This window comes from Aquarana catesbeiana, unplaced genomic scaffold (genome assembly GCF_042186555.1).
Source record: "Aquarana catesbeiana isolate 2022-GZ unplaced genomic scaffold, ASM4218655v1 unanchor228, whole genome shotgun sequence".
NCBI lineage: Eukaryota > Metazoa > Chordata > Amphibia > Anura > Ranidae > Aquarana > Aquarana catesbeiana.
The window spans coordinates 1543085-2543146 of record NW_027362655.1 but is presented as its reverse complement, the minus strand read 5'-3'; the positions used below and the strand labels follow the sequence as shown (position 1 = coordinate 2543146).

At 44.8% G+C, this 1000062-nt stretch overlaps 17 protein-coding genes, 2 long non-coding RNA genes and 1 pseudogene across 28 annotated transcripts; 8 read left to right on the top strand and 12 right to left on the bottom strand.

Annotated features, from left to right (window-relative positions):
• Positions 1-16828: 16828 nt before the first annotated feature.
• Positions 16829-105089, bottom strand: LOC141121714 (uncharacterized). Its single transcript, XM_073611429.1, is given in 9 exon segments — positions 16829-19499; positions 73534-74761; positions 80228-80369; positions 80467-80649; positions 80739-80836; positions 80953-81076; positions 89539-89673; positions 89872-90002; positions 105002-105089. Coding segments are annotated over 8 exon segments (2868 nt in total). The 5' UTR covers positions 89968-90002; positions 105002-105089; the 3' UTR covers positions 16829-18637.
• LOC141121722 (E3 SUMO-protein ligase ZBED1-like) lies at positions 83687-85872 on the top strand. Its single transcript, XM_073611433.1, has 2 exons — positions 83687-85224; positions 85444-85872. Exons 1-2 carry the CDS (start codon positions 83755-83757, stop codon positions 85870-85872), a joined length of 1899 nt encoding a protein of 632 aa, XP_073467534.1. The 5' UTR covers positions 83687-83754.
• A 7754-nt stretch (positions 105090-112843) lies between the features above and the next one.
• LOC141121684 (uncharacterized) lies at positions 112844-131345 on the top strand. The gene is made up of 7 exons (XM_073611388.1): positions 112844-112950; positions 113512-113639; positions 113726-113849; positions 113966-114063; positions 114145-114351; positions 114458-114596; positions 130201-131345. Exons 3-7 carry the CDS (start codon positions 113765-113767, stop codon positions 131109-131111), a joined length of 1440 nt encoding a protein of 479 aa, XP_073467489.1. The 5' UTR covers positions 112844-112950; positions 113512-113639; positions 113726-113764; the 3' UTR covers positions 131112-131345.
• Positions 131346-158402: 27057 nt separating this feature from the next.
• LOC141121715 (uncharacterized) lies at positions 158403-217758 on the bottom strand. The gene is made up of 9 exons (XM_073611430.1): positions 217677-217758; positions 202646-202767; positions 202436-202516; positions 202222-202319; positions 201905-202132; positions 201627-201824; positions 201120-201261; positions 184897-186271; positions 158403-159157 (listed from the first exon to the last, which is right to left on the bottom strand). The coding sequence occupies exons 3-9, from the start codon at positions 202467-202469 to the stop codon at positions 158524-158526; spliced, it is 2709 nt and encodes a 902-aa protein (XP_073467531.1). The 5' UTR covers positions 202470-202516; positions 202646-202767; positions 217677-217758; the 3' UTR covers positions 158403-158523.
• A 6113-nt stretch (positions 217759-223871) lies between these two features.
• LOC141121729 (uncharacterized) lies at positions 223872-597865 on the bottom strand. Its single transcript, XM_073611439.1, has 13 exons — positions 597504-597865; positions 596232-596421; positions 596016-596113; positions 595708-595926; positions 595422-595628; positions 595182-595323; positions 486096-486214; positions 476516-476743; positions 255743-255976; positions 255490-255663; positions 255234-255375; positions 249872-251013; positions 223872-225686 (listed from the first exon to the last, which is right to left on the bottom strand). Exons 2-13 carry the CDS (start codon positions 596263-596265, stop codon positions 224598-224600), a joined length of 3828 nt encoding a protein of 1275 aa, XP_073467540.1. The 5' UTR covers positions 596266-596421; positions 597504-597865; the 3' UTR covers positions 223872-224597.
• Positions 229638-235057, bottom strand: LOC141121705 (gastrula zinc finger protein XlCGF66.1-like). The gene is made up of 4 exons (XM_073611419.1): positions 234952-235057; positions 232665-232793; positions 231969-232103; positions 229638-231882 (listed from the first exon to the last, which is right to left on the bottom strand). The coding sequence occupies exons 1-4, from the start codon at positions 234988-234990 to the stop codon at positions 231640-231642; spliced, it is 546 nt and encodes a 181-aa protein (XP_073467520.1). The 5' UTR covers positions 234991-235057; the 3' UTR covers positions 229638-231639.
• LOC141121652 (uncharacterized) lies at positions 264755-712193 on the top strand. Of its 5 annotated transcripts, none has more exons than XM_073611330.1 (8): positions 264755-264805; positions 696560-696687; positions 696774-696897; positions 697014-697111; positions 697201-697428; positions 697508-697705; positions 697826-697964; positions 710156-712189. In XM_073611330.1, the coding sequence occupies exons 3-8, from the start codon at positions 696813-696815 to the stop codon at positions 711484-711486; spliced, it is 2079 nt and encodes a 692-aa protein (XP_073467431.1). In that variant the 5' UTR covers positions 264755-264805; positions 696560-696687; positions 696774-696812; the 3' UTR covers positions 711487-712189. The 5 variants fall into 5 exon arrangements, with proteins under 5 accessions (XP_073467431.1, XP_073467429.1, XP_073467432.1 ...); XM_073611328.1 differs by lacking the exon at positions 264755-264805 and adding an exon at positions 695250-695338; XM_073611329.1 differs by lacking the exon at positions 264755-264805 and having other exon boundaries at positions 695392-696687.
• On the top strand, positions 268682-302204 carry LOC141121674 (uncharacterized). Its single transcript, XM_073611364.1, has 5 exons — positions 268682-268874; positions 268991-269088; positions 269169-269396; positions 290180-290321; positions 299660-302204. Exons 1-5 carry the CDS (start codon positions 268790-268792, stop codon positions 300730-300732), a joined length of 1626 nt encoding a protein of 541 aa, XP_073467465.1. The 5' UTR covers positions 268682-268789; the 3' UTR covers positions 300733-302204.
• LOC141121644 (uncharacterized) lies at positions 329285-401091 on the bottom strand. Of its 2 annotated transcripts, XM_073611313.1 has the most exons (15): positions 401015-401091; positions 400109-400236; positions 399899-400022; positions 399685-399782; positions 399380-399595; positions 396448-396576; positions 396186-396320; positions 395976-396099; positions 395762-395859; positions 395448-395672; positions 385912-386103; positions 385647-385788; positions 381840-382759; positions 360937-360950; positions 329285-330234 (listed from the first exon to the last, which is right to left on the bottom strand). In XM_073611313.1, the coding sequence occupies exons 3-15, from the start codon at positions 399981-399983 to the stop codon at positions 329589-329591; spliced, it is 3024 nt and encodes a 1007-aa protein (XP_073467414.1). In that variant the 5' UTR covers positions 399984-400022; positions 400109-400236; positions 401015-401091; the 3' UTR covers positions 329285-329588. The 2 variants fall into 2 exon arrangements, with proteins under 2 accessions (XP_073467414.1, XP_073467413.1); XM_073611312.1 differs by lacking the exons at positions 329285-330234; positions 360937-360950; positions 400109-400236 and having other exon boundaries at positions 375738-382759; positions 401015-401071.
• On the bottom strand, positions 422519-438986 carry LOC141121654 (uncharacterized). Of its 2 annotated transcripts, none has more exons than XM_073611333.1 (7): positions 438652-438986; positions 436902-437023; positions 436692-436815; positions 436478-436575; positions 436156-436398; positions 435926-436067; positions 422519-424732 (listed from the first exon to the last, which is right to left on the bottom strand). In XM_073611333.1, the coding sequence occupies exons 3-7, from the start codon at positions 436774-436776 to the stop codon at positions 423234-423236; spliced, it is 2067 nt and encodes a 688-aa protein (XP_073467434.1). In that variant the 5' UTR covers positions 436777-436815; positions 436902-437023; positions 438652-438986; the 3' UTR covers positions 422519-423233. The 2 variants fall into 2 exon arrangements, with proteins under 2 accessions (XP_073467434.1, XP_073467435.1); XM_073611334.1 differs by having other exon boundaries at positions 436192-436398; positions 438652-438985.
• On the bottom strand, positions 508507-512112 carry LOC141121717 (uncharacterized). The gene is made up of 4 exons (XR_012240587.1): positions 512043-512112; positions 509184-509248; positions 508911-509020; positions 508507-508637 (listed from the first exon to the last, which is right to left on the bottom strand). It is a non-coding gene; the product is annotated as an uncharacterized lncRNA (long non-coding RNA).
• LOC141121721 (uncharacterized) lies at positions 530014-574855 on the top strand (annotated as a pseudogene).
• Positions 587920-593576, bottom strand: LOC141121638 (uncharacterized). Its single transcript, XM_073611289.1, has 2 exons — positions 593562-593576; positions 587920-593197 (listed from the first exon to the last, which is right to left on the bottom strand). Exons 1-2 carry the CDS (start codon positions 593574-593576, stop codon positions 591533-591535), a joined length of 1680 nt encoding a protein of 559 aa, XP_073467390.1. The 3' UTR covers positions 587920-591532.
• Positions 622584-634054, top strand: LOC141121678 (uncharacterized). Of its 2 annotated transcripts, none has more exons than XM_073611371.1 (7): positions 622584-622701; positions 628802-628930; positions 629204-629338; positions 629425-629548; positions 629665-629762; positions 629851-629998; positions 632772-634054. In XM_073611371.1, the coding sequence occupies exons 2-7, from the start codon at positions 628835-628837 to the stop codon at positions 633749-633751; spliced, it is 1581 nt and encodes a 526-aa protein (XP_073467472.1). In that variant the 5' UTR covers positions 622584-622701; positions 628802-628834; the 3' UTR covers positions 633752-634054. The 2 variants fall into 2 exon arrangements, with proteins under 2 accessions (XP_073467472.1, XP_073467471.1); XM_073611370.1 differs by having other exon boundaries at positions 632769-634054.
• Positions 657663-835951, bottom strand: LOC141121727 (uncharacterized). Its single transcript, XM_073611438.1, has 27 exons — positions 835842-835951; positions 825751-825878; positions 825541-825664; positions 825327-825424; positions 824445-824651; positions 823945-824086; positions 819395-821565; positions 778684-780484; positions 761796-761825; positions 752111-752238; positions 751901-752024; positions 750787-750884; positions 750501-750707; positions 750225-750366; positions 746011-747239; positions 730249-730276; positions 727315-727436; positions 727105-727228; positions 726891-726988; positions 726605-726811; positions 726361-726496; positions 723074-723978; positions 674516-674596; positions 668652-668780; positions 667952-668086; positions 661118-661259; positions 657663-659428 (listed from the first exon to the last, which is right to left on the bottom strand). Exons 3-27 carry the CDS (start codon positions 825623-825625, stop codon positions 657933-657935), a joined length of 10065 nt encoding a protein of 3354 aa, XP_073467539.1. The 5' UTR covers positions 825626-825664; positions 825751-825878; positions 835842-835951; the 3' UTR covers positions 657663-657932.
• Positions 770061-785885, top strand: LOC141121651 (uncharacterized). Its single transcript, XM_073611326.1, has 8 exons — positions 770061-770168; positions 771316-771435; positions 771522-771645; positions 771762-771859; positions 771949-772170; positions 772250-772456; positions 772550-772721; positions 784253-785885. Exons 3-8 carry the CDS (start codon positions 771561-771563, stop codon positions 785581-785583), a joined length of 2115 nt encoding a protein of 704 aa, XP_073467427.1. The 5' UTR covers positions 770061-770168; positions 771316-771435; positions 771522-771560; the 3' UTR covers positions 785584-785885.
• On the bottom strand, positions 807221-808967 carry LOC141121720 (uncharacterized). Its single transcript, XR_012240590.1, has 3 exons — positions 808690-808967; positions 807479-807593; positions 807221-807351 (listed from the first exon to the last, which is right to left on the bottom strand). It is a non-coding gene; the product is annotated as an uncharacterized lncRNA (long non-coding RNA).
• A 27937-nt stretch (positions 835952-863888) lies between the features above and the next one.
• Positions 863889-878002, bottom strand: LOC141121657 (uncharacterized). Its single transcript, XM_073611335.1, has 8 exons — positions 877908-878002; positions 876401-876528; positions 876191-876314; positions 875977-876074; positions 875666-875887; positions 875390-875587; positions 869744-869849; positions 863889-865690 (listed from the first exon to the last, which is right to left on the bottom strand). Exons 3-8 carry the CDS (start codon positions 876273-876275, stop codon positions 864444-864446), a joined length of 1956 nt encoding a protein of 651 aa, XP_073467436.1. The 5' UTR covers positions 876276-876314; positions 876401-876528; positions 877908-878002; the 3' UTR covers positions 863889-864443.
• Positions 878003-895772: 17770 nt separating this feature from the next.
• LOC141121647 (uncharacterized) lies at positions 895773-968531 on the top strand. 3 transcript variants are annotated; one of them, XM_073611321.1, is made up of 9 exons: positions 895773-895921; positions 897622-897741; positions 897828-897951; positions 898068-898165; positions 898255-898482; positions 948268-948495; positions 964563-964760; positions 964870-965008; positions 966693-968527. In XM_073611321.1, the coding sequence occupies exons 1-9, from the start codon at positions 895874-895876 to the stop codon at positions 967769-967771; spliced, it is 2262 nt and encodes a 753-aa protein (XP_073467422.1). In that variant the 5' UTR covers positions 895773-895873; the 3' UTR covers positions 967772-968527. The 3 variants fall into 3 exon arrangements, with proteins under 3 accessions (XP_073467422.1, XP_073467424.1, XP_073467423.1); XM_073611323.1 differs by lacking the exons at positions 948268-948495; positions 964563-964760; positions 964870-965008; positions 966693-968527 and adding exons at positions 904945-905142; positions 905270-905414; positions 906318-907978 and having other exon boundaries at positions 895787-895921; XM_073611322.1 differs by lacking the exons at positions 895773-895921; positions 897622-897741; positions 897828-897951; positions 898068-898165; positions 898255-898482 and adding exons at positions 945815-945907; positions 947635-947754; positions 947841-947964; positions 948081-948178 and having other exon boundaries at positions 966693-968531.
• Positions 968532-984990: 16459 nt separating this feature from the next.
• Positions 984991-997684, bottom strand: LOC141121661 (uncharacterized). Its single transcript, XM_073611342.1, has 8 exons — positions 997609-997684; positions 995091-995219; positions 994829-994963; positions 994619-994742; positions 994407-994504; positions 994090-994317; positions 989280-989418; positions 984991-987622 (listed from the first exon to the last, which is right to left on the bottom strand). Exons 2-8 carry the CDS (start codon positions 995184-995186, stop codon positions 986544-986546), a joined length of 1899 nt encoding a protein of 632 aa, XP_073467443.1. The 5' UTR covers positions 995187-995219; positions 997609-997684; the 3' UTR covers positions 984991-986543.
• Positions 997685-1000062: the final 2378 nt, after the last annotated feature.

Below are 1000062 nucleotides of genomic sequence, written 5' to 3'. Positions count from 1 at the left end.
AACGCATACGGAAGTCGCGCCCGCATATGTAAACGGTGTTCAAACCACACATGTGAGGTATCACCGCGGTCGTCAGAGCGAGAGCAATAATTCTAGCCCTAGACCTCCTCTGTAGCTCAAACCTGGTAACCGTAAAAATTTTTTAAAACGTCGCCTATGGAAATTCAAAAGTACCGTAGTTCGTCGCCATTCCACGAGTGCGTGCAATTATAAAGGGTGACATGTTTGGTATCTATTTACTCGGCGTAACATCATCTTTCACATTATACAAAAAAATTGGGGTAACTTTACTGTTTGGATTTTTTAAAATTCATGAAAGTGTCACTTTTCCAAAAATTTGCGTTTAAAACACCGCTGCACAAATACCGTGTGATAAAAAATATTGCAACAATCATCATTTTATTCTCTAGATTCTCTGCTAAAAAAATATATATAATGTTTGGGGGTTCTAAGTAATTTTCTAGCAAAAAATATGGATTTTAACTTGTAAACACCAAATTTCAAAAATAGGCTTAGTCATGAAAGGGATAAAATGATAAAGAAGGATATGCCGCTCTCCAAGTCCTGCGGAATAAAGATGTCCGTTTCCAGAGTGCAGCAGTCTGGGATTTTCTTGCTACCACAGTATAAAATGATGTTATAATAAAGATAAGAATAATAATAGTAAGTAATATTCTTATATAAAGTGTGCTTCACTTTTCACTGTGAAGAAAAAGTGCTTCTCAACCGAGACGTCAATCTGTGACTAGTGCTCCCTTCACCAAGTGCAATGGCTGCTCACCTCCTTCCTAGACCCTGAATAGGGTCAAACACGCTCAGAACTTATATTGATTCCCATCAGGAAATAGCTATATAGTGCCAACAATTTACGCAGTGCTTTACAATGTAGAGGGGGGACAGCACAATTACAGTACAATACAGAAGGGACAGGAGGGCCCTGCTTGTAGAGCTTACATTCTAAAGGGAGGGGGTGGTGATACAAAAGGTAATAGATGCGGGGAATGATTTGATGGGGTTGCAGTATTGGGTGTGGGATAGGTTTCCCTGAATAAGTGGGTTTTCAGGGATCTCCTAAAGTTGGAGAGGAGGTTAGGGGCTGATCGGGTATACCGGGGCAGGGAATTCCAGAGGATGGGAGAGGCTTTGGAGAAGTCCTGAAGACAAGCATGGGAGGAGGTAACAAGGGAGCTAGAGAGCAGGAGGTCCTGGGAGGAGCGGAGAGGGCAATTTGGGCGATATCTGCAGATGAGGTTGGTGATGTAGATGGGGGCGATGTTGTGGATGGCCTTGTATGTTATGGTTAGCATTTTGAATTTTACACGGTGGGGTAGGGGAAGCCAGTGAAGGGATTGGCAGAGAAGAGCAGCAGTCACGGATCGTTAGTGAGGTGTTTTAGTCTAGCAGCAGTATTGATAATAGACTGAAGGGGGATAGCCTGCGTAAGGGTAGGCCATTAAGGAGAGAGTTGCAGTAGTCAAGGCGGGAAAAAATCAAGGAGTGAATAAGTTGCTTTGTGGTGTCATTGTGGTGTACTTCTCCTTTAATGGTTGCCTCTGTGGTAATCACCAGCAACTCCAAACCAACGTAAAAATAAAGTGCCTCCAATAGTGCAGTACCAGGTGTTAAATGGAATGAAACCTCACCATCCCAGCTTCATAAATTACACTCACATTTATTTAAACATAAAACAGCATGTAACATGATAAAAATCCAACGGGTCTCACATATGTCACCGCCAGGCTCTACCTCTTTTTGCCCTCCAGATAAAGCCACGAGGTAGGTGGCGTAATGCGTAGAGGTAGACCCTGGCGGTGACATACATGAGACCCATTGGATTTTTATCATGTTACATGCTGTTTTATATTTAAATAAATGTGAGTGTAATTTATGAAGAGCCTACGTCATCGGCTCTTTACCGAAATTGGAGGTGCGGTGTGCCAGAGCGATTCACCACGTGCCCTAGCGGCTTATTCTTCTGGACGTCATATGGCATCCAGTCAGGATAATGCAACCCCCGCCTGGCTGTCATTCTGCTAATGGCCAGGTGGGAAGGCGTTAAAAAATCATTTTAGGCCTGAAGATTATATAAAACCCCCAAAACATGATATATTTTCTGAAAGAAGACACCTTAGAGCAGTGGTTATTAACCCTGTCCTCTGGGCCCACTAACAGGCCAGGTTTGCAAGATAACTGAAATACATCACAGGTAATATCATTTACTGCTCAGTGATTGCAGTATTCTAGTCTGCATCTCCCCAAGGTAATACATAAAACCTGGCCTTTTAGTAGGCCCTGAGGACAGGGTTGATGACCACTGCCCTAGAGAATTTTTTATGTCACACAATATTATCGCAAAAGTATAGGAAGCGCAAAATTTCTGTAAAAACACACTAAAGGTCATTTCAGGGGGCACAAAAACACAATAAATTACCCATTTTTTTGGTAAAATATAAAAGCAGAGGTTACACCGAGTAAATAGATACCCAACATATCAAACCTTAAATTTGTGTGCGCCTGTGAAATGGTGACAAACTTCAGTACCCTATATTTTCTATAGGTGAAGCTTTAAAAGCCCCCTATAGGTCATCAGTTTAGTGTTATGGAGGAGGTCTGGTGTTGAATTATTGCTCCCATTCTGGCCTGCGTGGCGATATGTAACATGTGTATCGCAATCAAAGTTTTCTGGTGTAGGCACCCCAATGTGTCAGTTTATGTTTGTACATGCGTTGGGGCAAGGCCTCAGTTTTTTGGGGGGGGTTATGTGCCTGGGTTCAAATTGTATTTTGTACAATTAGACTCACTGATCACAGAGCGTGCACTGCAGGGGGCGCGCAGGCCGCTTGGGCATGGGAGGACATCTATTGACGCCCTCCTGGCAAAATAGGTCAGCGCTGTAGCCGTCATTCGGCTATAGCGCAGATCTGAAGAAGTTAAAAGTCTGAGAAGAGATAAATTCCCCGTTTTTGGACTACTAGGTGCCAACACAACTGAGCATGCTCAGACCTGCAAATAGCTCTCATTTTAGCTCCAGTGTCTTTTTTTACAAGGTGCTATAGTAAATATCAAAATGAGCGCTGTGTTAAAGAGCATTTTTTGGAAGTGAAAATCGGCGCTATTATAGTCCAATGCAAATTTTAGCCATTGATTCTAATGGTACAATTGAAACTTTCACAAATAAATCCTTTTAATATTGAGATGAAATGTATCTTTCTCTGAAATACATTTTTCTTTGCAACATTGTTGCTTCTACTTCAAATATTTTGTTTTTAAGAATGCTACAATGTGGAATGTTTTGGTAAAATATATTTTTCTCTGTCACTTTCACTTGTTACTCTCCGTCTCACAACAATCTTTACCCAAACTGACACAGGTGTCTTTATAAACCACAAACAATACCATTGCTGATGCAAATTTAAAATGAGTCACAATTTTTGTGCTTTAAATTATTTCAAAATAATCATATTTTGAGCCCAAAAAATGTGTTATGTGTACCAACATAAGAAATCAAAATGTAATTCCCATAAAATTTGAGGGTAATATCAATATTCTACACTCACCCACCAAGAACCACCAAATATCACAGAATAAATCAAAAAGAATAACTCTTGAGTAATGTATTTCCATCACCTGTATGTCCAAAGAAATGCAGTATTTATGTGTAGGAGGCTCTCATATGTGGCAGCTCTATGGCTTAGAGGTTAGAACTTCTGCTTAGCATCCCTAAGCATCTGGGTTCAAATCCCAAGCATGCCACTTCATGTATAGAAGTTGTCTCATCTCCCAGGTCCTAAAACTATGTCTAAATGTAGTATATGTGTAGGAGGGTTCCACCACCATTGTTAATCTTGCCAGATACACTATCTAGTCAAAAGTATTGGGACGCCTGCCTTTACACACACATGAACTTTAACGTCAGCCCAGTCTTAGTCCATAGGGTTAAAAATTGATTTGGCCCACCCTTTGCAGCTAGAACAGCTTCTGGGAAGGCTGCCCATAAGGTTTAGTGTGTCTATGGGAATGTTTGACCATTCTTTCAGAAGTGTATTTATGAGGCCAGGCACTGATGTTGGATGAGAAGGCCTGGCTCGCAGTCTCAGCCAAAAGGTGTTCTATCAGGTTGAGGTCAGGACTCTGTGCAGCCAGTCAAGTTCCTCCACCCCAAACTCGCTCATCCATGTCTTTATGGACCTTGCTTTATGCAGTCATGTTGGAACAGAAAGGTGCTATCCCCAAACCCTGCCCACAAAGTTGGGAGCATGAAATTGTCCAAAAAGTCTTGGTATGCTGATGCCTTAAGAGTCCCCTTCACTGGAACTAAGAGGCCAAGCACAACCCCTGAAAAACAACACCACATCATAATTCCCCCTCCACCAAATGATTTGGACCAGTACACAAGGTATATAAAGACATGGATGAGTGAGTTTGGGGTGGAGGAACTTGACTGCCCTGGACAGAGTCCTGACCTCAACACAACAGAACACCTTGGGGATGAATTCGAGCGGAGACTGTAAGCCAGGCCTTCTCGTCCAACATCAGTGCCTGACCTCACAAATGCACTTGAAAGAATGCTCAAACATTCCCATAGACACACTCCTAAACCTTGTGGACAGTCTTCTCAGAAGAGTTTAAGCTGTTATAGCTGCAAAGGGTGGGCCAAATGAATTTTGAACCCTACAGACTAAGACTGGGATGCCATTACAGTTCATGTGCGTTAAAAGGCAGGCGTCCCAATACTTAGGCCAATATATTGTATATTGCTTGTGACACTGAGCAGGGCTATGGACTTAGGACTGGTTCACACCACAGAGATGCAGAGAACAAGTGTGAGGCTGCCTGCTGGCTAAGTGGGTAGCAATTCTGTCTAGCAGCATTGGGGTTGCTGGTTCGATTCCCCAACATGCTAATCCTTGTGTTGATGTTTCTATTTTCTCCCTGTCTGGGTTTCTCACCACAATCCAAAGACATGCTGGCATTTTATTTGTCTCCTGTCGAAATAGTCTCTAATGTAAGAAAGTTAGTTTTGGACTTAAGATTGGAAGCTCATTGCAGCCAGGGACTGATGTTAATATTTTTTAGCACTAACCATGCCCAGGGACTTGGACATTTAAAATTGTAGGGTTTACGCTGCACAGGTACATATGCTTAGAAAACTGTTGCTTTGTTTATGTTCATGCAAATGGACTTCGATCTTTGGCCTGTAGTTGGAGATTTGATGCACATAGCCAAGAGCTAATACAGTTGCAAATAGTATTATGTGTTCCTGCCCATCAGGTGCAATCACTTTAGACATACATGAAGAGACAGATTGAAATATACTGGTGGGCATGTACTGGGCGTGTGTCAGTGTGCTAACAATACAACCTCTCTTATAGAAAGGGCTGCAGTGGGGGGGGGGGGGGGGGTAGTTTGGCTTAAGAAGATCAGGTTTTTTGCTGTGTTTTGTGGGGGAGAAGGAATGATATTGTGCCTATTGACAAATGCCCAACTAGGGCTATTTGTTTGCTGAAATTCTTGTGTATTTTTTCAATCAAAAGTGAGTTTATGTGGCCAAGCTGTCAATGTTGTGTGTGTATTGTTCCTGTCTGACCATACAAACATGGTTTGGGAGCATCTGCTGACCTTCTACTCTTTGATCTCATTGCTTAATTGTGTACACAGAAATGCAGCTTCCAGCAGAACATACTCAACAATGTAGGTGTGGATTTGTGGGGTGGTAGCGGGTGTTATTTTTTGAATATGTGCCTTTTTTAATATTATTTTGGAATGCTTTGTAAGAAAAATGACTGTTAAGTGTGTTTCTATAATCTTGCAGATAAAAATGTGATGTGTTGCCGTTATACACTGAAAGTAAAGCTGTATCCACTCTAATGCCCTGTACACACGACCGGTTTTGCCATCGGAATAAACTCTGAAAGTTTTTCCGACGGAGTTCCGATGGAAATCCGCTCAAGCTTTCTTGCATACACACGGTCACACCAAAGTCCGACCGTCCAGAACGAGGTGACGTACAACACGTACGACGGGACTAGAAAAAGGAAGTTCAATAGCCAGTAGCCAATAGCTTCTGTCTCATACTTGCTTCAGAGCATGCGTCTGTTGTGAATTCATGAAGAAATATATTTTATATTTCTGGCAGAAACATGAGAGATGCTTAGGCCTCACCAAGTAGATGAACTGTGATGTTAAATATTTGAACTGTTGCCCTCTTGGGGACTGTTAGGATAAAATGGACATTCTCATGTTTGACCAAGCCTTTCTCTACTACTTCAAATATTGAAGACTTTTACAAGCATGTATTGTAAAGGAAGCTGTTGGAACAAAGACTGTTCTTGTCACAAAACAAGGAGATATTTACGTGGTATTGTGAATAAACAAAAGCTGCCACAGGACACAAGGTGACATAGACTTTTATAGCATAGAGATAACCTAACTCATTGTGTTCGAGTGGAGAACTGTTTAAATAGCTAACACCTTGGCTAACAAAACTCATTGTATGAACTTTTAGGATGGTTTAGACAAACAAGTCATTTCTAGACACCCAGTGAGAATGTTCAAGGTCCCTCTCAACACATTAGAGAAAGTTGAATATTGTGCCAGTCAAAAATAATTTAAGGTATCAATAAGGTTATCATAAGTCATTTTAAACTATCTCTGACATTGTAGGTCACAGAGACATTATAATGTTGGCGTCTGCGGACCCAACAACTTTGCTATGAAGAAAATGTATATGAAAGTGTGATTTTATAAGTAGAAGTGTTTTAAGTAACGAATTAGTATTAGGAAAAACATATAATCATGATTATAATCATATAAGATTGTAGCCTACACTTAAGATAAACAAATGTTCAGTGAAGATACCAGAAGTTATACAGGTATCCATATAGATAATCATTTTTATGTAGTATTGATGAAATATATAACAATGTGTGTATTTCCTAGATAGACCAGTTTTACAGATATACATTTATAAAGATACAGTTATATAACCAAGTTATGTAATGATGATTAATCAAACTTATACTGAGTGTATTTTACATTAGACTGAGTACCAGAATATTTAAAGGTATATACTTATCCTTACCATTATACACCTTATGAAAATAGAACGTATTAATTTAAAAGGATGGACTCAAAACACGTGTGAGACACCTGGTGGTTGAAGGTGGTATTATTTGAACTCACTAAATTTCCAGAGGAAGTTAATCATTACGTCTCCTAACCCAATAGGAAGTGAGCCACCTCCTTTTGGGCAGAGCCATTATAATTTTTATGGTCTTATTATCTGAAATGGTATTTAGAGGCAAGGGAGATAAAAGAGGAGAAGGAAGGAAGACGGAAGGAGGAGAGAGCTCAGGGGGAGAGCTCAGGGATCCACCCTGAAGGGGGGCACTGGGAGTCACACAGACTCCCAGACTGACACTCATGCACCATGCATGAATACATATCTTTACATTCATGAAGATTCCTCAACACCTAATACTTAGAACTCGGAGGTCACCAGAAGTAAATCCTCTTTAGGAGTATTCATTTTGAAACTACGGCAGCCATTTTAACTCTGGTAATCAGCCCTTAGGAACTGCAGCCATCCTGGAATGGGTAATTATATCATGTTGATTTTATCTTGCATGTTCTCTCAAATATTGATATGTTCTCACAAATATTGATGTATTGAATATTATACAGTTGATAATCATTCTCCCGAATCAATAACCGCCTTGTAGATTTTTCTCTAAAGATTCAAATTTTTCATTATATTTTTCTTTTTGCATAGTTGCCACATTTATTGACAAAACAAACGTCTAATTTATTTCACAATTTTAACCACTTAGTTACCTGCAGTATAGTAACGGTTGCACGTGTGAAATACAGATGTTCTGTTTAAGTGTCAAGTTCACAAGGTTATTGATTCTACCGAGAAGTTATCATGGTGGTATTAGGTCAAAGGGACTGTACGCCCATTTTTGCAAGTGTTTTTATTGATTTTCAAGACGTTCATGTAACGCAATCGGTATCTTAATTTCATGTGATTATTTGTGTTTGTTTACCAATAAAATTTCTATTTTGTATGACCACACGTCTCCGTGAATAAGTTTCACAAGCATAGACTGTGTCATATTGATTGATTTTGTATCTTAAAAATATCTTCGTTAAAAATTACTCAAGGATAATTATTGTGCGGGAAACCTGTCCTTAAAAAGGCACAACTTATTCTGACTGAATATTCACGACACGTCGTTTTTGGTACGACGGAACAGCATACAAACGAGCAGGTTTCCCAATAGTAATTAGTTCCGTCGGAAAAATTTAGAACATGTTCTCTAAGTCCGTCTGAATTTACGACGGAAAAAGTTCGATGGGGCATACACACTGTTGGAATATATGATAAAATTTTAGATTGTAAGCTCCTATGAGCATGGCCCTTAAAACCCAATTGCTAACTGTTTTGCTAAATGTAGCACTGTATATCCTGTAGAAATTTTTTTTGAAGCTAGTAAATGAATGTACATAATTTTGTTTCTGCTGGCAAAATAAAAGTAAATTATTGAGCTTGTTTGTTGTGGTTTTTTTTCTCTTTCCTTTCTTTATCTTTAATTAGTTTTGGGGGTGGTGTTTTTTGGGAAGTGCAAGATCTTTTACATCTTAGGCTGCTTTCACACTGGAGGCGCTTTACAGGTGCTAAAAATAGCGCCTGTAAAGAGCCTCTCCTCTCACTCCAGTGTGAACTGGCCCTGACCCTAGGTTGACACCTGTGCATTTTTTAGTGCAGTTTTCAGAAACACTCTACTGTCCATTTAACATGGTTTCTTATGGTACTAGTTCACATCTATGCGTTTTGCAGCCAGTGCGTTTTTGGAAATGGTCAGGGACTTTTTTCACGGGATTTGCGGGTAATAGATTAACACTGTATATAGCTGATTGCGAACCGGGGGGGGGGGGGGGGGGGAGCCAGCCAACCAACCAATGAATCTTCAGCTGTCAGCGGCTTCCCCACTGAAAGTACAAAAAGTGCCAGCCAAAAAAAATTGCAAAAAAACTGCATGGTCCCTCCAGGTCTATACCAGGCTCTTGGGGTCTAGTATTGATTCAGAGGGGAACCCCCTATGCCAAAATTTAACAAAAATGGGGTGGGGTTCCCCCCATTACCAGGCCCTTTGGGTCTGGTATGAATATTAAGGGGAACCCCGCATCAAAATATAAAAAAATTGCGTGGGAGTCCAGCCAAAATCCATACCAGACCCTTCAGGTCTGGTATGGATATTAAGGGGAACCCCACATCAAAATAAAAAAAAATCAGTGGGGGTCCCCTCAAAATCTATACCAGGCCCTTAAGGTCTGCTATGGATATTAAGAGAACCCTGCGCTAAAATAAAAAAAATGGCGTGGGGGTCCCCCCAAAATCCATACCAGACCCTTATCCGAGCATGCAACCTGGCAGGCTGCAGGAAAAGAGGGGGGATGAGAGAGCACCCCCCTCCTGAACTGTAACAGGCCACATGCCCTCAACATGGGGAGGGTGCTTTGGGGTCCATCAACACAGGGACAAGGGCCTCATTCCCACAACCCTTGCCCGGTGGTTGTGGGGGTCTGCGGGAGGGGAGCTTATCAGAATCTGGAAGCCCCCCAGATCCCGGCCCCCTCCTATGTGGATGGATATCTGGTACATTGTACCCCTACCCATTCACCAAAAAAAGCAGTGAAATGTGACAAAAAACAAAAGCTGGTTTTTGACAAATCCTTTATTGTAAAATAGCTCTGAGTGGTCTTCTCCCCCGAGCCATGTCACCCGCCGTCTTCTCCTGGTGCTGTCTCTCTTGCCGCCATCTTCTGTTGCGGTCTTCTGTTGCCGTCTCTCCCACCAACGCTTACTTCTCCCGCTGGCGTGTTCTTCCTCTCCGCCGTGTTCTTCCTCGCTACCGTGTTCTTCCTCTCCGCTGTGTTCTTCCTCCCCCGTTGTCTTCCTTCGTTGTGTTCTCCCCACTGTCTGGTGTCTTACACAGCCATGGGGTGTGACCATCCGTTGATATCACACGCAGAGCCCGCCCCTTTATTTTCTGGAAAAAAGGGGGCGGGCTTTCCGTGTGACATCAACGGATGGTCGAGCTCCATGGCTGTGTAAGGGATGCCAGACAGCGGGGAGAACACAACGAAGGAAGACGGCGGGGAGGAAGAACATGCCAAAGAGGAAGAACACGGCAGTGGGAGAAGTAGGCAGTGGCAGGAGAGACAGCGACAGAAGATGGCGACAAGAGAGACAGCACCAGGAGAAGACGACGGAAGACACGGCTCGGGGGGAGAAGACCACTCAGAGCTATTTTACAATAAAAGAATTGTCAAAAACCGGCTATTGTTTTTTGTCATATTTCACTGCTTTTTTTGGTGAATAGGTAGGGGTACAATGTACCCGATACCCATTCACATGGGGGGGCGCGATCTGGGGGTCCCCTTGTTAAAGTAACGCACCTTTCCCATGTTTATTACTGTACCGCAGCCGGTTCATACCAGGCCCTTTCAGTATGGTATGGATATTAAGGGGAACTCCATGCCAAATTTAAAAAAAAAATGACGTAGGAGTCCCCTACAAAATCCATACCAGACCCTTATCCGAGCACGCAACCTGGCAGGCCGCACGAAAAGGGGGGGGCGAGAGAGTGCCCCCTCTCCTGAACCGTACCAGGCCACATGCCCTCAACATGCGGAGGGTGCTTTGGGGTCCCCCCAAAACACCTTGTTCCCATGCTTATGGGGACAAGGGCCTCATTCCCACAACCCTTGCCCGGTGGTTGTGGGGGTCTGCGGGATTATTGGAATCTGAAAGCCCCCTTTAACAAGGGGACCCCCAGATCCCCCCCCTCCTATGTGAATGGGTATCAGGTACATTGTATCCCTACACATTCACCAAAAAAGCAGTAAAATGTGACAAAAGACAAAATGTTGACAATTCCTTTATTAAAAATGTCTTCTTCTTTCCCCGCTTTTTCCTCCGGTCTTCTCCATCTTCCTCCGGCTTATTCTTCCTCCACTTCTTCCTCCGGTCTCCTCCATCTTCCTCCGGCTCAGGTCTTTTTCCTCCGCCGCTCCCGCCACCGAGCTGCTATGAAAACGAACCTCCTCCGATGCAGCGGCCCGCTGATCTGTCCGCTTCCATAGCGCACATTTCATATATAACTATGGGGCATGGCCGCCGGATGACGTCATCAGGAGACCCCGCCCCAAGGGGGGCGGGGTCTCGGAGTCACGGCATCCGCCCCATCGCAGCATCGGAGGAGGTTCGTTTTTTGAATGTTCAGTGGGAGCGGCGGAGGAGAAAGACCGGAGGACTGACCGGGGGAAGAAGAAGCCGGAGAAGACCGGAGGAAGATGGAGGAAGAAGCGGGGGGAAAAAGAAGCCGGAGGAAGATGGGGAAGACCGGAGGAAGAAGCAGGGAAAGAAGACATTTTTAATAAAGGAATTGTCAAAAACTGGCTATTGCCTTTTGTCACATTTTACTGCTTTTTTTGGTGAATGTGTAGGGATACACTGTACCCGATACCTATTCACATAGGGGGGCCGGGATCTGGGGGTCCCCTTGTTAAAGGGGGCTTCCAGATTCCAAAAAGCCCCCCACAACCACCGGGCAAGGGTTGTGGGGATGAGGCCCTTGTCCCCATCAACATGGGGACAAGGTGTTTTGGGGGGACCCCAAAGCACCCTCCCCATGTTGAGGGCATTTGGCCTGGTACGGTTCAGGAGAGGGGGCGCTCTCTCATCCCCCCTCTTTTCCTGTGGCCTGCCAGGTTGCGTGCTCAGATAAGGGTCTGGTATGGATTTTGGCGGGGCCCTACGCCAATTCTTTTTAAAATTTTGGCACAGGGTTCCCCTTAATATCCATACCAGACCTGAAGAGTCTCGTATGGATTTTGGGGGGGGACTCCCACGCCATTTTTTTTTTAACTTGGCGTAGAGTTCCCCTAATATCCAGACTCGAAGGGCCTCATATGGACTGGTGGGGGTAACCCACGCTGTTTTTTTCTTTGATTTTAACTCTATATTGCCGGGAACCGGCAATTCATTACAGCCGCAAGCAATTTTTTAATGTTTTCCTTTAGAAATGTCATTTTGCTGCTTTACAGTAATAAACACGGGAAAGGTGCGCTACTTTACAGGCATACTTTGGACACCCCCAGGCATGATATTTAAAAGAATTTTGAATTTTTATTGTTTCACTTTAAGCATTATTAAAATCACTGCTCCTGAAAAAACGGCTGTTTTAAAAACATTTTTTCCAATTGATACATGTCTCCTGGGGCAGGACCCAGTCCCCATAGACTTTTTATGGCAAAGAACTTGCACAGAAGCCTTCAGTGAGAACTTTGGATTTTGCAGGTTCAAGCCCCATTGACTTCCACTTTTCCCGCATATGTGATCTGACAGGCATTTTTGCCCGCAATAGCGCTGCTTTCCATTTGCATTAGCGCTCAGTTTCTGAGAGTTGAAGTCTTATTGGCCTTATTTGGGAGCTATTTTCTGGAACTGCAGATCATTTTTCGGTGCTATAGTAAATGACCCCGTGTGTAGACACTGTGGTGTCCGTTTATGAAACTTTGAACAGCGGTGATCCCTAGGAACGCCGCTAATCTAAGTTCATTAACGGTTTATGAAACAGATGATCGGGGAGAACATGTTCTCCGCCAATGATCGCCGCACACAAAGCTGTGATTGACTGACACAGAAACAGACAGTTTATGAAGGTGCAATATGAGCACCTCACTGGTGTTCTGTCAGAATTCTCCCTCCCCGATTCACCAGCTCAGAGGTGCTGAATCGGGGAGAGAAGAGAGAATCCCAGGGGAAAGAGGAAGATTTTTGACTTCCTCCTTCCTCGATCAGACCCCCACCAAGACAATAACCATATCCCCATGCCATGTCTATATATGTTGTGGTGATTAAAGGGGTTGTAAACCCTCGTGTTTTTTCACCTTAATGCATCCTATGCATTAAGGTGAAAAAACTTCTGGCAGTGACCACCCCCCCCCCCTTCGTTTTACTTACCTGAGCCCCTTATTTCCCTCAGTGGAGACGCGCTGTCACTCTCTGCACAGGGTCCCAGCTCTTGATTGGATAGATGATAAGCAGCACAGCCATTGGCTCCCGCTGCTGTCAACCAAATCCAATGATGTGGGCGCCGGGTCCGGCATGCGTGTCTATGGATGCAAACGCACTCGGGAGCACGCCCGCAAGGTAACCGCCCTGGGAGAGCGCTTCTCCTAGGGGGTTATCTGATGTGGGAAGGAGCCACGAGAGCCGCCGAGGGACCCCAGAAGTCGAGGATCGGGCCACTCTGTGCAAAATGAGCTGCACAGTGGAGGTAAGTATGACATGTTTGTTATTTAAAAAAATAAGCAAAAAAACTAAGAGCCGGTTTACACGGGGGTGACTTGTCAGGCGACCTAGCCGTCTGACAAGTCGCCTCCCGTTCTGTACAATGGAACCATTCTAATCGGAGCGACGCAAGTCGCTCTGACTTAGAAAAAGGTTCCTGTACTACTTTGGGGGCGACTTGCATAGACTTCTATGCAGAAGTCGTTTTGCAAGTCGCCGTGGCAGTCCTGTGCCTCGGTGAGGCGAACTGCAAGTCGTTCCGCCCCTAGTGTGAACCGAGCCTTAGGCTTACAATCACTTTAAGCTCTAATGGTGCACCACTTTTATCAAAAAAACAGAAAGTTCAAAAATTAACAGCAGATTCCCTCACAGTATTCAGCATTACAGTCCTGCTTCAGAACAAACGGCATTCAGCCTTCCTGGCTAAAAACGCAGCTTTCCTGCTCAGGCCTTACACCCTAGGCCTTGGTCTGTCTCCCTCAGACTTGACACTCAGCACCTCTGTGCTTGCAGCTAACAGCTTTGTGCTGCACTGGCTCCCTCCTGACTCTTATGCCACGTACACACGGTCGGACTTTTCGTCTACAAAAGTCCGACAGCCTGTCCGACAGACTTTCGACGGACTTTTGTTGGACTTGCGGCAGACTTTCTTACGAACGGACTTCGTACGTGATGACATACACCGGACTAAAATAAGGAAGTTGATAGCCAGTAGCCAATAGCTGCCCTAGCGTGGGCTTTTGTCCGTCGGACTAGCACACAGACGAGCGGATTTCTGGGTCCGGCGTAGTTACGATGTAAAGATTTGAAGCATGTTTCAAATCTAAAGTCCGTCAGATCTGAGGCTGGAAAAGTCCGCTGAAAGTCCGCTGAAAGTCCGGGGAAGCCCACACACGATCGGATTGTCAGCCAGCTTTAGTCCGTCGGACTTTTGTAGATGAAAAGTCCAACCGTGTGTACGCGGCATTAGGCCAGAACATCTGTCTGCCAGGCGGAGATGTCTCCAAGGATGAGCCCCGAGCTCTATTCCTGGGATGTTTATGGACGCAGCCCACAAGTGTGTAATTAGCATTCCTGCCAAAATCAGGCATACACTGCTCATATGCACCTGTGACACGGGGTCGCATCTTCACAGGGAGTATAAGGGAGATACTGGGAGAGTATCCAGAGTATCCCCCTTCCACCCCACATCCAGATTAGGAGGTCCCAGATTAGAAGAGGGGGTGTCTGCAGGTCCTGGACTAGGGCAGCAGGTGTCTGAAGGCCCTGGACTATGAGAGGGGGATTGTGGAGGCCGTCTGAACAAAAAAAAGAGGGTGCCTGAAGGACCTGCCAGCTTCAGGGACAAAGCCTGGATCTAAAGCCTGGGCTGAGGAAGAGCCTGCCTGGTCCTGGGGGGTTGTTTTGCACTCCTGTGACACATTTTCAACTGAGTGCAGACTGAAGCCCGCTGTCAGCTGACGTCACAGAGCCGGTCCAGGCTGGGGAAAGATTTCAACCATATAGTCTAGATCCACCCATATGCCTGGGCCAGGCCCCGGGTCAGCTTCTCAGCGGGAGAGTTCCAGTCCCCTCCACAGCTCAGCGTATCAGTGGGGGGGGGGTAGAGCAGAGAGCAAGAGACTGACAGCCCCCAACTCTCAGCTCAGGGAGCACTGAGAACCGAGCGATCGGCGGTGTTTGATTACTCGGTTCTCAGCCTTAGAGCCGATGGGGGACAGATGCAGAATCCACCCAGGTAAGTAGGATTCAAAAATAAAATTCCCAAACTTCTCTTTTAATAACCCGACATCTCCTCTTTCCTGCTATCTGGCCCACATGACAATTAGGCCTCATTCACATAGAGCATATGTATCCATGGTGTTCTGTGCAGGCAGTCCAGTCAAAGTCAATTGGGACTCTGCATGGATAGAGTCGAATGTCAAAATTTGACATGCAGACAGGAAGGAATGCATGTATCCAAATACAGTGTTCACGCTCCTGATTGACAGCAGCGGGTGCAAATCACAGCCAGTGAGCCAATCAGGAGATGGAGTTGGCGGGGCCAAGTCATGGCTCTGTGTGTGAATGGACACACAGAGCCACGGCTCGGGAGCACGCCTGCTTGGGTGCCCCCATAGCAAGCTGCTTGCTGTGGGGCACCCAGTAGGAGGGAGGGATAAGGGGCCCTGGCAAGGGACCCAAGGAGAGGAGGATCCGGGCTTCTCTGTGCAAAACCATTACACAGAGCAGGTAAGTATGACATGTTTGTTATTTAAAAAAACAAGACTTTAATATCACTTTAAGGTTAGCTGTGTGTGGTAAAGGATATGCAACAGAACCGTTTTATTTTATTAAAAATTTGTATACTAAGGTTTGTACTGTCTGTATATGGTCCTTTAAGCCCCTCCCACTGTTGATGCAATCTAACCACACCCACAGTTTTGGTGCAGCGCCGCTATATTGCCACATACCATTTTTCTTGGGGGGGATGCAAAAAAAAGTGCTAGCTACGCCACTGGGTAGAGGGGAGGGAGAAGAGAGGACACACATCGGCTCTCCTCCCCATCTTGTTCCTGACCCGGAAGTGACATGTATGACGTCATTTCTGGGTCCCTGTTGACAGTTTCCCCGGCTGTCAAGGCCGGGAAAGAATATAATGCAGTGTGATCTGTATTGCATTACATACAGTGGAGCCATTGTGGGTTATTTAGACCCTGGATGTCTCATTAAAGAGAACCTGTCACCAAAAAAATCATCACATAGGGGACTTTTTGTCCTCTATGTCAGTGTTGCTGATTCTTTTTTCAGTCAAGGCGCCCTCCAAAATTATAGACAGTCTTGAGGCGCCCTCCAAAATTATGGACAGTCTTGAGGCGCCCTCCAAAATTATGGACAGTCTTGAGGCGCCCTTCAAAATTATGGACAGTCTTGAGGCGCCCTCTAAAATGATGGAAAGTCTTGAGGCGCCCTCCAAAATGATGGACAGTCTTGAGGCACCCTCCAAAATTATGGACAGTCTTGAGGCGCCCTCTAAAATGATGGAAAGTCTTGAGGCGCCCTCCAAAATGATGGACAGTCTTGAGGCGCCCCAATCTAAAATGTAAAAACTATTCTAATAGTTTTACATAATGCAACAACATCATAGGACACCCAACTTTATAAGTGATTTATTCTTCCAAAGCAAATACACTTTCGCAAACTGGTACTGACTAGTATTCCAATGTTTCTCTTCTCCCTCAGTTTTTCTCCATCACTCAGCTAATGAGACCCCAAAGCTGATGGAGAGAGGCGGGGGAGGGTCACACAAGGATGATATTCAAGCAACTGACATCCTCCTTATCAACTCATGATGTCATTAATAGATAAAGAAGGCATCCCCACAGGGTGGTACTGTGGATGCTAATATAATAATCCTAGGTTATAGACAAATTTAGACCAGTGGACTCAAAATGGACTTTATAGGCACCACAACACACCAAGTCATCTAAAAGTATATATTTTTATTGGTACAAAACACAGAAAAGTTAAAAAAGGACAAACAAAGTGAATTAAAAATCCTAGCAACAACAGCTATTGCAACTACCACATTCAATATACATCACCGTAAACCAAATATAGGCCAAACTTTTTGTGCCCCCTGAAATTAACTTTAGTGTGTATTGTGTAGTGTGTATTTTACAAAAATGTTGTGTTTCCTAGACTTTTGCGGTAATATCGCGTCACATAAAAAATTTAAAATACTGCTCTTTTATTCTCTAGGGTGTCTGCTTTCAGAAAATATATCATGTTTTGGGGGTTTTATATCATCTTCAGGAGTAAAATTATTTTTTAACTCCTTCCCGCCCGGCCTATAGCAGAATGACGGCCAGACGGGCATTCCATAATCCTGAGTAGACTTCATATGACAACCAGAAGAATAAGCTGCTCAGGCGCATGGAGATTGGTGGAGTGGTGAGTCGCTCTGACACACCACATCTCCAATCTCAGTAAAGAGCCTATGACGTAGGCTCTTTACCATGTGATCAGCTGTGTCCAATCAAAGCTCATCACATCGTAACCAGGAAGTGCCGGTTATCAGCTTTCCTTTATTTATGCTGATAAGACGCGAGTAGAGGAGAGTCAATCAGCGGCTCTCCTGACAGAGGGGATCTGCAGTGATATTCTGCATTGATTATCAGTACAGGCCCATCAGCGATGATCACCAGTGATGCCAATCAATTCCTGCCTGTGATGCCAATCAGTGTCCACCAGGTATGCTAATCAGTGACCATCATCAGGTATACCAATCAGAGCCCATCAGGCAAGCTTGTCAGTATCTCCTCATCAGTGCCATCTATCAGTGCTGCATATTAATGCCCCCTCATCAGTGCCCATTTGTGAAGGAGAAAAAATAATTTACAACTTTTTATAACAGAAACAAAGAAAAACTTTTTTTTTTCAACATTTTATGTCTTTTTCTATTTGTAACACAAAAAATAAAACCTCCAGTGATGATCAAATACCACCAAAAGAAAGCTCTATTTGTGGGGAAAAAAGATAAAAAATTTCATTTGGGTACAATGTTACATGACTGCGCAATTGTCACTCAAAGTGCGAGAGCGCTGAAAGATGAAAATTGGCCTGGGCAGGAAGAGGGTGAAAGTGTCCGGTATTGAAGTGGTTAAACATGTGGGCACTTGTAACTAAGCTTGGAATGTCTCTGCTTTTGTCAATAAACGTTTCTGTTAAAAAAAAAAAAAAAAATCATGTGGGCACAAAAATGCAAAAACGTCCCTGCAAGTGAAAGGCTTAAAGGAAACGTTCACCTTGGGTAAGATGTTACATGTTTCTGTTCCTGCAGTGGCTCAGCGATCCAAGCCCTCTGTGTGACAGAAGTGTGGGGAGAAGTTCCCCGTACCGGCTGTCACTTTATGAAAAGAGCACGGCCGTGCCAATCATTCACAGAGTTCTGTCCTTTGCCAATGTCGGCTTGTAGTTTTCAATGAACTCCCACACCGCTGCTGAGCTCTCTGGTAGATGAGGAACAAGGAGATTGGGACCCTGATTTACTCCCTTGGACAATTTGTTTTTTTCAAAAAAATGTCCACACCCCTGGAACTGTTTCTTACATGATGAAGATCAGCCATAGAGTATATCTGAGGTGTATATCAGGGTGTGCTTCTTCCCCACATGAGAGCCGTGATGTCCAGCAACATTCATATAGAAGACATTTCCTGCACTCAAGGCACTAAAACACCTCAAGGGTTGTGCAGGATCCCAGATGCACAGGAAGACAGGACTTCAGTGAGAAATAATTCACTCACTCTGGACAGTAAAGGGGTGTCTCCCTGTGTGAGATCTCTGATGTCTGGAAAGACTGGATGTCTGTGAAAAACATTTCCCGCACTCAGGACAGGAATATGGCTTCTCCCCAGTGTGAGATCTCTGATGTCTGTAAAGACTGAACTTCACTGAAAAACATTTCTCGCACTCAGGACAGGAATACGGCTTCTCCCCTGTGTGAGATCTCTGATGTGTGTAAAGATGGGACTTCACTGAAAAACATTTCCCACACTCAGGACAGGAATATGGCTTCTCACCCGTATGAGATCTCTGATGTGTGTAAAGATTGGACATTTCTGAAAAACATTTCCCACACTCAGGACAGGAATACGGCTTCTCCCCTGTGTGAGATCTCTGATGTGTGTAAAGATGGGACTTCATTGAAAAACATTTCCCACACTCAGGACAGGAATATGGCTTTTGCCCCGTGTGAGATCTCTGATGTCTGTAAAGATCAGACTTCACTGAAAAACATATCTCGCACTCAGGACAGGAATATGGCTTCTCCCCTGTGTGAGATCTCTGATGTGTGTAAAGACTGGACTTTACTGAAAAACATTTCCCGCACTCAGGACATGAATATGGCTTCTCCCCCGTGTGAGATCTCTGATGTATGACAAGGTCTGATTTTTGTATAAAACATTTCCCACACTCAGGACAGGAATACGGCTTCTCACCTGTGTGAAATCTCTGATGTGTGTAAAGATTGGACTTCCCTGAAAAACATTTCCCGCACTCAGGACAGGAATACGGCTTCTCCCCTGTGTGAGATCTTTTATGCAAAATAAGATGGGACTTATAATGGAAACACTTCCCACAGTCAGTACAGAAAAGCCTCTTATCTGTTGGAAGGACGGCACCGTCCCTCACAGTCTGAGGTTCCTCAGGATAAGAGGAATACGATGGTCCATCTACACTGTGTGGTGCCGGATGGACATTTGAGGTAGTCGGGTTTTCTCCTGGACTATACTGTGTGATGTCCTCATCTTCTACTTTACAGTCTGGAGACAAAGTGAGACAATCCTCTGAGGTTTTCCTCATCTCCCGTCCATCTACTAAAATAGAAAAAAAAAGATTATTACTAGACATCAACAGATTGGTTCCCCTAAACCAGGACTCTGCCCACACCAGGCAGCTTTGTCTCTGAGAATCTTACAATTTCCCCTCAAGGTTACTAGTAAATGGGTCCTCTGTAGGGCGGCAACTAATGATTATTTTCATAAGTTACCCTATTATTGTTTCGAATAATTGGATAAAAACACCAAAAAAACGTTGGTGTATAATTTAGTTAATATTCTTGAATATCTATATGCAGCTGTAAATATAAATATCCAGATATAGTTGGATTTTTAATCCACTCTGAGAATAACAGACAGATAGATGTATTATTAGAGGGTGAGTCTGCTACATATCAGAATCAGGGATCAACATTTTTTTTAAATGTAAAAAATGTAGTAATATGACTGAACAACAGCGACTCCATCTTGGCAGCTGTAAGTCTATATGCCTTTAAATTAGGTCTAGGATTTAGTTTTAGCCTATTGTGAGATTATCAGCTTATAACTACATATTGCTACATGTTGCAAGAGCATGCACAAACCTTAATGAGCATCTTATGATGTATAAATACAGTGTGGTTTAGCCTATCTTCTTGTCTACCATGGGACAGGAAGATGACTTGTTAGTCATCAACAGATGGCGTTTTCACTCTGGTAACCTTGTGGCAGCTATGTTTTTAGAGGTTATAGGCGTGTATAACCATATAATGATGAACGGTTTAATTATTAATGATATGTGATTTGTGAATACCTGGGTGTCTAACATAGCTGGGAGATTTGGTTGAAATATGCCCCTTATTGGTTTCAAAAAAATAATAAGAAACAGAAGAAATCCGTCACTACACCAGGTGATGAGGACACTATAAAAAAACCATAAGGCTGAGGCAGATAAAAACAGATCAGATCTGGCCGCTTTTCCCTTCCCGTTTAACACTAATAGGGCGTACACACGGTCGGACTTTGTTCGGACATTCCGACAACAAAATCCTAGGATTTTTTCCGACGGATGTTGGCTCAAACTTGTCTTGCATACACACGGTCACACAAAGTTGTCGGAAAATCCGATCGTTCTAAACGCGGTGACGTAAAACATGTACGTCGGGACTATAAACGGGGCAGTGGCCAATAGCTTTCATCTCTTTATTTATTCTGAGCATGCGTGGCACTTTGTCCGTCGGATTTGTGTACACACGATCGGAATTTCCGACAACGGATTTTGTTGTCGGAAAATTTTATCTCCTGCTCTCCAACTTTGCGTGTCGGAAAATCCGATGGAAAATGTCCGATGGAGCCCACACACGGTCGGAATTTCCGACAACATGCTCCGATCGGACATTTTCCATCGGAAAATCCGACCGTGTGTACGGGGCATAATCCTCCGCTGTATGCTACACAGATCTAATAGGTTTCTGCTCCACGGCAGTGCAGGCTCTTGTGCAACAAGGAGCACCAGTACAGCAGGTAGAGGGGACTGATTCCCAGGTGGCATCAGGGCATGGTACCTCTATTGCACCAGACATATCTGATGCAGGGGATGGGGACTGTGAGACTGAGGCTGCGGGGGAAACACCCACGCCTGCTCGTAAAATAAAAACCCCAACAGAAAGTAAAATCAAACCGAAAGCCCCAGAGACACAAGCACCCCCCACCATAGATGAATCTGACACAGAGACGGGTGAATGGGGGGCCTCCACGGAGTTCCCCCTCACGCCCACAGAATTTAACAGGCAGATGAAGGAAGCTAGGACATTTTATCTAAAAAGATTGTTACTGAGCTTGGTGAAACTCCGGCCAGCGTGAGACGGATTCATACTTTCCCTGTCAAAGAGAATGAGGAAGCTGTAAGTTTCCCTTTCATGATGAATGTTAAACGGCCATTCAGTACAAGGTAAGAGTACGATGTTGTCTGAGGTCTCCCCTTTTGCTATATTTGTTTATAGAATTGCAAGTATAAGTGCCTAATTTGCTTGAAAGATGTGTGACGTGTTTGAGTGCATGTTTAACATGTTTTTGGTGACTCTTTGAAGGTAAAAAGAATAGTATTATGAAGGTTGCAAAAGAATGTGTTAGATGGGCTGGGGGTTGTGTAGAGAGAGGGAATGTTTGATGCAAACACCCACTTTGTGATGAGGATAAAGTAAGTGAGTTTAAAGGTGTTTTTAATAAAAAACATCCTACATTGTAGAAGGTAGAGCAAGTTAAGTGAAGGTAAAGGAAGAGAGGAGTTATTTATTAATGAAAGTATTAGGGTCTTGGGATTGCAGTGGAAAAGTTAATAGAACTTACCACTCCTAGGGCCAGGTAGAGCACACATCTAGAAACTTAGGGACACTGTGTCTGCAGGTAAATCTATTATAGAAGGTGAATTAGTATGCTACCGATATGTCTTCCATACAGTTTAGAGACAAAGACACGCAGGAGTAAAATTCAGGTTTAAAAACAGGAAGTAACAGTACAGAGCTTCTAGGGGTTTAAAGAGACAGTGGGAACATTACTGGCGGAGAGTACCAATCCTGGCAAAGTGTCTATGTTTGCTGTAGCATCGTGGGAAAATTAATTCTCATGTATTTATTATGAAAAATATTTGAACCAAGATTGAATAGATGATAGCTGGTTTAATATGAGGAAGTTAATTTTGTGCAGCCTGAAATTTCAAGATAGGTCAGTGTATGAATATGGGAAAGGGGGAACTTGCCATTCAGATTAATGTTGTTATTTGTTTTAAATGATTAGCCAAATACAGAACACGCACTCAATGTGGGACTCATTTCCTGTAACCCTTACAAAGCTACTTTAAAAGAGGGGGCACAGCCTGTCAAAAGAAAAAGAGGAAGGAATTGCACCAGGTGGAGCACTTTCTTAACCACTTCAGCCCCGGAAGGTTTTACCCCCTTCCTGACCAGAGCACTTTTTACAATTCGGCACTGCGTCGCTTTAACTGCTAATTGCGCGGTCATGCAATGCTGTACCCAAACGAAATTTGCGTCCTTTTCTTCCCACAAATAGAGCTTTCTTTTGATGGTATTTGATCACCTCTGCCGTTTTTATTTTTTGCGCTATACACGGAAAAAGACCGAAAATTTTGAAAAAAAATGATATTTTCTACTTTTTGTTCTAAAAAAAATCCAATAAACTCAATTTTAGTCATACATTTAGGCCAAAATGTATTCGGCCACATGTCTTTGGTAGAAAAAATGTCAATAAATGTATATTTATTGGTTTGCGCAAAAGTTATAGCGCCTACAAACTAGGGTACATTTTCTGGAATTTACACAGCCTTTAATTTATGACTGCCTATGTCGTTTCTTGAGGTGCTAAAATGGCAGGGCAGTACAAAACCCCCACAAATGACCCCATTTTGGAAAGTAGACACCCCAAGGAATTTGCTGAGAGGCATGTTGAGCCCATTGAATATTCATTTTTTTTGTCCCAAGTGATTGAATAATGACAAAAAAAAAAAAAAAAAATTACAAAAAGTTGTCACTAAATGATATATTGCTCACACAGGCCATGGGCATATGTGGAATTGCACCCCAAAATACATTTAGCTGCTTCTCCTGAGTATGGGGATACCACATGTGTGGGACTTTTTGGGAGCCTAGACGCGTACGGGGCCCCCGAAAACCAATCACTGCCTTCAGGATTTCTAAGGGCGTACATTTTTGATTTTACTCCTCACTACCTATCAGTTTTGAAGGCCATAAAATGCCCAGATGGCACAACCCCCCCCCAAATGACCCCATTTTGGAAAGTAGACACCCCAAGCTATTTGCTTTGAGGCATGTTGAGTCCATGGAATGTTTTATTTTTTGACACAAGTTGCGGGAAAGTGACAAATTTTTTTTTTTTTTTGCACAAAGTTGTCACTAAATGATATATTGCTCACACAGGCCATGGGCATATGTGGAATTGCACCCCAAAATACATTCAGCTGCTTCTCCTGAGTACGGGGATACCACATGTGTGGGACTTTTTGGGAGCCTAGCCGCGTACGGGGCCCCGAAAACCAATCAGTGCCTTCAGGATTTCTAAGGGCGTACATTTTTGATTTTACTCCTCACTACCTATCACAGTTTCGGAGGCCATGGAATGCCCAGGTGGCACAAACCCCCCCCAAATGACCCCATTTTGGAAAGTAGACACCCCAAGCTATTTGCTGAGAGGCATGGTGAGTATTTTGCAGCTCTCATTTGTTTTTGAAAATAAAGAAAGACGAGAAAAAAAAATTTTTTTTTCTTTTTTCAATTTTTTGTGACAAAAAGTGAGGTCTGCAAAATACTCACTATACCTCTCATCAAATAGCTTTGGGTGTCTACTTTCCAAAATGGGGTCATTTGGGGGTGTTTTTTGCCACCTGGGCATTCCATGGCCTCCGAAACTGTGATAGGCAGTGAAGAGTGAAATCAAAAATTTACGGCCTTAGAAAGCCTGAAGGCGGTGCTTGGTTTTCGGGGTCCCGTACGCGGCTAGGCTCCCAAAAAGTCTCACACATGTGGTATCCCCATACTCAGGAGAAGCAACAGAATGTATTTTGGGGTGTAATTTCACATATTCCCATGGCATGTTTGAGCAATATATCATTTAGTGACAACTTTGCGCAAAAAAAAAATAAAAAAAATAAAAAATTGTCTCTTTCCCGCAACTTGTGTCACAATATAAAATATTCCATGGACTCGACATGCCTCTCAGCAAATAGCTTGGGGTGTCTACTTTCCAAAATGGGGTCATTTGGGGGGGGTTGAACTGTCCTGGCATTTTATGCACAACATCTAGAAGCTTATGTCACACATCATCCACTCTTCTAACCACTTGAAGACAAAGCCCTTTCTGACACTTTTTGATTACATAAAAAAATAATTTTTTTTTGCAAGAAAATTACTTTGAACCCCCAAACATTATATATTTTTTTAAAGCAAATGACCTACAGATTAAAATGGTGGGTGTTTAATTTTTTTTTTTCACACAGTATTTGCGCAGCGATTTTTCAAACGCATTTTTTGGGGAAAAAACACACTTTTTTAAATTTTAATGCACTAAAACACACTATATTGCCCAAATGTTTGATGAAATAAAAAAGATGATCTTAGGCCGAGTACATGGATACCAAACATGACATGCTTTAAAATTGCGCACAAACGTGCAGTGGCGACAAACTAAATACATTTTTAAAAGCCTTTAAAAGCCTTTACAGGTTACCACTTTAGATTTACAGAGGAGGTCTACTGCTAAAATTACTGCCCTCGATCTGACGTTCGCGGTGATACCTCACATGCATGGTGCAATTGCTGTTTACATTTGACGCCAGACCGACGCTTGCGTTCGCCTTAGCGCGAGAGCAGGGGGGACAGGGGTGCTTTTTTTTTTTTTTTTTTTTTTCTTTATTATTATTATTTTTTTATCTTATTTTTAAACTGTTCCTTTCATTTTTTTTTTTTTAAATCATTTTTATTGTTATCTCAGGGAATGTAAATATCCCCTATCATAGCAATAGGTAGTGACAGGTACTCTTTTTTGCAAAAATTGGGGTCTATTAGACCCTAGATTTCTCCTCTGCCCTCAAAGCATCTGACCACACCAAGATCGGTGTGATAAAATGCTTTCCCAATTTCCCAATGGCGCTGTTTACATCCGGCGAAATCTAAGTCATAAAATGCTCGTAGCTTCCGGTTTCTTAGGCCATAGAGATGTTTGGAGCCACTCTGGTCTCTGATCAGCTCTATGGTCAGCTGGCTGAATCACCGGCTGCATTCTCAGGTTCCCTGTTGAGACAGGAGAGCCAGAGAAAAACACGGAAGACGTTGGGGGGGGGGGGGCATTCCCTCCCACTGCTTGTAAAAGCAGTCTAGAGGCTAATTAGCTGCTAGGATTGCTTTTACATGAAAGCCAATCGCTGGCTGAAAAGAATGATACCAAGATGATACCTAAACCTGCAGGCATCATTCTGGTATAACCACTCAAAGTCGTGAATGGCGTACCTGAAGACAAAAAAATGGTTAACAATAAAGCACAGTAAACGGTAAGGTATAAAAAATTGCATATCTGAAAAGCAAACATGATAAAACATAATAACAATAAAACATTGCAGAATAGAATACAGTAAAAAAGAGCAGAACAATAGAGAGAGAATAGAGAGAGAGAACAATAAAACAACAACTATTTTTTTTTTATTTTATATTTTTGTTTCTGTTTTTTTTTTTTTTACACTTTTTTTTGTAACTAACTTTTATAACTGTAACCGGTTCCAGGTTCGGGTCTCTCAAAATGCGATGGCATCTTGGGAGACCCTGTGAAAGTGTGCCTAGTCTGTGCAATGCTGTACCCTACGCTAATACTCAACTAGTGAATGGTAGTGTTCAAAACATTCACCAATGCAAAGACCAGGATTGTCAGGACAGGAGGGACAATAATAGCGGGTGTCACGCCTATATCCGCGCTTGCTGCAGACACAACATCTTTTTTGGGGGGGTTCGCTGGGTAGGGGTACTCGGGAGGACATAAAGAAAATGCCTCTCATGCAGCCGACTGCATTTGGTTGGGGATGTGAATGGGGGAAGTACGGGCGCTGCAGAAGTGGTGGGTTCCCAATTAGGATTGGCGAATGCAGCAGGAAGGGCACTATGGGCACGACGGGCCTGTGTTTGTCTTCTTGGTGGCAGCGGGACACTACTTGTGCTTGCCACCTCACCAGCTTGAACTGCATTTATGGGACTCGCCACGTCACCAAGTGTTAATGCAGTGCTGGTTTGACTACGACCGGGGTGTACTAGGCTGCTGGTGCTTGCCAGTTCAATAAAAAGCTAGCAAAAAAACTGTTAGCGATCGCAGGGATCAGGCCTGACTCTGCGAACGCTGCAGTTATGCGTTTAGTGTTTTGTAAGTGACAGTGATCGATCGATACTGCACTTGGGTGGGCTGGGCTGGGCGGAGGGGCAAAACGCAGGTGCTAGCAGGTATCTGGGCTGATCCCGCTAACACTGCGTTTGTGGGAACCCTAAACTGCTGGGGACGCTAGTATAGATCTGATCGGATCAGATATTGATGCGTTCAGATACTATACCACTAAGGGAGGTGTACGGTGCGTGCGTGGGTGTTAGCGGTACTGGCGCTAACCTGACGCTGCCTGGGGCTGGTGCTTGCCAGTTCACCAAAACGCTACCAAGAAAACTGTTAGCGATCGCAGGGATCAGGCCTGACTCTGTGAACGCTGCAGTTATGCGTTTAGTGTTTTGTAAGTGACAGTGATCGATCGATACTGCACTTGGGCTGGGCCGGGCGGAGGGGAAGAACGCAGGTGCTAGCGGGTATCTGGGCTGATCCCGCTAACACTGCGTTTTTGGGAACCCTAAACTGCTGGGGACACTAGTATAGATCTGATCGGATCAGATATTGATCCGTACAGATACTATACCACTAAGGGAGGCGTATGCTGCGTGCGTGGGTGTTAGCGGTACTGGCGCTAATCTGACGCTGCCTGGGGCGACGCATATCACCGCCGGGCGATCAGGGGGCTAAACCTTTATTAGGTAATAAACGGCGGGTGCCCTGACACTATAAAAAATAAACGAACTAACCAGCGTCACCCGTAACGGTTATACGGTGATCAGTGGTGAAAGGGTTAACTAGGGGGCAATCAAGGGGTTAAAACATTTATTCGGTAGTATATGGGGGTCCCTGTCACTATAAAACGCTGACGGCGAACCTAAATATTTACGTTCCTAACTAGCGTCACCAGCGACACTAATACAGCGATCAGAAAAATGATCGCTTAGTGACACTGGTGACAGGGGGTGATCAAGGGGTTAAAACTTTATTAGGGGGGGGTTAGGGGGGTATCCTAGACCTAAAGGGGGGTAATATTCACTGCCCTAACACTGTAACTGTCACAAACTGACACTATGCAGTAATCAGGAAAAAAAAAAAAAAATACTGCTTGCTGTCAGTTTGTGACGGGGGGGGGTGATTGGGGGGGGATCGGGGGGCGATCGGGGGGGGGGGATCGGGGGTGTAAAGTATGCCTGGCATGTTCTACTGTGTGTGTTTGTGTGTGTTGTGCACTTACATGTCTTCTCTCCTCGGCGCTGGACGGAAACTGCCAAGCCGAGGAGAGATGACATCACATCCTCTGCCTGTGTGAAACTACACACAGGCAGGGGAGTATTCCGATTGGCTGGGAGCGATCGCGAGGGGGGGGCCACGATCGGATGGTCTCCCCCTCGCCTCCCGACGCTCCCAGTCAAATGCCGACCGCCGCTGGCACAGGTACGTGATTCTGCCTGCCCGTGCCATTCTGCCGACGTATATATACGTTAGGCGGTCGGCAAGTGGTTAAAAAGGGAATTTTTTTTTTAAAAAAAAGAGACAGTATCGCCTTTTAACACACCTATAAATCCAGTAAAAAAAGCCGGATGGCAGTTATAGGTTTGTACAGGATCGTAGAGCTGTAAACAACTTGATTGTGCCCATCGCACCTATAGTGCCTGATGTGCCATCGCTATTACCTTCCATTTCATGTGATGCTGAAAATTTTTCTGTGATTGATTTAACAAATGTATATTTTTCGGTCCCAGTGGACCAGGAGACACGGCCACTACTCACATTTTGTTTTAGAAATCGCCCGATGAAATGGTGTAGATTGTCCCAGGGGTATGTGTATTCCCCAGTAGTTTACACGGTAGTCCTCCAGGCAATCTTGCGGTCCTGGACTCCCCACAGTGGTTTAGTCTTGTTACAGTATGTTGATGATTTATTGTTGTGTAGTCCGAGCCAGGTTGCATGCAAAGAGAATGGTGTAGACCTGTTCCATTGGTTAGCAGGCAATGGTCACAAGGTCTCTAGGAACAATCTACAAAAAACTATAGAGTACCTTGGCTTTGTGCTGACCAAAGATGAGAGGAAAATCAGTCACAAAAGAGCCACAGCTTGTGTGAGTCTGCCCCACCCACTTACTAAGAAAGATATGTTGTCTTTTCTTGGTATGATTGGTTACTGCCGTCAATGGATATCTGATTGTTCCTACTATGATAACCTCCTGAGACAAGCCACAAATGTTGACATGCTAGACTGTATAAGATGGAATGATGAAATGTGTAATGCTTTTGTATACCTTAAAATTGCAATGGTTACAGCTCCTGGCCTCAGATTACCTGTGTACGGAAAATGTTCCATTTATATGCAAGAGACAATTGTAAAACTATGAGGGGAGTCCTAGCGCAAGAGCATGGGGGTAAACTTCACCCTGTTGCTTTTTTTTGCAAGGGTAGTGCCGATGCCAGTACAGGGCATACTGGCAAGTCTCCAAGTTCTAGCATCCTGTGCAATGGTTGTAGAGATGGCTACTTCATTCACTCTAGGCCATGCAACTTCATTACACAATAGCCACAATGTTTCCATTCTACTTAAAAGTATTCACACTCAACATACGTCAGCTCAGAGGCTGAGCGGCTATGAGGTAATTTTGCTGTTCAAGCCAAAGCTTGAGATAAAGTATGCATCGCCTAATTCTGGTCCCGTTCCTATCCTAATGCCTTATTGGGGCTGAAAGGTGAGGAGCATGAGGTGTTACCCCAGTATGAATGTATGGATTTCGTACACCAGGACACACCTCCCAGATCTGACATGTCTTCAATCGCTCTCCCTAATGCACAAAATGTATTTGTGGGTGGCGCTTGTTCAAGACCAAATTATATCACATATAACGCAAGTGATGCAGTAGTTCAGCTGCCTGATGTAATATTAGAGGCAAACTCAGTTCACTTTCAGTTCAGCTCAGGCAGCAGAGCTGATCGCGCTCACACGAGCCTGTCAGCTCTTTACAGAACAGGAAGAAAACATCTACACTGACTCTAAGTACACGCAATATCATGGGGTGCGACATAGAGGCTGGCAGATGATATGTGAATTATTAGACAAAGATTTTTTCATTACAGGACTTCCTTCATTAGTAAAGCCATCTGTTGCAAGATGTATTACATGTGTTAGGAATAATCATAGGCATGCGCAGGGGGTGTGCCAAGTGTGCCTGGGCACACCTTAATCACTATGTGCATTGCCGATTCCCCCTTCTACTCTCTTCTCCCCCCGGCTTCTGAGGGGAATGTTTCAGGATGGAGAGCTGGCGAAGGGGCTAGTAAATATGTAATTTACTGGCCCCATCCTTTTTCTAAATGAACTGAACTCAGTGAACACACTCGCTCACTGTGTCCATTCACAACTGAAGCATAGTAAGCTGTATTTACAATGCTTCCATAGTAAATGTGAATGAATAGGAAGCCACTCAGCACAGAGGACTTCCGATTCATTTACTGCCCCATGCAGCTGAGGCTGCAGAGAAAGGCATGTGTGTTTGCCCTTTGGGGTGCACACCCTAATGCAATAGGCTGCGCACACCTATGGGAATAATCCAAAAGATCCACACAAAGTGAAACATGAACACCTCATTTACCCGTCCACACCGTTCACTCATCTTCAAATTGATTTTACACACATGCCCAAACTAGGCAAGAGACAGGAATATTTACTCATGATGGCCAGAAGTATTCGTTATCGCAAAGGAAGATGCACAGACAGTAGTCAGAATCCTTGCACGGGAGGTAATCCCAAGGTGGGGTTGCCCTCTGCAAATGAAGTCAGACAATGCTCCTGCCTTCATAGCCAAAGTGTGTCAAGATTTAGTGAAAACACTTAAGATTGACTGGAAGTTTCACATCTCACACCACCCACAGAGTTCAGGCATAGTAGAAAGAATGAATAGGACTCTTAAGGATAAAATTAGGAAGGCTACAGGGGGAACTTTCAACGGATGGAAGAAGGTACTGCCTGCAGTGGTTGCAGAGGTAAGAATGACTCCCTGCAGAGCCACAGGCTTCTCTCCATTTGAAGTCTTAATGGGTAGGCCTTTCCCCACTTCATGGGCCAGGCAGCTCCTAATGTTAGAAAGAGGGGATCGTGATCTCATACAAGAAGAGTATATATGCCTATATCACCTCCATTCTATCAGCCTCCACCTTCTATGGGTTCAGATGCTGATCGTCCCTGCACAGAACCCTTAACCTCCCTGGCGGTTTTCCCGAGTGTGGCTCGGGGTTAAATTTCAGCACCATTAGCGGTAACCCCGAGCCACACTCGGAATTGCATTGCAGGATCCTGGTGTGGTATACTTACCTTGTCCCCAGGATCCTGTGATGTCCCCCCGCTGTGTCTGCAGGCTCTGTCCTCCGCCCAAAGCCTTTGTGTGCCGGGCTCCGTTCCCTGCGAGCGTCGCGATGCATGGGGCCGGAGCACGGCGGCAAATTAAAAAAAGTGAAAAATCATAATACATACAGTACAGTGTAATCTTACAGATTACATTACTGTATGAAATCATTTCACATCCCTTTTGTCCCCAGTGCTTTGTCCAATGCTCTGCATGCAGTTTTATATGATATATACTGTTCTTTCTGCCTGGAAACTGGAGATTGTCCATAGCAACCAAAAATTGTCCCTTTACGTCAAAAGTGGCTTTAGACCAGCTAGAAAACAGCGATAGTAAAATAGAACACTTGCAGAATTGAGCGATAGTGAATCATGGGGAAATTCATTATATTATTATTTTTTATAATTATTTATATTTATTTATTATATTATAATTTATAATTTTGTGTTTCAAACTTCATCATACCAGGGATATTTACTAGACTCTTGTTTGGACAGATTTAAGTGTGTTATTGCTAAGAATTACAGGCCTACAATTTAAAACGCCAAATTTCTATGTAAACTAATTGTACCGCTCTGAGATGCAAAAATCTGACATAATCATACCGCCAGGGAGGTTAAAGTCATTGTAAATGTTGGATTTTATTTTTTTTAAACAAACTTGTCATACTTACCTGCTCTGAGTAATGGATTCTGATATGATCCTGATTCTCCTCTTCTGGACCCCCCCTCACCCCACTTCTGGCTCCTCCTGCCTTTAGAGTTCCCCTATAGGAAGCTGCAAAGTATAGTATAAAGTTCCCCTATAGGAAGCCGCAAAGTATAGTATAAAGTTCCCCTATAGGAAGCCGCAAAGTATAGTATAGCGTTCTCCTATAGGAAGCCACAAAGTATAGCATAGCGTTCCCTTATAGGAAGCCGCAAAGTATAGTATAGAGTTCCCCTATAGGAAGCCACAAAGTATAGTATAGAGTTCCCCTATAGGAAGCCGCAAAGTATAGTATAGAGTTCCCCTATAGCAAGATAAAAACAATTCTGCCTTTAGAATCACTTGCTTCCTTCTCTTGCCCAGGACTACATGTCCCATGAGCCATTGCGCCTCACGCATTCAAGGTCTCAGGCATTTACTGACATGTATGGATGGTGTACTGAGCTGTATTTTCTGATATGTAAAGAAATAATGCATTCTGTATGCAGGCCAATTATTTGACTGACCAACTAATCGATTATGAAAATAGTTGACAACTATTTTTATAGTCAATTATGATGATTGGCTGTTTCAGCCCTACATCTCTGATCTCCTACCAGTTCATTTCTTTATTCATGGACCTTAGTCAGAGAGTGAGGAAACAACGAGAACTGTCTTTTATAGGAGTGACAATGATAAGGGGATTATAGGACGAGTGTCCCCACCCCCTCTATCACTCATTGCCATCTTCCCAACACAAGAAGTCCTGCACTTCCTTATTTAGTCCATGATTTAGTCATGAATAACAGCGGGGCTGAGAACCACCAGAGGTCAGAGAGTGAGGATGGGGGGAGAACAACCAAGATGAAGACTGGACTGATCCTGAAGACCACCATCATTGGGTTATTGACTCCTCCCTCATTATCACTTTCTATTTAAGGTTCCAAAGTTTGAGGATGTTATCACATTATTATCAAAATGTAAAAGTCTGTGCTCCAATCAAATCATCAGATATAAAATGTCCAGTTGGTAGAAAATGGGTGCAAAAGAGGTAAGGCCTATGTAATGTACAACTTATTATTTAGGATACAACAGTTAGGATTTTATAGTATCAGAATATATTAAAGTACAATACAAGAGTATATAGGGCAGGGGTCAGGAGTATGTAATGTACAATATAAATTATACAGTGTAAGGGTCAGGACTCATAATATTGGTATCCAGTAATCAGTGGAAGCTTAAATGTTTACATGAGACAAGTTGCAGAGATCCCACACCGCTGCCTCCCATCTCCTGAGACTGCACTCAGTGACTTGGGTCTGAGACTATATGGTAGAGCTGCACGATTAATCGTCAAGAATCATTATCGCGATCTTGACTAAAGTGTTTCCCGATTCTTTCTATGCAAAGAATTCTCTCTGCTCTTCTGAAGCCACAGCTATCAAAAGAAAGGAAGGAAAAAAACAGGCAGTCTGCCAAGAATCAAAACATTCTTTATCAGTTGAATTAAGTATAAACATTGTAAAAATTTGTCAATGGAATAGACTTCGTGTGTAAGTGAAAAAAATTTAACCACTTAAAGCGGGAGTCCCGCAAAAATATTTTTTTTTAAAGTCAACAGCTACAAATACTGCAGTTGCTGACTTTTAAAATAAGGACACTTACCTGTCCCTGGGTCCAGTGATGTCGGCACCCGAAGGCCGAAACGTCCCTCGATCCTCGGATGCTGCCACCGCCATCTTCGGTAAGGGAATCAGGAAATGAAGCCTTGCGGCTTCACTTCCCGGTTCCCTACTGCGCATGTGCGAGTCGCGTTGCGCAATGTGAATGGTCCCTGCTGTCTCTGGGACCCGTGTGTGTCCCAGCAGACAGTGCGGGAGGACAGGAAGAGATGTAGACTCCCGTGGGAGTCTATCCACGGAAGTGGGTGCAAATACCTGTCTTATACAGGTATCTGCACCCCCCTCCCCCCTGAAAGGTGCCAAATGTGACACCGGAGGGGGGGAGGGTTCCGAAAAGCGGAAGTTCCATTTTTGTGTGGAACTCCGCTTTAAACACTAAACCTTTTTCTGACATTTGTTCGTTTCAAGATAAAATCATTTTTTTTTTGCTGGCTAATTTACTTAGAACCCCCAAACATTATATATATTTTTTTAGTAGACACCCTAGAGAATAAAATGGTGGTTGCTGCAATATTTTATGTCACACTGTATTTGCGCAGCGGTCTTTCAAATACAATTTTTTTGGAAAAAATTACTTTAATGAATTTAAAAAAAAAAAAAAAATAACCAGTAAAGTTAGCCCACTTTTTTTGTATAATGTGTGTAGCGCTGATAGATTTACAATCTACCGCAGATTAGGTAAATTTAGTAAATTGTGTGTTAGGAAGGTTAAAAGTTCGCCTCTGTTCCAGCTTGGCTGACGTTGTGTGTGCTTCCGTGCTGACCGGTGGGTGTCGCTGTTACCATTAGTCAGTGTTGGAAGGGCAACGCGTCAAAGTGTATAGATGCTCCTCTGTCTCGGAGACAAGCTTGGTGGAGGTGGTCCTCCGAGTTGCATTCTGGGAAGAGGGTATTTATGGGACAGACGCCATGTTCTAAGGTCGGTTTTGCAGCCACCTGCTGGCCCTTCTGGCCGACAGGTATGCGTTAAGGAGCTACTTCGTGGTCCTCCAATCGGGAGACCCACGATGCTACGGCGCAGGGGTGGGTCCAGAGGCTTGTCTGGAGCCTACCACCGCGGCCGAGGAATGGTCCTGAGCTGTCGTTCCTGTGTGACGAAGCTGGACAGCCGAGGAGATCCAAGGGGAGGACCCGTCTTGGAGAGATCACGCAGCGTGCTGGTCTATAGAGGGGTCTGGTGACTCGGTTGTAGGACGTATCCAAAAGAAGTAATTATACAGCATAGTGTCGCTGGTTCGGCTTAAAGGTTCAGGCACTGTGACTGACTGTTCACTGCAGAAGATCTGATACATCCTGTGGCAGAGGATCGTGCAGATTTACCCCCCCAAGTAAGTCTGTGGCAGAGACTTTAGATTCGTGCTGCGTACTGACTGCTAGACCGGTGAGAGAGGCCTATCCAGACGAGCAAAGAGTGCGTCCCATGAGGGGAACGCATTCCACATAATTATCTAAATTCTACCGGGACATTTGTCGCTAAGATCTTGTAAGAAGATATTTGAGTTTCTCCTGAAGGTTTCCTTTTCCGTCTCTTTCCTGCTACTTCCTAAAGTTTGACTGTTCAATAAAGCATTGAAAACGTACTCCAGTGTTGGTGCGTGTGTCGTCCAGCAGTAAACTCAACGGAACCCCTAGACCCGGTGCCGGTGAAACAGAGGGAAGCAAAGTGAAGGTAACAGACCCGCTTAAACCAGCAGCTCCACAGTGAGTTAGTGCTACATGTGAAAGATTTTACAACGCAAGAATTGTGATCTTTTTATTCTAAGCAAAGAAATCGTGATTCTCATTTTGGCCAGAATCGTGCAGCTCTACTATACAGACATATCCCTCCACCCGGCACAGCCAGCAAACAACAGAGTTAGTAACTCTATCAGACATCTTGCCATACCCGGGTATGGGGCAGAAGACCCAAAACACATACCCCAGGTGCCTAGGTCTGGTAACGTCTATGGTGAAAGTTAACATTTTGCTGCCAGCTGAACCCCAAAATCTTCATAAATCCAGTCTAGATACATAAATTGTGTCTGCAGCACAGAGAAGGAAGATTATCTGAGAGAAATACAGGAATACATGACAGGGAACACAGCTCAGGAAAGTGACCAGGGGATTACAGGCCGATATCACCCAGTCCTTGTCCTACTCTGGACCAATCAGTGAGCAGTATGGGTGGAGGAATGTATTTAGTGTTAATGACCCACCTGTGCTGATCTCTGTAGGAGTGTCCTCCTCTATAAATGTCCCCGTTATTCCATCCTCCTCCATAGACTGCTGATCATCCCTCACATACCTCTCTTCTTCTTCTGATTTAACCTCAAATTCTATATCGATTGGATCTCCACTCTAAATCAAGAAAATGAGAGAGAATATCATCTGTAAAATATAAGCTTTAATATTGTGACATCACATATAAAATCCACACATTGTCTCTATAAGTGTGTTTTATAACCTCTGTCCTACCAACCTTGTAACAGTGAGGGATGGTGTGATCTTCCTGTGTGGAATCCCGGGAATACAGAGGATGAGGAGATCTCTCTGGTGGGTTCCTGGTATTAGGTGGCTCCATCATATCCTTGTGTTCTTCTGATAACTCCTCCATCACTCCATACTCCTCATCCTCCTCTTTATACTCTTCTTTAACATCAATATTATCATCCCTAAGGATTCCACTCTGAATATATAATAAAACATTCATTGTAACAAACATGCTGTGTATAAATCATATCTACCAATAATTGTCAATCATCTACCTGATGATGGTGAGGGATGGTGTGATCTTCCTGTGTGGAATCCCGGGAATACAGAGGACGGGGACATCTCTCTGGTGGGTTTCTGTAGCTGGATGACTCCACCATGGTGTCCTGGTACAGATCTTTGTGTTCTTTTAGAAACTCTGACTCCTCCATCACCCCATCCTCATCATCCTCCTCTTTTACCTCTTCTTTAACCTCAACTTTAAACTTTTTCAGATTTCCACTCTGAATATATAATAAAAATGACATCAATGGTAACAATGCAGATAATGTACAGATCCTAATGATACTATCAGTGATTGTTCCTCATCTACCTGATGATGGTGAGGGATGGTGTGATCTTCCTGTGTGGAATCCTGGGAATACAGAGGATGGGGACATCTCTCTGGTGGGTTCCCATTACTGGATTCATCTGTAGGAAACACACACACTGACTGAATACATTGTTTCTATGTGTTTATCAGATGATGGGGGATCTAGGTGGACCCTCCGTACTGCTCTCTCCTTTACAATAAAGTCTCCTCTTACCCGGTGATGTGAGGGGCGGCTGATTGTCCATCATGACGTCCTTGTAGAGATCCTTGTGTCCTTCTAAATACTCCCACTCCTCCATGGAGAAATAGACAGTGACATCCTGACACCTTATAGGAACCTGACACACACAATGATACAGTCACCATCCAGACACATCCCTTGTCTGTTACTGGATAATGTCCCAGAATTCCCAGCACCGCTCACCTCTCCTCCATGATCTCTCTGGTGACTTCTAGAATCTTCTTTGTATTTCTCTATTCTATCAGGGAGGGAGGTGGAGACAATGTGATGGTCATATGATCTCCAGACTTCACAGGAGGAAAACTCTAGATCTGAACACAAAGAGCAAAATCAAATAATATTCTCAGAATCCTTCTCACCTTATCATTCAGGTCTCCATTTTATTAAAACCCCACTTCAGACTGAGGTATAAATTTACCCACACAGGACCCCATACTTTGCAGGTTAAAAACATGTTGCTGACATTCTGACATCATTACATACAATGCAGGACCAACAGTCCCACTTTGCTAGTGAGGATGCCAAGGGTCCACCCACATCCTAAGAGCATCAGAAAAATAAAGTAAATTGAGTGACATTGGGAGGAGGAGTTGTGAGGTCAGTGTGATGTCATAGGACATATAATCTCTGGATGGAGAGACGTTTAGAGAGGGAGATTTGAGGGGTCCTCTATATGAGGCTCCCGTGAAAACCAAATCATTGTTCCTGGGTGTGTCCTACCTCTCCTAAACTGAAGGGCGAACTTTAACATACAGAAATCTGTCAGGAATCTGTGAAAGTAAGCTCTCATGTGAGCAGGTATCATGTGGAGGAACGGAATGTAAATAGCAGACAATTTTCTCCAGAGCTCCTAATGGTGGGCATGGATTTTGCTGAGTGCTGGTGCCAAGTTTCCACCCCCCCAGGATCACTGCAGGTGTGGAGAAAAGCTGTGTAAGAGGATATGGAGGAGAGATGAGGAGGAGATCCAGGAATCAGGATAAAGGTCAGGACAAGCAACAGACGAGCGCATCCAAGAGATGAAGCCGGGGTCACTACACAGAAAATCAATCCAAGGAAACAACAGGCAGGACGAGGAATAGCAAGAAGGAGCTCAGAGACAAATGAGAATATTGCTCAGCCAATGGGAGATGATCTCAGCATTACTTACATAATGAAGGAGATGAGGGGGAGGGGAGGAAGTCACTTAAGGCGGGGCTTGACAAATTTGCTTTGAATCTGGGAGCCAGATAAAAAAGTTAGGAGGCACTTTTTTTAAGAGAAGTGTGGGTTATCAGCGCCTGGGGCAGGGCAAGTAAATTGTGGGGTGCAGAACACAGGACTTGGGGTGCAGGAGATAAGTGCAGGACACGTTGTGCTGTATGCAAAATGCATAACATGTTGTGTAGAACACAGGACATGGGGTGTACGGTACCAGAAGAGGGTGAAGGTCACCACAGGACATGAGATGCAGGAGAAGGGTGCAAAATGCAGGAAATGGAGTGCAGGGGAAAGGTAAAGTGTGCAGAATGCAAGACATAGTCACATAGTAGTTAAGGTTGAATAAAGACAATAGTCCATCCAGTCCGACCTGTGTAGGTGTATGCGTGTCAGTGTCGATAATCATTTCCCATATCCCTGTATGTTGTGTTTTTTAAGATGCACGTCCAAGAGCCTCTTAAAAATTTCAATACTCCCAGCAGCCACCACAAATTGTGAAAGAGAGTTCCATATCCTTACTGCCCTGGCAATGAAAAAAAAACCCAGCTTAAGGTTAAACCGCTTCTCCTCCAATCTCATTGTGTGTCCCCGTGTCCTCTCACACCCCCTGAGATGGAATAGCTTTTTTCCTATGCTGGGATCACCACTGAGATATTTGTAAATTGCCATCATATCTCCTCTGAAGCGTCTTTTCTCCAGCGACAATAAATTTAGTGCTTGTAGTCAGTCGCTCCTCGTATTTGAGGTCCTCCAGCCCCCTAATTAATTTAGTTGCCCTTCTTTGGACTCTCTCCAGCACATCCCTTCTGAAGACTGGAGACCAGAACGGGACGGAATACTCCAGATGTGGCCTGACCAGAGTTTTATAAAGTGGTAAGATTATCCTTTTATCTCTGGGGTATATCCCCTTTTTTATGTATGCTAATATTCTGATGGCTTTGGTAGCTGCAGCTTGACATTGTATGCTATTGCCCAGTCTGTCTTCTACTAGGAACACCAGATCCTTTTCCTTCCTTGACTCCCCCAAAGGTTCTCTCCCCATGGGGTGCAGGGTACCAGAGAAGGGTGCAGGTCACCGCAGCACATGGGCTGCAGGAGAAGGGTGCAGGATATGGGGTGCAGGGGAAAGGTACATTGTGCAGAATGCAGGACATGGGGAGCAAGGTGCAGAATGTAGAACATTAGGGTGCAGGACATGTGGTGTGGGGTGCATAATGCAGGACATGTGGTGCAGGGGAAAGGTACAGTGTGCTGAATGCAGGACATGGGGTACAGGGGAAAGGTACAGTGTGCTGAATGCAGGAAAAGGCGTGCAGGGGAAAGATGCAGTGCAGAATGAAAAACATGGAGAGCAGGGTGCAGGAGAAGGGTGCAGAACACATGACATGGGGTACAGGGTACCAGAAATGGGTGCAGGTCACCACAGGACATGGGTACAGGGTACTGGAGAAGGGTGCAGGTCACTTTAGGACATGGAATGCAGGAGAAGGGTGCAGAATGCCGGACATGGGGTGGAGGGAAAGGACATGGGGTGCAGGGGAAGGGTACAGTGTGCAGAATGAAGGCCATGTGGTGCAGAATGTAGAACATTAGGGGGGAGGTGAAGAACATGTGGTGCAGGGTGCAGAAGACCGGACATGGGGTGCAGGAGAAGGGTGCAGGTCACCGCAGAACATGGGATGCAGGACATAGCGTGCAGGGGAAGGGTACAGTGTGCAGAATACAGGACATGGGGTAGAGAGTGCAGAATGGGGTACAGGGTACCAGAAAAGGACCTTCAGGATGCAGGAGAAGGGTACATAATACAGGACAGTAATCCCCCCCCACTCCCCTGTGTCCTCCTGCATGTCCTGTACATCTCCCCCAGCAGTGTGTGAGAGCAGAGTGGATGGAGAGGACATCTTGTGTACATAAAGCAGCATGTCCCTCCCTGGCTGGTTTCTTATCTGGCTGCTTTGCAGGCTTGTCCTGGTTACTCCTGTAAGGACTCTGTAGTCCTGTTTCTCTGCCCCTTGTGGGGATCTTTGTGGCAGTGCCGAGGTGGCTCCATGTTGGAGATTCGGTCCTCTCCTTCCTCTCTGTTCTGCCGGAGGGCTCTGCAGGGACACAGGCAGCTGTGGGTGGAAGCAGGAGCCGATGGTGACAGTAATGCGGAAAGGAGAAAGATCGGCAGCGGAGCTCAGTGAGATGAGTCCTCTCATGCCGCTGTCCTGTCCAGTCCACCCCTCACTTCACAGGTCGGGTGCCATCATCTCCTCCTCCTCCGATCCCCTCACCCTCCCGCCTGGCCCCGCTCTGAGACACATTCCTGTCTGAATAATGTGTCCGGGTTTCAGGCAGAAACATTATTCAGACCAACAGTGACAATGACAAGAGCCCAGGGGCCAGGACACCATTTCTAGTCACCATGGTGACCTGGGATTTGTTGAGCCCTGACTTAAGGTGACCATAGAGACATGGAAATTCAGCTGGTTCAGCAGGGTTCGGTCACATTTCCATCCATGTGTGGTCACTGCCGGATAAAAGTCACTCCATCAGCGGCTGCAGCCAATAGCTTCATCACTGATCTGTGTATTCTGAGAGCGGAGGAGCGCCCCCCATTGTCAGAATACAATAGTGCAGCGGGGAGGATTCCCCCATCCCCCTCCAATGTGTGGATGGGGGAATCACTTCAGTTTTTTCCGCTCATCCCGCTAATTGAACGATAAAACTGAACCATGTATGGCCAGATTTGACAAGATATATTAATCATCCCCCTGAAGGAGTTAATCTACATATTACCTCCTCTGCTGCTAGACCCAGCAACGTCTCCTCTCTACTTCCTGTGGAATGTGTGTAGCTGACATCACTTCCTGTCTGTATTCCATAGAGACTTCCTGTCTGGGTAGAGGTGAGATCACCACCTTGTGGAGTTCAGAGGAACTGAAGTCCCGAGAAACATCTCATAGTGTGAACACGGCCTTGTGCTGTGTGTGTATGTACTGTATATCCTTATAGATGGGTCATCTCCACTCCCACCAAGGGGGATAGAAATATATTACTGCTCGGGGGGGAGACATTTTGGCCCCTTTGATTTTGCAGTAAAATTGATTGCAGATTTAGTCATGTAGAACATCTGTTATATGGATACAAAGAACCCCAGCCGAGAGTAAAGGGTGGAAATGGCTCCTGATCCCCAGATTTGGGCAATTATGTCACCAATATAAATAGAATAAAACCCGCGCTATGTGTAACAACTCAAATACCTACAAAAATAACTTATACCGGACTGCTGCTGTAACAAAGGTAAGTATTCCCTTTATCAACTAGAAGAGCATTATGTGTCACAGCGCTGTCCTATTGTGTGTGCACATAAATCATCACAAATACACTAAAATATGTGGAGACATTCATATATAAAGTGCTAGGGGCTCAAATAATATTCTCTGCAGATCTACTGCTTCCACTTTACACATACTTCATTCATCTTATGGTGTTTATCAATAAATGAAGTAAACTGATCCATGTGCAAATTCATATACAACATAAAGTGCTTTGTGCTCAAGATGATGTTCCCTGCAGATCCACTGCTTCCACTTTACACCTACTTCTTTAATTTTATAATGCTTGCTGCTATATTACATAAACTAAAAATCTGTGCAAATATTTTGTACTTAACTACTTCAGCCCTGGAAGGATTTACCCCCTTCCTGACCAGAGCACTTTTTACAATTTGGCACTGCGCTGTTTTAACTGGTAATTGCGCGGTCATGCAATGCTGTACCCAAAGGAAAATTGCGTCCTTTTCTTCCCACAAATAGAGCTTTCTTTTGGTGGTATTTTATCACCTCCTGCGGTTTTTATTTTTTGCAATATAAATGAAAAAAGACCGAAAATTTGGAAAAAAAAATGATATTTTCTACTTTTTGCTATAAAAAAAATCCAATAAACTCAATTTTAGTCATACATTTAGGCCAAAATGTATTCGGCCACATGTCTTTGGTAAAAAAAAATGTCAATAAACGTATATTTATTGGTTTGCACAAAAGTTATAGCGTCTACAAACTAGGGTACATTTTCTGTAATTTACACAGCCTTTAATTTATGACTGCCTATGTCATTTCTTGAGGTGCTAAAATGGCAGGGCAGTACAAAACCCCCCCAAATGACCCCATTTTGGAAAGTAGACACCCCAAGGAAATTGCTGAGAGGCATGTTGAGCCCATTGAATATTTATTTTTTTTGTCCCAAGTGATTGAATAATGACAAAAAAAAAAAAAAATATTTACAAAAAGTTGTCACTAAATGATATATTGCTCACACAGGCCATGGGTATATGTGGAATTACACCCTAAAATACATTCTGTTGCTTCTCCTGAGTATGGGGATACCACATGTGTGGGACTTTTTGGGAGCCTAGCCGCATACGGGACCCCGAAAACCAAGCACCGCCTTCAGGATTTCTAAAGGTGTAAATTTTTGATTTCACTCTTCACTGCCTATCACAGTTTCGGAGGCCATGAAATGCCCAGATAGCACAACCCCCCCAAATGACCCCATTTTGGAAAGTAGACACCCCAAGCTATTTGCTGAGAGACATGTTGAGTACTTTACAGATCTCGCTTTTTGTCACAAAGTTTGAAAAATGAAAAAAGAAAAAAAATTTTCCTTTTCTTTCTTAATTTTTCAAAACAAATGAGAGCTGCAAAATACGCACCATGCCTCTTAGAAAATACCTTGGAGTGTCTACTTTCCAAAATGGGGTCATTTGGGGGGGTTTTGTGCTATATTGACATTTCAGGGTCTCCAAAACTGTGATAGGTAGTGAGGAGTGAAATCAAAAATTTACACCCTTAGAAATCCTGAAGGCGGTGATTGGTTTTCGGGGTCCTTTATGCGGCTAGACTGCCAAAAAGTCCCACACATGTGGTATCCTCGTACTCAGGAGAAGGAGCAGAATGCATTTTGGGGTGTAATTTCACATATGCCCATGGCCTTTTCGAGCAATATATCATTTAGTGACAACTTTGTGAAAAAAAAAAAATTGTAATTTTCCCGAAACTTGTGGCAAAATATAAAATATTCCATGGACTCAACATGCCTATCAGCAAATAGCTTGGGGTGTCTACTTTCCAAAATGGGGTCATTTCGGGGGGGGGGGGGGTTGAACTATCCTGGTATTTTATGCACATTAGCCATTCTGATCTTTGATCAGCTCTATGGTCAGCTGGTGGACAGGTTCCCCGGTGGGACAGGAGAGCCCGAGAACACCAAGGAAGACAAAGGGAGGAGGGGACATTCCCTCCCACTGCTTGTAAAAGCAGTCTAGAGGCTAATTAGCCGCCCAGATTGCTTTTACATGAAAGCCGACCACTGGCTGAAAAGAACGATACCAAGATGATACCTAAACCTGCAGGCATCATTCTGGTATAACCACTCAAAGTCCAGCAACATACCAGTATGTTGCTGGTCCTTCTTGGGCATATATTGTAATGTTCTTTTTTTTCATGCAGCCTGTGGGCTGAACAAAAAAAAAAGAGACTGATCGGTGGGTATCCCACCATTAGAATACCACCCTGCATCCACCCACTTCTAATGATGGGCATACATATGCCAATTTTTTTTAACTGTGGTGGTGAAATCACCTCCTAAGGCGATGGAGTCGCTGATTTACGTATCGTGAGAGCAAATGCTGTTGATGTCAAGATGAATAAATCAGTGCTGCAGCTGATGGCGAACCTGAAAAGCTAACAATTGTAACAATAAAAACATTAACTCAATAAAACCACAACAATCTGTGCCAAAAAAAGAGTAAAAAAATATGCAGAAGCATGGGGGCAATCCGCCCCTAATGTTAGGGGCAAATCGCCCCTCCACCCCTGCCCCCCATGCTTCGGCATATATGCTCTTTTTTTTTAACTGTGGTGGTGAAATCACCTCCTTCAGCACTGGATTCACTGATTTACGTATCGTGAGAGCAAACGCTGTTGCTTTCAAGATAAATAAATCAGTGCTGTAGCTGAATGGCGTACCTGAATAGAAAATAATGGTTAACAATAAAACACAGTAAACAGTAAAGTATAAAAGAATTACATACCTGAAAAGCAAACATGATAAAACATGGTAACAATAAAACATTGCAGTTAAGCATAAAATACAGTAAAAAAGAGCATAACAATAGAGAGAGAATAGAGAGAGAGAACAATAAAACGACAACTATTTTTGTCTTTTTTATTTTATTTTTTTGTTGTTTTTTTTTTTTTACACTTTTTTTGTAACTGTAATGCCCTGTACACATGGTCTGACTTTCCGACGGAATATGTGCGATCGGATCTTGTTGTCGGAAATTCCGACCGTGTGTGGGCTCCATCGGATTTTTTCTATCAGAATTTCCGACACACAAAGTTTGAGAGCATGCTATAAAATTTTCCGACAACAAAATCCGATCCTTTAAATTCCGATCGTGTATAGACAAATCCGACGGACAAAGTGCCACGCATGCTCAGAATAAATTAAGAGACTAAAGCTATTGGCAATTGCCCCGTTTATAGTCCCAATGTACGTGTTTTACGTCACCGCATTCAGAACGATCAGATTTTCCGACAACTTTGTGCGACCGTGTGTATGCAATACAGGTTTGAGCCAACATCCGTCGGAAAAAAACAATGGATTTTGTTGTCGGAATGTCCGATCAATGTCCGACCGTGTGTACAGGGCATAACGGTTTGGTTCTAGGTTCGGATCTCTCAGAATGCGATAGCATCTTTGGAGACCCTGTGTAAGTGTGCCCTAGGACTGTGCAGTGCTGTACCCTACACTAATACTCCACTAGTGTGTTGTAGCATTCAAAACATTCACCGATGCAAAGACCAGGCTGGCGAGGACAGTAGGGACAATAATAGCGGGTGTCACGCCTATATCCACATTTCCTACAGACACAACATTTTCTTTGGGGTGATCGTTGGGTAGGGGTACCAGGGAGGACATACAGAAAATGCCTCTCATGCAGCCGGCTCACTGCATTTGCGTTGGGAAGGTGGAAACAGAAGGGCTGTGATGATCTCTTCCTGGAATTTAAGGAAGGATCCAGTTCATCCTGATGCTTTGTATAGCACATAAGAGTTCAGCAAAGCCAAGTGGAATAAGTATACAGACACTTTTTTGTACCAGTGTCTGGCCTTACGGGCAATTAAGTACGGTGCCATCAACTGGTTGTTGAGGTCCACCCCTCCCATATTAAGGTTGCATTCGTGAACACAGAGCGGTTTCTCCACACCAGTCGCCGTTTGAATTTGAATTGTCGTATCTGCTTGAAGGGAGGACAGAACAAAAACATTCCAATTATCCCTCCACTTCACTGTGAGCAAATTATCTTCTCAAGCAGGCTCTCTCCCCCCTAAGATGCTAAGACAAGCCGTTGAGGTAAGCCCCGGCGATTAGATGGCACGGTGCCACATGCGCCAATTCCAAGATCAAACAAGTGACTAAAAAGTAGACGTGCACACTGAAATATTTCGTTTCGGAATTTCGTTTTCGTCCGAAAAATAAATTTATTTAGTTCTTCTCGAAATTCGTTTTTATTTATTTTGTTTTTCGTTAAAAATTGCATTCGTCCGAAAATCCAAATTAAGGTCGAATCTGTCATTGAAGGCTTATGGTGTCTGCCGAATGTTCAAAGAAGATTCGACGGAGCAGCTAAACTGTACAACGCCGTATAGTTTACCTGCCCGTCGAATCTTCTTAGAACTTTCGACACCATAAGCCAAAGTACGTGTGTACTTAGTTCTGGCTATTTTACTGCTCCTCCTCTTTGGTTACAATCAGCCAATAACATTCTTCATCATCATTATTTTTATTTATCTTTTCTCCCCTACGTCGAATCTTTTCTCCCCTACGTCGAATCTTTCCTCCCCTACGTCGAATCTTTTCTCTCTACGTCGAATCTTTTCTCCCCTACGTTGAATCTTTTCTCCCCTACATCGAATCTTTTCTCTCTACGTCGAATCTTTCCTCCCCTACGTCGAATCTTTTCTCTCTACGTCGAATCTTTTCTCCCCTACGTTGAATCTTTTCTCTCTACGTCGAATCTTTCCTCCCCTACATCGAATCTTTTCTCTCTACGTCGAATCTTTTCTCCCCTACGTTGAATCTTTTCTCTCTACGTCGAATCTTTTCTCTCTACGTCGAATCTTTTCTCCCCTACGTTGAATCTTTTCTCTCTACGTCGAATCTTTTCTCCCCTACGTTGAATCTTTTCTCTCTACGTCGAATCTTTTCTCTCTACGTCGAATCTTTCCTCCCCTACGTCGAATCTTTCCTCCCCTACGTCGAATCTTTTCTCTCTATGTCGAATCTTTTCTCTCTATGTAGAATAATCTTGGACTAATAGAGTTAAGGTTAGGCACATTCGACCACAGGTTTGATGGACACAGATTGTTATTGTCATCATCATGTCGAATCTCCTATCTATATCGAACTGTTGTAGCAACGAAAACGAAAATAAAGCATTTGTTTATGTCGGATCTTTCGTTTTTCGGATTCTGCACTTTCGTTATCGTTTGTTAAAACGATAACGAAAATACCTGTAATTCGGACGAAAATGCATTCGGACGAAAACGAATGCACATGTCTACTAAAAAGTGGCACGCTCGTGTAATAATTGTCCACATACAAGTGGTACCCCTTTCCGAAAAAGGGTGACACCAAGTCCCAAACAATATTGCCAGCGCTCCCTATGTAGTCTGGGTTGTTTTTTTACGGCTCCATGTGACTATCTCTTCCCTCCTAAACCATAAAATTATATGTATAGCCTGTGGACCTGTCACAGAGCTTATACATCTTGACCTCATATCTGGCACGCTTGCTGGGAAGAGACAAGAGGCCAGAAAACATTAACAGGGACTCATCAACGCAGACAACTTGATGGGGAGTAAACAAGGCTGCAAACTCTTGGTTGAAGTGGTTTACGAGGGGCCAAACTTTGTGGAGCCGATCGTATCCAGGGTCACCCCGAGGACAACAAAGTTCATTGTCACTAAAAAGCATGAACCCCAAAATCTGCTTATATCGTGTCCTGGTCATGGAAGCAGAGAACACGTGCATATGGTGAATTGGGTCAGTGGACCAATATGACCACTCTTTTTACTTATGCCCATGAGGAGGGATAGGCCCAGAAAGGTTTTAAATTCGGAAACCGTAATAGGTTTCCAATCTCTGGAAAGGGCCAACTGGTGATTAGCGGTGATGAATTGACCAGCATATAATTTGCTTTGGTCCACAATAGATCTAATAGAGATCTTCCATGAAAAACAGTGAATAAAAATCAAGTGACGTAAAAGCAACCGTTTGAACCTGAATTCTGGGTTGTCCAGTGAATGGGGGAAGTACGGGCGCTACAGAAGTGGTGGGCTTCCAATCAGGGTTGGCATATTCTGCAGGAAGGGCACTATGGGCTCGATGGGCCTGTCTTTGTTTTGTTGGTGGCTGTGGGACACTACTTGTTCTTGCCACCACACCAGCTTGAACTGCAGTTATGGGACTCGCCACGTCACCAAGTGTTACTGCAGTGCTGGATGTACGACCAGGATGTACTAGGCCGCTGGTGCTTGCCAGTTCACCAGAAGGATGAGCGGCACTAGTACTGGCTCTCTGCTCCAAAAGAGAGCCCTGCGGTTCTTGCACCACAACAAAGGAACGGGGTTGGGTACGCCTAACCTTGGCAGGGACCACTACTCTGTCATCAGAGCTATCTGTCAGGGTGCTGCTGCTGTCTACTGGTTTGTATACTGAGGCTGAATCTGCCAGTGAGGTGGCTTCCCCTTCGCTCTCATTTGTCATGCTCAGCAATGTGTAGGCCTCTTCACTAGTGTACCTCTGTTTGGACATTTTGGCCTCTAAATTTATAGGTACAACTAGTGCGACTAACAGGCAAAAGAGCACCTGATTGTCAGCGACTGCTTCAATCGCTACCAAAAAAACTGTTAGCATTTGCAGAGATCAGGCGTGGCTCTGCGAACGCTGCAGTTACGTGTCTTGTGTTTTGTGAGTGACAGTGATCGATTGATACTGCACTTGGGTGGGCTGGTGTGGGCAGAGGGGCTAAACGCAGGTTCTAGCAGGTATCTGGGCTGCTACTGCTAATGCCGCATTTTTGGGAACTACTGGGGAGGCTAGTATAGGACGCTGCCTGGGACTGACGCTGACCCCAACTGATGCTAAAACTGATGTCACCTGCTGGGTGATCAGAGGGTTAAACCTTTATTAAGTAATATACCGTGGGTACCCTGACGCTATAAAAAATGAACTAACCAGCGTCACCCATTACACTAATACGGTGATCACTGGTGACAGGGGGGAAAAGGATTAACTAGGGGCCAATCAGGGGGTTAAAACCTTTATTAGGTAATGTATGGGGGTACCCTGACGCTATAAAAGACTGACAGTGAACTAACCAACTAACTAGCGTAACCCACGACACTAATACGGCGATCAGAAAATAGATCTGTACACTATACTAGTGACACTGGTGACAGGGGGTGAAAGGGTTTACTGGGGGGTGATCAAGGGGTTAAACTTTTATTAGGGGGCTAATGAGGGGTATCCTAGACCTACCTGGGCCTACTACTAGCTGCCCTAACGCTGATTAGTGTCACCAGTGACACCAATGCAGTGATCCGTGAAAAATCTGAAAACTGCAATTGGTGACACAGTGACAGGGAATGAAGGGGTTAACTGGGGGGCTGTGATCGGGGGGGTAAAATGTGTACATACGTGTACTGTGTCAGTGTAGTGTTGGTGCAACTCACTTTCAGATATCCTCTCTTCGCGCTCTAGAACCGAAAAGGATTCCAGGAGGGGAGGTGACATCACTTCTTCTGCCTGTGTTTACAATTCACAGGCAGGGGAAGCATTTAATTCACCAGAACTGATCAGCAGGTCCAGGCCTGGACCTGAAGACTGATCGGATCTGCAATGAATTTGATCGCCGCAGGCGTGCCATTCTGCCGACGTATATCGGCGTGAGCCGGTCAGCAAGTGGGTAAAGGAGCAGTGATTTTAATGATGCCTAAAGTGAAACAATAACAATCCCTTTAAATATAGTGCCTGGGGGCAGGGGCGGATCCAGAGCCTAGTCTCGGGAGGGGCACTGCCAGAAATATACATTTTTTTTGTGGACAATTTATCGGGGAAATGGCTGTTGTTGGTGCTTTAATCATCCCAGCACCATGGTTGTTATGGTGTCAGGATGATTGAAGCGCATTATTTCTATTATTACATTGTAATATAAAATGAAATCATTCAACTCACCATAATGCAGAATCAGTGGGAACCCCGAGCGTGTCACCTGCCACCGTTGCCTGCCACATTTTGTGGATTGTCACTTGCCTGCCACCAGATGCAGATTGACACCTGCCACTAGATGCGGATTGTCACTTGCCACACCTTGTGGATTGTGACTTGCCACGTCACCTGCCACTGGATGCAGATTGTCACTTGCCACGTCATATGCCACACATTGCGGATTGTCACTTGCCACGTCAATTGCCACTAGATGCTGATTGTCACTTGCCAAGTCATATGCCACACATTGCGGATTGTCACTTGCCACGTCAATTGCCACTAGATGCTGATTGTCACTTGCCACGTCATATGCCACACATTGTGGATTGTCACTTGTCACATCAAATGCCACACATTGCGGATTGTCACTTGCCACATCATATGCCACTGGATGCGGATTGTCACTTGCCACGTCATATGCCACTAGATGCGGATTGTCACTTGCCACGTCATCTGCCACTAGATGCGGATTGTCACTTGCCACGTCATATGCCACTAGATGCAGATTGTCACTTTGCACGTCATCTGCCACTAGATGCGGATTGTCACTTGCCACCAGATGTGGATTGTCACGTGCCAGGTAAGGTGGTGTTTTGCTTTTTTCTTGCTTCCTTGTCCCAGAGACAGGCAGCAGAGAGATAATGTAATCTCCCTGCTGCCCACGCTACCTGCACAGTGAGGGCGGAAGTTAATGCAGAGATGTGGGGGCAGTGAGAGATGATGTCATCTCTCTGCTCCCCTGCCCGTCAGCTCGCTGATTGGCCAGCCACCCCCCACACACACACCTAGCCTGCTCAGCCTTAGTTTCACCCGCCCATTAACACACGGAGACGCCCGTCCAATCCGCTCTCTCTCCCGCCTGCCTGCCCGCCCTCACACGGAGCTGCCGGACACTCAGCTCAGCTGTCTGCTGTATCATATAGGATAGGACTCCTCGGAGGCGCCGCTCCAGGCTGCCTGCTGTGTCACAGACTCAGCCACACTCACTGAGTTACTGGCTGCTGTCTGCTCTCTCTGAGACTCACTCTGCTGTATGCTGTATGTATAGGATTAGGAGGCTCCGCTCCAGGGCAGGCTGTGTCACATCACAGTCACACTCACACCGGCCGCCGGTCGGCTCGGCTGAGAGTGACTGACGCTGACCTGACTGACGTCACTCGTTGCTAACGCCAGGGCCGCCTGGCGTCTAGCAACGAGTGCAGGGAAGAGGCTCCACCCACCTCCTTCCTTCAGTGTTATTGACCGCCCGCCGCCACCCGTACCACACGCGAGTCTCTCTCTCGCTGATGATCGGCACATGAGAGAGAGAGAGAGACTCGGGCCGGCACAGTGGCCGGAGCGGAGCGGCAGGATATAAATAACATTCAATTTCAGAGTGTCAGTGTGTGCTTCGGGGGGGCAATTGCCCTGTTGCCCCCCCCCCCTGGATCCGCCCCTGCCTGGGGGGTCCCCTTAGTCTGCCTGTAAAGTGGCCCATTTGTACCATGAATAGAACCTGCTGCAGCAAAACTGACATACACAAAGAAAAAAATGACATTTAAATTGATTTTCCATGAAAGCTTTCTGTATTTTTTTTTTTTTTCCAAAATAGTTTTTATTAGGATTTCCATTTACAGGGAAAGAAACGCATTGTTATTCTATAGATAACAGGTGTTTATACATGAACGAACAATAGGATACAGTCTGTTAATTCAGTCTGAACAAACTAAGTCGCAAAAGATTGCAGAGTATGAATCATCCTTGGATATTCAGCCAAGGCTTCCAGGATTTGGTGTATTTTGCAAGGTTGTTGTTTTGTAAGGCAGAGGTGAATTTGTTTTCTTTAATTAGATTCAGTTGGATTTTAACATCCGAGATGTTAGGGATTAAGGAACTTCTCTCCATTTGCGCACTGTAAGTAATCTGGCTGCAAACAGAATATGTATTATTATGGTTCTGAGTTTGTGTGGGAAGGATTCTATTCCTATACTTAGGATTTCTAGGGATGTAGGGGGAGGGAGATACCATCTACTGTATAATGGATTTTTTGTGATAATTCCCAATTTGGAAGCCCCGTGGTTATGTCGTATGGAATTGCGCCATTGCGAATCCAAGAAGGAGGTCTGTAAATCTCTTTCCCATCTCTGGTATGTTGATGTTTTAAAAAACATGTCTTTGTTCTGTAGTAGGTTGTACATAAGAGTTATTCCCTTCAATTTGGGAGAGTTAGATGTCCAGAAAGACCATGCTTTGGTAGGAATTTTAGCTGTTGGGATTGTTTTTTTTTTTTTGTAGGAATATGGACTGTAAGTATGCGCACCCTGTGTTGGTATGGGGTGTCTAGATTGTATGGGAGGATTCGGTCGTTGTGCATTATTTCCTGCAGTGGGAGATGTTGTATTTGTGACCAGTGTTTGAGAGATAGATCAGGGAGTATGAATTTGAATACTTCTATAGGAGAGTATTACTAGACATGAGCAGATTGGTTCCCCTAAGCCAGGACTCCGCCCACATCAGGCAGCTTTGTCTCTGAGGATCTTACAATTCCCCCCTCAAGGTAATTAGTAAATGGGTCCTCTGATCTCCTACCAGTTCATTTCTTTATTCATGGACCTTAGTCAGAGAGTGAGGAAACAACAAGAACTGTCTTTTATAGAAGAGACAGTGATGAGGGGATTATAGGATGAGTGTCCCCACCCCCTCTATCACTCATTGCCATTTTCCTAACACAAGAAGTCCTGCACTTCGTTATTTAGTCCATGATTTAGTCATGAATAACAGCGGGGCTGAGCCCCACCAGAGGTCAGAGAGTGAGGATGGGGGGAGAACAACCAAGATGAAGACTGGACTGATCCTGAAGACCACCATCATTGGGTTATTGACTCCTCCCTCATTATCCCTTTCTGTTTAAGGTTCCAAAGTCTGAGGATGTTATCACATTATTATAAACATGTAAAGGTCTGTGCTCCAATCAAATCATCCGATATAAAAAGACCAGCTAGTAGACAAAAGTGAATACATAGCAGTGGGTAGAGGGTAGTGAGAAGAAGTCAGGACTATGTAATGTACAACATATTGTATAACATATTACAGATAGGACTATATAGTATCAGAATGATATAATGTACAACATAGAGTATATAGTGCAGGGGTCAGGAGTATGTAATGTACAATATAAATTGGATAGTGTAAGGGTCAGGACTCATAATATTGGTATATGGATTGGCTGTTTTCTGATAGAGATGTGTTTTGAAATAAAAATCGCCATGCCTCAATTGCGGCGGTGGTCTATTTTTTGGGGTTTCTGGTGAGATGTCTGGGCTAGTAGAACAAAAGCTTGTTCTAGAAATCGCCATTGTTTGTTGAATGTGGGCGTGAACCAATGTCTGATTTGATCTAGTATCACTGCTATGTAGTAGTCTTTTGTGTCTGGAAAGCTCATACCTCCTGCAGTTTTATGTTTGATGATAGTGGTATAAGAACAACGTGGCTTCCGACTTTGCCAAACATACGAACTGAGCAAACTTTTAATTGTACTAAAAAATGATTTGGGGATCTGTATGGGTAAAGCTCTATAAAGGTACAGGAGTTTCGGGAGGGTGATCATTTTAAAGGCTGTCGCTCTACCAGCCCATGAGAGGTAATGTTTGCTTATTTGTTGGAGATCATTCCTGCATGTTTGAAGGAATGGTATATAGTTGCATTTATATAGGTTTGAAAATGGAGTGGTCAGAGAAATGCCTAAATAAGGCATTGTGGAAGAAACCCATTGAAAGGGAACTTTAGTTTGTAGGAGAGATTTAGCAGATTTAGTAATGTGAATGGCAAGGACTTTGGATTTGGAGTCGTTCACCTTGTAGAATGAGCATGCATTAAAGGTATTTAATATTTCCCATACCTTTACCAGGGAAGAAGCCGGGTCAGTTAGAGTAAGGATTATGTCATTCGCAAAGAGTGTGAGTTTGTATTCTTGACCTTTAATTTTGATTCCTGATATGGAGTTTGAGGAGCGGATTTACTGGGCTAGGGGTTCCATCAGTAGTGTAAAAATCAAAGGGGAGAGGGGACATCCTTGTCTCGTTCCGTTAGTTATAACAAACGCATCTAAAAAGACCCCATCTGAGAGGGCTCGGGCAGTGGGACTGGAGTATAGGGCTAAAATGGTTAAAATTATGTTGCCTTGGAATCCGAATTTCGTAAGTACATGTTTCAAATAGTCCCAGTGTATCCTATCAAATGCCTTTTTGGCATCTAGGGTAATGAATAGAGTTGTTATTTTGTTTTTTTCGGTATGGTGTAGAAGATTTGTTATTTTTCGTGTGGCATCTGGGGCTTGTCTACCTAGGGTGAACCCGACCTGGTCAGGGTGTATGAGGTGTGGCATTATGGGGGCTAGTCTCTGGGCTACTAGTCTAGCATATATTTTAAGGTCATTGTTTAATAAGGAGATAGGATGGAAATTGGGGGGGGGGGTATTCGGCTCCTTCCCTGATTTGGGTAGGGTTACAACGTTTGCAGAAAGCATTTCACCTGGAAATTCACCAGAGGACGCAGCAGCGATGAACTGTTGACGTAGGTGTGGAGTTAAGGTGTTGTTGAACAACCCGTAATATTCGGCCGATAGGCCATCAGGCCCGGGTGAGTGCAGAAATACTTTGAGAGATTTCTGTGATAGAAAATGGAGCATTAAGGGATGTCAATTGTGTTCAGAGGACAATTTGGGAAGATTCATTGAATCTAGAAAACCCATTATGGCAGCATCAGTGGGTTGTGATGTGTGGTGGTCGTCTTTTAAATTGTAAAGCGTGTAGTAGTATGCTCTGAACGCATTGGCTATATCTTTGGGGTGATATATCTTGTCTCCTGTATTAAGATGGAAGATGTGGGAGATTTTATTTTTAGCTTTTTTTGTGTTTGACTTGGTTTGCTAATAATTTACCAGCTTTATTACCGGTTGCATAAAAAGTGGAACGTAATTTTAGGAATAGCTTGGCGTGTTTGGCATTAAGGAGAGATCTAAGATCATTCCTGGCCTGGAAGATTTTATCGCTAGTGAATTGTGTGGGGTTTGATTTATTTATCGTTTCCAATTTTTCAATTTTGTTTAACAGTTCTGTTGATTGCTGCGTCCTTTGACAATTCGCTTGTGCATTAATCTGGATTAGTATACCTCGAATAAATGCCTTGTGGGCTGTCCATAGTATAGTTGGATTGCTAACTGAAGGCATATTGATGTCAAAATATTCTTTCAGATGCTCTTGTATTAAGGTTGTGTTAGTGGGTATTAACATTAGGTACATGTCATTCCTCTAGTTGGTGGCAAAGGAGTTGGAGGTTTTGTCTCCTAAACACATGGAGATGGGTGCATGATCCGACCGGGATATGGTGTGGATTTTTGTCTCAATGGCATCTTGTAGAAGTTGCTTGTCTCCTAGAAATAGGTAAATTCTTGGGTAGGTGCAGTGGGGTTTTGAGAAGAAGCTATAGTCTCTTTCCATAGACTGATGCAGGCCCGGACTGGGACCAAAAAAAGGCCCGGGCGTTTTAGACTGGCTCTCATGGCTCTCTGGTGGTGCGGTTACAGCGTGGCTCTCTCTGGTGGTGCAGTGCAGCATGGCTCTCTCTGGTGGTGTGGTACAGCATGGCTCTCTCTCTCTGGTGGTGTGGTACAGCATGGCTCTCTCTCTTCTACCCAAGTCTGTGGCAGAGACTTTCTGTTCGTGCTGCGTTCCGGCTGCTAGGTTAGTGAGAGAGACCTATCCGGGCGGGCAAAGATTTAATCCTGAACTGAAGATACATTCATCCCTGAGATTTCAATTCCTTAGTGCTACACCAAGAAAAGGTATTTGAACTCCCCTGCAACTCTTCTTCTACCTCTTTCCTGCTACTTTTTCCAGTTATTTTCCATTAAAGCATTGGAAAAGTACTAAAGTTACTGGTGCCTACATTGTCAGATAATCAGCTCAACGTGGACTCTAAGTCTGGTATTGGTGAAACTACAGGTAAAAAGGTGATGGTAACAGCCCGCTTTAAATCAGCAGCTCCACCGTGAGTTATTGCTACATACTGTTTTCAATAGTTTGCGTAGAAAGCGTATTTGGCCTATATTTGGTGTATAGACTATAGCAAAGGTTGTGTTATTGATTTCGCAAACTAGGATAAGGTACCTCCTCTGTGGATCCACAGTAGTAGAGATCATTTTAAACACTACTGTGTCTCTGATCGCTATTAACACTCCTTTTGTTTTGCTTTGGGAGTTTGCGAAGAAAATATGCGGGAAGTTTTTATGGGACATATTTGGAGCTTTGTCCTGACAAAAATGTGTCTCTTGGAGACACAGTATGTCGCTTTGGAGTTTGCGGGCCTCAGACCAGAGGGAGTACCTCTTCCCTGGATGATTTAAGCCCTTTACAATGAGCGACGTTATTTTGATAGGCATGTTGTGTCGTTAAAGGCGGTGTTGTAGAGTTGGGTTTGTAGTGGGATATGCAGCTGTTTATGGCTGGATACACAGGGGGTGCTAGTGTAACAAGGCTCACCTCTGCTTTGATTTGGCAGGACTCGTGGAAGGAGTGGAGACCAGGGAGCCAATCCCAGGTGGATGAGGAGAATGCAGAGTCTGCAGCAGCATTCAGCTGTTTCTATGTAGATGACGGGCCGCCGCGGCATGCAGCCGCAAGTCCACCAGCGCCATTTTGACGATCTTTCCTGTCAGGGAGCGGATAGAACTCCGTGGGGCGGAGCGCTCGTTTTTTCTTTTTGTACATGATCCTGGAGGTGTAGGGAGTCAGTTGACCCGTTTGTTGTGTGTGGCGAGGGTGATTATCCGTCACTCCATGCCCTAGAAAGCAATTTAGCAGGCAGCCAACTCGGTCGGCTTCCGGCTACGCCCCCCAGATTTCTGTATTTTATAAACAATAGCTTGGAAAGTCATGATGTATGATGAGGACACAATTTAGTGCACTCAGAACAAGATTCGAGATTTTTTGGATACATTCTGGTGTCTCTTTGGCAGACTTTGGATGGAAATAACAAATTTTTGCACCACAGTGAGCAAGCCTTATGCGAAGAAGCCAAATTATAGTACACTTAGGCCAAGATTAACTTTTTTTTTTAGATAAAGTCTGGTGTCTCTTTCACAAACTTTGGATAGAAGTAACAGGTGTGGAAAAATTGGGCTTTGGTGTTGGTGATGCCTTCACACCGTAACCCAATAGAGGTACTCTTGAAAAAAAAAAAGCTGAGTTTTTGAATGTTTTGTTAAGAAAAATAATGTCCAACAATAACCTCAAAAGAAATGTTTTAAACTAAATTTACAAAACTAATTTGGAAATTGCTTTATTCTATCATCTCGCACTCTTCCTACCCCTCTTATTCCCTGTACACACGGTCGGATTTTCCGACGGAAAAAATGTGATCGGATTTTGTTGTCGGAATGTCCGATCGTGTGTACAGGGCATTATACTCCTTGAATATACAATATATTATTACACCTTATTGGAACTTCTCCAAGATGTCCAGACAATGCCCCATCAATATACTCTTCTGTATTGGTGACCTGCATGTTCATGTAGCCATTCACAGAGACCAGATATCCCTTGTATTCCATACCCCACTTCAGTTTACCATTACTGGCTAACCAGTAAAGTCACTAATGCCACGTATACACGAGCGGACTTTACGGCAGACTTTGTCCGGCGCACTTATCAATGGACTTTACGACGGACTTTCCGAATGAACGGACTTGCCTACACTCAATCAACCAATCAAAAGTCCGATGGATTCGTACGTGATGACGTACGACCGGACTAAAACAAGAAAGTTCATAGCCAGTAGCCAATAGCTGCCCTAGCGTCGGTTTTTGTCCGTCGGACTAGCATACAGAAAAGCGGACTTTTCGACCGGACTCGAGTCAGTCAGACAGATTTGAAACATGTTTCATTTCTAGGTCCGTCAAACTTTTGAGAAAAAAAAGTCCGCTGGAGCCCACACACGATCAAATTGTCCGACGGACTCCGGTTTGCCGGACCAAGTATGCCGTAAAGTCCGGTCGTGTGTACGCGGCATAAGGAATGGTTTTGGATATAGTGGCAAACTCATTCTGCCGCTTTAGCCACCACTGAACTACAGACCAGTGAAAGGAAGACAACATTTCCCAGTGGCATGCTCTGACAACACACCACCTGAGAGAGCAGGAAATGGCTTGAGGTATTCTTGATGAAAGCAAGAATTTCTGTAAAAAAATTTAAAGTATACACAACTGTCAAACAAGTGCAGAAAAATTGGGCTTTGAGTGCTGGTGGTGCTTTAACACCGTAACCCTCTTGAGGTACATTTTTTGAAAGCAAGAATTGGTCTTTCTGTAATTTTTTTTTAAATTATATGCATTTGTCAAACAAGTAAAAAAAAAAAAATTGGGCTTTGGGTGTCGGTGGCACCTTCACACTCTAACCTTAACCACCTCCATACCAGGCCTATTCTGGCACTCCTCTCCTACATGTAAAAATATTTTTTTTTGCTAGAAAATTACTCAGAACCCCCAAACATTATATAATTTTTTTTAGCAGACACCCTAGGGAATAACATGGCGGTCATTGCAACTTTTTATCTCGCACGGTATTTGCGCAACAATTTTTCAAACGTTTTTTTTTTTGGAAAAAAAACAGTTTAATGATTTAAAAAGTAATGTTAGCCCAATTTTTTTTATATAATGCGAAAGATAATGTTACGCTGAGTAAATAGATACCCACCATGTTACGCTTTAAAATTGTGCACACTCATGGAATGACGGCAAACTTCAGTACTTAAAAATCTCCATCTCCATTTTTACAGGTTACATGTTTAGTTACAGAGGAGGTCTAGTGCTAGAATTGTTACTCGCGCTCTAACGCATGCGGCGATACCTCACATGTGTGGTTTGAACAGCGTTTACATATGTGGGCAGGTCTAACGTGTGCGTTCGCTTCTGAGCGCAAGCTACCGGGAACAGGGGCGTTTTAAATTATTTTTTTTTAATTTTTACTTTCTTTTACAACATTTTTTTTGATCACTTTTATTCCTATTACAAGGAATGTAAACATCCCTTGTAATAGGAATCATTTGTGACAGGTCCTCCTTATGGAGAAATGCGGGGTAAATAAGACCCCACATCTCTCCTCCAGGCTGGAAAGCGTGAGATCGAAAAAAAAATCCACCATCTCATGCTTACCAGCCGTGATCGCGGCTTTGTTTACAACTGCGGCCCGGACGGGACGTCATAACGTCGCGCCCGGGCCTCCGACGGTCATAGAGATGACTGGTGACCATCTGTTCACTGGAAATCTCTATGCTCGTCATCCGGCAGCGGCCGATTCTTTCTCCGGGTCCCCGATGGCACGGGAGAGCCCGGAGAAGCACCGGATGGCGGCAGGAGGGGTGGGTGTTCCCCCCGTAGCCTGTAAGAACAATCAAGCGGCGGAACTGCCGCTATGATCATTCTTATGTTGCACAGAATCACCGGCTGCAAACAAGGATATCTGAATGATGCCTGTAGCTGCAGGCATCATTCAGATATTCCCACTGAAAGTCCAGGACGTCATATGACCTCCTTGGGCGGGAAGTGGTTCTATAGAGGTACTGTTGTTGAAAGCAAGAATTGGCCTTGCTGTAAAAAATTGAAATGATATGCACCTGTCAAACAGGTGTGGAAAAATTGGTTCTTATGCCGCGTACACACGGTCGGACTTTCTATCCTACTTGGTCCGGCACACTTTCCGACTGACTTTGTCCGCCAGGTGCGCCGGACTTTAAAACGGACGGACTTGCCCACACACACCCGGACTTTCCGGCGGGCTAAGTCCGCCCGTCTTTCCGGCGGACTTTCGCCGGAGTTCCGGCGGACTTTCAGAATGAACGGACTTGCCCACACACGGACAAGTCCGTTCATTTTGAACGTGACTCAGGTGCGACGGGACTAGAAAAGGATGTCAATCTTGCCGCTTTTATCGGCGAGATTGACACCTTGCGAGCCCCGTCGCGGGGCATACCAGGCCCTTAGGTCTGGTATGGATTATAAAGGGAACCCCCTACGCCAAAAAAAACGGCGTGGGGTCCCCCCTAAAATCCATACCAGACCCCGATCCGAGCACGCAGCCCGGCCGGTCAGGAAAGGGGGTGGGGACGAGCGAGCGCCCCCCCCCCCTGAACCGTACCAGGCCGCATGCCCTCAACATGGGGGGTGGGTGCTTTGGGGGAGGGGGGCGCCCTGCGGGGCCCCCCCACCCCAAAGCACCTTGTCCCCATGTTGATGAGGACAAGGGCCTCTTCCCGACAACCCTGGCCGTTGGTTGTCGGGGTCTGCGGGCGGGGGCTTATCGGAATCTGGGAGCCCCCTTTAATAAGGGGGCCCCCAGATCCCGGCCCCCCACCCTATGTGAATGAGTATGGGGTACATGGTACCCCTACCCATTCACCTAGGGAAAAAGTGTAAGTAATAAAACACACTACACAGGTTTTTAAAATATTTTATTAAACAGCTCCGGGGGGGGATCTTCCTCCGGCTTCGGGGGTCTTCTTCCGGCTTCGGGGGTCCCTCCGCTTCATCTTCTCCCGGCGTCCGGTTGGTTCTTCTCCGCTCTCTTCTCCCGGTGTTCCTGTTCTTCGGCCGGCTCCTCTGCTGTCTTCAAGTAGCTCTCTTGCCAGCAGAGGTCCGGGCTTCTGGGCTTCTGGGCTTCTGGGCTTCTCTTCCCCAGATGTTGACACGACGCTCTCTCCTGCTGGACTGCTCTCCGAGGGCTGCGTTGTGACTTATATAGGCGGAGACCCCGCCCCCTTTTGATGTCACAGTCCCTGGGCATGCTGGGACTGTGACGTTTTAGGGGGCGTGGTCAACATCACCCAGTGACCACGCCCCCTAAAACGTCACAGTCCCAGCATGCCCAGGGACTGTGACATCAAAAGGGGGCGGGGTCTCCACCTATATAAGTCACAACGCAGCCCTCGGAGAGCAGTCCAGCAGGAGAGAGCGTCGTGTCAACATCTGGGGAAGAGAAGCCCAGAAGCCCAGAAGCCCAGAAGCCCAGAAGTCCGGACCTCTGCTGGCAAGAGAGCTACTTGAAGACAGCAGAGGAGCCGGCCGAAGAACAGGAACACCGGGAGAAGAGAGCGGAGAAGAACCAACCGGACGCCGGGAGAAGATGAAGCGGAGGGACCCCCGAAGCCGGAAGAAGACCCCCGAAGCCGGAGGAAGATCCCCCCCCCCCGGAGCTGTTTAATAAAATATTTTAAAAACCTGTGTAGTGTGTTTTATTACTTACACTTTTTCCCTAGGTGAATGGGTAGGGGTACCATGTACCCCATACTCATTCACATAGGGTGGGGGGCCGGGATCTGGGGGCCCCCTTATTAAAGGGGGCTCCCAGATTCCGATAAGCCCCCGCCCGCAGACCCCGACAACCAACAGCCAGGGTTGTCGGGAAGAGGCCCTTGTCCTCATCAACATGGGGACAAGGTGCTTTGGGGTGGGGGGGCCCCGCAGGGCGCCCCCCTCCCCCAAAGCACCCACCCCCCATGTTGAGGGCATGCGGCCTGGTACGGTTCAGGAGGGGGGGGGGCGCTCGCTCGTCCCCACCCCCTTTCCTGACCGGCCAGGCTGCGTGCTCGGATCGGGGTCTGGTATGGATTTTAGGGGGGACCCCACGCCGTTTTTTCGGCGTAGGGGGTTCCCTTTATAATCCATACCAGACCTAAGGGCCTGGCATGCACCGCGCTCACCGCAATAGGAAAATTTGTTTTTCCTATTGCAGAGAGCGCAAGATGCAATACCCTGCCCTCGCGTCGTATCTGGTCCGTCGGACCAGCCTACACACGAGCGGGCTTTCCGTCGGACCAGCACACACACGAGCGGACTTTCCGCCCGAAACTGAGTCCTACGGAAAGATTTAAAACTTGTTTCAAATCTAGGTCCGGCGGGCTTTTGGGAAGAAGTCCGCCGGAAAAGTCCGCCGCCGCCCACACACGGGCGGATTGTCCGGCACACTTTGGTCCGCCGGACCAAGTATGCCGGAAAGTCCGACCGTGTGTACGCGGCATTAGGTGTTAATTGTGCCCATAAAACCTATACCAAAAATTACTTCATGATAAAAGCAGCATCCACAAAGCTAGTCAGCCTAGTCTTTCAGAGATTCCAATAATAAATCAGGGTATGGAGGAGCATGGGGTAGAGCTGACAGATCTCACATCATCACCTTCAGTTGTATGGGTGATATGGTGGCAAAACAAGCTCCAGCACTGAGCCCTGTCCTGCATCCTTCCTAGTTGCAGACGGAGTTACCCATTGTGCTGTGAACAAAATATATCATGCCTGACCATGCTTGCTGGACCACAGTGACGGTGCATCCATAAGGGCACACGGGCGCCGCCCCCTCTCTCCAGCCACCCTCTATGACCAATGGATAGATTCATGCATAGCATAAATCTATCCATGGCCGCCTCTGACACCCCCTATTCAGGCTTGGTTGGCGTTCGCAGTTCACCCAGGTGTTAGAACAGTGAATTACTATTCTTTGTTCTAACACTCAAACGCCTCTCTGCCAATCAGGTGCTCAGGTCTGTTTCCCATCACCTGATTGGCTGAAACATCAAGCGCTGTGATCGGACGCCTATCAGGTGTCCAATCGCCTATAGGAGAGGAGGACGAGAGAAGACCCATGGAGGACACCACTCGCTGTCACCCGCTGCCCCACCGAGACAGGGTAAGTGCCGGGCAGATGGCGAACAGGCGGGGGGGATCACAGTGGCGGCATTCGATGAGCAGAGTGGGAGCATTTGATGGCACAGTGGCAGCATTCGATGGGCACAGTGGCAGCATTGGATGGCAGTGTGAGCATTTGATGGCACAGTGGCAGCATTTGATGGGCACAGTGGCAGCATTGGATGGCACAAAGGCAGCATTTGATGGGCACATTGGCAGCATTTGATGGGCACAGTGGCAGCATTTGATGGGCACAGTGGCAGCGTTTGATGGGCACAGTGGCTGCATTTAATGGGCACAGTGGCTGCCTTTAATGGGCACAGTGGCTGCAATTGATGGGCACAGTGGCTGAGTTTGATGGCAATTGATTTTTTTTTTTCAGAATGTTTCAATTTGTTTGTACCCCCCCAAAAATTGTGAGCACCAGCCGCCACTGCTGGACCACGTGTCAGCAGTAGCATGGACCTTGCGGCTGACTGCCTTGCCCAATGATGACAAAACATTGCCTTCCACGTGATGGTACAGAGCTGGAATAGCCTTACGTGCAAAGGAATAGCGACTGGTAACCTGCCATTGTGGTACAGCCCTTTCTGCAAATTCACGAATGGGGCAGAATTCACCAGATGGAAAGGCAGGGGTTATGTGAAGCCAGCAACTTGGACAAGCTGGAATTTAGATGTAGGGCATGTGGGTGGTAGGGAGTGAATTTTTTTTCAATGCAGCAGCTGGGGCAGAGAAAATTGCCTGCAATACTCTACAGCTGGTGGTGTGCTGCTGGCAGACATGGAAGGTGAGGAGTGAGGAGGAGAGGAATTGTGTTAAAAAAAATTAGGATTCATACAAAATACGAATTTTTGTTAGATTCGTAAACTTTTCGTTAAAATAACGAAAGTTCGTTATGATGAATTTATCATTATGAGGGGCTCCCACCATCCCTGTGCTGTGCTGACTTCCTGGGTTTTTAACCTTTAGTTTAGTTACCTTTTCGTAAAAATAACGAATGTTCGTTATAATGAATTTATCATTGTGAGGGGTTCCCACCATCCCTGTGCTGTGCTGCCTTCCTGGGTTTTTAACTTTTAGGTTCGTTAACATTTCGTAACAATTACGAATGTTCGTTATGATGAATTTATCATTGAGAGGGGTTCCCACCATCCCTGTGCTGAGTTCCCAGGTCTGTAGTACACCTGCTGTGTCCATTATGAGGGGTTCCCACCATCCCTCATCCCTGTGCTGAGTTCCTGGGTCTGATTGTACACCCGTTGTGCCCATTATGAGGGGTTCCCACCATCCCTGTGCTGTGCTGACTTCCTCTGATTGGTGAACAAAACACCAGTCACGTTTCCGTTGTAACAGAATTTGGATCCGAAATTCCGAAATTCATTAAAGAAATTTCGTATTTCGTATAAAATTTGTAAGCACAGAAATTCCCATAGGGTTCCCACCATCCCTGTGCTGAGTTCCCAGGTCCATACACCTGCTGTGTGTCCATTATGAAGGGTTCCCACCATCCCTGTGCGGAGTTCCCGGGTCTAAGTGTACACCCGCTGTTCCTATTATGAGGGGTTCCCACCATCCCTGTGCTGTGCTGACTTCCTGGGGTTTTAACTTTTAGGTTTGTCAACTTTTTGTAACAATTATGAATGTTCGTTATGATGAATTTATCATTATGAGGGGTTCCCACCATCCCTGTGCTGTGCTGACTTCCTGGGTTTTTAACTTTTAGGTTCGTTAACTTTTCGTAACAATTACGAATGTTGGTTATGAATTTGGATCCGAAATTCATAAATGAAATTTCGTATTTTGTACAGAATTTGTATGCATAAAAATTCGTATTTCGGATTCGTACGAATTTCCGGAAATTTGTACAAATTTTCAATTAGTACGAAACTAATCGCACATGTCTACTGAGTGGTGGGAGGTTAAATGCCTTTGCAAGCGCTTGTGGCAGAGATTGCAAATTGCAACAGTGCAATCGGCTGCACATGTGCTAAAAAAAAGGCCAAGACAGCTGAGCTGTGGGAAGTGGGCTGGCAGATAACAGTTCCACAATCTGATGGAATTGGGTGGCTGCTCTCTACTGTTAAATGATGGCCACCTCCGGAGGACATCCTGCCTTGTTGGGGTTGTGCCTTCCCCTTACTTTCCTCCTCTGCTCTATCCAGCACCCAAGTCGCATCCGTGACCTCATCATCATCATCCGCTCCATTCTCATCATCACTGGAGCCAACTTGGCAATACGCTGCAGCTGGGTGGAACGTGACTGTTACAACTTGGGTGCTGGATAGAACAGAGGAGGAAAGTAAGGGGAAGCAGGGCCGGTACAAGGCAGGGGCGGAAGGGGCGGATGCCCTGGGCGGTACGATTTTCTATACTAGGGGGGGCGCAGGTGAAGAGCTGGCAATGTGCTTCACACCTGTCATTATACACACTAGCCAGTGCCGTTGTACCTGAAAAATTGTAAGTGTGCCGAGTGCACTCCTGCATCTGGCACAACAAGCCCTGGCTTCACCTCCTTTCCCTGTCAGCTTCACTGTTCACTCCCCCTACGAAGCAGCCTCGTAGTCCCGGCCGGCGGCGTGAGGTCACTCACGGCCGGAGGTGGGGTGGGAGGACTCAGTGGAGCGCGGAGAGCTGTTGCCGCGCTGCAACCTATAGGAGCCAAGGAGCCTGTCTCTTGCTGTAAGTTTGAAAGCAGTGTGGGTGGGAGGCGGGCATCTCTGAGCCGCGATCCCGGTCCCCTTCAGCAGCTGTATCTCTCCCGCTAGCTGCCGCACAGGCAAGTTTAGAAACCGGCTCCTCCTCAGCTCTGACGGGACAACATGAGGAGGAACGTCGGAAGGTGGGCATCACAGGGCGCTGTGCCGCACTGTATCTGAGGTCTGTGTGTGAGGAAAGCTGCTGCCAAGCTGAGGGAAGGGAGAGCTGCACTGAGAACACAAGGGGAGGATGAGAGTATTTGTAGGGAGAAAATGATTACTTCTAGGTGGGAATGATATGGGGGAGGGGGGTGTATTTGTGCTGTTGTGTTAGGAAGGGAGTTCTGGGGGGGTTCTGCTGGGATGGGGAATTTGAGGGGTGCCAGGATAAGATTTTTTTTCTAGTAGGGGTATTTGGGGGGAGGGGGTTGTGATAGAAGAGGTGATTGGGGGGGGGGGGTTTGTGCTAGGATAGGAAATATTCGGGCTGTTAGAAATGGGGATTGGGGGGGAGAATTTATGCTAGGGATAATTGGGGGTATTTGTTTTAGAGGGGAAATTTGGGGGTAGGATTTGTGCTGGGAGGGGGATTTTGGGGGGTGACGGGTAAGATTTGTGCTGGGAGGGGGATTTTCGGGGGTGAAAGGGGTAAGATTTGTGCTGGGAGGGAGGATTTGTTCTGTGGGGGAAAGAGAATTTGTGCCAGGAGAGAGGATTTGTGCCGTGGAGATGGGGGGGGGGGGGGGGGGGGATTTGTGCTAGGAGGGGGATTTTGGGGGGGGGGGGTTGTGCTAGAAGAAGTGATGGGGGGGAGATTTGTGCTAGGAAAGGAAATATTGGGCCTGTTAGAAATGGGGATTGGGGGGGGAGAATTTATGCTAGTAAGGATGATAGGGGGTATTATTTGTGTTCGGGGCTAAGTATGCCGATTAGTGCTCAATTTTTAAAAAAATTTTTTGGAAGGGGAGGGGGGGGGGGGGCGCAGTTTGGTGTCTTTGCCCTGGGCGCTAAATTACCTTGTCCCAGCACTGAGGGGAAGGCACAACCCCAACGAGGCAGGATGTCCTCCGGAGGTGGCCATCATTTAAGAGTAGAGAGCAGCCACCTAATTCCATCAGCCCACTTCCCACAACTCAGCTGTTAATTTGTCGTTTATCAGTGTTCCTCTCTGTAGGCTCATGTTCCTTCCTTCCTCAACCTCAGAGCCAACCTTTGAATCAAGTAATGGTTGTGCATCATCAAGAAGCAAGTGGCTGACGCTGTGTTCAAATAATTCAGCTAACTCCTCCGTGCATGGTGCTGGGGCTATGGCAGGAGAGGCTGTGGACAAGGAATAAGCTGCTCTGGCAGCTGCAGTGGAATAGTCTCTGCTTGGAAGATGAGGATGGTTTAGTAAGCCAGTCCCCCACCTCCTCTGCATGCTGTGGCTGGATAGTGTTTGGTGCACTTTAAATTGAGGACTGCCGCTGACAGAAGTGTAAAAAAAAAAAAAAAAAGGGGCAACAATAGGGTCGCAGTCAGAAAAACTGCTGCTGACAATTTAAAAAAAGGTGGCACTAACGGGACATAAATAACAAACAAAAAAAATGCAGAACCAACAAAAAGGGGTATACAGCACTGTATACAGCACTAAATATTATGTAATGCTGTGGTTAACACTGCACTACACTAACACTACACTCACATTAAACTGGCACACTATACTTACACAATACACTATACTCAAACTACACTAACACCCAGAGCCGTGCTCTATCTCCACTCCAACAACACACTGCAAAAGGTTCCTGTGGGAAGGAACCTTTTATAGTGTAGGGTGGGACTATGAGCACTGAGCCATGATAGTCAGTCATCATGACTTTGTCCAATCATGGCTCTTACTGTGCTCTATGCCCAGAGAGGACAAAGCCTTGCACATGACCAGCATTGCCTCATCCAATTAGGGCCCTAGAATGCACTGTGTAGTGTGAATGGGCAAACAGGCGATGTTCTGAGTGAGCTTCTTCTCGGCTCGAACTGTTTGCCCAACTCTAATTGTCAGCAGAGCCAAAATATTGGTCCTAGTAGTAGGCAGGAAGATGGTCCACAGTACAGGTTGAGGTGTGGCATGCAGCAGGCAGAGGCATGGTGACAGTAATGCCGCGTACACACGATCGGACTTTACGGCATATTTGGTCCAGCGTACCAGATTTCGTCGGACAATTCGATTGTGTGTGGGCTCCAGCGGACTTTGTTTTCTCAAAAGTTTGACGGACTTAGATTTGAAACATGTTTCAAATCTGTCCGACGGACTCGAGTCCGGTCGAAAAGTCCGCTCGTCTGTATGCTGGTCCGACGGACAAAAACTGACGCTAGGGCAACTATTGGCTACTGGCTATGAACTTCCTTGTTTTAGTCCGGTCGTACTTCATCACGTACAAATCCGTCGGACTTTGGTTGATTGTGTGTAGGCAAGTCCGTTCATTCGGAAAGTCCGTCGTAAAGTACGTTGAAAAGTACGCCGGACAAAGTCTGCGGTAAAGCCTGCTCGTGTGTACGCGGCATAAGTTGGCAGCAGGCAGAACTATTAGGCTTAGGGCCTTGGTCAGGTAAGACCTGGGCACAAGCGTAGAGGCTTCTCAGGTCTCCAGCCTCAGGTCTCCAGACCCTAATCTGGGAATTACAAAATCCAGAGAAAATTTAAAAAAATAGTTTTCTCCATCTGGAAAAACAATTAATTAAAGTCGACTCCCCCATGAACAAATTGTAATCATGAACACATTCTGGTTTCTGGATTGGGCCATTCCTTCTGGGGATTTTCACATAGGTGTTGTTGTGAATTGATAAAAGCATGTAGAGGTCTCTTTTTTTCCCCTCCACTTGATAGCCAATATTTCCTGGTTCTGCAAAGTCGCTGACTCCCTTCATTGTATTCTTGCATTATTGAGCCTTTGCGGGAAGCCCTTCCAATTGGCTCTCACGGTGCTGTATGCTAGCGCTTTCTTCCGGGGCAAGCTGATGTAGTAATTATCAACATAGAGATGATAACCCCTTTTCAAGGAGTGGATATACAAGCTCCCAAACAACTTTTTTGCTTGAACCGATGTACTCTGGGCATTCAGGGGGATGCAGCTGGGTGTCCTTTCCTTCATACATGAGGAAGGCGTAGATGTACCCCGTGGCTCTGTCACACAACTTGTATAGTTTAACCCCATATCGGGCTCTTTAGCTGGGGATAAACTGCTTGAAGCCCAGCCTGCCAGTGAAGGGGACAAGTGACTCATCCACTCAGATATTTTTGTCAGGTATAAATCATTGGGCAAATTTCTCAGAGAAAACATTTAGAAATGGCAGAATTTTATACAATTTGTCATATGCTGGGTCATTTTGGGGAGGGCACTGGGTGTTATCGTTGTAATAAAGAAACCGCATAATCATTAGACATTTTGTTCTTGGCATAATGGATGAGTAGATTGGCATAAGATGGATGGGGTGGATGGACCAGTATGAGTGTAATTCTTTTTTTTTTGTGAGTCCCATATTGAAAGTGATGCCCAAAAAGATTCTAAATTCCTCTACTGTTGGTTCTCTCCACTCATAGGGATGGGCGTAACCTGGGTTGCTCAATATGAATTCTTGGGCATAGAGGTTGCACTGGGCCACAACTGAACAGAAGAAGTCATTGGTAAAAATAAAATGAAACAAATCAGTGGGGGCAAAATTCTCTGTGCTCACCTGGACACCTGGCTGGGCAGTAAAAGGGGGGATATTCACTGCTCCTGAGTTAGGAGGAAGCCATAGTGGGTATTAAAGGGCATATGGAAGGCTGGCATGGGTCCTTTGGGGCTAAGGTAACATCCCTTTCTTGTAGAGGTTCACCCCTACTGATGGATGTCACTGCTCTACTAGTTGTTGTCATTGCACTAATGGTGGATGGCACTGTGCTGCTGGTGGATGCCACTGCTCTACTTGTGGCAGCCTGCTCCTTGACAGAATGCCTTCATTTGGTTGGCACACTTTCCTCCTCCTCTAATTCTGTAGCAGACCCACTGCTTAAAACAGGTTCAAAATTCCAAATCGGACTTAGAGAGCACCCCACTGCTCTTGTCAGTCAAGCTTAGAAGTTGGTGTGCCTCTTCTCTGGAAAACATATTTTTTTGCCATACTGGTGACTGCGAGATGTGGTGACAAACTGCTGCAATAAGGGACACTGAGACAGATGTGGCTACACTGATGAGGCTGGTCTAATGAGGCTGCACTGCTGGGTGCTGAAGAGGCTGCACTGCTGGGTTCTGATGAGGGTGCACTAATGGGTGCTGATTAGGGATGAGCTGAACACCCCCCTGTTCGGTTCGCACCAGAACATGCGAACAGGAAAAAAGTTCGTTCGAACATGCGAACACCGTTAAAGTCTATGGGACACGAACATGAATAATCAAAAGTGCTAATTTTAAAGGCTTATATGCAAGTTATTGTCATAAAAAGTGTTTGGGGACCTGGGTCCTGCCCCAGGGGACATGGATCAATGCAAAAAAAAGTTTTAAAAACGGCCGTTTTTTCAGGAGCAGTGATTTTAATAATGCTTAAAGTCAAACAATAAAAGTGTAATATCCCTTTAAATTTCGTACCTGGGGGGTGTCTATAGTATGCCTGTAAAGGGGCGCATGTTTCCTGTGTTTAGAACAGTCTGACAGCAAAATGACATTTTGAAGGAAAAAACTCATTTAAAACTACCCGCGGCTATTGCATTGCCGACAATACACATAGAAGTTCATTGATAAAAACGGCATGGGAATTCCCCAAAGGGGAACCCCGAACCAAAATTAAAAAAAAAAAATGACGTGGGAGTCCTCCTAAATTCCATACCAGGCCCTTCAGGTCTGGTATGGATATTAAGGGGAACCCCGCGCCAAAAAAAAAAAAAAAAACGGCGTGGGGTCCCCCCAAAAATCCATACCAGACCCTTATCCGAGCACGCAACCTGGCAGGCCGCAGGAAAAGAGGGGGGGACGAGAGTGCGGCCCCCCCTCCCTCCTGAACCGTACCAGGCCACATGCCCTCAACATTGGGAGGGTGCTTTGGGGTAGCCCCCCAAAACACCTTGTCCCCATGTTGATGAGGACAAGGGCCTCATCCCCACAACCCTGGCCGGTGGTTGTGGGGGTCTGCGGGCGGGGGGCTTATCGGAATCTGGAAGCCCCCTTTAACAAGGTGACCCCCAGATCCCGGCCCCCCCCCTGTGTGAAATGGTAAGGGGGTACATAAGTACCCCTACCATTTCACGAAAAAAGTGTCAAAAATGTTAAAAATGACAAGAGACAGTTTTTGACAATTCCTTTATTTAAATGCTTCTTCTTTCTTCTATCTTCCTTCATCTTCTGGTTCTTCTGGCTCTTCTGGTTCTTCTGGTTCTCCCTCCGGCGTTCTCGTCCAGCATCTCCTCCGCGACGTCTTCTGTCTTCTTCTCCTCGGGCCGCTCCGCACCCATGGCATGGGGGGGAGGCTCCCGCTCTTCTCTTCTTCTCTTCTTCATATTCTTCTCCGGGCCGCTCCGCAAAACCATGCTGGCATGGAGGGAGGCTCCCGCTGTGTGACGGCGCTCCTCGTCTGACAGTTCTTAAATAACGGGGGGGCGGGGCCACCCGGTGACCCCGCCCCCCTCTGACGCACGGTGACTTGACGGGACTTCCCTGTGGCATTCCCCGTGACGTCACAGGGAAGTCCCGTCAAGTCACCGTGCGTCAGAGGGGAGCGGGGTCACCGGGTGGCCCCGCCCCCCCCTTATTTAGGAACTGTCAGACGAGGAGCGCCGTCACACAGCGGGAGCCTCCCTCCATGCCAGCATGGATTGCGGAGCGGCCCGGAGAAGAAAATGAAGAAGAGAAGAAGAGAAGAAAAGAAGAAGAGAAGAGCGGGAGCCTCCCCCCCATGCCATGGGTGCGGAGCGGCCCGAGGAGAAGAAGATAGAAGACGCCGCGGAGGAGATGCTGGACGAGAACGCCGGAGGAAGAACCAGAAGAGCCAGAAGAGCCAGAAGAACCAGAAGATGAAGGAAGATAGAAGAAGCATTTAAATAAAGGAATTGTCAAAAACTGTCTCTTGTCATTTTTAACATTTTTGACACTTTTTTCGTGAAATGGTAGGGGTACTTATGTACCCCCTTACCATTTCACACAGGGGGGGGCCGGGATCTGGGGGCCACCTTGTTAAAGGGGGCTTCCAGATTCCGATAAGCCCCCCGCCCGCAGACCCCCACAACCACCGGCCAGGGTTGTGGGGATGAGGCCCTTGTCCTCATCAACATGGGGACAAGGTGTTTTGGGGGGCTACCCCAAAGCACCCTCCCAATGTTGAGGGCATGTGGCCTGGTACGGTTCAGGAGGGAGGGGGGGCGCACTCTCGTCCCCCCCTCTTTTCCTGCGGCCTGCCAGGTTGCGTGCTCGGATAAGGGTCTGGTATGGATTTTTGGGGGGACCCCACGCCGTTTTTTTTTTTTTTTTTGGCGCGGGGTTCCCCTTAAAATCCATACCAGACCTGAAGGGTCTGGTATGGAATTTAGGGGGAACCCCATGTCATTTTTTTTTTTAAATTTTGGCCGGGGTTCCCCTTAATATCCATACCAGACCTGAAGGGCCTGGTATGGAATTTAGGGGGACCCCCACGTCATTTTTTTTTTTTTAATTTTGGTTCGGGGTTCCCCTTTGGGGAATTCCCATGCCGTTTTTATCAATGAACTTCTATGTGTATTGTCGGCAATGCAATAGCCGCGGGTAGTTTTAAATGAGTTTTTTCCTTCAAAATGTCATTTTGCTGTCAGACTGTTCTAAACACAGGAAACATGCGCCCCTTTACAGGCACACTATAGACACCCCCCAGGTACGAAATTTAAAGGGATATTACACTTTTATTGATTGACTTTAAGCATTATTAAAATCACTGCTCCTGAAAAAACGGCCGTTTTTAAAACTTTTTTTTGCATTGATCCATGTCCCCTGGGGCAGGACCCAGGTCCCCAAACACTTTTTATGACAATAACTTGCATATTAGCCTTTAAAATTAGCACTTTTGATTTCTCCCATAGACTTTTAAAGGGTGTTCCGCGGCATTCGAATTTGCCGCGAACACCCCAAATTGTTCCCTGTTCGGTGAACTTGCGAACAGCCAATGTTCGAGTCGAACATGAGTTCGACTCGAACTCGAAGCTCATCCCTAGTGCTGATAGGGGTGCAATTATGTACTGCGCTAAGGCTGCACTGATCTAAACTGATGAGGTGGCACTGACAGGTGCTGATGAGGATCCACTGATAGGGAGGCACTGATGTGCACTAATGAGCACTATAGTGGCACTGATAAGCACTCACTGATGTCACTGATGTGCACTGTAGGGCACTGATATAGTTGTTTAATTTTGGTGTTAAAATTGTTTCCCCCGGGCTTCACTTCTATGGCATCAGGTGGATGTTAGTATTCTATACCTATATACCTATTATTGTGAACCACAGTAAAATGGGAGCCGTAATTTTATTCTTCTCTTTTTAAATACAGTCCTCATTGCCTAATAATGTTAAGCTGGAGCTCCAAGAAAATGGCTGTTCTAATACTTCTGGTACATCCAACCGCTTGGAAAATGGTGGCAGGAGTACTTCTGGCTTTGATTTTTTGAACTTCCGCCACCTCGGTTAAGGCGATAGGTGGTTCCCTTGATAACGTGTATGTGCACCAAACACATTGGGAGGGGCCTACGTGCTGACACCTCTGTGCTCTTGTGCTAGGAGCGGCGGCCATTACTGTAAGTTTGGCCTATCTGTTTTTCTTCGTGGCAGCATTGTGTTTGCTTTTATTGGAATAAAATACTACACTATATGAGTACTCTTTGGGCTCCCAGTGGTGAGCTTTTTTAATACAGTTTAACCACTTCAGCCCCGGAAGGTTTTACCCCCTTTCCTGACCAGAGAACTTTTTACAATTTGGCACTGCGTAATTTTAACTGGTAATTTCACAGTCATGCAATACTGTACCCAAACGAAATTTGCGTCCTTTTTTTCCCCCACAAATAGAGCTTTCTTTTGGTGGTATTTGATCACCTCTGTGGTTTTTATTTTTTGCACTATAAACAAAAAAAGACCGACAATTTAAAAAAAAAAAAACAATATTTTTAACTTTTTGCTATAATAAATGTCCCCAAAAATGTTTTTAAAAAACTAATTTCTTCATCAGTTTAGGCCAATATGTATTCTTCTACATATTTTTGGTAAAAAAAAAAAAAAAATCACAATAAGCGTATATTGATTGGTTTTCCCAAAAGTTATAGTGTCTACAAACTATGGAAAAGATTTATGGCATTTTTATTTTTTACTAGTAATGGTGGTGATCTGCGATTTTTAGCGGTATTGCGACATTGCGGCAGACAGATCGGACACTTTTGACACATTTTAGGGACCATTGACATTTATACAGCGATTGGTGCTATAAAAATGCACTGATTACTTTTTAAATGTCACTGGCAGTGAAGGGGTTAACACTAGGGGGGGCGATCAAGGGGTTAAATGTGTGTTCCTGGGGTGACCGGATGTGAGCGAGGCAACAAGTGTTTCTCCAGAGCTCCGCAAAAATCCTGGAAATAATCTTTTTTCGATTTTCGGAGCCTTTTATGCCCTTTAATCTGCTCCTACACTACCAGGCTGAGATCGGGACATCCTGGACATGAGAAAGACCGGGCTCAAGCACGGGCAGACATCACAGCACTCACAGCGCCAGACACACACACGCTCGAGGCCCAGAACCGGGACACACCTCTGCCGTCTTGCCTCCAAGGCAGAACTGGAATCAGAACATGATGAAGATCAGCCGTGGAGTATATCTGAGGTGTATATCAGGGTGTGCTTCTTCCCCACATGAGAGCTGTGATGTCCAGCAACATTCATATAGAAGACATTTCCCACACTCAAGGCACTAATACACCTCGAGGGTTGTGTGGGATCCCTGATGTACAGGAAGACAGGACTTCAGTGAGGAACAATTCCCTCACTCAGGACAGGAAAGCGGCTTCTCCCCCGTGTGAGATCTCTGATGTATGTAAAGATTGGACTTAGCTGAAAAACATTTCCCTCACTCAGGACAACAATATGGCTTCTCCCTTGTGTGCAATATTTTATGGCTGTAAAGAGTGGACTTATGTGAGAATTTTTTCCCACACTCAGGACAGGAATATGGCTTCTCTCCTGTGTGCACTCTCTGATGGCTGTAAAGATTGGACTTCTGTGAAAAACATTTCCCGCACTCAGCACAGGAATACGGCTTCTCCTCCATGTGGGAAATCTGATGTATGTAAAGAGTGGACTTACGTGAAAAACATTTTCCACACTCAGGACAGGAATACGGCTTTTCCCCAGTGTGAGATCTCTGATGTGTGTAAAGACTGGACTTCTGTGAAAAACATTTCCCGCACTCAGGACAAGAATATGGCTTCTCCCCCGTGTGAGATCTCTGATGTCTGTAAAGTTCAGACTTGTCTGAAAAGTATTTCCCGCACTCAGAGCAAGAATATGTCTTCTCTCCCGTGTGGGAAATCTGATGTCTGTTAAGATTGGCCTTCTGTGAAAAGCATTTCCCGCACTCAGCGCAGGAATACGGCTTTTCCCCCATGTGGGAAATCTGATGTCTGGAAAGATTGGACTTATGTGAAAAACATTTCCCGCACTCAGGACAGGAATACGAGTTCTCCCCTGTGTGAGATCCTTTATGCACATTAAAACCAGATATAGAATGGAAACATTTCCCGCACTCAGAACAGGAATAGGGCTTCTCCCCTGTGTGAGATCTCTGATGTGTGACAAGATCTGACTTTTGTCCAAAACATTTCCCGCACTCAGAACAGGAATACAGTTTTTCCTCTGTGTGAGATCTCTGATGTCTATAAAGATTGGACTTATATAAAAAACATTTCCCGCACTCAGGGCAGGAATGTGACTTCTCCCCCATGTGAAATCTTTTATGCTCATTAAGTTTGGATCTAAAACGGAAACACTTCCCGCACTCAGTACAGGAAAGCATCTTCTCTGTTGGAAGGACGGCACCATCCCTCACAGTCTGAGGTTCCTCAGGATAAGAGGAATACGATGGTCCATCTACACTGTGTGGTGCCGGATGGACATTTGAGGTAGTCGGGTTTTCTCTTGGACTATACTGTGTGATGTCCTCATCTTCTACTTTACAGTCTGGAGACAAAGTGAGACAATCCTGTGAGGTTTTCCTCATCTCCCGTCCATCTACTAAAATAGAAATAAAAAGATTATAACTAGACATGAGCAGATTGGTTCCCCTAAACCAGGACTCCGCCCACATCAGGCAGCTTTGTCTCTGAGGATCTTACAATTCCACCCTCAAGGTAACTAGTAAATGGGTCCTCTGATCTCCTACCAATTAATTTCTTTATTCATGGACCTTCGTCAGAGAGTGAGGAAACAGCGAGAACTGTCTTTTATAGGAGTGACAGTGATGAGGGGATTATAGGGCGAGTGTCCCCACCCCCTCTATTACGCATTGCCATCTTCCCAACGCAAGAAGTCCTGCACTTCCTTATTCATGACTAAATCATGGACTAAATAACAGCGGGGCTGAGCCCCACCAGAGGTCAGAGAGTGAGGATGGGGGGGAGACCAACCAAGATGAAGACTGGACTGATCCTGAAGACCACCATCATTGGGTTATTGACTCCTCCCTCATTATCACTTTCTGTTTAAGGTTCCGAAGTCTGAGGATGTTTTCACATTATTATCAACATGTAAAGGTCTGTGCTCAAATCAAATCATCAGATATAAAAAGTCCAGCTGGTAGACAAAAGTAAATATATAGCAGTGGGTAGAGGGTAGTGAGAGGAAGTCAGGACTATGTAATGTACAACATATGGTATAACATATTACAGATAGGACTATATAGTATCAGAATGATGTAATGTACAACCTAGAGTATATAGTGCAAGGGTCAGAAGTATGTAATGTACAATATAAATTATAAAGTGTGAGTTAGGGGCGTGGCCGGTGCGTGGACAAGATGGACGTGTGAGTAATGAGCTCCACACACAGGACCACACACACTGCGTCTGCCTGCTTTCCAGCGGCGAAATCCCACATACCGGAGCCGCGACCGCCCACCCGTTGCCACCGCGGATCATGGCACAGAAGAGAAAAGACAGCCGGCTCCCGCGAAAACTCACGGAGTTCTCATACCAACTGGCCGTGAGGAGCGGGCAAAATGGTCCTGTGGGAGGAACATCCACGGCAGCTCTGGCAGCGTCTATCTCTCCTCCACAGCCTGGGCAGTCGGAACACTTTCCCTTCAACCCTGAAGCGCTCCCGTACTGCAGGAAGGAACCACAGCTATCCCCACCACGTTCTCCTGCTTCCAGCAGCCCAGCTAAAGCACGTATGAGACTGGATCCCTCTGCTGAGCACAGTGAGGTAAGTAATACTCCTCACATGCCTGTCACACTGCTGCAACAAAATCTGCAAAATGACTCAATTACTGCTTTCCCCACTATGGGGCAACCAGTAATAGATACCACCTTAAAGAACATGTTGGTGTCCCTGAGGAGCTCCCTTCAAACTGACATGCTGTCTATATTGCAAAATCTAGGCCACAGTTTAACTCTAATGGAGGATAGAATCATTCATATTGAAACCAATGTCAGTGGCATTACTTCCACAGTAAATTACATCATTGACACACAAGAGACCCAAATACAAGATACCAAGTGGATAAAAGACAAGTTGGCAGACATTGAGGATAGATCTCATCGAAATAACATTAAAATTTGCGGGATATCGGAATCGGTGCAACCCTCTGACCTACCCTCGTATGCGCGCGGCCTGATTAAATCTCTCATGCCTGAATTGAAAAACATAGAATTGGTCATTGACTGCATACACAGGCTCCCCAAACCATCCTTCTTACCCGCGGCGGTACCTAGAAATGTGATCCTCCGCATCCACTTCTATCATGTGAAGGAACAGCTCATGCAAAAAATGAAAGTCTCTGGAAATCTACCAGACCCATACGGTCAGCTACAAATTTTTGCGGATCTCTCCTAACACACACTAAGCCGCTGCAGGCAAATCAGCACCATCACCAAGGCACTACGCAATCACAACATCCAATACCAATGGATAGCGCCAGCAAAAATGTCTGTAACTCACAACGGGTCTAAACATATTGTGACCACACTCCAATAATGTTTACACCTCCTACAGAGATGGCATATCTTTTCAGATCCACTTGCTGCATCACCCATGGATCAGAGCAATGCAGAGAGTCAACAGAACCAGCCATTGCCTCAGAGATCCAACGGTCATCACCCGCACTAAACAGGGACCGCAGGAACACCCACCTCTACATGGTTATGTGTCTTATGAGTCCACGTTCGGCCTCAGAAACTTTTTACCCCAATCTTTTGACTTCTCTGGCACCGGTTGTGCCCAAAATCAGGAAGTCTTTTCTAGGCTATTGACCTAAAAAATTTTTATATAACTACATTTTTCTTTTCTCTTTTATTCTCTTTCCTTTCAACATCTCATAACAACCACTACTAGTTACCAACCACAACTTCTAAAACATCTCATAGAAGCGATAAAATCCAGCAGAACATACTGCTATTTCTACCGAGATATTTCCTCATGGAACATTGTAAATCCCTCAAATTCACCCAACCACAACCTTTCCATATAATCCACTACCACAATGACCATCAAAATCCTAACCATCAACGCAAAAGGTCTCAACCATCCTGCCACACGATCCTCTCTATGGAAACTTGCAGAAGAATCCAAATGTGACATTCTCTGTGTACAAGAGACCCACTTCCAGGCTTCCAATCCGCCACGCTGCACGCACAAGAATTTCATTACTACCGTCTCTGCTTGCGCCTCAACCAAAAAGAAAGGCATCTTTGTTGCTATTAAAAACCACACTTACCTTTCAGCTCCATACCTGTACAAGGGACCAAGATGGAAGATACAGCATCCTCGTTTGCTCCATTAACGACGCTGTATACACCATAGTTATGGTATATACGCCTAATACACATCAGCTACGCTTCTTACGTATGCTCCACAGGAAAGTCAGTACAGTGCAACAAGGAGCAACCATATGGTGCGGTGATTTTAACATCACCCCGGATCCGATCCTAGATGCCTCTTCCTCCTCTGTACGTTGTAAACCCTCACTGGGTCCACTGCTACCCGTTTTCCAACTATACGATGTATGGAGAAGTCAACACGCAGAAGAGAGGGACTATACCTTTTTCTCACCCAGCCATAATTCCTACTTTCGCATCGATTTCTTCCTTCTCGACCAATGGACTTTACAGAAAATATCAGCATCCACCATCCTACCCACTACATGGTCTGACCACTCACTGGTAAACGTTACCATAGAGGACATTGCCAGCCCTTCTCCGGCATACATGTGGCAAATGAACACATGGATACTCCAATCTCCCGAATACTCACCGCTCCTCTACCGAGAACTTGAATCCTTTTTTCTAACAAACAAGGACTCAGTATCTGATACCTCGATATTGTGAGGTTCCCACAAAGCTTTTATGAGAGGCATGTTTATTCAGCTTGGTGCGAGGGACAGGAGGCGAAGGGGGCAGCGGGTTGATGAATTGCTAAAAGACATTCAAATCACTGATTTACTAAATTGAAAACAACCACACCCTGATCATAAATCCAAACTAATTCAACTACGTCTAGAACTGAGATTGCTTCTTCTAGAAAAATTTGACAAAATCCAAAAAAGCTGCAAAATGCATTTTTACAGCTCTGGTAACAAAGCTGGAAAACTCCTAGCCCAAAAAATTAAAGGGCAACATGTTAAAGCCCACATACCCTTCATCTACCACCCTACCACAAATGAAAAATGCAATTTTCAGCTTTTTTGGATTTTGTCAAATTTTTCTAGAAGAAGCCATCTCAGTTCTAGACGTAGTTGAATTAGTTTGGATTTATGATCAGGGTGTGGTTGTTTTGTATTTTTTTTTCACCTACCATTGTTGCCTCCAGATTAGCATTTAAAACTTCCAAGGGAACCTCCCCCTATAGAATACCGCTGTCGATTTCTGTGTTTTCCATACTTATAAGACTCTGTCCACCTCACTCCGCTAGACTTCTATAAATACACACAAACAACACACTGTCTACTTCGCAATCCGCACCTACATACTGACGTACTTCCCCTCGTCTGGACATATCTCTCCTCACCTACAGCAAACGCGAAAGGTATATCCCTGTTCTACAATATGTTAGGGGACAAGACATCATTCAGTAAATCCCTACCATCATTAAAATGGGAAAGAGATCTTGGATGCTCATTCACTGAATCCCAATGGCGAACAGCACTCAAAACTAACTACAAAGCCTCTAGATCCTCAAACCTCTGGGAACTAGTTCACAAAATTAACCTTAGATGGTACATTACTCCCTCTATGATCCACACATATGACCCCACCACACAACCACTCTGCTGGAGAAACTGCGGAGAAATAGGAAGTCTATTTCACCTTCTCTAGCAATGTACAACTTCACTCTGGCAAGAGGTATTCCAAATCATCAATGAAGTGACAGGATTATCGCTTTTTCCTTCACCAGAGCTAGCCCTCCTGAACATCAATATGAAAACCATACCTTACTGCTTCTGCACTATAATAACCCACATTCTTTTGGCCGCCAGACTCACCATTGTCCGCCACTGGAGAACCTCAGACAGCTTGAGTAAAAACAAAGTAATAACCCTGGTACACATCCATGGGGCTTATGAAAAAATGTTTGCTACATGCGAAGACCGCTTGTCTTCAATCTCCAAACAATGGTCACACTGGCTAGAGTGGCATGAAAAAACAAACACCCCCTAATATGATATCTGTTGTTACTATTTCTCCAAGTTCTTCAATGTTATTATTAAAGGTTCACTGGATCCACAGGAGAGATGTGTTCCAGGCCCCCCCATGACACAGTTTGCACCCAATTGGGGTGTCTGGGGGCATTGGACTAAACAGCTCACCTTACATTCAGCACTTGTTATGGATACTATGTTTGACCATGATTGGTAACTTTATTCTGACATATGCATTCGTTCATATATACTTCATCTTAAGTTTTAATGTATAACAAAGATTGTTAACTATCATTACTTCTAAAACCTCAATAAAAATATTGAACAATAAATTATATAGTGTAAGGGTCAGGAATCATAATATTGGTATTCAATAATCAGTGGAAAGTTAAATGTTTACATGAGACAAGTTGCAGAGGTCCCACACCGCTGCCTCCCATCTCCTGAGACTGCACTCAGTGATTTGGGTCTGAGACTATACAGACATATCTCTCCACCCGGCACAGCCAGCAGATAGCAATTCTCTCAGGGTTATTTACTCTGTTATGTCAGAGATCTTACTAGACCCGGGCATGGGGCAGGAAACCCAAAGTACATACCCCTGGTGCCTATGTCTAGTAATGCCTATGGTGAAATCTACATTTTGCTGCCAGCTGAACCCCAGAATCCCCGTAAATTGTGTCTGCAGCACAGAGAAGGATGATTATCCGATAGGAATATAGGACGGGGAACACAGCTCAGGAAAGTGACCAGGGGATTACAGGCTTATATCACCCAGTCTTTGGCCTACTCTGGACCAATCAGTGAGCAGTATGGGTGGAGGAATGTATTTAGTGTTAATGACCCACCTGTGCTGATCTCTGTAGGAGTGTCCTCCTCTATAAATGTCCCCGTTATTCCATCCTCCTCCATAGACTGCTGATCATCCCTCACATACATCTCTTCTTCTTCTGCTTTAACCTCAAATTCTATATCGATTGGATCTCCACTCTAAATCAAGAAAATGAGAATGAATATCATCTGTAAACTATAAGCATACATTAAAAATCCACACATCTGCATGTTCTAGATGCTCCGCCCCACCAACCTTGTAACAGTGAGGGATGGTGTGATCTTCTTGTGTGGAATCCCTGGATGACTCCACCACGATGTCCTGAAACAGATCTTTGTAATCTTGTAGAGACTCAGACTCCTCCATCACCCCTTCTTTAGCATCTTCCTCCTTTATCTCTTCTTTAACTCCAGCTTTAGAATCTCTCAGGTTTCCACTCTGAATATAGAATAAAAATGTAATCTATTGTAACAATGCAGATAATGTACAGATCCTAATGATACTATCAGTGATTGTTCCTCATCTACCTGATGATGGTGAGGGATGGTGTGACCTTCCTGTGTGGAATCCCGGGAATACAGAGGACGGGGACATCTCTCTGGTGGGTTCCCATTACTGGATCCATCTGTAGGAAACACACACACTGACTGAATACATTGTTTCTATGTGTTTATCAGATGATGGGGGATCTAGGTGGAGCCTCCGTACTGCTCTCTCCTTTACAATAAAGTCTCCTCTTACCCGGTGATGTGAGGGGCAGCTGATTGTCCATCATGACGTCCTTGTAGAGATCCTTGTGTCCTTTTAAATACTCCCACTCCTCCATGGAGAAATAGACAGTGACATCCTGACACCTTATAGGAACCTGACACACACAATGATACAGTCACCATTAGGGCTGTTGAAATTAATCGTCGAATCGATGCATCGCGATTCGACCGTCCACGATGCGGCATCGATTCTATAGCTTTAAATAATCGATTATTGAGGATGACGTCATCCTCGCGCTGTGCCGCCGCGCCATGACCTGCCTCCGAGTGAAGCCGAGTGAAGCCGAAAGCAGCCGAAGCTTTCGCGCCGTTTTCTCCCGCCTCCCGCCTCCCGCTGACGTCATCCTCCTGTGTCGCGGCTTAGAAAGAGGAGACACAGACAGCGGAGCAACACGTGTCCGACCTCCTCCAGCCTCCTCCGTGTCCCGGACTACCAGTCCCCCCAGAGCTTTCCTCCCAGTGGGCTCCCGCTGTGCAGTGTGTGCACTGCAGTGAGTGAACAACACAGCAGGCTGTCACAGGGGGAGAGGGAGAAGGTCCGTCAGTGCCGTCACCGTCACCCGACTCAGGGCACGGACGGAGAGACCCAAGCTAGGCCGCACTTGGTTGTCCTCAGACTCCAGTCCTCACCAGGCTGAGTGTCCTGTCAGTGTGTCCAATGATGAGTGCCCTCACTCCAAGTCCACTCCGAGTCCTCACAGGCAGCAGCAGGAGAGGAGACCCGCTCCAGACCAGCAGCAGCAGTGAGTGCCAGCCAGGCCAGCCAGTCAACTCATCTTGTCGTTGTCAATGCCAGCCAGTCACTCTACCACTGCAGTGCTCAGCTCAGTAGTACCACTACCACCACCACCACCATCATCTTAATCAGGTAGGTAACTGACTGTGTGTGTGTCACATCATCATGTTAGTGTCACCATATCACACAGACACACACACACACACACACACAGTATGAACGAAGAAGTGACACTCAGTAAACTTGTCATTCTGTCCTGTCCTCAGACTCCAATCCTCATCCTCACTCAGTCTCACAGGCAGGCAGCAGCAGGAGAGGAGGAGAGACCTGCTCCACCAGCAGTGCCAGTGAGTGGCTGAGTGCCAGTGCCACTGCCCAGCTCAGCTGTAACACGTCACCGACTCGTCATCATCACAGGTAGGTAACTCACTGTCTGTGTCACACACAGTAGTATTAGTAGTAAAATAGTAGAGGACGGTGTTACACTTAAACTAAGATAATATATTATAAATAAAATATCATATAATCTGTATCTCTGATGCATTATGGAAGGAGTGGACTGTGTCTGTCATTGCAAAATGCAAATGCCAAATGTATTATTGTAAATAATAAATATTAATAATGATGATGGTGCTTGCCATGCCATTCTGAATTCCTATTCCTAAACATTAACCCCTTTGCCTCGTCGAGTGGACGCATTTGCGGCCTCGGCTTAGGGGGGTTATACCAGGATAATGCCCGCAGCTGCACTGCTGCAGGCATCATCCCGCCCGGTACCGTTTTTTACAGCGGGCACTGGGGTTGTGTTATCCCGGAGGAGCGGACTGGACATCCCCTGCCTACTCCTAGTGCCTACCACCGCTCTAGCCTCTCAAATTAAAGACATAAGAAAAAAAAAAATTATAAAAGCGGCCCGCAGCAAAGAAAACGCATATGGAAGTTGGCTTGGCAAGTCGCACCCGGCCCACATAGTTAGTTACAGTGTTCAAATCTCATGTGAGGTATCACCGGGATCGTCAGAGCGAGAGCAATAATTATAATTCTAGCACTAGACCTCCTCTGTAACTCTAACCTGTGGTATCCGTTATTTTTTTTTTGTCTCCTTTGGAGATTTTTAGGTACCGTAGTTTTGTCACCATTCTACGTGTGCGCAATTGTAAAGCATGACATGTTTGGTATTTACTCGGCGTAACACATCATATTTCATATTATACCAAAAAATTTAGGCTAACTAACTTTGCTGTTTCGATTTTTTTAAATTCATGAAAGTATTTTTTTTTTCCCCAAAAAGTTGCATTTAAAAGACCGCTGCACAATAAATTAAATACAATGAGACATAAAATATTGCAACAATCGCCATTTTATTCTCTAGGTTCTCTGCTAAAAATATATATATATAATGTTTGGGGGTTTTCTAAGTAATGTTCTATCAAAAAAAATATGGATTTTAACTTGTAAAAAACACCAAATGTCAATAGGCTTAGTCATGAAAGGGTTAAAGTGAGTTTAAGTGACCATGCCAATGCCATTTAATTAATTACGGTTTAGGTCAGTCTAACTCTATTCTCTAATCTATTGAATGTCCAATGTTTGTCTTAGTGATTGATCACAACTTCATTGATACCTTTGTATGATTTATGGTTTTGCTCATCACTGCCCCACACATGCTGCTGCGGTGAGTGCAGTGCATGTGTGGGGCAGTGATGAGCAAAACCATAATAATATCATACACAAACAAGATAACTATGAAGTTGTGATGTGAATCAATCACTAAGACATTGACAATGACAATGAATACATAAAACTATAAACTATTTGTTTAACATATCATGACATACATACAATCATACTACACTTACACTAGTAGAGGAAACTTGTTACTTTTGTTTTCTGGTGATCTCGTGGCAGGCTTTAGGTTTAAACACTTAATTTTTTTTTTTTTTCTTTTTTTTTTTTTAATACTGACAGAGTTTGTAGACGACAACATTGTCATCATCACCCCTGTCACAATTACATGGCATGCTACACTAGTAAAAAATGGCAGAAGGAGACCAAAAAGAACGAGAGATAAAAAATGCACCTAGCTTTTTAAAAGCAAACATCTGGGCACATTTTGGCTTTTATGAACATGAACAAAGTGGGAAGCATGAATTGGACAAGTCATACGCTGTGTGTAAAGCCTGTCATACAAAAATTAAATATCTAGGGAATACTACTAATATGAGAAACCATGCTAGCCGTTTTCACTCAGAGATGCTAACACCTGCCACCACCACCACCACCACCAGTGCCGCCGCCAAGTCAATAGACCCAGCTCAGCCAAAAATTGATGCAATACTCTCAACTTTGCCGCCCAACTCTGAAAAGGGGAAGAGAATAACAAAAGCTGTGGCAGCTTTCATAGCTAAGGACCTGCGCCCTTACTCTGTTGTGGAGAACACTGGGTTTCGCTACCTGTTGAAGACGATAGAGCCGCGTTACAAGATCCCATCACGAAGTCACTTTACAGAAAACGTTATACCTGCACTCTACCACGAAACCAAAGCTCAGATAATTGCGTCAATGAGCCAAGCAAGTCGAGTCGCAATAACGTGTGATTCATGGACTTCAGTCACGACGGAGTCTTATGTTACAATAACAGCACATTACGTTAGTAAGGACTGGCAGATCTTGTCGCATGTGCTGCAAACGAGAGCCATTTATGAGTCTCACACAGGTGCTCATCTGGCAGAGCTACTGTCTCATGTTGTGGAAGAATGGCAACTGTCCGATAAATCTGTAGTGCTTGTGACCGACAACGCATCAAACATGATAGTTGCAGCTCAAGTTGGGAAATTCCCCCATGTGAAATGCTTCGCCCATACACTGAACCTTGCATCCCAGCGAGCGCTGAAAGTGGCCACACTCTCCAGGCTTCTTGGCAGAGTGCGACGGATATCCACATTCTTTCACCGCAGCACTAGAGCAAGCCACTGTCTAAAAGAGAAACAGAAATGTCTTGGCCTGAAGAATCATAAGCTGATAACTGATGTGCCAACAAGATGGAACAGCGCATATGACATGGTCGAGAGGTTCTTAGAACAACAACCTGCAGTCTGTGCCACCTTGTTGTCTCCAGAAGTCAGAAAAGGAGAGACCGATCTCTGCACTCTCAACGAAACAGATGTGTCAAATGCAGAGGATGCTATGAGTGCATTAAAGCCAATGAAGGATGCAACCATGCTGATGTCAGAAGAGCGTAATCCAACAGTTTCTCTCATTGCCCCTCTAAATGCACAACTCCTCCAGAGCATGACAGACACCATGGGAGACACACCCATGATCCATGAGATCAAGAATGCCATCAGAACAGATCTTCAGAAGAGGTACAGCAGCGAGGCAGAGAAGAAGATCCTTCATACAGCCTCTGCACTGGATCCTCGCTTTAAGGGACTGCCTTTTATCCTCACAGAGGAGGAGAGATTGGAGATATACAATGGAGTGACTGAGGAGGCTGCATCCTTGGAGGTAATTCAACTAATTTGAATTTTATCATGTTTCTTGAAACGAATTGTAACTAGTAGCTAGCTACAGCTTGCTACATAGTGTAAGCCACGCTTCTGAATCTGATGAGGTGCAGGAACTGCACCATCCGTTTCCTGTGCTTTTTCATCACCCCATCGGAATCATAGGCAATTGACAATGTGTTTTATTTATTTTTTTCTATTCTTTTTCGTTCAAACACAGATTACATCTAAGAGGACACATGAGGAGGATCAAGTGCCTAGAAGAAAAGAAACTCTGGAAGAAGAAGAAAGTTCACCCGTCGAGGATAACCATTCTCCATCTCCTCCCAAAAGAAAGGCCAGATCGCTGCTCATGAGTTTGCTGGGACAGTCTTTCACTGACACTGAAGGTACAATAGAACCCAAGACCCCCTATGCCAAGGCTGAAGAGGAAATGGAAAAATATTGTAAAGCCCCACCTCTGCCTCTCAGTGAGGACCCTTTGAACTGGTGGTGTGAGCATGAGGTCATATTTCCCCTCCTTTCTCAGCTGTCAAAGCAATACTTGTGTATCCCAGGCACAAGCGTGTCTGCAGAGCGTGTTTTCTCCACTGCAGGAGATGTGGTAACTGCAAAAAGAAGCGCACTCAAACCAGAGCATGTGGATTAACTAGTGTTCTTACAGAAAAATCTACACATTCCCAAATCTTGAGCAGCATTGCTTGCGCCTTGCAGTCACCCATTTTTTTTATCCAGGAAGTGCTGATGTACTGTTGTCGTGTCTGCCAGTGCCACTGCCCCTGCCAAGTTGCCCAGCCCGCTGTTAGTCTGCCACACGACTGACCACTGTGACCAGTGACCACACCAGTGTTGTTAATTTTATATATTTTGTTTATAGCACAGCACTGTCAGTGTCTGCCACTGAGATTTTGATTTTTGAAGATTGGAAAAAAAAGATTTAAAAAAAAGTAGGGGTTACTTTAACCCTCAGCCAAATACTAAAAGTTCCAAACAACTGATGCCAATTGCCAACCAAGCCTCATCCCCTCTCCCCCCTCAGCCCAGTCTCTGTCTCCCCTCCCAGTCTCGCCCTAACCCTAGTCCCTCTACTCCCCTTCCCTCTCCCCCTACCCTTCCCCTTAAGGCCCTCTTCCCCTTTCCCTCTTCCCCTTTCCCTCTTCCCCTCTCCCTCTTCCCCTCTCCCTCTTCCCCTTTTCCTCTTCCCCTCTCCCTCTTCCCCTCTCCCTCTTCCCCTCTCCCTCTTCCCCTCTCCCTCTTCCCCTCTCCCTCTTTCCTTCCTTCTTTTCTCTCTCCCTCTTTCCTTCTTTTCTCTCCTTCTTTTCTCTCTCCCTCCCTCTTTCCTTCCTTCTTTCTCTCTCCCTCTTTCTTTCCTTCTCAGAGAGAAGGAATGGAGGAGAATCTTTCTTTGTCTCTCTCTTTGTCTCTCTCTTTCTTTCTTTGTCTCTTTCTCTCTTTCTTTCTTTCTTTCTTTGTCTCTCTTTCTCTCTTTGTCTCTCTTTCTTTCTCTCTTTGTCTCTCTCTCTTTCTTTCTTTGTCTCTCTTTCTTTCTTTGTCTCTCTCTCTTTCTTTCTTTGTCTCTCTCTCTCGCTTTCTTTCTTTGTCTCTCTCTTTCTTTCCTTCTTTGTCTCTCTCTTTCTTTCCTTCTTTGTCTCTCTCTCTCTCTCTTTCCTCCTTTCTTTGTCTCTCTCTTTCCTCCTTTCTTTGTCTCTCTCTCTTTCTTTCTTTGTCTCTTTCTTTCTTTCTCTCTCTCTCTCTCTCTCTCTCTTTCTTTCTTTCCTTCTTTCTTTCTTTTCTTCTTTGTCTCTCTCTCTCTTTCCTCCTTTCTTTGTCTCTCTCTCTCTTTCTTTCTTTCTTTCTTTCCTTCTTTGTCTCTCTCTCTCTTTCCTCCTTTCTTTGTCTCTCTCTCTCTTTCTTTCTTTCTTTGTCTCTCTTTCTCTCTCTTTCTTTCTTTCTTTCTTTCTTTTCCCTTTCCCCCTCTTCCCTTTCCCCCTTTTCCCTTTCCCCCTTTTCCCTTTTCCCCCTTTTCCCTTTTCCCCCATCCCCTTTCCCTCCCCTACCAAATACCAATGCCATACCCCTCTCTCCCCCCCCCCCCACCCCCCTTCTACAACCATCCCCATCCCCAGTCCCCACCATTCCCCTTCATCTCTACATCCCACTTTCTTTTTTTTTTCCCTCCCGAGTCTCTTCTATCTATTGTCTATGTCATTGTCAACAAGACCTTATAACGCCAGTTATGCCACTCTAGTCTAGCGTCAACTCAACGCAGTCACAGTCACACTGTTTTTGACTGACTGGTGGCAGCAGGCCTGCAGGTGGCCGTGGCACTGGCAATTGCAAACAATCAATGATCATCACAGTGAATTGAACCTGGAGTATATGTATGTCATATAAATATTATATTTGTTATAACTTTTCTAGCACTGAGGAGATGGAGAATGGTTTTCTATTGTTGTGTCCAACTGTCCATTTAGAATTTTTATACTAGTGTCGTCATGTGACTGTGGCGTGTTCAATGTCACAGTGTGTCTGTCATGCTCTGTGACTGCCTGTCTGTTTCTAGGGGTTTAACCTTCAACAAAATCAATTCTGTATTTAATTCCAGACAACTGACGCCCGCCAAGCCACCAGAGGAAGGCAAATCCTTGAAAGAATAAATTGAATCTTAAAACTTGGAGTAAATCTTTATTGGATCACACAAATATACACACACAAAAGAAAAATCACACACCGACCGGCGACCTGATGAGTGGCTGACTGTGCCACTTGCCTGCGTTGTTCATGTTCACACAGTGGTCTGCCCTTTCTCATGATTCACAACTGACGTGATGTCACGTGTGTGTTTTTTGTTGGTATTGTGTGTGTATATTTCTGATCCCATAACGGTTTAACTCAAGGTTTTAAGCTTCAATTGATAATTTATTCTGTCAAGGATTTTTGGGCTTCCTCTAATGGTGACTTGGCTTGGCTTCAGTTACAGATGTATCGTGGTAGAGTGCAGGTAACGTTTTCTGTAAAGTGACTGAGTGACGACTTGAGTGACAACAAGCTTTGCTAGCACTGGGGGGAGATGGAGATAAATGGTTTATTTTTGAAGATTGTGTCGGACACAATCTTCAAAAATGAATGTGTTCATCGAATTTTCACACTTGATGTTATATTGTCAAATGTCAATGTTTGGGGGGGTCAACTCAACCCTCAGCCAAATAAAATTCTAAAATTGTATTTAATTCCAGACAACTGACGTCCGCCAAGCCACCAGAGGAAGGCAAATCTTTGAAAGAATAAATTAAATCTTAAAACCTGGAGTAAATCTTTATTGGATCACACAAATACACACACAAACAAAAACACACACCTACCTGACCTCATGTCTGACTGTGCCTGTGCCATTGCCGGCGCCTGACCTATGGCCTGCCCTTTACCATTATGATTCAGTGATGTGTGTGTTTTTTGGTATTGTGGTGTGTAACTGTATATTTGTGATCCCATAAAGATTTGTCCAAAGTTTTTAGATTTAGTTGACAATTTATTCTGTCAAGGATTTTCAGACTTCCTCTAATGGTGGCTTGGCTTGGCTTCAGTTACAGGTGTATTGTGGTAGAGTGCAGGTAACGTTTTCTGTAAAGTGACTGGGTGACACAACTCCGAGAGCTTATAACGCCGATCTAGCCATCTGTGTTGACTCACTGGCGCTGGTGGTGGTGGTATTGGCAAACAATTATCACTGTGAACCAGGAAGTTCTGCAACACAGTGTGTGACTGTGTTACAGGTTCACTGTGATGTTTGCCAGTCAATAACTGGAAGTGCTCTGTGTTATATAGATGTAGGTGTTACTGTTTACAAGTTATAGTTTACTTTTTCATAAAAGAAAATATTAAAATGTAAACTACTGCTCCAGGCCAGCACTGTATGTATGTATTATACACAACAGTTTGATGTCACAGTACTTTTTTAAATAAATACTGTTGTTGTCTGCTGCACTGTTCAATGTTCATGTTTAGACTTTGCTATATGCAGGGAACTTGGTGTAATTTGTTTAAATAGCAGATACAAATAAATATATTTAATATTTCTTTAATTTCTGACTGCTTGAATTAATTTTTTGAGGAAAAGTTGAAAACCATGGGCACTTGGGTATTAATCGTGATGCATCGTGATGCATCGCGGAATCGCATCGAATCGAATCGTGGATGGGATAATCGTAATCGAATCGAATCGTGAGGTGAGTGAAGATGCGCAGCTCTAGTCACCATCCAGACACATCCCTTGTCTGTTACTGGATAATGTCCCAGAATTCCCAGCACCGCTCACCTCTCCTGTCAGCAGCTCCATCATATTCTTGGTGACTTCTAGAATCTTCTGCATGTTGTGTCTCTCAGGTTTTAGGGAGTCATATGGAGACATTGTGATGGTCATATGATCAAATGACTTCAAAAGAGGAAATCTCTGTATTGAGGAACCAATAGGACAATCGTTAGAATCCCAGAATCCTCCTCACCTCTCCACTCAGGTCTGTGTTTTGTGCATAGAGATAAGAGTGATGTCATGTGACCTCCCAGAATCCTCCTCACCTCTCCGGTCAGGTCTGTGTTTTATTAATAGAGATAAGAGTGATGTCATGTGACCTCCCAGAATCCTCCTCACCTCTCCGGTCAGCAGGTAGATGATCTCCAGGGTGAGGTTTAGTAACCTCTTAGTCATGTGACTCCGGTCCTCCTCCATCCTCATTGGTGCTGTCATTTGATCTATACAGGTCTCCTTGTAGACGGATAACTCTGGGAAATGAAAGTAAGAATTATTTGGATGGTATTGGTCACACAATAATAGGATGTGGATGTGAGGAGGGAAATTGGAGGGTTGCTGTATATTTAACCACCTCAATACCGGGCACTTTTACCCCCTTCCTGCCCGGGCCAATTTTCAGCTTTCATCGCTCTCACACCTTGAATGACAATTACTCAGTCATACAACATTGTACCCAAATTAAATTAAAAAAAATTCCAGACAGATAGAACTTTCTTTTGTTGGTATTTAATCCCCACTAGGTTTTTAGTTTTTTGCTAATAAATAAAAAAAATACAGAAATTTTGAAACAAAAAAATTCTGTTATAAAATTGTGCAAATAAATAATTGTCTTTATAAATTTAGGCCAAACTCTATTCTGATACATTTCTTTGGTAAAAATAACCCAAGTCAGTGTGTATTATTTAGTCCACGGGTAGGCAACTTTTGAAAGATGGAGATCTACTTGAACAACACAGATGAAGTCATAGATGACCAGGAGAATGTCCCCCCCCCTCCCCAAAAAAAGGCAGCAAGACCGAATGACTGTTTTTTTTTGATAAAATATTTTTACTCAGAACACAAATATAATTAGTATTACACGAGGATGCAGGGTTTATGAGTACATTATGCAGAGAATGCAGGGTTCACCAGTGCATTATGTTCAGAATGCAGGGATCAGGAGTGCGCTGCACTCAGAATGCAGGGTTCAGGAGTGCGTTACGCTCATTAAGTAGGGATCAGGAGTGCGCTGCACACAGAATGCAGGGTTAAGGAGTGTATTATGCTTAGAATGCAGGGGTAAGGCATGCGCTGCTCTCAGAATGCAGGATTAAGGAGTGCGTTGCGCTCAGATTGCAGTGTTCAGAAGTGCGTTGCGCTCAGAACGCAGGGATCAGGAGTGCATTTTTTGATAACGCAGGGATCAGGAGTGCGTTTTGCTCAAACGCAGGGATTGGGAGCGTGTTGCGCTCAGAACGAAGGGATCAGGAGTGCGTTGTGCTCATAACGCAGGGATCATAAGTGCGTTGCGCCCATAATGCAGGGATCAGGAGTGCGATGCACTCATAATGCAGGGATCAGGAGTGTGTTGCGCTAATAATGAAGGGATCAGGAGTGCATTGCGCTCAGAATGTAGAGATCAGGAGTGCGTTGCACTCTGAACGCAGAGATCAGGAGTATGTTAGGCTCAGAATGCAGGGTTTTGGGGGAGGTGATGTGAAGGGTGGTAGAGGATACTGCTATGGGGGTGATCCTGCCCATAACAGTGTCCTCAGCCCCCTTCACATCACCTCCCCCCCCCCCACACACACAGTTGTGTCTTCTTTCCTTTTTCCTATAGCAGTGTTTCCACAGCGGAGACCGGGAGGCAGCACGGTTCTGGACAGAGGGCAGGGGCTGGCAGAGTGACTGTTCATATTAGCAAGCTGGTGATTGGTTGCTTAGGACCCTATGTCCTAGCAACCAATCACCTGTGATTTTACATAAAAAGTTCATTTGGCCAGCTCCTCTTCCCATCCCTCTGTCCTGAGCTGTGCTGCATCCCTGTCTCCGCTGTTCCCTGATGAAAGCGAAGGAGGAGGCTGGGGGTGGGAGGGAGAGAGAGAGAGAGAGAGAGAAGGACCAGGACATAGAAGGCATGGTGGAGCTGCAGAGGAGGCTTGAGGCTGGGAGGAGAGACTAGGGCAGGCACTTAGAAGGAGGGGGTCGGCAGTGCAGGAACCTGTTTGCAGTCTACCTGTCACCAGCCTGCAGTTGACAGGTGGACCACGATTGACGGGTTGCCGACCAGCCATTTACTATGTCCACAAACTATGGGATAGATCTGAAAATGTATCAATCCTGATGTACTGACTATCTAATTTCTTGAGGCCCTAAAAGGCCAGGATGGCACAAATATCCCCCAAAATGACTCCCTTTTTTGTAAAGAAGGCAGTCCAGGTTGTTTAGCAAGAGGTATGGTGAGTTTTTTTGAAGGTGTAATTTTTTCTCACAATTTTTTTTGTTTTAAATGAGAAAATGTATTTTTTTTTTAAAGTGTGAGAAGCAGGTTATTTCTCACACACTTCATAGGCATACTTAAATTTATTTAATTTTAAATTATTAATTTAAATTGAATTAAACCCCATAACACATTCTGCTATGCCTCAAATATGGGGGTACCACATATGTGAGACTTTTTCACAGCCTAGATGCATAGAGGGACCCAAAATCCAAGGAGAACGTTTAAGCTTTCAAGGACTATAATATTTCCTGACTACCTATCATATTTTTGGAGGCCCTGGAGCACCAGGACAGTGGAAACGCCAACAAAATGACCTTATTTTGGAAAGTAAACACCCTCAGATATTTTTTGAAAGGCATAGTGAGTTTTTGGAAAAATTTTACTTTTGCCCACAAGGTTTTTGAAAATGTATTTTTTCTTACACAAAGTTATTAAATAAGATATTTCCAACACAAAGCATGGATATACCTAGACTTACACCCCAAAACACATTCTGCTACCTTTTATGAGTATGGTAACACCACATGTGTGAGACTTTTTCACAGCCTGCCAACACAAATCCAATGAACACCTTCAGGAGTTCTAGCTACATAAATTACACATCTAATTTCCTGACTACCCTTTTACATTTTTGAAGGCCCTTGAGCACCAGGACACTAGAAAAACCCACAAAATTACCCTATTTTGGAGTGTAAACACCCCAAGGTTTTCTTTAAGAGGCATGGTCAGTCTTTTGATGACATAATGTTATTGTCCTATTTTGCAAAATAGCGGAAATAAAATGATATTATTATTATTTTATATATATATATATATATATATATATATATATATATATATATATATATATATAATTTTTTTTTTTTTTTTTTTTTTTACTGAAAGATGTCAGTTTAACCACTTTAGCCCCAGAAGGATTTACCCACTTCCTGAGCAGGCCATTTTTTGCAATACGGCACTGCGTCGGTTTAACATTACAACATTTATGTCCTTTTTTCACACAAATAGAGCTTTCTTTTGGTGGTATTTGATCACCTCTGCGGTTTTTATTTTTTGCGCTTTAAACAAAAAAAGACTTTAAAAAAAAACCCAATATTTTTTTACTTTTTTCTATAATAAATACCCCATTTTTAAAAAAAAAAAACAAACACATTTCTTCACCAGTTTAGGCCAATATGTATTCTTCTACATATTTTTGTTAATAAAAAAAATTGATTGGTTTTGCGCAAAAGTTATACAGTCTACAAAATAGGGGATATATTAATGGCATTTTTATTATTCATTTTATTACTAGTAATGGCGGTGATCAGCGATTTTTAGCGGGACTGCAACATTGCGATGGACAGATCGGACACTTTTGACACCATTTTAGGACCAGTGACATTTATACAGAGCTAAAAATAGCCACTGATTACTGTATAAATGTCACTGGCAGGGAAGGAGTTAACACTAGGGGCGATCAAGGGGTTAAGTGTGTCCTAGGAAGGGGTTTCTAGCTGTGGGGGGAGTGGGCTGACTGGAGGAGGAGAGAGATCACTGTTCCTGATCACTAGGAACAGCAGATCTCTCTCTCCTTCCCTGTCAGAACGGGAATCTGTCTGTTTACATTGATGCCCGTTCTGGCTCTCTTTGGAGTGATCCCAGGTGGCCGGCAGACATCGCGGCCACATGCATCGGCTCCTGCGTCATGCCGTGGGTGCATGCGCCTCCCACAGCTCTTATAGGGCCGATGTACACCTACGGCGGTTTGCGCAGCCCTACCAACCTGCCGCCGTATAAAGACGGAAGCTAGTCGGCAAGAAGTTAATAAGATATTTCTCACACAAAGCATGGACATACTTAGAATTACACCCCAAAAACACATTCTGATACTGCTTCTGAGTATGGTGATACCACATGTGTGAGACTTTTTCACTCACTGTCTGAACTGATTATATACCAGACATTTGGCTCAGTTCACTAAGCGACATCTACCGCTTTAAGAACTGCAGTAAAATAACACTTAGCGTTTTGTTTTAAAATTTTTTAGCAATTCACTAAAAAAATGCTAGTAAAATAGCCCTTGTGGTATTTTAGTAAGTGATGCTGTATTTTAGTAGTTAAAGCTTGTGGTACTTTAACACTTGTTAAAGCCAGGGTCCTTAAAAAGCAGTAAAGAGCTGGTTGTCAAGGAGTGGGCAGCCGCCGGCATCCTCAACAACCAGTAACTGTCATATTTGTTAAAGTGGAGTTCCACCCACTTTTACAACTCTTCAGCATCCCTCACTAAACTGTGCACTGTAAACAAATTGGATATTTTTTTTCTCAGCACCTACTGTATATCTGCTGTATTCATTTTTCACTTCCTCCTCCCTGGCCGAGGCCCATCGCATCATTTCCTGTTTGCAATGCCTTCTGGGAAAGGGCGGCAACTTCCTCTGAAACTGCCGTTGCTATGGAAACCTGACCTGAAACCTATTACACTGCTTGTGCTGCACTGAGCATGTGCAAGATCTGCAAGGATGAGATCCTGGAAGAAATACAGTCTGGCTTCAGATGCCCACACTTAAGATGGCCACGGCCTGCTGTAAGTTTATAAAATAACAAACTACTGCTATAAACTAACAAAACAGACCTTAGTTTACAGACTAACTTTACTAGAATGCATTAAGCTTGTGTATTATAGGGGTATTTTTATTTAAAAAGTATCATTTTGGCCGGAACACCACTTTAATGTCCTTAACAACCTTGAGACAGCAGAATGTAAACAAAAGAATTGCCAGCATTTAAAAATAAAGAAAAAAACCAGCATGGGGTCCCCAATCCATACTAGGCCCCCATTGACAGTGGCATGTTGGATTGATGATGTCTTAAGGGGGTGGGGCCACCCAGTGACTTCATTGGGTGGCCCGTCCCATATTTTATTTAGCGGTGGAAGGCTGCAGAGCTGTCACTCGGTGGGAGCCAAGCATCGGTGCGAGTCAAGTTTTTTTTCCGTTTGGGTCAGCGGCTGGCGTTCATCGTGACTGAGGTTGGATCTACTTCAGGGGATTATTTTTTAAATTTTCTTGGGGGGGTTGAATAAAGGATTTGTCAAAATCTGGCTGTGTTTTTACTAACTTTCACCACTTTTCTGGTGAATAAGTAGGGGTACTACATACCCCATACTCATTCACATGGGGGTGGGATCTGGGGGCCCCCTTGTTAAAGGAGGCTTCCAGATTTTGACAAGCCACCCACCTGCAAACCCCCACAACCACAGGGCCAGGGTTGTGGGGGAGGCGGTGATCAAGGACACAATATCTGGTGTGGAGGTGATCAGGGACACAATAACTGGTGAGGAGGTGATCAGGGACACAATTGCTGGTGTGGCGGTGATCAGGGACACAATTACTGGTGTTGCGGTGATCAGGGACACAGTATCTAATGTGGAGATGATCAGGGACACAACAACCGGTGTGGAGGTGATCAGGGACACAATAACAGGTGTGGCGGTGATCAAGTCACAATATTTGCTGTGGAGGTGATCAGGGACACAATAAATAGTGTGGAGGTGATCAGGGACACAATAACTGGTGTGGAGGTGATCGGGGACACAATAACTGGTGTGGAGGTGATCAGGGACACAATAAATAGTGTGGAGTTGATCAGGGACACAATAACTGGTGTGGAGGTGATCAGGGACACAATAACTGGTGTGGAGGTGATCAGGGACACAATAACTGGTGTGGAGGTGATCGGGGACACAATAAATAGTGTGGAGTTGATCAGGGACACAATAACTGGTTTGGAGGTGATCAGGGACACAATAACTAGTGTGGAGGTGATCAGGGACACAATAACTGGTGTGGAGGTGATCAGGGACACAATAACTGGTGTGGAGGTGATCAGGGACACAATAACTGGTGTGGAGGTGATCAGGGACACAATAACTGGTGTGGAGGTGATCAGGGACACAATAACTGGTGTGGAGGTAATCAGGGACACAATAACTGGTGTGGAGGTGATCAGGGACACAATAACTGGTGTGGTGGTGATCAGGGACACAATTAATGGTGTGGAGGTGATCGGGGACACAATAACTGGTGTGGAGGTGATTGGGGTAACAATAACTGGTGTGGTGGTGATCAGAGGACACAAAAACTGGTGTGGAGGTGATCAGGGACACAATAACTGGTGTGGAGGTGATCAGGGACACAATAACTTGTGTGGAGGTGATCAGGGACACAATAACTTGTGTGGAGGTGATCAGGGACACAATAACTGGTGTGGAGGTGATCGGGGACACAATAACTGGTGTATGGTGGTCAGGAACACAATAACTGATGTGGCGGTGATCAGGAACACAATAACTGGTGTGGAGGTGATCAGGGACACAATAACTGGTGTGGTGGTGATCGGGGACACAATAACTGGTGTGGAGGTGATCAGGGACACGATAACTGGTGTGGAGGTGATCAGGGACACGATAACACACATTACTAGAATTTAACTTCAAAAAGAGAATGTTTTGGCCCCATAAATGAGGAAATGTCCTGACCCTGAAGGGGTTAATCTACAAATAATTAATGTTCGGGCAGCGCTTACACTATGGACAAAATATCTGAATCCACTTCATGATAGTCCCAATAAAACTTTCTGATAACAAAGTGTCAGACAACTCCTGGGCTAACCTGGCAGCACTTACCCAGAAAACCCCCGGCTGTAGATGACTAGGTGTGCTGGGCTCTGTAGTCCCACACAGTTTGTGGTGCCTGTGAAGCAATAGATGCCTCTATAGCAGTAAATGGGGAATAGTGGGAGTCCTGGCTGCAGATACTCTGCTTAGATGTAAACAGAGAGGGTGCCTCTCCTAACCTGGTGACATCAGATGTGTTTGGATTGGAAAGCACCAATCTTTGTCCCGGAGGGCTATTGGCAGGTGAAGCTAAAAAGCACTCCTACCTCCCCCCAGGATCCTTAACCATTTATAGCCTAGAATACATACATCACTAAACTCATACAAAATTTTATTTATAATCATCAATAACTGGTAAAACAATATAAAAATGTATAAAAGAGACAGCTTAAAGTGACTGTAAATGCTTGTTTTTTGTTTTTTTTAAATAACAAACATGTCATACTTACCTCTACTGTGCAGCTCGTTTTACACAGATTGGCCCCGAACCTGCTCTTATGGGGTCCTCTGACGGCTCTCGCGGCTCCTCCCCACATCAGATAACCCCCTAGGAGAAGAGCTCTCTGGGGGGATTACCATGCGGGCGTGCTCCAGAGTCCAGCATTTGGTGTCCATAGCTGCCAAATGCTGGACTCGCCCCCGCCCCCGGCGTCATTGGAATTGATTGACAGCAGCGGGAGCCAATGGCTGGGCTGCTATCAATCTATCCGGTCAAGAGCCGGGAGCCCGTGGAGAGAGAGACAGTGCATCCCCGCCGAGGAGATAAAGGGATATAGGTAAATAAAATGGGGGGCTGGTTACTGCCAGGTGTTTTTTCCCCTTAATGCATAGGATACATTAAGGAGAAAAAACACGAACCTTTACAACCCCTTTAATATCAATATTTTGTCCAGCCGGAAGAATTGTATTCAGTGGAAAAATCCCTTTTGATTCACATCTGGACCTCTTTTTTGATAAATTGCACAATCTCATCCCCTCAAAATCCAGTCTCTTTCAGACTCCTATTGTGAGACTCATCATAGTGTCTCTGGAGGGGCGCTGATCATTCCCGTGTAAAATCTTACAGAAATCTTCCCTAATTCCAACCTTTAATTATCATTTCATTCCCCCCACATACAATGTCTGGAACCGACATTTACTGACATCAATAACTCCCCTCGTGGTACAGACCATAAATTCCCTCATTGTAATATGCGAGTGCAAGTAGGTCTGCGAGTGCAGGTAAGTCTGCGAGTGCACGTAGGTCTGCGAGTGCACGTAGGTCTGCAAGTGCACGTAGGTCTGCAAGTGCACGTAGGTCTGCGAGTGGTCTGCGAGTGCACGTAGGTCTGCGAGTGGCCTGCAAATGCACGTAGGTCTGCGAGTTCACGTAGGTCTGTGAGTGGTCTGCGAGTGCACATAGGTCTGCGAGTGCACGTAGGTCTGCGAGTGGTCTGCGAGTGCACGTAGGTCTGTGAGTGGCCTGCGAGTGCACGTAGGTCTGCGAGTGGCCTGCGAGTGCACGTAGGTCTGCGAGTGGTCTGCGAGTGCACGTAGGTCTGCGAGTGGTCTGCAAGTGCACGCAGGTCTGCGAGTGGCCTGCGAGTGGCCTGCGAGTGCACGTAGGTCTGCGAGTGGCCTGCGAGTGGCCTGCGAGTGCACGTAGGTCTGCGAGTGCACGTAGGTCTGCGAGTGGCCTGCGAGTGGCCTGCGAGTGCACGTAGGTCTGCGAGTGGCCTGCGAGTGCATGTAGGTCTGCGAGTGCACATAGGTCTGCGAGTGTCCTGCGAGTGCACGTAGGTCTGCGAGTGCACGTAGGTCTGCGAGTGGCCTGCGAGTGCACGTAGGTCTGCGAGTGCACGTAGGTCTGCGAGTGGCCTGCGAGTGCACGTAGGTCTGCGAGTGGCCTGCGAGTGCACATAGGTCTGCGAGTGCATGTAGGTCTGCAACTGTTCTGCGAGTGCACGTAGGTCTGCGAGTGCACGTAGGTCTGCAACTGTTCTGCGAGTGCACGTAGGTCTGCGAGTGCACGTATGTCTGCAACTGTTCTGCGAGTGCACGTAGGTCTGCAAGTACCTGTGTATTGTCTTGAATATTAGTGTCAGGAAGCTAGCTGTTAGGTAATTTGGACAGGGTATAATCCCCAATCCTCACTAAATTTAATAGGTACGATGCCCGGCAGGTGTGGAGAGGCGACTCTTTGTACATCTTGCTGCATGTATGCGTTCCTTGATCATCCGATCGAGGGTGAATACTGCTGTGCAAAATGTAAGCACATTGTTTCCCTGGAAGCCCAGGTTCTGAATCTGGGGAAGCAACTGTCAGCACTGAGAAGTCCCTCCATACTAAAGGAGAGCCAGGAACGTACATGGCAGGGGCCAGCACAGAGGCGGGTGGAGACAAAGAGGTGCAGGCACTAGCAAAGAGTAGATGGGTGACAGTCAGGAAGGGTAGAGGGGGAAGTGCCAGGGAGGCCGATCCAGGACTGGAGCATCCCAATAAGTACGCTCCATTGAGTGACATTGGTGAAACCAGTCAGGGACCAGCACTGCTGGAGATGAGGGACTCTCCTAGCTGCCGGGGGAAGAACTCCTCCAGTGAGAGTGGGGGGGCAGTAAAGGGAAAGGAAAGACAGATTCTGGTGGTAGGGGACTCAATTCTTAGAAGGACAGAGAGGCCAATCTGTAACAAAGACCTGAAGCGCCGAACAGTATGTTGTCTACCAGGCGCTCGGGTTCGGCACATCACAGATATTGTGGACAGATTACTGGGAGGGGCTGGGGAAGACCCAGCTGTCATGGTGCACGTTGGCACCAATGACAAAGTCAGAGGCAGATGGAGTGTCCTAAACGTTCCTCCTATAACATTCCCCTCAGGGAGCACTACAGCTATATACAAATCCGACACTTCCTCCAAACCCTAATAAAAGTTCAACCAATCCCCTACACGTTAACTCAGTTCGAAAGTCTTTGCAGATCACGGCCCCAGTCTCCGGGTTTGATTTCTTTAATATATACGGCCATAACAGGCTCCAAGACACCACCCCTGAGATCATATCACCTTCAACGGGAAGCGGAACTGGGGAGGAGATTGGACCCGGAGGACTGGCAGGTCATGACCATTACACTGCTCTAAAAATGTACTCTTCTTAGAAAATGCCTATAAAGTACTTTATAGATGGTATTACACTCCAGCCAGATTGGCTAGATTTATCCCAACATATTCCCCTTTGTGCTTTTGTGGGTGTTCTCATGAGGGTACAATGGCACGCATCTGGTGGCAGTGCCCCAGGGTTTGTAGACTATGGGTCAGAGTCTATGCATTGCTTCGTAACCTCTTCAATACTAATATAAAGAGGGATCCCTTTGAAGCTATATTGGGGAAACCGATCATTGAATTACTAAGGCCAGAATGCCAACTGGCATCTCATATTTTTACTGCAACTAAATTAACCATAGCAAGGGCCTGGAAGACCCCGGCTCTCAGTTTCAAGGCAGTCAAAAATCGGGTAAATGATATTATGGTTGACGAGAAATTGACGCCCGTGGCTTCAGATACGCAAGATAGATTTCTTCGAGTATGGCAGCCGTGGGTAGCGTACTCTCATTCATCTCGGTTTGATTCCGCATTACTCTCTCTCTAGTATAGCTCCATCCTCCCCACCCCGTGGACTCCCCCCCTTTCTTCTTTCTCCTTTTGCTGCTACTTTCCCTTTCTCTATAACCTCTACTTTTCAGCGGTAAATATACTACCATTTTTAACCCTACAATGAGATTTATGATGACATGTTCTTAAATTTTGAAGATATTCAATGTATTTTATAGAACCAACTATCCCCCTGATGATGACCGTACACAGGTCGAAACGCGTCGGGGATTTATACCGTCAACAGCCCGGAAATGTATGACTGTATATAATTTTGTGTAAAGATGTGTCGACTTTATATTGTGGAATATGTATTGTACTACTTGGCCAGCGTTCTATGTTGTAATGCCAATTGAATTATAACATTACAATTGCTCATGGTTCAATAAAAGCACTTACTGGTTATACATTTTTTATTATTCTGGATTCCAAGATATTGCTGTCTAAAGCCCCACCGGGGAAACTGTCCATTTTTTACCATTATTGTTTTGGGGTGTGAAGCGCATGCGTCTCCCCCACATGTGTTTTTCTCTTTATTACCGAATTTTGGGTGGTTAAACACCCCTTCTCCCTTATGACACATGAGAGACATGGCAGGAGCTTTGTGTTGCTCATACGGCCCTTCTAACCCTCACATGTCTAAAACCTCTTTTGATACGATACACATTTTGGGGGTGACACTTTGTTTGCCTCTTGCGGAGGAAACGCCCCCCAAAATGGGGGAGTAGATCGTAACTGTATCTTTCCCCACCTCATGCATCAGGATAGATCTATTTTAGACTCCTGTATTGCAGTAGATCAGATGTATAACTAACACCTGCTCTGTAAATATACATGTTAGGATCTAGGGTCAGTGAGCTACCACTCAGCTCCTGCATAAATTCAATGATTACCTCATCATCTACAATTTAGTGCCTACTGCATTTACATATGCACTTTAGATTATGGCCGTCATGGATCATGGTGGACCTCTGCCGCCCCTGTTGGCTTCATGGGGGTGAGTCCTGGCCCAATCGAAGGCTTCCCGGCAGGGTGAGAATGTGGGGGTGATGCAGGATCTGAGCTCTCCCCCCCATGCTCTGATTGACGGACGTTTGTATCCATCGTCCGCCGATGTGAGCTTCACTCTGCCGGCGGCATCCCTTGATCACCTCCGGATGAGCCGCGGCGAGGTGCGCATGTGCGAGTTACTGTGGCGTGTGCACGGCGCCGTGACATCTCGCGGTTTGCGGCGGAGTTGACGGCAGCTGCCGGGGTTTTTTTTTTTTTTGCCTACAGGGATGCCGGGGGAGCCACATGTGGGCTGCTCACTCTGGGGGGGAGGAGATCAGCACCTGTGCCTACTCAATTAATTGCCTACTTTAGGCATATATCCATGATCGGTTGCCTGTGAGTCTTACTATGACTCCACGCAGACCGTAATGGATGGCACTGCACAAATCCTTTTTTGGCTCCAGCTTTTTACCTTTTTTGCTTCATTGCAATTTGGTTCATACAAGTCAAACTTTACCATACTACATCAGCCACACTGTGGCACAAGGTAAATTATTATACTATACATATATTCCTACTCCTCTAATATCACAACACTACACTCATACTCCTATCGCAGGTGCTGACTTCTCCTTCCGCTGGAGGGCGTCTATGTGGCTCCTTGCAAGCCCCTTGGGCTGGACTCATGCCCTCTGGGAAGACAGGGGCGAATATGGGGGCCCCCCCGGATCCATTTACGGCTTTCACTGGCCAAAGGATTATTCCCTCTACTTTTCAGTGGTAAGTATACTACCATTTTTAACCCTACAATGAGATTTATGATGACATGTTCTTAAATTTTGAAGATATTCAATGTATTTTATAGAACCAACTATCCCCCTGATGTTGACCGTACACAGGTCGAAACGCGTCGGGGATTTATACCGTCAACAGCCCGGAAATGTATGACTGTATATAATTTTGTGTAAAGATGTGTCGACTTTATATTGTGGAATATGTATTGTACTACTTGGCCAGCGCTCTATGTTGTAATGCCAATTGAATTATAACATTACAATTGTTCATGGTTCAATAAAAGCACTTACTGGTTATACATTTTTTATTATTCTGGATTCCAAGATATTGCTGTCTAAAGCCCCACCGGGGAAACTGTCCATTTTTTCTCTATAACCTATACTCCTATTTCATACTCTTTCTGGTCCTCCCTCCTGTTATCCTTTCTTTTTCCTTTCTCCTTTTTTCAGCCTTCATAGCTCACAGGATACACCTTGTGAGCCTTAGACACATATTGTGAACCAAATTGTGAATACCTTTATTTATTTTTGCTATAATTTGCCATATTTCAAATATACTCATTTTTTATTCACAGTTCTCACCACAAATGTTATATAAAATTCTGCAACTAGTTTCATGAAAGTGGCAGAATCCAGTGTCTCGCCATATAAATGTTAATTGTGGATATCATAAGAATTCAATTGTAATCTGGTGATCTGATGCAGATCCTAATGTCATTAACTATTATGTTTGTTATATTATAAGTTGTTTCAGTATGTACACATAATGTGTCTTTCATTATCTATCTGTACTGACATGTTGATATTTCTGATCAATAAACCCATTTGTACAAGAAAAGCAAAGGAGAAGGCCTTCAAAAAATACAAGGTTGAGGGATCATCCTCAGCATTCAGACTTTATAAAGAATGCAATAAGAAATGTAAGGGTGCAATTAGGACGGCTAAGATAGAACATGAAAGACACATAGTGGAGGAGAGCAAAAAAAATCCCAAGAAATTCTTTAAGTATGTAAACAGTAAAAAAGGGAGGACAGACCATATTGGCCCCATAAAGAATGAGGAAGGACATCTGGTTACAAAGGATGGGGAGATGGCGAAGGTATTGAATTTATTCTTCTCCTCAGTCTTCACAAGTGAATCGGGGGGCTTCAGTAACCAAAACTGCAGTGTTTATCCTCATGACACAACACAGGAAGCACCTCCATGGTTAACAGAGGACGGAATTAAAATTAGACTTGAGAAACTTAACATTAATAAATCACCGGGACCAGATGGCTTGCATCCGAGGGTACTTAGGGAACTCAGTCAAGTGATTGCCAGACCGTTGTTCCTAATTTTTACAGACAGTCTACTGACTGGAATGGTACCAGCTGATTGGAAAAAAGCCAATGTAGCACCAATATTTAAAAAGGGCCCAAAATACATCCCTGGGAATTACAGACCAGTTAGGCTAACATCAATAGTATGTAAACTCTTGGAGGGGATGATAAGGGACTATATACAAGATTTTAGTAATAAGAACGGTATCATTAGCAGTAATCAGCATGGATTCATGAAGAATCGTTCTTGCCAAACCAATCTACTAACCTTCTATGAGGAGGTGAGTTGCCATCTAGATAAAGGAAGGCCCGTAGACGTGGTGTATCTGGATTTTGCAAAAGCATTTGACACAGTTCCCCATAAACGTTTACTGTACAAAATAAGGTCCATTGGCATGGACCATAGGGTGAGTACATGGATTGAAAACTGGCTACAAGGGCGTGTTCAGAGGGTGGTGATAAATGGGGAGTACTCAGAATGGTCAGGGGTGGGTAGTGGGGTTCCCCAGGGTTCTGTGCTGGGACCAATCCTATTTAATTTGTTCATAAACGACCTGGAGGATGGGATAAACAGTTCCATCTCTGTATTTGCAGACGATACTAAGCTAAGCAGGGCAATAACTTCTCCATAGGATGTGGAAACCTTGCAAAAAGATCTGAACAAATTAATGGGGTGGGCAACTACATGGCAAATGAGGTTCAATGTAGAAAAATGTAAAGTAATGCATTTGGGTGGCAAAAATATGAATGCAATCTATACACTGGGGGGAGAACCTCTGGGGGAATCTAGGATGGAAAAGGACCTGGGGGTCCTAGTAGATGATAGGCTCAGCAATGCCAAGCTGCTGCTAACAAAGCAAACAGAATATTGGCATTAAAAAGGGGATCAACTCCAGAGATAAAACAATAATTCTCCCACTCTACAAGACTCTGGTCCGGCCGCAACTAGAGTATGCTGTCCAGTTCTGGGCACCAGTCCTCAGGAAGGATGTACTGGAAATGGAGCGAGTACAAAGAAGGGCAACAAAGCTAATAAAGGGTCTGGAGGATCTTAGTTATGGGGCGAGCACTGAACTTATTCTCTCTGGAGAAGAGATGATATGATTTCAACATACAAATACTATACTGGTGACCCCACAATAGAAATAAAGCTTTTTCGCAAAAGAGAGTTTAACAAGACTAGTGGCCACTCATTAAAATTAGAAGAAAAGAGGTTTTACCTTAAACTACGTAGAGGGTTCTTTACTGTAAGAGCGGCAAGGATGTGGAATTCCCTTCCACAGGCAGTGGTCTCAGCGGGGAGCATTGATAGCTTCAAGAAACTATTAGATAATCACCTGAATGACCGCAATATACAGGGATATGTAATGTAATACTGACACATAATCACACACATAGGTTGGACTTGATGGACTTGTGTCTTTTTTCAACCTCGCCTACTATGTAACTATGTAAATATACGGGGTTATTCTACATTTCCACACTATATATGTGTGTATCATCATCTGCTGGAGATAAAAGACATCACAGTGACTATGGAGGAAGAGGACGGACATGATGGGGGGTTACTGGGTGTAAATAGAAAATAAGATCTTATTACCTCCTCTGCTGCTTCTTCCAGCAATGTCTCCTCTCTACCTCCTACCCAAAAGTCCTGCGTGTACCTGACATCACTTCCTGTCTTCCATAGAGACTTCCTGTCTGGATAGAAGTGAGATCGCCACCTTGTGGAGCTCAGAGGAACTGCAGCTCAAGAAACATCTCGTAGTGTGAACACGGCCTTGTGCTGTGTGTATGTACTGTATATCCTTATAGATGGGTCATCTCCACTCCCACCAAGGGGGATAGAAATATATTACTGCTCGGGGGGGAGACATTTTGGCCCCTTTGATTTTGCAGTAAAATTGATTGCAGATTTAGTCATGTAGAACATCTGTTATATGGATACAAAGAACCCCAGCCGAGAGTAAAGGGTGGAAATGGCTCCTGATCCCCAGATTTGGGCAATTATGTCACCAATATAAATAGAATAAAACCCGCGCTATGTGTAACAACTCAAATACCTACAAAAATAACTTATACCGGACTGCTGCTGTAACAAAGGTAAGTATTCCCTTTATCAACTAGAAGATCATTATGTGTCACAGCGCTGTCCTATTGTGTGTGCACATAAATCATCACAAATACACTAAAATATGTGGAGACATTCATATATAAAGTGCTAGGGGCTCAAATAATATTCCCTGCAGATCTACTGCTTCCACTTTACACCTACTTCACTCATCTTTATGGTGTTTATCAGTAAATTAAGTAAACTGATCCATGTGCAAATTCATATACAACATAAAGTGCTTTGTGCTCAAGATGCTGTTCCCTGCAGATCCACTGCTTCCACTTTACACTTACTTCTTCAATATTATACTATTTGCTGCTATGATAAATACACTAAAATTCTGTGCAAATTCATGTAATCATACAATATTTTGTGCTCAATATAGTGTTCTCTGCAAGTCCACTGCTTCCACTTTGTATCTACTTCAATTAACTTATTTTGCTCCGAAAATCCACCAATCAATGAAAAGTTGATAAGGTGTAAAATTCTCGGTGCTCCAAACTGTGCCAGCTGTAGTGTAGCCACGCCTTCTTCCACCTCTTACACATGTATCAATATCAAGCATTCGACCAGCACAGCAGATAGCCTAATAACATTTGTTTTTTTCACCCCCGTTTACACAGAAGGAATTTACATGTATTTTTACTGGGCAAATTGCTGTGCAAAGTTTTTTTATGAATAGACCCCTAAATGACAGGAGACGTTTATGTAAAGATGGGAAGTACATAGCAGATAAATTAATAGACCTCCTAGCAATGTTATTACGGCACACGGCACTAATAATGTTTTCATTACATGTTTGCATTCTTTCGAGTCCTGATTAGAATTAGCCTGCCTATGTTACGCCCCTTGTTACCATACAAGTACAACTGTAATATTAATGTGATACCTACCTAATCATGTGTATAAAAAACTTCAATTGCATCATAATTAAACAGAACAGTTATTTGGAAAGATGTGGAGTGTATCTTTTGTGTCTGTTCCCCACTGCAGTAGTTATTATTAATTTGAAACTACTGATCAATATGAGGATAGCAGTTGCCTATCTATAAAATATCCAGAACAGAAATCATCGATGAGTCCTCCTTCTATGTGATCTAGAAGATCTTGAATCACAATGTCTTTATGGATGAAGTGAATGATCCATTTTATATATCTTCTATTGCTTTTATAGTTTTTTTTCACTCCATGATTAATTATTTTATTTATATAAGCCTTCAAGGAAGTATTCTTACTTTGAGAGATCTCCACCACCATTCCTATGTAAACATTACATCCTTGCAATTCATGTTGAACATCTTCATTACAAGTGGATTGATACTGTAGATATTTTTTATGCTTCATGTTATATTTGTTCATTTCCTTCACTAAAAAGATACATTATTGAAGTTATCTGTTTTTTGTTTTTTTTACTCAGATTCTTTTTATTTTCTTTTGCCGTTTACAACAAATCTCGTATAATAATAATAATAATACAACAACAATACAAACACATTATACAAAATACATCTCATAAAACATCACAACTACAACATAAAAAAAGAAAAATCAAATAAGGACCCCTCCCACCCTCAAACCACACATCCACCCCCACCTAACACCTTTGGAGCATAGAACCTATTAAAAAAAATTAATGGAGAACAATTAATGCTTACTAAATAGAGTGGACTAAACATGACCATAGGATATACCTCTTAATGAAAAATATATATCGTATTTATCGGCGTATAACACGCACCCCAAGTTTAGGAGGGAATTTTAAGGAAAAAAACTTTTAGGAGGAAAGTTTAAAGAAAAAAACTTACATTTAAATGCCCATCAATGCAGCCTCATCAGTGTCCATCTGCAGCCTTGTCAGTGTCCATCTGTAGTGTTGTCCCTGATTGCAGCCTTGTCCCCCATTGCAGCCTTGTTAGTGTCCATCTGTAGTCTGTGCATCTTTGAAAATGGTGCCGCCCTTCTCGGCCGCTTTCGGCCATTCTTGGCGGCTCTCGGCCGCTTTCACCCATTCTCGGCGGCTCTCGGCCACTCTCGGACGCACTCGGCTTTCGGCGGCTCCTGCGGGACTGCGAGAGGCGCCGAGAATGGCCGAAAGCCGCCGAAAGCCGCCGAGAATGGCCGAAAGCGGCCGAGAATGGCCGAAGGCGGGCGAGAGCCGACGAGAATGGCCGAAAGCGGCCGAGAACGGCGGCGCCATTTTCAAAGCCGCCGAGAAAAGCTAAAAGCCACTGAGAGCGGCCGAAAAGCTTGCAATCGGCGGGGGATCGGCGTATAACACACACACACAATTTTCCCCTGATTTTCAGGGGAAAAAAGTGCGTGTTATACGCCGATAAATACGGTATATACAAACAAAGTCAGATATATCTCAAATTTCCTCATAGAGTTCCTTCAGAAATACGTATGTTTTTCAGATGAAATAATCCTATTTAGATCAAAAATTCAATCAGATAAGGTAGGTGGATAAGGAGAGGTCCACTTGCTATGGAGAGTACCTTGCTTGTACCATTTTATCCAGAACAGGGGTAGAAGGAAAAAGTACCTCAACTGAAAAAAATTGAACCTGTAGGGCATGGCACAATTAAAGAAATTGAAAAAAAAAAAAACAATTTGACTGCAGAGAAAACTCTCCCATCAGCTCTTCAAATGTTTTGAGGAGACGTTCTCATACAAGCGGAATTAGAGTCATTACTCCAGATCTTTCCCATCTCTGAAAACCCTGAAGGGTCAAAAGTTTGGGAAGTCTATCATTACTCCATATAGGGGGTATATCTGGTAAGATAGGAGAACCCCATCATTTTCGTATCCCCAAAAATGTTTTTAAAAAACAAATTTCTCCATTAGTTTAGGCCAATATATATTCTTCTACATATTTTTGGTAAAATAAATTGCAATAGGGGTATACTGATTGGTTTGAGCAAAAGTTATAGTGTCTACAAACTATGGGAAAGATGTATGGCATTTTTATCATTTGTTTTCCTTTTTACTAGTAATGACGGTGATCAGCGATTTTTAGCGGTACTGCGACATTGCGGCGGACAGATCAGATACTTTTGACACATTTTTGGGACCATTGACATTTATACAGCGATCAATGCTATAAAAATGTACTGATTACTGTGTAAATGTCACTGGTAGGGAAGGGGCAATCAAGGGGTTAAATGTGTTCCCTGGTTAGTGTTTCTAACTGTATGGGGATAGGAATGACTGGGGGAGGAGACACATCACTGTTCCTACTTACTAGGAACAAATGATATGTCTCCTCTCCCCTTTACACACACAAATCCCCGTGTTGGCTCTCATGCCCGTGATCATGGGCGGCCGGCAGCGATCGTGACCGCTGGCCAAGCGCATCGGGTCCCCCCACTGTGCCGCACGCGTGCCTCTGGCGACACTTAAAGGGAACAACGTACCCATATATTGTTTTACCCAGCCATGCCATTCTGCCAACATATCGGTGTGAGCCAGTTGGAAATGTTTTCAATGGGAAGGGGCGCTTTAGGAGCGGTAAATACACCGCTCCTACAGTGCTCCAAAGATGCCGCTTTCAGGACTTTTTTGACCCCCCTGCAAGCGCACCACTCCAGTGTGAAAGCCCTCAGGGCTTTCACACTGGAGTGCATTGAGTGGCTCTTTCGGGGCACTTTGCAGGCGCGATTTTTAGCACTTTAGCACCTGCAAAGCGCCTCAGTGTGAAAGGAGCCTTAAACACTTGAGAATAGATGTGGAGCAGGTAAAGATAGCTGCTCTGAGTCCCATCCCACATAGTGCTGTAATTGAGATGCAAGATAATATATCCTCAGATTGGGAACTGCTAATCCCCCAGCATTTGTGGGGTGTTGTAGAACCTCCGGTTTTATTTGAGGGGTTTTGTTTCACCATATTAAAGTTGAAGTCAATTCTCCTATTGTTTTCAGCCAAGGAAGCTGCCATCTTGGCCTCTGTTTAATCTACAACTGTAATGATGCTGCACATGTGATCAGTTATGACACCAGCCATTGGATGGTTTGACAGTTTGGTTGAGAGCACAACCAATGGGAGTGTTACATTTCTGGCACGTGCCGGAAAGGTAACTGTTTAATGGACGGGTTTACTTCCGCTTTAAGTACCTGAATATACTATTGATCTAAAAATCCATAGGGTTAGCCAAACAGAAGCATTTTGTAAAAAATAAACGCTAAGCCATTCATATCCTCTTAAGTAGATTAATACGGCCAACTACCGATAATGGCAACTTATTCCAGATTTTAATTTGGGTTTGAAATCTAGAGAGTAGTGGAACTATGTTATCTGAAATATATGACTGCGGGGAAGGAGAAATAGTTATACCCAGGTACTTTATGGAAGACACTACCTTAAAGAGTAAGTAAACTCTCCCACTCTGATGCTTCTTTTCATTTAGTCCATTATAATAAGTAATTATCAAACTATAGCCACTGTTATTCAGCCCAAATCGCATATTGCTTACTGTTTAAAGAAACTTTAAAAAACTTGTTTCCAGAGGTAAGGCAGCGCCATCTTAAGTATTGTTTTCTAAATCCACAGTAGAGTGTATTTCCGCCCTTACATTGAGCATTTCCTGTACTATTAATCAAGCCTCCTTCTCAATCCAACGTTTCTATGGCAACCCTACTTATAGCTGACTTGTTTTATTTCATAGTATTTACTTGTGCCGATTATCTAGTGTTTGCCTATGTCAGTCTTATCAGCTTCAGCTGATAAGACTGCAGTAATGCTGTCCGATGCCCAGGTTTACACTCCATGTGATGTCACATGGTCACATGGGGTGTAGTAGGAAGCTCTGAGTGATTATGCAGTCTCGTGGGATTTCAGTGTTGTGCCGTAGGAAGTCCTGATAATAGACAGACAAGCGCACAGAGTGTGCCGTAAATCAGGGGAGATATGAGCATGCTCAGTGAAGTCATTCTAAAGAACAAAAAGGATTACAACAATAATAAGCAAGTAAGGAGATATCTACAAGCAGTGTTCATTAGGGTTTTTTATGCTGATTTACATGGGACAAAGTTGTGGGGGAGAGTTTACAACCACTTTAAGATGAGACGCATTAAACAGGGAGTCCAGAGGTAATAGCATAGATTTCTCCCAGTTCATACCAAGCCCAGAAAACCTGCCAAACTTTTCAATATAGTTCTGGATGAACGAAAACCGGTTAGGAACAAAAGAATATTGTCAGCATAAAATGATATCTTTTCCTCCATAGTACCTTTAATCAGACCAGTGACATCTGAAGAGGCCGTATCAGACAGGCCAAGAGCTCTATGGCAATGGCAAAAAGCAGAAGAGACAATGGGTGCCCCTGCCTAGTGCCCAGCCATAGTCTAAAAGTAGGAGATTGAAGACCATTGACCCTAATTGACGCTATAGGAGCACTATACAACAACCAGACCCATTGGCCAAAGACCAAGCCAAGACCAAACTTTTTAAGAATGGCCCACAAATATGACTGCTCAACGCTATCAAAGACTTTTATGGCATCCAGTGTTAAAAAGGTGCGATCTGAGTAGTCTGACATCAGAACCTGCATGTTTAAGTAGGTATGCCTAATATTTACTGCTGTTGACATATTAGGCATAAATTCTGCCTGATCAGAATGGATAATATGCTTAATAACCTTGCTTAATCTAGCAGCAAGTACTTCGGCAAAAACTTTAACATCTGTAGACAGTAAAGAAATTGGTCTATAGGTTTCAGGATATAAAGGATTTTTATCTTTCTTTGGAACAACTACTATAACTGCCTCACCCATAGAGTCTGGAAGCCAACCCATATAGAGGGTGTTATGTACCGTCTGGGAGAGCCTGACGAGTAGAGGGAGACCTCTCGTACAGCTCCGGCTCAAGGACCACTGGAGTTGCAACAGTGGCTGCGAGAGCACGGTGAGGTAAGAGCGCCTGTAAGGTCCTCTGTTGGTAGCGGTAGTGGCAGCTGATGAGTAGCAGGATCAGACTGGATTGCTGAGCAGCAAAAGGTGCAGGAACAGCGGATGCAGGTAAGCTGTGGATGCAGGACAGCAGATGCAAGTAAGCTGTAGATGGAGGACGGCAGTACTGGAGCTACACAGGCTGGAAACATAAAGACTGGAGCGGAGTCAGACAAGCCAGGTCATACCCGGAGGATCAGCCTATCATAAACAGCATGCAAAGAATGGTCAGAGTTCAAGCTGGGTTTGGGAACAGGAAATCAGGCAGACAGGCAGGAATAATCAGGGTCAAGGCAAGCCAAAGGTCAGGACTGGAAACAGCAGCGTGGTCAGAAAGCCGGGTCAAATACTGGATCAGATACAGGCACAGGATCCGAACACAGGGTAAAGCTGCAGATCAGACAGCACTGCACTAGTGCAGCTGCTGTCTTTATATAGACCATTTGGCGCCAGCATTAATGGCTAATGTGTGCGCGTATTTTCGTGCATGCGCATATGCGTTTGCCTGTTAGCGCTAATGTGCCCGTTAACGCTAATGTGCCTTTGCCTGTTAGTGCTAATGTGCGTTCACCTGTTGAGAACAATGAAGCTGAGAACAATGAAGGAGTTTACTATTCCAATCCTCCAACCAGTTTTCTGTCTGGGAAGGTCTGGGAGTCAATATTTCCCCAGCTGACCAGGAACAATGAAGGAGTTTACTATTCAAATCCTCAACAACTAGTTTTCCCACTCGCTATTTCCCCAGCCGGCAGAGACAAGACTTCTTATAGAGTGTCAGCTTCTTGCATTGTTCGGCATCAGGAAATGAGCGATAAATACAATGACCCCTCCCCTTATAACCATAAACCCCGTCCTCTTATCATCAAAGTAAATGGTGTGAAAACATTTGTGATAAATCATCAACGCATTTCACCTCATCAATATCCAGTGATAAACCATAAAGTGATGTCAAAGTCCATTCAACGTCTCCTTTATACTTCAATAAATTATATCACCAATAAATGTCTCCAACACCTCCAGAGCTTCTTCCTCCAAATCTCCAGCAAACCCTGCGTAGTGGACTACAAAACACCTCCTTCCCCAAACACCAATCCCAGTGCTCTCTTGGTGCTCACACTGAGATCGTACGCTCATCAGTCCTCCATCCTCCTCCTAATAAGTGGCTCCACAGTAGCTTTAGAGGAACCCTGTCTGAGAAAGGCTGGACTAGGCAGTCATATATTTCTATCCCCCTTGGTGGGAGTGGAGATGATTCATCTATAAGGATATACAGTACATACACACACAGCACAAGGCCGTGTTCACACTACAAGACATTTCTCGGGGATGCAGTTCCTCTCAGCTCCACAAGGTGGTGATCTCACTTCTACCCAGACAGGAAGTCTCTATGGAAGACAGACAACAAGTGATGTCAGGTACAGACAGGAAGTTCCGGGTGAGAGGTGAGTCGGGAGGAAGTAGAGAGAAGACATTACTGGAAGAGGCAGTAGAGGAGGTAATAAGATCTTATTTTCTATTTACACCCAGTAACCCTCCGTAATGTCCGTCCTCTTCCTCCATAGTCACTGTGATGTCTTTTATCTCCAGCAGATGATGATACACACATATATAGTGTGGAAACCTAGATTAACCCCTTCAGGGTCAGAATATTTCCCCACTTACGTGGCCGGAACATTCTCTTCATTTTGGAGATGTGTCACCTTTCCCACCAATCACCTCATCAGACTATACTAACGGATTATACCACTTTTATTAGTGCCGGGAATTGAGAATGCTATGACATCACACTGACCTCACAGCTCCTCTTCCCAATGTCTCTCCATCTGGCACTTTTCTTTTTATTCGATGGTCTTAGGATGTGGGCAGACCCTTTGCATCCTCACAAGCAAAACAGGACTGTTGTAATGATGCCAGAATTGTTTTACCTACATAGTGGGGGTCTTGTGTGGGTAAATTATACTTCAGCCTGAAGTGGGGCTTTAATAAAATGGACGTCTGAATGGTGAGGTGAGGAGGATTCTGGGAATATCATTTAAATTGTACTATTTGTGTTCAGATCTAGAGTTTTCCTCCTGTGAAGTCTGGAGATCATATGACCATCACATTGCCTCCACCTCCCTCCCTGATAGAATAGAGAAATAAAAAGAAGATTCTAGAAGTCACCAGAGAGATCATGGAGGAGAGGTGAGCGGTGCTGGGAATTCTGGGACATTATCCAGTAACAGACAAGGGATGTGTCTGGATGGTGACTGTATCATTGTGTGTGTCAGGTTCCTATAAGGTGTCAGGATGTCACTGTCTATTTCTCCATGGAGGAGTGGGAGTATTTAGAAGGACACAAGGATCTCTACAAGGACGTCATGATGGACAATCAGCCGCCCCTCACATCACCGGGTAAGAGGAGACTTTATTGTAAAGGAGAGAGCAGTACGGAGGGTCCACCTAGATCCCCCATCATCTGATAAACACATAGAAACAATGTATTCAGTCAGTGTGTGTGTTTCCTACAGATGGATCCAGTAATGGGAACCCACCAGAGAGATGTCCCCGTCCTCTGTATTCCCGGGATTCCACACAGGAAGGTCACACCATCCCTCACAATCATCAGGTAGATGATTGACAATTATTGGAAGGTATGATTTATATACAGCATGTTTGTTACAATTAAAATTTTGTTTTATATTTAAAGAGTGGAAACCTCTGGGATGATATTATTGATGTTAAAGAAGAGTATAAAGAGGAGGATGAGGAGTATGGAGTGATGGAGGAGTTTTCAGAAGGACACAAGGATATGATGGAACCACCTAATACCAGGAACCCACCAGAGAGATGTCCCCGTCCTCTGTATTCCCGGGATTCCACACAGGAAGGTCACACCATCCCTCACTGTTACAAGGTTGGTGAGATGGAGCGTCTAGAACATGGACACGTAGAGACAATGTGTAGATTTTTTATTTAAGCTTATATTTTACATGTGATATTTTCTCATTCTCTTGGTTTAGGATGAAGATCTGATAGATTTAAAAGTTGAGATTAAAGAAGAAGAAGACACGTATGTGAGGGATGATCAGCGGTCTATGGAGGAGGATGGAATAGTGAGGCTAATTATAGAGGAGGACACTCCTACAAAGATCAGCACAGGTGGGACATTAACACAAATTACATTTCTCTACCCATACTGCTCACTGATTGGTCCAGAGTAGGGCAAATACTGGGTGATATCAGCTTGTAATATCCTGGTCACTTTCCTGAGCTGTGTTCCCCGTCCTGTATTTCTCTCGGATAATCTTCCTTCTCTGTGCTGCAGACACAATTTATGTATCTAGACTGGATTTATGGAGATTCTGGGGTTCAGCTGGCAGCAAAATGTTGATTTTTTTCCAATAGGAGTAACTCAATGTAGGCATCTGGAGTGTGTGCTTTGAGTCTTCTGCCCCATGCCCGGGTCTAACAAGATAGAGCAATTCTTCCAGGGTTAGTTGCCATGATGTTTGCTTGTTGTGCCGGTTGGAGTAATATGTCTGTATAGAGTTGGGCAAACAGTTCGAACCAAGCAAAAGTTTGGCCAAAACATTGCCTGTTCACCCATTCAGCAAACGCCCAAATTTGTGCACCGTTCAGTGGAATGTTCCCCTGCCGAAGCCCCACAATGTGCTGCACAGTGCATTCTAGGGCCCTAATTGGATGAAGCAATGCACCTGACCTCTGAGTAGGTGCAAGGCTTTGCCCAATTAGGGCACAGAGCACTGTCAGAGTCATGATTGGACAAAGTCATGATGACTTTGCCCAATCAGGGCTCATAGTCCCACCCCACACTATAAAAGGTTCCTTTCCACAAGAACCTTTAGCAGTGTGTTGTTGGTGTGGCTCAGTTTGCTACTAGCTAGTTAGTGTGTCATTGTACAATACAGCATTACATAACATTTAGTGCTGTATACCCCTTTTTTTTTGGTTGATGCGTTTTTGGTTATTTTTTGTCCCCTGCCTGCCCCCTTTTTTAAAATTGTTCTCTGCAGTTTTTCTGACTGCAATGCTGGTGTTCCCCCTTTTTAATTTTTCTTATCGATTTTTACATTTTTGTCATAGTTACATAGTAGGTGAGGTTGAAAAAAGTCCATCAAGTCCAACCTATGTGTGTGATTATATGTCAGTATTACATTGTATATCCCTGTATGTTGTGGTAGCTTTTTAAAATTATCAATGCTCCCCGCTGAAACCACTGCCTGTGGAAGGGAATTCCACATCCTAACTACTCTTATGCCCTGTACACACGATCGGACATTGATCGGACAACAAAATCCATCTGATTTTTTCAGATTTTGGGCCAAACTCGTCTTGCATACACACGGTCGCACAAAGTTGTCGGAAAATCCGATCGATCTGAACGTGGTGACGTAAAACACGTACATCGGGACTATAAACGGGGCAGTAGCCAATAGCTTTCATCTCTTTATTTATTCTGAGCATGCGTGGCACTTTGTGCGTCGGATTTGTCTACACACGATCGGAATTTAAACGATCGGATTTTGTTGTCGGAAAATTTTATATCCTGCTCTCAAACTTTGTGTGTTGAAAATACCGACGGAAAAAGTCCGATGGAGCCCACACACGATCTGAATTTCCGACAACACAATGCGATTGCGCTTTTTCCGTCGGAAAATCTGACCGTGTGTACAGGGCATAACAGTAGAGAAATCTCTACGCAGTTTAAGGTTAAACCGCTTTTCTTCTAGTTTTAGTGAATGGCCACGTGTCTTATTAAATTCCCTTTCGAGGAAAAGTTTTATCCCTATTGTGGGGTCACCAGTACAGTATTTGTACATTGAAATCATATCCCCTCTCTCGGCCAGACCAGAGTCTTGTAGAGCGGGAGAATGATCGTTTTATCTCTGGGGTTGATCCTCCTTTTTAATGCATGCCAATATTCTGTTTGCTTTATTAGCAGCAGCTTGGCATTGCATGCCATTGCTGAGCCTATCATCCACTAGGACCCCCAGGTCCTTTTCCATCCTAGATCCCCCCAGAGGTTCTCCCCCCAGTGTATAGATTGCATTCATATTTTTGCCACCCAAATGCATTTTTTTAAATTTTTCTACATTGAACCTCATTTGCCATGTAGTCGCCCACCCCATTAATTTGTTCAGATCTTTTTGCAAGGTTTCCACATCCTGCGGAGAAGTTATTGCCCTGCTTAGCTTAGTATCGTCTGCAAATACAGAGATTGAACTGTTTATCCCATCCTCCAGGTCTATTATGAATAAATTAAATAGGATTGGTCCCAGCACAGAACCCTGGGGAACCCCACTACCCACCCCTGACTATTCTGAGTACTCCCCATTTATCACCACCCTCTGAACTCGCCCTTGTAGCCAGTTTTCAATCCATGTACTCACCCTATGGTCCATGCCAACGGACCTTACTTTGTACAGTAAACATTTATGGGGTATCAAATGCTTTTGCAAAATCCAGATACACCACGTCTACGGGCCTTCCTTTATCTAGATGGCAACTCACCTCCTCATAGAAGGTTAATAGATTGGTTTGACAAGAACGATTCTTCATGAATCCATGCTGATTACTGCTAATGATACCGTTCTCATTACTAGACTATGTAGTCTCTTATCATCCCCTCCAATAGCTTGCTTACAAATAATGTTAGGCTAACGGATCTGTAATTCCCAGGGATGTAACTTGGCCCTCTTTTAAATTTTAGTGGTACATTGGCTTTTCTCCAATCAGCTGGTACCATTCCAGTCAGTAGACTGTTCGTAAAAATTAGGAACAATGGTCTGGCAGCTACGTGACTGAGCTCCTTAAGGAACCTCGGGTGCAAGCCATCTGGTCCTGGTGACTTGTCGATGTTAAGTTTCTCAGGTCTAATTTTAATTCTGTCCTCTGTTAACCATGGAGGTGCTTCCTGTGATGTGTCATGAGGATAAACACTGCAGTTTTGGTTACTGAAGGCCCCCGACTCCCTCGTGAAGACTGAGGAGAAGAATAAATTCAATACCTTTGCCATCTCTCCATCCTTAGTAACCAGATTCCCTTCATCATTCTTTATGGGACCAATTTGATCTGATCCTCTCTTTCATGGGATTTTTTTTACTCTCCTCCGCTATGTGTCTTTCATGTTCTATCTTAGCCACCCTGATTGCACCCTTACATTTCTTGTTGCATTCTTTGTAAAGTTGGAACGCTGTTGATGATCCCTCAGCCTTGTACAGTATTTTTTGAAGGCCTTCTCCTTTGCTTTTATATGCATTTTTACATTGGAGTTAAGCCACCCAGGACTTTTATTAGCTCTTTTAAATGTATTTCCCATTGGGATGCACTGGCTAATGCCCTTATTTAATATGGTCCTAAAGCATACTAATTTTTCCTCCGTGTTCTTTGTTCCTAAGATTTTATCTCAATTATTATCTAGCAAGGATCGTAGTTTAGGGAAGTTGGCTCTTTTGAAATTCAGTGTCTTTGTATGTTTCCTATTTGTGTGATCTATACTAAAAAAAATTGACCTGTGATCGCTGTTTCCTAAATTGCCCCGTATTTCCACATCCGTGATCAGGTCTGTATTGTTGGTAATCAGTAGGTCTAGTAGCTCTTTTTTTCTAGTTGGTGCATTTACCATCTGACCCATGAAATTGTCCTACAAGACATTTAGGAACTGGGGAGCCTTGGATGAATGCGTGGTTCCTTCCACCCAGTCTATGTCTGGATAATTAAAATCCCCCATTATAATGACACTTCCCATTCTTGCCGCAAATCCAAATTGTGATAGGAGGTCTGCCTCTGCCTCCTCCCTCTGGTTAGGGGGCCTATAGCATACTCCTAGTATTACTTTCCCCTTCGTTTCCTCCCTTTGTAGCTCTACCCATAAGGAATCCAGCTCCTCCCTAGCTCCCTCAGTGATGTCATCTCTCACATTCACTTCTACATCATTGTTGATATACAGGCATAACCCCTCCTCTTTTTTTACCCTCTCTATCCCTGCGATATAGGGAATACCCTTGAATGGTTGCCAGCCAATCATAAGAACTGTCAAACCAAGTCTTTTGTAATTGCTACAAAATCTAAATCCTCCTCGAAGAACAGTATCTCCAGTTCTCCCATTTTGTCCGCCAGGCTCCTGGCATTGGTGAATATGCCACGTAGTTTAGACCGGTCGCATACTATCTCCTTTTTGGGTGCTCTGGGTTTGCAAATATGACTTGTTACTATACTTACCTCGGGTTTAGGTGCTTTAGTCAACCTACCATTAATGCCCCCAATACTTCCCTCTGGAATATGTTCCTTGCTGACTATCTCTACCTCTGGACCCTCCTCCCCGTCGCCTAGTTTAAAAGCCCCTCTAACTTTTCGTCCATCTTCACTCCCAGCAGATCTGCACCTTCCCCATTTAGGTACAGTCTGTCCTTTCTATAGAGCTGGTAACTGACTGAGAAGTTGCCCCAGTTCTCCAGGAACCCAAACCCCTCCTTACTAAACCAGTTCCTCAGCCACTTGTTTACTTCCCTAATCTCCCTCTGCCTTTCTGGTGTGGCTCGATGTATCGGTATTATTTCTGAGAATACTACCTTGGAGGTCCTTTTCCTCAATTTAGCCCCTGAGTCCCTAATATAGTTTTTTAGGACACTCCATCTACCTCTGACTTTTGTCATTGGAGCCAACGTGCACCATGACAGCCGGGTCTTCTCCAGCCCCTCCCAGTAATCTGTCCACCAGATCCGTGATGTGCCGAACCCGAGTGCCCGCTAGACCGCATACAGTTAGGTGCTTCATGTCTTTGTGACAGATTGCCCTCTCTGCCCTAAGAATTGAGTCCCCTAACACCAGAATCTCTTTCCTTTCCCTTGGCTTTACCCCCGACCTCACTGGAGGAGTTATTTACCTGGCAACTAGGAGAGTCACCCAGCTCCAGCAGTGCTGGCCCCTGACTGGTTTCACCAATGTCATCCAATGGGGCATACTTATTGGAATGTTCCAGCCCAGGACTGGTGTCCCTGACTCTTTCCCCTCTATCCTTCCACACTGTCACCCATCTACTCTACTTTGGTGACTGCACAGCTTTGTCTCCACCCGCCTCTGTGCTGGTCCCTGCTGGCACCTGCCGTGTACGTTCCTGGCTCTCCTTTAGTATGGAGAGTCTTCTCAGTGTTGACAGTTGCTTCCCTAAATCCAGAACCTGGGCTTCCAGGGAAACAATGTGCTTACATTTTGCACAGCAGTTTTCGCCTGCATATACTGTTCAAAATTGGTCCTAGTATATGAATGTGAGTTGGGGACCTTGGACCGATGTGAGTGTGTGATGTAAATTGACTGCATAAATTGACAGCGCTATATGGGTACCTTAAATAAATAATAATATAATAGGTGAGCATCTTAATGAGACACAATGTACAGGGATAAGGACAATTGTAGACACGCAACCACACTCACTCAGGTTGAACTGGATGGACTGGTGTCTTTATTCAACCTTACTAACTATGATGTTTGAGAGTTCTAGTGTGAACCGAATGGGGGGGTGTTCGGCCCATCTCTATGTCTGTATCGTCTCAGACCCAAGTCACTGAGTGCAGTCTCAGGAGATGGGAGGCAGCGATGTGGGACCTCTGCAACATATCTCATGTAAACATGTAAAGTGATACTAAAAGTACAAATAAAAAAAAATAAGCATGTTATACTTACCTGCTCTGTGCGATGGTAGTCCTCTTTGGTCCCCCACCTGCACTCCTGGCTACTCCCCCCTGCGGAGAGCCCCCCATAGCAAGCCACTTGCTATGGGGGCACTTGTATGTACCCACTCCAGAGCTCTGCTCTGTCTGCTCATAAAACACACAGAGCGTGGCACAGCCCCATCTCCTCCCCCCTGCTCCCTCTTCACTGGCTGTTATTGACAGCAGTGGGAACCAGAGGTTTCCGATGCTGTGTGGCTCCCGTTGCTGTGTATGAACCAATGAGAAGGGAGAGATTCGGGAGAACCGTTGCTCTTGTGCACATCGAGATTGGGCTCAGGTAAGTATTAGGGGGGCTGGGGGTGGAGCTATATAAGATTTTTTTTTTACCTTCATGCATTCTTCAGCCTTTAGAGACAGTTTAAGCTACCACAGATTACTGAACATTACACTTGTAGCGCTCACCACAGAGGTGGGCCTGCTGTTTTTGGCCCAGGTTCTTTTCCTAAGCTAGCTCAACGACAGCCAGGCACACTGTCACTCTTCTGGAAAGTGGAAAGCTATGGACCCGTAGGGTTATCTTAGTGTTATTGTTATCTTAGGATATTGATGTTGATGTAAATGATCTGGTTTCTGGGCAGGCGACTTCTACACCCCAGAGTATCTCCACAGTCTCCTTGGCTTGTAGTGTAATGTAATAAAAAATTAAAGCGTCGCACCACTACTAAGAGGTCCAGATACAACTTTATTCCATTAAAAGTCAGGGGTGCAATTCAAAAAATAGCCTACAGGCTTCAGGGGTCCAATCGCCACCTTCTTAAGGTCTTGGTTTGCCAATAATATGAACAAACCAGAGGTGCTGATAAGGCCTGTGCTTGTAATTCACAATGGAAAAAAAATACAATTGTAGGTCCTAGTCACTTCTGATTTGTTACATTGTAATTAGTGGCCACGAGTCCTATTAAACTCCCTTCCACTAAAATGTTTTATCCCTATTGTGGGGTCACCAGTACGGTAGTTATAAATTGAAATCATATCCCCTCTCAAGCGTCTCTTCTCCAGAGAGAATAAGTTCAGAGCTCGCAACCTTTCCTCATAACTAAGATCCTCCAGACCCTTTATTAGTTTTGTCGCCCTTCTTTGTACTCGCTCCATTTCCAGTACATCCTTCCTGAGGACTGGTGCCCAGAACTGGACAGCATACTCCAGGTGTGGCCGGACCAGAGTCTTGTAGAGCGGGAGAATTATCGTTTTATCTCTGGAGTTGATCCCCTTTTTAATGCATGCCAATATTCTGTTTGCTTTGTTAGCAGCAGCTTGGCATTGCATGCCATTGCTGAGCCTATCATCTACTAGGACCCCCAGGTCCTTTTCCATCCTAGATTCCCCCAGAGGTTCTCCCCCCAGTGTATAGATTGCATTGATATTTTTGCCACCCAAATGCATTATTTTACATTTTTCTACATTGAACCTCATTTGCCATGTAGTCGCCCACCCCATTAATTTGTTCAGATCTTTTTGCAAAGTTTCCACATCCTGCGGAGAAGTTATTGCCCTGCTTAGCTTAGTATCGTCTGCAAATACAGAGATTGAACTGTTTATCCCATCCTCCAGATCGTTTATGAACAAATTAAATAGGATTGGTCCCAGCACAGAACCCTGGGGAACCCCACTACCCACCCCTGACCATTCTGAGTATTCCCCATTTATCACCATCCTCTGAACTTGCCCTTGTAGCCAGTTTTCCTTGTCAAAAGAAGTTTATTGAGTATACAATGTTATAAAGATACATAAAGTAAGTTTACAAGGATCTATAAAGTAAGCTCATTGTTTTACAGTAGGGTTTATATAGGTAAATATCATGAAATTTCAAATATTAAACATTGGGTTCACGTATACCTAAATTAAAGATATATATCATTTCCTTAGTTACTTTTGTAGGTATTTAAATGATTTATACCTACTATACATATTGTTTACAAGTAGAGTGTATATAGGTCAAGTAAATTCTGATAATGAGCTTTAATCGTAAGGTGGAGAAAAGGAAAGAGAAAGAAGAAAAAGGGTTGAAAGGTAGAGGTATGGTCCACAAGGTTGTCCCGCTCGTCAGTTTATTATTCTTTTTAGTTCTCTTTGAAGCCTTAGAATGGGTGTCTCTGTAAGTCATTTAATCTGTTACCATGGCAACAGGACAGAGTCATTGAAGTTTGACAGGAACTGTTGTTTTATCCAAGGATGCCAAAGTTTTTCAAATTTTGGAATTTGGTTTTGATCGATGCTACCATCTTAGCATGGGACATTGTATTATTCATTCTGTGAATTGTTTCTGCTAGTACCAATGTAGGAGATTTCCATGCCTTGGCCACTGTTTGTTTTGCAGCCGTTATTAGTTGGATCATAAGTTTGAATTGAGAGAGTGTTAACCATTCCGGTTTTAGATTAAGTAAAGTTAAATATGTGTTTAGAAGTGTTTAGTTATGGGATTATGAATTTTAAAGCGGTCTTTAGGATCAAGCCATAATAAATTTGATATTAATAGAGGGTCATTTTCTGAAGCCTCTATAAATACCCATAATGGGATTTCCTGTTTTGCATGGTATTTGGACAGACTGGCCAAATGTGCTGCTCTGTAGTAGTTAGTAAAATTAGGGTATCCCAGGCCTCCTTTATTTTTGGGAAGATGTAGTGTGTGTATAGGTATACGTGGTTTAGAAGAGCCCCATATAAACGAAGTTGCTCTTTTTTGTACTATTCTCAAAAAATAGGAAGGAATTGGAATAGGGAGGACTCTGAATAGATAAAGCAATTTGGGTAGAATAGTCATTTTGATTGCATTAATCTTCCCTATCCAGGATAAAGGAAGTTGCGACCATTGTTTTATTAGATTTGTGATCTGTCTTAATACAGGAGGATAATTGGTTGAGAATAAGTCAGAATGAGATGCTGTTAAATGAATTCCAAGATATGGGATTGATTTTTCTGCCCATGTGAATGGGAGTGCAGCCCTAGCCGGGATCAATTCCATGTTTGTGAGCGAAATATTAAGCACTAGGCATTTCTTAGGATTAATCATAAGGCCGGATAGGGCTGCAAATCCATCAAGAGCTGGTATTAAGTTAGGACCAGAGACCTGTGGTGATGATAGAAAAAGTAATATATCGTCTGCAAATATACATAATTTGTGTGTAATACCTCCTACTTCAATGCCAGTTATAGTTTGGTTTGTTCTGATGTATTGGGCCATGGGTTCGAGTATAAGGGCAAATAATAAGGGAGATAATGGGCAACCCTGTCGGGTACCTCTTTCGATATTAAAGGCTTCAGATTTGTATCCAGCATATTTTATATAGGCTTTGGGTTTATTATATAATGCTTTGATCCATGTTAAAAAGTGGGGTCCAAAACCCCATTTTTGTAATGAATATTGCATATATTGCCAGGATACTGTGTCAAATGCCCTCTTAATATCGAGAGATAGAAAACATAAAGGGATTTTCCGTTTTTTAGCAATATGTGCCAATAACACTGCCCTGCGTATATTATCGCCTGCCTGTCTATTTGGCATGAAGCCTACTTGATCTCTATGTATTAATTTTCCTATAATGCTATTGAGGCGTTTTGCTATTATTTTTGCTAATAATTTAATATCGAGGTTTAACAGAGAGATAGGCCGATAATTCACACAGGAAGTATCATCAGAAAGGGGTTTTGGGATCATACAAACAATTGCCATTAGTGTTTCTTGCCGAAAAGAATGTCCATCTAGAAGATTGTTAAAAGTTTCAGTGAGAATGGGAGAGAGTATTTCTGAGAATGTTTTATAGTATAAAGCCGAGTAACCGTCTGGGCCTGGTCTTTTGTTAAGTTTTAGGTCTTTTATGGCGTTAGCAACTTCATCTATAGTTATAGGCTCATCCAAACTGCTTTTTTGATTCTGAGATAATTCAGGTAAGGCTATTTTTGAGAAGAAGGATTCAGCCTCTGTAGGATTAAATTCATTGTTTGTCTTGTATAAAGTTGCGAGATGTGAGTGAAATTTATGGACTATTTTAACTGGATTACAAGTGTAAACATTTTTTGATAATTTCAAACGTATTGGTTTGAAAGATTTGTTAGTTGAATTTAATGCCCGAGCCAAATATGTACCTGGTTTGTTTGTATTCATGTAGAAATTGTGTTTGGAGCGTTTGAGGGATTTATCAACTGACTCAGTGAGAAATAGATCGTATTCCAATCTAGATTTTTCCAGATGAGATTTTGCACTCTGAGATGGATTATCTTGAAATGATATGTAGGCTGCATTAAAATTGAGTTCTAGTTTTTTTGCTAGATTTTTGCGTTCCCGTTTAAATAGTGCCATTTGTCTTTGTATTGTACCACGCAAGACAGGCTTATGAGCTTCCCACAGTGTTATTGGGGAGATATCTGTTGTATTATTAATTGATATGTATTCCTTTAAAGCTTGTTCAATGGCCATCTGATGTAGTGGGTGTTTGAGCATTATGTCCGGTAAGTACCACGTTGGGTCATGCGCTTTTGGTATGGCTGAGGCTATAGTAGTGTATACTGCATTATGGTCAGACCACGGAATCGGAATTATATCTGATGCAATAATTTCTGGTATCATTCCTATTGTTAGAAAAATATGATCTATTCTGGTGAAGGTTTGATGAGGGTGCGAGAAATAAGTGAATTTCTTTTTCATTGGGTTACTTTCTCTCCATGAATCTACCAGATTGTATTTAGAAAGAAGTTGAGAAAAAGGTAATCTAGAGGTTATTTTGGATGGTGTAAAAGGTGATTTATCTAGAAATGGGAGGAGGACCTGGTTCGAATCCCCACACATTATCACTGTTCCTAGTTTGTGTGTATTAATCACTTGTAATATATGTGAGAGGAATGGTGTAGGTTGTTTGTTAGGAGCGTAGTAGGAAATCACTGTGATTGCTGTATCCATTATATAACCCATGAGTATCAGGTATCTACCTTCTGGGTCTTTAATTTCTGATGATAAGGTGAATGGTGTGGATCGGTGAAATGCAATTAGAGTTCCCCTTTGCTTGGTACATTCAGAAGCCGTGTAAATTTGTTGATAAAAAGGAGAAATATATTTTGGAGTAGAATCTTTGGTGAAGTGTGTTTCTTGGAGGCATACTATGTGAGCCTTCTTGTTATGGAAAGTACGGAAGGCGTTGGTCCTTTTTTGAGGGACATTTATTCCTTGAACATTCAGGGAAAGTATATTTAGTGGTGCCATGGCAATAGATCAAATAGTTTTGACTTACTTTTTGTTATGCAGAGCTGACTGCGCAGATCAACCTGTGTGGACTGAAGAGATGAATAGATAGAAAAGAAACCAGTGAATTCTGGAGTAAAGAGTAAACAAAAAACATATGAGATTAGATGATACATTGTATAAATTATTTTTTGCAAGTAATCACAATTTACCCGTGAAAGAGAATAAATATCTCTCTCAGGGGAATAAGTGTTGTAGCCAGTTTTCAATCCATGTACTCACCCTATGGTCCATGCCAACGGACCTTATTTTTAAATGTTAATGGGGAACTGTGTCAAATGCTTTTGCAAAATCCAGATACACCACGTCTACGGGCCTTCCTTTATCTAGATGGCAACTCACCTCCTCATAGAAGGTTAATAGATTGGTTTGGCAAGAACGATTCTTCATGAATCCATGCTGATTACTGCTAATGATATCGTTCTTATTACTAAAATCTTGTATATAGTACATTATCATCCCCTCCAAGAGTTTACATACTATTGATGTTAAGTTAACTGGTTAACTGGTAATTCCCAGGGATGTATTTTGGACTCTTTTTAAATATTGGTGCTACATTGGCTTTTCTCCAATCAGCTGGTACCATTCCTGTCAGTAAAAATTAGGAACAATGGTCTGGCAATTACTTAACTGAGTTCCCCAAGTACCATCGGGTGCAAGCCATCTGGTCCCGGTGATTTATTAATATTAATGTTAAGTTTCCCAAGTCTAATTTTAATTCTGTCCTCTGTTAACCATGGAGGTGCTTCCTGTGATGTGTCATGAGGATAAACACTGCAGTTTTGGTTACTGAAGCCCCCCGATTCACTCGTGAAGACTGAGGAGAAGAATAAATTCAATACCTTTGCCATCTCCCCATCCTTTGTAACCAGATGTCCTTCCTCATTCTTTATGGGGCCAATATGGTCTGTCCTCCCTTTTTTTACTGTTTACATACTTAAAGAATTTCTTAAGATTTTTTTTGCTCTCTTCCGCTATGTGTCTTTCATGTTCTATCTTAGCCATCCTAATTGCACCCTTACATTTTTTGTTGCATTCTTTATAAAGTCTGAATGCTGATCCCTCAACCTTTGTATTTTTTGAAGGCCTTCTCCTTTGCTTTTATATGGATTTTTACATTGGAGTTAAGCCATCCAGGACTTTTGTTTGCTCTTTTAAATTTATTACCCAACGGGATGCATTGGCTAATGCCCTTATTTAAAGTGGGGTTCCACCCAAAAAACAAAAATACCTGGAAAAATTAAAAACAAAAAAACATTTGGATATTTTTTTTTTTTCCACTTACCTCTAAATGCCTGTTGCTAGGTGGTCCCTCGTAGTCTGCCTGTTCCTTTGCCTGGGCTGGTGACATCACTTCCCCCTCGGCACAGGAAGGGTTCTGCTCTGCTCCCTCCCTCTTGTGAATCATCTGGGACCCATTACAGGTCCCAGGTGATTGAGCGGCCAATCACGGCGCGCAGCGCCACTCGCGCATGCGCAGTGGGTGCCAGGCTGTGAAGCCACAGCCCGGCGCCCACAGTTGAAATGCCGGCGCCGACGAGCGGAGGGGGGGACGAGCGGGGCTTCGATCCCCCGCATCGCTGGACCCAGGGACAGGTAAGTGTCCAATTAAAAGTCAGCAGCTGCAGTATTTGTAGCTGCTGACTTTTAATTTTTTTTTTTTTGACGGCCCCCCTGGGTGGAACTCCTCTTTAACATACTCTTAAAGCAAACCCAACTCTCCTCCATGTTCTTTGTTCCTAAGATTTTATCCCAATTTATGCCTTCTAGCAAGGTTCGTAGTTTAGGGAAGTTGGCTCTTTTTAAATTCAATGTCTTTGTATTCCCCGTATGTTTGCTATTTGTGTGATTTATACTGAAGCCAATTGACCTGTGATCGCTGTTACCTAAATTGCCCCGTATTTCCACATCTGTGATCAGGTCTGTATTGTTGGTAATCAGTAGATCCAGTAACACCTTGTTTCTAGTTGGTGCGTCTACCATCTGGCCCATAAAATTGTCCTGCAAGGCATTTAGGAACTGACGAGCCTTAGATGAATGCGTCGTTCCCTCTGCCCAGTCTATGTCTGGATAATTAAAATCCCCCATTATGATAACACTTCCCATCCATGCTGCTAATCCAATTTGTGATAGGAGATACGTCTCTACTTCCTCCCTCAGGTTAGGGGGCCTATAGCATACTCCCAGTATTATTTTCCCCTTAGCTTCATCCCTTTGGAGCTCTACCCATAAGGATTCCACCTCTTCACTCTAGCTCCCTCAGTGATGTCATCTCTCACATTCACTTGTACATTATTCTCGATATATATATAGGCACACCCCTCCCCCTTTTTTACCCTCTCTATCCTTGCGATAAAGGGTATACCCTTGAATGGCTGCCAGCCAATCATGAGAGCTATTGAACCAGGTCTCTGAAATTCCCACAAAATCCAAATCCTCTTCGTACAACAGTATCTCTAGTTCACATTGTTGTCAATCAAGCCCTGATGAAGGGAGCACTTGGACCCTCAAATCACATTGGCTACTTTTTGGATTGTACCCCTGACTTTTAATGAATAAAGTTGTATCTGGACCTCTTAGCAGTGGTGTGCCGCTTCAATTTAAATTCTGGTTACATTACAGTCACTCTTTTGGCTCAATGAACACTCTAACAGGGCGTACACACGGTCGGACTTTGTTCGGACATTCCGACAACAAAATCCTAGGATTTTTTCCGACGGATGTTGGCTCAAACTTGTCTTGCATACACACGGTCACACAAAGTTGTCGGAAAATCCGATCATTCTGAACGCGGTGACGTAAAACGTCGGGACTATAAACGGGGCAGTGGCCAATAGCTTTCATCTCTTTATTTATTCTGAGCATGCGTGGCACTTTGTCGGATTTGTGTACACACGATCGGAATTTCCAACAACGGATTTTGTTGTCGGAAAATTTTATCTCCTGCTCTCCAACTTTGTGTGTCGGAAAATCCGATGGAAAATGTCCGATGGAGCCCACACACGGTCGGAATTTCCGACAACACGCTCCGATCGGACATTTTCCATCGGAAAATCCGACCGTGTGTACGGGGCATAAGGATGTCCCTTCTTAAATGCTTTATTATAAGGTGACCTGAGATCGGGTGCAGGAAGGCTGGGCAATACTCCAGTAGTACAGTGTAGTAACATATGGACACTCTTATGCCTCGTTTCCACTGAGCGGATTGGTTCGGGTCGGTACAGTTTGGAAGGCCTACAATGGTCCGGCCTATTCAGGCGAGCGTTTCCACTGCAAGTCGGACCAACAGGGGCCATATTTGGGTTTAGAAAAAAATGCCTAGCATGGCGTCACACGTTCGCCAATCAGTGGAATGTATCGTAGCTCCGCCTTAACCGAACTGTTCCATTTTCTATAGCCCCACATCTGAAGCAGGACCCTGAATGGAGCGGTTCGGTTTATGGGCCGCTTTCATAATGGAAACAGCCAAAATAGCGTACCGTACCGAACCGAACCGGTCCACTCGGTGGAAACGAGGCATTACTTTCTCAAACTTCTTAGTACAGTCCCTCCAACTGCAACTAAGGGGCTGAGTGACATAGAGACCCCATAGGAAATGTCCCACTTCAAGCAAGCTTTGGCACTGAAGCGTAAAAGATAATAGCAGCACACAGTCACTAGGATCCTACATACAGGTCTGTACTCACAAATGTCCCTGGATACTTGCATGCCTCCTTCCAATATCAGCCAGACATTTCTCCCGTGAGTTCTCCAGACCAGATTCTCAATCAGTTCTAGCAAGGCTCACTGGAATAGGCTCCCCAGCTCCAGCATAGCTGGGACCTCCGTGAACACATGTAGAACTACAGCTGGACTACCCAGAAGGGCAGCAGCCATTCAGGCTGGGAACTTTTCCTCCTGGACACGAGCAGGGCTGCCTCAGGCCCCAGACTATTTATGCACTTCCCAGCCATCTACTAGGCATCCTTCTCTAGGATTTGACTGAGATCACATAAATATTTAGGCTGTCAATTTTCCTCTCCCAGCCCACTACATTCTAGAATCTTTCAGAAGGCAGGGGGAAGCAGTACCGCTAGCCAGGGAAGCTTATACACTCCAAAGCAATCGCATACTGCTTCACTGATTACAGGGGAGACAAAAATAACTAAATGTACCTAGCCTGTCTAGGGGAGTGCTACACACTATATAATTTATATTACATACTCCTGACCCCTGTACTATATACTCTATGTTGTACATTACATCATTCTGATACTATATAGTCCTATCTGTAGTTTCTTATACAATATGTTGTACATTACATAGTCCTGACTTCTGCTCTCTCCCCTCTACCCACTGCAATATATAAATATAATATGTCTACATCTTGGTTGTTCTCCCCCCATCCTCACTCTCTGACCTCTGGTGGGGCTCAGCCCCGCTGTTATTTTGCTTTCTACCCTCTACCCACTGCTATATATAAACATAATATGTATTCTCTTTTGTTACACCCATTTTCTACCAAGTGATAAATTGGCCATGAGTGATAGAGGGGGTGGGGACACTCGTCCTATAATCCCCTCATCACTGTCACTCCTATAAAAGACAGTTCTCGTTGTTTCCTCACTCTCTGACTAAGGTCCATGAATAAAGAAATGAACTGGTAGGAGATCAGAGGACCCATTTACTAGTTACCTTGAGGAGGAATTGTAAGATCCTCAGAGACAAAGCTGCCTGAAGTCCTGGTTTAGGGGAACCAATCTGCTCATGTCTAGTAATCTTTTTATTTCTATTTTAGTACATAGACGGGAGATGAGGAAAACCTCAGAGGATTGTCTCACTTTGTCTTCAGACTGTAAAGTAGAAGATGAGGACATCACACAGTATAGTCCAGGAGAAAACCCGGCTACTTCAAATGTCCATCCGGCACCACACAGTGTAGATGGACCATCGTATTCCTCTTATCCTGAGGATCCTCAGACTGTGAGGGACGGTGCCGTCCTTCCAACAGAGAAGAGGTTTTCCTGTACTGAGTGCGGGAAGTGTTACTATTCTAAATACAATCTTAATGTCCATATAAGATCTCACACAGGTGAGAAGCCATATTCCTGTCCTGAGTGTGGGAAATGTTTTTCAGAGAAGTCCAGTCTTTCCAAACATCAGAGATCTCACACGGGAGAGAAGCCGTATTCCTGTCCTGAGTGCGGGAAATGTTTTTCACAGGAGTCTAATCTTTTTACACATCAGAGATCTCACACAGGGAAGAAGCCATATTCCTGTGCTGAGTGCGGGAAATGTTTTTCACTCAAGCCCAATCTTTACACACATCAGAGATCTCACACGGGGGAGAAGCCGTTTTCCTGTGCTGAGTGTGGGAAATGTTTTTCAGACAAGTTCATTCTTTATGCACATCAGAGATCTCACACAGGGGAGAAGCCGTATTCCTGTCCTGAGTGCGGGAAATGCTTTTCACAGAAGTCCAGTCTTTACAAACATCAGAGATCTCACACAGGGGAGAAGCCGTATTCCTGTCCTGAGTGCGGGAAATGTTTTTCAGACATGTCCAATCTTTACAAACATCAGAGATCTCACACAGGGGAGAAGCCGTATTCCTGTCCTGAGTGCGGGAAATGTTTTTCACAGAAATGCAGCCTTTACAGACATCAGAGATCTCACACGAGGGAGAAGCCACTTTCCTGTCCTGAGTGAAGGAATTGTTCCTCACTGAAGTCCTGTCTTCCAATCCATCAGGGATCACACACAACCCTCGAGGTGTATTAATGCCTTGAGTGCGGGAAATGTCGAAATATACTCCATGGCTGATCTTCATCATGTAAGAAACAGTTCATAAGGAGATCAGAGATCACCAAAGACATGGATGAAGTGTTGTACCGTGTTGGCCATTGATAGCAGTAGAAAAATAAAAATGGAGTCATTACCTTTCATTGGCTGAGTGTATTTTGTGTTGTGAGTTTTCACAAACACTTAAAGGTTTATTTAAAAAAAAAAAGGGAACAAATGTGACCAGCGTTCATTCAGCTATGACGAGTTTTGGTCATATTTTATTTTATACGTGGTTTTCCTTGGCTCCACCTAGTGGCCATAATGCGGTATTGTGCTATTTTTACTGATTGAGGTATTTCAGGAAAAATACCCAATTATGTCCACTAGATGGAGCTGATGGTCATAGAAAATCACTGTGTTAAACAATGGCCAGAATTTGTAACAGCTGGATGAAAGATTGTCACGTTCATCCAATATATTTTTTTAAAAAATAGACCCCTTAGTCTCCTTCATCAGACATGGCTTTATTCTAATACCTGAGATCATAAACATGAGTAAGTAGACATTGAAGGACATAAGTTAATTTAAAAATGCACAGATATATGGGAAAACGGCTGCCAATGAAACTGTGATGTAATAAAAAAAAATTATAGTCTTAATTCAGCTACTGCAATGACAAATATGTGTGTTCCTCACATGAATAAGCAAAAAAAAATGAAGTGAATGTGATGCGCTGCTATAATTTTAAAGTGTTACTAAACCCACAACAGTACAATCAGTCTGTATATGCAGTAAAGCATGCTTGTTATACTCACTGTGGAACCTAAGGGGTTAATCCTCTGCATTGTGTAAAAAAGCTCATTGATCCTTCTCTGATCCTTTCCTTCTTCCACTGTCCCCAATCTATCTGCTGATAGAACAGAAGCTAGGGAAAAAGCTGCACATGCTCAGTTTGGTGTATTGCTAGAGATTTTTTTTTTTTTCTTGGGAGCGTGCATGTGATCAGCACAGAGCCAATCAGCACTGTCCTGCAGCCTCATAGGACAGATATAGTGAATGAAGGCTCCTGGGGAGATCAGATATAGTGACTGCAGGCTCCTGGGGAGAGCAGATATAGTGACTGCAGGCTCCCAGGGAGAGCAGATATAGTGACTGCAGGCTCCCGGGGAGACCAGATATAGTGACTGCAGGGCCCTGGGGAGACCAGATATAGTGAATGCAGGCTCCTGGGGAGACCAGATATAGTGACTGCAGGCTCCAGGGGAGGAGACCAGATATAGTGACTGCAGGCTCCTGGACCTGGGGAGACCAGATATAATGAAGGCTCCTGGAGAGTGCAGATATAGTGAATGCAGGCTCCTGAGCAGAGCAGATATAGTGAATGCAGAGTCCTGGAGATCAGATATAGTGACTGCAGGCTCCTGGGGAGACCAGATATAGTGACTGCAGGCTCCTGGGGAGAGCAGATATAGTGAATGCAGGCTCCTGGGGAGAGCAGATATAGTGACTGCAGGCTCCTGGGGAGACCAGATATAGTGAATGCAGGCTCCTGGGGAGACCAGATATAGTGAATGCAGGCTCCTGGGGAGACCAGATATAGTGACTGCAGGCTCCAGGGGAGGAGACCAGATATAGTGACTGCAGAGTCCTGGAGATCAGATATAGTGACTGCAGGCTCCTGGGGAGACCAGATATAATGAATGCAGGCTCCTAGAGAGAGCAGGTATAGTGACTGCAGGCTCCTGGGGAGAGCAGATATAGTGAATGCAGGCTCCTGGTGAGACCAGGTATAGTGACTGCAGGCTCCTGGGGAGATGAGATATAGTGAATGCAAATAATATCTGCAAAATACTCACCACACCGCAGCAGCCAGAAAGTGACGCAAAACGTCTTTTTTGAACGATTTAAGCGGTCCAGGGAGCAAAGATAGCAGAACTACCTCAGGAGAGTGTGTGATTGAGGTCGCCAGGAGGCTGCAGTACAAGTCGAGGATCTTTTGCCAGAACCTCCGCACAGGTATTCCCACCAAATGTGAAGTAAGGTTCCCTTGGATGACAAGCAACGCTAGCAGGTATCCGGGAGCGTCGGGTTTATCCAGTGCAAAGTCGAAGGGCATCTGTACCAACGGGTCAACAACATGAATCCTTTTTCTTGAGCTTTGGAGGCTAAGGATATTTTGCCAGAATGAAGCACTTTTGCCAGTCTACAGGTGAAATGTAGTGACCCAAATCTTCCTTCCAGGCCTGTGTGTATGGGGGGAGGTCAGCATTATAAACCATATGTATGAGAGAGTATAGTTGAGAGACCACATGTGTAGGGGGGGCGGTCTGGAGCAGCATGCTCTCCAAGTCTGTTAAGTCAGTAAGTATATCAGGCAGGGATGGGAAGGTGCGAATGAAGGATATCACCTGATATCACCTGTTGCCTCTGCAGCCAATGTGTCGAGGTATGGGAAGATGGGCCGGAGGGAACGTCATGAATCGGAGAAGAGTCTGATCGCAGGACTTGGGCAAGTCATCTGTGGTCCTCCTTACACCAAGGTCCAAAACTCACTCCCTGTAGGGCCGGTGGAAAAGCCCGGGTCCCAAACAGTGGAGTCATGGGTCCTTTCAGAGGAGATAGGGTCTTGGAGGAATTCATTCGGGTCCAAATTTGTATGGTTTGTCAGGTGAGGTCGCTCAGGTTTATCCCTCCTTTCAGGAATTCAGTAGGAGTCCACGGAAAGGCACGGAGATCTATCAAATTGATATGGCTCTCTATTTGTACCCATAATTTGGTGGAGGAATGATGGAACCAGTTAAGTATACGCGTGAGTACTGCTGCCCTATACTATATAGAGGCATCTGGAGCTCCAGCTCCGCCACAAATCTTGGGGAGCGAGAGAGTCTCATATCGTATCTGAGGACGAGCCCCTCCCCAGATAAAGGAGGAGAATAGTTGGCGGAGCTTCTTAAAGAACCAGGAGGATATAGAAATGGGAATTGTCTGAAACAAATAGAGAAACCGTGGGAGGACGTCCATTTTTAGGGCATTCACCCTGCCTAGCCACGATAGGCATTTCTTCATGTAGTTTGAGAGATCCATCTTGGTTCTAAGCAGAAGGGGAGCATGGTTCAGAGAGAATAATTGGGATCCTTCTGTGGGTATTTGGATTCTGAGATAACGGATGGAAGTGGAACCTGTTTTAAAAGGATACTTAGTGGAGCCTCCTGGGACAGTGAGATGTTCAGGATTTCTGACTTAGTATGGTTCACTTTGAAATTGCTCAGTGTGACAGACTCACCCGGGATAGAGGCTGTTGGAGGGGACTGAATGTGAGCCTCTTGCCTACAGATTACGGGCCCTGGCATTTGGGGTACCCTTGAGGTGTTGTTACTTTGGCTTCGGGTCCTTGTCCCCCAGGACACACAGACTCTGGGGACCCTGTATTTGCCATATTAGCAATAGTGACTGAGTCATACTGTTGGGACACATACTGTGAGGAGATGCTAATATCAACTCCACTCACCTGTCTGATGTCTGCTAAAACATGCTTAATGTAAATGAGTCTAGTCTGGCTTACCACAGGTTCTAAGGGTATTCCACACATTGTTGTTGGTTCTAATTAACCCTGTGTTGATGTTTATGGTAATGTGTATTGAATAGTCAATGGCTAGGAGACGAACAGTCTACTCCTACTATAGTTTGTTGATGACTAGGCTGAGGAGGGGGTGAGATCACTGTTTGTATTGTTAATTGTAATTAGCTCCTGCTATTGTGAGAAAATGTCCTGTGGTTGTACTTGTGATAATGTATAATGTACTGTGTGAAGCTCAGGGACCACAAGTCTGCTCTAAAAGGTCATGTCTCTTAGTCACCAAGGCTGGATAAAGGATTAGATAATTAGCTCATGTTAATTAGGTTAGGTTTTAGTTATCCTGCTGTATATATTTGTGTGAGATCTCAAATAAAGAGTGAGTCCATGTTAGCATCTAAGCAAGTCTCGTCTTGTTTTGTGCTTGGAAGCGACTGGAATATCTGATATCTAGATTCAGACTGGGAGAAAGTGGTATACTGACGGAAGCACTCAAGCGGAGTGTGTGACGTTCCGTTACACTCAGCTTCCCAAACCTTGTGAATTCCTGCATTATATGTGGTAAGTATAGATTGGGTTGGGTTACAAACATTACCAAGTCAACCGCAAAGAACGCCAGTTTGGAATGAGTGGGGCCTATCGATACACCTGAGATGTTAGGGTTAAGGAAATTGCCAGGTGTTCCATGACCAGGACATAGAGAAGGGGAGATAAAGGACAGCCTTGTCGTGTCCCGTTATTGATGGAAAATGTAGGTGACAATGAACCATTCACCGAATTCTAGCAGAAGGAGAGGAGTAAAGGGACATAATTCGGGATAGCATTTTGGGGCCCAGATCTATCCGCTTCAGGGACATCTGGAGGAATTGCCAGTCGACCCAGTCAAATGTTTTTTCCGCATCAACTGTCAAAAGACATAGAGGGACATCATGAGTGCGGGCATAGTCAGTAAGAAGCAGGGTTTTCAGGGTGTTGTCCCTTGCCTCGCGACCACTTAAAAAAACCACCTGGTCCAAGTGTATAAGGCAGGGGAGAAGCGGCTGCAATCTAGTGGCTAAAATTTTGGCATATATTTTCAAGTCCACTCCAATTAACGCTATGGGCCTATAATTAGCACACAAAGTAAGGTCCTTATCTGGTTTTGGGATAATGGTAAGGTGGGCTTCGAGCGTTTGTGGAGGAAACGCCGAGCCTTCCGATAGGGTGTGGAACACCTTAGCCAAGAAGGGGGTCAGTAGGGGAGCAATTTTTTTGTAAAAGTTAGTGGTGAAACCGTTGGGACCCGGGCTTTTACTGGATGAGGTGGCCGCTATCGCTCCTACTACCTCATCCGCTGTAATTACTTGCTCCAGCTCTTCTACAGTATCGCCATCCATAGTAGGGAGCTCTGTTTCCTCAATATAAGACTGTCTATCAGGCTCAGGGGTAAAGGGTTGGGCTAGAAGAGATGCCGGGAGGCAGATTGTATAGTGTTTGGTAGAAATCTTGGAATGTTTGTGATATCTTGGAGGGCTCACTAAGCATTTCTCCAGAAGGGGCCTGAATAAGGGGTATGAGTGTGGAAGACGTGTTTGGGTGAAGGGTGCGAGCCAATGGTCTACCGCATTTATCTCGGAATCGGTACTGATGTAAGGCAAGTCTGTCCACATAGGTATGAGCTGAGGCCTCATACAGGTCCTTGAGTTGGGATCGAGCCGTTGAGACCTCTGTTATGCCCTGTACACACGATTGGAAATTGATCGGACATTCCAACATCAAAATCCATGGATTTTTTCTGACGGATGTTGACTCAAACTTGTTTTGCATACACATGGTCGCACAAAGTTGTCGGAAAATCTGATCGTTCTTAAACGCGGGGACGTAAAACACGTAGGTCAGGACTATAAACTGGACAGTAGCCAATAGCTTTCGTCTCAATTTATTCTAAGCATGTGTGGCACTTTGTGCGTCGGAATTGTCCACACACACGGTCGGAATTTACGAAAACGGATTTTGTTGTCAGAAAATTTTATAGCCTGCTCTCAATCTTTGTGTGTCGGAAATTCCGATGGAAAAAGTCCAATGGAGCCCAAACACGGTCGGAATTTCCGACAACAAGCTCAGATCGCACATATTCCGTCGGAAAGTCCGACCGTGTGTACAGGGCATAAGTCACCACCGTTGGGGCTCGTTTATGTTGGGTCTCAAAGCTTTTAAATTGCTGAGGTTATTGCGGCTGATCGAGCCTTTTTCATGCGGGTCCCCATCTGAATAAAGATACCTCACAGGACAGCTGTAATGGAAATTTGTAAGTTCTGTATATAATTGTATTCTATTTTGTATGTATTGCACACTGCCCTCATTGTGCACACAGCACTAATAATATTTTCAGTACATGTTTGCATTGTTTTGAGTCCTGATTAGAATTTTGCCTGCCTATGTAACACCCCTTGTTACCATAAACGTACAATTGTAATATTAATGTGATACCTACGTAATCATGTGTATAAAAACCTTCAATTGCGTCATAATAAAGCAGAACAGTTATTTAGAAAGATGCTGAGCGTATCTTTTGTGTCTGTTCCCTACTGCAGTAGTTATTATTAATTTGAAACCACTAATCAATATGAGGATAGGAGTTGCCTATCATCAATTTAACCAAGTCAGCGTGGCGAGCTTTGCCTAGGAGGGGTTTCCAGGTGACACTGTGTATGCGAAACGAGGAGCTTGAGACGATCCAGGAATTTTTGATAATCAGCCGGCTGAGGTAAGCCTTTTGCTTACATTTGACTTCCTTGATCGGTAAGGCATTTTCGGGACAAAGGGTACCTATTTTACTCGCCTTAATAGAACTGTATTGATTGGTGGTTATATGTTATGTTGTCACTGTCTATTGTCCATCGGAGTGTTATAGATAAGAAAGGGAAGAATAGTGCTGTTCACAGGTATATGTAGTACATCTGCTAGATAAAGTAGTTTAGAGGCAAGAGGGTATAGGTATATGTAGAGAAGACTGGGCAGTCATTATGGGCATTAAATTAAGTAAGGGAATGAAGGGTAAGAGACCCTCAAAAATGCCCAGCGCAAGAGGAGCGATATATATGAACCGAAGGTGCGGAAGGTGCGGTTCCGCCTATACTGAGCCCCTAGATTAATGGTTAAAGTGGACAGGGATCTACAATGGGTAACTGGGTTACCAAGGTCTACAGGGACTAAGAATCATGCAGCGTAAACAGCTAGAGAAACAGCTATCTATGTGAGCAGGATGGATCAAGGGTGACATTAACACTAGACAGAAAGGGACATTTTCATGTTAAGTTGTAGGATGAATTTGGGGTCGGGCACTACAACTAGTAAAGTCATAACAGAGAAATAAAAATTAAAACAGAATACTTTATATGTTGTCAAAGAGGGAAGATGGGGTGAGCACTCTGGCTGCCCGTCTGATCATAAAAGCTAGATTTAAAGGATATCTGAACAAAATAAAAGAAAGTGAGAGAATGATATGCATGTGTAGTGTACAAATGGGAAAAAGTAAGCGATTGAAGAGAGATATATTCGTGTATGTGCGAATGCTTGGAGCTTTAGTTCTATTCCTTGTGTGTGTCATGTACGCAGATGTGACCCCCTCCTTTGCACTCTCATGAAGAAATGTGGCTGGGATGAGAGGTCAGTGATAATCTGGAAGGACACCATGACAATTCCAGTTTTTTAGACAAAACATTTATAACAAAATGTGCCGGGTTAATGAATCTAATGATAAACAATGTGATCACAATTATTTTGAATCTGTTTTCCAAACATGGTAAAATGAAGGTTACATTTAACTGTGTATTACACATATTGAATATCCTTTGATAGTGGAAACAGTGCATTTAAAAAAGGGAAATTAAGTCAAATAAAGTAATAATGAGTATTCATTTCTAATATGAGTTTAACAATTTTATTAATAATATAGATATATTGAAACTGGTTTAGACAACCTTTGGTTGGAAATGAAATCCAGGTTATTGGGGAAATTTGTAAAAATGGGATTAGTTTAGACTAAGATAACAATTTTGTAATTTTACATTTATACAATAAGCCCTTATTGAGAGAAAAAAAGATTAAGATGAGGTTGTTATTTGGAATACAGCTGCCATAATATTTAACAAAGCCAAGATGGATGGGATACATAAGTTTTTCCACAAAAATGAAATTTTAAGGTACTTGATAATAACTTGATGTGTGGTCCATGATGTGAGCGTTATAATAAACAGTTATTTGGAAAGATGCTGAGCATATCTTTTGTGTCTGTTCCCTACCGCAGTAGTTATTATTAATTTGGAACCACTAATCAATATGAGCATAGGAGTTGCCTATCATCAATTTAACCAAGTCACAGCTTTAAGCGCCTCCCATTGTAAGGGTAGCGAGGTAGTGTCCAAGGCATGATCTATTAAAAATTAGAAATGGTTTCTGAAACCTTGTGGGAACAGTCAGGGTTCGTAAGAAGGGAATCATTCAGCCTCCACGTCCATTCCCTCAACGGCGTGGAAGGGATCGATAGTGTCAGATAGACAGGTGAGTGGTCAGACCAGACCACTGAGTCTATCTCACATTCAGGTGACCAATCCAAGCAGCTATGGTCAAGAAGGAAATAGTCAATACGACTATAAGAGCGATGGACCTGTGAGAAGTGGGTATAGTTGTGATTTGTTGGAAACAGAACCCGCCAAATGTCGATTAAACGGAGGTCGTAAAAAGCCCGTTTAAATGCCCTCAGCTTAGTAAAGAAGAGGGATGAGCGAGAGGTTGATGAGTCTAAGAGTGGATCCAGGGGGGCGTTAAAATCCCCGCCTATGATCAGTTTACCTTCTGCGAATTCTGACAAAATCCTCATGTACCGCAGAGCAGACAATATTTGATTAGTGTTTGGTAGGTAAAGGTTGGCAATAGTGAATTTCGTGCCCCATAAGGAAAACTTTATGAACACATACCTTCCCTGGGGGTCTGAGAGCTGGTCTATGAGGTCAATCCGAATCGTTTTGTGGAAGGCAATAGAAACGCCTTTGGTTTTCTGAGAGGGATTTGTACTGTGGAACCATCTGTTAAAGTACCTGTTGAAGCAGGAAGGGGTGGAATTTGTGTGGAAACTAGTGTAGCAATAACTCTCGGTGGAGCTGCTGATTTAAAGCGGGCCTGTCCTATATGCTCTTCACCCTTCTTAAATTGTTCAATCCCCTTGACACAAATGTAGTGCAGTGTTGTAATAATATGAGTATCAACTTTATCCCAAAATACACACTTATAGTTATATTTACTTCTACCTGGGTGCTGGTAGCTCAACCTGCAGGAGAAATAACAACACTGCACACAAACTTCAATAATGACCAAAAATAACTTTTCTCTTTGAGTAAATAATATATTTATATCATTAGTTATTACAATGACTATACTATCACACCAACGTAGTGCAACAGTATAGGAAATGGTTATGACAATTGACAACGTACACAAATATACCTAACTGTATATACTTATACTAGGGAGCTCCCCCTGCTCTAAACGGTAAAGTCACTATCCTTGGTAACTAAATGCAGGGCCCTGCAATGAAAAGGTAGTCCTGACTTCTTCAGTCTTCGCTAGCTTTTATAATTGTAATCCGCAAGGGGTTGCTCCTGGGTGTTGCGCAGTGTAATATAATACACTAAAACAATTGTAATCCAGCAGATTGACTAAGTGTTCTTATATGAAGAAAACAAACATCTAGCATCCGTTCTTGAATACTGAAGTCTATTCAGATGTAAAGTTTAACTTAACTTGTTCCGTAGGACTATCAGTCCCAACAACACTCCGTAACAGTTCTAACTGTGTGTGTAATAGTTAAACAAACTTCTGGGTGTTAACCCTCTCACCACACGGGATCCGGGCAGGTGAATGTCTCCGTTTCAGCAGTTCTCAGTCCGTATGGAGGCACCACCACGCCGTCACACTGCTCCGTTCACAAACGACCAGGAGTCCTCGGTTTTCTCCCCACGGGTCTCCGGAACGATCACTTCTGCTGCTCCAGCACACTGTGATGCGATGGCAGGATCCTTGCAGCTGCTCCGCTCCTTCACAAAGTAGGCCGCAACCCTGTGGGACACACACACCCACAGAGTTCTGCTGGCAGGCCACGTGTCCCAGGAACAAGAGACCTAAGATGGCTGCTCCTTACCCTTTTATATCCTCCCACATCGCAGTTCAGTTCTCACCTTGTCCAGGAGCATTGTGGGTGGGTCAGAGCTAAAGTTCCGAAGTAAACTATAAATCACTTCCATGTCACTTCACTTAACCACGAAACATAAACGTATTGTACTTTTTCAATTGTCCACAAGATGGCACTAACACAACGTATGTACTGTATAACACACATATGATTAGAAACAGAAGTTGTCAGCGCTACATACTCCCCCTGCTTTAAATCTTTGGTCCCCAAAGATATGTAGGACCTTGTTCCTGCTACACATCTTAGCCTCTAAACGAGTGCACAGGACCGACAGAGGAGCCTCCCACCAATTCTCAGGTGTTGGAAAGCTACTCTGTGTACCCACAACTGTCACCTTAGTATCAGATACAGATGTGCCAAGGGGTGAAACAGGGCTCTCATGGTCCAGATTGACTGAGGAGGAACTAGGCTCATCAACATTCCTTTTGCTGGTAACCTTTGTTGTTTCAGAACACTCGCCCAATGTATCGTATGTTAGTCTCTTAGGTGGGCGAATGTTCCTCTTTCCCCTTTGTTCTTTTAGTGTGTCCTCTATTTCTGGATGGACTCTATTCTCTTCTACTTCAGTGGGAGATAAACACTTCTCAGCTTTTTCAGACAATGGCACAAACTCTGGGGCTTCTGGCCTGAGAGCCTCACTACTCTCCTCGGCTGTTGGTGATGAAACACTCACTTCAGTTTCAGGTATATTAGATGACCACAACCAGCTAATGTCCATCTCTCTCTCCTCATTGTCTTCAGTTGTCAAAGCCCCAGACTGGGACCTAGTTACAGGCCGTTGTGCAACTTCTGATGTAGATGATAACTCCTCCTCGGGGATTATCCTGATTGCATCAGTAAGGAGCAAGAGGTGATTCTGATGCCAAGTCTTAGTTGGTCCAGCACTTCCTTCTGGCCTAATTTCAAATACTGGGAGTCCTGGGAGCTGTTTACATACAACGTATGGCTGTGATCTCCAGAGATTCGCCAACTTGTGTTTGCCAGGAATACCCAAATTCCTTAATAGTACTCGGTCACTGGGTTGAAGATCTTAAACCCTCACTTTGAGGTCAAAGTTTCTTTTATTTCTACTCCTTCTGCTGTCTGACATAGTCCGAGCCTTCTCATAAGCAACCTTCAGACTCTTCCTCAGCCTATTTGTATATTCTCGATGAGAAGCCTCTGAGGTGTGGTCCAGAGAAGTTCCAAAAGCCATGTCCACTGGTAACCTAGCCTCACGTCCAAACATCAGACGATAAGGTGAATATCCTGTGACTTCGCTCTTGGTGCTGTTATATGCATGTACCAAAGCGGCCATATGCTTACTCCAGTTGGGCTTTTGCTCAGAGGTTAGTGTCCCCAACATATTAAGAAGAGTTCTATTAAACCTCTCCGGCTGAGGGTCTCCTTGCAGGTGATAGGGTGTAGTTCTGGACTTTTGAATTCCCAATAGATCCAGCAATCTCCTGATGAGTGTACTCTCAAAGTCTCTTCCTTGATCTGAGTGGATCCTCTGTGGTAAGCCGTAATGGACGAAGAACTTCTCCACTAACGTCTTTGCCACTGTGACTGCCTTCTGATCTTTCGTGGAGAAAGCTTGAGCATATCTGGTAAAATGGTCTGTGACTACCAGGATATTTCCTTGCCCACTCAAGTCAGATTCTAGACACAGGAAATCTATGCAAACTAGATCCATGGGACCTTGGCTTGATAAATGTTCCATTGGGGCTGCCCGTTGTGGCAGAGTCTTTCTCTGGATACAGGATGGCAGGAGTGACAGTAACTCTCCACTTCTTTCCTCATGTAAGGCCAGTAGAATCTGTTATCAATTGAAGAGTTCTTTCTGACCCCAAATATCCATGACAATCATGTAGAGCGATTAACACTGTCTCTCTGTTATTCTCTGGCAGAAACAGTTGCCACTTCTCCTCCAGATCTTCAGAGGGGCCCCTTTGGTAGACCACCCCTTGCAACAACTGCAACCGATCCCACTCTTTGTGTAACAACAGCGCTTCTTTTCGGGCGCTTCTCAAAAGTAGATCCGGGTGTTTACCCTCCAGAGCTTCCAATACCAAGCTGCAGAGTGGATCTTCTTGTTGATCTCTCCTAAGATCTTTCCTTGATAACTTAGGTAAACCCTCTGCTGCAATCTGGGAGACATTACAGTAATACCTGGGTACTCCTGCTGTAGTCACTCCAATCTCGTCAGCTCTGGCTCCACCTCTCTCTTGCTTTACTGCTCCAACACAAAGGGCTCTTACCCCTTCGGGGGCAAGTTGAGTCCAATCCTCTTGGGAGCTCAGGGGACTGTGGGGTCTTGACAGCACATCTGCATCTCTGTTGCCCACTCCCGGTCTGTATTTCAGGCTGAAAGAGAATGTAGAGAGAGCAGCCAACCACCTGTGGCCTGTGGCATCCAATTTTGCGGTGGTGAGTAAGTATGTGAGGGGATTGTTATCTGTTTTGACTACAAATTCGGCACCATACAGTTAATCTCTCAGCTTGTCTACCACAACCCATTTCAAGGCCAAAAACTCAAGTTTATGAGTTGGGTAGTTCTTCTCAGCAGGAGACAGGCTCCGGCTCACATAAGCAACAGGCCTTAAATGTCCATTATGATCCTGGTAGAGTACTCCGCCCAGCCCATCTCGGCTGGCATCCACATGCAGTTCATAGGGCTAGGCAGGATCCGCATAAGCTAACACTGGAGCAGTTGTAAGACTTTTCTTCAATTGACTGAATGTCTCTTCACATTCTTGAGTCCACTGATCCAGGATAGATTCCCTTTTCTTCCGGGGCCCTTCTTTTTGTCTCCCAGGTTTCTCCGAAGCCACATTAGCCTCTTCCTGATTCTTCAGTAGTTCTGTAAGTGGGTGGGCTATCTTTGCAAACCCCTCCACAAACCTCCGGTAGTAGGAGCAGAATCCTAGGAATGACCTGAGCTCAGTCACATTCGTGGGCCTTGGCCAAGAGGTAACAGCTTCCAATTTCTCAGGATCAGTTGCTGCTATCCCTTCTTCAGTGCCCCAGATAGTTCACTGAAGATTGATAGAATTTACATTTTTCCATTGAACGTTTCAAACCCTCTTCATGTAGCCTCTTTAGAACCTTTTCCAGTCGCTCTTCATGCTCTTCAACAGTTCCAGCCAAACACAATGATATCGTCTAAGTATACTAAGACCTCAGTCAAGTTCATGTCGCCTACTGTCTTCTCCATAAGCCGCTGGAAAGTTGCTGGGGCCCCAGACAGATCTTGTGGCATCCGGTTGAATTCATAAAACCCCACGGGGGTGATGAAAGCAGTCTTCTCCTTATCCTCAGGACTCATGGGGATCTGATAATAACCACTCTTCAAATCTAATACATTGAACCACTTTGCCCCTGACAGGCTCTGTAGGGCATATTCTATACAAGGGGTAGTGTATTGATCAGTCTGTCGGTTCAGAGTCCTGTAGTCGATACACAGCTGGAGTGACCCATTTTTCTTCCTCAATACCACTATCAGAGAGGCCTATGGACTCCTGGACTCCTTGATAATCCCAGTCCTTTTCAGCTCAGTCAGCTGTTCTTGGAGGTCTTCAAGATCTCCCAATGGGATCCTCCTGACCCTTTCTCAAAAAGGTTTGTCTTCTTCCAGCCGGATCTTGTGCTCTGCACTCTTGGCATACCCCACACCAAACTCACTCTTTGAGAAAACCTCCTTCCATCTCATGAGCTGGGCTTTGGCCATCTCCATCCAGGCAGGCGTAAGGGAGGTGTTCTTCGGGTAGAAATTCTCTATGGGAATCTCCTCTTCCGGTCCCCTTTTCATATCTCTTGGCGAAACCGGGGGTTGCTTGATTCGCCTGGCCAAGCAGCATTCTTGCTGGTATCTTCACAGGCAAGGCTGTCGTGTTCCGAACACTGACCGAGACTCTCCCCCTGCTTCTCTTAAGTGCCTTAGTAGATAACACTTTTGGAAGTATCTCCAGACCCACATTCTCTTCCTGAGTGTCCATCTCCAAGACAATGAAAGGACCAGGTTGTTACCAGCTCAACTTGACAGAGGCCCTCATGCATACCACTTCACCCGGTTGTAGTAGTTCTTCACCTCGGTCCAGGGGCGGACTGACCATTCGGTCACTTGGTAGCCGACCGAGGGCCCGACGTCAGGAGGGGCCCCATGAGCGGCTTAGTCAGCAGCGGAAAAAAGCCGCCCGCCGAACCGCACGAAAACCTCGTCCTCCCGGATTATTACAGCTACCAGCGCCGCGGCCAGCCCGCTGCCCGAGTAGACCTCGGCTTAGGCTGAGAGAGGCTCTGTCAGCAGGGAGGGGCGGGGCAGGGAGCTCCACTGACGCTGTGACCCTGCCCTGCCCCTCCTCATGTAGTCTGAGTCTGTATAGAGCGTCTCTCCTGCACTTCTGAGAACTCCGCTCTGGACCACAAAAATCTCAGCCCCTACCGACAAAAGCTCCGCCCCTACCGTCAAAAGCTACGCCCCCTACCGTCAAAAGCTACGCCCCCTACCGACAAAAGCTCCGCCCCTGGACCTCTGAGAGCGGGAGATGAGCCCGACTGGTCAGGTAGGTCCTTCTGCCTACCGTATATACCCGGCCTGTAGACCCCTTTTTTTTTTTTTGCTAAACCATCCCTGGAAATGTTGTTTACCCCCCTGTATAAATGTGCTTGCTGAAAGTTTAAATTTTAAAACTGGCTACCTGGTCATCTCCTGTAGTCGCATCCCCAGTCTGGTTATCTCCTGTAGTCGCATTCGCAGTCTCTGGTTATTTCCTGTAGTCGCATTTGCAGTCTGGTTATCTCCTGTAGTCGCATTTGCAGTCTGGTTATCTCCTGTAGCCGCATCCCCAGTCTCTGGTTATCTCCTGTAGTCGCATCCCCAGTCTGGTTATCTCCTGTAGTCGCATCCCCAGTCTGGTTATCTCCTGTAGTCGCATCCCCAGTCTGGTTATCTCCTGTAGTCGCATCCCCAGTCTCTGGTTATCTCCTGTAGTCGCATCCCCAGTCTCTGGTTACCTCCTGTAGTCGCATTCGCAGTCTGGTTATTTCCTGTAGTTGCATTCGCAGTCTCTGGTTATCTCCTGTTGTCGCATTCGGAGTCTCTGGTTATCTCCTATAGTCGCATTCGCAGTCTCTGGTCATCTCCTGTAGTCGCATCCCCAGTCTCTGGTTATCTCCTGTTGTCGCATTCGCAGTCTCTGGTTATCTCCTGTAGTCGCATTCGCAGTCTCTGGTTATCTCCTGTAGTCGCATTCGCAGTCTCTGGTTATCTCCTTTATTCGCATTCACAGTCTCTGGTTATCTCCTGTAGTCGCATTCGCAGTCTCTGGTTATCTCTTGTAGTCGCATCCGTAGTCTCTGGTTATCTCCTGTTGTCATTTATGATATCTATGGCTATGCGTATTTATTGAATCCATATTGAGCACTATATTTGATTGGCTGTTTGCTTCTGCTTAGGCCTGGCAAACACGCACAATCGCACATGATGATGACTTCATCATCATGTGCGTGATTGTGATTGTGCGTGTGTGCCAAGCAGAAGCAGCCAAATATAGTGCTCAATATGGATTAAATAAATAGTGGGAAGATTGTTCCTTGTATTGGTGATCAGTGGAAAGAATGTTCCTTACATTGGTAGTCAGTGAGAAGAATGTTCCTTACATTGGTGGTCAGTGGGAAGAATGTTCCTTACATTGGTGGTCAGTGGGAAGAATGTTCCTTATATTGGTGGTCAATGAGAAGAATGTTCCTTACATTGGTGGTCAGTGAGAAGAATGTTCCTTACATTGGTGGTCAGTGGGAAGAATGTTCCTTACATTGGTGGTCAGTGGGAAGAATGTTCCTTACATTGGTGGTCAGTGAGAAGAATGTTCCTTACATTGGTGGTCAGTGGGAAGAATGTTCCTTACATTGGTGGTCAGTGGGAAGAATGTTCCTTACATTGGTGGTCAGTGAGAAGAATGTTTCTATACATTGGTGGTCAGTGGGAAGAATGTTCCTTACATTGGTGGTCAGTGGGAAGAATGTTCCTTACATTGGTGGTCAGTGAGAATAATGTTTCTATACATTGGTGGTCAGTGAGAAGAATGTTCCTTACATTGGTGGTCAGTGAGAAGAATGTTCCTTACATTGGTGGTCAGTGAGAAGAATGTTCCTTACATTGGTGGTCAGTGAGAAGAATGTTCCTTACATTGGTGGTCAGTGAGAAGAATGTTCCTTACATTGGTAATCAGTAGGAAGAATGTTCTTTACATTGGTAGTCAGTGGGAAGAATGTTCCTTACATTGGTGATCAGTGGGAAGAATGTTCCTTACATTGGTGATCAGTGGGAAGAATGCACCTTACATTGGTGGTCAGTGAGAAGAATGTTCCTTACATTGGTGATCAGTGGGAAGAATGTTCCTTACATTGGTGATCAGTGGGAAGAATGCACCTTACATTGGTGATCAGTGAAAATTATATAAAGTTAATAAAAATAATTAAAAAAAAAATGTAAAGCACCCCCATGATCCCCACACATGCTCTATATGAAAAGCTTTATGTAGGATGAGCACATGTATGTAAACATGTGTCTATAGACGCAAATGCTGGACACGGGAGCCCACCTGCAAGGTAACCCCCCCCGGGAGAGCGCTTCTCCTAGGGAGTTATCTGATGTGGGGAGGAGCCGCGAGAGCCACCCCCAGATGTCGAGGTTCGGGGCCACTCTGTGCAAAACGAGCTGCACAGTGGCAGTGGAGGTAAGTATGATATGTTGTTTAAAAATAAACAAAAAAAAAAACGAGCCTTTACAATCACTTTAATTTTGGAAAGGTACCATTGTTGCACTTTCTTTAATGTAATTCTGTGACGAACGCATGTAGTGTGGGCAGTGCAAAATGTAGGTGGGGATTTGTGTGGGTGTGGCTTGAGTGTGGGTGGGAACACATGAGCGGGGACAGGGGACCCCAAAATCTCCTATTGCCCGGGGGCCCCATGAGTTGTCAGTCCGCCCCTGCCTCGGTCTAAACGCCAAACTTTTCCCACCCCCTCTGGTGGGGCCTTCTGCTCGTGTACTATGTCCTCGTACACTTGGGTTAGCATGGGATGTACCTTCATGGCCGGGGCACTTTCCTTCTGTACAAGTGGTGTCAGGAGTCTTCTGACCAGATCAGTATTTGTTCTGATGATGAGGGAACTTCTGTGGGCCCCAGGGGGTCGGGGACACACAACCGCCAGGGTGTCAAAAGTCTCCGCCTTTCCAGCCACACTTGGATCAAAGGTGAGTTTGATAGGGATATATCCCTCATAAGGAAAGTTCTGGGTACCTAGACCCCATATCTCCAATTCTTCCAACTTTTGCAGGGGCAGATGCTTGAGATGCTTCATGTAGAAATCTTTGTATAGTAAGGTCACTTGAGCTCCGGTATCCAACAGTGCCATGGCGTAGATTCCTTCTACCTGGATTGGGATGATCGGAGAGGGTCCCACTAAGTTGCGGGGAAATTCACCTTGAGTGTTTGGCTTCTTCTGCCTACTAGAGTGCATCTTGACTCCTCGTTTCCATGGACGCTCACTCAACTTCATTCCTCCCCTTACTCTCAAAACTTTAGGAACTTGGGTTTCGTTGGAGTTGACGACAGTTACAGGGTGCCCAGTTGACTCCTACACTGGGGCCCTTTGAAGTTTTCCGCTGGCTTTTGACGTTGTACTGCTGCCCTTGGACTTGGGCACACATTCCCAAAATGTCCAACCCCTCCACAGTTGAAACAAAGTCCAGATCGACTTCTGAAGGTGGATTCAGATACTCTCTTCAATTCATTTGTTCCTCCATTGGGCGGATTGGGGGGTCTCGGGGTCAGCCATCAGCCACCTGAGTCCTAAGAAGCTCAATCTGGGGGTCATCCTCCATTATACTAACTGTTCGGACTTCAACAGTGTGCTTTGGTTCTTGAATATTCTCCTTCTTCCTTTCTAGAATAGCTTCTTCCTCCCGTACAATCCGAATTAGATCTGGGTACTTCAATATGCCTCCATCTTGCAAAGTTCTTAGCTGGAGGGTGATGGGGTCCAAAGACTGGGCACCTCTTAAGACTTGTTTGGCCCGAATTTCATCCACCTTACAAGGATCTAATCCCTTTTTCAGTAAAATCTGGTGGATAACCTTGTCCAGCTGTCTCATATATTCTGACAACTTCTCTCCAGTTTCCTGATAGGTGTGTTCTAATTGGTAAATTAGATCAGCAACCTTTTCGGTACGTCAAAACACATCTTGCAGGATATCTAAGTAGTCTTGGGCTACACAGTTCTGTTTGCTGAGCTTTAAATTTTGAATGGCCTCGGAAGCAGGCCCTTTGAGACTCTTAGTAATTCGCTGTTTCTTTTGTGTTTCAGGGATGTCCCACTAATCCAGTACCTGCGTGGTCTGTTCCAACCATTCTTCAAAGGTGTTTTCCCCTTTGGGTACAGGCAGTTGGCCCGAAAAAATGCCCAGTTTTCGGTATCCAGCCCCTGAATAGGTGGGGTTCCCCTTTTGACATTGGGACACCAAATGTGATGAGTTCTGGCTCAATTGCAGCCGGTGCTGACTGTGATGGAACCTTGACTTCTGCTGGACCCATTTGGGAGAAGGTGGCAAGATTCTCCCCTTCTTCCCTTGGTTGGGTCAGGTGGAATTTGGTCTTGTCAGCGAGTTCAACGCTTGCACCCTTGAAATTTTCCGGAACTCCCTTCCTCCACTCCAATAATGCATAGGTGCGGAATGTCTCATGATCGGGCCTTACTGCGACTACCTTGGCTCTTTGTCCTGGCGATAGTTTTTACCACTTGGTTGATGTGTTCCTTCTGCCAGATATCTCCCCAGAGTTCCATGGCCACGCTCACTTCTGAGCGGACGCCTTCTGCCTCACACCGCTGTGCCACAGTGGGGGGATCCATTTTAGGGTTCTTAAGAGGGTGCTTGGCTTTAGAGCGACAGTTATCCCGGACGAGCCCCCACATGTAGCAATAACTCTCGGTGGAGCTGCTGATTTAAAGCCTCTATGCTCTTCACCCTTCTTAAATTGTTCAATCCCCTTGACACAAATGTAGTGCAGTGTTGTAATAATATGAGTATCAACTTTAACCCAAAATACACACTTATAGTTATATTTACCTTTACCTGGGTGCTGGTAGCTCCACCTGCAGGAGAAATAACAACACTGCACACAAACTTCAATAATGACCAAAAATAACTTCTCTCTTTGAGTAAATAATATATTTATATCATTAATTATTACAATGACTATACTATCACACCAACGTAGTGCAACAATATAGGAAATGGTTATGACAATTGACAACGTACACAAATATACCTAACTGTATATACTTATACTAGGGATCTCCCCCTGCTCTAAACGGTAAAGACACTATCCTTGGTAACTAAATGCAGGGCCCTGCAATGAAAAGGTAGTCCTGACTTCTTCAGTCTTCGCTAGCTTTTATAATTGTAATCCGCAAGGGGTTCCTCCTGGGTGTTGCGCAGTGTAATATAATACACTAAAACAATTGTAATCCAGCAGATTGGCTAGGTGTTCTTATATGAAGAAAACAAACATCTAGCATCCGTTCTTGAATACTGAAGTCTATTCAGATGTAAAGTTTTCCAACTTAACCTGTTCCATAGGACTATCAGTCCCAGCAACACTCCGTAACAGTTCAAACTGTGTGTGTAATAGTTAAACAAACTTCTGGGTGTTAACCCTCTCACCACACGGGATCTGGGCAGGTGAATGTCTCCGTTTCAGCAGTTCTCAGTCCGTATGGAGGCACCACCACGCCGTCCCACTGTTCCGTTCACAAATGACCAGGAGTCCTTGGTTATCTCCCACGGGTCTCCGGAACGATCACTTCTGCTGCTCCAGCACACTGTGATGCGATGGCAGGATCCTTGCAGCTGCTCCGCTCCTTCACAAAGTAGGCCGCAACCCTGTGGGACACACACACCCACAGAGTTCTGCTGACAGGCCACGCGTCCCAGGAACAAGAGACCTAAGATGGCCGCTCCTTACCCTTTTATATCCTCCCACAATGCAGTTCAGTTCTCACCTTGTCCAGGAGCATTGTGGGTGGGTCAGAGCTAAAGTTCCGAAGTAAACTATAAATCACTTCCATGTCACTTCACTTAATCATGAAACGTAAACGTATTGTACTTTTTCAATTGTCCACAAGATGGCACTAACACAACTTATGTACTGTATAACACACATATGATTAGAAACAGAAGTTATCAGCGCTACACTAGTTTCCTGTAACAGTAGCACACTGATCTGTTGTTTATGCATTTGGTAGAGGATTTGTCCCCTCTTGGATGCAATATTGAGGCCATTTACATTGTAGGAGCAAGATTTCAGGCGAGGATGAGATAGTACTGTGCGGGCCATAGTGGAATGAGAAAAAGAAAGTCAGATTATAGACAGTAGAGGCGGGAGGAGGAGTGGGGGAGGGGAGACTTGTAAGGTGGCAAAGATATACCAGGACAAAAACTAGGTAGGGAGGACACCTAAATAAGGAGCCTAACAAATCGAAGGGGTCCACTGAAATGGGACACTATGTGAGAAATCACGTAAGAAGGCACAGTTCGTGCCCGGCCTTTGGGGGTGGGGGGTCGAGGTGGAGAATCTGAGCTGTGAGCCCAGTAACATAACAGGCATATATATCTTAACTGAGGCACATCAGTGTAACAAGACATTTAAACAGCAGAACATACATCAGATCATCTGTGAAGGAGGGTGGTGGTCTGCATGGGCAAACAGCTCCACACAAGCCCACCCTCTCTCCTTCACCCTCTCTCCTTCACAGAGGAGATATCAATCCGTGAGATAATATCATGGGGGGGGGAGCAAACATTTTCAGCACATACTATCCACAGACCCCAACAGGGGGCCCCGGAGACAAATCTATGTAGTAACACTGAAAACAGTAACAATGTGTAATAACATTTTAAAGTGAGACTAGTTGGTGTATGAGAAACCGTATATCGAGCACTATAGGAGCCCATGTGGATAGTGACAAGAGACCGTGGACCCAGTCAGTCCATCTGTCGGCCCCTCCACCTGTATCCAGGTGGGACATTTCCGCTAAACACATAAAGATTAGACCAGTGCGGTAAAATATATTAGAAGCTCAACAATTGCATATCCAAATCAAACATTAGAAATTTGCAGTCCCGTAGCCTCTCCCGAACCCTAGCTAGGTACAGCACACTAGCAAAGGGCAGGGAGAAGGCCCGCCAATTTGGTGCACCAGCTGTCCTGAGGCCATCTTGTCTCCCATCATAACATATCCAGCCGTAATCAGGTGGAACAGATGAGGAAAAATGTAAAAAGAAAAGAAAAAGACCCCAAAAAAATTCTTTGGGGGGGGGGGGGTTCCAAACATCGACCTGTCCAGGAGACAAAAGATAAGCAGTGTACTGGGATGGTGCTAGTCATATAGGGAGCGTTGAAATGGCTTCAAGCAACTTTTTAGTGTTACCTTAATCTTCTGGAGAGGTAGGATGATGTGGACTAGGGTCAATAGAGTTTGATCCATACCTCGGATGCCTGCATCCTTGTGGGAGAGGGTCACCTATTTGTACCCTGGCACAGTCGTCTGGCGGGTCCAGCCAGTTGGGTCTTGCTCCAGGAAGATGAAAAAGGCTGGGAGTTGATCCGGGTCGGAGAGGACAAAGTTATGCTCAGCCCTGGTCACCTTAATACTGAAGGGGTGTCCCCATGTGTAGAATGCTCCAGCTTGACATATCAGGTCTAGCAGTGGGCGGACCATGCGACGCATGTGGAGAGTGATGCGAGAGAGGTCTTTGTATAGGTGGATAGCAGAACCATCAAAGTCCATGGGACCCAAACGCCATGCCTTGCGCATAAAGTATTCTTTAAGGGTGAAATTGTGAACCCTGCAGAGGACATCGCGTGGGCGATCATGTTCCCTCCTCGCTCCCCACTCTGTGCACCTAGTCTAGTTCAATAGGGGACGAAGCCTCTCTTCCCAGGACTTGGTTGAGGATGGCAGTGACAGAAGGTTTCAAGTCTGTACCCGCCGTGGCCTCCGGTATGCCTTTGCAGCCGTATATTATTGCTGAGGCTCTTATTTTCTCCATCTTCTATGCGTAGTATACGTAGTATAGTTGTCGTATATGGTGCAAGTACTCCTTGGAGGCCCGCTCGAGGGATGCGATACGGGCTGCATGGTCAGATTGAATGTCAGTTAGGGTGGACACTGTGGTCTGATTAGTGGAGACCTGCTGTTCAAGGGCCTGGAGATTCTTGTGAGTGATGTCTCCATTTTGACCGCCCAGGACTCAAACTCCGCTCGGAAGGCCGCCAGAAGGGTCGAGGCTTCAAATCTAGGCAATTCTCCTGAGTCTTGAGGGGCCACATCCCCAGGGCCTGTGTTCGGAAGCGGGGCAATAGAGGTCCCAGATCTGGACGCTACAGCTGGTAGGTCCGAGTGCTGGACTGGGGGGTCATCTGGTTCCTCGCTGCTGTCTGTTGTCGGCTGAGCAGGGGAGGAGGCTTGCCCTTCCCTGGGTTTCAAGCGGGCGTCATCTTGTCTTTGGGAGTGTGGGGATCAGGTTGAGATGTGCGGAGCAGGTATCACTGGATTGTGCCCTGTTGTAGATCCGTGGACTCAGTAGATCGAGAACTATGTGTGGACACACTTTTCAAGGATGTGCAATGGCCTCTCCTGGTTTCCGTGCCCTAGGGGGTGAGTGAGGTTTGGATTAGGCCCAGAGGAAACGGGGCTGCCAGGGTGTAGCAAGATGGCTAGGGCTGTGGCTGCAACTGGAGCCAGATGGGGGTGGATGCTCCTTCAATATCCCCTTGGGGGGCTCGATTGGCCAGGCCAAGGTGCTCCTGGGGATGGATGGGGTCTGACTGGGCCCAGGAGAGAGATGGAGAGGCCGTCGGGTGTACCAAGATGGTTGCTGTCACATCCATCGGACCTGCACTTACCAGGTCCCTCTGGCTGGTCTAATAGGGCGGCACGGGAAGGATTGCGGGCCCCGGGTGGCAGGCTGGATACCCCATTGGTCGAGGAGGAGGAGAGCCGGTCTCGGGGCAGGTGGATCAGCCGGAGGCCATGGCGGCACGGCGTCCGGGTGGAGCAAGATGGCTGCCGCTCCCCATGGTAGGCCGAAGCCTTGGCCTGTCCTTTCAGGTGGCTGGAGCTCCGCGATCAGCGTGCCCGCGATCTCAAGCAGCACCCTACCAGTCTGGGGGATGCCCTGGGCCCCCAGTGGGGTCAGTGCAGGTCCGATGGATGTGAAGAGCTCCAGGTGTGCTCTATGGCTGTAGGAGCTCACCCCAGGCAGCAAAAATAGTTTTTTTTTTTGTCATTTTTCAAAAACTTGTGACAAAAAATGAAATATTCAGTGGGCTTAACATGCCTCTCAGCAAACTCCTTGGGGTGTCTAATTTCCAAAATGGGGTAATTTGGGGAGATAGGCAGTCAGAAAGTAAAAGCTGCGTAAATTCCAGTAAATATACACCATAGTTTGTAGAAGCTATAACTTTTGCGTAAACCAATAAATATATGCTGATTTTTTTTTTTTTTTTACCCAAGACATGTGGCTGAATACATTTGGGCCTAAATCTATGAGAAAAATTTAGTTTATTGGATATTTTTCATAACAAAGTAGAAAATGTCATTTTTTTCAAAATGTTCGGTCTTTTTTCACTTATATCACAAAAAATAAAAATCCCAGTGGTGATCAAATACCACCAGAAGAAAGCTCTATTTGTGGGGGGGGGGGGGGGGGGAATGATGTAAATTTTGTTTTGGTACAGAGTTGCATGACCGCGCAATTACCAATTAAAATATCAGAGTGGCAAATTTTCAAAAAATGCTGTCAAGAAGGGGGTGAAACCTTTCCGGAGATCAAGTGGTTAACAGTGACTTCCTATAATCGTCAGCTCCAACTAGTGGCCTTAATGAGGTATTAGTTCCAAAGTACCTCAATCAGGAAAAATAGTTCAGTACTGCATTATGGCCACTAGATGGACCCAATGATCATAGGAAATCACTGTATTAAAATAAAATAAGACCAACATGTGACATGGATAAATGAATGTGTCATATATGTTAATTTATTTTTAAAAACTAAACATGTAAGTGAAGTGGTAACTATTTAGCCAATCCCTTTTTCAAATCACGCATATTATCTCAATTCAAAGTGAAAACAGAAATGATTTACACAGAATCAAACAGTATAAATATTTTCCAATCAGAAACCTCTACCCAGACAAGATATGTAGAAATATAAAGACAAGCGGTGTTCCCTCTCGTGCCGCACTCCGCCAAGTCACCCAAACCCACACAGGAGCAAAGGAAAGAAGTTCTCACCTAGTTTATCTCCGTGTTCTCCTTCCCTCCTGTTGGGGGATGGGAGAAGGATGGACTGAAGACAGAGAGACAAGCTTTGGGTTCAACAACTGGTAAGTAGAGCCTTGAAATGAAGGACATCAACTTCAGAATTTCTGTCTTGTCTGTGTAAAGTTTACTGATAAAGATATATCGGCTCTCACAGCTTCTAGCTCTGTAACCCGCTATATCATTATCAGTAAACGTCCCACAGACAAGACAGACATTGTGAGGGTGACATCCTTCATTTCAAGGATCTACTTACCTCTCTACACCCCAAAATGTACTCAGCCAATGAAAAGCCAACATGATACAACACTTCATCCATGTCTTTGGTGATCTCTGATCTCCTTATGAACTGTTTCTTACATGATGAAGATCAGCCATGGAATATATTTCTTTTTTTTTTGATTATTTTTATTGAAATTTTTACATTGCATAACAAGGCAACAGCTTACAAAATCTGTCATAGAAAATAAAAGTAAGAAAACAAACACAAAAAATAACAGAATCAAACAGTACAAAAGCAGCCTCATCAATGTATGCCAATGTGAGGTCACTTCAAAAGGTGAGAGACCCATTGAAGACCAGTGAAGTACAGGCACCCCATATAACAAATGTACACAGATATATCAACATTCATATTCCCCCACCCCTGACCAATCACATTAAGGAACATACAATCATTTTGTATGACAAATCAATTGGAGATGATATCAACCATCCGAGAAAAAGGGGGAATATATCATAAGTCTACATTAAAGGACTTGGGTTCACATACTCATCAATCGGAAACAGTAGCAACAGAAGAGAGCCACCCACCCCACACTGTCAAACTTAGTAAAAGCCCCCCTACTCCAATATGTAGCTTTATACAGAGGGACTGCTTTATTTATTAATGATTTCCATGCCTGTAAAGATGGTGCTGATGTTTTTTCCAGTATAATATAATTATCTTCCTGGCATAGAACAACAATGTAAGGAGAGGGAGTATAGCTTTAGTAGTGCCAAGTGAATCAACTAGGCTCAATAAGCAGATTTCTATAGAAAGCGGGACAGAAATGTTAGTAATTAAGCTAATGCAGGCCACGACCTCCATCCAAAAAGGACCACTGATGGACAATCCCAAAAGACATGTAGGAAATCCGCAGCTGGTGTGGAACAGAACCAACAAAGGAAGGATTGATTTCTAAACAGCTTGGCTAGTCTAGCTGGTGTAAAATATACCCTATGTAAAAATTTAAAGTGTATTAAGCAGGCTCTGGCGGAGACTAATCTAGTGATTGGGGCTTCCCAGACGTCTTCCCACTACCCATGATCCAATTCTGGAGCCACTGTTTCCCAAACCATTCTACAGGGTCATAGCAGCAGAGCAGTTTCTGGAAAGAGGTCTCTGTAAATAGTGGACAGTGGTTTGACCAATGAATCATCCCTTAGCAGTGACTCCATGTCGCTAGCTTCTAGGGTTATGCGTCCAGAGCCAATTTGGGACTGAAAGGAGTGACGTAGTTGTAAAAACCTGAAGGAATGGATGTTGGGTAGGCGATAAAGCACTTTTTAATTCATTAAAGGACATCAGAGATCCATTGACTACAATATGCTTCAACGTCTTGAAACCCTATTTTGCCCAGACTATTGGATCAAAGAATGAGTAAAAATGGGGCAATTTGGATTCTTCTACAGCGATAAATGGGAGGAAAACTTAGAGGGAGTCTCCGATGTACTGCCAGAGATCACACACCATGCCTTCAATACAGAACGCATAGAACTAGTGGGGAGATTTGGAACCCCTGTATAGTAGATGTGTCAAGGCTTCATAGGATCCCAAGCAAGCCACGTCCATGGACACGGCGGCGTTATCAAAAAAGGGTAGTTAACCAGCAATGCGTAAAAACCAATTGACCTGCCAGGAAGTACTTAAAGCTTGGAACTGCCAAACCTCCCTCCCTCCATGGCTGCTGTAGCATAGCCATCCTAAGGCAGGGCGTCCCACCATGCCAAAAAAAATGAAAGTAAGAATACTATCAATGGACTTAAAAATCTGCTTTTGTGATCCAAATTGAGGAATTTCTAACTATATATAGGAATAACGGCAAGATTTTCATCTTAATAAAGGTTAATTTTACTGATTAATGAGAGTGGGAGATTCTGTCAAAAATTTAGCCTATTCTTAAGAATGTTAACCACTTAAGGACCTGCCTCCTTTTGGAATCTCTATAGGTGACGTTTAAAAAATTCTACAGGTTGCATGTTTTGCGTTACAGAGGAGGTCTAGGGCTAGAATTATTGCTCTCGTTCTAACGATCGCGGCGATACCTCTCATGTGTGGTTTGACCACCGTTTTCATATGCGGGCGCTACTCACGTATGCGTTCGCTTCTGCGCACGAGCTCGTCGGGACAGGGCGTTTAAAAAAAATGTTTTTTTGATTTTTCTTATTTTAGATGATTTTATTGATTTTTACACTGTTTAAAAAAAAAATTGTGTCACTTTTATTCCTACTACAAGGAATGTAAACATGCCTTGTAATAGAAAAAAGCATGACAGGTCCTCTTAAATATAAGATCTGGGGTCAAAAAGACCTCAGATCTCATATTTACACTAAAATGCAAAAAAAAGGCTCAATCAGGAGTGCAAATAGCCCCAGGGAGAGGGGGCATCCCTGCCTGGTGCCCCTGGACACTGGATAGGCCCCAGAGACCCGGCCATCAATTAACAGCCGCCACCGGATGGTCATAAAGTATAGAAATCCATTTAAAAAATACTGGACCAAACACCATGCGGCCTAAAACCTGCAGCCATGGAGTATATCTGAGGTGTATATCAGGGTGTGACGTCCAGCAAAATTCACATAGAAGACATTTCCCGCACTAATACACCTTGAGGGTTGTGTGGGATCCCTGATGTACAGGAAGACAGGAATTCAGTGAGAAACAATTCCCTCACTCAGGAAAGAAACGTGGCTTCTCCCTCGTGTGAGATCTCTGATGTTTGTAAAGATTGGACTTCTGTGAAAAACATTTCCCGCACTCGGGACAGGAATGCGGTTTTTCCCCGTGTGAGATCTCTGATGTTTGTAAAGATTGCACTTCTGTGAAAAACATTTCCCGCACTCAGGACAGGAATGCGGTTTTTCCCCTGTGTGAGATCTCTGATGTGTGTAAAGATTGGACTTCAATGAAAAACATTTCCCGCACTCAGTTTCTCATCTGTGTGAGATCGCTGATGTGTGACAAGCTCTGATTTTTGTACAAAACATTTCCCGCACTCAGGACAGGAATACGGCTTCTCCCGTGTGTGAGATCTCTGATGTGTATGAAGACGGGACTTCTGTGAAAAACATTTCCTGCACTTAGGACAGGAATATGGCTTCTCCCCTGTGTGAGATCGCTGATGTTTGTGTAGATTGGATTTAGCTGTAAAACATTTCCCGCACTCAGGACAGGAATGCGGCTTTTCCCCCGTGTGAGATCTCTGATGCTTGACAAGATCTGATTTTTTTACAAAACATTTTCCACACACAGGACAGGAATACGGCTTCTCCCCCTTGTGAAATCTCTGATGTGTGTATAGATTGGATTTATCTGAAAAACATTTCCCACACTCAGGACAGGGATATGGCTTCTCTCCCGTGTGAGATCTCTGATGTGTGTACAGACTGGTCGTCTGCGAAAAACATTTCCCACACTCAGGACAGGGATATGGCTTCTCTCCCGTGTGAGATCTCTGATGTTTGTAAAGACTGGACGTATGTGAAAAACATTTCCCACACTCAGAACAGGAATACGGCTTCTCTCCCGTGTGAGATCTTATATGCACAATAAGACTTGATTTAAAATGGAAACATTTCCCGCACTCAGGACAGGAAAACCTCTTCTCTGTTGGAAGGATGGCACCGTCCCTCACAGTCTGAGGTTCCTCAGGATAAGAGGAATACGATGGTCCATCTACACTGTGTGGTGCCGGATGGACATTTGAGGTAGTCGGGTTTTCTCCTGGACTATACTGTGTGATGTCCTCATCTTCTACTTTACAGTCTGGAGACAAAGTGAGACAATCCTCTGAGGTTTTCCTCATCTCCCGTCCATCTACTAAAATAGAAATAAAAAAGATTATTACTAGACATGAGCAGATTGGTTCCCCTAAACCAGGACTCCGCCCACATCAGGCAGCTTTGTCTCTGAGGATCTTACAATTCCACCCTCAAGGTAACTAATAAATGGGTCCTCTGTAAGACGGCAACTAATGATTATTTTCATAATTGATTAGTTGGCTGATTAATGTTTCGATTAATTGGATAAAAACCTCAAAAAAAGGTTGGTGTATAATTTAGTTAATATTCTTGAATATCTCTATACAGCGGTAAATATAAATATCCAGATATATAGTTGGATATTTAATCCACTCTGAGAATAACAGACAGATAGATGTATTATTAGAGGGAGAATCTGCTACATATCAGAATCAGAGATCAACATTATTAAAATATAAAATAGACGTAAAACGCTGTTTTGCAGATGATCAGACAGGAGTGTAATATAATATGATGGATGACAGACTCCCTTGTCATAGACAGGTAGGTGGGTACAAGCTCCCTGCACCTGATTTCACTTATGCTGGCCGTACACAAACTCATTTTTCTTTAAAAAAAAAAAACATTCATCCAATTTTCTAACCATTAGTGGGGTCAAATCGACGTTCATGTTCCACTACAGTGATGGGAAAATTCAAAGGAGCAGAACAGAAAACTTTTCTCCATCGAACAAATTTTCAAATCGTGTATGTGGTTTTTGTTTAGAAGTTACATCATTTATTTTAAAATTGAATGATAAAAGCAAGTGGAATTTTCAAACTACACTCGTCCATTCATCGAATGTACAAATCATTTTCATACAAATATTTGTGTGAATACTCTTGTCCAAAAATGGATCCGTGTATGGCCAGCATAGGACATTTAGTAGCAGCAACATGATTTTTTTTTTAATCATCTGTTATGATGGGGTTAAAAAAATATTCCTTTAGATTACAAAAACAGCAGATAATCACTACTATAAGGGGTTCATTTATACTGTGAAATAGTGAAAGTAATATATCTTATATCATATATATAATAATATATAAACACAGAAGTAGGATATATGGGGATCTTAACTGGGAGTACAACATGAAGCTATATGAGGGGAAGCAGGGGGGATAGAAATCTTTTATATTAGTTTTATATTAACATTGATGGCCGCCGGCTACTCGCGATTGCTCCTGAGGAGAGAACGGAGCTCTGTAAATGTAAACAGACAGAACAACGATCGCTCTCCTCACCCAGGCAGTCCCATCCCACCACAGTTAAAATCCCACCCTAGGGAACACATTTAACCCCTTGATCGCCCCCTAGTGTTAACCCCTTCCCTGCCAGTGACATTTACACAGTAATCAGTGCATTTTTATAGCACTGATCGCTGTATAAATATCAGTGGTCCCAAAATAGTGTCAAAAGTGTCTGATCTGTCCACCGCAATGTCGCAGTCCTGATAAAAATCGTAGATCGCCGCCATTACTAGTAAAAAAAAATAACAATAATAAAAATGCCATAAATCTATCCCCTATTTCGTAGACGCTATAACTTTTGTGCAAACCAATCAATATACGCTTATTGCATTTTTTTTTTTACCAAAAATATGTAGAAGAATATATATCGGCCTAAACTGAGGAAGAAATTTTTTTTTAATATTTTTTTGGAGATATAGGTGATCAAATATCACCAAAAGAAAGCTCTATTTGTGGGAAAAAAGTACATCAATTTTGTTTGGTTACAGCGTCGCACAACCACGCAATTGTCAGTTAAAGCGACGCAGCGCTGTATTGCAAAGAATGGCCCAGTCAGGAAGGTGGCAAATTCTTCTGGGGGGCTGAAGTGATTATTGTAGTGGTAAAGACTGGGCCTTTGTTGCATGGATATCATTTTATATCTTATGCACAATACTGGTAAACATTTACTTTATGTAAAAGTAATGCCTTCTATTACCTCCAGTCTATCAGCCTCCACCTCCTCTGGGTTCAGATGATGATCTTCCCTGCACAGAGACCTTAAAGTCATTGTAAATGTTGGATTTCTTTTTTTAAACAAACTTGTCATACTTATCTGCTCTGTGTAATGGTTTTCCACAGAGCAGCCCTGATTCTCCTCTTCTGGACCCCCCCCAGTACTTCTGGCTCCCCCCGCCTTCAGAGTGCCCCTATAAAAAGCCACAAATTATAGTATAGAGTGCCCCTATAGGAAGCCTCAAAGTATAGAATAGAGTGCCCCTATAGGAAGCCTCAAAGTATAGAATAGAGTTCCCCTATAGGAAGCCGCAAAGTATAGTATAGAGTTCCCCTATAGGAAGCCGCAAAGTATAGTATAGAGTTCCCCTATAGGAAGCCGCAAAGTATAGTATAGAGTTCCCCTATAGCAGTGATGGCGAACCTTGGCACCCCAGATGTTTTGGAACTACATTTCCCATGATACTCATGCACACTGCAGTGTAGTTGAGCATCATGGGAAATGTAGTTCCAAAACATCTGGGGTGCCAAGGTTCACCATCACTTCCCTATAGGAAGCCACAAAGTATAGTATAGAGTTTCCCTATAGGAAGGTACAAAGTATAGTATAGAGTTCCCCTATAGGAAGGTACAAAAACTTCTGCCTTTAGAATCACTTGCTTCCTTCTCTTGCCCAGGACTACATGTCCCATGAGGCATTGCTCCTCACGCAGTCAAGTTCTCAGGCATTTACTGACATGTATGGATGGAGTACTGAGCTGTATATTCTGATATCTAAGGAAATAATGCATTCTGTATGCAGGTCAATAAATCGACTGACCAACTAATCGATTATGAAAATAGTTGACAACTATTTTCATAATCAATTAGTTGTTTTAGCCCTACATCTCTGAATCTCCTACCAGTTCATTTCTTTATTCATGGACCTTAGTCAGAGAGTGAGGAAACAACGAGAACGGTCTTTTATATGAGTGACAGTGATGAGGGGATTATAGGACGAGTGTCCCCTCCCCCTCTATCACTCATTGCCATCTTCCCAACACAAGAAGTACTGCACTTCCTTATTTAGTCCATGATTTAGTCATGAATAACAGCGGGGCTGAGCCCCACCAGAGGTCAGAGAGTGAGGATGGGGGGAGAACAACCAAGATGAAGACTGGACTGATCCTGAAGACCACCATCATTGGGCTATTGACTCCTCCCTCTTTATCACTTTCTGTTTAAGGTTCCAAATTTTGATGATGTTATCACATTATTATCAACATGTAAAAGACTGTGCTCCAATCAAATCATCAGATATAAAATGTCCAGCTGGTAAGAAATAGGTGCAAAAGAAGTCAGGACTATGTAATGTGCAACTTATTATATAGGATACAACAGTTAGGGTTTTATAGTATCAGAATGATGTAATGTACAACGTAGAATATATAGTGCAGGGGTCAGGAGTATGTAATGTACAATATAAATTATATGGTGTAAGGCAGCCCTCAAATTTTCCACTAACCTACTCGCATTTTGCGAGTGGACAATGATGGCTGGCGAGCATGGCTTCCTCGGAGGAGGGGGGCGAGCACCATTCTCCCAGACAGAGGAAGAGAGGAGAGGAAGAGTCGAGTTGGCCAATCATCAGAGAGCGGGGATTGCCCACTGTAACAGCTTTCATTTGAATATCTGGGTTCCCGCCGCTGCTCACCGTCACATACAGCCCCGCCTCCCTTACCCAGCACTGCTCACATCACACAGTCCCACCTCCTCGCCCGGCACATTTGATAGACAGAACACCGGTCCAATGCCGGGAGGCACTTGGCAAGCACATGGGACTGTGTGACATGAGCGGTGAGAAGGCGGGACTGTGTGACTGTGCGCAGCACCGGAAATCCTGCAATTCAAATGAAAGCTGTTACAGCAGCCAATGCCCGCTCTCTGATGATCGGCCAGCTCGACTCTTCCTCTGAGACTGTATTGATGGGCACAGGTGAGACTTTACTGATGGGCACAGGTGAGGCTGTATTGATGGGCACAGATGAGGCTGTGCTGACGGGCACAGGTGAGGCTGTATTGATGGGCACAGGTGAGACTGTACTGACGGGCATAGGTGAGGCTGTATTGTTGGGCACAGGTGAAACTGTACTGACGAGCACAGGTGAGGCTGTATTGATGGGCACAGGTGAAACTGCATTGAGGGGCACAGGTGAGACTGTACTGACGGGCACAGGTGAGGCTGTATTGATGGGCACAGGTAAAGCTGTATTGATGGGCACAGGTGAGACTGTACTGACGGGCACAGGTGAGACTGTACTGACGGGCACAGGTGAGGCTGTACTGACAGGCACAGGTGAGGCTGTACTGACGGGCACAGGTGAGGCTGTACTGATGGGCACAGGTGAGGCTGCATTGATGGGCACAGGTGAGACTGCATTGATGGGCACAGGTGAGACTGTACTGATGGGCACAGGTGAGGCTGTATTGATGGGCACAGGTGGGAATGTACTGCCGGGCACAGGTGAGACTGTATTGATGGGCACAGGTGAGACTGTACTGACGGGCACAGGTGAGGCTGTACTGATGGGCACAGGTGAGGCTGCATTGATGGGCACAGGTGAGACTGCATTGATGGGCACAGGTGAGACTGCATTGATGGGCACAGGTGAGACTGTACTGATGGGCACAGGTGAGGCTGTATTGATGGGCACAGGTGGGAATGTACTGCCAGGCACAGGTGAGACTGTACTGACGGGCACAGGTGAGACTGTACTGACGGGCACAGGTGAGACTGTACTGACGGGCACAGGTGAGACTGTACTGACGGGCACAGGTGAGACTGTACTGACGGGCACAGGTGAGACTGTATTGACGGGCACTGGTCACGCTGTATTGAGGGGCAATGGTGAGGCTATGCTGAGGGGCACTGATAAAGTTGTTGTTAATATTTATTTTTGTAACTTAATTCTGCATAAAACATTTAAGTGTCATTTCATGAGCTAATTTATGAGGGTGTGTTTAGGGGTGGTATTAGGTGCGGGGACTGGTTGGGTTGGGTGAGGCAACTGGTGGCGAGTAACCCTTAAAGCCTGGCTAGTAGCTCAGGACTTGAAATTTTGAGCCCTGGTGTAAGGGTCAGGACTCATAATATTAGTATTGAGTAATCAGTGGAAGCTTAAATGTTTACTGAAGACAAGTTGCAGAGGTCCCACACCGCTGCCACCCATCTCCTGAGGGTGCACTCAGTGACTTGGGTCTGAGACTATACAGACATATCCCTCCACCCGGCACAGCCAGCAGACAACAGTGACGCCTATGGTGAAAATTAACATTTTACTGCCAGCTGAAGCCCAGAATCTCCATAAATCCAGTGTAGATACATAAATTGTGTCTGCAGCACAGACAAGGAAGATTATCCGAGTGAAATACAGGAATACAGAACAGGGATCACAGCTCAGGAAAGTGACCAGGGGATTACAGGCTGATATCACCCAGTCCCCGCCCTACTCTGGACCAATCAGTGAGCAGTATGGGTGGAGGAATGTATTTAGTGTTAATGACCCACCTGTGCTGATCTCTGTAGGAGTGTCCTCCTCTATAAATGTCCCCGTTATTCCATCCTCCTCCATAGAATGCTGATCATCCCTCATATATGTCTCTTCTTCTTCTGCTTTAACCTCAAATTCTATATCGATTGGATCTCCACTCTAAATCAAGAAAAAGAGAGAGAATATCATCTGTAAGCAATAAGTTTTAATAATATGACATCTCATATAAAATCCAAACATCTCTATAAGTGTGTTTTATAACCTCTGTCCCACCAACCTTGTAACAGTGAGGGATGGTGTGATCTTCCTGTGTGGAGTCCCAGGAATACAGAGGACGGGGACATCTCTCTGGTGAGTTCCTGGTATTTGGTGGCTCCATCATATCCTTGTGTCCTTCTGAAAACTCCTCCATCACTCCATACTCCTCATCCTCCTCTTTATACTCTTCTTTAACATCAATATTATCATCCCTGAGATTTCCACTCTGAATGTATAATAAAACATTCAATGTAACAAACATGCTGAGTATAAATCAGTATCAATAATTGTCAATCATCTACCTGATGATGGCGAGGGATGGTGTGATCTTCCTGTGTGGAGTTCCGGGAATACAGAGGATGGGGACATCTCTCTGGTGGGTTTCTGTAACTGGATAACTCCACCATGGTGTCCCGGTACAGATCTTTGTGTTCTTTTAAAAACTCTGACTCCTCCATCACCCCATCCTCGTCATCCTCCTCTTTTATCTCTTCTTTAACTTCAACTTTAGGATCTCTCATGTTTTCACTCTGAATAAAAAATAAAAATACATCAATGCAGATAATGTACAGATCCTAATGATACTATCAGTGATTGTTCCTCATCTACCTGATGATGGTGAGGGATGGTGTGATCTTCCTGTGTGGAATCCCGGGAATACAGAGGACGAGGACATCTCTCTGGTGGGTTCCCATTACTGGATCCATCTGTAGGAAACACACACACTGACTGAATACATTGTTTCTACGTGTTTATCAGATGATGGGGGATCTAGGTGGAGCCTCCGTACTGCTCTCTCCTTTACAATAAAGTCTCCTCTTACCCGGTGATGTGAGGGGCGGCTGATTGTCCATCATGACGTCCTTGTAGAGATCCTTGTGTCCTTCTAAATACTCCCACTCCTCCATGGAGAAATAGACAGTGACATCCTGACACCTTATAGGAACCTGACACACACAATGATACAGTCACCATCCAGACACATCCCTTGTCTGTTACTGGATAATGTCCCAGAATTCCCAGCACTGCTCACCTCTCCTCCATGATCTCTCTGGTGACTTCTAGAATCTTCTTCGTATTTCTCAATTCTATCAGGGAGGGAGGTGGAGGCTATGTGATGGTCATATGATCTCCAGACTTCACAGGAAAAAAATTCTAGATCTGAACACAAAAAGTAAAATTTAAATGATATTCCCAGAATCCTACTCACCTCACCATTCAGGTTTCTGTTTTATTAACCACTTAAGGACCGGAGCATTATGCTGCTTAAGGACCAGAGGACTTTTTCCAATTTGGCACTGCTTTGCTTTAACTGCTAATTGCAATGCTGTACCCAAACGAAATTTGCGTCCTTTTCTTCCCACAAATAGAGCTTTCTTTTGATGGTATTTGATCACCTCTGCCGTTTTTATTTTTTGCACTATAAATGGAAAAAGACCGAAAATTTTGAAAAAAAATGATATTTTCTACTTTTTGTTATAAAAAAATCCAATAAACTCAATTTTAGTCATACATTTAGGCCAAAATGTATTCAGCCACATGTCTTTGGTAAAAAAAATGTCAATAAGCGCATATTTTTTGGTTTGCGCAAAAGTTATAGCGTCTACAAACTAGGGTACATTTTCTGGAATTTACACAGCTTTTAGTTTATGACTGCCTATGTCATTTCTTGAGGTGCTAAAATGGCAGGGCAGTACAAAACCCCCACAAATGACCCCATTTTGGAAAGTAGACACCCCAAGGAAATTGCTGAGAGGTATGTTGAGCCCATTGAATATTTATTTTTTTTTGTCCCAAGTGATTGAATAATGACAAAAAAAAAAAAAAAAAATTACAAAAAGTTGTCACTAAATGATATATTGCTCACACAGGCCATGGGCATATGTGGAATTGCACCCCAAAATACATTCAGCTGCTTCTCCTGAGTATGGGGATACCACATGTGTGGGACTTTTTGGGAGCCTAGCCGCGTACGGGGCCCCGAAAACCAAGCACCGCCTTCAGGATTTCTAAGGGCGTACATTTTTTATTTCACTCCTCACTACCTATCACAGTTTTGAAGGCCATAAAATGCCCAGATGGCACAACCCCCCCCCCCCCCCCCAAATGACCCCATTTTGGAAAGTAGAACACCCCAAGCTATTTGCTGAGAGGCATGTTGAGTCCATGGAATATTTTATATTTTGACACAAGTTGCGGGAAAGTGACATATTTTTTTTTTTTTTTGCACAAAGTTGTCACTAAATGATATATTGCTCACACAGGCCATGGGCATATGTGGAATTGCACCCCAAAATACATTTAGCTGCTTCTCCTGAGTATGGGGATACCACATGTGTGGGACTTTTTGGGAGCCTAGCCGCGTACGGGGCCCCGAAAACCAATCACCGCCTTCAGGATTTCTAAGGGTGTAACTTTTTGATTTCACTCTTCACTGCCTATCACAGTTTCGGAGGCCATGGAATGCCCAGGTGGCACAAAACACCCCCAAATGACCCCATTTTGGAAAGTAGACACCCCAAGCTATTTGCTGAGAGGCATGGTGAGTATTTTGCAGCTCTCATTTGTTTTTGAAAATGAAGAAAGACAAGAAAATACATTTTTTTTTCTTTTTTCAATTTTCAAAACTTTGTGACAAAAAGTGAGGTCTGCAAAATACTCACTATACCTCTCAGCAAATAGCTTGGGGTGTCTACTTTCCAAAATAGGGTCATTTGGGGGGGTTTTGTGCCATCTGGGCATTCCATGGCCTCCGAAACTGTGATAGGCAGTGAAGAGTGAAATCAAAAATTTACGCCCTTAGAAATCCTGAAGGCGGTGCTTGGTTTTCGGGGTCCCGTACGCGGATAGGCTCCCAAAAAGTCTCACACATGTGGTATCCCCGTACTCAGGAGAAGCAGCAGAATGTATTTTGGGGTGTAATTTCACATATCCCCATGGCATGTTTGAGCAATATATCGTTTAGTGACAACTTTGTGCAAAAAAAAAAAAATTTGTCTCTTTCCCGCAACTTGTGTCACAATATAAAATATTCCATGGACTCGACATGCCTATCAGCAAATAGCTTGGGGTGTCTACTTTCCAAAATGGGGTCATTTGGGGGGGGGGTTGAACTGTCCTGGCATTTTATGCACAACATTTAGAAGCTTATGTCACACATCACCCACTCTTCTAACCACTTGAAGACAAAGCCCTTTCTGACACTTTTTGTTTACATGAAAAAATTATTTGTTTTTTGCAAGAAAATTACTTTGAACCCCCAAACATTATATATTTTTTTTTAAAGCAAATGCCCTACAGATTAAAATGGTGGGTGTTTCATTTTTTTTTTTCACACAGTATTTGCGCAGCGATTTTTCAAACGCATTTTTTGGGGAAAAAAAACACACTTTTTAAAATTTTAATGCACTAAAACACACTATATTGCCCAAATGTTTGATGAAATAAAAAAGATGATCTTAGGCTGAGTACATGGATACCAAACATGACATGCTTTAAAATTGCGCACAAACGTGCAGTGGCAACAAAATAAATACATTTTTAAAAGCCTTTAAAAGCCTTTACAGGTTACCACTTTAGATTTACAGAGGAGGTCCACTGCTAAAATTACTGCCCTCGATCTGACCTTCGCGGTGATACCTCACATGCATGGTGCAATTGCTGTTTACATTTGACGCCAGACCGACGCTTGCGTTCGCCTTAGCGCGAGAGCAGGGGGGGAAAGGGGTGCTTTTTTTTTTTTTTTTTTTTTTTGCTTTTTTATCTTATTTTTAAACTGTTCCTTTCATTTTTTTAAAAATCATTTTTATTGTTATCTCAGGGAATGTAAATATCCCCTATGATAGCAATAGGAGGTGACAGGTACTCTTTTTTGAAAAAATTGGGGTCTATTAGACCCTAGATCTCTCCTCTGCCCTTAAAGCATCTGACCACACCAAGATCGGTGTGATAAAATGCTTTCCCAATTTCCCAATGGCGCTGTTTACATCTGGCGAAATCTAAGTCATAGAATGCTCGTAGCTTCCGGTTTCTTAGGCCATAGAGATGTTTGGAGCCACTCTGGTCTCTGATCAGCTCTATGGTCAGCTGGCTGAATCACCGGCTGCATTCTCAGGTTCCCTGTTGAGACAGGAGAGCCAGAGAAAAACACGGAAGACGGTGGTGGGGGCATTCCCTCCCACTGCTTGTAAAAGCAGTCTAGAGGCTAATTAGCCGCTAGGATTGCTTTTACATGAAAGCCGACCGCTGGCTGAAAAGAATGATACCAAGATGATACCTAAACCTGCAGGCATCATTCTGGTATAACCACTCAAAGTCGTGAATGGCGTACCTGAAGACAAAAAAATGGTTAACAATAAAACACAGTAAACGGTAAAGTATAAAAAATTGCATACCTGAAAAGCAAACATGATAAAACATAATAACAATAAAACATTGCAGAATAGAATACAGTAAAAAAAGAGCAGAACAATAGAGAGAGAATAGAGAGAGAGAGAACAATAAAACGACAACTATTATTTTTTATTTTATATTTTTTGGGGGGTTTTTTTTTTTTTTTTACACTTTTTTTGTAACTGTAACTTTTATAACTGTAACCGGTTCCAGGTTCGGGTCTCTCAAAATGCGATGGCATCTTGGGAGACCCTGTGAAAGTGTGCCTAGTCTGTGCAATGCTGTACCCTACGCTAATACTCAACTAGTGAATGGTAGCGTTCAAAACATTCACCAATGCAAAGACCAGGATTGTCAGGACAGGAGGGACAATAATAGCGGGTGTCACGCCTATATCCGCGCTTGATGCAGACACGACATCTTTTTTGGGGGTTCGTTGGGTAGGGGTACTCGGGAGGACATAAAGAAAATGCCTCTCATGCAGCCGACTGCATTTGGTTGGGGATGTGAATGGGGGAAGTACGGGCGCTGCAGAAGCGGTGGGTTCCCAATTAGGATTGGCGAATGCAGCAGGAAGGGCATTATGGGCACGACGGGCCTGTGTTTGTCTTCTTCTTGGTGGCAGCGGGACACTACTTGTGCTTGCCACCTCACCAGCTTGAACTGCACTTATGGGACTCGCCACGTCACCAAGTGTTACTGCAGTGCTGGTTTGACTACGACCGGGGTGTACTAGGCCACTGGCGCTTGCCAGTTCACCAAAACGCTACAAAAAAAACTGTTAGCGATCGCAGGGATCAGGCCTGACTCTGCGAACGCTGCAGTTATGCGTTTAGTGTTTTGTAAGTGGCAGTGATCGATCGATACTGCACTTGGGTGGGCTGGGCTGGGCCGGGCGGAGGGGCAAAGCGCAGGTGCTAGCAGGTATCTGGGCTGATCCCGCTAACACTGCGTTTTTGGGAACCCTAGTATAGAACTGATTGGATCAGATATTGATCCGTTCAGATACTATACCACTAAGGGAGGTGTACGGTGCGTGCGTGGGTGTTAGTGCTACTGACGCTGCCTGAGGCTGGTGCTTGCCAGTTCACCCAAACGCTACCAAAAAACTGTTAGCGATCGCAGGGATCAGGCCTGACTCTGCGAACGCTGCAGTTATGCGTTTAGTGTTTTGTAAGTGACAGTGATCGATCGATACTGCACTTGGGTGGGCTGGGCTGGGCCGGGCGGAGGGGGCAAAACGCAGGTGCTAGCAGGTATCTGGGCTGATCCCGCTAACACTGCGTTTTTGGGAACCCTAAACTGCTGGGAACGCTAGTATAGATCTGATCGGATCAGATATTGATCTGTTCAGATACTATACCACTAAGGGAGACGTATGCTGCGTGCGTGGGTGTTAGCGGGACTGGCGCTAATCTGACGCTGCCTGGGGCGACGCATATCACCGCCGGGCGATCAGGGGGCTAAACCTTTATTAGGTAATAAACGGCGGGTGCCCTGACACTATAAAAAATAAACAAACTAACCAGCGTCACCCGTAACAGTTATACGGTGATCAGTGGTGAAAGGGTTAACTAGGGGGCAATCAAGGGGTTAAAACATTTATTAGGTAGTATATGGGGGTCCCTGTCGCTATAAAACACTGACGGCGAACCTAAACGTCCCTAACTAGCGTCACCAGTGACACTAATACAGCGATCAGAAAAATGATCGCTTTGCGACACTGGCGACAGGGGGTGATCAAGGGGTTAAAACTTTATTAGGGGGGGTTAGGGGGGTACCCTAGACCTACAGGGGGCTAACAGTAACTGTCCCACCACAGTAACTGTCACAAACTGACACTATGCAGTAATCAGAAAAAAAACAAAAAAACAAAAACAAATTACTGCTTGGTGTCAGTGTGACAGGGGGGGGGGGGGGTGATTGGGGGGTGATCAGGGGGTGTATTGTGTGCCTGGCATGTTCTACTGTGTGTGTGTGTGTTGTGCACTCACATTGATGTCTTCTCTCCTTGGCGCCGGAACGGAAACTGCCGAGCCGAGGAGAGATGACATCACATCCCCTGCCTGTGTGTACTACACACAGGCAGGGGAGGATTCACATTGGCTGGGAGCGATCGCGAGGGGGGGGCCACGATCGGATGGCCTCCCCCTCATCACGGAACGCTCCCTGACCAACGGCGACCGCCTCAGGCACCGGGGGGGGTCCGATCGGGAAGGCAATTACGTACCAGGTACGTGATTTTGCCTGCCCGTGCCATTCTGCTGACGTAAATCAGCGTGAGGCGGTCGTCAAGTGGTTAAAGCTCCACTTCAGACTGAGGTATAATTTACCCACAAAGGACCCCCACACTCTGCAGGATAAAAGCTTGTAGCAGGCATTCTGATGTCATTACATACAACGCAGGACCCACAGTCCTACTTTGCTAGTGAGAATGCCAAGGGTCCACCCACATCCTTAGAGCATCAGTACAAAAAAAGCCAGATGGAAGAACATTGGGAGGAGGAGCTGTGAGGTCAGTGTGATGTCATAGGACATGTAGACTCTGGATGGATGGACATTTGGATGGGGAGATTTGAGGGGTTCCTCTATATGAGGCTCCCGTGCAAACCAAATCATTGTTCCTGGGTGTGTCCTACATCTCCTAAACTGAAGAGTGAACTTTGACCTTTACCATACAGAAATCTGTCAGGAATCTGTGAAAGTAATCTCTCATGTGATCAGATAACGTGCGGAGGAATGCAGTGTAAATAGCAGACAATTTTCTCCAGAGCTCCTAATGGTGGGGATGGATTTTGCTGAGTGCTGGTGCCAAGTTTCCACCCCCCAGGATCACTGCAGGTGTGGAGAAAAGCTGTGTAAGAGGATATGGAGGAGAGATGAGGAGGAGATCCAGGAATCAGGATAAAGGTCAGGACAAGCAACAGACGAGCGCATCCAAGAGATGAAGCCGGGGTCACTACACAGAAAATCAATCCAAGGAAACAACAGGCAGGACGAGGAATAGCAAGAAGGAGCTCAGAGACAAATGAGAATATTGCTCAGCCAATGGGAGATTATCTCAGCATGACTTACATAATGAAGGAGATGAGGGGGAGGGGAGGAAGTCACTTAAGGCAGGGCTTGACAAATTTGCTTTGAATCAAGGAGACAGCTAAAAAAGTTAGGAATTTTTTTAAGGGAAGTGTGGGTTATCAGTGCCAGGGACAGGGCAAGCAATTAGCGAGTCATTTGTGGGGTGCAGAATGCAGGACTTGGGGTGCAAGGTGCAGAAGAATGGTGCAGGATATGTTGGGCTGTGTGCAGAATGCAGGCCATGGGGAGTAGGGATGGGCGAACGGTTCGGCCCGAGCATAAGTTCGGGCTGAAATTTCACTGTTTGCCGAACAAATGGGTCTTTCGACCAATTGTTCGCCCCCCCCCCCCTGAATCAACCACAATGCATTGTGGCGCTGAACAGTGCATTGCAAGCCCTGTTCGGCTGAAGCAGTGAAAGCTTCAGCCAATCAGGGCACAGAGCACTGTCAGAGTCATGATTGGATGCTGTCATCATGACTTTATCCGAGGAAAAAGATATCCCCCTTGAACTGGGACTTTGATAGACCACCAACTCTTGAAATAAAATTTGTAAATTTTATTGATATACCTAAAAACAGACGTGAACACGTCTATGACATACAAAAAAAAATAGGATTTTTTAAAACAGCTTACCTGTAAAATCCTTTTCTTTCGAAGGACATCACGGGACACAGAGCCATAGTAATTACTGATGGGTTATATAGGTATCACTGGTGATTGGACACTGGCACACCCTATCAGAAAGTTCAACCCCCCTATATAATCCCTCCCCTTGCTGGGATACCTCAGTTTTGTAGCCAAGCAATATAGTGTATTAGAAGAGGGGCGGTACAGGGTCCTCAGGTCTGATTGCACCCTTGTTGTGGTTCCCCCCCCCCCTCAGGTAGCATTGCTCTGGGACATCCCATCAGTAATTACTGTGGCTCTGTGTCCCGTGATGTCCTTCGAAAGAAAAGGATTTTACAGGTAAGCTGTCTTAAAAAAAATCCTATTTTCTTTCTCAAACATCACGGGACACAGAGCCACAGTAATTACTGATGGGATGTCCCAGAGCAATGCTACCTGAGGGGGGGGAACCACGACCAAGTAGGGTGCAATCAGACCTGAGGACCCTGTACTGCTGCCTGCAGCACACTACGCCCAATAGGCGATATCCTCATGCCTTCTCACATTCACCTGATAGAATCTGGTGAATGTATGAACTGAAGACCAGGTTGCTGCTTTGCAGATCTGAGCCATAGAGGCCCGGTGATGCACTGCCCAAGAAGCACCAATAGCCCTTGTGGAATGGGCCCTGATCTGAAACGGAGGAATCTTCTGTTTCAAACCGTAAGCCTGAATAATCAACTGTCGAATCCATTTAGAAATGGTAGCTTTTGACGCTGCCTGTCCTCTATTGGGACCGTCAAAAATCTCTAATATTATTCCCAGTGCACTACATTGTGGCCTCATCATACACACTGGATCCCCAGCTGTTGCTGAGCAAAATAAAGGCAGCTTGCAGGGAAAAGGTCATTTTTTTGGCTTTATAAATGCAATTATTGCTGCAGCAGATTCTAGACATGTTACAGATCTGCCACTTTATAGTTAGACTAAGGGGACCCCCCAGGCACTATATTGGAAGGATTTTTTCATTTTTATGCTTTCACTTTAAAAATCAAAAAAATTACTGCTCATTTAAAAATGACGTTTTTCACAAACTTTTTTTTTTATTGATACATGTCCCCCAGGACACGACCCGGACCCCTATAACCATTGTATGCCCAATTACTTGCATATAAACCATCAAAATGGGCACTTTTGATTTTTGACGTTTGGGTCTCATTGACTTTAATGGGGTTCGTTATCCGGGTCCGAACTTTCGCGGTGTTCGGAAGTTCTGGTGTGAACAGAACAGGGGTCTGTTCGGCCCATCCCTAATGGGGAGCATGGTGCTGAACATGGGGTGCAAGGTGCAAGAGGAGGGTGAATGACATGATGTAATGCAGGATGTAGAACGCAGGAAATGGGGTACCGGGTACTGAAAAAGAGTGCAGGTCACCGGAGAACACAGGACATGGGGTGTAGAGTGCAGAATGCAGGACATGTAGTAAAGGATACTGGAGAAGGGTGCAGGTCACCGCATAACGCAGGACACAGGGTACCAGAGAAGCATACAGGTCACTGCAGGACATGGATTGCAGGAGAAAGGTGCAGAATGTGGGACATGGGGTGCAGGAGAAGGGTACAGTGTGCAGAATGCAGGACATGTGGTATGGGGTGCAGGGTACTGGAGAAGGGTGCAAATCATTGCAGGACATAGGATGCAGGAGAAGGGTACAAAATGCAGGACAGTAATGCAACCCCCCCCCCCCCTCCGTCCTCCTGCATGTCCTGTACATCTCCCCCAGCAGTGTGTGAGAGCAGAGTGGATGGAGAGGACATCTTGTGTACATAAAGCAGCATGTCCCTCCCTGGCTGGTCTCTTAGCTGGCTGCTTTGCAGGCTTATCCTGGTTACTCCTGTAAGGACTCTGTAGTCCTGTTTCTCAGCACCTTGTGGGGATCTTTGTGGCAGTGCCGAGGTGGCTCCATGTTGGAGATTCGGTCCCGCTCCTTCCTCTCTGTTCTGCCGGAGGGCTCTGCAGGGACACAGGCAGCTGTGGGTGGAAGCAGGAGCCGATGGTGACAGTAATGCGGCCGCAGAAAGGAGAAAGATCGACAGCGGGAGCTCAGTGAGATGAGTCCTCTCATGTCCTGTCCTGTCCAGTCCACCCCTCACTTCACAGGTCGGGTGTCATCATCTCCTCCTCCTCCGCTCTCTTCACCCTCCCGCCAGGCCCCGCTCCGAGACACATTCCTGTCTGAATAATGTGTCCGGGTTTTAGGCAGAAACATTATTCAGACCAACAGTGAGAATGACAAGAGCCCAGGTGCCAGGACACCATTTCTAGTCACCATGGTGACCTGGGATTTGTTGAGCCCTGACTTATGGTGACCATAGAGACATGGAAATTCAGCTGGTTCAGCAGGGATCGGTCTAGAGTTGCCACCTCATCCCTTTAAACCCGAACACCTTTGAATTACACAAGTTCTGAGGCTAATTAAATGCAGATAAGGCACCAAGTGAGTTTAATTACCACCTTAATCAGCCACAGAACCTGTGTAATTAATATGTGTTCGGGTTTAAAGGGATGAGGTGGCAACCCTAGATCGGTCACATTTCCATCCATGTGTGGTCACTGCCGGATAAAAGTCACTCGATCAGCGGCTGCAGCCAATAGCTTCATCACTGATCTGTGTATTCTGAGAGCGGAGGAGCGCCCCCCATTGTCAGAATACAATAGTGCAGCGGGGAGGATTCCCCCATCCCCCTCCAATGTGTGGATGGGAGAATTGATTCAGTTTTTTCCTCTCATCCCGCTGGCTGAACGATAAAACTGAACCATGTATGGCCAGCTTTTGAAGCAAAATATATTAATCATCAACTGATCTCCCTGAAGGGATTAATCTACATATTACCTCCTCTGCCGCCAAAACCTGCAATGTGTCCTCTCTACTGCCCATTGAATGTCCTGTGTGTACTGACATCACTTCCTGTCTGTGTTTGACATCACTTCCTGTCTTTCATAGAAACTTCCTGTCTGGGTAGAAGTGAGATCACCACCTTGTGGATCTCAGAGGAACTGCAGCCCCGAGAAACGTCTCGTAGTGTGAACACGGCCTTGTGCTGTGTATGTATGTACTGTATATCCTTATAGATGGGGTCATCTCCACTCCCACCAAGGGGGATAGAAATATATTACTGCTCGGGGGGGAGACATTTTGGCCCCTTTGATTTTGCAGTAAAATTGATTGCAGATTTAGTCATGTAGAACATCTGTTATATGGATACAAAGAACCCCAGCCGAGAGTAAAGGGTGGAAATGGCTCCTGATCCCCAGATTTGGGCAATTATGTCACCAATATAAATAGAATAAAACCCGCGCTATGTGTAACAACTCAAATACCTACAAAAATAACTTATACCGGACTGCTGCTGTAACAAAGGTAAGTATTCCCTTTATCAACTAGAAGAGCATTATGTGTCACAGCGCTGTCCTATTGTGTGTGCACATAAATCATCACAAATACACTAAAATATGTGGAGACATTCATATATAAAGTGCTAGGGGCTCAAATAATATTCTCTGCAGATCTACTGCTTGCACTTTACACCTACTTCACTGATCTTATGGTGTTTATCAATAAATGAAGTAAACTGATCCATGTGCAAATTTATATACAACATAAAGTGCTTTGTGCTCAAGATGCTGTTCCCTGCAGATCCACTGCTTCCACTTTACACCTACCTTATTAACCTTGTAATATTTTCTGCTATATTAATTAAAGTAAAAATGTAAAAAATTCATGTAAACATACAATATTTTGTACTCAATTATGTGTTCTCTACAAGTCCACTGCTTCCACTTTGCATCTACTTCAGCAAACTGATTTTGCAAAAAAAAAATCCACAAATTAATAAAAATCACTACTAAGGGGGCGCCCTCACCATCACGTGTGTAAGAGGTGGAAGAAGGCGTGGCTACACTACAGCTGGCACAGTTTGGAGCACCGAGAACTTTACACCTTATCAACTTTTCACTGATTGGTGGATTTTTTTTTCTTTTGAGAAGTAGATGCAAAGTGGAAGCAGTGGACACTGAAGAGAACACTATATTGAGCACAGAATATTGTATGTTTACATGAATTTCCACAGGTTTTTAGTTTATTTAATAGAGCAGCAAATCTTATAAGAATAAAAAAAGTGGGTGCAAATTGGAAGCAGTGGATCGCCAGGGAACAGCATCTTGAGCACAAAGCACTTTATGATGTATATAAATTTGCAGATGGATCAGGTCACATAATTCATTGATATACACAGTACAGTTCGGCCCACAACATCATACATGCGTCCTCTTCTCTGATGATCTGCTTTTATCTGTCACTTCCAGGGGCGGACTGATAACTCATGGGGCCCCCGGGCAATAGGAGAATATGGGGCCACACAGTATACACACACACACTAAACAATCACACAGTATACACATACATGTACACACAGTATACACACACACACTAAACAATCACACAGTATACACATACATGTACACACAGTATATACAGACAGATGTAAAAAAAAACCAGAGATTTATACATACTGTCCCTGGTTTTACTGAGGCTGGCAACCCTGATAGGGCCCCCTAGTGGCTCAGGGCCCTCGGGCAGTGCCCGAGTGGCTCAATGGTCAGTCCCGCCCCCTGGTCACTTCCCCTTTAATCTCCACCCCCCACATCTCTCCATTACTGGATGATTTTGGTGGATCTCTGGCCTGAACATCAAGATGTCCAAATCTCGGGCATTACATATCCAAAAACATGGATCTTGTATGCTCTTTTTCCTCCCCCATCTGAAGGGTTAGTCGCCCCCCCCCCCCCACTCCCCGGTTCTTCTTTGTTTTTACTCTACCTCTTTCATATTGGGCCCCCAAGGCTCCTTTTTTAATGTTCTTTTGGAAATCTCAACTTGATTTTAGGGTCTCTGTGCGCCTAGCCGCGCTTCTAACGGAGCGCATTTGGCGCGGTACAAATCCCATATCAAATCAAAATCAAATATCACGGAGCCGCACACACTAGTCCCACGTGTGAAAGATCACTTTGACTTGGCTTGGAGTGATTCCGTCATTCCTTACCTGGGGGGTGAATCTAGCCGCCAGCATAGACCAACTGTATGGAGCCAACCTCACCCCTCCCCCCATATACAAGTAATCAGAAGCACATCTAAAACAATGGGCACAACTCCACCTGTCCTGGCGAGGTCGGGTTCATTCCAATAAGATGACTTTCCTCACACGTGTACTATACATCTCCTGCTCCCTACCCTTCCCTATTGTTAATGACCATCTACAGCATTTTCAGGTGAAAATTATTGACTTCGTTTGGGGTTCTAAGGGGCTAAGAGGGTCCGACTTCATGCTTGTGATGGTGGCGGTCTCGGTCTACCAAACCTATTATGATACTATCAAGCTGCTCAACTAGCCCAGATCTCAATCATATATTCATATATTCCAGAGTTGCTAAACCCGATTGGGTGCATATGGAACGACAGGTGTTACCCTGGACTGGATGGACTTGTGTCTTTTTTCAACCTGACTAACTATGTAACCCCAGTCCACTCTGGACTACCAAGGAGGACACCTAATGTGGTGTCCTCCTTGTCCCTCTATCTTGTCTCCAACTTTTTCCCATTCAGTAACCCTATGGGATGGCCTTTGAGGTCACCCAGAGTTGGTCGCTGATAGTCACCCATTATAATGACCTCATCGCCGGCCGATTCCGTTGTTCTCGCCCAAAATCTTCTATGCATAGGGAACAGCGTATATAAATAATGGACACGACACATGTTGATTTACCATACACTGTTCGGGTTTATTCCTTCAGACAGGGTGGAGACCTTATGATTCTCCCATTTAGAAGAGTGCAATGCTCTCATGGTTCAGAGATGCAGGTTCTCCCACTCCATGGATAGTGTAGGACCCACTAATCATGGGGTACTTTGTCGCAGTAAGTGGGCTTAGCACCATATAGCAATATGGTGTGACCAAATCCCCATATTTTTTGAAAATGTTTTTCTAGAAATGCTTAGGTGTTTTAAACTAGCCTTGCTTGAGGTAAATGTCTTTTTTGCATGTGTGCGCTGTAATATATTTTCTTCTACTGTATGGTCTTATGGCTGCACCATCTTTAATGCATTTTTTAGAGTGTGCCCCTCAAATATCTTGTTAGGGTGTTAAATATGAATGAAAGATGGGCGTTACCAACCATTTTCCACCAATAAGGGGTACGTGTTCAAATGATGTATTTCCTTTGACATACATTTAACCAATCATAATGCCATATATTTAAATCTCTAAACAAACTCATTATGTCACCTAGAAAAATCCCCTTATAACTCCAGACAGACTATCTCACGACACACACGTAAGTTCCTCACTTCGGGTTTTGATTTCAACACAAACTCACTTCTTAAACAACAATAAATGTAATACATTTACTTGATCAGCAAAGTGATACACTTCTGCCCTGTACACACGATCGCATATTCCGACAACAAAATCCATGTTTTTTTTTCCAACAGATGTTGGCTCAAACTTGTCTTGCATACACAAGGTCACACAAATCTTGGAATTTAGGCGTTTACATCTTTAAAACAGTTTTTTTTGCTAGAAAATTACTTAGAACCCCCAAACATTATATATTGTTTTTTTGCTAACACCCTAGAGAATAAAAAATGGCAGTCATTGCAATACTTTTTTTCACACTGTATTTGCGCAGCGGTCTTACAAGCGCGCTTTTTTTGGAAAAAATTCATTTTTTGAATAAAAAAAAAAAGACAACAGTAAAGTTAGCCCAATTTTTTTTTTTATATTGTGAAAAATAATGTTACGCCGAGTAAATTGATACCCAACATGTCACGCTTCAAAATTGCGCCCGCTCGTGGAATGGCGTCAAACTTTTACCCTCAAAAATCTCCATAGGCGACGTTTAAAAAATTCTACAGGTTGCATGTTTTGCGTTACAGAGGAGGTCTAGGGCTAGAATTATTGCTCTCGCTCTAACGATTGTGGCGATACTTCACATGTGTGGTTTGACCACCGTTTTCATATGCGGGCGCTACTCACGTATGCGTTCGCTTCTGTGCGCGAGCTCGTCGGGACAGGGGGTTTTAAAACATTTTTACATTTTTACATTTTTTTGTTTAAACAGTGTAAAAATAAATAAAATATTGTGTCACTTTTATTCCTATTACAAGGAATGTAAACATCGCTTGTAATAGACAAAAGCATGACAGGACCTCTTAAATACGAGATCTGGGGTCAAAAAGACCTCAGATCTCATATTTACACTAAAATGCAATAAAAAAATAATTAAAAAATCATTTAAAAAAATGACATTGAAAAAAATGTGTATGGGTGGAAGTGATGTTTTGACGTCGCTTCCGCCCAGCAGTGTCATGGAGAGAAGTGGGCGCCATCTTAGCCTCACTTGTCTCCAGGCACAGCACTGAGAAGGACGCGATCGCCTCCGCCGCTACCGACGGCTCCGGTAAGCGGAGGAGGGCACCGGATCACGGCGGGAGGGGGGGCCCTCTCCCGCCACCGATAAACGTGATCTTGCGGCGAGACCACTTTTATCTGAAAGCCCACCGCCGCACGAAAAAGGGAATACCGGGGTTATGGCAGCTAGCTGCTGCCATAACAACGATATCCGCCAGCAAACTTTAGACGTACATTGGCGTGCAGTGGTCGGCAAGTGGTTAAAGCCCAGTACGCCGGAGCTCCTGTAAGCGGTGGGACACAGAGCTGTGGGCAGTAGATTCAGATCCAGGCATACCTAAGACACCTACTCGGCATCAGGTTGTGCAGACTGAGCTAATGTTAATTTTGTAAGACTTATAGGGCGTACACGCGGTTGGACTTTGTTCGGACATTCCGACAACAAAATCCTAGGATTTTTTCCGACGGATGTTGGCTCAAACTTGTCTTGCATACACACGGTCACACAAAGTTGTCGGAAAACCCGATCGTTCTGAACGCGGTGACGTAAAACACGTACGTCGGGACTATAAACGGGGCAGTGGCCAATAGCTTTCATCTGTTTATTTATTCTGAGCATGCATGGCACTTTGTCCGTCGGATTTCTGTACACACGATCGGAATTTCCAACAACGGATTTTGTTGTCGGAAAATTTTATCTCCTGCTCTCCAACTTTGTGTGTCGGAAAATCCGATGGAAAATGTCCGATGGAGCCCACACACGGTCGGAATTTCCGACAACACGCTCCGATCGGACATTTTCCATCGGAAAATCTGACCGTGTGTACGGGGCATAAGGCACAACAGTGATTGCATTTGTACTAGTACCTCTGCTTTGCAGCTTAGGACTATGTCTCTCCGCAAGAGGGCTTCAGGGGGAGGTAAAAGAGGCAGTAAGAAATCACCGTCTAGATCTAGGGGTTCTGAACATGCCTGCAGGATACCATCCCCCCCTGAAAGACTGGAGGCAGCCTTTCCCAAAGTTAAAGTTCCTGTATATGTCATTGAAGACACTATGAAGGCTGCATTGGATGGTTTAGAAGGAAGGATTACTACTTTTATCACAGCTTCCTTAAAGAGTAGCAGAAAAAGGGGTAGATCCCCTCCCTCTGCTCTGGGTTCCCTATCGGATGAGCATTCTGATAATGATGAAATATCCCTATCTAGGGATGGGGCTCAAGAGCAGTTGGATGATTCAGGGAAAGAGGAGAAGCTCTCTTCTACCTCCCAGGCCCTCAAAGTACAGGTGTAATATTTTACTGAGTTGGTGCATACCACATACATACATATCCTCTGTTTCCTCCTTGGGATCCTGGAAATCCCCACAGGCTGCGTATACCTTCCCAATTCATCCCTTGCTGGAGAAATTGTTGCATGAGGAGTTGGGTCACCCAGATAAACTATTTTCGTCTCCTAAGAGGTTTTCCATGCTTTATCCGGTGGAGGAAAAGTTCACCCAGAAATGGGGGGTGCCAGCAATAGATATTTCTTGTGTGAATAAAAGCCTGACCTCTCCTGTGGACAATGCTCAGGGGTTCAAAGATCCAACTGATAAGAAGCTGGAAACTTTATTTAAAGCCTCCTTTTCTATGGCTGTGGTCCAGCCTGCAGTCGTAGCAATCAGCATGTGCCAGTTCCTCAAGGAACAAATGAAGCAGGTGCTTAACCTCCTCTCCACTGGCGGGGGGAAATAAGAGGGACTGAGAGAGATTAAGATAATAATAGGGTTTATAATTATAGAAGGCGTTTTGTCGTCGGTTTTTAAAATTATTTAAGAATATCCTAGAAGGGAAAAATAATAAAGATGTGACGGAAACAATCCACAATGATGTGAAAAAGGAGAAGAGATAAAGTTTGACACATAAAGTTGAAATAATGTCTCTCGGAAAACTTTCGCTGAAGTGGAAAAAAAAAAAAAGAAAAAAAAAAAAGAAAAAAAAAAAAAACCTCCTCTCCACTGAGGAGATCGATGTTTATGCAGACCTTCCTAAAGCCTTGTGTTTTGCGGTTGATGCCATAATGGATTCTGTTCAGCAAGCATTACTCTCCTGCTGGTACACATGCGCAGGGCCCTTTGGCTTAAGCATTGGGCAGCTGAGGCTTCATGCAAAAAAATATTTGACTGGGTTCCTGTTTTAGGGATAAGACCACATTGTTACTGGTTAAAAAGAATAAACATTCCTCATTTAGACGTTCTCTTTCCCCAGCCCCTGGAGCCTTGACCTCCAGGCAGTGGCGAAGGCCTCCCCAGTCCAATACTTCGGGAAAGCCCAAGAGCAAAAGAAGTCTTGGGGTCCAAGATCTGTTTAACAGAACCCCAAAGCCTCCCTATGAAGAGGCGCCCCCCTCTCGACCGAGTGGGGTGAAGGCTGCTGCAGTTTGCAGACACATGGCGGGAAGAGATTCAGGACAAATGGGTAGTCTCCACGGTGTCTCTGGGCTTCAAGCTGGAGTTCTGGGGGCTTCCGCCATCTTGTTTCCTAAGGTCAAGAGTCTCCAAAGATCCAGAAAAGGGGAGGCCCTTGTTTCTGGCCTTAGAACGTCTATTATCCCAAGGGGTAATTATAGAAGTGACCCCAGAAGAGCTAGGCTCAGGATTCTACTCAAAAAAGGAAGTTATCCCCCAGAGAACGGGGTTTTCTAGGCAGTAGAAAATATGTAAAGGATGACACTAAATTAAAATGAATAATCTTTATTGAAACATGATTACAAAAGTAGATGACAATAAAGTAAAAACATGAGCTGAGGTACAGGAGATATTAAAAGCTCATGGGCACATGGAAAAATCTATACACAGAGTACAGGTAATTGGGCGCTTGGATTAAATCTGGCACGTTTCGACCCCATCGGGTCTTCTTCAGAGGATATGCATGCACTATGGGAGAAATTGCATGCATGAAATAATGCATTGATGCAACTTACAAATAACTATATATAACAGATATAAGTATAAAAAACCTTTTGGAACATAGTTACCAATCGCATATGTATAGCCAAATCTCCTGAACCTGGACTTCTCAAAGGCTCCCACCACTCGGCTCCGATCAGCAAGGCTGCAACTTGGTCTTCAGTCCATGCATTCACTAGAATTTATCAGGTGGATGTAAGAGGGCATGAGGATGCCGATTTTGGGCGCAGTGTGCTGCAGGCAGCAATATAGGTCCTCTTGTCCGTTGGCGGTTTATGTTTCTGATCTGTGTCTCCCTCCCCTCAAATTTGGGCATTGTTCTGGGACATCCCACTAAGTAATTATCAAAGGCTCTGTGTCCCGTGATGTATGAACAAGAAAATAGGATTTTTTAAAAACAGCTTACCTGTAAAATCCTGTTCTTGGGAATACATCACGGGACACAGAGCTCCCGCCCCTCTTCGGGATTATACATTGGGATACTTATTGCTTTGCTACAAAAATGAGGTACTCTCCATATGGGAGGGGTTATATAGGGGAGGAACTTGCTTTGTGATTAGGGTTGCCAGTGCCAATCACCTGATGGTGACTATCTAACCCACTAAGTAATTATCATAGGCTCTGTGTCTGTGTATATTCCCAAGAAAAGGATTTTACAGGTAAGCTGTTTTTAAAAAAATCCTATTTTTTCAATAAATGCCACAATCAGTAAAAATATCACAATACCGCATTATGACCACGAGATGGAGCCAAGGAAATCGGTGTATGAAAGAATATACATCCAATATTTATCACAGCTGGGTGAATGCCGTCACATTTATTCAACTATTTTTATTTATTAGATCTCTAAGTGTTTGTGAAATTTTACACCACAAAATGTACTCAGCCAATGAGAGGTAATGACTCCATTTTTATTTTAATACTGCTATCAATGGTCAACACAGAACAACACTTCATCCATGTCTTTGGTGATCTTTGACCTCCTTATCAACTGTTTCTTCCATGATGAAGATCAGCCATGGAGTATATCTGAGGTGTATATCAGGGTGTGCTTCTTCCCCACATGAGAGCTGTAATGTCCAGCAACATTCATATAGAAGACATTTCCCGCACTCAAGGCACTAATACACCTCGAGGGTTGTGTGGGATCCCTGATGTACAGGAAGACAGGACTGCAGTGAGGAACAATTCCCTCACTCAGGACAGGAACGTGGCTTCTCCTCCGTGTGAGACCTCTGATGTTTGTAAAGATTGGACCTCTGTGAAAAACATTTACTGCACTCAGGACAGGAATACGGCTTCTCCCCTGTGTGAGATCTCTGATGTGTGTCAAGATGGGACTTATTTGAAAAACATTTTCCGCACTCAGGACAGGAATACGGTTTTTCCCCCGTGTGAGATCTCTGATGTGTGTAAAGATTTGACTTTGCTGAAAAACATTTCCCACACTTAGGACAGGAATACGGCTTCTCTCCTGTGTGAGATCTCTGATGTGTGTAAAGATTTGCCTTGACTGAAAAACATTTCCCGCACTCAGGACAGGAATATGGCTTCTCCCCCGTGTGAGATCTTTGATGTGTGTAAAGATTGGCCTTCACTGAAAAACATTTCCCGCACTCAGGACAGGCATACAGCTTCTCCCCTGTGTGAGATCGCTGATGTGTGACAAGCTCTGATTTTTGTACAAAACATTTCTCGCACTCAGGACAGGAATACGGCTTTTCCCCCCTGTGCAATCTCTGATGTGTGTTAAGAGTGGATTTCTGTGAAAAACTTTTTCCACACTCAGAACAGGAATGTGGTTTCTCCCCTGTGTGAGATTTCTGATGGTTGTAAAGATGGGACTTCTGTGAGAAACATTTCCCGCACTCAGGACAGGAATATGGTTTCTCCAGCGTGTGAGATCTCTGATGTGTGTAAAGACTGGACTTCACTGAAAAACATTTCCCACACTCAGGACAGGAATATGGCTTCTCCCCTGTGTGAGATCTCTGATGTGTGTAAAGACTGGACTTCACTGAAAAACATTTCCCACACTCAGGACAGGAATACGGCTTCTCCCCCGTGTGAGATCTCTGATGTATGACAAGATCTGCTTTTTGTCCGAAAGATTTCCCACACTCAGGACAGGAAAGTGGCTTCTCCCCAGTGTGAGATCTCTGATGTGTGTAAAGATTCGACTTGACTGAAAAACATTTCCCACACTCAGGACAGGGATATGGCTTCTCTCCCGTGTGAGATCTCTGATGTGTGTAAAGACTGGACTTCTGTGAAAAACATTTCCCACACTCAGAACAGGAATACGGCTTCTCTCCCGTGTGAGATCTTTTATGCACAATAAGATGGGATTTAGAAGGGAAACACTTCCCACACTCAGTACAGGAAAACCTCTTATCTGTTGGAAGGACGGCACCTTCCCTCACAGTCTGAGGTTCCTCAGGATAAGAGGAATACGATGGCCCATCTACACTGTGTGGTGCCGGATGGACATTTGAGGTAGTCGGGTTTTCTCCTGGACTATACTGTGTGATGTCCTCATCTTCTACTTTACAGTCTGGAGACAAAGTGAGACAATCCTCTGAGGTTTTCCTCATCTCCCGCCCATCTACTAAAATAGAAAGAAAAAGATTATTACTAGACATGAGCAGATTGGTTCCCCTAAACCAGGACTCCACCCACATCAGGCAGCTTTGTCTCTGAGGATCTTACAATTCCACCCTCAAGGTAACTAGTAAATGGGTCCTCTGAATCTCCTACCAGTTCACTTCTTTATTCATGGACCTTAGTCAGAGAGTTAGGAAACAACGAGAACTGTCTTTTATAGGCGTGACAGTGATGAGGGGATTATAGGTTGATTGTCCCCAACCCCTCTATCACTCATTGCCATCTTCCCAACACAAGAAGTCCTGCATTTCCTTATTTAGTCCATGATTTAGTCATGAATAACAGCGGGGCTGAGCCCCACCAGAGGTCAGAGAGTGGAGATGGGGGGAGAACAACCAAAATGAAGACTGGACTGATCCTGAAGACCACCATCATTGGGTTATTGACTCCTCCCTCATTATCACTTTCTGTTTAAGGTTCCAAAGTTTGAGTAGTTATCACATTATTATCAACATGTAAAAGTCTGTGCTCCAATCAAATCATCAGATATAAAATGTCCAGCTGGTAGAGAATGGGTGTAACAAAAGAGAATACATATTATGTTTATATATAGCAGTGGGTAGATGGGAGAGAGCAGAAGTCAGCACTATGTAATGCACAACATAGAGTATATAGTGCAGGAGTCAAGAGTATGTTATGTAAAATATAAAGTATATAGTGCAGGGGTCAGGAGTATGCAATGTACAACATAGAGAATAAAGTGCAGGGGTCAGGAGTATGAAATGTATAATATAGAGTATATAGTGCAGGGGTCAGGTGTATTTTATGGGTTTATTTTTTTTCTAGTGTTTGTATGTGGCCACATATGCTTTATGTAGTTTGTGGTTCTGTGACGATTGTGATTGCGAGATGGATTGACTATGTGCTACTAGAAGAGGGGTGGTGTATATTGGTTCAATGGGGATTAAGCACTCCTCCCTTTTCTGCCCCTCTACATAAGTAGAAATTATGTTTCACCTCTGTCTAGAGGGATAGTGGAACCATTTCCCCTGGTAGATACAGTGGGTCCTAGAGATACTATTTTGGATACTCTGATATGAAGATATTAGAATTACTGGTACAGGGACTTCCCTGTCTGTTGAATATTTCAGATATGATCTCGACATTTGATATCATCAGTCCGATGTGTGCTCCAATGTCTGTCAGGACTGCTTCCACAGGTTCTGACACCTGGGAGTAGATTGATGGGGCCGAGCCGAGTCCCCTGCGTTGTTCCAAAGGGGTATACAGTTGCACTTTGTTTAAATTGGTAACCACAATTTTTGTTGATGTATTAATATATGAAAAAAAAATGTATATTGATGTAAAGTTGTATATGTGATTGTAATTACATTCTTTTGAATCTTAAATGTAGAGGCATAGTCATCATCCCTGAAGAAGTGGGGACTGAACCCCGCAAAACGCGTAGGACCAGTCTATGCCTAAGTTCTGCATTGTTGAACATTACAAGCCTTTAGGCTTTGGCTGTATGTCAATTGCATTTGAATTTTTTATGATGATTTTAATTATGTATGTACAATAAAACAGTTTTTTTATACTCTGTGTTCTAGTGCTTACCTCAGAGACAAACTTGCTTCCTTTTAAAATCCCAGTTGGCTATGGTTGGGACCAGTTCCCACCCTAATCTTTTCCTTTGACTATTGTATACCGGGATGTGGACGTATTTGGTTGACCCTGGAACTGGTGGAATATATTTTATGACCCAGGGGTCAGGAGTATGTAATGTAGAACATAGAGTATATAGTGCAGGGGTCAGGCGTATGTAATGTACAATATAAATCATAGAGTGTAAGGATCAGGACTCATAATATTGGTATTCAGTAATCAGTGGAAGCTTAAATATTTACACGACACAAGTTGCAGAGGTCCCACACCGTTGCCTCCCATCTCCTGAGACTGCACTCAGTGACTTGGGTCTGAGACTATACAGACATATCCCTCCACCCGGCACAGCCAGCAGATAATAAAGTACCACTTTTGCCCTTTTTCACCCGCTCCCGCCAGAGAAATATTTGGACATTTGAACGTTGAGCTTGAATACAGCTTCATATAATATTATGCAAATATGAGCACACAGCAGGATGCAAATATCGAGGTTGGTGGGCCAGAGACCATACATACAATTCTCACTATTCCAGACCGGTGTTTTAAATCTTCCCAGGTTTTTACCAGGAAGGAAACTGCTTTAAATTCGGAAGCCTCCTGCAAACCCATCTGTGAGAGACTTATGCGGAAAGAGATGAGGTTGTGGTGGGATCATACAGGACTGCAAAAATATATTGATGAACAAAATGGTACCAAGTGGTCTAAGAAATAAAAAATGACCATCAATGGTTTATTCGGATCAGTTTCAAATGGAATGGAATGATATACTTAATCAATGCTTCTTGCAGCTTATGAACCTCATCATGGCATATGAGAGGGAAGCTTTGTTGGAAGTGAATAAAGAGATTGCTTTTTTGGAACTGTTTATCTGCATAAAAAATGCAAATGTCCTGGCTCTGTTTTAAAGAAAAAAAGATCTGGCTCTACTGCAGACAAAAGGGTTAATTTTAGCTCACCGGCAGTGGCGGCTGGTGCTCAAAATTATTGGGGGGGTGCAAACAAACGGAAAAATACTGAAAAAAAAACATCAATTGCAGCCACTGTGCCCATCAATTGCAGCCACTGTGCCCATCAAATGCAGCCACTGTGCCCATCAATTGCAGCCACTGTGCCCATCAATTGCAGCCACTGTGCCCATCAAATGCAGCCACTGTGCCCATCAATTGCAGCCACTGTGCCCATCAATTGCAGCCACTGTGCCCATCAATTGCAGCCACTGTGCCCATCAAATGCAGCCACTGTACCCATCAATTGCAGCCACTGTGCCCATCAAACGCTGCCACTGTGCCATCAAATGCTGCCGCTGTGCCCATCAAATGCTGCCGCTGTGCCCATCAAATGCTGCCGCTGTGCCCATCAAATGCCGCTGTGCCCATCAAATGCCGCCAGTGTGACCCCCCCCTCCGCCTGTTTGCCGTCTGCCTGGCACTTACCCCGTCTAAGTGGGGCAGCGGGTAATGGCAGCAAGCGGTGTCCTCCATATGTCTGTTTCTGTCCTCTCCTCCCGTCAGGCATCCAATCACAGCGCCTGAGCACCTGATTGGCGGTTCAGTGTTAGGAAAGCGAATATCCATTCGCTTTTCTAAACACACCTGGGTGAATTGCGAGCGCCAAGCAGGTCACCTTTTTTGACGCCTATTAGAGACTACGGCTCTAATCAGGTGCTTCAAAAACATCCCCCGTCGCTGTAATTCAGGCGCCCGGTGCTCAAAAAGGAGCCGGGTGCCTGAATAGGGGGTGGCAGCGGCGGTCATAGATAGATTCATGCCATTGGTAATAGAGAGGGGGCGGCGCCCGTGCGCCCTTATGGACGCGCCGCCACTGCTCAGACATCCAATACTCAATCTGAGTTTTCAGGTGCAGCTGGATCGCTGAATACTTCCCACAGCTCAGCTAGCTCAGTTTTTTCCAAACAGGATTCCCCTGCTAATTTGTCAAAAAACATGCGGGGCAACAAACAGAACGTGAAGGAAGGAAGAAAAAAACATCTAGACGCGGGAGGACAAGTAGAAAAATCTGGCAACAGAAAATATCCCAGGAGAACGGCGAAATCCAAACAAGTAGGTACAGTTAACGTGCTGAATTTGTCATCCACTACACTGACTGACACTGAACTTTCTTTATTATCCAAAGGCTTACCCTTTGCCCCTGTTTGCCAATTTGTTGTCCCTTCTACCATTCTGGACATTAATCGTTTTGTTAGGAATCTTTTGCTGAGAAAACATTTTGATCAGGGAGCCACAGAGACTGAGATTGCATCAAGTGTGGCTCCAATTGATGATAATATGTCGACTTCTTTCTCGTTTGATCATCTTATTATGGTATCTACTTTAGAAAGTTTACAATCTGATGTCTGGTCCCATGGGATTAGAACTAGTCTTTTCTCAACAGAGATGGGTGTGGGAAGTGAGGACGTGAGAACGTAACGTCCGTCACAGAGGGAGGGATCCCAGTGTACCAGCAAGACGCTGCCTCGAGGAATGCTCTGTGAAGCCGTCAGCGTTTACAACATAACAGGAGGAGAGCTTCAGCCCCCAGCTTGCCAATGAGGAAAAATGACAGCTCCTTGAATACCTCCACAGAAGCGACCAGAGCAGTAAGATAAAAGCGAGAATCGTGAGTGATCTGTGAAACAGCAATAAGCTTCAATCCCCCGTCCCCCCTCCCTTCCCCCTCCCTCTCCCCCCCTCCGTCTCCCTTGCCTGCCGGGCGGCTGGTAAGATTTATTGTTTGCAGTGATTTGCAGCTATAACACTGGAGGAAGCAAAAACGAAACTGCCAGAGACACGGAGCTGCAAAGAGTGGAGAGGGTAAGACGTGGATGGATGAGAGGGATGTGGATAAATGACATGTAAATCTATAGAAGCCAAGCGTACTATTAAATGAAGAAAGTTTTAAAATATGAGTGGAAACAACTGAGAAATACACTACAGAAAAAGCTGATAAGGTGACTGAAGGTCAAGGGACTGTGTCTGAAAGTAATTTGTTAAATAGTTGCAAACCTTGGCTTCCCGCCCCCCCCTCTGCCTCCTCTTTTTGTCTTCCCCCCCCCCCCGTCCCCCCCCTCTCCTGTTCCCCCTGCACCCAGAGTGGCTGATCAGAGGATTTACTATCCGTAAGGACTTAAAGCTGGACTGTGTGTAAAAAGGAATATATATGAACCCCAGCAGTTCCTTGTATTGTCAGCATAAAGGATTTGGGAGGCAGATCTGAAAGAACAACATCTATTTAAAGGTGAAAACGGTCAAAGTTTAAAGAAACCAGCAGAAGTATAACACGCAAAAAACACATTTAGCTGGGGACCACCTGATTATCACACCTGATTACTACAAAACACAAATAGGACTGATATACGGAGACCCCCGGATAGGGGTAACCTGGAGCAACGCTAGCAACCACCATCCTTACTGTCCACCCTCATAAACTGCCCGCGGCCCCTCCATACATTCAGATATATTTCTCCCCACTAAAAAAGGGGGAGCAAGGAAATAAGACTGGGTAAACGAATAAGAGTAATAAAGAAGGCAAAAATGAGTAAAAGTACAAATAAAGCGACAAGAGGAGGTGCCCTTAAATCCCCAAAAGATAAACTAGGGACTAGTACACTGAAGCAGTATATGACACAAGGAGCTAGCCCAAGAAATCTAGAAGCGGAGAAGCAGGGGAAAGCGAAGGTGGAAAATAAAAAAGGGATGGACAAAAAGGGAGGGGAGACCCCAGAACACTCCAGGGAAGAGTTTACATCAGAAGGGGAGTTGGAGAGTAGTAGGATAGAGGGGAGACCACCCGAGTCTCTCCCCCCCACAAAGGGAGAAATGAACGAGATGCTATTGAGGCTAGAAAAGACGATCAAAGCAGACATCAGTATGATGAGAGGAGATCTGGGAAGCCTCCTGGACAGGGTAGAAGAAACAGAAAAAACGGTAGAGAATCAAAAGAAAGAACTGGAAACCCTTAAACAGCAAATGAAAACAGCAAAACAAATACAGAAGGAAATCCTTTATAAAATAGAAGATCAGGAAAATAGAAACAGAAGACAGAATATAAGGCTACGATCAGTCCCAGAAAAAGAGGGAGAAGATCTAAGGAAAATGTGCTCAATAGTATTTGGCCCCCTTATAGATAAAAAGGACGAAGAACCCCTAAAGATAGAAAGAATACATAGAGTCGGACACCGGAGAAACTCAGAAGAAAGACCACGGGACATTATTATTAGATTTAGATTTTATGAAGATAAGTCGGAGATCTGGGGAAAGTTAAGGAGAAAATCACCCCTGGTATATGAGGGTACGGAGATACAGGTGTACGCCGATTTATCTCAAGAAACCTTAACAAGAAGAAGACACCTTAAACCCCTCTTAGAAAAGATGAGGCAACAAAACATCAGATATAGCTGGGGGTTCCCAGCCTGCCTGATAGGATATAAAGAGGGGAGATCAGCGAAATTGCGCTTTCCTGAAGATCTGGAAGGGTTCTGTGGAAAACTAGACTTGCAAATACCAGATATACCGGGCTGGATGGGGGGGGATTAGGGGGGAAGAGCACACAGATCACGTAAAACAGAAGATAGCAGGTCAACACCCCTTCAAATTTCTCAATCTAAGGAAGGGGTGAGAGGGTACACTGGGTCCCATACCTTGGGATAAATAGGTTTGTTGGTCGCCCTGATGTTTGGGGCGCCGAACAAACGAGGGGCCCACAGGGGGCCGGGGGGGGGGGAGGGGGGGAGATGGATGGGGGAGGGAGGTGGGAGGGGGGGGGATGGGGAGGAGGGGGGGCACATGATGCATATGCCGGGATAGAAGGAGGGGTGGCTCAGGGTGGGGGGAGGATGGATGGGGGGAGGGGGGGGAGGAAGGGGAATGGGCAGTAGGGGGAGTACAGTGTGCACTTGCCCCGATAGAAAAAGGGGTAGCTCAAGACAGGTTAAAGGCACAAAAGATAGCAAACTCAGAAAAATGACAACACTGAAATTTCTTTCCTATAACGTAAAAGGGTTAAACTCAAATTTAAAAAGGCATAAAATCTTGAGGGAACTACAAACCTATGGAGCAGGGGTGGTGTCCCTGCAGGAGACCCATTTAACGTATGAATCAAATATTAGATTAAGATCAAAAGAATTCCCGAATTGGTTCTATGGAGATGCAATATCGAATAGAGCAAGAGGAGTGGCAATAGGATTGGCTAAAGGGGTACAGTTTAAATTAGGAGGTATGATGCAGGACCCAGGAGGGAGATTTTTATTCCTCAGAGGAATACTCGGAGGAATGGAATGTACCCTTGCCAACATATATGCCCCCAACAAAAACCCAGTAAGGTTTCTCAAGGGCACATTAGAGAAATTAATGGATTTCAAGAAGGGAGAACTCATAGTAATGGGGGACCTTAACATGTGTTTAGAACCAGAGATCGACAGTACGTCCGGGGCACAGGGGACGAATAACGGACAGATGAGGAAGATAAAACAGGAACTACATAAAAATCAACTGGTAGACATCTGGAGGATTATGAATGGTAAAATACGAGACTATACGCTCTACTCCCCTGGGCACCGGACGTACTCTAGGATCGACTACATATTAGTAGACCATAGACTTTTAGATAGGATAGTAGGTTCAAAAATAGGAATAATGACAACATCAGACCATGCCCCTATTGAGATGGAGATGCAGATTAATAGGGCACAAGGGAGGCAATCATTATGGAGAATAAACGAAGATCTATTACAAAATGAAGAAATCTCCAAAAAAATAGAGAGAGAGCTAAAATACTATTTTGAAACAAATGAAACAGGAGATACATCGGGATCGGTGACTTGGGAAGCACATAAAGCCTACATAAGGGGAATAATAATAAAAGAGGGAGTAAGGAGAAAGAGGGAAAGGAAAAACAGGATGGGAAATGTTATAAAAGAAATTTCTAACTTAGAACAAGAACACAAAAAACACAGAGGACACCACCAAACAACATACCTCGCACTGATAAATAAACGGGATGAATTAAAAAAGCTGATGGAACAAGAAACAAAGGAAAAATTTAACCAAATAGCTAAAGAAAGATATCTGTATGGAAACAAGGCGGGAAAGCATTTAGCCAGAATGCTCAGGAAAAAAAAAGCCCTTAACTTTATAGGAAAGATACAGGATAAACATGGGAAGATGGTGTATGAAACCAAAGAGATTGGAGAAGTATTTAAAAACTACTATAGGGAACTATATACGGAGGAGATTAATGGAGACCAGATAATGGAGGAAAGCAAAAACAGGAAGATAGAGGATTTTTTTAAAAACGCCAAATTAACCAAAATCACAAAAAATGCGAGAGAGGCTTTGGAGAAACCAATCACAGAGGAAGAGATATATAGAGCAATAGCAGATAGTACACAGGGGAAAAGTCCGGGTCCGGATGGGTTCACCACATATTACTACAAGAAATTTAAAGACATACTAGTTCCGAAAATGTGTAAGTACATGAACGGGGTGGGAAGTGAATATGAATTAAGTAATGAGGCGCTTTTCGCTACAATCACCGTAATCCCCAAAGAGGCCAAAGACGCAACTTTATGCGCGAGTTACAGACCGATATCACTGATTAATGTAGATACAAAAATATACTCAAAAGTACTGGCCACAAGGATAAAAGAACTGATGAATGGGGTGATTCATCCGGACCAAGTAGGCTTTATAGCGGGAAGGGAAGGAAGAGACAATGGGGTGAGAACCCTACTGTTGCTCCAGAAGAGAAGGGAGGAGGGACTCCCAGGTCTGCTCTTGTCAAGTGATGCTGAAAAGGCGTTTGACAGGGTGGCCTGGGAGTTCCTGTTTAGAACCCTAGAAATAATTGGAATCGGCCCCAAGATGATAGGATGGATTAAAGCACTCTATAGGAAACCTAAGGCGGTCATTAAGATCAATGGAACCTGGTCGTCACCTTTCGAGATGAAGAGAGGGACAAGACAGGGATGTCCCCTGTCCCCCCTTCTCTTCGTGCTGGCCCTAGAACCCCTCCTGTCAACAATTAGAAATAACCCTGATATTGAAGGATTCAAGGTGGGAAAAGAGGAGCACAAACTGGCTGCTTATGCGGACGACGTGCTCTTCTATATAAGTAACCCCGGAAATACACTACCAAGATTGGTCAAAATATTAAAACAGTATGGAGAAATAACAAACTTTAAGGTCAATATGGGGAAATCAGAAATTTTGAAGATAAAAGTAAGTAAAATAGAGGAGGAAAAACTAAAGAGAGATTTCCAATTTTGTTGGAAAAAAGAGATTAAATATCTGGGAATAATGCTTTCGAACTCCCCGGAAAAGTTATATAGGAAAAACTATATCCATCTCTTGGAGGAAATAAGGAGGGAAGGGAAAAAACTTCAGATAAAACCTCTTTCATGGATGGGGCGTATTAACGCCATAAAGATGGTCCTCTTACCTAAGATCACGTATAAATTCCAAATGCTGCCCATTAGACTCCCACAGGAATATATTAGAAAGCTGAAATCAATAATCTCTAACATAATATGGAAGAACAAAAGATCAAGAATATCTCTCAAGACACTAAAACAAGATAGAGCCAAAGGAGGCCTCGCGGTCCCAGATATCCTAAAATATTACAAAGCAATAATTATGTCAAGAGCAATAGAATGGGCTAGGGATAACCAAGAAAAAAGATGGGTGAATATAGAGAATCACTACAGTAAAACACGCTTAGGATCTATAATTTGGAACCCTCCGAGTCACAGAACGGTAGATGAGGAAACACACGGTTTAACAAAAATAGTTTTAAAAACATGGGGGGTAGCATATAAACAGTTAGATAAGACTTTTAATTCTCCTCTGATAGAATTAAAGGAGAATGAATATTTTGCACCAGGGAAAAGAGATATAGGGGGGAACTGGATAAAAAAAGATAAAGTACAGCTTAGAGAAATACTTAAAAAAGGGAAAATAGTCACAATAGCTGAATTGAAAGAAAACACAGACACATGGGTGATAGATGAATGGAGGTACATGCAACTAGATCGCTTCGTGAAAAACTTACCTCAACCAATAAGATCTGGAGAAAACTTGACAGAATTAGAAAAATTATGTTGCGCGGAAAAGACAAAAAATACAATATCTAAGCTATATAAACTATTATTAAAAGTAGAAGAAGCAGAGGTACCCACATTCATCAGAAATTGGGAAAAGGAGTTGGGAACACAAAAAGACACGAACACGATCAATAAAATGCTCCGTCTAGCCCATAGCTCAGCGACAGGTACAAAAACGGCCGAGATGAATTATAAATGCATGGCAAGGTGGTACGCAACGCCAGATAGGATGAGTAAATTCCAACAGGGGAAATCGGCAGAGTGCTGGCGGGGATGTGGAGAGATGGGCACTATGGCTCACTTATGGTGGAATTGCCCGGTAATTAGGAAATATTGGAAAAAAATCTTGAGTTTGATAAAGGAGATTACAAAAATAGAGGTGAAGGAGGACCCATGGGTGGTTCTCTTCCACGGCATAGAAGGAAGTGTGAAACAATATAAAACATCTCTGGTTCCACATCTATTGAATGCAGCAAAAAGATTAATCCCCAAAAACTGGTGGGGAAAAGAAAGTCCAGAGGTGTGGGACTGGATAAATGCCGTGGAAGAGACCCACACCATGGAGCAGTTTTCTTTGTATAAAGAGGAAAAGAGAGAAGCAGACAATTGGAAATGTTGGAAGGAGTTTAAAAAAACATGGAGTTATGCGGAAAAAATCAAGATGTAACTACCCACTAAATAAGACCATGGGCAGTGCACAGGGGTGGGAGGGGTGGGAGGGGGGGGGGGGAAGGAGGGGGGAGGGAGGGGAGGGGTTATATATATATATATATATATATATATATATATATATATATATATATATATATATATATATATATATACATGTACGGTTTCTTTGCCTTTTCTTTTTCTCGGCTTTTAGATAGGTGAAACAGAGAGTTTCATAAATAAAGATAAAATTTTAGAGAAGGAAAATTAAGGGTTATGCCTTAATAGGTGAGGCTAAGTTTTATATAATTATTCTATGTAAACCCCTGTCTTGAACCCCCGCCACAGTGATGAAGAGATAAAAAGAGATACTTATGAGCGAGAAAGCTGAATTAGTCTCTCTAAGAATTTTCTGAAGTGGCAAGAAAAAAGAAAAAAGAAAAAAAAAAAAAAAAAAGAACTAGTCTTTTCTCCACTGGAGACAGATATTTCTATCCCATTCAGGCTAGGAGTGAGGTGGTGGACTCGTTCCAGCAGGTAGTAGAGGTGGAGCTCAGCAAACTTAAAGAGCTGACAGGGTCTCAAATGCATTGTGCTGAATATTACTTAAGCAAAGAGGAACATGAGGCACTGCAAACACTTAAGGCTAGAACTGATATAATAATCCATCAAGCGGGTAAAGGTGGAGCAGTAGTAGTTGTTAATACAGAAGACTATAAGTTAGAAGCACTTAGACAACTAAATGACATCAGCACTTATTGGCCACTGGATTCTGACCCTACTGACAGTGTTCAATGAGGTTTGTTGCAACTTTTAGATGATGGTGGAGAAATGGAAATATTAGAACAGAGGATCATTGATTTCTTATTTATAGATAAACCTGTGACCCCCAATATTCCACCACCTTCCAAAGGTGCACAAGCAGCAATCTCCTGTTCAGGGACGCCCAATAGTAGCGGGCACTGGATCCCCATTAGAAAGACTCAGAGAATGGGTTGATGAGCATTTACAACCCTTGGTCAAACGCCTACAAGGTTTTCTTAGAGATACAGGACACTTACTGGCACATACATGAGATAAAATGGTCGTCCAATATTTGTTGAATCACGCTGGATGTTAAAGCACTGTACTCCTGCATACCACACCACTTGGCACTCGAATCTGTGAAATATCATCTTACACGTTATAGATGTTATGTGAATTTCTGTGCATGGCCATAGAATTCCTGCTAAAATACAACTATTTCATGTTTGATTCTAAATACTATTTACAGTGCCGTGGTGCCTCGATGGGCTTAAAATGTTCCCATTCTCTGGCAAATTTGTACATGGGTTGGTGGGAGGAGACGTTTCTCTTCTCCCAAGATAACCCATATGGAGAATTAATTGATTGGTATTGTTGCTTTTTAGATGATTTGACCTTCGTATGGAAGGGGCCAGCCCATGCCATGGATTTATTTTTGGCTTATCTCAATGCCAATCATCGGAAATTTGGAGTTTACCCACATTTCAGATCCGGTCAGTATTGACTACTTGGATTTAACTTTGGTGGGATGTGTGGATAGTGGAATGGTCTCTACCAAAACCTACAGGAAACAATGTGCAGGCAACTTACTTCTGCTGGCATTGAGTTGCCACCCAGCCCACACGGTACGGGCATTGGCAACAGGTGAGTTTATTAGAGCAAGAAGAAATTGTTACTCACGTAAGATTTTTGCTAAGGAATGTAACATTGTTTCCAGTAGGTTGAGACAACGGGGATATAGCAGACATTTGATAGATAGAGGCAGAAGGTTGGCAGAAAATAGAGATCGTAGTGATCTGATTGGGAACTCCTCTGCTACTAGTAAAAAGACACAGTACAACCGTATCCTTTCCTCTTTGTACCTCCGGTGTCCCAGGGAACTGATAGCCAGGGGTCCAGGCTATTCAATAAATGGAAGTTGGATGTGCCCTCCCTGACGGATGATGACTGGGAGGAAGGTATTTAACAATATATTCCTCTGATGATGTCTGCCAGGGATAGGTACATACAGCTAAAATTCCTTCACCAGGCATACTATACACCTCAAAGGCTTGCTAAAATATATCCCTCTTACTCCGGTAGGTGCCCAAAATGTAGTACTGATATAGGTACTTTTTTACATGTGGTGTGGTCGTGCCCCCTTCTCCAACAGTTCTGGAGGGAGGTGGTGCAATAGATCAATTTGATTGGGGACCTGACAGTTACACTGGATCCCCGTGTCCTTCTCCTGGGGATTTGTGATACCCTTACCACAAACACCCATAAGAGGCTATTCATTTTCTACACCCTATTCTATGCGAGGAAAGCCATTCTATTCAAATGGAAACAGGCAGCCCCCCCAACGGTGGGACAGTGGAAAACACTCATTGACAAGACCCTTCCACTCTACAAGCTCACATATATGAGCCAGAAATGTCCCCAAAACATTGAGAAAATTTGGGGTGCATGGGCTTCTAGATAAATGACTACTGATGCGGAGGCTCCCCCGGAAGAGCCCGCTGGGCTCATATATAGCTAGCATGGTCAAGAAATATTAAGAATACCTACAAAAATTATCACTAAAATGTGCCTTTCTCTTTGAGGAGAGGGTATTGTTACCAATATACAATTGTGATGAAGAATGAACACTTGTAATCAAGGTGTGAACTGAAATGTCTTGCTTTTCGATATAATATTGGAGATTGTCTTTTCTAGATTGCCACTTTCCTTCTTTTTTTTGTGTAATCCTCTCTTTTTTTTTTTTTTTATTATTATTTATATATATATATATTTGTAAATGTACTTTCTTTTTACGTTTGTACTGAAACTTTTCTCCGATGGAGATAAATAAAAACGAAACTGTTAAAAAAAAAGAAGACATGGTCCCGTGGGAGGGGAGGTGTTCACTTTGTGACTACCTGCCCACAACAATATAACCAGATTGTCTCTATCATTAAACACTGCCTCCCTGTCTTATATGCAGACAAAACTCTGCATGATATTTTAAGACAGGGATGCAATTTCTCTGGTAAGAAAGCTCCTACTTCAGGTACAATGCTTTCCCCCTCTTTATTCAGCTCCACTCCCCCTTCCATTTCATGGTTGGGGACAGTGGGCTCTTATCCCTGTGGTTATAAACACATGTAAACAGTGTAAATTTATTTCTTTTTCAACAGGTAGAACATATCCAGTTAGAAGTTTAATAAATTGTAACTCAAAGATAATTGTTTATCTAATTGATTGCAGTACTTGTAGAGTACAGTATATGGGTTGCACTATTCGCAATCTACGTATTAGAATATCAGAACACTACAATGACACTCTTAATAGCAATGAAATTTCTCTGGTTCTACCAACCTCACATGGTTTTAATTGTTAATTGATTTTAAATTGGATTGTACCGCCCCCCTTTTTTGGAGGACTGGATATTTTTTCTATATAAACTTGATTTTATTGTAAACCTGTATGCTATGAGGAAGGCTCCGGCCCGAAACATGTTAGCATTTTAGATGTTGCACTGCTGTTAGTGCGCAATAAAGATTAAAGAAGAAGCAATCGTGTTGCCGGCATTTCTTGCTACTTTGATGTTTATGGGACACAACAAGCCCGAGCACCGATCTTCAGCTCATTAATTCTTCAATCATGTGGTAGAGCTTGGTTGAGTTTTTGTCTACATTAACAGAGTAAGTAACCCTGGGAGAATGTCAGGGCTGGGCTTAGCTTCTCTGAGCTGGCCGCTCAGCTGTCGGCTAATTGCCAGCTCCTATCTCTCCACAGTGACTCACCTGTTGATGATATCCTGCTCGTCAGTCCTGCCTACTAAAGCCGTCTAGCCCAGAGGATCTCTGCCTTCGCCTTGGTCAACATCACAGAGACTATCTCCTGCGTTCCTGTTTAAAGACTTGCTTGGCTGATATCCCTTCTGGCTCCAGATCCTGCTTGCTGTTCCACTACATTGATCCCTGACCTTCTGACTATCCGTTCTGTTTACCGAACTTTGGCTATGTTTTGACTACCTTTGTTCTATTTACTTTTATTATTAAACAAGTATGATTTAACTGTACTTCTGTCTCGATCTGATTTCATGGTTTCTGACAGAGAATTCTTCTGTCAGAGATCTTTCTAGACTTGGGCATGGGCCAGAAGACCCCAAGCACATACCCCAGGTGCCTAGGTCTAGTAATCCCTATGGTGAAAATGAACATTTTGCTGTCAGCTGAACCCCAGAATCTCCATAAATCCAGTCTAGATACATAAATTGAGTCTGCAGCACAGAGAAGGAAGATTATCCGAGAGGAATACAGGAATACAGGATGGGGAACACAGCTCAGGAAAATGATCAGGGGATTACAGGCTGATATCACCCAGTCCTCACCCTACTCTGGACCAATCAGTGAGCAGTATGGGTGGAGGAATGTATTTAGTGTTAATGACCCACCTGTGCTGATCTCTGTAGGAGTGTCCTCCTCTATAAATGTCCCCGTTATTCCATCCTCCTCCATAGACTGCTGATCATCCCTCACATAAGTCTCTTCTTCTTCTGCTTTAAACTCAAATTCTATATCGATTGGATCTCCACTCTATATCAAGAAAATTAGAGAAAATTTCATCTGTAAAATACAAGCTTTAATATTGTGACATCACATAAAAAATCTATGCATTGGTGTTGATTTACTAAAGGCAAATCCACTACGCACTACAAGTGCACTTGGAAGTGCAGTCGCTGTAGATCTGTGGGGAAGATCTGAAATGAGGGGAAGCTCTGCTGATTTCTATCATCCAATCATGTGCAAGCAAAAATGCAGTTTTTTTATTTTCCTTCTATGTTCCCCTCAGATCTACAGTAACTGCACTTCCAAGTGCACAGTGGATTTGCCTTTAGTAAATAACCCCACCCCACCCCCGTCTCCTCAAGTTCATGTTCTAGATGATCCATCCCACCAACCTTGTAACAGTGAGGGATGGTGTGATCTTCCTGTGTGGAATCCCGGGAATACAGAGGACGGGGACATCTCTCTGGTGGGTTCCTGGTATTAGGTGGCTCCATCATATCCTTGTGTCCTTCTGAAAACTCCTCCATCACTCCATCCTCCTCATCATACTCTTCTTTAACATCAATATTATCATCCCTGAGTTTTCCACACTGAAAGATATAATAAAACATTCATTGTAACAAACATGCTGTCTATAAATCAGAACTATCAATAGCTGTCAATCATCAACCTGATGATGGTGAGGGATGGTGTGATCTTCCTGTGTGGAATCCCGGGAATACAGAGGATGGGGACATCTCTCTGGTGGGTTTCTGTAGCTGGATGACTCCACCATGGTGTCCTGGTAAAGATCTTTGTGCCCTTTTAGAAACCCTGACTCCTCCATCATCCCATCCTCATCATCCTCCTCTTTTATTTCTTCTTTAATCTCAGTTTTAGAATCTCTCAGGTTTCCACTCTGAATATGTAATAAAAATGACATAAATTGTAACAATGCAGATAATGTACAGATCCTAATGATACTATCAGTGATTGTTCCTCATCTACCTGATGATGGTGAGGGATGGTGTGATCTTCCTGTGTAGAATCCCGGGAATACAGAGGACGGGGACATCTCTCTGGTGGGTTCCCATTACTGGATCCATCTGTAGGAAACACACACACTGACTGAATACAATGTTTCTATGTGTTTATCAGATGATGGGGGATCTAGGTGGACCCTCCGTACTGCTCTCTCCTTTACAATAAAGTCTCCTCTTACCCGGTGATGTGAGGGGCGGCTGATTGTCCATCATGACGTCCTTGTAGTGATCCTTGTGTCCTTCTAAATACTCCCACTCCTCTATGGAGAAATAGACAGTGACATCCTGACACCTTATAGGAACCTGACACACACAATGATACAGTCACCATCCAGACACATCCCTTGTCTGTTACTGGATAATGTCCCAGAATTCCCAGCACCGCTCACCTCTCCTCCATGATCTCTCTGGTGACTTCTAGAATCTTCTTTGTATTTCTCTAATCTATCAGGGAGGGAGGTGGAGGCAATGTGATGGTCATATGATCTCCAGACTTCACAGGAGGAAAACTCTAGATCCGAAAACCAAAAGTAAAATCAAATGGTATTTCCAGAATCCTCCTCACCATTCAGGTTTACATTTTATTAAAGCCCTATTTTAGTACTGAGGTATAATTTACGCTTATCTATGCTTGTTGCGGGCATTCTGACATGATTACATACAACGCAGTCCCAGTTTGCTAGTGAGGATGCTAAGAGTCCACCCACTTCCTAATAGGGCGTACACACGGTCGGACTTTGTTCGGACATTCCAACAACAAAATCCTAGGATTTTTTCCGACGGATGTTGGCTCAAACTTGTTTTGTCTACACACGGTCGCACAAAGTTGTCGGAAAATCCGATCGTTGTAAACGCAGTGACGTAAAACACGTACGTCGGGACTATAAACAGGGCAGTGGCCAATAGAGTTCATCTCTTTATTTATTCTGAGCATGCATGGCACTTTGTCCGTCAGATTTGTGTACACACGATCAGAATTTCCGACAACGGATTTTGTTGTCGGAAAATTTTATCTCCTGCTCTCCAACTTTGTGTGTCGGAAAATCCGATGGAAAATGTCCGATGGAGCCCACACACGGTCGGAATTTCCGACAACACGCTCCGATCGGACATTTTCCATCGGAAAATCCGACCGTGTGTATGGGGCATAAGAGTATCAGAGAAAAAAAAAAAGAGCTGGAAGGAGGGACATTGGGAAGAGGAGCTGTGAAGTCAGTGTGATGTCATAGGACATATAGACTCTGGATGGAGGGACATTTGGATGGGGAGATTTGAGGGGTCCTCTATATGAGGCTCCTGTGAAAACCAAATCATGGTTCCTGGGTGTGTCCTACCTCTAAACTGAAGAGTGAACTTTGACCTTTACCATACAGAAATCTGTCAGGAATCTGTGAAAGTAAGCTCTCATGTGATCAGGTGACGTGCGGAGGAATGGAGTGTAAATAATTTTCTCCAGAGCTCCTAATGGTGGGAAGGGATTTTGCTGGGACATACTAAAAGGAATGACAGAAAGGAATGCCCATAGACTTTAACAGGGAGATGGAATTCCCATAGAGAATAATAGAACAAAATGGAATGACCATAGAAAATAATGGAAACAACATATTTCAATTAGTGACAGAATCTTTAGACATTTCAAATGAATCTTTAGCAAACCTACTTTTAAATATCAGTGGTGATGTTTAATATTGAGATTAGGTGGGATTATTATTATTTTCTATGGAATGACAGATAAATGATAGGAAGCAAGATGTGACCTGGTGACAAAACCATTAGACATATGAGATCAATCAATAGAAGACATTCTCTCCATGTTCAGTGATGATGTTTAATATTGAGATGAAGTGGGATTAGCATTGTTTTCTATGGAACGACAAAAGGGGAAGGCCAATAGAGTATAATGGCGAGCTAAATATAAACTCATTTGAAGGCAAATCTGAGGCGCATAGAGATTTATCCTTTCCCACAGGTGTTCCTTAAGTAGAGTAGCAGATAGTAAGATTGAGATTATTTGGGATTACAGCTGTTTTCTATGGAATGACAGATAAATGATAGAAAGGAATGTCCATAGAGTATAATGGGAAGCAAGATGTGACCTGGAGACAGAGTGTGTGATGTGTCATAAGGATGAACACTGCAGTTTTGGTTACTGAAGCCCCCTGATTGCCTCGTGAAGACTAAGAAGAAGAATAAATTCAATACCGTCCTTTGTAACTAGATGTCCTTCCTCATTCTTTATGGGGCCAATATGGTCTGTCCTCCCTTTTTTACTGTTTACATACTTCCTTTCTTGGGATTTTTTTTGCTCTCCTCTGTGTCTTTTGTGAGGGGAATGGATGGAGCCGGGATGGGATCAGAGGCAAAGGATAGAGTCGGGATGGGATCGGTGGAATGGATGGAGCCGGAATAGGATTGGGGGAATGGATGGAGCCTGAGTAGAATTGGGGGAATGGATGGAGCCAGGGTGGGATCGGGGGAATAGATGGAGCTGAGATGGGGGTCGGAGTGGTGGATGGAGCCGGGATGGGATCGGGGGAATGGATGGAGCTGGGATTAGATCGAGAGGGAATGGATGGAGCTGGGATGAGATCGAGGGGAAAGGATGGAGCTGGGATGAGATTGAGGGGAATGGATGGAGCTGGGATGAGATGGGGGGGACTGGATCGAGCTGGGATGGGATGGGGGACTGGATGGAGCCAGGCTGGGATTGAAGGCAATGGATGGAGTCAGGATGGGATCAGGGGAATGGATGGAGTCGGGATGGGATCAGGGGAATGGATGGAGCCGGAATAGGATCGGGGGAATGGATGGAGCCAGGGTAGGATCGGGGGAATGGATGGAGCTAGGATGGGGTTGGGGTGGTGGATGGAATCGGGGGGAATAGATGAAGTCGTGATGGGATCGGAGTGGTGGATGGAGCTGGGATGGGGGAATGGATGGAGCCGGGATAGAGTCAGGGTGGTGCATGGAGCTGTGATGAGATCAGGGTGGTGGATGGAGCCAGGATGGGGTCGGGTGCTGCATGGAGCTGGGATGGGATCGGGGGAATGGATGGAGCTGGAATGGGATCAGGGAAAATGGATGGAGCTGGAATGGGGTTGGGGTGGCGGATGGAGCTGGAATTGGATCAATGTGGTGGAAGGAGCAGGAATGGGATCAGGGGATGAATGGAGCTGGGATGGGATTGGGGTGGTGGATGGAGCCAGGATAGGATCGGGGAGAATGGATGGAGATGGGGTGGGATCGGGGGAATGGATGGAGCTGGAATAGGATCGGGGGAATGGATGGAGCCAGGGTGGGATTGGGGGAATGGACGGAGCTGGGATGGAGTCGGGGTGGGGGATGGAGCCGGGATGGGATCAGGCAGAATAGATGGAGCCGTGATGGAATCAGAGTGGTGGATGGAGCCAGGATGGGATGGGGGAATGGGTGGAGCTGGAATAGAATCGGGGGGAATGGATTGGAGCCGGGATAGGATTGGGGGGAGGGATAGAGCTGGGATGGGATCTTTGATTTGGGGGGTTAAAGGATGTGTGATAGGGGGTGCTTTGGGAGGGGAGTGGAATTGTGCTGGGGGGTGGGAGTTCCTCCCCCTTCTAGCACAAGTCTTCTCCTACCCAAAACAAAGCACCCCCTAGCACATATCCTTTAACCCCCACCCCCCTAAAATAACTCTTGGTAGCACAACTGTTACCTGTCCAGGCCCCCCAGAACCCCCCCTTCCCAATCACCATGTAAGACTCCTGTTGTTATTACAGACCTCATAGGGCAGGTGTCCCTCCCCCACCTCCTCCCCCGCTCTTCCTCTCGGCCTGTGTATGTGAACATCAGAGCCGAAGAGGAGGCGGCTATAGTCCGGTTCCTGCAGGCTGCAGTCAAAGAGAGATGCAATTGTGGGTGTATGGGGGACGATAGGGCACCCTGTCTGTCAGTGTCTCTGTTTCACTTCCTCCTCCCCACCTTCCCCGCACAACGCATAGAGCTGAAGGGATTACAGAGATCCTGGAAGGGAAAGAGGGAGCCGTGGCCTGCTGTCACCCTTTGGTGGGTTTCAACTGGGTTCCGGCTGCACCCCCCATAGCGATACCACTGCATGTCCCTTTAACCTGCTATATGAAGTGCCCGGCGGTCATTACTAATAAAAAAAAAAATTAATAATAAAATGCCATAAAACTATCCCCTATTTTGTAGACACTATAACTTTTGCGCAAATCAATCAATATACGCTTATTGCAATTTTGTTTTACCAAAAACATGTAGAAAAATACATATCGGTCTAAACTGAGGGAAAAAATATTTTTTTTATATATTTTTGGGGGATATTTATTATAGCAAAAAGTAAAAAATAATTGCGTTTTTTTCAAAATTGTCACTCTTTTTTTTTTTTTTATAGCGCAAAAAATAAAAACCGCAGAGGTGATCAAATACCACCAAAAGAAAGCTCTATTTGTGCGAAAAAAAGGACGTCAGTTTTGTTTGGGTGTAACATCGCACGACCGCGCAATCATCAGTTAAAATGGTGCAGTGCCGAATCGCAAAAAGTGCTCTGGTCAGGAAGGGAGTAAAATCTTCCAGGGCTGAATCGGTTAATTGGTGCACTGAAAAAATCATTAACTGATTGTGCGAACCAGCGCACGTGGGCGTGCAACATGATAATAAATATAAAATCCAACTGGCGCTATGGTAAATACAATTTTCTCATTGATAACAGGCACGCCCAATGCAATTAGTTAATTTCATCTAATTGGATGTGTCTTGCTAGGAAATTAGTAGGTGTTCTCAGTTAATTAATCCCTTTTGATGCTAATCTCATTCTTATTATTTCTAATATATCTTTGCAATATCTTTCCAAATCTTTCAATACATTACAAAGAATAGAGAAGTGTTTATAAACACAATAAATTCATGTTTTCATATCTTTAAAGGTGACAATACACTGTGCAATTAGTTAGATCTTACATAAATTCGATTTAGTGCCAGAGCCTGTTTGAGGAGGAGGTTAAAACAGGGGTCATAGTACCTGTGTAGTGTGAGTACCTGAGTGTTGTCTGAGTAGTGTGTGTGTGGATCGTTAGTACTTGTGTATTGTGTACTGTGTACTTGTGTATTGCGGGTGCACGTAGGTCTGCGGTGCCCGTAGGTCTGCACGTAGGTCTGTGGGTGCACGTAGGTCTGCGAGTGCACGTAGGTCTGCGGGTGCACGTAGATCTGTGGGTGCATGTAGGTCTGTGGGTGCATGTAGGTCTGTGGGTGCATGTAGGTCTGTGGGTGCATGTAGGTCTGTGGGTGCACATAGGCCTGCGCGTAGATCTGCGAGTGCACGTAGGTCTGCGGGTGCATGTAGGTCTGCGGGTGCACGTAGGTCTCCACATAGGTCTGCAAGTGCATGTAGGTCTGCGGGTGCACGTAGGTCTCCACGTAGGTCTGCAGGTGCACGTAGGCCTCCACATAGGTCTGCGGGTGCACGTAAGTCTGCTAGTGCACGTAGGTCTGAGAGTGCACGTAGGCCTGGAAGTGCGCGTAGGTCTGCGAGTGCACGTAGGTCTGTGCGTGTAGGTCTGCGAGTGCATGTAGGTCTGCGGGTGCATGTAGGTCTCCACGTAGGTCTGCGGGTGCACGTAGGTTTGCGGGTGCACATAAGTCTGCGGGTGCATGTAGGTCTGCGAGTGCACGTAGGCCTGCACATAGGTCTGCGAGTGCACGTAGGTCTGTGCGTGTAGGTCTCCGGGTGCACATAGGTCTCCACATAGGTTTGCGAGTGCACGTAGGTCTGCGGGTGCACATAGGTCTGCGGGTGCACGTAGGTCTCCACGTAGGTCTGCAAGTGCATGTAGGTCTGCGGGTGCACGTAGGTCTCCACGTAGGTCTGCAAGTGCATGTAGGTCTGCGGGTGCACGTAGGCCTCCACATAGGTCTGCGGGTGCACGTAAGTCTGCGAGTGCACGTAGGTCTGAGAGTGCACGTAGGCCTGGAAGTGCGTGTAGGTCTGCGAGTGCACGTAGGTCTGTGCGTGTAGGTCTGCGAGTGCATGTAGGTCTGCGGGTGCATGTAGGTCTCCACGTAGGTCTGCGGGTGCACGTAGGTTTGCGGGTGCACATAAGTCTGCGGGTGCATGTAGGTCTGCGAGTGCATGTAGGCCTGCACATAGGTCTGCGAGTGCACGTAGGTCTGTGCGTGTAGGTCTCCGGGTGCACATAGGTCTCCACATAGGTCTGCGAGTGCACGTAGGTCTGCGGGTGCTCATAGGTCTGCGAGTGCACGTAGGTCTGCGAGTGCATGTGTATTGTCTTGTTGAGTACCTGTGTATTATCTTGTTGAGTACCTGTGTCAGGAAGCTAGTTGTTAGGTAATTTGGACAGGGTATAATCCTCAATCCTCATTAAATTAATGGGTACAATGCCAGACGGGTGTGGAGAGGCAACTCGTACATCTTGCGGCATGTATTAGTTCCTGGATCATCCGATCGAGGGTGAATACTGCTGTGCAAAATGTAAGAACATTGTTACCCTAGAAGCTCAGGTTCTGAATCCGGGGAAGCAACTGTCAGCACTGAGAAGCCCCTCCATACTAAAGGAGAGCCAGAGGCAGGTGGAGACAAAGAGGTGCAGGCATTAGGAAAGAGTAGATGGGTGACAGTCAGGAAGGGTAGAGGGGGAAGTGACAGGGAGGCCGATCCAGGGCTGGAGAATCCCAATAAGTATGCTCCATTAAGTGACATTGGTGAAACCAGTTGGGGACTAGCACTGCTGGAACTGAGGGACTCCCCTAGCTGCCGGGGGAAGAACTCCTCCAGTGAGAGTGGGGGGGTAAGTGAAGGGAAAGGAAAGACAGGGGAAATATCCTTGGTTATGTATCTTGCACAATGAGCGTTCTTTCTATACTCCCCACATGTGCACAAATCCCAAGGTTGCATACGCCCATTGGTTTGTACCTGGTATATCATTTGGTTGATAAGAGGGTCTCCTAGGATTTTCACTTGGCTCAGAGGGAGAGGAAAATTTGGATGCTGTATTAGCGGAGGACAAACATTATACCCTATGAAGATTGCCTTTACTACTTGATCACATGTGTATAACCCATACACTGATGGTAAGGGTCAGTTTGTTTGTGTGCTGGTGATGGTATTTCTATTCCCTTCTGAAGTTCCCTCCATGGTGGATCTCGTCCATTAGAAGCTCTTTGTTTTCCCTTTGATGTTGATGGCTCTGATTGGCTCCACTTTATTTATATTCAGGAACTTTTCTTTATTATGAACTTTGTACATTTTAGCACTGCACCCCCCTCAATATCTTTTCAATTGTACCCTGCAATTTTGTGCTAGCTGCTTTTCCTTGTTCGTTTATATATTTAGCGTAACAGATTTGTGTTTTTATTGATATTAAATAAGGGCATTAGCCAATGCATCCCATTGGGTAATAAATTTAAAGAGCTAATAAAAGTCCTGGGTGGCTTAACTCCAACATAAAAATGCATATAAAAGCAAAGGAGAACGCCTTCAAAAAATACAAGGTTGAGGGATCATCACCAACATTCCAACTTTACAAAGAATGCAACAAGAAATGTAAGGGTGCAATCAGGGTGGCTAAGATAGAACATGAAAGGCACATAGCGGACGATAGTAAGAAATTCTTTAGGTACATAAATAGTAAAAAAGGAGGTCAGATCATATTGGTCCCATAAAAGAATGATGAAGGGAATCTGGTTACTAAGGATGGAGAGATGGTGAAGGTATTGAATTTATTCTTCTCCTCAGTCTTTACGAGGGAATCGGGGGGCTTCAGTAACCAAAACTGCAATGTTTATCCTCATGACACATCACAGAAAGCACCTCCATGGTTAACAGAGGACAGAATTAAAATTAGACTTGGGAAACTTAACATTAATAGATCACCGGGACCAGATGGCTTGCACCCGAGAGTACTTAGGGAACTCAGTCAAGTAATTGCCAGACCATTGTTCCTAATTTTTACTGACTGGAATGGTAACAGCTGATTGGAGAAAAGCCAATGTAGCACCAATACTTAAAAAGAGCCCAAAATACATCCCTGGGAATTACAAACCAGTTAGCCTAACATCAATAGTATGTAAACTCTTGGAGGGGATGATAAGGGACTATATACAAGATTTTAGTAATGAGAACAGTATCATTAGCAGTAATCAGCATTACTTCTATGAGGTGAGTTGCCATCTAGATAAAGGAAGGCCCGTAGACGTGGTGTATCTGGATTTTGCAAAAGCATTTGACACAGTTCCCCATACACGTTTTACTGTACAAAATAAGGTCCGTTGGCATGGACCAGTTTTCAATCCATACATGGATTGAAAACTGGCTACAAGGGCGAGTTCAGAGGGTGGTGATAAATGGGGAGTACTCGGAATGGTCAGGGGTGGGTAGTGGGGTTCCCCAGGGTTCTGTGCTGGGACCAATCCTATTTAATTTGTTCATAAACGACTTGGGAGACGGGATAAACAGTTCAATCTCTGTATTTGCGGATGATACTAAGCTAAGCAGGGCAATAACTTCTCCGCAGGATGTGGAAACCTTGCAAAAAGATCTGAACAAATTAATGGGGTGGGCAACTACATGGCAAATGAGGTTCAATGTAGAAAAATGTAAAATGATGGGTAGCAAAAATATGAATGCAATCTATACACTGGGGGGAGAACCTCTGGGGGAATCTAGGATGGAAAAGGACCTGGGGGTCCTAGTAGATGATAGGCTCAGCAATGGCATGCAATGCCAAGCTGCTGCTAACAAAGCAAACAGAATATTGGCATGCATTAAAAAGGGGATTAATTCCAGAGATAAAACAATAATTCTCCCACTCTACAAGACTCTGGTCCGGCCGCACCTAGAGTATGCTGTCTAGTTCTGAGCACCAGTCCTCAGGAAGGATGTACTGGAAATGGAGCGAGTACAAAGAAGGGCAACTAAGCTAATAAAGGGTCTGGAGGATATTAGTTATGAGGAAAGGTTGCGAGCACTGAACTTATTCTCTCTGGAGAAGAGACGCTTGAGAGAGGATATGATTTCAATTTACAAATACCATACTGGTGACCCCACAATAGGGATAAACCTTTTTTGTGGAAGGGACTTTAACTATACTCGTGGCCACTCATTAAAATTAGAAGAAAAGAGTTTAAACCTTAAACTACGTAGAGGGTTCCTTACTGTAAGAGTGGCAAGGATGTGGAATTCCCTTCTACAGGCCGTGGTCTCAGCAAGGGGCATTGATAGCTTCAAGAAACTATTAGATAAGCACCTGAATGACCACAACATACAGGGATATACAATGTAATGCTGACATATAATCACACACATAGGTTGGACTTGATGGACTTGTGTCTTTTTTTGACCTCACCTACTATTACATAGTTACATAGTAGGTGAGGTTGAAAAAAGACACACGTCCATCAAGTCCAACCTATGTGTGTGATTATGTGTCAGTATTACCTTACATATCCCTGTATGTTGCGGTCATTCAGGTGATTATCTAATAGTTTCTTGAAGCTATCAATGCTCCCCGCTGAGACCACCGCCTGTGGAAGGGAATTCCACATCCTTACCGCTCTTACAGTAAAGAACCCTCTACGTAGTTTAAGGTTAAACCTCTTTTCTTCTAATTGTAATGAGTGGCCCCGAGTCTTATTAAACTCTCTTCTGCAAAAAAGTTTTATCCCTATTGTGGGGTCACCAGTACAGTATTTGTAAATTGAAATCATATCCCCTCTCAAGCGTCTCTTCTCCAGAGAGAATAAGTTCAACGCTTGCAACCTTTCCTCATAACTAAGATCCTCCAGACCCTTTATTAGCTTTGTTGCCCTTCTTTGTACTCGCTCCATTTCCAGTACATCCTTCCTGAGGACTGGTGCCCAGAACTGGACAGCATACTCTAGGTGCGGCCGGACCAGAGTCTTGTAGAGCGGGAGAATTATCGTTTTATCTCTGGAGTTGATCCCCCTTTTAATACATGCCAATATTCTGTTTGCCTTATTAGCAGCAGCTTGGCATTGCATGCCATTGCTGAGCCTATCATCTACTAGGACCCCCAGGTCCTTTTCCATCCTAGATTCCCCCAGAGGTTCTCCCCCCAGTGTATAGATTGCATTCATATTTTTGCCACCCAAATGCATTATTTTACATTTTTCTACATTGAACCTCATTTGCCATGTAGTCGCCCACCCCATTCATTTGTTCAGGTCTTTTTGCAAGGTTTCCACATCCTGCGGAGAAGTTATTGCCCTGCTTAGCTTAGTATTGTCTGCAAATACAGAGATTGAACTGTTTATCCCATCCTCCAGATCGTTTATAAACAAATTTAATAGGATTGGTCCCAGCACAGAACCCTGGGGAACCCCACTACCCACCCCTGACCATTCTGAGTACTCCCCATTTATCACCACCCTCTGAACACGCCCTTGTAGCCAGTTTTCAATCCAGGTACTCACCCTATGGTCCATGCCAACGGACCCTATTTTGTACAGTAAACGTTTATGGGGAACTGTGTCAAATGCTTTTGCAAAATCCAGATACACCACGTCTACGGGCCTTCCTTTATCTAGATGGCAACTCACCTCCTCATAGAAGGTTAATAAATTGGTTTGGCAAGAACGATTCTTCATGAATCCATGCTGATTACTGCTAATGATATCGTTCTTATTACTAAAATCTTGTATATAGTCGCTTATCATCCCCTCCAAGATTTTACATACTATTGATGTTAGGCTAACTGGTCTGTAATTCCCAGGGATGTTTTTTGGGCCCTTTTTAAATATTGGTGCTACATTGGCTTTTCTCCAATCAGCTGGTACCATTCCAGTCAATAGACTGTCTGTAAAAATTAGGAACAACGGTCTGGCAATCACCTGACTGAGTTCCCTAAGTACCCTCGGATGCAAGCCATCTGGTCCCGGTGATTTATTAATGTTAAGTTTCTCAAGTCTAATTTTAATTCCGTCCTCTGTTAACCATGGAGGTGCTTCCTGTGTTGTGTCATGAGGATAAACACTGCAGTTTTGGTTACTGAAGCCCCCCGATTCACTTGTGAAGACTGAGGAGAAGAATAAATTCAATACCTTTGCCATCTCCCCATCCTTTGTAACCAGATGTCCTTCCTCATTCTTTATGGGGCCAATATGGTCTGTCCTCCCTTTTTTACTGTTTACATACTTAAAGAATTTCTTGGGATTTCTTTTGCTCTCCTCCGCTATGTGTCTTTCATGTTCTATCTTAGCCGTCCTAATTGCACCCTTACATTTCTTATTGCATTCTTTATAAAGTCTGAATGCTGAGGATGATCCCTCAACCTTGTATTTTTTGAAGGCCTTCTCCTTTGCTTTTATATGCATTTTTACATTGGAGTTAAGCCATCCAGGATTTTTGTTCGCTCTTTTAAATTTATTACCCAATGGGATACATTGGCTAATGCCCTTATTTAATATGCTCTTAAAGCAAACCCATCTCTCCTCCGTATTCTTTGTTCCTAATATTTTATCCCAATTTATGCCTTTTAGCAAGGTTTGTAATTTAGGGAAGTTGGCTCTTTTGAAATTCAGTGTCTTTGTATTCCCTTTATGTTTCCTATTTATGTGATTTATACTGAAACTAATTGACCTGTGATCGCTGTTACCTAAATTGCCCCGTACTTCCACATCTGTGATCAGGTCTGTACTGTTGGTAATCAGTAGATCCAGTAATGTTTTATTTCTAGTTGGTGCGTCTACCATCTGACCCATAAAATTGTCCTGCAAGACATTAAGGAACTGGCGAGCCTTAAATGAATGCGCGGTTCCCTCCGCCCAGTCTATGTCTGGATAATTAAAATCCCCCATTATGATAACACTTCCCATCCTTGCTGCTAATCCAATTTGTGATAGGAGATCCGTCTCCACTTCCTCCTTCAGGTTAGGGGGCCTATAGCATACTCCCAGTATTATTTTCCCCTTAGCTTCATCCCTTTGGAGCTCTACCCATAAGGATTCCACCTCCTCTCTAGCTCCCTCAGTGATGTCATCTCTCACATTCGCTTGTACATTATTCTTGATATATAGGCATACCCCTCCCCCTTTTTTACCCTCTCTATCCTTGCGGTATAGGGTATACCCTTGAATGTTTGCCAGCCAATCATGAGAGCTGTTGAACCAGGTCTCTGAAATTCCCACAAAATCCAAATCCTCTTTGTACAACAGTATCTCTAGTTCACCCATTTTGTCTGCCATGCTCCTGGCATTGGTGAACATGCCACATAGTTTAGACCGGTCGCATATTGTCCTCGTATTGGGTGTTTCAAAATTGCAACTAGGACTTGCTACTATACTCACCTTGTGTTTTTGTGCTTTGGTTAACCTACCACTAATGCCCCCAACACTATCCTCTGGAATATCATCCGCGCTGACTATCACTGTCTCTGAACCCTCCCCCCATCGCCTAGTTTAAAAACCCCTCTAACTTTTTGGCCATCTTCATTCCCAGCAGATCTGCACCCTCCTCATTTAGGTGCAGTCCGTCCCTTCTATAGTACCGGTTACCGACTGAGAAGTCGGCCCAGTCCTCCAGGAACCCAAACCCCTCTATGTAACTATGATTTACTACAATTAGAAGTAATTCTTCAAGTGCGTCTTCCTATTACCTATTTAGCCTAAATGTCGAGTTGTACAGAGATTGCACAATCAGATTGTGTAGTGTATGACCACCTTAATTGCAAAATTTGGAATGTGGATGTGCCATGACCCACTTGTATGTTCTAAACAATATTTGTGGTCCATTATACAAGGCACATGAGAACACACCTTTTTCCAGATACATGGATCGCCTTCAAGACATTCTAGACCATGATTTTTCAAGCCTGTGCTTTTTTTCATACATCACAGATTAGGGACAGTGCTGAAACCATTTTTATGCCTCCAGAATTTGGAAGTGTGGCATCTACCCGACTTCCCTCTGCTGGTGGACACAAGCAGCTACATATACAAACATACAATGGAGCATAAATAGAAGAAATCACGTCACCAATTAGCATTTTTTGTGTTACGTATCTGGGACAATTGTGTCCTGTCACTAACTATTAAATAAGATAGCTGCTTCAATGGACACGCCAGATGTCCGCAGCAGAATATGCCAAATAGTCTAATTTATTCTAAATAGGGGCTCACATGTGAATGAATGAATGAATGAATAACTTGTATAGCGCTACATATGCAAACTAAATCGCCTCAGGGCACTTTTGCCGCCAGTGTCCATCTGGGTCTTCAGAAGAGATGTGTCTTGAGCTTCTTCCTGAAGGCCAGATGGTTTTCTTCCGAGCGGATGTCCGCGGGTAGGGCGTTCCATAGCCGTGTTCAATGTAGTATTGCCACACCCTTTAGGGCATGGCTGCTGTAGTAATAGGGGTAATAGGAGAGGTTTCAGGCATTTAAGAACAGGAGATGTCACTGTCACTCTCTGTAGTAAGAGAAGGGATTGGATTGTATAGCAGGAGGATGCTGATGGTGGAGTAGAGAGCTGTGGGGGGAGGAGTCTGTTCTCTTCCCTCCAATAGCAGCCCAGTGTGGGTAGGCTAGGGGCAGCAGGGGAGGGATTTGTTCTCTTGATCTTGGTCTATTTTGTATCCTGCAACATAATTATTGACCAGTGAGATGGGCTCTTTCACTTGCTGGCAGGAGTTTTTTACGGAGGTCAGAAAAAAAAGTGCAGGTGGGGTGGGAGGACCATCAGAGACCAAGAGCCCCTATGAGCCCTAAACCCCCTCTTATCTCAGAAGCTTGCAGCCTCACCACCCCCTCAGAGCTCTGACCCCTCAGCCCCACTAACATCTCAGAGCTGTTCAGTCCTAATACTTCCTGAGAGGGTCCCAAAGTGCTTCAACTACACTTCCTCCTCAGGGGTCCCAGAGTCCTTCAGATGCAGTAAACCCTCAGAGGCTCCCAGAGTCTTTTAGTCCCACTACCTCCTCAGAGACCCCTCAGCTCCTCTATTTCCCTCAGAACCTTCAGTATTTTCCTCCCTCTGACAGCAATGATGGAACATATTCTTCATGGCAGGCTGGGGAATGTTTTCTTCCTCCTGACCAGCAATGTAAGGGGCTCTATGCTCCATACTCCTGACCCTGCTCTCCATTAATGTGTTGGCTGCATATTATAATGATTGCCCATTTGCTGCCTGTGTAGTGTAATAATTGCCCTTTGTAGGCCATGTATGGTCAGGATGGTCATTGTCTTGTCTATTTACTGTCAGTGAGTGCTGTTTGTTTAGAGGAACATATTAGAATTTATCTCCAAAATGAAGAGAATGTTCCCGCCCCATAAATGGGGAAATGTTTTGCCCCTGAAGGGGTTAATCTACAAATAATAAATGTTTGGGCAGTGCTTGCACTATGGACTAAATATCTGAATCCACAACATGATAGTTCCAATAAAACATTTTGATAACAAAGTGTCAGACAACTCCTGGGGTAACCTGGCGACACTTACTCAGAAAACCCCCGGCTGTAGATGACTAGGTGCTGGGCTCTGTAGTCCCACAGAGTTTGTGGTGCCTTTGAAGCAATAGATGCCTCTATAGCACTATATGGGGACTACTGACATAGGGAGCAGAAGTGCTAATCCACCGACAGGGTCCTGGTGACATATACTCCAAAGGATGGTGGGCCAGATACTGCTTATATGTAACCAGAGAGGGCGCCTCTCCTAACCTGGTGACATTAGATGTGTTTGGATTGGAAATTTCCAATCTTTGTCCAGGAGGGATATAGGCAGATGAAGAGGTCTTAAAAATCTCTCCTACCCCTGCCCAGATTCCTTAGCCATTTATAGCCCAGAATAACTTATATATATATATCTTCTATATCATCATATATCACTAAATTTATACAAAACGTTATTTATAATCAATAGCTTGTAAAACTATATAAAAAAGCATAAAACAGATGAATCAAAAGCAAACAGCTCAATATAAATATTCAGTCCAGCCGCAGCAATTGTATTCAGCAGAAAAACTCATTTTGATTTCCATCTGGACATCTTTTTGATAAAAAATCTTTCCGGGTTCACCATCTCACCCCCCCAAAATCCAATCCCTTTCAGACTCCTATTGTGAGACTCATCATAGTGTCTCTGGAGGGGCGCTGATCATTCCCGTGTAAAATCTTACAGAAATCTTCCCTAATCCCAACCTTTAATTATCATTTCATTCCCCCCACATACAATGTCTGGACCCGACATTTACTGACATCAATAACTCCCCTCGTGGTACAGACCATAAATTCCCTCATTGTAATATATGGGGTTATTCTACATTTCCACACTATATATGTGTGTATCATCATCTGCTGGAGATAAAAGACATCACAGTGACTATGGAGGAAGAGGACGGACATGACGGGGGGGGTTACTGGGTGTAAATAGAAAATAAGATCTTATTACCTCCTCTACTGCCTCTTCCAGCAATGTCTTCTCTCTACTTCCTCCCGACTCACCTCTTACCTGGAACTTCCTGTCTGTACCTGACATCACTTCCTGTCTGTCTCCCATTGGATACCTCCTGTTTGAGTAGAAGTGAGATCACCATCTTGTGGAGTTCAGAGGAACTGCAGCCCAGAGAAATGTCTTGTAGTGTGATTACAGCCTTGCCATTGCTTCCAGATGATGAAGGACAGTCCTGGGATTTAGTCCTCTGTCCCATCATGTCCTCATCTCACAGGTTCCAGGACTCAGAGTGCAGAGTGTCAGTGAGGTGATGACGGCTGGAACACTCTCCTGGGTCGCATCACCAGGTACTGCAATTATAGCAGACTGTGGGGAGCAGTGATCTCCTTTCTGACAGTTATGCCATGTACACACGAGTGGAATGTCCGACAGAAAAAGTCAGACGGGAGCTTTTCATGGTATATTCCGTTCGTGCGTATGCCTCATCGGACTTTTTACGTCAAAAATTCTGACGGACCTAGAAATAGAACATGTTCTAAATTTTTCAGACGGAACCGATTCCTATCGGGAAAACCGATCGTCTGTATGCTGTTCCGACGTACCAAAAAGTACGATACGGAAGCTATTGGGTTCTGGCTATTGAACTTCCGTTTTCTAGACCCGTCGTACGTGTTGTACGTCACCGCGTTCTGGACGGTCGGAATTTGGTGTGACCGCGTGTATGCAAGACAGCTTGAGCGGAATTCCGTTGGAAAAACCTTCAGCGTTTATTCTGGCGGGAAAACCGGTTGTGTGTACAGGGCATAAGAGTAGAACTCTGACATCAGCAGAGAGACCACCAATGCTGGGGTTACACTTTATTCTCACTGACACCAACAATGGGGCTTATTTTATCTCACTGACACCAATGTTGGATGTCAAGGAAATCATGCCCACGGTGACTTGCTAACTGAAGTGAGAGTCTTGATTGCTGGAGGAGAAATGAGGGATTGGCTTATTTGGGAAGATACAGTTGCAATAAAAAGTATGTGAACCCTTTTGGAATGATATGGATTTCTGCACAAATTGGTCATAAAATGTGATCTGATCTTCATCTAAGTCACAAAAATAGACAATCACAGTCTGCTTAAACTAATAACACACAAAGAATTAAATGTTACCATGTTTTTATTGAACACACCATGCAAACATTCACAGTGCAGGTGGAAAAATTATGTGAACCCTTGGATTTAATAACTGGTTGAACCTCCTTTGGCAGCAATAACTTCAACCAAACGTTTCCTGTAGTTGCAGATCAGACGTGCACAACGGTCAGGAGTAATTCTTGACCATTCCTCTTTACAGAACTGTTTCAGTTCAGCAATATTCTTGGGATGTCTGGTGTGAATTGCTTTCTTGAGGTCATGCCACAGCATCTCAATCGGGTTGAGGTCAGGACTTTGACTGGGCCACTCCAGAAGGCGTATTTTCTTCTGTTTAAGCCATTCTGTTGTTGATTTACTTCTATGCTTTGGGTCGTTGTCCTGTTGCAACACCCACCTTCTGTTGAGCTTCAGCTGGTGGATAAACTTGGGAATTCATTTTTCCTTCGATGATAGCAATCCGTTCAGGCCCTGGTGCAGCAAAGCTGCCCCGAACCATGATGCCCCCACCACCATACTTCACAGTTGGGATGGGGTTTTGATGTTGGTGTGCTGTGCCTCTTTTTCTCCACACATAGTGTTGTGTGTTTCTTCCAAACAACTCAACTTTGGTTTCATCTGTCCACATATTTTGCCAGTACTGCTGTGGAACATCCAGGTGCTCTTGTGCAAACTGTAAACGTGCAGCAATGTTTTTTTTGGACAGCAGTGGCTTCCTCTGTGGTATCCTCCCATGAAATCCATTCTTGTTTAGTGTTTTACGTATCGTAGATTCGCTAACAGGGATGTTAGCATATGCCAGAGACTTTTGTAAGTCTTTAGCTGACACTCTAGGATTCTTCTTCACCTCATTGAGCAGTCTGCGCTTTGCTCTTGCAGTCATCTTTACAGGACGCCCACTCCTAGGGAGAGTAGCAGCAGTGCTGAACTTTCTCCATTTATAGACAATTTGTCTTACCGTGGATTGATGAACAGCAAGGCTTTTGGAGATACTTTTATAACCCTTTTCAGCTTTATGCAAGTCAACAATTCTTAATCGTAGGTCTTCTGAGAGCTCTTTTGTGCGAGGCATCATTCACATCAGGCAATGCTTCTTGTGAAAAACAAACCCAGAACTGGTGTGTGTTTTTTATAGGGCAGGGCAGCTGTAACCAACACATCCAATCTCATCTCATTGATTGGACTCCAGTTGGCTGACACCTCACTCCAATTAGCTCTTGGAGATCTCATTAGTCTAGGGGTTCACATACTTTTTCCACCTGCACTGTGAATGTTTACATGGTGTGTTCAATAAAAACATGGTAACATTTCTTTGTGTGTTATTAGTTTAAGCAGACTGTGATTGTCTATTGTTGTGACTTGAAATCCATATCATTCCAAAAAGGTTCACATACTTTTTATTGCAACTGTAAAACCAGCTATGACACAGATATCACAGCCTGCAATACTGCTGGCCACCACTGGAGGGAGCTTCTCCCACATTTATCTGGCTGGTCACACACAGGCAGATACAAATCTTTTATAGAATCTGATACAATCTAAGGAGTGTGGAGCAGACAAGTGATCCTCACTCACTTCAGAGGATCCCCCAAGCGATTCTTCAATCTAGAATCCTGGTGTGATTACTTCTTCCCTCACCCCCCCCCCCCCCACCGCACAGAGGATTTAGGGTAGATTGGATGAAGTGTGTGATGTGATTGGTGTGCCGGGCAGTGATACACACACACATACAGATTCCTGTCTGCCAGATACAATCACTTCCACACACTGACAATAATCTGCATTAGGGAGGAGCTCCGTGTCTGAACAGAAGATTGGATGAACACTGGCTCCTCCCACATTCTTCTGAACATCCAAAGTTTATGGCATTTGGTGTAGACGAATGTGACAGCTTCTGGCTGTCACTGGTTTCTAGGGAAGCAATGGCTGCCTGCAATAGCTGCGTCCTTAGCAACCACCGACTTCACCCCACCCATTCACTTACATGGCCATGTAGGCAAATGGGTGGGGCATAGATGATGACATCATAGTCTGAATATGACCATATCTGGGCAATGATGTCACCACTATCCCCGCCCCTTCCTTTATATAGCTGATGACAGCTCAGGATGCTATCAGTCAGCGAGTGTTAGCATCGGAGATCGCTCCTGTGTGGTGGGTCATTGGGGATTTACAATGAGAAACTTATTTGGGGGATTTTATTTTAACAAAAGACATTGAGAGTCTTTATTGCTTTATTTCTTTTTTTTTTTTGTGAATGAGTAGATGCGTTATGTACCCCAAATAATTCATGTGGGGAAGGAGCAGTATATGTGGGATCCTAAAATTATAGAGGGGTTCCAAATTCTGATAAGCCCCCCTGTTCACAGACCCCCACATCCACCAAGCCAGAGTTGTGAGGATGGGGCCACGGGGGCACACACTTTTTTGTGTGAGGCCCCTCTTTAATATCCACCTTACACTCAGAGGGTCTGGTATGTATTTGGGGGTCTCTATACATTTTCTTCATTCTTGCTGTAGGACGGGATACAGAAAAAGTGACATTTACAAAGAGAAAAATGAATCAGTTTAAATTGCCAGAAAACGACATGTCATTGCCGGCTTCTTTTTTTATTATACAGCACACAGACCCTCCAAAGGTCCCCCAAATATATAGAAGAACCTTGGGTGGTCTGTGTGCTGTTTTGGCAATTTTAAGTGCAGTATGATCTCAGGTATTAATATGAAGACATGTCTGATGAAGGAAACTAAGGGGTCTACTTATAGAAAATTGATGGGATGAATGTGACGACCATTCATCCAGCCATTACATATTCTGCCCATAATGTAACAAAGTGATTTCCTATGATTGTCAGCTCCATCTAGTGACCATAATGGGGTATTTTTCCTGACATACCTCCATTAGTAAAGATATCACAATACAGCATTATGGCCACTAGATGGAGCCAAGGAAATCAGTGTATGAAATAAAATACATCCAATATTCATCACAGCCGGGTGAATGCCGGTCACATTCGTTCAACAAATTTTTTTTTTTTTTCATAAACCTCTAAGTGTTTGTGAATTCTTACACCACAAAATGTACTCAATGAAAGCCAATGAAAGGTAATGACTCCATTTTTATTTTTCTACTGCTATCAATGGCCAACACAGTACAACACTTCATCCATGTCTTTGGTGATCTCTGATCTCCTTATGAACTCAGGGATGTACAATTCATATCGCCTGACACCCGGGACATGCAGTTCTGAGGGACGGACAGGTTGTTTTTTTAAACATTTAGCCCTGCTGGGGGCAAGCAAGGAGCAGGTTTACTTGTCGGATGGAAGCATTCCAGTGGCTGAGTGAATGTTTCCACACCCCCCGGTAAAGTGCCACCCCGACACACACCCGCTATGTATCCCGGGCTCCTCTTGCCCATCTGGAACCCAGGACCAGCATAGCGGGTGATGATGGGTAGAGGGGAGGGAGGAGAGAGGACACACATCCGCTCTACTCCCCTTCCTGTTCCTGACCTGGAAGAGACAAGTATGACGTCACTTCCAGGTCCCTGGTGACAGTTACCTCAACTATAAAGGCCAGGAAAGAATGTAATGCAGTGTGATCTGTATTACATTACATTCAGTGGATCACAGGGGAGACATTGGGGGGTCTTTTAAACCCTGGATGTCTCATTAAAGAGAACCTGTCACCAACAAATCATCACATAGGTCGACTTTTTGTCCTCTATGTCAGTGTTTCTAAACCTTTATTCAGTCAAGGCACCCTTTAAAATGATGGACAGTCTTGAGGCGCCCTCCAACATTATGGACAGTCTTGAGGCACCCTCCAACATTATGGACAGTCTTGAGGCACCCTCCAACATTATGGACAGTCTTGAGGCACCCCAATATAAAATGTAAAAACTAAAAGGCTTCATCCACCCTCCGACTTGTATACAATTTTGGGGCAATTGTTCGGCATTTTGCCAAGGCACCCCTGAAGAAACCTCAAGGCACTCTGGTTGAAAAAGGCTGCTCTATGTGATAAAAAAAAAAAAGGATTTTTTTTTAATTGTACAAAATGTTATTTAAACCCAGGCACATAACCCCTACACCCAAAAAATCTTGGACCACACCCCCACATAAACTCACACATTGGGGCACCTACGCCTGAAAACGTTGATTGCGATACACGTTACATATCGCTGTGCACATTGGAATGAGAGCAATAATTATATCACCAGACCTCCTCCATAATACTAAACTGATGACCTATAGGGGGCTTTGTAAAGTGTCACCTATAGAAAATATTGGGTACTGAAGTTTGTCACCATTTCACAGTAACACAAATTGAAGGTTTGATAGGTTTGGTATCTATTTACTCGGTGCAACCTCGGCTTTTATATTTTACCCCCAAAAAAATTGAAACTACCACTATTTTATTCTCTAGGGTGTCTGCTTTCAGAAAATATATCATGTTTTGGGGGTTTTATATAATCTTCAGGCCTAAAATGATTTTTTAACTCCTTCCCGCCCGGCCTATAGCAGAATGATGGCCAGGCGGGGGTTCCAGTATCCTCACTGGACGTCATATGACATACAGAAGAATAAGCTGCTCGGGCGTGCGGTGATCGGTGGTGATCTCCAATCTCAGTAAGAGCCTATGACATAGGCTCCTTACCATGTGAGCTGTGTCCAATCAAAGCTAATCACATCATAGCCAGGAAGTGCCGGTTATCGACTTTCCTTTATTCATGCTGACAAGGCACGAGTAGAGGAGAGCCAATCAGCAACTCTCCTGACAGTGGGGGATCTGCACTGATAATCAGTACAGGCCCATCAGCGATGATCGTCAGTGATGACCACCATTGCCTGCCAGTGATGCCCAGCAGTGCCCGCCTGTGATGCAAATCAGTGCCCATTAGGGATGCTTGTCAGTACCTCCTCATCAGTGCCATCTATCAGTGCCGCCCATCAGTCCTGCATATTAGTATCTCCTCATCGGTGCCCACCAGTGAAGGAGAAAACTTACTCATTTACAAAATTTTATAACAGAAACAAAGAAAAACTTTTTTTTTAAATTCTCTGGCTATTTATTTGTAGCACAAAAAATAAAAACCCTGTGGTAATCAAATATCACCAAAAGAAATCTCTATTTGTGGAAAAAATTATAAAAATGTCATATGGGTACATTGTTGACAATCGTCAAAGGGTGACAGCGCTGACAGCTGAAAATTGGCCTGGGCAGGAAGGGGGTGAAAGTGATCGGTACTAATGGGGTTAAACATGTGGGCTCTGGCAGTGAAAGGGTAAAAAGAAACGTTCACCTTCGGGAACATGTTACATGTCCCTACTGCGGCTCAGCGATCCGAGCCCTCTGTGTGACAGCAGTGCGGGGAGAAGTTCCCTGTACCGGCTGTCACTTTATGTAAAGAGCGGGACCGTGCCTTTTAATCACAGAGTTCTGTCCTTTTCCGATGTCGGCTTGTAGTTTTCAATGAACTCCCACACCGCTGCTGAGCTCTCTGGTAGATGAAGGAAAAGGAGATTGGGACCCCAATTCAGTCCCTCGGACAAGTCGTTTTTTTCAAAAAATGTCCACACCCCTGGAACTGTTTCTTCCATGATGAAGATCAGCCATGGAGTATATCTGAGGTGTATATCAGGCTTTGCTTCTTCCCCACATGAGAGCTGTGATGTCCAGCAACATTCATATAGAAGACATTTCCTGCACTCAAGGTACTAATACATCTCAAGGGTTGTGTGGGATCCCTGATGTACAGGAAGACAGGACTTCAGTGAGGAACATTTCCCTCAGAGCAGGAGAGTGGCTTCTCCCTCGTGTGAGATCTCTGATGTTTGGAAAGATTGGACTTCACTGAAAAACATTTCCCACACTCAGGACAGGAATACGGCTTCTGCCCTGTGTGAGATCTCTGATGTGTGTAAAGACTAGACTTTACTGAAAAACATTTCCCGCACTCAGGACAGGAAAAAGGCTTCTGCCCCGAGTGAGATCTCTGATGTTTGGAAAGATTGGACTTCTGTAAAAAACATTTCCCACACTCAGGACAGGAATGCGGCTTCTCCCCCGTGTGAGATCTCTGATGTCTGTAAAGATGAGACTTCACTGAAAAACATTTCCAGCACTCAGGACAGGAATACGGCTTCTCCCCCGTGTGCGATCTCTGATGTATGACAAGGTCTGATTTTTGTATAAAACCTTTCCCGCACTCAGGACAGGAATACGACTTCTCCCCCGTGTGCGATCTCTGATGTATGACAAGGTCTGATTTTTGTATAAAGCATTTCCTGCACTCAGGACAGGAATATGGCTTCTCCCCCGTGTGAGATCTCTGATGTGTGAAGAGATGGAACTTCACTGAAAAACACTTCTTGCACTCTGGACAGGAATACGGCTTCTCCCCCGTGTGAGATCTCTGATGTCTGTAAAGATGAGACTTCTGTGAAAAACATTTCCCGCACTCAGGACAGGAATACGGTTTTTCCCCTGTGTGAGATCTCTGATGTATGACAAGGTCTGATTTTTGTATAAAGCATTTCCTGCATTCAGGACAGGAATGGGGCTTCTCCCCCGTGTGAGATCTTTTATGCACATAAAGATTGGATTTAGAACTGAAACACTTCCCGCACTCAGTACAGGAAAAGCTCTTATCTGTTGCAAAGACGGCACCGTCCCTCACAGTCTGAGGTTCCTCAGGATAAGAGGAATACGATGGTCCATCTACACTGTGTGGTGCCGGATGGACATTTGAGGTAGTCGGGTTTTCTCCTGGACTATACTGTGTGATGTCCTCATCTTCTACTTTACAGTCTGGAGACAAAGTGAGACAATCCTCTGAGGTTTTCCTCATCTCCCGTCCATCTACTAAAATAGGAATAAAAAGATTATTACTAGACATGAGCAGATTGGTTCCCCTAAACCAGGACTCCGCCCACATCAGGCAGCTTTGTCTCTGAGGATCTTACAATTCCCCCTCAAGGTAACTAGTAAATGGATCCTCTGTAAGATGGCAACTAATGATTATTTTCAGAATTGATAAGTTGCCCGATTATTGTTTTGACTAATTGGATAAAAACATCAAAAAAGGTTGGTGTATAATTTAGTTAATATTCTTGAATATCTATATACAGCGGTAAATATAAATATCCAGATATATAGTTGGATATTTAATCCACTCTGAGAATAACAGACAGATAGATGTATTATTAGAGGGAGAATCTGCTACATATCAGAATCAGAGATCAACATTATTAAAATAAATAAAGACATAAAACGCTGTTTTGCAGATGATCAGACAGGAGTGTAATATAATATGATGGATGACAGACTCCCTTGTCATAGACAGGTAGGTGGGTACAAGCTCCCTGCACCTGATGTCACTTATGCTGGCCGTACACAAACTCATTTTTCTTTCCAAAAAACATTCATCCAATTTTCTATTTATTAGTTTGGTCAAATTGGCGTTCATTTTCTACCACAGTGACGGGAAAATATGAAGGAGTTAAATAGTTTTCCTCAGAAGTTAAATTAATTTTAAAGTGGAATTTTCGAACTACACTTGTCCATTTATCGAATGTACAAATAATTTTCATACAAATATTTGTGTGAATATTCTCGTCTAAAAATGGATCCGTGTGTGGCCAGCATAGGACATTTGTAGCAGCAGCATGAATTTTTTTAATCATCTGTTATGATGGGGTTAAAAAAAATATTCCTTTATATTACAAAAACAGCAGATAATCACTACTATAAGGGATTCATTTATACTGTGAAAGAGTGAAAGTAATATATCTTATATCATATATATATTTTACCTGGGAGTCACACATGAAGCTATATGGAGGTTGGGGGGGGGGGGATTTTATATTACAGTAGTACTAAAAGCTGAGACTTTTTTTCATAGATATAATCATTTTAAATATAATGCTCAATACTAAATATAATAATAATGCCTTCTATCACCTCCAATCTATCAGCCTGCACCTTCTCTGGGTTAAGATGCTGATCTTCCCTGCACAGAGCCCTTAAAGTCATTGTAAATGTTAGATTTCTTTTTTTTTAAAACATACTTGTCATACTTACCTGCTCCGTGTAATGGTTTTGCACAGAGCAGCCCTGATTTTCCTATTCTGGACCCCTCCCCTGACACTTCTGGCTTCTCCTGCTTTCAGAGTACCCCTATAGGAAGCTGCAAAGTATAGTATAGAGTTCCCCTATAGGAAGCTGAAAAGTATAATATAGAGTTCCCCTATAGGAACTTCTGCCTTTAGAATCACTTGCTTCCTTCTCTTGCCCAGGACTACATGTCCCATGAGGCATTGCTCCTCACACATTCAAGATATCAGGCATTTACTGACATGTATGGATGGTGTACTGAGCTGTATATTCTGATATGTAAAGAAATAATGCATTCTGAATGCAGGCCAATTAATCGACTGACCAACTAATCAATTATCAAAATAGTTGACAACTAATTTCATAATCAATTTGTTGTTTCAGCCTTACATCTCTGAATCTTCTACCAGTTCATTTCTTTATTCATGGACCTTAGTCAGAGAGTGAGGAAACAATGAGAACTGTCTTTTATAGGAGTGACAGTGATGAGGGGATTATAGGACGAGTGTCCCCCCCCCTCTATCACTCATTGCCATCTTCCCAACACAAGAAGTCCTGCACTTCCTTATTTAGTCCATGATTTAGTCATGAATAACAGTGGGGCTGAGCCCCACCAGAGGTCAGAGTGAGGATAGGGGAGAACAACCAGGACTGATCCTTAAGACCATCATCATTGGGTTATTGACTCCTCCCTCATTATCACTTTCTATTTAAGGTTCCAAAGTTGGAAAATGTTATCACATTATTATCAACATGTAAAAGTCTGTGCTCCAATCAAATCATCAGATATAAAATGTCCATCTGGTAGGAAACTGGTGCAAAAGAAGTCAAGACTATGTAATGTACAACTTATTATATAGGATACAACAGTTAGAATTTTATAGTATCAGAATGATATAATGTACAACCTAGAGTATATAGTGCAGGGGTCAGGAGTATGTAAAATATAATATAAATGTTATATAGTGTAAGGGTGAGAACTCATAATATTGGTGTTCAGTAATCAGTGATGACCTAAATGTTCTCAAGAGACAAGTTGCAGAGGTCCCACACCACTGCCTCCCATCTCCTGAGACTGAATACATTGTTTCTGGTTATCAGATGATGGGGCATCTAGGTGGACCCTCCGTACTGCTCTCTCCTTTACAATAAAGTCTCCTCTTACCCGGTGATGTGAGGGGCGGCTGATTGTCCATCATGACGTCCTTGTAGAGATCCTTGTGTCCTTCTAAATACTCCCACTCCTCCATGGAGAAATAGACAGTGACATCCTGACACCTTATAGGAACCTGACACACACAATGATACAGTCACCATCCAGACACATCCCTTGTCTGTTACTGGATAATGTCCCAGAATTCCCAGCACCGCTCACCTCTCCTGTCAGCAGCTCCATCATCTTCTTGGTGACTTCTAGAATCTTCTGTGTGTTGTGTCTTGTAGGGATTGGGGATGGAGGTGGGGGGATGGTGATGGGATTCTGGATTCTCGAGGATCTTGTGGTCATATTATGAGATCTCCTTCTTGTGTCGTTTTCAGTAGATTTCTTCATTATTACTGTACAGTTCTGTGTTATACAAAGATAAATATCACTCTCCCACAGGGACATCTTAATATCATCATGGGCTTTGGGGTAAAGTAATGTACTGGGGCCCCTACCAGCCTGCCCCAATTTATGCACCTACTCTCAAAAATGGAAGTATAAATAGTTAATAGAACTAAACGAATATTTATTAGTACTTTCAATATACTAGATTTTAAATAATGATACATGCCATAAAACAAAGACTAATCAACACAGGGCACAGGGGGATAGGAGGGCACAGTACAGAGGGGATAGGAGGGCACAGTACAGAGGGGCAGGAAGTTACAGTTCAGGGGGTGCAAGAGGGCACAGTACAGGGAGGATAGGAGGGCAAAGTACAGGTGGGGCAAGAGGGCAAAAGTACAGGTGGGGCAAGAGGGCACAGTACAGGGAGGATAGGAGGGCAAAGTACAGGTGGGGCAAGAGGGCAAAAGTACAGGTGGGGCAAGAGGGCACAGTAAATGTGAAGCAAGAGGATACAGTACAGGGGGGCTAGGAGGGAGCATTATAGGGGAAATAGGAGACCACGGGGGGGGGGGGGGGGGTGCAGGAGCACACAGTACATGGTGTACATGAGGGCACAGTGCAGGGGGCAGGAGGGCACAGCATAGGGGCAGGAGGGCACATTACAGGGGGGGCACAGTACAGGAGGGTCAAGTACAGAGGACCAGGAGGGTACAATATGGGGGGAGGAGTGCACAGTACACGTTAGGTTGGGAGAGAAGCGTACAAGGGGGTAGGAGGGTACAATATGGGGGCAGGAGTGCACAGTACAGGTCATGGTGGGAGGGCACAATACAGGAGTGGGAGAGCACAGTTCTGAGGGGCAGGAGTGCACAGAAAAGGTGGGGGTGGGAAGGCACAGTACAGGGAGTCAGGAGGGCACAGTAATGTAATGCAAGATTATCAAGGGGCCCTGGGCAATGCCCATGCATTAAAAAGTGGTGATAATTGAGCAAAAATGTCATATGGGATAAATTCAATAGGACAAAAAATTAATTAATAAAAATATAGTCCATCTGAAAAACTTCAATGAAATGAAGAATAGAAGAGCCATCACCAACACCCAATATTACTGACTCTTACCACCAGTGTATGGGATATACACATTGAGCAAATCACTGAAAGATCAGATCCACAGCTCCTGTTCTTCAAACGATCCACAAATTCGGCAAGAGATCCTTTTTCACAGACCCACCAGACAGATAACTTAATCTTTTCAACCTTGGCTAAGAGATATACTCCACAGGTACAGCGCAGTGGTCACATATACGGGGATGAAAAAATACTCTCATTGCGCAAACATCCATAGAAATGGTAATTTATTCCATTAAAAACGAAATAAACAACTCATTAATTCATTTTTTGTGCTACTGAATTTATCGCATATGAACTTTTTGCTCAATTATCACCACTTTTTAGCGCTACACCTGTATCCCCTATTTCTTGTTATTGTGCCCAACAATATTGTGTTAGCTGCTTTAAAAATATTCTCTTTTCTAGTTTGAGCGCAACAAATTTCTTTTTTTGTATTTTCCCATGCAATAAAGCGGAGCTCCACCCAAAAGGGGACGTTCCACTTATTTGCCTCCCCACTTCCGCTGCCACATTGGGCACCTTTCGGGGTGAGCGGGTACCTAGTTTTGACAGGTACCTACTCCCATTGCTGGCTAACTTTGCATTGACGAATTTAGCTGGAAGTTTGCCCCCCCCCCCCCCCCCTACCTGTAGTACGGGTCAATTATCATAATTGATTTACAAAGAACTTGGTATTATGAGTTATAAACTATGATAGTTTTAAGGTGATTATTTCTATATATGTAAAAATGTATGTTTCTGAGCTCACAGATGGTCACTCACAGAGGGTCACATTATCTCGGGACCATTATGGGTAGTCTTTTGTTAGTACCAGCTTTTTCGCGCCTTCCATCAAGCCTTTAAAACAGGGATCTTCAACCTACGGCCCTCCAGCTGTTGTGGAACTACACATCCCATGAGGCATTGTAAAACTCTGACATTCACAGACATGACTGGGCATGATGGGAATTGTAGTTCCTGAACAACTGGAGGGCCGTAGTTTGAAGACCCCTGCTTTAAAAGTTTAGACAATAGAGAACAGCAGTGGACTTCTTCTAGGACATAAATGTGCCTAGACCTTTGAACAGGCTGTCGGCTTCCAGAACTATCTGAAATTTCAGAAGTTGAGGGGTTCACTGGATTGAATGCAGAATTTATCCCGTATCGTATCATCTGTAATACATCTCTAATCGAAGCTAAGTAAATCTCTTTTATTACATGCTTTGTGTGTTGTGTGTTTTAATCCTTGCATTTACTGACCGCATATCTGAAAGGGTAAATATATGAATGAACCTATCAATAAATGTAACACAGAAATTAACCCCTTGTTACACTACCCCACCACTGAGCCATTCACAAAGCACAGCACGCTTCATGCATGTGCAGTAGTGACACGGCTGTGAAGGCGCAAAGGCTTCACTGCCGGGTTCCCTTTGCCTAGATGGCAGCGGCAGCACCCAAGAGCCCATTAAAAAATCGACTCGGGGGATGACACAGCTGGATTGGTGGAGCGGTAAGTTTCCTAATATTAAAGATCAGCAGCTACAGTATTTGTACCTGCTGACTTTTATTGTTTTCTGAAGGAGCCTGGAGCTCCTCTTTAAGATGGCTCCGCTCTCCCATAATCCCTCATCTCTATGGTCAGCTCTATATTTATTCTTCAGGGATTGGACACAATGTTCCCGATTCAGCAAAGGACAGACATCTCCATCCAATGATATGAATACAATGTGGTCAGATTTATAGATCCTTCTAGAACTCATATAATAGAGTCACAAATTTTTTACTAGTAAGGCTCACTGACCCACCAGGAAAAGTTACCCATGGATTTAGTAGTCAGTGGGCGTGGCATGCTGGTATTTATGGGTCTAACTGATTGGACTAAACCTGAGATTGTTCTCTTCTATAACCAATGCCGCCATCTTGTGCTATAACCAAATATCATAGAGTACGTACACTTCATGTATTCATAGTACTTGTTATTGATTAGCAGAACATCAGAACACTTAAAGTGACTCTGAATACATCCCAGTGTTTACAGCAAAATCAGATTTAACCCCTTCATTACACTCACCTCTCCAGTCAGCAGGCTGAGGATCTCCAGGGTGAGGTTCAATATCATCTTATTTAAGGGAAATGCCTTCCTTATAATCTTCACAAAACTCAAATTCTGCTGAATGTCCATCATGATGTCCTTGTAGAGATCTTTGTGTCCTTCTAAATACTCCCACTCCTCCATGGAGAAATAGACAGTGACATCCTGACACCTTATAGGAACCTGACACACACAATGATACAGTCACCATCCAGACACATCCCTTGTCTGTTACTGGATAATGTCCCAGAATTCCCAGCATCGCTCACCTCTCCTGTCAGCAGCTCCGTCATCTTCTTGGTGACTTCTAGAATCTTCTGCATGTTGTGTCTCTCAGGTTTTAGGGAGTCACATGGAGGCACTGTGATGGTCATATGATCACCTGACTTCACAAGAGGAAATCTCTATATTGAGGAACAAATAGGAATATCATGTTAGAAGCCCAAAATCCTCCTCACCTCTCCGGTCAGGTCTGTGTTTTATTAATAGAGAGAAGAGTGATGTCATGTGACCTCCCAGAATCCTCCTCACCTCTCCGGTCAGGTCTGTGTTTTATTAATAGAGATAAGAGTGATGTCATGTGACCTCCCAGAATCCTCCTCACCTCTCCGGTCAAGTCTGTTTTATTAATAGAGATAAGAGTGATGTCATGTGACCTCCCAGAATCCTCCTCACCTCTCCGGTCAGGTCTGTGTTTTATTAATAGAGATAAGAGTGATGTCATGTGACCTCCCAGAATCCTCCTCACCTCTCCGGTCAAGTCTGTTTTATTAATAGAGATAAGAGTGATGTCATGTGACCTCCCGGAATCCTCCTCACCTCTCCGGTCAGGTCTGTGTTTTATTAATAGAGAGAAGAGTGATGTCATGTGACCTCCCAGAATCCTCCTCACCTCTCCGGTCAGGTCTGTGTTTTATTAATAGAGATAAGAGTGATGTCATGTGACCTCCCAGAATCCTCCTCACCTCTCCGGTCAGCAGGTAGATGATCTCCAGGGTGAAGTTTAGTATCTTCTCAGTCATGTGACTCCGGTCCTCCTCCATCCTCATTGGTGCCGTCATTTGATCTATACAGGTCTCCTTGTAGACAAATAACTTAGGGAAATGAAAGTAAGAATTATTTGCATGGTATTGGTCACACAATAATAGGATGTGGATGTGAGGGGGTAATAGGAGGGTTGCTGGATATTTAAGAACTACTGTCCCCGTGGGAACACACTTCGTTTGGACTGTTTAACGTCTGTTTTTTTTATTATTTTTGGTTCCTGGGACCCTCTTTTCCCGCCAGATCAGAAATTCCCTTTTCTCTGTTGGGTTTGTTTGGTTTCTGAACTGGATTTGATTTGTTTTAGATCTGCAGACAAGGAATGATAAATATGATTCTTCCTTTGACTTGAGGCAGTGCTGTGAGGACAATGTTGGGTCATCATGATGTCCAGGAAGGGGAACTTGCTGATTTTTGTCTGGAGTTCCCGGCTAATCAGGATAATTGCCAGAACTCCGCTTCAAGGCTCCAATCTCCGTCAACCTGCTGACTGACAGGAGTGATGTTACTGTCACTCTCTGCAGTAAGAGAGGAGATTGGATTGGATAGCAGGAGGATTCTGATGGTGGAGTACAGAACTGTGGGGGAGGAGTCTGTTCTGTACTCTCCAATAGCAATTCAGTGTGGGTAGGAGGACAACAGGGGGAGGAGTTTGTTCTTTTAGTCTTGGTCTATTTTGTGTCCTGCAACATTTTTCTTGACCAGTGATATGGTGAGGTGAAGGCATCCTTCATTTGCTGACAGGAGTTCTTTGAGAAGGTAAGAAAAGTAAGTGCAGGTGGGGTGTGGAGGACCATCAGAGACCAAGAGCCCCGATGAGCCTAGCCCTTACCTCAGAGCTTTGCAGCCTGACTACCCCTTCAGAGCCCCCACAGCTCTTCAGCCCTACTAACCTCTCAGAGTTCTTCAGCCCTATTACTTCCTTGGAGGCCCCCAAATTCCTTCATCTACACTTCCTCCTCAGGGGTCCCAGAGCCCTTCAGTAAACGCTCAGAGGTTCCCAGCGTCCTTTAGTCCCACTACCCCTTCAGAGACACCTCAGCTCCTCTAGTTTACTCAGAACCAGTAGCAGAGCTATTACGGTCGCAAAGGTCACATCTGCAACCCTGGCGTTGCACCACGCACGGGGGGAGGGGGGGTTACTAAGACAGCAGGAAAGGGTCTTGCTGCGGGAATACAGGGTCCCAGGATCAGGGGAGGCTCCCCTGGTGATCGCCAATTAGGATTGCTGAGAACAGAGTGTGCAGCACATTCAGCCTTTGCAGAGCCCCCTTGCTGTCCCTGATCTGCTCACAACACGGGCACAGCGCCCCCCAACATCAGCCAACTCCTCTCTCTGCTCCTCCTCCCCCAGACACAAGCTCAAAGTTCTCCATACTGGGTGGACTCTGTTCCGGCTCTGAGGGACCAGTCACTGATGCCAGCTGCAGCGCCCAGGGGCCTGATGAGTGCCTGTATGTGGGGTGGGAGTCCTCGGTGTGTGTGGGGCCCTTGAGATGTATGGGGGGCAGGATCAGCTCTCTGCACATCTCAAACTCCTCTCCTACTGCCAGCTGCTCTCTGAAGTTTCTGCCCAGGCTTCTGCCCCCCCTATCTCCCCCAAACCCCTACGTGCCACTTCCAGGGCTGCCCATATTATTGCCCCTTCATCTGTCCCACCCATTCCTATCCATCCTCCTCATCTCATACCTCCGCCACCCCTGCTAGGGTTGCCACCTGTCCAGGATTCACCCGGACAGTCGGGGTTTTGAATCATGTGTCCAGGTTTCAGTCCACCTGAAACCCAGACACAATATTCAGACAGGAATGTGGTTCAGAATAAAACTTGACAGGAGGGTGAGGGGGTACAATATGCGCCGCATTACTATTCTCATTGGAGTTCCCAAAGGTGTCCCAGGTCTGTTACAATCCAATCCTATACTAAAATAAAAACAAAAAACGTGCGCCTCTAAATCGTTCGGGTTTGGCTTGAAGAAAGAGTGGCAACCCTAACCCCTGCCCATAACCCCCTCTGACTGGCACCCCGGTGCAGACCCCTCCCCCCCATTCATGCACCTTATCTCAGTCTTTGTCATCACTTGGGAATCTCAGTGGCTGCAATGTGCCATGTTTGGGGTCACCGAGAACAACGTGCCCTGCTGGGCGCTGCTGGAAGTGATCGGTGGAGGTGAGCCTGGTGTGTGTATATAGAAAATAAGATCTTATTACCTCCTCTGCTTCTTCTTCCAGCAACGTATTCTCTCTCATGCCACAAAGAACGTCTTGTCTTTGTTCCAGATTACTTCCTGTCTGTGACCGAAATCACTTCCTGTCTGTGACCGAAATCACTTCCTGTCTGCAGTCCGTAGAAACTTCCGGTCTGGATAAGAGTGAGATCACCACCTTGTGGAGTTCAGAGGAACTGCAGCCCCAAGAAACGTCTCACAGTAGCCATTCCTGTAAAATGTCTTACAGAGCTACCACAGAAGTTCAAATATAATACAAAAAAAGTAAGGAAAAAAATACAGTTCTTTTGTAACCAATTGTTTAACAAAGATATTTTTATTACATATAGAAAAGTCTTAAAGACACAGAACACAAGGTCACAGCAAATGTATAGCTAATAAAACAGATACCCCCCCCCAAAACTGATCCTTTTGGTGAAGAAAATGCAAAAATATATCCAAAAGCATAAATATATATATATATCAATCCACTCATAATGAAGATGTTAAACATAAATTGCAAGGATGTAATGTTCACATAGGAATGGTGGTGGAGATCTCTCAAAGTAAGAACACTTCCTTGAATGCTCATATAAATAAAATTAATCAATCCTGGAGTGAAAAAAGCTATAAAGCAATAAATAATGTATAAATTGGGTCATCCACTTCATCCATAAAGGCATTGTGTTTCCAGATCTTCTAGATCACATAGAAGGAGGACTCATCAATGATTTCATACATTTATTTGGAAGGATAGAAGAATCCTCAGAAGGGATCATGTAGGATGACAGGAAAGGCTCCTGACTGGTGAGATCATCCAAACATAATGATTACATCCATGAACTGGAGCTCGTTGTGGTGATAAAGCCAATATGTAAACACGGTGTAGATGTTATCCAAGAACTCAGAACACTCCAGGTGTGGAGAAAGTCTCAAGGTGGATTTAGCCTGTCATTTATCATAGGTAGAAATGTCTACACATGGACTTCCACAGGGACCACCGAGACTATATGTATAACTTGTACAGTGTCCCCAGGACTCTAGGTAGATGTAGACGGTAATTAACTTCTTCCCGTCAGGCCTACAGCAAAATGACACCCAAGTGGGAGTTCTCCCATCATGGGTGAACATCATATGAAGTCTTCCAAGTCTAGCAGCCATGCTGCAGCTCCACCAGATGACCGGGCTGGTCCCAGTACTATGTAATCTCTGTGACCAATCACAGCAATCACAAGACAGTTGTACACAATGAATGTCTTTCATTCATAGCCATTCATTGTGTACTATTGTGATGATCTCTGTGATTGGTCACAGTGATCACATGGTACAGACAGGGCCTATCACATCTGTACCATATGATAGCTGTGACCAATCACTGCTATCACAGTCGTACACCCTGTGTCATTCATAAAAATGATTGCTTATAACAATAATCATCAAAAAAAATCCTGATCACCTCCCCGGAGTAGTACAGGGTCAATATGTTAACACTTCAAGTCAGTATGTAAAAAAAAATGTAAAAAAATAAAATAAAATAAATAATTATTATTTTGATATTTTTTTTTACATACTGCCACCAGTCAGTATCACTGATCACCACCACACCAGTCATATGATTATGCTGTACAGCTCTGGTGACAAAAAAAAATTCTTCCTTTTTCCATAAAATTGTGCCAAAAAAAATGACAACTTCGAAAAACTCACCATGCCTCTTACTAAATACCTTGGACTGTCTACTTTCCAAAAAGTCATTTGGGGGTATTTGTACTGTCCTGGCATTTTAAGGGTCTCAAGAAATGAGACAGTCCATTATGACATCAGGATTGATTAATTTATAAATATATACACCATCGTTTATAGACTATAACTTTCACAAAGACTAAATATGAACTAAATAACGATTTGAGCTATTTTTACAAAAGAAACGTTGCAGAATACATTTTGTCTAAATTTATGAAAAAATATTATTTATTTGCAACATTTTGTAACAGAAACTAAGAAAACATGTATTTTTTTTTTTTTTTTGCATATACAGCATTAACAAAAAAACCCCAGTGGTGAATAAATACCACCAAAAGGAAGCTCTATCTGTTTAAAAAAAATTATATGAATGTCATATGGGTACAGTGGTGTATGACTGAATAATTGTCATTCAAACTGTGGCAGCACTGAAATCTGAAAATTGTCCTGGGCAGGAGAGAAGACAGGGGATAGAACAAGATACAGTATGCACAAGATGGATAAACAATAGATGAAAGTGACTTTACAGTCGGTAACCTTTCCAAAGTCATCCTCTCTGCTGCTCAGAATTGTATATCCCTGTATGTTGTGGTCGTTCAGGTGCTTGTCTAATAGTTTTTTGAAGTTAATCGATGCTCCCCGCTGAAACCACCGCCTGTAGAAGGCAAATCCACATCCTTACCGTTCTTACAGTAAAGAACCCTTTACACAGTTTAATGTTAAACCGCTTTTATCCCAATTTTAGTGAATGGCCACGTGTCTTATTAAATTCCCTTACGCGGATTTTGTACATTGAAATCATATCCCCTCTCAAGCGTCTCTTCTCCAGAGAGAATAAGTTCAGTGCTCTAACCTTTCCTCATAACTAAGATCCTCCAGACCCTTTATTAGCTTTGTTGCCCTTCTCTGGACCCTCTCCAGTTCCAGCACATCCTTCCTGAGGACTGGTGCCCAGTACTGGACAGCATACTCCAGGTGCGGCAGGACCAGATTCTTGTAGAGCGGAAGAATTATCATTTTATCTCTGGGGTTAATCCCCTTTTTAATGCATGCCAATATTCTGTTTGCTTTGTTAGCAGCAGCTTGGCATTGCATGTCATTGCTGAGCCTATCATCTACTAGGACCCCCAGGTCCTTTTCCATCCTAGATTCCCCCAGAGGTTCTCCCCCCCAGTGTATAGATTGCATTCATATTTTTGCCACCCAAATGCATTATTTTACATTTTTACATGTAGTTGCCCATCCCATTAATTTGTTCAGATCTTCTTGCAAGATTTCCACATCCTGCGGAGAAGTTATTGCCCTGCTTAGCTTAGTATCATAGGCAAATACAGAGATTGAACTATTTATCCCATCATACAGGTTGTTTATGAACAAATTAAATAGGATTGGTCCCAGCACAGAACCCTGGGGGACCCTACTTTCCACCCCAGACCATTCCAAGCAGTGGCGTAGCGTGGGGGGTGCAGGGGGTGCCGTGGCCCCGGGCGCGATATTTAGGGGGGCGCCAGTATGTGTCACTGGCTGCCTCCTCCTAATTTCTAATTCTGTGTCCCCGGGCTCCAGCCGCCATGTTAAGTGTCCGGCGCCCTGTGATTGGGTGTATGGGGGTCATGTGAGGCGTAGGGCTGGCCTGTCCTCAATCGCTCCTGAAGTCCCGCCTCCGCACATGACCCCCCCATATGCCCATTTACGGGGCGCTGGACACTGAACATGGCAGCAGGCAGAGCGCAGGGGAGAGAAGAATGTGAGCCGCCGCTGTCTTCTCCTCCTCCTCTGGATCGATGCAGCCAGGATAAGAAGGTGAGTGAGAGTCTTGTTACTGGCCGGGGGGGGGGGGGGGGCGAGAGAGAGAGACTGTAGGCAGGACAGTGTAGTGTAGTGTAGTATGGAGGTCAGTGTAGTGGTCACTATGGGGGGCAGTGTAGTGGACAGTATAGTGTAGTATAGTGGTCAGTATAGTGGTTAGTGTAGTATAGTATAGTGGTTAGCATAGTGGCCAGTATAGTGTAGTTTAGTATGGAGGTCAGTGTAGTGTAGTATAGTGGTTAGTATGGTGGTTAGTGTAGTGGACAGTGTAGTGTAGTATAGTGGTTAGTGTAGTATGGTGGTCAGTATAGTGGTTAGTGTAGTATAGTATACTGGTTAGTATAGTGGTCAGTAGAGTGTAGTTTAGTATGGAGGTCAGTGTAGTGGACAGTGTAATATGGTGGTCAGTGTAGTATGGTGGTCAGTATAGTGTAGTTTAGTGTAGTGGACAGTATAGTATAGTGGACAGTGTAGTATAGTGGTCAGTGTAGTGTAGTATAGTGGTCAGTCTAGTACGGTGGTCAGTATAGTGTAGTATAGTGGTCAGTGTAGTATTGTGGTCAGTGTATTATAGTGGACAGTGTAGTATGGTGGTCAGTGTAGTGTAGTGTAGTATAGTGGACAGTGTAGTATGGTGGTCAGTATAGTGTAGTATAGTGGACAGTGTAGTATAGTGGTTGGTGTAGTATGGTGGTCAGTATAGTAGACAGTGTAGTGTAGTATAGTGGACAGTGTAGTATGATGGTCAGTATAGTGTAGTATAGTGGTCAGTGTAGTATGGTGGTCAAGTGTAGTGTAGTATAGTGGTCAGTGTAATGTAGTATAGTGGACAGTGTAGTATGGTGGTCAGTATAGTGGACAGTGTAGTGGTCAGTGTAGTGGTAAGTGTAATATAGTGGACAGTATAGTATAGTGGCCAGTATAGTGGTCAGTGTAGTGGACAGTGTAGTGGACAGTGGTCAGTATAGGAATCAGGTAGGTCAGTACTATTGTATTTGAAGGGACTCAGGGATAGCTAAAAGTCTGCAGGTTAGGGGGCGCAAATTACTTGCCTTGCCCCGGGTGCTGACAACCCACGCTACGCCACTGATTCCAAGTACTCCCCATTTATCACCACCCTCTGAACTTGCCCTTGTAGCCAGTTTTCAAACCATGTACTCACCCTATGGTCCATGTCAATGGACCTTACTTTGTACAGTAAATGTTTATGGGTAACTGTGTCAAATGCTTTTGCAAAATCCAGATACACCACGTCTACGGGCCTTCCTTTAATTAGATGGCAATTCACCTCCTCATAGAAGGTTATTAGATTCATTTGGCAAGAACAATTATTCATGAATCCATGCTGATTACTGTTAATGATACAGTTTTCATTACTAAAATCTTGTATATAATCCCCTATCATCCCCTCCAAGAGCTTGCATACTATTGATGTTAGGCTAACTGGTCTGTAATTCCCAGGGATGTATTTTGGGCCATTTTTAAAAAAAAATATCGGTGCTACATTGGCTTTTCTCCAATCAGCTGGTACCATTCCAGTCAATGGACTTCTTAAAAATTAGAAACAATGGTCTGGTAATTACTTAATTGGGTTCCTTAAGGACCCTCGGGTGCAAGCCATCTGGTCCCGGTGATTTATTAATGTTACGTTTTTCAAGTCTATTTCTAATTCTGTCCTCTTTTAGCCATAAGGGTGCTTCCTGAGATGTGTCATGGGGATAAACACTGCAGTTTTGGTTATTGAAGCCCCCCGATTCCCTTGTGAAGACTGAGGAGAAGAATAAATTCAATACCTTTGCCATCTCTCCATCCTTAGTAACCAGATTCCCTTCACCATTCTTTATGGGACCAATATGATCTGACCTCCCTTTTTTACTATTCATGTACCTAAAGAATTTCTTGGGATTTTTCTTACTATACTCCGCTATGTGCCTTTCATGTTCAATCTTAGCCGCCCTGATTGCACCCTTACATTTCTTGTTGCATTCTTTGTAAATTTGGAATGCTGATGATAATCCCTCATCCTTGTATTTTTTGAAGGCCTTCTCCTTTGCTTTTATATGCATTTTTACGTTGGAGTTAAGCAACCCAGGGCTTTTATTAACTCTTTTAATGTATTAAACAATTCGGATGCACTGGTTAATACCTTTATTTAAGATGCTCTCATACTGACAGCACACGTGCACTCACAGCTTACATGCACTCAGCCCATGTGCACTCACAGAACTTGTGCACTCACAGCCCACATACACTCACAGTCCACGTGCACTCACAGTACTAAGAAAACACACACACACTACACAGGTACTCATGATACACAGGTACTCACGAAACACACACACAATACTCGGATACTCACAATACACACACAGTACTCAGGTACTCATAATACTCACACAATACTTAGATACTCACAATACTCAGGCACTCATAATACTCAGGTACCCACAATACTCAGGTATTCACAATACACAGGTACTCACAATACACAGGTACTCACAATACACAGGTACTCACAATATTCAGGTACTCACAATACTCAGGTACTCACAATACTCAGGTACTCGCATACACTGCCAGTCGGGTTTTGTAGTATGTGTCTCTGTGTCACACTGCACAGCCGCCCCTTGTAATCTGACACTAGCAGTCAGTCAGTAACCTTCAGTGCTCCCGCTTCTCCAATCAGTCTCACACACTCTCCCTCCGGTCTGCACATCACTTACCCGCCGCCACTCCCCATCAGCCTTCCACCTTCTGGTTCCCGATGGATGTCCTCCCGCCTCCTCTGTCCACGTCTGTGGGGTGATACTGTCCTCAGTACACCCGCTCCCCTTACCACAATGTCCCATTCTGCCGCCGCTGTAGGTCCCTGGGTAACCCACTGCAGCTCACGGTAGTGAGGGGGTCCGGTCTGCCCCGCTGCCACTCTCGTGGTGGGGGGACCGGTCCCAGCATTGACTTCTGCAACAGCACCACCTAGCTGTTGTGTAGTGGCAGTTAGCAGCATTATTAATTACAGGCTAAATCTGAGTGGAGACCTGGGGACACTGTATAAATTATAAATGTAGTTTCGTGGTCCTCATGGAAGTCCATGTGCGGACATTTTTAACTATTATTATCATTATTATTATAAACTTACTGGATTTAAATAGCGCCAATAGTTTGTGCAGTGCTTTACAGTGCAAAGGGAGACAGTACAGTTACAATACAAGAGGGTTAAGAGGTCCCTGCTCATAAGAGCTTACAATCTAATGGTATGGGGCAGGTGGTAGAAAAGGTGAGTTCTTAAATAACATCTACACAGTGTTTAGAGATTGATTTTATCACCCCAACAAGCTCTCTCCAGTTCATGGATGTAATCATTATGTTTGGATGATCTCACCAGTCAGGAGACTTTCCTGTCATCCTACATGATCCCTTCTGAGGAAAATGAAGAAAATCAACTGACACTCACTCTTAGCCCCATAAGGTGATATGGGGAGATTTGGGTATAGAGAGACCTGTAATCTTATGTATCAAGTAAAAAATCTTATTCCAGTAACATCTAATTTTAGGGCAATCCCACCATGTGTGTAACATCAAGCCCATGTGTTCACAACCTCTGAAACAGAGGGGGATGCTGATATGTAAGGTTTAGCTCATTTGGGCAGGACTAGGTACCATCAGATGAGTACCTTCAGACTCGCCTCCACTATGGTAATGTTTAAGAAGCCTCGGATTGTGAGAAAAGGCCCCATACCATTCCTCCAAGTCCCATACCTGTGAGAGGTCTCTCTCCCATTCCACCATGTAGAGGGGCTTAGTGAGATCAGTGAACAGTGGCTTGTAAATCACAGGTATTCCCGCCCTTTCTGCTCCATGGTCTGGCCACACCATTGTTCGTAGGCTGTGATTTTGGGAGGTTTGGGTTTAGTCACCCATAAAGAGTGTAAAAAATGGGAGATTTGGAGAAATCTGAACTTCTCTGTCCAGGGCATATCCAGTCTACTTATACAAAAACTAAGAGAGATCTGATCTGAAGACTTGAAAACGTGACCAATCCTATACAACCCTTTGTTCAGCCACCATTTAAAAGTTTTGATGTCCATGCCTGAAGGAAATTGAGGGTTATGAAACAGATGGGCTAATGGGTGACTCTCAGAGACCAACTCTGGGTGACCTCTAACTCCACCCCATAGGGTTACTGAATGAGAGAGAGTTGGAGCTAAGATAGAGGGACAAGGAGGACACCACGTTAGTTAGTCCAGAGTGAATTGGGGTACCGCCTGTCATTCCATATCCACCCAATTGGGTTTAGTAACTCGGTAATATATGATTGAGATGTGGGCTAGTTGAGCGGCTTGATAGAACCATAATAGATTTGGCAGAACAAGACCACCTTTATCACGAGCGTGAAATAGACCTTCTTAGCCACTCAATGCCCTTTTGAATCCTAGATGAAGTCAGTAATGTTGGCCTGGAAATGCTGTAGATCGCCATTAATGATAGGGAAGGGTAGGGAGCAGAAGAAGTATAGTACAGAAAAGTCATCTTAATGGAATGGCCCCGGCCTAGCCAGGACAGGTGGGGTTGTGCGCATTGTTTTAGATCTGCTTCTAATTTCTTATATATGGGGGGGGGGTTGGTTCCATACAATTGGTCTATACTGGTGGCTAGATTCACCTCCAGGTAAGGAATGACGGAATCACTCCAAGCCAAGTCACAGTGATCTATCACATGTGGGATTAGTGTGTGCGGGTCCGTGATATGTCATGTCTGAGATTTGGACATGTTGATGTTCAGGCCAGAGATCCACCAAAATCATCCAGTAATGGAGAGATGTTGGGGGTGGAGATTAAAGGGGAAGTGACAAATTAAAGCAGATCATCAGAGAAGAGGGCACATTTATGATGTTGTGGGCCCCACTGTACTGTGTTCATCAATAAATGAAGTAAACTGATCCATGTGCAAATTCATATACATCATAAAGTGCTTTGTGCTCAATATAGTGTTCTCTGCAAGTCCACTGCTTCCACTTTGCATCTACTTCAATGAACTTATTTTGTTCTAAAAAATCAATCAATGAAAAGTTGATAAGGTGTAAAGTTCTCGGTGCTCCAAACTGTGCCAGCTGTAGTGTAGCCACGCCTTCTTCCACCTCTTACACACGTGATGGTGAGGGCGCCCCCTTAGTAGTGATTTTTATTGATTTGTGGGGTATTTTTTTTGCAAAATCAGTTTGCTGAAGTAGATGCAAAGTGGAAGCAGTGGACTTGCAGAGAACACTATATTGAGTACAAAATATTGTATGATTACATGAATTTGTACAGGTTTTTAGTTTATTTAATATAGCAGCAAATATAAGATTAACCACTAGCCGACCAGTGCACAGCGAAATACGTCAGCACGGCTGGGCAAATGGGCATACAAATACGTCCCCTTAAAGACGCAGAATTGTGGGCGTGCTCCGTGACCGTGCCCGCAGGGTCCCGTGATCATGTCATGGATTGTAAACAAGGCATTTCCCCACTTTATGTTGTATATGAATTTGCACATGGTTCAGTTTATTCAATTTCTTGATAAACACCATAAGATCGGTGAAGTAGGTGTAAAGTGGAGGCAGTAGATCTGCAGAGAATATTATTTGAGCCCCTAGCACTTTATATATGAATGTCTCCACATATTTTAGTGTATTTGTGATGATTTATGTGCACACACAATAGGACAGCGCTGTGACACATAATGCTCTTCTAGTTGATAAAGGGAATACTTACCTTTGTTACAGCAGCAGTCCGGTATAAGTTATTTTTGTAGGTATTTGAGTTGTTACACATAGCGCGGGTTTTATTCTATTTATATTGGTGACATAATTGCCCAAATCTGGGGATCAGGAGCCATTTCCACCCTTTACTCTCGGCTGGGGTTCTTTGTATCCATATAACAGATGTTCTACATGACTAAATCTGCCATCAATTTTACTGCAAAATCAAAGGGGCCAAAATGTCTCCCCCCCGAGCAGTAATATATTTCTATCCCCCTTGGTGGGAGTGGAGATGACCCATCTATAAGTATATACAGTACATACACACACAGCACAAGGACGTGTTCACACTGTGAGACGTTTCTCTGGGCTGCAGTTCTTCTGAACTCCACAAGATGGTGATCTCCCTTCTACCCAGACAGGAAGTCTCTATGGAATACAGACAGGAAGTCTCTATGGAAGACAGGAAGTGATGTCAGGTATACACAGGAAGTGATGTCAGATGCAGGCAAAACAAGCCATGAATAAGGATGAGCTCAGGCATGTTGGCAACCCGCATGTGCAATACCCGACAGGAAGTCAGCACTGCACAGTGCTAATCACAAGCAGAGAGACATTTCTCGATCCTTGCAGCCGCTCACCGGGAAAATGTCTCACTGCCTGTGATAAGCGCTGTGCAGTGCCAACTTCCTGTCGGATATTGCACATGCGGGTTGCCAACATGCCTGAGCTCATCCTTAGCCATGAGGTACAAAGGAGACATTGCTGGAAGTGGCAGTAGAGGAGGTAATAAGATCTTATTTTCTATTTACACCCAGTAACCCCCCGTCATGTCCGTCCTCTTCCTCCATAGTCACTGTGATGTCTTTTATCTCCAGCAGACGATGATACATACATATATATATATATATATATATATATATATATATATATATATATAGTGTGGATCTGAACAGCGCCGTCTTTAATACTGATTGGACCCTGGGCAAACATTTTCTTGCCCCCTAACCCCCCCGCCCCCCATGCAATTTGACTCACCACCTGCTCTGAGACATACAATAAATAGCAGCTAGATTCAAAAATCAGTTTACAGAATCAGATCAGGCAGCGATTGTGATTGGTTGCCAGAGGTTACAGTGTATCATTACATTTTATAACAGAAACAAAGAAAACCTTTTTTTAATCAAAATTTGGGGTCTTTTTTTATTCATTTAGCAAAAAAAAAACCCAGTGGTGATAAAATACCACCATCAATAAAAGGCTCCAGGCTGTATAGAGGATATGTAAATTCAAGGTCTACTCACCAACACCAACTGGTATCAAGAGATGGGGGTATATCTGTCTCTCCTCCCATCTATTGGTCACATATAAAAATGAGATGAACAGAAAAAGAGAAAGTATGCCAGTAAATAATGTCTTACTGAAGATATGGACTAAAAACAAAAAATGTCCAGCGCTCTGGATGTCACACAGACAAATAGCAGCAGTCCAAAGTAAAAAGTATGAAAAAGCGCTAATGCGCGAAACGCGTCATCAAGGCAACCTTTGACAGAGGTCCCACTCAGTACCATGCCACGGTGAATACCCATCCATCCATCCACCCACCCACCCTTGGGAGCGTCACATTGTCCACAGCAGTGCTTTCCAACTAACCTGCTGGCTCTATTCATTCCCTTCTGGCTGGTGGCTCATGTTTACCATTGGATTTCCTGAGTGACACCACTCTTCCTTGAAGCTTTTGTCCACTCAGAGGGGACACAGACTTTCTGGCGGCTTCCCTGTTCACCATGCCACTCCTTGATGGCTTTATTACATTACCACTGCCTCTCACTGAGGCTTTCTACCCAGAGTGGACACAGACCGGCATTTCAGCTGCTCAGCGCTATCAGCTGACTCTCCGGCGGTTCCCCTGTGTGAAGCCGCGCCCTCTCCCTCCAGCTGGGCTGACGTCATCGCCCCCTCGGCACGGAGCCGCTGTGAGACTTTTCTCCTCTCAGCGGAACCACTGCCTGTCCTCATGTTACATCTACGGAACCTTCCCCTGGAACCGGTGAGCCATCCCCTCTGGATCCCATAGCCAGTGGATAAAGTGTGTGTCTCCTGGGTCTGTGGGCTGGGGCTTCCATCTCCCCTCCAACCCCCTTCAATTTGTTCACAGCCTGGGATTAGGTTTTTTGGATGGATCTCCCGTTTTAGGCTGCCTGTTGCTGATTGGACTTTTATTCAAGTGCAATATAGTGCTATTTATATGGGACTATTTTTATACATTGTTTACCAAGTGCTTTTACTATATACATTCATTAAATTTCTCAACTATTACTTTGGACTGCTGCTATTTGTCTGTGTGACATCCAGAGCGCTGGACATTTTTTGTTTTATATCTGTGTCTATCAGTTATGGTTAGTCCAGCTGCACTGATTTCCCTTCCCCCCCTCCCCCTTTCCCTCCCCTGAGTTCAAGTCATGTTAGTCTACTCAGTACATGTTATGTATTACATGGCATGTTGATTGCTTATCACAAATTATGTTATTTTTTCACATGTTTTGATTGAGCTCCCCGGGTGTACACTCATTGGTGCTGGGATATTATTGTTTTTTTGAAGATATGGACTATCTGTCTTCTGCCCTATGAAATGATCTGTCTCTCAGATATGTAATACGGGTACAACTCATCCATGTGGACACAAATAACCACTGAAGGACGAGCCCCATATATCACCATATCCACAAAAAAACTTCTCTCTTAATCAAGACTGCATTGACACAAGGCATGGGGTGAGATTTGCCTTGTATATATACCTCGGGGGTCTGTGTGCCGAGTAGTGTATGAGTATGACCCAGGTATTTCTATGAAGACATGTCTGATGAAGGAAACTAAGGGGTCTATTCATAGAAAATTCATGGGATGAATGTGACAAACATTCATCCAGCCATTACTTATTCTGGCCATAATGTAACAAAGTGATTTCCTATGATTGTCAGCTCCATCTAGTGGCCATAATGGGGTATTTTTCCTGACTATCCTCCATTAGTAGAAATATCACAATACTGCATTATGGCCACTAGATGGAGCCAAGGAAATCAGTGTATGAAATAAAATACATCCAATATTCATCTTGGCTGTGTGAATGATGCTCACATTCGTTCAACTAATTTTTTTTTTATAGACCTCTAAGTGTTTGTGAAATCTTACACCACAAAATGTATTCAGCCAATGAAAGGTAATGACTCCATTTTTATTTTTCTACTGCTATCAATGGCCAACACAGTACAACACTTCATCCATGTCTTTGGTGATCTCTGATCTCCTTATGAACTCAGGGATGTACAATTCCTATCGTCTGACACCCGGGACATGCAGTTCTGAGGGCCGGACAGGTAGGTTTTTTTAACATTTAGCCCTGCTGTGGGCGAGCAAGGAGCAGATTTACTTGTCGGATGGAAGCATTTGGGTGGCTGAGCGAATGTTTCCACACCCCCAGGTAAAATGCCCCCCGACACACATACGCTATGTATCCCGGGCTCCTCTTGCCCATCTGCGGACCCGCGACCAGCATAGCAGATGATGATGGGTAGAGGGGGGGGAGGAGAGAGAACACACATCCGCTCTCCTCCCCTTCCTGTTCATGACCCAAAAGTGACATGTATGACATCACTTCCGGGTCCCCACTGACAGTTTTCTTGGCTATTAAGGTTGAGAAAGAATATAATGCAGTGCGATCTGTATTACATTCCATTCAGTGGAGCACAGGGGAGACATTGGGGGGTCTTTTAAAACCTGGATGTCTCATTAAAGAGAACCTGTCACCAAAAAATCATCACATGAGGGACAGTCTCGAGGCACCCTCCAAAATTATGGACAATCTCGAGGTGCCCCAATCTAAAATGTAAAAACTATTCTAATAGTTCTACATAATGCAACAACATCAATACACATAGGACACCCAACGTTAGAAGTGATTTATTCTTCCAAAGCAAATACATTTTTGCAAACTGGTACTGACTAGTAATTCCAATGTTTCTCTTCTCCCTCAGTTTTTCTCCATCACTCAGCTAATGAGACCCCAAAGCTGATGGAGAGAGGCGGGGGAGGATCACACAAGGGTTATATTCAGGCAACTGATATCCTCCTTATCAGCTCATGATGTCATTGGTCGTTAGGTGGTTGGCAGCTAGAAGGTTGTAATGGTGTACAATGAAAACCTGAGGCTTTGTGTAACTAAAAGGCTTCATCCACCCTCCAGATTGTATACAATTTTGGGCCAATTTTTAGGTATTTTGCCAAGGCGCCCCTGAAGAAACCTCAAGGCACCCTGGTTGAAAAAGGCTGCTCAATGTGATGAAAAAAAAATATTTGAATTGAACAAAGTTAAATTTAAACCCAAGCACATAACCCCTCTCCCCCCCAAAAAAGTCTGAGGCCCCGCCACCACATATACAAACAAACTCACACATTGGGGCGCCTACGCCTAAAAACGTTGTTACACAAGTTACATATCGCCACGCACAGCAGAACGAGAGCGATAATTCTATGACCAGACCTCCTCCATAACACTAAACCAATGACCAATAAGGGGCTATTAAAGCGATGACCACCAGTGATGCCAATCAGTGCCCACCAGGTATGCCAATCAGTGCTGATCAGGGATGCTAATCAGTGCCCATCAGGTATGCTTGTCAGTAACTCCTCATCAATGCCACCCATCAGTGCTGCATATTAGTACCTCCTCCTCATATTTTTGCCTCCTCATCAGTGTCCATCAGTGAAGGAGAAAACTTACTATTAACAATATTTTATAACAGAAACAAAGCAAAACTTTTTTTTTTAATTTTGTATTTTTTTATTTGTAGCACAAAAAATAAAAATCCCAGTGACGATCAAATATCACCAAAAGAAAGCTCTATTTGTGGGAACAAACAGATAAAAATGTCATTTGGGTACAGTGTTACATGACCGCACAATTGTCATTCAAAGTGCGAGAGCGCTGAAAGATGAAAATTGGCCTGCGCAGGAAGGGGGTGAAAGTGTCCAGTATTGAAGTGGTTAAACATATGGGCACAAAACCGTCTCTGGCAGTGAAAGGGTTAAAGGAAATGTTCACCTTCGGGTACATGTTACATGTTCCTGTTCCTACAGCGGCTCAGCGATCCGAGTCCTCTGTGTGACAGCAGTGCGGGGAGAAGTTCCCCATACTGGCTGTCACTTTATGAAAAGATCGTGGCCGTGCCATTGATTCACAGAGTTCTGTCCTTTACCAATGTTGGCTTGTAGTTTTCAATGAACTCCCACACCACTGCTGAGCTCTCTGGTAGATGAGGAACAAGGAGATGGTCATAAGGGACAAGGAGATTGGGACTCTGATTTAGTCCCTTGCACAAGTCGTTTTTTCAAAAAATGTCCACACCCCCGGAACTGTTTCTTACATGATGAAGATCAGCCATGGAGTATATCTGAGGTGTATATTAGGGTGTGCTTCTTCCCCACATGAGAGCTGTGATGTCCAGCAACATTCATATAGAAGACATTTCCCACACTCAAGGCACTAATACACCTCGAGGGTTGTGTGGGATCCCTGATGTACAGGAAGACAGGACTTCAGTGAGGAACAATTCCCTCACTCAGGACAGGAAAATGGCTTCTCCCCCGTGTGAGATCTTTGATGTGTGTAAAGATCAGACTTCCGTGAAAAACCTTTCTCGCACTCAGGACAGGAATATGGCTTTTCCCCCATGTGAGATCTCTGATGTCGGTTAAGATCGGACTTCTGTGAAAAACATTTCCCGCACTCAGGACAGGAATACGGCTTCTCCCCTGTGTGAGATCTCTGATGTATGGAAAGATTGGACTTCTGTGAAAAAAATTTTCCGCACTCAGGACAGGAATACAGCTTCTCCCCCGTGTGAGATCTCTGATGTATGTAAATATCAGACTTCTGAGAAAAACATTTCCCGCACTCAGGACAGGAATACGGCTTCTGCCATATGTGAGATCTCTGATGTCTGTAAAGATTGGACTTCACTGAAAAACATCTCCCACACTCAGGACAGGAATATGGGTTCTCACCTGTGTGAGATCTCTGATGTGTGTAAAGATAGGACTTCACTGAAAAACATTTCTCACACTCAGGACAGGAATACGGCTTCTCCCCTGTGTGGGTTCTTTTATGAACATTAAGATTGTATTTAGAATGGAAACACTTCCCGCAGTCAGTACAGGAATACGGCTTCTCCCCCGTGTGAGATCTCTGATGTGTGTAAAGACTGGACTTCTGTGAAAAAAACTTCCCGCACTCAGTACAGGAATATGGCTTTTCCCCTGTGTGAGATCTCTGATGTCTGACAAGTTGTGATTGTTTTACAAAACATTTCCTGCACTCAGGACAGGAATACGGCTTCTCCACCGTGTGAGATTTTTTATGCCTATTAACAAGGAATTTAGACTGGAAACACTTCCCGCACTCAGGACAGGAATATGGCTTCTCTCCTGGGTGAGATCTTCTATGAACAGTAAGATGGTATTTAGAAGGGAAACATTTCCCGCACTCAGTACAGGAAAACCTCTTATCTGTTGGAAGGACGGCACCGTCCCTCACAGTCTGAGGTTCCTCAGGATAAGAGGAATACGATGGTCCATCTACACTGTGTGGTGCCAGATGGACATTTGAGGTAGCCGGGTTTTCTCCTGGACTATACTGTGTGATGTCCTCATCTTCTACTTTACAGTCTGGAGACAAAGTGAGACAATCCTCCGAGGTTTTCCTCATCTCCCGTCCATCTACTAAAATATAAATAAAAAGATTATTATTAGACATAAGCAGATTGGTTTCCCTAAACCAGGACTCCGCCCACATCAGGCAGCTTTGTCTCTGAGGATCTTATAATTCCACCCTCAAGGTAACTAGTAAATGGGTCCTCTGTAGGGTGGCAACTAATGATTATTTTCATAATTGATTAGTTGGCCGATTATTGATTAGATTAATCGACTAATTGGATAAAAACATGAAAAAAAGGTTGGTGTATGATTTAGTTAATATTCTTGAATATCTATATGCAGCGGTAAATATAAATATCCAGATACATAGTTGGATATTTAATCCACTCTGAGAATAACAGACAGATAGATGTATTATTAGAGGGTGAATCTGCTACATATCAGAATCAGAGATCAACATTATTAAAATGTAAAAGACGTAAAATGCTGTTTTGCAGATGATCAGACAGGAGTGTAATATAATATGATGGATGACAGACTCCCTTGTCATAGACAGGTAGGTGGGTACAAGCTCCCTGCACCTGATGTCACTTATGCTGGCCTTACACAAACTCATTTTTCTTTCCAAAAAACATTCATCCAATTTTCTAACCATTAGTGGGGTCAAATCGGCGTTCATTTTCTACCACAGTGATGGGAAAATTAAAAGGAGCAGAACAAAAAACTTTTCTCTATCAAACAAATTTTCAATTTGTGTATGTGGTTTTTGTTTAGAAGTTACATTCATTTTAAAATTGAATGATAAAAGCAAGTGGAATTTTCGAACTACACTCGTCCATTCATCGAATGTACAAATAATTTTCATACAAATATTTGTGCGAACATTTTTATCCAAAAATCGATTAGTGTATGGCCAGCATAGGACATTTAGTAGCAGCAGCATGATTTTTTTAATCATCTGTTATGATGGGGTTAAAAAATAGTCTTTTATAGTACAAAAACAGCAGATAATCACTACTATAAGGGATTCATTTATACTGTGAAATAGTGAAAGTAATATATCTTATATCATATATATAATAATAAATATACCCAGAAGTAGGATATATGGGGATTTTACCTAGGAGTCACACATGAAGATATATGGTGGTTTGGGGGGGGGGGATTTTATATTAACCGGTTCCCGACCGTGTCACGCAGATATACCGCAGAACAATGGCCCTCCTGGGTGAAATCCCGTATGGTACGTCTTACCCTTTTTCGGCCACCAAAGGGCATGTGCCTGCTGCACAGCGGGGGCCCCAATGCATGTGGCCGGCAAGCAAGAGCGCCAGCATGGAGATTTGTGTGTGTAATCACACAAATCCCTGTGCTGTCAGAGGAGAGGAGCCATATCGTTTGTTCCTACAAAGTAGGAAAAAAACAATGTCTCCTCTCCTAGTCACTCCTATTCCCATACAGTTAGAACACACTGAGGGAACACACAATTATCTCCTTGATCACCCCTTAGTGTTAATCCCTTCGCTGCCAATGACATTTACACAGTAATCAGTGCATTTTTATAGCACTAAATCGCTGTATAAATGTCAATGGTCCCAAAAAAGTGTCAAAAGTCTCCAATCTGTCCGTTGCAATGTTGCAGTACTGCTAAAAATCGCAGATCACTGCCATTACTATTAAAAAAAATAAAATGCCATAAATCTTTCCCATAGTTTGCAGACGCTATAACTTTTGCGCAAACCAATCAATGTATGCTTTTTGCTATTTTTTTTTACCAAAAATATGTAGAAGAATATATATTGGCCTTAACTGATGAAGAAATGTATTTATTTTTTTAAATTTGGGGATATTTATTATAGCAAAAAGTAAAAAATATTGTTTTTTTTTCAAAATTGTCACTTTTTTGTTTATAGCGCAAAAAATAAAAACCGCAGAGGTGATCAAATACCACCAAAAGAAAGCTCTATTTGTGGGGAAGAAAGGACGCAAATTTTGTTTGGGTAGAGCATCGAATGTCCGTGCAATTGTCAGTTAAATAAACGCAGTGCCAAATTGTAAAAAGTGCTCTGGTCAGGAAAAGTTTCTTGTGGAGCTAAAGTAGTACTGAAAGTTAAGACTTTTTTTTCATGGATATAATCATTTTAAATATAATGCACAATAGTGGTAAACTTTTACATTATGTAATTGTAATGCCTTTTATCACCTCCAGTCTATCAGCCTCCACCTTCTCTGGGTTCAGATGCTGATCTTCCCTGTGCAGAGACCTTAAAGTCATTGTAAATGTTGGATTTCTTTTTTTAAACAAACTTGTAATACTTACCTGCTCTGTGTAATGGTTTTGTACAGAGCAGCCCTGCTTCTCCTCTTCTTGTCCCCTCCCCCCTCTGGCACTTCTGGCTCCCCCTGCCTTCAGTGTTCCCCTATAGGAAGCCACAAAGTATAGTATAGAGTTCCCCTATAAGAAGCCGCAAAGTATAGTATAGAGTTCTCTATAGGAAGCCGCAAAGCATAGTATAGAGTTCCCCTATAGGAAGCAGCAAAGTATAGTATAGAGTTCCCCTATAGGAAGCCGCAAAGTATAGTATAGAGTTCCCCTATAGGAAGCAGCAAAGTATAGTATAGAGTTCCCCTATAGGAAGCTGCAAAGTATAGTATAGAGTTCCCCTATAGGAAGCAGCAAAGTATAGTATAGAGTTCCCCTATAGGAAGCCGCAAAGTATAGTATAGAGTTCCCCTATAGGAAGCAGCAAAGTATAGTATAGAGTTCCCCTATAGGAAGCCGCAAAGTATAGTATAGAGTTCTCTATAGGAAGCCGCAAAGCATAGTATAGAGTTCCCCTATAGGGAGCAGCAAAGTATAGTATAGAGTTCCCCTATATACTACATGTCCCATGAGGCATTGCTCCTCACACATTCAAGTTCTCTGGCATTTACTGACATGTATGGATGGTGTACTGAGCTGTATTTTTTGATATGTAAAGAAATAATGCATTCTGTATGCAGGCCAATTAATCGACTGACTAACTAATCGATTATAAAAATAGAACACAACTTTTTTAATCGATTAGTTGTTTCAACCCTACATCTCTGAATCTCCTACCAGCTCATTTCTTTATTCATGGACATCAGTCAGAGAGTGAGGAAACAACAAGAACTGTCTTTTATAGGAGTGATAGTGATGAGGGGATTATAGGACGAGTGTCCCCACCCCCTCTATCATTCATTGCCATTTTCCCAACACAAGTCCTGCACTTCCTTATTTAGTCCACGATTTCGTCATGAACAGTGGGGCTGAGCCCCACCAGAGGTCAGAGAGTGAGGATGGGGGAGAACAACCAAGATGAAGACTGGACTGATCCTGAAGACCAGGATCAGATATAAAATGTCCAGCTGGTAGAAAATGGGTGCAAAAAAGTGAGGACTATGTAATGTACAACTTATTATATAGGATACAACAGTTAGGGATTTTATATTATCATTGTTATTTATTATTATTTAAGGTATTTATATATAGCGCTGTCAATTTACGCAGTGCTTTACATATACATTGTACATTCACATCAGTCCCTACGCTCAAGGAGCTTACAATCTAAGGTCCCTAACTAAAATTCATATACTAGGGCCAATTTAGACAGAAGCAATTAACCTATCAGCATGTCTTTGGAGTCATAATGATGTATATAGCGCAGGGTCAGGAGTATGTAATGTACAACAAAGTATATAGTGCAGGTGTCAGGGGCATGTAAAGTACAATATAAATTATATAGTGTAAGGGTCAGGACTGATAATATTGGTATTCAGTGGAAGCCTAAATGTTCACATGAGACAAGCTGCAGAGGTCCCACACCGCTGCCTCCCATCTCCTGAGACTGCACTCAGTGACTTGGGTCTGAGACTATACAGACATATCCCTCCACCCGGCAGTCAGCAAATAACAGAGCAAGTAACCCTGGGAGAATTGTTCTGTCAGAGATCTTGCCATACCCGGGTATGGAGCAGAAGATCAAAAGCACATACCCCAGGTGCCTAGGTCTAGTAACATCTATGATGGAAATGAATATTTTGCTGTCCGCTGAACCCCAGAATGTTCATAAATACAGTCTAGATACATAAACTGTATCTGCAGCACAGAGAAGGAAGATTATCTGAGAGAAATACAGGACGGTGAACATAGCTCAGGAAAATGACCAGGGTATTACAGGCTGATATCACCCAGTCTCCACCCTACTCTGGACCAATCAGTGAGCAGTATGGGTGGAGGAATGTATTTAGTGTTAATGACCCACCTGTACTGATCTCTGTAGGAGTGTCCTCCTCTATAAATGTCCCCGTTATTCCATCCTCCTCCATAGACTGCTGATCATCCCTCACATACCTCTCTTCTTCTTCTGCTTTAACCTCAAATTCTATATCGATTGGATCTCCACTCTAAATCAAGAAAATGAGAGTGAATATCATCTGTAAGATATAAGCTTTATTATTGTGACATCACATAAAAAAATCCACACATTGTCTCTATTTTATAAGCTCCGTCCCACCAACCTTGTAACAGTGAGGGATGGTGTGATCTTCCTGTGTGGAATCCCGGGAATACAGAGGACGGGGACATCTCTCTGGTGGGTTCATGATATTCAGTGGTTCCATCACTCCATACTCCTCATCCTCCTCTTTATACTCTTCTTTAAAAACAATATTACCACCCCCCAGGTTTCCATCCTGAATATATAATTAAACGTTCATTGTAACAAACATGCTGTGTATAAATCAGAACTACCAATAATTGTAAATCATTTACCTGATGATGATGATGATGAGTGATGGTGTGACCTTCCTGTGTGGAATCCCGGGAATACAGAGGATGGGGACATCTCTCTGGAGGGTTTCTGTAGCTGGATGACTCCTCTATGGTGTCCTGGTACAGATCTTTGTGTTCTTTTAGAAACTCTGACTCCTCCATCACCCCATCCTCATCATCCTCCTCTTTTATCTCTTCTTTAACTTCAACTTTAGAATCTCTCAGTTTTCCACTCTGAATATAGAATAAAAATGACATCAATGCAGATAATGTACAGATCCTAATGATACTATCAGTGATTATTCCTCATCTACCTGATGATGGTGAGGGATGGTGTGATCTTCCTGCGTGGAATCCCAGGAATATAGAGGATGGGGACATCTCTCTGGTGGGTTCCCATTACTGGAGCCATCTGTAGGAAACACACACACTGACTGAATACATTGTTTCTATGTGTTTATCAGATTATGAGGGATCTAGGTGGATCCTCCGTACTGCTCTCTCCTTTACAATAAAGTCTCCTCTTACCCGGTGATGTGAGGGGCGGCTGATTGTCCATCATGATGTCCTTGTAGAGATCCTTGTGTCCTTCTAAATACTCCCACTCCTCCATGGAGAAATAGACAGTGACATCCTGACACCTTATAGGAACCTGACACACACAATGATACAGTCACCATCCAGACACATCCCTTGTCTGTTACTGGATAATGTCCCAGAATTCCCAGCACCGCTCACCTCTCCTCCATGATCTCTCTGGTGACCTCTAGAATCTTCTTTGTATTTCTCTATTCTATCAGGGAGGGAGGTGGAGGCAATGTGATGGTCATATGATCTCCAGACTTTACAGGAAGAAAATTCTAGATCTGAACACAAATAGTAAAATTTTAATGATATTCCCAGAATCCTCCTCAACTCACCATTCAAGTTTCCGTTTTATTAAAGCCCCACTTCAGACTGAGGTGTAATTTACCCCCACACTATGCAGGATAAAAGCTTGTAGCAGGCATTCTGAGGTCATTACATACAACGCAGGACCCACAGGCCTACTTTGGTAGTGAGGATGCCAAGGGTCCACCCACATCCTAAGAGCATCAGAAGCAAAGCCAGATAGAGGGAAATTGTTAGGAGGAGCTGTGAGGTCAGTGTGATGTCATAGGACATAGACTGGAGGGACATTTGGATGGGGAGATTTCAGGGGCCCTCTTTATGAAGCTCCTGTGAAAACCAAATCATTGTTCCTGGGTGCGTCCTACCTCTCCTAAACTTTAGAGTTAACTTTAATCTTTACCATACAGAAATCTGTCAGGAATCTGTGAAAGTAAGCTCTCATGTGATCAGGTGACATGCGGAGGAACGGAGTGTAAATACCAGACAATTTTCTCAAGGGCTCCTATTGGTGGGGATTTATTTTGCTGCGTGCTGGTGCCAAGTTTCCACCCCCCAGGATCACTGCAGGTGTGGAGAAAAGCTGTGTTAGAGAATATGGAGGAGAGATGAGGAGGAGATCCAGGAATCAGGATAAAGGTCAGGACAAGCAACAGACGAGCGCATCCAAGAGATGAAGCCGGGGTCACTACACAGAAAATCAATCCAAGGAAACAACAGGCAGGACGAGGAATGGCAAGAAGGAGCTGAGAGACAAATGAGAATATTGCTCAGGCAATGGGAGATTATCTCAGCATGACTTACATAATGAAGGAGATGAGGGGGAGGGGAGGAAGTCACTTAAGTCAGGGCTTGACAAATTTGCTTTGAATCTAGAAGTCAGCTAAAAAAAAGTTAGGAGACAGTTTTTTTTAAGGGAAGTGTGGGTTATCAGTGCCAGGGGCAGGGCAAGTAATTAGCAAGTCATTTGTGGGGTGGAGAATGCAGGACTTGGGGTGGGAGGTGCAGAAGGGTGCAGGACATGTTGGGCTGTGTGCAGAAAGCAGGACATGGGGAGGATGGTGCTAAATATGGGTTGCAAGGTGCAGGAGAAGGGTGCATTACATGTAATGCAGGGTGCAGAACGAAGGACATGGTGTACAGGGTACCGGAAAAGAGTGCAGGTCACCGCAGAACACAGGACATGGGGTACAGGGTAACAGAGAAGGGTGCAGTACACTGCAGGACATGGGTGCAGAATGTAGGACATGGGGTACAGGATACTGGAGAAGGGTGCAGGTCACCGCATAAAGCAGGACACAGGGTACCGGATAGGGATGAGCCGAACACCCCCGGAAAGTTTGCGCGTACATTCGAACACCGTTAAAGTCTATGGGACCCGAACGTGAAAAATCAAAAGTGCGAATTTTAAAGGCTAATATGCAAGTTATTGTCCTAAAAAGTGTTTGGGGACCCGGGTCCTGCCCCAAGGGACATGTATCAATGCAAAAAAAAGTTTTAAAAACGTCCATTTTTTCAGGAGCAGTGATTTTAATAATGCTTAAAGTGAAAAAATAAAAGTGAAATATTCCTTTAAATATCGTACCTGGGGGGTGTCTATAGTATGCCTGTAAAGTGGCGCGTGTTTCCCGTGTTTAGAACAGTCCCTCCACAAAATGACATTTCTAAAGGAATAAAAGTCATTAAAACTGCTTGCAGCTGTAATATAATGTTGGATCCCGGCAATATGGATGAAAATCAGTGAGACAAACGGCATGGGTACCCCCCAGTCCATTACTAGGCCCTTTGGGTCTTGTATGGATATTAAGGGGAACCCCGCACGCACATTAAAAAGAGAAAAGGCGTGGGGCCCCCAGGCCCTATATACTCTGAACAGCAGTATACAGGTGGTCCAAACAAGACAGGGACTGTAGGTTTGTACTTAAGTATAATCTGTTTGTCATTTGGAACAGTTACATTTTGTAAGTGTAGCTACAGCCAAAAAATACATTTTTTACCTTTTTGGAAAACATAGGGAAGGGCTATCACCCCTGTAACATTTGTTTTGCTGTCTGTGCCCCTGTTCAGAAGATTTCACCTCGCTTTCTGTCCCAATGACAATTTGTTTTGCTGTCTGTGCCCCTGTTCAGAGGATTTCACCTCACTTTCTGTCCCAATGACAATTGGATTTTGAAAATTTGGGGTTATTTGGGGAAACAAGAATTGGTGATAAAGCTTCAGTGGAGACACCTTTTTCCCATATTAACTCTTACAGGAGAGAATTTCCCTTCCTAGGGGTAGATTTCCACTCATTTCCTGTTGTCTCCTTCCATTTGTAAGTAGGAGTAGTTTGTAAGTCGGATGTTTGAAAGTAGGGGACCGCCTGTATATTCTATATGGCCTGCCCTATATACTCTGCAGAATATTGGGCCTTTTGTGGTGGTGGTGCCACAACACTGTAAGCCCTCACAGTTACTCTTGGTGGGCGCAGGAATGGCCCTGCTGTGAAATATTAGATCAAGAATTGTAATTACATGCCCCTGTTAAACAGAGGCAGAAAAATTGGGTCTTAGGCAGTGGTGGTGGTGCCACAACACTGTAACTCCTCACAGATTCTGTTGTTGAGCGCAGGAACAAACCCTGCTGTGAAATATTAGAGCACCACCAAATTAAGGATGTGAGCCAAACAGGGAACATGGGTCAAGTGTCCCTGTCGGAGGGCGGAGAGGAGGTTGGTGCCATTGTCGCAAACCACCATTCCTGACTGAAACTGGCATGGCATCAACCACCTCTGAGTCTGCCCCTGCATAGCTGACAGAATCTCTGCCCCAGTGTGGCTCATCCTCTAAGCAGAACAACTCAAGCACCGCATGCCATGAGTGCTTGCGTAACCCCTTGAACGCCTACGGAGCACCACTGATTCCGAAGAGAAATCTGCAGAGGAAGAGGCCATAGAGGAAGAAGAAGAGGAGGGGGTGGAGGAGAGAGGTGTGGCAGAATCACCACTACTAGCAATTTAGAGGCGTGGTGGCGGAACAAGCTCCAACAATACTGCACCCTGTCCTGCATCCTTCCCAGCTGCCAGCAGAGTTACCCAGTGCGCCGTGAAAGACAGGTAACGTCCCTATCCATGCCTGCTGGACCATGAGTCAGTGGTAATATGCACCTTACCGCTGACCGCCCTGTCCAATGAGGCCAAGACATTGCCTTCCACATGCCAGTAGAGAGCCGGAATGGCCTTCCTTTAAAAGAAATGGCGTTTGGGAACCTGCCACTGAGGTACCGCACATTCCACAAATTCACAAAAGGGAGCAGAGTCTACCAGCTGTAAAGGCAGCAGTTGGAGTGCTAGCAATTTAGCCAAGCTAGCATTCAGCCACTGAGCATGTGGATGGCTTGGACCGAATTTCTTTTGACGTTTTAGCAACTGGGGTAGGGAATTTTGCCTGCTACAATTGGATGTTGGTGTAGCGATAGCAGATTGCCCGCAAGTACTTGGCACACCTAATTCTACACCTTCATTCCTCTCAGTGCAAGTTTCTGATATGACTGAAGGTATAGTGGGGTTGGAGATCCCAGCTGATGAGGAGCAAGGAGAGGTCCGCCTTGTCCTTTGGTGTGGGTCTTTTAAGTACTGTTGCCAACGGACTGCATGGGAGGTCGACATATGTCTGGTCAAGCATGTGGTGCCCAAGCGGTTGCTGTTTTGGCCACGCTTGATACACTTCAGACATATGTTGCAAACAGCCATGGTGCGATCTGCTGCACACATATCCACACCAAAGAACTTTTCAAAATATGCGGGGAGTCAGCAGCGCCCTGCACATGTGGAGCTCTACGGTTTGATGCAGTCGGGTGGCTGCCCTTAAGCTGGCCCCTGGAGAGCATCCTGCCTCGTTGGAGATGTGCCGCCTCCTCCTCCTCCCTTCTATCAGGCACCCACGTAGAGTCAGAGACCAAATCATCCCCTCCCTCCTCGTCACTGGAGCAAACCTGGCAGTATGCTGCAGCTGGGGGAACATGACTGCCAGTTTCTTGTACGTCTTGGGCGCCCCCTCTCTCTGGGCTCATGTTACTGCCTTCCTCAACCTGGGTACCATCATCGGAGCCTTCAAAACACTGCACATCCTCCTGCAGTATGTACCCCACACTGTGGGCGAACAGTTCGGGGGACTCCTCTGTGCATGATGGTGGGGCTAGGGAAGGAGTGACTGATGACATTGAGCTGATGGAATAGGCCGCTTTGGCAGCTGCATTGGCAGGCAAACTACTCTGAGCCTGGATGACAGAGGATGAGGACGGCTTAGTTATCCACTCTGCATGTTGTGGATCAACATGGCCAGCTGCCGAAAAAAAGGACAAGCGTGCCCCACGGCCACGTGCTGAGGATGCACCATGTCCACGACCAGCACTTATGGCTGTAGACACAGAGCTTGCTTGCCCTCTTTTAGTGGCCTGTGAGCATCTGCCTCTCCTTGGTGGCATTCCAGACATGCTGTAAAATTTTATTAGCAAAACACCGCCTGAAGTTTACTAGAAAAAGTACACCAGGAATGGCCTGCAGTCAGATTTAGGCTTGGCTAGACTAGAATGCAGTGGATATATATGTATGCAGGAGACTGTATATATTTAATGCACTGCAGATCACTGAATCACCTGCCTGAAAGTGTATTTGAAAATGTACACCAGCAATTGCCTGCAGTCAGATATAGGCTTGGCTAGACTAGAATGCAGTGGGATATATATGTAGGAGACTGTATATATATTTAATGCACTGCAGATCACTGAATCACCTGCCTGCCTGCCTGAAAGTGTATTTGAAAACGTACACCAGCAATGGCCTGAAGTCAGATATAGGCTTGGCTAGACAAGAATGCAGTGGATATATATGTAGGAGACTGTACATATATTTTATGCACTGCAGATCACTGAATCACCCGCCTGCCTGAAAGTGTATTTGAAAACGAACACCAGGAATGGCCTGCAGTCAGATATAGGCTTGGCTAGACTACAGTGCAGTGGATATATATATGTAGGAGACTGTATATATATTTAATGCACTGCAGATCACTGAATCACCTGCCTGAAAGTATATTTGGAAACGTACACCAGCAATGGCCTGCAGTAAGGACCCTGTAGTCCTGTTTCTTAGCACCTTGTGGGGATCTTTGTGGCAGTGCCAAGGCGGTGCCATGTGTGAGATTCGGTCCCGCTCCTTCCTCTCTGTTCTGCCAGAGGGCTCTGCAGGGACACAGGCAGCTGTGGGTGGAAGCAGGAGCCGATGGTGACAGTAATGCGGCCGCAGAAAGGAGAAAGATCGGCAGCGGGAGCTCAGTGAGATGAGTCCTCTCATGCCGCTGTCCTACCCAGTCAACCCCTCACTTCACAGGTACGGTGCTCACCCTCCGCTCCCCTCACCCTCCCACCTGGCCCCGCTCCAAGCCACATTTCTGTCTGAATAATGTGTCCGGGTTTCAGGCAGAAACATTATTCAGACCAACAGTGAGAATGGGCTGACAAGAGCCCAGGTGCCAGGATGTCATTTCTAGTCACCATGGCAACCTGGAATTTGTTGAGCCCTGACTTAAGGTGACCATAGAGACATGGAAATTCAGCTGGTTCAGCAGGGATCGGTCACATTTCCATCCATGTGTGGTCACTGCCGGATAAAAGTCACTCGATCAGCGGCTGCAGCCAATAGCTTCATCACTGATCTGTGTATTCTGAGAGCGGAGGAGCGCCCCCCATTGTCAGAATACAATAGTGCAGTGGGGAGGATTCCCCCATCCCCCTCCAATGTGTGGATGGGGAAATCAGTTCAGTTTTTTTCACTCATCCCATTGGCTGAACGATAAAACTGAACCATGTATGGCCAGCTTTGGAAGCAAAATATATTAATTATCAACTGATCACCCTTGAAGGGGTTAATCTACATATTACCTCCTCCACCACCAGTTCCTGCAGTGTCTTCTCTCTACCGCTTTCCAAATGGAATGTCTGTCTGTTCCTGACATCACTTCCTGTCTGTATTCCATAGAGACTTCCTGTCTGGGTAGAGGTGAGATCACCACCTTGTGGAGCTCAGAGGAACTGCAGCCCCGTGAAACATCTCATAGTGTGAGCCTTGTGCTGTGTGTGTGTATGTACTGTATATCCTTCCCCTTTCTCTCCTCCCTGAGTGTGTATGAAGAGGCGAAGCTCTGAGTGTGTATGAAGAGGCGGAGCTCTGAGTGTGTATGAAGAGGCGGAGCTCTGAGTGTGTATGAAGAGCGGAGCTCTGAGTGTGTATGAAGAGCGGAGCTCTGAGTGTGTATGAAGAGGAGGAGCTCTGAGTGTATATGAAGAGGCGGAGCTCTGAGTGTGTATGAAGAGGCGGAGCTCTGAGTGTGTATGAAGAGGCAGAGCTCTGAGTGTGTATGAAGAGGCGGAGCTCTGAGTGTGTATGAAGAGGCGGAGCCCTGAGTGTGTATGAAGAGGCGGAGCTCTGAGTGTATATGAACAGGCGGAGCCCTGAGTGTGTATGAAGAGGCGGAGCTCTGAGTGTGTATGAAGAGGCGGAGCTCTGAGTGTGTATGAACAGGCGGAGCCCTGAATGTCTATGAAGAGGCGGAGCTCAGAGTCTGTATGAAGAGGCGGAGCTCTGAGTGTGTATGAAGAGGCGGAGCTCTGAGCGTGTATGAAGAGGCGGAGCTCTGAGCGTGTATGAAGAGGCAGAGCCCTGAGTGTGTATGAAGAGGCGGAGCCCTGAGTGTGTATGAAGAGGCGGAGCTCTGAGTGTGTATGAAGAGGTGGAGCCCTGAGTGTGTATGAAGAGGCGGAGCTCTGAGTGTGTATGAAGAGGCGGAGCTCTGAGTGTGTATGAAGAGGCGGAGCCCTGAGTGTGTATGAAGAGGCGGAGCTCTGAGTGTGTATGAAGAGGCGGAGCTACTGCTGGAACAGCGGTCAGAGGAGGAGTCTAGGAGGGAGATGACAGAAAGCGCAGCAGACTTGCAGGAGTGAGCGAGGAGGATCCAGTTCCTTTGCCATCGGAGGTGAGGAGAGTGTGAAGGATGTTGGTGACTCTGGTAGATGAAAAGCTGGGAGTCATATTGCTCTGGTGAGTGGGGAAGCACTACTAAGGGGGCGCCCTCACCATCACGTGTGTAAGAGGTGGAAGAAGGCGTGGCTACACTACAGCTGGCACAGTTTGGAGCACCGAGAACTTTACACCTTATCAACTTTTCATTGATTGGTGGACTTTTATAACAAAGTTTGTTGAAGTAGATGTAAAGTGGAAGCAGTGGACTTGCAGAGAACACTATATTCAGCACAAAATATTGTATGATTACATGAATTTGGACAGATTTTTACTTTATTTAATATAGCAGCAAATATTATAGCATTAATGAAGTAGGTGTAAAGTGGAAGCAGTGGATCTGCAGGGAACAGCATCTTAAATACAAAGCACTTTATGTTGTATATGAATTTGCACATGGATCAGTTTACTTCATTTATTGATAAACACCATAATATCAATGAAGTAGGTGTAAAGTGGAAGCAGTAGATCTGCAGAGAATATTATTTGAGCCCCTAGCACTTTATATATGAATGTCTCCACATATTTTAGTGTATTTGTGATGATTTATGTGCACACACAATAGGACAGCGCTGTGACACATAATGATCTTCTAGTTGATAAAGGGAATACTTACCTTTGTTACAGCAGCAGTCCGGTATAAGTTATTTTTGTAGGTATTTGAGTTGTTACACATAGCGCGGGTTTTATTCTATTTATATTGGTGACATAATTGCCCAAATCTGGGGATCAGGAGCCATTTCCACCCTTTACTCTCGGCTGGGGTCCTTTGTATCCATATAACAGATGTTCTACATGACTAAATCTGCAATCAATTTTACTGCAAAATCAAAGGGGCCAAAATGTCTCCCCCCCGAGCAGTAATATATTTCTATCCCCCTTGGTGGGAGTGGAGATGACCCATCTATAAGGATATACAGTACATACACACACAGCACAAGGACGTGTTCACACTACGAGATGGTTCTCTGAGCTGCAGTTCCTCTGAGCTCCACAAGGTGGTGATCTCACCTCTACCCAGACAGGAAGTCTCTATGGAAGACAGGAAGTGATGTCAGGTACACACAGAACATTCCATAGGAAGTAGAGAGAAGACACTGCAGGATCTGGTGGCAGAGGAGGTAATATGTAGATTAACCCCTTCAGGGGGATCAGTTGATGATTAATATTTCTTGCTTCCAAAGCTGGTCATACATGGTTCAGTTTTATAATTTAGTCAGTGGGCTGAGAGGAAAAAACAATCGATTTCCCCATCCACACATTGGAGGGGGATGGGGGAATCCTCCCCGCTGCACTATTGTATTCTGACACTGGGGGGCGCTCCTCCGCTCTCAGAATACACAGATCAGTGATGAGGCTATTGGCTGCAGCCGCTGATGGAGTGACTTTTATCCGGCAGTGACCACACATGGATGGAAATGTGACCGATCCCTGCTGAACCAGCTGAATTTCCATGTCTCTATGGTCACCATAAGTCAGGACTCGACAAATCCCTGGTCACCATGGTGACTAGAAATGGTGTCCTGGCCCCTGGGCTCTTGTCAGCCCATTCTCACTGTTGGTCTGAATAATGCTTTTGCTTGAAACCTGACCCATCATTCAGACAGGAATGAGGCTTGAAGTGGGGCCTGGCAGAATAGTGAGGGGAGTGGAGGAGGAGGTGGCATCACCCGACCTGTGAAGTGAGGAGTGGACTGGACAGGACAGGACATGAGAGGACTCATCTCACTGAGCTCCCGCTGCCGATCTTTCTCCTTTCCCTACATTACTGTCACCATCGGCTCCTGCTTCCACCCACAGCTGCCTGTGTCCCTGCAGAGCCCTCCGGCAGAACAGAGAGGAAGGAGCGGGACCGAATCTCCAACATGGCGCCACCTCGGCACTGCCACAAAGATCCCCACAAGGTGCTGAGAACCAGGACTACAGAGTCCTTACAGGAGTAACCAGGACAAGCCTGCAAAACAGCCATCTAAGAAACCAGCCAGGGAGGGACATGCTGCTTTATGTACACAAGATGTCCTCTCCATCCACTCTGCTCTCACACACTGCTGGGGGAGATATACAGGACATGCAGAAGGACACAGGGGAGGAGGGGATTGTATTACTGTCCTGCATTCTGCACCCTGCACAACCCTTTCTGCACCCCATGTCCTGTGTTCTGTACCCTTCTCCTGCACCCCATGTCCTGCGGTGACCTACACCCTTCACCCCATGTCTTGCATTCTGCACCCCGCACCCCATCTTCTGCACCACTTGTTCTGCACCTCACAAATTACTTACCTTGCCCTAGGCGCTGACATCCCACGCTACACTAATAAAAACTGTTTCCTAACTTTTTTAGCTGGCTCCCAGATTCAAATCAAATTTGTCAAGCCCTGCCTTGAGTGACTTCCTCCCCTCCCCCTCATCTCCTTCATCATGTAAGTCATGCTGAGATAATCTCCCATTGGCTGAGCAATATTCTCATTTGTCTCTGAGCTCCTTCTTGCTATTCCTCGTCCTGCCTGTTGTTTCCTTGGATTGATTTTCTGTGTAGTGACCCCGGCTTCATCTCTTGGATGCCTCGTCTGTTGCTTGTCCTGACCTTTATCCTGATTCCTGGATCTCCTCCTCATCTCTCCTCCATATCCTCTTACACAGCTTTTCTCCACACCTGCAGTGATCCTGGGGGGTGGAAACTTGGCACCAGCACTTAGCAAAATCCATCCCCACCATTAGAAGCTCTGGAGAAAATTGTCTGCTATTTACACTCCGTTCCTCCGCACGTCACCTGATCACATGAGAGCTTACTTTCACAGATTTCTGACAGATTTCTTTATGGTAAAGGTCAAAGTTCACTCTTCAGTTTAGGAGAGGTAGGACACACCCAGGAACAATGATTTGGTTTGCACAGGAGCCTCATATAGAGGACTCCTCAAATCTCCCTCTCTAAATGTCTCTCCATCCAGAGCCTATATTTCCTATGACATCACACTGACCTCACAGCTCCTCCTCCCAATGTCCCTCTATCTGGCTTTTTTTCTGATGCTCTTAGGATGTGGGCGGACTCTTGGCATCCTCACTAGCAAAGTGGGACTGTTGGCCAAGAGGGGGGGGATTGGGGACTTTACATGAGGCACAATGTTTGTGCCTCCATCCCGGGTTCAAGTAAAAAAGTATAAAAAAGGAGAATGTGGGACTTTAAATGAGGCAATTGACTTGTGGAGGTAGAGTATATAGTAAGCATTTTTTATTTTTAACAATAGTAAAAAAGTATTTTCATATGTATACATGCACAATGGCATAAACATAATAGATACATATACATTAGCTAGGCAACACATAAAAGATAGTAAATGTTAATAAATATAATACAAGGTGTTTCATATTAGCAGGCATTGGTAAATCATATGCAAAAGAGCTGCTATAAGATAGGTACACATACACATTGATAATTGCATAGTACTCAATGGATCTTAGATGTATAAAAAGTATATATGGGCCAGTGAATAAGTAATGAGCCGGACTTGTCTGAGCACCCCATGGAAACTCAACGCGTTTCATGGCTATTTGCCATTCATCAGTTGGGTACAGAAGTAAACTGTAAATATAAATATGTAATATTAGTAAATATGTTCTACCCCTTTAAAAGGGAGAAAAGACCTTATGGGGAGAGAGAGATCTGTACTCACAGGTCGGCTATAGCACTGTGCTTGGCTAGCATTGAGGAGGATGGGACCCCAGATGGTTGTCTGTTCCGGAGCTGAGGCAAGGAACCCCACCCCAGCCAAGAAAACCTCCACATAGCATGCCTGATTGCTGCAACACATTCCACATGTGTGGGGATGATTAAAGGGGTAGAACATATTTACTAATATTACATATTTATTTATATTTACAGTTTACTTCTGTACCCAACTCCTGATGAATGGCAAAAAGTAATGAAACGCGTTGAGTTTCCATGGGGTGCTCAGACAAGTCCGGCTCATTACTTATTCACTGGCCCATATATACTTTTTATACATCTTATGCCGCGTACACACGACCGGACTTTACGGCAGACTTTGCCCGGCGGACTTTTCGACTGACTTTTCGATGGACTTTCTGAATGAACGGACTTGCCTACACACGATCAACCAAAGTCCAGCGGATTCGTACGTGATGACGTACGACCGGACTAAAACAAGGAAGTTCATAGCCAGTAGCCAATAGCTGCCCTAGCATCGGTTTTTGTCCGTCGGACAGACGAGCAGACTTTTCGACCGGACTCGAGTCCGTCGGATAGATTTGAAACATGTTTCAAATCTAAGTCCATTAAACTTTTGAGAAAAAAAAGTCAGCTGGAGCCCACACACGTTTGAATTGTCTGACAGACTCCGGTACGCCGGACCAAGTTTGCCAGAAAGTCCGCTCGTGTGTACGCGGCATAAGATCCATTGAGTACTATGCAATTATCAATGTGTATGTGTACCTATCTTATAGCAGCTCTTTTGCATATGATTTACCAATGCCTGCTAATATGAAACACCTTGTATTATATTTATTAACATTTACTATCTTTTATGTTTTGCCTAGCTAATGTATATATATCTTTTATGTTTATGCCATTGTACATGTATACATATGAAAATACTTTTTTAATATTGTTACAAATAAAAAATTATTACTATTTTTACTTTTTTATGTAGTTGGTCCTGCATTGTTTGTAATGATGTCAGAATGCCTGCATCACGTTTTTAACCTGCATAGTGTGGGGGTCCTGTGTGGGTAAATAATACCTCAGTCTGAAGTGAGGCTTTAATAAAATGGAGACCTGAATGATGAGGTGAGGAGGATTCTGGGAATATTATTTGATTTTGCTCTTTGTGTTCAGATCTGGAGTTTTCCTCCTGTGAAGTCTGGAGATCATATGACCATCACATTGCCTCCACCTCCCTCCCTGATAGAATAGAGAAATACAAAGAAGATTCTAGAAGTCACCAGAGAGATCATGGAGGAGAGGTGAGCGATGCTGGGAATTCTGGGACATTATCCAGTAACAGACAAGGGATGTGTCTGGATGGTGACTGTATCATTGTGTGTGTCAGGTTCCTATAAGGTGTCAGGATGTCACTGTCTATTTCTCCATGGAGGAGTGGGAGTATTTAGAAGGACACAAGGATCTCTACAAGGACGTCATGATGGACAATCAGCCGCCCCTCACATCACCGGGTAAGAGGAGACTTTATTGTAAAGGAGAGAGCAGTACGGAGGGTCCACCTAGATCCCCCATCATCTGATAAACACATAGAAACAATGTATTCAGTCAGTGTGTGTGTTTCCTACAGATGGATCCAGTAATGGGAACCCACCAGAGAGATGTCCCCGTCCTCTGTATTCCCGGGATTCCACACAGGAAGATCACACCATCCCTCACCATCATCAGGTAGATGAGGAACAATCTCTGATAGTATCATTAGGATCTGTACATTATCTGCATTGTTAACATTTTTATTCTATATTCAGAGTGGAAACCTGAGAGATTCTAAAGTTGACGTTAAAGAAGAGATAAAAGAGGAGGATGATGAGGATGGGGTGATGGAGGAGTCAAAGTATCTTAAACAACACAAAGATCTGTCCCAGGACACCATGGTGGTGTCATCCAGCTACAGAAACCCACCAGAGATATGTCCCTGTCCTCTGTATTCCCGGGATTCCACACAGGAAGATCACACCATCCCTCACTATCATCAGGTAGATGATTGACAATTATTGGTAGTTCTGATTTATACACAGCATGTTGGTTACAATTAATGATTTATTATATATTCAGAGTGGAAACCTCGGGGATGATATTATTGATGTTAAAGAGGAGCATGAGGGGGGCGTGGCTAGGATTTAGATGAGACAGGATGTGTTTCCTAGGAGCTCCACTGAATCCTTCTACATCCTACTCCAGTGCGGGGCACTCCGCAGCTCTTGTGGACTGATATTGCTGTATAACCAGAGGGGGAACACGTAGGATTAATGTCTACTCAAAAATCGGCTTCAGCTCCCCAGATTACCCGGTCTCAAAAGACACAGCAGCATGTGCGGGGCCACCGCCATCTTGCTATCACTCTCCTGGCAAGTCTGCAGTGCACATGGAGAAGGCAGCAAAGGGCTCCGGTGGGGGGCCCTCGTGGTACCTGATACACCATCTGCACTGGAGGTATGCATCTGCAGCCGGAGGGGGATCTCTCGGCAGCGGACCTTACTACTATGATCCTGGCGGCCATTGATAGCAGCTAGGCAGCTCTCATGCTCAGAATCGACCATCTGGTTGGATAAAATCAGGGGGCGCTTGACAGGAGTGGAGGAGCATATCTCAGAGGTGGAGGACGCTGCAACTATCAATTCCACACACCTAGCTGAGTTGCAGGCCCAGATGAACATCATGGTAAAAAAAATGGAAGATGCAGAAAATAGACAGCATCGCAACAACATCAGAGTGGGGGGGGACCATCCTACTATTTTTGCTGAGCAATTCTTTCAAGATCTTCAGCTGAAGAATACGTCACCCACTTATGTAGTGGAAAGGGCTCACCATGTGCTGACAGGTGCATGGCCACTTGGGGCCCCACCGCGAGCATTCCTGGTGTGTTTTCAGAATTTTCGGGACCGTGACAAGATCCTGACAGAGGCTCGCAAGAAAGAGGAGGTACAATATGTTAATGCCAAGATAATGTTGTTTCCTGATTTTTCTGTAGAAACGCAGAAGAAACGCCGTTCCTATGTTGAAGTCCGTAAGCATTTGAGGGCAAAAGGCTTGACGTATGGTATGCTGTATCTTAGCAAGCTGCGAGTCGAGTATCACGGTACTGCAAAGTTTTTTTGAGTCTCCGGGGGATGCCATGGACTAGCTTGACTCCATTTAAACCTTACATTTGCATATCTAGACCTGTGTTCTCCCTGCTGGAAATACAGAGTGCGGGACAACTGCCCTGCGTTTTGGAGCACACACATAGGAGCTCCTGGACTGTTCTACTGTTTTTGTAACTTTGTTTTTCTCTTATTGTTGAAGTACTTTGTTGGACGATTTTTACTTTTTCTTTGCTGAAGTAAAATTTTGCAGATGACTGAACTCTGCTACAGTTCTAGCTGTTTCCAGTAAATCTTGATATGGGGTTAGGTTATAAGCTGAATGCCAGGTTTTTATGTTCTTGGGTATTACAGGAGGGTCAGTTTTTTCAGGCTCCGGGTGCCACCATGTGGGGGTATTATGTTTTCTATTTTAAATATTATGTTTTCCTAACCTTGTTTTCCTTTGCAGCCCCTTTTGGAACACCGAGGCAGGGCCGTTGGCCTACTTCTGTCTTCCTTGCTATGTTTCGATATACTTTAAAAAGCTATTATGGCTCCGTCGGTTAAAGTACTGTCTTGGAATATACAGGCCTTAATAACAAAGTGAAAAGGACAGCAATGTTTAGCTACTTGAAGGTGGTCAGACCAAAAAATGTCCTCCTACAAGAGACGCATTTGGATGGGAGCAAGGTGTTATCATTGTGAAGATCATGGATACACCGTATGTTTCATGCTTCTTATTCCTCTTCTACGAGAGGAGTGACCATTTTGCTCAGCAAGAGTATACCCTGCTCAATCCAGAAGGTGATCTCTGATCCACGAGGAGATATCTTATCTTAGTGGTGGATATATATCAAACAACCATGGTGATTGCAAGCATTTATATACCACCCCCTTTTCAACTGCAAATGTTATATGATTTATTGGTGACACTGGCTTCCTATATGCACCTTCCTCTTTTCCTGGCTGGTGACTTTAATGCTATTCTTGGCGGTGATTTAGATACTTCCAACCTGCTAAGGGTGGCTTCCAATGATCTCCTCTCCTGGGTATCTGCTGCCCAATTCAATGAGTTGTGGCGGTGGAAGAACCCGGCTGTTCAGAGTTTTTCCTGTTTCTCCCGGACGCATAAAATGGCATCCAGAATCGATCTAGCTATTGCCAATGACACTTGTCTCAAATTTGTACATGATGACTCCTACTTGGCGGGTGGTCTATCTGACCATGATCCTCTATTACTAACTCTCTCATTGACAGCCAGAATGGGAGGAAATGCATGGCAGCTTTCACCTGGTTAGCTACAAACGGAGCAGGTGGCACAGCAAGTACAGACACACATGTCAAACTTCGGGGACAAAAATGTGTCCTCTGCTGCAGATACGGTGGTTTGGGATACATTTAAGGCTGTGCTGAGGGGACAATACATATTGGCCATTAAGGCATCTCACAAGGAACACAATACAGAGAGGGAGGCACTACAAACTGAGGAACATAGGTTGGAGAGGGAGTACGCAGCTACTCCAGGGGATATGACCTTTGTAGCCCTGGAGGGAACCAAACCACAACTTGCCTTGTTTGACACTAACTTAGACCATACTAGCTGGCTTCATAGAGTGGAGTCAATTTTTGAAAAGGGTGACAAGAATGGCAAATTATTGGCACTGCTTGTGGCAGATCAGAGGGCACAGGTTAGTGTGCCACGTATCCGCTCTCGGGCAGGAGAACTGGTTTAAGACCTGGAGGAAATCATGAGTATTTTTGTTTAATACTACTCTCTGATATATTCATCAATTCCTGCATATGATGAGGCAAAGCTGGTGAATCCTCTTTCAGGTCTTCCAATGCCTGCATTAGAAAGGGATGGTAGTACCTAGCTGGAGCAGGATATAACCAGGGCTTTTTTTCTCAGAGAATAGGTGCAGGAATTCACCCTTTCTGTGTCACCCTTTTTTCTCCACCTTTACCCACCTCTGAGCACCGTTCCTTAGTTCCACCTCCTACCCACCTTCCAGTACTGCCCTTTTAGAGAATACAAAACCAAGTATCATTTTTGTGGTGATAAGCAATTTGTATGGAATTTGTTCATGATAACAAGAAAAGCAGTAAAATAGATCCCCAGTAGCCAGTAACAATAAAGCCCCCTCTAGCAACAATAGACCCCCCCTTAAAAATTAACAACCCAAAACAAAATCCCCCAGCAGCAACAATAGCCCCCTGGCAGCAACAACAGATCTCCCCACAGCCAGCATCAGCAGACCCTTCAGCAGCCAGCAACAATAGACCCCTCCCTCAACAGTAGACCTCTCCCAGCAATATCTGACCCCTCAGTTATATAAGACCCACCCCCCCAGCAACAATAGGTCCCCGACCAGTAAGAATAGACCCCCCTGAAAAAATTGATCCCCCCAGCTAGAATAGATCCCTCAGCAGCCAGCATCAATAGACCCTGCAGCACACCCCAGCACCCCTTCCCATTACATACAGTCAGTTCTGGAGGTGCTGGAACTGCGTTCCCACTAAAAAAAGCCCTGAATATCACTATTAAAGAAATAGAGGTGACCTTACTCTTGTTTCCCCCACACAATTCTTCGGGCCCAGATGGGTTCCCGGTGGAATGGTATAGAGAGTATTCTTTCACGGTTGCCCCTAGGCTGCATTCACTATATTCATATTTCTTTGAACACAAAGTGTTGCCATCATCTATGTTGGAGGTGTATGTGATGCTCTTGCCCAATCCGGGCAAGGATCATACATGTTGCTCCTCTTATAGACTGATAGCCCTCCTTAACACGGATCTAAAGATCCTTACAAAGGTCTTGACCACTAGATTGGCAGTGGTGCTACCAGCCCTGGTAGATATTGATCAAACGGGTTTCATGCCTGGGAAGTTGACGGATACAAATCTCCATTGTCTATTTACCCACTTGCAAATTTCTCATAAGACAATGCGGTGGTATTGGTGGACATGGCCAAGGCCTTTAACTCAGTGGATTGGGGGTATATCATTGGCAGTGTTGAAGCATATGGGCTTTGGTCCACGTTATTGTAAGTGGCTCTCTCTACTATACAGTGCACCTAGGATGGCGTTAAAAATAGGGGCTTCAATATCCCCCTTTTTTGCTGTGGACAGGGGAATCAGGCAGGGTTGTCCGTTGTCACCCTTCCTGTTTTTCCCTATGATTGAACCATTGGCGGTGGCGTTGCGCTCCTCTCTGAGGTGGGTGCACTGGAGGGTGGCTCAATCAGAGAGTGCCTGGTTCTGTATGCGGATGACATATTACTGTTTTTGAAGGATCCAGGTACCTCTCTGCAAGCAGTTTTAAATATTTTAGATATTTTTTCAAAATTTTACAGCCTTATGCTGCGTACACACGATCAGAAAAAACTTGGATGGTTTTTCCGATGCAATTCCGCTCAAGCTTGCATACACACGGTCACACAAAAGTTCTCTGAACTTTCGACCATCAAGAACACGGTGACGTACAACACTACAACGAGCCGAGAAAATCAAGTTCAATGCTTCCGAGCATGCGTCGAATTGTTTCCGAGCATGCGTGATTTTTTGCGCGTCCGAATTGCATACAGACGATCGCATTTTCGGATAGGAACTTTTTCCGACCGAAAAGTAGAGAACCTGCTCTCAATCTTTTGCTGGCTGGAATTCCGCCAGCAAAAGGCCGATGGAGCATACACACGGTTGCATTTTCCGACCAAAAGCTCACATCTGAGTTTTGCTGGCGGCATTTCTGATCATGTGTATACGGCATAAGAATGAACTGGGACAAGTCGACCTTTTTGCAACTTGACCAGGGCACTGAGGTTGTGTCGGACCCGAGGCTACCATTGAAATGGATCACCTGTTTCGCATATTTGAGGATTTTCATCTCTGCAAGGGCTACGGACTATCTTAGCTTAAATTTGCTGGACCTCCTTAAAAGGAAAGCTGAATTATGGAAGAACTTCCCCTTTTCGGTTTTGGGATGTATAAATCTTCTCAAAATGAAGATCCTTCCGGTCTTTTTATACTTTTTGCACAATTCTCCGGTGTGCATCCCACATCCCTTTTTTTGTCGGGTGCATGGCATTTTTGGCTCATTCATATGGGGAAATTCACCTCCCAGGATAGGTCTCTGTGCTCTTCAGGAGCCCTAAGGGCATGGGGGTCTTGTGCTGCCTGATCTATACAAGTGTTTTTTGGCTAGCCAGGGAGTTTTTGCGTGCAGGTGGCTTCTTGGGGATGATGGAGATTCTGCCACGGTATTGGAGGCAGTGGTGCTGGGATCATATGAGAGTCTATGACTCCTGGTCCATCATGTTCCTGGAGCCAAATTTCCTTTAATGGAACTATGAGAGCTACCATTAGGGCCTGGGACAATACTCAGAACCTACTGTCGCCTGCATCTGAGTCTCTGTCACCAGCTTCTACCTTGTGGTTGACTCCCCGTTTTTCCCACTTTCTTTCCATACCAGACAAAGTCATATGGGAGTCAAAGGGGATTAGGACCTTAGGTGACATTGTTGGGGGGGGGGATTATCCTACTTTGATGATCTAAAACCAAGATTTGACCTGCCCAACTCGTATCTGTCCTGTTACCTTCAATTAAGGCATGCTTTTGTATCTCAGTTTGGCTCTGTCAGGGTGGTAATGAGGCTCTCCACATTGGAATCTGTCCTGTTGGATGAGTCAATGAAAAAAAACCCTATCAGAACTATACAAGGAGCACTTTCCTACTCCTCCTCCCTCAGTAGTCAGGTGTAGGGAGCAGTGGGTGGCAGAGGTCCCAGACTTGGGAGGAGAAGACTGGGATGATATGTGGAGTTTCCCAATTACACGCTTAGTATCGGAAAGAGATCGTCTGATCAAATTTAAATTTCTTCTCAGAATATATTATACACCAACAAAACTAGCCAAAATTTATCTGGGGACTTCAGCGGAGTGTTAGAGATGCTCACACTCTCCGCCTGACTTTAGTCATATATTTTAGCACTGCCCAGTGGCTCAGGAATTTTGGGCTGCTGTTGTGTGCTGTGTTGAGGTCACCTCGGTGCTAGTGCCTATGACAGTACCTAGGATACGGCCAGAGGCTAATGTACTGACAGAGGACAAACAAGATTTGAATGGGATTTTTCAGAGACTGAAATAACTTTTGATTAAAAAGTCTTCCCTTTACTGGCATAAAAGTTACTTTTGACTTTTTATATCGAACGAAAATGTGTCCCCTTTGGACTGAGGATCCAAATCTTTCCCACCATCACACAAATTAGTGGTGAGATGAGGAGATTGTGGGGGGGGAATCTTCATAAATGTTCCACCCAGATGATGGAGGTCCAAGAGCAAAAAGTAACGGGATTAGGGGGTTAGACGAGCAAATTCAAAAGTTGTGTTCAGACAATCAGGACCCTACAACCAATCAGAAATAAGATGAGCAACAGAAAAGCCTGTTTTTTTTTTTTTTTTTTAACAATTTAATAAAAAGATTGTAGTTAATAAAAACAAAAAACTTATGAGGGATATTGTGACTTACGACTCAAATAAAGCAAATAAGTGTCAGGTAAGTCAGAGAGGGAAACCAATACGCAACCCTCCCCCTTCTCGCAAAAAGACCCAACCAGAAAAAGGTAGAACTCAAAATAATGACAATGATACTGATGTAATCTCTTCTGTCTCTTCTTCATCAGTTTCCTTTCAACAGAATGACTCAGCTGCAAAGAGTAACCCAGGACATAGGACATATAAGAAAACCAAATTTGTTGGTCGGGGTAGTGGTATTACCCGTACCAAAAGAGAGAATACTAACCAGAGTAACTTTATGGATTTGAAGGGAGCACCTTTACCTCTTCCTAATTTTTCTTTCTCTCAATTCCAACCTCAGGTTAATATCCCTTCGATGTTTGGAGGTGGTAGTATTACCCAAATGCAGAATGGGGGTGATGCACGGGGTTCTGGTCCCTCGGGTGAACAGCCAAACGTGAGAAAGCCACAAAAAAGTAATAACAATATAAAATCAACTACTCCTTCCACATCCCAGACAGGCCCCTCCCCTTTGGGGAGTCAAAAAAGTCAGGCAGTCTAGGGACTTATGTGACGAAGACTTAGTAACCAACAAATTGGAGGTAATCAATTTATCACAACACAATCTTTCAGAAATCTGTCCTAGAATTAGGTTTAAGTTGCCAGAAAGGCAATAAATTTGAGCTGGCAAAGGATGTTTTGCTCTTTGCTAGGAAACTATTGTTCCATGTCATTTCACAATGCTACTGTTACTCCACAGGCTCAAAAAGCTAAGGATATGGAGCTGTGGAAGGATTTTTACCATCAATGATTTTCAGGCCCTAAAAGACCTTATACAACTTTGGGAAGAAACTAACCCAATTGCATAGATTCAGTTGCCTTGCTGTCAGAGACATCAAACACTAAACTTTGTTTTCTCAGAATACAAAAATAAATCCCAATCATTTCTCCCGCTACAACGTAGTATACATATCTGGTTATTTGTTCAGAATGTTTTCTATGACATAAGATCTCTTCCTGATACAGTGGGGAGAACAAGTATTTGATAAACTGCCGATTTTGCAGGTTTTCCTACTTACAAACCATGTAGAGGTCTGTAATTTTTATCATAGGTACTCTTCAACTGTGAGAAACAGAATCTAAAACATCCAGAAAATCACATTGTATGATTTTTAAAAAATTAATTTGCATTTTTTTGCATGACATTAGTATTTGATCACCTACCAACCAGTAAGAATTCCGGTGTTCTGCCGAGAAAGTTCCGCTCGGCGGATAGGATCCGGCGGAAATAGCCGAAGGTGAATAGGTGAAAATCAGCTGTACACGGCGCCTGTAAGAGGGCCCCTCGCGGCACGGCATCGCTTCGCTCGGCTCTTTTTTATACCCCCTCTAGGTCCACTTGGATGGTGTGGAAGGAACTTGGACCTAGGGCCGTGTACAGCTGATTGAAGATTTTGAGCTTCGGCTATCTCAGGCGGCTCATAGTAGTCCGTACTGCGCAGCCGCTGCGCTTGCGCAGTACAGGGGGAGGGGGTCCTTTTTTTTTTTTTTTTTTGTTCTATGCACTAGGCACTGACTACTTGATGGCTAATAAGTCGCTATTAAGTCGCCAGTCCGCGGCAGCTTGCGCTAACAATTCTTCACTTTTCCACACCAGTGTTTTAAATAGGTCTCCGATTAAAGATGAGCCGCCTGCGGTCGCCTCTAGTTCTGCGTTCAACTATCGATTACTATGACCTGCATGTTCTATCAAATCATACTGCTTACATAGGTCCACAGCGGATGTACATAATATGGGGGAATCACCATGGCGTGGTTTAGCAAAGAGAAAAATACGAAACCCACAGGTTGCTGCAAAGTGTAGCTGGATGTACACTTTTATGTATGCTGTGTGTTGTATGTATGATGTATACTTTTAACCTTCCTCTTTAGTTTTAGCTTTTGAACACCGGGTTATTAAAACGGGATGGCAACAGCATATGAAGACTTATGATTCAAGTGGGTCATGCAGGTGAACATAATCTTAACAGTCACTTACCCCTCCGGTTTGTTTAGGGTGTCAGAATCTTACCATACTGATGATTTCAAGGACTGTCTCCTGTACCTTGATGTCTTCCAACAGCTTCCATAGTGTCAGTGTGAGCTTTACCTGTTTTAGATATTCTATGGGGATTTTTAAGATCTTTGAGAGAGACTTGGAGGCTTAGAGGATGATTCCTCCGTTTCAGCTTTCAAACTTTGTTCGGGCTCTCGTCGGTAGGGGACACCAGACATCCAGGTCTGCAGAGACGCTCCCGTCTGTGGTAAAGCTCCGTAGTGCCGGTTTGGAGTGTCGGGTTCGGGCACCCCACTCTCACCTCCTCCTCTTACTGTGGCCAAGACCTGGGGTTTGGGTTATAGTGTGTGACGAGGGGAGTGGGGGAAAGATGATATCCAGCCAAAGGGGCGGCAGTGAGCTAGGGGGATGACCCGTGCTCCAGCATCGCTCGAGCCGCAGCCTGCATTACGGGCGGGGAGACGACAGGCATCCTGGGTTCGGCATCGGCGCCTAGACTATGTCCACATCCGGCTCCTCCCTCCTCCAGGGGGGGTCCTTATCCGCAGAGGGAACTTTCTCGGCAAGACACCGGCTCTCACAGACAGTTATTTTTTTTTAAGAAGACCTCCTGTTCTCCACTCATTACCTGTATTAACTGCACCTGTTTGAACTTCTTACCTGTATAAAAGACACCTGTCCACACACTCAAACAGACTCCAACCTCTCCACAATGGCCAAGGCCAGAGAGCTGTGTAAGGACATCAGGGATAACATTGTAGATCTGCACAAGGCTGGGCTACAGGACAATAGGCAAGCAACTTGGTGAGAAGGCACAACTGTTTTTAACAGCAATTATTAGAAAATGGAAGAAGTTCGAGATGACGGTCAATCTCCCCCGGTCTGGGTCTCCATGCAAGATTTCACCTCGTGGGGGATCAATGATCATGAGGAAGGTGAGGGATCAGCCCAGAACTACACCGCAGGACCTTGTCAATGACCTGAAGAGAGCTGGGACCACAGTCTCAAAGAAAACCATTAGTAAAACACTACACCGTCATGGATTAAAATCCTGCAGCACACGCAAGGTCCCCCTGCTCAAGCCAGTGCATGTCCAGGCCCGTCTGAAGTTTGCCAATGACCATCTGGATGATCCAGTGGAGGAATGGGAGAAGGTCATATGGTCTGATGAGGTAAAAATAGAGCTTTTTGGTCTAAACTCTGGAGCATGGAGGTGGAAACATCATTCTTTGGGGCTGCTTTTCTGCAAAGGGGACAGGACGACTGCAGCATATTGAAGGGAGGATGGATGGGGCCATGTATCGTGAGATCTTGGCCAACAACCTCCTTCCCTCAGTAAGAGCATTGAAGATGGGTCGTGGCTGGGTCTTCCAGCATGACAACGACACAAAACGCACAGCCAGGGCAACTAAGGAGTGGCTCCGTAAGAAGCATCTCAAGGTCCTGGAGTGGCCTAGCCAGTCTCCAGACCTGAACACAATAGAAAATATTTGAAGGGAGCTGAAAGTCTGTATTGCCCAGTGACAGCCCTGAAACCTGAAGGATCTGGAGAAGGTCTGTATGGGGGAGTGGGCCAAAATCCCTGCTGCAGTGTGTGCAAACCTGGTCAAGAACTACAGGAAACGTATGATCACTGTAATTGCAAACAAAGTTTTCCATACCAAATATTAAGTTCTGCTTTCTCTTTCGTTCATTGACAGACCCAGCCTTCTTTATTCAGAACCATAGGGTTATATCGCCCCCTACAGGAGTAGGACACTAGGCAGACAAAAGACTTGGCTATGCCCATTGGCAGTCCTAGGTGATATACACCCCCCTCTATGCTGCAGGCCTTCAGTTATGCAACCAGCAGTATCAGAAGTATTAAAAACTCCATAGAGGGGCGGGTGCTGTGTCTGTCAATGAACTCAGAGAAACGGATTTTACGGTAAGTCAAAAATCCTATTTTCTCTTTCGTTCATTGACAGACACAGCCTTCTTTATTCAGAACCATAGGGATGTACCAAACATGAGGGGCGGGGCAGCCAACAAAAACAAAAAAAACGCCCAAAGTATATTAGGATGTGTATGGATATTATTAATAACAAGGAATGGTCCCTGAAAAACAAATTTGGACGTTTTACCAGGAATTTAGGGAGATTATTCTTAGAGCATTTGAGGCTGGCCTAAGGCCTCACACACACGTACGTTATAAAAAACGGGCTGTAAAGCTAGTACAGACGCCAGGAAAAAAGCAGCGTTAAAAGCGCGATTTGTGTTTTGCATTGAATTCAATGCATGTTTACCCGCGCTAGCTTTCAGCCAAGTTTCTCTGTCTCTATTCAAAATCAATGGTTCTCTATGGGAGCCCATTGATTTGAATATAAGTGCGACTTGTGTGCTGAGAATCTTGAAGGAGGAACCCCGTGAAAATAAAAAAAAATTAAAAGGGGCATGATGGGACTGTGATGTCATAAGGGGAGGGGTCACAGATGACATCACCCGGTGACCCTGCCCCCATGCCTATTTAAGTCGTTGCGCACCGCGCACACGGCATTACAGCGGGAGAGAACGTTGAGTCAACATCGGAAGAAAAGAAGAGGGAAGAAGACAACAGAGAAGACCGGGCCACCGCTAGCAAAAGAGCCGGCAAAAGAGCAGAAGATAGCGGAGGAGCCCGACAGAAGACACCGGAGAGCACGGAGAAGTCGGAAGAGACCCCCTGAGCTGCCGAATAAATTACTTTAAAAACCTGTGTTTTTATATTGACACTTTTTTCCCCAGTTGAATGGGTAGTGGTACGGTGTACCCCATACTCATTCACGTAGGGTGGGGGGCCAGGATCTAGAGGCCCCCTTATATAAGCCCCCCGCCCGCAGACCCCGACAACCAACGGCCAGGGTTGTTGGGAAGAGGCCCTTGTCCTCATCAACATGAGGACAAGGTGCTTTGGGGTGGGGGGCCCCCCTGCCCCAAAGCACCCACCCCCCCATGTTGAGGGCATGCGGCCTGGTATGGTTCAGGAGGGGGGAGTGCTCGCTCATCCCCACCCCCTTTCCTGACCTGCCAGGCTGCGTGCTCGGAAAGGGGCCGGTACGGATCTTGGGGGACCCCCACGCCATTTTTTTTGGCGTGGGGCTTCCCCCTAAGATCTATACCAGACCGAAGGGTCTGGTATCGTCTTGGGGGGGAACCTCACGCAATTTTTAAAAACAATTTTCGTGGGGTTCCCCTCTCAAGATTCTCAGCACACAAGTCACACCGCAAGTCAGACCATCTTGATCCGACTTCTGGTGCAACTTCTATTCAAATCAATGGGCTCCCATAGGGAACCATTGATTTTTAATAGAAACAGAAACGCCGGACGAGGCTTAACACAGCATTAAGCCTCGTTAAATCGCGTTTAACACCTTTTGCCGGCATCTGACGTTTTTACAGCTCTAGCGCTGGAGCCTCAGAACACGCTGGTCCTTGTTTTTTTTTTTGGAGCTTAAAAACGGCTATGCCATTTACAGCTCAAGAACACCATGGTGTGTATGAGCCCATTGAATAACATGGAGTGGCATTCTTAAGCAGCAAAAATAAAGCTCAAAAACGCCGCTGTAAAAAAAGTCCGTGTGTATGAGGCCTTATAAACAAAAATATATACGAATTTCTCAATATCCAATTATACCTTCCTTCTACTCTTTACCAAAGGTTCATAAGAACAGGGATACACCACCTGGGCGGCCAATAGTATCAGGGATAGGATGTATCTCTGAGAAAGTGAGTAAATTGATGGACGACTATCTAAGACCATTCATTACATCTTTACCTTCGTATGTACAGGATACTAGAGCTCTGTTGAAGATTTTGGATGCCAGCCGAAGCGTGGCTTGTCACAATCGATGTCAAGTTCCTTTATTGCTCAATACCCAATGTAAAGGGTATTACCATGGTTGCAGAGCTTCTGAAAGAGAAAGATAACACCATGTGGCTTTATAACGTCTTTGTCTTGGAACTACGTGAATATGTCCTGTCAAGGAACGTTTTAGTTTTCAATCGCTCCCACTACCTCCAGGTGCAGGGGGTCGCAATGGGGACTAAATGTGCCCTGTCGTACACAAACCTGTACCTGGGGGGGATGGGTGCGAATCGTTGTTCTTCGGGGCCGATGCGTATATGTACCTGTGCCATATCATGTCCTGGCACAGGTACATAGACGATATTTTGATCTGGACAGGCACATGAGAGGAGCTTGGAGAATTTATGCAGTGGATTGGTAGAAACACCCTAAATCTGAGTTTTACCATGGAATTCAACCTAAATAAAGTCGCCTTCCTGGATATTCAGATCTTAAAAGGACCAGACGGTAGTCTGACCACAGACTTCTATCGGAAACCAACCTTAGCTAACACCATCCTCCCCGTTGATAGTGCCCACCCCACGGCCCTGAATAACAGCATACCTTATAGTCAAAATTTAAGACTTAAGATAAAGTGCAGTAGTGGGGAGGATTTTTTGGTTCATGCTAGAGATTTACAAATGCACCTCTTACGGAGAGGCTACAGCAATAAATGCCTAAAAAAAGCTTTCAACAGAACGAAGCAAAGATCTCGTCAGTCTCTTTTGTATACTCACCGTAGGATAGAGGACAACGAACCAAAACCAACTTGTATCATTCCAGGGTTTTCTCCAAACCATGTGGATTTTAGAAAGATACTCCAATGCCCTTGGCATCTCTTATGAGATGACCAAATAGTAGGCAAATACATAGGTGATAAACCAAATGTAACCTACCATAGGGCAAGGTCCCTCAAAGATCACCTAACTCCTAGTCATCTGCTGGAGAGAATCTCCACTATCCCTTGGAGTCAGAAACGAAAAGGGCACATACAGCTGTGGCAAATGTAATTACTGCAGAATGGATAGGGAAAGCAAAGACTATGAGACTAGCCAATGGACAATTGTGGACTCCTAAGGAAGCCACTAGTTGTGCCACAGTGGGTGTAGTCTACTACATGGAGTGCTAATGCAAGGCATTTTATGTAGGTAAGACTAAAAGACCTTTTAAAAAATGTACCGGAGATTACGTATATGAAATCACAAATGGCAGAATGGAATCGGCTATTAGCCGTCATATTGGCCTATATCATGACTTTGAGTGGAGCTTTATGAAGTTCTTTGCTCTTGAACATATCAGGTGGTATCCTAGGGGTGAGGATATTGACAAACGCCTCTTCCAGTTGGAGACCCAATGGATTTTTCGCTTACAGGCTGCAAAATCACCGGGTCTGAATGAAGTAATTAGTTTTAAGTGTTTTCTATAGGTAATCACTAGAGTCTTGCAGTTGTCTTAAGTTAGTAGTCTTTGTATGGCTACTGGTTGCGGTTTCTTTCTTTTCCTTTATTAATGAGTAGAATATATTTAATAAAGACATCCATTGAATGAGAGGGTTCGTGAGAATTAGAAGATTAAATTATAAAGTACATATAATCAAAATAATTTTAAAAGAGATATATTTTCCATCCAGTGCGGGTGACCATGGGGTCTTTCCCACGCAATGGCACAGACTGAGGCCAGGTTTCTATGGAAAATCTGTTCCCCTTCTCATAGATTTGAGGAGGTAGTGAAGTCTTGGATCCTATGAATGTGTGTACCCACATTGTTACATATTTATGAATTAAAGCATCCAGAAGTAATACTATATTAGTGATACCCTTCTGGGTATTAGGTGCTTTATTGGAGAGTCTTTGACTAGATCTACTATATGTAGGTAATGTGTGAGCAATAGTCATATAGAAATGAATTACTTACTCCCGTCATCTCCTTTTAACACACAAGATGGCGACACTGAGTTTAAACTTTTGGATGTGTGAAAATACGTGCAGATACCTGTCTAAGACAGCTATTTGCACCCACTTCCGGGCATAGACTCCCACGGGAATCTATGTCTCTTCCTGTCCCGCCGCGCTGTCTGCTGGGACACACACGGATCCCAGAGACAGCACGGACCATACAGATTGCGCTACGCAACTCGCGCATGCGCAGTAGGGAACCGGGAGGTGAAGCCGCAAGGCTTCATTTCCTGATTCCCTTACCGAAGATGGCGGCGGCAGCACCTGAGGACCGAGGGACGGTTCAGCCTCGAGTGACGACATTGCTGGACCCCGGGACAGGTAAGTGTCCATATTTTAAAAGTCAGCAGCTGCAGTATTTGTAGCTGTTGACTTTTAAATTTATTTTTTTCCGCGGGACTCCCTCTTTAAGACTTCACTATTGATCAACCTTATTTTTTTTTTTAACAAGAAAAAAATTGTTTATTCGATTTTTACAGTACAAGCGATGCATATACACAGTTGTTTACAGAGATATTGTTACATGAATTGTCACAAAACGAATGGGCTGCACATTTACACAGGAGAAAGATCTGCAGAACTGTTAAATTATATCACATTAGGATATGGGTTCGGAGGTAATAGATTCCAGCAATACTATTTAAGGAGGACCTGGGGGATGGGGGGGGATACGGGAAAGGCAGGATATGCGGAATTTAAAAAAGGGGGGGAGGGGCCTCATCTGCTTTGCCAAGTTCACAGAGCTCAAACAATGGTTAGACATTCAGGAGATCATAGCAGTGGTACACTATTGCGGGGTGGGTCCAGCAGCAATCCCTCAGTGATCATCCGCCACCTCTGTGCCCCAGACATCTATTCATCCCGACCATATTTTGTCAAATTTGCCAGGGCAGTTTCGGTTGGCATAGGTAAGCTTATACAATGGCAACACCGAGCCTGGTGTATTTGCCCCTTACCCTAGAGTGTAGTAGGCCCTGTGGAGGAACTTGACCTGCATAAATCGGTCTCTGGCCGAGATCATGTTAGTAACAAAGGAAGATACACATGTCTCCCATTCCTCCTTTGTCAGATCTGGGATGTCTAATTTCCACTTAGCTAGGGTTTTTTCAAGTTTCTTCAAAGGAGCTATGGACAAGTGGAAGTACAGGAGGAAAAGGGTTTATCTATGATCTTGGCAGTAAGTAGTCCCTCCACAGGGCCTGATTTCAGTATGAGTTGCGCTGGGAACTGTTTCCTATACGCATGTCGATGCTGGTAGTATCAAAACAACATCCACCCCGGTAGTGCGTAGGCACTTTTGAGGTCAGAGAAGGATCTCAGTTTACCCCCCTGTAACTATATGCTTCAATTTGACTATACCCTTCCTTGCCCAAACCTGGAGGTCTGGAACGGTATTCATGTGTGGTAGGTTGGGATTGCCCCAGAGAGGAATGTGGGGCGAGAACGCCCCAGGGGAGCCAAAGCGGGTCCTGGCTTTATTCCATACATTGATGGTTGTGCACATCAGCTCCGTGATGCCAGGGTGAGATCTCGCCCCCCTGAATACCACGTTGATGAGGGAGGAGTATGAGCCCATTATGGCTGCTTCCAGGGTCACTGCTGGATTGTCTTGTAGTTGGGAAAACCACCATCTGACAGTCACCAGGACGGCCGCCCAGAAGTAGACCTGAAAATCTGGTAGGGACAGGCCTCCCTGGGTGATGAGCAGCTGAAGGGTGGTAATGGCTAGTCTTGGGGGCCTTCCATTCCAAACAAAGGAAGTTATTCTTTTTATTTTGGTGAAGAATGAGGCCGGAGGGATCAAAGGGGCATTTCAAAAAAGGTAGAGGAATTTGGGGACATAAACCATTTTAACTAAGTTTACCCTACCTACTGGTGATAGGAGGAGGGTCCTCCAGGCTATACATTTCTGCAAGAAGTTTTTAAGTAATGGTTGAAGGTTCAGCTCATAGTATGAGGACAACGGAGTCCCAACCCTTACCCCTAGGTATTTAAATTCAGATGTCCAGTTGAGGGGGGTGCCTGTTGGTGGGTGGTGACCTGATGCATTTAGTGAAAAAAGGAGTGATTTCCCCCAATTAACCTTGATGCCTGAAAATGAGCCGAATTCATTATGGTGGGAGGGAGGAGATGTCTTTGAGGAAGAGGAGGGTATCATCAGCATATAATGATATTTTATCTGTTACTACACCGACTTGGATTCCCTTTACTGAAGGGGTGGATCTAATGCAAGCTGCCATGGGCTCCATGGCTAGTGCGAATAATCCAGGGGATAGTGGGCAACCCTGCCTGGTGCCCCTGGACAGGGGAAACGGCAAGGAGAGTGAATTACTTGTGTGTATATGGGCCGTGGGATTGTGGTATAGCATCTGGACCCAGATGATAAAACGGGGGCCAAACCCGAATTTGTGAAGGACCGCCCAGAGGTAGTGCCACTCAACCGAGTCAAAGGCCTTTTCGGCGTCTAAGGAGGCGACTACCTCCGGGCTGTCCCCGCTTGCCCTAGAGAGATACGTAAGAAGGCGTCGGATGTTTATGTCGGTCCCTCTGCCTGGCATAAATCCAGACTGGTCCGCGTGCACCAATGCCGTAATCACAGTGTTCAATCGGCTGGCCAACACTTTAGCCAACAGCTTGGCGTCCACATTAAGGAGGGAGATTGGGCGATACCAAGAACACTGTTCAGGGGGCTTACCAGGTTTAGGGATGACCACTATAACTGCCTCAGCCATTGTCGGGGGTAATGAATTCCCTTCCATGGCTTTTTGCAGTACTAGACTAAACGGTGGTAATATCTCCTCTGCATATGTTTTAAATAATTCGGCAGGTATCCCACCTGGGCCTGGCGTTTTGCTATTTTGCAAGGAGGCTACTGCCCTCTGTAACTCCTCTTATAGGATAGGACCGTCTAAAGCTTCTCTAAATGTGGATGTCAGGCAAGGGAGCTTCACCCCGTCGAGGTATGTCCTCAGTTCTTCGTCCGTGCACTCCATTCGAGAACCATAGAGCTCCCGATAGATTGATGCAAATCTGTCATTGATGGAAGAGGGCTCTGTCAGAGTCGTCCCATCCGAGTCACATATGGACGAGATAGTCACTGGGGAGGAGCTTTCCCTCGCCAGCCATCCCAGCATACTGCCTGTCTTCTCCCCGTGCTCAAAGATTCTTTGGGACTGATGTAGAAATTTCGTTTTGGTGGCTGATGTTCGTAACAGGAGAACATCTCTCAACGCTGCCTGGAAGTATTGATCGACCTTATTACATTTTATTTATTTTTCATATGTGGGTCCGTTATGGGACGGGGCGGCATCATATGCCTCGGTGCCCTATGGGTCTCCTCCTGCATTTTCAGATGTATGGATGTAGACTTATATTGGGTGCTGATTTTGCTGCGGCCGCGCGTTCCGCCATTACTGCACATGCGCGAATTGCCAGAGCATGCACAGTAGCACATTCAGAGCTTGTCAAGTACACAACTGTTCAAGCTGAGTCCTGATGAGCTAGGAAGGCGTTTTTGGTGCCACTCAACCCTATTTAACCAATTGCTTACTGGGCACTTAAACCCCCCTCCTGTCCAGAACAATTTTCAGCTTTCAGCGCTGATGCACTTTGAATGACAGTTGCGCAGTCATACAACACTGTACCCAAATGAAATTTTGTTAAAAAATTTAAAAAACCAAATTTAAAAAATTTTTTTTTTTTAAATATTTTGTTAAAAAATTTTGCAAACAGATAATTTATCTCCTTCATTGATGTACGCTGATGAGGTGGCAGTGGTGGGCGCCGATAGGTGGCAGTGATGGGCACTGATGGGTGGCAGTGATGGGCACTGATCGGCACTGGTTGGTTACACTGATAGGCAGCACTGCTAGGTGGCACTGATTGGCACCACTGGTGGGCATTGATAGGTGGCACTTGTGGGCATTGATAGGTGACACTGGCAGGGGATACTGGAAGATTCGCAGTCCAAGGACCACGGCTATGGAAAGCTCTACCAACTAACATCCACTTGGAAGAAAACCATCAGGCATTCAGAAAAAAACTTAAGACCTACTTCTTCTAAGGAGCTGGACAACACAGGACAGATAAGTGCCTTGAGGCGATTCAGTTCGCATTTGAAGCTCTATATAAGTCATTCATTCATTCATTCATTCATGGTGGGCACAGATGAGGCAGAATTGCCTCTGGCTCTTCGAGACCGATGTCCCTTGCACATAAGCCGGTGATCGGCTTTTTTTTCATTGGCTGACAGCTGATCATGTGGTAAGGGGCCAGGATCAGCCCCTTACTTGGATCTGTGATTAACCGAGTCTCAGTGACTCAGTGATCATGGCGTGCACCACGCGCACCCTGCAGGGCGCGTGCAGGGAGTGTGCAAAGGGGAGGCCGGAAATTCAGGTCCGCGCTGTGGCCGTCATTCGGCTATAGCACGGACGCCAAGTGGTTAAAGGCGTTACTTGTATGAATACCTGTGGATCCTCATTTGGAGGTAACCTTTCATATGGATAGATGTCTTTGGCGTGCCTGAAGTAACAACATCTACGGTTGACTTAGCTGCCATCTTGCCAGTACTAAGGTAATCTATAATTACTCTACTAGCATATCAGAGTATTTAACCATCTTGTTTTGAAGATTGGTCCTTTATATGAGCACTTTGTGTTGTTTCTGATTTAGCTGCTTATTTCAGCAATGGGAACTTGCCTACTGATACTGCTGCTACTTGTGGATGTACTAGAGAGGTTTCTCCCAGGAACGTGATATGATATGGTATAGTTTAGCTTCTGTGGCATATGAGACATATATATGGCAGGGACAGAGTATTTAATTTCTGTTTGTTGCTCCCCAAAATAGGGTTACTGATCAGCCTTTTCTGCCTATCCTTACATATGGGATCGCTGGTGGCTTCTAAGGCAGATTTTCTTGGCTGGCTTTAGATTTGCCTGATGGGGACAGACATCTGGTTCATCATACAAAGCATTGGTGGAAAATTGTAATGCCTCAGTTTGGGGCTTCTCAGTACTTTTTCTTGCTTCAATGTAAGTTTTGAAATCAATGTATAAATATACCTTTTAAGTGATGTGTTTCAAGTTGTCATGAATATGGCATATATTTCCTCTTTTACAGCAACTACAGTGCATTCACCACTCCCCTAAGAGAACCCCTGAAGAAGCTGTCGAGCGAAAACGCGTTGGGTGTAGCTCCTTCTCATATAAGTGTTGGTGCATGCCATGGATGTCCATGGCTGGATCTATGCATGAATATATAGAGATAATAGCTTATCTTGATGTAGGGGATGTTTTACTGTGAATAATTGCTGTTTGTAGATTGTTGCTATCATGTCTATTTTTGTTATAGACTAATTTTATAATAAATTTCATTCAATTTTACATCACTTTGTCAGTTTTATTCCACAAGGAGGATTTAGCACCTTCCCAATATTCAATTGTTCTTTGCTCTGCTAGTGCCTATGACAGTGTCAACATGCTTGCTTGGTTTAGTGCATCTTACTAAGCCTACTATTATTCTATGCTTGTAAGGCGTTGATCCCCTACTGGAAAAAAACAATGACACCGTCAGTCTTACTGGAAAGGACTTGTGAATAGGGTGTCTCTGTTCTATAAAGCCACATATTTGAGTAAGGACTACCCAAAAAAGTTTGATAAGGTCTGGATGGAGAGCTCCACCTCTATTGCATAGGGTGGACCTGGTGTTGAGTTGGCGGGAAACTGGTGGGAAGGTGGTGATTCAGTAGTTATGCCATGTTTCAGAATCTGCTCTACATGTCAGGGTTGTATTTGGGCCTTAATATCCTATCATTGTTAGGCAACTGGGTACCCATCTGCTTTACTATTCAAGAGGTTGCATATTGGATTCATGTATGTCTAAGGTTTTGGTTATCTTCTGCCCCTGAGGGTGTTCTATATCTGGGATGGTGGATTTGCCTGCAGGGTGAGCCTGGAGGGGGAGGGAATGGGAGGGGGTTGACTGTGTATTTCCGCCCTGTGTGGCAAGGTTTTTGGAATTGTTACGTTTTGCATAAAAAAATGGGAGGATGAGGAGTATGGAGTGATGGAGGAGTTATCAGAAGGACACAAGGATATGATGGAGCCACCAGAGAGATGTCCCCATCCTCTGTATTCCCGGGATTCCACACAGGAAGATCACACCATCCCTCACTGTTACAAGGTTGGTGGGACGGAGGTTATAAAACACACATATAGAGACAATGTGTGAATTTTATGTGTGTGATATCACAATGTTAAAGCTTATATCTTACAGATGATATTCACTCTTATTTTCTTGATTTAGAGTGGAGATCCAATTGATATAAAAGTTGAGGTTAAAGCAGAAGAAGAAGAGACTTATGTGAGAGATGATCAGCAATCTATGGAGAAGAATGGAATAATGGGGACATTTATAGATGGGGACACTCCGACAGAGTTCAGCAGAGGTGGGTCATTAACAATAAATACATTCCTCCATCCATACTGCTCACTGATTGGTCCAGAGTAGGGCAAGGACTGGGTGATATCAGCCTGTAATACCCTGGTCACTTTCCTGAGCTGTGTTCCCCGTCCTGTATTCCTGTATTTCTCTCGGATAATCTTCCTTCTCTGTGCTGCAGACACAATTTATGTATATAGATTGTATTTATGGAGATTCTGGGGTTCAGCTGGCAGCAAAATGTTAATTTTCACCATAGACGTTACTAAACCGAGTCACCTGGGGTATGTGTTTTGGGTCTCCTGCCCCATACACAAGTCTGACAGAAAAATTCTCCCAGGGTCACTTGCTCTTTTGTCTGCTGGCTGTGCCGGGCGGAGGGATATGTCTGTATAGTCTCAAACCCAAGTCACTGAGTGCAGTCTCAGGAGACCTCTGCAACTTGTCTTATGTAAAAAAATAATCTACCACTGATTAGGGATGAGCTTCGAGTTCGAGTCGAACTCATGTTCGACTCGAACATTGGCTGTTCGCAAGTTCGCCGAACAGCGAACAATTTGGGGTGTTCGCGGCAAATTCGAATGCCGCGGAACACCCTTTAAAAGTCTATGGGAGAAATCAAAAGTGCTAATTTTAAAGGCTAATATGCAAGTTATTGTCATAAAAAGTGTTTGGGGACCTGGGTCCTGCCCCGGGGGACATGGATCAATGCAAAAAAAGTTTTAAAAACGGCCGTTTTTTCAGGAGCAGTGATTTTAACCACTTAAGGACCGCCTAACGCCGATTTACGTCGGCAAAGCGGCACGGGCAGGCAAAATCACGTACATGTACGTGATTTGCCTTCCGCGGGTGGGGGGTCCGATCGGCCCCCCCCCGCCGCCCGAGGCGGTCCCGTTCTGTTCCCCGGCGATCCGAGATGAGGGGGAGGCCATCCGTTCGTGGCCCCCCCCTCGCGATCGCCGCCGGCCAATGGGAACATTCCTTTGCTGCTGTATGCTAAACAGCAGCAAAGGAAATGATGTCATCTCCCCTCAGCTCGGTATTCCGTTCCAGCGCCGAGGGGAGAAGACATCAATGTAAGTGCACAACACACTACACACACAGTAGAACATGCCAGGCATACAAAACACCCCGATCCCCCCCCGATCGCCCCCCGATCCCCCCCCCAATCACCCCCCCCCCCCCCCCCGGTCACAAACTGACACCAGCAGGTTTTTTTTTTTTTTTTTTTTTCTGATTACTGCATAGTGTCAGTTTGTGACAGTTACAGTGTTGGGACAGTTAGTATTACCCCCCTTTAGGTCTAGGGTACCCCCCTAACCCCCCCTAATAAAGTTTTAACCCCTTGATCACCCCCTGTCACCAGTGTTGCTAAGCGATCATTTTTCTTCTGATCGCTGTATTAGTGTCGCTGGTGACGCTAGTTAGGGACGTAAATATTTAGGTTCGCCGTCAGCGTTTTATAGTGTCAGGGACCCCCATATACTACCGAATAAATGTTTTAACCCCTTGATTGCCCCCTAGTTAACCCTTTCACCACTGATCACCGTATAACCGTTACGGTTGACGCTGGTTAGTTCGTTTATTTTTTATAGTGTCAGGGCACCTGCCGTTTATTACCGAATAAAGGTTTAGCCCCCTGATCGCCCGGCGGTGATATGCGTCGCCCCAGGCAGCGTCAGATTAGCGCCAGTACCGCTAACACCCACGCACGCAGCATACGCCTCCCTTAGTGGTATAGTATCTGATCGGATCAATATCTGATCCGATCAGATCTATACTAGCGTCCCCAGCAGTTTAGGGTTCCCAAAAACGCAGTGTTAGCGGGATCAGCCCAGATACCCGCTAGCACCTGCGTTTTGCCCCTCCGCCCGGCCCACCCAAGTGCAGTATCGATCGATCACTGTCACTTACAAAACACTAAACGCATAACTGCAGCGTTCGCAGAGTCAGGCCTGATCCCTGCGATCGCTAACAGTTTTTTTGGTAGCATTTTGGTGAACTGGCAAGCAAGCACCAGGCAGCGTCAGGTTAGCGCCAGTAGCGCTAACACCCACGCACGCACCGTACACCTCCCTTAGTGGTATAGTATCTGATCAGATCAATATCTGGTCCGATCAGATCTATACTAGCGTCCCCAGCAGTTTAGGGTTCCCACAAACGCAGTGTTAGTGGGACCAGCCCAGATACCTGCTAGCACCTGCGTTTTGCCCCTCCGCCCGGCCCGGCCCACCCAAGTGCAGTATCGATCGATCACTGTCCCTTACAAAACACTAAACGCATAACTGCAGCGTTCGCAGAGTCAGGCCTGATCCCTGCGATCGCTAACAGTTTTTTTGGTAGCGTTTTGGTGAACTGGAAAGCACCAGCCCCAGGCAGCGTCAGGTTAGCGCCAGTACCGCTAACACCCACGCATGCAGCATACACCTCCCTTAGTGGTATAGTATCTGAACGGATCAATATCTGATCCGATCAGATCTATACTAGCGTCCCCAGCAGTTTAGGGTTCCCAAAAACGCAGTGTTAGCGGGATCAGCCCAGATACCTGCTAGCACCTGTGTTTTGCCCCTCCGCCCGGCCCAGCCCAGCCCACCCAAGTGCAGTATCGATCGATCACTGACACTTACAAAACACTAAACGCATAACTGCTCCCTTGATCCCTTGATCCCTGCGATCGCTAACAGTTTTTTTGGTAGCGTTTTGGTGAACTGGCAAGCACCAGCGGCCTAGTACACCCCGGTCGTAGTCAAACCAGCACTGCAGTAACACTTGGTGACGTGGCGAGTCCCATAAGTGCAGTTCAAGCTGGTGAGGTGGCAAGCACAAGTAGTGTCCCGCTGCCACCAAGAAGACAAACACAGGCCCGTCGTGCCCATAATGCCCTTCCTGCTGCATTCGCCAATCCTAATTGGGAACCCACCACTTCTGCAGCGCCCGTACTTCCCCCATTCACATCCCCAATCAAATGCAGTCGGCTGCATGAGAGGCATTTTCTTTATGTCCTCCCGAGTACCCCTACCCAACGAACCCCCCCAAAAAAGATGTCGTGTCTGCAGCAAGCGCGGATATAGGCGTGACACCCGCTATTATTGTCCCTCCTGTCCTGACAATCCTGGTCTTTGCATTGGTGAATGTTTTGAACGCTACCATACACTAGTTGAGTATTAGCGTAGGGTACAGCATTGCACAGACTAGGCACACTTTCACAGGGTCTCCCAAGATGCCATCGCATTTTGAGAGACCCGAACCTGGAACCGGTTACAGTTACAAAAGTTAGTTACAAAAAAAGTGTCAAAAAAAAAAAATATATATAAAATAAAAAAAAATAGTTGTCGTTTTATTGTTCTCTCTCTCTCTATTCTCTCTCTATTGTTCTGCTCTTTTTTACTGTATTCTATTCTGCAATGTTTTATTGTTATTATGTTTTATCATGTTTGCTTTTCAGATATGCAATTTTTTATACTTTACCGTTTACTGTGCTTTATTGTTAACCATTTTTTTGTCTTCAGGTACGCCATTCACGACTTTGAGTGGTTATACCAGAATGATGCCTGCAGGTTTAGGTATCATCTTGGTATCATTCTTTTCAGCCATCGGTCGGCTTTCATGTAAAAGCAATCCTAGCGGCTAATTAGCCTCTAGACTGCTTTTACAAGCCGTGGGAGGGAATGCCCCCCCCCCCCCACCGTCTTCCGTGTTTTTCTCTGGCTCTCCTGTCTCAACAGGGAACCTGAGAATGCAGCCGGTGATTCAGCCAGCTGACCATAGAGCTGATCAGAGACCAGAGTGGCTCCAAACATCTCTATGGCCTAAGAAACCGGAAGCTACGAGCATTTTATGACTTAGATTTCGCCGGATGTAAATAGCGCCATTGGGAAATTGGGGAAGCATTTTATCACACCGATCTTGGTGTGGTCAGATGCTTTGAGGGCAGAGGAGAGATCTAGGGTCTAATAGACCCCAATTTTTTCAAAAAAGAGTACCTGTCACTACCTATTGCTATCATAGGGGATATTTACATTCCCCGAGATAACAATAAAAATGATTAAAAAAAAAAAATATGAAAGGAACAGTTTAAAAATAAGATAAAAAAAGCAGAAAAATAATAAAGAAAAAAAAAAAAAAAAAAAAAGCACCCCTGTCGCCCCCTGCTCTCGCGCTAAGGCGAACGCAATCGGCGGTCTGTCGTCAAACGTAAACAGCAATTGCACCATGCATGTGAGGTATCACCGCGAAGGTCAGATCGAGGGCAGTAATTTTTGCAGTAGACCTCCTCTGTAGATCTAAAGTGGTAACCTGTAAAGGCTTTTAAAGGCTTTTAAAAATGTATTTATTTTGTTGCCACTGCACGTTTGTGCGCAATTTTAAAGCATGTCATGTTTGGTATCCATGTACTCGGCCTAAGATCATCTTTTTTATTTCATCAAACATTTGGGCAATATGGTGTGTTTTAGTGCATTAAAATTTAAAAAAGTGTGTTTTTTCCCCAAAAAATGCGTTTGAAAAATCGCTGCGCAAATACTGTGTGAAAAAAAAAATGAAACACCCACCATTTTAATCTGTAGGGCATTTGCTTTAAAAAAATATATAATGTTTGGGGGTTCAAAGTAATTTTTTTGCAAAAAAAAAATAACTTTTTCATGTAAACAATAAGTGTCAGAAAGGGCTTTGTCTTCAAGTGGTTAGAAGAGTGGGTGATGTGTGACATAAGCTTCTAAATGTTGTGCATAAAATGCCAGGACAGTTCAAAACCCCCCCAAATGACCCCATTTTGGAAAGTAGACACCCCAAGCTATTTGCTGAGAGGCATGTCGAGTCCATGGAATATTTTATATTGTGACACAAGTTGCGGGAAAGAGACACATTTTTTTTTTTTTTTTGCACAAAGTTGTCACTAAATGTTATATTGCTCAAACATGCCATGGGAATATGTGAAATTACACCCCAAAATACATTCTGCTGCTTCTCCTGAGTACGGGGATACCACATGTGTGAGACTTTTTGGGAGCCTAGCCACGTACGGGACCCCGAAAACCAAGCACCGCCTTCAGGCTTTCTAAGGGCGTGAATTTTTGATTTCACTCTTCACTGCCTATCACAGTTTCGGAGGCCATGGAAAGCCCAGGTGGCACAAACCCCCCCAAATGACCCCATTTTGGAAAGTAGACACCCCAAGCTATTTGCTGAGAGGTATAGTGAGTATTTTGCAGACCTCACTTTTTGTCACAAAGTTTTGAAAATTGAAAAAAGAAAAAAAAATGTTTTTTCTTGTCTTTCTTCATTTTCAAAAACAAATGAGAGCTGCAAAATACTCACCATGCCTCTCAGCAAATAGCTTGGGGTGTCTACTTTCCAAAATGGGGTTTTGTACTGCCCTGCCATTTTAGCACCTCAAGAAATGACATAGGCAGTCATAAACTAAAAGCTGTGTAAATTACAGAAAATGTACCCTAGTTTGTAGACGCTATAACTTTTGCGTAAACCAATAAATATACGCTTATTGACATTTTTTTTACCAAAGACATGTGGCCGAATACATTTTGGCCTAAATGTATGACTAAAATTTAGTTTATTGGATTTTTTTTATAACAAAAAGTAGAAAATATCATTTTTTTTCAAAATTTTCGGTCTTTTTCCGTTTATAGCGCAAAAAATAAAAAACGCAGAGGTGATCAAATACCATCAAAAGAAAGCTCTATTTGTGGGAAGAAAAGGACGCAAATTTCGTTTGGGTACAGCATTGCATGACCGCGCAATTAGCAGTTAAAGCGACGCAGTGCCAAATTGGAAAAAGACCTCTGGTCCTTAGGCAGCATAATGGTCCGGGGCTCAAGTGGTTAATAATGCTTAAAGTCAAACAATAAAAGTGTAAAATCCTTTTAAATTTCGTACCTGGGGGGTGTCTATAGTATGCCTGTAAAGGGGCACATGTTTCCTGTGTTTAGAACAGTCTGACAGCAAAATGACATTTTGAAGGAAAAAACTCATTTAAAGCTACCCGCGTCTATTGCATTGCCGACAATACACATAGAAGTTCATTGATAAAAACGGCATGGGAATTCCCCAAAGGGGAAAAAAAATTAAAAAAAAAAAAATGACGTGGGAGTCCCCCTAAATTCCATACCAGTCCCTTCAGGACTGATATGGATATTAAGGGGAACCCCGCCCAAAAAAAAAAAAAAAAAAAATGACGTGGGGTTCCCCCTAAATTCCATACCAGACCCTTCAGGTCTGGTATGGATTTTAAGGGGAACCCCGCGCCAAAAAAAAAAAAAAACGGCGTGGGGTCCCCCCAAAAATCCATACCAGACCCTTATCCGAGCACGCAACCTGGCAGGCCGCAGGAAAAGAGGGGGGGACGAGAGTGCGGCCCCCCCTCCTGAACCGTACCAGGCCACATGCCCTCAACATTGGGAGGGTGCTTTGGGGTAGCCCCCCAAAACACCTTGTCCCCATGTTGATGAGGACAAGGGCCTCATCCCCACAACCCTGGCCGGTGGTTGTGGGGGTCTGCGGGCGGGGGGCTTATCGGAATCTGGAAGCCCCTTTAACAAGGGGACCCCCAGATCCCGGCCCCCCCTGTGTGAAATGGTAAGGGGGTACTTACCCCTACCATTTCACTAAAAAACTGTCAAAAATGTAAAAAATGACAAGAGACAGTTTTTGACAATTCCTTTATTTAAATACTTCTTCTTTCTTCTATCTTCCTTCATCTTCTGGTTCTTCTGGTTCTTCTGGCTCTTCTGGTTCTTCCTCCGGCGTTCTCGTCCAGCATCTCCTCCGCGGCGTCTTCTATCTTCTTCTCCTCGGGCCGCTCCGCAGCCATGGCATGGGGGGAGGCTCCCGCTCTTCTCTTCTTCTTCTTCTCTTCTTCTCTTCTTCTTTTCTTCTCTTCTTCATTTTCTTCTCCGGGCCGCTCCGCACCCATGCTGGCATGGAGGGAGGCTCCCGCTGTGTGACGGCGCTCCTCGTCTGACAGTTCTTAAATAACGGGGGGCGGGGCCACCCGGTGACCTCGCCCCCTCTGACGCACGGTGACTTGTCGGGACTTCCCTGTGATGTCACGGGGAATGCCACAGGAAAGTCCCGTCATGTCCCGTGCGTCAGAGGGGGGTGGGGTCACCGGGTGGCCCCGCCCCCCGTTATTTAAGAACTGTCAGACGAGGAGCGCCGTCACACAGCGGGAGCCAGCATGGGTGCGGAGCGGCCCGGAGAAGAAAATGAAGAGAAGAAGAGAAGAAAAGAAGAAAAGAAGAAGATGAAGAAGATGAAGAGAAGAGCGGGAGCCTCCCCCCCATGCCATGGGTGCGGAGCGGCCCGAGGAGAAGAAGATAGAAGACGCCGCGGAGGAGATGCTGGACGAGAACGCCGGAGGAAGAACCAGAAGAGCCAGAAGAACCAGAAGATGAAGGAAGATAGAAGAAAGAAGAAGTATTTAAATAAAGGAATTGTCAAAAACTGTCTCTTGTCATTTTTAACATTTTTGACAGTTTTTTAGTGAAATGGTAGGGGTAAGTACCCCCTTACCATTTCACACAGGGGGGGGGCCGGGATCTAGGGGTCCCCTTATTAAAGGGGGCTTCCAGATTCCGATAAGCCCCCCGCCCGCAGACCCCCACAACCACCGGCCAGGGTTGTGGGGATGAGGCCCTTGTCCTCATCAACATGGGGACAAGGTGTTTTGGGGGGCTACCCCAAAGCACCCTCCCAATGTTGAGGGCATGTGGCCTGGTACGGTTCAGGAGGGGGGGGCCGCACTCTCGTCCCCCCCTCTTTTCCTGCGGCCTGCCAGGTTGCGTGCTCAGATAAGGGTCTGGTATGGATTTTTGGGGGGACCCCACGCCGTTTTTTTTTTTTTTTTTGTGGCGCGGGGTTCCCCTTAAAATCCATACCAGACCTGAAGGGTCTGGTATGGAATTTAGGGGGAACCCCACGTCATTTTTTTTTTTAAATTTTGGCCGGGGTTCCCCTTAATATCCATACCAGACCTGAAGGGCCTGGTATGGAATTTAGGGGGACTCCCACGTCATTTTTTTTTTTTAATTTTGGTTCGGGGTTCCCCTTTGGGGAATTCCCATGCCGTTTTTATCAATGAACTTCTATGTGTATTGTCGGCAATGCAATAGCCGCGGGTAGTTTTAAATGAGTTTTTTCCTTCAAAATGTCATTTTGCTGTCAGACTGTTCTAAACACAGGAAACATGCGCCCCTTTACAGGCATACTATAGACACCCCCCAGGTACGAAATTTAAAGGGATATTACACTTTTATTGTTTGACTTTAAGCATTATTAAAATCACTGCTCCTGAAAAAACGGCCGTTTTTAAAACTTTTTTTTGCATTGATCCATGTCCCCTGGGGAAGGACCCAGGTCCCCAAACACTTTTTATGACAATAACTTGCATATAAGCCTTTAAAATTAGCACTTTTGATTATTCATGTTCGTGTCCCATAGACTTTAACGGTGTTCGCGTGTTCGAACGAACTTTTTTCCTGTTCGCATGTTCTGGTGCGAACCGAACAGGGGGGTGTTCGGCTCATCCCTACCACTGATTACTGAATACCAATATTCTGAGTCCTGACCCTTGCACTATATACTCTATGTTGTACATTACATACTCCTGACCTCTGCACTATATACTCTATGTTGTACATTACATAATTCTGATACTATAAAATCCTACCTGATGTATCCCATATAATAATTTGTACATTACATAGTCTTGACTTCTCCCCTCTACCCACTGCGATATATAAACATAATATGTATTCTCTTTTGTTACACCAATTTTCTACCAGCTGGACATTTTATATCTGATGATTTGATTGGAGCACAGTTTTACATGTTTTTAATAATGTGATAACATCCTCAAACTTTGGAACCTTAAACAGAAAGTGATAATGAGGGAGGAGTCAATAACCCAATTATGGCGGTCTTCAGGATCAGTCCAGTCTTCATCTTGGTTGTTCTCCCCCCATCCTCACTCTCTGACCTCTGGTGGGGCTCAGCCCCGCTGTTCATGACTAAATCATGGACTAAATAAGGAAATGCAGGACTTCTTGTGTTGGGAAGGTGACAACGAGTGATAGAGGGGGTGGGGACACTTGTCCTATAATTCCCTCGTCACACCTATAAAAGACAGTTCTTGTTGTTTCCTCACTCTCTGACTAAGGTCCATACATAAAGAAATGAACTGGTAGGAGATTCAGATTACCCATTAACTAGTTACCTTGAGGGTGGAATTGTAAGATCCTCAAAGACAAAAATGCCTGATGTGGGCGGAGTCCTGGTTTAGGGGAACCAATCTGCTCATGTCTAGTAATAATCTTTGTATTTCTATTTTAGTAGATGGACGTGAGATGAGGAAAACCTCAGAGGATTGTGTCACTTTGTCTCCAGACTGTAAAGTAGAAGATGAGGACATCACACAGTATAGTCCAGGAGAAAACCCGGCTACCTCAAATGTCCATCCGGCACCACACAGTGTAGATGGACCATCGTATTCCTCTTATCCTGAGGAACTCCAGACTGTGAGGGACGGTGCCGTCCTTCCAACAAATAAGAGGTTTTCCTGTACTGAGTGTGGGAGGTGTTTCCGTTCAAAATATGATCTTGATGCGCATAAAAGAACTCACACGGGTGAGAAGCCGTATTCCTGTTCTGAGTGCGGGAAATATTTTTCAGTGAAATCCAATCTTAATACACATCAGAGATCTCACACGGGGCAGAAGCCATATTCCTGTCCCGAGTGCGGGAAGTGTTTCCATTATAAATCGCATCTTAATAAGCATAAAAGATTTCACACAGGGGAGAAGCCGTATTCCTGTCCTGAGTGCAGGAAATGCTTTATTCAAAAATCAGACCTTGTCATACATCAGCGATCTCACACGGGGGAAAAGCCGTATTCCTGTCCTGAGTGCAGGAAATGTTTTTCACAGAAGTCCAGTCTTTCCAGACATCAGAGATCTCACACAGGGGAGAAGCCGTATTCATGTCCTGAGTGTGGGAAATGTTTTTCAGAGAAGTCCTATCTTTACACACATCAGAGATCTCACACAGGGGAGAGGCCATATTCCTGTCCTGAGTGCGGTAAATGTTTTTCACAGAAGTCCAGTCTTTACACACATCAGAGATCTCACACAGGGGAGAAGCCGTATTCATGTCCTGAGTGCAGGAAATGTTTTTCAAACAAGTCCCATCTTTACACACATCAGAGATCTCACACGGGAGAGAAGCCATATTCCTGTCCTGAGTGTGGGAAATGTTTTTCATTGAAGTCCTGTCTTTACACACATCAGAGATCTCACACAGGGGAGAAGCTGCATTCCTGTCCTGAGTGTGGGAAATGTTTTTCAGAGAAGTCCTATCTTTCCACACATCAGAGATATCACACAGGGGAGGAGAGAAGAGCGTTTTAAATCAAAGAGATAAGTTACCAAGTAAAAGTACCATCATCCCAAATGTCTAGTACAAAAGCAGGGAGGATGAGGTAAAGAGCGGTCGCAGTTAGCTGCCTCTGTCGGCCAGTATCTCAATACCCCATGCGAGGGAGTAACAACCCCTAAAGAGGGGGGGAGGGGGGACTATTGCGGTACTAGGTGTAATCAAAAGTACAATGAAAAGGGATAGAGAAAAAAAGCAATGATATAATATAAAAATTCCATTTTAATAGAAAACATAGTTAAAAGATTGTAACAGTGTCACATACAGTTGTAATTTAAAAACGGAAGCAGTCAATACAACCAATTGGATTACAACCCATAGTGATAGTAGACACAAATAGAGCTTGAATTCTCGACCGGTTTCGCGGTTTTACCGCTTCCTCAGGAGAGCAATATCTGTGGTGCAACATACAATAATTATAGTGAGTACAACACACAAAGGTTACATAGTAACATTATCAATGCAGCAAACATTTAAACAAAACATTGCACAATTATAAACAATTTGGGTAGGAGAAGGATGAGCTCACCCGTTCTATAGTTCCCTGTGGGTGTACACGGCCCCAAGCGATTCCCCCTGCGGCGAACACAGGGGATAACTAAACAGCCTCTGAATAAATAAATTTAAGATGATAAAGTAAGATAGGTCAATGGACTGGGGAATCAATCAAAAAGAGGGTTAGGTGGGGGGGTGCCATTAGTGTGCCTCTAAAATTAAAACAGTGTGCAAGAAAAAAGAGAACCAAGAGGGGTGTAAGAATGGAGATAGATAGGCAGTGAGGAAGGGGAAGAAGGGGGGGGCCATATTCCTGTTCTGAGTGTGGGAAATGTTTTTCACAGAAGTCCCATCTTGACAAACATCAGAGATCTCACATGAGGGAGAAGCCACTTTCCTGTCCTAAGTGAGGAAATTGTTCCTCATGGAAGTCCTATCTTCCTGTACATCAGGGTCCCACACAACCCTCGAGGTGTATTAGTGCCTTAAGTGTGGGAAATGTGTTCTATATGAATGTTGCTGGACATCACAGCTCTCATGTGGGGAAGAAGCACACCCTGATATACACCTCAGATATACTCCATGGCTGATCTTCATTGTGTAAGAAACAGTTCATAAGGAGATCACCAAAGACATGGATGAAGTGTTGTATTGTGTTGGCCATTGATAGCAGTAGAAAAATAAAATTGGAGTCATTACCTTTCATTGGCTGAGTACATTTTGTGGTGTAAGATTTCACAAATACTTAGAGGTCTATTTAGTTGAATGAATGTGGTCAGCATTCGCCCAGCCATGGTGAATATTGGATGTATTTTATTTCATACACTGATTTCCTTGGCTCTAGTGGCCATAATGCAGTATTGTGCTACGAGGGGTATTCAAGTCAAACCGGACTTTTATTTTACAAGTATAATAAGGGATGGTAGCGTAGCGGTACTACATGTAGAAGTAAGTGGTAAGTGTGTCCTATTACTTATAGGCAGTGCAAAAGTCGCAGCCAGTCCAGGGACCTTTATGCAAGGTGGCAGATAACAGTGTTAGTGTGTGGAACAGTATGTGGTTATAATGTTTCTTGTGAAGAAAGGTATAAAACCCGCAGATATCTGCAGAGACTTCAAGCACAGGGGACCAGTGACACTAATACAGTGATCAGTGCTAAAAATATGCACTGTCACTGTACTAATGACACTGGCTGGGAAGGGGTTAACATCAGGGTTGATCAAAGGGTTAAATGTGTGCCTAGCCACTGTTTATGTGTACTGTGGGGGAGGTTCTTTTACTAGGGGAAGGCATGGATCCATGTCACTGATTTGCAGGAACACAGGATCCATGCTTTCCTTACTGAGAGAATGAAGCTATGCCTTGTTTACAGATCGCTGTTCTGACTCTGTGCTGGATGATCAGCAGGTGCCGGCGGACATCAAGTCCACATTACACGCAGATCAGCTCCTGCTGTGTATAATCACAATTGAATGATTCTCCTAATGGCATCCTCTGCCTGTCTCTGTGGTACAAACCCTACTTGGTCTTTTTTAATTAAACGGGGGAGGAAAGAGTTCAAACTGTTAGCCAAAATTTTGGTGAGGATCTTCATGTCAACAATAATTAAGGATATAGGTCAGAAATTGGCCCAAGAGGAGTCATCACGTTCAGGTTTTGTCAGCATAACTATAATGGCCATCAGAAGATACGGGGAGAAGTTCTGACCATTTTTAATGGAATTAAACATGGTCGTCAAGGGAGAGGCTAACTCGTCCACTAGCTTTCTATAATATAGTGCTGTTAAGTCTTTAATACATTGTTGGACTTCAGATTCTTGGATGTCACGGTCCATATGCTCCTTGGATATGGTGGCCAGCGAAATACGCTGGAAAAAAGCTGCCATATCCTGGTTGTTGGTGGGGTCTCGAGCAGAGTATAAAGTAGCGAGTCTATGGTGTAACTCGTCCAGTATCCGAACCGGGTTGCTAGTAAATATATTATGTCAGGTGCGTAAAGTAATAGGGGTGGGTTTGGGGTTGAAAGTACGTAAGCTTTTGGCCAGCATCACATTTGGTTTGTTTGCTTTAATATACCAATGTTGGGGAGAACAGCGCAATGCGCACTCTGCCTGATCAGTGAAACATAAGTCTAATTCTGTACAAGCCTGGTCCAAAAGTTTACGGTTAGCAGGTGTGGGGATTTGTTTAAAAATTGTGGAAGTGGATTTCAGCTGGGATCCCAGTGTTTTCTGCAGCTTTTGGCGTTATCTTTTGCGTTTTGAGGCTATCTGGATAATATGACCCCTGAGCACAGCCTTATAGGCCCCCCACAGGGTCACCGGGGAGGAGACAGATGCAGAGTTGAGGCGAAAATATTCTACAGAAGTTTTTAACAGATCTTCCGGAATGTCGTGAAGAGATAATAGCGAGTCGATCATGAGGAATGTCGAGGGTTATGCACTAAGGACCGCCAGAGCACAAGAAGGGGATCATGGTCCCTCCAGGGGGCCGCAAGTATAGACACCAAATCTATTATAGGGAGATGTTTTCTAAGCATTATCAATTAATTAATTAATGTTCAATTCCAGAATGAGAATGATGTGGGTGAGAGTAGTATGTGTAATCTTTACTTAGTGGGTGCAATTCTCAACAGAGGTCTACCAGATCATGAGAGCGTAGGGAGTGGGAAAATGTTTTCGCTGCAGGTGAGGCAGACACCCTTTCTGAGGGGTATTTATCCATTACAGGATCCAGGGCCACATTCGAGTCCCCTGCTAAAAGCAGGGTAACTTTTTGGTGAGATGTCAGCAGGGAGCAGACATGGGATAAGAAGGGTCCTGGATTAGAATTGGGGGCATAATAGGTCATTATGGTAACTTCTGCATCCTGAATGGTACCGATGAGCAGGAGGTATCTACCATCGGGGTCTGCTATCTGGTTAATACAGTTAAAAGGCACCGATTTGCGAAAAGCTATCACAACTCCCTTCTGTTTGGTCGGGCCGTTAGCCATAAACACCTGGTGGTATTGGGCGTCAAAATACTTAGGGATGAAGGCAGTGGAGAAATTAGTTTCCTGTAGACATGCTATATCTATATGTTGTTTTTTAAAACACTTAAATACTTTCACCCTTTTTTGTGGCGAGTTCATACCTTGAACATTTAAGGACAACCAGTGTAGCGTCATGGTGGAAAAGTGGTTAAAGCGGGAGTCCTGTGAAAAAAATTTTTTTAGATGTCAGCAGCTGCAAATACTGCAGCTGCTGACTTTTAAAATTAGGTCACTCACCTGTCCCGGGGTCCAGCGATGTCGGCACCCGAGACCGAACCATCACTCGATCCTCGGGTGCTGCCGCCGCCATTCTCAGTGAGGGAATCAGGTAGTGAAGCATTGCGGCTTCACTTCCCGATCCCCACTGCGCATGCGCGAGTCGCGCTGCGCTTTCTCAATGGTCCCCGCTATCTCCTGGGACCTGTGTCTTTCCCAGGAGACAGCGGGTGAGTGCGAGAGGGGGCGTGACTCCCATGGGAGTCTATTCCCAGAAGTGGGTGCAGATACCTGTCTTAGACAGGTATCTGCACCCCCCTCCCCCCTGAAAGGTGCCAACTGTGACACCGGAGGGGGGGAGGAATCCGATGAGCGAAAGTTCCACTTTTGGGTGGAACTCTGCTTTAAGGGCTTACTGTTGTCACCGGATGCAACCCCTGCGGAATCAGAGAAGGGTACAGAGAAGGGAGATCGTGGGGAAAGAAGAGGGAGGTAGTAAAAGAGAGAGAGAAAGAGCACAGTAAGGCAGAGGAAATCTCGGGAGAAAAAATTCAGATAAAGCAATAATGCAAGCAATCGTGGGTCTGGGGACCCACCAAGAGGTCGGTGGTTGGCTAGAACCATAGTCCTAAGCAAGTGTCGACACTGTGGGGGTGCAATGGTCCACCAGACCCATTCGGCTTATTTGACCATTTAAAACAAATAAAAATGCATAGAAATTAGCACTTAATATTTTAGACACAAACTATTAAAGAGAAAATGGTAATTTCTAGCTCAAATACAAGATTGGGTTAGACCCATTCCAGGCTCCCTGGGCAAGGCCCAGGGAGGCCGGGGGAGAGGAAACTAGCATAGAAATTGAGCAACTTAGGTGCTGGTATCAATTACCTATTAGGCAACTTTTGTAGTAAATCAAATCAACCAATGAGAATGTGCAATATCTGGTAGGTCAGAGGTCATCCACGATGGGCAGAAGGAATAAGGTCACAGTCCATAGACTGAAATGGGCACGGAGTGGACCTTTAACCTGAATGAGTAACAACTGGCCAAGGATGAATCTGAGACTTTAGCCAACTCCTTAACTGCGGGCCACCCTCCCCCTGGTCGATAACTATCAAATTGGGCAACCCGGGGTGGCGGTCCCACACTTGGCATTGTCGGACACTTTTAAATTTAAGGCAACAATCATGTGTGCATTAATATAGTAAATAAGAAAAATGAAGGAAATAAAACAGATAGATATATAAAAGTTTGATCCCAACAATGTGGCTCTAGGGAGCCTCTCAGTGACTGTGGGAAGATGGAATCAACCTCAGTAAGCATAGCCAAAGTGGACTACGACGTGGAAAAAGCCTGAGAAATAACTCAGGCCCATGTTAAAGTGAAAACCCGAAGTTCTGGAAAATCCAGTTCCTCAGCCATTGGCGACATCCTGGAAGCATTGAGCTTGAAGGGAACGGGCTTGGGAGCCTTGTTGGGATGCCTGCGATGGTTTGCGGGGAGGCTGTACCAACCGTGGGCGGGAGGACAAGGAGGACGATTCCTCTTGGGATGGAGGGAGATCCAGTTGTAGGTCCTGAAAGTGGCTTCTCAAATCAGGCAAGGAGGATGCTTGAACTTGGCGACCTCGATGGGAAAAAGAAAGCTTAAAGGGGAACCCCCACCTGTATTTAATACCTTGGGTTTGCAGAATTTGGAGATATGGTTTCAAGTTCCTTCTTTTTGCGATCATGATTGGGGCAAAATCCGCAAACAGCTGGAGAGAATGGTTTTGAAAAGAGAGGTCCAGATGTTCCCTCGCAGCTTGCAAGAGTCTCTCTTTAGTGCAGTAAAAGTGGAACTTTATAATGACATCTCTGGCAGGGCCATCTGTAGGTTTGGGTGCAAGGGATCTATGACTGCGGTCAAATTCCACACATTCCAATGGGATCTCAGGTGCCAATTCCTGGAAGAAAGCAGTGGCCGTGCCTTGCAAGTCGGTAATGACCTCCGGAATTCCACTGATTCTAAGATTGTCCCTGTTTTCAGAGTCCTCCAGCTTGTCACGCAAGCTTTCAAGCTCAGCATTAAGTTTGTCAACCTCATCCTCCTGGCCCTCTAGCACTGTGGTGGTTAAATCCATCCGTTGTTCAAGCTGAATTGTGTGGCGGCCTAGCTCTTTAAGGCCTTGCATGAGACCTGAGGAGAGCTTGTGGGAGGCTATGGATATTTCATCTCTCACAATGGAGCGGAATTTGGTCAGCATTGCATCTGTTATGCAGGTCAGGGCTTACCAGGTCTGTAGGGAATTGCTGCAGGCTGCCTGAAGGGGAAGCTGGACCTGCTGCAGAGAGCCTCGTGGTGTCATCAGGCTCAGGAGGTTTGGGCGCCATCTTGCCTTTTCCCATAGCAGGAGAAGCTTTGGTCTGTCTGTTAAGCTTTGTATTGTTTTTCTGCGAGCAGTACATACCTGCGGGTGCCTGGCGGTGTCCGCTGTCCCGGGGGTCCAGTAGATCGTGTCTGCGGGGGATTAGTGCTCTGTCAGCCAGGGACGTAGTGTCCGGTGGCGCGAGGATTAGGCAGCCATATCCTGCGATTGCGCCGGCGGTTTAACCATTTCAACAACACTGGGCAACTTCACTGGCTTCCTGCCCAGGCCAATTTTCAGCTTTCAGCGCTGTGGCAATTTGAATGACAATTGCACGTTCATGCAACACTACTCATTAAATTTTTATCATTTTTTTGGGACAGATAGAGCTTTCTTTTGGTGGTATTTAATCACAACTGGATTTAAATTTTTTGCTAAACAAATGAAAAAAGACCATTTTGAAAAATAAACTCGCTTTGTTTCTGTTGTAAAATTTTGTAAATAAGTAATTTTCCTTCTTCACTGATGGGTACTGATGAGGCTGCACTGATAGGCTGCATTGATGGGCACTGTGGAAGCTTCATTGATGGGCACTGATAAGGATGCACTGATGAGGAGGCACTGATATGCAGTACTGATGGGGCTGCACTGATTAACAGTGTAAATGTCCTTGACACAGGAAAGCCACGTATCGACTTTCCTTTCCTATGACAAAAAAAGTACTGAAAAGAATAACTTGTACAGAAGATTGGTGGACTTTAAAAGCACATGAGACCTACAACTTGATATAAAAAGAATATTTTATTAAAAACATGTTAAAAATATATATAAAAGGCTTTCACAAATGTCCTCTATAGGAATTATATCCTCTATATGTAATGTTTCCCCATATATCATACAGGACACCAATAACCATCAACTAATTAGGTGTAACAATATTCTGTATAGTCAAGATGATCCTGTCCAATGGTCAACGCGTTTCACTAAACAGCTTCTTCAGGACTGTAAACTTTTGAGGGGAATATCACTATCATCATCAAACAGACAAACAAAAGATAAGGTAAGTAAGTTTATATTTCAATAATGTCATTCATATTACATATTTTATTAGATTTTATATATACACACACACACACAGACTGCACAGCTTACATCAATATGGGGCAAATGATGGAATCCACAATCCAGTCTGGGGGGGCGAGCATAGGGAACCCAAATGTCCCAACAAGGGGGCACAACAGAGTATGGCACACGGGAGAAATCTATAATATACTAAGCAAGTAGAGAGCCTAGTTAGTAGCAGCTCTATCTCTATATATCCCAAAGGGGAATAGGGGAGAAGGGGAAAATTTTACATAGTCCACCCCTCCTTATAACTTACTTACAAAATATTCTTGCCAAATGTAAATTTCCTACATCAAGTGTTCCAAAATGTGGGTAGTAAGATGAACATCCGCATGCATAAACAGGAGATCATTCTACAAAAACAGAGAAACCAAGATCTAGGCCACCATTGCATGCACAATTACATTTGTGATATCTCACCCCATAAATTGCCACTTACATCCAATATAGAGGATCAACTGTGGGTTCCAATGTAATTCAAGGCTATGTAACAATATCCCCAGGGGCCAAAAAGTCTATATGTGCCGTGGAATAATCCCCCAATTTCAGAACAAACCCTGCAACACAATGGCGATGCGTGTTACACTCAGGAGCCCCGCCAAGTGTCACTCCAAACCAAAAACAGCATAGCAGAGTCTCACCCTGTTATCCTAGGGAAAATAATAAGTGGGGTCCAGATATATACAGCTGGATATCCTGGAGGATAATATCTAGGAAAGATGGAGAGGGGGAAGAGCTTTAAGCTGAACAAACACCCCAAAATATCCACAACTCACAACAAACGCCATAACTATACAGATGTCGCGTGACACTGACAGCGCTGAGGAAAGGAAATGCCGATAACCAGCATTTGTTTACATGCGATTGGACACAGCTTGATCACATGGTAAGGAACCTACGTCATCAGCTCTTTACCACAAACGGTGATGTGAGGTGTCCAAGAGCTGTGATGTCCAGCAACATTCATATATAGTAGAAGACAATTCCCATAATCAAGGTACTAATACACCTCAAGGGTTGTGTGAGATCCCTGATGTACCGCTCTTCCGCTGTGAGGGCGGAAGAGTGATGATGTGGGTGGGTGGTGAGAGATGATCTCATCTCTCTGCTCCCCTGCCTCACCTCCAGCAGAATAGCAGCCCCGCTGTGAGGGTGGAAGGGCGGTCATGTGGGCGGGCAGTGAGAGATTAACTCATCTCTGCTCACCTCCAGCAGTATAGCAGCCTCACTGTGAGGGCAGAAGAGCAGTGATGCAAACGGGTGGAGAGAGATGAACTCATCTCTCTGCTGGCCCGACTCATCGCTAACAGTGCAGTGGCCCCGCTATGGAGGGCGGAACAGCAGTGATGCAGGCAGGCGGTGAGAGATGATCTCATCTCTCTGCTTACCAGACTCATTGCTAACAGTGCAGCTGCCCCGCTATGAGGGCGGAACAGCAGTGATGCAGGCGGGTGGTGAGAGATGATGTCCAGGGCAGCCATCAGAAATTTTGGGACCCCTTACACAGCTTTAGGCCTGGACCCCCGTGGCCTGACCACCAACATTCCCTAGGGCTTGCCCACTGGCCGTCCCACCAAATCCACCCACATTGTGGAGACTGGAAGAATGGATGGATGATGCTGGGGTGGATGTGGCTACATTGTGGAGACTGGAGGAATGGATGAATGGATGATGCTGGGCATGGATGTGGATACATTGTGGAGACTGGAGGGATGGATTGATGATGCTGGGCATGGATGTGGATACATTGTGGAGACTGGAGGGATGGATTGATGATGCTGGGCATGGATATGGATACATTGTGGAGACTGGAGGGATGGATGGATGATGCTGGGCGTGGATGTGGAGACTGGAGGGATGGATGGATGATACTGGGTGTGGATACTGGAGGGATGGATGGATGATGCTGGGCATGGATGTGGATACTGGAGGGATGGATGATGCTGGGCGTGGATGTGGATACTGGATGGATGGATTATGCTGGGGATGGATGTGGATACATTGTAGAGACTGGAGGGATGGATGATGCTGGATGTGGATACATTGTGGAGAGCTATGGATGATGCTTAGCATATATTATGAAGGAACCCCGTCAAAGTCTTGCCTATAGTGTAGCATGCACTGCAAAGTGAACCTGTCAGAGTCCTGCCTATAGCCTAGCATGTATTACAAAGGGGGCCCATTACAGTACTGCCTATAGTGTAATATGCTTTACAGTGGGGAGGGGGCAGGGGGCATGAATTATAGAGGATGTGTATCTGAGTCTTTACTATAGGGAAGCATGCATTACAAAGGGGACCCGTCAAAGCCCTGCCTATTGGATGGCACAGGGCCCATTAGTCCTGCCTATAGTTTAGTATGCATTACAGGGGGTAATTAATGTTAGAACCCCACCTAGAGGTTGGTAAAGGGGGCGTGTCCGAGCCCTCCTATAGGCTCAGGTGCATTACAAAGCCCTGCCTATAATGTATCATGCAATACAAAGAGGACCTGTAATAGTTTTGCCTATAATGTATCATGCAATACAAAGAGGACCTGTCATAGTTCTGCCTATAATGCATCATGCAATACAAAGGGGACGTGTCATAGTTCTGCCTATAATGTAACATACATTACAAAGGGGACCTGTCATAGTTCTGCCTATAATGTATCATGCAATACAAAGGGGACTGTCATAGTTCTGCCTATAATGTATCATGCAATACAAAGGGGCCCTGTCAGAACCCTGTTTTTAGGACAGAAACCATGCCAGCAGACAGATTCAGATAGTCGGAGTCCATATTTCCATTCATGTCTGTCTATGACCAGATACACCTTGGTGGGGATGAAGATTATTGAGTTACATTGTGAGAATGACTCTGGGTGGGGATGAGAGTTACATAGTAAAGAGGGGCTCTCCACAATGTAACTCTCATCTCCACCCAGAGTCATCCTCATCTATTTTCACAATGTAACTTAATCATGCCAGCTTGTCAGCATTAGGTGTCCCATCGAAGGAGATTAAAATAAAGTCCAAATATACAGCACAGGGAGCACAACAGCACAATAACTTTTTGTGACTTACCCTCCCACGCCACTCACTCCTATCTACATGCACCTAATAGGGCTGGGTCATTTACTGCTGACGAACTGACCACACCCCCTGCCCGAGTCACAGCCAATCAGAACTAACCTAGCAGCAGCCAGCAGGTAAAGAGCGAGTGCTGGCCTCGGTCACCTGCAGGGGGGGCTGCTAGTGAAAGGCTGCGTTGGCTCAGCTCAGACTTGAATGGAAGCTCCCTTCCTTCTTCTCTATAGTGGCTGCCCAGAGGGGGGGCAGTGCTAGTGAAAGAAAGGCAGCGACTAATCAGACTTGTGTATACTCCCTTCTCCCTCTCTGTAGCAGGCACCTAAGGGGGAAGGGGGGCCCAGCCAGGCAGGCCCCCTGGGACGCTCGGGCCTCTTACAGGAGTACTGCCTGTACCCCCCTGATGGCAGCCCTGATGATGTCATCTCTCTGCTCGTCCGCCACACATCAGACAGTGCAGCCTTTTACCCACTGTACTCTGCTGTAATTCAGAATAATAAATATTCCTACTCTCACAGCTTTGAGATCTTTCTAACAGCAAATCAGTGCTTGTATGGTGTATATGAGAACATATCTAGCCACACCACAGAAAGAAAGAGCCGGGACATGCTGCTTTACATCAGCATGTAGCACAAGTAACTGTTGACATGTGATAAAAAAGAAAAAAAAATACAGTGCTAACTTACTAATCAATAACTTAATAATGGTGGAACCTTTGAATTCATGGTAAATCTCAATAAACTTCAATATTACCACAATACCGTTCTCTGTGATATGTAACGTCACATATAATACACATCAAACTGAACATAAGACATAAAAATGAAACTTTGCAGAATGGTGGAAACCCCTCCTACAGATTTTTGGCAGTGGTCAGTGTCAGTAGGGCAGTAGACGGTGTCAGTAAAGCAGTGGACAGTGTCATTAGTGCAGCCTCATTAGTGCCCATCAGTGCAGCCTCATCAGTGCCCATCCCTGTAGTCCCATCAATGCAGCCTCATCAGCATCCATCAGAGCCTTATCAGTGCAGACTCATCAGTGCAGCCTAACAGTGCCCATCAGTGCAGCCTTACAGTGCCCATCAGTGTAGCCTCATCAGTGCAGTATATCAGTGCAGCCTCATCAGTGCCCATTAGTGCAGTATATACGTGCAGCTTCATCAGTGCCCAGCAAGTGTAGCCTCATCAGTGCCCACAAGTGCAGCCTCATCAGTGACCATCAGTGCGCCAGGGATCACAATAAGAATTGTGAGGATTTCTGGCTGGATCACACAGAGCGGGGATCTCCCACTGTGAAACAGCTGGTATATGAAACCCCGGCTGCTGTAAAACAAAGTCCCACCTCCTGGACCAGCATTGGACCAGTGTGCTGTTGTTACACAGTGGCTGGCGTTTCATATACCAGTTGTGTCACAGCTGGAGATCCCCGCTCTGTGTGATCCAGCTGGCAATATTCAATTCTTACTGTGATCCCCGTGCAGCAGTGACAGATGGCTGGCAGATGGATGGCCGGCAGTTGGGGTGGAATGGCATTCTGGCAGGGAGCAGAGGAGGAGGGAGGACACCACCTTCAATGGGTGGTACAAACCAGGGGTCTGTGTCCCATCCACTTTCTACAGCAAGCAGGAAGGGAAGTACATCCCTGTTTACTGTGAAGAGCACTACAAATGGGCTGTGCCAAGACCAGTGGCTGGGGGAATACCAGCCACCAGTCTTACAAACAGGAAATCAATGGGCAGTAACAGTTTTATTTCAAAATCATCATGCTATATCAGAGCAACTACTGAGCTAAAAAGAAGATGGATGGCATATTTGATGAAGGTAAGAGATCATTAACAATAACATAGAAAAAAAATTTTGCCCAGAGCTCTCCTTTAACCACTTGAGCCCCGGAAAGTTTCACCCCCTTCCTGACCCGGTCATTATTTGCCATACGGCACTGCATTGCTTTAACTGACAACTGTGCGGTTGTGCGATGCTGTACCCACACTTTCTTTTGGTGGTATTTGATCATCTCTGCAGTTTTTATTTTTTGCGCTATAAACAAAAAAAGACTGCCAATTTTGAAAAAAACAAAACTATTTTTTACTTTCTGCTATAAAACATTCAATAAAAAAAGTACAGTGGGGACGGAAAGTATTCAGAACTCCTTAAATTTTTCACTCTTTGTTATATTGCAGCCATTTGCTAAAATCATTTAAAGCGGAGTTCCACACAAAAATGTAACTTCCGCTTTTCGGAACCCTCCCCCCTCCGGTGTCACATTTGGCACCTTTCAGGGGGGAGGGGGGTGCAGATACCTGTCTAAGACAGGTATTTGCAAGCACTTCCGGCATAGACTCCCATGGGAGTCTATGCCTCTTCCTGTCCCTCCGTGCTGTCTCCTGGGAAACACACAGGTCCCAGGAGATAGCGGGGACCAGTTACGATGCGCAGCGCGACTCGCACATGCGCAGTAGGGAACCGGGAAGTGAAGCCGCAATGCTTCACTTCCTGATTCCCTCACCTAGGATGGCGGCGGCAGCTGCCGAGAAACAAGCGGGTTATCGGCGTCGGCTGCCGACATCGCTGGACCCTGGGACAGGTAAGTGGCCATTTATTAAAAGTCAGCAGCTGCAGTATTTGTAGCTGCTGGATTTTAATATTTTTTTTTTTAGGTGGTTTAGGTGGACTCCCTCTTTAAGTTCATTTTTTTCCTCATTAATGTACACACAGCACTCCATATTGACAGAAAAACACAGAATTATTGACAGAAAAACACAGAATTGTTGACATTTTTTCAGATTTATTAAAAAAGAAAAACTGAAATATCACATGGTCCTAAGTATTCAGACCCTTTGCTGTGACACTCATATATTTAACTCAGGTGCTGTCCATTTCTTCTGATCATCCTTGAGATGGTTCTACACCTTCATTTGAGTCCAGCTGTGTTTGATTATACTGATTGGACTTGATTAGGAAAGCCACACACCTGTCTATATAAGACCTTACAGCTCACAGTGCATGTCAGAGCAAATGAGAATCATGAGGTCAAAGGAACTGCCTGAAGAGCTCTGAGACAGAATTGTGGCAAGGCACAGATCTGGCCAAGGTTACAAAAAAATTTCTGCTGCACTTAAGGTTCCTAAGAGCACAGTGGCCTCCATAATCCTTAAATGGAAGATGTTTGGGATGACCAGAATCCTTCCTAGAACTGGCCATCCGGCCAAACTGAGCAATCGGGGGAGAAGAGCCTTGGTAAGAGAGGTAAAGAAGAACCCAAAGATCACTGTGGCTGAGCTCCAGAAATGCAGTTGGGAGATGGGAGAAAGTTATAGAAAGTCAACCATCACTGCAGCCCTCCACCAGTCAGGCTTTATGGCAGAGTGGCCCGACGGAAGCCTCTCCTCAGTGCAAGACACATGAAAGCCCGCATGGAATTTTCTAAAAGAAACCTGAAGGACTCCAAGATGGTGAGAAATAAGATTCTCTGGTCTGATGAGACCAAGATAGAACTTTTTGGCCTTAATTCTAAGTGGTATGTGTGGAGAAAACCAGGCAATGCTCATCACTTGTCCAATACAGTCCCAACAGTGAAGCATGCTGGTGGCAGCATAATGCTGTGGGGGTTTTTTTCAGCTGCAGGGACAGGATGACTAGTTGCAATCGAGGGAACGATGATATCCTGGACGAAAACCTTCTCCAGAGTGCTCAGGACCTCAGACTGGACCTAAGGTTTACCTTCCAACAAGACAATGACCCTAAGCACACAGCTAAAATAACGAAGGAGTGGCTTCACAACAACTCCGTGGCGGTTCTTGAATGGCCCAGCCAGAGCCCTGACTTAAACCCAATTGAGCATCTCTGGATAGACCTAAAAATGGCTGTCCACCAACGTTTACCATCCAACCTGACAGAACTGGAGAGGATCTGCAAGGAGGAATGGCAGAGGATCCCCAAATCCAGGTGTGAAAAACTTGTTGCATCTTTCCCAAAAAGACTCATGGCTGTATTAGATCAAAAGGGTGCTTCTACTAAATACTGAGCAAAGGGTCTGAATATTTAGGACCATGTGATATTTCAGTTTTTCTTTTTTAATAAATCTGCAAAAATGTCAACAATTCTGTGTTTTTCTGTCAATATGGGGTGCTGTGTGTACATTAATAAGGGGAAAAAAAATTAACTCAAATGATTTTAGCAAATGGCTACAATATAACAAAGAGTGAAAAATTTAAGGGTCTGAATACTTTCCATCCCCACTGTACAAAATCAAATTTCTTTATCAATTTAGGCCAATATGTATTCTGCTACATATTTTTGGTAAACAAAAATCTCAATAAGTGTATATTGATTGGTTTGCGCAAAAGTCATTACGTCTACAAACTAGGAGATAGATTTATGGCATTTTTACTAGTAATGGTGGCAATCAGCAATTTTTTGTGGGACTATGACATTGAGGCAGACAAATCGGACACTAAGGGACACTTTTTGGGGACCAGTGAAATCAATACAGTGATCAGTGCTAAAAATATGCACTGTCACTGTACTAATGACACTGGCAGGGAAGGGGTTAACATCAGAGGCAATTAAAGGGTTAAGTGTGCTCCTAGGGGTGCTTTCTAACTGTGGGGGGATGGCTTAACTGGAGGAAGAGAGAGATCTGTGTTCCTGCTTAGAAGAAACACAAGATCTCTATTTTCCTCTCTGACAGAACGACGGTCTGCCTTGTTTAAATCTCTACGATCGGTGGGTCCCGACGGACATCGCGTCCGCCAAACCTGCTGATTGGCTCCCGCTGTATCCAATCACAGCGGGACTGGGTCACCGGCCTTGCACGTGCGTGCCCCAGACCCAGGAAGAGTCAACATAGTACAGGTACATTGTTTCATGCAGCTGGGCTGCCCTGCCGCAGTAAATGGGTGGTGGGCAGTTCGGAAGCAGTTAAAACATCTTCTATATCATATATTAATAAATTCATACACAACTTTATTTATAATTATCAATAACCAGTAAAATTATATAAAATACTATAAAACAGATGAATCAAAAGCAAACAGTTCAACATCGTTATTCAATCCAGCCAGAACAATTGTATTCAGCTGGAAAATTAATTTTCATTCACATCTGGATGTCTCTTGATAAAATTGCCCTCCCTCCCCAATCGGGGTTCACCATCTCATCCCCCCAAAATTCAGTCCCTTTCAGATTCCTATTATGAGACTCGTCATAGTGTCTCTGGAGGGGGCGCTGATCATTCCCATGTAAAATCTTACAGAAATTGTTCCTCATTCCAACTTTTAATTATCATTTCATTCCCCCCACATACAATGTTTGGAACCAGCATTTACTGACATCAATAACTCCCGTGGTACAGACCATAAATTCCCTCATTGTAATATACGGGGTTATTCTACATTTCCACACTATATATGTGTGTATCATCATCTGCTGGAGATAAAAGACATCACAGTGACTATGGAGGAAGAGGACGGACATGATGGGGGGGGTTACTGGGTGTAAATAGAAAATAAGATCTTGTTGTTGCTGCTACTGCTTTCTCCTCCAACAGTGTTTCCTCTCTACTTCCTACTACATGGGACTTCCTATTTATACCTGACTTCACTTCCTGTCTACCTGATATCACTTCCTGTCTGTCTTCCATTGGAAACAAACTTTCTGGGTAGAAGTGAGATCACCACCTTGTGGAGATCAGAGGAACTGCAGCCCGAGAAACGTCTCGTAGTGGGAACACGGCTTTGTCATTGTTGCCAAGTGTTCCTGGATGATGCAGGACAGTCCCGGGGTTTAGTCTACTGTCCTATCACATCCATGTCACATGTTCCAGGACACTGTGTAGAGCGTCAGTGAGGTGATGACTGCTGGAACACTCTGGGTTCCATCACCAGGCACTATAGCAGACGGTTGGGAGCAGTGATCTCCTTTCTGACAGTGAAAGTAGAACTCCAACATTAGCAGAGAGGCAGCGGGAGTGTGTGATCAGGTAAGTACCACTACTGACCACCAATGCTGGGCTGGGGTTACACCAATAATGATACTTATTAAGTGGTTGTTAAGCCATCTGTATAAAAAGCTCCCATCCCCTCTGTATTAGAACAATAAGTTCCCCTGTGTCTGAGTTATATCATAAATATGCTTATCTGTACAGAGGAGAGAGGAGAGACAGCTGAGGAGTCATGTGATCACAGGGAGCCAATGTGTTATGTCATAAATATGCTTATCTGTACTGATAACAGAGGGGATGGGAGCTTTTAATGTTAACTATGAGAGCAGCAGGGACGGGCGCTGACACGAGCAGACACTCAAAGAGGGAAGGAGGGAGAGGACACAGGAGACAGAGAGCAAGGCTACAAATGACGGAGGCACATACTGACTCCAGTGTCAGAGCTCAGCAGCCTTGATATATCGGAGTTAGCGTACAGAGGGGAGGGTAGAAACTGGCAGGATCAGACAGGTATTACAGGTGATACAGAGGGCCAAATGACACAGCACAAGCACTGTGCTGTATAGCATGCTTTAAGGGAACAGGATCTGTTTTTTTTGGGTTAACTAATGCTGTAACCACTTATACACCCTTCCTGCCCAGACCAATTTTCAGCTTTCAGCGCTCTCGCACTTTGAATGCCAATTACTTAGTCATGCAACACTTTACCCAAACAAAATTTTTATAATTTTTTTCACACAAATAGAGCTTTCTTTTGGTTGTATTTAATCACCACTGGGTTTTTGATTTTTTTGCGACATAAGTGAAAAAAGTGTGAAAATTTGGAAAAAAAAACACTTTTTTTTAGTTTCTATAATAAAATTTAGCAAATAAGTAATTTTTGTTCATAAATTTGGGCCAAAATGTATACTGCTACATATCTTTGGTAAATATAACTCAAATATGTGTATATTATTTGGTCTGTGTGAAGGTTATAGAGTCTACAAGCTATGGTGCAAATTATTGAAAATTGATCACGGCCTATCTCATCTTTTGAGGTCCTGAAATGTCAGGAAGGTACAAATACCCCCCAAATGACCCCTTTTTGGAAAGTAGACAGTCCAAGGTATGTAAGAGGCATAGTGAGAGTTTTTTGAAGTTGTAATTCTTTTCCACAATTTTTGGGATATATTTATAGTATAGTATAGTATAGTATTTTTTAGTGAGTTACTGCAAGTTTGACACCGTATATTTTAGTATGTTACCTTGTGTTTAACGCAGTACATTTCAGTGCATTATTGCAAGTTTAAGTCCGTATATTTCAGTGCGTTATGTGCCATTTAACGCAGTATATTTCTGTGTGTTAGTGCATGTTTAATGCAGTATATTTCAGTGCATTACTGCAAGTTTAACGCCGTATATTTCAGTGCGTTATGTGCCATTTAACACCGTGTATTTCAGTGCGTTATGTACCATTTAATGCAGTATATTTCTGTGCAAGTTTAACATCGTATATTTCAGAGCGTTATTGCAAGTTTAATGCCGTTTATATCAGTGCGTTACTACAAGTTTAATGCCGTATATTTCAGTGTGTTACCTTCTGTTTAACGCAGTATAGTTCAGTGCCTTACTGCAAGATTAAAGCCATATATTTCAGTGCATTACCTTGCATTTAACGCATTTTAGTTCAGTGCATTACTGCAAGTTTAACGCGGTATATCTCAGTGCATTACTACAAGTTTAATGCCGTATATTTCAGTGCATTAGCTTAAGTTTAGCTCTGTATATTCCAGTGCGTTACGCGCCATTTAACGCAGTACTTTTCTGTGCATTATTGCACGTTTAACGCAGTATATTTCAATGCGTTACTGCAAGTTTAAAGCCGTATATTTCAGTGTGTTACCTTCCGTTTTAAGCTGTATATTTCAGTGCATTACTGCATGTTTAACGCCATATATTTCAGTGCGTTACTGCAAGTTTAATGCCGTATATTTCAGTGCATTCGCTTCCGTTTAACGCAGTATAGTTCAGTGTGTTACTACAAGTTTAACGCCGTATATTTCAGTGCGTTACGCACTGTTTAATGCAGTATATTTCTGTGCATTAGTGCATGTTTAACGCAGTATATTTCAGTGCAATAATGCAACTTTAAAGCCCTATATTTCAGTGTGTTCCTGCAAGTTTAATGCCGTATATTTCAGTGTGTTCCTGCAAGTTTAATGCCGTATATTTCAGTGTGTTACTGCAAGTTTAACGCTGCATATTTCAGTGCGTTGCTGCAAGTTTAACGCCGTATATTTCAGTGCATTCCGTGCCATTTAACGCAGTATATTTCTGTGCGTTCATGCACGTTTAACGCAGTATATTTAATGTGTCACTGCAAGTTTAACACAGTATATTTAAGTGCGTTACTGCAAGCTTAACGCCATATATTTCAGTGTGCCATTTAATGCAGTATATTTCTGTGCATTAGTGCAAGTTTAACGCCGTATATTTCAGTGCGTTATCTTGCGTTTAATGCAGTATAGTTCAGTGCGTTACTGTAAGTTTAGCGCTATATATTTCAGTGCATTACTGCAAGTTTAACGTCGTATATCTCAGTGCGTTACAAGTTTAATGCAGTATATTTCAGTGCATTAGCTTCCGTTTAACGCAGTATAGTTCAGTGTGTTACTGCAAGTTTAGCTCCATATATTTCAGTGCGTTACGTGCCGTTTAACGCAGTATATTTCTGTGCGTTAGTGCACATTTAACGCAGTATATTTCACAAGATTAAAGCCGTATATTTCAGTGCGTTATCTTCCATTTAACACCGTATATTTCAGTGTGTTACTGCAAGTTTAACGCCGTATATTTCAGTGGGTTACTGCAAGTTTAGCGCTGTATATTTCAGCACGTTACTGCAAGTTTAATGCCATATATTTCAGTGCATTATCTTCCATTTAACGCAGTATAGTTCAGTGCGTTACTGCAAGTTTCACTCCATATATTTAAGTATGTTAGTGCAAGTTTAACGCTGTGCATTTCAGTGCATTATGTGCCTTTTAACGCAGTATATTTCTGTGCGCTAGTGCAAGTTTAATGCCGTATATTTCAGTGCGTTACTGCAAGTTTAACGCCGTATATTTCAGTGCGTTACGTGCCATTTACTGCAGTATATTTCTGTGTGTTAGTGCACATTTAACGCAGTATATTTCAGTGTGTTACTGCAAGTTTAACGCCGTATATTTCAGTGTGTTACTGCAAGTTTAACACCTTATATTTCAGTGCGTTACGTGCCATTTACTGAGGTATATTTCTATGCGTTAGTGCATGTTTAACGTAGTATATTTTAGTTTGTTACTGCAAGTTTAACGCCGTATATTTCAGTGCATTACCTCGTGTTTAACATCGTATAGTTCAGTGCGTTACTGTAAGTTTAACGCCGTACATTTCAGTCCGTTACTGCAAGTTTAACGCTGTATATCTCAGTGCGTTACTGCAAGTTTAATGCCAACTATTTCAGTGTGTTAGCTTCCACTGAATGCAGTATAGTTCAGTGTGTTACTGCAAGTTTAACGTTGTATATTACAGTGCGTTACTGCTAGTTTAACTCCATATATTTTAGTGTGTTAGTGCAAGTTTAACGCTGTGTATTTCAGTGCATTATGTGTTATTTAATGCAGTATATTTCTGTGCGTTAGTGCAAGTTTAACGCTGTATATTTCAATGCGTTACGTGCCATTTAACACAGTATATTTCTGTGCATTAGTGCAAGTTTAACTCTGTATATTTCAGTGCATTACCTTCCGTTTAATGCAGTATAGTTCAGTATGTTACTGCAAGTTTAACGCCATATATTTCAGTGCATTACTGAAAGTTTAACGCCATATATTTCAGTGTATTAGTGTACATTTACCGCAATACATTTCTGTGCGTAACTGAACGTTTGACGCAGTATATTGAAGTGTGTCAGTGCAGTTTTACTGCAGTATAATCTAGTGTATCAGTGGAGTGTGTCTGTGTAGTGAGTACTCAAGTTAAAGTGCACCAAGCACCACTTTTCATTGATTAAAGTGCATCCACGTACACATTTCCACATCTTTATTACATTTTGTTATTAAGCACCCCCTCCCATCATGTCTGGGAGGACAAGTAGAGGCAGACGTTCCCATGGAACTGTGAGGAGGGCCAGCAATGTATGTGTCCACAGGCAAAGGTGGACATGGTCAATCCTCAGGCTGCTAGAGTGGCTAAACCTGCCTCCTTGTCCACAGCTATTCCTGCCATAGCCCTGGCATTAGGCATGGAGGAGTCAGCTGAGTTATTTGAACACAGCATCAGCACAGCCATTACATGATTCAGATGTTGGTTCTGAGGTTGAGGAAGGCAGGAACATGAACCTACAGAGAGGGGAGATCACTGGTACACAGATTGGCAGTCAGGTTCCCCCAGCCGCAGTGTATTGCTAAGTTGTCTCCAATCGTAATGAGGATGGAGGAGATGATGATGAGGAGAAGGTCACTGACATGACTTGGCTGTCGGATAGAGCAGAGGAGGAAAGTGGGGGTGAGTCACAACCCCAATGAGGCAGCCATCATGGAAGAGTAGAGAGCAGCCACCCTATTACATCACATTGTGAAGCTGTTATCTCCCAGCCCACATCCCACAGCTCAGCTGTCTGGGCCTTTTGCAATTGGCAAACTTTGTCTCAAGCACATCAAGCGTGGCAAAAACACCAGCCATTTGGGTACCACATGCTTGACAAGGCATTTAACCTCCCACCACTCAGCCCTTTGGCAAGAGCACCTGGAAGCCACACAAAAGGGGTGCAATTCTGTTCCTCCTCCTAACTCACCTCAGTCTGCCTTACGCTATACCTCATGACCTCTCAGCAGCCTCCATTGACAGGAATGATGGTATATTGCAGGGTGTCCCAAATCCTTGCAGTAAATCTGCCAGTAGCACACCACCAGCTGTACTATATTAAAATGAATTTTTCAGTTTTATGCTTTCACTTTAGGCATCAATAAATTACTGCTCATTTAAAAATTATGTTTTTTACAAACTTTTTTTCTAGTGATACATGTCCCCCAGGGCAGTACTCGGACCCCCATAACCATTGTATGCCCAATTACTTGCATATAAGCCTTCAAAATGGGCACTTTTCCAGTATGGGTCCCACAGACTTCAATGGGGTTCGTTATTCGGTTCTGAACTTTTGTGATGTTCGAAAGTTCTGGTGCGAACGGAACAGGGGGTCGTTCTGCCCATCCCTACTGCTGACCACCAGTGGAGGGAGACTCTCCCACATTTATCTGGCTGGACACACACAGTATCTTTCATACAATCTGATACAATCTAAGGAGTGTGGAGCAGACAAGTGATCCCCACACACTTCAGAGGGTCCCCCAAGCTATCCTACAATCTAGAATCCTGCACACATGATTTAGGGCAGATGGGCTGAAGTGTGTGATGCGAATGGTGTGCCAGGCAGTGATACACACACACACATACAGATTCCTGTCTGCCAGATACAGTCACTTCCACACACTGACTATAATCTGCATTAGGGAGGCCTGTGTCTAAACAGAAGTTTGGATGAACACTGGCTCCTCCCACATACTTCTAAACATCTAACATTTACGGCATTTGGTGCAGATGAATGTGACGGCTTCTGGCTGTCACTGGTTTCTAGGGAAGCAACTCCCTTTCACCCCACCCATTCACTTACATGGCCACATAGGCAAATGGGTGGGGCTTAGATCCGGACACCATTGTCTGAATATGGCCATATCTGGGCAATATGTCACCCCTATCCCCGCCCCTTCCTTTATATAGCTGATGCCAGCTCAGAACGTTATCAGTCAGCGAGTGTTACCGTCGGAGATCGCTCCTGTGTGGCGGGTCATTGGGGGTTATTGGTAAGTCAGTGGGTGGTTGGCATCATGATTGATGATGGATTTACAGAGAGACTTTTCTAGAGGATATAAAAAAAATAAAGAACATTGAGGGTCTTTATTTCTTTTTTAATGAGTAGAGGTGGTATGTACTTCTATATACCCCAAACTCATTCATGTGGGGGGTGGTATATGGGCACTACCAGATTATGATAAGCCCAGACAGTGAAGGGTTAATCACTTTCCTTTATGTTCCCCAATAACTCATTAGGCGCAATGTGTGGGTCACACGCGAGGACTACTCCCCGAGGGTGGGTTCTTCTGGGCAATGCTAGGCACCTGTAACAGGGTCATTGCCTCACACATGGGGTACCTTTACTCTGTGCCATCAATGTCCTGAGACAAGGCTGAGGCCGCTGTGGGGGAATACTCAACCTTAAGGTGGGCCTCCATCCTTATAGATGAACACACACTTTGTACACTTGCACAATAACTGTCCTCTAGTTAACTTTCGGGTCCCTGTGCTAATCTACATCTTCCTCTGTAGCTTGCAATTAGGAGGGATACACAGGGCCAATGTCCACAACCACTGGTCCAGCATTTGCCTCTACCCAGTTGTTTGTATGAATCTATGCTTGATGACTGAAACTACAGAGTCTACTTTATAGAAAATGTATTGATTGTGACAAGTATTCATTCAACCATTACAAATTCTGGCCTTAATGCAGCACAGTCATTTCCTATGATCATCAGCTCCATCTAGTGGAAATAATGGGATATTTGTCTTGACATAACTCCATTAGGGGGCGTGATTCCCGTGGATTGACTCAGGCATCATTGTTTGTGTCCTTACACAGACATTCCTTGGGCTGCATTTTTCCATCTAGGGCGGGACATGTGGATTGGGGGCCTTGCCCCACTGCCCAGCGTGCAGGGGTCCTCTGTTGAGGTACCTTCGGGGCCACACATTGGACATCCTTTGCCCTTTAGAGCCTGTCCCCTGGCAGGCTTCTTCCTGTTTGCGCTTCGCTGTGAAGCGCAGACTGGCAGGCCACATGTGCATCGGTAGCGTGATAACGCTGGACTTGACTTTACCCCTTGGGGCGGGCTTGCGCCGCGTGTCATTACAACGAGGGACTCGGTGACAGATTGGGGTTGCGATTGGTCGAGCACCATGCTCTGTCACGCTGACCAACAGCTGATTCCAATTGCAATTGGTTTAAATCAGCCTAACCAGGGGTATGTAAGCCCGCACCCCTGACATCCGCAGTGATGCCGTGGTGGTGGTGGGATTAGACATTACAGGACACAAAGCAGAGGTATGTGAAAATAAATATTTTGCTTACTTTTCAAATCTAAATGTATTTCCTTTCATCTGTTCCACTCTTTTCGGTATATTTATGCTGTATGGGAATACAGCCCCTTGGCTCCCTGGCTGGTTTTATCATTTTATTTATTATCTTTTTTTCAACTATTACTGATAAATTGATACACTAGTCTATTATTTTACTAATGTATTATACATTTGTATTATAGAATACTCATGACTCTCAGAAAAAGACATTATCTTCTGAAGAAGAACTACAAGGTCCGAAACATGTCAGGCGTCATTTGCAGTATGCGTTCTTGCTAGCCCAACATTGTCTACAGGGCAGCTGAGTTTCATACCAATGTAACTTTGAGTACACTGTAATTCAATATATACAGTGGGGCAAAAAAGTATTTAGTCAGCCACCAATTGTGCAAGTTCTCCCACTTAAAAAGATGAGAGAGGCCTGTAATTGTCATCATATGTATACCTCAACTATGAGAGACAAAATGTGGAAACAAATCCAGACAATCACATTGTCTGGTTTTTGAAAGAATTTATTTGCAAATTATGGTGGAAAATAAGTATTTGGTCACCTACAAACAAGCAAGATTTCTGGCTCTCACAGACCTGTATCTTCTTCTTTAAAAGGCTCCTCTGTCCTCCACTCATTTCCTGTATTAATGGCACCTGTTTGAACTTGTTATCAGTATAAAAGACACCTGTCCACAACCTCAAACAGTCACACTTCAAACTCCACTATGGTGAAGACCAAAGAGCTGTCGAAGGACACCAGAAACAAAATTATAGACCTGCACCAGGCTGGGAAGACTGAATCTGCAATAGGCAAGCAGCTTAGTGTGAAGAAATCAACTGTGGGAGCAATAATTAGAAAATGGAAGACATACAAGACTACTGATAATCTCCCTCGATCTGGGGCTCCACGCAAGATCTCACCCCATGGGGTCAAAATGATCACAAGAATGGTGAGCAAAAATCCCAGAACCACACGGGGGGACCTAGTGAATGATTTGCAGAGAGCTGGGACCAACGTAACAATGGCTACCATCAGTAACACACTACGCCGCCAGGGACTCAGATCCTGCAGTGCCAGACGTGTCCCCCTGCTTAAGCCAGTACATGTCCGGGCCCGTCTGAGGTTTGCTAGAGAGCATTGGATGATCCAGAAGAGGATTGGGAGAATGTCATATGGTCAGATGAAACCAAGAGAATGCTGAGTTGCAACCAAAGAACACCATACCTACTGTGAAGCATGGGGGTGGCAACATCATGCTTTGGGGGCTGTTTCTCTGCAAAGGGAACAGGACGACTGACTCGTGTGCATGAAAGAATGAATGGGGCCATGTATTGTGAGATTTTGAGTGCAAACCTCCTCCCATCAGCAAGGGCATTGAAGATGAAACGTGGCTGGGTCTTTCAGCATGACAATGATCCCAAACACTACCCAGGCAACAAAGCAGTGGCTTTGTAAGAAGCATTTCAAGGTCCTGGAGTGGCCTAGCCAGTCTCCAGATCTCAACCCCATAGAAAATCTTTGGAGGGAGTTGAAAGTCCGTGTTGCCCAGCGACAGCCCCAAAACATCACTGTTCCAGAGGAGATCTGCATGGAGGAATGGGCCAACATACCAGCAACAATATGTGACAACATTGTGAAGACTGATGCCGCGTACACACGGTCGGACTTTCTATCCTACTTGGTCCGGCACACTTTCCGACGGACTTTGTCCGCCAGGTGCGCCGGACTTTAAAACGGACGGACTTGCCCACACACGGCCGGACTTTCCGGCGGGCTAAGTCCACCCGTCTTTCCGACGGACTTTCGCCGGAGTTCCGGCGGACTTTCAGAATGAACGGACTTGCCCACACACGGACAAGTCCGTTCATTTTGAACGTGACTCAGGTGCGACGGGACTAGAAAAGGATGTCAATCTTGCCGCTTTTATCGGCGAGATTGACACCTTGCGAGCCCCGTCGCGGGGCATACCAGGCCCTTAGGTCTGGTATGGATTATAAAGGGAACCCCCTACGCCGAAAAAACGGCGTGGGGTCCCCCCTAAAATCCATACCAGACCCCGATCCGAGCACGCAGCCTGGCCGGTCAGGAAAGGGGGTGGGGACGAGCGAGCGCCCCCCCCTCCTGAACCGTACCAGGCCACATGCCCTCAACATGGGGGGTGGGTGCTTTGGGGGAGGGGGGCCGCCCTGCGGGCCCCCCCCCACCCCAAAGCACCTTGTCCCCATGTTGATGAGGACAAGGGCCTCTTCCCGACAACCCTGGCCGTTGGTTGTCGGGGTCTGCGGGCGGGGGCTTATCGGAATCTGGGAGCCCCCTTTAATAAGGGGGCCCCCAGATCCTGGCCCCCCACCCTATGTGAATGAGTATGGGGTACATGGTACCCCTACCCATTCACCTAGGGAAAAAGTGTAAGTAATAAAACACACTACACAGGTTTTTAAAATATTTTATTAAACAGCTCCGGGGGGATCTTCCTCCGGCTTCGGGGGTCTTCTTCCGGCTTCGGGGGTCCCTCCGCTTCATCTTCTCCCGGCGTCCGGTTGGTTCTTCTCCGCTCTCTTCTCTCCAGTTCTTCGGCCGGCTCCTCTGCTGTCTTCAGGTAGCTCTCTTGCCAGCAGAGGTCCGGACTTCTTGTCTTCTTCTCTTCTCCAGATGTTGACACGACGCTCTCTCCGGCTGGACTGCTCTCCGAGGGCTGCGTTGTGACTTATATAGGCGGAGACCCCGCCCCCTTTTGATGTCACAGTCCCTGGGCATGCTGGGACTGTGACGTTTTAGGGGGCGTGGTCACTGGGTGATGTTGACCACGCCCCCTAAAACGTCACAGTCCCAGCATGCCCAGGGACTGTGACATCAAAAGGGGGCGGGGTCTCCGCCTATATAAGTCACAACGCAGCCCTCGGAGAGCAGTCCAGCCGGAGAGAGCGTCGTGTCAACATCTGGAGAAGAGAAGAAGACAAGAAGTCCGGACCTCTGCTGGCAAGAGAGCTACCTGAAGACAGCAGAGGAGCCGGCCGAAGAACTGGAGAGAAGAGAGCGGAGAAGAACCAACCGGACGCCGGGAGAAGATGAAGCGCAGGGACCCCCGAAGCCGGAAGAAGACCCCCGAAGCCGGAAGAAGACCCCCGAAGCCGGAGGAAGATCCCCCCGGAGCTGTTTAATAAAATATTTTAAAAACCTGTGTAGTGTGTTTTATTACTTACACTTTTTCCCTAGGTGAATGGGTAGGGGTACCATGTACCCCATACTCATTCACATAGGGTGGGGGGCTGGGATCTGGGGGCCCCCTTATTAAAGGGGGCTCCCAGATTCCGATAAGCCCCCGCCCGCAGACCCCGACAACCAACGGCCAGGGTTGTCGGGAAGAGGCCCTTGTCCTCATCAACATGGGGACAAGGTGCTTTGGGGTGGGGGGGCCCCGCAGGGCCCCCCCTCCCCTAAAGCACCCACCCCCCATGTTGAGGGCATGCGGCCTGGTACGGTTCAGGAGGGGGGGGGCGCTCGCTCGTCCCCACCCCCTTTCCTGACCGGCCAGGCTGCGTGCTCGGATCGGGGTCTGGTATGGATTTTAGGGGGGACCCCACGCCGTTTTTTCGGCGTAGGGGGTTCCCTTTATAATCCATACCAGACCTAAGGGCCTGGTATGCCCCGCGCTCGCCGCAATAGGAAAATTTGTTTTTCCTATTGCAGCGAGCGCGAGATGCAATACCCTGCCCTCGTGTCGCATCTGGTCCGTCGGACCAGCATACACACGAGCGGGCTTTCCGTCGGACCAGCACACACACGAGCGGACTTTCCGCCCGAAACTGAGTCCGGCGGAAGGATTTAAAACTTTCTTCAAATCTAGGTCCGGCGGGCTTTTGGGAAAAAGTCCGCCGGAAAAGTCCGCCGGCGCCCACACACGGACGGATTGTCCGGCACACTCTGGTCCGCCGGACCAAGTATGCCGGAAAGTCCGACCGTGTGTACGCGGCATTACAGAAAACGTTTGACCTCTGTCATTGCCAACAAAGGATATATAACAAAGTATTGAGATGAACTTTTGATATTGACCAAATACTTATTTTCCACCATAATTTGCAAATAAATTCTTTCAAAAATCAGACAATGTGATTGTCTGGATTTGTTTCCACATTTTGTCTCTCATAGTTGAGGTATACCTATGATGATAATTACAGGCCTCTCTCATCTTTTTAAGTGGGAGAACTTGCACAACTGGTGGCTGACTAAATACTTTTTTGCCCCACTGTACACTTTTTTTTTATGTGTAATATGTAATTTCTACCCTTTGCTTATGCATTTTTATTGCATGTTTATTATAATAAATTTATACTTTTTAATACATTACCTGGTCTGCCTATAAAATCGGGAGGGGTATTACCATGTCTTGAGCACTAGGTTCTCCTTTTTTGATTGTCTCTATTGGATCAGACGGACCAGGTGTTTATACACACACTGCCAATCCCTTCTCTATAAATATCTCCATTAGTAAAAATAGCACATTACTGCATTATGGCCACTAGATGGAGCCAAGGAAATCAGTGTATGAGATAAAATACAGCCTCATCACAGCTGGGTAAATGCTGGTCACATTCGTTCAACTGATAAAAAAAAAAAAAAATAGACCTCTAAAACCTTGTACACACGATCGGATTTTCCGCAGACAAAGCCTCTGACTTTTGTCCGAAGGGCATTGGCCAGGAACTTGTCTTGCATACAAACGGCACACAATTGTCGGCCAACAAACACGAACGTAGTGACGTACTATGTGGTTTTTCAGCTCTTTAGCGCCACCCTTTGGGCACCTTCTGCTAATGTTGTGCTTGGTGAGCGTTGATTCTGAGCATGTGTGTTTGTGCTTTGGACTTCTGTACACACGATCGGAAAATCTGACACCAGACTGTTGTCCACGAAAAATTTTAAAGTCTGCCATCCAAAATTTGTCCGCGGAAAATCAGACAACAATTGTCTAATGGAGCGTACAAATGGTAGGATTTTCCGCCAACAGTCTGTCAACACACAATTCCCGTTGGAAAATCCGATCGTGTGTACGAGGCTTAAGTGTTTGTGAAAGTTTACACGACAAAATGTACTCAGCCAATGAAAAGGTAATGACTCCATTTTTATTTTTCTACTGCTATCAATGGCCAACACAGTACAACACTTCATCCATGTCTTTGGTGATCTCTGATCTCCTTATAAACTATTTCTTACATGATGAAGATCAGCCATGGAGTATATCTGAGGTGTATATCAGGGTGTGCTTCTTCTCCACATGAGAGCTGTGATGTCCAGCAACATCCATATAGAAGACATTTCCTGCACTCAAGGCACTAATGCACCTCAAGGGTTGTGTGGGATCCCTGATGTACAGGAAGACAGGACTTCAGTGAGGAACAATTCCCTCACTCAGGACAGGGAAGTAGCTTCTCCCTCGTGTGAGATCTCTGATGTGTGTAAAGAATGGACTTCTGTGAGAAACATTTCCCGCACTCAGGACAGGAATACGGCTTCTCCCCTGTGTGAGCTCTCTGATGTCTGTAAAGATGGGTCTTCTGTGAGAAACATTTCCCGCACTCGGGACAGAAATACGGCTTCTCCCCTGTGTGAGATCTCTGATGTCTGTAAAGACAGGACATCCGTGAAAAACATTTCCCGCACTGAGGACAGGAATGTGGCTTCTCCCCCGTGTGAGATTTCTGATGTCTGTAAAGACTGGACATCCGTGAAAAACATTTCCCGCACTCAGGACAGGAATGCGGCTTCTCCCCCGTGTGAGATGTCCGATGTATGGAAAGACTGGACATCCGTGAAAAACATTTCCCGCACTCAGGACAGGAATGCGGCTTCTCCCCCATGTGAGATCTCTGATGTTTGTAAAGACTGGACTTATGTGTAAAACATTTCCCACACTCAGCACAGGAATAAGGTCTCTCCTCTGTGTGAGATCTCTGATGTTTGTAAAGAGCAGACATCCATGAAAAACATTTCCCGCACTCAGGACAGGTATACGGCTTCTCTCCTGTGTGAGATCTTTTATGCACATCAAGACTGGATTTAAAAGGGAAACACTTCCCGCACTCAGTACAGGAAAATCTCTTATCTTTTGGAAGGATGGCACCGTCCCTCACAGACTGAGGTTCCTCAGGATAAGAGGAATACGATGGTCCATCTACACTGTGTGGTGCCGGATGGACATTTGAGGTAGTCGGGTTTTCTCCTGGACTATACTGTGTGATGTCCTCATCTTCTACTTTACAGTCTGGAGACAAAGTGAGACAATCCTCTGAGGTTTTCCTCATCTCCCGTCCATCTACTAAAATAGAAATAAAAAGATTATTACTAGACATGAGCAGATTGGTTCCCCTAAACCAGGACTCTGCCCACATCAGGCAGCTTTGTCTCTGAGGATCTTACAATTCCTCCCTCAAGGTAACTAGTAAATGGGTCCTCTGATCTTCTACCAGTTCATTTCTTTATTCATGGACCTTATTTAGAGAGTGAGAAAACAACGAGAACTGTCTTTTATAGAAGTGACAGTGATGAGGTGATTATAGGATGAGTGTCCCCACCCCCTCTATCACTCATTGCCATCTGCCCAACACAAGAAGTCCTGCACTTCCTTATTTAGTCCATGATTTAGTCATGAATAACAGCGGGGCTGAGCTCCACCAGAGGTCAGAGAGTGAGGATGGGGGAGAACAACCAAGATGAAGACTGGACTGATCCTGAAGACCACCATCATTGGGTTATTGACTCCTCCCTCATTATCACTTTATGTTTAAGGTTCCAAAGTTTGATGATGTTATCACATTATTATCAACATGTAAAAGTCCGTGATCCAATCAGATCATCAGATATAAAATGTCCAGCTGGTAGAAAATGGGTGTAAATGGGTCTCTTTTGTGTAACAAAAGAGAATATATATTATGTTTATATATAGCAGTGGGTAGAGGGGAGAGAAGATGTAATGTAATGTAATGTACAACATATTGTATAAGATACAACAGATAGAACCACAGTATATAGTATCAGAATTATGTAATGTACAACATAGAGTATATAGTGCAGGGGTCAGGAGTATGTAATGTACAATATACATTATACAGTGTAAGGGTCAGGACTAATAATATTGATATTCAGTAATAAGTGGAAGTTTCAATGTTTACATGAGACAAGCTGCAAAATAAATCCACATAAAACAAGTAAATATAATATACCTGACTATCTATATATTAATGCTAGCAGCATAAGGATTCCAAATCGTTGCCTCCCATCTCCTGAGACTGCACTCAGTGACTTGGGTCTGAGACTATACAGACATATCCCTCCACCCGGCACAGCCAACAAACAGAACATGTGACCCTGGCAGAATTGTTCTTTCAGAGATCTTGCCAGAAGACCCAAAGCACATTCCCCAGGTGCCTAGGTCTAGTAACATCTATGGTGAAAATACACATTTTGCTACCAGCTGAACCCCAGAATCTTTATAAATCCAATGTAGATACATAAATTGTGTCTGCAGCAGAATTATCTGAGAGAAATACAGGATGGGGAACACAGCTCAGGAAAGTGACCAGGGGATTACAGGCTGATATCACCAGGTCCCTACCCTACTCTGGACCAATCAGTGAGCAGTATGGGTGGAGGAATGTATTTAGTGTTAATGACCCACCTGTGCTGATCTCTGTAGGAGTGTCCTCCTCTATAAATGTCCCTGTTATTCCATCCTCCACCATAGACTGCTGATCATCCCTCACAGATGTCTCTTCTTCTTCTGCTTTAACCTCAAATTCAATATCGTTTGGATCTCCACTCTATATCGAGAAAATTACAGAAAATATCATCTGTAAGAAATAAGCTTTATTATTGTGACATCACATAAAAATCCACACATTGTCTCCCTGATTCTGTGTTTTATAAGCTCACTCCCACCAACCTTGTGACAATGAGGGATGGTGTGATCAGATTGTGTGGAATCCCGGGAATACAGAGGACGGGGACATCTCTCTGGTGGGTTCCTGGTATTAGGTGGCTCCATCATATTCTTGTGTCCTTCTGAAAACGCCTCCATCATTCCATACTCCTCATCCTCCTCTTTATATTCTTCTTTAACAATAATATTATAATCCCAGAGGTTTCCACTCTGAATATATAATAAAACATTCATTGTAACAAACATGCTGTGTATAAATCAGAACTACCAATAATTGTCAATCATCTACCTGATGATGGTGAGGGATGGTGTGATCTTCCTGTGTGGAATCTCGGGAATACAGAGGACGGGGACATCTCTCTGGTGGGTTTCTGTAGCTGGACTCCACCATGGTGTCCTGGTACAGATCTTTGTGTTCTTTTAGAAACTCCTCCATCACCCCATCCTCATCATCCTCCTCTTTTATCTCTTCTTTAACCTCAACTTTAGAATCTCTCAGGTTGTCACTCTGAATATATAATAAAATGACATCAATTGTAACAATGCAGATAATGTACAGATCCTAATGATACTATCAGTGATTGTTCCTCATCTACCTGATGATGGTGAGGGATGGTGTGACCTTCCTGTGTGGAATCCCGGGAATACAGAGGACGGGGACATCTCTCTGGTGGGTTCCCATTACTGGATCCATCTGTAGGAAACACACACACTGACTGAATAGATTGTTTCTATGTGTTTATCAGATGATGGGGGATCTAGGTGGACCCTCCGTACTGCTCTCTCCTTTACAATAAAGTCTCCTCTTACCCGGTGATGTGAGGGGCGGCTGATTGTCCATCATGACGTCCTTGTAGAGATCCTTGTGTCCTTCTAAATACTCCCACTCCTCCATGGAGAAATAGACAGTGACATCCTGACACCTTATAGGAACCTGACACACACAATGATACAGTCACCATCCAGACACATCCCTTGTCTGTTACTGGATAATGTCCCAGAATTCCCAGCACCGCTCACCTCTCCTGTCAGCAGCTCCATCATCTTCTTGGTGACTTCTAGAATCTTCTGCATGTTGTGTCTCTCAGGTTTTAGGGAGTCACATGGAGGCACTGTGATGGTCATATGATCACCTGACTTCAGAAATCTCTGTATTGAGGAACCAATAGGAACATCATGTTAGAGTCCCAGAATCCTCCTCACCTCTCTGGTCAGGTCTGTGTTTTAATAATAGAGATAAGAGAGATGTCATGTGACCTCCCATAATCCTCCTCACCTCTCCGGTCAGCAGGTAGATGATCTCCAGGGTGAGGTTTAGTATCTTCTCAGTCATGTAACTCCAGTCCTCCTCCATCCTCATTGGTGTTGTTGTTTGATCTATACAGGTCTCCTTGTAGATGGAAAACTTTGGGAAATGAAAATATGAATTATTTGGATGGTATTGGTCAAACAATAATAGGATGTGGATGTGAGGGGGGTAATAGGAGGGTTGTTGAACATTTAACTCTCTCAAGACTGGATATTTTCACCCCCTTCCTGCCCAGGCCAATTGTCCAATTTCAGCACTCTCACACTTTTAATGGCAATTACCCAAATTTTTTAGACAGATATAACTTTCTTTTGTTGGTGTTTAATCCGCATTGTTTTTTACATTTTATGAATGTATATAAATGAAAAGATTCAGAAATTTAGAAAAAAAATACATTCGTTTCAGTTATACAATTTAGCAAATAAATAATCTTTCTTCATAAATTTAGGCCAAAATATATTCTGATATATTTCTGTGGTAAAAATAGCCCAAATCAGTGTATATGAGTTATGCCCTGTACACATGATCGGACATTCCGACAACAAAATCCCATTTTTTTTTCCGACGGATGTTGGCTCAAACTTGTCTTGCATACACACAGTCACACAAAGTTGGTAGGAAATTCCGAACGTCAAGAACACGGTGACGTACAACGTGTACGACGAGCTGAGAAAAATAAAGGTCAATAGCCAGTGCTGTTCTTCTGCTTGATTCCGAGCATGTGTGGCACTTTGTGCGTTGGAATTGTGTACACACGATCAGAATTTGCGCAAACGGATTTTGTTGTCGGAAAGTTTGAGAACCAGATCTCAAATTTTGTGCGACGGAAATTCCGATGAAAAATGTCCGATGGAGCCTACACACGGTCGGAATTTCCGACAACACGCTCCGATCGCAAATTTTCCGTCGGAAAGTCCGATCGTGTGTACGGGGCATAAGTATGTAGGAAAGTTATAAAGTCAACAAACTATGGGATATAGATTTAAAAATTGATCAGTCCTGACGTACTGATGGCATTTCTTATTGCCTGAGGCCCTAAAATGTCAGGAAAGTACAAATCCCACCCCCCCAAAATGACCCCCTTTTAGAAAGTAGAAAGGTGTTTAGTAAGAGGTATAGTGAGTTTTTTGAAGGTGTAACTTTTTGCCAATGTTTTTGGAAAATTTTGGGGACATTTTTTAGAAAAGAATTTACATTTATTTCAAAAAGTTTCCATTGTTATTTCTTACACATAGCATAGACATACTCAGAATTACAACTCAAAACATATTTACAGCCTAGATGTTTAGGAGGGACCCAAAATCCTAGGAGCACCATTGAGCTTTCAATGAGCATAAATAACGCATCTCACTTGGCAACTACACATTTTTGGAGGTCCTGGAACACCAGGACAAAGGAATCACCCATAAAATGATCCCATTTTGAAAAGTGACATATTTTCTGTAAGGCATAGTGAGTTTTTTAAAATATTTTTTTGCAAAAAGTTTTTGGAAAACGCAGGAAAGAAAAGTAAAATGTGTGTGTGTGTGTGTATATAATTTTTTTTTTTTTTTACTACACAAAATTGTCAAATAAGCTATTTCTCACACGCAGCATGGACATTACAACCAAATTCTGCTACTCCTTATGAGTATGGTGACACCACATGTGAGACTTTTTCACAGCCTAACCACACAATCCAAGGAGTACCTGCAGGTGTTTTAGGGGCATAAATTACACATCTAATTTCCAGACTACTTATCACATTTATGGAGGCCCTGGAGCACCAGGACAGTAGAAACATAATGACCCCATTTTGGAGAGTGAACACCCAAGGGTATTTTTTTTTTTTTAGGAGGCATGCGGAGTCTTTTAAAGATCCAAAGTGATTGTAAAGTCTTGTTTTCACCCCAGTCGTCTTCCAGGGCAGCCCTTGAGAGATGGAGCTCCTCCTCACACACAGGAAACACATTGCCAGTAATTTCTTTAAAAGGCGGTCCCTCAGGTCCCTGGTCAATCTTATGCCACGTACACACGACCGGACTTTCCGGCATACTTGGTCCGGCGGAAAATCCGATCGTGTGTGGGCTCCAGCGGACTCTTTTTTCTCAAAAGTTTGACGGACTTAGATTTGAAACATGTTTCAAATCTGTCCGACAGACTCGAGTCCGGTCGAAAAGTCCGCTCGTCTGTATGCTAGTCTGATGGACAAAAACCAACGCTAGGGCAGCTATTGGCTACTGGCTATGAACTTCCTTATTTTAGTCCGGTCCTACGACATCACGTACAAATTCGTCGGACTTTGGTTGATCGTGTGTAGGCAAGTCTGTTCATTTGGAAAGTCCGTCGTAAAGTCCGTCAAAGTCCGCCGGACAAAGTCTGCCGTAAAGTCCGGTCGTGTGTACGCGGCATTAGGGTTTCCTCCGTCCAGAGGAGACATGTTGCCAAAGGACCTGAGGGGCTCCATCTCCCAAGGGCTGACCAGGACAGGGGTCCTGCAGGTGCAGCACAGGTGGTGTCAACTGGAGTGGAGCCTCTGAGTGGCAGGGGGTCAGTGGACCTTACCGGAGCCGTTGTACTGGCGTGGAGGATGGGGCATGCGGCCACGGGCAACCCTCTTTAGCAGCGGGCAGGAGGTGTCCCAGATTTCTGCTCTCTCTGAGCCCAGGCTTGGAGATAGGCGCCAATACAGCATCCCCTTGACTTGCTCACGGCTGGAGGCTGTTTAACCAGGAAGACACGGGGTGTCATTTCTGGGGTGGATGATGTCATCGGCGTGTGTCCGGGGGAAGCTGGTGCGGCCCCCTTAAAGGTGCGGAGAGCGGGAATGGCCAGGTGGTGCCGTTTTTGGCATGGACGTGGCTGCAGGGGTCAGTAACTATTTGTTGCGAAAGATCCAGGATGCAGGAAGAAGATGAACTCTCATCTGCCCAGGCTCCCATGGATGCAGGCACCAGCGGGACACAGGTAGGCACCAGCACCAGTGGGTGACCTTTTTTGTCCAAATAGGGAACATCAGGCTAGTTGGTGGTGGTCTCTAGCAGCCTGGGGCACTACAGGGGGTTTCAGGTGTCACTGGGTGTGCACGCTGTAATGGCTGAGTAAATGCTGATGCCTTTTTCTCACTGCCATGGGCCCCTGTGTTTTATGTTTTGGCAGGCAAAGCCCTCTAAAGACTCAAAGCCCAATCCCAGGAAGCGGTGTGCAAAATGTGCTACCAAGATGCCCTTGGGATACACAGAACCGCTATGTCAAGTTTGCATAGACAGACTGGTTAAAAAAGTCTGATACAATTTACACAAAGAATTTTGGATCCGTGAGGGGTGACATAAAAACCACCTTTAAGGATCTTAAAAAATTTATTGCAGAGGTAAAACCTCCACCAGCTCCCTCTGGAAGTTCCTCTCCCATAGCCTTGCTGAGATCAGTCGCCTCATTGTCGCAGGAGACAGTGAGGGAACGAGCAGGTAGCAGCGCGGTTAGCGCAATAGCTACTGACAGCTCTGATTCGGAGCAAAAGGATGGGGGAGAAGAAAAGAAGGGGCTCAAGTACAAATTGTCTCTAGAAGACGTAGAGGACTTACTTGGGGCCATATATGAGACTTTGGAGATTGAGAAAGAAAGAGAACTTCCATAAAAACATGACCTGATGTATCAAGGTCTTAGGAAGAAAAAGTCCAAAGTATTTCCAGTCCACCAGGTGATGTCGGACGTTGTGAAGAATGAGTGGGCAGACCCAGAAAAGAAGCCTTTCTTTGCCGCTAGTCATAAGAAGCGGTTTCCTTTCAGTGACGATCTGCAAGAGGTATGGAATAAAAATCCTAAATTGGATGCGCCACTATCAAAAGTCTCCAAAAAGTCCTCACTGGCCATTGAAGACATGGGGCATCTAAATGATTGCATGAATAAGAGGAGTGACATTATCCTAAAGAGAGCTTGGGAAACAAGTGTCGCCAGCCTGAATCCCGTACTTGCCACCACTTGCGTGGCAAGAAACCTGGACATTTTGGCTCTCCCAACTGCAAGACTGCATAAAAAATGGCATGCCTAGGGAAGAAATTTTGAAAACCCTACCGGTTCTCTCAAAGGCAGTCTGGTACATAGCGGATGCATCCGCAGAGTCTGTCAAGCTGGCAGCAAGATCAGGAGGTCTAGCCATGGCAGCCAAACGGGCTATTTGGATGAAGACCTGGTCAAGGGACCCTGCATCCAACATGAAACTATGCAATCTCCCATTTTCCGGAGACTGTTTGTTCGGGACAGGCTTGGCTGAAGCCTTAGAAAGAACGGCAGACAGGAAAAAAACATTCCCGACCGAAAAGCGCAAACCTCCACAAAAGAGGTTTTTTGTGAACGAAGGGAGCGTCCACTAGAAGAAAAGAGAGATCACCCCAAAAACAACTGGATGGGTCAAAAGGGGAAGCTGAAGAGTAACCTCCTCTTTGGCTCTTCTAACCAAACCCCAAAGCAATGATGATAGATCGCCAGTAGGAGGAAGGCTGGCTACCTTCCTACTTCAATGGCAGCAGACGACAGCCAATCAATTAATTCTAGACATCATCACAAGAGGTTACTCCCTGGAATTCAATTGTCATCCTCCAGAGAGATTTATATTAACAAAACTTCCCAGGGATCTTGAAAAAGCAAGGGCTCTCCCGTTGTTACTGGGGGAAATGGTAGACCAGAAAGTCCTTACTCCAGTCCCAGAGGTAGAAAAACGAAAGGGTTTTTACTCTCACGTTTTTGTGATCAAGATATCTTCTGGTAAATTTCAATTGATATGAAATCTAAAGCCCCTGAACCAAGCGATACAATACAAAAGATTCCGCATGGAATCCATATTCTCAGTCAAAAATATCCTTCAACTGGGAACTTTCATGGCGACCATGAATCTCAGGGATGCCTATCTCCACATTCCCATACAAGAAGAGTCCCAGAGATACCTGAGGTTGGCAGTGGAGATAGAGATAAAAGGAGTATCATTTCCAGAGCAGAGCTCTTCCTTTTGGGGCTATCCTCGTCACCGAGGATATTTACCAAAGTCCTAGCAGAAGCTCTGGCCCCTCTGAGGTTGAAGAAGATGACTGTTGACCTACTATTCGCAGCACAGTCAGAAGTAAAGCTGGTAAAAGACCTCACAGATGCTCAACTATGGCTGAAGTCACTGGGTTGGATTTTAAAACATTGAAAAATCCAACCTGTGTCCCACTCAGAATATCCGGTTTCTTGGATATCTGCTCAACTCCATAGAGCAGAAGACATCCTTACCGGAGGAGAAGATCCAAGGCCTTGTCAAGAGATTAAGTTCTGTACAGAACAACCTCCCAATATCTATCAGGGAGCTGATGTCGGTTCTGGGTCTGATGACCTCAACGATACCAGCAGTACAATGGGGCAAATTTCATCTAAGGCCCCTGCAAGTCTTTCTCGTAAGAAATCAACAAGAAGATATGGACAGGATGCTCTTACTCCCAACCTCTGTGAAGAGATCGCTCTGGTGATGGAGGATCCACACAAATTTAAGCCAGGGTCTGGCATGGTCTTTCCCAACCTCACGGAAGTTGACCACAGACGCAAGTAGTTGGGGATGGGGAGCCCACCTAGCAGGGCAACCAGCTCAGGGGAGATGGTCCCCGGAAGAAGCCCAGGCATCTTCGATTCAGAGGGAGCTTTTGGCAATAGCCAAAGCCATAGAACACTTCCAAGACCAAATAAGGAGTCATCACATGCTGATTCTGATGGACAACGCCACAGAAGTAGCTTATGTGAACAAACAAGGGGGCATGAGGAGCCCCTCCTTAAGCCACATCTCCAACCAGATATGAAGTTTGGGCAAAAGGGATCCTACTGTCGGTTGGAGCGGTCCATCTAAGGAGGGAAAACAAACAAGTGGCGGACTTCCTCCCCCACCAAGAGATCTCAGAAGAGAAATGGGTATTACACCCAGAGGTGTTCAGGGAAATTACAGCTCGCTGGAGAGAACCAAATATAGATCTGTTTGCATCCTGGTAAAACACTCAGGTGAAGTGTTTCTTCTCGCTAAACCCGCAAGACCAGCCTCTAGGGATAGACGCACTCCAAAACCCATGGAATTTCAAGATGTGCTATGCCTTCCCTCCGGTACATCCGATTCCTCGGATGGTGAAGAAATTCCTACAAAAGCAAACAAAGCTCATACTGATAGCACCATATTGGCCCAAGAGAGCCTGGTTCTCTTAGCTCCTCAGTCTCCCAGCAGAAGAGCCGTAGCTGAATCCTCACAGGGATGGCCTGATGTGTCAGGGACCCATAACAGGCCTACGACAAAAAAGCTTCAAATGGGCGGCCTGGTTACTGAGAAAGATATCTTGATATCAAAAGGACTCTCAGATAAAGTGGTGGCAACGCTTCTGAGCGCTAGGAAGCCGAACACCAGGGACATCTACAGAAAGACCTGGAGAAAATTTAACAGCTGATGCGCTGAAAATGCAGAGCATTGGCAAAATACAGAGAAGATCTATATATACAACAAATAAACCGCGCTAAGATAATGAGTAAAGTCCAATTAGCAATCAGTGAGATAAAGTTCCCTTGTCAAAAGAAGTTTATTGAGTATACAATGTTATAAAGATACATAAAGTAAGTTTACAAGGATCTAAGCTAAGTAAGCTCATTGTTTTACAGTAGGGTTTATATAGGTAAATATCATGAAATTTCAAATATTAAACATTGGGTTCACGTAAACCTAAATTAAAGATATATATCATTTCCTTAGTTACTTTTGTAGGTATTTAAATGATTTATACCTACTATACATATTGTTTACAAGTAGAGTGTATATAGGTCAAATAAATTCTGATAATGAGCTTTAATCGTAAGGTGGAGAAAAGGAAAGAGAAAGAAGAAAAAGGGTTGAAAGGTAGAGGTATGGTCCACAAGGTTGTCCCGCTCGTCAGTTTATTATTCTTTTTAGTTCTCTTTGAAGCCTTAGAATGGGTGTCTCTGTAAGTCATTTAATCTGTTACCATGGCAACAGGACAGAGTCATTGAAGTTTGACAGGAACTGTTGTTTTATCCAAGGATGCCAAAGTTTTTCAAATTTTGGAATTTGATTTTGATCGATGGCTACCATCTTAGCATGGGACATTGTATTATTCATTCTGTGAATTGTTTCTGCTAGTACCAATGTAGGAGATTTCCATGCCTTGGCCACTGTTTGTTTTGCAGCCGTTATTAGTTGGATCATAAGTTTGAATTGAGAGAGTGTTAACCATTCCGGTTTTAGATTAAGTAAAGTTAAATATGGATCTGGTTGTATTATTTTTTTAAATATTTTAGATGCAATCACGAAGACTTCCTTCCAGAAGGTTTGGATTACTGGGCACGTCCACCATATGTGTAAATATGTGCCTATTTCTGGGCATCCTCGAAAACAAAGAGCTGAGGTATTAGGTGAATATTTTGCCACTCTAGCGGGTACAAGGTACCAGCGAGTTAGGACTTTATAATTTGTCTCCAGTGCTAAGATGTTAGGTGAAGATGACTTAGATGTGAGCCATATGTTAGACCAGTCCGTGTCTTCTAAAGTTCGTCCCAGGTCCTCCTCCCACCTCTGAACGTAAGAGGGTCTATTAAGATTTGCTACTCCATATAATTGATTATAAAGTGATGAAATTGTACCTTTAGCAAATGGATCTTTTGTACAGATTGATTCAAAAATGGATAATTGGGATAATGGTGTATCCCCCTTTAGGAATGGTGTATAGAAATTTTTGATTTGGAGATATCTAAATATCTCAGAGTTTGGTAGATCATATTTTTCTCTAAGCGATGGGAATGAAAGGAATGATTTAGATGCTATGAAGTCATTTAGTGTCTGAATGCCTGATGTTGTCCAAGCTTTAAAAGAATTTGGGTAGATCCATGCCGGATAAAAGGCCGGATTTCTGATAAAAGAAAGAAGAGGATTGTGTGGAGATTGTAACTGATATTTGGTTTTTAGTTTATCCCAGAGAGATAAGAAGTGTTTAGTTATGGGATTATGAATTTTAAAGCGGTCTTTAGGATCAAGCCATAATAAATTTGATATTAATAGAGGGTCATTTTCTGAAGCCTCTATAAATACCCATAATGGGATTTCCTGTTTTGCATGGTATTTGGACAGACTGGCCAAATGTGCTGCTCTGTAGTAGTTAGTAAAATTAGGGTATCCCAGGCCTCCTTTATTTTTGGGAAGATGTAGTGTGTGTATAGGTATACGTGGTTTAGAAGAGCCCCATATAAACGAAGTTGCTCTTTTTTGTACTATTCTCAAAAAATAGGAAGGAATTGGAATAGGGAGGACTCTGAATAGATAAAGCAATTTGGGTAGAATAGTCATTTTGATTGCATTAATCTTCCCTATCCAGGATAAAGGAAGTTGCGACCATTGTTTTATTAGATTTGTGATCTGTCTTAATACAGGAGGATAATTGGTTGAGAATAAGTCAGAATGAGATGCTGTTAAATGAATTCCAAGATATGGGATTGATTTTTCTGCCCATGTGAATGGGAGTGCAGCCCTAGCCGGGATCAATTCCATGTTTGTGAGTGAAATATTAAGCACTAGGCATTTCTTAGGATTAATCATAAGGCCGGATAGGGCTGCAAACCCATCAAGAGCTGGTATTAAGTTAGGACCAGAGACCTGTGGTGATGATAGAAAAAGTAATATATCGTCTGCAAATATACATAATTTGTGTGTAATACCTCCGACTTCAATGCCAGTTATAGTTTGGTTTGTTCTGATGTATTGGGCCATGGGTTCGAGTATAAGGGCAAATAATAAGGGAGATAATGGGCAACCCTGTCGGGTACCTCTTTCGATATTAAAGGCTTCAGATTTGTATCCAGCATATTTTATATAGGCTTTGGGTTTATTATATAATGCTTTGATCCATGTTAAAAAGTGGGGTCCAAAACCCCATTTTTGTAATGAATATTGCATATATTGCCAGGATACTGTGTCAAATGCCCTCTTAATATCGAGAGATAGAAAACATAAAGGGATTTTCCGTTTTTTAGCAATATGTGCCAATAACACTGCCCTGCGTATATTATCGCCTGCCTGTCTATTTGGCATGAAGCCTACTTGATCTCTATGTATTAATTTTCCTATAATGCTATTGAGGCGTTTTGCTATTATTTTTGCTAATAATTTAATATCGAGGTTTAACAGAGAGATAGGCCGATAATTCACACAGGAAGTATCATCAGAAAGGGGTTTTGGGATCATACAAACAATTGCCATTAGTGTTTCTTGCCGAAAAGAATGTCCATCTAGAAGTTTGTTAAAAGTTTCAGTGAGAATGGGAGAGAGTATTTCTGAGAATGTTTTATAGTATAAAGCCGAGTAGCCGTCTGGGCCTGGTCTTTTATTAAGTTTTAGGTCTTTTATGGCGTTAGCAACTTCATCTATAGTTATAGGCTCATCCAAACTGCTTTTTTGATTTTGAGATAACTCAGGTAAGGTTATTTTTGAGAAGAAGGATTCAGCCTCTGTAGGATTAAATTCATTGTTTGTCTTGTATAAAGTTGCGAGATGTGAGTGAAATTTATGGACTATTTTAACTGGATTACAAGTGTAAACATTTTTTGATAATTTCAAACGTATTGGTTTGAAAGATTTGTTAGTTGAATTTAATGCCCGAGCCAAATATGTACCTGGTTTGTTTGTATTCATGTAGAAATTGTGTTTGGAGCGTTTGAGGGATTTATCAACTGACTCCGTGAGAAATAGATCGTATTCCAATCTAGATTTTTCCAGATGAGATTTTGTACTCTGAGATGGATTATCTTGGAATGATATGTAGGCTGCATTAAAACTGAGTTCTAGTTTTTTTGCTAGATTTTTGCGTTCCCGTTTAAATAGTGCCATTTGTCTTTGTATTGTACCACGCAAGACAGGCTTATGAGCTTCCCACAGTGTTATTGGGGAGATGTCTGTTGTATTATTAATTGATATGTATTCCTTTAAAGCTTGTTCAATGGCCATCTGATGTAGTGGGTGTTTGAGCATTATGTCCGGTAAGTACCACGTTGGGTCATGCGCTTTTGGTATGGCTGAGGCTATAGTAGTGTATACTGCATTATGGTCAGACCACGGAATCGGAATTATATCTGATGCAATAATTTCTGGTATCATTCCTATTGTTAGAAAAATATGATCTATTCTGGTGAAAGTTTGATGAGGGTGCGAGAAATAAGTGAATTTCTTTTTCATTGGGTTACTTTCTCTCCATGAATCTACCAGATTGTATTTGGAAAGAAGTTGAGAAAAAGGTAATCTAGAGGTTATTTTGGATGGTGTAAAAGGTGATTTATCTAGAAATGGGAGGAGGACCTGGTTCGAATCCCCACACATTATCACTGTTCCTATTTTGTGTGTATTAATCACTTGTAATATATGTGAGAGGAATGGTGTAGGTTGTTTGTTAGGAGCGTAGTAGGAAATCACCGTGATTGCTGTATCCATTATATAACCCATGAGTATCAGGTATCTACCTTCCGGGTCTTTAATTTCTGATGATAAGGTGAATGGTGTGGATCGGTGAAATGCAATTAGAGTTCCCCTTTGCTTGGTACAGGCAGAAGCCGTGTAAATTTGTTGATAAAAAGGAGAAATATATTTTGGAGTAGAATCTTTGGTGAGGTGTGTTTCTTGGAGGCATACTATGTGAGCCTTCTTGTTATGGAAAGTACGGAAGGCTTTGGTCCTTTTTTGAGGGACATTTATTCCCTGAACATTCAGGGAAAGTATATTCAGTGGTGCCATGGCAATAGATCAAATAGTTTTGACTTACTTTTTGTTATGCAGAGCTGACTGCGCAGATCAACCTGTGTGGACTGAAGAGATGAATAGATAGAAAAGAAACCAGTGAATTCTGGAGTAAAGAGTAAACAAAAAACATACGAGATTAGATGATACATTGTATAAATTATTTTTTGCAGGTAATCACAATTTACCCGTGAAAGAGAATAAATATCTCTCTCAGGGGAATAAGTGCCTTCGTCACACTCCCACATAATATGGTTGGGAGAATGAGGAGGGCTAATGGGGGTACACGGATCTTCCACTTACAGGAGAGAAGTGCTATGTCAAAAGACATCAAAATGAGGTTTCATTAATTGGAGTGCAGAATATAGTTTTTGTTGAAATTATTTATTCCAGGGTGGTTGTATATGGTTAGTCTTGCCCTAGGCTAAATAATTCAGTTAGAAAGGTACTGTTAATAACTTTGGTATTGATGAAGATAGTTTGAATTATTTTGGGATTTTAACCCTTTTAGAGTAAACAATTACATATTTTATTCATACGTAACTGTTTAGATATGTTAACTCATAAAATTGAGGTTGTATTGCTTCAGATTAGAATAAACAAAAACATAATTCTAGGAACTAGTTAGGTAATAATATATATGTTTTAAGAAAAGAAAGAAAAACCTTCCATTACTTCTGGATTATTGAACATATTTGTCCTAAAAAGTAATAAATCTATTGTTATTACCTGATAATATATAACTGAACAAGAATTTCCTTATTTCACTTATATATTCTAAGGCTATATGAATCAGAAGTAATAAGAAATATAACTGGAATGTAACATGATCCCACACAGTGTGTGACTATCAGAATGCAGTTACATTCAGTTATAAATATAGGTTTTTTATAGAGAACCATCTCTTAGTATAATAAATGAAGAGATATCAGGAATTAGGATGTCAGTCCATTGAATCTTCTTGGTCCATGGATGATGTGGCATAACGGCCTCTTTTGTGAGAATGGTGATTCCCATTTTGTTCTGAAATTTTCTGGGTGCTGCCTGAAGGTGAAGATGATGCCATTCTTCTGTGTGTGGGAGTGTTGCTGCTTGTGGGTTCTGTCAGATTTAATTTTAAAAGGGTTTGTTGTAGTTCATCTGCTGATCTGCTTCTGTAAATTGTACCTTGGTAGTTAAATCTGACTGAAAAGGGGAAGCCCCATTGATACATAATGTTGTGGCGTTGCAGTTCCATTAGTTGGGGTTTCATGGATCGTCTTTTAGTAATAGTAAGTTGGGATAGGTCAGCAAAAATTTGATAATTGTGTCCTTGAAAATTAAGTTCCTTTTTTTCTCTTGCAGCAATTAGTATTTGTTCTTTCGTTCTGTAATAATGAAATTTTGTGATTATATCACGTGGGGGTCCATCTTTCTTTTTGGCTGTGAGGGCTCTGTGTACTCTGTCCAGTTCTAAACGTTCAATAGGGATATCTGGCTTTAGTTCTTGTAATAAAGCAGTAATAGTAGATTGCAGGTCTGTCACAGTTTCAGGTATTCCCCTTATGCGCAAGTTTGAACGTCTGGCTCTATTTTCGTAATCTTCGAGCTTAGTTTGAAGTATTAAATTCTCTTTTTTTAATTGTTCCAATTCTGTTATATTTTCTTGGGTTGTTATTTCAATTTCATCCATTTTTATTTCTAAAGCTGCGGTGCGGTTTCCCAGCTCTCTTATTTCTTTGGTTAGGCTTTTTGTTATTTGGTCTGAGGTTGGTTTTAAAGCCTTATGAAGCATCTTTTCAAATTGTAATAATATTACTGGGGATACTGAGGAGGCTTGTGGAGAAGTTTGTGAGAGGATTTGTTCTGTATCTGACTCAAATGGAGAGTCTTGCTGTGGCATTTTCTGTCTGTGAGAGCGCCCTGATGCTGTATCTTGTGAGGTGACTGGAGCTGCTTCAGCTGCAGTGAGTGCCTGTGAGCTCTTTGTGAGGTGATTTTTATTTCTGCCACGGTTTCCTCCCAGTACCATATTTCCTGCCCAAACTTTCACAGTTTGTTCCCTGGGGCAAAAAGGTTCAAATGGATACCTTTTGAGCCTGCAGGCTCCGCTTTGTCCTTCTCTTCTCTTCTTAGCGGTGTGGAGCTCTAACAATGCATGTCTGCTCTGCTAGGCTCCGCCTCCTGCCCTCCAGTGAGATAAAGTTCAATTGAAGTCCAAAACAGTAAATTTCTCTATGTGATGAGGTGGGGAAAATCAATGGAAGATAACTGTGTGGTGAACTGCTTACCGGAACGTAAGCCAAGTCAGACAGATGGCTTAAACCCAGCCCAGGCCTTTAAGAGCGCTCCAAAATGGGCAGGATTCGTCGCGCTCATACAGCAGAACGAGTCCACATAGGGTTTAATCAAATAAAAATACAAAGACCATAGCGTGATACTGACATAATAATATTAAATCAAAAAGGAAAAAAAAGTAGTGTTCACACAGATAATCATGAAAATCATAAATGCACCCTGAATGCGTGGCAAATACAGGGACGTGAAAAATAGTGACATGCAACATGCAATAAGTAATGTCCTTGGAAGTGAGGTGTAAAACACCAAGTAAATCTGTTTATCAGAAAATACCTTTGGACAAGCAAACAAAAAGCCAAAAACAGAAAAATAAAAAAAAAAATTAAAAAAAATAAAAATAAAAAAAAAAAAACACCCGGTGCACAGACACAAGAGGCCGCTTACCAAATGGCAAACTGGTGAGGATATATCCGCGGTAGGCTTACTGCCTCTATGTAACCCAGAGTGTAAACTTAATTGGACCCATAGGGGTTCCTGCTCACCAGTAGATTGATTGGAAATAGCCCAAAACGAAACCCCATTGAGAACGTCAACCTGTGATGAAACGCGTCTGGGAGGGACGTGCTGACGTCACCACGTTGCCCTGTTGTGGATGGGAGCTGTCTGAGTGCCGGCCGGCATTGCTGTTTTTCGTTTTTTAAATGTAAGTGTTTGCTTTTAATAAATTGGAAGTCTCAACGTTATTACGCTATTGGCTGCTTCTCCTCTATTGAATACATATGCATATCTGAGCCTGTGAAGAGCCTGCCAGGACGGGATCGCGGTGACTTCGCCAAGGTTTCGTTTTGGGCTATTTCCAATCAATCTTCTGGTGAGCAGGAACCCCTATGGGTCCAATTAAGTTTACACTCTGGGTTACATAGAGGCAGTAAGCCTACCGCGGATATATCCTCACCAGTTTGCCATTTGGTAAGCGGCCTCTTGTGTCTGTGCACCGGGTGTTTTTTTTTTTTTTTTTTGTTTTTTTTTTATTTTTCTGTTTTTGGCTTTTTGTTTGCTTGTCCAAAGGTATTTTCTGATAAACAGATTTACTTGGTGTTTTACACCTCACTTCCAAGGACATTACTTATTGCATGTTGCATGTCACTATTTTTCACGTCCCTGTATTTGCCATGCATTCAGGGTGCATTTATGATTTTCATGATTATCTGTGTGAACGCTACTTTTTTTTCCTTTTTGATTTAATATTATTATGTCAGTATCACGCTATGGTCTTTGTATTTTTATTTGATTAAACCCTATGTGGACTCGTTCTGCTGTATGAGCGCGACGGATCCTGCCCATTTTGGAGCGCTCTTAAAGGCCTGGGCTGGGTTTAAGCCATCTGTCTGACTTGGCTTACGTTCCGGTAAGCAGTTCACCACACAGGTATCTTCCATTGATTTTCCCCACCTCATCACATAGAGAAATTTACTGTTTTGGACTTCAATTGAACTTTATCTCACTGATTGCTAATTGGACTTTACTCATTATCTTAGCGCGGTTTATTTGTTCTATTTATTTTATTGGTGTGCCCCACTTATAACCGCAGCTGTATTGAATTTTATTTCTCACGATACTTGTACCAAGGAGTCATTCTATTCCTATTTCACATTCTTTTCACTGGTATTTAATTTTCCAAGCGCAATTTTATTTGATTTTACAGAGAAGATCTGTTGGTGGTACTGAGGGGGGATCATTGAAATCCCTTTGAGCCGATGATAGAATCCTACTCCTTCAAACAGATCCGGGATTTACACCAAAAGTGACGTCAACTTTTCAGAAATCCCGGGATATAGTGCTACCTTCATTTTGTAATTTACAAAAGCAAGAACTAAGCCTTCTATATGTTAGAAGATGTCTTCTTCAGTATCTGGACGTCACCAACGAGTTCAGAGCATCAGACGCTCTATTTGTCCTGTACACTGGCAAACAGAAAGGTAAACAAGCGTCCAAGAAAACGCTAGCCAGATGGATCAAGGCAGCTATGCTGGAATGCTACGGAGTTATGGATATAACACCGCCAAAAGATCTAAGGGCTCATTCAACAAGGGCTTCAGCAGCCTCGTGGGCAAAGAAGGCAGGAGCCACTGCGGAGCAAATTTGCAGGGCAGCAACTTGGTCAACATTCTCGACCTTTGTTCAGCATTACAGGCTGGATCTGATATCCAGCCAGGACCAGGCTTTTGGTAGGAAAGTCCTCCAAGCCGTTGTCCCACGCTAGTCTGATGAATAATTGGTTATCCTCTCAAGGGCTGACCTGGAAGACGACTGGGGGAAAGCAGAGTTAGTTCTTAAAGTCAACTATGTCTCCAGTAGTCTTCCAGGGCAGCACGATCCCACCCTAATGTCTAACCTTGTGGGGTTGTGTTGTGTTTTATGTCTTTCAGATTCTGGCTTCTGTTCTCTTGGATTACTGACCAGGGACCTGAGGGACCGCCTTTTAAAGAAATTAATGGCAATGTGTTTCCTGTGTGTGAGGAGGAGCTCCATCTCTCAAAGGCTGCCCTGGAAGACTACTGGAAACAGAGTTACTGGTAAGAACTAACTCTGCTTTTTTCCCCATAAAAATAACAAACATGTTATACTTACCTGATCTGTTGCAGTGGATTTGAACAGAGCAGCCGGGATCCTCCTATTCTTGGGTCCCTCTTCTGTGATCCTGGCCCCTCCCTCCTGTTCAGTGCCCCCAGAGCAAGCAGCTTGCTCTGGGGGCACCCGAGCCGAGTCACATCTCCCTCTGTCCATTCAGACACGGAGACCCAACCCGGCCTCGCCCCTCTCTCCCCTGATGGCTAGCTGACTTTGATTGACAGCAGCAGCAGCCAATGGCATCACTGCTGTGCCTCAGCCAATCAGGAGGGAGAATCTCGGATGCCTGAGACACTCGTGGACATCGCTGGATAGAGAGGGACCTCAGGTAGCTATTAGGGCTTTTTATCTGCATAGAATTCACCTTCTGCCTTTACAATCGCTTTAATTTTATTGTCACAAGCTTTCGGAAAATGAAAAAAGAAAATGAAAATTACATTTTTTACACAAAGTTGTCAATTTAATAAGAAATTTCTTGCACACAACATGAACATACTTAGAATTATACCCCAAAACACATTCCGCTACTCCTTCTGAGTATTGCGATACCAAATGTGTGAGACTTTTTCTGAACTGATTGTATAACGGACATTGGGCTCAATTCACTAAGTGGCATCTACGGCTTTTAACAACTGTGGTAAAATACTGCTTAGCATTTTTCAATCTTTTTTTGCAATTCTCAAAATAAAAAAAAAGGTACTAAAAACACAGCATGTGCCATTTTATGAAGTGATGCAGTAATTAGTAGTGAAAGCTTGCAGTACTTTAACGTCAGTGGTAGCCAGCATTCTTAACAAGCAGTAAATAGCTAGTTGTTAAGGAGTGGGCGACCGCCAATGTCATTAGCAACTAGTAAAGGTCATGGTTGTTAAGGATCGGGCAGCTGCCACGTCATTAAAAACCATAAGTCATCTACTGTCATTGGGAATTGGGTTGGGGTTTTTCTTTTTCATTGGGGCTGGCAGCTGCTGTTCATCGTGACTGACATTGGATCTACTTTAGAGGACAGTTTTTTTTTTTTTGTTTTCTTGAATAAAGGACTTGTCAAAAACTGTCTATGTGTTTTTAATAACTTTGAGCACTTTTTTGGAGAATGAGTAGGAGTACTATTTGCCCCATACTCATTCACATGGGAGGTGGGATCTGGGGGCCCCCTTATTAATGGGGCAGTCCAGATTCCAATAAGCCCCCCCACCTGCAGACTCCCACAACCACTGAGCCAGAGTTGTGGGTATGAGGCTTTTGTCCTCATCAACATGGGAACAATTTACTTTGGGGGGAGCCTCAAAGCACCCCCCCATGTTTTTTTTCTCCAAAAGTTTTTATTGAAGAGTTTACAGATAACAGAGACCAAAGAACATAAGAACGGTTATAGACTTTGTCAAACATTAAGATCCGACAATGAGGGAGTCAAGCATTTAGACATATATGACATAGTAGGGTGTAGACAGATATGAACAATCTAAACAGCGTTTACAATACTGATACAAGAGAGACAATTTTGAAAAAAAAAAACAATATTTTTTACTTTTTGCTATAATAAATATCCCCAAAAATGTTTTTAAAAAACAAATTTCTTCATCAGTTTAGGCCAATATATATTTTTCTACATATTTTCGGCAAAAAAAAAAAAAAAAATCGCAATAAGCTTACATTGATTGGTTTGCGCAAAAGTTATAGAGTCTACAAACTATGGGGAAGATTTATGGATTTTATAATTTTTTTTTTTACTACTAATGGTGATGATCTGCGATTTTTAGCAGTACTGCGACATTGCCATGGACAGATCGGACACTTTTGACACATTTTTGGGACCACTGACATTTTTACAGCGATCAGTGCATATTTATATTTATAATGGGTAAATGTCAAAGGTAGGGAAGGGGTTAACACTAGGGGGCGATCAAGGGGTTAAATGTGTTCCCTAGATCTGTTCTAACTGTGGGGGGATAGGACTGACTGGGGGAGGAGACATATCGTTGTTCCCACTTAGTAGGTAGTAGTTTACATACAAATCCCTGTGCTGGCTGTCGTGTACGCAATTGCGTTCGCCGGCCACGCGCATCGGGTCCCTTGCCATGCAGCGTGCACGCACACCCTCTGGCGGCTCTTGAAGGGGACCCTGCACCCCAGCGGTGCTTTTGTGCTGCAGTATAAGTACGTGAGCCGGTCGGGGACCGGCTAAACATATTGTGTCCTTTGTGTTTGAATACATCCATATTAAGTGTATCAGAACGCTTGTTAGTCTACACTGTCGTGCTATCCTTGTTGGGTACATGCTAGTAACAGTGATGTTTAAATTCTAAAAAGGGTAGTGTTTGGTCCTCCCAGATACTCTGGGCCTAAGGTTTCTTAATGGGTTTTTGTTACCCAGCCTTCTGTGATGAGGAGCAATCTTTGCCATAAGGGCGAATGTCCTGGTGGGTTGGCGGTTGTTCGTTGTGGAGTTATGTGTCATATATATTGGGATTTTTTAAGTATGGTGTGATAGCTCGTCATTCTGAGAGAGGCAAAACGAAAGAGGGGATAGCCGACTTAGGATCTCAGGGGGGAAAGGTGAAGGAGCCCAGGATAGCCCAGAGAAGAATACAAAGAGGGGGAAGGGGAATGAGGATTCCATTCTCCTCTGCCTAGAGGTGTTGGGGGTTTAATTCAGATGGTTAGGCCAAGAGTTTGGAGTATTTGTCCATTGTGAAAAAATGATGCCAACAGGACCATAGCTTGTTAAATTTGGGCTGAGTCTCCTTTGCTTGGTGGACAAGCTCCCCAACCTCCGCAGTTTTCTTTGTGTGTCGAAGCCACTCTGCTATCATGGGAGAGTTGGGGTTGTGCCATCGGAAAATTTCACACATTTTTGCTGCATTCACCATATGCATGGCTAGAGAGCGGTATTATTCTTTTATTGGAATGGAGGGATGATGCAGCAGAACTTGTGTTGGAGAGAAGTCTAAGGAGAATGTCGTGATTTGGTTGGTAAGGCGGTGAACCTCCTTCCAGAATGGATGGATTTGAGGACACAGCCACCAGATGTGCATCAGTGAGCCCTTGGCATCGTTGCATCGCCAAAACTTGGGCGAGACCGTGGGGTAGATTTTGTGCAAGCCTGCTGATCTCACAGCTTTGCTAATCTGAAAGAACACAGCTGCTTTAAAAAATCAACATCAAAGCAGTCTGAGGGATTTCAAAATACTGAACTATACTATATAAGCTGAGTTTACTGTTCAAAATAAGTGTGAAATGCAAGACTTTGGTGGGTGTAACAAGATGCCTGCTTGCCACCTTTTCACTGTATCCTTACTGCGGCTGAGTGCGGGGTGTACCAAGATGGTGGCGACAGAACATCACTTCCATTACAAATTCTGACGGGTCACTTAATCTGATGAAATTCCTTTGTTTACATTCTGCCTTCAGCAGGGAACCCCGCTGACAGCAGGTGACTCATGGTTGTTAAGGATGTGACAGCCACCCATTCCTTAACTACCATGGCAGTTACGAGTTGTTAAGGACATGGCGGCCGCCTGCTCCTTAAAAACCATGGTGTCTACTGGTTGTTAAGGATGCCAGCGACTGCCTGCTCTTTAACATTTAGTTAAAATCCAACTTTGACTATTGCATGCCTGGACCACTGCATAATTACCACAAGCATTTATTTATTTCCTTTTGTGAATTGACTTTAACACTGTTTTATGCAGTATTTACAGAGTGTTTTTGCCCTTTGAAGTAAATACCGCATAAAGGGAAAGTGAAATGACATTTTCAGCATCGCATGCGGTATTTGGGAAAAATGTGTCAGATCACCTAAAAACCACATACAATCTGCTTTAGTGAATGGAGCCCATTGTATCTTGTGTATCACACAAATCAACCACAACACAATTACTGGTGTGGAGGTGATCAAGGACACAATAACTGGTGTAGCGGTGACATAGCTCCCAACTGTCCCTGATTTCAAGGGACTGTCCCTGATTTGGAGCAATGTCCCTCTGTCCCTCTTTCCCCCTCATTTTGGACTGATTACTGTAAAAATGTCACTGGCAGGGAAGGGGTTAACACTAGGGGGCGATCAAGGGGTTAAGTGTGTTCCCTGTGTGTGTTTCTAACTGTAGGGGGGTGGGACTGAATGGAGGAAATGACAGATTAACACTAGGGGGCGATCAAGGGGTTAAGTGATGGGGGACACAATAACTGGTGTGGTGGTGATCAGGGACACAATAACTGGTGTGGAGGTGATCGGGGACACAATAACTGGTGTGGAGGTGATCGGGGACACAATAACTGGTGTGGAGGTGATCGGGGACACAATAACTGGTGTGGAGGTGATCGGGGACACAATAACTGGTGTGGAGGTGATCGGGGACACAATAACTGGTGTGGAGGTGATCGGGGACACAATAACTGGTGTGGAGGTGATCGGGGACACAATAACTGGTGTGGAGGTGATCGGGGACACAATAACTGGTGTGGAGGTGATCGGGGACACAATAACTGGTGTGGAGGTGATCAGGGACACAATAACTGGTGTGGTGGTGATCAGGGACACAATAACTGGTGTGGTGGTGATCAGGGACACAATAACTGGTGTGGAGGTGATCGGGGACACAATAACTGGGGTGGAGTTGATCAGGGACACAATAACTGGTGTGGTGGTGATCAGAGACACAATAACTGGTGTAGAGGTGATCAGGGACACAATAACTGGTGTGGAGGTGATCGGGGACACAATAACTGGTGTAGAGGTGATCAGGGACACAATAACTGGTGTGGAGGTGATCGGGGACACAATAACTGGTGTGGTGGTGATCAGGGACACAATAACTGGTGTGGTGGTGATCAGGGACACAATAACTGGTGTGGAGGTGATCGGGGACACAATAACTGGTGTGGTGGTGATCAGGGACACAATAACTGGTGTGGAGGTGATCGGGGACACAATAACTGGTGTGGAGTTGATCAGGGACACAATAACTGGTGTGGTGGTGATCAGGGACACAATAACTGGTGTAGAGGTGATCAGGGACACAATAACTGGTGTGGAGGTGATCAGGGACACAATAACTGGTGTGGAGGTGATCAGGGACACAATAACTGGTGTGGAGGTGATCAGGGACACAATAACTGGTGTGGAGGTGATCGGGGACACAATTACTGGTGTGGAGGTGATCAGGGACACAATAACTGGTGTGGTGGTGATCAGGGACACAATAACTGGTGTGGAGGTGATCGGGGACACAATAACTGGTGTGGAGGTGATCGGGGACACAATAACTGGTGTGGTGGTGATCGGGGACACAATAACTGGTGTGGTGGTGATCAGGGACACAATAACTGGTGTGGAGGTGATCGGGGACACAATAACTGGTGTGGTGGTGATCGGGGACACAATAACTGGTGTGGAGGTGATCGGGGACACAATAACTGGTGTGGAGGTGATCAGGGACACAATAACTGGTGTGGAGGTGATCGGGGACACAATAACTGGTGTGGAGGTGATCAGGGACACAATAACTGGTGTGGAGGTGATCGGGGACACAATAACTGGTGTGGAGGTGATCGGGGACACAATAACTGGTGTGGTGGTGATCAGGGACACAATAACTGGTGTGGAGGTGATCGGGGACACAATAACTGGTGTGGAGGTGATCGGGGACTCAATAACTGGTGTGGAGGTGATCGGGGACACAATAACTGGTGTGGAGGTGATCAGGGACACAGTAACACATATTATTATAATTTAGCTCCAAAATGAAGAGAATGTTCTGACCCCATAAATGGGGAAATGCTCTGACCCTGAAGGGATTAATCTACAATTAATAAATATTCGGGCAGTGCTTGTACTATGAACAAAATATCTGAATCCACAACACTATAGTTCCAATAAAACTTTCTGATAATAAGGTGTCAGACAACTCCTGGGGTAACCTGGCAGCACTAACTCAGAAAACCCCCGGCTGTAGATGATAGGTGTGCTGGGCTCTGTAGTCCCACAGAGTTCATGGTCCTGTGAACCAATAGACACCTCTATAGCAGTATATGGGGAATACGGGGAGTCCCGGCCACAGATTCTCTGGGGGATGGTGGGACAGATACCACTTAGATGTAAACAGAGAGGGCGCCTCTCTCAACCTGGTGACAACCGACGTGTTTGGATTGGAAAACACGAATCTTTGTCCAGGAGGGTGATTGGCAGGTGAAGAGGTCCATAAAAGAACTCCTACCTCCCCCCAGATTCCTTAACCATTTATAGCCAGAATAACTTAAACATCTTCCATATCATCATATATCACTAAATTCATACTAAAAACTTTATTTATAATCATCAATAACTGGCAAAACAATATAAAATACTATAAAGCTGCATAACACAGATCAATATCAATATTTAGTCCAGCCAGAACAATTGTATTGAGCTGGAAAATCCATTTTTATTCCCATCTGGACGTCTTTTTTTATAAAATCGTCGATTGAAATTCACCATCTCATCACCCTAAAATCCAGTCCCTTTCAGACTCCTATTGTGAGACTCATCATAGTGTCTCTGGAGGGGCGCTGATCATTCCTGTGTAAAATCTTACAGAAATCTTCCCTAATCCCAACCTTTAATTATCATTTCATTCCCCCCACATACAATGTCTGGAACCGACATTTACTGACATCAATAACTCCCCTCGTGGTACAGACCATAAATTCCCTCATTGTAATATACGGGGTTATTCTACATTTCCACACTATATATGTGTGTATCATCATCTGCTGGAGATAAAAGACATCACAGTGACTATGGAGGAAGAGGACGGACATGACGGGGGGGGTAACTGGGTGTAAATAGAAAATAAGATCTTATTACCTTCTCTACTGCCACTTCCAGCAACGTCTTCTCTCTTCTTCCTCCTGACTCACCTCTCACCCGGGAACTTCCTGTCTGTACCTGACATCACTTCCTGTCTGTATTCCATAGAGACTTCCTGTCTAGGAAGAGTTGAGATCACCACCTTGTGGAGCTCAGAGGAACTGCAGACTCGGGAAAAAGATCTCGTAGTGTGAACACGGCCTTGTGCTGTGTGTGTATGTACTGGATATCCTTATAGATGGGTCATCTCCACTCCCACCAAGGGGGATAGAAATATATTACTGCTCGGGGGGGAGACATTTTGGCCCCTTTGATTTTGCAGTAAAATTGATTGCAGATTTAGTCATGTAGAACATCTGTTATATGGATACAAAGAACCCCAGCCGAGAGTAAAGGGTGGAAATGGCTCCTGATCCCCAGATTTGGGCAATTATGTCACCAATATAAATAGAATAAAACCCGCGCTATGTGTAACAACTCAAATACCTACAAAAATAACTTATACCGGACTGCTGCTGTAACAAAGGTAAGTATTCCCTTTATCAACTAGAAGAGCATTATGTGTCACAGCGCTGTCCTATTGTGTGTGCACATAAATCATCACAAATACACTAAAATATGTGGATACATTCATATATAAAGTACTAGGGGCTCAAATAATATTCTCTGCAGATCTACTGATTCCACTTTACACCTACTTCATTGATATTATGGTGTTTATCAATAAATGAAGTAAACTGATCCATGTGCAAATTCATATACAACATAAAGTGCTTTGTGCTCAAGATGCTTTTTCCTGCAGATCCACTGCTTCCACTTTGTGCCTACTTCATTAACCTTGTAATATTTGCTGCTATATTAAATAAAGTAAAAATCTGTGCAAATTCATGTAATCATATATTATTTTGTGCTCAATATAGTGTTCTCTGCAAGTCCACTGCTTCCTTTTTGCATCTACTTCAATTAACTTTTTTCCAAAAGAAAAAATTTCACCAATCAATGAAAAGTTGATAAGGTGTAAAGTTCTCGGTGCTCCAAACTGTGCCAGCTGTAGTGTAGCCACGCCTTCTTCCACCTCTTACACACGTGATGGTGAGGGCGCCCCCTTAGTAGTGCTTCCCCACTCACCAGAGCAATATGACTACCAGCTTTTCATCTACCAGAGTCACCAACATCCTTCACACTCTCCTCACCTCCGATGGCAAAGGAACTGGATCCTCCTCGCTCACTCTTGTAAGTCTACTGCGCTTTCTGTCATCTCCCTCCTAGACTCCTCCTCCGACCGCTGTTCCAGCAGGAGCTCTCCCTCTTCATACACACTCAGAGCTCCGCCTCTTCATACACTCAGGGCTCCGCCTCTTCATACACACTCAGAGCTCCGCCTCTTCATACACACTCAGAGCTCCGCCTCTTCATACACACTCAGAGCTCCGCCTCTTCATACACATTCAGAGCTCCGCCTCTTCATACACACTCAGAGCTCCGCCTCTTCATACACACTCAGAGCTCCGCCTCTTCATACACACTCAGAGCTCCGCCTCTTCATACACACTCAGAGCTCCGCCTCTTCATACACACTCAGAGCTCCGCCTCTTCATACACACTCAGGGCTCCACCTCTTCATACACGCTCAGAGCTCCGCCTCTTCATACACGCTCAGAGCTCCGCCTCTTCATACACGCTCAGAGCTCCGCCTCTTCATACACGCTCAGAGCTCCACCTCTTCATACACGCTCAGGGCTCCGCCTCTTCATACACACTCAGAGCTCCGCCTCTTCATACACACTCAGAGCTCCGCCTCTTCATACAGACTCAGAGCTCCGCCTCTTCATACACACTCAGAGCTCCGCCTCTTCATACACACTCAGAGCTCCGCCTCTTCATACACACTCAGAGCTCCACCTCTTCATACACCCTCATAGCTCCGCCTCCTCATACACACTCAGAGCTCCACCTCTTCATACACACCCAGAGCTCCTCCTCCTTATACACACTCAGAGCTCCGCCTCTTCATACACACTCAAAGCTCCGCCTCCTCATACACACTCAGAGCTCCGCCTCTTCATACACACTCAGAGCTCCGCCTCTTCATACACACCCAGACCTCCACCTCTTCATACACACCCAGAGCTCCGCCTCTTCATACACACTCAGAGCTCCGCCTCTTCATACACACCCAGAGCTCCGCCTCTTAATACCTCTTAATACCAGTGTTGCCAACCCCCCAAAGTGAAATTTACTGGCAGGATGCCGAAATTTACAAACGGCACAAATTTTTTTTTACTGACAAAAACAATAGAATTTACTGGCAGAACCACTTTTTTTTTACCGCCACTGCAAAAAAGTACCTAAAATTACAGTTTTCAGTGCCAAACAGTGCAAATATCAATATTTAAACTATAAACATATATCTAGTACTATTAGCAATGTGTTTACATTCAACAAAAGTAAAAAAAACATATTTCTCCATTGACATGAAGGTCAGGATACTATAACCCAGCCAGCACAGAGTTCTCCCTTACATCAGAGTCTGCAGGATCCCCCCTTACAATCAAAGGGAACCCTTATGTAAAGGGGAACGCTGCAGACCACGATCTAAGAGGGAACTCTGATGTAGAGGGGTGATCTGGTGACCAGAGACCACCTTATATCAGAGTCCACTGTGTTCCCTTTACATCAGTGTTCCCACTTACATCAGGGCCCGCAGACTGAGTTCCCCTTGCACTGTAAGGAGGAATCCTGCAGACTCTGATGTAAAGGGGAACGCCAGAAACTCTAAAGTCGGGGGGCACTCTGGTGACCAGAGACCACCTTCCATAGAGTTAATACACTAAGGTAAGGGGAGGTCACTAATATAGGGGGAGAGCTTTATATCAGTGCCCCCTTACATTATTGTATTCACTCCCCCCTTACATCAGCAACCCCCCTCCCCCCCTCAGACTGGCCTGGCAATGCTGTCACTGACCTCCTCTCAGGTGCACCATGCAGTTAGAAGGCTCCAGCTTGGTGGCTCTGGTTTTATCCTATAGTCGCCTCTCCATAGTCCACATACATCTGACTTCTCCCATGACCCCCCATCCCGGCGGCACTTCCACTCTTGACTCCTCTCCAGACTCCCCCTCAGAGACTGTAGACATGATACAGGAGATGGTTAGAGGTTAGAACTGAACGGGCACTGCTGCCGAACCAACGCAAAGTCTGGGAACCAACGGGCAGCTATTGAGAGCCGGCCGGCCCGAATCTAACAGACACGCTATTGTATATTTCGGCTAAGTGTAAGTGCATTTCTGTTTTTAACTTAATACATTTTTATGGAATTACACTATGGAAGCCCTCTTTATCCTTACATGGGGAATTACTGACTGGTGACTATTCTGAGGAGAGGATGATCTGGGACACCTGGCTGCTAATTACAGAGACCCGGGGCTGGGGTACAAGCCACATGCAAATTGGATCTCCCTAAAAAGAGATCTATTTATCTGGTAAGCGGCAGTAATTCTAAAGGTGGAGGACCCTTTCTATCATACACCGTTACATCTTCTTGGGTGTTTCTTATCACAAGTCACCATGGAACAGTCGGTTGATGAATTTTATATGAACTATGGTTTTCAGCCTTTTTATGTTGTGGAATATCATCTACCTTATCAATTTCACTGAGACAAAGGGACACTTTCAGAGCACTTTAGTTTCTACACTTTTGGCTCATTTTGCACACTTATGAGCTTCACTTATTCAATACTTCTTTACTAATAGCCAATGAAAGGGTTGGTAGCCCTCATAGAAGTTGGTATATGCTCTAATGCCGTGTACACGAGGCATCAAAGGTCCAACGGTCTTTCCGGCTGACTTTTGACTGACTTTTTAACAAACGGACTTGCCTACACATGATCACACCAAAGTCCGACGGATTTGTACGTGATGACGTACGACCGGACTAAAATAAGGAAGTTGACAGACAGTAGCCAATAGCTGCCCGTCGGTTTTCGTCTGTCAGACTAGCATACAGACGAGCGGATTTTTTCGACCGGACTCGAGTCCGTCGGAAAGATTTGAAACATGTTCCAAATCTAAAGTCTGTCTGATTTTCGACCGAAAAAGTCCGCTGCAGTCCGATGAAGCCCACACACGGTCGTATTGTCCGACGGATTCGTTCCGTCGGACCAGTCTGGTCGAAAAGTCCGCCCGTGTGTATCCGGCATAAGACATATATGTCACTGTCTTACATGTTTTCATTTATATATATAGCGCAGCTTAATTTACACTGCTGCCGAAACGCCGACAAAGCGCCGCTTTGCGGGTTGTTTTAACCCTTTTTCGGCCGCTAGCATGGGTTAGAACTGCCCCGCTAGTGGCTGAAAACCCTCACAAAAATGAACGGTAAAGCGCCGCTAAAAATGGCGGCGCTTTTCCGCCGCCAGCGCCAATGCCCCAGTGTGAAAGGCACCTTATGGTAGAATGTTTGTGTACCTATATGATTTACAGATTTTTAGGCTTCCTTCACACAAGTGTGTTGCGGGAACAGAAAGTCTTGTGCTTTGCTGCAACTCTAATGCCGCGTACACACGGGCGGACTTTTCGACCGGACTGGTCCAATGGACCGAATCCGGCGGACAATTCGACCGTGTGTGGGCTCCATCGGACCTTCAGCTGACTTTTTCGGTCGAAAATGAGACAGACTCTAGATTTGGCACATGTTTCAAATCTTTCCGATGGACTCGAGTCCGGTCGAAAAATCCGCTCGTCTGTATGCTGGTCCGACGGAGGAAAACGGACGCTAGGGCAGCTATTGGCTACTGGCTATCAACTTCCATATTTTAGTCCGGTCGTACGTCATCACATAAGAATCCGTCGGACTTTGCTGTGATCGTGTGTAGGCAAGTCAGTTTGTTCAAAAGTCCGTCGGAAGTCTGTCAAAAGTCCATCGAAAGTCCGTCGGACCAGTCCGGTCGAAAAGTCCGCCCGTGTGTACGCGGCATAACAAAACACGCTGCCACTGTACAGACGCACAGCAGACGCATTAGTGTTTGGCAAAATGCATGGTACTTCAGTACGTGATTTTTTAAAAGGAGCAGGCACCTTTTTGCATGTTTCTTGGTATAAGGCAGCCCATTGAAATTAATGGGCTGCCCTAAACACGACACACAGTATTGTGCAAGAAGAGCATGTACTCCTGGTGTGAATGGAACCTTAAGACTTTTTCATACTATGTGGAGTTAATGACAGGTTTCTGCACACCATGCTAATTACAGCAAGGGCATGAAGAAAACAGTAATTTTCTATGTGCCCCATTCACACAATTCTGGTATCATGTGCCATGCAGTACACATGTTGTGTTTTTTCTGCAGCGCATCTGATGGCACCGGAATACATTGCAACGCACTGCTGTGAAGAGACCATGAATGAAGTGTAAATTTGTCTCACTTCAATGAAGTAAAAAAAAAAAAAAAAGTAAAGTTACAATGTGCTGAAAGCCTGCATGCTAAAATAGATCATTTTATTTTGCGTCTAGTGTGAATGGGCCCTGTGGCCCTATTCACACCTGTACGATTTAATGCGTCAAAGTGGATTGCCATTATTTTCTATGGGGTCCAGTCACACCTGTGTGCTATGCTACTGTGGGTTGGGAACAGAAAACAAGCCCCCACCCTATAGCAACCTCTACTATATTTAACTTTTATCGGGATAAAAAAAAAATGCAGAATAATGCACAAAAAATAAAGCAAAATGCAGAAGCAAAAAGGAGTGAACTAGACAATTGCCTGCTATTTAATAAACGTTGCCAAGGTAAATTATGGGTTCCATGCTAAGAAAATACTGCTCTTATGTGCATTCTGCACTGATGGTTTTTAGTGCCCTGAGCCAATGTCTATGGTCGTGCCATCATATTGCTGTTGACCTGGACCCTCCATGATGTTTTTTTTTTTATTAAATATATATGGTTGTAGTTCAGAAAAAGTTGCTGAACAATAGACAGTTGCTTAGGCTGTGAACAGATATATTCATGATTTTGTAATAAATCTCACTATTATAAGGGTGGTGGATGTTGTTCAGTGTCCAGCAAGAAGCAAAACTATATGGTGAGCTACTAATAAAATCCAGCAAACAATGCAAAAAAGTCAGAAAGTTCTCTATTTACCTCGATTACAGCTTTCCTTATTTCACTGCAGGCAGTAGTGTGCAGGTTCTTCACTGGCACGTGAGGCGGCTCCATTGGGCCGGCGGCAGTGTTGGCGTGAAAATGCGCTTACATAATTGGCTGTGCGGCGGGAGGGCTGGCTGTCGCTGACTCGCTGGGCAGAGGCTGTGCGTGCAGGAGACTCGGCGGCGGCTCAAGATTGGATCTTTTTTCGGGGATTTCTGTAATCGCACATGCGCAGTTCTGACCCGACATGATCACCGACATTTTTAGTGGCACTTTTCCCTTACTATGGGCTTTCACGGGCACCAGAAAAATGCCTTGTTTTTACGGGCTGCCCGTAAATATACGGGCGGTTGGCAACACTGCTTCATACAGACTCAGAGCTCCACCTCTTCATGTACACTCAGGGATGAGAGAAAGGGGAAGGATATACAGTACATACACACACAGCACAAGGCCGTGTTCACACTACAAGATGTTTCTCAGGGCTGCAGTTCCTCTGAGCTCCACAAGGTGGTGATCTCACCTCTACCCAGACAGGAAGTCTCTATGGAATACAGACAGGAAGTGATGTCAGGTACTGACAGACATTCCATTTGATAAGCTATAGAGAGGAGACACTGCAGGAATTGGTGGCAGAGGAGGTAATATGTAGATTAACCCCTTCAGGGGGATCAGTTGATGATTAATATATCTCGCTTCCAAAATTGGCCATACATGGTTCAGTTTTATCCAGCGGGATGAGTAAAAAAAAATACTAAAGCGATTCCCCCATTAACATATTGGAGGGGGATGGGGCAATCCTCTCCGCTGCACTATTGTATTCTGACAATGGGGGGCGCTCCTCCACTCTCAGAATACACAGATCAGTGATGAAGCTATTGGCTGCAGCCGCTGATCGAGTGACTTTTATCCGGCAGTGACCACACATGGATGGAAATGTGACCGATCCCTGCTGAACCAGCTGAATTTCCATGTCTCTATGGTCACCATAACTGACTTTCTCCCCTCCCCCTCATCTCCTTCATTATGTAAGTCATGCTGAGATAATCTCCCATTGGCTGAGCAATATTCTCATTTGTCTCTGAGCTCCTTCTTGCTATTCCTCGTCCTGCCTGTTGTTTCCTTGGATTGATTTTCTGTGTAGTGACCCCGGCTTCATCTCTTGGATGCGCTTGTCTGTTGCTTGTCCTGACCTTTATCCTGATTCCTGGATCTCCTCCTCATCTCTCCTCCATATCCTCTTACACAGCTTTTCTCCACACCTGCAGTGATCCTGGGGGGTGGAAACTTGGCACCAGCACTCAGCAAAATCCATCCCCACCATTAGGAGCTCTGGAGAAAATTGTCTGGTATTTAGACTTCGTTCCTCCGCACGTCACCTGATCACATGAGAGCTTACTTTCACAGATTCCTGACAGATTTCTGTATGGTAAAGATCACAGTTCACTCTTCAGTTTGGAAGAGGTAGGACACACCCAGGAACAATGATTGGTTAAAAATGGCTGCTGGTCAGTCGAATGTCCCGACATCACTGACGCCGCCGCCACTACCTCGATCTGGATGCGTGCACTTGCGCGGTCCTCCTGCTCTGTCCGCAGCGTGACGGCGAGTCAGACGCCGCCACGCTGGAGAGGGATATATAGCGGGGCTTTTCCCGCCACCCTCTGTCACTTCTCTCCTGACGCCAGCCAGACAACTTTGTGGTCCCCTGGTGGACTACCCTGGGTTCCTCCTTGTATGTTATATGGATTATAAGTAAGTCTTCTACATAGCCTTTCTTGACAAATGAGCTTCCAGCTTGTGTCTTTTGATTTTTTATTGTAGTAAATATATCCTTATATATATTTTTTAACTTCTCAGGTCTCCAACCCTAAGGAAATAATAGCGACGCTTTATCCTAGCTGTACCCGCAGAAATTCTGTGGGGTCATTCATTCCACCTTGCTCAGTTGCGCCTGCTTTTTCCTTTTTTGGAACCCTTCGCCAAGAGGCTTGCATTGCTTTTAACCATCCAACGGATGTGACCTTGAATTTGGATTGATTCTACTCACCTATTATAGGTATTTGCAATTAATCATCCCTGACTCATCTATATGTATTCTTTTCAATCCTGATTTTTCGATGCTTACTCTGTGACACCTGATATACTTGATATTTTTCTCTTCACCACAGAGACTTTTCAGTTATTTGATACACTGAGACCCTTTATTACCCCTCTTTGCATGCCTTACCAGGAGGTCTGGGCTAAAGGGCACAATTTATTGGTGTACTATTGCGATATCAAAATATACATCTACAGATTCTAGGACATTGGGTAAGATGGACGCCTCTTTTTTTTTTTTTTTTTTTTTTTTTTATTAAACAATATAAATGTTTTAAATATTTTTATTATTATTTTGTTTTGCAATTTTGCTGATACATTCTATATTGATACAGTACCTGACCGCGAGATTGTGTTTCCAGCGCGATACCATCGCGCTGGTTCTCGGCGACAGGGTACTGTGAATGTCGCGCTGGCTCGCTCATCAGGAAAGGAAAACTTTGTTTTCCTTCCGCGATGAGTGACAGGCAGTGCTGACAGCTGTCTAGTATGAATCCTGAGGCGGGAACACCACGCCAAATTTTAAATGAAAAAACTGGCGTGGGTTCCCCCCTCGGGGGCATACCAGGCCCTTAGGTCTGGCATGGATTGTAAGGGGAACCCCCTATGCCGAAAAATCGGCGTGGGGGTGCCCCCCAAATCCATACCAGACCCTTATCCGAGCACGCAGCCCGGCCGGTCAGGAAAGGGGGTGGGGACGAGCGAGCGCCCCCCCCTCCTGAGCCGTACCAGGCCGCATGCCCTCAACATGGGGGGGGTGGGTGCCTTGGGGGAGGGGGGGCGCCCTGCGGGCCCCCCCACCCCAAAGCACCTTGTCCCCATGTTGATGAGGACAAGGGCCTCTTCCCGACAACCCTGGCCGTTGGTTGTCGGGGTCTGCGGGCAGGGGGCTTATCGGAATCCGGGAGCCCCCCTTAATAAGGGGGCCCCCAGATCCCGGCCCCCCACCCTGTGTGAATGAGTTTGGGGTACATGGTACCCCTACCCATTCACCTAGGGAAAAGTGTCAATATAAAAAAAACACAGTACACAGGTTTTAAGAGTAATTTATTAGTCAGCTCCGGGGTCTTCTTCCAACTTCGGGGGTCTCCTTCCGACTTCTCCCGGTGTTCGGCCTCTTCTCCCGGGCCCCGCCGCTATCTTCTTCCAGCTCTATTGCCAGCGAGGGGCCCGGTCTGCTGCCGCTGTCTTGACGCCGCTGTCTCGCTGTCTCGCTGTCTCGCCGCTTCTTCTCTTCTTCTCTTCTTCCCTGATGTTGACACGACGCTCTCTCCGGCTCGAATGCTGTGTGCGAGCTGCGGAGCCATTTATATAGGCGGTAACCCCGCCCCCTTACGACGTCATGGTCCCAGCATGCGCAGGGACTCTGGCGTCATAAGGGGGCGTGACCCCAGAGTCCCTGCGCATGCTGGGACCATGACGTCGTAAGGGGGCGGGGTTACCGCCTATATAAATGGCTCCGCAGCTCGCACACAGCATTCGAGCCGGAGAGAGCGTCGTGTCAACATCGGGGAAGAAGAAAAGAAGAGAAGAAGCGGCGAGACAGCGGCGGCAAGACAGCGGCGGCAAGACAGCGGCGACAAGACAGCGGCAGCAGACCGGGCCCCTCGCTGGCAATAGAGCTGGAAGAAGATAGCGGCGGGGCCCGGGAGAAGAGGCCGAACACCGGGAGAAGAGGCCGAACATCGTGAGAAGTCGGAAGGAGACCCCCCGAAGTTGGAAGAAGACCCCGGAGCTGACTAATAAATTACTCTTAAAACCTGTGTACTGTGTTTTTTTTATATTGACACCGTTCCCTAGGTGAATGGGTAGGGGTACCATGTACCCCAAACTCATTCACACAGGGTGGGGGGCTGGGATCTGGGGGCCCCCTTATTAAGGGGGGCTCCCGGATTCCGATAAGCCCCCCGCCCGCAGACCCCGACAACCAACGGCCAGGGTTGTCGGGAAGAGGCCCTTGTCCTCATCAACATGGGGACAAGGTGCTTTGGGGTGGGGGGGGCCCGCAGGGCGCCCCCCCTCCCCCAAGGCACCCACCCCCCCATGTTGAGGGCATGCGGCCTGGTACGGCTCAGGAGGGGGGGGCGCTCGCTCGTCCCCACCCCCTTTCCTGGCCGGCCGGGCTGCGTGCTCGGATAAGGGTCTGGTATGGATTTGGGGGGCACCCCCACGCCGATTTTTCGGCATAGGGGGTTCCCCTTACAATCCATGCCAGACCTAAGGGCCTGGTATGCCCCCGAGGGGGGAACCCACGCCGGTTTTTTCATTTAAAATTTGGCGCGGTGTTCCCGCCTCAGGATTCATACTAGACAGCTGTCAGCACTGCCTGTCACTCATCGCGGAAGGAAAACAAAGTTTTCCTTTCCCGATGAGCGAGCCATCTCGGCGCTGGCTCCTGCGACGGGGCTCGTAGGTGTCAAATCTCGCCGAGAAGTGCGGCGAGATTGACACAATATCGCGGTCACCTACTGTATTTGAATTATGATTCATACCCCCAAATAACGGAAAATTGTATACTCACCTTTCCGTAATTTTCCTTTCCTGTCGTATCTTCATGGCAGCATACACTTTGGGTTGTGACTCCGCCCTCATAACCTGATAGGACCACATAGCTATAAATTGTAAAGAGGCCCCTGCCCCAGTATTCTCCGTATATATCACCTCAGAGGGTGGGAGATTGTATGCTGCCATGAAGATACGACAGGAAAGGAAAATTATGGAAAGGTGAGTATACAATTTTCCATTTTCCTGTTGCATCATGGCAGCATACACTTTGGGGAGTAACTCGCAAAGACTGGGTGGGGATTCAAACTAAGTTTATTAATCAAAGAACAGAAGAATTGGCCTGGATAACGGCTCTTCCGAAATCCACTGTGGATAAACAGGCGGAATCCACTTTGTAATGGGTCATAAAGGTGTTCCTGGAAGACCAGGTGGCCGCTCTGCAAATTGTCTCCGCCGAGACTCTACAATATGCCGCCCAGGAGGTTGCCACTGCCCTGGTGGAATGTGCCCTTAAGCCCTCAGGTACTTGCTGACTACTCAATGAATAGGCCTTTTTTATGGTCTTCACCAGCCATGACGCAATGGTGTGTGAGGATGCCGCTTGACATCTCCTGAATCCATGTGGAATGATTAGGAGGCTTTCCATTTTCCTGATGGATCTGGTAACTGAAAGATACTCCAGGACATTACCCTTGACATCCAGTGGGTGAGGGTCGCCCTGTTCCGTACTGAGTGCTGGAAGGTTAATCTCCTGGTTGAAGTGAAAGGATGAGGATACCTTGGGGATGAACCGGACGGAGGGTCTTAAGACCAATCTGTCTGGCAAGACAACCAGATATGGATCACTGACCATTAAAGCCTGCATCTCTGACACCCTTTTAGCTGATGTTATGGCTATCAGAAATGAGACCTTCAGCGTCAGATCCCATAAGGATATGCTCTCATTAGGAAAGAAGGGTTCCTTGGATAGGGCTTCCAGCACGACTGAGAGGTCCCAGACTGGGAAGGAAGGCTTTCTAGGAGGTCTCAGTTTTAGACAGGCTCGCTGGAACTGAACCACGAGGGAATCTTGTGCCCATCTGATACCCGTCAAGGCGGACAGGGCCGAGACTTGAACCTTTAAGGTACTTGACCTGAGGTCTTTCTCTAGGCCTAGTTGAAGGAACTCCAGGACCTGTGACACAGATGGTGAGGATGAGTCCCAACCTTGCTGTTGAGCGAAGGCAATAAACTTCTCCCAGACTCGCCTGTACGTGTTATTCGTAGTAGGCCTCCTGGCCTGGAGTAGGGTATCCACCACCCTCTGGGAACAGCCTTGCTCTAGGTACCTAGCCCTTTCAGTCTCCAGGCCATCAGATGTAGCTTCTCCGGGTTTGGGTGAAGAAGATGGCCCTGGGAGAGCAGGTCCGATGACAACGGGAGAGGCAGGGGATCTGCCGTATTCAGCTGCATCAGGGTGGTAAACCATGGCCTCCTCGGCCAGAAGGGAATCACTGCCACCACCAGTACCGATGATTCCTTGAGTCTCAGGAGAAATCTCGCTATGAGTGGAGTTGGAGGGAAGATGTATCCTAGATGAAAATTCCAGGGGTGCAGAAGACAATCCGTCCCCTCCGCCGCAGGGAATGAGATCCTCGATAGGAATCTTCTGCATTTCGTATTCTCCGGGGTTGCGGCCAGGTCTATCTCTGGTGGACCCCAAGTTCGGGATATGAGGGAGTAGGCCTGTGGATTCAGGGACCACTCGTGGTTGGAGGTGAAATTCCTGCTCAGCGAGTCGGCCAACACGTTCTGGACTCCCAGTACATAAACTGCCCTTAAACTCGATAGGCTCAGTTGTGCCCACTCTAGAACAAGACGGACCTCCTGCATCATGGACCTGCTTCTGGTGCCCCCCTGCCTGTTGATATAGGCAACCACAACTTTGTTGTCCATCCTCAGAAGAACGTGCTTCTCCCTCAAGAGGGGGCTGAAGGACAGGAGGGCCTGAAATGCTGCTCTCATCTCCAACACATTTGACACTGAATCCTGTGTCCTGAATGGCCAGCGGCCTTGAGCTGCGTAGTCTTGATAGTGGGCTCCCCACCCTTGCAGACTGGCATCTGAAGTCACCGTCTCCTGGTGAGGGGTGATTATGTGTTTGCACCTTACCAGGTTGCGAGACCGTGACCACCACAGCAATGATTGCTTCGCTTCCTGAGAGATGTAAATCGACTGGGACATTGAGATACCGTTCCACTGGCGCACAAAGAAAATTTGGAAAGGTCTTGAGTTCCATTGCGCCCACTGGACCATCGGAATGGTGGATGCTAAGGAGCCCAGGATACTGAGGCATGCTCTGGCCGGTAGCCTCTTGGCCGAAATAGCCTTCTTCACCTTCTGGATCAGAGGAGGGATCTTCTCCCTTGGAAGCTCTACTGTGTTCTCCCTCGTGTCTAGTTCGGCCCCCAAGAAGACCATCCTCTGTGTGGGATGGATACTGCTTTTCTTCCAGTTTATTAACCACCCTAGGGACTGTAGGGTAGAGACCAGGATCTCTCGATGTTGGATGAGAGACTCCTTGTTGTCCGAAAGAAGCAGAATGTCGTCCAGGTAATGATGGACTCTCAATCCTCTCTCTCTCAAGTGGGCTATAACAGGCAGTAGGACCTTCGTGAATGTCCTGGGTGCGATGGAGATCCCAAATGGGAGACTTCGGAATTGGAAGTGCCAACTGCTTATATTGAAACGGAGGAATCTCTGGAATTCTGCGTGGATAGGGATATGTAAGTATGCGTCCTGAAGATCGATCGAAAGCATCCAATCTTCCCGATTTATCGCTTGGAGGATTGATTGTAGGCTTTCCATCCTGAACGTTTCTACCTGGATTGACCGGTTGAGGTTCTTTAGGTCCAGGACAGGACGAAAGTCCCCTGATTTCTTTCTTACTAGGAAGAGCGGGGAATAGAAACCCTGCCCTCTTTGGGATGGTAAGACTTCCACTATTGCCCGTTTCTGTAGCAGATCTTGGATATACTGAACCAAGGACAGCCTTTTCTCTCTGGAAGGAGGGAGCTTGGTTGCGCGGAAGTGACCCCTTGGGGGGCGGTTTTTGAATGACCACCTGTGACCGACCTGGATGGTGGATACTGTCCAGGGATCCTTTATCATTTCCGCCCAAACCAGCTTGAAACTTGTGAGCCTGGCGCCCACTACTGCTGGTTGGGCGGGCGTACCTTCAAAAAGGTTTCTGCTCATTGGAGGCAGGAGTTTTGGGTTTTTGGAATTTGAGGAAGGACGTCTGAGGGTTCTTCCAAGTTCTCCTGTATTCCTTCCCAGGCATATAGGACTTTGCATCCCTGTATCTTTCTGGGAGATTGCGCTTAAAGGGAGGCGCCCTCTGTTGTTTTGATCTTCTATCCGAAGGGATAAGGCCTGACTTCCCACCTGTCACTTTAGAAATCGCTGTATCCAGCTTTGCGCCAAAGAGGTTTACCCCGTCATATGGAATCCGACACCAATTAGATTTTGAGGCAGGGTCGGCCGACCAGGGTTTAAGCCATAACGCCCTCCTGGCCATTACAGTGGCTAACATAGATCTCGATGCAGACCTAATAGTGTCTACGGAAGCTTCCGCCACAAAGTCCCCTGCTAGGCTGAGTTCTTGTAAGGCCTTGATGATCTGGTCTTGATCAGCGCCCTCGGTGACGAGCTTTGCGGTATTCGATGACCAACCGGAAATAGCTTTCCCGACGGCGGCCAGTGTCACTGCTGGTCTGCAGGCACCCCCTGCGAAAAGGTAAGCCCTCTTGAGGTCTGTATCCACCTTTCTGTCCAGCACATCCCTGAACGTCACTGCGTCTTCAATGGGAAGCGTCACGTGCCTGGCTAGGCGCATCAAAGAGGCGTCTACCACTGGAGGGGAAACCAAGGGAGATACCTTGGGCTCTTTCAGAGGGTACAGCTTAGAAAGCCTGTTGGAAAGACTAATTTTCTTCTCCGGATTCTGCCATTCTTCCTTAATAAGCTCATCCAGCTCCTCTATGAATGGAAAGGCTTCCGGAACTCTTTTGAGATTCGGGAAGTATTTCCTCTGCTTTTGTTGTACCTCCTCAGGCTCCTCCCAGTTTATCGCTTCCTTGACCGACTTCGCAAAGGGTCCTATGAGCGAGAAATCAAACCCAGCTGATGCCTCCAGCTCTTCATCATCTGACGGGAATTCCTGTTCCCTTGACGTGCTGGGATGGGATGGTGAGACGCTCTGAGCTGTAACCTCCACATCTGGAGTTGGGACGTGCAGAGCAGGTACTCCGGTAGGTTCTATAGTGACCAACTCTTTCTCCCTGGTGGCTTCATCCATACATCTGCGGCAGGCCAGTCTGTCCGGTAGGGCTGTGGCCCCACATACCCAGCAAGCATTCCCTGCCGGCCGGGAGGGATGTGCAGGAGACTGACGTCTACGTGCAGGGGATCTCCTGTGATAGGAACGCCTATGCCTGGAGTAGGAACGACTCCTCCTATGGCTTCCTCTGTGGGCTGAGCGACTTCTGCCACAAGAGCGGCTTCGCCTATGGCTGGAGCGGCTTCTCCTGCGTGAGGTCTCTCTTGATTTTGACGACCTTGATGACCTGGTAGGGCTGACCAATTAGGCAGCATTAGTACGATCCTGCTCTCTTTTTCAATCTTCACTACTTACCATGGAAATCCCCCCCCCTTACCTATTGGGCTGATGGTGATCTGCTGGGGCAGCGGTCTCCATGGAAAGGAAATACTGTGATAGACCTGGCAGAGACACAGGCAGGTATAAACATGCAGTCAGCCAAACACAGGTACCAAAAGAAAGGAAAACACTTACCCCAAGGGAAAAAACGCCAGAAGGACAAACAGAGCTGATAAAGCAGTCAGGGTGTCTTCAGGTAACCAGAGGCATCATATAATGACAGATTGAGGTTTTTAAAAGAACCGCCATGGCTGCCGAGGTCACGACCCGCCCGCACATGCTCAGTAGCGACGCGCCCTGCTCGGCGCCATCTTGGAACCTGCCAAATCGACCAGGCCGCCCTGAGAGCGCGCACTGCGCATGCACGGAAGTCCCGAGACGCTCGCCGAGCCAGGGGGAACACAGAGGGACTACAGCACCCAGAAAAACACACAGGAAGCATGAAAAAGTTTAATGGAGACCACTGCACACAACTAAGCCTTTTTAAGGCTTATACTGGAGCCGTTTTTAACATACCCCTGAGATCACCAGAGTGGGGTTCCTTCCATCTAGCTCATTTAGAGGCTGTACAGGTAAGGACTTCCACCCAGGAGAGGCTAGAACCTGGCTGGGGTGAATTCGGTAAGGGGGTGCTTCTGACATCGTCTGGTCCTTGCAGGTGAGGAAAAAAAACTACTGGGGCAGGGGCCTCTTTACAATTTATAGCTATGTGGTCCTATCAGGTTGTGAGGGCGGAGTCACAACCCAAAGTGTATGCTGCCATGATGCGACAGGAAAATTGTTTTTGTTTTCTATATATTTTTGTATATTAGTTTAATGCTACATGATTATGTTATATATTTTCTTGAACATTTATGGTTTATTTTTCATTTTATAGTTAATCAGATGCCACATTATATCTCCTGAAGAAGCTTAAGAAAGCGAAACATGTTGAGAAAGTGGTATCAAGCACTGTATCATATTTTTATCACAAGTGTTTTGTAAACAAATATAAATGTTTTGTCTCTTGTCTGTTTTTTAAAAATGGATTTATAAATAAAATATATTCTTTTATCTTACAAATTTCTATTTTGTTTATTAAGCACCGTTAAAAGTCCCTGGCCTATTTATGGCCAAAAGTCCCCCTTTTTTTGTCAAGACAGCAGTAAAGTTAGCCCAATTTTTTTTTTATATTGTGAAAGATAATGTTACGCCGAGTAAATTGATACCCAACATGTCACGCTTTAAAATTGCACCTGCTTGTGGAATGGCGACAAACTTTTACCCTTAAAAATCTCCATACGTGACATTTAAAGAATTCTACAGGTTGCATGTTTTGAGCTACAGAGGGAGTCTAGGGCTAGAATTATTGCTCTCGCTCTACCGATCGCGGCGATACCTCACATGTGTGGTTTGAACAACGTTTTCATATGCCGGCGCTACTCACATATGCGTTCGGTTCTGCACACAAGCTCGTCGGGATGGGGCGCGTTAAAAAAAGTTTTTTTCTTATTTATTTTACTTTTGATTTTTACACTGTTTTTTTTTTTATTTTTTTAAAAAGTCACTTTTACTCCTATTACAAGGAATGTAAACATCCCTTGTAATAGAAAAAAGCATGACAGGACCTCTTAAATATGAGATCTGGGGTCAAAAAGACCTCAGATCTCATATTTACACTAAAATGCAATAGAAATTTTTTTTTTTTTTTTTTAAATGGCCCTTTAAGAGCTATGGGCAAGAGTGGCGTTTTGATGTCGCTTCTGCCCAGCAATTGTATGGAGACGGGTGGGGGCCATCTTCCCCTCGCTCATCTCCATACTGAGCCAGCAATCCTCCGCTGCTGCTGACGGCTCCAGTAAGCGGCGGAGGGCACCGGATTGCGGCGGGAGGGGGGGGCCCCTCCCACCACCAATATAAGTGATCTTGTGGCGAATCCACCGCAGAGACCACTTTTATCTTGTAGCGGACCGCCTACTGAAAAGGAGGATACCGGGGTTATGGCAGCTATCTGCTGCCATAACAACGATATCCTCCTTCAAACAGCTGCCGTAAACTTGCGGCGGGTGGTCCGTAAGTGGTTAACTCATCCTTGAGTTGAGTGAGCATTTTGGCTGGTGATGGTGTGCACATAACATTATACTCAAGAGAGAAAAGATCTGCACAGCGCTGTTTCTGTTTACAACACATTTTATGAGAACATTTTTTTCAGAAAATAAAGGAGTTTTTTTTTTTTCACTATTATTTTTTCTTTTTTTGAGCGGTCACGTAAGGACTGACTAGAGTGTGAGACAATCACTATTAATAAGCATTGTACACTTTATATTTGTATGTATATTTAGGTGTTTATTTCATAGCGCTGCACTACTTAACAAATATTATAAGGACACTTACCTGTCCCGGGCGCCCGCGATGTCCTCACCTGAAGCCAACCCGTCCCTCGGCCCCGGCATTTTCAGTAAGGGAATCAGGAAGTGGAGCCTTGCAGCTTCACAGCCTGGTTCCCTACTGCGCATGCGCGAGTCGTGCTGCGCGTCCTGTATTATAAAGGTATCTGCTCCCCCTCCCCCCTGAAAGGTGCCAAATGTGACACCAGGGGGGAGGAACCGCATAAGTGGAAGTTCCTAGACATGTGCAATTCGTTTACTTCCGAATTCCTTTTTTAACGAATTTTGACAAATTGATTGATTCCGAAATTTCTGAATTTCCAAATTTTTCAATTCCCGAAAATTCTAAATTTCGGAATTTGAAATTTAAAAATTTTGGAAATTCGAAATTTTGGAAGTTTGGAAATTCTATATTTTGGAAATTCGAAAATTTGGAAATTTGAAAATCCGAAAATAAGAATGAAAATCTGAAAATTCAAAAGAATGAACATCCAAAAATTTGAAAATCTGAAATAATAACTATTAAATTATAGGAATTGGAATTTCCTTTCAAATTTGGCTGTTAGTGAACGTAACGAGTATGAATTTATCCGAAGTTACCAATTATCTGAAATAACGAATGCCGTATCTAAACGAATGGAACGTAACAATCTAATAATAATAAATAACAATAATAATAATAAAACCTTTTTATTATTATTATTTATTATGAATTTGTTCCATTCCATTTGTTTAGATGTGGCATTCGTTATTTCGGATAATTTGTAACTTCAGATAAATTTGTATTCGTTAGGTTCAAAAACAGCCAAATTTTCAAGGAAATTCCAATACCTATAATTTAATAGTTATTTTTAGTTAGTTATTATTTCAAATTTTACTAATTTTCTTAAATTTTTTTTGGATTTTCGAATTTCCAAAAAAGCAAAAAAAAAAAAAACGAACCAAACGAAAACAATTTTTTTTTTTCAGTGCATTCCATTCCATTGTTGGGTGGAACTCCGCTTTAAGCAACAGACAGCATGGATTCATGAAAGACAGAAGTTTTCAAACAAACCTGATTTCTTTTTATGAAGAGGTAAGTAAAACCTTGGACAGAGGGGTGGCTGTGGACGTGGTATACTTGGACAGAGGGGTGGCTGTGGACGTGGTATACTTGGATTTTGCAAAAGCGTTTGATACAGTTCCGCATACACGGCTCATGTGTAAGGTAAAGTCTACAGGCTTGGAAATATCAGTTTGTAAATGGATAGAAAACTGGCTAAAAGACAGAATTCAGAGAGTAGTGGTTAATGATTCTTACTCTGAATGGTCTAAGGTTATCAGTGGTGTACCCCAAGGTTCAGTGTTGGGACCCTTACTTTTAATATCCTTATAAATGATATCGGGTCTGGGATTAAAAGTAACATTTCTGTCTTTGCAGATGACACTAAGCTATGCAGTGGAATAACGTCCTTACAGGATGTCTCCAATTTACAAGCCGACCTCAATGCACTGTCTAATTGGGCGACTATGTGGCAAATGAGGTTTATTGTTGATAAATGTAAAGTTCTGCACCTGGGGGCTAAGAATATGCATCATACATACTAGAGGGAGTACAACTGGGGGAATCGATAGTGGAGAAGGATCTGGTGGTTTTGGTAGATCATAAGCTCAATAACAGCATGCAATGCCAAGCTGCGGTTTCCAAAGCGAGCAAAGTCCTTTCTTGTCCTAAGAGAGGTATGGACTCCAGAGAGAGAGATATCTTCTGTACAAACCATTAGTAGGACCTCATCTGGAATATGCAGTTCAGTTTTGGGCACCGGTTCTAAACTTTGTGTGACCGTGTGTATGCAAGACAAGTTTGAGCCAACATCCGTCGGAAAAAATCCTAGGATTTTGTTGTCGGAATGTCCGAACAAAGTCCGACCGTGTGTACGGGGCATAAGAGATGTGAAATAGACTCCCTCCAGAGGTGGATCTGGCCAGCTCAGGAGATTGCTTTAAAAAAAGCCTGGATTCTTTCCTAAATGTACATAATATAACTGGATACTAACATTTATAGATAAAGTTGTTCCAGGGAAAATCGGATTGCCTCTCTGGGATCAGGAAGGAATATTTTCCCCTGCTGTAGCAAATTGGAGAATGCTTTGCTGGGGTTTTTTGCCTTCCTCTGGATCAACTGTGGGTGAAGGATTGTGTATATGGGATTGCATTATTTTTATTTTTTTGGTTGAACTAGATGGATTTGTGTCTTTTTTCAACCTGACTAACTATGTAACCAAGTATGCCAATCAGTGCTGACTCGGTTGAATTGATGATAGGCAACTCCTATCCTCATATTGATTAGTGGTTCCAAATTAATAATAACTACTGCAGTAGGGAACAGACACAAAAGATACGCTCAGCATCTTTCCAAATTACTGTTCTGCTTTATTATGACGCAATTGAAGGTTTTTATGCACATGATTACGTAGGTATCACATTAATATTACAATTGTAGGTTTATCGTAACAAGGGGCGTTACATAGGCAGGCTAATTCTAATCAGGACTCAAAAGAATGTAAACATTTACTGAAAACATTATTAGTGCCGTGTGCACAGTGAGGGCAGAGTGCAATACATACAAAATACAATACAATTATATACAGAACTTACAAATTTCCATTACAGTCTCCCCTCTTTTGATCAATATTTTGATCACTAACCATACCTGCTATCACCTTTTAACCTGGAACCTCCACATGCTTAGGTGGAGGTAGTCTTGGCCAAAGAGGCAAAAAAATACTCCATTGTGGAGAAAATAATAGCTGAGCAACTTTTTCATTACCAAATGACTTTTCATTGTGAAAAACAAATGATTGATAAGACATATTTACAGAGTACTGGCTGTACACTCCTGTGGCCAGAATGGCCTTCTAGCTTAATTGTTGGCATGCTGACTTATCAGCATATGTAAACACAGACAATTCTACATAAAATGGAAGACGTACAAAAGACAAGATATGACTTCAACATGGCTAAACTACTTTTCAAATATATATATATCCCTTACAATTAAAGTAATTTAATCAAAAAGTACCCTAGACTGTGATCACAAGAGGGAAACAAATCAAACACAGAGATTTCTTTAATTTAGTCATTTTTGCAGTGTCTGGTGTGGATCCAGGTGACTTTTCCTTCAAGTTTTGCAAAAACTGTACATGAAATAGATGCTGTATTGAGTCTCCAAACATTTCCTTATATATAAATGTCTCTTAACAATCCAAAAGTCACCTGGCTTTAGTTTTAGATCCTTCCAAACTTTTAGGATCTGGAATTAGGGAGAAAACACATAAATGAGTTTGTAAAAAACCTTAAAAGATCATCAGCATTCTCCGTGAGATCCGAATGGAGGACTTCAGCTGCTGAGACAAAATATAAGCAAGTGAGTAACACACTCCCAAACAAAATCTCATAGGGAGAGAGTCCAATATCCCCCTTAGGGGCTTCATAAAATATAAGAAAACATTCAGGCAAAAGTTTTCTAGTTTCTTACTCTACTTTGTCCGCTACATTGTAGACAGTAAGGGGTGTAAAAATAAAACCTCAAAACTTCTAGTAAGGACTCTCCTATAAAAAATGATTTCTTTTGTTACTCTCTGTACTTTCTGCACTCTATATTTACAAACTACTTCTGATAACACTTTTTACTGTGGCCTTTGCAGTAGCATTTGCCACTGGACATCCAAAAAACATGTCCATACAAACAAAATGCATACTCGTAAGATCCTGACTTGGGCATCTGGATATATTTTTTTTGTAATCTCTGGGAGGGATGTTCAGCTTTTGGTAACACCTTTGGTAACAGGTAAAACAAGAAGTGGTGTGTTATAAAAACAACTGTGGTGAACCCTGGCTATATCCCACGCTCATTTACTAAGGCAGCCATAACTGCTTGTGACTGATGACACGGTCCATGTGTCAAGCTGAAGGGAAAAGAGTGGCTGGCAGACATAAATGATCACCTTTTCCAAAGTCCTGTTTCATAAGAAGTTGCCCCCTGTGGACCACTTGTTCTTCTCGTTCTGGGGTCCTTAAAGTTGAATTATTAATCCCAGCTATACTGGGCCAGAACTAGGGTGGAATCTGTGAGTTGCACAGACCCATCAAGTGTCCGGGGCTGTAAATGCAGCATCCTTAGAGTCACCTGGTCTGCTTCCATGTGTGAAAGTTAATATGGCTACCTCAGCAAGAAGCTGGAAGGCTGAAAACAGCCAATCAAATTAACTTGGCATGCTTTATTGGTTTACCTGCCGAAGTAAAAACAAACTTCTGGCCCTTCAAATGGAACCAAAAGCTCTCTATATCTCGACTATCTATATAAATATACACTCTTTTTATAGCTCACAGGCTTTGCTAAAACATGGAGCTCTGCTTCTTGAGCTGGGGAAAAAGGATCCAATGACTTTGAATACAGAGTATCCTTCTGGGTGATAAACTCCATACTCAAATCTACAAAAAATGTAATATCTGGGTCTTCAGGGAGTGTGTCCTGCACTGGGCTCACAGCAGCTGATTCCTATGTCATCAATTTAACACATGTGTCTTTTCCTTTCTTTTGAATAAATGTACGCATTTTTCATTGTTAGATTTGTACATAAACAAACTCATATTTTAAACCTTTCATTAGACAAACATTTAGTTAGCTGTAAATTTGCTGCACAGAATGTCGGACCATTGACCAAAACAATATCTAACTTTGTCTAATATCACCTTTGCATAAAAGCTACAGCTCTGATATATCGGGGTGAACCCTTCATTACTGGGTCCAGCTTGCATAAATATATTACAATGGCTTGTTTTCTATCACACTGTTTGTGTAAGAACTCCAGTTTCATGTTTCAAAAGACAACTTTTTCCTGGCAATATTATAATAAATGATAACAATACCCTGCGGTCATGGAGCGATGCCCATAAATCCAAACTATTCTTCTGCTTATACCACTTCACTTACAAGAAAAAGGGGCACATCATTTCACAATCCACACATTCTGCTTTGGATTTCAAAAATAAAAATAAATAAAAACAAAAGGACCAAGAATCTGTATGATGGACCAGAAAGCATCAAAAACTATAAAACAACTGGCTGCAGGCGGCATCTATCCTAACAGGGTGTGTGGACTTGATGTGATGGGTCTGTTATATTTAAATTTTATTTAATATTACTCTTACATCATGGACCGCACATCAAGTTTTCATCAAAAACCTTACAATATCATTTTTGTAGAAAAACTTCTTATGTATCCCATCCATCTTGGCTTTGTTAAATATTATGGCAGCTTTATTCAAAATAACAACCTCATCTTAATCTTTTTTTTCTCTCAATAAGGGCTTATTGTATAAATGTAAAATTACAAAATTGTTATCTTAATCTAAACTAATCTCATTCATTACAAATTTCCCCATTAACCTGGACTTCATTTCCAACCAAAGGTTGTCTAAACCAGTTTCAATATATCTATATTATTGTTAAAATTGTTAAACTCATATTAGAAATGAATACTCATTACTACTTAATTTTACTTAATTTCCCTTTTTTAAATGCACTGTTTCCACTATCAAAGGATATTCAATTTGTGTAATACACGGTTAAATGTAACCTTCATTTTACCATGTTTGGAAAACAGATTTAAAAATAATTGTGATCACATTGTTTACCATTAGATTCGTTAACCCGGCACATTTTGTTATAAATGTTTTGTCTAAAAAACTGGAATTGGCATGATGTCCTTCCAGCTTATCACTGACCTCTCATCCCAGCCACATTTCTTTCATGAGAGCACAAAGGAGGGGGTCACATCTGCGTACATGACACACACAAGCAATAGAACTAAAGGTCCCAGCATTCGCACACACACCAATATCTCTCTAAAATCGCTTACATTTTTCCCATTTGTACACAACACATGCATATCATTCTCTCACTTTCTTTTAACTCTTTAATATTTCCCTGCCTAAATTCTGCTTTCCTTATTTTGTTTAAATAACTTTTATAACTAGCTTCTATGATTCTATGATCAGATGGGGAGCCACAGTGCTCATCCCATCTTCCCTCTCTGACAACATATAAAGTATTCTGTTTTACCTCTCATTTCTCTGTTTCTGACTTTTACTAGTTGTAGTGCCTGATCCCAAATTCATCCCACAACTTAACATGAAAATGTCCCTTTCTGTCTAGTTCTAATGTCACCCTTGATCCATCCTGCTCACATAGATAACTGTTTCTTTAGCTATTTACTCTGCACGATTCTTAGTCCCTGTGGACTTTGGTAACCCAGTTACCCATTGTGGATCCCTGTCCACTCTAACCATTAATCTAGGGGCTCAGTATAGGCAGAACCGCACCTTTGGTTCATATGTAGTGCTCCTCTTGCGCTGGGCATTTTTGAGGGTCTCTTACCCTTCATTCCCTTACTTAATTCAATGCCCATAATGACTGGCCAGTCTTCTCTACATATACCTATACCCTCTTGCCTCTAAACTACTTTATCTAGCAGATGTACTACATATACCTGTGAACAGTACTATTCTTCCCTTTCTTATTTATAACACTCCGATGGACAATAGACAGGGACAACATAACATAACCACCAATCAATACAGTTCGATTAAGGGGAGTAAAATAGGTACCCTTTGTCCTGAAAATGCCTTACCGATCAAGGAAGTCTGATAACTCAAATGTAAGCAAAAGGCTTACCTCAGCCGGCTGATTATCAGAAATTCCCGGATCGTTTCAAGCTCCTCGTTTCGGATACTCAGGGTCACCTGGAATCCCCTCCTAAGGCAAAGCTCGCCATGCTGACTCGGTTGAATTGATGATAGGCAACTCCTATCCTCATATTGATTAGTGGTTCCAAATTAATAATAACTACTGCAGTAGGGAACAGACACAAAAGATACGCTCAGCATCTTTCCAAATTACTGTTCTGCTTTATTATGACGCAATTGAAGGTTTTTATGCACATGATTACGTAGGTATCACATTAATATTACAATTGTAGGTTTATCGTAACAAGGGGCGTTACATAGGCAGGCTAATTCTAATCAGGACTCAAAAGAATGTAAACATTTACTGAAAACATTATTAGTGCCGTGTGCACAGTGAGGGCAGAGTGCAATACATACAAAATACAATACAATTATATACAGAACTTACAAATTTCCATTACAGTGCCCATCAGGGATGCTTGTCAGTGCCTCCTCATCAGTGCCCATCAGTGAAGGAGAAAACTTATTTACAAAATTTTATAACAGAAACAAACTTTTTTTTTAATAATTTTCTGTCTTTTTTTATTTGTAGTACAAAAAAAAAAACCCAGTGGTGATCAACTACCACCAAAAGAAAGCTCTATTTATGGGGAAAAAAAAAGATAAAAATGTAATTTAAAAAAGATAAAAATGACATATGAGTACAGTGTTGTAATTGTTATTCAAAGTGTGAGAGCTCTTAAGATGAAAGTTGGCCTGGGCAGGAAGGGGGTGAAAGTATTGAAGGAGTTAAACATGTAGACAAAAAAAAACCCACAAAAATGTCTCCGACAGTGAAAGGGTTAAAGGAAATGTTCACCTTCAGGAGCATTTTACATGTTCCCGAAGCGGCTCAGCGATCCGAGCCCTCTGTGTGACCGCAGTGCAGTGAGAAGTTCCCCGTACCGGCTGTCACTTTATGAAAAGAGCGCGGCCGTGCCATTCCTTCACAGAGTTCTGTCCTTTGCCGATGTTGGCTTCTAGTTTTCAATGAACTCCCACTCCCTTTAAAAATTCCCACACCCCTGGAACTGTTTCTTACACGATGAAGATAAGCCATGGAGTATATCTGAGGTGTATATCAGGGTGTGCTTCTTCCCCACATGAGACCTGTGATGTCCAGCAACATTTATATAGAAGACATTTCCCGCACTCAAGGCACTAATACACCTCAAGGGTTGTGTGGGATCCCTGATGTAAAGGAAGACAGGACTTCAGTGACGAACAATTCCCTCACTCAGGACAAGAATATGGCTTCACCACTGCGTGAGATCTCTGATGTTGGTAAAGATTGGACTTAGCTGAAAAACATTTCCCGCACTCAGGACAGCAATATGGCTTCTCCCCTGTGTGAGATCTCTGATGTGTGTAAAGATGGGACTTCCGTGAAAAACATTTCCCGCACTCAGGACAGGAATATGGCTTTTCCCCCGTGTGAGATCTCTGATGTCTGTTAAAACTGGAATTGTCTGAAAAACATTTCCCACACTCAGGACAGGAATATGGCTTCTCCCCTGTGTGCGATCTCTGATGTGTGTAAAGACTGGACTTCATTGTAAAACATTTCCCGCACTCAGGACAGGAATACGGCTTCTCACCTGTGTGAGATCTCCGATGTGTGTAAAGATTGGCTTTCTCTGAAAAACATTTCCCGCACTCAGGACAGGAATACGGCTTCTCACCTGTGTGAGATCTCTGATGTGTGTAAAGAGTGGACTTCACTGAAAAACATTTCCCGCATTTAGGGCAGGAATATGGCTTCTGCCCTGTGTGAGATCTCTGATGTGTGTAAAGATGAGACTTCTGTGAAAAACATTTCCCGCACTCAGGACAGGAATACGGCTTCTCTCCTGTGTGAGATCTCTGATGTGTGTAAAGATGGGACTTTATTGAAAAACATTTGCCGCACTCAGGACAAGAATATGGCTTCTCCCCCGTGTGAGATCTTTTATGAACATTAAGATTGTATTTAGAACAGAAACACTTCCCGCACTCAGTACAGCAAAAGCTCTTATCTGTTGGAAGGACGGCTCTGTCCCTCACAGTCTGAGGTTCATAAGAGGAATACGATGGTCCATCTACACTGTGTGGTGCTGGATGGAAATTTGAGGTAGCCGGGTTTTCTCCTGGACTATACTGTGTGATGTCCTCATCTTCTACTTTACAGTCTGGAGACAAAGTGAGACAATCCTCTGAGGTTTTCCTCATCTCCCATCCATCTACTAAAATAGAAATAAAAAGATTATTACTAGACATGAACAGATTGGTTCCCCTAAACCAGGACTCCGCCCACATCAGGCAGATTTGTCTCTGAGGATCTTACAATTCCACCCTCAAGGTAACTATTAACTAGTAAATAGGTCCTCTGTAGGGCGGCAATTAATAATTAGTTGGCCAATTATTGTTTTGATTAATCGACTAATTGGAAAAAAATCTCAAAAAAAGGTTGGTATATAATTAAGTTAATATTTTTGAATATCTATATGCAACGTTAAATATAAATATCCAGATATATAGTTTGATATTTAATCCACTCTGAGAATAACAGACAGATAGATGTATTATTAGAGGGAGAATCTGCTACATATCAGAATCAGAGATCAACATTATTAAAATATAAAAAAAGAGGTAAAACGCTGTTTTGCAGATGATCAGACAGGAGTGTGATAGAATATGATGGATGACAGACTCCCTTGTCATAGACAGGTAGGTGGGTACAAGCTCCCTGCACCTGATGTCACTTATGCTGGCCGTACACAAACTCACTTTTCCTTCGAAAAAACATTCATCCAATTTTCTAACCATTAGTCGGGTCAATTCGGCGTTCATTTTAAACCACAGTGACGGGAAAATTCGAAGGAGCAGAACAGAAAACTTTTCTCCATCGAACAAATTTTCAAAAAGTGTATGTGGTTTTAGCTCAGAAGTTACATTCATTTTAAAATTGAATGTTAAAAGCAAGTAGAATTTTCAAACTACACTTGTCCATTCATCGAATGTACAAATAATTTTCATGGAAAAATGTGTGCGAATATTCTCGTCCAAAAATGGATACGTGTGTGGCCAGCATAGGACATTTAGTAGCAGCAGCATGATTTTTTTTAATCAGCAGATAATCACTATTATAAGGGATTAATTTATACTGTGAAATAGTGAAAGTAATATATCTTATTATCTTATATCATACATATAATAATAAATATACCCAGAAGTAGCATATACCAAGTATATTAACTGGGAGTCAGACATGAAGCTATATGGAGGTTAGAGGGGGGGGGGGAGAAAAAAAACATTTTTTTACAGTAGTACTGAAAGCTGAGACTATTTTCATGGGTATAATAATTTTAAATATAATGCACAATACTAGTAAACTTTTACTTTATGTAATAGTAATGCCTTCTATTACCTCCAGTCTATCAGCCTCCACCTTCTCTGGGGTCAGATGCTGATCTTCCCTGCACAGAGACCTTAAAGTCATTCTAACTGTTGGATTTTTTTTTTTTTTTAAACAAACTTGTCATACTTGCCTGCTCTGTGTAATGGTTTTGCACAAAGCAGCCCTGATTCTCTTCTGCCCCCCCCCCTCCCCCACTGGCACTTCTGTCTCCTCCTGCCTTCAGAGTTCCCCTATAGGAAGGTATAAAGTATAGTATAGAGTTCCCCTATAGGAAGCTGCAAAGTATAGTATAGATTTCCCCTATAGGAAGCGCAAAGTATAGTATAGAGTTCCCCTATAGGAAGGTAAGAAAACTTTTTGCATTTAGAATCACTTGCTTCCTTCTCTTGCCCAGGACTACATGTCCCATGAGGCACTGCTCCTCATGCATTCAAGTTCTCAGGCATTTACTGACATGTATGGATGGTGTACTGAGCTGTATTTTCTGATATGCAAAGAAATAATGCATTCTGTATGCAGGCCAATGAATCGACTGACCAACTAATCGATTATGAAAATAGTTGACAACTAGAGTGAGGAAGCAACGAGAACTGTTTTTTATGGGAGTGACAGTGATGAGGGGATTATAGGACGAGTGTCCCCACCCCCTCTATCACTCATTGCAAGCTTCCCAACACAAGAAGTCCTGCACTTGCTTATTTAGTCCATGATTTAGTCATGAATAATAGCGGGGTTGAGCCCCACCAGAGGTCAGAGAGTGAGGATGGGGGGAGAACAACCAAGATGAAGACTGGACTGATCCTGAAGACCACAATCATGGCGTTATTGACTCCTCCCTCATTATCATTTTGTGTTTAAGGTTCCAAAGTTTGGGGATGTTATCACATTATTATCAACATGTAAAAGTCTGTGATCCAATCAGATCATCAGATATAAAATGTCCAGCTGGTAGGAAATGGGTGTAACAAAAGAGAATACATATTGTGTCTATATATATATATAGCAGTGGGTAGAGGGGAGAGAGCAGAAGTCAGGACTATGTAATGTACAAAATATTGTATAAGATACAACAGATAGGACTATATAGTATCAGAATGATGTAATGTACAACATAGAGTATATAGTGTAGGGGTCAGGAGTATGTAATGTACAACATTAATTATACAGTGTAATGGTCAGGACTCATAATATTGGTATTCAGCAATCAGTGGTAGATTCATTATGGCATGGGACAAATTGTAGAGATCCCACACCGCTGCCTCCCGTCTCCTGAGACTGCACTCAGTGACTTGGGTCTGACACTATACAGACATATCCCTTCACCTGGCACAGCCAGTAAATAACAGAGCAAGTAACCCCGGGAGAATTGTTATATCAGAGATCTTGCTAGACCCGGGTATGGGGCAGAAGACCCAAAACACATACCCCAGGTGTCTAGGTCTAGTAACGCCTATGGTGAAAATGAACATTTTGCTGCCAGCTGAACCCCAGAATCTCCATAAATCCAGTCTAGATACATAAATTGTGTATCTGCAGTACTGCAGTACAGAGAAGGAAGATTATCCAAGAGAAATGCAGGAATACAGGACGGGGAACACAGCTCAGGAAAGTGACCACGGTATTAAAGGCTGATATCACCCAGTCCTTGCCCTACTCTGGACCAATCAGTGAGCAGTATGGGTGGAGGAATGTATTTAGTGTTAATGACCCACCTGTGCTGATCTCTGTAGAAGTGTCCTCCTCTATAAATGTCCCAGCTATTCCATCCTCCTCCATAGACTGCTGATCATCCCTCACATACGTCTCTTCTTCTTCTGCTTTGATCTCAAATTCTATATCTATTGGATCTCCACTCTAAATCAAGAAAATGAGAGTGGATATCATCTGTAAGATATAAGCTTTAATATTGTGACATCACATAAAAAATCCACACATTGTCTCTATAAGTCTGTGTTTTATAACTTCCGTCCCACCAACCTTGTAACAGTAAGGCATGGTGTGATCTTCCTGTATGGAATCCCGAGAATACAGAGGACAGGGACATCTCTCTGGTGGGTTCCTGGTATTGAGTGGCTCCATCATATCCTTGTGTCCTTCTGATAACTCCACCATCATTCCATCCTCTTTATACTCTTTACCAACAATATTATCATTCCCGAGGTTTCCACTCTGAATATATAATAAAACATTCATTGTAACAAACATGCTGTGTATAAATTATATCTACCAATAATTGTCAATCATCTACCTGTTCACCAATGCCAGGAGCCTGGCGGATAAGATGGGTGAACTAGAGATACTGTTGAACGAGGAGAATTTAGACTTTGTGAGAATTTCAGAGACCTGGTTTAACAGTTCTCATGATTGGCTGGCAACCATTCAAGGGTATTCCCTTTATCGCAGGGATAGAGAGGGTAAAACAGGGGGAAGGGTATGACTATATATCAAGAATAATGTACAAGTGAATGTGAGAGATGACATCAATAAGGGAGCTAGGGAGGAGGTGGAATCCTTATGGGTAGAGCTCAAAGGGATGAAGCTAAGGGGAAAATAATACTGGGAATATGCTATAGGCCCCCTAACCAGAGGGAGGAGGGGGAGACGGACCTCCTATCACAATTTGGATTAGCAGCAAGGAATGGAAGTGTTATCATAATGGTGGATTTTAATTATCCAGACATAGACTGGGTGGAGGGAACCAGGCATTCGTCTAAGGCTTGCCAGTTCTTAAATGTCTTGCAGGACAATTTCATGGGTCAGATGGTAGATGCACCAACTAGAAACAAGGAGTTACTGGATCTACTGATTACCAACAATACAGACCTGATCACGGATGTGGAAATACAGGGCAATTTAGGAAACAACAATCACAGGTCAAATGGCTTCAGTATAAAATCACACAAATAGGACCTTGCTGGAAGATATGAATTGGGATAAAATCTTAGAAACAAAGAACACAGAGGAGAGATGGGTTTACTTTAAGAGCATATTAAATAAGGGCATTAGCCAGTGCATCCCATTGGGAATTAGATTTAAAAGAGTGAACAAAAGTCCCAGATGGCTTAACTCCAATGTAAAAATGCATATAAAAGAAAAAGAGAAGGCTTTCAAAAAATACAAGTCTGAGGGATCATCATCAGCATTCAGACTTTACAAAGAATGCAACAAGATATGCAAGGGTGCAATTAGGGTGGCTAAGATAGAACACGAAAGACACATAGTGGAGGAGAGCAAAAAAAATCCCAAGAAATAACTTAAGTATATAAACAGTAAGAAAGGGAAGACAGACCATATTGGCCCCATATAGAATGAGGAAGGACATCTGGTTACAAAGGATGGGGAGATGGCGAAAGTATTGCATTTATTCTTCTCCTCAGTCTTCACGAGGGAATCAGGGGGCTTCAAGTAGCCAAAACTGCACTGCTTATCCTCATGACACAACACAGGAAGCACCCTCATGGCTAACAGAGGACAGAATTAGAAATAGACTTGGGAAACGTAACATTAATAAATCACCGGGACCAGATGGCTTGCATCCAAGGGTACTTAGTCAAGTAATTGCCAGACAATTGTTCCTAATTTTTACTGACAGTCTACTGACTGGAATGGTACCAGCTGATTGGAGAAGAGCTAATGTAGCACCAATATTTAAAAAAGGGCAAAAATACATCCCTGGGAATTACAGACCAGTTAACCTAACATCAATAGTATGCAAAAATAATGAAGAAACTCCTGCGCTGTCAGAAATACCTTTGCTAAGGGGCACTGCTGCAACACCTAAATGGCTGATCCAAACAGACAAAAGTGGTGTGAATAAAGTAAGTGGTGATTGCGCTGTGATAAAAAGGGGGAAGGAAGGAAGAGGAAGGGGAAGGGGCTAGCTCAAATGTATAGAGAGGTGAATGAAAAAATTATACAAAATATAAAGGTATAATGAGCATGAGGGCTAGTATCATACTAGCACATAAAAATTATTGTAAATATTATTGTAATTATTGTAAATACTGAAAGATACTGAGATTTTTCTTTTCTTCTGTTTCAGTATTTACAATAATTTTTATGTGCTAGTATGATACTAGCCCTCATGCTCATTATACCTTATATTTTGTATAATTTTTTCATTTTTCATTCACCTCTCTATACATTTGAGCTAGACCCTTCCCCTTCCTCTTCCTTCCTTCCCCCTTTTTATCACAGCGCAATCACCACTTACTTTATTCACATCAATAGTATGCAAGCTTATGGAGGGATGATAAGGGACTATATACAAGAGTTTAGTCATGAAAACAGTATCATTAGCAGTAATCAGCATGGATTTATGAAGTATCATTCTTGCCAAACCAATCTATTAACCTTCTATTAAGAGGTGAGCTGCCATCTAGATAAAGGAAGGCCCGTAGACGTGGTGTATCTGGATTTTGCAAAAGCATTTGACACAGTTCCCCATAAACGTTTACTGTACAAAATAAGGTCCGTTGGCATGGACCATAGGGTGAGTACATGGAATAACAACTGGCTACAACTGGCAAAGTGGAGTCCCCCGCGGTGCTGTGACCAATCCGGTTTAATTTGTTCATAAACGACCTGGAGGATGGGGTAAACAGTTCAATCTCTGTATTTGCAGACGACACTAAGCTGAACAGGGCAATAACTTCTCCACAGGATGTGGAAACCTTGCAAGAAGATCTGAACAAATTAATGGGGTGGGCAACGACATGGCAAATGAGGTTTAATGTAGAAAAATGTAAAGTAATGCATTTGGGTGGCAAAAATATGAATGCAATCTACTCACTATCGCAGTGATTGTGAACCTATGGCACGTGTGCCACAGCTGGCACCCAGAGCCCTCTCTGTGGGCACGCAGAAGCTCCAGGCGCACATAGGTAACTCGCATTTCACTAGGAGGACAAAGCGCCCAGTGTCCTCGCACTGCCTACCTCCTCCAGATCACACACAGCACTTTGACTCAGCGGACAACTCTTTGGAGAAAGAGCTGCGGGACTGACTCACAGACTGGCAGGAAGGGTGGCCAATCATCTTCCTTGACCTGGGAATGAACAGCCAATTGAATGGCATGGGAGAAATGGGCGTTTGTTTGCCTGGGGGGGGGGTCGCCTGTGTGCAGCCGATTCTTTCCTTGGTGAGAAAGCCCAGGGATGGGCCACGCCACGTGACCATGTTCTGTCCTATGGTGATAGCAGGAGAGGTGTGTATGGGTAGAGGGAGCAAGACGAGCTACACGAGTGTCACTGCACCACTGCTGTATCACAGCATGGGGGGGAAGGGGTGGTGAGTTGCAGAGGGGGGACCAGATGTGTGATGGAGAGGAAAGCGTGGCATGAGCTGCATGGAGGGGTGTGATGCATGGTGAGGGGTGCTATGAGTTACATGGTGATGTATAACGTGCTGTAGCTCACTGATGTGATGTGACCGGTGCGATGTGCTGCATGGCGATGAATGTTGGCACTTTGAAATAAATAAGTTGGTTTTATGTTGCAGTTTGGGCACTCGGGCTCAAAAATGTTCGCCATCACTGCACTAGGGGGTGAACCTCTGGGGGAATCTAGGATGGATAAGGACCTGGGGTCCTAGTAGATGATAGGCTCAGCAATAGTACGCAATGCCAAGCTGCTGCTAACAAAGCAAATAGAATATTGGCATGCATTAAAAAGGGGATTGACTCCAGAGATAAAATGATAATTCTCCCACTCTACAAGACTCTGGTCTGGCCTCACCTGAAGTATGCTGTCCAGTTCTGGGCACCAGTCCTCAGGAAGGATGTGCTGGAAATGGAACGAATACAAAGAAAGGCAACAAAGCTAATAAAGGGACTGGAGGATATTAGCTATGAAGAAAGGTTGCGAGCACTGAACTTATTCTCTCTGGAGAAGAGACGCTTGAGAGGGGATATGATTGCAATTTATAAATTCCGTACTGGTGATCCCACACTAGGGATAAAACTTTTTCGCGGAAGGGAGTTTAATGAGACACGTGACCACTCATTAAAATGAGAAGAAAAGAGGTTTAACCTTAAACTACGTAGAGGGTTCTTTACTGTAAGAGTGGCAAGGATGTGGAAGTCCCTTCCACAGGTGGTGGTTTCAGCGGGGGGCATTGATAGTTTTAAAAAAAAACTATTAGATAAGCACCTGAATGACCGCAATATACAGGGATATACAATGTCATACTGACATATAATCACACACATAGGTTGGACTTGGAGGACCACCCGGTTGGACGTGTCATTTAACCACATAGGTTGGACTCGCAGGACCACTAGGCTTGAGGGAAAAACGTCTATGGTAATCACGGAGGAGGACAGGGGCATGTACTTCCGAGAATGAAACCCAAGAGCGTTCCTCCAGACCGTACCCTTTCCAATGCACCAGGTACTGTATGCACCCATGGAACCTACGGGAGTCAACAATGGACTGTACTTCTTACTCCTCATGGTTCTCAACCTGTACAGTCCCCAGAGAGCCTCCCCCACTTACATCAGGGTCCCCAGAGAGGCTCCCCTTACATCAGGGTCCCCAGAGAGCCCCATCCTTACATCAGGGTCCCCAGAGAGCCCCAACCCCCATTACATCAGGGTCCCCAGAGAGCCCCCCCTTACACCAGGGTCCCCAGAGAGCCCCCCTTGCATCAGGGTCCCCAGAGAGCCCCCAACCCCCCCATACATCAGGGTCCCCAGAGAGCCCCCTATACATCAGGGTCCCCAGAGAGCCCCACCATAGATCTGGGTTACCAGAGAGCCCCCCATACATCAGGGTCCCCAGAGAGCCCCCATACATCAGGGTCCCCAGAGATCCCAGAGATCCCTCATACATCAGGGTCCCCAGAGAGCCTCCCTCCATACATCAGGGTCCCCAGAGAACCTCCCCCCATACATCAGGGTCCCCAGAGAGCCCCCCATACATCAGGGTCCCCAGAGAGCCTCCCCCCATACATCAGGGTCCCCAGAGAGCCTCCCCCCATACATCAGGGTCCCCAGAGAGCCTCCCCCCATACATCAGGGTCCCCAGAGAGCCTCCCCCCATACATCACGGTCCCCAGAGAGCCTCCCCCATACATCAGGGTCCCCAGAGAGCCTCCCCCCATACATCAGGGTCCCCAGAGAGCCTCCCCCCTACATCAGGGTCCCCAGAGAGCCTCCCCCCATACATCAGGGTCCCCAGAGAGCCCCCCCATACATTAGGGTCCCCAGAGAGCCCCACCATAGATCTGGGTTCCCAGAGAGCCCCCCATACATCAGGGTCCCAGAGAGCCTCCCTCCATACATCAGGGTCCCCAGAGAGCCCCCCTCCATACATCAGGGTCCCCAGAGTGCCCCCCATGCATCAGGGTCAACAGAGAGCCTCCCTCCCCATACATCAGGGTTCCCAGAGAGCCCTCCCATACATCAGGGTCCCCAGAGAGCCTCCCCTCATACATCAGGGTCCCCAGAGAGCCTCCCCCCCTTACATCAAGGTTCCCGGACTTAACCCCCCCCAGTACCTGGTTGTGCACCTCCAACCCCCAGCATAGGGGGAGGTGGCGATCGGCAGCTCTGTGGTGCCTGTGGATCTCACTGGGGCTTGTAGTTCTCTTTCTGCTTCTGTACAGTGGAGAGGGGAGGGGCCTCTGACCCGGACAGCAGTCGGCAACAGTGTACAAGCAGAGCAACTCACTTGTACACTGAAGAGTGAAACTTGTAGCTGCCCGGGTCAGAGGCCCCTCCCCTCTCCACTGTATACACTCTGGAGGAGAAATACAAGCCCCAGGGAGATGCTGCGAGCACCATAGAGCTGCCGATCGCCGCCTCTCACTCCCCCCACTGCATTCAAACTGAAAGCCAGAGGTGCAGGGGGGAGATGCTGTGTCTTGGGCCCCCCCCCACAGTGGCAGAACGGCTCTGCTGCAGCACTGCCAGCAGCATACCCCTAGATCTGATGAGCATCTCTCAGGAGCTTCTCACGGGCCACCTACTGGCCACGGGCCCTCGGTCGGCGTCCGAATGCCCGAATGGTCAGTCCGCCTCTGCTCTGGACTGATTGGCTCGTTCTGTGGCCCCATTAGACTGCGGGTAATACGCAGAGGAGAAAGCAAGCTGAATTCCCAACTGTGCACAAAAGGCTCATCAAAACCGGGACATAAACTGACTACCCCTGTCCGAGACAATCACCTTGGGTGGCCTATGTAAGCGAAAGATCTCCCGAGCAAAAATGGAAGCCAGTTCCTTAGAAATGGGCAACTTCTTAAGTGGAAAACAATGACACATCTTTGAGAACCGGTCAACCACCATAAAGATAACAGTGTTGCCCCGGGAGTTGGGTAACTCCACAATGAAATCCATAGACAGGTGGGTCCAAGGCCTCTCTCCATTGGGTATGGGTTGTAGGAGGCCCACTGGAAGGTGTTATGGAGTCTTACTCTGAGCACACACACAGAACAGGCAGTTACATTAGCACATAGACTAGACCACCAGAATTGTTGGGAAATTGCCCAAAAGAGTTGATTCTTCCCACGGTGGCCAGCAGCCTTGGGAGAATGGCAAGTCTGGAGCATGGCAGTATGGAGACTCTCTGAGACAAAGCAGCGGTCACAAGGTTTCTCAGGAGGAGCATGGACCTGAGCAGCAAGAATTTTGTCACCCAAAGGAGAAGTGAGACTGGTGCGAACCGTAGCCAGAATACGGACAGGCGGCATCACAGGAACCAGAACCAACTCCAACTTGGAAGTGGAGGAAAATTGTCCTGACAAGGCATCAGCCCTTACATTCTTAGTACCGGGTAAGAAGGAGACAATGTAATTGAAACTTGACAAGAAAAGAGTCCATTGCGCCCTTCTGGGAAAGAGGCGTTTAGCCTCAGACAAGAATGTGAGATTCTTATGGTCAGTAAGAATGAGAACCGGCACAGTGGTACCTTTGAGGAGATGTTTCCATTCTTTCAGGGCTAAAATAATCGCTGACAGCTCTCTGTCACCAATCTCGTAATTGCACTCTGTAGGTCTCAGAAGCATCAACCTCAAGGATAAAAGGTAATGTAGGATCAGAATGTGTCAATACAGGAGCAGAAAAAAAGGCATCCTTGAGACTCTCAAAGGCCTTAATGGACTCCGGAGACCAACTTTGCGGGTTACCGTCCTTTTTGGTCATATCAGTCAGGGGCTTGATCAGAGACGAGAAGTTACGAATAAACTTCCGATAATAGTTGGCAAAGCCTACAAAATGCTGCAGAGGATGTAAACCCATGGGTCAGGGCCACTAGAACTGCCGAAAGTTTCTCTGGGTCCATTGATAAATCAGCAGTGGAAATGACAAAGCCTAGGAATTTAACCTGTTCACGATGGAACTCGCACTTCTCCAGTTTACAGTAGAGATTGTTCTCTCTTAGTTTCTGAAGCACACGACAGACATCTGTGTGGTGCCTCTCCAGGGGCTTGGAAAATATGAGGATATCATCGAGATAAACAACCACACATAACTGCAACAAATCTCGGAAGACATCGTTAATAAATTCTGGAAAACTGCCAGGGCGTTACAAAAGCCAAAAGGCATTACAAGGTACTCATAATGGCCTGTTCTGTTATTAAACGCAGTTTTCCACTCATCGCCCTCATTAATCTTCATGAGATTGTAAGTCCCTCTCAAATCAAGATCGTGAAAACCGTTGCTCCCTTGAGGCGGTCAAATAACTCCGTCATCAACTGAATCGGATAGGCATTCTTAATCGTGAAACGATTAAGATCTCTATAATCAATACAAGGTCTCAGTTCACCACTCTTCTTCTTCACAAAGAAGAAACCAGCACCAGCAGGAGACGAGGATTTGCGGATGAAACCTCGAGAAAGTGCATCTGCAACATACTCCTCCATGGCCTTATTCTCCAAGACCGAGAAAGGGTAAACCTGGCTATGAGGGGGTATAGCACCAGGTTGAAGGTCAATTGCGCAATCATACAGCCGGTGTGGAGGCAAACTACCGGCTTCACCTTTGTCAAAGACATCGCTAAAATCGTGGTACTCCTCTGGAAGGGAGGAGAGTGTAGAGGTACACAGGACCTTGGCTACCTTCTGGAAGCATGTCTTACTGCATTGTGGTGACCAGCAGAGAACCTCAGCTCAGAGCCAATCAAAAGAGGGGTTGTGCCTCTGTAACCAAGCATAACCAATAACCAGCAGAAACTTAGGTGAGGAAATAACTTGGAATTGGATTATCTCATGGTGAAGAGCCCATATGGCCATGGACAATGGAACCGTCTCATGAGTCACATGGGCAGGCTGTAGGGGTCTCCCGTCAAGAGCCTCAATGGCAAGTGGAGTGTCACGCAGCTGCAGTGGAATCAAGTGCTTCGATACAAAGGCAGCACCAATGAACAGGCCTGCAGCCCCAGACTCGATTAGAGCCTGTAACTCGACGGACGACTCGGCCCAAGAAAGGGTAACCAAAACCAGAGGCTTATCCTTCTGGATAGCTGGGGATGAAACAATGCCACCTAAGGTCTGTCCGTGACAGGACCTCAAGGGTCGGGCGTTCCCTGGACGGGTAGAACAAGACTTCAAAAAGTGACCTGCCTGGCCACAATAAGGGCACAATCTCTCCCTCCTCCTAAAGGTTCTCTCATCCGCAGAGACGCGTGAAACCCAAGTGCATGGGTTCACCTTCACTGACCGACTCGGTACCAGGAGGCATGGGAGGTGATGAATCAATAAGGATGGCAAGCGTGATTAACTTCTCCAGCTCAGTGGGTATATCTCGGGCTGCTATCTCATCCTTGATGGTATCCGAGAGACCATGTGAAAAAGCAGCCAAGAGGGCCTCATTGTTCCAAGCAACCTCTGCTGCCAGAGTACGGAATTCAATGGCGTAGTCGGCAACAGTTCTCGTACTCTGTTCGATGGACATGAGGCACTTGGCAGTGCAAGCAAAGTGTGCGGGAACATCAAATACGCTTTTAAAAGAAGCTACAAACTCAGGGTAGCACAAGACAACAGGTTTTTGTGTCTCCCATAGAGGGTTTGCCCAGGCCAAGGCTCTCTCAGAAAGCAAAGATATCACGAAACCTACTTTGCTTCTGTCCGTGGGAAACGCCTGGGGCAGAATCTCAAAGTATATCTCAACCTGGTTGAGAAACCCTCTGCATTGGACTGGATCGCCCCCAAACCCTGTGCATTGGACTGGATCACCCCCAAATCGCTGGGGAAGCGGAGCGGAACCAGACATACCTCTTATAGAGGTTAAACTCGAGGTGAGTGCTTGTACAGAGACTGGAGCAGCTTCAGGGTCGGCCTGCAACATAGGTTGTACCGGGGCGGCCACAGTGGGAGATTCCAGGTAAGCCGTGCCACTCAGGAGCGTTTGTAACGCCATGGCAAACTGATCCATGCGGTGATCCAGTTCATCCAATCTGGAAAAAATATTACCATCAAGTGGATTGACTGCATCTTCTGAATTCATGGCCTTCGTCTACTGTCAGAAACCATGAAATCAGGCCAAGAAAGAGGTATAGTAGTAATTGTCAATTATCTACCTGATGATGATGAGGGATGGTGTGATCTTCCTGTATGGAATCCCGGGAATACAGAGGACGGGGACATCTCTCTGGAGGGTTTCTGTAGCTGGACTCCACCATGCTGTCCTGGTACAGATCTTTGTGTTCTTTAAGATACTCTGACTCCTCCATCACCCCATCCTCATCATCCTCCTCTTTTACCTCTTCTTTAACCTCAACTTTAGAATCTCTCAGGTTTCCACTCTGAATATATAAAAAAAATGTCATCAAAGGTAGCAATGTAGATAATGTACAGATCCTAATGATACTATCAGTGATTGTTCCTCATCTACCTGATGATGGTGAGGGATGGTGTGATCTTCCTGTGTGGAATCTCGGGAATACAGAGGACGAGGACATCTCTCTGGGGGGTTCCCATTACTGGATCCATCTGTAGGAAACACACACACTGACTGAATACATTGTTTCTATGTGTTTATCAGATGATGGGGGATCTAGGTGGACCCTCCGTACTGCTCTCTCCTTTACAATAAAGTCTCCTCTTACCCGGTGATGTGAGGGGCGGCTGATTGTCCATCATGACGTCCTTGTAGAGATCCTTGTGTCCTTCTAAGTACTCCCACTCCTCCATTGAGAAATAGACAGTGACATCCTGACACCTTGTAGGAACCTGACACACACAATGATACAGTCACCATCCAGACACATCCCTTGTCTGTTACTGGATAATGTCCCAGAATTCCCAGCACCGCTCACCTCTCCTGTCAGCAGCTCCATCATCTTCTTGGTGACTTCTAGAATCTTCTGCATGTTGTGTCTCTCAGGTTTTATGGAGTCACATGGAGGCACCGTGATGGTCATATGATCACCTGACTTCACAAGAGGAAATCTCTGTATTGGAGAACCAATAGGAATATCATGTTAGAGTCCCAGAATCCTCCTCACCTCTCCGATTAGGTCTACGTTTTATTAATAGAGATAAGAGTGATGTCATGTGACCTCCCAGAATCCTCCTCACCTCTCCGGTCAGCAGGTAGATGATCTCCAGGGTGAGGTTTAGTATCTTCTCAGTGATGTGACTCCGGTCCTCCTCCATCCTCATTGGTGCCATCATTTGATCTATACAGGTCTCCTTGTAGACGGATAACTTTGGGAAATGAAAGTAAGAATTATTTGGATGGTATTGGTCACGCAATAATAGGATGTGGATGTGAGGGGGGTAATAGGAGGGTTGTTGTACATTTAACTCTCTCAGGTCTGGATACTTTCACACCCTTCCTGCCCAGGCCAATTATCCAATTTCGGCACTCTCACACTTTTAATGGCAATTACCCAAATTAAATTTTTTTATTTTTTTTCAGACAGATATACCTTTCTTTTGTTGGTGCTTAATCCACATTGGTTTTTACATTTTTTGCTATATAAATTAAAAAATTCTGAAATTTTGAAAAAAAAAATTTTTTTCAGTTATACAATTTTGCAAATAAATAATCTTTTCCAAATCAGTGTATATGAGTTAGTCTGTAGGAAAGTTATAGAGTCTACAAACTATGGGATACAGATTTAAAAACTGATCAGTCGTCCTGAGGTACTTGATGGCATTTCTTATTTCTTGAGACCCTAAAATGTCAGGAAAGTACAAATACCCCCCCCCCAAAAAAAAATGACCCCCTTTTGGAAAGCAGACAGTCCAAGGTGTTTAGTAAGGAGGTATGGTGAGTTTTTTGAATTTGTAACTTTTTGTCACAATGTTTTGGGGACATTTTTTGGAAAAGAATTTACATTTATTTCAAAAAGTTTCCATTGTTATTTCTTACACATAGCATAGACATACTCAGAATTACAACTCAAAACACATTTACAGCCTAGATGTTTAGAGGGACCCAAAATCCTAGGAGCACCATTGAGCTTTCAATGAGCATAAATAACGCATCTCATTTCCTAACTACACATTTTTGGAGGTCCTGGAACACCAGGACAAAGGAATCACCCATAAAATGACCCCATTTTGGAAAGTAAACACTCTGACACATTTTCTGTAAGGCATAGTGAGTTTTTTAAAATAGCATTTTTTTGCAAGAAGTGTTTGGAAAATGCAGGAAAGAAAATGAAAATGTATATATACAGTATATATATATATATATATATATATATATATATATATATATATATATATTTTACACAAAGTTGTCAAATTAAATATTTCTCACACGCAGCATGGACATACTTAGAATTACAACCAAAACACATTCTGCTACTCATGAGTATGGTGACGCCACACGTGAGACTTTTTCACAGCCTAACCACACAATCCAAGGATCACCTTCAGGTGTTTTAGGGGCATAAATTACACATCTAATTTTTGGACTGCTGATAAAATTTATGGAGGCCCTGGAGCACCAGGACAGTAGAAACATCCACAAAATGACCCCGTTTTGGAGAGTGAACAACCAAAGGTATTTTTTTAGGAGGCATGCTGAGTCTTTTAAAGACCCAAAGCAATTGTAAAGTCTTGTTTTCCCCCAGTCGTCTTCCAGGGCAGCCCTTGAAAGATGGAGCTCCTCCTCAGACACAGGAAACACATTGCCAGTAATTTCTAAAAGACTGCATGGATAAGAGGGGCGACATTATCCTAAAGAGGGCTTGGCAAACAAGTGTGACCAGAGATTAACTCCTGAGGTAAAACAATAATCCTCCCACTCTACAAGACTCTGGTCTGGCTTCACCTGGAGTTCTGGGCACCAGTCCTCAGAAAGGATGTACTAGAAATGGAGCGAGTACAAAGAAGGGCAACAAAGCTAATAAAGGGTCTGGAGGATCTTAGTTATGAGGAAAGGTTGCGAGCACTGAACTTATTCTCTCTGGAGAAGAGACGCTTGAGAGGTGAAAAAAGGTATAATATCTATAATTCTAGATATCATTCTCAGGGGCGTTTCTGGATGTATAGCAATGTCTTTGTGTTATATGTTATATATATCAGTGACCTCTCTCCTAGAGGGTAGGGTGTATAGGAGATATGTTTCTGTACTTTGTCCAGGGCCGCATTTCCAACTTACTTTTAGGAATTAGTTTCTTAGTAGAAATTGAAGAATCCATCGTTCATACGATGCTTCCAGAAAGGTTGTTTATTTGTTCAGAAAGATAAGCAAAGACAAGACTAACATCGGTAACATGTGGCATGGTGATGGTCTCAGGAGGAGGAGGAGGAGACATCTTGATGTTACATTCTCCAAAGTGTAGGGTTACTTCCCATCTCCCTTCCACCTCTCCATCCCTCACTAACATAATTCTCATCCATTCTTATACTGCTTCATAGTGTTATGTCAGCATATCCTAGTAACACCCATATTTGCATATATACTTTAAATGGCTATAGTCTAAAGATAAGTAGCAGTACTCCACCCATGGTCCTGACATAGCAACTCAAAATAGAAATATCTACCCAGCTAAACCACTCCTCTCTGTCCTTTGTCCTCCATCCTATAACCTTCAGAAACCATCACTAATTACATATAACATTCATGTGTTTCATATATTTGTTCAGAAACTTTTATCACTTAAAATAATAATAGACTTAAAATCTTCTAACAAGAGGATATATGATTTCAATATAAAAATACCGTACTGGTGACCCCACAATAGGGATAAAACGTTTTCGCGGAAGGGATTAATAAGACTCGTGGCCACTCATTAAAATTAGAAGAAAAGAGGTTTAACCTTAAACTGCGTAGAGGGTTCTTTACTGTAAGAGCGGCAAGGATGTGGAATTCCCTTCCACAGGCGGTGGTCTCAGCGGGGGGAATCGATAGTTTAAAAAAACTATTAGATAAGCACCTGAACAACCGCAATATACAGGGATACTGTAATAATAATAATACTGACATATAATCACACACATTGGTTGGACTTAATGGACTTTTTTCAACCTCACCTACTATGTAACTATATACCTGATGGTGAGGGATGGTGTGATCTTCCTGTGTGGAATCCCGGGAATACAGAGGATGGGAACATCTCTCTGGTGGATTTCTGTAGCTTGATGACTCCACCATGGTGTCCTGGGACAGATCTTTGTAAACTTTTAGAAACTCTGACTCCTCCTTCACTCCATCTTTCTCTTTTATCTCTTCTTTAACTTCAGTTTTAGAATCTCTCAGGTTTCCACTCTAAATATATAATAAAAATGACATCAATGGTAACAATGCAGATAATGTACAGATCCTAATGATACTATCAGTGATTGTTCCTCATCTACCTGATGATGGTGAGGGATAGTGTGATCTTCCTGTGTGGAATCCCGGGAATACAGAGGACGGGGACATCTCTCTGGTGGGTTCCCATTACTGGATCCATCTGTAGGAAACACACACACTGACTGAATACATTGTTTCTATGTGTTTATCAGATGATGGGGGATCTAGGTGGACCCTCCGTACTGCTCTCTCCTTTACAATAAAGTCTCCTCTTACCCGGTGATGTGAGGGGCGGCTGATTCTCCATCATGACGTCCTTGTAGAGATCCTTGTGTCCTTCTAAATACTCCCACTCCTCCATGGAGAAATAGACAGTGACATCCTGACACCTTATAGGAACCTGACACACACAATGATACAGTCACCATCCAGACACATCCCTTGTCTGTTACTGGATAATGTCCCAGAATTCCCAGCACCGCTCACCTCTCCTCCATGATCTCTCTGGTGACTTCTAGAATCTTCTTTGTAATTCTCTATTCTATCAGGGAGGGAGGTGGAGGCTATGTTATGGTCATATAATCTCCAGACTTCACAGGAGGGAAACTCTAGATCTGAACACAAATAGTAAAATCAAATGACATTCCCAGAATCCTCCTCACCTCACCAATCAGGTCTCCATTTTTATCAAAACCCCACTGGGATATAATTTACCCAGACAGCCACCCCCCAATCTGTAGGTTAAAAGCTTGTTGCAAGGAATTCTGGGACCAACAATCTTGCTTTGCTTGTGAGAGGGACATTGAGAGGAGGAGCTGTGAGGCCAGTGTGATGTCATAGGATTCTCTGACTTGGATTGGAGGGACATTGAGAGGAGGAGCTGTTAGGGGCGCTCTGTGAGGTATCTGTACACACAGAGTCATTTCTCCCGGGTGCGTCACACATCACCTAAATAAAAGATGAACGTTGCCTTTGGGCTTTGCCAGGTCACATCATATTATTATTATATTCCTGTGATCTCCATGTACTCCGGAGACTTTGCTGATCACATTTTAGGTTGAATATCTGAGACTGGGATCATTATGGAGACATTTGTTTTTTTACTAAATAAACCCCCATCCCCACCATAAAAGTTATATAACCGTTATTATAGACTGATGACGAGAGAAGGTGATTGGTGTGAAAGGTGACACATCTCAGTAATGAAGAGAATGTTCCGGCCAGGAAAGTGGGGGATTTTTCTGACCCTGAAGGGGTTAATCTAGGTTTCCACACTATATATGTGTGTATCATCATCTGCTGGAGATAAAAGACATCACAGTGACTATGGAGGAAGAGGACGGACATGACGGGGGGGTTACTGGGTGTAAATAGAAAATAAGATCTTATTACCTTCTCTGCTCCACTTCCAGCAATGTCTCCTCTCTACTTCCTCCTGACTGAACCCTCACCAGGAACTTCCTGTCTGTACCTGACATCATTTCCTGTTGGTTCCTGAACTCACGTCCCATCTTCCATAGAGACTTCCTATGTAAAAGTGAAAATCACCACCTTGTGGAGCTCAGAGGAACTGCAGCCCCGAGAACCGTCTCGTAGTGTGAACACGGCCGTGTGCTGTGTGTGTATGTACTGTATATCCTTATAGATGGGTCATCTCCACTCCCAACAAGGGGGATAGAAATATATTACTGCCTAGTCCAGGCTTTCTCAGCCAGGGTTCCTCCAAAGGTTTCTAGAGGTTTATTGAGCAATGAACAATTTCTGTAAATAATAATGGTCTAGAACTGGATGAGGGTGCTCTTCCCTGCAGACCAAAAGGCCACTTAACTAAAACGTAACCTTTATTGTAAATCATAAAAGGTATGTAAATGACCATATCAGGTATACCTATAGGATGAGGTCAATGCCATTATATGTAAATTAACTTTTATCTCTATATGGCAATATTAACCACTTCCCACCTGCCATAAAACAGAATGACGTGAGCAAAGTGGTTAAGTTATCCTGACTGGATGTCATATGACGTCCAGCAGGATCAGCCGCTATTGCGTGCCTGACGGAGGCTCTTTACCACATGATCAGCTGTGTCCAATCACAGCTGATCACAGTGTAAACAGGAAGAGGCATTTATCGGCTGTTCCTCCACTCGCGTTGACAGATGCAAGTAGAGGAGAGCCAATTGGCTGCTCTCCTGACAGGGGGGTCTGCACTGATTTATTATCAGCGCAGCCCCCCCCCCCGAGGATGCCCAGGACCACCAGGGATGCCACCCAGGACCACCAGGGATGCACAACCAGGGCCACCAGGTATGCCACCCAGGACCACCAGGTATGACCATTAGAGGTGCCAATCAGTGCCCATTAGGGGTGCCAATCAGTGCCCAGCAGTAATGCCTGCCAGTGCCTCCTCATCAGTGCTGCCTAAGAGTGCCCATCAGTGCTGCCTATGAGGGCCCCATCAATGCTGCTTAAAAGTAACGCCTATCAGTGTTGCATATTAGTGCCTCATAATCATTGCGACCTTATTAGTGCCCGTCAGTGCAGCATTATCAGCGCCCATCAGTGAAGGAGAAAACGTACTTATTTACAAAATTTTATAACAGAAACAAAGAAAAACTTTTCTAAATTTTCAGTCTTTTTTTATTCGTTTAGCAAAAAAAAAAAAAAAATCCCAGTGGTGATCAAATACCATCAAAAGAAAGCTCTATTTGTGAGAACAAAATGATAGAAATTGTGTTTGGGTGGTGTTGCGTGACCGCAAAATTGTCATTTAAATTTTGACAGCGCTGAAAGCTGAAAACTGGTCTGGGCAGGAGGGGGGGGGAGGGGGGGTATGCCCGGTATTGAAGTGGTTAACATCTACTAATTTTAAATAGTGAAACTTCTCTTGATATATACATATAGACAATATGAGGGTTATAATCTCCTCCTACATTCAATATAAGGCTCCAGGCTGTATAGAGGATATGTAAATTCAAGGTCTACTCACCAACACCACCTGGTATCAAGAGATGGGGGTATATCTGTCTCTCCTCCCATCTATTGGCCACATATAAAAATGAGATGAACAGAAAAAGAGAAAATATGCCAGTAAATAATGTCTTACTGAAGATATGGGCTATCTGTCTCCTGCCCTATGAAATGATCTCTCAGATATGTAATACGGGTACAACTTATCCATGTGGACACAAATAACCACTGAGGGACGAGCCCCATATATCACCATATCCACAAAAAAGCTTCTCTCTTAATCAAGTCTGAATTAAAACAAGGAATGGAGCGAGATATGCCTTGTATATACAGTATACCTCGAGGAGGTCTGTGTGATGTTTTGGCAATTTTAAGTGTATGAGCATGATCATAACTCCCTGATTCGGCGGGACATTCCCGCAATTGGCAGCTCCAGGGTCCCGGGCACCCTCATTCTGGGACAATATAGTATCCCGGAATTGCCCCCTGGCCCTGGACCGATATGGTGCCCTCTAAAATATCCCTCACATCGCTGCTGCCACTCCCTGACAGCCTGTGGTGGAACCCTGGCTGGTGAAACGCCTTTTACATAAGCCGCTGGCTCAGTGCCCAAATGGTTGCTAGCTGCCGCCCGCCTCGCATCTAGCAACCAGTGACATCACGAGGAGGAGAGAGACAGAGCCCCAGCATTCACAGTGGGGAAGATTTAACTTCCTCCTCCACGCCTACTGATTAGCTCCACCCACCTCCTCCCTGCATCATTCAGCCAGCAACATGCAGCAGTACACGAAGGAGAGATGAGTTTTGTAGAAAGGCAAGTGAATCCAAAGCACTCACCATGGACAGATCGGGGTTAAAATCCTCAGTCAGCTCCCCCCCAGCAGCCAGCCTTTCTGTGCTGAACTGTCAGCACTTCACAGGAGCTCAGAGTGTGTGTCAGCCTGGAGCTAGCACTGATAGGAGGACAGCAGATAAGGGGTCCAGCAGAAGAGGAGAGGACACTGACAGATGAGATTACACCCTAGGAGGGATGGAAGGAGGACACATCCTTAGATATCAGGGCAGGGTTCATGCTGGGATGTGACCCCCCCCAAAAGTTAAGGACTACAGGTTCCACCATGAACCCCTCAAAACTGAAGATGTGACCTCCCCCAATCAGTGAACTACAGGTCCCTGCATTAGCATGTGAAATCTATGGGGTCACACCCTTTATTCTCAGGGGTCCATGCTGGGATCTGTAGTCAAGGCCAGACTGGGAATAAAAGCCAGCCCTGAAAAAATGTCATACCAGCCCAACATCATAACGTATTTCCTTGTTCATAAAAGGGAAAAACATGCATTTTAAAGCACGTTTGAAGAGTGTATTATATACTGGTATATATATATATATATATATATATATATATATATATATATATATATATATATATATAAGCAAATTTCAGTTAAAAGTGGTAAAGTTGGTCAATCATCAAGGGGCACCCCAGGAACTCTGGGGTCGTGGTAGGGGGGGGGGACTCTGGTTTCCAGAGACCACCTTCTGCAGAAAGAATACACAAAGGTAAGGGGGTGGGTTACTGATATAAGGGGAAACCTTTATATCAGTGCCCCCTTATATTATTGTATTCACTCCACCCTTACATCAGTGACTCCCCCTTAGACTTGCCTGGCGGCGCTGTCACTGACCTCCTCTCAAGTACACTGTGAAGGGCTCAGTTAGACGGCACCAGGTTGGTGGCTCTGGTTTTATGCTATAGTCTTCTCTCCACAGTCCACACACGTCTGACTTCTCCCATGATCCCCATCCCGGGGGCACTCCCACTCTTGACTCTCCAGACTCCCCCTCAGAGACTGCAGACATGATATAAGACAAGAGATGGCCAGAGGTTTCAGACATGGTACAAGAGATGGTTAGAGACTGAATACATGATATAAGAGATGTTTAGAGACTGAGGACATGATACAAGAGATGGTTGGAGACTGAGGACATGATACAAGAGATGTTTAGAGACTGAGGACATGATACAAGAGATGGTCAGAGGTTGCGGACATGATATAAGAGATGGTCAGAGGCTGCAGACATGATACAGGAGGTGTCAGAGGCTGCGGGCATGGTACAGGAGATGGTTAGAGACTGAGGACATCATGCTAAAGATGGTCAGAGACTGCAGACATGGTACAAGAGATGGCCAGAGACTGCAGACATGATACAAGAGATCAATGCAGCCTCTCTGTGCCAGTGAATGCAGCCTCACTGTGTCCACCAATGCAGCCTCACTGTGCCTACCAATGCAGCCCTACGGTGCCCATCATTGCAGCCTCACTGTGCCCATCAAATGCAGCTTTACAGTGCCCATCATTGCAGCCTCAATGTGCCCATCAAATGCAGCTTTACGGTGCCTGTGAATGCAGCCTCGCTGTACCCACCAATGCAGCCTCGCTGTACCCACCAATGCAGCCTCGCTGTGCCCACCATTGCAGCCTCATTGTGCCCATCATTGCAGCCTCACCGTGCCCATGAATGCAACCTCCCTGTTCCCACCAATTGCAGCCTCTCTGTGCCCACCAATTGCAGCCTCTCTGTGCCCACAAATTGCAGCCTCTCTGCCCACCAATTGCAGCGTCTGTGCCCACAAATTGCAGCCTCTGTGCCCACAAATTGCAGCCTCTGTGTGTCGACCACTGGAGCCTCTCTGTGCCCATGATTGCAGCTTCACCATTTCCTGGATTGAACACACATCGGCCATCTCCCGCTGTATGTGATGTAACAAGGTCCCGCCCCCCTAGACCGACTTGTGTGATAGGCGGAACACTAATTCAATCAGTGTTCCATAGAACACTATCACACGAGTTGATCTAGGGGGGCGGGACCTTGTTACATCACTGCCGTACACACACAGACCCAGCTCCGCAAGAGGAGTCGAACGTAGGTACGACTCGATCATCAGGCGTTCGAGAAATAGCAAACAATTTGGGGTGTTCGCGGCAAATTCGAAAGCTGCGGAACACCCTTTAAAAGTCTATGGAAGAAATCAAAAGCGCTAATTTTAACCACTTGCTTACTAGGCACTTAAACCCCCCTCCTATCCAGACCAATTTTCAGCTTTCAGTGCTCTCACACTTTGAATGACAATTACTCAGTCATGCAACACTGTACCCAAATGATTTTTTTGTCCTTTTCTTCATACAAATAGAGCTTTATTTTGGTGGTATTTGATCACCTCTGGGTTTTTTATTTTTTGCGCTATAAATGAAAAAAGACCGAAAATTTTGAAAAAAAACACATTTTTTCTAATTTCTGTGATAAAATTTTGCAAATTCGTAATTTTTCTTCATAAATTTTGGCCACAATTTATACTGCTACATATCTTTGGTAAAAATAACCAAAAATTTGTGGAAATTATTTGGTCTGTGTGAAAGTTTTAGAGTCTACAAGCTATGGTGCAAATCATAAAAAAATTATCACATCTGATGTACTGAGGCCTATCTCATTTCCTGAGACCCTAACAAGCCAGGAAAGTACAAATGCCCCCCAAATAACCCCTTTTTGGAAAGTAGACATTTCAATGTATTTAGTTAGAGGCATGGTGAGTTATTTGAAGTTGTATTTTTTTCCCACAATTCTTTGCAAAATTGAGATTTTTTTTTTTTTTTTTTTTTCCCCACAAAATTGTCATTGTAATAGCTTATTTCTCTCACATGGCATGTGTATACCACAAATGACACCCCAAAATACATTCTGCTACTCCTCCTGAGTATTACAATACCAAATGTGAGGGACTTTTTCACTGCCTGGCCACATACAGAGGCCCAACATGCATGGAGCACCATCAGGTGTTCTAGGAGCATAAATTACACATCACATTTCTCAACCACCTATTACACTTTTGAAGGCCCTGGAGCACCAGGACAATGGAAACACCCACAAAATGACCCCATTTTGGAAAGCTAACACCCCAACGTATAATCTATGTGGCATAATGAGTCTTTTGAATGGTTTATTTTTTTCCAGAAGTTTTTGGAAAATGTGGAAAAAAATGAAAACACATTTTTTTTTACACAAAGTTGTCCGTTTATAAGATATTTCCAACACATGGCATTTAGATAGCAAAAATGACACCCCAAAATACATTCTGCTACTCCTCCTGAGTATTACGATACCACATGTGTGGGACTTTTTCACTGCCTGGCCACATACAGAGGCCCAACATGCATGGAGCACCATCAGGTGTTCTAGGAGCATAAATTACACATCACATTTCTCAACCACCTATTACACTTTTGAAGGCCCTGGAGCACCAGGACAATGGAAACACCCACAAAATGACCCCATTTTGGAAAGCTAACACCCCAACGTATAATCTATGAGGCATAATGAGTCTTTTGAATGGTTTATTTTTTTCCAGAAGTTTTTGGAAAATGTGGAAAAAAATGAAAACACATTTTTTTTTACACAAAGTTGTCCGTTTATAAGATATTTCCAACACATAGCATTTAGATAGCAAAAATGACACCCCAAAATACATTCTGCTACTCCTCCTGAGTATTACGATACCACATGTGTGGGACTTTTTCACTGCCTGGCCACATACAGAGGCCCAACATGCATGGAGCACCATCAGGTGTTCTAGGAGCATAAATTACACATCACATTTCTCAACCACCTGTTACACCTTTGAAGGCCCTGGAGCACCAGGACAATGGAAACACCCACAAAATGACCCCATTTTGGAAAGCTAACACCCCAACGTATAATCTATGCGGCATAATGAGTCTTTTGAATGGTTTATTTTTTTCCAGAAGTTTTTGGAAAATGTGGAAAAAAATGAAAACACATTTTTTTTTACACAAAGTTGTCCGTTTATAAGATATTTCCAACACATAGCATTTAGATAGCAAAAATGACACCCCAAAATACATTCTGCTACTCCTCCTGAGTATTACGATACCACATGTGTGGGACTTTTTCACTGCCTGGCCACATACAGAGGCCAAACATGCAAGGAACACCGTCAGGTGTTCCAGGGACACATAGCATGCACATACCAAGAATTACACCCCAAAATACATTATGCTGAGCAAAGCGTAAACAAAAAAGATTACCTGTGGTTGTAGTAGCGCAGTTGTACGCAGGAGGAAAGCACTGGTCCAGGCAGCAGGCAGGGACTTGGTCAGCAGCGGCGAACACAATTGTCCAGGCAGCAGGCAGGGTTACTGTCCATATAAAGTCCAGGGTCAGTGCAGGCAGAGATATTGTCCGCAGTGCCAAAAATATTGGTCCTGGTAGTAGGCAGGTCCATGTGGTGTGGTCAGTGCAACAGGCAGAGGCGTGACGGCAGTAAGTCCTACAGGCAGAAGTAGGGCCTCGTTCAGGACAGAATGGGGACAGGGGTAGAGGCTTCTCCCACCCAAATCTCTTTGAAGCCTCCGAGTCTCCAGACCCTAATCTAGGATTGAGAAAACAAAATAAATTGTTTTCTTCATCCAGAAAAACAATTCTGGAGCCCCTCACATATGTGAGACCCCTGTGTTGAATCCCACTAGTCCAGTTGCAGGGTACAAGATCAGTCCAAGAGGCAGGCAAATATCATGGTCAAACAGTCCAAGGTCAGTTCCAGATCAGGCAGAGGTATGTACAGAATCGTTGGGCAGAAGCATGGTCGAATAACAGTCCAGGGTCAGTTCCAGATCAGGCAGAGGTATGTGCAGAATCGTTGGGCAGAAGCATGGTCGAATAACAGTCCAGGGTCAGTTCCAGATCAGGCAGAGGTATGTGCAGAATCGTTAGGCAAAAGCGTGGTCAAATAACAAGCCAGGGTCAGTTACAGAGGAGGCAGTGGCATAAGGGGTGTGAGGGTAAATTGCAGGAACGGAGGCTTACGTTTACCATACTTTACTAATAATTTACTAAAGTATGGTAACGACGAAAACATTCACCTACGCAGAGGCCTGGTTCAGAAGGACATTGTGCACAATAATAAGATCTCTCTGAATCCAGCTCTGGTACACACTTTACATTTTTTTTGCCGTCGTTGGCCTGTTGGTTTGGGAGGGATCTTATCTGGGAAGTGGCGTTCGGAGAGTCGACTTAGAACATCAGATCGGATATTTTCTGGGGGGCCGTTCGGGAATGTAAGGGCAGTGAAAACGTCTTCCTGGTAGCCAAGGAAGCGTTTGGGGTTTTGGGTGGAGTTTCGATAAATGACATAAGAATTGTAGATGGCCAAATTAAAAAAATAAATTGCGACTTTCTTATACCAATGGTATGTCCGTCTTGTGGCAAGGTACGGTTCCAGCATCTGGTCATTCAAGTCGACTCCCCCCATAAACAAATTATAGTCAAAGACACATTTAGGTTTCTGTATGGGGCCATTTCTTCTGGGGACTTCCATGAAGGTATCATCGTGGATTGAAGACAACATGTATACATCTCTTTTGTCTCTCCACTTCACTGCCAAAATCTCGTTGTTTCGTAGACTCGCCGTTTCTCCTTTTCTCAATTTTTTATTGACCAGACTTTGAGGAAAGCCCTTCCGGTTCTTTTTGATGGTACCACATGCAGGCGTCTTCATCCGATGCAGGTTGTGGAAAAGGGGCAGAGATGTGTAGAAGTTATCTACGTACAGGTGGTAGCCTTTCTCCAGTAGGGGGTATGTGAGATCCCAAACAATTTTCCCGCTTGATCCCAAGTAGTCTGGGCAATTAGGGGGTTGCAGCTGGGTGTCCTTCCCTTCGTACACTTTGAAGGCATACAAGTAACCTGTGACTCGGTCACATAATTTGTATACCTTCACCCCATAGCGTGCCCTTTTACTGGGAATATATTGCTTCATCTTAAGCCTGCCACTAAACTTAAGAAGGGACTCATCCACACATATGTTTTTGTCTGGGGTAAACAGCAAGGGGAATAGTGCAGAAAAATAATTTAAAAGTGGCCGAATTTTGAAAAGTCTATCATAGTTTGGGTCATTTCGGGGAGGGCACTGGGTATTGTCGTTGAAATGAAGAAACCTCAATATCATGAGGTATCTGTTTCTGGGCATCACCTTGGAGTATATTGGCAGGTGTTGGAGGGGGCGGGTTGACCAATAGGACAGCAAAGTGTTTTTTTTCGTGAGTCCCATGTTAAATGTGAGCCCTAAAAAAACCTTCAACTCCACCACCGTTAGGTCTCTCCATTCGTAGGGACGGGCATAGTAGGATGTTGGATTATTTGCAATGAATTGATGTGCATAAAGGTTGCACTGGGCCACAATACTTGACAGCATGTCCTCGGTAAAAAATAAATTAAAAAAATCTATTGGGGAAAAATTCTCCGTGTTCACCTGGACTCCTGGCTGGGCAGTGAAAGGGGGAATGTTGGCTTCTCCTGAATTAGGAGGAAGCCACAAGGGGTTCTGCAGGGCATAGGGAAGGCTGGCTTGGGTCCTTGGCCTTTCTTGCCGAGGCACTGCGGTGCTGGTGGACGGGACTGCCGTGCTGGTGGACGGGACTGCCATGCTGATGGACGGGACTGCCGTGCTGATGGACGGGACTGCCGTGCTGGTGGACGGGACTGCCGTGCTGGTGGACGGGACTGCCGTGCTGGTGGACGGGACTGCCGTGCTGGTGGACGGGACTGCCGTGCTAGTAGATGCCACTGCCTCCCCACCAGAACGCCTTCGTTTGGCGGGCCGAATCTCTTCCTCCTCTGAGTCACTCAGTGTTTCACTACTGAGGACTGGCTCATAAGTTATGTCCGACTCGGAATCAGAAAGGGAATCTGAAAAAGAGAGCTCCCCGTTGCTCTCGTCGGCCTGGGACAGTATTTGGTACGCCTCCTCGGCGGAAAAGCTTCTTTTGGCCATGGTTGCTAAGCCTGCACTGATGAGGCGGCACTGATGAGCACAGATGGGCACTGAGGTGGCACAGAGGGGCACTGATGAGGTGGAACAGATGTGCACTGATGAGGTGGAACAGATGTGCACTAATGAGGTGGACAGATGTGCAGATGTGCACTGATGAGGTGGCACAGGTGGGCACTGATGAGGCGGCACAGGTGGGCACTGATGAGGCGGCACAGGTGGGCACTGATGAGGCGGCACAGGTGGGCACTGATGAGGCGGCACAGGTGGGCACTGACGAGGTGGAACAGATGTGCACTGAGATTGCACAGATGTGCACTTATGAGGTGGAACAGATGTGCAGATGTGCACTGATGAGGTGGCACAGGTGGGCACTGATGAGGCGGCACAGGTGGGCACTGATGAGGCGGCACAGGTGGGCACTGATGAGGCGGCACAGGTGGGCACTGACGAGGTGGAACAGATGTGCACTGAGATTGCACAGATGTGCACTTATGAGGTGGCACAGCTGGGCACTGATGGGACGGCACAGATGGGGCGGCACAGATGGGGCGGCACAGATGGAGCGGCACAGATGGAGCGGCACAGATGGGCACTGATGAGGCGGCACAGATGTGCACTGAGGCAGCACAGATGTGCACTGAGGCAGCACAGATGTGCACTGATTGGCACAGGTGGGCACTGAGGTGGCACAGGTGGGCACTGATGAGGTGGCACAGGTGGGCACTGATGAGGTGGCACAGGTGGGCACTGATGAGGTGACACAGGTGGTCACTGATTGTGCAGATGTGCAGCTGGACACTAATCACCGCTGGGCAGACAGGTGGACACCGATTGGCACAGGTGGGCACCGATTGGCACAGGTGGGCACCGATTGGCACAGGTGGGCACCGATTGGCACAGGTGGGCACCGATTTGGCACAGGTGGACACCGATTGGCACTGTACTGATGCTGCACTGTACTGATGGGGCACTGTATTGATGGGGCACTGTATTGATGGGGCACTGTGTTGATGGGCACTGTATTGATGGGCACTGTGGGCACTGTAGGCACAGTAAATGTTAATACAGACTCACAGATCGCTGACAGTTTCTCTCTCTCCTCACACGCTGTCTCTGTGTGAGGAGAGAGAACCGGCAATGAGAGATGATCTCAATTGTTTACATTGTAGATCATCTCTCATTGGAGGCAGCGATCGCGCTGTAAACGGCCGCTGTGATTGGCCGTTTACAGCGATCTGTGATTGGCTGTGTCCAAGGGACACGGCCAACACAGAATTTCCCCGTTGCGCGCTCGTGAGCGCGCACGGGGAGCGAGGAAAGGGGAGGCCGTCATATGACGTCCTCCCGGGAATTGACATCCGCGCTGAAGCCGTCATTCGGCTACGGCCGGATGTCAGGTGGTTAAAGGCTTATATGCTTGGTATTGTCATAAAAAGTGTTTGGAGACCCGGGTCCTGCCCCAGGGGACATGTATCAATGCAAACAAAAGTTTTAAAAACGTCCGTTTTTTCAGGAGCAGTGATTTTAATAATGCTTAAAGTGAAACAATAAAAGTGAAATATTCCTTTAAATTTCGTACCTTGGGGTGTCTATAGTATGCCTGTAAAGTGGCGCAGTTTTCCCATGTTTAGAACAGTCCCTGCACAAAATGACATTTCTAAAGGAAAAAAAGTCATTTTAAACTACTCGCGGCTATAATGAATTGTCGGGTCTCGGCAATACAGATAAAAGTCATTGAAAAAAATGGCATGAGGGTCCCCCCAAAAATCCATAGCAGGCCCTTTGGGTCTGGTATGAATATTAAGGGGAACCCCAAACCAAAATTTAAAAAAAAAGGGCGCAGGGGTCCCCCTCAAAATCCATACCAAACTCTTCAGGTCTGGTATGGATTTTAAGGGGAACCCCATGCCAAAATTTTTTAAAAAATGGCTTGGGGGTCCCCCCAAAATCCATACCAGACCCTTATCTGAGCACACAACCTGGCAGGCCACAGGAAAAGAAGGAGGCACAAGAGAGCACCCCCCCACCTGAATCATACCAGGCCACATGCCCTCAACATGGGGAGGGTGCTTTGGGGTAGCCCCCCAAAGCACCTTGTCCCCATGTTGATGGGGATAAGGGCCTCATCCCCACAACCCTTGCCCTGTGGTTGTGGGGGCTGTGGGCCGGGGGCTTATTGGAATCTGGAAGCCCCCTTTAACAAGGGGACCCCCAGATCCCGGCCCCCCTGTTTGAAATGGTAATGGGTACAAATGTACCCCTGCCATTTCACAAAAAAAGTGTCAAATTGTTAAAAAAAAACACAAGACACTTCTTGGGACAAGTCCTTTATTAAAAAATAAAAAAATAAAAATGTCCCACAAAGTCCATTCATCTTCTTCTCTCGCTCCACCGACGGACCGAAAAAAAAATCTCCGCACACCGCCACCGATCCGCCTCAATGGGAGGCACCTGCCGTAATGACCATTCTCTCAGGTGACAGTTCTTTTATAACTGAGGGTGGGGCCACATGGTGACGTGCCCGGGTGACCCCACCCCCCTCTGACGCACGGGGACTTCCCAATGGCTTCCCCGTGGTGCCAGAGGGGGCGGAGCGAGAGAAGAAGATAAATGGACTTCGTGGGATATTTTTATTTTTTTAATAAAGGACTTGTCCCAAGATGTGTCTTGTGGTTTTTTAACATTTTGACACTTTTTTTGTGAAATGGTAGGGGTACAATGTACCCGTTACCATTTCAAACAGGGGGGGCGGGATCTGGAAGTCCACTTGTTAAAGGGGGCTTCCAGATTCCGATAAGCCCCCCGCCCGCAGACCCCCACAACCACCGGGCAAGGGTTGTGGGGATGAGGCCCTTGTCCCCATCAACATGGGGACAAGGTGCTTTGGGGGGCTACCCCAAAGCACCCTCCCCATGTTGAGGGCATGTGGCCTGGTATGGTTTTCCTGTGGCCTGCCAGGTTGCGTGCTTAGATAAGGGTCTGGTATGGATTTTTGGGGGGATCCCACGTCATTTTTTGTTTAATTTTGGCGCGGGGTTCCCCTTAAAATCCATACCAGACCATTCAGGTCTAATATGGATTTTGAGGGGGACCCCTACGCCATTTTTTTTTTTAAATTGGCGCAGGGTTCCCCTTAATAGCCATACCAGACCCAAAGGGACTGGTATGAAATTTGGGGGGACCCCACGCAATTTTTTTAAATTCTGGTTTGGGGTTCCCCTTAATATTCATACCAGACCCAAAGGGCCTGGTATGGATTTTTGGGGGAACCCCCATGCCGTTTTTTTCAATGACTTTTATCTGTATTGCCGCGGCCGACAATTCATTATAGCCGCGAGTAGTTTTAGATTACTTTTTTCCGTTAGAAATGTCATTTTGTGCAAGGCCTTCTAAACACCGGAAAAATGCGCCACTTTTCAGGCATACTATAAACACCCCCAGGTACGAAATTTAAAGGAATATTTCACTTTTATTGAAACCGCACTCTCTATAAAGTGCAAGTGCAAAAATTTTTAATCTCTTACCACAAAAAACTAGTGAAAATACTGATAATAACTAAAATCATATATAACTGTCAACTAGTCCAATCGTGAAAACACCACATGGGTGTTTAATAATCAAAGTCAAGAAATCAAAATAATAATATAAAAAAATGTTTAAAATAAACAGACAACATCTGAATGACTTCTGGATAAAATCTTCCTAATATTCGGAGATCATCAAAGGGGTTAATCTTCCACCACCATCACCGGCCACATAGTCTACTTACCAGAATGTAGTAACTCCCATTACAGGAGTCAAAAACGCTTCAATGGAAAGTGCCAGATGGATTCTCAACCACGGCTTGATCCAAATGCTGTGTAGTCAGGAATGCTGAACCTGCATGGACACTGGATGGCCTTGTTGCCTGTTCGCAATAGTCCGTTCGGCTCATCCCTAGTCTCTAACAACCCCTGTAGCATGTTCATAGTCTCTGACCGTTTTCTGTATCATGTCTGCAGTCTGACCATCTCCTATATCATGTCTGCAGTCTCTGACCATTTTCTGTACCATGTCTGCAGTCTCTGACCACCTCTTGTATCATGTCTGCAGTCTCTAACCATTTTCTGTATCATGTCTGTAGTCTCTGACCACCTCTTGTATCATGTCTGCAGTCTCTGAGTCTCTTTGAGCATGTCTGCTGTCACTGACCATCTCTTAGAGCATGTCTGCAGTCTCTGACAGTCTCATGGAGCATAATTGCTGTCTCTGACAGTCTCTTGGAGCATGTCTGCAGTTTCTGACAGTCTCTTGGAGCTTAATTGCTGTCTCTGACAGTCTCTTGGAGCATGTTTGCAGTTTCTGCCAGTCTCTTCGAGCACATCCGCAGTCTCTGACCGTCTCCTGTATCATGTCTCTTGTATAATGTCTGTAGTCTCTGACAGTCTGTTGGAGCATGTCTGCAGTCTCTGACCATGTCTGCAGTCCCTGACAGTCTTTTGGAGCATGTCTGTAGTCTCTGACCATCTCCTTTATTACGTCTCTTGTATCATGTCCGCAGTCTCTGACCAGCTCTTGTATGATATCTGCAGTTTCTGACCATCTCTTGTATCATGTCTGCAGTCTCTGACCATCTTCAGTATAATGTCCATACCTCTGCTATGCAGTCTCTGACTATATTAATGAAGTTCTTTAAGTTAGGCTCAGACAAAGCGATCAAAGCATATTTTATAGGTACAAGGAAGCATGGGGTTTGTTTAAACACATCACGTAAGACCCTCCCACTGCTAGGTGCTTGACCACGCCCACAATTTACTGTGACGTAGCACCCCACAGGTCTTTTTACTCCTCCAGTGTCCCTCATTCTGAAGTTCAAAAGTTGGGAGGTATGGTATGATCTCAGGTATTAGTATGAAGCCATGTCTGATGAAGGAAACTAAAGGGTCTATTTATAGAAAATGAATGGGATGAGTGTGACAAACCTTCATCCAGCCATTACATATTCTGGCCATAATGTAACAAAGTGATTTCCTATGATTGTCAGCTCCATCTAGTGGCCATAATGGGGTATTTTTCCTGACATACCTCCATTAGTAAAAATAGCAGAATACAGCATTATGGCCACTAGATGGAGCCAAGGAAATCAGTGTATAAAATAAAAACACATCCAATATTCATCACAGCTGGGTGAATGCTGCTCACATTCGTTCAACTTTTTTTTTTAAATAGACCTCTAAGTGTTTGTGAAAGCTTACACCACAAAATGTACTCAGCCAATGAAAGGTAATGACTCCATTTTTATTTTTCTCCTGCTATCAATGGCCAACACGGTACAACACTTCATCCATGTCTTTGGGGATCTCTGATCTCCTTATGAACTCAGGGATGTACAATTCATATCTCCTGACACCCGGGATATGCAGTTCTGAGGGCCACATGGGGTTTTTTTCTCATTCAGCCCTGCTGTTGGCAAGCAAGGAGCAGGTTTACTTGTCGGATGGAAGCATTTGGGTGGCTGAGCGAATGTTTCCACACCCCCTCGGTAAAGTGCCCCGACCCCGACAAACACCCGCTATATATCCAGTGGGTGATGATGGGTAGAGGGGAGGGAGGAGAGAGGACACACATTCACTCTCCTCCCCTTCTTGTTCCTGACCCGGAAACGGCATGTATGACATCACTTCCGGGCCCCCATTGACAGTTTTTCCGCCATCAAGGCCGGGAAAGAATATAATGCATTGTGATTTGTTCTGCATTACATTCAGTGGAACACAGGGGGGGGCGGGCTCCACTGCTGCCATTATACATGTACCACAAGCGCTGTTTATCTTCTTAAATGTGAGTTTTTTAACTTCAAATAAATATCCAATATTTTTTCCGGAATCATGCTATGTAGCATTTTGTTCTCCTCTCCAACTATATATATATGAATGCATGGGAGAATTTATCCATCTTGCTTCATGAATAGCTACCTTGGAGGTCACTGCTCTTTGAGAGCCGTTTGAGGACTCTTGGGATTACCTGATTTATCTGTCCAAGGTCGCCAGATCCGAAGCCTCCATCTTTGGTGTACGCCACCACAAGCCTGACTCATGGGGCGTATGCCCTTTTGGGTTCAAACATTCTGGTAAGCCTTCATCTAATTGCTGGTGGATTATCTACTTGTAAAACCCTCTTCAAGAGTTATTTTTACTTTTGATGTCAAATGGATGTTATGAACACTTGGCTTCTATTCGTTTAAATTTTTTGGACTCACTTCGCATTGGGCTTCTATAACTTATGGATTTCATGTTTATTTGCTTTTCATTATTGATGCATTATCACTGTGAACTCATCTAATCAAGGTTCAACACATTTTTTATTATTGAGTGTGAAACTCACAACATGGTCTTAGTTCATTTTTGAGATGTGTTTTTAGCGCTGCACTTCTATCTTTATGAGCACAGGGGAAACATTGGATGTCTCATTAAAAAGAACCTGTCACCATAAAATCATCACATAGGGGACTTTGTCCTCTATGATAGTGATTCTCAACCTTTTTTTTAGTCAAGGTACCCTCCAAAATTATGGACAGTCTTGGGGCACCCTTCAAAATTATGGACAGTGCTGAGGCACCCTCCAAAATTATGCACAATCTTAAGATACCCTCCCAATTTATGGACAGTCTTGAGGCACCCTTTAAAATTATGGACAGTCTTGAAGCACCCCATTCTAAAATGTAAAAACTATTCTAATGCCCTGTACACACGGTTGGACATTGATTGGCCTTTCCGACAACAAAATCCATGGATTTTTTCCGACGGATGTTAGCTCAAACTTGTCTTGCATACACACGGTCACACAAAGCTGTCGGAAAATCTGATCGTTCTGAACGCGGTGACGTAAAACACGTAGGTCGGGACTATAAACGGGGCAGTAGCCAATAGCTTTCGTCTCTTAATTTATTCTGAGTATGCATGGCACTTTGTGTGTCGGATTTGTGTACACACGATCGGAATTCAACCGATCGGATTTTGTTGTCGGAAAATTTTATAGTCTGCTCTCAAACTTTGTGTGTCGGAAATTCCAATGGAAAATGTGTGATGGAGCCCACACACGGTCGGAATTTCCGACAACAAGGTCCTATCACAAATTTTCCATCGGAAAATCCTATCGTGTGTACAGGGCATAATACTTCTACATAATGAAACAACATCCAACACGTAGGACACCCAATGTTAGAAGTGATGTATTCTTCCAAAGCAAATACACTTTTGAAAGCTGGTACTGACTAGTATACCAATGTTTCCCCCCCCCCCCGTTTTTCTCCATCACTCAGCTAATGAGACTCCAAAGCTGATGGAGAGGAACAGGGGAGGGTCACACAAGGATGATATTCAGGCAACTGACATCTTCCTTATCAACTCATGATGTCATTGGTCCTTAGGAGGTTTGCAGCTAGAAGGTTGTAATGGTGACAATGAAAACCTTTTGGCTTTTTGTAACTAAAAGGCTTCATCCACCCTCCGGCTTGTATACAATTTTGGGGCAATTTTTAGGCATTTTGCCAAGGCACCCCTAAAGAAACCTCAAGGCACCCTGGTTGAAAACGGCTGCTCTATGTGATGAAAAATAAAAAACTGTACAAAATTAAATGTAAACCCAGGCACATAACCCCCCTCCTCTCAAAAAAAAAAAAATTGAGACCCCACCCCCACATATACACATGTACAATCATAAACTCACACATTGGGGCGCCTACACCTGAAAACGTTGATTGTGATAGACGTTACATATTGGTCTCGCACACTGGAAGGAGAGCGATAATTCTACACCAGACCTCCTCCATAACACTAAACTGATGACCTATAGGGGACTTTTAAAGTGTCACCTACAGAAAATATAGGGTACTGAAGTTTGTCACCATTTCACAGGCGCACACAAATTTAAGGTTTGAAATCTCCAGGGCGTCTGCTTTCAGAAAATATATAATTTTTTTTTATATATATAATCTTCAGGCCTAAAATTATTTAACTCCTTCCCGCCCAGCCTATAGCAGAATGTCGACAAGGCGGGGGTTCCATTATCCTGACTGGATGTTATATGACATCCAGAAGAATAAGCCGATTGTGTGCGCGACTCTTATATAGGGTCTTTATCATGTGATCAGCTGTGTCCAATCAAAGCTAATCACATTGTAACCAGGAAGTGCCAGTTATCGGCTTTCCTTTATTCATGTTGACAAGGCGTGAGTAATATTTAAACCAATATTGATCATGAAGGTGCCTTGAAAGCAGTTGAATGGGCCCTGAGGAAGGAGAGTTTGGCGAATGATGGTTTTATTGCATTTATTCTTAGGTGCTTAGATTTCTGCTTACGGCACAATTTCTTTTGGTATGATAACACATTTTACTTACAGACCAAGGGAGTCGCCATGGGCGCTAAATTCGCCCCCAGCGTGGCAAACTTATATATGGCCAAATGGGAAGAGGAAGGTGTTTTAAATCAGGATTACGGTGCTATTTTACTATACAAAAGGTTTATTGACGATCTGTTGATAATTTGGAAGGGTAGTATGGATGCATTGTTAGCTTTATTGGATTCTATGAATAACAATGATCTGAACATCTCTTTGACCTGGGATGTAAATAGAGAATGTATTCACTTTCTGGACTTAGAAATTTTTAACACCAGGGATGGCTTGATTACAAAGACGTTTTTTAAAGCAACGGATCGAAATTCCTACATCCCGACCTCCACCTGTCACCATAAACCTTGGCTAAGTAATATACCCAGAGGCCAGTTCACAAGGATGAGGAGGAACTGCACGAGGATTGAGGACTATGATTACCAGTCTAACATACTCACCGATATGTTTATAGACAAGGGGTACCAGAAAGAATTTTTGAATAAAGAAAAAGTTGGAAGTCGCTGGCCTTAGTAGAGATAATTTACTTAAAGATAGGGTTCAGACTACGGAAGAAGATGTTAATGATGGTATTAGTATGGTTCTGAATTATTCTTTACAAAACAATGAAGTACAAAAAATTATTCGGAAGTACTGGAATGTTTTGAAACAAGATGTCCACCTAAAAGAGATACTCCTAGAGAAACCCAAGATTATTTTTAAGAGAGCACCCAACTTACGAGATAGGTTAGTTCATAATGTGGTTGAACCACCCCCCCAGAAACCCTCAATGTTCTGGGACCTAAAAGGTTTTTATGGGTGTGGGAGATGTTACAGCTGCGTTAGGGTTCCTGGTAACAACAGAAGATTAAAGGAGTTTACCAATCCTAGAAACAACCACTCCTACACCATTAGAGATTTTATATCCTGCGACACGATAGGGGTTGTTTATGCGTTAAAATGCCCATGCAATTACATCTATGTGGGGCGGACTATTAGGGCTTTGAAAGACCGTTTAGAAGAGCACGTAAGGAATATACGTAAGGGGTCTGACAAGCACCATCTGTACATATATTTCAAGCGTGTACATAATCAAAGCACGCTTGGGATGAAATTTTGGGGGATAGAGGTACCCAAACGCCACTGGAGGGGTACCAACTTTGTAAGAGAAATTAGTAAACGTGAATCATGGTGGATACACCAGCTCGGCTCCATGGCCCCGGGGGGGCTTAATAAGGAGTTCGATTTAAGATGTTTCTTGAGTAATTATTGATTTCACCTTTTTGTATCCCACCTAGATATTCATATTTTACAGTACTTAAAAGGTTTTTTATGGGTATACATTATGACGATTCGCTTGATTTTGATTGGATTCACTCTAGCCACTAAAATAATATGTTTGCACATCGGGGAGCGATTAAGCTCATATAGTGCCTTTCACAAAGCACTCCCCCATATTTATTGCTTTTTGATATAACGCTCTCCTGGATTACTTAGCACTTTTTAGATATTTAAATGATCGCCTGATTAACATTTATGGTATGGTTCATATAGATTTACTTTTCCCCTTTTACCATTTGGTGAGGCGGCTATTTTTTAGGTGTTATTACTAGATAGTAATTGTAATATTCCAAGACCAATACGCATTTTCAGGAATACTTTAGTTTATATTTGTAATTTTATCGTATCTACTGTATTCCAGATGTATATTTTTTAGGTTATAGAATTTTTATATATAAAAATATAATTTTTTTTGTATCAATTTTCTATATTTATTTTAAATATTTTTCTATATTTATTTTAATATTTTTATTTAAATATATTTTAATATTTTTATTTAAATACATATCTGTGAGTTTCCTATTACAGAGCAATAAAGGTTACAGGTCCCTTTAAGGGTTTTATAGGATCCCACAATGATGATTGTGCTGTATTACTGATGCGAGAAACATACTTAATTCTCAGTATGATTTTAAACAAAATTTTTTTATATATATTTTTATATTGTTATATATTATGCCATTAGATTAGTACATTTGTAGTTTTTTGATGTTAAATATATTAATCGCTAGTGCAATTACCATTATTTGTGGTGTGCGATGTGGTGTCTACTCTGATGTGTGGCTCTGTCCTGGATTAGGATTATACTTATGCAGATAGGGTTAACACCGCTTACTATAGCGTTTCATTTCCTGCTTTTTCTAAAATATCAAGGCTAGCATACAGCGTCTTTTGCTGTTGTTTTTACATAGTTGGAGCCTAACACTAGGATGTCAGCGATCCCAGGCAAAATGGCCGCTGTTGGAGCCGAACACTAGGATGTCAGCGGTCCCAGGCAAAATGGCCGCTGTGACAGTATAAATTACACATAGAGCGCCCGTCCTATTAGATCCCCCAGATGAAGGCACGTATACCCTGTGCCGAAGATGCGTAGGGGAGGGGCAGGACGGAGCTTTCTACACACAGACAGGCAGAGGATTGTACACTGCACTGCACACCACAGGATTCATCTGTATTGCATACTTTGGATAGGATGGTGCACTGACGCACCCAAGCATTGTGAGTACCCTCCTGGAGGGATTGTTTTTATGGCTTTTCAAATAAATTCCTGGCGGTATTATGCTATGAGTCTCCTTTCTTTCATATATGTCACCATTTGAGCGTGGTACAGATCATCACCAGCAGACCCTGTATGAGCCCTGGAGTGGCTCTAATGCGTGTTTTGACACTGTTTAGCCACTGTGTCACACGCTCTAAGGTGAGCACATTATCCATTGGGGGTCACTGGAGAGCACTGCAGCATGCCATAACGTGCACATCTCTTAAGAAGAGCATGAGGAATATTTAGCACTTTTTCATAAATACAAGCATGAGGAATGCCTGCTATTTGTTTGGACACTATTGTGCACTTTGATTTATATACTCTTGTGAATGGTTTGGACTGAGATATATTCATTTGTATGAATTGGTTTCGGACACTTTATTTATCAAGTAGCACTTATATATTTTTGTTAATTATTTAAAAGATTTTTTCTTTTCTCTCTCACATTTTTTTTTTTTTTGCATGTTACCATTTATTCATATATTCAATTGTGGATTTTAGTCACTTTCTTCACAGGCGTTTGACACTGTTTGTAATTTTCAATATTGTATAGATTTATTATATTCTTTGTTCACGTATTTATAGCCTTTAGTGCATGCACATATATTTATTTTATTTTGGCATATACACGATATGGAACGTGGTTAGTGTGTGCAGCTGAATTAGGTTCATTGATTCACATTGGAGGCATTAACCCATTTGTGGCTCACAAGATTTTAGCACTATTTTTTAAGGCGTGAGTAGAGGAGAGCCGATCAGAGGCTCTCCTGACAGGGGGGATCTGCATTGATAATCAGCATTGATTATCAGTAAAGGCCCATCAGTGATGATCCCCCATGATGACCACCAGTGATGCCCAGCAGTCCCGCCTGTGATGCAATCAGTGCCCACCAAGTATGGCAATCAGTGCCCATCAGGGATGCTTGTCAGTACCTCCTCATCAGTGCCACCCATCAGTGCTGCATATTAGTGCCTCCTCATCAGTGCCCATCACTGAAGGAGAAAACTTATTTATAAAATTTTATCACAGAAACAAAGAAAAACTTTTTTTTTTTTCACAATTTTCTGTCTTTTTTTTTTATATGTAACACAAAAAATAAAGTGATGATCAAATACCACCAAAAAAAATCTCTATTTGTGGGAAAAAAAAGATAAAAATTTCATAGTACAGTGTTGCATGACGGCACAATTGTCATTCAAAGTGTGTAAGCGCTAAAGCTGAAATTTGTCCTGGGCAGGAGGGGGGTGAAAGTGTCCGGTATTGAAGTGGTTAAACGTGTGGCCACAAAAAATGCAAAACCGGCTCCGGCAGTGAGAGGGTTAAAGGATAAGTTCACCTTTGGGAACATGTAACATGTTCCTGTTCCTGTAGCGGCTCAGTGATCCAAGTCCTCTGTGTGACAGCAGTGTGGCGAGAAGTTCCCCGTACCGGCTGTCACTTTATGAAAAGAGCACGGCCGTGCCATCTATTCACAGAGTTCTGTCTTTTGCAGATGTCGGCTTGTAGTTTTCAATGAACTCCCACACCGCTGCTGAGCTCTGGAAGATGAGGGACAAGGAGATTGTCATAAGGGACAAAGAGATTGGGGCAAGTCATTTTTCCAAAAAATATCCACATCCCTGGATCTGTTTCTTACATGATGAAGATCAGCCATGGAGTATATCTGAGGGGTATATCAGGGTGTGCTTCTTCCCCACATGAGAGCTGTGATGTCCAGCAACATTCATATAGAAGACATTTCCCGCACTCAAGGCACTAATACATCGCAAGGGTTGTGTGGGATCCCTGATGTACAGGAAGACAGGACTTCAGTGAGGAGCATTTCCCTCACTTGGGACATGAAAGTGGCTTCTTACCTGTGTGAGATCTCTGATGTCTGTAAAGATTGGCCTTCTGTGAAAAACATTTCTCGCACTCAGGACAGGAATACGGCTTCTCCCCAGTGTGTAATCTCTGGTGTCTGGAAAGAGTGGACATCTGTGAAAAACATTTCCTGCACTCAAGACAGGAATATGGCTTCTCCCCCGTGTGAGATCTCTGATGTGTGGAAAGATTGGACTTCACCGAAAAACATTTCCCACACTCAGGACAAGAATACGGCTTCTCCCCCATGTGAGATCTCTGATGTGTGGAAAGACTGGACTTCTCTGAAAAAAGTGCCCCACACTCAAGACAGGAATATGGCTTTTCCCCTGTGTGAGATCTCTGATGTATGTAAAGACTGGACTTCAATGAAAAACATTTCCCGCACTCAGGACAGAAATATGGCTTCTGCCCTGTGTGAGATCTCTGATGTGTGCAAAGACTGGACTTGTCTGAAAAACATTTCCCGCACTCAGGACAAGAATATGGCTTCTCCCCCGTGTGAGATCTATGATGTTTGTAAAGATTGAACTTCTGTGAAAAACATTTCCCGCACTCAGGACAGGAATATGGCTTCTCTCCCGTGTGAGATCTCTGATGTATGTAAAGACTGGACTTCTGTGAAAAACATTTCCCACACTCAGGACAGGAATGCGGCTTCTGCCCCGTGTGAGATCTCTGATGTGTGTAAAGATGGGACTTCCTTGAAAAGCATTTCCCGCACTCAGGGCAGGAATATGGATTCTGCCCCGTGTGAGATTTCTGATGTGTGTAAAGACTGGACTTCACTGAAAAACATTTCCCACACTGAGGACAGGAATATGGCTTCTGCCCTGTGTGAGATCTCTGATGTGTGTAAAGACTGGACTTCACTGAAAAACATTTCCCACACTCAGGACAGGAATATGGCTTCTGCCCCGTGTGAGATCTCTGATGTGTGTAAAGACTGGACTTTACTGAAAAACATTTCCCACACTCAGGACAGGAATACGGCTTTTCCCCCGTGTGAGATCTCTGATGCTTGACAAGGTCTGATTTTTGTATAAAACATTTCCCACAGTCAGGGCAGGAATATGGCTTTTCCCCAGAGTGAGATCTCTGATGTTTGACAAGGTCTGATTTTTGCATAAAACATTTCCCGCACTCAGGACAGGAATATGGCTTCTCCCCTGTGTGAGTTCTTTTATGCACATTAAGTTTGGAATTAGAACGGAAACACTTCCCGCACTCAGTACAGGAAAACCTCTTATCTGTTGGAAGGACAGCACCGTCCCTCACAGTCTGAGGTTCCTCAGGATAAGAGGAATACGATGGTCCATCTACACTGTGTGGTGCCGGATGGACATTTGAGGTAGCTGGTTTTTCTCCTGGACTATACTGTGTGATGTCCTCATCTTCTACTTTACAGTCTGGAGACAAAGTGAGACAATCCTCTGAGGTTTTCCTCATCTCCCGTCCATCTACTAAAATAGAAATAAAAAGATTATTACTAGACATAAGCAGATTGGTTCCACTAAACCAGGACTCCGCCCACATCAGGCAGCTTTGTCTCTGAGGATCTTACAATTCCCCCCTCAAGGTAACTAATAAATGGGTCCTCTGATCTCCTACCAGTTCATTTCTTTATTCATGGACCTTAGTCAGAGAGTGAGGAAACAACAAGAACTGTCTTTTATAGGAGTGACAGTGATGAGGGGATTATAGGACAGGTGTCCCCACCCCCTCTATCACTCATTGCCATCTTCCCAACACAAGAAGTACTGCACTTCCTTATTTAGTCCATGATTTAGTCATGAATAACAGTGGGGCTGAGCCCCACCAGAGGTCAGAGAGTGAGGATGGGGGGGAGAACAACCAAGATGAAGACTGGACTGATCCTGAAGACCACCATCATTGGGTTATGGACTCACTTTCTGTTTAAAAGGTTTGTTAACCACTTCAGCCCCGGAAGTTTTTACCCCCTTTCTGACCAGAGCACTTTTTACAATTTGGCACTACGTCGCTTTAACCGACAATTGTGCGGTCGTGCGACACTGTACCCAAACAAAAATTTGCATCCTTTTTTTTCCCACAAATAGAGCTTCCTTTTGATGGTATTTTATCACCTCTGCGTTTGTTTGTTTTTTTGCGCTATAAAGAAAAAAAGAGCGACAATATTTTTTACTTTTTGCTATAATAAATATCCCTAATTTAAAAAAAAAAAAAAATACATTTCTTCATCGTTTTAGACCGATATGTATTCTTCCACATATTTTTGGTAAAAAGAAAAATCGCAAGCGTACATTGATTGGTTTTCACAAATGCTATAGCATCTACAAACTATGGTAAAGATTTATGGCATTTTTATGGCATTATTATTTTTTTTATTAGTAATGGCGGTGATCTGCGATTTTTAGCAGTACTGCGACATTGCGATGGACAGATCGGACACTTTTGACACATTTTTGGTACCATTGACATTTATACAGCGATCGGTGCTATAAAAATGCACTTATTACTGTTTAACTGTCACTGGCAGGGAAAGGGGTTAACGCTAGGGGGCGATCAAGGGGTTAAATGTGTGTTCCCTCAGTGTGTTCTAACTGTATAGGGATAAGAGTGACTGCAGAGGCTTCTTTGGTGCCTTCTCTTTGGTGCTATAGACCAGACAGCACCCTTTGAGATATCCTTACTTTAGCTTGTCACTGGGGCAAACTACCCTATACATGTATTAACAGTGGACAACAACACCTTATAACTGTCAACATCCAAAGAGGAGAGAGGGGACAGCAGCGTGTGACAAAGGGATGCAATCAGACCACGGTGATCAGGGCGGAGCGGCCCTAATTTTCGTGGTCTGTACAGAGAAGGCATACAAGAAGTGGCAGGTTCAGGGGGGTTTTTACAGTTTAGAGGGGGCAGATTACACAGCACAAGCGCTGTGCTGTTTAATCTGCTTTAAGGGACCAGGAAATCTATTTTTTTGGGGTTAACAAACACTAAGGTTCCAAAGTTTGAGGATGTTATCCCATTATTATCAACATGTTGTTATCAAAAGTCTGTGCTCCAATCAAATCATTAGATATAAAATGTCCAGCTGGTAGGAAATGGGTGTAACAAAAGAGAGTACATATTATGTGTATATATAGCAGTGGGTAGAGGGGAGAGAGTCAGGACTATGTTATGCACAAAATATTGTATAAGATACAACAGATAGGACTATATAGTATCAGAATGATGTAATGTACAACATAAAGTATATAATGCAGGGGTCAGAAGTATGTAATGTACAACATAGAGCAGTGATGGCGAACCTTAGCACCCCAGATGATTTGGAACTACATTTCCCATAATGCTCAACTACACTGTAGAGTGCATCAGCATCTTGGGAAATGTAGTTCCAAAGCATCTGGGGTGCCAAGGTTCGCCATCACTGACAGAGTATATAGTATAGGGGTCAGGAGTAAAGATGAGCCGAACGCCCCCCCCCCCGGTTCGGTTCGCAGCAGAACATGCAAACAGGCAAAAAATTTGTGCGAACACTCGAACATCGTTAACCACTTCAGCCCCAGAAGGATTTACCCACTTCCTGACAAAAGCATTTTTTGTGATACGGCACTGCGTCGCTTTAGCTGACAATTGCGCAGTCGTGCAACGTTACACCCAAACAAAATTGATGTCCTTTTTTCCCCACAAATAGAGCTTTCTTTTGGTGGTATTTGATCACCTCTGCGGTTTTTATTTTTTGCGCTAAAAAACAAACAAAGACTGACAATTTTGAAAAAAAAGCAATATTTTTTACATTTTGCTATAATAAATATCCCCCAAAAATATGTAAAAAAAACCAAATTTCTTCCTCAGTTAAGAAGATATGTATTCTTCTACATATTTTTGGTTGTGGGGAAGAGGCCCTTGTCCCCATCAACATGGGGACAAGATGTTTTGGGGGCAACTCCAAAGCATCCTTCCCATGTTGAGTGCATGTGGCCTGGTACGGTTCAGGCCGGATATTGGGGGGACCCCCACGCCATTTTTTAAAATTTTGTCACGGGGTTCCCCTTAATATCCATACCAGACCCGAAGGGCCTGGTAATGGACTGGGGGGGAACTCACGCCATTTTTTTTCAATGATTTTTATGTATATTGCCAGGATTCGGCAATACATTACAGCCGCGAGCAGTTTTGAATGACATTTTTTCCTTTAGAAATGTAATTTTGCTACTCTCATTCATTACATTATGTACAGCTGCTATGTAAGCCTTACATAGTGTGGGCATTGATGATCTCGCAGTGCATTATAGGGCGGAACGCGGGCACTCAAATTTCCCACGACTGCCCCATAATGTTTTAAATTCAGCGAACGGGCAAACACCCAATGTTTGAGTCGAACTTACGCTCGACTCGAACATCGGGCTCATCTCTAGTCAGGAGTATGTAATGCACAACATGGAGTATATAGTGCAGGTGTCAGGAGTATGTAATATACAATATAAATTATACAGTGTATTGGTCAGGACTCATAATATTGGTATTCAGTAATCAGTGGAAGCTTAAAGCGGAGTTCCACCTGGGTAAAAAAAAAATTTAATTCAGCAGCTATAAATACTGCAGCTGCTGACTTTTAATATAAGGACACTTACCTGTCCTGGGAGCCTGCGATGTCAGCACCTGAAGCCGACCCATCCCTCAGCTCTGGGTGCAGGCGGTGGCATCATTACTAAGGAAAACAGGAAGTGAAGCCTCACGGCTTCACGGCCTGTTTCCTACTGCGCATGCGCGAGTCCCGCTGCACTTTCTGAATGGTCCCTGCTGTCTTCTGGGACCTGTGTGTCTCCGAGAAGGCAGCAAGAGGAAGGAGGAGGGGCCGGACATTACATAGTTTGCCGCACAATGTGTGGGGATCTTTACCTGGAAGTGGGAGAAAATACCTGGATTTGACAGGTATCTGCTCCCCCCTCCACACAAAAGGTGCCAAATGTGGCACCGGAGGGGGGGGGGGGTGAAATCCGATCAGCGGAAGTTCCATTTATGGGTGGAACTCCACTTTAAATCTTTGCATGAGACAAGTTGCAGAGGTCCCACACCACTGCCTCCCATCTCCTGAGACTGCACTCAGTAACTTGGGTCTGAGACTATACAGACATATCACTCCACCCGGCACAGAAATTAACAGAACAAGCGACCCTGGGAGAATTACTCTGTCAGAGATCTTGTTAGACCCAGGAATGGGGCAGAAGACCCAAGACATAAGCTCCAGATGCCTAGGTAGAGCAACACCTATGAAGAAGATAAACATTTTGCTGACAGCTGAATCCCAGACTCTACATAAATCCAGTTTAGATAGATTGTGTCTTACATGCTGATATTGCCAAGTGTTTACTCTGGACCAAATCAGTGAACAGTATGGATGGAGGAATGTATTTTGTGTTAAGTGTTACTAAACCTAGGACCCTGCATTCACTATATCTGGTCTCACACAGAACATGGAAATGCAATTATTTTAGTGGTTCCTGATGAAGTCGTCATAGGAAGTGGATGAAACGCGCTGACTGACTGTTGTTCCCACGCTACAGAGTCCCACTCATGATGCAACTAAAGCTATATCAAAATTGGCTGACGCACAGCGATGACTGTGATGGTGTTTAGCCCATGTGCAGGCTTGCACAGCTGACACAGCAATGAGGAGCAACTAGGAAGACAGATCCATTACTCCATCATGGAACCGCTTTCAGCTGTCCATTACCCCACACCACCACACACATCCTATGGTGAGCAGTCTAGTGGTAAACAACCAGCTTACAGTGAGTTTGTACTTCCCCTAGAGTACATTGTAACTCGGGGGGCTCTTTATCTCTGCTGCTGCACATTCATAGTGCCGATTATGGGGGTGACAGGTATGTCTGTCTGAAGCCGCTGACTTATGTTCTGCTCTGAATGTTGGTCGGGCAAGATCCCGCATGTCAGAGGCGATTGGCTCTTTCACTGAGCGCTCACCGACAGCCACTATAGAACTACTGCCTGTGGCCATACATGGCTCTGTTGGCTACAGATTTCTCTCAGATCGGTCTTGCTAGTTGGATACATGTGTGGATGGTTTGTGATGTGCACACACTGAAGATCCTATTGTGTGGTGGAGGACTATACTGACATGGTCATTAACCTTGGAATAAGGGAGCTTACATCCACACTGACTTATTATCACAGCAAGTTATTTACAACAACCAGTTGAACATACTCTGCATAAATAGTTCCTTACTTGGACTTCAGCAGATGATGTCCTCATCCAGGATCTGCTACCAGGCTAAATGTCATAATCTAGATTCCCACCCTTCAACATGTTCTTATCCAGGATCTGTTTCCAGCCATAATGTCACCTCTAGATCCCCACCTATTTACTTCATCAGCTGAGGGCTTGCCATGCCATGGTTGTGTGGTCTAGATTACGGTTCGACCAGAGCATGGGTTTTGGCCAAACCTTGGCAGTTCGCCCATTCAGGGAACATCCGAACTGTCAGGGTGTTTGATTGTTTGTTCGGCCCACCAAACTACCACATTGCACTCCGCCGCTGCATTGGAAGCCCTGATTGGCTGAAGCAATGAAAGATTTGCCCAATCAGGGCACATAGCACTGTCAGAGCAATGATTGGACACGGTCATGATGATTCTCTCCAATCAGGTCTTATTGCTTAGTCCTGCCCCACACAATATAGAAATATTCTCCCCATATCAATAATTTGTAGTGTGATAGCGGCGTGGAGAGAGATAGAACAGGGCTCTGTTATGTGCTATTAGCAAGTTAGTGTGCTATTGTCAGTTTAGTGTGAATCTAATGATAGTACAGGTGTGGGAGTGGTGCGAACATTCATTTTTCCTTTAGTGTTATTTTATTTTGTCAGGGCAGGTTTACTGCAGTATATTGCAGTGCGTTAGTGCACGTTTACAGCAGTATATTGTAGTGTGTTGATGCACATTTAAAGCAGCATATTTCAGTGCATTGGTGTACATTTACCGCAGTATATTGCAGTGTGTTAGTGCATGTTTACCACAGTATACTGGAGTGCGTTAGTGCGCGTTTAACGCAGTATATTGTAGTGGGTCATTGGACTGTGTGTGTAGTGAGTACTCAAGAAAGTGCACCAAACACCACTTTCCATTGATTAAAGTGCATCCACGTACACATTTCCACATCTTTATTACATTTTGTTAATAAGCATTCCCCCATAATGTCTGGGAGGACAACAAGGAGAGGCAGATGTTCCAATGGCACTGTGAGGGGGCGGCAGCGTATGTGTCCACAGGCAAAAGTGGACGTGGTCAGTCCTCAAGCAGGGCATCTTTGTTTCTGTTTAGTGATGTTGCCTGTGCCATCCAGACACAGCATGCAGAGGAGGTGGTGAACTGGCTTACTAAACCATCCTCATCCTCCATCACCCAAGCAGAATCTAATGCGCAGCTCACTGCAGCTACCAGAGTGGCTTATTCTGCCTCCTTGTCCACAGCTATTCCTGCCATAGCCCCACCATCAGGCATGGAGGAGTCAGTGGAGTTATTTGAACATAGCGTCAGCCACTTATGCCTTGATGATGCACAGCCATTGCTTAATTCATCAACAGTACCTCTATAGGGTTACAGTGTGAAAGGACCACCAACACCCAAAGACCAATTTTTCTGCACCTGTTACTTCTATCTAAAGTCTGTGGTAGAGACACCAGAATTTATCCAAAAAATCTCTAATCTTGTTCCCATTGCACTACGTTGTGGCCTCATCATATGTTTACAAAATAAAGAAAGCTTGCAGGGAAAATCTATTTAAAAATATAATTTTTTTGGGCTTTATAAATGTCAGTTTTGCAGCAGCTTCTATACACAGTACAGATTTGCCAATTTTTTCTTTGGTACATGTCCCCCAGGGCAGTACCCGGACCCCAATAATCAATGTATGCCCAATTAATTGCACATAAGCCTTCAAAATGGGAACTTTTGATTTCTCCAGTTCGGGTCCCATAGACTTCAAAGGGGTTCATTATTTGGTTCCGAACTTTTGTGAGGTTCGGAAAGTTTTGCCTGCGAACCAAACCAGGTGGTGTTCGACCCATGTATAATCTAGATGAATCATCCAGTATGTGTTATGTGACCCATGCCATGCTATTATAAGCCATTATAGCTTTCATTGTACACTATTCTCAGGGTCTAAACAGTTATGCCCCGTACACACGGTCGGACTTTGTTCGGACATTCCGACAACAAAATCCTAGGATTTTTTCCGACGGATGTTGGCTCAAACTTGTCTTGCATACACACGGTCACACAAAGTTGTCGGAAAATCCGATCATTCTAAACGCGGTGACGTAAAACACATACGTCGGGACTATAAACGGGGCAGTAGCCAATAGCTTTCATCTCTTAATTTATTCTGAGCATGCGTGGCACTTTGTCCGTCTGATTTGTGTACACACGATCGGAATTTCCGACAACGGATTTTGTTGTCGGAAAATTTTATAGCCTGCTCTCAAACTTTGTGTGTCGGAAAATCCGATGGAAAATGTTCGATGGAGCCTACACACGGTCGGAATTTCCGACAACAAGGTCCTATCACACATTCCGTCGGAAAATCCGACCGTGTGTACGGGGCATAAGTATTTAATCCCATATGACATTTTTCACATTTGCCCATCACTCTCTCACCACCTCTTATCCCTGTATAGCACCTTGTGCAGTTTTATTATATAAGCTCCTTGTTGAGCCAGGTGATTCATGTTGTTGATTCATGAGTAATTGCTACAGGTCATTTTTCTACTTTGACAAATATTGTAGCCACTCAAGTCCAGACTCGGTTTTGGTTTTGTTATTTTGGTGATGGGCGGAGGTGCTTTATGACATGTATGTGTTACCTTTTTTCTGTTTTCTAATTTTAATTTAGTCCTCAATAAAACAACTTTTCTATGGTTATATCACCATTTGAGGATGCAGTATACCTTCTTTAGTAGGGATTCTTTCCACTACAGCATGTCTTACTAAACCCCGGACCCTGCATTTACTATATCTGCTCTCCCCAGGAGCCTGCATTCACTATGTCTGGTCTCCCCAGGAGTCTACATTCACTATATCTGCTCTCCCCAGGACTCTCCATTCACTATATCTGATCTCCCCAAGAGCCTGCAGTCACTATATCTAAACTCCCCAGGAGCCTGCAGTCACTATATCTGATCTCCCCAGGAGTCTGAATTCACTATATCTGATCTCCCCAGGAGTCTGCAGTCACTATATCTGGTCTGCCCAGGAGCCTGCAGTCACTATATCTGGTCTGCCCAGGAGCCTGCAGTCACTATATCTGGTCTGCCCAGGAGCCTGCAGTCACTATATCTGGTCTGCCCAGGAGCCTGCAGTCACTATATCTGGTCTGCCCAGGAGCCTGCAGTCACTATATCTGGTCTGCCCAGGAGCCTGCAGTCACTATATCTGGTCTCCCCAGGAGCCTGCAGTCACTATATCTGATCTACCCAGGAGCCTGCAGTCACTATTTCTGGTCTCCCCAGGAGCCTGCAGTCAATATATCTGATCTCCCCAGGAGCCTGCAGTCACTATATCTGCTCTCCCCAGGACTCTGCATTCACTATATCTAGTCTCCCCAGGAGCCTGCCTTAACTATATCTGGTTTCCCCAGGACCCTGCAGTCACTATATCTGCTCTCCCCATAAGTCGGCAGTCACTATATCTGCTCTCCCCAGGAGCTTGCATTTAATATATCTGCTCTCCCAGTACTCTGCAGTCACTATATCTGATCTCCATAGGACCCTGCATTCACTATATCTGATCTCCCCAGGAGCCTGCAGTCACTATATCTGGTCTCCCCAGGAGCCTGCATTCACTATATCTGGTCTCCCCAGGAGCCTGCAGTCACTATATCTGGTCTCCCCAGGAGCCTGCAGTCACTATATCTGCTCTCCCCAGGAGCCTGCAGTCACTATATCTGCTCTCCCCAGGAGCCTGCAGTTACTATATCTGCTCTCCCCAGGAGCCTGCATTCACTATCTCTGATCTCCCCAGGAGCCTGCAGTCACTATATCAGATCTCCCCAGGAGTCTACATTCACTATAACTGGTCACCATAGGACCCTGCATTCACTATATCTGCTCTCCCCAGGAGCCTACATTCACTATATCTGGTTTCCCCAGGACCCTGCAGTCACTATATCTGCTCTCCCCATAAGTCGGCAGTCACTATATCTGCTCTCCCCAGGAGCTTGCATTCAATATATCTGCTCTCTCCAGTACTCTGCAGTCACTATATCTGCTCTCCCCAGGAGCCTGCAGTCACTATATCTGCTCTCCCCAGGAGCCTGCATTCACTACATATGGTCTCCCCAGTACTCTGCAGTCACTATATCTGATTTCCATAGGACCCTGCATTCATTATATCTGATCTCCCTAGGAGCCTGCAGTCACTATATCTAAACTCCCCAGGACCCTGCATTCATTATATCTGGTCTCCCCAGGAGCCTGCATTCACTATATCTGCTCTCCCAGGAGCCTGCAGTCATTATATCTGGTCTACCCAGGAGCCTGCATTCACTATATCTGGTCTCCCCAGGAGACTGTATCCACTATATCTGCTCACCCTAGTACTCTGCAGTCACTATATCTGCTCTGCCCAGGAGCCTGCAGTCACTACATATGGTCTCCCCAGTACTCTGCAGTCACTATATCTGATCTCCATAGGACCCTGCATTTACTGTATCTGATCTCCCCAGGAGCCTGCAGTCACTATATCTAAACTCCCCAGGAGCCTGCAGTCACTATATCTGCTCTCCCCAGGAACCTGCATTCACTATATCTGCTCTCCCCAGGAGCCTGCATTCACTACATATGGTCTCCCCAGGAGCCTGCAGTCACTATATCTGGTCTACGCAGGAGCCTGCAGTCACTATATCTGCTCTCCTCAGGAGCCTGCAGTTACTAAATCTGCTCTCCCCAGGAGCCTACATTCACTATATCTGCTCTCCCCAGGACTCTACATTCACTATATCTGCTCTCCCCAGGACTCTACATTCACTATATCTGCTCTCCCCAGGACTCTACATTCACTATATCTGCTCTCCCCAGGACTCTACATTCACTATATCTGCTCTCCCCAGGAGCTTGCAGTCACTATATCAGATCTCCCCAGGAGTCTACATTCACTATAACTGGTCACCATAGGACCCTGCATTCACTATATCTGCTCTCCCCAGGAGCCTACATTCACTATATCTGGTTTCCCCAGGACCCTGCAGTCACTATATCTGCTCTCCCCATAAGTCGGCAGTCACTATATCTGCTCTCCCCAGGAGCTTGCATTCAATATATCTGCTCTCTCCAGTACTCTGCAGTCACTATATCTGCTCTGCCCAGGAGCCTGCATTCACTACATATGGTCTCCCCAGTACTCTGCAGTCACTATATCTGATCTCCATAGGACCCTGCATTCATTATATCTGATCTCCCTAGGAGCCTGCAGTCACTATATCTAAACTCCCCAGGACCCTGCATTCATTATATCTGGTCTCCCCAGGAGCCTGCAGTCACTATATCTGGTCTCCCCAGAAGCCTGCATTCACTATATCTGCTCTCCCAGGAGCCTGCATTCACTACATATGGTCTCCCCAGGAGCCTGCAGTCATTATATCTGGTCTCCCCAGGAGACTGTATTCACTATATCTGCTCTCCCCAGTACTCTGCAGTCACTATATCTGATCTCCATAAGACCCTGCATTCACTATATCTGATCTCCCCAGGAGCCTGCAGTCACTATATCTAAACTCCCCAGGAGCCTGCAGTCACTATATATGGTCTCCCCAGGAACCTGCATTCACTATATCTGCTCTCCCCAGAAGCCTGCATTCACTACATATGGTCTCCCCGGGAGCCTGCAGTCACTATATCTGGTCTCCCCAGGAGCCTGCATTCACTACATATGGTCTCCCCAGGAGCCTGCAGTCACTATATCTGGTCTACCCAGGAGCCTGCAGTCACTATATCTGCTCTCCCCAGGAGCCTGCATTCACTACATATGGTCTCCCCAGGAGCCTGCATTCACTATATCTGGTCTACCCAGGAGCCTGCAGTCACTATTTCTGGTCTCCCCAGGAGACTGTATTCACTATATCTGGTCTCCCCAGTACTCTGCAGTCACTATATCTGATTTCCCACAGTACACAGAACATGGACATGTAATTATCTTAGTAAATGTAAACTGCTAAACACCTTTTCTCATCAGCAGTATATAGCAATCTTGTGACTTCTATCAGTGTCCAGTCGAGCACTGGTTAAAGCTTGTAGGGGGATTTTTCATTCTCCTCTGACTGTCCTATGAGGCTGTATGACTCCTGACCCTTTCTCTGGACAGTGCTGATTGGCCCTGTGCCGATCACATGCACTCTCCCAACAAAAAGAAAAAAACCGACACCAACACACACCAAACTAAGCATGTGCAGCATTCCCCCAAGGCTCTGTGCTATCAGCAGATGGATTGGGGACTGTGGAAGAAATAGAGGATCAGAGAAGACAGGATCAAACAACCTTTTTAAGCAATGTTGAGGATTAACCCCTTAGGTTCCACAGTGGATATAACAAGCATTCTTTACTGCATATACAGACTGATTTTACTGTTGTGGGTGAAGTAAAATTTTAATGACCCACCTGTGCTGATCTCTGTAGGAGTGTCCTCCTCTATAAATGTCCCCGTTATTCCATTCTCCTCCATAGTCTGCTGATCATACTTCACATACCTCTGTCCTTCTTCTGCTTTAACCTCAACTTTTATACCTATCAGATCTTCACCCTAAACCAAGAGAATGATCAAAAATAACATCTGTAAGACATACGCTTTAATCTTGTGACATCACATAAAAATATCCACACATTGTCACCTCAAGTCTATGTTCTAGATGCTCCATCCCACCAACCTTGTAATGGCGAGGGATGGTGTGATCTTCCTGTGTGGAATCCTGGGAATACAGAGGACGGGGACATCTCTCTGGTGGGTTCCTGGTATTAGGTGGCTCCATCATATCCTTGTGTCCTTCTGAAAACTCCTCCAACACTCCATACTCCTCATCCTCCTCTTTATACTCTTGTTTAACAACAATATTATAATCCCCGAGGTTTCCAATCTGAATATATAATAAAACATTCATTGTAACAAACATGCTGTGTATAAATCAGAACTACCAATAATTGTCAATCATCTACCTGATGATGGTGAGGGATGGTGTGATCTTCCTGCGTGGAATCCCGGGAATACAGAGGACGGGGACATCTCTCTGGTGGGTTCCCATTACTGGATCCATCTGTAGGAAACACACACACTGACTGAATACATTGTTTCTATGTGTTTATCAGATTATTGGGGATCTAGGTGGACCCTCCGTACTGCTTTCTCCTTTACAATAAAGTCTCCTCTTACCCGGTGATGTGAGGGGCGGCTGATTGTCCATCATGACGTCCTTGTAGAGATCCTTGTGTCCTTCTAAATACTCCCACTCCTCCATGAAGAAATAGACAGTGACATCCTGACACCTTATAGGAACCTGACACACACAATGATACAGTCACCATCCAGACACATCCCTTGTCTGTTACTGGATAATGTCCCAGAATTCCCAGCACCGCTCACCTCTCCTCCATGATCTCTCTGGTGACTTCTAGAATCTTCTTTGTAGTTCTCTAGTCTATCAGGGAGGGAGGTGGAGGCAATGTGATGGTCATATGATCTCCAGACTTCACAGGAGGAAAACTCTAGATTTGAACACAATTATTAGGGTTGCCACCTGTCTGGTATTGCCCAGGACAGTTCAGGTTTAGATACTTGTGCCCGGGTCTCTGTCCACCTGTGACCCAGACTCAACATACTTCCAGTCTAGGGCTGGGCGATTTTCTAAAAAAAAAAAAAAAATCTGCGATTTTCTTTTAAAAAAACTGGATTCACGATTCTAATTGAGTTTTTTTTCTTTTTTGGTCACCGCGCCGGTCCCAAGGAGTAGTCCTCGAGGCCGGACGCCGTGGACTAGGCCGAAGCCACGGCCTCACCTAAAAACTCGTGCCCGCAGCTCTTCAGGACCGGCGGGGTGTCAGCGTCGGTCCTGGGGAGCTGCAGGCAGGAGTTTTTAGGCGAGGCCGCGGCTTCGGCCTAGTCCGCGGTGTCCGGCCTAGAGGACTAGGCCGAAGCCGCAGACTAGGCCGAAGCCGCGGCCTCGCCTAAAAAATCCTGCCCGCAGCTCCTCAGGACTGGCGCGGTAAAAAAAAAAATCTAAAAAAATCGATTTGCTTAAATTTTGAATCGATTTGACCTCTCAACTCGATTCAAGATTTAAATCTATTTTTTCCCCAGCCCTATTCCAGTCCCATCCATCCAGTAAATATGTCCTGGGGATGGAGCTAGTGCCAGACCAAGTTCTGGCACTGCACTCCACTCATTGAAAATCCTGTCGGCTCCCCTGCCCGGTGGCTCTTACCCCCGCCACTGCCTCGATGATATCCTTTCCAGTCACTGATTGCTGTCCTAGCAACCAATGACATGCTTTTTCTGCCGAGGGATCTCTCTGATCTCTGGAGGTCTCTAAGGAAGGGGGTGGGGGCACTGATATAAGGGGACTTTGAGCTAATGGAGGTCTCTAAGAGGGGGTACTTACTGCTGATCTAATGGTTGGTGATCAACCATTAGATCAGCAGCACTCCCCTTAGAGACCTCCATTAGCTTACAGAGACCTTATATAAGTGTCCCCCTTCCTTATCAGAAATGCCTGTCAGTGCCCATCATTGCCACCTATCAGTGCCCATCATTGCCGCCTACCAGTGCCTATCATTGCCACATATCATTGCTGCCTATCAGTGTCCATCATTGCCACATATCAGTGGTGCTTGTCAGTGCCCATCATTGTCGTCTATCAGTGCCCATCATTGTCGTCTATCAGTGCCCATCATTGTCGCCTATCAGTATTTCATTTTAAAAATCTGGTCACCTTCGTTTGTGAGGATGCAAAGTGTCCGCTCACATTTCAGAGACCATCAAAATAAAAAAAAAATGTTGCATGGAAGGTCATTGGGAGGAAGAGCTGTGAGGTCAGTGTGATGTCATAGCATTCTCCATCCCCCGCTACTAATAAAAGTGGTATAATCTGTTAGTATAGACTGATGAGGTGAGAAGGTGATTGGTGGAAAGGTGACACATCTCCAAAATGAAGAGAATGTTGCGGCCATGTAAGTGAGGAAATGTTCTGCCCCTGAAGGGGTTAATCTAGGTTTCCACACTATATATGTGTGTATCATCATCTGCTGGAGATAAAAGACATCACAGTGACTATGGAGGAAGAGGATGGACATGACGGGGGGTTACTGGGTGTAAATAGAAAATAAGATCTTATTACCTCCTCTACTGCCACTTCCAGCAATGTCTCCTCTTTACGTCCTCCCGACTCACCTCTCACCCGGGAACTTCCTATTTATACCCGACATCACTTCCTGTGTGAACCTGACATCACTTCCTGTCTGTACAAGGGCGTCTGGCTGCGAAAGTGGAGCTCCACGTTTGACAGGAAGCATTCAACCTCCACTCCACTCCACTTTTTTTTTTTAACTTTATTGTAACAATAAATGGCTGGAGCTGGAGCTCGACTGTCCACAGGAAACGTGACCTCCACTCCACCTATTTTTTTTTGTTTGTTTAATGAACCTTATTTTAACAAACATTCAATCGACATTATAAACAACACGTGGAAGTGGAGATGACATATTTCCTGTCACATCTGCAGTTCCCGTGAGGGTATCTGGCTGCAGACTGGAGCTCCACTCTCCACAGGAATCATGTGGCCTCCACTATTCTTTGAATCGATATTAAAGCGGAGTTCCAACCACATATATGATTTTTTTTTTTTAAATCCATCTGTCTCTATCATATTATGCTAATGTTGCATTCGTTAGGCTGGTAACTAGCGCCGCTTTTGTTAGTATTTTATCAAAAAATGTACCGTATATTCCCCCTGCTCAGGCATTCCTATCTTGATTGTGATGTTAACATATATAAATATATCAGCGCTCAGGGCTGATGGTTAGTATATGTAAAAAAACAACAATGTAGTTGCTGCAATTAAAATCAAAAAGTCTCTATAAAGTCCGTGATATGGAGTGGATGAAATGACAGAAGGATTCTTCGTTTTAGATGAACACAAGCGCTGAGGGCAGCTTACATGAAGAGCGAAGCCGGCTCTTTGAACAACCATATGAAACAAGAGAAAGAGAAAGTGCCTCTGAGTGCAAGCATTTAATTAAAGATAATAAGCACATGTACGCACTTACAATTAGGTAAATTAAGTAAAGTTCCAAATGAAAAGCTCATCCTCGATCGATCCTGCGTCCATATGCCGAATATCTGTGATGTGACTCCAGAGGGATGGCCGCGGACCTCCGCTCGGAGAGACAGACCGCTGGGCAGCCGAGCTACATGAAAGCTTCCGTGTTCTATGGGCGTGTGACGTCACCAGGAGGACTGTAGTGGACGGGAACACACGACGCGTTTCAGAGCATGCGCAAAGCTCACAGTGGGCATGCGCGCTCCTTTTTCAAGTGTGAGAAGGACAAAAAGGATCGAGGCTTAAATAGTTTGACGCTGATGACCAAAGCAATCCAGCTGGATAGGAACGGAACGTGGGTGTATTTAACAGAAAACAAGTATACTGACACAAACATATCAGACATATCAAAAATATTTAAAAACTATCTAAAAACGAATCTAAAAACGAAAGGGGAACAATTGACAAGCAGATTATATATCCCACAAAAACGTTAACTAGATATAATGTATGTGACAATAAATAAATCAAGACCTCAAATGGTTGAGAATTTAAAGCGGAGTTCCACACAAAAATGGAACTTCCGCTTTTCGGAACCCTCCCCCCCTCCGGTGTCCCATTTGGCACCTTTCAGGGGGGAGGGGGGTGCAGATACCTGTCTAAGACAGGTATTTGCACCCACTTCCGGCATAGACTCCCATGGGAGTCTATGCCTCTTCCCGTCCCTCTGCCCCAATTCAGATTAGAGGCTGAGACAATAATCAACCAAGCCCTTTCAGATGAAATAATCAACAAAAATGAAGCCCATTTCCTACGCAAAGAATTTTACAGTACACCTTATTTTTATCATCTGCCCAAGGTGCATAAAAATTCATCCCACCATCCTGGTAGACCTATTGTGGCCTCCATGAATAGTGTCTCTAGTGGCTTTTCACAATATGTTGACTTTTTTCTACAGCCTCTAGCTCAGAACCTTCCCTCTTATGTACGAGATTCCATACATTTGATGGAACTCCTGGAACCTTATAGATGGCAAGATAGTTATTCTTGGCTGTCTTTAGACGTCAACTCTCTATATACGTCTATTCCCCATCATATAGGCCTAATGACAGTTCAACACTTTTTGTCTCTGGATCCCCTTATTAATGCAAAACAAGCTATATTTATTTCAGAAGCTACTTCATTTTGTCTTAACCACAACTATTTTCATTTCGATGAGGAATTCTACCTGCAGACCCATGGTACAGCTATGGGAACAAATTTTGCTCCCTCCTATGTCAACCTGACCATGGGTCTGTGGGAGGATAGGTTCATATGGAACAATAATCCCTTTGCCCAACATCTGTTTTTTTTCGGCAGATATATAGACGATATTATTGTTATTTGGGATGGTCCATCGTCCTCTATTGACAGCTTTGTTTCCCACTGCAATGCTAATGATCTAGGTCTTTCATTCACATTTGTACATAATGCAGATAGTCTTTCTTTTTTAGATCTCGATCACTAAACTCACTGCTGGGAACTCTTATTTACATTTTAATAGTTGTCATCACCCACAGTGGGTTAATAACATCCCCAAAGGCCAGTACTGTAGATTACAACAAAATTGTACCAGAGACTCTGACTACATTTCCCAAAGTGTCCATCTTAAGAGGAAATTTTTAGATAAAGGGTTCCTTAAGAAATTAATAGATCAAGCTTGTGCCACCTTTCTCCCCGGAAAAAAAACCCAAAGCGACAAAACCACCTGACAATGACACTGTACGGTTTATCACTAGATACCACAGTGAATACAAGAAAATGAAACGCATATTCCACAAACATTGGAATATTCTCAAACAGGACCCCCTTCTTCAGAACAGCCTTGGGAATAGGCCCAAGGTCACATATAGAAGAGCTCCAACACTGAAAAATAGGATAGCACCTAGTAAACTGAAGACTGGTAAATCTGAAAAGCCCTTGTGTCTTATTCCCCTTATAGGTATGTACAGGTGTAACAAGGCCTGGTGTAAGACCTGTGCCTTTGTGAACCACGGTCAACGTAGCTTCCAACATAGAAATAAGACATACCAACTTGAGGGATTTTATAATTGTTCTACCGATTATGAAGTGTATTGTCTTACATGTCCATGCAAATTATTATATGTTGGTCGTACAATTTGCCCACTGGTAAATATCGCCGATTCATAGAAAAAGGTTGCGATGAACATAGCGTTCCTCGCCACTTCCTAGAGCATCATAACCAATCCACTGTAGGTTTACAAGTGTGGGTGATAGAATCCATACCACGTAAATTATCTGAAGCTGAACGTTTCTCCAAATTGTGCGAACTTGAAACGTTCTGGATATACACCCTAGACACTCTGGCACCTAATGGGTTAAATGAAGAATTAGAGGTGAATACAATTATATAGCATCTGGGAACCAATTACTGTCCTGTATCCTATTTTTCTTTTTATGTTTTTCCTTTTTATTATCCTGGTCTTCCTTCTTTACTTTTCTATTCTTCTCTTTCTCCTCCCCTCTTCTTTTTCCCCTTCTTTCCCTCCTTCCTTTCCCCTTTTTCTCTCCTTCCTTCTCTTTAACCCCCCCCCCCTCCTTCCCTGATTTCTTATTTTTCTGTTTTTTCTGTCCTTCTCTGTTTTTTTCCCCTTTTCTTTTTCTTTAATGCTTTATTCTGAACACTAGACTAACACGAATATAGACCCTTTTGCATGTCACAATATGCACTTTTAGTAACCTCCTTTTTTAGAACATGATATCCAATGAGTCATTGAGCGTATACATGGTAGCCGCTGACATATGGGATGTTTTTTAAAATAATACATTTATACACTTATACCTTTAGAATCTTATATTCTTCCGTTTTTAGCTAGACATAATAACAAAATAATGTGGAGCACATATTTGTGCCGTTTGAATCTCTTTCTATTACTATCTCTTATTTTAAATTCTCAACCATTTGAGGTCTTAATTTATTTATTGTCACATATATTATATCTAGTTAACGTTTTTGTGGGATATATAATCTGCTTGTCAATTGTTCCCCTTTCGTTTTTAGATTCGTTTTTAAATATTTTTGATATGTCTGATATGTTTGTGTCAGTATACTTGTTTTCTGTTAAATACACCCACGTTCCGTTCCTATCCAGCTGGATTGCTTTGGTCATCAGCGTCAAACTATTTAAGCCTTGATCCTTTTCGTCCTTCTCACACTTGAAAAAGGCCCACTGTGAGCTTCGCGCATGCTCTGAAACGCGTCGTGTGTTCCCGTCCACTACAGTCCTCCTGGTGACGTCACACGCCCATAGAACACGGAAGCTTTCATTTAGCTCGGCTGCCCAGCTGTCTGTCTCTCCGAGCGGAGGTCCGCGGCCATCCCTCTGGAGTCACATCACAGATATTCGGCATATGGACGCAGGATCGATCGAGGATGACCTTTTCATTTGGAACTTTACTTCATTTACCTAATTGTAAGTGTGTACATGTGCTTATTATCTTTAATTAAATGCTTGCACTCAGAGGCGCTTTCTCTTTCTCTTGTTTCATCTTGATTGTGGGCAGGGCGTAGCCAACAAGCATAAACTTCCGGGATTACAGTGCTGCTGAATAACCAGCCAGCACCGCCCGTTCTCGCGCATGCGCAGTAAGTACACATGTGTTGTGTTTGTTAAAAAATATGATTTTTTTTTATATTAATCAGACATAAGATAAATGGGACAATATTACAATAGTGAGTTGGTCAGATTACTGTCAGTTTTTTGGCTTGAGTAGATTTCTCCAACAAATGCTGTTTTATACAATGGGGGTAGATATCATTGTTGTATTCAATTGACAGTTCAATTAACAGGCTATTGTCTCTATAGCTACAGTAAACAAGTAAGACATTACTTGTTTGGGATTCTTTCAGCTTTCAAACTGAAAGAATGACTGTTAAATTACTGTCTTGGTTTGAGTAGACAATGGTACGTAGATGGTTGTAAAGGAGCAGCGCTGTGACAAACCATGTAATACGGAGGCATACAATAAATATTCTCAAAAGTTCATTATTTGTATAATAAACAAAGTGTAAATAGGTATAGAAAGTCCCATTCAAAGGATCCTAGACAGCAGATACGTGGGTAGGTAGATGGCAGTTAATTCTTAGTCCTTCACCGCACCACTGTGATAATAATACAAATGCGCGCTTACCAAACAGCAAGCTTAGGAAGCTTGTGACCTTAACCCGGTCGGGGCCTTTCCAGGAGGGACCATCAAAGGAGAAACAGACCACCTTCGCTTGGGATAAGCACGCTGTTCAGCAGTTATCACTAATAGGAGAAATACCCCTGGCTAAGTTCTATGTGTTGATCTTGTCTTGGCCTCTTGCTATTCTGACTTTTGCTTCAAAAGTCAGAATAGCAAGAGGCCAAGACAAGATCAACACATAAAACTTAGCCAGGGGTATTTCTCCTATTAGTGATAACTGCTGAACAGCGTGCTTATCCCAAGCGAAGGTGGTCTGTTTCTCCTTTGATGGTCCCTCCTGGAAAGGCCCCGACCGGGTTAAGGTCACAAGCTTCCTAAGCTTGCTGTTTGGTAAGCGCGCATTTGTATTATTATCACAGTGGTGCGGTGAAGGACTAAGAATTAACTGCCATCTACCTACCCACGTATCTGCTGTCTAGGATCCTTTGAATGGGACTTTCTATACCTATTTACACTTTGTTTATTATACAAATAATGAACTTTTGAGAATATTTATTGTATGCCTCCGTATTACATGGTTTGTCACAGCGCTGCTCCTTTACAACCATTTATATAAGTAACGTGTATCTTACTTTTAGCAGCTGCTTTTGTATATTGTTTTTGATCATTGATTGTTCTATGGTTTCATTATTTTTAATTTGTCTTTGCACAAGTATCATTCACTAATATCCCTTCACAGCGCGGTGTTTTCCTTTTGTTTTTCCTATCAATGGTACGTAGATACCATTTTTGTATTCAATTGACAGTTTTCAACAGTCCATTGTTTCTACAGCTACAGTAAACAGGTATGTTTTCTGTTATTTGGTAACTATGGTAAACAGCCTGACACATAAAAGGGGTGAGTAGGGACACACACATACACACCATCATGCTGTAACATCTGAAGCCACTCATGATAGAAGAAACTTGCCTGATGCTCCAGGAGAATCGTTGCCAATGGAGATCACGAACATACAGTAACAGAAGATAAGTAACCTTTAAGTGTATTTGTACTATTATAGACCATAGGCTGTTCAGTTTGCTAGGCATTTTGCTTGTTATAGAGATCTTTCAGTCTTGTATTGTATTTCTAATATTGTAATAGTTTTTGTATGTACAGCATCTTTGTATAGTAAAGTACATTTACACACTGCAGAAATAATCTCCTTGCTTATACCACAGAGGAAACTTGCTAGATAGACGCAAGCAAAACAACACATCGCATCAATTAGAGCCCTCCGCTCTGCCTACTGGCTCCTGGGAAAGAATGACACACATGCCCTAGCGAGCACAGGGGCCGAGGGAAATTACGTAGATCACCGTGGAGCTGAAGAGGCAGAATACAGGAGATCCCATAGCAACAGTGAAGAAGGGAAGAGTAGAAAAAAAAATGTCCAATTATTGTTGCTGAAGGATTATAATGTTTATTTCTGTAAAGTAAATTTTATGGGTGGAACTCCGCTTTAACCCTTTTGCTGCCCGAGTTGTTTTTGCATTTTCTGCACACATGTTTATAAAAATCATTTTAGGCCTGAAGATTACATAAAACGCCCAAAATATTATATATTTTCTGAAAGCAGACACCCTAGAGAATAAAATAATGGTAGTTACAAATTTTTATGTCACACGATCTTACCGTAAACGTCTACAAAATGCAAAATGTTAGTAAAAAATACACTAAATTGAATCTTAAGGCAAACAAACGCAATAAAGTACCCATTTATTTGGTAAAATATAGAAGACGTTGCACCGAGTAAATAGATACCCAACATGTCAAACTTTAAATTTGTGTGCACCCATGAAATGGTGACAAACTTCAGTACCCTATATTTTTTATAGGCGATGCTTCAAAAGCCCCCTATAGGTCATCAGGTTAGTGTTACGGAGGAGCTCTGGTGAAGAATTATTGCTCTCACTCCGGTGTGTGCGGCGATATGTAACATGTGTATCGCAATCGATATTTTCAAGCACAGGTGCCCCCCGATTCGTGTGTGTGTTTCAAAATCGGCATGGACACCTGTGCTATCCAGCTTTAGGAGGGAAGGGGCCTTCACCTTACTTAGGGTTGTGGGTTTAGCTTCACAAGCAAATCCCCAAATGAGGAGTGCTCCTTTATTTTTGATAAGTGCTAACCTTATTTGGTGAACAGCTGGTCCTCGGCAAAATTAACTTGAGTCGTATCTATTGTGTGTGGTTGTCACCTATGCCTGGTTTCAAGGCTTATCAGCACTTACCCATTATGTCCTGAGGAAGCTACTATATTGCGAAACGCATTGACAAGCAAGCATGGAGCAATTGTTGGATCATTCCTTTGATATACATACTACTTATCCTCTACAATTGTGGATTTTCTACTTACTTATGCAAGGATCATAACCTCAATGGTTATTGGATATCTGTTGACCTTGTCAAGTTATAGGGTGTTATTGATTGTTGTATGTCCTAATATTTTAATATAATTTGTAATAAATAGGGGTGGGCCGAATGGACCCCTGTTTGGTTTGCACCAGAACTTCCGAACACCACGAAAGTTCAGGCCCGAATAACGAACCTCGTTAAAATCAACCCGAACGTCAAAAATCAAAAATGCCCATTTTGAAGGCTTATATGCAAGTAACTGGGCATACAATGGTTATAGGGGTCCGGGTCCTGGCCTGGGGGACATGTATCAATAAAAAAAAAGTTTGTGAAAAGCGTCTTTTTTAAATGAGCAGTAATTTTGGATTTTTAAAGTGAAAGCCTAAAAATGAAGAATTCCTTCCAATATAGTGTCTGGGGGGTCTCCTTAGTCTACTTGTAAAGTGGCAGATCTGTACCATGTCTAGAATCTGCTGCAGCAATAATTGCACTTATAAAGCCAAAAAAATGACATTTTCCCTGCAAGCTGTCTTTATTTTGCTCAGCAACAGCTGGAGAGCCAGTGTATATGATGAGGCCACAATGTAGTGCACTGAGAACAAGATTAGAGATTTTTTGGATACATTCTGGTGTCACATTGACTTTGGATAGAAGTAACGGGTGTGTAAAAATTGGTCTTTGGGTGTCGGTGGTGCCTTCCCACAGTAACCCTATAGAGGTAATCTTGATGAAAGCAAGAATTGGCTTTGCTGTAAAAAATTGCAATGATATGCACCTGTCAAACAGGTGCAGAAAAATTACTCTTTGGGTGTCGGGCGCACCTTCCAACCGTAACCCTATAGAGGTGTTCTTGATGAAGGCAAAAAAAATTGCAATGATATGCACCTGTCAAACAGGTGCTGAAAAATTGGTCTTTGGGTGTTAATTGCACCCATGAAACCTATACCAAAAGCATTCTTCCAGATGAAATGATTGAACACCCTCAAAGATAGGCAGCCTCGAAGTCCTGCAGAGATTCCACATCCTAAAAAGACTTAATCAGTGGCATCGGCATCAGGGGCTTCATAGCTGGTAATCCAGGACTGATTCATTTTTATAAAAGTCAAATGGTCCACGGAGTCTGTGGACAGACGCATTCTATGATCAGTAACAAAACCTCCTGAAGCACTGAATGCCTGTTCTGAAAGTACGCTGGATGTAGGGCAGCCCAACAACTCAATAGCATACTGGGCAAATTCTGGCCAGTGGTCTATTCTCGTGACTCAGTAAGTCAGTGGATTGTCAGCTGGAAAGCTCTCCATCTCTGTTTTGTCCCCGAGGTAATCTTCCACCATGTGAGGCAGACACTGCCGATGGGATGTGGAAGCTGAAAGCCCTGGGCGGCGAGGACTAAAAAAGAATTCGAAATGCCCCACTTAGGAGGACGCCTTCTCCAACGCTCCTCTCTTGACCAACAGAAGACTCAAAATTACATTTTCCACAACACTGTAACCTACTGGAGTCAGGAAAAACGTTCAATAAAATCCTCTTTAAAGTGTCCTCAAGTGATTTTATCTTCTGCACTCTCTGTGGGGACAGGATGAGTTCTGAGACCTTCCCCTTATAACGGTGGTCAAGGAGGGTTGCCAACCAGTAATTATCCTTCTCCTTTATGCCACGTATTCTTGGGTCCTTTCGCAGGCTTTGAAGCATGAGGTTGCCCATGCACATCAAATTTGCCAAAGCTTGAGAAGCAGACTCCTTGGGGTCACTCAGGACGACAGCATCTGGAACTTCCTCCTCCCAGCCACGTACTACTCCCAAGGGTTCTGGGGTTGGAAAGCCATCGCTTATAGATTGACGCATGTCTTCCTCTTCTTCGAAGCCTATGAAAGTGCCAGAATCCTCCTCTTCCCCTCTCTCCTCCGGTGTGGTTCCTGTCCCTTAAACACACCAGCTGAAGCACTGCATGGCACCTTTTAGCCTGACTCTGGGAATAGCCCTTTGAACGCTTAGGGGGTATCTGATGTTCATAGGACAATTCTGCAGAGGAGGGCAGGGAGGTGGCGGAGGAGGAGGAGGGGGTAGAGCTCACAGGTCTGACATCATCACCACCAGCTGTATGGAGACTTGGGGGCACAACAAGCTGCAGCATCGAGCCCTGTCCTGCATCGTTTTGAGTTGTAAGCAGCATTACCCAGTGTGCTGTAAACAAAATATATTGTCCCTACCCATGCTTGCTGGACCACGTGTCAGCAGTAAGGTGGATTTTACGGCTGACTGCCTTGTCCAATGATGCCAGAACATTCCCTTCCACGTGATGGTAGAGAGATGGAACGGCCTTACTTGAAAAGTAGTAACGACTGGGAACCTGCCATTGTGGTACAGCACAAGGGGGCAGAATCCACCAGGTTGAAAGTCAGAAGTTGGAGAGCCAACAGCTTTGACAAACTTGCATTTAGAAGCTGGGCATGTGGGTGGCAGGCACTGTATTTTTTTTTCCGCTGCAGTAAATGGGGCAGAGAAATTTGCCGGCTACAGACTACGGCTGGTGGTGTGCTGCTGGCAGAAGTGCTGCTAGGACCTGGGACACCCTGTGCTATACCACAGGGTGGGCTTGGCAAATTAGGTCAGGGCTTGACAAATTCGCTGTGAATCTCGGAGCTAACTAAGTTAGGAGGCAGTTTTTTTTTTTTTTTTAACTAACAAATCTTCCGGGTAGAAGTTGTAACATGTTCCCGAAGGTGAGCTTCCCCTTTAATCCCTTCACTGCCAGAGACGGTTTTGCTGTTTTTTTGCACACGTTTATAAAAATCATTTTAGGCCTGAAGATTACATAAAACCCCCAAACATAATAGATTTTCTGAAAGCAGACACCCTAGAGAATAAAAGTTCCAATTTTTTATGTCACACGATATTACCGCAAAGGTAGGGGGGTAGGGGCCTGTCAGTCGGGGGTGGTATTTGAGGGGGTTGGGGGTCTGTCAGTGGGGGGGGGGGTTGGGGGTTTGTCAGCGCACCTGCACGCCCCCATCATCCCGTCTGTGCTGTGGTTGGCTGCAGCACCAACCAATCAGCGGGTGCTGGCCTCTGATTGATCACTGGCACCCAACGATCGGCTCCAGACATTACTGTTACTGTGTGTAACAAAAATCTATTCTGACAGCAGCAATGTGCTGATTTATTGTTCCTGCAAAACACATTACTTGGTAGAAACATCTCACGCAGTGCACAGTACACATCACATACAGCGCACACACCTCACAGTACACAGCGCACACACCTCACACAGCACACACAGCGCACAGTACACATCACACACACCTCACACAGAGCACACACCTCGCACAGAGCACACACACCTCACACACAGTGCACACACCTCACACAGAGCACACACACCTCACACAGAGCACACACTCCTCCCACAGCACACACAGTACACACACCTGACACACAGTAAACACACCTCACACAGCACACACACACCTCACACAGCACTCAGAACGCACAGCACGCACAGAGCACAGCACACACACACACCTCATACAGTACGCACAGCACACACACCTCACACACAGCACATACACCTCAAACAGCACACACGCAGTACACATCACACACATTCCACATAGCACACACAGGACACACACCTCACATAGTACACACACACAGCTGGACACAGTCTGGTTGTGCCATTGCTCTCCATGGCATGCCAAGCAGAACTTGGCTTTCATCTGTATCCCGGGGGATGAGATTTGGTCACCATGTATTGTCTTTTTAGGTGGAAACCAGGCAGATGATTTCTTCTGGGTGTTGTTCAGTTTTTCTCCATCACTCAGCTAATGAGACCCCAAAGCTGATGGAGAGAGGCAGGGGAGGGTCACACAAGGATGATATTCAGACAACTTCCATCCTCCTTATCAGCTCATGATTGGTCATTAGGAGGTTGGCAGCTAGAAGGTTGTAATGGTGTACAATGAAAACCTGTGGCTTTGTGTAACTAAAAGGCTTCATCCACCCTCTGACTTGTATACAATTTTGGGGCAATTTTTAGGCATTTTGCCAAGGCACCCCTGAAGAAACCTCAAGGCACCCTGGTTGAAAAAGGCTGCTCAATGTGATGAAAAAAATGTTTTGTTTTTTTAATCGTACAAAATTAAATTTAAATCCAGGCACATAATCTGAGGCCGCGTCCCCCACATATATGCATGTACATACATAAACTCACACATTGGAGTGCCTACGCCTGAAAACATTGATTGCGATACACACGTTACATATCGCCACGCACAGCGGAAAGAGAGCAATAATTCTATCACCAGACCTCCTCTGTAACACTAAACTGATGACCTATAGGGGGCTTTTAAAGCATCACCTATAGAAAATATAGGGTACTGAAGTTTGTCACCATTTTACAGGCACATGCAAATTTTGTTTGATTTGTTGGGTATCTATTTATTCGGTGCAACCTCGGCTTTTATATTTTACAAAAAAAATGTGTAATTTATTGTGTTTTTTGTGCCCCCTAAAATTAACTTTTAAAAAAAAACAAAGAAAAAACACACTAATCAGAGTAAAGTTTATTGAGCATAAAAAAAACCCCAAGTGTACATTCAAATTTGAACAAGCACCAAATATAAGGATAAAGCATTTGACAGAACCATCATAAGTGTGAAATATAAGAGGTCATATTGTTTCAATAAGGTCACAAACCGATCTGGCAGGATCAAATGCGTCTAGATGTAAATTTCATTACCAGTTGTGTGGGTGTGACAGGAGATATGACAGGGCACAGCACGGAGAGACTTACTTTCTCTTGAAGTGGGAAGGAAATGGGGGGCAATGGCATGGGATATACCAAGGTCTGCTGATTGTAAGGTAGTTATTCCTCATCTGTACAAGTAGAGGAGTCTTCCAGCCATCTGTCCCAGATTTTATTAAACTTGGCCGGGCAACCCCTATATGAGTATAACACTTTTTTTATAAGGGAGTGTGGTATTCACTGCCCTGATCCATTGTTGGGTAGTGGGGGGCGGAATTTTGATCCATACCGGGCTATCTGCATTCTAGCCATGAACAGAGTTTCCTGTAGGACTATCGTTAGGTTCCTTTTTCCTCTTCTGAGATGGGGAAGAGGCCCAGTAGAACACTGGTGGGGGCGCAGCATCAAGGGGGAGCCCATGCGGTCATGGAGAAATGTAATCACCTGTGACCAGTACTCTTGGAGAGGGAGGCAGGACCAGAGTAGATGATAGAATGTACCTCTGGGGTCCCCACATCTTGGGCAGGCCGAGCTGTGGTCTGGTCTATATTTGGAAAGGCAAATTGGGGTAAGGTAGGACCTGTGAAGAATATAAAGGTGTGTAAGGCGATCTGACAGTTTGGGGGATACCTTTTTACAGGATGCCAGCGCCTCCTCCCACTCCTCATCATCCACAACCCCCAGTCCGTCTCCCATTTGGATTTTAACTGGTAAGCAAGGGCAGTGGCTGAGGGCAGCAGAAGATGGTTGTATAGGAAGTAGATCAATCTCTTGGGCCATTGCAAGCTGCCATATCTTGCAGTGATGGAACAGCATATGGCGTCTGTTGCCAATACGTGAAGACCCATGGATACTACAAAACAGGATCTGAAAGGGATGGGTCACCACGTTGGCAACAGAGGAGCATACCAGGGTGGAATACCTAACCCTATCCTGTTGATTAAAGTAGAAAAAGTGAGACAGTTGTGAGGCAATGTAATAAAATATAAGGTCGGGTAAAGCAGTACCACCCAGAGCATTTCAGAGTTCGCCACAACAGTTTATGACGGGAGGAGCCCCATACAAATGTGTTGAGTATGGACTCCATAGATTTGAAGACACGGGTGGGAATAGATGGGGGGGGGGGCATGCCAAAATAGATAGAGCAACTTGGGAAGGAGAATCATTTTTACCAAATTGATGCAGCCCATAACTCCAAGACGTAGTCTGGATCAGACTTGGGTTTTAGATTTGAGGGGTCGTAAAGGGATTCTAGGTTCAGGCCTGCATAGTCCATAAGGGTTCTGGTGCATTGCACACCCAGGTACTTGATCTTGCTCGCTCTAACCAGAGGGAGTGCTGCTTGGTCAGCCATGGGGACAGTGACATCTATTGGTAGAATTTGAGATTTGGACCAATTAATCTGTAGCCCTGCGAAGGTTCCAAATGGTTTTATTAGCTGTAGAGCCGCCGCCAGAGAGGGGCCAGCATCCTCCAGGTATAAGAGCATATCGTCTACATATAGACGGAGGACCTCAGTCACTCACCCCATGCGGAGGCCCCTGATGTTGGGATGTGCCCTGATGACAATGGCCAGAGGCTCCACAGCTAATGCATACAGTAATGGGGATATGGTACAGCCCTGCTGAGTACCCCAGGACAATGGGAAGGAGTCAGATATCTTACCGTTAACTTGGATCCGGGCAGTGGGAGCCTGGTAGAGGAGTTGAAGCCACTTAATGAATCTGGGGCCGAAGCCAAACCTGCGGAGACACTCCCACAGATAGCTCCATTCCACAGAATCAAATGTCTTGGCGGCGTCCAGGCTGACCACTACCCGGGATCCAATATTGTCATGTGTGGAGATTCATGAAGAATCTCCGGAGGTTGGATGCTGTGTTTTTGTTGGGCATAAATCCCGTCTGCTCCGCGTGTATAAGACTGAGTATTACTTTGTTGAGCCACAAGGCAAGAATTTTAGCAAGGATTTTAACATCTAATTGTAGGAGGGATATTGGATGGTACGATTCTCTGGAGGTCCTTCTCAGGTTTTGGAATTAGGACAATAAGGGCTTCACTATGGTACTTGGGAGTGTGGCAGAGTGAAAGATGTGAGTATAATGCCTGCAGCTTAGGGATGAGGATCTCTTGGAATTGAGTATAGAATTCTAGGGGGAGGCCATCGGAACCAGGGGCTTTAGAGGGCAGGAGACTTGCCAGTGCCTCTGCTATGCATTCTATGGTAACGGCTGCATCCAGTAGTTCAGCTTGGGATTGAGTGAGGGTGGGGAAAGGAATACCTTGAAGGAATAGGGTCAGTTCGTCCATGGAGTGACTAGTGGTGGAGGTATAGAGACCATCGTAAAACCGCTTAAACTTATCCGCCACCTGGATCGGGTCTGTGATCGTGATTCCAGATACCCATTGTAGCTGGACCACCACTGGGGGTCTATGATCCAAGTGGGCCATGTATGCTAATAGTTTGCCAGCGCGTTTGCCATGTTGAAAGATCCTTTGTTTACTAAAAAATATACCGTGTTTGGCTTTTTCGAAGTGTAGTTGGTCAGTGAGCCTAAAATGCAGCTGGGCAGAGTTAGTCGCACACAGGTCGGCGAGGAAAAATTGTTCAAGAGAACTCAGTCATTTTTTGGCTTGTTGTAGAACAAATTTGCAGGGGGCCTTGTGTCTGTTGATGCGTGCAGAGAGAATCATGCGGTCGGGTAGCTTGAAGGCTCCCACACCGCCCCCACCGAGGTCGACCCTATATTCAAGCTGAAAAAATGGGCCCATTGTCTCTGAATAGCCTCCATGTCCGACATGATGGTGAACCAGAACGGGTTCAGCCTCCACATGCAGCTCGGAGGAGCTGAGGGTAATCGCAGCTCATCCAGTAGGGTGAATGGTCAGAGAGGACCCTGACGCCGAACCCCACATCAAGGAGGTCAGGCACCAGGGTGGGGAAGATCATAATCATGTCAATACGGGACATAGCAGACCCTGAGGGGGTAAAGCAGGAGTAAGTGACTGTGATCGGGTATTTGTGTCTCCAAGTATCTGTCATGGCAAACTCTGAGAGGAACCTTCCAAATCTGGTGAGTGGGGGCTGGGGCGTCAGTTGGGCAGAATGATGAAGTCTATCGAGGGCGGGTTCAACCGACATGTTGAAGTCCCCCATCCAGATAGTAGGCACCGTGGGGTGCCGGGCCATAAAGGCCACACCTTCCTGTAAGGCAGCAAATTGGAACGGTGGTGGAATATAAAAAGCTATAAGGAGGACCTCCAGGCCACGATGGTGGCGTGGAGGAACAAGTATCTGCCCTGCGGGTCTGACTGCAGAAAGTGGAGCTGAAATTGTACTGCCATAGCAATCAGTATAGCAACACCACGAGAGCTAGAAGTGTAGGGAGCTTGATATAACCATATAAAATGAAAATTCTATCCCTGGGGTGGTCTATGAGATGGGCCTCCCAGGGACAGAATAGACAGCTACTTCTGACCAGAAGTAGCTGTCTATTCTGTCCCTGGGAGGCCCATCTCATAGACCACCCCAGGGATAGAATTTTCATTTTATATGTATATGCTATTGGTTACGGCTAGAAACTCTTATTTAGAGGAGAGGCAGCAAACACTTTATAATATCATTACTAATAGAGAGTGAATAAATTTTATGGTCATCCTAGCAGCGTTGCTGCTATTTTGTTAAAGCTTGATATAACCATCCGACCCAGGTTTTTTTTTTTAGCGTTTTGCATCTGCCCTGTGATATCAGTTTCCACGAGGACAGAGACATCCGCGTGTAGAGACTTGAGATGGGAAAGGACAGCCACACGTTTAGGTTTGGCTCTCAGCCCACGCACATTCCATGTGACTAATTTAAGGGAGGTCATGGTATTGCTGGGGGTATGAAAGTTTGCAGTCGGGCCAGCAGGGAGCACTCTCCTGTAACACATCTTAACATCACAGGCACTATACAGGACAGCATGCATTTCAATTAAAACATATGATAGGCATATATGGCAGGTCTGCGTGAGCAGGCTGTGAAGCAGAACGGCGTGCAAGCACTGGTCACACAGGGAGCCAGAGAGAAGGGCATTTGACCTTGAATATATAGCAGCCAATGGAAATGTATAAGTTGTAATATGAGGTAAGTCAAGCATAGGTATATCAGTACACATAACATATAAACTTTGCCTACGCTGGACTAGCTTGGCAGAATGAACAAATAGCATTCGCCACAGCTGTGGGGGCAGCAGCTGGCCAGGGAAACGCATCTTGAAAAGTCAGAGCTGTGTGCCAGAACAGAAAAAGGGGAAAAATAAAGGAAAAAAGCATCATATGTCCAGGTGCAACCTCACTGAAAAAAAAAAAGAAGAAAGAATAAAAATAAAAATAGGGCATCAGAAGGTTGATCCGGTTGGGGGGGGAGCGGGAGCAAGAGGTATAGGCAACTCCAGAATTGGTCTGGGTATGTCAAGGTAGGCACATATGGGAAAGAAAGAGTCTAACTCAGGTTTCAAGAGAGGATGACCGCTCCACAGTCTGCAGGATCAAGGCAAGCAGGTACCCATTCACAAGGGGGAACAAGAGTGACATCCACAGAAGATTTAGGTGGGCATAGGAACAGCCTCGTCGCAGTGCTCAAGCCAGACAGGACCGCAGAAGGATCTTCAAAGAAATGGGCCTTACCATCCCAGATTACGCGAAGTCGGGCTGGGAATAGCATAGCATAGGCCAGGTGGTGGATGCATAGTTGCTGCTTTCCCTCTGTGAATTGCGCCCTTTTCTTTTGTACTTCGGTGGAGAAGTCTGGGAATACTGCGACATGTATGTTACCAAAAGGGATATTGTCTCTCTCACGAGTGAGGCATAGAATGGTATCCCGGTGACGGTAATTCAGGAGCTTGGCTATAAATGTGCGCGGGGGGGCTCCGGTCGGTGGAGGGCGAGCAGCCAGGCGATGTGCACGCTCCACCACAAATGTGGATGAGAAGGCCTCTCTGCTGAAGGTTTTGATGAGCAGGTTCTCTAGGAATGTGGGGGGGTCTGAGCCTTCAGCCCTCTCAGGCAGACCCACAAACCGAAGGTTGCATCTGTGGAGCCTGTTCTCCATGTCATCTTGCTTGCTAAGGCCTGCATTGAGTTGATACTGTAGCCGCTCGGTGGTGATCTGCAACGGTGGGATTTCATCTTCCACGTGTCCAATCCTGCGCTCCGTCTCAGTCACCCACTCCTTCAGCTTGTGGATATCTTGCCGAATGAGGGATATGTCAATATTTACCTCCTCTATTTTAGAGGTGAGGGTTGTCTAGCATAGTGAGACAGCTTCTAGGATTCTGGCGGTGTCCCCCGAAGACAGGTCCTTCACCCCCGGAGGGGGAAAGGCGCCATCTTCCTCCACCATGTCACGCTCCTCATGGCAAAATCTGTCCATCTTTGCCAGAGCCTCAGAAGCCCGTTTCGGAGGCGACATACTTGCGAGCGTAGTGTAGGGTGTTATGGGCAGCCTGTCTGTGAAGAATAGGCAGGATTACCCCCCCTAAGGATCGGTATGAAGGAGATGTTGTCAGCTGGAGCTCTCACTCTGCACACCCTATGTCATGCAGCTTCAGACCACACCCCCAGTGTGTTTTTTACTAAAATGTTGGGTTTCCTTTACTTTTACGGTAATATCATGTGACATAAAAAATTGGAACTACCACTATTTTATTCTCTAGGGTGTCTGCTTTCAGAAAATATATAATATTTTGGGGGTTTTATATAATCTTCAGGCCTAAAATGATTGTTTATCACCTTCCTGCCCGGCCTATAGCAGAATGACGGCCAGGCGGGGGTTCCATTATCCAGACTGGACATCATATGACATCCAGAAGAATAAGCCGCTCAGGCGTGCTGCAATCGTTGGTACAGTGTGTCGCTCTGACACACCGCATCTCCAAATTTGGTAAGAAGCCTATGATGTAGGCTCTTTACCATGTGATCAGCTGTGTCCAATCAAAGCTAATCACATTGTAACCAGGAAGTGCCGGTTATCAGCTTTCCTTTATTCATGCTGACAAGGTGTGATTAGAGGATAGCCGATCAGGGCTCTCCTGACAGAGGGGGATCTTCACTGATATTCAGTAAGGATGAGCTCAGGCGTGTTCGCAAACAGCACGTGCAGAGCCCTCCAGGAAGTCGGCACTGAGGAGCGCTAATTACAAGCAGTGAGACATTGTCCCGATGCGCGGCTGCAGAGATCAGGAAATGTCTCACTGCCTGTGATTAGCGCTGTGCAGTGCCATCCTCCTGGCAGGCTCTGCACATGCTGTTTGCGAACACGCCTGAGCTCATCCTAAATATTCAGCATTGATTATCAGTACAGGCCCATCAGCGATGATCACCAGTGATGCCAATCAGTGCCCACCATGTATCCCAATCAGTGCCAATCAGGGATGCTTGTCAGTACCTCCTCATCAGTGTCACCCATCAGTGCTGCATATTAGTGCCTCCTCATTCTCATCAGTGCCCATCAGTGAAGGAGAGAACTTTCTTATTTACTAAATTTTATAACAGAAACAAAGAACATTTTTTTTTTAATTTTCTGTCTTTTTTTATTTGTAACACAAAAAATAAAAACCCCAGAGGTGATCAAATACCACCAAAAGAAAGTTCTATTTGTGGGAAAAAGATACAAATTTCATATGGGTAAGTAATTGCCATTGAAAAGTGTGAGAGCTAAGAAAGAAAAAAATTTGTCTGGGCAGGAAGGGGGTGAAAATGTCCAGTATTAAAGGGTGTGGGCAAAAAAAACACGCAAATACTGCTCTGGCAGTGAAAGTGTTAAAAGAAACGTTCACATATTGGAACATGTTACATGTTCCTTCAGCGGCTCAGCGATCTGAGTCCTCTGTGTGACAGCAGTGCGGGGAGACGTTCCCTGTACCGGCTGTCACTTTATGAAAAGGGCGCGGCCGTGCCATTCATTCACACAGTTCTGTCCTTTGCCGATGTCGGCTTGTAGTTTTCAATGAACTCCCACAGCGCTGCTGAGCTCTCTGGTAGATGAGGAACAAGAAGATTGTCATAAGGGACAAGGAGATTGGGACCCCGATTTAGTCCCTTGGACAAGTAGTTTTTTCAAAAAATGTCCACACCCCTGGAACTGTTTCTTACATGATGAAGATCAGCCATGGAGTATATCTGAGGTGTATATCAGGGTGTGCTTCTTCCCCACATGAGAGCTGTAATGTCCAGCAACATTCATATAGAAGACATTTCCCGCACTCAAGGCACTAATACACCTCGAGGGTTGTGTGGGACCCCTAAAGTACAGGAAGACAGGACTTCAGTGAGGAACAATTCCCTTACTCAGGACAGGAATACGGCTTCTCCCCTGTGTGAGATCTCTGATGTGTCGAAAGACTGGACTTCACTGAAAAACATTTCCCGCACTCACGACAGGAATATGGCTTCTCCCCCGTGTGAGATCTCTGATGTTTGTAAAGATCGCACTTCTGTAAAAAACATTTCCCGCACTCAGGACAGGAATATGGCCTCTCCCCTGTGTGAAATCTCTGATGTGTGTAAAGACTGGACTTCACTGAAAAACATTTCCCGCACTCAGGACAGGAATATGGCTTCTCCCCAGTGTGAGATCTCTGATGTCTGTAAAGATCGCACTTCTGTGAAAAACATTTCCCGCACTCAGAACAGGAATACGGCTTCTCCCCTGTGTGAGATCTATGATGCACATTAAGATGGGATTTAAAAGGGAAACTCTTCCCGCACTCAGTACAGGAAAACCTCTTCTCTGTTGGAAGGACGGCACCGTCCCTCACAGTCTGAGGTTCCTCAGCATAAGAGGAATACGATGCTCCATCTACATTGTGTGGTGCCGGATGGACATTTGGGGTAGCCGTTTTTTCTCCTCGACTATACTGTGTGATGTCCTCATCTTCTACTTTACAGTCTGGAGACAAAGTGAGACAATCCTCTGAGGTTTTCCTCATCTCCCGTCCATCTACTAAAATAGAAATAAAAAGATTATTACTAGACATGAGCAGATTGGTTCCCCTAAACCAGGACTCCACCCATATAGGGCAGTACAACCGACCCTGTTGTATCAGGCCCAGGCCCCATCAGCTCCACGGGGGGAAGCCTTATAGTTAATTTCTGCTTAAATAAATAAAAGACTTTTGCTAAACCACATCCCGATTCTACTTGCTTAGCAGGGTTTAATTCTATTTTCCTGAGCCCCATCTGGTCAGCAGGGTGGCTCAGGAGATGAGAACAGCAGGGGGGGTGTGGGGGGTGACTTTTTCTCCATTTTCGGGCGCAGGCAGATAAGTCCTTGCTGCATACAGAGCTGTGCAGATAGGTCCAGCCTCGGCCACCCACTGCTTATGCCGGCGGAGTGATCCATTTGTGCAGTGCTCACCTCAGTAAATGCAGCGGACTGGGGGAGAGTTTGACATGAGTCGGGCAGACAGCTAAAAGGGAGCAGTGTGTCTAATGTGTTGGCCAGGCCACTACACGGGCAGACATCTAAAAGGGAGCAGCGTGTGTAATGTGTTGGCCAGGGCACTACACGGGCAGACACCTAAAAGAGAACAGCGTGTGTAATATGTTGGCGAGGGCACTACACGAGCAGACAGCTGAAAGGGAGCAGTGTGTGTAATGTGTTGGCGAGGGCACTGCATGGGCAGACAGCTGAAAGGGAGCAGTGTGTCTAATCACTACACAGCCTCAGGTAAGTGGCAGCATACACACACAGTGACTACTACTCTGGAAGGAAGGTAGACTCCCCAATGGTGTCTTATGATCATCAGGTGGTGTATGGCTCGGTCACCATATACCAATACTAGTGTCGGTACCGAGCATTTACACTAGTATTTGTACTCGCACAAATGATCTCGATGCTTGAACCGATACATGAACATCCCGACACTCATCTTGGTACACCCTGCACTCGGCCGCAGAAAGCCAGCAGTGGACATCTTGTTACACCCAGCCCATATAGTCCAGGCTGGGTGTAACAAGATGTCTGCTGCTGCTTACTGAGGCTGAGTGCAGGGTGTACCAAGATGGGCGTTGCAGCATAGCATTGCAAAATAAATCCTTCCTTTCCTCTCATGTCATTTATTGCTGCATTTCAGTGCTTACCCATCAGTGCCACCTAACAGTGCCCATAAGTGCTGCCTATCACTGCCATCTATCAGTGCCACCTATCAGTGCCAGCCATTAGTCAGTGCCACCTATCAGTGCTGCATAATCAATGCCACATATCAGTTCCCATCAGTGCCACCTAATCCTATCAGTGCTCCTCAGTGCTGCGTAATCAGTGCATTCTTTTATAATGTCTTAAGTTACAGTTCTTCAGAATTATAAAGATATCATAAGTCTGTATTACATAGTTACATAGTAGGTGAGGCCGAAAAAAAAAAAGACACAAGTCCAACCTATGTGTGTGATTATATGTCAGTATTACATTGTATATCCCTGTATGTTGTGGTCGTTCAGGTGCTTATCTAATAGTTTTTTTAAACTATTGATGCTCCCCGCTGAGCCCACTGCCTGTTGAAGGGAATTCCACATCCTTGCCGCTCTTACAGTAAAGAACCCTCTACGTAGTTTAAGGTTAAACCTCTTTTCTTCTAATTTTAATGAGTGGCCACGTGTCTTGTTAAACTCCCTTCCGCGAAAAAGTTTTATCCCTATTGTGGGGTCACCAGTATGGTATTTATAAATAGAAATCATATCCCCTCTCAAGCGTCTCTTCTCCAGAGAGAATAAGTTCAGTGCTCGCAACCTTTCCTCATAACTAAGATCCTCCAGACCCTTTATTAGCTTTGTTGCTCTTCTTTGTACTCGCTCCATTTCTAGTACATCCTTCATGAGGACTGGTGCCCAGAACTGGACAGCATACTCCAGGTGCGGCCGGACCAGAGCCTTGTAGAGCAGGAGAACTATCATTTTTATTTTTGGAGTTAATCCCCTTTTTAATGCATGCCAATATTCTGTTTGCTTTGATAGCAGCAGCTTGGCATTGCATGCCTTTGCTGAGCCTATCATCTACTAGGACCCCCAGGTCCTTTTCCATCCTAGATTCCCCCAGAGGTTCTCCCCCCAGTGTATAGATTGCATTCATATTTTTGCCACCCAAATGCATTATTTTACATTTTTCTACATTAAACCTAATTTGCCCTGTAGTTCCCACCCCATTCATTTGTTCAGATCTTCTTGCAAGGTTTCCACATCCTGCAGAGAAGTTATTGCCCTGCTTAGCTTAGTAGCTGTCAGAGAAACGGCAGAATTGCGCTCCCGTGCATGTGGGTGCGAGATACAGCGAGACGGCGCACACGATACTGTGTAACAGCGCAAGAGAGTGCGCACTGAAGAGCGCATTAACGTTACACCCCCTTGCTGGCCTATAAAAGGTTGCTGGTTTGTCGCTCAGCTTCCTGTGTTCTTGTCCCAAGTTCTGTTACCTGTGTTTACCTGCTGTGAGCCAGATTGACCCTGACCTGCTCTGCCTCTCTCCTGCACCTTGACCTCGGCTTGTTTAAAGGACGTCTCTGCCTAGCTGCCTTCTGTGTTTGACCCCCGGCTTATCTAAAGGATTCCTCTGCTATCTGCCTTTCTGTGTTTGACCCCTGGCTTGCCTAAGGACTTCTCTACTTACCAGCTCTCTTTGTACGATCCCGGCTTGCCTCAAGGATTCCTCTGCTGAATTGCCTTCTGTGTTTGACCCCCGGCTTGTTTAAAGGACTATTCTACCGGCCTGCTTTCTGTGTATGACCCCGGCTTGCATTAAGGACTTGCTTCCACTAAGTACTCTGTGCCTAACCCCAAGTATCCTTCTGCACTCAGTCCCAACTACTATTGGGTCTGTTGGGTTAGAGCCCCGGCCGGATCTCCTACTCCAGTCCGGGTGTCTGGTCCACCTCTGCACGGCATCTCTTCTCTGCGAGAGTCCTCCATTCAAGATCCATCTACCTGCTGGTAACCCGTGCCTCTTCTTTGTCCTATACCCTCTGTACCACCTTCAGGGGTAGAGTGCGCTCAGCTGCAAGGGGAGCCGTTCTCAGCATATCGGCCTCGGTGAGTATTCTGACAGTATCGTCCGCAAATACAGAGATTGAGCTGTTTATCCCATCCTCCATGTCGTTTATGAACAATTTAAATAGGATTAGTCCCAGCACAGAACCCTGGGGGACCCCACTACCCACCCCTGACCATTCTGAGTACTCCCCATTTATCACCACCCTCTGAACTCTTGTAGCCAGTTTTCAATCCATGTACTCACCCTATGGTCCATGCTAACGGACCTTATTTTGTACAGTAAACATTTATGGGGAACTGTGTCAAATGCTTTTGCAAAGTCCAGATACACCACGTCTACGGGCCTTCCTTTATCTAGATGGCAACTCACCTCCTCATAGAAGGTTAATAGGATTGGTTTGGCAAGAACGATTCTTCATGAATCCATGCTGATTACTGCTAATGATACCGTTCTCGTTACTAAAATCTTGTATAATAGTCCCTTATCATCCCCTCCAAGAGTTTACATACTATTGATGTTAGGCTAACTGGTCTGTAATTCCCAGGGATGTATTTTGGGCCCTTTTTAAATATTGGTGCTACATTGGCTTTTCTCCAATCAGCTGGTACCATTCCAGTCAGTAGACTGTCAGCAAAAATTAGGAACAATGGTCTGGCAATTACTTGACTGAGTTCTGCAAGTACCCTCGGATTCTATATTTTACCCTCGGATGCAAGCCATCTGGTTCTCTGTGATTTATTAATGTTAGGTTTCCCAAGTCTATCTCTAATTCTGTCCTCTGTTAACCATGGAGGTGCTTCCTGTGTTGTGTCATGAGGATAAACACTGCAGTTTTGGTTACTGAAGTCCCCCAATTCTCTCGTGGAGACTGAGGAGAAGAATAAATGCAATACCTTCGCCATCTCCCCATCCTTTGTAACCAGATGTCCTTCCTCATTTTTTATGGGGCCAATATGGTCTGTCCTCCTTTTTTACTGTTTACATACTTAAAGATTGGGATTTTTTATTTTTTTTTCTGTTTCACTGTGTTTATTGAGATTTGCAATAAAGGCACATAAGATAACATTACAGACATTAGCTCAGAACAAAGGCCAACATGGCCAATTAAGGAGGACAATATGCATTTGATATTTACAGTCAACATTATATGCTTGAAATGAACGGAGTGTAATCTGTTATATCTACCTCAATGAATGCACATAGAGTATCCCTATAGAAAAATTGCAAGATAATCTCATCGATCCAGAGATTGAAATAAGATGGGGGGAATCCAGGGGAAGCGGTGAAACCAACCCCGAACCCCAACAGCCTCAGTGGGCCCTGCAGGCCTCCCCAAAGGGATCACGCTGTGACCTGCACGGCTCACCCGGGGCCGAACAGGCATCCCGGATCGCCCCCCCTTCCGCTAATACAGGGGTGTGATGTATCACAATCCCCTGGCTCCCTGAAGAGCATTTATTTTTTGTGTTGGGATAACAATTCCTCCCATGGATATCTTCAATAATATATCAAAGTATTACTAAATGGACTTGTAGTAAAATCTAATAATACCTTAATGTCCAAACGCGACAGGACCATGTGGGGCAGGAGGAATAGAGGAGGGAATAAAACCGAGAATAAAACAGAGAGAGTAACAGTATAGGAAGGGGGATAAAAGGAGAAGAAGAAGGAGGAGGCATCCAGTAGAGTTTCCTTTTAGGGAGTGATATGGCCCAGGTAGAGAGGGACCTTGGTATATAACGCCCAAGGTTCCCAAATGGCCTCAAATTTCTGAACTTTGTCTAATGCCCTGTACACACGGTCGGATTTTCCGACGGAAAAAGTGCGATCGGATTGTGTTGTCGGAAATTCCGATCATGTGTGAGCTCCAACGGACTTTTTCCGTCGGAATTGCCGACACACAAAGTTTGAGAGCAGGATATAAAATTTTCCGACAACAAAATCCGATCGTTTAAATTACGATCGTGTGTACACAAATGGGACGCACAAAGTGCCATGCATGCTCAGAATAAATTAAGAGATGAAAGCTATTGGCTACTGCCCCGTTTATAGTCCCGACGTAGGTGTTTTACGTCACCGCGTTCAGAACGATCGGATTTTACGACAAATTTGTGCGACCATGTGCATGCAAGACAAGTTTGGCACAAAATCCATTGGAAAAAATCAGACGGATTTTGTGGTCGGAATGTCCGATCAATGTCTGATCATGTGTACAGGGCATAAGAGTGTTGCTGTAATTTGTTCTTGGGTCATGATCCAGGAGATTTTGCGCTTTGTCACCTGAATCGAGACCCTGGGCTTCTTCCAAGCCCCCGCCAAAGAAACTTTGGCTCCCAGGAACATTAAGAAAATTAGTTTGCATGTGTTTGGGAGTTATAAAATCTGAATTAGGGGATTGGCGCTGTTCACTAGTATGAGATAAAGAGATCCACTATAAACAAACTGCTACTCCAAGGAAAACATTTTACCCCAATTATAAATGAATGAAAAATGTAGCACAGTGTAAATGCTGTTAGAAAAATAAAAATAAGTGCTAGGAATGGTCACCAAAATGTGCAGACTACCCAAAGTAAAAAAGAATATAATACATAAAAGATATGTAAAAAATGGAACTCCAAACAATGAGTGATCGGTCAAGTGTGTGTAGAAAGTGGTTGTCAGAGTCCACTGAGAATGAATGATGTTTATGCAATAAAAAGTGCGATAAAAAATATAAGTGAGTTATACCTAAGAGTGGGGGCAAACACACTGTTGCCCACTATAAATAAGTGTGTATACTGGTGTAGCCAAATATTAAAAAATTATATTGTTTGGAAAAAATGTGTTGAAAAAAAGTGAAAAAACACAAAACAAAAATAAAAAACAAAAAAACAAAAAAACATAGGAAAAAAACAAAGTCCAGGTAACCACAAAATTGTTATCAAAAAGCAACACAAAAACAACAAGTGCCGTGAATATTAGTTCTGTCGTTCAGTAAAACAGTTCTAGTGCAACAGGCTAGTGCATCTTCAGAGGTTACAGGTAAGTCCGTCCCAATAGTTGTATACTGTCCAGGGTGGAGTCCCCTCTAGTGCCCCCACTCACCAGAGTGCCCAACCCCTGCAGAGGTAATGAGCATGTAGATCCAAATCTGATGATCCAATCGGTCGGTGTCCCCCTCACCACCTTTTATCACTTGTGTCACCAGATCGTTCTCAGAGGACATCCATCCGGAACAGTTATCATGTGCAGGGAGAAGAGAAGAGCCTCATAGTGTAATTCCGAAAGTAAATTTATTAAACTTAAGCTCACAACAGGAATAAATAAAATCCGAAGATTAAAACAAATAGAAACAAATGGCACTCTGCCGGCTGACTCCACGTGAGAAGCCGCAGACAGAGCAGTGTGAGCGGCGTGCGTTCCACAGCCGTCTGCCGATGCCGGAAGTGCAGGACAACAACGAAAGGATAAAAAGACGTATGCGTACCAAGAGACCACGCCTTACGCGTTTCGTCATCAAGACGTCATCTGAGGCGCCTCAGATGACGTCTTGATGACGAAACGCGTAAGGCGTGGTCTCTTGGTACGCATACGTCTTTTTATCCTTTCGTTGTTGTCCTGCACTTCCGGCATCGGCAGACGGCTGTGGAACGCACGCCGCTCACACTGCTCTGTCTGCGGCTTCTCACGTGGAGTCAGCCGGCAGAGTGCCATTTGTTTCTATTTGTTTTAATCTTCGGATTTTATTTATTCCTGTTGTGAGCTTAAGTTTAATAAATTTACTTTCGGAATTACACTATGAGGCTCTTCTCTTCTCCCTGCACATGATAACTGTTCCGGATGGATGTCCTCTGAGAACGATCTGGTGACACAAGTGATAAAAGGTGGTGAGGGGGACACCGACCGATTGGATCATCAGATTTGGATCTACATGCTCATTACCCCTGCAGGGGTTGGGCACTCTGGTGAGTGGGGGCACTAGAGGGGACTCCACCCTGGACAGTATACAACTATTGGGACGGACTTACCTGTAACCTCTGAAGATGCACTAGCCTGTTGCACTAGAACTGTTTTACTGAACGACAGAACTAATATTCACGGCACTTGTTGTTTTTGTGTTGCTTTTTGATAACAATTTTGTGGTTACCTGGACTTTGTTTTTTTCCTATTTTTTTTGTTTTTTTGTTTTTTATTTTTGTTTTGTGTTTTTTCACTTTTTTTCAACACATTTTTTCCAAACAATATAATTTTTTAATATTTGGCTACACCAGTATACACACTTATTTATAGTGGGCAACAGTGTGTTTGCCCCCACTCTTAGGTATAACTCACTTATATTTTTTATCGCACTTTTTATTGCATAAACATCATTCATTCTCAGTGGACTCTGACAACCACTTTCTACACACACTTGACCGATCACTCATTGTTTGGAGTTCCATTTTTTACATATCTTTTATGTATTATATTCTTTTTTACTTTGGGTAGTCTGCACATTTTGGTGACCATTCCTAGCACTTATTTTTATTTTTCTAACAGCATTTACACTGTGCTACATTTTTCATTCATTTATAATTGGGGTAAAATGTTTTCCTTGGAGTAGCAGTTTGTTTATAGTGGATCTCTTTATCTCATACTAGTGAACAGCGCCAATCCCCTAATTCAGATTTTATAACTACTGGATCGCACCTTTGGGGCTTTCTTTATCTGGGGGGCTGCAGTTCAGTCACAAGCCCGTCCTAAGCGCAGAACACCACCATATGTGTTTGGGAGTGTTGTCTATTCTGTGATTCAAGAGCTATTGTAGGGTCCTGTGAGACTGCTATACCAGTGACCTTCCTCAATAGATGGAAGAAATTTGTTTCAGAAGCTTCTGATGCATGGACATGTCCACCAAATGTGATACATGGAGCCCATCTGATTACAGCCCCTAAAACACAGGGGGAAAGCATCTGGATAAATCCTTGCTAGTCTGGTGGGGACATAGTACCATCTAGTGAGCAACTTGACATTTGCTTCAATTAGTCCGATGTTCAAAATACCTTTTGTAGGAGCGTTGGAAAGAGAGAAACCATGTTTCAGGATCCAGTTGAAGTTCCAGTTCTGACTCCCAAGCTCAAGCATAAGGGGGAGTTTGAATTTTGTGCCAACAAGGCATATATGGTTGAAATGCCACCTCTCTAATCCATGAGGTTGGAGCACCATTGTTCATAGATAGTGGGTTTGGGGGGGGGGTGGGGGGGGGGGGTGGGACAGGTTTGTCTATCCATAAGGTGTGTAGAAAATGCCTGATCTGGCAAAATCTGAACTTTTAAGCGTCAGTCATCTCCAGCTTGCTGAGACAAAATCCCAGTGTGATAGGACCTGACAAGGTGAAGAAGTGACCTATTCTAAATAACTTGTTTAACCAACAATTAAAGGCTAGGATATTCATCCCTGGATGAAAGTTCAGGTTGTGAAAAAGATGGGCAAGGGGTTTTATGGTTGATATTAGGGTGGCCTGTTTGTGGAATATATTGCAAAGTGTCATAGAATGAGAAAGGGTGGGAGCCAAGATGGGGGGCCTCTGTTTCGGGGGGCACCACAAAAGGAAGTTATCATGTGGTCAGGGACAGCCTATCTCTCTAATGCAATCCAGTCCGGTTTGGGTCCCTTGGATTAGACTGTAGAGATCTGAGCTAGTTGTGCCACCTGATAATACCACCAAACATTTGGGAGTCCCAGCCCTCCTTGATTCTTGAGCCGGAAAAGAATGTCTCTAGAGCATCGGTGACCCTTCTTCCCCCAGACAAAGCCTACGATTTTAGATTGAAATTTAGCAATCACCTTTTTTGGATACAGGGATAGGGAGGGTACAGTAAAAGGTAGAGAATACGGGGCATCAACATCATCTTTACTGCGTTTATCCTACCAAGCCAGGATAGACCACACTTCAACCATGTTTTAAGGTCCTCCTCCAGTCTCCGGAACATCGGGGGGTAATTAGATGCATACAGTTTGTTTAGATTATCCGGAAGTGTGATTCCTACATATGGTATTGATTCTGAGGCCCAGGTAAAGGGGAGGCTGTGTTGGTCGACTAAAGTTTGGGGGAATCGAGATATTTAACGCAAGTGATTTTGAAGCATTGACTCTGAGGCCTGAGATAGTACCGAATTCTTGGAGTGTTCTGAGCAGAATGGGGGTGGAGATCAACGGGGACGTTATGAAGAGCAACATATCTTCCGCAAACATCGCACATATGTGTTCTTGGATGCCACAGGAAACCCCCTGAATTTGATCTGATAGCTATAGCCAAAGTTTTGATAGCTATTGCAAAGATGAGCGGCGATAGAGGGCATTCCTGCCTAGTGCTTTTCTGGATGTTAAAGCTATCAGAGTAATGACTCATAAGCCAGACTTGTGCACTGGAGGTAGAATATAGAGAGTGAATAGTTCCCATAAAATTAGGACCGAAACCTCACCTTCCCAATATTTCCAATAGGTAGGGCTATGAGACAGAGTCAAAAGCCTTCTGCAGGTCAATTGAGATCAGTAGGCCTTTCTGGGGAGTACCTCCATCCTAGTGGGATCTTAGCAAAGAGATAACATCTATGGCCCTTCTGACTTAATCCGGGCCCTGTCTCCCCGGTATGGAGCCCACCTGATCCTTGTGTATGCACTTCGTAATGAAGCTAGACATTCTTGTTGCTAGGATTTTGTTCCTTATTTTGATGTCATTGTTTATAAGGGAAATCGGGCGATATACTAGCGAGGTCGGGAATTCTTTCCCACATTTAGGGATTACTGATATAAAGGCTGTATTTAAATCTTTGTCCAGGGGGGCTCCATCCCATAGGGAATTAAAGAAACATGTCATGTAAGGGGCCAAAGAGAGTCTGAATTTTTTGTAATAGCCATCCGAAAAAATGTCTGGGCCCAGAGCTGTGCCCTGTTTGAGCGATTTTATTACCTCCACGATCTCTTCTGAAGAGAAGGGTTTGTCTAGCAGTTCCCTATGGCTTTCCATGATCTTAAGAAGAGGTATATCTCGGAGAAAGGAGTCTACTTTGTTAGGGGAAAGGGGATAATCATCCGTGTACAATTTAGAGTAGAAGTCCTGGAAGGATTTCATGATGCGGATGGGGTTTTGTGTCAGGTCGCCCTAGGCTGTCCGTATCTTAGGGAATGACAAGGTGCGTGTTTTAGGGCTCAATTTTGTCACTGGTTTGGCTCCTATCTTTACATTACATATCCCTGTATGTTGCGGTCATTCAGGTGATTATCTAATAGTTTCTTGAAGCTATCAATGCTCCCCGCTGAGACCACCGCCTGTGGAAGGGAATTCCACATCCTTGCCGCTCTTACAGTAAAGAACCCTCTACGTAGTTTAAGGTTAAACCTCTTTTCTTCTATTTGTAATGAGTGGCCACGAGTCTTATTAAACTCTCTTCTGCGAAAAAGTTTTATCCCTATTGTGCGGTCACCAGTACAGTATTTGTAAATTGAAATCATATCCCCTCTCAAGCGTCTCTTCTCCAGAGAGAATAAGTTCAGTGCTCGCAACCTTTCCTCATAACTAAGATCCTCCAGACCCTTTATTAGCTTTGTTGCCCTTCTTTGTACTCGCTCCATTTCCAGTACATCCCTCCTGAGGACTGGTGCCCAGAACTGGACAGCATACTCCAGGTGCGGCTGGACCAGAGTCTTGTAGAGCGGGAGAATTATCGTTTTATCTCTGGAGTTGATCCCCCTTTTAATGTATGCCAATATTCTGTTTGCGTTATTAGCAGCAGCTTGGCATTGCATGCCATTGCTGAGCCTATCATCTACTAGGACCCCCAGGTCCTTTTCCATCCTAGATTCCCCCAGAGGTTCTCCCCCCAGTGTATAGACTGCATTCATATTTTTGCCACCCAAATGCATTATTTTACATTTTTCTACATTGAACCTCATTTGCCATGTAGTCGCCCACCCCATTAATTTGTTCAGATCTTTTTGCAAGGTTTCCACATCCTGCGGAGAAGTTATTGGCCTGCTTAGCTTAGTATCGTCTGCAAATGCAGAGATTGAACTGTTTATCCCATCCTCCAGGTCGTTTATAAACACAGAAGCACAGAACCCTGGGGAACCCCACTACCCACCCCTGACCATTCTGAGTACTCCCCATTTATCACCACCCTCTGAACTCGCCCTTGTATCTTGTTTGATTGGCAAAAAAACTTAGCACCCGTCCATCTGAGATGTTTTTCTTCTGAAGTGGTCAGGGCTAGAATGGGCTGTACCAGAGCTATCTCTAATTTGGACAAAGAATCAGGCATAGGGTTATGTTTATGTGATTTGCTTATTGAGAGTAATTCCTCCGTTAGTTTTTGAACTTCTGCTTTTTGTTCGCGTTTTAAGGCTAGCTGGATAAGTTTCCCTCTCGTCACCATCTTATGGGCCGCCCAAAGTGTTGAGGGAGAAACTGAGCCATTGTCATTGTCACTGAAAAATTTCTGCATGGATTTCTCAAGTATAATGCAGTGTACTGGGTTGCTCAGTAGCGACTCATTGAGATGCCATTTGTAGGGTCTCTCTACCCCTAGAGGGCACCTTATAATCAGAGACATGTTGGAGTTATCCGATAGGGACGTGTCCCTAATTGTGGAGGACATGGCAAGAGGGATATTGGAGGCTGGTAACAAAATGTGGTCTATCCTGGCATAGGTCTGGTGCGGGGTGGAATAGTGAGTATAATCTTTTGCATGCAAGTTGAGTTCTCTCCAGATATCCACCATGACTAAAGTGTTTAGTTGATGTGCTATTTTTAGGCTTCGTCTGGGGGGGGGGGAAACCTACATTTTGGGGTTTCTTTGCTATGGACTTAGCTAAAGAGAGGTCAAACGGTAGGTTCAAGTCTCCCCCCAGAACAACTGTTCCCTTAAAGAATGGTCATAGTTTTAGTAGCATGGATTCAAAGAATTTTCCTTGACCCTTGTTAGGGGCATAATATGAGATAAAGGTATAAGACCCCCATCTATGGTTCAATCGGTCAGCAAGTATCGGCCCTCTGGGTCTCTGATGACCTTTGATGTTGAAAAGTTGAATTTTTTTGAGAAGCCTATCGCTACCCCTCTATTTTTGTTTTCAGCGTTAGCTAGGTAGAAGTGGGAGAAATTTTGGTGGAGGAATGGTGGGTTATAGGAGGAAGGGAAGTGCGTCTCTTGGAGGAAGATTATGTCCACCTTTAAAGTATGATACTGTTGGAGCAGTTTCCTCAGTTTTATTGGGAAGTTCAGGCCCAGGGTGTTGTGAAAGAGGATCAGTAACTTTCGAGTTGGGGGTGTGGAGTCAGTCATGGATCAGAGAAGCGGACATGCTCTAAGTAAAACAGTTGCTTACCCCAAGAAGAGAGGCAACCTGGTAAGGTGGTTTTCTCGCATGGTTTCTGGATTCTCAAGCTTGCGAGTTGAGGCTGGAAATTCTCTTGGATGGTCTTGGCCTTGGCAAAAACTGGATGGAGAAAGAAGGAGAGAGGGGGAAGAAGAACAGAAAGAGGGATAGAAAACAGAAAAATGATTAAGTCATACATGAAGATATTAATCAAGCGTGCATGTCGAGAGGGGAAGTTAGTTTGTCCCCTTACCCCCGGGGAAGTTAGTTTGTCTCTGAAAGGCTTTTAACATCCTCTCAGCGACTGAGTGAGGTGCAGTGCAAACGCTCCGGTCCCCCCGCCATAAGAAACATATAATTAACTACCGTTAGACAGAGCCCCGTCCCCATGAATAAAACCTAGATAACTTAAAGAAAAAAAGATCAGTTGATGGGCGGCGGTGGTATCCCTTGAGTGATCAGTCCCAGATTTATAAGCAGACGTTCACCTTCAGCAAAGGAAGAGAACCCATAGGGCTTATTCTGGTGGGAGAAATTTAGGCAGAAGAGGAAGGCCCATCTGTAAGCGATTTCTTTTTGCGTTAGGATCTGGAGAAAAGGCTTCAAAGATCGTCGTTTTTGAACAGTGTAGGGGAAAGATCTGCAAAATTCTGTATATGGTGGTTTTGAATCAAGAGCTTGTCAGCATTCCGTGAAGCCTTCATCACCTCTTCCTTAACTGCGTAGAAGTGGGGCTTGACAATGATGTCCCTGGGGAGGCCATCCTTATTTAATATGCTCTTAAAGCAAACCCATCTCTCCTCCGTGTTCTTTGTTCCTAAGTTTTTATCCCAATTCATACCTTCTAGCAAGGTTCGTGGTTTAGGGAAGTTGGCTCTTTTGAAATTCAGTGTCTTTGTATTCCCCTTATGTTTCCTATTTGTGATTTATACTGAAGCCAATTGACCTGTGTTTCCTAAATTGCCCCGTATTTCCACATCCGTGATCAGGTCTGTATTGTTGGTAATCAGTAGATCCAGGAACGCTTTATTTCTCACTGGTGTGTCTACCATCTGACCCATAAAATTGTCTTGCAATACATTTAGGAACTGGCGAGCTTTAAATGAATGCACGGTTCCCTCCACCCAGTCTATGTCAGGATAATTAAAATCCTCCATTATGATAACACTTCCCATCCTTGCTGCTAATCCAAATTGTGATAGGAGATCTGTCTCCCCTTTCTCCCTCAGGTTAGGGGGCCTATAGCATACTCCCAGTATTATTTTCCCCTTAGCTTAATCCCTCTGGAGCTCTACCCATAAGGATTCCACCTCCTCCCTAGCTCCCTCAGTGATGTCATCTCTCACATTCGCTTGTACATTATTCTTGATATATAGGCATACCCCCCCCCCCCTTTTTACCCTCTCTATCCTTGCGGTATAGGGTATACCCTTGAATGGTTGCCAGCCAATCATGAGAGCTGTTGAACCAGGTCTCTGAAATTCCCACAAAATCCAAATCCTCCTTGTACAACAGTATCTCTAGTTCACCCATCTTGTCCGCCAGGCTCCTGGCATTGGTGAACATGCCACATAGTTTAGATCGCTCACATACTATCCTCTTATTGGTTGTTCCAAGATTGCAACTAGAACTTGTTACTATACTTACCTCGGGTTTATGTGCTTTAGTCAACCACTAATGCCCCCAATACTACCCTCTAGATATGTTCATTGCTGACTATCTCTACCTCTGGACCCCCTCCCATCGCCTAGTTTAAAAACCCCTCTAACTTTTTGGCCAGCTTCACTCCTAGCTGATCTGCACCCTCCTCATTTAGGTGCAGCCCGTCCCTTCTATAGTACTGGTGACCGACTGAGAAGTCGGCCCAGTCCTCCAGGAACCCAAACCCCTCCTTACTACACCAGCTCTTCAGCCACTTGTTTACTTCCCTAATCTCCCTCTGCCTTTCTGGTGTGGCTCGATGTACCGGTAGCATTCCTGAGAATACTACTTTGGAGGTTATTTTCCTCAATTTAGCTCCCAAGTCCCTAAAATTGTTCTTTAGGACACTCCATCTGCCTCTGACTTTGTCATTGGTGCCAACGTGCACCATGACAGCCGGGTCTTCCACAGCCCCTCCCAGTAATCCGTCCACCAGATCCGTGATATGCTGAACCCGAGTGCCTGGTAGACAACATACATTGTATTGTGCTTTGAGAACTGTCACATGACATTATAAAAATTATCAGTACTTGTACTCGGTCTTAAAAAAGTAGTATCGGGACAACCCTAACTACAGCCATAACAAAGTCAGCACCCAACAGCCATGTAACACCGTGACCGAGCCATACACCACCTGCTGCGCTGTGATCATCACAATGATGAGATGTTACTTTACACTTTTGTTTGGTGGAGCAGTAAAAACATGCAGCTGAGCTATGTTTTTACTGCCCCCAACCACTCCGCTTTAAGAACCTTTCACCCAAGCTTTCCAATTAGGCCCACCTGTCAGTTTTTTAACGTGGGCCTGATTGAAAGCTCCATGTAGGTCTACGGGAGTACAAGGACTGTCAGACCTAAACATGACAGATCAGAGGTTATCTTGATGTAAATGGACATGAGTCTGTTTACATCTGGCTATCCATAGAGCCATTATAAGTGCACCCCTGTGCGCTGTATGTGGACACAAACTGAATGGGGACGTATGTCAAAACACGGACCTCTGTCCCATTCAGTTTCAATCCAGTAGGGAATGTGCTCACGAATCCCCTGCTGAGCGGATCGGCTTTGTTTGAAAAGAACCCCAATGCTGGAAATTCAGCAGAGGGGAAATGACATATTCCACAACTGCAATGCTTTTATCCCCCATTGTCATCACCCACCAACTGATACAACGCCTTCTCACCACCAGCAAACTGCTCTCTGAAGAGTAATCCAAATGCAGATTGCTTTTCAGAGAGCAATGCTAGTGTGAATGGTTCAAAAAGATTTAAAATAAGTGCATGCTTCAGCTGATTTAAACGCAAAATATATGTACCTTATGGCTTTGGGAAAATGGAGGCCTTAAAGTCAGCTGCAGCATTCTCATGAGCAGGGATGGGCTGAGGCATGTTCAGATCCAAGTCTAATCAAATTTATAACAGGCTGCAGGAAGATAAAAACCATTTGAAGACAAATCTGCATTTTTTTTTCAAGGCAGGTGGGTGGGGTCAGTGGCAGGGTCAGGGGGCCTGTCACGTAGGCTGTACAGGGCCCCATGATTTCTAACAGCGGCCCTGACTCCGCCCACATCAGGCAGCTTTGTCTCTGAAGATCTTACAATTCCACACTCAAGGTAACTAGTAAATGGGTCCTCTGATATCCTACCAGATCATTTCTTTATTCATGGACCTTAGTCAGAGAGTGAGGAAACAATGAGAACTGTCTTTTATAGGAGTGACAGTGATGAGGGGATTATAGGACGAGTGTCCCCACCCCCTCTATCACTCATTGCCATCTTCCCAACACAAGAAGTACTGCACTTCCTTATTTAGTCCATGATTTAGTCATGAATAACAGCGGGGCTGAGCCCCACCAGAGGTCAGAGAGTGAGGATGGGGGGAGAACAATCAAGATGAAGACTGGACTGATCCTGAAGACCACCATCATTGGGTTATTGACTCCTCCCTCATTATCACTTTCTGTTTAAGGTTCCAAAGTTTGAGGATGTTATCACATTATTATCAACATGTAAAAGTCTGTGCTCCACATATACGTAATACATATTACGTTTATATATAGCAGTGGGTAGAGAGCAGAAGTCAGGACTATGTAATGTACAATATAGATTATATAGTGCAGGGGACAGGAGTATGTAATGTACAATATAAATTATACAGTGTAAGGGTCAGGACTCATAATAATGGTATTCAGTGGAAGATTACATTCTTACCTGAGACAAGCTGCAGAGGTTCAAAACCGCTGCCTCCCATCTCCTGAGACTGCACTCAGTGACTTGGGTCTGAGACTATACAGACATATCCCTCCACCCGGCACAGCCAGCAAACATCAGGACAAGTAACCCTGGGAGAATTGCTCTGTCACAGATCCTACTAGACCCAGACATGGGGCAGAAGATCCAAAGTACATGCCCCAGATGCCTAGGTCTAGTAATGCCTATGGTGAAAATCAACATTTTACTGCCAGCTAAACACCAGAATCTCCATAAATGCAGTCTAGATACATAAATTGTGTCTGCAGCACAGAGAAGGAAGATTATCCGAGAGAAATGGGGATAAATCCCCACAATAGGGATTAAACTTTTTCGCGGAAGGGAGTTTAACAAGACACGTGACCACTCATTAAAATTAGAAGAAAAGAGGTTTAACCTTAAACTACACAGAGGGTTCTTTACTGCAAGAGTGGCAAGGATGTGGAATTCCCTTCCACAGGCGGTGGTCTCAGCGGGGGGCATCAATAGTTTCAAAAAACTATTAGATAAGCACCTGAACGACCACAACAAACAGCGATATACAATATAATACTGACATATAATCACACACATAGGTTGTACTTGAGTCTTTTTTCAACCTCACCTACTATGTAACTATGTAAATACAGCAATACAGGACGGGGAACACAGCTCAGGAAAGTGACCAGGGTATTACAGGCTGATATCACCCAGTCCTTGCCCTACTCTGGACCAATCAGTGAACAGTATGGGTGGAGGAATGTATTTAGTGTTAATGACCCACCTGTACTGATCTCTGTAGGAGTGTCCTCCTCTATAAATGTCCCCGTTATTCCATCCTCCTTCATAGACTGCTGATCATCCCTCACATACCTCTCTTCTTCTTCTCCTTTGAACTCAAATTCTATATCGATTGGATCTCCACTCTAAATCAAGAAAGTGAGAGTGAATATCATCTGTAGGATATAAGCTTTAATATTGTGATATCACATATAAAATCCACACATTGTCTCTATAAGTGTATTTTATAACCTCTGTTCCACCAACCTTGTAACAGTGAGGGATGGTGTGATCTTCCTGTGTGGAATCCCCGGAATACAGAGGATGAGGACATCTCTCTGGTGGGTTCCTGGTATTAGGTGGCTCCATCATATCCTTGTGTCCTTCTGATAAGTCCTCCATCACTCCATACTCCTCATCCTCCTCTTTATATTCTTCTTTAACATCAATATTATCATCCCCGAGGTTTCCACTCTGGATATATAATAAATCATTCATTGTAACAAACATGCTGTGTATAAATCAGAACTACCAATAATTGTTCCTCATCTACCTGATGATGGTGGGGGATGGTGTGACCTTCCTGTGTGGAATCCCGGGAATACAGAGGACGGGGACATCTCTCTGGTGGGTTTCTGTAGCTGGATGACTCCACCATGGTGTCCTGGTACAGATCTTTGTGTTCTTGAAGATACCCTGACTCCTCCATCACTCCATCCTTTTCATCCTCCAGTTTTATCTCTTCTTTAACCTCAACTTTAGAATCTCTCAGGTTTCCACGCTGAATATAGAATAATAATAATAAAAAATATAAATTTGCATTGACAAACTCCACGTACACATCCATAAAAATACCCCACCAATGTTTTGTAATGGTGATCTGTTCATTTCCTCCAATCTCTAGGTGATACATGCATCCACCCCATGTTCATTCAATACACTCACCTTCCTTATTTCACCTCAATATGAATAAAGGTCTCAATGTGCTTATTGCCCCTCCATGGGCTTTTAGGCAACTGTGGCCGTGGGAAATGGAACTCGTGTTCTCCTCCGTCTTTTCACCCTCAGGAACTTCCTGTATGTACCTGACCGCACTTCCTGTATATACCCAACGTCACTTCCTGTCTACCATAGAGAATTCCTGTCTAAAAGTGAGATCCACACCTTGTGGATTTTAGAGGAACTGCAGCCCCGAGAAACATCTTGTAGTGTGAACACGGCCTAACATAGTCATGTTCTACCTACGGGTGACTGGACACTGGCAAGAGACAAGAAGTCCCCTCCTTGTGCATAACCCCCGCCCCTGTAGTCAGGAATTTTATAGCAAGCCATAGACCATAACACAGAGGGGAGGGATCTCTGTGTCACATGATGTACTTCAAAAAATTAATTTTACAAGTAAACTAAAAAATCCTATTTTCTTTATTGTACATCACTTGACACAGAGCATCTTCTTAAATCCCTACTAACATGGATGTCCAATTAGAACATGAGGGGAGGGCAACAGGACTCAAAAAACAATCAGAAACAAGAACCTCATGCAGCTGCCTGCAATAAAACACTGTGCCCAAAGGACATTGTTCTCAGTGACTCACATCCATCTGGTAAACATCATAAAGAGTGAATCGAAGACCAGGTAGAGGCTTCACCAACATGATACACTGAAAAAGGTAGTGTCATCCCTGATACAGATGGAACCTGTCCTTTCAATCCACAGGCTCGAACAATAAGCTGACAAATTCAATGGGAAAACGTAGACTTAGAAACTGTATGAGCCTTGTTTCTGGTCCTCAGAAGCCACAAGGAGAAATCAGATTGCCAGATTGTGATAGTAAACTACAGGTAAACCTGATGGCACAAACAATATCCAATGTAAGAAGAATGTATTCCACCAATGACTGAGCCTGAGGACAATGGAAGATAATATACTGTCCTGTTTGAGATGAAAAGGTGGAAACCAATTTAGCTAAAAAAACAAAAAAAACAAAAACAACTGGGGCCAAAAAGCCCGCTTAGTGTGAGGGAAAAACAGGAATGGTTCTTTACAGAAAAGTACAGCAAGTCCCGAAGCCCTATGAGCCAATGTAACAGCAACCAGAACACCCAACCTTCCATGTCAAAGCACAAAGGGAGCAAAAGGAGGGTCCTGAATAGGTTCAAATGGAGAATTCTGTAAAAACAGAAAGAACCAAACAAAGATCCCACAGAGCCAACAGCGGGCTGACCAGAAGAACAATATGCATGACACCTGGTACAAAGGCATACAACTAGAAAGGGTAAAGCAATCAGCCTCCAGAAGAAGAGACAGCCAAGGCCAAAATCTGACCCTTGATCGCACATAAGGCCCGACATAAATCAAACTTCCTGTAAGAAAGAGCATGCTAGCAGACAAGATGGTTCCTCTTGGAAGATTCCCATACATAACTGCAGGTTAGTTCGCAGCCCTTCATGTGCACTTAGGAGGTGTGCACATGCTCATGTACAGGTGCCTGCATACCTGTGAACATCTGCATGCTCACATGCACTAGTGACAAATGATGGCTATTTAAACCGAGCCAGTGCTCTGGTTCAGTGCTGTCTCAGTTACCAACCAGGATTGTCCAGACTTCTCCTTGAACTCTGTCTGCACTGACTTTGGCTTGTCTCTTGACCTCCGCTTCTGTCTGCTCCCATTGCTGCTGATCTGCTACAGACTCTGGCCTGCACCCTGGCTATGCTCCAGCCTACACATCTGCACCTGATCTGTTTGCTTGTGTATGACCCTGCTTGCCTGACTCTGCTACCATTCCCATTTCTGCTGGAACCTGCCTACCAACCATTAGTGCCTCCTTACCTTCTGCCTGCTATCAACTTACACCTTGCCTGTCTGCTGTGCCCAGTACTAGCCTGCTTCTGTCTGCTGCTCACCACTTTACTTGCTTCACTGAGGCCACTAATGACTTCCTCTGCCTGGTGTGGATACCTGCTCTGATACTAGCAAGACTTACAGGGACCTGTGCCACTCTGCATTTCTGCACCTCCTTTCACTCTATTAGAGGCCCCAAGTTAGAGATGTAAGGGAAGCCTTCCTCATCATATCAGGCTCTTTCACCACCAGGGACAAGACACACCCTTTGGAGAAATCCAAAGAGGAAACCTTAGGCTTCTTAGCCTTCAAAAGAGCAGGAGCAACAAAAGGATTAGACACCGCTGTCTCTTAAAACCTATTTGGCTGCATTAGTCAATCTGGTATGCCCACTGACATAATAAAGGTGCAAAAAAATGGCATGTGCTTTTTTGTTTGGTTTCTGTTTTGGTGCACTCCTGACAAAGCTTGGCTTATAGAGCGAAACATGTTGAGTTAATTTTTGCACCTTATTATTTCATTTATTTTGGGGAGATACATGGTTTCAGTAGCATGGGTACAGAGTACTCAATGAATCTTTTGGGATCAGGGATGGAGTTTTTTTTTTAGAAGTTTCAGCATACGAATCGCCTTTGGCTTTTCTTTGATTTTTTTTATTCAAGTAGTGGGAGGGGAGACCATGGAAAAAATATGGGCCATCTTAATGGCTCTCCAAACCCATCATTTTGTTAGTCTATACCTCCTCTGCAGTATTTGTAACATAGTTTTGGGACTGGCCAACGAGTGGCAGAGTTGTTTCCCAGACTGCCACAGTAATTGGTTAGCCTATTAAGTTGACATCTTAACTGCAGTATGGTGGTTATCTAAAGCCAAAATATATTTTCATTTTCATGCCTTAAGCTTGTGATTTGAGGGATTTACATTCACTTTAGTATAGGGATAACACATCTCCTTTTGTTTTTTGATGTGTTTAAACTAAACCTCTATGGGTGAAGGGGTGAAGAGACAATGGAAAATCGAATGGAACTGGGAAAAGGGAAACCTACTTTCAAAGGCACTCAGGTAAAAACGAATTGAGAAAACTTTACCAACGACCTGAACAGAGGCACCTGAGAGTGCATATTAAGGCATTGTCTCCGGAGGAAAAAACACTCTCTCCTGGGCAGTCTTCAGGGACAGGCCCTAATATTCCAACCACTAAGCCAGAAGTAATGCAGCGTACTAGAAATAGAGAACCCAATCAATCTCTGTAGAGTAGGTACCAGTAGGTACCAGGAGAGACTGATTGGAGTTGATTTACTAAAGCTGGAGAGTGCAAAATCTGGTGCAGCTCTTCAGAGAAACCAATCAGTTTCCATTTTTTTTGTCAAAGCATAATTGAACAAGCTGAAGTTAGAAGCTGATTGGCTTCCATGCATAGCTGCACCAGATTTTGCAAACTCCAGCTTTAAGAAATAAACCCCAAGAAAAGAGCAGAATGCTCCCAAGGAAATATCCATCAAATGGCCCAGAATCAGAGCCAGGACCCTGGTGAACCTCGGGGAATCGTGGGCAGGTTGAATGTTGGGGCCATAAAACAGAAGATGACATTCCTCCACCACAAATGACAGGAACCTCAGGAGAGGGGGAAACAGTAATGGGCTCCCTTCATATCCACCAATGCCAGGAAGACCCCAGCTGAAGAGAGGCCATCACCAGGTTCACTGATTCCATCTAGAGCTTCCATACATGAAGAGACTTGTCAAAATGAATTTAAATCCAGAATAGGACGAACATCGCTGTCTGGTGCTGGAAATATAGGAGCATAAACGTAGAAAAATTGGTGTATATCGTGCTCACATGCGTGCTCACAACGTATATCAAATAGCAGCCGGCACAACACCAAGACAAGTGTGAATCAAAGATATGTGAAAGATAAAATTTTGTGCAGTACTTAAAAATTCATGATGATACAAATTCATATGTATACAATCTAATATATGCTGTGCAATGACCACAAAATAAAAACAGTGAAGAGTGATGTGAAATTCACACCTAAACTGTCCATGTGCCATCATGTAAAGACTTTTAAATCATGAGCATAACAGTCCTTGGATAGACAGTGAAAACAGATTATGTAGCCAGAAGGGGAATTGCAGGTGACATCAGTGTTGAAGTGAAGACACGGACAATAAAACCACCACCAGTTAATGAGGAGGCTTACCGGAGTGAGGGGACTCAAATGGGCTCCAGATAAAGATAGAAGATAGTCCAATTGGTCAAGGGATGTCACAGAGAAGCAGTCCTCAGAATTAGCCAACTTGTCAGACCAAATCCTCTCAAATGTTCAAAATAGCATGACCAAAAAAGAAAATACTCCACATAGTGTGAATCCGTATAAACATAAAAATGTATTAAAAAAATTGGAAACACTCACATTTAGAAAGTGGATCAAGCACATGGAAATATAAGGTTTGTGGGTAACGCAATGACATCAGCAGGGCTCGTCCGACGCGTTTTGTCTAAGAGACATCATCAGATGTTTACACCATATGCCTTGTTGACTCACTAAGCATATGCCCATTTGAGTCCCCTCACTCCGGGGAGATGATTTAGAGGATTTAGTCTGACAAGTTGGCTGCTTCAGAGGACTGCTTCTCTGTGACATCCCTTGACCAATTGGACTATCTTCTATCTTGATCTGGAGCCCATTTGAGTCCCCTCACTCCGGTAAGCCTCCTCACTAACCAGTGGTGGTTCTATTGTCTGTGTCTTCACTTCAACACTGATGTCACGTGGAATTGCCCTTCTGGCTATATAATCTGTTTTTACTGTTTATCCAAGGACTGTTATACTCATGGTTTAAAAGTCTTTACATGATGGCACGTGGACTTTAGTTTGGGTGTGAATTTCACATCACTCTTCACTGTTTTTATTTTGTGGTCATTGCACAGTATATATTAGATTGTATACATATGAATTTGTATCATCATGAAATTTTGAGCGCTGCACAAAATGTTATCTTTAGCATAAACGTAAAACCTCCTCTGGAACAATCACTCCCTGAAACAGAGGAGAATTGCGTATTTGTGAAGGAGCAAATCTGTTGTCAAAGAAAAAAAACTATGAAATGTGAAGTTTATCTGCAAAAGGCCTGTAAAAGCACTACCCCATCCAATCAGAGGGGGAACCTCTTCAAGTGAAGTCCCTTGTTTAGATGGTGTGGATAACAGAACTCCTAATGGAACTGGGGACTACAGCTGAAGGCCCAATAGCAGCAAAGGAAACTTCTCACTGAAGTGTAAGGAGCAGCAGGCTGCTGGAACCGAGAGCTTGCCATACTCCCCTGAAGGCCCAAGAGTGTCCTCTATTCCCGGTGACTTTCGGATATAATAACTTCTGGTTGTGATAAAGGATTGCCGGCTCTACCGAATGCATAAACCTCTCTGAGCGAACTCACTCTCCCTGGGACATTACCAGGTGAATCTTTGCAGCAGAGCAAACACTTCTTGGGGGTAAGTTCAGTCCACGTACTAGACATCCATATGGTGAGAATGTATCTGGAAAACTAAGGATCTTGTGGCATCTGCCATGATCCAAGCCCTGAAGACTCTCGGGAAAAGGACTAAGGAAGTGGCAATTTTAAATTCCACAAAATAAATCACAAAGGATCTAGTTATCTGCCAAAAACTGGGATTCCTCTGGCGCAGAGTCCTTGAAGGAAAAACCTTCCACCTGCTCCAAAAGTCATCTTCCTCCTTTATTTTCTCCATCAGGTTCCCTTCTGTAATAAGGATTGGGGAGGAGATGGGGAATGCCCACGTTTGCAAACTAAATAGTCCGACCGACACCAATCCCAGCATCTATGCTGTCCCTTAGCCAAGCAAATGCAGATTTCTTCATAGTCACACAGGAATTGGAAGAAAGGTGCTCCAGAGATAGCAGTAATACCGTATACAGTGCCTTGAAAAAATAATCACACCCCTTGAAATTTTCCACATTTTGTCATGTTACAACCAAAGACGTAAATGTATTTTATTGGGATTTTATGTGATAGACCAACACAAAGTGGCACATAATTGTGAAGTGGAAGGAAAATGATAAATGGTTTTCCAATTTTTTACAAATAAATCTGTGTAGCGTACATTTGTATTCAACCCTCTTTACTCCGATACCCCTTATTAAAATCTAGTGGAACCGATTGCCTTCAGAGGTCACCTAATTAGTAAATAGAGTCCACCTGTGTGTCAGTTAATTTCACTTTAAATACAGCTGTTCTCTGAAGCCCTCGGAGGTTTGTTAGAAAACCTTAGTGAACTAACAGAATCGTGAAGGCCAAGGAAAAAAACAGACAGGTCAGGGATAAAGTTCTGAAGTTTAAAGCAGGGTTAGGTTCTAAAAAAAATCCCAAGCTTTGAACAGCTCACGGAGCACTGTTCAATCCATCACCTGAAAATAGAAAGAGTATGGCACAACTGCAAACCTACCAAGACATGGCCGTCCACCTAAACTGACAGGCCGGGCAAGAAGAAGATTCATCAGAGAAGCAGCCAAGAGGCCCATGGTAACTCTGGAGGAGCTGCAGAGATCCACAGCTCAGGTGGGAGAATCTGTCCACAGGACAACTATTAGTCGTGTTCTCCACAAATCTGACCTTTATGGAAGAGTGGCAAGAAGAAAGCCATTGTTGAAAGAAAGCCATAAGAAGTCCCGTTTGCAGTTTGTGAGAAGCCATGTGGAGGACACAGCAAACATGTGGAAGAGGGTGCTCTGGTCAGATGAGACCAAAATTGAACTTTTTGGCCTAAAAGAAAAACGCTATGTGTGATGAAAAACTAAAACTGTACATCACCCTGAACACACCACCCCCACCATGAAACATGGAGGTGGCAGCATCATGTTGTGGGGATGCTTTTCTTCAGCAGGGACAGGGAAGCAGATCAGAGTTGATGGGAAGATGAATGGAGTCAAATACAGGGCAATCTTAGAAGAAAACCCATTAGAGTCTGCAAAAGACTTGAGACTGGGGTGGAGATTCACCTTCAAGCAGGACAACAACCCTAACCATACAGCCAGACCTACAATGGAATGGTTTAGATCAAAGCATATTCTTGTGTTAGAATGGTTCAGTCAAAGTCCAGACCTAAATCCAATTGAGAATCTGTGGCAAGACTTGAAAATTGCTGTTCACAGACGCTCTCCGTCCAATCTGACAGAGCTTGAGATATTTCGCAAAGAAAAATGGGCAAAAATGTAACTCTCTAGATGTGCAAAGCTGGTAGACACATACCAAAAAAGACTTGCAGCTGTAATTGCAGTGAAAGGGGGTTCTACAAAGTATTGACTCGGGGGGCTGAATACAAATGCCCCCCCACACTTTTCGAATATTTATTTGCAAAACATTTTGAAAATCATTCATCATTTTCCTTCCACTTCACAACAATGTGCCACTTTGTATTGGTCTATCACATAAAATTCCAATAAAATACATTTACGTTTTTGGTTGTAACATGACTAAATGTGGAAAATTTCAAGGGATGTGAATACTTTTTCAAGATACTATAGGTGAACAGAGCCCCAAAAGGAGACATTGACCTCACCTCTGTCGTCTAGTAGACATAAGGCCTGCTGACCCATATAGTGGGACTGACGCTGATACAGCGATCATGGTCTGCTGAGAGGGCACTATGCACGGGTTACCGAAGGTGATCACTCACCCAGCCTGCCAGTGCCCAGCACTGCCCACATCAGGAAGGAGTATGCATGTGTTGCCCAAGGTACCTTTTGTTACCAGTTATTGTTTTAATGCGTCATCCAAGCTTCAATCATGCACATCTAAGGGGTGTGTCTGTGAGGAAGAACACTGCCAGCTGCTTACAGCACTCAGAGATTATTCATTAATACTCTGGATGCAAGGGCACAGGCACCGTCTCACTCCTGATGTCTGCAACTGCACTGCACATGTGGTCCAGCGTCCAGAGAAGGTAGAGAGTGGAGAAAGAACTCTGACTCCTCCCAGTTGATGCCAAAAGTTTCCTGGGCCACCCTGAGCACCACTTCCGCTGTGTAGGGTTCTGGCAGATCAGGACAGTGCCTAACAATGCAAGAGTGTAACTCCATCTAGTGTCCATAATGTGGTAATAATACTGCAGTGCATCATTATTGTCACTAGATAGAGCTGCTGATCATAGGAGATAACTATATGCAATAAAATACGGCAGATATTTGTCATACCTACGCAAATGTGTGTCATATTTAGTCTACATTTTTGTTTAAAATAGCCCTTTAAGTGTTTGTGAAATCTTACACCACAAAATGTACTCAGCCAATGAAAGGTAATGACTCCATTTTTATTTTTCTACTGCTATCAATGGCCAACACTGTACAACACTTAATCCATGTCTTTGGTGATCTCTGATCTCCTTATGAACTGTTTCTTACATGATGAAGATCAGCCATGGAGTATATCTGAGGTGTATATCAGGGTTTGTTTTTTCCCCACATGAGAGCTGTGATGTTCAGCAACATTCATGTAGAAGACATTTCCCACACTCAAGGCACTAATAAACCTCAAAGGTTGTGTGGGATCCCTGATGTACAGGAAGACAGGACTTCAGTGAGGAACAATTCTCTCACTCAGGAAAGAAATACAGCTCGCCCCCCCCGTGTGAGATCTCTGATGTTTGTAAAGACCGGACTTCTGTGTAAAACATTTCCCGCACTCAGGACAGGAATACGGCTTCTCCCCCGTGTGAGATCTCTGATGTGTGTAAAGAGCTGACTTCTGTGCAAAATATTTCCCACACTCAGAACAGGAATATGGCTTCTCTCCCGTGTGAGATCTCTGATGATTATAAAAATTGGACTTATCTGAAAAACATTTCCCGCACACAGGACAGGTGTATGGCTTTGCTCCTGTGTGAGACCTCTGATGTTTGACAAGAGCTGATTTTTGTACAAAACATTTCCCACACTCAGAACAGAAATATGGCTTTTCCCCTGTGTGCAATCTGTGATGATTATACAGGTTGGACTTCTCTGAAAAGCATTTCCCGCACTCAGAACAGGAAAGTGGTTTCTCCGCCATGTGAGTTCTCTGGTGCCTGTAAAGATTGCACTTCAATGAAAAACATTTCCCACACTCAGGACAGGAATACGGCTTCTCCCCTGTGTGAGATCTTTTATGCACATCAAGATTGGATTTAAAATGGAAACACTTCCCGCACTCAGTACAGGAAAAGCTCTTATCTGTTGGAAGGACGGCACTGTCCCTTTTTTTTGAGGTAGCCGGGTTTTCTCCTGGACTAACATTTGAGGTAGCCGGGTTTTCTCCTGGACTATACTGTGTGATGTCCTCATCTTCTATTTTACAGTCTGGAGACAAAGTGAGACAATCCTCTGAGGTTTTCCTCATCTCCCGTCCATCTACTAAAATAGAAATAAAAAGATTATTACTAGACATGAGCAGATTGGTTCCCCTAAACCAGGACTCCGCCCACATCAGGCAGCTTTGTCTCTGAGGATCTTACAATTCCCCCCTCAAGATAACTAGTAAATGGGTTCTCTGATCTCCTACCAGATCATTTCTTTATTCGTAGACCTTAGTCAGAGAGTGAGGAAACAACAAGAACTGTCTTTTATAGGAGTGACAGTGATGAGGGGATTATAGGACGAGTGTCCCCACCCCCTCTATCACTGATTGTGATCTTCCCAACACAAGAAGTCCTGCACTTCCTTATTTAGTCCATGATTTAGTCATGAATAACAGCAGGGCTGAGCCCCACCAGAGGTCAGAGAGTGAGGATGGGGGGAGAACAACCAAGATGAAGACTGGACTGATCCGGAAGACCACCATCATTGGGTTATTGACTCCTCCCTCATTATCACTTTCTGTTTAAGGTTCCAAAGTCTGAGGAAGTTATCACATTATTATCAAAATGTAAAAGTCTGTGTTCCAATCAAATCATCAGATATAAAATGTCCAGGTGGTAGGAAATGGGTGTAAAAGAAGTCAGGACTATGTAATGTACAACATATTGTATAGGCTACAACAGATAGGACTATATAGTATCAGAATGATGTAATGTACAACATAGAGTATATAGTGCAGGGGTCAGGAGTATGTAATGTACAACATAACTTATATAATGTAAGGGTCAGGACTAATAATGTTAGTATTCAGTAATCAGTAGTAGCTTAAAAATTTACTTGAAGGGGGTGTGTCCCGCTGAGTTCTGAGATGGGCGCATCCTGAGGAGCTCCCGGTCTCAAGGCTGCTAAGCGCCAGTACAGAGCGACAGATGTGCCCAGTTTTTGGCTCTCTGGAGACGGATATCACAGCCCAACATCCTGGGAATACCAAAGCAGGGAACACATTGGTCAGTGCCACACAAGCTGACAGATTGTTTTCCCCCTGTGATGACATGGGACTTCCAAGACCCCGCCATGTGTGTCTCAACCTGCACAGCGATCTGGCTCTCTGCTCAGCTGCCTGGTGAGTTCTCTCCCCCTGACAGCCCCTCCACTCGGAGTTCAGCAAAGACTAAGAAAGCTAAGCAGGGGACTTTCTCAGAGAGGACATTACCAGGCAGAGCAGACCTATCATCTGCAGAATTCATTAGATCATTTTCCAATGACTACCCAGCCTGTGTCAGTGTCTGACCTTTAGGGCATGTTGCACTTAGACATGGTGGATATGCTAACCAGGACTAACTGCTCTGTGCAAGATCTGCAGCAAATAGTCACACATATAGAGCATAAGATGGATGGTATTTTTACAGCCCATAACAACTTAGTGGATGCGTGTGCAGACCCACAGTCCGGTCTGCAAAAAATTCAGGCTAAATTAGTAGATTTGGAGGACAGGTCCAGATGCAACAATATCAAATTTTGTGGGGTTCCTAAAATGATTCCTTCCTCTTCCTGACCTGCAGGACTTTGAGCTTATCATAAACAGGGCACATAGGCTGCCCAAACCTGATTACCTTGTGGATACAGTGCTACCGGATGTTTTGTCCAGGATCCACTTACTACCATGTCAAGGAAAAAGCTATGCAGGCAGCTCATAAAAACTCACACTTGCTGGATCAGTTCCCAGTCATTGTTCTTTAACCACTTCAGCCCCGGAAGGATTTACCCCCTTCCTGACCAGAGCATTTTGTGCGGTTCAGCACTGCGTCGCTTTAGCTGACAATTGCGCGGTCGTGCGATATTGTACCCAAACAAAATTGATGTAATTATTTTCCCACGAATAGAGCTTTCTTTTGGTGGTATTTGATCACCTCTGCGGTTTTATTTTTTGCACTATAAACAAAAAAAGACTGACAATTTTGAAATAAAAGCAATATTTTTTACTTTTTGCTATAAAAAATATCCCCAAAAAATATATATAAAAAAAATTTTATTTCACAGTTTAGGCCAATATGTATTCTTCTACATATTTTTGGTAAAAAAAATTGAAAAAATCGCAATAAGTGTATATTGATTGGTTTGTGCAAAAGTTATAGCGTCTACAAAATAGGGGATAGATTTATGGCATTTTTATTATTATTTTATTTTTTACTAATAATGGCGGCGATCTGCGATTTTTATCAGGACTGCGACATTATGGCAGACAGATCAGACACTTTTGACACTATTTTGGGACCATTGACATTTATATAACAATTAGAGCTACAAATATCCACTGATTACTGTATAAATGACACTGGCAGGGAAGGGGTTATACACTAAGGGGCAATCAAGGGGTTAAGTGTGTTCCCTGGATGTGTTGTAATTGGGATGTGTTCACTACAACATGACAGAGATCACTGCTCCCGATGACAGGGAGCAGTAGATCCCTGTGATGTTGCTAGGCAAAACAGAGAAATGCCTTCTTTACATAGGCATCTCCCCGTTCTGCCTCTCCTCGCCACAATCGCGGGCCACCGGTTAACATCGAGTTTGCGAGACCCTCGGGCACGCTCCCGCGGCACGCGCGTGCCCACTAGGCGGCAAATTCAAAGGGACTTACGGGTACGCCCTTTTGCCTAACCGTGCCATTCTGCCGACGTAAATCGGCAAGTGGTTAAGCTGATTTGTCCCAGGCTACTATTCAAAACAGGAAAACATTTCTCACTATCACAATGGCTCTCCAGAACCATAAAATCATCCATCACTGGGGGTTCCCAACTAAGCTATCGGTTACCTATCAAGGAAAAACATTCACCATTTACTCTTTAGAAGCGGGGCATAAATACCAGAAGGAAAGGCATATCTTAGCACCTGATGCTCCTATTGAGATGAAAAAAGGCCCAGCCAAGTTATGTAATGACTGGTCGCAGCTGCTGAATTTCTATTTCTGGTAGGCATCTCTTCAACCTAACATTTTCAGGCCTAGGACAGGATACCCTGGACTGATTTGATTCAAACTTGTTATTGCATATTGCATTGGGAAGTGTTCTCCAGCCCCCATAGAGTTCCCAACTGATGCTGCTAGGGATGCCGGGCTTAGTTACGGTTTCTTTTTTTTTTACTACTGTTTGTATTTTGTTTTTCTTTATCTTATCTTTTGTTGATTCCCATTCAGAGTTGGCCCTAGCTCCAGTCTCCAATGTCTGGTGTGACATGTATACCAACACCCCTTTTCACGCAGTACCTCATGGACCTTATAATCCTATCTCAAATGTGGCCTTTTTACACCAATACAGACGCCTGGATGGACTACCCTCTCTTCTTTGATATGGTCAGCTTGTTCTATTTTGTCTCAGAACTCTGTCATGGTTTTTGCTGCCTCTAAGCTGTGTACTTGTAGAGGGAAACCCCATTTTGTGCCTTTTCGTGCTCCCCCAGGAATCAGATCTTCTCCAAATCTGGGGTTTCCCTTCTCATGTCTATGGTCATTTGTTACTTTATGTATTGTTTATGCTTCCAGATGACAATTAAGTTTGTGTCTTTTAATGTCAAAGGGCTCAATAGCCCTTTTAAATGAAAGGCCATGTGGCCTGAAGCTCAGAAACTAAAAGGGGGGTGTTTTCTGCATACAAGAGACCCACTTCCATGCAGATAATCCTCCTAAATGTTGTAACAAAGCTTCTCCCCATATGTTCTATGCTAATGCAGAGGCCAAATGGACCTACTGAGGAAGCCCAGGTTGTGGCGTAACGCGTATAGGGGGCAGAGCTACGCAGGTTACACTGAGTCTATGCGGTGTGGAAGGGATTAGTAGCAGCTAGATGCACCCATGTCCCTGTTTATGATTTTATCATATGTCAGGGGTGCCATACACAGGCATCCAGCACAGGGTAATCAGATCGTTGGGCTGCACTTAAGGAATCAGGAACACAAATGTAAGTGAAAAAAAGGTATATTTATTAAGGTAAGGACACATGTGCAACACCAGCAAACCATAAACAAGAAATGAAACGCAGCAAACCCCCAAACACCTAACTAACTATCTAACTAATATATATATATATATATATATATATATATATATATATATATATATATATATATATATATATATGTACAGTGGGGACGGAAAGTATTCAGACCCCCCTAAATTTTTCACTCTTTGTTATATTGCAGCTAAAATCATTTAAGTTCATTTTTTTCCTCATTAATGTACACACAGCACCCCATATTGACAGAAAAACACAGAATTGTTGACATTTTTGCAGATTTATTAAAAAATAAAAACTGAAATATCACATGGTCCTAAGTATTCAGACCCTTTGCTGTGACACTCATATATTTAACTCAGGTGCTGTCCATTTCTTCTGATCATCCTTGAGATGGTTCTACACCTTCATTTGAGTCCAGCTGTGTTTGATTATACTGATTGGACTTGATTAGGAAAGCCACACACCTGTCTATATAAGACCTTACAGTTCACAGTGCATGTCAGAGCAAATGAGAATCATGAGGTCAAAGGAACTGCCTGAAGAGCTCAGAGACAGAATTGTGGCAAGGCACAGATCTGGCCAAGGTTACAAAAAAATTTCTGCCGCACTTAAGGTTCCTAAGAGCACAGTGGCCTCCATAATCCTTAAGTGGAAGACGTTTGGGATGACCAGAACCCTTCCTAGAGCTGGCCGCCCGGCCAAACTGAGCTATCGGGGGAGAAGAGCCTTGGTGAGAGAGGTAAAGAAGAACCCAAAGATCACTGTGGCTGAGCTCTAGAGATGCAGTCGGGAGATGGGAGAAAGTTGAAGAAAGTCAACCATCACTGCAGCCCTCCACCAGTCGGGGCTTTATGGCAGAGTGGCCCGACGGAAGCCTCTGCTCAGTGCAAGACACATGAAAGCCCGCATGGAGTTTGCTAAAAAAAACACCTGAAGGACTCCAAGATGGTGAGAAATAAGATTCTCTGGTCTGATGAGCCCAAGATAGAACTTTTTGGCCTTAATTCTAAGCGGTATGTGTGTCGAAAAGCAGGCACTGCTCATCACCTGTCCAATACAGTCCCAACAGTGAAGCATGGTGGTGGCAGCATCATGCTGTGGGGGTGTTTTTCAGCTGCAGGGACAGGACAACTGGTTGCAATGAGGGAAAGCTGAATGCGGCCAAGTACAGGGAAATCCTGGACGAAAACCTTCTCCAGAGTGCTCAGGACCTCAGACTGGGCCGAAGGTTTACCTTCCAACAAGACAATGACCCTAAGCACACAGCTAAAATAACGAAGGAGTGGCTTCACAACAACTCCATGACTGTTCTTGAATGGCCCAGCCAGAGCCCTGACTTAAACCCAATAGAACATCTCTGGAAAGTCCTAAAAATGGCTGTCCACCAACATTTACCATCCAACCTGATAGAACTGGAGAGGATCTGGAAGGAGGAATGGCAGAGGAACCCCAAATCCAGGTGTGAAAAACTTGTTGCATCTTGACCAAAAAAGAAGAAATGGCTGTATTAGATCAAAAGGGTGCTTCTACTAAATACTGAGCAAAGGGTCTGAATACTTAGGACCATGTGATATTTCAGTTTTTCTTTTTTAATAAATCTGCAAAAATGTCAACAATTCTGTGTTTTTCTGTCAATATGGGGTGCTGTGTGTACATTAATGAGGAAAAAAGATGATTTTATCAAATGGCTGCAATATAACAAAGAGTGAACAATTTAAGGGGGTCTGAATACTTTCCGTCCCCACTTATATATTCATACACATACATACACAAGCAAAGGAAACAGACATAAGATAACCAAGGCAGGGACAAGAGCAAAGGGGAACAGAAGACCAGGTACTAGGAGCGGTCAGCAAGTGGGAGCTGGCAGGAGGTAACAGGGTCCAGGACAAGGCAGGAAACAGATCAGGTTCAGGCAGGGACAAGGCTAGCAGAGGGAATTCTGAAGCCCTGAGCCTTAGTTAAGCGCGGGCTAATATAGTCCAGCCAGGGGCGGACTGACCCATCAGGCACTCGGGCATGGACCGAGGGCCCGTGCCACTAGGGGGTCTGTGAGAGCCTCTGCATCCGCAAAACATGATGCATCTAGGATTCAGGTCACGGCTGTGATAGTTAATAGCTCTCACAGCGCGCTGCTCCTTGCCAGCTCCTCCTTTCCTCCCATCCACCCCAGGTTGTAAATGACATCACCTGTGACGGACGAGAGGAGGGGCCGGCGGGAGCAGCGTGCTGTGAGAGGCATTCAGGCATCGGGTGAGGCGCTGTTGTTTTTGCTGGAGTGGAGGTACCATGGCCACCATCACGGGGGCGGGAGCGGGCGGCAGACAGTACAGGCGTAGGGGGCCCCAATAGGACCGCAGGAGGCCCCGTGATAGTCTCCCGGTCCTCCCCCCCCACAGTGTCCTCCACCCACCATGTCCTCCACCCACCCACAGTGTCCCCCTGTGCCTTCCACCACCCACAGTGTCCCCCTGTGTCTTCCACCCACCCACAGTGTCCCCCTGTGTCCTCCACCCACCCACAGTGTCCCCCTGTGTCCTCCACCCACCCAAAATGTCCCCCTGTGTCCTCCACCCACCCAAAATGTCCCCCTGTGTCCTCCACCCACAGTGTCCTCCACCCAACTGTGTCCACCCACCCACAGTGTCCCCCTGTGTACTCCACCCACCCACAATGTCCCCCTGTGCCCCCCCCACAGTGTCCCCCTGTGTCCTCCACCCACCCAAAGTGTCCTCCACCCACCCACCTTGTCCTCCACCCACCCACAGTGTCCCCCTGTGCCTTCCACCCCCCCCCACAGTGTCCCCCTGTGTCCTCCACCTACCCACAGTATCCCCGTGTCCTCCACCCACCCACAGTGTCCCCCTGTGCCTTCCACCCCCCACAGCATCCCCCTGTGTCCTCCACCCACCCAGTGTCCCCCTGTGCCTTCAACCCCCCACACAGTGTCCCCCTGTGTACTCCACCCATCCACAATGTCCCCCTGTGCCTTCCACCCACCCACAGTGTCCCCAGATCAGGTTCAGGCAGGGACAAGGCTAGCAGAGGGAATTCTGAAGCCCTGAGCCTTGGTTAAGCGCGGGCTTATATAGTCCAGCCAGGGGCGGACTGACCCATCAGGCACGGACCGAGGGCCCATGCCACTAGGCGGCGCGTGAGAGCCTCTGCATCCGCAAAACATGATGCATCTAGGATTCAGGTCACGGCTGTGATAGTTAATACCTCTCACAGCGCGCTGCTCCTTGCCAGCTCCTCCTTTCTTCCCGTCCACCCCAGGTTGTAAATGACATCACCTGTGACGGACGAGAAGAGAGGAGGGGCCGGCGGAAGCAGCGTGCTGTGAGAGGCATTCAGGCATCGGGTGAGGCGCTGTTGTTTTTGCTGGAGTGGAGGTACCATGGCCACCATCACGGTGGCGGGAGCGGGCGGCAGACAGTACAGGTGTAGGGGGCCCCAATAGGACCGCAGGAGGCCCCGTGATAGTCTCCTGGTCCTCCCGTGTCCTCTCCCCCCACAGTGTCCTCCACCCACCATGTCCTCCACCCACCCACAGTGTCCCCCTGTGTCTTCCACCCCCCCCACAGTGTCCCCCTGTGTCCTCCACCCACCCACAGTGTCCCCCTGTGTCCTCCACCCACCCAAAATGTCCCCCTGTGTCCTCCACCCACAGTGTCCTCCACCCAACCGTGTCCACCCACCCACAGTGTCCCCCTGTGTACTCCACCCACCCACAATGTCCCCCTGTGCCCCCCTCACAGTGTCTCCCTGTGCCTTCCTCCCCCCACCCACAGTGTCCCCCTGTGTCCTCCACCCACCCACAGTGTCCCCCTGTGTCCTCCACCCACAGTGTCCCCCTGTGTCCTGCACCCACAGTGTCCTCCACCCAACCACAGTGTCCCCCTGTGCCTTCCACCCCCCCCCCACAGTGTCCCCCTGTGTCCTCCACCCACCCACAGTGTCCACCCACCCACCTTGTCCTCCACCCACCCACAGTGTCCCCCTGTGCCTTCCACCCCCCCCACAGTGTCCTCCACCTACCCACAGTATCCCCGTGTCCTCCACCCACCCACAGTGTCCCCCTGTGCCTTCCACCCCCCACAGCATCCCCCTGTGTCCTCCACCCACCCAGTGTCCCCCTGTGCCTTCAACCCCCCACACAGTGTCCCCCTGTGTACTCCACCCACCCACAATGTCCCCCTGTGCCTTCCACCCACCCACAGTGTCCCCAGATCAGGTTCAGGCAGGGACAAGGCTAGCAGAGGGAATTCTGAAGCCCTGAGCCTTGGTTAAGCGCGGGCTTATATAGTTCAGCCAGGGGCGGACTGACCCATCAGGCACTTGGGCACGGACCGAGGGCCCGTGCCACTAGGCGGCGCGTGAGAGCCTCTGCATCCGCAAAACATGATGCATCTAGGATTCAGGTCACGGCTGTGATAGTTAATACCTCTCACAGCGCGCTGCTCCTTGCCAGCTCCTCCTTTCTTCCCGTCCACCCCAGGTTGTAAATGACATCACCTGTGACGGACGAGAAGAGAGGAGGGGCCGGCGGGAGCAGCGCGCTGTGAGAGGCATTCAGGCATCGGTTGAGGAGCTGTTGTTTTTGCTGGAGTGGAGGTACCATGGCCACCGTCACGGGGGCGGGCGGCAGACAGTACAGGTGTATGGGGCCCGGGCCCTAATAGGACCACAGGAGGCCCCGTGATAGTTTCCCGGTCCTCCCGTGTCCTCTCCCCCCACAGTGTCCTCCACCCACCATGTGCTCCACCCACCCACAGTGTTCCCCTGTGCCTTCCACCCCCCACAGTGTCCCCCTGGGTCTTCCACCCCCCCACAGTGTCCCCCTGTGTCCTCCACCCACCCACCATGTCCCCGTGTCCTCCACCCACCCACAGTGTCCCCGTGTGTCCACCACCCCCCCACAGTGTCCCCCTGTGCCTTACACCCCCCCCCACAGTGTCACCCTGTGTCCTCCACCCACCCACAGTATCCCCTTGTGCCTTCCTCCCCCCACCCACAGTGTCCCCCTGTGCCTTCCTCCCCCCACCCACAGTGTCCCCCTGTGTCCTCCACCCACCCACAGGGTCCCCCACCCACAGTGGCCTCCACACAACCGTGTCCACCCACCCACAGTGTCTCCCTGTGTCCTCCACCCACTCAGTGTCCTCCACCCACCCACCGTGTCCCCCTGTGTCCTCCACCCACCCACAGTGTCCCCCTGTGCCTTCCACCCCCCCACAATGTCCCCTTGTGTAATCCACCTACTCACAGTATCCCCGTGTCCTCCACCCCCCACACAGTGTCCCCCTGTGTACTCCACCCACCCACAATGTCCCCCTGTGCCTCCCCCCCACACAGTGTCCCCCTGTGCCTTCCACCCCCCACACAGTGTCCCCCTGTGTACTCCACCCACCCACAGTGTCCCCCTGTGCCTTCCTCCCCCCACCCACAGTGTCCCCCTGTGTCCTCTACCCACCCACAGTGTCCCCCTGTGTTCTCCACCCACCCACAGTGTCCCCCTGTGTCCTCCACCCAGTGTCCTCCACCCTACCGTCTCCACCCACCCACAGTGTCCCCCTGTGTACTCCACCCACAATGTCCCCCTGTGCCCCCCCCACACAGTGTCCCCCTGTGCCCTCCACCCACCCATAGTGTCCCCCTGTGCCTTCCTCCCCCCACCCACAGTGTCCCCTTGTGTCCTCCACCCACCCACAGTGTCCCCCTGTGTCCTCCACCCAACCGTATCCACCCACCCACAGTGTCCCCCTGTGTCCTTCACCCAACCACAGTGTCCCCCTGTGCCTTCCACCCCCCCCCTCACAGTGTCCCCCTGTGTCCTCCACCTACCTACAGTATCCCCGTGTCCTCCACCCACCCACAGTGTCCCCCTGTGCCTTCCACCCCCCACAGCATCCCCCTGTGTCCTCCACCCACCCAGTGTCCCCCTGTGCCCTCCACCCCCCACACAGTGTCCCCCTGTGTACTTCACCCACCCGCAATGTCCCCCTGTGCCTTCACCCCCACACAGTGTCCCCCACCCACCCACAGTGTCACCCTGTGCCTTACACCCCCTCCACAGTTTCCTCCTGTGTCCTCCACCCGCCCACTGTGTCCCCCTGTGTCCTTTACCCACCCACCATGTCCCCCTGTGTCCTCCACCCACCCACAGTGTCCAACTGTGCCTTTCACCCGCCCACGGTGTCCCCCTGTGCCTTCTCCCCCCACGGCTGCCCTGAGAGACACTGTGCTGTGTCTGGAGGATCCCAGTGCTCTGCTGTGTGCCCTGTGTTTTGGTTTGTGCCCTGCTATTTGCCCTACTGCGTGCCCCGTAATGTGCCCTGCTGTGTACCCCCCGGATGTGCCCTACTGTATGCCACATGCCCTGTGATGTGTCCTTTGCCCTGCTAGGTGCCCCGTGCCCTGCTGTGTACTGCCTGATGTGACCTACAGTGTGCCCTGTGATGTGCTCTACTGTGTGCCCCATGCCCTGTGATGTGCTGTGTACTCCATGATGTTCCCTATGATGTGCTGTGTACTCCCTGATGTGCCCTACTGTGTGCCCCATACCCTGTGATGTGCCCTGCTATATACCGCCTAATGTGCCCTGTGACCCACGATGTTCCCTACTGTGTGCCCCATGCCCTGTGATGTGCTCTGTGCCCTACACTTTGCTGTGTACCCCCTGATGTACCCTACTGTGTGCCCCATGTCCTGTGATGTGCCCTGCTGTGTACCGCCAAATGTGCCATTTCCAATGATGTGCCCTGGGATGTGCCCTACTGTGTGCCCTGTGCTCTGCTGTGTGCCCTACTATGTCCCAAATGCCCTGTGATGTGCTGCATGCCCTGCTGTGTACTTCTTGATGTGCCCCGTTGTGTACCCCATGATGTGCCTACTGTGTACCCCATGCCCTGCTGTGTACCCACTGATGTTCCCTATGATGCACCATGCTGTGCTTAATAATGTGCCCTGCTGTGTACAGCATAATAAACCCTGCTGTGTGCCCTGTGATGTGCCCTGCTGTGGGCCCCATGCCCTGCTGTGTACCTCCTAATGTGCCCTGCTGTGTGTCCTGTGATGTGCCCCATGCCCTGTGATGTTCTCAATGCCCTGCTGTGTAACCCCTGATGTGCCCTTTGCCCCATGATGTGCCTTCCTGTGTGCCCTGTGATGTGCCCTACTGTGCGCCCCATGCCCTGTGTTGTTCCCTGCTGTGTACCCCTTGATGTGCCCTGCTGTGCGCCCCATGCCCTGTGATGTACCTGTGCCCTGCTGTGTGCCCCATGATTTATGTAGGTGGGGCTTTGTGTAGGTGTGGCTTGCGTGTGGGTGGGGATACAGGGGGCCCCATGATCTTCTATTGCCCAGGGGCCCCATGAGTTGTCAGTCCACCCCTGAGTCCAGCAGACCCACATCAGGTTTTAGTAATCCTGGCAGGGAGACACCTGCTGGTGGCCACCAGAACTACACCCTTTGGTGCTGAATGTAACAGTGCCACCAGCAGGTGCACAAAATAATGACACCATTCCTGACATCATAGCACTTTGTGTTCTCATTTTATGTCAGTGCATTTTTATTGGATATTTCAACAAAGTATTAGCATACAGAGAGCACTATCAGTTTTATTCTGTTTTACATGATATATAAATCTGGGAGGGGTGCCAATAGAGGAAGAAAATGAGCTGTCTTATGTACCATTGATGATACAGTCCAAGGAAGACCAACCAAAGCCTGCTTTGACTTAGATTGATTGAGGTCAGTACTGTGAGGTGAGAGTTTATTACCTGCACGATAAAAGGTGTGAATATGCATGCTTGGAGTCAGCACTGAGTAGATTGGATTATATCTGTGCACACTACATGACATCGGTGGTGGATACACTCTATGTTCCATTTTTATACTTGTATCATAGCGCTCTGTGTGATCATTCAATGGGAGTACTTCTGAGTCAGGGGTTTCACATTTGTATACAGAGAGCACTATTAGTCCCATTTTGTTTTGTATGTGACCTACATTGGAGAGAGGTGCCAACAGAGGGGAAAAGTAATCCCCAGATAAACTACTGATGATATTAGCCCAAGGAGGGACAATAAAGCCGTTTCTGACCTTGTTCTTAGTGAGGTCAATACTGTGAGGTGAGAGTCTATTATCTACACCAGATGGGAGTACGCGTGTTTAAAGCAACACGGAGTGGATTTGAAGATACCTGTGAACATTACCACATTATTACATATTGGTGGTGGACGCACTTTATATTATGGACTCGATTTTTTGCACTTTTTTTGAATTGCGCTACATCAAAACTCTTGACAGCTCTAACCCCTCCTTGGTACCTAGACAGTCTCCGATAACCCTCTTGCACAATGAGTCACGTTACGATATCTGGCTTTGGCACCACTCTTCAGAAACAGATTTTACTTTTCTTTCTCGCCCACATAATTTGTAATCTTGGATTGATCTTGCACTCTCGCACCTTCAGCTACTACAGCAGATGGCTCATGTGTCTACAGATAACATAATGTGGTGGGGCCATGCCCCTATGTCTCCGATCAGGTGGGCTTTGTGAAAGGGAAGCAGGCGACTGATGGAACTTGTAGGACGCTCAATCTACTCAGACTACCCAAAGTACTCAGAATCCCTGCTTAATTTATTGGTTTAGATGCTGAAAGAGCATTTGGCAGAGTGCATTGGGGATATCTGCACGCTAACTGGGAAAAAATGCAGCGCTAAGAAATATTGGGAAGTTAGGGTGTAGTGAAACAATTAAGTAAGAGATGCTGTACTGAACAGTAAAGCATATGTGCAAAAACCATAAGTGAAGTGAAATGAATAAACACAGTATAAAGTGTCCACATATGGTAAATGGATGATTCGAAACTCATTTTTATATATAGGAGCAGCGTGAAGGGGGAAGCTCATGCCCCTGTTAAAGACCCTCTTGGTCGAAACGCGTCGGGCGATCTCCCCTTCCTTACGCTGCTTAGATTTTATTTCAATTGTGATCACTTTTATCCATTTTTTGTTTGGTATTTTTAGAAATAAAAATTCCTGGTTTACCTGCACTATGCAGAAGCTTTTTATTTTTTATTTGCATATTATCCCGATGCAAGAAACTGCCTTCCAGTAGCCCTACTTCCATCACTGGGTCTGGATCAAATCTGTCCCCGGCTTCTCCTTGGAACACATCCTTGAGGTCTATTGGCTGATATCCAGTTGGCGGCCCTTCCTGATGTTTCTTCACCCCACCAGAGAAATCGAGAAGTGAGACAGAGGTTCCACCGTTCCGGATATCGTTTTCAGCCTAGGTTTGGCTCCATGCACCATTGACTCCATGTCATACGACAGTGGAGTCCACGTCATCTGGTAAGAGTACCCATCTTATCTTACTTCCTGATGTTTTCATTCTGATGCCCCATATCGAGATGTTGGTTTACAGCTACGGAAGTTCTGTACCCCGTTGTTGACTCACAGTCACAGATCCACACCGTGCACCATTGACTTTAATTTCCAGTCTCACATCATTTTTTGGTCCATACCAGTTCCTCTTATCAATTTGAGTTTGGAATCATCCATTTACCATATGTGGACACTTTATACTGTGTTTGTTCATTTCACTTCACTTATGGTTTTTGCACATATGCTTTACTGTTCAGTACAGCATCTCTTACTTAATTGTTTCACTACACCCTAACTTCCCAATATTTCATAGCGCTGCATTTTTTCCCAGTTACCAGTTATTGTTTGTCACAATGTATGCAGCTGCTGGCTCACATATATTTTATTTTTGCTATTAGAGCGCAGTGTTTTCATATTCTCTTATATCTGCACGCTACATTGAGCAAGTTTGGTGTCAGTGGCTTTATCCTTTAGGCTATTATGGCCTTGAATACAAAATCCCTCAGCCCGTGTCTTCACGTCCTTCTGACAACTTTGCCATAACTAACGGCACTAAGCAAGGGTGCCCCCATCCTCCCCTAATATTTTCCATGGTAATGGAGCCATTTTTTGGAAACCATTAGAGCTTCTTCTTCTCTATCTGGTATTCAGGTGTCTGGGACATCTCACAAGATCGGACTTTTCACTGACAACATGATTTTACCCCTCACAGGCGTGGCTCCTTTCCTGTTCAGGGTGAATGAGGTGATTCAAGAATTTCCACCAGTGTCCTATTATATGGTAAAGGTTTCCACATGTCATGTCCTGAAAGCCCCATTCCCATGCTCTTGGAAGACGGAATGCATTCAATATACCTGGGGATTTATTTATCCACACCTTCTACCCGACTGTATGAGGTTAATTATGATAGACTATTGAAATCTATCAAAGCTGAACTAACACAACTATCCAAATTTGAGTTGTCATGGGTGGGCCGTATAGCAGCCTTTAATATGGTACGAGTGCCTAAAATTCTGTATATTTTCAGGACAGTTCCCTTTGTACTCCCAGTTCTTTATGGCCCTCAATACTGCTATACAGCAATACAAATGGAAAGGCCAAGAGTTTTATTTTCCACTCTCTCTAAACATAACTCCTTCGGTGGTATGGGGTCACCAGTACTACAGGATTATTATAGAGCCACAATACTGGACCAATTACAGGCCTGGATAACTTCTCCTGAAATACAATGGGCTTCCATTCCACGTGCCATGATTTCCAATTTAGATTTCAGAGCGTTCATTTTACCTGCTGCTACTCACCAACCCTTACAAATAATTAAAAAGAACGGGTTTGGGACTTTATATGAAGCAATGACCTAGTCATCTGCCTCCATCTCTATCTATATATCAGGTACGTGGTTGCAAATGGATAAGCTAATGAATATAAATAATATTTATTGATGCATATAATTGTATATATAGTATTTGTATTCGTCTGTATCAAAGTACAAAATAATTATACATAATAGTGACAGGGCTTAAAATTTCAGGTCCTGAGCTACTAGCCAGGCCTTAAGGGTTACTCACCACCAGTTTCCCCGCCCAACACCTACCATGCCCCGCCCCTATACACAACCTCATAAATTCTCATGAATGACACTTAAATGTTTTATGCAGAATTAAGTTACACAAATAAATATTAACAACAACTTTAACACCCGTGCCCATCAATGCAGCGTGACCAGTGCCCACTAACGCAGCCTCACCCGTGTCCATCATTGCTGCCTCACCTGTGCCTATCATTGCAGCCTCACCAGTCCAACCTCACCTGTGCCCAGGGCCACTGTTTGAAATTATGGGGCCCCGTACAGCCTACCTGATGGGGCCCCTTTGATCACGCCCTTGACCCCACCCCTGTCCCCACCCCTAAAGGCAGGTGATAGGGCCGGGCCCCGTACAACGGGGCTGGTTGCACTGCCCTATCAGTGGCCCTGCCTGTGCCCATCATTGCAGCCTTACCTATGTTCATCATTGCAGCCTCACCTGTGTCCATCATTGCAGCCTCACCTGTGTACCTCATTGCAGCCTCACTTGTGTACCTCATTGCAGCCTCAGCAGTGTACATCATTGCAGCCTCAGCAGTGTACATCATTGCAGCCTCAGCAGTGTACATCATTGCAGCCTCAGCAGTCTCCATCATTGCAGCCTCACCAGTGTCCATCATTGCAGCCTCACCAGTGTCCATCATTGCAGCCTCACCAGTGTCCATCATTGCAGCCTCACCAGTGTCCATCATTGCAGCCTCACCTGTGTCCATCATTGCAGCCTCATCTGTGCAGCCTCACCTGTGTCCATCATTGCAGCCTCACTTGTGTCCATCATTGCAGCCTTATTAGTGCAGCCTCACCTGTGTCCATCATTGCAGCTTCACCAGTGCCCATCATTGCAGCCTCATCAGTGCTGCCTCACCTGTGCCCATCATTGCAGCCTCACCTGTGCAGCCTCACCTATGTTCATCATTGCAGCCTCACCTGTGTACATCATTGCAGCCTCACCAGTGTCCATCATTGCAGCCTCACCAGTGTCCATCATTGCAGCCTTATTAGTGCAGCCTCACCTGTGTCCATCACTGCAGCCTCACCAGTGCTGCCTCACCTGTGCCCATCATTGCAGCCTCACCTGTGCCCATCATTTCAGCCTCACCTGTGCCCATCATTTCAGCCTCACCTGTGTCCATCACTGCAGCCTCACCTGTGCCCATCATTGCAGCCCCACCCGTGCAGCCTCACCTCTGTAGCCTCACCTATGTTCATCAATGCAGCCTCACCTGTGTTCATCATTGCAGCCTCACCAGTGCAGAGGGGGCGGCCGAATCATTATAGCGGAAGAGAGCGTGGAGGAAGAGGAGAGCCAGCTTGATCACAGAGCGGGATTTGCCCGCTGTAAAGGCTTACATTACAATTGCAGTCAGCGCCCCGTCACACACAAACCCCCACCCTCCTGACCCCGCACCTGTGACAGACAGAACGCGCCCTGGCATGGGACCAAAATTGTCACTCTTCTTTTGTTTATAGCGCAAAAAATAAAAACCGCAGAGGTGATCAAATACCACCAAAAGAAAGCTCTATTTGTGGGGAAAAAAGGACGTCAATTTTGTTTGGGTGCAACGTCGCACGACCGCGCAATTGTCAGTTAAAGCGACGCAGTGCCGAATCGCAAAAAATGCTCTGGTCAGGAAGGTGGTAAAATCTTCCGGGGCTGAAGCGGTTAAAGCGTTTGTTAACCCCCCAAAAAAAAAAATTAAAAATGGATCCTGCACCTTTAAAGCATGTTATATGACACAGTGCTTGTCTTGTCTCATTTGGCCCCCTGTAACACCTAAAAAAACTGGCTGATCCTGCCAGTTTCTCCCCACCCCACTGTAAACTGACCACGGTGTATCATGGCTGCTGAACCCTGACACCGTGGTCAGTTTACTCGCCTCTGTCATCAGCAGCCTGCTATCTGCTCTCTTTTTTGCTCCTGTGTTCTCCTCCCCCCTCCCCTCTCTGTCTGTGTGTGAGCCGCCCCTCCCCCCTCCTGCTGCTCTCATAACACTAACCTGTATACACCATCAGCACTGCCTCCTATTGCAGTGTCCCCCTCTGTGAATGATTTATAAATATAAATGCTGTAAAAATCTAATTTAAGAGCCGAGATTGCGATCACATGACCAGCCAGCTCTCTCCTCCAGACTGACATCAGCAGGGGAATCTCAGCCCCGCCCACTGCATCTCTCAGAGGAGGAAAGGAGAAAGCTGGCCGGTCATGTGATCGCAAGCTTGGCTGTGAAATTAGGTATTTGCAGCATTTATATTTATAAATCACACACAGAGGGAGATACTACAATAGGAAGCAGTGCTGATGGTGTATACAGGTTAGAATGGCTTAACAACCACTTTAACCTTAGCTTGCTTAACTGCTGGAATAATGAGATCCAATTTCCCGATTTTTACAATATTATTTCTTCTAGTATGGATAACATAGGTTGTCCCTTGTTAGTTTTCTCTCTTCATAGGATTAGTTTGTTATTTGTTCCTTTCTGTCTCCTTTGGACTGGCCGAGAAGGTTTGTCATATTCATGGACAGTTTGTCCCCCGCTTTGGTATTATCAATGGAAATGTTATACTATGGATAACTTGGTATTTTGTTTACCAAGTTCTTACTGTCTTGATTGGACGTTTTGTACTGAACCAGTCAATTGTATATTGTTGAAACATCAATAAAAACCTAATGTCTTAAAAAAAAGGTTTACTTGAGACAAGTTGCAGAGGTCCCACACCGCTTTCTCCCATCTCCTGAGACTGCACTCAGTGACTTGGGTCTGAGACTATACAGACATATCCCTCCACCCGGCACATGCCTGACGAAGGGGTCCAGTGTGACCCCCGAAACGTTGCACTCTTCTTGTGTTGTGATCATGAAATAAACTATCCGTTTGGATGCTACTTTGTGCCGATCCATGGTGTGCTGGCAAATATCTACTTTATATCCCTCCACCCGGCACAGCCAGCAGATAACAGAGTAAGTAACCCTGAGAGAATTGTTCTGTCGGAGATCTTACTAGACCCGGGCATGGGGAAGGAGACCCAAAGCACATACCCCAGGTGCCTAGATCTAGTAACACATATGGTGAAAAATAATATTCTTCTGCCAGCTGAACCTCAGAATCTCCATAAATCCAGACTAGATACATAAACTGTGTCTGCAGCACAGAGAAGGAAGATTATCCGAGAGAAATACAGGAATACTGGACCGGGAACACAGCTCAGGAAAGTGACCAGGGTATTACAGGCTGATATCACCCAGTCCCCGCCCTACTCTGGACCAATCAGTGAGCAGTATGGGTGGAGGAATGTATTTAGTGTTAATGACCCACCTGTGCTGATCTCTGTAGGAGTGTCCTCCTCTATAAATGTCCCTGTTATTCCATCCTCCTCCATAGACTGCTGATCATCCCTCACATATGTCTCTTCTTCTGCTTTACCATCAGATTTAGACTCTCTCAGGTTTCCACTCTGAATAAATAATAAAAATGACATCAATTGTAACAATGCAGATAATGTACAGATCCTAATGATACTATCAGTGATTGTTCCTCATCTACCTGATGATGGTGAGGGATGGTGTGATCTTCCTGTGTGGAATCCCTGGAATACAGAGGATGGGGACATCTCTCTGGTGGGTTTCTATAGCTGGATGACTCCACCATGGTGTCCTGGTACAGATCTTTGTGTTCTTTTAGAGACTCTGACTTCTCCATCACTTTATCCTCATCATCCTCCTCTTTTATCTCTTCTTTACCCTCAACTTTAGAATCTCTTAAGTTTCCACTCTGAATATATAATACAAATGGCACGAATTGTAACAATGCAGATAATGTACAGATCCTAATGATACTATCAGTGATTGTTCCTCATCTACCTGATGATGGTGAGGGATGGTGTGACCTTCCTGTGTGGAATCCCGGGAATACAGAGGACGGGGACATCTCTCTGGTGGGTTCCCATTACTGGATCCATCTGTAGGAAACACACACACTGACTGAATAGATTGTTTCTATGTGTTTATCAGATGATGGGGGATCTAGGTGGACCCTCCGTACTGCTCTCTCCTTTACAATAAAGTCTCCTCTTACCCGGTGATGTGAGGGGCGGCTGATTCTTCATCATGATGTCCTTGTAGAGATCCTTGTGTCCTTCTAAATACTCCCACTCCTCCATGGAGAAATAGACAGTGACATCCTGACACCTTATAGGAACCTGACACACACAATGATACAGTCACCATCCAGACTAGGGATGAGCTTCGAGTTCGAGTCGAACTCATGTTCGACTCGAACATTGGCTGTTCGCAAGTTCACCGAACAGCGAACAATTTGGGGTGTTCGCGGCAAATTCGAATGCCGCGGAACACCCTTTAAAAGTCTATGGGAGAAATCAAAAGTGCTAATTTTAAAGGCTAATATGCAAGTTATTGTCATAAAAAGTGTTTGGGGACCTGGGTCCTGCCCCAGGGGACATGGATCAATGCAAAAAAAAGTTTTAAAAACGGCCGTTTTTTCAGGAGCAGTGATTTTAATAATACTTAAAGTCAATCAATAAAAGTGTAATATCCCTTTAAATTTCGTACCTGGGGGGTGTCTATAGTGTGCCTGTAAAGGGGCGCATGTTTCCTGTGTTTAGAACAGTCTGACAGCAAAATGACATTTTGAAGGAAAAAACTCATTTAAAACTACCCGCGGCTATTGCATTGCCGACAATACACATAGAAGTTCATTGATAAAAACGGCATGGGAATTCCCCAAAGGGGAACCCCGAACCAAAATTAAAAAAAAAAAATGACGTGGGGGTCCCCCTAAATTCCATACCAGGCCCTTCAGGTCTGGTATGGATATTAAGGGGAACCCCGGCCAAAATTTAAAAAAAAAAATGACGTGGGGTTCCCCCTAAATTCCATACCAGACCCTTCAGGTCTGGTATGGATTTTAAGGGGAACCCCGCGCCAAAAAAAAAAAAAAAAAACGGCGTGGGGTCCCCCCAAAAATCCATACCAGACCCTTATCCGAGCACGCAACCTGGCAGGCCGCAGGAAAAGAGGGGGGGACAAGAGTGCGGCCCCCCCTCCCTCCTGAACCGTACCAGGCCACATGCCCTCAACATTGGGAGGGTGCTTTGGGGTAGCCCCCCAAAACACCTTGTCCCCATGTTGATGAGGACAAGGGCCTCATCCCCACAACCCTGGCCGGTGGTTGTGGGGGTCTGCGGGTGGGGGGCTTATCGGAATCTGGAAGCCCCCTTTAACAAGGTGACCCCCAGATCCCGGCCCCCCCCCTGTGTGAAATGGTAAGGGGGTACATAAGTACCCCTACCATTTCACGAAAAAAGTGTCAAAAATGTTAAAAATGACAAGAGACAGTTTTTGACAATTCCTTTATTTAAATGCTTCTTCTTTCTTCTATCTTGCTTCATCTTCTGGTTCTTCTGGCTCTTCTGGTTCTTCTGGTTCTTCCTCTGGCGTTCTCGTCCAGCATCTCCTCCGCGGCGTCTTCTGTCTTCTTCTCCTCGGGCCGCTCCGCACCCATGGCATGGGGGGGAGGCTCCCGCTCTTCTCTTCTTCTCTTCTTCTTTTCTTCTTTTCTTCTTTTCTTCTCTTCTTCTCTTCTTCTTCATTTTCTTCTCCGGGCCGCTCCGCAATCCATGCTGGCATGGAGGGAGGCTCCCGCTGTGTGACGGCGCTCCTCGTCTGACAGTTCTTAAATAACGGGGGGCGGGGCCACCCGGTGACCCCGCCCCCCTCTGACGCACGGTGACTTGACGGGACTTCCCTGTGGCATTCCCCGTGACGTCACAGGGAAGTCCCGTCAAGTCACCGTGCGTCAGAGGGGGGCGGGGTCACCGGGTGGCCCCGCCCCCCTCCGTTATTTAAGAACTGTCAGACGAGGAGCGCCGTCACACAGCGGGAGCCTCCCTCCATGCCAGCATGGATTGCGGAGCGGCCCGGAGAAGAAAATGAAGAAGAAGAGAAGAAGAGAAGAAAAGAAGAAAAGAAGAAAAGAAGAAGAGAAGAAGAGAAGAGCGGGAGCCTCCCCCCCATGCCATGGGTGCGGAGCGGCCCGAGGAGAAGAAGACAGAAGACGCCGCGGAGGAGATGCTGGACGAGAACGCCAGAGGAAGAACCAGAAGAACCAGAAGAGCCAGAAGAACCAGAAGATGAAGCAAGATAGAAGAAAGAAGAAGCATTTAAATAAAGGAATTGTCAAAAACTGTCTCTTGTCATTTTTAACATTTTTGACACTTTTTTCGTGAAATGGTAGGGGTACTTATGTACCCCCTTACCATTTCACACAGGGGGGGGGCCGGGATCTGGGGGTCACCTTGTTAAAGGGGGCTTCCAGATTCCGATAAGCCCCCCGCCCGCAGACCCCCACAACCACCGGCCAGGGTTGTGGGGATGAGGCCCTTGTCCTCATCAACATGGGGACAAGGTGTTTTGGGGGGCTACCCCAAAGCACCCTCCCAATGTTGAGGGCATGTGGCCTGGTACGGTTCAGGAGGGAGGGGGGGCCGCACTCTCGTCCCCCCCTCTTTTCCTGCGGCCTGCCAGGTTGCGTGCTCGGATAAGGGTCTGGTATGGATTTTTGGGGGGACCCCACGCCGTTTTTTTTTTTTTTTTTTTTGGCGCGGGGTTCCCCTTAAAATCCATACCAGACCGGAAGGGTCTGGTATGGAATTTAGGGGGAACCCCACGTCATTTTTTTTTTTAATTTTGGCCGGGGTTCCCCTTAATATCCATACCAGACCTGAAGGGCCTGGTATGGAATTTAGGGGGACCCCCACGTCATTTTTTTTTTTTAATTTTGGTTCGGGGTTCCCCTTTGGGGAATTCCCATGCTGTTTTTATCAATGAACTTCTATGTGTATTGTCGGCAATGCAATAGCCGCGGGTAGTTTTAAATGAGTTTTTTCCTTCAAAATGTCATTTTGCTGTCAGACTGTTCTAAACACAGGAAACATGCGCCCCTTTACAGGCACACTATAGACACCCCCCAGGTACGAAATTTAAAGGGATATTACACTTTTATTGTTTGACTTTAAGCATTATTAAAATCACTGCTCCTGAAAAAACGGCCGTTTTTAAAACTTTTTTTTGCATTGATCCATGTCCCCTGGGGCAGGACCCAGGTCCCCAAACACTTTTTATGACAATAACTTGCATATAAGCCTTGAAAATTAGCACTTTTGATTATTCATGTTCGTGTCCCATAGACTTTAACGGTGTTCGCATGTTCGAACGAACTTTTTTCCTGTTCGCATGTTCTGGTGCGAACCGAACAGGGGGGTGTTCGGCTCATCCCTAATCCAGACACATCCCTTGTCTGTTACTGGATAATGTCCCAGAATTCCCAGCACCGCTCACCTCTCCTGTCAGCAGCTCCATCATCTTCTTGGTGACTTCTAGAATCTTCTGCATGTTGTGTCTCTCAGGTTTTAGGGAGTCACATGGAGGCACTGTGATGGTCATATGATCATCTGACTTCACAAGAGGAAATCTCTGTATTGAAGAACCAATAGGAATATCATGTTAGAATCCCAGAATCCTCCTCACCTCTCCGGTCAGGTCTGTGTTTTATTAATAGAGATAAGAGTGATGTCATGTGACCTCCCAGAATCCTCCTCACCTCTCCGGTCAGGTCTGTGTTTTATTAATAGAGATAAGAGTGATGTCATGTGACCTCCCAGAATCCTCCTCACCTCTCCGGTCAGGTCTGTGTTTTATTAATAGAGATAAGAGTGATGTCATGTGACCTCCCAGAAACCTCCTCACCTCTCCGGTCAGCAGGTAGATGATCTCCAGGGTGAGGTTTAGTATCTTCTCAGTCATGTGACTCTGGTCATCCTCCATCCTCTTTGGTCATGTGATCTATACAGGCTTCCCTGTAAACCAATAATTGATGACAGAGAATGATCTGGATTGTACTGGTTGTAGAATATTAGGATGGGATGTATGGGGGGTAATATGAGGGAAGAACGGACCCCAGTGGGAATACACACAGAGGAACATTCAGTTTAGGGTTGTTTTGGTCCAGGAAACTCTTACCTTTTGCTTGATGGATCACAAAGTCCTTTTTCTACGTAAAGTCCTTTTTGCTTGTTTTTGATCTGCTGGTAAAGAGAGACAAATAATATTAATTTTATGTCTAAATAAACCCCATCCCTCATACCTAAATAAAAGTCATATAAGTTGTTTATAAAGAAAAAAAAATGATAAGAATGTTCCAGTCCTATATGTGAGGAAACGTTCTGACCCTGAAGGGGTTAATCTGGGTTCCCACACTATATATGTGTAGCGCACTACTCCCTTGGGAGCTGCTAAGTTGTTCATTACCTTTATGTCAATGACTCCCGATCTTCCTTCCCATGCAACTTCAGCACACCAGACAGTCTCTGTATTTTATATAACTTTATTCTTGAACTTGAGTTGGTAAAACAAGTAGTCAGAAGATATGAGATGCCTCTATTAATACTCTTTCCTGTGTACTTTCCTTTTGTGAACTGACCAGCATCACTCTGAATAATACTGTGGATAAAAGATTCCAAAGTCCCAGACCTTCACCTCCTAATTCCTTGACTCTTGCAATCAAAGTTCTGAAAAGTGTCTCTCACTAGGTCCTTGGACTCATAGCAAGTTTACGGATAAGCACCACAGGGTTGCACTCCCTTTGCTCACTCCCAATCAACAGTGGGACGCCCGGTTTCTCCTCTGGTCTACATGACGACCTCTGCTCCTGCTATCCAGCACTGGGGTCTCTGAACCACCCAGGCCTTCAAGCCTCCTCCTTATGGTCCCGAACTCCTCCTGCTATCCAGCACTGGGGTCTCTGAACCACCCAGGCCTTCAAGCCTCCTCCTTATGGTCCTGAACTCCTCCTGCTATCCAGCACTGGGGTCTCTGAACCACCCAAACCTTCAAGCCTCCTCCTTATGGTCCCGAACTTCTCCTGCTATCCAGCACTGGGGTCTCTGAACCACCCAGGCCTTCAAGCCTCCTCCTTATGGTCCCGAACTCCTCCTGCTATCCAGCACTGGGGTCTCTGAACCACCCAGGCCTTCAAGCCTCCTCCTTATGGTCCTGAACTTCTCCTGCTATCCAGCACGGGGGCTCTGAACCACCCAGGCCTTCAAGCCTCCTCCTTATGGTCCCGAACTCCTCCTGCTATCCAGCGCTGGGGTCTCTGAACCACCCAGGCCTTCAAGCCTTCTCCTTATGGTCCCGAATTCCTCCTGCTATCCAGCACTGAGGTCTCTGAACCACCCAGGCCTTCAAGCCTCCTCCTTATGGTCCCGAACTCCTCCTGCTATCCAGCGCTGGGGTCTCTGAACCACCCAGGCCTTCAAGCCTCCTCCTGGTGCACTCTTACATGGTTCCAACTCCTCAATCTCCCCCCTGGAAGCATGTGACCCCCAACTTATATGCGAGTCCCGCCCCTGCCAATACAATTTAATGATCACAAGAAGCAGTACAGCGCATAAGATTACATTTAAAAACATTCATTAGAGAATACTGTTATAAAGTCCATAGTAAAGAATTTCCAACATGTGATCCAGTGGTACGAGTGATATCCACACAAGATGAGTGACTGTAGTGAAACAAGACCTCCACCAACAGTAACACAAGCCGCTCACCTCAGCTGTTGGACCCCTGAGTTAATCAGTCAGGTCAAAGACAGCATTTCCCTCAACGGGAAGTAAAGCAGGAACAGGTAGACTTGTTGCCGGTCAGATACCCAAAACTTGTGAAGCTCGCAGTAGTCACATGAAAATAAAAGTAAGGAACATTTCCTCAGGAGATTTACAGCCTATATGGGGGGGGGGGGTCTTCTGAACCAGGAGAGGCTGAACCCGACAGGATGGATGGAGAAGAAAAAATAAATAAATATAAACTTTAAAAGGCGTCAGAAGCGAGGACGGAAAAAAAAACCTCGTTCTTTTTTCGTCCTCGCTTCGGATGCCTTTTAAAGTTTATATTTATTTATTTATTTATTTATTTATTTATTATTTCTTCTCCATCCATCCATCTTGTCGGGTTCAGCCTCTCCTGGTTCAGAAGACCCCCCCATATAGGCTGTAAATCTCCTCAGGAGATGTTCCTTACTTTTATTTTCATGTGACTACTGCGAGCTTCACAAGTTTTGGGTATCTGACCGGCAACAAGTCTACCTGTTCCTGCTTTACTTCCCGTTGAGGGAAATGCTGTCTTTGACCTGACTGATTAACTCAGGGGTCCAACAGCTGAGGTGAGCGGCTTGTGTCACCGTTGGTGGAGGTCTTGTTTCACTACAGTCACTTATCTTGTGTGGATATCACTCGTACCACTGGATCACATGTTGGAAATTCTTTACTATGGACTTTATAACAGTATTCTCTAATGAATGTTTTTAAATGTAATCTTATGCGCTGTACTGCTTCTTGTGATCATTTATGTTTTGGGATTTGATACGTTTTACCCTCAGTACCACAGCTGCTTTAGTTCAAATTATTTGTGATTAGCGCTGGTTGATTTTTATTACATTAATACAATTTAATGATTGGTCCAGAGCTCTCCACATAAGCTGCCTGTCACTCAGGTCCAAATCCTGCCTCTCTTCTAGAACATTTCCACTGGAAGGATGAAGGGACCTCCTTGAGCCAGAGTGTAGGTGGCCTCACCCCCCTCTATTCTACCACTCTCACCCACAAATAAACAATCAGGCCTAAGAAAAAAAATGCAAGGCCTTGGCCAAATTTACCTATCACTAATTACAGAAACACACTAAGCACCCACCTGAATGGGGTGGGCGCTACATATGTGTGTATCATCTTCTGCTGGAGATAAAAGAGATCACAGTGACTACGAAGGAAGAGGACAGACATGACGGGGGGGGTTACTGGGTGTAAATAGAAAATAAGATCTTATTACCTCCTCTCCTGCCACTTCCAGCAATGTCTCCTCTGTACTTCCTGTGTGTACCTGACATCACTTCCTGTCTTCCATAGAGACTTCCTGTCTGGGTAGAAGTGAGATCACCACCTTGTGGAGCTCAGAGGAACTGCAGCCCAAGAAACGTCTCGTAGCGTGAACACGAGGCCTTGTGCTGTGTGTGTATGTACTGTATATCCTTATAGATGGGGTCATCTCCACTCCCACCAAGGGGAATAGAAATATATTACTGCTCGGGGGGGGAGACATTTTTGCACCTTTGATTTTGCAGTGAATGGAAAATTGAATACTTTAACTTTCCGTAATTTCCTTTCCTGGTGCCTATCCATGGCGGCATACTCATGGTTGTTTGCTCCACCCCCGGCTAACCCACAGGATCATTATAACGCTATAAAAGAAATCAATGCCCCCCACCCCCCATTCTCATAACTGGACTCAATTCAGCCACAAGAATAAGAACAAGGGAGGGGAATATGATGCCATGGACAGGCACCAGGAAAGGAAAATTACGGAAAGGTAAGTGTTCAATTTTCCTGGTGCCTTCATGGCAGCATACGCATGGTAAATAACTCACTACCAGGGAGGGAATGCTGAAGAAAACAGATTTTTTAATTGACTATTACGAAACAGAAAATTGTAAGGTCTTCCTCCCAAAATCCCGGGAGGTGAGACTAGCTGGATCTAGGCTGTAGTGAGCCATAAACATGGAAAACGAGGACCAGCTTGCTGCTTTGCAGATTATCTCAGGGGAGACCTTTGCCAAGGCTGCCCATGAAGATGAAATCCCTCTTGTTGAGTGTGCATTCACTTCCTGAGGAACAGGAAGCCCGCTAGCCCGGTAAGCCCTGTGTATAATTTATTTTATTTATTTCAGGTACTTATATAGCGCCATCAATTTACGCAGCACTTTACATATACATTGTATATTCACATCAGTCCCTACCCTCAAGGAGCTTACAATCTAAGGTCCCTAACTCACATTCATACATACTAGGGCCAATTTACACAGGAGCCAATTAACCTACCAGCATGTTTTATGGTTGAACTGGATGGACTTTATGGTTGAACTGGATGGACCTTATGGTTGAACTGGATGGACCTTATGGTTGAACTGGATGGACCTTATGGTTGAGCTGGATGGACTTGTGTCTTTTTTCAACCTGAGTAACTATGTAACTATGTCTTTGGACTGCGGGAGGAAACCACACAGTCCATCTCGCTATTGTGAGCTTGGATGCTGCTTGCCCTTTCCTTGCACCACTGGGAACTACAAATAATCTTTCAATCCTCACGGAGGTGTAGAGTAGCAGAGATGTAGGACTTTAAGGCTCTTGCTTTATCCAATTCATGCAATTTTGATGAATTCTGTTCTTCCGGGAATGCTGGCAGGACCCATTCCTGATTGGAGTTATATGTGGAAGGGATCTTAGGTACGAATTGATGGATAGGCTGAAAGACTACTCTGTCTGGATAGAAAACGATATAGGGATCTCGAGAGCCTAGGGCTTGAATTTCTGAGACTCTGCGCCCTAATGTAACAGCTACTAGGAAGGTCGGCTTCAGTGTGATGTCTTCCAAAGAACAGCCTTCCGTGGGCGCAAAGGGAGGAGCTGCAAGAAAATTTAGCACTATCGTTAAGTCCCATATGGGGTATAGATGGTTGGTTTTAGCCCTTGAGGGCAGAAAAGAGAATGGTGGTGGGGGCGTCACTCTCTTTTATAGAATTATAATCGGGGCTTTTTTTCAGCAGGACTAGGGGGAACTCAGTTCCACCACCTCTGGCTCAGGTCTTCTGCTCCCTGCTCATCACTATCACCTGGTAACACTGAAGTCCAGCTTCTGCATTTACAAGTGATAGCTTATCCCCCAGTAGCTCCCACAGGTCAGATCTCCTGCGCAGATCCCACTAAGCGCCAGGCAGGGACAAGGGAGATACAGAACAGGTGCCCAGAGTTCAGTGCAGTCATGGGCAGGAGAGGGTACGTGGTAGGCTGCACCCTCTGTGGTCTCCATTTTTTCCCTGTTGACCAGTTGTTGATGCTCCTACTGCATGATCTCCCTTGCAAGTGACTGTAGTATAGTATAGTATGCTGGGAGGTACTACAGCCGGATAGGTGTTTCAGCTTAATATTGCAACAAAGGTAAGACATATGACAGATGGTGGAGCTTTTAAGGAGGGTGGAGAAGATGAGGGCAGTGGAGGGAGGGGTTTTATGCAGAGGGAAGAGCTACTTTTTGATGCCATTTGGCAGGTATGTGTGTGTGTGGCGGGCATGGTTGAGTTCCTGCACCTATTCTCTGAGAAAAAAAGCCCTGGTTATAATGGTACTGTGGGTTGGCTGGGGGTGGATCAAATAACCATGAGTATGCTGCCATGAAGGCAAATTGATTGCAGATTTAGTCATGTAGAACATCTGTTATATGGATACAAAGAACCCCAGCCGAGAGTAAAGGGTGGAAATGGCTCCTGATCCCCAGATTTGGCCAATTATGTCACCAATATAAATAGAATAAAACCCGCGCTATGTGTAACAACTCAAATACCTACAAAAATAACTTATACCGGACTGCTGCTGTAACAAAGGTAAGTATTCCCTTTATCAACTAGAAGAGCATTATGTGTCACAGCGCTGTCCTATTGTGTGTGCACATAAATCATCACAAATACACTAAAATATGTGGAGACATTCATATATAAAGTGCTAGGGGCTCAAATAATATTCTCTGCATATCTACTGCTTCCACTTTACACACTTTACTTCACTGATCTTATGGTTTTATCAATAAATGAAATAAACTGATCCATGTGCAAATTCATATACAACATAAAGTGCTTTGTGTTTAACCACTTCAATACCAGGCACTTACACCCCCTTCCTGCCCAAGCCAATTTTCAGCTTTCAGCGCTGTCGCTGTTTTTAATGACAATTGCGCGGTCATGCTACACTGTACCCAAACAGAATTTTTATCATGTTGTTCCCACAAATAGAGCTTTCTTTTGGTGGTATTTGATCACCTCTGCGTTTTTTTATTTGCTAAACAAATAAAAAAAGACAGAAAATTTTGAAAAAAAAAAGTTTATAAATAAGTAAGTTTTCTCCTTCACTGATGGGCACTGATAAGGCGGCACCGATGAGGTGGCACTGATAGACTGCACTGATGGGCACTGGTAGGTGGCACTGATGGGCACTCATGGGTGGCACTGATAGGTGGCACTGCTGGGCACTGATAGATGGCACTGATAGGCATCACTGATGGCACTGGCAGGCATTGGGGATGGGCACTGATTGGCATTTCCCTGGTGGTCCAGTGTGGTGGCAATCCCTGGTGGTCCTGCGCGGGCATCCAAGGGGGGACTGCGCTGATAAACAGACCCCCCCCCATCAGGAGAGCAGCCGATCTGCTCTCCTCTACTCGCGTATGTCAGACGCGAGTGAGGAAAAGCCGATCAACGGCTCTTCCTGTTTACATTGTGATCAGCTGTGATTGGATATGGCTGATCACGTGGTAAAGAGCCTCTGTCAGAGGCTCTTTACCGAGATTGGTGTGTCAGACTGACACACCACACCACCAATCACCGTGATGCTCGCCCCCACGGACACACGGCAGCTGTTACCCTATGGGACATCATATGACACCAAGTCAGGATAACTGAACCACCGCCTATAGCAGAATGTGGTTAAAATGCTGTTCCCTGCAGATTCACTGATTCTACTTTGCACCTACTTCTTTAATCTTATAATATGTGCTGCTACATTAAATAAACTAAAAATCTGTGCAAATTCATGTAATCATACAATATTTTGTACTCAATATAGTGTTCTCTGCAAGTCCACTGCTTCCACTTTGCATCTACTTCAATTAATGTATTTTTCTCAAAAAAATCCACCAATCAATGAAAAGTTGATAAGGTGTAAAGTTCCCGGTGCTCCAAACTGTGCCAGCTGTAGTGTAGCCACGCCTTCTTCCACCTCTTACAAACGTGATGGAGAGGGGGTGTTAGGAAAATTCATATATGTATATGTTACATAGTTTAGACCGGACGCATATTGTCCTCGTATTGGGTGTTTCAAGATTGCAACTAGGACTTGCTACTATACTCACCTTGTGTTTTTGTGCTTTGGTTAACCTACCACTAATGCCCCCAATACTACCCTCTGGAATATCTTCCGCGCTGGCTATCACTGTCTCTGGACCCTCCCCCCCATCGCCTAGTTTAAAAACCCCTCTAACTTTTTGGCCATCTTCATTCCCAGCAGAATGTTGTTATCCATGTTTTACTTACCTGGAGATTTATTAAGTAAAATGGCGGAAAAAAGGGTGAGCCGCACCCTAATGAGTTATTTGTGCTACGTGTCTTTTCTTTAATATAGGAACTTGCTTAAAGTATCGAAACTAGGAACAGCTTAGTGCCATTCCCTTATTTAGTAAAGTTTGTAAAGACCTTCTGTGATTGATAATAAAGTCTCTGTCACACAAAAACCACCGGTGGGTCTTAGCCAATAGAAGTATTAGTTTATGAACATATATAAGGAAGTCCCACATCCTGTATTCTGTGTGACTCTGCAGTTGAACCCTTTTGTGTCGACACATCTGAAATAAATTGTCTGCTTTTCAATACATCTGGAGTTTGACTGATCACAGGAGAAGAATACTCCTAACATTTTTGGTCCTTTGAGCCGGAACCAACGAGTGGATCCCGGGTCGGACGGTCCTGACCAAGACCTCGGTGAGTATCGGACCTCAAAGCTCACTGAGAACCAAAGACCCCCCCCCCCCACACACAACGTTAGTGGCATAAACAGGGGCTGATCAGTACCCACCATCTGGTTTCGCACCTATGTGATCCAGTCCTCCGGGATGTTTGAGAGGTAAGATCATTTAAATCATCCTTAATTCTTTTCTAAAGTCTCTTCTCCTCTTCTGGTACAAGGAGTAAGTGGAAAATTGGTGAGGGAATGATTGTCTGAGTATGTCACCATTGAGGAGCCAGAGACAGGGGTCAGGACCACAACCAGAGTGATCTTGTCTACTGTCTGCCCTGTAAATCTCTTGGGTAGATACCTAATGTCGGCCATGCACATGTCAGTCAGTGCACAAAATAATGGGTTTGCAGTCCAGGTAGGACAGGGACCCATGAACCCAATAGAAGAAACACATTAATATTACCCCTTAGGTGTATATGAAGGAGATGGTTGATACCGTTGACAAAATGATTAATTATGCTGAAACCGTGACGGAAGGTAGGACAGTAGATTTATAGGCACCAAATAGGGCTCACTGCACAATGTATCTTAAGAGAACACCAGGGCTTGATAGGTAAGATTTTTCTCAAAGAAGGAAGTTACCCTGCAATTAACCAACGTTTACTGGAGTGTTGAGGGATTTTGTGCGTCGGCATGTTGTATACCCCCCCGAGGAACAAGTTTTGTTTAGGGAAATCACCCCACATCTATCCCTGGCTAAACCCAAAAGCTGAGATTGGAGAGATGTGGGAGGGTTTGTGAGGGAATGCCAAGACCTAAGAGATTGGGCTCTTGTAGGCGTACCTGATCTATACAAAAGTAAGTCGACAGGTTATTTCTGTCACAAACCCTTAGGACACGAAACCATTACAACACCCTCGGCACACATGTGGGCTGCAGGAACTGAATGATACTTGACACAAGAGGGTCACCTGTTAGAGGGGGTCCCATGGAGACTGTGGACTGAAGGTCCAGCAGATGTGGGACTCAAAAGGAGTCCAACCAGTAACCATCACTCCAAAATCACACCACAGACCCCACCAAAGACAATACCCCCCTTAAGAAGGAAGCAGAAGAGGGTATAGCCCCTGTAATAGACAAACTTTTACAAGCAGGGGTGATTGTTCCGTGTCCTGACAGCCCCTGCAACATCCCTCTTTTCCTGTTAAGAAGGCTCCGCCTTCCACAGGCTGGAGAATGGTACAGGATTTACAAGCTGTTAACCAGGCAGTTATACCAAGAGCTCCTGTGGTACCAGATCCACACACACTATTGAATGATTTAGATCCAGGAAATTAATTATTTTCTGTGACTGATATCAGTAACGCCTTCTTTAGTATTCCGGAGCACCCTGACCATCATTTTTGGTTTGCCTTCACCTACCAGGGGAAAAAGGTATACCTTCACCAGGTTGCCCCAGGGCTATTGCAAGTCCCCTATCATCTTTTTACAGGCAATGTCCTCAAACTTGGCTCAATTTGTACCCCCAGGGGGAAGCCAGATCCTCCTCTATGTAGACGACATCCTGGTGGCGTCTCCCTCAGAGGAGGTTTGCAGGACTGACACAATAGCTCTGTTGTATTTCTTCCATGACCAAGGGCATAAGGTAAATAGAACTAAACTCCAGTTGTGGCAACAGCAGGTCAAATACTTGGGGTAAAATATATCAAAAGAAGGTTGGCACCTAGAAAAGGAGAGAATTCAAGCCCTCCTCCGGATACCAAAACCAAAGAAACAAATGATGTCCTTCCTGGGTATGACAAATTTTTGTAGAGCCTGGATTCCCGGTTATTCCATACTGACGGCCCCGTTGGTTCAGGCAATACATGGGAGCCCTATGGCCCCCCAGGATACTGTAGAATGGAATGAGGAGATGAAAAACGCTTTTACTGATCTGAAACAAGTTCTGTCTAGTTCATCAGTACTAGCTTTACCAAACTACGACAAAACCTTCGAACAAACAGTAGATTCAAGGGAAGGTCACATGACATCAGTACTTACACAGTCACATGGCGGGCGCCAGAGGCCGATTGCCTACTATTCTACAAAACTAGGCAGTGTAACTAGAGCACTTCCACCCTGTGTACAGGCAATGGTAGCTGCAGTTGAAGCAGTTAAGGCCTCAGCATCTATAGTGCTATATCACCCGCTGACACTCAAAGTACCACATGCATTGTCTGTTATCCTTTTACAACAAAAAATATCACATCTGAGCCCAGCATGACATCTTTCCTGTATGACAATACTGTTGAGACAACCTCACTTAACAATACAAAGGTGTACTGCATTAAAACCATCCACACTACTACCACTTCCTACTGATGGTCATAAACATGACTGCACTGCTGCCATCGCTGAAAAGGTACTGCCACAAAGTGATTTGAAAGATGTACCGTTACCTAACCCTGACCTGACACTTTTTGTTGATGGCTCCAGTAAGAAAAATCCAGATGGCACAAATGCAACTGGATATATGCAGTAGTGACACAGGATGAAATCTTAGAAGCTAGACCATTACCAAAACATTATTCAGCACAAGTAGCAGAACTCATAGCACTGACAAGAGCATGCATACTATCAAAAGGAAAATCTGTAACTACATACATTGACAGTCAAAATGCATTTTCAACAGTACATGCTTTTTGCACAACAATGGAAAAACAGGGGGATGGTCACCTCCAGTGGTAAGCCAATTTCACACACAAACTTCATTCTAGAACTTCTACATGCAATACAGTTACCAAAAGAGCTTGCAATCTGCAAATGTCAAGCACACACAAAACATACAGGCCCCATCTCGGAGGGAAATAAAAGGGCAGATGAAGCGGCCAAAATAGCGGCACAAGAAACACATCAAATAATGACAGAACAGGAAATCATAGAGATAGATCATACAGTCCTTACTGATATGCAGCAGAATGTATCCCCTGGGGAGAAACAATATTGGAAAACAAAAGGCTGCACAATAATAGATAACATTTAGCCTGGGTTCACACATGTGCGGTGCGAATTGAAGCTCAGGTTTCACGGGGAAGATAAAAATCAGTTGTTCAAAGGCTTCTCTGCGTTGAAGCTGCGGATCAGTGAGCAGTGGGAGGGAGAGGGGGAGGTGTAGTGAGGAGAAGGAGAAAATCCTTGTTCAGAACGCAATGCATCTGCGAATCAGATGCGTTCCCATAGGAGGTAATGGGCTTGTAATTCGCACCGCAATGCCAAAAAACGTACAGGTTTTTTGTGCAATGCGCAGTGCGAATGCAACGCACATATGTGAACCAGATATATTCAAATGAATGTATTTTAAAATGTCCTGCGAATTGGATGCGGTGTAAGCCGCGTCTAATTCGCATAGGTGTGAACGGGGGCTTACACATCACCTGAAGACAAACCGGTATTGCCAAAATCCCTATTTCGGTATGCAGCAGTATTGACACATGGAGTAACTCATGTGTGAAAAAGGGGGATGACTGAGATGTTATATAAGGTATGTACAGCCTATGGCTTCACAAACTCTCAAAAACTTTTTGTTCTTAATGCATTATATGTGCAAGACAATGCTCAGGGAGGCATAAGACCACGGAAAGGGAAGTTCCCCACACCGCAATATCCATTCCAACACATTTGCATAGATTTTATTGAATTAGACAAATGTGAAAGGAAAAAATAGTATCTGGTAATAATAGATGCCTTGACCAAATGGGTGGAGTTATACCTGACAGGAAGTGCAGATGCACAGACTGCGGCCAAGGCATTACTAAGAGATATAATTCCTAGATTTGGAATCCCTGAAAAGATCTACAGTGATAATGGACCCCATTTTGTAAATAAAACTATACAACATTTGACAGAAGTGATGGGTATCCAAGTAAAAAACCATTGCGCCTACCCCCCCCCCCCCCAAATCAGCTGGATTGGTGGAGAGACACAATGAAATCCTAAAAAATAAGCTGAGAAAAGCTATGGAAGAAACAGGTAAAAATTGGATGTACTGCTTACCATTGCCTGTGACTAGTATGCATATTACACCCACAAAAGAAGGTTTGAGCCCATTTGAAATGATACATGGAAGGGCATATAGAATATCCTTACTACCAAATGAAACACCAGCTGAAAAATCTGAACGTACTCTAGCAGAATATATGTCTAACCTGTTGAAACAGAAACAAATTAATGAAGCCTCTTGTGTTCCAGAAGGTCCAATTTAAAGCGGAGCTCCACCCGATTTTTCTACACTAACTGCAGCTGATTACCGCAATGTCCTAATGACAAAACGACACTTTTTTTTTTTTGCAGGCTTTACCTTTCTTGTTGAAGCTCTTTTTGTTTTTTGCAGGAAGCACAGGCTGCGGTTAGGGGCGTGTCTAGAGCGGCTAATTACTCACTTCCTGTAAGCCACACTGGCTCCTGGGAGCTTGTGTCATTGTTCCCAGGAGTCAGTGCGACGGCCTGTTCCAAGAGTCATCGAGAGATTTCCATAGTGGCAGTGACGTCAGCTGTTGAAGGCGCTCCGATTTCGGTCTAATGCGCATGCACGAGATCTGAAAAGAACGGGCGGTGCATGCTGGTCGATCAGCAGCACCGTATCCCGGAAGAGGATGCCTGTGGGCTTCACGTGCCCACAGGCAAGATGACAACCATCTAGATTTCATTATCAAAGTTCATTTATTAAGCCAAAACAAACAGCAATGTCACTGAAAAACGGAACAGATGAGTTCCCTATTGCTATATAGTAATCAATGTCATTTGGCCAAAAAAAAAAATTTATCAGAGAGAGTGGAACCCCGCTTTAAGGAGAAGAGAAAATCCATATTGGAGGCTGGCTCCTGGTAAAAGTAATAAAAAGAAAACATTGGCACTCACCCAAGTGGGGGAGGCCATATCAGGTTCTTCTCACCCCCCCCCCCCCCCAGGGCTATAAGGATTGCAGAGAGGTCTACCTGGATTCACCAGTCCCATTGTAAAAAAGTTTTACAGGCAGAGCAGGGCCAGTTGGCTATAGAGAACCAGCAAGTCCGGCTGCAAAGAGAGGTCTCACACAAGGTGGGACTTGTCTCAAACCGGCGAAGAAATTCCCTACCCTATCCCCTGGAGCTCTGTGGCTAGTCAGGATGGAAGGGATAGCGATCATCCTTGGGTTACTGGCGACTCTAGGAGAGGCATCCATAAGAGGGAGTGTACGTTATGGAAGAGCAGAGGAACCTTTGGATTGGGAAAGCACAGGAAAACCATTGAATCTAACCTTTATAGAGGGAATAACTAGCACTATACTGGTAGACTTCTGTCAGATTGCAGATTGTGGGGATACAACTGGGGCTAGGGGACTTCTATGGGCAGATAAATACATTTGCTGGCTCTGGAATAGGGCAGGATGTCAAGCATGGGATCAGGCCCTGTGGACCACAGCGCATCAAGATTGGGGTTAATAATCTACCGGGGTCTAAAAAGAGTGGAATGAAGGAAAGACTCACAATTACAAAAGCGGCCAACTCCCCCTACACACATAGTAAGAACTGTAAACAATTATTGATAACATTTAAGGAGTCGAGGAAGGAAGATCAGCGGTTGTACTCTGGGAGCATGGGTGTCAGGAACTGACCCCTCAGGCAAATTTTTCCTCAAAGTGTTACCACCTAATGAAACTAGACAACAAGAGAAGGTAGACACGAGGGAAAAAAAGGAGGGCCACACTAAAATAGAAATTTTGAGTAAAACCGTGAGATTCACTAACTTAACTATAGAGGATGCCATAGCCCTAGAGACAGGATAAAAAATGAGTGGCTAGAATGGTTGAGATATACAGTTAAAACCCTAAAAAGAGAAAATTGTCTGTGCAGGAGCTAGGACCCATTTGGAAACAGTCCATTTTCCTTTGAATAATAGCACAGGTCCAGAAGGTTTGAAATGTATGTTGCAGTTGTATAATAAGAGCTATAAACCTGAAGCAAATTCTACCTGTCACACGTTGAGTTTGTTGTTTCCCCTAGTACAGAGACCTCAGATACCTCCAGCAGTTACTGCATATCCGGGCAACTTTACTTGTTTTGCACTTCCAGGGAACGATAGTGGGGTAGATCTTGGGTCACTGACTGATGACTACTGTGTGGTGGGGATTAACAAGAGCAAGGGTGACTGGGTAGAGCATGACACTCAGAGAGCTGATGTCCGGTGGATGTGTGGGGATAAGAAATTGCGAGCTAGGGTACCGGCCAATACCCGAGGGGATTGTGCCATGGTGCAACTTGCTATGCCCCTGAAAATCATGTCAGAATACCCGTGGACTAAAAGTCGCCAACGACATAGACGGGACACCTTTCCCAAAGGGTCATTTGACTTTCAGATCTACATAGATGAGATTGGGGTTCCGCGTGGAGTGCCGGATGAGTTTAAGGCTAGGAACCAAGTGGCAGCTGGATTTGAGTCTCTTTTCTGGTGGGTGACTATAAATAAGAATGTTGATTGGATTAACTATATATATTATAACCAACAGCGATTTGTGAACTATACCAGGGACGCAGTGAAGGGTCCCGCAGATCAGCTAGCTCCCACATCTCTAATGGCATGGCAAAACCTTATAGCCCTAGATATGATATTAGCTGAGAGAGGGGAAGTATGTAAAATGTTTGGTAGCATGTGTTGCACTTTCATTCCTAACAATACAGCTCCTGGGAGGACTGTGACCAGAGCCCTAGAAGCATTGACTGCTCTATCAAATGAATTAGCAGAAAACTCAGGTATTAATGAACCATTCACAAACTGGCTTGAAGGTTGGTTCGGTAAATGGACTGGACTTATGACCTCATGTTTGAGCTCTATTTTCGTGGCTTTAGCCATCTTGGTGACTTGTGGATGCTGCTGCATTCCCTGTATTCGAGGACTTTCACAAAAATTGATTGAAACCGCAGTCACAAGAACAATGTATCAAGCCTTTCCTGCCTCTGAGGAGACCTGTGTGCACATTGAAGTTCAACTTAATGACATACAGTCCGAAAGTGCATAAAACACAGGGACTATCAGCGAAATGTGTTGAGGTAAAATAGCCACACAAGAGGAGAGAATGTTGGAAAAGTTTTAATGGTTTATTGTGTGACTATACGAAGTAATCTAAAATGGAGACCAATTTTTACAATGGCTTCTAAGGACACGTTGCTTTAACTTGTTTTTTTTTTGTCTATTGTTTCAACTAACTGCCTAAGGCCAGAAAACCATAAGCTTAGCTATATAAGGGAATAGATTGTAAAAAGACACTGTATTGGCATTAAAGCTGTTATGCGTCATGAGCCACCAGTGAACTTTTAGCCAATAATATTCTTTCTGTTGGTCTTATAAAAGAAAGTTACATCCTGTATTCTATGTGACTTCTGCTATTTTCCTCAGCATGTAAGAGCTAACCCTGTTGTGTCGACACAATTGAAATAAATTGTCTGCTTTGCAATACATCTGGAGTTTGACTGATCACAGGAGAAGAATATTCCTAACAGAAGAGTACAGGAATCCCACATCAATCCCAGCCAGTAAACAGTCTTCTGGTACCTCAAGGGAAAACAGTTTCCGAAGGATGTCGGAAGAATCTTGTATGAAGGAAGGCAGTTTCCTATTTAGATGTTTAATCCTTTTGTTTATGTACTTCCTAATTCTTTCCAGTGGGCCTCCCACCCCAGACACTATCGGTCTTCCCGGTGGTTTTTCCAATTTTTTGTGAAGCTTAGGGGTAACATAGGATGTAGGTATATTACAATTCTCCACCTTAAGAAACTCCTTATTTGTAAGGAGTCCTACTTCATGCGCCCAGGTCAAATGATAGTTTCCTTCTCTAACCAGGTCAGGGAACGGATTGCTAGGCCACCTTTCATAACAACTGGGATCATTTGGTTGCCTGAATACTTCCTCCAGATATCTCCTCCAGAGATTACTCTTGTTGCATGATGAGAACCCCAGTCCCCTACCCAATACAGATACAAATAAGTGATCCAGACTAATGCCCCATACACACAGTCGGACATTGATCGGACATTCCGACAACAAAATCCATGGATTTTTTCCGACGGATGTTGGCTCAAACTTGTCTTGCATACACACGGTCACACAAAGTTGTCGGGAAATCCGATCATTCTGAACGCGGTGACGTAAAACACGTACGTCGGGACTATAAACGGGGCAGTGGCCAATAGCTTTCATCTCTTTATTTATTCTGAGCATGCGTGGCACTTTGTACATCGGATTTGTGTACACACGATCGGAAACGGATTTTGTTGTTGGAAAATTTTATAGCCTGCTCTCAAACTTTGTGTGTCGGAAAATCCGATGGAAAATGTGTGATGGAGCCCACACACGGTCGGAATTTCCGACAACAAGGTCCTATCACACATTTTCCGTCTGAAAATCCGACCGTGTGTACGGGGCATAAGTGTGTGCCCTGTTAAATTAATAACATTCTTATCTGTCTTCTCTGAGTCCTGGTTATTACCCTGTTCTCCTGCGAAGTAGAGCCCCCCATCTTGGGTTGGCTCTGATCCTGTACTTGTGTTCCTATTCTTCTTTCTATTCCTCCTACGTCTACTCTTCCTTCTATTATCCACCTGGAAGTATCTTTGTTTATTTTGTCCGGGGACTTCTCTAAAAAAGTAACTGATTTATGAGATTGGGAATTTCCTTCCCCCATCTCACTGGCTTACCACTCATCTCTGCCAGACCTCCCAGCCATTGTTATCCGTATGCTCCCTAGGAATGTTTATCCTTGCTGGTATAACTGTCATATACCTGGTCTCCTACACATCCCTTCATGGACCATCTAATCAGTTACTAGTCAATTGACTGCCATGTGCAAGGCTCCTTCATACACCCTTTGTTACCAGTGCAGCAGCTGGACACTGATTCTTTGATATTTGAGCTCCCATTGTAGCCGTTTTGGTTTTCCTTTCTGCCATTGACTGACCCCTTTGACTGACTAGTTTGTGTTTTCATGTATGTAGCCCCATTTGGGCAGGTATGCATCTCTGTCCCACTTAGTGCTGGTGCCTCATTCGTCCACTGTGGCTTTAAGGTGGAGCTCCGCACCTAGTGAAACGAGTGTTACCTCTGTTTTCTGGTGGGGTGGTTCAGGGTGCCTTGGTGTGGGGGAGGCTTTTGTTTAGGGAAGGGTGGGCTCAGCTCCGCTCTGGGACTGTAGCCTTCCCTTTTTGTAAGGGTGGTCCATAGTTCCAGTCTGGGAGGGGTTAATAGGGGGACTCAGGTGGTTGCTAGGATTATATGGGGATAGTTAGGGTATTTATGCTGTTGAACTTGAGCCCATTGCTCAATAAATGTGTAGTTTACTCATTTTGGTGTGTAGTGCCTTTTTGTTTTTTATTTTTCATATTCGATAGCAGTTATCTGTAGATAAAAAAACCCCTCATTTATAGGGTGAGTACTACCTTCTTCTATTAGTGGGATTCCCATTTTTTCTTTTTTGGTACATGTAATCATTATGTTTGGATGATCTCACCAGTCAGGAGCCTTTCCTGTCATCCAACATGATTCTGAGGATTGTTCTATCCTTCCAAACAAATGTATGAAATCATGGATGAGTCCTCCTTCTATGTGATCTAGAAGATCTTAAAATCACAATGCCTTTATGGATGAAGTGGATGATCTGGAGTATATATTATTTATTGCTTTACAGCATTTTTCATTCATGGATTAATTATTTAACCTGTATAAGCATTCAAAGAATTACTATTACTTTGAGAGATCTCCACCACCATTCCTTTGTGAACATTACATCCTTGGAATTTATGTTTAACATCTTCATTATGAGTGGGTTGATATACATTTTTATGCTTTCTGGTATACGTTTAGCATTATCTGTTTTATACCGTTCAATGAATAAAAATGTTGTGACTTAATATGAGACAACGACTGCGAGAGAGAGAGAGAGAGAGAGAGAGAGAGAGAGAGAGAGAGAGATTGATTATGGGGCTCTCTTGAGTGATATGAGGGTGTCTCTCTGCTGGATATGGACCGGCTGAAAGAATCTGCAAGTGCCTCTGTGTTTACTTTGGTTAAGAGTTGGATATTTCTAATGTGTTGTGCATTTTACTACATTGCTTTTTATTAACACATTTTATACAAATTACTTGTATAGCCCCCAAAGTATACCTGTTCTCTAAAGGGGGCAGTTCTATGAGGGGTGGAGACACGGGGCGGTTCTAGGGGTGGGTAGGAGCCGGAGACAGGTGTGGCCTAGGGAAGGGGGGGTGAGTTCCTGCACCTTTTCTCCGAGAAAAAAAAGCCCTGATCAGGAGCAATTATGATATAGGTATGTCTGTAATGAAATATATGTAGCGCCCACCACCTTTAGGTGGGTGCTAGTTAGTTAGGATAAGTGATAGTTAAAGTTGCCAGAGTTTTACCCTGTTGGTGTAAGCTGGTTGGGAGATTTGGTAGAATAGAGGAGGGTGTGGCCACCTACACTCTGCCCTTCAAGATTTCCATCACTTTCCCTGCAATGTTCTGGAAGGCGGGTGGACTGAAGCAGCAGAGTGGCAGGTAGTTTTTGGAGACCGCTCTGAGCCAATCATTGTTTTGCTTGGGCAGAGGCGGGACCGTTATAAAAAACTAAGGTCACATGTTTCCTGGGGTGGGGTTTTTTTTTTTTGTGTTGTTGTCGTTGGTAGTTGGAGATGGGATTTGGATCCAGAGAGGCTGCAGAAATGTGACCCGCAGGGGGTCCAGGATTGAAGGCCTGGGGGTATAATGCTCTCAGTGCTGGATAGCAGAACTTGAACCTGAAGGCCTGGGGGGTTCAGAGACTTCAGTGCTGGATGGTTCATCACCTTAAGTCACCGAAAGAAACTCCGGGAGCAATGGGCCAGACGTCACCGGCTGGGATGGTTCTGGACATGCGGAGCGGGAAGTAGCTGCCAACAGGATGGAGTAGATCGGGGTGCGCCCGGACTTTTCCTGAACTGACCCGGTAGGATTGCAGGAGTCAAGACAGGCAGGTGAGACCTGGTACTTCCAGCATCCATAAACCAAGGTGTTTTTCAGAGAAGCACTGGTCAGTTCATTAAGGGAAAAGGATATAACTACTGATAAAGGAACCGAAGATAAAAAGGCAGCTCATACTTCCTGAAGCCATAGACTGTAAATAATATTACTATAATGTTCTTTTATACCAAGCAGCAAGGAAAAGAATAAAGTTTTATGTTCAAATGTTACTGGACTGTCTGCTGATGTGATTTTTGTGCAGGGGAGGAAAACGGAGGGACACTAACAGAAAGGTATGAACTAACAGCAGCTCCCAAGGGAGTAGTGCGCTACATATAAATGCCAAATATTATAGTAACTAAAATAACAGGATTATTGTTATTTTAGTTACAACGTGTGTAGAGCTTTTTATCGATGCATAGTGACAGCTACCATGTGTCTACTATGAGACTACCTTGAAGAATTTCAAATCAATTTTATATCATGTGTGCAATCAGTCATGTCTATATGCAAGTTTGGGTTACATTTAATACATTTTAATATATATCATGTACTATGTAGGAACACTTATGTGTGTGCATAGTTGCCAACATTGAAAAAAAAATATGTGGGACACTTTTTTGGCTGTAGGCGGAGCCGTACAATAATTAGGGGGCGGGGCATTCATTTGTAGGCGTGGCTTAGAAAAGCGGGCCGCGTCGAAAATGGGCGTGGCTTACGTGAAAAGTGGGCGTGGTTGTTGTGGAAAAGTGGGCGTGGTTGTTGTGGAAAGTGGGCATGGCTTACGTGAAAGTGGACGTGGCTTAAATGGGCGTGGCTCAATAGGGTGTGGTTAGAGTCTGAGATGAATGAGGGATGGAGAGGGAAAGGGGGAGAAGGAAAGGGGGAGAGGGAAATGACGGGACAGCAGCCCCAGATCCTACACAATAGAAATATATGTATTCTAGAAAGTTTAACAATCAGCAGATAAAGATACTCCTAACGCCTGGTGTTAACGCTTCAATCATCCCGGCACCATGGTTATTATGGTGTCAGAATGATTGAAGCGCATTATTTCTATTATTACATTGTAATATAAAAATGAAATCATTCAACTCACCATAATGCCGAATCAGTGGGATCCCTGAGCGTGTCACTAGCCACGTCGCCTGCCACCAGCAGAGTCTGTCCTTGCATCAGGTGCCCCCGCCAGAGTCTGTCCTTGCATCAGGTGCCCCCGCCAGAGTCTGTATAGACCCCCTCAGTGCAGATCCCCTCCATCAGTGCAGACCCCCCTCAGTGCAGCCCCCCCTCTATTATTGCAGCCCCCCCTCAGTGCAGCCCCCCCTCTATTAGTGCAGCCCCCCCTCTATTAGTGCAGCCCCCCTCAGTGCAGACCCCCTCTATTCGTGCAGACCCCCCCTCAGTGCAGCCCCCCTCAGTTAGTGCAGCCCCCCCTCAGTGCAGCCCCCCCTCAGTTAGTGCAGCCCCCCTCAGTTAGTGCAGCCCCCCCCTGTTAGTGCAGCCCCCCCTCAATGCAGCCCGGCCCCCGCTCAGTGCAGGAGCGGCCGGTGTTCTGCCAAGAAAGTTCCACTCGGCAATGGAGGACCCCCTGTACTGCGCAGGCGCAGCGCTTGCGCAGTACGGGGCTGGGAGCTTTCAGCAAGACACGGCGACGACGACGTGTCTTCTGCTCGCTTCAGTGGAGAGGGGAGGGGCCGTGCAGCTAAAGAAGGCGCTTCATTGGCTGCATGGATCGAGCCCCCTTCCCCTCTTCACTGAACACTAGAGGAAGAGAGAGCGGCGGCGCTGGCCGCCATTTTGCTGGAGCCCGCTGCTCCAAAAAAAAAAAAAAAAAAAACCAACATTCACGATTTTCCTTATGGAAAATCCCGATTCGGGACACTCTCCAATCGGGACGAGGGTCCCAAAATAGGGATTGTCCCGGGAAAATCGGGACTGTTGGCAACTTTGTGTGTGTGTGTATATATGTATTTATTTTATGTTATTTATTACGTGTCATTTACTGTCCCACATGCATCCATGTGCGCCATTAAATGACATATACTAATTGATTCATTTGGTTCTGGTGGTGTACTTCACACAAAGTTCCAACATTTGGCTTCCCCCCTTTCTCTTCTGTTTTTATACCTTTGTTTTTAACTTAGCCCTGTAAAATGCATATACAGCAATGGTTATTATGAGAGGTTTCCTGGTGCTGCAGTTCCTCTGAACTCCACAAGATGGTGATCTTACTTCTACCCAGACAGGAAGTCTCTATGGAATACAGACAGGAAGTGATGTCAGGTACAGCAGGACGTGATCAATAATAAATACGAAGGTGACATTGTTGGAAGTGGCAGTAGAGGAGGTAATAAGATCTTATTTTCTATTTACACCCAGTAACCCCCCGTCATGTCCGTCCTCTTCCTCCATAGTCACTGTGATGTCTTTTATCTCCAGCAGATGATGATACACACATATATAGTGTGGAAACCTAGATTAACTCCTTCAGGGGCAGAACATTTCCCCACTTACGGGGCCGGAACATTCTCTTCATTTTGGAGATAAATTCTAGTAATATGGTCCTCTATACAAACAGCACTGACAATAAATAGAGAAGACAATGACCATCCTGACCATACATGGCCTACAAAGGACAATTATTACACTACACAGGCAGACAATGAGCAATCATTACAATATGCAGCCAACACAATGATGGAGTGCAGGGGTCAGGAGTATGGAGCATAGAGCCCCTTACATTGCTGGTCAGGAGGAAGAAAACATTCCCCAGCCTGCCATGAAGAAGATGTTCCATCATTGGTGTCAGAGGGGGGAAATACTGAGGGTTCTGAGGGAAGTAGAGGAGCTGAGGGGTCTCTGAGAAGGTAGTGGGAGTAATGGACTCCGGGAGCCTCTGAGGGTTTACTGTATCTGAAGGACTCTGGGACCTCTGAGGAGGAAGTGTATCTGAAGGACTTTGGGGGGCCTCTTAGGAGATAGTAGGGCTAAACAACTCTGAGAGGTTAGTGGGGCTGAAGGGCTGTGGGGGCCTCTGAATGTGGTAGTCAGACTGCAAGGCTCTGAGGTAAGAGGAGGTTTAGGGCTCATAGGGGCTGTGGGTCGCTTTACCACTGACTCCCGGGCGCTGGCTGTGTAAAAGTGCCCTTAGCCACCAAGAGAGCAAACATCTCCCTCTTCTGTCCTCCTACCCACACTGGGCTGCCATTGGAGGGAAGAGAACAGACTCTTCCCCACAGTACTCTACCAGCAGCATCCTCCTGCTATCCAATCCAATCTTTGCTGGGGGGAACGTTGCTGGGATTTTTTTCCTTTAGTGAGTCTTTCTCTAAGTGACTCTTTATACAAGTCATATGCACTTTAATATGAGAGATAGTATGGGAGAAGAGTGGCGCTGCCCTAAGAATGTTTATTGGTAAATAAATTACAGCCTTTATTCGTTACCGTAAGTGCTTATGAAGACTGTCTCCTTAATTGTACCTAAGTGTGGTCATGTCTCGACCAATAACCTTGTGTGTGTGAATCCCAAATGATAAACCAAAAATAAGTGAAAAAATTAAGAATTGAAATCTTCTTACCCTATTATCAGAAAGTGCTGGTAAATATAAATTACCATAGATAATGTGAAAAAGACATTAATACTTATTTAAAAATAAATAAACTAAAATAAATTAACGTTGACCCCAAAGTTCAAAAGTATTGTGACACTAAAACATCTTATAAAGTGCAGTATAAAAGGTGTTGCTTATGATCAAATTGGCATGAATAATGTGAATATGGAACAAGTTGCTTTTAAAAATTAGATAAATTAACAAATTACCCCAAGGTTCAAAAGTATTGTGACACTATAGCTTTCTTTAGAGTGTAAAAATATTCTTTTAGGTTTTACACTGCTTTGTAGTGTCTTACCTAAGTTAAATGCTGATCTTATCTTTACAACTCTGCCCTCTTGCTAGTCTAACTTGTGAAAGGTTTGCTCTGATTTTTAGCCATCCTTATATTAACTCATGATTAATTAATAACAAACAATCACCCCCACCCTTAACAGTATTAAACTGGAGCACCCTTATAGGGTCAGCACGTTGCTGGAGGGGGGGGGGGGCGTTCCTGAGGTTCTTTGCTTTAGTGATTCTTTCCCTAAGTGATTCTTTATACAAGTGATTTGCACTTCAAGCTCTGCACTTCAGTGATTGCACAAAGAGAACATACATAGCAAACTGCACTGAAAAGCACCAAACAGACTGCAGATGACCCTCTCTCTTTATTCCTCTGTCCTTCTACTCTGTAACATGCACTCTCTACCACTCCTTCTGGCAGTTGTTTCCTCTTTCCTTAATTTCTCTTTCCTTCACCCCTCTCCACCCCACAGCTTATATATATATCACCCTCCTTTCTGACCCCTCCCTATTACTGCACTCACCAACTTCTGCTACGTCTACACCTACATGCTGATAAAACCTCCAGGACGCTGGGGCATGTTCCTTCATATAAATCACACTCCCACATGATCTCTCTCACCCTTCTGCTTCTCCTAACCTCTGGTGACATATCTCCAATGGAGCTGGTCCTCCATCATTTAACTTTGCCCAATGCTCCCATCACCTACACCCTCAGGCAGCAGACTCAATCAACAGAACTTGGTTTCCATTCCTCTTCTTCTCAAAACAGCCTCCTCTTCTCCTGCACCATCTGGAATGCCCGCTCTGTCTGTAACAAACTCACCTCCCTCCACTACCTCTTTATCACAAATTTCCTTTACCTACTTCCCATTCCCGAAACCTGGCTTCATGAATCCGACACTGCTTCTCCCGCTTCAATCTCCCATGGTGGCCTTCTCTGGACTCACTCCCCCAGACCCAGTGGACAGAAGGGAGGCAGAGTGGGAACCCTTCTAGCCCCAGTGGCGGCCCGTCCATAGGCGGCGCATGGGCGCCGCCCCCCCCAGTCAAAAAATAAATAAAAAATGTCCCTTTAAAAAAAAAAAAGTTCCTTTAAGAAGTGCACTGTGTTCCGGGCGGGCGCCGGACACGGTGCACTATGGAAGCGTCATGCCAATGCAATCCCATGATTGCAGGCAAGACGCTTCATTTGCGGGGTTTTTTGATGCCCTGTGGCGTTGTGCAGTGCGCCTCTAGATGCTGATTGGGGCATTCTCCTTCATGTCTTCATTTCTGGGCGGTGCTGTAACTGGGCGGCGTGTCACTTCCTGTTTCGGCTCGTGTGAATGGAGAAGCAAGGTAAGGTAATGTGTTACTAGTAACAGCCTTTAATTGTCTGTCCACCGTGTTATACTCTTCTTAGTCTGTGATCGGAGGGTGGAGGGAGCCGTGCTTCACCTCTGCCCTGCCTGGAATCAACCTCTGCTCCAGCCCTTCACCCGACAATTTGCTGGAGCCTTCATCACACATCTCCTGTATGTGTATATCACGGGGGCTCCCAGCACTGCGTCCTACAGTCATGCTGTACATTCTATCATCTCATCTCTCTCTCTCTCTCTCTATTCTATCTGTATAACTGCATATCTCTCTCTATCTAAGTATCTATCTACCTGTATATCTATCTGTATAACTGTAAATCTATCTATATAACTGTATATCTATCTATCTGTATATCTATCTGTATAACTGTAAATCTATCTATATAACTGTATATCTATCTATCTGTATATCTATCTATCTGTATATCTGTATGTCTGTCTGTCTGTATATCTATCTATCTGTATATCTATCTATATAACTGTATATCTATCTGTATATCTTTCTATCTGTCTATCTATCTATCTATCTATCTATCTATCTATCTATCTATCTATCTATCTATCTATCTATCTATCTATCTATCTATCTATCTGTATATCTTTCTATCTGTCTGTCTATCTGTCCCATCACGGGCGAGTGAAGTGGGGGGGGGGTTGGTTGAGATTTTGTTTGCGCCCCCCTAAAAAAATGGAGCACCAGCCGCCACTGTGCAGCACCTATCAGGAACTTCACCCACCTCCCTCTCTGACACTCTCCTCCTCAGAGGCACATTGTATTTGTCTATTTTCTCCCATTTCTCTGTTGTGAAATCCCCACAATCATTCTGAGTGACTTCAACATCCCTGTTAATGCTAATACTTCTGCTACTTCTAAACTTCTCAGTCTAACCTCTTCATTTGACCTGAAGCAATGAATACAGGTTTCTACTCACTCTGATGGTAACGCCCTTGACCTTGTATTCTCCTATCTATGAACTCCATGCAACCTCACCAACAATATGTAGTGCATTTTATATGTGTGTGTATAATATATGTATGTATGCATATACTGTACGTACACCTACAGTACTGAGATATTGACCAGGCCAGAATTTGTCAGAATTGGGACAGATGGTGACTCTGTGCTATGTTAGTTTATGACTGCAGTTGTCCATAGCTAGGGGGTCATCGTCTGTTACTCAGAAGGCAGAACAAAGGGACAGATAATGACTCTGTGCTATGTTAATGTTAATAAAAGACCACCTCAAGGGTCAAACCAAGTGGTAGTTTTATGACTGCAGCTGTTCCCACCTTAGGGTCATTATCTGTCACTCTGAAGGACAGAATCAGATCAAAGGCCTAACAGAATTGGCCAATCAAATTGCTTGTTTTTATGATCCATGGGAAGAAAATATGTATAAGAGGGAAGGCCCTGTTTGGCTAAAATGTGACAGGAGAAACTGGGTTCTCTGAAGGTGTCTGAATGTTGCATGAATATCCTGTCATCTACCTTGTCTATACCTCTGTTGGATTTGGTTACCTGTTGAGTCAATAAATGCATTCTCTGGAAGAACCAATTGCTACGGGAAATGACTCACATTATAATAATAATAATTCATTAATAATCATCATCCCACTACTACATCACTACACAATCCTCTCCCACTCTCTGATCAGCACCTTATTAGTTTCGCTCTCTCCCTGTCTTCCACCTTCTCTCCCTCAAACCGCCTAACAGTTACCCCCTAGAAACCTTCGCCACCTCAACCCTACTCTTCTCTGCTACTGACCACCTCTATTACAAAATCTCATCTCTGTCTTGCCCCAACCTAGCCACTTCTGTCTACAACAGGCCCCGACCCTTACAGACATCTCAAAAAACATAGCAGCGCTCTTTAGCACCTGAGGCAAAAGACTAAATCCAAAAAAGACTTCAACTAATATAAATCTGCCCTCCAAAAATACAATTCCTGCCTCCTCACTGCCAAGCAGACCTATTTTATCACTTTCATTAACACCTTCTCATCCAGTCCCTGTCAACTCTTCTTTACCTTTAACTCTCTTCTTCGTCTTCCACTGCCTCCACCTACTAAATCACTCACTGCCCAGGACAGTGATCGCCAATCACTTCAAAAATAAGATTGATTCAAATTGTGAGAAGATCTCCAATGCCCATATGCATCCCTATTTAACACACCATGTCCACAGGTACAGTCATTACTTCCCTCATTCAACCCTGCTACTATAGATGAGGTTGCTAATCTTTTTTCCAAAGCCCACCTAACAACCTACTCTCTGGACCCTGCTACCTCACTAATGCTAAGTTCACACTCTGGCTCCATTCTACACTCTCTAACCCACATCTTCAATCTCTCCTTCTGGCATCTTCCCCAACATGCGCTAGTCACCTACATCCTTAAAAAGCCCTCACTGGACCCCACTAATCTTAACAACCTATCTGCTTACTCCACCTTTCCTCCAAACTCCTTGAACGTTTGGTCTACAACTGACTAGGTGACCATCTGACTGAGAACAAACTTCTTGACCCCCTTCAGTCTAGATTTCACCCTCAACACTGCACAGAAACTCTCCTTACAGAGAAAGCTAAAACCAATGGAAACAATTCTGTACTCCTACTCCTGGACCTCTCTGCTGCCTTTGATACGGTGGACCACCCCCTTCTCCTCAAAAAACTCCACTCCTTTGATCTCCATGACTGTACTTTTCACTGGTTCTCATCCTACCTATCCCACCGCACCTTCAGTGTCACTTACAATTCTACCCCCTCTTCTCTTCCTTTCTCTGTTGGGGTTTCCCAAGGGTCTGTTCTTGGACCTCTCCTATTCTCAGTCTACACCCTTCTCCCTGGGTCAGTTGATTGCCTCCCATGGCTTTCAATATCATTTCTACACTGATGACACTCACATCTATCTCTCAACCTCTTAGCTCACAGCATCAGTCTGCTCACGCATCACCAATTTACTAACAGACATATTAGTCTCATGGCCACACCACTTCCTCAAACTCAACCTATCCAAAATTGAGCTCATAATATTTCCTCCCCCATGTTCCTCTTCCCCTGATTTCTCTGTCAAAATCAACGGCACACCTATAAACCTGTCCCCGCATGCCTAGGTCCCATATCCATTGACTGGAGTGTCCACAGCTTGCCGCGTCAACCTCTGCAACATTTATAAGAAACGCCCCTTTCTAACCAATGACACCACAAAGCTTCTAATTCACTCCCTAGTCACCTGCAACTCCCTCCTCATTGGCTTAACCTTACATAGGTCATCCCCCCTTCAGTCCATCATGAATGCTGCTGCCGGACTCATCCACCTTACAAACTGCTCAGTGTCTCCTACCCCTCTCTGTCAATCCCTGCACTGGCTTCCGCTCACCCAACGAGTTAAATTCAAACTACTAACAATAACTTACAAAGCCATCCATAACTCAACTCCCACCTATATCACTAACCTAGTCTCAAAATACCAACCAAATTGTTCTCTTTGTTCCTCCCAAGACCTCCTGCTCTCTAGTTCCCTTGTAACCCCCTCCCATGCTCGCCTCCAGGATTTCTCCTTAGCCTCTCATATCCTATGAAACTCCCTACCCCAATCTGTCTGACTATCTCCTACTCTGATTGCTTTTAGATGATCACTGAAAACTCATCTCTGCAGAGAAGCCTATCCTGCCCCCACCTAACAACCTTACTTTTATTTTCTCCATCAGCCCATCCCCCCACCGTTATTACTTTTTGTATCACTTGACCCTCCCGCCTAGATTGTAATCTGTACCAAGCAGGGCCCTCTGATTTCTCCTGTATTGTATTGTATTGTAATTGTACTGCCTGTCCTCATGTTGTAATGCGCTGCAAATTGTTGGCTCTATATAAATCCTGTATAGTAATAATAAATGTGTTCCCCTGGGGGTAGTAGTCCTTAAAGAGGAAGTAAACCCTGATGGGTTTACTTCCTCTTTGTTTCCCTGCAAAGGTAAAGCATAATGGGCTACTATGCATAGTAGCCCATTATGTGTCACTTACCTGACACAGGAGCCTGCAATGTCACCGCTGTCCCCTCTGCTACGGAGCTTCCATCTTCTTTCCGGGTATCGTAGCTCCGGCGCTGTGATTGGCCGGAGCCACGATGACGTCACTCCCGCGCATGGGAGCCACCACTAAAGGCATATCGCCGTTAGCAGCGGCATGCTCAGTGCGCCTGCGCGCAGCAGACAGCGGTGCCTGTCTTTTTGCAAATATCTCCTAAACCGTGTAGGTTTAGGAGATATTTCTTGGATCTACAGGTAAGCCTTAATCTAGGCTTACCTGTAGGCCAAAGTCATCCGTAAGGGTTTACAACCACTTTAAATGTACAGCAACCCTCCTATTACCCTCCTCACATCTATATCCTATTATTGTGTGACCAATACCATTCTAATAATTCTTACTTTAATTTCCCAAAGTTATCCGTCTACAAGGAGACCTGTATAGATCAAATGATGGCACCAATGAGGATGGAGGAGGACCGGAGTCACATCACTGAGAAGATACTAAACCTCACCCTGGAGATCATCTACTTGCTGACCGGAGAGGTGAGGAGGATTCTGGGAGGTCACATGACATCACTCTTATCTCTATTAATAAAATACAGACCTGACTGGAGAGGTGAGGAGGATTCTGGAAGGTCACATGACATCACTCTTATCTTTATTAATAAAACACAGACCTGACCGGAGAGGTGAGGAGGATTTTGGGAGGTCACATGACATCACTCTTATCTCTATTAATAAAACACAGACCTGACCGGAGAGGTGAGGAGGATTCTGGAAGGTCACATGACATCACTCTTATCTCTATTAATAAAACACAGACCTGACCGGAGAGGTGAGGAGGATTCTGGAAGGTCACATGACATCACTCTTATCTCTATTAATAAAACATAGACCCAGGGGCAGACTGACAACATTCAGGGCCCCCAGACCAAAAAAAGCAAGGGCCCCCTGTCAGCCCCTGCCCATGACCCACCCCTGACCCTGCCCATGACCTACCCCTGACCCTGCCCATGACCTACCCCCTAACCCCGCCCCTACATTTTGCACAAAGTACAACTTCTGCCTTTTTTTTTTAATGGGACCTGAAGGGGGGACTCTCTTTAATAGTGTCCATTAGAGATTCTTTGTTAGAGAGAGACCCCCTCCGGGACCCATTAGAGGCTACAAAAGAGTCTAATGGGACCTGAAGGGGGGTATCTCTAACAGAGGCCCTTTCAGTGTCTATTATAGAGTTTGTTAGAAAGAGTCCTCCCCAGGTCCCATTAGATTCACTCTGGTCCTCACGGGTCCCCCTCGATGTTCCATGACTCTCACACCTGCCCCAACCTCTCACAAAATAGAAATAAAATTGGCACTGTGTAGCGCTCCTCTTACCTTAACTATGGGTGCTGTAGATGTGGCTTGTTACATAGTTACATAGTTACATAGTAGGTGAGGTTGAAAAAAGACACAAGTCCATCAAGTCCAACCTATGTGTGTGATTATATGTCAGTATTACATTGTATATCCCTGTATGTTGTGGTCGTTCAGGTGCTTATGTAATAGTTTCTTGAAGCTATCAATGCTCCCTGCTGAGACCACCGCCTGTGGAAGGGAATTCCACATCCTTGCCGCTCTTACAGTAAAGAACCCTCTACATAGTTTAAGGTTAAACCTCTTTTCTTCTAATTTTAATGAGTGACCACATGTCTTGTTAAACTCCCTTCTGCGAAAAAGTTTTATCCCTATTGTGCGGTCACCAGTATGGCATTTATAAATTTAAATCACATCCCCTCTCAAGCGTCTCTTCTCCAGAGAGAATAAGTTCAGTGCTCGCAACCTTTCCTCATAACTAATATCCTCCAGACCCTTTATTAGCTTTGTTGCCCTTTTTTGTACTCGCTCCATTTCCAGTACATCCTTCTTAAGGACTGGTGCCCAGAACTGGACAGCATACTCCAGGTGCGGACGGACCAGAGTCTTGTAGTTCCCACGTCCTCTGTGGCTGGCTGGCTCCCTGCTGTGGCTGGCTGGCTCCCTGGTGGGGGTGGATCACCGTGGGTGGCTGGCTCTTCTGTTGGTGGGTCACCGGCATGGGTGGCTGCCTGGCTCGCACCCTGGCCCTGCTGTGGCTGGCTGGTGTGTCCTCTCCTCTTCCGCAATTCTGGGCACTATTGCCAAGGTGAGGGAGGTGGCGATCTCTGCCCTATCCGGGTTGGCAGAGCTAAAAGGTTTGCAGCAGGACCAGTGTGCGGAGGCACGCAGTGCAACACGTAATGACATTGTTTGTGGGTCCTCTCTGTGTCCATTTCAGAGTCTATGTTGGAAAGAGCCCCATCAATGCAGCCTCATCAGTGCCACTCAAAGCAGCCTTAAACAGTGCCCATTAATGCAGCCTCACCAGTGCCCATCAATGCAGCCTCACCAGTGTCCCATCTATGCATCCTCACCAGTGCCCATCAGCGAAGCCTAACCAGTGCCCATCAATGCAGTCTCACCAGTGTCCCCTCAATGCAGACTAACCAGTGCCCATCAGCGCAGCGCTCACCAGTGCCCATCAATGCAGCCTCACCAGTGCCCCTCAATACAGCCTCACCAGTGCCCCTCAATTCAGCCTCACCAGTACCTCTCAATACAGCCTTGCCAGTGCCCATCAGCACAGCTTCACCGGTGCCCATGAATGCAGCCTCACTGTGTCCACGATTACAGCCTCATTGTGTCCTTGATTGCAGCGTCACTGTGCCCATGATTGCAGCATCACTGTGCCCATGATTGCAGCCTCACTGTGCCCATGACTGCGGCCTCACTGTGCCCATGATTGTTGCCTCACTGTGCCCATGGTTATAGCCTCACTGTGCCCATGTTTGTAGCCTCACTGTGCCCATAATTCTAGCCTCATTGTGCCCATGATTGTAGCCTCACTGTGCCCATGAATGCAGCCTCACTGTGCCCATGATTGCGGCCTCACTGTGCGCATGATTGCGGCCTCACTGTGCCCATGAATGAAGCCTCACTGTGCCCATGAAAGGCGCCTCACTGTGCCCATGATTGTAGCCTCACTGTGCCCATGATTACAGCCTCACTGTGCCCATGATTGTAGCCCCCCTTAATGCAGCCTCTCCAGTGCATGGGCTTTAGAGAGGAGAGCTGCTGGATCACACAGAGCGGGTCTCTCCCGCTGTGACACCTGGCGGCCACTGTCATCCGATGATAGACGTCACACATCCCCCAGCATTGGAGCAGTGTGAAGTCTGACAGAAGGCGGGACATCAGATGACAGCGGTCCCTGCGTAAGCGGAAGATCGCTGCTCTGTTTGGTCCAGCAGTGCTCACCCTCCCCCTTATCTTTTGAGGCATTGCTGGGGCCCAGAAAGATGGTCGCCGGGGGCCGCGGGTGTCCTGCGAGTTACAGCAGGTGGCGCTTCTGGGGCCCCTTCAATGGCGGGTCCCTTGAACCACGACCGAATAGACCGACTTGTCAGTCCGCCCATGCACAGACCTGACTGGAGAGGTGAGAAGGATTCTGGGAGGTCACATGACATCACTCTTATCTCTAATAAAAAAAACACAGACCTGACCAGAGAGGTGAGGAGGATTTTGGGATTCTAACATGATATTCCTATTTGTTCCTCAATATAGAGATTTCCTCTTGTGAAGTCAGGTGATCATATGACCATCACAGTGCCTCCATGTGACTCCCTAAAACCTGAGAGACACAACATGCAGAACATTCTAGAAGTCACCGAGAAGATGATGGAGCTGCTGACAGGAGAGGTGAGCGGTGCTGGGAATTCTGGGACATTATCCAGTAACAGACAAGGGATGTGTCTGGATGGTGACTGTATCATTGTGTGTGTCAGGTTCCTATAAGGTGTCAGGATGTCACTGTCTATTTCTCCATGGAGGAGTGGGAGTATTTAGAAGGACACAAGGATCTCTACAAGGACTTCATGATGGACAATCAGCCGCCCCTCACATCACCGGGTAAGAGGAGACTTTATTGTAAAGGAGAGAACAGTACAAAGGGTCCATCTAGATCCCCCATCATCTGATAAACACATAGAAACAATGTATTCAGTCAGTGTGTGTGTTTCCTACAGATAGATCCAGTAATGGGAACCCACCAGAGAGATGTCCCCGTCCTCTGTATTCCTGGGATTCCACACAGGAAGATCACACCATCCCTCACTGTTACAAGGTTGGTGGGACAGAGCTTATAAAACACACTTATAGAGACAATGTGTGGATTTTGATATCACAATATTAAAGCTTATATTTTACAGATGATATTCACTCTCATTTTCTTGATTTAGAGTGGAGATCCAATCGATATAGAATTTGAGGTTAAAGCAGAAGAAGAAGAGAGGTATGTGAGGGATGATCAGCAGTCTATGGAGGAGGATGGAATAACGGGGACATTTATAGAGGAGGACACTCCTACAGAGATCAGCACAGGTGGGTCATTAACACTAAATACATTCCTCCACCCATACTGCTCACTGATTGGTCCAGAGTAGGACAAGGACTGGGTGATATCAGCCTGTAATCCCCTGGTCACTTTCCTGAGCTGTGTTCCCCGTCCTGTATTCCTGTATTTCTCTCAGATAATGTTCCTTCTCTGTGCTGCAGATGCTATTTATGTATTTAGACTGGATTTATGGAGCATCTGGGGTTCAGCTGGCAGAAGAATATTATTTTTCACCATATGTGTTACTAGACCTAGGCACCTGGGGAATGTACTTTGAGTCTTCTTACCCATGTCCGCATCTAGCAAGATCTCTGCCAGAACAATTCTCCCAGGATTACTTGCTCTGTTGTCTGCTGGCTGTGCCGGGTGGAGGGATATGTCTGTATAGTCTCAGACCCAAGTCACTGAGTGCAGTCTCAGGAGATGGGAGGCAGCGGTGTGGGACCTCTTCAGCTTGTCTCATGTAAACATTTAACCTTTCATTGATTACTGAATACCAATATTATCAGTCTGAACCCTTACACTGTATAATTGGTATTGTACATTACATACTCCTGACCCCTGCACTATATACTCTATGTTGTACATTACATCATTCTGATACTATATAGTCCTATCTGTTGTATCTTATACAATATTTTGTACATTACATAGTCCTGACTTCCTGACTTCTGATCTCTCTCCTCTACCCACTGCTATATATAAACATAATATGTATTCTCTTTTGTTACACACATTTTCTACCAGCTGGACATTTTATATCTGATGATTTGATTGGAGCACAGACTTTTACATGTTGATAATAATGTGATAATATCCTCAAACTTTGGAACCTTAAACAGAAAGTGATAATGAGGGAGGAGTCAATAACCCAATGATGGTGGTCTTCAGGATCAGTCCAGTCTTCATCTTGGTTGTTCTCCCCCCATCCTCACTCTCTGACCTCTGGTGGGGCTCAGCCCTGCTGTTATTCATGACTAAATCATGGACTAAATAAGGAAGTGCAGGACTTCTTGTGTTGAGAAGATGGCAGCAAGTTATAGAGGGGGTGGGGACACTCGTCCTATAATCTCCTCATCACTATCACTCCTATAAAAGACAGTTCTCGTTGTTTCCTCATTCTCTGACTAAGGTCCATGAATAAAGAAATGAACTGGTAGGAGATCAGAGGACCCATTTACTAGTTACTCATGCTCATGTCTAGTAGTAATCTTTTTATTTCTATTTTAGTACATGGACGGGAGATGAGGAAAACCTCAGAGGATTGTCTCACTTTGTCTCCAGACTGTAAAGTAGAAGATGAGGACATCACACAGTATAGTCCAGGAGAAAACCCGGCTACCTCAAATGTCCATCCGGCACCACACAGTGTAGATGGACCATCGTATTCCTCTTATCCTGAGGAACCTCAGACTGTGAGGGACAGTGCCGTCCTTCCAACAGATAAGAGGTTTTCCTGTACTGAGTGCGGGAAGGGTTTCCGTTTTAGATGCATTCTTGATGTGCATAAAAGATCTCACACAGGTGAGAAGCCGTATTCCTGTCCTGAGTGTGGGAAATGTTTTTCAGTGAGGTCCAGTCTTTCAATACATCAGAGATCTCACACAGGAGAGAAGCCGTATTCTTGTGCTGAGTGCGGGAAGTGTTTCTATTCTAAATCCAAACTTAATAGCCATAAAAAAACTCACACAGGGGAAAAACCGTATTCCTGTCCTGAGTGTGGGAAATGTTTTTCAGTGAAGTCCAGTTTGAACACACATCAGAAATCTCACACAGGGGAGAAGCTGTATTCCTGTGCTGAGTGTGGGAAATGTTTCCCTTTTAAATCCAATCTTGATGTGCATATAAGATCTCACACAGGAGAGAAGCCGTATTCCTGTACTGAGTGCGGGAAATGTTTTTTAATGAAGTCCCATCTTCACACACATCAGAGATCTCACACGGGGGAGAAGCCATATTCCTGTCCTGAGTGCGGGAAATGTTTTTCAATAAAGTCCCAGCTTCACACACATCAGAGCTCTCACACAGGAGAAAAGCCGTATTCCTGTCCTGAGTGTGGGAAATGTTTTTCAGACAATTCCAGTTTTAACAGACATCAGAGATCTCACACGGGGGAGAAGCCGCATTCCTGTGCTGAGTGTGGGAAATGTTTCCCTTTTAAATTCAAACTAAATGTACATAAAAGATCTCACACAGGAGAGAAGCCGTATTCCTGTACTGAGTGCGGGAAATGTTTTATAATGAAGTCCCATCTTCACACACATCAGAGCTCTCACACGGGGGTGAAGCCGTATTCCTGTCCTGAGTGCGGAAAAAGTTTTTCAATGAAGTCCCATCTTCACACACATCAGAGATCTCACACGGGGGAGAAGCCGTATTCCTGTCCTGAGTGTGGGAAATGTTTTTCAGACAATTCCAGTTTTAAAATACATCAGAGATCTCACACGGGGGAGAAGCCACCTTCCTGTTCTGAGTGCGGGAAATCTTTTTCAAGCAAGTCAAATCTTTACAAACATCAGAGATATCACACAGGGGAGAAGCCATATTTCTGTTCTGAGTGCGGGAAATGTTTTTCACAGAAGTCCCATCTTTACAAACATCAGAGATCTCACACCAGAGAGAAGTCGTATCCTTGCCCTGAGTGCGGGAAATGTTTTTCATACAAGTCCTATCTTTACAGACATCAGAGATCTCACACGGGGGAGAAGCCGTATTCCTGTCCTGAGTGAGCGAATTGTTCCTGACTGAAGTCCTGTCTTCCTGTACATCAGGGATCACACACAACCCTTGAGGTGTATTAGTGCCTTGAGGGCGGGAAATGTCTTCTATATGAATGTTGCTGGACATTTCAGGTCTCATGTGGGGAAGAAGCACACCCTGATATACACCTCAGATATACTCCATGGCTGATCTTCATCATGTAAGAAACAGTTCATAAGGAGATCAGAGATCACCAAAGACATGGATGAAGTGTTGTACCGTATTGGCCATTGATAGCAGCAGAAAAATAAAAATTAAGTCATTACCTTTCATTCAGGCTGAGTACATTTTGTGGTGTAAGTATTCACAACACTGATCCAAAAAAGGGGGAGCAAGGAGGATAGGACTTTGTATGAAGCATATGGTAGCGAGAGGGTAATTAGCTGAATAAAGGAATTTTATTGCTATACAAAACTTGTAGACATATATAATCATGAAAGTAAAAAAGTACATACAGTTACAACAATAGCCATGAAATAACAACCATAATTGTGATTGATTATACAAAATAGATCGATCATAAACAAAAATATAGCAAGAATCTGTTCAATAAAACTGTAATAAAATTCCATAATGCAGCAAACCAAGATTGGATCAGCATGTAGTTATAAGGTAATGCTTGCAGGACCTAAGGCTTCACTGAGCCTGTAAAGGTAAAAGTTGTATGGTAACTTGAAATATGGGTAGAAAGAGGTTGAAACATGGCATTAATTAGCTCTACGCGTTTCGTGGCTGATACGCCACTCGTCAGGAGCATGCGCGTGGTAGTCTAAAATGAAAATGATGTAGAAGTTGTCAATCATCATAAGGACATAAATTGAGGTAAATTAAAACCTCAAATGGCACCGAAGTGCATACTTACTAATAGTTGGTCGGTTTCTGGTGTGGGGGCGAGGTGCCAGAGGGCATCGGGGAGCATCTTCAACCGGGAGCCGCGGTGGACAGCCCAGCGGGGGCGACCAAAGGTGGGCCATCAGAGTGGGCAAGGGACCACGAGGCATCACTGTAGTGAAGTGAAAAAAGTTGAGGTGGGAAGGAAAACCAACAGTCGTCTGTTGGTTTTCCTTCCCACCTCAACTTTTTTCACTTCACTACAGTGATGCCTGGTGGTCCCTTGCCCACTCTGATGGCCCACCTTTGGTCGCCCCCGCTGGGCTGTCCACCGCGGCTCCCGGTTGGAGATGCTCCCCGATGCCCTCTGGCACCTCGCCCCCACACCAGAAACCGACCAACTATTAGTAAGTATGCACTTCGGTGCCATTTGAGGTTTTACTTTACCTCAATTTATGTCCTTATGATGATTGACAACTTCTACATCATTTTCATTTTAGACTACCACGCGCATGCTCCTGACGAGTGGCGTATCAGCCACGAAACGCGTAGAGCTAATTAATGCCGTGTTTCAACCTCTTTCTACCCATATTTCAAGTTACCATACAACTTTTACCTTTACAGGCTCAGTGAAGCCTTAGGTCCTGCAGGCATTACCTTATAACTACATGCTGATCCAATCTTGGTTTGCTGCATTATGGAATTTTATTACAGTTTTATTGAACAGATTCTTGCTATATTTTTGTTTATGATCGATCTATTTTGTATAATCTATCACAATTATGGTTATGTTATTTCATGGCTATTATTGTAACTGTATATACTTTTTTACCGTCATGATTATATATGCATGTCTACAAGTTTTGTATAGCAATAAAATTCCTTTATTCAGCTAATTACCCTCTCGCTACCATATGCTTCATACAAAGTCCCATCCTCCTTGCTCCCCCTTTTTTGATATATAAGGGATGGAAATACACGACCTTACCGGGTCCTGTTTTCATTTAAAGTCCCATAGGGATGGAAATACGTAACCTCACCAGGTTTTGGCTTCTGAAAAGTCCCTAAACCCCCTCTCCTGTTGTCGTTTCACAACACTGATGCCGCATACACACGATCGGGATTTTGGATGGAAAAAGATATGATGGCTTTTCCGACAGGATTCCTCTCAAGCTTGCCTTGCATACACACGGTCACACAAAAGTTCGCTAAACTTTTGACCGTCAAGAACGTGGTGACGTACATCACTACGACGAGCCGAGAAAATGAAGTCCAGTGCTTCTGAGCATACGTCGAATTGTTTCCTGAGCATGCATAGGAATATTGAGCGTCGGAATTGCTACAGATGATCGCATTTTCGGATAGGAACTTCTTCCGACCGAAAAATTGAGAACATGCTCTCAATCTTTTGCTGGCTGGAATTCGGCCAGCAAAAGTCCGATGGAGCGTACACACGGTCGCATTTTCCGACCAAAAGCTCTCATCGGTCTTTTGCTGGCCGAATTTCCGATCGCGTGTACGCGGCATTAGAGGTCTGTTTTAAAAAAAAAAACAGTTGAATAAGTTTGTAAGTTTGACTCACATTTGCTCAGCTATGATGAATATTGTCTGTATTTTCATCTAGTTCATCTGTTCGTTTATCTAGTGGCAATAGCGTGGCACTGCATTAGTAATACCACATTATGGACACTATATGGAGCTACACTCTAGGCCTCCGTAGCACTACACATTGAAAGTGGTGCTCAGGGAGGCCTAGGGAATTTTTTCCTTCAACTGGTAAGTGTCAGGCTAGGTGGGTGATCACCTGGGGTAACCAGTGCACAGTGCTCTCTCAGCTGACCAGGATCGCTGTATCAGCATCAGTCCCACTATATGGGTCAGCAGGCCTTATGTCTACTAGACGGCAGAGAGTTGAGGTCAATGTCTTCTTTCTTTATCATACTTCACGGGACACAGAGCAGCCATAGCAATTACTATGTGGGTTATATGCCACCTATAGGTTAATGGACACTGGCAACCAATAGATAGGAAGTTCCCCCTATATAGCCCCTCCTAGAGACGAAATTACCTCAGTCTTTTCACCATCTCTGTAAGGTGGTGCTCACTGATGTGCCACATCTGCTCTGGGAGGTCTGGAATGGTTCTACTGAGAATCAAGGACTTCAATCGGATCTATTCGACAAAGCTGTCAGCCAAAATGGATGGTACCCAAGTCTCATTGGATAGGAGAGGAGATTCCTCAGGGTTTATTGTAATGCAGCCTTATGGCACTGGACCCTGCATAATGGAAAACCCTGTGCAGTGTTGTTCTGACCAAGGTGCTTTCCTGCAGGGTGTTAAACAGGTCAAGAGGAGTGGACCACAGATTAAGGGCTAGTTTACACTTGCTTCAAAACATGGCTTCAGACACGCTTTGTTAATGCTCTCTGAACGCCAGTCAAAGCCCCTGGCACTAAATAAAATGTTTAGCTCACAGTCCTGTTTACACCTGCTTTTGCTTGAGGCTTCGATGAGGCTGTGGTAGAGCTTCAATGAGGCTTTGGTGGGGCTTCAAGCAAGGTTTGCCATAGACTTCTATAGAGGCTTTGAAGCACCACTGAAGCTACATGGGGTATCATTTTTGTAGCAAAGCAAAAGCAGGTGTAAACAGGACTGTAAGCTAACCATTTTATTTAGTGACAGTGTTCAGAAAGCTTTAACAAAGCCTGTCCGAAGCCTTGTTTTGAAGCAAGTGTAAACTAGCCATTTATGTGTGTTGAAGCCAAAGCAAGTGTAAATGAGCCTCTAAGGGGGACCCAGTCCCTGAAGGTCTTTTATGACAAAGCCCACTGTGATGGGTGAAGGTTGGACTCCTGTTATGTTCAGAGTCCTGCAACAGTAATGGTAAGTCCACATATTGCAGTTTCTCTTTAAAAAAAAAAAAAGAAAAAGAGATCTATCTGTCTGTTCTCCCAGTGGCCACTGGGGGGCAGTGTGCTTTTCATGCTCTGTGTACTTCTCAAGAGTATTTGGTTGCAGTGTCTCCTTCAGCCACTAGAGGGCACATGTTCGCTCATTATGGCTTATTCCCAGTTCCACTCCAGGCCTTTACTGTGGAATGTCCTCAAGTCACGGGGCGGGAGGTCACAGTCATTATATATTCTATTGTCTCTTCACCCCAGAAAACCTTGGTCTGGAATGGTTGTCATCTTTGCGACTGCTTTCTCCATTTTGTGATATGACTGGTGGGGTTGTTGCATATCAATGCTCTAATACTGGGAGTGCTTAATCTTGTTTTCCTGCATCGGTTGACAAGGCTGAAGGTCCTTGTGAGGGTCTACTTAGATAACGCCACAGCCGGGTTTATGTAACTCAACTAATTCCCAGAAATCAGATGGCCCAGGAGAAAATGAATCTTACTCTGCCTTGGGCGGAACTTTGAGATTAACCCTTTTGGCTGCCAGGTCCATATGGCGTAAAAATTATATGGACTAATCATATGTCCCAGGGGCCATTCTGACCCCCCCTGCAGTCGACCCCCCAACCGATCCCAGACGCCCCCTGCATGTAGTGATGCTTTCTCTCCTCCTCCTGCTGCTGGCTGTTGCTGGGGCAAACTGAAGCTGTCAGCAAGGAGAGCGGCTGGGGGGGTTGTTAAACGTGATTACCAGCCCCCTCCCTTTCCTTAAATGGACACAGTCAGTGATCATTACCAATCGCTCCTGTGTCTATTGATAACTGAACATAGTAAACCATGTTCACTATGTGTCAGTTTATGAATGAATAGGGGTCTCTATACAGATTCTTATTAATTCATGTAATATGCAGGTTAGGCTGGAGAGAAAGGGACTGTCTTCAGTCCATGTATCTGTCTGAAATAAGAGGCATCTGGGGTCTGTTTGGACTTCTGATATCTCACCAAAGCCCTCCTCCCAAAAAAAAATACAAAATATAAAAAATAAAATTGTAAAAAATAAAATACAAATAATAAAAAAACGTAAGGCCTCGTTCACACAGGGCATGCTACAGTTTATGCCCCTGCGAGGCCCTTTTTACCCGCACAGGAATGCACAGGTGTTCCGTGCATTTGTAGCAACTGCACAAACACAGCAGCTGCTCCTAATCTGACATCCGTGTGGGTCCAGGTGCATGTCCCTGAGCTCACACTGTCTGTGTTGGGGGCCATACACCCACACCAATGTCAGATTAGGAGCAGCGGCTGTGCTCGTGCAGCCACTGCATCCTAATTGACATGAATGAGACTGCCTGCATGGGGATGCACGAAACACCTGGGCATCCCATGTGGGTAAACATGGCCCTCCAAAGGTGTACACTTTAGTACGTCCCATGTGAACGAGGCCTTAGTAGGAATATAGCAGAAATGTTATAAGTTATGTTATGTTTGTCCACTAATAATGAATTTTAGTGGAAATAGCGTTTTGCTAAACATTTGCGCAACTATTGTGGACCCTAAAAAATCAGTAGCACATTTTATTTATTCTACTGGTCATGTGCTTTCAGAAAATATATGGTTTGGGGGGTCTTTTTACAAACTCTGAAATCTGTAATGGAAAAAAGATAACATCAGATTTTTGGAGTAAATCGTTTTTATTTGCCATTTTGCGTACCTTCAGTTTTCACCATTTCATAAAAAGGCACAATTCAAAATTTACAAATATTTATTAACTCAATACAGTCCTAGCTTTTATATTTAGCGGGAATTTTGTAAGTTTTGCCATGTATGTATCCACTTATAATGTTTTTAGTGTATTTTTAATGTAAACAGCGAATTGATAAACATTTGCCCAACTATTGTGGGGCCTAAAGAAACCAGTAGCACATTTTTTTAATTCTATACTTCATGTGCTTTTAGAAAATGTATGGTTGGGGGGGGGGGGGGTCTTTAACAAACTCTGAAAGCTGTAAGGGAAAAAAAAACAATGAAAAAAATGCAAACTGGCCACCTAAATTTGAACGTGGATTGCAGGGCTTGGCTGCCAAAGGGTTAAAGCTCTAGTAGTCGCTCGCCCTCTAGGAATGGCTGTTTGCCAGGTGAATTTGTCAGCAGTTGTCTCTGTAGGAGCGAGCTCTTCATCTGGAGGTTCAATGGGGAACTAAGCAAGTGTATCTTAAGACCAGCGTCCTTCATGCATCTGTGTTAGTTGCTCTGGTGACATTGTGGGATTGGTTATCCCTGCTTCTGCCTTCCCTCTGCTGCATGTTTCCCTCATTTGCTTCAATGGATTCAGGTGGAGGGAATTCCTGTGCTTTTGTATGTTGTGACTGGGACCAGGAGAACATGGTGTTCCGATGTTGTGACTTGTCAGAGGACAATCCTTGGATCTCTGGATAGTCAAGTTCTGCAGTTGCAAGGCCAGATTATTCCAGCCTTATGTTGTCAGTGGGCATACCAGATTGGCTATTGCAGTAAAAAAGGTTTTAAGAGACAGGGGTGTCTAGGCCTTTTGTTTTTCCTGCATTTTTTTAAAGGCTAGTATGACTAAGTCAAGGAAGACTTTTCAAAAGTCTTGGCAATCGTATTTTGGTTGGTGTTGACCTAGAGGCTTCCTGCTTGTCATATCTTGGATTCCTCCGAATAGGGTTTTTTGTTTCTGGCCTTGTATATGATCAAGGGTCATATTTTTGCTTTGGCTGTCTTTTGGAAGCTGATTGCTGTTCCTGTTCTTGGTGCATGCCTTTGTACTAGATGTCACACATGTTGTTTCTCCAGTCAGCCCGCCATTGGCTTCATGGAATTTTAATTTGGTTCTTTCAGTTTTTACAGAATTCTCAATTTGAGCCTATTCAGGACCTTCCTTTTTTTCCCTTTGTTGTTTGACATGGAAGGTTGTGTGTTCTGGTTGCCATTACCTCAGCTCATAGAACTTCGGAACTTGCTGTCCTTTTCTGTAAGGAGTCTTACTTCGTCTTTTCCTTCATTCTAAGATAGCTTTTTGACCTCTTTTTTTTATCTAAAGTGGCTTCTATCCTTTCATCTCAACCAGAACAATGTATTAACTTTCTTTGTCCTCAGGCTCAGTCATCTGTGGAATAGGTTTTTCTTATGTTGCATATTTCTTTGTGCTATCAGGTTTACCTGTAGTTGACTGCTGCAATTCTGCGATCACATTTCTTTTTGTGGCACCAAAAACACCAAAAAGAACGACAACACAGTTTCCATGTCTAATTTTTTTCTGTTGAATTTGTCAGCTTATTGCCCAAGCTCACAGTTTCAAAGGACAGGTTCCACCTTTTATTGAGGATGACACTATCTACTTTTTTCAGTGTATCAGGTTTGTGAAACCTCTACCTGGTCATTGGTGCACGCTTTTTGATGTTTACTAGGTGGGTGTGAGACGCTGAGAAACTGCATTTTGGGTGCAGTGTTTTTTTGCAGGTGTCTGCATGAGGTTCTTTCCATTTTCTGGTTGTTTAGGGAACCTGTTGACTTGTTGGCTTCCCCTTGTGTTCTAGTGGAACATCCCTGTTAGTAAGGATTTAAGAAGATGCTCTGTGTCCTGTGATGTACGATAAAGAAAATACGATTTTTTGGTTTACCTGTAGAGTAAATTTCTTGGAGTATATCAGGAGACACGGAGATCCCTCCGCTCTGTGTTATGGTCTATGGCTTGCTGCAAAACTGGAGCCTTGCCTACTGGGGCAGGGTTATGCACTAGGGGAGGACTTCTGCCTTTTTCCCCATTGTCCAATCACCTGTGGATGGTACTTAATAGTGTTAATAAGGATTTAAAAATATGCTCTATGTCCCATGATGTCCTCCAAGAAATGGGTTTTACAGGTAAGCCAAAAATCCTATTTTCTCAGGGCCCCATAGAAACCTTTTGGAGGTTGAGAAAGGCTGGACTCAGGAGTAATATATTTCTATATATGTAGAAAGATATGTGGAGAAGTTCTTTATAGTCACATATATTATTTCTCAGTGGGCACCATCCCTTTACATATCAATAAAACAAGATTACCCCCTTTTTTTGTGCCAGACGAGGCAGGGAGACCATGGATGGGACTTTGTATGTGCCACTGAGAAATCACACAAAAAGAATACAGTTATCAATTTTTATTACTTAACCATTTGCCTACCAGGCACGAACACCCCCTTCCCGCCCAGCCCATTTTTCAGCTTTCAGCGCTGTCGCACTTTGAATGACAATTGCACGGTCATAATACACTGTACCCAAACAAATTTTTTATCATTTTCTTCACACAAACAGCTTTCTTTTGCTGGCATGTAATCACTGCTGGGTTTTTTATTTTTAACAAAAAAAGACCAAAAATTTTGAAAAAAAAATTTTTTTTACTTTTTTTTCTGTAAGTAAATTTTGTAACTAAGTAATTTTTCGCCTTCACTAATGTGCGTTGATGAGGCGGCACTGATAGGCTGAACTGGTGGGCACTGAAGAGGTGGCACTTATAGGCCCTGATGAGGTGGCACTGATGAGGTGGCACTAATATGCCACACTTATGGGCACTGATATGTGCCATTGATGGGCACTGATAGGCGGCACTAATGGGCACTGTTAGGTGGCACTGATGGGCACTAATAGGCGGCACTGGTGGGCACTGATAGGCGGCACTGGTGGGCACGGATAGGCGGTACAGATGGGCACTGATGGGCATTGATGGGTGGCACTGATGGGCGACGCTGATGGGCATTACTGATAGGCGGCACTAATTGCCAGCACTGACTGGCATGGCTAATGGGCACTGATTTGTGGCACTTGTGGGCAGTGTGGGCATTGATTACTGGCATTGGTGGGCACTGTATGCTGGCATTGGTGGGCATGGTATTTTTACACTTTATATATTGTAATCAGGGCACTGATAATCAGTGCCGTGATTACTTCCCTAGCTGTCCCCCTGTGAGGAGATGCCACTGATCGGCTCTCCTCTACTCACACTCTGTCAGTGTGAGGCGAGGAGAGCCGATTACCGGCATATCCGTGTTTACATGTGACCTAGGACATGATCAGTGTCGCACCATGTCCTAGCAACACGGTGTGGCCACGATCGCCATGCTGCGCGCCCCCCCCCCGGGCGTGCGAGAGTGGCTGTTCTCTGCCGGCGGCCCAGAACAAGAGCTGCACCGCCACACCGTCATTTGACAGTGGGCTGGAGGCAACTGGTTAAAGATAAAACAGTAAAGTACAAAATACCATAAAAAACAATAAATTGTATATAGTTTGTCTTGCAGTATTAACCACTTGCCGACCGTGCTATAGCTGAATGACGGATACAGCATGACCGTCATAGGTGTCTGCGTATCCGGAAGTGTCTTTGATTGATGGGTCTTTGGGACCCAGCACCTCACTGATTGGGATAAAGGGCCAATCACAGCATCCCTTTCCGTCCAATGAAGGAGTGATCAGTTTGTCAACAAACCAGGATCATGCTTGGTTCAGCTTATGCTGCTACAGTGTTTTTCTCTCCTCTCCTCACATGCTGTATTGGTGAGGAAAGCAGAAAGTAACACTGCAGCAGCGTGAGTTGGCTTGAACCTCTGTGCCCTACAGAACTCATCAGTGCCCTACAATGCCACCCATGCCCTACAGTGCCACTATGGTGACATCTGTGCCTCTACAGTGTCACTACAGTGCCACTACAGTGCTCATCAGTGCCCTATGGTGCCACTACGGTACAGTATCAGTGTCCTACAGTGCTACTACAGTACTCATCAGTACCATCCATGCCCTACAGTGCCACTACAGTGCCATCTGTGCCTCTACAGTGCAACTACAGTGCTCATCAGTGCCCTACGGTGCCACTATGGTACAGTATCAGTGCTACTACAGTGCTCACCCGTGCCCTACATTGCTCATCAATGCCCTACGGTGCCACTACAGTGCTCATCAGTGCCCTACAGAGCACATCAGTAACCTACAGTGCCCATCGGTGAGTTCTTATTAGTGCCCTACAGCAGTGGTTCTCAACCCTATCCTCAAGTACTTCCAACAGGCCATGTTTTGAGAATTTCTCTTAGATAAAATAGCTGTCCAAAATACCAAGCCATTGACTCTGATTTAAAGCACCTGTGCAAGATAAAGAAAAACCTGCAATCATGGCCTGTTGGGGGTACTTGAGGACAGGGTTGAGAACCACTGCCCTACAGTGCACATCAGTGAGTGCTTATCATTACTCATCAGTGGCCTACAGTGCACATCAGTTCCATCAGTGAGTGCTTATCCATGCCCTACAGTGCACATCAGTGAGTGCTCATCAGTGACACTACATCACTTCATCACGTCTAGATGCCTAAATGCATAGAGCTGCTGCCATGTAATTGGCTGATTAGCAATTTGTGTTACCAAACAATTGAACAGCTGTACCTTATTGTATGTATGTATATATATATATATATATATATATATATATATATATATATATATATATATATATATATATATATATACATATATACACAGTATCTCACAAAAGTGAGTACACCCCTCACATTTTTGTAAATATTTTATTCTATCTTCTCATGTGACAACACTGAAGAAATGACACTTTGCTACAATGTAAAGTAGTGAGTGTACAGCTTGTATAACAGTGTAAATTTGCTCTCCCCTCAAAATAACTCAACACACACCCATTAATGTCTAAACCGCTGGCAACAAAAGTGAGTACAACCCTAAGTGAAAATGTCCAAATTAAGCCCAATTAGCCATTTTCCCTCCCCAGTGTCATGTGACTCGTTAGTGTTACAAGATCTCAGGTGTGTTAAATTTGGTGTTATCGCTCTCACTCTCTCATACTGATCACTGGAAGTTCAACATGGCACCTCATGGCAAAGAATTCTCTAAAGATCTGGAAAAAAAAAGAATTGTTGCTCTGCATAAGATGATCTAGGCTATAAGAAGATTGCCAAGACCCTGAAACTGAGCTGCAGCACGGTGGCCAAGACCATACAGCAGTTTAACAAGACAGGTTCCACTCAGAACAGGCCTCGCCATGGTCGACCAAAGAAGTTGAGTGCACATGCTCCATAAAGATAACTGTGTTGCCTTGGGAGTTGGGCAACTCCACAATGAAATCCATAGACAGGTGGGTCCAGGGCCTCTCTCCATTGGGTATGGGTTGTAGGAGGCCCACTGGAAGGTGTCGTGGAGTCTTACTCTGAGAACACACGGAACAGGCAGCTACAAAGGCAGTTACATCAGCACGTAGACTAGGCCACCAGAGTTGTTGGGAAATGGCCCAAATGAGTTGATTCTTACCAGGGTGGCTAGCTGCCTTGGGAGAATGGTAAGTCTGGAGCACAGCAGTACAGAGACACTCTGGGACAAAGCAGCTGTCATAAGGTTTCTCAGGAGGAGCATGGACCTGAGCAGCAAGAATTTTGTCACCCAAAGGAGAAGTAAGACTGGTGCGAACCATAGCCAGAATACGATCAGGAGGAATCATAGGAACCGGAACCGAACTTGGAAGTGGAGGAAAATTGTCGTGACAAGGCGTCAGCCCTTACATTCTTAGTACCGGGTAAGAATGAGACAATGTAATTGAAACTTGACAAGAAAAGAGCCCATCGCATCCTTCGGGGAGAGAGGCGTTTAGCCTCAGACAAGAATGTGAGATTCTTATGGTCAGTAAGAATGAGAACCGGCACAGTGGTACCTTTGAGGAGATGTCTCCATTCTTTCAGGGCTAAAATGATTGCCAACAGCTCTCTGTCACCAATCTCATAATTGCACTCGGCAGGTGACAATTTCTTGGAAAAGTAGCCACAAGGATGCATAGCACTCTCAGAGGTAAAACGTTGAGGCAGAAGGGCGCCAACACCAGTCTCAGAAGCATCAACCTCAAGGATAAAAGGTAACGTAGGATCAGGATGTGCCAACACAGGAGCAGAAACAAAGGCAGCCTTCAGACTTTCAAAGGCCTTAATGGACTCCGGAGACCAACTCTGTGGGTTACCGTTCTTTCTGGTCATATTGGTCAGGGGCTTGACCAGAGACAAGAAGTTACGAATAAACTGCCGATAATAGTTGGCAAAACCCAGGAAACACTGCAGAGGACGTAACCCCACGGGTCGAGGCCACTGTAGGACTGCCGAAAGTTTCTCTGGGTCCATCGAAAAACCAGCAGTGGAAATGACATAGCCCAGGAATTTAACCTGTTCCCGATGGAACTCACACTTCTCCAGTTTACAATAGAGATTGTTCTCTCTTAAATTCTGAAGCACACAACAGACATCTGTGTGGTGGCTCTCCAGGGACTTGGAAAATATGAGGATATCATTGAGATAAACCACCACACATAACTGTAACATATCTCAGAGGACATTGTTAATAAATTCCTGGAAAACTGCTGGGGCGTTACAAAGGCCAAAAGGCATTACGAGATACTCATAATGGCCTGTTCTGGTATTACAAAACAAAAACAAAAACAACAACAAAAAAAGGCAAAGAAAAAGCAATCTACAGTAACACCCTCTCATAAATCTCACGTCCCACCAAAAATGAGCCAACTGCAAGGGGATCAAATTGCGGACAGAGAGACTCCCTCAGACATGTTACTAAATGCAATATATTTACCTCCAAGCACTGATTATAGATCTAATTCTTCAGAACATCAAAGATAGACATGAATGTTCCCTCAGCAACAATTATCAAATAGCAGTGTCCCCCTTGGTAGGAGTGGAGATGACCCATCTATAAGGATATACAGTACATACACACAAAGCACAAGGCTGTGTTCACATTATGTTTCTCAGGACTGCAGTTCCTCTGAGCTCCGCAAGGTGGTGATCTCACTTCTACCCAGACAGGACATCTATAGCAACTACAGACAGGAAGTGATGTCAGGTACAGACAGGAAGTTCCGGGTAAGAGGTGAGTCGGGAGGAAGTAAAGAGAAGACATTACTGGAAGTGGCAGCAGAGGAGGTAATAAGATCTTATTTTCTATTTACACCCAGTAACCCCCCGTCATGTCCGTCCTCTTCCTCCATAGTCACTGTGATGTCTTTTATCTCCAGCAGATGATGATACACACATATATAGTGTGGAAATCTAGATGAACCCCTTCAGGGGCAGAACATTTCCCCACTTACAAGGCCGAAACATTCTCCTCATTGTGGAGATGTCACCTTCTCACTGGAGATGAGATGAACATTCCTGGGTTCGGTTGGAGTGTTGTTCAGTTCTAAGAAATTCTAAGTCTGAATCCAAATCCTATTTAAATCAATGGGAGCCAAATCTGTCAAATTAAAAATGTTTATTGTCTGGACTAATAGGCAAGGGGGGTGTCAAACAATAACATGGTGGGGGGCACTGTCCAGGGGGAACATGTACCAATGCAAAAAAAGTTAAAAACATTTCTGTATGGATGGGAGCAGTGATTTTTAAATTCTTAAAGTGAAACATTAAAACTATCCAATTCCTTTAACATTTCTGAGGGTGCCCTAATCCTGGGGAGTGTCCTAATCCTGGGGAGTGTCCTAATCCTGGGGAGTGTCCTAATCCTGGGGAGTGTCCTAATCCTGGGGGGTGCCCTAATCCTGGGGGGTGCCCTAATCCTGGGGAGTGTCCTAATCCTGGGGGGTGCCCTAATCCTGGGGGGTGCCCTAATTCTGGGGAGTGCCCTACTCCTGGGGGTGCCCTAATCCTGGGGAGTGCCCTAATCCTGAGGCGTGTCCTAATCCTGGGGAGTGCCCTAATCCTGGGGAGTGTCCTAATCCTGAGGAGTGTCCTAATCCTGGGGAGTGTCCTAAGCCTGGGGAGTGTCCTAAGCCTGGGGAGTGCCCTAATCCTGGGGAGTGCCCTAATCCTGGGGGATGCACTAATCCTGGGGCATGTCCTAGTCCTGGAGAGTGCTCTAATCTTGGGGAGTGTCCTAATCCTGAGGAGTGTCCTAATCCTGGGGAGTGTCCTAATCCTGGGGAGTGCCCTAATCCTGGGGAGTGTCCTAATCCTGAGGAGTGTCCTAATCCTGGGGAGTGTCCTAATCCTGGGGAGTGTCCTAATCCTGAGGAGTGTCCTAATCCTGGGGAGTGTCCTAATCCTGGGGAGTGCCCTAATCCTGGGGAGTGTCCTAATCCTGAGGAGTGTCCTAATCCTGGGGAGTGTCCTAATCCTGGGGAGTGTCCTAATCCTGGGGAGTGCCCTAATCCTGAGGAGTGTCCTAATCCTGGGGAGTGTTCTAATCCTGGGGGTGCCCTAATCCTGGGGAGTGTCCTAATCCTGGGGAGTGTTCTAATCCTGGGGAGTGTTCTAATCCTGGGGGTGCTCTAATCCTGGGGAGTGTCCTAATCCTGGGGAGTGTCCTAATCCTGGGGAGTGCCCTAATCTTGGGGAGTGTCCTAATCCTGGGGAGTGTCCTAATCCTGGGGAGTGCCCTAATCCTGGGGAGTGTCCTAATCCTGGGGAGTGCCCTAATCTTGGGGAGTGTCCTAATCCTGGGGAGTGTCCTAATCCTGGGGAGTGTCCTAATCCTGGGGAGTGTCCTAGTCCTGGGGAGTGTCCTAATCACTGGGGATGCCCATCCTGGGGAGTGTCCTAATCCTGGGGGATGCACTAATCCTGGGGCGTGTCCTAGTCCTGGGGAGTGCCCTAATCCTGGGGAGTGTCCTAATCCTGGGGAGTGCACTAATCCTGGGGCTTGTCCTAGTCCTGGGGGGTGCCTTAATCCTCGGGGGTGCTCTTAGCCTAGATGGTGTCCTAATCCTGGACAGTGCCCTAATCCTGGGGATGTCTGAATCCTGGGAGGTGTCCTAATCCTGGGGAATGTCATAATTCTGGAGGTTGCCCTAATCCTTGAGGATACCCTAAACCCGATTGTTGTCCTAATCCTGGGGGGTGTCCTAATCCTGGGGGGATGCCCGAATCCTGGGGGGTTCTAATCCTACCTGTGATGTACAGAAAGCGCTGACATTTACAAAGGAAAAAAGTTTTAAAATGTCCATTGATGGCTTCTTTGTTATAAAAAAAAAAAAAAAAAAAAAAAAAGAAACATCACAGTGACAGCTCCCAGGGTTTGCTATGTATTTTTGGTACATTTTGGAGGGGTCTGTGTTTTTTCTTTTCTTTTTTTTCTTTTTAAGAAGCCAGCGATGAAATGTTATTTGCTGGCAATTTAAAAAGTATCCATTTTTTTTCCTTTGTAAATCTTGCTGTATAACATCATAGAGCAAGAATGGAAAACACATTTGTGTAGAGTCCCCCCGAATACATACCGGATCCATTGAGACAAGTATGGATTTTGAGGGGATACAGCATGAAAAACAAAAAAAAAACATGAAAAAACCATACCAGACCCTTAATCTGAGTATATAGCCTGACATGTGATAAAGGGAAGGACCAACGTGTGCTCTTCTCACATCCTGAACCACACCAGGTCATATGCCCTTAACATCAAGGGGTACCTTTCCAGGGGCACTCTCCTGGCAAAGCACCTTGACCCCATGTTGATGAGGACAAGGGCCTCTTTTCTTAGCCCTGCTCAATGGACGTGGACCTGTCATCAGCTATATATAGGAGGGGCCAGAGATGGCGGTGACATCTGTGACTATATGGCCATATCTGGTTAATTTAGATGGCGATAACAGCTCATCTCTACTTCTCACCTTAGCAGTCTCTGGTAACATGGAATGGGATTTGGATTCAGGTTCTACTGAATTTCCAGGATTTAAATCTTAGTTGAATTTGTGGTTGAATAGTTTGATGCTTACCTATAATGTCCTGCACAGCATTAGACCCTGGACAGCAGACTCACAGCGGCCAATAATGGGGGGAGGTGGATAAACCCATAGGCAGTTGCAGTGCTGGAGTGCATTTTTTACAGGGTGCAGGGTTTCAGAGTGCATTATGCACAGGGTTTAGGAATGCATCACACCATAGAGTGCAGGGTCCAGGAGTGAATTATGCACAGGGTGCAGGGTTTAGGAATGCATCACACATAGGGTGCAGGGTTCAGGAGTGAATTATGTACAGGGTGCAGGGTTTAGGAATGCATCACGCACAGGGTGCATGGTTTAGTAATGCATCACACGCAGGCTTCAGGAGTGCATTATGCACAGGGTTCAGGAGTGAATAATTCACAGGGTGCAGGGTTTAGGAATGCATCAGGCACAGGGTGCAGGAGTGCATTATGCACAGGGTGCAGGGTTCAGGAGTGCATTATGCACAGGGTTCAGGAGTGAATTATGGACAGTGTGCAGGGTTCAAGAATGCATTATGAGCAGGGTTCAGGAGTGAATTATGGATAGGATGCTTGTTTCAGGAGTGAATTATGGACATGGTGCAGGGTTCAGGAGTTTATTATGGACAGCGTGCAGGGTTCAGGAGTTTATTATGGACAGCGTGCAGGGTTCAGGAGTTTATTATGGACAGCATGCAGGGTTCAGGAGAAAGGATGAGCTCAGGCATGTTTGCAAACAGCACGTGCAGACCCCGCCAGGAAGTCGACACTGCACAGCACTAATCACAGGCAGTGAAACATTTCCCGATCTCTGCAGCCGTGCATCGTGACAATGTCTCACTGCTTGTGATTAGCGCTCCACAGTGCCAACTTCCTGGCGGGCTCTGCACTGCTGTTTGCGAACACGCCTGAGCTCATCCTTATTCAGGAGTAAATAATGAGCAGGGTTCAGGAGTGAATTATGGATAGGGTGCTTGTTTCAGGAGTGAATTATGGACAGGGTTCAGGAATGAATTATGGACAGGGTGCAGGGTTCAGGAGTGAATTGTGGGCAGGGTTTAGGAGTGAATTGTGGGCAGGGTTCAGGATTGAATTATAGACAGGGTTCAGTAGTGAATTATGGACAGGGTGCAGGGTTCAGGAGTGAATTATGGACAGGGTGCAGGGTTCAGGGGTGAATTATGTACAGGGTTCAGGAGTGAATTATGCACGGGGTGCAGGGTTCAGGAGTGAATTATGCACAGGGTGCAGGGTTCAGGAGTGAATTATGCACAGGGTGCAGGGTTCGGGAGTGAATTATGCACAGGGTGCAGGGTTCAGAATTATGCACAGGCCAGTTTACAACCAAAAACGACCTTCCTCGCATTTTCCCCAAACCACCCAGCACAGATCTCTCCTAGCACCCCGCCACACACACAAATCTAGAGAATACCAGAGAAAGGGGTTGCTACAGAACATTAGCTTCAATGTACAGCAGGAAAGTGGGGAGTGTAGTCTGGGGGAGGGGCTTCAGGACTAGTGCGGCTGTAAAAATCCCCTCCTCTGGTGTCACAGGGATAGTGCAGGGCAGGGAAGACTCTGTGGGAGCCATCGGGGGGAGTTGCACTGTCATTTATAAACACAGAAGTCAGGATTGTATGGTTACAAGTGACAGTAGTGAGCGGTGAGCACAGGGCCAGCGTCAGGGGAGGGGGAACCTGCTGAAAAAAAAAGACTTGATCATACCTACCTACATCACATTGGGGCAGAGGTAAGTACTTTTATAGTGAGAGGGTTAACAAGAGGTCTGTCCTTTTCTACTTCCAGCAGAGAAGAGGCATTAGAGGAATGTAGGGTGATAGTGTGAAGGAACCCCTCAACTGTCTCTCATTTGTAAAGAAACCCCTCTTTCCCTCTTCTCTCTCCCTCTTCTCTTCCCCTCTGTCCTCTTCTCTCCCCCTCCCTCCTCTGTCCCTCTTCTCTCCCCCTCCCCCTCTTCTCTCCCCCTCCCCCCTCTCTGTCCCTCTTCTCTCCCCCTCCCCCCTCTCTGTCCCTCTTCTCTCCCCCTCCCTCCTCGGTCCCTCTTCTCTCCCCCTCCCTCCTCGGTCCCTCTTCTCTCCCCCTCCCCCCTATGTCCCTCTTCTCTCCCCCTCCCCCCTCTTCTCTCCTCCTCCCCCTCTGTCCCTCTTCTCTCTCCCCCTCTTCTCCCCCGTCTGTCCCTCTTCTCTCCCCCTCCCCCCTCTCTGTCCTTCTTCTCTCCCTCTTCTCACCCCCTCTTCTCTTCCCCTCTGTCCCTCTTCTCTCCCCCTCCCTTTTCTGTACCTCTTCTCTCTCCCCCCGCTGTCCCTCTTCTCTCCCCCCGCTGTCCCTCTTCTCTCCCCCCGCTGTCCCTCTTCTCTCCCCCCGCTGTCCCTCTTCTCTCCCCCCGCTGTAAATTCTTCTCTCCCCCCTCTGTCTTTCTCTCCCCCCCGCTGTCCTTCTCTCCCCCCCGCTGTCCTTCTTCTCTCCCCCGCTGTCCTTCTTCTCTCCCCCGCTGTCCTTCTTCTCTCCCCCGCTGTCCTTCTTCTCTCCCCCGCTGTCCTTTTTCTCTCCCCCGCTGTCCTTCTTCTCTCCCCCTCCCCCCTCTGTCCCTCTTCTCTCCCCCTCCCCCCTCTGTCCCTCTTCTCTCCCCCTCCCCCCTCTGTCCCTCTTCTCTCCCCCCTCTGTCCCTCTTCTCTCCCTCTCCCTTCTCTGTCCCTTTTCACTCCCCCCTCTGTCCCTCTTCTCTCCCCCCTCTGTCCCCCTTTTCTCTTCCCTCTGTCCCTCTTCTCTCCCCCCTCTGTCCCTCTTCTCTCCCCCCTCTGTCCCTCTTCTCTCCCCCCTCTGTCCCTGTTCTCTCCTTCTCCTCCTCTGTCCATCTCTCTCCCCCTCCCCCCTCTATGTCCCTCTTCTCTCCCCCTCTTTGTCTCTCTTCTCTCCCCCTCCCCCCTTTTACTAATGTACAGACCTGTAGAAAAGTGTCCCATTATCTATAGAAAGTGTTTTAGTGACCTCAGTCGGTCATCCAACCTCTAAATGATTGTGATGTGATTTCATGGTGACAATAAGATCTATAAATCCTTTACATGACAGACTTGGAGGATTCCTTCCAGTTGTTGCCCTGTTACAAAACAGCCCGGGATTCACAGACAGCCTCAGTGCCGGAACCTTCTGGAAGGTAAGGGTTCTCTGGGGAATTGAGTTGTACTTTTATAAGGTGATTGTCTTATATACAGCAGGACTACCCCTCCCCCAATCTGATTTATTTCAGGTAAAATAAGACACTTTTTCATCCAGCGGGTGTAAGTGTGATCTGATCAGCGGGAGTAACAACACATCTGAGAGTCATAGGAAGGGGGCTTCTTATCACATTACAATCTCAGCAGACATTGTGACAGCAATGAGGTCCAATGGTCCCCAAAACTGAGTGAGAACACACTGGGGGGGACCTGCTGTATATTTTCTCCAACTATATCAGAAAGCAAACATGAAAACCATTCCCCCATAAGTCACAGAATACAAAGGGGTGAGGGGGGAGACAACAGCTAACGATCAATTACATGGAGTTAGTGATGAAGAAGAAAGGTGAGGTCTGGGGGCAGAGTTGTGAGTATGGGGGGGGGGGGTTGGAGTTCAAAAGAATGTGTAGATCATAATTACTATCTAAAGAACTCTATGGCACAGTATAAAATGTTATCTCTTCCTACACAAGGATCCAACACACCAACAGTATGGCTGCTGGGAGCTAAACCTTTCATACTGAGAGGTTGGGGTTATTTATTCCTTCACATTATTGTCTCTTACAAATCAGCTGGTCAGAGTCTAAGCAGTGCATTCTCCGCTATCCGTCTACAGAGAAACCTGCATATCACCAAATTAATGAGGATGGAGGAGGACCGGAGTCACATGACTGAGAAGATACTAAACCTCACCCTGGAGATCATCTACCTGCTGACCGGAGAGGTGAGGAGGATTCTGGGAGGTCACATGACATCACTCTTATCTCTATTATTAAAACACAGACCTGACCGGAGAGGTGAGGAGGATTCTGGGAGGTCACATGACATCTCTCTTATCTCTATTATTAAAACACAGACCTGACCGGAGAGGTGAGGAGGATTCTGGGAGGTCACATGACATCACTCTTATCTCTATTAATAAAACACAGACCTGACCGGAGAGGTGAGGAGGATTCTGGGAGGTCACATGACATCACTCTTATCTCTATTAATAAAACACAGACCTGACCGGAGAGGTGAGGAGGATTCTGGGAGGTCACATGACATCACTCATTTCTATTAATAAAACACAGACCTGACCGGAGAGGTGAGGAGGATTCTGAGAGGTCACATGACATCACTCATTTCTATTAATAAAACACAGACCTGACCGGAGAGGTGAGGAGAATTCTGGGAGGTCACATGACATCACTCATTTCTATTAATAAAACACAGACCTGACCGGAGAGGTGAGGAGGATTCTGGGAGGTCACATGACATCACTCTTATCTCTATTAATAAAATACAGACCTGGCCGGAGAGGTGAGGAGGATTCTGTGAGGTCACATGACATCACTCTTATTCCTAGCTGTGGAAGATTTACCCCTCTACATGACCAGGTCATTTTTTGCGATACGGCACTGCATTACTTTAACGGACAATTTCGCAGTCACGCGATGCTGTACCCAAATACATTTTATTTTTTTCCCCCACATATACTATTATTATTTATTATTATACAGGATTTATATAGCTCCAACAGTTTGCGCAGGGCTTAACAAAATGAAGGCAGACATTAAAGTTACATTATAATTTGGTACAGGAGGAATCAGAGGGACCTGCTCACTAGAGCTTACAATCTAAGAGGGAGGGTCAATTGATACAAAAGGTAATAGCTGTGGGGGATGAGCTGATGGAGAAAGTAAAACAGTGTATTAGTTAGAAGCAGGATAGGCTTCTTTAACCGCTTCAGCCCCGGAAATATTTTACCCCCTTCCTGACCAGGCCGTTTTTTGCGATTCGGCACTGTGCCACTTAAATTGACAATTGCGCGGCCGTGCACCCAAACAAAATTGACGTCCTTTTTTTCCCACAAATAGAGCTTTCTTTTGGTGGTATTTGATCACCTCTGCGGTTTTTATTTTTTGCGCTATAAACAAAAAAGGAGCGACAATTTTGAAAAAAAAAACAATATTTTTTACTTTTTGCTATAATAAATATTCCCCAAAAATATATAAAAAAAACTTTTTTCCTCAGTTTAGGCCGATATGTATTCTTCTACATATTTTTAGTAAAAAAAATCGCAATAAGCGCATATTGATTGGTTTGCGCAAAAGTTATAGCGTCTACAAAATAGGGGATAGTTTTATGGCATTTTTATTATTATTTTTTTTTATTAGTAATGGCGGCGATCTGCGATTTTTATCGTGACTGCAACATCATGGTGGACGTATTGGACACTTTTGACACTATTTTGGGACCCTTGTCATTTATACAGCGATCAGTGCTATAAAAATGCACTGATTACTGTATAAATGACAGTGGCAGGGAAGGGGTTAAACACTAGGGGGCGATCAAGGGGTTAAGTGTGTCCTAGGGAGTGATTCTAACTGTGGGGGGGATGGGTTGCCACTCACATGACAGCGATCACTGCTCCCGATGACAGGGAGCAGTGATCTCTTTCATGACACAAGGCAGAACAGGGAAATGCCTTGTTTACATTCCCCGTTCTGCGGTTCCGTGACATCGAGTCCGCCGGTCCCGCGGGCACAGTCACACTGTACGCGGCAAGCGCACCCGCTACCCCCACCAATTAAAGGGAACGTATAGGTACGCCTATGTGCCGATGTATATCGCCGTGTGGTGGTTCGCAAGTGGTTAAAGAGAAGGGTTTTCAGGGATCGTCTAAAGATGGATAGATTAGGGGACAGTCGGACAGATTGGGGTAGGGAGTTCCAAAGGATGGGAGAAGCTCTGGAGAGATCCTGGAGGCGAGCATGGGAGGAGGTGACAAGGGAGCTAGAGAGCAGGAGGTCTTGGGATGACTGAAGAGAGCGGCTTGGTTGGTATTTTGGGACTAGGTTAGTGATGTAGCTGGGGGCAGAGTTATGGATGGCTTTGGGAATTATTGTTAGTACTTAGAATTGTATTCGTTGGGTGAGTGGAAGCCAGTGGAGGGATTGGCAGAGAGGGGTGGAGGACACTGAAAAGTTGGTAAGGTGGATGAGTCTTGCAGCAGCATTCATTATGGACTAGAGGGGGGATAGTCTATGTAAAGGTAATCCAATGAGGAGGGAGTTGCAATAGTCGAGGCGAGAGATGACCAGGGAGTGAATTAGAAGCTTGGTGGTGTCATTGGTTAAAAAGGGACGTATTCTAGAGATGTTGCGGAGGCTAAGGCGGCATGATTTGGACAGGAATTGGATGTGAGCCTGAAAGGACAGTTCAGAGTCTATGGTTACCCCTAGCACCCTGGCATGTGGGGACGGACTGATAGTTGTGCCATTGATCTTGACAGAAAAGTCAGGGGAGGGGACACGTGGGGGAGGAGATATTAAGAGCTCAGTTTTAGATAGATTCTGTTTGAGGAAGTGGTTTGACATCCAGGCTGATATGTCTGTTAGTAAATCAGTGTTGTGTGAGGAGACTGATGGGGTAAGCTGAGAGGTAGAGAGATAGATTTGGGTGTCATCGGCATATAAATGGTAGTGGAAGCCATGGGAGGCTATCAGCTGAACCAGGGAGGATGTGTAGATCAAGAATAGTAGAGGTCCAAGGTTCAGAACCTTGGGGGACCCTAACGGTAAGAGGAGTTGGAGAGGAGGAAGTGGAGTTGTAAGAGACACTGAAGGTGCGATGAGATGAGGTAAGATTCGAACCAACGGTGAGCACAGCCATGGATACCAAGCAAATTTAGTTTTTTGAGGAGGAGGGGGTGGTCAACTGTATCAAAGGCAGCGGAAAGGTCCAAGAGTAAGAGTATGGAATAATGACCGTTGGTTTTGGCTGTTAGTAGGTCATTTGTGAGTTTTAGGAGAGCAGTTTCTGTGGAGTGTTGAGGGCGAAATCCAGACTGAAGGGGATCAAGAAGGTTGTTCTCAATGAGGTGGTCGCTCAGTCGGTTGTAGACAAAACGTTCAAAGAGTTTGGAGGCAAAAGGGAGTAAAGAGATGGGTCTTAGGTTGTTAAGATTGGTGGGGTCCAGTGAGGCCTTTTTTGGTATGGGAGTGACTAGCGCATGTTTCAGAGGGTTGGGGAAGATGCCAGTAGAGAGGAAGAGGTTGAAGATATGAGCTAAAAAGTGTAGGATAGAGTCAGAGGGTGACCATAGTATTTGAGAAGGAATGGGGTCCAGCAGGCAGGAGGTTAAGGTGGGCGTTAGAAAAAAGTTTATTGACTTCCTCTGTAGTAGTTGGGTTAAACAAGAGTTTTGATTGTACAGGAGGACAAAGAGTGTAAAGTGAGGGAGATATCTGTAGAGTGGAGGAGATCTCGAGGCGAATTGTGTCAATCTTATTTTTGAAGTGATTAGCAATCTCCTGGGCAGTGAGTAAGTTAGTGGGTGGAGGTAATGGTGGACGAAGTAGAGCATTAAAGGTAGAAAAGAGTTGACGGGAACTGCGTGAGAGGGTGTTAATGAGAGTGATAAAGTAAGTCTGTTTGGCAGCATGCAGACAGGAATGGTATTTTTGGAGGGCAGCTTTATATTAGCTGAAATCTTGCTGTGATTTAGTTTTACGCCACAGACGCTCAAGAGCACGGCTCCGTTCTTTGAGGCTTTTGGTATTGTCTGTCTGCCAGGGTTGTAGCGGTCAGGGCCTGTTTCTGTGCATAGTGATGGGGGCCAAGGTAACCAGGGTGGGTGACAGTGAACTGTTGTAGACAGAAGTGGCCAGGTTGGGGCAGGACAAGGATGAGATTTTGGTACAGAGACAATCTGTAGCAGAAAAAAGAAGAGAAGGCTTAATATGGTGAAGGTTTCTACGGGTAATAGTTTGGTAGTTGGAAGGCCAAGAGGAGGAAGACAAGGAGAGAGTGAAACTAATAAGGTGGTGATCAGAGAGAGGAAAAGGAATATTGGAGAGGTTGTGCAGGGTGCATAGGTAGGAGAATATAAGATCAAGGCAGTTGCCAACAGAGTGAGTAGAAGCGTTTGCCTATTTCAGGTCAAAAGAGGAGGTTAGGTTCAGAAATTTAGAAGTAACGGGAGTGCTAAGATTAACAGGGATGTTGAAGTCACCAAGAATGATTGTTGGGATTTCAGAAGAGAGAAAGTAAGGCAGGCAGAGAAGTCGTCAAGGAAGTTTGATACCGGTCCAGGAGGCCGATAGATCACAGCAATTCTCAATTAAACTGGAGAAAATAGATGAATACAGTGAGATTCAAATAAGAAGAGGGACAGAGAGAGGGGGGTGGATGAAGAACCTGAAAAGTGCTTTGAGGGGATAGGAGGATTCCAACACCACCTCCTTTCCATCCAGTAGGCCTGGTAGAGTGAGTCCACAGGAGGCCACCATGGGAGAGGGCAGCAGTAGAGGGAAAGTCATATTCTTGAAGCCATGTCTCCGTAATTGCAAGTAGGTTGAAGGCGTTTGTGATAAATAGGTCAAGGACGGTGGTAAGTTTGTTGCAAACCGAGCGGGCATTCCAAAGGGCACAGGAAAAGGGAAGGCTGGTTCTATGCAGAAGAGGAATAGAAGTTAGATTGTGTAGATTGCGGTTTCTGGCAGAGGATGGGGGGTGCTGGGTATGTTGGCCAAATGTAAATGATGGCGGTCCGGGATTTTGGAAATTATATCTCGGGAAGTTAGGAGAAGCAGAAGGGTGAGAGAGGTGATATGGGAGTGTGACTTATGTTGGGGGACACTTCTCAGTGTCCTGGAGGTTTTATTGGTATCTGGGTTCAAAAATTAGCAGGAGCTGATGAGTGCAGTAATACGGTGAAGACAGGAGTAGGGGTGATATATATATATATATATATATATATATATATATATATATATATATATATATATATATATATAAGCCGAGGGGTGAAGGAGAGAAAGTTTAAGGAGAGGGGATGCAACTGTAAGAAGAAAAAGTAGGGAGTGCACGATACAGAGTGGTGAGAAGCAGATTGGATGAGAGATGTTCTATGGGGAATCAGGACACCTGTAGTCTGTTTAGTGTGTTGCAGAAGCCTGTTGTAGCTTATCGTTTTGTGCATTCGCCAAAGTGTAATGCCCCGTACACACGGTCGGACTTTGTTCGGACATTTCCACAAGATAATCCTAGGATTTTTTCCGACGGATGTTGGCTCAAACTTGTCTGGCATACACACGGTCACACAAAGTTGTCGGAAAATCCGATCATTCTGATCGCGGTGACGTAAAACACGTACGTCGGGACTATAAACAGGGCAGTGGCCAATAGCTTTCATCTCTTTATTTATTCTGAGCATGCGTGGCACTTTGTCCATCGGATTTGTGTACACACGATCGGAATTTCCGACCACGGATTTTGTTGTCGGAAAATTTTATAGCCTGCTCTCAAACTTTGTGTGTCGGAAGATCCGATGGAAAATGTGTAATGGAGCCTACACACGGTCGGAATTTCCGACAACAAGGTCCTATCACACATTTTCCGTCGGAAAATCGGACCGTGTGTACGGGGCATTATACTTAATCCAAAATGATAGTCGCCAATGCAATGCCTGCCTGTGCAACCCCTGCCTGGGCATCCCCTAGAGAGGGCCTAAATTTATACTGAGTTGGGTGGGGGTATTATTGCCAATTAATCAGCCAGGATTGCATAGGAGGAACACATGGCTGACAGAACGAACTTCTCACACCAAAGACAAGACTACAAGATACAGCAAGAGAGCAGGGGATCATGGCTATAAAGATAAAACCAGCTCATAATTTAGGTATGGACAATAAGAAAACTAACATCACAGCGATGTGGACAGAGGTAAAGGCAGCATAGATTACCATTTAAGCATGTTTAAAACAATGAAGCAGTTGCAGTTAAAGGTGGAATTTGAAGGCAGTGTAGATTTCCAGTGAAGTGGTAGGGAAGAGTTTTTTAGATAGTGCTAAGCTGAAGTGTAATACTTAATCCAATATGAATACTTTATCCAAAATGACAGTTGCCAATGCAATCCCTGCCTGTGCAACCCCTGCTCTATAGAGCTTTATTTTGGTGGTATATAATCATTTCTGCGGTTCTTTTTTTTTTTTTTTTGCTCTAAACATTAAAAGACCAACAATTTAAAAATAAATATATATATTTTTTACTTATGTAAAAAATCGATTTTTTTTTTCATCAGTTGAGGTCAATATGTATAAAAAACCTTATAAACCATGCGCTTACTCCAGAAATTTGTATAGGTAAGCAGCTAACACAACAAATAGAGCCTTTGCTATAAATCATATAAAACCAAGTGTAGCGCTTAATGGTGAAAATAAACAATGAAAATAAATACTGCAATGGCACATGCAATATAAAAATAATGTTGCATATTAATAAAAATTTACATATGAAAAGTCCATCATGTTGAGAACCCTTAAGATCACCATATGTATCAAAAAAATATAGAAAATGGCAATACTGTCCAAAACTAAATAGACAAGTGTGGTGAACACAAATACTGCAATAATGTTGAACTGGATAAGCAAGTGCGGTAAACACAGATAATGCAATAGTGATGAACTCCAAGTGGTATGGTCGTGGAAACTTTTAAAAATAATCCAATATGTGCTGATAAACACTTGTGCAGAACCACCACCCGAAAGACTGGAGGCTTACCAGAAAGTTGGGACCCACAGAGCGTACGCTATATGGGTCAAACAGGCTTAAGTTGCTCACTGGCAATGGAGGTAAGACGCCAAGGGCTGATAGATGGTAAAATCCTAGCGGTGCTATCCCCAAGGAGTCTTCTCCGTGTAGAAGCTCAGGCGTTAACGGACATAACCCACCTTATCCAAAAAAGGTTTGGAATTTCACGTTTCTGTCTGAGTTCTGTTTGCAGGAAGTGATGCAAACAGAACTCAGACAGAAACGTGAAATTCCAAACCTTTTTTGGATAAGGTGGGTTATGTCCGTTAACGCCTGAGCTTCTACACGGAGAAGACTCCTTGGGGATAGCACCGCTAGGATTTTACCATCTATCAGCCCTTGGCGTCTTACCTCCATTGCCAGTGAGCAACTTAAGCCTGTTTGACCCATATAGCGTACGCTCTGTGGGTCCCAACTTTCTGGTAAGCCTCCAGTCTTTCGGGTGGTGGTTCTGCACAAGTGTTTATCAGCACATATTGGATTATTTTTAAAAGTTTCCACGACCATACCACTTGGAGTTCATCACTATTGCATTATCTGTGTTTACTGCACTTGCTTATCCAGTTCAACATTATTGCAGTATTTGTGTTCACCACACTTGTCTATTTAGTTTTGGACAGTATTTCCATTTTCTGTATTTTTTTGATACATATGGTGATCTTAAGGGTTCTCAACATGATGGACTTTTCATATGTAAATTTTTATTATATGCAACATTATTTTTATATTGCATGTGCCATTGCAGTATTTATTTTCATTGTTTATTTTCACCATTAAGCGCTACACTTGGTTTTATAAGGTCAATATGTATTCTGCTACATATGTTTGGTAAAAAAAAACCCCAATAAGAGTATATTGATTGGTTTGCGCAAAAGTTATAGCGTCTACAAACCATGGGATATATGTATGGAATTTTTATTTATTTTTTACTAGTAATGGTGGTGATCAGCAACTTATAGCGGGACCACGATATTGCGGCGGACAAATTGGACAATAATTGACACTTTTTCGGGGACCAGTGACACTAATACAGTGATCAGTGCTAAAAATATACACTGTACCAATGACACTGGATGGGAAGGGGTTAACATAAGGGGTGATAAACGGGTTAGATGTGTGGCCAACATGTGTTACTGTGTACTGTGTGAGGTGTTTTTACTAAGCAATGTGCTTTGCAGGAAGAAAAAAACACAGTACATTGCTGCTGTCAGAAGAGAGTTGTGTTTGTTTACATACACAGGGCTCTCTTCGGTAGTTGCCTATTGTCATGTTACGGTGACTGGCAGCTGCTGATTGGTTGGTGCTGCAGCCAATCACAGCATGGGGCGGCAGGGGCACTCTCTACCCCAGCGCATGGATCACATACTAGGTACGTGATCCGATGCAGAGCGTCCACCCTTCTGCAGTATATATGCGGTGGGCGGTTGTAAAGCAGTTAATAAAGCACAGACCTGACTGGAGAGGTGAGGAGGATTCTGGGATTCTAACATAATATTTCTCTTGGTTTCCAATACAGAGATTTCCTCTTGTGAAGTCAGGTGATCATATGACCATCACAGTGCCTCCATGTGATTCCCTAAAACCTGAGAGACACAACATGCAGAAGATCCTAGAAGTCACCAAGAAGATGATGGAGCTGCTGACAGGAGAGGTGAGCGGTGCTGGGAATTCTGGGACATTATCCAGTAACAGACAAGGGATGTGTCTGGATGGTGACTGTATCATTGTGTGTGTGTATGAGAACCCACCAGAGAGATGTCCCCATCCTCTGTATTCCCGTGATTCCACACAGGAAGGTCACACCATCCCTCACCATCATCAGGTAGATGAGGAACAATCACTGATAGTATCATTAGGATCTGTACATTATCTGCATTGTTACAATTTATGTCATTTTTATTATATATTCAGAGTGGAATCCTCGGGGATGATAATGTTGTTGTGAAAGAAGAGTTTAAATTGGAGGATGAGGAGTATGGTGTGATGAAGGAGCTTTTTGATGGACACAAGGATCTCTATAAGGATATCATGATGGAACCATCTAACAGCAGAAACCCACCAGAGAGATGTCCCCGTCCTCTGTATTTCCGAGATTCCACACAGGAAGATCACACCATCCCTCACCATCATCAGGTCGGTGGAGTTGAGGGTCATGAACATAAAATGATCGAACACTCTGATATGTGGAGATGATGTGTGGACAAGATTGTATTATGTGATCTCACATCATAAATACGTTTATTTTACACATGTTATTTTCTGCCATTCTGTTGGTTTAGGGTGAAGATCTGATTATCATAAAAGTTGAGGGTGAAGAAGAAGAGGGGTATGTGAGGAATGATCAGCAGTCTATGGAGGAGGCTGGAATGACGAGGACATTTATAGAGGAGGACACTCCTATAGAGATCAGCACAGGTGGGCCATAATATATTCTTCTCTTATCTCTGCTAGCTATTCATTATCAGAGATCACATGACCTAGTGCCTAGGCTTGTGATTGTGAGAAGAGCATGCACCTCCCAGTCCCCATTGATTTTAGGGAATGACCCCCCCATGTTCATTGATCATATTTTCATATTTTTCCAGGAAACGCCATGGAGAAACTCTCAAAGGATCGTCTCAGTTTATCTCCAGGTATTAAAATAGAAGATGAGGACATCGCACAAGATTGTGCCAGAGAAAAGACAAGGAGCTTGGTTATAGATGGTGGCCTTCACAATGTGGATAGAGCATCGAATCCCTCTAATTCTGAGAAGTTTTATACTGTGAGGGATGGTGCCGGAATTCAGGGGCAGGAGACATTTTTCTGTCCTCTTTATGGGGAAGGTTTTATCTCCGAATTAGGCCCAAATGTACATCAGAGATCTCAGGGTGGGAAGCCATATTCCTGTTCTGAGTGCAGGAAATCTTTTTCAGACAGATCCAATCTTAACAGACATCAGAAGTCTCACACAGGTGAGAAGCCGTATCCCTGTCCAGAGTGCGGGAAATGTTTTGCATGGAGATCAGACCTTGTTAGACATCAAAGATCTCACAGAGCCGAAAAGCCGTATTCGTGTCCTGAGTGCGGGAAATGTTATATACAGAAATCAGATTTTGTTATACATCAGAGATCTCACACAGGTGAGAAGCCATACTCCTGCCCTGAGTGTGGGAAATGTTTTACACAGAAATCGGACTTTGTTAGACATCAGAGATCTCACACAGGTTGGAAGCCATATTCCTGTCCTGAGTGCGGAAAAAGTTTTTTACAGAAATCAAACCTTGTTAGACATCAAAGATCTCACAGAGAGGAAAAGCCGTATTCGTGTCCTGAGTGCGGGAAATTATTCTCACGGAAATCACACCTGGTTAGACATCAAAAATCTCACACAGGGGGGAACCTGCATTTATTATCTAATTAAAGGAAATGTTTTTTCCTGCCCTGAGTGTGGGAAATGTTTTTCACAAAAATCAGACCTTTTTAGACATCAGACATCTCACACAGGCGGGAAGCCATATTGCTGCCCTGAGTGCGGAAAATGTTTTTCACGGGTGTCCCATCTTCATACACATCAGAGGTTTCACACAGAAGAGATGCCTTTTTCCTACCTTGAGTGTGGGAAATGTTATTGATAGAAAAACTTGTCGCACATCAGAGATCTCACACGGGGGAGAAGCCATATTTCTGTCCCGAGTGTGGGAAATGTTTTTCAGAGAAGTCCGATTTTTACAAATATTATAGGATTCACACAGTGTAGAAGCTAAATTTCTGCCATGAGTGCGGGGAATCTTTTTCACAGAAATCAAACCTTAATATATATCAGGGACCTGGGATGAAGACTTCCTTAGCTCTGTGAATCTGAGGTGCAAAGATTTGGTGAAGTGTCATGGGCCTCCAAAGGGGTCTCCTGAATTACAGTTGATTTTGAGATATTTTAACTAGCTAAGTGTCCATTTTTACTGCTGGGGTGTCCTTGGTTATGTGTTTTTCATGGAATATTAGTCTACCTTTTGCTGTCTTCCCCATATGATATCTGAGTCTAGCTTTTCCCTTCAGGATGGGAAGGAATTTTATTTTTATATTTTAATGTATTATTTTTATTTTTTTTCTCTCCCATCCATTACCCTCCACCCTTCCGTGATGGATTTATTTATGTATTTTATATGTCGATGTTACAGTATTTTGTATATTCTTTTGTAGACCATGTATTATTTTCCATATCTTTCTGAAATTAAGACACATGGATCCTGTGTAATTAGGATATGGATCCTGTTTTTAACCATGTCAAGGTTTTTTTTTTTTTGTATGAATAAAGTTATTTGTTATTAATTTGTTATTAAGTGACATTTATTACATCCCCCCACTCCAATCCCCTGTTTTGGAAGCTTGTATGTTTTTTTGTTGTATTTTTATAAATATATATAGCTGGGGGATGGTGTTCTTTGTGTTCATGCGCACAGTCCTCATGCTCATGTGTATATATAGATAGTATGCCATCCAGCTGCCTCTCTCCCTGTGCAGTGCCTGTGTTGGTAGGTTCCTTTGCCTGGCACAGTATTTGCCTTAAAATCTGCCCTCTGTGCTCCTACTTTTTTTATGTACTTACAGGCATTTTGCATCTGCTGCCCTCTGGTAGTCAGATTCCCAACCCCTCCCCATTTCTGGGTGATCAGCTGAAGCGCGGTATGCTCAGGTAGGGCAATGTGACACACCTTGGGCATTCCAGCCACGGTATGGTGCATGCTCAGCAACCTGCGCATATGCAATGAGGTGTCCCAAAATACAGATCCTTGCAGGCAATGCTGGGTGGCTGTCATGTAAATATATTTTGTGAACGTATGCACTGAAAACCAGGTGGCAGTCTTACAAATCTGAGCCACAGATACACAATGGCAAAAAGCCCAGGAGGTTCCTACACCACTGGTAGAATGAGCTCTCACCCTGAAGGGAGGAGCTCTACGTTGCAGACAGGAGTGTACCTAGAGTATTTGGCACCTGGGGCAGATCCTATATCTGGCATCCCCCCCTTCTTGCACCCCCTCTTCAGTGATCATGCCTGTACACACTCAGCCCCTTCGTCACACCTCTACGCACTCGGTTCTCCACACACTTCTACGTACTCAGCCCCCCTCACACCTCTACGTATTCAGTCCCCCTCACACTTTTATGCGCTCAGGCCCCTCACACCTCTATGCACTCAGTCCCCCTCACACCTCTACGCACTCAGTCCCCCTCACACCTCTACGTACTCAGTCCCCCTCACACCTCTATGCACTCAGTCCCCCCACACCTCTACGTACTCAGTCCCCCCCACACCTCTACGTACTCAGTCCCCCTCACACCTCTATGCACTCAGTCCCCTCACACCTCTACGCACTCAGTCCCCCTCACACCTCTACGTACTCAGTCCCCCTCACACCTCTATGCACTCAGTCCCCTCACACCTCTATGCACTCAGTCCCCCTCACACCTCTACGTACTCAGTCCCCCTCACACCTCTACGTACTCAGTCCCCCTCACACCTCTATGCACTCAGTCCCCTCACACCTCTACGTACTCAGTCCCCCTCACACCTCTATGCACTCAGTCCCCTCACACCTCTACGTACTCAGTCCCCCTCACACCTCTATGCACTCAGTCCCCTCACACCTCTACGTACTCAGTCCCCCTCACACCTCTGCGCACTCAGTCCCCTCACACCTCTACGTACTCAGTCCCCTCACACCTCTACGCACTCAGTCCCCCTGACACCTCTACGCACTCAGTCCCCCCCACACCTCTACGCACTCAGTCCCCCCCACACCTCTACGCACTCAGTCCCCCTCACACCTCTACGTACTCAGTCCCCTCACACCTCTACGCACTCAGTCCCCCCCACACCTCTACGCAATCAGTCCCCCCCACACCTCTACGCACTCAGACCCCTTCACACCTCTACGTACTCAGTCCCTTCACACCTCTACGCACTCAGTCCCCCTCACACCTCTACGCACTCAGTCCCCCTCACACCTCTACGCACTCAGTCCCCCTCACACCTCTACGTACTCAGTCCCCTCACACCTCTACGCACTCAGTCCCCCCCACACCTCTACGCAATCAGTCCCCCCCACACCTCTACGCACTCAGTCCCCCTCACACCTCTACGCAATCAGTCCCCCCCACACCTCTACGCACTCAGACCCCCTCACACCTCTACGCACTCAGCCCCCTCACACCTCTACGCACTCAGGCCCCCTCACACCTCTACGCACTCAGTCCCCCTCACACCTCTACGCACTCAGTCCCCCTCACACCTCTACGCACTCAGTCCCCCTCACACCTCTACGCACTCAGCCCCCTCACACCTCTACGCACTCAGTCCCCCCCACACCTCTACGCACTCAGCCCCCTCACACCTCTACGCACTCAGTCCCCCCCACACCTCTACGCACTCGGGCCCCCTCACACCTCTACGCACTCGGGCCCCCTCACACCTCTACGCACTCAGTCCCCCTCACACCTCTATGGACTTAGCCCCCCAACACACTCAGCTTCCCCCTACACACACCTATACACACTCAGCTGCCCCCCTACACACACCTGTACACACTAAGCTGTCCCCCCCACACACCTATACACACTCAGCTGCCCACCCCAGCACACACCTGTACACACTAAGCTGCCCCCCCACGCACTCAGCTGCCCCCCACACACACCTGTACACACTCAACTGTCCCCCCACACATACACACACCTGTACACACTCTGCTGCCCCCCCCCCACACACGCATGTACACACTGCTGCCCCCCACACACACACCTGTACACACTCATCTGCCCCCCAACACACACCTGTACACACAAAGCTGCCCCCCCACACACCTGTATACACTCAGCTGCCCCCCACACACCTGTACACACTGTTGCCCCCCACACACCTGTACACACTCAGCTGCCCACCCCAGCACACACCTGTACACACTAAGCTGCCCCCCCACACACTCAGCTGCCCCCCACACACACCTGTACACACTCAACTGTCCCCCCACACATACACACACCTGTACACACTCTGCTGCCCCCCCCCCACACACGCATGTACACACTGCTGCCCCCCACACACACACCTGTACACACTCATCTGCCCCCCAACACACACCTGTACACACAAAGCTGCCCCCCCACACACCTGTATACACTCAGCTGCCCCCCACACACCTGTACACACTGTTGCCCCCCACACACCTGTACACACTCAGCTGCCCACCCCAGCACACACCTGTACACACTAAGCTGCCCCCCCACACACTCAGCTGCCCCCCACACACACCTGTACACACTCAACTGTCCCCCCACACATACACACACCTGTACACACTCTGCTGCCCCCCCCCCAACACACACCTGTACACACTTTGCTGCCCCCCCCACACACGCATGTACACACTGCTGCCCCCCCCCACACACACCTGTACACACTCATCTGCCCCCCAACACACACCTGTACACACTAAGCTGCCCCCCCACACACCTGTATACACTCAGCTGCCCCCCACACACCTGTACACACTGTTGCCCCCCACACACCTGTACACACTGTTGCCCCCCACACACCTGTACACACTCAGCTGCCCCCCCCACACACACACACAGCTGTACACACTCTGCTGCCCCCCCCACACACACCTGTACACACTCTGCTGCCCCCCCCACACACACACCTACACCCCCCCCACACACACACCTTTACACACTCAGCTGCCCCCCCCACACACACACACCTGTATACACTCAGCTGCCCCCCCACATACACCTGTATACACTCAGTTCCCCCCCACACACACACACCTGTACACGTTCAGCTGCCCCCCAGACACACACACACCTGTACACACTCAGCTGCCCCCCCCTGTACACAAACAGCCTCCTCCCTTCACTTGTACTCACAGCACTCACTTGTAAGGTGGTCTTCATAGTCCCAGGTCCTGTTTCTACATGTCCCTGTGAGACACGAGAGGAGCTGCAATCCAAAATATAGTGCTGGCAGTACACACAAGGGGTGCACATACAGGAAGCAGCCAAAGGTGGCAGTAAAGAGCCCGACTGTGAACTGAATAACACAGATCAGCAGCTGCCGACTCGCACAAATATAGAGAGCCACCGCAGCTACAGAGCACCAACCCTGCTCTGTCCCGTCCCTGATACCTGGCCTGACACCCCCCCCCCAATGTGTGGCACCTGGGGAGGCCTGCCCCCCCCATAGGTACTCCACTGGTTTCAGACTATAGGCCTGAATGATCAACTGATAGACCCAATTGGCAATGGAAGCTTTGGAAGCTGCCTGCCCCTTCATGGGTCCTTCTGGTAAAAAAAAAAGAGAAGCATGATCCTCGGATGCAGATCTAGACAAATAAACTCTGACTGCCCGGACGGCATCCAAGAAATGCAGTCGCCTCTGTTCCGCCGAATGAGGCTGAGAGGAAAAAGAAGGCATAACAATGTCCGCATTTAAATGAAAGGCCGACTAGAGAATTGTAATTACATGCACCTGTTAAACAGGGGCAGAAAAATTGGGCCTTTGGTGGTGGTGGTGCTGGTGCCACAACACTGTAAGCCCTCACAGTTACTCTTGGTGGGCGCAGGAATGGGCCCTGCTGTGAAATATTAGATCAAGAATTGTAATTACATGCCCCTGTTGAAGAGGGGCAGAAAAATTGGGCCTTGGGCACTTGTGCTGGTGCCACAACACTGCAACCCCTCACAGATACTCTAGTTGGAGCGCAGGAATCAGCCCTGCTGCAAAGTATTGCATAAAAAATTGTAATTACACGCCCTTGTTAAACAGGGGCTGAAAAATTGGGCCTTAGCCACTGGTGTTGGCGCCCAGAACCAAAAATGTTCTTACAAGCTATCAGCAGGATCATTGTGGAGGAAGAGGATAATCACTCAGCATAACAGGATAGTCACTCAGCATCAGCAAAGGCAGTCTTGAAGGGATCTGACATTTAAAAAAAAATTATTCGGTTACATCAGCATCAGGTGCCTGGTAGCTGGTGGTGATCCAAGACTGATTCATTTTTATGAAGGTCAGTCGATCGACCGAGTCGGTGGACAGGCGCACCCTGTGATCGGTTACAAAGCCTCCAGCAGCACTGAATGTGCGTTCCGAAAGAACGCTGGATGCAGGACAGGCCAGTAGCTCAATTGCATACTGTGCAAGCTCTGGCCAGTGATCCATCCTCAAGACCCAGTAACCCAGAGGATTTTCGGTGGGAAAGGTGTCCAAGTCAGATCTTGCCCCTAGTTTATTCCTGCACCATGTAAAACAGATGCTGGTGATGGTTGCTGGAACCAATCATACCTTGGGGCTGCGGACTAAAAAATTGTCTGAACGCATCGGTCAGACGGCCACCTTCTCCACCGCTCCTTCTTTGACTGAACAGAAGCCTCAGCAACACGTTGTCAAGGAGCAGGAGTTTGTAACCTCCCAGTCTCTGGGAACGCGTTGCACAGACCTTTCTGCAAGGCCTCCCGAAGATGTTTCATCCTCTGCTCCCTCTGCAATGGCAAGATAAGGTCCGCAACCTTACCCTCGTAACGTGGATCAAGGAGGGTTGCCAGCCAGTATTGGTCCCTCTCTTTAATACCACGAATAGGAGGATCCTTCCGCAGGCTTTGCAGGATCAGGGAGGCCATGCAGCGTAGGTTTGCTGAGGCATTCGGTCCGGGGTCCTCTGGGTCACTAAGGATGACATGATCCGCAGCCACCTTCTCCCAGCCACATACAAGTCCATGGGTTTCTTGGGACTGTAAATGATCCCTTGAAGACTGCTGCTGATGCTGAGTGCCAGGCTCCACCTCCATGCTGACAGAATCCTCCTCCTCTTCCTGTGTGATCGGCGGGCACGCAGGAACACTGTCTGGATAAAGGGGGCCTTGAGAGGTAAGGAAGTCCTCCTCTTTCTCCCTATGTTTTGCCTCAAGTGCCCTGTCCATTATTCCACGCAGCGTGTGCTCCAACAGGTGGACAAGAGCTACAGTGTCACTGATGCATGCACTGACACTGCTCACCATCCTCGTGGACTCCTCAAATGGTGACAGGACAGTGCATGCATCCCTGATCATAGCCCATTGGCGTGGGGAAAAAAACCAAGGTCCCCTGTCCTGGTGCCATAGTCGCATAGGTACTCATTGATGGCCCTCTGCTGCGTGTGCAGCCACTGCAGCATGGCCAACGTTGAGTTCCACCTGGTGGGCATGTCACAGAATAGGCAGTTCTTGGGCTGGTTAAATTCCTTTTGGAGGTCAGCCAGCCGAGCACTGGCATTATATGACCTGCGGAAATGCACACAGACTTTCCTGGCCTGCCTCAAGACATCCTGTAAGCCCGGGTACCTGCCCAAGAACCGCTGCACCACCAAGTTAAGGATGTGAGCCAAACAGGGCACATGGGTCAGTTGTCCCTGTCGGAGGGCGGAGAGGAGGTTGGTGCCATTGTCGCAAACCACCATAACTGGCTTAAGCTGGCGTGGCATCAACCACTTCTGAACCTGCCCCTGCAGAGCTGACAGAATCTCTGCTCCAGTGTGGCTCCTGTCCCCCAAGCACACCAGCTCAAGCACCGCATGGCATTTTTTTGCCTGCGTGCTTGCGTAGCCCCTTGAGCGCCTACGGAGCACCGCTGGTTCCGAGGACAAATTAGCACAGGAAGAGGCCATGGAGGAAGAGGAGGGGGTGGAGGAGAGAGGTGTGACAGAATCACCACTAGTAGAATTTTGGAGGCGTGGTGGCGGAAGAACCTCCAACACTACTGCAACCTTTCCTTCATCCTTCCCAGCTGCCAGAAGAGTCACCCAGTGCGCGGTGAAAGATAGGTAACGTCCCTGTCCATGCCTGCTGGACCATGAGTCAGCGGAAATATGCACCTTACCGCTGACTGCCCTGTCCAGCAAGGCCAAGACATTGCCTTCCACATGCCGGTAGAGAGCCGGAATCTCCTTCCGTGAGAAAAAGTGGCGTTTGGGAAAGTGCTACTGAGGAACCGCACATTCCACAAACTCACGGAAGGGGGCAGAGTCTACCAACTGAAAAGGCAGCAGTTGAAGTGCTAGCAATTTAGCCAAGCTAGCAGTCAACCGCTGGGCATGTGGATGGCTGGGAGCGAACTTCTTTCGGCGGTGCAGCAGCTGGGGCAGGGAAATTTGCCTGGTACAATCTGACGTTGGTGTACCGATAGCAGATTGCCCCCAAGTACTTGGCTGTGACACACCTAATTCTACACCTTCATTCCTCTCAGTGCAAGTCTCAGAGATGACTGAAGGTATAGTGGGGTTGGAGATCCCAGCTGATGAGGAGCAAGGAGAGGTCCTCTTTGTTCTTTGGTGTGGGTCTTTTAGGTACGCTTGCCATTGAACTGCATGGCAGGTCGACATATGTCTGATCAAGCATATGGTGCCCAAGCAGGTGATGTTTTGGCCACGCGAGATACGCTTGAGACATATGTTGCAAATAGCAGTGGTGGGATCTGATGCACTCGTCTCAAAAAAGGCCCACACCAAAGAACTTTTGGAATAATGCGCAGAGACAGCAGCGCCCTGCACATGAGGAGCACTGTGGTGTGATTCAGTTGGTGTGCTGCTCTTAAGCTGGCCCCTGGAGGGCATCCTGCCTCGTTGGTGATGTGCCTCCTCCTCTCTCCTATCAGGCACCCATGTGGAGTCAGTGACCTCATCATCCCCTCCCTCCTCATCACTGGAGCAAACCTGGCAGTATGCTGCAGCTGGGGGAACATGACTGCCAGATTGCTGTCCTTCTTGGGCACCGCCTCTCTCTGGGCTCAAGTTACTGCCTTCCTCTAGCTGGGTACCATCATTGGAGCCTTCAAAAAGCTGGGCATCCTCCTGGAGCATGTACCCAACACTGTGGTCAAACAGTTCGGGGGACTCCTCAGGAGGACATAGTGGGGCTAGGGAAGGAGTGACTGATTCCATTGAGCCGAGGGAAGAGCCGTGGTGGCAGCTGCTTTGCCAGACAAAGCACCCCGAGCTTGGGTGAGAGAGGATGAGGAGGATGGCTTGGTCATCCACTCTACCAAGTCTTACGCATGTTGCGGCTTAACATGGCCAGCTGCCGAAAAAAAGGACAAGCGTGTCCCACGGCCACGTGCTGATGAGGATGCACCGTTTCCATGACCAGCAATGTTGCATCTAGACACAGAGCCTGCTTGCCCTCTTTTATTGGCTTGTGACTGTCTGCCTCTCCTTGTTGGCCTTCCAGACATACTAATGGCCTGCAGTGAGATGTAGCTGCACAAAGCTGGGATGTATATATATACTGATACTGTAGCTAGCAGAATCAATTGCCTGCCTGTAGTATTATTAGTATGAGAACACCAGCAATTGTCTTCAGGTAGCTTTAGGCGCACACTGTGCAGAGGACGCAGTACACTAACTGTAAATACTATAGCTGCCTGCCTGTGGTATTAATAGGAGCAGAAAAACACCACCAATTTTCTTCAGGTAGCTTTAGGTGCACTCTGTGCAGAGGACGCAGTACACTAACTGTAAATACTGTAGCTGCTTGTGGTATTAATAGGAGCAGAACAGCAGCAATTGTCTTCAGGTAGCTTTAGGTGCACACGGTGCAGAGGACGCAGTACACTAACTGTAAATACTGTAGCTGCCTGCCTGTGGTATTAATAGGAGCAGAACAACAGCAATTGTCTTCAGGTAGCTTTAGGTGTACACTGTGCAGAGGACACAGTACACTAACTGTAAATACTGTAGCTGCCTGCCTGTGGTATTACTAGGAGCAGAACAACAGCAATTGTCTTCAGGTAGCTTTAGGTGCACACTGTGCAGAGGACACAGTACACTAACTGTAAATACTGTAGCTGCCTGCCTGTGGTATTAATAGGATCAGAAGAACACCACCAATTTTCTTCAGGTAGCTTTAGGTGCACACTGTGCAGAGGCGCACTACACTAACTTGTAAATACTGCAGCTGCCTGCGGTACTAATAGGATCAGAAGAACACCACCAATTTTGCAGCTCAACATGGCTAGCTGCTGAAAAAAAGGACAAGCGTGTCCCACGGCCACGTGCTGATGAGGATGCACCGTCTCCATGACCAGCACTGTTGCCTCTAGACACAGAGCCTGCTTGCCCTCTTTTATTGGCTTGTGACTGTCTGCCTCTCCTTGTTGGCCTTCCAGACATACTAATGGCCTGCAGTGAGATGTAGCTGCACAAAGCTGGGATGTATATATATACTGATACTGCAGTTAGCAGAATCAATTGCCTGTCTGTAGTATTATTAGTATGAGAACACCAGCAATTGTCTTCAGGTAGCTTTAGGCGCACACTGTGCAGAGGACGCAGTACACTAACTGTAAATACTGTAGCTGCCTCCCTGTGGTATTAATAGGAGCAGAAGAACACCACCAATTTTCTTCAGGTGGCTTTAGGTGCACACTGTGCAGAGGACGCAGTACACTAACTGTAAATACTGTAGCTGTCTGCTTGTGTTATTAATAGGAGCAGAACAGCAGCAATTGTCTTCGGGTAGCTTTAGGTGCACACTGTGCAGAGGATGCAGTACACTAACTGTAAATACTGTAGCTGCCTGCCTGTGGTATTAATAGGAGCAGAAAAACAGCAATTGTCTTCAGGTAGCTTTAGTTGCACACTGTGCAGAGGACACAGTACACTAACTGTAAATACTGTAGCTGCCTGCCTGTGGTATTAATAGGAGCAGAACAACAGCAATTGTCTTCAGGTAGCTTTAGGTGCACACTGTGCAGAGGACACAGTACACTAACTGTAAATACTGTAGCTGCCTGCCTGTGGTATTAATAGGCGCAGAACAACAGCAATTGTCTTCAGCTAGCTTTAGGTGCACACTGTGCAGAGGACACAGTAGACTAACTGTAAATACTGTAGCTGCCTGCCTGTGGTATTAATAGGATCAGAAGAACACCACCAATTTTCTTCAGGTAGCTTTAGGTGCACACTGTGCAGAGGTCGCACTACACTAACTTGTAAATACTGCAGCTGCCTGCGGTACTAATAGGATCAGAAGAACACCACCAATTTTGCAGCTCAACATGGCCAGCTGCTGAAAAAAAGGACAAGCGTGTCCCACGGCCACGTGCTGATGAGGATGCACCGTCTCCATGACCAGCACTGTTGCCTCTAGACACAGAGCCTGCTTGCCCTCTTTTATTGGCTTGTGACTGTCTGCCTCTCCTTGTTGGCCTTCCAGACATACTAATGGCCTGCAGTGAGATGTAGCTGCACAAAGCTGGGATGTATATATATATACTGATACTGCAGTTAGCAGAATCAATTGCCTGTCTGTAGTATTATTAGTATGAGAACACCAGCAATTGTCTTCAGGTAGCTTTAGGCGCACACTGTGCAGAGGACGCAGTACACTAACTGTAAATACTGTAGCTGCCTCCCTGTGGTATTAATAGGAGCAGAAAAACACCACCAATTTTCTTCTGGTAGCTTTAGGTGCACACTGTGCAGAGGACGCAGTACACTAACTGTAAATACTGTAGCTGTCTGCTTGTGGTATTAATAGGAGCAGAACAGCAGCAATTGTCTTCGGGTAGCTTTAGGTGCACACTGTGCAGAGGATGCAGTACACTAACTGTAAATACTGTAGCTGCCTGCCTGTGGTATTAATAGGAGCAGAAAAACAGCAATTGTCTTCAGGTAGCTTTAGGTGCACACTGTGCAGAGGACACAGTACACTAACTGTAAATACTGTAGCTGCCTGCCTGTGGTATTAATAGGAGCAGAAGAACACCACCAATTTTCTTCAGGTAGCTTTAGGTGCACACTGTGCAGAGGACACAGTACACTAACTGTAAATACTGTAGCTGCCTGCCTGTGGTATTAATAGGCGCAGAACAACAGCAATTGTCTTCAGGTAGCTTTAGGTGCACACTGTGCAGAGGACACAGTACACTAACTGTAAATACTGTAGCTGCCTTCCTGTGGTATTAATAGGATCAGAAGAACACCACCAATTTTCTTCAGGTAGCTTTAGGTGCACACTGCAGAGGTCGCACTACACTAACTTGTAAATACTGCAGCTGCCTGCGGTACTAATAGGATCAGAAGAACACCACCAATTTTGCAGCTCAACATGGCCAGCTGCTGAAAAAAAGGACAAGCGTGTCCCACGGCCACGTGCTGATGAGGATGCACCGTCTCCATGACCAGCACTGTTGCCTCTAGACACAGAGCCTGCTTGCCCTCTTTTATTGGCTTGTGACTGTCTGCCTCTCCTTGTTGGCCTTCCAGACATACTAATGGCCTGCAGTGAGATGTAGCTGCACAAAGCTGGGATGTATATATATATATATATATATATATATATATATATATATATATATATTTTGATACTGCAGCTAGCAGAATCAATTGCCTGTCTGTAGTATTATTAGTATGAGAACACCAGCAATTGTCTTCAGGTAGCTTTAGGCGCACACTGTGCAGAGGACGCGGTACACTAACTGTAAATACTGTAGCTGCCTCCCTGTGGTATTAATAGGAGCAGAAGAACACCACCAATTTTCTTCAGGTGGCTTTAGGTGCACACTGTGCAGAGGACACAGTACACTAACTGTAAATACTGCAGCTGCCTGCCTGTGGTATTAATAGGATCAGAAGAACACCACCAATTTTCTTCAGGTAGCTTTAGGTGCACACTGTGCAGAGGTTGCACTACACTAACTTGTAAATACTGCAGCTGCCTGTGGTACTAATAGGATCAGAACTAATAGGATCATAGTGCATGCTTGGCCAATCATCAGCCAGCAATGCACTATGATGACGCAATGAATTATGGGCTGTTACTCGCCACTCGAATTTGGCACGAACGGCCCATATCATTTGTAATTCGACGAATAGTCGAACATGCGATGTTCGAGTCGAACATGGGTTCGACTCGAACTCGAAACTCATCCCTACTGTATAATCACTCCCTGATGCATGAAATGATCTAGTGCCTGACATAATAAGTTTCTCTTTGGAGGATCCAAGGGAACGCTGGATCTTAGAAACCTATAAGGGGGAACCCCCTGTAACTCCAGCTTGTAACCATGGGATACTGCTGAGGTGACCTACTCGTCCTAAACCACTGTTCTCCAAGTGTCCGCAAAGTGCAGCATCCATCCCATCAAAAGGAGGGCTTGGTGCAGGGTTTAGAAGAGTTTTGGACCCAGGGTTTCTTCTGGCCCTGGGGCTTACCCTTGGCTCTAGCGCCCTGTTGGCGGTGGAACTGCCTTGGCGCTGAGACACCTGAGGAAGTGGTCCCTGAGGTTTTGAACAAGGGATGCCTGGTCTTTCTCTTCACAGGTAGAAGAAAGCTCTTGGATAGGGCGTGAAACTAATTTAGATGGTCACTCAGTTTTGTGACCATTAGTAAATATGCTTTCACGTCTATTTGTTGACGCATGCTTTAGTAAATCTTTTCTCTGACTAAAATTAGCCAGTTGTTACTGGACTTTTAGCCATTCGCGGACAAGGCATTTTCGGAAATCAATCCCTATCTTAGGAAGGTTCACACTTTGTTGTATTGTCAAAAGGGGAAAAAAAAAAGACAAATTAAAAAGATGTCAGTGGAACAGGAGGTGAAGGATGGGGACACCTTCAAATGGGGACACCTCTTCCATTATCCACTGCTGCAAGGTAGAAAGTACATTCTCACCAAAAGCAAACTTGGTTCCAGAACAGGAATAGAGGTGAATCTTTAAAAATATTTGTGGACATAAATACTGGGGATCCTGTTGGCTACCAGGGATTTCCCCTCACCTTCTATGGTGGTTATGGAACCGAATTTCAGGGGAAATCTCTCCAGTTGGACACCCAGTGGGTATAAAAAAGAACCCTAATATCACCCAAATCGTCCTCTCCGCTCTTCTCAAGACCTCCTACTCTCAAGCTCTCTCGTCTCCTCCTCCTATGCTCTTCTCCAGGATTTCTCCAGAGCCTCTCCCATCCTCTGGAACTCGCTACCCCCACCAGTCCTGCTATCCCCTACTCTTGCTACCTTCAGGTGATCCCTGAAAACTCATCTCTTTGGGAAAGTCTATCACGTCTCCAACTAATCTTCTACCACTTCCATCAGCTCATTCCCCACAGTTACAACCTTTTGTACCACCTGCCCAACCCTATTAGATTGTAAGCTCTTCTGAGCAGGGCCCTCTTAATCCTCTTGTATTTTATTGTATTATAACTGTATTGTCTCCTTTTTATATTGTAAAGCGCTGCGTTAACTGTTGGCGCTATATAAATCTGGATAACAATAATAACCCCTCCCCCCTTTAAAATAATCCCATTTTGTTGCTTTGCAGGCTGAAATAAAGACAGGCACAGTTTTTGTTTTATTCAGCTGTATTTACTCAGTACAACCTATAACATACAAGTGTAAGGTAGAACATCAACATGTCAGAAAAAAATAAAAAAATACTTAAAAACAGAATCACTGAGTTGGAAAAAGAATCACCCCATCCTAAAGCTAATCACCTTCTCAATGGCACACAAAGCCAATTGACTTTCAACTGTAATCAGCTGTGGTCATTGTGAATAGCTCAGCATGAAAAGAGCTTTCCTGGAGTTTCAGTCCCTGGTAATGCAACTGAAGCAAACAATCAACTTTGTACCTAGTGCACCCCTAAACCCTGCACTCTGAATACATTCCAAACAAAGCCCTGTTTATAGAATAATGGTCAGAGTTACAGGGTGACCCTGTCTTACCTGTCCATGACACGGGACTATCTCCGGATACACTGCCTCTGTACAGGTGTTAGAAGACAGCGAGGTGTTGACTGAAGAATTCAAATAAAAATTAAAGATAAGAAACTAGTGAAGCTGATTTTTCTATTAAGAAGAAGAGGTCCATCATCTTCAGACACTAGCAGAAAACCAAGGACTCACTTCGCGTAAGGGAGGAGCCCAGGTGGCGTGTCCTCAAAGGTTTGCTAGTGTCTAGTCACCCGAAGGTACGTGCTTATATAACCCCACGGTGTATGAATATGTGCCTGTTTCCTGTACTGTACAATTAAGATATTAATATTACTTCAAAGCACTTAACCCCCCAGATTTGTAAGCCCCCATGTACACGCACATATGAAGGCGAACACACGTTGTAGTTGCCTACATATGAAAATGCCAATTGCTCCACACACATTACATAATGCCGTGCACACTGAATGAGCAATAATTCTAGGCCCATTATTCATGGATAACTCTAAACTGACCTGTAAAAGCTTTTGAAGCGTCACCTATGGGACTGAAGTTTGTCATCATTGCACCGCCACATACAAGTTTTGTTGGGCATCAATCTACTCGGCGCAACCTCATCTTTTATATTTTATCAGGAAAATAGGGTCATATATTTGTGTGCACTGAAAATACAATTTGTGTATTTTTTTTTACTGATCTTAACCCTTAATAAAATATTGAGCTAACAAGTACCACCATTTTATTCTCCAGGGCATCTGCATATGTTTGGGGGTTTTACGTAATCTTCAGACCCCAAATCTGCATTTTAATATGTGTGCACAAAAGCTCTAGTGGTGAAAGGGTTAATGACAGTGAAATTGAATCACTCTGCAGTGGTCACATTCTAAACATTAGAGCTCCCCCTAGCTGCAACCTAACATTACTAGGAGGTCTATTCATTTATCTGCTACATACTTCCAATCTTTAACCACTTGCCTACAGGACACTTTCACCCCCTTCCTGCCCAGGCCAATTGTCAGCTTTCAGCGCTCTCGCACTTTGAATGACAATTGCGCGGTCATGTAACACTGTACCCAAATGACATTTTTATCATTGTTTTCACACAAATAGAGATTTATTTTGGTGGTATTTAATCACTGCTGGGTTTTTTAGGTTTTTGCTTAAAAAAAGCCTAAAATTTTGAAAAAAAAAAAAAGTTTTCTTAGTCTCTCTCAGTAAATTTTGTAAATTAGTAATTTTTCTAATTCACTGATGTGGGCTGATGAGGCAGCACTAATGAGGCGGCACTGACTGGCATCACTAATGGCCACTAATTGGTGTTACTGATGGGTACTACTGGGGCTGTACTGTAATCAGGGCACTGATTGGCAATGATAGGCGGCACTGATTGGCATCACTGATGGGCACAGCTGGGGCTGTACTGTAATCAGGGCAATGATACGTGGCACTGATGTGCAGCACTGACTGGCATCACTGAATGGGCACTGATTGGTGTCACCTATGAGCACTGCTGGGGCTGTACTGTAAGTGCAGGCATGTGATGAAGGGGTCCTGCGTTACTCCGAAACATTGCACTCTCCTTGTGTTGTGATCATGCAATAAATTACACGTTTGGGCGCTATTTACGCCGTTCCATGGTGTGCTGGCAAACATCTTCATTGTGACTTGAACCAGTATCCAGCTGGTTGTTGCTGCAGCACCCATATTCGTGAGCTCATCCAGGAATGTGTGCGATGGGAATATGAAGTATGTACTGTAATCAGGGCACTGATGGGCAATGATAGGCGGCACTGATGGGCAGCATTCACTGGTATCACTGATGGGCACAGCTGGGGCTGTACTGTAATCAGGGCACTGATGGGCAATGATACATGACACTGATGGGCAGCACTGACTGGCATCACTAATGGGCACTGATTGGTGTCACCGATGAGCACTGCTGGAGCTGTACTGTAATCAGGGCACTGATGGGCAGAATTGACTGGCATCACTAATGGGCACTGATTGGGGTCACTGATGAGCACTGCTGGGGCTGTACTGTAATCAGGGCACTGATGGGCAGAATTGACTGACATCACTAATGGGCACTGATTGGGGTCACTGATGAGCACTGCTGGGGCTGTACTGTAATCAGGGCACTGATGGGCAGAATTGACTGGCATCACTAATGGACACTGATGAGCACTGCTGGGGCTGTACTGTAATCAGGGCACTGATTACCTGTACAGATCTCCCCTGCAAGGAGATGTCACTGATCGGCTCTCCTCTCTTCATACTCTGTCTGTGTGAGGTGAGGAGAGACGATAAACGGCACTTCCTTGTTTACATGTGACCAGCTGTGATTGGACACAGCCGATCACATGGTTAAAGAGCCGCATCATCAGATCTTTACTGAGACCGGGGTTGCACCGTGTCCTAGGAATGTCATATGCCGTCGTCCCAGAATGGGAGTGCATCCCGCCCGCTGTCATTTTACTATACAGAGGGCGGAAAGTGGTTAAATACAAGTCTCCTTACATTTATGGGTCTATTATTAAATACATAAAAATACAGAGCCCAGTGAAAATGCATGAACATTTCTTATCTGTGAATTGGGGTTAAAAAAAAATGTCCTTTTTTGTCTACTGAATTCATAAGTGCGTGAATATGATCTCTGAGTTATTTCCATAAAACCACGCCTGACAGAAGATAAGGGACATAGTTATAAAACATTTGTTGGGTGAATGTAACAAGCATTCTCCCAGCTGTTACAAATGCTGGCAGTAGTTTCATTTACACAATGATTTCCTATGATCGTCAGCTCCATCTAGTGGCCATAATGCACCAGAAATACAACAATACCACATTTTTGCCATTAGATGATGATGGTGATCATAGAAATTCACTGCTCACATTTGTTAAACACATTTTTTTTAAAAATAGACCTCTAAGTGTTTGTGAAATCTTACACCCCAAAATGTACTCAGCCAATAAAAGGTAATGACTCCATTTTTATTTTTCTACTGCTATCAATGGGCAACACAGTACAACACTTCATCCATGTCTTTGGTGATCTCTGATCTCCTTATGAACTGTTTCTTACATGATGAAGATCAGCCATGGAGTATATCTGAGGTGTATATCAGGGTGTGCTTCTTCCCCACATGAGAGCTGTGATGTCCAGCAGCATTCATATAGAAGACATTTCCCGCACTTAAGGCACTAATACACCTCAAGGGTTGTGTGGGATCCCTGATGTACAGGAAGAGAGGACTTCAGTGAGGAACATTTAGTCAGACCAGGAAAGTTCATTCTCCTTTGTATCCAATTTCAGATGACTGTAAACAGAGGACTTCTGTGGGTTATGTTTCCGCCAATCAGAACAGGAATGTAGAGCTACCTCCATGTGCAATTTCTGATGTTTGCTAAGATTGGACTTACTTTTAAACCATTTATCGCATTTAGGACAGGGATACAGCTTCTCCTCCATGTGTTCTCGCTGATGGTTGCGAAGATGTGACTTCTCAATAAAACATTTCCCACACTCAGGACAGGAATACGACTTCTCCCCTGTGTGAGATCTCTGATGTGTGTAAAGATTGCACTTCAGTGAAAAACATTTACCACACTCAGGACAGGAATACGGCTTCTCCCCCGTGTGAGATCTCTGATGTTTATTAAGATTGGACTTCAGTGAAAAACATTTCCCGCACTCCGGACAGGAATATGGCTTCTCCCCTGTGTGAGATCTCTGATGTGCGTCAAGATGGGACTTCTGTGAAAAACATTTCCCACACTCGGTACAGGAATACGGCTTCTCCCCCGTGTGAGATCTCTGATGTGTGTAAAGATTGCACTTCAGTGAAAAACATTTACCACACTCAGGACAGGAATACGGCTTCTCCCCCGTGTGAGATCTCTGATGTTTATAAAGATTGGACTTCAGTGAAAAACATTTCCCGCACTCCGGACAGGAATACGGCTTCTCCGCTGTGTGAGATCTCTGATGTGTGTCAAGATGGGACTTATGTGAAAAACATTTTCCGCACTCAGGACAGGAATAGAGTTTCACCCCCGTGTGATACCACAGATGATTGGAAAGATAGATTTTCCGAGAAAAACATTTCCCACACTCAGAGCAGGAATAGGGCTTTTTACCCGTATGAGACCTCTGATGAAAAATAAAATGTGATTTCATTGAAAACTTTTTCCCACACTCCACACAGGAATACGGCTTCTCCCCCGTGTGCACTCTCTGATGTCTGGTAAGATGGGACTTCTGTGGAAAACTTTTCCTGCACTCAGGGCAAGAATACGGCTTCTTACCTGTGTGAGTTCTTTTATGTCCATCAAGAATGGTTTTCAAATTGAAACATTTTCCGCACTCAGGACAGGAATACGGCTTTTCACCTGTGTGAGAACTTTTATGAAGATTAAGTCTGAATTGAGTGTGGAAACACTTCCCACACTCAGGACAGGAATACTTTTTCTCTCCTGTGTGAGATTTTCTATGAACAGTAAGACTGTGATTAAAACAGAAACACCTCCCGCACTCAGGACAGGAATATTGTTTCTCCTCTGTGTGCAATCGCTGATGTAGGGAAAGATTGGACTTATATGAAAAACATTTCCCGCACTCAGGACAGGAATGTGGCTTCTTATCTGTGTGAGATCTTTTATGTTCATCAAGATTAAATTTAAAATGGAAACTCTTCACGCACTCAGTACAGGAAAACCTCTTCTCTGTTGGAAGGACGGCACCGTCCCTCACAGTCTGAGGTTCCTCAGGATAAGAGGAATACGATGGTCCATCTACACTGTGTGGTGCCGGATGGACATTTGAGGTAGTCGGGTTTTCTCCTGGACTATACTGTGTGATGTCCTCATCTTCTACTTTACAGTCTGGAGACAAAGTGAGACAATCCTCTGAGGTTATTAGTAAAGTGCTCTCGCGCTACTATAGATCAGTGTATAAAATGTATAACAAAAATAAGTGTATTAATAATAAGTGCAGCAAAATTTATAGTGTAACACAAAACACTTAGTAATCAAAATTGGTGAAATAAAAACAGGTAAAAATGGTACAGGGAACAGATTAGGCGTTGTTCCCCGCCTTCTCACATCACTTCCGGTCACGGCTCTATCCGGCCAATCGCTACGTGTTACGTTGCTTCTCCCAACTTCAACTGGGGACTGTTGAAGTTGTGAGAAGCAACGTAACGCGTAGGGATTGGCCGGATAGAGCCGTGACCGGAAGTGATGTGAGAAGGCGGGGGAACAACGCCTAATTTGTTTTTCCTTTTCCTTAATAAACATACCCTTTTATCTGACATATTACACTATTGGAGATTCCTCTTTCCTCCCCCCTCTTCCCCCTATACTGAGGCACCGCCTACACTAGGTGACTATATAGTGAACCACTGCTGTTTAGGAAGAAAGACGGATGTATGGCCCCTTTCACACGATTGGACCGTTCAGGTCCGCCTGTCAGTTTTGACGGCGGACCTGAACGGGCGCTCCATGTTAGTCTATCGAGCGTCAGATGTCAGCGGAGACATGTCCGCTGACATCCGACCCAGTCCGATCCGCTAAAAGCAGACGGGTGGCTCTACGTCCAGGTCAGTCGCTGGCGGATCGGATCGGGTGAGATCTGATGAAAACGGACATGCTGTCTGTTTTCATCCGATCCCTCCATAGGCGGCAGCGGCGCCTGACAAGCCCCTCCCCGCTCAGTGAGCAGAGAGGGACCTGTCATCCGCCGGCTCAGCGGAGATCAAGGGACAGATCTCCCGCTGAGCCGGCGGACCGAGGCCCGCGGCCACGGAGCCCGCCTCGTGTGAAAGGGGCCTAATACATCAGCCAGAGGAATCACATCCCCTATCTAGGAAAGTCGAGAGATCCCTCTAGTGGCGACTATATGCTATAACCAGCAGTGAGTGAACTGCTACAACCTAAGAGAAAAAAAGACGGATGCATAAACCAACCAGAGAAACCACATATTTTATCCAGGAAGGACGGGAGATCCCTCTAGTGGTGACTGCATGCTATAACTACCACTGAGGTAAGAGTACTGGGAGACCAGACTACCAAAGAAGCTACATTAGAACCACGAGGGCAAAATAATTAATTATTTACATCACTGAATCCCACATTTTTCACCCATTGCAAGAACTTTGGACTTCTTTTATTAATAATAATATTATTTATCCATTTTTTGCCTATTTTTATATACACTACTTGAAGTGCACTTATATAGTATAATCTCACTATATTATGCTTTCACCAGGTCATCATTAATTTATACACTAAGACACTATTATGAATCAACACATTATCTAATATAATTTCACTGTTCACATTTATGTTTTTATTCCAGCTATTATTTATTTTATTTATTCCCACTGGATATTTATATTTTGAATTATTTACTAATATTTGCACGAAAATATTTCACCAATTTTGAATCATCTGAGGTTTTCCTCATCTCCCGTCCATGTGCTAAAATAGAGATAAAAAGATTATTACTAGACATGAGCAGATTGGTTCCCCTAAACCAGGACTCCGCCCACATCAGGCAGCTTTGTCTCTGAGGATCTTGCAATTCCCCCCTCAAGGTAACTAGTAAATGGGTCCTCTGATCTCCTACCAGTTCATTTCTTTATTCATGGACCTTAGTCAGAGAGTGAGGAAACAACGAGAACTGTCTTTTATAGGAGTGACGAGGGGATTATAGGATGAGTGTCCCCACTCAGGCGTGGGGCAGAAGATCCAAGGTACGTGCCTAGGTTGAGTAACGCTTATGTTGAAAATCAACATTTTGCTGGCAGCTGAACCCCAGAATGTCCATAAATCCAGTCTAGATACATAAATTGTGTCTGCAGCACAGAGAAGGAAGATTATCCGAGAGAAATACAGGAATACAGGTGTTAATGACCCACCTGTGCTGATCTCTGTAGGAGTGTCCTCCTCTATAAATGTCCCCGTTATTCCATCCTCCTCCATAGACTGCTGATCATCCCTCACATACCTCTCTTCTTCTTCTGCTTTAACCTCAAATTCTATATCGATTGGATCTCCACTCTAAATCAAGAAAATGAGAGTGAATATCATCTGTAAAATATAAGCTCACATAAAAAATCCTCCATAAGTCCATGTTCTAGATGCTCCATCCTACCAACCTTGTAACAGTGAGGGATGGTGTGATCTCCTTGTGTGTAATCCTGGGAATACAGAGGATGGGGACATCTCTCTGGTGGGTTCCTGGTATTAGGTGGCTCCATCATATCCTTATGTCCATCAGAAAGTTCCTCCTTCACACCATACTCCTCATCCTCCTCTTTATACTCTTCTTTAACAACAAACTTCTCATCCCTGAGGTTTCCACTCTGAATATATAATAAAACATTCATTGTAACAAACATGCTGTGTATAAATCAGAACTACCAATAATTGTCAAACATCTACCTGATGATGGTGAGGGATGGTGTGATCTTCCTGTGTGGAATCCCGGGAATACAGAGGACGGGGACATCTCTCTGGTGGGTTTCTGTAGCTGGATGACTCCACCATGGTGTCCTGGTACAGATCTTTGTGCACTTTTAGAAACTCGGACTCCTCTATCACTGCATCCTCCTCTTTTATCTCTTCTTTAACTTCAACTTTACAATCCCTCAGGTTTCCTCTCTGAATATATAATAAAAATGACATCAATTGTAACAATGCAGATAATGTACAGATCCTAATGATACTATCAGTGATTGTTCCTCATCTACCTGATGATGGTGAGGGATGGTGTGATCTTCCTGTGTGGAATCCCGGGAATACAGAGGACGGGGACATCTCTCTGGTGGGTTCCCATTACTGGATCCATCTGTAGGAAACACACACACTGACTGAATACATTGTTTCTATGTGTATATCAGATGATGGGGGAGATCTAGGTGGAGCCTCCGTACTGCTCTCTCCTTTACAATAAAGTCTCCTCTTACCCGGTGATGTGAGGGGCGGCTGATTGTCCATCATGACGTCCTTCCCAGCACCGCTCACCTCTCCTGTCAGCAGCTTGACGATCTCTCTGGTGACTTCTAGAATCTTCTTTGTATTTCTCTATTCTATCAGGGAGGGAGGTGGAGGCAATGTGATGGTCATATGATCTCCAGACTTCACAGGAGGGAAACTCTAGATTTGAACACAAATATTAAAATCAAATGATATTCCCAGAATACTCCTCACCAATCGGGTCTCCATTTTTTATCAAAACTCCACTGGGACATAATTTACCCAGGCAGGGCCCCCCACTTTGTAGGTTAAAAGCTTGTTGCAAGGAAATCTGGGACCAACAATCTTGCTTTGCTTGTGAAAGGGACATTGGACGGAGGAGCGGTGAGGTCAGTGTGATGTCATAAAATTTTCTGACTCTGGATGGAGGGACATTGGGAGGAGGAGCTGTGAGGGGCGCTCTGTGAGGTTTCAGTACACAGAATCATTTCTCCCGGGTGTGTCCCACCTCTAACAAACTGAAAGATGAACTTTGTGTTGGGCTTTGCCAGGACACATCATATTCCTGTGATCTCCGTGTACTCCGGAGACTTTACTGATCACATTTTAGGATGATTATCTGAGGCTGGGATCATTATGGAGACATTTGTTTTCAGAACATTTCCTACAAAATTCATTTTCCCCTCTTTCTTCCTATTAAGGATGAGCTCCGGTGTGTTCGCACAGCCCACATGCAGAGCCCGCCAGGAAGTTGGCACTGCACTGCGCAAATCACAGGCATTGAGATATTTCCTGATCTCTGCAGCCACACATCGGGACAATGTCTCACTGCCTGTGATTAGCGCAGCACAGTGCCGACTTCCTGGCGGGTTCTGCACGTGCTGTTTGTGAACACGCCTGAGCTCATCCTTACTTCCTATTTGAATCTTATGAAATAAAGACATACATAATAAAATCCCCCCATAAATAAACCCCCCCCCCCATCCCCTGCCACTAATAAAAGTGGTATAATCCGTTAGTATAGACTGATGAGGTGAGAAGGTGATTGGTGGGAAAGGTGACACATCTCCAAAATGAAGAGAATGTTCCGCCCCCATAAGTGGGGAAATATTCTGCCCCTGAAGGGGTTAATCTAGGTTTCCACACTATATATGTGTGTATCATCATCTGCTGGAGATAAAAGATATCACAGTGACTATGGAGGAAGAGGACGGACATGACGGGGGGTTACTGGGTGTAAATAGAAAATAAGATCTTATTACCTCCTCTACTGTAACTTCCAGCAATGTCTTCTCTCTACTTCCTCCCGACTCACCTCTCACCTGAAACTTCCTGTCTGTAGCTGACATCACTTCCTGTCTTCCATAGAGACTCCCTGTGTAGGAGTGAGATCGCCATCTTGTGGAGCTCAGAGGAACTGCAGCCCTGAGAAACATCTCGTAGCATGAACACGGCCTTGTGCTGTGTGTGTATGTACTATACAGTGCCTTGCAAAGGTATTCACCCCCCCTTGGCATTTTTCGTGTTTTGTTGCCCCACAACCTGGAATTAACATGAATTTTTTGAGGATTTGCATCATTTAATTTACAGAACATGCCCACAACTTTGAAGATTTTTTTTTTTTTTTTACTGTGAAGCAAACAACAAATAGAACAAAATAACAGAAAAAGTCAATGTGCATAACTATTCACCCCCCTAAAGTCAATACTTTGTAGAGCCAACGTTTGCAGCTATCACAGCTCCAAGTCGCTTTGGATAAGTCTCTATGAGCTTGCCACATCTTACCACTGGGATTTTTTCCCATTCCTCCTTGCAAAACTGCTCCAGCTCCTTCAAGTTGGATGGTTTGCGCTTGTGAATCTTTAAGTCTGACCACAGATTTTCTATTGGATTGAGGTCTGGGCTTTGACTAGGCCATTCCAACACATTTACATGTTTCCCCTTAAACCACTCAACTGTTGCTTTAGCAGTGTGTTTGGGGTCATTGTCCTGCTGGAAGGTGAACCTCCGTCCTAGCCTCAAATCACACACAGAGTGGTACAGGTTTTGCTCAAGAATATCCCTGTATTTAGCACCATCCATCTTTCCCTCAACTCTGACCAGTTTCCCAGTCCCGACTGCTGAAAAAAATTTCCATAGCATGATGCTGCCACCACCATGTTTCACAGTGGGGATGGTGTTCTTTGGGTGATGTGTTATGTTGGGTTTGCGCCAGACATAGCGTTTTCTTTGATGAACCAAAAGTTCAATTTTAGTCTCATCAGACCAGAGCACCTTCCTCCATACATCTTGGGAGTCTCCCACATGCCTTTTCCCAAACTCAAAACGTGCCATTTTTTTTTTTTGCTGAAAGTAATGTCTTTCTTCTGGCCACTCTGCCATAAAGCCCAACTCTATGGAGCGTACGGCTTATTGTCATCCTATGTACAGATACTCCAGTCTCTGCTGTGGAACTCTGCAGCTCCTCCAGGGTTACCTTAGGTCTCTGTGCTGCCTCTCTGATTAATGCTCTCCTTGCCCGGTCCGTGAGTTTTGGTGTACGGCCGTCTCTTGGCAGGTTTGCTGTTGTGCCATGTTCTTTCCATTTGGTTATGATAGATTTGATGGTGCTCCTAGGGATCATCAAAGATTTGGATATTTTTTTCTAACCTAACCCTGACTTGTACGTCTCAACAACATTGTCCCTTACTTGTTTGGAGAGTTCCTTGGTCTGCATGGCAGTGTTTAGTTAGTGGTACCTCTTGCTTAGGTGTTGCAGCCTCTGGGGCCTTTCAAAAAGGTGTGTATATGTAATGACAGATCATGTGACACTTAGATTGCACACAGGTGGACATCATTTCACAAATGATGTGACTTCTGAAGGTAATTGGTTGCACCAGAGCTTTTTATGGGCTTCATAACAAAGGGGGTGAATACATATGCACATGCCAATTATCAGTTTTTTTTATTTCTGAAAATTAGTTTTATGTATATATTTTTCTAATTTTACTTCACCAACTTAGACTATTGTGTTCTGATCTTCACATATAATTCAGATTAAAAAAACATTGAACTAAAGGCTGCAATGTAACAAAATAGGTAAAAAGCCAAGGGGGGTGAATACTTTTGCAAGGCACTGTATATCCTTATAGATGGGCATAGAAATATATTACTGCCTAGTCCAGCCTTTCTCAGCCAGGGTTCCTCCAAAGGTTTCTAGGGGTTCCTTGAGCAATAAACAATTTCTGTAAATAATAATGGTCTAGAACTAGATGAGGGTGTGCTTCTCTTCGCACCAAAAAGCCACTTAACTATAACGTTATTGTAAATCATAAAAGGTATGTAAATGATCATAGCAGGTAAACCTATAGGATGAGGTCAATGCCATTATATATGAATCAATATTTTATCACAATGTGGTAATATTAATCACTTCAGCCCGGACCATTTGGCTGGCCAAAGGCCAGAGCACTTTTTGCGATTCGGCACTGCGTCGCTTTAACTGACAATTGCGCGACCATGCAACATGGCTCCCAAACAAAATTGACGTCCTTTTTTTCCCACAAATAGAGCTTTCTTTTGGTGGTATTTGATCACCTCTGTGGTTTTTATTTTTTGCGCTATAAACAAAAAAAGAGCGAAATTTTGAAAAAAACGCAATTTTTTTTACTTTTTGCTATAATAAATATCCCCAAAAAATATATATAAAAAACATTTTTTTCCTCAGTTTAGGCCGATACATATTCTTCTACATATTTTTGGTAAAAAAAATCGCAATAAGCCTTTATTGATTGGTTTGCGCAAAAGTTATAGCGTCTACAAAATAGGGGATAGTTTTACGGCATTTTTATTAATTTTTTTTTTTTACTGGTAATGGCGGCGATCTGCAATTTTTATCGTGACTGAGACATTATGGCGGACAGATCGGACACTTTTGGCGCTATTTTGGGACCATTCACATTTATACAGCGATCAAAAACGCACTGATTACTGTGTAAATTTGACTGGCAGTGAAGGGGTTAACCAGTAGGGGGCGCTGCAGGGGTTAAGGGTGTCCTAGGGATGTTACACAGTTACACAGTTAGTAAGGTTGAATAAGGACACCAGTCCATCCAGTTCAACCTGAGTGAGTGTGGGTGCGTGTCTACAATTGTCCCCATCCCTGTACATTGTGTCTCATTAAGATGCTCTTCTATTATATTATTTAAGGTACCCATATACCGCCGTCAATTTACGCAGTGCTCCACACATCACACACTCACATCGGTCCCTACCCTCAAGGAGCCCACAATCCAAAGTCCCCAACTCACATTCATATACTAGGGGCCAATTTTGGACAGAAGCCAATTAACCTACCAGCATGTCTTTGGAGTGTGGGAGGAAACCGGAGTACCCGGAGGAAACCCACGCAGACACAGGGAGAACATGCAAACTCCAGGCAGGTAGTGCCGTGGTTGGGATTCGAACCAGCGATCCTTTTTTACTGCTCGGCGAGATATGGCAGGAGGGGGGGACCCCTTTCCCCCGCTGACAAAAATGATCTTGCGGCGAATCCGCCGCAGAGACCACTTTTATCTTGAAGTGGACTTAAAATATATATAAAAAACATTTTTTTCCTCAGTTTAGGCCGATATGTATTCTTCTACATATCTTTGGTAAAAAAAATCGCAGTAAGCTTTTTTTGCTTGGTTTGTGCAAAAGTTATAGCGTCTACAAAATAGGGGATAGTTTTACGGCATTTTTGTTAATATTTTTTTTTTTTTTACTAGTAATGGCGGCGATCTGCGATTTTTATCGTGACTGCGACATTATGGTGGACAGATCGGACATTATAGCGGACAGATCGGACACTTTTGGCGCTATTTTGGGACCATTCGCATTTATACAGCGATCAAAAACGCACTGATTACTTATATATTATATATTTTAAGAGCTATGGGTGGAAGTCATGTTTTGACGTTGCTTCCGCCCTGCATCGATATGGAGACGGGTGGGGGTCATCTTCCCCTCACTCGTCTCAATGCCCAGCAAGGGTGAAGATACAATCGCCTCCGGCGCTGCCGACAGCTCCGGTAAGAGGCGGAGAGCATCGGAGCATGGCGGGAGGGGGGGACCCCTTTCCCCCACTGATAAAAGTGATCTTGCAGCGAACCTGCCACAGATATCACTTTTATCTTGAAGTGGACTGCCCGCTGAAGAAGAGGATACCGGGGGTAAGGCAGCTAGCTGCTGCCATAACAACGATATTCCTCTTCAAACAGCCGACGTAAAACTGCGGCTTTCGGTCCGTAAGTGGTTAATAAAAATGATAATATATCCAACTCTGAAAAATGTCACCCGCCAATAGGGAAGTGAATAGCAATCAATCAAAGTTATAGTAGACACTTATTAACTATAGGCAACTTAAAGCGGGTGTTCCCAAAATTAAAAGTCAGCAGCTACAAATACTGTAGCTGCTGACTTTTAATAATCGGACACTTACCTGTCCCAGGGTCCAGCGATGCGGGGGATCAAAGCCCCGCCCGCCCCCCCTCCGCTCGGCGGTGCCAGCATTTTAACTGTGGGCACCCGGCTGTGGCTTCACAACCGGGCACCTGCTGCGCATGCGCGAGCCGTGCGCCGTCACTGGCCGCACAATCATCTGGGACCTGTCACGTGTCTCAGATGATTGACAAGAGGGACGGGGGAGAGGCGATCTCCCTTCCTGCGCCGAGGGAAGTGACGTCTGGAGCCCAAGCGCCGAGGGAGGTAGACTACGAGGGACCCCCTAGCAACAGGCATTTAGAGGTGAGTAAAAAAAAAAATTTCTCCAAATGTTTTTTTTTATTTCTTTAAAGCACATTAATAATTTTTTTTTTTTTTTTTTGGTGGTGGTGGAACTCCACTTTAAGTCCATTGAAAGCGAATATACCGGGGAACAGCGCCATCTTGTGGTTAATAAGCACATTACAATGATAAAACACCTTGACATATACATCTAAAGATTCAAAAACACTGTAATTAACACCATATTACAAACAAAAAAATTCAACCTCAACATAAAAATTGATATAAAAAAAATATATCTTGCTAATGGCAACATGTATAATTAACCATTGTTAATAAAAGAATTAATATCCCATTCGATGTAGTTTTTAGCTTGATATATCCACCTAATTTCTAACCTAGTACCTTCTCTGACTACATTGCTACCCATCCAATGACTAGTAAACCTATCTTTTCCTAAAAAGATAGTACCCTAAGGATTATGATTATGTCGCCAAAGCATAATGCTTGGACAAGCTATGCTTTTGAAATCCTTTCCTAATATTATGCTCATTCAATCTTGTCTGTAGCATACAGATAGTACGACTAATGTACTGAAGACCGCATGGGCAATGGATGATATACACAACATTTTTGGATGACCATGTAATAAAGGGCTTAATAGGAAAATGTTCATGGGTCAATGAGTCAATTCTCCTACATCTCTGAGCAGTAAAGTGTTACTAAACCCACAACAGTAAAATATGTCTGTATGTGCAGAATAGCATGCTTGTTATACTCACTGTGGAAACTAACGGGTTAATCCTCTGCATTGTGTAAAAAGGCTGTTTTATCCTGTATGCACAGATCCTCCCCTCCTGCACTGTCTATCTAGGGAAGGCCATCTAACACAGGCAGGGTAGCCAACCTGCACATGCTCAGTTGTGTCTTTTATGCTGGAGAGTAGGGATGAGCCGAACACCCCCCTGTTCGGTTCGCACCAGAACTTGCGAACAGGAAAAAAATTAATTGGAACATGCGAACACCGTTAAAGTCAATGGGACACGAACATGAATAATCAAAATTGCTAAATTTAAAGGCTTATATGCAAGTTATTGTCATAAAAAGTGTTTGGGGACCTGGGTCCTGCCCGTTTTTTCGGGAGCAGTAATTTTAATAATGCTTCAAGTGAAACAATAAAAGTGTAATATTCCTTTAAATTTCGTACCTGGGGGGTGTCTATAGTAAGCCTGTAAAGGGGCGCATGTTTCCCGTGTTTAGAACAGTCTGACAGCAAAATGACATTTCAAAGAAAAAAAAGTCATTTAAAACTAATGCGGGTATTAATGAATTGCCGGTCCGACAATACACATAAAAGTTGATTGATAAAAACAGCATGGGAATTCCAAACAGGGGAACCCCGACCAAAATTTTTTTAGAAATTGACGTGGGGGGTCCCACCTAAATTCAATACCTGGCCCTTCAGGTCTGGTATGGATATTAAGGGAAACCTCAGCCAACATTTTTTTTAAAAATGGCGTGGGGTCCCCCTCAAAATCTATACCAGACCCTTATCTGAGCACGCAACCTGGCAGGCCGCAGGAAAAGAGGGGGGAAGAGAGAGCGCCCCCCCCTCCTGAACCGTACCAGGCCACATGCCCTCAACATTGGGAGGGTGCTTTGGTGTAGCCCCCCAAAACACCTTGTCCCCATGTTGATGGGGACAAGGGCCTCATCCCCACAACCCTTGCCCGGTGGTTATGGGGGTCTGTTGGCGGGGGGCTTATCGGAATCTGGAAGCCCCATTTAACAAGGGGACCCCCAGATCCCGGCATTCCCCCTGTGTGAAATGGTAAGGGGGTACAAAAGTACCCCTACCATTTCACAAAAAACTGTCAATAATGTTAAAAATGACAGGAGACAGTTTTTGACAATTCCTTTATTTAAATGCTTCTTCTTTCTTCTATCCTCTATCTTCTTTCTTCTATCTTCTATCTTCTATCTTCCTTCGGTTTCTTCCTCCATCTTCTTCTTCTTCTGGTTCTTCTGGTTCTTCTGGTTCTTCCTCCGGTGTTCTCATCCGGCATCTTCCTCAGCGGCGTCTTCTTCCCTTCTTCTCCTCGGGCCGCTTCGCATCCATGATGGCATGGAGGGAGGATCCCGCTGTGTGACGCTTCTCCTCTTCTGACGGTTCTTAAATAATGGGGGGCGGGGCCTGACGCACTGGGACTTGACGGGGACTTCCCTGTGGCATTCCCTGTGATGTCAGAGGGGGCGTGGTCACCCGTTACGTAATGCCATCATGGATGCGGAGCGGCCCGAGGAGAAGAAGGGAAGAAGACGCCGCGCAGGAAGATGCCGGACGAGAACACCGGAGGAAGAACCAGAAGAACCTGAAGAACCAGAAGAAGAAGAAGATGGTGGAAGAAACCGAAGGAAGATAGAAGATAGAAGATAGAAGAAAGAAGATAGAAGATAGAAGAAAGAAGAAGCATTTAAATAAAGGAATTGTCAAAAACTGTCTCTTGTCATTTTTAACATTATTGACAGTTTTTTTGTCAAATGGTAGGGGTACTTTTGTACCCCCTTACCATTTCACACGGGGGGGGCAGGATCTGGGGGTCCCCTTGTTAAAGGAGGCATCCAGATTCCGATAAGCCCCCCACCCGCAGACCCCCACAACCACCGGGCAAGGGTTGTGGGGATGAGGCCCTTGTCCCCCATCAACATGGGGACAAGGTGTTTTGGAGGGCTACCCCAAAGCACCCTCCCAATGTTGAGGGTATGTGGCCTGGTACGGTTCAGGAGGGGGGGCTCTCTCGCCCCCCCTCTTTTCCTGCTCGGATAAGGGTCTGGTATGGATTTTTAGGGGGGACCCCACGCCGTTTTTAAAAAAAAAATTGGCGCAGGGTTCCCCTTAAAATCCATACCAGACCTGAAGGGTCTGGTATAGATTTTGAGGGGGACCCCACGCCATTATTTTTTTTAAATTTTGGCCGGGGTTTCCCTTAATATCCATACCAGACCTGAAGGGCCTGGTATGGAATTTAGGGGGACCCCCCACGTCATTTTTTTTTAAATTTTGGTTCAGGGTTCCCTTGTGGGGAATTCCCATGCCGTTTTTATCAATGAACTTTTATGTGTATTGTCGGACCGGCAATTCATTAATAGCCGAGAGTAGTTTTAAATGACTTTTTTTCCTTTGAAATGTCATTTTGCTGTCAAACTGTTCTAAACACGGGAAACATGCACCCCTTTACAGGCATACTATAGAAAATTTAAAGGAATATTACACTTTTATTGCTTCACTTGAAACATTATTAAAATCACTGCTCCCGAAAAAAAGGCAGTTTTTAAAACTTTTTTTTGCATTGATCCATGTCCCCTGGGGCAGGACCCAGGTCCCCAAACACTTTTTATGACAATACCATGTATATAAGCCTTTAAAATTAGCACTTTTGATTTCTCCCATAGACTTTTAATGGGTGTTCCGCGGCTTTTGAATTTGCCGCGAACACCCCAAATTGTTCGCTGTTCGCCGAACTGGCGAACAGCCGATATTCGAGTCGAACATGAGTTCGACTCGAACTCGAAGCTCATCCCTACTGGAGAGAATAATTACTTGTTCTCAGAGCTAGCCAGGTCACATGATATCGACATCACACATGTGGACATGTATACAGGCTGTAGTGGAAATCTCCTCCTACCTGAACTCCTACCTGGCTGCATAAGTAATCTCTCCTCAAAGCATGGCTCCACTCCAGCCCCTATCAGGGAACTATAATAACCTGTGCACCGCAAGCCAGCTCTGTTGATCAATATTGTGTGTTTGGCTTTCGTGTGCCACTTGCTGTGTCTTCTACGTCTGATTCCAGTTACTGATCTTGGCTTGTTCTTGACTATCCTTACCTGCTTGTTGCCCTGACCTTTGGCTATCTACTGACTATCCTTACCTGCCTGTTGCCCCGACCTGTGGCTATCTCCTGACTATCCTTTGTTGTCACAGTCTGCTGCTTCCACGCTACCTCCCTGTAGTCCTGGAGCCAGACTGCAGCTAAATAAATCCCCACCACTAGGGGCATCTGGTGAACCCCCTGCTGGCTCTTAGATTCCGCGCCCTGGGAAATCTCATGCTCTAGCTCCTAGTGTCATCCGTGCAAGTACTACAGAGTACCTGCTCTCCTGTATATCCTAGAGCTCCATCCGCAGCAGTCAGCAGTAGGGTCCACTACCTTGCGGTGCACTCTAGACCCCAACAGGGTTCATCTGTCACCTGGACAGTTTGATCAGCCATGGACCCGGCTGACATGCCAATTCCCACAGATGATCCATTGCAGGGCATAGTCCGCAGACTTGAGACTCAGGATTCGAATCAAGCTCAGGTGATGCGATTACTCTAGGATCTGGATTTCCGCTTCAAGCAGCTTCAGGCCTCCTTGGGAACCCCGAGTCAGCAACCTCAAGTACAATCAGTGGCTGCACCTACTCCAGTCGCAGCCACACATTCACTACAACTGCCAGCTCCGTCCCATTTCTCTGGGGACTCCAAGGCCTGCAGGGGGTTCCTCAGCCAATGCATTATTCATTTTGAGCTCCAGCCTCAAAATTTCCTGTCTGATCGGGCAAAGGTAGCCTATATCATTTCCCTCTTCTCTGATGGAACTTTAGCCTGGGCTGCCCCCCCAGGGAAGAAGAATGATCCGGTGGTTTTTCAGCCTGTCCGACTTCTTGAAGCTCTTTCGTAACATCTTTGAGGAGCCGGCTCGGGTTTCTTCAGTGGCTAGTGCCCTTTTACGCCTTCGCCAAGAATCTTGTTCAGTGGGACAATATGCTCTTCAGTTCCGTATCCTCACAGCTGAATTGAGCTGGAACAATGAGGCCCTGGTTGCAACCTTTTTGCATGGCCTCTCTAACTGAGTGAAAGACGAATTAGCGGGAAGAGCCATCCCCGCCGGTCCGGACGATGTCATTTCCTGACTATCCTATGTTGTTGCAGTCTGCTGCTTCCACTCTACCTCCCTGTAGTCTACCGTGAGCGTGAGCTGGGAGGCCCTAGAGATCGCGACCCCCCTTGGCTTTTTACCTATTTTGTTACATTACAGCCTTTACTTCAATGTTTTTTTAATCTGAATTATATGTGATGGATCAGAACACAATAGTCTAAGTTGGTGAAGTAAAATTAGAAAAATATATACATAAAACTTTTTCAGAAATAAAAAACTGCTAATTGGCATGTGCGTATGTATTCACCCCCTTTGTTATGAAGCCCATAAAAAGCTCTGCTGCAACCAATTACCTTCAGAAGTCACATAATTAGTGAAATTATGTCCACCTGATCTGTCATTACATATACACACCTTCTTGAAAGGCCCCAGAGGCTGCAACATCTAAGAAAGAGACACCACTAACCAAACACTGCCATGAAGACCAAGGAACTCTCCAGACAAGTAAGGGACAATGTTGTTGAGAAGTACAAGTCAGGGTTAGGTAATAAAAAAATATCCAAATCTTTGATGATCCCTAGGAGCACCATCAAATCTATCATAACCACATGGAAAGAACATGGCACAACAGCAAACCTGCCAAGAGACGGCCGCACACCAAAACTCACGGACTGGGCAAGAAGGGTAATAATCCTCCAGGGTAACCCTGGAGGAGCTGCAGAGTTCCACAGCAGAGACTGGAGTATCTGTACATAGGACGACAATAGAGACATAGAGTTGGGCTTTATGGCAGAATGGCCAGAAGAAAGCCATTACTTTCAGCTAGGGTTGTCCCGATACCACTTTTTTAAGACCGAGTACAAGTACCGATACTTTTTTTAAGTACCCGCCGATACTGATTACCGATACTTTTTTTTAATGTCATGTGACAGTGGCACGTGTGTCAGTAGTTTTTTGTTTTTACAATTTTATTTTTTACAATTAATTTTTTTTATCCTTTTTTACAATTTATTTTGTTATTTTTTTTTACAATGCTTTCTTTTTTTAATTATTATTAGCCCTGTTGGGGGGCTTTGGTAAGATATCAGGGGTCTTAATAGACCCCTGACATCTCCCCTTTGAGACAGGGAAAGGGACTGAGGACACATGTTTCCCAGTCCCCTTCTCAGTAGCCTCAGCGGCACTGAAAATGAATGGAGAGGAGACAGAGGCTCCTCTCCATTCATAAACTGAAGCATCGTAAACACAGGTTACGATGTTTCAGTTATGTGAATGGACAGAGTCAGTTATCACTGATTGTTCATTCGGAAAAGGAAGGAGCCAGATTTGCTGGCTCCTACCTCCGCTCTCCATCCTGAAAGATCGAGGGGGGAGAGGAGAAGAACGGAGGGGGACAGAACGGACATTGAGGGGGACAGCAGCAGAACAGAGGGGGACTGAAGGAGGATACAGGGATAGTCAGCGGTGATCGGGATGGCTTTGGGGGCAGTTACAAGCACTAATCACCGCTGCGTAGATTTCACAAAAGCAGCTGTTGGGGGGGGGGGGGGGGGGAGTGGAGAAACAGTTGTCAGGCTTTATTGAAATCGGTGCTTGTAACTCCCCCTCCGCACAGATCACCCTGACTGTCCAGGTATCGGGTGAAGCATTGGAGCATTTGCCCTGAGTACAAGTAAGTAAATTCTTCCAGGGCTGAAGTGGTTAACCACTTGCCAACCGCTGTCAGCACATATACGTCGGCAGAATGGCACGGCTGAGCACAGTAACGTACCAGAATGTTACTTTGAATTTCCCACCGTGTGCGCAAGCGCGCGCCTGCCGCGAGCTTCGTGACCGTGCCCGCGGGACCCGCGGATTCGATCGCCGCTGGGATTCCCGCAATCGTGTCACGGAGCTAAAGAACAGGGAGATGCCGATGTAAACAGCATCTCCCCGTTCTGCCTAGTGACAGGACACCGATCGTCTGCTCCCTGTCATCGGGAGCAGCGATCAGTGTCATATCACTGCTAGCCCATCCCCCCCACAGTTACAATCACTCCCCAGGACACACTTAACCCCTCCCCGCCCCCTAGTGGTTAACCCCTTCACTGCCAGTGGCATTTTTACAGTAATCAATGCAATTTTATAGCATTGATTGCTGTATTAATGCCAATGGTCCCAAAAATGTGTAAAAATTTGTCCGATGTGTCCGCTATAATGTCGCAGTCATGATAAAAATCGCTGATCGCCGCCATTACTAGTAAAAAAAAATATTAATAAAAATGCCATAAAACTATCCCCTATTTTGCAGACGCTATAACTTTTACGCAAACCAATCAATAAACGCTTATTGCGATTTTTTTTTTACCAAAAATTTGTCGAAGAATACATATCAGCCTAAAATGAGGAAAAAAAATGTTTTATTATATACTTTTGGGGGATATTTATTATAGCAAAAAGTAAAAAATAATGCGTTTTTTCAAAATTGTCACTATTTTTTTGTTTATAGCGCAAAAAATAAAAACCACAGAGGTGATCAAATACCACCAAAAAAAAAAGCTCTATTTGTGGGAAAAAAAGGACGTCAATATTGTTTGGGAACCACGTCGCACGACCGCGCAATTGTCAGTTAAAGCGACGCAGTGCAGAATCGCAAAAAGTGCTCTGGTCAGGAAGGGGGTAAATTCTTCCGGGGCTGAAGTGGTTAAATAGCCTATTTTGGCGCCATTAACTGTCACAAGGTGCTAGTGTGCACCACGGCTCCTGCAGCATTCACCTAACAGGAACTGAGGAACTGCGGCTACCATTTTGGTTGCTGGCATGCCCTTCCTGACAATGCTCCTCCTGAGAAACCTAGTGACCGCTGCTTTGCCCCAGAGAGTCTCCGTACTGCTGTGCTCCAGACTGGGAAGAATCAACTCTTTTGGGCCATTTCCCAACAATTCTGGTGGCCTAGTCTACGTGCTGATGTAACTGCCTTCATAGCTGCCTGTTCCGTGTGTGCTCAGAGTAAGACTCCACTACACTTTCCAGTGGGCCTCCTACAACCCATACCCAATGGAGAGAGGCCCTGGACCCACCTGTCTATGGATTTCATTGTGGAGTTGCCCAACTCCCAGGGCAACACAGTTATCCTTATGGTGGTTGACCGATTCTCGAAAATGTCTCATTGTATTCCACTTAAGAAGTTGCCCACTTCTAAGGAACTGTCTTCCATTTTTGCTCGGGAGATCTTTCGCTTACATGGGCTACCCAAGGTGATTGTCTTGGACAGGGGTAGTCAGTTTGTGTCCCGGTTCTGTCGAGCCTTTTGTGCACAGTTGGAAATTCAGCTTGCTTTCTCCTCTGCGTATCACCCGCAGTCTAATGGGGCCGCAGAACGAGCCAATCAGTCCTTGGAGCAATTCCTACGTTGCTATATTTCTGACCATCATAACAACTGGTCAGACCTCTTACCGTGGGCAGAGTTTGCTCACCACAGTGCCTTGAATTCTGCTTCCCGATTGTACCCATTTATGGTGAACTATGGTTTCCAACCTTCCATGTTGCCTGACTCGTTTGTTCCGCAGAGTATTCCTGCGTTAGAAGAGCATCTCCGTTGTCTTCGTTCCACTTGGGCACAAGTCCAGGAGGCTTTGCAATGATAGGTACAGACTTCATGCTGACCGTAGATGCCTGCCTGCGCCTTCCTACCAGGTTGGGGACAAGGCAGTAGTGTTTTTAGGTTTTGTGATGCCCTAGGCCTGAATAAACTCATGCACCCCCTAATTTAAATATGACCCACCCCTTGCTGTCAAGGCCACACCCCTTGCTGTTTAAGACCCACCCTGAAATTTTTGAGTGGGGACACTAGTTCTGAGGGCCTGTGGGGCCAATGGATTCTCTTAATTTGCATAGATTTCCTATCACTTCCTGTTTGGCTCTGGGGCAGGAAGTAAAGGGAAATCTCTGCAATGGGACAGGGATGGTAAAAAATAAACTGACAGGGGTTATAACCCTCCTTTACTCTATCCAAAATGAAAAAAAAAGTGCTGCCTATAGTTCTACTTTCTGAACAAATTTCTGATAATTTTATGGAGAGGACTAAGAAGATATAACCATGCCAATGGTGCAGCAGAAAACATATAGCACAGTGAGGAAGGTTTGTGGTCCAGGATGATAGGACAGTCAAAATTAGAAGCACCCCCCACAGTTGCAAGATGGCAGCCACCCGCATACCAGAAGCAGTGTGGCCACTTTATGGGGGCGCTAGACTAATTTGCCTCTCAGCCCAGTCCTCACCATAAGACTGGTGCTACGCTAACAGTGTAGCGCAAGCTGGCGGGGACTCTTTCCGTGCTGCCCCCCTGCAAAGTGCTTCGCTAGGCCTGGGCCTTGTTGGCCTAGGCCAGGATACAGGGTTGGGACAGGGTCTTGCTGTCATCTCACAACCTCCGACTTCGTGTTTCCTCTCTGAAGTTCGCATCTCGGTTTATTGGGCCTTTCCGTATTAGACCTTCCATTTAATATGCGTATCTCAAATGTATTTCATGTCTCCTTATTAAAGCCTTTGGTCTGCAAACATTTTACCACCTCGGTGCCTCATCATCACCCTGTACAGGTTCAGAACCATGAGGAGTATGAAGTACAGTCCATTATTGACTCCCGTAGGTTCTGTGGGTGCATACAGTACCTGGTGCATTGGAAAGGGTACGGTGCGGAGGAATGCTCTTGGGTCTCATCCTCGGACGTACATGCCCCTGCCCTCCTCTGTGATTTCCATAGATGTTTTCCCCTCAAGTCTGGTGGCCCTCCGAGGGGGAGGGGTCATTAAGGAGGGGGTACTGTCAGGGCTGGGCTCAGCCCTTCTCTGAGCTGGCCGCTCAGCTGTCGACTAATTGCCAGAAGGAAGGTCAGCCAAGCAAGTCTTTAACAGGAGCACAGGAGAGCGTCTCTAGAAATGTGACCAAAGCAAAGGCAGAGATCATCTGGGCGGGACGGCTTAAGTAGGCAGGACTGACGAGCAGGACATCATCAACAGGTGAGTCACTGTGGAGAGAAAGGAGTTGGCAATTAGCCGACAGCTGAGCGGCCAGCTTTGAGAAGGAAGGGCTGAGCCCAGCCCTGATATTAATACAGTGCAGGCGGTGTACACAGAATCTAATACAGTGTGTACAGTTTCTACTACACTTCTGGTGGTGTACACAATACAGTGCTACCGTAGTACAGTTTCTACTACTTTTCTGGTGGTGTACACAGTATCTAATACAGTGTGTGCAGTTTCTACTACACTTCTGGTAGTGTACACAGTACACATTACAGTGCAGCCGTAGTACAGTTTCTACTACTTTTCTGGTGGTGTACACAGCATCTAATACAGCGTGTACATTTTCTACTACACTTCTGGTGGTGTACACAGTACATAATACAGTGCAGCCATAGTACAGTTTCTACTACTTTTCTGGTGATGTACACAGTATCTAATACCGTGTGTACAGTTTCTACTACACTTCTGGTGGTGTACACAGTACATAATACAGTGCAGCCGTAGTACAGTTTCTACTACTTTTCTGGTGATGTACACAGTATCTAATACAGTGTGTACAGTTTCTACTACTTTTCTGGTGGTGTACACAGTATCTAATACATTGTGCACATTTTCTACTACACTTCTGGTGGAGAACACAGTACACAATACAGTTCATCCGTAGTACAGCTGTTAATACAGTGCAGGAGGTGTACACAGTATCTAATACAGTGTGTACAGTTTCTACTACACTTCTGGTGGTGTACACAGTACACAATACAGTGCAGCCATAGTACAGTGTCTACTACTTTTCTGGTATTGATGCATAAGTAGTGTATGTATGACTTGTTGATAGCCCCCTCAAAATGTGCCATCAAAATCTGGGAGAGATATGCTGCACTATTAAGATGGAAGCATTCCTGGTCTGCTTATTTCCTGATCTGGAACAAATACTGCTTCTTGCTGTGACATTGTGCAGATGCTGTTGCCATTCACTCTTGTGTTTGGCAAATAAGCTCAGGATTTAAATTGAAGAGTCACTTTTAAACGCCACGCTCCATTCTCTTGTGTGACTATACACTGGAACAAGTATGCAGGCTGATTTTAGACCCATCAGGAAGGAGGCCTAGAATTCACTTTTAACTTTTTAAAATATACATCACATCCGGAAGACCACCAAGGAGAGGCAGATGCTCACAGGCCATTAACCGGTTCCCGACGGCTTCTGTACTTTTACGTCGGCAGAATGGCACGGCTGCGCAAAGTAATGTACCCGTACGTTACTTTAAATTTGCCTCCGTGTGCGCGCACGCCTGCCGCGATCTCCGTGATTCGGGTCGCGGGTCCCACAGACTCGATCACCGCGGGGATACACGCGTTAACCTCACGGAGAGGACGAACGGGGAAATGCCGTTGTAAACAGCATCTCCCCGTTCTGCCTAGTGACAAGTGTCACTCGATCTCTGCTCCCTGTCATTGGAGCAGAGATCAGTGACGTCACACACCAGCCCATCCCCCTACAGTTAGAAATCACTCCCCTAGGACATACTTAACCCCTCCCCACCCCCTAGTGGTTAACCCCTTCACTGCCAGTGTCATTTATACAGGAATCAATGCATTTTTATAGCACTGATTGCTGTATAAATGACAATGGTCCCAAAAATGTGTAAAAAAATGTCCGACATGTCCGTCACAGTCACAATAAAAATCGCTGATCGCCGCCATTACTAGTAAAAAAAAAAATTATTAATAAAAATGCCATAAAACTATCCCCTATTTTGTAAACGCTATAACTTTTGCGCAAACAAATCAATAAACGCTTATTTGCGATTTTTTTTACCAAAAATATGTAGAAGAATATGTATCGGCCTAAACTGAGGAAAAAAAATGTTTTTTTATATATTTTTTGGGGATAATTATTATAGCAAAATGTAAAAAATAATGCGTTTTTTTCAAAATTGTCGCTCTTATTTTGTTTATGGCACAAAAAAAAATCGCAGAGATGATCAAATGCCACCAAAAGAAAGCTCTATTTGTGGGAAAAAAAGGACATCAATTTTGTTTCGGAGCCACGTCGCACGACCGCGCAATTGTCAATTAAAGCGATGCAGTGCCGAATTGCAAAAAAAAGCTCTGGTCAGGAAGGGGGTAAATCATTCCGGGGCTGAAGTGGTTAAAAGAGGGTAAGCAGCCCCTGTGTCTACAGTCAACAGTGCTGGTCATGGACATGGTCCATCCTCTGCAGGTGGCCGTGGGGCACGCTCATTTTTTCTGCTGCTGGCTGTGTTTTTGAGCCAGAACATGCAGAAGAGTTGGTGGAGTGGATAACAAAGCCGTCCTCATCCTCCTCATCCTCTGTCACCCAGGCTCAGAGTAGTTTGTCTTCCAACGCAGCTGCCAAAGCAGCCTATTCCACCGGCTGCTTGTCCACTGTCACTTCTTTTGTAGCCCCACCATCATGCACTAAAGGGTGCCCAGAATTATTCGACCACAGTGTCGGATACATGCTGCTGGAGGATGTGCAGCGATTTGAAGGCTCCGATGTTGGTTCCCAGGTTGAGGAAGGGAGTAACGTGAACCTAGAGAGAGGGGGTTCCCAAGAAGGACAAGAAACTGGCAGTCATGTTCCCCCAGCCACAGCATACTGCCAAGTTTGCTCCAGTGACGAGGAGGGAGGGGATGATGAGGTCACTGACTCTACTTGGGTGCCTGATAGAAGAGAGGAGGAGGAGGAGGCACATCTCCATCGAGGCAGGATGTCCTCTAGGGGGCAGCTTAAGGGCAGCTACCCTATTGCATCACAACGCAGCTCTGCAGGTGCAGGGCACTGCTGAATCACTGCTTACCTTTAAAATTTCTTTGGTGTGGGCCTTTTTTTGACACGTGTGCAGCAGATCGCACCGTTGCTGTTTGCAACCCATGTCTGAAGCAGATCAAGTGTGGCCAGAACAGCAGCCGCTTTGGCACCACATGCTTGACCAGACATATGACGACCTGCCATGCAGTCCGTTGGTAACAGCACTTGAAAGACCCACATCAAAGAAAAAGGCGGACTTCTCCTTGCTCCTCATCTGGGATCTCCAACCCTACTATACCTCCAGTCCTCTCAAAAACCTGCACTGAGAGGAATGAAGGTATAGCAATAGATGTTCCAACTACTTGCAGCCAATCTGCTAGCAGTACACCACCATCTAATTTTAGCAGGCAAATTTCTCTACCTCAGTTGCTGAACCGTAGAAAGAAATTCGGTCCCAGCCATCCATATGCTCAGCATCTGAATGCTAGCTTGGCCAAATTGCTAGCACTGCAACTGCTGCCTTTTCAGCTGTAATGCCCCGTACATACGGTCGGACTTTGTTCGGACATTCCGACAACAAAATCCTAGAATTTTTTCCAACGGATGTTGGCTCAAACGTGTCTTGCATACACACGGTCACACAAAGTTGTCAGAAAATCCGATCGTTCTAAACGCGGTGACGTAAAACACGTACGTCGGGACTATAAACGGGGCAGTGGCCAATAGCTTTCATCTCTTTATTTATTCTGAGCATGCGTGGCACTTTGTCCGTCGGATTTGTGTACACACGATCGGAATTTCCGACAACGGATTTTGTTGTTGGAAAATTTTATATCCTGCTCTCAAACTTTGTATGTCGGAAAATCCGATGGAAAATGTGTGATGGAGCCCACACACGATCGGAATTTCCGACAACAAGGTCCTATCACACATTTTTCGTCGGAAAATCCGACCGTGTGTATGGCGCATTAGACTCAGCCCCCTTTTGTGAATTTGTGGAATGTGCAGGTTCCAAAACGCCATTTCTTTTCATGGAAGGCCATTCTGGCTCTCTACCGGCATGTGGAAGGCAATGTTTTGGCCTTGTTGGACAGGGCGGTCAGCAGTAAGGTGCATATTACCGCTGACTCATGGTCCAGCAGGCATTGGCATGGAGGTTACCTTTCCTTCACGGCGCAATGGGTAACTCTGCTGGCAGCTGCGAAGGATGCAGGACAGGGTTCAGTATTGTTGGAGCTTGTTCCACCACCACGCCTTCAAAATGCTAGTGGTGATTCTGCCACAGCTCTCTCCTCCACCCCCTCCTCTTCTTCTTCCTCTATGGCCTCTTCTGCAAATTTGTCTTCTAAACCAGCGGTGCTCCTTAAGCGTTCAAAGGGCAATGCAAGTAGTCAGGCAAAAAGATGCCAGGCGGTGCTTGAGTTGGTCTGCTCAGGGGACATGAGCCACACTGGGGCAGAGATTCTGTCAGCTCTGCAGGGGCAGGCTCAGAGGTGGTTGATGCCACACCAGCTTCAGCCAGGAATGATTTTATGCGACAATGGCACCAACCTTCTCTCTGCCCCCCGACAGGGACACTTGACCCATGTTCCATGTTTGGCACACGTCCTGAATTTGGTGGTGCAGCGGTTCTTGAGCAGGTACCCAGGCTTACAGGATCTCCTGAGGCAGGTCAGAAAAGTCTGTAGTCATTTCCGCTGGTCATACAATGCCAGTGCTCGGCTGCCTGACATTCAAAGAGAATGCAACCTGTCCACCAACCTCCTCATTTTTGACATGCCCACCAGGTGGAACTCAACGATGGCAATTAGGACCTGTGTGAGTATGGCACCAGGACAGGGTCAGGGGAGCTTGGCCACACCAGTGGCTACTGATCAAGGATGCATGCACTGTCTTGTCACCATTTGAGGAGGCCACGAGGATGGTGAGCAGCAACAATGCATTCATCAGTGACACTGTCCCTCTTATCTTCTTGTTGAAGCACACGCTTCGTGAAATAATGGGTAGGGCACTTGAGGCAGAACAGCGGGAGGAAGAGGAGGACTTCCTTACCTCTCAAGGCCCCTTTATCCAGATAGTATTCCCATGGCCTGCCAAACACACAGGAAGAGAAGGAGGAGGAAGATTGTGTCAGCATGGATGTGGAGGATAACACTCAGCAGCAGACTTCAAGGGATGGTTTTCAGTCCCCAGAAACTCAAGGAGTTGTATGTGGCTGGAAGGAGGTTGTTACGGATCATGTGATTCTTAGTGACCCAGAGGACTCAGAATCGAATGCCTCTGCAAACTTACGCTGCATGGCCTCTGATTCTGCAAAGCCTGCAAAAGGACCCTAGGACTCGTGGTATCAAGCAGAGGGATCATTACTGGCTGGCAACCCTTCTTGATCCACGTTACAAGGGTAAGGTTGCTGATCTCATCCTGCCTTCGCAGAGGGAGCAGAGGATGAAACATCTTCAAGAGGCCTTGAAGAAAGGTTTGTGTAATGCATTTCCAGACCCTGGGAGGTTACAATTTCCTGGTGCTGGACAACGTGTTGCTGAGGCTTCGTTCTGTCAGAGGAAGAGCGGTGGAGAAGGTGGCCGGCTGACCGATGCCTTTAAACAATTTTTCAGTCCTCAGTGCCAAAGTCTGATCAGTTCAAGCAACCATCGCCAGCGTCTGCATTACATGGTGCAGGAATATCTAGGGGCAAGAGCAGACCTGGAGACCTTTCTAACAGACCATCCACTGGGTTACTGGATCTTGAGGATGGACCACTGGCCAGAACTTGCTCAATATGCAATTGAGCTACTGGCCTGTCCTGCATCCAGCGTTCTTTCTGAACGCACATTTAGTGCTGCTGGAGGGTTTGTAAAGGATCATAGAGTGCGCCTGTCCACAGACTCCGTTGTTTGGGTCACATTTATAAAAATGAATCAGTCCTGGATCAGCAGCTATCAAGCTCCTGATGCTGATGTAACTGATTGAATATGCTATGGATCTGGGATCTCTTGAAGACTGTCTATGCTGCCTATCCTATTCCTCCTCAATCATGATGATGCTAGCTTCCACCAATATTTTTGGTTTAGAGCTGCACCACCACCCAAGGCCCAATTTTTCTGCCCCTGTTTACAGGGGCATATAATTACATTTTTTGATATAATGTTTCACAGCAGAGCCCGTTCCTACACCCAACAAGAGTATCTGTGAGGGGTTACAGTGTTGTGGCACCACCACCATCCAAGGCCCAATTTTTCTGCCCCTGTTTAACAGGGGCATGTAATTACAATTTTTGATCTAATATTACACAGAAGGGCCTGTTCCTGCGCCCAACAAGAGTATCTGTGAGGGATTACAGTGTTGTGGCACCACCACCACCACCCAAAGCCCAATTTTTCTGCCCCTGTCTAACAGGGGCATGTAATTACAATTCTTAATATAATATTTAATAGTAGGACCCGTTCCTGCGCCCAACAAGCGGAACTGTGAGAGCTTACAGTGTTGTGGCACCACCACCAAAGGCCCAATTTTTCTGCCCCTGTTTAACAGGGGCATGTAATTCCAAATCTTGACTTAATATTTCACAGCAGGGCCTGTTCCTGTGCCCAACAAGATTAACTGTGAGGGCTTACAGTGTTCTGGTACCACCACCACCACCACCACCACCAAAGGCCCAATTTTTCTGCCCCTGTTAAACAGGTGCATGTAATTACAATTTTTGATATAGTCTTTCACAGCAGGGCCCATTCCTGTGCTCACCAAGAGTAACTGTGAGGGCTTACAGAGTTCTGGTACCACCAACACCTAAGGCCCAATTTTCTGCAGAGTATATAGGGCAGGCCGTATAGTATATATACTGCTGTTCTGAGTAAATAGAGCCTGGGGGCCTAGGGGAACCCCACGCCATTTTTTGTTAAATTGGGTGCGGGGTTCCACTTAATATCTATACCAGACCCAAAGGGCCTGGTAATGGACTGGGGGGCGGACCCATGCCATTTTTTTCAATGATTTACATCTATATTGCCGGGACCCGACAATACATTACAGCCGCAAGCAGTTTTAAATGACTTTTTTTTTCCTTTAGAGACATAGAAAGGGAAATGGGTGCTAACAGGCTGCAGGAGATCTGCTGCGACATATAAAGGGAAATGGGTGCTAATAGGCTGCAGGAGACCTGCTGAGACATATAAAGGGAAATGGGTGCTAATAGGCTGCAGGAGACCTGCTGAGACATAGAAAGGGAAATGGGTGCTAATAGGCTGCAGGAGATCTGCTGAGACATATAAAGGGAAATGGGTGCTAATAGGCTGCAGGAGACCTGCTGAGACATAGAAAGGGACATAGGTGCTAATAGAATGCAGGAGTTTGGCTGAGAAAATGAAAAGTGAAATGGATGGATTTCCAGAAGATGATTTGCTGTCATAGGTGTGAGCACAGGGTGTGCCGGATGTGCCTGGGCACCCCTAATCACCCTGTTCACATCAGAATTATGTGTGTGGCGGTGGGGGGAAGGGAAAGATCTCCCACTGAGCAGCTTAGAAGAGAAGTGTGGAAGATTTCTCCTTCACTCTGAATCTGCAGGCAGGGAGATCATGTGCTGGGGGAGGGGAGATCATGTAATGGGAGAGGGGAGATCATGTGCTGGGGGAGGGGAGATCGTGGCCTGGGGTGGGGAGATCATGTGCCGGGGGAGGGGAAATCGTGGCCTGGGGGGACAGGAGGCACAGGAAGAGCGGCGGATTTTGAATTTTTGATTTTGAATTTTTGTTTTTATTTTCGAATTTTCGGATTTTAAAATTTCTAATTTACCTTCTTTCGAATTTTTGTAAAACACACAAACAAACCGCTCATACACACTGTATGGGCCAGAGAACCTGTGTGAATGAGTCTTTAATGGTTTCAATTATTTTTTATACATTTAAAAAATTCTTTTTTTTTAACAATTTTTAAAAAAAATATTTTTTACAATTTTTTTTTTGTACAATGCTGTTAGGGAGGTTGTCTTTAGTGAGATATCAGGGGTCTAAACAAACATGTCCACCGGCTGGCTGGAATCGGCTTTGATGGGGTCTCGGAACTAGAAACCCAGAAAGCAAGGTCACAACATCACTTCCGGATTACTGGAGCCTTAGGCTCGGGTCACACTGGAACTGGCTGCGGATCACACAGGAGCGATGTGCGTCCCTGTTCCCCGTTTCCCTGATGAATCAGGGCAGAATGTTTGCCTGAATTCGGCCCTGAAACGGAGCCAAAGATGCACAGTGTTTCTGTGCAGTGCGCTCCGCAGCCGCAATGGAGACTTGTGAACCGGCTCCATAGAGAGCCAGTCACATTCTCCTGCTATGCAAATTGGATGCCAAGAAACCCGCATCTAATTCGCATAGGTGTGAACCCGGCCTTAAAGGCGCCAGATTAACCACTTCCTGCAAATCAATGTAGCAGTACGTCGGTAGGAGGAAGTGGATGTATTACCCTGGTGCCGTTTTTTAGAGAGGGCGGTCGGCTATCTGGTGATAGCGGCTGATCTGGCTCGGCAGCCCCTCGGCCGTAATCCCAGGCAGTGGGAGGTGATTTCCCCCGCCGCCGCTCTTCCTGGGCCTCCCGTCCCACCGGGAGACCTGAGCCACCATCCGGCATGTCCGCCGGCTAGGCTGAAACATGAACCAAGCCGGATTTGGCTACGATCGCTTCTCCGATGTAACATCTCGGGGGTCTAAAAGACCTCAAATCCCTCCTTTGCATTTAAAAGTGTTCAGATCACAAAAATCGGCAAATCTGAATACTGTCATTTTTTTTTAAATTGGCGCCACTGGCAGCCGAGTAAACCGGAAGTGACATTGTGCCGTCGCTTCCGGTTTACTCGGCTGCCAATGGCGCCGTTTAAAAAAAAATGACAGTATTCAGAATCGCTGATTTTGGTGATCTTAATACTTTTAAGTGCAATGGAGGGATTTGAGGTCTTTTAGACCCCCGATTCTCCATAAAGAGTACCTACTGATATCGATTACCGATTCTTTTTTAATGTCAGTTTTCAAAGCACAATACAGACTAACGATATCTTCATTATAATTCTGAAGAACTGTAACTGGCAGTGGCACTGATGAGGAGGCCCTAATATGCAGCCGCGCTGATGAGCACTGATAGGTGGCACTGACTGATGGGCACTGATTTGCAGCACTGATAGGTGGCACTGACTGATGGGCACTGATTTGCAGCACTAATGGCTGGCACTGATATGCAGGACTGATAGGTGGCACTGACTGATGGCCACTGATTTGCGGCACTGATAGGTGGCACTGACTGATGGGCTCTGATTTGCAGCAGTGATAGGTGGCACATACTGATGGGCACTGATTTGCAGCACTAATGGCTGGCACTGATATGCAGGACTGATAGGTGGCACTGACTGATGGGCACTGATAGGTGGCACTGACTGATGGCCACTGATTTGCAGCACTAATGGCTGGCACTGACTGATGGGCACTGATTTGCAGCACTGATAGGTGGCACTGACTGATGGGCACTGATTTGCAGCACTGATAGGTGGCACTGACTGATGGGCACCGATTTGCAGCACTAATGGCTGGCACTGATATTCAGGACTGATAGGTGGCACTGACTGATGGCCACTGATTTGCGGCACTGATAGGTGGCACTGACTGATGGGCTCTGATTTGCAGCAGTGATAGGTGGCACATACTGATGGGCACTGATTTGCAGCACTAATGGCTGGCACTGATATGCAGGACTGATAGGTGGCACTGACTGATGGGCACTGATAGGTGGCACTGACTGATGGCCACTGATTTGCAGCACTAATGGCTGGCACTGATATGCAGGACTGATAGGTGGCACTGACTGATGGGCACTGATAGGTGGCACTGACTGATGGCCACTGATTTGCAGCACTAATGGCTGGCACTGATATGCAGGACTGATAGGTGGCACTGACTGATGGCCACTGATTTGTGGCACTGATAGCTGGCACTTATGGGCACTGATAGGTGGCACCGATATGTGGCACTAATAGGTGGCACTGACTGATGGGCACTTATTTGCAGCACTGATAGGTGGCACTGACTGATGGACACTGATATGTAGCACTGATGGCTGGCACTTACTGATGGGCACTGATATGCAGCACTGATGGCTGGCACTTATGGGCACTTATGGGTGGCACTTATGGGCACTGATGGGTGGACCCTGCCCATCCCTCGCATGGGCAGGGTCCCTCACATGGGCTGGGTGTAACAAGATGTCCGCTGCTGCATTCTGACTAGGCTTACTGAGGCCGAGTGCAGGGTGTATCAAGATGGGCTCTTGTATGCTCATCAATAATCGATTTTATCTTATCATGCCAAGCTGACAGCAATTATTTAGTGCTGCATTATTTTCAGCGCCACTGCCTACCAAACAGTTCCACCTATGATTATAGTTAGTGGAGGGGGGTCCGTACTGAGGGGGGGGGGCATATACTTAGTGGAGAGGGGGGTCCGTTCTGAGGGAGGGGGTCTATAGTTAGTGGAGGGGGGTCCGTACTGAGGGAGGGGGTCTATAGTTAGTGGAGGGGGGTCCGTACTGAGGGAGGGGGTCTATAGTTAGTGCCGAGGGAGGGGTCGGCCTCGGGCGGCCAACATCGCGGGCACCCAGGACAGGTAAGTACTTATTTAAAGTCAGCAGCTACAGTGTTTGTAGCTGCTGACTTTCAATTTTTTTTTTTCAGGGACGGAATCCCGCTTTAAAGGAATGGTTACTATGAGACATTTCTTGGGGCTGCAGTTCCTCTGAACTCCACAAGGTGGTGATCTCACTTCTACCCAGACAGGAAGTCTCTATGGAAAATAGACTGGAAGTGATGTTTAGTCGACAGGAAGTGATGTCTGTCAACAGGAAGTGATGTCTGGTCGACAGGAAGTGATGTCTGGTCGACAGGAAGTGATGTCTGGTCAACAGGAAGTGATGTCTGGTCGACAGGAAGTGATGTGGCAGGAAATAGAGAGAAGTCGTTGCTGGAAGTGGCATTAGAGGAGGTAATAAGATCTTGTTTTCTATTTACACCCAGTAACCCCCCGTCATGTCCGTCCTCTTCCTCCATAGTCACTGTGATGTCTTTTATCTCCAGCAGATGATGATACACACATATATAGTGTGGAAATGTAGAATAACCCCGTATATTACAATGAGGGAATTTATGGTCTGTACCACGAGGGGAGTTATTGATGTCAGTAAATGTCGGGTCCAGACATTGTATGTGGGGGGGGGAATGAAATAATTAACCACTTCCGGTCCGTCTGCCGTCATTATACGTTGGTACTTTGACGTTGAATACCATTGTTTAGGGCTGAACCGATTAATCGATATTATCGATAATGAAAATCGTTGTCAACGATTTTCATTATCGATTAGTTGGTCCGCACCTTCCTCCCTGCCAGTCCGTTAGAATCCTCATGTGTACAAGGCGGCAGCGCCTCCGTATGTGACCAGGCAGGTCCGCGCCTCTCCTCCTCGCTGACGTCAGCTCCCCCCTGCTATTCTCAGCCCCGCCCCCTGCTGCCTCGAGGGAATGAGGCGAGAAGCAGCCGTGAGAGCCGAGCTGCACACTGTGAAGATAAGGTAGCGGCTAATGGCTATAGCTATACAGAATACTCATCAGTAGTACTATAGTACAATAATTTCTTTGAGAAGTGCCCCAGTATTTCTGGGGAGGGGAAGTGCCCCATTATTGGTGTTCCGGGGGGTAGGTGGAATAGTGCCCCATCATTGATTTTCCTGGGGGGGGAATAGTGCCCCATTGGTGTTCCTGGGAGGGGGAGAATATTGCCCCATCATTGGTGTTGCCGGGAGGAATAGTGCCCCATCATTGGTGTTGCCGGGAGGAATAGTGCTGCCCCATCATTGGTGTTCCTGGGAGGAATAGTGCCCCATCATTGGTGTTCCCGGGAGGAATAGTGCCCCATCATTGGTGTTCCCGGGAGGAATAGTGCCCCATCATTGGTGTTCCCGGGAGGAATAGTGCCCCATCATTGGTGTTCCCGGGAGCAATAGTGCCCCATCATTGGTGTTCCCCGGAGGAATAGTGCCCCATCATTGGTGTTCCCGGGAGGAATAGTGCCCCATCATTGGTGTTCCCGGGAGGAATTGTGCCCCATAATAGGTGTTCCCGGGAGGAATAGTGTCTCATCATTGGTGTTCCCGGGAGGAATAGTGCCCCATCATTGGTGTTCCCGGGAGGAATAGTGCCCCATAATAGGTGTTCCCGGGAGGAATAGTGTCTCATCATTGGTGTTCCCGGGAGGAATAGTGCCCCATCATTGGTGTTCCCGGGAGGAATAGTGTCCCATAATTGGTGTTCCCGGGAGGAATACTGCCCCATCATTGGTGTTCCCGGGAGGAATAGTGCTGCCCCATCATTGGTGTTCCCGGGAGGAATAGTGCTGCCCCATCATTGGTGTTCCCGGGAGGAATAGTGCCCCATCATTGGTGTTCCCAGGAGGAATAGTGTCCCATCATTGGTGTTCACGGGTGGAATAGTATCCCATTACTGTATTGGTGTTCCCGGGAGGAATAGTGCCCCATAATTTTCATTATTACGTTAAATAAATAAAAAAATTGCAGATTACATTTTTTTTTTAATGATTTTATCTGATTAATCGAAACAATAATCGGTCAACTAATCGATTATGAAAATAATCGTTAGTTGCAGCCCTACCGTTGTTATAGCGGCAGATAGCTTTCATTACTCCGGTATTATTAAAAATGGCGGGCAGTCCGCTTTCAGATAAAAGTTACCGGAGCTGTCAGTAGCGGCGGAGACGATCCGGTCCTTTCCCCTCAGAGGCATGAAGTCGAGCGAGGGAAAGATGGCCCCCATGCGACTCCATACCATTGGATGACGGAAGCGACATTACACATCACCTCCGCTCTATAGTCTTAAAGGGGAATTTTTTTTTTTTTATTGCATTTTAGTGTAAATAGGAGATCTGAGGTCTTTTTGACCCCAGATCTCACATTAAAGAGGTCCTGTCATGCTTTTTTCCCCCCTTCTATTAGGAATAAAAGTGATCCAAATTTTTTTTTTAAGGGACAGTGTAAAAGTAAAAAGTAAAATAAATAAGAAAAAAATAAAAAAATTTTCATGCTAACGTGCAGAAGCAAACGCATATGTAAGTCGCGCCCACATATGTAAACAGTGTTCAAACCACACATGTGAGGTATCGCCGTGATCATTAGAGTGAAAGCAATAATTCTAGCCCTAGACCTCCTCTGTAACTCAAAACTGGTAACCTGTAGAAATTTTTAAATGTCGCCTATGGAGAATTTTAAGTGTCAAAATTTGTCGCCATTCCACGAGCGGGCGCAGTTTTAAAGCATGACATGTTGGGTATCAATTTATTTGGCGTAACATTATCTTTCACAATATAGAAAAATTGGGCTATCTTTACTGTTTTCTTATCTTTTAATTCAAAAAAGTGTATTTTATCCCCAAAAATTGTGTTTGTAAGACCGCTGCGCAAATACGGTGTGACATAAAGTATTGCAACAACCGCCATTTTATTCTCTAGGGTGTCTGAAAAAAAATGTAAAAAAAAAAAAAAACATCAAAATGGATTTTTCAGCTGAATACTAGGGATGAGCTGAACACCCCCCTGTTCGGTTCGCACCCGAACTTGCGAACAGGCAAAAAATTTGTTCGAACACGCGAACACCTTTAAAGTCTATGGGACTCAAACATGAATAATCAAAAGTGCAAATTTTAAAGGCTTATATGCAAGTTATTGTCATAAAAAGTGTTTGGGGACCTGGGTCCTGCCCCAGGGGACATGGATCAATGCAAAAAAAAGTTTTAAAAACAGACGTTTTTTCGGGAGCAGTGATTTTAATAATGCTTAAAGGGAAACAATAAAAGTGTAATATCCCTTTAAATTTCGTACCTGGGGGGTGTCTATAGTATGCCTGTAAAGGGGCACATGTTTCCTGTGTTTAGAACAGCGCCCCCCCTCCTGAACCGTACCAGGCCACATGCCCTCAACATTGGGAGGGTGCTTTGGGTAGCCCCCCAAAACACCTTGTCCGCATGTTGATGGGGACAAGGGCCTCATCCCCACAACCCTTGACCGGTGGTTGTGGGGGTCTGCGGGTGGGGGGCTTATCGAAATCTGGAAGTCCCCTTTAACAAGGGGACCCCCAGATCCCGGCCCTTCCCCCTGTGTGAAATGGTAAGGGTATACAAAAGTACCCCTACCATTTCACAAAAAAACTGTCAAAAATGTTAAAAATTCCTTCTTCTTGCTTCTTCTTTTTTCTATCTTCTATCTTCCTTCGGTTTCTTCTTCCATCTTCTTCTTCTTCTGGTTCTTCTGGTTCTTCCTCCGGTGTTCTCGTCTGGCATCTTCCTCCGCGGCGTCTTCTTATCTTCTTCTTCGGGCCGCTCCGCATCCATGATGGCATGGAGGGAGGCTCCCGCTGTGTGACGCTTCTCGCTTCATCTTTTTCTCTTCGTCTTTTTCTCTTCATCTTCTTCTCTTCATCTTCTTGTCTTCAACTTCTTTTCGGGCCGCTCCGCATCCATGATGGCATGGAGGGAGGCTCCCGCTGTGTGACGCTTCTCTTCTGACGGTTCTTAAATAACGGGGGCGGGGCCACCCGGTGACCCCGCCCCCCTCTGACGCACGGGGACTCGACGGGGACATCCCTGTGGCATTCCCCGTGACGTCAGAAGGGGGCAGGGTTACGTAACGGGTGACCCCGTCACCCGTTATTTAAGAACCATCAGAAGAGGAGAAGCCTCACACAGCGGGAGCCTCCCTCCATGCCATCATGGATGCGGAGCGGCCCGAGAAGAAGATGAAGAGAAAAAGATGAAGAGAGAAGCGACACACAGCAGGAGCCTCCCTCCATGCCATCATGGATGCGGAGCAGTCAGAGGAGAAGAAGATAAGAAGACGCCGTGGAGGAAGATGCCGAACGAGAACACCGGAGGAAGAACCAGAAGAACCAGAAGAAGATGGAGGAAGAAACTGAAGGAGGATAGAAGATAGAAGAAGGAAGGTAGAAGAAGAAGATGAAGGAAGATAGAAGAAAGAAGAAGCATTTAAATAAAGGAATTGTCAAAAACGGTCTCTGGTCATTTTTAAAATTTTTGACAGTTTTTTTGTGAAATGGTAGGGGTACTTTTCTACCCCCTTACCATTTCACATGGGGGGGCCGGGATCTGGGGGTCCCCTTGTTAAAGGGGGCTTCCAGATTCCGATAAGCCCCCCGCCCCCAGACCCCCACAACCACCGGGCAAGGGTTGTGGGGATGAGGCCCTTGTCCCCATCAACATGGGGACAAGGTGTTTTGGGGGGCTACACCAAAGCACCCTCCCAATGTTGAGGGCATGTGGCCTGGTATGGTTCAGGAGGGGGGGCGCTCCCTCGTCCCCCCTCTTTTCCTGCAGCCTGCCAGGTTGCGTGCTCGGATAAGGGTCTGGTATGGATTTTTGGGGGGACCCCACGCCGTTTTTTTTTAAATTTTGGCATGGGGTTCCCCTTAAAATCCATACCAGACCTGAAGGGTCTGGTATAGATTTTGAGGGGTACCTCACGCCATTTTTTTTAAATTATTTTGGCCGGGGTTCCCCTTAATATCCATACCAGACCTGAAGGGCCTCGTATGGAATTTAGGGGGACCCCCACGTCATTTTTTATTTTTTAATTTTGGTTCGGGGTTCCCCTGTGGGGAATTTCCATGCCGTTTTTATCAATGAACTTTTATGTGTATTGTCGGACCGGCAGTTCATCCCTAGCCGCGAGTAGTTTTAAATGACTTTTTTTCCTTTGAAATGTCATTTTGCTGTCAGACTGTTCTAAACACGGGAAACATGCGCCCCTTTACAGGCATACTATAGACACCCCCCAGGTACGAAATTTAAAGGGATATTACACTTTTATTGTTTCACTTTAAGCATTATTAAAATCACTGCTCCTGAAAAAACGGTCATTTTTAAAACTTTTTTTTGCATTGATACATGTCCCCTGGGGCAGGACCCGGGTCCCCAAACACTTTTTATGACAATACCATGCATATAAGCCTTTAAAATTAGCACTTTTGGTTTCTCCCATAGACTTTTAAAGGGTGTTCACCCCAAATTGTTCGCTGTTCGGCGAACTGTCGAACAGCCGATGTTCAAGTCGAACATGAGTTCGCCTCGAACTCGAAGCTCATCCCTACTGAATACAATTGTTCCGGCTGGACTGAATATTGATATTGAGCTGTTTGCTTTTGATTCATCTGTGTTATGCATTTTTATAGTGTTTTTATATAATTTTACAAGTTATTGATGATTATATATAAGGTTTTGTGTGAATTTAGTGAGATATGATGATATAGAAGATTTAATTCTGGGCTATAAATGGTTAAGGAATCTGGATGTGGGTAGGAGAGCTTTTTAGGACTTCTTCACCTGCCTATAGCCCTCCTTGACAAAGATTGGTGTCTTCCAATCCAAACATGTCGGATGTCACCGGGTTAGGAGAGGCGCCCTCTCTGGTTACATCTAAGCAGTATCTGGCCCAACCATTCACCAGAGTATCTGCGGCTGGGACCCTGACGGTGGATTACCTCTTCTGCTCCTTAAAGCCGAGTTCCGCGGGAAAAAAAAAAAAAAGGTCAGCAGCTACAAATACTGCAGCTGCTGACTTTTAAAATAAGGAAACTTACCTGTCCGGGGTGCCCGCAATGTCCTCACCCAAAGTCGACCCGTCCCTCATCTCCGGGTGGAGGCGCCGGCATCTTCAGTAAGGGACCCCTGAGGAGGAAGTGTAGCTGAAGGACTTTGGCTGCAAGGCTCTGAGGTAAGAGGGGGCTTTAGGGCTCATATGGGTCTCTGTTGGTCCTCCCACTCCACCTGCACTTACTTTTATGATATTCTTAAAGAATTCCTGCCAGCCAGCGAAGGGCCTTCAGCTCACCATCTCACTGATTAAGAAATATGTTGCAGGACACAAAATAGACGAAGACATTTATAGAGGGGCATGGGGGCAGTAGTCCTTAAATTTACATTAACCCCCCTATTACCCCCCTCACATCCACAGCCTATTATTGTGTGACCAATACCATCCAAATAATTCTTACTTTCATTTCTCAAAGTTATCCATCTACAAGGAGACCTGTATAGATCAAATGACGGCACCAATGAGGATGGAGGAGGACCGGAGTCACATGACTGAGAAGATACTAAACCTCACCCTGGAGATCATCTACCTGCTGACCGGAGAGGTGAGGAGGATTCTGGGAGGTCACATGACATCACTCTTATCTCTATTAATGAAACACAGACCTGACTGGAGAGGTGAGGAGGATTCTGGGAGGTTACATGACATCACTCTTATCTCTATTAATAAAACACAGACCTGACCGGAGAGGTAAGGAGGATTCTGGGAGGTCACATGACATCACTCTTATCATTATTAATAAAACACAGACCTGACCGGAGAGGTGAGGAGGATTCTGGGATTCTAACATGATATTCCTATTGGTTCCTCAATACAGAGATGTCCTCTAATGAAGTCAGGTGATCATATGACCATCACAATGCCTCCATGTGACTCCCTAAAACCTGAGAGACACAACATGCAGAAGATTCTAGAAGTCACCAAGAAGATGATGGAGCTGCTGACAGGAGAGGTGAGCGGTGCTGGGAATTCTGGGACATTATCCAGTAACAGACAAGGGATGTGTCTGGATGGTGACTGTATCATTGTGTGTGTCAGGTTCCTATAAGGTGTCAGGATGTCACTGTCTATTTCTCCATGGAGGAGTGGGAGTATTTAGAAGGACACAAGGATCTCTACAAGGACGTCATGATGGACAATCAGCCGCCCCTCACATCACCGGGTAAGAGGAGACTTTATTGTAAAGGAGAGAGCAGTACGGAGGGTCCACCTAGATCCCCCATCATCTGATAAACACATAGAAACAATGTATTCAGTCAGTGTGTGTGTTTCCTACAGATGGATCCAGTACTGGGAACCCACCAGAGAGATGTCCCCGTCCTCTGTATTCCCGGGATTCCACACAGGAAGGTCACACCATCCCTCACCATCATCAGGTAGATGAGGAACAATCACTGATAGTATCATTAGGATCTGTATATTATCTGCATTGTACCATTGATGTAATTTTTATTATATATTCAGAGTGGAAACCTGAGAGATTCTAAAGTTGGGGGTAAAGCAGAAGAAAAAGAAGAAGAGAGGTATGTGAGGGATGATCAGCAGTTTATGGAGGAGGATGGAATAACGGAGACATTTATAGAGGAGGACACTCCTACAGAGATCAGCACAGGTGGGTCATTAACACTAAATACATTCCTCCACCCATACTGCTCACTGATTGGTCCAGAGTAGAGCAAGGACTGGGTGATATCAGCCTGATTCCCTGGTCACTTTCCTGAGCTGTGTTCCCGGTCCTGTATTCCTGTATTTCTCCCGGATAATCTTCCTTCTCTGTGCTGCAGACACAATTTATGTATCTAGACTGGATTTATGGAGGTTCTGGGGTTCATCTGGCAGCAAAGTCATCATTTCATTATAGTTGTTACTAGACCTAGGCACTTGGGGTATGTGCTTTGGGTCTTTTGCCCCATAACCCAGTTTAGTAAGATCTCTGACAGAACAATTCTCCCAGGGTTACTGTTGTCTGCTGGCTGTGCCGGGTGGAGGGATATGTCTGTATAGTCTCAGACCCAAGTCACTGAGTGCAGTCTCAGGAGATGGGAGGCAGCGGTGTGGGACCTCTGCAACTTGTCTTACGTAAACATTTAAGCTTCCACTGATTACTGAATACCAATATTATGAGTCCCGATCCTTACACTATATAATTTATATTGCATATTACATCGTCCTTACCTCTTCCCTACATGCTATATTTTGTATATTTAATACTTCTGACTCCTTGTCATGGAAATTCCACTATACGCTGCGTGTAATCCATATCTCCTGCACTAATAAAGCACCCTTTCAGCTTCTTGGTATAATGCATCTTAGTAAACCCCTGTTTACCATATCTTCCCAAGTAAACAGACATGACCACCATCCTCACATCCTTAGCTCTGCAGGTCGACTTGGAGATAATGGGAGCAACCTTTATTTATATAACAATAGAGCTTGTTAGCTTCACAATCTGTCAATCAAGCACAGGCATTCCTTCAAACAGGAGGAGTTATACAAATCTCAACCAATGAAAAATTACTAGGGAAGTCTATGGGCGTGTCTGGGCAGGGGCAGTGTGTATGATTTCCTGACTCCTGTCTCTGTAAGCCATCATCTTCAGCTAGACAAAGAAAGCCACATGGCTGGCCTTGAAATCATGAACACTGTGCACACAACGCACACAAAGACTCTCATTTTTACCGTTGGCGTGAATCCTTATTCTGCATTGTTCAGAGAACAACACATACCCGGAATATACTACCATTCCTGAGGATGGGAGATTATCTGCAGGAACAGGCCATAGCCTCCCTACGTGTTGATCAGACACATAGAGACACACAAGCGTACATCCCCCATAACCGATAATGTCTTTTCAGAGTGAACACATCCCCCCCAGATGATCGTCTGTGCATTGCACAGGGGCCCTTCGCTGGCGGACATATCCCCACTCTGCAAACACTTCTCTGCATCCTCAAGAAGCTTTCCACTACCAAAACGGGTCTCAACCAGCGTCAGTCTGCCCCAGTCAGCTCTTTAGAGTGGGTTACAGGAGAACTAACACTGGGAGATACTGTGACAATACATATTAAATACATCTTAATAAAATTTCCACAACACCCTGCACTATATACTCTATACTGTACATTACATACTCCTGACCTCTGCACTATATACTCTATGTCAGCCCTCAAATTTTCCACTCGCCTACTCGCATTTTGCGAGTGGGAAATGGGGGCTGGCCAGCGTGGGTTGCCTGGTAGCGGGTGGAGGCGAGCACCACCGGCAGGCGGGGTTAAACAGGAGCCGTTCTCCCAGCGATCGCCCCAGGGGAAGAGAGCATGGAGGAAGAGGATTGCCAGTCAGATCATCACAGAGCGGGGATAGCCCGCTCTGTAACTGCTTACATTAGAATTGCCGTCCGCTCACCGTCAGACCGGCGTTCTACCTATCACAGGCATGGGGTTAGGAGGCGGGGCATAGTGTGACGGCGAGCGGACAGCAATCCTCTTCCTCCACTCTCTCTTCCCCTGTGATGGTCTCTTCCTCTGCACAGACGAGGCTGCAACTGTGGGCACAGGTGAGGCTGCAATGGTGGGCACAGGTAATGCTGCATTGATTGGCACTGATAAAGTTGTTGTTAATATTTATTTTTGGAACTTAATTCTGCATAAAACATTTAAGTGTCATTTCATGAGATAATTTATCAGTGTGTTTAGAGGAGGAGCAGGGTAGGGGTTGGGTGGGGCAACTGGTGGCAAGTAACCCTTAAGGCCTGGCTAGAAGCTCAGGACTTGAAATGTTGAGCCCTGCACTATGTTGTACATTACATACTCCTGAACCCTACACTATATACTCTGTTGTACAATTCATACTCCTGACCCCTGCACTATATACTCTATGTTGTACATTATATAAACCTGATTTTTGCACTATATACTCAGGGGGAGATTCAGCTTCCAGGTTTTATTGGTAAAGCTTAATTGAACAAGCTAAAGTTAGAGGCTGATTGACTGCCATGTAGAGCTGCACCAGATTCTATGTGCACCAGTTTTAGTAAATCTCCCGCTCTGTGGTGTATGTTACATACTCCTAACCCCTACACTATACATTCTATGTTGTACATTACATACTCCTGACCCCTGCACTATATATTCTATGTTGTACATTACATCATTCTGATACAATATAATCCTATCTGCTGTATCTTATACAATATGTTGTACATTACATAGTCCTAACTGCTCTGTACTCTCTACCCACTGCTATATATAAACATAATATGTATTCTCTTTTGGGAAACCCATTTTCTACCAGCTGGACATTTTATATCTGATGATTTGATTGGAGCACAGCAGGAACCAATCTGCTCATGTCTAGTAATAATCTTTTTATTTCTATTTTAGTAGATGGACGGGAGATGAGGAAAACCTCAGAGGATTGTCTCACTTTGTCTCCAGACTGTAAAGTAGAAGATGAGGACATCACACAGTATAGTCCAGGAGAAAACCCGACTACCTCAAATGTCCATCCGGCACCACACAGTGTAGATGGACCATCGTATTCCTCTTATCCTGAGGAACCTCAGACTGTGAGGGACGGTGCCGTCCTTCCAACAGAGAAGAGCTTTTCCTGTACGGAGTGCGGGAAGTGTTTTAGTTTTAAATTCAATCTTAATGAGCATAAAAGATCTCACACAGGGGAGAAGCCACATTCCTGTCCTGAGTGCGGGAAATGTTTTTCAAGGAAGTGCAATCTTTACAGACATCAGAGATTTCACAGGGGGGAAAAGCCGTATTCTTGTCCTGAGTGCGGGAAATGTTTTTCACAGAAGTCCAATTTTTACACCCATCAGAGATCTCACACTGGGCGAAAGCCATATTCCTGTCCTGAGAGCGGGAAATGTTTTTCAGTTGACACACATCAGAGATCTCACACAGGGGAGAAGCCGTATTCTTGTCCTGAGTGCGGAAAATGTTTTTCACACAAGTCTAATCTTTACAAACATCAGAGATCTCACACAGGTGAAAAGCCTCATTTCTGTCCTGAGTGTGGGAAATGTTTTTCACAGAAGTCCCATCTTTCCGTACATCAGAGATCTCACACGGGGGAGAAGCCACATACCTGTCCTGAGTGCGGGAAATGTTTTTCAATGAAGTCTCATCTTTACATACATATGAGATCTCACACAGGGGAGAAGCCGTATTCCTGTCCTGAGTGTGGGAAATGTTTTTCAATGAAGTCCAATGTTTACACACATCAGAGATTGCACACGGGGGAGAAGCCTTATTCCTGTTCTGAGTGTGGGAAAGGTTTTTCAGATAAGTCAAATCTTTACAGACATCAGAGATCTCACACTGGGGAGAAGCCACTTTCCTGTCCTGAGTGAGGGAAATGTTCCTCACTGAAGTCCTGTCTTTCTGTACATCAGGGATCCCACACAACCCTTGAGGTGTATTAGTGCCTTGAGTGCAGGAAATGTCTTCTATATGAATGTTGCTGGACATCACAGCTCTCATGTGGGGAAGAAGCACACCCTGATATACACCTCAGATATACTCCATGGATGATCTTCATCATGTAAGAAACAGTTCATAAGGAGATCAGAGATCACCAAAGACATGGATGAAGTGTTGTACTGTGTTGGCCATTGATAGCAGTAGATAAATAAAAATGGAGTCATTACCTTTCATTGACTGAGTACATTTTTTGGTGTGAGCTTTCACAAACTCTTAGAGGCAGGGCCACTGATAAGGCAGTACAACTGGCCCTCCCGTACTGGTCTCGGGCCCTATCGGATTCAAAGGGGGTCCGGGCAGCTCTACTGCTCATTTATGGACTGCTGATGCAGTTGTTTTAAACTGAACACCATCTCTTCCCACTCGCCAACTCCAGGACTGAAATTGCAGTTACCTTGGCCCCATCAGTTTGACAGAGGGGACCAGGAGGTGACAGCAGTGAGGGGGCTTTAAATTTATTGGTGTCCTGCAGGTGAATAAAGCACCACATGTCCCGATTGTGTAATCAAGTTCCAACCGCTCGGTGGTGGGAGCATACAAGCTTTCCCAGGTAATAGTAAAGCTGTTGTGAACAAGGCCGTCATGGCTGAAACGCGTAAACACCAGCTGTATCTACCTCTCTTTATGGAGTATTAATAATTTTGAAAAGATTGAAGAGCATGTATGGAGTTACGGATCATCTTTTACTAACCTGTCCTTTCAGCCCCAAATCCAAACGCTGTAGAAAGCTCGTAGACTTCACCTCCGTAACATCTCTAAAATACGCCCCTTTTTAACAAATGAAACCACCAAGCTCCTCATTCACTCCCTCGTTATCTCTTGCCTTGACTATTGCAACTCCCTTCTCATTGGCCTGCCTCTCCAAAGGCTATCCCCTCTTCAGTCTATCATGAATGCTGCTGCCAGACTTATCCACCTTACCAACCGCTCAGTGTCTGCCACCCTACACTGGCTCCCGATCGCCCAGTGAATTAAGTTCAAAATACTAACCACAACATACAAAGCCATTCATAACTCTGCCCTGAGCTACACCACCAATCTTGTCTCCAAATATCACCCAAGCCGTCCTCTAGACTCCTCTCAAGACCTCCTACTTTTAAGATCCCTTATCTCCTCCTCCCATGCTCGTCTCCAGGATTTCTCCAGAGCCTCTCCCTTCCTCTGGAACTCGCTACCTCAACCTGTCTGATTATCCCCTACTCTAGCTACCTTCAGGCATTCCCTGAAAACTCATCTCTTCAGGGAAGCCTATCACACCCCAAGCTAATCTTTTACCACTTCCTTCTGCTCATCCCTCACAGTCACAACCTTTTGTACCACCTGCCCCACCCTATTAGATTGTAAGCTCTTCTGAGCTCTTAACTCTCTTGTATTGTATTGTAACTGTGCTGTCTCCCTTTTATATTGTAAAGTGCTGTGTAAACTGTTGGTGCTATATAAATTCTGTATTTTACGAGCACAGTGGCTGTATTTGACGTGCACATTGGCTGTATTTGATGGGCACAGTGACTGTATTTGACGGGCACGGTGGCTGTATTTGATGGGCACAGAGGCTGTATTTGATGAGCACAGTAAAGTAATGATAATCAGTCCAAACAGAAAAAGCAGACGCTTGTAATAACTCAGCAATTCATTGTTCTGTTAATTCAAATAGAAAAAATGACAAGATGCTGTGATCTTCCACTTCTGTGGTGAATAATAAATATGTGCTCATAAATAATTCTCCACCAGTGATTAGATGGCCTCTCACCTTATACTTAGACCCTATTCCACCAGTGATTAGATGGCCTCTCACCATATACTTAGATCCTGTTCCACCAGTGATTAGATGGCCTCTCACCATATACTTAGATCCTGTTCCACCAGTGAGTCCCCTAATGGGGGTAATATCAGATGAATACTTCCACTCCACTCTTTTTTTTTTTTATCCAAGAAAAAACTTTTATTGGTTACATACTGCCCAAAAGACCATAGCCAACCACATACACTGTACATTATACAAAAATAAATCACATGCCAACAGTTTCTGTACAATTTATACATCAAGAAGCAAACATGAATACCATGCAACGTACATAAAGACAATACATGTCAGTACTATGCCCATATTAAGTTCAACCCGTATAATCAACCCACATTTAGGCCTGGAAGCCTATCCATGGTCAGATGCGCTAGGGCAAGCCCAGGCACACCCAGCCGTGGATCCCAAAGTTTCTCATATTTGCGAGAACACCTCCTATTCTGGTAAATAATCTTTTCCATTCAAATGGTGTTTCCCACAGCAGCCACCTACTCCTTAACTGTAGGAGGATTCTCTGATTTCCAATTCAACATGATCATTTTGCGAGCTAGACATAAAGTCCTAGTAATAGCCTCTCTAGGATGGATGTAACTTATTTAAGCGGTGGACTGAGGGTGAGGCTGCACCCACTGACCAAGTCCATGCCCAGGACGACACACGTCTGGGATCAGGAGCCAGACCCTCAGTTATGATCCCGAGGTCACCGCCATCTGAAGCACGTTGGGAGTTAGATATCTGTTTGAAGCGCTGGCCTGGCTGAGTGCCTTTTTTTTACAGAAAGCACTAGATTTCCTTTGTTTAATTTTATATACTGTTGAACGAGAGGATGCAGCACTGACAGGAAGTGTTGGAGATTAAAGAGCGAAGCGGAAGTATTCATCTGATATTACCCCCATTAGGGGGCTCACTGGTGGAACAGGGTCTAAGTATAAGGTAAGAGGCCATCTAATCACTGGTGGAACGGGATCTAAGTATATGGTGAGAGGCCATCTAATCACTGGTGGAACAGTATCTAAGTATATGGTGAGAGGCCATCTAATCATTGGTGGAACAGGATCTAAGTATAAGGTAAGAGGCCATCTAATCACTGGTGGAACAGGATCTAAGTATATGGTGAGAGGCCATCTAATCACTGGTGGAACAGGATCTAATTATATGGTGAAAAGCCATCTAATCACTGGTGGAACAGGATCTAAGTATATGGTGAGAGGCCATCTAATCACTGGTGGAACAGGATCTAAGTATATGGTGAGAGGCCATCTAATCACTGGTGGAACAGGATCTAAGTATAAGGTAAGAGGCCATCTAATCACTGGTGGAACAGGATCTAAGTATATGGTGAGAGGCCATCTAATCACTGGTGGAACAGGATCTAAGTATATGGTGAGAGGCCATCTAATCACTGGTGGAACAGGATCTAAGTATATGGTGAGAGGCCATCTAATCACTGGTGGAACAGGATCTAAGTATATGGTGAGAGGCCTTCTAATCACTGGTGGAACAGGATCTAAGTATATGGTGAGAGGCCATCTAATCACTGGTGGAACAGGATCTAAGTATAAGGTAAGAGGCCATCTAATCACTGGTGGAACAGGATCTAAGTATAAGGTGAGAGGCCATCTAATCACTGGTGGAGAATTATTTATGAGCACATTTTTATTATTCATCACGGAGGTGGAAGATCACAGCATCTTGTCATTTTTTTCTATTTGAATTAAGAGAACAATGAATTGCTCAGTTATTACAAGCGTCTGCTTTTTCTGTTTGGACTGATTATCATTGCTTTATATGAATGTAGTAATTATTGTTTTTGAGGATTAATTGTTGCACTGTTACTTATATATTCACTTGCTAGTGGCGCTGCACTATACATAGGATTTATTTTAGACTGAAGTGAGTGAGAACACTTTTGAGTGAGAAGCAGCAATTGGATTATTTATGTATTCACTTGGATATTTTTAGTATATATATATTACTGCTCAGGAGGAGGCATTTTGGCACCTTTGATTTTGCAGTAAAATTGATTGCAGATTTATTCATGTTATATGGATACAAAGAACCCCAGCCGAGAGTAAAATTGATATAAAAATAATATTCTCTGCAGATCTACTGCTTCCACTTTACACCTACTTCATTGATCTTCTGGTGTTTATCAATAAATTAAGTAGCCTGAACCATGTGCAAATTCATATATGACATAAAGTGTTTTGTGCTCAAGATGCTGTTCCCTGCAGATCCACTGCTTCCACTTTGCACCTACTTCATTAATCATATAATAATTGCTGTTACATCATACAAAATCTTAACCCAGTGGTATGTGATGCCACAAAAGGCCAGGAGGTGGTTCCCTACAACCACAGATATATGCTGGAGATGTGGCACGGAAGTTGGTACATTCCTACACATCTGGTGGACATGTCATCTAATTTGTGACCTTTGGAACAAAATAATGTACTGGATTAAACACATTACCAAAACTAAATTAAACCTAAATGCTGCTGCCTGCCTAATTCATATAAACTCTAGTACTCTGAGTAAGTATAAGAAAACCCTTACAAGGCATTTATTAAATGCAGCAAAATCTTTAATTCCATTACATTGGAAATCCACCAACACACCGAAGGTCAGGGAGTGGTTGGACAAAGTACAAAATGGAAGAAATATCAGCTATGAAAAGAGAAAACAGCACCGCATTCAATAAGATGTGGCAACCATGATGGCTTTTCACACAATTAGATAAGTTCGCAATTGCGAATACATAAACACAACATTTCCCTGAGACTCTCAGTCTGGATTAACGACATCATAATATTAATTATCACATAAACTACCCATTCCTGCAAATAATGGACAACCCATAATGAGAATCGAGCCAAACTAAACAAATACGTCAATGTTCTTTTATATTCCCACCCGATTTCTTTTACTCCAACTTTGAATTTCCTCTAACCCTCCCCCCCCCCATTTTACCCTATCTCCCCCCACCAATTTTTCTCCAAAGCCGTATTACCTGTATTCATTGTAACATTGATTTACTCTCAATAGTAAATTTTGCTCTTTTCAAATGTAAACTGACACTTCTCACACTGTTGATTTTTTTTTTTTATGATAATTGCCACATGTACATTTGTTTTGTAAGCTCTCAATAAACTTTGATTGTGAAAAAAAAAATTGATGCCGTGTTAAATAAACTAAAAATCTGTGCAAATTCATGTAAACATACAACATTTTGTGCTCAATATAGTGTTCTCTGCAAGTCCACTGCTTCCCCCTTTGCATCTACTTCTCAAGTAGAAAGTAAGTGCTGCGTGTTCCACAGACAGGAAGTGATGTCACTGGAAGTCGTGGGACACACAGCACTTCCTGGTGTTGGTTATACAAGCATTGGGGATGGGGAGATTTACTAAAGCTGGAGCATTCACAATCGGGTGCAGCTGTGCATGGTAGCCAATCAGGTTCTAACTTCAGCTTCTTCAGTTAAGCTTTGACCATAAAACCTGGAAGCTGATTGGTTTCTATGCAGAGCTGCACCAGATTTTGCACACTCCAGTTTTAGTAAATCTCCCCCATTGCGTCACATCTGTTCTTCAGTGAGTGCAGATTTTAGTATTTCCTTTTAATAAAAGGCATTACATGATGTGGGATTCACCTTCCTCTCATCCCTGAGTGTGTATGAAGAAGCGGAGCTCTGAGTGTGTATGAAGAGGCGGAGCTCTGAGTGTGTATGAAGAGGAGGAGCTCTGAGTGTGTATGAAGAGGCGGAGCTCTCAGTGTGTATGAAGAGGCGGAGCTCTGAGTGTGTATGAAGAGGCGGAGCTCCGAGTGTGTATGAAGAGGCGGAGCTCTGAGTGTGTATGAAGAGGCGGAGCTCTACGTGTGTATGAAGAGGCGGAGCCCTGAGTGTGTATATGAAGAGGCGGAGCTCTGAGTGTGCATGAAGAGGCGGAGCCCTGAGTGTGTATGAAGAGGCGGAGCCCTGAGTGTGTATGAAGAAGCGGAGCTCTGAGTGTGTATGAAGAGGCGGAGCTCTGAGTGTGTATGAAGAGGCGGAGCTGTGAGTGTGTATGAAGAGGCGGAGCTGTGAGTGTGTATGAAGAGGCGGAGCTCCGAGTGTGTATGAAGAGGCGGAGCTGTGAGTGTGTATGAAGAGGCGGAACTGTGAGTGTGTATGAAGAGGCGGAGCTGTGAGTGTGTATGAAGAGGCGGAGCTCTGAGTATGTATGAAGAGGCGGAGCTCTGAGTGTGTATGAAGAGGCGGAGCCCTGAGTGTGTATGATGAGGCTGAGCTCTGAGTGTGTATGAAGAGGCGGAGCTCTGAGTGTGTATGAAGAGGCGGAGCTCTGAGTGTGTATATGAAGAGGCGGAGCTCTGAGTGTGTATATGAAGAGGCGGAGCTCTGAGTGTGCATGAAGAGGCGGAGCCCTGAGTGTGTATTAAGAGGAGGAGCTCTGAGTGTGTATGAAGAGGCGGAGCTCTGAGTGTGTATGGAGAAGCGGAGCTCTGAGTGTGTATGAAGAGGCGGAGCTCTGACTGTGTATGAAGAGGCGGAGCTGTGAGTGTGTATGAAGAGGCGGAGCTGTGAGTGTGTATGAAGAGGCGGAGCTGTGAGTGTGTATGAAGAGGCGGAGCTGTGAGTGTGTATGAAGAGGCGGAGCTATGAGTGTGTATGAAGAGGCGGAGCTCCGAGTGTGTATGAAGAGGCGGAGCTGTGAGTGTGTATGAAGAGGCGGAGCTCCGAGTGTGTATGAAGAGGCGGAGCTGTGAGTGTGTATGAAGAGGCGGAACTCCGAGTGTGTATGAAGAGGCGGAGCTCTGAGTGTGTATGAAGAGGCGGAGCTCTGAGTATGTATGAAGAGGCGGAGCCCTGAGTGTGTATGATGAGGCTGAGCTCTGAGTGTGTATGAAGAGGCGGAGCTCTGAGTGTGTATGAAGAGGCGGAGCTCTGAGTGTGTATATGAAGAGGAGGAGCTCTGAGTGTGTATGAAGAGGCGGAGCTCTGAGTGTGTATGAAGAGGTGGAGCCCTGAGTGTGTATGAAGAGGCGGAGCTGTGAGTGTGTATGAAGAGGCGGAGCTCCGAGTGTGTATGAAGAGGCGGAGCTGTGAGTGTGTATGAAGAGGCGGAACTCCGAGTGTGTATGAAGAGGCGGAGCTCTGAGTGTGTATGAAGAGGCGGAGCCCTGAGTGTGTATTAAGAGGAGGAGCTCTGAGTGTGTATGAAGAAGCGGAGCTCTGAGTGTGTATGGAGAAGCGGAGCTCTGAGTGTGTATGAAGAGGCGGAGCTCTGACTGTGTATGAAGAGGCGGAGCTGTGAGTGTGTATGAAGAGGCGGAGCTGTGAGTGTGTATGAAGAGGCGGAGCTCCTAGTGTGTATGAAGAGGCAGAGCTGTGAGTGTGTATGAAGAGGCGGAGCTCCGAGTGTGTATGAAGAGGCGGAGCTCTGAGTGTGTATGAAGAGGCGGAGCTCTGAGTATGTATGAAGAGGCGGAGCTCTGAGTGTGTATGAAGAGGCGGAGCTCTGAGCAGTGTTGCCAACCACTTGTTAATTTACAGGCAGCACGTAAATTTCACCCTATTTTCGGGGTGCCCGTAAATGTCCGTTACGGGCAGCGGTGCCCGTAAAGAAGATGGCTGCAGGCCAACAGTGCTACTATGCATGCGCCGTTCCGAAGCCTGCCAGGTTCGGGAGAGCTTGTACATGCACGGCTGGGCACCCCAGGGGCGGGCGCATGCACAGTAATGTAATGTCATAAAAAGAGGGGGGGGGGTGCTGCGCTACCCAGAGGGTCTATGCTTATTGGTATTGTTAATAATTCCTACTGGTCGTAGGGCAAGAGGCCTCGATAAAATAGAGTATATAAACGTACGTAAAAAAATCGCATGAGTTGGAGTGATAAGTACGCATGAAAGGGTGTAGTAACTCAACTTGGTTGCATATATATTGATCCAACAGGTGATTAATATATATATAAATATAAACAATAATACATATGTTGATCCAAAAGTGATAAATATAAGTAAAACCAATTCAGCATGTGTTTAAAATTATTCAATCCTATAGTACAATATATCAAAGTGCTCGTGCTCTCGTGCTTTAAATAAAATAATCCAAACTAATGCATATACTGAAGTGCAATAATAAAACAATAATATTACAAGAAAATCAATGTATCAAGTGAAACAAACAAAAGAAGGCATGGTCGCCTGATCCTGGTGTTGCGACCAGTGCAAAAGTGCAAACGCAGTGTGGGTGGTCACGTGAATAAATAAATAAATAATTAATCCAATGTACTTGCTGATGTCCACAAAAAATTCATTAATAATCAAGTGTCCAAAGAATCCGTGCAGCCAGAGACAAAATAATCAATGGTGCACAGAAGAACAGTGCTCAAACACAGCAATAAGAATGACAGTGGGGTGGTGATATGCAGATAAAACACTCTGTGTCCTCTTCATGCAGCATGCGCTAGTGTAGGTAATGGCCCCTTACCTAGCGGTGCTAGGTCAACCGCATATAAGATGTTAAATCCCAAGGTCCTGGGTCTCTCCTGCGTCTCTGTGTCCAAGCTTGCTGACTCTGCAGGATCCTATTGGGGGCTGGATGTATCTAGTTGTGGTCCTAATTGGGGTCCTGGGGCAGTGCGGCTCCAAGCTCCTCCTCCACATCACATCTCAAATGTATGTAAAATATAGGACAAGGTACCCAAATAGTGAAGTATGTTTTTCTTGGGGTCACTTTATTCACATATACAATGTACAGAGTACTCACATTAAGCAGTTTTTTTCATACAGCGTTGTATCCTACGAGCGGCGAGCTCGCAATGCATTCAGCAGAGAGAAGGAAACAGAAAACAAGCCTATTGTAATGTCGCCACCTGACGCCATTTTTGAATAGCTGGCGCTCGTATTTGATGATGTCACCCCCCCTGCAGATGACACTTACTCGGTGCCTGTAACCCGTGAAGTGCCACGTGGTGGGGGGTACCTCTCGGCTAGACATGGCATGTGTCAGTGGGCACAATCTGCAGTGCGCTGTGCCCGCTGCTGGGACAGCATGCTGCAGGGTCACTGTCCTGCTACTTGGCAGCAAAACAACACGAAGGATCCTGATGTCACAATGCAGAGGTGCTTCCTGCTGCTCAGAGCATCCATAAGGACTAGAAAAGGAAAGCTGCTTCAAATTCCATCCATCCAGGTCAGTCAGATGTCACCTCAGATGTATTGTGCTATACTGAGCCTAGTATGTATGAGGAGGAGGAAGGACAGAGAGCGACTTAGCAGAAGCAGAGAATGACCCCCTCCTGTATTCTGTCCGCACAGCCTCTGACCCCTGTATTCTGTCCGCACAGCCTCTGACCCCTGTATTCTGTCCGCACAGCCTCTGACCCCTGTATTCTGTCCGCACAGCCTCTGACCCCTGTACCCTGTCCGCACAGCCTCTGACCCCTGTACCCTGTCCGCACAGCCTCTGACCCCTGTACCCTGTCCGCACAGCCTCTGACCCCTGAATTCTGTCCGCACAGCCTCTGGCCCCTGTACACTGTCTGCACAGGAACTGACCCCTGTACCCTGTCCGCACAGCCTCTGACCCCTGAATTCTGTCCGCACAGCCTCTGACCCCTGAATTCTGTCCGCACAGCCTCTGGCCCCTGTACACTGTCTGCACAGCAACTGACCCCTGTACACTGTCCGCACAGCCTCTGGCCCCTGTATTGTGTCCCCACAGCCTCTGACCACTATACTTTTATGCCCCCGTGGAAGACTTTTTAGTCAAAACGCATCGGGCCAGCACCTCCTGCTTCCTACATTGCCATTTTATGTACTTGTGTGATCACTTTTTATATGCCATTTTATCCTCAATAAACCTACCTTGGTTGACCTACGCCATGTGGAGCCCCTTTTTTCTTTGTCATCAGAACTCCATGCAGTAGTTCTGATGACCACCTTTGGACCACCTTCATTACTGGACCTGTTTGGCAGCTGTTCAATCTTTGGGAACCTCCATTTTCAACTTACACCCAACACTGTTCAGATTTGAGTTCGAGGCCTACAGGAGACCATCCAGTTTGGTGTAACCACTGGGGATCTAATATCCCAAAGCCTTATAGACGCACTACCGTACGGTAGGTGCGTCCAACAGATCCGGTAAGAGTACCCATTCTTCTACCTGAATGTTCATTCGTGCTCACCTTGCTCTTAAGTGCATCTCCCATTTCGGTTGAAGATTGAGGAGCTAGTTCTCCCACTATTTGGACATTTTATTTGTGGACATTTCTCCCATTTTTGTATTAGCTTATTTACATATTTTGTGAGGTTCACTACCCTATATTATCACTGTTTCCTATTGCACCCATCCCGCCTACCTGATTGAGACGGCTTGGATGCATATAGGTAGTTATTATTTCTAGTGCTACACTTATTGTGTTCACTCTGTCCGCACAGCCTCTGACCCCTGTATTTTGTCCGCACAGCCTCTGACCCCTGTACACTGTCTGCACAGCCTCTGACCCCTGTATTCTGTCCGCACAGCCTCTGACCCCTGTATTCTGTCTGCACAGCCTCTGATCCCTGTATACTTTCTGCACAGCCTCTGACCCCTGTACTCTGTCCGCACAGCCTCTGACCCCTGTACACTGTCCGCACAGCCTCTGACCCCTGTATTCTGTCCGCACAGCCTCTGTCCCCTGTATTCTGTCCGCACAGCCTCTGACCCCTGTATTCTGTCCGCACAGCCTCTGACCCCTGTATTGTGTCCGCACAGCCTCTGACCACTGTACACTCTCCGCACAGCCTCTAAACCCTGTATTCTGTCTGCACAGCCTCTGACCCCTGTATTCTGTCCGCACAGCCTCTGACCCCTGTATTCTGTCTGCACAGCCTCTGACCCCTGTACACTGTCCGCACAGCCTCTGACCCCTGTACACTGTCCGCACAGCCTCTGACCCCTGTACTCTGTCTGCACAGCAACTGACCCCTGTATTCTGTCCGCACAGCCTCTGACCCCTGTATTCTGTTCGCACAGTCTCTGACCCCTGTATTCTGTCCGCACAGCCTCTGACCCCAGTACATTGTCCGCACAGCCTCTGACCCCTGTACTCTGTCTGCACAGCCTCTGACCCCTGTATTCTGTCTGTACAGCCTCTGACCCCTGTATTCTGTCCGCACAGCCTCTGACCCCTGTACACTGTCCACACAGCCTCTAAACTCTGTATTCTGTCCACACAGCCTCTGACCCCTGTATTCTGTCCGCACAGCCTCTGACCCCTGTACACTGTCTGCACAGGCTCTGACCCCTGTACACTGTCCGCACAGCCTCTGACCCCTGTACACTGTCCGCACAGCCTCTGACCCCTGTACTCTGTCCCCACAGCCTCTGACCCCTGTACTCTTATGCCCCTGTGGAAGACTTTTTAGTCGAAACGCGTCGGTACAGCACCTCCTGCTTCCCACATTGCCATTTTATGTACTTTTGTGATCACTTTTTATACGCCATTTTATCCTCAATAAACCTACCTTGGTTGACCTACGCCATGTGGAGCCCCTTTTTTCTTTGTTTCCCTATGCCGGAGTTCTGATGACCACCTTTGGACGACCTTTATTGCTGGACCTGTTTGGCGGCTGTTCAATCTTTGGGAACCTCCGTTTTCAACTTATACCCAACACTGTTCAGATTTGAGTTCGAGGCCTACAGGAGACCATCCAGTTTGGCGTCACCACTGGGGATCTAATATCCCAAAGCCTTATAGACGCACTGCCGTACGGTAGGTGCGTCCAACAGATCCGGTAAGAGTACCCATTCTTCTACCTGAATGTTCATTCGTGCTCACCTTGCTCTTAAGTGCATCTCCCATTTCGGTTGAAGATTGAGGAGCTAGTCCTCCCACTATTTGGACATTTTATTTGTGGACATTTCTCCCATTTTTGTATTAGCTTATTTACATATTTTGTGAGGTTCACTACCCTATATTATCACTGTTTCCTATTGCACCCATCCCGCCTACCTGATTGAGACGGTTTGGATGCATATAGGTAGTTATTACTTCTAGCGCTACACTTGTTGTTTTCACTCTGTCCGCACAGCCTCTGACCCCTGTATTTTGTCCGCACAGCCTCTGACCCCTGTACACTGTCTGCACAGCCTCTGACCCCTGTATTCTGTCCGCACAGCCTCTGACCCCTGTATTCTGTCTGCACAGCCTCTGATCCCTGTATACTTTCTGCACAGCCTCTGACCCCTGTACTCTGTCCGCACAGCCTCTGACCCCTGTACACTGTCCGCACAGCCTCTGACCCCTGTATTCTGTCCGCACAGCCTCTGTCCCCTGTATTCTGTCTGCACAGCCTCTGACCCCTGTATTCTGTCCGCACAGCCTCTGACCCCTGTATTGTGTCCGCACAGCCTCTGACCACTGTACACTCTCCGCACAGCCTCTAAACCCTGTATTCTGTCTGCACAGCCTCTGACCCCTGTATTCTGTCCGCACAGCCTCTGACCCCTGTATTCTGTCTGCACAGCCTCTGACCCCTGTACACTGTCCGCACAGCCTCTGACCCCTGTACACTGTCCGCACAGCCTCTGACCCCTGTACTCTGTCTGCACAGCAACTGACCCCTGTATTCTGTCCGCACAGCCTCTGACCCCTGTATTCTGTCCGCACAGCCTCTGACCCCAGTACATTGTCCGCACAGCCTCTGACCCCTGTACTCTGTCTGCACAGCCTCTGACCCCTGTATTCTGTCTGTACAGCCTCTGACCCCTGTATTCTGTCCGCACAGCCTCTGACCCCTGTACACTGTCCACACAGCCTCTAAACTCTGTATTCTGTCCACACAGCCTCTGACCCCTGTATTCTGTCCGCACAGCCTCTGACCCCTGTACACTGTCTGCACAGGCTCTGACCCCTGTACACTGTCCGCACAGCCTCTGACCCCTGTACACTGTCCGCACAGCCTCTGACCCCTGTACTCTGTCCCCACAGCCTCTGACCCCTGTACTCTTATGCCCCTGTGGAAGACTTTTTAGTCGAAACGCGTCGGTACAGCACCTCCTGCTTCCCACATTGCCATTTTATGTACTTTTGTGATCACTTTTTATACGCCATTTTATCCTCAATAAACCTACCTTGGTTGACCTACGCCATGTGGAGCCCCTTTTTTCTTTGTTTCCCTATGCCGGAGTTCTGATGACCACCTTTGGACGACCTTTATTGCTGGACCTGTTTGGCGGCTGTTCAATCTTTGGGAACCTCCGTTTTCAACTTATACCCAACACTGTTCAGATTTGAGTTCGAGGCCTACAGGAGACCATCCAGTTTGGCGTCACCACTGGGGATCTAATATCCCAAAGCCTTATAGACGCACTGCCGTATGGTAGGTGCGTCCAACAGATCCGGTAAGAGTACCCATTCTTCTACCTGAATGTTCATTCGTGCTCACCTTGCTCTTAAGTGCATCTCCCATTTCGGTTGAAGATTGAGGAGCTAGTCCTCCCACTATTTGGACATTTTATTTGTGGACATTTCTCCCATTTTTGTATTAGCTTATTTACATATTTTGTGAGGTTCACTACCCTATATTATCACTGTTTCCTATTGCACCCATCCCGCCTACCTGATTGAGACGGTTTGGATGCATATAGGTAGTTATTACTTCTAGCGCTACACTTGTTGTTTTCACTCTGTCCGCACAGCCTCTGGCCCCTGTATTCTGTCCGCACAGCCTCTGACCCCTGTATTCTGTCCGCACAGCCTCTGACCCCTGTATACTGTCCACACAGCCTCTGACCTCTGTATTCTGTTCGCACAGCCTCTAACCCCTGTATTCTGTCCGCACAGCCTCTGACCCCTGTACACTGTCCGCATAGCCTCTGACCCCTGTACACTGTCCGCACAGCCTCTGACCCCTGTACCATGTCCACACAGCCTCTGACCCCTGTATTCTGTCCGCACAGCCTCTGACCCCTGTATTCTGTCCGCACAGCCTCTGACCCCTGTATTCTGTCCGCACAGCCTCTAAACCCCTGTATTCTGTCCGCACAGCCTCTGACCCCTGTATTCTGTCTGCACAGCTTCTGACCCCTGTACTCTGTCCGCACAGCCTCTGACCCCTGTACTCTGTCCGCATAGCGTCTGACCCCTGTACATTGTCCGCACAGCCTCTGACCCCTGTACACTGTCCACACAGCCTCTGACCCCTGTATACTGTCTGCACACCCTCTGACCCCTGTACCATGTCCACACAGCCTCTGACCCCTGTATTCTGTCCGCACAGCCTCTGACCCCTGTATACTGTCTGCACACCCTCTGACCCCTGTATTCTGTCCGCACAGCCTCTGACCCCTGTACACTGTCCACACAGCCTCTGACCCCTGTACACTGTCCGCACAGCCTCTGACCCCTGTACCATGAGCACACCGCCTCTGACCCCTGTATTCTGTCCGCACAGCCTCTGACCCCTGTATACTGTCCACACAGCCTCTGACCTCTGTATTCTGTTCGCACAGCCTCTAACCCCTGTATTCTGTCCGCACAGCCTCTGACCCCTGTACACTGTCCGCATAGCCTCTGACCCCTGTACACTGTCCGCACAGCCTCTGACCCCTGTACCATGTCCACACAGCCTCTGACCCCTGTATTCTGTCCGCACAGCCTCTGACCCCTGTATTCTGTCCGCACAGCCTCTGACCCCTGTATTCTGTCCGCACAGCCTCTGACCCCTGTATTTTGTCCGCACAGCCTCTAAACCCCTGTATTCTGTCCGCACAGCCTCTGACCCCTGTATTCTGTCTGCACAGCTTCTGACCCCTGTACTCTGGTCGCACAGCCTCTGACCCCTGTACTCTGTCCGCACAGCCTCTGACCCCTGTACATTGTCCGCACAGCCTCTGACCCCTGTACACTGTCCACACAGCCTCTGACCCCTGTATACTGTCTGCACACCCTCTGACCCCTGTACCATGTCCACACAGCCTCTGACCCCTGTACTCTGTCCGCACAGCCTCTGACCCCTGTATACTGTCTGCACACCCTCTGACCCCTGTATTCTGTCCGCACAGCCTCTGACCCCTGTACACTGTCCACACAGCCTCTGACCCCTGTACACTGTCCGCACAGCCTCTGACCCCTGTACCATGAGCACACCGCCTCTGACCCCTGTATTCTGTCCGCACAGCCTCTGACCCCTGTATTCTGTCCGCACAGCCTCTGACCCCTGTATTCTGTCCGCACAGCCTCTGACCCCTGTACTCTGTCCGCACAGCTTCTGACCCCTGTACTCTGTCCCCACAGCCTCTGACCCCTGTACTCTGTCCGCACAGCCTCTGACCCCTGTACACTGTCCACACAGCCTCTGACCCCTGTATACTGTCTGCACACCCTCTGACCCCTGTACCATGTCCACACAGCCTCTGACCCCTGTATTCTGTCCGCACAGCCTCTGACCCCTGTATACTGTCTGCACACCCTCTGACCCCTGTATTCTGTCCGCACAGCCTCTGACCCCTGTATACTGTCTGCACACCCTCTGACCCCTGTATTCTGTCCGCACAGCCTCTGACCCCTGTACACTGTCCACACAGCCTCTGACCCCTGTACACTGTCCGCACAGCCTCTGACCCCTGTATTCTGTCCGCACCGCCTCTGACCCCTGTATTCTGTCCGCACAGCCTCTGACCCCTGTATTCTGTCCGCACAGCCTCTGACCCCTGTATTCTGTCCGCACAGCCTCTGACCCCTGTACTCTGTCTGCACAGCCTCTGACCCCTGTACTCTGTCCCCACAGCCTCTGACCCCTGTACTCTTATGCCCCTGTGGAAGACTTTTTAGTCGAAACGCGTCGGTACAGCACCTCCTGCTTCCCACATTGCCATTTTATGTACTTTTGTGATCACTTTTTATACGCCATTTTATCCTCAATAAACCTACCTTGGTTGACCTACGCCATGTGGAGCCCCTTTTTTCTTTGTTTCCCTATGCCGGAGTTCTGATGACCACCTTTGGACGACCTTTATTGCTGGACCTGTTTGGCGGCTGTTCAATCTTTGGGAACCTCCGTTTTCAACTTATACCCAACACTGTTCAGATTTGAGTTTGAGGCCTACAGGAGACCATCCAGTTTGGCTTCACCACTGGGGATCTAATATCCCAAAGCCTTATAGACGCACTGCCGTATGGTAGGTGCGTCCAACAGATCCGGTAAGAGTACCCATTCTTCTACCTGAATGTTCATTCGTGCTCACCTTGCTCTTAAGTGCATCTCCCATTTCGGTTGAAGATTGAGGAGCTAGTCCTCCCACTATTTGGACATTTTATTTGTGGACATTTCTCCCAATTTTGTATTAGCTTATTTACATATTTTGTGAGGTTCACTACCCTATATTATCACTGTTTCCTATTGCACCCATCCCGCCTACCTGATTGAGACGGTTTGGATGCATATAGGTAGTTATTACTTCTAGCGCTACACTTGTTGTTTTCACTCTGTCCGCACAGCCTCTGGCCCCTGTATTCTGTCCGCACAGCCTCTGACCCCTGTACACTGTCTGCACAGCCTCTGACCCCTGTACACTGTCTGCACAGCCTCTGACCCCTGTATTCTGTCCGCACAGCCTCTGACCCCTGTATACTGTCCACACAGCCTCTGACCTCTGTATTCTGTTCGCACAGCCTCTAACCCCTGTATTCTGTCCGCACAGCCTCTGACCCCTGTACACTGTCTGCATAGCCTCTGACCCCTGTACACTGTCCGCACAGCCTCTGACCCCTGTACCATGTCCACACAGCCTCTGACCCCTGTATTCTGTCCGCACAGCCTCTGACCCCTGTATTCTGTCCGCACAGCCTCTGACCCCTGTATTCTGTCCGCACAGCCTCTAAACCCCTGTATTCTGTCCGCACAGCCTCTGACCCCTGTATTCTGTCTGCACAGCTTCTGACCCCTGTACTCTGTCCGCACAGCCTCTGACCCCTGTACTCTGTCCGCACAGCCTCTGACCCCTGTACATTGTCCGCACAGCCTCTGACCCCTGTACACTGTCCACACAGCCTCTGACCCCTGTATACTGTCTGCACACCCTCTGACCCCTGTACCATGTCCACACAGCCTCTGACCCCTGTATTCTGTCCGCACAGCCTCTGACCCCTGTATACTGTCTGCACACCCTCTGACCCCTGTATTCTGTCCGCACAGCCTCTGACCCCTGTACACTGTCCACACAGCCTCTGACCCCTGTACACTGTCCGCACAGCCTCTGACCCCTGTACCATGAGCACACCGCCTCTGACCCCTGTATTCTTTCCGCACAGCCTCTGACCCCTGTATTCTGTCCGCACAGCCTCTGACCCCTGTATTCTGTCCGCACAGCCTCTGACCCCTGTATACTGTCTGCACACCCTCTGACCCCTGTACACTGTCTGCACAGCCTCTGACCCCTGTACACTGTCCGCACAGCTTCTGACCCCTGTACACTGTTCGCACAGCCTCTGACCCCTGTATTCTGTCTGCACAGCCTCTGACCCCCCCCCCTGTACCCTGTAAATGAAGAAATATGGTTTTTGACTATTGTTTAACTTAAACACATTCTTCTCACCGGCTGAATGGACTCCAGGGAGAAGGGCCAGTCCAGGCCTCTCCCCAGCAGCAGATATGTTCTCTGAGAGAGGCATAGGTTGGCTGGGTGAGTAATGCTTTGTTTGGAACAATTTGCTTGGGGTACTGTGTGGGTACAGGCATTAGAGGACTGGAACTACTGACTAACTTCGAAGTCAACTCGTCTGGGGTCTCTTCCTGTGTTAGTCTTTTGCCGAAAGGGGAGAAATGTGACAGACCTAGCCAGGACAGAGGCTTTTGGAGGGGACTGAACGCAAGCCTCTTGCCCACTGATTATGGGCCCTGGCATTTGGGGGAATGGTGCTCTCTGTGAGCTGTATGCCTGGGGACCCTGGGGTTGGTGTTACTTTGGATTCAGGTCCATGTCCCCCCAAGACACACAGACTCTGGGAACCCTTTATATGCCATATTAGAATAGTGACTGATTCATACCATTGGGACTCATACTGTTAGATGCTAATGTCATCAATTCCAGCTACCTGTCTGTTGTCTGCTATAATGTGTTTATTGTAAATAAGTCTAGTGTGGCTCTAAGAGTCTTTTCACCCATTGTTGTTTGTGTTAATTAACTCTGTTACTGTGTGAAGCTCGGTGACCACAAGTCTGGCCAAAAGGTCATATCTCTTAGTCACCTAGACTGTATAAAAGATTAGATAATTAGCTCATGTTAATTAGGTTAGGTTTTAGTCATCCTGCTGTATATATTTGTGTGAGATCTCAAATAAAAGATTATTCCTGATGTACTCCAAGACTGGTGTTGTCTAGTTCTTGGGGTTCCTATAGCCAGATCCATTGGACTCGTTTTCCAGGACTTAGGAAGCGATATACTGACGGAAGCACTCAAGCGGAGTGGGGAACGTTCTGTGACAGTTGGCATGTTTTTTTTTACCAGCCCCTTACTGATAAATGTGTCCAAATATTTATTTTGAAATGAAGCAAACTGCAGATGTCTAATCCAAAACATGACCAGCTTGGGACGGCCCAGAATGTGTGTAGAAATGTGCCTTCTCCTTCACCACATCACCAGCAGGCAGCGAGTAGGGAAAGAGAGACGGGATGGAGGGCACTGGGAACTAAGAATTTTATATCCTGTTTCTTGAATGTCGGTGTTATCTGTGGTTTTATGTTTGAAATAGAGTATTCCGTCAACCTGATTTGTGTCAGAGGCAGTTATAGATTTTTTGATAATTTGTGTTGGTAAGGAAGTAGCTGTGAGTCATTTCGGTGAAATATCGATTTATATTATGAGGAGAGCGTATGTTTAGTAATCCCTTTTCCTCACATATGGATTCAAAAGCCATTAACCTCTTGGTGTCTGCGCCTCCCGGCCCTTTAAGGGGTTTATGACGCTTAGAAACAGGGTGTGGCTTAAGATCAAGTGACCCCCCGTGATTGGCTGTCACGGCAGTCATGTGGTCTGAAAACTCCCGATCGTGAGCTTTCAGTTGGGCGATGATAATGGTGCTGGAAGCACGCAGCGCATGCTCTCAGCACAAGTGCATAGGCAGCAATTAAAGAGGAAGTAAAGCACTGCCTTTTTTTCCCCTGACCTGCAAAGTAAAGGCATACTGTGCTTGTATACATTGCATGCTAGCACATTATGTGAAACTGACCTGCAAAAGAAGCCCTCGTCACCGCTGGAGGCCGCATCCATCTTCACCTGTCTTCCTTCCGGGCCCGTGGGCCCTGGCTGTGTGACTGGCCGGAGCCGCATGACAGCACTCCCGTGCATGCATGCAGGAGCTGCTGGTCACGGCACAGGGCTCTAAAGAAATGGCGCGGTTGGCCGTTCCTTAAGAACGCATGCGCCGATGACATCACCAGTTGCATGTACAGTAAATATTGCCTAAACGGCGCACGTTTAGGAGATATTTACAGTACCTATAGGTAAGCCTTATTATAGGATCACCTATAGGTACAAACAATCGATGGAAGTACATTTTCTCTTTAATGCTAGTATGCGGCCCCTTGGTGCTAAGTGCCGGGCGCGGGGGGGTTAAGGGGCGGGGGAAGTGAAAGAAGGAAATGGTGTAGATGATGGGTTCTCCAGAACCCAAGGGGAGAGAATTTTGGATGTTATGTAATTTCTATCATTGATAATGACCAGGAAGAGAGGCCGGCATTGAATTTACAGTATATCTGATATGTCTTAAAGGGGTTGTAAACCCTCGTGTTTTTCCACCTTAATGCATTCTATGCATTAAGGTGAAAAAACATCTGTCACCAGGGCCGGTACAAGGGGTGGGCAGAAGGGGGAGGATGCCCTGGGCGGGACCATTTACTGAAGGAAGGGGAGCGCTTGGGACCACTTGTTTGTCACACAGCGTCGGGAGCGCTGTGTGTCAGGGAGCTGGGTCTGTGTGTGTGTGTGTTCGACGGCACTATAACAAGGTCCCGCCCCCCTAGACTGCTCATGTGGTAGCAGATTGAACCAGTGTTCCGCCTATCACATGAGCCGGTCTAGGGGGGCAGGACTTTGTTACGGCGCAGCTGAACACACGCACACAGAGACAGCTATGTGACACACAGTGCTGCAGGAGATGTCCGCTGTGTGATCCAGGGCAGGCTATGGTGAGTCTGCATTCATAGGCAAAGTGAGGCTGCTATTGGCACAGAGAGGCTGTGATTATGGGCACAGAGTGGCTGCAATTATGGGCACAGAGAGGCTGCAATTATGGGCACAGTGCGGCAGCATTGATGGGCACAGAGAGGCTGCAATTATGAGCACAGAGAGGCTGCTATTATGGGCACAGAGAGGCTGCTATTATGGGCACAGAGAGGCTGCAATTATGGTCACAGAGAGGCTGCAATTATGGGCACAGTGAGGCAGCATTGATGGGCACAGTGAGGCTGCAATTATGGGCACAGAGAGGCTGCGATTATGGGCACAGAGAGGCTGCGATTATGGGCACTGAGACACAATGAAGTGAAGTCACATGACACAATGCAGTGTGAAGTCTTGGGAGTGAGCAGAGAGCTCAGAGTCAACATCAATCACACAGAGGAGAAGGAAGGGGGTGGATTCAGACCAGATTGCTGGCATGAAACTCCAAGAAAGTCTGTAGCCCCTCCTACAGGTATTTATTTTTTAACATAAAGCTTGCACTTCTCAGAGGGCAGGAAAGAGTTTTAGATACTAGGCGCTCATAAGGATGAAGACTGTGCAAAAAAAAGCAACCCATACTTCTCTTTTAAGTCCACAACACAGGGCAGTAGTCCAGGCACACAGCAAGGGTAGGCAGTAATTGGATACAAAATGGGTTCAGTCCTCAGCAAAGGGCACGGCAAATGGTTAAGTCCTCAGCGCAGGACACAGAGAAGGGTTAAGTCCTCAGTGCAGTGCATGACACGGCAAAGGATTAAGTCCCCAGCACAAGGCTGGGCACATAGCAAGGATGGCAGAACTCTGACACAAGAAGGGTTAAGTCCGTAGCACAGGTTGGACACACAGCAATAATGGCAGAACTGTGGCACAGTGGTAGTTAAGCAACTCACCAGGCATTGAAGAGCCTGGCAGGGCTGGTGCTACCATTAGGCGAACTAGGTAGCCACCTAGGGAGCCCGGCCGCTGGTTTCCCTATGGTCTCCTCCCTCTCCCCTCCTCCTCCCCCCTCAGTGGAGCGGCAAAATGAGGTTTCACCTATGGTGTCAAAAATCCTTGCACCAGCTCTGGAGCCTGGGGTGGAGAAAGTAAGGGGCCAGTAGCAAAGGCCGGCCAAGCCGGATCTTCCACGGTTCATGGGTCCTGGTAAGGGGGGCTGTGGGGGTCTGTCCATAGCACAGGACCTCTTGCAGCACAGCAGCAGAATGAGGGGGAGAGCGAGCAGGGAGACTGAGGGTGCCTGGGCATCACTCCGGTATCTATCTCCAGTGCTGGACATTATACTATCACCAGACAACACAAGTTTTAGTGTCGGGTTGCCTTGAGAACCAGCTCTGCCCCCTCTGCATTGGCCACGCACAGGGAGCGCATCCTTTGTCTTCAGTGGGAGAGAGTGGGGGATGCGCAGCGAAGACATGTAGCTTGCATGTTGTGAATCCACATGTAGGTTCAGTGGGAGGCAGATTTCTAGGAGGTGGTGAAGCCCTCAGTAGGAGGCAGCTCCCTGGGTCCCACACACACAGACCACGTAACCTTAGTGCTGGGTGCCAGTGAGCTGCCTCCTAATGAGGACTTCACCCCCACCACCAGGGAATGCAATGTTGGAAAGCTTGAAAATGTGGGGAATGGTGGAGCGGTGGGGAGTTTGAAGGAGCCAGGTGGGTGGCTGGGACACCTGGGAAAAATGAAAGTCAGTTTTTCTACATTTTACCGGATCACCCCAGAAACCCTCACCCTGCATAGATGAGAATCCCATGCGTTTTGCCTATGGTAGTCTTAAAAGCAATAGCGGGGACCAAGAAGGATATGTGGTGACTATGGTATATTACAACATGCCCTGTATGACCCTATGAGATCCAAGGGTCGCATTTTGTGGTGGGAGTCCAGCTGCATGCGAGTTCTGAACAGATTAATAGGGAGAATCGGTGGCACATACCGCTAATTGTATGGTTATTTGGGATATTGCATTTATCATTTATGTAAGCATAATGCTATACTCAACATTTTTATTGCTTAAAATACTACCCTATGAAAAGTGGTTCTCTGTTTTTTATAATCCTTCTTGGAAGAAATAAAGGAGAGAGGAATATCTGACTTACATATCTGGATGAAGGAGGTATACACCTGGAGGCCAATGTTCTGTAGGACATCATGCTTGATACGACCTATTCATTGATAACGGTCTGATCATTTGGTGATAGTCCAATTTTTATTTGAGTATATTTCACAGAGGGGTTGGAGAGTGATTGGAAGAGATTTTTGCACTGGGACAATGGATGATCTGGAGTGCACCAGTTTGCGGACACTAATGCCCCATACACACGGTCGGATTTTCCAACGGAAAATGTGCGATCGGAGCGTGTTGTCGGAAATTCCGACCATGTGTGGGCTCCATCGGACTTTTTCCATTGGATTTTCCGACACACAAAGTTTAAGAGCAGGCTATAAAATTTTCCGACAACAAAATCCGTTGTCGGAATTTCCGATCGTGTGTCCGACACACAAAGTGCCACGCATGCTCAGAATAAATAAAGAGATGAAAGCTATTGGCTACTGCCCCGTTTATAATCCCGACGTACGTGTTTTACGTCACCGCGTTCAGAATGATCGGATTTTCCCACAACTTTGTGTGACCGTGTGTATGCAAGACAAGTTTGAGCCAACATCCGTCGGAAAAAATCCTAGGATTTTGTTGTCTGAATGTCCGATCAATGTCCGACCGTGTGTACGGGGCATTAGACAAATTGTTGGTGGATATACCGTGTTTCCCCCAAAGTTAGACCTACCCCGAAAATAAGAACTACCCTGATTTTCAAGGAGGGCTGCAATATAAGCCCTACCCCGAAAATAAGCCCTAGTTTGTGTGTTTCTGTAATCTAACCTTTAGTCAAATACCTTCGGTATACAGCGCCACTCGGCGCTCAGCTGATCTCCTGCTCTTCCCCTTTCTGTCAGCGGGGGGATCTCGTCCCCCCTCCCTCTGCAATGCTCGGATAGCTGTGGGCTATGAAAGCGCCGAGGCGCACTCAGCTGATCTTCTCTTCTCCTGCTTCTCAGCGGGGATCTCGGCCCCCCTCCCTCTGCAATGCTGGATCGCAGCGGGCTATGGAAGCGCCGAGGGGTGCTCAGCTGATCTTTTCTTCTCCTGCCTGTCAGTGGGGGATCTCGCCCCCCCCCCAGGGAATGCTCTGATCATGGGAGAGAGGTCCGGCGGGCTATGGAAGCGCCGAGCGGCGCTGTAAGAAGGTATGTGACACCATTGAACAGAAACACACACCTTTTTCATTATATTCTACTGTAATAGAAAGGATTCTTGGAGTTTACAACCACTTTTGATTCACTTCACACTGGGGATTCCTGCCAGGCAAGGAGGGAGAGGGGGCAAGAAGACAGAACTTTAAATAGCAAGCCCTACCCCGAAAATAAGCCCTACTGTGTTTTTGATTGCCAAAATTAATATAAGACCCGGGCTTATTTTCTGGGAAACACGGTATGACAGCTAAAGAAGATTTTTATTAGATAATTTATCATTGGAGGATCATAGCGATGGGAATATATATTTCTGTGTTATCTTACTTGTCTAGGGGGAAAAGTTGATCCAGCTGCTGGAGGTTATTTGTGTAAATAATATTTTAGGAGAATTGAGCACTGAATATAAAAAATTCACAATGGCCAGAGTAATCCGTGTAACATTTGTCCAAAAATGTTTTTAAAAAAGGACCTTTAAATTGTTACAGAAGCTAACACCACAAAATGTACTCAGCCAATGAAAGGTAATGACTCCATTTTTATTTTTCTACTGCTATCAATGGCCAACACGGTACAACACTTCATCCATGTCTTTGGTGATCTCTGATCTCCTTATGAACTGTTTCTTACATGAAGATCAGCCATGGAATATATAGGGTTCCCCAAATGAGAGCTGTGATGTCCAGCAACATTCATATAGAAGACATTTCCTGAACTCAGGCACTAATACACCTCGGGGGTTGTGTGGGATCCCTGATGTACAGGAAGACAGGACTTCAGTGAGGAACAATTCCCTCACTCAGGACAGGAAAGTGGCTTCTCCCTCGTGTGAGATCTCTGATGTGTGTAAAGATTGAACTTCTGTGAAAAACATTTCCCAGACTCAGGACAGGAATATGGCTTCTCCCTCGTGTGAGATCTCTGATGTCTGTTAAGATGAGACTTGTGTGAAAAACATTTACCACACTTAGGACAGGAATATGGCTTTTCCCCCGTGTGAGATCTCTGATGTGTGTTAAGATGAGACTTGTGTGAAAAACATTTCCTGCACTCAGGACAGGAATACGGCTTCTCCCCCGTGTGAGATCTCTGATGTGTGTTAAGATGAGACTTGTGTGAAAAACATTTCCCGCACTCAGGACAGGAATACGGCTTCTCCCCCGTGTGAGATCTCTGATGTGTGACAAGGTCTGATTTTTGAGCAAAACATTTCCCACACTCAGGACAGCAATACGGCTTCTCCCCTGTGTGAGATCTCTGATGTTTGTAAAGATTGGACTTCACTGAAAAACTTTTCCCGCACTCAGGACAGGAATATGGTTTTTCTCCTGTGTGAGATCTCTGATGTTTGTAAAGATTGGACTTCACTGAAAAACATTTCCCGCACTCAGGACAGGAATATGGTTTTTCTCCTGTGTGAGATCTCTGATGTGTGTAAAGATTGAACTTCACTGAAAAACATTTCCCGCACTCAGGACAGGAATATGGTTTTTCCCCTGTGTGACATCGTTTATGCACACCAAGTTTGTATTTAGAAGGGAAACATTTCTCGCACACAGGACAGGAATACAGCTTTTCACCAGTGTGAGATCTCTGATGTACTGAAAGATGAGACTTGTCTGAAAAACATTTCCCGCACTCAGGACAGGAATACGGCTTCTCCCCCGTGTGAAATCGCTGATGTCTGTAAAGATGAGACTTTGCTGAAAAACATTTCTCGCACTCAGGACAGGAATATGGTTTTTCCCCTTTGTGAGATCTCTGATGTTTGTAAAGACTGGACTTGTATGAAAAACATTTACCGCACTCAGGACAGGAATATGGCTTTTCTCCTGTGTGAGATCTTTTATGCACATTAAGCTTTGATAGAAAACGGAAACATTTCCCGCACACAGCACAGGAATACAGATTTACCACCGTGTGAGATCTCTGATGTCTGGAAAGATGGGACTTCATTGAAAAACATTTCCCACACTCAGGACAGGAATATGGTTTCTCTCCTATGTGAGATCTTTTATGCGCATTAAGATTGGATTTAGACTGAAAACACTTCCCGCACTCAGTACAGGAAAACATCTTATCTGGAAGGATAGCACCGTCCCTCACAGTCTGAGGTTCCTCAGGATAAGAGGAATACGATGGTCCATCTACACTGTGTGGTGCCGGATGGACATTTGAGGTAGTCGGGTTTTCTCCTGGACTATACTGTGTGATGTCCTCATCTTCTACTTTACAGTCTGGAGACAAAGTGAGACAATCCTCTGAGGTTTTCCTCATCTCCTGTCCATGTACTAAAATAAAAATAAAAAGATTATTACTAGACATGAGCAGATTGGTTCCCCTAAACCAGGACTCCGCCCACATCAGGCAGCTTTGTCTCTGAGGATCTTACAATTCCCCCCTCAAGGTAACTAGTAAATGGGTCCTCTGATCTCCTACCAGTTCATTTCTTTATTCATGGACCTTAGTCAGAGAGTGAGGAAACAACGAGAACTGTCTTTTATAGGAGTGACAGTGATGAGGGGATTATAGGACGAGTGTCCCCACCCCCTCTATCACTCATTGCCATCTTCCCAACACAAGAAGTCCTGCACTTCCTTATTTAGTCCATGATTTAGTCATGAATAACAGCGGGGCTGAGTCCCACCAGAGGTCAGAGAGTGAGGATGGGGGGAGAACAACCAAGATGAAGACTGGACTGATCCTTAAAGTGTCACTAAAGTCAAAACCTTTTTTTTTTTAATTAAAAAAACAAACATGTTATACTTACCTGCTCAGTGCAGTGGTATTGCTCCTCTTATCGTGTCCCCGGCGGCGATCTTGGCTCCTCCTCTTCTTTAGATGGAGCACCATAGCCAGCTGCTGGCTATGGGGAGAGCGTGGTCCCCGCAGGCCTGAGCTGTGTGTCTATAGAGCCGTGCGCCATAGACTTACACAACAGGACTTAGGCCCACCCCCCCACTTCCTCTTCACTCCATCTGATTGATAGCAGCAAGAGCCAATGGCTCCTGCTTCTGCTCGAATGCTGTGTGAAGAGGAAGTAAGGGGAGAAAAGATGCAGCCCTGCACAGCGCTGATCTATTCTCCCCTCTCTTCCCCTTCATACAGGGAAGAGGGGGGGGGGGGGCACAGGGACACTGGAAACGTTTTTTACCTTAATGCAAACAAATCATTAAGGTAAAAAAAAATTTTTAGGATTAGTAACACTTTCAGACCACCATCATTGGGTTATTGACTCCTCCCTCATTATCACTTTCTGTTTAAGGTTCCAAAGTTTGAGGATGTTATCACATTATTATCATCATGTAAAAGTCTGTGCTCCAATCAAATCATCAGATATAAAATGTCCAGCTGGAAGAAGATAGGTGCAAAATAAGTAAGTCCAATGTAGTGTATTAAAGAAGATACAAGAGTTAGGACTATATATTATCAGAGTGATGTAATTTACAACATAGAGTATATAGTGCAGAGGTCAGGACTCATAATATTGGTAATCAGTGGAAGCTTAAATGTTTATATGAGACAAGTGGCAGAGGTCCCACACCGCTGCCTCCCATCCCCTGAGACTGCACTCAGTGACTTGGGTCTGAGACTATACAGACATATCCATCCACCCGGCACAGCCAGCAAAGAACAGAGCAAGTAATCCTGGGAGAATTGTTCTGTCAGAGATCTTTCTAGACCCGGGTATGGGGCAGAAGACCCAAAAACATGTCCCAGGTCAATGCCTATGCTGAAAATGAACATTTTGCTGCCAGCTGAACCCCAGAATCTCCATAAATCCAGTCTAGATACATAAATTGTGTCTGCAGCACAGAGAAGGAAGATTATCCGAGAGAAATACAGGAATACAGGACGGGGAACACAGCTCAGGAAAGTGACCAGGGGATTACAGGCTGATATCACCCAGTCCCCGCCCTATTCTGGACCAATCAGTGAGCAGTATGGGTGGAGGAATGTATGTAGTGTTAATGACCCACCTGTACTGATCTCTGTAGGAGTGTCCTCCTCTATAAATGTCCTCGTTATTCCATCCTCCTCCATAGACTGCTGATCATCCCTCACATATCTCTCTTCTTTTTCTGCTTTAATCTCAACTTTTATATCTATCAGATCTTCACCCTGAACCAATAAAATTATACAAAAGATCACTTGTAAAAAAGGGTTAATCTTGTAATATCACATTGGGTAAAAAAAAAAAAAAAAAAAAACACACTCACCGCCTCTACAAGTCCATGTTCTAGACCAGGGGTAGGCAACCTTTTGAGCACAGTGTGTCAAAAAAGGTTTTCAAAGAAATTGAGCGTGCCGATTTTTTAACAAAAAAATGTCAACTTCACACTCTCAATCACAAAAAGGATTTTTTATAAATTATAAAGTAAATGCTGTAAACTACTTGAGTAGTGAGAAATTAACATCCTGCACCCTCACGCCTCAGATTAGCCTCAATTCCTGCAACTTCACAACTCAGATCACTGTCCCCCCCTGCACATCTGCCCCACCACTGTAACCCCCTGCACAACTGCCCCACCACTGTAATCCTCTGCACATCTGCCCCACCACTGTACCACCCTGCACATCTGCCCCACCACTGTAACCCTCTGCACATCTGCCCCACCATTGTAACCCTCTGCACATATGCCCCACCACTGTAACCCTCTGCACATCTGCCCCACCACTGTAACTCTTTGCACATCTGCCCCACCACTGTAACCCTCTGCACATCTGCCCCACCAATATACCCCCTTTCTCATCTGTCCCACCACTGTACCCCCCTGCACATCTGCCCCACCACTGTAAGCCCCTGCACATCTGCCCCACCTTTGTACCCCCTGCTCTTCTGTCCCACCACTGTAACCCCCTGCTCATCCGCCCCATCAATGTTCCCCTTTTCTCATCTGCCCCACCACATCTGCCCCACCACATCTGCCCCACCACATCTGCTCCACCACCGTACCCCCATGCTCTTCTGTCTCACCGCTGAACCATATTCTCATCTGTCCTAACACTAAACTTATCTGCTCCTCTACACCACCACTGTACCCCATTTCTCATCTGCCCCACCACTGTAAACCCATTCTCATCTGGCCCAACACTGAACCGCCCCTGCTTATCTATCCCAACTACTTTTCTGTCCCACTGTTGAATCCCCTTCTCATCTCTCCTACTACTGTACCTCCTGCACATCTGCCCCACCACTGTACCCCCTTGCTCTTCTGTCCCACCACTGTAACCCTACTGCTCATCTGCCCCATCAATGTACCCCTTTTCTCATCTGCCCCACCACTGTACCTCCCTGCACATCTGCTCCACTACCGTATCCCCATGCTCTTCTGTCTCACTACTGAATCACCTTCTCATCTGTCTTAACATTTAAACCATCTGCTCATCTGCCCCACCACTGTAACCCACTTTCTCATCTGCCCCACCAATGTACCTCCTGCACATCTGTTTCATCTCATTAGCCCCCTGCTCTTCTGCCCCGACTCTGTTCCCCTGCTCTCCTGCCCCACCACTGTAACCCCCTGCTCATCTGTCCCACCAATACACCTCCTTTTACATCTGCCCCCCTGCTTTACCCCCCTGCTCATCTGTCCCACCACTGTAATCCCCTTCTCATCCGGCCTAACACTGAACCCCCCCTGCTCATCTGCCCCACCACTGTAATCCCCTGCACTTCTGTCCCACTGCTGAACCCCCTTCTCATCTCTTCCACCACTGTACCTCCCTTCACATCGGCCCCACCGCTGTACCCTCCTGCTCTTCTGTCCCACCTCTGAACCCCTCCTGATCATTTTCCCACCGCTGTACCCTCCTGCTCATCTGCTCCACCGCTGTACCCTCTTCTCATCTATGATATGCAGAGTGGTGAAAGGAAGCAGAGATGAGACACATCTACCTGTCCTGGCACACTCATCCTGCTTATCCACCTCTCGCCTCCAGCCCATGTGCTTGTATGGGGTATCACATACAGTGCAAGCATCTGGAATGGATGCGCAATGATGAGCTCAGGTCAGGGCATTTTCTGAAAGCAGTGGGCCTGTGTGCAGGATCATAAGTTGGGCCCCCGCAGCTGAGTAAAAGTGTGGCGTAGTAGTAGTAAGTGACACAAAGGTTTAGGAATAATTTCAACAAAGTTCCCAGAAGCTCAACAGTAATTCCACAAACTGTCACCTGATTATGGTTTTGTCAATCAGTGAAATCCCTTCTTTCTGAGGCTTGGTTCACACCTATGCGAATTGGATGTGGGTTTTCCCCGCATCCAATTCGCATGACAGGAGAATGTGACCGGCTCTATGGAGCCAGTTCACATATCTCTGAGGCGACTTGCACAGAAACGCTGTGTGTCTTTGACTCCATTTCATAGCCAAATTCAGGCAAAGATTCATCCCTGAAATGGAGGAAAGGGACGCACAGCATTCCTGTGCGATCCGCGGCCGAGTTAGGTGTGAACCCAGCCTGGGATTCGTAGTGACAACCAAGCAAGTCCTCTTCCTCCAGATGGTGGGCGGGGCTAGCAGGACTGTGATTGGCTTTAGCAGTGGCCAATGATAGTCCTCCTGGAAACAGGGAACGCCCCCCTAGCAGAACTGCACCCAATCTCTTCCTCATAAAAAAAGCTGACGATCGCAGCTACAGCAAAGTTAGAGAACCAAACAATGTTTCCCATCTTTTACAATGTGTGGGGGCGCAGTGCCTCCCCCCTCAGTGCAGGTGCAACGTGGAGAATTGTGAAATGGGAATGCATTAGTGTCTCACTGACACTTCTCTGCACTGCTCTGCTGATTATTATTATTATATAGGATTTATATAGCGCCAACAGTTTACGCAGCGCTTTACAATATAAAAGGGAGACAATACAGTTATAATACAATACAAGAGGATTAAGAGGGCCCTGCTCAGAAGAGCTTACAATCTAATAGGGTGGGGCAGGTGGTACAAAAGGTTTTAACTGTGGGGAATGAGCTGGTGGAAGTGGTAGGAGATTAGTTGGAGACGTGATAGGCTTTCCTGAAGAGATGGGTTTTCAGGGATCGCCTGAAGGTAGCAAGAGTAGGAGATAGCCGGATAGATGGAGGTAGCGAGTTCCAGAGGATGGGAGAGGATCTGGAGAAATCCTGGAGATGAGCATGGGAGGAGGAGATGAGAGAGCTTGAAAGCAGGAGGTCTTGAGAGGAGGAGGTCTTGAGAGGAGAGGTCGATTTGGATGATATTTGGAGACAAGGTTGGTGATGTAGCTCGGGGCAGAGTTGTGAATGGCTTTGTATGTTGTGGTTAGTAATTTGAATTTAATTTGCTGGGTGATTGGGAGCCAGTGTAGGGATTGGAGGAGAGGGTTGGCAGACACTGAGCGGTTGGTAAGGTGGATAAGTCTGGCAGCAGCATTCATGATAGACTGAAGAGGGGATGGGCCTATGGAGAGGCAGGCCAATGAGAAGGGAGTTGCAATACTCAAGGCGAGAGATAACGAGGGAGTGAATGAGGAGCTTGGTGGTTTCATTTGTTAAAAAAGGGCGAATTTTACAGATGTTACGGAGGTGAATTCTACAAACTTTTGACAACGATTGGATTTGAGGCTGAAATGACAAGTCAGAGTCTAGGATTACACCTAGTACCCTGGCATGAGGGGAGGGACTGATGGTTGCATTGTTGATTTTGATGGAAAAGTCATGGAGGGGGGCACGGGCGGGGGGGAATATTAATAGCTCAGTTTTAGAGAGATTTAGTTTAAGGAAGTGATGCGACATCCATGCTGATATGTCAGTTAGTAATGCGAGAGGAGACTGAAGGAGTGAGGTGAGGAGTAGACAGATAGATTTGGGTGTCATCGGCGTATAAGTGGTATTGGAAGCCGTTGGCAGTTATTAAGTGACCGAGGGAGGAGGTGGAGATAGAGAAGAGAAGGGGTCCAAGAACCAAGCCTTGGGGGACCCCCACAGAAAGGGGCAACGGAGAGGCGGAGACAGAGTTGTAGGTGACACTGAAGGAGCGCTGTGATAAATAGGCAAAGAACCAGGATAGAGCAGAATCTCGGAGGCCAAGGGAATGTAGCTTATTGAGAAGGAGCGGGTGGCCAACAGTATCAAAGGTCATAGAGTGGTCAAGTAGTAGGTGTATGAAGTATTGGCTGTTGGTTTTAGCAGTTAGTAAATCGTTAGTGAGTTTTAGTAAGGCAGTTTCCGTGGAGTGCTGCGAGCGAAAGCCAGACTGTAAGGGGTCAAGAAGGTTATTGTCATTGAGGTAGGAGCTAAGACGGTTGTAGACTAAGCGTTCTAGAGGTTTAGAGGTGAATGGGAGCAATGAGATGGGTCTTAAGTTGTTCAGGTCGGTAGGGTCCAGTGAGGGTTTTTTAAGAATGGGAGTGATCTGCGCACGTTTTAGAGGGGAGGGGAAGATGCCACTAGAGAGGGAGAGATTGAAGATGTGGGTGAGGGAGCATAGGATAGAAGAAGAGGATGACCGTAGTAGTTGTGAGGGAACAGGATCCAAAGGACAACTGGTTAGGTGGGCATCTGAGAAAAGTTTTGTAACCTCTTCAGTAGTAGCCAATTCAAAAGAGGAGAGTGTTGAATGTGCTGCTGGGCAAGGTATGATGGGTGGGGAAGACGTACGCACAGTGGAGATGTCCTCACGAATTGCATCGATATTGTCTTTGAAGTGATTGGCAATCTCTTGGGCAGTGAGCGAGTTAGTGGGTAGAGGGGTCGGGGACGAAGCAGAGAGTTAGAGGTTGAGAAGAGCCGACGGGGACTGGATGACAAGGAATTAATAAGAGACAAAGTAGGCTTGTTTGGCAGCATGGAGGCATGAATTGTATTTTAGAAGGGCAGATTTATATAGGGTGAAGTCTTGCAGGCATTTGGTTTTACGCCACAGTCGTTCAAGAGCACGGCAATGTCTCTTGAGATTTCTAGTGTTGTCAGTTTGCCAGGGTTGTAACGGTCGGGGCCTGATTCTGCGTGTGGTTAGAGGAGCAAGTGCATCTAGTGATGATGAGAGTGAACTGTTGTAGACAGAGGTGGTCAGGACAGGACAGGGGAGAGATTATGTCATATAGGTGGTCAGTAGCAGAATAGAGAAGAGAAGGGTTAAAGTGGCGAAGGTTTCTACAAGTAATTGTTTGCTGCTTGGAGGGATGGGTGGTTGAAGGCAAGGATACAGTGAAAGTAATGAGGTTGTGATCAGGGAGAGGAAAGGGGGTGTTGGTGAGGTTGCCAGGGTTGCAGAGATTGGAGAATACAAGGTCAAGGGTATTACCATTGGAGTGAGTGGAAGTATGTGTCCATTGGGTTAGGTCAAAAGATGAGGTTAAATCGAGAAGTTTAGCTGTAGTTGGGCTGTTAACATTGACAGGAATGTTGAAGTCACCAAGAATAATGGTGGGTATTTCAGAGGAGAGAAAGTAGGGTAGCCAGGCAGCAAAGTCATCAAGAAAGCGCGATACCGGCCCTGGAGGCCTATAAATTGCTGCAATCCTCAGAGAAATGGGAGAAAACAGACGAATACAGTGCATCTCGAAAGAAGAGAGGGATAGAGAGGGAGGAACAGGAAGGACTTGGAAGGTGCTTTGTGGGGATAGAAGGAATCCAAATCTAACTCCACCTCCTTTCTGTCTGTTGGGTCTGGGGGAGTGAGTCCAATGGAGGCCACCATGGGAGAGGGCAGCAGGAGAAGCTGAGTCAAAATTTTGAAGCCAGGTTTCTGTTATGGCGAGTATGTTAAAGCCATGAGAGATGAAGAGGTCATGTACAGATGTTAGCTTGTTACAGATGGAGCGGGCGTTCCAAAGGGCGCATGAGATTGGTGGGCTGCTTTGAGGAAGCAGGGGGATAGATATTAAACTGAGTGGATTGCAGTGGTTGCCAGAGGGGGAGGGGTATTGGATATGTGGCTTGCATTTGGAAAATGGCGGACCACAATTAGGAGAAATGTCACCTGAGACTAGAAGGAGGAGGGCGAGGAAGGCAAGGTGGGATGTGCATGAGCGCACGTGTCTAGTGGCCCTGGTGTTTATGTCAGCATGTGGGTGCAGCAAATGCAGGAGATGATGGGTGCCATAGTAGGGAGAGGGTAGGAATGAGGGTGATATGTGCGTGCTGCAGGGAAGAGAGGAGGGGTAGAGGAAAGATAATTTGAGGATAGAAGACACCAATGTGAGAAGGAAGAGAATAAGGAGCATGTTAGTGGATAGAGAGTGGGAAACGAACCTAATATAAAATAAATGTCAAAGCTGGTTTGCTTATCGTCTTGCAGAGTGGAGCAGAGTTCTTGTTGTTCATGCAGCTTTAGTTATCCTGCTTTCGTTAAACTTCGTCGGTGAAACCGCGCATCACTCGTGACAGAGCCATGATGTCTGCGCCTTGCCCCTGTCTGCGCCACCCCATAAGCTGCCATAAATTTATAGGGAAACTAAGCTGGGATGCATTTCTCAGTTGGTCATTATTGGGTCTGATGTGAGACACCTGAATATGGGGAGGAGATGACCAGATACAGACACAGGCTAGGGTCGTAAAGCTAATTACCTCTCTTGATCACTCAAGCCACATGGAGTTGAGAATCAATCACCAGTAATATTGCTATTGCAGTGTGTTTGTTATAGGGCTAGCAGTAAATATGGAAGTTTAAAGATATGGCAGCAGGAGACAATTACCAAAAAATATTTCACAGCAAAGTCATGGGGAGGGAGTCGAGTGCCGGCAAAAGTGGCTTTGCATGCCGCTTGCGGCACCTGTGCCAGGGGTTGCCTACCCCTGTTATAGATACATCCCTTGTCTGTTACTGGATAATGTCCCAGAATTCCCAGCACCGCTCACCTCTCCTGTCAGCAGCTCCATCATCTTCTTGGTGACTTCTAGAATCTTCTGCATGTTGTGTCTCTCAGGTTTTAGGGAGTCACATGAAGGCACTGTGATGGTCATATGATCTCCTGACTTCAGAGGAGGAAATCTCTGTATTGGAGAACCAAGAGGAATATTATGTTAGAATCCCCAAATCCTCCTCACCTCTCCGGTCAGGTCTGTGTTTTATTAATAGAGATAAGAGTGATGTCATGTGACCTCCCAGAATCCTCCTCACCTCTCCGGTCAGGTCTGTGTTTTATTAATAGAGATAAGAGAGATGTCATGTGACCTCCCAGAAACCCCCTCACCTCTCCGGTCAGGTCTGTGTTTTAATAATAGAAATAAGAGTGATGTCATGTGAACTCCCAGAATCCTCCTCACCTCTCCGGTCAGGTCTGTGTTTTAATAATAGAAATAAGAGTGATGTCATGTGAACTCCCAGAATCCTCCTCACCTCTCCGGTCAGGTCTGTGTTTTATTAATAGAGATAAGAGTGATGTCATGTGACCTTCCAGAATTCTCCTCACCTCTCCGGTCAGGTCTGTGTTTTATTAATAGAGATAAGAGTGATGTCATGTGACCTCCCAGAATCCTCCTCACCTCTCCGGTCAGGTCTGTGTTTTATTAATAGAGATAAGAGTGATGTCATGTGACCTCCCAGAATCCTCCTCACCTCTCCAGTCAGCAGGTAGATGATCTCCAGGGTGAAGTTTAGTATCTTCTCAGTCATGTGACTTCGGTCCTCCTCCATCCTCATTGGTGCCGCCATTTGATCTATACAGGTCTCCTTGTAGACAAATAACTTTGGTAAATGAAAGTAAGAATTATTTGAATGGTATTGGTCACACAATCATAAAATGTGGATGTGTGTGTGTGTGTGTGTGTGTGTGGGGGGGGTAATAGGACGGTTGCTCTACATTTAACCACCTTAATACCGGACACTTTTATCCCCTTCCTGGCCAGGCCAATTTTCAGCTTCCAACGCTTTTTGCAAATAAATCTTCTTCATAAATTTAAGCCATACTGTATTCTGATACATTTCCTTGGTAAAAATAACCAATAATCAAATCAGTGTATATTATTTAGTTTGTAGGAAAGTTATAGAGTCCACAAACTATGGTATATACTGTATATATATATAAATAAATTAATCAATATATACTGACTATCTCATTTCTTGGAAGCCTTAAAATGCCAGTACAGTAGAAAAACTCCCTGAAATTACCCCTTTTGTGGAAAGTAGACAGTCCAAGGTATTTAGTGAGAGGCATGGTGGGTTTTTTTGACGCTGTAATTTTTAATTTTTTTTTAAGTTTCCATTTTAACAAGTTATTTCTGACACATTGCACATGCATACTTAGAATTACACCCCAAAACACATTCCTGTATGCCTCCCAAATATGGGGGTACCACATGTGTGAAACTTTTTTTTTATATTCTTTATTTATGTATAAATATATAGAATGACATCATTACTACATCTCCAGAGAGTTACCAATTAATCTACAAAAATAATCAAAATGTAGACACATTGCAAATTTAAGTTACACTTACTTAAATATTAAGAATTAGAGCCTATGCAACTCGACTATATAGCATAATGTCTAACTACTATTCTCCTCAACTACTTTACCCTAATTTTTCAAACCCTGCTAAAATAAGAGTACGCATTTCTAATTCCGTTTTTCTCTTTCTCTCTTTAAAAGAACCCTACCACCACACAAAAAAAAAAAAAAGCCCTCCCTCAGGTCCTGTGCATCACCCTACCCTCCTAAATATTGACCCTCCAATTATAGAGGGAACTGATCTTTATACAAGCAATATGGAGTCCAAGTCCTCCAATATTTCTCACCTTGTTCTTTCATTGATATCTTGAGATCTTTCATTTCCTGGATTTCTGTAATTCTAGCCATCCATTGAGATTTAGTCGGCACAACTGGACTCTTCCAAAGTGCAGGTATACATGCTTTTGCAGCCGTTAAAAGGTGTTTTAACAGTGAGTTTTTATAACTTTTATTAGATAAGGGTGTATCATGGAGTAAATATGCTACAAGCTTCCTCTCAAGACACACCCGTTAGCTCTTTAACCATCTTTTCAACCATATCCCAAAAGTCATTCAACTTCAGACATTCCCAAAAAATTAAAAGGAAGATCCTGTGGAGCATTGGCCATTATCAACAAGGAGTACAGATGGGATAGTGAATGTCTCATTGGCCTCCCTGCAAGGCAGGTCTGTTTGAACCTGGTCAGGTCTCTTATCTCAGAATACGTCTCCGGCGTAGTGCGGAAATATGCACCCAGCTGAGCACAGTGGAGGAAGTCCAAATTGTGGCAAAAATGACTAACAATTTCATGGCTTGTGTTATGAGCCAATTTTCTTGACAAAGATGCAAAAAAAATGGGGAGGTGCACCACCAAATAAGTATATCAAATTGCAGATCGTTCAGTCCAGATTGAAAAGATGGATTATCCAAAATTGGGATTAGGGGACTCGAAAAAGGTAAAAGGTCAGTATGTTTAAAAACTGATCTTGCCACCTTAACGGTGGCTCCAGCCAAAGGGTGTTTACTGGACTCTATCGGAGTGACTTCCCCTGGAATCCAGGGGAGTCCGGCTAATTGTATAACCACAGTCGCCTGTTCTAAATGTACCCATTGTTGTTTTTTCTTGTTGGGTGCACCAGTCCAGTATTCTAGATAAATGCACTGCATCATGGTATTTTATTGGGTCTGGGAAACCGATACCACCTTTTGGCTTTGGAAGCGTCAAAATAGATCTATGCTCCCTCGCTGGTTTTCCTTCCCATATGAACTTCAAAAACATTGCACTCAAGTTCTTTATGAAGTCCTGGGGTAGCTTAATTAGTAGTGACTGTAACAAATAAATCAATCAGGGCAATAACGTTAGTCCCCCCCCCAAACCAGGTAAACAATTCAAATTTCTTATGTAAGCGGATCAGTGGGAAAAAATTCCATTCAAAAATTTTACGCAGATTGTTCAGAATATTCGTACTTAGGTAATGAATATGTGAATCCGTCTATTTAAAATTAAATTGAGAGCCTATATGATGTTTTGCTATTGTGTCTATGCTCCCCATCACTTCTGATTTTGAGTGATTCACTTTAAAGTTCGAGAGGGCACCATATCTGTGCAGTTCTACCAAAACCAAAGGTAAAATAAGTCAGATGGAAGTCAAAAAGAAAATCAAGTCGTCCACATGTGCCGCTAATTTGTGTACCATCCCCTTCATCTGAATATCCTTTTATATCCCGATTTGACCTAACCATGCATAAAAATGGTTCAAAAGTAAGTATAACATAAGAGGAGACAATGGGCAGCCTTGTTGGGTGCTGTTCCATATAGAGAACACTTCTGAGGTGATATCGTTCGACCGTTTGTTCGGCCCTCCGAACTGACCACAATGCATTGCGGCGCTGAACAGTGCATTGCAAGCCCTGATTGGCTGAAGCAGTAGAAGCTTCAGCCAATCAGGGCACAGAGCACTGTCAGAGTCATGATTGGATGCTGTCATCATGACTTTATCCAATCATGGCTCATTCCCGCCCCACAGTATAAAAGTATTCTTTCAATGGCAGCCATTTTCAGTGTGATTTCGGCATAGAGAGAGATAGAACAGGGCTCTGTTCAGTGCTGTTAGTTAGTGTGCTATTTTGCTTCAATTGTCAGTGTAGAATATTAGTTTAGTGTCAGTCTAGGGATAGTGTGAGTGTAGTGAGGAGGACCATCATTCAGCTTTACATAGTGTGCAGCTAGAGTAGGGACAGTTTAGATAGTTTCACTGTAGTGTAGTGAGACCGTGTCATTCATACATTCATTAGTGTGGAGTAGGGACAGCTCAGATAGTTTCAGTGTAGTGTAGTGAGACCGTGTCAGTAATCTTTACATTAGTGTATAGCTAGAGTAGGGACAGTTCAGATAGCGTCAGTGTAGTGACGGTTGAACACTGTCTATTTGATTGCGTTACTGCCAGTGTAACACCATTTACTTCTGTGTGCATTACTGCCAGTTTAACGCCATAGTTATGTGTGCGTTATTGCCATTTTAATGCCATATAGTTTTGTGTGCGTTACTGCAAGTTTAAAGCCATATAAGTTCTGTGCATCACTGTACACTTGGCGCATTATATTGCAGTATATTATATAGAGCTGCACAATTAATCGTTCTTCTTTAAACTCAGCTGTCAAAAGAAAGCATCCGGGCAGTCTACCAAGTCTTTAACTTGAAACATTGTAATTAAGCTTCCTTCTTAGATCAAAGGGATAGAACTTCTGTGTAAATAAATAATCCAGGCAGTCTGCCAAGTTTTTAACAACATGTAAATGCAGGAAGTTTAACCACTTAAAGTCTAAATCTTTTTCTGACACTTGTTTCCTAAGTTAAAAATCTATATTTTTTGCTAGAAAATTACTTGCAACCCCCAAACATTATATATATTTTAGCAGAGACCCTAGGGAATAAAATGGCAATTGCTGCAATATTTTATGTCACACTGTATTTGCCCAGTGGTCTTCAAATGCAATTTTTGGGGAAAAAATACACTTCAATGAATGAAAAAAAATGAAACAGTAAAGTTAACCCAATTTTTTTTGTTTTAATGTGAAAGATGATGTTAACTCGTGAGAATCGTGATCTATCTTCTAAGCAAAAAATTGTGATTCTCATTTTAGCCAGAATCATGCAGCTCTAATATTATAGTGTATCCGTGGAGTGTGTCTGTGTAGTGTGAGTACTCAAATTAAAGTGCACAAAACACCACTTTACATTGATTAAAGTGCATCTACGTACAGATTTCCACTTCTTCTTTACATTTGCTTATAAGCACCTCCTCCTCCCTCCCAATAATGTCTGGGGGGACAACAAGGAGAGGCAGACATTCCCTTGGGGCCCAGCAACAAATGTGTCCACAGGCAAAGGTGGACGTGGTGGTCAGTCCCCAGGCAGGGCATCATTTCCTCTGTTTAGTGAGTTTGCCCGTGCTATCCAGCCACAGCAGGCGGAGGAGGTGGTGGACTGGCTTAATTAACCTTCCTCATCCTACTCAGTCACGCAAGCAGAGACAAGTGTGCAGTCCCCTGCAGTTGCCAGAGTGGATAAACCTGCCTCCTTGTCCACATCTATTCCTGCCATAGCCATGGAGGAGTCAGCCGAGTTATTTGACCACAGCGTCAACCACTTGCTCCTTGACTATACCCAGCCATTACTGGATTCAGATGTTGGTAGAACGCGTCTGTCCACAGACTCCGTGGACCGTTTGACTTTTATAAAAATGAATCAGTCCTGGATTACCAGCTATGAAGCCCCTGATGCCGATGTCACTGATTAAGTCTTTTTTGGGATGTGGAATCTCTGCAGGACTTTGAGGCTGCTTAGCTTTGAGGGTGTTCAATCATTTCATCTGGAAGAATGTTTTTAGTATAGGTTTCATGGGCACAATTAACACCCAAACGCAAATTCTTGCTTTCATCAAGATTACCTCTATAGGGTTATGGTGGGAAGGCGCAACCGACACCCAAAGACTAATTTTTCTGCACCCGTTACTTCTATCCAAAGTCAAAGTGACACCAGAATATATCCAAAAAATATCTAATCTTGTTCCCAGTGCACTATATTGTGGCCTCATCATACACACTGGATCCCCAGCTGTTGCTGAGCAAAATCAAGGCAGCTTGCAGGAAATTTTTTTTTTTTTGCCTTTATAAGTGCAATTATTGCTGCAGCAGATTCTAGACATGGTACAGATGTGCCAATTTACAGGTAGACTAAGGGGACCCCCCAGGCACTATATTGGAAGGAATATTTCATTTTTATGCTTTCACTTTAAAAATAAAAAAAATTACTGCTCATTTAAAAATGATGTGTTTCACAAACTCTTTTTTTATTGATACATGTCCCCCAGGGCAGTACTCGGACCCCTAGATTGAGTGAGTTAGGGACCTTAGATTGTAAGCTCCTTGAGGGTAGGGACTGATGTGAATGTACAATGTATATGTAAAGCACTGCGTAAATTGACGGCACTATATAAGTAACTGAAGTAACTGAAGTAACTATAACCATTGTATGCCCAATTACTTGCATATAAGCCTTCAAAATGGGCACTTTTGATTTTTGATGTTCGGGTCCCATTGACTTTAATGAGGTTTGTTATTCAGGTCCGAACTTTCACAGTGTATGAAAGTTCTGGTGCGAACTGAACAGGGGTCCGTTTGGCCCATCCCTAGCGCTGATCATTCCCGTGTAAAATCTTACAGAAATCTTCCCTAATCCCAACCTTTAATTATCATTTCATTCCCCCCACATACAATGTCTGGAACCGACATTTACTGACATCAATAACTCCCCTCGTGGTACAGACCAGAAATTCCCTCATTGTAATATACGGGGTTATTCTACATTTCCACACTATATATGTGTGTATCATCATCTGCTGGAGATAAAAGACATCACAGTGACTATGGAGGAAGAGGACGGACATGACGGGGGTTACTGGGTGTAAATAGAAAATAAGATATTATTACCTCCTCTGCTTCCTCCCAAACGTCCTGTATGTACCTGACATCCCTGCCTGTCTTCCATAGAGACTTCCTGTCTGGGTAGAAGTGAGATCACCACCTTGTGGAGCTCAGAGGAACTGCAGTCCAGAATACCATCTCGTAGTGTGAACACGGCCTTGTGCTGTGTGTGTATGTACTGTATATCCTTATAGATGGGGTCATCTCCACTCCCACCAAGGGGGATAGAAATATATTACTGCTCGGGGGGGAGACATTTTGGCCCCTTTGATTTTGCAGTAAAATTGATTGCAGATTTAGTCATGTAGAACATCTGTTATATGGATACAAAGAACCCCAGCCGAGAGTAAAGGGTGGAAATGGCTCCTGATCCCCAGATTTGGGCAATTATGTCACCAATATAAATAGAATAAAACCCGCGCTATGTGTAACAACTCAAATACCTACAAAAATAACTTATACCGGACTGCTGCTGTAACAAAGGTAAGTATTCCCTTTATCAACTAGAAGAGCATTATGTGTCACAGCGCTGTCCTATTGTGTGTGCACATAAATCATCACAAATACACTAAAATATGTGGAGACATTCATATATAAAGTGCTAGGGTCTCACATAATAGTCTCTTCAGATCTACTGCTTCCACTTTACACCTACTTCATTGATTTTATGGTGTTTATCAATAAATGAAGTAAACAGATCCATGTGCAAATTCATATACAACATAAAGTGCTTTGTGCTCAAGATGCTGTTCAAAGCAGATCCACTGCTTCCACTTTACACCTACTTCATTAATCTCATAATATTTGCTGCTATATTAAATAAATTAAAAATCTGTGCAAATTCATGTAATCATACAATATTTTGTGCTCATTATAGTGTTCTCTGCAAGTCCACTTTGCATCTACTTCAATGAACTTATTTTGTTCTAAAAAATCAATCAATGAAAAGTTGATAAGGTGTAAAGTTCTCGGTGCTCCAAACTGTGCCAGCTGTAGTGTAGCCACGCCTTCTTCCACCTCTTACACACGTGATGGTGAGGGCGCCCCCTTAGTAGTGCTTCCCCACTCACCAGAGCAATATGACTCCCAGCTTTTCATCTACCAGAGTCACCAACATCCTTCACACTCTCCTCACCTCCGATGGCAAAGGAACTGGATCCTCCTCGCTCACTCCTGCAAGTCTGCTGCACTTTCTGTCAGTCTCCCTCCTAGGCTCCGCCTCCTCCTGCGACCACTGTTCCAGCAGGAGCTCTCCATACACGATCAGAGCTCCGCCTCTTCATACACGATCAGAGCTCCGCCTCTTCATACACACTCAGAGCTCCGCCTCTTCATACACACTCAGGGCTCCGCCTCTTCATACACACTCAGGGCTCCGCCTCTTCATACACACTCAGGGCCTCTTCATACACACTCAAGGCCTCTTCATACACACTCAGAGCTCCGCCTCTTCATACACACTCAGAGCTCCGCCTCTTCACACACACTCAGAGCTCCGCCTCTTCATACACACTCAGAGCTCCGCCTCTTCATACACACTCAGAGCTCTGCCTCTTCATACACACTCAGAGCTCCGCCTCTTAATACCAGTATTGCCACCCCCCCCCAAAGTAAAATTTACTGGCAGGACCCCAAAATTTACAGACACCACCAATTTTTTTTACTGACAAAAATCATGACATTTACTGGCACTGCAAAAAAATACCTACAATGCCTGTTTTCAGTGCTAAACAGTGCAGATATCAATATGTAAACTAGATAGTGCTATTAGCATGGGGTAGATAGGTGGAGACTGAAGTCCCATCCAATTTTACAGGAAATCCATCATTTGTTAGTGGAGGGCAGGGGCCAGCAGTGCTCTGTTCCGTTGCCAGCAGTTCAGCTGGGCGTAGGAGCTCCCTACATCATCTGCTCCAGCTAACTGTTGGGGGGAGAGGCCGACTGCCCCAGCTCCCTGGAACTCCGCAGTTGTTTCTGATTGCTGGGCAGAGGTTGGTAGCACTCTGCCCGTTTGCCAGCACTTCTGTTGGTTTTCTGTTAGTGGAGACCACAGGCCCATCCACCGACACCAAATCAAGCTGCAGTTGTGAGGTGATGACTGCATTCTCTCCTTGGATCCTGATCTGCAGCTCGCGATAGACTGCCACCTCCTCACCCTGGGCCTCCAGAATTGCTGCAGGTGTGGGGCAGAGGTCTGGGACCCTCTGTCCGGTTGCCAGCACTTCTGCTGGGGGTTTGCTAGGTGGTTCCTCCTCTACTGAAACGTCTATTAAATCCCCAGTCTCTGGAATTGCTAAAAGTGTGGGACAGAGGTTTTGGACCCTCTGTTCAGTTACCAGATCTTCAGCTGGAGAAGTTTGTTGTAACTTCATAGATGCTGCTGGCAGAAAATCACATGTCACTGTCAGTGTTGTGGGAGAAAGGCCGACTACCTCTTCTCTCAAGAAGGCCGAAGCCACTGTTGGTGCTGGGCAGAGCACAGTGAACTTTGGCCCTGATAGCAGCTCTTCTGCTGGAGGCTCATCAGGTTGTTCTTAGCAGAAAAGTCTATCAAATCCTATGTCTCTGCAACTGATGTCTGGGGATAGAGGTTCACCATCTCCTGTCCATGGAACCCAGAAGATGCTATCAGTGCTGGGCAGAGGTTAGCAGAGCTCTGCCCTGTTGTCAGCACTTCAGGTTTGGGGACAGCGGCAATCTCCAGATTTTCCACTGCCGATTCTCTGGCATGCTGCTGAACGTGTTCTAGCAGTTTCCTGTATGCCCTTTCCAGATGCTGTTTCTTCCTTAGCAAATGGTCCGGATCAGGTTTGAGCTCTGAGACCCCTGCAAGACCGAGCATAGCCACTCTATATTCTCGCAGGTCCTCAAGGGCAGGTTCCCCTTCATCGCCAAACACAAAACGATCTGTAAGGTTCTCCCACAGCAATCCAGGGCCTACAAAGTCATATCCCTCCGGAGAGCATTCTGTTGTCTCCCCTAAACATCCCTGCTCTGCGTGCCATTGCAGAGCCCGATAATGATTGTCCAGCTCTATCTCCTGCTGGATCAGCCTGTCCAACTCAGTCACCCATTGCTCCTGGGGACGCTCTCCCAGGAATGCCATCCGCAATGCCCGTTGGTCACTGGCCCGTTGCTCTGGGGTTGGAAAGCACTTGCCCTGTTTTATATCAGCGAGCTGGAGGGCTCCAGTCCAGAGCTCCACCCGAATCTGCTGCCTGAGCTCCAGGTATTCATCCTCAGACACAGTCCTGGTGTATGCTGAAAGGACGATCAGCAGCAGCCCCGGGAACTCTGATGCCAGGTCCATATCTCCGCTGGGGTGACCGAAGTCTGCTATCCTGATCTTGGATCCAGGTGGAGGTTTGGATGTCCCGGACTGCAGGAAGCATCCCATTGCTTGCCAGCAATGTCACGGAACGTTCCCCACTCCGCTTGAGTGCTTCCGTCAGTATATCGCTTCCTAAGTCCTGGAACACGAGTCCAATGGATCTGGCTATAGGAACCCCCAAGAACTAGACAACACCAGTCTTGGAGTACATCAGGAATAATCTTTTATTTGAGAACTCACACAAATATATACAGCAGGATGACTAAAACCTAACCTAATTAACATGAGCTAATTATCTAATCTTTTATACAGCCTAGGTGACTAATGCCGCGTACACACGACAGGACTTTACAGCATACTTGGTCCTGCAGTCCAGAGTCCGTCGGACAATTCGATCGTGTGTGGGCTCCAGCGGACTTTTTTTCCCCAAAAGTTAGACGGACCGAGAAATGAAACATGTTTCAAATCTTTTCGATGGACTCGAGTCCGGTCGAAAAGTCAGCTCGTCTGTATGCTAGTCCGACGGACACAAACCGACGCTAGGGAAGCTATTGGCTACTGGCTATGAACTTCCTTGTTTTAGTCCGGTCGTATGTCATCACGTACGAATCCATCGGACTTTGGTTGATCGTGTGTAGGCAAGTCCGTTCATTCGGAAAGTCCGTCGTAAAGTCCGTCGAAAAGTCCGCAGGACAAAGTCTGCTGTAAAGTCCGCGTGTGGACGCGGCATTAGAGATATGCCCTTTTGGCCAGACTTGTGGTCACCGAGCTTCACACAGTAACAGAGTTAATTAACACAAACAACAATGGGTAAAAAGACTCTTAGAGCCACACTAGACTTATTTACAATAAACACATTATAGCAGACAACAGACAGGTAGCTGGAATTGATGACATTAGCATCTAACAGTATGAGTCCCAACGGTATGAATCAGTCACTTTTCTAATATGGCATATAAAGGGTTCCCAGTGTCTGTGTGTCTTGGGGGGACATGGACCTGAATCCAAAGTAACACCAACCCCAGGGTCCCCAGGCATACAGCTCACAGAGAGCACCATTCCCCCAAATGCCAGGGCCCATAACCGGTGGGCAAGAGGCTTGCGTTCAGTCCCCTCCAAAAGCCTCTGTCCTGGCTAGATGGGTCACACCAACCCACCCCCCCAAATCTTCATCCTGAACACCGCAGTGATCTTCTCCCATCAGCTGCTGCAGCCAGCAGGCTGGGGAGGAGGGGAAGATGGTCAACAGCAATGATGGGTGAGGGCACTGGGGGGATCGGTAGGAGGTTCAAAGAAAAGGGAGGGAGTCTGAGCAACGGGTGGAATGTATTGGGACATTTTGATCTCCCTGTGGTTCCCCTGAAGCAGTAGAATCTGGGAGTGGAGAGGAGAAGAAGCCAGCAGTCGGGGAGCCACATGTTGATCAATGTTTAAGGAGGAGGTGAGAGGTTGGAGGATTCATCTTAGAAGACAGGCAGAGTGGCTGTGAAATAGCAGGAAGCTCAGCAGACCATGAGCTTATAGCAGAAGGGAGAATGCCATAGATGTACTTCTTATGAACCAGGCCAGCTGGAAGCAAATCTGTAGGTCTGTATATATCCATGGCAGAGAAATGCCCTGTACACACAAGCGGACTTTTCGACCGGACTGGTCCGACGAACCAAATCTGGCGGACAATTCGACCATGTGTGGGCTTCATCGGACCTTCAGCGGACTGTTTCTGTCGAAAATCTGATGGACTTTAGATTTGGAACATGTTTCAAAACTTTACATCGGAACTCCGCCAGACCCAGTTCCTAGCGAGAAATCCGCTCATCTGTATGCTAGTCCGACGGACGAAAACCGTCGCTAGGGCAGCAATTGGCTACTGGCAATGAACTTCCTTATTTTAGTCCGGTCGGACGTCATCACGTACGAATCCGTTGGACTTTGGTGTGATCGTGTGTAGGCAAGTCTGTTCATTCCAAAGTCCATCGGAAGTCCGTCGAAAGTCCATCGGAAAGACTGTCAGACCTTTGTTGCCGAAAAGTCTGCCCGTCTGTACATGGCAAAAGAGTTAGAGTCACCTATGGCCCATTTTTGAGTACCAACGTTTTTCATCATTTCATCAGCACACACAATTAGTAAAATATTGCATTTGTATGCTCTAAAATTACATTAAGTTTATTTTTTTTACTGAAATTCACCCTTAATAAACCATTAAGCTAACATCATGCGGCATTCAACATTGGAACTACCACCATTCTATTCTGCAGGGTCTCTGCTTTCAGAAAATATATGTTTGGGTGTTTTAAAGAGTAAGCCCACTTTTGCTGAGAAATAAACATTTTCCTCTATAGGATTTGAATAAACTTTGTTGCTGATTCCTACCTATTATTATTCTAAAGAAACATTTGTTTATTTGTCTATGTCCATACGAACAATATTCATCACAGCTGGGCGAATGCCGGTCACATTCATTCAACTATTTTTTTTTTAAATAGTGTTTTACTGACATCTAAGTGTTTGTGAATGACCACAAAATGTACTCAGCCAATGAAAGGTAATGACTCCATTTTTACTTTTCTACTGCTATCAATGGTCAACACGGTACAACACTTCATCCATGTCTTTGGTGATCTCTGATCTCCTTATGAACTGTTTCTTACATGATGAAGATCAGCCATGGAGTATATCTGAGGTGTATATCAGGGTGTGCTTCTTCCCCACATGAGAGCTGTGATGTCCAGCAACATTCATATAGAAGATATTTCCTGCACTCAAGGCACTAATACACCTCGAGGGTTGTGTGGGATCCCTGATGTACAGGAAGACAGGACTTCAGTGAGGAACAATTCCCTCACTCAGGACAGGAAAGTGGCTTCTCCCCTGTGTGAGATCTCTGATGGCTGGAAAGATTGGACTTATCTGAAAAACATTTCCCACACTCAGGACAGGAAAGTGACTTCTCCCCCGTGTGAAATCTCTGATGTCTGTAAAGACTGGACTTGCCTGAAAAACATTTCCCGCACTCAGGACAGGAATACGGCTTCTCCCCTGTGTGAGATCTTTTATGACTGTTAAGTTTGGATTTAGAACTGAAACACTTCCCGCACTCAGTACAGGAAAACCTCTTATCTGTTGGAAGGATGGCACCGTCCCTCACAGTCTGAGGTTCCTCAGGATAAGAGGAATACGATGGTCCATCTACACTGTGTGGTGCCGGATGGACATTTGAGGTAGTCGGGTTTTCTCCTGGACTATAATGTGTGATGTCCTCATCTTCTACTTTACAGTCTGGAGACAAAGTGAGACAATCCTCTGAGGTTTTCCTCATCTCCCGTCCATCTACTAAAATAGAAATAAAAAGATTATTACTAGACATGAGCAGATTGGTTCCCCTAAACCAGGACTCCGCCCACATCAGGCAGCTTTGTCTCTGAGGATAGGGGTCGCAGAAGTGTCAAATGCGACTGGGCCCCATGCTGCAGGGGGCCCGTGTGCTCCCCCACCCTCCCCGAGCGGTGTGTGCATATGGGAGCTCCCGATCCTCAGCTGATGCATAAAGTGGCAGTGCAGGAGCTCGGTCACGCTGTGTTTACTCTGAAAGTGAAAGCAAGGGAGAGGTGTCTAGCACAGTAGGTGCTGTGCTCTCTGCCTCTCCCTACAGTGCAGTACCTGGCATGGAGAGTGAAGGTACAGTGCTGCAGCTGCCGATTTTTAAAAAGGCGATCTATATAAATGTTTGTTTATATGTGTGTGTCTGCATGTGTATATGGGTGTGTGCATGTGTATATGTTTATATGTGTGTGTGAGCATGTGTGTTTTATGTGTGTGTGTGTGTGTGCACATTTATGTGTGTGTATGTTTATATGTGTGTGCGCATTTATGTGTGTGCATGTCTGTATGTTTATATGTGTGTGTGCATGTCTGTATGTTTATGTGTGTGTGCATGTTTTTGTGTGTGCTCGTGTGTGTTTTATATGTATGTGTATGTGTGTATGTTTATATGTGTGCATGTGTGTGTGTATTTATATGTGTATGCGTACATGTGCGTTTACATGCGTGTGTATGAATACACATTATTTTTGATCCTGAGCCCCTTTTTCTTTACGATCAAAACTTATTTTTTTAGGGCGGGTTTATAATACCAACAAGAAAATACCATTCCTCTGAAAAGCGATGCAGGCTCAGATCGCTTTTCGGAGGCATTTGACATGCAGTGAAGAGGCAATATGTTGTGCCTTGACTGGTAAAATGTTGAGAAACACTGATACAGAGAAACTGATCTCTCCATTTTGCTCCTGCAGCTGCTGAAAGCCTGCAGGAGGGAGAGGAGAAGTGGGGGAAATATAAAGATCAGTTCCTCTATATGCAGACGCCCGGAAGGTTATGGAACATTATATTATTATATTATTATATTTTGAGGTATTGTAGACCAGGTAGAGTTTAGTGTGTTATGTTTTATTGGGTCCATACCAAGGTTTATGGTGCCTTTACGAGATATACCCCAGTCGGATTAATAGCCACTCAGTTATCCTATGGGGCCAATACCCTTAGCTCTTAGGGAGTTCCATGAGACACTTGCTCTCCACAATTGAGGTCCCAGTGTAGACTTTTTACCATTGGTCCTCACCCGACAGCATGTCTCCCACTGCTTTACAGAGTCAGTCTTCCCTGCACATAGGCCGTGCTTACTTGCGCCAGGCTTTGTACAGCTGACGTTAGAGCACCTTATACATCTTTTCTCTTCTCTTTCTTTTTCAGCCTGTGGTGCTTATTTCTCCTACTTTTCCCCCTCTTTACTCCATCCCCTTTCTTCATAGGGAGGTTGGTCTCACTTTCCTCTCTCCTACCCTTCTCCGCCTCCTCCCCCCCCCCCTTCCACTTTTTTTTTTTGGTCATAGTCCCGAGTGTTTGCAGGCAGCATGGCACCCCCTGTGAATTCTAACCCCCGTCAATCAGAGTACGGGTTCAAATTCGCCTCCCTAAATGTTCGTGGCCTGGCCACTCCAGAGAAGCGGTCCAGACTTCTCTCTGATATTAAAAAGCTCTGTACCCAGGTGGTGTTCTTGCAGGAAACCCACTTCAAACAGCAGGCAGTTCCTAGGCTTCATAATTGTGACTTTCCTAGTGCATACCATGCACCCTCACCTCTGTCGAAGTCCAAGGGTGTCAGTATTTTGATAGCGAAGTCGGTCCCCTGGACCTTTTCGGAGGAGTATGCGGATCCCCAGGGCCGATACTTGCTCCTAAAGTGGAAAATGAGACCTACCACAGTGACCCTGGCTAACGTTTATTTTCCAAACTCGGATCACCTTACCTTTTTGAGGTGCCTAGTCCCAATTTTATTGGAATTCCGGGAGGGCACCTTTCTGTTGGGTGAGGATTATAATTTCTCCAAGGAGCCGTTACTAGATGTCTTGAGAGGGGCGTCTCCCCTTTCCTACTCCTAGCTTAAAAAAGTAAAAGCAGAATTGTTTAACCTAAATCTGGTTGATCCATGGAGAATTATGCACCCAAAAGATAAGGACTATACCTATTTTTCTTCTGTACACCACACATATTCCAGAATAAAAAAAATAATATTTTTTGCTTCGGTTATAAAACATCCAGTAAAAAAAATGGAAAAAAATTGAATTTCCACTGGACCTGCTAATTGGCTCCCACTGTGTCCAATCACAGTGGGAGCTAGTCACTGGTGGCACGCATGCGCGCCCCAGACCTATTGCACGAAATGACGTACCTGTATGTGATTTTGCGCAATTAAGCTGCCGACCGTACATGTATGTGAGGCGGTCGGCAAGTGGTTAAGAGGATAGACACTCTGATATGGAAAGAGAAGCAGCCTAGGATGCACTTACCTATTTTACAACTGCCCAAAGATGGTGGAGGTTTGTCTGTCTCCTCTGCTGGTTATACTTCCTGGCTTCCCAGCTGCAACATTTTGCTGGGTGGGGGATTATTGATGGTAGTAGGGGTGCAACGGATCAAAAAACTCACGGATCGGATTGACCCTCAGATCAGAGTCACGAATCGGATAATTTTCGGATCAGCAAAAAAAAAAGAAAAAAAAACACACAAATCTTGTTACACCCACCAGAGTTTTAGATTTAAAAGCTATTTTCAACACAAAACCGAGCTTATATGCATAAATACAGTATTTTTAGATCGGACAGACTGTTTAGATGTTAGATTTTAAAAGCAACAGCAAACCTGCTGACCTTACATGGTTGCTAATGTGACAGAACACCTCTGATTTTCACATTTAACATTAAATGTGAAAATCAGAGGTGTTCTGTCACATTAGCAACCATATAAGGTCAGCAGGTTTGCTGTTGCTTTTAAAATCTAACATCTAAACAGTCTGTCCGATCTACAAATATTGTATTTATGCATATAAGCTCGGTTTTGTGTTGAAAATAGCTTTTAAATCTAAAACTCCGGTGGGTGTAACAAGATGTCCGCTTGCCCCCTTCTCACTCTATCATTACTGTGCTGTGCAGGAGTGGGGGGTGTAGCAAGATGGCGACGACGAAACGTCACTTCCTGATGAGACAGCGGCCGCTTCCGGGTGTACCAAGATGGCCGCCGCTCCGGAGCTAGGCCGAAGCCACGGCCTTTCCTATGGCCGAGGTCGCAGAGTGCTCCGCGGATCGCGGATGTTTCCCGATCCGCGGAGGTTGATCCGTACGGATCACGGATCGGCGACGATCCGTTGCACCCCTAGATGGTAGGGACCCCATTCAAGCTATACTGCTGTCTATGTCTAATAATTTTCCTCTGCTGGCCCAATTGGAGGCGGGTGGGTTTTGGGACTGTTCCACATGTCCTACCTTGATCCTCATGGCTAAGGTCTGGGACGAGATGTGACGTATTATGGGCTATGATGGTATTTCCAGATTTCATCCTATCTGGGAAAGAGGATGACTAGAGGAGTTTGAGAAACTACAGGGCTTTTCTGCCTGGTATTCTAGGGGTATACATTTCCTGTATTAATTATATACCAATGGCCATCTAAAATCCTTTAAAGACTTACAACTCGAGTTTGGTTTACCCACAACTAGCTTTTATCCACACCTTCAACTTTGCCATACAGGTTCTATTCAAACCAGGTCCACATCTCTCATACAGATAGACATTCAACTCATAGATCAAGTAGCTACTAGCAAGGAGAAGAAAGGTCTTCTATCATCTTTATATGGGTCTCTTCTTCTATCATCTTTATATGGATCTCTTCTTATATCATCTTTATATCGGTCTCTTCTTATATCATCTTTATATGGGTCTCTTCTTCTATCATCTTTATATGGGTCTCTTCTTATATCATCTTTATATGGGTCTCTTCTTATATCATCTTTATATGGGTCTCTTCTCCTTCGCTCTCAGACAACTATTCAGCTTTATGGCAGGACAGGGTGGTCTACAGATATCTCTAACGTGGATGGAGAGTGGTGGCAATCTATATTAGAGCAAGTACCTTTAATGTCTATTTCTCCTACCCAATGGGTGTCACAACAATTTGTTATTCACAGAGTACATAGAACTCCCCTTAAATTGAATAAATGGCAATGTAGAGAGAGTCCAGAATGTCCAAGGTGTGGAGGTTCCCCTGCGGACCATTTACACATGTGTTGGTGGTGCCCTAAACTGGTGCACTATTGGAATAGAGTAATATCGGTTATAAGCCAAGCGTTTCAGGTGTCCCTACCAAATGACCCTTTGACCTGTATATTGGGGTTTTTGGATGAATAGCTACTTACACCCCATGTCCAGACTGCTATATCTTGCTTATTGTTTTTGGCAGGTAAAAGTATTCTGTTAGTGGATAAAGCCTCTACCACCCATGTCTGAGGACTGAAGTACCCAAGATAACTCCACATTGCTTAAGGAGAGACATATCATGAAACACCGTCGTACTTCAATCAAGTTCAATAAATGATGGGACCCGTGGTTACAGGTACCTGGCTTGGCTCCATTAGGTCTTGTTTCTTTACAACTCCTACAGTGCTAAATATTTGGTTGGTGATGCCCTAGAATGTGTTACCTTTAGAACAATAATGTGTGGACACATATGGACCTCTCGTAATGTAATTCAATATACTCATAATCTGATATTTACAGGAGGTTGGTATTAAACCTCCAAATGTTTAGTGTTTTTGCAGTCTCTTTGGACATCTATTGGTTATACCTTACTATATAACTGACTGCTAGTGATAAGAAAGTATTTATGTATTTATGTCTATTTCAGAGGTCTCCAAATTTTCTAAATAAAAGGATTATTTACTGTCCTTCAGACATTAGGGGGCCAGACTGTGACCATCATGAGAAGAAATTGTCCCAGCATCAGTTGGAGTAAATAATGCCGCATTTTTGGTTTCAGTGAGAGCAATAGTGCCCCATTGTTGGGGTCATTGGAGGGAACTGTGCCCCATCGTTGGTGTCCTTGGGAGGAATAGTGCCCGATATTTGATGTCATTGGGAGGAACTGTGCCTCATCATTGGTGTCATTGGGAGGAATAGTGCCCGATATTTGATGTCATTGGGAGGAACTGTGCCTCATCATTGGTGTCATTGGGCCTCACTGTTGGTGTCATTGGGAGAAATGATCCCCCATCTTTGGTATTATTGGGCCCCATTGTTGGTGTCATTGGGTGTCCGTGAATAAAATCCTGCCCCAAGGGCCAGATAAAAGCAAGCAATGGGTAGAATTTGGCCCCCAGGCCACAGTTTGGAGATCATTGGTCTATTTGATTGTTTTCAAGATCTGTAGCAATTTTCTTGTTCCAAATACAGACTTTACGGTTCTTATTACAGAGCTGGTATTTTTGATATGAGGGAAAAAAAATGCAAGGACAAATGTACTGCTTTTTGAGTTGTTGCAAAATGAATATTTCATGTTTCTGTTTGTTTTGCTTGTCTGTTTTGTTTGTGTATGTAAAATCACAAAACCTTTAATAAATAACATTTGAAAAAAAAATATATATATGGATACATTCATATATAAAGTGCTAAGTGCTCAAAATAATATTCTCTGCTGGTCTACTGCTTGCACTTTAGAAACGAGAGAGACTCCACCGCTCAGGTAGATCCAGACCAGAATAAATGAATCCTTAACCTCCAGGAAAGAAGAGCCCCAGGTGCTAGCTAATACTGAAGCAGGCAGGAATGTGCGAAAAGATCTGGACAGCCGCACACCGGGAGAAATTTAATGTGTCTTTATTGTAGAAACTGGATCATGAAGTACACAAGACACCACAGCAAGAAAGTACAGGAAAACAGCTGACGCGTTTCACACTTATACTAAGTGCTTACTCATAGCTGACAACCATGGGAATGAGAACCACATATAAACTCTATGTTCTAAACCACGTGACCATGTAATGATGCAAAGAACCAAGAACAGCTGGGATCCAACCGCATGAGATCTCCGCACCTGTTGTTAGGTAATAGGTTCTCCCATGATAGTGTGGTATATAAGCAACAGAAAAAGGTATAAAAATGTAAATGAGAATAAATGATAAAAATGAAAAATTGAATAAATTAAATTGGTGAAATGAAAGTTTGTGAAAAATGAAAGATAAGTGAACTGAAAGGGTAATTAGAAAAACCTAATCACCACTGGACATAAACAAAATTGATGGTACATAACAGTGTGTGTTGTATAAAGAAAGTAAAGTGAAATTATAAACATAAAGCTAGACCTCTGTGCAAACAGGGGACATCACTTGCATATTAACTTGGTTCTAAGTGAAGTAAAAATGATGTGATATAAGTAATAAATGAAAAAAAAATATTGTATAAATGAATAAAGAATGATCAAAGATATGTGTGGAGTATAAAATACAGTGTAATAACACATGAGATGAAAATATGTAATCAGAGATGTGTCAATAGTCTAATGTAAAATCAGCCTGCATAAATGCGTGCATGGACATAAAAGATTAAGCCCAGAATTGTATGTAAAATGGAAGAGTAATAACGATCAATATATATAGGGCCATAAAGAGGGGAGAACCATATGATGACAGTGAATGTCTGAAATATATGTACAACTGCCTAGGCAGTTGATTTAGTAGACATAGCTATTAATTAGCACATTTGATATGTATTCAGAAAAGGGCAAAATGAACTAAACAACAAATGCCGGGATCTCAATGGTCAAAAGAAAAAAAATGTAGGTAGAAAATAGATAAACATAAACATCCATGTTTAACCACTTCAATACCAGGCACTTAGACACCTTCCCACCCAGGCCAATTTTCAGCTTTCAGCGCTGTCACAATTTGAAGGACAATTGCGCGGTCATACAACACTGTACACAAACAATTTTTTTTATCATTTTGTTCCTACAAATAGAGCTTGGTGGTATTTGATCACCTCTGCGGTTTTTATTTTTTGCGCAACAAATAAAAAAAGACCGAAAATTAAAAAAAAAAAAACAAGTTTTTCTTTGTTTCTGTTAAAAAGTTTTGTAAATAAGTATGTTTTCTTCTTCAATGATGGGCACTGATATGGCTGCACTGACAGGCACTGATAGGGCGGCACTGATGGGCACCGATGAGGTGGCACCAATGAGGTGGCACTGATGAGGTGGCACTGCCGGGCACTGATGATGGGCACTGATAGGCGGCACTGATGGCTGGAGGCTCTTTACCAAGATCGGTGGAGCGGGCGTGCGGCGGCATGTTATCCTGCTGGACCTCATATGACGCCCAGTCAGGATAACGGAACCACTTCCTGGACGTCAATCCGCTATAGGCCGGGCGGGAAGTGGTTAAAAAATCTATAATGCCGGTGTAGTGTCAATGAGTGCCTCCCGTCGAATAATGCCTCCTACGCACTGCGCATGCGCAGTGCGTGACGTCATGCCAGTACGTACACATGCGCAGTACGTAGGAGGCATTATTGGACGGGAGGCACTCATCGACACTACACCAGATCCCAGTAATCTGTAGATGTATTGCCCATAATCTGGAGAGAAAACAAATGTGTCAACATAAGCAGGCATTTAGAGCAGGTTATTCATGATCTAGTATGAAAACAGTTGATATAAAAGATAATGAAAAAATATATATACGAACACATCAAGATAAAGGAACTTTATGCACATCGATCAAGACCGTGCTTATTAGGACAGTGAAAACCTGTAAGCACCAAAATGCTAACCTAAATGTATATTGTCGAACCATCGACTATTTAAAATATACAAGGAATAACAGTCCTAAACCAAAATAAAGAAACATGGGTATCCGAAAAGCGTGTATTAATGATCATGCTTATACAGGCCCCATGAAGTAGAACTCTCGTAGGATTGCTTTGCATATAATGTAGAGTGATTTAGTGATGGAAATGTTTTAGAACATTCGGAGCCGTCTGAAGCCATGTTAAACTATTATAGGTTTTAAAACTCGCCTGTGTGTATGGAAATACGTGGGTATAGACGGAACCATTTGGCAAGCAGCTTAAGAAAACAGCGTCTAACATAAAATGTATGTGGAGGAACAAAAGATGGAAGAGATAGAGGGAAGACATTGCTATGTCCATAGACGCAGCGATGTGTGGATCGAAAGGATGTTATGTCTAAGGAAGCTATAGTGTCCAATAGACGATTAATTAGACGGAGCCAAAGCCAAACAGGGCTCAGAACCACAGATAAAAGCTAGTAAAGACATATAGGGCTCAATGTTCAAAGGGAACTAAAAATAAAAAATTGTATATACATTCCAGGGGATAAGTTCAATCTGTAAAAGTATTGGCCAAACGGAAGGTTGAATAAAATAACAATAGAAAGATGTGTAATGATCAGAAGATGAGAAATAAAGAAAAAGAGAGCAAAATAAAGTAAGAAAATATGTGTAAGAGATGAAATAAATAAAATAGAATAAAATAGGACAACATGAAAATAAAAATGAAAGTAAAATAAAATGAGGTACAGAGGATAGAAAGATTAAAAAAAGGAAGCCAAGTGGAGCACAATAAAGCAAAATAAAATGGATAAAATAAAAAATGAGATGGAATAAGATGAAATAAAGAGAAATAGAAAGAAATTAATAAAATGAGGTGATGAAAAATGTGGAGGACAAGGAACAGGGAAATATGTAAGGTACAAGTTAGTCATAATAATAGGAAACGTCCCATTCAAAATTAAGGCCTGACGGAATTCTAGTGTTCAGAGAAAATATCCAGTAAACTTCACGTTTACATAGTAACTGGAACCTGTCCCCTCCTCTAATAGGTGTTACAATTCTTTCGATGCCCTGAATAAAGAGACTTGATACGTCTTTATGGTGTACAAAAATCCAATGTTTAGCGAAATTTGTTAGCCTATCCTTCTCGATGTCATGTAAGTGGTCATATAATCGGTCCCTAAATCTGCGTGTCGTGCGGCCCACATATTGGATTTGACATATGTCACAAGTGATAACGTATACTAAGAATTGGGTGTTGCAATTGATAAAAGAGGAGATATTAAAGGTTCAGCTGTTAGTACAAGATTGAACATATTTGCCTTTTTTCATATGGCGACAATAATTTGCAACCTTTTTTACCACATTTGAACTTCCCTGTGAAACTTAACCAATTTGACCTTGGCCGTCCAGTCGAAAATAAACTAGATGAGAGGGAGCTCCCCAAAGTGGGTTCTCTACGTGAAACCATTTTGATACCTTCGGAAAGGATATTACTGTAAACAGGGTCACTGAATAAAATCGGAAGGTACCTAGTTATTATATTTTTTATTTTGTTAAACTCTGAGCTAAACGGTGTAGAAAAAACTGGAGCGTTTTTTGAGGAGATAGTTGATTTATTATTTGTTCTTTTTGTAACGTTTATCTTGTAAAAGCAAATGTCTAGGAGTAGTGTTAGCGGTAGTTAATGCTCTCTTAACCAAAGAATCTGTGTACCCTCGATCCTTAAATCGCTGGGCCACATCATTAGCCTCTATTTGGAAATTCTCGGGTGTGCTGCACAAAGTTTCAACCTGAGAAACTGTCCATAGGGCACACCTCTGATGGTGTGCCTGGGATGTGCGGAGTCGGCTCTAAGTAGAGCGTTCCCCGCGGTGGGTTTTCTAAAGAGACTGGTGTGAACTGATCCCCCTATCCCTGTTAATCTCACATCCAGGAATTCTATGCTATTAGTCTGTAAAACCCCTGTGAAACTCAAGTTGAAACTATTATCATTGAAATATGAGAGCCAGGTTTTAAGATCGGCATTCTCATCGGAGTTAATGAATAGGAGGTCATCAATGAAACGACAGAAAAACACCTTATCTAAACGGTGGGGGCTATCATGTCCAAAGATGTGAGACCTCTCCCACCAACCCATGAATAGGTTGGCTAACGAGGGCGAAAATTTCACCCCCATGGAGGCCCCACATCTCTGGAGATAATAGCCCCCGTCAAACATAAAAAAAATTGTGAGTAAGTAGGTACACCAAGAGCTTGTAAAATGAAAGCCTGGAGTATCAGGGAGAACCTGCCTGACCTTCTTAGAAACCAAGCAACCCCTTGGAGACCCAGGTGATGTGGGATACTGGAATATAGACTGGTGACATCGCAGCTGATCCACCTATAATTGTCTTTCCATTGAAAATCTTGAAGTTTACTAAGCAATTGCTTTGTATCCCTCAGGTAACCCAGCAGACCTGTTGTTAAAGGCTGGAGTTGAGAATCCACCCATTCGCCCAGTCGTTCATTAAGTGAACCTATTCCGGCAACAATCGGCCGACCTATGAGGGGGTTAAACCCCTTATGAACTTTGGGTAGATGGTGGAATATCGGCATGATAGGATGCTCTGGGATAAACGTCTCCTTATCTCTGGGAGAAGAGGCCTGCTTGTACCGCCCTATCAAGGAGAGCAGATAGTTTTGTCTTAAAGGATAATGTGGGATTGGATGAAAGTGGTTGGTACGTGTGTGTGTGTCAGATAACTGGCGCAAAGCCTCTTGTTTGTATGTCTCGGAGTCTAACACAACCACAATACCACCCTTGTCCGCATTCCTAATGACGATATTATTGTCTGCTATCAATGCTTTAAGTGCTGATCTCCCGTCTGGGGTTAAATTACCAGTGACAGGTCTCTTATGGCAATTACGAGCCAGGCGAGTCAGATCACCCTGTGAAACGCGTCAGCTGTTTTCCTGTACTTTCTTGCTGTGGTGTCTTGTGTTCTTCATGATCCAGTTTCTACAATAAAGACACATGAAATTTCTCCCGGTGTGCGGCTGTCCAGATCTTTTCGCACATTTCTGCCTGCTTCCACTTTAGACCTGCTTCATTGATCTTATAGTGTCTATTAATAAATTATGTAACCTGATCCATGTGCAAACTCATATACAAAATAAAGTGATTTGTGCTCAAATTGCTGTTCCCTGCAGGACCACTGCTTTCACATTGCACCTACTTCTTTAATCTTATAATATTTGTTGCTATATTAAATAAACTAAAATCCTGTGCAAATTACAATATTTTATGCTCAATATAGTGTTCTCTGCAAGTCCACTGCTTCCACTTTGCATCTACTTCAATTATCTTGCTAAAAAAAAATCCACAAATCAATGAAAAGTTGATAAGGTGTAAAGTTCTCGGTGCTCCAAACTGTGCCAGCTGTAGTGTAGCCACGCCTTCTTCCACCTCTTACACACGTGATGGTGAGGGCGCCCCCTTAGTAGTGCTTCCCCACTCACCAGAGCAATATGACTCCCAGCTTTTCATCTACCAGAGTCACCAACATCCTTCACACTCTCCTCACCTCCGATGGCAAAGGAACTGGATCTTCCTCGCTCACTCCTGAGAGTCTGCTGAGCTTTCTGTCATCTCCCTCCTAGACTCCTCCTCCAACCGCTGTTCCAGCAGGAGCTCCGCCTCTTCATACACACTCAGAGCTCCGCCTCTTCATACACACTCAGAGCTCCGCCTCTTCATACACACTCAGAGCTCCGCCTCTTCATACACACTCAGGGCTCCGCCTCTTCATACACACTCAGAGCTCCGCCTCTTCATACACACTCAGAGCTCCGCCTCTTCATACACACTCAGGGCTCCGCCTCTTCATACACACTCAGAGCTCCGCCTCTTCATACACACTCAGAGCTCCGCCTCTTCATACACACTCAGGGCTCCCCCTCTTCATACATACTCAGAGCTCCGCCTCTTCATACACACTCAGGGCTCCCCCTCTTCATACATACTCAGAGCTCCGCCTCTTCATGCACACTCTGGGCTCCGCCTCTCCATACACACTCAGAGCTCCGCCTCTTCATACACACTCAGGGCTCCGCCTCTTCATACACGCTCAGAGCTCTACGCCTCTTCACACACACTCAGAGCTCCGCCCCTTCACACACACTCAGAGCTCCGCCTCTTCACACACATTTAGAGCTCCGCCTCTTCACACACACTCAGAGCTCCGCCTCTTCACACGCACTCAGGGCTCCGCCTCTTCATATGCACTCAGAGCTCCGCCTCTTCATACGCACTCAGGGCTCCGCCTCTTCATACGCACTCAGGGCTCCGCCTCTTCATACGCACTCAGAGCTCCTCCTCTTCATACACACTCAGAGCTCCGCCTCTTCATACATGCTCAGAGCTCTGCCTCTTCATACACACTCAGAGCTCCGCCTCTTCATACACACTCAGGGCTCCGCCTCTTCATACACACTCAGAGCTCCGCCTCTTCATACACACTCAGGGCTCCGCCTCTTCATACACACTCAGGGCTCCGCCTCTTCATACACACTCAGGGCTCCGCCTCTTCATACACACTCAGAGCTCCGCCTCTTCATACACACTCAGGGCTCCGCCTCTTCATACACACTCAGAGCTCCGCCTCTTCATACACACTCAGGGCTCCACCTCTTCATACACACTCAGGGCTCCGCCTCTTCATAACACTCAGAGCTCCGCCTCTTCATAACACTCAGAGCTGCGCCTTTTCATACACACTCAGAGCTCCGCCTCTTAATACACACTCAGGGCTCTGCCTCTTCATACACACTCAGAGCTCCGCCTCTTCATAACACTCAGAGCTCCGCCTCTTCATAACACTCAGAGCTCCGCCTCTTCATACACACTCAGAGCTCCGCCTCTTCATACACACTCAGAGCTCCGCCTCTTCATACACACTCAGAGCTCCGCCTCTTCATACATACTCAGAGCTCTGCCTCTTCATACACAGAGCTCCGCCTCTTCATAACACTCAGAGCTCCGCCTCTTCATACACACTCAGAGCTCCGCCTCTTCATACACACTCAGGAGCTCCACCTCTTCATACACACTCAGAGCTCCGCCTCTTCATACATACTCAGAGCTCTGCCTCTTCATACACAGAGCTCCGCCTCTTCATAACACTCAGAGCTCCGCCTCTTCATACACACTCAGGGCTCCGCCTCTTCATACACACTCAGAGCTCCGCCTCTTCATACATACTCAGAGCTCTGCCTCTTCATACACAGAGCTCCGCCTCTTCATAACACTCAGAGCTCCGCCTCTTCATACACACTCAGAGCTCCGCCTCTTCATACACACTCAGAGCTCCGCCTCTTCATACACACTCAGAGCTCCGCCTCTTCATACACACTCAGAGCTGCGCCTCTTCATACACACTCAGAGCTGCGCCTCTTCATACACACTCAGGGCTCCGCCTCTTCATACACACTCAGAGCTCCGCCTCTTCATACACACTCAGAGCTCCGCCTCTTTATACACACTCAGAGCTCCGCCTCTTCATACACACTCAGAGCTGCGCCTCTTCATACACACTCAGGGCTCCGCCTCTTCATACACACTCAGAGCTCCGCCTCTTCATACACACTCAGGGCTCCGCCTCTTCATACACACTCAAGGCTCCGCCTCTTCATACACACTCAGAGCTCCGCCTCTTTATACGCACTCAGAGCTTCGCCTCTTCATACACACTCAGGGCTCCGCCTCTTCATACGCACTCAGGGCTCCGCCTCTTCATACGCACTCAGGGCTCCGCCTCTTCATACACACTCAGAGCTCCGCCTCTTCATACTCACTCAGAGCTCCGCCTCTTCATACACACTCAGAGCTCCGCCTCTTCATACACACTCAGAGCTCCACCTCTTCATACACACTCAGGGCTCCGCCTCTTCAAACACACTCAGAGCTCCGCCTCTTCATACACACTCAGAGCTCCGCCTCTTCATACACACTCAGGAGCTCCGCCTCTTCATACACACTCAGAGCTCCGCCTCTTTATACACACTGAGAGCGCCGCCCCTTTTTCATACACACTCAAAGCTCCGCCTCTTCATACACACTCAGGGAGAAGAGAAAGGGGAAGGATATACAGTACATACACACACAGCACGAGGCCGTGTTTATGTTTCTTGAGCTGCAGTTCCTCTGAGCTCCACAAGGTGGTGATGTATCCTCTACCCAGTCAGGAAGTCTCTATGGAATACAGACAGGAAGTGATGTCAGAGTCAGACAGGACATTGCATTTGCTAGGACGTAGTGAGAAGACCCTGCAGGAACTGGTGGCAGAGGAGGTAATACGTAGATTAACCCCTTCAGGAGGGGGTTCAGTTGATGATTCAAAGCTGGCCATACATGGTTCAGTTTTATCGTTCAGCTAGCGGGATGAGTGAAAAAAACTGAAGTGATTCCCCCATCCACACATTGGAGGGGGATGGGGGAATCCTCCCAGCTGCATTATTGAATTCTGACAATGGGGGGCGCTCCTCCGCTCTCAGAATACACAGATCAGTGATGAAGCTATTGGCTGCAGCCGCTGATCGAGTGACTTTTATCCGGCAGTGACCACACATGGATGGAAATGTGACCGATCCCTGCTGAACCAGCTGAATTTCCATGTCTCTATGGTCACCATAAGTGACTTCCTCCCCTCCCCCTCATCTCCTTCATTATGTAAGTCATGCTGAGATAATCTCCCATTGGCTGAGCAATATTCTCATTTGTCTCTGAGCTCCTTCTTGCTATTCCTCGTCCTGCCTGTTGTTTCCTTGGATTGATTTTCTGTGTAGTGACCCCGGCTTCATCTCTTGGATGCGCTCCTCTGTTGCTTGTCCTGACCTTTATCCTGATTCCTGGATCTCCTCCTCATCTCTCCTCCATATCCTCTTACACAGCTTTTCTCCACACCTGCAGTGACCCTGGGGGGGTGGAAACTTGGCACCATCACACAGCAAAATCCATCCCCACCATTAGGAGCCACGGAGAAAATTGTCTGTTATTTACACTCTGTTCCTCCGCACATCACCTGATCACATGAGAGCTTACTTTCACAGATTCCTGACAGATTTCTATATGGTAAAGGTCAAAGTTCACTCTTCAGTTTAGGAGAGGAAGGACGCACCCAGGAACAATGATTTGGTTTGCGCGGGAGCCTCTTATAGAGGGCCCCTCAAATCTCCCCATCCAAATGTCCCTCCATCCAGAGGCTATATGTCCTATGACATCACACTGATCTCACAGCTCCTCCTCTTATTGTCCTTCATCTGGCTTTTTTTTTTCTGATGCTCTTAGGATGTGGATGGACCCTTGGTATCCTCACTAGCAAAGTAGGTCTATTACTCCTGCATTGTATGTAATGACAGATTGCCTACAACAAGCTTTTAACCTGTGAAGTGGGGTTCCTGTGTGAGTAAATTCTACCTCAGCCCAAAATGGGGCCTTATTAAAATGGAAACCTGTATGGAGAGGTAAGGAGGATTCTGGGAATATTATTTAATTTTACTATTTGTGTTCAGATCTAGAGTTTTCCTCCTGTGAAGTCTGGAGATCATATGACCATCACATTGTCTCCACCTCCCTCCCTGATAGAATAGAGAAATAAAAAGAAGATTCTAGAAGTCACCAGAGAGATGATGGAGGAGAGGTGAGCGGTGCTGGGAATTCTGGGACATTATCCAGTAACAGACAAGGGATGTGTCTGGATGGTGACTGTATCATTGTGTGTGTCAGGTTCCTATAAGGTGTCAGGATGTCACTGTCTATTTCTCCATGGAGGAGTGGGAGTATTTAGAAGGACACAAGGATCTCTACAAGGACATCATGATGGACAGTCAGCCACACCTCCCATCACCGGGTAAGAGGAGACTTTATTGTAAAGGAGAGAGCAGTACAAAGGGTCCATCTAGATCCCCCATCATCTGATAAACACATAAAAACAATGTATTCAGTCAGTGTGTGTGCTTCCTACAGATGGATCCAGTAACGGGAACCCACCAGAGAGATGTCCCCATGCTCTGTATTCTCGAGATTCCACACAGGAAAGTCACACCATCCCTCACCATCATCAGGTAGATGAGGAACAATCACTGATAGTATCATTAGGATCTGTACATTATCTGCATTGTTACCATTGATGTCATTTTTAATATATATTCAGAGTGCAAACCTGAGAGATTCTAAAGTTGAGGTTAAAGAAGAGATAAAAGAGGAGGATGATGAGGATCGGGTGATGGAGGAGTCAGAGTCTCTAAAAGGACACAAAGATCTGTACCAGGACATCATGGTGGAGTCATCCAGCTACAGGAACCCACCAGAGAGATGTCCCCGTCCTCTGTATTCCCGGCATTCCACACAGGAAGGTCACACCATCCCTCATCATCATCAGGTAGATGAGGAACAATTATTGGCAGTTCTGATTTATACACAGCATGTTTGTTTCAATTAATGTTTATTATATATTGCAGAGTGGAAACCTCGGGGATGAAAATATTGATGTTAAAGAAGAGTATAAAGAGGAGGATGAGGTGTATGGAGTGATGGAGGAGTTTTCTGAAGGACACAAAGATATGATGGAGCCACCTCATACCAGGAACCCACCAGAGAGATGTCCCCATCCTCTGTATTCCACACAGGAAGACCACACTATCCCTCTCTGTTACAAGGTTGGTGGAACAGAACATCCAGAAAATGGACACATAGAGATGTGTGGATTTTTTATGTGATGTCACAATAATAAAGCTTATATTTTACAGATGATATTCTCTCTCATTTTCTTGATTTAGATTGGAGATCCAATCGATATAGAATTTGAGGTGAAAGCAGAAGAAGAGACGTATGTGAGGGATGATCAGCAGTCTATGGAGAAGGACGTGATAACAGGTTCATTTATAGAGGAGGACACTCTCACAGAGATCAGCACAGGTAGATCATCAACACTAAATGCATTCCTCCACCCATACTGTTCACTGATTGGTCCAGAGTAGGGCAAGGACTGGGTAATATCAGCCTGTAATACCCTGGTCACTTTCCTGAGCTGTGTTCCCCATCCTGTATTCCTGTATTTCTCTCAGATAATCTTCCTTCTCTGTGCTGCAGACACAATTTATGTATCTAGACTGGATTTATGGAGATTCTGGGGTTCAGTTGGCAGCAAAATGTTGAATTCACCAAAGGTTTTGATTGACTATGGGTATGTGCTTTGGGTCTTCTGCCCCATGCCTGGATCTAGTAAGATCTCCGACACAACAATTCTCCCAGGGTTACTTGTTTTGTTGTCTGCTGGCTGTGCCGGGTGGAGGGATATGTCTGTATAGTCTCAGACCCAAGTCCCTGAATGCAGTCTTAGAAGACGGGTAGGGATGGGCTCAGGCGTGTTCAGATTCTAGTCCCAACCCACATGAGCAATCCTACCAGAAAGTCAACACTGCACACCGACAATCATAGGCAGTGAGGCATTTCCCCCGCAGCTGCACATACACACGCCCTGACTAGGTTGCTCATGATTGACGGTGTGCAGTGACGGCTTCCTGGCGGGATTGCTCAGGTGGGTCTGTGCTTGGATCAAAACACGCTTGAGTCCATCCCTAGAGTTGGAAGGCAGTGGTGTGGAACCTTTGCAACTTTTCTCAAGTAAATATTTAAGCTTCCACTGATTCCTGAACACCAAAATTATGAGTCCTGACCCTTACATTGTATAATTTATATTGTACATTACATACTCCTGACCCCTGCCCTATATACTCTATGTTGTACATTACATACTCCTTACCCCTGCACTATATACTGTATGTTGTTCATGACTTAATTCTGATTCTATATAGTACTATATGCTCCCTAAACTACTATGTACTCCCTAAACTATGCTCTATGCTACATGATATTAAATGGGATACAATCCTAGGAACTAGGAACACTGCTTTAAGAGCATACTAAAAGAAAGGTATCGGCCAGTGTATTTCAATGGGCAATAAATATAAAAGAGCTAAGATTAAACCTGGGTGGTTAAACTATAAGGTAAAATGCATATAAAAGGGGAAAAAAGGCTTTCAAAAAATGTAAGGCTGATGGGGTCATTGTCAGAATTCTAAGAATACAAGGAAAGCAATAAGAAGTGTAAAAATGCAATTAGAAGTTTAAGAATGCAAGAAATATTTTTAATATATAAACGGTAAGAAAGTGAGGCCAGAGCATATTGGCCTCATAAAGGACGATGAAGGGAATTTGGTTACAAAAGACAAAGAGAAGGCAAAGGTTTTAAAGTCATTCTTCTCCTCAGTTTTCATGGAGGAAAAAGGGGGATATAGTGACTAGGGATGGGTAAATGGTTCGGCCCGAGCGTGAGTTCGGGCCGAACATTGGTTGTTTGTAAGTTCTCTGAACAGCTGAATTATAGGGTCGTTTGACCGTTTGTTTGGCCCGACGAACGACCACAATGCACTGTGCCGCCGCACAGTGCATTGAAAGCCCTGATTGGCTGAAGCAATGAAAGCTTCGCCCAATCAGGGCATAGAGCACTGTCAGAGCCATGATTGGAAGCATTCATGATGACTGTATCCAATCATGGACCATTGCTCTTAATCCCGCCCCACACTGTAAAAGCATTCTTTCCATAGCGACCATTTGTAGTGTGATAGCGGCGTGGAGAGAGATAGAACAGGGCTCTGTTAAGTGCTATTAGACAGTTAGTGTGCTATTCTGATTCTGTTGTCAGTGTAGAATATCGGTTTAGTGTGAATCTAGGGATAGTTCAGTGTGAGTGTAGTGCGACCATTCATCTTTACATTAGTGTGAATGTAGGGATAGTTCAGGCAGTGTGAGTGTAGTGACCATTTAACACAGTATATTTCATTGCGTTACTGCAAGTTTAAGGCCATGTAGTTCAATGCGTTACTGGAAGTTTAACGCCATATAGTTCTATGCGTTACTGGAAGTTTAACGCTGTATATTTCATTGTGTTACTGCAACTTTAATGCCGTATATTTCATTGTGTTACTGCAAGTTTAACGCTGTATATTTCATTGTGTTACTGCAAGTTTAATGCCGTATATTTCATTGCATTACTGCAAGTTTAACGCAGTATATTATTATTATATAGGATTTATATAACAGTTTGCGCAGCGCTTAACAAAATAAAGGCAGACATTAGTTACATTATAATTTGGTACAAGAGGAATCAGAGGGCCCCGCTCATTAGAGCTTACAATTTAAAAAGAGTGGGTCAATTGATACAAAAGGTAATAGCTGTGGGGGATGAGCTGATGGAGGAAGTCAAACAGTGTATTAGTTAGAAGCAGGATAGGCTTCTTGAAAGAGAAGGGTTTTCAGGGATCATCTAAAGATGGATAGATTAGGGGACAGTCGGACAGATTGGGGTAGGGAGTTCCAAAGGATGGGGGAAGCTCTGGAGAAATCCTGGAGGAGAGCATGGGAGGAGGTGACAAGGGAGGTAGAGAGCAGGAGCTCTTGGGAGGACCAAAGAGAGCGGCTTGGTTGGTATTTTGGGACTAGGTTAGTGATGTAGCTGGGGGCAGAGTTATGGATGGCTTTGTAAATTATTGTTAGTAATTCCATTATTGTTAGTAATTCCATATGCCATTGCATTACTGCAAGTTCAATACCATATAGTTCTGTGCGTTACTGCACGTTTGATGCAGTATATTGTTGTATATTATAGTTTATCCGTGGAGCGTGTCTGTGTTGTGAATACTCATATTAAAGTGCACTAAACACCACTTTCCATTGATTAAAGTGCAACCACGTACACATTTACACATCTTTATTACATTTGTTAATTACCACCCCCACTCCCCTTCATGTCTGGGAGGAAAACAAGGAGAGGCAGACGATCCCATGGCACTGTGAGGGGGCCAGAAGTGTATGTATCCACAGGCAAAGGTGGATGTGGTCAGTCCTCAGGCAGGGCATCATTTCCATTGGTTAGTGATGTTGAGCATGCTATCCAGCCACAGCTTGCAGAGGAAGTGGTGGACTGGCTTACTAAACCCTCCTCATCCTCCGTCACCCAAGCAGAGACTAGTTCAGTGTCCCCTGCAGCTGCCAGAGTGGCAAAACTTGCCTCCTTGTCCACAGCTATTCCTGCCATAGCCCCAGCATCAGGCATGGAGGAGTCAGTGGAGTTATTTGAACACAGCATCAGCCACTTGCTTCTTGATGATGCACAGCTATTACTAGATTCAGATGTTGGTTCTGACTCTGAGGTTGAGGAAGGCAGGAACGTGAGCCTACAGAGAGGGGAGAACACTGGTACACAAATCGGCTTTCATGTTCCCCCATCCGCAGCATATTGCCAAGTTTTCTTCAGTGGTAATGAGGATGGAGGAGATGATGATGGGGTCACTGACTCGACTTGGGTGCCAAATAGAGCAAGGAGGAAAGTGAGGGTGAGGCACAACCCCAACGAGGCAGCCATCATGGAAGAGTAGAGAACAGCCACCCTATTCCATCACATTGTGGAGCTGTTATCTCCTGGCCCACTTCCCACAGCTCCGCTGTCTGGGCCTTTTTTAGTACATGTACAGCCGATTGCACTGTTGCTATTTGCAAACCTTGTCTCAAGCACTTCAAGTGTAGCAAAAACATCAACCATTTGGGTACCACATGCTTGACAAGGCATTTAACCTGATTAAAAGTAGTGAGGCACTGTTAATTTAAATAAAGTGATTCCTGTGTATAAGGTTGAATCCTGTGTCCTTTCCCTTCCCCTGACACGGGAAGCAAGATTTGCTGTCATCTATACATTGAACTGTCACAATTAATGGTGAAGGGAAAGCGCACAATTACACAGAATGTTTTAAAGACTTCTATATAAGCAATATGTTCATGGACTTGTAACATTTCTTCTGATATGTGAATATTAGGTCTCCAATCTTGAGACACAAGGAAACATTGGACATTTATGGACTAGAATCACTAGATTCACTAGAATAAGTATATGGTTTTGAATTTCAAGTATTATTTATTAATTTATTAATGTATTGGGTTGATCTATAATTCTAAGATATATTTTGTCTGTTTGCACTACAAAGCACTTTCTAAGCACTGTGATAATCACCAGGTGTCTAGACTCAACACATATGGATCCTTGATTGTTTACGCACTGAAGTCACTTTAATTGTATGAATTGTTTATGATTTGATGCCAATTAATGGTAGTGATCAATTGGGTTGACCAACCATTACACTAATTGTGTAGACACAGGAACACATTTGATACACACAAAAAAGGACACAGGATTGCACCTTATACACAGGAGTCACTTTATTTAAATTAACAGCGCCTCACTACTTTTAATCATTTTATAATATTAGTAGTTATGGATATGCTATTTAAGTGAAAGCAGCCGTTTTGGTTATAAATTCACCCCACATACACAGCGGCAGCACGAGAGAACACTCTAGGCAGATATTCTAAGAAGAGGTTCACTTGCTCCTAGAAGAAGATCGTTAGCCCCCTAACACACACTACTAAGGCATTTAACCTCCCATCACTTAGCCCGTTGGCAAGAGCACCTAAAAGCCACACAAAAGGGGCACAAATCTGTCCCTCCTCCTTACTCGCCTCAGTCTGTCCCTGTCCCTGCTATACCTCATGACCTCTCAGCAGCCTCCACTGACAGGGATGAGGGTATAGTGCAGGGTGTCCCAGGTTCTTGCAGCACACCTCCAGCTGTAGACTTTAGCTGGCAAATTTTTGTGACCCATCTGTTGCAGTTCCTGCCACCCACATGCCCAGCGTCTAAATGCAAGCTTGTCAAATCTGCTGGCTCTACAATTTCTGCCTTTCCACCTGGTGGATTCTACCCCCTTCCGTGAATTTGCAGAATGTGCTGTACCACAATGGCAGGTTCCCAGTCGCTATTTAATTTCACATAAGGACATTCCAACTCTCTACCATCACATGGAAGGCAATGTTATGGCATCCTTGGGCAAGGCAGTCAGCCGCAAAGTCCACATTACTGCTAACACATGGTCCAGCAAGCATGGGCAGGGACAATGTATTTAGTTCACAGCACACTGGGTATTTCTGCTGGCCGCTCGGAAGGGGACAGGACAGGGCTCAGTGCTGCAGCTTGTTGTACCCCCATGTCTCCATACAGCTGGTGATGAGGCCAGATTCATCAGCTCTACCCCCTCCTCTTCCATGCCTCCCTCTGCTGAATTGTCATATGAACCTCAAGTACCCCCTAAGCGTTCAAATGGCTATTCAATGAGTCAGGCTAAAAGGTGCCATGCAGTGCTTCAGCTGGTGTGTCTAGGGGACAGGAACCACACCGGAGCAGAGATTCTTGCGGGTCTGCAGGGGCAGGCCCAGAGGTGGTTCACGCCACGCCAGCTGGAGCCGGGAATGGTGGTGTGCGATAATGGCACAAATCTCCTGTCCGCCCTTAGACAGGGAAAGTTGACACATGTGCCATGCCTGGCACCTGTCCTCAATTTGGTGGTGCAGCATTTCCTAAATAGGTACCCAGGGAAGATCTGCTAAAGCAGGCCAGAGGAGTCTGTAGCCATTTCAGGTGGTCATACACAGCCAGTGCTCGGTTGGCTGAAATTCATCGGGAGTTCCACCTGCCCAGAAACGGTCTGATTTGTGACATTCCCACCAGGTGGAACTTGTTTTTGGCAATGCTGCAGCGGCTGCATATGCAGCAGAGGGCCGTCAACGAGTACCTATATGAGTATGGCACAACAACAGGCTCAGGCCGGCTTGACTTTTTTCCCCACGCTAATGGCTGCTTATAAAGGATGCATGCACTGTATTGTCACCATTTGAGGAGGCCACAAGGATGGTGAGCTGTGACAATGCAAGCATCAGTGACACAATCCCTGTTGTGTTCCTGCTGGAGCAGACTCTGTGTGGCATTATGGACAGGACACTTGAGGCAGAGCAGTGGGAGGAATTTCCTCTCAAGGCTCACTTTATGCAGACACCATTATTCCTACGCCACAGAACACACAGAAGAGGAAGATTCTTACAGTTTTGGAGGCATTGAAGCAGAGAAAGACATACGTCAAACAGTAAGAGATGGTTTTCCATCCCCAGAACCCTTGGGAGTAGTACGTGGCTGGAAGGAGGCAGTTCAGATACTGTAATACTCAGTGACCCAGAGGAGTCTGCTTCTCATGCCTCCGCAAATGTGCAGTGCATGGGTTCCCTAATGCTTTAAAGCCTGCAAAAGGAACTAAGAATATGTGGCATAGAGGAGAAGGATCACTATTGGTTGGAAACCCTCCTTGACCACCGTTACAAGGGGAAAGTCTCAGAACTCATCCCATCCCCACAGAGAGTGCAGAAGATGAAATCTCTTGAGGACACCTTAAAGAGGAGTTTATTGAACACTTTTCCTGACTCTGGTAGGTTACAGTGTCGTAGAAAACTTAGTTTTGAGGCTTCTATTGGTCAAGAGAGGAGCAGTGAAGGCAGCCGCCTACGTCTTTTGGACAATTTTCTAAGGTGCGAAAACAGAGATGGAGAGCTTTCCAGTCGATGATCCACTGGCTTACTGGGTCATGAGAATAGACCACTGGCCAGAACTTGCCCAGTATGCAATGGAGCTGCTAGGCTGCCCTGCATCCAGTGTGCTTTCCGAACAGGTATTCAGTGCTGCTTTAGGTTTTGTTACTGTTAATAGAATGCGTCTGTCCACAGACTCCGTGGACCGTCTGACATTTATCAAAATTAATCAGTCCTGGATTACCAGCAGCTATGAAGCCCCTGATGCCGATGTCGCTGATTAAGTGTTTTTGGTTGGGATATGGAATCTCTGCAGGACTTCTATGCTGCCCAGCGTTGTGGGTGTTGATTTCACCTGGAAGTATTTTTTTGGTGTAGGTTTTATGGGTACAATTAACACTCAAAGACCAATTTTTCTGCACCTGTTGGACAGGTGCATATCATTTACATTTTTGACAGTAAGGCCAATTCTTGCTTTCATCAAGAGTACCTCTATAGGGTTAAGGTGAGAAGGCGCCACTGACACCCATAGCCTCATTTTTCTGCACCTGTTACTTCTATCCAAAGTCTGTGGAAGAGACACCAGAATTTATTCAAAAAATCTCTAGTTTTGTTCCCAGTGCACTACATTGTGGCCTCATCATACAGACTGGCTCCCCAAGCCATTGCTTACAAAATAAAGAAAGCGTGCAGGGAAAATTTTAATTTTTGTTGGCTTTATAAACCTAATTATTGCTGCAGCAGCTTCTATACACAGTACAGATGTGCCACTTTACAGGTAGACTAAGGGGACCCCCCAGGCACTATATTGAAGGATTTTTTAAATTTTTATGCTTTCACTATAAGCATCGGTTTAAAAATGAAGTTTAAAAAAAAAATGTCATTGTTACATGTCATTCGGCCCATCCCTGCTCCTGACTAGGGATGGGCGAACGGTTTGGCCCGAGCATAAGTTCGAGCCGAACTTTGGTTGTTCAGCCGTTCAGTGAACAACGAACATTATGCAGTGTTTGCGGCAAATTTGAAAGCCGGAAACACCATTTAAGTCTATAGGACACTAACATGAAAAACCAAAAATGCTCATTTTAAATGCTTATATGCTAGTTATTGTCATAAAAAGTTTTGGGGACCTGGGTCCTGCCCCAGGGCACATGTATCAATGCAAAAAAAGTTTTAAAAACGGCTGTTTTTTCGGGAGCAGTGATTTTAATAATACTTAAAGTGAAACAATGAAAATGAAATATTCCTTTAAATATTGTGCCGGGGGGGGGGTGTATAGTATGCCTGTAAAGTGGCACATTTTTCCCATGTTTAGAACAGTCTCGCAGCAAAATGACATTTCTAAAGAAAAAAAGTCATTTAAAACTGATCGCGGCTGTAATGAATTGTCAGGTCTCAGCAATATAGATAAAACTCATTGAAAGAACACAGCATGGGTTCCCCCCAGTCCATTACCAGGCCCTTTGGGTCTTGTATGAATATTAAGGGGAACCCTTAACCAAAAATAAAAAAAAAAAATATGTGGGGGTCCCCCCAAAATCCATACCAGATCTGAACTCATATGGATTTTAAGGGGAACCCTGCACCAAAATTTGAAAAAAATATGGTGTAGGGGTCCCCCCCCAAAATCCATACCAGACCTTTATCCGAGCACGCAACCTGGCAGGCTGCAGAAAAAAAGGGGGGACGAGAGAGCGGCCCCCTCCTGAACCGTACCAGACCACATGCCCTCAACATGGGGAGGGTGCTTTGGGGTCTGACCCCCCCTTTTCCTGCATCCTGCCAGGTTGCGTGCTCAGATAAGTGCCTGGTATGGATTTTAGGGGGGCCCCTACGCCATTTTTTAAAAAAATTTTGGCGCAGGGTTCCCCTTAAAATCCATACCAGAAGTGAAGGATCTGGTATGGATATTGAGGGGGACCCCTACACCTTTTTTTATATTTGGTGCAGGGTTCCCCTTAATTTCAATACCAGGCCTTAAGGGCCTGGTATGGATTTTGGGGGGACCCCCACGCATTTTTTTTAAAAAAATTTTGGTTCGGGGTTCCCCTTAATATTCATACCAGACCCAAAGGGCCTGGTAATTGTCTGGGGGGAACCCATGCCATTTTTTTTCAATGAGTTTTATCTATATTGCTGAGACCCGACAATTCATTACAGTCGAGATCAGTTTTAAATGACTTTTTCACTTTAGAAATGTCATTTTGCTGTGGTATTGTATTAAAAAAACAGGAAAACTGCGCCACTTTACAGGCATACTATAGACACCCCCAGGCACGATATTTAAAGGAATATTTCATTTTTATTGTTTCACTTTAAGCATTATTAAAATCACATCTCCTGAAAAAATGTCAGTTTTTAAAACTTTTTTTGCATTGATGCATGTCCCCTGGGGCCCCAAACACTTTTTATGACAATAACTTGCATATAAGCCTTTAAAATAAGCACTTTTGGTTTTTCATGTTCGTGTCCCATAGACTTTAACGGTGTTTGTGTTTGCGTATGAGTTTTTTGCCTGTTCGCAAGTTCTCGTGCAACCCAAACTGGGGGTGTTCGGCTCATCCTTACTCCTGACCCCTGCACTATATACTCTATATTGTACATTACATCATTCTGATTCTATAAAATCCTAACTGTTGTATCCCATGTAATAGGTTGTACATTACATAGTTCTGACTTCTTTTGCACCCATTTCCTACCAGCTGGACATTTTATATCTGATGATTTGATTGGAGCACAGACTTTTACATGTTGATAATAATGTGATAAGATCTTCAAACTTTGGAACCTTAAACAGAAAGTGATAACGAGGGAGGAATCAATAATCCAATATATTTTGTTGTATCCAGGATCAGTCCAGTCTTTATCTTGGTTGTTCTCCCCCCATTCTCACTCTCTGACCTCTGGTGGGGCTCAGCCCCGCTGTTATTCATGACTAAATCATGGACTAAATAAGGAAGTGCAGTACTTCTTGTGTTGGGAAGATGGCAATGAGTGATGGGGGGTGGGGACACTCATCCTATAACCCCCTCCTTCCACCACTGTCACTCCTATAAAAGACAGTTCTTGTTGTTTCCTCACTCTCTGACTAAGGTCCACGAAAAAAGAAATGAACTGGTAGGAGATTCAGAGATGTAGGGCTGAAACAACTAATCGTCATAATCGATTATGAAAATAGTTGTCAACTATTTTCATAATCGATTAGTTAGTCAGTTGATTAATTGGCCTGCATACAGAATACATTATTTCTTTATATCAGAAAATACAGCTCAGTACACCATCCATACATGTCAGTAAATGCTTGAGAACTTGAAGGCATGAGGAGCAATGCGTCATGGGACATGTAGTCCTTGGCAAGAGAAGGAAGCAAGTGATTTTAAAGGCAGAACTTTTTGTACCTTCCTATAGGGGAGCTTTATACTATACTTTGTGGCTTCCTATAGAGGATTCTATACTAAACTTTGTGGCTTCCTATAGGGGAACTCTATACTATACTTTGTGGCTTCCTATAGGGGAACTCTATACTATACTTTGCGGCTTCCTATTGGGGAACTCTATATTATACTTGTGACGGGAGGGCCTGTGGAACTCAGAATCCCTTGGAAAGTGGGGGATGCCCTAGTTTCAGCTCCCCATACACCTCTTATGTCTAAGTCACCCTGTGCTATCCTGGCACAGGGTGAGTGAGAAAATATATTCTTGGACTACTTAAAATGGGACAGTAATATTTGTCCACAATATCTCCCAGGATGTATGTAGAGACTATTCTTGGTTTGATTGATTCTGAACTCAACATGTTAATTGAATGAGCTGATCATATTAGCCACCAGGACTGGCTAGGAGACAAACAGTCTGGCTTACCACAGCTTCTATTCCACACATTGTTGTTTGTTCTAATTAACCCTGTGTTGATGTTTATGGTAATGTGTATTGAATAGTCACCTAGTCTGGGTAAATGATTTAGTAAACTAGCTCATGTTAATTAGGTTACAGTTGTATTGTTAGAGGAGATTCCAACGGCATATAAAGTCTTGTAATTTTGATTCTAAATAAATGTTATCATCTAAGCAAGTCTCGTCTTGTTTTGTGCTTATGAGTGGTTGGAATATCTGATATCTGTATACAGACTGGGAGGAAGTAGTATATGACGGAAGCACTCAAGCGGAGTGTGGGACATTCCGTGACAATACTTTGTGGCTTTCTCTAGGGGACTCAATACTATACTTTCCAGCTTCCTATAGGGGGAACTCTGAAGCCAGGGGGAGCCAGAAGTGCCGTGAGGGAGGTCCAGAAGAGGAGAATCAGGGCTGCTCTGTGCAAAACCATTACACAGAGCAGGTAAGTATTACATGTTTGTTTAAAAAAAATAATCCAACATTTACAATGACTTCAAGGTCTCTGTGCAGGGAAGATCAGCATCTGAACCCAGAGAAGGTGGAGGCTAATAGACTGGAGGTGATAGAAGGCATTACTATTACATAAAGTGAAAGTTTACTAGTATTATGCATTATATTTAAAATGATTATATCCAAGAAAAAAAGTCTCAGCTTTCAGTACTACTTTAATATAAAAGTCCCCCCCCATATAGCTTCATTTCTAAATCCTCAGGTAAAATCTGCATATATCCTACTTCTGGGTATATTTATTATTATATATATGATATAAGATATATTACTTTCACTATTTCACAGTATAAATGAATCCCTTATAGTAGTGATTATCTGCTGTTTTGTAATGTAAAGGAATATTTGTTTAACCCCATCATAACAGATGATTAAAAAAAATCATGCTGCTGCTACTAAATGTCCTATGCTGACCATACACAGATCGTTTTTTGGACGAGAATATTCACACAAATATTTGTACATTCATTGAATGGACGAGTGTAGTTTGAAAAATCCACTTGCTTTTAACATTCAATTTTAAAATGAATTCTGAGCAAAAACCACATACACGATGTGAAAATTTGTTCAATAAGGGAAAAGTTTTCTGTTCTGCTCCTTCGAATTTTTCTGTCACTGTGGTCCAAAATGACCGCCGATTTGACCCCACTAATGGTTAGAAAATTGGAATAATGTTTTTTTTAAAGAAAAATTAGTTTGTGTACGGCCAGCATAAGTGACATCAGGTGCAGGGAGCTTGTACCCACCTACCTGTCTATGACAAGGGAGTCTGTCATCCATCATATTATATTACACTCCTGTCTGATCATCTGCAAAACAGCTTTTTACGTCTTTTTTATATTTTAATAATGTTGATCTCTGATTCTGATATGTAGCAGATTCTCCCTCTAATAATACATCTATTTGTCTGTTATTCTCAGAGTGGATTAAATATCCAACTATATATCTGGATATTTATATTTACCGCTGTATAGAGATATTCAAGAATATTAACTAAATTATACACCAACCTTTTTTTGAGGTTTTTATCCAATTAGTCGATTAATCAAAACAATATTCAGCCAACTAATCAATTATGAAAATAATAATTAGTTGCAGCCCTACAGATGACCCATTTACTAGTTACCTTGAGGGGGGAATTGTAAGATCCTCCGAGACAAAGCTGGCTGATGTGGGCAGAGTCCTAGTTTAGGGGATCCAATTTGCTCATGTCTAGTAATCTTTTTATTTCTATTTTAGTACATGGACGGGAGATGAGGAAAACCTCAGAGGATTGTCTCACTTTGTCTCCAGACTGTAAAGTAGAAGATGAGGACATCACACAGTATAGTCCAGGAGAAAATCCGACTACCTCAAATGTCCATCCGGCACCACACAGTGTAGATGGACCATCGTATTCCTCTTATCCTGAGGAACCTCAGACTGTGAGGGACGGTGCCGTCCTTCCAACAGATAAGAGCTTTTCCTGTACTGAGTGCGGGAAGTGTTTCTATTATAAATCCAAACTTAATAGGCATAAAATATCCCACACAGGTGAGAAGCCGTATTCCTGTCCTGAGTGTGGGAAATGTTTCCATTCTAAATCACATCTTAATGTGCATAAAAGATCTCACACAGGGGAGAAGCCGCATTCCTGTCTTGAGTGCGGGAAATGCTTTATCCAAAAATCAGATCTTGTCATACATCAGCGATCTCACACGGGGGAGAAGCCGTATTCCTGTCCTGAGTGCGGAAAATGTTTTTCAGTGAAGTCCCATCTTTACACACATCAGAGATCTCACACAGGTGAGAAGCCATATTCCTGTCTTGAATGCGGGACATGTTTTTCACAGAAGTCCAGTCTTTCCACACATCAGAGATCTCACACGGGGGAGAAGCCGTATTCCTGTCCTGAGTGCGGGAAATGTTTTTCAGTGAAGTCCAGTTTTTACACACATCAGAGATCTCACACCAGGGAGAAGCCATATTCCTGTCCTGAGTGCGGGAAATGTTTTTCGGAGAAGTCCAGTCTTTACAAACATCAGACATCTCACACCGGGGAGAAACCCTATTCCTGTCCTGAATGCGGGAAATGTTTCTCACAGAAGGCCAGTCTTTCCACACATCAGAGATCTCACACGGGGGAGAAGCCATTTTGCTGTCCTGAGTGCGGGAAATGTTTTTCACAGAAGTCCAGTCTTAACACACATCAGAGATCTCACACGGGGGAGAAGCCACTTTCCTGTCCTGATTGCGGGAAATGTTTTTCACAGAAGTCCAGTCTTAACACACATCAGAGATCTCACACGGGGGAGAAGCCGCTTTCCTGTCCTGAGTGCGGGAAATGTTTTTCACAGAAGTCCCATCTTTCCAGACATCAGAGATCTCACACAGGGGAGAAGCCGTATTCCTGTCCTGAGTGCGGGAAATGTTTTTCAGAGAAGTCCAGTCTTTACAAACATCAGAGATCTCACACAGGGGAGAAGCCGCATTCCTGTCCTGAGTGTGGGAAATGTTTTTCACAGATATTCAGTCTTTCCAGGCATCAGAGATCTCACGCGGGGGAGAAGCCACTTTCTTGTCCTGAGTGAGGGAATTGTTCCTCAGTGAAGTTTTGTCTTCTCGTACATCAGGGATCCCACACAACCCTCGAGGGGTATTAGTGCCTTGAGTGTGGGAAATGTCTTCTATATGAATGCTGCTGGACATCACAACTCTCATGTGGGGAAGAAGCACACCCTGATATACACCTCAGATATACTCCATGGCTGATCTTCATCATGTCAGAAACAGTTCCAGGGGTGTGGACATTTTTTGAAAAAACGACTTGTCCAAGGGACTAAATCGGGCTCCCAATCTCCTTGTCCCTTATGATAGTCTCCTGGTCCATTATGACAGTCTCCTTATCCCTCATCTACCAGAGAGCTCAGCAGAGGTGTGGGAGTTCATTGAAAACTACAAGCCAACTTCGGTAAGGGACAGAACTCTGTGAATGAATGGCACGGCCGCTCTCGTTTCATAAAGTGACATCCGATACGGGGTACTTCTTGCCACACTGCTGTCACACAGAGGGCTCGGATCTCTGAGCCGCTGTAGGAACAGGAACATGTAACATGTTCCCAAAGGTGAACGTTTCCTTTAACCCTTTCACTGCCAGAGACGTTTTGTGCCCACGTTATTAACCCCTTCAATACCGGACACTTTCATCATCTTCCTGCCCAGGCCAGTTTCCAGTTTTCAGCGCTGTCTCATTTTGAATGACAATTGCGTGGTCATGCAACACTGTCTTTTTTCCCACAAATAGAGCTTTCTTTTGGTGGTATTTGATCATCACTGGGGTTTTTATTTTTGTGCTACAAATAAAAAAGATAGAAAAAAATAAGTTTTTCTTTGTTTCTGTTAACAAAATTTTGAAAATAAGTAAGTTTTCTCCTTCACTGATGGACACTGATGAGGAGGTACTGACAGACATTAATGATGGACACTGAGTGGCATACCTGATGGGTACTGCTTGGCAATCATCGCTGGTGATTTTCACTGGTGATCTTCACTGATGGGCCTGTACTGATAATCAATGCTGAATATCAGTGCAGATCCTCCCCTGTCAGGAGAGTCGCTGATCGGCTCTCCTCGCGCCTTGTCAGCATGAATAAAGGAAAGCCGATAACCGGCACTTCCTGGTTACGATGTGATTCGCTTTAATTGGACACAGCTGATCACAAAGAGCCTATGACGTAGGCTCTTCACCAAGATTGGAGATGCGGCGTGTGAGAGCAACACCCTGCACCACCGATCGCCACGCGCCCTAGTGGCTTATTTTCATGGACATCATATGACGTCCAGTCAGGATAATGGAACCCCTGCCTGACTGTCATTCTGCTATAGGCCAGGCGGGAAGGAGTAAAAAAATAATTTCAGGCCTGAAGAATATATAAAACCCTCAAAACATGATATCTTCTGAAAGCAGACACCCTAGTGAATAAAATAGTGGTAGTTCCAATTTTTTATGTCACACGATACTATTGCAAAAGTCTAGGAAACACAAAATTTCTATAAAAAACACACTAAAGTTCATTTTAGAGGGCACAAAAACTCAATAAATTACCCAATTTTTTTGTAAAATATAAAAGCTGACGTTGAGTAAATAGATACCCAACATATCAAATTTTAAATTTGTGTGCGCCTGTGAAATGGTGACAAACTTCATTACCCTATATTTTCTGTAGGCAATGCTTTAAAAGCCCCTTTTGGTGATCAGTTTAGTGTTATGGAGGAGGTCTGGTGTAGAATTATTGCTCTCATTCTGGCCTACACGGCGATATGTAACGTGTATCACAATCAACGTTTTCAAGGCGTAGGAGCCCCAATGTGTGAGTATTTGTTTGTATATGCGTATATGTGGGGGGCGAGGGCCTGAGATTTTTTTTTTTTGGTGGGGTTATGTGCCTGGGTTTAAATTTAATTTTGTACAATTTAAAAAATATATATTTTTTTCATCACATAGAGCAGCCTTTTTCAATCAGGGTGCCTTGAGGTTTCTTTAGGGGCGCCTTGGCAAAATGCCTAAAAATTGCCCCAAAATTGCATACAAGCCAGAGGGTGGATGAAGCCTTTTAGTTACACAAAGCCACAGGTTTTTATTGTACAACATTACAACCTTCTAGCTGCCAACCACCTAATGACCAATGACATCATGAGTTGATAAGGAGGATGTCAGTTGCCAGAATATCATCCTCGTGTGACCCTCCCTTGCCCCTCTCCATCAGCTACTAGTCAGTACCAGTTTGCAAAAGTGTATTTTCTTTGGAAGAATAAATCACTTCTAACATTGGGTGTCCTATGTGTGTGGATGTTGTTGCATTATGTAGAACTATTAGAATAGTTTTTACATTTTAAAATTGGGTGCCTCAAGACCGTACATAATTTTGGAGGGTGCCTTGACTGAAAAAAGGTTGAGAAACACTGACATGGAGGACAAAAAGTCCCCTAGGTGATGCTTTTCTGGTGACAGGATCTCTTTAACCTTTTCCTAACCAGAGAACTTTTTACAATTTAGCACTGCAACACTTTAACTGACAATAGCGCGGTCATTCGATGCTGTACCCAAACGAAATTTGCGACCTTTTTTACCACAAATAGAGCTTTCTTTTGGTGGTATTTGATCACCTCTGCGGATTTTAGTTTTTGTGCTATAAACAAAAAAAGAGCGACAATTTTGAAAAAAACCCTGATTTTTTACTTTTTGCTATAATAACTGTAGCGGTATGTTTACCACTTGGTTACTTAGCAATCCGCCAATCACCCTGCTGCCAGACTCCCATCTATCAGTTAAGACAATGAACAGTCATTTGCACAGTTTTGTTACATTTATTGTAGGACACAACTTGGATGGGAGAAGGGACGATATGAGATGCCCATAGCATTTAGCATATTGTAAGACGTTATTCAGTGGCCTTGGCCTTGCACAACTGGATGCACACCTTGCTTCCCCAGTCTCCTTCCTTTGAATAACTTCTCTGCAGACTATTGCTCCTTCTTTTCTGGTAAAAATCTTTCACTGCAAGACTACTGACATACTATTTCTTCTTCCATTGGGACAAGAAAGAATCACTCTGAATAATTCCTCCTTGCAGACCATAATGGTTTTGCCTCTGCGAATCAAGAACCAGAGGCCTACACAGCCTCCTCCCGATGGCTCAATGAAACAGACAGCCATACAGTCTTTTAGAAGGTATTACTAATGCGCTAACCAGATCAGAGATATTACGGTACCTCCCCCTGTTGGCCTGACAGATGGCAATATGCGGACTACTGTTCCCAGCCAGTCCTTTACTGTCAATGCTGAGTTCCCCGGCCACAGCATTCTGCACTACTCTTGGTAGCTTCTCTTTCCTTGTTCAGTTTGCACTGACCTGTTGCTACTTGGCAGTTCTGTGTCTCCGGTCACAGAAAGCTGATCTACCCTCTGCCACTTTACTGTGACTTCTTTCGTACTGATCTTGTCTAGCATACAAGTCCTGTGTTCCCCGGTCACAGCAGCTCGATACCTTTTCAGAGATGAAGATCTTATCTACAGCTCCCTCCTAGCAGTTCCTCCATCCCTCCTCCGCGCTCAGCGCATCCCCACATGGGGATGCCTGGAACAGCAACTCAGCACTCCATGCTGTCTTTTCCTGCACTTCAGAACTCAGTTTATTTTTGTGACCTCAGTTTATATGGGAGGCCTGCCCCCAATACCAAAGGGTAATTGGTCAGAGCTCCTCACATGAGCTGCCTGCCACTCAAACCTCAGATCCAACCTCTCTTCCAGAACAATCCTTCTGAAAGCAGGGGAGGCACTTCTGAGTCAGAGCACAGAGGGCCACACCTCCCACTACACCAAACACTCCCAGTCCCAAGTCAAAACAACCAGGCCCAGCCTAAAGCACAGGCCTGGCTAAATATACCTGTACTTGGACCGTGAGCTATAGAAAAATACTAGTCTAGCACCTACCTTCAGGTAGAGGGTGCTACATAAATATTCCCCAAATTTAAAAAAAAAACACATTTCTTCATCAGTTTAGGCCAATATATTTTCTTCTACATATTTTTGGTAAAAAAAAATGCAATAAGCGTATATTGATTGGTTTGCGCAAAAGTTATCGCATCTACAAACTATAGAAAAAGATTTACGGCATTTTTTTTTACTAGTAATGGCGGTGATCTGCGATTTTTAGTGGTATTGCGATGGACACATCAGACACTTTTTTGGGACCATTTACATTTATACAGCGATCGGTGCCATAAAAATGCACTGATTACTGTGTAAATGACACTGGTAGGGAAGGGGTTAACACTAGGGGGCGATCAAGGGGTTAATTGTGTGTTCTAACTGTATGGGGATAGGATTGAGTAGGAGAGGAGACATATTGCTGTTCCTACACAGTAGGAACAAACGACATGTCTCCTCTCCTCTGACAGCACAGGGATTTGTGTGTTTACAGTTTTCAAGTCACTGTGGGCATGATTTCCTTGACATCCAACATTGGTGTCAGTGAGGTAAAATCAGCATCATTGTTGGCCTCAGTGGAATAAAATAAGTCCCATTGGTGGTGTCAGTGGAATAAAATAAGCTCCATTGTTGGTGCCAGTGAGATAAAATAAGCCCCATTGTTGGTGTCAGTGAGATAAAATAAATCCCATTGTTGGTGTCAGTGAGATAAAATAAGCCCCATTGTTGGTGTCAGTGAGATAAAATAAGTCCTTATGTTGGTGTCAGTGAGAATAAAGTGTAACCCCAGCCCAGCATTGGTGATCAGTGGTAGTACTTACCTGATCACACACTCCCACTGCCTCTGCTGATGTTAAAGTTATACTTTCACTGACAGAAAGGAGATCACCACAGTCTGCTATAATTGCAGTGCCTGGTGATGGAACCCAGAGAGTGTTCCAGCCGTCATCACCTCACTGACACTCTGCACTCCTGGAGCCTGTGAGATGAGGACATGATGGGAAAATAAACTAAATTCCAGGACTGTCCTGCATTATCTAGAACAGTGTTTCTCAACCTTTCTAGTGCCGTGACCCTTTGATAAAATTTCCCAAGTTGTGGCGACCCCTAACAGTAAAATTATTTTCATAGTGTGGGTTGTCAGCACCCAAAGCAAGACAAGTAATGTGCGCCCCTAACCCATAGACATTTGGCGCTCCTTGAGTCCCTTCCACTCGTACAGTATTAAAACCCCTCATGGTACATTACATCTTTCTCTTTGTTCTCCTTTCTTTCCCTTTTATCCCTCTCTATGCTAATTTCTTCCTCCCACCCCCCTCCCCACTCTAGAGCCGTCTTTCTTTTTCTTTCTCTTATTCTTTGTCTCCCTTTTTCTTTGTTCCTTACCCTCTTTTCCTCTCCCTTCCACGTATTCTCTATTTTTATTCCTTCTCTTACTCCTTGGTGGGGGGAATTGGATGAGTGGCAGTGCTGGTGGGGGGGTGGGATCAGTGGCAGTGCTGGGGGGAGTTCTGATCAGCCAACTTAGGTGCTCTTGATCAAGGTCATCTGCTGATCTGGGAACTGTAGTGGGGACTTTTAAAGGCAGCTATAATCACAGGTAGTGTTACTCACTGTGTCTCCGGCTTCACTGTGTCTCTGACTTTGTGGTGTCTTGCAGCAGTGACACCTATGCCGAAATCAGGTTCTCCTCCAGCCCCTCCCACTTCATTCCTCACCAGTCAGCTGACCTCTAGTCTCTGCCCCCAACCATGCCGTGAACTGAATGGGCAGCTGCGAAGAGGCTGAGCGGGCGGCCACGGGCTCCAGGGACAGCCCTGCTGGGTGGCTGCAAAAAGGCTGGGAGAGCGGTGCGGGCTTCAGGAACAGCCCAGGATTTGGTGACCCCTGGAAAAACGTCATTTGACCCCCAGGTTGAGAACCACTGATCTAGAAGAAATGGCTAGGCTGTAATCACACTATGAGACATTTCTCAGTCTGCAGTACCTCTAAGCTCCACAAGATGGTAATTTCACTTCTACTCAAACAGGAAGTCTCCAATGGGAGACAGACAAGAAGTAATGTCAGGTACAGACAGGAAATTCCAGGTGAGTCAGGAGGAAGTAGAGAGGAGACATTGCTGGAAGTGGCAGCAGAGGAGGTAATAAGATCTTATTTTCTATTTACACCCAGTAACCCCCCCGTCATGTCCGTCCTCTTCCTCCATAGTCACTGTGATGTCTTTTATCTCCAGCAGATGATGATACACACATATATAGTGTGGAAATGTAGAATAACCCCGTATATTACAATGAGGGAATTTATGGTCTGTACCACGAGGGGAGTTATTGATGTCAGTAAATGTCGGTTCCAGACATTGTATGTGGGGGGAATGAAATGATAATTAAAGGTTGGGATTAGGGAAGATTTCTGTAAGATTTTACACAGGAATGATCAGCGCCCCTCCAGAGACACTATGATGAGTCTCACAATAGGAGTCTGAAAGGGACTGGATTTTGGAGGGATGAGATGGTGAACCTGGAGTGGGGGGGGGGGGGGTACATTTTATCAAAAAGATGTCTAGATGTGAATTAAAATTGATTTTTTTTTTAGCTGAATACAATTGTTCAAGCTGGACTGAATATTGCCATTGAGTTGTTTGTTTTTGATTCTTCAGTTTTATGCATTTTTTATATAATTGATGATATATTGATATTGTTATTGATGATTATAAATAAAGTTTTGTATGGGTTTAGATATATAATGATATAGAAGATGTATTAGTTATTCTGAGCTATAAATTGTTAAGGAATCTGGGTGGGAGTAGGAGCGCATATTAGGACCTCTTCACCAGCCAATAGTCCTCCTGGACAAAGATTGGCATTTTCCAATCCATACACGTTGGATGTCACCAGGTTTGTAGAGGTGCCCTCTCTGTTTACAACTAAGCGATATCCGTCCCACCATCCACCAGAGTATCTGTGGCCAGCACCACAAATTCTGTGGGACTACAGATCCCAGCACACCTAGTCATCTACAGGTTTTTCTGAGTAAGTGCTGCCAGGTTACCCCAGGAGTTGTCTGACATTTTGTTATCTGAAAGTTTTATTGGAACTATCATGTTATGGATTCAGATATTTTGTCCATAGTGGAAAGCACTGCCCAAACATTTATAACTTGTATATTAACTCCTTCAGGGTCAGAGCATTTCCCCATTTATGGGGCCGGAACATTCTCTTCATTTTGGAGATAAATTCTAGTAATATGGTCCTCTAAACAAACAGCACTGACAATAAATAGACAAGACGATGACCATCCTGACCATATATGGCCTACAAATTGTAAATACAAGAAAAGGGAATTATTGGTATTAGGGACTTTAAGGAAATCATGGCCTGGTAAGGTCACCCATTTCCATCCCTAGGGACTTTAAATGAAACCAAGACCTGGTAAGGTCAAGCGTTTCCATCCCAATCTATAGCACAAACAAGGGGATTATTGGAGGGGAGGTTGGGACTTTATATGAAGCATGTACCAGCAAGCAGGTAGTAAGATGAACATAGAGGAATTTATTGACATAATACCAGAGCACATACATTACAATCGCAAAACGCATACAAGATAAAACAGGTAAGTACATGATGTCATATAATAAACATTCATGATAATATTTGTTCATACAATTAATAGAAAGATGAACAGGGTAAAAAGTTAGATAATGGTAACTTAAGATACCACCTGAAATAAATTCCCTAGTACATCATGATTTCAAGGTAGGGTGAAATAGGGTAAAAACCAGTAATATCTGCTGGACCTAAGGCCTCGCTAGACCTGTGGGGGGGGTTGGAAAAGATATGGTTGGTAGGGACTGGATAGACGGTTCAACACGGCATTGGTGGCTCTACGCGTTTCGTGGCTTCCATGCCACTCATCAGGAGCGAGCCCGTGTAATATCTGAAAAAATATTTATAAAAAATATTGGGATAATTACATGATGCAATAGGACAAAAAACATTAGTAAAGGGGGAGCGTGGTAAACGGACCCCCAAAATTGCTGTATGGGAATACTCACTGAGAGACTGTATAGTGACGGTGCAGACACGGGCTCCCAAGAGCCATCCAGGTGACCCCCAACGGGAGCCGAGGCAGGGAGCCCCACGGAGACGGCAGCAGACGCCGACCAGGGCAGGCACAGGAACCGAGGAAGACACTGGTGAGGCTGCATATGACGGGCACTGGTGAGGCTGCATCTGACGGGCACTAGTCGGGCTGCATGTGACAGGCTTTGGTAGGCTGCATCTGACGGGCACTGGTGAGGCTGCATCTGACAGGCATTGGTAAAGCTGTATCTAATGGGCACTGGTAGGCTGCATCTCACAGACACTGGTGAGGCTGTATCTGATGGGCACTGGTGAGGCTGTATCTGATGGGCACTGGTGAGGCTGCATCTGACGGGCACTGGTGAGGCTGCATCTGACGGGCACTGGTGAGGCTGCATCTGACGGGCACTGGTGAGGCTGCATCTGACGGGCACTGGTCGGGCTGCATGTGACAGGCACTGGTAGGCTGCATCTGACGGGCACTGGTGAGGCTGTATCTGATGGGCACTAGTGAGGCTGCATTGATCTCTTGTATCATGTCCGCAGTCTCTGACCATCTCCTGTATCATGTCTGCTAGAGGTGCACCGAATAGAAATTTTGCTAATACTATTAGCAGTGTGTTTAAGTTTAAGTAAGAGATTGCAGACATGATACAAGAGATGGTTAGAAACTGAGGACATGATACAAGAGATGGTCACAATAAATTCATATTAATTTAATTGATGATATTAATTAAAAAGTCAAATATAATACAATTATATATAAAAAATAGAAATATTTTGTAAAAACTGCCATTTTCGGGTTTATCGGTGCATTCTTAATTTTTGGTTTCGGCACCAAAATTTTCATTTGGTACACCCCTAACATTCATATATAAAGTTCTAGGTGCTAAAAATGATATTCTCTGCAGATCTACTACCGCTTCCACTTTACACCTACTTCATTGATCGTATGGGGTTTGTTCAATATTTTTAGTAAACTGAACCATGTGAAAATTAGTATACAACCTAAAGTGCTTTGTGGGCAAGATGCTGTTCCCTGCAGATTCACTGCTTCCAGTTTGCATCTACTTCAGTAAACTTATTTTTCAAGAAACATTTCCACAAAACAAATGCAATACCGCATTATGGCCACTAGATGGAGTCAAGGAAAACACTGTGACATAAACTCAGCACAGCTGGGTGAATGCTGGCCACATTTTTTCAACTTGTTAAAAAAAAAAAAACCTCTAAAGCCCTGTACACACGATCAGATTTTCCGACGGGAAATGTTCGATGACAGGCCATTGTAGGAGAATTTGACCGTTTGTATGCTCCATTAGACAATTGTTGTCGGATTTTCCGCAGACAAATGTTGGATGGCAGGTTTTAAAATTTTCCGTGGACAAATGTGTGTTGTCGGATTTTCCGATCGTGTGTACACAAGTCCGTCGGACAACAGTCCAAAGTACAAACACGCATGCACGGAAGCAAGGACAAGCCAGAAACGGTCGGTCTTGTAAACTAGCATTCGTAATGGAGAATTAACATTCGTGCCGCGGAAAATTATGAAGTCTCCAAATGCAGCGCACAATTCTCTTCTTCTTTAATGGGATAATAATGAAGCTGCTTTGCTGGTGATACTGATGGAGTTATTGCATACTAATTTTCAAAGGCTTTTTTTTTCCCTAGTGATATCAAGAATAATATTATTATGCTTTTTTTTTTTTTTTTCTTTATTTGGGCAAGTTACCACAACACTATTATCCTGTAGTTTTTAAGATCAAAGATACAACTATGTTGGTGTCCCTTGTCAATTTTACATTGTATTTTTTTTTTAGGGCTGCGGAAATTTTTTTGATCGGTAGGCTGCCTGCCCTGGGGCCACTTTGGGACCAGCTGTGGCTGCAGCACAGTGCTCCGCTCCCTCCTCCTCCACTATATGATGTCATACACAGTCTGCGGGCATCTCCCGCTGTGTGTCTCGGAGCTGAGTGTGAAAACTTTGGCCGCGCTGTGAGAAAAGTCCCGCCCTCCTCCTAGATTAGCTCGTGTGATAGGCGCAGTGTTCTGTCTATCACACGAGCTGATCTAGGAGGAGGGCGGGACTTTTCTCACAGCGCGGCCAAAGTTTTCACACTCAGCACCGAGACACACAGCGGGAGATGCCCGCAGACTGTGTAACCCAGGCACAGACTACAGCAAGGCTGCGATTATGGGCACAGTGAGACTGCATTATGGGCACGGCGAACCTGCGATTGTAGGCATGTCGAGGCTGCGATTATGGGCACGGTGAGGCTGCGATTATGGGCACGGTGAGACTGCATTATGGGAACGGTGAGACTGCATAATGGGCACGGTGAGGCTGCGATTATGGGCACGGTGAGGCTGCGATTATGGGCGCGGTGAGGCTGCGATTATGGGCACGGTGAGGCTGCGATTATGGGCGCGGTGAGGCTGCGATTATGGGCACGGTGAGGCTGCGATTATGGGCACGGTGAGGCTGAGATTATGGGCACGGTGAGGCTGAGTTTATGACGTGTGACGTTCTAGCCATGCCCCGCTATGTCCGGCTTTGGCCGTTGCCATAACAACGGTGCTAAATCAGCTAAAATTGGTTGGATCTGTATGTGTGTTATAATTTATCGAAATTAGTCGATTAATCAATTTAAAAAAAATCGATTAATCGAACACGAACATTTTAATCAGTAACAGCCCTAATTTTTTTAAATGTAACTGCCTACTCCCAAACTGTCATTTGAAGTAAAACACATAGCCAAGTATTATTCTCCACAATTTTTTTATTGTGCATTAAAAAAAGAAAACAAATAAAATTAGACATGCTATCTGCCAATAGAACATAACCAAAAAGTGCTTTCTATGCATCCAAAAATATAGAAAATATTCCAAATCAAATCATTATTCAACCAAAAAATAATGTCAAAGCAATAACTCCAAGGCCAATAATAAATAACACATTATCTCCTCCGATTCCGCAACATGTCTGGTTGACGAACGGCCGTTCAGAAACGAACTGAAAAGCACGAACTGAAAAGCGCAAATCAACACTCACCAAACTTCTACTACCACGAAATTAGCAGAAGGAGCCCAAAGGGTGGCGCTAAAGAGCTGAAAAACAATGTAGTATGCCACTAAGTTTGTTTTTGTTGGCCAACAATTGTGTGGCTGTGTGTATGCAAAACAAGTTTGGGCCAACGCCCTTTGGGCAAAATTCCACGGTTTTTGTTGGCCAATAATCTGATCGTGTGTATGAGGCTTAAGTGTTTGTGAAAGCTTCCACCACAAAATGTACTCAGCCAATGAAAGGTAATGACTCCATTTTTATTTTTCTACTGCTATGAATGGCCAACACAGTACAACACTTCATCCATGTCTTTGGTGATCTCTGATCTCCTTATGAATTGTTTCTTACATGATGAAGATCAGCCATGGAGTATATCTGAGGTGTATATCAGGGTGTGCTTCTTCCCCACAAGAGAGCTGTGCTGTCCAGCAACATTCATATAGAAGACATTTCCCGCACTCAAGGCACTACTACACCTCAAGGTTTGTGTGGGATCCCTGATGTACAGGAAGACAGGACTTCAGTGAGGAACAATTCCCTCACTCAGGACAAGAATACGGCTTCTCCCCCGTGTGAGATCTCTGATGTGTGTAAAGACTGGTCTTGTCTGAAGAACATTTCCCACTCTCAACATAGGAATATGGCTTCTCTCCCGTGTGAGTTCTCTGATGTGTGGAAAGACTGTCCTTCTGTGAAAAACATTTCCCGCATTCAGGACAGGAATACGGCTTCTCTCCTGTGTGAGATCTCTGATGTCTGTAAAGATTGGACTTCTGTGAAAAACATTTTCCACACTCAGGACAGGTATACAGCTTCTCCCCTGTGTGCAGTCTCTGATGTCTGTAAAGATCAGATTTCTGTGAAAAACATTTCCCGCACTCAGGACAAGAATACGGCTTCTCCCCCATGTGAAATCTCTGATGTGTGTAAAGATCAGACTTCTGTGAAAAACATTTCCCACACTCAGAACAGCAATACGGCTTCTCACCTGTGTGAGATCTCTGATGTGTGTAAAGATTGGACTTTTGTGAAAAACATTTCCCACACTCAAGACAGGAATACGGCTTCTCCCCTGTGTGAGATCTCTGATGTGTGTTAAGATGGGACTTCTTTGAAAAACATTTCCTGCACTCAGGACAAGAATATGGCTTCTCTCCTGTGTGAGATCTTTTATGCATATTAAGATGGGATTTATAATGGAAACACTTCCCGCAGTCAGTACAGGAAAACTTCTTATCTGTTGGAAGGACGGCACCGTCCCTCACAGTCTGAGGTTCCTCAGGATAAGAGGAATACGATGGTCCATCTACACTGTGTGGTGCTGGATGGACATTTGAGGTAGCCGGGTTTTCTCCTGGACTATACTGTGTGATGTCCTCATCTTCTACTTTACAGTCTTGAGACAAAGTGAGACAATCCTCTGAGGGTTTCCTCATCTCCCGTCCATGTACTAAAATAGAAATAAAAAGATTATTACTAGACATCAGCAGATTGGTTCCCCTAAACCAGGACTTCACCCACATCAGGCAGCTTTGTCTCTGAGGATCTCACAATTCCACCCTCAAGGTAACTAGTAAATGGGTCCTCTGATCTCCTACCAGTTAATTTCTTTATTCATGGACCTTAGTCAGAGAGTGAGGAAACAACGAGAACTGTCTTTAATGGGGGTGACAGTGATGAGGTGATTATGAGACGAGTGTCCCCACCCCCTCTATCACTTATTGCCATCTTCCCAACACAAGAAGTACAGCATTTCCTTATTTAGTCCATGATTTGGTCATGAATAACAGCGAGGCTGAGTCCCACCAGGGGTCAGAGAGTGAGGATGGGGGGAGAACAACCAAGATGAAGACTGGATTGATCCTGAAGTCCACCATCATTGGGTTATTAACTCCTCCATCATTATCACTTTCTGTTTAAGATCCCAAAGTTTGAGGATATTATCACATTATTACCAACATGTAAAAGTCTGTGCTCCAATCAAATCTTTGGATATAAAATGTCCAGCTGGTAGAAAATGGTTGTAACAAAAGAGAATACATATTATGTTTATATATAGCAGTGGGTAGAGGGCAGAGAGTAGAAGTCAGGACTATGTAATGTACAACACAGAGTATATAGTGCAGGGGTCAGGACTATGTAAGATAAACTATATAGTTTGTAGCACCCTTCTAGAAAGGCTACTAGATAAGATAGGCTTGGTAAATTATTTTTGGCTCCCCTATAATCAGTGAAGGAGTGATTGCTTTAGAGTGTAAAGGCTTCCCTGGCTTCAGGATTCTAGAATGTAGTGGGCTGGAAGAGGCAAATCGACACCCTAAATATGTATGTGATCTCAGTCAATACCTTGAGGTGAGTGCCTAGTAGGAGGCTGGGGAGTGCATAAATAGTAGGAGGCCTGAGGCAGCCCTGTCCTTGTCCAGAAGGAGAAGTCCCCAGCCAAAATGACTGCTGCCCTTCTGGGTAGTCCAGCTGTAGTTCTACATGTGCTCATGGAGGTCCCAGCTATGCTGGAGCTGGGGGGCCTATTCTACTGAACCTTGTTAGAACTGATTGAGACTCTGATCTAGAGAATTCAGGGGAGGAATGGCTGACATTGCAAGGAGGCATGCAAATATCCAGGGACATTTGTGAGTACAGTCCTGTATGTAGGATCCTAGTGACTGTGTGCTGCGACTATCTCTTGCACTTCAGTGCCAGAGCTTGCTTAAAGTGGGACATTTCCTATGGTGTCTCTATGTCACTCAGTCACTTAGTTGCAGTTGGAGGGACTGTACTAAGAAGTTTGAGAAATTAAGAGTGTCCATACTGTATGTTACTACACTGTACTACTGGAGTATCCCACAGCCTCCCTGCACCTTATCCCAGTTCACCTTATAATAAAGCATCTATAATCTATAATAAAGCACTGCTAAGAGGTCCAGATACAACTTTATTCATTAAAAGTCAGGGGTACGATCCAAAAAAGTAGCCAATGTGATTTGAGGGTCCAAGCGCTCCCTTCATCGGTCCATCAATAGCAATAATGTGAACAAACCAGAAGTGACCTGGACCTACAATTGTATTTTTTCTATTGTGGATTACAAGCACAGACCTCATCAGCACCTCTGGTTTGTTCACACTGTTGCCAGTCAAGCCCTGATGAAGGTTGTACCCCTGACTTTTAATGGAATAAAGTATTAGGACCAATTCTTGTTACAAGCCAAGGAGCCTGTGGAGATCCTCTTGGAGTGAGTGGCTTGCTATGGGGGCACTCCACAGGGGGCAGTAGCCAGGAGTGCAGGCAGGTTGATCCGAGAAGAGAACCATTGCACAGAGCAGGATAAGTATAACATGTTTGTTATTTTGTTTTATTTGTACTTTTAGTATCACTTTAAATGTTTAATTGAGAAAAGTTGCAGAGGTCCCACACCGCTGCCTTCCATCTCCTGAGACTGCACTCAGTAACTTGGGTCTGAGACTATACAGACATGTCCCTCCACCCGGCACAGCCAGCAGACAACAGAGTAAGTAACCCTGGGAGAATTGTTCTATTGGAGACCTTGCTAGACTGGGTATGGGGCAGAAGACCCAAGACACATACCCCAGGTGCCTAGGTCTAGTAACATCTATGGTGAGAATTGACATTTGCTTACAGCTGAACCCCAGAATCTACATAAATTGAGTCTGCAGCACAGAAAAGGAAGATTATCCGAGAGAAATACAGGACGGGGAACACAGCTCAGGAAAGTGACCAGGATATTACAGGCTGATATCACCCAGTCCTTGCCCTACTCTGGACAAATCAGTGAGCAGTATGGGTGGAGGAATGTATTTAGTGTTAATGACCCACCTGTACTGATCTCTGTAGGAGTGTCCTCCTCTATAAATGTCCCCGTTATTCCATCCTCCTCCATAGACTGCTGATCATCCCTCACATACATCTCTTCTTCTTCAACCTCTACTTTTATAACTATCAGATCTTCAACCTAAGCCAAGAGAATGAGAGAAAATATCAACTGTAAAATATAAGCTCAAATAAGAAATCCACACATTGTCTCCATGAGTCTGTGTTTTATAAGCTCCTTCCCACCAACCTTGTAACAGTGAGGGATGGTGTGATCTTCCTGTGTGGAATCCCGGGAATACAGAGGACGGGGACATCTCTCTGGTGGATTCCTGGTATTAGGTGGTTCCATCATATCCTTGTGTCCTTTTGAAAACTCCTCCATCACTCCATACTCCTCATCCTCCTCTTTATACTCTTCTTTAACATCAATATTATCATCCAAGAGGTTTCCACTCTGAATATAAAATAAAATATTAATTGTAACAAACATGCTGTGTATAAATCAGAACTACCAATAATTGTCAATCATCTACCTGGTCATGGTGGGGGATGGTGTGATCTTCCTGTGTGGAATCCCGGGAAAACAGAGGACGGGGACATCTCTCTGGTGGGTTCCCATTACTGGATCCATCTGTAGGAAACACACACACTGACTGAATACATTGTTTCTATGTGTTTATCAGATGATGGGGGATCTAGGTGGACCCTCCGTACTGCTCTCTCCTTTACAATAAAGTCTCCTCTTACCCGGTGATGTGAGGGGCGGCTGATTGTCCATCATGATGTCCTTGTAGAGATCCTTGTGTCCTTCTAAATACTCCCACTCCTCCATAGAGAAATAGACAGTGACATCCTGACACCTTATAGGAACCTGACACACACAATGATACAGTCACCATCCAGACACATCCCTTGTCTGTTACTGGATAATGTCCCAGAATTCCCAGCACCGCTCACCTCTCCTCCATGATCTCTCTGGTTACTTCTAGAATCTTCTTTGTATTTCTCTATTCTATCAGGGAGGGAGGTAGAGGCAATGTGATGGTCATATGATCTCCAGACTTCACAGGAGGAAAACTCTAAATTTTAACACAAATAGTAAAATCAAATGATATTTCCAGACTCCTCCTCACCTCAACATTCAGGTTTCCATTATAATAAAGCCTCACTTCAGATTGAGTTATAATTTACCCACACAGGACCCCCCCACTACACAGGTTCAAAGCGTGTTGTAGGCATTTTGACATCATTACATACAATGCAGGACCAACAGTCCCACTTTGCTAGTGAGGATGCCAAGGGTCCGCCCACCAAGAGCACCAGAAAAAAAAAAAGATGGAGGTACATTGGGAGGAGGAGCTGTGAAGCCAGTGTGATGTCATAGGACTAATAGAATATGAATGGAGTGACATTTGGATGGGAAAATTTGAGGGGTCCTCTATATGAGTGTCCAGTGTAAACCAAATCATTGTTCCTGGGTGCGTCCTACCTCTCCTAAACTGAAGAGTGAACTTTGACCTTTACCATACAGAAATCTGTCAGGAATCTGTGAAAGTAAGCTCTCATGTGATCAGGTGATGTGCGGAGGAACGGAGTATAAATATCAGACAATTTACTCCAGAGCTCCTAATGGTGGGGATGGATTTTGCTGCATGTTGGTTGCAAGTTTCCACCCCCCAGGGTCACTGCAGGTGTGGAGAAAAGCTGTGTAAGAGGATATGGAGGAGAGATGAGGAGGAGATCCAGGAATCAGGATAAAGGTCAGGACAAGCAACAGACGAGTCCATCCAAGAGATGAAGCCGGGGTCACTACACAGAAAATCAATCCAAGGAAACAACAGGCAGGACGAGGAATAGCAAGAAGGAGCTCAGAGACAAATGAGAATATTGCTCAGCCAATGGGAGATTATCTCAGCATGACTTACATAATGAAGGAGATGAGGGGGAGGGGAGGAAGTCACTTAAGGCAGGGCTTGATAAATTTGCTTTGAATCTAGAAGACAGCTACAAAAGTCAGGAGACGGTTTTTTAAGGGAAGTGTGTGTTATCAGCATCTGGGGCAGGGCAAGTAATTTGCGAGTAATTTTTGGGGTGCAGAACACAGGACTTGGGGTGCAGGAGAAGGGAGCAGGACATGTTGTGCTGTGTGCAGAATGCAAGACTTGGGGTGCAGGGTACCAGAGAAGGGTGTAGGTCACCACAGGACATGAGATGCAGGAGAAGGGTGCAAATGCCGGAAATGGGGTGCAGGGGAAGGGTACAGTGTGCAGAATGCAAGACATAGGGTACAAGTTGCAGAACGCAGGACATGGGGTACAGGGTACCAGAGAAGGGTGTATAACACCGCAGGACATGGGATGCAGCAGAAGGGTGCAGAATGCAGGAAATGGGGTGCATTGGAAGGGTACTGTCTGCAGAATGCAAGACATGGGGTATAGGGTACCAGAGAAGGGTTTAGGTCACTGCAGCACATGGGCTGGACATTGGGGTGCAAGGTGCAGGAGAAGGGTGCAGGACACGTGGTGAAGGGTGCATAATGCAGGACATGGTGTGCAAGTTGCAGAATGTAGAACATTGGGGTGCAAGAGAAGGGTGCAGGTAAGCGCAAGACATGGGATGCAGGAGAAAAGTGCAGAATGCAGGTTACGGTGTAGAAGGTGCAGAACGCAGCACATGGGGTACAGGGTAACAAAAAAGGGTATATGTCACCACAGGACATGGGGTGCAGGGGAAAGGTACAGTGTGCAGAATGCAGGACATGGGGTAAAGGGTACCAGACAAGGGTGTGGGTCACCACAGGACATGGGATGCAGGAGAAGGGTGCAGAATGCAGGACAAAGCATGCGGGACATGGGGTGCGGGGTGGAGAACATGGGGTGCAGGGTGCAAAAATGCAGGATATGGGGTGCAGGAGAAAGGTGCAGAATGCAGGACAGTAATGCAATGCCCCACTCCCCTGTGTCCTCCTGCATGTCCTGTACATCTCCCCCAGCAGTGTGTGAGAGCAGAGTGGATGGAGAGGACATCTTGTGTACATAAAGCAGCATGTCCCTCCCTGGCTGGTTTCTTAGCTGGCTGCTTTGCAGGCTTGTCCTGGTTACTCCTGTAAGGACCCTGTAGTCCTGTTTCTCAGCACCTTGTGGGGATCTTTGTGGCAGTGCCAAGGCGGCGCCATGTTGGAGATTCGGTCCCGCTCCTTCCTCTCTGTTCTGCCTGAGGGCTCTGCAAGGAAGCAGGAGCCGATGGTGACAGTAATACGGCTGCAGAAAAGAAAGATCAGCAGTGGGAGGTCAGTGAGATGAGTCTTCTCCTGCCGCTGTCCTCCCCTGACTTCACAGGTGGGGTGCCGCCTCCTCCTGCGCTTCCCTCACCCTCCCGCCAGGCCCCGCTCCGAGCCACATTCCTGTCTGAATAATGTGTCCGGGTTTCAGGCAGAAACATTATTCAGACCAACAGTGAGAATGGGCTGACAAGAGCCCAGGGGCCAGGACACCACTTCTAGTCACCATGGTGACCTGGGATTTGTTGAGCCCTGACTTATGGTGACCATAGAGACATGGAAATTCAGCTGGTTCAGCAGGGATCGGTCACATTTCCATCCATGTGTGGTCACTGCCGGATAAAAGTCACTCGATCAGCGGCTGCAGCCAATAGCTTCATCACTGATCTGTGTATTCTGAGAGCGGAGGAGCGCCCCCCATTGTCAGAATACAATAGTGCAGCGGGGAGGATTCCCCCATCCCCCTCCAATGTGTGGATGGGGGAATCTCTTCAGTTTTTCCTCTCATCCCGCTGGCTGAACGATAAAACTGAACCATGTATGGCCAGGTTTGGAAGCAAGATATATTAATTATCAACTGATCTCCCTGAAGGGGTTAAACTACATATTACCTCCTCTGCTGTGTCGTCTCTCTACTTCCTATGGGACGTCATCCTGTGTGTATCTAACATCACTTCCTGTATTCCATAGAGACTTCCTGTCTGGGTAGAAGTGAGATCACCACCTTGTGGAGCTCAGGGGAACTGCAGCCCCGAGGAACATCTCATAGTGTGAACACGTCCTTGTGCTGTGTGTGTATGTACTGTATATCCTTATAGATGGGGTCATCTCCACTCCCACCAAGGGGGATAGAAATATATTACTGCTCGGGGGGGAGACATTTTGGCCCCTTTGATTTTGCAGTAAAATTGATTGCAGATTTAGTCATGTAGAACATCTGTTATATGGATACAAAGAACCCCAGCCGAGAGTAAAGGGTGGAAATGGCTCCTGATCCCCAGATTTGGGCAATTATGTCACCAATATAAATAGAATAAAACCCGCGCTATGTGTAACAACTCAAATACCTACAAAAATAACTTATACCGGACTGCTGCTGTAACAAAGGTAAGTATTCCCTTTATCAACTAGAAGAGCATTATGTGTCACAGCGCTGTCCTATTGTGTGTGCACATAAATCATCACAAATACACTAAAATATGTGGAGACATTCATATATAAAGTGCTAGGGGCTCAAATAATATTCTCTGCAGATCCACTGCTTCCACTTTACACCTACTTCATTAATGTTATAATATTTGCTGCTATATTACATAAGCTAAAAATCTGTGAAAATTCATGTAATCATACAAGATTCTGTATTCAATATAGTGTTCTCTGCAAGTCCACTGCTTCCACTTCAATGAACTTATTTTGCTCAAAAACAATCCACCAATCAATGAAAAGTTGATAAGGTGTAAAGTTCTCGGTGCTCCAAACTGTGCCAGCTGTAGTGTAGCCACGCCTTCTTCCACCTCTTACACACGTGATGGTGAGGGCGCCCCCTTAGTAGTGCTTCCCCACTCACCAGAGTAATATGACTCCCAGCTTTTCATCTACCAGAGTCACCAACATCCTTCACACTCTCCTCACCTCCAATGGCAAAGGTACTGGATCCTCCTCGCTCACTCCTGCAAGTCTGCTGCGCTTTCTGTCATCTCCCTCCTAGACTCCTCCTCCGACCGCTGTTCCAGAAGGAGCTCCGCCTCTTCATACACACTCAGAGCTCCGCCTCTTCATACACACTCAGAGCTCCGCCTTTTCATACACACTCAGAGCTCCGCCTCTTCATACACACTCAGAGCTCCGCCTCTTCATACACATTCAGGGCTCCGCCTCTTCATACACACTCAGAGCTCCGCCTCTTCATACACACTCAGAGCTCCGCCTCTTCATACACACTCAGAGCTCCGCCTCTTCATACACACTCAGAGCTCCGCCTCTTCATACGCACTTAGAGCTCCGCCTCTTCATACACACTCAGAGCTCCACCTCTTCATACGCACTCAGATCTCCGCCTCTTCATACGCACTCAGGGCTCCGCCTCTTCATACACATTCAGGGCTCCGCCTCTTCATACACACTCAGAGCTCCGCCTCTTCATACACACTCAGAGCTCCGCCTCTTCATACACACTCAGAGCTCCGCCTCTTCATGCACACTCAGAGCTCCGCCTCTTCATACGCACTTAGAGCTCCGCCTCTTCATACACACTCAGAGCTCCGCCTCTTCATACACACTCAGAGCTCCGCCTTTTCATACACACTCAGAGCTCCGCCTCTTCATACTCACTCAGAGCTCCGCCTCTTCATACGCACTCAGGGCTCCGCCTCTTCATACGCACTCAGAGCTCCGCCTCTTCATACGCACTCAGATCTCCGCCTCTTCATACACACTCAGAGCTCCGCCTCTTCATACACACTCAGGGCTCCTCTTCATACACACTCAGAGCTCCGCCTCTTCATACACACTCAGGGCTCCCCCTCTTCATACACACTCAGGGCTCCGCCTCTTCATACATACGCAGAGCTCCGCCTCTTTATACACACTTAGAGCTCCGCCTCTTCATACACACTCAGAGCTCCGCCTCTTCATACACACTCAGAGCTCCGCCTCTTCATACACACTCAGAGCTCCTCCTCTTCATACACACTCAGAGCTCCGCCTCTTCATACACACTCAGAGCTCCTCCTCTTCATACACACTCAGAGCTCCGCCTCTTCATACACACTCAGAGCTCCTCCTCTTCATACACACTCAGAGCTCCGCCTCTTCATACACACTCAGAGCTCCTCCTCTTCATACACACTCAGAGCTCCGCCTCTTCATACACACTCAGAGCTCCTCCTCTTCATACACACTCAGAGCTCCGCCTCTTCATACACACTCAGAGCTCCGCCTCTTCATACACATTCAGAGCTCCGCCTCTTCATACACACTCAGAGCTCCGCCTCTACATAAAGAGGGGAGGAGAAGGGGTACACACACTGCTCAACTGCCAACCCCCCACTCTCCATCCTGAACACCGCACTGATCTCCAACCCCATTAACAGATGCAGCCAGCTGGTGGGAGAGGAGGGGAAGTCGGCCAACAGCACTGCATAGAGGGGAATCTGGGGAGGTCCCAGGACAGGAGTGTGGAATTTCAGTAGCGGAGGGATGTATTTGGACCTTCCTGTGGCTCCCCTGCAGCAGCTGAAGCTGGTGGGAGGGGAGAGGAGAAGAAGCCAGAAGTAGGGAAGCCACAAGCGGATCAGTGCTGCGGGGGGATGTTAGAGCTGTGGGGAGCCATCTTAAAGGACAGGCAGAGGAGCTGTGAGGTCGATGGAAAGTTCAGCAGATCATGAGCTTCTAGCAGAAGGGGGAAAGTCATGGACACATCTTGTTCTGACCTGGCCAGCTGGAAGCAGTTCTGTAGGTCAATACGATCTACATCCATGGCAGTGGAAGGGTTAAAGCATCACCTACCAACATTTTTCATTGTTTCTTCAGCACACACAATTATAAGGCTGGACATGTTTGGTATCTATTTACTCAGCACAACCTCATCTTTTATATTTTACCTTAAAATTGTGTATAATGTGTATTTGTTCCCACCCATAAAATTGGGGGGCATATAGTTCCGGTGGGTGGCGCCCAGAGGGGGGAGGGGGTGACACAAGCACTAAGTGATGTATATATAAGGGAGTGGAGCGATTTCTTCTCCACACTTATTAACCACTTGGCGACCAGCCGCCATCATTATACCGCGGCAGGTCGGCACGTCCCCACGAGCCGTCGTAGCTGTACGCCGGCCCTTTAAGTGGGGATAGCAGGCGCACTGCATCTTCAATTCAATATTAACAGAAGATGGAGGTGCCAATATTATGGGGGTGATGTGAGGAAGTTTAGTAATAACTTCCCAAGTAACAAATATGCCCAAAATAGAATGAGAAAGTAACTTTTTCAAAGAAAGCCTGCTGCGCCCGCAAGTAGGTTTTAGAACTGCGTGAGATCAATGTAAGCCATGCTCTTGCGCTCATTCAAATGCGTTTGTTCACTGCGCGGCCAAAATCTTAGTAAATGTTAAGCAACGTACATGCAATTGCGCGGGTTGAACGGGCGCACCTCTAAACTTGACAATTTTTTTTTAACGCTGGTTCACCTTTATGTATTTTTATAAGGAGATTTGCACACAGGTCCTATTAGCATGTTACGTTGCCAACATGTGACATGCACCTTGTTAAAATTATGTAATAAGACTCTCGTTCCTCTAAAAAGGCCATTTAACCTTCCCCCTCTAATGCATATGATTTCTTTCGGCTAACTTTTGCTTTTAAAGGGGAACTCCACACTCCATTCTCCAATGCTCTTGTCTCCCCCCTCTAACCTCTTGGATTTCCATGGGCTAGCTTTTGCTTTTAAAGGGGAACCCCACACTCCACTCCATTCTCAAAAGGCTGTCAGCTGCCTTCACCAATCCAAACCCCATCCTTTTTCAGAGCATAAAACAGGGCCAGCTAGGAAAGGGGCGAGAAGAGCGATCGCCCAACCCCCTCCTGAACCATACAAGGCCACATGCACTCAGCATAGGTGGCTGCCTATGGGGCATGTTGGGCTCAGCCCAATACCAACCACAAAGCACCTTGTACCCACTAGTTTAAAGGGGCTATCCACATTCCGTAAAGCCCCCTGTCTGCAGCCCCCCACAACCCTAGCCTAGGGTTGTGTGGAAGAGGCCCTTGTCCCCCTGAATATGGGAACAAGGTGGTTGACTTTTGGGGTGCCCGAGCCCCTCCTGACCCCCAAGCATCCACCCTCCTTTCATGGGCTGGCTTGCTGTGTGTTTGGCTAGGGGTTTGTTAGTGAGCGGGAGGGGGACAATAGTTTGGGGTGGTATTTTTCACATGGGGGTTCTCATTTTAGGCCTTAACAGACGCAAATGGTCTTGTATGTATGGGGGGGGGGGCTATTTTTTGTTTTGTGTTAAAATCTTGCAGCTGCAATGTAGATTTGCAAGTTTTCTCTAAAGTCATACATCTTTGAAGCAGGATTTTGGATAAATGCTACATATGCACCACTTTACAGGCAGAGTAACCCCCCCCCCCCTTAGCTTTTAAGCAATTTTGCATTTTTAAAGGCACTTCTCCTTGTTTTGTTTTTTGGGGTTGTCCAAATTGGTGACATTGATATATGTCCCTCAAGGTGGGGCCTGGGCCCCCATACCCATTTTAAGGCCAATATCTAGAATGTAAGCCAGCCAAGTGGGGACTAACAAAATTAACAAGTCAGTTCCCATAGACTGCAATGGTATTTGTTGTATAATTTTTGCCCATGTTAGGCTCTGTTTGCCCCCCTGGAGCGGGGGGGGGGGTGTTTGTCCCAGCTGTAATTTTGTAGCATGCTGGACGATGTGCTTAACCACTTCCCGCCCGCCCTATAGCGGATTGACGTCCGGGAAGTGGTTCTGTTATCCTGACTGGACGTCATATGACGTCCAGCAGGATAACATGCCGCAGCGCGCCCCCGGGGGCGCGCATCGCGGCGATCGGTGGAGCGGTGTGTCAGTCTGACACACCGCTCCACCGATCTTGGTAAAGAGCCTCCGGCGGAGGCTCTTTACCACGTGATCAGCCGTGTCCAATCACGGCTGATCACGCTGTCAATAGGAAGAGCCGTTGATCGGCTCTTCCTCACTCGCGTCTGACAGACGCGAGTAGAGGAGAGCCGATCGTCGGCTCTCCTGGCAGGGGGGGTCTGCGCTGATTGTTTATCAGCGCAGCCCCCCCGCAGATCACCACACTGGACCACCAGGGATCGCCACTAGGACCACCAGGGAAGGGGCAACATGTGGTATGTACCCCATGGCCATCCACATGTGCCTAGTGTGCCAAATCTGTGCCAATCAGTGCCCACAAATGGGCACTGATTGGCACCATTATGTTGCAGTGATGCCCAGCAATGCCACCCTTAGGGGCATCACTGCAAACAAGCAGTGCCATCAGTGCCACCCATCAGTGTCCATTCATGCCACCTGTCAGTGCCCATCAGTGCCCATCTATCAGTGCCCATCCATGCCCATCTGTGCCAACTATCAGTGCCACCCATAAGTAACCATCAATGCCACCTATGAGTGCCCATCAATGCCACCTATGAGTGCCCATCAGTGCCGCCTATAAGTGCCCATCTGTGCCACCTATGAGTGCCCATCAGTGCCGCATACCAGTGCCACCTATCAGTGCCCATCAGTGCCGCCTATCAGTGCCCATCATCAGTGCCCGTCAGTGCCACCTCATCAGTGCCACCTCATTGGTGCCACCTCATCGGTGCCCATCAGTGCCGCCGTATCAGTGCCCGTCAGTGCCCGTCAGTGCAGCCATATCAGTGCCCGTCATTGAAGAAGAAAACGTACTTATTTACAAAAAAGTTTTAACAGAAACAAAGAAAAACTTGTTTTTTTTCAAAATTTTCGGTCTTTTTTTATTTGTTGCGCAAAAAATAAAAACCGCAGAGGTGATCAAATACCACCAAAAGAAAGCTCTATTTGTGGGAACAAAATGATAAAAAATGTGTTTGGGTACAGTGTAGCATGACCGCGCAATTGTCATTCAAATTGCGACAGCACTGAAAGCTGAAAATTGGTCTGGGCGGGAAGGTGTCTAAGTGCCTGGTATTGAAGTGGTTAATTTTGGGCAGGGGGGTGGCTTATGTGTGTCAGGCAAGAGAGTACATTTGGGTGTCCGTATAGAGTTTGTAACACATTTTTCTTTTTTTTCTCTTTGTTTGTTATGTCTTTGCAAAACAGATGTGTTTTAGAGCAAGTTTTTTTTTAACTTTTTTTGTTTATTTTATTTTTTGGGGCGGGGGAGATATTTTGCCCTGAAATTTTTGTGATATTGTCAATCTGTGTTGTTTGTAGGTTGTTCGTTTCACTTTGATTTAATTGTCTGTGCTGCATTATTTTGCAAAATCTTTCTCAAGATGTTGTGACTAATAAATGTTTAAATCTGTAAGATACTGTCCGTTTGTGGGCGCAGTCCTTTTATCTCCTGTTAATTTCCTCTGCAAAATGGTCAGACCTCAAAACCATATTCTGTTAGTGTCTCAAATATATACATACATGTATTTTTTGCTTTCCTTGCTCTTTTCCAAGTCCCGTTTTGTTGACCAATAAAACTTGTAGCAAATTTTTATGCTTTATGTGTTTTGTTAATTTTCATGCAACAGATTTCCCAGCTGCAGCCTTACTAGGCTGATTGGCATGGCACAACAAAAAAAGGTGTGATTTGTCTAAAAGCTACTTTCCTGGTGCCTTCATTGTAGCATATGCATGGATAGGCACCAGGAAAGGAAAATTACAGAGAGGTAAGTATTCAATTTTCCATTTTAGCGCAGTGGTTCTCAACCTCAGTCCTCAAGTACCCCCGACAGGACATGTTTTGGGAATTTATCTTAGCTAAAATAGCTGTCAAAAATACCAAGCCATTGACTGTGATTTAAAGCACCTGTGCAAGATGAAGGAAAACCTGCAAACATGGCCTGTTGGGGGTACTTGAGGACAGGGTTGAGAACCACTGATTTAGAGCACTGGGCTAAAATATAGCTCAAGACAATCCTATTCTAATTGTGGGTATTTGAGGGAAACCAAGTGAGTGTTAGAACCCCTGCTTGTCTTTTTCAGGTTGGGCTTTATGTCACTTTTCTGAAAATTGGCTTCACTTCCTGTCACATAGCCAACAGGAAGTGAGGGTAAAACCCTACCAATGTCTTTCCTTGGGGACACACAGGTCAATCTAACTAGTGTCCCCATTAGGCAAATTGCACTCAAGCACTTTGTTGTGTACACCCCAAATTATTAGGTTTTTTGGGGTTTATTAAAGGCAAATCCACTCTGCAATACAAGTGTACTCGCTGTAAATCTGAGGGGAAGCACTGGTGATTTTATCATCCAATCATGTAGAAGCAGAGATGCTGTTTTTTTATTTTCCTTGCATGTCCCCCTCGGATCTCCAGCAACTGCACTTCCAAGTGCACCTGTAGTGCAAAGTGGATTTGCCTTTAGTAAATAAACCCCACAGTCCAAGATACCTAATAATTTGGGGTGTACACAGCAAAATGCCAGAGTGCAATTTACCTAATGGGGAAACTATTTAGAATGACCTGTTTGTCCAAAGATCTGATTGCATCCTTGCTTGTTCAAGTTTACTTGAGAATATACATACAGATAAAACAGAGTACACTGGATCACATACAAAGGGAATGTGATGATTATACAAATGTGAGTTCAGCTTTTATAAAGAAATTACAGAAGGTTTGTCTATGCATGGCATGGTCCCAAAACACGAGTCATCCAGAACTAATTACTTCAACATTACATATGGTCATCTTGACCTCTGGGTCATGAGTAAAGGTTACTTGTCATAATAAATCAAACTTGTAATTACAAACAGAAGAGCCATCCAAAGGGACTTTTTGTGATAATAGCTTTTCCCAGAAATGGAGCAATGTACAGCCAATTAGTACACATGTCATTTGGCAGTACATTGCAACAACAACAGGATGGTGTAATACCCAAAAATTTAGAACAAAACTAACAAACTATATTTTTTAGAGAAAAATTGTTCTTTGTAAAGGGGAACTCTGTATGAGCCTTCCATGAGTTTTTCATGATTCCAGACTCCAGGTATTCTGTATCTTAACATCTCCCTTCTGTCTGCCATTCTGTCCTCCTTATCAGTGCCCAACATTCTGTTTGTCTCATCAGTGCCCATCCATTTCTCCTCATCATTCGTGTCCCTCATTCTGTCCTCATCATCAGTGCCCATCATTCTGTCTGGCTTATCAGTGTCTGCCATTCTGTCCTCATCATCAGTGCCCAACATTTTGTTTGTCTCATCATTGTCCATCCTTTTGTCCTCAACATCAGTGCCCACTATTCTGTCCTCATTATCAGTGCCCGCCATTCTGTCCTCATAATCAGTGCCCGCCATTCTGTCCTCATTATCAGTGCCCGCCATTCTGTCTGGCTCATCAGTATCTGCCATTCTGTCCTCATCATCAGTGTCCGTCATTCTGTCTGTCTCATCACTGCCCATAATTCTGTCCTCATCATCAGTGCCCATCATTCTGTCATCATCAGTGCCCATCATTCTGTCTGTCTCATCAGTGCCCATCATTCTGTCCTCATCATCAGTGCCCACCATTCTGTCTTCATCATCAGTGCCTGCCATTCTGTCCATCTCATCAGTGCCCATCATTATGTCTGTCTCATCGGTGCCCGCCATACAATCCTCATCATCAGTGCCCATCATTCGGCCCTCATAATCAGTGCCCATCATTCTGTCCTCATTATCAGTGCCCATCATTCTGTCCTCATCATCAGTGCCCATCATTCTGTTTGTCTCATCAGTGCCCATCATTCTGTCCTCATTTATCATTGCCCATCATTCTGTCCTCATCATCAGTGCCCATCATTCTGTCACCATCAGTGCCCATCATTCTGTCACCATCAGTGCCCATCATTCTGTCTGTCTCATCAGTGCCCATCATTCAGTCCTCATAATCAGTGCCCATCATTCTGTCCTCGTTATCAGTGCCCATCATTCTTTTTGTCTCATCAGTGCCCATCATTCTGTCCTCATTATCATTGCCCATCATTCTATCCTCATCATCAGTGCCCATCATTCTGTCTGTCCCATCAGTGCCCATCATTCTGTCTGTCTCATCAGTGCCCATCATTCTGTCCTCATCATCAGTGCCCACCAGTCTATCCTCATCAGCAGTGCCCATCATTCAGTCTGGCTCAGCAGTGCCCCCCATTCTGTCCCCCGCCATCAGTGTACAGCAACATTCCCCCTCACATCAGACTTACTCAAATGACGGCATTATCCCACCTGGGATCCGATGTGAGGGAAAGTAGGCGGCAGTATAAACACTGTCATGTACCTGGTGGAGATCGAACTGTAGAGAGGGCTTCTCTTGCACCTCCTATCCAAAGCCCCTGCTAGAGATGACAGGGGGTGAAGGACACAGAGTGGCACGAGAGCCGATGTAGCAGGTGGCAGCGGCTGGGCCTTGGCAGGAACCCGATGGTTAAAGATCACCGGACTGGCACTGAGAACTGGAACTCCGTGTTGCTGGATCAGCAGGCAGAAGCGTGGTTGGAATGTAAGCCAGGGGGTCATCAACAGCCAGGCAGAGCAGGTACAGGAACGTGAGGCAGAAGCTAAGACTGGATACAGGCCGGGTTTGGTACACAGTTGGGCAGCGAGGTACAGAAGTATAAGGCAGGAGCAGAGTCAAGCACAAGCCGAGGTCACAGGCTTGCAGGACAATTTTATGGGTCAGATGGTAGACGCACCAACTAGAAATAAAACATTACTGGATCTACTGATAACAACAATACAGACCTGATCACAGATGTGGAAATACGGGGCAATTTAGGTAACAGTGATCACAGGTCAATTAGTTTCAGTATAAATCACACAAATAGGAAACATGAAGGGAACACAAAGACACTGAATTTCAAAAGAGCCAACTTCCCTAAACTACAAACCTTGCTAAAAGGCATAAATTGGGATAAAATATTAGGAACAAAGAATACGGAGGAGAGATGGGTTTGCTTTAAGAGCATATTAAATAAGGGCATTAGCCAATGTATCCCATTGGGTAATAAATTTAAAAGAGCGAACAAACATCCTGGATGGCTTAACTCCAATGTAAAAATGCATATAAAAGCAAAGGAGAAGGCCTTCAAAAAATACATGGTTGAGGGATCATCCTCAGCATTCAGACTTTATAAAGAATGCAATAAGAAATGTAAGGGTGCAATTAGGACGGCTAAGATAGAACATGAAAGACACATAGCGGAGGAGAGCAAAAAAGATCCCAAGAAATTCTTTAAGTATGTAAACAGTAAAAAAGGGAGGACAGACCATATTGGCCCCATAAAGAATGAGGAAGGACATCTGGTTACAAAGGATGGGGAGATGGCAAAGGTATTGAATTTATTCTTCTCCTCAGTATTCACAAGTGAATCGGGGGGCTTCAGTAACCAAAACTGCAGTGTTTATCCTCATGACACAACACAGGAAGCACCTCCATGGTTAACAGAGGACGGAATTAAAATTAGACTTGAGAAACTTAACATTAATAAATCACCGGGACCAGATGGCTTGCATCCGAGGGTACTTAGGGAACTCAGTCAGGTGATTGCCAGACCGTTGTTCCTAATTTTTACAGACAGTCTATTGACTGGAATGGTACCAGCTGATTGGAGAAAAGCCAATGTAACACCAATATTTAAAAAGGGCCCAAAAAACATCCCTGGGAATTACAGACCAGTTAGCCTAACATCAATAGTATGTAAACTCTTGGAGGGAATGATAAGGGACTATATACAAGATTTTAGTAATAAGAATGATATCATTAGCAGTAATCAGCATGGATTCATGAAGAATCGTTCTTGCCAAACCAATCTATTAACCTTCTATGAGGAGGTGAGTTGCCATCTAGATAAAGGAAGGCCCGTAGACGTGGTGTATCTGGATTTTGCAAAAGCATTTGACACAGTTCCCCATAAACGTTTACTGTACAAAATAAGGTGCGTTGGCATGGACCATAGGGTGAGTACATGGATTGAAAACTGGCTACAAGGGCGTGTTCAGAGGGTGGTGATAAATGGAGAGTACTCAGAATGGTCAGGGGTGGGTAGTGGGGTTCCCCAGGGTTCTGTGCTGGGACCAATCCTATTTAATTTGTTCATAAACGATCTGGAGGATGGGATAAACAGTTCAATCTCTGTATTTGCAGACGATACTAAGCTAAGCAGGGCAATAACTTCTCCGCAGGATGTGGAATTCTTGCAAAAAGACCCGAACAAATTAATGGGGTGGGCAACTACATGGCAAATGAGGTTCAATGTAGAAAAATGTAAAATAATGCATTTGGGTGGCAAAAATATGAATGCAATCTATACACTGGGGGGAGAACCTCTGGGGGAATCTAGGATGGAAAAGGACCTGGGGGTCCTAGTAGATGATAGGCTCAGCAATGGCATGCAATGCCAAGCTGCTGCTAATAAAGCAAACAGAATATTGGCATGCATTAAAAGGGGGATCAACTCCAGAGATAAAACGATAATTCTCCCGCTCTACAAGACTCTGGTCCGGCCGCACCTGGAGTATGCTGTCCAGTTCTGGGCACCAGTCCTCAGGAGGGATGTACTGGAAATGGAGCGAGTACAAAGAAGGGCAACAAAGCTAATAAAGGGTCTGGAGGATCTTAGTTATGAGGAAAGGTTGCGAGCACTGAACTTATTCTCTCTGGAGAAGAGACGCTTGAGAGGGGATATGATTTCAACTTACAAATACTGTACTGGTGACCCCACAATAGGGATAAAACTTTTTCGCAGAAGAGAGTTTAATAAGACTCGTGGCCACTCATTACAATTAGAAGAAAAGAGGTTTAACCTTAAACTACGTAGAGGGTTCTTTACTGTAAGAGCGGCAAGGATGTGGAATTCCCTTCCACAGGCGGTGGTCTCAGCGGGGAGCATCGATAGCTTCAAGAAACTATTAGATAATCACCTGAATGACCGCAACATACAGGGATATACAATGTAATACTGACATATAATCACACACATGGGTTGGACTTGATGGACTTGTGTCTTTTTTCAACCTCACCTACTATGTAACTATGTAACTATGTCACAGGTAGGCAGGCGGAAGTCCAAGGGAAGGTACAGGTGAAGCCAGGTCAAACACAGGAAACTGGAACAGATCAAGGCATGGGTTAACAGGAACAAGCTGAAAGACCACTCAGCAATGTGTATGTGTCATTGCTCTGTTTAAATAGGCTGACTGACTTCAGTACGTGCACGTGCGCACGCGCATGCGCCAATACAAGTTATTCCTTGTGCACACACTGGTTTGCCCGCGTCTGCGCACCAATGCGCGTCTGTTAAACCGGACTTCTCTTACAGACACAGATCAGCGCTCTGCTTCCCTCCCACTTCCTGTCACATGGGGTCATGCAGAGTGGAGCTGTCAGTTTTGTCTGCTTTCCAGTGCGGAACTGTGATCAAAAATACAGACATGCTGCATAATCCCGCACCGCTCCCTATGGGACATCACATCTACATTTTTGCTGTGAAGAAGACACATAGAATACAATTGTTTTCTGTGTGTCTTGCAAAGTCCTGCAGGTCTCTGCAGATGGTGTGAATGAGCCCTTAGACATCTCCCTTATTTGTGAAGCCTGATCTGTGTTTGGATCACATTGCAGAGGCTACTGACAGGTGCTGAGGAAGCAGTACAGTGCCTCCTCATCGCCTGTTTAAACCGACATGTGTAACATTTGTTGGGCTTGCCAGCCACTGATCACTACAAATGGGGTCAACTATGTCGCGGGTGGAAAGCAAAGCATCTAAGCCAGGGCATGTAAACAACCCCTTCCGCTGCCTATTAAAGCTTAAAAAGGGGTGTTTGGCGGGTGGCAAAAAAGCGGTTCAACTGCACATTTGTGTCGCTCCCCAACTGCAACTCTAAATGAGCCCTTACACTTTTTTTTTAATTTGTTAGAGTTTTTTTATTTTTTACAATACCTTTTGGGGGGGGACTGTAATTAAATATTGGGGGTCTAAACCCCTAGAACATTCCTTAATCCATTTCTCTGCAGCCTCAGCTGCACTGCAGAATGAATGAGCAGGCGGCTCCCTACAAAGACTACTGATCATTCATCAATTGAATCATAGTAAATAATGTTTACTATGCTTCAGTTAAGAATGAACAGAGTAAATGATCAGTACCGAAACTCTCACTGTGTGTGTGTTCAGTAACGATCATTCACTGTGTGTGCTCATTACCAATCACTCACTGTATGTGTTTGTTCCGAAAAGGAAGGGGCTGGTAAATGACATATTTAATGGCCCCCTTCCCCCACTCTTCATCCTGAAACATCCCCCTGTGTGTTAGCAGCAGCTGGCGGGAGGGGAAATGACAGTGCTTGGGGGGCACATGGGGGGGCTGGCAAGCAGTAAGAATCAAATAGTTGACAGGAGCGTGTGATCTGTGTGGAGGGGTAAAAGGGGGTGCAATTACAAGAACCGATCTCCTGGACTTCTCTCCCTGCAGTCACTGAAAGCCAGCAGGAGGGAGAGGAGGAGAAGCAGCTTTTAGCAGCTGCAGGGAGAGATGCACAGGAGATTGGTTCTTGTAATTGCATCCCCTCCTTCCTCACTGCACTGATTGCATGCTCCTGTCCACCATGATTCCTCCTGCTGCCCTCTCTTATCTGTGGGGACATATGGCTCTGCTTTCCTATCACAGCCGGTTATGTGGAGTGCAGAGCGGTGCTGTCAGTTTCCTTCAGTTTAGGTGCAGGAAAAGTGCAGACATGCTGCATAATCCCACACGCATTTCGGTGTGAACCAGTCATAGAAAACAATTGTTTTCTATGTATCTTGCAGAGATCTGCATTTCCCTAGTGCAGAAAAATGCAGATCTCTACAGATGGTGTGAATAATGACCCTGAACTCTAAACTGATGACCTGTAAAGGCTTCTAAAGTGTCACCGATGAGCAATCTTTGATATTGCAGATTTTCATCATTGCACTGACACACATTTATTTTTCTTTATTCAATACATTTTTTTTATTATAATTTTACTTTTAACAAGATTCCAGTCATAGAATCAGGGAAAAGTAAAGGAAGAAATCCAATTGGTCAGGAAAATGACTTGTCTGGAATGTGGAGGCGGAGTAGTTATTAATTTGTGTACAATACAATACACAACGTGTTACATTATTATAACAAAGTATTGTAAAAAGATCACACCATAGAAAATGGTGGAAAGTAGAAAATAAACCTGGATATTAAAGTGGTTGTATACCCTTTTTTTAAATTTTTACCTACAGGTAAGCCTTATTAAAGGCTTACCTATAGGTAAAATTAATATCTCCTAAACCTGCACGGTTTAGGAGATATTCACTTTGCATGCAGCCGCTGACGTCAGCGGCGCATGCGCTGTGTAGGCCCAGCTGAATGTCTGCCAGACGCTGCCGGACCTTCCCGTAAAGAAGGCTCCCAAGCGAATGCGCGGGAGTAACGTAATCGTGGATCTGGCCACTCACAGCGCTGCAGCCGCAAACCCGGAAGAAACACAGAGGGAACATGTCAGCTCCCTCGGTGTAGACCGGAATCTAAGGTGAGTATTTCATAATGAGCTAGTATGCGGTGCATACTAGCTCATTTTGCCTTTGCCTTACAGGTTTTTTTTGTTTAAAATACGAGGAATACCTTAAAAATAACCACCATTTTATTCTCCAGGGCCTCTGCTTTCAGAAAATATGTTTGGGGGTTTTATCTAATCTTCAGGCCCAAAATCTGAATTTTACCATGTGTGCAAAAATAATACAAAAACAGCTCTGGCAGTGAAAGGGTTAATGTGAGCTAGATGGGATCACTCTGCTGTGGTCACACTCTACATTAGAGCTCCCCCTAGCTGCAGCCTGGTAATAACATTGCTAGGAGGTCTATAAATGTATCTGCTACATACTTCCCATCTTTATATAAACGTCTCCTGACATTTAGGGGAATATATTAAAATATTTGCATAGCAGTTTACCCAGTGAAAGTGCATGTACATTCCTGCTGTGTGAACGAGGGGAAAAATTAATGTTATTAGGATATTTGCTACTTGAATGTTTTCCGTTGATTTAAAATGGAAAATACTACATTTGCCACTAAATAGAGCCATTTGCTGTTAAAACTTAAATGTGGTATTTTTCATATTAAATCAATGGTTGGTTTAATTGAGTTGTGTTCTTCAAAGTCTACTGTATTCATAAATGTATGAGTATAAACTCAAGTATTAGTATTAAACAATGCCTGACAAAGAAAAATAAGGGGGTCTATTTAATAAAAAAAAATACATTATGGCCACTAGATGGAGTCAATGTTCATATGAAATAAAATCACAGCCTGGTGAATTTTGGTCACGTTCGTTCAACTATTTTTTTTTTTAATAGACCTCTAAGTGTTTGTGAAAGTTTACACCACAAAATGTACTCAGCCAATGAAATGTGATGACTTTATTTTTATTTTTCTACTGCTATCAATAGCCAATATGGTACAACACTTCATCCATGTCTTTGGTGATCTCTGATCTCCTTATGAACTGTTTCTTACATGATGAAGATCAGCCATGGAGTATATCTGAGGTGTATATCAGGGTGTGCTTCTTCCCCACATGAGAGCTGTGATGTCCAGGCACTTATACACCTCAAGGCTGTGGGATCCCTAATGTACCTGAAAACATGACTTCAGTGAGGAACAATTCCCTCACTCAGGACAGGAAAGTGGCTTCTCCCCCGTGTGAGATCTCTGATGTCTGGAAAGACTGGACTTGTCTGAAAAACATTTCCCGCACTCAGGACAGGAATATGGCTTCTCCCCCGTGTGAAATCTCTGATGTATGGAAAGACTAGACTTGTCTGAAAAACATTTCCCACACTCAGGACAGGAATATGGCTTCTCCCCTGTGTGAGATCTCTGATGTCTGTAAAGATGAGACTTACGTGAAAAACATTTCCCACACTCAGCACAGGAATACGGCTTCTCACCTGCGTGAGATTTCTGATGTATGTAAAGATGGGGCTTCTGTGAAAAACATATGCCACACTCAGGACAGGAATACGGCTTCTCCCCCGTGTGAGATCTCTGATGTGTGTAAAGATGAGACTTCCGTGAAAAACATTTCCCACACTCAGCACAGGAATACGGCTTCTCACCTGTGTGACATTTCTGATGTATGTAAAGACTGGACTTGTCTGAAAAACATTTCTCACACTCAGGACAGGAATATGGCTTCTCTCCCGTGTGAGATCTTCGATGAGTGTAAAGATGAGACTTCTGTGAAAAACTTTTCCCACACTCAAGACAGGAATATGGCTTCTCCCCCGTGTGCAATCTTTGATGTGTAACAAGGTGCGATTTTTGTACAAAACATTTCCCGCACTCTGAACAGGAAAGTGGCTTCTCACCCGTGTGAGATCTATGATGTATGTAAAGATCAGACTTCTGTGAAAAACATTTTCCACACTCAGGACAAGAATGTGGTTTCTCCCCCATGTGATATCTCTGATGTCTGTAAAGATTGGACTTCTGCGAAAAACATTTCCCGCACTCAGGACAGGAGTACGGCTTCTCCCCAGTGTGAGATCTCTGATGTGTGTAAAGATCGGACTTCTGTGAAAAACATTTCCTGCACTCATGACAGGAATACGGCTTCTCCCCTGTGTGAGATCTTTTATGCACATTAAACTTGGACTCAAAATGGAAAAACTTCCCGCACTCAGTACAGCAAAACCTCTTATCTGTTGGAAGGATGGCACCGTCCCTCACAGTCTGAGGTTCCTCAGGATAAGAGGAATACGATGGTCCATCTACACTGTGTGGTGCCGGATGGACATTTGAGGTAGCCGGGTTTTCTCCTGGACTATACTGTGTGATGTCCTCTACTTTACAGTCTGGAGACAAAGTGAGACAATCCTCTGAGGTTTTCCTCATCTCCCGTCCATCTACTAAAATAGAAATAAAAAGATTATTACTAGACATGAGCAGATTGGTTTCCCTAAATCAGGACTCGTCCCACATCAGGCAGCTTTGTCTCTGAGGCTCGTACAATTCCTCCCTCATGGTAACTAGTAAATGAGTCCTCTGATCTCCTACCAGTTCATTTCTTTATTTATGGACCTTAGTCAGAGAGTGAGGAAACAACGAGAACTGTCTTTTATAGGAGTGACAGTGATGAGGGGATTATAGGATGAGTGTCCCCTCCCCCTCTATCACTCATTGCGATCTTCCCAACACAAGTACTGCACTTCCTTTTTTGGTCCATGATTTAGTCATGAATAACAGCGGGGCTGAGCCCCACCAGAGGTCAGAGAGTGAGGATGGGGGGAGAATAACCAAGATGAAGACTGGACTGATCCTGAAGATCACCATCATTGGGTTATTGACGCCTCCCTCATTATCACTTTCTGTTTAAGGTTCCAAAGTTTGAGGATGTTTATCACATTATTATCAACATCTAAAAGTCTGTGCTCCAATCAAATCATCAGATATAAAATGTGCAGCTGGTAGAAAATGGGTGTAACAAAAGAGAATACATATTATGTTTATATATAGCATTGGGTAGAGGGGAGAGAGCAGAAGTCAGAACTATGTAATGTGCAACATATTGTATAAGACACAACAGATAGGACTATATAGTATCAGAATGGTGTAATGTACAACATAGAGTATATAGTGCAGGGGTCAGGAGTATGTAATGTACAATATAAATTATACAGTGTAAGGGTCAGGACTCATAATTTGGGTATTCAGGTATCAGTGGAAGCTTAAATGTTCACTTGAGAAAAGTTAAAAAGGTCCCACACCACTGCCTTCCATCCCTAGTGATGGGCTCAGGCGTGGTTAGATCCTAGTAACAACCCACCTCAGCAATCCCGCCAGGAAGTCGTCACTGCACACCGCCAATCATGAGCAACCTAGTCAGGGCGTGTGTATGTGCACTGGGAAATGCCTCACTGCCTATGATTGTCGGCGTGCAGTGTTGGCTTTCTGGATTGCTCATGTGGGTTGGGACTAGAATCTGAACACGCCTGAGCCCATTCCTACCCATCTTCTGAGACTGTACTCAGGGACTTGGGTCTGAGACTATACAGACATATCCCTCCACCCGGCACAGGCAGCAGACAACATAACAAGTAATGAAAAAAGAATAGAATCGCGCGAAATAAAACTAATGTACATACGTGTGCTTAGTGACTCAGCAATATATCTCTAGATAAATATCACATATCACATGCAATGTAAACAAGTTGTAAAAAGTGTCGTGACACCAAAAATTATTTAATAATTAATGCTATAGACAATTAAAAATATAAAAGGTGAGTCCAAAAACATATAATGACTGTATCACCCATGAGTTTTGGTTCTGGTGAAATTTCTCTGTTTTTGGGCCAGGTTTCAGCATTTAGCAAGGTTGAGTCATCTTTTTGCAGGAGTTTCAGTGGTCTGACTGCCCAGGAGATATGGGAGTCGAGGGGGATTCCCTCCCATTTGCAATATAGGGTTTATTCCACCCTTTCCTGGACAAAAGGTTTTTAGACATGTTAAAGTTTCCTATATGATGTTATAAAGTCCAGAGGGGGTAGCCATAGCTATTTTTTTGTGTGTAATAGGCATAATATGAAGTTCAGGGAAGCCAGGCTCCCCAACCCCCTCTCCTTCCTGTCCATTGATATGTAAATAAACCAGTTAGATGGGTTTTTAGAGATCAGCAGAGAACAGGAAGTTCTTTGCAGGATATATCAACAGGAAGTTGGTGGGAGGAGCTTGGGGTTTTTTGAAACAAGCATGTGGACAAAGGGACTTGCGTTTGGAAGGACGATGGAAATCACTTTGGTTTTTAAATTTAATTCCAGATGCTTTGCGAAGTTTTATACTGTAATACAGTTTTGGGTAGAGAGTAAACGGGAGGCATCCACGTTATTGTTGTAATATATAGGTACAGATAGAAGCCATAATATTGTTTTGAATAGTGGAGGATTTCATGGTGCTTTGTAGTTTGTCTGAAAAACACGTTATACGGGAGTATATCGTGAGACCCATCGGGGCGTGTATAATAGTCGGAATAACAGTGCGCGATTGTATTAGCATAATGTGAGGAGTAGATTCTAGCATACCGGGAGGCCGTGTATAATAATCAGAAATGGTAGGTGCCAGTACTGTAAAATTGGTCACTAGGCAGTACTGCTCCGAAAGCTAGTGCAAGGGTGCCCTGGAAGGAGGGACACGTCATAAGTGATTCAACTCGTCATGGGTAATGTTGGCCGTCTATGCGTTGGAGGACAAAAAATGAGGATCCACACAGGTCAGACAGCTGCAACGCACATGAGGTCTGGGTTTGGGGCTCCGGACATGTGACCCCTTAAAAATTGTCATATATGGTCAGAGGGTACAGTAACGTGTATTCCTATGCAAGGAACTTTTGATGTCTGGAGGTACGAGACCCCAGAATAAAAATACCTTGAAAGTAGCTTGACTGTGGCTTCAGAAATCTGTAATGATGATTTGGTGGATGGATGTGTAGTACACGTTTGTGTGGTTAAAATTCTCACGCCTGTTTTTCAACTTTGTGTGGCTGGCCCATGCAAGGTTTTCAAGCTGCTCTCGTGTTTTTCCCATTGTATTTTTTTCTTTTGTTAAAAGAGTGAAGGCAGCAATCCGTCATGACTCAGGTGCTTAGGTCTAGTAACGCCTATTGTGAAAATCCACATTTTACTGCCAGCTGAACCCCAGAATCTCCATAAATCCAGTCTAAATAGAAAATCTGCTGCAGACACAATTTATGTGAGAGAAATACAGGAATACAGGATGGGGAACACAGCTCAGCAAAGTGACCAGGGTATTACAGGCTGATATCACCCAGTCCTTGCCCTACTCTGGACCAATCAGTGAGCAGTATGGGTGGAGGAATGTATTTAGTGTTAATGACCCACCTGTGCTGATCTCTGTAGGAGTGTCCTCCTCTATAAATGTCCCCGTTATTCCATCCTCCTCCATAGACTGCTGATCATCCCTCACATACCTCTCTTCTTCTTCTGCTTTAACCTCAAATTCTAAATCAATTGGATCTTCACTCTAAATCAAGAAAATGAGAGAGAATATCATCATCATCATCATCATGTAAAATATAAGCTTTATTTTTGTGATATCACATAAAAAATCTACACATTGTCTCCATGAGTCTGTTTTATAAGCTCTGTCCCACCAACCTTGTAATAGTGAGGGATGGTGTGATCTTCCTGTGTGGAATCCCAGGAATACAGAGGACGGGGACATCTCTCTGGTGGGTTCCTGGTATTAGGTGGCTCCATCATATCCTTGTGTCCTTCTGAAAACTCCTCCATCACCCCATACTCCTCATCCTCCTCTTTATACTCTTCTTTAACATCAATATTATCATCCCCGAGGTTTTCACTCTAAATATATAATAAAACATTCATTGTAATAAACATGCTGTATATAAATCAGAACTACCAATAATTGTCAATCATCTACCTGATGATAGTGAGGGATGGTGTGACCTTCCTGTGTGGAATCCCGGGAATACAGAGGACGTGGACATCTCTCTGGTGGGTTCCCATTACTGGATCCATCTGTGGGAAACACACACACTGACTGAATACCAGTGACCCCAATCTCCATCCGAGGAGTGGATGTGGAGGTAGTAGAGAGTTACGAGTATCTAGAGGTGCACATAGATAATAAGCTGGATGGGAGCAAGGACACTGAGATGCTCTATAGGAAGGGCCAGAGCCGCCTCTACTTTTTGAGGAGACTAAGGTCCTTTAATATCTGCTAGATGATGCTGAAGATGTTTTATGAGTCTGTGGTGGCCAGCGCTCTCCTGTATGCAGTGGCATGCTGGGGAAGCAGGCTTAGGGTGTCTGACACTAACAGACTCAACAAACCGATTCGCAAGGCCTGTGATGTTGTTGGATTGAAATTGGAGTCTTTTACAACAGTGTTGGAGAGGAGAATGTTGTTCAAGTTACATTGAATCTTGGACAACTCCTCCCGCCCACTCCAGAATGTGCTGATTAGTCTGCGGAGTACCATCAGTGATAGATTGTTACACCCACAATGCACTACAGAGAGACACAGGGAATCATTTTTCCTATGGTGATCAAGATATATAATTATTTTCTGTGAGGGCTGGAGGTGAAGATTTATTTCTGGTTTATTATCAGGATTTTGTGTTGTTTTTATAGTATGTTGGTATTGTATTGGTTATTATTTTGAGTGGCGTTAGAGAAAGTGGTATATTGTTTGTATTTGTTAGATTGTCTGTTATTTTAATCTGTGTTATTTATTCTATGTTGTATTTTAATTGTGTGGGTGTTTTATGTGTAGTGTAGTTATAATTTTGTTTATTTGGTGTCAATGGCTGGTATTGGTAATTTTGTTGTGTTTTTGCATCTTGTTCAGTTTATTGTTGTGATCTTGAGTTGTCTTGTTGTTACGTGTGTCTGTGTCATAACAACTTCCCAATTTCCCTTTGGGATTAATAAAGTATTGTGTAATACATTATTTCTATGTGTTTATCAGATGATGGGGGATCTAGGTGGACCCTCCGCACTGCTCTCTCCTTTAAAATAAAGTCTCCTCTTACCCGGTGATGTGAGGGGCGGCTGATTGTCCATCATGACGTCCTTGTAGAGATCCTTGTGTCCTTCTAAATACTCCCACTCCTCCATGGAGAAATAGACAGTGACATCCTGACACCTTATAGGAACCTGACACACACAATGATACAGTCACCATCCAGACACATCCCTTGTCTGTTACTGGATAATGTCCCAGAATTCCCAGCACCGCTCACCTCTCCTTGATGATCTCTCTGGTGACTTCTAGAATCTTCTTTGTATTTCTCTATTCTATCAGGGAGGGAGGTGGAGGCAATGTGATGGTCATATGATCTCCAGACTTCACAGGAGGAAAACTCTAGATCTGAACACAAATAGTAAAATCAAACGATATTCTCAGAACCCTCCTCACCTCTCCGATCAGGTGTCCATTTTATTAAAGCTCCACTTCAGGCAGAGGTATAATTTATTCAAACAGGACCCCCCACACACTGCAGGTTAAAAGCTTGTTGCAGGCATTCTGATGCCATTACATACAATGCAGGACCAACTGTCCCACTTTGCTAGTAAGGATACCAAGAGTCCGCTTACATCGTAAGAGCATCAGAAAAAAAAAACCTTAGTTAGACTTACCGGTAACAGTATTTCTAGGAGTCTTTCAGGACAGCACCTGGAGAGAGCGCAGCTCCACCCAATTTCCCAGGAAACACTGCAGTCACCACTTTAAAGTCTGGACACTTCCACCATGGCCTCAGTTGTTATCGAGTACCTCCGGCCATGCTGAAAAATATAAACAAAACATGGCAATAATACCATAGTAAAAATCACAATCAAGGGAGGGTCATAGGTGCTGTCCTGAAAGACTCCTTGAAATGCCATTACTGGTAAGCCTAACTAAGGTTTTCCCAAATGGTCTTTCAGGACAGCACCTGGAGATGATAAGCAAGTACTTACTCTAGGGTGAGACCACCGCCTGCAAGACTTTTCTGCTGAAAGATTGCTCTGCGGCTGAGAGCAAGTCCATCCTAGAGCGATGGGTAAAAGTGGAGAAACTCATCCACGTGGCTGCTTTGCCGTTTCGTCCTGGTGAAGCACCAGTTTGTTCTGCCCAGGATGCTGCCACAACACGGGCTGAATGAGCCGCCACCCCTGCGGGAGGTTCTATTTCCGAGGCCCTATAAGCTTCTTTTATGGCCACCCAAAACCATCTTCATATATTGTTTTTAGAAGCTTTGCAACCTTTATGCGGCTCCGAGAACAGTATAAACAGAGAGTTTGATTTTCTAAACCCCTTTGTAACCTCAGGATAATGTTACAAGCATCTTCTCACATCCATGAAACACCCATTCCTTAGGACAGAACAGTGATGGACAGAGAGTTGGCAGAATTATCTCCTGGGATCTATGGAAAATGAAAGAGACCTTTGTCAAAAATAAAAACTGCGTCTGTCCTCAAAACTACCCGGTCTGGAAAAAAAGGTTCAATAATCGATAAGGCTTGAAGCTCGCTGACCCTTCTAGCCCCAGTAACTGCCACTAATAGAGCTAGTTTTAAAGACTAATCCTTAATCGTAGCGTCTTCTGTTGGTTCAAAGGGCCTTTTAGTCAGACCCTTTAAAACCACGGACAAATCCCATTTGGGAAATAATTTAAACAGCACTGGCCTGGCGTGAAAGAACTCTAATGATCAAAGGGTCCTGAGAGAAAAGTCCCTCTAAAAATACTGACAATGCAGCCACACCCTTCTTTATTCCTTCATGGAGGGACTCAAGGATGGAAATGACCTTCTGTGGAAAAATTTTTTTGAAGTGCACCAGGAGTTCCACGTTTTAAAATAAATAGCCCGTGTGACCTTTTTCCTGCTGTCTAGCAGTGTTGAAATTAATTTGTTGGACAAAACTCTTTTCTTCAGTATCTGCTCCTCAGTATCCAGGCTGCTAGCCTGAGGTGTCCTACATTGAGATGAAGGAGGGGTCCCTGACTCAGCAGGTTGTCTCGCAAGGGCAGCAAACAATGGGGTTTGGCTGCTAACTTCAGCAGAGTTGGGAACCATGCCCTCTTGGGCCAATAGGGGGCTACTAGAATTAGGCTTGTGGCTTCTTCCTGCAACGTTTTGAGCACCAGAGGAATTATATGAAAGGGGGGGGGGGGTAGCGTAACACAAGCGGAATTTCCAAGGCTGGGCTAGTGCGTCCAGACCCTCTGCTTGGTCCTGCCTGTTTAGAGAGAAGTAAACTGGTATGTTTGCTTTTACCTGAGATGCAAATAGGTTGATCTGGGGAACTCCCCATCTGTCTACTATCTGGCAGAATTCTGTATTTAGGCTCCATTCTGATTCTAGCACTCGTATCTTGCTTAAGAAGTCTGCTACATGATTTAGGCTGCCTTTTAGATGCACTGCTGTCAGAGACACTAGATCGTCCTACGCCCATGTCAGGATCTGGAGGGCTAAGGCCAGAAGAACCCTGCTTCTTGTGCCTCCCTGCTTTGAGACGTAGGCTACCGCCATGGCATTGTCAGATAATACTTGAATGTGATGGCCTTTAAATATTTCCTTGAATGACGAAAGTCCCAGGAGAATGGCCCTCAGGTCTCTCTAATTGGAGGACCTCTTGGCCTCCTGTTTGTCCAAGACCCTTGGGAAATCTGGCCCTCGAGATGCATGTCCCAACTGCAGGAGCTTGCTTCCATTGTTAACCTCTTTCCTGACAGAAATGTCCAGAACAGGCCCCTGTTTAAATTTGTTTGACTCCTCCACCACCACAATTTCCTCTTGACCCGAGAGGGAATCCTGATTTGTTTTTCTAATGACTCCCCGTAAAACCAATTCTGCAGAATTGCCTGCTGGAGATCTCTTTAATGGAGGCGGGCCCACTGAACAGCTGGGATCGAGGCCATGAAAAGACCTAGCGTTGACATGGCTGCTCGAACTGTAATTGGTAAGCTTGTCTGGAGCTTCTTCACAGCGTTGGGAACTTGAATTATTTTTTTCTCTGGGAGAATTTTTTTTCCTGTATGGAGTCGAAGGTAAAACCCAGGAATCTGATTATCTGGGAAGGGACCAGGTTCAACTTCTCTCTGTTCAGAAGCCAGCCCAAACTTTCTAAGTGGCTCTCCGTCTTTTTTAAGTCCCTCCACAAAAGTGCTTTTGAGTTGGCAAACAAAAGGAGATCGTCCAGATAAGGTACAATTGAGATTCCTCCCATCCTGAGGGTTGCCAAAGTTCCGCCATGATCTTCATGAAGATCCTCAGAGAAGAGGACAGTCTGAAAGGGAGGGCCCTGAACTGAAGATGCAACACTACTCCTCCCAGCCTGACTGCCAATTGCAAATACTTTTGTGATGCTGGTGCTTTGGGGACATGTAGGTAAACATACCTGCGGTCTATGAACGCTAGGAAGCATGCTGCCATAAGAAGTTTCCTCACTGAAAAAAATCATATCCACACGAAACTTCATGTACTGAATGGACTTGTTCAAGACTTTTAAATTGAGAATTAACCAAAACTTCCCTGATGACTTTCTGACTAGGAACACGTGTGAACAGAACCCTAGTCCTACCTCTTCCCGGGGAACTGGGATTAATACTACCTGTTATAGAAGTTCCTGCAAGAGAGACATCATTGCCAGAGATTTCTCTTGACCTCTGGGAACCTAAATTACATAAAACCAACTTGGCGGGGTTTCAGAGAATTCCAGCCTGTAGCCCTCTGATATCACCCTGTTGGACAAATGAACTGGATGTTGCCATCTTCCAGTGGGAAAAAGGACTGCAGCCTTCCTCCGATAGTCGGAAAATTGTCACTGGTTATGGCGGGCTGGGTTGGGAGGTCGGAACACCACCCCTGTTCTACCTCGACCCCTTTGAGACCTCCGGGGTCTCTTGTGTCCCACCTCCTTAGAATACTGGGTTTGATGAAAAGGACGAAAATTATTTTTAACCTGCGGGGTAACCTTCTTTTTGGCTGGAAAGACCTTCTTTTTATCCGCCATTCTGTCTAAAATGGTGTCGGGTCCAGATCCCCCTCAAAGGGAAGACCACACAGCTTCCTGGCTACTACAGTTGATGCCATCGGTGGCTTGAGATTACCTAGCATTGAGTCCCAGGCATTTTTTTTAACAGAGAATCAGCTCTCTTATCCATCGTGTCATTCAGGAACCCCATATCCTCGAACGCTAGGTCGGTATTTCGTGAGACCTATGAGAAGGCTGCATCAAACTTAGGTCTTTTGTTCCAAACCTGCGCATTATCCTCATCAAAAGGGAGTTTTTTTTTTTAAGCGATCTTGACCTCTCTGGGTCTTTCCATACCCTTTTTACAGCCTCTGACAGGACTTTGTGCACCAGAAACACCCAAATCTTGACCTCACACATACCCCGATACATTTTATCAGCAGGGATAATTGAGCCTGATCCTCCTTGATGTTCAGGGTGGTATGGATGGTTTTCAACAGGTCATCCACTTCTTCCAGTGACAGCCTGTATCGGGAGGAAGATACCGCCTTCCCCTTACCCTCCTCCCCATCTGACCCTGGGGAGTCACTTCCCTCCTCCTCCAACTCGCTGACCTCCCTAGAAGCCAAAGTGGATGGGTGAGGGCTGGATGGTGGATTACCGCTAGTCTGTGCCACTGGATGCTTATCCAGAGAAGATCGGAAAGACTGAAACGTGTCTGTCAACCCTTCCTGGAAAGAAGTGAAACGCTCACTGGGTTGGGCAGAGGAAGCCGCTGAGGATGTTTCCTCCTTGACTAAATCTGCTATACAGGAGTGGACTTTATGGCACACTTTGCCCGGCGGACTTTTCGACGGACTTTCTGAATGAACGGACTTGCCTACACACAATCAACCAAAGTCTGTCGAATTCGTACGTGATGACATACGACCGGAATAAAATAAGGAAGTTCATAGCCAGTAGCCAATAGCTGCCCTAGCGTGGCTTTTTGTCCGTCGAACTAGCATACAGACGAGCGGACTTTTCGACCGGACTCGAGTCCGTCGGATAGATTTGAAACATGTTTCAATTCTAAGTCCGTCCAACTTTTGAGAAAATAAAGTCCGCTGGAGCCCACACACGATCGAATTGTCCGACGAAATCCCGTCCGCCGGGCAAAGTCTGCCGTAAAGTCCGCGTGTACGCGGCACTACATAAAGGCTTGGTCCAAGAGTCCCTAAGGGTGGCTTTACAGGTTGTACATCTCTTTTTGGGGGGAGGGGAAGCGTGCTTTGTCTTTTCTTTGGCGTTTGCCTGAGGGACACCAAGCACAGAAAAAAAAAAACATAAATATACAATACATCAGGTCTCCTCCCCAGCAGACTAACTATCAGCAGACAGTGAGCAAAACAACCCCACAATATCACTGTCCTAATTACACTCCCCAGTGCGGTAACCTCAGAAGTGTGATGCAGGCTCCCCTCTACTAGAGGAGGAAAAGAAGGAAACAAACAGCCCAGGTGCAAAAAAAGGACAGAGGCCTCTACTTCTCTTACCTGGGCCTGGCTGATGTCCGTGGCTCTTGCTCCCACCGGTGCCACCGGTTCCTCTGGCTCCATCCTGCAGAGGGCTCAGTGGACGTCCGGCTGCTTTTTATTTCAAATTTCCCGGTCCTTTTGCTGCTGCGAGACCTGGAAATCTACCAGCAGGGGCTGCCTTCCCCTCATGCGTTCCAGTGGCCGGAACCCGAAGCTGCTGTGCACCACCGGAAGTCCTGCCCCGTCCAGGAGTGACGTTGACTGCCACCCGGGACCCGGAACAAGTGAACCTGGGAACCAAAGGCACTGCGCTGTGCATTGCACAGTCCCTGCTTCCTGCCCGCACCCTTGGGTCTATCAGAGCAGAGGAGAAGACTTTGGGGCACACCCCTCTTGTCAGGAAAGTGGGGGGGGGGGGGTGTTGGGATGGCCAAAACTAAATAACAGAAACTGCACAAGGTATTCCATTTACCTTTCCCTACCTGGAGAGAGCGCAGCACACCCCTGGTCCCCTGCAGTGCTTCCACCATGGCGGAGGAAACACTACAACTGAGGTCATGGTGGAAGTGTCCAGGTTTTAAAGTGGTCACTGCAGTGTTTCCTGGGAAATAGGGTGGAGCTGCTCTCTCTCCAGGTGCTGTCCTGAAAGACGATTTGGGAAAAACAGATGGAGGGACATGGGTAGCAGGAGCTGTGAGGTCAGTGTGTCATAGGACAAATAGACTCTGGATGGATGGACATTTGGATGGAGAGATTTGAGGGGTCCTCTATATGAGGCTCCTGTGCAAACCAAATCATTGTTCCCGGGTGTGTCCTACCTCTCCTAAACTGAAGTTTGAACTTTGACCTTTACCATACAGAAATCTGTCAGGACTCTGTGAAAGTAAGCTCTCATGTGATCAGGTGACGTGCGGAGGAACGGAGTGTAAATACCAGACAATTTTCTCCAGAGCTCCTAATGGTGGGCAATGGCATCCCTGGGGGGGGGGGGGCAGAGGGGGCCCTGACCCCCCAACATTATGCTGTGCCCCACCATATAAACCCCCCCCCAATTAAAAATTTTTTTTTTTTTTTTTACAAAAAGGCAATGTCTAAGAGGGAGAGCGTCCCCAGTCAGCTCCTGCAGGTGATTCCTCCCCCCTCCCTCTGCTTGCGGACATTGCATAATGCGAGCGCTCACACAACCACGGCCGCCCGATCTGCTCCTTCCCCTGCATCCTCATTGGCAGGGAGAAGAGTGAGTTGCAGGAAGGACTCCACCAGGACTCTCAGTTACTGAAAAAACAGAATGATTTCTCCCATCCTTAGGACAGGAGAACCAGCCTGTAAATTCCAAGAGATGCCAGACCAGCGCTGTCAATAGCAGGGGCAGGACAGCAAGAGGAGGCTGGGGAACCCCACAGTGGCAGAATACCAGGGCCTGGTGGCAAGACAACCTTTGCAACCCTGATAGTTCTCCCACTGCTTTGGACCCTTATATTTGCTTGGTATGCTGGTGACATATATCTCTTGTTTTCTGCCACCCTGGTGGGTGCAGAACATGTGAAAGGGCCGTTGTGGGATCGTAGTAAAGGGCCCCAGGATATAGATATATATAAAATTGCATTTTATAGTTGCCCCCTATTTTTGTCCCTGTCCCCCCATGTACCCCCCCTAAATATGAAAGCTGGAGACGCCACTGATGGTGGGGATCGATTTTGCTGAGTGCTGGTGCCAAGTCCCCCCCCCCAGGATCACTGCAGGTGTGGGGAAAAGCTGTGTAAGAGGATATGGAGGAGAGATGAGGAGGAGATCCAGGAATCAGGATAAAGGTCAGGACAAGCAACAGACGAGCGCATCCAAGAGATGAAGCCGGGGTCACTACACAGAAAATCAATCCAAGGAAACAACAGGCAGGACGAGGAATAGCAAGAAGGAGCTCAGAGACAAATGAGAATATTGCTCAGCCAATGGGAGATTATCTCAGCATGACTTACATAATGAAGGAGATGAGGGGGAGGGGAGGAAGTCACTTAACCACTTGACCACTGGGCACTTAACCCTTTCATGACTAAGCCTATTTTTGAAATTTGGTGTTTACAAGTTAAAATCCGTATTTTTTGCTAGAAAATGACTTAGAACCCCCAAACATTATATATATTTTTTTAGCAGAGAATCTAGAGAATAAAATGGCGATTGTTGCAATATTTTTTATCACACGGTATTTGTGCAGCGGTGTTTTAAACGCAAATTTTTGGAAAAGGGACACTTTCATGAATTTTAAAAAATCCAAACAGTAAAGTTACCCCAATTCTTTTGTATAATGTGAAAGATGATGTTACGCCGAGTAAATAGATACCAAACATGTCACCCTTTATAATTGCACGCACTCGTGGAATGGCGACGAACTACGGTACCTTTGAATTTCCATAGGCGACGATTTAAAAATTTTTTACGGTTACCAGGTTTGAGCTACAGAGGAGGTCTAGGGCTAGAATTATTTCTCTCGCTGTGACGATCGCGGCGATACCTCACATGTGTGGTTTGAACACCGTTTACATATGCGGGCGCGTTTTCTTCGCTGCGCGAGCTCGCGGGGACAGGGGCACTTTAAAAATTTTTTTTTTTTTTTTTAATTTAATTTATTTATTTTTGTACTTTATAAATTGTGTTTAAATTTTTTTTTTTTTTTTTTTACTTTTATTGCTGTCACAAGCAATGTAAACATCCCTTGTGACAGTAATATGTGGTGACAGGTACTCTTTATGGAGGGATGGGGGGTCTAAAAGACCCCCCATCCCTCCTTTACACTTCAAAGTATTCAGATCGCCGAAAACAGCGATTCTGAATACTGTGTACTTTTTTAAATTCTGCGCCATTGGCAGCCGAGTAAACGTGAAGTGACGTCATGACGTCGCTTCCGCATTTCCGCATTTACAACAAGAAGGCTGGAACGAAGCCGCTCGCAGCTTCGTTCCAGCCCGCCCCCAGCCGCCGAAGGCAGCCGAACGGACACCGGGCCTCCCGATCGCACGGGGGATGTCCCCTCCCGCTCCTCCGGTATAACAGCCGAGCGGCTTTTAGCCGCATCGGTTGTTATACTCGGGTAGCCGATCGCCCGCTGAAAACAACGGTACCGGGATGATGCCTGCAGATGATGCCTGCAGCTGGAAAGCCGAGTACGCATATGTGCGTTCGGTCGGCGGGAAGGGGTTAAACCCCCTTAATAACCAGACCAATTTTCAGCTTTTGGTGCTCTCACATTTTGAATGACAATTACTCAGTCATGCAACACTGTATCTATATGAAAATTTTGTCCTTTTTTTCACACAAATGGAGCTTTCTTTTGGTGGTATTTAATCACCGCTGGGTTCTTTATTTTTTGCGCTATAAAAGAAAAAAGACCGAAAAATCTGTAAAAAAAATGCATTATTCTTCGTTTCTGTTATGAAATTTTGCAAATTAGTAATTTTTCTTTATATATTTTGGCCAAAATTTATACCGCTACATATCTTTGGTAAAAATAACCCAAATCGGTGGATATTATTTGGTCTTTGTGAAAGTTATAGAGTCCAAAAGCTATGGTGCCAATATCTGAAAATTGATCACACCTGAATTACCGACGGCCTATCTCATTTCTTGAGACCCTAAAATGCCAGAAAAGTACAAATACCCCCCAAATGACCCCTTTTTGGAAAGAAGACATTCCAAGGTATTTAGAAAGATGCATGGTGAGTTTTTTGAAGTTGTCATTTTTTCCCACAATTCTTTGCGAAATCAAGTTTTTTTTTTTCGTTTTTTTTTCACAAAATTAGCAGGTTATTTCTCACACACAGCATATGCATAGCACAAATTACACCCCAAAACACATTCTGCTATTACTCCCGAGTACCACATGTGTGAGACTTTTACACAGCATGGCCACATACAGAGGCCCAACATGCACGGAGCACCTTCAGGCAATCTGGAGCACCCAGGCCAATTCTGACATTTCTCTCCTACATGTAAAAATCATCATTTATTTGCTGGAAAATTACATAGAACCCCAAAACATTATATATGTTTTTTTAGCAAAGACCCTAGAGAATACAATAGCGGTCATTGCAACTTTTTATCTCGCACGATATTTACGCAGCAATTTTTCGAACGTTTTTTTTTTTTAAAAAAACTGTTTTGTGCTTTAAAAAAACCAAAACAGTAAAGTTAGCCCAATGTTTTTGCATAATATGAAAGATGAAGTTACGCCTAGTAAATAGATACCCAACTTGTCACCTTTCAAAATTGCACACGCTTGTGAAATGGCGCCAGGGGATTCCCCCATCCCCCTCCAATGTGTGGATGGGGGAATCACTTCAGTTTTTTCCTCTCATCCCGCTGGATGAACAATAAAACTGAACCATGTATGGCCAGATTTGGAAGCAAAACATATTAATCATCAACTGATCCCCCTGAAGGGGTTAATATACATATTACCTCCTCTGCGGCCCGTCTTCACTCTACTTCCTATGGAATGTTGACCTATCTGTGTCTGACATCACTTCCTGTCTTCCATAGAGACTTCCTGTCTGGGTAGAAGTGAGATCACCACCTTGTGGAGCTCAGAGGAACTGCAGCCCAGAGAAACATCTCATAGTGTGAACACGGCCTTGTGCTGTGTGTATGTACTGTATATCCTTATAGATGGGTCATCTCCACTCCCACCAAGGGGGATAGAAATATATTACTGCTCGGGGGGGGAGACATTTTGGCCCCTTTGATTTTGCAGTAAAATTGATTGCAGATTTAGTCATGTAGAACATCTGTTATATGGATACAAAGGACCCCAGCCGAGAGTAAAGGGTGGAAATGGCTCCTGATCCCCAGATTTGGGCAATTATGTCACCAATATAAATAGAATAAAACCCGCGCTATGTGTAACAACTCAAATACCTACAAAAATAACTTATACCGGACTGCTGCTGTAACAAAGGTAAGTATTCCCTTTATCAACTAGAAGAGCATTATGTGTCACAGCGCTGTCCTATTGTGTGTGCACATAAATCATCACAAATACACTAAAATATGTGGAGACATTCATATATAAAGTGCTAGGGGCTCAAATAATATTCTCTGCAGATCTACTGCTTCCACTTTACACCTACTTCATTGATCTTATGGTGTTTATCAATAAATGAAGTAAACTGATCCATGTGCAAATTCATATACAACATAAAGTGCTTTGTGCTCAAGATGCTGTTCCCTGCAGATCCACTGCTTCCACTTTACACCTACTTCTTTAATCTCATAATATGTGCTACTATATTAAATAAACAAAAAAGCTGTGCAGATTCATGGAAATATACATTTTGTGCTCAATATAGTGTTCTCTGCAAGTCCACTGCTTCCACTTTGCATCTACTTCAACAAGCTTATTTTGCTCAACTGTTCCACAACTGCCTGTGGAACACACAGCACTTGCTGGTGTTGGTTATACAAGCTGCGTCACATCATTCTTCAGTGAGTGCAGTTTTTAGTAATCCTTTTTAATAAAAGGTGTTACACGATGTGGGATTTCCCTTTCTCTCCTCCCTGAGTGTGTATGAAGAGGCGGAGCTCTGAGTGTGTATGAAGAGGCGGAGCTCTGAGTGTGTATGAAGAGGCGGAGCCCTGAGTGTGTATGAAGAGGCGGAGCCCTGAGTGTGTATGAAGAGGCGGAGCCCTGAGTGTGTATGAAGAGGCGGAGCCCTGAGTGTGTATGATGAGGCGGAGCTCTGAGTGTGTGTGAAGAGGCGGAGCTCTGAGTGTGTATGAAGAGGCGGAGCTCTGAGTGTGTATGAAGAGGCGGAGCTCTGAGTGTGTATGAAGAGGCGGAGCTCTGAGTGTGTATGAAGAGGCGGAGCCCTGAGTGTGTATGATGAGGCGGAGCTCTGAGTGTGTATGAAGAGGCGGAGCCCTGAGTGTGTATGAAGAGGAGGAGCCCTGAGTGTGTATGAAGAGGCGGAGCTCTGAGTGTGTATGAAGAGGCGGAGCTCTGAGTGTGTATGAAGAGGCGGAGCTCTGAGTGTGTATAAAGAGGCGGAGCTCCTGCTGGAACAGCGGTCGGAGGAGGAGTCTAGGAGGGAGATGACAGAAAGCTCAGCAGACTCTCAGGAGTGAGCGAGGAGGATCCAGTTCCTTTGCCATCGGAGGTGAGGAGAGTGTGAAGGATGTTGGTGACTCTGGTAGATGAAAAGCTGGGAGTCATATTGCTCTGGTGAGTGGGGAAGCACTACTAAGGGGGCGCCCTCACCATCACGTGTGTAAGAGGTGGAAGAAGGCGTGGCTACACTACAGCTGGCACAGAACTTTACACCTTATCAACTTTTCATTGATTGGTGGATTTTTTTTTAGCAAAATAAGTTAATTGAAGTAGATGCAAAGTGGAAGCAGTGGACTTGCAGAGAACACTATATTGAGCACAAAATATTGTATGATTACATGAATTCGCACAGATTTTTAGTTTATTTAAAATAGCAGCAAATATAAAATTAATGAAGTAGATGCAAAGTGGAAGCAGTGGATCTGCAGGGAACTTCATCTTGAGTACAAAGATGCATGAATATGAATTTGCACATGGATCAGTTTACTTCATTTATTGATAAACACCATAAGATCGGTGAAGTAGGTGTAAAGTGGAAGCAGTAGATCTGCAGAGAATATTATTTGAGCCCCTAGCACTTTATATATGAATGTCTCCACATATTTTAGTGTATTTGTGATGATTTATGTGCACACACAATAGGACAGCGCTGTGACACATAATGCTCTTCTAGTTGATAAAGGGAATACTTACCTTTGTTACAGCAGCAGTCCGGTATAAGTTATTTTTGTAGGTATTTGAGTTGTTACACAACTCAAAAATATATAGAATGTTTGGGGGTTCCAAGTAATTTTCTAGCAAAAAATATAGATTTTAACTTAAGAAAGAAGTGTCAGAAAAAGATTAAAAAAAAAAAAAGAAACAGTAAAGTTAGCCCATTTATTTTGTTTAATGTGAAAGATGATGTTACGCTGTGAGAATCGTGATCTATCTTCTAAGCAAAAAAATTGCGATTCTCATTTTAGCCAGAAACGTGCAGCTCTACTTTATAGTAGTAAATGGGGAATAGAGGCATAAGGAGCAGAAGTACTAATCCACCGCCAGGATCCCGGCCCTCCAGGCCATTTCTTGTGGCCCTCACACCTCTCCTGCAGCTGCAGGAGAGCTCCAGCCCTCCACTGGTCCTCCTCCAGACCCCTACTTTCTGATTTCAAGCAATGCATACAGCTTCTTCCCAGCAGCAGCATAAGGAAAGGGGGTGCACTGTGATGTTAGGGAGAGTGGGGGACTCAACTTCTGATGGTGGGGTGGCTCTTGACATCTAATGTAAGGAGAGGGGATGCGCTGGACATCTAATCTTACAGATACAACTGGCGCTTTTGAGGACAATCATAATGCTGATGCGGCCCACAATGAAATTGAGTTTGACACCCATGCTCTAGTGGATGAAGGGATTTTTTAAAAATAAAATTGCCCCCCCCCCCTCTGTGTTGACAATCTCATCACCCCAAATCCAGTCCCTTTCAGACTCCTATTGTGAGTAGGGATGAGCCGAACACCCCCCTGTTCGGTTCGCACCAGAACATGCGAACAGGCAACACCGTTAAAGTCTATGGGACAGGAACATGAATAATCAAAAGTGCTAATTTTAAAGGCTTATATGCAAGTTATTGTCATAAAAAGTGTTTGTGGACCTGGGTCCTGCCCCAGGGGACATGGATCAATGCAAACAAAGTTTTAAAAACGGCTGTTTTTTCGGGAGCAGTGATTTTAATAATGCTTAAAGTGAAACAATAAAAGTGTAATATCCCTTTAAATTTCGTACCTGGGTGGTGTCTATAGTATGCCTGTAAAGGGGCGCATGTTTCCCGTGTTTAGAACAGTCTGACAGCAAAATGACATTTCAAAGGAAAAAAGTCATTTAAAACTACTCGCGGCTATTAATGAATTGCCGGTCTGACAATACACATAAAAGTTCATTGACTAAAACGGCATGGGAATTCCCCACAGGGGAACCCCAAACCAAAATTTTAAAAAAAAAAAAATGGCGTGGGGTCCCCCAAAAATCCACACCAGACCCTTATCTGAGCATGCAACTTGGCAGGTCGCAGGAAAAGAGGGGGGACGAGAGAGCTGCCCCCCCCTCCTGAACCGTACCAGGCCAGATACCCTCAACATTGGGAGGGTGCTTTGGGGTAGCCCCCCAAAGCACCTTGTCCCCATGTTGATGGGGACAAGGGCCTCATCCCCACAACCCTTGCCCGGTGGTTGTGGGGGTCTGCGGGCGGGGGGCTTATCGGAATCTGGAAGCCCCCTTTGACAAGGGGACCCCAAGATCCTGGCCCCCCCATGTGAAATGGTAAGGGGGTCCTATCATTTCACAAAAAAAGTGTCAAAAATGTTAAAAATGACAAGAGACAGTTTTTGACAATTCCTTTATTTAAATGCTTCTTCTTTCTTCTATCTTCCTTTGGTTTCTTCCTCCATCTTCTTCTTCCTCTTTCTCCTCCGATCCTCTGCTTCTTGCTCCGGTGTTCTCGTCCAGCATCTTCCTCCCCGGCGTCTTCTTCCCTTCTTCGCGCTCAAGCCGCTCCGCATCCATGATGGGAGGCTCCCGCTGTGTGGCGCTTCTCGTCTTCTGACGGTTCTTAAATAACGGAGGGCGGGGCCACCCGGTGACCCCGCCCCCCTCGGACGCACGGGGACTTCCCTGTGGCATTCCCCGTGACGTCAGAGGGGACGGGGTCACCCGTTGCGTAACGGGTGATCTCGCCCACTCTGAGGTCACGGGGAAAGCCTCCCGCCCTCCCGCCCACTCTGAGCATGAAGAAGGGAGGAAGACGCCGCGGAGGAAGATGCCGGACGAGAACTCCGGAGCAAGGAGCAGAGGATCGGAGCAAGAAGAAGTTGGAGGAAGAAACCGAAGGAAGATAGAAGATAGAAGATGGAAAGAAGAAGCATTTAAATAAAGGAATTGTAAAAAACTGTCTCTTGTCATTTTTAACATTGACACTTTTTTTGTGAAATGGTAGGGATACTTTTGTACCCCCTTACCATTTCACACGGGGGGGCAGGATCTGGGGGTCCCCTTGTTAAAGGGGGCTTCCAGATTCCGATAAGCCCCCTGCCAGCAGACCCCCACAACCAACGGGCAAGGGTTGTGGGAATGAGGCCCCTGTCCTCATCAACATGGGGACAAGGTGCTTTGGGGGACTACCCCAAAACACCCTCACAATGTTGAGGGCATGTGGCCTGGTACGGTTCAGGAGGGGGGGTGCTCTCTCGTCTCCCCTCTTTTCCTGCGGCCTGCCAGGTTGCGTGCTCGGATAAGGGTCTGGTATGTATTTTTGGGGGGAACCCCACGCCATTTTTAAAAAAAATGTTGGCGCTAGGTTCCCCTTAAAATCCATACCAGACCTGAGGGGTCTGGTATAGATTTTGAGGGAGACCCCACGCCATTTTTCAAAAAAATTTTGGCCGGGGTTCCCCTTAATATCCATACCAGACCTGAAGGGCCTGGTATGGAATTTAGGGGGACCCCCCACGCCATTTTTAAAAAAATTTTGGTTCGGGGTTCCCCTGTGGGGAATTCCCATGCCGTTGTTATCAATGAACGTTTATGTGTATTGTCGGACCGGCAATTCATTAATAGCCGCGAGTAGTTTTAAATGTCTTTTTTCCTTTGAAATGTCATTTTGCTGTCAGACTGTTCTAAACACGGGAAACATGCGCCCCTTTACAGGCATACTATAGACACCCCCCAGGTACGAAATTTAAAGGAATATTACACATTTATTGTTTCACTTTAAGCATTAATAAAATCACTGCTCCTGAAAAAAACGGCCGTTTTTAAAACTTTTTTTTGCATTGATCCATGTCCCCTGGGGCAGGACCCGGGTCCCCAAACACTTTTTATGACAATAACTTGCATATAAGCCTTTAAAATTAGCACTTTTGATTTTTCCCATAGACTTTTAAAGGGTGTTCCGCAGCTTTCGAATTTGCCGCGAACACCCCAAATTATTCGCTGTTCGGCGAACTGGCGAACAGCCGATGTTCGAGTCGAACATGAGTTCGACTCGAACTCGAAGCTCATCCCTAATTGTGAGACTCATCATAGTGTCTCTGGAGGGGCCCTGATCATTTCCGTGTAAAATCTTACAGAAATCTTCCCTAATCCCAACCTTTAATTATCATTTCATTCCCCCCACATACAATGTCTGGAACCGACATTTACTGACATCAATAACTCCCCTCGTGGTACAGACCATAAATTTCCTCATTGTAATATACGGGGTTATTCTACATTTCCACACTATATATGTGTGTATCATCATCTGCTGGAGATAAAAGACATCACAGTGACTATGGAGGAAGAGGACGGACATGACGGGGGGGGTTACTGGGTGTAAATAGAAAATAAGATATTATTACCTCCTCTGCTGCCACTTCCAGCAATGTCTCCTCTCTACTTCCTCCCAAACGTCCCGTATGTACCTGACATCCCTGCCTGTCTTCCATAGAGACTTCCTGTCTGGGTAGAAGTGAGATCACCACCTTGTGGAGCTCAGAGGAACTGCAGTCCAGAATACCATCTTGTAGTGTGACCATGGCCTTGTGCTGTGTGTGTATGTACTGTATATCCTTATAGATGGGGTCATCTCCACTCCCACCAAGGGGGATAGAAATATATTACTGCTCGGGGGGAGACATTTTGGCCCCTTTGATTTTGCAGTAAAATTGATTGCAGATTTAGTCATGTAGAACATCTGTTATATGGATACAAAGAACCCCAGCCGAGAGTAAAGGGTGGAAATGGCTCCTGATCCCCAGATTTGGGCAATTATGTCACCAATATAAATAGAATAAAACCCGCGCTATGTGTAACAACTCAAATACCTACAAAAATAACTTATACCGGACTGCTGCTGTAACAAAGGTAAGTATTCCCTTTATCAACTAGAAGAGCATTATGTGTCACAGCGCTGTCCTATTGTGTGTGCACATAAATCTTCACAAATACACTAAAATATGTGGAGACATTCATATATAAAGTGCTAGGGGCTCACATAATAGTCTCTTCAGATCTACTGCTTCCACTTTACACCTACTTCATTGATTTTATGGTGTTTATCAATAAATGAAGTAAACAGATCCATGTGCAAATTCATATACAACATAAAGTGCTTTGTGCTCAAGATGCTGTTCAAAGCAGATCCACTGCTTCCTCTTTACACCTACTTCATTAATCTCATAATATTTGCTGCTATAATATATAAACTTACATTTCTGTGCAAATTCATGTAATCATACAATATTTTGTGCTCATTATAGTGTTCTCTGCAAGTCCACTTTGCATCTACTTCAATTAACTTATTTTGATCTAAAAAATCAATCAATGAAAAGTTGATAAGGTGTAAAGTTCTCGGTGCTCCAAACTGTGCCAGCTGTAGTGTAGCCACGCCTTCTTCCACCTCTTACACACGTGATGGTGAGGGCGCCCCCTTAGTAGTGCTTCCCCACTCACCAGAGCAATATGACTCCCAGCTTTTCATCTACCAGAGTCACCAACATCCTTCACACTCTCCTCACCTCCGATGGCAAAGGAACTGGATCCTCCTCGCTCACTCCTGCAAGTCTGCTGAGCTTTCTGTCATCTCCCTCCTAGACTCCTCCTCCGACCGCTGTTCCAGCAGGAGCTCCGCCTCTTCATACACACTCAGAGCTCCGCCTCTTCATACACACTCAGAGCTCCGCCTCTTCATACACACTCAGAGCTCCGCCTCTTCATACACACTCAGAGCTCCGCCTCTTCATACACACTCAGAGCTCCGCCTCTTCATACACACTCGGAGCTCCTCCTCTTCATACACACTCAGAGCTCCTCCTCTTCATACACACTCAGAGCTCCTCCTCTTAATACACACTCAGAGCTCTGCCTCATCATACACACTCAGAGCTCCGCCTCTTCATACACACTCGGAGCTCCTCCTCTTCATACACACTCAGAGCTCCTCCTCTTCATACACACTCAGAGCTCCTCCTCTTAATACACACTCAGAGCTCTGCCTCATCATACACACTCAGAGCTCCGCCTCTTCATACACACTCGGAGCTCCTCCTCTTCATACACACTCAGAGCTCCTCCCCTTCATACACACTCAGAGCTCCGCCTCTTCATACACACTCAGAGCTCTGCCTCATCATACACACTCAGAGCTCCGCCTCTACATACACACTCAGGGCTCCGCCTCTTCATACACACTCAGAGCTCCTCCTCTTCATACACACTCAGAGCTCCGCCTCTTCATACACACCCAGAGCTCCGCCTCTTCATACACACTCAGAGCTCTGCCTCTTCATACACACTCAGGGCTCCGCCTCTTCATACACACTCAGGGCTCCGCCTCTTCATACACACTCAGAGCTCCGCCTCTTCATACACACTCAGAGCTCCGCCTCTTCATACATACTCAGAGCTCCGCCTCTTCATACACACTCAGAGCTCCGCCTCTTCATACACACTCAGAGCTCCGCCTCTTCATACACACTCAGGGAGGAGAGAAAGGGGAAGGATATACAGTACATACACACACAGCACAAGGCCGTGTTCACACTACGAGATGTTTCTCAAGGCTGCAGTTCCTCTGAGTCCCACAAGGTGGTGATCTCACCTCTACCCAGACAGGAAGTCTCTATGGAATACAGACAGGAAGTGATGTCAGCTACAGACATTCCATTTGGAAGGACATAGAAAGAAGACAGTGCAGGAACTGGCGGCAGAGGAGGTAATATGTAGATTAACCCCTTCAGGGAGATCAGTTGATGATTAATATATTTTGCTTCCAAAGCTGGCCATACATGGTTCAGTTTTATCGTTCAGCCAGCGGGATGTGTGAAAAAAACTGAACCGATTCCCCCATCAACATATTGGAGGGGGATGGGGAAATCCTCCCTGCTGCACTATTGTATTCTGACAATGGGGGGCGCTCCTCCGCTCTCAGAATACACAGATCAGTGATGAAGCTATTGGCTGCAGCCGCTGATCGAGTGACTTTTATCCGGCAGTGACCACACATGGAAGGAAATGTGACCGATCCCTGCTGAACCAGCTGAATTTCCATGTCTCTATGGTCACCATAAGTGACTTCCTCCCCTCCCCCTCATCTCCTTCATTATGTAAGTCATGCTGAGATAATCTCCCATTGGCTGAGCAATATTCTCATTTGTCTCTGAGCTCCTTCTTGCTATTCCTCGTCCTGCCTGTTGTTTCCTTGGATTGATTTTCCGTGTAGTGACCCCGGCTTCATCTCTTGGATGCGCTCGTCTGTTGCTTGTCCTGACCTTTATCCTGATTCCTGGATCTCCTCCTCGTCTCTCCTCCATATCCTCTTACACAGCTTTTCTCCACACCTGCAGTGATCCTGGGGGGGTGGAAACTTGGCACCAGCACTTAGCAAAATCCATCCCCACCAGTAGGAGATCTGGAGAAAATTGTCTGCTATTTACACTCCGTTCCTCCGCACGTCACCTGATCACATGAGAGCTTACTTTCACAGATTCCTGACAGATTTCTGTATGGTAAAGGTCAAAGTTCACTCTTCAGTTTAGGAGAGGTAGGACACACCCAGGAACAATGATTTGGTTTGCAGGGGAGCCTCATATAGAGGACCCCTCAAATCTCCCCATCCACATGTCCCTCCATCCAGAGTCTATATGTCCTATGACATCACACTGACCTCACAGCTCCTCCTGTATGTAATGACATTAGAATGCCTGCAACACATTTTTAACCTATGTAGTGTGGGGGTCCTGTGTGGGTAAATTATACCTCAGTCTGAAGTGGGGATTTAATAAAACAGAGACCTGAATGATGAGGTGAGGAGGATTCTGGGAAAATCATTTGATTTTACTGTTTGTGTTCACATCCTACAGTTTTCCTCCTGTGAAGTCTGGAGATCATATGACCATCACTTTGCCTCCACCTCCCTCCCTGATAGAATAGAGAAATACAAAGAAGATTCTAGAAGTCACCAGAGAGATCATGGAGGAGAGGTGAGCGGTGCTGGGAATTCTGGGACATTATCCAGTAACAGACAAGGGATGTGTCTGGATGGTGACTGTATCATTGTGTGTGTCAGGTTCCTATAAGGTGTCAGGATGTCACTGTCTATTTCTCCATGGAGGAGTGGGAGTATTTAGAAGGACACAAGGATCTCTACGAGGACATCATGATGGACAATCAGCCGCCCCTCACATCACCGGGTAAGAGGAGACTTTATTGTAAAGGAGAGAGCAGTACGGAGGGTCCACCTAGATCCCCCATCATCTGATAAACACATAGAAACAATGTATTCAGTCAGTGTGTGTGTTTCCTACAGATGTCTCCAGTAATGGGAACCCACCAGAGAGATGTCCCCGTCCTCTGAATTCCCGGGATTCCACACAGGAAGGTCACACCATCCCTCACCATCATCAGGTAGATGAGGAACAATCACTGATAGTATCATTAGGATCTGTACATTATCTGCATTGTTACAATTGATGTCATTTTTATTATATATTCAGAGTGGAAACCTGAGAGATTCTAAAGTTGAAGAAGAGATAAAAGAGGAGGATGATGAGGATGGAGTGATGGAGGAGTCAGAGTTTCTAAAAGAACACAAAGATCTGTACCAGGACACCATGGTGGAGTCATCCAGCTACAGAAACCCACCAGAGAGATGTCCCCGTCCTCAGTATTCCCGGGATTCCACACAGGAAGATCACACCATCCCTCACCATCATCAGGTAGATGATTGACAATTATTTGTAGTTCTGATTTATACCCAGCATGTTTGTTACAATGAATGTTTTATTATATATTCAGAGTGGAAACCTCGGAGATGATAATTTTGTTGTTAAAGAAGAGTATAAAGAGGAGGATGAGGAGTATGGAGTGATGGAGGAGTTTTCAGAAGGACACAAGGATATGATGGAGCCACCTAATACCAGGAACCCACCAGAGAGATGTCCCCGTCCTCTGTATTCCCGGGATTCCACACAGGAAGGTCACACCATCCCTCACTGTTACAAGGTTGGTGGATGAAGCTTATAAAACACAGACTCATGGAGACAATGTGTGGATTTTTATGTGATGTCACAGTAATAAAGTTTTTATATTTTACAGATGATATTTTCTCAAATTTTCTTGATGCAGAGTGGAGATCCAATTGATATAGAATTTGAGGTTAAAGCAGAAGAAGAAGAGAGGTGTGTGAAGGATGATCAGCAGTCTATGGAGAAGGATGGAATAACGGGGACATTTATAGAGGAGGACACTCCTACAGAGATCAGTACAGGTGGGTCATTAACCCTAAATACATTCCTCCACCCATACTGCTCACTGATTGGTCCAGAGTAGGGCAAGGACTGGGTGATATCAGCCTGTAATCCCCTGGCCACTTTCCTGAGCTGTGTTCCCCGTCCTGTATTCCTCTGGGATAATCTTCCTATTCTGTGCTGCAGACACTATTCATGTATAGGGATGAGCCGAACACCCTCCGGTTCGGTTTGCTGCAGAACATGTGAACAGACCAAAAATTTGTGCGAACATCGTTAAAGTCTATGGGACTCGAATGTGAAAAATCAAAAGTGCTAATTTTAAAGGCTAATATGCAAGTTATTGTCATAAAAAGTGTTTGGGGACCCGGGTCCTGCCCCAGGGGACGTGAATCAATGCAAAAAAAGTTTTAAAAATGGCCATTTTTTCAGGAGCAGTGATTTTAATAATGCTTAAAGTGAAACAAAAAAGTGAAATATTCCTTTAAATATCATGCCGGGGGGGGGGGGGGGGGGTTTGGTGTCTATAGTATGCCTGTAATGTGGCGCATTTTTCCCGTGTTTAGAATAGTCCCTTCACAAAATGACATTTCTAAAGGAAGAAAAGTAATTTAAAACTGCTTGCGGCTGTTTTGTAATTTTGCCCCCCACTACAGCCTATTACTAGGCCCTTTGGGTCTGGTATGGATATTAAGGGGAACCCTGCCTTTTGCTGTAAAGGAAAAAAAAACTTTTGTTGTAAAGGGGAACCCCGCACCCAAATTAAAAAAAAAAAAAAAAAAAACGTGGGGCCCCCAGGCCCTATATACTTAACTGGATTTTGAAAATTTTGGGTTATTAGGGAAACGAGGATTGGTGATAAAGCATCAGAGGGGAGAAACCTTTTTCCCATATTAACTCTTACAGGAGAGAATTTCCATTCCTAGGGGTAGATTTCCTTTCACTTCCAGTTGTCTCCTTCTGTTTGTAAGTAGGAGTCGTTTGTAAGTCGGATGTTTGAAAATAGGGGACCGCCTGTATACTATACGGCCTGCCTCTTACACTCTGGGCCTTAAGTGTTGGTGGTACCTCACAGTTACTCTTGGTGGGCAATGGAACAGGCCCTGCTGTGAAATATTATTTTAAGAGTTGTAATTACATGCCCCTGTTAAACAGGGGCAGAAAAATTGGGCCTTAGGCAGTGGTGGTGGTGCCACAACACTGCAACCCCTCACAGATACTCTTGTTGAGCGCAGGAACAGGCCCTGCTGTGAAATATTTGATCAAAAATTGTAATTACATGCCCCTGTTAAACAGGGGCAGAAAAATTGGGCCTTAGGCAGTGGTGGCGGTGCCCTGAACCGAAAATATTCTTAGAAGCTATCATCATGAAAATTGAGGAATAGGATAGTCACTCAGCATAATAGGATATTCACTCAGCATATGCAGTCTTCAAGGGATCCCACATCCATAGAAAAATCAATTGGTTACATCAGCATCAGGTGCTTGGTAGCTGGTGATCCAAGACTGATTCATTTTTATGAATGTGAGCCGATCAACAGAGTCTGTGGATAGGCGCACTCTGTGATCGGTTACAAAGCCTCCAGCAGCACTGAATGTGAGTTCAGAAAGAACGCTGGATGCAGGACAGGCCAGTAGCTGGCGATGGTTGCTGGAACTGATCAGACCTGTGTGCTGAGGACTGAAGAATTGCCTAAAGGCATCGGTCAGCCGGCCACCTTCTCCACTGCTCTTTCTGTGACTGAACGAAGCCTCAGCAACACGTTGTCCAGCACCAGGAAATTGTAACCTCCCAGGCTCTGGAAACGTATTGCACAAATTAAATATAAAAAATGTGCGCTTGCATTAAATGATATATACCGTTATATCAATATTCATCTGCTAAATCATATAAATTGACTTAAAAGTGAAAAATCAAAGAAACCACTATATCACACAATATGTACAATGTGAAAAAACAGTGCTGAGTAATAATAAATTTATAAATACTCAATACATAACCGTGAAGGAAAGTGCAAAGGTAGTGTTGAAAACTCAATAAAAATATGAGAGTAAAAATTGAGAATTTGAATTTGCGTAAAAAATCCAAATTGCACAGAAAAAATCGCATTCATCAGTTCATTAAGTGCATAGAGGATCAAAATCGCACAGGGAAAACGCATTCATCAGTTCCTTTAGTGCATCCCATATAGGTGAAAGAAGAAATAGAAGGAATTGAAGAAGCTTCCAAACACCAGTGGTTCCAAGGGGTATTAGAGGTGTACCCTTACCAGACAAGTTGGACCTCCTGTATAGCGAGGTCATACAGGCATGCAGATATAACCCTCTGCAGGGACAGATGGATATCAACATCCAGGTCAGCTCGTATGCGCCGCACACAACGGGAGATGATTCCAGTGCTTCAACAGTGGAAGGGAGACTCACTCTTCTGATAGAATGTTCTTCTCCCTTAGTTGTTAGGCTATTTCCTCAATTTGTTGAATGTTCTTTAACTCTTCTGGTTGAATGTTCTAAAGGCCATTTCCTCCTGTACAATATCAATGCTGTTTAAGCATCATTTTGTCTGCGGTCTGCGAAGATTTTTGTATTTTTTAACCTTTATTGATATTAATAAAATTGATTTCTACTTAAAATCTAAATAAAGGGGAGCGGAGAGGGTGGGACTTTAATTGAAGCACATGAAAGTGAAATAATGGTAATTATGTGGAACAGAGAAATTTTATTAACAGATAATAAAGAGTGGGTATGACGGCGCTACCTTTAATTTTTAAATTTTTTAAAATTTTTTTAAACAGGGACAGCCTAAAGTTAAGCGACTCAATGAACGTGGTTTATGGAATATAGTACATATAAAGAGAAGTTTTCCCCTTATATTAAGGATGTCACTTCAACAGATGAATATGTGCGGCTGGATTTATGCTGCAGGTATATAACAAACACTCAGGTGTCGCACAAAAACTGATGTGGTCTTACAGCATCTAGTAATGAGGCCAGAGGCTGTGTTACCTGTAGTGCATTTAATAAACCATATATCATATGCTAAATTCCTGTGTTGGATCCATAGCTATATCAAGCATTAGGAAACACCCGGAAACAGTGTATTGCAAATAAAAATACCATACAACACATGCAAGTTAAATCCCCTTAATCAAAGACCATAAATAGGGCCTGCGGCTTGCATATATATACACAACTGCAACTAGTAGCGTAGCTGGAAATAACAACATAAAAATCACGGCAGTTATATCTCGGGCTTATTATAACAGTCCCATATGTTGGCAATATCTTAAATAAATCCCCAATGGTGACTATGGTGCTGCAACAATTTGCCTGGTGACTCTCGTGCTCCCCCTCTTGGTAGCCTACTCACCAGCTCCCAGAACCCCACTGGGGGTATTACGCCTTTAATGTAATATGCTGGGTTGTTTTCCTTGTTGCTTCCTCTGGTGGATACTTATGATGTCCTCAGCTCCCCACGTCTCACATAAGGGTAATGCGATTATGCTGGAAGACGAGTCGCTTGCCGCTATATTATATGTTGGATATTTCCTGGGCTTCTTACTTTGTAAATATGTCGCTTCCCCTCATAAGTAAAACGAAAGAGCTTCCATGGTGTAATAAAGTTTAAAAACTTTATTTAAAGCTTAACATGCCCGTACAGCGACTTAGCACGTGGACAAAAAATAGGTTCAGATAAGCAAACAGAAAAAATAATTTTAAATACCAAAAAGTAAATAAAAAATAATAAAAAATAAATAAAAATAAAGATTAAAAAGTCCAGACACCAAATGTGCACTCAGTCCAGATGGACAGCATAAGTTGCCAGACGTTAAAACAGAGTGAAGAAACAGAGTGAAAAAAGTCCCTCCTATAAGGCATAAACAGTGAGGTGGGGGGTAAATTGCTCCCCAGCTGCTGGTAGCTTCCTCCTCTCTCATATGCCTAGGAGCTGACTAGCAGAGCGTGATACCGTTGTGCGCGCTTCGTCACATGACTTCCTCAGCAACGGTGTCACACTCCCCTATCTGTCAGACTTTATGAGGAGAGAGCGTTCATACTCAGCCTTCCCCACTGATTGCAGTGCTTTAGAGATCCTGTGTTATTCATCAGTAGTTTTTTCATTGGGCTGGAGGTATATACAGCAAAGTGATCTCCCACTATGCACTACATAGATTTTGTATCTGTAATTTGTTTATCCGTATAATCAACATGTAAAAATCGTGAACGCACTCTCCATCAAGTCATAGAATACATTAACAACAATTTACATAGACCAGGCTCCCTCTGCTGGTCCTAAATAGAACTCCACTATATTTCTCCAATATACCATTGCTGCAGGGAGGATAATTATACAATGTATCACATAAAATTATGTTACTTGCTATACAATAAACATAGGAGTGCAGATTGTGCTTATTCCTATTACCCAATTATCACTAATTAATTAGGCACAACTTAGATGTTCTGTCTAAGGATAAACCCATGTGGATCACATAGGATAATATATTGAGTCAAAAAAATGTGTACCCATTCCTAAATTGAAAAGTGTAGTGATGTGCATAATTGACATCTATAAGTGCTAATAAAAATAAACAAAAAGAAAAAAAGTTTTTTATACTGTATGGTTATATTAATTTTTCAGAAGATGAAAAAGAGATACTAAGCTTGTGGGAAATTAATGTGCCCCATACGGTAGTGAATAGATCCACCTATGGGTGGATAATCATTATGCCAATAGTGAGAAACTTTGTGATGGTGCACTCCCATATCCATGTCAGGGGCTACATTGTAGAACCTGCATGGTGGGAGCTAAATGTGTATAAATTGATATAGTTTAACCTAACGTAAAAAATGCTATGTGCCCAATGCCATATTAGGCCATTCCTACTATATTAATACATAAATGACCCTACTAAATTATAAATATGTGTCATTGTGGATGTACTCCATTATAGCAACATAGTGCTAAATACTTAATACTAGATACATGTGTCAATATTGCCTATGCGGACGTCCTAATTTTAAGGCTTATATAAGGTTTGTAATATTTTTTAGATTTTTATATATAAGAATACAGTGGCTGACTCAGGGAATCATACATATAAGAGAGTAGACCATATCTCTAAAAAAGTGGGCCTCATCCATGAGTGCCCTCTCTGGGGAAACATTATTATTTAGTTGTGTCCCCAAGTGGTTCAAATTATGCGAGTATACCAGAATTACAATGAGGGAAATTGATTAAGTGTGACATGACTCAGTTATGAAGCAGTTGAGGTCTATATCCAGGTTGAGGCCCCTAGGCGCTAAGGACCTCAACCTGTATATCCAAGCTGTTTCATTTTGGGAGATGAGAGTGGTCTTGTTGCCTCCTCTCCAATGGTCTTTTATGGAATCAATGCCATAGAAAATTAACCCCGATGGGTCTCTTTTATGCACTTGATCAAAATGGCGTGATAAATTATGTTTAGGAAAACCGTTCCATATATTTTTGATGTGTTCCCGTATGCGTACATATAAGGGCCGAGTGGTCCTGCCCACATATTGGAGGTGACAAGGGCATTCAATGACATATGTCACATGAGTGCTATTGCACGTGATAAGATTTCTAATTTTGTACTCTTTCTGATTGACCTTAGATTTAAAGGTTTCCCTCCTACGGGGTACTTTCTTACTAACCCTGCAGGGTAAGCATCTCTGACATTTATAAAAACCCTTTAGGTTAGGAAAGATCTCTATTTGTTTCGGGGGGTTGATGACATTGTGGACCAGATAGTCACGGAGGTTGGGGGCCCTTCTGTATATGAAATTTTGGTTTGTTTGGTAGTATCCTGGCCAGCACCCTATCCTCCTTAAGGATGGGCCAATACTTCCTGATTATTTGTTCCAAATTTCTATATTGGCTGTTAAATCCCGTTATAAACGCTGTATCCATTGGTTTGTTCTTTCTTGTATTTTTCGTAAATAGTTGTCTTCTGTTCTTACTTGCTACAGCAGTTTTTAATTTTATCAGTTCGTCCTTCTTATAGCCTTTTTCGCAGAATTGCTCGATCAGCCCATCTGTTTGGGTTAGGAAATCCTCGATATTATCACAGTTTCTGCGTAACCTCAATAGCTGCCCTTTTGGGATATTTCCCTTCCATTGTGGATGGTGGCAGCTGGTGATGGGTATAAATCCGTTCTTATCGGTGGCTTTGAAGTATGTTCTAGTGTATAATCTGTCTCCATTCTTGAAGATTTCTAGATCCAGGTATTCAATATGTTGGTAACTCCATTTGCCAGTAAAGGTAAGGCCATATCTATTGTAGTTAAGGTTGCTAAGAAATTCCTCAAACTCTTCTGATGTACCGTCCCAGATTATCAACAGGTCATCAATGTATCTTCGATAGAACTTAATATGGGGGATGTTTCTTGTATATAAATACTCCTCTTCCCATAGATTCATGAGGAGGTTAGCTACGCTCGGCGCATAGCGTGCCCCCATTGCAACTCCTTTTTGTTGGACATAATAGTTGTTGTTATGCCAAAAGTAATTACAACTCATTGCCAGTTCTAGACCTTCCAGTGTATAGTTGATTTGTGTCTGTCTCATATGCGTATGTTCGTGTAAGGCTTTCTCTACACCATGTAGGCCATCTTTTTGCACAATACTGGTGTAGAGAGAATTGACGTCAATAGTAGCAAGAATATGGTTCTGGACTCCTCTAATTTCTTGTAGGTCCTGCAAAAGTTGTGAGCTATCACGAAGATAAGATTTGCCCTTACATACCAATGGTTTTAGAAATTGGTCCAAGTATTCACCCAACCTCGAAAAGACGGAGTTTATCCCACTGATTATGGGTCTTCCAGGGGGCTTCTCCAGTCTTTTATGAATCTTGGGGGTGTAATAGATAACGGGGGTCTTGATTGAATTGGATACAAGGTATTCTGCTTCCTGGGTATTAAGTATACCACTTTCTTTCCCTTTTTGTACAAAGGCTTTGAGTTTATTCTTATACGTCTTCTTAGGATTGCTTTTCAATTTCTTATACGTATTCTCCACTTGTAATAAGTTGTTCATTTCCTCCTCGTAGTCTTCTTTGTTGAGAATCACCAATCCACCCCCTTTATCTGCCGGTCGTATAACCACCTCCTTCTTTTTACTTAATGCTTTAATTGTTTTCCAAATCTTGTTAGCTTTATGATTATTATACTTCTCCAGTTTTCTTATATCTTCTTCTACCATTTTTTCAAATGCTGCCATACATTGATTACCTGGGGTATTCGGGTTGAAGATGGATTTGTTCTTAAGTTGGGTATGTATATAGACCGATGGTATACTTGTTCTTATATCTTCATTTTCGGCGAAGTGTTTCTTTAAATTGAGCTTCCTCATGAACTTCTTAAGGTCTATATATGTTTGGAACTCATTCAAGGGTTTGGCTGGTGCATACTTCAATCCTAAGTCCAAGATCTTCATTTCCTCTTGGGTGAATTTGACTTTACTAAGGTTATAAATGCCCTTCCCTAGAACTCCCTTCTCCTTTTTCTTTCTCCCCCCTCTTGTTCCTCTGGTCTGCTTCCTCTTACGTTTGACCTCTGAGCGGGTCCTGTATTCCCTCCATACTGATTGTCCCCCTCCCTTCTGGGATATCCGTATGTTCTCTGTTCTTGGTATTCTCCTTGGGGTTGGTCCTCTCTTGATCTTCCATAGCCTTCTTTGTTCGTATTCCTCCCTCTCCACATCTGATTCCTGTAGGGGACTCGGGCCTTCCATTTCCCTGGTGGTTTGTCTCTTGGACCTCCCCTGGGAAAAACCCTCCGATCTTCATAATTCCGCCTATGTTGAAAGCCTCCGTATTCTTCATTACTTCTCTCATACTGGGGATAGTTCCGCTCCCTTAATACAGAGTATTGATTCTGCGTAGGTATATTGAATCTTGGTGTGCGTGGGGTTCCATGTTGAGTATGATGTTGATAGTCAGATCTTCTGTTTTCTAATCTGTTTGGGAACCTATTGGGTGTCCTATGTGATGGATAGTGCTCAGATTGTGGATGATTCCCACCTGCCCTTTGTGGAGTATCATAGACAGGTACATCTATGGATGTATCCATAGAGGTATTTTATTGTTACAATATGAATGTACAAAGATTGTTGATACATGATAACAGCATTAAGAGGATAATATACGTATCTTGAAACAAAACCGTAGATGTCAAGGTACAAGTAAAATACAGTACACAATAAAATGATAACAGCATAACAATTGAAGAGCGTGGTGATTGAATGAAAAATTCCAAAGTTCCACAAAGACATGATTGATAAAATAGTAAATATAAGGTGAAATCTGCAGGGCCTATGGCCTCACTAAGCCTGTAAGGGTGATGATTGTGTAAAAACTTGAGCCAGATATAGAGTAGGTGGAAACACGGCATCATGTAGCTCTACGCGTTTCGTGGCTGAACACCACTCGTCAGGAGCATGCACGTGGTAGTCTAAAAAATGGATATAAGGATAATCAACGATCATATTTCCATGGATAAGGGTAGAATACCATCACCAGCAGCACGTCAATGCATACTTACTGGTTAAGGTCTGCAGGGTAATGGAACAATGTGAGACGCCGAGGCATCCGGAAAGACCTCCATCGGTTTCATTTAAAGTCCCATAGGGATGGAAATACATAATCTTACCAGGTTTAGGCTTCCTAAAAGTCTCTATAATCCCCTTCTCTCTTTTGTATACTTAAAGTCTAAAATTCATTGCCTTAAAAATCCCTTTAGTCCTATGATAATTCTTTAGAAACAGTACACCAGGAACGGCCTGCATCAAATCTAGCTATTAAATACACTGCAGCTAACTGAATAATCTGCCTGCCTGCTCAACCAAAATGAGACTCTCTCTCCGTCCATGCCAACAACACACTACAAGAGGCCGACGTGCAGGCGGCCTTATATAGTGTGGGGCGTGGACTTAGTCCCCCTGAGCCATGATTGGTGAAAGGCACTCTGCCTTTGGCCAATTATTGCTCTCTTAGCTGAGGGCGCTGTTATTGGCCAAAGCATGCAGGTCATGGTGCATGCTCTGGCCAATCATACAACAATGCACTGGGCTCCCGCAGTGCATTATGGGCCGTTACGCACCGCTCGAATTTGGCACGAACGGCCCATAATGTTCGGTTTTCGCCGAACAGAAAGCCCATCCCTATTCATGTATCTAGACTGAATTTATGGAGATTCTGGGGTTCACCTGGAAGCAAATTGTGAATTTTCACCATAGGCATTACTGGACCTAGGCACCTGGGGAATGTGCTTTGGGACTTCTGGCAAGATCTCTGGTAGAAAAATTCTCCCAGGGTTACTTGTTCTGTTGTCTGCTGTCTGTCCCGGGTGGAGGGATATGTCTGTATAGTCTCAGACCCAAGTCACTGAGTGCAGTCTCAGGAGATGGGAGGCAGAAGTGTGGGACCTCTGCAGCTTGTCTCTTGTAAACATTGAAGCTTCCACTGATTACTTATTTATATTGTACATTACATACTCCTGACTCCTGCAATATATACTCTATGTTGTGCATTACTTAATTCTGATACTAGAAAATCCTAACTGTTGTATCCTATATAATATGTTGTACATTATATAGTCCTGACTTCTTTTGCACCTATTTCCTACCAGCTGGGCATTTTATATCTGATGATTTGATTTGACTATATACTGTAGTCATATCTGTTGTATCTTATACAATATGTTGCACATTACATAGTCCTGACTTCTGCTCTCTCCCCTCTACCCACTGCTATATATAAACATAATATGTATATATGAAAAAATGCTGCGCTATCTGGATGTTAGCATGAGTGCCTTATTACAATGACACAAAATAAATAAAAATATTTATGTGCAAAAAAATTATTTTTTCCATAAAGCGTGTGATCAAAACATGATAAACCTTATCATTCAAATATATACTGGAATGTATAAAGTGTCTCAGTGTGATACCGTTTTTAAAAAAATTATTTATCCCTGTATCGACACGCGTTGGGGAGGGGATAGGACGGTGCAGGAGACAGCTGATCTGTCTCAGAACGGAGAGACACACTATTTTGGTGTTTTTTTAGCGTTTTTTGGCTTTCTATAGAGTGGTGCACTGAAGCACCCAGCAAATGTGAGTACCCTGTCAGAAGAGTTATGGTTTACTAATAGTATATAAGTATAAGTATATAATTAAAAAAAAAACGGTATCACACTATCAAGTTTTTCTGTTTTATGCGAGTGTGGAAGTAACACCACTGAGCAGCCCAGGACTCCATCACTGACACTGAACCCAGGGGTGGTTCTAAAGCGTGTTATTATTATGAATTAATTATTATTATCAAAAGCGTGTTCTGACTGAACTTAATTTAGAGGTCACACACTCTAAGGTGAGCGTACACACATAAGGGGGAAGCACCTGAGTGAACACGTGAACACAAGTTGCATCACTAGTACAAGCTGTGAATAATTTTGGAATAGACTTTATTTATTGATATTTATATGAAATTTGGACATCCAGTGTGTTTGCACTTAGCACTTTTGTTCACCAGAACACTTTAATTATTTTCGCATGTATTTGGATCACTATATTTAATACATGAAGGTTTTGATCCTATATTGTATGAATTTTTGGGAGTTTGCACGATAGCTATTTATTTATTAGCACTGAGGCACTTTATACATTCCAGTATATATTTGGATTATAAGGATTATAATGTTTTTGATCACACGCTTTATGGAAAAAATTTTTTTGCACATAAATATTTTTATTTATTTTGTGTCATTGTAATAAGGCACTCATGCTAACATCCAGATAGCGCAGCATTTTTTCATATATATATATATATATTGCTTCTGTATGGTCGTATGGGATGTGATCAGTGCTAGCAGCTTTCCTGATAGGAGGTGTTACATATTTATGGTAGCTCGCAAGATTTCTTGGTTTTAGAAACATAATATGTATTCTCTTTTGTTACACCCATTTTTTACCAGCTGGACATTTTATATGTGATGATTTGATTGGTGGACAGACTTTGACATGGTGATAATGTGATAAAATTCTCAAACTTTGGAACCTTAAACAGAAAGTGATAATGAGGGAGGAGTCAATAACCCATTGATGGTGGTCTTCAGGATCAGTCCAGTCTTCATCTTGGTTGTTTTCCCCCATCCTCACTCTCTGACCTCTGGTGGGGCTCAGCCCCGCTGTTATTCATGACTAAATCATGGACTAAATAAGGAAGTGCAGGACTTCTTGTGTTGGGAAGATGGCAATGAGTGGTAGAGGGGGTGGGGACACTCGTCCTATAATCCCCTCATCACTGTCACTCCTATAAAAGACAGTTCTTGTTGTTTCCTCACTCTCTGACTAAGGTCCATGAATAAAGAAATGAACTGGTAGGAGATCAGAGGACCCATTTATTAGTTACCTTGAGGGGGAAATTGTAAGATCCTCAGAGACAAAGCTGCCTGATGTGGGCGGAGTCCTGGTTTAGGGGAACCAATCTGCTCATGTCTAGTAATAATCTTTTTATTTCTATTTTAGTACATAGACGGGAGATGAGGAAAACCTCAGAGGATTGTGTCACTTTGTCTCCAGACTGTAAAGTAGAAGATGAGGACATCACACAGTATAGTCCAGGAGAAAACCCGACTACCTCAAATGTCCATCCGGCACCACACAGTGTAGATGGACCATCGTATTCCTCTTATCCTGAGGAACCTCAGACTGCGAGGGAAGGTGCCGTCCTTCCAACAGATGATACGTTTTCCTGTACTAAGTGCGGGAAGTGTTTCCGTTCTAAATCAAAACTTAATCGGCATAAAAGATCTCACAAAAGGGTGAAGCCGTATTCCTGTCCTGAGTGCGGGAAATGTTTTTTGATGAAGTCCCACCTTTTCAGACATCAGAGATCTCACACAGGGGAGAATCTGTATTTCTGCCCTGAGTGTGGAAAATTTTTTTCAGACAAGTCCAGTCTTTACACACATCAGAGATTGCACACGCGGGAGAAGCCTTATTTCTGTGCTGAGTGCGGGAAAGGTTTTACTGAAAAATCCAATCTCGATGTGCACAAAAGATCACACGTGGGGGAGAATCCGTATTCCTGTCCTGAGTGCGGAAAATGTTTTACACGGAAGTCCAGTCTTTCCATACATCAGAGATGTCACACGGGGGAGAAGCCATTTTCATGTACTGAATGTGGGAAATGTTTTTCACGGAAGTCCAGTCTTTCCAGACATCATAAATATCACACAGGGGAGAAGCCATTTTCTTGTCCTGAGTGCAGGAGATGTTTTGTACAAAAATCTGATTTTGTCACACATGAGAGGTTTCACACGGGGGAAAAGCCGTATCCTTGTCTTGAGTGCGGGAAATGTTTTTCCCTGAGGTCCCATCTTTACAGACATCAGAGATCTCACACAGGGGAGAAGCCGTATTCCTGTGCTGAGTGTGGGAAATGTTTTTCGCAGAAGCCCAATCTTCATAAACATCAGAGATCTCACACTGGAGAGAAGCTATATTCCTGTCCTGAGTGCGGGAAATGTTTTTCAGCTAAGTCCATTCTTTACAATCATCAGAGATTTCACACGGGGGAGAAGCCGTATTCCTGTCTTGAGTGCGGGAAATGTTTTTCAGCGAAGTCCAGCCTTTCCACACATCAGAGATTACACACGGGAGAAAAGCTATTTTCCTGTCCTGAGTGTGGGAAATGTTTTTCGATGAAGTCCAGTCTTCACTCTCATCAGAGATCTCACACTGGAGAAAAACCATATTCCTGTTCTGGGTGCAGGAAATGTTTTTCATTGAAGTCCAGTCTTTCTAGACATCAGAGATCTCACACGGGGGAGAAGCCGTATTCCTGTCCTGAGTGAGGGAATTGTTCCTCACTGAAGTCCTGTCTTCCTGTACATCAGGGATCCCACACAACCCTTGAGGTGTATTAGTGACTTGAGTGTGGGAAATGTCTTCTATATGAATGTTGCTGGACATCACAGCTCTCATGTGGGGAAGAAGCACACCCTGATATACACCTCAGATATACTCCATGGCTGATCTTCATCATGTAAGAAACAGTTCATAAGGAGATCAGAGATCACCAAAGACATGGATGAAGTGTTGTACCGTGTTGGCCATTGATAGCAGTAGAAAAATAAAAACCGGGTCATTACCTTTCCTTGGCTGAGTACATTTTGTGGTGTAAGCTTTCACAAACACTTAGAGGTCTATTTAAAAAAAAAAAAAATAATAATAGTTGAATGAATGTGAGCAGCATTCACCCAGCTGTGATGAATATTGGCTGTATTTTATTTAATACACTGATTTCCTTGGCTCCATCTAGTGGCCATAACTACTTGCCGAACAACCACAGTACATATACTGCTGCTGGGGGGCACCGTGCAGGCAAAATCACATACATGTACATCATTTTGCCTACTCCTATTTAGGGGCACAACAGCCCCCCCCCCCGGAATTGTGGATCCCAGTATTCGGTGCCCAGTAATCACGTGATCACATGGTACCTGGGCCAATCACAGCACCTTGTACATGTGATTAGTTGTAGCCAATTAGAGATTAAAGCTGTCATGAATGTAACCCATTCCTGACAGGTGAAAACTTTGCAGCTACAATGGTCTTCACTGTAACAGCAAACTAAGTGTAAAACAAAAAGAAAATCCCTGATAACCCCCCACCCCCCAGAGTAGTACAGTGTTACTATGCCAACATAACATTGAGCTACTCTGATGAATGTGGAAAAAAATAGTACAAATGACAAAAAAGGAAAAAAAAAATGTTTGAAGTTCACCTTTGCAGCCTTTTTTTAAAATTCCAACTCCCCTGGTGACAGTATGTTAAAAATAATAATATTTTTTTATTCAATTGGTTAAAGGGTAAGTTCACCTTTTTGTACACTTTTTTTTCTAATTCCAGCTCCCCTATGCACCAATATAGCATCTATGTACTTTTTTTGCAAAAATATCAAAGCTTTCCAATAAATCTACAGTCACTTACTTTTCTTGTCCTCATCCATGTTTCCAGACGTTTCCATTTGTAATGTCTGTCTTCCTGACCAGACTTTAGGTCATGACACAGGAAGGAGTTGACCAGCTGACCTCGTTAATACACATCCTGCATTATCCACCCACCCATTCCCAGGTGCACGTTTTTTAAATGAAATGCAATCAGTGATCAGCCTTCTCACTAAATACACAATCAGATTGCATAGTGTATGGCCATCTTTAAACAAGTACATAGGAGGGAGTGGACAGAAACACTCAGCTGTCAAGCCCATTTCACATATCTGCATAGTGGGAACTCGCATTCCCACATGCATTTTTTTTAGCGAGGTGGGGAGGCGTTTTGGAGTATTTTCACTCATCACACATAGGGTAGCCCATCCATCTGAATGGGCTGCCCTACGCGCAGCAATTGCCCCAAAGAAGCTTCAGAGCTTTTTTTTGAAGTGGAGCTTGGTGTGTTTTTTACTGCAATTTTTGGTGCAGTGCATTTCTATGCTAGATGTGAATGGGTCCTGAAACTGAAATTGGTGCGTTAACAAACTTCATAGAGACTTCCTGTCTTGGTAGAAGTGAGATCACCACCTTGTGGAGCTCAGAGGAACTGTAGCCCCGAAAAACATCTCGTAGTGTGAACACAGCTATGTCATTGTTGCCAGGTGTTCCTGGATGATGGACAGTCCTGGTGTAGGCATCATGACATCACTCCCTGTCTGTACCTGATATCACTTCCTGTCTGTACCTGATATCACTTCCTGTCTGTACCTGACATCACTTCCTGTCTGTCTACCTGACATCACTCCCTTTCTGTACCTGACACCATTCCCTGTCTGTACCTGATATCACTTCCTGTCTGTACCTGACATCACTTCCTGTCTGTACCTGATATCACTTCCTGTCTGTACCTGACATCTCTCCCTTTCTGTACCTGACACCATTCCCTGTCTGTACCTGATATCACTTCCTGTCTGTACCTGACATCACTTCCTGTCTGTACCTGCTATCACTTCCTGTCTGTACCTGACATCGCTCCCTTTCTGTACCTGACACCATTCCCTGTCTGTACCTGACATCACTTCCTGTCTGTACCTGCTATCACTTCCTGTCTGTACCTGACATCTCTCCCTTTCTGTACCTGACGCCATTCCCTGTCTGTACCTGACATCACTTCCTGTCTGTATTCCATAGAGACTTCCTGTCTGGGTAGAAGTGAGATCACCACCTTGTTGAACTCAGAGGAACTGTAGCCCCCGAAAAACATCTCGTAGTGTGAACACAGCCTTGTCATTGTTGCCAAATGTTCCTGGAAGATGAAGGACAGCCCTGGTCTATTGTCCCACCATGTCCTCATCTCACAGGTTCTAGGAGTCAGAATGTCAGTGAGGGGATGACTGCTGGAACACTCTGTGGGTCCCATCAACAGGCACTGCAATTATAACAGACTGTGGGGAGCAGTGATCTCCTTTGAAAGTAGAACTCCTACATCAGCATTGACGATGTGGGAGTGTGTGATCAGGTAAGTACCACCAATGCTGGGCTGGGGTTACACTTTATTCTCACTGACACCAACAATGGGTCTTATTTTATCTCACTGACAACAACAATGGGTCTTATTTTATCTCACTGACAACAACAATGGGTCTTATTTTATCTCACTGACACTAACAATGGGTCTTATTTTATCTCACTGACAACAACAATGGGTCTTATTTTATCTCACTGACACTAACAATGGGTCTTATTTTATCTCACTGACACCAATGATGGGGCTTATTTTATATCTCTGACACCAATGATGGGACTTACTTTATCTCATGACACCAATGATAGGACTTATTTTATCCCACTGATACCAACAATGGGGCTTATTTTATCTCCCTGACAGATACAAATCTTTCATATAATCTGATACAATCTAAGGAGTGTGGAGCAGACAAGTGATCCCCACACACTTCAGAGATCCCCCAAGCACGCAGACCCTCCAAAGGTCTCCCAAATACATAGAAGAACCTCGGGGGGCGTCTGTGTGCTGTTTTGGCAATTTTAAGTGTAAGAGTATGATCTCAGGTATTAGTATGAAGACATGTCTAATGAAGGAAACTAAGGGGTCTATTTATAGAAAGTTCATGATACGAATGTGACAATCATTCATCCAGCCGTTACATCTTCTGGCCATAATGCAACACAGTGATTTCCTAAGATCGCCAGCTCCATCTGGTGGCCATAATGGGGTTCCTGACAAAACTCCATTAGTAAAAATATCTCAATACTGCATTATGACCAATAGATGGAGCCAAGGAAATCAGTGTATGAAAGAATATAAATCCAATATTCATCACAGCTGGGTGAATGCTGGTCAGATTTGTTAAACTATTTTTTTTTTTAACAGACGTCTAAGTGCTTGTGAAAGCTCACACCGCAAAATGTACTCAGCCAATGAAAAGTAAATATTATTCTTATTATTAACGATTTATATAGCGCCAACAGTTTACGCAGTGCTTTACAATGTAGAGGGGGGACAGCACAATTACAGTACAATACAGAAGGGACAGGAGGGCCCGGCTCTTAGAGCTTACATTCTAAAGGGAGGGGGTGGTGGTACAAAAGGTAATAGATGCGGGGAATGATTTGATGGGGTTGTTAGGTGGGTGTGGGATAAGATTCCCCGAATAAGTGAGTTTTCAGGGATCTCCTAAAGGTGGACAGGTTAGGGGCTGATCGGATATACGGGGCAGGGAATTTATTTTTCTACTGCTATCAATGGCCAACACTTCATCCATGTCTTTGGCGATCTCTAATCTCCTTATCTCCTGATCTCCTTATGAACTCAGGGGTTAACAATTCCTATCGCCTGACACATGGGATATGCAGTTCTGAGGACCAGACAGGTTTTTTTTTAACATTTAGCCCTGCTGTGGGCAAGCAAGGAGCAGGTTTATTTGTTGGATGGAAGCATTCGGGCGGCTGAGTGAATGTTTCCACACACCCCTGTTAAAGTGCCCCGACCCCGACACACACCCGCTATGTATCCTGGGCCCCACTTGCCCATCTGCGGACCCGGGACCAGCAAAGTTCCTTGGTGTGGGCCTTTTTCGACATGTGTGCAGCAGATCGCACCGTTGCTGTTTTCAACCTATGTCTGAAGCGGATCAAGCGTGGCCAGAACAGCAGCCTCTTGGGCACCACATGCTTGACCAGACATATAACGACCTTCCATGCAGTCCATTGGCCAAAAATGCCGCACCAAAAACACTAAATACAACCAGTATTAGTGAATGCATAAACCATCTGTGCAGTAATATATCACAATTAGTGCAAGCAAATGTCAAATAAAGTCCAAGTGTAATAAATGTAATAGAAAATCATTGTGAATGGTTAAAAAAAATATAATCCATAATAAGAACCCAAAAAAAGTGAAATAGCAATCCCGGGTCTTTCAACTGCATGGAACCTTGGATGTGTGGGACCACCACCAACAGTAAGAGCCTGGCCGCTTACCAGAACCCCATGACCCCCTGTTACAGAGGGTCTAAGAGGGCTTTGAGATCCTGCTGGTCCGGAATTCCCAGGGGCAGAGATGGAGATGGGAACTGGAAAGGGCGTCAGGTGCTGGGATGGAGATGGATGGGTCCACAGAAAGGGGCTCAGCCCTCAGCATAGTATTGTCATCATAGGAGAAAAGAAAGGGAGGGCTCCCATAGTGTAAAATCAGATGGCAATTTATTAAGGTAAAAAACGTAAACACTCACATGTAGGCAAGAATAATCAGCATCATCAGTGGAAGAACAAACTGTGGCACCGGCCGGATGACCACAGATAGCCCGTCCTGTTAGATGTACAGCGACAGTGGGAGGTGGCGCGATGATACCGCTCAGCCCTACGCTGCGTTTTGCAAAAAAATTGCGTCTTCCAGGGGCACGAGCTGCTCATCGCATCACCTCCCTTGAGATCCCCCACGCCGGACTTCCGCATTAGCCTCGAGCGCACATATTGCTAGTGCGCATGCGCAAACCGGGTCTAAACTTTCTTGTGAGCCTAGAGCGTTCCTGGCCTCAGCGCTACCGCGCATGTGCGGCCCAGGACTTTAATAGGCGTCACTCAATATCACGTCAAGGGATTAGATCCGCCCGCTCGAGAAAGAGACCATCGGGTTCCCATGTGCGTGCGTGCCCCCTAGTGTCAATCTTCTCATATGGTAAACAATCAGGCGGCCATATGTGTAGCGCGGGTGGAAATTAGGTGAGAGAAAGGACAAAAACGCAATGTATAAAAAGAAAATAAAATAAAAATGTATTTAGGGCATCTTTAGCTAGAACCATCAAATTGCTGTCAGATCAGATCATTCCCAAAAACGATCGCTCACAGCAATCTGTGATGTTGGCATTTGATTTATAGTTGGACTGGGGGAATGTATATGTACAAGTCAAGTATTGGATGTACCAAGCCTGTATAAACACACTTGCTTGATGCTAATATCAAATGTTGAAAAAGTTTGGGTGTGAGTGGTGACACGCACAAACCAAAACCCAAGAATGTGTCATGAGGGGACATGAACAAAATGCAAAAAACGACCCCTAGTGGCCTTAATGGAAATGCACACCCCCAAGGCCAGTCTCCTCGTGTAATAAACAGTCAAACGGCTATGTGGGTGAACACAGAGAATGAATGGATACAAATGAAACAAGCATAACGATATATAAATGAATCATGGTTAAAAAGTGCTAACTAGTGCAAGGTGTAAAAGCGCCTATAGCCACAAATAAGTTGTCAAAAGCGACCGCGTCCAAAGACGGTCACCTGTAACAACCCACGATGTTAGCATATAGTGTGTGATTGAATTGGGGGGTACATATCGCAAAAATTTGCATTGCAACAAATTAGGTATGTCAAATTGAAACAGACACCCCAACTGTTAGACTAGTTGTTAATAATAAAAATCTATTAAGCCTGAGTGGTGACACATACAGGCCGGGCCTAAAAAATAGGTCATAAGGGGACATGGGAATATAAAAACATTACAAAACGACCCCTAGTGGCCATCATAAAAATCACATATACCTTTTGAATAGGATACCTGTATAGGTGTATGAGGGAAAAATTAAGAATAAACTAATAAAATTAATAAGAAAACTTCAGTGATAAACTGAACGCTAATCGCAGGGCTTATCCGGTGCTCCGGACGTGGGGATCCAGGTCAGAAGTAACCCCCAAAAAAGTAATATAAACATTAACTTACAAAAAGAAAGGAGAAAGCCATATTCAAGGTGAGAATCTGCAAAATACTCACCATGGTTCTTAGCAAATACCTTGAGGTGTCTACTTTCCAAAAAAGGGTCATGGGGGGAGTTACTATTCTGGCATTTCAGGGCCTCCGGAACTGGAATAAGTAGTAAGGAAGCGACAAAAAAAGGGGTCTTTGGGGGGTGTTTTTACTATCCTGGCACTTCAGGGCCGCCGATACTGGAATAGGTAGTGAGGAAGTGACATGAGGAAATATGCCCTTAGAAAGCCAGAAGGTGCTTATTGGATTTTGGGCTCCTGTATGAGGCTAGACTACGAAAAAGTCTCTCACATGTGGTATCCCAACAACACCAGTCGGCATTTTAAATTTGGACTGTCGGGTCTGTGTGAATGGAAGACAGAACGAAAACACCCCAATTGTCCCTCCACTTCACTGCAAGCAATTCATTACTTCTCAAGCAGGCTTTTTCCACCCTTCTAAGTTGGGTATTTACAAGCCATTGGGGGAAGCCCCCGTGATTAGGACGCACAGTACCACATGTATCAATTCCAATTTCGATAAAAGGTGTGTAAAAAGTGACACGCTTGTATAAAAATTGTCCATGTACAAGTGGTACCCCTTTCTGAATAAGGGTGACACCAAGTCCCAAACAATCTTGCCACTGCTCCTTATGTAGACTGGACACAAGTCCATCTAGTTCAACCAATTAAAAAATAAATACAATCCCATATACACAATTCTATACCCACAGTTGATCCAGAGGAAGGCAAAAAACCCCAGCAAAGCATAATCCAATTTGTTACAGGAGGGGAAAAAATTCCTTCCTGATCCCCCAAGAGGCAATCGGATATTCCCTGTATCAACTTTACCTATAAATGTTAGTATCCGGTTATATTATGTACATTTAGGAAAGAATCCAGGCTTTTTTTAGAGCAATCTACTGAGCTGGCCAGAACCAGCTCTGGAGGGAGTCTATTCCACATTTTCACAGCTCTTACTGTGAAGAAACCTTTCCGTATTTGGAGATGAAATCTCTTTTCTTCTAGACATAAAGAGTGCCCCCTTGTCCTCTGTGATGACCTTAAAGTAAATAACACGCCTGTTGCCTTATCACAGAGCTTATACATTTTGATCCCATATCTGGTACGCTTGCTGGGGAGAGACTGAAAGCAAGATGGCCAGAAAAATTAATGAGGGACTCATCTATGCAGACATCTTGTTAAGGCATATACAAGTCTGCAAATTTTTGGTTAAAGTGATTGACAAGGGGCTGGATTTTGTGAAGCCGATCATATTCAGGGTCACCCCGAGGACGACAGAGTTCATTGTTGCTAAAGTGCATAAATCACATTACATTCTCGTATCTACGCCTGGTCATGGCAGCAGAGAACACAGGTATGTAATGAATTGGGTCTATGGTCCAATATGACCACGACTCATTCTTTTTAGTAATGTTCATGTTGAGGGTTAGGCCCAAAAAAAGTCTGGATTCACATATATGATTCATGTTGTGTGGGTCTTTGGTTCCGATTCAGGTGCAAATTCAGGCCTGAATCGGTGAAAAGGGACGCACCAGACCCCCTGCTGTGAATCACAGCCATAGCATTTGGGCACCCAGCTCTAAATTCGGAAACCATAATAAATTTCCATTCAAATGGTCTGGCAAGATTTGAATTTGGGATTGTGATGATAAATTGACCAGCATATAAATTGCTTTGGTCCACAATAGATCTATACAGATCTTTCGTGAAAAATAGCTGCAAAAAAACAAGGGGGTTAAATTTGCACCTGAATTCTAGGTTGGCCAGTGAATGGGGGGGGGGGGGAGTAAGGGCGCTGCAGAATCTGGGGGCTCCTAATCAGGATTTGCAAGTACAGCAGGAAAGGCACTATGGGTTCTATGGGCCTGTGGTTTTAATTCTTGGTGGCTGCGGGACACTACTTGTGCTAGCTACCACACCAGCTTAGACTGCACTTATAGGACTCGCCAGGTCACCAAGTGTTACTGCAGTGCTGGTATGTATAAGACCAGGATGTACTAGGCCACTGGTGCTCACCAATTCACCAAAAGGTAGAGATGCACAAGTATTGGCACTCTACTGCATACAATCATCATGCGATTGTACCATTAGCAACCTGGGCATGGGGTCGGGTATGCCTAACCTTAGCAGGGACCACTACGCCATCATCTGAGCTATCTGTCAGGGTGTTGCTGCTCTCTACAGGTTTGTATTCAGTCTGATTCTGACAGTGAGGACCCCCCATCACTCTAATCTGTCATGCTCAGAATCCTGTAGGCCTCTTCACTAGTGTACCATTCGTTTGACATTTTGGCCACTATATTTACAGGTATCTAGTGTGACTCACAGGTAAAAGAGCACCTGGCTGTCAGGGACTGTTTGAACCACTACAAATAAAATGTACCTGCCAACACTGTGTTTTTTTGTGTATCAGAGGTGTCGGTGATCTACTGACACTGCACTTGTTGAGGGGGGGAGGGGCTAAACATCGGGGGTTGGCAGGTGTCGGAGCTGATCCTGCTAATGCTGCATTTTTGGGAACACTATACTATACTATTGGGGACGCTAGTATAGTTCTGATCTGATCAAAGATATTGATCCGTTCAGACACCATACTAGTAATGGAGGTTTATAGTATGTGTGAGTGATAGTGTTACTGGCAATCAAAGGGTTAAATGTTGGGAGGACTTTGATTTTTTTTGCACAACTGAATTATATGAACGAATCATTTTTTTATGATTTATGGTGTACAGTGGGACAAAAAAGTATTTAGTCAGCCACCAATTGTGCAAGTTCTCCCACTTAAAAAGATGAGAGAGGCCTGTAATTGTCATCATAGGTATACCTCAACTATGAAGGACAAAATGTGGAAACAAATCCAGAGAATCATATTGTCTGATTTTTGAAAGAATTTATTTGCAAATTACGGTGGAAAATAAGTATTTGGTCACCTACAAACAAGCAAGATTTCTGGCCCTCACAGACCTGTATCTTCTTCTTTAAGAGGCTCCTCTGTCCTCCACTCATTACCTGTATTAATGGCACCTGTTTGAACTTATCAGTATAAAAGACACCTGTCCACAACCTCAAACAGTCACACTCCAAACTCCACTATGGTGAAGACCAAAGAGCTGTCGAAGGACACCAGAAACAAAATTGTAGACCTGCACCAGGCTGGGAAGACTGAATCTGCAATTGGCAAGCAGCTTGGTGTGAAGAAATCAACTGTGGGAGCAATAATTAGAAAATGGAAGACATACAAGACCACTGATAATCTCCCTCGATTTGGGGCTCCACGCAAGATCTCACCCCGTAGGGTCAAAATGATCACAAGAACGGTGAGCAAAAATCCCAGAACCACACGGGGGACCTAGTGAATGACCTGCAGAGAGCTGGGACCAACTTAACAAAGGCTACCATCAGTAACACACTACGCCGCCAGGGACTCAGATCCTGCAGTGCCAGATGTGTCCCCCTGCTTAAGCCAGTACATGTCCGGGCCCATCTGAGGTTTGCTAGAGAGCATTTGGATGATCCAGAAGAGGACTGGGAGAATGTCATATGGTCAGATGAAACCAAAGTAGAACTGTTTGGTAGAAACACAACTCGTCATGTTTGGAGAGAGAATGCTGAGTTGCAACCAAAGAACACCATACCTACTGTGAAGTATGGGGGTGGCAACATCATGCTTTGGGGCTGTTTCTCTGCAAAGGGAACAGGACGACTGATCCGTGTACATGAAAGAATGAATGGGGCCATGTATCGTGAGATTTTGAGTGCAAACCTCCTCCCATCAGCAAGGGCACTAAAGATGAAACGTGGCTGGGTCTTTCAGCATGACAATGATCCCAAACACACCGCACGGGCAAGGAAGGGGTGGCTTCGTAAGAAGCATTTCAGGGTACTGGAGTGGCCTAGCCAGTCTCCAGATCTCAACCCCATAGAAAACCTTTGGAGGGAGTTGAAAGTCCGTGTTGCCCAGCGACAGCCCCAAAACATCACTGCTCTAGAGGAGATCTGCATGGAGGAATGGGCCAACATACCAGCAACAGTATGTGACAACCTTGTGAAGACTAATGCTGCGTACACACGATCGGACTTTCTGGCATACTTGGTCCGGCACACTTTCTGACGGACTTTGTCCGCCAGGTGCACCGGACTTTAAAACGGACGGACTTGCCCAAACATGACCGGACTTTCCGGCTAAGTCCGCCCGTCTTTCCGACGGACTTTCGCCGGAGTTACGGCGGACTTTCAGAATGAACGGACTTGCCCACACATGGACAAGTCCGTTCATTTTGAACGTGACTCAGGTGCGACGGGACTAGAAAAGGAAGTCAATCTTGCAGCTTTTATCGGCGAGATTGAAACCTTGCGAGCCCCGTCGCGGGTCATACCAGGCCCTTAGGTCTGGTATGGATTTTAAAGGGAAGCCCCTACGCCGAAAAAATGGCGTGGGGTCCCCCCTAAAATCCATACCAGACCCCGATCCGAGCACGCAGCCCGGCCGGTCAGGAAAGGGGGTGGGGACGAGCGAGCGCCCCCCCCCAAACCGTACCAGGCCGCATGCCCTCAACATGGGGGGTGGGTGCCGTACAAGGCCCCACCCCAAAGCACCTTGTCCCCATGTTGATGAGGACAAGGGCCTCTTCCTGACAACCCTGGCCGTTGGTTGTCGGGGTCTGCGGGTGGGGGGCTTATCGGAATCCGGGAGCCCCCTATAATAAGAGGGCCCCCCACCCTATGTGAATGAGTATGGGGTACATGGTACCTCTACCCATTCACCTAGGGAAAAAGTGTCAATAATAAAACACACTATACAGGTTTTTAAAATAATTTATTAAACAGCTCCGGGGGTCTTCCTCCGGCTTCGGGGTCCCTCAGGTTCCTCTTCTCCCGGCGTCCGGTTGGTTCTTCTCCCGGCGTTCCAGTTCTTCGGCCGGCTCCTCCACTGTCTTCAGGCCGCTCTCTTGCCAGCAGAGGTCCGGACTTGTGAATATATGAATTGTGAAATTTAAGGAGACAGCACTGGGGCTATAAATATATATATATATATATATATATATATATATATATATATATATAAATAAATAAAATTAAAATAGATCTCTAAATGTTTGTAAAATCTTACACCACAAAATGTACTCAGCCTATGAAAGGTAATGACTCAATTTTTATTTTTCTACTGCTATCAATGGCCAACATGGTACAACACTTCATCCATGTATAATAAGAAACGGGATGTTGGCGCTGCTAATAATGAGTGTAATTAAATATCCCCCAAACACGGTGAGGGTATAGGGCAAGGAAAAAAATAAATCTTGCACCACTATGAAACGATAAAACGCTGATGAGTTGGTAATAGTTATGTATCTAATTTAAAACAAATATAAGGTACAAATTTTTGAACAGTATGATGAAAACCTAATGGTAAGTGAAAAAACGCACTCTCACCACATCAAATATGATTCATTTACATAGGGTATACAATGACCAATAATGATGATATAAAGTGAATCCTAAGTTGCAAGATAAAGTGACAAGTGTGAATACTTAATAATAAAAATCTGAGTAATTCAGACTAAAAAAAAATAGTATATATGTATCACTGTGTATCAATGACAGAAGTCCATAAACCAATATATAATAAGAAATTGTTCAGTGTCCCATATTCATATTTTCATGAAGTGACTTGTGCTGATTTCCAGGTATTGCAACTTAAAGTGGAGTTCCACCCATTTTTACAACTCTTTAGCATCCCTCACTAAACTGTGCACTGTATACCTACTGTATCTCTGCTGTATTCATTTTTCACTTCCTCCTCCCTGGCCGTGGCCCATCGCATCATTTCCTGTTTGCAATGCCTTCTGGGAAGGGGCGGCAACTTCCTCTGACAATGCCGTTGCTATGGAAACCTGACCTGAAACCTATTACACTGCTTATGCTGCACTGAGCATGTGCGAGATCTGCAAGGATGAGATCCAGGAAGCAATACAGTCTGGCTTCAGATGCCCACACTTAAGATGGCCACGGCCTGCTGTAAGTTTATAAGATAACAAACTACAGCTATAAACTAACAAAACAGACCTTAATTTACAGACTAACTTTACTAGAATACATTAAGCTTGTGTATTATAGGGGTATTTTTATTTAAAAAGTATAGTTTCGGCCGGAACACCACTTTAATGTCCTCTTTTGTGCATCAAATAAAGTGACTTCTTGTGCATAAAATAAAGTGACCAAGTGCATCAAAATAAGGTGACTTCTTGTGCTCCCGCTCAAGTATGTGCACTCACCAGAGGCCCCCACCCCTGCAGGGGTAAAGAGCGTGTAGTAAACTGTATCTCCAATCAGGATATTCCCAGGAAACAGTAAACTCTCCTACTCCGGAACAGAACGTGTGTAAAAACGGCATCCACATGTAATCAAAAATGGGCATCCATTGCGTAAATCCGGTAAAAAACATATTTATTTCTTTATCACGAATTAAAAGGACTTTACATTGAGTAAAAACGGGGCTAAAACAGCCTGCCCTCCTAACAAAAGATGGCTAGAGGCAACTAGAAAGTGGCTTCTCCCCCGTGTGAGATCTCTGATGTCTGTAAAGAATGGACTTCCGTGAAAAACATTTCCCGCACTCAGGACAGCAATATGGCCTCTCCCCCGTGTGAGATCTTTTATGTCTGTAAAGACTGCACTTCCTTGAAAAACATTTCCCGCACTCAGTACAAGAATACGGCTTCTCACCGGTGTGCAATCTCTGATGTCTGCTATAATGGGACTTGTCTGAAAAACATTTCCCACAGTCAGAACAGGAGTATGATTTTTCCCCGGTGTGAGACCTTTGATGTGTGACCAGATGTGATTTATGTACAAAACATTTTCCGCACTCAGAACAGGAAAATGGCTTCTCTCCAGTGTGAGATCTTTTATGCCTATTAAGATGGGATTTAGAATGGAAACATTTCCCGCACTCAGTACAGGAAAACCTCTTCTCTGTTGGAAGGACGGCACCGTCCCTCACAGTCTGAGGTTCCTCAGGATAAGAGGAATACGATGGTCCATCTACACTGTGTGGTGCCGGATGGACATTTGAAGTAGTCGGGTTTTCTCCTGGACTATACTGTGTGATGTCCTCATCTTCTACTTTACAGTCTGGAGACAAAGTGACACAATCCTCTGAGGTTTTCCTCATCTCCCGTCCATCTACTAAAATAGAAATAAAAAGATTATTACTAGACATGAGCAGATTGGTTCCCCTAAACCAGGACTCTGCCCACATCAGGCAGCTTTGTCTCTGAGGATATTACAATTCTACCCTCGAGGTAACTAGTAAATGGGTCCTCTGATCTCCTACCAGTTCATTTCTTTATTCATGGACCTTAGTCAGAGAGTGAGGAATCAACAAGAACTGTCTTTTATAGAAGTGACAATGATGAGGGGATTATAGGACGAGTGTCCCCACCCCCTCTATCACTCATTGCCATCTTCCCAACACAAGAAGTCCTGCACTTCCTTATTTAGTCCATGATTTAGTCATGAATAACAGCGGGGCTGAGCCCCACCAGAGGTCAGAGAGTGAGGATGCGGGGAGAACAACCAAGATGAAGACTGGACTGATCCTGAAGACCACCATCATTGGGTTATTGACTCCTCCCTCAATATCACTTTCTGTTTAAGGTTCCAAAGTTTGAGAATGTTATCACATTATTATCAACATGTAAAAGTCTGTGCTCCAATCAAATCATCAGATATAAAATGTCCAGCTGGTAGAAAATGGGTGCAAAAGAAGTCAGGACTATGTAATGTACAACGTATTATATAAGATACAACAGTTAGGACTATATAGTATTAGAATGGTGTAATGTACAACATAGAGTATATAGTGCAGGGCTCAGGAGTATGTAATGTACAATATAAATTATATAGTGTAATGGTCAGGACTCAATATACTAGTATTCAGTAATCAAGCCATGTCAAGCTTTATTGTCATTCTACTACATGTGAGGACATACGGTAGAACGAAATGTTGTATCTCGCAGGACCACGGCGCTACATACTAATTAAACATAATTATAAATATACAAAAATAGATCACAGCGAAAAACTTAGAAATGAAAAATTATAAACCTATACACATCTGGGAACTATGTAACTGTACATACTGTATACTGTAAGTAAATGGCTATATATAAGATTTACATAATTATTGTTCATGAGATTGTGCAAGAGGAATATTTTAGGACAGTCAGTACAAGGTCAGTGGAAGCTTATACAGTGCCTTGAAAAAGTCTTCATACCCCTTGACATATGCCACATTTTGTTATTTTACAACCAAAAACATAAATGTATTTTATGTGATAGACCAACACAAAGTGGCACATAACTGTGAAGTAGAAGGAAAATGATAAATTGTTTTTAAATTTGTTTACTAATAAATAAATGTAGCGTTGGTAGATTTTCAATCTACCGCTTATAGTTAAACCTTGTGGGTTACTTATCAGGTGAAGTTAGATTTGCCTCTGTTCCAGCTTGGCTGAGTTGCGTGTAGTTGCACACTGTGCCGGTGGGTGTCGTTGTCACCATGGGCTGGTGTTGGAAAGGCAACGTGTTGAAGCGTATGAGTGCTCCTCTGTCCCGGAGATAACTCGGTGGAGGTGGTCCTCCAAGTTGCATTCTGGGAGAGGGTATTTATGGGACAGACGCCATGTTTAGGGGTTCGTTTTCAGCCACCTGCTGGCCCTCCTGGCCGACAGGTATGTGTTAAGAGTACCACCTCGTGGTCCCCGGTTCCGGAGGCCCACGTCGCTGCGGCATGTGGGTGGGCCCAGAATCCTGTCTGGGGCCTACTACAGCAGCAGAGGAATGGTCCTGAGCTGTCTATCCTGGGTGAAAAAGCTGGACAACCGAGGAGATCCCAGGGGAGGAGCCGTCATTGAAGGATCATGCAGAGTGCTGGTCTGGAGAGGGGCCTGGTGACTCGGTTGGAGGACGTATCCTGAAGTAATCTTACTGCATAGTACTGCCAGGTTGGCTTAAAGGTTCAAGTACTGTGTCTGACATTCATCGCAAACCAATACATCCTGTGGCAGAGGATCGTACGGGTTTTATTCCAAACAAGTCTGTGGCAGAGACTTTTGTTCGTGCTGCGTACTGGCTGCTGGGCGGGTGAGAGAGGCCTATCCAGACGGGCAAAGATTGAATTCCACAAGGGGAGTGCATTCAACTACAAGTGTTCAATTCCAAAGAATGTTCTAAAGAATACTAAGGAAAGGTATTTGAGCTCCCCTGCAACTTTCCTTCTGCCTCTTTCCTGCTACTTCCTTTATTACTTGTTCATTAAAGCATTGGAAAATGTACTCAAGTGTTTGGTGTCTACATCATCCAGAGGTAAACTCAACAGGACCCTAGACCCAGTGCCGGTGAAACAGAGGTATCGAGAGTGAAGGTAACAGCCCGCTTTAAACCAGCAGCTCCACTGAGAGTTAGTGCTACATAAACATAATGTGAAAAGTGTGGCGTGCATTTGTATGACGCCCCCCTGAGTCAATATTTTGTAGAACCACCTTTCGCTGCAATTACAGCTGCAAATCTTTTTGGGGATGTCTCTATCAGCTTTGCACATTTAGAGAGTTACATTTTTGCCCATTCTTCTTTGCAAAATAACTCAAGCTCTGTCAGATTGGATAGAGAGCGTCTGTGAACAGCAATTTTCAGGTCCTTGCACAGATTCTCAATTGGATTTAGTTCTGAACTGTTACTGGTCCATTCTAACACATGAATGTGCTTTGATCTAAACCAGGGGTCTTCAAACTATGGTTCTCCAGTTGTTTAGGAACTACAATTCCCATCATGTCTAGTTATGTCTGTGAATGTCAGAGTTTTACAATGCCTCATGGGATGTGTAGTTCTGCAACAGCTGGAGGGCCGTAGTTTGAGGATCCCTGATCTAAACCAATCCATTGTAGCTCTGGCTGTATGTTTAGGGTCGTTGTCCTGCTGGAAGGTGAACCTCCGCCCCAGTCTCAAGTCTTTTGCAGGCTCTAACAGGTTTTCTTCTAAGATTGCCCTGTATTTGGCTCCATTCATCTTCCCAGAAACTCCGACCAGCTTCCCTGTCCCTGCTGAAGAAAAGTATCCCCACACCATGATGCTGCCACCACCATGTTTCACGGTGGGGATGGTGTGTTCAGGGTGATGTGCAGTGTTAGTTTTCCGCCACATATATCGCTTTGCTTTTAGGGCAAAAAGTTAAATGTTGGCCAGAGCACCTTCTTCCACATGTTTGCTGTGTCCCCCACATGCCTTCTCGCAAACTGCAAACAGGAATTCATATGGCTTTCTTTCAACAATGACTTTCTTCTTGCCTCTCTTCCATAAAGGTCAGATTTGTAGAATGCCAACTAATAGTTGTCCTGTGGACAGATTCTCCCACCTGAGCTGTGGATCTCTGCAGCTCTTCCAGAGTTACCATGGGCCTCTGATGAATGCTCTCCTCACCCAGCCTGTCAGTTTAGGTGGACGGCCATGTCTTGGTAGGTTTGCAGTTGTGCCATACTCTTTCCATTTTCCGATGATGGATTGAACAGTGCTCCATGAGATGTTCAAAGCTTGGGATATTTTTTTTTATAACCCAACACTACTTCAAACTTCTCCACAACTTTATCCCTGACCTGTCTGGTGTGTTCCTTGACCTTCATGATGCTGTTTGCTCACTATGGTTCTCTAACAGGCCACTTAGGGCTTCACAGAACAGCTGTATTTATACTGAGATAAAATTACACACAGGTGGACTCTATTTACGTATTAGGTGACTTCTGAAGGCAATTAGCTACACTAGATTTTAGTTAGGGGTATCAGAGTAAAGGGGGCTGAATACAAATGCATGCCAAACTTTTCACGTATTTATTTGTATAACATTTTGTAAACCATTTATCATTTTCCATCCACTTCACAATTATGTGCCATTTTGTGTTGGTCTATCACATAAAATTCCAGTAATATACATTAACGTTTTTGCATGTAACATGACAAAATGTGAAAAATTTCAAGGGGTATGAATACTTTTTCAAGGCACTGTATGTTTACTTGAGACAAGTTGCAGAGGTCCCACACCGCTGCCTCCCATCTACTGAGACTGCACTCAGTGACTTGGGTCTGAGACTAGGGATGAGCCCGAACGTAAGTTCGACTCGAAACATCGGGTGTTCACGGCAAACTCAAAAGTCGCGGAACACCATCACTAACATGAAAAACCAAAAGTGCTAATTTTAAAGGCTTATATGCAAGTTATTGCCATAAAAAGTGTTTGAGGACCCGAGTCCTGCCCCAGGGGACATGTATCAATGCAAAAAAAAAAGTTTTTAAAACAGACGTTTTTTTAGGAGCAGTGATTTTAATAATGCTTAAAGTGAAACACTAAAAATGAAATATTCCTTTAAATATCCTGCCTGGGGGTCCCCTTAGCATGCCTGTAAAGTAGCGCATCTTTCCCAATGTTTAGAACAATACCACAGAAAAATGACATTTCTAAAGGAAAAAAAGTTATTTAAAACTGTACGCAGCTGTAATGTATTGTTGCATCCCGGCAATATATATATAAAAATCATTGAAAAAATAAATTTAAAAAAAAATGGCGTAGGGGTCCCCCCCAAAATGCATACCAGACCCTTATCCGAGCACGCAACCTGGCAGGCCGCAGGAAAAGGGGGGATGAGAGTGCGCCCCCCCTCCTGAACCATACCAGGCCACATGCCCTCAACATGGGGAGGGACCCCAAAACACCTTGTCCCCTTGTTGATGGGGACAAGGGCATCATCCCCACAACCCTTGCCCGGTGGTTGTGGGGGTCTGCGGGCAGGGGGCTTATCAGAATCTGGAAGCCCCCTTTAACAAGGGGACCCCCAGATCCCGCCCCCCCATGTGAATGGGTATCGGGTACATTGTACCCCTACTCATTCACCAAAAAAAGTGTCAAAAATAGTAAAAATGACAGTAGACAATTTGGGACAAGTCCTTTATAAAAAAAAAAAAAAAAACTGTCCCACGATGTCCATTCATCTTTGATCACGGCGCCTGATGAACCGAAAAAAACCCCCAAAAACAAACGCAGCAACTCTGCCTCCATGGGAGGCTCCCGCCAACTGAATCCTCTTCGCATTGACAGCTGTTATATAGCTGAGGGCGGGGCCATGCGGTGATGTAAACGGATTACCCCGTTTTCCTCTGACGTCACGTGGAGGCGGAGTTGTTGCATTTTTTGTTTTGTTTTTTTTCGGTTCGTCGGGCGGCGTGATCAAAGATGAATGGACATCATGGGACAGTTTTTTTTTTTGTTTTTTGAATAAAGGACTTGTCACAAAATTGTCTACTGTCATTTTTACTATTTTTGACACTTTTTTTGGTGAATGAGTAGTGGTACAATGTACCCGATACCCATTCACATGGGGGGGCGTGATCTCGGGGTCCCCTTGTTAAAGGGGGCTTCCAGATTCCGATAAGCCCCCTGCCTGCAGACCTCCACAACCACCGGGCAAGCGTTGTGGGGATGAGGCCCTTGTCTTCATCAACATGGGGAAGAGGTGTTTTGGGGGGACCCCTCCCCATGTTGAGGGCATGTGGTCTGGTATGGTTTAGGAGGGGGGGCACTCTTGTCACCCTTTTTTTCTGCAACCTGCCAGGTTGGGCCTGGTAATGGACTGTGGGGGAACCCATGTCGTTTTAATAATATTTATCTATATTGCCAGGATCCGACAATTCATTACAGCTGCGAGCAGTTTTAAATGAGATTTTTTCCTTTAGAAATTTCATTTTGCTGTGGTATTGTTCTAAACACAGGAAAGATGCGCTACTTTACAGGCATACTAAGAACACCCCCAGTTATGATATTTAAAGGAATATTTCATTTTTATTGTTTCACTTTAACCGGTTCCCGACTGGCTCTCGCAGATATACTGCGGCAGAATGGCTTCCCTGGGCGAAATCCCATATGGATGCGTCCTTCCCTTTAGTGGCCACCAGAGGGCACGCGCCCGCTGCACGGCGGGGGAACCCGATGCGCCTGGCCGGTGGACACGATCGCCACCGGCCACACGCGATCGCGTGCACAAGCGCCAGCACGGGGATTTGTGTAAGCACACAAATCCCTGTGCTGTCAGGGAAGAGGAGCCATATCGTTTGTTCCTACGAAGTAGGAAAAGCTATATGTCTCCTCTCCTAGTCAATCCTTTCCCCCCACAGTTAGAACACACTGAGGGAACACACAATTAACTTATTGATCGCCCCCTAGTGTTAACCCTATCCCTGCCAGTGACATTTACACAGTAATCAATGCATTTTTATAGCACTGATCGCTGTATAAATGCCAATGGTCCCAAAAAAGTGTCAAAAGTCTCCGATCTGTCCGTTGCAATGTCACAATACCGCTAAAAATCGCAGATCACCTCCATTACTAGTAAAAAAAAAAAAAAAAAATTATAAAAATGCCATAAATCTTTCCCATAGTTTGTAGACACTATAACTTTTGCGCAAACCAATCAATATCGCTTATTATGATTTTTTTTTACCAAAAATATGTAGGAGAATATACATTGGCCTAAACTGATGAAGAAATGTGTTTGTTTTTTTTTAAATTTGGGGATGTTTATTATAGCAAAAATTAAAAAAATATATTTTTTTTTCAAAAATTGACGCTTTTTTTTGTTTGTAGCGCAAAAAATAAAAACTGCAGAGGTGATCAAATACACCCAAAAGAAAGTGCTATTTGTGGGAAAAAAAGGACGCAAATTTTGTTTCAGTACTGCGTCCAACGGCCGCGCAATTGTCAGTTAAAAAGATGCAGTGCCAAATTGTAAAAAGTGCTCTGGTCAGGAATTGGGTAAAATCTTCTGGGGCTGAAGTGGTTAAGCATTAATAAAATCACTGCTCCTAAAAAATGTCTGTTTTTAAAACTTTTTTTTGCATTGATACATGTCCCCTGGGGCAGGACCCGGATCCCCATACACTTTTTTTTGGCTTGCATAACTTGCATATATGCATGTTCGTGTCCCATATACTTTAACGGTGTTCGCACAAATTTTTTGCCTGTTCGCATGTTCTGGTGCGAACCGAACCAGGGGGTGTTCGGCTCATCCCTAACTGAGACTATACAGACATATCCCTTCACCTGGAACAGCCAGCAGACAATAGAGTAAGTAACCTGCGAGAATTGTTTTGTCAGAGATCTTACTAGACTCGGGCATGGGGAAGAAGACCCAAAGCACATACCCCAGATGCCTAGCTCTAGTAACACCTATGGTGAAAATCAATATTTTGCTGGCCGTTGAACCCCAGAATCTCCATAAATCCAGTCTAGATACAAAAATAGTGTCCGCAGCACAGAGATGGAATATTATCTGAGAGAAATAAAGGAATACAGGACGGGGAACACAGATCAGGAAAGTGACCAGGGTATTACAGGCTGATATCACCCAGTCCCCGCCCTACTCTGGACCAATCAGTGAGCATTATGTGTGGAGGAATGTATTTGGTGTTAATGACCCACCTGTGCTGATCTCTGTAGGAGTGTCCTCCTCTATAAATGTCCCCGTTATTCCATCCTCCTCCATAGTCTTCTGATCATCCCTCACATACCTCTCTTCTTCTTCTGCTTTAACCTGAAGTTCTATATCGATTGGATCTCCACTCTAAATCAAGAAAATGAGGAAAAAATATCATCTGTAAGATTTATCTTTATTATTGTCACATCACATAAAAAATCCACACATTGTCTCTATGAATCTGTGTTTTATAAGCTCTGTCCTACCAACCTTGTAACAGTGAGGGATGGTGTGATCTTCTGTGGAATCCCGAGAAAACAGAGGATGGTGACATCTCTCTGGTGGGTTCCCATTACTGGATCCATCTGTAGGAAACACACACACTGACTGAATACATTGTTTCTATGTGTTTATCAGATGATGGGGGATCAAGGTGGAGCCTCTGTACTGCTCTCTCCTTTACAATAAAGTCTCCTCTTACCCGGTGATGTGAGGGGCGGCTGATTGTCCATCATGACGTCCTTGTAGAGATCCTTGTGTCCTTCTAAATACTCCCACTCCTCCATGGAGAAATAGACAGTGACATCCTGACACCTTATAGGAACCTGACACACACAATGATACAGTCACCATCCAGACACATCCCTTGTCTGTTACTGGATAATGTCCCAGAATTCCCAGCACCGCTCACCTCTCCTGTCAGCAGCTCCATCATCTTCTTGGTGACTTCTAGAATCTGCTGCATGTTGTGTCTCTCAGGTTTTAGGGAGTCACATGGAGGCACTGTAATGGTCATATGACTCCCTGACTTCAGAAGAGGAAATCTCTGCATTGAGGAACCAAGAGGAATATCATGTTAGAATCCCAGAATCCTCCTCACCTCTCCAGTCAGGTCTGTGTTTTATTAATAGAGATAATAGTGATATCATGTGAGCTCCCAGAATCCTCCTCACCTCTCCAGTCAGCAGGTAGATGATCTCCAGAGTGAGGTTTAGTATCCCCTCAGTCATGTGACTCCAGTCCTCCTCCATCTTCATTGGTGTGGTCATGTGATCTATGAGGGTTTTTCTGTAGATGGATAGCGGAGAATTATCTGGACTGTAGCGGTTGTATAATATTAGGATAGGGATATAAGGGGTTAATAAACAGGCTGCCCCCAGTGGGAATTGGAACATGTAGATCGGGTTACTTAGTGTTTGTTGTGTTGCCTGGAAACCTGTACTTGGCCTTCTTTATCCAAAAGAAGTCCCAAAATATTTTTTTTTATATTAGAATTTTTTTAAATTTTTTTGTCCTTTGATTGGAGACTGATATGTTTGTATGAAGCACCAACAGGCCTAAATGGAGATTCAGAAGCCACAGACTTCACGGGGGGGTCCCTATGCCCAGTGGCGGGGTCTGAGAGCAGCCATGATGTTAGTACATTGGAGCTGGTGATAGTGAAAGGTATTGATGAGCCAAATGTACCCAGTTTCTGTTCAGTTTCTAAACAGAGCAGCCTGGAATTCTTTTATCTACACGGGACCCTTGTTCAAGATGAGGGCCCAGTATAGATGTTCATAGGGGACTTCCAGAAAAAAAAAAAAAATTGTGTTGGGTTTCCCCTAAAAATACATATCAGACCCTTATCCTTGATGGGAGTCTGGTATAGATGTTAATGGGGGAAGCTCACACAATAGAAAAAAAAACCTCTGGGGTCCTACCCAAATTACATTCCAGACCCTTATCTGAGTATGCAGATTGGAAGGCAGAAATAAGGGAAGTGTATCCTGCCAAGTTTCTTGAGGGATTACTGGAATCCCCCTTAAAAAGTAAAGGGGTCTCCGATACCTCCCCCATGTGAATGTGTAAGAGGTACATATACCCCAGGTTACTAATTCAGAAAAACTAATATAAATGGTAAATAGAGACATTACCCACATTCTATGACTAGTCCTTTATTAATAAAAAGATTTCCTCAAAGTAAATCCCTCCTCACTCTTCCAACAATGTGGATCAACATCTTTAATAACGAAGGCCACCGAAAAAAAAGACAAGCTGACCGCCAACATGATCCGTTCCCAGCTACTACTCACCATGAATGACAGCTCACAGTGACTATGGAGGAAGAGGACGGACATGACGGGGGGTTACTGGGTGTAAATAGAAAATAAGATCTTTTTACCTCCTCTTCTGTCACTTCCAGCAATGTTTGCTCTCTACTTCGTATCACATGGAACTTTCTGTTTTCACCTGACATCACTTCCTGTCTGCACCTGACATCACTTCCTGTCTGCACCTGACATCACTTCCTGTATTCCTTAGAGACTTCCTGTCTGTGTAGGAGTGAGATCACCACCTCGTGGAGTTCAGGAGAAACTGCAGCTCAGAGAAAGCTTTGCAAGAGACAATTAATAAAAATGACAGACATGACGAGAAGTTTTATCACTGATACCAACAATGGAACTTATTTTATCTCACCTACATCAAATATGGGACTTATTTTATACCACTGACAACAACTTTGGGACTTTTTAACCTCACTGACACCAAAGAAGGCGCTTATTATATCCAATTGAAATTGACAATGTTTTTTTTTTTTTAATCTAACTGACACTAACAATGGATATGTCAGAAACCATGAATCATACTAAGAAAGAAGTACAGTTAAAATAAAAATATGAATTACAGCGCTAGCAAAGACAACATTAATGAATGTGAAAAAAAATCATTAGTAATAAAGAGTGAAAGTCCATATAAAGTGACTGATGTGCTCCAATCCAATAAAAGTGCAAAGTGCTCCAGAGTTTTCAAGGTGTACCACAACACCCCCTCCTGTGTCCCCACTCACCGGATGGAATGGGCCCCCAGCTTTTCAGTCTAGGGGTCACTTCAGGCTTATTAATGGTGGCCAGGGATGGCAGCTTTAACATCAGATCATCAGGTAGATCTCCCTTGTTATGGATACTCAGCCAGGATAAAAGGTACCCAAAATGAAAGAAAGGGACTAATAGTAAAGTACCGTTTTGGCAAAGGATTTATTGCGCATAAAAAAAAATACTTACAAGAAGCAAGATAAAACCAGGCATAAAAATCAGGAAGCTGTGAGTACAAAAACGCCGTTCATGGCATGCGTTCCACCGATACCGGACGTGACGTCAAAAGAACTAGTAGGTCCACCAGGTGGAAAACGTTTATGGAAATCATGGAGGAGGACAGGGGTATGTACGTCTGAGGATGAGACCCAAGAGCGTTCCTCCGGACCGTAACCCTTTCCAATGCACCAGGTACTGTATGCACCCACGGAACCTACGGGAGTCAACAATGGACTCTACTTCATACTCCTCATGGTTCTCAACCTGTACAGGGTGAGGACGTGGCACCGAGGTGGTAAAGTGGTTGCAGACCAAAGGTTTTAATAAGGAGACATGAAATACATTCGAAATACGCATATTAGAAGGAAGGTCTAATGCGTAAGCCACTGGGTTAATCCTGCAAAGAATACGGAAACAATTATAAAAATACATATAAACAATTATAAAAATCCTAAACTATAAAAAATAAATGATCAAGCACAACAGTTGTTTTTCAATCTTCTTGTGTGATAAATCTTCTACTCTTCCGCCACACCACCGTGATAGTGACACCACTCCCTCTGAAGAGCGCACTCACCAGATTGTATAGCCTCCCACTCTCGTGTTCGGCAAAACAGCAATTGAACCACACCTGGGTTGCATGTGATGAACCGTGACTCCAATCAAGCCAGCTCCATATGTGAAAAACAAATGAATAAAGTGCTCCAGATAGCGTGATACCGTTTTGACAGATTTATTAAAATCACTCCAAACACACTTCAATGGTTACACTCACTTTTAAACTGAAACAAATAAGCCTTTGAACAAATCCACAGCAAACAACAGGATCAATGATCCAACAGTGCACCACGGTCACAGCGGACCTGAAGTGTATACTGGTGTATCTCTCACCCAACCTTCTAAGGCCCAGCAGTCCAATCGGTGTAGTCCTCCTCAGACAGCGGCGTCTAATGTCAGTGCGATGGAATGCTGTGTAACCACGCCCCAGACATGTTTCGCTGAAAAGACTTCTTCAAATGGAATTGGGTGAGAGAGACACCAGTATACACTTCAGGTCCGCTGTGACCGCGGTGCACCGTTGGATCATTGATCCTGTTGTTTGCTGTGAATTTGTTCAAAAGGCTTATTTGTTTCAGTTTAAAAGTGAGTGTAACCATTGAAGTGTGTTTGGAGTGATTTTAATAAATCTGTCAAAACGGTATCACGCTATGTGGAGCACTTTATTCATTTGTTTTTCACATATGGAGCTGGCTTGATTGGAGTCACGGTTCATCACATGCAACCCAGGTGTGGTTCAATTGCTGTTTTGCCGAACACGAGAGTGGGAGGCTATACAATCTGGTGAGTGCACTCTTCAGAGGGAGTGGTGTCACTATCACGGTGGTGTGGTGGAAGAGTAGAAGATTTATCACACAAGAAGATTGAAAAACAACTGTTGTGCTTGATCATTTATTTTTTATAGTTTAGGATTTTTATAATTGTTCATATGTATATTGACACTTCTCACTGGGTGTTGTATTTATATCTATAGTACTGTTTTTCATGTAGAATTAGAGGGTCATAGGTATCATGCTACTTTGACTCATAATTTTACACAATATGTATTAGCGCCACTATCTATCTGTACACGTGAGAGGTATAGTTTTGGGATTCTGAACAATTTACGTATTTATTTAAGTGGCAGCTTTTCACTGTACACTGTGCATGTACACATTTTATATTCATTTACACATTAGTAATATAGTTTTTCACTTTTCTTTGGCGCAGTGGAGTAAGAGAGAATCAGGGGCGGCTCATTTTTATATCTCTTGCTACAAACTAAAGACAAAAATCAGGCAGCCCCCATCTAAATTTGCCACACCCCTTCCTGTTTAAGATCCACCCCTTCATCTGTAAATCCCACCCCTTCCTCTTTAGGCCCCACCTCTTCCTATTAGAGCTCCACCTCAGGAGTTGGTCAGAGACTGCAGACATGATACAGGAGTTGTTTAGACACTGAGGACATAATACAAGAGACTGTCAGAGACTGCAGGAATGATACGAGATGGTCAGAGACTGCAGACATGATACAAGAGATGGTCAGAGACTGCAGACATGATACAAGAGACGGTCAGAGACTGCAGACATGCTGCAAGAGACGGTCAGAGGCTGCGGACATGATCAGAGGCTGCGTGATACAGGAGATGTTTAGAGACTGAGGACATAATACAAGAGACTGTCAGAGACTGCAGGAATGATACGAGATGGTCAGAGACTGCAGACATGATACAAGAGATTGTCAGAGACTGCAGACATGATACAAGAGACGGTCAGAGGCTGCAGACATGATGCAAGAGACGGTCAGAGGCTGCAGACATGATCAGAGGCTGCGGACATGGTCAGAGGCTGCGGACATGGTCAGAGGCTGCGGACATGGTCAGAGGCTGCAGACATGATCAGAGGCTGCGGACATGGTCAGTATCTTCTTTAACATGATCATCGTCCTTCTTCAAATACATTTGCCGGTTATCATTACTTACATCACTGTGACTGTCCCCTCTGCCCGAGCCGCCAAGCTGAGGGGAGTCAAGACCTCTCACCCGAGCACAGCCGAGCACAGCCCAGCCGAGGTGAGCTGAGACCGCCCTCCTGTCCGAGCACAGCCGAGGTGAGACCACTCCCCCGCCCAAGCACAGCCAAACCAAGGTGAGCTGAGACCGCCCCTCTGCTCGAGCCCAGCCGAGCGGAGACTGCCCCCCGCCTGAGCACAGCCGAGCCCAGCCGAGTGGAGACTGCCCCTGCCAGTCATTTTTTGCCGCTTTACTGGGGGAATGCATCTGTGCGGCCGTTAGAAGGAGGTGGGGGTCTTTTTTTTGGTGCAAGAGCGGATTTTTTATTAACAATGTCCTCCGAGATTTGTTGCTGTTATGTGTGGTGGTTTATCTCAACGATATCCTCATATTTTCCAAGTCCCTGGAGAGCCACCACACATGTCTGTCGTGTGCTTCAAAAACGAAGAGAACAATCCCTATTGTAAATTGGAGATGTGCGAATTCCATCGTGAACAGGTTAAATTCCTGGGTTATGTCATTTCCACTGCTGGTTTTTTGTCATAACTGCAACAAATCTTGGAGGACATTGTTAATAAATTCCTGGAAAACTGCCGGAGCGTTACAAAGGCCAAAAGGCATTTTGAGATACTCATAATGGCCTGTTCTGGTATTAAACACAGTTTTCCACTTGTCGCCCTCCTTAATCCTCATGAGATTGTATGCCCCTCTCAAATCAAGCTTTGTGAAAAACGTTGTTTCCTTGAGGCGGTCAAATAACTCCGTAATCAACGGAATCGGGCATTCTTAATCGTGAAACAATTGAGACCCCTATAATCAATACAAGGTCCCAGTTCACCACTCTTCTTCACAAAGAAGAAACCAGCACCAGCAGGAGATGAGGATTTGCGGATGAAACCTCGAAAAAGTGCATCTGCAACATACTCCTCCAAGGCCTTATCCTCCAAGACTGACAAAGGTTAAAAACCCAGCTACGAAGGGGTATGGCACCAGGTTGAAGTTCAATTGTGCAATCATACGACCGGTGTGGAGGCAAACTACTGGCTTGACCTTTAGAGGGGTTGTGCCTCTGTAACCAAGGATAACCAATAACCAGCAGAAACTTAGGTGAGGAAATAACTTGGAATTAGATTATCTCATGGTGAAGAGCCCCTACGGCCATGGACAACGGAACAGTCTCATGAGTCACATGGGCAGGCTGTAGAGGTCTCCTGTCAAGAGCCTTAATGGCAAGTGGATTGCCATGCAGCTGCAGCGGAATCAAGTGCTTTGAAACAAAGGCAGCATCAATGAACAGGCCTGCAGCCCCAGAGTCGATTAGAGCCTGTATCTCGACGGATGACTTAGCCCAGAAAAGGGTAACCAAAAGCAGGGGCTTATCCTTCTGGATAACTGGGGACGAAACAATGCCACCTAAGGTCTGTCCGTGACAGGACCTCAAGGTTCGGGCGTTCCCTGGATGGGTAGGACAAGACTTCAAAAAGTGACCTGCCTGGCCACAATAAAGGCACAATCTCTCCCTCCTCCTAAGGGCTCTCTCATCTGCAGAAAGACGCATGAAGCCCAAGTGCATGGGTTCTCCTTCACTGACCGACTAGTACCAGGAGGCATGGGAGGTGAGGGAGGCAAGGGTGGGACCACAAAGCTTGGAGACAAATGTACAGGAGGCTTCCGCAAGCGCTCCTTAAAAGAGAGTCTTTCTCTGAGTCTGGAGTCAATGAGGTTAGGAAACGTTATCAACTTCTCCAGCTCAGTGGGTATATCTCGGGCTGCTATCTCATCCTTGATCGTATCCGAGAGACCATGAGAAAAAGCAGCCACGAGGGCCTCATTGTTCCAAGCAACCTCTGCTGCCAGAGTACGGAATTCAATGGCGTAATCGGCAACAGTGCTTGTACTCCGATGGACATGAGGCAATTGGCAGTAGAGGCAGAGCATGGGGGAACATCAAATACCCTTTTAAAAGAAGCCACAAACTCTGGGTAACTTAAGACAACCTATTGCATCACACCGCAGAGCTCAGCTGGTGCAGGGCGCTGCTGACTCCCCGCTGACTTATAAAAGTTTATTGGTGTGGGTCTTTTTCGACACTTGTGCAGCAGATCACACCGTTGCTGTTTGCAACCTATGTCTGAAGCGGATCAAGCGTGGCCAGAACAGCAGCCGCTTGGGCACCACATGCTTGACCAGACAGATGACAACCTGCCATGCAGTCCATTGGCAACAGCACTTGAAAGACCCACATCAAAGAAAAAGGCGGACTTCTCCTTGCTCCTCATCTGGGATCTTCAACCTTACTATAACTCCAGTCCTCTCAAAAACCTGCACTGAGAGGAATGAAGGTATAGCAATAGGTGTCCCAAGTACTTGCAGCCAATCTGCTAGCAGTACATCACCATCTGATTTTAGCAGGCAAATTTCCCTACCCCAGTTGCTGAACCGTAAAAAGAAATTCGGTCCCAGCCATCCACACGCTCAGCATCTAAATGCTAGCTTGGCCAAATTGTTAGCACTGCAACTGCTGCCTTTTCAGCTGGTAGACTCTGCCCCCTTTTGTGAATTTGTGGAATGTGCAGCACCTCAGTGGCAAGTTCCAAAACGCCATTTCTTTTCACGGAAGGCCATTCCGGCTCTCTACCGGCATGTGGAACGCAATGTCTTGGTCTCGTTAGACAGGGCGGTCAGCAGTAGGTGCATATTACCGCTGACCCATGGTCCAGCAGGCATAGGCAGGGACGTTACCTTTCCTTCATGATGCATTGGGTAACTGGGTAATAATATAGTATTTCACTATCTGGATTATCCAGATAGTATTAAAAACTGTGTAAATTGAACCTGTGCGTCAATAGGGGATCAATGGTAAGGGAATCCACAATTGTGAGCAAACAAGCAAGTGGTGCCTATAGAGTCCAATTTTGAGTCCACTGGTTTAAATTTGTCATGATGTCATTAGTCATTAGGAGGTTGGCAGCTAGAAGGTTGTAGTGGTGCACAATGAACACCTGAGGCTTAGTGTAACTAAAAAGCTTCATCCACCCAATTGTTAGGCATTTTACCAAGGCCCCCTAAAGAACCCTCAAGGCACCCTGGTTGAAAAAAGGCTGCTCTATGTGATGAAAAAAAAATATTTCACCCCGACCCAGCTTTTGCCTTGCTGAACCATTGTCCACCTGATCTTACAAAGGCCCAATCAAAACTAGCAATATACATCATTACAGTTTCTAAACAGACAATCACAAGGGCCTGGAAATCCCCATCTCTCTGCTCGCTAGAGACTAAAAATAGGGTCACCCAAGCTATGATCCATAGTAAGATTGAGGCGACCATCCTAGATAAGATCCCATGACACCTGAAAATATGACAACCGTGGGTGGATCATTTCCTCCCTCCACAATTCAACCCTAAGCTCCTGAAACCTTAAGGTGGTGAGCCCAATCTTCCACTTTAGATAGTCCCTTGTCTTGTTATGGAACAAACGGCCTCTCCCCCCCTCCCTCTTTGCCATTTCCCTTACACTCTTCTTTCTCTTGTTTTCTCTCTTTTTATCTTTTCCTCTTAGATGCCTTTCATCTCCCTCCTTTGATGTTTCCTGAGGATATGTGGTCCGGGCCTCCCAGGGTACCCCTCTGAGGCCCCTTCCACAATCATTACTCTCCTTTGTAAATATTTGTACTATAACTGCCTGTGCCACATGCATCAGATGGGAGTTTATTCTCCCCCACGCTTCCTTTATTAATGTTGTAATGTTATCATCTGGTTAACATGTACAAATATGATGGATTAGGTAAAATGCATATTTTCCTATGTATATAAAATGCCTATTTTTCTATCTCTATGTGTACGTATAAAAAGTGCCTTCTTATTCCTTACTGAAAACTGGCTGCTAGCAGCCTCTCTCACTGTTCGTATGAGGTATCATGTTTCAGCACAGCAGCAAACACTTCCCATATAACTCTTTGCATCCCTGGCTTAGCCTGCATACCAGCCAGCTTTCTTTCTTCACAGCAACAAAGTGTTTTATTAATTCCTTGCTCAAAATGGCCACTAGCAGCACCCCCTCCCATCGAAAGAAGAATGTATAATTAAGATGGCGCCTCCGTCCAGGATTATGCCCAAGATGATTGACACCTAGATCCTGGAGGAAGTTCACCTTACATGGACATAGCCAATCAGAGACTACAATTATATAGATAACGCTGTACTAACGATGCATTCCTTCACAGTACTAGCCGCCCACCCATATAACCCCATGTAACCAGGAAGAATAAAGAATTATCACATATCTGAACACAGGCTCAGTGTGGTATTTCATCGTGCATACACGGAGTTATATTTAACCCTAATTAGAACAGGGACAGATACTCACTAGATGATTGGTCTGATCCATTTCACAAAGACACCGGGTCATTGTTCTACATTGTCATTGTCTCTCATGCCATGTTTGTTGTTATCTATCTACTTAAAATAAATAAAAATATTGAACAAGAGAAAAAAAAAAATTTTATTTACTGTATAAAAATAAATTTAAACCCAGGCACATAACCCTGTCAGTGTATTTATACTGAAATATTAAAACAATTTTATATCTATGGAAATAAGTAAGGATCTAAAAATAAAGGAGATTCCCACATATTTCCACAAATTAACAAAACAACACAAATCAATTTATCCGTGCTAAGTTGAAGACAAAAGAGATGTGGAATAATATTGTGCAAAAATATATATATTTATTTACTAAAAATCAGTGCAAAATAATATCAAAATATAATTGTTGATAACACAAAATATAAATCTACATTACAATAATGTGGATATAACAGATGATGAGACTATAACCTCAAGCTTTAGTTTTAAAATACCAATGTATATAACTCAACAACCCCTTTAGAAGTAATTAACAGCTCTTTAGAGGCTTAGCAGAATTTAAAAAAACAACCAAGTGTAGATTTTAACACCTAAGACTTCTTCTCCAACAAACAGATCTGCATACTCAACTTCTTAAAACACGCGGACAAATGGTCATCCTGTGTACAGAGCTTGGTAATTTGGCCAAGACTGTATTTAAGACAAAGATTGCAATGCATTTTCTGTTTAAACATGTCTGATAACCAAACCATTCACTAAAACTAAAAATAGTTTAGTGAGATTTATATATATTAGTATATATTTTTCTCTTTAAATTGAATCTGGAAGATCTCATACTACAGACAGAAATCCTTCAAATCCAATTAGTACTACAAAATTGAATGGCCTCACCCAAGACATGTTTAAACCATCTATGGCATACAGAAATCATGATCTATACTTTACCAAAACTTTTGAGCTCTTTTGTTTGAGAAGATGTCTGCTGTGTATCCCAAAGGAACTTTCACTTCCTAGATATCTTCGAACTTTCCACTCTCCAGCCCCTTTGTTAATCTCTTTTCTTTCTCCTCTGTCTCATTTTAAGATTTCCCCCTCGGCTATGTGTATACACTCTATATCCCCCCAGGAGTGGGTGTGGACATGCATTTCACGTCACGTTTAACACGTCATTTCCTGCATCAAATATGCAGGGGCAATATTGAACCTTTGTGTATAACTACCACTAGGGACGGTGTAGGATTAGAAATTGATTTTTAAATGTTTATAAAATATCAAAATACTATCTCCACATAACCTTTACTTGGTCTATAAAAAAAAATATAAAATAACATGAACTGTCAAAGTTATGTCAGACCTCTCCAGACTTCATGGCTATCCATGCGATATATATGTCTTCTAAGAATGCCTAACCCACACATTTACTTAACTCTGACATATCTTTGGAGTTAGGTAATATGGCACTAAAAACCTCATGTATTATTTCACGAGAATTCTTACTCTCAGAAACTCCATACATTTAGACTTTTTATAATATTACAAACATGCTATGTCCATATGAAAAAAGATATACCAATACATTTTTATGAATATATCATGATTAATATTTTATATAAAAAAAAAACAAATAGGTCACATTGTCCAATTAATTTTGCAGATAATTACTCCAATATAATGTAATAATATAATATAATGAGAATTATTGCTAATATAATTATTCACAGTGAATAATTTTACAAAACATTTCAAAACACAGTTTGTGAATATGTCATTTTCCTTATCCCTCAGTCAAGGAGAACATCTCTGTTCATTGTTATTTGATACCTAAACCCAAACATTCTTTTTTTTTAACATAAACATTAGCTGGTACCTTCTTATCTCTTCTGGCTGACAGAATTAGAATTTACGACTTGGTAGAATATATGGTGAGGCCCTTAAAACCTTCTTGTAGGAATCTCTTGAACAAGATGGTTCCTAAGTTGCTTATGAAACCACAAAACATATGTAAAAAAATTAATATGATTTTGGCCTTCTAGATTAATTCTTTTAACCTCCATTGTTCTGACAATCCCCCCCCCGAAAAAAATATGAGCCCCCACCCCCACATATACACATGTACAAACATAAACTCACACATTGGGGCACCCTACACCTGAAAACATTAATTGCGATACACGGGTTACATATTGCCGGAATGAGAGCAATAATTCTATCACCAGACCTCCTCTGTAACACTAAACTGATGACCTATAGGGGGCTTTAAAGCATCGCCTATAGAAAATATAGGGTACTGTTGCTCTGGCATTGAAAGGGTTAAAGGAAATGTTCACCTTCGGGAACATGTTACATGTTCCTGTTCCTGCAGCAGCTCAGCGATCCGAGCCCTCTGTGTGACAGCAGTGTGGGGAGAAGTTCCCCGTACCGGCTGTCACTTTATGTAAAGAGCACAGCCGTTCCATTCATTCACAGAGTTCTGTCCTTTGCCGATGTTGGCTTGTAGTTTTCAATGAACTCCCACACCGCTACTGAGCTCTCTGGTAGATGAGGAACAAGGAGATTGTCATAAGGGACAAGGAGATTATCATAAGGGACAAGGAGATTGTCATAAGGAACAAGGAGATTGGGACCCTGATTTAGTCCCTCGGACAAGTCGTTTTTTCAAGAAATGTCCACACCCCTGGAACTGTTTCTTACATGATGGAGATCAGCCATGGAGTATATCTGAGGTGTATATCAGGGTGTGCTTCTTCCCCACATGAGACCTGTGATGTCCAGCAACATTCATATAGAAAACATTTCCCGCACTAATACACCTCGAGGGTTGTGTGGGACCCCTCATGTACAAGAAGACAGGACTTCAGTGAGGACGAATTCCCTTCACTCATGACAGGAATATGGCTTCTCCCCCCGTGTGAGATCTCTGATGTGTGCAAAGATTGGACTTCTGTGAAAAACATTTCCCGCACTTAGGACAGGAATACGGCTTCTCCCCTGTGTGAGATCTCTGATGTATGTAAAGATGGGACTTCGCTGAAAAACATTTCCCACACTCAGGACAGGAATACGTCTTCTCCCCAGTGTGAGATCTCTGATGTGTGGAAAGATGGGACTTCACTGAAAAACATTTTCCACACTCAGCACAGGAAAGTGGCTTCTGCTTCCCCGTGTGGGATCTCTGATGTGTGGAAAGATTGGACTTCTGTGAAAAACATTTCCCGCACTCAGGACAGGCATACGGCTTCTCCCCCGTATGAGATCTCTGATGTGTGGAAAAATTGGACTTCTGTGAAAAACATTTCCCGCACTCAGGACAGGAATATGGCTTCTCCCCCGTGTGAGATCTCTGATGTGCGTAAAGATCAGACTTCATTGAAAAACATTTCCCGCACTCAAGACAGGAATACGGCTTCTCCCCTGTGTGAGATCGCTGATGTGTGTAAAGACTGGACTTCACTGAAAAACATTTCCTGCACTCAGGACAGGAATACGGCTTCTGCCCCGTGTGAGATCTCTGATGTTTGTAAAGATTGGACTTCAGTGAAAAACATTTCCTGCACTCAGGACAGGAATACGGCTTCTCCCCCGTATGACATCTCTGATGTGTGGAAAGATTGGACTTCTGTGAAAAACATTTCCCACACTCAGGACAGGAATATGGCTTCTCCCCCGTATGAGATCTCTGATGTGCGTAAAGATCGTACTTCTGTGAAAAACATTTCCCGCACTCAGGACAGGAATACGGCTTCTGCCCCGTGTGAGATCTCCGATGTTTGTAAAAACTGGACTTTACTGAAAAACATTTCCCGCACTCAGGACAGGAATATGGCTTCTCCCCAGTGTGAGATCTCTGATGTGTGGAAAGATGGGACTTCACTGAAAAACATTTTCCACACTCAGCACAGGAAAGTGGCTTCTGCTTCCCCGTGTGGGATCTCTGATGTGTGGAAAGATTGGACTTCTGTGAAAAACATTTCCCGCACTCAGGACAGGCATACGGCTTCTCCCCCGTATGAGATCTCTGATGTGTGGAAAAATTGGACTTCTGTGAAAAACATTTCCCGCACTCAGGACAGGAATATGGCTTCTCCCCCGTGTGAGATCTCTGATGTGCGTAAAGATCGGACTTCATTGAAAAACATTTCCCGCACTCAAGACAGGAATACGGCTTCTCCCCTATGTGAGATCGCTGATGTGTGTAAAGACTGGACTTCACTGAAAAACATTTCCTGCACTCAGGACAGGAATACGGCTTCTGCCCCGTGTGAGATCTCTGATGTTTGTAAAGATTGGACTTCAGTGAAAAACATTTCCTGCACTCAGGACAGGAATACGGCTTCTCCCCCGTATGACATCTCTGATGTGTGGAAAGATTGGACTTCTGTGAAAAACATTTCCCACACTCAGGACAGGAATACGGCTTCTCCCCCGTGTGAGATCTCTGATGTGCGTAAAGATCGTACTTCTGTGAAAAACATTTCCCGCACTCAGGACAGGAATACGGCTTCTGCCCCGTGTGAGATCTCTGATGTTCGTAAAAACTGGACTTTACTGAAAAACATTTCCCGCACTCAGGACAGGAATATGGCTTCTGCCCTGTGTGAGATCTCTGATGTTTGTAAAGACTGGACTTCACTGAAAAACATTTTTCGCACTCAGGACAGGGATATGGCTTCTCCCTCCTGTGAAATCTCTGATGTGTGTAAAGACTGGATTTCGCTGAAAAACATTTCCCGCACTCAGGACAGAAAAACGGCTTCTCACCTGTGTGAGTTCTTTTATGCACATTAAGATTGGATTCAGAATGGAAACCCATCCTGCACTCAGTACAGGAAAACCTCTTCTCTGTTGGAAGGACAGCACTGTCCCTCACAGTCTGAGGTTCCTCAGGATAAGAGGAATACGATGGTCCATCTACACTGTGTGGTGCCGGATGGACATTTGAGGTAGTCGGGTTTTCTCCTGGACTATACTGTGTGATGTCCTCATCTTCTACTTTACAGTCTGGAGACAAAGTGAGACAATCCTCTGAGGTTTTCCTCATCTCCCGTCCATCTACTAAAATAGAAATAAAAAGATTATTACTAGACATGAGCAGATTGGTTCCCCTAAACCAGGACTCCGCCCACATCAGGCAGCTTTGGCTCTGAGGATCTTACAATTCCCCCCTCAAGGAAACTAATAAATGGGTCCTCTGTAGGGCGGCAACTAATGATTATTTTCATAATTGATTAGTTGGTGGATTATTGTTTTGATTAATCAACTAATTGGTTAAAAACCCAAAACAAAGGTTGATGTATAATTTAGTTAATATTCTTGAATATCTCTATACAGCGGTAAATATAAATATGCAGATATATAGTTGGATATTTAATCCACTCTGAGAATAACAGACAGATAGATGTATTATTAGAGGGAGAATCTGCTACATATCAGAATCAGAGATCAACATTATTAAAACATAAAAAATACGTAAAACGCTGTTTTGCAGATGATCAGACAGGAGTGTAATATAATATGATGGAAGACAGACTCCCTTGTCATAGACAGGTAGGTGGGTACAAGCTCCCTGCACCTGATGTCACTTATGCTGGCCGTACACAAACTGAGTTTTCTTTCAAAAAAACATTCATCCAATTTTCTAACCGTTAGTGGGATCAAATTGGCGTTCATTTTCCACCACAGTGATGGGAAAATTTGAAGGAGCAGAACAGAAAACTTTTTTCCAACAAACAAATGTTCAAATCATGTATGTGGTTTTTGATCAGTAGTTACATTCATTTTAAAGCTTAATGTTAAAAGCAAGTGGAATTTTCAAACTACACTCATCCATTTATCGAATGTATAAATCATTTTCATACAAATATTTGTGTGAATATTCTCATCCAAAAATGGATCCGTGTATGGCCAGCATATCACATTTAGTAGCAGCAGCATGATTTTTTTTTAATCATCTGTTATGATGGGGTTAAACAAATAGTCCTTTATAGAACAAAAACAGCAGATAATCACTACTATAAGGGATTTATTTATACTGTGAAATAGTGAAAGTAATATATCTTATATCGTATATATAATAATAAATATACCCAGAAGTAGGATACTGTATATGGGAATTTTACCTGGGAGTCACACATGAAGCTATAAGAGGGGGGACTTTTATATTAAAGTAGCTTGACGTTGGCGGGGCTCTGCAGCGGATGCTCCGGCCCCATTGCCTCAAATCGACAGACTACACACTTCATCTATCCATTGTATCTTGTTCCATCTCCACACCCCTTTTTGGATCATGTTTTTTACTTGCAGTCTCAGATACCTTACGGGCACTACCACTTACAGGTCACATTTACAATTGTGGCGTGGGGATATCCCTCTACTATTGTCCTTTGATTGCTGGCTCTTGCCGGGCCATCGCTGCAGTACCACGACCTCAGATCCCCTTGGGGATCATGTTTACCACAGTATTTCCAGCTGATAACATCACTAATACCATTTACGTTTTTTATACTATACAACAATCCATCAATTGATATATCCAGGCTATACTTGCTCCTGATGAGTGGAATATTATCCACGAAACGCGTCGAGATTTTTTACTGATGTCATGTCACAGCAATCATGCAACATCATATAATTTCTATCTTTTTTCTTTGAGGAATATGAATCAATTTTTATATTATGTTTTTTATTATTATGCCAATCATGTTTGTTTAAGATAATTGAGTTGAGTCCTATACTTAGCGTTAATTTATACACTATAATGCATATTGTGTAATTAATACTATCATTCTACCTTTCTATGTGATTTACCAATCATGATTATTATATTTTGTATGTTTTTTACTGTCATGATATCCGTTGCTTAATATGCTCTAGTGTACCCAATAAATGACCTTTTATTATATTAATTGATTCAGTACCTTCCGGTGATGTGTTGCATACAAAGTCCCAAATTCCTGTCTTTTTACCCTTTTCAAAACCACCATCCCCCTTTCCCTTCCCCCTCCCCCTTTTTTACCAATAGGGATTGAGACAATGTCACTTATCACTATTAGCCGTCGTCTCAATTATAGTCAAAATAATACCTGCTTTTTTTGAGGCTACATTTTCCCCTTTTCGCCCCCTCCCCTTCCCCCCCTTCTTTCCTTCCCAATTCCTTTTTGATACAATTGATAGGGACGGAGACAATGGTCTATTGCTACCGCTGCCACATCCAAATTCCCAATGCATACTTTGTTTTTAAAAAGTCTAGATACATAAATTGTGTCTGCAGCAGAAAGAAGATTATCTGAGAGAAATACAGGAATACAGGACGGGGAACACAGCTCAGGAAAGTGACCAGGGGATTACAGGCTGATATCACCCAGTCCTTACCCTACTCTGGACCAATCAGTGAGCAGTATGGGTGAAGGAATGTATTTAGTGTTAATGACCCACCTGTGCTGATCTCTGTAGGAGTGTCCTCCTCTATAAATGTCCCCGTTATTCCATCCTCCTCCATAGACTGCTGATCATCCCTCACATACCTCTCTTCTTCTTCTACTTTAACCTCAAATTCTATATCAATTGGATCTCCACTCTAAATCAAGAAAATGAGAGAGAATATCATCTGTAAGATTTAAGCTTTATTATTGTGACATCACATAAAAAAAATCTACACATTGGTGTTGATTTACTAAAGGCAAATCCACTACGCACTACAAGTGCACATGAAAGTGCAGTTGCTAAAGATCTGAGGGGAAGATCTGAAATGAGGGGAAGATCTGCTGATTTATTTCATCCAATCATGCGCTAGAAAAATTTCATTTTTTTAATTTTCCTTTTATATCCCCCTCAGATCTACAGCGACTGCACTTCCAAGTGCACAGTGGATTTGCCTTTAGTGAATAAAAACTTGTCTCCTCAAGTTAATGTTCTAGATGATCTATCCTACTAACCTTGTAACAGTGAGGGATGGTGTGATCTTCCTGTGTGGAATCCCGGGAATACAGAGGACGGGGACATCTCTCTGGTGGGTTCCTGGTATTAGGTGGCTCCATCACATCCTTGTGTCCTTCTGAAAACTCCTCTATCACTCCATACTCCTCATCCTCCTCTTTAAACTCTTCTTTAACATCAATATTATTATCCCCGAGGTTTCCACTCTAAAAGATTTAATAAAATATTCATTGTAACAAACATGCTGTGTATAAATCAGAACTACCGTGTTTCACCGAAAATAAGCCGGGTCTTATATTAATTTTGGCAAACAAAAACACACTAGGGCTTATTTTCGGGGTAGGTCTCATCATGCCATGTGCTGTCTTCTTTCCCCCCTGCCTGTCATAAATCCCCTGTGGAACTGTGTAAAAGTGCTTGTAAATTCCTAAAATCCACAGCATCACATATTGCAAAATGTGTATGTCTGCAATCCAATTGTGCCACATACCTTCTTTTAGTGCTGGGCGCATCTGTAACCCGCCAAAGCTCTCTTCCCTTCTTTAAGCACTGCAGAGGGAGGAGGGCCCAACATCAGCTAAGCGCCGCCGGAGGCCTCTTCCCAGCTCTAAGGAATACAGAGGGAGGGGGGCCCGAGATCCACCGCTGACAGCTTGCAGAAGAGCAGAGCAGCGTGAGATCAGCTGAGAGCAGCATGAGGTCAGCGCTATACCGAAGGTATTTGGCACAGCTAGAACACATAAACACACACACAGAGTCTACACTATATAACTGTAATAGAGTGGACTCTAGTATTTCACCAGCACTTAAAACTAGGGCTTATTTTAGGGGTAGGTCTTATTTTGGGGTAAACACGGTACCAATAATTGTCACTCATCTACCTGATAATGGTGAGGGATGGTGTGATCTTCCTGTTTGGAATTCTGTGAATACAGAGGACGAGGACATCTCTCTGGTGGGTTCCCATTACTGGATCCATCTGTAGGAAACACACACACTGACTGAATACATTGTTTCTATGTGTTTATCAGATGATGGGGGATCTAGGTGGACCCTCCGTACTGCTCTCTCCTTTACAATAAAGTCTCCTCTTACCCGGTGACGTGAGGGGCGGCTGATTGTCCATCATGACGTCCTTGTAGAGATCCTTGTGTCCTTCTAAATACTCCCACTCCTCCATGGAGAAATAGACAGTGACATCCTGACACCTTATAGGAACCTGACACACACAATGATACAGTCACCATCCAGACACATCCCTTGTCTGTTACTGGATAATGTCCCAGAATTCCCAGCACCGCTCACCTCTCCTCTATGATCTCTCTGGTGACTTCTAGAATCTTCTTTGTATTTCTTAATTCTATCAGGGAGGGAGGTGGAGGCAATGTGATGGTCATATGATCTCCAGACTTCACAGGAGGAAAACTCTAGATCTGAAAACCAATAGTAAAGTCAATTGATATTCTCAGAATCCTCCTCACCATTCAAGTTTCCATTTTATTAAAGCCCTATTTTAATACGGAGGTATAATTTACCCACACAGAACCTCCACAATACGCAGGTAAAATGCTTGTTGCAGGCATTTTGACATCATTACATACAACGCAGGACCAAGAGTCCCACTTTGTAAGTGGGGATGCTAAGAGTCCACCCACTTCCTAAGAGTATCAGAGAAAAAAAAAAAGAGCTGGATGGAGGGACATTGGGAGGAGGAGCTGTGACGTCAGTGTGACGTCATAGAACATATAGACTCTGGATGGAGGGACATTTGGAGGGGGAGATTTGAGGGGCCCTCTATATGAGGCTCCTGTGAAAACCAAATCATTGTTCCTGGGTGCGTCCTACCTCTCCTAAACTGAAGAGTGAACATTGACCTTTACAATACAGAAATCTGTTAGGAATCTGTGAAAGTAAGCTCTCATGTGATCAGGTGACATGCAGAGGAACGGAGTGTAAATAGCAGACCATTTTCTCCAGAGCTCCTAATGGAGAGAGCGGAGGAGAGACTGTGGTCTTTGTTTCTACGGTGGAGAAAGAGGGCACTTTATCACTCTCTGCCCAACTCGCCCACCTCTGGGAAAGGTTCTTCAAGTGGGTACTATTAGGATCCTTCCTGCCACACCTGAATCTCTGCCTGCTATGCAGCTTGAAGTTCCTGTGCCCCAGTCTGACGGCCCAGTGCCTGCTACCCAGTCTGATGTTCTGATACGTGCTGCCCGGTCTGATGTCCCAGTGCCCATGTTCCAGCTTGAAGTTCCAGTGCCTGTGTACCCTCTTGAAGTTCCAGTGCTTGTGTCCCCAATTGAAGTTCCGGTGCCCCCACTTGAAGTTCCGGTGCCTGTGTCCCCAATTGAAGTTCCGGTACCTGTGTCCCCGCTTGAAGTTCCGGTGCCTGTGTCCTCGCTTGAAGTTTCAATGCCTGTGTCCCCGCTGGAAGTTTTGGTGCCTGTGTCCCCACTCAAAGTTTTGGTGCCTGTGTCCCTGCTTGAAGTTCTACCACCTGACTGTACGTATGCCTCGAATGGCACCATTGTCCGTAAGCAGGATCTGGTAATGTTTGAAAAGGCTTTGCAAGCGGCGAATGCACCCCCTACAAGAACTTCAAAAACAGCAAAGACCAAAATGAAAAATAAAAAGTCTTCTGGCACTGCTGATGGTGCTTTGTTTCACCGCGGGTTTGATGAGGACTGTATAGCATGGATGCCTATGGCAGAACATTCCTCCTGTCAGGTGACGAAGTGCATGGCTGCTCTGGTGAGGAGGGTGGTTTGGACCTTGAGGACTATGCCTGTGAGGAGCCACCTGTCCATGCCCGGAGTGCATTTCTAAGGGGGGGAACTGTCACGGTCCCTAACATGCCAAGCAGACGGCCAGGCGTGGTCACACCCAAAGTGGTTCAAGGTGGTATTGAACCCATAACCTTACGTTTGCTTCTCCTGTTGCTTTACTTCTGAGCGACACATCAGTTCTCTATTCTGCCTGCTTTCCAGCTATGTCTAGTTCAGCATGAAGTACTGAGGGTGATACTCTGATTGTACCTGTCACTCCTGGTTCAGCTGAGGCAGTTTACCTAATCAGCTGGGTATAAAACACTGCCTCACTCTGAGGGCTTGTCAGTTCATTGTCTCTTGTTTCCTGTTTTGCCAACGATTCCTGTATTCCTGTGTTCCAGTATTCCTGTGTTCTAGTTACAGCGTTCCAAGACCGACTCCGGCTTCTGACCCTGGCTCTGCTTATCGTTTATTCTGTCTTCTGGAATCCCTGACTATGGCCTTACCTCGACTATCCTTTGGCAAATTCCTGTCAAGCCCCCGTGCACAGATTCACAGCCCAGGTAGCTTATTACCCTGTTACCGTGGGCTGTGTGTATTTGCAAGGGTGAGCATACATCTCAGCATCATGGACTTCAACCTAGGTAAGCAATTACAAAGGGGGTGAATGAGGAGCTTGGTAGTTTCATTTGTTAAAAAGGGGCAAACTTTAGAGATGTTACAAAGGTGAATTCTATAAACTTTTGACGATTGGATTTGAGGCTGAAATGACAAGTCAGAGTCTAGGATTACACCCAGTACCCTGGCGTGAGGAGAGGGACTGATGGTTGCATTGTTGATTTTGATGGAAAAGTCATGGAGGGGGGCACAGGCGGGAGGGAATATTTAATAGCTTGGTTTTAGAGAGATTTAGTTTAAGGAAGTGGTGCGACATCCATGCTGATATATCAGTTAGTAAGTTAGTAATGTGAGAGGAAACTGAAGGAGTGAGGTGAGGAGTAGACAGATAGATTTGGGTGTCATCGGCGTATAAGTGGTATTGGAAGTCGTAGACAGTTATCAAGTGACCAAGGGAGGAGGTGTAGATAGAGAAGAGAAGGGGTCCAAGAACAGAGTCTTGAGGGACCCCACAGAAAGGGGCAATGGAGAGGAGGAGACAGAGATATAGGTAACACTGAAGGAGCGCTGTGATAGGTAGGCAGAGAACCAGAATAGAGCAGAATGTGGGAGACCAAGGGAATGTAGTTTATTGAGAAGGAGCGGGTGGTCAACAGTATCAAAGGCCACAGAGAGGTCAAGTAGTAGAAGTATGGAGTAGTGGCCGTTGGGTTTAGCAATTAGTAAATCGTTGGTGAATTTTAGTAAGGCAGTTTCTGTGGAGTGCTGCCAGACTGTAAGGGGTCAAGAAGGTTATTTTCACTGAGGTAGGAGCTAAGACTGTTGTAGACTAAGCTTTCTAGAAGTTTAAAGGTGAATGGGAGCAATGAGATGGGTCTTAAGTTGTTCAGGTTGGTGGGGTCCAGTGAGGGCTCTTTAAGCAAGGGAATGATCAGCGTATGTTTTAGAGGGGAGGGAGAGATTGAAGATGTAAGTGAGGGAGCATAGGATAGAAGAAGAGGGTGACCGTAGTAGTTGTGAGGAAAAGGATCCAGGGGACAATTGGTTAGGTGGGCATCTGAGAAAAGTTTTGTAACCTCTTCAGTAGTAGCCAGTTCAAAAGAGGAGAGCGTTGAATGTGCTGTTAAGCAAGGTATGTTGGGTGGGGAAGATACACGCACAGTGGAGGTGTCCTCACGAATTGCATCAATCTTGTCTTTGAAGTGATTGGCAATCTCTTGGGCAGCAAGTGAGTTAGTGGGTTGAGGGGGTGGGGGACGAAGCAGAGAGTTAAAGGTTAAGAAGAGCCGACAGGGACTAGATGACAAGGTATTAATAAGAGAGAAAAAGTAGGCTTGTTTGGCAGCATGGATGCAGGAATTGTATCTTAGGAGGGCAGATTTGTATAGGGTTAAGTCCTGCAGACATTTGGTTTTACGTCACAGTCATTCAAGAGAATGGCAATGTCTCTTGACATTTCTAGTGTTGTCAGTTTGCCAGGGTTGTAACAGTCGGGCCTGATTCTGCGTGTGGTTAGAGGAACAAGTGCATCTAGTGATGATGAGAATGAACAGTTGTAGACAGAGGTGGCCAGGTCAGGACAGGACAGGGGAGAGATTATGTCATATAGGTGGTCAGTAGCAGAATAGAGAAGGGTTAAAGTGGCTAAGGTTCCTACAAGTAATCGTTTGCTGCTTGGTGGGATGGGTGGTTGGAGGCAAGGATACAGTGAAACCGATGAGGTTGTGATCAGAGAGAGGAAAGGGGTGTTGGTGAGGTTACCAGTATTGCAGAGATGGGAGAATACAAGGTCGAGGGTATTACCATTGGAGTGAGTGGAAGTATGTGTCCATTGGGTTAAGTCACAAGATGAGGTTAAGTTGAGAAGTTGAGCTGTAGCTGGGCTGTTAATATTGACAGGAATGTTTGAGTCACCAAGAATGATAGTGGATATTTCAGAGGAGAGAAAGAAGGGTAGCCAGGCAGCGAAGTCATCAAAAAAGCGCTATACTGGTCCAGGAGGCCAATAAATTGCTACAATCCTCAGAGAAATGGGAGAAAACAGACAAATACAGTGCATCTCGAAAGAAGAGAGGGATAGAGAGGGAAGGATAGGAAGGACTTGGAAGGTGCTTTGTGGGGATAGAAGGAATCCAAATCTAACTCCATCTCCTTTCTGTCTGTTGGGTCTGGGGGAGTGAGTCCAATGGAGGCCACCATGGGAGAGGGCAGCAGGAGAAGCTGAGTCAAAATTTTGAAGCCAGGTTTCCATTATGGAGAGTATGTTAAAGCCATGAGAGATGAAGAGGTCATGTACAGATGTTAGCTTGTTACAGATGGAGCGGGCATTCCAAAGGGCACATGAGATTGGGGGCTGGTTTGAGGAAGCAGGGGGATAGAAATTAAACTGAGCAGATTGCGGTGGTTGCCAGAGGAGGATTTAGGATATTGGATATGTGGTTTGCAGTAAGAAAATGGGGGACCAGGATTAGGAGAAATGTCACCTGAGACTAGGAGGAGGAGGGTGAGGAAGGCAAGATGGGAGTGGGAAGTGCATGAGCGCACGTGTCTAACGGCCCTGGTGTTTATGTCAGCATGTGGGTGCAGCAAATGCAGGAGATGATGGGTGCAGGGAGAGGGTAGGAGTGAGGGCGATATGTGTATGCTGCAGGGTAGAGAGGAGGGGTAGAATAAGGATAATTTGAGGATAGAAGACACCGATGTGAGAAGGAAGAGTAGAAGGAGCATGTTAGTGGATAGAGAGTGGAAATCTGACTTCATATAAAATAAACGTCAAATGCTTGGTTGCTTGTTGTCTTTCAGAGTGGAGCAGAGTTCTTGTTGTATTTTCATACAGCTTTCGGCTACATGCACACTGAATCTCATAAACAGCCATTTTTGGGAGCTTGGATGTTTTTTTTTACAGCCCATAAACTCCCCTCTATGTTATCCTATGTGTCCATTCACACATGGACATTTTTGGACGTTTATCGGCAGGGGCGTAGTCCTAAAAATGCCAGACGCTGGCAAAGGCTGTTAAACGAGGTTTAACGCTGTAAAGAGAGCTTTAAGACTCATCAGGCATTTCTCTGCCTCTATTCAAAATCAATGGTTCCCTATGGGAGCCCATTGATTTGAATAGAAGTCGCACCAGAAGTCAGATCATGATGATCTGACTTGCGGCGCGACTTGTGTGCTGAGGATGTTGAAGGGGAACTCTTCCTATGGCGTCCCTCTGTCCCCTTCCCACGGCGTCCCTCTGTCCTCCTCCCACGGCGTCCCTCTGTCCTCCTCCCACGGCGTCCCTCTGTCCTCCTCCCACGGCGTCCCTCTGTCCTCCTCCCACGGCGTCCCTCTGTCCTCCTCCCACGGCGTCCCTCTGTCCTCCTCCCACGGTGTCCCTCTGTCCTCCTCCCTCGGCGTCCCTCTGTCCTCCACCCACGGCGTCCTTCTGTCCTCCTCCCACGGCGTCCCTCTGTCCTCCTCCCACGGCGTCCCTCTGTCCTCCTCCCACGGCGTCCCTCTGTCCTCTTCCCACGGCGTCCCTCTGTCCTCCTCCCACGGCGTCCCTCTGTCCTCCTCCCACGGCGTCCCTCTGTCCTTCTCCCACGGCGTCCCTCTGTCCTCTTCCCACGGCGTCCCTCTGTCCTCCTCCCACGGCATCCCAGCTAAGTAGCAAATTGTATGATTGTAATTATTTGGGATTACAGCTGTTTTCTATGGAAGGACAGATAAATGATAGAAAGGAATGCCCATAGAGTATAATGGGAAGTGAGATGTGACCCGGAGTCAGAACCATTCAACATATCAGATCAATCTTTAGCAGACATTCTCTCCAAGTTCAGTGATGATGTTTAATATTGAGATGAAGCGGGATTATTATTGTTTTCTATGGAATGACTAAGGTGAATGACAGAAGGGGCTGTCCAGAGACTATAATGGTAAGCATGGGAGTCAGAACCATTAGATGTAGAAGAAAAAAACATTAGCTGGCACACTCTACAAATTCAGTGGCGATGTTTTAAATTGAGATTAATTGGGATTATCAATGCTTTTTATGGAATGACAAGGATGAATGACAGAAGGGAATGCTCATGGAAATATAATGTAATGCAAAATATAAACTCACTTGCAGGCAAATCTGAGAAGCGCAGCAATTTCACCTTTTCCACAGGTTTTCCTCCAGTAGAATAGCAGATTGTAAAATTTTAATACAATTGTTTTAAATGGAATGAGAGATAACTGACAGAAGGGAATGCCCATAGATCAGATTCTCAAACTCAAATTACCTGAGGGCCACTGGACATGTTTTCATATCCCATGGGGGCCGCATGCAAACTTTCAAACTTCAAAAACCACAATAAACAGTCACTGCAGCCTCACCAGTGCCCATCAAATGCAGCCTCACCAGTGCCCATCAAATGCAGCCTCACCAGTGCCCATCAAATGCAGCCTCACCAGTGCCCATCAAATGCAGCCTCATCAGTGCCCATCAAATGCAGCCTCACCAGTGCCCAACAAATGCAGCCTCGTCAGTGCCCATCAAATGCATCTCCCGCTGTGTCACAGAGTTTGGATTTGAATTGCCCGGGTGGCCACTGTATCAAAGTCCCACCTCCTAGACTGGCTCCTATGATACACATTGCACTGATTAAATTTCCTGGCATTGGATCAGTGTGCTGCCTATCACAGGAGCCAGTTTAGGAGGGCTTTGTTACAGCACCGCCAAACAATTTAGACCCAAGCTCCGTGACACAGCAGGAGATCCCTGATGTGTGTGACATACACAAGGAGAGGAGGAGGGAAGCACTCAGGCACTTCGCCCCCCCCCCATCCCCCTGCCTCAGCTTGCTGTGCATTTTGTTCACCTGCCCAGGATCAGCCCTGCCACGGCAGCCACAGCTCAAAGCAGCCCCGGGGCAATTTCCCGGTATCCTGGTGGACCGGTCCTGTGGGCTGTTTGTAACCGGTCCGCGGGCCGGTACTTTGAGACCCCTGCTATAGAGTATAATGGGAAGCAAGATGTGACCCGGAGTCAAAACCTTTCAACATACCAAATAAATCCTTGGCTGTCATACTCTCCACAATCCGTGGAGATCTTTAAAAACCAAGAGTAATTGGATTATAAATTGTTTGGTGGATGGAGCCGGGATGGGGTCGGGGTGGTGGTTGGAGCCGGGATGGGGCCGCGGTGGTGGATGGAGCCGGAATAGGATCGGGGTGGTGGAAGGAGTGGAAAATGGGATCAGGGGATGAACGGAGCTGGGATGGTATCGAGGGGAATGGATGGAGCCGGGATTGGATTGAGGGGAATGGATGGAGCCAGGATAGGATCAGGGAATGGATGGAGATGGGATCAGGGGAATAGATGGAGCCAGAATGGGATAGAGGGGAATGGATGAAGCCGGGATGGGATCGGGGGCGAATTTATGGAGCCGGGATGGGATCGGGGGAATGCATGGAGACGGGATGCGATTGGGGGAATGGATGGAGCTAGGATAGGACCGGGCGGAATGGATGGCATCAGGGGAATAGATGGAGCTGGGATGGGGTCAGGGTGGTGGATGGAGCCGGGATGGGATCAGGGGCAATAGATGGAGCCCTGATGGAATCAGAGTGGTGGATGGAGCCGGGATGGGATGGGGGAATGGATGGAGCTGGGATAGGATTGGGGGGGAGGGATAGAGCTGGGATGGGATTTTTGATTGGGGGGTTAAAGTATGTGTGCTAGTGGGTGCTTTGGGAGGGGAGAGGAATTGTGCTGGGGGGTGGGGGTTCAAACTTCAAATCTGCCCTCCTCCTTCTAGCACAAGTCCTCTCCTACCCAAAACAAAGCACCCCCTAGCCCATATCCTTTACCCCCCCCAAAATCATTCTTGGCAGCACAACTGTTATCTGCCCAGGCCCCACAGAACCCTCCTTCCCAATCAAAATGTAAGACTCCTGTTGTTAATACAGACCTCGTAGGGCATGTGTCCCTCCTCCACCTCCTCCTGGCCTGTGTATGTGAACATCAGAGCCGAGGAGGAGGTGGCTATAGTCCGGTTCCTGAAGGCTGCAGTCAAAGAGGGATGCGATTGTGGGGGGCGATAGGGCACCCTGTCTGTCAATGTCTCTGTCTCATTCCCTCCATCCCCACCTTCCCTGCACATCGCGTGTAGCTGAAGGGATTACAGAGATCCCGGAAGAGAAAGAGGGAGCCGCGGCATTCAGTGTCAGCCCAGGCCTAGTGTCCCCCTATGGCGGGTGTCATCCAGGTGCTGCCCACACCCCCGCCCCTCCATAGCGACGCCACTGCATGTCCCTTTAACTTGCTATATCATTCAGGTTTGCCTGCAAAAAAGTTGATATACATTCTACTCTATGGGTATTTTCTACTACATGCTACTCTATGGGCATTTCATTCTTTCATTCCTTAGAAAACAATTTATAATTAAATTACTCTCGATTTTAAACATCTCCACTGAACATGGAGAGAATATCTGCTAAAGATTGATTTGATATGTCTAATGGTTCTGACTCCGGGTCACATCGTGCGTCCCATTATACTCTATGGGCATTCCTTTCTGTCATTCATCTGTCATTTCATAGAAAACAGCTATAATCCCAATTTTACAATCTGCTACTCTACTGGAGTAACACCTGTGGGAAAGGGGAAATTGCTGCACTTCTCAGATTTGTCTATGGGCATAACCTTCTATCATTCACTTTTGTCATTCAATGGTGTATTTAGGTTTTGTTCTGCCCTAAGCCTGACTAAACTCGCGCACCCCCTAATTTAAATATGACCCACCCCTTCCTGTCAAGGCCACACCACTTCCTTTTAAAACCTGCTCTGTCATCTTCGTGGGAAGAGGACAGAGGGACGCCGTGGGAAGAGGACAGAGGGACGCCGTGGGAGGAGGACAGAGGGACGCCGTGGGAGGAGGACAGAGGGACGCCGTGGGAGGAGGACAGAGGGACGCCGTGGGAGGAGGACAGAGATTTTGCTGAGTGCTGGTGCCAAGTTTCCGCCCCCCAGGGTCACTGCAAGCCTGGAGAAAAGCTGTGTAATGCCGCGTACACACGAGCAGACTTTTCAGCTTCAAAGGTCCGACGGTCTTTCCAACGGACTTTCGACGGACTTTCAAAAAACCGGACTTGCACATACACGAAAGGACTAAAGTTCGTTCGAAAGTCCGTTGGTTTGAACATGATGACGTACGAAGGGACTAGAATAAGGAAGTTCATAGCCAGTAGCCAATAGCTGCCCTTGCATCGTTTTTTGTCCGTCGGACTAGCATACAGACGAATGGATTTTTCGACCGGACTCGAGTCCATGTTCCAAATCTAAAGTCCGTCTGATTTTCAACAGAAAAAGTCACCTGAAGGTCCGATGAAGCCCACACACGGTCGAAAAGTCCGGTCGTGTGTACACGGCATTAGAGGATATGAAGGAGAGATGAGGAGGAGATCCAGGAATCAGGATAAAGGTCAGGACAAGCAACAGACGAGCGCATCCAAGAGATGAAGCCGGGGTCACTACACAGAAAATCAATCCAAGGAAACAACAGGCAGGACGAGGAATAGCAAGAAGGAGCTCAGAGACAAATGAGAATATTGCTCAGCCAATGGGAGATTATCTCAGCATGACTTACATAATGAAGGAGATGAGGGGGAGGGGAGGAAGTCACTTATGGTGACCATAGAGACATGGAAATTCAGCTGGTTCAGCAGGGATCGGTCACATTTCCATCCATGTGTGGTCACTGCCGGATAAAAGTCACTCCATCATCAGCTGCAGCCAATAGCTTCATCACTGATCTGTGTATTCTGAGAGCGGAGGAGCGCCCCCCATTGTCAGAATACAATAGTGCAGCGGGGAGGATTCCCCCATCCCCCTCCAATGTGTGGATGGGGGAATCACTTCAGTTTTTTCCTCTCATCCCGCTGGCTGAACGATAAAACTGAACCATGTATGGCCAACTTTGGAAGCAAAATATATTAATCATCAACTGATCCCCCTGAAGGGGTTAATCTACATATTACCTCCTCTGCTGCCAGATCCAGCAGTGTCTTCTCTCTACGTCCTATAAAAAGAAACACCCTGTCTTTACCTGACAACACTTCCTGTCTGTATTTCCATAGAGACTTTTTTTACAGGGTAGGGTTGAGATCACCACCTTGTGGAACTCAGAGGAACTGCAGCTATAGAAACATCTTGTAGCATGAACACGGCTGTTTCAAGTATTATTATTATTATACAGGATTTATATAACGCCAACAGTTTACACAGCGCTTTACAGTATAGAAATGAAGAGACTGCAAGCTGTTTGAGGAGTCATGTTGAATTGTATAACAGGAACAGCAAACACAGAACAGGAAACAGAAAGTATAAGCAATGCAATATTACCATAGAATATATTACAATAGAGTCACTGTATTTGTATAAGAACTCCATAACATCTCCCTTTTTTACATTCAATCCAAAAAATGTGTAAACAACCTAAAAACAGATTGTGAACAGTCTTAAACATAACATACTGGGTGGTATTTACTAAAGGCAAACAGACTTTGCACTTTGCAAATTGCAGTTGCACTCTGGGAGTCCAGTTGCGCCCAAAACTTAGTAAATGAGCAGGAGCTCTGCTGATTTCCATCATTCAATCATGTGCAATCACTACTGCTGGTTTTTAAATTTTCCTTGCATGTGATTGGGTATTCTTTGCAAAGTGAAGGTTTACCTCATTTACTAAACTTTGGAGCAACTGCACTTTGCAAAGTGCACAGTCTATTTGCCTTTAGTAAATCAATCCCACTGTGTTACTGGTAGATACACTACAGATTGAGTCAATTTGGCGGTCTTGTAACTTGAACGCTGCGCAAGGCCACAGTGATTTTTCCTGGGGAATGCTGTTCAGCTCCAGAAGGTGTTGAAGAGCTGCTCTCTTTCCTAGCTGGTGTGTTTGGTACAGAAGAACTTACTGGTATATGTGGCTTCATTATGTCATCCTCATGGTATCCTTCAGATATGACCGTAGTATTGTCTCTGCCTTGCTGATGTGGTCCAGTAGGACAAGGGGCATTGTAGGACTAGGGGCATTGAGAGCCTCAGGAGGATCATGTGTAGGATGATCATAGGCTTGTGCTGTGAGTTGCGAGCTGTTAGTTGTTCTGCTACTCGCAGGTCCACTCGATTGTGGCGGTAGACAGTGCCTTCTACATCTACAAGATATGAGCGAGGAGAAACTCTCTGAACAGAGGTGCCCAGTCTCCAGTGACCAGTCCTGTCACCAGGTAGCAGCTTCCTACGGATTGACTCTCCAGTTCTTAGCGCCGGTAAGTCTTTGGCAGACACATCATATGTCAGTCTGGAGATCTGTTTCCTACGTCAGAGTTTCTCCAGTACACCTGTAACCACATAAGGTTCAAGCAATTTGCCACAGGTAATGAAGTCTTCAGTCTCCTTGACATCAAGCACTGTGCAGGACTACTGTCCATGCCTTCAGTTGGGGTGTTCCTCCAATGTAAAATGGCTTTCCATGGGTCATTACCATCATATTGGGACTTCTTGCAAAGATTCTTTACTATCTTTACTGCTAAATCTGCTTTGCCATTAGCTTGTGGGTGCTGCAGGGATGAGATAAGATGTTCAAACTCCCAATCTGTAGAGAACCGTCTAAATTGCTCACATGCAAATTGAGGTCCATTATCCTAGATTACTCTGTCTGGCAGGCCATAACATGCAAACTGTACTTCACAATGCTTGATTGTAGTTTCAGCAGACAGGTCAGGAAGGTGCGCAATCTCCCAAAAATCAGAATTGTCATCCACAATCAGTAGAAAATTTTGCATAATTCAGTAAATCCATGACTGCTGAGAAGCATAGGCTCATTTATAACCAACTAATAAACCAATACCTTGCCCCCCCCCCAAAAAAAAAAAGACACGGAAGCTGATTAAGTTGGAAATAAGCAAGGCCACAGCTTTATTGAACTTTTCAAATGTATACAACTTTCCAAATGTACCAAACAATCACAGTCACAGTGTAGAATAATTATATTAATTTGGCTTTATAACCAAGATCTGTATTTATGCCGTTTGAGTTCCCTTTTAAGCTTTGACTTTGAAAAAGCTCACTCAGTTTATCCTAAGACAGATCTTGAAATAGTTAGGTGTGTGAACGTCATTTTTTGTACCAGTTGTTCTCCATGTCCAAGGTCAAAACCGCCACATGCAAGTCAGTGGTACACTGACGAGCGCCCCACCACAGCCAGCACCTGCTTAACACCAGATTGTAGGCCGAGATTAACATATTGAGGCCAATCATTTAAATGAACCCCATCAGGTCTTAATAAATACTGTTATCTCCCTCAAGACCCCAGTGACAGACAACAATGCATCCAAACCTGTGGACAAATTTGAAAACCTAGGCATTCACCTTGCAGCAAAACAGCTCCAAACAAGAACTAGAAACAAGAACAAAGTATGTGATGGGCCAAAACCAGAAAAGGGGAACAATGTTGGACCAAACAATAGATATAACAATGGTAAAACTGGCATAACACGGAGCAATAACATGCTTAATAGAGGAGATTGAATCTACAGGCCGGTAATGCCCTACATTGTTACGCCATGCATGAATGATAAGAACGAAGGGGCCTAAAACAAAATTGTTTCAGATAATACCAGCAGTCAGTGTAGGCCATGAAAACTGTGACAACAAATTCTGCCAACTGCAAAGGAAAATTCTCCCCACTGTGTAAAAATTCGGCATGGCAAGAGGCCAAATAAACAAAGGAGTCAACGATGATCCAAAGTAATACTGGGGAGAGACATGAAGTCAGAACAAAAGGTGAGGACGAACATATAGCACAAATAGAAATTATTTGCATCTACCTGAAAGCCATCTCTGTTATACGAAAAAACCCATCCCGTGGGCAGCAATGGCTGCGCCAATAGGAAAAGAGTAAGTGGGAAAAATCATCAGGAGGCAAGACCAGCTGGAAAAAGGAAAAGGCGTAAGACCCGAAAAAAATTCTAATTTGTTGAGGTTGGAAGAATAAGCGGGAGATAAAAACAAAGGATTCTGTGATCAGCACATTCTCTGAGTTACCATAAACTTGGCGTTTGTCCTCAGCGGCAAGTTCATTAACCCTAAAGGTACCAAAGAATGCCCAAGAAAAGGCAACTCAAAACAAGAGAGCCCTAAATGCAAAAACAGACAGAAGGCAAAATGGAGAGGATGTCGGTTAAGTTGTGCACAGAAAACAGGTGCCGAGAATCAGATAAACAAGTCAGATGTTTCCAACCGTTTTCCTTCAAAATCCTCTGAATAAGAAAGCTTTGGAGATGTCCTCCCAGCTGAATAGACTGAACCAAACAATACAGCAGAGGGAGCGGTACCCACCATTGAACCAGCAACAACTATATCTTGCAGGTAGAGGAAAGAGGGAGGTGCCTGTCCCACAGGGGAAAAGGGAGAAATTGTCGACAGGTGGAGGCACCCATTCACCCCAAATATGCCGGCAGGTTACCTGAGAGTTCTGGGAAGGGAGGCACAGAGGGGGGAGGGGGCAATAGGAGTCAGAAACAGGACTACACAAAAAAGGAAGGACAAGGAAGACCCACAGCCATTGGAGCCAAGAGCAGAAGCTGGTGAACTGTGAACAAGAGGACAAATCAGAAGTTGAATTAGCTACATCTGAAACCAGTCAACTGAAGACATCCAAGCACCAGAAAAACACATGAAGAGCGTGCAGAGAGGCAGTTAACCACTTGACCATATTAAGAAAGGGCTCTAACAGCATCATGTTACACAACAAATAGAGTTGGGCCAATGAGGCCGGCCAAGGTTCAGCAGACCAGACATTCTGGAATAAAATGCCAAAGCTACAGGAGCTGAATTCAGCCCTGTAAAAACTTCAGCTGTGTGTTTGACAATTCCTCCATCTATTAAAGAATGGCCATTAGAAGAGTGCAAGGACAACCACACTTCCAAGTCATCATTCATAGGAGCTGATCATTTGTACGTAATGACATGTATCTGATATACATTTAATAGACGTCCACAGAAGGCACTGCGCATCAGAAGTACGTGGAATGTGAAAACAAGATGGCCCAAAAAGGTTGAAGCTGCTACAGCCATAGCTTCCTAGAGTCCCTTGCGAATTTTAACAAGGAAAGAAGCTAATTAACCCCAGGTAGTCGGCACACCATCCCCACAATGTCAATCTCAATGCCAGATTCGATGTCGGCCTTCACCAGAAAGGTAGAAGCACCAGAGAATTTAGCAAAGACAGTGCTGTATCAAAAGTGGAGTATTGGTCCCAGGAATTCTCCTGATCAATACCACCATTAAAGCGGAGGTCTGCCCCCAAATTTTTTTTTTAAAGTCAGTAGCTACAAATACTGCAGCTGCTGACTTTTGAAATAAGGACACTTACCTGTCCAGGGTGCGTGCAATGTCGGCACCCGAGGCCGAATCCCTCGGTCCTCGGGTGCTGCCGCCGCCATCTTCGGTAAGGGAAGCAGGAAGTGAAGCCTTGCGCACCAGCGTCAGCACATCAGTGAACTCACGGTGCCATTTTAAAAAAAATGTATTTATTTAATCCCCTGTTCTAAGTGCAAATTGAGAGGGAAAATCGATTATAGAGGGACACCCAGGTGAGAACCAGACCCTGGGGATGGGGTGGGTGCAGGGCTGGTGCAAGGATTTTTGACACCCTAGGCAAAACCTCATTCGCAGCTTATCAGTGCCCATCAGTGCAGCCTTACCAGTGCCCATCAATGCAGCCTCATCCGTGCCCATCAATGCAGCCTCACCAGTGCCCATCAAAGGCAGCCTCACCGGTGCCCAGCTGTGAGCACCGATTTCCCTGTATGGCGAGAGGGAGAGGAGGAGAAGCGGCTGTCAGCTGCTTCACTGAAGGCTATACAGATCGGTGCTTGCAGATGTCCCTCCCACTGCACCGACCATCCCTGACTGTCAACCAGGGGATCATCAATGTGTGCAGTGTGTGTCACAGTGCCCCCCTGCAAACATGGATATGCCACTGACTCAGAGACTGGTGAGACAGACAGCAGGTGACTGATCATAGAGGCATGCAGGGGATGTTGTTTGCTTCCATTTCAGCATTGGGACACACTACTCTGCCGCCACTGCGCCTCTGACACTACGGACGGATGGAGCTACTTTTAGTAGAGTTTGTTATATGCTGAAGAGCCAGAAGGTTGGAACACCAGCGGCTGGGCACCCTAGGCTGTAGTGCGCCCTAGGCAGCTGCCTAGTTTACCTAGTGGTAGCACCGGCCCTGGACAGATTCCAGGGAAGGAGATGCTGCAGGTGTCCAAGGTCTGAGGTCCATTCGCTAGTGATGGCAGTGCTCTGGGAATCCTAGGATGGGAAATGCGATGTCCATTAATAGAAGCAGATGCTGTATTAGAAGTCTTCACAGGTTGTGGGCAGAGGAGTGAGTGGTGAAAGTATTAGAAGAGCCAGCGCCAGTAGCTGTGGTGAAGGGCTCCATCCCATGCAGGAATGACTGAGCATAGGGGAAGGCCGCTGGGTGTGTTATGGCTCTGAAGGGGGAGGACAGCAGGGATAGGTATTTGTTCTCTAGATCTATTTTGTGTCCTGCAACATATTTCTTGACCAGTGAGATGGCGAAGTGAAGGTTTCCTTCACTTGCTGGCAGGAGTGCTCAGTCTGAAGCTGTGGAGCTTGGTGTAAGTGGAGCTGGAATAAGTGGGAGTTAAAACCAGAGTTAGAGTATACAAGTCTTGCTGTTTGTTTGCTGTTTGCTGTCTGTTGCTGTTTGCTGTCTGTTTGCTGTTTGCTGTTTGCTGTCTGTTGCTGTCTGTTGCCTGTTTGCTGTTTGCTGTCTGTTTGCTGTCTGTTTGCTGTCTGTTTGCTGTTTGCTGTCTGTTTGCAGTTTGCTGTCTTTTTGCTGTTTGCTGTCTGTTTGCTGGGTTGCATTTTTGGGGCTTTTCCTTTTAGTTTTTAATTTGCCTTTTGCTGTCACTTTTAAATAGCTTTTTTTTTTTTTTTCCTGGTTTCATCAGTCTATCAATTAAGGGGTGTGGTTAATTGCTCACAGGTGCCTATTTAACTGGTTGTAGGACTCAGTCTGAGCGTGCTCAGTCTGAAGCTGTGGAGCTTGGTGTAAGTGGAGCTGGAATAAGTGAGAGTTAAAACCAGAGTTAGAGTATACAAGTCTTGCTGTTTGTTTGCTGTTTGCTGTCTGTTGCTGTTTGCTGTCTGTTTGCTGTTTGCTGTCTGTTGCTGTTTGCTGTTTGCTGTTTGCTGTCTGTTTGCTGTTTGCTGTCTGTTTGCTGTTTGCTGTCTGTTTACTGTCTGTTTGCTGTTTGCTGTCTGTTTGCTGTTTGCTGTCTGTTTGCTGGGTTGCATTTTTGGGGCTTTTCCTTTTAGTTTTTAATTTGCCTTTTGCTGTCACTTTTTAAATAGCTTTTTTTTTTTTTTTTTTTTTTCCTGGTTTCATCAGTCTATCAATTAAGGGGTGTGGTTAATTGCTCACAGGTGCCTATTTAACTGGTTGTAGGACTCAGTCTGAGCGTGCTCAGTCTGAAGCTATGGAGCTTGGTGTAAGTGGAGCTGGAATAAGTGGGAGTTAAAACTAGAGTTTAAAACAGGAGGTTATAACAGGGGTCATAGTACCTGTGTAGTGTGAGTATCTGAGTGTTGTCTGAGTAGTGTGTGTGGATCGTTAGTACTTGTGTATTGTGTACTTGTGTATTGCGAGTGCATGTAGGTCTGTGAGTACCAGTGTATTGTCTTGTTGTGTACCTGTGTATTGTCTTGAGTATTAGTGCCAGGAAGCTAGCTGTTAGGTAATTTGGACAGGGTAAAATCCTCAAATCCTCACTAAATTTAATAGGTACGATGCCCGGCGGGTGTGGAGAGGCGACTCTTTGTACATCTTGCCGCATGTATGCGTTCCTTGATCATCCGATCGAGGGCGAATACTGCTGTGCAAAATGTAAGCACATTGTTTCCCTGGAAGCCCAGGTTCTGAATCTGGGGAAGCAACTGTCAGCACTGAGAAGTCCCTCCATACTAAAGGTGAGCCAGGAACGTACACGGCAGGGGCCAGCACAGAGGCGGGTGGAGACAAAGAGGTGCAGGCACTAGCAAAGAGTAGATGGGTGACAGTCAGGAGGGGTAGAGGGGGAAGTGCCAGAGAGGCCGATCCAGGACTGGAGCATCCCAATAAGTACGCTCCATTGAGTGACATTGGTGAAACCAGTCAGGGACCAGCACTGCTGGAGATGAGGGACTCTCCTAGCTGCCAGGGGAAGAACTCCTCCAGTGAGAGTGGGGGGGCAGCAAAGGGAAAGGAAAGACAGATTCTGGTGGTAGGGGACTCAATTCTTAGAAGGACAGAGAGGGCAATCTGTAACCAAGACCTGAAGCGCCGAACAGTATGTTGTCTACCGGGCGCTCGGTGTCGGCACATCACGGATCTTGTGGACAGATTACTGGGAGGGGCTGGGGAAGACCCGGCTGTCATGGTGCACGTTGGCACCAATGACAAAGTCAGAGGCAGATGGAGTGTCCTAAAGAACGATTTTAGGGACTTGGGAGCTAAATTGAGGAAAAGGACCTCCAAGGTAGTGTTCTCAGGAATACTACCGGTACATCGAGCCACACCAGAAAGGCAGAGGGAGATTAGGGAAGTAAACAAGTGGCTGAAGAGCTGGTGTAGAAAGGAGGGGTTTGGGTTCCTGGAGGACTGGGCCAACTTCTCAGTCGGTAACCGGTACTATAGAAGGGATGGACTGCACCTAAATGAGGAGGGTGCAGATCTGCTGGGAATGAAGATGGCCAAAAAGTTAGAGGGGTTTTTAAACTAGGCGATGGGGGGAGGGTCCAGAGACAGTGATAGCCAGCGCGGAAGATATTCCAGAGGGTAGTATTGGGGGCATTAGTGGTAGGTTAACCAAAGCACAAAAACACAAGGTGAGTATAGTAGCAAGTCCTAGTTGCAATCTCGAAACACCCAATACGAGGACAATATGCGACCGGTCTAAACTATGTGGCATGTTCACCAATGCCAGGAGCATGGCGGATAAGATGGGTGAACTAGAGATACTGTTGTACAAGGAGGATTTGGATTTTGTGGGAATTTCAGAGACCTGGTTCAACAGCTCTCATGATTGGCTGGCAAACATTCAAGGGTATACCCTATACCGCAAGGATAGAGAGGGTAAAAAAGGGGGAGGGGTATGCCTATATATCAAAAATAATGTACAAGTGAATGTGAGAGATGACATCACTGAGGGGGCTAGGGAGGAGGTAGAGCTCCAAAGGGATGAAGCTAAGGGGAAAATAATACTGGGAGTATGCTATAGGCCCCCTAACCTGAGGGAGGAAGTGGAGACGGATCTCCTATCACAAATTGGATTAGCAGCAAGGATGGGAAGTGTTATCATAATGGGGGATTTTAATTATCCAGACATAGACTGGGCGGAGGGAACCGCGCATTCATTTAAGGCTCGCCAGTTCCTTAGTGTCTTGCAGGACAATTTTATGGGTCAGATGGTAGACGCACCTACTAGAAATAAAACATTACTGGATCTACTGATTACCAACAATACAGACCTGATAACAGATGTGGAAATACGGGGCAATTTAGGTAACAGCGATCACAGGTCAATTAGTTTCAGTATAAATCACACAAATAGGAAACATGAAGGGAACACAAAGACACTGAATTTCAAAAGAGCCAACTTCCCTAAACTACAAACCTTGCTAAAAGGCATAAATTGGGATAAAATATTAGGAACAAAGAATACGGAGGAGAGATGGGTTTGCTTTAAGAGCATATTAAATAAGGGCATTAGCCAATGTATCCCATTGGGTAATAAATTTAAAAGAGCGAACAAACATCCTGGATGGCTTAACTCCAATGTAAAAATGCATATAAAAGCAAAGGAGAAGGCCTTCAAAAAATACAAGGTTGAGGGATCATCCTCAGCATTCAGAATTTATAAAGAATGCAATAAGAAATGTAAGGGTGCAATTAGGATGGCTAAGATAGAACATGAAAGACACATAGCGGAGGAGAGCAAAAAAAATCCCAAGAAATTCTTTAAGTATGTAAACAGTAAAAAAGGAGGACAGACCATATTGGCCCCATAAAGAATGAGGAAGGACATCTGGTTACAAAGGATGGGGAGATGGCAAAGGTATTGAATTTATTCTTCTTCTCAGTCTTCACGAGTGAATCGGGGGGCTTCAGTAACCAAAACTGCAGTGTTTATCCTCATGACACAACACAGGAAGCACCTACATGGTTAACAGAGGACGGAATTAAAATTAGACTTGAAAAACTTAACATTAATAAATCACCGGGACCAGATGGCTTGCATCCGAGGGTACTTAGGGAACTCAGTCAGGTGATTGCCAGACCGTTGTTCCTAATTTTTACAGACAGTCTATTGACTGGAATGGTACCAGCTGATTGGAGAAAAGCCAATGTAGCACCAATATTTAAAAAGGGCCCAAAAAACAACCCTGGGAATTACAGACCAGTTAGCCTAACATCAATAGTATGTAAACACTTGGAGGGGAAGATAAGGGACTATATACAAGATTTTAGTAATAAGACTGATATCATTAGCAGTAATCAGCATGGATTCATGAAGAATCGTTCTTGCCAAACCAATCTATTAACCTTCTATGAGGAGGTGAGTTGCCATCTAGATAAAGGAAGGCCCGTAGACGTGGTGTATCTGGATTTTGCAAAAGCATTTGACACAGTTCCCCATAAACGTTTACTGTACAAAATAAGGTGCGTTGGCATGGACCATAGGGTGAGTACATGGATTGAAAACTGGCTACAAGGGCGTGTTCAGGGGGTGGTGATAAATGGGGAGTACTCAGAATGGTCAAGGGTGGGTAGTGGGGTTCCCCAGGGTTCTGTGCTGGGACCAATCCTATTTAATTTGTTCATAAACGACCTGGAGGATGGGATAAACAGTTCAATCTCTGTATTTGCAGATGATACTAAGCTAAGCAGGGCAATAACTTCTCCGCAGGATGTGGAAATCTTGCAAAAAGACCTGAACAAATTAATGGGGTGGGCGACTACATGGCAAATGAGGTTCAATGTAGAAAAATGTAAAATAATGCATTTGGGTGGCAAAAATATGAATGCAATCTATACACTGGGAGGAGAACCTCTGGGGGAATCTAGGATGGAAAAGGACCTGGGGGTCCTAGTAGATGATAGGCTCAGCAATGGCATGCAATGCCAAGCTGCTGCTAATAAAGCAAACAGAATATTGGCATGCATTAAAAGGGGGATCAACTCCAGAGATAAAATGATAATTCTCCCACTCTACAAGACTCTGGTCCGGCCGCACCTGGAGTATGCTGTCCAGTTCTGGGCACCAGTCCTCAGGAGGGACGTACTGGAAATGGAGCGAGTACAAAGAAGGGCAACAAAGCTAATAAAGGGTCTGGAGGATCTTAGTTATGAGGAAAGGTTGCGAGCACTGAACTTATTCTCTCTGGAGAAGAGACGCTTGAGAGGGGATATGATTTCAATTTACAAATACTGTACTGGTGACCCCACAATAGGGATAAAACTTTTTCGCAGAAGAGAGTTTAATAAGACTCGTGGCCACTCATTACAATTAGAAGAAAAGAGGTTTAACCTTAAACTACGTAGAGGGTTCTTTACTGTAAGAGCGTCAAGGATGTGGAATTCCCTTCCACAGGCGGTGGTCTCAGCAGGGAGCATTGATAGCTTCAAGAAACTATTAGATAATCACCTGAATGACCGCAATATACAGGGATATGTAATGTAATACTGACACATAATCACACACATAGGTTGGACTTGATGGACTTGTGTCTTTTTTCAACCTCACCTACTATGTAACTATGTAACTATGTAGTTCATTAAGGAGGACAGAAAAATAAGCGCAAGTGGGGGTGGGAGGAGCATCAGAGACTAAGAGCCCCTATGAGCCCTAAAGCCCCCTTACCTGAGAGCTGTGCAGCCTAACTACCCCTTCAGAGCCCCAACAACCCTTCAGCCCCACTAACCTCTCAAAGTTCTTCAGTCCTATTACTTCCTAAAAGGCTCTCCAAGTCCTTCTGCTTCACTTCCTCCTCAGGGGTCCAAAGAGTCCTTCAAATACAGTAAACCCTCCGAGGCTCACTTTAGTCACACTACCTCCTCAGAGACCCCTTAGCACCTTTAGTATTTTCCTCCCTCTGACACCAATGATGGAACATATTCTTCATGGCAGGCTGGGGAATGTTTTCTTCCTCCTGACCAGCAATGTAAGGGGCTCTATGCTCCATACTCCTGACCCTGCTCTCCATTAATGTGTTGGCTGCATATTATAATGATTGCCCATTTGCTGCCTGTGTAGTGTAATAATTGCCCTTTGTAGGCCATGTATGGTCAGGATGGTCATTGTCTTGCCTATTTATTGTCAGTGCTGTTTGTTTAGAGGGCCATATTACTAGAATTTATCTCCAAAATGAAGTGAATGTTCTGACCCTGAAGGGGTTAATCTACAAATAATAAATGTTCGGGCAGCGCTTGCACTATGGACAAAATATCTGAATCCACAACACGATAGTTCCAATAAACAATTCTGATAAAAACGTGTCAGACAACTCCTGGGGTAACCTGGCAGCACTTACTCAGAAAAACCCCCGGCTGTAGATGACTAGGTGTGCTGGGCTCTGTAGTCCCACAGAGTTTGTGGTGCCTGGGAAGTAATAGACGCCTCTATAGCAGTAAATGGGGAATGGCAGCATTAGGAGCAGAAGTGCTAATCAACCGCCAGAGTCCAGGTTGCAAATATTCCAGTGGATGGTGGGCTGGATACCTCTTATGCCCCGTACACACGGTCGGACTTTGTTCGGACATTCCGACAACAAAATCCTAGGATTTTTTCCGACGGATGTTGGCTCAAACTTGTTTTGCCTACACACGGTCGCACAAAGTTGTCGGAATTTCCGATCGGCAATAACGCGGTGACGTACACCACATACGACGAGACTAGAAAAGGCCGGTTCAGAACCAAGCGCGGCACCCTTTGGGCTCCTTTTGCTAATCTCGTGTTAGTAAAAGTTTGGTGAGAGACGATTCGCGCTTTTTCAGACTCGTAGCTTTCAGATCGTTTTCTGCCGTTCAGTGCTTGTGGGTTTGTATCTGCTCTTCAGTGCGTGCAGTCAGTTCGTATCAGAGTTTTCTGTGTGATCTTGCCTGCTCGTTGCTATTTTTCAGGTCGCTCTTCACAGGCCTTGCTGTTCTTCAGTGCGTTCTGTTACTTCGTTCTGAGCAGCCGACCGTTTTCTAGCCATGTTTCGTATGCGTACTCCTCGTAGAGTTCGTGCTGTGCGGGGGCTTGGTGTTGGGGTCCTGACCTTGACACAAGTCCAGTCCATGAACAGGGTGAGGAGGAGTTCATGGACCAAGAATTGGTTGCTTCAGCGTGACCAGTTCTCTCATATGCCTTTGCTCCGTGAGATCCGTGAGAATAATCCTGATGATTTCAGGAACTTTCTCAGGATGACGGACCCCGTATTTCACCGTTTGTTGGCTTCGCTGACCCCCTATATCAGCAGGCAGGATACCTGCATGAGGCAAGCCATCACTCCGGAGCAGAGGTTGGTCGCTACCTTGCGGTATTTGGCCACAGGGAGAAGTCTGCAGGACTTGAAGTTCTCGACAGGCATCTCCCCCCAGGCTCTGGGTATCATCATCCCAGAGACCTGTTCTGCCATCATACAGGTCCTGCAGAAGGAGTATATGAAGGTAAGATTTTTTTCCTTTTATATCACATTTTATTGTATTGAATGTTTGCTAATATCTTGTATTTCTTTCCTCATTCCCTAATGACCATGATTGTAATATGCTGTGAATGTCCCCTTTGTTCTCATGCATGCTGGATTTTTATGTAATTATTATTTTAGGTCCTTCATACATATTTGCCCTTCAATAACCTCTCCAGCATGGTGTCTCCTGCCCTATATTCACCTCATGTAGTCACTTAACAATGTATTTTATCAGCTCCATAGTAGTGCTTTACCCCAAACACCCCCTAAAATGTTTGTTAATGTTATTTTAGCTTTAAATTCAGGCAGAGTGCCAGAGGCTTTTTTTGTGGTGTCCACAAATTTTTGGTAACCCTCCCTCCCCCCAACTGCTAAGTCAGCTGATCCCAATTCTCTATCCTCAATCATCTATCTGCTGACTTTGCCAAACCCATACACACTATACCCATCTCTTTACTGGTCAGATTTATGGATGAATTCCCCAAAGCATGTAGTGCAAGGGCCTGCCTGTATACTTTCCAATGGAACTGTTTAAAGTTTTTGTATCCTATTATTATCTAGCAGAATGTCCAAATGTCCTCAAATGTGTACAATGTGTATTTATATCTTTGTATTCAGACACTTCTTACCTGTCCAGTGGTCTGCTAATAGTGTAACTAAGGAGGGGCTGTTCCAAGTAATACCCTGTATTTAGGCATTCATCTCTCAATGAAGTGAAGAGGGTTACCTGTCCAAGAGTTCCCCCCCCTATAATGTTAGAAATGGCCCATGAGAGGGGGGGAGAGGGAATATGATAGGTGTACCTTATACTTTGGCCTTGTTAAATTCCCCTTATTAAATGCTATCTGGAGGTTGCCCCATAATGTTTGTGTATAATCTGCTTGCCATGTTTCTGTGAAAAAATAGTAATGTTTACTGTTTTTTCCTCAACAGTTTCCTTCCACGCCACAGGAATGGCAGACTGTGGCCTCCCACTTTGCCCAGCGGTGGGACTTTCCTAACTGCGGAATTGCAATTGATGGGAAACACGTCCACATCGTCCCACCACCCAACTCGGGGTCGTACTATTATAATTACAAGGGGTTTAATAGTATAGTGATGCTGGCGGTGGTGTCAGCTAATTACGACTTCTTGTATGTGGACGTGGGGAAGAATGGCCGGATGTCCGATGGTGGAGTGATCGCCCAGACGGAGTTCTACAGGCGTCTCCAGAATGGCAGCTTGGACTTGCCACCTCCAGAGGACAATGTTGAAGGTCTCCCATTTGTGTTCGTTGCTGATGAAGCATTTGCGCTGGGGGACCACCTGATGCGGCCATTCCCGATGAGGACCCTCACCCCGGAACAGAGGGTTTTTAATTACCGGCTGGCCAGAGCCCGAAGAGTGGTGAAGAACACATTTGGATTCCTGGCCAGCCGGTTCCGATTATTTCTGACACCCATCCATATGGCGGAGTATAAACTGAACCATATAATACTTGCCTGCTGTGTTCTCCATAATTTTTTAAGAAAACATTCAGCCAACTATGCTGGCTCAGTTGGGCCTGAGGCCGGAATCCCAAATCCATCAACACTGACGGCGCTTGAAAGTGGCCGTCCTGGCTTGCCCTCCCTGAATGCCCGTGATGTCCGGTTACGCTACCTGGAGTTCTTTGCAGGTAGGGGGGCTATCAATATCCCAGAGAATCTGTGACACCTTTTTCAAATAAAAAACAAACAAAAGAAATTCTTGGTGGACATTTACTGCTTGTGTTTGTTTTAGCTGACCCTGACAGAAATGTTTTGAGTGCAGAAAATGTCGTGATTGGGTAACCTTATAAAAAATAGTGTTGGCTGGTACTTCCTAAATGCCAAAACACATTTCACTACAAGTGCACTTGCAACTGCACTGAACCTGCACTTGTAGTGCAAAGTGTAATTGCCCTTAGGAAATAACCCCCATTTGTGCATAAAACAGCAATTACATCACCCCAAAAGTGTTGTAGTGTTGAGACAATAATCCACACATTCTTGAGTAAGGCACTTTTTTATAGCTGCACAATCACATGTGCATTTACGCAAGGTTTTTAAAACAAACCAACATGTTTGTTGTATAACAATTTTTGCAGTAGCATTATCAAAAATCGAAATATCCATTTCAGATAAAACAGGCCTGTGTAAAACCAACAAGAAAGCCAAAAAACTTGAACTTACAAAGTTCACATATGGTAAAACCTGAAGGCTATATCAGACATGAGTATTTAGGAACTGTGTTTGTTATAGCGTTCAGATGGGGGGAAATCACCCCTGGAAAAGCCAAATTTGGAAGATGCACACCAATTTACGAATGTCAACATGTGCTATCTGCCATCAGGGGGGATCAAGGGACGTGTTTTGGGGGAGCAAGCCCTTCCTCAATGCGACTTTATAATTGAGGAAGGGGTTGCACCCCCAAAACGCGTCCATTGATCTCCCGTGATCGCAGATAGCACATGTTGGCACACTGTGTGCATCCTCCAAATTTGGCTTTTCTAAACATTGTAAAAATTTTAGTAACATAAAACAGGTGATTTTGTGGGGTTTAAATTCGCCCCAAAACATCAATGATGTTATTATTTTTTTTAATAACATCAGTTGCTGGATGTTTTGCAATTGGAGATTACACCCCATGATCTCCCCGATGAGTATCTGGGCACTTTCAGATGTAAAGCGTTCTGGATCACGATCACCTAAAAAGAGATAAAGAACAAAAAAAAAGGTCTCAAAAATCTGCCACCATCCATCTCTTTTACCTGAACCTGTGGTCGCAGACACTCACCTGTTGTGGTGCCAATCTCCACCACATCTTCTTCCTCCTGCTCAGCTTCTTGGGTTTGCGGTATTTCCCCTTCTTCCAGAGGGGGGGGGGTCTCTGGTCTCCTGGGATGAGGGGTGTCCGGTCTTTTCTCCCCTATGTAAAACAAAAATGGTATAATTAGCACACAGATATTTGATGGCAGAACTAGAAATAGGAAACATTGCTTGGAAGTGGGGTACAATTGTCTATTTTAGCTGAGTTCCAAGATGTATATTTTTTATTGCCCTTTGTCAAGCTGCAATACTTTACCTGTTTGGTACAAGCTTCACAGATGTAGCCCCCCCCCTATAGTATACACTGGAGCACCTGTGTGGCCCCCCTAATAAAAAGGGTGTTCTGGGGTCCCACACTAGTGCTCCAGTGTCCAGATGTGAAAACAGCTGCTCAGTGTCCTCTCCTTACACACAATCTAGTTGGCATTTCATTCTAGTAACAAACCCATCTACACAAACAAATATTTGGCATCCAAGTAGGCCCCCAAAAAGGTGTGAAAATGCATATGGCCTAAACAATGGTGTTCTAGAGGCCGAAAGAAAAATGTTTGATACGAACGAATAATGGGCCCATGAACATTAAAGTTGACCTTTTGAAACGTTACAATTACTAAAAGCATATGGAGCAGAACGAACGGAATAAAGACAGAAATAATAGGAACACAGCACAACTACTTACTTTTTTGCAGCACTCTCCGGATCTTTCGGTACTGCTCTGGCTCTCTCAACTTCAGGTCCGACCACCGCTTCCTGAGCTGATCTTTCGATCGTCGTACCCCGAAATTCCTCTCAAGACTCCTGACCACTTTCGCCATGATCTTGGCCTTTCGGATGTTGGGGTTGGGGTAAGGCCCATATTTTCCGTCATAGTCGGACTTCTTCATGATGTCGACCATCTCCAACATCTCCCCAAACGACATATTTGTGGCCTTAAAACGTCTCCTTCTGGATCGGGTTGTGCCTGGATCCGGGCTTTCCTCCTCCTCCTCCTCGTTGTTAGAATTAGCACGCACCTGCTGTAACTCCGCCATGTGCTCTTCACCCACTGCGCCGAACGAAAAGGGGCGGGGAATAGACTAGAAAGAACGTCAGGGGCGGGCGGAGTTACACGCACGCGCAGTGTGTATAAAGCGTAACACGCGTGCGTATTACGTACGATCTGTGAGCGGAGGAAGGAGCATTGGACGCGCCGATCGTAAGAACGAAGGTAAGAGCCAAACTTGTGCCTATACTGCTTCTAGATTGAGGCCTATATTGTAACAAGATTAGGAGAGTTTTGTCTGACATTAGGCTTTGTCTTGTGTTGTGTCTTGCAGTGAACATGGATATCTTAATGAAAGATAATGACTTCATGTCAGTATTCATAGATATGCTAAGTGAGCTGCCCTGTCTGTGGGAGATTACCCACCCCCATTACAAGAACCAAGCAAAGAGGAAGGCAGCACTGGAGCAATTGTGTGAAATTGTGAAGCAGGTGATCCCCACGGCAGACATCACTTATTTAAAGATTTTCATTGGTGGCCTGAGGAGCACATATCTGAGGGAGCGCAAGAAAGTCCTGGATTCACAGAGATCCGGAGCAGCAGATGACATCTATGTCCCCAGGATGTTGTACTATGACAGGCTGCACTTTCTGGCAGGCCAGACTGAACCCAGGCCATCCCTCTCCAGTCTTCCTTCCACGCTTCCTTCCCCCCCGGCTGAGGCTTCTGACGCCCAACCTGGGCCTTCCAGGCCACATGTGGAGGAGCCCAGATTGAGCCAGGTATAGCATTCTTCTAAATATTTCTGCTTGTCCAATCAATGATGTTAACTAGATGTTAGTTGGGAGTACTAATTTAGGATTGTGATTGATGATGCAAAACATTACAACCATGTCCCTTTTTCATACACAGGGAAGTCTCAGCCAGGAGGTGGCCGGGCCGAGCCGGCTGGCTGATATCAAGGTCCCTCCACCACACCTGAAAACAGAAAGTGGCAGTAGGACGAGTACCCTAGAGGAGACGGCTATAGCATTCTTTTGGAGGGCTACAGAGGTCCTGGGAGCACCCCACACCATGCAGGAGAACATTGCTGCATTCATAGCATATAAAATGCAGAGGATGGAGGAGGGCCAAAAAGCCATGTGTGAGGCCCTCATATCAGAGGCTCTGGAGAAAGGTATGAGGGGCCAAATTACACCTCACACACAGCTTTGGGATGGTCCTCCTCCTCCTCCTGCAGGTCCTCCTCCTCCCTCTCCTCCAGGTCCTCCCAATCCTCCTCCAGGTCCTCCCAGTCCTCCTCCTCCTCCAGGTCCTACTCTTCCTCCTGCCACATCTCCAACTGCACAGCCACAGCCCGGAAGGAAGCGTGGAAGGAAGACCAGACAGTGATTGCCCTGGGTTCAGTCTGGTTGGCCAAAAGATGCAGCCTCTTGTGGTACCACAGCCTGGGGACACAGATGTCATCTGCTGCTATACGGATCTCTGCGAATTCTGGACCAGACTGCCCTCCCTTACATATGGACTCCTCAGGCCACCAATTTTGATGTTGAAGAATTGATGTCTGCCGTGGGGGTCCCAGGCTTCGCTAATTTCTCCTGTTGATCCAGTGTTGCCTTCCTCTTTGTTTGGTTCTGATCCCTTAATAAAGGATTTTTGTTTTGAATTATACTCTCCTATGTGTTTTACTTCAAAAATGACAGTTGGTTTGTGAGGATTCAGGTACATTTCAAATATACAATGTGAAATGAACAAGGGACACCAACACCAAACAATCTCCTGGAGATTAAATAATAAAAGATATCAATGGTGTTGGGGTAACTTGACACACAAAACACACACAAAAATATTCTGGAGTAAAAATAACAATAACATTGAACAAAGATCAGCCTTGGAAAAAATCCAAACATCAAAGAAAAAAAAAGGCTGAAAATCCAAAAAAAAAAAAAATAAAAAAATAAAACTGTCAGATGTGACAACTAATAACAATATATTGAGGGAATCTCACTAAAAAAACACAAATAAAACTTTGTGAGAAGTGTGTGTGAATATGAGCAGCAAAACGACTTAATTCTTGTCACATTATAAAGAAGAAGAGAGTGCGCTGTATTAAACCATTTTTAACATTGCAGCGTGACGAAAGTGCTGTATCCATTACGAACGCTAAGTTTACCAGAACGAGCTGTCCCGTGTTGGAATTTCTTCTGAGCATGCGTGGCACTTTGTGCGTTGGAACAGGCCACACACGGTCGGAATTGACACGATCGGATTTTGTTGTCGGAAAATTTTATCTCCTGCTGTCCAACTTTGTGTGTCGGAAAATCCGATGGAAAATGTCCGATGGCACCCACACACGGTCGGAATTTCCGACAACACGCTCCGATCGGACATTGTCCATCGGAAAATCCGACGGGGCATTAGATGTAAACAGTGAGGGCGCCTTTCCTAACCTGGTGACATCCGACGTGTTTGGATTGGAAAACGGCAATCTTTGTCCCGGAGGGCTATTGCCAGGTGAAGAGTAGGGATGAGCCGAACACCCCCGGTTCGGTTCACACCAGAACCTGTGAACAGACCGAAATTTGCACAAACATTAGAACCCCATTAAAGTTTATGGGACTCAAACGTTCGAAATCAAAAGTGCTCATTTTAAAGGCTGATTTTCATGGTATTGTCCCAAAAAGGGTTTGGGGACCCGGGTCCTGCCCCAGGGGACATGTATCAATGCAAAAAAAACTTTTAAAAACAGCCGTTTTTTCGGGAGCAGTGATTTTAATGATGCTTAAAGTAAAAAAAAAGTGAAATATTCCTTTAAATATCATACCTGGGGGGTGTCTATAGTATGCCTGTAAAGTGGCGCGTGTTTCCCGTGTTTAGAACAGTCCCTGCACAAAATGTCATTTTTAAAGGAAAAAAGTCATTTAAAACTGCTTGCGGTTTTAATGTAATGTCGGGTCCTGTCAATATGGATGAAAATCAGTGAGACAAACGGCATGGGTACCCCCCAGTACATTTCCAGGCCCTTTGGGTCTTGTATGGATATTAAAGGGAACCCCGCACCCAAATTAAAAAAGGAAAGGTGTGGCCCTATACACTCTGAACAGCAGTATACAGGCGGTGCAAACAAGACAGGGACTGTAGGTTTGTTGTTAAGTAGAATCTGTTTGTAATTTTGAACTAAAAAGGGCCCAAAAAACATCCCTGGGAATTACAGACCAGTTAGCCTAACATCAATAGTATGTAAACTCTTGGAGGGGATGATAAGGGACTATATACAAGATTTTAGTAATAAGAACGATATCATTAGCAGTAATCAGCATGGATTCATGAAGAATCGTTCTTGCCAAACCAATCTATTAACCTTCTATGAGGAGGTGAGTTGCCATCTAGATAAAGGAAGGCCCGTAGACGTGGTGTATCTGGATTTTGCAAAAGCATTTGACACAGTTCCCCATAAACGTTTACTGTACAAAATAAGGTCCGTTGGCATGGACCATAGGGTGAGTACATGGTTTGAAAACTGGCTACAAAGGGCGTGTTCAGAGGGTGGTGATAAATGGGGAGTACTCAGAATGGTCAGGGGTGGGTAGTGGGGTTCCCCAGGGTTCTGTGCTGGGACCAATCCTATTTAATTTGTTCATAAACGACCTGGAGGATGGGATAAACAGTTCAATCTCTGTATTTGCGGATGATACTAAGCTAAGCAGGGCAATAACTTCTCCGCAGGATGTGGAAACCTTGCAAAAAGACCTGAACAAATTAATGGGGTGGGCGACTACATGGCAAATGAGGTTCAATGTAGAAAAATGTAAAATAATGCATTTGGGTGGCAAAAATATGAATGCAATCTATACACTGGGGGGTGAACCTCTGGGGGAATCTAGGATGGAAAAGGACCTGGGGGTCCTAGTAGATGATAGGCTCAGCAATGGCATGCAATGCCAAGCTGCTGCTAATAAAGCAAACAGAATATTGGCATGCATTAAAAGGGGGATCAACTCCAGAGATAAAACGATAATTCTCCCGCTCTACAAGACTCTGGTCCGGCCGCACCTGGAGTATGCTGTCCAGTTCTGGGCACCAGTCCTCAGGAAGGATGTACTGGAAATGGAGCGAGTACAAAGAAGGGCAACAAAGCTAATAAAGGGTCTGGAGAATCTTAGTTATGAGGAAAGGTTGCGAGCACTGAACTTATTCTCTCTGGAGAAGAGACGCTTGAGAGGGGATATGATTTCAATTAACAAATACTGTACTGGTGACCCCACAATAGGGATAAAACTTTTTCGCAGAAGAGAGTTTAATAAGACTCGTGGCCACTCATTGCAATTAGAAGAAAAGAGGTTTAACCTTAAACTACGTAGAGGGTTCTTTACTGTAAGAGCGGCAAGGATGTGGAATTCCCTTCCACAGTCGGTGGTCTCAGCGGGGAGCATTGATAGCTTCAAGAAACTATTAGATAATCACCTGAATGACCGCAACATACAGGGATATGTAATGTAATACTGACACATAATCACACACATAGGTTGGACTTGATGGACTTGTGTCTTTTTTCAACCTCACCTACTATGTAACTATGTAACTATGTAAGCTTTAGCTGAACACTGTGAAGAGCACGCACTAACGTTAAAATAATGTAGCTGCCTGCGGTAGTGATAGAATCAGGAAAACACCACCAACCTTCTACAGGTAGCTTTAGCTGAACACTGTGCAGAGGTCGCACTACACTAACTTGTAGCTTTAGCTGAACACTGTGAGGAGGACGCACTACACTAACTTGTAGCTTTAGCTGAACACTGTGAGGAGGACGCACTACACTAACTGTAAATAGTCTAGCTGCCTGACTGTGGTACTAATAGGATCAGAAGAACACCAGCAATTTTCTTCAGGTAGCTGTAAATACTGTAACAACACAAGCCTGCCTGTCAGTAGGAAGATAATAACAGGAACGGATCTAGCTAAACTGAATACAGTGTGTATATATATATATATATATATATATATATATATATATATATATATATATATATATATACACAAGACCTGGGATGCATTTATATACACAATACACTGTAAGTGCAGCTAACTCACTGACTGTCCTGCCTCATCTATCTAACTTAAATCAAATGACACTGTCTCTCTGTCTCTCAATGCCGGAACACACACTACACAGGGCCGCTGGCCGGCGGGCAGGCGGCCTTATATAGTGTGGGGTGTGTTTTAAACCCCCTGAGCCATAATTGGCCAAAGCCACCCTGGCTTTGGCCAATTACAGCTCTCTCTACAGACGGCGCTGTGATTGGCCAAGCATGCGGGTCATAGTGCATGCTTGGCCAATCATCAGCCAGCCATGCACTGCGATGCCGCAGTGAATTATGGGCCATGACGCGCCACACGAATTTGGCGCGAACAGCCCATATCATTCGCAATTCGGCGAACGGGCGAAGAGACGATGTTCGAGTTGAACATGGGTTTGACTCGAACACGAAGCTCATCCCTAGTGAAGAGGCCCTAAATAACACTCCTGCCCCCCCCAGATTCCTTAACCATTTATAGCCCATAATAACTTCTATATCATTATATATCACTACATTTACATTTATACAAAACTTTATTTATAATCATCAATATGTGGTAACACAATATAAAAATACTATAAAAATGCATAAAGCAGATGAATCAAAAGCAAATAGCTCAATATCAATATTCAGTCCAGCCGGAACAATTATAGTGAGCTGAAAAATCAATTTTGATTCCCATCTGGACGTCTTTTTGATAAAATTGCCCCCCCCCATCCAAGTTCACATTTCATCCCCCCAAAATCCAGTCCCTTTCAGACTCATCATAGTGTCTCTGGAGGGGCGCTTGTTATATTTCCTCCTTCGCGGACCCCCCCCTGTGATTTCACTATTAATATCAACAACACAACCATTGGTCCCTCCACACATGCCAGGGTCCTGGGTGTAATCCTTGACTCTGACCTCTCCTTCAGCCCCCATATCCAATCACTAGCTAAATCCTGCCGCCTTAACCTCTGCAACATCTCCAGAATTCAAACCTTCCTCACTAATGACACCACAAAGCAACTTATTCACTCCTTGATTATTTCCCGCCTTGATTACTGCAACTCTCTCCTTAATGGCCTACCCTTAAGCAGGCTATCCCCCTTTAGTCTATTATGAATTCTGCTGCTAGACTAATACACCTCACTAATCGATCCGTGACTGACGCCCCTCTCTGCCATTCTCTTCACTGGCTTCCCCTACCCCACCATGTAAAATTCAAAATGCTAACCATAACATACAAGGCCATTCACAACATCGCCCCCATCTACATCACCAACCTCATCTGCAGATATCGCCCAAATCATCCCCTCCGCTCCTCCCAGGACCTCCTGCTCTCTAGCTCCCTTGTTACCTCCTCCCATGCTCGCCTTCAGGACTTCTCCAGAGCCTCTCCTATCCTCTGGAACTCCCTGCCCCAGTATGTCCGATCAGCCCCTACCCTGTCCTCCTTTAGGAGATCCCTGAAAACTCATTTATTCAGGGAAGCCTATCCCACACCCACATAAAAACTGTCCCCGAGCCACCCCCATCTGTCACGTACCTGGTGGCAGAGCCCAAAGTGCAGGGAGCGGCCTCTCATGTGCCTCTGGCTCAAGAACCCCTGATAGAGGAAACAGGGACTCAAGAGCACAGGGGGCCACAAGTGCCTGGCAGATGGCAGGTGTAGGGCGGATCCGGACCTCTGATGTGGCCGAGGAGAGCTGACAGGAACTCAGGAACAGCAGGCAGCCGGGAGGTGTTCTGTAGTTCAAGTGGAGCACTGGAACAGCAGACTGTAAGGAGATGCACCAGAACTCTGTCAGGAACACTGGAACAGCTGGCTGTGAGCAGAAGTACCGTAGCTGGCAGGAACTCAGGAACAGCAGGCAGCGGGGAGGTGTTCTGTAGTTCAACTGGAATACTAGCAGGGTCAGACAGGCCGGGTCAACACTGGCAGGCAAGCAGGTACCAGACGGAGACAGAAGAGTAGTCAGGGTACAGACCGGGTCGGCAACAGGCAGGCAGCGAACAAACCGTAGGAAGAGGCAGGAGAGTAGTCAAAACAAGCCGGGGTCGGGAACTGGCAGCAAACAGGAGTAGTCAGGAGCAGGCCGGGTACACAGGAAGCAGGTATACAGGTAACTTAGGGTCACAGGGAACGCTGTAGACCGGACAGCAAGAAAACATGCAGACAGGCTCCTTTAAATAGGCCTAATGGCGCCAAGCGCTGTCACACTGCACGTCTGCGCACACTCGTGCGCGCCCGCGCACCGATCGTACATGCCTGCTCGCACCATCGCGCACCCGCTCGTGCTAGCGTGCACCCGCATGCGCCCGTTCGTGACAGCGCGCACCCGTACGCGCCCACTGGCTCTATCAACAGGAGTTTTGTGCACCGATCTTCCGCCGACGACTGTGCTAACAGGACGCCTTTCATGACACCATCAAATCATTCTCTGCAGCTATTACCTTTTGTATCACCACCTCCTCCCTTAAGAATGTAAGCTCTACGAGCAGGGGCCTCCTGTACCTTTTGTATTGAAATGTGCTGTAATTGTGTTGCCCCCCCTATACATTGTAAAGCGCTGCGTAAACTGTTGGCGCTATATAAATTGCGTATAATAATAATAATAATAAATTGCTGCATTTGTAAATTCCAAAAGCCAATATATAAAGGAATAGTAGTGGTAAAAAATCACTTGTGGGTGTAACCAATCTTGTTTTTTTTTGTACAATTCTCCTTTAAGGAGGCGTGGCGGGAGTGTGTTCTATGCCTGCATACTTGTGCTGATAGGTGTCCCTCATTCCCATCTCAAAAAGTTGGAAGGTATGCCTCTCTGCTGCCACTTCCAGTGTTTCATCAGATTAGGCGACCCGTCAGAATGTGTAACGGAAGTGACGTTCTGTCGTCGCCATCTTGCTACACCCCACATTGGTCCACAGTAAGGATACAGTGAGAAGGGGGCTAGCGGACATCTTGTTACACCCACTGAAGTTTTGCATTTTACACGTATTTATAACAGTAAAGTGAGGTTATATAGTGAAATACAGTACTTAGAACTCCATCTGACTGCTTAGATGTTGAATTTTAAAAGCAGCGGCAAGCCTGCTCATCTCACAGGTTTGCTAATCTGACAGAAGTTCGCTGCTTTTAAAATTCAACATCTAACCAGTCAGACGGAGTTCTAAGTACTGTATTTCACTATATAAACTCACTTTACTGTTAAAAATAAGTGTAAAATGCAAAACTCCGGTGGGTGTAAAAACATGTCCGCTTTCCACCTTCTCAGTGTATCCTTACTGCGTGCGGGGTGTATCAAGATGGCGGCAACAGAACGTCACTTCCGTTACACATTCTTTTTTTTTCTTTTTTTTAAGATACAATGTATTATTTATTTTGTAGCACTGTGTTTTGTATCTTCCACTGGTGCCAGCACTACTCCCCTTTATTTTTAATTTTTTTTTTTACATAAAATAATTTCAGTGGCAATATGACATCCTGATCATTGTAGTGGATCTGACGGGAGGAAATGTACAAAATCATCCTATCTGTAATAAATATTGCATATTAAAAGAAAGTCCACTGTATTTAAATAATTCAAAAGAGGTGTTTATATTGGCTGTGCCTTTAGCAAACCAGAAGAAAATCACATACAAAGGGGTAAAAGGAAAAACTCTTCGTAGCGGGAAGAAAAAGCCCCAAATTCTCATGTTACTTCCGTTACACATTCTGACGGGTCGTAGAATATGATGAAACACCAGCAACGTCTTCTCTCTACTTCCTTCCGACTCACCTTTCACCCAGAACTTCCTGTCTGTACCTGACATCACTTCCTGTCTGTCTCCAATCAGGTGACCTTTTGCTTATCTCTTTACTATCTCTTGTCCTGGGCTGCTGCTTCCTCTCTGTCCTCCTGTAGCCTACCGTGAGAGTAAGCTGGGAGACCCTGGGGGCCGTGACCTGTAGTCAGTTGCAGCCCAGTCCATCCTCACCACTAGAGGCTCTGGTGAACACCTGCTGGCTCTTAGACTCCGCACCCTGGGGAATCTTATGTTCTAGCTCCTAGTGGGATCCGTGTTGGTCTGCAGTGGACCTGCCTTCCTTAACCACCCAGACTTCCATCCACAGCAGTCAGCCGTAGGGTCCACTACCTTAGCGGTGCACTCCTGACCCCAACGGTGTGCATCTGTCACCTGGCCTCAGGTGATCTGACACTAGCTGACACCAACAATGGGGATTATATTAATTACTGACACCAACAATGGGACTTATTTTATCTCACTGACACCAACAATGGGACTTATTTTATCTCACTGACATCAAGAATGTGACTTATTTTATCTCACTGACACCAACAATGGGACTTGATTTATCTCACAGACACCAACAAGGGAGCTTCTGTTATCTCACTGACACCAAGGATGGGGCTTATTTTATCTCACTGATACCAACGATGGGACTTATTTTATCCCACTGACACCAACAATGGGGCTTATTTTATCACAGGGACACGAATAATGGGACTTATTTTATCTCACTGACACCAATGTTGGATGTCAAAGGAAATCATGCCCACAGTGACTTTCTAACTGAAGTGAGAGTCTTGGTTGCTGGAGGAGAAATGAGGGATTGGTTTATTTGGGAAGATAAAACCAGCTATGATACAGTTCTCACAGCCTGCAATACTGCTGACCATCACTGGAGGGAGACTCTCCCACATTTATCTGGCTGAACACACACAGGCAGATACAAATCTTTCATACAATCTAAGATGTGTGGAGCAGACAAGTGATCTCCACACACTTCAGAGGATCCCCCAAGGGATCCTTCAATCTAGAATCCTGGTGTGATTTTCTTCCCCCATCCACATGATTTAGGGCAGATTTGTTGAAGTTTGTTATGTGAGTGGTGTGTCGGGCAGTGATACACACACACATACAGATCCCTGTCTGCCAGATATAATCACTGCCACACACTGACAATAATCTGCATTAGGGAGGAGCTCCGTGTCTGAACAGAAGAATGGATGCACACTGGCTCCACCCACATTCTTCTGAACATCCAACGTTTACGGCATTTGGTGCAGCCGAATGTGACAACTTCTGGCTGTCACTGGTTTCTGGCTGGTTCCTGCAACAGCTGCATCCTTAGCAACCACTGACTTGTAGGCAAATGGGTGGGGCATAGATGATGACATCATAGTCTGAATATGACCATATCTGAGCAATGATGTCACCATTATCCCCGCCCCTTCCTTTATATAGCTGATGACAGCTCAGGTTACTATCAGTCATCGAGTGTTACCGTCAGAGATCGCTCCTGTGTGGCGGGTCATTGGGGAGTCAGTGGGGGGTTGGCATTAAGATTTACAATGATAATATCATAATATCCATCTTAGATTCAGAGGGTCTAGTCTGTATTTGGGGGGCATACTACTACTACATAAAAGTGAAATTTACAAAGAAAAAATAATCAGTTTAAATTGCCTAACATTAGTAAAAATAACACAATACTGCATTATGGCCACTAGATGGAGCCCAGGAAATCAGTGTATGAAATAAAATACATCCAATATTCATCACAGCTGGGTGACTGCTGCTCACATTCATTCAACTAATTGAAAATAAAAAAAAGACTAAGTGTTTGTGAAAGCTTACACCACAAAATGTACTCAACCAATGAAAAGTAATGACACCATTTTTATTTTTCTCCTGCTATCAATGACCAACACGGTACAACACTTCATCCATGTCTTTGATCCCCTTATGAACTTCGGGACATGCAGTTCTGAGGGCCGGACAGGTAGTTTTTTTTAACATTTAGCCCTGCTGTGGGCAAGCAAGGAGCAGGTTTACTTGTTGGATGGAAGCATTTGGGTGGCTGAGCGAATGTTTCCACACCCCCCCCGGTAAAGTGCCCCCACCCTGACACACACCCGCTATGTATCCCGGGCTCCTCTTGCCCCTCTGGGACCCGGGACCAGCCTAGCGGGTGATGATGGGTAGAGGGGAGGGAGGAGAGAGGACACACATCCGCTCTCCTCCCCTTCTTCTTCCTGACCTGGAAGTGACATGTATGACAGTTTCCCAGACTATCAAGTCAGGAAAGAATATAATGGAGCGCGATCTGCATTACATTACATTTAGTGGAGCACAGGGGAGACATTGGGGGTCTTCTAGACCCTGGATGTCTCATTAAAGAGAACCTGCCACCAAAAACATCATCACCTAGGGGAATTTTTGTCCTCTATGTCAGTGTTCCCCAACCTTTTTTTAGTCAAGATGCCCTCCAAAATTATGGACAGTCTTGAGGCGCCCTCCAAAATTATGGACAGTCTTGAGGCGCCCCAATCTAAAATGTAAAAACTATTCTGATAGTTCTACATAATACAACAACATCAATACACATAGGACACTCAACGTTATAAGTGATTTATTCTTCCAAAGCAAATACACTTTTGCAAACTGCTACTGACTAGTATGCCAATGTTTCTCTTCTCCCTCAGTTCTTCTCCATCACTCAGTTAATGAGACCCCAAAGCTGATGGAGAGGGGCGGGGGAGGGTCACACAAGGATGATATTCAGGCAACTGACATCCTCCTTATCAGCTCATGATGTCATTGGTCGTTAGGTGGTTGGCAGCTAGAAGGTTATAATGGTGTACAATGAAAACCTGTGGCTTTGCGTAACTAAAAGGCTTCATCCACCCTCCGGCTTGTATACAATTTTGGGGCAATTGTTCGGCATTTTGCCAAGGCACCCTGGTTGAAAAAGACTGCTCTATGTGATGAAAAAAAATATTCTTTTTAATTGTACAAAGTTTAATTTAAACCAAGGCACATTCCCCCTGTGATGTCCAGCAACATTCATATAGAAGACATTTCCTGCACTCAAGGCACTAATACAGCTCGAGGGTTGTGTGGGATCCCTGATGTACAGGAAGACAGGACTTCAGTGAGGAACAATTCCCTCACTCAGGACAGGAAAGTGGCTTCTTCTCCGTGTGAGATCTCTGATGTTTGTAAAGATTGGACTTCTGTGAAAAAAATTTCCCGCATTTAGGACAGGAATACGGCTTCTCCCCGGTGTGAGATGTCTGATGTGTCTGAAGATAAGACTTCCGTGAAAAAAATTTCCCGCACTCAGGACAGGAATACGGCTTCTCCCCGGTGTGAGATCTCTGATGTGTGTAAAGATTGGACTTCGCTGAAAAACATTTCTCGCACTCAGGACAGGAATACGGCTTCTCCCCGGTGTGAAATGTCTGATGTGTGTAAAGAATGGACTTCCGTGAAAAACATTTCCCGCACTCAGGACAGGAATACGGCTTCTGCCCCGTGTGAGATCTCTGATGTGTGTAAAGATCGGACCTCTGTGAAAAAGATTTCCCGCACTCAGGACAGGAATAAAGCTTCTCCCCCGTGTGAGATCTCTGATGTGTGTAAAGATTGGACTTCTGTGAAAAACATTTCCCACACTCAGGACAGGAATACGGCTTCTCCCCCGTGTGAATTCTGTGATGTGTGAGAAGATGGGACTTCACTAAGAAACATTTCCCACACTCAGTACAAGAATATGGCTTCTTTCCTGTGTGAGATCTTTTATGCACATCAAGATTGGATTTAAAAGGGAAACATTTCCCACACTCGGCACAGGAATACGGCCTCTCCTCTGTGTGAGATCTTTGATGTCTGTAAAGATGAGACTTATGTGAAAAACATTTCCCGCACTCAGTACAGGAATATGACTTTAGACCCCTGTGAGATCTCTGATGTGTGACAAGATGTGATTTTTGTACAAAACATTTCCCGCACTCAGCACAGGAATACGACTTCTCCCCCCTGTGAGATCTCTGATGTGTGACAAGATGTGATTTTTGTACAAAACATTTCTCGCACTCAGTGCAAGAATACGGCTTCTCTCCTGTGTGAGATCTTTTATGCACATTAAGATTGGATTCACGATGGAAACACTTCCCGCACTCAGTACAGGAAAACCTCTTATCTGTTGGAAGGACGGCACCGTCCCTCACAGTCTGAGGTTCTTCAGGATAAGAGGAATACGATGGTCCATCTACACTGTGTGGTGCCGGATGGACATTTGAGGTAGTCGGGTTTTCTCCTGGACTATACTGTGTGATGTCCTCATCTTCTACTTTACAGTCTGGAGACAAAGTGAGACAATCCTCTGAGGTTTTCCTCATCTCCCGTCCATCTACTAAAATAGAGATAAAAAGATTATTACTAGACATGAGCAGATTGGTTCCCCTAAACCAGGACTCCGCCCACATCAGGCAGCTTTGTCTCTGAGGACCTTACAATTCCACCCTCAAGGTAACTAGTATATATGTCCTCAGTAGGGCTGCAACTAATGATTATTTTCATAATTGATTAGTTGATCGATTATTGTTTTGATTAATCGACTAATTGGATAAAAACCTCAAAAAAAGGTTGGTGTATAATTTAGTTAATATTCTTGAATATCTATATGCAGCGGTAAATATAAATATCCAGATATATAGTTGTATATTTAATCCACTCTGAGAATAACAGACAGATAGATGTATTATTAGAGGGAGAATCTGCTACATATCAGAATCAGAGATTAACATTTTTAAAATGTAAAAGACATAAAACGCTGTTTTGCAGATGATCAGACAGGAGTGTAATATAATATGATGGATGACAGACTCCCTTGTCATAGACAGGTAGGTGGGGACAAGCTCCCTGCACCTGATGTCACTTATGCTGGCCGTACACAAACTCATTTTTCTCTCAAAAAAACATTCATCCAACTTTCTAACCATTAGTGGGGTCAAATCGGCGTTCATTTCCGACCAAAGTGACGGGAAAATTCGAAAGAGCAGAACAGAAAACTTTTCTCCATCGAACAAATTTTCAAATAGTGTATGTGGTTTTTGCTCAGAAGTTACATTCATTTTAAAATTGAATGTTTAAAGCAAGTGGAATTTTTGAACTACACTCGTCCATTCATCGAATGTACAAATAATTTTCATACAAATATTTGTGCGAATATTCTTGTCCAAAAATGGATCCGTGTATGGCCAGCATAGGATATTTAGTAACAGCAGCATGATTTTTTTTTTTAATCATCTGTTATGATGGGGTTAAAAAAAAATAGTCCTTTATAGTACAAAAACAGCAGATAATCACTACTATAAGGGATTCATTTATACTGTGAAATAGTGAAAGTAATATATCTTATATCATATATATAATAATAAATATACCCAGAAGTGGGATATATGGGGATTTTACCTAGATGTCACACATGAAGATATATGGCGGTTAGAGGGGGAAAAACTTTTATATTAAAATAGTACTGAAAGCTGAGACTTTTTTTCATGGATATAATCATTTTAAATATAATGCACAATACTAGTAAACTTTTACTTTATGTAATAACAATGCCTAATATCACCTCCAGTCTATCAGCCTCCACCATCTCTGGGTTCAGATGCTGATCTTCCCTGCACAGAGACATTAAAGTCATTGTAAATGTTGGATTTCTTTTATTTAAACAAACTTGTAATACTTACCAGCTCTGTGTAATGGTTTTGCACAGAGCAGCCCTGATTCTCCTCTTCTGGACCCCCCCCCAGCACTTCTGGCTCCTCCTGCCTTCAGAGCGCCCCTATAGGAAGCCGCAAAGTATAGCATAGAGTTCCCCTATAGGAAGCAGGGAAGTATAGAGTTCCCCTATAGGAAGCTGCAAAGTATAGTATAGAGTTCCCCTATAGGAAGCTGCAAAGTATAATATAGAGTTCCCCTATAGGAAGCCGCAAAGTATAGTATAGAGTTCCCCTATAGGAAGCCACAAAGTATAGTATAGAGTTCCCCTATAGGAAGCTGCAAAGTATAATATAGAGTTCCCCTATAGGAAGCCGCAAAGTATAGTATAGAGTTCCCCTACAGTAAGCCGCAAGGTATAGTATAGAGTTCCCCTATAGGAAGCCGCAAAGTATAGTATAGAGTTCCCCTATAGGAAGCCACAAAGTATAGTATAGAGTTCCCCATAGGAAGCCGCAAAGTATAGAGTTCCCTTATAGGAAGCCGCAAAGTATAGTATAGAGTTCCCCTATAGGAAGCCGCAAAGTATAGTGTTCCCTTATAGGAAGCTGCAACGTATAGTATAGAGTTCCCCTATAGCAAGGTACAAAAACTTTTTCCTTTAGAATCACTTGCTTCCTTCTCTTGCCCAGGACTACATGTCCCATGAGGCATTGTTCCTCACGCATTCAAGTTTTCAGGCATTTACTGACAAGTATGGATGGCGTACTGAGCTGTATTTTCTGATATGTAAAGAAATAATACATTTTGTATGCAGGCCAATTAATCAACTGACCAACTAATCGATTATGAAAATAGTTGACAACTATTTTCATAATCATAATCAATTAGTTGTTTCAGCCCTACATCTCTGAATCTCCTATCAGATCATTTCTTTATTCATGGACCTTAGTCAGAGAGTGAGGAAACAACAAGAACTGTCTTTTATAGGAGTGACAGTGATGAGGGGATTATAGGACGAGTGTCCCCACCCCCTCTTATCACTCATTGCCATCTTCCCAACACAAGAAGTCCTGGACTTCCTTATTTAGTCATAAATAACAGCGGGACTGAGCCCCACCAGAGGTCAGAGAGTGAGGATGGGGGGAGAACAACCAAGATGAAGACTGGACTGATCCTGAAGACCACCATCATTGGGTTATTGACTCCTCCCTCATTATAACTTTCTGTTTAAGATTCAAAAGTTTGAGGATGTTATCACATTATTATCATCAATATGTAAAAATCTGTGCTCCAACCAAATCATCAGATATAAAATGTTCAGCTGGTAGAAAATGGGTGCAAAAGAGGTCAGGACTATGTAATGTACAACTTATTATATAGGATACAACAGTTAGGATTTTATAGAATCAGAATGATGTAGTGTACAATATAGAGCATATAGTGCAGTGGTCAGGAGTAGGGATGGGCCGAACGACATGCAACAACGTATTCTTGGGTCCTTTCGCAGGCTTTTAAGCATGAGGGAGCCCCTGCACCGCAAATTTGAGGAGGCATGAGAAGCAGACTCTTCAGGGTCACTGAGGATTACAGTATCTGGAACTGCCTCCTCCCTGCCATGTACTCCAAAGGGTTCTGGGGATGGAAAACCATCTCTTACTGTTTGACCTATGTCTTCATCTGCTTCAATGCCTCCAAAACTGCAAGAATCCTCCTCCTCCCTCTCCTCTTGTGTATTCTGTGGTGTAGGAACAATGGTGTCTGCATAGAGTAGGCCTTGAGAGGAAAGGAAGTCCCCCTCTTCCTCCCACTGCTCTGCCTCAAGTGCCCTGTCCATAATGCCATGCAGAGTCCCCTTCAGCAGGAACACAACAGGGATTGTGTCACTGATGCATGCATTGTCATGGCTCACCATCTTGTGGATGAACCTATTGACTGTGGGTATGTGCTTTGGGTCTTCTGTCCCATGCCTGGATCTAGTAAGATCTCTGACACAATTCTCCCAGGGTTACGTGTTCTGTTATTTGCTGGCTGTGCCGGGTGGAGGGATATGTCTGTATAGTCTCAGACCCAAGTCACTGAGCGCAGTCTCAGAAGAAGGGTAGGGATGGGCTCAGGCGTGTTCAGATCCTAGTAACAACCCAAATGTGCAATCCTGTCAGAAAGCCATCACTGCACACCGCCAATCATGAGCAAACTAGTCAGGGCGTGTGTATGTGCAGCTGCAGGCCAGGAAATTCCTCACTGCTTATGATTGTTAGTGTGCAGTGTCGGCTTTCTAGTGGGATTGCTCATGTGGGTTGAGACTAGAATCCGAACACGCCTGAGCCCATCCCTACCCATCTTCTGAGACTGCACTCAGTGACTTGGGTCTGAGACTATACAGAAATATCCCTCCACCCGGCACAGCCAGCAGACAACAGAGCAACTAACTCTGGGAGAATTGTTCTGTCAGAGATCTGACTAGACCAAGGCATGGGGCAGAAGACCCAATGCACATAAGCACGGTCAATCAAAACCTATGGTGAAATCAACATTTTGCTGCCAGCTGAACCCCAGAATCTCCATAAATCCAGTCTATATATGTAAATTATGTCTGCAGCACAGAGAAGGAAGAAATACAGGAACACAGGATGGGAACACAGCTTAGGAAAGTGACCAGGGGATTACAGGCTGATATCATCCAGTCCTTGCCCTACTCTGGATTAATCAGTGAGCAGCATTAGTGTTAATGACCCACCTGTGCTGATCTCTGTAGGAGTGTCCTTCTCTATAAATGTACTCGTTATCCCATACGTCTCTTCTTCTGCTTTCACTTCAAATTCTATATCGATTGGATCCCCACTCTAAATAAAGAAAATGAGACGGAATATCATCTGTAAAAATCGGATTTTTATAACAGCTTACCTGTAAAATCCTTTTCTTGGAGTACATCATGGGACACAGAGCCTTAAGTAATTACTTAATAGGTTATAGGCCACCTTCAGGTGATGGACACTGGTTATACCCAATCCAGGAAGTTCACTCCCTATATAACCCTTCCTCCTTCCAGGAGCACATCAGTTTTTGTAGCAAAGCAATATACTTAAATCCGAAAAAAGACGGGAGGGACCTCTGTGTCCCATGATACTCCAAGAAAAGGATTTTACAGGTAAGCTTTTATAAAAATCCAGTTTTCTTTATTGTACATCATGGGACACAGAGCCTTAATTACTTAATGGGACATCCCATTGCAATGCTACTTGAGGGGAGGGAGACACAACTGGAGGGTACCCCCAGGCTTGAGGACCTATACTGATGCCTGCAGAACACTGCACCCGAAGGCGATATCCTCATTCCTTCTTACATCCAGCTGATAACATTTTGTGAATGTATGCACTGAAGACCAAGTTGCGGCCTTACAGATCTGAGCCATGGAGGCCTGGCAACGCACTGCCCAAGAAGCACTAACCGCCCTGGTAGAGTGCACCTTAACTTGAAAAGGGGGAAACTTCTGGTAAGCCCCTTAATATCCTCGGTGACAGCTCCTTCACCAATAATACCTTTCTTGCTTACTTTGGTTGCCTCTAAGCCTCTACACAGCTTCTCCACTTATCTGCTACTCCAATCTGCGATCCAACATGGCCGTTTAAGGAGTTGTACTCTTATGACCAGTTGGTCTCACAGCCTTTGTGACTTGAATGACATAAGTCTCTCCAAGTAATTTGCTTCTGGTAAGCCCCCTAAGACCCTGGGTGGTGGCTTTTTCACTATTCGTATTCTTATAATTTTCTACTACGTTGGTGGACTTTGACATTACAGTTTCCTATGGTGCTAATTCCATTCAGGATTTTGTGGACGTTATTGGTTTTTATATTTGAATCACTGTTCACACATTTTGGTGTTTCCTTTTTTATAGATTACACACCATACACAGTGTATTATATCAATTCTATATCAGCATTGAATTGTATTGTGTTCTTTTGCATATTGGTTTATAGTTTTGTACACTATATATGCACTATATACAGTGCATTATAATATTTTCATACTTATATTTGACTATATTGTATGTCATTATATATACACTTTATGTAGGTCTAAGACACTACTTTATTAAATTTTTTGAGTTTATAGCACTACACTTTTTTACACTTTCACTTTTGGTAAAAAACCTGGACGAGGGCGCAACACCACTCTGTCCTCATGAAAAATCAAATATGGCTCTTTACAAGAAAGAGAGGCCAATTCCGAAACCCTCCTTGCTGAGGATATAGCAACCAAAAATACCAACTTCCTTGTCAGAAGGACTAAGGGAATATATTGTATCGGTTCAAATGGCTGTTTTTATAACACAGACAAAATTAAATTCAAGTCCCAAGGGTTCAAGGGAGGTTTGACGGGCGGATTAAGCCGCGTTACCCTTTGCATAAAACCCCGGACTAAAGAATGTGTAGCAAATGGTCTTTGAAATAAGACCGATAAAGCTTAGACTTGGCCTTTAATAGTACTCAAGGCCAATTTAATTTTTACCCCTAATTGTAGAAAGGCAAGAATTATGCCTATGATATATCTCCGAGGGTGCCAACCCTTGGATTCACACCATGAAACATAAGCCCTCCAGACTCTGTAATATATAGTTCTGGAAAATGGCTTCCTTGCATTAATAAGGGTAGAGATAACTGACCCAGAAAGCCCATGTTTCTTCAGAATGTGGGTTTCAATAGCCAAGCCGTTAAATTTAGAGACCGTAAGGTTGGATGGAATATCGGTCCCTGTGAGAACAGATCTGGCCGTAGTGGGTGGGACTATGGCCCCTCCACTGCCATCTTTACGATTTCTGCATGACATTCTGAGCGATGCTGGTGCCACCAGAATTACCGGCTTTCTTTCTTCAGCTTGATCCTGCAAAGAAGTCGAGGCAGCAACTGAATAGGGGGAATGCATAGATCAGTGAGAACTGATCCCATGGGGTCACCAACTCATCCGTTCCGCATGCGAGCGGATCCCTTGTTCTGGCCACATAGTTGACTAACTCCATGTTGAACCTGGATGCTAGAAGATCTACTACCATGGTTCCTACCAACCTCATGCAAAGGCGAATGAAGGGATCGCCTTTTGACCTGACCATACGCACCAGCTCTCTTATGGAGTTGATTTTTGCCTGAGGCAAAAACACCTTTTCCTGGGCTGTGTCTATGATCAGACCCAAATACTTCAGCCTTCTTAGTGGTATTAAGGTAGATTTCTCTAGGTTGAGAATCCAACCCAAACTTTCCAGATAATTGGTTGTACTGCGTACGCTTTGCTCCAAACGAGCCACCGACTGATCTATTAGTAATAGATGGTCTAGGTACGCTATGGCTGTTATGCACTTTGCCCATAACCTGGCTAGAGGTGGGGCCAGCACTTTTGTGAACACCTGGGACGCTGTGGCTAGTCCGAAGGGCAGGGCTACAAACTGAAAATGCTGCTGTTCTAACTCGAACCGCAGAAACTTTTGGTGTGCGGGAAATATAAGGACATGCATCCCTGATGTCACTTGATGCCAGAAGTTCTCTTCCTAGAAGGATAGAAACTACTGACCTGATCTTCTCCATGCGAATGGAGCGGATCTTCAGGAACCGATTTAGATTTTTTAGATCTAGAATGGGTCTGACGTCTCCATTTGGTTTTGGCACCATAAAAAGATTTGAATAAAACCTTAGACCTTGCTCTTTTGTGGGGATCTGTATGATCACCCCTTGAGATACTGTATTAATCGGTCTAGTGCCTGAAACAGAGATGGTCTTTTCTCTGGATCTTTGGGAACGCTTGACCTCAGGAAGCGAGATGGTGGAAAGTCCCAAAATTCCAGCTTGTACCCCAGCATTACTGTGGAGATGACCCGTCTGTCCTGAATTTCCTCTTTCCAGACTTCTGAAAACTGCAGAAGTCTTCACCCCCCGGGGTTGCCTCTTCATGATTAGGCTTTAGCATTCTGCTTTGCAGGTTTCTGACTCCAAGACTTCTTTTGAGTCTGAGTCTGACCCTGAGGTTTTCCTCTAGAGTCTGACGGCAGAGGCCATCGCCACTGCCTAGAGGCGGAAGTCCCTGGTGCAGGGGAAAGAGCCCGTTTAAATGAAGGGCGTTTATACTTTCTTTTGACTGGCAAAAGAGTACTTTTCCCACTAGAAATTGTTTAGATATATTTGTCCAAATCTTCCTAGCCGCTCCCCATGAAAAGGGAACCCAGTTAGGAGGTTTTTACATGGTGCTTCAGCTGACCAATTTTTTAACCACAGGATTCTACGCATATGTACTAGCATAAGCTTAAGGCGAGACACCTGGTGGATAGAATCTTTATTGGCATCTATGGCAAAGCATAATGCTTTTGGTAGTTCAGCTAATTGCCAAACTTGTTGTGCAGGAAGCTCTCTAAGGGCCTGTTTAAATTGGTCCTTTAATGTTTGACAAACGCCTATTGCAGCGACTGCAGGCTGAGTAACGGCACCTCCCAAGGAAAAAGTCGATTTTAACAGGTATTCCAACTTCTTATCTGTTGGATCCTTAAGCAATTGTGCATTGTCTACAGGATAAGTTAGGCTATTATTCACACTGGAAATCGCAGCGTCAACTGCTGGTACTTTCCATTTTTTGGAGAATTTCTCCTTCAGGAGATAGAAAATTGAAAATCTCTTAGGAGGGAGAAAATGCTTATCCGGGTGATCCCATTCAGCAAAAGTAAGCTGTTCTAGTAATGCATGTGCAGGAAACGGATGCAAAGGCTGAGAAGGTTTTAAGGAACCCAAGGAAGAAACCGAGCTTTCAGGAGACTGCATTGGGGCAGCATGAAAGTGGAACGAACCATCTCCGTAAGAGTTTTTATCAGCAATTTTGTCAGATTGTGAGGCTGAAAAAGGTCCATCCACCGTTATTTTCTCCACAGAGGAATCATCGGTTTGTTTTTCCTCCTGATCAACTAAGGGTAACACCTCATTCTGAGCCCACTGTTCCCCTTGCAAAGGTTCTGAAGTGGGGGAGGGGGATCTAGCACGCTTCCTATCCATTTGAATGGAGGATGCGATTAAAGCCACTAATCTTCCTTCCAGACCCTGCAGGGAGGAGGAAAGGACATCCTCAGTCATGTATACAGGGGCTGAGATGTGAGAAGTAGCTGCACCATTAATTTGTTCCAATGGCTTACCCTGGCTTGCCATAACTTGTAATTCAGGCGAGGATGACAGCGTGGAAATGCTACTCAAGATCCTAACGCCTGGGGGTGAAACCTTTACTTTTTTGGTTTTTGTGGTGTCTTTTTTGGTAGGCATAGTCCTAAGTACAAAAACAGAGGCACTATACAAATTGTGCTTAATCGCTGAATATAGTCATGACATTTAAAACCGCTATAAAGTTCAGCCTAGTGCTGGGAAAAAAGTGTCCTTCCTGTATCAGGAATGCCAGTTTGCAAACCTCACGTGTCCCACAGCTCCTGTGTCACCTGTGTGCAGGCTGCTTGCTTCCTCCTCGTCAGCCGAGGATAGACTGTCCCAGCTGTAGTTTTCGTCTGTTTTGCCTGCCGTGCGTCCTCGTGGATGATCACGGCACCGCGCTTAGGCCCTCCCCCTCCGAGAAAAATTCTGCCCCTTTTTACATTTAAAAATGTTCCCGGGCTCAAGCGCGGCGTTTTCGGGTCCACAGACCCAACACGAGGGGAGAGGAGGCAGAGACCTGTCCAGCAACAGGCATCAACAACAGCAACATCAGCCAACAGTAACAAAATTAGCAGTACCAGCGGGACCTCTGCACCCCACCGCCGCAGGGGGTAATGTAAGGGGATACAGCGCTGATGTCCCCCTAACCCTCTGGTCCCTTCAGGGGGGAGAAAGAAAACATTTTGCAGATTTCTTTTACCTTAATAAAAATCTCCCTGCACACGCTGCTGCGACCACACACAGACTGAGCTTTACAGTAAAGACAACAGAGTAAGGTATGTGCATAGACTCTATCTAGTAGGCTGTGTTTAGCAAACCTAGATATCGGGGTTCCAACTCCCTTGGACCTGTAAAGCACCCCACCAGGAAAGCTAGGTAATGTAGCAAGACCACAGCCCTGGGGTCCAGCCCTACAAAGAGAGGCGGTACAGGCAAAAACCTCCTGCTTCGGATACAAGGCCCCAGGTACCATCCTTTTAGGCCTCAATGGCACTTCGGATGGATCTGGTCTATGGAGGCTATTTAAATCAAGCATGGATCCCTCCTGGAGCTCCTCAGAGCACATCTTCACTCGTGACCAACACCTTAGACACTGGCGCTGTCCCATGATGTACGATAAAGAAATATAATCTTGTGTAGTATTGTGACATCACATAGAAAAATACACACATCATCTCTACGCGTCCATTTTGTGGATGTTCTGTCCCACCAACCTTGTAACAGTGAGGGATGGTGTGATCTTCCTGTGTGGAATCCAAGGAATACAGAGGATGGGGACATCTCTCTGGTGGGTTCCTGGTATTGGGTGGCTCCATCATATCTTTGTGTCCTTCAGAAAACTCCTCCATCACTCCATATTCCTCTTTATACTCTTCTTTAACATCAATATTTTCATCCTCGAGGTTTCCACTCTGCAATATAAAATAAACATTTATTGTAACAAACATGCTGTGTATAATCAGAACTATAAGTGATTGTTCCTCATCTACCTGATGATGATTAGGGATGGTGTGACCTTCCTGTGTGGAATCCCGGGAATACAGAAGATAGGGACATCTCTTTGGTGGGTGTCTGTAGCTGGATGACTCCACAATGATGTCCTGGTACAAATCTTTGTGTCCTTTTAGAGACTCTGACTCCTCCATCACTCCATCATCCTCCTCTTTTAGCTCTTCTTTAATCTGAATTTTAGAATCTCTCAGGTTTGCACTCTGAATATATATTAAAAATGACATCAATGGTAACAATGCAGATAATGTACAGATCCTAATGATACTATCAGTGATTGTTCCTCATCTACCTGATGATGGTGAGGGATGGTGTGACCTTCCTGTGTGGAATCCCGGGAATACAGAGGACGGGGACATCTCTCTGGTGGGTTCCCATTACTGGATCCATCTGTAGGAAACACACACACTGACTGAATACATTGTTTCTATGTGTTTATCAGATGATGGGGGATCTTGGTGGACCCTCCGTACTGCTCTCTCCTTTACAATAAAGTCTCCTCTTACCCGGTGATGTGAGGGGCGGCTGATTGTCCATCATGACGTCCTTGTAGAGATCCTTGTGTCCTTCTAAATACTCCCACTCCTCCATGGAGAAATAGACAGTGACATCCTGACACCTTATAGGAACCTGACACACACAATGATACAGTCACCATCCAGACACATTCCTTGTCTGTTACTGGATAATGTCCCAGAATTCCCAGCACCGCTCACCTCTCCTCCATGATCTCTCTGGTGACTTCTAGAATCTTCTTTGTATTTCTCTATTCTATCAGGGAGGGAGGTGGAGGCAATGTGATGGTCATATGATCTCCAGACTTCACAGGAGGAAAACTCTAGATCTGAACACAAATAGTAAAATAAAATAATATTCCCAGAAGCCTCCTCACCTCTCCATTCAGGTTTTCATTTTTACTAAGGCCCCATTTTGGGCTGAGTTATAATTTACCCACATAGGACCCTCGCTACGCAGGTTAAAAGCTTGTTGCAGGCATTCTGTTATTACATACAGTCCCACTTTGCTAGTGAGTATGCCAAGGGTCCGCCAACATCCTAAGAGCATCAGAAAAAAAAAAAAAAAAAAAGCCAGATGGAGGGACATTGGGAGGAGGAGCTGTGAGGTCAGTGTGATGTCATAGGACATATAGACTCTTGATGGAGGGACATTTGGATGGGGAGATTTGAGGGGTCCTCTATATGAGGCTTCCATGCAAACCAAATCATTGTTCCTGAGTGCGTCCTAACTCTCCTAAACTGAAGAGTGAACTTTGACCTTTACCATACAGAAATCTGTCAGGAATCTGTGAAAGTAAGCTCTCATGTGATCAGGTGACGTGCGGAGGAACGGAGTGTAAATAACAGACAATTTTCTCCAGAGCGCCTAATGGTGGGGATGGATTTTGCTGAGTGCTGGTGCCAAGTTTCCACCCCCCAGGATCACTGCAGGTGTGGAGAAAAGCTGTGTAAGAGGATATGGAGGAGAGATGAGGAGGAGATCCAGGAATCAGGATAAAGGTCAGGACAAGCAACAGACGAGCGCATCCAAGAGATGAAGCCGGGGTCACTACACAGAAAATCAATCCAAGGAAACAACAGGCAGGACGAGGAATAGCAAGAAGGAGCTCAGAGACAAATGAGAATATTGCTCAGCCAATGGGAGATTATCTCAGCATGACTTACATAATGAAGGAGATGAGGGGGAGGGAAGGAACTCACTCATAGTGACCATTAAGGATGGGCAGTGAGACATTTCCTGATCTCTACAGCCGCACATCGGGAAATGTCTCACTGCTTGTGATTAGCGCTGTGCAGTGCCGAGTTCCTGGCGGGCTCGGCATGTGCAGCATGCGAACACGCCGGAGCTCATGCTTAGTGACCATAGATACATGGAAATTCAGCTGGTTCAGCAGGGATCGGTCACATTTCCATCCATGTGTGGTCACTGCCGGATAAAAGTCACTCCATCAGCGGCTGCAGCCAATAGCTCATCACTGATCTGTGTATTCTGAGAGCGGAGGAGCGCCCCCCATTGTCAGAATACAATAGTGCAGCGGGGAGGATTCCCCCATCCCCCTCCAATGTGTGGATGGGGGAATCACTTCAGTTTTTTCCTCTCATCCCGCTGACTGAACGATAAAACTGAACCATGTATGGCCAGCTTTGGAAGCAAAATATATTAATCATCAACTGATCCCCCTGAAGGGGTTAATCTACATATTACCTCCTCTGCCGCCAGATCCTGCAGTGTCTTCTCTCTACGTCCTATCAAATGGAACTTTCTGCCTGTATCTCACATCACTTCCTGCCTTCCATAGAGACTTCCTGTCTGGGTAGAGGTGAGATCACCACCTTGTGGAGCTCAGAGGAACTGCAGCCCCGAGAAACATCTCGTAGTGTGAACACTGCCTTGTGCTGTGTGTGTATGTACTGTATATCCTTCACCTTTCTCTCCTCCATGAGTGTGTATGAAGAGGCGGAGCTCTGAGTATGTATTAAGAGGCGGAGCTCTGAGTGTGTATGAAGAGGCGGAGCTCTGAGTGTGTATGAAGAGGCGGAGCTCTGAGTGTGTATGAAGAGGCGGAGCTCTGAGTGTGTATATAGAGGAGGAGCTCTGAGTGTGTATGAAGAGGCGGAGCTCTGAGTGTGTATGAAGAGGCGGAGCTCTGAGTGTGTATGAAGAGGAGGAGCTATGAGTGTGTGTGAAGAGGCGGAGCTCTGAGTGTGTATGAAGAGGCGGAGCTCTGAGTGTGTATGAAGAGGCGGAGCTCTGAGTGTGTATGAAGAGGCGGAGCTCTGAGTGTGTATGAAGAGGTAGAGCTCTGAGTGTGTATGAAGAGGCGGAGCTTGAGTGTGTGTGAAGAGGCGGAGCTCTGAGTGTGTATGAAGAGGCGGAGCTCTGAGTGTGTATGAAGAGGCGGAGCTCTGAGTGTGTTTGAAGAGGTGGAGCTCTGAGTGTGTATGAAGAGGCGGAGCTCTGAGTGTGTATGAAGAGGCGGAGCCCTGAGTGTGTATGAAGAGGCGGAGCCCTGAGTGTGTATGAAGAGGCGGAGCTCTGAGTGTGTATGAAGAGGAGGAGCTCTGAGTGTGTATGAAGAGGCGGAGCCCTGAGTGTGTATGAAGATGCGGAGCTCTGAGTGTGTATGGAGGGGCGGAGCCCTGAGTGTGTATGAAGAGGCGGAGCTCTGAGTGTGTATGAAGAGGCGGAGCCCTGAGTGTGTATGGAGGGGCGGAGCCCTGAGTGTGTATGAAGAGGCGGAGCTCTGAGTGTGTATGAAGAGGCGGAGCTCTGAGTGTGTATGAATAGGCGGAGCTCTAAATGTGTATGAAGAGGTAGAGCTGAGTGTGTATGAAGAGGCGGAGCTCTGAGTGTGTATGAAAAGGCGGAGCTGAGTGTGTATGAAGAGGCGGAGCTCTGAGCGTGTGTAAAGAGGCGGAGCTCTGAGCGTGTGTAAAGAGGCGGAGCTCTGAGTGTGTATGAAGAGGCGGAGCTCTGAGTGTGTATGAAGAGGCGGAGCTCTGAGTGTGTATGAAGAGGCGGAGCTCTGAGTGTGTATGAAGGGGCGGAGCTCCGAGTGTGTATGAAGAGGCGGAGCTCTGAGTGTGTATGAAGAGGCGGAGCTCCTGCTGGAACATCGGTCGGAGGAGGAGTCTAGGAGGGAGATGACAGAAAGCTCAGCCGACTCTCAGGAGTGAGCGAGGAGGATCCAGTTCCTTTGCCATCGGAGGTGAGGAGAGTGTGAAGGATGTTGGTGACTCTGGTAGATGAAAAGCTGGGAGTCATATTGCTCTGGTGAGTGGGGAAGCACTACTAAGGGGGCGCCCTCACCATCACGTGTGTAAGAGGAGGAAGAAGGCGTGGCTACACTACAGCTGGCACAGTTTGGAGCACCGAGAACTTTACACCTTATCAACTTTTCATTGATTGGTGGATTTTTATGAAGCAAAATCAGTTTGTTGAAGTAGATGCAAAGTGGAAGCAGTGGACTTGCAGAGAACACTATACTGAGTAAAAAATATTGTATGATTACATGAATCTGCACAGATTTTCAGTTTAATATAGCAGCAAATATTATAAGAATAATGAAGTAGGTGCAAAGTGGAAGCAGTGGATCTGCAGGGAACATCAACTTGAGCACAAATCACTTTATGTTGTATATGAATTTTCACATGGTTCAGGTTACATAATTCATTGATAAACACAGTACAATATCATAAATGCGTACTCATCTCTGATGATCTCCTTTTTTTGTCACTTCCCCTTTAATCTCCACCCCCAACATCTCTCCATTACTGGATGATTTTGGTGGATCTCTGGCCTGTACATCAACATGCCCAAATCTCAGGCATTACATACCACGGACCTGCACACACTAGTTACACGTGTGAAAGATCACTTTGACTTGGCTTGGAGTGATTCCGTCATTCCTTACCTGGGGGTGAATCTAGACTCCAGCATAGACCAACTGTATGGAGCCAACTCCCCCCATATACAAGAAATTATAAGAAGATCTAAAACAATGGGCACAGCTCCACCTGTCCTGTCTAGGCCGGGTTAATTTGATTAAGATGACTTTTCTCCCACGTGTACTATACCTCTTCCACTCTCTACCTTTCCCTATCATGAAAGACCATCTACAGCATTTTCAGACCAAAATTATTAACTTCACCTGGGGTTCAGAACAGTGTTAAATTTGGCAGCAAATTTTGATTTAGTTTTAGTCTTATGCCCCGTAAACACGGTCGGACATGGATCGGACATTCCAACAACAAAATCCTAGGATTTTTTCTGACGGATGTTGGCTCACACTTGCCTTGCATACACACGGTCACACAAAGTTGTCAGAAAATCCGATCGTTCTGTACGCGGTGACGTAAAACACGTACATCAGGACTATAAACGGGGCAGTGGCCAATAGCTTTCATCTCTTTATTTATTCTGAGCATGCGTGGCACTTTGTGCGTCGGATTTGTGTACACACGATTGGAATTTCCGACAACGGATTTTGTTGTCGGAAAATTTTATCTCCTGCTCTCCAACTTTGTGTGTCGGAAAATCCAATGGAAAATGTGTGATGGAGCCCACACACGGTCGGAATTTCCGACAACAAGGTCCTATCACACATTTTCCGTTAGAAAATCCAACCGTGTGTACGGGGCATTAGTCTTAGGACTAAAATGGCATTTAGTTGTTTTAGTTTTAGTCATTTTTAGTTGACTAAAATCTCCAGTACATTTTAGTCGAATAAAACTCATTTTAGTCGTCTAAAACCTAATGGGTGTAATCAAATTGTAATGCATTAGTTAACATTTCTCTACAATTTCCAAACTCATTATATACTGCTGGAGTAAAAAATCTAATATGTTACTTATTATGGTATTGAGGTTTGAACATGCACTACAGACCAGTGTTAATTTTGTAGTCAAATTTCTATTTAGTTTTAGTCTTATGCCCCGTACACACGGTCGGATTTTCCGATGGAAAATGTCCGATCGGAGCGTGTTGTCAGAAATTCCGACCGTGTGTGGGCTCCATCGGACATTTTCCATCGGATTTTCCGACACACAAAGTTGGAGAGCAGGAGATAGAATTTTCCGACAACAAAATCCGTTGTCGGAAATTCCTATCGTGTGTACACAAATCCGACGGACAAAGTGCCACGCATGCTCAGAATAAATAAAGAGATGAAAGCTATTGGCCACTGCCCCGTTTATAGTCCCAACGTACGTGTTTTACGTCACCGCGTTCAGAACGATCGGATTTTCCGACAACTTTATGTGACCGTGTGTATGCAAGACAAGTTTGAGCCAACATCCGTCGGAAAAAATCCTAGGATTTTGTTGTCGGAATGTCCGAACAAAGTCCGACCGTGTGTACGGGGCATAAGTCTTTTGACTAAAATGGCATTTTAGTTTTAGTCGTATTTTAGTCATGTCAGTTGTTTTAGTTTTAGTCGTATTTTATTCGACTAAAATAATATTAATTTAATCGGCTAAAATGTTTTAGTCGTTTTAGTCGATGAAATTAACACTGGTTCGGAAGGGCATTGAGTGTCTAAGAGGGTTCTGATTCACGCTCGTGATAAAGGCGGTCTTGGTCTGCCAAACCTATTATGGTTCTATCAAGCCGCTCAACTAGCCCACATCTCAATCATATATTACCGAGTTACTAAACCCAATTGGGTGGATATGGAATGACAGGCGGTACCCCAGTTCACTCTGAACTACCTAATGTGGTGTCCTCTTTGTCCCTCTATCTTAGCTCCAACTCTCTCTCATTCAGTAACCCTATGGGGTGGAGTTAGAGGTCACCCAGAGTTGGTCTCTGATAGTCACCCATTAGCCCATCTGTTTCATAACCCTCAATTTCCTCCAGGCATGGACATCAAAGCTTTTAAATGGTGGCTGAACAAAGGGTTGTATAGGATTTGGAAAAAAATATGCATAGATAAAAATCGCAGCATTAACAGCGCTAGCAGAATATCCTAAAATATTCAGTGCAATATGATAGCATTCAGTGGGCTAAAAACATCAAACATCAACCACACATAAAGTGAGCGACATCAAAGTCCATGCAAAAGTCCTTAAATCAGTGTACGGCACCCCATCAGAAATTTGAAAATGTTCTTTTCCTGAATACTGTTGTGGAAATTTTTATTAATGTATATTGTCAGATGCCCCCCAGTGTCTGTTTTGCTGTAATACGCTCATGGGAGGGTATTCACACATACAGACGATGGTGGAAGACCATTGGATGCGGAAACCTTCCCGTGGACACGGCAGATCTGTTTGCTCTTTTTAAGGATGTTTGTTTATGCCTCACCAAGGGACCACATTTAAACTCCTAAGTAAGCAGATCTGCGTACATGGGAACCATAGCATAACCATACAAAATTATGCCCCACTGAGCCTTGATAGAGTATGGCTCGCATCATTGGTAGCAGTGGGAATGTGCACACGGTCCTGTTCAGAACCATGTGCTTGCCGCATGGTTTTGCACACGACCATCTGCACACATCACTACTGCATTTCTATTTGAATATATACATGTGTGTGTGTGATTGGTTCTTTTGAAAGAATACAAGTGTCTGATTGGCTGATTCTGAAGCCACCACCTTCCTTTGTTCATTCATGTTGACAGTATAAATAAAGGAGTAAACAGCATTCAAGGCAGGATTCTGCTGAGCTCAACGTGATACCAGCGTCTGTTTGTGTAACTGAGAGACATACAAAGAACGCTTTACCGGCATTATATGAGAGAGCTGTTTTTTGTGCTTTTAAGTGCAAAGAAATGATTTGCTTATAGGAAGAATCATAGAGTTTCCCTGACAATACCGTCATCGATCCACCACGTGAACACCCCTTTGGTGATGCACTCACCGCAATTAAGAATTAGATAAGCCTGGTATCTCCAGAAAGGATATTAGATAAAGCTGAACCTTCTCCCAAGGTTACCAGAGATCTTTCCTGGGATGGCTCAGCTCAGCAGGTGCAACTTAGAAAAACACAAGGGAATGCTCTGCATAGCGTAATACTGTCATTTATTAGAAACACAAACCCCCGCATACAAAATGTGCTAACAGGATGAATCAATAAAAACAGCGTGTCAGGTTTAGCCTGTACAATACAGTGTAGGGCCCTCCGAAGAAGACGTGACCACGCGGCTCCCTTGTCAATCACAGAGTGCATCATCTCGGGTCTCGTCGTGGCCAGTGATTCTATTGAGTTCCAGGAGGCGGTGAGAAGACGCTACACTGTATTGTACAAGCTAAACCTAACACTGTTTTTATTAAATCATCCTGTAAGCACATTTTGTATGCGGGGGTTTGTGCCCCTGACAGAGAAGTTCAGATTTCTCCAAATCTCCCATTTTTTACACTCTTTATGGGTGACTAAACCCGAACTTCCTAGAATCACAGCGTATTAACAATGGTGTGGCCAGACCATGGAGTTGAGGGGGAATATCTGTGATCTACAAGCCTTGAAGACTGCTGCTGAGTGTTATCCTCTACATCCTTGCTGACACAATCCTCCTCCTCTTTTTCCTGTGTGTTTGGTGGGCCACCAGGAATGCTATCAGGATAAAGGGAGCCTTGAGAGGTAAGGAAGTCACCTATGAGCCTGCCCCTGCAGAGCTGACAGAATCTCTGCCCCAGTGTGGCTCCTGTCCCCTAAGCAGACCAACTCAAGCACAGCATGGCATCTTTTTGCCTGACTGCTTGCATAGCCCCTTGAACGCTTACGGAGCACCGCTGGTTCAGAGGACAAATCTGCAGAAGAGGCCATAGAGGAAGACGAAGAGGAGGGGGTGGAGGAGAGAGCTGTGGCAGAAACACCACTAGCATTTTGGAGGTGTGGTGGATGAACAAGCTCCAACAACACTGAATCCTGTCCTGCATCCTTCCCAGCTGCCAGCAGAGTTACCCAGTATGCCATGAAGGAAAGGTAACATCCCTGCCTATGCCTTCTGGACCATGAGTCAGTGGTAATATGCACCTTACTGCTGACAGCCATGTCCAACGAGGCCAAAACATTGCCCTCCACATGCCGGTAGAGAGCCGAAATGGCCTTCCATGAAAAGAAATGGCGTTTTGGAACCTGCCACTGAGGTACAGCACATTCCACAAATTCACAAAAGGGGGCAGAGTCTACAAGCTGAAAAGGCAGCAGTTACAGTGCTAGCAATTTGGCCAAGGTAGCATTTAGACACTGAGCATGTGGATGGCTGGGACCGAATTTCTTTTTACGGTTCAGCAACTGCATACTTCCCGAATTTTTGAGATGGGAACAAGGGACACCTGTTAGTAAAAGTATGTAGGCATAGGACACACACCCTGCCACGCCCCCTTAAAGGAGAATTATACAAAAAAATATTAGTTAAACCCACAAGTGCTTTTTTTTCCTCTACTATTCCTTTTTTTGGCTTCTGAGACTTACAAATGCAGCAATTTAAAAATTGGATTTAAGGTTTAGCACTGGTAAAAACATTTGGAAAGATATGTACATGTTATATACAACTGTATAGATCAGACCAAAATGAGGGACAAATGAGGAGGAAAGAGGGACAGAGGAACTTTGTTCAAAATCAGGGACATTCCCTCTAAATCAGGGACAGTTGGGAGCTATGCAACTGGGGTAGGGAAATGTGCCTGCTAAAATCAAATGGTGGTGCACTGCTAGCAGATTGGCTGCAAGTACTTGGGACACCTATTGCTATACCTTCATTCCTCTCAGTGTAGGTTTTTGAGGGGACTGGAGGGTAGTAGGGTTGGAGATCCCAGATAAGGAGCAAGGAGAAGTCTGCCTTTTTCTTTGATGTGGTTCTTTCAAGTACTGTTGCCAACAGACTGCATGGCAGGTCGTCATATGTCTGGTCAAGCATGTAGTGCCCAAGCGGCTGCTGTTCTGGCCACGCTTGATCCACTTCAGACATAGGTTGCAAACAGCAACAATGCGATCTGCTGCACATGTGTTGAAAAAGGCCCACACCAAGGAACTTTGAAACGTTCAGCGGGGAGTTAGCAGCGCCCTGCACCTGTGGAGCTCTGTGGTGTGATGCAATAGAGTGGTTGCCCTTAAGCTGCCCCCTTAGTGGACATCCTGCCTCGTTGGAGTTGTGCCTCCTCCTCCTCTCTTCTCTCAGGCACCGAAGTACAGTCAGTGACCTCATCATTCCCTCCCTCCTCGTCACTGGAGCAAACTTGGCAGTATACAGCAGCTGAGGGAACATAACTACCAGTTTCTTGTCCTTCTTGGGCACTCCCTCTCTCTAGGCTCACATTACTCCCTTCCTCAACCTGGGAACCAACATCAGAGCCTTCAAATCGCTGCCCATCCTCCAGCAGCATGTAACAGACACTGTGGTCGAATAATTCTGGGGACTCCTCCATGCATGATGGTGGGGCTACGGAAGGAGTGAATGTGGACAAGGAGCAGGTGGAATAGGCTGCTTTGGCAGCTGCGTTGGAAGGCAAACTATTCTGAGCCTGGGTGACAGAGGATGAGGACGGCTTTGTTATCCACTCCACCAACTCTTCTGCATGTTCTGGCTCAAAAACATGGCCAGCAGCAGAAAAAAAGGACAAGCATGCCCCATGGCCACCTGCAGAGGATGCACCATGTCTACGACCATCACTGTTGACTGTAGACACAGAGGCTGCTTGCCCTCTTATAGTGGCATGTGAGCGTCTGCCTCTCCTTGGTGGCCTTCCGGACATGATGTATATTTTGTTTTGCAACACCACACTACACTGTATTAGATACTGTGTACATCACCAGAAGTCACCAGGGTCATATTCAGAAGTTGTCTTTGGGGAAATAGACATTTTTAGTGCTGCCAGCATTGCTGCAGAGGTTGAAGGGGTGGGGGGTCAGCCTGTCAGTGCTCAGACCATACGCCGCACACTGCATCAAATTGGTCTGCATGGCTGTCATCCCAGAAGGAAGCCTCTTCTAATGATGATGCAGAAGAAAGCCTGCAAACAGTTTGCTGAAGACAAGCAGACTAAGGACATGGATTACTGGAACCATGTCCTGTGGTCTGATGAGACCAAGATAAACTTATTTGGTTCAGATGGTGTTAAGCGTGTGTGGCGGCAACCAGGTGAGGAGTACAAAGACAAGTGTGTCAACCTGTGAAGCTCTGGTGAACTCCATGCCCAAGAGGGTTAAGGCAGTGCTGGAAAATAATGGTGGCCACACAAAATATTGACACTTTGAGCCCAGTTTGGACATTTTCACTTAGGGGTGTACTCACTTTTGTTGCCAGCGGTTTAGACATTAATGGCTGTGTGTTGAGTTATTTTCAGGGGACAGCAAATTGACACTGTTATACAAGCTGTACACTCACTACTTTACATTGTAGCAATGTGTCATTTCTTCAGTGTTGTCACATGAAAAGGTATATTAAAATATTTACAAAAATGTGAGGGGTGTACTCAATTTTGTGAGATACTGTAAATATATATATATATATATATATATATATATATATATATATATATAATATATATATATATATATATATATATATATACACATATACGAGACTGTGTGTATATATATATATATATCTATATATAGATATATATATCTATATATAGAAATATATATAGATATATATATAGATATATATCTATATATAGATCTATATATAGATATATATATAGATCTATATATATATCTATATATAGATATATATATTATTAATATACTGTCTGCACTGACTGAATATAGAGTAAACACTGAATTTATAGTCTATGCTAAATGTATATACTAGACTGACTGTATATATATATTAAATACACTGCCACTAACTGAATAACCTGCCTGCTTAATCTAAATCAAGCTATCTCTCCGTCCACGCCAACAACACTACAAAGGGCGGCCGTGTAGGCAGCCTTATAAAGTGTGGGTCGTGGACTTAGTCCCCCTGAGCCATGATTGGCCAAAGGCACCCTGCCTTTGGCCAATTATGGTTCTCTTAGCAGAGGGCGCTGGGATTGGCCAAAGCATGCAGGTCAGGTGCATGCTTTGGCCAATCATCATACAGCAATGCACTGCAATCTCGCAGTGAATAATGGGGCAATCTGCAACGCTCGGATTTGCTGTGAACGCCCCATAATGTTCGCTCTTCGGCGAACGGGCGAACACCTGATATTCGAGTTGAATTTATGTTCGACCCGAACATCAAGCTCATGCCTAATTATGAGTTGATTGATATATACTGGGGCGTTCCATAACGCTCGAATTTGCCGTGAACGCCCCATAATGTTCGCTCTTTGGCGAACGGGCAAACATCAAGCTCATGCCTAATTATGAGAGGATTGATATAAATTTTTATGCTTTTGGATGTATTTTTGCATTTTCTTCACCAAAAGGATGAATTTATGTATTATTAGCTATACATGTGTTGTTAACTTGTGTTGTGTGTCTTTAAGACTTTTCTATATGTAATAAAATATATTTGTTAAATTATTGGTTGCATAAGAACTGTATCTATTTTTTCTTACTTTTTTGTGTTATATTTGAACTGTGGTATCTCTGTAAGGTAGAAATTTTACAGGTGTGGTTACTATAAGACATTTATTGGGGCTGCAGTTCCTCTAAACTCCACAAGGTGGTGATCTCACTCATATCCAGACAGGAAGTTTCAATGAAATACAGACAGGAAGTGACGTCAGGCACAGACAGGAAGGGATGTCAGGCACAGACAGGCAGTGATGTCAGGTGCAGACAGGAAGTGATGTCAGGTGCAGACAGGAAGTGATGTCAGGTGCAGACAGGAAGTGATATTATGCACAGACAGGAAGTCACCTGGAACAAAGACAGGAAGTTCCACGTGGCAGGAAATAGAAGACAGTACTGGACAAAGCAGCAGAGGAGGCAATAAGATCTTATTTTCTATTTACACCCAGTAACCCCCCGTCATGTCCGTCCTCTTCCTCCATAGTCACTGTGATGTCTTTTATCTCCAGCAGATGATGATACACACATATATAGTGTGGAAATGTAGAATAACCCCGTATATTACAATGAGGGAATTTATGGTCTGTACCACGAGGGGAGTTATTGATGTCAGTAAATGCTGGTTCCAGACATTGTATGGGGGGGGGGGGGATGAAAATAGATTTTTCATCTGTTTTATGTTTATAGTATTTTTGATCATTTTACCAGTTATTAATGATTATAAATAATGTTTTGTATGAATTTAGTGATATATGATGATATAGAAGATGTAATTCTGGGCTATAAAGTGTTAAGGAATCTGGGGGGAGGTAGGAATGCTTTTTAGGACCAATTCACCTGCCAATAGCCCTCCTGGACAAAGATTGGCATTTTCCAATCCAAACACGTCAGATGTCACCAGGTTAGGAGAGGTGCCCTCATCCCACCCTTTGTCATCACTTGGGAAATTCAGTGGCTACATTGTGCCATGTTTGGGGGTCACAGAGATTAAAGCACCTCGCTGGGCGCTGTGGGAAGCGATCGGTGGGGATGTGCCATGTATGTGAGATTGGTGGAGGTGAGCCCTGTGTGCAAGATCGGTGGAGGACCCTGGCATTGGATTAGCACTTCTGCTCCTTAAGTCAGTATCCCCCATTTACTACTATAGAGGTGTCTATTAATTCACAGGCACCACAAATTCTGTGGGACTACAGAGCCCAGCACACCTAGTCATCTACAGCCAGGGTATTTCTGAGTAAGTGCTGCCAGGTTACCCCAGGAGTTGTCTGACACTTTGTTATCAGAATGTTTTATTGGAACTATCGTGTTGTGGATTCAGATATTTTGTCCATAGTGGAAGCGCTGCCCGAATATTTATTATTCGTATATTAATCCCTTCAGGGTCAGAACATTTCCCCAGGTATAGGGCAGGAATATTCTCTTCATTTTGGAGATAAATTCTAGTAATTTGGTCCTCTAAACAAACAGCACTGACAATAAATAGACAAGACAATGACCATCCTGACCATACATGGCCTACAAAGGGTAATTATACTACACAGACAGCCGATGGGCAGTCATTGTGCTGTACTCTAATTGTACTGTCCTCCCTTCTACATTGTAAAGCACTGCGTAAACTGTTGGCGCTATATAAATTGTGTATAATAATAATAACCATTGCAATATGCAGCCAATACAACAATGGGGTTCTGTGGTCAGGAGTATGGAGCATAGAGCCCCTTACATTGCTGGTCAGGAGGAAGAAAACATTCCCCAGCTTGCCATGAAGAATATGTTCCATCATTGCTGTCAGAGGGAGGAAAATACTGAGGGCTCTGAGCAGAGGTGTAGCTAGAACCTTCAGTTCCGTCATCTCGCCTCCACCGATCTCGCACAGGGCCCACTTCAGCCGGTTGCTTTCTGAAGTGCCCAGCAAGACACTTTGTTCTCTGTGACTCCAAACATGCCACAATGCAGCTACTGAAGTTTCCCAGTGATGACAGTGTTATGAGGTGCAAGAATGGGGGGAAGGGGGTCTGAACTGGGGTGCCAGTCAGAGAGGGGTATGGGCAGAGGGATGACATGAGGAGGATAATTAGGAATGGGTGGGGTAGATGAAGGGCAGCCCTGGAAGGGGCACCCAGGTGTTGGGGGGAACAGGAGGAGAGATGCAGGAGCAGAGGGCTTGGCAGAAACTCCAGAGAGCAGCTGCCAGAGTTAGGAGAGGAGTTTGAGATGTGCAGGGAGCTGAGACAAACTGAGGACCCCCACACCACATACAGGCAGTCTCCAGGCTCCGGGCGCTGCAGTTGACATCAGTGGCGGGTCCTTCAGAGCCGGCACAGGGCGCAGAGTCCACTCAGTATGGAGAACTTCAAGCTTGTGTCTGGGGGAGGAGGAGCAGGAAGAGGAGTTGGCTGATGTTGGAGGGCGCTGTGCTCACATTGGGGGCAGATCAGGGACAGCAAGGGTGCTCTGCACGGAGGGGACTCTGCAAAGGCTGAATGTGCTGCACACCCCATTCTCAGCAATCCTGCTTGGCAATCACTGGGGGAGCCTCCACTGATCCCGGGACTCTTTACTTTGGCAACAGGACCCTTTCCTTCTGTCTTTGTCCCCCCCTCCCCGCATTGGTGGAACACCAGGGATGGTCGCAGGTGTGACCTTTGCGACTGTGGTACTTCCGTCACCGATTCTGAGTAAACTATAGGAGCTGAGGCGGTAGTGGGACTAAAAGGACTCAGAGAGCCTGTGAGGGTTTACTTCATCTGAAGGATTCTGGGACCCCTGAGGAGGAAGTGTAGCTGAAGGACTTTGGGGGTCTCTTAGAAAGTAATAGGGATGAACAACTCTGAGAGGTTAGTGGGGCTGAAGGGTTGTGGGGGCACCTAAGCAGGTAATCGGGCTGCAAGGCTCTGAGGTAGGAGGGGGTTTTACGGCTCATAGGGGCTCTTGGTCCTGATGGTCCTGCCACCCCACCTGCACTTACTTTTCTGACCTCCTTAAATAACTCCTGCCAGCAAGTGAGGAGGAAGCCTTCACCTCACCATCTCACTGGTCAAGAAATATGTTGCAGGACAAAAATAGACCAAGACCAAGAGAACATCGTTGTCCTACCCACACTTGGTTGCTATTGGAGAGTACAGAACAGGCTCCTCCCCCCCATAATTCTGTACTCCACCAGCTGCATCATCCTGCTATCCAATCCAATCCCTTCTCTTACTGCAGAGAGTGACAGTGACATCACTCCTGTCAGCCAGCAGGCTGCCGGAGATTGGAGCCCCGCAGCCGGAGTTATGGCACGTATCCTGAAAGTGAGCAAGTTCCCCTTCCAGGACATCATGATGACCCTACATTGACCTCACATCACTGCCTCAGAGCAAACAAGTCAAAGGAAGAATCGCATTTATCATTCCTTGTCTGCAGATCTAAAACTAATTAAAACCAGTTCAGAAACCAAACAAACCCAACAGGGAATTAATGATCCTGGGGCCAAGAGGGTCCCAGGCGCTAAAAAATAAATCAGACGTTAAGCAGTCCAGACTAACTGTGTTCCCATGAGGACAGTTCTTAAATGTACAGCAACCCTCCTATTACCCCCCTCACATCCTCATACTATTATTGTGTGACCAGGAGGATGTGGCATTTGGACACAGTGTGCTGCAGGCTGCAATATAGATCCTGTTGTTCTGATGGTGTTTCTTTGGTCATAATGGGTTCCCTCCCCTAAAAAGCATTGCTTGGGGACACCCCAGTTAGTTATTATGTCTGCTCTGTGTCTCGTGATGTACGATAAAGAAAAGAGGATTATTTTTTACAGCTTACCTGTAAAATCCTTTTCTTTAGAGTACATCACAGGACACAGAGATCCCTCCCCTCTTGTCTGGGAAGTTTACTGCTTGCTACAAAACTAAGGTACTTCCTGTGTAGGAGGGGTTATATAGGGGAGGACTTCCTGTCTTTTAGTTGGCCAGTGTCCATTCACCTATAGGTGGCGAATAACCAGTTATTTATTATGGCTGCTCTGTGTCCCGTGATGTACTCCAAGAAAAGGATTTTACAGGTAAGCTTTAGAAAAAATCCTATTTTTACAATGTAAGTTAGATACTTCAAGTAGCTACATGACAACATTCTGGACTCCCTGGGGCAGGAAAAGGTGGCTCAATCTGCCTTTTGGAGTATCAGTTGCACCAGAGGTGTATCAACATAAACAACATGAACTATTGGCTGGACTTAATGGTATTGAACCAGTTGCTGATGACATACTTGTGGTAGGCTGTGGGGATACGGATGGAGAAGCAGAGCAAGATCATGATGGCAAATTGCTGGAACTGATGAATCATTGTAGGCAGGTGAAACTAAGACTTGGCATGAAAACAAAAGCAATTTAAGATCAAAGAGGTCCACTTCCATGCACATACTGTATGCTATCTTTGAAGGGTTTGAAGGCTGACCCAGAAAAAATCAGAGCTATACTGGATATGCCACAGCTGTCTAATGTGAAATCCCTGCAGCGCTTCATAGGATTTGTTACTTATTTAAGAAAAATTCCTACCACGTCTCTCTTCTTCGTCTTCTGGACAAGGATGTGGTTTGGCATTGACTTCCTAAACATGATAATGCAATGAAAGAAATCAAACATTTGCTCACAGATACACCTGTCCTTAAGTACTATGATGTTACAGAACCTGTAACTATTCAAAGTGATATGAGAAAAAGTGGACTCGGGTGTTGCCTATTGCAAGCTGGCCAGCCTATCGCATTTGCTTCAGGGGCACTGACCCCCTACTGAGCAAAACTACACACAAATTGAAAAGGAATGTCTGAGTATTGTGTTTGTCTGCCAGCGCTTTCATCACTACCTCTATGGTCGTGTTGAGATCCCAGCAGAAACTGACCATAAGTCTCTGATATCTATTTATAAGAAAACACATTTGTGTGCACCCAAACGCATACAGAGTATGTTGGTGACGTTACAAAACTATTGCCTCAATGTTGTCTATAAAACTGGACCTGAAATGTTCATTAGTGATGCTCTTAGCAGAGCTACAGCAGCAGGTGGCACACCTGAATGTGCACAACACACAGCCTACAATGTTCAACAGGACCTAGATGTCCTGTCACAGATCAATCATTCAGACTATCCAAACGTCACAGACCAGCGTTTGCTTCAGATAAAACAGCCCACAGAAATTGACGAGAGTTTGCAAGCACGTAAATCTGCTGTTCTGAATGGTTGGTCAGATTCAGAAGTAGCACCCTGGAGTTTAGTTAGGGAGCTCCTCACAAATGTACTTACCAGGAGTAGTTATCCTGGTTGATTGTTAGAGATCTATTGATTCTTCCCTAAGTTTGGCCTGGTTGCACTTGTCTCTACTACCACTAGGTGGCCGGGTACTTGGTGGTGCTAGATATGAGAAGGGCAGCACAAGGTCAAGTGATGGGTATGTGGGTATCTCAGCCCATGGGCAAGAGTTTCTTTGAATCCCATGGCCTGCTGGGAGCACCTATATATTCGGATGTAGTCAGGTGATCAGTGTTTTGTGCCACCTGGATGGCTGACTGGTTGGATGTGTGTCGTACTGCCCCAGGCTGCTAGGCCAGAGATTGAGCCTATCCTGGGGGCATCTGTCTGCTAGGCTGTCTGAGGGCCTATCCAAAAGCAGGAGAGCAGCGCAGGGTTGGGATTGCGGCTTACAGTCCAACCAGAAGTGACGGTGCTGTCGGCCGGAGAACCTGTCAGTGGTCGGAGGTAGAGGGGGAAGCTGTCTGCCTTATTACCAGGGACCACAGTGAGTAACTGATGCAAGTACCAGAGCAACATTCTCACTGAACGGGCACGGTGGAGAATTGGAAAACTTCAGGCGGTGATCAAGTGAGGGACCCAGCCAGCAGAGGTGACGCTGGCAGAGCAGCCTTGTGTATCAAGCCAGGGACCGAGCAAGCCAGTGGGTTGAAGCTTGAGAAGTATCTGGAGTGCCAAGCTAGGGACCCAGCAGAGAGGGGTGACGCTTGAGAAAGGTACCACTGTGAAGATTGGAGGAGCTCAAGGGATTCAGAGTCAGTGAATCAGTGGGTCTAGTGAGAGACCGGAAGCTCAGTGGGCTGAAGAACTACAAGGTGAAGTTGTAGTGAAGGTGAAAGAACTATTATGCTTTGTGTTAGGAAATGTTAAAGACTGTTGCCATAGGAGACAGTAATCCTGCCAGTGCAGATGTGGCGTCTTGCTGGGGCCTTTCCCTGCACGGCTGTCTTCCTATTGATGTCTCGGAGTCTGCCAATCGAACTTGCAACTACATAAGTCCTGGCCCTAATGCTCTTTCCCCAAAAATGTTTGTAAGAGAAATAAACATCTCTTTTGCATTCAAGAAATGTCTGGCGCCCAATAACATTATCCACCTTGCACCCACTATGCCTCACAACCCACCATATACAGGAGGATGTCAGCTATCTCTGGCCTGGAGGTTCTCATTAGCCCGAAGGAGGCCAGAGACCTTGCTACACAAAGATGGAAGTGCCATTAATTGTGAGAGAATATTGGACTTTCACAGATGAAATCGACATTTAGGATGGCATACTTTACAAGGGGTCAAGAGTCATCATTCCTAAATCTCTTAAGATCTGTGACATGCATTCATGCCAGTCACATTGGTGGAGAAGCATGCTATAGGCAGGCACGGGATACCTTATATTAGCCCAACATGCAAAATGAGATTATAGATTTTGTTAACCATTGCTCAGCATGCAATGAATATGCACAGGCACAACAGAAAGAGCCCATAATGTCATATATGCGGGCCACCCAGCATGGATTTACTGAATTATTCTGGGCAAAATTTTCTACTGATTGTGGATCACTATTCAGATTTTTGGGAGATTGAGCACCTTCCTGACTTGTCTGCTGAAACTACAATCAAGTGTTGTGAAGTACAGTTTGCACATTATGGCCTGCCAGACAGAGTAATTTAGAATAATGAACCTCAATTTGCATGTGGGCAATTCAGACGGTTCTCTACAGATTGGGGGTTTGAACATCTTATCTCATCCCTGCGGTGCCCACAAGCTAATGGCAAAGCAGAATCAGCTGTAAAGATAGTAAAGAATCTTTGTAAGAAGTCCCAATATGATGGTAATGACCCATGGAAAGCCATTCTACATTGGAGGAACACCCCAGCCGTGCAGTAGTCCTGCACAGCGCTTGATGTCAAGGAGACTGAAGACTTCATTACCTGTGGCAAACAAATTGCTTGAACCTTATGTGGTTACAGGTGTACTGGAGAAACTCTGACGTGGGAAGCAGATCTCCAAACTGACATATGATGTGTCTGCCAAAGACTTACCATTGGAGAGTCAATCCGTATAAAGCTGCTGCCTGGTGACAGGACTGGTCACTGGAGACTGGGCACCTCTGTTCAGGGGGTTGCTCCTCACTCATATCTTGTAGATGTGAAAGGCAATCTCTACCACCGCAATCGATTGGACCTGCTAGTGGCAGAACAAGTCAAAACATAAGCCTATGATCATCCTACACCTGATCCTTCTGAGGTGTTCAATGCCCCTAGTCCTACAATGCCCCTTGTCTTACTGGACCATGTAAGCAAGGCAGAGACAATACTACGGTCATATCTGAAGGATACCATGAGGATGACATAATGAAGCCACATATACCAGTAAGTTCTTCTGTACCAAACACACCAGCCAGGAAAGAGAGCAGCTCTTCAACACCTTCTGGAGCTAAACAGCATTCCCCAGGCAAAATCACTGTGGCCTTGCACAGCGTTCGAGTTTCAAGACCACCAAATAGACTCCATCTGTAGTGTATCTATCGGTAACACAGCATGTTATGTTTAAGACTGTTCAAAATCTGTTTTTAGGTTGTTTACACATTTTTGTATTGAATGTAAAAAAGGGAGATGTTATGGAGTTCTTATACAAATACAGGGACTCTATTGTAATATACTCTATGGTAATATTGCATTGCTTATACTTCCTGTTTCCTGTTCTGTGTTTGCTGTTCCTGTTATAAATTCAACATGACTTCTCAAACAGCTTGCAGTGTCCTCATTTCTATACTTGAAACAGACATGTTCACACTACGAGAAGTTTCCTGAGCTGCAGTTCCTCTGAGTTCCACAAGGTGGTGATCACACCTCTACCCAGTAAGAAAAGTCTCTATGGAATACAGACAGGAAGTGATGTCAGATTCAGACAGGAAGTGATGTCAGGTAAAGATGGGCGTTCCATATGATAAGGCGTAGAGAGAAGACGCTGCTGGATCTGGCGGCAGAGGAGGTAATATGTAGATTAACCCCTTCAGGGGGATCAGTTGATGATTAATATCTTTTGCTTCCAAAGCTGGCCATACATGGTTCAGTTTTATCGTTCAGCCAGTGGACTGAGCAAGCAAAAACTGAAGTGATTCCCCCATCCACACATTGGAGGGGGATGGGGGAATCCTCCCCGCTGCACTATTGTATTCTGACAATGGGGGGCGCTCCTCCGCTCTCAGAATACACAGATCAGTGATGAAGCTATTGGCTGCAGCTGATGATCGAGTGACTTTTATCCGGCAGTGACCACACATGGATGGAAATGTGACCGATCCCTGCTGAACCAGCTGAATTTCCATGTCTCTATGGTCACCTTAAAGGGATTGTAAACCTTCAGGGTTTTTTCACCTTCATGGATTATATCCATGAAGGTGAAAAACCTCCTTTAGTGTAGCAGCCCCCCAGAGTCCCCTTGTACTTACTTGAATCCTGTCTTTCCAGTGCCAGGCACAAGCACACCCGCTCCATCCAGTGTCTTGGGTCCTGACTGGATAGATTGATAGCAGCACAGCCATTGGCTCCCGCTGCTGTCAGACAAATCTAATGGCGTGGGGGGCGGGGCCGAGTCCTGCTGTCTGTGTCAATGGACGCAGCAGCAGGACTCGGGTGCGCGCCTGCATGAGTGTCCCCAGGGAAGCACTTCCCCGTGGGGGCACTCGATGTGGGGAGGAGCGGAGGGGCTCCAGAAGAGGAGGATTGGGGCAACTCTGTGCAAAACCAACTGCACAGAGGAGGTAAGTATAATATGTTTGTTTTTTTACAATCACTTTTAGGGACTTCCTCCCCTCCCCCTCATCTCCTTCATTATGTAAGTCATGCTGAGATAATCTCCCATTGGCTGAGCAATATTCTCATTTGTCTCTGAGCTCCTTCTTGCTATTCCTCGTCCTGCCTGTTGTTTCCTTGGATTGATTTTCTGTGTAGTGACCCCGGCTTCATCTCTTGGATGCGCTCGTCTGTTGCTTGTCCTGACCTTTATCCTGATTCCTGGATCTCCTCCTCATCTCTCCTCCATATCCTCTTACACAGCTTTTCTCCACACCTGCAGTGATCCTGGGGGGTGGAAACTTGGCACCAGCACTCAGCAAAATCCATCCCCACCATTAGGAGCTCTGGAGAAAATTGTCTGCTATTTACACTCCGTTCCTCCGCACATCACCTGATCACATGAGAGCTTACTTTCACAGATTCCTGACAGATTTCTGTATGGTAAAGGTCAAAGTTCAGTCTTCAGTTTAGAAGAGGTAGGACACACCCAGGAACAATGATTTGGTTTGCACAGGATCCTCATATAGAGGACCCCTCAAATCTCCCCATCCAAATGTCCCTCCATCCAGAGTCTATATGTCCTATGACATCACACTGACCTCACAACTCCTCCTCCCAATGTCCCTCCATCTCTTGTTGTTTTCTGATGCTCTTAGGATGTGGGCGGACCCTTGGCATCCTCACTTACAAAGTGGGACTGTTGTTCCTGCATTGTATGTAATGACATTAGAATCCCTGCAACAAGCTTTGAACCTGCATAGTATGGGGGTCCTGTGTGGGTAAATTATACCTCAGTCTGAAGTGAGGCTTTAATAAAATGGAGACCTGAATGGTGAGGTGAGGAGGATTCTGGGAATATAATTTAATTTTACTGTTTGTGTTCATATCCTACAGTTTTCCTCCTGTGAAGTCCGGAGATCATATGACCATCACATTGCCTCCACCTCCCTCCCTGATAGAATAGAGAAATACAAAGAAGATTCTAGAAGTCACCAGAGAGATCATCAAGGAGAGGTGAGCGGTGCTGAGAATTCTGGGACATTATCCAGTAACAGACAAGGGATGTGTCTGGATGGTGACTGTATCATTGTGTGTGTCAGGTTCCTATAAGGTGTCAGGATGTCACTGTCTATTTCTCCATGGAGGAGTGGGAGTATTTAGAAGGACACAAGGATCTCTACAAGGACATCATGATGGACAATCAGCCGCCCCTCACATCACCGGGTAAGAGGAGACTTTATTGTAAAGGAGAGAGCAGTATGGAGGGTCCACCTAGATCCCCCATCATCTGATAAACACATAGAAACAATGTATTCAGTCAGTGTGTGTGTTTCCTACAGATGGATCCAGTAATGGGAACCCACCAGAGAGATGTCCCCGTCCTCTGTATTCCTGGGATTCCACACAGGAAGATCACACCATCCCTCACCATCATCAGGTAGATGAGGAACAATCACTGATAGTATAATTAGGATCTGTACATTATCTGCATTGTTACCATTGATGTCATTTTTATTGTATATTCAGAGTGGAAACCTGAGAGTTTCTAAAGTTGAAGTTAAAGAAGAGATAAAAGAGGAGGATGATGAGGATGGGGTGATGGAGGAGTCCGCGTTTCTAAAAGAACACAAATATCTGTACCAGGACACCATGGTGGAGTCATCCAGCTACAGAAACCCACCAGAGAGATGTCCCCGTCCTCTGTATTCCCGGGATTCCACACAGGAAGGTCACACCATCCCTCACCATCATCAGGTAGATGATTGACAAATATTGGTAGTTTTGATTTATACACAGTATGTTTTTTTTTTTTTTTTTAATTAATTTTTTAATTAAAGTTTTGCAAATTTAACAAACTTTTACTTGTGAGAGCATCATAGGACATAGGTGATGCAATATACAATATGACAATTAAGATAACGTTAGTAAATACCAATATATGAAAGCAGAATTCTTATGACTATATGTTATGGAGTCCAGATTTCAGATCCAGGTACATGGGGGGGGGAATGTTATGGTGAGGTAGTGGACAACTTTATACATAAGCAATTAGGCAGAGAGAGGGTTGTGTTCAGCAAATAGGGTAGGCATCGTCAGGTTCAACAGAGAGTAGTACTGTGTAATCAACGAAGTAAGGCGTTAGTGTCAATATTCAAGCAATTATGCCATGGGGCCCATTCACTCTGGAATTTAGGCAGGGTCAGGTTTGCTATGGAGAACATAAATTCCATCTGTAGATGTTGATTAAGGAGTTGGGGGACTAGTTGAGAAGAAAGTGGCGATATGATATTCCAGTTCCTTGTTAAGGAAAGTCTAGCTGCAATTAGGATGCGGGTAAGGATGATATGATGAGAAGAATCCCATGTTCCCATTTCCAAGCCTAGCAATTCCAGTTGGGGTGTGATTTTTTAGCATTGCCGGTGATGTTGGTGATGAGTGTTTGAACAGATTGCCAGAAGGGACGGAGCAGGGGGCAGGACCACCAGACATGTACCGTGGATCATGTGCCTCCGCAATTTCTCCAACAAGTAGGTGAATGGGATAGCGAAAAGCGGGATAATTTTGTTGGTGTAATAACAATGGTGGAGTATTTTTTGCGCTGTTTCCCAGTGCGATGTGCATCTAGAGGCTTTCAAGGTGAGGCGTGTTGCGAGGTGCTAAGATGTTTAGTCTGTGGAAAAGTCCAGGGTATCTTCCCATTTTTTCATTGATGGAGTCTTCTCTGGGGTTTGTGCAGAGTCCAGCATTTTTTAGAAAACAGAGGATCCCTTTTAGGAGTGATGCAGGCGGGTGTAGATTTGTATATGGTCGGTCATGATGGGTTGATCCGATTTTGTGATAGAGGACAGAGCATGTCGCACTCTTGGGTACTTGAAGAAGTCCTCATTAGAAATGTTGTAATCTTCATGTAGGTGTTGGAAGGGGCGTAGCTTCCCTTCATGTAGAATGTTTCCAATTGTGGTAATGCCCGCTGTTATCCAGGAGGCTAGGAACACATCAGAGACAATTATTTTCAGCGCAGCCAGAGGAAGGGATCCCATTGGTTTTTCCGAGAGACTGTTATTTTGATGATGAATTGAACTCCAGACTTTGAGGGTTGCGTTTACTGTGCTTAAAAAAGATGGCGTTGGTCGATGTTGTAGCCACATATGGCCGCTGGCAGAGATTTGGTGGGGTATTCTTCTATTTGCGCCCACAGAGGTTGAGATGACGGTGACCACCAATGTTGGGTTTTGTTTAGGAGAACTGCTTTGTAGTAGTTCTCGAGGTTAGGAGCTCCCATTCCTGCTTTGGCCGTTGCAGTGCACACGGTGAGGTGTTTAACACTGGGGTGTTTGCTGTCCCAGATATAGTTGTTGATGGTGCATTGTAGCATATCCAGTTGAGAAGAGAGTAGCGGTACTGGGAGAATAAGGAACATATATAGCAGGTGAGGCAGGAGGAACATTTTGGATAGTGCTATCTTCCCAACCCAGGAAGCCTGGGTGGTTCGGAGGGAGGTGCTGATATCCTGCAGTTTCTTATGTGCTTCATAATTTGTATGGAGGATGTTGCAGGAGGGGACAGTTAAATGTATCCCTAGGTAAGTAAGCATTGAGGCCTGGGGCCCATGGAAATGGGGATAGACGAGTGAGATTTGTTTTTGTACCTTGGTCTAGGCATATGCCCATCAAATTTGATTTGGAGCAGTTGATTTTGTATAAGGATATCTGGCCAAACTGTATCAACAGGTCATGAAGTGCTGGTAGGGACTGAAGAGGATTGGTCAGAACTACAATGACATTATCAGCGCAGAGTCCTAATTTGTGGGTAGTGTCTGTGATTTGTAATCCAGAGATCATCGGGTGGGCTCCTATGGCTGCTGCGATGGGATGCCATCACTAGAGCTAATATTAACGGGAAGAGGGGGCATCCCTGTCTTGTTCCATTGGAAATAGTGAAAGGGTCAGAGGTCATACCAGACGTCCAAACCCTGCTATTGGGTGTTAACACAAAACTAGTATCGCAGTGTTGGTGTTGCCTGCAAATAAAACATTTTTGGAGGACTGAGTTAAGGTAAGACCAATGGACACTGTCAAATGCCTTCTCTGCCTCCAAAGAGAGGAGCAGAGAAGGCATTTTGTGGAATTCCGCCAATTGTATGAGGTCTAAGATTCTCCTAGTGCCATCAGATGCTTGGCGCCTTGGAATAAATCATACCTGGTCTGCATGTATTAGTAAGGGGATGTGACGTGATGTACGGGAGGCTAGGATCTTTGCATAGATTTTAAGATCAGTGTTTAGGAGTGAGATAGGCCTATAATTGGCTGGGTTGTAGTGAGGTTTAGCCGGTTTGGGAATCGTGACAATGAGGCCCTCTAAGGATTCTTTTGGGATGTCGCCTGTCTGCATAATGTGATAAAAGGAGGTAAAGACGTGTGGTGTTAGAGTGTCTGCGTATGTTTTAAAGTACTCATTGCTAAAGCCTTCAGCTCCTGGGGCTTTATGTAAGGGTAGTGAGCGGATCGCTTTTAAGATTTCTGGTGCAGTGAATGTGGCGTTAAGATCATCTCGTTGGTCGGGCGTAAGTGAGGGCAGTTGCAATGGGTCGAGGAACTGGAAGATGCGGGAGGTTTCTGGATTGGTGATATCTGTGGAGGTATTTAGTTTGTATAGGGATGTGTAGAAATCTTGAAAGCATTTAGCAATGTCTACGGGATTACTGACGCTACGACCCTGGGCTGTTTGCATGTATGGGATTTTGGAGGTGGCGGCTTTACGTTTCATTTGTCTGGCTAGGAGACCGCTTTGTCTATTGCCAGAGATATACAATGTGACTTTGTCATTTGATGCGGTGATCAAAGGAGGCATATACTGTGGGAAGAAGCAAAACTTCTCTCTGAGTGTATGTAAGCAGATGGTATCTGCATCATTAGGGAAGGTTTTTTTCGTCTTTTCTAATTTGCGTAGCTGATCAAGGATGTGATTGTATTTCTCGTTTCGCACACGTTTCTCTTGGGCCCCAAGCTTAATGAAAACACCTCTCATAAAGGCTTTATGGGAGTTCCAAAGCTGTACGTTATTTGATACAGAGTTCATATAGCACACAAAGTAGGTCTCCAACTCCTGCTTGATCTTTTCCTGACACTGAGGTTGGGATAAAAGGGAGGTGTTCATGCACCAGATGGGGGGCGGTTTATTGGACCGGTTGATCGAAATGTTCATCGTAACTGCTGCTTAGTCTGACCATGTAATTAAGCCTATATTTGCATGGGATATGGTTTGCAGGGTACTTCTCTGTAACAGGAAAAGGTCAATTCTGGAGTATGATTTTTGTGCGTCAGAGTAGAAGGTATAGTCCCTTTCCTTCTTGTGTAAACACCACCAGGGATCATAAAGATCTTCCAGTTGTGTGAGTATGGAAAGGCCTGTGGATCTTTGTCTGCGCTGGTTAGAGGAGTCAAGAGTGGTATCAATCGTGTCAATAAAATCTCTGCATAAAATTATGTGTTCCTTTGGGTAATGAGATAGCTTATTCATTCATTGTTTTTGATGAGAATTGGGAGCATATATGTTGGCTATAACATATGGCATATTGTCAAAGAGGGCATCTAGGATTAGGTATCTGTCATAGAGATCAGCCTCCACGTGATGGAGCTGGAAAGCTAGGGATTTACGTATAGCAATCATGACAACCCTCGTTTTTTTGGTAGCACGTACAAAAGTAAGTATGGGGGGTAGAGGTTGACATGAAGGAGCTTTATCTTGCATAAAGTGTGTTTCTTGAATGCAAAGTATGTCTGTTTTTTGAGTGATGGCTTCTCGCCACATTCTAGACCTTTTGTAATGGCTACTAAGGCCATTTGCATTGATAGTGGTAATACGAATATACATATTGATTAGTGATAGTATCTTTAGAAGGATGCAAAATGAAGAGATAGGTTGTAGGTGCATGGAAGGGTAAGGAACGGTATCTGGACTCAGGTTAGTATTATCATAAGCAGTAGGGGTGCAGAATTAAATCGATGCATCGCGATTCAGGTGTCCCCCGAGTCGGCATCGATGCATGCGACCCGAAAAATCAATGTCGAGTGACGTCATCCCAACTTGCCCCCCCCTCCCGGGAGAGCGCTCCGAGCGTGTCTGTCAAATTTACTGTTTTGTAATAAATGCAGTTATAATCCATTAAGTGGCCACCGCTGTATGTGCTTTTTAAAATATATGCAGCTTCATACCTCATTTCTTAATCTGTGTATAACTGTATATGCCGCTCATATAACTGCCCGCTCATATGACAGCAGCTACAAAAAAAGTGTATTTTCTGACTTTTAATAAAAAAGACACTCACCTGTCCCACAATCCAGCGACGTGGCCACCCGAACCCTCCATTTTCTCCCCCGTCTGTCCACGGCGCTGGCAATACTACTGTGGGCATCTGGCTGTGACAGCTTGCAGCTTCACAGCCAGGTGCGTATGTCTCACTGTGCTGTCCTGCATAGCCGGGCAATCTTCTGGGACTTGTGATGTGTCCCAGAAGATTGCAGGGAGGAAGGGCCGCCTAGGCAGCCCAAGCGGAAGTGGGAGCAAGTCAGTAATCGTGATGCATTGCAGAATCGAATCGTTGACCAGATAATCGTAATTGAATCGTGAGACCAGTGAAGATGTGCACCCCTAATAAGCAGTAGGTTATGATTAAACAAGCAGTTGTAATTAACACAAAAAATAATAGAAACAATTGCAGTGAATGTAGCACACTTCGTGCCAGGGCGTGTGATAACCAGAAAGAGATCAAACAGATGAACAAGTTACAACATTTTGGTTCACATTCTGGGCCTCGGATGAAGTTGGTAATGAGGAACTAGACATCTTGTCTGAGGGGGAAGTAGGTAGACTTTGTGGTCATGAGAGCATCAGGTAGGTTTTGCGATTGCTATGCAGCATATCTCTCAGGATTTACGGTTTGCGTTGTTACTTGGGCAACTTGTAGATTATGAAGGTGTTAGGCCCCAGTTATGGAGCATCTTTTAGCCATCTTTAGGGGATGTGATGGTGATTTGTTGGTTATGATATGTGACCAGCAATTTGGTGGGGAAGCCCCAGCGGTAAACTATATTGTGGTCTCTCAAAATCGCAGTGCCTGGGGTATATTCTTTTCTCAATTTTGAGGTTGCTGCAGAAAGGTCCTGGTACAGGGCTATCCCTGCATATGGAGGGGAGAGTAAGCGGGAGGATCTGGCTGCCCTGAGCAGGCATTCTTTGATATAATAAAAATGAATCCTCATCAGCATGTCTCTAGGGACTATGTCAGGCAGATGTGTTGGTTTGGGGATCCTATGTGCTCTATCCATTAGTAAATCTCTAGGTGTGAGATCTGGGATAAGCTTTAGGAAATGCTGCTGTAAGTAAGGTATGAGCTCTTGTGGTTTAACAGCTTCAGGGATTCCTCTTATCTTTAAATTATTGCAGCAGGAGCGATCCTCTAAATCTGCAACTTTCAATTTTTAGTTTACGGATCATGTCTGTCTGTTCCTTGAGCATCCACCATTTCATCATGTGCTTTTATGATCACTTCTAACTGTGATTCTAGGTGATCTGTGCGGTCTTCAATGCCATTTATTCTGTGAGTAAGGTGGGACACTGAGGAGCGTAGCTCAGAAAGCAGACCAGCCTGGAGGGATAATAACATAGACTTAATGGTGTTTTCAGAGGCAAGGGGTGTCTGATGCAGGAAAGGCAGCTAGGGTTGCCGTGTGCTCTGTTGGAGTGTCTGCTGCTGACTCAGGGATGTCTGCCCAGTGATGCTTTTGAGCTGAGGGAAGTTTCTGCGGAGAGTGTGAAGGTGATTCTACAGCTCCCTTACCTCTATCAGAAGCTGTGGGGTTGTCTTGCTGCTGTGAGGAGTCCTCTATGTCAGAGAGATCATCTGAGGCTTTAGGAGGTAAAGGCTCTGTGTGAGGAGGAAGATAGCGGACGTTCTCCCGGGTGCCATCTTGTGCATGCTCTGCATGAAGAAATCTGTTAGGCAGCGCGGTCCCAGTGTCTGATTTCTTCTCAACATAGCCCGGTTGTTCCCCGATGTTTGTGTCCCTGTTTGGGGGCTGAAAGTGTCTGTCTAGTGCGCTGTGAGCCGGTATGGCAGGGAGTTCTAGAGCCAAGTGGCCATCTTGGTCTGCGGCTTGGACACGCCCCCTATAAACAGCACGTTTGTTACAATGAATGTTTTATTACATCTTTCAGAGTGAAAACCTTGGGGATGATAATATTGATGTTAAAGAAGAGTATAAAGAGGAGTATGGAGTGATAGAGAAGTTTTCAGAAGGACACAAGGATATGATGGAGCCACCTAATACCAGGAACCCACCAGAGAGATGTCCCCATCCTCTGTATTCCTGGGATTCCACACAGAAGGGTAACACCCTTCCTCACTGTTACAAGGTTGGTGGGACGGAGCTTATAAAACACAGACTCATGGAGACATGGAGATGTGTGGATTTTCTATGTGATGTCAAAATAACAACGCTTATATTTACAGATGATATTCTCTCTCATTTTCTTGATTTAGAGTGGAGATCCAATTGATATAGAATTTGAGGTTAAAGCAGAAGAAGAAGAAGAGACATCTATGAGGGACGATCAGCAGTCTATGGAGGAAGATGGAATAATGGGGACATTTATAGAGGAGGACACTCCTACAGAGATCAGCACAGGTGGGTCATTAACACTAATTACATTCCTTCACCCATATTGCTCACTGATTGGTCCAGAGTAGGGCAAGGACTGGGTGATATCAGCCTGTAATCCCCTGGTTACTTTCCTGAGCTGTGTTCCCCGTCCTGTATTCCTGTATGTCTTCCTTCTCTGTATTGCAGACACAATTTATGTATCTAGACTAGATTTATGGAGATTCTGGGGTTCATCTGCCAGCAAAATGTTCATTTTCACCATAGGCGTTACTTGATCTAGGCACCTTAGGTATGTGCTTTGGGTCTTTGCCCAATACCTGGGTATGGCAAGATATCTGACAGAACAATTCTCCCAGGATTACTTGCTCTGTTGTTTGCTGGCTGTGCAGGGTGGAGGGATATGTCTGTATAGTCTCAGACCCAAGTCATTGAGTGCAGTCTCAGGAGATAGTAGGCAGTGGAACCTTAAACAGAAAGTGATAATGAGGGAGGAGTCAATAACCCAATGATGGTGGTTTTCAGGATCAGTCCGGCCTTCTTGGGTGTTCTTCCTCCATCCTCACTCTCTGACCTCTGGTGGGGCTCAGCCCTGCTGTTATTCATGACTAAATCATGGACTAAATATGGAAGGACTTCTTGTGTTGGGAAGATGACAATGAGTGATAGAGGGGGTGGGGACGCTCGTCCTATAATCCCCTTATCACTGTTACTCCTATAAAAGACAGTTCTCGTTGTTTCCTCACTCTCTGACTAAGGTCCATGAATAAAGAAATTAACTGGTAGGAGATCAGAGGACCCATTTACTAGTTACCTTGAGGGGGGAATTGTAAGATCCTAAGAGACAAAACTGTCTGATGTGGGCGGAGTCCTGGTTTAGTGGAACCAATCTGCTCATGTCAAGTAATAATCTTTTTATTTTTATTTTAGTACATGGACGGGAGATGAGGAAAACCTCAGAGGATTGTCTCACTTTGTCTCCAGACTGTAAAGTAGAAGATGAGGACATCACACAGTATAGTCCAGGAGAAAACCCGGCTACTTCAAATGTCCATCCGGCACCACACAGTGTAGATGGACCATCGTATTCCTCTTATTCTGAGGAACCTCAGAGTGTGAGGGACGGTGCCGTCCTTCCAATAGATAAGAGGTTTTCCTGTGCTGAGTGTGGGAAGAATTTCCATTCTAAATACAATCTTAATGTGCATAAAAGATCTCACACGGGGGAGAAGCCGTATTCCTGTCCTGAGTGTGGGAAATGTTTTTCACAGAAGTCCTGTCTTTCCAAACATCAGAGATCTCACACGGGAGAGAAGCCGTATTCCTGTCCTGAGTGCGGGAAATGTTTTTCACTGAAGTCCAATCTTCATACTCATCAAAGATCTCACACGGGAGAGAAGCTGTATTCCTGTCCTGAGTGTGGGAAATGTTTCCGTTCTGAATACAATCTTAAAGTGCATAAAAGATCCCACACGGGGGAGAAGCCGTTTTACTGTCCTGAGTGTGGGAAATGTTTTTCAGAGAAGTCCAGTCTTTCCAAACATCAGAGATCTCACACGGGAGAGAAGCCGTATTCCTGTCCTGAGTGCGGGAAATGTTTTTCAGAGAAGTCTAGTCTTTCCAAACATCAGAGATCTCACACAGGAGAGAAGCCGTATTCCTGTCCTGAGTGCGGGAAATGTTTTTCACTGAAGTCCAGTCTAAACACACATCAGAGATCTCACACAGGTCAGAAGCCGTATTCCTGTCCTGAGTGTGGGAAATGTTTTTCTCAGAGGTCCAGTCTTTACATACATAAAAGATCTCACACGAGGGAGAAGCCACTTTCCTGTCCTGAGTAAGGTAATTGTTAGTCACTGAAGTCCTGTCTTCCTGTACATCAAGGATCCCACACAACCCTTGAGATGTATTAGTGCCTTTAGTTTGGGAAATGTCTTCTATATAAATGTTGCTGGACATCACAGCTCTTATGTGGGGAAGAAGCACACCCTGATATACACCTCAGATATACTCCATGGCTGATCTTCATCATGTAAGAAACAGTTCCAGGGATGTGGAAATTTTTTGAAAAAAACAACTTGTCCAAGGGACTAAATCGGGGTCTCAATCTCCTTGTCCCTCATCTACCAAAGAGCTCAGCAGCGGTGTGGGAGTTCATTGAAAACTACAAAGGACAGAACTCTTTGAATGAATAGCACGGCCGCGCTCTTTTCATAAAGTGACAGCCGGTACGGGGAACTTCTCCCCGCACTGCTGTCACACAGAGGACTCGGATCCCTGAACCGCTGCAGGAACAGGAACATGTAACATGTTCTCGAAGGTGAACGTTTCCTTGAACCCTTATACTGCCAGAGCTGTTTTTGCGTTTTTTTGCTCACATATTTAACCACTTCAATACCGGACACTTTCCCCTCCTTCCTGCTCAGGCCACTTTTTAGCTTTCAGCGCTCTCACACTTTGAATAACAATTTCATGGTCATGTAACACTGTACCCATCTGACAATTTTATCCTTTTTTTTCCACAAATAGAGCTTTCTTTTGGTGGTATTTGATCACCTCTGGGGTTTTTATTTTTTGTGCTACAAATAAAAAAAGACAGAAAATTTTGAAAAAAAAAAAAAAGATTTTCTTTGTTTCTGTTATAAAATTTTGTAAATAAGTAAGTTTTCTCCTTCACTGATGGGCACTGATGAGGTGACGCTAATATGCAGCACTGATGAGTGGCGCTGATGAGAAGGTACTGACAAGCATTCCTGGTGGGCACTGATTGGCATACCTGATGGGCACTGCTGTGCATCACTGGCGATCACTGATGGGCCTGTACTGGTAATCAATGCTGAATATAAGTGCAGATCCCCCCTGTCAGGAGATCCGCTGATCAGCTCTCCTCTACTCGCACCTTGTCAGCATGAGTAAAGGAAAGCCGATAACAGGCACTTCCTAGTTGTCATGTGATTAGCTCTGATTGGGCACAGCTGATCAAATGGTAAAGATCCTACATCATAGGCTGCCAGAGTGACTCACCACACCACCAATCACCGTGCTCCCAAGTGACTTATTCTTCTGGAACATCATATGACATCCACTCAGGATAATGGAACCCCCGCCTGGCCGTCATTCTGCTATAGGCCGGGCAGGAAGGAGTTAAAAAATCATTATAACCCTGAAGATTATATAAAACTCCCAAAATATGATATATTTTCTGAAAGCAGACACCCTGCTAGGGGGCGGGTCTGTCGACCGGTGCTTCTGGTTCCAGCCCTCGTGGATGACACCGGGTAATTTAAAAGCCAGATGGCTTTCTCAGTACCCGGCTGCGCTCTCTGCTAAGATGGAGGAGAGACCGACAGCTACGGTGGAAGCAGGCACCGTTCAGGCCCAGGTAAGAGGGGTACAGTGGTGCCTTTATTCTTCTCCATATGGGCTTATGTTTTGGCTGTTTTTTCCTCCCTGCAGGGAGCCTGTGACTGCACAGTTACTCCGCTCGGACCCTGCAGTGTTGGACTGGGTGGTTGCTGGGGGGATTGTACTATCCGGGGCACTGTTTCCTTTCTGTCTGGTGGTGGTCTAGCTGTGCACTAGGGGTTGATAAATTGTGTTAGGGGCACCGAGGTGAGTTGAATTTTTTCTCATTTCAGTAAAAAGCTTTGGGAAAGTCCAAGCATTCAAACCCACCAAGTCAGAGGAAATGTCCCTCCTGCAAGAACCCCCTTAGAGATTCATGGCAGAAGGCAATGTGCAGGTCCTGTATTAAAGACTTGGTTGAAGAGGAATCATCCCAGCAATACAAGGACTTGTTCTGTTCATGGCGGGAACTTCCAAACTCACTGAGTTCAGTTAAGTCCAAGCTGGTACAGAGCCTGGCAGTCCAGGTTGAGCCCCAGCATGCACCATCCAGCCCAAGGACATCCACCTCTAGAGCAGTAGAGGTCACAAACTCAGTTTAGTAGAGGTCTTCCCTCCCTCAGGGATTCAGACGAGGAGGAGGAAGACTATAGCCAAGCCTCTAGGTACAAGCTATCTTTGGAGGAAGTGGACGACCTTTTGAGAGCGATCTACACTACCCTCGATATTCAGGAGGAAACGGTGCAACTGTTGGTTCATGACAAAATGTACCAAGGACTAGATGACACTAAACATAGAGTGTTCCCAGTCCCAGGTGAGTGTTTGTTTGTTGAAAGTCAGCAGCTACGCGTTTGTAGCTGCTGACTTTTAATAAACTGAAAAATTAGTGGAACTCCACTCCCAAAAATAATACATCATCTGCATATAATGCAATCTTTTCCTCTCTTGTTGACCTTCGAAATACCTGCATATCTGGGGATGACCTAATGGCTATCACCAAGGGTTCCATTGCCAGGGAGAAGAGCAGGGGCGATAGAGGACACCCCTGTCTCATTCCCCTTATCAATTGGAACTTCTGAGAGTAGTCATTGTATTCATTGTTTTTTAATTGGAAAACCAACTTTATTGAAAAGTATATGCATGGTATATAAATCGGTATAAGCCAGCATTGCCAAAACAGTAGTACATACATAAACACATTAAAATATCTGTCTGACATAAGGCGAAATATCCATCGGGGGTGGAACTGGTACTTAATAAATAAAAGGAGAGAGATGAGGGTAAAAAAAAAGGGGGGGGGGGAGGATAAACATATCAAGTACACGTTTCACCATCTGCTAACCATCTTCTCCAGATTTTCTCATACTTAAGCAGGCACCCTCTATGTACATAGATCAGCTTCTTATATGGAAGAGTGTCGTTAATCTCTTTTTTCCAGCACTGAATTGTAGGGAGCAGGGCCTGCATCCAATTGCGAGCCACTACTTTTCTCGCCATGAATAGCGTCTCATGTAGAAAGGTACGGAGGGGTTTGTCTAAGTCTGGCAGCAGACCAAGCAGGCACATCTTTGGGTCTAGGGTAGCAGGAGAGCCCATCTGGTCGTGCAGGTAGCGAACCACCTTTAGCCAGTATGCTTGTATAGTTGGACAGGACCATATGAGGTGATAGAGGGAGCCTGGGGTGTGGTCGCATAGGCGGCACTTTAGGTTGTACGTGGGTTTGTAACGTGCTATCCTCTGAGGAGTCAGATACGTCCTATGTTTAATATACAACTGTGTGAGGCGGTCTGACAGTTTGGGGGAAACTCTTTTCACATCCTCTAAAATTTCATCCTATTCCTCATTCTCAATTACTCCAACATCCACCTCCCATCTGGTCTTGGCAGTATAGGCCAATGCTGTGGTACTAGGAAGGCGGATGGCGGCGTATAGGGTAGTAATTAGTTTGGCTGGTTCAATACCTGTGACTGTGCCTACAATAGAGGGGACTGCCAGGGATAAGTTGGAGCCTTTAAACTGGGTTTGTATAGCATGGCGGAGTTGTAGGTACCTGAAGACAAGGCAATTAGGGAGGGAAAATGTGTCCTTTAGCATTTGGAATGTTTTAGGTCCCGTAGGGGTCACAATCTGGTATATGTACAGAATCCCATGGCGTATCCACGCCACCGGGTCTGGTATGGACAACTATTCGGGTAAGTGTGTGTTGAACCAGAGAGGGGTGTGCGAGTGGACCTGTGGGGTCCCAAGTTTTTGTAGTGCCATCCGCCATACCCTTTGGAGGTGTGTCAGCATGTCCACTTTGTGTTTGGAGGCGCGTCTTGTCAATGGGGCTCTGAGGACTGACTGAAGTGGGGTATGGGCTGGGTCACCAGGGCACTCACAGAGTAGTAGTTGGTATCTTGGTAGCTCTTTTTTGTCAAAATGATAGAAATGGGACAGTTGGAAGGCAAGGTAATAGTCCTGAAAATCTGGAAGAGCAGCTCCTCCCATTATCACTGGGTTCTTCAGAATTCTCCAAGATAATTTGTGTCTTCTGTGGCCCCATATAAACAAATTAAGAATGGATTCAATTATTTTGAAGAATTTTTGTGGTGTATACAGGGGGGCATGCCACACCAAATAGAGTATCTTTGGGAGGAGTATAATTTTAACTAAACGAATGCGTCCCATAACACCCAGAATTAATGTGGCCCAAGTCTGTGTCTTGGTCTTGATTAGAGTGTACAGAGGTTCAATGTTCAAGAGTGTGTAGTCTGTGATCAATCTGGTGACTTGAACTTCAAGGTACTTGATCAGGGAGATCCTTGAGAGAGACAGAGGAGGGGACGTTGACGGTGGGGGGAAGTGGTCAATCGGAAGGATCTGGGATTTTGACCAGTTAATACTCAGATCTGAGTGGCTACAGATATGTTTTATAGAGTGTAGGGCTGCAATGAGAGAGGGACCCGAGTCCGCTAAGTATAGGAGCATGTCATCGGCATACATTCGGATCTTTTCTTCCAGGCTCCCTATCTTAAGGCCTTGAATGCTAGTATCTGAACAAATCATGATGGCCAATGGCTCCACAGCCAATGTGTACAGCATGGGGGAAAGGGGGCAGCCTTGTCGGGTCCCTCTCTCTAGCAGAAATTGGTCAGAGAGCCAGCTGTTCATGAACACCTTGGCCTTTGGGGATTGATATAGGAGCTGAACCCAGCGAATAAAGTTGGGGCCAAATCCAAATCCCGAGAGGCACTCCCACAGGTAATTCCACTCCACAGAATCAAAGGCCTTGGCATCCGGAGCCACCATGACCCTCAAACTGATTTCATCATGGGACCCCTGAATGTTCATGGATAGGCGGCGAATATTCATAGCTGTGTTTTTCCCTGGCATAAAACCTGTCTGGTCAGGGTGGATCAGTGACAGAATAACCTGGTTAAGGCGTGAAGCTAAAATCTTAGCTAGTATTTTGATATCTACCTGTAGTAAGGAGATGGGTCTATACGATTCTGGGTATTTAGGGCCCTTACTGGGTTTAGGGATTACTACAATTTGGGCTTCTCTCATAGAGGGGGGTAGGATTCCTGAATCAATGGATTTGTACAGGTCGTAGAGTTTAAGGGTTAGAATTTCAGAGTAGGTGGCATAGAATTCAAGTGGGGGGCCGTCCGATCTGGGAGCCTTAGATGTGGCCAGACAGGAGATAGCGTCGGAAATGTCCTCCTTGGTAATAGGGGCCTCCAGGATCTCAAGCTGGTCATTAGTTAATCTAGGGAATTTAACTCTCACTAAGTAGTCCCTGGTATCTTGGGGAGTGTGGCTGACTCGGGAAGTGTAGAGCGTACGGTAGAATCTCCCGAATTCCTCCGCCACTTGTGGATCAGTGATGTCGTTCCCCTGTGGGTCAATCAATGACACCACCACCGGGGGGCGCGAGTCTAGATGGGCCAGATATGCAAGTAGTTTGCCCGATCTTTCTCCATACTCAAATACCCTTTGTCTACAGAAAAAGATTTGTTGCTTAGCTTTTTCAATGTGCAGTTGAGAGACCTGTCGTGTCTGAATCTTAAGACTGTTGGCGGTGCTGGGTGAAGGGTCCCAATAGAACGCCTCCTCCAGTACCTGTAGGTGTTCTGCAGCTTGTTGAACAATGAGTTTTGTGATCATTTTAGTCTATTGATACGCGTGGAGAGCAAGGAACGGGCGTGAAGCCTAAACATCTCCCACACCATGTCGTATGTGGCAGAGTCCCCGTTAGCTGTAAAGTAGTATTGCAGCTCCGCAGGGATGTCATCCTGGTCCTGCAAAGCAGTCAACCAAAATGGGTTTAGCCGCCAAGAAGGAGCAGGGGAGGCCTTCAGGAGCTGGATCGTGATCCATTAGGGGACATGATCCGAGAGTATTCTCAGAGCAAAGCCCACATCTCCCAGTTTAGGTGTCAGGGACTTTGAAATTAAAATAAAATCAATTTGTGACATTGTGTTGTGACTGGCTGAGAAGCATGAGAAGACTTTAGTGTGCGGATGCTTGTGACGCCAAGTGTCAACAAGAGCGAAATCTGTCAGTATGCGGTACAGTCTGGTATGGGCCGATGGGTCAAGGGGGGGTCCAGTGTGCCCATTCAGTCCAGAGCCAGGATGAGGTTCATGTCAAAGTTCCCAATCTACACTGCCGGTACAGAGGTATATTGTGTCATAAAGGCAAGGCCCTCCTTAATTACAGCTGAGTTGTATGGGAGGCATAACAAGCTAGTATCAGGACGGGAGATCTGTTAATGGTGGCGTGGATAACACACATATCTGCCCCGCTGGTCAATCTGGAGCAGCACTAGATCAAACGGTATCCTTTTAGAAACTAGGACCAATACTCCTCTGGAATAAGAGGTGTGGGTGGCGTGATAGGCCCAACCTATCCAAGGCTTTTTGAGAGAGGATTGTAAGTGGCCCGTGACATGGGTCTCGACCAGCATGATGATGTCAGCACGTTGGGACTTGAGAAATGTCAGGGCTGCTGTGCGTTTAATCTTATTACGCAATCCTCTAACATTCCATGTGAGAAACTTAAAGAACTCATGGCGGGTATAGGGCGTATATGGTAGACCACAACTGTACCAGGACTGGCAGAGAAGATATAGACACATCAGATAGCATAAAACACATTGGCAACCAATATCGGTAATGCATGTTTAATAATAACATAGTACCTTTAGTATTGATAAACAGTTGTAAACACGGTGGTACAAAAAAAACAATAACCACAACATTTCCCTTCCCACCCAGTCCACTGCCACCCCAACTTGGCATGGACATAGTACCCCATAACCAGGTATCAACGGGGGACATCCAATGTGTAGAACCCATTGGAGGCGGGGAACTTAATTGCAAGGGAGCATAGATACTAGGGGTGCACATCTTCACTGGTCTCACGATTCGATTACGATTATCTGGTCAACGATGTGATTTGATTCCGCAATGCATCCCGATTACCGACGAGCTCCCACTTCCGATTGGGCCGCCTAGGCGGCCCTTCTATCCTGCAATCTTCTGGGACACATCACAGTTCCCAAAAGATTGCCCGGCTATGCAGGAAAGCGTAGTGAGACATGCGCACCCGGCTGTGAAGCTGCAGCACCATGGACAGCCACTGTGCTCATCAAATGCAGCCACTGTGCCCGTCAAACGCAGCCACTGTGCCTGTCAAACACAGCCACTTGTGCCTGTCAAACGCAGCCACCTGTGCCTGTCAAACGCAGCCACCTGTGCCTAACTGCCCATCAAACGCAGCCACTTGTGCCCGTCAAACTCAGCCACTTGTGCCCATCAAATGCAGCCACTGTGCCCGTCAAACATAGCCACTTGTGCCCGTCAAACGCAGCCACTTGTGCCCATCAAACGCAGCCACTTGTGCCCATCAAATGCAGCCACTGTGCCCGTCAAACGCAACCACTTATTCCCATCAAAGGCAGCCACTGTGCCCATCAAACGCAGCCACTGTGCTCGTCAGACGCAGCCACTGTGCCCATCAAACGCAGCCACTTGTGCCCATCAAACGCAGCCACTTGTGCCCGTCAAATGCAGCCACCTGTGCCCATCAAATGCAGCCATTTGTGCCCAACTGCCCATCAAACACAGCCACTTGTGCCCTTCAAATGCAGCCACTTGTGCCCATCAAACGCAGCCATTTGTGCCCAACTGCCCATCAAACGCAGCCACTTGTGCCCATCAAACGCAGCCACTTGTGCCCAACTGCCCATCAAACGCAGTCACTTGTGCCCATCAAATGCAGCCACTGTGCCTGTCAAACGTAGCCACCTGTGCCCAACAAATGCAGCCACTTGTGCCCATCAAACGCAGCCACTGTGCCCATCAAACGCAGCCACTGTGCCCGTCAAACACAGCCACTGTGCCCGTCAAACGCAGCCACTTGTGCCCGTCAAAGGCAGCCACTTGTGCTTGTCAAACGCAGCCACTTGTGCCCATCAAACGCAGCCACTTGTGCCCTTCAAATGCAGCCACTTGTGCCCATCAAACGCAGCCATTTGTGCCCAACTGCCCGTCAAACGCTGCCACTTGTGCCCGTCAAACGCAGCCACTTGTGCCCATCAAACGCAGCCATTTGTGCCCAACTGCCCGTCAAACGCAGCCACTTGTGCCTGTCAAACGCAGCCACTGTGCCAGTGAAACGCAGCCATTTGTGCCCAACTGCCCATCAAATGCAGCCACTTGTGCCCATCAAACGCAGCCAATGTGCCCGTCAAACGTAGCCACCTATGCCTGTCAAACGCAGCCACTGTGCCAGTGAAACGCAGCCATTTGTGCCCAACTGCCCATTAAACGCAGCCACTTGTGCCCAACTGCCCATCAAATGCAGCCACTTGTGCCCATCAAACGTAGCCACCTATGCCTGTCAAAAGCAGCCACTTGTGCCCATCAAACGCAGTCACTGTTCCCGCCAAACACAGCCACTTGTGCCCGTCAAACGCAGCCATTTGTGCACGTCAAACGCAGCCACTTGTGCCCATCAAACGCAGCCACCTGTGCCCATCAAACGCAGCCATTTGTGCCCAACTGCCCGTCAAACGCAGCCACTTGTGCCTGTCAAACGCAGCCACTTGTGCCCATCAAACGCAGCCATTTGTGCCCAACTGCGTTTCAAACGCAGCCACTTGTGCTCATCAAACGCAGCCACTGTGCCCGTGAAACGCAGCCACTTGTACCCGTCAAACGCAGCCACTTGTGCCCGTCAAACGCAGCCACTTGTGCCCGTCAAACGCAGCCACTTGTGCCAGTTAAACGCAGCCACTTGTGCCAGTTAAACGCAGCCACTTGTGCCAGTTAAACGCAGCCACTTTTGCCCGTCAAACACAGCCACTTGTGCCAGTCAAACGCAGCCACTTGTGCCCGTCAAACGCAGCCATCACTTCACTAACCCCCCCACAATGCACAGGCCACCACTGGTGCTGACAGTTCCTTGGCGTTCCTGTTTGCACCTTCCAGCACAAGAGGAGTTAACAGTGGAATGTGCACAGGATAGCCAGTGACCTGTCAGCACGGAGCGAGAGGTGTAAGTAGAGTACAAATTTGTACTCTACTTACTGTTTTTAAAATTACTTTCTTTTAATAAATACTGTGTTACAATGAATGAAGTGCACTGCTGTACTGTATGTGCTTTTTGAAAAAATATGTCACTTCATACCGAATTTCACAGTAGTACAATACATCCCGCTCATGTGACAATCGCCCCCATCGCCTCTCTTCACTCTCCTCTCACGTCTCCTGAGTCCTGAAGTCAGCGGGGAATTCTCAGTCCCGCCCGCCTCTCTTCTGATATGATAGCTATAGTCAGCGGGCAAGGCTGAGAATTCCCTGCTGACGTCAGGAGACGTGAGAGGAGAGCGGAGAAAGCCGGGGGGGACCGGGAGTCACATGAGGGGCATGTATCATACTACTGTGAAATTCAGTCTGAAGTGACATATTTTTTTAAAAAGCACATAGAGCGGTGCACTTCATACATTGTAACACTGCATTTATTCAAATAAAGTAATTTTAAAATTTACAAATGTGTACTCTACTTACACCTCTCGCTCGTGCTGACAGGTCCCTGGCTATCCTGTGCACATTCCACCGTTAACTCCTAGTGTGCTGGAAGGTGCAAACAGGAATGCCAAGGAACTGTCAGCACCAGTGGTGGCCTGTGCATTGTGGGGGGGTTAGTGAAGTAGGGATATAGGCCTATACGAGGCTGTCTTAAGTGGATCCTTCCCCTTGGGCAAGACAATTATGGTGGCTTCTATCATAGAAGAGGGTAGTCTTCCTTCCACGGCCGCCCAGTTTAATACCTTTAATAATTCCGAGAGCAATACTCCCACATAACGTTTAAAGGTTTCTGTTGTAATTCTTCCAGAGTTATTGGGGCATCCAATCCTTCCCTGTCCCTACCTGAGAGGGCCGGGACCTCCAGTCTCTTAAAGAAAACCCCCATCTCCCCTCAACATCTTTTTGTTGTGACCTCAGTAAAGCCACCTTAACACAGAAAGAATTATATATCTTAAATTTAGGACTGAAATGTGCCCCAAAAAGACTGATTAAAACATTTGATGTTTATATTGACACACACAAGTACATTAGAAAATTGAATATTAAAAATATTTTTTAAAACAACCCTTTAAAGCGGAGCTTCACACAAAAATGGAACCTCCGCTTTTCGGAACCCTCCCCCCCTCTGATGTCACATTTGGCACCTTTCAGGGGGGAGGGGGGTGCAGATACCTGTATAATACAGGTATCTGCACCCACTTCCGGGCATAGACTCCCGCGGGAGCTACGCCACTTCCGGTCCCCCCGCACTGTCTGCTGGGAGACATGGGTCCCAGAGACAGCCGGCACCATTCGGATTGCGCAACGCGACTTGCACATGCGCAGTAGGGAACCAGGAAGTGAAGCCACAAGGCTTCACTTCCTGATTCCCTTACCGAAGGGCAGCACCCGAGGATCGAGGGACGGTTCGGCCTCGGGTGCTGACATCGCAAGCGCCCTGGACAGGTAAGTGTCCATATTTTAAAACTCAGCAGCTGCAGTATTTGTAGCTGATGACTTAAAAAAAAAAAAATTGGCGGACCTCCGCTTTAAGTAGGAAAGTGCTGGCAAGTAATAGAATCAATAGTGGACTCCGGAATAGATCCACATTGAATCCCTGTGTATCTGGCATTTAGAAATTGTGAATTAAGAGATATAAAGCAAATTATACCCAAGAAAGCAGTCAATCCAGTTCGCATTAGAGAAGGCATTGAAAGTTTAGAGAAAAGCGTAAGGTTATCATTGTAAGACCAGCTGATAAGGGTGGAGTTGTAATCCATGATAAAGATTCTTATCGGGGTCAATTAAGAGTATGTTATTGGATCAAAACGCATATAGAGAATTTAAAAAAGATCCCACATCGATGTAGAACAGTTATAATCATTTGTGGAATATGGATATAAATATAACATATTAACAAAAAAAGAAAAAGGTTATTTAATCCCTCGTGTATGCAGGATTCCGGAAATTTACACGTTACCAAAGACTCATAAACATGCTGAGGCTCCTCCAGACCGACCAATTGTGAATGGAATTGGATCAGTGTCAGCAAGATTGGGGGAGTACCTAGACAAATTTTTACAAATTTTTAGTTTCTTGCAGACAAAAGCCTATCTTAACCACTTCAGCCCCGGAAGGATTTACCCCTTGCACTGCTTTAACTGGTAATTGTGCGGTCATGCAATGCTGTACCCAAACAAAATTTGCATCCTTTTTTTCCCACAAATAGAGCTTTCTTTTGGTGGTATTTAATCACCTCTGCAAGGGTTTTTTTGTGATATAAACAAAAAAATGACCGAAAAGTTTGAAAAAAAAAAAATTCTACTTTTTGTTATAAAAAAAAACTCAATTCTAGCCATACATTTAGGCCAAAATGCATTCAGCCATATGTCTCAGGTAAAAAAAATTCAATAAGCGTATATTTATTGGTTTGCGCAAAAGTTATAGCGTCTACAAACTAGGATACATTGTCTGGAATTTTATGCAGCTTTTAGTTTATGACTGCCTATCTCATTTCTTGAGGTGCTATAATGGAAGGGCAGTACAACCCCCCCAATGACCCCATTTTGGAAAGTAGACACCCCAAGAAATTTGCTGAGAGGCATGTTGAGCACATTGAATATTTATTTTTTTGTCACAAGAGTAGAGTATGCGGTCCAGTTCTGGGCACCAGTCCTCAGGAAGGATGTACTGGAAATGGAGCGAGTACAAAGAAGGGCAACAAAGCTAATAAAGGGTCTGGAGGATCTTAGTTATGAGGAAAGGTTGCAAGCACTGAACTTATTCTCTCTGGAGAAGAGACGCTTGAGAGGGGATATGATTTCAATTTACAAATACCGGACTGGTGACCCCACAATAGGGTTAAAACTTTTTCGCAGAAGAGAGTTTAACAAGACTCGTGGCCACTCATTAAAATTAGAAGAAAAGAGGTTTAACCTTAAACTACGTAGAGGGTTCTTTACTGTAAGAGCGGCAAGGATGTGGAATTCCCTTCCACAGGCGGTGGTCTCAGCGGGGAGCATTGATAGCTTCAAGAAACTATTAGATAAGCACCTGAATGACCGCAACATACAGGGATATACAATGTAATACTGACACATAATCACACACATAGGTTGGACTTGATGGACTTGTGTCTTTTTTCAACCTCACCTACTATGTAACTATGTAACTATGATTGAAAAATGAAAAAAAAGAAAGAAAATTACACAAAGTTGTCACTGAATTGATATACTGTTCACACATGCCATGGTTATATGTGAAATTACACCCCAAAATACATTTTGCTGCTTCTCCTGAGTATGGGGATACCACATGTGTTGGACTTTTTGGCAGTCTAACCAAACCAATCTCCGCCTTCAGGCTTTCTAAGGGCATAAATGGGTGATCTCACTCCTCACTACCTCCTCACAGTTTTGGAGGCCCTGAAATGCCAAGATTGCACAACCCCCCACCCCCATGACCCCATTTTGGAAAGTAGAATTCCAAAGCTATTTGCTGAGAGGCATGTTGAGTATTTTGCAGATCTCGCTTTTTGTCACAAAGTTTTGAAAAAAGAAAAAACATTTTTCCTTTTCTTTCTTCATTTTCAAAAACAAATGAGAGCTGCAAAATACTCACCATGCCTCTTAGCAAATACCATGGTGTCTACTTTCCAAAATGGGGTCAATACAGATTAAAATGGTGGGTGTTGCAATTTTTTTCACACAGTATTTGCGCAGCGATTTTCTAAATGCATTTTTTTTGGAAAAAAAACACTATATTGCCCTAATGTTTGGTAAAATTTACAGGTTACCACTTTAGATTTACAGAGAAGGTCTACTGCTAAAATTACTGCCCATGATCTGACGTTCATGGTGATACATGACATGCATGGTGAAATTGCTGTTTACATATGACATGAGACCGACGCTTGCGTTCGCCTTTGCGCACGAGCATGGGAGGACAGGGGTGCTTTTTATTTATTTATTTTGACATTTTATTTTTACTGTTCCTTTCTTTTTTGTAATTTTTATTGTTATCACAGGGAATGTAAATATCCCCTATGATAGCAATATCTAGTGAAATAAAATAATTGGTCTCTATATATATATAGACTCTATATCTCTCCTCTGCCCTCAAAGCATCTGACCACACCAAGATTGGTGTGATAAGATGCTTTCCCAATTTCCCAATGGTGCTGTTTATATCTGGTGAAACCGAAGTCATAAAATGCTCGTAGCTCCTGGTTTCTAAGGCTATAGAGATGATTGGAGCCGTTCTGGTCTTCGATCAGCTCTATGGTCAGCTGGCCAAACCACGGCTGCATTCTCAGGTTCCTTGGTGGGACAGGAGAGCCCGAGAAAACCATGGAAGACGGCGGGGGGGAGACACATTCCCTCCCACTGCTTGTAAAAGCAGTCTAGCGGCTAATTAGCCACTAGGATTGCTTTTACATGAAAGGCGACCACTGGCTGAAAAGAACAATACCAAGATGATACCTAAACCTGCAGGCATCATTCTGGTATAACCACTCAAAGTCCAGCAACATACCAGTACGTCTCTGGTCCTTATTGGGCATACAATGTAATATTCTTTTTTTAATGCAGCCTGTGGGCTGAACAAAAAGGATTGATCGGTGGGTATGCCCACCATTAGATTACCGCCCTGCATCCACCCACTTCTAATGATGGGCATACATGCACCTTTTTTTTTAACTGTGGTGGTGAAATCACCTCCTACAGCACTAGAGTCACTGATTTACCTATCCCTTAAAGTCATTGTAACTGTTGGATTTCTTTTATTTAATCAAACTTGTCATACTTACCTGCTCTGTGTAATGGTTTTGCACAGAGCAGCCTGATTCTCCTCTTCTGGACCACCCCGGCACTTCTGGTTTCTCCTGCTTTCAGAGTGCCCCTATAGGAAGCCGCAAAGTATAGTATAGGGTGCCCCTATGGGAAGCCACAAAGTATAGTATAGACTTCCCCTATAGGAAGCCACAAAGTATAGTATAGAGTTCCCCTATAGGAAGCCACAAAGTATAGTATAGAATTCCCCTATAGGAAGCCACAAAGTATAGTATAGAGTTCCCCTATAGCAAGGTACAAAACCTTCTGCCTTTTAGAATCACTTGTTTCCGTCTCTTGTCCAGGACTACATGTCCCATGAGACACTGCTCCTCACGCATTCAAGTTCTCAGGCATTTACTGACATGTGTGGATGGTGTACTGAGCTGTATTTTCTGATATGTAAAGATTTAATGCATTCTGTATGCAGGCCAATTAATCGACTGACCAACTAATCGATTATGAAAATAGTTGACAACCATTTTCATAATCGATTAGTTGTTTCAGCCCTACATCTCTGAATCTCCTACCAGATCATTTCTTTATTAATGGACCTTAGTCACAGAGTGAGGAAACAAGAAGAACTGTCTTTTATAGGAGTGACAGTGATGAGGGGATTATAGGATGAGTGTCCCCACCCCCGCTATCACTCATTGCCATCTTCCCAACATAAGAAGTACTGCACTTCCTTATTTAATCCATGATTTAATCACGAATAAGGTCATAGAGTGAGGATGGGGGGAGAACAACCAAGATGAAGACTGGACTGATCCTGAAGACCACCATCATTGAGTTATTGACTCCTCCCTCATTATCACTTTCTGCTTAAGTTTCCAAAGTCTGAGGATGTTATCACATTATTATCATCATGTAAAAGTCTGTGCTCCAGGGGTGGGGCGTGGTCGAACATGGTCGAGTGAGGACGTTTGTTGAAGGAGCTCCCGTTCCTCTGCTGCCCTAACCCGTTACAAATGGATATAATATATGATATATCTGAGCAGCCTGAACAATTAAAACATTTAAAAACAGCAACATGGAGAAGGGAACAGCTTCCTAAGAGAGCTAATTTAAAATAAATTGTAGCGCTAAAAACACACACAAATTAATAATAAATATAAAGTTCAAAGTGCATATAAACGTAATGTCCCAGGAAAAACAAGTGTGTGATCCAAAGGAACAAAAGTCCACAGTGAAAATGAATAATCCGTGTATCAATCCTGTCTGCTTCCCAACCTTCAGCTTGTATATCATCAATTTAAGCGAATAGATGGAATACGCTTACCAGAGAAGTTGGATTCTACTGCCATGAGCATAGAATCAATAGAGCTTAATGCCACCCAGGGCGAAGTGGTGAAGTGTTGGAGGCAAGGGTAGAGCCTCTACCAGGCCGGGACGTCCCCTCTCTACCCACTGAAGCAGAGCCGAAAATAGGTTCCAGAAAACAAAGTGGTTTCTCAGTTTCTTACCTTAAGGACACTAGGGATGTTATTCAACGTCTGGAAAAGGTCAAACTTAAGGAGGGAACGTATTTGGTTACAGCCGACGTGGCTGCGCTATATACGTGCATACCACACTTGCTGGGATTTAGTGCGGTTGAAAAACATTTATCCAGAAACCACACTTTACCAATATTGCAGCGTAATTTTATTATGCAGCTTTTACGGTTCGCCACCGGCCACAACTACTTCTGGTTTCAGAACCAGTTTTATGTACAACAAAAGGGTGTGGCCATGGGGGCTAAGTTTGCCCCCAGCTTGGCCAACCTTTTTATGGCCCAGTGGGAGGAGGATGTTGTCTATGCCTGCCAGAGACCAGAGTTGGTTCTCTGGGTCAGGTATATTGACGACATCCTCCTCCTATGGCAGGGAGACCGTGTGTCGTTGGATGCCTTTATGGCATTTTTGAATGCCAACGATCGCGGTATCTCCCTGAGTTATGAGGCCAGCTTACATTCCATTCATTTCTTAGACTTGGAAATTATGGTGGTAGACCAGCATTTGGAGTTTAAAACTTACTTTAAACCCACAGATCGCAACGGGTATATCTCGTCTGACAGTTGTCATCACATCCAATGGTTACGGTCTGTTCCACGCAGCCAGTTTTTACAATTGCGTCGTAATTGTTCCCAAATTAATGATTACTATGCTCAATCTCAGACATTGAAGGATAGATTTATAGCTAAGGGGTACAATGCAGGAGAACTAGATGCAGAAATCAATCGAGTGTCACAGATTGATATTGATATTGATAAGTAGACTGGATTTGCCCCTGACAGAGAAGTTCAGATTTCTCCAAATCTCCCATTTTTTACACTCTTTATGGGTGACTAAACCCGAACCTCCTAGAATCACGGCCTATGAACAATGGTGTGAAAAAGACAATGAACAATGAACACCAGACCATGGTGTTGAGGGGGGAATATCTGTGATCTACAAGCCTTGAAGACTGCTGCTGAGTGTTATCCTTTACATCCATGCTGACACAATCCTCCTTCTCTTCTTTCTGTGTGTTTGGTGGGCCCGCAGGAATGATATTTGGATAAAGGGGGCCTTGAGAGTTAAGGAAGTCCTCCTCTTCCTCCCGCTGTTCTGCCTCAAGTTCCTTGTCCATTATTCCACGAAGCGTGCGCTCTAACAGGAAGACTAGAGGGACAGTGTCACTGATGCATGCATTGCCGCTGCTCACCATCCTTGTGGCCTCCTCAAATGGTGACAGGACAGTGCATGCATCCTTGATCAGTAGCCACTGGAGTGGTAAAAGAAGCCAAGCTCCCCTGACCCTGTCCTGGTTCCATACTCGCACAGGTACTCATTGATGGCCCTCTGCTGTGTGTGCAGCCACTGCAGCATTGCCAACGTTGGGTTCCACCTGGTGGGCATGTCACAAATGAGACGGTTGGTGGACAGGTTGCATTCCCTTTGAATGTCAGCCAGCCGAGAACTGACATTGTATGACTGGCGGAAATGACCACAGACTTTTCTGGCCTGCCTCAGGAGATCCTGTAAGCCTGGGTACCTGCCCAAGAACCGCTGCACCACCAAATTCAGGATGTGTGCCAAACATGAAACATGGGTCAAGTGTCCCTGTTGGAGGGCGGAGCGAAGGTTGGTGCAATTGTCGCATACAACCATTCCTTGCTGAAGCTGGTGTGGCGTCAACCACCTATGAGCCTGCCCCTGCAGAGCTGACAGAATCTCTGCCCCAGTGTGGCTCCTGCCCTCTAAGCAGACCAACTCAACCACTGCATGGCATCTTTTTGCCTGACTGCTTTCGTAGCCCCTTGAACGCTTACAGCTGGTTCAGAAGACAAATCTGCAGAAGAGGCCATAGAGGAAGAAGAAGAGGAGGGGGTGGAGGAGAGAGCTGTGGCAGAATGGAACAAGCTCCAACAACACCGAGCCCTGTCCTGCATCCTTCCCAGCTGCTAGCAGAGTTACCCAGTGTGCCGTAAAGGAAAGGTAACATCCCTGCCCATACCTGCTGGACCATGAGTCAGCGGTAATATGCACCTTACTGCTGACCGCCCTGTTCAATGAGGCCAAAACATTGCCTTCCACTTGCCGGTAGAGAGCCAGAATGGCCTTCCGTGAAAAGAAATGGCGTTTTGGAACCACTGAGGTACAGCACATTCCACAAATTCACGAAAGGGGGCAGAGTCTACCAGCTGAAAAGGCAGCAGTTGCAGTGCTAGCAATTTGGCCAAGCTAGCATTTAGACACTAAGCATGTTGATAGCTGGGACCGAATTTCTTTTTACAGTTCAGCAACTGGGGTAGGGAAATTTGCCTGCTAAAATAAGATGGTGGTGTACTGCTAGTAGATTGGTTGCAAGTACTTGGGGCACCTATTGCTATACCTTCATTCCTTTCAGTGTAGGTTTTTGAGAGGACTGGAGGTATAGTAGGGTTGGAGATCCCAGATGAGGAGCAAGGAGAAGTCCGCCTTTTTCTTTGATGTGGGTCTTTCAAGTGCTGTTGCCAACGGACTGCATGGCAGGTCGTCATATGTCTGGTCAAGCATGTGGTGCCCAAGCCGCTTGATCCGCTTCAGACATAGGTTGCAAACAGCAACGATGCAATCTGCTGCACACATGTCGAAAAAGGCCCACACCAAGGAACTTAAAGGCAGCGGGGAGTCAGCAGCGCCCTGCACCTGCGGAGCTCTGCGGTGTGATGCAGTAGGGTGGCTGCCCTTAAGCTGCCCCCTAGAGGACATCCTGCCTCGTTGGAGTTGTGCCTCCTCCTCTCTTCCCTCAGGCACCCAAGTACAGTCAGTGACCTCTTTACCCCCTCCCTCCTCATCACTGTAGCAAACTTGGCAGTATGCTGCAGCTGGGGGAACATGACTACCAGTTTCTTGTCCTTCTTGGGCACCCCCCTCTCTAGGCTCACGTTACTCCCTTCCTCAACCTGGGAACCAACATCGGAGCCTTCAAATCGCTGTTCATCCTCCAGCAGCATGTAACAGATACTGTGGTCGAATAATTCTGGGGACTCCTCCATGCATGATGGTGGGGCTACTGAAGGAGTGACTGTGGACAAGGAGCCGGTGGAATAGGCTGCTTTGGCAGCTGCGTTGGAAGGCAAACTACTCTGAGCTTGGGTGACAGAGGATAACGCCTTAGTTATCCACTCCACCAACTCTTCTGCATGTTCTGGCTCAATAACACGGCCAGCAGCAGAAAAAAAGGACAAGCGTCCCCCACGGCCGCAAAGGATGCACCCTGTGCACGACCAGCACTGTTGACTGTAGACACAGAGGCTGCTTGCCCTCTTTTAGTGGCCTGTGAGCGTCTGCCTCTCCTTGGTGGCCTTCTGGACATGATGTATATTTTGTTTTGCAACACCACACTACACTGTATTAGATACTGTGTACACCACCAGCAGTGTAGTAAAAACTGTACACACTTTATTACATACTGTGTACACTGCCTGCACTGTATTAGCAACTGTACTATGGCTGCACTGTATTGTGTACTGTGTACACCACCAGAAGTGTAATAGAAACTGTACACACTGTATTAGATACTGTGTACACCACCAGAAAAGTAGTAGAAACTGTACTACGGCTGCACTGTATTGTGTACTGTGTACACCACCAGAAGTGTAGTAAAAACTGAACACACTGTATTAGATACTGTCTACACCGCCTGAAGTGTATTAAAAACAGTACACCACAGAATGCACTGTAGATATAGGCTACACTGGATGCAGAGTATATATATAGGCTCAGCAATGACAGGCAATGCCAAGCTGCTGCTAACAAAGCAAACAGAATATTGGCATGCATTAAAAGGGGGATCAACTCCAGAGATAAAACGATAATTCTCCCGCTTTACAAGACTCTGGTCCGGCCGCACCTGGAGTATGCAGTCCAGTTCTGGGCACCAGTCCTCAGGAAGGATGTACTGGAAATGGAGCGAGTACAAAGAAGGGCAACAAAGCTAATAAGGGGTCTGGAGGATATTAGTTATGAGGAAAGGTTGCGAGCACTGAACTTATTCTCTCTGGAGAAGAGACGCTTGAGAGGGGATATGATTTCAATTTACAAATACCGGACTGGTGACCCCACAATAGGGATAAAACTTTTTCGCAGAAGAGAGTTTAACAAGACTCGTGGCCACTCATTAAAATTAGAAGAAAAGAGGTTTAACCTTAAACTACGTAGAGGGTTCTTTACTGTAAGAGCGGCAAGAATGTGGAATTCCCTTCCACAGGCGGTGGTCTCAGCGGGGAGCATTGATAGCTTCAAGAAACTATTAGATAAGCACCTGAATGACCACAACATACAGGGATATACAATGCAATACTGACACATAATCACACACATAGGTTGGACTTGATGGACTTGTGTCTTTTTTCAACCTCACCTACTATGTAACTATATATATATATATATATATATATATATATATATATATATATATATGTGTGTATATATATATATATATATATATATATATATATATATATACACACATATATATATATATACACATACTGCCTGCACTGACTGAATATAGAGTAAATACTGAATTTATAGTCTATGCTAAATGCAGAGTATATATATATATATATATATATATATATATATATATATACATAACACACAGGTCCCAGGAGATAGTGGGGAACAGTTAGGACGCGCAGCGCGACTCGTGCATGCACAGTAGGGAAGTGAAGCCGCAACACTTTTTTCATTTTAACAGTTATTGATGATTATAAATAACGTTTTGTATGAATTTAGTGATATATGATGATATAGAAGATGTACTTCTGGGCTATAAAGTGTTAAGGAATCTGGGGGGAGGGAGGAATGCTTTTTAGGACCAATTCACCTGCCAATAGCCCTCCTGGACAAAGATTGGCATTGTCCAATCCAAACACATCAGATGTCACCAGGTTAGGAGCGGCACCCTCATCCCACCCTTGTCATCACTTGGGAACTTCAGTGGGTGCATTGTGCCATGTTTGGGGTCACAGAAATTAAAGCGCCTCACTGGCACTGTGGGAAGTGATTTGTGGGGGTGTGCCATGTGTGTGGGATCGGTGGAGGACTCTGGCAGTGGATTAGCACTTCTGCTTCTTATGTCAGTAGTCTCCATTTACTACTATAGAGGTGTCTATTACTTCACAGGCACCACAAACTCTGTGGGACTACAAAGCCCAGCACACCTAGTCATCTACAGCCGGGGTTTTCTGAGTAAGTTCTGCCAGGTTACCCCAGGAGTTGTCTGACACTTTGTTGTCAGAAAGTTTTATTGGAACTATCGTGTTGTGGATTCAGATATTTTGTCCATAGTGCAAGCACTCCCTAACATTTCTTATATGTACAGTGGGGGCGGAAAGTATTCAGACCCCCTTAAATTTTTCACTCTTTGTTATATTGCAGCCATTTGCTAAAATCATTTAAGTTCATTTTTTTCCTCATTAATGTACACACAGCACCCCATATTGACAGAAAAACACAGAATTGTTGATATTTTTGCAGATTTATTAAAAAAGAAAAACTGAAATATCACATGGTCCTAAGTATTCAGACCCTTTGCTCAGTATTAAGTAGATGCTCCTTTTGATCTAATACAGCCATGAGTCTTTTTGGGAAAGATGCAACAAGTTTTTCACACCTGGATTTGGGGATCCTCTGCCATTCCTCCTTGCAGATCCTCTCCAGTTCTCTCAGGTTGGATGGTAAATGTTGGTGGACAGCCAATTTTAGGTCTCTCCAGAGATGCTCAATTGGGTTTAAGTCAGGGCTCTGGCTGGGCCATTCAAGAACAGTCATGGAGTTGTTGTGAAGCCACTCCTTTGTTATTTTAGCTGTGTGCTTAGGGTCATTGTCTTGTTGGAAGGTAATCCTTCGGCCCAGTCTGAGGTCCTGAGCACTCTGGAGAAGGTTTTCGTCCAGGATATCCCTGTACTTGGCCGCATTCATCTTTCTGTCAATTGCAACCAGTCGTCCTGTCCCTGCAGCTGAAAAACACCCCCACAGCATGATGCTGCCACCACCTTGCTTCACTGTTGGGACTGTATTGGACAGGTGATGAGCAGACACCGCTTAGAATTAAGGCCAAAAAGTTCTATCTTGGTCTCATCAGACCAGAGAATCTTATTTCTCACCATCTTGGAGTCCTTCAGGTGTTTTTTAGCAAACTCCATGCGGGCTTCCATGTGTCTTGCACTGAGGAGAGGCTTCCGTCGGGCCACTCTGCCATAAAGCCCCGACTGGTGGAGGGCTGCAGTGATGGTTGACTTTCTACAACTTTCTCCCATCTCCCGACTGCATCTCTGGAGCTCAGCCACAGTGATCTTTGGGTTCTTCTTTACCTCTCCAAGGCTCTTCTCCCCCAATAGCTCAGTTTGGCCAGACGGCCAGCTCTAGGAAGGGTTCTGGTTGTCTCAAATGTCTTCCATTCAAGGATTATGGAGACCACTGTGCTCTTAGGAACCTTAAGTGCAGCAGAAATTTTTTTGTAAGCTTGGCCAGATCTGTGCCTTGTCACAATTCTGTCTCTGAGCTCTTGAGGCAGTTCCTTTGACCTCATGATTCTCATTTGCTCTGACATGCACTGTGGGCTGTAAGATCTTATATAGACAGGTGTGTGGCTTTCCTAATCAAGTCCAATCAGTATAATCAAACACAGCTGGACTCAAATGAAGGTGTAGAACCATCTCAAGGATGATCAGAAGAAATGGACAGCACCTGAGTTAAATATATGAGTGTCACAGCAAAGGGTCTGAATACTTAGGACCATGTGATATTTCAGTTTTTCTTTTTTAATAAATCTGCAAAAATGTCAACAATTCTGTGTTTTTCTGTCAATATGGGGTGCTGTGTGTACATTAATGAGGAAAAAAAAATGAACTTAAATGATTTTAGCAAATGGCTGCAATATAACAAAGAGTGAAACATTTAAGGAGGTCTGAATACTTTCCATCCCCACTGTATATTAACACCATCAGGGTCAGAACATTTCCCCATGTATAGGACGGGAACGTTCTCTTAATTTTGGAGATAAATTCTAGTAAATCCTATTACCCCCTCACATCCACATCCTATTATTGTGTGACCATTGAGGATGTGGCATTTGGACACAGTGTGCTGCAGGCTGCAATATAGATCCTGTTGTTCTGATAGTGTTTCTTTGTTCATAATGGGTTCCCTCCCCTCAAAAGCATTGCTTGGGGACACCCCAGTTAGTTATTATGTCTGCTCTGTGTCCCGTGATGTACGATAAAAAAAAATAGGATTTTTTTCTACAGCTTACCTGTAAAATCCTTTTCTTTAGAGTACATCACGGGACACAGAGATCCCTCCCCTCTTGTCTGGGAAGTTTACTGCTTGCTACAAAACTGAGGTACTGTGAAGGAATGTGATGTAGATAATAATAATAGTAATCTGAAAATGTCTATTTTCTTATGTGCATACATATTTTTCTCCTTACTCATTATATAAGTATACAGATTTGCTCTGTTCCTATATTTTCTCAAGATGGCGTGTACCCCCTGCATCCCACACATCAAAAGAACGCGGAACTGAAGATAAGACCAAAGAGAGCCAAACCTCGTTATGAAAATTATCCATCTTCTTTTCTATCTTAACCAATGAGATGTACCTATTAGACTAACATAGCAATGACGTATTTGTGTGTATAAAACATTAACACCGCCTTGAATAAATCAGAAGTGTAATGAGTAGCAAATGCTGAGCGTGTCTCAGAGTGTTTACTTTTATATGCATGCATATCAACACTTTTCAAATTAGAGACAGCAGCAGATAACCTTGGGCTCGATTGGAGCTTAAATCATTTCCATAACAGATGGTGCCGAAACCCGGGACCTCAGGCTACAGTCGAAGTTATACCGCGACAAGCATTCGGGCGTTAATTGAAAGATAACAGAGGGGGTCTTGCGCAGCCCTAACAGTACGGTAAGTTTGATTGATATTCTTACCACTGTACGACTCTCTTATCTTTCGGTTGACAGTTGGATTCTGTCGGTATGCTGAGACTGTCTTAGAGGCAGGTATTTCCTCGCCTGAGGTTGTTTAACGAACCTGTCAATGGGTTTCTGCTGACTGTATTTGTTTACTGTCTGCCATTCTTTGGGCTACGAAACTTAGCAGTCTAAGGGTGCTACATGTGTGAATGTGTGTTCTCATCTCCAGACGAGCTGTCGGCCTCTGGAGTGAGATAGTTTCCCTTGTGGCAGTCGTTTATAGACGGGTGTACTCTAGGTTCGATGAACCTTTGAGGGTTATCTCAGCTGCTGGCTTTGCAGTCTGAAAGCGTTACAGAAGTCTCACCCCAAGAAGAGTTGTCGGCCTCTTGGTGTAGAGCTGTAGAAAAACGTCTATAAACGGGTTTATTTTGCAGGGTGGTCTGCCCTTGTGGTTATTTTAGCCTGCTGAAATTTTGCAGTTCGAAGAGTGGCAGGTGTAATGTCCTGTCGTGATTGTATTTGTGGTTTATTGTTTGCTATATACACGAGAGGGGGTGGGGACTGGTTAAGGTCGGAGGGGGGCTGCCCGGGAGATCTGTTGGGTCGCGGGCCGTTGCTCCTCACTACCCCTAATGTGTTTGTTCTTGTTCTGAGATTAACCGTACATTAGTCTTATGAGCTCCCACCGAAGGAATTTGCTGATAAGAACGCTGAGAAAAATATTAACCCCTTGGTTGTACGAGAGAAAAAAGAAAGTGATTTTTCTCTTTTAAAAAAAGGAAAAGAAAGTGATATTGCAAAGAAGATGTTGAAATAGTTAACAAAGTTGAAAGAAATGGCAAAAGTTATGTTGCTGAAGAGACAGGGAGAAAAATCCTGTGTGATAAAGAAAATTGGATAAAGGAAGTTAAGAAAGATGGCGATTGTATTAAGTATGTGTATCACAGAGCTGATGATATGTTGGAACTTTAAACAAAGGAGGGGAGGGACAGCACTGCCCTCCGTCTAACAACCACTCCTTTCTCACCACCCAAGCACAACCCACTGTGACAACTCAGCCCGGCGGCCATCTTAGTGCACCCATGCCTTCACTTTCTACCCAGTCCAGTGCACTTCCTGCCGGCGGCCATCTTGGTACACCCAGTAAGCTTAAACAGCCTGTACCCAGCCCTCCCTGTTTTAAACCAAGATGGTTCATACCACACACCTGTCTTCCCCAATACGGGAGCATCACATTCCCAGGCCGGATATGTTAATGATGAAGAAGCATCTGAGTGGGAAGCCCGACAGCAGGCAGCAAGGCCACCCACTGATTTAACCCCCAATCCGGCTCCAGACTCTCAGTTCCAAGAGGATCTCAAACACATGCTGGCAACCGTAAAGAACAGTGCCTCTTGTCAGCCCCTGCCCCAACAACAGTCTCGGTTACCAGAAGGGGCACCAGTGATGTATGTCGCTTTTACTCTATCACAAACAGCGGCCTTAGTGACAAGTCTGCCTGACCCAGAGAAGCAGCCAATTCCCTTCTACCACAGGATAGTGCAGATACAAGAAACTTACTCAGCTGCCTGGAGAGACTTGATCAGCCTATGCCAAATCAAAGCAGGATATGTCTTTTGGCCAGTCATGCTGATGGCCTTCAATGATGCCAGCCTGACAAGTGCCACTTCCTACACCTCAGGCGTGGAGTTCTGTGCACAACTCCACGACTGGGCAAAGGAGAAGTTGACGGATCAGAAGACCACAATCCAAGATATTACCCAAGATAAAGGGGAGTCTGTGAAGAAGTATCATGCTAGACTCATAAAGGCACACACACACATGTTATCAACTGCTTTTGTTTCAGGGCTCAGAGAGGATATCAGAAAAGGCCTGATGGTGGCCCGCCCTGAATACCATTCAATGAAAATGTCTGATTTATTGTTGGTGGCCAGAGGTATAGAAAATCAAAAAGGTAAAAAACCAACGCCCCTCATGGTAACCCATGACGAAGATCCCACCTACACTCGTCCACCACCACTGCCCAATACCAGGGAAAGGATCACCTGTTACAACTGTGGGAAACGGGGCCACATAAAGAAAGAATGCAGAGCCCCAAGATGTCCCAGACGAGGCAGGGAACCCTATGCAGGGCAACGGGGACATGAACCACCACCACCACGCCCCAACTCTCACTAGGAAATGGGCAAACCCGTGTCACCCCTTATGGCAGTGTCCTCAAGTGGAACTGGGGGACCCTTAGCAAAAGTCACGTTACCCATACAAGGAAAACCTACCACCTTTCTACGGGTACAGCCAGAAGCGTGTTGAGGGCTTTGGGCCTGCCTGATAATTCTTTCCTTTCCACTATTGATGTTTCCTGCGTAGGAATGGATGGGGTGCCCCGCTCCAGTCCACTTCCTGATTTGCTGCCAGATTTGTGGTGTCCTCTACATGTCCCTTGAATCTACTAGGAGCTGATGTGTTGTCCAGACTACAGGCCTCAATCAGGACACGCCTGAAGGGGGGGTGAAGTTACATACTCCCCTATCTTTAGAAGACTCATCTGCTTTGTGTTCTCAGCCTCTCCTGATGACACTTAATGAAGCAAAAACTTCAAGTTCAATACTGCAGGAAGTACTTGACAGAATCCCTGCGTGCCTATGGTCCACAGGACCGGAAGACAACGGTCACTTAAAGGTGCCACCAGTTTCAGTCAAGCTAAAAGAGGGCGCTTCATTGCCCCGGAAACCACAATAACCCCAAGAAGAGAATCCTAAAAAGAGAACCAGGTACCTACTGTGGATGCCTTTGACTGCAAAATACCTCACAGAGGTGGACCTTACAAACGTTTTCTTCAGTGTCCACCCTCACCCCTTCTGCTGGTACCTTTTTGCATTCATCCACGGAAAGAAACGGCAACATACCTAAACAGTGTGGAAATAAAAATAATAGTGCGCCAACCAGAGAGCAAAGCAGCCAACACCACAATCAGACAAATTGTAGAAGAATGAAATTAAAATAAGTGTGGCGCTAAAAGAATGTCCTTTACTGGGCAAAGCCAAACAGAATGGTGTCTGGAAGGCAATATGCACACCAAAGAGTGTTAATGAAAATAAGTCCTATGAGGACTGTTGGTAAACACCAACAAAACTAATAAATGGTTCAAAACACAGAATAAGCAAAAAAGATATATAGGTGAATCCTAAATATAATATAAGTGACACCTAAAGTGGACCAGTGAACACAGCAAGGTATGTGTGAATAATCTAGAAAAGGGGAATCATAAAGAAAGAACTACAAATCCCAACAATAGGGAAGAGTAGTACTATAGGGACTATAAAGATGTGAGGGTTGAATATATCACAAGCGTAATGTACAAAAATATAAAATTGATGGTGTAAATAAAATGTGAAGGTGGTGCATAACACAGGGGTATTGCACAAAAAAGTAAAATTGATTATATAGAGAGAAACAATAACTAAATAGGCTGCTAGTACTACAAAAAGTCCATCCGGAACTAATAAAAGTAAAATAGTGACTCAAAGTCCAAATATTGCAATAGGAAGCGATCAGCAGCCAACAAGCTCAGTGTGGGAAGATCAATGGATCCAAGGATGGCATCCACGAGTTGCGATCATAAACATCTGTGTAAAAGGTGTAGGCATAAATACCCTTACCAGAGATGATGGACTCCCAGTCGATGACTTGGGAGTCAAACGGGCTTGTATTGGAGTGGGAAAGTGGCTTCTGGATCCCAACGATTGAGGATGGCAGCGGAATAGCGGTGTTCACCGACTTGATCGCTCTGAACTCACCAACTTGTCACTTCGAAGATATCCGTGACGGGTGCTTGTTATAGATCCAGCATTCACAGGCAAGATGTCATAGGGTCTGTTATGCCTGTCTTGCCACCATTTGAATTTTAGCGCTATTTTCAGTGATTGTTCCTTTTGAAGAGCCAGAGTGTTTTATTATTTTATTTTAATAAAGCTGGTTCCTAGCCGATTTACACTATGGGGAAGTTTCTGTTTTTTCCCTTCATCTCTGAGGAGTGACATCTTGCCTGTGAATGCTGGATCTATAACAAGCACCCGTCACGGATATCTTCGAAGTGACAAGTTGGTGAGTTCAGAGCGATCAAGTCGGTGAACACCGCTATTCCGCTGCCATCCTCAATCGTTGGGATCCAGAAGCCACTTTCCCACTCCAATACAAGCCCGTTTGACTCCCAAGTCATCGACTGGGAGTCCATCATCTCTGGTAAGGGTATTTATGCCTACACCTTTTACACAGATGTTTATGATCGCAACTCGTGGATGCCATCCTTGGATCCATTGATCTTCCCACACTGAGCTTGTTGGCTGCTGATCGCTTCCTATTGCAATATTTGGACTTTGAGTCACTATTTTACTTTTATTAGTTCCGGATGGACTTTTTGTAGTACTAGCAGCCTATTTAGTTATTGTTTCTCTCTATATAATCAATTTTACTTTTTTGTGCAATACCCCTGTGTTATGCACCACCTTCACATTTTATTTACACCATCAATTTTATATTTTTGTACATTACGCTTGTGATATATTCAACCCTCACATCTTTATAGTCCCTATAGTACTACTCTTCCCTATTGTTGGGATTTGTAGTTCTTTCTTTATGATTCCCCTTTTCTAGATTATTCACACATACCTTGCTGTGTTCACTGGTCCACTTTAGGTGTCACTTATATTATATTTAGGATTCACCTATATATCTTTTTTGCTTATTCTGTGTTTTGAACCATTTATTAGTTTTGTTGGTGTTTACCAACAGTCCTCATAGGACTTATTTTCATTAACACTCTTTGGTGTGCATATTGCCTTCCAGACACCATTCTGTTTGGCTTTGCCCAGTAAAGGACATTCTTTTAGCGCCACACTTATTTTAATTTCATACCTAAACAGTTGTGCCGCAAGGAGCACAGAACTTTCCAAGCCAGTTTGCAAAAGCTATGGCTATCATCCTTGACACATAGCAAGAGGAACACCCGGAAGTGATTCTCTTCCAACATGTTGATGACCTTCTCCTTTGTGCAGCTGACTTACCCCCTGTTGAAGTCACCTCAGAAAGCCTGTTGTGCTATCTTGCCAACCAGGGCTGCAAAGTCTTAAAGCCCAAATTGCAGTGGTGCTCAACATCTGTCATTTTCCTTGGACACTGTTTGTCCCATGGGACACGACACCCCACTGAAGACAGGGTGCAAGTAATCTCTGACACCCCACTGCCACAAGGTCAGAGATCCCTTCATGCCTTCCTTGGACTAATTTCCTAGTGCAGAGCATGGATTCCAGAAGCCTTCCTACTGATACTCTGCAATCAGACCCTTCCAGATGTCTCCTGGAGAAATATCTAAGTTTGAGGCCCTCAAGTGTGCCATCTCAGGCGCTAGGGCTCCCAGCCTACGGCAAAACGCACAAGCTCTTTGTATCCGAATGTTCTGAGACATGCTGCAGGTGTACTCACCCAATCACACGGCATCAGCCTACGCCCCATAGGATATTATTCCTGTCGGCTGGATGTGGTAGCAAGAGGAGGCCTATTGTGTCTGCGAGCTGGCTTTGCTACACAAGCCTTGCTTGACAAAACTTTGAACAGAAGGAGGAGGAGTAGAGTCTTGGCTTGTCACCCCATGACCACACAGGACACGCGGTCACCACTGAAAACACTGTTCTACAAGCTGAAGCCTTACCACTGGTGATGTCTACACAGGAGGCAGAGCTGTAAGCACTTACTACAGCATGTAAATGGGCAGAGGGAATAAGAGCCAACATTCATATTGACTCAAGATATGCTTTCAGCATTGCCCATGATTATGGTGTTATCTAGGACAGAGGATTCCTGATGGCTGCAGGAACACCTGTGGAAACTTGATTGATGCCTTGCTTCTCCCAACCCAAGTGACTATTCTGAGTAAAGCACACGACAAAATGAACTCAAAGGAAGCTTAAGGCAATCATCTAGCCAATTCAGCTGCCAAACAGACAGCTGGTGGTCCACGGGAAGTGGACAGCAGGGTGGTAGAAGAAGACCACCCCGTGCTTACCTTACAGACTTTCCCAGTGGACAGAGTTTATCTAAAAGAACTACAGGAAACAACAAGTGCGGATAAGAAGGAAAGCTGGAAATGGAGAGGAGCAACTCTCAGAAATGGACTATTCGAGTGCAACAAGAAGCCTTGTCTACCCAGGAGTATGTACCCAGCCGTGGTGCAATGGGCACATGGAGCTGCCCACTTGACAAAGACTTTTATGAACTCTCTTATCAACAAGTGTTGCACCAAGAGTTACTCCACTGACCGACAGCTTCTGCAGATCATGCATTATCTGCACCAAATGTAACCCAGGATGCACAGAAGAAGCACCTGGCAAAAGCCCTATACCCCATTCCAGAGGATGCAAATTGATCATTCTCAAGTGCCAAGAAGTGACAGATTTGAAAACGCCCAAGTGGAAGTGGTCACGACTGCCAGGACCACAGCTAAGAAACTACTGAGTGAGATAGTATGTAGATTTGGGGTCCCAGAGGTGATATTGAGAGATCAGGGACCAGCCCTAACAACAACCCTTACTAAAGAGATTTGGGCAGCACTGGGGGTTCAGTTGGCACTACACATCCCATACCACCCCCAAAGTAGCGGGAAGGTAGAAAGGATGAATGGGACACTAAAAACAGGATGTTAAAGATGGCCCAATAGACTAACATGAGTTGGCCCATTGCCCTGTTCAGTGTCAGACACAGCTCCGGGGGAAACATGCCCTATCTCCTTATGAAATTTTGTTTGGTTCAGCTCCTAGACTTGGTTGTTACTTTCCACAACAGTTACAGTTACAGTCTGATGTGTTGACTAATTATGTAACCACATTATCACGAGAATTAACCTGAATGCATGTCCAGGTGTTTTCTTCCATTCCAGATCCTGAATTAGATACAGGAACACACCAACTACTGTCTGGATATACTTGAGCCAAGTTATGATGGTCCATTCCAAGTTTTGCTGACCACAGCCACCTCAGTCAAGTTGACCAGGAAGAACACCTGAATGCACGCTTATCACTGCAGGAGAGCGTGTTTTCGGGCGCTGCATATCCTTTTTCTGTTTGATCTAGGGGGGAGGGGCCCAGGAGGTGGCCATCACAAAAATGATAACATAATTACGTTTTGGTGTAACTCTTCAGGTACACATGTGACCACCTTTACCTTAGATTACTGTGACATAGTACCTTGTCCGTTTGACCCTTCATGGTGATGCCATTGGTACAGTGATATCCCTGACGGTAAGGACATATATGTATGCCACACAGACAGTTACTGGGGACAGAGTTGTGGTTTCTGTGGGGGCCAGTGGGTTGGAACACAGGGCCAGACTGGGCGACCACAGAATGTATTAGACAAAAAAAAAAAAAGATGAAAATAGAAAGCCCCATATCCTAACCAAAGATACCCCTGATACATACACTGACCCAGCACACAGTCAGAGGAGGAAGCGAGCAGCTCTCTCCGGAAGCTTTGATCCTCATGTATACATACATGTCATAGGGGTTACAAGGGGGGTCCCTGATGAGTTTAAATCCAGGGATCAGGTAAAAGCTGGTTTTGAGTCTTTGACCCCCATAACAACTGTCAGCAAGAATGTAGATTGGATTAACTACATGTCATGGTTATGCAATAGAGTTTGTCGATCAGCATACCTGTCTCCATGTGTTCATCTCTAGAGACCAGCTGACCCTCACCTGACTGCTTTTGTAACCTCCCCTCTAAGCATGGCCCCACCCCAGGCCATATCAGGGAACCCTATATTAACCTGTGCACTGCAAGCCAGCAGTGCTGATCAACCACTGTGTTTTAGCCTCTATGTGTACTTGCTGTGTTTCCTACATCTGATTCCTGTTACCGACTTTGGCCTGTTCCCGGCCATCCCTGTTTGCCTGTGACCCTGATGTTCCAGCCAGCTCCCTCCTTCCTCTTCTCCTGTAGTCTACCGTGAGCGTGAGCTGTGAGACCCTGGGGGCCGCGACCTGGAGCCAGACTGCAGCGCAGTCCATCCTCACCACTAGAGGCTCTGGTGAACACCTGCTGGCTCTTAGACTCTGCGCCCTGGGGAATCTATGCTCTAGCTCCCAGTGGGATCTGTGTCAGTGATCCAGTAGACCTGCTTCCTGAACCTCCCAGGGTACAATCCGCAGCAGTCAGTGCTAGGGTCCACTACCTTGCGGTGCATTCCTGATCCCAACGGTGTGCATCTGTCATCCAGCCTCTAGGTGACCTGAATCTACACATATTATAACCAACAGAGATTCGTAAATTACACTAAAGACGCCCTCCAGGGAATTGCTGACCAGCTAGCCCCCACTTCCTACATGACATTCCAGAACCGGATGGCCTTAGACATGGTGTTAGCCGAGAAGGGGGGGTGTCTGTAAAATCATAGGAAAAAACGGGAACCTGTTGTACATACATTCCTGATAATACTGACCCAAATGGTAAGGTTACTTTAGCTATAAAGAAATTAGAAGATCTGTCACTGGAGTTGAAGAAGAACTCAGGTATCACAGACCCATGGGATCAATACTTTAGCTGGATGAGTGGGTGGCAGAAGGTGCTCGCCCAGATACGGGTAACGGTATTAATAATCCTGGTTCTTTTAGCCCTGATTGTATGCTGTATTCTACCTTTTGTAAAAAGTTAATGAGCAAGGCTGTAGACAATAGCACACCTACATTTCTCCACCAAGAAGAAGAGGACCCCCTTATGATGGAAGATGACAAACCCTTCACTCCTCTACAATCACTCCCTGTCCATAATCTCACAATCCTATAGGGTTATAGGGATAGATAGCGCCTGACTGCACCTCTCCAGCTGTATCGAGGAGGGAAGTGAACAGTTGCTGCCCAATTCTATATACAGCCTAAAAGAGTTGCTGAGGAGAAGGGCCAGGCCAAAATGGGACCTTCAGATATTAGGGACAGAAAAGAGAAAATAGTCATTTTAGGGGGGATTGTGAAGGAATGTGATGTAGATAATAATAATAGTAATCTGAAAATGTCTGTTTTCTTATGTGCATACATATTTTTCTCCTTACTCATTATATAAGTATACAGGTTTGCTCTGTTCCTATATTTTCTCAAGATGGCGTGTACCCCCTGCATCCCACACATCAAAAGAACGCGGAACTGAAGATAAGACCAAAGAGAGCCAAACCTCGTTATGAAAATTATCCATCTTCTTTTCTATCTTAACCATTGAGATGTACCTATTAGACTAACATAGCAATGACGTATTTGTGTGTATAAAACATTAACACCGCCTTGAATAAATCAGAAGTGTAATGAGTAGCAAATGCTGAGCGTGTCTCAGAGTGTTTACTTTTATATGCATGCATATCAACACTTTTCAAATTAGAGACAGCAGCAGATAACCTTGGGCTCGATTGGAGCTTAAATCATTTCCATAACAGTACTTCCTGTGTAGGAGGGGTTATATAGGGGAGAGCGTCCTCTCTTTTTGGTTTGCCAGTGTCCAGTTAGTTATTATGGCTGCTCTGTGTCCCGTGATGTACTCCAAGAAAAGGATTTTACAGGTAAGCTGTATAAAAAAATAATTTTTTAAAATGTAAGTTAAATACTTCAAGTAGCTACATGACAACATTCTGGACTACCTGGGGCAGGAAAAGGTGGCTTTGGAGGATCAGTTGCACCAGAGGTGTATCAACATAAACAACATGAACTATTGGCTGGACTTAATGGTATTGAACCAATTGCTGATGACATACTTGTGGTAGGCTGTGGGGATACGAATGGAGAAGCAGAGCAAGATCATGATGGCAAACTGCTGGGATTGATGAATCATTGTAGGCAGGTGAAACTAAGACTTGGCATAAAAAAATGAAATTCAAGGTCAAAGAGGTTCCCTTCCATGGACATACTGTATACTATCTTTGGAGTGTTTGAAGGCTGACCCAGAAAAAAACAGGGCTATACTGGATATGCCACAGCTGTCTAACGTGAAATCTCTGCAGCGATTCATAGGATTTGTTACTTAAGAAAAATTCCTACCACATCTCTCTTCTTCATCTTCTGGACAAGGATGTGGTTTGGCATTGGCTTCCTAAGCATGATAATGCAGTGAAGGAAATCAAACGTTTGCTCACAGATACTGTACACCTTCCTTAAATACTATGATGTTACAGAACCTGTAACTATTCAAAGTGATATGAGAAAAAGTGGACTCGGGTGTTGCCTATTGCAACCTGGCCAGCCTATCGCATTTGCTTCAGGGGCACTGACCCCTACTGAGCAAAACTACACACAAATTGAAAAGGAATGTCTGAGTATTGTGTTTGTCTGTCAGCGCTTTCATCACTACCTCTATGGTCTTGACGAGATCCCAGCAGAAACTGATCATAAGCCTCTGATATCTATTTTCAAGAAAACACTTTTGTGTGCACCCAAACGCATACAGAGTATGTTGGTAACATTACAAAACTATTGCCTGAATGTTGTCTATAAAACTGGACCTGAAATGTTCATTAGTGATGCTCTTACCAGAGCTACAGCAGCAGGTGGCACACCTGAATGTGCACAACACACAGCCTACATTGTTCAAACAGGACCTGGATGTCCTGTCACAGATCAATCATTCAGACTATCCAAAAGTCACAGACCAGCGTTTTCTTCAGATAAAACAGCCCACAGAAATTGTCGAGAGTTTGCAAGCACGTAAATCTGCTGTTCTGAATGGTTGGTCAGATTCAAATGTAGCACCCTGGAGTTTAGTTAGGGAGCTCCTCACAAATTTACTTACCAGGAGTAGTTATCCTGGTTGATTGTTAGAGATCTATTGATTCTTCCCTAAGTTTGGCCTGGTTGCACTTGTCTCTACTACCACTAGGTGGCTGGGTACTTGGTGGTGCTAGATATGAGAAGGGCAGCACAAGGTCAAGTGATGGGTATGTGGGTATCTCAGCCTATGGGCAAAGGTTTCTTTGAATCCCATGGCCTGCTGGGAGCACCTATATATTCGGGTGGAGTCAGGTGATCTATGTTCTGTGCCACCTGGATGGCTGACTGGTTGGATGTGTGTCGTACTGCCCCAGGCTGCTAGGCCAGAGATTGGGCCTATCCCGGGGGCATCTGTCTGCTAGGCTGTCTGAGGGCCTATCCAGAAGCAGGAGAGCAGCGCAGGGTTGGGATTGCGGCTTGCAGTCCAACCAGAAGTGACAGTGCTGTCGGCCGGAGAAACTGTCAGTGGTCAGGGGTAGAGGGGAAGCTGTCGCCACTAAGGGACCAACCCCCTTATTACCAGGGACCACAGTGAGTAACTGAAGCAAGTACTGGAGCAGCATTCTCACCGAATGGGCATGGTGGGGAATCGGGAAACCTCAGGCGGTGATCAAGTGATGGACCCAGCCAGCGGAGGTGACGCTTGCAGAGCAGTCTTGTGTATCAAGCCAGGGACTGAGCAAGCTAGTGGGGTGAAGCTTGAGAAGTATCTTGAGTGCCAAGCTAGGGACCCAGCAGAGAGGCGGGGGTGACGCTTGAGGAGGATACCACCGCGAAGATTGGAGGAGCTCAAGGGATTCAGAGTCGGTGAATCAGAGGGTCTAGTGAGAGACCGGGAGCTCAGTGGGCTGAAGAACTACAAGGAGAAGTTGTAGTGAAGGTGAAAGAACTGTTATGCTTTGTGTTAGGAAATGTTAAAGACTGTTGTGATAGGAGACAGTAATCCTGCCAGTGCAAATGTGGCGTCTTGCTGGGGCCTTTCCCTGCACGGCTGTCTTCCTATTGATGTCTCGGAGTCTGCCAATCGAACTTGCAACTACATAAGGGTGTCCTGGCCCTAATGCTCTTTCCCCAAAAATGTTTGTAAGAGAAATAAACATCTCTTTTGCATTCAAGAAGTGTCTGGAGCCCAATAACATTATCCACCTTGCACCCACTATGCCTCACAACCTACCATATACAGGAGGATGTCAGCTATCTCTGGCCCTGGAGGTTCTCATTAGACCGAAGGAGGCCAGAGACCTTGCTCCACATAGATGGAAGTGCCATTACTTGTGGAGAATCGGGAAACTTCAGGCGGTGATCAAGTGATGGACCCAGCCAGCGGAGGTGACGTTCGCAGAGCAGTCTTGTGTATCAAGCCAGGGACTGAGCAGGCCAGTGGGGTGAAGCTTGAGAAGTATCTTGAGTGCCAAGCTAGGGACCCAGCAGAGACGCTTGAGGAGGATACCACCGTGAAGATTGGAGGAGCTCAAGGGATTCAGAGTCAGTGAATCAGAGGGTCTAGTGAGAGACCGGGAGCTCAGTGGGCTGAAGAACTACAAGGAGAAGTTGTAGTGAAGGTGAAAGAACCCACAAGCTAATGGCAAAGCAGAATCAGCTGTAAAGATAGTAAAGAATCTTCGTAAGAAGTCCCAATATGATGGTAATGACCCATGGAAAGCCATTCTACATTGGAGGAACACCGCAACTGAAGGCATGGGCAGTAGTCTTGCACAGCGCTTGATGTCAAGGAGACTGAAGACTTCATTACCTGTGGCAAAAAAATTGCTTGAACCTTATGTGGTTACAGGTGTACTGGAGAAACTGACGTAGGAAACAGATCTCCAAACTGACATATGATGTGTCTGCCAAAGACTTACCATTGGAGAATGAATCTGTATGAAGCTGGTGACAGGACTGGTCACTGGAGACTGGGCACCTCTGTTCAGAGAGTTGCTCCTCATTCATATCTTGTAGATGTGGAAGGTAGGGCCGAAACAACTAATCGATTAATCAACAACTAATCGATTATGAAAATAGTTGTCAACTATTTTCATAATCGATTAATTGGCCAGCCGATTAGTTGGCCTGCATAAAGAATGCATTATTTGTTTACATATCAGGAAATACAGTGCAGCACACATACAGCTCAGTACACCGTCCATATATGTTAGTAAGTGCCGGAGAACCTGTGAATGTGTGAAGAGCAGTGCCTCATGGGACATGTAGTCCTGGGCAGCAAGTGAGTGGTTCTAAAGGCAGAAGTTTTTTTTTTACCTTGCTATAGGGCCACTCTAAATTATAATTTGCAGCTGGCTATAGGGGCACTCTGAAGGCAGGAGGACCCAAGAAAAGGAGAATTAGGGCTGCTCTGTGCAGACGTTCTTAAAATGATTTTTTTTTTTGAAGGAAGACATTGGGGTTTTTTTTACTAAAGGCAAATCCACTTTGCACTACAAGTGCAAACTACAAGTGCAAAGTGCACTTGAAATTGCACTAAAAGTGCACTTGGAAGTGCAGTCGCTGTAAATCTGAGGGGTAGATCTGAAATGAGGGGAAGCTCTGCTGATTTTATTATCTAATCATGTGCAATCTAAAATCAGTTTTTTATTTTCCTTGCATGTCCCCCTCAGATCTACAGCGACTGCACTTCCAAGTGCACTTTCAGTGCAATTTCAAGTGCAGTTTGCACTTGCAGTGGAAAGTGGATTTGCCTTTAGTAAATAACCCTCATTGTTTTTGTATGACCAGCATTAGTGACAGCAGGCGCAGGTAGCTTTTATCCATCCACCTGCCTATAAAAAGGGAGTCTGTCATACATAGTATATGATACACTTCTGTCTAAAAATTGACAAAACTGTCTTTAATTTTTCCTTTCTTTAAATAAAAAATTTGCTCTCTGAGTCTGATATTTACCAGATTCAACCTCCAATAGTATATACAGTATATCTCTTCTGTCTGTTATTTATATTTAATACTGCATATAGATATTTAAGAAGAAATTGCCTTTTATTTTGAACTTTACATATTAACTAAATTTTACACCACACTATTTTTAAGGTTATTATCCAATTAATTGAAACAATAATTGGCCAACTAATTGATTATAAAAAATAAACGTTAGTTGCAGCCCTAGTAGAAGGCACTCTCTACCGCCACAATCGATTGGACCTGCGAGTGGCAGAACAACTCAAAACACAAGCCTATGATCATCCTGCACATGATCCTTCTGAGGTGTTCAATGCCCCTAGTCCTACAATGCCCCTAGTCCTACAATGCCCCTAGTCCTACAATGCCCCTTGTCCTACAATGCCCCTAGTCCTACAATGCCCCTAGTCCTACAATGCCCCTAGTCCTACAACGCCCCTAGTCCTACAATGCCCCTAGTCCTACAATGCCCCTAGTCCTACAATGCCCCTTGTCCTACTGGACCATGTAAGCAAGGCAGAGACAATACTAAAGTCATATCTGAAGGATAGTATGAGGATGACATAATGAAGCCACATATACCATTAAGTTCTTCTGTACCAAACACACCAGCCAGGAAAGGGAGAAGCTCTTCAACACCTTCTGGAGCTGAAAAGCATCCCCCCAGCAAAATCACTGCGGTCTTGTGCAGTGTTATGCCCCGTACACACGGTCGGACATTGATCGGACATTCCGACAACAAAATCCTAGGATTTTTTCCGACAGATGTTGGCTCAAACTTGCCTTGCATACACACGGTCACACAAAGTTGTGGGAAAATCCGATCATTCTGAATGCGGTGACGTAAAACACGTACGTCGGGACTATAAACGGGGCAGTGGCCAATAGCTTTCATCTCTTTATTTATTCTGAGCATGCGTGGCACTTTGTGCGTCGGATTTGTGTACACACGATCGGAAATTCCGACAACGGATTTTGTTGTCGGAAAATTTTATAGCAAGCTCTCAAACTTTGTGTGTTGGAAAATCCGATGGAAAATGTGTGATGGAGCCTACACACGGTCGGAATTTCCGACAAGAAGGTCCTATCACACATTTTCCGTCTGAAAATCCGATCGTGTGTACGGGGCATTAGAGTTTCAAGACTGCAAAATAGACTCCATCTGTAGTGTATCTATCGGTAACACAGTATGTTATGTTTAAGACTGTTCAAAATCTGTTTTTAGGTTGTTTACACATTTTTGGATTGAATGTAAAAAAAGGGAGATGTTATGGAGTTCTTATACAAATCCAGTGACTCTATTGTAATATACTCTATGGTAATATTGCATTGCTTATACTTCCTGTTTCCTGTTCTGTGTTTTCTGTTCCTGTTATACAATTCAACATGACTCCTCAAACAGCTTGCAGTGTCTTCATTTCTATACTTGAAACAGACATGTTCACACTACAAGATGTTTCTTGAGCTGCAGTCCCTCTGAGTTCCACAAGGTGGTGATCTCACTTCTACCCAGTAAAAAAGTCTCTATGGAATACAGACAGGAAGTGATGTTAGATTCAGACAGGAAGTGATGTCAGGTAAAGACAGAACATTCCATTTGGTAGAACGTAGAGAGAAGACACTGCAGGATCTGGCGGCAGAGGAGGTAATATGTAGATTAACCCCTTCAGGGGGATCAGTTGATGATTAATATATTTTGCTTCCAAATCTGGCCATACATGGTTCAGTTTTATCGTTCAGCCAGCGGGATGAGAGGAAAAAACTGAAGTGATTCCCCCATCCACACATTGGAGGGGGATGGGGGAATCCTCCCCGCTGCACTATTGTATTCTGACAATGGGGGGCGCTCCTCCGCTCTCAGAATACACAGATCAGTGATGAAGCTATTGGCTGCAGCTGATGATCGAGTGACTTTTATCCGGCAGTGACCACACATGGATGGAAATGTGACCGATCCCTGCTGAACCAGCTGAATTTCCATCTATCTATGGTCACCTTAAAGGGGTTGTAAACCTTCAGGGTTTTTCACCTTAATGCATTCTATCCATGAAGGTGAAAAACCTCCTTTAGTGTAGCAGCCCCCCAGAGTCCCCTTGTACTTACTTGAATCCTGTCTTTCCAGCGCCAGGCATGAGCACACCCGCTCCATCTGGTGTCTTGGGTCCTGATTGGATAGATTGAAAGCAGCACAGCCATTGGCTCCCACTGCTTTCAGACAAATCCATTGATGTGGGGGCAGGGCCGGCCGAGTGTCCCCAGGGAAGCGCTTCCCCTTGGGGGCACTCAATGTGGAGTGGAGCGGAGGGACCCCAGAAGAGGAGGATTGGGGCAACTCTGTGCAAAACCAACTGCACAGAGGAGGTAAGCATAACATGTTTGTTTTTTGTTTTTTTACAATCACTTTAAGTGACTTCCTCCCCTCCCCCTCATCTCCTTCATTATGTAAGTCATGCTGAGATCATCTCCCATTGGCTGAGCAATATTCTCATTTGTCTCTGAGCTCCTTCTTGCTATTCCTCGTCCTGCCTGTTGTTTCCTTGGATTGATTTTCTGTGTAGTGACCCCGGCTTCATCTCTTGGATGCGCTCATCTGTTGCTTGTCCTGACCTTTATCCTGATTCCTGGATCTCCTCCTCATCTCTCCTCCATATCCTCTTACACAGCTTTTCTCCACACCTGCAGTGATCCTGGGGGGTGGAAACTTGGCACCAACACTCAGCAAAATCCATCCCCACCATTAGGAGCTCAGGAGAAAATTGTCTGGTATTTACACTCCGTTCCTCCGCACGTCACCTGATCACATGAGAGCTTACTTTCACAGATTCCTGACAGATTTCTGTATGGTAAAGGTCAAAGTTCACTCTTCAGTTTAGGAGAGGTAGGACACACCCAGGAATAATGATTTGGTTTGCACGGGAGCCTCATATAGAGGACCCATTAAATCTCCCCATCCAAATGTCCCTCCATCCAGAGTCTATATGTCCTATGACATCACACTGACCCTACATTGACCTCACAGCTCCTCCTACAAATGTCCTTCCATCCAGAGTCAGAGAATCCTATGACATCACACTGACCTATTAGCTCCTCTTCCCAATGTCCCTCCGTCTCTTTTTGTTTTCTGATGCTCTTAGGATGTGGGCGGACCCTTGACATCCTCACTAGCAAAGTGGGACTGTTGGTCCTGCATTGTATGTAATGATGTCAGAATGCCTGCAACAAGCTTTGAACCTGCATAGTTTGGGGGTCCTGCGTAGGTAAATCATACCTCAATCTGAAGTGGGGCTTTAATAAAATGGAGTCCTAAACAGACAGGTGAGGAGGATTCTGGGAATATCATTTAATTTTACTGTTTGTGTTCATATCCTACAGTTTTCCTCATATGAAGTCTGGAGATCATATGACCATCACATTGCCTCCACCCCCCTCCCTGATAGAATAGAGAAATACAAAGAAGATTCTAGAAGTCACCAGAGAGATCATGGAGGAGAGGTGAGCGGTGCTGGGAATTCTGGGACATTATCCAGTAACAGACAAGGGATGTGTCTGGATGGTGACTGTATCATTGTGTGTGTCAGGTTCCTATAAGGTGTCAGGATGTCACTGTCTATTTCTCCATGGAGGAGTGGGAGTATTTAGAAGGACACAAGGATCTCTACAAGGACGTCATGATGGACAATCAGCCGCCCCTCACATCACCGGGTAAGAGGAGACTTTATTGTAAAGGAGAGAGCAGTACGGAGGGTCCACCTAGATCCCCCATCATCTGATAAACACATAGAAACAATGTATTCAGTCAGTGTGTGTGTTTCCTACAGATGGATCCAGTAATGGGAACCCGCCAGAGAGAAATCCCCATCCTCTGTATTCTCGGGATTCCACACAGGAAGGTCACACCATCCCCCACCATCATCAGGTAGATGAGGAACAATCACTGATAGTATCATTAGGATCTGTACATTATCTGCATTGTTACAATTGATGTCATTTTTATTCTATATTCAGAGTGGAAACCTGAGAGATTCTAAAGTTGAAGTTAAAGAAGAGATAAAAGAGGAGGATGATGAGGATGGGGTGATGGAGGATTCAGAGTTTCTAAAAGAACACAAAGATCTGTACCAGGACACCATGGTGGAGTCATCCAGCTACAGAAACCCACCAGAGAGATGTCCCGGTCCTCTGTATTGCCGGGATTCCACACAGGAAGATCACACCATCCCTCACCATCATCAGGTAGATGATTGACAATTATTGGTAGTTGTGATTTATACACAGCATTTTTTTTTGTTTTTTACTTAAGTTTTTTTATTAAAGTTTTGCAAATTTTATAAACTTTTACATGTAAGTGCATCGTAAGGCATAGGTGATGCAATATACAATATGACAACCAAGAAAACATTAGTGAATACAAATATATCAAAGCAGAATTCTTATGACAATATGTTATGGAGTCCAGATTTCAGATCCAGGTACATGGGGGGGGGGGGAGTGTTATGGCGAGGTAGTGGACAACTTTATACGTAAGCAATTAGGTGGAGAGAGAGGGTTGTGTTCAGCAAAGAGGGTAGGCATTGTCAGGTTCAACAGAGAGTAGTACTGTGTAATCAACGAAGTAAGGCGGTAGTGTCAATATTAAAGCAATTGAGCCATGGGGCCCATTCGCTCTGGAATTTAGGCAGGGTCAGGTTTGCTATGGAGAACATAAGTTCCATCTGTAGATGTTGATTAAGGAGTTGGGGGACTAGTTGAGAAGAAAGTGGCGATATGATATTCCAGTTCCTTGTTATTGAAAGTCTGGCTGCAATTAGTTGCCGATGATGTTGGTGATGAGTGTTTGAACAGATTCGCAGAAGGGAAGGAGCAGAGGGCAGGACCAGCAGACATGTACCGTGGACCCTGTGCCTCCGCAATTTCTCCAACAAGCAGGTGAACGGGATAGCGAAAAGCGGGATAATTTTGTTGGGGTGTAATAACAACGGTGGAGTATCTTTTGCGCTGTTTCCCAGTGCAATGTGCATCTAGAGGCTTTCAAGGTGAGGCGTGTTGCGAGGTGCCGAGATGTTAGGTCTGTGGAAAAGTCCAGGGTATCTTCCCATTTTTTTCAATTATGGAGTCTTCTCTGGGGTTTGTGTGGAGTCCAGCAATTTTTAGAAAACAGAGGATCCCTTTAGGAGTGATGCAGGGCGGTTGTAGATTTGTATATCGTCGTGATGGGTTGATCTGATTTTGTGATAGTGGACAGAGCATGTAGCACTCTTGGGTACTTGAAGTCCTTGTTGGGAAAAACATCTTACCTGTAAAATCCTTTTTTTTTAAGTACATCACGGGACACAGAGCCATAGTAATTACTATGTGGGTTATAGACCACCTTCAGGTGCTGGACACTGGCACACCCTAAACATGAAGTTGCCTCCCTATATAACCCCTCCCATACCGGGAGTATACCAGTTTTGTAGCAAAGCAATACACGTGTATATTAGAAAGTGGGGCGGGACCTCTGTGTCCCGTGATGTACTTCAAAAGAAAAGGATTTTACAGGTAAGCTGTTATAAAAATCCTATTTTCTTTATCGTACATCACGGGACACAGAGCCACAGTAATTACTATATGCGATATCCCAGAGCAATGCTATCAGAGGAGAGGGAGACACAAACCAAAGTAGGGTGCAATCATACCTGAGGACCTATACTGCTGCCTGCAGCACACTGTATCCAAAGGTGATATCCTCATGCCTTCTTACATCCACCTGATAGAATCTGGTGAATGTATGGACTGAAAACCAAGTTGTGGCCTTGCAGATTTGAGACATGGAGGCTTGGTGATGCACTGCCCACGAAGCACTAACAGCCCTAGAGAAGTGCGTTTTGATTTGAGAGGGTGGAATCTACCTCTTTAAACCATAAGCTTGAATGATTTCTTGTCGAATCCATTTAGAATAGTAGATTTCGATACTGCCTGTCCTCTTTTAAGACCTTCAGGCAACACAAACAAAACATCTGTTTTCCGAATGTGAGCAATGGCCTTTAAGTAGACTTTGACTGCTCTCACCACATCAAGAGTATGTAGTGATTTTTCTTCCAAAGTACAGGGTTCTGGAACAATGAAAGTAGAACAATATCCTGATTTAGATAAAAACCTGATACTACCTTTGGTAAAAAGTTAGGATGAGGACATAATACTACCTTATCCTTGTGAATAATAAAAATGTGGCTCTTTTCAAGAAAGAGCAGCCAATTCTGATACCCTTCTTGCAGCAGATATGGTTAGCAGAAAAAAATAGTTTCCTTGTCAAAAAAGGACCAAGGGAATATGTTGTATCAGGCCAAAAAAAGGCTGTTTTGTAATGCAGACAAAACTAAATTCAAGTCCCAAGGGTTCAGGGGTTACCTAATCGGAGATTAAGCCGTGTTACCCCCTGAATAAAGTTACGAACCAAAGAATGCGAAGCAAGTGGTCGTTGAAATAGTGCTGTGAAGATATGAAATATATGAACCATATCTTTCTATGTAGCCAGAGTTCCTCTTCAACATGAATTTGTATTTTTGATATTTCTTATTATTCTTGTTTTTCTCTAAGATGTTTCTGAATTCTTTTGGTATTGCAACACAAGTGGCTGACCAGTTGACAATAAAATGTTCTGCCAATGACCTGACACAATTCTCGGAAAGGATGTGATATGGGAAGATGTTGACATAGAAAGTCCCTGTCTAAAAGTCAAGTTAACCTTTCCCAAATAATTATTCTTCCCTTTCTGTCAAAATAATTCGTTAATTAAAAATTAACGATAGTCAGGTCAAGATGACTTAAAAACAACTGGCAAAAAGCTGTGTTGACATACTTGGTGAAATGCGTACTTGTGACGTGTAATTTTGGGCTTTTGCCCTACATAGAATGTAATGCTACAAGTTCCTATAAATATTTGACTCGCATTGTAATCTGGATCACTCTCCTGTTTTAGAGGAGTGGTCCTCTGTATGTACGGAGCATATTCTGAAGTAAACATACATGAGACAAATACAGCTCTATTGGCGTTGATGTCCTTTATTTCAAGGTTCAACTTAACAGTACCGATAAGGCCAAGACCTGTTCTTAGAAAGCACTCAAGGCCAGCTTTATTTCTCACCCCATCTGCAGAAAGTCAAGGACTCTACCTTTAACCTATTTCCTGGGGTGCAGCTCCTGGTTTCACACCAGGAGACATAAGCTTCCCAGACTCCATAATATACAATTATGGAGGCCGGCTCCCTTGCATTAACCAAAGTAGAAAACTACTGAACCTGACAGCCCATGCTTCTTCAGAGTGTGGGTCTCAATAGCCAAACCGTTAAATTTAGCATTTGTAAAGTAGGATGGAACGCCGGACCTTGCGAGAGAAGGTCATGATGGTAGGGTCCATGGGTCTCCTGCTGCTATCTTTACGATCTCTGCATACCAAGATTTCCTGGGCCCCTGCTGGGGGTCACAAGAATCAATGACTTCCCTTCCTGCTTGATCCTGCGAAGAAGTCGTGGACGCAGGCAGAATAGGAGGGAATGCATAAATTAGTGAGAACCGATTCCACGGGAATAGCAAGGCATCTGTTCCACATACTAGCGGATCCTTTGTTCTTGACACAAAGTTTTTGATTCCTTTGTTGAATCCTGGACGCAAACAGATCTATGTCTGGGATCCCCATCTTTAACATATTGACAGGAAGATATTGGGGTGAAGGAACCATTCTCCCGGGAACAACTGCTGGCGACTCAAGTAGTCCGCCTGCCAATTTTTTATTCCTAGAATGAAGACTGCCGATAGGCAAAGTACATTGTTTTCTGCCCAATATAGGATATGATTCATCTTTCTCTGGGCCGCACAACTTCTTGTGCCCCCTTGGTGATTAATATAGGCCATTGCTGTTACATTGACGGATTGAATCCTAGCAGGACAATATCGTAAACTGAACGTTCAGGCCCTCAGGACCAAGTGCTCTGCCTGAATTTCTAAAATGTTAATGGGCAAGGCCATTTCTGATCTGGGCCACTTCTCTTGGACAGTTGCCTCTTTCAGGACTGTTCCCAAACCTAAACAAAAAGGTTGGCATCTGTTGTTACTATTTCCCAGGTAACTGAAGGAAGGATTTTCCCCTTTGCAGATTTTTGGATATTAACCATAAACTGAGGCTCCGGCGCACCCAGCCTACAGCACCTGGTATTTCCAGGTGGTCTTTCATCTGGGTACCTACCAGGCCTGACTGCTATCAGGGTGATGTGGCCGTAGGCTTTGGAGTCAGACACATTGGGAATGTAGAGCTTAAACCCTTTTGTTTCAAGCCGATAGGATACTGTTTTGCAGCAGTCTTGATGAAACTGAGCATAAGGAACGGCCTCGAATGAAGCCACCATCTTTCCCAACAACCTCATGCAAAGTTGAATAGGAGAAACTCATCTTGCTTCGACCACCTAAATCAGTTCCTTTATGGCACTGATCTTTGCCTGGGGTACAAATACCCTTTTCTGGGTGTACCTATGATCAGACCCAAGTATTTTAGCCGTCTATATGGTTTTAAAGAAGATTTCTCCTAGGTTGAGAATCCGACCTAGATATTCCAGGTAGTCAAATGTGCTGACCATACTTTGGTCTAAGCGGGCTACCGACTGGTCTATCAAGAACAGATCAACTAGGTAAACCATAATCGTTATACCTTGGGCCCTCAATCTGGCTAGAAGAGCAGCGAGAACCTTTGTACTCGAGGTGCAGTAGCTAGATTGGAAGCAGAGCTACACACTGAAAATGAAGATTTTCCACTTTGAAAAGTAGATATTACTAGTGAGCGAGGAAATAGGCATATGGAGATATGCATCTTTGACATCGATTGACGCCAGAAGTTCTCCTCCTTGTAGGATGGAACTGATTCGATTGACTTCATGCAAAAAAAGAGTGGTTATATTCAGGAATTGAATTTAGATTTTTGAGATCCAGAATGTCCATTTGGATTTAACCAAACCCCAACCTCTGCTCTTACATGGGGTCACCATGAACACTTTTTGCCAAAAGATGGTCCAATGCTTGAGAGAAAGACTTCTTCTTCTCTGGATCCTTAGGAATGTTTGACATCAGAAAATGAGGAGACGGAAACTCTTGGAACTCCAGTTTGTACCTTGGAGCTATTGAGGAAGCCCCCCATTCGTCTTGACACTCCTTCTGCCAGATCCCTGAGAACTGCAGAAGAATTCTCCCTATTGAGCAAGCGGGGGCACCTCCTCATAAGGAGGCTTCAGTATATTGTAGGCTTCCTCCTCCAAGATCTCTTTTGTCCCTGGGGCTAACCCTGAGGATTACCTTTTGAATCTGACGGCGGAAGCCATCGTGACTGCCTGGAGGATGATGTCCCTGGCACAGAAGAAGGAGCTTTGAAAGGAAAATACATTTACTCCTTCACTTAAATGGCAAATAGGGTGCTTTTTCACTAGAAATTCTTTGGATATATTATCCAAAATATCCCCAGATAGCTGTTTCACAGCAAAAAGGAAGACTAGCCAGGAGCTGTCAGACTTCTACGCACCTGACCGACGAGCACGCTTGGGCAGAGGGTGGTCTCCCTTACGTGTCCAACTCGCGGCCCCTGGTAGAGAAGACAGGTGGCACGGGAGTGCCGAGTGGTATGAGAGCCTGGTAATGTGGATCCTGATGCTGGAAGGTAGAGGATCTTCAGACAGCAAGTTGGTCAACAGGAACACAGGCAATGGGTGCTGAGCAGGAGCAGAGCGGGCAGGTTCAGATACAGGCCAGGTTCAGCAACAGGCGGGCAGCGAAGTACAGAGGAGCAGGCAGAAGCGAAGTCAAACAGGCCGAGGTCAGATGCAGGCAGTGGTCAAGGAAATCCAAAAGGCAAGCCGGGTCGTCAGGAGATCAGGAACACAGATACAGGAGCAAGGACACAGGGAGCTGATGATCAGGCAGCACTGAGCAGAGTGTGCAGCAGACCTAAATAGGCTGATTGTGTGCGCACCAATGCACACAGATGCGCGCGTGCCCGAACACTGGCGCGCACACCAGCACCCACAGAATTATGCAGACCAGTGCCCACAGGTGGACACGCACACACGCGCGCATCCGAGCACCATCGCGCACACAAGGGCCAGCCGGAGCATGCACACCAGTGACCACAGGAGTGCGCACAGGAAAGCGCGCGCCAACGCGCACCGGCGCCCAACCAGGTAACCTCTCTGACAGGAGATTCTTGCATGACGCTTAGCGAAGGGCGCAAGGCCTAATGGATAGAATCTGTCATAGCATATTGCAAACATAAAGCTGCCTCCTGGGCCTGCTGAGCAGGATAACCTTGAACACCTGTTTAAACTGGTCTCTCAACGTTAACCAATTACTGTCAGCGCAGGCTGAGACACTCAATCTGCCAGAAAGAAAGTGTTGTTTTTTTTTTTTTTTTTTTTTTTTTTTTTTAATAGGAATTCCAACCTTTTATCCATTGGATCCCTAAGTATTTGAGTATTGTCTGCCGGACAAGTCAAACTTATTCACAAACGATATATTAGTGTCAATTGCCGGTATACCCTACTTAGTGAATTTTCTCTACCAAAGTATAAAGTGTGAAAACTTTTTAGAAAGGAAAATAATGCTTATCTGGGTGATCCTCCAGGTACAAAAAAACTTTTCCAACAAAGAATGGACAGGAAAAGGCATGCACAGCTTGAGGAGGCTTTAGCGAACCCAAACACTCAGTTAAGGTACATAAATATGGAGCGGATCATTCAGCAAGAAATTGTACCATCAATCTTACAGATTCTGAAAGCTGACTCTCCCGCATTTGACACCTCAGAAGAGGAGTCATCAGCCTCATCACGGTCCACTGAGGGAATTCTCCTGCCCCTAGTTCTTCAGTTTGATGGTCCTAGGAAAATGGAAGAGAACCTGTCGCATCTTGACCACACTGGGATGCGATTAAAGTTGCTAAACTTTTTTTTTTTAAAACCTACCATGGCTGAGGTAAAAGAGATCTTTAGTAAAATGAACAGGGGCTGTGTCAGGTCACCTGTATCCAGGTGACAGATGCACCCCGTTGGGGTCAGGAGTGCACCGCTATGATAGTGGACCCTAAGGCTGACTGCTGCAGATGGAACTCGGGGTGGTTCAGGAAGGCAGGTCCCCTGGAGCACCAACACGGATCCCACAGTGAGTTAGAGCATAGATTCCCCAGGGCGCGGAGTCTAAGAGCCAGTAGGTGTTCACCAGAGCCTCTAGTGGTGAGGATGGACTGGGCTGCAACTTGCTCCAGGTCGCGGCCCCCAGGGTCTCCCAGCTCACGCTCACGGTAGGCTACAGGAGGATGGAGAGGAAACAGAAGCCCAGGACAGCAAGGAATAGTAAGGAGGTAGCCAAATGTCGGGGCGACTAGCAGACAAGGATAACAGAGAACACGCCAAAAGTCAGGGTCACAGGCAAACAGGGATAGTCGAGAAAGCGTCATGGTCACAAGCAGACAGGAGTAGTCGGGAATACGCCAAGATCGGTGACAGAGACAAACTTAGAGCACACGGCAAACAGGAAGCCAAACACACAATCTTGCAAGGCAGGCTCGGAGAATACGGTATTAAATAGGGGTTCCTGTTGAGGCTAGGGTGGAGCCACACAGAGGGAAGATTACTTAAGCATGCAGGTGTGAGAGTACAAGCCTCAAGGCTGATACACAGACCAGGTAAGAGACAGGTCATGAATGTATTACTGCAAGGTCATGACAGGCTGCAGTGTTGAAAACAGTTGCAAACATTTCATGGCCCCGATCTCACTCTGACCAGCCACCCCCTCTCAGAGAAGGATGCCATTTGTAAAATAGGCTTTCCAGAGCTTGAGGAAGACCCTTTTAGCTCTTTTTTGGGGGTGTTTAAACCCCCCCCCTTCTGACCATAGTCCGATGCACAAAGCAGAGGTACTACCAGAAGAAATCGCATCCATTGCTTGAGCAATAGTCCAGCCCTGCCACTGCTATTAATGCTCAGCCTGATGCAATAGTAAATGTGTCAAAAGGAATGCCTGTGTCACCAAACCTCTTTCATGCCCCTCTACGCTCTTGTGTCCCTCCATCAGCCTGCAGCAGTAATAATGGTGCTTTAAAAAACACATTCTCACACGGGACATTGGAGAAAGCCAATGTTGCGCTAAGCTCTGTCCCCTTCAGCCCCCTCCTCCTTTTTTTTTAAAACAAGAACTTTCACCGCAGGATCGTCATGTAAGGTGAAAAAAATGGCGAGGAGAGAGCCTGGAACCCCTGAGTAGAGCGGCATGCTGATTGTTGTTTTTCTTTCGTTTTTTTCTCCTGACGTTTTTCCTCATGAAGAGGGGGAGAATACAGCACAGGTGGGGGTGTCTGGTGAAGAGAAAACCCCCCAGACTTACCAGAGTCTGCTGCTGGCTGGAGAGAAAAAGAAGCCTGCTGCTCCGGACACAGCCTGATCTCTTGAGGAAGCATGAGAAGGTATGTGCTCCATACAGCCCCCAGTGGTGACACTTAGGCATGACAACATTTACTAAGTAAAGGAGACATTTTATAAGAAAATTCAAAAATTTCTTAGAAAACTCCACTTACCTTTCCCGCTGCAGGGTTTTCTGTGGTAAATACCAACAGACCCAATCTTCACCCTTCACGGTGGGTTCCGTTAACAAACATTCAGGAGCCAGGGATCCTCGGGGAAACCCACAATCCTGGACATGTAATAGCACATCTGCCGGTAAAACTTTATGGCCTTAATACCAAAAGTACTGGATCCTGGGGTCCAGCTCTCTAAAAAGAGAAGCGTTTACAGGCAAAACCTCGTTTCTTCAGACACGAGGCTCAGGTACCATTCAATTCGGCCTATGTCAGTCTACTCTGACATCTAAGATAGAGGAAGTAAAAGTGGATATCTCGCTCATAAGGCATGATATGACCAAACTTAGGGAGAGAGTGACTGAAGCTGAAACGCGGCTTGGGCGGGCGGAGGACACACTATATCCCCTGCAACATTCACAGGAGGACTTACAACGCCAGGTACAGCAATTGGCGCAAAAACAAGATGACCTTGAGAACCGTGCCCGCCGGTCGAATCTCCGGTTTATAGGACTGCCGGAGGGCTCCGAGGGCACAGATCCAGCTACCTTCCTGGAGCAGCTCTTAATCGCAACATATGGTAGAGAGGCTTTTTCGGCCACATTTGTTGTGGAACGGGCCCACCGCATGCCGGCCCGCCGTCCCCCTGAAGGTGCACCCCCACGCACTTTTATTGCGAAATTACTCAATTTCAGGGACCGAGATGCGGTTCTACGCCTTGCCAGGCTTAAAGGAAACATTCCGTACCAATCCGGCTTCATATCGGCGTTTCCGGACTTTTCTGCAGAGGTCCAAAGGCAAAGGGCGCGATTCTCCGAAATCAAGCGCCGCCTAAAAGCTCACCATATTAAGTACGCGATGTTGTTCCCGGCCCGCCTTCGCATAGTGGGAGAAGACCGGGTATACTTCTTTGAGGACCCAAGCCTTGCCGCAGCATGGATGGATCAAAGAGAGGCGCAAAGGAATCGACCCGCCTAAAGCACACCCCAGCCCTCAAAATGTAAGTGTTATTGTACAGCTCCCTGCTTACACTAATCTCCAAGCTGACCAGATCACTTGTCCACTAACGTGCACCTTATTGCCTTAATCTGAGTATAATTGACTAAACAGGAGCTGAAGCAGCAAACCTCTAAAACATCAGACCCCCGGGAAATAGAGGTTCCACAGCCCCTCAATACTAGCGACACGAACGGTACCAATATGAACCCCCCTTCCCCTCTCCCTGCTTCCCTAGGGATATATGAACTCCATCATATGGACTACATGCCGTTTCTTTGGACTATCCTCCTGACGGACAGGCCGACCCTATGGCCACACTTTTCCTGAATCGCTAAATCAACTTCTTCCCCCTCCCCCTTAACCCTCATTATGATTCTAAGGTGTCATGAAGGAATGCAGAGGGAGGATAAATCTACTGCGACTTCCATACACACCCAGTGCCTATGACAAACTTTGCTCATTCCTCCTTACTAGATGTCACAGAGGAGCCTGGATTTAAGTTGACGATACTTACCTGCCTTGGTAAATAACTGACACTGCGTTTACCTCATCGCTGGAATTTCATCCAGAGATTGTTCGCCCCCAACGGGAGATTGTTTTGTCGGCACCGGCACTGTCCAATAGGCAACTGCTGGTGCTGATTTGTTTAATGTGCACTTGGCTTCTTTTTTCTTTATATGCTCTGCAAGTAATACCACGCTATTATAGTTGCACAAGTTTTGGGTTTCAAGCCCCAGCCAAGTTTGGGCGGCTGAGGGCAGGGTGGGAGGGGAGGGGAAACAGTAAAGTTAAGATAAAGAACATGTACAATGATTTAACAAGCGATGATGCATCTGTATTTGTATGCTATCATGGAGGCGGGGGAGTGGGGGGCCTATCTCAGTATGGAGAGTGGTGGTATATGCTCTGGGTGAAATACCCCATGCCTACCCTTCAACAATTTAGCACTAAAGTAACATGACCAACTTGAAGTTCCTCACTTGGAATATTCGTGGAATCCGTGACAAGCTTAAGCGCACTGCTGTCTTTACCTGCCTCAAAACATATCATGCAGACATAACCGTCTTAGTTGAGACACATGTCACAGGACAGCTCCAGTTGGCTCTGAAAAGGCCATGGATAGGATGGGCATTCCACGCCACCCACTCTCCATACTCTCGCGGGGTCTCAATCCTCATAGCTAAAACTGCTCCATTTACACTTGTTTCTTTGCGTACTGACCCCCAAGGTAGATTCATATTCCTACACTGCACATTAAATGGCACGCAATATTTAATAATGGCATTCTATATACCCCCACCGTACAAATCTAACCTAATTACCGAAGGTTTGCTATATATGGCACAACACCCCAATGTACCTGCTATCTGGATGGGGGACTTTAATATGGTTCTGAACCCCCAAAAAGACAGAATACAGCTGAGTCAGAGCGGCCTCTCTCCAGACACCACTCGGTTTGGGCGCACGTTAACAGAATTCTCCCTAACTGATACCTGGAGATATCAGCCTCCCAGTGCACAGGCATACTCATGCTTCTCAACAACCCACTCCACCATGTCTCGAATTGATCTAATCCTAGTATCGGACACACTACTTTCCTGTCTATTGGGTTCAGGGTATCACACCAGATCTCTCTCTGACCATGCCCCATGCTGGGCAACCATACAGCTAACCCCGTTTATTGGCCCTCATACCTGGCGCCTTCACCCCTTCTGGCTGTCGACGTTGACAGATCAGGAGGACATACACAAGGAATGGCAATTCTTTTTTAACGTCAATAGGGATACGGCCTCAGTGGGTCAGGTCTGGGAAGCATATAAACTACACGTTCGCACTATTCTCTCCTCAAGAATACACAGAATTAAAACCTCCTCCAACTTAATTCTTAACCAAGCTTCAGATAAAGCAGACTTATTAGCTAAAGAATTTCACACTGACCCTACTTCAGAAAGAGCAGCTGCAATTAGACTCCATACCCGTCTTTTAGACCAATTACACTACGAAAAAGCTAAACAGAAACTCTTCTTTTTAAAACAACGTGTGTTTGAACAGGGGGAACGAGCGGGTAAACTACTTGCATACATGGCCAGGCAAGACTCCAACCCTCCGGTAGTGGTAACCCTCAAAGGCCCACACAATGACATACTTTCAGATCCCCCGGTAATAGCAAAAGAATTTCAGAAATATTATGCCGATCTATACTCCTCCAAGGTAGAGGTCACCACACAAGAAACTAGGACATTCCTTCAGGAAATCCCATTCCCACAACTTTCTGAATCCCAACTGAAGGACTTAGAAGCTCCTCTTACGATAGATGAGATCACCTTGGCTATAGCTTCATTAGCACCGGCCAAGGCGCCGGGTGGTGATGGTATACCACTTGACTTCTACGCGGCATACTCAGAGATACTAACCCCAGAATTACTGAAACTATATAACCACATATTTGAAACTGAGACCCTCCCTGATACTCTGCGTCAAGCGGTAATTATTGTAATCCCTAAACCGGGTAAAGACCCCCAACTACCTGAGTCCTACCGTCCAATCTCGCTTCTTCAGGCAGACATTAAAATACTAGCTAAAATACTGGCCATGCGTCTCAATAACAGTATTCTCTCCCTGGTTCATCCTGATCAGACAGGATTCATGCCTGGAAAAAACACAGCCATGAATATAAGACGCCTGCATATGAATGTCCAGGCGGATCATGAGAACATGGGAGATAGAGCAATAGTGGCACTTGACGCCGCCAAGGCGTTTGACTCGGTAGAGTGGGGATATCTTTGGGAATGCCTAAAGGGATTCGGGTTTGGTCCCAACTTCATAAAATGGGTACAACTATTGTACTACTCCCCAGTAGCTAGAGTAGTGGTGAACGGATGGACGTCAGACTCTTTCCCCTTGGGAAGGGGAACCCGTCAGGGTTGCCCGCTATCCCCTCTATTGTACGCCTTAGCAGTGGAGCCCCTTGCTATCTCCCTTAGACTGAACCCGAACATACGGGGGTTACAAATAGGGACTTAGACTGAAACATTAAGTTTATACGCAGACGATATGCTCCTCTACCTGGAGGATACTGGCCCATCCCTCCAAGCAGCCCTTTTGACTATAGAAGACTTCGGGAAACACTCAGGTCTGAGTATGAATTGGTCCAAATCACAAATCCTTCCCCTAGATACGTCGGCCCCAACATGCAGCGCGGCCTCACTACCATTACAAAGAGTAGCCTCCATTAAGTACTTAGGAGTAGAGATAACTAGAGACCCTCTAGAATATATCACCAATAATATCGAACCACTGTTCCCACACTTAAAATCCCGTATGCAAACATGGGCAAGACTCCCCTTGGGAATAATGGGTAGAATTAACCTGTTTAAAATGATACTATTGCCAAAATTTCTCTATATACTCTGGAACTCCCCAGTACTCATTCCCCTCAGAACCTTTAAAACACTAGACAAAATTATCAACTCCTTTATATGGGGGACCAATAGGCACAAGTTAGCTTGGAATACGCTCAAAAACCCAACCTCCTCGGGAGGTACGGCACTACCGGATCTCTATACGTACTATATCGCTGCACAGCTCTCACATCTTTACCATATTCACAAAACAGATCAAGATAGATATCAGACCTTAATCTGTAAAAAACCACATAGCGACACGCACTCCCCATTACAAGTGATATTTAGGAACGAGAACAGACGAAGGAGAAACAAGGATCGTAACTTGCTGTTATCTCAGCATAAATGCGTGTGGCAAAAGGCGATCAGACTGACTGGAGTAGACCCCTTCCACTCGCACACACCCTTGTGGCACAATCCCCAGATGAAGGAATTGGCATCCCTACCGGGGGCCGCCAGATGGGCCGCTAAAGGAATTGTGTACCTATTCCAGGTTATTACGATATTTGGCGTGAGAAACTTCCAAACACTATGCGAGGAGTTTGACCTCCCCCCTCACATGCAATTTAGCTACATGCAATTAAAACATGCGATCCAAACTCAATTCGCGCACGGCCTCCCTAACCCGCAAATGTTGCCACTGGTTGATATAATCACAGGTACGAACCCCGAAAAACTTATCTCCACTCTATACACCACACTACGTACTAGGGCGGTAGCAAAGATTGTTGATATAGCAAGAATCAGATGGGAGGAGGATGTGGGACCTATAGATATCTGACTGGGAAGACATATTAGAAAACGTTAAGAAAACATCACCTAAAATATCTGAACGCCTGACTCAGCTGTATATAATTCACAAATCCTACCTTACGCCAGCTAGAATATCCAAATTCTCCACACATCAGAACCCAAACTGTCCCAAATGCTCTAACAACCCATGCTCATTCTTCCACTTGCTGTGGCAATGCCCAGAAATACAAAGCTACTGGGCACAAATTATGAAGTTTCTACACGACCACATGGGCTCACCAGTACAATTAGACCCCAAACCATGCCTCCTGGGATTATTCCCGGACACCATCACGGACAGATCCCTTCTCACATTCCTTAGTGAATCGCTATTTAGCGCTAGAAAACGAATCGCTAAGTACTGGATGAGAACGGACTCCCCCACCTTACAGATCTGGATCAGGGAAGTAAACGCATCACTGCCATACAAGAAGGTGATGTACAGACACAGAGGCTGCCCAGCCAAATACCATAAATAGAATAGATGGTTGGATAACACTAATACCTGTACGGACTAAACAATTAAATAGAACAGGGACTACCTACGATCCAGGGAGGACCACCCTAACCGATACAACCTTAAAATACCACAGTGCAGAAGGAATTTAATCCTAGAAACCCTGCTAATGAAGGTTAAAAGTACAGAAGGGCATTGCAAGTACGCGTTATTTGTTAACCATGCTTGACTTTATACAAATGCTATTATTATATAGGATAATATGCTCACCTACTATACATGTATACTACCCCCCTCCTTTTTCTATTCTGTTTTTTTTTTCTTTTTATGGACATACGCTATGTAATACCCATGTACGTTGTTCTTTTTTCAATAATAAACATGTTCTTTTAAATAAAAAAAAAAAGTACCACCGAGTTGTAGGTGCATGGGAGGGTAAGGAACGGTACCTGGACTCAGGTTAGTATTATCATAAGCAGTAGGTTATGATTAAACAGTCGTAATTAACACAAAAAATAATAGAAACAATTGCAGTGAATGTAGGCTGTGTGCGTAGCACACTTCCTGCCAGGGAGTGTGATAACCAGAAAAAGATCAAACAGATGAACAAGTTATAACATTTTGGTCCACATTCTGGGTCTCAAATGAAGTGGGTAATGAGGAACTAGACATCTTGTCTGAGGGGGAAGTAGGTAGACTTTGTGGTCATGAGATCATCAGGTAGGTTTTGCGATTGCTATGCAGCATATCTCTCAGGATTTACAGATTGCGTTGTTACTTGAGCGACTTGTAGATGATGAAGGTGTTAGGCCCCAGTTATGGAGCATCTTGTAGCTATCTTTAGGGGATGTGATGGTGATTTGTTGGCTCTGAAATGTGACCAGCAATTTGGTGAGGAAGCCCCAGCGGTAAACTATATTGTGGTCTCTCAAAATCGCAGTGATGGGGGTATATTCTTTTCTCAATTTTGAGGTTGCTGCAGACAGGTCTTGGTACAAGGCTATCAGTGCGTATGGAGGGGAGAATAAGCGGGAGGATCTGGCTGCTCTGAGCAGGCATTCTTTGGTATGATAAAAAATGGATCCTCGTTGGCACGTCTCTAGGGACTGTATCAGGCAGATGTGTTGGTTTGGGGATCCTGTGTGCTCTATCCATTAGTAAATCTCTAGGTGTGAGAACTAGGATAAGCTTTAAGAAAAGCTGTTGCAAGTAAGGCATTAGCTCTTGTGGTTTAACAGCTTCAGGGATTCCTCTTATCTTTAAATTATTGTGGCAGGAGTGATCCTCTAAATCTGCAACTTTCAATTTGTAGTTTACGGATCACGTTCGTCTGTTCCTTGAGCATCCACCATTTCATCATGTGCTTTTATGATCAATTTAACTGTGATTCTAGGTGATCTGTGCGGTCCTCAATGCCATTTTTTCTGTGAGTAAGGTGGGACACTGAGGAGCGTAGCTCAGAAAGCAGACCAGCCTGGAGGAATAATAACATAGGCTTAATGGTGTTTTCAGAGGCAGGGGCGTCTGATGCAGGGAAGGCAGCTAGGCTTGCCGTGTGCTCTGTTGGAGTGTCTGCTGCTGACTCAGGGATGTCTTCCCAGTAATGCTTCTTAGCTGAGGGAAGTTTCTGTGGAGAGTGTGAAGGTGATTCTACAGCTCCCTTACCTCTATGAGAAGCTGTGGGGTTGTCTTGCTGCTGTGAGGAGTCCTCCATGCCAGAGAGATCATCTGAGGCTGTAGGAGGTAAAGGCTCTGTGTGAGGAGGAAGATAGAGGCCGTTCCCCCGGGTGCCATCTTGTGCATGCTTGCTGGTCGTCTGCATGAAGAAATCTGTTAGGCGGTGCGGTCCCGGTGTCTGATTTCTTGTGCGGGACATAGCCCGCTTGTTCCCCGATGTTTGTGTCCCTGTTTGGGGGCTGAAAGTGACTGTCTAGTGCGATGTGAGCCGTGATAAAGACCCGGTGTGGCAGGGAGTTCTAGAGCCAAGCGGCCATCTTGGTCTGCGGCTTGGACACGCCCCCTATACACAGCATGTTTGTTACAATTAATGTTTTATTACATCTTTCAGAGTGGAAACCTCGGGGATGATAATATTGATGTTAAAGAAGAGTGTAAAGAGGAGGATGGAGCGATGGAGGAGTTTTCAGAAGGACACAAGGATATGATGGAGCCACCTAATACCAGGAACCCACCAGAGAGATGTCCCCATCCTCTGTATTCCTGGGATTCTACACAGGAAGTTCACACCATCCCTCACTGTTACAAGGTTGGTGGGACGGAGCTTATAAAACACAGACTTGTGGAGACAATGTGTGATGCCACAATAACAAAGCTTATATTTACAGATGATATTATCTCTCATTTTCTTCATTTAGAGTGGAGATCCAATCGATATAGAATTTGAGGTTAAAGCAGAAGAAGAAGAGACATCTATGAGGGACGATCAGCAGTCGATAGAGGAGGATGGAATAACAGGGACATCTATAGAGGACACTCCTACCAAGATCAGCACAGGTGGGTCATTAACACTAAATACATTCCTCCACCCATACTGCTCACTGATTGGTCCAGAGTAGGGCAAGGACTGGGTGATATCAGCCTGTAATCCCCTGGTCACTTTCCTGAGCTGTGTTCCCTGTCCTGTATTTCTCTCGGGTAATCTTCCTTGCAGACACAATTTATGTATCTAGACTGGATTTATGGAGATTCTGGGGTTCATCTGCCAGCAAAATGTTCATTTTCACCATAGATGTTACTCGATCTAGGCACCTGGGGTATGTGCTTTGGGTCTTCTGCCCCACACCCGGGTATGGCAAGATGTCTGACAGAACAATTCTCCCAGGATTACTTGCTCTGTTGTCTGCTGGCTGTGCCGGGTGGAGGGATATGTCTGTATAGTCTCAGACCCAAGTCATTGAGTGCAGTCTCAGGAGATGGGACGCAGTGGTGTGGGGCCTCTGCAACTTGTCTCATGTAAACATTTAAGCTTCCACTGATTACTGAATACCAATATTATGAGTCCAGACCCTTAAACTATATCATTCATATTGTACATTACATACTCCTGACATCTGCACTGTATACTCTATGTTGTAAATTACATCATTCTGATACTATAAAATACTAAAAAGTTGTACATGATATATGAATTGCTCATTTTGCACCCATTTCCTACCAGCTGCACATTTTATATCTGATGATCTGATTGGAGCACAGACTTTTATATGTTGATAATAATGTGATAACATCCTCCAACTTTGGAACCCTAAAGTGGATGTAAACCCAATGTCATCCTTTCTAAACTGCTGCCATAGGGGTTATCTATAAGGATATACATGCCTCCTGCATGTTTCTTTACCTGTCAAATGTCTCCCCTCTGTTATGAGACCCGAAAAACTGCATATTCTGTGGGTGGGTCTGTTGTCTGGAGCTCGGTGGGTGGAGTCGTGATGTCAGTAGACGCCCCGCCCACCTCTACACTCCTTGTCAATATGCATTTTCTCCTGTTTATTTCTAACACTGAACTTCTGCTATGATCTCTAACATCCAGTGAAAAGACAGGAAAGTAACCACATGACTTCAGCATGCCACATCATGCTGAGGTGTGGAACAGCCAATCCTTGCAGAGCTGCCGAAGAAAGGAGTGGGGGAGGAAATTAAAAAATAATGCCTGTGTCTTAGGCTGTCACTCACAGCAAGGGGGAGTATTTGACAGTTTGTCAAGATTTTTCTCACTGAACAATAAAAGAGGATTGCTCAGAGATGGATTAACTCTGTGTGGCAAGACTGGGCTCAAATGATAGGAAATCTTATACTCTACAGTATGATAAAAAAAAAAAATCGGGTTTACATCCACTTTAAACAGAAAGTGATAATGAGGGAGGAATCAATAACCCAATGATGGTGGTCTCCAGGATCAGTCCAGTCTTCATCTTGGTTGTTCTCCCCCATCCTCACTCTCTGACCTCTGATGGGGCTCAGCCCCGCTGTTATTCACGACTAAATCATGGACTAAATAAGGAAGTGCAGTACTTCTTGTGTTGAGAAGATGGCAATGAGTGATAGAGGGGGGCACTCGTCCTATAATCCCCTCATCACTGTCACTATCAGAGACAAAGCTGCCTAATGTGGGCAGAGTCCTGGTTTAGGGGAACCAATCTGCTCATGTCTAGTAATAATCTTTTTATTTCTATTTTAGTACATGGATGGGAGATGAGGAAAACCTCAGAGGATTGTCTCACTTTGTCTCCAGACTGTAAAGTAGAAGATGAGGACATCACACAGTATAGTCCAGGAGAAAACCCGGCTACCTCAAATGTCCATCCGGCACCACACAGTGTAGATGGACCATCGTATTCCTCTTATCCTGAGGAACCTCAGACTGTGAGGGACGGTGCCGTCCTTCCAACAGAGAAGAGGTTTTCCTGTACTGAGTGCGGGAAATTTTTCCGTTCTAAATCCAAACTTAAAGTGCATAAAAGATCCCACACGGGGGAGAAGCCGTATTCCTGTCCTGAGTGTGGGAAATGTTTTTCACAGAAGTGCCATCTTTCCACACATCAGAGATCACACACGGGGGAGAAGCCGTATTCCTGTCCTGAGTGTGGAAAATGTTTTTCACTGAATTCCAGTCTTTACACACACCAGAGATCTCACACGGGAGAGAAGCCGTATTCCTGTCCTGAGTGCGGGAAATGTTTTTCAGAGAAGTCCAGTCTTTCTAAACATCAGAGATCTCACACGGGAGAAAAGCCGTATTCCTGTCCTGAGTGCTTGAAATGTTTTTCGCTGAAGTCCAGTCTTTACAGACATCAGAGATCTCACACGGGAGAGAAGCCGTATTCCTGTCCTGAGTGCGGGAAATGTTTTTCACATAAGTCCAATCTTTACACACATCAGAGATCTCACACAGGGCAGAAGCCGTATTCCTGTGCTGAGTGCGGGAAATGTTTTTCCGACAAGTCACATCTTGACGCGCATCAGAGATCTCACACTGGAGAGAAGCCGTATTCCTGTCCTGAGTGTGGGAAATGTTTTTCAAAGAAGTCCAGTCTTTACACACATCAGAGATCTCACACGGGGGAGAAGCCGTATTCCTGTACTGAGTGTGGGAAATGTTTTTCAGACAAGTCCCATCTTTCCAAACATCAGAGATCTCACACGGGGGAGAAGCCGTATTCCTGTCCTGAGTGTGGGAAATGTTTTTCGCTGAAGTCACATCTTTCCAGACATCAGAGATCTCACACGGGGGAGAAGCCACTTTCCTGTCCTGAGTGAGGGAATTGTTCCTCCCACACAACACTCAAGTGTATTAGTGCCTTGAGTGCTGGAAATGTCTTCTATATGAATGTTGCTGGACATCACAGCTCTCATGTGGGGAAGAAGCACACCCTGATATACACCTCAGATATACTCCATGGCTGATCTTCATCATGTAAGAAACAGTTTCAGGGGTGTGGACATTTTTTGAAAAAAATTGACTTGTCCAAGGGACTAAAATCGGGGTCCCAATCTCCTTGTCCCTTATGACAATCTCCTTGTCCCTCATCTACCAGAGAGCTCTGCAGCAGTGTGGGAGTTCATTGAAAACTACAAGCAAACATCCGCAAACGACAGAACTCTGTGAATGAATGGCACGGCCGCAGTCTTTTCATAAAGTGACAGCCGGTACGGGGAACTTCTCCCGCACTGCTGTCACACAGAGGGCTTGGATCGCTGTGTTGCTGCAGGAACATGTTGCTGAAGGTGAACGTTTCCTTTAACCCTTTCACTGCCAGAGCTGTTTTTGCTTTTTTTTTTTGCTCGCATTGTTTAACCACTTCAATACCGGACACTTTCACCCACTTCCTGCCCAGGCCAATTTTCAGCTTTCAACGCTCTCATCCTTTGAATGACAATTGCGCAGTCACATAACACTGTATCCATCTAACTTTTTTTTTTTTTCCACAAATAGAACTTTCTTTTGGTGGTATTTGATCACCTCTGGGATTTTTATTTTTTGTGCTACAAATAAAAAAGGACAGAAAATTTTGAAAAAAAAAAAAAAAGTTTTTCTTTGTTTCTATTATAAAATTTTGTAAATAAGTACGTTTTTTCCTTCACTGATGAGGAGACACTAATATGCAGCACTGATGGGTGGCACTGATGAGAAGGTAATGACACGCATTCCTGGTGGGCACTGCTGTGCATCACTGATGATCACTGATGGGCCTGTACTGGTAATCAAGGCTGAATATCAGTGCAGATCCCCTCTGTCAGGAGATCCGCTGATCGGCTCTCCTCTACTCGCACCTTGTCAGCATGAATAAAGGAAAGCCGATAACAGGAACTTCCTGGTTATCATGTGATTAGCTCTGATTGGACACAGCTGATCACATGGTAAAGATCCTACATCATAGGCTCTTTACCGAGATTGGAGATGTGGTGTATCAGAGCGACTCACCACGCTCCCGAGTGACTTATTCTTCTGGAACGTCATGTGACATCCACTCAGGATAATGGAACCCCCACCTGGCCGTCATTCTGCTATAGGCTGGGTAGGAAGGGGTTAAATGTGCAAAAAATTAGTGTAGTGCTAAATGGTGAAATTGTTCAAGTGAATGCATCTGTGCACTACAAAAGTGCACAGTGATGAAAATCACAAATGTGAATAAAAAAAGAGTGATAATGAACCACTCAATCTGGGTGCATGTACAAAAGTGCTAAAACACAAAGAATATCAGGAACCATTGAACCATAATCACAATGTACATAAATAGTGGGTACACTCAAATACATACAAAAAGGAAATCCACTATCAAACAACAAAGCAAAAAATATTGTGTATTTCCAAAAAAATATAAACACCAAAGTCTCAAAACTGACAAAGGGGGAAGATCCACTTCCAAAGGTGATGAATGGATTTTTATTCAAATCAAATAACGAGAATAGATGTGGAGACTTCAAAACGGTTTTCAAATAGAAAAGATTAAATACTCTTACCAGATATGGTGGACACACCTACCATACGGCAGTGAGTCAAACGGGCTCTGAATGCTTAGTTCCTAGCACTCTAGTGTATGGAGAAGCCAGACGAAACCAGATGGTAGATTCCTGGACTCCGAACCATACGACAGGACAGCAGCGATGAGCAAACTAAGGGGTCAACCTAGAGGACAGCCGTGGGGGTGGACGTTTTCATCAAGGGCCATAATGCAGGAAAAATATTAAAATGCCTGTAAATGGTGCAGGTCAATCAATAAGATTTATTTAAGATCATACATCAAATGAACAGATGTAGTAAGGATAAAATGTGATCACAAAATAGTATAAAAGCAATGTGGGTAGCATTAGATAAGCAGGACCGATGCGTTTCGACCCCATAGGTCATCAACTGGGGCAAAATCATTTTAGGCCTGAAGATTATATAAAACTCCCAAAACATGATATATTTTCTGAAAGCAGACACCCTAGAGAATAAAATAGTGGTAGTTACAATTTTTTTCTCAAATCGCCTTTCAGGACAACCTTGGAGAGAGCGCAGCTCCCCCCATTTTCCAGGAAATGCATGCAGCCTTTAAATCCCTCCTCTTCCACCTTGGCTTCAGTTATTGTGTTTCCTCTGCCATGGTGGACGCGCATGCTGGAAACAGGGAGCTGCACTCTCTCCAATGTGGAGGGAGAAGGCTTTCCTTTGTGTCTTTTTTTTTCATGAATGAATGAATGATTTGTATAGCGCTGCAAATGCGAACTGAATCGCCTCAAGGCGCTTGATCTGTCCTGAGTTGTCCTGCTTCTTAGAAGAGGTGGGTCTTGAGTTTTTTTCTGAAGACCTGCAGTGACCAACCCAGTACAGGCGGGGGGTGTTCCGGAGCCCCCGGTCTCTCCAGCTTAGGGGATGCAAGGACCCGCAGGAGGCACTGGCGTCTATGTGCCCGGGGTCTGCTGGCATGGCTCTGGTGGCTGGGCGGGTGCCGCTGCTGGTCAGATGGAGGAGAGACGGACAGCTACGGCGGAAGCAGGCGCCCCAGGCACCAGTCAGACCCAGGTAAGAGGGGTACAGTGGTGCCCTTATTCTTCTCCATATGGGCTTATGTTTTGCCTGTTTTTTCCTCAGTGCAGGGAGCCTGTGACTGCACAGATACTCCGCTCAGACCCTGCAATATTGGACTAGGTGGTTGCTGGGGGGGGTTGCACTATCCGCGGCACTGTTTCCTTTCTGTCTGGTGGTGGTCTAGCTGTGCACTAGGGGTTGATAAATTGTGTTAGGGGCCCCTAGGTGAGTTGAATTTTTTCTCATTTCAGGAAAAGGAAATGTCCCTCCTGCAAGAACCCCCTTAGAGATTCATGGCAGAAGGCAATGTGCAGGTCCTGTATTAAAGACTTGGTTGAAGAGGAATCATCCCAGCAATACAAGGGCTTGTTCTCTTCAGTGCGGGAACTTACGAACTCACTGAGTTCAGTTAAGTCCATGCTGGTACAGAGCCCGGCAGTCCAGGTTGAGCCCCAGCATGCACCATCCAGCCCAAGGGCATCCACCTCTAGAACAGTAGAGGTCACAAACTCAGGGGATGAGGGGGCAAGTACTCTTCCCTCCCTCCCTCAGGGATTGAGAGGAGGTGGAGGAAGACTATAGCCGAGCCTCTAGGTAAAAGCTATCTTTGGAGGAAGTGGATGACCTTTTGAGAGCGATCTACACTACCCTTAAATTCAGGAGGAAAAGGTGCAACTGTCGGTTCACGACAAAATGTACCAAGGACTAGATGACACTAAACATAGAGTGTTACCAGTGACAATATATAAATACAGTGCTCACAAACATAGACCCATAATAGGTAAAAACCAAAACATAAACTCCATATACATTATAAAGGTGCTTCAAATCTGATGTGCAAAAAATGATTCACATCTGGTGTGCAAAAAGTGCAAAGAAAATGTTGCAGAAAAATTTTCAAGCGTACCAAGACACCCCCACATGTGTCCCCACTCACCAGATTGCGATGACACCCAGCTTTTCAGTCTGGGGGTCAGTACAGACTTATAACGAAATCCAAAAGATGTCACATGATGGCAGGTTAGGTGATGGGATTTGATGATAAGTGATCCTTCAAAGTAATTTCTCAGCCATAAAACCAGGTACCCAAAAGGAAAAAGAGGGGCCAAAAGTGAAGTATGCTAAGAACAGATATTTCTTGCGCTTAAAAAGTGCAAACTTACAGACGTAAGTTAAAAACAGACATCTAATAAGCCAGAGAATGCAGCAAACGCTGTCAGTGGCGTTCTTTCCACGAGACTGGAAATTACATCGTGCTGGAAGTGCGTCGCGTCCATGCATTTTGCCCTCAGACAGGGCATCATGAAAGGACCTAATGATCTGGTGAGTGAGGACACATGTGGGGGTGTCTTGGTACGCCTGAAAAATTTTCTGCAACATTTTCTTTGCACTTTTTGCACACCAGATGTGAATCATTTTTTGCACATCAGATTTGAAGCACCTTTATAATGCATATGGACTTTATGTTTTGGTTTTTACCTATTATGGGTCTATGTTTGTGAGCGCTCTATTTATATGTTGTCACTGTGTTCAAGTGTTTAGCACTTTGTGTATAGCAGCTTCATTCATTTTTGTTTACCCTTTTTTGCACACCATCAGCGTGAGTTTATATATTTAGATTATATATTTTCACATAGAGTGTTCCCAGTCCCAGGTGAGTGTCTGGTTATTGAAAGTCAGCATCTACACGTTTGTAGCTGCTGACTTTTAATAAACTGAAAAATGAGTGGAACTCCACTCCCAAAAATAATAATACATCATCTGCATGTACTGCAATCTTTTCCTCTCTTGTTGCCCTTCGAAATCCCTGCATATCTGGGATGACCTAATGGCTATCGCCAAGGGTTCCATTGCGAGGGTGAAGAGAAGGGGCGATAGAGGGAAAAAAAAAAGGTTCTTAAAGGTGCTACGTGGTACACAGAAGTGATGTTCCAGTACTCAATATCCACAGCCAAAAAATATATGGAGCAAATACGCTTACCGGAACAGGTGGACACGTTTGCCGTACGGCTAGGTGTCATACAGGCTTGAGGATCGATTGATCCAAATAGGTGCTTTAGTGAAGAGGCGTATATGGCAGGTTCCACTGGTTCCTTCGCAACAAAGGTAAGCGGCCTGGAGACAGCAGATATTCAAAGTCCAGTTCCAGGTACTTCTCCAACAGGTGTATATTGGGAAGATACACCCTTAGGTTTTAGAGTTAGTTCATAACGCTATGCGCTGGGTAGTCTGCCAAAGATAATCCCATTCCAAGCTATCAAAAGCCTTGACAGTGTCGAGACAGAATGGCTTTTGATCCTTCATTATTGGTCGGGTTCTGTAGATTTAAATATACCTGCCTTATTTTCACACTGGTGGACCTATTTGGTATAAACCCAGACTGGTCTGGGTGTATGAGTTTCTGAATGATTTTTTTCAACCTGGCAGCTAGCGCTTTTGCTAAAATGTTTACACCCGTACAAAGATGTCTTGATTGGATCCTTACCCTCCTTGGACAAGACAACTATGGTGGCTTCCATCATAGAAGAGGGTAGTCTTCCTTCCATGGCCATGCAGTTTAATACCTTCAATAATTCCTGGAGCAATACTCCCCGATAACGATTATAGGTTTCCCCTGGCAGGCCATCCAGCCCTGGGGATTTTTGGTTTGTCATGGCCGCTAATGCCTGTTGTAATTCTTCCAGAGTTATCAGGGCATCCAATCATTCCCTGTCCCTACCTGAGAGGACCAGGACCTCCAGTCTCTTAAAGAAAACCCCCATCTCCCCCTCAACATCTTCCTGTTGTGACCTCAGTAAAGCCACCTTAACACAGAAAGAATTACATATCTTAAATTTAGAACTGAAATGTGCCCCCAAAAAAACGATTAACACATTTGCTGTTTATGAAGCTTTGAATAGAAAGATCTGGATGCCGCACGCTGGATGAAGTTGAAAACTTGTCTTTATTATAAAGATGGGATCATCAGAAATACAAGACAATCAAGCAGAATGTACAGAATCAGCTGACGCGTTTCGCACTCGAAGCTGAGTGCTTACTCCTAGAGCTATGAGTAAGCACTCAGCTTCGAGTGCGAAACGCGTCAGCTGATTCTGTACATTCTGCATGATTGTCTTGTATTTCTGATGATCCCATCTTTATAATAAAGACAAGTTTTCAACTTCATCCAGTGTGCGGCATCCAGATCTTTCTATTCAAAGCTTCGTTCTACTCAGCATTTAGCCAGCACCTGGGACTCTTCATCTCTGAAAGCTTCACATCAACCCCACACCTGGGTCCGTGTCCACCTGAGCAGTGAAACACCCTCTTTTGCTTTGTTTGCATTTAAGGACATTTGATGTTTATATTGACACACACAAGTACATTAGAAAATTGAATCTTAAAAATATTTTTTTAAACAACCCTTTAAGTAGGAAATACTGGCAAGTAATAGAATCAATAGTGGACTCCGGAATAAATCCACATTGAATCCCTGTGAAACTGGCAATCAGAAATTGTGTATTAGGAGATATAGAGCAAATTATACCCAAGAAAGCAGTCAATCCAATTCACATTAGAGAAGGCATTGAAAGTTTAGAGAAAAGCATAAGGATATCATTGTAAGACCAGCTGATAAGGGTGGAGGAGGTGTAATCCATGATAAAGATTCTTATCAGGGTCAATTAAAGAGTATGTTATTGATAAAAACACATATAGACAATTTAAAAAAAGATCCCACATCAATGTAAAACAGTTATCATTCGTGGAATATGGATATAAATATAACATATTAACAAAAAAAGAAAGTTATTTAATCTAAACGTTACCAAAGACTCATAAACATGCTAAGGCTCCACCAGGCCAACCAATTGTGAATGGAATTGGATCAGTGTCAGCAAGATTGGGGGAGTACCTAGACAATTTTTTAGACAAAAGCCTATCTTAACCACTTCAGCCCCGGAAGGATTTACCCCCTTAATGACCAGAGCACTTTTTACCATTTGGTATTGCGCTGCTTTAACTGGTAATTGCGCGGTCATGCAATGCTGTGCCCAAACAAAATCAAATTTGCATCACTTTTTTTTCTCCACAAATAGAGCTTTCTTTTGGTGGTATTTAATAACTGTTTTTTTTTTTGTGATATAAACAAAAAATGAGCGGAAATTTTGAAAATAAAAAGATTATTTTCTACTTTTTGTTATAAAAAAATCCAATAAACTCAATTTTAGTCATACAATTAGGCCAAAATGCATTCAGCCACATGTCTTGGGTAAAAAAAATTCAATAAGCGTATATTTATTGGTTTGCGCAAAAGTTTTATAGCATCTACAAACTAGGGTACATTTTCTGGAATTTTACGCAGCTTTTAGTTTATGACTGCCTATCTCATTTCTTGAGGTGCTATAATGGAAGGGCAGTACAAAACCCCCCCAAATTACCCCATTTTGGAAAGTAGACACCCCAAGAAATTTGCTGAGAGGCATGTTGAGCACATTGAATATTTTATTTTTTTGTCACAAGTGATCGAAAAATGAAAAAAAAAAAAAGAAAAATACACAAAGTTGTAACTTTTTCAAAAAACGCTTTTTTGAATTTTAATGCACTAAAACACACTATATTGCCCAAATGTTTGGTAAAATATTAAAGATGATCTTATGCCGAGTACATGGATACCAAACACGACATGCTTTAAATTGTGCACAACCGTGCAGCAGTGACAAACTACATACTTTTTTAAAAGCCTTTATAGGTTACCACTTTAGAGTTACAGAGACACTGATTGGCTCTGTACCTTGATCTGTGATCATCAGTGTCCGGAGGAGCGCACCGCCTGCACCCAGCAGAGGCGTGATCATGGGAGGCAGTAATATGATGGCCTCCCAGAACTAGCCGGCCACACTGTAGCCATAATTCAACTATAGCATGGTCTGCAATTGGTTACAAACACAACCGGGATCAATTTGAATATGGACTGAACTATTGACAATAAATACTATTTATTCAATAAAACACATTTTCACCATAAATAGTTTGATTAATAGACAGACAATTCTGCATAAAAATTCCAAACTTGTCTGTAACAATGGATTACATACAGTATATATACGTATATATCTAAATATGGAATTTGAATAACCAATTTCTCCCTGTAGACAGAATAATCACTGATAACCATTTATCAGACAATAGTCTGAGTTTTACGGAATTCTGTGGTTATTCCCCTGCAGAAGGAATAAACGTCAAACTACGCAAAATTATACCCCACTATGGCCCAAGAGCAGAAAAAATAATTAAAAAGGCAAAGCAAAAATAAAATAAAAATGTGAATGGTTATATTATCACGGGGAGAGCGATTAAGTTATCAAAAGAAATATAGCGGTTGGCTCTATCAAATTAATCAACAGAATATATACCATAATTACCCGCTTAAAATGATGTCACTGGGGTGTCAGATGATGAGATGTCTATTTCTGATGAGATCTCTCTGATGTTAGATGTATATCCCCTGTCTACCTGATTTCTCTTATACCGTGATAATAATAAAGTTATAAAGTTATAAAACATGCCAGGGGGTGGCCCAGAAGGTGTAAACTAATTCCTTATTGGTTAATAACCAATTATGTGTTTGCTTTTGCATTGCCTCCCCTGACCACTAGGTATCACTCTCAGATAAGGCATGCCTATTCCAAATTAAACTTATAAAATAATCTGTTATAGCATCGGTTCTCAACCTGGGGGTCGATTGCCGATTTGCCAGGGGGTCGCGAATGCTGGCCGAGACGGACCCGTAGTTACTGTGTTACGCTGGATTCTGTCCATCTCGGCCAGCGAGATGTCACTTCCGGGAGAGGAGAGACCGCACGGAAGTGACATTCCATCACCGCCATCTTGGTACTCTCGTCCGCAGAAAGGCTACACTTGGAAGTCGGCAAAGTGGACATCTTTTTACACCCACCGAAGTCCGCTTGCTGAGGACAAGTCTACCAAGATGGCGGCGACGAGACGTCACTTCCGGTTAACATAGACAGCTTGAGGATTCTGAGGGAACATCAGTGACTTTGGTAAGTCAGAGATACTAATTAATAAAAGCATTTTTGTACATCAAATGCAACCACTGTGCCATCAAACGCCACCACTGTGCCATCAAATGCAGCCACTGTGCCATCAATTGCTGCCACTGTGCCATCAAACGCAGCCACTGGGCCATCAATTGCAGCCACTGGGCCCATCAAACGCCACCCCTGTGCCCATCAAACGCCCCCCCGTGCCCATCAAACGCCGCCCCTGTGCCCATCAAACGCAGCCACTGTGAAATCAAACGCAGCCACTGGGCCCATCAAACGCAGCCACTGTGCCCATCAGTTGCCCCCACTGTGCCATCAAACGCAGCACTTAGAACCGATCGATTGAACACCACTGATCACTTGGTTTTCAAAGCTCCATGAGCAGAGAGCTGTAGAATGTCAGTCGCAGCTCCCTGCTCTGCTTCCTCCATGCTCACTGGAGCGCTGAGCTGTGCAGAGGCGGAGCGGCCGTCTCAGTCTCTCATTGGCTCGCTGAGAAGCTGAGCCAGGTGTCAGTCCAGGCACCTAGCGGATCCAGACTCCCATTGTCGAGATGACACGGAGCCTGGATTGACAGCAGTGATGTCAGCGGAGAGCGGACTTCAGCCCACTCTCTGCTGAAAACGAGTCACAGGAGTGCAAAAAGAATTGCACTCCTGTGATCACTAGAAGTACAGCCAAATGAGCTCAGGCTGGACTTCTCCTTTAAGTATAACACCTTAACTATAAAGAGGTGTGAATTTGAAGAACTGGGTAATGAGAGGGCAATATTAAGTACCACATCCCATTAAAGGAATAAAATACATGATAGGCATGCATCCTCAGCTTGTAATTACTCTGGAAAGAATAAGTATAAGTATGATTCGTGACTTGTCATGCGATTATGTGATTTTTTTTTTATGGTAACCTCTAAATACAATTATTTATGATTATTGTTTCTTTTGTAGTATTTAAACTTCATGCAACACTTTCAAAATCTCCTGAGGAAGCTCTTATGAGCGAAACATGTAGAGTAAGAAGTGGTTGTACATGATATTAGAATTGATACGTGATTTGTGCAAACATTATTGTTGTTTTAAAGAAACTGTGCTAAATAAAAATTTATATTTTTTTATTTGACCTACTAGTACAATATCTTGTTACCTTAAAAGTCCCGTCTGCTTTTCTCTGTTTATTTTATAAAGAGGTGTGGTTTGCTATATAACTATCAATATTAATGATACACATAGAAGAAAGAAAATAACTGTAGATATAAACATAATAATTTGCATACTTAAACGTATACGCATACAATATTTCTAATAATAACGATAAAGATCCAACACTCTATGGGGGTTATTTACTAAAGGGAAATCCACTTTGCACTACAAGTGCACTTGGAAATGCAGTCGCTGTAGATCTGAGGGGGACATGCAAGGAAAATAAAAAAACAGCATTTTTGCTTGCACGTGATTGGATGATAAAATCAGCAGAGCTTCCCCTCATTTCAGATCTTCCCCTCAGATCTACAGCGACTGCACTAACAAGTGCACTTGTAGTGCAAAGTGGATTTGCCTTTAGTAAATAACCCCCTATGTATATAATGAGATTATGACTTTCCTATGACACACATGTTTTTAACAATGCTGATTACACATGCATAACCCATATTATTATTTAGAAATCCTTTTAACGGCAATGGGATATTGTGTCAGGATAAATATTTTATAGATAACTTGAAACATTGTATTATGATTTAAAATCATATACTTATAAAGATGTTCATGATAATTATATTTTGTCTAGTAAAATAGTTTAAAATCCTTTATATCAGCCTGTAAGCAGACACAAATATGTGTGTGTGTGTGTATATATATATATATATACACACACACACACACACACACACACACACACACACACACACACACACACACACACACACACACACACACACACACACTATTTTATCCAAAAGTATTGGGACACCTGCCTTTACACGCACATAAACTTTAATGGCCTCCCAGTCTTAGTCGGTGGGGTTCAATATTGAGTTGGCCCACCCTTTGTAGCCATAACAGCTTCAACTCTTCTGGGAAGGCTGTCCACAAGGTTTAGGAGTGTATCTATGGGAATGTTTGACCATTCTTCCAGAAGCACATTTGTGAGGTCAGGCACTGATGTTGGACGAGAAGGCCTAGCTCTAGGTGTTCTATTGGGTTGAGGTCAGGACTCTGTGGAGGCCAGCCAAGTTCCACGACCCCATACTCTCTTATCCATGTCTTTATGTACCTTGCTTTGTGCACTGGTCCAAATCATTTGGTTGGGGGGTTGGATTATGGTGTGGGGTTGTTTTTCAGGGGTTGTTCTTGGCCCCTTGGTTCCAGTGAAGGGAACTCTTAAGGAGTCAGCATACCAAGACATTTTGGACAATTTAATGCTTCCAACTTTGTGGGAACAGTTTAGGGATGGCCCCTTCCTTTTCCAACATGACTGCTCACCAGTGCACAAAGCAAGGTCCATAAAGCCATGGATGAGCGAGTTTGGGGTGGAGGACCTTGCCTGGCCTGCATAGAGTCCTGACCTCAACCCGATAGAACACCTTTGGGATGAATTGCAACGCAGACTGTGAGCCAGGCCTTCTCATCCATCATCAGTGCCTGACCTCACAAATGTGCATCTGGAAGAATGGTCAAAAATTCCCATAGACACACTCCTAAACCTTGTGGACAGCTATCCCAGAAGAGTTGAAGCTGTTATAGCTGCAAAGAGTGGGCCAACTCAATATTGAACTCTACGGACTAAGGCTTGGATGACATTAAAGTTCATGTGCGTGTAAAGGCAGGTGTCCCAATACTTTTGACAATATAGTGTGTGTGTGTGTGTATATATATATATATATATATATATATATATTTATGGTTGGAGCCCTATGTCCGGTATGTACATGGATACCACTTACAGTAAAGATAGGACTTACCATCGGAAATAGACCTGAAAGTGTGGACTTACCATATGAAATGGACCTGAAAGTGTGCCTTGGTCTAATGGCCGGTATGCCAAAATAAGGGGGCATACCCTGGTTTAAGAAATGATTATTCTGTAAGAGAAATGAATGAAATGAATAGTTTGAGAAATGCTGTGAAATGGGGATGGGAGGGTGGGTATCGCGCACAGGAAACCGACAAGCACCACAGGTGAGCGGGCTGCTTAAGTACCCCCCCGGGCTCCTCCCATAAATTCAGGCCACCATACTGGCCTTCCTACTTATGGTTGGAGCCCTATGTCCGGTATGTACATGGATACCACTTACAGTAAAGATAGGACTTACCATCGGAAATAGACCTGAAAGTGTGGACTTACCATATGAAATGGACCTGAAAGTGTGCCTTGGTCTAATGGCCGGTATGCCAAAATAAGGGGGCAAAAACATTCAGGTAGGGTTATGATTTTATTGATTTTCAATTACTTATTGAGCCAATTTGGAGAATGCCTGTGCCATCTCTGTTTGTGGGTTAGGGATATACCGGGCGAAGCAGGCTGACTTCCACCTGCCCAGTCTTTTAATGATGTGGTCTGGAACTCCGTGGCGGGATGCCGCGGAGGCTGCTCCGATGCGAAAAGAGTGTCCTGAATATTGACTAGGGTTAAGATGAAGATTGCGGAGAAGTATTCTTATGTGTTCCACAAACTGAGAGGCGTTTAAGGGTTTAACTGGGAACGGTAGAAGGGGACTGCTGTCTGGTTGTTCAGGCAGGAGTGACAGGAGCCGGTTGAGTACGGCGACTGGACACCAGCTGTTGTCGGTTTTGTAGAGGTGAATGTTCGCTCCTGAGCCCGTTTGCTGGGTTTTAGAGACCTCGAGGTGCAGGATGAAGTGGTCTTGGTATCTAAGTAAGTGTCGTCTGCATAGTACTGGGTCTGTGGATCTGTTAGAGGTGAATTCTCCAGGGCGCAAGAACCCATAGTACGCTAGATATATCGCTGCTTGTAAGACGATGCTGCGGAGCAGACCGAACGGCGAGGTAGCCAGCATAGTTGACATGTCCCTAAAGATGGGTCCCGTAATGGGCAAGCGCTTAGTGCTGACGACTGGTTGTTGTTTCTGAATTCCCCTTAGAACGGCTCGTATAGCGTGAGATGAGAATAGTGAAGGTTTCGTGGGGTCTTCAAGCGCCATAAAATGTTGAATGCCGGCTAGGTATAGCCGGATGGTGTTGTAGGATAAGGCCAGCTGCGTGTGGCAGTGTGCAGTGAAGGCCAGTACCTGCTTGATACCTGTTGGTCCTTTACGGCAGGACGTGAGGAATTTGTTAAAGGCCTTCCAAGCTGTCTGGTAGGCTTTAAGTGTGTTGTAGGAGAGGGAATGATTTATAAGTTGTGTAGCTCCGTGTAAATGTTGAACTAGTCCAGGGTCAGTTGTGACCAGACAGGGATAGGGGCCGACATCGGATCGGCATCGGGAACCTGCTCGAAAAAGGAGGAATAATTGAAACGTGACAGTGCGTCAGCTGCTGAGTTGTATCTGCCGGGAATAAATGTACAGTGTATATTGAACTGATGTTGTAAAGACAGTTGTACCAACCTGCGCAGGAAGGACATGACTGCTAGGGACTTGGACCTGCCTTTGTTGATGATGTCTGCCGTGGCCTGGTTGTCGGTGCTAAAGACTACAGTTTGTCCTGTCCAGTGGTGGCCCCAGAGTTGTGCGGCTGCCACTATGGGGTAAAGCTCAAAGAGGGCAGATGTTTGGGAAAAGCCGGGTATGATTAGTATCTGTTGAGGCCATGGTCCTGAAAACCAATGATGGCCAAAAATTGCCGCGAAACCTGTGGAGGCTGCGGCGTCCGTAACCACCTGGGGTGAATGGAGCGAAACTATAGGTATGAATAGAGATATGCCATTCCAGGCGGACAAGAATTCCTCCCACATGGATAGGTCCGCTATGGCTGCGGAGTCTAAATTCAAAATCTGATCAGGGTCTTGAGTTTCCGACAGAAATCTGAGTAGGCGTGATACAAATGTGCGGCCTTGTGGAATAATTCGCATAGCGAAGTTGAGCATACCCAGGAGGGACTGCAACTGTTTTTTGGTACAGTCCTTGGTGTGTGTAAACTCGTGAAGGACTGCCCTAATGCGTGTTAGTTTGTCGAGGGGGAGTCTGGCTTGCATTGCGCAGGTATCCAAGGTGACCCCGAGAAAAGTGATGCTATTTGCTGGGCCATCGACTTTGTGCTCAGCAATAGGAACATTGAGGTTTCCAAAAATTACCCTAAGTTTGTCGAGATCTCCTGGGGGCTTGCTGGGTGGTTCTATCAGTAGGAAGTCATCTAGATAATGGATGACTTCATGGCATTGACCCTTGTGTAATAGTATCCAACCGAGGGACTGGGCGAACGTGTCGAAGAGCCACGGGCTACTCTTCGAACCGAAGGTGAGCTTTGTAGCAAAATAATATGTTTCCTTCCACTTGATGCCATGCCAGCACCAAAGGGATGGGTGGATGGGCAGGAGCTTGAAGGCATCCGAGATGTCGGCTTTGGAGAGCCAGGCGCCTGTGCCTGCTTTGATGATCGCCTGTATTGCCATGTCCACGGAAGAATATTTTAGGGAAAACTCCTCGGAGGGGATCAGGGAATTGAGACTGGGTATGTGGGAAGAATGAGGCGCAGACAAGTCGTACACCAAACGCAATTTATTTGAAAACTTGCCCTTGACAAGCCCAATAGGGCTGACTCTCCATGTGTTGAAAGGGGGGCAACTGAAAGGGCCTATCACGTAACCTCGATCCACCTCTGCCTGTAAGAGCTGATCTATGGCTTGTTCGTCAATGGCTGCCGAACGAAGATTGGCACATTCGTGGGTAGTGTGGGGTAGTGAAATGAGGCCGGTGTGAAAGCCTGCTGTGAAGCCTTGGATAAGGAAGGTGGCCAGGGAAGGGGTGGGATGTGAAGTGAGATACCATCCTAACCATAAGAGGTTGATCCGGCTTAGTCACGCCTTCTTGTGTTGCTTGACTTCACACAAAATCCTGGGGTGTGCTCTATGACATAAGGTGCAGAGGTGAAGTAGACGGCACTGGCTGAAGTTGCAGGACCCCTGATTAAAGTTATTACAGATGGCTGCCCCTCCCACGGTTCGGACTGGGCGTCCGAGTTTGTCCACCTGAGGCGTTGGTTCAGGGATCGGCTGACCCTGTACTGAACCTGAGGTAGAGGGAAACTCGAAAGGCCGTCTGTTTGCCGTATTGGCGCACCAGGTGGCAGTGTGGGTGGAAGACTGGCAAATCGCACACAGAGGTGAGCGTAAGCCGGCAAAGTGGCGGCAGAAGAGCTCTGTGTCCATGAGACTCCAATCTGTCGTGATCTGGAACTGTATGAGTCTGGCCGCGGCCTTGGCTGAAAAGGAACGGTGGTAGTCGTAAAAGGCAAAACCACCGTACTTGTGGCCTAAGTCTACCACAGTATGGAGATATAAGTCCAGCTCTTCCCGCCTGCTAGGGGTGGCTGAGCACAGGACATCTCTGAGCATGCCAAAGGCCAGTGTAAACTCTGAGACTGTTAACTTGCGGTTCAATCTGGGGTCTTTAGATTTAAGGACCACTGATATGTCGCCCCAGGAGTAGGCTTTATTTTCTGCCAAATCATGCACGGAAATGAGGAGAGAGGCCAGGTTGACGTCCTTGCCGTCCAAGATGTCCTTCCTGATACTGGTTGGGACCAGGTGGGAGGGGTAGACAATGTGGCTTGAGCCTGAGGTACCTGCAGGAAGAGGTGTCAAGCTTTGAGTTGCCGTTGGGTCGGGGACAGCCGTGGCCGGTCGGGCCTCCAGAAGTGCGACCCTGGTTTGGACGTCTGCGACTGAGGTGGATAGAGATGACACCATCGTGTGTAATTGTGAAATGGCCGATGATATCGACTGAAGGGATGCCTGTTGGGTACTGGGTCCTGCTGCTGGTGGGGGAAAGAGGAGTTTGAAAAGCTCGCCTTTCCTTGCTGTGGCGGGGAAGGGGACACCTCTGCGTCTGAGCTCTGCCGTCAGTTTGGGGATAGTCCATCCCCTAAGGGATTGCACGCTGCCGCTTTCTGAGACCGGAGAAGGTGACAGCGGGGCCGCGAGGTCTTCGCTGCCGGTCTGAGACATGGTTGCTCTGGAGAGGATTATCTTGAGCTTTTGTTTCCTGGTTGACTGTAACCTATTAGGGGTGAGATGAATTTCAAGTTTTTCTTTGATCCGCTGAGTCATACTTACCCGACTTATTCTCCCATTCCCCTTTTTTTTTTTTTTTTTTTTTACCTGGGGGGATATCGTCCAACCTGGTGCAGGGTGGACCTACTGAACTTTGACTGACCTGAGAAAAACGAAAAGGTGACAATTCGTGAAGGGATTGCTAACTGGTTTTTTGAAGCAACGATTTGTATGACAATGAAATGATTCGAAATGTTTGCCTTGATTATGAATGGACTCCATGACAGAGGTCCGGCCTGGTCGTCATCATTGATTCGACCGAGAACCGGGCTCTGGAGCATGTATTGAAATGAGGCAAGTGAAAACATTGGTGCACCCGGGACGATCTGGTGCTTATTTGATGCATCTGGATTCGAATCGGAGCACCGTATGAAAAGAAATGAGAGAAATGATTATTAGACCGAGGCTTGAATTGGTTGTGCCGTGTTTGCGACTGGCAACCATCCGAGCTCTGGTATAGGTATGAAATGCTGTTTGGTACCAGCAAGGCATTCCGTAAAGAATCGGTGCATGTCAGATGCGACTGGTTCCGGAACGGTGATGCGTTGTGGGAGCGAAATGGTAGTAAGCTGCATGGCAGAGACATGGATCCATCCCCCGATGTCTGCGATTAGCTATGATCCGGACTTTGAAGCATGTATCAGAAATGAGGCCGAGCCCTGGGGTACGCCACAATGAATCGGTGCATTTCCATGCGACTGGATTCATGTGTGAACGTGATACGTGGAAATGAAATGATAACCATGACAGAAGGTACGAATTACTGATAAACGTAACTCTGGAGCATGTATAGAAATGAGGCCAGTCCTGGGGCACGTCGAGACGAATCGGTGCATTGCCATGCGACTGGATTCATGTCGGAACGTGATAGGTGGAAATGAAATGATAACCATGACAGAAGGTACGAATTACTGATAAACGTAACTCTGGAGCATGTATAGAAATGAGGCCAGTCCTGGGGCACGTCGAGACGAATCGGTGCATTGCCATGCGACTGGATTCATGTCGGAACGTGATAGGTGGAAATGAAATGATAACCATGACAGAGGTATGAATGACTGAAAACGTAACTCTGGAGCATGTATAGAAATGAGGCCAATCCTGGGGCACGCCGAGACGAATCGGTGCATTACCATGCGACTGGATTCATGTCGGAACGTGATAGGTGAAAATGAAATGATAACCATGACAGAGATATGAATGACTGAAAACGTAACTCTGGAGCATGTATAGAAATGAGGCCAATCCTGGGGCACGCCGGGACGAATCGGTGCATTACCATGCGACTGGATTCATGTCGGAACGTGATAGGTGAAAAATGAAATGATAACCATGACAGAGGTATGAATGACTGAAAACGTAACTCTGGAGCATGTATAGAAATGAGGCCAGTCCTGGGGCACGCCGAGACGAATCGGTGCATTACCATGCGACTGGATTCATGCCGGAACGTGATACGTGGGAATGAAATGATAACCATGACAGAGGTACTAATGACAGACCATAACGTAACTCTGGAGCATGTATAGAAATGAGGCCAAATAACTGGGGCACACCGGAACGAATCGGTGCATCTTTGATGCGACTGGATTCGAATCGGAGCGCGGTAGGTGACTGAAATGAGAAATGTTTTGAAATGATTTGAAATGTCAGAAATGAGTTCTAGAATGTTTCAGAAATGAGAAATGATTGGTATCGAACTGACTTGATCCAATAACTTGCAAATTGCGACTTGCTATGGCTGTTTACTGATGCATATTTTTAACACCGACATGCTAGAAATGAAGCGACGTCTGCGTCGCGGTGCTGTCGAAATGGTAACATATCGAAAGTACGAGCGATACACATTACAATAGTGAAGTGCGAGTAACGAAATTTGAAAGTACGGTTTAGTGACATGACATGAAACGAAAAATTCGATATACGTTGCAGTTTATGAAAAGCGAGTGAAACGAAATTTTTGAAATTACGGTTTAGTGACCTGATATGAAACGAAAAGTCCGACGGGACCTTACCTGCGACAGCCAAGCCAGCCGCGTGGTACAAACTACGAACGAAAAACGCAGACTTCGAAAGTTTTGAGAACGGTATCGAATCCGGAATTTTGCGAGGCAAGAACTTGCGGACGCTGGTATATCGAATAGTCGGCCTAGTGACGTATATCGCGCACAGGAAACCGACAAGCACCACAGGTGAGCGGGCTGCTTAAGTACCCCCCCGGGCTCCTCCCATAAATTCAGGCCACCATACTGGCCTTCCTACATATATGACGAGTGCAGTGTCATGACAGTCTTGACCTTTATAACTCGCAATATATATGTCAGTGCATAAACTTTATAACTATTTAACTTAGTGAAATATATCCAGCCCAATTCTATGAAATGGGTCTCGTCATGTGTTTGTCTTTCTCAGAGCAGAGACAATGGTTGGTCATTGGATAACCAGGCTTGTTCATCTGTTGTGTCCACAAGTCTACTTGTACACACATAGAGGTGTCTTCACGCCCCACATCCTTGTAAATATCGGTTAGTTTGTTTTTGGTCCAGGTGCGTGAGCATATCATAAACCCATTTCTCTTCCCATGAGTTCTGTAAGCAGGCTTGTTTACAGACCCCCAGCAGTTCCAGTTGAGAAAAACAGAAACTTCATCTCTGCTCATTAATGAATCTGTCTCATAGCCAAGATTGAAATCATGAAATATACCTATTTTCTTCATAAAAGTTCTGACAAGTGAGTGACAATTTGTTCACTCAGGACAGAAAAGTGGCTTCTCCCTAATGTGAGATCGTCGATGTTTGTAAAAATTTGATTTATCTGAAAAACATTTCCCACACACAGGACAGGAATATGGCTTCTCCCCCGTGTGAGATCTCTGATGTTTGGAAAGACTGGGCTTCTCTGCAAAACATTTCCCGCACTCAGGGCAGGAATACGGCTTTTCCCCTGTGTGAGATCTCTGATGTGTGTAAAGATAAGACTTTCGTGAAAAAGATTTTGCACACTCAAGACATGAATACGGCTTCTCCCCTGTGTGAGACCTTTGATGTGTAACAAGGTTTGATTTTTGTACAAAACATTTACCGCACTCAGAACAGGAAAGTGGCTTTTCCCCCGTGTGCAGTCGCTGATGTCTGTAAAGATCAGACTTTTGTGAAAAGCATTTACAGCACTCAGAACAGGAAAGTGGCTTCTCTCCCGAGTGCAATCTCTGGTGTGTGTGAAGATGGGAGATCTGTGAAAAACATTTTCCGCACTCAGAACAGGAATATGGCTTCTCCCCTGTGTGAGATCTCTGATGTGTATTAAGGCTGGACTTCTGTGAAAAACATTTCCCACACTCAGAACAAGAAAGTGGCTTCTGCCCCGTGTGTGATCTCTTGTGTACAGAAAGATGGGATATCTGTGAAAAACATTTCCCACACTCTGGACAGGAATATGGCTTCTCTCCAGTGTGAGATCTCTGATGTGTGCTAAGACCAGACTTCTGTGAAAAACATTTTCCACACTCAGGACAGGAATATGGCTTCTCTCCTGTGTGAGATCTTTTATGCCTATTCAGATGGGATTTAGAATGGAAACACTTCCCACACTCAGTACAGGAAAACTTCTTATCTGTTGGAAGGATGGCACCGTCCCTCACAGTCTGAGGTTCCTCAGGATAAGAGGAATATGATGGTCCATCTACACTGTGTGGTGCCGGATGGACATTTGAGGTAGCCGGGTTTTCTCCTGGACTATACTGTGTGATGTCCTCATCTTCTACTTTACAGTCTGGAGACAAAGTGAGACAATCCTCTGAGGTTTTCCTCATCTCCCGTCCATGTACTAAAATAGAAATAAAAAAGATTATTACTAGACATGAGCAGATTGGCTCCCCTAAACCAGGACTCCGCCCACATCAGGCAGCTTTGTCTCTGAGGATCTTACAATTCCACCCTCAAGGTAACTAGTAAATGGGTCCTCTGATCTCCTACCAGTTCATTTCTTTATTCATGGACCTTAGTCAGAGAGTGAGGAAACAACGAGAACTGTCTTTTATAGGAGTGACAGTGATGAGGGGATTATAGGACAAGTGTCCCCACCCCCTCTATCACTCATTGCCATCTTCCCAACACAAGAAGTCCTGCACTTCTTTATTTAGTCCATGATTTAGTCATAAATAACAGCGGGGCTGAGCTCCATCAGAGGTCAGAAAGTGAGGATGGGGGGAGAACAACCAAGATGAAGACTGGACTGATCCTGAAGACCACCATCATTGGGTTATTGACTCCTCCCTCATTATCACTTTCTGTTCCAAAGTTTGAGGATATTATCACATTATTATCAACATGTAAAAGTCTGTGCTCCAATAAAATCATTGAATATAAAATGTCCAGCTGGTAGAAAATGGGTGCAAAAGAAGTAAAGCCTATGTAATATACAACTTATTATATAGGATACAAAAGTTAGGACGATACAGTATAATAATGTACAACATAGAGTATATAGTGTAGGGATCAGGAGTATGTAATGTACAATATAAATTATAGAGTGTAAGGATCAGGACTCATACTATTGGTATTCAGTAATCAGTGGAAGCCTAAATGTTCACTGGAGACAAGTTGCAGAGGTCCCACACCGCTGCCTCCCATCTCCTGAGACTACACTTAGACCCCTTTCACACTGGGGCGGTTTGCAGGCAGTATTGCGCTAAAAATACCGCCTGCAAACCGCCCCTAGACAGCCTCCGCTGTTTGTTCAGTGTGAAAGCCCTCGGGCTTTCACACTGAAGCGGTGCGCTGACAGGACGGTGAAAAAAGTCCTGCAAACCGCTTCTTTGGAGCGGTGAAGGAGCGTTGTATTCACCGCTCCTTCACCGCTCCTGCCCATTGAAATCAATGGGACAGCGCGGCTATACCGCGGCTATAGCCGCGCTGTACGAATGATTTTAACCCTTTTTCGGCCACTAGCGGGGGTTAAAACCGCACCGCTAGCGGCCGAATACAGCTGCAAGAACGACGGTACAGCAGCGCTAAAAATAGCGCTGTTGTACCGCCGACGCCCCCACCGCCCCAGTGTGAAAGGGGCCTTAGTGACTTGGGTCTGAGACTATACAGACATATCCCTCCACCCGGCACAGTCAGCAGACAATACAGTAAGTAACCCTGGGAGAATTGTTCTGTCAGGGATCTTGCTAGACCCGGGCATGGGGTGGAAGACCAAAAGCACATACCCCAGGTTCCCAGGGTGAGTAATGCCTATGGTAAAAATTAACATTTTGTTTCCAGCTGAACCCCAGAATCTCCATAAATCCAGTCTACATACATAAATTGTGTGTGCAGCACAGAGATTATCAGAGAGAAATACAGGAATACAGGACGGGGAACACAGCTCAGGAAAGTGACCAGGGGATTACAGGCTGATATCACCCAGTCCTTGCCCTACTCTGGACCAATCAGTGAGCAGTATGGGTGGAGGAATGTATTTACTGTTAATGACCCACCTGTGCTGATCTCTGTAGGAGTGTCCTCCTCTATAAATGTCCCCGTTATTCCATCCTCCTCCATAGACTGCTGATCATCCTTCGCATACCTCTCCTCTTCTTCTTTACCCTCAACTTTTATATCCATCAGGTTTTCACCCTAAACCAAGAAAATAATAGAAGAGATCATCTGCAAAACATAAGTTTCAATACTGTGATATCACATTTAACCACCTGATTACCAGACAGTATCTTCCAGTCCAGGCCAGTTTTCAGCGCTCTCACATTTTCTGTACAGTGTAGCATGCCAAAGTGATTGTCATTCAATGACATTTTTAGAATTTTTGTTAAACAGATAGAGCTTCCTTTTTGTCATACTTAATCACCACTGTGTATGTGTATATATATATATATATATATATATATATATATATATATATATATATATATATATATATATATATATATATATATATACCGTATTTATCGGCCTATAACACGCACTTTTTTCCCTTTTTATATATATATATACCGTATTTATCGGCCTATAACACGCACTTTTTTCCCCTGAAAATTTCTGTGTCATCGGAGCGATCGCGGCAATTGCCGCGGTCGCCGCCGACATACACACCTGCGGGTAGATTCAAAAATGGCGCCGAGACTGCAGGGAGCCGAGATACACATACTCGAGTGTTCTCGGCTTTTTCCGGCACCGCCGTCACGCCCAGTCCCGCCCCTGGACCTGTGTTATGTCCATCATAGGGCGGGACTGGGCGTGACTGTGAGCGGCGCCGAAAAAAGCCGAGAACACTCGAGTATGTGTATCTCGGCTCCCTGCAGTCTCGGCGCCATTTTTTGAATCTACACCGAGTGCACAAAGCTGCACTGACATGGCTGGACTGGGGCAGACCTGCACTAACGAAGCTGCACTGGGGCAAGGCTGCACTGAGGCAAGGCTGCACTGGGGCAAAGCTGCACTGACAAGGCTGCACTGGGGCAAAGCTGCACTGACAAGGCTGCACTGACAAAGCTGCACTGACACTGAAAAGGCTGCAGATGGACAGATAAGGCTGCATTGATGGGCATTTTAATGTAAGTTTTTTTTTCCTTAAACTTCCCTCCTAAAAAATTTTTTTCCTTAAAATTCTCTCCTAAACTTGGGGTGCGTGTTATACGCCGGCGCGTGTTATACGCCGATAAATACGGTATATATATATATATACCGAAAAATGTGAAAAAAACTATTTTTTTTAGTTTTTGTTTTTTTGTTATAAAATTTTGTAAATAATCAAATATGTTTGGATGTAGGCCAACATTTATTCTGCTACATTTTTTGGTAAAAATAACCCAAATTAGTGCATATTATTTAGTCTATAGGAAAGTTAGAGAGTCCACAAACTATGGTGTATATATATATATATTTGAAAATTGATCAATCCTGATGTACTGACAGACTCATTTCTTGAAGCCCTAAAATACCAGTCCAATACAAATACCCCCCAAATGACCCCTTTGGAACATAGACAGACTAAAGGTATTTAGTAAGTGGCATGGCAAGTTTTTTTAAAGTTGTAATTTTCATCACAATTTTTTGGAAAATGAAGAAATTAAATATCATTTGTTTTTCTTTCACAAAGTTGTCATTTTAACAAGTTATTGCTCACACACAGCATTGGCATACTTGCAATTAAACCTCAAAACACATTACTATGCCTTTCAAATGTGGGGATACAACATGTGTGAGAATTTTACACAGCCTAGATGCATAAAATCCAAAATCCATGGAGCACCTTTAGGCGTTCCAGGGGAAATAATTATGCATAAATTATGCATCTAATTTCCTGACTACCTATCACAGTCCTGGAGCACCAAGACAATGGAAACACCCACAAAGTGACTCAATTTTGAAAAGCAAACAGTCCAATGTATTTTCTGAAAGGCATACTAAGTCTTTTGAAAATGTAATTTCTTACCACATGTTTTTGGAAAATGTAGGAAAGAAAATACATTTTTTTTTACACAAATTTGTCAATTAAAAAAATATTTCTAACAAACAGAATGGACATACTTAGAATTACACCCCAAAACACATTCTGCTACTCCTCCTGAGTATGGGGATACATGTGTGAGACTTTTTCACAGCCCGATCACATAGAGAGGCCCAAAATCTAAGGAACACCTGCAGGCTTTCCAGAGGCATGGTGAATCTTTTGAAGACTTCATTTGTTTGCCACAAGGTTTTAGAAAATGCAGAACGAAAATATAAATATATATATATATATTTTTTACACAAAGTTGTTAATTTAAAAAGATTTCTCACGCACAGCATGGGCATTCTTAGAAATACACACTAAAACACATTCTGCTACTCCTCCTGAGTATGGTGATACCACATGTGTGAGACTTTTATACAGCTTAACCACAGAGAGGGACCCGACATCCAAGAAGCACCTTAACCACTTTCTGTCGGGGCCAATTCTGACACTTCTTTTCTTGCTAGAAAATGACTTAAGACCCCCAAACATTATATATTTTTTAAGTAGAGGCCCTAGAGAATAAAATGGTTGGTTTTTAAATTTTTCATGTCAGACGGTATTTTCGCAGCAGTTTTTCAAACACATTTTTTTTTTTTTTTTAGAAAAAATACACTTTAATGAATTTTAATGCACAAAAAAAACACAATCTAATATCCATGTTTTGGTAAAATATAAAAGATGAAGTAAACAGATACCTAACAGGTCTCACTTTAAAATTGCGCACACTCTTGAAACAACGCCAAACTATGCTGCTTAAAAATCTACATTGGTGACACTTTAAAAGCCTTTACAGGTTACCAGTTTAGTTACACAGGAGGTCTGGTGCTAGAATTATTTCTCACTCTGACATTCGTGACGATACCTCACGCGTGGTGCAATTGCTGATTACGTATGCATGAGGGACCAACACATGCTTTTGATTGACATTGTGCGTGAGCACGGTGGGGCAGGGGCACTTTAAAACCTTTTTCTTTATTTTATTATTTTTTTTATTAGATTTTTTTTTATTGTTACACTGGCTCTCTAATTTTTTTTTTATCACGTTTATTGCTATCACGAAAAATGTAAACATAGCTTGTGATAACAATAAGCAGTGACAGGTCCTCTTTACCGGTCTGTTAGACCCTAGATGTCTCCTCTGCGCTTGAAAGCATTGGAACAAACTTGGATTGATTCGATCCAATGCTTTCAAAGGTAAAAATAGATTGTAAACAAAGACCTGAAACCGAAAGTGACAAGATTCTCAGCGCTTCCGGTTTCTGATGTCACACAGTGAGAGGAACAACATCTAGTCCTCCCACTGTGTCTCAGGAATGGGACGCTGCCAGTCGTATCCTGACCAGGCTCCTCGATTTCATTGGAGAGCTCAGTAAAGGTGATGGCGGGAGGGGGGTGGACCCCTTCCGCTGCCTGTAAAAGTAATCCATCAGCTCTTTAGCCACAGAACACAGAATCGTTGGCTGTAAAGAATGATATCTTGGTCATTGCTGCAGTTGCAGAGAGGACCAAGATATCACCCTTCCCGTCCAAGGACATTCGGGTGCGTTCTATGTAATGGGAAGTGGATAAGGGGGCAGAAATTAGGTATTTCATTTCCTGACTATCTGTAACATTTTTGGAGGAACTGGAGAATCAGGACAATGGGGACATTGGCTCTAATTACACTGGTACTGGCATGGCGGTGAGCAGTACACTGGCATGGCAATGATCAGGACACTGCTATGAGGTATGGTGGTGATCAGAATGCTGGTATGGGGTATGGTATTGATTAGGATGCTGTTGTGGGGAATGGTGGTTATCAGGACACTGGTATGGGGTATGACGGTGATCAGGGTGCTGGTATGGGGTATGGTAGTGATCAGGATGCTGGTATGGGGAATGGTAGTGATCAGGATGCTGGTATGGGGAATGGTGGTTATCAGGATGCTGGTATGGGGAATGGTAGTGATCAGGATGCTGGTATGGGGAATGGTAGTGATCAGGATGCTGGTATGGGGAATGGTAGTGATCAGGATGCTGGTATGGGGAATGGTAGTGATCAGGATGCTGGTATGGGGAATGGTGGTGATCAGGATGCTGGTATGGGGAATGGTGGTGATCAGGATGCTGGTATGGGGAATGGTGGTGATCAGGATGCTGGTATGGGGAATGGTAGTGATCAGGATGCTGGTATGGGGAATGGTAGTGATCAGGATGCTGGTATGGGGAATGGTAGTGATCAGGATGCTGGTATGGGGAATGGTGGTTATCAGAGTGCTGGTATGGGGTATGTCGGTGATCAGGACTCTGGTATGGTGTATGGCAGGGATCAGGATGTTGGCATGGGGTATGGTGGTTACGCCTGGTATGGTATTAGGTGTGTAGCTGTGAGCACTGGGACAGGTGTGACGGGCTGGCTGCACTGTTTATTATTACTACACTGGGGGTAGTGATCAGGGACACTGGGGCAGGCTGGTGATGCAGTCTGTGAGTGTATACAGTATGCAGTGTGACAAGCAGTTTTACTCACAGGCTGCAGCAACAGTTCTCTTTGCTCTCACAGTGAGAACAGTGAGTTTACTATGTGATTGTTGTGATTGGACACAGCAGTCACATGGTACCAAACCAATATGTTTTCCTGGACACAGCAGTAATGGGATCTTCTGTGTCTGGGTGACACATGGATCACCGGGCTCCTGTATGCGCTCTAACCTCCTGTCCAGCTGTTTATAGGCTGTGGGCGGAGGGGAAGCGGTTAAAAAAAATCACCGTAACACCTCCATGAGTCTGTGTTTTAGATGCTCCTTTCCACCAACCTTGTAACAGTGAGGGATGGTGTGATCTTCCTGTGTGGAGTCCCGGGAATACAGAGGACGGGGACATCTCTCTGGTGGGTTTTTGTAGCTGGATGACTCCACCATGGTGTCCTGGTACAGATCTTTGTGTTCTTTTAGAAACTCTGACTTCTCCATCACCCCATCCTCATCATCCTCCTCTTTTATCTCTTCTTTAACTTCAACTTTAGAATCTCTCAGGTTTCCACTCTGAATATAGAATAAAAATGACATCAATTGTAACAATACAGATAATGTACAGATCCTAATGATACTATCAGTGATTGTTCCTCATCTACCTGATGATGGTGAGGGATGGTGTGATCTTCATGTGTGGAATCCCGGGAATACAGAGGACGGGGACATCTCTCTGGTGGGTTCCCATTACTGGATCCATCTGTAGGAAACACACACTGACTGAATACATTGTTTCTATGTGTTTATCAGATGATGGGGGATCTAGGTGGACCCTCCGTACTGCTCTCTCCTTTACAATAAAGTCTCCTCTTACCCGGTGATGTGAGGGGCGGCTGATTGTCCATCATGATGTCCTTGTAGAGATCCTTGTGTCCTTCTAAATACTCCCACTCCTCCATGGAGAAATAGACAGTGACATCCTGACACCTTATAGGAACCTGACACACACAATGATACAGTCACCATCCAGACACATCCCTTGTCTGTTACTGGATAATGTCCCAGAATTCCCAGCACCGCTCACCTCTCCTGTCAGCAGCTCCATCATCTTCTTGGTGACTTCTAGAATCTTCTGCATGTTGTGTCTCTCAGGTTTTAGGGAGTCACATGGAGGCACTGTGATGGTCATATGATCACCTGACTTCACAAGAGGAAATCTCTGTATTGAGGAACCAATAGAAATATAATGTTAGAATCCCAGAATCCTCCTCACCTCTCCGGTCAGGTCTGTGTTTTATTAATAAAGATAAGAGTGATGTCATGTGACCTTACAGAATCCTCCTCACCTCTCCGGTCAGCAGGTAGATGATCTCCAGGGTGAGGTTTAGTATCTTCTCAGTCATGTGACTCCGGTCCTCCTCCATCCTCATTGGTGCCGTCATTTGATCTATACAGGTCTCCTTGTAGACGGATAACTTTGGGAAATGAAAGTAAGAATTATTTGGATGGTCACACAATAATAGGATGTGGATGTGAGGGGGGGGTAATAGGAGGGTTGCTGTACATTTAAGAACTGAGTGATGTCACTGTCACTCTCTGTAGTAAGAGAAGGGATTGGATTGTATAGCAGGAGGATGCCGATGGTGGAGTAGAGAGCTGTGGGGGGAGGAGTCTGTTCTCTTCCCTCCAATAGCAGCCCAGTGTGGGTAGGCTAGGGGCAGCAGGGGAGGGATTTGTTCTCTTGATCTTGGTCTATTTTGTGTCCTGCAACATAATTCTTGACCAGTGAGATGGTGAGGTGAAGCCTCCTTCACTTGCTGGCAGGAGTTCTTTAAAAAGGTCAGAAAAGTAAGTGCAGGTGGGGTGGAAGGACCATCAGAGACCAAGAACCCCTATGAGCCCTAAAGCCCCCTCTTACCTCAGAAGCTTGCAGCCTGACTACCCTCTCAGGGCCACCACAGCCCTTTAGCCCCACTAACCTCTCAGAGTTGTTCAGCCTTAATACTTCCTAAGAGGGTCCCGAAGTCCTTCAGCTACACTTCCTCCTCAGGGGTCCCAGAGTCCTTCAGATACAGTACACCCTCAGAGGCTCCCAGAGTCCATTACTCCCATTACCTCCTCAGAGACCCCTCAGCTCCTCTACTTTCCTCAGAACTAGGGCTGCGGAAATTAACGATTAATTCCTCGATTAATCGTAAATTTTTTTTGATCGCTCAAAATTCTTTTGATCGGTACTCACCTCTCCGCCGGCTTCCGGGTCTTCAGGGAGTTCCGTCGGAGATGCGGTGGTGTCACGGACATCAACGTCACCGGACTCCTCTCCTCTCGTTAGGATCTGTCTTCCTCAATTTATGATTTCAAGGACATCGACGTCACCGGACTCCTCCCCCCTTCCCCAAGTGCCTCCATCTACTAACGAAGGGAAGGGGGGAGGAGTCCGGTGACATTGATGTCCGTGAAATCATAAATTGAGGAAGACAGTTTCTAAAGATTTGATTGATCTCACTGGTCAAAGTATTCAGATAAACATCTATGTAAATCCTGCACTTGGCTATGAAAATCAACATATCTGAGGGCTCTCCTGGCTGTGAATCAGTTTGACGATGAACTGACATTGATTGGTTATCCAGCAATCAAGAAACATTTATGATGAGGGCACTTTTTTCCAAAGAGCTGACACTTTGCTGTCTCAGCAGGTGATGGTTGTCTCTGGCTCTCCATCGGTCTCTCTTATGCACAACGGTGCTATTTAAATAGACTGAGGAAGTTCTGAGGAAGTTCTGATGGAACGTAACACGTACGGGGGAGGAGCTAGGCATGACGTCAGCTAAAAGTAGTTGGATCTGTATGTGCGTTATAATTAATCGAAATTAGTCGAATAATCTATTTTTAAAAAACGAATAATCGAACACGAAAGTTTTAATCAGTAACAGCCCTTCTCAGAACCCTCAGTATTTTCCTCCCTCTGACACCAATGATGGAACATATTCTTCATGGCAGGCTGGGGAATGTTTTCTTCCTCCTGACCAGCAATGTAAGGGGCTCTATGCTCCATACTCCTGACCCCTGCACTCCATCATTGTGTTGGCTGCATATTGTAATGATTGCCCATTTGCTGCCTGTGTAGTGTAATAATTGCCCTTTGTAGGCCATGTATGGTCAGGATGGTCATTGTCTTGTCTATTTATTGTCAGTGCTATTTGTTTAGAGGAACATATTATTAGAATTTATCTCCAAATGGAAGAGAATGTTCCGGCCCCATAAATGGGGAAATGTTCTGACCCTGAAGGGGTTCATCTACAAATAATAAATGTTGGGGCAGTGCTTGCACTATGGACAAAAATATCTGAACCCACAACACGATAGTTCCAAAAAAAATTCTGATAACAAAGTCTCAGACAACTCCTGGGGTAACCTGGGGACACTTACTCAGAAATAACCCCGGCTGTAGATGACTAGGTGTGCTGGGCTCTGTAGTCCTGCATAGTTTGTGGTGCCTATGAAGCAAGAAATGCCTCTATAGTAGTAAATGGGGAATATCAACATAAAGAGAAGAACTAATCCACCGTCAGGGTGCAGATTAGTTACAGGTACAGAAATCTTCCCTAATCCCAACCTTTAATTATCATTTCATTCCCCCCACATACAATGTCTGGAACCGACATTTACTGACATCAATAACTCCCCTCGTGGTACAGACCATAAATTCCCTCATTGTAATATACGGGGTTATTCTACATTTCCACACTATATATGTGTGTATCATCATCTGCTGGAGATAAAAGACATCACAGTGACTATGGAGGAAGAGGACGGACATGACGGGGGGTTACTGGGTGTAAATAGAAAATAAGATCTTATTACCTCCTCTGCTGCCACTTCCAGCAACGTCTTCTCGTTACTTCCTCCCGACTCACCTCTCACCCGGAACTTCCTGTCTGTGCCTGACATCACTTCCTGTCTTCCATAGAGACTTCCTGCCTGGTTAGAAGTGATATCACCACCTTGTGGAGCTCAGAGGAACTGCAGCCTGAAGAAACGTCTCGTAGTGTGAACACGGCCTTGTGCTGTGTGTGTATGTACTGTATATCCTTATAGATGGGGGTCATCTCCACTCCCACCAAGGGGGATAGAAATATATTACTGCCTAGTCCAGTCTTTCTCAGCTAGGGATCCTCCAAATGTTTCTAGGGGTTTATTGAGCAATGAACAATTTCTGTATTTTACAAAGAGAATGAGGAGAGGGCACAGTGAGGATGAGGAGGGGGCACCGTGATGATGAGGAGGTTGCACAGTGAGGAGGGGACACAGTGATAATTAGGAAAGGGCACAGTGATGATGAGGAGGGGACACAGTGATGATCGGGGGGGGACACAGTGATGATAAGGAGAGGGCACAGTGATGATGAGGAAGGGAACACAGTAATGATGAGGAGGGGGCACAGAAGATGAGGAGGGGACACAGTGATGATGATGAGGGGGCACAGTGATAATGAGGCGGGGGCACAGTGAGAAGGGGACACAGTGATGACGAGGAGGGGGCACAGTGATGATGAGGAGGGGCACAGTAATGATGGGGAGGGGCATAGTGCTGAGGAGGGGGGCACAGTGATGATGATGATGAGGAGGAGGCACAGTGAGGAGGAGACACAGTGATAATGATGAGGGGCACAGTAAGAAGGGGACACAGTGATGATGAGGAGGGGGCACAGTGAGAAGGGGGCACTGTGATGAGGAGGAGGGGGCACAGTGAGAAAGGGACACAGTGATGATGAGGAGGAGGCACAGTGAGGAGGGAATACCCTGATGGTGAGGAGGGGACACAGTGATGATTAGCAGGGGGCACAGTAAGGAGGGAACACAGTGATGATGAGGAGGGGCACAGTAAGGAGGGAACACAGTGATGATGAGGAGGGGGCACAGTGAGGAGGGGACACAGTGATGATGAGGAGGGGGCACAGTGAGAAGGGGACACAGTGATGGTGAGGAGGGGCACAGTGAGGAGGGGACACAGTGATGGTGAGGAGGGGCACAGTGATAATGAGGAAGGGGACACAGTAATGATAAGGAGGGAGCACAGAAGATGAGGAGGGGGCACAGTGAGAAGGGGACACAGTTATGATGAGGCAGGGGACATAGTGATGATGAGGAGGGGGCACAGTGATAATGAGGAAGGGGGCACAGTAATGATAAGGAGGGAGCACAGAAGATGAGGAGGGGGCACAGTGAGAAGGGGACACAGTTATGATGAGGCAGGGGACATAGTGATGATGAGGAGGGGGCACAGTGATAATGAGGAAGGGGGCACAGTAATGATAAGAAGGGGGCACAGAAAGTGAGGAGAGGACACAGTGATGATCGGGGGGGGGGGGGGGGGCAGTGATGATGAGGAAGGGGACACAGTAATTATGAGGAGGGGCACAGAAGATGAGGAGTGGACACAGTGATGATGAGGAGGGGACACAGTGGTGTTGAGGAGAGGGCACAGTAATGATAAGGATGGGGCACAGAAGATGAGGAGGGGACACAGTAATGATGAGGAGGGGACACAGTGAGGTGGCAGCACAGTGATGATGAGGAGGGGGCACAGTGAGGATGAGGAGGGGGCACAGTGAGGAGGGGACACAGTGATGATGAGGAGGGGCACAGTAATAATTAGGAGGGGCACAGTAATGATAAGGATGGGGCACAGAAGATGAGGAGGGGACACAGTAATGATGAGGAGGGGACACAGTGAGGTGGCAGCACAGTGATGATGAGGAGGGGGCACAGTGAGGATGAGGAGGGGGCACAGTGAGGAGGGGACACAGTGATGATGAGGAGGGGACACAGTGATGATGAGGAGGGGCACAGTAATAATTAGGAGGGGCACAGTAATGATTAGGATGGGCACAGTAATAATGAGGAGGGGACACAGTGAGGAGGGGACACTGTGATGATGAGGAGGGGCACAGTGTGGATGAGGAGGGGGTACAGTGAGGATGAGGAGGGGACACAGAGAAGATGAGGAGGGGGCACATTGATAAGAATGAGGAGCAGTGATGATGAGGGGCGTTATTTATTTAATGACCTGCATATGCAATGCATTTTAAGTAGTTTGGTAGTTAATCCAGGGGTCCAATAGTTTGTCAAACAAAGCTACCTTATCGTTTAGAATTGCCGAGAGGCGTTCATTCACCATTATCCATGACTGTTTAAATTTTAGCAGGTGAAAAGGGATCATAGGGGACTTCCAAAATTTGGCAATAGATATTCTTGCTGCTACAAATATGAAGGCAATGAGTCTTTTCATATGTTTTGATGTATCTTCCACTGGGCG

Bases quoted from the DNA above. Each gene is read 5' to 3' on its own strand.
- LOC141121722 (XM_073611433.1), top strand. From the start codon at position 83,755: ATGGCAGAAGGAGACCAAAAAGAACGAGAGATAAAAAATGCACCTAGC. The intron at 85,225-85,443 runs GTAATTCAACTA...GTTCAAACACAG, and splicing joins AGGAGGCTGCATCCTTGGAG to ATTACATCTAAGAGGACACA.
- LOC141121684 (XM_073611388.1), top strand. From the start codon at position 113,765: ATGGAGGAGTGGGAGTATTTAGAAGGACACAAGGATCTCTACAAGGAC. The intron at 113,850-113,965 runs GTAAGAGGAGAC...TGTTTCCTACAG, and splicing joins GCCGCCCCTCACATCACCGG to ATGGATCCAGTAATGGGAAC. The intron at 114,352-114,457 runs GTTGGTGAGATG...CTCTTGGTTTAG, and splicing joins CCATCCCTCACTGTTACAAG to GATGAAGATCTGATAGATTT.
- LOC141121715 (XM_073611430.1), bottom strand. From the start codon at position 202,469: ATGATGGACAATCAGCCGCCCCTCACATCACCGG. The intron at 201,262-201,626 runs GTTGGTGGGATG...TTCTTGATATAG, and splicing joins CCATCCCTCACTGTTACAAG to AGTGGAGATCCAATCGATAT. The intron at 159,158-184,896 runs GTCTCACACGGA...TGTGCATATAAG, and splicing joins AATCTTTACAAACATCAGAG to ATCTCACACGGGAGAGAAGC.
- LOC141121705 (XM_073611419.1), bottom strand. From the start codon at position 234,990: ATGAGAGAGAATACGTTGCTGGAAGAAGAAGCAGAGGAG. The intron at 232,104-232,664 runs GTGAGGAGGATT...TCCTCAATATAG, and splicing joins TCTACCTGCTGACCGGAGAG to AGATTTCCTCTTGTGAAGTC. The intron at 231,883-231,968 runs GTGAGCGATGCT...TGTGTGTGTCAG, and splicing joins CGGAGCTGCTGACAGGAGAG to GTTCCTATAAGGTGTCAGGA.
- LOC141121674 (XM_073611364.1), top strand. From the start codon at position 268,790: ATGGAGGAGTGGGAGTATTTAGAAGGACACAAGGATCTCTACAAGGAC. The intron at 268,875-268,990 runs GTAAGAGGAGAC...TGTTTCCTACAG, and splicing joins GCCGCCCCTCACATCACCGG to ATGGATCCAGTAATGGGAAC. The intron at 269,397-290,179 runs GTAGATGATTGA...TTCTTGATTTAG, and splicing joins CCATCCCTCACTATCATCAG to AGTGGAGATCCAATTGATAT.
- LOC141121644 (XM_073611313.1), bottom strand. From the start codon at position 399,983: ATGGAGGAGTGGGAGTATTTAGAAGGACACAAGGATCTCTACAAGGAC. The intron at 399,783-399,898 runs GTAAGAGGAGAC...TGTTTCCTACAG, and splicing joins GCCGCCCCTCACATCACCGG to ATGGATCCAGTAATGGGAAC. The intron at 385,789-385,911 runs GTTGGTGGGACG...TTCTTGATTTAG, and splicing joins CCATGCCTTACTGTTACAAG to AGTGGAGATCCAATAGATAT.
- LOC141121654 (XM_073611333.1), bottom strand. From the start codon at position 436,776: ATGGAGGAGTGGGAGTATTTAGAAGGACACAAGGATCTCTACAAGGAC. The intron at 436,068-436,155 runs GTGACAATGTGT...CTCTTGGTTTAG, and splicing joins ATCTAGAACATAGACTTGAG to GGTGAAGATCTGATAGGTAT. The intron at 424,733-435,925 runs GTGGGTCATTAA...TTTCTATTTTAG, and splicing joins TCCTACAGAGATCAGCACAG to TAGATGGACGGGAGATGAGG.
- LOC141121729 (XM_073611439.1), bottom strand. From the start codon at position 596,265: ATGATGGACAATCAGCCGCCCCTCACATCACCGG. The intron at 595,927-596,015 runs GTAGATGAGGAA...TTATATATTCAG, and splicing joins CCATCCCTCACCATCATCAG to AGAGGAAACCTGAGGGATTG. The intron at 255,376-255,489 runs GTTGGTGGGACG...TTCTTGATTTAG, and splicing joins CCATCCCTCACTGTTACAAG to AGTGGAGATCCAATCGATAT.
- LOC141121678 (XM_073611370.1), top strand. From the start codon at position 628,835: ATGACGGCACCAATGAGGATGGAGGAGGACCGGAGTCACATGACTGAG. The intron at 629,549-629,664 runs GTAAGAGGAGAC...TGTTTCCTACAG, and splicing joins GCCGCCCCTCACATCACCGG to ATGGATCCAGTACTGGGAAC. The intron at 629,763-629,850 runs GTAGATGAGGAA...TTATATATTCAG, and splicing joins CCATCCCTCACCATCATCAG to AGTGGAAACCTGAGAGATTC.
- LOC141121652 (XM_073611330.1), top strand. From the start codon at position 696,813: ATGGAGGAGTGGGAGTATTTAGAAGGACACAAGGATCTCTACAAGGAC. The intron at 696,898-697,013 runs GTAAGAGGAGAC...TGCTTCCTACAG, and splicing joins GCCACACCTCCCATCACCGG to ATGGATCCAGTAACGGGAAC. The intron at 697,112-697,200 runs GTAGATGAGGAA...ATATATATTCAG, and splicing joins CCATCCCTCACCATCATCAG to AGTGCAAACCTGAGAGATTC.
- LOC141121651 (XM_073611326.1), top strand. From the start codon at position 771,561: ATGGAGGAGTGGGAGTATTTAGAAGGACACAAGGATCTCTACGAGGAC. The intron at 772,171-772,249 runs GTAGATGATTGA...TTATATATTCAG, and splicing joins CCATCCCTCACCATCATCAG to AGTGGAAACCTCGGAGATGA. The intron at 772,722-784,252 runs GTGGGTCATTAA...TTTCTATTTTAG, and splicing joins TCCTACAGAGATCAGTACAG to TACATAGACGGGAGATGAGG.
- LOC141121727 (XM_073611438.1), bottom strand. From the start codon at position 825,625: ATGGAGGAGTGGGAGTATTTAGAAGGACACAAGGATCTCTACAAGGAC. The intron at 752,239-761,795 runs GTAATATGTATA...ATTTGTGTTCAG, and splicing joins GAAGACGGGCCGCAGAGGAG to ATCTAGAGTTTTCCTCCTGT. The intron at 747,240-750,224 runs GTGGGTCATTAA...TTTCTATTTTAG, and splicing joins TCCTACAGAGATCAGCACAG to TAGATGGACGGGAGATGAGG.
- LOC141121657 (XM_073611335.1), bottom strand. From the start codon at position 876,275: ATGGAGGAGTGGGAGTATTTAGAAGGACACAAGGATCTCTACAAGGAC. The intron at 869,850-875,389 runs GTTGGTGGGACA...TTCTTTATTTAG, and splicing joins CCATCCCTCACTGTTACAAG to AGTGGGGATCCAATCGATAT. The intron at 865,691-869,743 runs GTGGGTCATTAA...TCTCTATTTTAG, and splicing joins TCCTACAGAGATCAGCACAG to TAGATGGACGGGAGATGAGG.
- LOC141121647 (XM_073611321.1), top strand. From the start codon at position 895,874: ATGATAAGGCGTAGAGAGAAGACGCTGCTGGATCTGGCGGCAGAGGAG. The intron at 964,761-964,869 runs GTTGGTGGGACG...TTCTTCATTTAG, and splicing joins CCATCCCTCACTGTTACAAG to AGTGGAGATCCAATCGATAT. The intron at 965,009-966,692 runs GTGGGTCATTAA...TTTCTATTTTAG, and splicing joins TCCTACCAAGATCAGCACAG to TACATGGATGGGAGATGAGG.
- LOC141121661 (XM_073611342.1), bottom strand. From the start codon at position 995,186: ATGACGGCACCAATGAGGATGGAGGAGGACCGGAGTCACATGACTGAG. The intron at 994,505-994,618 runs GTAAGAGGAGAC...TGTTTCCTACAG, and splicing joins GCCGCCCCTCACATCACCGG to ATGGATCCAGTAATGGGAAC. The intron at 989,419-994,089 runs GTTGGTGGAAAG...TTCTTGGTTTAG, and splicing joins CCATCCCTCACTGTTACAAG to GGTGAAAACCTGATGGATAT.